General features: G+C 38.6%; 23 protein-coding genes and 1 long non-coding RNA gene across 70 annotated transcripts in view; 11 read left to right on the top strand and 13 right to left on the bottom strand.

Annotated features, from left to right (window-relative positions):
* LOC110827348 (uncharacterized) overlaps positions 1 to 18,560 on the bottom strand; it is a 35,816-nt gene extending 17,256 nt beyond the window's left edge. The window contains exons 1-2 of the long non-coding RNA XR_002542286.2: positions 18,403 to 18,560; positions 1,080 to 1,307 (exon numbers count right to left, since the gene is read on the bottom strand). This is a non-coding gene — a long non-coding RNA (uncharacterized LOC110827348). The remainder of the gene's footprint in view (positions 1 to 1,079; positions 1,308 to 18,402) is intronic.
* LOC110827305 (sodium-independent sulfate anion transporter) overlaps positions 1 to 49,030 on the top strand; it is a 67,062-nt gene extending 18,032 nt beyond the window's left edge. For 2 of the 4 annotated variants that reach the window (XM_022058873.2, XM_022058862.2), the window contains 9 exons: positions 18,869 to 19,640; positions 39,417 to 39,980; positions 41,311 to 41,531; positions 42,295 to 42,625; positions 43,355 to 43,516; positions 43,711 to 43,851; positions 44,555 to 44,700; positions 45,093 to 45,266; positions 46,726 to 49,030. In XM_022058873.2, coding sequence (XP_021914565.1) covers positions 19,280 to 19,640; positions 39,417 to 39,980; positions 41,311 to 41,531; positions 42,295 to 42,625; positions 43,355 to 43,516; positions 43,711 to 43,851; positions 44,555 to 44,700; positions 45,093 to 45,266; positions 46,726 to 46,908 — 2,283 coding nt within the window. In that variant the 5' untranslated portion in view covers positions 18,869 to 19,279 and the 3' untranslated portion in view covers positions 46,909 to 49,030. Of the gene's footprint in view, positions 1 to 17,714; positions 17,864 to 18,868; positions 19,641 to 38,264; positions 38,624 to 39,416; positions 39,981 to 41,310; positions 41,532 to 42,294; positions 42,626 to 43,354; positions 43,517 to 43,710; positions 43,852 to 44,554; positions 44,701 to 45,092; positions 45,267 to 46,725 lie in introns of those variants that run through there. The other 2 variants (XM_022058852.2, XM_022058882.2) reach the window with 2 other exon arrangements.
* Positions 49,031 to 49,708: 678 nt separating this feature from the next.
* LOC110827320 (sodium-independent sulfate anion transporter) lies at positions 49,709 to 88,090 on the bottom strand. 2 transcript variants are annotated; one of them, XM_087358880.1, is made up of 13 exons: positions 87,865 to 88,090; positions 65,989 to 66,183; positions 63,106 to 63,344; positions 61,215 to 61,419; positions 60,571 to 60,791; positions 59,243 to 59,414; positions 58,585 to 58,755; positions 57,840 to 58,001; positions 56,622 to 56,762; positions 54,817 to 54,962; positions 53,695 to 53,859; positions 53,062 to 53,215; positions 49,709 to 52,602 (listed from the first exon to the last, which is right to left on the bottom strand). In XM_087358880.1, exons 2-13 carry the CDS (start codon positions 66,176 to 66,178, stop codon positions 52,538 to 52,540), a joined length of 2,031 nt encoding a protein of 676 aa, XP_087215006.1. In that variant the 5' UTR covers positions 66,179 to 66,183; positions 87,865 to 88,090; the 3' UTR covers positions 49,709 to 52,537. The 2 variants fall into 2 exon arrangements, with proteins under 2 accessions (XP_087215006.1, XP_021914585.2); XM_022058893.2 differs by lacking the exon at positions 87,865 to 88,090 and adding an exon at positions 74,949 to 75,093.
* LOC110827353 (oxidoreductase-like domain-containing protein 1) lies at positions 56,039 to 101,369 on the top strand. Of its 5 annotated transcripts, XM_087359073.1 has the most exons (3): positions 56,039 to 56,196; positions 70,817 to 70,891; positions 100,900 to 101,369. In XM_087359073.1, exons 1-3 carry the CDS (start codon positions 56,186 to 56,188, stop codon positions 101,207 to 101,209), a joined length of 396 nt encoding a protein of 131 aa, XP_087215199.1. In that variant the 5' UTR covers positions 56,039 to 56,185; the 3' UTR covers positions 101,210 to 101,369. The 5 variants fall into 5 exon arrangements, with proteins under 5 accessions (XP_087215199.1, XP_087215213.1, XP_087215179.1 ...); XM_087359087.1 differs by lacking the exons at positions 56,039 to 56,196; positions 70,817 to 70,891 and adding an exon at positions 94,702 to 94,746 and having other exon boundaries at positions 100,886 to 101,369; XM_087359053.1 differs by lacking the exons at positions 56,039 to 56,196; positions 70,817 to 70,891 and adding an exon at positions 98,866 to 99,018 and having other exon boundaries at positions 100,886 to 101,369.
* Positions 91,933 to 96,178, bottom strand: LOC110827341 (coiled-coil domain-containing protein 137). Its single transcript, XM_022058943.2, has 4 exons — positions 96,005 to 96,178; positions 94,967 to 95,261; positions 93,557 to 93,898; positions 91,933 to 92,149 (listed from the first exon to the last, which is right to left on the bottom strand). The coding sequence occupies exons 1-4, from the start codon at positions 96,079 to 96,081 to the stop codon at positions 91,991 to 91,993; spliced, it is 873 nt and encodes a 290-aa protein (XP_021914635.1). The 5' UTR covers positions 96,082 to 96,178; the 3' UTR covers positions 91,933 to 91,990.
* Positions 101,370 to 102,341: 972 nt separating the features above from the next.
* On the bottom strand, positions 102,342 to 107,709 carry LOC110827326 (galactokinase). The gene is made up of 8 exons (XM_022058913.2): positions 107,365 to 107,709; positions 106,385 to 106,571; positions 106,155 to 106,284; positions 105,644 to 105,769; positions 104,843 to 105,024; positions 104,096 to 104,243; positions 103,310 to 103,430; positions 102,342 to 102,900 (listed from the first exon to the last, which is right to left on the bottom strand). Exons 1-8 carry the CDS (start codon positions 107,527 to 107,529, stop codon positions 102,781 to 102,783), a joined length of 1,179 nt encoding a protein of 392 aa, XP_021914605.2. The 5' UTR covers positions 107,530 to 107,709; the 3' UTR covers positions 102,342 to 102,780.
* A 7-nt stretch (positions 107,710 to 107,716) lies between these two features.
* On the top strand, positions 107,717 to 117,538 carry LOC110827603 (uncharacterized). 2 transcript variants are annotated; one of them, XM_087358940.1, is made up of 11 exons: positions 107,717 to 108,038; positions 108,820 to 109,009; positions 109,571 to 109,706; positions 110,604 to 110,821; positions 111,570 to 111,630; positions 111,975 to 112,094; positions 113,263 to 113,423; positions 113,563 to 113,734; positions 115,012 to 115,094; positions 115,957 to 116,048; positions 116,614 to 117,538. In XM_087358940.1, exons 1-11 carry the CDS (start codon positions 108,002 to 108,004, stop codon positions 116,646 to 116,648), a joined length of 1,305 nt encoding a protein of 434 aa, XP_087215066.1. In that variant the 5' UTR covers positions 107,717 to 108,001; the 3' UTR covers positions 116,649 to 117,538. The 2 variants fall into 2 exon arrangements, with proteins under 2 accessions (XP_087215066.1, XP_021915109.2); XM_022059417.2 differs by having other exon boundaries at positions 107,731 to 108,038; positions 111,975 to 112,103.
* A 608-nt stretch (positions 117,539 to 118,146) lies between these two features.
* LOC110827517 (arylsulfatase G) lies at positions 118,147 to 137,985 on the top strand. 6 transcript variants are annotated; one of them, XR_015537910.1, is made up of 10 exons: positions 118,160 to 118,735; positions 120,402 to 120,589; positions 120,858 to 121,001; positions 121,447 to 121,603; positions 122,469 to 122,659; positions 123,785 to 123,957; positions 124,154 to 124,303; positions 124,500 to 124,587; positions 127,262 to 127,527; positions 137,847 to 137,985. XR_015537910.1 is itself a non-coding variant. In XM_087358897.1 (9 exons), the coding sequence occupies exons 1-9, from the start codon at positions 118,545 to 118,547 to the stop codon at positions 126,715 to 126,717; spliced, it is 1,371 nt and encodes a 456-aa protein (XP_087215023.1). In that variant the 5' UTR covers positions 118,156 to 118,544; the 3' UTR covers positions 126,718 to 126,779. The 6 variants fall into 6 exon arrangements, 4 of the variants coding, with proteins under 4 accessions (XP_087215015.1, XP_087215023.1, XP_087215014.1 ...); XR_015537911.1 differs by having other exon boundaries at positions 118,164 to 118,735; positions 127,232 to 127,527; XM_087358897.1 differs by lacking the exons at positions 127,262 to 127,527; positions 137,847 to 137,985 and adding an exon at positions 126,629 to 126,779 and having other exon boundaries at positions 118,156 to 118,735.
* Positions 137,401 to 168,262, top strand: Gyc32E (Guanylyl cyclase at 32E). The gene is made up of 24 exons (XM_087359619.1): positions 137,401 to 137,427; positions 137,847 to 138,102; positions 139,810 to 140,000; positions 148,363 to 148,545; positions 150,016 to 150,145; positions 150,652 to 150,801; positions 151,819 to 151,927; positions 152,044 to 152,128; positions 152,424 to 152,576; positions 153,174 to 153,329; positions 154,336 to 154,514; positions 155,693 to 155,798; positions 156,374 to 156,568; positions 156,746 to 156,922; positions 158,208 to 158,328; positions 158,845 to 159,036; positions 159,415 to 159,592; positions 160,016 to 160,156; positions 160,422 to 160,545; positions 161,596 to 161,839; positions 162,513 to 162,703; positions 163,526 to 163,634; positions 163,988 to 164,133; positions 164,867 to 168,262. The coding sequence occupies exons 1-24, from the start codon at positions 137,401 to 137,403 to the stop codon at positions 165,020 to 165,022; spliced, it is 3,699 nt and encodes a 1,232-aa protein (XP_087215745.1). The 3' UTR covers positions 165,023 to 168,262.
* Positions 168,263 to 168,838: 576 nt separating this feature from the next.
* On the bottom strand, positions 168,839 to 241,157 carry LOC147874989 (uncharacterized). Of its 2 annotated transcripts, none has more exons than XM_087359095.1 (3): positions 240,718 to 240,810; positions 238,676 to 238,955; positions 168,839 to 169,183 (listed from the first exon to the last, which is right to left on the bottom strand). In XM_087359095.1, the coding sequence occupies exons 1-2, from the start codon at positions 240,722 to 240,724 to the stop codon at positions 238,681 to 238,683; spliced, it is 282 nt and encodes a 93-aa protein (XP_087215221.1). In that variant the 5' UTR covers positions 240,725 to 240,810; the 3' UTR covers positions 168,839 to 169,183; positions 238,676 to 238,680. The 2 variants fall into 2 exon arrangements, with proteins under 2 accessions (XP_087215221.1, XP_087215216.1); XM_087359090.1 differs by lacking the exons at positions 168,839 to 169,183; positions 238,676 to 238,955 and adding exons at positions 239,358 to 239,461; positions 241,024 to 241,157 and having other exon boundaries at positions 240,718 to 240,831.
* Positions 241,158 to 257,655: 16,498 nt separating this feature from the next.
* On the bottom strand, positions 257,656 to 268,758 carry LOC110827176 (NAD-dependent protein deacylase sirtuin-5, mitochondrial). Of its 12 annotated transcripts, none has more exons than XM_087358964.1 (8): positions 268,387 to 268,758; positions 267,201 to 267,530; positions 266,346 to 266,560; positions 265,829 to 265,962; positions 265,304 to 265,454; positions 260,913 to 261,081; positions 260,363 to 260,512; positions 257,656 to 259,394 (listed from the first exon to the last, which is right to left on the bottom strand). In XM_087358964.1, exons 2-8 carry the CDS (start codon positions 267,504 to 267,506, stop codon positions 259,236 to 259,238), a joined length of 1,284 nt encoding a protein of 427 aa, XP_087215090.1. In that variant the 5' UTR covers positions 267,507 to 267,530; positions 268,387 to 268,758; the 3' UTR covers positions 257,656 to 259,235. The 12 variants fall into 12 exon arrangements, 9 of the variants coding, with proteins under 9 accessions (XP_087215090.1, XP_087215074.1, XP_087215080.1 ...); XM_087358948.1 differs by having other exon boundaries at positions 268,265 to 268,757; XM_087358954.1 differs by having other exon boundaries at positions 268,359 to 268,756.
* Positions 268,759 to 269,987: 1,229 nt separating this feature from the next.
* LOC110827175 (uncharacterized) lies at positions 269,988 to 648,859 on the bottom strand. 7 transcript variants are annotated; one of them, XR_015537873.1, is made up of 11 exons: positions 648,682 to 648,859; positions 587,227 to 587,318; positions 498,887 to 499,002; positions 349,043 to 349,263; positions 281,057 to 281,307; positions 280,512 to 280,798; positions 279,403 to 279,724; positions 277,734 to 277,946; positions 276,970 to 277,222; positions 275,158 to 276,425; positions 269,988 to 271,018 (listed from the first exon to the last, which is right to left on the bottom strand). XR_015537873.1 is itself a non-coding variant. In XM_087358820.1 (10 exons), exons 3-10 carry the CDS (start codon positions 498,975 to 498,977, stop codon positions 275,292 to 275,294), a joined length of 2,772 nt encoding a protein of 923 aa, XP_087214946.1. In that variant the 5' UTR covers positions 498,978 to 499,002; positions 587,227 to 587,318; positions 648,682 to 648,859; the 3' UTR covers positions 271,947 to 275,291. The 7 variants fall into 7 exon arrangements, 1 of the variants encoding a protein (XP_087214946.1); XR_015537876.1 differs by lacking the exon at positions 648,682 to 648,859 and adding an exon at positions 648,087 to 648,541; XR_015537875.1 differs by lacking the exon at positions 648,682 to 648,859 and adding an exon at positions 647,770 to 648,075.
* Positions 483,143 to 485,106, top strand: LOC147874988 (hemolymph lipopolysaccharide-binding protein-like). Its single transcript, XM_087342557.1, has 3 exons — positions 483,143 to 483,277; positions 484,231 to 484,585; positions 484,862 to 485,106. Exons 2-3 carry the CDS (start codon positions 484,246 to 484,248, stop codon positions 485,014 to 485,016), a joined length of 495 nt encoding a protein of 164 aa, XP_087198683.1. The 5' UTR covers positions 483,143 to 483,277; positions 484,231 to 484,245; the 3' UTR covers positions 485,017 to 485,106.
* Positions 648,860 to 649,200: 341 nt separating the features above from the next.
* Positions 649,201 to 665,942, bottom strand: LOC110827178 (katanin-interacting protein). 4 transcript variants are annotated; one of them, XR_002542241.2, is made up of 17 exons: positions 664,975 to 665,941; positions 664,270 to 664,380; positions 663,013 to 663,362; positions 661,748 to 661,992; positions 661,339 to 661,536; positions 660,235 to 660,372; positions 659,380 to 659,517; positions 658,817 to 658,952; positions 658,316 to 658,412; positions 657,811 to 657,976; positions 656,603 to 657,188; positions 655,439 to 655,578; positions 654,344 to 654,445; positions 653,742 to 653,887; positions 653,296 to 653,340; positions 652,667 to 652,867; positions 649,201 to 650,921 (listed from the first exon to the last, which is right to left on the bottom strand). XR_002542241.2 is itself a non-coding variant. In XM_022058576.2 (16 exons), the coding sequence occupies exons 1-16, from the start codon at positions 665,073 to 665,075 to the stop codon at positions 652,720 to 652,722; spliced, it is 2,844 nt and encodes a 947-aa protein (XP_021914268.2). In that variant the 5' UTR covers positions 665,076 to 665,942; the 3' UTR covers positions 649,201 to 652,719. The 4 variants fall into 4 exon arrangements, 3 of the variants coding, with proteins under 3 accessions (XP_021914268.2, XP_021914266.2, XP_021914269.2); XM_022058576.2 differs by having other exon boundaries at positions 649,201 to 652,867; positions 664,270 to 664,377; positions 664,975 to 665,942; XM_022058574.2 differs by having other exon boundaries at positions 649,201 to 652,867.
* Positions 665,943 to 666,199: 257 nt separating this feature from the next.
* Positions 666,200 to 689,695, bottom strand: Wdr81 (WD repeat domain 81). 2 transcript variants are annotated; one of them, XM_087342552.1, is made up of 23 exons: positions 689,507 to 689,695; positions 688,652 to 688,778; positions 688,389 to 688,545; positions 687,769 to 688,193; positions 685,566 to 686,327; positions 684,454 to 684,654; positions 683,430 to 683,575; positions 682,714 to 682,898; positions 681,941 to 682,080; positions 681,103 to 681,396; positions 679,694 to 680,679; positions 678,333 to 678,496; positions 677,659 to 677,808; positions 676,782 to 677,050; positions 676,178 to 676,436; positions 675,790 to 675,965; positions 674,823 to 675,106; positions 674,400 to 674,586; positions 673,755 to 674,167; positions 672,059 to 672,266; positions 671,245 to 671,538; positions 670,465 to 670,721; positions 666,200 to 670,092 (listed from the first exon to the last, which is right to left on the bottom strand). In XM_087342552.1, exons 1-23 carry the CDS (start codon positions 689,599 to 689,601, stop codon positions 669,861 to 669,863), a joined length of 6,411 nt encoding a protein of 2,136 aa, XP_087198678.1. In that variant the 5' UTR covers positions 689,602 to 689,695; the 3' UTR covers positions 666,200 to 669,860. The 2 variants fall into 2 exon arrangements, with proteins under 2 accessions (XP_087198678.1, XP_087198677.1); XM_087342551.1 differs by lacking the exon at positions 689,507 to 689,695 and adding an exon at positions 688,920 to 689,472.
* A 159-nt stretch (positions 689,696 to 689,854) lies between these two features.
* LOC110840155 (uncharacterized) lies at positions 689,855 to 698,056 on the top strand. 4 transcript variants are annotated; one of them, XM_022084990.2, is made up of 8 exons: positions 689,855 to 690,003; positions 691,459 to 691,549; positions 692,530 to 692,731; positions 693,535 to 693,655; positions 694,123 to 694,227; positions 694,307 to 694,427; positions 694,912 to 695,095; positions 696,211 to 698,056. In XM_022084990.2, the coding sequence occupies exons 2-8, from the start codon at positions 691,480 to 691,482 to the stop codon at positions 696,491 to 696,493; spliced, it is 1,086 nt and encodes a 361-aa protein (XP_021940682.1). In that variant the 5' UTR covers positions 689,855 to 690,003; positions 691,459 to 691,479; the 3' UTR covers positions 696,494 to 698,056. The 4 variants fall into 4 exon arrangements, with proteins under 4 accessions (XP_021940682.1, XP_021940683.1, XP_021940681.1 ...); XM_022084991.2 differs by lacking the exon at positions 689,855 to 690,003 and adding an exon at positions 690,249 to 690,474; XM_022084989.2 differs by lacking the exon at positions 689,855 to 690,003 and adding an exon at positions 690,498 to 690,708.
* Positions 698,057 to 698,303: 247 nt separating this feature from the next.
* On the bottom strand, positions 698,304 to 707,937 carry LOC110840156 (transmembrane protein 114). The gene is made up of 4 exons (XM_022084994.2): positions 706,714 to 707,937; positions 703,842 to 703,919; positions 702,803 to 702,940; positions 698,304 to 700,093 (listed from the first exon to the last, which is right to left on the bottom strand). The coding sequence occupies exons 1-4, from the start codon at positions 706,982 to 706,984 to the stop codon at positions 699,843 to 699,845; spliced, it is 738 nt and encodes a 245-aa protein (XP_021940686.1). The 5' UTR covers positions 706,985 to 707,937; the 3' UTR covers positions 698,304 to 699,842.
* Positions 707,938 to 714,310: 6,373 nt separating this feature from the next.
* Positions 714,311 to 716,441, top strand: LOC147874987 (uncharacterized). The gene is made up of 2 exons (XM_087342546.1): positions 714,311 to 714,364; positions 715,062 to 716,441. Exons 1-2 carry the CDS (start codon positions 714,311 to 714,313, stop codon positions 716,439 to 716,441), a joined length of 1,434 nt encoding a protein of 477 aa, XP_087198672.1.
* A 15-nt stretch (positions 716,442 to 716,456) lies between these two features.
* Positions 716,457 to 719,894, top strand: LOC110840157 (uncharacterized). 3 transcript variants are annotated; one of them, XM_022084995.2, is made up of 3 exons: positions 716,457 to 717,099; positions 718,156 to 718,247; positions 718,995 to 719,133. In XM_022084995.2, the coding sequence occupies exons 1-3, from the start codon at positions 717,037 to 717,039 to the stop codon at positions 719,065 to 719,067; spliced, it is 228 nt and encodes a 75-aa protein (XP_021940687.2). In that variant the 5' UTR covers positions 716,457 to 717,036; the 3' UTR covers positions 719,068 to 719,133. The 3 variants fall into 3 exon arrangements, with proteins under 3 accessions (XP_021940687.2, XP_087198676.1, XP_021940689.2); XM_022084997.2 differs by having other exon boundaries at positions 716,465 to 717,099; positions 718,657 to 719,894; XM_087342550.1 differs by having other exon boundaries at positions 716,464 to 717,099; positions 718,156 to 719,894.
* Positions 719,895 to 726,269: 6,375 nt separating this feature from the next.
* LOC110840153 (uncharacterized) lies at positions 726,270 to 738,070 on the top strand. The gene is made up of 6 exons (XM_087359616.1): positions 726,270 to 726,739; positions 727,538 to 727,785; positions 728,667 to 728,682; positions 732,679 to 732,740; positions 733,292 to 734,883; positions 736,913 to 738,070. The coding sequence occupies exons 1-5, from the start codon at positions 726,710 to 726,712 to the stop codon at positions 734,109 to 734,111; spliced, it is 1,176 nt and encodes a 391-aa protein (XP_087215742.1). The 5' UTR covers positions 726,270 to 726,709; the 3' UTR covers positions 734,112 to 734,883; positions 736,913 to 738,070.
* On the top strand, positions 729,123 to 732,686 carry LOC147874986 (uncharacterized). 3 transcript variants are annotated; one of them, XM_087342548.1, is made up of 4 exons: positions 729,123 to 729,143; positions 729,809 to 731,142; positions 731,824 to 731,959; positions 732,673 to 732,686. In XM_087342548.1, the coding sequence occupies exons 1-2, from the start codon at positions 729,124 to 729,126 to the stop codon at positions 730,866 to 730,868; spliced, it is 1,080 nt and encodes a 359-aa protein (XP_087198674.1). In that variant the 5' UTR covers position 729,123; the 3' UTR covers positions 730,869 to 731,142; positions 731,824 to 731,959; positions 732,673 to 732,686. The 3 variants fall into 3 exon arrangements, with proteins under 3 accessions (XP_087198674.1, XP_087198675.1, XP_087198673.1); XM_087342549.1 differs by having other exon boundaries at positions 731,759 to 731,959; XM_087342547.1 differs by having other exon boundaries at positions 729,809 to 731,959.
* Positions 738,071 to 744,089: 6,019 nt separating the features above from the next.
* Positions 744,090 to 962,790, bottom strand: LOC110838291 (uncharacterized). 4 transcript variants are annotated; one of them, XM_087342553.1, is made up of 6 exons: positions 962,638 to 962,790; positions 930,091 to 930,249; positions 918,972 to 921,377; positions 852,010 to 852,127; positions 799,003 to 799,127; positions 744,090 to 746,727 (listed from the first exon to the last, which is right to left on the bottom strand). In XM_087342553.1, the coding sequence occupies exons 3-6, from the start codon at positions 919,186 to 919,188 to the stop codon at positions 745,802 to 745,804; spliced, it is 1,386 nt and encodes a 461-aa protein (XP_087198679.1). In that variant the 5' UTR covers positions 919,189 to 921,377; positions 930,091 to 930,249; positions 962,638 to 962,790; the 3' UTR covers positions 744,090 to 745,801. The 4 variants fall into 4 exon arrangements, with proteins under 4 accessions (XP_087198679.1, XP_087198680.1, XP_087198681.1 ...); XM_087342554.1 differs by having other exon boundaries at positions 930,095 to 930,249; XM_087342555.1 differs by lacking the exon at positions 930,091 to 930,249.
* On the bottom strand, positions 952,394 to 954,206 carry LOC110838290 (uncharacterized). Its single transcript, XM_022081346.2, has one exon. The coding sequence runs from the start codon at positions 953,741 to 953,743 to the stop codon at positions 952,394 to 952,396; it is 1,350 nt and encodes a 449-aa protein (XP_021937038.2). The 5' UTR covers positions 953,744 to 954,206.
* LOC110838289 (ionotropic receptor 21a) lies at positions 954,848 to 958,578 on the bottom strand. The gene has a single exon (XM_022081345.2). The coding sequence runs from the start codon at positions 958,062 to 958,064 to the stop codon at positions 956,151 to 956,153; it is 1,914 nt and encodes a 637-aa protein (XP_021937037.2). The 5' UTR covers positions 958,065 to 958,578; the 3' UTR covers positions 954,848 to 956,150.
* Positions 962,791 to 964,350: the final 1,560 nt, after the last annotated feature.

Below are 964,350 nucleotides of genomic sequence, written 5' to 3'. Positions count from 1 at the left end.
TTAAACAGGATATTGGTACACTGGATTTTCTAGGATTCAGGAAGAAGCATAGCAGGTTAATATCTGACAATACATCTATATTTAAATTTATGAAAACTATTAAAACCCTTCTCATATCGAAGTAGGGCTGTACCAATATATAGGGCCAGTTATCTAAAATCTTGGATTCAGGTCTGAGGTTCCACGGCAGTGAGAATGATGATGTTCTTATGGCTTTGTCGCCTTGTAGGCTTGGCAGCATTTCGGAGAAACATACTGTCTACATCTTCAGGGCTGAAGTGGCGGTGGTGGGAAGTAGGGGGATTTATGTAGGGTATGAGGGAGGGAAGGCTGAGCCTTGTCTTGTGGCGTGGAACAGCTGTCAGCAGTGAAATGTGGTTTATAACTTTTTCTTTTCTTTTTCTCGTTCACGATCTAGGAATTTTAACGCTTGTACGGACCTCAAAATCCCGTTTCTAGCGTCTCCTTGATTGCCTCTTACTCATATGTCCCGTAGTTTTAGAAATTCTCATAAAGTTTATAAACCCAGAACTGAACCACAGACAGCAGCGCAAGGTGTGTGTAGCAGGCAAACTTTACGGGCTTCGAAATGATGGTCTGTTTGGATAGTGATACCTGATGGCCGAAACGCTCCATTGAATGCAAGATCCAGTTCACGACTTGTGTGATATTCATCCCACTTCACGAAGTTTCATTATCATCACAAGAAATTAACAATGATTTTTAACCCTGCGTTTGTGATTGGAGCGTGTGAAAACTAGATTAAATAACATTTAATAGTTATCCAGTATAGCAATAATTATTAGTCAGAGGACAGTGTACTAATGGGTGGGAGGTTCATAGGATGGCTCCAAGTGTTGACAACCGAAGAGTCTGAAATAGCACCAGCCATGGAAGGGAGCGGCGTTTAAGACCCAACGTGACACATTTTATTTTTATATAATCAGAAAATTTGTGGAACGTTGGACAAAATACATTAAAAAGCTGGCTGATTACATAGAGGAATAAAATGTTCGACTACTGTGTGTGTGTCATCTTGTCAAAACCTATAATGATGTGACCTTTTAATTTGTACTTACCTTCAATTTTTTGTTACAAATATGACCTTGTCTCTTCCATGGTCGTTGTAACGCCGTATGGACTTGTAGGCCGGTAGCAGCGTTTCGGAGGAATGTGCTGCCTCCTTCAGGGCTGAAGACGGAGGCAGAATGTTTCTTCGAAGCGTGTGCATCTACCTGTATATGTCCACGCGGTGTCACAATCCAGAAGACCGACATCGACTTCTTCACCTTCGTGAGGACCTCAATCTAAAGTGAGATAATGAAATCCTGTTTAGAAGTAGCTGTTCCAGAAATTATGAAAATGTTTAGCAACAGAATGGCGGGAATTGCAGATTTTTATTTATCTTTTAGTGTGACTGTAGTTACAGCTTTCACTCCTTTATGAAAAACGTTTAAAATTAGCGTCGATTTCGTAAAGCGAAGTACATATTAGCAGCCAGCTCACTTATGTCATCGCCTGTTACACTATTCGACAGCCAAAAAGTGTTGCAGAACTTAGCTAAGCCATAAAACATTTCTCTTTTCTGGGCTTCATCTCCGCTTCCCTGACCCATTTGCTCCCGCCAGACAAGAGCTGAAAGTTCTGAGTTCAATCACCGGTCAAGGACAAGGTCTCTTCCAAATTGTCTTCTAAAGTTTCTGTAACACTTGAGGTATCTGACTGTGTACTCAAAGGGCCACTTATTTTGCCGAGGCGTACAAAGTGTTAGGCCGTGAACGTTCACTGGAGCTCTCTCAACACGATGTTCAGTAAACTGGCATGTATTTTGTAAAATTTCTATCACTTGTTATTTATTTGTGGCGTATTCAACGACGTTTTTAGAAACTTCGACTATATGGGGCAAAATGACAACGATTAATGAAAGATTAGAAAGAATATGGAAGGAAGTGGCCGTGGCTTAATTTAAGGCACTGCTCCGGCTTAATCGTCTCGCTGAAATATATGAGGATATTTTAATTTTGTTTCGTGTTTGTACTGTATAATAATTTGTTCAAAATGAAGCTTACACCGAACTTTATAGGCTTTTTAAAAAACTGTACAGTGTATAAGAACATTGGAATAAGACAAAGTACAGATCTAATTAAGGTCTGAAACTTTTGTTTTATATCGTTTAAATTAATTACGATGTAGTAAGCGTTTATTGAATTACGTACAAAGATATTCTCTGGCTGTGCAGCGAAATTTTCTTTCTAGCAATTGAATAATGAGTCATTTGTAATTAATGGGCTTCGAGACGAATGAGATATTCCTAAAACAGCATAGAAAGAATTCGGAAAAAGCCGTACTCCATAGGAATATACCGTTCCACGCGTGTTGTTCACTACAACGAAAACAGGACATACTAAAATGTTTTTGAAACCTTTTGTTGCGCAGGAAACTGGAAACCCTTGTGAATTCAATTTCTCGCCTTAATTGCTGTACCATTGTGTTGTTACATAAGGCTCTAGCGTGGCTGATACTAGGAATCACAAGAACAAACACAATAGAAACTATTCAGATAGGTTTCGCTCGAGGTAACTTGTAAATTACTTGCTGTAGCTCAGACACAGCACATCGTTCAAGGTTAGCTGTCGGTCCGGAGTTCGGGGCCTGAACAGTGCATTTATCTCGCAGTAACATCTTCCACTGCATGATCGACGTATAACCGTGTATAAGCCACAAGCCAAAATCATTTCTTCTGGGTTGTACCACTGTGTAGTCCGTTAGAGGGTTACTGACGTTTGAGATGTGCCTGCTGCTTCCATCATCGCATTGATGAAATAAATTCCAGTCTTTCATTGAAGAGGTGGAGTGTACTTTACTGTGATCGATTCGCGTGGTTTAGTGACAAGATTAATGTTTGATGCGTTCACCTCCGATCGTCGAGGAAAATCGTGCAGCTCCTTTACGCTTACTACAGGCACTGAAATTAAGTAACTGGATAATCTAGTTTGCATGTTTCACTTGGATGTTTCATTCAGTGTAGAACTTATATCAAATATTCCGTATATTAACCTCTTATTGCAATCAACATTAGAGTCTGACATGCAACTTAAATTTAGTTTGAATTTGTAAAATGTCTTAAAGTACATGCTTGTTGTTTAAAGTGTTAGGACAATCGTCGTTATTTCGATTGCGAATCGTTTTAATTTTTATAGCGTCGGATAAATCTGTAGCCTGATACTAAATATGCTCTAAAATGATATAATATTAAGTAATAAAAAATAATAGTATTCAGACATTCTAGCGCACTACATTATGAATTAATTAATATTAATTAATTAATATGTTTCATGTCTCTGTAAAGTCAAGGAGTTAGAAAGCAGGTTGGCCAGGAAATTGTTGGAACTGAGAAGCAGGGAGTCTTAAGCGACCCCTACACGGTCAATATTATTGTGCAATATTCAGTTTTGTACAATAATATTGATCGTCTATGTTACGAATTGAAAGGTTGTGCAATATATTGTGTCAATCAAAAATGGTTTGATATTTATTGCACGATGTGGAAAAGGTTGTATCATCTGTAGGCAGTATTGCGCAATATATTTTAGTTCTGTCCCAGACGTAGTGGCGTGAACATCGGTGCACTTCTGAATTTTAGATCTTCAAAAGTATTCCCTGTTGCAAGGTAACGTAGTGTAATAGATAAACGCTGACTTGGAGAGATAGCATCTCGCATGATAGTATTTCTTTTCTGAATTCGAGAGGTAATCATTCTTAGCAGTTCATCAAAAGATTCACCATCTAGACGCAGAAAGTTCCGAAAGTCGCCTGGTTCACTCACTCTTAGGTCATTTAATAAGTTCTCATGAGTGTACTCATCCCTTTTTTTCCACCATTCCTTCATCCATCTTCGATTTCTCCATCTTCTTCAAACACAGCCACAGCGATGGCCACACACTTCTGTGTCACTTAACTTGTTGACTGGACAACAACCAAATGTACACTGAAAATCGGCAGCTAAAATATTGGACAATAATATTGTATGGTCTGGAGCACCTCGCAGTATTATTGTGCAATGATATTGATCGTCTAGGGGCCGCTTTAGAGGTTTGCAGACAACTGTACAGGGAGATGATTCAGGATCTGTAGGTATACTTTTCACCGGCCATTACTATGATCAGATAGAGATCGGATGAGACAGGCGAGGCATGTAGTACGCGTGTGAGCGATGAGGAATATATACATTTTAGGAAAAAGAACACATGGAGGACGTAGGCGAAAATGGAGGATAATATTAAAATGGATGCTAAATAAATAGGATGCCAGGATGTGGACTGGATTAATCTGTATCAGAATAAGTCCTGTGTTGTTAAAGCGGTAATGAATTTTAAGGTTGCATACACGGCGGGGAATTTCTTCGATGATAATTATGATGATAGACTTTGTTACAGAACAAGGTCCTGAGGAAAAATTTAAAGCTGAGAGAGGATGGGGAAAATTGCATAATGGGGAGGTTCACAGTTTGTACCGGTCACCAAACATCACGAAGGAGACGAAATAAAGGATTATGTGCGTGGAACGTGTAGTTTTCCTCCGAGAGGTCACAAATGCAAACGTAATTTAAATCGGTAAACCTGAAGGGACGGGAAATTATACTGTTTTATTAAAATGGATCTTGGAGAAATGGACTTTGAGGATGTGGAGTGAATCCATCTGGCTCAGGATGACAGATTTGTGAACGCAGTACTGGACCTTAGGGTTAAATAAATAAAAAAAGGGGAAATGTCTTGACATGGTGAGCAACTGCCACACTTTGTAGCGTGAAGTTGCGGAAATGTCCCGTAGGCAGAAACTTACAAAAACGCTGGTGAAAATCAGAAACATTTCCTTTATAATGGTTGCACGTGCTGCTGCATTTCAATTCGACCCTTTGTATCGATATAAAGTAAATTGATTTCTACACTTTGAAAGCCCGAGTTAAGATTAATTCACTTTAATTACATCTACCCACCTGGTTTCTTTTCCTATTTAAGACTCACATGACTTTTTTCATTTTACAGAATTTACTCATGGCATAAAATGTAATTTTTGAATTAAATTGCTGATTCGTGAGAAGTTCAACTATACCTTAACACTTACTTGTGAAGTATATGTCCACTACTGTCACGTAAACTTGCTAAGTAGTATTTATAATCATCGAGAACGTCTTTTTCCAACCTGAAGAGGACTTGTGGGAGAATGTAGGTTAAACGCTACACATTCTTTCCTTCAGCAGTACATGACGGCAAGGGGCCAGGTTCGCGCTCCGTACATTTTATCCAAAATGACTGTTCGGCGTGGTAAGATCCAGACCCGGTCTGGACTTGGTGGCAAAGAGACAATCAGCCGAAAAGGCTCTTTTAATACTTTGAAAACTCACAGATTAAATTAGTTTTGTAGATTGCGTTGTGGAAGAAGAATAATAGCAGATAATGTGTAAATATTTCGAGTAACAATAAGCATATGCAGATATTAACAAACCTTCGTCGAAATTTCTACATGTGCTGCCCATCCATCCTTTTCTATGTTAACCAACTAACCAATAACTGGTGAAAAATACGACTTATGAAGCGCCTCATTTTGTAACTGTCCCCGCCCACCTCCTAATTTCGCACTGTCACTAGATCAAAATATTTTAACCAATTAAATCAAAACCACTTGCTCTGTGATTTATTTAACGAAAGTCTATCAATCTAAGGGTTATTAGCATGACGTGAGAAGAAATAGTGATTAAAAATCCTTAATTGGAAAGTACTAGCTAGATAGGATTTTGGCAAATTTGAAGATATTAAGCCGAAGTTTGTGAAAGAACTGAGGATAAACACGGTAGCCATTTTGGATGCAGGCTCTCCTGTCGCATTCCCAGTCTATTATCACCGAATACAAGAAGGACGTGTCGCCGCTGAGCTGACCTGCCGGGTCATTTATGACGTGTTTTAATTTAGTTTAAGAGGTGAAGCTTCAGCCTATATCAAACGTGCTCCACTGAGCGCTGCCACAATAGCACGTTATTTTATCGGCTAATTCTCATGAGCTTTCGACCGGTGCCAACCCAGCATCGTGAGGAAATTGGGGATCTACAATGAGTAGCGTAATCTGGTCAGGAAAACTATCAATGGTTGGGGATTCGTTGTGCTGACCACACGTCACCCTATATCTGGTTGGATGATCGTTCTCCTCTGCTTAGGCATGTGAACGTGAGGCCAGCAGTCAAGTTAGTCGGCTTTGGCTCTCTGGAGCTGTTACGCCACGGATTTAATTTAATTTTAATGTAGTTCGTTCTGCACTGAACCTGAACCGCATTTTTAATCTGTGGGGCGTGAACGTTTATCGAAGGTCGGAACCTTGCAATTTTACACGCCTCAAAACGGGTTTTAAAGGCAGATAATAATCTACATTAAACTTAGTTTTCAGAATTTTTGTGACTAAATAGCACAGTTTATCTGTACTTACGTTATAAGAGACTAAATTATTTTACCACTGATTTAAAACCTTCTGCGTTGTCTCTGTTTACAGATGTCAAATAATACAAGACAAGTGTCACAGTTTCAACTGGTGTATATAAATACAGAGAGGAACGTTAATGTTTTAATCAGAATTACTGAGTTTTTGGTTAGTTTCAGAGGTGATCGTTGCCTCCAATAACAGCGCGATGTGGCAGAAAGCACTTCTGAAACGTCGGTAAACGTCTACCAGAATACACGAACAATAACCCAGAAGATAGCCATCTTAATACTTACCGCCTTGAGAACCTGAAATCTCACCAACAATAGAATAAAATTAAATTGACTAAGACTAGGACAAGAATAGCATAAGAATAGAATAAAATAGAAGAGAGCAGAATTAGTTGTATAAGCTAATGCGTCCTTGTACTAAGCGCAATCATTTTGCGGCTGTGCCGCGAGGTCTAGGAAACGCGGCAACCGACGCGGTAATCGCACATAGCGGCAATCCGTGTCGTGCCGTCAGCACAGCCGAAAAATATAATTGCGCTTTTGTCTGTAGTGTATATAACATAAGCGACATTTCGGATACTTCAATCTTCAGCTGATTTATTGTTTTTAGAAAAATTATTCAGCAACATTTCCTCTGCAGTTCTTGAAATTTCAACAGCGTCACATCTTTAGAAATGAATCTGATGATGCTCACGTGTCAACAAACGTAGTTTGAGTGTAGTTGCAAGCTTTCACCGAATTCCTAGCACAAAATATAAAAATCATTAAGAAATCGCTTTCACATGCACCGACAAGTGCTACCAACTGAACTGTTACAAACTCGGTTATAATTTATGAAGTAGAAGTGGACCGTTTACTGCATCAAACTACCAGTGAAAAATAGTTTAATATGGAGGCAGATGTTTCTTTGGTATCATCTTACACATCCACACCGCATTGCAACCCAGAAGACGAACATCGACGTATTATTCCGGCATTCAGTTGGAGGGACAGGCGTAAACGAAGAAAACCACGAGTCGGGATAACCAGTGTCCGGGACGAGACTTGAGAGTAGAAGCTAGGGCCTCCAGACTGCGAAGCAGGAATGCTAACCACTCGGCTGTGACGGTCGTACTAATGAATTAAAAGCAAGATCCAGCTAAATATAAACGAAATTTCAAGTTTAGGGGAATTACCTTTTTGACGGTTTAAATTAATATTGTTTTTCTTATTGTTTATTTCCATTTCTTGCACTTTCTTTCCTTATTTATGTGCTTGTTTTCTTTTCCAGTTCTTTAATTTTTTCTGTACATTCTCCATTCACTATTTATTTATTTCTCTCCTTGTGTCTTCCATTTCGTTCTTAGTTGCAGTTTCTTTCTTTTTTCTTTTCCTTGCTTCCTTATTTGAATTTATTATTTCCTTCGTTAATTTCTTTCCCGTTAGTTCCAAAACGTAAGTCGCGAGAATTTTGACCATTTTTCCTCGTGTGTTTAGAGAGGGTGGCATAGTTAATATTCATTGGAGTTCATTTCGTTTCTTAATGTTTGTCATTCGTGTAAACGGAATTGCTGGAATTGCTCTTTTATCCGTTAATTAGACGATTCCAAGTGGACAGATAATCACGAACTGAAGCAGAGAAACACGCGGAAGGTTTAAAAGCACGACGGACAAGTCACGCTTTAGCTCCAAGCATCATTTATGAAGTGCCATAAAGAAAGTATTAGGCTGTACGACTCAAAAGTGCCGGATACTTTCGATGTTGAGGTTATGTTTCAAAACTTGAGAGTTTCACTGTTGGTTCTGAGTGTTGCATGATGGATGGAGAAACCGATGTCACGCGGAAGACGGTTCACAGGTTCTGTGTATAGCCCGTTTGGCAACAACGACATAAGTGCATGCCTTTATTCAATTGAAAGCAAGTCTTCCGAAAAGCTATTAAGTTAGTACCAGAGCATGGAATGACAGAAACGAGAACAAAATTTACAAAAAAAAAATAAATAAATAAATATGGAACGTACGACCATCTTAACAGACTTTTTGACCTTTGACCTTTGTGAATAACGTCAGTTTCGTCACAATTGTCTTCGTTCAATGACCTTTACTTGGGTGGGATGCCCGGCGCCTCGCTGGGCGATGACGTCATCGTGGAGGATTACCCACGTTGCTGGGATTGGCCGCGCGGATACTTCCCAGGCAGACATAGTAATAGAAGCAGCCTGGGGATTCCCCACACAGCCGGAGCGCAGAAACACATGTAGGTCTTTACGTATGGTGCACGTTACTATTGTCCGATTTTAGTCAAAATTGAAATGTGTCGACAAACGTTAGTATTTTCCGTCTTAATACCGTTAAATTAAGACATTCTTGGGCTAACACATTTGGAACGAAAAAATCAGCCTCCCACCAGCCGCGGGCTTTCGGTTACTGGTGAACACGTGGGTGGCAGTCTGGAAGCTACAAAGCTGGTTACGGATCTGTTCACATTCAAACCGCGACATGTGTGGATCTCTTGTTCGGAAGCAGCCAACTTCTTTCTTGGATGCGCAAATTAAGAAACGTGAATACATCGAACAAGTACAGGGATTGAAAAAACTGGACAAGAATTTAAAACCCAGAGTGAATAGAGAGATATATATGAGAAATACATTTTTTTTTCTGAATATCAGCCATCAGCTTCTACTGATGTTGATTTCTTATATAATTTATTGTTTCCTTCTTTCATTTCTCGAATTACTGCTCAATACTATAATACGTGTCAGTACGTTTATCTTCATGTACTGATATTTATGTATCAGACCCATGCCACGTTACGCTGTTTAAAATATTTACTTTCAAATTAACTGACAAATGAATTATCGTTGTACAAAATTTTGCTTAACGAACTGTTTTCAAGAAACGCATCTGTCGTAAGACGAGTAATCATTTTACACGCGTGGATTCAAGAACACTGATGCTACGACTAAATGAAACGTTAATTTGTCTAGAACAGGTTCAAAAGGAATAGTGAAGAACTGTGGTACTTCTTCGCAGTGATTCCAGACACTATTATATTCTTAAGCAAGGAAGTGCCATCCATAATTAGGCTTGCTGCAAACTAAAGCTTGTAAACAACATTTCTAGAGAGAGTTTCGTCCTCTAGCTACGAAATGTCCTAAGTAGACTTACATTGTCATTACCTGTATTTGCACAACTGTTTTGCACGTCTGGTAAATAGGTAAAAGCTCAGAAGTTTAAGATGTTGTTGTGAAGTTAATTTAAAGTAGGTCTATTGTATTAGTTATAAAAATTTATTCTACTAATTGGCTGTTGGTACTAATTTTATTCGCACTTTTGACGTGAAAGCAATTTACAATTTTAGCACCTAGAGAAATTCGTAGCTCACGGTCTTCTTCTGTGGCAGGATTTTAGCGGGATCTGTTACTCCAACTTCTTTGTTAGACAATATTAACACTTAACAACAATTCGCACTAATCATTAGTTTTTGCTCCTAACACGATATATTTTTATGAATGAAAATGTTTACCTCTGCGCGATTCGAGATAGGGAACCACGCTTAGCACACGGTAAATACGATAGTATGTGTTCGTTTGGATTGTCCCCCAAACAAAGACTTACTCATAATTTGCTCCAGATTTTCAGTAACCGATGTGACTTAACTGAGCGAGATCAAAATTGGATCAGAATTGCCAGGTCGGACCGCTCAGGACCACTCACTTCACAATTTTATTGAATTCTACACTCATAGTAGTTCTGCCGAATTAAAATTAGGTGATAATGAGTATCACCGTTATTGGAAAGTTCTGGAAAATAGTTCCAAGTTGCCATAAGAACAACATTTATGAGATAAGACTACACAGTTTCTTTTCCACATTATTTTTTTTTTCGTGACTCGCAACTTTCACCACTTAAGTGTAGCAAATGGCTTTCAAATAAGACAGAAGCTCGCATGTCTCCCTGGACACATCGTCATTTAACAGGGCACTTTCAAAATGTTCAGCTTTTCTGTGCTTTTTGTCTCTAAACGTTATTTTAAACCGTAACTAACAGGAAAAAATCCACTGCGAAACACGAAAGAAAAAGTAAAATTTGCTTCCTTCTTGCATGGCTTTTGAAGCAGGCAGTATCAAATGACGTATAAATTTGTGTTGCCTCTATAATTATTTTTATTTAAGGCCAAATGAGACAACTCGATTACGATTAGTGAACAAAGAAAACTGTGACTGTACCTATATTTCGAAGACTTTTGCTTTCATTTGCTTAGATGATCTCCAGAAAAGGGGCATTCTAGAACAGTGGTATTCAACCTGGGGTACGCGTACCCCCGGGGGTACGCGAAGACATCTTAGGGGGTACGTGAATTTTGTTTAAAAATATTATTTTATGATAAACACTGAATAATCAGTAATGTAATTTATTTAATTTATTTTAGATGTAGATTATATACTATGTATAATTTGAATTATACACCAACAACTTTGGGGGTACAAAGTTGAAGAGAAATTATATCTGGGGGTACGCGAAGACATCTTAGGGGGTACGTGAAATTTAAAAAAAAAATATATATTATTTTATGATAAACACTGAATAATCAGTAATGTAATTTATTTAATTCATTTTAGATGTAGATTATATACTATGTATAACTTGAATTATATACCAACAACTTTGGGGGTACAAAGTTGGAAGAGAATTTATATCTGGGGGGTACGCGAACAAAAAAGGTTGAATACCTCTGGTCTAGAACATTCCGCAAGTGAGTATGTGACTTGTCAGTTATCAAGACGTTTATGATCTGTTTAGAATCTTATTAACAGTTGGATTAGTTTTCTTAGCCTGTGGACCTTGCTTATAACTCAGTATTTGCACTCTGCCGGAGACAGGTCACTACCTCAGCAGCGCATGGGTACAGTGACATCTAGTTGGGCCTAACTAATTAGACCTGTAGCAAGGGACTCAGTCTGTCCCTTTAGAACATGTCACATTATTAAAATGCCGTTAGTTTAAAAGTAACACATTTGTTGTCAGAATGAAACAAACTATGAAGTATATATTAAATTTTGTCCGTCTAATCACAATAATTCTTATTAAATATTAAAATATTACAATAATTAACATTTAAAATATTTAAATATTAAATGATGTTCTTTATCTAAATATTCGATTTACATTAGACCATAATTTAATATTTAAATATTTTAAATGTTAATTATTGTAATATTTTAATATTTAATAAGAATTATTGTGATTAGACGGACAAAATTTAATATATACTTATTATATCACAATATGACGCAACTTTACCATCTTATAAACTATGACGTGTAAACGAAGCGAGAGGTTTATCATAAAAATTGCACTTTTAGTTTTTGTTTCTTATCTGTACAAACTGGGGGAAGCAGACGTACGTCTTTGAACATTCTTGGGGCCGAAAGTCGCTAGTCTGCATCTGCTTGAGTTTATTAGAATTTGCTTCTTATGTTTAAAAGAACAACACGAAACGATTAATTATGAAAATGATAAGCTTAGCTTTTCTTCCAACAAAATGTATTCATGATTTTCTTATAACTTATGTCTTTGCAATTTTATGGACAAGGGTAAACAATGCTTTTCTGTTAGCAAATTTTCAAAAACAGTTCTTTGTAAATATAAACATAAGATTTTGTTTGAGTTTACAATTTATTACCCGGACCAATTAAGAAGAATGAGGTGGGCGGGGTATATAGCATAAATGGGGGGGGGGGTCAGAAATGTATACAAAATTTTGTTCGGACAACCTGAAGTTATGAAAGACGTGGTTTGTGGCTGTGGACTGAATTCGTCTTTCGGGATAGCAAACAGTGGCGGGGTCTTGGAAGCACTGTAATGAACCTTAGGTTTCCATAAAGGGCAGGTAATCTCATGATTAGCTGAGCGACTGTCAGCTTCTAAATGAGTACTCTCATTCACGGGGTTATAATTTGGCCCACGTTAACATCTGAAGGTGGACCGAGCCGCTTATTTTATAATGCTGATTATTCAACTTACAGAATTTCATTTTTCTTCCTAGAATGAAACTATTTGCTGCTGTGCTAAATTTTGCGGAAAGGAGATTATGAAATGTATGTGTAATTTTAAGTATAGTGCCAGAGTACCGTAGAATTTATGACAGGCTACTGTGATAACTGCGCCCCGCCCACAAGGACAATACTGGAATTTGTGACGTCACGTACCCGTGGTTTCATCTTGGGGAACCCCCATTACTTCCTCTTTCCTTTGGGCGTCAGGTGGAGCGAGCGATAGTTCACACATTCCTAAATTATTCCAACACGCCCTTTTTGGCCTAAAGAATTGGCAGTGTTAAACTTCACCTTTTAAAACAACTTTGTATGGTTTCGAAAACTGAAATAAATCTTACTTTAAATAGTGCTCACAAGTACAATCACCTTGGCTTCATTATTTATTGAGTATTAACTCCAGAGTATAAATTTTTATGTCGTGTTTATAAAGCATAATTCAAGGTCTACACCAGATTTCCAAAACGTTATCCTCTTAATTGCAATTATTGTAACTTGTAATTTCCCGTCAGAATAACGGAACACGTTTGAGTACAAGATAATAAATGTCACATTCAAAAGAAACATTCATTAATTGTAGACTAGAGTAAAGGTTTTGAACCCCGCGAGGTCCGCCAATGTGTTTCTTGCAATCCACTAATGTTTTTTGTTGTGTTATGTCGCTCTATATGATAAAGAACATTTATCTAAAGCCAGAAAGACCGCTTTATTTACGTTGTCCATATTTGGCAGAACGCATTGCTGTTGAGAACCATAGGCTGCAGCTTAATGCTGGACGTCGAGTTAAAAAGAATGACGCGGGGATGCATACGAAATGCAAAACAGAAATTAAACGTGACACAGAAAGATTACCGAAATAAAATCATTGACAAATATATCTCACTTGTGATTGATTTTATTAGAGAAATGTGAACTGCAGACCTAATTTAGTGGCATGTTTGATAACTTTCAATGCCGGTCACAGTGGCCGTGTGATCTGAGGCGTGGGGCTTATTTGAAATTGCCCCCACGTGTAAAATTATCTGTATGTACAATGCAGTAATTTTATTTTCCGTCTGCTGAACACTTGGTAATTATTGTAATCATTACCACTAGTTATTCTGGATTGATGCAACAGGAAACCGATTAATAGTAGCTGAGGTGGACTCGTGAGGAATTACATTGGTCAGTTACACCGCGGTAGAACTATCTGATATGGACACGGGAAACAATACAAACTTTCTACGAACAAAGACATTATCCGTGCTTGAAATTATTTATATAGAAACGTAGCGGGAAGTACCGAATGACTCGATACATAGCATTTAAAGACGATTTTAGAAATGTTTCCTACACGAATGTACCTGGGATTTCCATGTTTCTTAAGTAGGGTACAGTCCCAAATGCTGAATTCAGAGCTGCAGTATTGGGCCAATACAGCGTGCTCTGAGTCACATTGGTTTTGACTGACTGCGTAGAAGGAACTGGTAGTCGCCCAGCTGTTCAAAAATGTCCCCCTCCTTTTTGTGGAACTTGAAGGCCGATTACAGTGTTCACAAGAGCTTGTCACTGATCAAGTTTAATGCAGTATACGCCTTCACACCTGATTTGAAAATCAGTTCTCCTCCCATGTGCACCTGCTTTTCCGAAGTGACCTCTTCTCTTCAGATTTTCTGTCTGAGAATTTTAAGACATTTTGTTACCTGTCCGTAAGTGCTACATGGACAGCCCATTTCATTCTTATTATATTTTTCAACCCAATGATGAACCGCCACATAATGTTACAGAGTTTGGACCCCAAAGAAACATCGGACTACTGAAAAATAATTATAAAGTTAATATTAAAATTGTTACTCTTAGGTATAATTTCCTATGGAACCTCAAGTTATGTACTGCACATTGCAATTCGTTTCATTTTGCCATGTTTCTTCTGCTTAAGCACTGGCTCGCTACAAGGTGAGGTATTTCGCCTGTTGGTCCCGATCTCCGCCCTTCTCGCCTTCAAGAACAATACTGGGTTCAATCATTCGAAGCCACATAATTCCAACACTTGATTAAGAGCCGTTAAATAAGATTCATATTTGTTTAATTAAGAAGTTGTTATGTCGTAATGAGGGATGGGTTTTATTTTAACTTAAAATGGACGCCTACTAGACAAATGATTATAAAAATGTCACAAATGTCACTTTTGCAACGATTATTGCGCACATGGAAAACCACAGTGGATGTCAACTTTGCACTTAAGCTGGCTTATTGTTTTCATACGTCACGCTGAAGACAGACGAATGGCGAAGTACGCAGAATAGGTTGAAATTCTTGAAGACGCAAGGTTGCAGATAATTTCCTCTTGGGCTTATCTGCTTCTGTGCTTTTTACGGGCAACCATTAATGTCAAACGATCGTAAAAATGCTTAGACCTTTTTCTAATTTACAATTATCCAGTGACAAGTACGGAGAGAGGCTGTGGTGTTGGAAAATGTATCACAAGGAATTCGTGTCCTTTATCTGCGCAAACACAGTTCTTTCAAGTGGATAGAAGTAACAGGCGATGTGTAATTGTTCCTGTTTTTAATACCTTCGGTCATCTCTGACCCCGCACTCGGCTGTCTCCGAGTAAAGGCTATTTAGTTTATTTAAGCACAATGCAATGAAGATACATGGGGGGAATGGAGGATAACTCATCACATTCTTAAGATGGCTGTCAACTGGGTTGTAACGCCGCGTGGACTTGTAGGCAAGTAAAAAATATTCAGAACTGAAGATGGAGGCAGTGTGTTCCTCCGAAACGTTGCAATCTTCCTACACGTCTTTACCACACGGCGCTAGAACCTAGAAGACGAACGTGAAAATTTTCACCGCCGTGAGGACTTCAAATCTCACGCCTGACAGCGAGGCACATGATTTTGGTTTGTGAGAGACGTCCATTGTGGGACGTCAGAACTGCCCAGAAAATTTAGGAATGGAACTGTTTCGGAAAGGGAAAAACCAAATTAGTAATATCAGGGTTTTTTTGTAGAATATCCTAATTCTTGTCGCTTTTGGGGTGTTAATGCGACCGGAAACTTCGGACGATCCAGTTCGGTAGTAAACAGAACCAATCTGATCACGTCGCGGTAGTCCGCCGGGCTGCTACATTGTGGAGACGGCAATGGGTGGACAGTCCGTTGGTACGTAGGTCTCAGATGTGCTCGTTGTACCGGCCCGTGATGATAAGGTTGGTGTTAGATGTTTGAAACCTTGATGAAATGAGTGGCAGGGCAAATCCGAAGTGTAGGGAGACAGTACAATCCCAGTGCCACTCATGAATTTGCTTGGGATTGAACCCTGGTCAATAAAGCGAGGAGCCGGTTATCAACCGCTCGAATTTACTATTTGACTGTTTACATGACCCTGATGATGAAGGCGGTAAGCACCCCTGAAACGTCGGCCAATTTCTATCTGACTACACAGCTCAACATCCTAAGAGACAACTGTCTTCATATTCCTCGCCGTGAGAACCAGAAAATCCAACCAATTCCACTGGCATGTTTTCTTGCAAAGAAAAGCGTTGTATTTTATTTAGTTATGTTATATTTAACGACGCTTTTTCGGTAGCTCAGACTATATAGCGTTGAATGTGAGTATGGTAGTGAATAATGAACTAGAAAGGATGTGGAAGGAAGCGGTCGTAGTTAGTCGGTTTGTGCCACTCGGATACACGGCCTGCTGAATGTGAGGAGATGAATATCAAGGAAAATTCAAGGTCAGCAGGTCGCTGGAACAGCATCACTTTGCTCAAAGTTCTGGAATGAGAACTGGTAAAAGCCGGATAAGAAAGTGCGTAATACAGCTGATCATTAACAGAACACGTGATTTAACGCCCCGTGACGTGCTGGGATGCCTCACATTGCAACCCCCTCACCAACTACAACGTAAAAACCCATACAAATTCACCACATCTCATTCCTTTATCTTCATTTTTACTTAAATAGCCGATCACGATTTTAGCAAATGAAATAAAAATATCCTGTTTCAGAATCCCCTACAGTATTTTTTTTATCTGAATCGAAATGTATATTTTCCTATTAACTAATGAGTACAAATAAGTCTCATCACTGGCAGTCTCTAAAGCCTTCCACAAGACCTTAAAAAGTGGTAACAATTTGTACCACCTGCTTTAACAATCACTAACTCTGAATTTTGTATTTCTGTTTTCTATGGGTTTCGTACGATTCTCAACAGCACGGACTGAATTCTTCTGCTTCAAAGAGCTGACCATGGTTCTCATCCGATTTTGCCAATACTTCCCGTTTCTTCACGACTTAGTTCCCTAATATTTAACTGATTTCCTATTCTTGATCTTAAAATTTAGCGCTTCTCAACAGGTTCATCCACAGAACTTTTCGTATGAATATCTTGTTTCACCCTTGCGAGCTATATGCCCAACCCATTGCAATTTTGCTATCCTGAACTCACTAGGAGATCTGAAGCTCTTCTGTAGGACATATCTTACATTTCGCATTCGCTTCACCGCTGTTAATTTAAATTATTTTTTATATGGCTTTGGATTTGAATCATGGCCAACAGATGAAGGTCTACAATCCACTCTTTTCTTTCTATTAATCTATTAATAAGTAATTTATCTAACATCGTACTATGAGGGCCAGCAGGAAATTATTTCAACTGCTTCAACACCCAGTCACTAACGTTCGATTGTGTTCATAACCGTGTTCACAAGAGTCCGCCAGTGGTCCCTGCTCTGAGCCATATAAATCTAATCCACAACCTCACATATTTAATATCTATTTTAATATTATCCTCCCATCCACAGAAATTTCTCAAGTGGCCTTTTTTCTTAGGTTTTTCGACCAAAGTTTGGAATGAATTTCTCATCTCCCTTATATGTTGCGTGCCATATGATGGTCTGTCAATAAGTTGTTGAAATGCTGGTGACATGGCTGAGGTGGGGTGCTATAACCTCGTTCAGCTCGCTCAAGTTTCACCATTTCGAGATTCTTGGAATTTTCCTGGGTCGCTGTGTACCACAGGCACGATCCAGTGTTCTCCAAGGTGCATTGTTTCCTCAAGGGTTCTTTGAAATAATGCTTTTCCTTTTATATCTATGGAGACATCTTTTCCATTTACCTTTCATTCCCACCATGGCTTCCTTCCTTATCCCTTGCCTCTTTGTTTCTGCGCATGCGCGTTGAGAGTTGAACGGCGCAAATAACTGACCAGCATTCTGCCGTTCTGTCAGTATCAGACTAGCAGTGCCCAGTGGACGTGTGGGTGTTGTATGAAGTGCAGGCTACATGTTTGCGTGTTACGGGCATGAAACATGATCAGATTTTATGGTTAACAGGAAAGGGAATTTAAATGCAAGTGAACCAGGTCTGTGAATCACCAAGTTATTATAGGTGTATTAGCAGATTTAAAACAAAATATTCGTAATTTATAGAAAATTCCACTTTCTCATTTGAAATTTATTGACAAAAGACAGTATTCGGAGTTATGCAAATTAACGGCTAACTCTGATGAAAACAAACTTCATGTTAATGGTGTATAAATAAGTGTTAGCGTTCCAGTTCATAATATTTGCCCTGTTTAAGTGGATAGAGCGTTGAGAACGAGAACTGCGCACCTGTCTTTGGTTTTCAGGAGGTTTCGGGTGCAATCGGTTAAGCTGACAGATTTTTTTTTCTGATTTTCCTCGCTCTCTCCAGGTAAATGCCGGTGTTGTACCTTAAAATAGGTCCTGAATGCTTCATTCCACGTGGTTTCAAATTAATTACCCTGTTATTCTACGTTACACAGTCTGACACGGGCATATTCATGGAATTCCGCAAGTAAAAGCCTGTAAGTCTGGTGACCGTGGTGGCCACAACAGAGGCGCCACGAGACCAGGATCGGCGTAATAACTAATCACTTACCTGCAGCCAGACTGAAATGTACTGGAGCAACTAAACATCTTCCAGTAATTGAGGCCAATATGAACAGAGAAATCTCGGATACCGGGGACTAGTATTTTTTCTGGTGAGACACATGGACCAATGAGATGATGTGATTCCGATCCACACGTTTAACAGCTTTTTGCGTCGTGCTGACTGAACCAGCCTTAACAACATAATGTGCTCACAAAGTTTTATAGTCTGCAACTTTTTACAGAAGCATGTCCGGTCCAGTGGTCTTTGAAAAGGTTTCTTACTCGTGTTGACGTCCTTGTGTGCCCCTATTATATTTTGGGCATGCGATTTAGAAACATTTATAAAAAAATAACATTTAAGAATTAATTTATTCCTTTTTCAGGCGACGAAATTAAAGTACAGTCATAATAATTTTTTTTATTTTTTAGATCATAATTGGAATATAGCAATAATAATTTATTCCTTCTTTCAGGTGACGAAACTGGAATGTAGCTGTTATGTTATCGTCATATAAATAAGTACAATGTTTTTAAGACGTGCAGTGAGTTAATAGTGTCTCATTTATAGAGTTCATTCTGCATATCGTGCATGGCTAATAACAAACAAATGCGAAAACAAGTGACATGTAAATAGTAACAAAATGAATGTGGAAGAGACCTCGGGTCGTGACTCTCGTGAATAATTTGAATGCACTTTGAACAAAACCTGGTGATGAAATTCAGTACCTGTGTGTTACTGTATGGAAGTACGATCTTCTAAATTTGTTTACAAACAAATGTCTTCAGTTGCTTTCTATTCTAGCAATAACTAGAAAAGTTTTGAAACAGCTGAGTTCTTGGAGCCGAACTGACTGACAGTAAGGACCAAACGAAAGGCGTCTTTGATGTCGAAGTCATACAAAATGAAAAACGAACTCAGAAGTGACAGCGAGGTAACCCTCACAAATTATATGACCGGTAGTGGTGGGGCAGATGACACTTCACCAGCTGATGATACTTCTTCAACGTCAACCCTGGACGTTATCGGACTGACAAACCTCGCAAATTCAGATTTGAACCTTTCAAATAAGAATAAAAAAGTGCTTGTTCCGAACAATACAACCAACGCACTCTTTAATAATAACAACAACAACAACCACACACACCATCCTTTGCACCAGCTGCACCATCTGCACCACCACCATCTTCACAGGCCTTGTGACAGAGCCGTGTCGTGGAACGCTGTCAATGGACATTCTGCTTTAAGTAAGTATACGCATTTTGTCTGTAAGTTAAGGAGCCAGTAGCGTGAAGCTGTTCATTTGCATCAATCTGAGAACGTTCTCACGGCCTCCTCTTCTGGAAAATTTATTAAGGCAAAAGAACCTTATTTTTGCTTTCATATTAATCACGAATTTCGTAATTATTGATGTTATCGTATTTGTCTTAACCGAATACTCAGTTAATTTTCAGGATGTGTATATTGTTTTTTTTTCGTGTTTTGAATCAACGCTTTTCGATCTTACCTTAAATCGTGTGCTACTACTCGGATAATTTTACGACACCAGTGGGTTTTTTGAAGGAAAATATGTATCATATACTGCGAAATACGACTTCTTTCTTGTAAGATTTGAGGTTTTCACAGCGGTGAGTGAAGATTTCTGTCTTCTAGCCCCACCCACACTATTGGCATATTCATCGCCCTGATGACGGAGGCAGTATGACCTCTGAAACGTTGGTTAACATCGATCAGACTACACAGCGCAACAACCCAGAAGACAGAAATCTTCATACTCATCGCCCTGATGACGGAGGCAGTATGACCTCTGAAACGTTGGTAAACATCGACCAGACTACACAGCGCAACAACCCAGAAGACAGAAATCTTCATACTCATCGCCCTGATGACGGAGGCAGTATGACCTCTGAAACGTTGGTAAACATCTACCAGACTACATAGCGCAACAACCCAGAAGACAGAAATCTTCATACTCATCGCCCTGATGACGGAGGCAGTATGACCTCTGAAACGTTGGTAAACATCGACCAGACTACACAGCAACAACCCAGAAGACAGAAATCTTCGACTTCTTTCTTGTGAGTCAAGACATCGCAGTAAACTATAGAATCAGGATAATAGTAGAACGGATTCTATAGGGATGTAAACTGGATTCATCTGGCTGAGATTAGGGATCGGTGGTTGGATCTTGCTAACACGGCAATGGACATTCTGGTTTCGTCAATTTCGGAGGATTCATTGAATAGCTGAGCGACTATCAGTTTTTCAACAGTGACTCCGCTCCGTGGTGGCAGTCAATAGTTCCTATTTGAGAGATAGAGAGAGAGAAGATTGTACCTGTAGTTCATATCTTACACTGGCCAAGACATAAAATGTTATGAAAACGAAACTAACCGGTCTTGACTAATTTTAGGCTGCTGAACACGAAAATCACATTAAAATATGTCGATCGGCTCATGTTTTCGAATTACGGCTGGGGTCTCGTATTAGCGAGTTACTATACATTATTATCGGTTATAGTACCACCACGCTCTTAAAACGTGATCAGCGTCAGTCACCCGCTCTGCATTACGTGAAAAGTTGTTGCCGCCTCAAATGCATCTTCAACTCTTGCAGTATTCCTCGAATACGGCCAGGTACTAGGTAAATTGTTCTCAGTTAACAGTTCTCTGCGAGATTCCTACTTCTTGCGCAATATTTGTGTCGTGTAAGATTATTATGCCCCCTTAATTAACTCAACGTATGGGTGAATTGTAAGGGACGTTCTGTGCCTTCAGCAGTGCCCATGGTATGAAGGGAGCCAATAATTCACATCACAGACTGTTACTTCCGTGTTGTGCCTCCTATTCGAAAAGAGGTGACAATGAATAAAAAGTGGACAGTGACGTACCCAAATATACCATCTGCAATTCTCCCCGTCCCTCACGGTGAACTACTACCTATTCCTGAAACACCCGAAAGTTTTTCTGTAGACTCTGATGAAGATGAAGAGACTGATGATGTTTAGATACACACGAAGACGTACAGCAGCTGTCTACGTCAAGAGATCCATCATTTTGTACAAGCCTCTATCCTTCTGAGCCACAAAAGATCACAGGAAGTGAGCTTAGTGACCTCATCTGGGATCTCGAACTGCCGAAGAATACGCCAGAGCTTTTGGCCTCGAGGCTAGAACTGTGGAATATTCTAGATCATTCTGTGAAAGTGACAACATTTCGTACTCGAGATAAAGACTGTAATAAATTATATCAAACAGAACGAGAACTCACTGACTTGTTATGGAAAACTGGGGTGCAACATGTCATTGAAGATGCATTTCTTGCACCCACATCTGGATTTATTCCCGTCAAACTGTGGTGACCTCAGCGACGAACATGATGAGCACTTCCATCAAGACATCTCAGCGATGGAGCAAAGATACAAAAGCAAATGGAGTGCCGCCATGTTAGCCGATTATTGTTGGTTCCTGAAAAGGGATGCCCCAGTAGCTAAATACAAGCGTAAGATGAAAATGCAACGTATTTGACAAAAGGTATGTTTTCAGCTATATCTTACTGCCATATAACTAAAAAATACCTTGTATAAATATAACAAACTAGGTTTTTTTCGAAAACAAGAGCCGATCTGCCAACTTAAGCACTCTTTCCATGTTTAGCACCCCAAAATCTATAAAGTAAACTTACTTTCATGCCCATAACAAGAAATTACCCCAAATTTGTTGCACGTTGTTATTAAAACAAAACATAAGTTCCTTTAGGTATCTTGTTTCTGACTATACATAAATCCGTTTGGTTTAAGGTGTGGAAAACTAAAAAAGATAACAGGGCAAGGAGGACATGAACTGTAAGTTTTACTTATCTAATAAACGTTTACAACTCTGCGACTACTTAACGGTTCCCTCTCATCTTGGCAAGAGCTTTAGACGTCGTTAACACTGCCTACAGGCGGACGTCTGTGGCGGCGGGTACTGGCGAAGTAAATATTCTTTCCCGTAGCTGAAAACACGCCGATTTTTGGAAGAAATCCAAATCGCTACAGGTTAGGTTACACTGGCTTGGCATAGTTTAGATTGTTATAATTTAATTTTCGTTCATCTTTGTGCCAGTTCTAATAAAGATGAATATAAAACAAGTTTTGTGAATGAGAGCTCAGGATAAATTCAATGACAGAAATGAAAACAGGAATGAATAAATGAAACTGATTTGTATCTACACTAAATAAACATAAAGGCGGTAGATTAGTACAAATTCGCAAAGAACGCGTTCCTGACACATGTACACGTTTCAGTCTTGTCAAGCATGGATCTGAATTCTCGTCTGATTTTAGTTGCACCTGAGGCATCGTCAAACCCGCTGATCAACCATTAACTAACAATCATGACGTAGAGTGAGAACAGGTCAATGCACAAGTAAAGCAACTTATCAATTGAAATGTGCTGTAGGCTTCTAATTTCTACCCGAGTACTCTAAAGGACACACCCCCTTAAAGAATTAGCTTGCTCAGGAGTGGGAGTGTGTTTCAGCTACTTGAAGCCAAAGTTGTCCATCTTCTGGTTCGTAGCGCCATGAAAACCTCAAATCCTGTTTGAAGCCTCCTCTGCAGGGAAACAATAAAACAGTGTCTTCCACCTAGTCACATTTCGTACACTTCGTAATATCAGCTACGTCATTCGGCAAAGAGTTGGAGCGAAGGAAGTGTAACTGTTGAGGTCTTTGCTTTGGTCTTGTCTTCTTGTATGCTTCAGAGATTGAGAGAATATGAACTCCTTGTAAATGTCATGCTCTGAGGTGTTATAGTCTGTTGAATATCTGGCCGTTTGAAAGGCTAACAGCTTCACGTGGCATACACGAAACACCTGTTTGTCTAATATCAATGCAATCAGGCTTATAATGAGAATGTTCATGCCAAATTGTTTCGTTATTGATTATAGATACAAATTTGTTGTCCTGTTTGAAGTATTAAGGTCAATATACACTGTATAAATCAAATGCAAGACATTGTAATTACTTTATCTACCCTTAACTGTCATTTTACAATGCCATTTCATATCTGAAATCCAGTTCTGCTTATGATCCGTGTTTATATTCCATACACATCGATTTATGTAGCGTTCTGCTTATAAAATTGTTGGTAGTTACTGATAGGCATTAAGATGCTATGCAGTGTCTATTTACTTGTCTAATTTGTATCTTTAAGTGTGTCCTATTAAACTCCTGCTTCTTTCAGTCATTAAAATTCCCTCATAAATGTGGTTGAAATCTGAATTTTTATGCTATTTGAATTTATTCAGTAGATGCCGTCTTAAAATAATAAAATAGGTATGGAACCAGCTGAGAACGATCCATAGTAAGAAGAGAGTTATTCGCCCTTTAGGAAAGATTATGAAAGATTAAGATCTTAGGCAGATTAATTTCGCAAGTGACGCAGCGTCATTTTCGACATTACAGTACTCGAACCAAAATAATCATAAAATCTCTCGCGAAACAATCACAAGTCGCATACTTTTTCGTCTTAATTTTCAATTAGGCATTGATAACTGACCACGTGGTTTAATGTTCTTTGGAAATCCGATAAATGCCCAACTGGTTAAAAGTGCCTTTGTTTTTTTAAGGAACCTGAGGATTCATTTCCGTATTCAAATGAGCCGCTGTTGGACCTTGTATTGAGCCAATTGAATTTAGGATACACTCTCACATCATATTTCTTTGTGGTCCATTTTAACATAATCCTTCCATCTATAGATGGTTATTTCCAAGTACTCTTTTAATTGCGTTTCGTGACTACAATTTTATACGCATATAACTTCCCATGCCTGCTACGGCCACTTCAAGTATAATTCTCCGTAATTAGATCAAAATAATAACGATAATAATAAGCAAAAAGTATAAGTTATAGAAATCGCCATTAGGTAGTTTTTCCGTCCTGTTACGTCCAAATGTTTTTCTCAAGACCTTTCTTTAACACCCTTATTTTGTTCGTAACTTTGGATGATAGACAGGGATACATTTACCAAAATAAAGGTACCAACATTAAGATTAATATTTGACTTACCCTAAAATAGCGTGTGTCCATTGTATTTAATTAATACAGGGTATACACAAAAGAATGGTGCGGTTTCAAAAGTTTATTATTTTGAAACCGCACCATTCTTTTGTGTATACTATCGAATTGGACGAAGAACTTGTCAGCATTTAACCAGCCTCAAAGAAAATACCAGTAAATCCAAACGTTTTAAGCTTTAGGCCCTATCTGTTTGAGCCGAAGCCGTGTTCTGTCGCGTTGTGCAGCGGATGTCATGATTTTGCACGCAAACTTATCGAAACTGTAAACCTTTTTTATGTCGAGGTATTCGTAAAGGAGAATGACTCACGTCAGATTCCACGAACGCTGTGGATTACTTAATAGCAAGTCGGAAAGAGAGAGACCCCGAGAGGCCGTTACAAATTATGTAATTCTTTTGCTTTCACTGATCAGGGCACCCTAATGTATAGTGATTCAGAATTAATTCTGGAACTATGATTCCTTCAGACATTTCGTAAGACTCAAGACAGTATCCACTCCATTGAGTTGCAGACTAATTTCAGCAACTACTTCAAAAGATGCATGCATTGGGTTGCAATATAATCACATGTTTACCACAATCTGTACTTCGCAAAACTTAGTACTGTAACAGGATTTTCGACGAATGCAATGGTGGATATCCAGGAGTAGAGATATTTCCCGACCGGCTATGAAACCTGCATCGCCTCCCGAAGATGACCGTCTTCTGGGATATCACAGAAGACCGTCATCTTCACACTCGTCGTCTTGAGACCCTGGGATCTCATCGATATTGCCTCCTATTCCTATTTAAACCTGGGGTTCTTTAAGTAGAGTTACATAATTCCCAAATATATATATATATATATATATATATATATATATATATATATACAAATACACTTTAGTGACCGCTAGTCAGTCAGTTCCTTACAGATGTCAACTGTGACGGTAGTCATTTTGAACACCTGCACTAGATTCGCTAATTCACAAAGTGTCAATGCCGACATACGTAATGATTTAATTTAATTAATTAAAAGCGCGTATATATTTTTGTTACATTCTTTATTTTCTTCATTTTCCCTATTCGTCTTTATAATGTGGTACTTAAGCGTAGACATAACTTCACCCTTTTGCTTCCAAATATCTAAATATGAAAGCCAGCCTAAATTATAATTCTTGTATTAAAATGTCTTTCCGATTCTGTACCAAACTGGAACTTCAGGCCTGAAGGAGTGAAGGGTTTGAAATTTAATGCTTCACAGTATTTCGAATACGTTTAGCGGAAACAATATATCAGAACGCTTTCACCTGAATTGTGTAGCATTTAAGCCTTTAGATCAGTGGTAATAACGTGTACCATCTACTGTAACAGTCAGTAACTACGTATGCATTATATATACACTGGTTTCTTATCGTTCTCAGTGCAAACAGCGATTACTTCCTTAAACAGCATTATCCAACTGATCTTCGACTGTTATGAAACCCCGAAGACCCATTACCATTTCAAAAATCCCGTTACGTGACTCCGCTCTGAGTCGTTCGACTCCTGTCCACGTCCTCACGCATCTTTAAAATATATTTTAACAATGCGTGGAGCTTTTCCTTCATTCCCCATGCATACTGATGATCTGCTTAAGCACAGAGACAACTTAACGTTTGTGTTTTTGTTTATTTGAAGACAGAACATTGTGACACTTCCATGAAAGAATTTATTTTCTGCGAAGCCGTTATTAGGCGCTTGGTGAATTACAAAACATGGCGCACAGCGCATCTGTTTGTCGAATCTTTTCAACTTAAGAATTTATTTCACCGTTGTTTGTGGGACTGAGTTTTAGAAGTCGTTCCCAAAACGTGCTATGGGATGTGCATCAGAGCTTCGTAATTATGAGCCACGGCCTGACGAAATTCTGCGAAACTTTTGTCGGGGAGTGGCCTAATGGTCTGATTAGACCTATAGTAGGGTCTACGTATACGGCCTCATTAAATGACAACAAATTACAAATATACAAATAACAGAAAAGTACTTCATAGACGTCATTGGAGTTTACTTTCTGAAACTTGTAAATTGCATTTGAAATCACTGTTATAAATTTCATTGGGGGGGCTCAAACTTTTATTCGCACTAAAGGAGCCTCGCACAAAACGATTCTGGAAACCAGTACCGATGATTTAAATTACTAATTTAAACTCACTTAATGCCAGTTTAGAATACCGTTTTTTTTTTACCTTGAAAGTGAAGCAAGTCGACTTTCAAGAGTTGTGCACGTGCGAGGACCGTTACTTATTAGATGATGAAAGACATTCTCGAATCCATGTAATGTCTACCCTTCCGCTGATCAGTAGCTTATACAACCAACTTGGCGCATTTCACAATCCTGGGGTCTCTCGGGTTCGATTCCCGGCGGTGCCCGAATTTATAACTTGTGTTGGGCAAGGCCGTGGTCTAGGCAACACGGAGTTTTCCTCCGTGGCATCCCAACAATTACTCCATTCACACATAGAAGAAGGCAATGGCAAACCACTTCTGGATCATCTGCCAAGAACGTATATGAACAGGTCCCAGTCTTAGAAAAGGATGGAAGGATCCTGTTCATATGGACCTGTCGTCAGATAGAACACTAAATAATAATAATAATAATATTCTTTTAGGAGTCGCAGTCAAAATAGAAAATATTTAAACAAAACGTATCTGAAGTAGCCGAATTATCTGTCAGATAAATTAAAATACAAGTTATGAAGAAACGACGTAAGCATTCTTTCTTCACGGTTAATAAAGTCCTTGAAGGATGAAGTAAATTCATGGTCATTATGCAACAGCTCCTTTAACCGCGAGTTTAATTCAGGTTAGTGAGAGATGCGATGTTTCATCAATGTCTACTGACGATGATCAGTTCTTCAATTAGGATTAACATTAAACAGGACGTTTTAGCGGATTGTGGTCTAATAGATTTCGATGCCTTTTAGTTTTATAGGTGGTAGAGATCGTTTCAGAGGAATGCATCGCCTCCATCTCAAGGCTTAAGATCACAATCGACATAATGGACAGAGCTCATTTCCTTAAACAGCATTAATCAGTTTTTCCTTGAAATGATGAAATGTTGTTTTCTTTATGAAATGCACTGAATTCTTAAATATTATTTAAAATAGATTTTGCTTCAAAGGGTTAAAAGTGCTTTGTTTTGAAAATTTCGGTTGTGTTAATGAACGTCGGAATATCTTCTTCAGAATAAACAGAACAGGACCTAATCCTGATCAACCATAGTCCAGTACTGAGGGTAATACTGTGTGGAGCTTTACCTTCACTCCCCCATACGTCTTTATGGCGTGGTGGCTTTACGTTCGGGTTAAGTTATTAACTTCATCTTACTCTGAGTAATGCATGAAGCGACCATTGAAGAAAGTTTATAGTGTGGAATTTCTAAAACAAAAATATCCATAATAACCTTTTTCTGATAACCTACGAGGACCGTAATAGAAAGTCTGGTTTTACTGTATCCTTGGTTACCGAACGTCACTGACGAGTGATTATTACTGTGTCGTATTCGAAGGGCTCTTGTTCATATCTTGGCCCGGAAAACTGCAAAACTTACGATACTCTCTGTGACTTTCCTCAGTCCCTGAAGGAAAATGCTGCGATAGTATCTTAAATTAGGTCACGGCCTTCCAATTCCTTCACAAACCAATATTAACCATATAGCATTTCGCGCTACATAGTCTGAGCTCTTAACAGCATAGTTAAACAAATCGGGATTAATAAATAAAGCCTTAGCTCGTGTTTCATGTGGATTATCGCTTCAGATTTCAATGACCGGTTTCATAGCGACAAAGAGAGAGCAGTAATTGCCACTTGACTTCCGGCTGTGGTAGAAAGATTCCTTTGAGTCTGGTTAGGTTTCTCATCCTCCTTGATAGGAATACAAGATCGTCGATCGATATATTACGTGGCTAGGTATATTTCTGTACAGTTATCTTATTATGGACCGATGCCTCTGACCTTGCCTTTTGTAGCTTTCATCTGTATTCAATTTTTGAAGAGAATAAATTCTCAGTTCAGAAGGTCGTCTAGAATATGAAGAACTGGTAGATCGGCCCTGATGAAGGTGGCACCTCAGGAACGTCATTAAATTTCTACGAGACTACATGTCACATCATCTTAGAAAACAGATGTCTTCGTCCGTATTAGACATTTGAAAATTGCGTTTGACGAATGTAAATTGTGTTGAGATTTATCTGGGCAGGAAAAGACGAAGGTTTTTTTTTTGTGAATAAGAGAATTAACTTTCATGTTCCGTAAAATTGGGTGAATGTGTTGATTGATCGAAAGAAGTTATTAAACTTCTTGCTGTTCAAAGAAGATTCTGCAGTCTCGAATTACAGGTGGGTCAGAGAAGAAATGAGCCAGGCATTATCTTATATCCGCAGGCTATTTTCAGGTGCTTGAAACAGTCACTGGTAATTATCTTGTGACTGGATTCACAGCGATCATGCTTTGCGTTGAATAATGGAGAGATGCAACAAAAGAGTAGGAGGAGGGCAGCGAATGAGGACGTGCTGTCTGGTACACCCGAAACCAGTGCATGCAACCTCACAGCATGAGAGGAGAAAGCTTGCGAAACTATGCACTCTAAAATAATAGTTTTACTGCAGATAAAAACAGCAGTGATTCAGACGCAATTGTAACTCCATGGAGCCTTGTCCTTCTTGAGGAACCAACAGTCGCCAGCCACTCAAGAAATTTCCAACGAAATTGTTACGCGTCGTTTATTGTTGAGAGCTCCAGTGTACTAATTTTATGTTTGCTTATATCTAATTTGTAATTATAAATATATTTTTTAGCCACAAATACTGGTAGAATTGGTGAACTGAACGTTCATTAAACGAAAATTTAGTATGTTTCTTCCTTTGCCATGAAGAAAGTTAAACAGAAGCTGTATTTGCAGATAACGCTGTTTTCTGTTTGCGGTTTGACCTTTGTTTGAAGATAGGCCTTGAATTCGACAGTCCAGTGTGTAACGCACTAATCAGTTACGTAGATCCTGGGGACAGTATTGTACTGTAATGCAATGTGTAAATGCGGTAAGCGTCAAAGCGACCCTTGCTTATGACCATTTAAGTGATCTTTTGGCGACGGTGTTACTTATTCCCAAAGTTTAACATCCCATTCTTTTTCCAGTTCATAAGGCGACTGATTTTAAGACGGCATTTTATGAGGGTGTGTTTTGATCAGGAAGAGATAACTGTTTAGTGTTTAAACTCTTTACATGTTGGCTGGGATCATGTGAATCACCTGATTTGTCTTTTAGTATTATACTGTATCGCCCACAGAGTGTGTTTATGGCTTTCTTTCAGTTCTCAGTATAAATTAACATTGCTTACTGAAACTTCGTCAGATGACTGATATTTACAAGAGATATTTGATGTGATGTATACAATCTGGTTTGTTGGGTTTTGGGACCTTGTCTGTAGTCTAATGTTACAAAACTGCATAACGTTTCGAGGACTGCGTTTGTCCTCGTCTTATGGTGAAATGAAGGGGACACACATTCTATCCAAAAAACACGAAAATCCAGATTGTATTATACCATCGGCAGAACCCTTAAGAATCGTTGATTTGTGCAGTTTTGCTCTTCGAACAAGTCGTGTTGTTTTCCTCCTTTCAGTCAAAAGGTTCGTATAATTGAAAATTGTTAAATATAAAGAAACGTGATTTCAAACATTAGTCTACAAATGAACAAGTAGCCCGTGAAGTAGCATTTAGTCCCCAGTGGATAGTTATAAAATATTTAAAAACAATAGATCATGCCCAGGCGTTGTGCCTTCCCGGTGAATCGCAAACCAGCTCAATCTTGAAATCACAAAAACGTCGTAGGAAGATCGTATGACTCTTATTACCTTCAGATATTTTAATCAAGAACTACGAGTTATACATTTATGTGCATAATTTCTGTTAGTTCAAGTTCCGATTGTTAAATATGTCAGCTGTAGAAACAAAGTTTCAAACCGTCGTAATGTCTGTAATAGTTAACGCATGAACGTGGCTTGTACAAAATTTGTATGCATGTTTGTTCTTTATCTCCACACACGTGGGTCATTAGTTATGTAACAGGAAATTATATACACATTTCGCCGTCTTATTATTTACATAAAACAACGTTTCCTTGTTCATATTTAATATTGTTTTACATAAAATATTATATCTATATTTAATGGTGCTATTATTTCTCCCACCTCAGACATTCGCACTACTACGATATTATGAAGTTATCAGGTATGAAGTGACATGGTAGATATAAAGTTTCTTAAAAAGTTCGTCCCTTGGAAGTTATTAGGATATGACAGGTTCGTTGACATATGATTTTTTCCTTACGTCAAAATAAACAACACTTCGACCGTTGGTCATTATATTGAACCTATGCAACACCGCTCTTGTATTATCCGTTAGTAAAGAATTCTTTTATGAAACAACGGTTTCTGTGTGGAATACTGAATGTACTACTCATTGTCGGTTACATAAGAGAGATGCGGGTTGCTGCGAAGGGGGACCAGTGTAATTTAGCACCGCAAGTGAGTCACTGCACTCTGCATGTAGATTAGGCCTATCGGGGAGCAATGTGAGGTCGCCTGAGGCTCCTACACGCGATATGGCGTTCTGACTTGCGGTTTAGACAGACTGCACTAGGCAAAATGAAACGTCTTTCTGCAGAAATTAATTTCCACATTTTATTTGATAACATTTCTATCGAAGAACTCAGTAACTTGTGCGAATCATATGCCATTTTAATAGCACAAACTGGACTGAGCAAAACTTGCTGTCCGATACTGAAAGCATCGTCTGCAGAGAAAATTCTTACCATGTGCAGTAGCCGTAGCAAATGGAGTGAAAGTCTGTCGAACCCAAATGCAGATCTAGGGCTATTATCGCTTCACACAGCAAAAAACGTGCTACACGAATCGGGGTCTGTTCACATAATATTGCCTTCAGTAAGAATTCTGTATAAGTAGCATTGTTTGGTAACGGTAGCTGCAGATTCGCATTAGTTATTATTTTTAATAATTGAATTGGTTATTTATGGAACCATATAAGTCCACTTTTTCAGAGAAATTACTTATTGATATCATGCCAGTCGTCTCCCACACCATTTCATGTCTTTACTGCTTGTGGATAGCCTTATATATTTTCTGTTTCCCATAAAAGAGACACGAGTCCTGGACTCATTCAATTATCAGGTTTTGGTTTAGATTTTGACCGTAAATAAACCACTGAAATCGCACAGTGGCTTAAATAAGCCACTCCAGCAGTGAAGAAAGAGATATAACTACATGAGTCATGCAATATTCTTTCAATATTATGTGGATACTTCAAAACAACGCGAGTCCAAAAATAATCTTATAACTCTGGATAAAAAGGTGTTAGTTAACTATAATTGTATAAAAATTATATGCTTGGTCAGTTATTCCTGGGAAAAATAAACCAAGCGTAAAATGAACAGTGTTTGTTAGCATGTTTTTTAAAAATATTTTTCTCGAAAATGAGTTTTGTGAACACGTGTGTTTTTGCATTTGACCGATTTAGTAAACATTAAAAATAATAATTATCTGTTTTGCTTATTTATTATCCATATCAAATTTTGGGCTTTCCGAAGCTAATCATCCTAACTTAATATTCCGGCATCTTTCTACAGTTTTGACTGCCCACTACATTAATTCTCGTCTGCTGCCCTCGACAAAGATATCAGTAGCCGCTGCAACGAAGAGGTTGTTGACTCATGGTCAAGACAATAGATAATGCCATAACATATGTTCAGTAAACATTAGAAACATGTAGTGCGCATGACGTAGACAAGTGTGCTCAGTGTTTTAACAGAAAAACCTGAAGGTAATAGACCACTTGGGAGAACAGGCAGAGACTGCAGGATAATACACTATTAAAATTGATCTTAAAAATGGTTTGTGGACTGAATTCTGCTGACTCAGTATAGGGTTTATTATCGGACTATTGCGAAATAGGCTTAGATGATCTTCACAACTGAGGATCCTAAGGACCCTGCTGCATCGAGTTATTTTGTTCATCGGTTATGAGATGTCTTGTAAACTATTATGTAGGAAACCACTGGTAACCTTTGCTCAGAATTATTCATTCTTAAAAAGTGTTCCGGGCTCTGTTTTCCTGGGAATAAAGCGGCCGGAGCACTTAATTAAGCACCGGGAACCTCGGAACGTCCTGGAGGTGAATTGTCCATTTTAAATTATTGCAGTTTTATACACAGGGAAAAGACTGCAGGACACCTATTGGACAGAAGGCTTCGGGGCTGGACTAGTCGTGTTGAAGAAGTAAGATTCTGCTACTGTCGGGAATCGAACTAGCCGATTTTATTGACAGCTATCCAGTTTTACGTTATTACGTCACAGTATGATGACAGAGTTTTCTGTTTTGTTGCGCTCTTACATTTTGATAATATTTGCAGTAGTCGCAAATTAGTTAGACGCTTGATCTGGCGTTGAAGTCTTCGACATAAAATTTTCGCCTTCTTTTAGAAGGTACATAAACTCTTTTAAACTTAAAAAGAATTAATGAAATGCAAATATCAAACGTCCTTTCGCCTATATCTTCTCCAGTTTGTACCAAAATATATATTTTTCGGAAAGTTTTAGAGAGAACTGACAAAATGTAAATTACCGTTATTAAAAGCCAAGGATCTGCTACCAGAATGTTAGTCGTTTTGTTTACTGTTTATGTGGTTGGTTGAATGTGATTTCAGATGTCTTATCGCCCTTCCATTTTTATAAATCTACTGTATTATATCAGAATCTCTGTATTGATATCGGGTCTAGAAACGTCTGCTTTCTGTCACGACTCCTACTACGTTGCCACTGACAGTCGGACCAGTGTTTCTTCTAATTAAGAACTCCGTCGTTTGAGGCAATATAACAGAAGAAACATTGTAACCGCGTCCCACATACTGTACTGCATCGTTATGCATATGTATGCAGCCTTGTTTACAAGTCTGCTTCCAACAGCTTTTATTTTTGCCAAGTATTTAGGTCACGGAGGGATCTTATTATATAAAGGCATTATTTTATTGTCACTCGTCAGAATCGCTTCTTCAGCATTAGTTAAGACTGTGTACAGACGACTGCCTGAAGGTTACTTACAAGTGGGAAGAGATAGATGTGAGAAACTGAGTTAATACGTCGTTTGAACTCCAAAAGAAACACCCAGTCCTGAAATTATCCTTCCACACAGATCATTCTCTCAACTCAAATTCCAGAAAGTATCTTTCCATTTCGTCAGAAAATTTCTGTATGTTTGTGAATACGAATTTTACTTCAAGGCAATTTCATGAAAATTCTTTGCTCTGGAATCATTTTCCCTGTATGTAGTTTTATTTTGCCGATATTCAGACGATTTAACGACGCTTTATTAACTTCAGATGTTATTTAGCATAGACTGAGGTGGAAGATTGTCACGACTCGACAGTGAGAGTCGTTTTATTACAACAGCGGCAACAGATTATTGTTAGAGCACGTTGTTATAACAATTTGGACAGAATTATTTGTTAGTTCAAAACAGTAACCTCGGATAACATTATCACAATGACCTTGGAGACCAAGTTATGAGTTAAGAGTGGTCAAAGTCTACACTGACGTTGAACCGCAGTTATCAACCTGCTGACATCATCATCCGTTTCGTGTTCATACCATTGATGAAAATTACAAATTTTCCGGATTCCCAAACGTATTATATTAATTTTTCTGCGTGCATTCCACTTGCCCAGGAAATGCCTTCTGCCTGTTGACAGTGAACCAACAGACTAGCGCACGCGCGCACATACGCACAGAGGAAGTTATTAAATATTCTCTCTTAAAAATTACTAAGGTTGTGCAATGTCCATTACGAAATGACCCTATTATCTTGTGCATTTCATGTATTATCCATTGGTTATGCTTTTCCTGGTTCAATCTTTGCTACCATACAGTGTGGTAGGTGTGTAGTTAAGAGATTGTCATAATATTCCACGGAACATCTAGCATCGTGACGTTTATTAATGTCCGTGAATTGTAGATTTTCATGGTTAATACAGAAAATTTCCTGGTTAAGGAAGGTCAGGACATGGAGAAAAATAGCAGAAGTTACATACTAATTCAAATAAATCCCGACCTCACCGAACACAAGTCAGTCGACCATCCACTGACTGTAGCCGGTCGGTTCAGATTTAATAATGCAAGAATGATCAGACAGTAATTTAAATTTGGCACGTCGAGATCATGGGCGCATTAGTTGTTTTATGCTAACCGAATTGGTTCTTGAATTATACACGATGTGCGGCCATCAAGTATCCCAATTGCAATAAGTTCTAAGTTTAAAGTACGTTTCAGACAGTTGCCTGTGTACCACTGTTTTGCATCTAAACTGAATAAAGTGGATGCATCTTTCAATGAAGTTCACATTTATGCATGCTTTCGTGAATACAGTAGGCTAATTAACCTTCGTATTCCATAAAAGGTGGCACCTGTTCGCGACTATGCAGCGGATGACAAACTTACGGTCCATGATACTTTTTTCCAGATATTATTAATAACAAGGAACGTAATTAATTGTTACGCTTTTACACATAGATTACAAAGTGAGTTTTACTCTCAACGAATTCTGCGTGTGTATGGAAATGTAGGTTTTGGTGGTCCTAGTACACGTTTTACTGGAGTAATTTATTTTCTGTAAGAATGGATACGTGAGCAAGGACCGTTGTTTGTTTCGAATACGAATTTCATACTGATTTACTCTTGTTGTGTGAAAACTGGAGGGTGATAGCTGTATTTTAGTTAGCTCTTGAAATTGAGCCAGCGAAAGAATACGCAAAGTGAATCTTGCAATCAGGAAACAAACGGGCTCTTTTCACAAAATAATTGATTCTCTTGCGTTTGAATGGGGAAATTCCAGTAGGCCATAGCCTAAGAGCATTAATATTGAACAAAAGAAACGTTTCGGAACAAGTTGGCGTATTTACAAGTCCAACTGTCCCTTATTTCCGCGGCCATCATCGTAAGTGTCACTTAACTGTCGCCATTACTCGAGGCCACGTCCGTCTTCAGAGGAAGATGAAATGGCACGCACGGAATCTCTGTAGCGTGAAATTACAAGTTTGTGATAGCCGTGGAAAAGAAACTTGCATTAACGGAGCGTTTGTTCGCCCTCTTGATGCTCGTGAAACAAACCCGAAAGTACAATATCAGCAACCTGTCCTTGAAAAGTCACTGCTTCGAAACTCGAGCTGTCTGCGTTGATCCATGACGTGTGTTGTTGAAACGTTTATTTCGTAGGATTTGAGGTTTTCACGGCTGTGAGTCCGAAGATCGTTGTCTTCTGGGTTGCAGCGCGTGTGGTCTGGTAGAAGTTTACCAGCGTTTCAGAAGTATATGCTGCCTCATCGTCTTGATGATGGAGGCAGAAAGGACCTCTGAAACGCTGGCAAACTTCTACCAGACCACACGGTGCTACAACCCAGAAGACAACCGTCTTCAAGCCATTATTTAATTTACTAAAATGTTTATAATGACTTTGAGATCGTGGAGTAAATAATAAGTACATAATTATATAAACAAATTGACGAAAACACAGTTTTGGTTCTGTAGAACACGTATTTGTTATGTTTGTTTAGTGTGCTTATAACCGGGAGTGAGAAAATCGATTTGGCCCCACTTCAGATTAATTTTAACACGTATCTTAACGTCGAAAATCGTGAAAAAAATTAAAATTCTACGTGGCCAGGTAAGATGACTTAGAGTGTGGCCGATTTTGCTCATTATTTTTGCAATGACAAATTTATAGCGTAGTCTCGCGATTTCCATAAGTCTGATCGCAAAATTGCTGCGATGCGAGTATCCGAGTGACTGGTCGTCCATACACTTATTTTAATTAGCGGCAAGTGCTAACGTAGATCTGTTATACAGATATTCGGTACACAAGCGTAATGCATATAATATGCAAATAATATAAATTAGTGCATGTGTGATGACTCTAAATGATAATCATCCTTTTGATAATCAGCAAACGGTAACCAGAAATAAAGCAAACATGATCATAGTTCTAAATCACTATATAGCAATTACAGTTGGAATATATTTTTATATCCCAGGAAGTTGCTAACTTGTCAAATAGAGCAGTGGTATTAAACCTGGGGTACGCGAAGACATCTTAGGGGGTACGTGAAATTTTTTAAAAAAAATGATAAACACTGAATAATCAGTAATATAATTTATTTAATTTATTTTAGATGTAGATTATATACTATGTATAACTTGAATTATACACCAACAACTTTGGGGAGTACAAAGTTGAAGAAAAATTATATCTGGGGGTACGCGAACAAAAAAGGTTGAATACCACTGAAATAGAGCAAGGCAAACCGATACTAAGGCATGAATCTCGTACTTTCACGACAAAGGTTGTTACAGTCCTCCCGCGTTACTGCCAGACACCCGGAGGAAACCTTGATAATGCATTTCTGTTCATTTGAAGAACAATCTCCCGCTAAGTTTCATGCTTTTCACCATGTTGTCAGTCGTCTGTTACGTACGGGAGTTGGGGTTCATTTTCCCTGAGGTTGCTTCTAATTTCCGGTTGCCAACACTCCGAGGCCACATCGACGGTCTCCCAAGACCATCTACTTATTTTTGTTCGTGCCAGCTGTCTGCATGTTCGAGTGCCAATGCAAACTAAGTTTTTATTATGGGGTCATGAAATATACTTATTTTATATCTGATAGGCAATAAGCAGGACAGTGAAGGTGAAACAGTGATGTTGTGGACCTATATCCGGTTTAAATTTCGACCTTTACACCGGCTACTAATTTAGTTTTCGTGGCCTCCTCATTTTCTCTAGGTAAATGACATGAAGGTGTCTTAAAATAGACCTCGACGACATATCATTATATGCTATATAGTCCTTCAAATTGAAGTAACGTCAATAAATAAGAAGCAGCCATTGAATCCTGACAAAAACTGAACACTCTAATTGTTAACGAATTGTGTTCAGTATCTCCTGAGAACACAGATGTAGTTCTTTGTTAAGATCAATAGGCAGAAACGCCTTGGGGTGTTATTAAAACGTGTTATTTCATTTAAGCAACAAACATGGCTCCTTTTCATGACACAACAATAAAACTATCTCAGTTCAATGTACTGTTGTGACATTCTGTTTGATAGTCATTGTCTGATGGTGTTTGATAAGAGGATGTTGTTGAGAATGTTTTCAATAAAGGGTCAGAAAGTGGCAGGAGGATGGAATAAGTTACACGATGAGGGGCGTCATAACCTGTACCGTTCACCAGGTATTAGACTGGCCATATCAAGAGGGATGCGATGGGCGATGCGTGTAGCACGCATGGGGGAGATGGGAAATGTGTACACAATTTTGACTGGAAAACCTGAAAGGAGGAGACAACTTGGAACAATATGTGAGAGTCTGAATGAACAGTCATGCATGTTTCTAGAACTGTCTTACGCGTTCTTCATAGACAATTATACGGAGACAATGATTTATGACATCTTTTGAACGGCGAGTATAATATCCGAGAAGTCCCGACAACGAACTGCTGGCAAGTAATAACGAAGATGTGTTATTAATATCGCTAAGTAATAATTCTTTTGTCTGGAGAGATGTCAATTTCGTACTAACGCTTTTAATTGTATGTGACGTATTCTATATCCAGCACTGCGTGTCTTGTTACGTAAGGGAACTGTCCTGCCTAGCGGAACAACGCAAGCAAGTACCAGCAGTGGTAGGTTGTGTGTCCAGCGGGAAATTTGACGATCTGCACGCACCATTGGACGTTGACTTGTGACGGCGAATCGTTGGCACCACTGCAAAGTTTGGCGCCGGTGGTTACATATTTTGTCAATGTTAACATCTAGGGCCATTTCTTGTTTAATCAAAATTGTTTAAGTTTTATTTTACTACGTCTGAAACATCTTGGAAGGTACTTCATTTTGGATCGAACGAAAGAACATAGAAGAATGGAGACGACAGAAATGAATTCTTCTCAGATAGGCGCATGATACGGAAAGACGAATCAAACCCAACGCAGACACAAAGACATTAATTTTTGAAACCGTCCAAGTCCATTAAGATGACAATGATGATGATAGATGCTTATGGGTTTGTCCATATGTGTCGCTTTTTCCCTGCGAGGTAGGCAAGGAACATGACCACGTCGTTATTATTCTTTTTATAGTTAGTGACATTCCTACTGTTATTCTTAGGTTATTGTTATTCCTGTTCCGAAAATTTATATTGTTGTTTTTTCCTATTATTATGTCTGTTGTTATTAATACTGTACATATATGTTGAGTTAATTTGTTTGTGTAATATTTTTCATTATTATTTTATTATTGTTGTATGTATTATCAGTGTTTGCTGTTATTGGCTTCTTGCTGTTAGCAAACACTTAAATAAATGAATTGAAATTCTATAGTTGTTATTCCCATTGTTACTTTTACTCTGTTGCTATTTTAATTTCTTTATGTAACTCCTGAGGTTTTACCATCCAGGCCTGAACACCCCTGTGCTTACACAATCCTGGTTGCAAATTTAGTGCAAGAATGGCTTGCTCTCACTGTTCGAACACAATGTTGTGCAACAGTGATTTACGTGATGTGGTTCGAGAACACATTTGGAATATCAATGTACTCCAAGGAGTACATATTTCCAATCGTGTTTCCTTTGAAATATGTTTAGAAATTGAATATAAACTCAAAACACCAGAAAATGCACTTCGTTCTGTTGTTCACTATCACTAGCGTTGTTTCCTGTGCCACATGATATGACTCATTAGAATTTGTATTCGCAGTTTGTGATAGCTACTATCTTTCTTGACTGTAGGTAAGTTAGTATAAATTTTGTACTTGTAGATGGTAATAAAATAGCTTTGATAGAAAAACACAACAGAAAGTTGAAGTACAAGGTATGTTCTTCAATTTTGCAGGTAGCAGTTGTGACAGTATAGCTGTTGCACTCCCAGAACTAGAGAAATCTGGAACTGATGAAGCTAGATGCTCCAGAAGAGGACTCCATCATTCTGGTGTCGGAGCTGTCGCAGGTGGCGGCGATGGGAGCAACGCAGGAGGTGGAGACGATGGGAGTGGCAGCAGGTCGGCAGTCCACTGGGTGGCGAAGCGAGCGCGTCGTGGTTGTACTCGCAAACTTTTGCACAAAAGAGTTCCAATCCTTAGCTGGCTTCCTCAGTACACTTCTCGTGCGGCCATTTCGGACATGGTGGCCGGAGTTACTGTCGGTCTCACGGTTATACCCCAAGCTATTGCCTATGCCAATGTCGCTGGATTACCTCCACGGTATGGACTGTATTCCGCCTTTATGGCCTGCTTTGTTTATACCATCTTTGGCTCCTGTAAGGATTCTCCTGTGGGGCCCACAGCCATTGCTGCCATTCTGACACGAGAGAACCTCCATGACCTGGGTCCGGAGTTTGCTGTTCTTCTCTGTTTTCTCTCAGGCTGTGTAGAATTGGTAATGGGAATACTTCAGCTAGGTAAGTGTGGTTTACCATGGTAGAGTATCATGTTGTACCTGCATTCTTATGTTGAACATAATGGCCAAGTAGTTGGCACTCCTTGTGTTCAGACATACCAGATTGAAATCTAAGTTTGGAGGCCAGATACCCACATGTCTTTGGTCATGGTAGAAACATTTTCTTTGTATTAAAGCTGGTAAAATATTTTTTGAAGTATGTAAAATGTTAGGCCAGATGTGGTTACTGTAGCAACGTTGCTTGTATTAATTTATTGGAAGTTTCCACTCAGAATTGTTGATCGATGTCTAACTTCAAGACGGTGTAAGTCAGGTAGGGTGTCATGAATGTATATTGAAGTTAACTAAGGAGTCTGAAGTTATTATAAAGACTATAGGATAGTGTGACATTCACATGTTTGTAGGGGTAACAGTTATACAAATTAGTAAGAAAGCAAGAAAATATACTTGGAAAAAATTCTAGTTGTGGTCTACTTCGGATATCCGCAATTTTTATAAATGAAAGTTGAAGAAAATTAGTTTAAGAATAATGGAATTTTCATATATAGATTTCATTGTTTAAATGATATTTTATATGTGATGTAGGTAATTTCATGTGACAAAGGTGGACAAGTATACTAATTGCTGTGCTTTGAAATCCTGGAATATCCATCATTCAGCTTACCATGCCACCATTGAACTGTCATTTGTTTGAGTCCCTCAAAAATTCTTTAAGATGATTATGATATACTAACAGCCATGAGCTGCAGGGGATGAAGCATGTGTAGTCTGCCACATGACTCAAAACAGTTTTTTCTGAAGTCATATAAAAGCTTGTGCATTGCTGGACTAAGTATGTTAAAACATCAGAGGAACATTAAAAATGACACATGTGATTTATGTATTGTTTTGTTATTTTAGTAATTGCATAATTAATACTTTTTTATTTCCTTATTTGGAACAAAAATTTCATAAAGGAAGTCAGTGGATTTTGTGACTTTCATCATTAGTGTGATGAATATTAATGCTTGTACCTCCATAATCTGTAGTTATAATCCTGATTAGAAATTTCATTTTCTCAAGTCTGTACAGGTAAAATCTGGCATAGTCTTATGAAGTAAATAGTCCTCACAGCTTGAAATTTACCAGCATTGTGAGGGGGGCAGTTAAATTATTTAATACAATTTAAAAATGTGATTATGTAGTATGTCTTCATTACGTTTGGTCACATCATTATCAAGAAAAAATGGAAAATGTACCCAACCAATGAAGATACTGACAAATCGTTTTTAATAAAATATGAACATTAATTGTTATTTCCTAGTATAAAATAAATATACTCTAATTTTCAGGATTTCTAATTGACTTCATCTCAGGACCCGTATCTGTTGGTTTTACATCTGCAGCAGCCATCATTATTGCTACAACACAAATTAAAGATGTTCTAGGCCTCAGTTTTCCTGGTAGCAAGTTCCTGGATGTTTGGGAACAGTTGTTTGAGCATATCTCTGAAACACGGCTATGGGACACTCTCCTTGGTTTTATATGTATGGCAATTTTGCTTCTTTTAAGGGTAAATATATAATACAATATAATTTATAAAGCCATCATGTATGTCATAGCAGATTTTGATGCCATGTAGTGTTATAGATAGTTACCAATGTTTTGGATAAATGCGTCACCTCCATCTTGAAGGTAGAAACTGAAGAACTTTGGCCATCACCCTTATAAGTAACACTGTGTCACAACCCAGAATACTGCAGTCCAATTACTTGTTTGAGAAATCCCCAGGAAGTTGTTTCAAATCCAAATTTATTTTTCTGTTTATGCTATCAAAGATGGCAGTTGAACTGCATGAACATGAACAAATGTATGATGTGGCATGTAGTAAGAAATTCTGGCCAATAAGGAACATGATCTGTTGTTAGCTGAGAGTAACTGATGAGCATATTTCTTCAGATGCTAGACACAGATTACCTTGGCATGATTTTACAATCAATAGTTATTCAATATAAAATACTAGAGCATTAGAAAGTAATGCATCACAGTTGGATTCTAAATCTATGATTTATTCTGATTATTTTAATTTTAAATTAAAGAGCTCATGTGACACCTATTTGACATTTGTTTCTTCACCAAAACCTGTTATGAACTGGAGACCCTATGCTTGCTCTGAACTCTACACCCTGCCATGTGTAGCAAAATATGCATGTTGCAGCATAAATACTTTTTTCATTCAATGTAATGTAAAATGTACAATCTTTGAACATACAATCATTTTGTCTGAGAAATGAAGTGTGGGTTCAGACTTAACATTTATCTTTCTTCTATTACAGAAAGCAAAAGATATCCCTGTGGGTCCAGAAGGTACGAAGATCCAAAAGGCTGTGAGTCAGTTCCTGTGGTTTATCTCTACAGCACGGAACATTCTCGTGGTGGTTGTCTGTGCTGTCATGGCGTATCTCTTTGAAGTCCATGGCTCACAGCCGTTCGTACTTACTGGTGTTGTTAAGCCAGGACTTCCTCCATTCCATCCACCCCCATTCTCAGCTCAGGTTGGCAACCACACATACAACTTTCTAGAGATGGTTTCTAATCTTGGTTCTGCAACATTCGTCGTCCCTTTGCTTGCAATTCTGGAGAACATTGCTCTTGCAAAAGTGTTCGGTAAGTATTCTGATGTCAGTTTGTCTCAAATGACTCCATGCAGCATAATCAGTAACAAGTTTATAACTGAGACTTAATCTTCTGGTTTCTTGTGTAGTGCTGCTTCATGTAAATCTTCAGGCAGAATTTCAAATTTTGGGACTGTTACCAGTAACATCTTGCTTATCTATTATTCATACTGCAGCACACAAGTAAATGCCTGGGAAACAAGTGTCTTACATATACAGATTTAGTCTTAAGAGATTTATATAAATTCTGTCATGCACTATCAGATTCTCTCAGTATAATTTGTTCGTAGATAAAATATGAAATATACATAATTTTTAATTTGCACATAATTTACATGATGAAATACAGCATAGAAATTATAATAATTTCAGGTGCGTGGTTTTCACCAGTTTATACACAAACAGTGAAACATTGAAACCAATAAGAATGATAGCAACGAGACATACCGTTCTTTATGGGACAAGTGATGGCCAAATATTGCTTTGAATAATTATGCCATGAAACTGTTATGTATTATCTCAGTACAGCAGAACTATTTGCCTGAAGTGTATATGGTTATTGCTAATCCATGAGAAATTAAAATTATTAAATTAAATTTATATCTTGGTTTCTGCTCCTGCGATATCTCTTAATATTTCAACAGAGATCATTGTTCTGTATAACCTATACAGCTTTAAAAGAAAACAGTAAATAAACAATAATATGTTTATTCTGTTGTAGCGGAAGGAAAGGCCATAGATGCAACCCAAGAGATGCTTTCCATAGGCATGTGCAACATTCTGTCTTCCTTTGTTAGTTCCATGCCAGTGTCTGGCGCACTTTCTCGTGGAGCTGTAAACCATGCCAGTGGTGTTGAAACAACATTTGGTGGTGTCTACACTGGTAAGTGAGTCTAAACTCATTTGTCTTGCAATTCATATTTATTTTTTTACAAATTGTATAAAAGCATTAATTTCTTTTTTAAAAAAACAGAAAATATTTAGCTGCATGCACTCTCAATACAATACCTCATCTTAATTTCTGTAGATCTGTCTTAAATCTGCCAACACCTCCATTTCTTCTGGACCATGTTTCAGGTATCCTTGTGATTCTGTCTCTTCAGTTCTTCACTCCATACTTCTATTATATTCCAAAGACATCCCTGGCTGCAGTCATCATTGCTGCTGTGGTGTTTATGGTTGAGTTTCATGTTGTAAAACCAATGTGGAGAACAAAAAGTAAGTGGTTCTATCATCTTTAATAAGTTTAGCAGTTACACAATGAAAGAAGAGTTGCAACTTAAGAAATAACAATAATATATATTATAAGCAATTTGTAAAATCAGAGGTCATCATGGCAGCTAGCATGAAGATGGCTGATTTATGAGTTATTGTGATGTGTAGTCTGGTAGAAGTTTACTGATACTCCAAAGGTGCTTGCTGCCTCCTTCATCAGGTAAATCATCCTAAATGTCAGTAAACTTCTACCAGACTACACATCACAATAACTCATAAATCAGCCATCTTCATGCTAGCTGCTCTGAGAAAGAGAAAACTAGCAAAAGTACTAATTGTTTGGAATCTGTTGAAAAAGTTCATAATATTTTTTTATGTTATCACAAATAGCTCATACATCATATAGTATGAGACACCTGGTTTAGATATATGGGTCCTGTACTGTAGTTCTAACCTGTTGTGCAAAATGCCACTACAAAAACTGGGAAGATTGTGAAAACACAATTGTGTACTTATAAATCGTTATAATGTCCATTTTGGTCTTCCCACTAGCTATGCCATACAGTAAAATGTATTTCTTCCTATTTGAGGAATGACAGAAATAAGCAGTATATTCCCAAATGTCAACTCATATTTTTTAATATACGGAAGTTACATGTTCCTTGAAGACATTGTACTATAATCTACAATTGCTCTTATTTTTCAGAACTGGATCTAATCCCTGCATTTGCCACATTTTTATCCTGCCTCTTCATTCGCTTGGAACTTGGAATTGTTATTGGTATAGGCATTAATGTTCTGTTCTTGCTATATGCTTCAGCACGACCAAGTGTTCGTGTAGAAAAGGCCTTAGTGAGTATAGACTGAAGAATCTTAATTACCCTGTGTGTGAACAAATTGCTAGGAATACAGATTAAATTTCTGAAATTTTAATGGTTTATTTTTATAATTTCTTTTAGGTATACTAGTGAGTGAGTTGATATTAAACATTCATAACTGTCAATCATGTTGCAGTGACCAGTAACTTCTCCATAGCCGTACTTTGTTGCCTTAAATGTGACTGGATGAAAGATGAATTACTTTGTTAGGCAACAGATATAGTATAATTAACAGGGAACTTCAACTGATTTAGTTATGAAATCTTCATCAATCCTAGTTTGAATTTTGAGAAGACATAACCAGCTGCTGTATGTGTGGATCAGTAAATCTGAGAACACTGTGTTAGAAGCTGAATGTATTTTCAGAGCTCATCTGGTTGTGAATATCTGTTGATCACGCCAGACAGAAGCCTCGTGTTCCCGTCTGTTGAATATGTGCGCAACGTAGTGTCAAAAGCAGGCATGAAGCAAGGATCTAGTTATGTGCCAGTCGTGATTGACAGCAGACACATTCAAGGTGCAGACTTCACTGCTGCTAAGGTAAGCAACAAAGGGTTCCTGAAGCTCAGGGAACGTGAGTGAGTGTCATGATATGAAATAAAATGTGAAGATTTGTACTGATTTTGATCAAACATTGCTGTTACATGGTTAGCAGTCCTGCCTTCAATTTGGGAGGTCCCAGTTTCGAATCTTAGCCCAGAGACTGGCTATCCTGGCTGAGGCTTTTAATGATTTTCCTCAATCCCCCAGCAAATATGAAGATAATATACTAAATTAGACCATGCCTGCTCCCTTTTATATCCTTCCAGATTTAGATCTTATTGTTTATATAATTTTTTTTGGCAGATATACAGTCTTAATGAGATGGGCGGGGCATGTAGCGCGCATGGATGGGACAAGAGGTGTGCACCAGGTGTTGGTTGGGAAGCCTGAGGGGAAGAGACCGCTGGGGAGACCGAGACGTAGATGGGAGGATAATGTCAGGCGGGATCTATGGGAGATAGGAGATGAAAGAGACTGGATTTTGTTGGCCCAGGACAGGGTCCGGTGGAGGGCTTTGGTTAATTCGGTGATGAACCTTCGGGTTCGGTAAGCCATCTAGTTAGTTAGATATACAGTCTTAGGATGTGAAGTTTAAACTTCATGTACATTCAGGGAAGGTCATTACAAGTTGAAAATTAGGATTAATAATTTTGCCTGTTCTCAGTATGGGTGTTTAAATTGTTAACAGTAAGGATTTCTGAACGTGTGAAGCCAACTATAAGCATGCTTGGAATGTTTGGCAGCACTGCTGAGCAGACACTTGACACATTGCATACAGCTAGCCTAGTGTTATTGTGATGTTGACATTGTAAAAATATATGCGTATGCTAATAAAGGGTATGTGGGTACCAATTCTCTTTATGGAATCTACAGTAGGATTGTGGCAGCAGCTGTCTGAGAATGAGAGATGACTCCCAGACTGGTGAACATATTTATGGTAGAAATACTACCCTTGGAGCAGTTAGTTTTGAAAATCTTTTTGCTTGGGAGAAATGTTTCTAAATTTTCTTAAATATTCAGCGGTTCTTGTTCAGGTATATCTAAAAGCTTTATTTTTCTCTTATACAGAAGTACAGAGTTTAGGAATTAAATTCATCATATGGCAGTTGACTTGGACCATTAGATGAACAAAAGATGGATTTAATTTTCCTTTTCTTTACTGGTTAAAAAATCTGTGTGAGTTGCACTGAAACTTTCAGAATGAAAATTACAAAATGTAACATTGTGGAGACTGTGGCAATGGGTTGCTCAAATACAGTTTAAGTGAATGACTAAACTAGTCACTTAGAATTAAATGGCCAGAATTCCAAGAAACCGATAAGGGCTTTCAGTCTTTTCTACTGTCTCATTATATACCCTGAAACATGATTAATATATTATTGAAAGTATAACAAGCATGCAACTATTTATGGCTTAATACTTTCATGTACCAGTATTTGTTGATTTCCTGTTCCAGGGTATCAAGTCTCTAATTGAGGACTTTGTGAAGCGGAATCAGCCCATCTTATTCTACAATCTGAAACCCAGCATAGTGGAGATCTTCCAAGGCGTTCAACCTAAAGATTTCAAATACTGTAGAAATGAGAGTGAGCTTAATGAATTGCTGAGGGGCAAACAGCGCCGTGCTACTGTGGCATAAAGGTGCTGCTAAAGTAGTTATTCATATTTTATTTTGGACTTTTGCATTCACCATTTTGGAATTTCCTATGATATTTAAATTAAAGAGGACACAGTGATTGAAAACTTAGTATTTATAAATGGCAGCACTGATGAAACTGCTTAAGGGCATAATAAGGATTCTTTTTTATAGATACTTAGAACAGTTATTACATGATGTGGACTTTGGAAGTGAGCATACTGCTTTCTGTATTGAAGTTAAAATACAACATCTGATAAACTCAGATTTAAATGAAGAAGGTATAGGAGGAATGTTGCATCATATGATTTAGCATTGTTCTTGTATAAAATGTTCAGGCTCTTGTGTTACTCTAGATAAAATAAATTCTTGCTGATATAACTTGACTTTGAACACATCTTGTAGTATAAAAGGCTGCTGGAACAGTAATTACTGTTTTCAGTGAAAGTTCAAACAGCATTATTATGTTTCAAGGGCTATAAAATAACTACAATAAATTCAGAAATTCAAATACGTATTACATAATCCTGAGTTTTATCTACCATTAATTATAATATTAATGTCACTGTTTATAGTGTGAATGAAGTGATGTAATTTAAATGTGAAATGACAATGCAAAAGAATATAATAGAGACAATAATTTGTAAGTGATATATATGTTATTATAGAAACTATCGTGTCTTGGCATGAAATTACACATGCTGTTTGCATACTACATTTTAAATTTATATAATATTTACTATGACATTTAAAATCTGAAGTAGACAATAGTCGAGAATGCAAGAAAGTTTGGACTCGATGTGTGTGACAGCAATGGCTAAGAAATTTGACTGGGATTTGAGGTTTGTATTTTGGAATGGATTTTAACTCTAGCATATCATAATGTTATGGTCAGTGTTTTAAGGTCTACAGAATAAATTCCCACTATTTTGTTGACATCAAAGTGAAAACATTATTGTCAGTATTGCCACTGTACTGTCATATTTTAAAAATTGAACTTTCCAGCTTTTGGTCTTATCATTTTCAGACACAATCTAGTGCCAGTAATCCAACATCTACAACAGATATGTATTGTTTTATTACTGTGTTGCTCTTTTAATGCTTAAACTAATAACAAAAATCAATTGTATGAGATGTACTGAATGTGGTTACAGGTGCACCAATTGTGTGACACAAATTTATTTTATGTCCACACTCAGTTAATGGCAAAACATTAACTACAAGAAGGAGCATATGTAGGGATGCAGATATTTTAAATTTAATATACCTGTATAAAGACCACAAATTACTTACTAATATGTATGGCAATAATTTGGTCTAAGGATGTTCTGTGATGCAGTATTTTATTTATTTCAGTAGTTTTATCTATTCTTTATACCATAGTTTATTACTGATCAGTACAAGATGGTGGAAGTTTGTTAGCAATGTATACTGCTGGCATAAGTAATAATTCTGTTCCTAGGAGGAAACTGTTATTGAGAGAAGACTTAATTTATATGTAGGCAACCAAAGTATATACTCAGAATGTACTATTATCTTTCATTTACAATATATTCCATGGTGAAATGCAACTTTTTTTTTGTTAGTAAAATTTTGTTAATATTTTATATCCTGATACAATTATTTACCCTGGTCCAGAAACATTGTTATTACTTGTTACTAATTTTCTGCAGTCCAATTCAAAATGGACACTTTCCATAAACTATTTAGGATAGAACAACAATATACATACTTAAAAATAGAGAGAAGTTTTATTCACTCAAGGTTTAATGTTGATGCTATACAATAAATTAGAAACACTGACATTCTGGTTATATTTTGTGAGGAAAGACTGTGTAGTCTGTGATGCAGCCTAAAATGGAAGAGAATTTGTGATATGTGGTCTGTGGATACTTATTATGAATGTGCTGAGTTGCATTCAATAAACTGTGTGTTTGGTTCACTGTGCAGTGTTAAGGCATGAGTGATTTGCTCAGGACTGAAGTTGTTGCAGATTATGATTGCTGGCAACACAATTAATATACTTGAATTATTTAAAATAATGCTTGATGTAGTATCTACAACTAGCACTGTATCATAAAGATTAAATAATGAATATTAATAAAATAAGTTATGCAGTTGTTTACTCTGGCTACTTTTATTTCCATTAGTAAAAACATTTAGCAAATAATGCCAAAAATGTATATCATTCACTTTTGTTAAAAGGAATATTTATATGTGTATTTGTTGTTTCTTTAACAATGCTGTCAGTATCTCAGATGGTCACCGAGGAACTAACCAAGCATTTACCTGGAGGAGCTGAGGGAAAACATGAAAATTTCTCAAAAGAGCCAGGCTGTGGGTTGTTTTTTGAACCTGGGGACCTTCCAAGTACAAAGCAAGAGTGCTGACCACTCAACAGTTGTGTTCAACTAAAAAGAATAACTCAATATTGCAAATATGCAATTTGCAATGCCATAGAAAATTTACCTCAGTAAGTAACCTTGAGATGTAATATATTTCAAAGTCAGCCCATAATGGTTTAATTTGTATGCAAAACATTATAGGCTACTGTGCCATGTATTCTTCTGGCTATGTTCTGACATTCTGGAGGAACATCCTGCCTTCACTTTGGGAGCTGATGTGAGGATAGAGCAAATCCGATCAGAAAATAAGTTTCATCAGTGAACCTCCTCTCTGATGTGAGAAGGATTTAGTCTCATCATGAGTATGCTTATTGTTCTGCACATTAACAGATATAATATTCCTGGAGTGCATAACTGGTAAAGGGTATTGCCTCGGGATGTTAAGAAAACAGCAACAATAACTTGAAATGTAAATTCTCATAAAGTATTGGGTGACAGAAATACTATTTTCTTACAATTGATTAAGAATAAATATTCTTTTTAATTACTATAGTTGATTGTCATCTTGAAACAAGACAGGAGATTAAGCCAACTTTATAACAAATCTTGCCTCTAAAGCTGACACTGATGAAGGATGGTGTTGTTTTCTTTGAGAAAATAGTGTTTACACTTAGTATTTCTTTTATTTTAATGTAAATATAAATGGGAACAACACACTGTATACCAACAGTTGAGGATGTGAATGTTTTGTTAAATTTGGTGCAGACAATATGCTGTATTTTAAGAAACCTTCTAGCTCCATTATATTTGTATGATTGCTTATAGCACTTATTTGCTTTATGTATTCTATGTATTTGGCCACATTGAAAGATATGTAAAATATTTCAAGGATTTAATACTGGCATTCACACAAAAAACTTAGTTCAGTTTTTTTTAAAACTTTTTTAGTCAATGTTATTCCACATTTCTAAGCTTATCTGGATACAGTAATGTAAAGAGAGCATCTGAAATGCTGACATTTCTCCCATCTTCATGTCTAAATAGAATGATCCAAGCGTGTATACAGAACTAGATGACTTAGGAAACATTCAGTTGCATCTTTGATTGTTATCAAAGCATACTTCAGATTCAGAATTTCCAGACAGACAAAATGTGATAAATTTTTTTCAGTATATAGCATATATCTGCAACAAATTTTAGTCTCTTAATCTTTACATGATCTGAAAGAAGTAGATAATCCTATACTTTGTAACTTAACAACACATTAAATCTAGTTAAACTAAAAACTCTAAGAAAATTAACAAATTTATAAATTTCTCTACTGTATAAAATTTAAATATCTTCTCGTATTCTAACAGTCTTATTATTTGGACTTACATCATAAGTATTTATAAAATTTCTAAAGCAAGTAATTAATCTTTGTCATGTAGCTTAAAAATTAATTCCTGAATCATGTTTCTAAAGGTCATTTGCAGCATGGCATTCACTACGTTTGTTAATCTGCTAGGGACACAAACACAGACCATGAACCTTAAAAGAAAGCATCATGCTTGTTGGTTTCAGAGCCAATTAATTTTGAATATTAAAATGTCTACAATTTGTTATGGAAACTTGGATTTTAAATTCATAAGTACTGCTTTCTCCCCATTATACAGCAATAATATAGCCATACTCAGAGGTAACTAAATATTCTGAACCTGAAGGACCAACAATTCAACAGGACTATAACAATAATCAATAATCTTTTGCTGTAGCCCTGTAACTTCTCTTCTGAATTCACAACTCTGTAATAAGCTGATGTCTGGTTCTTAATTTGATATATTATGGTGAAAGTAGCACATTACAGCAGTATTAGGACAACTGTATCTAACTATTACCTTGAGATGAATGTACAACAATATATTTTAAAACAATGATATAACCAATACCTATTTCTGTACCCCTTTTTTTACTTGAGCATTGGATGAAGTTTTCCTTCATTTTTCCATGCCTGTGTAACTCTTGGGTGCAAATTTCTTATGGTTCAGAAACATGAATTATATAAAAATTATAGGTTACGTCAGCAACCACTGGAAATATGTGATAAAATATAGTTATTAAAAATTATAATAATGAATTTAGAAGGTATTATTGTTGTAGGAAATTATACATTCACAATATGGGACCAGTAAGCATTGTTTCAAAAGGTAAAAAAAGTGAAACACTTTTACTTTAATTCGAAATTGTTATATAACCAACTTTTTCAGTTGTGACTGACTGTAAAGGAAAAATCTGAATTCCAAGGTATGTAAATCATATTATTTTGCTTAACATATTGTTCTGTGATCTACTTATTGTGCTTGTGCTCCAGAATGACTGATTTTTTTGAAAAGAATGTTAAAAGTTATTTTCATCTTTCTCCCTCAAAAGTATAAGTAAAAGCATTCGTCATTTCACTTTCACATAATTTAAAACTCATTCTTCTTTCTTTATAAAAACATGAGGCTCACATAAATAACTTTCATAAATTCTTTCATTACAAGAACTGGGTAATTCACCATTTGTTAAGCAAGTAGGTTTATATGTAATTTACAATCCAGCTGTATCTTACTATATACCTAATTTGTCTACCGCGCACATGTGTTCGTGCATGCACATGCATGTATGTACAAACACACATTTATGTAGAACAGAATAAAATGTATATACATTTAGAGAGTTATGCTTCTATATTTGCATACTGATTGAACATTCTAGTTTATTTCTTCCCATTGTAGATGAAAAATAATCTTCATGTGCATCTATGATAGGAATGAGCAAACTATTGCTTATAGGCAGAATGTGTCCCTTGAGACAAAACTGACTTACATATTAAGAACTTATAAAGTAAGTAATGAGGGACATCTCAAGCCATCAGTACTGATTGTTTCGTATGAATACTTCCTCTGGTCCAGCCTAAGAAAGTATCAAAAGTTCCTCAATCTGGCTTAAATACCAAAATAAACTCCCCTTCTGTTCATTCTGTGTACATAGGTTAGTGGTTGCTTTTCACACACTAAATTCAGATCATTACTGTGTGGTGATAACTTGCTGAATTCTTTTATATAAAGAAGGCAGTTTCTTAGGAAGTTTCCACACTTCTTTTGGACTAGCCTGTGCCTCTCTTTTTGCAAATAAAAGAGACTGTTGATAAAGTCTTCACCAGTATATTGTAATTCCCATGGTGATGACTGCACCATTTAGGTCATACTGCATTCTTTACACCTGAGGACATTTATCTCCTTAGCAACAAAGTTTCTTTGTGTGGGTTACCCAGTGGTTACTATGCTGATCTCATTCCGAATTCGATTCTCTTCTGTGAGCTTCTTGTGTGCTATTGAAGAAACATTTTATGGAATTATTATTTACATATTAATATTATTACTATATGGTTTTAAATATTTACATGTTACAAAAATAGTATGCTAATATGGATAAGATAGAGAACTTGTTTGTTACAGGAACCTGAAGGGAAAGGGCAAACTTGTTCATGGGAGTAAACACTTACTAAAACTGTTAATGATGGGAGTACAGTCTGTCACAGACAGCACAATACAAAAAATGACATCTGCATGAGTGATGAGTAGAAGGGAAAATGGGTTAGCCTGGAAATTTTTAGATGGATTTTCAGTTTTTTTTGTAACAAAAATTCATTATGCATGCAGAAGACTGGTATCAGTTTTTCGAATATATTAATGTGGAAATTAAAATTGAATTTTTGAGAAAATGAGCAGCTAGCATATATCATATAACTGTTAATTAACTGAAGAATTAGATCTAATTTGCTTCTTACCTCTGATAAGATTGTCAAGTTCATCTTCTGAATGGTAGACAACAAAATCTTTTGGTTGTAGCCCATTGAACACAGCAACCACACTGGGCTTAAGGTTATAAAAGAACAGTGGTTGCTTGCGTGATGAAAAGTCTTGTGTTAGACACTCTACAACCTACAATCAAACAACTTGAAGTCAGATATTTAGCTATAATGATGTATATGGTACATCCAAGTTCAAGGTATTTTATAACACTTTTCTTATGGGACGATCTCAAGATTTGTTATTGAATTTCCAATAATATAAAGTAGAAATAATTCAAAGAAGTTACCTAATATATTGTAATTAATAAAATCAGTAATATATAATATTCTAGAAATCTTATGACAAGGGTTAGTTGGTAAAATTAAATCTTCATATATATATATATATATAGTTGAAAAACAAAGTATAACATTTCCTTGTATTCTTTAATATTAGTTAACAGAATTTGATAAACTTTGTTTTATGCATTGTAAGTTTCATATGGTTCATTGCATGAATAGTGTGCAATATTATTTTGTCTATTTTAATAACATAAGGCACAGATCATTAGCAGTAATGGCTGTAATTGTTATTTTTACATAGAAATCAATTATCAATTATTGGTTTACCTTTGCAGCAGTAAAGTCAGCACCATAAATGTGTGAGCAGTCAATAACTACAGGAATTGCTTGCTTAATACTGTGCTTGGTCACCAAGTTACGCACATAGTCAACTGAAGGAAAGATGAGGCAGCGATCTGGAGTGAGTAACAAATACTCCACTCCCTCTCTTGTCTGAAATTATAAAATGCATTCATTACTACATTTTCCAAAATTGTATATCTGATATGGACCTGTGAGGTTATAGTAGCTTTCTACTGTATATTCAGGCCTTCTTATGATAGAGATTTATGTAGTAAGTTTGCTTTTGTGAAGACTATAAGGTCCTTTGAAAACAGTTGAATGAAGGATCATACGTTCCATACCCTAGATATAATATGAACTTAAACAGGAGAAATGGTGTATAATTTATTTTTACTTATTTTGACGATCTTAAAATTGCATTTTGAAGTACAGTCTAGAACGAAAAACTCTAAATTATATGTCTTCAATCTTTCTGAAAAGGTTACTGGTTATTAGGGATATTCGTTGTGAATTTCTGTCTTATTTGAAAATAATTAGTATTGAAATTTTTTAAAACAAGTTAAGAAATGTGTGGATAACATTACTATTCTGGTACATCTGTCAATATTTTATCTTTGAATTTTGTGAATGGCAAGGGAATTTCCCATGCTGAAAAATATGTGTAGATCTTCATGTAAAGTACCTATTATTTTTGTCCAATTTTAACCAAAATTTGAATGTGTTGACAAATTTTAAAACTACCAAATCTCAAATTTCATTAAAATTATGCACGTTCAGTCATTCTTGAGCTGTTACATGCAGATAGAAAGATTGACAAAGCAGTTTTAATAGGAGTTCTATAGGGATGCAAAGAAGCCTAAAAGGGGGAGGAAATTACAAAATTAAGACCCTTGTATCTTATTGATAGTTCTTGTCAAGTGAATTAGTCCAAGCAGTGTTTATTGTGGTAGCAGTCTGTTAGAGATTTACTGTGTATCTGATGTCAATACAATTTTCTTAACTCTTTGGAAGTAAAAACAATGGAGGAAAATTCAACTGATAATTTATTTGAGTAATTTAAATGTAGTTTTGTATCTACAACACTAATGTAATGAATATGGTACTTACCACTTGATATTCTATGGCTATTTTTGGACGAGCAGCATGATATAGAATAAATAAAATGTTGATGCCAATGCCCACCAGGATTCCAATCTCAAGTCGCAGAACAAGGCAAGCCACAAATGTGCCAATTCCCGGAATCAGATCACTCTCTGTGTAATACACAAAAAAGCAGCCAGTAAGATTGTTTCTGAATAGTGAGCTTTATGGTTTTTATTTTTTACCTAGTGGTGTCAGAATTATATACCAAGTACACATACCATTTCAGATCTTGCAATTAGATACATTAGTTATATACATTTTAATTTTCATTGCACATACAGAAGATTATGGCATCTAGCATTTGTATCAAATAATGTAATGCCAGAGGAAAAGCCTTGTTTAAAATAACCTCTTTTAGAGATGTTTTAAAATTTATATAGCATAGAATTTTGTACCAAAGTAAATCAAATAACTATGAATAGATTACGTCATTACAGGTGGCCATATAGATTCTATAATCTACAGCATGTGAACAAACAACATGATGTTTCTTTCTGTCATTATAAATCTTGCAAGAATAAAATAAATTAAATGACCAAAAGAAGAAGAATATAAGAGTATTTATTTAGGACCAATTTTGGAAGATTTCTGGAGATAGGCACTACTTCAGTGCCCTTGAATAGCCTAATATCTGTTTTTTTGTTTAAAGTGACTCGTATAATATGGCACTGCAGATCATTAGCATACAAAGCTGAATACATGAAAACTAGTATTTCAAAGAAAGAGATTTTATTGTATATCTTAGCGATGTCTCTTAAAAGCTGGCCAACGTGAGTTATGATCAAGCCCATACATTTGCATTTTTCTCTCTGTTAATCTGAAATCAAATGTGCTCTTTATCTTTTCTTTACGGATAGATAGATTTTGGTTTACGTAATGTTTTTGATTTGAAGAGGCACGTTTTATTCAAATTTTAAGTCATTTATTTCGATAAATTTCTACCAGACCACAATGAACAATGACAGTCATCTTCAGATTCGCAAAATTAACTGTTCTTGTGTAAGATTTGTGGCTGGGGGGGCGAAGGATTATTAAATTGTATGGTACTTATTATTATTATTGACTGAGCTCTCGGCACTGGAAAGTTGAAGGTTAACTGTTAGAACTGGATTCACCGATTTTTGTGGTACTTCTACTTCCTCGGATAGATGGCAAAACAATACAGCATGTCATGTCACATGTTGCCAACCATATTGGTAATAATTAGTGTTGACCGGTCTTTTCGTCTGTATTGAACACTGTGACAAAAATGACGTGGTGCAGTTAAACATTAAAGTTATGTGTGTCATTGAAAGGGAATGAAAACGGGCGGAGAGAATTGAAATTTCCATCCATGAATAACAGGTAAGCGATTGAAGAAAACAGAATAGAGTACTTGGAGAACCTGAAGTATCTTAACCTAAATACCGCAGAACGAACGTGTTGCCTTTAAAAATGGAAACATTTTTCTTTTTGGGGGTAAACGTCTCAAGTATGTGCGCTTTTCTTCGGAAATACAATTTATAATTCTGTTGAATTAGCAAACATTTTCCCTTCCATTTGGACATAATATTATATTTTTCCAGATCCGAATTTAGTGACAGGTTGGGTTAGGTTCATTTATTCCACATTAGTGTTTCCTTTGATTCTTGTCTTCATGTTCATGGGCATACACAGTTGTGTATGGGACTTTCCTTTGGAACTTCTGTTTGGCAAATCCACAAATGGCCAACAATAGTTTCATCATTCAGTGTTATGTGACTATTCAAATCTGTTTGACATATACTCACTCTTTGTTTTCCACATGGGTATTACAACATGGACTTCTACCATGAATATGACAGCTGCAATAATAATAGCTGCTAGTGCTGCCTTGGGTATGTAGAAGAAGAATTGTGTGAGGAACAGCAAAGATAGCATTACCAGTAAACCTGTGCAAATAAAATGTATAAGATAGAAAGTTTTCTGACAATACATAATCTCTCACAACTTTATTTTCTGTACATACAATGGCTGCTCTCTGTACTGTCTCAATCTAAAAACTACTGAGTTTCATATCTTAGTACGTTATCCCTATGTTTTATGAGGAAAGACACATGTTTTCTGTCTGTAACCTTTTTAAGAATTATCTGTTTCAAAAACCATGTATTTTTATTTCAAAGATTGAGGGTGTATGTTCATGTCTCATTTTCATACTACAGGACAAAATCTTTATATAGGGGCAGCAACTTTGTCACGTGAAGTGATAGGATGCTGGAGAAAATGTCTCTATAATTGTACTCTATGAAATATTTTTGAGATCCAGTCAAGGAGAATGAAATGATAAACAAATACCAAATTTTGATTGGAAAGCCTTAATACTTAGGTGTAGATATGTGAATTATATTGAAACAGATCTTAAGGAAGTAGGGCAGGAAGTTGTGGACTGGATTAATCTGGCTCTGACAGGATTGATGGTGGACTCTTGTGAACATGGTAATGAACTGTCAGGTTCCATAAAAAGCAGGGAATTTATTGAGTAGATGGGTATACCATCTGCTTGTCAAAGAGGATTCTGCTCTATAGAGTTAATTAGTTGTGGTTGTGGTAGTCAATTTGTCAGTTTTGTTTGGATCACAGTTTTCAGTGTTACAGCTACTAGCTTATAATGGTGAGGCCTTTCCAGATAAAATACACCCACAAAATGTAATGACAGCACTTGTGTTCTGATGCTTCTGAATCTCTGATTGTTGATATAGCACACTGTCTCTTTGTGGCATTCTTTCTGTTTATAGGTTTACAGTAAGGCTTAGAATATGTAGATCTGGATCTTAAACCTCACAGTTCTGTGACAGCAAAGTTTTGGTTTGTTTGTTTGTTTGTTCTGATGGTTTTATATCCCACATTACTGTTGTGGAGTGTTGTAGACAATTGTGAATATTATGATCTGAGCATTCTCTGTCTAATAATCAATATTTGAAGTCATATTCGAGAGACTTTCTGATTTATAAGTGGAATTCTGAGCATACCTGTGTACAGACCACCAAGTGGGGTTCGGACCCCACTTGAATTGTTAACTGCACTGCGAGATAGTGAGCCTGTTCCTGGAAATCCTTGCACAAGGGAATTCCCAATATTACATATTCCAATTGCTAGCAGTTCTTGAGTTGCATCCACAGGTTTTCCATTTGCTGTAACATCCATATAGCCAGCATAAAATCAGCCCATATTTGCGGTTTCCTGACACTTTACCCTACATGTAAGTCTATATTGGTCATTAGTGGCAACATGGAGTATGAGGCAAACTCTAGTAGCTTTCATCAAAACAGTATGATACTCACTGTATCTGGATAGCATGACTAGAATTTTACATTTATCTAAATATTCTGTATGGTATTATAAAATTTGGTTTTGGAAACACTTCTTAGCACCAAAAAGTTGTATGCTTACATCAGGCAAAAATAAATTTATTTTATGTGATGCTTAAATTGCACTTATCAGTTTTTCATAAATACACTTCATCATGCAAAAACTTGATACACAACATAAAGTGTAGTTCTAATTAAAATCTTCAAATTTTCTTTGAAAGAAATAATAAAATGAATATTATACCATACCTGATCTCATTTTATATATTTTGAAGTTTTTCAGAAGCTACAGATTAATAATATTAAACTTATAAAATATGCATAAGTTTTGTGTCTACATGTCAATTGTCCTCTCCAACATTATTTTTTAGCTAGTAAATACTTAAAGAGAGGTTTTGATACGTACAGAAAGCCTTGCAAATTGCAATGTTTTCCAACAGTGCCACAAGAGGAAGTATAATGATGCCGGTACCCAGCGTTGAACACATATCAACGAAACTGACTGTGTTGTTTGAAGTGCTGTCATAGAACTCAAACGGAGGGAGTTTAACTTCCGGAAGTCCTTTGGTGATATTTCCTATAAATATTAAGTTTCATGTATGAGATATATGAGGAGTGAATATGAATGAATGTTACCGAGACTGTGTAAGATTTTGCCTGGTATCCACATCTATGTACAAAGTAAACTGTTTATGGTCAATTGTAGTTTGTTGAAAAGTTGACATAAGTAGAAGTAGTGGTTAAGGACGTTGTGGTTTTTGTTTTCTGGTGATGGTTCTAGAAGCAGGAATATAAATTATGACATCTCTGCATTTGTAATTTCCCTTTCTGATTCAGCATGTAACAAGATTGAAACATACTGTGGTGAGAATTCTTTGTAGACAATGACAACACAAATACCCCAAATGAAATTTGATATTGTGAAGTTTTACTAACATTTGTTGATACGTTACAGTTTTTGTTAAAATCAAGTACCATTTCTATGTTACTTATTTATTTTTAAAGAATGTGCCCTGAGTTATGAAGTTGTTATAATGCGTAATTTGCATTTATATTATACTCACCTGTAAGTTTAATTGCATCCGTATTTTCAAAATGGTAGCCAATAAAACCACAGGTTACTACAAGGATTGCATTTCGGGATGTACCAATGAGCCAAAGTGATTTGTTTATAACTCGGTGAGTTGAAGTCAATTGCGTCTCATCTTTAGGTCCCACTTTCACCATGGTCAGTAGCTGAAAAGAAGATATGTTCTTGTTTAATAGTTAGAGAAGTATAAGTGAGTGCAATGATCTTTCAAGTTCAGATTGAGTTTTTTTTAAGGAAATGCTTAAAGACATTTGGAGGAACTAGTGAGAGGATAATATTAAACTGTACCTCAAACAAAGAGGGTGTGGAATGCATTCATCCAGTTCAGGATTTTGTCTAGTGGTGTGCTCTTGTGAACATTGTAATAAAACATGGGCATCTGAGTGACTGTCAGCTTGACAAAAAGGATTCTTCCATGTTAGTTTCCTAAAAAAATTATGAAAAGGTGCATTGTTGGCTCAAGTGATGTAAGACAAGACCTGAATCTTATCTGTGAGGGAAGTATGGATGGAACTATATATAGGCTTATATTTTTGAGATCTATTATAATGGAGTATGAATCATTTGCATCACAAAAGTACAGAAGTCATGTAACTTAAGTGGGTTTGCAGCATAGAACATACTTGAGAGCTTAAATACATTTTATATTTCCAAAACTGCCTTTATAATATACAGCATTATGTTCAAATAAGAAAATGTATTGCATTTCTCAAAAATGGATCTTTATAAAACTTGATGAAATATCAAGCTTGTTAAGATCTATGGCATTCATTAGGAACATTTTTCAGCATGGTGAATATTTAACAAAATGCAAGGAGAATTCATTTCTGATTATGCAGTGTGATTAACTTCACAAAAATGAGTTTGTAAACTGCAATGTCATAACCTGAAGGCAATAATATGTAGAAACGGGGGGGGGGGGGGGGGGGGGGGGGACAAAAGACCCAACAACAACACATTTGAAAATGAGTACATCTGTGCATTATTGCTTCTTAGTGGTCATCAGCTACAAAATTTGACTTCATGAATCTATGCACATAAAATTAATGTATTTGTGATAAGTAATTTATTTTCAGTGCCATATATAAATTTCTTAAACAAATAATTTACACTAACAACTTCTCATATTTTATTTCTTTGTGCATGTCTTTACTTGACATTCAAAACTTTGTTCTTAATTATCAGAAAATTACAGGATTTGATATGTATAGTAAGGTTAAGTGCTGTTATTATTTTCAAGTCAGTAAACAGGGCTATGGAAAGATGAACACAACAAACATGTAAATAGTAATTCGTTCTTACCCTCATGAGGAAGAGAATTACAATGCAGGCTACCCCAAGGACTGTATCCCAGGTTCGCGTGTCTTTCATTGCATTAAATAGACTGATCCAGTTTTCAATGAAAGTGTTTCCTGATGCATTTATACCCAGTACATCTTTGACCTGTGATGTCACAATGATCAGGGCTGCTGCTGATGTGAATCCCGAGGAAACAGGGCCCGATATGAAGTCTATTACAAACCCTGCAGACACAATATCAACAACAAGAAGTGATTAACAGGGAGGCAAAAATTTGAAAACTTAGGATGATAGAAACTTAAATGATGAAAAATCAAATTTAGTAACACTAACACATTGTTATTATATTACATAATGGTAGGAAACTTGTTACGTGCCTTTATTTTTGCCTTCCTACACTGTTAGAATAGCAACCTAGATCTCACAAATGGCAGTGTTTTTAAATATCTGTGATTTATGTGTTTTAATACAACATTTTGAAGACTCTCTCTCTGCCTCCATCATCAGGGTTGATGATGGAGGCAGAAACAGTATCTGAAACTTTGGATTACAATGCCTTTCTCACATGGATGAGCACCCAGACTACATTACATTTAGTAATGAAAGCTACAAATCCTACATTGTGTTAACAAAGTTTGTACACTCACCTAGTCCAAGAATGCCCATTAGAAGCTCAATACATCCAGACAGAAAGCAGAGTAGGATAGCATAGTAATGAGCATTTGATCCAAGATTTCCAACCTGTTGGAATGTCAGTAGTGAGACAATGGCTGTGGGTCCCATAGGCACATCTTTACAGCTGCCAAACAAAATGTACAGGAAGCACCCCAGAAACGAGCCATACAAACCATACTGAAACAGAATTAAAACAAAATGCATCAAAGATAATTATGATATTTACTGAAATGAAGATAAAAGTGCATTACAGTTGTTTACAAGCATATCTCAAAGGCAAAGACGCCCTCAAAAATTATCAGACATCAGCACCAGATAGAGGCAAGTGGCCAACATCTTACTTCTGACTTGTTTACATCTTGGCATACCATCTACATGGAGTATGGACATAGCAGATTAACTTATGTGGTAACATGATTAAATTATATCCTGAAGGCACTTTAAAGTAAAATGCTTGCAAAAGCTATAGATTATAGTTAATGACCATGTTCACAAGAGCCTAGCACTGGTCCCTATCCTAAGCCTGGTCAATCCAGTCCACATCATCACATTGTATTTTCCCAACATCTATCTTAATATTATCATTTCATCTACACCTAGCATTTCTGAGTGGTCAATTCCCTTCAGACTTTTAAATAAAAATTGTGTATACATTTATAATTTCTACCGTCATGTGTGCTACATGTCCCGCCCATCTAATCCTCCTTGATTTGTTAAAAGAATATCATGTGAAGAGTATAAATAATGGAACTCCAAGTTACGCAATTTTCTCCATCCTCCCATTGCTTATCTTCTGAGGTCTGAATTTTCTCCTCAGCACCTTGGCCTTTAACCATTTCTGTGCTAAGTTTAATTTATGAAACGAAATGCCTGTTGTGATTTTCTGCTGTGTACATATTTCAGCGTGTTTGTACGTTAAGTGGTAGAAAATTCTCAGATAACTTCAGCTGTCAACACGTGGTCAGAGAATTTATTTTCACTGATACTGTGAAAAAATTCTACCATTCACATTTCTAATTGAGATATCTCGTTTGTCACATGGAAGGTTGAAAAGTAATCAGCAATGATATTCTAATTTCAGGATGTTTTGACATACTGTTTCACCTTATTCACCTGAATGCTTTACGATCTAAATCATAACTCTGCGGGGAATAGTTTGTACAGTCAGTTATTATGATATAAATTAGACCACTAACTTTACTATCTTTCTGTGACATTTAAGTGAAATATGACACATTCAAAATATGGCTCTTTAATCCTTCGTGTCAAATTGTTTTATCTTTTCACAATAAGAAAGCTTAGCACTTTTAATATGAGTGAGACATACTGAAGGATGGCTGGAGATAAAGTCTTGACAACAGAAGGTTGCATTAGAGTATAAGAGCATAAAATTAATTGACAGTTAATTAATAATGCTAAAGTTACTTCATGCAAGATGGGTTTATTTTTATTCCTTGTGTATGAACAATTTTAAGTAGTGTTATGAGTACAGTTTTGTGATGTGAGCTGTGCTGGAAACAAATTTGACAGTTTTCAGACAATATGCATTGGTTCATTCCTCTAATTGCATTACAGTTCTTACTAAAATTTATCTAACAATTTTTTGTTTTGTCTACAATGGGCAGGTATACTAATATATTGCATGAAACATAAATTTGGACTAATGTTTCACAGAAATACAAAATAATTCTTGATTTAATCCTCCAGTGAGCATACAATACTGTAATGTTTACCAAATTTGAAGAGATTTTGAAGCTTTATTATCGGCTACAATTTTTGGCGTATCGTTAGAAGAGTCATATATAATCTGAGTTCTGTACAGAAAGTGTTAGCAACTGTACAGAACTGATGAATGATACAAACCTCAGTGGGAAGGCCAGCAACATTGGCATATGCGAGCGACTGGGGAATAACAGTGAGCCCAACGGTGATGCCGGCCACAAGGTCACCAATTGCGTCCTGTGTATTGTATTTTGGCAACCAAAGGAGCACTGGCACACGTTTGTACAGTACTTTCTTTGTGAAGGATTTCTTGGCCTTTTCACGTATCCAGTTTACCAACTCCTGCCTACGACTTTGAATACCATCTTGATTTCCCACCACTGAAACAAATTGTTTTAAATGACATTGTCTGCGCTTGTAATATCACTTCCAAAGCACAGCATACAAGAAGTGGAGGTTTTGGCAAATGTCCAGTTTGTCATAGTACTTTCATACAGTTTTATCTGCATTTCTAAGTGTTGCGCCGTGTAGTCTGGTAGAAGTTGACCGACGTTAAAGAGATGCTTTCTGCCTCCATCATCAAGGCGATCGTCGATAAACTTATACTAGACTACACGTCGCAACATCCCAGAAGACCTTCATCTTCGAGGGGGGGGGGGGGGGGGGGGGGGGTTCACCCAGGATGAGGGCTGGTGGCAGGCTCTTGGAACACGGCAATAAACCTTTGGTTTCGTCATAAACGGCCGAGAATTTCTTGATTTGCTGAAGGATTGTTTGGCTTCTCAAGAAGCACTCAGCAACATGAAGTTATCTAGTTACGTAGTTTCGGACAGGCAGATGTAGATGGATATCGGTTGTTAAGGGGAGAGAGAGGATTCTGTGTCTGTTATTATTGTAACATTCGAACTGATTGGGGGTTTGAGAAGCGAAAAAGCGGACTTTGGTGTTCTGGATTGTGATCCTAGTGTAGTCTTGTACTATACACAGATTACATGATAAATTAATTTCCGTGGTTGGAACTGAGAGCGATTATCTGAAACCTGGAGGAACTGATAACGCCTCTTGAAAAAAATTCTCGTTTATTCTGGTATGAAAATCATAATCGACTCATTGTTAAATTAATGGAAGATAAGGTAATTTAATTTTGACGACTGTAAAGTATTATTTGAATAATACAAATTCAAACGATAACATGTATTTGCTGGCACACATTCATACCACTAATACAGCTAACTCCATGAAGCAGCAGAACCCTTTTTTACAAGCTGATAGTTGCTCAGGCAGTCAAGGAATTCCCTTCATTACGCTGTTAGAAAGACCCCGTTTAAATAGTGCACTTTTATGAAATAGCAGGGGAACCTAATTCATTTTTATGTATTTTGTGCGTTAAAAATCTTCCTAGCTGGAATCATTTTCAGGTACGTTCACAAATAGCAACATACATGGAACTTCATCTTAGAAGTAATTTACAAGTAAGAATTCGTTGAAGCAGAAGCCCGTCCACATAAAATTAAAATAATTATTTTTTGCTTTAAAGAAGACAACAAACATTAATCGGTTAATATTGTTGTTTAGGGAAATAATCGCTGTTAACTCTGATTACACGAAACAAATTCATAGACCGACGCTCTGTAGGCAAAATGCATTTACCGATTGCTAAAGCGGGTGGTACATACAGTTACTGGGAAGTGTTTTATTACTCCAACTAAACCCTTGGCGAAGAATCCATAAGAAGCTGATAGTCGCTCAGCTTGTCAACATTTCGGATGAACGTACTGCCTCCAGAAGATGGAGAACATGAAGTCTCATCTCAAAAATCATGATTTATTTAATATTACATTCATCGCATGAGATAGACTGAGACTTAAATTCACCGAATGGCATTTAGTTTCATTCCAGTTTATTCTGCTGTTGTGGTTATGTGTAGATAAATTCCCGTTAGATTGATAGTTTTACGAACAAGTTACTCCACAATCTGCAGAAATGAAAGATTTTAAAAGGAAGGAGTGAAAGAAATGGTTAACATTTGGTTAATAATCTTTGTTTTGTATCTTATATGCGTCATGTTTGTGTTTGATTAAATATATTTATTTGTACAGTCTATACACAAACGTTTGAAGTTTAATGGTGTTGTAAAAAATATATAATATTAAAACATTTGTTGTGTAAAATATTATATTAGCGCTCTTAATCGTAAATACGATTTTACATTATATTTTTTAGCGCTTTTATTAAAACGACATGTTTCGACGGGTAATACCGTCGTCTTCAGGTTTTTTACCAATTTTGAAATATTTTAAAAACTATTAGATACTTGATGCAATACACTATAATGATCCGTAGTTCTGTTTGTGGCTTTCCATTTTCATGGTAAGTTGCTTATTGTAGTCAGACGTTTTATTTATCTGTAGACTGTACAAATAAATATATTTAATAATCTTTGTATTTTCGTCTTTTATTAAAAATTATACTCAGATGCGCAGGACTGCAATTTTATGTTGTTTGCGTGGGTTTGAGATTCGGTCTCTTGTCTTAAGGTAAAATCGTACACTGAGGAGAAAATTTAGACTCGGAAGCAAAAGTAAGAGGAGGCAGGAGAAAATTACATTATGAGGAGCTTCATAATCTGCACTTTTCACCAAACAGTGACACTAGGGAGATCAGATCAAGGAGTATAAAATGTAACATCCATTATGAGATGAGAAATGCACACAAAATTTTAGTCAGAGAACCTGAAACGAGAGGACCTCCTTGCAGAACTAGGAACAGATTCGAAGATATTACTAAAAATATGCGAAAGAAATAAAGTGGTTCAAGACAACGTACAGCAAAGGGCTGTTGTTACCACGGTGAAGAACGTTATTGCTCTATGTAGAGGGAGACTTATAGTGAGTGTTAGGTTCTCAAAGTACTCTGTTCCATAAAGTTAATCAATTAAAACAAATCAGGTTTTGAGAATGTGAAATATTGCAATCTCTTGAGGTTTAACTCGTAACAAAAGTTGCATCTCAGAAGACTACTTACGTATACTCTGGCTACTGCCTGCTATGGGGTATCCTTTCTGCATATTGTAACGGGAGATTCCATTGGGCGGTTGCTGGTCGTAATCCGTCTCCATCATGTAGTAGGTCGCCATTTCCTCCTCGTCAGTTAACGAAGCAGAGCCTGTCGCGTCTGACGCCATCTTATGTATTGATGTACGTCGTTTGGTCATTTTGCCTGTCAGAGGTTAGGCAGCACATATATAATACCAACCAATAATCGCTAGCCAATCAGCGATGCACTGCATTTCTCACGATAACAAAACACGTGTCTACGTTACAAACCGAACATCTGGTCACTGGCGTCGACACAACTACATGCGCTATCAAATTACCTTTCTTATTTGTAATATTTCTGTCTGTCAAACCTCCACGATTTTGGCCGAGTTTCCGCAGACCTCGTCACCAGGAAGGAAAACCACATTCAGTGGTAATCCCGAGGGCTATCTTGCAAAGTACCTTGAGGATGACGATTTCCCTCATAACGTGGGAATACTACAAGTATGGGTCACCCACATTGTATGTAGATTGCCCTCCTCGCTGACGGAGGTGAAGGAGAGCTGTCTCTTTTGTAAATCTTGAAAATCTACCTCCGTTTTAGTAACCGACACATGAACGAATTGAAACTTAGTTCCTTCAAAATGAGAATAAATCATCTGTAAAAGTGTAATGTTCCATAAATGGTTTTGTTAAGATCCTGGCGCTTATGCAACGTCGAAAATGTTTGCATCATAAACTCGTCTAGCTACATAGTGTTGTGTTGTCATAGGAAAGATGAATGCATTTACGTTTATTGTGATCTCGTTTCTCCAGTATGCATACAGTGACCTTAGACAACCGAGTCTCAACTTTCGCATGCCATTTGTCAATTGTCGGAATTGTTATGCCAGCCATCGGGACAGATGAATCAATAAGAACCAGATCATGCCTCGCACAGGAAGCGATTGATGGCAAGTGATACGTAACAACTGTAGGAATGCGGTTAGATCCAAGAGATTTTTTATTCGTATGGCGCGTTCTCGTATTAGGCGTCGCGACTTATTTCACTGCATGTGCACAAATTAACGCACAATAGGGAGATCATATCTGACTGTAGTACAGACTCAGTGTAAGAATGTTTCTTTTCAAACGCCGATGAAGGTTGAAATTAAGGTCTACACCAAAAAATGTTGGTGAAACTTTAAACCCCTAGACCAAAGTTGCACGAAGCTAAAATCGAACTTTTATGGTCTTTATAAATGTAGTTAATGGTAAATTAGTGCCTTAAATTAAGCCACGACACTTTCCTTCAATGTCAGTTCAGTTCATTAGTCATTAACCTTATATTATTCGACGATTCTTATGTAACCTGAGATACTGACAACGTCGTTAATTAACAAAAAATGAAGAAGTATCGTGACTGGAAGAAGCCTTTCGGTTCTGCACGTATGCCTTTCCGAAATGTTTTTATTTAACAGCATTGATCAGGCTTAGGCTAGTTTAAAACATCTGGCCATGATTCCATCAAGCAGGCATGACCTGGGGTGACGACTGCCGACTGATGCAGCTTTGACAATCTCGCCCCACTTGAAGATTGGCAAAATAATTAAGCAGGTTAACGAAATACACGGTTTTATGCGAAGCATTGGCTGAAAGTGGTTCACTGATGCGTACGTGCAAGTGTGCCAAAATAAAGGAAGTGTAAAAACGGCTGAAAATTAATTTTGAAACCACAAAATATCTAATAAAATTTGGTAACAATATACGTAGAATTATTTCTGTTAAGTTTTAAGCACCAGGATAAAAAGACGTGGATTAATAATTCCGCTTTATCTTGACTTCAGCATTAGATGGAAGCAAGTGATTAGCTTCACGTCTAGTCCGTTTTATCCCCAAGGAAGGCCCACAAGGTACCCATTGGATATTGTGGGTGGGTGGGTGTCTGGACTCGGTATCTAGGGGAATATCTCTTGCCGGGAATCGAACACCGACTATATTGCCCGCAGACTAACACAGCAAGAAATGGGGCGTGGAGTAGAATAATCTGGCTCGGGATAGGGATCAGTGGCGGGGCTCTTGTATACATGGCAATGAAATTTCGGTTTCCATAAAATGCGAGGAATTTCTGGATTTGCTAGCTTTTCAAGGACTCTGAGCTATGCATTTAGCTGATTGTGGAATAAACAAGAAGTGCGTACAAATGTGGTCCGGAAAGCTGAACGGAGGGGAAGAAATGGGAGAAGTAGATGGGGCGATAATATTAAAGTGGACTTGTGTGCATTGAACTAACTTAGGGGTGGTTTTCAATGTCGTAGTTTTGTGTAGGCGAACACAACAACGATGAAGCTTGAGGTTTCGTAAAGAATAGGCAAAGTTCTTGACGGTTGCACAACACACCTGCTCAAAAAAGACTGTTCCTTGGATCTGGTCACTGGTAAGCAGGCCCTGCCAGTTGAAGGCCTAATTGCAGGATGACACCCGAGTTCACGTTTCGACATTAAGCGTTAGTAACGACGACGAAGATGAATGTACATGCAGCTGACAAAGTGGCCTAAAACCAATCGTCATCTCGCGGTTGGGTCGTGAGTTGTAAATCACTGCCGTTAGTTTCCTTCTGTTACGTACGTGAAATAACTAACTGTTATTTAAAAAATGCCACCGCCATGTCAGAGATAAATTTGTTTATAAATTTTGCACTCGAGGCAAAATATGAACAAAATTATTTCAGAACTCCATATTAACTGGCATGTACATTTATATTAAATTAGTTAATAAATGCTTTTGAGCAGTGAAAGGAAATATCAAGCTGCTAGAGGAAACAGCTTCATGTTTTTCACCAGATATCATTTGAATTATTAAATCAATGGCGATCTAATTGATAGGATATGCAGAACGCGTGGAAGAGATGAGTAATACATAAAAAGTTGTGGTAGAGAAAACTGAAAGGAAGAAATCACTCTTTCGATGATGATGATGATGATGGAGGCAGTAAGCTCCTCTGAAACGTCAGTTAATATCTACCAGATTACACGGCATAATATCCCAGAAGACAGACATCTTCGTGTTTGACGTGAGATGGTTAAGAACGAAATGTGGTCTGTTTAGACAACAGACAATGTGATGTGACGTATGAACTGAAAAGAGGAATGCGGTAGCATGGAAGGGGAAAAAGGGAGGCGAGGAGACGTTGATGTGAAGGGACAGAAAGGAAATACAAAGGAAAAGGAAGGAGTACGAAATTGCAATTGTTAATTTTTTGTCGTTTTGTTTGTTTTCACCTTCTCGTGCCAACTCTTGTAATGGCTTTTGGCTGTTGAACACGTAAATCAATTAATTCAATAAAGAATTGAATTATTATTATTATTACTTCAGAAAGTACCAGTAATTCCTGTCACATTTCACAAGCTAAACGAAATCATTGCTTCAGATGAACTGATCATAATTCTACTAGCTCCGTTGAGAAGAATCATTACGAGGAGTTATTACGCAATCAGCTGTTAAAGAAACACCCCCCCCTCCCCCATAGAACAAATAGTATTTAAGATTCATTTTAATATTATCATCCTACATAGCCTATGCAGCAGTTATTTAAAATAGTTTCTTCTCTTTAGGTTTTCCGATTGAAATTTTTACACGTTCGAATTTCTCATGTGTCCCGTTCAAGTAACGTGCGCTGTTCACCTCATCCTCTAATTATGTTGTGTTAAGAAATCTTTGTCGTGTATTTTTATTCATCCTAATTGTATTTACTCTTAGGTCCGAATATTTTCAGAGCCTTGTTCTCAGATAGCCTAGATCCACGCCCCTTTCCTTAAAATGAGAAACAGAATGTCACGGTCATAGAGAGAACTGGTAAAATGTTTTTTTTTTTTTTTTTTTTTTAGATTCTTAGATAATAAATAGGCCCATTAAATGTTGTGGTGAATAATAGTAAGCGTTTAACAAATTTAATGTTCTCTCGGTTTTATCGTGAATGTTATTTTGAACAGCCAGTGTTGTTATCTAACACTAGAACTTTTCAAAGTAATCAAAAGATTTAGCAGTTCTTTTTAATTATGGGGTTATTTAAAATACGGTTTCATTAGTCACGAAATTGATTGTCGCAGACTGAACTTAGTCAGACGTTAGGTTGTGAATTGAAGCAGCGAGTTCTCACGCTGAAGTACACTTCTTTGACTGTCTTCTGTGACAGACAAATATGACTGAAAGTTGGAACTGTGTTGTGGCCTAACTCATCTGTGTCATTATAATTAACTCCGTGTGGTCTTGACACATTTTACGCCCTCTCAGAAGGACGCGTTCAAGTCCTAAAGTATAGCAGCGTGTATTGGGAGAGAGATGATGAAAGGGGTTACAGCTGTAACCCAAACTGAACTGTCTGATGGATTTATTTTCTCGAATGCACTCATCATTATATCAAGGTTAAAGGTGTTTATTGCAGACGATGAAATGTAAATTCAGATTAATAAGCCGTTCTATTGAGTTAGAATGACAAATTACAACATGCACTGGTATAATTTATACTCCATTGGAAATAATTTATTGTTCAGTTGCGTTTGTGGATTAGCGTATCTTTCCTTGATAATGTTCTTAAACGTAGAAAAACGACTACGATACAATGATACAAGAAATGAATACGAAGATAATGCCTCTAAAGGCCACTCTACCGTTGTATAGCCACTGGTAACAACATGGCGGCTCTGCGAATTTACATTTGAGCGGTACTATGATAATTTAATATATTGTAATAAATTATATATGACAATAGATTTTAGAAAAAAAACATGCAGATTTTTTAATGTTTTTTTAAGTTTTTGTTTTGTTTTCTTTAGAATTACAAGATGGAGGCTGTGGGAGTCTACATTTTCTCTTTGGTTTGACAGTGAAGGAATCATTGGAGACAGTATGTAAGTGAAAGTCTTTATAGAGATGCATTATAATGAAACACACATATTTTTATGAAACTCTTTTTTCTGTATGGTGACTGTGCGAATTTTTGAGGTTGTAACTTATCTGGGAAATTTAAAGTGGGCCCAGTACGAAATCTGTACTAGCGGAACTTGTAAGTGAAACGGATCTCTGAATCGTATAATTACTATAATTATTATATTATTATAATGCTGTTGGCCTCATCATATGCACTAAAACATTTGAAGGGAAGTGGGTGTCTTCAGTTCATCCCAGAACTGCACAAAAAGACGGAAATAAAAATTCAAGGTGTTTTCTGTGGAATTAGTAGAAATAGAGGGGAATCATTAAGGAGCTTCATTGTTTCATGGAACCGTTTTAAGATTTTCTGGTCTAATGGGATTCTTAACGAAGACTGTGTATAACGCCAGGTGGAACAAATTCATGGCCTGTGTTCGCCGGACGTTTTCTACATGAAAATGTGGTTCTTTTGTGTCATTCTGCGGGGAAAAAATACACCGTTAACATGTGCTGTGTGGATGTTACGATCATCACAGAGAACTTTCTCTGAAGCAGATTGTCAGCCAAAAACTGCGATCCACTTCGTCGATAAGACTGCGGTAAATTATAATTCGTAATTTTGAGTTCTCACGTGCAAAAGTCTTATAATATACCATACTTCGACTAAGTTACTTCTTTGGTAACATTAAGAAAGTTCTTTTTGATTAAAAAGAGGCAATTTCTAGTTACTTAGTTTTATGTAAAGTAGCTATATTTACCAAGCATTAGTAACACTTTACTTTAGATGCCTTTCGTTGGCTTTGATCTATTAGACAGTTGGTAGGACTCCTTGGACGAGTGATCAGCCCGTCGCAAGGCCTCTACCTATTTACAGGACAGCAGAATACAGAGAGACGCGGACAAACATAAATGCCTTGAGTGGGATTCGAACCCACGGTCCCAGTGACACAAGGCCCACGCCTCAGACCGCGCGGCCACTGTGACGGCGACAAAAGGTTTAGAGTATTTATAAAGCCCCATGTGAGAGATGAAAAATTTATGTACGGTTTTAGTCGGAAAATATGAAGGGAAGAGACCACTTGGGAGAGCTAGGAGTAGATGGGAGGATAATATTAAAAGCTATCTAAAATAGAATGTGAGTATTTGTGGGTATCAACTGGCTCTGTATAGTAACTAGGCTGTGTGAAGCTGATAATGAACCTTCTGGTTTCATAAAACTCTTGGGATTTCTTAACAAACTGGGCGACTGTTAGCTTTTCGAGAAGGAATCTGCTCCGTGGAGTTATAAGAATCCTGTAAACTGCATCGATTTCCTGAACTTTAGGGAATTGACTCCAGTCTCTTTTGCCTAGCATGTGCAATCACACTAGTTTCTATGGTGACAGCTGTCATTAAAATGAGAGACATGTTCCAGCGGCAGATATCTGTATATCGCGGAGGCAGGTACAATTATTATAATTTTACGTAAATCTGTGTTTTAATTAGCTTCGACTTCATGGATCTAAAATAATAATAATCAAAACCGCGAGTACAATTTGCACACAAAACGTCTAGGGCGATGAAAATAAACTGTTCTAGTGAAAGACCCAATTATCCACTTTCTTTAACCTCACTTGTAATAAATTTTCTCCTCTTAGAGATTTTGCTTTGTCGAGAGGTCTTAATTATCTGTAGTTTATAAAGAAAAAGTCCCATATTGATACTGACGAGACAGCTGTAAGAAGAAATGCCAATAATCCCAGTGCTTGAACTTCGGATCTTCCGATTGAAGACTTTCCGATCAGACGCTTAAAAAGTTTGCAAGTGAATTACGAAACATGAATTGTAATTTAACCTGAGATCAAGTACATTATCTTATCTATATCCATACAATTAAGTAATGCATAGTTAAGTGTGATAAAGTTACATATAATCCACTACAGACAAAGCACAGACATGCGCTCATAAACTTGGTCTCCTTGGCTGGAATGCAGCGCTGTGTGGAAAACACTCTCTCTACAGCCCTGAAGATGGAGATAGTATATTTCTCCGAAACGTTTGCTTTTATCTACATGTCCACACGGCGTTGCATCCCAGAAGGCACCTACATCTCCACCGCCATGAAAACCTCAAATCTCACGGTGGTCTAGCGATTAGAACGCTGGCCTTGTAATACTGGGGGTCTCTGGTTCGATTCCCGGCGGTGCCCGAATTTATAACTTGTGTTGGGCAAGGCCGTGGTCTAGGCAACACGGAGTTTTCCTCCGTGGCATCCCAACAATTACTCCATTCACACACAGAAGAAGGCAATGGCAAACCACTTCTGGATCATCTGCCAAGAACGTATATGAACAGGTCCCAGTCCGAGAAAAGGATGGAAGGATCCTGTTCATATGGACCTGTCGTCAGACAGAACACTAAAATAAATAAATAAAATAACTTAAATAAGACAAAAGAAACCCAAGTCTTCCAAAACTTCTTTTCAGTTAGAGATACATTCATCGGGATCATTTATCGCATTTATTAAGCATCATGCTAGCATTTTTACACACGCGCAGTGCACCATTGAACACTTTTCTGCATTTATATTCTTGAGTGAATGTAATCATGAAACTAGGTCCAATCCAAGCAGTAATGTCTTGCTTTGATGGTGAAGGTGGTGGTGTCTGTGATGGCTGTTACTAATTGGTGGTGGTACGGGTGTTAGGGCGATGCTGATGGTGAGTGATAGTGGTTTGTATGGCAGCAATAGGCTTATTGTTGGTCGGGGTTTTTGTTTCTAATAGCTTTAAGAAAATTACCCTATGAGAAATAATGTTATACTTAAAATAAATCTTTGAAAAATGTGGACTAAGTTTTACAAAAGCTATTCTCGAAGACTCATGAGCCAACATTTGAAGATGACCGACTATCTTCTGAACTGTTGCGTCGTGTAGAAGTTTACTGACGTTTCAGAGGTATATCTGCTTTCTCCATAATCAGTCAATGTTAATTTTTGTTTGATTTACGATAGTATTAAACACAATTTATTTTACGTATTGTGTTGTGAAACTGGAAACTCAGGTCACGGCTTTTGCTGTCTTAAGCCACTCTCAGCCTAATGGAAATGTCAATTAATGTGAAGATTAATCGGGCAATCAGGAAAAGAGCTTTCAAAATTGGTGTACATATAATTTTGGAAAACAGTTCACGATAAGCATAGTGAATTGTGGTTGACAATGTTGACCAATAATCCAAATATGACATGCTTGTTATAAGTACAGTACTCTGTCATGAAAATCTTACATTCTCACACGCCTAATCGCCCGAGAACATTTTATAACATCCAGTCGCCGTGAATGTATCAGATATAATGAATTTCCAACGTTTCGAAGACTGTCTCTGCCTCTGTCATCAGGGGGTGAAATTTCGGGTTCCTTGAAAATATATTCTATGAAAGCTAACGTAGTTAGTTAGAGATATAGTCAGTAAATGAAATTGTAATCGAGTGTTGTGGTTACACGGGCAGAAGTGATACTGGAGGCACTGTGTGTTCTTTCCTTAGTTAACTTTACTATTGCACAAGATTGTTGTTTGTTACTGCCGTTCCGACATTTTTGAAGATTTTGTTATAATTATATGCAATAAAACGAAAAGCAAATCGAACTTCTGTCGCCATTAAGTGCGAAGAAACGTTTGCTAATTATTTATATATATATGGCATACGGTAAGGTCTCTTGTATGCATTAAAATCCGGAACAAATTTGTAGGTTTGTGCGTGTTTGCACATAACACATATTTACGTATGCACTATGTATGAGTGTTATTGGAGATAAAACACTGACCGTCATCATAAATGTGTACTTTAATGGCTAATTATCTACCGCGTAGTGGTCGGTTCCACTAGAACCCACATAATTAAACCGAAAACTTGTATCTTGAACGTTACTTTGACTTCAAAAACTCTTCTTGTGCTGCAATCATTTCTCCGCGTGTTATTCCAGTAGATACGTGCACAAAATGCTGGATGTTATCAAATTATATCAGTAAGTTTGATTTCACTCAGTCCTGACTTACCTCTTTCCAAAGTGAACCAATTTCTCAAATTGTGTCTCAGCTCTCGCCAATATCAGCAGCGAACTGAATGACCAACACTCTTCGTGTCTCCGTGTTCTTCGCGAACACTTTCTCTGTCTCTCTCTCTCTCTCTCTCTCTCTCTCTCTCTCTCTCTTTCTCGTGGCACTACAGCCAATGGGTGAAAAGAAGGAAATGATAATGCGACAATATACACTGATAGAGCAGGAGAACACAGTGTTGACCTTAATACTTGGGGTGGCGATGACGGGCAGAGGGAGAGATGTAGACTACGCTACATTAAACGTAATTTGTGCCCAAGTCTACACAAGCTTGCACTTCCGAAACTGACATTTCGAAGGCCAGCAAGTTACAGAAAGCAAAACGAATTGTGGAGATCCGGTATGCAGGGGATTTCTGCTAGCTGTGAGGGCGATCAGAGCCTGTGGAGGGGAGTGAAATAATGACACCTGGTGCTCCTCTTTTCCTCAGCAACAGACGTCACGGTTGAGCAAAGCGCGTGACAGATTTCATGCGATTCTCCACCAGAAGTGACCAGGTTTGTTCCAGTGGGAGAACATGAATTTTGCTGTCTTCTGGGTTGCAAGGCCCCCTGACGCAGCTGCTAATGTCCACCAGGTCACCCAGCTTATGGCTGACTGCGACCCCCACAGAATTACTACCACAGGTTCTTTGCTCGGTGCCATCACTCGCAACTGCGTCATAAAGGAGACACAAATTGCATGTGGTTTCAGACTTACGGAACATCCTGTGTATTTTATGTCTTGAAAAGATCTCTAAGAAGAGACGTTTTTGAGAAAGTATATGTAACATTATAGCCACGGTGGTCTAGCGGTTAGAACGCTGGCCTTGTAATCCTGGGGTCTCGGGTTCGATTCCCGGCGGTGCCCGAATTTATAACTTGTGTTGGGCAAGGCCGTGGTCTAGGCAACACGGAGTTTTCCTCCGTGGCATCCCAACAATTACTCCATTCACACACAGAAGAAGGCAATGGCAAACCACTTCTGGATCATCTGCCAAGAACGTATATGAACAGGTCCCAGTCCGAGAAAAGGATGGAAGGATCCTGTTCATATGGACCTGTCGTCAGACAGAACACTAAATAAATAATAAATATGTGTAACATTGGCATCTTATTGGTCCCAACAAAATGAAATTATCTTGACAGTTTTAGTTTTGACCTAAATACAAAATTTCGTATAAAGTCGGCAGAATAATTTCGGAGTTGAAACACGCGGAGAAACGGAGTTCATGTTATGTTTGTGAAACGATCACCCTAATTGTAATTGCTTAAAACTTCGTAGTTCTTATTTTCTTAGTAAATTATTTCTTATGAGAGGTTTACAATCCTTAACAGTTTTCTCACAATTTTATTACGTGGTAACGTAAAATATGAACTCAACCAATTTGTTACTGACACGTTTTCATTTTTGTTGTTGTTTAATGTACATTTGTAAAGTTGGGGACTGTCAAGAGGTGTTGATCTGGAGGAATGGGATTCTGGCCATGATTTTATTTTGTAGGAAGGACGACACTCGACTCTTAAGTGTTATCACAGATTTTGATATAAACGCCTGATAACCAGGCACAGTTTGAAACCTAGTCGTAGATGGCAGGATAATATTTCGTATTAAACAACAGAGACTTATAAGTGTTTACATTGGGCCTGATGATATAAACAAAGGGGTCTGGGTTCAAACAACGTCGCGGTAATATAACCTATCAAACCAGAAGTGTTTTAATAAATATATAAATTGTAAAAAGCATGCGATGGGAATTACTCGTAATACTTGTGTTTAATTGTCTGATCGCTAAAGAATGTGAATTTACTGATCTTTCTGCCTGTGTATAAATATATAAACTCAACCGGCTTCTTGGATACAAATCTTGTTTTAATTACCACGCCATTGTTTCGTGTTACTGCTACCGTCCGACCCTTCACGTAAGCGACCCTGACAGCTCTCTGCTTTACGGGTTGAAGCGTCCAGGAATAATTAAATTATATTTTAGAAACAAAAAGCCTGGAAACCTTGACAGAGTAGGAGGAATGAAGCGTGTCGAAGTTGGTACTCTGGGCTGTAACGGTGTATGGACTTGCAGGTTGATACCAATGTTTCGGAGATACTAGTCTGTGTTCGTCTGATACGTTGGTATCTATCCACAAGACTAGACAGCGTTGAAGCTCAGACATCTTTATCGCCGTAAGAATCTCATATCTCAAAAAGAAATGTCCCTGGGCTGTAACTCCACGCGTATGTAGGACACGGTCGCAAAATTATGATCCAGCCTTTCTTTACGAACTGCATCCACTGGGCAGGAGGCAAGGTAAAGCTGACACTTCTGTCGCGTTATCGGGAAAGGATCCGAATATCAATTGAATGGGACTCTGGGCCGGCCCCAGAGACAGTCTGCACGCGGTGGCGAAGTGAAAAAAACATGCCTCCGTTCCACAAATTTCTTCAAATTATATAAATTGTAACTGAGGAACACTTTGCAAGTGTATTTTGAATGCTTGTCTGTTTATTAACACGTAATTATGGCATCATTATGAGCGTCTTCGGTACATTTATCTCTGTTTATATACGGAATATCAAATATGGGCTTAAGATAAAGACGGTAGAGTTAAGTAAATAAATATCTCCCTAAGTGAGGTTTTAGGTTCTCACGGCAGCGAGTTTAAAGATTAATGACTTCTGCGTTTTGCTCCGTGTATTCTGGTAGATATTGTCCAACATTTTAGAAGAACTTGCTGCCTCCAACATCTTCGTCCTAATGGTGGATGCAGTAGACACCTCTGAAACGTCGGCCAATTTCTACAAGATTACACGGCACAACATCCTAATTCGTTGAGAACACAAACTTCGACGTTCAGTGGTAAATATCTGCAAAAATGTCTATAATAATATTGCACTAAATAAGCGGTCGCGAACAGCCGACAAGCGGTAGGCCCCCAAATTGAGGGTTGGGACCAACAACCAGGTGCTGAAAAGAAAAGAAAAGAAAAGAAAAGACAAACACTGTCGTTCGTTGGTCGCATTGCCAAATACCTCGCATGTGTTGTAAGTGTTGGTCATATTAATGAAATAAGGAAAGAGGGCCAGAGAAGGAAAAGACGAAAGGAGGCGTGGAAAGAACAAAGAGAGAAAAAGAAACCACTTAAGATATTATTAAGGATATTAATCATCTCTCGCGATTCGTGTTCCTGTGGACTTTTGCAATTGTCTCACGCTATGACTCCGTTCAGTGCTACCTGTTTGTGGTAAAAGTGTTACATTTTGTCGGGGGTTTCCCACTCTTCCGCCTCTAGCGCACCCATTCACGTCACCGCAATATAAATTATTCTTAACCAATCTGTCGGTAGGACCAACAGCCCATTTTCCTTCTTTTATACCTAGACTTGTGGTGAAAGGCGTGTGGTGTCTTCACCGCATGACCGTGCGTGTCTCCCCTCTGACAAATTTTGAAATACTTAACAGATTTCCGTGAAAATAGGCGTGAACTCTACAGTTCTTTTTTGAAATACGGTATTTGTTAGAAATTTAACGTGGAAACGTTACCAATACCACTTCATCTGAGATCGAGTGTTTTTGGTTTATGAGATTAAAAGTGTAAATTTTATTAAAGTAATTTTTGTCATCATCTGGTTTGAGTCGGTTGTGATTATAGGGATTAAAATTTTAGCATTCGTGTTAACCATGCTAGCCGTGTTAGCCCGGCTGACACTTTTAAAAATAAAGAAAAAAGAATTTTGGTTATCTTTCGTGGTTCATTTTTAGTCCATTCATTGGAACCAGCATAATCGAAATGAGCTGCGGCCAGCCAGGCGTCGTTAGCCAGATAGTTGACGCTTCCGCTCGATGTGAGCGTTGTGCTGCGCCCCAGTGTTCAGAATACGAAAGCAAGACGTTTTATTATTTGTATTCAAAGTGTTAACCGGGCTAATACGGTTAACATGAACGATCCACCCCTGCTTCAATCCTTTTATCGGACGTTATAATATCACCGGGCCATTTGCGGGTTTAAATAGTTCCAGGTTTTTCCCTCCGTGAAGATGGATCTATTTTTATTATTTTTCAGTGTACGTGGTTTGAAACGGACGTCCGCTATCGGAGACAGACATTTATATTTCGATTTACTATTAGACCTTGCAAGGTGAATCATGATTTTAAAAAAAATATGTAGAAATGGTTTTCCATAAGTTGATTTGTAATGGTCCAACGAGCTGAAATGTGCAATTATGTTCTGAGTCACGATTGCGTAACCAGAACACAGCATAAACCATCGAGTCGTACAATGTGTGGTTTTCCCCATCAGGTCATATTCTTTATAAAATTCGGTGACCTTGGTATGTTACAATATATTTAAAATATGTTTCTTCCCACGAAGAGCATAGAAATAAACACATAATTGGAAGATCGTGTCTGTCCGCATGTTTGTCTGGAACCGTTGAACGGACTGGGATAAAAATTATCGGCCATCCATGTTAAAATTTGTTTTGCTAATTTAATTTTAATTGGAATCGACAGAATATGATACCTACTTTATACGAGTATCAATTCGATTGTTTTGTAACACTTGTAATTAATGTTTTTCTCTAGAAATAATAAACTACGTTGTTGTGTTATGTGAAGTTAGAATATATTTTACGTGTTGTGTCAGCCGTTTTAGGGGTACAGTGTAGTTAATATCTGACGCATTTTTTATCTCCTACTTAAATTGTGTCGTAACACTTTCAAGCACAAAATTCGTCTATGCAATATTTAAAAAAATCAGTTCTTAACTCAAAGAAAAAATTATCCATTACAAAGATCATCTGGTTAATGCTGTTTAAGGAAATAACATCTGTTTACGGTGAGAATCATATGAAACCTATAAATACATTCTTTAGGCAAAATGCAAAGCTTTTCATGTTAATGAAGGCAGTACCTCAGTGCGTCCTCCGCAGAATTACGAGAAGCTGGCGTGTATTTTAGACCATTTTTGCACTAAACAAAACAGTGCTTTAAGAAGTCGGCCAATTGACCGAACTTCCAGCCTCGTTGTTATGGAGTCGATGTTTCTCGGTTTCTTCGAAAACAATGTGATATCTAGATCTGTTAACTGATAGACTCGGTTATTTTGCATGGCAATTTCAATATCAAGCTGAATTGATCTGTTTTAATAGATGGGTTAGTTTTTGTTCTCACAGCAGTAAACCATTTTGATATGTGACTGGAGGAGTATTTATCGCACAGCCTTGCAGTGTGGTTAAGTTGAATATCAGCAGTCCTGTGGTATGCTGAAGGGATGTTTGTTGATAATCACAATATTAAAACTGATTTTCTGAATAATAAGTACTCAACTGCAAGTCTGTAGCTACCTAGAAATTTCTCCTGACCTAGACGTTGTCTCGAGCTCAGCTGCTAGAAAGATAATTTTCTCACCGAGCACTGATCATGGACCATCTTCGGTGTGTGGGGCCTGGTCCTTAGGTTCAGGGACAACTTTTAACTGATCTAAAAAACGTAGTAAGGGCCCAGTCATCTCGACATGTTATGCAGCATGTGAATGAAACTGAACTTTAACTTTGCAGTTGTCTGAGACACAGTGAGACGAAGTTTTGAGGCAGATGGACAGCGGAGTTTCTCGTCGCCTGGGGCGGAGTTCAGGCTTGCTCCGGCCCTGATCAACCATGTTGAACTCAATATAGTATACCCTTTTTTTAAAAAAAACACAGGTAGTCGCTCAGCTAGCCGAGAAATTCCTAGCCTTTTATGAAACGATGATGGTTATTTAACGTGTTTTAAACAACCCATCACTGGACTCTATCTTGAGCCAAATGAATGTATTCTGCACACACACATGACATATTTTTAAGATCCATTTTAATATTATCCTCCAATCTACGCTTAGGTCTCTCAAGTGGTGTCTCTTCCCTTCAGATTTTCGTACCAAAATTATGTATTGCTCACTTCTCCAGTTTGAAATTGATGACGTCAGCATCGACTTGGTTTCGTACTCATTACAAGAGAAGGCAGTCGAGGTCAAACCTACACACGGTCGCTCGTATCTGTCTTCCGGAACGTGTATTCTTGCGTAACTACATTTACGTTACAATGTCAAGTGTGCGGGTTCTAATGGTCTGAAAATGCAAGTCCAACAGACTGATGAACAAGGTTCAAGTTCGTAGACTTTGTGGCGCATCGCTGAATGGTTTGACAGCGTCTACGAGTATGGTTGGCGGTGATAATAGCATTTTTCTCCGAAATGTTGGTATCTGCCAAAGTCATGAAGTGATTTCGGTGGATAATTCTTAAGCGCACTAGTTCTCCACCTTTGGCGCCCGTGCTGGCACAGGGGAGAGGAACGCAAAGCATTTTGGAAAATGAAATAAAAACCCCTCGAGAAAAATGCAATTCACCGGTTGTTTTATCATCGTGTTAATGATCCCTGGTTAATGGTTTCACGTCGACTGTGAGATGCTACGTAACAGCTGCCGACAGTAGTGACTCATCTCTCCAATGTGCAGGTCAGTTGTAATGAGTTGTTTGCTGGCAGCAGTAGCTAATGGTCAGTTGCGACTAGAGATCGATGACCTGACCTAAAATTTATTGATTCCTGGTTATAAATCTGTTTTAGAAATTACAAGGAAATAAATATGTGACCTCCAGAACTCACATTTAAATGCCTCTGTTATTCCTGATAAGCTCTCAGACTATCCCAGAGGACGAAAAGGCAAAAGTCGGTCTAGTGTCTAAGCATCGCGAAACCAAGACGTATGGAGAACGCTAAGAGAAGGCTCCACACATTCTAGATCCTGGCAAAAGATTTTAAGAGCTTAGAGACTAGATTTATCATCTTCAAGCTTCAGCTTCTTTATCCCTGAGCCGTCTTCTGTACTCAGATGGAAATACTGAGGGACCCGTTTCAGGCGTGACGAAAGCAAAATTGTGAAGTACATTCGTACCCAATTTCGTACCTATAATTGTTCTGAGTGCAGTGCATAAATGAACACACTTTGTGGTGGGGTTGTGTCCGTCAGTATGTTCTGCATGACGGATTTTGATGAAATCAAGTATTCGGGGTTAAGTGACAAGAAATGTTTGGAAAGTTCTACCATAAATGCCCAAATTGTCTAAATTTATCACAGACATTGTACAAAAATTAGTACGTATAACACAGATCTACTTTACGATTTGTAAGTTGTATATCTGAAATATTTTTAATTCATCGAATGTTTAATTAAGCATAAGGACATAACTTGTAACTATAAATTCTGACAATACAGCGCAACTCGCTTTGCAACAGCAAGTTTCTACCTTAAATTCCAGATTTATATCTGTAATAAGTTATAACGAAGACAATGAAAATGTGGATCGTGTTTGTGCGTGGTGACACCATGAAGATGTAGGCTGCATTGTCGACATTTTGAAGGTCTGTACTGTGTCATTCTGTTAATCTGCTTTAGTGCCGTCTCAGTATATGTTCTCACTGACTTGTGAACTACTGATGGCACCAGATTTAATGGCCGGCCTGCGTGTGACGTTGGTAGCCCCAGCTTGGACCCACAATGTAGCGCTGTTGTCAACTCTTAATTTGATTGTCAAACGTCGAAGAATGAAGTCGCAAACTTGTAGCTGTCAGTGTACATTCCAGGTTGTCTAGTAGCAGGTTTTCTACTCGCAGGCACATTAACTGACAACGCACCTGATAAACACGTGACTGTCGGCCAGTGAGGTTATGAGGCCGACAGCGCTGAGCGAGTCATCAAATCGCGGCTTGACCATAATTAGCTATCGGAAGACGCCATTGGGTAGTCACTTAGCCTTGAAGTAAATACACTAAGGGTCTCCGAAACACTTGGAAAACAGCCGTCATCCACGTGGTGCCATCGTCCGGAAGCAGGATCCACATTTGTACTGAACCGCTGCGAAAGCCTGAAGCAGTCAGAAACTGATTACGCAAAATCTGCAACATCGCCTTTGTTAAGTACATGTATCGAAGTACCAATTTCCACACGTGTTCTTTCCAAAACGCGTCGTATGAAACAAAATAATATTTTAAAATTTTAAAACTTAAAAGAGAATGTTTGCAAATTTGTGTCCAGTAACTGGGGTTGTTTAGTTCCTTTCTGCGACTTAACTTTCTTCTCGTTGCAGTGTGCTTTGTCTGCACTTGGCAAATGTAATATCCACGCCCATCTCTGCAAATTCCACATAAACTTGTCAATTATGCCTGCAGGGAACCTGTTATTTATTATTTCTGAAGCCTGTTTCGGGATAACCATGACCCACGACATTTTGCTTACATACTCCAAGTTATTCCTTTTGTCTTTAGCCCTTAAAAACCTAGTGACAACTGTATGTACTACATGCTTTAACGATCAGTAATTCTGCCTTTAGCCCACAGGGCTATTTAGGGGTTTCATATAATTCTCAGCATTATTCCCTTAAACAGCATTATCCAATTGATATGTGTGATGGAGACTCTTTGTATTTACCTTGAGATAAGAACTTAGTTTTAAAAACTTGGCTTTAAAGGATTAATCAATAGACTTTTAGCAGGAATCAAAAGATCCCCAGCATTCAAGTCACCGAATCGAGTCTCCCAAACCTAAGCTGTTTAATATCTCTGTACGCACGAATTTAACTCTACATCGGCCCTAATTAATACATACGGAACAGAATGGTTATTTTAATACAGAAGCAAAGAATTCTTGATACTCTGAACTCTAAATTCCACACCAGCAAGGCCCACCATGGAGCAGTAGGGCTCTGGTGGTTTTCGGTTCGGTTCGAAGTAAAAGAACGAGTTAAATCAGTATTGAAGCAACCTACATGACGAGTTAGGATATGTTGTGCACGTTTCAACGGTTCTATATTAGTGTAAAGGACCCTTTGAAATCAAAAGATAAATTAATTCTTTCCAATGTTCATCCCTTCCACCTTTCCTCATTTCTCCCGCATTTATTTTCCATCCATTTCAGCCTACAAAAATGAAAAATATCACGCTACAAAGCCCCTGATTTAAAACCAGGGAATTTCCGAACATGAATCGGACACTGCACATAACGATTATTTTCTAGTTGCCTGTGTATATCGCAACGTCACGTGTCATCCTGACCCTCGACTCTGTTCATTGTTTTTCCAACAAGAACCAGTTTCAGCCGGATACAACCGATTAAAAGTAGATCTGATGATGACAAATATTTTTTAACAGTTTATTGAAGGAGCTAGTTCTCACTCCCAAACTCTCTTCAATTGAACCCATTGTTCCATAAACGTAGCAAAAAAAAAAGAGTGATTTAATGACACTATTTTCGAATTTGTTAGGAAAGTAGTCTGCCGTGAAGGCCATAGTAGTACATAGCAGCTGAGACTGCAAGAAAAGAGAGGTATTTATTTTCGCAGCAATTTTCTTGGCAACAAAATACAGGCCTTAAAATTGTATAACCGTAAATTAGAATCTTTGCTTCATATTTAAGAGGTCCGGCGATGAAACGGAAAGTACTGTTCATCGAACGTCTCACGTTGGTACTACAGCTTTGTATTCGGGAGATCCCGGGATCAGACCTCAACCCGGAGAACGGTTATCCTGACTGAGGGTTTTCGTGAATTTTCTGAGTTCCTCCAAAATAATGCTGGTTTTATTCCTGGCATTATGACTCGACCACTTCCTCTGATGACCTTACTTTACATGCCCTTTGCAGTTGAAACATCGACGTCAATAATCCAAGACTGAACAAAGCTGGTCTAGGGAGGGAGACTGGATATTTTGAGTTTTACGTAATTTTCTTCAGTCCTTGCAAGGGTTCATGTCATCCTAAGATATGCAATCTGCGCGTGTCTTTCTCAACCAGTAATCCGCGAACCGTTGTCGACCCACAGATTGTAGTTGGAGTCCGGCCTCTGTTTATTTTAACACAACTCGAGACATTGCTACAACTAACGAAGTTTTCGATTTCACATGTGCATTCATTATCCAGCTAAAGAACCTGTTATTTATACAATCGCATTTCTTCTCATGTGCTGTAATCGTACTAGTAATTTGAGATGAACGCCACAATTAGTTTAATTAATATATATATATATGTATATATGTAATCAGCTGTTTATAACCAGTTGATCAGTCTGTATTTAAATTTAAAAATGTTTAAAAGAAACTCTGTTAAGTCATGTCATATGCAGTTTTTTTATTATTAGTGTTCTGTCTGACGACAGGTCCATATGAACAGTATCCTTCCATCCTTTTCTCGGACTGGGACCTGTTCATATACGTTCTTGGCAGATGATCCAGAAGTGGTTTGCCATTGCCTTCTTCTGAGTGTGAATGGAGTAATTGTTGGGATGCCACGGAGAAACCGGGGAAGCCCCCGGAGGAAAATTCTGTGATGCCTAGACCACGGCCTTGCCCAACACAAGTTATAAATCTGAGCACCACCGGGAATTGAACCCGGGACCCCAGGATTACAAGGCCAGTGTTCTGACCGCTAGACCACCGTGGCCATATGCAGTACATGGCTAAAATCATTCTCCGTGTAGATCTGTGTATCTAGAACTATATTCGTTCGAAATTATTCTGGGGTTGCTCATTGAAGTTGTTATTACTTGATCGACGTTTCAGAGGTGGTTACTGCCTCCATCATGAGGCCTCATTGCCCTCGTGACAATTCAGTTTTCTTTTTGTGAAACTTAAGGTTCTCGCAGAAGAAAATTACGTTTAAATTATTTCATATGCATTCAGTCGTGCATAATTTGTAATAGGGTCTCCATGACGCCACTTTCATGTAAACGCCACGTAATGGAGTTGACTTTTAGGTACCAAACAAACATGTTTAAACGTGTCGGTAATAATAATACTATTTGATTTTATAATGTACAGTCGAAACAAACAGATTACCTAACGCCAGTAATTCGACTGTTGTTTGATATTAATAAGCAAAGATTGAGAGTCACTGATCTGCGCAGTTGATGACGGTCATGAAAAGAACAAACATACATAAATTATAAAATGTTTGATGTTGTGATTAGTGTAATTTTCTTTCAGTTTTTCAGTATTTGGTCTTGTACACATGCGAGCATACAAAGAGGCTCCCCGTTCAGTAAACTTACTGTGCATGAACTTGTATTTGTGAAGTCCTTGCAAATATGTTCCTGTAAAAGTTAATCAGAAAGCGCGTACCATTCCCATGTTGTCACGAATTTATTTTTGTCAGAACTTGGCAATTCTATTGTTTCTATGAATTTTCGTCTTGAGAGAATGTAAAAAAAAAAAAAAAAAAAAAAAAAAAAAAAAAAAAAAAAAATCAGCCGAACAAGAATCAGTGGGGCTGGAGGGGCAACGTACCACGTGCGAAATGCAAATAAAATAACATACTGCGGTGAAAAGTGAACGAAATTTGGGCGCCCTGTCTTCAGGGACACATACACACACAAAATGTACCCATTCGAATTTTACCCTTATTTTAAATCATGAATACCCAGAGGGCGGTTTGCTGACTGCTTCCGGCCCTCGGTGTAACTTTTTGCGATCCGGAAGTTATACAGTTAGGGTTTTATACGTGGAACACAAATTAAATATAATGTGGAGGCCGTGTCTGGACGTCAGTCCCTATGTTTTATCTTTCAAACTACTGAACACTTGTGTGAGGTTTGGTTCTGGGTTTCTATACTAAAGGTAGTCAGACACATTTCATTTTGATACATATCAGTCAATCATAACTCTAACCGTACATGAAAACCAAGAAAACTTTTGTGATATTTTCAGTAAAAGGGTTCATCTTAAAATCGAAAATTACTTTTAGAGAAAATGTCTATTCCATGGAGTACATCTTTCTACTGTTGTCGTTTGTAAGTACATTACTTGTACACGGGGTGAAGAAAATGTCTGTATGTTGATGTTCAAGTGTATTTTTTAAAGAAAAAAATTATACAATGGATTAAGTTGCCAAGGTAACAAGTACCAGTTACAATGACGTCTGTGGTGTCGATGTAACGAATGACGTAAGAAGGCTTCGTAAGGCAGGTGTGGGTGTGTTAATGTCTAATAAGACCTCCTTTTGTTACACGAGGGCCATCTTAAAAGCCTTGTTGCCGTAGCTTCCTTCAATCGATTGAGATAAGAAACTCGAAGTTACATCTTTGAAATGTTATTAATGTATGAGATTTGAGGTTTCCACGGCGGTGGGTACGATGGAGACCTTAAGATGGAGAAAATGTGTGTCCTTGAAATGTTGGCGTCTACCTACGAGTCTACACGGCACCAAAGCCCAGAAGACCATCATATTTGAATGTTGTTTGAAACAAATTGTTTCTTTCTGAAGATTAAATCTTCTCCCTGTTAACAGCATCCATTTACAACGTTTCCAAAAATACCGTAAGAATTTAACACTGAAACTGGATCTTCATTGCAAGTTACGTAGCACAAAGCCCATTTCAGTGCCGCAAGTTAACATTCTAAATACACGTCCTTCATTAATAAATCTAAACACAACTATCACTTTCCGGCTGCCGGCAGAAACTGCATGCATCACCGCAAAGAGCTCCAAGATTTCCCTGATACGAGTCGAGTATCGCTGCTTTATAGAGATGCTGAAAATAATGTTCCTGTACACGCACACACTATACGGTAAAGCAGGTTGAAATTCATCCGAAGTTCTTCCTGAGGAACTTCCAAAATTGTTCTTGTTCCAAATGCGGTTTCGTGCCGTTGATTTTATCCTTCATATTACCCCATAAATAAAAGTCGCGTAAGGTACCGATTATTTTGGAGGGAAAAATGTTCGTCGTAAGTGGATCGTAGATAGTCTACATCGGTGTAAGTACAGTGCAATTAGCAACGTGAATAATGCAATATAAATATGCTATTGTTGTATTCCTGCGATTATGATGAGCATTTCATGAAAATACGTTTAATTACCTTTCTTACTGGAATGGGCGAGTTCTTCTTCCCACGGGAATCCGTAAATATAAAGCTGCTGCTCCCAGATCTTCGGCCGGTCTCTCTCTCCCAGCTTTTATTTTAGGTGATACACTACATCATGTTTGTGCCCTTTTGGCTACTATTAAATATACGACTCACACGGGAAACAAGAGAAACTTTGCCTCCAGCAACCAATCTGATTTCTCTCCTTTTGAAGGTCTACCAATTGCAGCGTTAGTTCTTAATCTTATTTATACTTACCTAGGAATGAGTTGTCGTTTAGATTAACATCACAGTTCAAATATTATACATAGAAATTTGTTTATATTAACGAAATTGTTTTTCTGATCTCTGCATAATCACCTTCATACCATGATTGCCCTTCAAGTTTCATTTTATGACGTATACATGTTAGATACGCCGGCCTTGTAATCCTGGGGTCTCGGGTTCGATTCCCGGCGGTGCCCGAATTTATAACTTGTGTTGGGCAAGGCCGTGGTCTAGGCAACACGGAGTTTTCCTCCGGGGGCTTCCCCGGTTTCTCCGTGGCATCCCAACAATTACTCCATTCACACACAGAAGAAGGCAATGGCAAACCACTTCTGGATCATCTGCCAAGAACGTATATGAACAGGTCCCAGTCCGAGAAAAGGATGGAAGGATCCTGTTCATATGGACCTGTCGTCAGACAGAACACTAAATAAAAACATGTTAGATATATCATATTATGTTCTATGCAAAATAAATATGTACGCATTTAATGTGAAAATACATAGAAATCAGCCCTAGTAAAGAAGTTTTATCTAACACAAGACAGGCGCGCAAGTACGTGTTCAAACTGCAGGTTCTTATAGAAATTGTGTGCATGTATTTCACAACCGTTTGAGTTTTCTTACAAAGATGGCTGTCTTCTGGGTTGTTGACGCCCTAATGATGGAGGCAGCAAAGGCCACTGAAACCTCGGTTAAGTACTACGAGACTCACCTCCTTGAAAACCTCAAATCCTACTTTGTTTGAACAGTTTGTGTAACCTCGGAAATGGGTCTAATGAGCGTAAACCTTGGAAGGAGGAAGAATACTATGAAGAGGGTTTAATATTTATGGTCTCCAGTTATTTACTTCCTTGCACTCTTAAAAATAATAACTGTAGCATTTTCGAAGTTTTATTTGTATATTTTATGTAACAGCGATGAATAAAACCAGCTTCACATTTAAGAATTCCAACTACTTCACGTCGTATAATTATATTTTTGAAGCATCCTGTGATAATGTTACAAATCCAATAACTTTCTCATGTATCACTCTTGGGCCTCAAGAGAGTATCACGCATATAAATTTGTTCTATGTGTTAATTTATTTTGTAAGGCTGTGGGCTGGGTTCAGCTGGCTCAGGGTGGGGTCCAATTTTTTTTTTTTTTTTGTGAACACGGCAACGCACATTCGAGTCCCATAAACGGCAGGGAATTTATTGACTATCAGGTTTTGTTTTATATATAGCTACCCGATGCATTATCCAAAGAAAATGCCAGAAATCATGCTCATTGTACAGTATTCTGTTAACAAGTAGTGCAAGGTTTGAATTCCTGTCTTCGTTTCCTTTCTAATTTTCTCTTTTACTTCTTCCTTTCTGCGCATATTTTGTCGACAGTCAAGTTACTTCTTTCCTACCTGTCAAAGGATTGTTCCTTCTCAGATAATTTTTAGGATGAAAATTACATGAAAAGAAAATCCATTAAATTCTCAAGTAGACTTTTTCATGAATTACCTTATTTTTCTTTTCCGTTTATCAGAAGAAATGTGCGTAGATATTTATCTCGTTATACACGGGACCAAGGTAATATGGCATCTGGACAGAGGAAAGTTTCCATTTTAAGGTTCCGCTGTAGACAGGCTTTGCTGTATTTTGTACTGTGCACGGAATCATTTAATGGGAAGTAGTTGCTTCCAGAACTTCCTGTCAATAGAGGTGAACGCATCTGTCATATCAATAGGGATTTATTCATGTCTGCACAACAAATTGGGTTCAAATAGTCTGTGACGGTGAAGAGCTTGGAAGCTCATTTGTTCCTCCATGTTGACGCTCATCACGTGACAGTTAAGTCAACTGCTTTGTGTATCTGGCGGTTGTCACCTCCGCCACTGCGTCTCTTCCACAAATACAGTAATTTAAACAAATAACTGCACCAACAACAAACGAGTTGCGTGTAAAAGTGGAGGAATCGATTACAGCCGTCAACTGGAATTTGCATTTGCTTCTAGTGTGACGTTAGATTCAACAAAGTCTGACAACTGCATAAGCCAGTGTTTTTTTACTTTATTTAATTATGCTGTGTCAGCTGCAGGGGTTATATAGTGACGGATAAAATGACAAAATCACGCATGTAAGAAATATATGGAAGAACGCGATCCGTAGTATATTTCAAGTTAGGCCTACCATCCCCGTGTTCATAATGAAAGGACTGAGGAGAACCACGGATATTCTCAGTAACGATAGCCGGTATCCTGACCAAGATAACTCCCAAATAATGCTTTAGAACATTACCAGTGTACCACCCTGACATGCTCTGAATATTAATTGGTTAGGGTAAATTTATCGCGTGAATAGTTTATCTCCTTTTTTGATCGATTACATTTCATTGTAAAGTAAAGTTTGTCCCATGTAGGCGTTTGGGGTGAGTGGTCGGCATCACGCCCCGGCCGGCTTTACCCCCGGGAAAGGACCCCGTTACCCATTGTAGAGGAGGCTGGGTGGGCCCCAGAGCCGGTCTGGATGCAGAGGCTAGAGGAAAAATCCTCTGCCCCCGTCGGGGATCGAACCCCGGCCGTCCAGCCCGTAGCTGACTGAGCTATCCCTGCTCATTACATTTCATTGTATTGTATTCATTAAAAAATATGAACTTTGCGAACGTAGCGCTCGAGTCATTAGCACTCCTGCTTTGTACTGCGGTGGGCAGCTTAACTCGTGCAGTTGATAAACATCTTTAAATGAATAATCAGTCTAACAATCATAATGAACTTAATCCGGACATGTGACATGAGATTATGTTTGTAGAACATGACTTTTTTGTTGTTTAAAAACGACATCTCTACAAGATGGCAACGACTTAAAATTTGGCTCCACGTTATTAAATAAAGTTCATTAGCTGTCAGTAATGCAATTATGTTTCAATTTAAAAGCAATCATGATTGATGTACAGGTGAAGTTGGTAAGAAAAAGTACATTCATTAACTGAAAAAAATAATACAGTAGGGATTATAAAGAGATAATGGGCACTTGCTAAGAGAGATGTTGGAAAACTTATCCCGTGTCTCTCAGAATGATACATTAGTGATATTGAGTGATGTACAGAGATGCCTGTTGTTTTGTATGGCTGTGAATCTGGAACTCTCACTGTAACGGAAGAACATGGATTGAGAGTGTTAAATAAGAGGTTTGAATGTAAGAGACACTAAAGAACCCTAAGTTCACAAGACCCTGTTGGTTATCAGAAACTGGTTGTTATGAGGACAGAATAGCTTTAAGTAGAGCACTTTGACTATAACTATTCTGCACGTGAAATATATACAAGCCTCTATGTAGAGATTTCTCTTAATCTGTAAATTTTAGAGAAAATGTATTCTTAAAATGTTTATTATTTTAATTAGACAAACTAGAGATTTATGAAGCCTCGGACAGACGGACCTAACAGAGGACCGAATGGAAGAGGAGAATTGAGGAGGCCATGGACCGAATACGGACCGGAGAGCCATAGAAGAAGAAGGGATTTATGGTTCTCACAGTGACGAAGATCAAGACCACCATCAATAACTTTCATCCCATACTCTCTCTCATTTTCAAATAGATGTTGTTATGCTAGTACAAGAAACTACGTGGCATCATAACCAAGAAGACCACAATGCAGATTTTTGACACTGCAAAGACTTCAAATTTTGTAAGTCTGAACAGGCTTCAGCCTAATCTGTGGAGGGCAGAAGATTCAGAGGGAAGAGGGAGAGTGAATAGGAGGACACATCTCAAATGACATGGTCCAAGGGGAAGAATAAATTAAAAACTCAGACACCATCTACTGAAGTCACATAAATATATACATGTTTTGTATACATTGTGAATAACTGGAAGATTCTATTTCCGAGCTTTCAGCATCCTATATGCCTCAACTGCTTGCACTCTTTGCAACTCCAACTGTCGATGTGTGGCGAAAGGCAGTTTCCTTGAAAATGTGGAAATGGGCCCAGTTTTTGTCTGCAACATTGGTTTCAGCAACAAATCCTTCCTTCCAGGCTGCAAAAGGTTCAAGAATTAGCTGAACTATGTTACTTATTTTAAGATTGTTTTAACTGAGATAAGTAACATTAATTGATTAAAATATAAAGGAGAGAGACTCACAGAGTGACCAAAACAAAATTACTGATCTGGTACCAGAAGATATAAAGAGGAAAAAGCTGGCAAGAAATAAAAAAGGAAATAGTGTGGGAAGATGGAAAAAAAAATGGAAACTTCTCATCTATCAACTAGAGGGGAAGGAAGATAAATAACACTAATGAGAATATATAACTTATGATGGAGAAGGTCAGTGCCATATTGTACAACAAAGTCCCCAGGATTGATAAAACTGTTTCAAAGAGTTCTTTCTAATCTGACATGCTGTGAAAACAGCATATGACTTAAGAACATTGACAAAAATTTGGTTTATTTCTATCAACCTAGTATTTTATCATTTGTGTGAAAATACATTTCATTACAAGAACTGTAACTATAAATGCTTATAAAATATGGGCTAATTAAAGCTGTTCAGTCATTTGACTGGCCAGATTTTTGATTAGAAGGATTAATCTTCAAATACTGTAGTTCATAATGCAAATCATGCCCTCATTTTTATTGTGAAACAAAACAAACCTCCATGTATTTCATGCATTCAGTTTGTTATGTATGAGAAACAACATTAATTAATAATTTCACTGTCGAAGTCTGAAAAGTATAGGAACAAGTATAGAATTCAAACATGCGAGGTGAGGGTGAAAGCAATGTATTTGGCACAGTTTGGTGAGAATTATTAGGGTGAAGAAATGAAGGAAGAAAACGTGCATTGGGCATGTAAAACATAGGGACATATGACAAATGTATTCAACTTAGTGTTGCTTGTTTCTTAGTTTATTTAAGTCTCATGCGCATAGGTCATATACTGGCAAATGACAGGATGGCTGCGAATGGTGAATTAGGAGAGGTGTATAAGAAATCAGTAAGATCTACATTAAGGTACTATCCCCTGATTTGCCTAGGACTGAAGAATACTATGAAACTCAGGATAGCCTACTTTCAGGGCAATAATCAAAACTAGGGACTATGGAATATAAGTATAAATGCTATCCACTGATTGGACAGTGTGCTGTGCATATCTAGAGGAGATGATTTTCTGTTTTGTCAGTTAAAGTTTGAAGTATGGCAGCTACATCATGGTCCATATAATTTCAAAGTTCATTAAAGAAGCAGTTTCAGTGACAGGCTTAATGTATGTAAATGGGAAGCCAGTATCATCAGGAGTTTCAAAAACCATTTGGCAGAGTAAAATACATGTCACAGAAATTTCTGAAAAATGTTCTCAAAAGAAGTAAAGTATTTGGGCATTTTCAGCAGGCTCCATTGACTATACCACTAACAAAATTTGTTTGTAGTAAATGTTATGCATACCCTGTCCTTTGCATCCTTTGAACCTGCTTTTCGTGGAACTGCTTTGATTGTAGGTGGAGCATGAACTGTTTCACCAAATTTAACATTATCTTGAAACCTCTCAAAGTCATCTTGATTTTTGTCTAATTTCACCGTCTTTACTTCTTCCAATTTCTGCTTCTTCCGTAAATTCTTACTTGATTTTCTTCCAGGATTATTCTTATTTTGCTTCTTATGCATTGAATGTTCTATCTCATCAACTTCATCTCTTGGCTGCTTTGTTACTGACACTTCTCCTGTGACAGGATCTACATTGATATCAACACCATATTTTGCCTCAAACTTTGCTTCCTGAATCACTTGCTGTAACAAGTACATTTATTCTGTGTTTTAGAGAAAATGCTTGATTATGACAATACTGCAATAAAATACATCAGGAGCCTACTTTACTTATGAACAAAAGTTAGTCGGCATGTTTGTGTGTAAGTGTCTCATAAATTTTTAACCAACTGACAGGTTTTCATGAAACTTGGGACCACTGTATGCTACCTGCCATTACGAATACCAAATTGGTGGTCATGCAGATATCTGAGGTGGAGATAAAACTAGCACCACTTAATGCAAGGCCCTGAAATGTTGTTTTTTAAAAGTTCTTAAAAATATATTAAATGTTCACAAAGGTTGCTCTTTCTGCAGAATGTAAAGTAACATGAAAGCTGTGTAAAATCTGTGTCTAGTTTTCTGTTTTATGTTGATTACAAAATTGTCTCATCAAACAGGAATATGAACTTTTGAATGTAAATAGATCATAAATTCACCTACAAATTTTGTATGAAGTGTTCTTGGATTCCATAGGGTTCTGACAATGATGTGTGATAAAATCGGTGTTATTGGGTTTTTGGACTTTGTCCATTGTCCAAGGTTAAAATACAAAAGGATGTTTCAAAAACAGGATCTGTTTTCATCTTCGCGTGTATGTGGCAGGGGCACCTACTGTGTTGGGTCCGATAGAAAGAACTTGTCTCAATCACTAGACTCTTTTCTTTTTTAAATTACCAACATGGAACAAAACTTTATTATATCTTTTAACTTTTAGGCAGTCTTCTTGATGTACTCTCAACACTCTACAGACTGTGTGGAGGCAGGAAGTATTAAGCGACTGCAAAAATGACACAAACAATATGGACATAAAGAAATCAGGAAAACTCCAGGTAAAATTTTAACTACCAGCAGTTGAAACACATTCAGAAACTGGTCTTTTTTGTTTCTAAGCATGTCTACATGTATGCTTTATAAAACAATATCTGCACTTCTAACAACACACATTTCATACCTGTATGATTAAACAAAATCTGTAGAAGTATTTACAATATTTTGATATATGCTAGACTGATTGTATGAAGATTTGTTGCAATAATAACAAGAACTTACATGACATGCCTCATCAATTCTGTGCAAGAATTGACTATCTGTTTCTCCTGGTTTCTGAGCAAATGATTGTGTTGGTTTGTCTGCCTTTGTCATCCCTGGTAATAGTATCTCTTTTCCTATCAAATTCTCTGTATTTATCAATTCATTTTTCTGTTTTTTCTTCCTCATCCTTCTCTTCTTTGTCTGCATTCTACCATCTTTCAGTGCTTGATTTAATTTCATTAATCGTTCCACACTTTTAGGCACTTCCTGGAAATCCACAATTTCTGGAGGTGCGTTGATTCTATTCTGTAAACTGCATAAAACACATAATGAAGAACCAGAGACCATTTTGAATCAACACCCAGTGGATGATGAATTAAATTAAATTAAAACAGAGTTGATAATGTCAAAGCCGTCACCTGAGAGAACAAATACAATAAGGAGTAGAATAGACAGAATCTAATTTTACATTCCATAGATCCTTCACAGTCCTATGCCAAGGATGTAGAACATGTCATAGCACAAATATAATACTTATTTCTAATACACATAAGAATTACATAGTTGTGACAGTGATTTACAGTTAACTACGGTATTACCGCAAAAATAACTGCACAAGAAAGCATCACCACTACTGCTTACATATGTTTATAATAGCTGAGAATGTTTGGTTATGTAATTGTTCTATGGAGTAGAAAGAGTGAGATAGGACATACTCTTTTGGTGCTGACTTAAATTTATTTATATCGTGATTCAGACGTTTTATAGTGGGGGGGGGGGGGAGGTTGCTGAATAGCTTAATTCCAGTACAGTAAACTACTCCTTGATATTTACTGGGGTTAGTGTTTGGCACATGAAGATCTATATCTTGTACTTTTTTGTGGATATCCGAGTTTGTTTACAGTTTTGTCTAGGACCACAAATGAAAGTTTCTTCCGAACGTGATTCCATTTTTTAAATAACGTACACATTTTACACCATATTTTGTAATTTATCGTAACTGTATCTCGAATAGTACATACTAAGCTATGTTTTGACTCTCATTTTTCTACTTACGAAGCGTTTCGATTGTCTCTTTGTTTCTGAGGGTCTTTCACACCTTTGTGTTTTCCTCCTGGTATCTTTCTCCCCATTGCTCTATTTTGTGTTTGTAATCTTTATTCTTAACCTCAAAACACCAAAACCTACAATGACGCCATTTTCATTTTGCTAGTGTAACCAACATATTCAATGTGAAATATCCTCATAAGATATCAATGTTGCCAAATTTACGGTACTGATTTTCTAAGTTGCTACTTGCCAAAAAACGTGTATGACAGGAATGACATGTGACGCTATTTCAACATAAATGACGCCACAAAAGACTGATGCGTTTACGAGTATGGCTTTTTTCTCAGTCATGGCCTATTCGAAATCGGAAACCAAGACGGGTTAGTAACATGTAAAACCCATAACCCGCATAGATACCAATGTGTTTTCAATATAATTTTGCATTGTTCAATCTAAACATCTAAAGTGTGTGCTTCTTATTAAACGTACGAATTAATGTCCGTTAATGCGATGGCAAGGTTAAAAATGTTTTCTTTATCCTTTTGTCAACCTCGCCGTCCATTTGTTGGAAAGATATTCAAACCTCTTTGCACAGGGTAAAATTATTTTTCCTCGAATTTTAGTGTATTCGCAACATCGAAAAGCGTTCCAAGTAAAAAATTATTTATTTGGTATATTTATCCTTTCATTTTGTTAATTACTCTCAGCATCGATAGATGTCTCAAATAAAAATAGATCTTGAATGAATACATTTTGTGTCATGTTGGCCAACCAGTGAGTCTTTCAATGGACCGTTTTTGAAGAAAAAACAATTCGGTTTTAGTTTCACTGTGATTCAGAATTAGACTCACTCTTCGACGTTTTGTCTAAATCCCCAGTACAAAATTCATCGAGTTACGTCAAGTAATTTAAGAGATTAACTGTTCGTTACTAGAAAATTGCCCGCCAATAACGACGGGAAAATAATAGCCTGTAATGCTAAAAATCCCCTAATAGCAACGGTGATAACACACGCATTCATGAATATTGTCCCTTAAGGCCCATATTTCCTTAACACCAAACGTTCATCAACCAACCAACACAACGACACATGTTTCCGCATGGAAATTTCCCAGAAACTTGAAGAAACGCTCACATGTTTGGCATGTTATTCATATATCAATTTTGTTTCGATAAGTGATCTACGTGACTTTGCTCAATGCTTTCAAATGTTACTTTGTTTCGATAAGTAATTTTCAGTGCCAACATTGCGACGTCAGACAATATGCAAACATCATGTGATAATATAGTTGTGTACATTTTCGCATTTGAGCAAAGTATAAGTAAAGGCACGAACAGTGTTGGTTTATAGGTGTCGTCTTCGGTGCCTGTCCCCAGTGCTCCTGAAGGCCTGAACTTCAAAATGTAATAAATGGATCACCAAACAAATTCAACTGAAAACATTCGCGCTTCGTAAAACATCACTATGTTCGATGCCAAAAGTTATCCTGCGTTTAACACCGCGTCGCAAAGATGCTCACGAGCATGAAGGTAAACCTCGTTGGTGCGCTAGTTAACATATCAGTCACGAGTACACTTTAACCCGCGTTCTAAGTGTGTCAGAATTCAATAAACTAATTATTTTATTATTATGTTTAAAGAGCAGGAAACATATTAAAGAATGTTCATTTTGTTCCATCTTTTTAATGTCTAACGTACCGAGTTTTCCAGTAGTCGTATCTCACATTGTGTAATATTTCGGATCGGATGGACATGCAAACGCAATTGGGTAATAAGACTTCGAAGATGGAATGTTGCCCTTCAAATGATATTTTGTTTAACGTGACTGTCATCTCGGTTGTTTCGCCGGCGTTGGAGAGGTGCTTACTGCCTTCATAAACAGGGCACTGAGACAGTAAGCACCTCTGAAACGTCAGCCAATCTCTACCAGACGCGTAGGCGCAAAATTACAGTAGTCAGTGACCTTCACATTCGCCACAGTGAGAACCTGAAATCTCACCTGTATACAGGCCCCTTTATATCAGGAGTCGTCAACTATTTCACAACCACGGACTGCATTAAGTATTCATATCTTTTTCGACGGCCGCCTACAAAACAAATGATGACAGTAGCTGGTATGTATGTAAAAAGGATGATGGTTGCATTTCTCCATACAGCTGAGTCATTATTAATCAACTATCAATAAGCTTCCAATGCACTAATTTTTAGAAAAGAAAATCCTTGACTTCACGAAAGAAAGTTTAAAATATTATGTAAAACGTATTTGAGGAAAAAGCTTGTAATTCCTTATTTTTATTGTTCTTTGAAATTAAATTACATCATTAATTATCATCATCATTGGCTCTACAGGCCTGTGTAAAGCCTCTTCCATTCTTTCTCACCGCGAATGAGTCCATCCGGCATTGCTTCATCTGATTTCGTAACAGATTGTTTTTTTATAGGGTGGCCCGGCTATACCCTCAGGCACTGGGTAGCTCGCGGGTGCTAGTCCCCTTACCCACTGATGTGGGTCCCTGAGGGGGAAATCAAATTACACTACTGCTATTTCGAAAACATGCATACCTCAAAATGAAAAATAGTCAACAGTTTTATAAAGAAAATACAGCAATGTCATTAAATTGTATGAAATAAGAAACTTTGGCAGTCTTAATTAAAGAAATACAATACAAATTATTGAAGATTGGTTGGTGATGCGCAATAGCGTCTTCGACTTTCAACCTCACGACTTCAAGAAACCGTAACGTTGTTTTTACCGGTGGCACGAAAATGAAAAGAATGATTTTTGAGTAGTTATATATATATATATATATATATATATATATATAGCATAAAGCCCATACCACAGTTCAGATATTTATATGGTTTTATTTATAATTTATTTAATGACGTTTTTCAGTAGCTCAGACTATATAGCGTCGAATGGTAGTGAAGGATCAGTTACGAATTTGTTATTTAAGCTCAGTCGTGACAGCAGCACGGAAGAATGTTGCAAATTACAGAAGAAAAGGCGTGTTAGAAAGGTCTGTATCGCAGTTTAGAATCGAGTACTTGTGTGTATTATCACCTTTCTGCTAAATGTATTAGCTGTTAGAAACTTCGTCACGAAGAACTAATCAGACACAAATCCACTCTTCTTGTACAATTTATGGATCCGTAATTCGTTGAAGTGGACAATTTGAAATTGCTGCTGAAAATGGTTTAATGGTTGTAACTGTAATTTATTGATTGCTGTGTTTTACTCCTTATGGAAGGTTAGAAGTTGATTGTATCATTCATAAATTCGGGGACAACGTACAGTCCACGACTGTAATCTTGAGAATTGCAAGTCCGCAGCGCAGACGCCATCTTTCCTCCTTCCTCCTTCGCCCCACCTGCTCAACCTTCAAGTCTCAAGATTACAGTCGTGGACTGCAGTTCCATCTGTTGTTAAAAAAAATGAAACCAGTAAATAGTTGACGAATTCACTATTACCAACGTACTGTATTAGTAGAAAGTGATTTTTTTATGATATCATTCTATAATGTAATCACTTTCGTCATACTTCGGTGCCAAAAATGGCGAATGTACTTACCGTTTCCTGTTTACAACGAACGTTGCAGGTATTTAGTTACTCGTGCCCAACCCTAACCTAGATACTATTTGTCGAATATGTTGTGCCAAACTTCTGAAAATATTCAAATATATTTGCATCGATCTACGTATTGGAAATCAGAGTCGGATTAGTTGGCATTGGCAAAGTTCTCATACAGAAATATAGTTTTGATATTAGTATTAATTTAATATAATTTTATTAGTTTTGGTATTGATATAATTTTATATTAATATTTTAAATAAAACACATTGATCACTTTTATGCTGTTTTAAAAACTTTGGTATTTATCTTTAATTGTTTCCATACCACATTGCATTACATGCTGTAATAACACACTTTTTTTGAAAATAAATTCATAAGCACAGGTGAATGGGCATTGCACATGCAGCCTGTGTGTTGGGTTGTGTAACATCTGTCTCCATCATCAATCAGCCAAAATACTATTATCATTGTTGAGCATTTCATCATTTTTATCATTTATATGAAATTTATCACGGTTATGAGAAAACAGGCAGAGCATTCCTTGTGTTCGTGCATGTAGTTGAAGGTAGTGAATACTCATTTAATGTTCTCAAGCTGTATTAGAAATTATTTAATTTCATAGCATAACAAATTGAACAGTTGTGCTTGTGCTGAGATTGAATCTACTATGAAGGAATTTCAGTATTTTTTAAGTGTTGCTGCACAGTCAGGCAAGCTACTAATAATATAGCGACAAGACAGTGAGGTATTATCACACATTAGGCAAATCGTAGACACATTAGATTACGTGGGGAATACAGTTCATTTGTGCATACCGTTTCAGATTATAATGTATGTGATAGGTAATTCATATTTATGTATTATCTACAGCCCAACTTTCTTTCACATCTTACCAATTAATCTATCATTCAGCTTGCTAGTTGACACCATGTAACCTATGCAAATGAAAATGTCATTAAATAAATTAAGACAGCATGTGAATTATTTTATAATTTGTGTGGTTCTGATACTTGTTAACCTACATATATGGTTTACCTACATCAAGGACTTTGTGAATTTTGCAGACTAGTGGTTAACACTCTTGCTTCATATTCAGAAAATCCCGGGTTAAAATCTCAGACAGGAGATCAGCTATCCTGGCTGAAGTTTTTAATGATTTTTCAGTCTCTCCTAGTAGGAAAGTACCTTAAATTAGGCCACAACTGCTTGCCTCCACATCCGTTCCAATTAATCATTTATTAATAATTCTATAGTTTGATGCATAGTCAGAATTATTAACAGCATCGTTAAAGAAATCAAGCTTCTATTTACAGTTATGCGCTTCCAGTTGTATGAAGACAAATGTGGTTAGACTGCCTCCTGTTACACATACGAATTCAGTAACGAGTAACTGCAGTGAGACAAGGAACTCTGAACAAGGGACAGATAATCCGCAAGTGTCACTGCCAGAGGAGCCTACAACTTGTTGCATGTCTGGGTGTGCTAACTGTGTATGGATCCAATATGCAGAGGAACTGAGCAAGATTTATGCAGATGGGGGAGAGAAGGCAAGAAGTATTATATTAAGTAAAGTATCAGATCCCAATACAAGAGCCTTTCTTATGATGGAACTAAAAAGGTTAGATGATGGATCATAGCATAGGACATTCATATGGATATAATAGTAATACTTTGTAAATACTGTTGTAAATACAATACTTTGTAAATATTAATGTAAATACAATATTTTAAGGCAGGAAAAAATAAACTTCATTAATGGCACAGTAAGGAGTAGAAATAAAAATAATGACTGTATTATGGGGTGTTGAGCTATGTGATCTGGTAGAATTATCCCCTTCAATATCCTTACCTCCTCACCATTCATGATCATCATCTGGTCTCAGTTGATGCTATGACTGTTGCAGTTGAACTGTACTGGTAAGTATCAATTAATTATTCAAGTATTTTTCCTGGTACTAGGACAGTAAATAATTAAGTAAACAGTTTTTAGGCTGGTGATTGAGATTAAATCTGCATAGTTCTCAGGAATCCATAGAATGCAGGAGGGTAATGTAAAGTTTGGCCACTCTGTATACTGTACATATGCACTAATTATGTCTCTTTAATTCCTTGATACTTCTTTTTAGATATTGTGTGTGAATTTATTGTACAATGTGTATCGTTAGTGTTAGTTACTAGTAACATACTTATACGTATAGTAGGTTTCAAAGTTGTATCTAAGGTGGTTAGTAAGTTTTATATGTGAGACAAGGACATCAACCCGAAGTTGTGGTGTGTAACTAACAGTTTGTTATGTAACATGTAGAAGTAGAAGAGTGAGTTCAGTTCATGTATATAACCTCAGTGAACAGAGTAACTGGTGCAAGCTAAGGCAACTTTATGCATTTGTATGATGGATTTGTCATGAATTCTTGTGGTTTTGTATGTTGATGGTGATTAGTAACGGTAAGAACATCTGCTTCAGTGCACATGATACAAGGTGCATTATGGTGCAGCTCTGTATCTTCATCTTGTAGCATTGTTAGTGTTGTGCATGTGTTGATAAATTTTCCAAGAGGCACTAAAAATGTTTTGTAATGCGTGGTCAATGCTAGTGTACAGAATTATTTACAATGGTTAGCAGCAGGTCACTTGATTGGTAAACATGTAAATAATAAAAATTGATACAAGGTTTTCAGAGTAAGCTGATGATAAGGTGTGTGCAAAATAGGATTTGATGGTCGGTGCTAACTTTATATGCTTGATCTGTGTTGAATTAAAACTTCTAAATTGAAGCTTTATAATGCTGTGTGTGACATACCAGATTTATTCCAAAAGCTACCTTACATAGAAGTATTTAAGGATACTTCTGTTAAGATGATTATTATACTTCCTGGCCGAATACTAATAGTAATCTTTGGTGTCGTAAATTCACTTACGAATTGTAAATTGGTACAATTCTTCTGGTTACTTTTTCAGTTCATCCTATTTCAGAGATGAGAGAACAAATTTTAGGCAGCTCACTGTTATATAGCTTTGGGAATACAGACTGAAGTAGAAAATGTAACATATGGTGTTAATGGAGTAATATGAATGCCACAATAATGCTGCAGATTAGTACCTGCCTCAAATTTAATAACTGAATGTAGAACTGGCATATTGCTTATATGGTATGACAGATATTAACAGGTATGCTTTTAAGGCACTGATAAGGACTGGAAAAACACTTCTACTTGGGAATTGTCAAAACTCGGGTCCCTTCAGCTGGTTCCATTATATAGAACACTGGCTCCCCCTCGTACTTCTTCTTCATGTTTGCAATTACATTCTCTGCTGTTTTCTTTGGAGCCTGTGAAGAATCAAATAAAAATATAAAACCTAATATAAGAAAGGATAAAAGTTCATCAATATCATCAGAAAACAAATGTTTGTTCTTTGGTTCCACATCTTTCAAATTGTCATAGCCATGTTAAAATGTATATTTTGTCATGCATGTAAAAAATACTCTGATAACTGGAACTCGGTCTACATTTATTAAGTTTGCAATTACTTAAAATATAATTTCATAATAAGAGTTTTAATTTTACTTGCTGAGGTCTCACTCTAAGAGAATGGCACGGATTAAGGGTGTTTGAGAACAGGGTACTTGGTAGAATATCTGGATCGAAGAAATAGGGAGGAACAGGATCCTGGAAATAGTGTGTCATAAACAGTCAGTGGAATGGGGGTGCTACATCGTCGCCCATTACGATACTTACCAGAGTGACCGTGCAACCTCCAAAGCCACCACCAGTCATGCGGGAACCCAGCACACCATCAACTTCCAAGGCAGCAGCCACCAGTTCATCCAACTCCTTACAAGATACTTCATAGTCTGTCCTATTCAGAGTAAACATTTTTTAATTTTATGGTTGTCATTTCGGTATTATTCTAGTTAAACAGATTTAAGATTCTCTTACATTTATCATTTTGAATGTAAGAATTACGGTTTTAATACCACATACTTAATGTATTGGAAAAGTAGTGCTAACACGATCAAAGTGTTACAAGTACGTAACTTTTGTACTGGTGTGTGATTTTCATCTCCTTCATGGCATTAGTTCATCACCACCATCCTAGTAAACACCGTCGTCATCATCATCATCATCATTACCGCCAGTACCACGGCCATGATCATGATTATTATGTTGTTAAAAATATTTCCATCCTAGTTTTTGGTACTTATTAAAATTATTATATAGTTCTTAGTAAACTTGGATATAACAAATCTCCTTTAGAATTTTACCTTCTTTCGCAAATAATTTGAATCACTGATAACTGTTCATATTTTGCTACATCCCAGGCATTGATTAAGGAAGCCATGGATATGTGTGTTAATGAGACATTTCACAGAATATACTACAATATGAATTTAGAAAAAAATTGTAGAAATCATATATTTCAAATCTGTCTCTTCTAATATTAAATGAAAAGCATAAAACAGAATATTATCTGTTACCTAATTTACCTAAACATAAATGTAATAAGCCAAATTCAGTACTAACTTCAATGATTCATGGCTGGCAACCATGAGTTCACCAAACTTTTGTAGGTCACCAGCTTTGAGCGCTTCTACTGCTTGTTCTGTTCGCTTATTCTCAGTAACTACGTGCTTTGCACGCTTGTAGAGTAATGGATCTTTTTCTCTGAGACCTGCAAAGGAGTTAAGTGCTATTCTGTAATGATAAATAAATCATGGACTTTTAAGTTCACTAACATGCCACTAATAAATTCTGATTTCTCCAAGATAAACAAATTTTTAATCCTTTAAATAATTTATAAATGGATTATGATAACAAAGAAATACCAGCAGAAAACACAATACATATAATATTTCTCAATCAGAAATTGATATAGATCAGACATTATACGAATAGATTGGTATAGGAAATTAAACGTTGCCTCAAACTAGAGAATTGAGGGATGTTATAATGGATCTTAGAGAAATAGATTGCATAGGTGTGAAATAGAATGAGCTATCTCAAATTTATAGTCCAGTGGTGGGTAGGCTTTTACAAACATGATGAACCTTTGGGTTCTCTAAGAACTGATAATATCTTGCTGACACAAAGAATTATCAACTAGTAAACGAAGTCGGTAAACCGGGGAGTGTTACAGAGCAGGGGAGAGTGGAGGATAATTTGAGGCAGTTGCACGTTAATTTCTCAGTCAGTGTTAAGCTACCCATGGCTGAATGTCACAAACGGTGTCACATCTCAGAAGCCAGACATTATAAAATATTAAAATGTTACCGTCAATTTCATTTTCATTGGCATCACGCAGACTAGATTTCCCCAAAGCTTTGGCAGCTGCCTGGCACTGTGCCCTTCGTTCAGCATACGCACTGCTTGCCAAACTGCGCTTTACATTTGAGTTGGTAATAATGACAGCAATTTCTGGATCAGTAATTGGTATTGCTGTTTCTTGCATTGACCTGAAAGTTAAGGCTGACCACATAACTGTTCAAACACACTGGTTAACATTATAGTACTTTTAAAGTGGACTTTCTCTCTTGTTGCTATACTGGGTATCTTCTCTCACGAAACAGATGTTAATAAAATTGCGAAAATATCTAATGTTAATACATTTTAGCTTAAGTTCCTAATGTTCACTAATTCTGGATGTGTTGGCAATGCGTTTTGTCCACTTTACAGCATTTTCAAAGTAAGACATAATTCCGCATAGTGATTCTGTAATTATAACCACATATGAATGAAGAGAGAGCAGATTACAAGCAGTAGAGATAAAGTTTCCATGAAGTATTGCCAAGTCAGAAACCAGGATATTAGTTAAAACCAGAAAGCAGAAATGCCAATATGATGACATAAGGATACATTGGTATGTGGAAGCACAGAAAGTTAAGATTCTGCATAAATGACTACTGCAGCGACCCAGGTCTAAGTGGAGATGCCAAATGATGGAAGAAAATAAAGAGTAGGGAAAATGGACAGAAGCAGAAGAGAGAAACATGAGGGAGGACAGAGAAGAATGAATAAGATCTTTTTTTGTGAATAGGTGAAAACATCAATGGACGATGATGTGTTTAACCTTACCTGCAATCAATAAGCAAGGCAGTGCCAGCTTGTCCCATCACAGAAATGAACTGGTCCATGATACCACAAGGCATTTTAGCAAATTCATGTTCTGCTTTCTGACAGAGGAGAGCCTTGTCTTTTCTCCTAGAAACAGAGAAAAGAAAAAAGGTATGTTTAAAATTACTTTTCCACGTAATCATCGTACTATGAAGTCACATGGCAGGCATGGGGCGAAAACTCCATGTATTCTCAGTAGATATGCAGACAGATATGAATTACAACATCTAATGTCAAGAACTGAATACAGATTGTTAACCTTTTTCTGTGCTATTTAATTTCTTTGCATCCTGACACTATCAGATGTGTTGAGTTAAACATATTTTATACACTTCATTCTAGTATAGTTAGTGTGACATGGAAAATTTTATTTTTCTTACAGTCTATTAATTGTTTCTAGAAACTCAAATAATTACCCTTTCAACAACGGAAAGTTATTGTTAAAGTTCTCTCTGTTGAAACCACTACTTACAGTGTGTCAGTTTCTCCTGTCAGAGCTTCCAGGAAAGTGTAGAGAGATACTTCAAGTGATGCACTGCTTGATAAACCTCCACCGATTGGGACGCTAGTCACAATAACTGCGTTGAATCCAACAACTGTACCTAGGGGTTAAGAATATAGTTGCAAAGGTTCAGTACCATATTTAGAAGAGTGTGCAACTGAATTCTGAGTTTGAGGATTCCAGTCCACATTCAAACTAACCTTTGAAATACTGCACAATTCCTTTAACATAGTTGGCCCATTTTGGAGTACCTGGTGCAAGTGATCCCGTGGTTGGTACTGAAAACTCAACTTTAACAGGTTTGTCAGCATCTTTTGCTTCAGTCACAACCACACATTTGTCTGCATCATTCTTCTTCCCAACAATCACTGTGAGTAATGGGAGGGCCTGGTGTTTACAAGACATCTCAATTGGTTACACAGAAAATTGGTTTAAAGTGACTGGAGTAAATGAACCTATTATCTGTGTTATAGATTTTAACCCTCCTTTTAGATGCCTTGCAATAGATACTATGCTCTAATTGAAGGGTAAAATAAATGGATGCAGGGATCTAGGAAATGAAGGCAATTCACATTCTCATTGATATTTGTGATATCCTACAAACTTTAAAGTGTGTTGAGCTTATGTGTGCTGATGAAACCATTTGCTTATTGTTTTATAGGAATATATCGCTTCCATTTTCATGAACATCTTGATACAATGGTCTCTGGCCTTCCAGTTTGGGAGTATTGGTGGTCTGCCAATGTAAAAACTATATCATTCATAAATCTGAAGAGGAATAACTACTAAAATGGAAGAGGTCATTTGTGGCATACCTTTAAGCTAAAAATAATAATGTGAGCCTCTTACCAAATTGTGCCCAAGGTAACTGCCCCATTTGACATTAAGTATTCCACTAACATGCATTTTATGGTCTCATTAATATTGTTTTCTGGATTTTAATGTACATGGAAAGTAACATAAATTAATTAAAATGCTGGGAGAATGCTGAACAATAAATCTTAAGATAACACCAAAGGAAAAGTAAGCTAATCAAAACTATTTCAAATCATCAGTCCAAGGGGGGGGGGGGGGGATAGGAGGGAAAATTTAAAGCTTCTGATTGGTAGAACACAATTTTTTATAATAAATGTAATATCGATTATATATTTATAATTAAGTCAATTATAAGTTGACTTACCATTGAAAAAACAAATCCGTCATTGTAATCTGTATGGTCTCCTATTAAATTTACTCTTCCAGGAGCACATGCTGCAACTTCTGGTACCTGTCCTTTAAATTCCTTCATGAAAATGTTCACAGCTGCTTTGATCAAGTCATGTTCTGAGCCAAATTTGCATGCCATAATGCTTTATATGTACATGCAATTTACTGAATACGTAGAATATTATTACCCAAATGAAAATGCAATGTTAAGACAAAGGATTTTAAATGATACCAGTTCTGTAAACACGGTTGCCGTATGAAATGTATTATTAAAGAGATTGACTTAGGAATGTACTGTGTGAAAAATGATAGCATTATCTTTATTTGTGGAAGATATATAAGGAACATCAGCATAACAGGGGTGTCCAGAAAAGAAACTCGTTCAGAAAATAGTTGACGTGGAAAATATTGGCAACATCGATTTTTTTGTCGTTTGCAACATGGCCAAGAGAAAGCCAGGCAACTGTATAATGTTGATACTGTGTAGTGATAAGTGGTTATGCTTTAGTGAATGAAAATATTCGCTTTGCGATTATTCGTAAAAATTATTGTTATGCGCATTCATAAGCAACAAACACAATAAGATATTTTAAAACTAAGTATTATGAAACATGTCAGTGTCCGATCCGTTGTTGAGGGAACTGAAAGGTAGCTGCTGTATATTAGCTCATTTTCCGGAACTTTAGTTTCTAAGAGTTATTTGCATGACCGGTTATTCCTGAGAAAATAATAAATAATTGTAAGTGCTAATAAACGGTTGACGTGCAGGCACAGATTAAGAATGTTTTATATCTGGGTGTGAGTTTAGGGTTTATATGATTGTCAGTAGGGTTTATATAACATGAAAATGTAGGGTTATGTATAGTATTGTAAAATCACATCATACACAAAACTCGCCTCTCTTTTATTGAAACTCTTTAGTGAATAAATTTTGAACAGTTCTGAGAATTTAAATGGATGATTTTTGTTTGTCATTAGTTTTGCAACAGTATTTAAGCTTATGAAATCATAATAAATGTGTGGGTTGTTCGTTATATCGTCTTTATTGTGGTTATGAAAGGTTAACAGTTAATTGAAAATACTTTTAAAATAGACATTACTTGCAAATTAGTCTCCACAATATTCACAAGTATCTGCTGCTAGTGACCATATAAATTTTGATAAACCACTTAGTATTTTGTATCATTTGGACATAGTGATAATGATTTAGGATGATGGCTTGATGATTGAGTTCATTTTATGTCTGCTGCAACAAATGTTGAACTGGATTTTGGATATCATCATATATGAGAATATAGTACATAATGTTATCTTACAGAATGCAGAAATTAAATTAAAATAGTAGGTTATTCTTTGTTTTGAGTGATTAATATTTTTATGTTATGTCAATTCAGCATTTTAATATTGATTCACATTTGTTACTTTGAAGGTTGTGTTCTGAAGTTGGTGCAGACAACAGGTAGCAGCGAAATTGTTGATGACAATGAAGAATTACAGCATTTGTGCGAAATTTTGGAAAGAGTGTTTCAGAAAGGACTGTTACGGAACACTAGCTTGGGATTTTCAAAAATATCAGAAAGCTGGTATTGGTTAGAACAGTTGGCCAGCCAACACAATGGGTAAAACTGAATATGCAATATTACTTGTTTATTATGTCTTCTAGTCTCATTGCCTTTGACATAAAACTTATTAAAAATGAGAAACAATTAAATACTGATAATATGCAGAGGATCTTCAATGATGAAAGAAGGCTGAATTTTTTCTTACTGTCTTTGAAAGGGCAGTTTTCAGTTATTTACAACATTTTTCCTCCCATATCATTCACAATTTACTGATTGCATTTCGTGCTAAGTAGCCTAATCTAGCAGCTAGAAAATTTAGACTAAATGCAGTGGAGAAACTTGTCCTTTATTCAGTGGATCGTTAAGAAATATGGATTGTGTTGTCTCTTCAGATTTACAAATATTTTTGCTTTATGCATTACATGGTAGCCTAGTAATAAAACAATAGTGGACGTAGATCTGTCCATGCAGCAAACAAGGAATGGTTGTTGTTTTCCCACAATCAGACCAAAGTTAAAGGAACTGAGAAAACTAGTGATGCATATGAATTTTATATATAAGATTCAGAGAATACAGGTGATTTGAAATATTTAAAACAATTTATTAATATTGTTGTAGTGTTGCATTTAACTATGTATCATCAGTCAGTGCAGTGAAAGCATCACAGAAAGTGGCGACTCCTACGGGAATGCTACGCCTCCTCATACGAACCTGTCTTGTCAACAGGTGCCTCCATGTTCCAGTAGAGATTCTGGTAAGTTTGGCCAATTGACCGAGATTAGCTATGTCTAATCAACACAGCTGAGTGGATACCTCTCTACTTTTGAATGAGGATAGAAACAGATCCAGTTTCTAACACACTGTGTCTATGAAAATATCATCATTTATCAGACTCTGTTTTCCAGTAGTATGAATTAGTGAAAAAGCATGATTTAAAGAATGTAATTGTGTGTAAATATTTTCAAATCATGGTTAATAAAAACAATCAGTTTTATTCACAGTCCAACAGCACATGTTAACTTAGGTGATGTTAGGACACAAATATAAGGAAAGAAAAATTACATTTTGTAAAATGTTTATATTAGAAGCAAAATCATACAAAGAACTCAAATCATATAGAAGAAGAAGAACAAATTGGATACTGTGTGTGTATTTCAATACTTATCAAAGCCGACAAGAACTGGGAAATTGTATCGTAACATTCTTATTTCAGAAAATCTCTATTCAGAAAAATAAAATAAGTACACTGAAGTAGTGAGGTTTTACTGCATTTAAGAATTCTAGAATTTATGTGTGACACAGGTAGGATGGAATCATTTTATACAAGACAACCATGAGTTTTAGGGTTGTGAAGGATAAGTTTTCTTTTCATTGAAACCCATGACTGACCTGCCTTTATTGGTCCTCTGATTCAAATATAAGAACTGATTAATTTTTATGAAACTTGGTTTGATTGTTATGCCAATGGGGACCTCTATAGTTTGCTATGTTTTTACATTTTATCATCAGCATAACCTAGTTGGAAGCTAAATGACCCGGTGTGATGAGAGCAGCAGTAGTGCCTTGCTTGTTAGTCACTCCTGCAATATTTTTACCAGTTTTTAGTATTGTTCTATTTCATGGGTTTCACAATAGGTTATGTTTCTGCCAGGTAAGGAAGAGACAACCAAGGAACTTGTATGATGAAACTATCTCAATCCTGGGAGATGAAATATTAGGGGAGATCTTCTTATCTGTGCTTCTACAATGCAGCCGTCTGCAGTTTAAGCTTCATCTATACAATGCTTCCTTCCTTGATGAAACATGGTTTTTACCACATTATCTGAAGCTTGAATTTGTTCCTTGTAAAGTGCTTGGAATCTGTGCATGGTATGTATGTATAAGTATTTTAGTATGAGTATGTTCAAGTTTTGAATTAGATATATTTGTAGCGTATTCATAATTTCCCCTATCCTGCTGAATATATTTTATTCATTCAGAATACCTATCAGATCTTATGCATTGAATTTAAGGACATGTTATTATGTTTTTTTAATTTCCCTTAAAATTATTTATACCTTTTTACAGAGACATTCTTTTTGGTTTTCAAGTAATGCTAGAAAGAATGATTAATTTACTGTCTGTTTTAATTGAGAATGGACAGGAACCTATTCTAACAATTACCAGATGATATGTCACACTTTCAACTAAAATACCTGTTTTAAATAATTCAATGATTCAGGATCCTCCTTGAAAAGTTCTAGTCCTGTCGATTGAGAATTTCCCAGCTGATATGGAATTCGGTTATTTGTCACCATCTTAACAAAGGCTCATCCTGTGACTTGAATTCAGTCCACACTCTCATATCGTGTTTCTGTGAGATTACTTTTATTATTATTCTCCCAGCAATGCCTAAGTCGCCTTTGAGATTTATGAAATATAATTTCATGTGCTTTTCGTGTTCGCTGTTTGTAGTGAAGAGAAAAACGTATGGAGCTCCTTGTGTTATTTTCTCTATCCTCCTATTATGTCATTTTTTTAAAATTAGGTGAATGGTGATAATATACATGTGAGAAATTAATTCTATGTGCTACTTCTCATAGATTTTCTGTGCTTAGTTATTGTCATTTTGTTTCAGTTTTGTCAGTGGAAAGGCTGTGATTGTAGGGATCAAGAGTGACAGTGTTGCAGCTGAGGATGTAAGTGTTAATGATTTTCAAGTAGTTCTTTCCATTGTGTTTGAAAGCAATGTAATGAAATGTTGATATATATATATATATGAAGTGCCATGATAACCAAATTGATGGCTTTTCTGCTTTTTTGTTTTGATGCTCTCCTAAAGACAGTCTGTATAATGATCTATTCAGATACTAGGCTGTAAATCGTAGGTAATGCTGCAATAACAGATTTAGACGCAAAGTTTCATAATATTCAGTGAAGTCTTCATGGGCACTCAGTCACACCATGAAAGTTACATATAATACATTTCACAGTATGTTAATGAAGTGTAAATATTCTAATGGAAATTGTTCTGGTTTTGCAGGACAAGATTGAAGTCGGTGATGTTTTGGACGAACTCAATGGTAACCATATTACAACCAGCAAACGAGGAAAACTGTCATCGATCATGAGGAAAGCTTCAGGCCAGCCAATAATAATTAATGTAATTAAAGTATGTATCTTGCCTTCTTTAACACTATGATGAACCTTCAGGTTTCCTGAATCTAGGAATTTCTTTGACCACCCTAAGTATGAGGTGCTCAAAAAAGATCCTGTTCTGTTAAGTTAGTCATTATATGTTCCTTGATATTTTACTCTTGCTGTACTAATTTAATGAATATTGGGTTTTGATTACAGTATTTTGTATGTAGACACAATTGTAAGAATTTTTTTTACTTACATTCTGTTTTTATAAAGAAATTGTGTCTTTGTATCTGCCTCTACTAATGACCTTTGAACCAATTTATGAAACTTTATATGAACATCAAGCTACTAGTATTCATCCCATCTTTGTGCTTTTTCATTTCTTACTATCTGATATTGTCAACATGGCAGCTTTGTCGAATTAGGAGATGGGAATGAGACTCATGCCATGGGATGCAGCTCTGTAATTTTGTGCAGTCGTAGATCTTCAAAACATATTTTTTTCTTGAGGTTTACACACACACAAAACTTCAGACATTACAGCTGGCAAATTTAGTGTGGATGCAATATATATAAATGGAATTATGTAGTACTGAATTATTATTAATTATTAATTTATAGTTGCTGTTAGCTTCACTTTATAGAGGGAAGCATTTGAAGGAAAGTGGCGATCATAAGTTCTTCTCAGAACTTTGTAACTTTCAAGGGAAGACAGGTTTGTATCATAATATTTGTGTAAATAACTGATGGAGTTTCATGAAAGTTTGTGTGAGCATTATTGGAGGCCATTCTACTTTATGTACTTAAACTTCCTGCCATTGGTCTTATGAATATGGTGACTGTGCAAGTCTCGGAGGTTGTAGCGGCACCCGATCCATTTGTTGTAAGAATATGACTTTTTTGTGGTGATAATTTCATTGTGACATGTTCTTATAATCTTAGCAACGTGACTGCCATCAAAATGTGTGTTTAAATTTCCATTTGATGGCTGTAACTAATGAACCAACTATAAACCTAATTTGAATGACTTACGTTTGTCCTGGAATTCATCAGTTACTACAAATGATTTACAATCTTAGTTTTCCTTTTCAAGTGGGATAAGAAAGGAAAGCTAAATGTGGTTGTTACAGTAAAAATGGCATTTAACTCTCTTGTTTCTTACTTTCATTGTATTGGATATTTTTCAGGCTCATTTATCTGTGACAGGGGACTTTTTCCCACCTATAATATGTCTTTTAAGGCAAGCACATCTAGACCCAGATGAGCTACATTCACAGTACAATGATAGGCATAAGCAAGTGCCAAGAGAAGTAAGTGATAAATTGAAGAACGTACCTTCTGCAGCCAGGTGAGTTTATTTGCTAGTTCTTGGCATTGTAATTTCGGGGTTCAGACACATGGACAACTTTGCTAAAACATTGATCTGTAACAGTGTTATACCATTTTTTGTTGACTGTTATCCTAAACAAGTCAACTTTTATTTTCAGACCTGGTTTTGATGTGACATTCGTGGGTAGTGTTACTACGGGGAAACATGGTGATGTGAAGCAGATAGATAATGCAATGAGAATAATCCTGTTGAATGGAGGGTCACATCACCCATCATTGTTTGAGATTCAGGAGATTGGAATTAAAGTTACAGAAAATGCTACAGGGAAGGTATGCAACCCACATAAGAATCAGGGTAGTTTGGAGTTTACCAACCCAGTCAATTTGACACGCAGAAACGTGTGTAGGTCTTCTTGTAAAGTGTCCATTATTGTCCATTCATCGCCCTGATGACGGAGGCAGTATGACCTCTGAAACGTCGGTTAACATCGACCAGACTACAGCGCAACAACCCAGAAGACAGAAATCTTCATACTCCCTGCTGTGAAAACCTCAAATCATCCGTTATTGTTGTTTGATTTTAACCCAAATATGGATGTGTTGAAGTTTTGGCAAAACTCCTCAGTATCAAATGTCATTAAAATCCCCATTTCCAATTACATTTTACTGAATTTATTCCCCATTTACATCTACTGTAAAAAATTATGAACACGTCAATACAGGAAAACGTAGAGGTTGTTTGAGAGCTGAAAGGTAACGGAAATGTATACTTATGGAAATCATGCACAGAATTAGTCTGGTAATTTCTGCTATTCTGTATATACAGATGGAGCATTTAGAAGAATAGAAACTCATAAATATTTCCCAGAACTACTACTTTGAATACCAGTTTACAGCACTAAGATATGCAATATTAAATTTTGTATTTAAGTATATTTTGTTTTTTAATTATGATAATTAGGGCAAGAAACTTTTTATTTGAAAATCCAAGCAGGTAATATCATTGGACTGAATTCTGTGCTGGTTAGAAGTCAAAGCATACCTAGACTGGGCACATTTCTGAAATGAGGCCATAGGTATGTTCTTTTCCCACTCCTTCATTAATTTACAGTCTGGTCAAAGATAGACTCCATCACAGTCTGCATAACAAAGAAACAAAGGGTCAGGCTCAGTAACAGTCCTTAAGCAGAAACACTGGATTTCTGTCATTTGTAAAAGGAATATAAGAAGGGGACGAGGTAGGCTCTTGTGAACATGGTATTGAACCTTCTGGTTCCATAATTTCATGAGTGGCTGAGTTACTGTTGTCTTCTCAAGAAGGACTCAGCTCCATGGAACAACTGAGTAAGTGTATAAAAAGGGGGTTGGGTAATGGAATTAGTAATCAAGATTCAATATTTACAAATTATATGCTTTTCTTCAAATTGTGGTCTTTTGAGTTGTGGCATTGCGACACTTATGCCTTTACCGTGTAAGCAGCATTACCTTTGAAATGCTGGCAATTACCTGCAGTACTACATGGTATCACAGCCCAGAAGACCACAACTTTAATGTCCACAGCCATGAAAATCACAAATCTCATAACAATGCTCAATGTGTTCATACAGGTACTCTTGAAGCATTCATATATGGAGATCTCGTCTTGTGGGATGAGTGTTAGCATTCCAAACCATTTCTCATACATTGCAGGGTGAGTTTCACAACACATATCATTTTCCAGAAGAAATATTTGGAAATTCTTGAGAACAATTTTGTAAAACACGCTGTGTACTGAAATGGCTGTCTCATTTGTTTAGATCAGTGGTTTTTAAATTTTATCAGTCTGAGAACACTTGTCTTGAATAAATAGAATATGCAGCCCCACCCTCAAATAAAAAATCATACTTTTTCCCATACAGGTAAGTCATTGCCCTTCTGGACATATGTGACTTGGCCATGCCACTGCAGTTAAACTTATACGAGGTGTTTCATAAATAATTTCCTGTCTTGAAAGGAAGGTGGTGTAAATCTCATGTCTTGCCCATGAGTTTTGGCAGTAGTGTACTGTGTATGTTACATCCATCTGTTTCATGATTTAAGTAATCATATCTCTTATGTATTATACTTTATGGAGTTTCTATGTTTACGGTATTTTTACAAAAAGAAATGTTGATATGATTAACTGTATATATGCATGAATATACCTCTGGTATCCTGCAGAAAATGAATGATGGATTCATACATTGGAAGCACTGGTGTTACACTTCTTGAATATACACAACATACATAAATAAAGCTGTATGATACCTACCTTGTGAACACGAAGGTTGTTGAATATTGTTCTGCTGTGTCATTCTGAGAAGTAAATGTTTTTTGAGTCTGCTTTGGAATATATCACAGACAGACAGACAGACTGAGTATGTGTGTTCATCTGTGTGTGCTGGTTCGTGTTTCTCATGTTTCTCTAAATTGTATTCAGTAGTCTGTAAACCCCTGCTCGGAATAAACCTCAGTTCAATGAGTGTTGTGTTCCCACAGAATTATAATTGGTTGTAATTTTTGTTGGCTTACAGAGATACGAGCTGTAACATAGCAAAGGCATATACATGTTTTGCCTTTCAGTGCAGTGATGAGGAACATATCCGTACAATCCTACAGAGCATCGGTAAGCATGTCATCAGAAATTTTTTTCTCTCTTTTGGCAGAAATTGTAAGGTGGTAAGAAGTATACATGAAAACTGGAATATCTAAAGCTGTTTACTGATAGAGAAACTAACAGTGAATGAGGCGAAGTATGAATTGTGCCGGACATTATCCATCGTGTTTAATATGCATTGACTTTGTTGTTGATGTTAGTGATAGAAGTTGGAGTCAAATTGAAATTGAAAACATGGAATCATTGTTCTTATAATTCTTCTTATATTGTCCTATATTTACAACTCTTGCACTATTCCACAATCTCTGAAGGTTAATTTTTTTTTGTAGTTGACATAAACATGGAACTAAGCTGACTAACTTGTATAAATTATTCATAGTTGAGTTCTTGTGTTTTCACTCTTCTGATGGAAATATTTAAAAGAAATTTGGCTTCATAAGTTCTCCCCAGAACATGTTGACATAAATTATTTTAAACAATGCACACAACTGATTGTCGGTATTTTGATGTGTGCTAGAAAATAAGTTGTAGCCACTAATAAAATTGACTCAATCATTTTTCTCTCATGTTACAGGCCAAGGCTTTCAGAGAACCCACTTTGCAGTGTGACAAGATATCTAAGATAGCCCATGGTACAAGATTAAATTAAGTGAGAACTTATGAAGAGCATCTGCTGTTGATTTTTGATTTGAATAAAATACATTCAGATTGTTGTTTGTTTTTTTTAATAAGGGGAAGGTGTTTTCTTATGTGCTGTTTATTGCTCAGTGTTTTTCTTATGTACTGCAACCATTGATATCCTGAAATTATAAAACTGTCTTATTGAGGGTTGTTGTGTAGGTATACTATATTTCAGTACAGTTTTGGTTTAACACAGTAATTACGTTGTGAAAACAGTTTATTCTCTAGTATAAGTGCTGAAGTGCTTCTTCCTACAACTCATCTTTACAGTTCTTAATGCTCAGTTATGTCATCAATGGCATTATATGCAAAATCGGACCCCACATTAGGGATGTAGGTTGGAAAGGTGTGGGCTTGATTCATGTGGTTGAGTGTAGAGACCTGTGGTGGGCTCTTGTGAACACATAATGTACCTGTGGATTCCATTTGACAAGCTGAGTGTATTTTAGCTACTAAAAAACTCAGGCCCATGTAGTTCAAAGTTAATTATGTCCTGGCATTTTAAGATGGCTCTGTGAAAGATCAGGATCTTTGGCAGTAAGTAGGAGCCCAGCAGTTCTTTACACAGAATTTTTGATTGCATGCATTCTCCATATGTTTACTAGTTGTGAGTGATGTGTTTGGACTTTAAACTCATTGTATGTTGTTGAGATTTCACTTCAAATTTTAAAAGGACATACAAATGTCTGTAACTGTGGTGTTGCTGATGGTACATATCAGTTTGAACTCCATGTATCCTGAACTATGTAAATGTATGTTGCAACAGAACAGTTGTGAGAACTTCATATTTGTTTAATAAATTATAAGAATATTGACAAGTATGAGTGTTCTTTTGTGGAATTCAGCAGTTGTGTGTAATCATTTCTGGAATAATGTGGGTAGTGTATAGAAGTCATCAGCTACAAAGATGTATTCATTTTAGTAAAGTAAAGTAAAGTGTTGCGCTACACACCTATGTAGGCGCTTGGGAGTAGTGGAGGTATAGCTCCTCTTTCTTGACCTTGGCACCCGATGGGGGTGAGTGGTCAGCATCACACCCCGGCCACGCTTTACCCCTGGGAAAGGACCCCTGTACCCATTGGACAGGAGGCTGGGTGGGCCCTGTAGCTGGTCTGGTTGCAGAGGCTAGAGGAAAAATCCTCTGCTCCCATTGGGGATTGAACCCCAGTCGCCCAGCCTGCAGCTAGTCACTATACTGACTGAGCTATAAAAGTTGGAATTTGGTTGTATTGTGAATTTTAAATTTTGCCTGAAAGTGTAAAATGGTTATGTATTATAAGCGATTATATATAGACATATCAGATGCAACCTAATTTTAATCATTGGGAAACTGAAGAATACATAACCGTACAACACTGATGTAAGTTTATTGTATTTAATACAATTTTGGTTTTTATCTTTTAAAAGAATGAGAACCTTATTTTGGAAAGACTCGTGACTTAATACTGAACGGGTAAGTGCTGAATTGTCTGTCATTAATTTATTTACCACATTGTTCTGATTTTCAAGGACGAAAAACAAAACATCAACGTATTCAAGTTACCAGTTCCTATAATTGTTCATAGATGGCAGTAGTGCTGCAATGCGGGTTCTTTCAGAAAATTTCAAGGACAAATTAATCATGAATGTGACACTTAGTACTGTGATTTAAAAGAGGATTATACAAGTGAGGGCAGATTGATATAGAAGTATGGAAACTGTATTGTTTTGAAAAGTTATTCAGAAATCAGTTATCTGATATTATTTGTAATGAAATTATGTTAGTGCTAAAATCACAACTCATTTTCCAAGAAAAATGTTCATTCAGTTGTGAGTGATGTAAATATGATTGTGTTGTGGAGTGGATTTTGTTTTCTGCTGTGGATGTTTCACCCAGCATACACAGCACAGACAGACTTGCGACCCAACATTGTGATTATAATGGCTGATGACATGGGATGGGGAGATGTTGGGGCCAATTGGCCTGAGACTGTGGATACCCCAACTATTGACAAGCTGGCACAGGAAGGTCTCAGGTTTGTAACCGTGATCCTGCTTTTATGAATAGTATTTCAATTGCAAATTGCATTATATTTCAGCTGCAAACTACATTATGACTAGAACTTCAATTAATAAGCATTGCATGAAGTATTTTGAAGTTTCATATTCAAAGAGTGTACACCATTGATTTTGAATGTGACATAAAAATATTAAATAATAATGAAATATTTTTAATACAAAGTGTTCATTAGATATTGGCAGATCCAGTACATGCTGTCATATTTGTGAGGAGCGGTCACAAGGTTTTGATGAGACAGTGAAATTATCGATCAGGTTACTGTTCACATAACATTTATTTTTTATTGTTTTTGATGTGGTGAGACCATGTCTCTTTGGAACTGGGCCTCTAATGGTCCCTTTGTTCATCCCCCAGATGTTTGATATCTTGACAGACACTTACAGCTATGTTTTGGTTTTAAACCAGTTAATCAGTTTCATGTCCTTAATTGTTTCTATATCAAGAACACGCTCTGTTAGAAATTTTATCAAGTGAGGCTAAATTAACTGTATTGGGATCTCTGAGATTGATTTAATTTCCGTATTCTTGACTTTAACTCATCATATATTGTTATTTGCAAGCTTGTTTTATTTTTTATTCCTTCATAATGTCTCGTGTTTTGATTACTCCATACATATAAATAAATCGTTTTTTTCATGTAATTATATACAGTTTTATTGAAGGCTGATACTTTGAACAGGATATGATGAACTCATATATCACTGACTGATCTTTAACCTACTGTCACTATCTTGTGTTTCATGATACTGTCAAATGAGGTGTTGAAAACCTGACACACTGACCATTTGATAATTAATTACAGGTAATATATTAGGCTCTTATTAAGTTTCCACAATTTTATTTTTAGTTCCAGTGAGTTTGTCATATGGTCAAATATAGGTTACACGTGTGAAAATCAGTATTTGCATAAGCAGTTTTAAAAATTGGTCATGGAAGCAGAAAGTTTGAAAATCTAAAATTGAAATTATGTTTATATATTAACTTTTTTACATGCCTGCCTGTCCAATCAACAAGTATCTATAAGATATGGGAGTGAGATCTACACTGGATATTTTCAGGCAGATTTTATTTGGATTATATTGGTCCAATATAACATGTACTTTACACAAAGCTTGAGTTAAAATGAATAAAGTTTTTTTAAAAATGTATCTTTGTATATAACAAAATATAGACAAAATTAAGATTTTAATCTTCTGTTTTATATGGCATATATTGAATGAAATGCAAATAAAGATGGTGTATTTCTCCATACAGTGCACTATCTGTATTGTTAATTAGCTCTGTCAGTATAAATATCAAAATTGAAGAACACAATTTTACTCTTGTTCTTAAAAAACAGTAAGTGTGTCAGATATATGGAAATATAACCCTGTTTTTTCAAGGCTGTCTTCTATGGTTCTCTTTGGTTCACATACACAAAGGTATATTTCCCATCTCTTTAATCAACAGCAAATTCTTTAACATTAACAGAGTCCATGCTTTTCGTAAATAAAAATTCTGTACAACTGTGTGTTTCTTATCCCCCCCCAATATGTCCAGTCCAGTGTATTGTAGATCCTGTATTAATCATAAATTTCCTCATTACATATTGTTGTAACTCTCATTGTAGTTAATTGTAACAGGTTAACAGATTTTCACGCGGGAGCTTCCGTATGTACACCTTCACGAGGAGCCCTGCTAACTGGCCGCTTAGGCCTACGTACTGGTCTCACCAAGAACTTTGGTACAGATTCGTTAGGAGGTATACCTACCAATGAGACTACAATTGCAGAGATTCTGTCTAGTGCTGGTTACAGAACTGCTATGCTGGGTAAGTTGCCTAAGAGATCTTTTCTGTGGTGTGTTTTGTAGGCAGATATTATATGGAGTGATAAGTTTAAGCTGACTGACTGCATTGAACAGAACCCTTCTTGAGAAATTAATAGTTGCTCAGGTAGTCAAGAAATTTTACACCTAGCGTGTTATACGGTGGTCGTGAGGTGCCCTGAATAAGTGCTGGAGAAGTCCTGGAGAAATTCTGGATAAGTCCTAGGTTAGTGCTGGAGAAGTCATCAAGCCAGCAAAAGTGTCTGTTACAGGAAAGTGGCATCTTGGCACACAACCGGGCCACCATCCACTGGACAAAGGGTTTCACTCATACTTAGGTGTCCCATACAGCCTTGATATGGGGTGTTCTGATCCTCCAGGGGCAAACGTCCCTCTTTGTCCAGCTTGTCCTGAAGGTAAAGTGGTTTGAAAGTTGGAATTAAATTGGCAGGATTAAGAGTTCAGAATTACACAGAAAATAATTTTCTTTTACCGAAACTCTATTAGCTGATGGGCTCATCATCTAGCAAACTTAAAGAAGTTATGTTTTGCATGTCATAAGAATATGTAAGTGGGATGATAGAACTGAATAGAATATATTCATACACGTGTGCCTTTTCACTTAATATGGCTGAAAGTTAATATTTTGTAACAGGAGTCAACAACATTTTTCTGTGACATACTATTTGCTTTGAGTGCTGTCTATATAAACTCTTCAGGTTACTGACCCCTGTCTGGGTCTGTATAACAGAAATGAAAGAGAACAAGTATAATTTTAAATCACCTTTTAAGCTATCATGAAAATAAGTTCACTTAAGTGACAAAGAATTTGAGTGAAGCATTACTTTGTTGTTTCCCAAGAAAACAGTGTGTATCTGTATGATTCTGCACCTTCTGACTGCATCATGGATCCTGCATTGCCACTATACAGGAACCGCTCCATTGCACATCAACCAGTGAAACTGGCAGATCTAGCCACGATGTATGCTGAATTTGCCAGTAACTTCATTCACAATACGTAAGTAGAGATTTGATCCATCTAGCTAAGAATTGGGAGTATGAAGTAAATTTCAGGACTGAACTTTGCTTTTACCATTGCTCTTGTAATGAAGTGATGGGCATGGCACCTTACATGTTGTTTGCTTCAGGAGTATTAATGTTAGCATTCAGTTTTGTTGTTACTCAGGATGTTAAAGGAGCAGGCAGATGTGCAGTTGGACAGTGCATTTTCATGAGTTTATGAATCTTGTACAGCAGTGGAAGTAGCATGTGGAATGAAGGATGATTATGTAGACAAATAAAGATGTTAGAACTCTTGAAATATATTTACAAGGTGGAGAGTAAAATGATGTCCTGGAATTTATTTTATGTTTCTTGTAATACTAGTGGGGCATTTAATTGTACCAGCAAATATATCAAAGACTTAATCTTTGATGGAACCTTTCTGTTCTACTTGTCTTTCTAATAAGAAAGTATTGGACAGTATTCATACTTTGTAATTGAGAGATCCTGCGCAGAGGCTGCCTGTCTCGACTAAGTATTTCATAGTATTTTATTCTTTGCAGACAAATGATGTAATAGTACCTTAAGTATGTCATGATTATCTTCCTTTCATGTTCTTTCCACATTCACTTAATAAACCAATAATCTAGTCCAGTAAGAATTGGAATGAAAAACAAACAGAACATCAGATACAGAAAGTAATGCCAACAATGGTGGTAACAGAACTCTCATCCATTGTCAAGATAAATATGTGTGGAGCTTTGAAGTGATCTTTGGTATGATGACAGATTTCACTGGCAGTTCTAAGTAAGCAACATTGACTGTGTAAATGAATGAAAATGTGACACATTATCATTTACCAAAGTATTCCGTTGTTACAGATCTTCTGCTCCCTACTTCCTGTACGCTGCACTTTCACACATGCACGTACCACTGGCCCACGCATCTCAATATGACAACGTGACTGGCCGAGGAGAATACATGGACACTCTCCAAGAATTGGATGGACTAGTGGAATCTATCCTGTCTGCTGTGAAGCAGACAAACAACAATACTCTTTTTTGGTTCACAAGTTAGTATGAATTAATTGTGCGGCTGGGGGAGGCAATAAGAACATGTGATTTTAAAACATTGAAGATCGGAGTATAAAACTAGTGCAAATGTAAATTCTATTGAAGTTTTAGACACATTGTCACTCAGAGAATAAATGCTCAGAGTTGTTTATATGTTTGTGACTGCCTCTGCCACTGTCTGAAGATACTATACATTTTGGTCTTATACCAGTGGTACATAATGTTGAAACAGTTCTGGGAGAAGGGATAGTTCTTGGAAGAATTTATTAATTCTTTTTCATTAAATCCTTACGTCTGTGTACAAAGGCTAGCTGTGTTATAAATTAATACTCATACAAACTACTGACCTATTTTATTGTATGATTTCCACCAATATAGGTTAACTCTACATGTTAGTAGTCAGATATGACCTTCTCATTTTATACCCATTGCTACATTTGTAATTCTTGACATACAAAAGAATTATTATGCAAAGTGTATAGATATATGCGTGATCTATTTGTGTATTGAATTTCACATGTTTAGCTTTAGTGGTTCATTAGTTATTATAGTCAAATTGGGAACTAAATACAGATATCACACAGCTATCATGTTGTTATTTTACATTACATATAGAACAATTAATAGCACCTGAGGATAAAGCTTCACATACAATTATAGGATTATATATTAAATGCTACTACTGTTGCTTCCAGCTTGGAAGTTTAGAACAGCAGCAACATTGGTATTGCTAATATAGGATATTTAGAAACTATGAAGGGATAGAAATATGAGGAGGGAATATACAACATTTCAGTAGGAAGTCCTGAAGGGAGGAGACCACTTAGGAAAATTAAGCTTAGATGGGAGGATGATATTGAAATGGATCTTAAAGAGGTAGGGTGTGAGGATGTGGACTGGATTGAACTGGCTGAGGATAGAGTCCAGTGGCGAGCTGCTGTGAACATGGTAGCATACCTTCAGGTTCAGTGAAGGACATGAAAGTGCAGTAGCTTCCATTTTAGTGATATGCATATTAAATTTAATAAAAATCTGTTCAAAAGTTATATTGATATATATTACATACTTAGTTGGATGGATGTATAAACATACATGAGCGTAATATAATATTTTTATTGTTGCAGGTGATAATGGACCATGGGAAGAAAAGTGTGGACTATCAGGTTCTGTTGGTCCATTTATTGGGATGTGGCAAGCATCTCCTGAAGGAGGTGGAGGAGGTTCAGTGGCAAAAAGGACAATTTGGGAGGCAGGGCATCGTGTACCATCCATCGTATACTGGCCTCAGCACATAAAGGTATCAATATGTGTGTAGGGTTTGAGAAAACTGTGGCTTGAGGTTATCCCCTTTAATTACAGAACACTTCTGAGACCATGAAGTTTGGTAAATATTAATATAGACTATTTGAAAGTGGATTATTGAAGAAATATTTAATGCCACTTTTTGGTTAACCTCGAAGTGGTTTCATTTGTGATGCTTATATTTGTTTCAGGCTGGGACTGTATCCAATGCTCTGACATCAAGTCTAGATATACTGCCCACACTGACTTCATTAGCAGGAGTAAATCTTCCTGCAGATAGATATTTTGATGGAAAGGACATGTCATCTCTCATAACTGGCGGTGTCCGCAGTATCAGGGAGGTATGTGAAAATGCATCATGCCGAAAAAGAGGACTGTGCTATCTAAAGCTGTCTATAAGTAAAGATTTGAAAGTTGTGCATAAAGAATTCTGTTTGTGAATGGACTGTCAGTTAACCCAGTTCATCTTTGAATTCTGAATATTGTAGTGTGCACAATGACATTATTTATCTGGATTTATGTGCTCTGTGTGAACAGGTGTTGTTTCATCCAAACAATGGTAATGGTGAGGATGGAGAGATAGGTGCAGTGCGTCTTGGGTGCTACAAAGTGGTGTATTACACTGGTAAGTTCTAGTGGAATAGTATTTATTTCTTTAGAGGTGTCTAAATGTCTATGATAGGAACTTTATTGGCTAACGCATAGCCTAGTCACATGTTTTCACTAACAGTGAAGGGGACAAACAGTGTTAGCAGTTCATGTTTGTGTTCTAAACCACGTGTCCTGATTATTATGCATTTATTGTATGACATGCATAAAATGAATGGATTTGTGATTGACTGTCTGCACACACGCTTCAAGTTGAGAAATGCTGGACAAGTTTTTATGAAATTTGGAAGTTATACCATTCAAGGCCACCCTAAACTTATACTTTATAAATTCCTACAGTTAGTAGTAACAAGTTAGCAGATGGGAGTGACAGATTTTCATAAAGATTGGCTAAAATAACAGAATATTCCACAGAATCTAATTTTCTGCAATTTCTCTACTTGCATGGTAGAGATGTTCCTGAAAATTACAGCATGCATGAACTGTATGTGTACATAAATGGAGAGCTGATTTTATGTAACAAGGTTGAACTCCTAGATGATGATATGTCATAGATATTTGTTCATGTAAAGTATGAATATAGGTTTTTTAGCGTTTTAAGAAACCTTCATTATTCCCATGCAACAGCATCATCGGCCTTGCTGCCTTTTGCTCACTGTGTAACTGCGTTGAATATAGAACTAATAATGAAAGTGAAGATATGGTACATATTCTTTAAACCATTTTAACCACTTAAACCAGAGAAAATGTAATAAATTAAGAGTGCATAAAGAAGAAACACCTAAATCTGTAGAAACAAGCAAGTGACCATTGATGTGCAGGAGGGGTTCCTGATTGCTTCAGACAGTCTGGGCCAGCACAAAGCCACGCAGATTCTCCATTAGTATTTAATCTTGATGTCGACCCTTCAGAGAGTTCTCCCCTTGATCGTAACAGCAGTGAGTACTTTGTGGCAGCGGGCTTGGCAAGAATGGCTCTTATGGGTCTCCGGCAGAGCGTCAGAGCTGACAACACAAGTACAGTGGACTACAGCAGTAGTCAAGAGGGTCGGGTTTGTTGTGACAGAGACAGTCCCATTTGCCGTTGTCCATGGGACTAGGTGATGACACATACAGTGATGGATGAACTGCAGTCCAAGGGCCATTGAGAAAACAGTCAACATCTTCTCTGTACTAACATACCGAATCATTTGGGTTTCCCAGTTTTTAGACTATCTGGAGGATTGAGTTCTGTCAGGTCTACATGTGTGTGGTCATAAAAGACAGTCTTGAAAACATTAACTTTTTTCTGTAATAATGTTGCTGGTTGCCACAGAAGTCCTCAATAAAACACGTTGTTTTTTTTGCAAGCATATTTTCTTTCCACATAAGGATTTAAAAATTTCTTTTGGAATTTTTTTTTAATAAAATGTAACAAACCGTGGAAACGATCATGTGTCCGGGTATTTCTGGACCGATTGATTGGTAGGTTATTTCAGCTGCGGAATTGTATAGTGTGGAACGTGATGTAAGGTTTTATGTGAGTGGAGTTCTAGTTACTTTCTTAGAATTCACCTGTGCCAACAAATGGAAAAATTGAACCTGACATTGATTGGCTCCTCAACTGAGAAATGACTGTTTGGCATGACCTGGCTAATTTAATAGAAATGCAGTAAATTTACGCGCTATTTTCCATGCTCAAAATTCAAAATCATTGTGCTTAAGGACACTTAAGTGGTCTGATATTGTCATGCTACAATAAATTTAAATTGAGTGTTAAGAGGTTGAAAATATTTTACATTTATGAGATTAATTCACTTTGCATGATCTTTAATGAAAAGATTCAGTATTCTTATATTAAAGTTAAAAGTAACATGTTTACTTCCAATAACTGACAGTCACATAAAGAAACCGTAACGTTACTCTCAGAAGCAACAGAAGGACTGTAACACTTACAATTGAAAATTGTTTTTTAGTAGAGAGTGGTATTGTATTTTTTTATACTTAACTATCATCTGCAGCACTTAGAATGTTTTCAATATGTATTTTCTTGTGTATGGCTTCCTTTTCTTGCTTTAGAATACATCTTTAAGAAAGTTACAGAAAACATGGGTGGGACTGGATTTGAAATGAAAACATCAGTTTTTGGTCTGTACAGTCTGAGCTGACTTACTGGACAAAAAGACACACCACAAAAACCACAGAAATCTGTTAGACACTGTTAAGAGGTTTAGGCCTAGAAAAACGTGTGTTGGGTATTTGTGGTTTTCCGTTGATACGCTGTGGAGCCGATTGAGTTGTTTGACTAAGGGGATCCTTGGAATTCAAGAGCAGCGGAAGTGAGTGAACATTCTGTTCTTGGTGCCAACTCTTTGTTGTTAGCTGTGTTTTCAGAAAATTTGAGGAATTGGTGCCTATGTCACCAAGTGGAAATAGGCAGTGAAACAAAGAATAATGAGATGGGTAAGACGTACCACGATGGTGATGCAAAATGGATGTAACATTTTAGTTGAGAAATCTTAAGGGAAGATACCACTTGGAAGATTGGATGATGTTATTAAAATGGATCTTATAGAAATGAGGTGTGAGGATGGTTTTTACTGGTGCAGGATAGGACCCACTGATAATCTGTTTTGAACGTTTAAATGATCTTCAAGTTACATAAAAAATGAGAATTTCTAGAATAACTGAGTCACATCGCTGGCTGTGCAGCAATTCCTCGCCGAGAAAAGCATTCCCGTCATCACCCAACCACCATACTCTCCGGATCTCGCTCCGAGTGACTTCTGGCTGTTCCCTACTCTGAAAATGGGCCTCAGGGGGACGCGTTTCGCAACCATGGAGGACATCAAATCGAATGCGACGGCCGAACTCCGGAAGTTTCCAAACGAAGCCTTCCGCCGGTGCTCCGAACAATGGAAGGATCGATGGAGCAAGTGTGTGCGTGTGCGCAAGGGTTCTACTTTGAAGGTGATTAGGTAAGTGTTGCCATATGTCTTACCTTTACAGTGCTATACCACAATTCCGGGAACTGTTTGACTGCCCCTCGTACTGATATAAACCATGACAATTAGTATTCTTAAATTATTAAAGGTCAAACATGGTGCCCAAACTTGACTTAAGGTTCTCCTACTACTTTAATTTGGCTAGAAAAACAGGATTCTTCAATATGTTTCTCATTTTATGTACAAATTAGATTTATATATTTGTATTAATAGTTAATATGCAATTTGTGGTCTAAATTTTAAATTAATTGTGTTGTGACAATTCTGCGCTTCTGGGTTGTGATTCTGTGTGAACTTGTAGATACCAACGTTTCTAAGAAACATGCTGTCTCCATCTTCAGTTCTGAAGTAAATTCCATCATATTTTGGAGGAATGTGCTGTATAAATGTAGCACTTTTTATGAAATTCTTTACCTTTACCTTCGTTGTGATGTTGAAGGCACAGTTGCTGTGGGAGAGCAGACAGAGGCCTTACTAGTGACTTCCTTCACACAATGGAAGGTTTGATGAGGACCTGGTAGTGAATAACAGTTTTCTATATTCATTTATGAACAAAGCAGTAATGGTTCTTTTGTAATGTGAAATGTTTACAATCTCATGCCTCTCTTGTGCTTCTATGAACAATGAAGGCAGCTGTGTATTGTGCTTTGTTAATAGCTCTTCTGGTTTTGAAACTTAGTGATTTACTCAGGAGGACTGTAAAGGTTATGTAGGCATTTTGGAGCAATGGGTAATGAAAATGTTGAAACAGAATTGTAAAATTATAGTCCAGAATGAAGGAGATGGTAAGGACTGGAAATGAAGTGTATTATTGGGCTGGAGGAGTTTATAAGATGGAGACTGGGTAAAAACAGGAAACGCGGTATTTGTAACAACCCTTTTCTCTCTTCCTTGCATGTCTGAGCTGAACCTGTTACGTTTTAAAGTCAGACTATGTTTTTGGGATGATCTGGTGATTTGTTATTTATCTGTAAGATCTGAGGTTTTCACACCGTCATCAGGGCAATGACGGAGGCAGTATGACCTCCAAAACGTTGGTAAACATCGACCAGTCTACACAGCGCAACAACCCAGAAGACAGAAATGTTCATATTCATCGCCCTGATGACGGAGGCAGTATGACCTCTGAAACGTTGGTAAACATCGACCAGACTACATAGCGCAACAACCCAGAAGACAGAAATCTTCATATTCATCGCCCTGATGACGGAGGCAGTATGACCTCTGAAACGTTGGTAAACATCGACCAGTCTACACAGCGCAACAACCCAGAAGACAGAAATCTTCTGTTATTTATCTGTTGAATGTAAAATTACATGATTATTATTAAATGTTTTAAGGATGCAAAAAAAACTGACTGTGCTGAAGATACGGAATTTCTTGTGTCACATTTTATGGCTTCAGTGGAGCAAGAGGCATGAGTAGAGGCAATGCTCTGCATATTGAAGAAGGCCTGCACAATTTTTTCAAAATAATTATACCCTTTCTTTTCTGACATTGACTTAGGTTCTGGATTTGTATGCTGTTTGTAGTTGTTGTTCAATCACATGTTGAACAATGGATTTTACTGCAGCTCCATTTGATTGTTGTTGATGCCGTGTTATAATTTGTTCATGAAGTGCACCATCGTTGGAATCCTATTTATCAAGCCTAGTTAGATGATCTGTGTAAATTTGCACGGACGCTAGTGACGAGGCTTTACGAGAAACCTTGGCGTGCTTGTTAACACGTCGTTACTGTCTTCCGCATGAATTGGTCATTAACATGTGTCTGACGTTTTATTCCGTCACTAATTGCCTTCGAATTCTTAGTTTTACAATTACATTAACATTAAGTGGACGGTACATGTCTTTTTATGGTTTTTTTGGTTTAGCTGTGCATTATATTTATATGTGCATCTCAGCGGTGAGTGTATTTTTCGTGGTGTGGGGACGTATAACCAGGAGGTATTAGTGTTGGTGCTTTCCTGTTAAAATGCATAAACTCATTTGTGTTAACTCTAAGAAAAAGAATTGTAAAAGAACGACAACTGTCTCAGCGCCTTGATGATGGAGGCTTCAAGCACCTCTGAAACCCCGGTAAACGTCTGTGAGACTATACGACGCAAAAATCCAGAAGATAGCCATCTTAATTATGTTAATAGTTTAAATCGCTAATGTTGGGGTTCGATCCCCGACGGGGGCAGAGGATTTTTCCTCTAGCCTCTGCGTCCAGACCGGCTCTGGGGCCACTCAGCCGCCTATCCAATCGGTACCGGGGTCCTTTCCCGGGGGTAAAGCCGGCCGGGGCGTGATGCTGACCACTCACCCCCCATCTAGTGCCGAGGTCAAGAATGAGTAGGAGCTATACCTCCACTCCCCCCAAGCGCCTACATGGGGTATAGCGGGACGCAAAAAAATGTTGTTTGTTGAAATGTTTGTAACATTTATGAACAACGCCAAAATTTATAAAGCTGATAAGCGGACGAATAAAAGACGTAATCATAATCGCAATAAATTCGTTATCATAAGTTTCCTGTACTTTAATTTTAACAGTGGATTTTATTTAATATCTCATTTCTTATTGATCATCTCGATGGTGGTTATTTGAGTCAGGTCTGCCAGAATGAATCAGTTTGTATAATGAATAATCAGACAACGCGTTCAGGAAGGCGACTTTAATTTCGACTTTTTAGTTTACTAGCCGTCCTCCATCTTTAGACTACGTTCAGACCAGTTAGTTCACTTGAGTTTATATGATTAAAAAATTTTGCAATAAAATATGAATACAAGTATTGAACTTAGTACAAAGAACGCATTAGTGAAATTACTTTAGACTGATGTCTTCTTATTACGTTACGTTATAATTAGATATAATTTTCTATTAGAAATTTGCGTGTCTTTAAGTTGCGTGGGGCAAGTAACTTGTTGTAAAGCGAGTATAAGCTAACATCATGAGTTTATTGCAGTTTCTGAGACATAAGTTGGGGATCTGGTCTACGGTATCTTAAGTAACGTCTATCAGGTTTTCAGACTAAAATTCTGCATTCCCGAGAGTTTGTGTAGTGACGCTTTTCAGTATTTAAGTGTATATAAGAAAGAATTTGGAAGGAAGTGATTGTAGCCCCATTTAACTCAGGAAAACCACGAAAATCCTTATTCAGGGTAGTCGATCTCCGGGCCGAGATTTTAACCCGGGACTTACCGAATACGAAGCTGGAGTGAGAACCACTGAACGACTATATTCGATCTCGCTCTAATGAAACTGTAAACATTTGGTGCGTACACCATCTCTGTTGTCAAGTATTTTGACATGGTTCAAGGACGACGAGGAAAATTGAAGTTATTATTAAGTGTTCTGTCTTACGACAGGTCCATTGCTCTGCCCAAAAAGAGCTCTCCAGTTGTCCCTATTCTCGGCTTCTCGCTTTAATTCCTGGAACGTCATCTTCTTTCCTTGTTTAAGGTCGTCGGTTAGCTGTATCAATCTTCTTCCCAGTCCTCGCTTTCCTTCAACCTGGCCTTCGATGATATCACTCAGTAACCCATTCCTTCTCATAATATGTCCCAGCCAGTTAGCTTTCCTTCGTGTAATCGCCTGCAGAATGTTTCTTTGCTCGTTGACTCTCCTCAATACTTCTTCGTTGGTCACTCGATCCGTCCACCTGATCTTCTCTATTCTTCTCCAACACCACATTTCAAAACTCTCCAGGTATTTCTGTTCCTTCTTCCTGAGTGTCCAAGTCTCTGCTCCATACGTAACACTTCACTAGTTTCTTCTTCATCTCCAAGCCCAACTTGCTAGTGAGAAGTATCCTCTTCTTGACGAAAGCTGCCTTGGCCATGGCTATCCTTGCTTTTACTTCCTTGGTGCATAGGGCGTCCGTCGTGACTATGCTTCCCAAGTACTTGAAATGCTCCACATTCTCCATCTGTGTGGTTTCCAATTACAACGTTCAATGGTTCTGCTCTCGGTGCTATCCTCATTACCTTTGATTTTTCAATGTTGATTTCCATTCCATACTCTCTACCTGTTTCCACTAACTTGTCCATCATGTTCTGTAATTCCTCCTCTTCCTTCGCCAATATTACGAGGGTCGCTCATTAAGTAATGCCCCACATTTTTTTCCTCAGCCAATAATGAAGATAGAAAAGTGTACTTTTACATGCTTGAGATTTGATGTTTCCCGCGTTCGTGTACGGAGTTTCAAATGATTCCAACCGATAGCGGAGCTGTAGTGAACTGTTAAAATGGCGTCTGTGAACGACTCTCGTTACAAGCAACGAGCTGTAATTGAATTCCTTGTTGCTGAAAAAGAAACGGTGGTGAACATTCATAAACGTTTGTGTGCTGTGTATGGAAGCTGTGCAGTCGATAGGAGCACCGTTGGTCGCTGGGCTAAGAGAGTTAAAGCTTCAGGAAGTGGATGTGATGCCAAGAGGTGCGACCATCAATTCAGACGCGTACATCAGGACCCTGAAAACCCTCAAGAAGCGTTTTCGACGAGTTCGGCCTCACAAGCATCCAGCAGAAACTCCTGCACGACAATGCACGCCCTCACACAAGTCCGAGAAATCACCAAATTGGGTTGGACGGTGCTGCCCCATCCACCCTCCGACTTCCATCTCTTTGGGCCACTTAAAGATGCTATCCGCGGAACAAGATTTGAAGATGACGAGAGCGTGATTCAAGCAGTGAGGACATGGCTACGTGCACAGGACAAGAGCTGGTACCGGCAAGGCATGCATGCACTTGTTCCACGCTGGCGTAAAACCGTACAAGTTGATGGGGACTATGTGGAAAAATAGTATGTGTAAAGGAAACATTGATTTATATTGTCACTAAATTTGAGCCATCTTGAATAAATATGTTCTGAGGAAAAAAATGTGGGGCATTACTTAATGAGCGACCCTCGTACTAAGTCGTCTGCATACTTTACAGTCTTTATCACTCTTAAGTTGCAGTACTGAGGCAAAAATTCTGCAGAAGAGTTAGAGAATGTAGCCGAAAGACAAACTACAAAGTTTAAGAAGAAAAAATATAAGAAACCATAGAGAAAGCTTTATAAAGGAGCCAAGAAGTAAGAGGTGCAAGAAGGGGAATGACAATAAAGCGGAAACAAGTAAAAAGGAAAAAAAGAAGGAAAGAGGAAGAAAGACTATAATAAATTATGCAACGGTATAAAGGAATCCATTCAACGGTTTGTGAAAAAACAAGGTTATTTTTATAGAGACATTTTTGTACAGTTCTGTGAAAGAGCGGTCGAAAGGAAGATGTTTAAATTGGCCAATAGCGCGCAATGGGGCGGGTGAGATATTCATACGACATTTTAGTCGGAAAGCCTAAACAGAAGAAATCACGTGAGAGACCAAGGCACAGACCGAAGGATAATATTAAAATTGACCTAGAAGAAAAGGGTATGAGCGGGTCTTGATTGAAATAGTTTAGGATCTTGACGAACTGATCGGCCGTCGAGCCGTGGCATCGCTCGTGTCTCCACGAAATCGTACAACAATTTGGTTAACTGAACTGTACCCCGTTCAGACACGTCTTGCTGACTTCACGGAGCAGAAACTTTCTTTTGTTCAATTGGCCAAGAGGTTCTCCGTCGTCTCTCGGACTTGGAGCTCAAGTGCGGCGTTCTCGTAAGCACGCCATCGGTCCCTGTCCTGAGCCAGATGAATCCAATCCACATTCTCGCGTCATATTTCTTGAAGATGTACATTAATATTATCCTGCCAGCTACGACTAGGTTTTCCAAGTGTGTTTCCCTTCAGAGTTTCCTACTAAAACTTTGTGTTCGTTTCTGATCTCAGTATTGTGTTCTGATAATATTTACTGCAATAAAGACTATGGAGTACCAAAATTAAATAATATAAAGATTGTAACCGATTGGTTAAGTCTTGCTACGTGTTCAGGAAGTCACGGAGCAGGCTGAAGGTTTTCGTAGTTTTCATCAGTTACTCCCGGCAAGTGCCGGGATCGTACATTAAACTAGGCCACGACTGCTTCCTTCCTGTCCCATTTATTATTACTCTTATTATTAGATCCTTTTGTCTGTGCTGCTGAAAGCGTCGTTCAACAACACTTAAATGACGGTTATAGAGAAAGACGTCTTCTTGTATGCATAAATATATTTAATATCTATTATTAATGACAAATATTTTAATATTGTAACAGAAATGTGGGTCTTGTTAACGAAAGTATTGTTTGTGCCGGGCTTTGAGTCTGTCGGTCGGTTAGTGTTTGGGGAGGCGGAAATTTGGGGCGCCGTCTCAGTATCGCGAAAGCAAACACCCACACTCTCTCTCTCTACCTGCCCACGTTTCTGCACCACAGAGAGTCGCGTGATCTCATCCCGGAAAAGCTTTGTAATAGTGGAAAATTGTGTACCTGCACAGATAACAAGGTACAGTGTCTTGGGGCTAACATTTGATATCCTGAAATGTGTTTCTGGTGCATGAATGAAAATAAAATTTCCGTCATTGACAAACCGACTGAAGGTGTTTGAGAGAAAATAGCTGAGGAGAATGTGGTCCAAAGTGTGATGAAATACGAGGGCAGTGTGACAGATACATAATTAGGAGCTTAATAACCGTAATAAACTTAATAAAATTCGCTATTTCTCTAATATTTTTATGGTGGTTAAAATAAGCAGGCCATAGGAGTCGATAGCTAGTTTTATGGATTGTGACACCTTTTGTGCTTGCAGGTGGATACCAGCGTTTCAGAGGAACATGCTGCCTCTATATTCTTAAATAAGTCTCGGATTGAAACTTAAACGTCTTCGGCCATTCAAATACCTCAGTCTGTATAATGAGGTTATGAGTTACTATACATTAATAATTCTATTAATTGTGTCTATCAATTTCTACGTATAATATCCACTAGTACGTTTCGGACTATGTGAAATTATTAGATATATTCTCGAAGTTGCACATCGCCGACATATTTCAATTACTGCTGTAAACGTTTTTATAAAAAAAAACTTAGGTATTTTTGTTATGTATCTCGATGTTAAAATTGCACTGCATTGTTCGATCGTTTCATAAAAATGTGATAAATCATTCAGAATTTATTAGGAGGAACACACTGCCTTTGTATAATACCATAGAAATGTCTTTCCATGTAAAAATAAGGGAAATACGCGAACAATTACGAAGTCGGCTGACCTGTTGGCCTTATTCCCATTTATTTCCTTTGAAAAAGTAATAGCATTTAGGGTATGATATGGTTTCCTACGTATATTATTGTAATTGTCCTTGCTTATTTTTCTCTTGATGTCTTTAATATGCTTTTTACTATTCTTATTTAGTTCGTATTTTTATATTAAAACCAGACCTTGAACAGTGCCTGTAGTCGAGGATGCTGATTGCATTGCATTCATGCATTGAATTTCGAAAACCTTTTATCTTACACACACACAGCAGTCATTGTTGTGAGTCTGATAATCAGTCTGGACGTCAAAGAATTCCCTGCCTTTTATGAAACTTGAACCCGCCGTTAGACCTTATCGAGAGGATGTCACAATCCACATTCTCACAAGCTGTTTGTTTAAGGCGCGAATTGGGCTTTGGGCTATTTAAGGGACTCACTCTCCCAGCTGTGGCCTATTTAAGGGACTCACTATCACAGCTGTGGCCTATTTAAGGGACTCACTCTTCCAGCTGTGGCCTATTTAAGGGACTCACTATCCCAGCTGTGGCCTATTTAAGGGACTCACTATCCCAGCTGTGGCCTATTTAAGGGACTCACTATCCCAGCTGTGGCCTATTTAAGGGACTCACTATCCCAGCTGTGGCCTATTTAAGGGACTCACTATCCCAGCTGTTAATCACAGTACTTGCACCTGACCCGAGTCATGTGACACGTGGTACGTGCGGGAGGAGATCAGCACAGTTTAGTTGATAGATCCGCTTCAGGTTGTGTTGAGAAAGACAGGGGCACAAAGTAAAGGAAGTGGAATGAGAATCCACTCAGCATACAACGTTCCTTCCTTTGTATCAAGCGGCTTAATTTGGCTGTGTATCGACATCATGAAGAGAAAGGAGAAAAGAAGGAATAAAGAAACGATAGAAACAGGAAAGACAGTAGAAAAGGATCACATCTTATGCATTATGCTTCCTCTCCCGTTTGATGTTTCTGACGACTAAACAGTTTGCAAATCCGAAATTCTGACTGTAAATGGTTTCCAGAAAATATAAAGAATATTTTTTATTTATTTAATTTGTAAGGTGGCATGTATTGAAAATTTTCTCCCAAAGGGATAATTTTTTATTGTCACGAAAATAAGAAAAGTTGATATTTCAGTCCATTTTAAAAATCCGTGGCAAAAAAAAATAATTTCGCTAGTAATAAATATAATGCATGGAATTGAAAGGAAGTTCGATTCTGAGAACTCCTCCATTGAAATGATATTTTCCACTCGAGGCATAATTATGTTGTGTGGGCGTATCGCATTCGTATGAGCTACTTGGCGGGGGTGTCAGAGGGGTAAGTTTGTGTTTTCGTGTACGAAGTTTTTTTCCCAATAGGGGTTGGAAGGGATGTTAGTAACGCGCATGCTTCACTCATAACACCTGTAGATCACAGTTTCCGCGATCACTTCGCGGGATGTTGACGTGCTGGTTGTCGCAAAGCGCCTGTTTGCTCTGTCTCCTGCTAGTTCTAGCGTCGTCATGCGGTCTCTTGCAGGTATTCAGAACTGTCTTATGTGTTTTAGTGACATCGCATTGTGCCAGAAATCCTTGTACAGAACATGGAAGAAATGGGAATAGAAGTCAGTAAAACAAAATGAAGCAACAAGGTCACAACAAAAGCATAACTGACACGTCGTTTGAAAATATATGTAGATGAAAATATAATTGCCACCTGTTTTGTATTGGAGGTCTATACCTTCTGTTGGATGACAAATTGCACGTGTTTTAAAACAAAGTGACCAGAAAAATATTTGGAGCTATGCAGGATGAAGTGACCTAGGATAATTGAGGATTTTACATAAAGAGGGACTCGGTGCTTTTTAAAGATTACCCAGTATTGTTAGAACGGTGAAATATTTAAATATGGAAAGCTACAGTAGGCTGAGCGTAGGTTGGAGGGGGGAGAAGGAATGCGTACAAAATTTTAATGAGTTAACCTCATTTGAAAATGTGATTTTGGAAGACCGAGAAGGAGATGGATCTAAATGTGACTGACTGAGGGTCGTGTCCATTGGCGAGCTTCGGTATTATCGATGTTGAAGTTCCTGGTTAGTTTTAGTTACAACCAGCAAGCTGTCACCAGTGTTTACACGAGGATAAATATAAATCCTCTTATTTAAGACACTGCTTCATCTTTAATTCCGTTTGAAGTTTTAATGCAAATACCAGCCGTGGTCCTGCTACCTGCTTCTCACTTTCTCTTGTCAAAGGTTTTTGAATTGAGTATAATAATGGAGTGACACGTTTTAAGTTAGGTTGGATGGTCTGTCACAGTCAGATTAGACAACATACCACGCCACTTGTAACTATGCGCAGAACAAAAGTTGGTGAAAAGGCTTTTATTACATTAAAGAAAACTGGTGGACGTATTCAAAATGTCCCAGCAGGTATCTCAACTGCCACAATTGGTCTTAAAATAAAAAATAAATAAAAAGAGTATATAATAGACCTCCGTGAATACCATTCCCCTGAAGATGGAAGCAGATCCAACTTTCGAAACGCCATGTGTATCATATATAATCCTAACTTCAGACAGTGGGGATTGCCCAACATAATGTTGATCCACTTCTGTGTGCTAGCGTCGTGTATAAGTTGGCTTGTTGCCGACGTTTCGGAAAGGAAGCGACCACTCGAAAGACATAGGTGTAGATGGGACGATAATATTAAAATGGTAGGTATTGAGGTTTTCCCTGCGGTGAGTCCACATATGTCTGTCTTCTGGGTTGTAACGCCGTGTAGTCTGGTAGAAGTCTACCAACGTTTCAGAGGTCCTTGCTGCTTTCATCACCAGGGCGACGAGGTCTGATGATGGAGGCAGCAAGTACCTCTGAAACGCTGGTAAACTTCTACACGGCGTTACAACCCAGAAGATAGCCATCAATATTAAAATGGATCTTGCGGAAATCCGGTTTGGGGGTGTGGATTGGATTCATGTGGCTCAGAATAGGGACCGGCGGTGGGCCTTTATAAACGCAGTAATGAGCATTCGGGTTTCATACGAGGCTGAGAATTTCTTGACTAGCTGAGCGTACTGCCAGCTTCTCAAGAAGCATTTTTACTGGTGCGCATGCTTCTGGCTGAACTTCAAGTGTTTTGATCTTCCGTGTGCTGCAGGTGCTGATCTGCTGCGCCCACATTTCGTCGTCGGAATCTCCCGTGCGCTCTTGCCCGAAGTACGGCAACTCAAGCAGCAGCGTGAAGGAGCCTGACTACTCGGTGTTATATCGCTACCTGACGGGCACAGGAGCCCACAGCTTCAGGGACTCGGTGACCCTCGGCTTCTTGGGAGCTTACGGACACACGCCGTTCGATCTGGGCGCTCTGCCCTTGGCGGTGCACAATGTCAATCACAACCCTCACCTTCTTCCAGGTAAAAGCAATTCTGTTGTCTGTCCCTCAGTGTGGAACCGGGGCCTTCTTTTCTACACGCAGCTAGATTTCAGTTGCGCGTCAGTATCTGGTTGGAGAAACGCGACTCGAAAATACCTACAGCTACGATTCTGATCCACTTCGTGCCCCCTCCCATCCTCAAAGACTGTTTATTTAAATATAAACTTTAATGTTATCCCCCAGTTCTTTAACTTTTTTCGAAGTGGTTGTAAAATTTTTAAGTTTCTGTATCAAAATTTTGTATGGTTTCCTTGACTCATCCCAGAATCTATCGTAGGCCTGTACATCTCACTTCCCTGTAGACTGCATGAATCACAAAGTTCCTCGTTACTTAATGTCCTGAATTGCATATTGCTTTTAACAGCCATAGAAAACAACTGCAAAACATTATTTATATTTACACACAAAGAGTACGACGTAACTCAGAACCGAGCCACTAGCAAGCGACGGCTATGTTTTGCGTTGTGACTCATTTCTCGGTGGTTCTGTCCATGCTGCGGTATACTGTCCTGGCGGGTTCCACGTTAAGGAGAACACTCTCTTGCCTGTGTATGGCGTACTTAGCGGTTTGGAAGGTAGGCGTGTTGACAGTTTCTGGTAACAGGAATAAAAGTCGTCCCTCGGCGTTAACGTTGTCCTCAGAACTAAATTGCGTGTGGCTCGGGGCTGGTTAATGCTGCAATGCACGTGCTTTATTTATGTTTACGTAATTCAGATATTCAGCCTTTTTGCCCGTGGGTTTTACGTGTACACTCAGAAAGCTTACCCTGTTGCTCCCCCTGGGGATTCTCCCAGGATTTTTCTGCACGTGTTCAACCTCGGAGAGTATTTCTTAGGGCTTAAACAGTCACCTCTTTAATGCAAATTTCGAACGTTCGTGTTTGAAAAAATGAAACTCCACGTCTAACCGTGTTCAAAGTTCAACCCACGTCATACTGAATTTCTCCGAGGTGAATTGTAATTTTATCCCAGGCTTTAGCCGAGGATTACAAACTTTCAACGTAATGCAAATGATTAAAGCGGTACACTGTCTTCCAAAACAAATTTATTCTCCGTAATTATTACCGACGACACTGGCCACACTGTCTAAGGCGTGCAGTGACGTATACAGTTCGATTCCCACTCGGAACACGAGATTATTCTGTCTCTTGTTACCGAGATTACGAACTACCGGATGTTTCGAAATGAAGCACTTAAATAGCTCCATAATTTACTTTTCGTTGATGGGGAATGGTGAACTTTGAAGCGTATGAAAAAAGTGGTCGTGGCAGGTTTAAGGTACCATCTTAGCATTAGTCTGGGCGAACTGACGGAATTACTGTTCAAAAATTAAATTGAAAGTTCTGCACCACCTAAGAGCCGGAGTTTTTTCAACATAAATAATTTACTACGTTAGAAGAGAATTACTTAAGAAGACGATGTGATTGCTTTTTAATAGTCCAGGTCCTTACACCCTAGCGATGAATCAGAAATGACGCAGAAATAAACATTCGTCACCTGTTTCAAGGTACTGCATTAGACTTGAAGATAGCTCATATCCGGTCCAGGATTTGAAACCGGGACTTAGTGGACACAAAGTAGGAGCCTTATCTCTACGGCGCTGCGTCGGGTGTTCCGTGTTTAAACCAGGGCTTTGTTGCATTAGCGCAGAGCTCAGAGCAGACGTATTTGTCTGTGATGTTCTCAGGGCGACGCCTGCAGTACCTCGCGGCTGACATCGGCACTCATCCCAGTCGTCAATCGTCCCTGGCGACTTTGGCGATTCGAGTCATGACGGAGATGAGAGACAACGGCACGGTGGCCTTCATTGGGCCTGACGACACCTGCCGCTCGGAGGCCCTGGTGGCTGCCGCTTGGAACCTCCCCATGATATCATATGTGAGTTTCTATGCTTCTTGGAATGCCTGCTTCGACCCACGGTTATGCATGCACTCTTTAGCTGTAACGGCGTCTGGCAATACAAAATCTTTTGTCTTCCCGGAAACGGAAATATTTACTTACGTTTATGCAGAAACGCGTCTGTCTAAGAAAAAAAAAATCTGTGTCTGAACTGAAAATATATGCAGAGTCGAAAATTCGCGACGAGGCAGACGAAACTGGATTCTCAAATCTTTAGAATTTGAATCACGTACGGTGAGGGAACGTCCTTTAAGATAAGCCAGTTCAACTGCAGTGACAGTGACCTCTAAGTGGCTCTTCGTACTCGCAGGAACTGAGAAAGCTTACGAGTGTGTTATAGCTCATAATGTATAGCTGCCATTTGGAGGTACGTTTTATAGCGGTAATATTTCTGTAGACATAACTACACACGGGAAGTGCATTACAAATGGGAATCTAGCCTCAAAAAACAGCATTACTGCAGAATTACCCTTGGCACACATACGCTGTATTATTGCTGCTATATTACACTATGTGCTGTTGGTATTACCGTCATACCACCGTTAATGATATTTATTTCTTTGCATTCCTCAAACACATGTTTCGCCAAGGATTAATGAAACACCTCGCAAATGAGAAGCTGCTGCTTGCATTCAGTAGCAAATTGCGGAAATTTCTGCCTCATTCCTTAATGTAAGCCAAAGCTTCTCGAAGTTCGTTGACTCGCGAACGTATAAAAATGCGACCATATTTCTGCCACGTGTTTGCAGGATTGTTCTGTATTTCCTTACATTTCTCAAGACATTAAATGTTTTATGCGAACGTTAAACACGACTCATTTATACAGGATTACGTTTAATTACGAGGCAAAAGCTCCATAATAAAATCCTTCATTAATCACACAACACGAGGCTTATCTTTAGGATTTTAAAAGATTTTTACAAGTTGTTCGGTTTATCATACTCAGTTTGATCAAAATCGTTCAAGCAACTATGACGCTGTTTCTAACTGACAGATTGATGGACGTGATGGAACTGACGGTTTTTCTTCGAAAAGCACCTCGAATTGTAATTATAATTCCAGTCTTGATGCTTTTACTGTAGACTGTATCTACTTGCTGACGATTCCTTGAAATTATTTTTCTATTAAATCAACGGTGTGAAGTTCGGTGCTGTTCTCGTAAATTAACTAGTCTTTTGTCTTTGTCATCTCTCAATTTTCCTTTTTCTTCACTTCAGTTAACGTTAAGAGTTTTTGCAGCAGTATTTTATAAAAGGGTGTCGTTTCGTTCCGTCTGTGAAATTTTATTAAGCAAACACTCGACTTACAGTGGACGCACTGAAAGTGTTCAAGGCCCAGAACGGATGTCCATGTTGGTCTTCAGGGCTGCAACGCTGTGTGGACTGTCTTTATAACGCCTGCTGACTTTTAGTTACGTGAAGGTGCAATACACGGGAGCTGGAGAAGTTGCCGCTACCTTTAGGCGAAGACCGTTTTATCATTGTTTCTACCAGAAGAGCTTTACTTTATTTTCTGAACCAGTGTTTATGATCAACTGTTGATATGTATCCTGCTTTCTAGAGTAGACATTTTTTCGTGTGTGTGTGTGTTTATCCTGGAAAATGTTGTACCAATTGATGAATTATCATGAAACTTATTATGATAATCAAGACGAAGTCCGAGTGAACTTCTGATTTTAGAACCACACTAGCGCCATTTCGTACGGGGTTATGAAATTTTGTAAAGTTTTCTGTTTCGCCACATTTTTCATTTAGAATATAAAACAATGGCTAGTTCACGCTAGAACAATTAGTAGTTGGGACATTTTAGTAAACGGCAATAATTTCATTGAACAGCATATAACCATGTAAGATTTGTGGTTTCCACAGCATTGAGTATGAAGATTTCTGTCTTCTGGGTTGTTGCGCTGTGTAGTCTGGTCGATGTTTACCAACGTTTCAGAGGTCATACTGCCTCCGTCATCAGGGCGATTAAAAATATGAAGATTTCTGTCTTCTGGGTTGTTGCGCTGTGTAGTCTGGTCGATGTTTACCAACGTTTCGGAGGTCAGACTGCCTCCGTCATCTGGGCGATTAAAAATATGAAGATTTCTGTCTTCTGGGTTGTTGCGCTGTGTAGTCTGGTCGATGTTAACCAACGTTTCAGAGGTCATACTGCCTCCGTCATCAGGGCGAAATCTTCAGCATATAACCAGTAGATGTTTGTTATGGAGACATGTTTTCTTTGAGGTAGGAAGTGAATTTATAAATGTTGTTTGGACGTGTCTTCAGAGACTAGTTTTCCTCTCATAAAGCGCTGTACAAGTCTGAGCTTCTAACGATGTCTTTAAATAAACCACAAATAAACAAGTGAGGTCACTGCTATTGGAATTTGTCCATAGATTAATAGACGAAACCGAAGGAAATTTTCCGTCTTACTTAAGTATGCAGTTCAGTGTCCCGAAGTTGGGGATCGCGTTGTTTCATTCTGCAAAGCCGTGCGTTTAAGTGGGGGAGGATACCAGACTTGATGACCGCGTCACAGCATGTTTTTGTGGCGCTGTACGGCACGGCAGAGTATTGGAAGTGACGACTGGTTAATCTTGTTTACTCGAGTCTGTAACCCTGCTAGAGTCTTCCTAACCTTGCCACCTTGCCACCTTGCCAGCAGGGCGCCAGTAAATCTCACTTTAGTCTGCCTTCAAACTCGATATTATAAAACCACGAAGTCAAAGTCTGACAAATATCAGCGCTGGTTTTGTGCAGCAGCTTAAAACAATGCGATTCCGCACGTGGCTACGTGATTCAGAAGTTTTATTTTAACAGTTTATTTCGTAGTTGCAAGAAGTATTTTGTTTGTTTATGAAAACGTGGAGACATGAAAGAGGTTTTCTCAGAACTTTTAGCACGTTCACTGGGAATAACCAGACTTTCTGGGGAGATATAATAGACTGATAGCGAGGAATGGGTCTTCCAGTGTCTCCGAGAGTTAAAAAAAGTTGGGGGTAGGCGAATATGACAATAAGATTTAAAAACCGCACTAATAAACTCTTTTAATAACAAAGAAATTATTAACTGTGAACTTGTTATTCTGATAATGCAGACGCTTTGCATGGTAGCCTAGATTATATTTCAATATGAGGCCAGTTTCACGAGACATAAACCAGACTATATGGAATTCGTCACATGTAACAGTTCCTAAAAGATTTCTGGCGCAGTATATTAAAATACGCTACGATCATACCTTTCTAAAATTCTCATAATTCCAGCGAGAGAAGTGGTAAAACCATGTAACTAGTTGAAGCCTGCTGCGTGTGGTTGCCTGTGTACACCATCTGTTCGTCCAGGGATATAAGTTACAACGGTTTTTGCCCTGAAATAGGCCACGATCGCTTTCTCTCCCGCCTTTTGAAGCTCGCGGTATGTGATCATCCTCTGAGCGTAACTGTTGAACGACAACTTCATAAAGTAAAACCACAGTTTTTAACATTTACAAACACCCGTAGAGATCCTGGCCAAATTTAATTTTGACATAAATCTTGCCACTGACATGGACCAGATCATGCTTGGGAAGCTGACAGTCATTCGCCTAAAGAAGAAATTCCTCTTTTATGGAGCCAGATAGCTGACGACTGGACTAGACCCTTACACTTAAATTTGTTCATTATCAGGACTTTTTCCATCGTCTGTTGTTTAAAACCACGACGTTTCGGAGGCTGGTTCTGTCACTAGTGACAGAGACTAGATCTATATAAGGGACCCAACAGAGTAGGTACCTCTCGCCTGAAGACGGAGACAGAACCAGCCTCCGAAACGTCGTGGTTTTAAAGAACAGACGATGGAAAAAGTCCTGCTAATGAATAATTTTAAGTGTAAACTACCGTCGTCAAAACCCTTTAGAATTGAATCAGACTCTTACACTCTATTTCTTTAAGATACGCTTTAATATTATCCTTCTATGTCGAAATTGTCTTCGAAATTTTCTCTTCTACTCCGATCTAGAGATTAAAATGTATGTGCCACGTGTGTTACGTGCCCCGAGCTTCTCGTCCCACTTGTTTTGATTATACTAATACTTTGCAAAGATAACGAATTACGAAGCTCTTTATTAAGCATTTTTCTGCAGTCACGTGTCACCTCGTCTCTCTTGTATCCAAATATTATCAACGCCCTGACCTCAAAACACTCTCCCGCGATGCGAGAGAACAAAACAGAACTTTCCAAATTAGCCTTTGCGTCAAAGTTTGCAGGCGGTTCACTTACATAATAAGTAAGTGATTACGCTCCTTTCATCTTCGTGGTTCAAAGTCACGCAAGGCAATTTTGCCTCGCGAGCTGCACCGTACATTTTAAAACGAGACAAGACATGAGTGACCTTGATACAATATCTCATTGTAGTGAGCTGTGGGATGTGAGCGAAGCTTCGATTCTGAATATGGAAAAAGGAAAAATAATTTTTTTTAATTCCCTATTGGGACCGAGGTAACTCAGTCATTATAGTGACTGACTACTGACTGGATGACTGGGGTTCGATCCTTGTACGCTCCCCCACCCCCCAGCGCCTACATGGCGTATAGTGGGACAGCTTTACATTTTTATTGACTTGCATTGACTATCTTTTCAAACTTAATGTCAAATGATTATTTTTTCAATCGAATATTTGTTTTGGAAATTTGTATTAAAATGGATCTTAGATACATGGAAGAGGTATGAAATTCACGCACATTTTGATTGGAAAATCTGAAAATCGACTACAACAGAAATATAGTTATAGATGGGATGATAATATTAAAATGGATTTGAACGAAATATGGTATCGGGATGTGGAGTGGATTTATCTGTGCCAGGACAGATGCCGGCGATGGGCTCTTGTGAATACGGTAATTAACCTTTAGGTTAAATAAAAGGTGGGGAATATCTTGACTAGCTGAGTTTCTGTTACCTTCTGAAGAAACGCTCCACACAATGGAGTTAGTTATGAGAATTTTGTACAGAGACGTGCGTTATATAATGATTGTGTCTAATGGCGGTATTCTGTGAATAGACCTCAGTCACAGAAGGAGGCGCGTGAACATTGAGTTGATTATTTGGTTGCGGTTTCTGTCGTAGCAGCGTCATAGGCTGTCCGAATTTTGTTTACCCGGATTTCCTACATTTATGCCCATGTATAAAAACTATAAAAGCAGCAACCTGTCTCGCGTCCTTGTAAATGTGGTCCTAAGTGCATGGAGCACAGTCTTTGTTGAGAAGCTATTGGTCGCTCAGCTGGTCAAGAAATTTTTCACTCTTTATGGAACCGGAAGGTTCATTATTGTGTTCACAAAAGCTGTTAGTGGTAGACTAGTCTTGTTTCTTCATGACCTATTATAATAATATCCTATCTACGTCTCCCAACGGGTATTTTTCCTTCTGGTTTTTGATTAAAATTTTGTACGAGTTTTTGTCTCCTTGTTCCCGCCAATTTATTTTCCTCGATGATAACTCTAACCTTGTTATGTAAAGAATAGAAATATGAAGCCTCTCATTATGTAATTTTCCCCATTACCTGTCAGTTCCATATTCTGTTGTAAACACACTCAGTCTGTATATTGGATACGTCCGTGCTGGAATGCTATCCGCTGATGCGTTTTGGAGTGTGTCTGCAGTACGAAATCGTATCGAAATCCGTTTAGCACGTGGCGACAAAACGTAGGAGACAGGCGTACGTGATATTTCGTATATCCTTCGCTTCTTGATCCTTGGCATTGCGAGCCTAGCATCGTCGGTATTTTGAAGCAGCATCCCGATTACGATGTCAATACGATTTATACACTTGTTCGATGTTCTTATTTCTGGTGTCACTGGCTCAACTTGCCACGTCTTATCAGTGTGTGTGTGTGTGGGGGGGGGGGGAAATGATTGGATAGTATTTGACTCGTTCCAGGAAAGAGTCACAGGATATATACTTACCCCTTTGAAGCTGAAGCTCATGTAGTTGAGAATTCAGCTCGTACCACAATACTTCACCAAAAGATAAAGTCTTTAATGCGATTTAAGGAATGGTTAATTAATTATTCGTGAACGTAAATTGTCGTCTTTGCATGATCATTGTGTTGTTTTATTAAATTCTACAAGAAGATTCCCTAAAACGTTGTTTACTTTTCGAAGATCTGGTACCATACGTACGTTCAGTGTTCTAGACCAGTGGTATTCAACCTTTTTTGTTCGCGTACCCCCCAGATATAATTTCTCTTTAACTTTGTACCCCCAAAGTTGTTGGTGTATAATTCAAGTTATACATAGTATATAATCTACATTTAAAATAAATTAAACAAATTACATTACTGATTATTTAGTGTTTATCATAATTTTTTTTTTTTTTTAAATTTCACGTACCCCCTAAGATGTATTCGCGTACCCTAGGTTGAATACCGCTGTTCTAAATTATGTGACGTCAGTTTTTCTCTCTCGTCACAAGTTCATTTGTCCGCTATATTGTTATTATTACTTGTTACAAAAATTAAATTTATGAGGGCAAACTAACCTCCAGTGGCACACTGCTGATACAAAGTTTCGTGAAAATCGTTCATTTGGTTTAAAAGTGAAAAACGGATACACAAAGACAACATAGTGATCTCATAAGCATATTTTTAAAATGAAACTAACCGCAAATCAGAGTCATAGCACGAGTAACGGTTTTCCTCGTTATCCACGTGTGGCTAAGCTTCTTGGTAATGAGGGTAGCCTATCATACGACGTCTCAGCCCCATGTGCAATCAGAATAATGTTATTCATGTTTCTGTAGGATCTCTACTCTCCATTAGTTGTTTATTTCGGAATTTCACACATAACAGGAGAGGTGGAAGCAACCGTCTCATCCTCTTCTTGGTTGATGGGATTAAGCATTTGATTAATCCGAGAGAGAGGGAGCGTGCGTATGTTTGTTTCGATGGCATTGTCGAAGTCTGTGTTGCTGCATGGAGGCTCCCTTATGTGGACTGAAAAATGCTTGTTTACTTCGCGATGAAAGGGTATAATCACATAATAAACTAAGTTTTCTATACCACATAAATGTAAATATATTTGTGTACGCGTGTATTAATTTATTACTTTTTACCAGCTGTTTTGTATGAATGTGGATCTCTTGCCGTGATGTGGCATATAGGTTGAGGATACTTGATAACAGAGTACCGAGGATATATTTGGATCTAAGAGAACGTAAGTAACAGGAAAGCTTCATCATTTGTAGTCTTCACCTTATCTTTTGAGTGAGGAAACAGAGAATTATGCGATGGACAGTGTATGTAGCACGCATTGGCAGACGAGAAATTCATACAAATTTGAGCCTAAAGACATGTAGGGAAGGTATCACTTAGTAGACCAAGGTATAGATGACGGTTAATACTTGAGTCCTGTGCTCAAAATGTGTTTGACAGCGCGCTGAGAAATCCGTGCCTGAAGCTGACATTTGTTGGCGATCTGGTGACCTCGTGGTGAAGGTTTACTGGCCGATCTAGAGGAACAAGTGATAAAAGCAGCTGAGTATGAATGAAGTATAGATGAACTCCATATGCAAAACGTTGACACTAAGATATTTTGCTCTACTTGTGCAGTAAATTTAAGCTCAAGAGAAGAGAGACACTCTGCACGCGGCGTGCCGTCTGGACGCTGTTAGGATTAGCGCGAGGACGTATTGAGCCGAGCCGGAATCTCTCTGGAGACTTCGATTTTAACGTCGTGAGAGCGTTCAGGCGAGAACATTTTGGGTTCACGACTCTGTAACGACGCAGTCGTCTTCGATGTTTTAAGGCTGGATCACAGGAATAAGAACATCGTTTCGAAATATGTTCAGATTATTACACCATGTTTCGTTTTAAAATGTTTAATAATCGTCGTGGGGATTTTGTGAGATACAATTTCTCTGTCACGCATTTGAGGTTGGAATTTGGTCTGTCATCGCTACGGAAAACATAGATTGGGAGTGTTCGAGAAAAGGTTGCATCTAAGAAGGAGGTGATCATATCAAGGAGGATGAGGTAGAAAATGCATTAGTATGCACAGTTTTAGTCATTAACTGTGAACGGAGGACGCCACTTACAAAATGTAGGCGTAGATAGGACGATAATTAAAATTTAAAATGTATGTTAGAGTAACAGAATGCGAGGGTGTGTTTAACTATCGGGGTCTATAAAATGCAGGTAATTTATTGACTAGCTGAGCTACCGTCGACTGGACTGTGTCTGATAGAGTTGTAGCATCTAGAAATGTAATTAAAGCTGGATGTTCTGCTCGCCGATTTACATAAAGCTAGCAACAGTACACGAGTGTCCTCCCATTCTCCCCAAGCTGTGGTGACCTGACGGTGTATGGTCTGACTGTTGCAGAAGTGTGCGGACATCCACGTGTCCGACAAGAGGGTGTACTATACGTTTGCTCGCACCCTGCCACCGTCCTCGAAAGTTTCAAAGTCCGTAGTAGCGTTGCTGCTGTACTTCAAATGGACCAAGTTTATCATCGTGGCGGGGAAACGACCAGCTTGGGGCGGCGAAGTGCAAGAGGCTGTCAAGGTGAGGACTACCGACAGAGTTGCAGCACATATCACAAGAACTGCGACAGGTTAACGCTGTTTTGATTGATATTAAGATAATCCCTTTCAGCAGGCAATGGCAAATACACGTGAAACGAAATCATTAAAATTTCCTATCATCAGAATAGAATGTTCTGAAAGAAACAACAGAGACTGAGCGTTAGATTTCAGGTTCTCGCTGTGGAAATTGTAATTTGATAAAGTGTTATTGCGGTTAGAACGCTGGCCTTGTAATCCTGGGGTCTCTGGTTCGATTCCCGGCGGTGCCCGAATTTATAACTTGTGTTGGGCAAGGCCGTGGTCTAGGCAACACGGAGTTTTCCTCCGGGGGCTTCCCCGGTTTCTCCGTGGCATCCCTACAATTACTCCATTCACACACAGAAGAAGGCAATGGCAAACCACTTCTGGATCATCTGCCAAGAACGTATATGAACAGGTCCCAGTCCGAGAAAAGGATGGAAGGATCCCGTTCATATGGACCTGTCGTCAGACAGAACACTAAATAATAATAAGATGAGGTGGTCCAGCGGTTAGAACGTTGGCCTTGTAATCCTGGGGTCTCGGGTTCGATTCCCAGTGGTGCCCGAATTTATAACTTGTGTTGGGCAAGGCCGTGGTCTAGGCAACACGGAGTTTTCCTCCGGTTTCTCCGTGGCATCCCAACAATTACTCCATTCACACTCACACAGAAGAAGGCAATGGCAAACCACTTCTGGATCATCTGCCAAGAACGTATATGAACAGGTCCCAGTCCGAGAAAAGGATGGAAGGATCCTGTTCATATGGACCTGTCGTCAGACAGAACACTAAATAAATAAATAAATAAATGATGTTGATACTTTTGGACATGACATGTTCATATCCATGAATTATTTGTGTTTGTAGCAGTTTTGGTGTTTGACAATTGCATATTGTGTAATTTATGTAGCTGCTAAATAGCTCTTGTCTATAGACATGTCTATCTTAAGATGTTGAAGGTGATTATAAACATGTAGATTATCATACTTGTTTAAGTTTGGGCGTACGTACATGATGTCACCACTCTCAGCGTTCAGGTTATTATCATTTAAAATGATTATAAATGTATTAAATAAAGTTAAAAATAAAATTGTTTGTATGAATGAACACTTTCAGAAACCTAGAAATAGATGCTAGAGTAATATAAAACGTTTTTTAAAGAAGCAGGTTGTGAGGATGTGGATTGGATTCATCTGACTCAGGATTGGGCTCAGAAGTAGGTTCTGATCAACCTTTGAGTTCCTAAAAGTGTAGGGAATTTTTTGACTTTATGAGTGACTATGAGCGTTTCAACGAAAACTGTCCTTCGTGGATATAATTATATGATATTCTCTTCTAGTGTGTTGCTTTGTGTCCTTGGTTTAAATATAGCAGTTCATGATATGTATTAATCATAATGAACTGTTCACAGACTATTTTTTGTTGTTGCCAGGATCTAGCCAGTGTGTACAACTTGAACATCACAGATATCTACCATTTCTCTGAAACAGACTATGTTTCCACAGAGCAACATATCTTAGAGATGGAAGATATTGTAACAAAGACGTACCAGAGAACTCGGGGTGAGTCATAACTTTGGAAACTTTAGGTAGAGGTCCGAAATTAAACTGATCATTTTAGTGATTATGGCCTCCTGGGTCCTGAAGCTCTAAAAATTGAGGCAGTATGTTTCTCCAAAATGTTTGGTCTCGCCTGTAAGTCCACACAGTGTCACGACTCAAAAGACATCCATGGACATCTTCACCACTGTGAGAGTCTTGAATCACACAAGTTTAGTTGGTACTTGTGGGTTATCAGGACACATCGCTTTAAAAATAAGTTAGGTTAGGTTAGGTTAGCAATAAATAACTGAATGAACTAACAGATAACAACAACCCTAACCTAACCTAGTATTAAAGTGATGTGTCCCGATAACCCACAAGTACCGTTCAGTTAAATCTGGTTATTTGTTTGGAAAGATACTATAGAATACAGTGATGTAGCTATAGAACCAAGATTTTCAAAATTATGATGTCTAATGATAGCACGTGAACGGTGTAATAATTAGGTGCTCTGGTTCCATGTGCAGTGTACGTATTTGTGGGAGAACACATTGCATTGGTGGACTTTGTATATTGCCTTCAAAGACTCCATCTACTGGACAAAGGAGAATACATCATAATTTCTGTGGACGATGAGATTTATGACCCTGACCATCGACTCAACATCGTTCAACGGGGCAAGTACCAGGTTGAAATGATGGCATGCTGTTAAAATAAGACTCAGTTGCTGTAAAGTTGGTTTTTTTTTTTAATTCCGCAAACATAGCCAAGTATTGTTTTTAATGTTAAAGTCATGTATGAAAAACATGATCATCAGTTTCCACAAATGACTTATTTCTGCTTGAGTGATTACTCAATTTCCAAAATCATACCACATAAAAATTGGAATAGTAATCTAGATAATTTTGAAATTCTAACATTTTTGTAATTCCGTGATGGAATCCACTGAAAGTGAGACCCAAAAGCTGATTGTATCTTTCACAGAATGTAGTGTTATCATATAATTTCAGGTTACTCTGTTACTTTGTCTTATACAGTAGCAGTAATGTTTACGCCTGAAAAATTTAACATTTAAAACATGCATTAATGTTTGTATTCATCTGATATTTAAATCGATGACCGGATTCCTTAGTATCTGTTATTGAAGAGTTAAATACATGAGAGCCCTATAAGGCAGATTTTGTCCCTTGTGGCAGTAAATTGGCCAGAGTATGCACGTGATGTCTTATTTCTCTGACGGTGAATACGGTTATTAGTGATGTTGGTGGAATCGTAGCTAATGTTTGGATCTTTCATGTCAGGTAAGTCAAAGTAGAAGAGCCAGATGAAAGTGTTCCACTTGATCTCAAGTTTGGTGGTTTTTATTTGGTCAAGCACCTGAGTATCGTAAATTTTGGGTTATGAAATACACTGGAGGAGATTCTTAACAATTATTTTTCTGCATGAAATATAATGCTAGGAAACTCCTGAAGAAAAGAGTCATGACATCTCACAACAAAAGAATACAATGAAATGAAAATATTATCGAAAGGGAGTGGTTACATCAAGTGACAAGAAAGTTGCAGACATATTGGTAAATTCTTAAACTTCAGTCCTCGTAACTGAACAGTCCAAACATATCCCGTATGCAGTGTTTTATACAATCCTAGACTGAAAACACTACACAGCTGGTGTTTTACTTTTATTCTTCACAGAGTACCTGGATCCTTACTTGTATAATCGGAACTTCAGTCGGAAGATCATTCTAGGCTTCCGGTCAGTGCTTAAGCTGACGCCTTCTCATCCTCGGAATCCAAAGTACAAGTTAGTAACGCTGAAACAAGAAGTAAAGTGTGTATAAGATGTGTGATTTTACAATATCATAAATCAAAAACTGGTTTGAAAAATAGATGTACCTTATCATGTGTGTCTTGTTGCAGGGAGTTATGTGAGCAGATCAAGAACTTTTCTCTGAAACCACCCTTCTGTGTACCATACCATGAGAAGATATATGACAGTATCTCCGTCAGTATCATACAAATTGCATGCATACACGTTGACCATAAAACTAATCTATCAGATAAATGATTTTGTTATCATGTTTCACATATACTACTTTTAACATGTTAGGAAATATTTTTATTTTACTTTTTGTGTGTTGGAATGAGGAGATGACCAAAGTAAGATTAACAGAATGTCAGCTGTTAAGATATTAATGGAAAGGGAGCATTATTTCAAGACCATTAAGTTGGGAAAAAATATATTGTGTGATTTTCTCCAGAACAAAGAGATGAATGTGGGAATTTTAATATCTCATCAGGTGCCGATAGATGCGGCCCACCTGTACGACGCCGTCATGATCTATGCACGAGCTCTGACCGAGGTGTTCCAAAATGGTGAAGATCCACGTAATGGTTCAGCTGTGCTTCAGAAGATTCGCAACCGTTCTTATCACTCTGTACAGGGCTATGATGTGTGTATTCCTAGTTTTGGAAATTGTGAATAACTGTCGTTTCTTAAGTACGAAATAGTCCGTAAAGAGCCGATTGTTGCTCAGCTAGTCGTGAAATTCCCTACCTTTCGTGGAAGCCAAAGGTTCACTAACATAATCACAAGACCCCTACCCCTAGTCCCTGTTTAGAACCAAGTAAGTCAAGTCCATGCTCTCCTAACATATTTCCTTACAATCTGTTTTAATATTATCCTCCCAGCTATGCTTAAATCTTGTGAGTGATCTCTTACCTTTTGGCTTTCCAACCAAAATTTTGTATGCGTGTCACATCTTTCCCATGGATTTCTATTGATGGCTGGTGAAAAGTACAGGTAACGGAGATCGTTACCGCGCGGAACGTTCGGCATTAAAAGTAAATCACGTGTATTCGAGTCCCATAAACAGCGCAGTAACTATATCGAAGATAAATATAGTAGAAGATTTAATTTAAAGTTAAAAGTAAACAGCATATTATGCTTTGACGTTTCTAACTGATGAAAAAGTGTCTCACAAGTTAGATTTCAGACGACTCGGTCGTTTTCTGAGATGAGTTTACGGTTCACATTTTTCATGTCGCAGGTGTTTATTGATGGAAATGGAGATGCTGAGGGAAACTATACTGTGGTGGCACTATTAGATGATGAAACTGTAAATGGAAGCTTGCGAATGAGCATGCAGACTGTTGGCTATTTTCAGTACACTCCAAATGCCAGCAGCAACCCACATGAACTGCCTGTAAGTTTATCTCCTTGGAACTGTAGTTTATCTTAAATTTTGCTGGAATCGTGGTTATATAATCATAGAGGGAAAGAATGAAGGTGTGGAGCACTGAATTTGTCTTGAGGTTATGTTGAGCTCTACGTTTTGTGATTTGTAATAGCCGTAGAATTTGGGGTTCTTCAAGAGTGAGCAATATCTGACTGGTGAGGTGTAGTGCAGTTAGATAAATGGAATAATATTTTATTTTTTACGTATCTGTAATTATCGTCTACTCTACCAGTTTCAGTGTTTCATAAGGTTAATTAAATGTTAATGGCACAAATCATATTCTGGCCGTTTCAGTATTAGCTGAGGAGCAGTTTCTTTTGTGAGAAGATTATAGTTTTTTGAAAAAAATATATGCCAAGTGAATGATTTTCAGATGAAAATATAAATATGACTACAACTTGATTAGATCAACCTTTTCATCTTAAATGTTGCGGCATCTACAAATTTGTGATTGCTTTGATGTTGTCTTTGCTAGACGTACTCTGACTTTTAAGTTTATTTTGTTTAATTTTTATTTTAAATATGTGTTTGAGAGAAAGTGGTGGGAGTAAATTTGTGAAGCCGTACGTAACACCTATCATAGAAATCCCAACATTATAGTTTTTTAAATCTGCTGATAAAAGAATGATCAGATTGGTTTTAATTATGAGCTGATAACTTAGGGTCTTTGACTGTTATTTACATCTATCATTATTTTCTGTTTTTAGAAGGAACTTGTAATCTAGTAATCCAGAAATATTGAACATGAATGCATTTTGTTATTTAAAATGTATATTAGATTCAGTTAGATTAGCCTTTGTGCAGTCTGTGAACTCAGATCAGAATGTGGACCTAGTCACTGTACAAGAATGAATGAAAACAAGATGAAAGATTGCTCTTTGGAGTACACTGACATTCCAAAGGTATGCTTCATACCAGAAATTATACTTTTATTATTGCATCATTAGGTGTTATGAAGTGATTTATGTTGCAGGAATTCAAATACTTTGATGAACATAGAAAAATTCAGTGGGTTGGTGGTGTTCAGCCCCAGGCTGAGCCACCCTGTGGATTCCAAGGAGAGAAATGTATCTACAAACCAGACTGGAGGGTGATTGTGACATTATCTGTCCTCTTCTCCCTGCTGCTTGTTGGGGGCATCTTTGCTTTTAAGTAAGTGGTTTGATGTCATATGGTGTCAAACATAGAATACCATTGAAAACATAACCTAACAACAATTACATACTGTGGTACAAAAATGAAATCAGGAGGAGGTCCATCTCCATGTAATAGACTATCCCAACCTTCCCTGTGACACTGAAGTTGAAGCCATCCTGCTAACTGGTTGCAAGGCTGATGCTGTTTGTGCAAAAGGTGTGTTGATGTGAGCATGACGTATTCACGAGCAGAACACGTGTACATTCTCAAACGTTACTTCACATCAAAATCACATGCTACTGCTTGTGAAGCATTTAGCAGTGCATATACTCACAAGGAAGCACTGAATAAAGCAAGCCAGTGATCGGTAATAAAATTTTGGGTCACAGGAAACGTTTCTGGGGTCAGACGTGTGTATCTGCTAAAACTGTCCTGTAAATTCTGCCTTACTATATTGTATTCATATCACCAAAGCTTACAAATATTGTAGTTGGGGTCGTGTTTTAAATGGAACACTTGATATGGTATCATGTCTAGTGACTACTATAAAGCTTGTGGCGAATGATTTTTGTAAATTTTTAGACCGTTTTCTTTGAAATGGGACAAAATCGTAGATATCTGAATATTTCACTGTGTGGAAATACCAGTGTTATGTTTGACATCTTTAAATTCTGAAAGTGAATCATGTTCTCCCACAAATTTTTGTGTGGACTGATGTTGGTAATGTGATATTTCAATAGATAGCGTCAGTGTGATTTTCATACCAAACCTGTGCAGATTTATACCAAGTTTCATTACTCAAGTGTTGCTAAATGTATGAAAATATTTGTGAGGTGATTGAATACAAGAGAAGAAACTGAGAAGGCTGACTTTTAACTCACTAACAAATTAACTGACTAAGTTTATGGGTCCAGGTCTATGAAAAGTTACTAGTAATCAGCTGGTCAAGAAAATTCCTCTTTTATGGAAGCCAGATGTTCATTATCATGGTAACAGAAACCTATAATTTGTCCCTGTCCCAAGCCAGTAGAATCCACTTTGCACCTTCACACTGTATTCTTGTATGGTTCATTTTAATATTATGCCACCATTAATGTCTGTATCTCATATATATATTTATACCACTATTAAATTGTTACACGCAACACATTGTTGTGGCAAGCATACTACAGTGCCATTTCTTCCTGTTTCAGGCATTATCGCTATGAGCAGAAATTGGCATGTCTGCTATGGAAGATAGACATGCGAGACGTCACCGTCATCCCGACAGAGACTGCCGAAGCCACAAACAAGAGTATGGTAAGTGCCTCCTTGTCCTTAGAGTAGTGATGTATTTCATAAATAGTTGTCTCTCTCACTGACTGTGTCATAATGCTTTGAGACCCAAGAATTGAAGTACATTTAAATTTATGAGGAATAACAGGTACTTGAAATTTATAGTGTAGAAACAATACACAAAATTATCAAGCTTGTTTTTAATCTTCTCGTCCTCCTATAGCTTCTGTGCACGTTCGTGGCAGAAATCAGCACTCAAAAGAATTCTTCTCTTAGACGGAGACCTGTAAATTGATGCCGCGTAGATCGACGTGCGTGCGTTACAGTGCGAAGAAAAATAAATAATGTCGTGATCTATACAGTTGTTAATGGTCAAGTATTTAGGTTTTAAAAGAAATCACTATTATTTAACCCAAAGGTTTATTGTTGTCATCATGAATGTCATTATTATAAACTCTCCCAGTGCTTTATGTAACTGAATTAAAATAATAAGAAATTAAAATGTTTTATTTGATGGTAGACCTGCATCAGCCTTATACTGATGTACTGCCAGTAGCTCAGTTTTACATCTGAATGTTTTTAATATATGAACTCGGCAGATTCAAGTGTGTCGGCAGAGCGCGTTCCAATGCGGCGCAGCTGTAGGAGGCAGCATTGTAGTGGAACAGCCTGAATTGAGCCACAAGAGGGCTTATACACGCATAGGCCTATATCGTGGAAACATCGTGGCTATTAAACTTGTTTATAAAAGAAGCATTGATATTACAAGGAATATTCGCAAGGAACTGAAACAGGTAAGTTTATATTTGTGTAAATTTTATGTCAAAAAGTGCATACCTATACAGAGTTGTCTCTGCAGCTGCTTGAATGTACAGTAATTAGTTTCTTGAGTGTGCTTTTATAATGCTGTTCCTTTTAAACTCAAACTAATATTTTTCTTGTTTTCCTGTTTATGCGGTTTGTGATTCTAGATCCGCGAAGTTCGACACGATAACCTGATTCCTTTCATTGGGGCTTGTGTGGATCATGGGAATCTGTGTGTGTTAACAGCTTACTGTGCAAGGGGAAGCCTGGAAGATGTTTTGGCTAACAAAGACTTACATCTTGACAACATGTTTGTGTCTTCTCTAGTATCAGATATCCTTAAGGTAAATTAGATTTGAGATGATTTCAAAACTGCAATGATGAAACAAGTACAGCTTTTATCTGTCTCTATTTATGTCTTTGTATGGTGGTTATTTATGGCACCACTGTTTTTTGGTCAGGATTAATATATTTCTGCACATTTCTTGTGATAAAATAAACACAGAATATTGTATTTTAAATTTTAAGTTTAAAGTTTCTGTTACCAGAAAACAATGATTTTTCACAGAGACACTGCTGTACGTAGCAAGAACTGTTATTCTTCTCTGTCTCAGAATGGAGTCAGACTGAGACTCTCACTTTTATTTTTATGCAGACAGTGATTATCATTTAAAGAAGAAAATTATCCTATGATAACTAGCACTGTTGTAATTAAGTATGTGTATCGCGTAGAACGATGTTTGCCGTAGGAGAGGCACGGGGAAATTTAGAATCCTGCTTGTTTTTCATATTCTAGTCACATGCCCAGCCTGTCATAGTGTCTTAGATTCTATTATCCCGGTAAAATCAGGTGACGTTTTGAAATTTGTCAGTGAAATATAAGTGTTAGGTTGTTTCGATTTTTACGATACTCTAGGAAAAGAAAAGAAATTATTTCCTTCTCACGTGAATTTAACACAGTGACATCGCATTATAGAGAAGGTTAAGACTTAATTCTGTGCCTTGTTGTGAACTTGAAGGTTCATTACCATCCCATCCTCTTTGATTTGATCAGTTTAATAGTTTTTGGTGAATAGTAAAAATTATGAAGCTCCTCATTATTCAATTTTCTTCAGGCTTCTGTCACTTCATCTCTCTTAGGTCCAAACATTCTTTTCAGCTCCCTGTTCACACCCACAATCTGTGGTCTTCTCTTGATGTGAAAGACCATGTTTTATACCCATACAAAACAAGTCAATTTATAACTTTGTATACTTCATGTAACAGATAAGATACAATATTCTGTTGCATAAGAACAATTTAAAAATTATACTTTTGAAAATTATAGGGTTGTGAAGCAAACTTCCATAAATTTATGCAGAGTTCATTTTTTCATGGGTTTGCTATACAATATGATACAATTTTTAGTTAATTACTTCACTTCAACTAATATCTATAATGTAGTAAAATTAAATTTGTCTTGATGTGCATAACATACTAGAATGTAAGGTATAATATGTATGTGATATGTATGTGTCTGAAAGGTTATTTGATATATTTTGGAGGTTTATTTTGACATTCAGATGAAATAAGATGAAAAGTATGAAGCTGAGACTTATGCAAGGAATGAGAACTAATGTGTTTCTTTAGGGAATGATCTACCTACATGATAGTGAGATCATGTCCCACGGCAACTTACGCTCAAGCAACTGTCTTGTGGATTCACGCTGGGTCCTTCAGATTACAGACTTTGGTCTCCATGAGTTCAAAGGTAAGCCAATAACAAGGATATTCTTAAATAACTTAAAAATTGTACTGGGATTAGGTAATTTAAAGAAAACAAGGTCACGAGATTTCTTTGATGGCTTTACGTCTGCGGATACCTGGTGTAAGCACTGAGAATCTCGTTTCAGTAGGAAGACCTTTCACCGCGTACCGCACGGTACATTCACGGAATTGACGGCACTGGCGGCAGAACAGCCGGACCGTGAAGCTCACCTCTTGCCTCCATATAGTGCAAAGGTTAAGCATATATGAAGGTGGAACAGTTATAAATTACATTTTTAAAATGTAATGGTATAATAATAACCATTTCATACCATATCTGAACAGATTTAAATGAATAGTAATTTATTAAAGGAAGAGAGGAGACCAATAACTGAAGCTGAAGCAAATTTCAAGACTCTTTCTGGGCAGGTTCTTCATCACTTGTAATATTTGTATATTTAACATAGTTATTGTAATTAATAACATGAGCATGGGAGTCATGTCTTACTTGAATCAATAGCAGGTCAAGAGGAGCCAGATCACAAGCAGAAGGAACTGCGGCGCCACCTGTGGCAAGCACCCGAACTTCTGCGAAGTCCAAACCCTCCACCACAAGGAACTCAAAAGGGGGATGTTTACTCATTTGCTATAGTCCTGTATGAGATCATGGGGCGAGCTGGTCCTTGGGGCCAAGTTGACATGAAATATGACGGTAGGTTTAGAAATGTGTGAAATATGCAGAAATAAACAGTTATAAAATTAACCCTATGATGGTAAAAAGTATTTAAAGTATGAATATTTTTTGATATAATGGTAATGGTTAAGTTGTAGGATTTGAGGCGTTCACGGCGGTGAGTCTGAAGATGGCTGTCTTCTGGATTGTGCCATGTAGTGTGGTAGAAGTTTAACAACCCAGAAGACATCCATCTTGGTTAATTAAATTGTAAGCAGTAAAATTGCAGCAATTTACTTATGTGGCCATAAATGACAAGAAAATCAATGCCTTTTTTCAAAATTTCATGCTACATTTCTTAAAGTATAGGGAATTTTATCATTCACTCCAACCTTGAAAGTCTGTCCGCGGTTTCAGAAATCGTGGAGAGGGTACGTAACCCAGCGGAGGGTCACATTTTCCGACCACCGACCGAACGTCTCGGAATAGCAGACTACGTCTCACGCTGCATGCAGAACTGTTGGGATGAAGATCCAGAACAGAGACCTGACATCCGCTACGTCCGGGCGAAGCTGAAAGAGATGCAGGCCGGACTGTAAGTTTCATGTCAAACAATACTTTTGAACTTAGGAATAATTAATTGGTACAGGGGAGGGAGAGGTGTTACTGGCTGAAGATCCATTCTGGAGGGCCAACAATTTTTGGATGGATGGGTTATAGATCGTTCAACAATGTTGTGCGCACTGTCATATGAGTGAATGATCCCATTGGTGAAATTGAAAGGCGTTTGGGAGGAAGTGGTGGTCGTATATTTCAGGGTACTACCTGGAATCCAGCCGATAAAGCTCAGACAGACTAATCACATAGTTCTTATGATAAGTTTGAATTTTTCACTTCAGAAATATAGACAGATCATAAGACACAGATGGCCTATGTAGCTGACTCATCTAAAATACCTTTGTAGTCATACCTTAAGGATTTACATATTCTCATGAGTGTCACAGCAACGAATTTCTAGGAAGTCGAACATCTTCGACAATATGCTGGCCATCATGGAGAAGTATGCTTACAACCTAGAGGGGTTGGTGCAGGAGCGTACCAATCAGCTTGTTGAGGAGAAGAAGAAGACAGAAGCTCTTCTGCATCGCATGCTGCCAAAGTGAGTAATCTGTCCTTTCACAAGATCACATGGAGGGTTTTGCACACTCTTCAACCTTTATCAGTAATGCATCATGCCATATGCACATTCTTAGTATGGATATTAAATCCCTATTCCCACATGATAAATATATTCCTTCTCACTCTGGCAGCGACGAAAGAATCCATTTCTGACGTGGGATCACTTGTTTGGTGGATTCCAGTATCCCGTTGGTTGCGGGACTCTCGTCAGATCTTGAATATTGGCAATGCTTTTCTTATTGCAGGACTGTGGCAGAGGCATTGAAGAGAGGAGATCCAGTAGAAGCAGAGAGCTTTGACTGTGTTACTATTTATTTCAGTGATATTGTGGGGTTTACTGAACTGTCAGCTGTCAGCACACCACTGCAGGTAGTTGATGCAATTTCCTTCATTACCATTATTACTGCAGTGAGCAAAAACATAGTTTTATTTTTCATTTACTAATGCACGGTAGCTTTCTTATTATTGATAGCCGTCAGATGTTTAACCTTTATCGCGAGGGCATCATGGCTTATGCACGAATCAGGTGACCATGTGTTACATTTGTTTTGCGCAAAATTGTTAAACTGGGTACTGGATACTGCGAACGACCCATTCTGGAAGTGCCCGAGCACCGCGGGTCCCAACTTTTCGTTGGCTCGATCTACAGACATAGGGTAGGACTCCTCGGACAAGGCCTCTACCTGTACACAGGGCAGCACGACACAGAAAAACACGGACAAACATCCACGGCTTGAGTGGGATTCGAACCCAAGGTCCCAGCTACCAAGCGGCAGAATGCCCACGCTTCAGACCGCGGATCCCACAAGATTGTTAAACGCTGGAGTTAAATTCTAGCTAGCGATCCCATGGTACAAGGGTTCTATCTCCTATTCCTACATGATAAAGGTGAATAGAGACATATCTGAAACATGAAACCTTTTGCAGTGCACCTGAACAAAACTGACTCAATGAGCTTTCAGGTTCTCAAGGCAGGGAGTATGAAAATGGCTGCCTTCTCGGTTCTTCTGCCATATAATATGGTGGATGTCTGTCTACGTTTCACAGGTTCTTGCTGCTTCCCTCATCAAGCACTTCTGAAACAATGACAAACTTCTACCAGACTACATCATGCAACAACTCGGGAGACAGCCATCTTAAAATTGATTCCCACCACCACCACCACTACTATTTTGTAAATTATAATCAGCTTCCCTTTATAAAATATTTGAAGTTGCTTTCCATGTTATTACAGTAACTTGCATTCATTATTGTTTATTAAAATTTGTCCTGAAATTTAAATGAGACAAACCAAACCATCTAATACAAGGATTCCTTGAACATTCAAAGCAGTGTGCTTTTGATAATATTTGTATTAATTGCTATAATCTCATTTGAGGCAAGCAAAAGTAAGATAATGTTATTTGTCAATTATTGCAGGTCGTGGACCTGCTGAATGACCTTTACACTTGCTGTGACTCCATCATCTCAAACTACGACGTCTACAAAGTCGAGACGATCGGAGACGCTTACATGGTCGTGAGTGGTCTGCCAGTACGAAATGATGACAGACATGCTGGAGAGATTGCATCCATGGCCCTTCATCTTCTTAAAAAAATAAAACGTTTTGAAATCAGACACCGGACAGGAGAACAGCTGCGCCTCCGCGTCGGTATTCATTCCGGTAGGTTTCTAATAACCAGCATTCTGGTAATATAACTCAGATACCACTAATAATGAATTCTTCCATTAGACATGATCATGTTGTGTTGCTGTCAGATTATTTTTTATGTCTATCCACAAATCACCTTCTCTTTTCTTCAAAGTGACCACATTTCTGAATGTTTCCACCCTCCCCAAGGAAGCTGTATATTAAGCCGATCTGAATGATCTTAATGTGAGTAATTAACAGCTTGTGTGTTTGTAGTTTATAGGATGATTTCTCTTTATTTAACTGTGTAATTCTATTGCCAGAGTATAGATTTTAGTGTGCAAAGAAGACATTGACTCAAGTACTACCAAATGTTTGCATTTAATTAAGTGGATGCATAAAATATTTGTCTGGTCTTCTCATCTCTGTATGAATATGTTTATTAATCTATATCATTCAGGAAGAGAGGATTTAAACCCCCATGATTTAGGCCTACTGGCTGGACTCGGGCTTTGGCGCCGAAGGTTTAGCATCTTCTTACTCGAGTGCACGGGCAGCTGGACCGTACATAAGTCGTGGTGCACAGACAATAAAGATTAATGATTATAATCAACTCATCATTATCGTCGTCGCCATAGCATAGTTTTTGTTTTATGTGGGTTTTTAGATCAACTGATTATAACTTTCATGTAATGTTATATTACAGGCCAGTGTGTTGCGGGTGTGGTGGGACTCAAGATGCCCCGCTATTGCCTGTTCGGTGACACAGTCAATACTGCAAGTCGTATGGAGTCGTCAGGTGAAGCATTTCGCATCCACATCTCTGAGGCAACTCATATTTTGCTGGATCGTCTAGGGGGTTACTATTGCGAGGAAAGAGGGCTGACACAAATCAAGGTATGCGAAGTTGCGGTTCACAGTCAGGCCATGACTGTACTGGTGAATTAAATAACTTATACCATGGTTACTTATTTATTTTTTTATATAATTTCAGTATATTTCCTTAAGCTTCAGTTTACTGTGATCTTTTTAAAAAATGTTACTGCAAATAAGCAGGCTGGTGTAGCAGTAATAATCTAGATTTGGATGCAGATGTACCCAGTTTGAATCTGTGCTGTGCATCTGTTAATCCAGACTGAGTATTTTTTGTGTTTTTTTCTCATTCTTTGTAGGTTAGTGCCAGTACAGTATCTTGAAATAAGCCATGTCAACCTGTTTCCAAGTCAGTGTTCCCAAATGAATGGGTCCACAGCTTATTTTTAAAGTTGGAAGTTTGTCAGTTTGTAGTAGGCGACCTACAGCATGCAGAAAGAATAGGAAAACTATAATATGTGTAATTTGGAAGGTGCCAAGTACTACGTTGACAAATTGAGAAAAAGTGTGAAAGTGTCTGGCCAAGATTCAAAGGGAAACATCTTCAGTACAAATCTACAGCCTGCTGGGTCCTTCATGGTGCAAAAAAGTGAGATAACTGGTGTCAGTACTTTCAGCAGACAAGATCAAGGAGTACATCAGATATCTTCGCGTGTATGCGAGTGTCACGCGTGTCTTACCACACTTTACAATTCTGTAACCCATTTTTGTAGACTTTCTGTCGCTCATTCATCTCTTTGTTTATCCTGTCATAATTTTTTATATAAAAATTATATTTTATTCAGTACATTAAATAAACACTGTAACAAGATCGTCTGTCGTTTCGCGTTTCTTTCTCGTATGCAGGGAAAGGGAGAGATGCAGACATACTGGTTGGTGGGAGAAGACCCCGCACATCGGCTGGCTAGAATCGGTGGGGAGACGATCGGCTCGGCAGGGATTTTCAGTTCTGACCGTGAGTGTCTCTCATTTCTTATTCTTACTGTAAGTACACAAAATGCTGAATGTATTGAGCTGGCTCAGAATCATATTGAGGAGTAGCATTTTTCTTGTAGCGGTTACATTTTGTTCACTGAAACTAACTTGGAAGACAGTAAATATTATCAGTATGAAGTATTGTGATGATTTAATTTTTATTAATATCTTGCTGATATAAAGTGAGCCAAAATAAATATTGATGTTGCAATGTGGTGAGTAAATGTGAGGTTTATATTGAAAGAGTCACATAATCTTTTGGATCACGTATCACGTCACTAAGCGCCGTGTGAACTATTTATCTCCGTCTACATGCATCGACGTATCGCACAGGGTCGAACGGGCTTGAGACACCGGATCTGTTAAGGCACCCTACGAGCACCAACATTCTGTCCGATGAAGATTCTCCATCTGACAGTAAAGTCGAGATGTTGCACCAGCTACATATGCGAGCCTTCAAGGCATACACAAAACAACAGGTATGAGGGTAGAGTGACCACATCTTGGTGGTAATATAAGGGTTGTTCAATAAATAAGTGGACAACAGTGAAAATGTTTATGGAACATCGATATGATTAAAGGAAATTTGTGTCGATGTTACAAGACTCATCCCAGTGTTTTGCTAGTAAGCTTGAACCATTCTCACAGGAAGTTGATTGGTGATGGTAGAAAGTTTTGAAATATGCAGGTTGGTCTTCTTATTTATTGGGCAACTCTTACAGTAGATGAAATAGGGTGTTTATAGATGTTACAGCCACCGTGGAAAGCGGCACCTTAAATATTTCCTGCCATCCGAAACAAAAAATTACCGTACGAAAGCACTCTTTTGATTGTGATTTGGAAAATATTATTGCTCTGTCAACTTTTAGTCATACAGCAAATGCACAAATTCAAATGGAAAATCCATGTTATGATGGGTATAAAAATGAAAAGTAAGGACAACATTTTCATATTTTTTGATTCTGCTACATCAGCCAAAATAATTTAGAATGAAAACCTGCTTGAAAACTGTAGATGGTCTAATGTCAATGGTGATGAAAACAAATATTAAATCTGACATCTGATAAAAAAGGGATATAATGTATCTGAATCAGCCTGTATGTGGTGGAATAGAGAAAAATCCCTGATGCATTTTGGTCATGATGATGGCTAAAGATATACTGGCAGTTTTTTCTTTGAATTGTGATAAGAGTGTTACAATCTGTTTTACAGGAAATGTGTCCAGGGATTACAGCGAGTTGTTCCAGTACGTTACGCATTCCATCCCCGGGCCGCGGCGTTGCCGACAGCTGCGCGCGCGGCCATCACTCTGCTCCCACCATAACATTTCAGGAAAGTTCTGCATCACTTCCAGGAAATTATGTCTGACAGCCTGTTACCTGTGCCTGGAGTGAGCTGTTTATTACAAAGTGATGTTACTCGTCTGATAATTTGATTGCTGACTGAATTTTACGATGACTTCAGAATACTAAGATAAAAGTTATCTGGGTCTATTTAATGTATTACTTTTAACTGTAACCATATTACTGACTTTTACACACAGAAGAAGCCAGTTAAAGATGGCTGTTCTCTGGTTTGTAACACCATGCAGTCTAGTAGAAGTTTTAAAATTGCTTGCGGCTTCCACCATTGTCCTGATGATGGAGGCAGCATGTACCTCTGAAACTCAGGTAAGCTTCTACCAGACTATGTGGAATTACAACTGAGAAACATCCATCTTCATACTAAGTTCCCCTATGATGACACTACGTGTAGCTTCACGCAACATTAATTTCAGCATTAGTTGTTGAGTGATCAACTTCATGCCCCAGCCGCCTTACCATTAAGGAAGAAGTCCTGTGATGTTTTGGATAGAATGCTGGGTGGTCTGCGTAGCTGGCAGATCCCTCTTCATACTGAGAATTCTACTTCTATTGTCAAGCCAGGGGCCAGTAACTACACCGACTGGCCTATCCCGGCTCTTTCTGGCATTAATTTTAAAACGGTACCAAGCGGAGATATTAATTTAGAATGATTTTACTTGTTCTGTAAGGAGCAGAATTAACCATGTCGACGGCGGTCTTCTGGGCCTAACGGTCCGCGGACTCGTAGGCAGATGCCGACGTGACGCAAGAGACGAACTGTCGTCACTCCGGTACCGAAGACAGAGGAAGTACGTCCCTTTATAATGTCGGTATCTACCTACAAGTCCAGATGGTTTTACAACTCAGAAGGCCAGCCAGAATTAACCATACTTTTTTGTTTATTTTTACTCTCTGAAATTTAAGGGTTAGTATTACTTCATGAGTTATGTACAACGTGCTACGAGGAGCGTCCACAAAGTAAGTTTCCCACTCGTCCCACAGCTAGCAAACCTTATATTGCGCGAAGCGACTGTGCGTACGTGATAGAGCAATGACGTAGCATGGCGCATGCACTAACGGTACTTCCCGCGTTCTCACAGTAGCATCGTTGCAGCTGTTGAAGATGGAGGTTCTTATTCCAGCTCCCGCCGACTGTGAAGTGCGGTCAGTGATAACGCTAGGCCGCACACGGCTCGACGGACAGCAAGTCTCCTGCAGGAGTTCAGCTGGGAGGTGTTTAATCATTCACCCTACAGCCCGGACCTCGCTCCCAGTGATTTCCATCTTTTCCTACACCTCAAGAAATTCCTGTCCGGTCAGCGTCAGCGTTTTGAGAATGACAGAGAGGCGGAGATGGTTGTCACACAGTGGTTCCAATCCCAGGCGGCAGACTTCTACGACACAGGTGTTCAAAAGTTGGTCCCACGGTATGACAAATATCTCAATTCCGGTGGCGAATATGTTGAAAAATAGCTGGACACTTGCTGTATCTGTTGCAATAAATATTTCCATGAAATTGTGTTTTGTTTCTGTAAACGGCCCCAGGGAAACTTACTTTGAGGACGAGCCTCATACATGAAGCATTTTGACACGCGTAAGGATGTTATGCCTTCAGAGAACCAAAATTAATTTCAGGTTTATCATTTTCTACCAAAATGTGCAAGTTCTTGCTTGAGGTACTCTTTTACAACACGCCGCGTTGGGTACGCAGGGTGTTTAAGCAAATACACATGTAATGCATCCAGATGAACGTGTGAGTGTATTTTTATTTCGAGGTTCATTCACCGTCAGTACATTGAAATAAATCATGCGTGTGTACGGTACTTTGATGACATGTGTGTGATATGAGCACTGTTTTATATTTTATTTTTGTTTTTATGTTATCTAATTTCATGTGAAGTGATCCAAATAATGTACGTGACACACGTCTCTCACGCCGCAGTGAGATCTTACCGACATTTCTGCCATCACACGAAGACGCAGGCAGTAAGCTTCAATGAAATATCAGTCAGTATCCATCAGATTGCACGGTACAACATCCCAGAAGACAGCCATCTTCAGATTTGTGAGTGGTACTCATGTTCTTAAAAAATTTATATCGTATGAAATTCATAACTCTTGTTTGACAATTTTTTCACTGTGCAGTGCACATTACTCCATCCTTACTCCTGCTGATCTTTCTGTTATCATAGAGACTTCTCCTAACATTTTGGTCTCTCATTTGGTTCTTCAGGAGACCTCACAATGAATCCGTAAGACTCGGCTCCTGTTTATCGAGGCACGCGCACTCGTAGTAGTGTAGTGAGCTTGTCTTAATGAGAATGACATAAATTGAAATTTGATTTTTAAGTTAGGTATTTGTTTCAGATATGAAATAGGATACAACACATAATCACGTAGACATCTGTGAAGTCAAGATATGTTAATGTCTGAATGTTTGTTATTTTACTTGGATTGTTTTGTGTTCAGGTAAAGAAAGGAGAGTGTCCTCATTTCTACGAGCATTACTGTAATTTTATTTTATTCTTAATAACTGATGTGGTTATTTAGTTATGCTCTCTGAACTGGAGTTGTTGCATGACTGATTGACAAGAGAAGATGACCATAAGTTGTTAAGAGGTAATCATAACCTGTGAGAAATACCTTGGAAGCTGAGGAAAACTTTGACATTATTTGGTATTCTAGCCAAGCTTAGAAAATGAGTGTTACAGAGCAACTAGTACCTAACGTAAACTATTTGTCATCTAGATTAATATTGTAGAACACATTTCTACTATATGGAGCACTGTTGTAATGAAACAGCAATTTTCAAGTATGTGTGAAGTATTTAAATGATATTAAGTATTATACAAGGACAAGTGAAGTTTCATAATCTCAAGTTCCGTGAAAAGGTGGGACATTATTACAGATGGTATTTTTTTGAACGGGGTAGCTTAGTAAAATATATGGACCTTTTGTAATATGTACCTCCATGTAAGTTGAGGTTATGTATTGAAGTTAAATATAAATATTACGCCGTGAAGTCAAAGTCGGACTTGTTTCTTAGCGTCTGATGACCATCGAGTCTCCAGTACCTCACAGCCATTGCAGTAGAAACGTAAAAGTCTTTTCTCTTCGTCGTGTTGCAGAAATTAAACTGAAGATTCATAGGAAATGTCAAAGTTCCTTCATCGTTGTTCAGGGCTACAGTTTGTTCCACACGTCGTCATTGACGTGCATCTAAGCGTTTCATATGAGAAAATAAAGTAAAGTTACTTTAATGTCAGACTTATTTTTATTCTTCTTCCTTTTGGATCATCTGCCTCTTCCGATAAGCTGCGTGGCATCTGGCAATCTGATACTCTACCTGTTTGTGTGTACACTGTTTATTTCTTTCGTATGGCAAATGCATTGGCACCCCTGTTTGCCTATTACTTAATATCACTGGATGACGTCATGAAATGACTCTGCTTGTCTAGTATTTTTGCTCAAGCTGATAGAATAGGAAGTGTGTCCACCAGGAAGTCACTCACGTCCTGAATATATTTATAATGGTGAAACAAATGAAGTAAGTTCGAAATGCAAATTGTGATGTTGACTTGTAGTTCGAAAATGAAGTTCATTTGCGATTATCCGACCCATACCGGACAGAAGGACGGTTTGATAATGGAAAATGTCGGAAGACTAATAAAAAGACTCGCTTTATAATTCATTTTACGATAATGTTAAATTAGGAAGAAACTACAACTTGGAATCAAATAAAAATATTTCTTTAAATAAATAAGTAATGTTTACATCGGATAAAACAAAATTTTTAAATGGTAAATGTTTTAAAAATAATGTAAATTCGTAGGGTATATGGTATAAGTATAGTAGTAATATATAGAATATATACATATATGTACTGTATATATAGTATGTGGGTGTATATACACAGAGTGATTGATAGATATATATATGTGCAAGGACAAACAGCTGCCGGGGTTAGCGTCGAGCGTTCCCATCATAGGAGCTGTAAGTTGATGTTTCGAAGACTGCCTGGTTCAATGCCAGGACTGTGCGCAGGACTTGACAGCTGCAGGTTAGGTGTGGTGTTTTGTGCTGGGTGAGTCGCAGTGTTCTTCCATAGACCACCACCACCAAGGTTTGCGAGTTAGGCTTAAGGTGACTTCAACAGCGTTAGTTAAGTTGCACCGGTCAGTTCATCCTGATGAAGAGAAAACGGCTGTAAGCTTCAATATGTAAAGAAATTGCATATCAATTTAAAATTAAATTGTTAAAAAGCTCTCTCAGTCTGGAGTTAGAACAATTTCCTGGCTTGCTTAGACTTCCTCCCTAAAGCCGTTCAAAATATAATAATAATAATAATAATAAATATAATATATGAAAAAATGAGGCTATGACAGAGAGAGACAGAAAAAAGAGCCCACGTTTGTACAGCAGAAAAATGGCAAAAGTTAAGAAAAGCTTACGTGCACTGAGAAAAAAATTCTTCCATTAGCTAATAAAAAGGTAAGGGGAAAAAATATGACGAGCGCAATGGACTTTGAAAAATTTCTTCGATAAACACCAAATGAGGTAAGCCTTGCCACCAAACAAACAACCAACCAAAATCACCATCATCATCTGCAGGATTTACGCACGAAGTAAAAACGTTCCTCCACGCAACTCAAACACCAAATGCCGAACTTAGAAAATGTATTCGACATGACCATCCTAGGATTCCCCACAGATTTCCTACCCAGATTCAGCAGAATCCCCCTCCAAGGATTTCCAACAGAATTCCCCACGATCCCAACGCAGGATTCCAGCAGTATCCCCACCGAGTATTCTCCCAGGACCCCCGACCTAGGATTCACCACATAATATTACCCACGATCCCCATATTATCCCACATAGGATCCACAACCAGATTCACCATAAGGATTCCCCAACCAGGATTCAAAACGCGGGGCCGCGCCCTACCCCCGCGCCCTACCCCCGCGCCCTACCCCCGCGCCCTACCCCCGCGCCCTACCCCCGCGCCCTACCCCCGCGCCCTACCCCCGCGCCCTACCCCCGCGCCCTACCCCCGCGCCCTACCCCCGCGCCCTACCCCCGCGCCCTACCCCCGCGCCCTACCCTCGCGCCCTACCCCCGCGCCCTACCCCCGGAAGGTTGAATCCCAGGCCGTTCCTTGAGCGAGCAAAGGCGCGGACTCGGCTCCGGACAATGGCCCAGGCGCCGGGCGCCTGGTGGCGGGTTCCAATGAACCGTCCGAGTCGGACGAGTCCAACTCGTTGGCTTTGCGCTCGCAAGCTACTGAAAACAGGACCTTGTGGGCGAAGCGAGTTGTCCAAATCTTTCGACTAACCCACCTGGCAACAGATCTTGTCTACAGGATATAGCAAGAACATAATAAGATTAGGTATAATAAAAGGACCACTCAAAATTCGAAAATAGTACCAGCAGCGAAAGCGCGGTAATTGACATCGAATAATTCCGAAAGGGGGGCTCAACCCCAGCGGCCGAGTGGTCTTAGGAAATTAAAACAAATCTCTTAAAGCAGATAATAACGTCTTGCGCCCTCTTTGCGGGATGACGCTTGTGGTGGGTCCCTATGTTCCCGCACAGAGGACGCTGCTATTCATTTTGTTTTTGAGCTTTTTTTAATTCTCTGTCCCTTAGTTATCTCTGCCGACAAGCCTTTGACGAGATTTTCATCTTTGGTTTTCCCTGCGTGCTCCGCGAAACTTGTCAGGTCACCTGATCCGAGGTTTCTTACGGACAAGTCGACTTTCCCTTTGCGGTTGTATGTCTCCTGCTCCGGTACAGCGCGTATGTGTTCAGTCTTTACGTAAGTCGGCCATTTTGTTAATTACGTCTCAGCTTGTGTTTGTGTGGGCGATGGTAATTTGTTCGTGTAAAGCTTTAGCCATTCGGTGTTTTTTGTAAAAATTTGGCTGGTTTTTATGGTGGTGACGCTGCGAATATTTTGATGGCATTTTCTGGCGTGTTGACTGGTCGACCAGTAATCGCAATTATCCAGTTTCTGATTTTTATTCTGACAGTTTGTACGTTTAATTAAGTACTCAGTGTTCTTCTGACCCAGTCTGAGGTTGATACGAGGGCTTCAGATGTGTTCAATTGGGCTTGTTATGGGACGGTTTGATACTACGCGTCAGTGTTTGTTAGTGTCGAAGGTAATTAGAACGCTGGTTAAGTGAGGCACGTCAGAAGGTTTGCAGCGTTTTTTGATTTTTCGAAAAATTTGAAAATTTTTCCTTCTAAATTTGACCTGTCCCATCCCTATCAGGACTAGACTCCCAAGTCTTGAGAAGTCACTTGTCCCAAGTCTTGAGAAGTCCTTGTCCCAAGTCTTGAGAAGTTCTTGTCCCAAGTCTTGAGAAGTCACTTTTCCCAAGTCTTGAGAAGTAATTCGTCCCAAGTTTTGAGAAGTGACTCGTCCCAAGTCTTGACAAGTCACTCGTCCCAAGTCTTGAGAAGTTCTTGTCCCAAGTCTTGAGAAGTCACTTGTCCCAAGTCTTGAGAAGTTCTTGTCCCAAGTCTTGAGAAGTCACTTGTCCCAAGTCTTGAGAAGTTCTTGTCCCAAGTCTTGAGAAGTTCTTGTCCCAAGTTTTGAGAAGTCACTCGTCCCAATTCTTGAGAAGTCACTTGTCCCAAGTCTTGAGAAGTTCTTGTCCCAAGTCTTGAGAAGTTCTTGTCCCAAGTTTTGAGAAGTCACTCGTCCCAAGTCTTGAGAAGTCACTTGTCCCAAGTCTTGAGAAGTTCTTGTCCCAAGTTTTAAGAAGTTCTTGTCCCAAGTCTTGAGAAGTCATTCGTCCCAAATCTTGAGAAGTCACTTGTCCCAAGTCTTGAGAAGTCACTCGTCCCAAGTCTTGAGAAGTTCTTGTCCCAAGTCTTGAGAAGTCACTTGTCCCAAGTCTTGAGAAGTCACTCGTCCCAAGTCTTGAGAAGTTATTGTCCCAAGTCTTGAGAAGTCACTCGTCCCAAGTCTTGAGAAGTCACTCGTCCCAAGTCTTGAGAAGTTCTTGTCCCAAGTCTTGAGAAGTCACTTGTCCCAAGTCTTGAGAAGTTCTTGTCCCAAGTCTTCAGAAGTCCCAATTCTTGAGAAGTCACTCGTCCCAAGTCTTGAGAAGTTATTGTCCCAAGTCTTGAGAAGTCACTTGACCCAAGTCTTGAGAAGTCAGTCGTCCCAAGTCTTGAGAAGTTATTGTCCCAAGTCTTGAGAAGTTCTTGTCAAAAGTCTTGAGAAGTTCTTGTCCCAAGTCTTGAGAAGTCACTCGTCCCAAGTCTTGAGAAGTCACTCGTCCCAAGTCTTGAAAAGTTCTTGTCCCAAGTCTTCAGAAGTCCTTGTCCCAAGTCTTGAGAAGTTATTGTCCCAAGTCTTGTCTGCTTGTTTAGGGCTGTGCCTCACCTGCCTTAGCTGAATTCAAATTTTTTCGAAAATTCTTAGTTTTCTTCGCGTTTCACGCCATTTGCAGTCGTTTTTAATTTTTTTAAAATTTCGAAAATTTTTGAAAATTCTCAAAAAAATTTCGAAAAATCGAAAAACGTGGCAAATCGTCCAAAAAGCGCACAAAACTAAGAATTTTTGAAAATTTTCAAATTTTAAATTTTTTCCGAAAATTTTTGGTTTTGTGCGCATTTCAGAAGGTTTGCAGCGTTTTTTGATTTTTCGAAAAATTTGAAAATTTTTCCTTCTAAATTTGACCTGTCCCATCCCTATCAGGAATAGACTCCCAAGACTTGAGAAGTCACTTGTCCCAAGTCTTGAGAAGTCCTTGTCCCAAGTCTTGAGAAGTTCTTGTCCCAAGTCTTGAGAAGTCACTTGTCCCAAGTCTTGAGAAGTCATTCGTCCCAAGTCTTGAGAAGTCACTCGTCCCAAGTCTTGAGAAGTCACTCGCCCAAGTCTTGAGAAGTTCTTGTCCCAAGTCTTGAGAAGTCACTTGTCCCAAGTCTTGAGAAGTCACTCGTCCCAAGTCTTGAGAAGTTATTGTCCCAAGACTTGAGAAGTCACTCGTCACAAGTCTTGAGAAGTCACTCGTCCCAAGTCTTGAGAAGTCACTAGTCCCAAGTCTTGAGAAGTTCTTGTCCCAAGTCTTGAGAAGTCACTTGTCCCAAGTCTTGAGAAGTCACTCGTCCCAAGTCTTGAGAAGTTATTGTCCCAAGTCTTGAGAAGTTCTTGTCCCAAGTCTTGAGAAGTCACTCGTCCCAAGTCTTGAGAAGTTCTTGTCCCAAGTCTTGAGAAGTCGCTTGTCCCAAGTCTTGAGAAGTTCTTGTCCCAAGTCTTGAGAAGTCACTCGTCCCAAGTCTTGAGAAGTCACTCGTCCCAAGTCTTCAGAAGTTCTTGTCTCAAGTCTTGAGAAGTCCTTGCCCCAAGTCTTGAGAAGTTATTGTTGCAAGTCTTGTCTGCTTGTTTAGTTCTGTGCCTCACCTGTCTTAGCTGAATTCAAATTTTTTCGAAAATTCTTAGTTTTTTTTGCGTTTCACGCCATTTGCAGTCGTTTTTAATTTTTTTAAAATTTCAAAATTTTTTTGAAAATTCTCAAAGGGGTACCCCTTCGAGAAATTTCAATTTTTTCGAAAAATTTCGAAAAACCGAAAAACGTGGCAAATCGTCCAAAAAGCGCACAAAACTAAGAATTCTTGAAAATTTTCAACTTTTAATTTTTTCCGAATTTTCCGAAAATTTTTGGTATTGTGCGCATTTCAGAAGGTTTGCAGCGTTTTTTGAGTTTTCGAAAAATTTGAAAATTTTTCCTTCTAAATTTGACCTGTCCCACTCCTTTCAGGACTAGACTCCCAAGTCTTGAGAAGTCACTTGTCCCAAGTCTTGAGAAGTCCTTGTCCCAAGTCTTGAGAAGTTCTTGTCCCAAGTCTTGAGAAGTCACTTGTCCCAAGTCTTGAGAAGTCACTCGTCCCAAGTCCTGAGAAGTTTTTGTCCCAAGTCTTGAGAAGTCACTTGTCCCAAGTCTTGAGAAGTTCTTGTCCCAAGTCTTGAGAAATCACTCGTCCCAATTCTTGAGAAGTTCTTGTCCCCAGTCTTGAGAAGTCACTTGTCCCAAGTCTTGAGAAGTTCTTGTCCCAAGTCTTGAGAAGTCACTTGTCCCAAGTCTTGAGATGATCTTGTCCCAAGTCTTGAGTTGTTCTTGTCCCAAGTCTTGAGAAGTCACTCGCCCCAAGTCTTGAGAAGTTCTTGTCCCAAGACTTGAGAAGTTCTTGTCCCAAGTCTTGAGGAGTCACTTGTCCCATGTCTTGAGAAGTTCTTGTCGCAAGTCTTGAGAAGTTCTTGTCCCAAGTCTTGAGAAGTCACTCGTCCCAAGTCTTGAGAATTTCTTGTCCCAAGTCTTGAGAAGTCACTTATCAAAAGTCTTGAGAAGTTCATGTCCCAAGATTTGAGAAGTCACACGTCCCAAGTCTTGAGAAGTCACTCGTCCCAAGTCTTGAGAAGTTCTTGTCCCAAGTCTTGAGAAGTTCTTGTCCCATGTCTTGAGAAGTCATTCGTCCCAAGACTTGAGAAGTCACTTGTCCCAAGTCTTGAGATGATCTTGTCCCAAGTCTTGAGTTGTTCTTGTCCCAAGTCTTGAGAAGTCACTCGCCCCAAGTCTTGAGAAGTTCTTGTCCCAAGACTTGAGAAGTTCTTGTCCCAAGTCTTGAGGAGTCACTTGTCCCATGTCTTGAGAAGTTCTTGTCGCAAGTCTTGAGAAGTTCTTGTCCCAAGTCTTGAGAAGTCACTCGTCCCAAGTCTTGAGAATTTCTTGTCCCAAGTCTTGAGAAGTCACTTATCAAAAGTCTTGAGAAGTTCTTGTCCCAAGATTTGAGAAGTCACACGTCCCAAGTCTTGAGAAGTCACTCGTCCCAAGTCTTGAGAAGTTCTTGTCCCAAGTCTTGAGAAGTTCTTGTCCCATGTCTTGAGAAGTCATTCGTCCCAAGACTTGAGAAGTCACTCGTCCCAAGTCTTGAGAAGTTCGTGTCCGAAGTCTTGAGAAGTCACTTGTCCCATGTCTTGAGAAGTTCTTGTCGCAAGTCTTGAGAAGTTCTTGTCCCAAGTCTTGAGAAGTCATTCGTCCCAAGTCTTGAGAAGTCACTCGTCCCAAGTCTTGAGAAGTTCGTGTCCCAAGTCTTGAGAAGTCACTTGTCCCATGTCTTGAGAAGTACTTGTCGCAAGTCTTGAGAAGTTCTTGTCCCAAGTCTTGAGAAGTCACTCGTCCCAAGACTTGAGAAGTCTCTCGTCCCAAGTCTTGAGAAGTCCTTGTCCCAAGACTTGAGAAGTCACTTGTCCCAAGTATTGGGAAGTTCTTGTCCCAAGTCTTGAGAAGGTCTTGTCCAAAGTCTTGAGAAGTCCTTGTCCCAAGTCTTGAGAATTTATTGTTGCAAGTCTTGTCTGCTTGTTTAGTTCTGTGCCTCACCTGTCTTAGCTGAATTCAAATTTTTTCGAAAATTCTTAGTTTTTTTCGCGTTTCACGCCATTTGCAGTCGTTTTTAATTTTTTTAAAATTTCGAAAAATTTTGAAAATTCAACTTTTAATTTTTTCCGAATTTTCCGAAAATTTTTGGTTTTGTGCGCATTTCAGAATGTTTGCAGCGTTTTTTGATTTTTCGAAAAATTTGAAAATTTTTCCTTCTAAATTTGACCTGTCCCATCCCTATCAGGACTAGACTCCCAAGTCTCGAGAAGTCACTTGTCCCAAGTCTTGAGAAGTTCTTGTCCCAAGACTTGAGAAGTCACTCGTCCAAAGTCTTGAGAAGTCACTCGTCCCAAGTCTTGAGAAGTTCTTGTCCCAAGTCTTGAGAAGTCACTCGTCCCAAGTCTTGAGAAGTCACTCGTCCCAAGTCTTGAGAAGTCACTCGTCCCAAGTCTTGAGAAGTCCTTGTCCCAAGTCTTGAGAAGTCACTTGTCCCAAGTCTTGAGAAGTCACTCGTCCCAAGTCTTGAGAAGTTATTGTCCCAAGTCTTGAGAAGTTCTTGTCCCAAGTCTTGAGAAGTTCTTGTCCCAAGTCTTGAGAAGTCACTTGTCCCAAGTCTTGAGAAGTTCTTGTCCGAAGTCTTGAGAAGTCACTTGTCCCAAGTCTTGGGAAGTTCTTGTCCCAAGTCTTGAGAAGGTCTTGTCCAAAGTCTTGAGAAGTCCTTGTCCCAAGTCTTGAGAATTTATTGTTGCAAGTTTTGTCTGCTTGTTTAGGGCTGTGCCTCACCTGTCTTAGCTGAATTCAAATTTCTTCGAAAATTCTTAGTTTTCTTCGCGTTTCACGCCATTTGCAGTCGTTTTTAATTTTTTTAAAATTTCGAAAAATTTTGAAAATTCTCAAAGGGGTACCCTTTTGAGAAATTTCAATTTTTTCGAAAAATTTCGAAAAACCGAAAAACGTGGCAAATCGTCCAAAAAGCGCACAAAACTAAGAATTTTTGAAAATTTTCAACTTTTAATTTTTTTCCGAATTTTCCGAAAATTTTTGGTTTTGTGCGCATTTCAGAAGGTTTGCAGCGTTTTTTGATTTTTCGAAAAATTTGAAAATTTTTCCTTCTAAATTTGAAGTGTCCCATCCCTTTCAGGACTAGACTTCCAAGTCTTGGGAAGTCACTTGTCCCAAGTCTTGAGAAGTCGTCCCAAGTCTTGAGAAGTTCTTGTCCCAAGTCTTGAGAAGTCACTCGTCCCAAGTCTTGAGAAGTTCTTGTCCCAAGTCTTGAGAAGTTCTTGTCCCAAGTCTTGAGAAGTCATTCGTCCCAAGTCTTGAGAAGTCACTCGTCCCAAGTCTTGAGAAGTTCGTGTCCCAAGTCTTGAGAAGTCACTTGTCCCATGTCTTGAGAAGTTCTTGTCGCAAGTCTTGAGAAGTTCTTGTCCCAAGTCTTGAGAAGTCACTTGTCCCAAGTCTTGAGAAGTCACTCGTCCCAAGTCTTGAGAAGTTATTGTCCCAAGTCTTGAGAAGTTCTTGTCTCAAGTCTTGAGAAGTTCTTGTCCCAAGTCTTGAGAAGTCACTCGTCCCAAGTCTTGAGAAGTCACTCGTCCCAAGTCTTCAGAAGTTCTTGTCTCAAGTCTTGAGAAGTCCTTGCCCAAAGTCTTGAGAATTTATTGTTGCAAGTCTTGTCTGCTTGTTTAGGGCTGTGCCTCACCTGTCTTAGCTGAATTCAAATTTTTTCGAAAATTCTTAGTTTTCTTCGCGTTTCACGCCATTTGCAGTCGTTTTTAATTTTTTTAAAATTTCGAAAAATTTTGAAAATTCTCAAAGGGGTACCCCTTTGAGAAATTTCAATTTTTTCGAAAAATTTCGAAAAACCGAAAAACGTGGCAAATCGTCCAAAAAGCGCACAAAACTACGAATTTTTGAAAATTTTCAACTTTTAATTTTTTTCCGAATTTTCCAAAAATTTTTGGTTTTGTGCGCATTTCAGAAGGTTTGCAGCGTTTTTTGATTTTTCGAAAAATTTGAAAATTTTTCCTACTAAATTTGACCTGTCCCATCCCTTTCAGGACTAGACTCCCAAGTCTTGAGAAGTCACTAGTCCCAAGTCTTGAGAAGTCGTCCCAAGTCTTGAGAAGTTCTTGTCCCAAGTCTTGAGAAGTACTTGTCCCAATTCTTGAGAAGTCACTCGTCCCAAGTTTTGAGAAGTTATTGTCCCAAGTCTTGAGAAGTCACTTGTCCCAAATCTTGAGAAGTTCCTGTCCCAAGTCTTGAGAAATCACTCGTCCCAAGTCTTGAGAAGTTCTTGTCCCCAGTCTTGAGAAGTCACTTGTCCCAAGTCTTGAGAAGTTCTTTTCCCAATTCTTGAGAAAACACTTGTCCCAAGTCTTGAGAAGTCACTCGTCCCAATTTTTGAGAAGTTCTTGTCCCAAGTCTTGAGAAGTTCTTGTCCCAAGTCTTGAGAAGTCACTCGTCCCAAGTCTTGAGAAGTTATTGTCCCAAGTCTTGAGAAGTTCTTGTCCCAAGTCTTGAGAAGTCTCTCGTCCCAAGTCTTGAGAAGTCACTCGTCCCAAGTCTTGAGAAGTTCTTGTCCCAAGTCTTGAGAAGTCACTTGTCCCAAGTCTTGAGAAGTTCTTGTCCCAAGTCTTGAGAAGTCACTCGCCCTAAGTCTTGAGAAGTCACTCGTCCCAAGTCTTGAGAAGTTCTTGTCCCAAGTCTAGAGAAGTTCTTGACCCAAGTCTTGAGAAGTCACTCGTCCCAAGTCTTGAGAAGTCACTCGTCCCAAGTCTTGAGAAGTTCTTGTCCCAAGTCTTGAGAAGTCACTTGTCCCAAGTCTTGAGAAGTCACTTGTCCCAAGTCTTGAGAAGTCACTCGTCCCAAGTCTTGAGAAGTCAATTGTTCCAAGTCTTGAGAAGTTCTTGTCCCAAGTCTTGAGAAGTCAATTGTTCCAAGTCTTGAGAAGTTCATGTCCCAAGTCTTGAGAAGTCACTTGTCCCAAGTCTTGAGTAGTTCTTGTCCCAAGTCTTGAGAAGTCACTTGTCCCAAGTCTTGAGAAGTCATTCGTCCCAAGTCTTGAGAAGACACTCGTCCCAAGTCTTGAGAAGTCACTCGACCCAAGTCTTGAGAAGTCACTCGTCCCAAGTCTTGAGAAGTCACTCGTCCCAAGTCTTGAGAAGTTCTTGTCCCAAGTCTTGAGAAGTACTTGTCCCAAGTCTTGAGAAGTTATTGTTGCAAGTCTTGTCTGCTTGTTTAGGGCTGTGCCTCACCTGTCTTAGCTGAATTCAAATTTTTTCGAAAATTCTTAGTTTTCTTCGCGTTTCACGCCATTTGCAGTCGTTTTTAATTTTTTTAAAATTTCGAAAAATTTTGAAAATTCTCAATTTTTTCGAAAAATTTCGAAAAACCGAAAAACGTGGCAAATCGTCCAAAAAGCGCACAAAACTAAGAATTTTTGAAAATTTTCAACTTTTAATTTTTTTCCGAATTTTCCAAAAATTTTTGGTTTTGTGCGCATTTCAGAAGGTTTGCAGCGTTTTTTGATTTTTCGAAAAATTTGAAAATTTTTCCTTCTAAATTTGACCTGTCCCATCCCTATCAGGACTAGACTCCCAAGTCTTGAGAAGTCACTTGTCCCAAGTCTTGAGAAGTTCTTGTCCCAAGTCTTGAGATGTCACTCGCCCCAAGTCTTGAGAAGTCACTCGTCCCAAGTCTTGAGAAGTTCTTGTCCCAAGTCTTGAGAAGTTCTTGACCCAAGTCTTGAGAAGTCACTCGTCCCAAGTCTTGAGAAGTCACTCGTCCCAAGTCTTGAGAAGTTCTTGTCCCAAGTCTTGAGAAGTCACTTGTCCCAAGTCTTGAGAAGTCACTTGTCCCAAGTCTTGAGAAGTCACTCGTCCCAAGTCTTGAGAAGTCACTCGTAACAAGTCTTGAGAAGTTCTTGTCCCAAGTCTTGAGAAGTCAATTATCCCAAGTCTTGAGAAGTTCATGTCCCAAGTCTTGAGAAGTCACATGTCCCAAGTCTTGAGTAGTTCTTGTCCCAAGTCTTGAGAAGTCACTTGTCCCAAGTCTTGAGAAGTCATTCGTCCCAAGTCTTGAGAAGACACTCGTCCCAAGTCTTGAGAAGTCACTCAACCCAAGTCTTGAGAAGTCACTCGTCCCAAGTCTTGAGAAGTCACTCGTCCGAAGTCTTGAGAAGTTCTTGTCCCAAGTCTTGAGAAGTACTTGTCCCAAGTCTTGAGAAGTTATTGTTGCAAGTCTTGTCTGCTTGTTTAGGGCTGTGCCTCACCTGTCTTAGCTGAATTCAAATTTTTTCGAAAATTCTTAGTTTTCTTCGCGTTTCACGCCATTTGCAGTCGTTTTTAATTTTTTTAAAATTTCGAAAAATTTTGAAAATTCTCAAAGGGGTAAACCTTTGAGAAATTTCAATTTTTTCGAAAAATTTCGATAAACCGAAAAACGTGGCAAATCGTCCAAAAAGCGCACAAAACTACGAATTTTTGAAAATTTTCAACTTTTAATTTTTCTCCGAATTTTCCGAAAATTTTTGGTTTTGTGCGCATTTCAGAAGGTTTGCAGCGTTTTTTGATTTTTCGAAAAATTTGAAAATTTTTCCTTCTAAATTTGAACTGTCCCATCCCTTTCAGGACTAGACTTCCAAGTCTTGAGAAGTCACTTGTCCCAAGTCTTGAGAGTCGTCCCAAGTCTTGAGAAGTTCTTGTCCCAAGTCTTGAGAAGTCACTCGTCCCAAGTCTTGAGAAGTTCTTGTCCCAAGTCTTGAGAAGTTCTTGTCCCAAGTCTTGAGAAGTCATTCGTCCCAAGTCTTGAGAAGTCACTCGTCCCAAGTCTTGAGAAGTTCGTGTCCCAAGTCTTGAGAAGTCACTTGTCCCATGTCTTGAGAAGTTCTTGTCGCAAGTCTTGAGAAGTTCTTGTCCCAAGTCTTGAGAAGTCACTCGTCCCAAGTCTTGAGAAGTTCTTGTCCCAAGTCTTGAGAAGTCACTTGTCCCAAGTCTTGAGAAGTCACTCGTCCCAAGTCTTGAGAAGTTATTGTCCCAAGTCTTGAGAAGTTCTTGTCCCAAGTCTTGAGAAGTTCTTGTCCCAAGTCTTGAGAAGTCACTCCTCCCAAGTCTTGAGAAGTTCTTGACCCAAGTCTTGAGAAGACGCTTGTCCCAAGTCTTGAGAAGTTCTTGTCCCAAGTCTTGAGAAGTCACTCGTCCCAAGTCTTGAGAAGTCACTCGTCCCAAATCTTCAGAAATTCTTGTCTCAAGTCTTGAGAAGTCCTTGCCCCAAGTCTTGAGAATTTATTGTTGCAAGTCTTGTCTGCTTGTTTAGGGCTGTGCCTCACCTGTCTTAGCTGAATTCAAATTTTTTCGAAAATTCTTAGTTTTCTTCGCGTTTCACGCCATTTGCAGTCGTTTTTAATTTTTTTAAAATTTCGAAAAATTTTGAAAATTCTCCACAAAACTACGAATTTTTGAAAATTTTCAACTTTTAATTTTTTCCGAATTTTCCGAAAATTTTTGGTTTTGTGCGCATTTCAGAAGGTTTGCAGCGTTTTTTGATTTTTCGAAAAATTTGAAAATTTTTCCTACTAAATTTGACCTGTCCCATCCCTTTCAGGACTAGACTCCCAAGTCTTGAGAAGTCACTAGTCCCAAGTCTTGAGAAGTCGTCCCAAGTCTTGAGAAGTTCTTGTCCCAAGTCTTGAGAAGTCACTTGTCCCAAGTCTTGAGAAGTCACTCGTCCCAAGTCTTGAGAAGTTCCTGTCCCAAGTCTTGAGAAATCACTCGTCCCAAGTCTTGAGAAGTTCTTGTCCCCAGTCTTGAGAAGTCACTTGTCCCAAGTCTTGAGAAGTTCTTTTCCCAAGTCTTGAGAAAACACTTGTCCCAAGTCTTGAGAAGTCACTCGTCCCAATTTTTGAGAAGTTCTTGTCCCAAGTCTTGAGAAGTTCTTGTCCCAAGTCTTGAGAAGTCACTCGTCCCAAGTCTTGAGAAGTTATTGTCCCAAGTCTTGAGAAGTTCTTGTCCCAAGTCTTGAGAAGTCACTCGTCCCAAGTCTTGAGAAGTCACTCGTCCCAAGTCTTGAGAAGTTCTTGTCCCAAGTCTTGAGAAGTCATTTGTCCCAAGTCTTGAGAAGTTCTTGTCCCAAGTCTTGAGAAGTCACTCGCCCCAAGTCTTGAGAAGTCACTCGTCCCAACTCTTGAGAAGTTCTTGTCCCAAGTCTTGAGAAGTTCTTGTCCCAAGTCTTGAGAAGTCACTCGTCCCATGTCTTGAGAAGTCACTCGTCCCAAGTCTTGAGAAGTTCTTGTCCCAAGTCTTGAGAAGTCATTTGTCCCAAGTCTTGAGAAGTCACTTGTCCGAAGTCTTGAGAAGTCACTAGTCCCAAGTCTTGAGAAGTCATTCGTAACAAGTCTTGAGAAGTTCTTGTCCCAAGTCTTGAGAAGTCACTTGTCCCAAGTCTTGAGAAGTTCATGTCCCAAGTCTTGAGAAGTCACTTGTCCCAAGTCTTGAGTAGTTCTTGTCCCAAGTCTTGAGAAGTCACTTGTCCCAAGTCTTGAGAAGTCATTCGTCCCAAGTCTTGAGAAGTCACTCGTCCCAAGTCTTGAGAAATCACTCGTCCCAAGTCTTGAGAAGTCACTCGTCCCAAGTCTTGAGAAGTCATTCGTCCCAAGTCTTGAGAAGTTCTTGTCCCAAGTCTTGAGAAGTACTTGTCCCAAGTCTTGAGAAGTTATTGTTGCAAGTCTTGTCTGCTTGTTTAGGGCTGTGCCTCACCTGTCTTAGCTGAATTCAAATTTTTTCGAAAATTCTTAGTTTTCTTCGCGTTTCACGCCATTTGCAGTCGTTTTTAATTTTTTTAAAATTTCGAAAAATTTTGAAAATTCTCAAAGGGGTACCCCTTTGAGAAATTTCAATTTTTTCGAAAAATTTCGATAAACCGAAAAACGTGGCAAATCGTCCAAAAAGCGCACAAAACTACGAATTTTTGAAAATTTTCAACTTTTAATTTTTTTCCGAATTTTCCGAAAATTTTTGGTTTTGTGCGCATTTCAGAAGGTTTGCAGCGTTTTTTGATTTTTCGAAAAATTTGAAAATTTTTCCTTCTAAATTTGAACTGTCCCATCCCTTTCAGGACTAGACTTCCAAGTCTTGAGAAGTCACTTGTCCCAAGTCTTGAGAGTCGTCCCAAGTCTTGAGAAGTTCTTGTCCCAAGTCTTGAGAAGTCACTCGTCCCAAGTCTTGAGAAATTCTTGTCCCAAGTCTTGAGAAGTTCTTGTCCCAAGTCTTGAGAAGTCATTCGTCCCAAGTCTTGAGAAGTCACTCGTCCCAAGTCTTGAGAAGTTCGTGTCCCAAGTCTTGAGAAGTCACTTGTCCCATGTCTTGAGAAGTTCTTGTCGCGAGTCTTGAGAAGTTCTTGTCCCAAGTCTTGAGAAGTCACTCGTCCCAAGTCTTGAGAAGTTCTTGTCCCAAGTCTTGAGAAGTCACTTGTCCCAAGTCTTGAGAAGTCACTCGTCCCAAGTCTTGAGAAGTTATTGTCCCAAGTCTTGAGAAGTTCTTGTCCCAAGTCTTGAGAAGTTCTTGTCCCAAGTCTTGAGAAGTCACTCCTCCCAAGTCTTGAGAAGTTCTTGACCCAAGTCTTGAGAAGTCGCTTGTCCCAAGTCTTGAGAAGTTCTTGTCCCAAGTCTTGAGAAGTCACTCGTCCCAAGTCTTGAGAAGTCACTCGTCCCAAGTCTTCAGAAATTCTTGTCTCAAGTCTTGAGAAGTCCTTGCCCCAAGTCTTGAGAATTTATTGTTGCAAGTCTTGTCTGCTTGTTTAGGGCTGTGCCTCACCTGTCTTAGCTGAATTCAAATTTTTTCGAAAATTCTTAGTTTTCTTCGCGTTTCACGCCATTTGCAGTCGTTTTTAATTTTTTTAAAATTTCGAAAAATTTTGAAAATTCTCCAAGGGGTACCCCTTTGAGAAATTTCAATTTTTTCGAAAAATTTCGAAAAACCGAAAAACGTGGCAAATCGTCCAAAAAGCGCACAAAACTACGAATTTTTGAAAATTTTCAACTTTTAATTTTTTCCGAATTTTCCGAAAATTTTTGGTTTTGTGCGCATTTCAGAAGGTTTGCAGCGTTTTTTGATTTTTCGAAAAATTTGAAAATTTTTCCTACTAAATTTGACCTGTCCCATCCCTTTCAGGACTAGACTCCCAAGTCTTGAGAAGTCACTAGTCCCAAGTCTTGAGAAGTCACTCGTCCCAAGTCTTGAGAAGTTCCTGTCCCAAGTCTTGAGAAATCACTCGTCCCAAGTCTTGAGAAGTTCTTGTCCCCAGTCTTGAGAAGTCACTTGTCCCAAGTCTTGAGAAGTTCTTTTCCCAAGTCTTGAGAAAACACTTGTCCCAAGTCTTGAGAAGTCACTCGTCCCAATTTTTGAGAAGTTCTTGTCCCAAGTCTTGAGAAGTTCTTGTCCCAAGTCTTGAGAAGTCACTCGTCCCAAGTCTTGAGAAGTTATTGTCCCAAGTCTTGAGAAGTTCTTGTCCCAAGTCTTGAGAAGTCACTCGTCCCAAGTCTTGAGAAGTCACTCGTCCCAAGTCTTGAGAAGTTCTTGTCCCAAGTCTTGAGAAGTCACTTGTCCCAAGTCTTGAGAAGTTCTTGTCCCAAGTCTTGAGAAGTCACTCGCCCCAAGTCTTGAGAAGTCACTCGTCCCAACTCTTGAGAAGTTCTTGTCCCAAGTCTTGAGAAGTTCTTGTCCCAAGTCTTGAGAAGTCACTCGTCCCATGTCTTGAGAAGTCACTCGTCCCAAGTCTTGAGAAGTTCTTGTCCCAAGTCTTGAGAAGTCATTTGTCCCAAGTCTTGAGAAGTCACTTGTCCCAAGTCTTCAGAAGTCACTAGTCCCAAGTCTTGAGAAGTCATTCGTAACAAGTCTTGAGAAGTTCTTGTCCCAAGTCTTGAGAAGTCACTTGTCCCAAGTCTTGAGAAGTTCATGTCCCAAGTCTTGAGAAGTCACTTGTCCCAAGTCTTGAGTAGTTCTTGTCCCAAGTCTTGAGAAGTCACTTGTCCCAAGTCTTGAGAAGTCATTCGTCCCAAGTCTTGAGAAGTCACTCGTCCCAAGTCTTGAGAAGTCACTCGTCCCAAGTCTTGAGAAGTCACTCGTCCCAAGTCTTGAGAAGTCATTCGTCCCAAGTCTTGAGAAGTTCTTGTCCCAAGTCTTGAGAAGTACTTGTCCCAAGTCTTGAGAAGTTATTGTTGCAAGTCTTGTCTGCTTGTTTAGAGCTGTGCCTCACCTGTCTTAGCTGAATTCAAATTTTTTCGAAAATTCTTAGTTTTCTTCGCGTTTCACGCCATTTGCAGTCGTTTTTAATTTTTTTAAAATTTCGAAAAATTTTGAAAATTCTCAAAGGGGTACCCCTTTGAGAAATTTCAATTTTTTCGAAAAATTTCGATAAACCGAAAAACGTGGCAAATCGTCCAAAAAGCGCACAAAACTACGAATTTTTGAAAATTTTCAACTTTTAATTTTTTTCCGAATTTTCCGAAAATTTTTGGTTTTGTGCGCATTTCAGAAGGTTTGCAGCGTTTTTTGATTTTTCGAAAAATTTGAAAATTTTTCCTTCTAAATTTGAACTGTCCCATCCCTTTCAGGACTAGACTTCCAAGTCTTGAGAAGTCACTTGTCCCAAGTCTTGAGAGTCGTCCCAAGTCTTGAGAAGTTCTTGTCCCAAGTCTTGAGAAGTCACTCGTCCCAAGTCTTGAGAAGTTCTTGTCCCAAGTCTTGAGAAGTTCTTGTCCCAAGTCTTGAGAAGTCATTCGTCCCAAGTCTTGAGAAGTCACTCGTCCCAAGTCTTGAGAAGTTCGTGTCCCAAGTCTTGAGAAGTCACTTGTCCCATGTCTTGAGAAGTTCTTGTCGCGAGTCTTGAGAAGTTCTTGTCCCAAGTCTTGAGAAGTCACTCGTCCCAAGTCTTGAGAAGTTCTTGTCCCAAGTCTTGAGAAGTCACTTGTCCCAAGTCTTGAGAAGTCACTCGTCCCAAGTCTTGAGAAGTTATTGTCCCAAGTCTTGAGAAGTTCTTGTCCCAAGTCTTGAGAAGTTCTTGTCCCAAGTCTTGAGAAGTCACTCCTCCCAAGTCTTGAGAAGTTCTTGACCCAAGTCTTGAGAAGTCGCTTGTCCCAAGTCTTGAGAAGTTCTTGTCCCAAGTCTTGAGAAGTCACTCGTCCCAAGTCTTGAGAAGTCACTCGTCCCAAGTCTTCAGAAATTCTTGTCTCAAGTCTTGAGAAGTCCTTGCCCCAAGTCTTGAGAATTTATTGTTGCAAGTCTTGTCTGCTTGTTTAGGGCTGTGCCTCACCTGTCTTAGCTGAATTCAATTTTTTTCGAAAATTCTTAGTTTTCTTCGCGTTTCACGCCATTTGCAGTCGTTTTTAATTTTTTTAAAATTTCGAAAAATTTTGAAAATTCTCAAAGGGGTACCCCTTTGAGAAATTTCAATTTTTTCGAAAAATTTCGAAAAACCGAAAAACGTGGCAAATCGTCCAAAAAGCGCACAAAACTACGAATTTTTGAAAATTTTCAACTTTTAATTTTTTCCGAATTTTCCGAAAATTTTTGGTTTTGTGCGCATTTCAGAAGGTTTGCAGCGTTTTTTGATTTTTCGAAAAATTTGAAAATTTTTCCTACTAAATTTGACCTGTCCCATCCCTTTCAGGACTAGACTCCCAAGTCTTGAGAAGTCACTAGTCCCAAGTCTTGAGAAGTCGTCCCAAGTCTTGAGAAGTTCTTGTCCCAAGTCTTGAGAAGTCACTTGTCCCAAGTCTTGAGAAGTCACTCGTCCCAAGTCTTGAGAAGTTATTGTCCCAAGTCTTGAGAAGTCACTTGTCCCAAGTCTTGAGAAGTTCCTGTCCCAAGTCTTGAGAAATCACTCGTCCCAAGTCTTGAGAAGTTCTTGTCCCCAGTCTTGAGAAGTCACTTGTCCCAAGTCTTGAAAAGTTCTTTTCCCAAGTCTTGAGAAAACACTTGTCCCAAGTCTTGAGAAGTCACTCGTCCCAATTTTTGAGAAGTTCTTGTCCCAAGTCTTGAGAAGTTCTTGTCCCAAGTCTTGAGAAGTCACTCGTCCCAAGTCTTGAGAAGTTATTGTCCCAAGTCTTGAGAAGTTCTTGTCCCAAGTCTTGAGAAGTCACTCGTCCCAAGTCTTGAGAAGTCACTCGTCCCAAGTCTTGAGAAGTTCTTGTCCCAAGTCTTGAGAAGTCATTTGTCCCAAGTCTTGAGAAGTTCTTGTCCCAAGTCTTGAGAAGTCACTCGCCCCAAGTCTTGAGAAGTCACTCGTCCCAACTCTTGAGAAGTTCTTGTCCCAAGTCTTGAGAAGTTCTTGTCCCAAGTCTTGAGAAGTCACTCGTCCCATGTCTTGAGAAGTCACTCGTCCCAAGTCTTGAGAAGTTCTTGTCCCAAGTCTTGAGAAGTCATTTGTCCCAAGTCTTGAGAAGTCACTTGTCCCAAGTCTTGAGAAGTCACTAGTCCCAAGTCTTGAGAAGTCATTCGTAACAAGTCTTGAGAAGTTCTTGTCCCAAGTCTTGAGAAGTCACTTGTCCCAAGTCTTGAGAAGTTCATGTCCCAAGTCTTGAGAAGTCACTTGTCCCAAGTCTTGAGTAGTTCTTGTCCCAAGTCTTGAGAAGTCACTTGTCCCAAGTCTTGAGAAGTCATTCGTCCCAAGTCTTGAGAAGTCACTCGTCCCAAGTCTTGAGAAATCACTCGTCCCAAGTCTTGAGAAGTCACTCGTCCCAAGTCTTGAGAAGTCATTCGTCCCAAGTCTTGAGAAGTTCTTGTCCCAAGTCTTGAGAAGTACTTGTCCCAAGTCTTGAGAAGTTATTGTTGCAAGTCTTGTCTGCTTGTTTAGGGCTGTGCCTCACCTGTCTTAGCTGAATTCAATTTTTTTCGAAAATTCTTAGTTTTCTTCGCGTTTCACGCCATTTGCAGTCGTTTTTAATTTTTTTAAAATTTCGAAAAATTTTGAAAATTCTCAAAGGGGTACCCCTTTGAGAAATTTCAATTTTTTCGAAAAATTTCGATAAACCGAAAAACGTGGCAAATCGTCCAAAAAGCGCACAAAACTACGAATTTTTGAAAATTTTCAACTTTTAATTTTTTTCCGAATTTTCCGAAAATTTTTGGTTTTGTGCGCATTTCAGAAGGTTTGCAGCGTTTTTTGATTTTTCGAAAAATTTGAAAATTTTTCCTTCTAAATTTGAACTGTCCCATCCCTTTCAGGACTAGACTTCCAAGTCTTGAGAAGTCACTTGTCCCAAGTCTTGAGAGTCGTCCCAAGTCTTGAGAAGTTCTTGTCCCAAGTCTTGAGAAGTCACTCGTCCCAAGTCTTGAGAAGTTCTTGTCCCAAGTCTTGAGAAGTTCTTGTCCCAAGTCTTGAGAAGTCATTCGTCCCAAGTCTTGAGAAGTCACTCGTCCCAAGTCTTGAGAAGTTCGTGTCCCAAGTCTTGAGAAGTCACTTGTCCCATGTCTTGAGAAGTTCTTGTCGCGAGTCTTGAGAAGTTCTTGTCCCAAGTCTTGAGAAGTCACTCGTCCCAAGTCTTGAGAAGTTCTTGTCCCAAGTCTTGAGAAGTCACTTGTCCCAAGTCTTGAGAAGTCACTCGTCCCAAGTCTTGAGAAGTTATTGTCCCAAGTCTTGAGAAGTTCTTGTCCCAAGTCTTGAGAAGTTCTTGTCCCAAGTCTTGAGAAGTCACTCCTCCCAAGTCTTGAGAAGTTCTTGACCCAAGTCTTGAGAAGTCGCTTGTCCCAAGTCTTGAGAAGTTCTTGTCCCAAGTCTTGAGAAGTCACTCGTCCCAAGTCTTGAGAAGTCACTCGTCCCAAGTCTTCAGAAATTCTTGTCTCAAGTCTTGAGAAGTCCTTGCCCCAAGTCTTGAGAATTTATTGTTGCAAGTCTTGTCTGCTTGTTTAGGGCTGTGCCTCACCTGTCTTAGCTGAATTCAAATTTTTTCGAAAATTCTTAGTTTTCTTCGCGTTTCACGCCATTTGCAGTCGTTTTTAATTTTTTTAAAATTTCGAAATATTTTGAAAATTCTCAAAGGGGTACCCCTTTGAGAAATTTCAATTTTTTCGAAAAATTTCGAAAAACCGAAAAACGTGGCAAATCGTCCAAAAAGCGCACAAAACTGCGAATTTTTGAAAATTTTCAACTTTTAATTCTTTCCGAATTTTCCGAAAAATTTTTGGTTTTGTGCGCATTTCAGAAGGTTTGCAGCGTTTTTTGATTTTTCGAAAAATTTGAAAATTTTTCCTACTAAATTTGACCTGTCCCATCCCTTTCAGGACTAGACTTCCAAGTCTTGAGAAGTCACTAGTCCCAAGTCTTGAGAAGTCGTCCCAAGTCTTGAGAAGTTCTTGTCCCAAGTCTTGAGAAGTCACTTGTCCCAAGTCTTGAGAAGTCACTCGTCCCAAGTCTTGAGAAGTTATTGTCCCAAGTCTTGAGAAGTCACTTGTCCCAAGTCTTGAGAAGTTCCTGTCCCAAGTCTTGAGAAGTTCTTGTCCCCAGTCTTGAGAAGTCACTTGTCCCAAGTCTTGAGAAGTTCTTTTCCCAAGTCTTGAGAAAACACTTGTCCCAAGTCTTGAGAAGTCACTCGTCCCAATTTTTGAGGAGTTCTTGTCCCAAGTCTTGAGAAGTTCTTGTCCCAAGTCTTGAGAAGTCACTCGTCCCAAGTCTTGAGAAGTTATTGTCCCAAGTCTTGAGAAGTTCTTGTCCCAAGTCTTGAGAAGTCACTCGTCCCAAGTCTTGAGAAGTCACTCGTCCCAAGTCTTGAGAAGTTCTTGTCCCAAGTCTTGAGAAGTCACTTGTCCCAAGTCTTGAGAAGTTCTTGTCCCAAGTCTTGAGAAGTCACTCGCCCCAAGTCTTGAGAAGTCACTCGTCCCAACTCTTGAGAAGTTCTTGTCCCAAGTCTTGAGAAGTTCTTGTCCCAAGTCTTGAGAAGTCACTCGTCCCATGTCTTGAGAAGTCACTCGTCCCAAGTCTTGAGAAGTTCTTGTCCCAAGTCTTGAGAAGTCATTTGTCCCAAGTCTTGAGAAGTCACTTGTCCCAAGTCTTGAGAAGTCACTAGTCCCAAGTCTTGAGAAGTCATTCGTAACAAGTCTTGAGAAGTTCTTGTCCCAAGTCTTGAGAAGTCACTTGTCCCAAGTCTTGAGAAGTTCATGTCCCAAGTCTTGAGAAGTCACTTGTCCCAAGTCTTGAGTAGTTCTTGTCCCAAGTCTTGAGAAGTCACTTGTCCCAAGTCTTAAGAAGTCATTCGTCCCAAGTCTTGAGAAGTCACTCGTCCCAAGTCTTGAGAAGTCACTCGTCCCAAGTCTTGAGAAGTCACTCGTCCCAAGTCTTGAGAAGTCCTTCGTCCCAAGTCTTGAGAAGTTCTTGTCCCAAGTCTTGAGAAGTACTTGTCCCAAGTCTTGAGAAGTTATTGTTGCAAGTCTTGTCTGCTTGTTTAGGGCTGTGCCTCACCTGTCTTAGCTGAATTCAAATTTTTTCGAAAATTCTTAGTTTTCTTCGCGTTTCACGCCATTTGCAGTCGTTTTTAATTTTTTTAAAATTTCGAAAAATTTTGAAAATTCTCAAAGGGGTAACCCTTTGAGAAATTTCAATTTTTTCGAAAAATTTCGATAAACCGAAAAACGTGGCAAATCGTCCAAAAAGCGCACAAAACTACGAATTTTTGAAAATTTTCAACTTTTAATTTTTTTCCGAATTTTCCGAAAATTTTTGGTTTTGTGCGCATTTCAGAAGTTTTGCAGCGTTTTTTGATTTTTCGAAAAATTTGAAAATTTTTCCTTCTAAATTTGAACTGTCCCATCCCTTTCAGGACTAGACTTCCAAGTCTTGAGAAGTCACTTGTCCCAAGTCTTGAGAGTCGTCCCAAGTCTTGAGAAGTTCTTGTCCCAAGTCTTGAGAAGTCACTCGTCCCAAGTCTTGAGAAATTCTTGTCCCAAGTCTTGAGAAGTTCTTGTCCCAAGTCTTGAGAAGTCATTCGTCCCAAGTCTTGAGAAGTCACTCGTCCCAAGTCTTGAGAAGTTCGTGTCCCAAGTCTTGAGAAGTCACTTGTCCCATGTCTTGAGAAGTTCTTATCGCAAGTCATGAGAAGTTCTTGTCCCAAGTCTTGAGAAGTCACTCGTCCCAAGTCTTGAGAAGTTCTTGTCCCAAGTCTTGAGAAGTCACTTGTCCCAAGTCTTGAGAAGTCACTCGTCCCAAGTCTTGAGAAGTTATTGTCCCAAGTCTTGAGAAGTTCTTGTCCCAAGTCTTGAGAAGTTCTTGTCCCAAGTCTTGAGAAGTCACTCCTCCCAAGTCTTGAGAAGTTCTTGACCCAAGTCTTGAGAAGTCGCTTGTCCCAAGTCTTGAGAAGTTCTTGTCCCAAGTCTTGAGAAGTCACTCGTCCCAAGTCTTGAGAAGTCACTCGTCCCAAGTCTTCAGAAATTCTTGTCTCAAGTCTTGAGAAGTCCTTGCCGCAAGTCTTGAGAATTTATTGTTGCAAGTCTTGTCTGCTTGTTTAGGGCTGTGCCTCACCTGTCTTAGCTGAATTCAAATTTTTTCGAAAATTCTTAGTTTTCTTCGCGTTTCACGCCATTTGCAGTCGTTTTTAATTTTTTTAAAATTTCGAAAATTTTTGAAAATTCTCAAAGGGGTACCCCTTTGAGAAATTTCAATTTTTTCGAAAAATTTCGAAAAACCGAAAAACGTGGCAAATCGTCCAAAAAGCGCACAAAACTACGAATTTTTGAAAATTTTCAACTTTTAATTTTATCCGAATTTTCCGAAAATTTTTGGTTTTGTGCGCATTTCAGAAGGTTTGCAGCGTTTTTTGATTTTTCGAAAAATTTGAAAATTTTTCCTACTAAATTTGACCTGTCCCATCCCTTCCACGACTAGACTCCCAAGTCTTGAGAAGTCACTAGTCCCAAGTCTTGAGAAGTCGTCCCAAGTCTTGAGAAGTTCTTGTCCCAAGTCTTGAGAAGTCACTTGTCCCAAGTCTTGAGAAGTCACTCGTCCCAAGTCTTGAGAAGTTATTGTCCCAAGTCTTGAGAAGTCACTTGTCCCAAGTCTTGAGAAGTTCCTGTCCCAAGTCTTGAGAAATCACTCGTCCCAAGTCTTGAGAAGTTCTTGTCCCCAGTCTTGAGAAGTCACTTGTCCCAAGTCTTGAGAAGTTCTTTTCCCAAGTCTTGAGAAAACACTTGTCCCAAGTCTTGAGAAGTCACTCGTCCCAATTTTTGAGAAGTTCTTGTCCCAAGTCTTGAGAAGTTCTTGTCCCAAGTCTTGAGAAGTCACTCGTCCCAAGTCTTGAGAAGTTATTGTCCCAAGTCTTGAGAAGTTCTTGTCCCAAGTCTTGAGATGTCACTCGTCCCAAGTCTTGAGAAGTCACTCGTCCCAAGTCTTGAGAAGTTCTTGTCCCAAGTCTTGAGAAGTCACTTGTCCCAAGTCTTGAGAAGTTCTTGTCCCAAGTCTTGAGAAGTCACTCGCCCCAAGTCTTGAGAAGTCACTCGTCCCAACTCTTGAGAAGTTCTTGTCCCAAGTCTTGAGAAGTTCTTGTCCCAAGTCTTGAGAAGTCACTCGTCCCATGTCTTGAGAAGTCACTCGTCCCAAGTCTTGAGAAGTTCTTGTCCCAAGTCTTGAGAAGTCATTTGTCCCAAGTCTTGAGAAGTCACTTGTCCCAAGTCTTGAGAAGTCACTAGTCCCAAGTCTTGAGAAGTCATTCGTAACAAGTCTTGAGAAGTTCTTGTCCCAAGTCTTGAGAAGTCACTTGTCCCAAGTCTTGAGAAGTTCATGTCCCAAGTCTTGAGAAGTCACTTGTCCCAAGTCTTGAGTAGTTCTTGTCCCAAGTCTTGAGAAGTCACTTGTCCCAAGTCTTGAGAAGTCATTCGTCCCAAGTCTTGAGAAGTCACTCGTCCCAAGTCTTGAGAAGTCACTCGTCCCAAGTCTTGAGAAGTCACTCGTCCCAAGTCTTGAGAAGTCCTTCGTCCCAAGTCTTGAGAAGTTCTTGTCCCAAGTCTTGAGAAGTACTTGTCCCAAGTCTTGAGAAGTTATTGTTGCAAGTCTTGTCTGCTTGTTTAGGGCTGTGCCTCACCTGTCTTAGCTGAATTCAAATTTTTTCGAAAATTCTTAGTTTTCTTCGCGTTTCACGCCATTTGCAGTCGTTTTTAATTTTTTTAAAATTTCGAAAATTTTTGAAAATTCTCAAAGGGGTACCCCTTTGAGAAATTTCAATTTTTTCGAAAAATTTCGAAAAACCGAAAAACGTGGCAAATCGTCCAAAAAGCGCACAAAACTAAGAATTTTTGAAAATTTTCAACTTTTAATTTTTTTCCGAATTTTCCAAAAATTTTTGGTTTTGTGCGCAATTCAGAAGGTTTGCAGCTTTTTTTGATTTTTCGAAAAATTTGAAAATTTTTCCTTCTAAATTTGACCTGTCCCATCCCTATCAGGACTAGACTCCCAAGTCTTGAGAAGTCACTTGTCCCAAGTCTTGAGAAGTTCTTGTCCCAAGTCTTGAGAAGTCACTCGCCCCAAGTCTTGAGAAGTCACTCGTCCCAAGTCTTGAGAAGTTCTTGTCCCAAGTCTTGAGAAGTTCTTGACCCAAGTCTTGAGAAGTCACTCGTCCCAAGTCTTGAGAAGTCACTCGTCCCAAGTCTTGAGAAGTTCTTGTCCCAAGTCTTGAGAAGTCACTTGTCCCAAGTCTTGAGAAGTCACTTGTCCCAAGTCTTGAGAAGTCACTCGTCCCAAGTCTTGAGAAGTCACTCGTAATAAGTCTTGAGAAGTTCTTGTCCCAAGTTTTGAGAAGTCAATTGTCCCAAGTCTTGAGAAGTTCATGTCCCAAGTCTTGAGAAGTCACATGTCCCAAGTCTTGAGTAGTTCTTGTCCCAAGTCTTGAGAAGTCACTTGTCCCAAGTCTTGAGAAGTCATTCGTCCCAAGTCTTGAGAAGACACTCGTCCCAAGTCTTGAGAAGTCACTCGACCCAAGTCTTGAGAAGTCACTCGTCCCAAGTCTTGAGAAGTCACTCGTCCCAAGTCTTGAGAAGTTCTTGTCCCAAGTCTTGAGAAGTACTTGTCCCAAGTCTTGAGAAGTTATTGTTGCAAGTCTTGTCTGCTTGTTTAGGGCTGTGCCTCACCTGTCTTAGCTGAATTCAAATTTTTTCGAAAATTCTTAGTTTTCTTCGCGTTTCACGCCATTTGCAGTCGTTTTTAATTTTTTTAAAATTTCGAAAATTTTTGAAAATTCTCAAAGGGGTACCCCTTTGAGAAATTTCAATTTTTTCGAAAAATTTCGAAAAACCGAAAAACGTGGCAAATCGTCGAAAAAGCGCACAAAACTAAGAATTTTTGAAAATTTTCAACTTTTAATTTTTTTCCGAATTTTCCAAAAATTTTTGGTTTTGTGCGCATTTCAGAAGGTTTGCAGCGTTTTTTGATTTTTCGAAAAATTTGAAAATTTTTCCTTCTAAATTTGACCTGTCCCATCCCTATCAGGACTAGACTCCCAAGTCTTGAGAAGTCACTTGTCCCAAGTCTTGAGAAGTTCTTGTCCCAAGTCTTGAGAAGTCACTCGTCCCAAGTCTTGAGAAGTCACTTGTCCCAAGTCTTGAGAAGTTCTTGTCCCAAGTCTTGAGAAGTTCTTGTCCCAAGTCTTGAGAAGTCATTCGTCCCAAGTCTTGAGAAGTCACTCTTCCCAAGTCTTGAGAAGTTCGTGTCCCAAGTCTTGAGAAGTCACTTGTCCCATGTCTTGAGAAGTTCTTGTCCCAAGTCTTGAGAAGTTCTTGTCCCAAGTCTTGAGAAGTCACTCGTCCCAAGTCTTGAGAAGTTCTTGTCCCAAGTCTTGAGAAGTCGCTTGTCCCAAGTCTTGAGAAGTTCTTGTCCCAAGTCTTGAGAAGTCACTCGTCCCAAGTCTTGAGAAGTCACTCGTCCCAAGTCTTCAGAAGTTCTTGTCTCAAGTCTTGAGAATTTATTGTTGCAAGTCTTGTCTGCTTGTTTAGGGCTGTGCCTCACCTGTCTTTGCTGAATTCAAATTTTTTCGAAAATTCTTAGTTTTCTTCGCGTTTCACGCCATTTGCAGTCGTTTTTAATTTTTTTAAAATTTCGAAAAATTTTGAAAATTCTCAAAGGGGTACCCCTTTGAGAAATTTCAATTTTTTCGAAAAATTTCGAAAAACCGAAAAACGTGGCAAATCGTCCAAAAAGCGCACAAAACTACGAATTTTTGAAAATTTTCAACTTTTAATTTTTTTCCGAATTTTCCGAAAATTTTTGGTTTTGTGCGCATTTCAGAAGGTTTGCAGCGTTTTTTGATTTTTCGAAAAATTTGAAAATTTTTCCTACTAAATTTGACCTGTCCCATCCCATTCAGGACTAGACTCCCAAGTCTTGAGAAGTTCTTGTCCCCAGTCTTGAGAAGTCACTTGTCCCAAGTCTTGAGAAGTTCTTTTCCCAAGTCTTGAGAAAACACTTGTCCCAAGTCTTGAGAAGTCACTCGTCCCAATTTTTGAGAAGTTCTTGTCCCAAGTCTTGAGAAGTTCTTGTCCCAAGTCTTGAGAAGTCACTCGTCCTAAGTCTTGAGAAGTTATTGTCCCAAGTCTTGAGAAGTTCTTGTCCCAAGTCTTGAGAAGTCACTCGTCCCAAGTCTTGAGAAGTCACTCGTCCCAAGTCTTGAGAAGTTCTTGTCCCAAGTCTTGAGAAGTCACTTGTCCCAAGTCTTGAGAAGTTCTTGTCCCAAGTCTTGAGAAGTCACTCGCCCCAAGTCTTGAGAAGTCACTCGTCCCAACTCTTGAGAAGTTCTTGTCCCAAGTCTTGAGAAGTTCTTGTCCCAAGTCTTGAGAAGTCACTCGTCCCATGTCTTGAGAAGTCACTCGTCCCAAGTCTTGAGAAGTTCTTGTCCCAAGTCTTGAGAAGTCATTTGTCCCAAGTCTTGAGAAGTCACTTGTCCCAAGTCTTGAGAAGTCACTAGTCCCAAGTCTTGAGAAGTCATTCGTAACAAGTCTTGAGAAGTTCTTGTCCCAAGTCTTGAGAAGTCACTTGTCCCAAGTCTTGAGAAGTTCATGTCCCAAGTCTTGAGAAGTCACTTGTCCCAAGTCTTGAGTAGTTCTTGTCCCAAGTCTTGAGAAGTCACTTGTCCCAAGTCTTGAGAAGTCATTCGTCCCAAGTCTTGAGAAGTCACTCGTCCCAAGTCTTGAGAAGTCACTCGTCCCAAGTCTTGAGAAGTCACTCGTCCCAAGTCTTGAGAAGTCCTTCGTCCCAAGTCTTGAGAAGTTCTTGTCCCAAGTCTTGAGAAGTACTTGTCCCAAGTCTTGAGAAGTTATTGTTGCAAGTCTTGTCTGCTTGTTTAGGGCTGTGCCTCACCTGTCTTAGCTGAATTCAAATTTTTTCGAAAATTCTTAGTTTTCTTCGCGTTTCACGCCATTTGCAGTCGTTTTTAATTTTTTTAAAATTTCGAAAAATTTTGAAAATTCTCAAAGGGGTACCCCTTTGAGAAATTTCAATTTTTTCGAAAAATTTCGAAAAACCGAAAAACGTGGCAAATCGTCCAAAAAGCGCACAAAACTAAGAATTTTTGAAAATTTTCAACTTTTAATTTTTTTCCGAATTTTCCAAAAATTTTTGGTTTTGTGCGCATTTCAGAAGGTTTGCAGCTTTTTTTGATTTTTCGAAAAATTTGAAAATTTTTCCTTCTAAATTTGACCTGTCCCATCCCTATCAGGACTAGACTCCCAAGTCTTGAGAAGTCACTTGTCCCAAGTCTTGAGAAGTTCTTGTCCCAAGTCTTGAGAAGTCACTCGCCCCAAGTCTTGAGAAGTCACTCGTCCCAAGTCTTGAGAAGTTCTTGTCCCAAGTCTTGAGAAGTTCTTGACCCAAGTCTTGAGAAGTCACTCGTCCCAAGTCTTGAGAAGTCACTCGTCCCAAGTCTTGAGAAGTTCTTGTCCCAAGTCTTGAGAAGTCACTTGTCCCAAGTCTTGAGAAGTCACTTGTCCCAAGTCTTGAGAAGTCACTCGTCCCAAGTCTTGAGAAGTCACTCGTAACAAGTCTTGAGAAGTTCTTGTCCCAAGTCTTGAGAAGTCAATTGTCCCAAGTCTTGAGAAGTTCATGTCCCAAGTCTTGAGAAGTCACATGTCCCAAGTCTTGAGTAGTTCTTGTCCCAAGTCTTGAGAAGTCACTTGTCCCAAGTCTTGAGAAGTCATTCGTCCCAAGTCTTGAGAAGACACTCGTCCCAAGTCTTGAGAAGTCACTCGACCCAAGTCTTGAGAAGTCACTCGTCCCAAGTCTTGAGAAGTCACTCGTCCCAAGTCTTGAGAAGTTCGTGTCCCAAGTCTTGAGAAGTCACTTGTCCCATGTCTTGAGAAGTTCTTGTCCCAAGTCTTGAGAAGTCACTTGTCCCAAGTCTTGAGAAGTCACTCGTCCCAAGTCTTGAGAAGTTATTGTCCCAAGTCTTGAGAAGTTCTTGTCCCACGTCTTGAGAAGTTCTTGTCCCAAGTCTTGAGAAGTCACTCGTCCCAAGTCTTGAGAAGTTCTTGTCCCAAGTCTTGAGAAGTCGCTTGTCCCAAGTCTTGAGAAGTTCTTGTCCCAAGTCTTGAGAAGTCACTCGTCCCAAGTCTTGAGAAGTCACTCGTCCCAAGTCTTCAGAAGTTCTTGTCTCAAGTCTTGAGAAGTCCTTGCCCCAAGTCTTGAGAATTTATTGTTGCAAGTCTTGTCTGCTTGTTTAGGGCTGTGCCTCACCTGTCTTTGCTGAATTCAAATTTTTTCGAAAATTCTTAGTTTTCTTCGCGTTTCACGCCATTTGCAGTCGTTTTTAATTTTTTTAAAATTTCGAAAAATTTTGAAAATTCTCAAAGGGGTACCCCTTTGAGAAATTTCAATTTTTTCGAAAAATTTCGAAAAACCGAAAAACGTGGCAAATCGTCCAAAAAGCGCACAAAACTACGAATTTTTGAAAATTTTCAACTTTTAATTTTTTTCCGAATTTTCCGAAAATTTTTGGTTTTGTGCGCATTTCAGAAGGTTTGCAGCGTTTTTTGATTTTTCGAAAAATTTGAAAATTTTTCCTACTAAATTTGACCTGTCCCATCCCTTTCAGGACTAGACTCCCAAGTCTTGAGAAGTCACTAGTCCCAAGTCTTGAGAAGTCGTCCCAAGTCTTGAGAAGTTCTTGTCCCAAGTCTTGAGAAGTCACTTGTCCCAAGTCTTGAGAAGTCACTCGTCCCAAGTCTTGAGAAGTTCCTGTCCCAAGTCTTGAGAAATCACTCGTCCCAAGTCTTGAGAAGTTCTTGTCCCCAGTCTTGAGAAGTCACTTGTCCCAAGTCTTGAGAAGTCATTCGTCCCAAGTCTTGAGAAGTCACTTGTCCCAAGTCTTGAGAGTCGTCCCAAGTCTTGAGAAGTTCTTGTCCCAAGTCTTGAGAAGTCACTCGTCCCAAGTCTTGAGAAGTTCTTGTCCCAAGTCTTGAGAAGTTCTTGTCCCAAGTCTTGAGAAGTCATTCGTCCCAAGTCTTGAGAAGTCACTCGTCCCAAGTCTTGAGAAGTTCGTGTCCCAAGTCTTGAGAAGTCACTTGTCCCATGTCTTGAGAAGTTCTTGTCGCGAGTCTTGAGAAGTTCTTGTCCCAAGTCTTGAGAAGTCACTCGTCCCAAGTCTTGAGAAGTTCTTGTCCCAAGTCTTGAGAAGTCACTTGTCCCAAGTCTTGAGAAGTCACTCGTCCCAAGTCTTGAGAAGTTATTGTCCCAAGTCTTGAGAAGTTCTTGTCCCAAGTCTTGAGAAGTTCTTGTCCCAAGTCTTGAGAAGTCACTCCTCCCAAGTCTTGAGAAGTTCTTGACCCAAGTCTTGAGAAGTCGCTTGTCCCAAGTCTTGAGAAGTTCTTGTCCCAAGTCTTGAGAAGTCACTCGTCCCAAGTCTTGAGAAGTCACTCGTCCCAAGTCTTCAGAAATTCTTGTCTCAAGTCTTGAGAAGTCCTTGCCCCAAGACTTGAGAATTTATTGTTGCAAGTCTTGTCTGCTTGTTTAGGGCTGTGCCTCACCTGTCTTAGCTGAATTCAAATTTTTTCGAAAATTCTTAGTTTTCTTCGCGTTTCACGCCATTTGCAGTCGTTTTTAATTTTTTTAAAATTTCGAAAAATTTTGAAAATTCTCAAAGGGGTACCCCTTTGAGAAATTTCAATTTTTTCGAAAAATTTCGAAAAACCGAAAAACGTGGCAAATCGTCCAAAAAGCGCACAAAACTACGAATTTTTGAAAATTTTCAACTTTTAATTTTATCCGAATTTTCCGAAAATTTTTGGTTTTGTGCGCATTTCAGAAGGTTTGCAGCGTTTTTTGATTTTTCGAAAAATTTGAAAATTTTTCCTACTAAATTTGACCTGTCCCATCCCTTTCACGACTAGACTCCCAAGTCTTGAGAAGTCACTAGTCCCAAGTCTTGAGAAGTTCTTGTCCCCAGTCTTGAGAAGTCACTTGTCCCAAGTCTTGAGAAGTTCTTTTCCCAAGTCTTGAGAAAACACTTGTCCCAAGTCTTGAGAAGTCACTCGTCCCAATTTTTGAGAAGTTCTTGTCCCAAGTCTTGAGAAGTTCTTGTCCCAAGTCTTGAGAAGTCACTCGTCCCAAGTCTTGAGAAGTTATTGTCCCAAGTCTTGAGAAGTTCTTGTCCCAAGTCTTGAGAAGTCACTCGTCCCAAGTCTTGAGAAGTCACTCGTCCCAAGTCTTGAGAAGTTCTTGTCCCAAGTCTTGAGAAGTCACTTGTCCCAAGTCTTGAGAAGTTCTTGTCCCAAGTCTTGAGAAGTCACTCGCCCCAAGTCTTGAGAAGTCACTCGTCCCAACTCTTGAGAAGTTCTTGTCCCAAGTCTTGAGAAGTTCTTGTCCCAAGTCTTGAGAAGTCACTCGTCCCATGTCTTGAGAAGTCACTCGTCCCAAGTCTTGAGAAGTTCTTGTCCCAAGTCTTGAGAAGTCATTTGTCCCAAGTCTTGAGAAGTCACTTGTCCCAAGTCTTGAGAAGTCACTAGTCCCAAGTCTTGAGAAGTCATTCGTAACAAGTCTTGAGAAGTTCTTGTCCCAAGTCTTGAGAAGTCACTTGTCCCAAGTCTTGAGAAGTTCATGTCCCAAGTCTTGAGAAGTCACTTGTCCCAAGTCTTGAGTAGTTCTTGTCCCAAGTCTTGAGAAGTCACTTGTCCCAAGTCTTGAGAAGTCATTCGTCCCAAGTCTTGAGAAGTCACTCGTCCCAAGTCTTGAGAAGTCACTCGTCCCAAGTCTTGAGAAGTCACTCGTCCCAAGTCTTGAGAAGTCCTTCGTCCCAAGTCTTGAGAAGTTCTTGTCCCAAGTCTTGAGAAGTACTTGTCCCAAGTCTTGAGAAGTTATTGTTGCAAGTCTTGTCTGCTTGTTTAGGGCTGTGCCTCACCTGTCTTAGCTGAATTCAAATTTTTTCGAAAATTCTTAGTTTTCTTCGCGTTTCACGCCATTTGCAGTCGTTTTTAATTTTTTTAAAATTTCGAAAAATTTTGAAAATTCTCAAAGGGGTACCCCTTTGAGAAATTTCAATTTTTTCGAAAAATTTCGAAAAACCGAAAAACGTGGCAAATCGTCCAAAAAGCGCACAAAACTAAGAATTTTTGAAAATTTTCAACTTTTAATTTTTTTCCGAATTTTCCAAAAATTTTTGGTTTTGTGCGCATTTCAGAAGGTTTGCAGCTTTTTTTGATTTTTCGAAAAATTTGAAAATTTTTCCTTCTAAATTTGACCTGTCCCATCCCTATCAGGACTAGACTCCCAAGTCTTGAGAAGTCACTTGTCCCAAGTCTTGAGAAGTTCTTGTCCCAAGTCTTGAGAAGTCACTCGCCCCAAGTCTTGAGAAGTCACTCGTCCCAAGTCTTGAGAAGTTCTTGTCCCAAGTCTTGAGAAGTTCTTGACCCAAGTCTTGAGAAGTCACTCGTCCCAAGTCTTGAGAAGTCACTCGTCCCAAGTCTTGAGAAGTTCTTGTCCCAAGTCTTGAGAAGTCACTTGTCCCAAGTCTTGAGAAGTCACTTGTCCCAAGTCTTGAGAAGTCACTCGTCCCAAGTCTTGAGAAGTCACTCGTAACAAGTCTTGAGAAGTTCTTGTCCCAAGTCTTGAGAAGTCAATTGTCCCAAGTCTTGAGAAGTTCATGTCCCAAGTCTTGAGAAGTCACATGTCCCAAGTCTTGAGTAGTTCTTGTCTCAAGTCTTGAGAAGTCACTTGTCCCAAGTCTTGAGAAGTCATTCGTCCCAAGTCTTGAGAAGACACTCGTCCCAAGTCTTGAGAAGTCACTCGACCCAAGTCTTGAGAAGTCACTCGTCCCAAGTCTTGAGAAGTCACTCGTCCCAAGTCTTGAGAAGTTCTTGTCCCAAGTCTTGAGAAGTACTTGTCCCAAGTCTTGAGAAGTTATTGTTGCAAGTCTTGTCTGCTTGTTTAGGGCTGTGCCTCACCTGTCTTAGCTGAATTCAAATTTTTTCGAAAATTCTTAGTTTTCTTCGCGTTTCACGCCATTTGCAGTCGTTTTTAATTTTTTTAAAATTTCGAAAAATTTTGAAAATTCTCAAAGGGGTACCCCTTTGAGAAATTTCAATTTTTTCGAAAAATTTCGAAAAACCGAAAAACGTGGCAAATCGTCGAAAAAGCGCACAAAACTAAGAATTTTTGAAAATTTTCAACTTTTAATTTTTTTCCGAATTTTCCAAAAATTTTTGGTTTTGTGCGCATTTCAGAAGGTTTGCAGCGTTTTTTGATTTTTCGAAAAATTTGAAAATTTTTCCTTCTAAATTTGACCTGTCCCATCCCTATCAGGACTAGACTCCCAAGTCTTGAGAAGTCACTTGTCCCAAGTCTTGAGAAGTTCTTGTCCCAAGTCTTGAGAAGTCACTCGTCCCAAGTCTTGAGAAGTCACTTGTCCCAAGTCTTGAGAAGTTCTTGTCCCAAGTCTTGAGAAGTTCTTGTCCCAAGTCTTGAGAAGTCATTCGTCCCAAGTCTTGAGAAGTCACTCTTCCCAAGTCTTGAGAAGTTCGTGTCCCAAGTCTTGAGAAGTCACTTGTCCCATGTCTTGAGAAGTTCTTGTCCCAAGTCTTGAGAAGTCACTTGTCCCAAGTCTTGAGAAGTCACTCGTCCCAAGTCTTGAGAAGTTATTGTCCCAAGTCTTGAGAAGTTCTTGTCCCACGTCTTGAGAAGTTCTTGTCCCAAGTCTTGAGAAGTCACTCGTCCCAAGTCTTGAGAAGTTCTTGTCCCAAGTCTTGAGAAGTCGCTTGTCCCAAGTCTTGAGAAGTTCTTGTCCCAAGTCTTGAGAAGTCACTCGTCCCAAGTCTTCAGAAGTTCTTGTCTCAAGTCTTGAGAAGTCCTTGCCCCAAGTCTTGAGAATTTATTGTTGCAAGTCTTGTCTGCTTGTTTAGGGCTGTGCCTCACCTGTCTTTGCTGAATTCAAATTTTTTCGAAAATTCTTAGTTTTCTTCGCGTTTCACGCCATTTGCAGTCGTTTTTAATTTTTTTAAAATTTCGAAAAATTTTGAAAATTCTTAAAGGGGTACCCCTTTGAGAAATTTCAATTTTTTCGAAAAATTTCGAAAAACCGAAAAACGTGGCAAATCGTCCAAAAAGCGCACAAAACTACGAATTTTTGAAAATTTTCAACTTTTAATTTTTTTCCGAATTTTCCGAAAATTTTTGGTTTTGTGCGCATTTCAGAAGGTTTGCAGCGTTTTTTGATTTTTCGAAAAATTTGAAAATTTTTCCTACTAAATTTGACCTGTCCCATCCCTTTCAGGACTAGACTCCCAAGTCTTGAGAAGTCACTAGTCCCAAGTCTTGAGAAGTCGTCCCAAGTCTTGAGAAGTTCTTGTCCCAAGTCTTGAGAAGTCACTTGTCCCAAGTCTTGAGAAGTCACTCGTCCCAAGTCTTGAGAAGTTCCTGTCCCAAGTCTTGAGAAATCACTCGTCCCAAGTCTTGAGAAGTTCTTGTCCCCAGTCTTGAGAAGTCACTTGTCCCAAGTCTTGAGAAGTTCTTTTCCCAAGTCTTGAGAAAACACTTGTCCCAAGTCTTGAGAAGTCACTCGTCCCAAGTCTTGAGAAGTTCTTGTCCCAAGTCTTGAGAAGTCACTTGTCCCAAGTCTTGAGAAGTTCTTGTCCCAAGTCTTGAGAAGTCACTCGCCCCAAGTCTTGAGAAGTCACTCGTCCCAACTCTTGAGAAGTTCTTGTCCCAAGTCTTGAGAAGTTCTTGTCCCAAGTCTTGAGAAGTCACTCGTCCCATGTCTTGAGAAGTCACTCGTCCCAAGTCTTGAGAAGTTCTTGTCCCAAGTCTTGAGAAGTCATTTGTCCCAAGTCTTGAGAAGTCACTTGTCCCAAGTCTTGAGAAGTCACTAGTCCCAAGTCTTGAGAAGTCATTCGTAACAAGTCTTGAGAAGTTCTTGTCCCAAGTCTTGAGAAGTCACTTGTCCCAAGTCTTGAGAAGTTCATGTCCCAAGTCTTGAGAAGTCACTTGTCCCAAGTCTTGAGTAGTTCTTGTCCCAAGTCTTGAGAAGTCACTTGTCCCAAGTCTTGAGAAGTCATTCGTCCCAAGTCTTGAGAAGTCACTCGTCCCAAGTCTTGAGAAGTCACTCGTCCCAAGTCTTGAGAAGTCACTCGTCCCAAGTCTTGAGAAGTCCTTCGTCCCAAGTCTTGAGAAGTTCTTGTCCCAAGTCTTGAGAAGTACTTGTCCCAAGTCTTGAGAAGTTATTGTTGCAAGTCTTGTCTGCTTGTTTAGGGCTGTGCCTCACCTGTCTTAGCTGAATTCAAATTTTTTCGAAAATTCTTAGTTTTCTTCGCGTTTCACGCCATTTGCAGTCGTTTTTAATTTTTTTAAAATTTCGAAAAATTTTGAAAATTCTCAAAGGGGTACCCCTTTGAGAAATTTCAATTTTTTCGAAAAATTTCGAAAAACCGAAAAACGTGGCAAATCGTCCAAAAAGCGCACAAAACTAAGAATTTTTGAAAATTTTCAACTTTTAATTTTTTTCCGAATTTTCCAAAAATTTTTGGTTTTGTGCGCATTTCAGAAGGTTTGCAGCGTTTTTTGATTTTTCGAAAAATTTGAAAATTTTTCCTTCTAAATTTGACCTGTCCCATCCCTATCAGGACTAGACTCCCAAGTCTTGAGAAGTCACTTGTCCCAAGTCTTGAGAAGTTCTTGTCCCAAGTCTTGAGAAGTCACTCGCCCCAAGTCTTGAGAAGTCACTCGTCCCAAGTCTTGAGAAGTTCTTGTCCCAAGTCTTGAGAAGTTCTTGACCCAAGTCTTGAGAAGTCACTCGTCCCAAGTCTTGAGAAGTCACTCGTCCCAAGTCTTGAGAAGTTCTTGTCCCAAGTCTTGAGAAGTCACTTGTCCCAAGTCTTGAGAAGTCACTTGTCCCAAGTCTTGAGAAGTCACTCGTCCCAAGTCTTGAGAAGTCACTCGTAACAAGTCTTGAGAAGTTCTTGTCCCAAGTCTTGAGAAGTCAATTGTCCCAAGTCTTGAGAAGTTCATGTCCCAAGTCTTGAGAAGTCACATGTCCCAAGTCTTGAGTAGTTCTTGTCCCAAGTCTTGAGAAGTCACTTGTCCCAAGTCTTGAGAAGACACTCGTCCCAAGTCTTGAGAAGTCACTCGACCCAAGTCTTGAGAAGTCACTCGTCCCAAGTCTTGAGAAGTCACTCGTCCCAAGTCTTGAGAAGTCACTCGTCCCAAGTCTTGAGAAGTTCTTGTCCCAAGTCTTGAGAAGTACTTGTCCCAAGTCTTGAGAAGTTATTGTTGCAAGTCTTGTCTGCTTGTTTAGGGCTGTGCCTCACCTGTCTTAGCTGAATTCAAATTTTTTCGAAAATTCTTAGTTTTCTTCGCGTTTCACGCCATTTGCAGTCGTTTTTAATTTTTTTAAAATTTCGAAAATTTTTGAAAATTCTCAAAATTTGAGAAATTTCAATTTTTTCGAAAAATTTCGAAAAACCGAAAAACGTGGCAAATCGTCGAAAAAGCGCACAAAACTAAGAATTTTTGAAAATTTTCAACTTTTAATTTTTTTCCGAATTTTCCAAAAATTTTTGGTTTTGTGCGCATTTCAGAAGGTTTGCAGCGTTTTTTGATTTTTCGAAAAATTTGAAAATTTTTCCTTCTAAATTTGACCTGTCCCATCCCTATCAGGACTAGACTCCCAAGTCTTGAGAAGTCACTTGTCCCAAGTCTTGAGAAGTTCTTGTCCCAAGTCTTGAGAAGTCACTCGTCCCAAGTCTTGAGAAGTCACTTGTCCCAAGTCTTGAGAAGTTCTTGTCCCAAGTCTTGAGAAGTTCTTGTTCCAAGTCTTGAGAAGTCATTCGTCCCAAGTCTTGAGAAGTCACTCTTCCCAAGTCTTGAGAAGTTCGTGTCCCAAGTCTTGAGAAGTCACTTGTCCCATGTCTTGAGAAGTTCTTGTCCCAAGTCTTGAGAAGTCACTTGTCCCAAGTCTTGAGAAGTCACTCGTCCCAAGTCTTGAGAAGTTATTGTCCCAAGTCTTGAGAAGTTCTTGTCCCACGTCTTGAGAAGTTCTTGTCCCAAGTCTTGAGAAGTCACTCGTCCCAAGTCTTGAGAAGTTCTTGTCCCAAGTCTTGAGAAGTCGCTTGTCCCAAGTCTTGAGAAGTTCTTGTCCCAAGTCTTGAGAAGTCACTCGTCCCAAGTCTTGAGAAGTCACTCGTCCCAAGTCTTCAGAAGTTCTTGTCTCAAGTCTTGAGAAGTCCTTGCCCCAAGTCTTGAGAATTTATTGTTGCAAGTCTTGTCTGCTTGTTTAGGGCTGTGCCTCACCTGTCTTTGCAGAATTCAATTTTTTTCGAAAATTCTTAGTTTTCTTCGCGTTTCACGCCATTTGCAGTCGTTTTTAATTTTTTTAAAATTTCGAAAATTTTTGAAAATTCTCAAAGGGGTACCCCTTTGAGAAATTTCAATTTTTTCGAAAAATTTCGAAAAACCGAAAAACGTGGCAAATCGTCCAAAAAGCGCACAAAACTACGAATTTTTGAAAATTTTCAACTTTTAATTTTTTTCCGAAAATTTTTGGTTTTGTGCGCATTTCAGAAGGTTTGCAGCGTTTTTTGATTTTTCGAAAAATTTGAAAATTTTTCCTACTAAATTTGACCTGTCCCATCCCTTTCAGGACTAGACTCCCAAGTCTTGAGAAGTCACTAGTCCCAAGTCTTGAGAAGTCGTCCCAAGTCTTGAGAAGTTCTTGTCCCAAGTCTTGATAAGTCACTTGTCCCAAGTCTTGAGAAGTCACTCGTCCCAAGTCTTGAGAAGTTATTGTCCCAAGTCTTGAGAAGTCACTTGTCCCAAGTCTTGAGAAGTTCCTGTCCCAAGTCTTGAGAAATCACTCGTCCCAAGTCTTGAGAAGTTCTTGTCTCCAGTCTTGAGAAGTCACTTGTCCCAAGTCTTGAGAAGTTCTTTTCCCAAGTCTTGAGAAAACACTTGTCCCAAGTCTTGAGAAGTCACTCGTCCCAATTTTTGAGAAGTTCTTGTCCCAAGTCTTGAGAAGTTCTTGTCCCAAGTCTTGAGAAGTCACTCGTCCCAAGTCTTGAGAAGTTATTGTCCCAAGTCTTGAGAAGTTCTTGTCCCAAGTCTTGAGAAGTCACTCGTCCCAAGTCTTGAGAAGTCACTCGTCCCAAGTCTTGAGAAGTTCTTGTCCCAAGTCTTGAGAAGTCACTTGTCCCAAGTCTTGAGAAGTTCTTGTCCCAAGTCTTGAGAAGTCACTCGCCCCAAGTCTTGAGAAGTCACTCGTCCCAACTCTTGAGAAGTTCTTGTCCCAAGTCTTGAGAAGTTCTTGTCCCAAGTCTTGAGAAGTCACTCGTCCCATGTCTTGAGAAGTCACTCGTCCCAAGTCTTGAGAAGTTCTTGTCCCAAGTCTTGAGAAGTCATTTGTCCCAAGTCTTGAGAAGTCACTTGTCCCAAGTCTTGAGAAGTCACTAGTCCCAAGTCTTGAGAAGTCATTCGTAACAAGTCTTGAGAAGTTCTTGTCCCAAGTCTTGAGAAGTCAATTGTCCCAAGTCTTGAGAAGTTCATGTCCCAAGTCTTGAGAAGTCACATGTCCCAAGTCTTGAGTAGTTCTTGTCCCAAGTCTTGAGAAGTCACTTGTCCCAAGTCTTGAGAAGTCATTCGTCCCAAGTCTTGAGAAGACACTCGTCCCAAGTCTTGAGAAGTCACTCGACCCAAGTCTTGAGAAGTCACTCGTCCCAAGTCTTGAGAAGTCACTCGTCCCAAGTCTTGAGAAGTTCTTGTCCCAAGTCTTGAGAAGTACTTGTCCCAAGTCTTGAGAAGTTATTGTTGCAAGTCTTGTCTGCTTGTTTAGGGCTGTGCCTCACCTGTCTTAGCTGAATTCAATTTTTTTCGAAAATTCTTAGTTTTCTTCGCGTTTCACGCCATTTGCAGTCGTTTTTAATTTTTTTAAAATTTCGAAAATTTTTGAAAATTCTCAAAGGGGTACCCCTTTGAGAAATTTCAATTTTTTCGAAAAATTTCGAAAAACCGAAAAACGTGGCAAATCGTCCAAAAAGCGCACAAAACTACGAATTTTTGAAAATTTTCAACTTTTAATTTTTTTCCGAAAATTTTTGGTTTTGTGCGCATTTCAGAAGGTTTGCAGCGTTTTTTGATTTTTCGAAAAATTTGAAAATTTTTCCTACTAAATTTGACCTGTCCCATCCCTTTCAGGACTAGACTCCCAAGTCTTGAGAAGTCACTAGTCCCAAGTCTTGAGAAGTCGTCCCAAGTCTTGAGAAGTTCTTGTCCCAAGTCTTGATAAGTCACTTGTCCCAAGTCTTGAGAAGTCACTCGTCCCAAGTCTTGAGAAGTTATTGTCCCAAGTCTTGAGAAGTCACTTGTCCCAAGTCTTGAGAAGTTCCTGTCCCAAGTCTTGAGAAATCACTCGTCCCAAGTCTTGAGAAGTTCTTGTCTCCAGTCTTGAGAAGTCACTTGTCCCAAGTCTTGAGAAGTTCTTTTCCCAAGTCTTGAGAAAACACTTGTCCCAAGTCTTGAGAAGTCACTCGTCCCAATTTTTGAGAAGTTCTTGTCCCAAGTCTTGAGAAGTTCTTGTCCCAAGTCTTGAGAAGTCACTCGTCCCAAGTCTTGAGAAGTTATTGTCCCAAGTCTTGAGAAGTTCTTGTCCCAAGTCTTGAGAAGTCACTCGTCCCAAGTCTTGAGAAGTCACTCGTCCCAAGTCTTGAGAAGTTCTTGTCCCAAGTCTTGAGAAGTCACTTGTCCCAAGTCTTGAGAAGTTCTTGTCCCAAGTCTTGAGAAGTCACTCGCCCCAAGTCTTGAGAAGTCACTCGTCCCAACTCTTGAGAAGTTCTTGTCCCAAGTCTTGAGAAGTTCTTGTCCCAAGTCTTGAGAAGTCACTCGTCCCATGTCTTGAGAAGTCACTCGTCCCAAGTCTTGAGAAGTTCTTGTCCCAAGTCTTGAGAAGTCATTTGTCCCAAGTCTTGAGAAGTCACTTGTCCCAAGTCTTGAGAAGTCACTAGTCCCAAGTCTTGAGAAGTCATTCGTAACAAGTCTTGAGAAGTTCTTGTCCCAAGTCTTGAGAAGTCAATTGTCCCAAGTCTTGAGAAGTTCATGTCCCAAGTCTTGAGAAGTCACATGTCCCAAGTCTTGAGTAGTTCTTGTCCCAAGTCTTGAGAAGTCACTTGTCCCAAGTCTTGAGAAGTCATTCGTCCCAAGTCTTGAGAAGACACTCGTCCCAAGTCTTGAGAAGTCACTCGACCCAAGTCTTGAGAAGTCACTCGTCCCAAGTCTTGAGAAGTCACTCGTCCCAAGTCTTGAGAAGTTCTTGTCCCAAGTCTTGAGAAGTACTTGTCCCAAGTCTTGAGAAGTTATTGTTGCAAGTCTTGTCTGCTTGTTTAGGGCTGTGCCTCACCTGTCTTAGCTGAATTCAATTTTTTTCGAAAATTCTTAGTTTTCTTCGCGTTTCACGCCATTTGCAGTCGTTTTTAATTTTTTTAAAATTTCGAAAAATTTTGAAAATTCTCAAAGGGGTACCCCTTTGAGAAATTTCAATTTTTTCGAAAAATTTCGAAAAACCGAAAAACGTGGCAAATCGTCGAAAAAGCGCACAAAACTAAGAATTTTTGAAAATTTTCAACTTTTAATTTTTTTCCGAATTTTCCAAAAATTTTTGGTTTTGTGCGCATTTCAGAAGGTTTGCAGCGTTTTTTGATTTTTCGAAAAATTTGAAAATTTTTCCTTCTAAATTTGACCTGTCCCATCCCTATCAGGACTAGACTCCCAAGTCTTGAGAAGTCACTTGTCCCAAGTCTTGAGAAGTTCTTGTCCCAAGTCTTGAGAAGTCACTCGTCCCAAGTCTTGAGAAGTCACTTGTCCCAAGTCTTTAGAAGTTCTTGTCCCAAGTCTTGAGAAGTTCTTGTCCCAAGTCTTGAGAAGTCATTCGTCCCAAGTCTTGAGAAGTCACTCTTCCCAAGTCTTGAGAAGTTCGTGTCCCAAGTCTTGAGAAGTCACTTGTCCCATGTCTTGAGAAGTTCTTGTCCCAAGTCTTGAGAAGTCACTTGTCCCAAGTCTTGAGAAGTCACTCGTCCCAAGTCTTGAGAAGTTATTGTCCCAAGTCTTGAGAAGTTCTTGTCCCACGTCTTGAGAAGTTCTTGTCCCAAGTCTTGAGAAGTCACTCGTCCCAAGTCTTGAGAAGTTCTTGTCCCAAGTCTTGAGAAGTCGCTTGTCCCAAGTCTTGAGAAGTTCTTGTCCCAAGTCTTGAGAAGTCACTCGTCCCAAGTCTTGAGAAGTCACTCGTCCCAAGTCTTCAGAAGTTCTTGTCTCAAGTCTTGAGAAGTCCTTGCCCCAAGTCTTGAGAATTTATTGTTGCAAGTCTTGTCTGCTTGTTTAGGGCTGTGCCTCACCTGTCTTTGCTGAATTCAAATTTTTTCGAAAATTCTTAGTTTTCTTCGCGTTTCACGCCATTTGCAGTCGTTTTTAATTTTTTTAAAATTTCGAAAAATTTTGAAAATTCTCAAAGGGGTACCCCTTTGAGAAATTTCAATTTTTTCGAAAAATTTCGAAAAACCGAAAAACGTGGCAAATCGTCCAAAAAGCGCACAAAACTACGAATTTTTGAAAATTTTCAACTTTTAATTTTTTTCCGAATTTTCCGAAAATTTTTGGTTTTGTGCGCATTTCAGAAGGTTTGCAGCGTTTTTTGATTTTTCGAAAAATTTGAAAATTTTTCCTACTAAATTTGACCTGTCCCATCCCTTTCAGGACTAGACTCCCAAGTCTTGAGAAGTCACTAGTCCCAAGTCTTGAGAAGTCGTCCCAAGTCTTGAGAAGTTCTTGTCCCAAGTCTTGAGAAGTCACTTGTCCCAAGTCTTGAGAAGTCACTCGTCCCAAGTCTTGAGAAGTTCCTGTCCCAAGTCTTGAGAAATCACTCGTCCCAAGTCTTGAGAAGTTCTTGTCCCCAGTCTTGAGAAGTCACTTGTCCCAAGTCTTGAGAAGTTCTTTTCCCAAGTCTTGAGAAAACACTTGTCCCAAGTCTTGAGAAGTCACTCGTCCCAAGTCTTGAGAAGTTCTTGTCCCAAGTCTTGAGAAGTCACTTGTCCCAAGTCTTGAGAAGTTCTTGTCCCAAGTCTTGAGAAGTCACTCGCCCCAAGTCTTGAGAAGTCACTCGTCCCAACTCTTGAGAAGTTCTTGTCCCAAGTCTTGAGAAGTTCTTGTCCCAAGTCTTGAGAAGTCACTCGTCCCATGTCTTGAGAAGTCACTCGTCCCAAGTCTTGAGAAGTTCTTGTCCCAAGTCTTGAGAAGTCATTTGTCCCAAGTCTTGAGAAGTCACTTGTCCCAAGTCTTGAGAAGTCACTAGTCCCAAGTCTTGAGAAGTCATTCGTAACAAGTCTTGAGAAGTTCTTGTCCCAAGTCTTGAGAAGTCACTTGTCCCAAGTCTTGAGAAGTTCATGTCCCAAGTCTTGAGAAGTCACTTGTCCCAAGTCTTGAGTAGTTCTTGTCCCAAGTCTTGAGAAGTCACTTGTCCCAAGTCTTGAGAAGTCATTCGTCCCAAGTCTTGAGAAGTCACTCGTCCCAAGTCTTGAGAAGTCACTCGTCCCAAGTCTTGAGAAGTCACTCGTCCCAAGTCTTGAGAAGTCCTTCGTCCCAAGTCTTGAGAAGTTCTTGTCCCAAGTCTTGAGAAGTACTTGTCCCAAGTCTTGAGAAGTTATTGTTGCAAGTCTTGTCTGCTTGTTTAGGGCTGTGCCTCACCTGTCTTAGCTGAATTCAAATTTTTTCGAAAATTCTTAGTTTTCTTCGCGTTTCACGCCATTTGCAGTCGTTTTTAATTTTTTTAAAATTTCGAAAAATTTTGAAAATTCTCAAAGGGGTACCCCTTTGAGAAATTTCAATTTTTTCGAAAAATTTCGAAAAACCGAAAAACGTGGCAAATCGTCCAAAAAGCGCACAAAACTAAGAATTTTTGAAAATTTTCAACTTTTAATTTTTTTCCGAATTTTCCAAAAAATTTTGGTTTTGTGCGCATTTCAGAAGGTTTGCAGCTTTTTTTGATTTTTCGAAAAATTTGAAAATTTTTCCTTCTAAATTTGACCTGTCCCATCCCTATCAGGACTAGACTCCCAAGTCTTGAGAAGTCACTTGTCCCAAGTCTTGAGAAGTTCTTGTCCCAAGTCTTGAGAAGTCACTCGCCCCAAGTCTTGAGAAGTCACTCGTCCCAAGTCTTGAGAAGTTCTTGTCCCAAGTCTTGAGAAGTTCTTGACCCAAGTCTTGAGAAGTCACTCGTCCCAAGTCTTGAGAAGTCACTCGTCCCAAGTCTTGAGAAGTTCTTGTCCCAAGTCTTGAGAAGTCACTTGTCCCAAGTCTTGAGAAGTCACTTGTCCCAAGTCTTGAGAAGTCACTCGTCCCAAGTCTTGAGAAGTCACTCGTAACAAGTCTTGAGAAGTTCTTGTCCCAAGTCTTGAGAAGTCAATTGTCCCAAGTCTTGAGAAGTTCATGTCCCAAGTCTTGAGAAGTCACATGTCCCAAGTCTTGAGTAGTTCTTGTCCCAAGTCTTGAGAAGTCACTTGTCCCAAGTCTTGAGAAGTCATTCGTCCCAAGTCTTGAGAAGACACTCGTCCCAAGTCTTGAGAAGTCACTCGACCCAAGTCTTGAGAAGTCACTCGTCCCAAGTCTTGAGAAGTCACTCGTCCCAAGTCTTGAGAAGTTCTTGTCCCAAGTCTTGAGAAGTACTTGTCCCAAGTCTTGAGAAGTTATTGTTGCAAGTCTTGTCTGCTTGTTTAGGGCTGTGCCTCACCTGTCTTAGCTGAATTCAAATTTTTTCGAAAATTCTTAGTTTTCTTCGCGTTTCACGCCATTTGCAGTCGTTTTTAATTTTTTTAAAATTTCGAAAAATTTTGAAAATTCTCAAAGGGGTACCCCTTTGAGAAATTTCAATTTTTTCGAAAAATTTCGAAAAACCGAAAAACGTGGCAAATCGTCGAAAAAGCGCACAAAACTAAGAATTTTTGAAAATTTTCAACTTTTAATTTTTTTCCGAATTTTCCAAAAATTTTTGGTTTTGTGCGCATTTCAGAAGGTTTGCAGCGTTTTTTGATTTTTCGAAAAATTTGAAAATTTTTCCTTCTAAATTTGACCTGTCCCATCCCTATCAGGACTAGACTCCCAAGTCTTGAGAAGTCACTTGTCCCAAGTCTTGAGAAGTTCTTGTCCCAAGTCTTGAGAAGTCACTCGTCCCAAGTCTTGAGAAGTCACTTGTCCCAAGTCTTGAGAAGTTCTTGTCCCAAGTCTTGAGAAGTTCTTGTCCCAAGTCTTGAGAAGTCATTCGTCCCAAGTCTTGAGAAGTCACTCTTCCCAAGTCTTGAGAAGTTCGTGTCCCAAGTCTTGAGAAGTCACTTGTCCCATGTCTTGAGAAGTTCTTGTCCCAAGTCTTGAGAAGTCACTTGTCCCAAGTCTTGAGAAGTCACTCGTCCCAAGTCTTGAGAAGTTATTGTCCCAAGTCTTGAGAAGTTCTTGTCCCACGTCTTGAGAAGTTCTTGTCCCAAGTCTTGAGAAGTCACTCGTCCCAAGTCTTGAGAAGTTCTTGTCCCAAGTCTTGAGAAGTCGCTTGTCCCAAGTCTTGAGAAGTTCTTGTCCCAAGTCTTGAGAAGTCACTCGTCCCAAGTCTTGAGAAGTCACTCGTCCCAAGTCTTCAGAAGTTCTTGTCTCAAGTCTTGAGAAGTCCTTGCCCCAAGTCTTGAGAATTTATTGTTGCAAGTCTTGTCTGCTTGTTTAGGGCTGTGCCTCACCTGTCTTTGCTGAATTCAAATTTTTTCGAAAATTCTTAGTTTTCTTCGCGTTTCACGCCATTTGCAGTCGTTTTTAATTTTTTTAAAATTTCGAAAAATTTCGAAAAACCGAAAAACGTGGCAAATCGTCCAAAAAGCGCACAAAACTACGAATTTTTGAAAATTTTCAACTTTTAATTTTTTCCGAATTTTCCGAAAATTTTTGGTTTTGTGCGCATTTCAGAAGGTTTGCAGCGTTTTTTGATTTTTCGAAAAATTTGAAAATTTTTCCTACTAAATTTGACCTGTCCCATCCCTTTCAGGACTAGACTCCCAAGTCTTGAGAAGTCACTAGTCCCAAGTCTTGAGAAGTCGTCCCAAGTCTTGAGAAGTTCTTGTCCCAAGTCTTGATAAGTCACTTGTCCCAAGTCTTGAGAAGTCACTCGTCCCAAGTCTTGAGAAGTTATTGTCCCAAGTCTTGAGAAGTCACTTGTCCCAAGTCTTGAGAAGTTCCTGTCCCAAGTCTTGAGAAATCACTCGTCCCAAGTCTTGAGAAGTTCTTGTCCCCAGTCTTGAGAAGTCACTTGTCCCAAGTCTTGAGAAGTTCTTTTCCCAAGTCTTGAGAAAACACTTGTCCCAAGTCTTGAGAAGTCACTCGTCCCAATTTTTGGGAAGTTCTTGTCCCAAGTCTTGAGAAGTTCTTGTCCCAAGTCTTGAGAAGTCACTCGTTCCAAGTCTTGAGATGTTATTGTCCCAAGTCTTGAGAAGTTCTTGTCCCAAGTCTTGAGAAGTCTCTCGTCCCAAGTCTTGAGAAGTCACTCGTCCCAAGTCTTGAGAAGTTCTTGTCCCAAGTCTTGAGAAGTCACTTGTCCCAAGTCTTGAGAAGTTCTTGTCCCAAGTCTTGAGAAGTCACTCGCCCCAAGTCTTGAGAAGTCACTCGTCCCAAGTCTTGAGAAGTTCTTGTCCCAAGTCTTGAGAAGTTCTTGACCCAAGTCTTGAGAAGTCACTCGTCCCAAGTCTTGAGAAGTCACTCGTCCCAAGTCTTGAGAAGTTCTTGTCCCAAGTCTTGAGAAGTCACTTGTCCCAAGTCTTGAGAAGTCACTTGTCCCTAGTCTTGAGAAGTCACTCGTCCCAAGTCTTGAGAAGTCACTCGTAACAAGTCTTGAGAAGTTCTTGTCCCAAGTCTTGAGAAGTCACTTGTCCCAAGTCTTGAGTAGTTCTTGTCCCAAGTCTTGAGAAGTCACTTGTCCCAAGTCTTGAGAAGTCATTATTTTGTCTCTGTCTAGTATCAATCTACCTCAAGCTAATCAAACTATTTATCAGAAACGAGTTCATTATGCAGGTATAAAGATATTCAATAAATTACCCATACAGATTAACAATACCTCAAATAATCTTAAAAAGTTCAACATTGCATTAAGGCATTTTTTAATTACCCACTCGTTGCATACAGTGGATGAGTACTTAATTCGATAACTATTCCAATAAAAAATACTAGTTATATTCTTTGCTATTTAGTACGATGATTGTCTCGATGTAATTCTTTAACATATATGTTTTATGCTTCTATACTTGACTTTCTGACTTCTTCTATATCCACTATTGCATTTCTGGAAATTGTAAATAAATAAACACTACATACAGCATACACACAACATATAACATTCAGACGACATATAACATTCAGACAACATATAACATTCAATCAACATATACCATTCACACAACATTTAACATACACACAACTAACTCAAAGCCATACACAATCACTCTCAAACAACCCTCATAGCCACATAAATCCAATCTAATAGCAGCCTCAATTCATACACAATCAGACTCAAAACAATCACTTAGCGACCTCAATCCAATCTAATAGCAGCCTCAAGTCATACACAATCACACTCAAAGCAATCATTTAGCCACCTCAATCCAATCTAATAGCACTCTCACACATGCACACAACATATGACATACGCTCAACTTGTAACAAACACACCAACATTTAACATACACACCACAAGTAACTTACAAACAAAACACACAACTAACTCAAATACTCTCAAAACATTCACATATCAACAACAATCCAATCTAATAGCAGCCTCAAGTCATACACAATCAGACTCAAAGCAATAACTTAGCCACATAAATTAATTGCATAACTATTCCAATAAAAAATAATACTTATATTCTTTGTATTTAGTATGCTGCTTCTCTGCATGTAATTCTTTAACGTATATCTTTTATGCTTCTATACTTGACTTTCTGACGTGTTCTATATCCACTATTGCATTTCTGGAAATTGTAAATAAATAAATAAACACTACATACAGCATACACACAACTAACTCAAACCCATACAAAAACAACATAAATGCAGTCACATATCCACAACAATCCAATCTAATAGCACTCTCACACATGCACACAACATATGACATACGCTCAACTTGTAACAAACACACCAACATTTAACATACACACCACAAGTAACTTACAAACAAAACACACAACTACTTCAAAATCTCTCAAACCATTCACATATCAACAACAATCCAATCTAATAGCACTCTCACACATGCACACAACATATGACATACACTCAACTTGTAACAAACACACCAACATTTAACATACACACCACAAGTAACTTACAAACAAAACACACAACTAACTCAAATACTCTCAAAACATTCACATACCAACAACAATCCAATCTAATAGCAGCCTCAAGTCATACACAATCAGACTCAAAGCAATAACTTAGCCACATCAATCCAATCCAATAGCACTCTCATACATGCACACAACATATGACATACGCTCAACTTGTAACAAACACACCAACATTTAACATACACACCACAAGTAACTTACAAACAAAACACACAACTAACTCAAACACTCTCAAAACATTCACATATCAACAACAATCCAATCTAATAGCAGCCTCAAAGTCATACACAATCAGACTCAAACCAATCACTTAGCCACATCAATCCAATCTAATAGCAGCCTCAAGTCATACACAATCAGACTCAAAGCAATAACTTAGCCACATCAATCCAATCTAATAGCAGCCTCAAGTCATACACAATCAAACTCAAAGCAATAACTTAGTCACCTCAATCCAATCTAATAGCAGCCTCAAGTCATACACAATCAGACTCAAAGCAATAACTTAGCCACATCAATCCAATCCAATAGCACTCTCACACATGCACACAACATATCACATACGCTCAACTTGTAACAAACACACCAACATTTAACATACACACCACAAGTAACTTACAAACAAAACACACAACTAACTCAAACACTCTCAAAACATTCACATATCAACAACAATCCAATCTAATAGCAGCCTCAAAGTCATACACAATCAGACTCAAACCAATCACTTAGCCACATCAATCCAATCTAATAGCAGCCTCAAGTCATACACAATCAGACTCAAAGCAATAACATAGCCACCTCAATCCAATCTAATAGCAGCCTCAAGTCATACACAATCAGACTCAAAGCAATAATTTAGCCACCTCAATCCAATCTAATAGCAGCCTCAAGTCATACACAATCAGACTCAAAGCAATAACTTAGTCACCTCAATCCAATCTAATAGCAGCCTCAAGTCATACACAATCAGACTCAAAGCAATAACTTAGCCACATCAATCCAATCCAATAGCACTCTCACACATGCACACAACATATCACATACGCTCAACTTGTAACAAACACACAAACATTTAACATACACACCACAAGTAACTTACAAACAAAACACACAACTAAACTCAAACACTCTCAAATCATTCACATATCCACAACAATCCAATCTAATAGCACTCTCATACATGCACACAACATATCACATACGCTCAACTTGTAACAAACACACCAACATTTAACATACACACCACAAGTAACTTACAAACAAAACACACAACTACTTCAAACATTCTCAAACCATTCACATATCAACAACAATCCAATCTAATAGCACTCTCGTACATGCACACAACATATGACATACACTCAACTTGTAACAAACACACCAACATTTAACATACACACCACAAGTAACTGACAAACAAAACACACAACTCACTCAAACACTCTCAATCCATTCACATATCCACAACAATCCAATCTAATAGCACTCTCATACATGCACACAACATATGACATATGCTCAACTTGTAACAAACACATCAACATATAGCATTCACACGACAAAGAACATACAACACATAGCATAAACACAACTAGCTCAAAGTCATATATAAACAACATAAAATCATTCTCACAGCCACCTCAATCCAATCTAATAGCAGCCTCAAGTCATACATAATCAGACTCAAAGCAATTACTCAGCCACATCAATCCAATCTAATAGCAGCCTCAAGTCATACATAATCAGACTCAAAGCAATTACTCAGCCACCTCAATCCAATCTAATAGCAGCCTCAAAGTTATACACAATCACACTCAAATCAATTACTCAGCCACATCATTCCAAAGACACACATGACAATTCACAGCACGCCAAACAATGCACATCTCATACAAGACGCCACAAGGAACACACACACACACAACCCACATCATTCCAAAGACACACATGACAATTCACAACACGCCAAACAATGCACATCTCATACAAGACGCCACAAGGAACACACACACACAACCCACATCATTCCAAAGACACACATGACAATTCACAACACGCCAAACAATGCACATCTCATACAAGACGCCACAAGGAACACACACACACAACCCACATCATTCCAAAGACACACATGACAATTCACACCACGCCAAACAATGCACATCTCATACAAGACGCCACAAGGAACACACACACACACAACCAACATCATTCCAAAGACACACATGACAATTCACAACACGCCAAACAATGCACATCTCATACAAGACGCCACAACACACACACACACAACCCACATCATTCCAAAGACAAACACATGACAATTCACAACACGCCAAACAATGCACATCTCATACAAGACGCCATAAGGAACACACACACACACACAACCAACATCATTCCAAAGACACACATGACAATTCACAACACGCCAAACAATGCACATCTCATACAAGACGCCACAAGGAACACACACACACAACCCACATCATTCCAAAGACACACATGACAATTCACAACACGCCAAACAATGCACATCTCATACAAGACGCCACAAGGAACACACACACACACAACCAACATCATTCCAAAGACACACATGACAATTCACAACACGCCAAACAATGCACATCTCATACAAGACGCCACAAGGAACACACACACACAACCCACATCATTCCAAAAACACACATGACAATTCACAACACGCCAAACAATGCACATCTCATACAAGACGCCACAAGGAACACACACACACACAACCAACATCATTCCAAAGACACACATGACAATTCACAACACGCCAAACAATGCACATATCATACAAGACGCCACAAGGAACACACACACACACAACCAACATCATTCCAAAGACACACATGACAATTCACAACACGCCAAACAATGCACATCTCATACAAGACGCCACAAGGAACACACACACACAGCCCACATCATTCCAAAGACACACATGACAATTCACAACACGCCAAACAATGCACATCTCATACAAGACGCCACAAGGAACACACACACACAACCCACATCATTCCAAAGACACACATGACAATTCACAACACGCCAAACAATGCACATCTCATACAAGACGCCACAAGGAACACACACACACAACCCACATCATTCCAAAGACACACATGACAATTCACAACACGCCAAACAATGCACACCTCATACAAGACACCACAAGGAACACACACAACCCACATCATTCCAAAGACACACATGACAATTCACAGCACGCCAAACAATGCACATCTCATACAAGACGCCACAAGGAACACACACACACACAACCCACATCATTCCAAAGACACACATGACAATTCACAACACGCCAAACAATGCACATCTCATACAAGACGCCACAAGGAACACACACACACAACCCACATCATTCCAAAGACACACATGACAATTCACAACACGCCAAACAATGCACATCTCATACAAGACGCCACAAGGAACACACACACACAACCCACATCATTCCAAAGACACACATGACAATTCACACCACGCCAAACAATGCACATCTCATACAAGACGCCACAAGGAACACACACACACACAACCAACATCATTCCAAAGACACACATGACAATTCACAACACGCCAAACAATGCACATCTCATACAAGACGCCACAAGGAACACACACACACACAACCCACATCATTCCAAAGACACACATGACAATTCACAACACGCCAAACAATGCACATCTCATACAAGACGCCACAAGGAACACACACACACAACCCACATCATTCCAAAGACACACATGACAATTCACAACACGCCAAACAATGCACATCTCATACAAGACGCCACAAGGAACACACACACACAACCCACATCATTCCAAAGACACACATGACAATTCACACCACGCCAAACAATGCACATCTCATACAAGACGCCACAAGGAACACACACACACACAACCAACATCATTCCAAAGACACACATGACAATTCACAACACGCCAAACAATGCACATCTCATACAAGACGCCACAACACACACACACACAACCCACATCATTCCAAAGACAAACACATGACAATTCACAACACGCCAAACAATGCACATCTCATACAAGACGCCATAAGGAACACACACACACACACAACCAACATCATTCCAAAGACACACATGACAATTCACAACACGCCAAACAATGCACATCTCATACAAGACGCCACAAGGAACACACACACACAACCCACATCATTCCAAAGACACACATGACAATTCACAACACGCCAAACAATGCACATCTCATACAAGACGCCACAAGGAACACACACACACACAACCAACATCATTCCAAAGACACACATGACAATTCACAACACGCCAAACAATGCACATCTCATACAAGACGCCACAAGGAACACACACACACAACCCACATCATTCCAAAAACACACATGACAATTCACAACACGCCAAACAATGCACATCTCATACAAGACGCCACAAGGAACACACACACACACAACCAACATCATTCCAAAGACACACATGACAATTCACAACACGCCAAACAATGCACATATCATACAAGACGCCACAAGGAACACACACACACACAACCAACATCATTCCAAAGACACACATGACAATTCACAACACGCCAAACAATGCACATCTCATACAAGACGCCACAAGGAACACACACACACAGCCCACATCATTCCAAAGACACACATGACAATTCACAACACGCCAAACAATGCACATCTCATACAAGACGCCACAAGGAACACACACACACAACCCACATCATTCCAAAGACACACATGACAATTCACAACACGCCAAACAATGCACATCTCATACAAGACGCCACAAGGAACACACACACACAACCCACATCATTCCAAAGACACACATGACAATTCACAACACGCCAAACAATGCACACCTCATACAAGACACCACAAGGAACACACACAACCCACATCATTCCAAAGACACACATGACAATTCACAGCACGCCAAACAATGCACATCTCATACAAGACGCCACAAGGAACACACACACACACAACCCACATCATTCCAAAGACACACATGACAATTCACAACACGCCAAACAATGCACATCTCATACAAGACGCCACAAGGAACACACACACACAACCCACATCATTCCAAAGACACACATGACAATTCACAACACGCCAAACAATGCACATCTCATACAAGACGCCACAAGGAACACACACACACAACCCACATCATTCCAAAGACACACATGACAATTCACACCACGCCAAACAATGCACATCTCATACAAGACGCCACAAGGAACACACACACACACAACCAACATCATTCCAAAGACACACATGACAATTCACAACACGCCAAACAATGCACATATCATACAAGACGCCACAAGGAACACACACACACAACCCACATCATTCCAAAGACACACATGACAATTCACACCACGCCAAACAATGCACATCTCATACAAGACGCCACAAGGAACACACACACACACAACCAACATCATTCCAAAGACACACATGACAATTCACACCACGCCAAACAATGCACATCTCATACAAGACGCCACAAGGAACACACACACACACAACCCACATCATTCCAAAGACAAACACATGACAATTCACAACACGCCAAACAATGCACATCTCATACAAGACGCCACAAGGAACACACACACACACACAACCAACATCATTCCAAAGACACACATGACAATTCACAACACGCCAAACAATGCACATCTCATACAAGACGCCACAAGGAACACACACACACAACCCACATCATTCCAAAGACACACATGACAATTCACAACACGCCAAACAATGCACATCTCATACAAGACGCCACAAGGAACACACACACACACAACCAACATCATTCCAAAGACACACATGACAATTCACAACACGCCAAACAATGCACATCTCATACAAGACGCCACAAGGAACACACACACACAACCCACATCATTCCAAAAACACACATGACAATTCACAACACGCCAAACAATGCACATCTCATACAAGACGCCACAAGGAACACACACACACACAACCAACATCATTCCAAAGACACACACGGCAAACACGACACAGTCAAAAGAGACGCCACAGACATCGCAACTCACCCCCGCCAACAGAACTCACCGACGCCAACAGCACTCACCGCAGCCAGCAGCACTCACCGCAGCCAGCAGCACTCACCGCAGCCAGCAGCACTCACCGCATCCAGCAGCACTCACCGTAGCCAGCAGCACTCACCGCATCCAGCAGCACTTACCGCAGCCAATAGCACTCACCTTACCTTACATCACTCATCTTACATCACTCACCTTACAATAAAAAATACTTAAATCAAAATTACGATGCTCCCAACAATAATGAATGCATCAGACAATCCTAGCAACATTAAAAATCAATCTAACCTATGCAGACACGAGACTATACCGATGAAATTTAAACCCCACCAACTACCAGAAAACCAATAACATCTATCAAATGACTTGCGAAAATTTACAACCTATAAATAAATAACTGCAGCCCTTAAAATCAAGATTTGAGGTTTTCACAGCGGTTAGTATCAAAGTCTCAACTCATTCAAGACCTCTACAACTATGTAAAGTCCTAGACCCTAGAACTGCACACGTAGCTTGCAACTTCAAAACAATCACGAGTCTATGCTCAACTCTCAACCCTACTGCCTTGAGAAGGATCGAGTCACCGAAAACCCAATAAATAACGTATTACCAACACCACATAACATAACAAAATCAAACTAATAAACCACACAAACCAAATAACTACTACTACTAATTACAAAACTTGTAATACACACCACAACCACTACTAAACAGAAACTATGAAAAGCCAACCCTTCTCAAGGCAATAACCTCGTGGCACGTAAACCCAATTAAAGCTCGGTGCACTTCAGAGCACACCCTATAAATTTTCAATCACAAAATTCATATCAAATTAAAATAAAGCCCTGACTTATATTCCAAACTCTCAAAAGTACTCCTAAAATCGCTATACAATGAAATCTTACAGGGAATCCAATATAATACCTAGTCTTAAAAAGGGTCAGGAGCCCAGCGGAACCATAAAATAGTCAAAACACCTAACAAATTAAAACGATAGCATGATAAACCTAAGACGTCCTAGGGCAATCAACAATGCAGGAATCACAAAAATATGCAAATTCCTATACCTACCCAATAACTCTCAAAGTTGCTTCAAACCTACAACCATAATAACCTCAAAAAATTCTCAAAATTATCAAGCAACTCAAAACAACTTTAACCTTACTGCCTTCAGAATGATCGAGAGTCTTCAAACAGTCTCAAATCAATAACAACACAGACGTTAAATAAGTATCTCTTCGGACATAATCCCAATTAGGTCCAAAGCACTTCAGAGGAAATCCTATCAATTTGCAATCACAAACTTCCTTTCAAATACGAATAAAGACCAGGAGACAACCCACCCCTCCATGGGCAACCACATCATTATATTCCAAATTATCAAAACACTGAAAACCTACAATCGAAAACCTACTCTTAAAACGGTCAACAGCCCAATGGAAACTTAATTGTCGAAACCACTGTGGCAGAAATTTAAAAAAAAAAAAAAAAAAAAAAATCCAACAGATTAAAACGATGACGTCGGTAACCAAGAATGCATCAAACGAACCACAAAGGTATGGAAATTCCTATACTAACCCAATAACTCTGAAAGAAGCTTCAATCCTGCAGTCACAATAACCTCAAAAATTTGCAAAAATATCAAGGGACTAGATAACCCTCTGAGGTCTCAATTACCACACTCAACTTAAAGCCAATTAAAACTTAATGCATAAGTTTCCAATCCAACTTACTTATATTCCAAACTTTCAAAGTTCCCCTAAAATCTCATACGCCAATCAAATACCTAGTCATAAATAAGGGTGGAAACCTAAAATAGTCAAAACACCTAAGAATTTAAAATCATCAGGTAGAGCCTAGCACGATAAACCAACAATGCATGAAATCACATTCCCAATAACTCTCAAACCTGCAATCACAATTACCTCAAAATTTTTTTAAAAAATTATCAAGGGACTAGATACCCCTCTGAGGTCTCAAATTTTTTTTAACCCTATTGCCTTGAGAACGATCGAGTCTCTCCAAAAAACAATAAAAAAAAAAATACCAACACCACATAACATACCAAAAATTCTACTAATAAACCAACACCTCTTTAAATAACCAAACAAACAAAACTACTACAAATTACAAAAGGTTAATAAATATCACATAAAGAAATCAACCGTTCTCAAGGCAATAATAACCACACTGAAATTAAATAAGTATTTCGTGGGACAAAATCCCAAATAAAGCTTAAAGCACTTCACGGGAAACCCTATTATTTCCTCCCCTCCAAGAGCATCCACCTTACTTATATTCAAAACTCTCAAAGGTCCCCTTCAAATCTCAAAAACCTAGAACCCAGTGGAAAACTAAAGTAGTGAAAACACTTGTACCAGAAAATTTAGACAACACACCTAAGAAATTAAAACGATTTTCAGAAAATGTCGAGGGACTAAATACCCCTCTGAGGTCTAAAAAAAAAAAAATAACCCTACTGCCTTCAGAAGTAACGAGTCTCCAAAACACGTTAAAATAACCAAACCGAAAAAATAAATCAAAACCCCCTATATTCGAAACTCCAAGGTCCCCCAAAAATCTCAAAAGAATCGACAGCCCAGCGGAAACACCTGTGGCAGAAATTTAAAAAAAAACCTAACAATTTCAAAAGATGAGGTAGAGCCTAGCATGATAACCCTAAGACGTACTTCGGTAATCATCGCAGCTGGTTAAAGAAACACACAAGTTTCGAATAACACTCAAAGTGGCTTCAAACTTGCAGTCATAACAACCTCAAAACTTTAGAAAAATATCGCAGGTCTCAAAAACTTCAACCCTAATAACTTCAAGATCGAGAGTCTCCAAAACTCTCACAGCAATAAATAAGTATATCTTCCGACATAAAGCACTTCAGAAGAAACCCTATAAATTTCGAATCACAAAACAAATAAAGCCACCCCTTAAAATCTGTAAACAATGAAAATCTACAAGGAATCCCAGACCCTCATAGCCCTAAAAGTATCGACGTCTTCTGGTTACCAACAAAGTATGAAAAATTAAAAGTTTCAAAATTCCTATGTAGAAAACCTACAGCCTTGAGAAGGATCAACAATAACCAATATCCCATTAATCACCCATCCGCTCTTTAAAATAAAAAAACCCATCATTTCTCAAGAAAATAACCACCCCCTTATATATATATTCCACACACAACTAGCAACTATCTCAGACCCTCATAAACCAATTATAACCCAAATGAGCTTGGTTAAGAGCCCCGAGAAAACCTAAAATTTCAAAGAGCCCAATAAACAGAGAATTTTAACATACACTTCGTAAAGGATAGCATAAAATACCTAAAAATTCTTCACATATCAAAAAGATCATAACCAAGTAATTCAAATTTCGGAAATTCCTAGACCCAATAACTCTCGATGTAACGTGACCTTAAGATGAAAACGATAAGATAAAGCCTAACATGACGTCTTAAAAAGTTTTAAGCGTTTTAAAAATCCAAAGTACTCTGAAGTAATTTAACACACTTCTAATTTCGAAACCTGCAGAATTAAAACGATATATATAGTATACTCCGGGTAACCAAGAAAGCTTCAAAAACCCAAAGTACTCTCAAGTGATGCACGCACGACAGCTTCGTAATTTCATATTACATTACTGCCTCAAAATCTAATAACGCGTTAAACTAAAAGCATCCCAACAATTCTTAAGGTTCTCCACCCCTATCGAGTAAAAGCATCCAACCCAATTGAATACACTATATAAAATCCCTACAAGCAAGTAAAATCTCAATTTTCAAAGGAGCCACCAACCTTCAGAAGGACCTATAATAACCCAAAATTAAAAAATAGAATACCCAATAAACCTCAAGGGACACAGGAAACATGATACGTCCCTAAAATTTTCGTTCCACCTAATAGTCATCATACCTAAAATTTCAAGGAAATAATTTTTCACTAAATAAAATTCACAAATTTCTCAACAAGGAACTGTAAACAAGATAAAGATCCTCAACGCCATAAGATAATTTGGAAAAATTACAATTAACACCACAAAAATATCGGAAAAATCTATCAAGAACGGGAATCAGATTTTCTGAAAAATTAATACTGATTCGTGATAACCCATTAATTAAAACTATACTAACTAAAAGGTTCCCAAAATTTCTCATGGCTCTACTCCCCTCTCAAGTGACCTAAATACACTGAACGCATCAAACCTCAAACAAGACTGCCCTGTGAAACATGAACCCTCCTAAAGACATCTGAATTCTGTACACGACTAATCACCTTACAAATCTCGCACTCCACTGTAAGGCCTCAAACAACTACAGAGGGAATCAGAAAGAATGAAAATATATTGAAAGTGCTATCAAATCTCATTAGTACCTTACACACTTACAAATACAAATGGGACAACCTACTATCAGAAGGACCTCAAACCCAATCATAATAATAAAATACCCGAAACATGAAATGTCCCTATTACTCTGCCTAGACTACAAGTCATCATACCTAAAATACCCTCAGACGTAAATTCCGACACATTCTTAACAAAGAAATGAAACGAAGATAAGTAACTAAATTTGCCTCAAAGACCCTAATAAGGCCCCACAGCCACGGAAAACTTTGCAAACTTTACGACTCCCAGACTTTCGCACGTCAAACAATTCTATCGACAATCGTCAATATCTCCACGAATCACAGGAGAATCAAAATTCCTCAAGAACTACTAAATATTCGTAATTTCGTAATATATTACGTTAAAATAAAATCACACAAACTCAAAGGCCTCCAAATTTTCTCAAGTCTCTCCACCCCTCTCATGTGACCAAAATACATTGAAACCTTTTTAAAAGACAACATTACCCTGAACACGACACATCCCCTCAGAAACCTTGCACTCCACCCTAAGCAGAATCACTGCAAAATTCTATACCTAAACCAATTACAATTTTCAAATGATCGATCAACTCTCAGGAGGACCTCAGACTGAAATTAAAGAATAAAATACCCAGCATGCCTATAGAGACTCTGGCTAGAACTTTAGAAACTTGGAAATTTAGAAACAATACAAGAAATCAGAAAATTCTATCAAGAAACATCAATATGCCTAGAGCTTCATCATTTCATAACACATTACCCATTAATCTAAAAAAAACACTAACTTAACAGTTCCCAAAATTTCTCAAACCCCTTCAACACACACCTAACAGTAATCATACCTAAAATTAATCAACAAATTTCAACGTTATTATCCAATACATTTTGCACAAGAAATTCAAAATAATAATAATAATAGCGTTTAAGAAATGCAGGAAAAATCAAAAAAATCTAAAGGGACAACTCCTAACAGTTAAACTATGTAATGTGCCTAGACAAATAAAATTTCTTAAATCATACGTCACATTTCAATATACGTAAAATTCTTAATCAATTCCCTACAACCTTGAAATTATAAAATACATCTCATATATATATATCGCCTCCGAAATTATCCACCACCTCTGACGGCACCCGACCCTTCTCAAGGCACTGTATCACCCTTAAATAACCAACTCCTGTCAAGGCACCTAGCCCCTCTGAAAACTGCTCTCAAGTTATGTAATCCCATTGGAGTCACGCAGCTGCTCTGAAAACTTCCGACGGCCACGAACATACTCGACACCTCTGAAGGCTTTGAACCACTCTTTAAAGTCACTCAATCTCATGAAATGACCCAAGGACTTAAGGGCACGAGCTCCCAAAGTCCCAAAACCGGGAAAGACTCAAAAACCCTTAAAAATACCTCCCATCTCTGAAAGTATCAAACAAGTCTGAATATGAACAAGATTCCTTTTCTCGGTTATTACGCTGTGTAGTCTGGTCGATGTTAACCATACTGACTCTGTCAGGGCCCTGATGACAGAGACAGTATGACTAACATCGACCAGATTACACACCGCAACAACCCACAAGACAGAAATCTTCATACCCGCTGCTCTGAAAACCTCAAATCTTGCAAGTCTGAATATACAATTCAGACTACCCAACAAATCTGATTGCACCCACTAGCCCTGAAGGCTGAAAGCACCCACGTACCCTTAAACTACCCAAGAATCCTAAAAGCACTCGACAACTCTGAAAGCATTCGAAAACTCTGAAACTATTAGACAACTCTGAAACTATTCGACAACTCTTAAACCTCAAAAAATTTCTGAAAACACTCAACTCTGAAAACACAAATAAAATCCACAAAAACCTGAAAATGGAGCAATGATCAAGGAAAGGAAAACACATGTTTATACACTCTTATGCAAGCAATGAAACTTTGCAAAAATATGCCCTTTAATAAGGCTAAATCGTTTTATTAACGTAGACTTTGTAAAAGTTATAGATAATTAACACTAGTGCTACATACGCTTCATTGCGTTATATAACGCAATTATGATTCATCATTCTTAATCATTACGAAGATCCTTGTCACAGAAAAGGAGTTTGTATATAAGTACGATTTGCATAATACTATAAATTGTCGCTTTTTATGCTCAAGATTTTCATACTTGATGGTACGACGTTCAAAATTAGGACGTCACAAAAATATGTATCTTTTCAAAACATAAATGTCTTCGAAAAACATACACGAAAACATAGGCTTCGAAAATGCCTTTCTTAAGTTATATTTTTCACTCCTACAAAATATTTCCACAAAATCTTCTCCCTATTTAATTAAGTAACACATTAGTCGAAATTCATAACAGGCTCGACTCAAGCAAACATTTTGTAAGTAATTTCAAATTGAGAAATTCAAATTATATTCTCATCGTAAGAACGTGTATTAATGACAAATTTCTTACACTTTCGTAATTTATTTTGCCCACATTTACGGCCAACTCGTAAGCTGTAATGAAATTTTCCCACATCATAGACATTAAAATTGTGTTGCAACATTTCGCGCTAATCACCGGAAAATATTACGACTTCTGATATGTGCATCGTTCCGAGTACATTTATGTGTCATAATAAAAACCGCTAATACTACAAACGATCTCGAACTCAACCATTTCCTGATCTCACAGTCTCAAGATACAATACCAATTTGCATTCCATAATTCTGTTTCGGTATTCTGATTTTATACCTACGAGACAGCGTCTAGAAAATTCAGTTAGTGACTCTTCCTTCAATATCACACGTGTACATTTTCACATTAATAAATTTCACTACGGTGCGTTACCTTCAATTTAACATTCCAGCAACGTCCTTATAAGGTCAATATTTTATTACCCTGTCTTTATACGAGGTCAAAAGTTTTTCCATTGAAATAGACGAAGCATTCCCTGAATTCAATTCCCTCTTCATTTCGTAATGAATACCATTCTCACTTTATAGTACTTGAACTTTGCCACATTTTCCAACGTTTCGTCCTCAATTCCGATGTCGAGACACGATCATGTACCTTGTCTTTCCCGCATTTACTCCTAGACCGATATCCATGCTAGACCTAACAGTGTTCCTGCGTTCCCTTTCATCTTATTTACGATTTCGCCAAACAGATTAATATTACCGGCACAGAACATAACAAAGCCGACCTGACTTTCTTCGACTTTCCTGATGTCATATTCCGAGGAGAAATTAAAAAGCATCAGAAAATTCTGAATACCAAACGCATCGGACAAATCTTTACCTAAACCAAGTTTGCCAGCGGTTTCATTTCAACACCTTCTAATTACCCTGACTAGCATTTTAGGTACACCAAAATATTGTAAAGAGCTTCTCTGTAACCGAGTCATAGTCTCTCCTGAAGCCTATAATAGTTAGACTGCCCAATTTTACTCCCAACTTTTTTCTCTACAATCTGACAAATGTACAAAATTTCACACACTAATCCCGAATAATTTCATTTCCATATGGAATCAGCCTCGCCAGACGAAAGTTGGATAAAGTTTCCTACGTGGATGATAACAGACAGATTCCTCCACAATCATCGCAATCAGTCTCATCACAGTTCTCATCAACTGATTCAATAACAGATTCCTTCCACCGCTGTGGCACGTAACTTCAGTACCCGGGGATTTATAGTTCTAAAAATCCACTTCGATAAGACTAATTTCTGGCAATAACGGCAGACAACCATTCTCGTCTTTCAAAATATTAAATTTACGTTCGTAACTTTTTTCAAGTTCATTTATGCCTCTGTATAGATTTATATTTCTGTTTCTGTAATTACTTTTAAGTTCATTAATTTTTTCAGATAATCCCTTCTCAGCTGGCTTAAGAAACGCGAAGGTTCATCACCGAATTAAAACCCCTCTACCAGTCCCGGTCCTGGACCAACAAAATCCAGTCTCCTTCAACTCCTATCTCCCATAGATCCCGCCTGAGATTATCCTCCCATCTACGTCTAGGTCTCCCCAGAGGTCTCTTCCCCTCAGGCTTCCCAAATAGTGGACCCAACCAACCAGATGGCTTACCGAACCCGAAGGTTCATCACCGAATTAACCAAAGCCCTCCACCGGACCCTGTCGCCTTCAAATTCTATCTCTCATAGATCCCGCCTGACATTATCCTCCCATCTACGTCTAGGTCTCCCCAGCGGTCTCTTCCCCTCAGGTTTCCTAACCAACACCTGGTGCACACCTCTTGTCCCATCCATGCGCGCTACATTCCCAGCCCATCTCATTCTTCTCGACTTAATCACCCTGACAATATTATGGAAACGAGTACAGATTTTTAAGTTCGTCATCATACAGTTTTCTATATGTCCCGTCGTCTTCTCTCTTAGGCCCAAATATCCTCCTCAACACCCTGTTCTCAAACACCCTCAGAGTCAGAGACCATGTTCCGCACCCAAACAATACAAAAGGCAGAATTATTGTGTTGTGTATAGTGGTCCCTATTTATAAAGGGGGAGATCGATCGGTAGTTGGGAACTATAGACCGGTCAGTTTAACCTCGGTGGTTTGCAAGCAAATGGAGCACGTTATAGCAGGGTATCTAAGGCAAGTCTGGGAAAGGAGTGAGTGGTTATATGAGGGTCAACATGGGTTTAGACCAGGGTACTCATGCGAAAGTCAAGTAGTCACGGTTTGTCAAGATGTTGCTGATTCATTGGACGAGGGAATCAGGACTGATGCGGTTATAATAGATTTCTCAAAGGCATTCGATTTAGTCCCACACGATAGGCTGATTACAAAAATTGCTGCAACCGGTGTGGACTTGAGGGTAGTGTTATGGGTAAAGGAATTTCTCTTAGGACGTTCGCAAAGAGTAAGAGTGGAAGGACAGCTATCTCATGAAGTCAGGGTAACGTCAGGGGTGCCGCAAGGGAGCGTATTAGGTCCCTTGCTATTCCTAGCTTATGTTAATGATATTTGGAAAAACATTGATTCAAATATACGGCTTTTCGCTGATGATTGTATAGTATACAGGAAAATAATGGATAGTAGTGACATTGATAAGTTACAGACAGATATGAATAGATTATGGGAATGGGCGGTAGAAAATGAAATGAAGATAAATCCAGGTAAAAGTAAAGCAGTCAGCTTCAATAGAGCTAGGGTGAAGGATAAGCTGAGTTACTTTTTTGGGGATCAATTAATTCCAGAGGCAAATAGCTTTAAGTACTTAGGAATACTTATTCGCAGTGATCTGAGCTGGGCAGATCATGTGAATTATACACTAATTAAAGCATGGAAGGCTCTCCATTTCGTAATGCGTATACTAAAAAAGGGAAATAACAATACGAAACGTTTAGCTTATACGTCGCTAGTGAGACCGATACTTGAATATGGAACTGTGTGTTGGGACCCTTACAGGGAAGGACAGGTAAGAGCACTAAATCGGGTGCAGAAGAGAGCGGCTAAATTTGCTAATTTCACGAACGAATCTGGTTGGGAAACATTGGCACAGCGTAGATTGATAGCCCGAATGTGCGCCCTTTTCAAAGCATACACGGGGGGCCGGGCTTGGAAAATGATAGAGGATAGATTATTAAAGCCATGCTACCTGGGCAGGGACGATCATACTCGGAAAATTAGGACTAGGAAACAAAGAACGGATGTAGGCAAATATTCCTTTGTAAATAGGACCATAAGAAGCTGGAACCAATTACCTCCAGGCGTGCTAGAGTCTTTCCCCTGTAAATTAGGCACCTTTAGAAAGAGGGTCAGAAAAGTAGTTACAAGCTAAGGGTTATTAAGTTGGGAATAAATGGTGATAAGTGAAGTGAAGTGTCTTAGTCTCCAAGTGATGAAGGGCTGTAGTTCTTTGGGATAAAATTTTCATGTACTGAGAGCGGACTTTATATTCCACTCTTAAGTATTGTGATTAATTAGTGGATGTGTGTTTTTTTATTGTGTCAGATGTTTTATTTTGAGTGTGGTATGTTGTATTGTTGTGTCTCATTGTATTGTTGTGTGAGTGCATCAGTTCATGACGTTTGTAATACATTACAGTTATTGTCTTATGTCTAGGTGGTATTAAGTTCTTTTTTTTAAGTTAAGTACTTGAGGTTGGATGGTTTTGTAATTTATGAGTTGGTTGATTTTGAGTGGGATGTGTTGTTTTTGTTGTGTCCTTTTTTATTGTTTTGTTCTGTCTCTGTGTTGATGTATCTCATTGTATGTTGTGTCTTATGGTTTTTGTTGTGTCCTTTGTTTATTGTTTTGTTGTGTCTCATTGTGTTGATGTATCCCATTGTTTGTGTGTCATATTGTTTTTGTTGTGTCCTTTTGTTTATTGTTTTGTTCTGTCTCTGTGTTGATGTATCTCATTGTTTATTGTGTCTTATTGTTTTTGTTGTGTCCTTTGTTTATTGTTTTGTTGTGTCTCATTGTGTTGATGTATCCCATTGTTTGGGTGTCATATTGTTTTTGTTGTGTCCTTTTGTTTATTGTTTTGTTCTGTCTCTGTGTTGATGTATCTCATTGTTTATTGTGTCTTATTGTTTTTGTTGTGTCCTTTTGTTTATTGTTTTGTTCTGTCTCATTGTGTTGATGTATCTCATTGTTCTGTTCTGTCTCATTGTTTTGTATGTTATTGTAGGACACTGCCACCGGGTATAAACCCATTTGCAGTCAATAATAAATAATAATAATAATAATAATCTTTATGTTCTTAGAAATCAGACGCAAACACAAAATATTTTCAAACGAAAAAGTAGCAAGCATTTCCTAACTTCCTCGCGAACATAATTTTCATTTGTTATTGTTACTCCGAAATAATTTAGCTTTGTAACACTTTCAAAGGATTAATTAGTTACCCTAATACAATTTTCCCACTACTAAAATGTAATTAGTGTTTTCTTCATTTACTTCTAGCCCCCACCTGTCTATTACCCTCTAGTAAATCTTCGTTCCTCTTTAATGTATCTATATCGTCACCCAATAATTTATCATCATCATATGCCAACAGCTGATGTGTCCCATTCGATTGCAAACCCTTCTGCCTATCTTGGACTTTCCTCATGGCGTATTCTAGTATAAAGTGTAAGACGAATGAGGCGAAACATCTCCTTTCTCAGACCGTTCTCGATGAAAAACAAGCCAAACAAATATTTACCTAGCTTTCGTTTAAGCACGTGCTTATTAAACTCACTATACTTCTAAACTTCTCGGTTTGTAACTCTTCTAGTTCGCGAAATTCTATACTTTTGTTGGCTGAGGTCTTCATATTACCCATAATACTTTCCCAACATAAATTAATAACTAAACTGTCATCAAAGTTCTCTAAAGCCACAAAAATATTCGAGATTTCTACCACTTTTATCCCTTAACTTCATAAGAACCTTTCTAAACACAATTTTTGTCTTATTTGCTCCCTTACTGGAATGGAAGTGTCTCCCTTAATTTTTTCATTGCTAGATAATGTTCCGCATAACAGTCAGCTCCTCTGAACGATCTCACATACTCGAGTGTCGTCTTTCGTCAACGAAAACATGTCCTATGTCATTATGTGTAACGCCATAAGGAGAGCTCCAAATATGTTTCTGAATGTCACGATGACAGAATGTTGTCCTTCTCACAATTACACTTTACGAAGCAACAAAATTTACTTCTCAGACCCCTATTATAATTACCTACTTCATATAGTCTTTCCTTGTCCCTTCGCACTGAAATCTCCTACCAAATTTTCATTCGGTGCCTAGGAAAGTGACACACAGCTGTTCTATTTCTTCGTAAAAATCATCCCTCGGATCACAATCTTTATCCTCAATTGGGTAATGCCAAGAAATCAATCCAGGTCCCAGGCGTTTTTAGACATAACGTAACAAAATCAGTTTTTAAGGTGAGGGGGTCTCAGCCCCACGCACAACCCCCTAAGCTCGTGGCTGTCCGAGACTGATTATTGAACACATTCGCGTCTACCCTTCACGTCCGAGGGGGCCTAATCCTCCATCCGCAATCTGAGGACGCGTCAACGCAAGTGAACCAAGTAACACGAGTGTCTTAAATCACCTCTATACAAGTAAATGTAAGAAACAGCACGTATTCAACAGTTTTTGACTTTAAATGGGGAGCGAAAATTACGTATAATAACAAACATCAATACTGAAATTAACAGAGACACACTAATAAAGATTTACTGCAACTTTCTTTCTAATCATTCTTTCGACTGGTTTCATGCGGTCCTCCATTTTCGCCTAACTTGCGCCAATCTCTTCATTTCCACATCCTCAAAAATCTGCGTCACATATTCCAATCTTTGTCTTCCCTTCAACTGTTCCTTCCATTACAAAATTAACCAATCCTGGGTGCCTCAGAATGTGTCTCACCATCCTATCTCTTCTTCGCGTAAGATTTTTCCATAGACTTCTTCCTTCGCCTGTCCTCATTTCATACTTCATCAGTCCACTTCATTTTCAACATTTCAAATGCTTCTACCCTCCTTCTTTCTGCCTTTCTCACTGACTATGTTTCGCTTCCGTATATCGCCGTCCTCCAAACATACAACTTCAGAAAAATCTTTCTTAATTCCACTTCAATCTTTCACACTCGTAGACTTCTCTTCTCGCTTGTGTTAATCTGCTTTCAATGTCTTCGTTGCTTCGTCCATCTTTTGTGATTTTCCTTCTTAAATAACAGAATTCCTTCACGTCTTCTACTGTCTCTCTCCCAATTTTCATATTTAACGGATCATTATTCTCATTTCTGCTGCTCCTGATAACTTTTCTCTATCCTTAAGCCGAATTCCTCACTGAGTAATCTATTCATACCATTCAATAATTCCTCTACATCTTCCTTCCTCTCAGCCAAAAGGGCAATATCATCAGCGAACCTTAACATTGCTGTCCTCTCCCCTTCGAACTTTATTCCTGTCCCAAAAACTTTCTTCCACTTTCTTCGTTCCTTCCTCAACATACAAATTAAACAGCAGGGGCGACAGGCTGCAACCTTGTCTTACTCCCTTTTTAATAAATGCGTCAATCTCGATTCTCCACTTTTATTATGGCCACCTGATCCTTATAAATACTGTAAATAACTCGTCTATCTTTAAACTTCAGCCCTACTTTCTTCAAGATTTCAAACATCTTATTCCACTTTACTGGAACTATGGACCACGATCGTCTACAGTGACATACGAACTGATAAAAGATCGACTGATTCACTTAAAAATCTAGAAATGTTCGCGTTGGGTAAGTGACTACTAGACTCGAAAAATGTAGCATAATTAACGCATTCTTACATCCACTGACACTGACTACAAGCCTTGACAATGAAATCCCTCATTTTGCGGAAAACATTAAAAAAATTAAATCCTTACGTGACAATTCGTTCATGATACAGGGGACGGAATGTACCTAATAAAATGAAATTACCGACCACCCACGTAAAATTTTTTTTCTATAAATAAAAATAAGCAAGATTAATATTCTACAAAGATTACACCCGAACCGAAGCATTGAGAGCATTTGACAAGACACTCGTGAAACTTCTTACACACTGTCGATCAATCTCTGTAGGCTTCATATATGACGCACGACAAAGATCTTAAAACATCGCACCTCATTATTATCGAAACAAAGTTCTACATGGAAAATATCGGGCAGCGTAGAGCCTTTCAATTATTTAGGTACGTAGAACGGAAAACAGGGCAAGATTTCTGAATTGGAAATATATCCATTTCCTTATTAAACTGCCTATGTCTGCGCTATAAAGATACATACTTGGCGAAATATTTAAAATACGGTGTTGAGGTGATGAACCTTCGAGTTCGGTAAGCCATCTAGTTAGTTAAAGTACATACTTTCATGAATTTCAACCTCCGCAGATAAAATGAAATGCTAAATTTTATGGTACCCTACACTCTCCTCAGCTGAAAATTTTCATGTTATCCCGTATATTTCCCCCCAGACATTATCGACGTCTACTTCCATATCCTATGCATTCTTTTCAACGTTTTATACGACTGCGAACTTATTCAAAATTTTCTCCTGGCACTCTCGCTTAGTTTCTACGTCGCTCGGCACATCTGACCGATAATCTTGCCCTCAATTTGCCAATCACTAAATAACGGTCAATAACACAGTCACCTCCCCTTTAAGATCGCACTTCTACGATTAGAACGTCATAAATTTGACTATCAGACATCCCATCAGGAAAGTCCAAGTGTGCATATGGATATCACGATGTCGGAATGTTGTGCTTCTGACGATAACATTTTCGAATGTGGCAAAGTTCACTAGTCTCACCCTCTTATTACTAACTTCATGTAAAAACTCTCACTCCCTATACTTGGTTACAGACCAATTTTAGCATTCAATTCTACTAGCAGAATTTTCACGCGGAATTTACTAAATAAAAGCTCTAATTCTCCACAAAACTATCTTCTACCTAATCATCCTCATCTTAAGTTGCTGTGTGCACGTTTTAAAATAATAATATCACACCATCGGCCACGAATAATCAAACATGACAGCCTATTATTAACAAATTCTACTCTTTTAACTGCCCGCCGTGCTCTTAATTCCGTTTTATATAGTCTAATACAAGTTCACCTATACAATTGTCTTCCGTCATCAGGTCGCCTAACCTCCTGTATTCCTGCAATATCCAAACTATATATCCCCACCTCCGTAGCTAACGCCCCTGTCCCATATGAGCTCCTCACATGCAAAGTTCCAATCTCAGGTCCTTTAAACATAGCCTGGGTCGTATATCCATACGATCCATCCTATTCCGAGGCTTTCGTATTGTTTTCGTAAGACAAAACATTTTTACGATAAAGCGTTGTTAGTCCTACGCACAACCCACAAGCCTTAGGACCACCCCTTATCGTCTATCCGCGACTGCTTATTCAATATATTCACAGCTAACCTCCATAACTGGAGACTGTCCTTCAATCAGCAAACTGAGCACGCGACATGAACCCATCTAACATGGATGCTAATGTGACCCAAAGAGTACTGACAGAAATGCAACTGAATTGTATCTTCAAACTATGATTCCACTGCGAATTAGCGATTTCCATCGACTGTTTATCCCTTGGAATACGACTCCCGTCATCCACTCACAAGTTGGCTCCAAATGTTAGCGAGACGCCTCGAGTTTACCCACCGAAATTCAAAAAGTTTTCATAAATATGCCTGTTCCATGAATTTCTGACTACGTATTTATAACCACCATCTTCAGAAAACGGTCTCTCTTAAATTAACGTGTCACTACAGACCCGCGATATGCCCGTTTCTACCGCCTACGTAGTTCCGAACAATCGGAGCGAACGAGTTTCCAGACAAATTCAATTTAGCTTCAAAAGTTCATCGAACATAACCTTCAAACGAGCACGAAGAATGCAACTTTTACAATTATACACGTACAATTTTTAAAATTTTCTGGCAACAAACCATCGGGTTTTTGACGATAAAGTGCTATATAATCTGTCAATTTAGACATCGTTGAAAAATAATCAGTATTTTAAATAAACTATCCCTACAAAAAAACCGGTTAAATTCAATCTCTCTTCAACGATGACGTATATGAATTTTATAGTTCACGATTTAGTACGTACGAATAATGACGAGCCCATCTCTGTAACACGTTTTACAAACTCCTTTAGGAACTCCTTTACAATCATTACACAATACATTAGACTTGATCAATGGCTAGAATCTTAATTACTTTAATTACATTCATCCCATCGCACAATGTGATCCACACTTACGTTAAATATTATTCAGTTTACACGACAACTTCTTCCAGTAATTTATGCCTTATTCCTAACTTTACGTTGTTTGCTCAAATTTTCATCATCCTCAATCCTATCAAAAGTCTAAACTGAACTTTGTGACGTAATATTTATCATATCATTAAAATAATTAAATCAATTATGAAATTCCAGTCTAATCACGTCTTGAATACTAAATAATTCTCATGTAACTGTTAATAATATGAATAATAATGAATTCTCCTGTGAAATAAAACTTCAAATTCTAGAATTTGAGTCGTCTCCAAATTCATAAATTGTGGAGATAACATTGAACGACTACTGTAAATATTATTCTTGATTCAAATCTGGTACTTGGTTTCAAATACTGAATAAGACTCCTTTAATTGTTAATAATATGAATAATAGTGAATTCTCCTGTGAAATAAAACTTCAAATTCTAGAATCTGCACCTACTCAAATACTTAGGGAGTGGTTTTCAAAATTTATAAATTGCAGCAGTGTCATTGAACAACTCCTCTTCTATCTTCTTATCATTTGCCTCGCTTTAGCGAGGTCGTGCTTTTTTTTCCTCTCTTTTCAGAGGTTGGGTGATCTACTTAAGACATTTGGTACGACTCCTTCGACAAGTGATTAGTCCAATATCATTCAACGATGACTACTGATGTGAATCCTCCTCCTGTAAAACAAAACTTCCAATTCTAGAATCTGAACCTACTCAAATACTTAGGGAGTCGTTTCCAAATTTATAAATTGAGGCGACGTCAGCGAACAGAGAAAACGTTGCGAGGACCAGCTGTGATTAGATCCAGGACATGGATCAGACCCAATGTCCTAATCCGTAGAGTTCTTGTTGTTGTTGATGTTGATGATGATGGTTGTTCGACAATGACTACTGCATATATTATTCTTGATTCAAATCTGATATTTGGTTTCAAATAATAAGGCATAAATTAGTAAAATTATTGTCGTGTTTGTTGTCATTACAGCGCTGATAAAAGATTTACGACGGGAGAAACAATATCTGCAACTTATCAATTGCGTATGTAGCACTAGCGAATAATGAAACTTGTCAACACTCACCACCCTTTCGAGTTGTCATATGACACTCACCACCTTTATAGTTGATGATCGATGACGGGTCGGAAGACTGCAGGATCTCGGTGTGGAGGCAGGAAGCATCTCTTGATCTCGGCGTCGCAGATCGGAAGACTCGAGGATCTCGGCGTGGAGCCAGGAAGCATCTCTTGATCTCGGCGTCGCAGATCGGAAGACTCGAGGATCTCGGCGTGGAGCCAGGAAGCATCTCTTGAGCTCGGCGCAGCAGATCGGAAGACTCGAGGATCTCGGTGTGGAGCCAGGAAGCATCTCTTGAGCTCAGCACAGCGCAGCGCTAAAAAAACCCAATAATTTTCAGTCACATTGTTCATACAATTTGAATACAAAATTCTTTTTATACCTCTAAGTGAATTAATTTTAAATTTATAAATGTCTAAGCAGTTGCACTACGGCAAGAGGCCATTTTCAAGAACAAAATAAATTTAAGAAGTCAAGAAACGAGTTAAAAAATTATTTTATCACAGAATACAGAGTGTGGTTATAAACCATCACCTTAATAGAATTTATAAATCATTGTAAATAACAATTTTTATTTTTTATTTTTTAAGTGTCAACAAGCGAACTTCAAGACGTGCCTCGATTTCTTACGCCATGTTCATCGGGCATCAATTGTTACTGCCTCATTAACAAGAGAGCAAAGGAATTTCGGCCAAGAAGCATTGGATGACTTCCGACACACGCTGAAGATAATACAAACCTGTCTTTCACATTCTTCGAGTACAGGGGTAGAAGACTTTTCCTGTCCTCACGAAATTGCAGGTACTCAGGCTAATTAGACCACTTGATTCAGAAACACAGTGTAAAGTCAGTAAAACTATGTCATTCACTTTTAAATATTCCGTCTTTACGAGGTGCGATCGGAAAGTTTCAAGACTGCGCCTATAAAAACCCGTACACTTCTCTCAGGTATTAAATTCATCCATCACCCTCGAAGAAGTTCTCCTGGGAGTGAACACAACGATCCCAGCGCCGCTGCCAAGCCTGGAAGCATCCCTGGAAATCTTTCTTTGTCAGCCTGTCAAGCACCAACTGCGATTCTGCCTGAATCTCTTCTATCGTCTCAAATCTTCTTCCCTTTAGCTGAATTTTCATCTTTGGGAAGAGGAAGAAGTCACACGGAGCTAAATCCGGCGATCCGCCAAGATCTTTGAGCTCCTGACAAACGAGAAGTCGATTCTGCTTCTGGTCCTCAGACAGGAGCCTTGGCACAAACTTGGCTGCGATGCGTCGCATGTGGAGTTCTTCCTTTAGAATCAGCTGACAGGTCCCATAGCCTATCCCAACAATGTCGCACAAGTCGTTGATGGTACGACGTCGATCTTCGTGAATGGCCTGCCGAATCTTCGTAACATTTTCGGGCGTTGCGCTCGAAGATGGTCGTCCAGGACGCTCGTCATCATCGACAGAGGTTCGGCCATTTTTAAAACGTGAATGCCACACAAAAGTTTGTGCGCGACCCATTGCGGACTCCCCAGATGCTTGCTTTAGCATTTCATAGGTTTCCGTAGCCGTTTTGGCGAGTCTTTGGCAAAATTTGATGCACACTCTTTCTTCATGAAAATCCGAAATCGCAGGAGGGTCGGTGTAATGCACTACCAAAACGCACGTAACTAAGAAACAGATGCTAATTCGATGATGCCGGCTGGCACACTGATTCACTACGAATGTAGGCCGCACCCCCTAAAGGCAGAAGCTCGTACTACATCTGGTTCGCTCTCTATTGACACAGTCTGGAAACTTTCCGATCGCACCTCGTATTTACTATCGCAAAGTGCATTTAATTATGGTGGTAGATTCCAAAATGTGATTCGGCGAAAATCCTGCATAAATCTACCAAAGTCCACAAAAATTTTGAGCTGAAGCCGCTCACTTCTCGAAGGAACTTTTTTTTCCACGTCTATCGTTAGCCTCGTTTCATATCTCAAAACAAAATACTTTGTTACTCTTTAATTTTACTTCATGTATCAACTTTTCAACTACGTAAGACTTTTAACATTCGAAGAAATAAGTATTGCAAAGAATTCGAGAGAACTCACCAATCATGATGCAGGTACATGCAACCCTGGGGTTGGGGGCGGTAGCCGAGGTCCTCTGGCAGAAATCTCGAATTATGAAGAGCGGTCATGGTCCTCCTCTGGTTGTCGGAACTCCTGAAGAATTAAGAAGGGGGTACCGATTAACAACTACATCATCGCAGTTTACATATCAATTTTATGTGCAATCTGCCAAATAACAGAAAATAAAGGAAAGTATAAAGTTCATTGCTGATACTACGTATGGATCAAGAGCCCTTTCGAGCTCAAAAATACAAAAGAGAGTGCCCCAAACAAGACAAAACTCACCACTGCACACTGGACGGAGTACAACCCCATGGTTGGGGGCGGTAGCCAAGGACCCTCTGAACGGATTCCCGGATTATGAAGAGAAGAAAGGAACTGCACCCACTACAGCTGGTGGCGGAGGCAACGGTCATCATCCCCTGGACGGAATTCCTGAAACATTAATAAACGAGTACCGATTAACAACTACATCATCGCAGTTTACATATCAATTTTATGTGCAATCTGCCGAATAAGAGAAAATAAAGGAAAGTATAAAGTTCATTGCTGATACTACGTATGCATCAAGAGCCCTTTCGAGCTCAAAAATACTAAAGAGAGTGCCCCAAACAAGACAAAACTCACCACTGCACACTGGACGGAGTACAACCCCATGGTTGGGGGCGGTAGCCAAGGACCCTCTGAACGGATTCCCGGATTATGACGAGAAGAAAGGAACTGCACCCACTACAGCTGGTGGCGGAGGCAACGGTCATCATCCCCTGGACGGAATTCCTGAAACATTAATAAACGAGTACCGATTAACAACTACATCATCGCAGTTTACATATCAATTTTATGTGCAATCTGCCAAATAAGAGAAAATAATGGAAAGTATAAAGTTCATTGCTGATACTACGTATGCATCAAGAGCCCTTTCGAGCTCAAAAATACAAAAGAGAGTGCCCCAAACAAGACAAAACTCACCACTGCACATTGGACGGTGTACAACCCCATGGTTTGGGGCGGTAGCCAAGGTCCTCTGAAAGGATTCCCAGATTATGAAGAGAAGAAAGGAACTGCGCCATTACAGATGACATCACCAGACACCGTCCCCCTTGAGTGGTCACCTTGGAAGGGTGCTGAAAGGAGAGAGCGAGTCTCAATTAATAAAATCTTCATTGCAGTTTTCACGATAATTTGAATTTGATTCTCACCTGCGACATCAAGTTTCAGCAATGTCGGTGGTCCACGGGTTGGAAATCATGAAAAAAAAAACAGTTCTAGTCAACATCATTTCAGTTTTAATAAGGACTTTGTCATTCAAAAAGCAAAAAGTGATGCCCCAAAATCAAGAAAACTCACCAATTAAAGGAACACAAAACACTCCGCCCCCTAGGTTAGACCGTGGTGAAGAGCCTGTCGACACCTCTGGAAAGAAAAAACACTTTCATTATTCAAAATACAAGGTCCCATATCACCAGAAAGTACTCATCACCAAAAATAGAAAAATATTCAAAAGTCAAGTAAACTCATCTTTATAGAGCAATCGACCAGACAACGCTCCACCCCCTAGGTCTGACTGCGGCGAAGAGCCTCTCGATACCTCTGGAAAGAAAAGACACTTTCAATAAAAACAATACTAATGCACTTTCATTATTTAAAATACAAGGTCCCATACCACCAGAAAGTACCCATCACCGAAAATAAAGAAATATTCAAAAGTCAAGTAAACTCATCTTTATAGAGCAATCAATCAGACAACGCTCCGCCCACCGCGGTGAAGAGCCTCTCGATACCTCTGGAAAGAAAAAACACTTTCAATAAAAACAATACTAATGCACTTTCATTATTTAAAATACAAGGTCCCATACCACCAGAAAGTACCCATCACCGAAAATAAAGAAATATTCAAAAGTCAAGTAAACTCATCTTTATAGAGCAATCAATCAGACAACGCTCCGCCCACTGCGGTGAAGAGCCTCTCGATACCTCTGGAAAGAAAAGACACTTTCAATAAAAACAATACTAATGCACTTTCATTATTTAAAATACAAGGTCCCATACCACCAGAAAGTACCCATCACCGAAAATAAAGAAATATTCAAAAGTCAAGTAAACTCATCTTTATAGAGCAATCAATCAGACAACGCTCCGCCCACCGCGGTGAAGAGCCTCTCGATACCTCTGGAAAGAAAAAACACTTTCAATTAAAACAATATTAATGCACTTTCATTATTTAAAATACAAGGTCCCATACCACCAGAAACTACCCATCACCCAAAATTAGAAAAATATTTAAAAGTCAAGTAAACTCATCTTTATAGAGGAAGCGACCAGACAACGCTCCGCCCCCTAGGTCCCAGTGCGGTGAAGAGCCTCTCGACACCTCTGGAAAGAAAAAAACACTTTCAATTAAAACAATATTAATGCACTTTCATTATTTAAAATACAAGGTCCCATACCACCAGAAAGTATTCATCACCAAAAATAGAGAAATATTCAAAAGTCAAGTAAACTCATCTTTATAGAGGAAGCGACCAGACAACGCTCCGCCCCCTAGGTCCCACTGCGGTGAAGAGCCTCTCGATACCTCTGGGAAAAAAAAAAACACTTTCAATTAAAATAATGTTAATGCACTTTCATTATTTAAAATACAAGGTCCCATACCACCAGAAAGTCTTCATTACCAAAAATAGAAAAATATTTAAAAGTCAAGTAAACTCATCTTTATAGAGGAAGCGACCAGACAACGCTCCGCCCCCTAGGTCCCACTGCGGTGAAGAGCCTCTCGATACCTCTGGAAAGAAAAAAAAACTTTCAATTAAAACAATCTTAGTGCACTTTCATTATTTAAAATACAAGGTCCGATACCACCAGAAAGTATTCATCACCAAAAATAGAAAAATATTTAAAAGTCAAGTAAACTCATCTTTATAGAGCAAGCGACCAGACAACGCTCCGCCCCCTAAGTCTGACTGCAGTGAAGAGCCTCTCGATACCTCTGGAAAAAAAACCACTTTCAATTAAAACAATATTAATGCACTTTCATTATTTAAAATACAAGGTCCGATACCACCAGAAAGTATTCATCATCAAGAATAGAAAAATATTTAAAAGTCAAGTAAACTCATCTTTATAGAGGAAGCGACCAGACAACGCTCCGCCCCCTAGGTCCGACTGCAGTGAAGAGCCTCTCGATACCTCTGGAAAAAAAAGACACTTACAATAAAACAATGTTAATGCACTTTCATTATTTAAAATACAAGGTCCCATACCACCAGAAAGTATTCATCACCAAAAATAGAGAAATATTCAAAAGTAAGGTAAACTCATCTTTATAGAGGAAGCGACCAGACAACGCTCCGACCCCTAGGTACAGCTGTAGTGGTGGTCACCTTGGAAGGGTGCTGAACAGAGAGAGCGAGTCCCAAATAATAAAAACTTCATTGCAGTTCTTAAGGTAATCTGAAGTAGAGCCTCTCTTATTCAGACGAAATGACGTATCTGCGACCCCAAGTTTCGGTGAAGGCTGTGATCAAATTGTCGGAAACTCTGAAAAACTAAATGCAAGTTACAGTTAATAGTTGCATTCTGGTGAGGGCTTTGGTTGATTCGGTGATGAAACTTCGGGTTCAGTAAGCCACCTAGTTAGTTAGTTAGTTGCAATCTAGTGTTGATAATAATTTAAAATACAACCTGCCAATTACGAAGAAAACTGAAGAAGGACATAAGGTTACATGCTGCTAGCACGTATGCTTCAAAGGCTTTTCACGCTCAAAAAGAAGGGAAAATTGGCTGCAAATTCAAGAAAACTCACCATTTTAAGCCACATGACTTAACTCTGCCCCCTTGGAATATCACTTGTGTCACCTTTAGAGAGAAAACAACCAGACGCGGTCCCCCTAGGTTCATTTGCAGCAGAAGTGGACAGGTTGGAATAATGCTGAAAGAAGTGAACGAGGTCCAGTTAATAAAAATTTCACCTTGGAAGAATGCTGAAAGGAGAAAGCGAGTCCCAATTAATAAAAACTTCATTGCAGTTTTCATGATAATTTGAAGACCTACAACAAGACACATCAAAACAATGAGACAGAACAAAACAATGAGACACAACAAAACACACAAAATAACACAAATCATAAGAATACAGGAAAATGAAACACTCAGCCCCCCAGGTACGACAGTGGTCGAAAGCCTGTCAACACCTCTGAAAAGAAATGAGTTCCAATTAAAACAATGTTACTGCAGTTTCATAATTTAAAGTTCCATCCATACAAATAACAAAGACATAAATAAAACATACAAGGTCTCTCACTACCAGCAAGTATGCATCAACAGAAACCAAGAAACATTCAAAACTCAACTAAACTCACCTTAACAGAGGATTCGACCAGACGCCGTCCCCCTAGGTACTGCGGTTTTTGTGGTAGTGGTGGTCACCTTGGAAGAATCCTGAAAGGAGAAAGCGAGTCCCAATTAATAAAATTTCATTGCAGTTTTTAAGGTAATCTGAAGTAGAGCCTCTCTTAATAAGAGGAAATGACGTATCTGCGACCCCAAGTTCCGGTGAAGGTTGTGATCAAATTGTAGGAAACCCTGAAAAACTAAATGCAAGTTACAGTTAATAGTTGCATTCTGGTGAGGGCTTTGGTTGATTCGGTGATGAACCTTCAAGTTCGTTAAGCCATCTAGTCAGTCAGTTAGTTAGTTAGTTAGTAAGTTAGTTAGTTAGTTGCATTTTAGTGTTCCTAATTTAAAATACTACCTACCAAATACAAAAATATAAACAACATAAGATTACATGTTGCTACTACGTACACGTCAAAGGCCTTTGACGCTCAATAAGAAAGAAAAAGTTGCCCCAAACTCAAGAAAACTCACCATTTAAAGCGACATGACTTAACTCTGCCCCCTTGGTGCGGCGGTGATGGTGGTACTGGTGGTCACCTTGGAAGAATGCTGAAAGGAGAAAGCGAGTCCCAATTAATAAAAACTTCACTGCAGTTTTCATGATAATTTGAAGACCTACAATAAGACACGTCAAAACAATGAGACACAACAAAACAATGAGTCACATCAAAACAATGAGACACAACAAAACAATGAGACACAACAAAACACACAAAATAACACAAATCATAAGAATACAGGAAAATGAAACACTCAGCCCCCCAGGTACGACAGTGGTCGAAAGCCTGTCAATACCTCTGAAAAGAAATGAGTTCCAATTAAAACAATGTTACTGCAGTTTCATAATTTAAAGTTCCATTAATACAAATAACAAAGACATAAATAAAACATACAAGGTCTCTCACTACCAGCAAGTATGCATCAACAGAAACCAAGAAACATTCAAAACTCAAGTAAACTCACCTTAACAGAGGATTCGACCAGACGCCGTCCCCCTAGGTACTGCGGTTTTTGTGGTAGTAGTGGTCACCTTGGAAGAATCCTGAAAGGAGAAAGCAAGTCCCAATCAATAAAATTTCATTGCAGTTTTTAAGGTAATCTGAAGTAGAGCCTCTCTTAATAAGAGGAAATGACGTATCTGCGACCCCAAGTTCCGGTGAAGGTTGTGATCAAATTGTAGGAAACCCTGAAAAACTAAATGCAAGTTACAGTTAATAGTTGCATTCTGGTGAGGGCTTTGGTTGATTCGGTGATGAACCTTCAAGTTCGTTAAGCCATCTAGTCAGTCAGTTAGTTAGTTAGTTAGTAAGTTAGTTAGTTAGTTGCATTTTAGTGTTCCTAATTTAAAATACTACCTACCAAATACAAAAATATAAACAACATAAGATTACATGTTGCTACTACGTACACGTCAAAGGCCTTTGACGCTCAATAAGAAAGAAAAAGTTGCCCCAAACTCAAGAAAACTCACCATTTAAAGCGACATGACTTAACTCTGCCCCCTTGGTGCGGCGGTGATGGTGGTACTGGTGGTCACCTTGGAAGAATGCTGAAAGGAGAAAGCGAGTCCCAATTAATAAAAACTTCACTGCAGTTTTCATGATAATTTGAAGACCTACAATAAGACACGTCAAAACAATGAGACACAACAAAACAATGAGTCACATCAAAACAATGAGACACAACAAAACAATGAGACACAACAAAACACACAAAATAACACAAATCATAAGAATACAGGAAAATGAAACACTCAGCCCCCCAGGTACGACAGTGGTCGAAAGCCTGTCAATACCTCTGAAAAGAAATGAGTTCCAATTAAAACAATGTTAATGCAGTTTCATAATTTAAAGTTCCATCCATACAAATAACAAAGACATAAATAAAACATACAAGGTCTCTCACTACCAGCAAGTATGCATCAACAGAAACCAAGAAACATTCAAAACTCAAGTAAACTCACCTTAACAGAGGATTCGACCAGACGCCGTCCCCCTAGGTACTGCGGTTTTTGTGGTAGTGGTGGTCACCTTGGAAGAATCCTGAAAGGAGAAAGCGAGTCCCAATCAATAAAATTTCATTGCAGTTTTTAAGGTAATCTGAAGTAGAGCCTCTCTTAATAAGAGGAAATGACGTATCTGTGACTCCAAGTTCCGGTGAAGGTTGTGATCAAATTGTAGGAAACCCTGAAAAACTAAATGCAAGTTACAGTTAACAGTTGCATTCTGGTGAGGGCTTTGGTTGATTCGGTGATGAACCTTCAAGTTCGTTAAGCCATCTACTTAGTTAGTTAGTTAGTTAGTTAGTTAGTCAGTTAGTTAGTTGCATTCTAGTATTGATAATAATTTAAAATACTACCTGCCAAATACAAAAATATAAAGAACATAAGATTACATGCTGCTACTACGTACACGTCAAAGGCCTTTGACGCTCAATAAGAAGGAAAAAGTTGCACCAAACTCAAGAAAACTCACCATTTAAAGCGACATGACTTAACTCTGCCCCCTTGGTACGGCGGTGATGGTGGTACTGGTGGTCACCTTGGAAGAATGCTGAAAGGAGAAAGCGAGTCCCAATTAATAAAAACTTCACTGCAGTTTTCATGATAATCTGAAGACCTACAATAAGACACATCAAAACAATGAGACACAACAAAACAATGAGACACATCAAAACAATGAGACACATCAAAACAATAAGACACAACAAAACACACAAAATAACACAAATCATAAGAATACAGGAAAATGAACACTCAGCCCCCCAGGTACGACAGTGGTCGAAAGCCTGTCAATACCTCTGAAAAGAAATGAGTTCCAATTAAAACAATGTTAATGCAGTTTCATAATTTAAAGTTCCATCCATACAAATAACAAAGACGCAAATAAAAGATACAAGGTCTCTCACTACCAGCAAGTATGCATCAACAGAAACCAAGAAACATTCAAAACTCAAGTAAACTCACCTTAACAGAGGATTCGACCAGACGCCGTCCCCCTAGGTACTGCGGTTTTTGTGGTAGTGGTGGTCACCTTGGAAGAATCCTGAAAGGAGAAAGCGAGTCCCAATTAATAAAATTTCATTGCAGTTTTTAAGGTAATCTGAAGTAGAGCCTCTCTTAATAAGAGGAAATGACGTATCTGTGACTCCAAGTTCCGGTGAAGGTTGTGATCAAATTGTCGGAAACCCTGAAAAACTAAATGCAAGTTACAGTTAACAGTTGCATTCTGGTGAGGGCTTTGGTTGATTCGGTGATGAACCTTCAAGTTCGTTAAGCCATCTAGTTAGTTAGTTAGTTAGTTAGTTAGTTAGTTAGTCAGTTAGTTAGTTGCATTCTAGTATTGATAATAATTTAAAATACTACCTGCCAAATACAAAAATATAAAGAACATAAGATTACATGCTGCTACTACGTACACGTCAAAGGCCTTTGACGCTCAATAAGAAGGAAAAAGTTGCCCCAAACTCAAGAAAACTCACCATTTAAAGCGACATGACTTAACTCTGCCCCCTTGGTACGGCGGTGATGGTGGTACTGGTGGTCACCTTGGAAGAATGCTGAAAGGAGAAAGCGAGTCCCAATTAATAAAAACTTCATTGCAGTTTTCGAGATAATTTAAAGTTGATTCTCACCTATTAAGTAAGATAACATGATTTATCTCCGACCGCAGGTCCATTTGGTACATCAATTTCGGTGGTAGTGGTGGTCACCTTGGAAGAATGCTGAAAGCAGAGAGCGAGTTCCGATTAATAACAACTTCATTGCAGTTTTCGTGGTAATTTGAAGATGATTCTCACCCATTAAGTAAGATAAGATGACATAACCGTCCTTGGTTTGTCGTTTGCCTCGGCTAGCTCGGGTGCTCAGGGTCGTAAACGGGGACCTGGTGAATGACGAACGGATAATGATTCACTGTTAATCCAATTATACTTTTATTATGTATTTATTTCAAAACACCAGCCGACAAACGTCCCAACCTCTACATTCAAGAACTTTCCACGACTCTTTTGCAACTGCCCAGACACCCTTCCCGAACACCACTGCTTGCTGCTGGCTCACTCCCCCCAAAAAAGGGACCACATGCGAGTCCTCCCCTACTTTCTCACTGCATAGCCGATCCTTTGTTTTTGAAGAATGTCGGCCAGCTCGCCCTTGCAACGTTGCCTGGACGGTTACAATGATTTATATCCGACCCCAAGTCCTCTTGGTACAACGATTTCGGTGGAAGTGGTGGTCACCTTGGAAGAATTCTGAAAGTAGAGAGCGAGTCCCAATTAATAAAAACTTCATTGCAGTTTTCGAGATAATTTGAAGTTGATTCTCACCTGTTAAGACTAGATGATCTTACTCCACGCCCCACCCCCACTCCTAGTTTCGGTGGTTGTGGCTATCCATTTGTTGGAAATCCTGGAAAACAAACAAAGAGACAGTTCCAATTAACATCATCGTATTTTTCATAATAATTTAAAATACAACATACCAAATAATAAATAAGTAAATCAACATTTAAAGCATTAAAAATTATGCAAAATTTTAAAATAGTCGTCAGGAAATATTATTAGCTCTGATAAGTTACATCATTGATAGTACGTCATTTACTCGACATTAGTGATAGGACATGTACTACAAATGATCCTTGAAGACCGTATGTTTATCTGTTCTTAGAATCTAGAAAGACAATTCAAAGTTGCATTTCATATTTCTAATCTGTTATTTTGGTTTATATAACACAACATCTGAACAATAACACGAAATTTAATTTGCGTAGTAAAAGTTTTACTAATCACAAAATATTTGTGTAACGCATATTTTCAAATTAATAAATTTCACCCTCATCGTAACAATTTTTAATGAAAACCCAATACTTCAAGCAAGTTTCGTATGGGACCAATAACCTGCTTCACATAAGTTTTCCAAGTACTTTAGATAAAGGTTAATACTCAAATCAGACTATATTTTGTCACCCTCGTGTTGTGACCTTTGCTGTGAAACTATTTTTCTGTCCGAACTTCAAAGCAATCGCAAATCCATTGTAAATATTTCCCAAGTATACTTTGCATCACGACATAATTATTATGAATTTTAAGTTTAATCAAATTAAACAATATCCTCTCATTATACACATTTATAGACCTGTTGTGATACTTTATTCACAGTTTAGGATCACACAAGTCTACAATTTTAAGCTACTTTTCATTGAATGCATCGTACTAACAATATTTAAACCAGTTCGTATCGTAATAGATTTGACAAAGAATTCCAGCCTCTATCGTCCAATAACAGAACCTAGCTCCTTCTAAATGTCCCTCTTATTTTACCTGATGACGGAGACAGATCTACTCCCGAAACGTCGTGTTATGAGAACACACAACGGACAGTAAGAGAGAGGAACAGATTGGCTTCTTTCGTGTTCCAACTTTTCCTTATTTATATTATTTTTAAAATATTTAAAAATAACCGTCAATCACAATAAAATTAAAAGATTAAAAGATTAAAATATCATATTATGTTCCCTATCGAGTACTCGATTTACATATGGAACTTACACAACATGTTTCGGCTATATATAGCCATCATCTGGTGTTTTATATATAAACTTTTCACTGAATTACTTTTTAGGATTTTTAATGATTTTTCTTCTGATGTTTTGTCCTTTATATTGATTCACCATTCGTTGTAGTACTGACCAGTAACCAGCCACTATCCAATGCAGTACGTACACCTCCGATCTCTCAAAATAAGATTACAATATTACTTCTTGGTCCATATACGAACTTCGACATCAATACGTAATACGAAATTAACATATTTGCGACCTGGGATACTACAACAAATAGTACTACAACGAATGGTGAATCAATATAAAGGACAAAACATCAGAAGAAAAATCATTAAAAATCCTAAAAAGTAATTCAGTGAAAAGTTTATATATAAAACACCAGATGATGGCTATATATAGCCGAAACATGTTGTGTAAGTTCCATATGTAAATCGAGTACTCGATAGGGAACATAATATGATATTTTAATCTTTTAATTTTATTGTGATTGACGGTTATTTTTAAATATTTTAATACTATTAATTCACAATATGACGCACCTACAATACCTTATATTATTTTGTTACAATACCAGTACACGTGGTGGCCCGAATAAAGGCAGTACCATAGAAACTGCATAGAAAAAACTGAAGAAAACCAAGAAGAAACTCATTCACGATAATATTACTCCTTTCCTAAATTAAGTCCTCCATAGAAAATTATACTCAGAACAGGCAACGACTATGAATGGTTTAAGTAAGCCATGGAAGTTAACTGCACAATTTAATTGTATACTAAAACCCACAAGGAATCGTGGCTAAAACCTAACGTGGACGGTAGCCACTGGAACAAAGTCCCTCAACCGCCTACACAGGCCTAGAAGCCAGGAGGCGGCAAAACGTATTCCTATTTTTATACATCCAACACAATGACGAGTAGACTAATTAAATTCACCATACGCGGCTCCCCTTGTGTATCTTATATCTGAGGCCTCGATTAATAACCATCTAACCTCAGGCATAATAGTTCTTATTCCAGAAGACGGGATGCTGTATGAGACCCCCTCCTTTACTCACAGAAATTAGCTTCTCCATCGTTCAACATTAAAATCTCCCTTGACCTTCTACGCAAAAATTTATTTAGCAGCGAGTATAAATCGGTTTGCATCCGTTTTAAATATACTCAACGCTGACAGTTTTATACGTTTGGAAGAAATAACAGGTAGATCAACATCGTAATGTGGAACAGTAAAACATGTTCAATTGCTTGGCATTTTCGATAAACATCTCGTACAGTTGTAAGTTCCAAAAAACAATAAAATATCAAAATTCAACCCAAATATACTATGACGTGTTTTCGATTAAACCTTATTAGTTCTGTTTGAACTTTCAAATATAACGCCACACTTAATGAAACAACAATTTTGAGAACAAAATATATTTCAAAATAGACCAATTTGTATGTGGAGATGTCATTTTCATTATTCTATCTCGTCTCAAAGTTCAGAAGCAAGAAGATACCTCGTTAGACCAAAGAGTAGATGCAGTGTCTACAATGCTGTCAGATCGAACATAAATACGACCCAGACTGACACCCTCAATTTTTTTTTCTCTCGAACGTCAAAATATTCACAATCTTGCATTCGGTATAACATCACTACATACATATTGACGAATGCAATCCAAACCAATCATGAACTTAATTGTAATATAAACGTTTCGTGAACGTCTTCACTTACATGCTAACACTTTACCATCAATCATCCCAGCTGACGTTTCGAAAGAGAACCTGTCATTTCTTTCAACTTGTTTCAAAGATTCATACGTCCAGTTATATTGCACACACACACCCCTACACACGATACAAGATTGGCTTATCACATTAGAACATTTGAAGCTCTCACGAAAAGAATACTACCTCACGCAACTGAAAATGTACCTAAACGTCCAATCTCCGTTACCACTCGGAAAACCATCACTCACATCTTTACTGCCGCGATAATTTCAAATTGCATGTAAAACAAAGGACGCTGAGGAAAATCACGAAATACTTTTGTCACGATAGACGATCCAGTTTTCGAACCTCATCAAGGCAACGGAAAGCAGATAATGTACCAACTGCATAACAAAATCTCTGTTACACCCAACGAGAAGTGATCAGTGTCCACAAAGGAATCAATTTTGACAAAACACTGGAGTTAAAAGATGTCATGAACAAAGCAATTACTGTGCAGATAACGGTGGGCAGCTATCTCGTTGCGCCTTGGCGGGTGAAAAGTAATTAAATTTGGTGCCAATATTTCTATAAAATGAACCCCCCCCCCCCAACAGCCCAAAGGATGCCTTTCTTTATACAAATCAGATAAAAGACATGTCTGCTAAGCTAATTTGAATTTGTTACGTTGGTAAAGTGCAGAATGTTGGGAGAATCAGTCGGACTCCGAAACAAAGTGAATTATTTCTATCTTTATTAAAACGAAACTCTATTAAAGAAAATATTATTTACACAAAGAGTGAGGATGTCTACTGCGAGTCCTAAGATAATCTGTTTCGTGCATTTCTACCTTCATGGGTAAAATTAAATTAGTCCTAGGTCTTTCCGACCATAACAGCAGCGAAAAGAAAAAATGCAACAGAATTTTATCTTGAAACCAGGACTAAACATCGACAATTAGCTATTTCCATATTCCGGTAGTTTATCCAACGGCAAAAAAGTTCGCGTCATATGCTAAAATTTTGGCTGCAAATGTTGACAAAACACCCCAAATTTACGTACGTAAAATCAGAACCTTGTCTTACATTCAAGCAATGTTCGACGAAAGTTTTCAGTAAAAGTTTATTAAAAGACATCATCGAAAAAGTAGTCTACCTTGAATTAATCTGTCCCCACAGACATTCGATATTCTTTCTAACTTTTATATTCGAAACAATTTCTGAATATGATATTCCCACTGAAGCAGCCGAGATTCCAACCATCTGCCCCTTTGCTTCGACAGTTTATCGACCGTAATCCTCACACATACAAATAAACAATTGTAATCTTTTAAACTAACAGCCACTACCACGTACTTCGCGACCAATAAAGATTTAACATCCGGTCCCATAAGTGACAAAACGTGATCAATTTTTAAATAAACCGTTCCTACAAAACAACGGTTAAGCTTCACATGAAACTCTTAAGCAACGACGTAATATTACGACTTCACACATTCTCTACGCTATAAATCGTACGTGAATTGTACAGTTCATGACACTTCATTATTTACTACGTATGAATACGCAAATCACCGCACCTAGAAGGCGTCATAAAGGAACACGGACCATCTCTAAGGGACCGATAAATTTTATCCACGGTACCTTTTACGTAACTCCTTAATCCTTTCACAATTCATCATACTAGCCTAATCCCCTTGCTCAATGTAATAATTATATTAAATACTGTTCCGTCTACACAAAAATATGTTTTAGTCTTGTGATCGTTCTAAATATTACTAAACGTCGAAACTGAAGTGTGACAAAAGATAGTTATCATAAGAGAAAAATGTTAATTAAATGCAAAATTCGAGTCTAACTTAATAATTTAATAGTAAATAAATAATTCTGTAAATTCAAATACTTACGATGTACTTTGCATATTTATAAATTACAACAATAATATCAAACTGTGCCTACTTTGAGTATGATCTTGATTCAAATCTCAAATAAATTGAGTCAATAAGACAAAAATTAGTAAAATTATTCTTGTGTGCTGTGTAATCATGTCGGTGAGACTTAATTCTGAGTATTTATGTAACACCGAAGTGTAATAAAATTCGTTAAAACTCGCTCAGACCATTGAACAGCACAACAAAGTCCTCTTTCATTTTTTTAAGTGTAAATTAGCGAACATCAAGTTCAGGATTGAGATTGTTACAACACTAACGACATGCCCGGACGTCTCGCACAATATTGACGAGCCATTAATTTGATGCCTCGATTGTTAGGACTTCATTAACAGTAATAAAGAACTAGGAATTTAGGCATAAAAACATTGAATGAGTGAATATACGTGATGAACATAATATAAACACGCCTTTCACACGTTTACAATGCAGCGGAAGAAATCTTTTATTTACATGTGTAAATATGAACCGAGACTTAATTATCATCTCCATAGCAGCTCCGAAGTCTACTTAATTTCCTCACAAAACTAATTACTTCATTTCACACAGGAACTGTAAAACTGTCCTTCACTTTTAATTTTCAATCTCCATTTATTATCAGAGCACGGATATAATTTGCAAAGCAGTTACAAAATGGAATTACGTAAAAATTGTACATAAATCAACTGATATTTACAAAAAAAATTGGCCAGCATTTGACAGGTTTACTTTGACATCGATCCTTGTTATTGTTTCATCTCTCGAAACAAGATTTCGTTGTTCTTAATTTTAATTTAAATAGCTTTCTTTCAACTATGTACGTTGCTTAACACTCTGTAAAACAGATGCTGACAACAAAAAATTTAAATTCAAAATTCTATCGCATACTTCCAGACAATTTTCGGGCCAAGAAACGAACACGGGACTCGGCAAAAACGAGGAAAATAGTGGTAACAATCTGCTATAATGTTTCGCGTCTTCAGACCAATTCTTCACTAAATTCTGTGTGCATTTGTAATTTCGACCCCCATGACCCTTGATCTCCGGTCAGCCAGAATACTCCACATTTATTTCCATAATTTGTATACCAAGATCGATTTCGCTTCGCAGAGCAGGTATGCTGCATGGACCAGTATCCGGCTCGTCAGTCCAATTGCACAGTAGTGCAGTGTTCCGAACTCAGTAACCCCCTGTGGACAGTCTACATTCCCGTGAGCTGTTTGGATGGGAGATTTGCCTCAGCTTATTAAAACAAATCGCCTTGCTCAACGGATCTGTATTTATGCAGATCGTGTGATGCTCTTGAATCACGCTTCTATGTTCGTGACCAATGGCCAAGATTCCAAAGTCATGAGAAATTTTTCAGAACAATGTAATGAGCATTAAATGCAGGCAGTTTGGGATACCCTGTATCCCCTCCCCCACACCGAGTTAACTTAAAATTCATAATCTACAATCTGGAGAAATAAACTTCTGACAAAATTCCAAACTCACGTAATTACCATAGAAAAGTTATTATTTTTTTCAAAATTAGTAAACCCGTTTTTCATAAGCAACTATTTGACCACCCTGTCTATGAATGAACACAACTGTTCGTAAACCGAAGGTCCACTTGCGTATAAACAAAATTCTACGTAATTTCATACCGTGAAAGTCAAACATATTTTACATATACGACATTCTCTACCACGCAGATAGAAGCCATAGTTTTCTCCGAAACTTACGCAACCATCAAAATCTACAAAATCATGTTCCAGATTTTCACCGCTCTATAAAACTCAAATGTCATTGCATTTCAAATCATAAATTATACTTAATGGGGACTTTAAGAGAAAACTAACATTCATAAAATCAACGACAGATAAAAATTTAAAAAATATAACACGCAAAATAAACGAGACCCATTAGATACCCAATATGACAAACTCAAATCCAATGATTTGTTATTGGGCTATGTGCCGTGTCATATAGCTAAATGTCCATTAAACCACAAAACACGACTAGTAGCCCGAGTAGGATTAAATTTAACTCAGTCGTATAGTTAAAGCTTCAGAAAATACATATCGTAGTCTTTAAATCAGCCTTTACTATTAATAAATTGTGTACCTCAAGTAATGGTAAAGCATAAATACCACCGACAACTAAAGAATACAAATTCATTAACGCAGAAAATTTCAAAATAATAATTCAACAAAGTAAACAATAATAAACGTTTCTCAAGTCGGAGGCGGAGTGTAAGGCACCGTGTATTTTGTTCGACCATCAAACATGGTGGAAAAATGCATAAAGGCATCCATATTACTACGAAGTATTCAAAAAAAATATTAAATCTTCAACAGTAACTGAAGCAGATGGACGAACTAACGCAAATCATTGGCCAAATTAAATGGCGACTTGTTTGAAATTAGGCCTAAAAGCCTAAAAACAGATAAACAAAGCTTCAAGGCTTTGAAATAACCGCAACTAACCACAATAGTAACCAATATGCAATAACGAAAGGGCACAAAATGTGCCCGACTTACCTCAGGATTCCGGAAGTCCGTCTTCAACCAGAGGTACAATGAAACTCCCTTGGTGAATATAAACTTCTCGAAGGAAACCTCTGATCTGTCAGCTTGCCACGTTTCGAGGTGCATTATGGGAAAAGCAAAGATAATTATTAAGCACAGATACTTTTTATCAGACAACTACCCACGCTATGGATCACAGATAAAGTTACTTTTCACGTTCTCATGGTGACGAGTACATTGTCACACTACAAATGTCATACAGCGGTTTGCCCAACAAATACATTACAAATTTAAACAAATAGCGTGTAAGCAGTCAAAGTCTGGATAACATCTTACTCTGTAAAGTCATGAGCTCGCAAGTCTAAGCGTATATCGTGTCTTAAGTGAGCCACCGAGAACAACTACATAAGCGGCTTAAGGTACACCTCTGTGGCTAATTTCACAAATAACGGACACAAAATGGAGTACCACTGGATCACAAAATTATTACGTCTCAAATGGTAACCCTATATTATACGAAGTTAAAGTGTATTTTTTGTGGCCAGTGATAACTTTGTCGTACTTTAAAACCAACGGCCATGTTTTTAATCCTACGACCCAGAATGAGTACAAACCGCTCAAAACATTTCAGAGTCCAAACGTAATCACACGCCAACACAGCCCTTATTAGGGGGTAAAGTAGACCAGAGTCTGGAGCTTTACACTTTTCTCTCTGCATAGTCATTATATTCATTTTTATTTCTTCATTTTAATTCAGGGATACATTCTTCAAAAAGTTGTCAGTGGAACCACGGTTCCGGAGAATTTGACGTAAATACGTCTATACGGAAAGGAAGTTTATATATTGGCTTTATTCTAAATATTTCCTTTATACATGCTTTACAATTGAGTAAAGTTTGATTAAGACATTGCTTATTTAACTTGAATTACTTACGCTTAAGATGGCTCTGTGGTAGCTTAACGTAATGTAAAGTAATCTAATGTAATGAAATGTTTTATAGGTAACAACAATGCCGAGTAAACACGACGTTCCCCAGGTACACTTGTTACACTTTTTCGCAGTTTTCTCCTCAGCTTCTGTAGTAGGTGAACGGTCATTAAATAAGTCTAACCCAGCTGCTTGAAACTAGAGTAAGTTAATATCGCAACTCATCACTTTTTATGTTTACCGCCGAGAGGTCATCGTAAAAGAACAGCTACCAAGTGCCTCGTCGTCACTCCTGTGTGGTGATGTGATTATCACGTAAACCAGGTGGAAAACAATGGCGACCCTCGCTGACCCCACGCGTTCCAAATGCAATTTGCTTGACGTATGCCGTACAGACAGACAGACGCTGGCCTACCACGTACTCAGATCTGTTTCCCATAACGAAACGAGGTGCTAAATTGACTGCAAGAATTCGGTTCGTCTGATCTCACACTTCTTTTTCTGCAACACGACGAAAAGAGAAAAGACTTTTACGTTTCTACTGCAATGGCTGTGAGGTACTGGAGACTCGATGGTCATCTGACGCTAAGAAACGGCGTAATATTTATATTTAACTTCAATACATAACCTCAACTTACATGGAGGTACATATTACAAAAGGTCCATATATTTTACTAAGCTACCCCATTCAAAAAAAAAAATACCATCTGTAATGATGTTCCACCTTTTCACGGAACTTGAGATTATGAAACTTCACTTGTCCTTGTATAATACTTAATATCATTTAAATACTTCACACATACTTGAAAATTTTACAATCGAAATTAACAAGACTCAGAAATAACTGCTGTTTCATTACAACAGTGCTCCATATAGTAGAATATTAATCTAGATGACAAATAGTTTACGTTAGGTACTGGTTGCTCTGTAACACTCATTTTCTAAGCTTGGCTAGAATACCAAATAATGTCAAAGTTTTCCTCAGCTTCCAAGGCATTTCACACAGGTTATGATTACCTCCTCACAACTTATGGTCATCTTCTCTTGCCAATCAGTCATGCAACAACTCCAGTTCAGAGAACATCAGTTATTAAGAATAAAATAAAATCACAGTAATGCTTGTAGAAATCAGGACACTCTCCTCTCTTTAACTTAACACAAAACAATCCAAGTAAAATAACAAACATTCAGACATTAACATATCTTCAATTCACAGATGTCTACGTGATTATGTGTTGTATCCTATTTCATATCTGAAACAAACACCTAACTTAAAAATCAAATTTCAATTTACGTCATTCCCATTAAGACAAACTCACTAAATCTGGCATTTGCTAAATAGCACATTGTTAAACAGGAGCCAAGTCTTACGAATTCATTATAAAGTCTCCTGAAGAACCAAATGTTAGGAGACGTCTTTATAATAACAGCAAAGTCACAAGGAGTAAGGATGGAGTAATGTGCACTACAGACTGAAAAATTTTTCAGACAAGAGATATGAATTTCATATGATATAATTTCTTTTTAAGTATCAACATGAGTACCACACACAAATCCCAAGATGGCTGTCTTCTGGGATGTTGAACCGTGCAATCTGATGATATTCCATTGAATCTTACTTCACGTGATGGCAGAAAGCACCTCTGAAATGTCGATAAGATCTAATTGCAATGTGACAGATGTGTATCATATACGAATATTATTTGCATCATTTCATATAAAATTGGATAACATAGAAACAAAGATAAAATATAAAACAGTGCTCATATCACAAACATGTCATCAAAGTACTGAATACACATATAATTTATTTCAATGTACTGACAGCGAATGAACCTCGAAATAAAAATACACTTACGCGTTCATCTGCATGCATTATATATCTATTTTTTTAAACACCCTGTATACACAACACAAGTGTTAGGTATACAACTTACCTCAAGCAAGAAATTGCACATTTGGGTAGAAAATGGTAAACCTGAAATTAATTTCGGTTCTCTGAAGACATGTAACATGAAACTGCACGTGTAACAGCAGGTATCCATCTGAAATCTATGTAAAGAGACAATGGTTTCTGTCTGCGTGTTTCCGCAAAACTGCACAATTCATGGGGAACGGCGCGTGTCTTGGTAAATGGCGATGCAATCATTTAACATAATAAAAAGTTTTAATATGTGATATCCATAAATCAATGCCCCTGAATCAAGAGGGAAAATTACGCAAGACTCACACAGAGAAGAAAATTGCATAGCCTAATGTTGTATGTCTTGTTTACAGTAACAGTTACTGTCAAATACTGACAAAAATCACAAATCTTGTTTTCTGATCGCTGCTAACAATTTTCATCAAAAACAGAATGAAAAGTATTAAAACATGTATTTGGGCCACACGTGGGTTGAGAAATCATCTTCATACTACCGTACAGAAAAACTTCCCAGACGTAGTACTTTTAAAACAAGTTAAAATGTAACAGACGCAGTCCAATTAAGAACTTCTTATTTCATAATACAGTAGATAAACTTCCTGCATATCTTACTTTGTCATATTTACAGTTTATTTAAAAAATAAATAAATTTCATATTTGCAAAATAATCTTATCTTGTTTACTCACTGTTCCAGACCAAGGTACCGATTTCACAACCACCTCACAACACTGAAACTTTACAACAAATCTCGCCAATGAAGACGAGATTAGGTAACTCCGCCCCACAGGTTCGGGGGTTGTGATGATGGTCCGGATGTCGGAAACTCTAAAAGAAAACTAACAGTTTCCATATAACAACAACATCATTAATTTGCCTCACTTAACCAGCGTTCTAATTACCTTCGACACTAACAAACACTGACGCGTAGTATCAAACCGTCCCATAACAAGCCCAATTGAACACATCTGAAGCCCTCGTATCAACCTCAGACTGGGTCAAAAGAACACTTGAGTACTTAATTAAACGTACAAACTGTCAGAATAAAAATCAGAAACTGGATAATTGCGATTACTGGTCGAGCAGTCAACACGCCATCAAAATATTCGCAGCGTCACCACCATAAAAACCAGCCAAATTTTTACAAAAAACACCAAATGTCTAAAGCTTCACACGAACAAATTACCATCGTCCACACAAACACAAGCTGAGACGTAATTAACAAAATGGCCGACTTACGTAAAGACTGAACACATACGCGCTGTATCGGAGCAGGAGACATACAACCGCAAAAGGAAAGTCGACTTGTCCTGAAGAAACCTCGGATCCGGTGACCCGACAAGTTTCGCGGAGCTCGCAGGGAAAGTCAAAGATGAAAATCTCGTCAAACGCTTGTCGGCAGAGATAACTAAGGGACAGAGAATTAAAAAAAGCTCAAAAACATAAAATGAATAGCAGCGTCCTCTGTGCGGGAACATGGGGACCCACCACAAGCGCCGTCCCGCACAGAGGGCGCAAGTTATTATTTGCTTTATGAGGTTTGTTTTAATTTCCTATGACCACTCAGCGGCTGGGGTTGAGCCCCCCTTTCCGTATTATTCGATGTCAATTACCGCGCCTTCGCTGCTGGTACTATTTTCGAATTTCGAGTGGTCCTCTCATTATACCGATTCTTATTAAGCTCTTGCTATATCCTGTAGACAAGATCTGTTGCCAGGTCGGTTAGTCGAAAGAGTTGGACGACTTGCCTCGCCCACGAGGTCGTTTTCCGTAGCGTGCGAGCGCAAAGCCAACGAGTTGGACTCGTCCGACTCGGGCGGTTCGTTGGAACCAGGCGCCCGGCGCCCGGGCCATTGTCCGGAGCCGGGTCCTCGCCTCTGCTCGCTCAAGAAACGGCCTCCCTTCCTTCGTGGGGAGGTTTTTTGAGGGTGCCAATAGTTGGCACGCGGGGTTGGGGCTGGGGGGGGTGGTAGGGCGCGGGGGGGTGGTAGGGCGCGGGGGGGGTGGTAGGGCGCGGGGGGGGTGGTAGGGCGCGGGGGGCTGGTAGGGCGCGGGGGGGGGGGCTGGTAGGGCGCGGGGGGGGGGGCTGGTAGGGCGCGGGGGGGGGGGGGGGCTGGTAGGGCGCGGGGGGGCTGGTAGGGCGCGGGGGGGCTGGTAGGGCGCGGGGGGGCTGGTAGGGCGCGGGGGGTTGTAGGGCGCGGGGGGGTAGGGCGGGGGGGTGGTAGGGCGGGGGGGTGGTAGGGCGCGGGGGTTGTAGGGCGCGGGGGTTGTAGGGCGCGGGGGGTGGTAGGGCGCGGGGGGGGGGCTGGTAGGGCGCGGGGGGGGGCTGGTAGGGCGCGGGGGGGGGATGGTAGGGCGCGGGTGGGGGCTTGTAGGGCGCGGGTGGGGTAGGGCGCGGGGGGGGTAGGGCGCGGGGGGGTAGGGCGGGGGGGTAGGGCGGGGGGGTGGTAGGGCGCGGGGGTTGTAGGGCGCGGGGGGTGGTAGGGCGCTGGCGGGGGGGTGGTAGGGCGCTGGGGGGGGTGGTAGGTTTTTTCAGGTGGCAGCCCTGCGTTTTTAATCCTGGTTGTGGTTCCTATGTGGGATAATATGGGGATTTTTGGTGGGGAAACCTGCGGGATCGTGGGTAATATTATGTGGTAAATCCAGGGGAATATCCTGGGAATCCTGGGTTGCGATCGTGGGAAATTCTGTTGGAAATGTTTGGTGGAGGATTCTGCTGGATCTGGGTAGGGAATCCTTGGTGGGGATCCTAGGAAATCTGTGGCGAATACTAGGATGGTCATGAGGAGTCCTGGTAAATCCGGGAATCCTGCAGGGGGTTATAGGGGATCCTAGAGGTGATGGTCTTCGGGGATCCTGCCGTGGTCCTAGAGGGACACTGGGTGTGGTCCTGGGGATCATCGGGGAATCTGCTAGACACGTTCTGTGCCACACGATGTCTGCGACACCAAGTCTACACGAATAGGTCTCTCCATCACACGTTCTGCCTCAACGGCTCTCTGCCGGACACAGCCCGTGCTTCTGCTTGACTCGGTGTCTGCCACACATGGTCTCTGTTTGACTGGGTCTGTGCCTCAATCGTCTCTGCACTGCACGTTCTGTCACACACCGTCTGTTTGACTCGTCAGTGACTGGTTCTGGTACAATTCGCGTAGGGAGACTTTGGAAATATCGGAAAATGCTGCTAATTGTCTAAAATGCGCAAAAAACGAAAGATTTCCGAGATAATTAAAACTTTTTTGAGATTTCGAAGATTTTGAAAACATTCGAAAATTTTCAAAAATCTCCCCACCACATGCGTGGCAGAACCGGTCTCTGTCGGACTCTCATATGTACTGTTTCTGACGAACGCTGTCTGTGCCTGATACGATCTCTGCACTAACCGGTCTCTGTGTGACACGGTCTCTGACGTGTAGACTCTGCACACGATGGGTGCAGCAGACACCACGGAAGGCAGAGACGGGGATCGACAGAGAACGCGTGAGTCAGCGATCGAGTCCTTCTTGCCGGGCCTCTGGCACGCCAGGTATCTCTCAAGCCAGGTCACTAACAGGCACGACAGTCACTTGCGTGCCGGGTCCCCGGTAATCGGCGGGCTGTCTACCCCATGTACACCCTTGCCACATTCACAAGGGATGCAGTATATGCCTGGGACCTCCAGATCCAGGGCATCTTTTAGTGGTCTCAACAGGTGCACAGTTCATATGTTGATTCTAAACAGCAGATCGCTAATGCTGTCAGAGGGGCCTTCCATAAAGTGTATAGTTACCATCCTAGCCAGCATTACAAATTTATTTTTGAAATATACAATTTGCTGTGTTTAGATGCACTCATGACTTGCTACTGGTTTCAAATTCCACACATGAGCTGTGAGTTTCTCTCAAATAGCTAGTGCTTCTGGTACTGTAGTTCCACTTGGACCTTCAAAATGAAATCTGTAATAACAAATAGATTACAAATTCAGCTACGTACTGACTTTCACAGTTAAGCGAAATTATATAAATTAAAATTAGTTGGTTGCAGGATGGACAACCAAAGAAACATTCCTATCGGAGAAAGAACTTTCCTTCACCTTCTCATCTTGACCATCCTTGGGGTTGACCAAGCTTCACTACCGATGATGTTTGTAGTCACGGATGTTAAAGCAGAACGATGCGCCAATCTTGCATTTCGTCACTGCTTAAAGAAAAGTGAACGTGAAGCAATAAAGGCCTCAGTCAACAGTATTTCAATGGTTCAAAGAATTCAAAGGTTGGGAGTCATTCAAGAAACTTGGTGGGCCAGGAGCTTCTTCAACTGCGATTAATGATGTGACCACGAACACCACCTTTGGTACAGTGCGCGAAGATCGATCACTTGCCATTACAGAGTTGACTGATATGCTCAACATATCCACACGGAGTGTATACACTATCATGAAGGATCGTTTGATCATGTCTCATACGTGTGCAAGAGGGGTTCTTTGAGTTCTTATACCCACTGAGTTGAAGGCTGCCAGCTGTGGAAATTTTGCATTGAAGAACAGGGAAACAAGTGGTTACAAAACATCATAACAGGTGATTAAACATGGATTGGGCTGTATGATCCTTCGAGTAAGCAGCGAAGCACCCAGGCTAACTACGACCTAAAGAAGCTCGTGTCTCTCAATCAGCAGTTACAGTTATAGTGACATTGTTTCTTGATCATTGTGTAATCAGTTACGTGCACACACTACCACCTAAAACAACTGTAACCTTGTGGCTTCTTTTTTTGATCCTTACACTAAAAAAAGGCATCTTCGAGGACAGCACTTACAGACCACAGATGCCGCAGTCGAAGATATGGAGGCGACTTTAAAGATGTCCAAAAATGGCTCTGATGCGTGGCAAGAACACTGGGATGAATGTACTGAGATCAGAGGAGCCTCTTTTGAAACAGAATGCACTTGTACTGATTCAGAATAAAGGAGTTAATTCTCAGTGTTTACAGAACAGCCCTCATATAATGGCATGGGCGATGCTTAACCTTTTTGTCAATAGAATCAGAGATGCCTATAAACACATTTAAAGTCACTTGTAAACTCATCCACAAATTAAAAATTGGTTAATGTGGCACTGTACTTTTTGTAAGAGGAAAAATATGGGATGACAAATCACAGTCAATCTTGAGGTATTTCTTAAAAAAAATTGCAGGTATGAAAAATAAAAAATAATCCTACATTCAAGATGTATAAGATGGCTGTAACACCATGTAAGCAGATTCCAAAATTTTGGAGAAAGACAATGTCTCCATCTTCTCAGCAACTGCCAGAGATCATCCAAAGTGTGGCACAGGAACCAAACAACATCCAACAGAAGACTGTTACAAGAGTTTTGACAAGTGGCAGGACAACTATAATTACCGAGTTCCTGTGGGAAGACATTACCCTGATTATAAGATAAGTAGTACTGATTAGCTTTGGAATGATTTTTGCAAACTAACACCAATAGTAATAAGGTATGCAAAACAGCAAAGAATACATTTAGAAAACACGTTAATTCGAAATTGGTGAACGGCTTCCTGCTCTTGTTTGTGTCTGAACTTTGTTTCTGAAAGACAATCAAAATTCTTCCAACTGCTACTTCATATGTACATGATATGACCATACTTACTGAAAGTTGTAAGTTTCTGGCGTCTTTTCCAGATTGAATTCTGCGACGGGGATTCCTCGCCGAGCTACCGTAGGCGCAAACATTGCGGCTGGATATACTACGGACGACGTGCCGATGACGAGGCATATGTCACAGCTCTCCAGTGCTTCGTCTGCGAACGATATATCTTAAACGTCATTATAGCCGAAATTGGATGTTTCAGTCTTCGTGAGTCAGAACTTAACCAATCTTACGCCCCAAATTTCTAAATCTTTTGATGATCTGGCTGAGTATCCTCTCTCTCACTCACATTACAGTATGCCTGGCTGTTGATCACATCAAAAAATTTCCCATATCCCTTCCATAGCACGTACCATTTAGCACTGAATCCAAAGTATTTTCATTATATTTTAAAGTTTTCATCAACGGACAGCATTAATTCTTCCCAAACCCACTGGAATAGGCAACTGCAAATGCGTAACATGTAGGACTGGGAAAAGAAATTTAAATTTAGAATGACAAACTGACATATCTTTTCATTATAACCTGCTTCATTCAGCACTACAGGGTCCAGACTTTCTCCAAACCACACAACGTGTGGCCTCAGCAGGCTTCCACAGTGGCACCGTGGCAAATCACGCACAGAAATCTGAGCTGCCGCCGCCTGCGGATCTGATCCTCTGCGTGCAAGACAAAATAAAACAAAAACTACCTTAAATCAACAATGCCATCCTCACATGGCTGACTGCCTACCTGAGAAGACTTCACAACAATTTCATAAAACGACAGTATTCTCATCAACTATAAATCTTCATATGGTGACTTACTACTCGCTAAACTGTAATAACTCATCATAAAAAAATTGCTTCATTATATAAACTATAGTTCTTCTTACGACCTTTAACATATATTTGAATAATTTTTGACACGATGAATATAAAACACATACAAGAAAAAATAATTTCTGATGCTATACAACTAGCTTTGCAATATCTCTGAATCTACAATAAATGAACAAGACCAGCTGAGATATATGTGTACTTCACTTGTTTAATCTGCGTACCCTTTCCCAGCCAATGCGGGACATATAGGATTGTCCCTGTTTTCCACCACCTCTTCGCAGCCTGTGCATCGAGTCTTGAACAGAGATCCGTGAAGTTCTATAACCTTCTGTGATCCAGCTCTCAGGTGCAGACCATCAATGTTCTGTGTAATGAGACTCAGTTTTCTGTCATTCAGTTTCAAATTCCTCTCAAATTCTGCCAGTGCTAAATGAGCCTGAAAAATGAAAACTGTCATTTAAATCTTAACAGCATACGGACATTACTGTATTTCTGCTCTAAAATACGGGAGAAAAACCTGCTTTTGCCTTTTACATTAAGAATGTTCAGAAAAGAATATTTGCATTCTAAATTCAGAATCTTGAACCAGTTCTATTCACCATCTATCCTCATTACTTCTCTCTTTAAGATCCGTCTTGGTCTTCCGCACAAATACTTTCCAAGAGGTTTACTCACCAAAATTCTGTATGCACTTCTTATCTTCATTGACCAACCATGTATTTATTTATTTCACTATCATAACTATACCAAGTGACCTTATAAATGACTAAACTTCTGCAACATTCTCATATATTAACCACAAATTTACTGGCCAAGGACAGGGACCAGTGGAGGGCTTTGGTTAATTTGGTGCTGAACCTTCGGGTATTAACCGCAGAGGTCAGTGATGACTCTGATATAGACTACTTGAAGTTACTATCTTTACAATAATCTGGAAAGATTGAGAAAAGCCATGCAAAATCTTGACCAGTATAGCTACTCTCCCAATAAGATAAATATACTAAACTAATGGACGAACAAAAATGTTGAAGAACATGCATCAGTTTAGGGAAATGTCTATTCAGCTTATATAATACCTTGTTGGGCTCCTTGGTGAGCACGAGTTCCCGTCGATAGTGGTAAAACTCCCACACCAGAGAGGGATCCCTTGCAAAGGCTCCAGGTGTTGCCAGATCTTGAGCTTGAAATGTGCGCCAGAAACCACCCGATCCGCGGAATGTAGGAATGCCGGACTCTGCTGATACTCCGGCTCCTGACAGCACGACGACGTGCTTTGATCTGTTCAATATTTCATGAAATTTTGCCATGTTTGAGCTTGGTTGAGACCTCACTGCCATGACTGTAGTACGTCCGATGAGTGTAACTAGTGCAGTTCTATGCATTTGGTAGCACGTAATGTATTGGATCTATATTGGGGGAAAAAAATAAATAAAGAAAGAAAAAAGAAACCTATATGAAATCTGATGTTCTCATGTAAGTGAAGATGTCAATGTTGGTCTGCTGGGTTCTAATGCCATGTGGACTTGTAAGTAGATACAAAGGTTTCATCTTCAGGGCTGGTTCATCAATCCCTTGGAGTAAACAAAATATTTCTGGGGGTTTGCCAGAAGGAATGCAAAACTACTTATTTTTGTCTTTCATATTTTAAGACAAATCCAAAACAGATTGTTGCAGATAGTGATGCTCTGTTTATTTCAAAAACGTCTTGTGAAGTGTTCCAAATGCATACCTAGCACAGTTATGTCAACTTCCTTTCCTTTCAGAACAAAATTAGATTTGTGAAATGCTGTATGGAAATTCATTTGCATAAAGGCCTGCTGAAGTGGGTGTCTAGAAGAAAATAGGGGAGAAATTTTTCTGAAAAGATACATTTTGGGTAGGTGTTTATGTATTAGTAATTTCTGAGGAGGTATTCGTAGAGGATGGAGTGATACGGTTAGTGACACAGCACTTGGGAGTAACATTGCATTGAAGTCTCTGCTTACGTACTTCAACACTTGCTTGCAGAATGCAGTAAAAGTAAATAGTCCTTTATGCATCACAGAGCATCAGGTTACAGCATAAATTACTTAACGGATAAGATATGTTGATTATTTGTGTAATTACTATATGTCACATTTCATTTGCACAAAGAACATACTTAAACTATTCCAATGCACATAGTAGAATTTCTCATCTAGCACATTGTGTGAATACCAGCAGACACTGACAACCAATAACCAACAAAAACTGACCTCGGTTACACACCCACATATATATCACCTTTAAACAATGAAAACATGGTGCTTCTGACAAAATTGTTGGCAGCGCTGAATGGTGTAGGTGTTGTCTAGACTGGGAAAATGCGTGTTGCGCCGATAGCGATAGATTGCCGTATTAATAGAATGGCGTGATAGGCTACGTTGGCCTAGTTGGTCGTAAGTAGTCATGATGACGTGTTCATTATCTCGATACTAGATGGCGTTGAGTGGTCAGCTTCCATGTTACATTCGAGCTTTACAGAACCTTGGTGCAACATAATTATTCAAAGAAGCTCACACTCTCAAAGCAATGGAAAATTTTGCATGACTAAGAGGAAAGCAAGTACCAGAACAGGACAATGAGTTGTGTTCCATAAAATGATAAAGAAGACACATATCGAGAAGAATTTGTGATGGCAACTTCTCTTATCGATATCATGAGCCTGGAAGGAACCATGTATAATTCATAATTAGTAATAGCTCCAGTTATATAATTAACGGTCCATTAATACGCATAATTTACCACTAGTGTCATATTTGTAACAACCCCAGTAGTGTAACGCGAGTTCCTCCCTCTCAGGTCTAACTATTTTCTTCACTGCGCTAATATCAAACACTCCTAATCTGTGTTCTTCCCCTAATATGAAAGACTGTATCACACTCATACAAAACAGGAGATAAGATTGCGAATTTTATATTATAGCCTAATATTTGTTTTCCAAACCGGACAGGAAGCCATAAGAGTGTTAACAGGCAGTCACCTAATTAAATCTCTTAATATGCTCACGTATAGGCCTGCATATGAATTTTAAATTGTGCATTTTCAAACGATCTGCCACCTTTATCCAATTACTTATGTCCTGTTCTAAATTCAGGTGATAAGGCATGGTATTTGTGTTTTTAGCCAGTGAATCAATATTATCAGGCTACAAAGAACAAATTTGTTTGGGACAAGATTTTGCAGATTTGGCAAGTCTGTTGTCATTAGGATAGGTTTCTGCGCCAAATTTCTAAGGTTCGAGAATAAATGTGAAAGGAATATGTAAGTACCTAATTTAGGAAACTGCCCATACTTTTGACTGGCGGGACTGGAACCACTGAAATCGGCAGTTAGGACATCCGAAGTCCAATCCGAGACTTGATCGTACGACCCCTCGAGGACATGAAGCAGAAAGGTTAATCACTGAGTAGTGACGTTCGGCTATTTCCATAAAAGACGTTTAGTTTCTTCAGTACCTGAGCTACTGTTAGGTTCTGAAGAAGTGACTGTTATTCTTGCAATTATCACGAGCTGAGATACGCAAACTTCACATTTGTAGAATTTGTTTAAAAGCTTCAATGGAACACAATTTCGCTTTGGACGTTGGCTGTGATACTTAATGAAGTCTCGTGCAGAAATGATAAGTTACAACTCTCGACGCTGAACTGCTAGCGGTCCATTGTACGACGTGAGACGTGGGAAAAATTGTCTGTTCCATTAGTCAGATTAAATCGGGAGGAAGATGTAGTTTTTTTTTCTCAAACAGGTAAAAAACATTATAAAAATAATGTGTATCTACTGAATGTAAATGTAGCAAAACTATACTCTTATTGAAACAGCTTGACATATATATCGAAGGAAAACAGATGGACCGTGATATAGAAAAATTTGAGAAATACTGCAGTAAATTTCGATCTTTAAGTACATCAACTTATGATTTTGCATTGCTTGATAGTGATTTGTTAAGAGACAATGAACTTCACATCAATTTAAAGATGGCAGTTGAGATAAGGCGATCTGCATTAATCTCTTAGCCTACGTAAGAACGAGGTCGGTGTTTGTTTGCTCTGATACATACTTGAGCTCACAAAGGGGATATTTAAACGGTCGTGAGCATAGAAGAAAATATTTAAATTATGTTCGGACGCTATTTGCCAATTTTCTTCGCCTGTAATTGGTTGTTTTGAGCGACAATTCTTATGTGTGAATTCTTTTGGATCCATATTACAGAGTACTATCGCTTATTACTATTCAGCTGCATGTCTTTGTGTCACATTTTTCAGATAAAGAGATATTATGAAAAATTTAAAATACTTTCTCACACGGAAATGTTACATTACGAAGCCATATTCTCCAAGGCCACCGCATGAGCTTCGCTTGTCTAAGCCGCTTTAAAGGCACAGATGCGATATTTCTAGTCTGGCTGCTACTGTCCAATCTTTTAGCAATCTGTCAGCTTCCCACTTCCCTCATCCTCTCGTCGTTCTGCAGGCAAATTCTAAATGGTTGCGTTCCAATGTGCGTACACACATCTACGTATTTTTCATTAAAATCAGAGATTATTGTGTTCTTGCTCCTGACCAAACACCAAGAAACCAATTTTGGAACCTACCCTATGAAAGTCAACTTCAGCCCTTATCTTGAGGGTGTGAAGTTTAAACCACGATTCGCATTATAGCAGACTCTCATTGGTTAAAATAAGACTTCTAGCTTTTGAGTTACGTAACTTGCAAACGTACACAGATCTTGAAACTCGCCACTTTTACCAGGCCGAGGTTCTCACGGCGATGAATGTATCAATTGTGGTCTTCTTGGTTGTGAAGCCTGTGGTCTTGTAGGTGATTCGGGTAGAAAACTTCTACTTTGGAGACGAGGACGAAAATTAGGCGCCCTCCTGAAAGAATATACTTTGTGTCATAACCAGCAGTCCGTAATCCATCACCCATAAACATCTATTGCCAAAACGTGTAATGCGTAATAATTTACCATTTTTCCCGTTAATGGGTTTATATCGAATAGTTCAGTTTCACACAGCTGCCAAAATATGGAAAAGAGAACTAAATATAATTAAAAAATAAAATAAAACTATACATAAGCCTACTTAATGCTAATCCTCAACACCAGATGCAATGGTTTTACCACCAGGGTTTTGTTAGCGAGGAAACGATGTACGACTACTACGTCTTTGTCACCGAGCTTTATCCCAGGCACTTGGAAATTCACCTCCACACCATACGCTGCACCAACGTACTGTTTGGGAAGCTTCACATTTAATCCAAGTCTGAAGGGTTTTGACGATGGTACGGTCCCGCGTCTAGGTGTTATTAACAGTATAATAACTTTTCGGAAGATGGTCACGTGAATGGAGGGCAAGATTTTACACTTTTGGGCCCCATGATCGACGTAGTCTAAAACCCAGGTTTGAAATTTATACCTGAGAATGGTACAGAAAGAACTTCCGAAACGTTATAGTTTTTATAACACCAAGACGACGAAAAGACAGTTTTTTTACATTTACATGAAACCTTGTGGAGATTGCTTTAGTAGACTGCCTCATCCCCTAACTTTGAGGCTCTATACACAATGTTATTTAAACAAGTCCATTTTCTGACTAACATAATTCTAGAGCTTTTCATTAAATTTTACTTCTGGCCTTTGAAAATGGCGCAAGTGACGTCATAGTGACTAACTATTCCTCTACCAGTAGCCTCCAAATTACATGATTACACTCGTTTTAATATTTACGTCAATTTCTGGATTAATATTCAGCAAGTTATCTGTAGTATTTTGAAAGGAGAAATGCATGGAAAGGAAAATGTTAGTTCTGAAAAAAGGGTTAATTTATTTTAGTTATACAAAGAAACATATCATTTTATTTATTATTAAAAATATATAAGCTATTGTATGTATTTATATCTTATTTCTCCACAATATATTATTTTAATTAATCAATTTGATTAAATATTTATCATCAATCGGCACAAAGAAACAACAGACTGCGACGTCATCACACTCGTCCAACAAACATGATTTCACTTGTTAATGTTTTGTTTTATATCTTATTACAACTCTACTCCACTTAAGGGTTCTACATAACAATGTTTACACTTCAGTTCGTAGCGTACAACAATGACGAAAATATCACTCATCCCAAATCGAATAAATTTCTTCTTCATAATAGGTCCATTTCATTCATTTTCACAGAAATTTAAAATTCATTATTTGCACGACGACAAACTTTCATAGCGTACGAAAGAAATCACTTCAAAATCGATTTGTACTTCATCCTCTCCGAGAAGCCGATTTCCATTCGTCGGTTACAAATCCCTCGATTTCACAGCACAAAATCCCAGAATATAGCCATCTTTGTAGTTAACATCATCCTTTAAAGAACTCGGCGAGCCTTGTCCGGAGCTTCATTTTGTATAAAAACTAAAAAAAATTAATTATGAGCGGAACGGGTCTCAGAGCCTTGAACGAGCGAGAAGGCTGAAGGTGTGATGACACGTGTTCAATTCGTGTTTCAATCTTTCGATAACTGGGAAGAGTGACATTTTTATAAAGCTGTACTCCATTAACTACTACTTGGAAAATATTCTGTAAAAAGGGATTTAAATAAGAATGGCTTTGCGACTGGTTTACAATTAAATTCAAACACTGGGCAGTAACTGGAAAGAATACTTTACACTCAGTGATAACTGCTTCCTTTTCGTAAAAAGGTCGGTGAGCTATTTTATTACGGTGGAGTGTGTTCATTACACTTCACATACCATCCATTATTTCTCAACTGATAAACAAGTTTCTTCTTAATTAATGCTAATGTAAAATTACTATGTTATCTATTTCATAGTTTCATTTATTCTTGTGCAACAGTTTCCATAATAAATCTCCTGATAATGCAACTGGAATTCAGATACTGCTGATTATGTGTGAGGTACTGAACCTCAAAACTTTTTTTGAGTGTTTCGACACAAACACAATGCAAGTCTGTAATGGAACTATCACAAATATGTTAAATTTAAAAATCGTAGAACAGAATTATCAAAATATTTGGTTTTATATTTTTGAGTTCTCAGCATGACAGACCATTTTCAAACACAGCGGAACCTCGGACTCGCTGTGACCAAGTCCCCCGATACGATAACACGTGTCTTACGTCGTATAAATTTCTATGAAATGTTTTCGTTACATTATAAGGCTGTATTGCGACATTCCTTACTGCGGGGTGCGGGTACAGAATGTAAAGTCCACAGTCCGCTACCAATAGATATTTTTCTGCTTTCTTTAACCTTGGGGTTATTCTGTTCAAACAGCAAAATTTAGCGAGCATCACTTTTGGTTGAGACAAGAAGAGTTCCATTGTTCCGATGCTAATTCTTTTAGATGCTCAAAGAATTATGGATGAAATTTTAGAGTACGATTGGTGAAACATAACTTTGAAATGAACCTTAAATTTAATGTATTTTAGTCACTGGATAAATATATATAATATCAGGGATTCCAAAATTAGATAAATGTAAATTTTACATAAAATGCGGGTAGCTTATAACATGGGCACTGAAGCTGTCCCCCGAAACCAGCGATATATCAAGGTTCTACCGTACTAATAAGGCGACTGTTACGCCACAGAGAATAAACCTTTCAAATTTTTAGAAAAGTAAAGTCAAACTGGTACATCACCAACAAACAAATAATGTTGTCACAAAATTAAACGTTCGAGTATTCTACGTAAGTTTGTACCCCCTCGGCAAATATTCATATGTCTTCCAAGAGTTAAAAAACAAATTTGTCCCTGGTAGATCACATGAATGTACTCGTGGCAGAGTTTGAAACCCATTCATCCAGTTTGTGATCAGACCCTTTCATGAGCTACTCTTAGAATTGTCTAGATTTGATATACGCGCACTCTATGTTACAATTGAGTTATTGAAACATGTGGTGTAGTACGGCTGACAAAACTACACGTCACGAATCCAGCGCTGACTCCAAATTACCTTGCATTAAATGGAGAATTATTTTGAAAACTTTTTTTAATTCCACCTATCTACAGAGTGGTTTCTAGAATACGAACACATTTTCTTGTGTGCAAACAGTTTACATCGGTGACGAGAACGACGACTCTCTTTATAAATTTAGGTGTCTTGATCACTTCTGTTCCCTGTTCATGGGACGTACAGTCAAGATGTTCTAACTCCCCGTAGCACTGAAGCAGTCGGTATACTCCGCCGATCATCCTACGAGTTCGTATTTAAATGCACTTTTCAAATAACACTATTAAAAGAATTATAAAGGCAATCATTTATAACTTTAAACATAGCAAATAATGAATAGGTTCCTTCGAAGATTATAAAAAAATTTCAAAAAAAATATCCACAATATTATTGCCACAATAACGGAACGAATACGCGCGTAGATGTTTGATGCCCTTTCTGTATAAATTAAAATATTATATTGCAATAAAAAATTTAAACAGATTAACACCACAATTCCTATTCTTAGTGTCTCAAACTACAAGAAGCTCGGAGACTATTACTGCACACTTAATCAAGTTCTCAGCTATTCTCCACAATTATAAAATGGTTAACTTCTGCTATGCTCTTTCATTTCACGTAATAATCAGCACAAAAACAGAGATGCAGGTGTCAGTCTGTCACGTGCAGAATTTCCCTCCATTCCGATTCAAGACATCTTAACTGTCTTTCAATGTCGATTCACAGACACTGGCATTCAGAACCTAACACTTCACTTTCGACGACAGCATCTAGAAATACATCCAGTGACTTCTGTTGCGACGTCTCTTGGAGATCGCATCACATAAATATAATTACACAACATAAAGTCACAATTTTATAAAGCTCTGGTATCAAGAGTTAGATGTACAAATTATCTTCTCCACATCTACACTTACCAACAGACCTAAAACTGCATTTCTGTCGATAAGCGTCAGTACTGTTATTTGGGATAAAAAGTCCTTAACGAATAATGTAGCTCGGTAACCACTGAATTCATCACCAGCTGACAGCAGCAACTAACCTCTCATCATGATGACATCGCGTGGGAGGTGGAGGTACCGGCACGGCCCCAGAGGTAGCGGCCGAAGGCAGTCGACCTGTTGTTTTATCGCGGCGTAGTCGTTGCTGCAGAGTCAGCCGATCGTCGGCGTGACATCAGTACGGTATGTCGATATCGTCGTCGTGGTCCCCCGCCCGCTTGTGACACAAACAAGCACGACACAGGACTACTAGACACGTGATTGCCAGGACTGCGCCAGCCGCAGCTCCCAGTCCTATTGCCAACCAGTTGACGGCGTCTGCCTCAGCTCTCTCACATAATTCTGGTGACTCATCACTACCCGTCACTCCACTTTCTTCAACTGTGTCCAATGTGACATTTGGACAATTCACGACTCCATTACAGACCAACCTCGTTGGTATACACAGACCAGAGTCGCCAGGACACTCAAACTCACACCTGCCTGCAGAATCAGACGAGCCCGAAGAACTGCTGCTCTCCGTCAGTCTCGAAGTCATCATGGTGCCATCTGGATTTCTCGGTAAGTGGTACATTTCAGTCCACGCGATTTTAAACGCTGTTCGAGTGGGTGAGACCGAACTCGTGAACTGAATCTTGACTGACGGGGCTTCTGCGTCTGCCGCGGCGGGTAAAATGGTCGGTGTCGCGCCTGTCTGTGGCGGTGGTAACATAGACAGTTCCGTTGCTGACAGAATCGGCAACTGCTTAAGAGAGCTCACATTCTCACCACAAACAGAAAGAAAAGGCTCATTTGGTTTGGAAGGCAGGAAAAACTCAAGTCGGCCATCTTCACACGTTCTGGAAGCAAATTTTATCTTGTCAATGTGAAGCCAGAGGTCAAGCTGGCGGGTAACCCTAAGTTCCCAGATGCATCGGATGGTTTTGGGAGGTTCGACGTAGCCTAGCGCCTCAAAGAAGGGAAAATGTAACTCGCCCTCGGCTGTCGGAGGTATAAGAGGCGGTCCACACAGCGGACCGTGCACAAATTCATATCTAGCTTCAAAGAGTGGTGTTGGGTGTTTGAAATAGCTTGAAGCAGCGTGGGCTGCGTCCACATGAAGCTGCAGGTTCAGCGACTCTCCCTTAGAGACGACGGTCACTGGCAGAGTGGGGAACGACTGGGCTCCTGAGGCACGTTTGCAAAGACAAACCCTAGTGCTGGATGTTGAGGTGTTATTACTGCCAGTCTGGGGAGATTCCCAGATGAGAAGCTTGTCCACACGATCCTCCCAGCAGTCATCACAAGGGACTGCATTGTAGGGATAGTCCTAAAAATATACAGGATCTCAACAACAAACTCAAAAATTTCCCCCTTCCACAGCTCAGGGCATTACCAGATCCCCTGTTTAATCACATCCTCAGGAATAACTTCAACCATTTTAATTAAGGGAGTTCTGACTTGCTTCAGAACCCTTAAAATAGAGCAGTAAATGTGACCGTGAGGTAATTATCAATGATAACAAAATCTAATCGTGTTAATTCCCTATGCAAGACTCAAACCTATGACCAAAGCCACGAAACAACGAGCTCGACTGCTTTAGGAGTAACAAATTACATGGAGCAGTGTTCTTCTTCATAAACTAATATGTACTCCTGTAATTATTCCACTTATACATATAAATCATAATTTCTAATCAACAAATCTCACATATTAAGAGTTATTAAATTTCTCGACTTTTCAAACTAACACATCGTACTCTTGAATATCTACCACGGTCTTAGAATTTTACAGTTTTATATAAAATTTATCCTAATTATTTATTTTTGTGTGGTAGAGTGCCAAATATCAACAGCCATCGGAATGAGACGCACCTTGAAACTGATGGCCTCGACAGTGAGGATGACACGGGCAAACAGCCTCTTGTCCGTAACAAAGCGGTAGAGGCAACGGACGTCTTCGGTGGGGTCGCTGCGCTTATACACCAGGGTGTTCAGTGGGGAACGAAACCAACCACTGGGAGAATGCCAGCTGGAGAACACCTCGTCGCACGCGCTGTCCGGGATTTTCTCTCCGTACCTCGAGTTGTTAAAGAAATCGTAATGTGCCCAGTAGTACAGCGACGATCTGGAAACAAATGATAAATCTGAGTAGCAAATTTCAATGAAATTAAATACATTAGAGAATCTGAACAGAAGAAACCACTCTGAAGACCTTGTCACAGATGGACAAATGAGAAAGTGGAACTTGGATAAACAGATTTGAAAAATGTTTTATTTGTGATTTTGTCTATCATAGGTTTAAAAATGAAATATATTATTTATAAACCTTTTACTGCATTTCAAACCATCACAGATCAGTAAAACCTGAAATTCGATCTATATCGATAAATTTAAACTGAGCCATCCAAAGATACAAACAAACAGCTTTTCTCTCTTACACACGTTCTCACACAGATGAATGCCATCTGTTGATCAACCAATGTATTACGTCAAACGCTCCTTGTCTTATTTATCTTCCATCAATGTTTCCACTCTTACAGGCCAATAGTCGAAAAGTGTTGTCTCCACTTTGCGATTTCTTCCTTCTCCTTCCCATGCATGCTACATGCTTCTTTAATTTTGGCCCTGATACTTACCCCGAGTAGCTTCCTGTCTTGCTCTCGAATCTGACAAAGAGGGCGTTTCCCGTCGACACAAAATCGTGCTTCTCCATGGCGCGTGAGAACGTGTCGCAGAACGTTTTGATGATGCGGGAATCATCAGGCCACGACGCGTCATACAAAGTAAGAGACTCACCGCAGTCCCCATCAAAAATCTGGATGGGGGATTCTATCCTGTTGATACGGAAACTGCAAAAGGAACACGGAATAACATCGCAACTGATCTTCAGGAAATAAATTTAGTCTGCACTGGATAATGGACTAGCGACGGGATCTTGTGACCTCGGAGGTCTTCAGGTTCGGCAAACGGCAGGGAAATCTGTGACACTACAAGCTTCTGAGGAAGGAATCTGCTCCATCGAGTTCTTTAACAGTTACATGAGGTAGGTATTTTTTAGTGTGAAAGGGATATTTCAGTCTGCCGTGCCCAGTGGCAACACAAAACGCCTGTCACCACTAACCGAATAGTCTGACACAGTTTCTTCGTTGTGTGTTGGTTGTTTAATATTATTTTCGAACGCAGAAGTACGAAATAAGTCAGCAGTGTTTCGACTTGTTACTCAGTGTTGTCACTCTAAGCTGATTTTCTACGAATATGTTAAAATAGGGCATTTGGTACATTACCGGTTAAAAATATTCCTAGCTAACATCTATGAAACCCGAAAACTAAATAATATGTCCAAAGGAGCTATGTTTTCAGTCAGAAGAAATATAATTTCTGATATTAAAACGTTCTTAAACTGCTATCGCCCCTTATAGACTTCTGAAACACTGAATATCAAATCACAGAAAACTACAATTTTGCTGCTCGTTGCGCATGATTAGACTCCGTCTACATGCATAATAGTATTAGACGCCTAGCTGCATCGGCAACTTCTCTGGCACAGCTTTCTTGCATATAGTCTGCACTACACTCTGCAGGCTGAAGTGTGTAAAGTCTATCAGCGAGAGCTTTAAGAGGGCGAAAACGTCCATGCTTGTAAGATTTCATCTAATCTCTAAGATTCAGGGATTAGTAGCTCAAATCTGCCACGGCACTTTTCCTTCACTTCCTTGCTACTCATCAATCATCATTCATTCCACGCTACTTAAAAAGCGTCATAGATCAATGAATCATTTATACGTGCATGCATGCATACATACGTACACAGCACACACGCGCAACTTTGCAGCAACACACGATCTAGCGTGCCGTGAGATACGAACTACCGCGTATCCCAACGTGTCCCTAAGCAGAGAAGACTGGGAAACACAGTTACAGGTTACGCCTTAAAATTAGGCATTCCGCGCCTCTTCTGGAACCAGAAATTTCATCATTATCCTCACAAGAGTCCGCCACCGGTCCTGAATCAAACGAATTCAGTCCCAACACTTCTACTAAAATTATTTAAAGTTTCGTTTGAGTATTATCCTCCCATTCCGTCGCCAATCTCTATGCTTCAAGGTCACAGCTAAATCGTACACCGTTGCAACACGAACAGTGGATCTCAGGAACTCTCAGCGTATTAAAGCTTCGAGCACCGCGTTAAGGGGAGGTGAAGTCCTTCGGTGACCTTGACTCATGACTTTGGTGACGGCTAGCAAAGGCGCCCCAATAATTTCACACGTCCTTTGGTCTGTAAGACGCTGTTCCCTCAGGCTTTACCTGGGGAAGTACAGTCTGACGATCTCGTCTTTCTGGCCCTGCATCAGGTATGTGCAGGACGTGTGAGGGGGGTACCAGTGGGCCACCGACAGGAAGATGCCCTCCGAGTCGCCAGAGGCCGCCAGGTCCTCGCTGGTAAGCACCCAGTCACACGTGCCGTTTCTACTTCCTGCGGTCTCCACGTGTCCCGGCCAGTTCCCCACGTTAAAGTGGAAGCCAGTGTTGAGCAGTGGCCCCGCCAGAGAACTCAAGAACTCCACGAACAGATCTTCACTCGTCCCGATGATAGAGTACGGGAATTTCCCCATGCCGCAAAAGGTACCTGCGTTATTTCATGGGGGAGAAAAATTCTGCCTGTCAGATAAATCAACAAATCGTCGAATTTACATGTCAGTTCATACAATGCAAAATATAAAAGTGCTTTAAGATCTCAGACATTTATATCAAATAGTTTTTGGCTTCATGGGAATTTAACTACATGCAAAGGCGAATAATCTCAATCTCTCTCTCTCTCTCTCTGTCAACAGTTCACAAAAATTTTTGTCTGTCAGCTGACGAAACGGACTATTGGCCTTCATGCGCTTTCAATTATTAGTAGTAAAAATTCGTACTTAAAACCCAGAAGAAATTTTACGATACGGAAATTACAAACACACAGCAGAAACATGAAATAGTGATTAATGTTGATAAATAAAATTACGTTTATTTGGAATATGACAAATTGTAGTCTAAATCGGTACAAGGAAAACACATTACAATTTGAATAATAAGTCGTCAGGAGTGGCGATTGGGTATAGCAACCATAGAGCAAACAAAAAACTGATTAAATCAAAGGAATTCCACTTATTTCGAAGAGACATCGGAATTAATTTTGTACTGAAATAGAACAGAACGCGTAAACGGAGCTGATAAATAACTTCGTTGATGAAATTATAAGGTAGAATACATTGCTGTACTAAAACACGCGGAGATTTTTCATCAGATTTCTAAAGTAAGAAGAATAAGAAAAAAGTACACACAGCGCTGAAAAATCTGAATACGAATCCCACTCTGCATGTGATAAGATTATAAGCCAGACATTCGTCCTCAGCAGTTGAGCTGAATCTTACCTATGACTGGACTCCCCTCGTTGATGCCGTCATATATCTTTATGTAATCATATGGACAGTGTTTCTCTCCAGATGAGATGGGCCGCATGGGGCACGTCATGATGTTCTCGCATCTCTGGCCGTCTATATTGAACTCCTCATTCTCTATGTAAAGTTTGATGAAGGGTAACCTGGTGTTCAGATGATAGCGACAGTGGAGACCTCTGGGGTAGACACCGGGATACGCTGGCGACTGCACGTAACATGTTTGAAGGCGACAGTCCCGGAACACGCGCTCACAGTACGACCTACACCAACAGTAACAACAACTAACTACATGGGAGGAGTCCCACTCGCTCTGACACTAGTTGTTTATAAGAATGTGGACACTAACGAGTCACGTGTTCTCACTTGTTTCAACGTAACCTAACCTAACCTAACTTAACCTAACCTAACCTAACCTAACTTCACTTAACCTAACCTAACCTAACTCAACCTAACCTAACCTAACCTAACCTAACCTAACCTAATCTAACCGGAATAGTATTTTGCTAAGGTCAACTCACCCTGAGACCACTTCTCCTCGGCGGTTGGGGTACAATTCTGGGTGCTGACCGTACCTCAGATAAACCTCGAACTGCTGCTCTGCACGAGAGTCGAAACTGAAATATGTCTGGTCCGTAAAGTTGTCAGTGTGAAACAACACCTTGACGAAGCTCGTCTCCGAGATGAATGTCTGCGGCTGCTCGGTCTCGCCGCAGAAAAAACCCGGGTCTTTCCGGTTGCTCACATCCGTCTTGGCGTTGCCATCCACGATCTGAAACAAGATCACGAACGTCAGCAAACTCTGAAATGAGACGGCGACAGTCAAGCTCAGATCACAGATTAATTACGTTTATAATAGTATCAGATAAGCTGAGACCTACTACAACAAGTTATTCACTGACGTTATTTTAATCAATGGAACGTTTAATGTAACTGACAAGTAGCCTTTGGTTAATGAAGTCGCTGTTACATATCTTGATGGCATTATTTCAATGACGGAGACTTTTAACTTCACTGCCACGCATCTGTTCGTTAATTGGAACAGCTGTTACATTGCGCCGGCCAGTTGCTGCAATACGTAGCCCAATCTTGCCCGTTATTAAAAAAGAACCTCTTGATTTATATGGCTAATTACTTTTTTCTGATTTTCATTAATATAACCCGGCAATGTTTTCCATATCTACAACCTCAAGGGCAGGTAAAACTGTGCAATTCTGCTGATTTTATAGTAAGTTATTAATTTAAAAGTATAAAGTGTTGTACTGTGATATGTACGAGGTGCGATCGAAAGGTTTCCAGACTGCGCCTATAAAAACCCGTACACTTATCTCTGGTATTAAATTCATCCATCACCCTCGAAGTAGTTCCCCTGGGAGTGAACACAACGATCCCAGCGCTGCTGCCAAGCCTGGAAGCATCCCTGGAAATCTTTCTTTGTCAGCCTGTCAAGCACCATCTGCGATTCTGCCTGAATCTCTTCTATCGTCTCAAATCTCCTTCCCTTTAGCTGAATTTTCATCTTTGGGAAGAGGAACAAGTCACACGGAAGTTGGGGTCGGTTCTTGCAAGATCTTTCAGCTCCTGACAAACGAAAAGTCGATTCTGCTTCTGGTCCTCAGACAGGAGCCTTGGCACAAACTTGGCTGCGATGCGTCGCATGTGGAGTTCTTCCTTTAGAATCAGCTGACAGGTCCCATAGCCTATCCCAACAATGTCGCACAAGTCGTTGATGGTACGACGTCGATCTTCGTAAATGGCCTGCCGAATCTTCGTAACATTTTCGGGCGTTGTGCTCGAAGATGGTCGTCCAGAACGCTCGTCATCATCGACAGAGGTTCGGCCATTTTTAAAACGTGAATGCCACACAAAAGTTTGTGCGCGACCCATTGCGGACTCCCCAGATGCTTGCTTTAGCATTTCATAGGTTTCCGTAGCCGTTTTGGCGAGTCTTTGGCAAAATTTGATGCACACTCTTTCTTCATGAAAATCCGAAATCGCAGGAGGGTCGGTGTAATGCACTACCAAAACGCACGTAACTAAGAAACAGATGCTAATTCGATGATGCCGGCTGGCACACTGATTCACTATGAATGTAGGCCGCACCCCCTAAAGGCAGAAGCTCGTACTACATCTGGTTCGCTCTCTATTGACACAGTCTTGAAACTTTCCGATCGCACCTCGTACAGTACACCGTGTACCACAGTAAGGTAAATGTAATGCCTGGAACCTGGGAGTAAGTAAACGGGACGAGACGCTTTTGTTATCACAGAAATCAACCATTGGGGTTCCATAAAAGCCAGTGAATTTCTTGACTAGTTGAACGACTACTGACTTCTACAAAAAAAAGTATCTTCAAATCGAATGTATGGCTGATTATTTCATCACTGACAGAACATATTTCCTGCGGTACACTTTTAATATACGTAAGCAGGAGACTGGATCTCTCCTGCGACTGTACACCGACCGATAAACTAATCCAAGCAAACTGTTCAAAGTTCCCCACCCTCCCCTTTCCGTCTCTCCTAAGATCGCAACAAACTTACACCGCATAAGCTTCATTCAGAAGACGGAACACATTTTAACTAATTTGATTAGCAAGACTCCTACACACGACGAAATGAACTTCCAGAATCTTATTCATGTATACACTGCACGAATTAAAAGCAAGTCTTCCTTAGAAGTTGGTACCCAGCAAATAGGAATTCAACAAGCCTTCAAGCTGCAAATCTAATATAAATAATATATGGTATATGTAAGGACTTATGAGCCGGGATAGCTCAATCATTATAGTGACTAGCTACGGGCTGGACGACCGGGGTTCGATCCTCGACTGGGGCAGAGGATTTTTCCTCTAGCCTCTGCGTCCAGACCGGCTCTGGGGCCCACCCAGCCTCCTCTGCAATGGGTACCGGGGTCCTTTCCCGGGGGTAAAGCCGGCCGGGGCGTGATGCTGACCACTCACCCCCATCTAGTGCCGAGGTCAAGGAAGAGAGGAGCTATACCTGCACTCACCCCAAACGCCTACATGGCGTATAGTCGGACAAACTTTACTTTTTACTTTTATATGTAAGGACTTGGTTCTTATCTCCAAGAGTACATCGCATCATGGTTACAGATATAAATGACGCGTACATTAATATTGGTTAGGAACATATTCATTCTTTACTACTAGAAGCAAACAAAATGCACTTATAAGCTCGGTGAATTACGTGCAGAGTTCTAAGCGCAAAAGCAGGACTCGTACGTTGTCACCACTGACCTATGAAGGGTTAATATGTAGCTTTAATGGGTTATAATCTATGTAAAATCACAAGGTAATTAATTCTGCAGCATGTAGTGTAGCTCTGTGTTGTGTCCCTCACTGACCTCACACTTAAGCCACTTTGATTACAATGGCGTGATGCTCTGTGTAATACTGGCATGAGTGAACAACTGCCATTAAGTGCTCAGCGTGGATTTAAGGTTAGGTTAGGCTCACTACACTCTGAACGGCTGAGAACACTGACTGCAAATGATGGATTATTATTTGTCAGCATCGGTAAGAATAAAATCGATTTACATCCACAAGTTAAAAACATAATTTCACGAGCACAAATATAACTTAAGGAGTTATTATATGCGTTTATTTGAATCCTGTGAATCGCTAGTTTGTAAACAGTCGTGCAACGATTAATCCATTCTCTAAAGATTAGTTTACATGCTCCGAACGTGTCTACTTATTTTTTATGTCAGTAGGCAATGGTTTCTTAATTGTTGTGTGTCTTGAGAATCTCTGACCAGCAGCACATACCAACATAACGACGATAAAAATCTCGCCAGAGGCAACAAGTCGAAGACGAGAATCTCATTTGTAAAAGTTTATGTCTATTCAGACTGAACTGAGACAAATACTAAACACTGATTTTATATATATATATATATATATATATATATATATATATATATATATATATGTCTGAGCACAAAAATGAAACACCCAAGTTATATTCAACATACTTTTTAGTGACGTTTTTGGTTTCTGTGTTTTTTTGATCTCGTAACTCGGGGACCGTTCGACTGATTTTGACCAAACTATATAGTACAAATATGGCTAACCATCTCGAAACTTATCATAACGACTTAAAAGTATCGAGGAAGAAAATCCTGTTTTCTGTATTTATGCAGGCAAAACACTTCCTTCCGAGTTCGTAGACTCTAATGCTTAATTAACCATCTTACAATAGCGTCACTGGGGTTCACTCAAGTTCAGCGACAGAAGTGTTGAACGTCAATCCTTAGAGATAAAATGCATATTTATATTAATTCACTCTACATATACATGATTTCAGTAACTGTTTCATTTCAAAAGGATGTTGTATATTGGAGTTGAGGTTTTCACAGCGGTGAGTATGAAGATTTCTGTCTTCTGGGTTGTTGCTGTGTAGTCTGGTCGATGTTTACCAACGTTTCAGAGGTCATACTGCCTCCATTTCATCGCCCTGATGACAGAGGCAGTATGACCTCCGAAACTTTGGTAAACATCGACCAGACTACACGGCACAATAACCCAGAAAACAGAAATCTTCATATTGTATGTTATTTGTGTATTAAGTCCTTCTTTACACACTTTCTGAGAATTCAGGATAACGCATTACTTACAGATCCTCCATCCGTAACGCAGTCGTTCTGATGTAATACCATTTTGAATAATGCCGGGGCAGAATCCGAGCTTCGCCTAATGAGGCGATGTTATCAGGTTGGCGGCTGGGGGCGAAGGGACGAAAAGTCACAGAGTAAAAGGAAACTGGTTCACATTTTAAGGGTAAAACGACTTCCCTCTTCTCTACCCCTCATCTGGAAACCCACATGTAATTAGGCTGATTGCATGTAATTGGTAATTGGGTATCATTTAAAACAGTGAACCAAATCAACCCCCTCACTACCAGCCAGTGGGAGGAATGACCAGGAACGGGAGGGGTGATGGAGGGGTTGTATGGCAATTAGATTAACGCAATTGCATGATGACATTTCGCAGTCGAAGGCGATTACACTGATGTATAACACACACAGATGTGCAGTACAGCTGCACTGAGGCAGAAATGTATTAGGGGATGCAAAGTCTGTAATGCAGATGCCTCAGTTTCGTAAGCATGAAAAATGTTCTTCCTGTCATGGTTTTGTCAGAAAATTAAAATACGAAGATCCTCGTCATTTGTGCTTGTTACCAAGTATTATTAGAACGGAAACGCCAAGGAATATGAGACGGGCGGGGAATGTGGCAGATGTGGGAGAAATAAGGAATGCACTAACAGTTTTGGTCAGGAAATATCAATTCACAACGCAAGCTGGGAAGCACTGGTTTAGAGTGGTAACTTTTAAGAGGAAGACTAAACTGAATACGTGGTTGTAGATTGGATTCATGTGGGTCAGTGAAGGGAGGGAGAATGGCGATCTCTTGTGAAAACCGTGCAGTTACCTGATCTCTCCTCGATAAAATCGGTGAATGGCTGTACGGAATTTGTATTTATTCAAATGATTTAAATTTCAGCAAATATTACTACAATTAAAATAACAATATCTGTAACGTACGCCAATATGGCACGCGGATTAGTCGACAGACGGAAACAACAGAAGAAACAGGGACAGAATGTAAGAAATAAAGATAAAGAAAGGACTGAAGGAAGAAACAAGAAAAGAATTACGGACAAGGGATCTGAAAAAAGAGGTAAGTGCAGTGGGCTGCTAATGCAACATCCTATGACTGATGGATCCATTTAAAAGGAAACACATTTATATCTCAAAGAGCAAGTATTCAAACAGTCCTTAAGACAGAGACAGTAATCACCACTGAAATGTCGGTAAACTTCTGCCGAACAACACGACGCAACACGCAAAAGACAGTCATCTTCGAGTTCGTACATTGTCCACCCCTGGTGCGGAGTTTCGAAGCAAGCCCCAGTAAACGCTCAGGGAAACTTGTGAACTAACCGCGCGCATCTTAAGCAGCTGGAGTGTGATCGTCGGCGAAATATTTTAATACCTCAGGATTACGTATTGAAGGGAGGAGAAAAACAGAAGAGAAACAAACGTCTGGCTGTTCGGAAAGTAGGCAGTCCACACAGGAGCACAAAACTGCATCATGCGATTTTAATATTGATTTGTGGTGTGGCTTTATTGTGGGTGTTGGGCGAACAGACGTCACGCACGTAATTCTAACGAGACAGCACAAACACTAACAGGACACTAGACAGGTCACGTAAAAATGTTTGTTCTGTAAACACAGGAAAATATATCGCTGGTCATATTTCTAATTGGATTATTCATCTGGTTTACCGATATTCGGCAAAATTACGAAACTAGAGGTCAGTAATGCGTAAACTGCGGTTGGTTCATTTTCAAACACAGTGTCAGGAAAGGATGTAAACAAACGAGCATTTTATTTTATATCGTATTCTACTTTAAATTATTTTTAAAACGTCAACGTCCTGAATGAATTTGAATTACCTAATAACCATATTCACCAAAGAACGGATTTAATACTGTTTTCATATCTACACTGATGCACACATAATTCTTGTAACTTTAACTCTGCTAAACACTACCAATCGATAGTAGGATAAGACTAGAAATATAACAATCTATCACGTTCTTGGAATCCAAACTCAAAATGATGTCCCAAACTGCTGTTTAGGTCGTCACCAGAAATTCAGACTTCACTTTTCAAGAATTTCTTTAAAACATCCTCATATGACGGATATTTCAATATGAACTTTCAATGAGCTAAATGTTAGCCAACGGGATTCATATTTGTTACTATCAACTGCGCAAAATATTACGTTTTTACGAAACAGAATAATTTGCTTGCTTTGGTTTGATGGCTACTAAATTGAAGGTAATTGTTTTCTATGATATTACGCCATACATTCCCGCATAAGATGATCGACGTTTAAGAGGTGCTTACTGCCTCCATTATCACGGTGGTTACTCATCGTCCGATGATAGAATCAGTAAGCACCTCTGAAACGTTAGTCAACTAACGCGAAACTAGACGTCGTAACATCTCAGAAGCCGTATTCATATTCCTCGCCTCTCTCAAATATCAAATCCTCGCCCACCGTTTCTTGAACAATTAGAAACAGGATTATGACTCACTAAAACCACACATAAACATATGTGGTTTAGGTGGGAGTAGAACACGTGACCACGGTGTAAGCTGAGCTTAATATTGCGCAGTTACTGGAGTCTGTAGGTCTACAATATAAAAGTACGAGAGAAAGTTGCAACATTTTAATTAATTTACGTAACTCACTTTTATCCTCTAGCGATTTTGGTACATCAGAGACAGACCCGCTGATTACATTTGCAGAATTTGTAATTACAAAATAATGGCTTAGATTCTGAAATCTGCTTGCTTTAATAACCACATTTCACTTTAATTAAGAATTATGTTTCTGAGCAGAAAGAAGTGAGAGGTTATTTATCGGCCTATGATGTACCACCTCGATTCAAAAGAGAAAGCCGTGGTTTATTGGTTGGCAAGCCTGCGACGTAATCCGAAAAGGTCCTAGGTTCAGTCTTCCTACCGGCTAATCTCACTGACGTTGTTCGTGGTTTTCTCATTCCCTACAGACAAATTGTGGAACACTTAATCAAAACAGGCCACGATGCTCCCTTCCACAACTACTTATATTTTATATTTCACTGTCACCCTCAAATTTGACGCTGTAAATAGCGAATTTATGTAAAAGTCGATATTTCTCGGAACCAACAAGAATTTATCCAGCTGCTGATTATCCCGATTGAATGTTTTCGTGGTTTTGTTCAGTTTCTCCAGACAAATGCTAGGATAATACCTGTGGACGGGCAGCGGACACTTGCACCCGTATCTTGGCCAATTCATGATAATGTAGACGAAATATAACTAAAGGAAGCATAAAAAATAATTAAAAGTTAGTTTACTATCTGATATCTTACTTTAAATTCATAACATAAATCATACCAGTAGATGTAAGTAACTCTGATGGCGTGTCGGCTTTCATACACAAATCTCTCCTTTCTGTAATATAAAGACGGCGAAAGCTACAGAACTTGTTACAGCCATTCGAAATAAATTTATATTTTTTTCGAAAAAAATTGCATGCTTCCGTTGAGACTACAATTAGACTAAATTTCCAGCAAAACAATATTACAGAAACATAATACCCTGATATTAAATAAGGCAAATATTGTACCAGAATCAACGGCACTAGCCTTCCAATAGAGTCATCACCAAAAAAAATATTTGTATTTTACACAGAATCAATTACGCGAGCTGATAATCAGTTGTAGCAGAGTACAGGGAACGCCCATTCGGTGTCAAATTACTTTTAACAAACTATACTGAAGTAATGAATATGCTCATTTTTTATGACAATCCTATGAACATACTGACTGATATATAAATGCTGTATTACACATCATATTATATACACGTCACATTACGTCGCATGACAGGCTGTTTGAATAAATTTATAAACATTTATTTGAGTTTCGTGTGCACAAGGTTTGCTATTGGATCGATACGAACTACAATGTTCAGTGCACATTTTCAGTAACAATCACTGTTATTATTTCCTTTCTGATGTACGCACTTCATCACAGAAGACGTAGGGATGGATCGAGATGTCGAAGAGTCACTACTTCGACTGCTAATGTTTCATATTTATGTTTCCGGTGGTAATAACTAGAGCTGATGTACGTCATATCCTGGGGGAGATGCACAGAGGTCAGTCTCCCACCGGAAAAATGCGCGTACTTCTGGCTTCAGGAAGGGTTGACTGAGGAAGGAGTGATGAAGATAGGGGGGAGAGGTTATGCAGAATTTAACGCCCCTTCCTGCTTCAACTGGCTGCCTTTCCATTTTATGATTGAATTGATCCAAAAATTTGTAAACGCGTTTGGAAAGAGCGAGAAGGCAGGGAGTGACACGAATGTAACGAAAAGTTATGTTCAACTGAAGTTCGTAACGCGCTGTAGGTTGCGTACAAAACAAGAGTCTGGATTAAAATTTCCTAACGAGTCCGAATGTCGTGTCATGCTACAGCAGTGAGACAAACGAAAATGACGTCCGATTCACAAGCCTGCAAAGCGATACAGGCCCATAGTTCATATTTTTAAACCAATCGTAATGCAGACACCTGCAGATTCCAAAATAATTGTGTGCACAATTAAAGCTTTTAATATAAAGTATTTTATGAACTTCTTAATCCCTGAATGTCATGTTGTATTATTAGTGAATAAATTCACACCCCTGTAATACAGTAATCATTTATTTAAAAATAAATTTCTGTAAGCAAAGCTACCACCACGGTGGTCTAGCGGTTAGAACGCTGGCCTTGTTATCCTGGGGGTCTCGGGTTCGATTCCCGGCGGTGCCCGAATTTATAACTTGTGTTGGGCAAGGCCGTGGTCTAGGCAACACGGAGTTTTCCTCCGGGGGCTTCCCCGGTTTCTCCGTGGCATCCCAACAATTACTCCATTCACACACAGAAGAAGGCAATGGCAAACCACTTCTGGATCATCTGCCAAGAACGTATATGAACAGGTCCCAGTCCGAGAAAAGGATGGAAGGATCCTGTTCATATGGACCTGTCGTCAGACAGAACACTAAATAATAATAAGATGAGGTGGTCTAGCGGTTAGAACGCTGGCCTTGTTATCCTGGGGGTCTCGGGTTCGATTCCCGGCGGTGCCCGAATTTATAACTTGTGTTGGGCAAGGCCGTGGTCTAGGCAACACGGAGTTTTCCTCCGGGGGCTTCCCCGGTTTCTCCGTGGCATCCCAACAATTACTCCATTCACACACAGAAGAAGGCAATGGCAAACCACTTCTGGATCATCTGCCAAGAACGTATATGAACAGGTCCCAGTCCGAGAAAAGGATGGAAGGATCCTGTTCATATGGACCTGTCGTCAGACAGAACAATAAATAATAATAAGATGAGGTGGTCTAGCGGTTAGAACGCTGGCCTTGTAATCCTGGAGTCTCGGGTTCGATTCCCGGCGGTGCCCGAATTTATAACTTGTGTTGGGCAAGGCCGTGGTCTAGGCAACACGGAGTTTTCCTCCGTGGCATCCCAACAATTACTCCATTCACACACAGAAGAAGGCAATGGCAAACCACTTCTGGATCATCTGCCAAGATCGTATATGAACAGGTCCCAGTCCAAGAAAAGGATGGAAGGATCCTGTTCATATGGACCTGTCGTCAGACAGAACACTAAATATAATATATATAAGCAAAGCTATTATCTATTCTAAGCACGGAAACAAAACTGCTCACATCATCAAAAAATAAAGTACATTGTGCCCTTTTTGCAGAGTGGTTGCGTGTCGATGCAAATAGGGGGATGTTTTAAGCCTCTTACTTCAGACGTTCCGACTGCACTTACAAGGATTAGCGTATTCGTTTTAAGATAATGAAGGCGAGAATTCCAGCACTATCCGGTAAATCTTGTCGTGAATAGCTGGGCTGGACCATGAAACACGATATTAACATGACGGAACAGTGTATTTATCCTTATCCAGTTGGGAGCGATGTCACTGTCAATTAGAAACAATAACTCCACGTCTGTAAGAAGCCACATGGCCCGTCTTTTATATAGCCTGAACGATATTATTACACGAAAAGGTGACAGTACGAACTATGCAGAATAATATTTTTGTTGGTTGCTTTCAAAGCTTGTGGAACTTGACATCTCTTTGCAAAGAAAATTACTTAGTTTAAAAGGACAGGGCACTACTGGGGACTATGATAAGCATCTAGAGAACATAATGCAAATCAAACATCGGTGTGCCTACGAATCGATCGGACTGACTAAATTATGACGAGAAATTTTGTGGGTGATAGGCCATCTAAATAAATTATATAAAGAGCAGATCTACTACTGCCCTAACCGTTAAAGTTTATACATACATATTTACTTAGATTTCATGTGCATTACAGAACTCCTGGTCGCTTTTTTTATTCCCTAATGCAGATTACTTTGAATTTCACCCGCTTAATACACGTCTACACGTGCAAAAACTAACCTGGCAAAGCCATGTTCAGTGCGTCTAACTTGTGCATGCGACCGCAAGAATTTATAAAACATGAAAGGCTGCTACATTATTTACTCAGTTATTTCTAGGGAATGCTATGATTTCAGCACGCAGAGAGATGTTCACATGTTTTAAAAATCCTAACTTCTGTCTTTTCGAAGGAATTGGTATTGGGAGTCTAAATGTTGTCTTACAACTGGAATCTTGGTCTTTACATGTCTCAAAATGAGTCGTCTTAAAAAATGGATCAGGACATAAGATTCAGACCTAAATAACATAAAAATTGTTAACATTTCTTATTATTGCGAATATTTAAATAAATAAAACGAAACTTTATGTGCTCCAAGTACCAGGAAAGTAATTTGCTTCGTTGGAATAGATTTATATCTGTAATAAATTTAATGAAAGGGAAATGACGTACAGTATGCAAAATACCAAAGAACGGATTATAAAAATATGTAAGCCGCGATGAATGAGTCATTCAGTCAGGCCTTTTGTCATTCAGTGTTCATGTCAGCAAGCGTCAGCTGGTAACTTTCTATTCTGCTCCTGCTAACTGCAACCCGCGCTGCTTTCAATTTTCTGCTACGTTTAATTACTTCGAGGAAAATATTAAATATTTAAAACGCCCACGGGCGGACAGGAACTTTGCTTTAAGTGTGTTTTGTTTCTGACACGTTGTAATTCTTAGCTGCAGAGTCTAGAGGAGAAGGTTTCGTTTTTATTTTGTGAGGACAGAGTTTATTACGGCTTTTACGAGCGGAAAATATGTCTTCCGCGAATAGCCTGCCGCCAGATCGCACGACAGCAGCACCTACGAGGCGTTCTTTACGTGGCCAGGATCGTCACTTTACGCCTTGCTCAATCGGAGGTGGGACGTCTTGGGTTCATCTGTACTCAATGGTTAAACACACACCTCCCACCAAGCGGTCCTTGCTTTGTAGTGATTACCTGTATTTATTTTTTGTGGTTTATGAAATACGATGATCAATGAATTGCAAAGAACGAAACAAGGCGAAAAAACATAATCTACCCACGCTTTAGCCATGAGTTCTTCAGTGCGTGTTCTCCGTCCGCCTGTTATTTCACTCTTCTTTGGTAAAATTTCAGTGAATCCCTTCGTCCCACCCGCCGAATAAAAAAATCCTTAAAAATACGTTCAATACTTTTGTACATAAATAATGTGGGCATCATGTCTCCATTACGAGTCCATTTATAGCCTATAATCAGCGTAAAAAATTAACAAAATCTGGAAATCCGGAGTCTGTGGGTGGAGCAGTCTTCTTGCCCCCCCCCCCCCCCCCCTCCAACATTTGACCGCAATGCGTCTGTATACAGATCATTACACGATTCTCAGTTCTATCAATCCCTGCCACTTGTTCGTACCGTGCTCCCTTCATCAGCCACTACAACACAGGGGTAGACAGACAGACAGACAGACAGGCTGTCATGACCATCTCCGTCCCACTCAGACAGCGAAAAGGGGAAAAAGAACAATCAGTTGTGAGTGCGTCCTACATCTCACACGACCAGGGACAAATGGACGTAGAGCGATCAATTCTGAACATTTCGTTTCTGTTTCACGTTCAATGGACACGCAGTCTGTCTTGTTTTGTCTGTAATGGCGTAACGAAACTAGGGCAAAGACATAATAAAGGAACAGGCTACTGAAATGATACAAATATGATCATACTAACACAAAACTAGTCTCCAAGAACCAGAATTAGAAGCATTTTATCCTCCATTTTGTTTTCTAAAACGCGCACTTTGTTACCTAGGCCACTGTATGGTTTATAATACACAACCTAACCTATATTAAAACTGCAATTGACAGGCTTGTGTGTGTTAAATAGGGGTGGAGTGACGTAATGTAAAGGCAGTTTTATTCACGTCATTACCACCTACTCTATAGGCTATTCACTGTGTTATGACTGGTGCTAATACTATAGAAATTTTAACATGACTGCCACACTGCCAGAATGCATAAAAGAACAACAGAATTCGACGCGGTTGGTGTATTCAGAATGTGTGGTAAACTATTCAAATTTACGGAAGAACAGATAATACCAATGTTGAAATTGCATCAGACAAGAGATGTAAGAATGTCAAAAGAATATCACATCCTTTGTATGGAATGAGCAAATATGTTGACTGCCGAGTAAAATATTTTAAAAAGCAGGGAGTTTACTCAGAAAAAAAATAAGTAGACATTCCTTCGAGATGAATACAACACATCATATTCTCGTCTGAGGTGGCCGTGTTAGTAGTGCAAACGGGCAATGAACTTTCAAGAACGAATATCGATGTTCAGAATTTCGATTAAATAAATATTACTGCGTGTGATTTGGACAGGCACATATCTGGAAGCTGTAATTTAATTTTTATATCTTGCAAAATCAAACACGACGACGCTACCACAGAATAACACATAAAGACGTAAGTAAACATCAAACTGTCTTACTGAATCAAACACGTGGCTATTGTACACACTACCTGAAAATGGTTGGGTAATGGTTATCACACCTGCTCTGTATTTATAGGAGGGGGGGGGGGTCACCAGTTCCGATTTTCGAAAGGTATTTTAATGTATTACTCAGTCAGGGTAGAACACTTCCGTAAAAATCTAAGTCCACAAGATTCTGACTATTATATAACACAATGAGTATGATTCGACTTTTTAAACCGGAAACTGGCGTGTTTCCTTCGTCAGTGTCGAAAAGATCTGGTTCTGTTGTGGCCCTGGGTAGGGGCAGTCTCTGGCTCGGGGGTTGGAACTTATCCAACAGAGTAAGATTTTTGCACCGGATGAAGGGAATGTGCAACTTTCCAAAACACAGGGGGTTTAAGAACTGGGACGAAGGAAAGCGTCCAAAATGTAAAGATTAAATAAAGGAAGAGAATGTTGAAAATTTTAAAATTTCTACAACTGAGCCAACATTTAAAAGGAAAAAAAACGTAGCAACTCCTCTTAATGACGGAAATTTAATTCATTGCTTAAGAAAAAACGGAAAAAAATATCTGCACAGTAAAGTGATTAATTTAGCATCAAGGAATTTCATAAAATTCTAATAAATTCTAGTCTCCTTTATTAACTTTCATGTTACGGAGAAGAATGTGTTTTATGTAGGATTGCCGTGGGATGCGATACAGAACGGTAAGACGGACACGGAGTTAAAATGTTAAATTAATTAATTATGAAATTGCTCCTTTATATCCATAACACTGCGGAATAAATTTTCATAAAGCAAGGAGAAATGAAATTTCTTGGCTGCAAGGCCGAATTATTTCTCTTAGGTATATTCCTTGCTGAGGTAGCAGTATTTTACATGTTAGGCAGCGGAGGAGTCAGGTATCGGGCCAGAGGTGACATCCCTAACTTACGAATGACGTGTTTCTTGTATTTATCTGAAATCCGTACATTTTTTATGAGATTTCATACCAAATGGACAGATAAACGGACAGACACATCTTACCAGTGATTAGTAATCTTATGTCTTTTTGGGTACGAAAGCATACAAGTTATCATTAAATTGTATTAGTAAAGGAAGGAAAATCGCTGAATCGCGAATAGATGGCAACACTAATATCAGGACGTTTTAACAACTTCCTACCCGTCTGCGTATTCTTTTACGTGTTATAAACAACGCAAATTCTTTCAGTAGCATTGGACAATTTCTCATACAGTAGTACATGAAGTGCCCAATCACGATTCTAATCACATGCTCCATGGTTGGTCCAGACTGCTGGAAATGGTTATGAAAACAAAGGCCACCTCTCTTCATTCGGCTCGAAACTTCATGGTCTAGGTACCACCGCGACATCTGTCACTTCCGGTCTCAACAGCGGGCTTTGAATTGTTGCACGGCGCTGATTTGATATCCACAGGGAAGAAAGAAAGAAAACATGGCTACAAGCGCAATGCTGGACAGGGTATTGTGCTAACTTGGAGGGGGGGGGGGAGTATGGATGTTGGAAGAGTGCAATTTCAGAGTAAATATAGGTTAAAGAAAAACGAGCATTGTCCACACACCGGCAACAGCGAAGATGGAAAACAAATATTTGTACACAAAGAATGGAGTTTTTTGTCGGGAGAAGAACAGACGAACAAGATTTTTCACCAGGATACAAACTGGCAGACAATCTGATATCTGAGCATCTCACGAGAAAATTCATGGCATTTTTTTAAACATTTTTACATAGCTGTAGTCAAATATTATTAATAATGGACATACATTATATATTAAGTTGATCATATGTACCCACGACAAGGCACGTTCTAGGGTCTCAGATGAAGGAAAGGACCTACAGACATGGACGGTACCTGCGAGTATGTTGAATACGAAGTCTAGGGCTAATAACGAACACTTGTCCACCTTGGGATTTGGGCACTGGTTAAATAATCCTTCGTCGCAAAATATTCTCCATTACAAAATTTTATATAGAACTTGGGACTTTGTGAGTTATTTCGGGTATTATCAAACGAGAAACTTTGTGGTGAGACTTTAGGTTCTCATGGCGAAGAGGATGAAGCTGTCCGATCGCCCTGATGACGGAGGCAGTACACCGGGAGGAAAATAGAAGCGCGGTTCTAAGTTGCTACTGGTTTTGCAGAAGCCATGACCTACTATAAACGCATTTCATTAGCTAACTGTCTATAACGTGCAACTGCCATTACTTCGCTCACCTTACATTTGAAATAACTCAGCGTACACTGTTCACGATTTGAAGCATTTCGAATGCAATTAATTATTCATAACATAGTTCCATCTAGCTTTGAGCATCTTCTACTAATACCATCTGTTTCAAAACTAAACTACATTCGAAATAAAGCACAAACAGCGAGATGAAAGTGCACCTCGATTATTTTGAAGGGAATTCACATAAAGCCTAATTTTGTAGGAATCTTATTTTCAGAGAAGAAAATCAGCTAGCTGTTGGCAGGAAGACGGCTGCTAAATGAAAAACAAATGATAACTCGATGGTTGCAGAAGACAGTAAAAGTACTACACCTATCACTTAATTTGAGAAGGTTTTTTCGGTATGAAAAACCATACTTCATAGAGCAGGGTCGCTTTTTAGACGCTGACAGTCGCTCAGCTACAAAATCAATTTCCTGTTTTTTACGGATGACAACAGCCACCCTCTGGTCCCTACCCTGAGCCACTTGAATCTAGTCCACAACGTCACAACCTCTCTTCTTAATATTATTCTCCCATGCAAGCCTAATTGTCTCCCACGAGGTATGTTCTCTTCAGATTTTGCGAAAGATATACACAGAGGAAAAGAGAAGAAATAATGGAAGAAAGAGTGGAAATTTGGCAGGTAAGAAGATGGTTCTCTTCTATTTAAGGTTAAAATATCGTATTTCTACACGACGACAAACGGCGTGTTGTTCATTAATTAATTTACATCTGTCTCGATAGTAGGATAGTTGTTTTATAAATCCAAAATGTTTACATTCGTCTTATACGTACACAGAACACAAATTAAAAATTCACTGTAATTATGACGAAATTTTATTTTAGACCAAAACGAATATGGGTGCTAGCATGGAATGAGTACAGTGGGTTTTGCGTGATACGGCAACGTTCAGTTTAATCAATAATTTACCAGAATTTTACTTCGGCTATATCACAGTAGCTCCGAGGAATTCATACGTAAGTGTTTAAATATTTATTGAAAGGCAAACAAAATTTAAACAAATTCTGCTGAAGATAAAAGTAATAACAAAATAAGGACAGCAGAAAAACAACAACGTGGTTTACAATTACATGAATTATATTATATTTTTAGCTGCAAAAATGAAATCAAAGCTTGTTCATTTTGTACACATTTCAGCACATGGATATATAAACTGCATCCAGAAATTCCTGGAAAAGAAATGACGGTTACCAACTCAAAGAATATTCAGTATATAAAAACATATTCGTCTGGCAGAGTTCCAAATATTTTCGTAATATCTCAGCCAGCTTTCTAGCGACAGTCCTGAATTCACACACATTATTCCAATTACCAAGAAGAATGAAGGAAGCTACATTGGTTTTATCCAAGTACAAAGTACGGAAGAAAAGTTCAGACGACCGGAATGCAGTCGTCTCTCCTTTTAATTGGTCTTCGTGTTTACACATTCCAAATCATATCCTCTTTCTTTCTTCATCTCTTTTTCCGTCATTCCTACCTCATTTCTTCCTTCTGCTTTAGAAAATTGAGAGACGCTCTCACAGAACTGAATGTAGGACATCAAATCACTTCTAATCTAGTCTCATCTCTGAAGAAATACATTTTGGAGATTGTGAGGTAAAAATCGAAGGTTCTGAACCATGATTCGTTTCTAGAAGACACCTTTCCAAGTGATTATTAGCGCCTTTCTCAAAACATCTGTGCCTGAACTCAGCACAAAGCTGTCTAAGATTTCTAGTCCTTCGTGAGAAGCTGACAGTAGTTCAATGGGTTAAATTCGTTCCCTGTAATGGCACCAGAAGCCTCATAGCCGATTTTCACACACGTTAAGCAACTAGACTTTATCCTGGACGAGACAGAACAGACCAAGTCATGTGCTATGGCGAGATTTCTTAAAACGCAAATTTTGTTAAAGGCAAGATGTCAGCCCCGCGCCCAGTCTCTAACGTCGAGATTCAAACCCTCACAGGTTCATAATTCGACGATACCTCCAGCCACCCGCCGCCACATATTCTGAGCGAATGCGTATCCCAAACTACAGCTAGTAATCTGTGTTATTCACTTGAAAGTTCCTCAAGAAATGCATAAGAAATTTTGGTATAGAAATCGAAGGAAACAGATCACTTCGGATGTGAGAATGATTTTCAAATCGAACTGTGAGAAAAGTTTAAGTTTGTGCGTACTACTCAGTTGGCTTCTAACAGAGTTCTCTGGCTGACTTTTTAAGCGCGGTGAAGACACTTTGGGCTCCACGAAAGACTGTAAATTTCTTTACCAGATTTCAGTTGGCAAACCAGCGACTCAGTGAATCAATAAATCAACCATCAATTAGTCTCATATTAATATATATTACGGTGCAAGCTCACTGCACGTCATATGCCCGTTGCAAATATTTGCTGTTTAATTACGACCTAGTATTCTCCGTTGATCTGGAAGAGTAGAGTCAGCTTACGATTAAAATTTTCCATAACTGAATGCATTCAAATTATTAAATCACTCCTAATCTAATATTCGAGTTTCAATTTATATATATACGTACATATATTTCTATCCGTCATTTTTTCGCGAGGCAAAACTATAAAGAATTGTGAACACATTGGATTCGAAAATGTCCGAACGTGTATATTTTCAAGGAAAAATTACTACGTTTTAATTTTTAATTATAACAAAATTTTGCTTATAGGCTATTATTATCGAAAAGACTATTAGTTTCCTGAGTGACTCACTAGTTGCTTCTGTTCTAGTCATCTGAAAGAAATTAATTTAATTATATTCTAATCCCGACTCTTTGACGTCACTCCAGGATGACAAATCAAATTATCTATAATGTGACCAGGGTAAGAAGTACGATGCGACCATTATTAACAGCGTAATTATAAAACACGTTTATTTAAATAAATAAATAAATAACTGTACTTATATTAGTAGATGAATACATATGTAATTCAAACTGAAAGCTATACTCAGACAAAGAGATTCCATGGTAATAATCATAATGTGTAATACAACGCGACTAGGGGAATACGTCAATGTGGAAGATGAAAGGATGAAATGCGAAGAAAACAAATATTTTACTTTATATGTAGTTTTGTGTGTGTGAGAGTGAGCGCTTGACAGAAGACCACAGACTGGGAGTAAAATTTTATTACTCTTTATTCTGTTTCTGAAAGAGAATGGCGTAGGTGTTCGGAAGATGAAAGTGGCGGTCTGTATGCCTTTTATCTTTAAGTTTGTCTGCCATGTTATTTTCATTTGTACGCTACAGAAAGTCCGTAGGTCCTTTGCAGTTTGGCCAGGAACCTCTTCGTTTTGGGAAAAATGAACCTACGAATTTCGCTGATTCGGAATGCGAAACAAATTTATGCAAGAATGTTCAGTGGCACGCGTAGCCGAAAATATGACCACAAATATACTGAAATCAAGCTTTAAGAACGTGAGAAGAAAAATCCGTTCATGAGGAAAGAAAAGCGAACAAAATGAAACAGAACTGAAATTATTAAATGTAAAAGGAGAAGAACAATGGAGAAAAAAACAACAAAGGAAGGCGAACAAAAATTAAACCTTCATGGAGCCGAGTTCTGCTTGAAAAGATGACAGTCGGTCAGACATTCTTCATTACGTACTTCATTTCGTTATAAATATTAAATGGCTCTAGAAACCAAGCGATTTATTTCACATGACAGAGAAATGTAAAAAATGGAGCATTTTTCAAATTATGATGACACCATGAATTGCAGATCTTTATTAACATTTATGGAGATGAACCTTTCAGTATATATATCAAGATTTCATAAAACATTATAGACTCTAAAGCTCTATATACAATTTTGTATTATCAAAATGACAGACCATAACTGAATATCAATTACGTCGGTGCATTTGACTGAGAGGCCGTTAATAAAAGCACGGACTGCAACAGTCAGCACGTAGATTGGCTGTCAGCACAGAGAATCCACCCCACCCGCTCGACACGATTCAGCACTCTCCTATGCTTATTTTCATGGACTCTTCTTTGAATGTTTGTTCACTGCTGTTTATTTCCGTTCTGAGCTCCTACCAACCCCTAACCCCTCCTACCCCTCTTATTCTAACTCATCCCACACTAGGATTCAAATTTCACACGTACCGTCCAGTCCAAAATTGGTACAACTGACCTGACAGATCTTCGTGTTATAAGATATGTTTTGTGGTAAAGAAACGAAACGTGCTAGAAAAATTAGGATTCCTTCCAGTCTACCCCTCAAAAACGTTAATATTAAAATATAAATTCTATAGTTTTACCTTCTCTCCCTCATACGAGTCAAATATGGTCCCTTGTTAACAGAACAAAGAAGGAATAGAATGAAGATTACTGTCTTCTGGAATGATTAATGTAGAAAGAACCTCCTAAACGTCGGTAATATTATAACAGACTACAAGACGCGATAACAGGTTGATGGATAAAATCACACGAAATGCAGTTTTACAATTTGTAACCTCTACGGTGATAAAATCACGGAGGATGTGATAGGTGGAGCATTCAGCACACATAGACGAGGTAAGAAATGCGTGCGAAATTTTAGTCGGAAAACCTGAGAGATCTAGTTGTCCATGGTACGATATTAATATGCATTTTAGGAGATTAACGTTTGAGGGTCAAATTGGATTAATCTGACTGTAAAAGTTTAAGTAGATATGTCACGAAAGCTCTTTGAATCACACGCAAAACGAAAGAGGTTTTCTAAGCTGTTAAGGATGATAAGGGTAAACTATGGAAATTATTTTAAGGGTTTGAAGGCAGAACTGAACGTACGGTTATCTGTTTTTAAGTGTTTTTAATCTCAAAAAAATAATAGATTAGGCAAAATTTATTAAATTTGGCTACATAGTAATTACACGTACAGATAGCGAAGATTTCTGAAGCTTTCGAATAAGTATGGAATTGTGTTAACCTCATTTATAAAGAATTCAATCCCGTAAAAAAAACATAGAAGTCATTTTATGCAAATTAAAAAGGATAAAGACGGGCTAGAAATAAAACACAGAACCTTCCGGCAACTGCAGTAAACCTGGCAAAGCTATGGGGTGTTTGCGCATCAACGTACAGGCTACAGGAGCCAGCTTCCTTCTCGATCTGCTCCACCCAGTCCCCCCTCCCACGAGCTTGTATATATAAAGGGTGGCAATCAATTTCACACCCTCCCACGTCTTGGCAAACAATATGGGCGTGGCGACAAGAGAGGGTGGCTTTCGTGCTGTGCTAATCTACCCCTACATGTGATTTTATCTCACATTCTCTACAAGAAGCAGAGAGACAAAGCTAAGAGATTCGGTTCGCGAAAGTGTTGCCAAAATCGTTCGGAGGACAACTAATTCTTAAGAAGGCTGTTTTAATTCATCCTTAAATGTTAATTTAGCTTGCAGTTTAGCAATAACACGGACTCTGTATTGTGGAACGTAAAAAATGAAACACATGGAATTGGCTGGCGTAGTTGATTCTGTTCGTAAAAGTTGCGATCAAAGTCCATCAATTTCTTCTGAAATTGCTATTGGACAGAGGGCCCCAGAAACAAATCTCAACCCGTACCTAAATTTTCAACAAAATATGGGACTTATAAAACAAGACACGATAGAAAGTTAAAATCGGTAATGAAATTGGAATGGGCCTGTATGCGTATGTCCTAGGTTAGTGCCGGTAAGTTCTTTTGACGATTTAAATATTTGAGTCATAGTGAAGTGCTGAAAAATTCCTGGAGAAGTGCTGGAGAATTTTTGGACAAGTCCTGGAAAGGATCTGTGAAAGTCCCTAGAAGGCGGGTTTAATCCTGTGTTGTCGGTTAGGTATGATTAGTTGAATTTAGATTATTATAAGTTAATTTGGGTTAGGTTGCGTTACTTTGGGCTAGCTTAGGTTAGGTTTAGTTGGGTTAGGTTAGGGTAAGTTAGTGTATTTTGTTAGATTAGGTAACGATTTGACAATTTTTGTGACGTTTTGACACTTATGGCCACAATTCGTCACGCCTAGTCACGCTTTGTCACGCTAGGTCATGCTTTGTAAATATTCGTCACGTTTCGGCACTTCTGGCCACATCTCGTCACGCCGTTACAGTACGTCACCCCTAATCACGCTTTGTCACTAATATATGTAATATATATATAACTGAAGAAAATGGAGTGATGTATCAGAAAGTGATGGTGTGTGAGGAGAGGAAGAATTGGAAGAGTTGTGAAGAAGATAAAATTATCTAATATTCTCTGCAGTGTTAATCTTCTAGTGATGTGTAGTGTAGTGAGATCGACTTTCCTGTGTTACATACCGTGGTGATACTTTATTTGGAGTGTACTGTACGCGGCCTGCTGCCATACCTTCCAGCAAATTTCTGGTAAATTTCTCGCTCCGAGGTTCCAATTCACCAAGTTCAGCGGCCAAAACCGCTGGAACGCAGTATACTAGTTACTTTGAGCAGCGCGGTAAGAGAGATGAAGTCCTTTCGTGGCCTTGAAGCAGAAATTAAGTTCCGATGGTGGCGAGTATGGTAGCAAGAAACGCAAACGATACTATGATGGTGCTTATGGAGGGGTCTGAGAGAGTCTGTGTTTGGGGCGAGTCTGGAATCCATCGGCGTGAAGATATTTTAAATATAAAATTTTCTTAGCAAATAATTTTTTATAAATTTAGTGATTTCATCGTTATTTGCAAAGATAATGCTGCTATAAATTGTACTTCTATTTAACACAAAATAGGTACCTTTCCCATCAACTTGGACTGGCCATACTACGCTAGTACACATATTTCGGAATCTGCACCACTCAGTTAAGTTGTTCGTAATTGTATGTATCTTATTACGCGCCAGAAAAACACGTGGCTACCATTTTTCAGTGTACGTGACTGTATTTACTCCACCTTAATGGACGTCAGACTGACTACTGAACGCAACTGAAATCAGTCAGGGTTCCCTCTTTTATTGAGACAGTACAATTGGAAGGGAGGGTAGAGGTTCAAGGAAAAATCCTGAATAAAGTGAGCAAACTAAAAGATCTTCAATCATCCACTCACCCGTGAACGTACACTTATTTTTTTTTCAGGACTGCCAACAGTTTCTTTATAGTATTTTCCTATAAGCATCCTTTGTTTTATTCCGAACACATCCCGAGTGGCTTTTAATTTGTAAAGATGAATAAAGTGTTGCAGGCATAAAGGAGTCTGCCTACAACAAAGAATCAATTTACATTGAACATCTGGATATGTACTGTGTGAAGTGCCGTGCCTAACACTCGTCTATCACAATTAAGTTTTCGTAAGCAAAGTGCTTACAAAACAGGTTTCCGATTTGGAAAATTAGACAAATAAAGAAAGCAAATTCCAAATTTTGAAGAATATAAGGAATAAACAAAATACAAATGAAATTATTAAATAACACAAGTCAGTGGCCTCGCAGAAGTAATTAGAGCGATTAGTACGTCAGAAACCAAATTTAACTACGCTAAACAAGCAAATCACAGCATCAAGTTTGTGAACAATGTATTATGGGGCGAGGAGGAATTAGTATAAACTGGCATTATTCACCATATGAAGAATTACAACAAATGCCACTGCACAAAGAACATAATACACACGAAGATTATATTTAGAATGACTATAGCAATTCCAATAAAATGGTCTAATATTAAGTTAAGTTAAGTAGATTCACCTCTAACTAACTCCGCGGAACAGAGTTCTTGCAAAGCTGACAGTCGCTAAGCCAATAACAAATTTAATTAACAGAAGTCAGCCACTGGACCAAAAAATGAGCTCCCTCATTTTAGTCCACATCCCTACAACCTTAGCATTAAACATCCGTTTTAATATTATCCTCCCATCCCTCACCGAAGACGAGGGCACCTGAGAAGATCAGTTGTAAGATCAGGGGTGGCCAACCCGCGGCCCGCATGTGGCCCGCCTTGAACATTTTTCCGGCCCGCGAGATTCATCACACTTTTACAAAATATATTTATTTTATAATGGCCAAAGTAGTGAAAACCAATGTATTAAAAAAATACATCATTATTATTATATTATCTATGTTTACATGTAAGAATAATAGTAAACACAATAATAATAACTCATTATGTTTCAATTTTTCACTCCAAAAAAATGTCTATAGTGTATCTAAATCTAATATGGGGATATATAATTTTATATGTGGCCCGCGGAGTTGTGATGCATTTCCAAAGTGGAAGATGGTGAGTTAAAATATAAGGTGCAATCTTGGTAACATTTGTATTTGGTTTCGTGTATAGCCGTGAACTTCGGTTAGCATCATCAGAAATCGTGGTATCAATGTATTCCAACGCCAGACATTCAGAGACAGATAAAATGCAGCCGTAGGTCGACAGAATTTGCTAATTCTGTTCCAGTAGTTATGCTTCCACACTGTATCCTGTTAAGTGTCGAGGCTTTACGACAAACTTGTAAATCCTATATCAATCAGTCTTACACAGAGAGAAATTCACGATAATTCGATCATGAGTTAAGAGTGGTTGTCCCACATTATGGGTCAACGCTTCCTGATTGGTGGAAAGAAATGCTAAGGACCGACCTGCAGGTATGAAGATGGCTTTTTCAGATATCAGATACTAGCCCTGATACAGACTATCCTGACTGAGGATTTCGTTGTTTTTCTCAGTCTCTCCAGGATAATGCCGGGATAATATTCTTTCACTGACGCTATGAAGTCTGAACTACTGACATTATCGTTAAATAAAACAAAATTATGTAATTTAACAGAACGCAACTGTCTTTTACGTCATATTATCGCCAGTCTCTTGTTTATGTTTCAATCTGAACCACCTCCTCCCAGTTTATCCTGCTACCGAATGGTATGAACCATCGGTCGGTCACTGAAAGCGAAGTCGAGTAGAGTTACAGGCGTTAACAGCAACAGCGAGAAACAGATCGTAGCTTCTGATACGAAACGGCTTTGAAGAAACGAGGATATACCGCGAAATTCCCTGCGGTGGCCTACAGAGATACGACGAAATACCTCCTGAATAAAAGGTTACTCCCGTGATTTGTTGTCTCGTGAATTGGATATCGCAGTTCAAGTGTAAATGAAAAATGTTTTCCATAGACATCGACTGTAGGGGACCGGTGAGGAAGGAAATGAATGGAGGTAATTGAAATGGCGGGGAGTAGAACTCAGAAAAGTTTCGAGTAATGAAATGAAGACAGAACGAAGTTATGGTGGAAGAAGCCCGAGGGTATGAGTACGTTTCACTACGTAAAACACAAGCGGCTCGTTGTAATTTGTGCCTAGTGCGATAAAAACTGAAAAAAATTAATAAAAGAAAAAAAGAGCACGGCAGGATTGTTAGGATAATTAAGATTTCCACGTCTAATTCCTTTTTAATTCGAATTAAAAAGTACGAGACGGTTCATTATTGTTATTAATTGTTTCACGTTTGAATTAAGGTCAAGTTTGTGAGTAAGTTGAGGGCTAGAGGTAGTCTACATCATCAATGCAGCAGTGGACTATGAGGCTAAACATCTGCCGAGACAATGCAGGATAACTGAAGAATGAGGCTAATAAAGAAGTTCGCAGAAAATGTGTCAAATTAAAATATCAGGGAACAATGGTATTCCATTCACGAAGCAATTAAAAGCAGATTAGATTTGGGAAATTCTTAAATCTCCTGTCTGAAAACATGAATATTAACATACTTAGATTTCTGTCTGCTGGGTTGTAGCGCCGTGTAGTCTGGTAGAAGTTTACCAACGTTTCACAGGTCCTTGCTGCGTTCATGATCAGGGCAGGTGGATCGCCCTGATGACGTATGTAAACTTCCACAAGACTACTCGGCGCTAGAACCCAGAAGACTTCTTTCTTCGTAAAAATCCTGCTCATTAAAATACATACAAAACTACGGATCATTATAATATATTGCATTAAATATCTGATAGTTTTTAAAATATTTTAAATTTTATAAAAACCTGAAGACGACGGTATTACCCGTCGAAACACGTCGTTTTAATAAAAAACGCTAAAAAATATAATGTAAAATCGTATTTACGATTAAGAGCGCTAATATAATATTTTACACAACAAAATGTTTTAATATTATATAATTTTTACAACACCAATAAACTTCAAACGTTTGTGTATAGACTGTACAAAATAAATATATTTATTCTTATTTGTTTCTTCAAGGAGCTTATGCTGAGGAGTTTCGAGAGCAGAATTCTGAGGAGAATATTCGGACCAAGGAGACAGGAAGTGGCAGGATAACACAGAGAACTTCATAACTTGTTGGTATCCCTGACCAAATTTTAACGTTATCAGATCAAGGATGATGAAATTGGCAGGGAATGTAGTACGCACGGGGAGATAGAAATGTGTAAATCATCCTGATTGGAATTACTTATTAAAATACCTACGTGTAGATAGTAGGATAATATTAAAACGGATGTTAAGGATAAAAAAGCGGAGGATGTGAACTGAATTCATCGGACCCTAGATAAGGACAGGTGACGAACGTTCTGAACAGATTATAAGCTTTAGGTTCTACGAAAAACGGGATATTTTTTGTCTAACTGAGAGGCAAATTATTAGCTTCTCAAGAACAGCTCTGCTCCATGCAGGAAATTATGTATGTGACGGAAAAGTGGCTCGCCATTTCGTGGTGCAAGGCGGCATTTCAATCCCTTCCACTTGTCGGCACATTATGACAGAGTTAGACACGAAATAACGCGTTATTTAAAGTTGTTATTACACTTCGTTAAACAGCATGAATCTAGAACATAAAACAAGGAGACTGTACATAAACTCTATGCGAGTACAACATTTTCTAAACTACGGGCAGTTATATACATAGGAACTGTCCATTAAATCGTTGAGGTACATCGGTTGCGTTAAAGCAATCATTAATCCTTCCAGACGTCCAAAATATCAACTGGACCGTAAAATTGTAAAATCAAACTTCTCCAATTAACTATTCATGTGGCAATCAGTAAACCTACGCACGTCCATCCATTTTACTCATCTACTCCATCCATGTATCTAATTTATTCATTCAATCTATTACCCTAATCAATCCAAACCTATGAATCTAATCCATAAATTTGATAGTCAATCTATGCACCTAATCCATGCCTCTGTCTAATACACACTTATTCATTCACCCATCTTCTCATCCATACCTCAAAAGTCTTCTTCTACGCTGCGTTATGTTCATTATTTTACATTCCTACAATAAAATTGTTATATCTCTCGTTATATTTAAAACTCTTTCTGAAGATAACATCGGATTATTAGTATAATGTCAGATGTAATTATTTTTGATTCTGTTACAGTACAAAGCAATTTTTATCTAATTATTTCATAACATTAACTACAAAAGCTTGTTTTATATCTCACGACCTACGAGCACCGCAAACGACAACATAACCCGGATGATAACTCAGGGCGCTCGATTGAAATAACGTTTAAAAACTAATAAAGCTTTCCAGCATCGTTCCCCCCGCAGCGATTCCTGTATTTTTATTTATACAATGGTAAAACAAACAGTCCAATCTCCTTGTGTACTTATCTCTTTATGTCTGTCTTGTTTCATCCGACCACGTTCGTGTAGATTATCTTTTATAATGACCTCATTTTACATCCCCACAATTTAGTTTGCTGCCCTCAAGATCTGAAGCTCATTTTCTTGAAGCGAGGGACAATGTTTTGGCAGAGTTGTCGGGACTAATATGTGCGCTCCACGCCCGTTAGAAGTAACGGGCAATGTTAAGATTAAAATATAAAAAATATAATTCTTCTTATAGTTGTGTATGGGTGTGAAACTTGGTCTCTGACACTAAGGGAGGAACGGTAGACTGAGGGTGTTTGAAAATAGGGTGCTGAGGAAAACATCTGGACCAAAGACGGATGAATTACTAAGAGGCTGGAGAAAGTTGCATAATGAGGAGCTTCATAATTTGTGCTCCTCGCCAAATATTATTAGACTGATGAAGACAAGGAGGATGAGATGGGTAGGGCATGTGGCCCGCATGGGAGAGAGGAGAAATGCATACAGGGTTTTGGTGGTCAAACAAGAAGGAGGTATTCTACTAGGAAGACCTAGACGTAGGTGGGAAGATAATATTAAAATAGATCTTAGAGTAATAAGATGGGGTGGTATGAACTGAATTCATCTAGTTCAGGATTGGGACCAACGGCGGGCCCTTGCGAACACTGTAATGTACATTCGGGTTCCATAAAATTTTGGGAATTTCGTGAGAGAATGTTGGCTTCTCAGGAAGGACTACGCCCCATGGATTAAGTACGCAACCATCATATAGGTGTTGCTAAACAAAATCATTGGTCCTACTTGCATCTTCAGGAGAAATGAGGTTAGGAGCCTAATCTTCTGAGCCCCCTCGTTCAGCTGTTCTTAGAGCAGGATCGAGATTACAATCGATAATGTCTGCAGGTGCGTACGAGTCTTCTGAAAGAGGTTCATCTGTGCTTCAATGAATGAGAGCAGGGGTAACTTTTTTAACTATGAACACGGATGCGTTCCGTCGATACGAGGTTACTACTCGGGAGACCAACATCGATATCTTTACGGCCTTGAGAGCCTCGAATCTCATGTGACTGCTTTCGGTGTTCACAAAATGGCAGACATTGCTGCAGGAAGCGTCTCGCGTCGTCTGGGATCTACAGAAACTGAGGCTGAAAAACTACGGACACTTTAAAATACATTACTCGTTTAACTCTTCCGTTTCTCTCAAGTAAAGCACTCGTTTCTTAAAATGACTCTGTGAGTGAATAGAGAAGTGTGTATATACGTCACAACGTCTCGAAGTACAGACAGACTTTTGTCTTCTGCAACAAACGCAACTCAATAATAAAATTTCCTTTTCCACATCACAGTGATTCTACCCATAAGATATTAGAGACTTGCTCCACTTTATATCTTTTTCTCAATCGCTATCTCTTTCTCACCCACTTCTATTCAAATAATTGTTATTGGATTTTAAAATAAAAGTCTCTGATAGGAGGAAAATCGTTTAAAGAAAAAGCGAAGGGAAGACGAAGCAGAATTTGTAAAAAGGAAGTGGGAAAGATCTACTGGCAAACCGATTTACAAGCTGAAAATTTTTTTCGTACTTTCGAGGCTTAACACTTCACCTGCCTTGAATCACGTTTTAACCGCGTAATAAAGTTTTTGTTTGCTAATTAATTTACACCTTTCACACGAAGGGGGGGGGGGCAGTGAGCTTTCAAGCAACTGCTCTTACTGCGAACACACGAAAACTTTTACTCTCGATGTACCACACGTCTTTCTCTTGATCGTGTTCTCTGCTGGTACCATTTGCATTTAACAGCATCTAATTTTAATGGCGGCCGCTTGTTTCATTTCAACATATTTATATATCAATTAACATTCTAACTTTCTCTCAGTCACAGAACAATTCGTAGACAGATGACATCAATTTATTTCAAATTGCTTCCTGTGTCCTCACAGTTCCTCTGCGACTTCTCTCCCATTTCTCTTCCTATCTAGTTTTCTGTGACGTCACAAACCAAATAATTGAAACACTAATTAGCAATTTACATGCAACGGACTGTATACCAGAAACAACACAGCCATGGCATCAACTCACTGTCAGTAAGTCAGCATTCGAGGTGACAACAAGAAATAAGATGGAGTAGTCTTAAATGCGATACTCCACGTGTTTCGGGTTATGGTGAATATAAAGGTAAAAATTTTATCGTCTTCTGAGTTATTGCGCCGTGTAGTCTCGTAGAAACTGACCGACGTTTCAGACGTGCTTCCTGCTTTCATCATCAGGGCTACACAGCGCCATATCTCAGAAGACAGTGATCTTCAAACTAGCCTGAAATCTCATATAGACGTTATTAGGCTGTATCTGAATAAATATAATAGCGATCGATAAAATTACGTATTACACACGCACATAACATTTATTTAAATCGTGTTTGATACGTAGAATAATTTTAAAAAAATTAATATGAAAATCATCGTAAAGTACGACAGATCTATTCACGAATTTAATTTTTTTCACAAAAAATGAATTAAACATTTTCGCAAGTTATTAAAATATTAGGCCTACAATTGTAAGGATGGCGTAATTTTCTTGGAAGGAGCAACGACATTTATTTCGACAGTTTCGTTCCTTAAGAGTTAAAACACCCATTTCAACATAGTAAAGCGACTGTGGTTATGAACCGTTCAGGATTGTATAAACTCCGAACAATTCTTCAGAGGCTCTGAATTTGGGAACCGTCACAGAAGAATGGCGTACATTCTGAGGAAGAAGTAATATTCTGAAAGCCTGATATATATATACATACACGCACACAACGGGGTTATTTCATCGCACTGTGCAATTGTGTACGGTACTTGGAACTTGGATGGATACCCGCAGGGTTGTAGCCTGCAATGTTGTGTTTAGACTATCCGCATCACAGATCTGACGGAGATGTTGCCGCATGAGCACGGTGCTTAGTAATTATTGTGAAAAGTTGCCTTGTAGCACTGGCGCTCAATAAAGGAGACAACACCGTAAGTTAGAAGTTACGTACGTATGGGGGGAGTGAAGGTAAAGTTTTGCGCATTATACACCCCAGCAGTACAGTATTGTTCCCAGGTTATTTAGCGATGCTTTCTTAACTTCGTAGGCTACACAGAGACTTTCAATAATGAACAGCGAAGGATGTGGAAGGAAGCTGTCGTGGCCTATTTAATGAAGGGATCGTCTAAGAACCGAAGATCGATTTCGAGAAATCCCGAGTTAAAGACACAGCTAGGAACGTTGTGTTCTGGGATTTAAATAGAAGTGAATAACTGGCTTCACGCTTTGCCTTATTTATCCCCGAGGAAAGACCCTTACAAAACTTTAAATTTCTTGGTATTAAAAGTTTTCGAGAAACAGGTGTTAATTCGACGTGACACTAAAACGAGTAGTACTTAGTAGTCTTCTTGCTTGTTCGTCAAGTATTATAGACTGAGGGGGAAGTTTTTATACGTATCGATTGATCGTTATAATGCATTTTGAACGTAACACAAAAAAGAACAGAAGGAACGGGACAAAATATCACAGTTATGACACCTTAAGTTGTCGAGAAGAACAGCTTTGGTATCCTAATAAAGCTAATCCAACTCTTGACGCCAATGTCTACTTCAAACCAATTACAACTGTGACAAATTTGCCATCGTGATGTATTACAGCAGTTTAAAATGAAGACGGTTGACTTATAAGATTCTGAATAGTGTAAAATGGTACATACTGACACCGCCTTTATACTCCTTGCGGCGAGAATCTAAAATGCCACAACATTCAAACATTCTTGTACACATTCCCCCCCCCCCCTCCGGAAATAACAGTTTAAAGCAGTTGTAAAACTAGATATGTTATGAATTAACCATACAGCGCCTTCAGACGTGAGCCGTTAGTACTAACTAGTCATAATAAAAAGTCTTCTGGAACTGCCATCAATGAACATGACTTGCTTTATTTACGTTCCATCTTTTTGTGAAACACCCAGTCTTCCTCCTCTAATTCTCGCTACGCACACACTCCCACTGTGCCATTATAGCCGGAATGAGTGGAGGGGATAGGTTTCGATGACGCCGTTAAACTAAATGAGGTCACTAAATTATTAAATTCGTGAGACCCAAAGTTACGTCAGGATATCTGACGGACTGAACCGCCTCGTGACCCAACCTTCTCGTAAACTCGAGACACGTAAACCACCGATTACAGCAGTCCGAACTTCCATTCAAGTGATTATCACTTCTTCTTCTTCGTACTCGGGAGGTCTCGGGTTCAAGTCTCGACCCGGAGACCTGCAAATGTGAGGGTTTCATTATTTTTATCCGTCGCTTTAAACAAATACCAGAAAATAACCCAAACTTAGGTAATCAAAACTGCAGATGAAGAGACTATTTTTCTCCGAAAAGTCAGTTTGTACCAACAAGTACCCACAAGTCCACAACCCAGAGAACTAATATCCATACCATTTGGTAACTATGTCGGAGTTAGTTACAATGGAGAAAGCCTGATAAACAAACGAGAATCCTGATACTGGCTCAGAAATTCGTTTCAAGGACACTAATGAGAAACAAGTCACTAACTTAGACGTTCGTGTCAGCGGGCACCTAACGACTGTTTCAAAATTATATCCCTTCAGCTACTGAGCAGAAAACGGACTAAAATCGATTCCATGCCAGTCACTACAACTTTTATCGCATGTAAGCAAGAGAATTCGAACCCACCACAAATTTTATTTGTACTGTACGTAATTAGTGTTCTCTGTCATCACTAAAAAAATAGTTAGTTCCAGCACATAAATGTTTACTTATTACGACATCTAATGACCACATTAGCTGCTGTCATTGATCAAATGAGAAAGTAACCAGTATGACAAATGATGTGATAAAACCAGGGGCGGAGTGTTCATTTCAACCGTGTTAGCCCGGCTAACACTTCGAAAAAACAAACAAGAAATGCGATTTCACGTTCTCGCTGTGGCGAGTATAAAGATGCCTCTCTTCTGTATTGTTTCGTCATGTCATCTGGCATAAGTCTGCCGACGTTTCAGAGGTGCTTGCAGCCTCCATCATCATAGCAATAAAGACGTTGATGATGGAGGCAACAAGCACCTCTGAAACGTCGGTAAACGCAACCCACAATAGACGGCGTAATAATCCAGAAGACAGCCGTCTTCAATACAATATGAACTTCAAACTAATCATTTTACGTCACTTCCTTACAAGTGCAAAGTATTTGATGTCAGTCCTCGGTTGTCTTAAGTTCAGCTGCTAGCGGAATTTGGTATTGGGGGGGGGGGGGAGATGTGTTAGACGCGCGGATGAAAAACCTAAACTACTGTGCGTGACTGAGGTTAATAGAACAATAGATAAAAATTTAAGAACTCCCACCTTGTAGGCATCTCCCCTCACAAACGATGTGATGCTTAAAACTAGTTAAAACACTTTACCTAGGCTGGTAAACCAATCCACGGTAATAGTCTCGCATAAAGAGAATTCGTTATTGTTCCTACGTATCGTTACACGCTGCCCCGAGCTGTAAGACGAAACGAAGATGACAGCAACAGTGGCATAAGTGAACTCAATGACTCTCGCTGTAGTATTTCATATTTCGGTTGACAACGCATTTTTAATAATGACGCCATCTCACGTGCATAGATCAGCCTGATTGGGAACAATAACTTCGAAAAGACATTCCTTACCTTAAGATAATATCCCAGCACTTGGACTGAGAAAATCGAGATTCAAACCCTGAGTTCTCTGAATACAAAGCAGAAGTGTTATGCACACAAGACCGTGGGCTGCCTACAAAATATCTTCAAAGAATTAATGTTTTCTTACTTCGTGCATACATTTCCAGTTGCTACAAACAAAAAATATAATATAAAGAAACGGAACACCGTGTAAAACATTTAGTAACAAGTTTAATTACTATTCGAAAGAAAAGTTCATGAAAAACACAGACAGTGTTTGCAACACTTTAATCTACTCGTAAGACGGTAATGAATTTTCTGGTTCCATAAAGGACAGCAAATTTCTTTGTCAGCTGAACGACTGTCAGTTTCTGAAGACAAGTTCTAGCCCATGAAATTACTTTATTTAATAGAATCGCTTTTTACCAAGTCTAACACTTCCGTCTTTCGCTCTTCCTCCGACTTCATTCGAGAGGAAACATTTTTAACGTAATACTAAATCTCTCCATTCGGATTACCAACGCGCCCCACCAATAATTATCAGATTAACAAACTTTAGTTTGACAGTGCCTACAGCCGCCTTCTTTTACTACGTGAAATATTCTGCAGGGAAATTAAGTGACGCTCAGTTGCAAGGTACGGCTCATTACGTTCCAATATTCTCAGATATTACACAGAATCCGATAACTACGTAAAAGCGACATCTAACGTTGACTTCGTAATTCCTACTTTAACGCTTCGTTTTATGTTATCAATTGATTAAAGAGACAAAGCACACTCAAGCTAACTTCGAGTCTTTCATGTTTACTTGATTTCCAGTGTTTCGTTTTAGCTTGTTATCCAACAGCCCAGGGAAATTAAATCAATGTGTGTTCGCCATGAATTTGTCTTGGTGACTGTTTCTTTAATATTTAATAATTTTGTTTTTATTTGTAGTTTCCTCGTTTCATTATTAAGCTTTTTAATTTATAACTTGTGTTGGGCAAGGCCGTGGTCTAGGCAACACGGAGTTTTCCTCCGTGGCATCCCAACAATTACTCCATTCACACACAGAAGAAGGCAATGGCAAACCACTTCTGGATCATCTGCCAAGAACGTATATGAACAGGTCCCAGTCCGAGAAAAGGATGGAAGGATCCTGTTCATATGGACCTGTCCTCAGACAGAACACTAAATAAATAAATAAATAAATTATGGCCACGGTGGTCTAGCGGTTAGAACGCTGGCCTTGTAATCCTGGGGTCTCGGGTTCTATTCCCGGCGGTGTCCGAATTTATAACTTGTGTTGGGCAAGGCCGTGGTCTAGGCAACACGGAGTTTTCCTCCGTGACATCCCAACAATTACTCCATTAACACACAGAAGAAGGCAATGGCAAACCACTTCTGGATCATCTGTCAAGAACATATATGAACAGGTCCCAGTCCGAGAAAAGGATGGAAGGATCCTGTTCATATGGACCTGTCGTCAGACAGAACACTAAATAAATATAATAATATAAGTATGGGTCATAATCTAGTCGAACTTATAAATGTGTCTGACAACAGGGCCCTGAGAAATCACTGAACATAATGAGACGAAAGCAACAGAAACAGGGAAATACCGCACAGTGATAATTTCCATGAACTGTGTCTTAGTTCGCAAGGAATGGAGTAGGAAAGATAATCAGAATGAGCGAACAGCTGAGTGACATTCACACATTCCACTTATTCAAGCCTTTTTTCATTACCAGCCACTTTAATTAGAATTCATACTGTGGTAACGAATTTGTAAGTATCCGCCTATAACTCGCGAATATTTTACAAAACTTTACGAGACATCGCTAGATTATGTAACCTCTCTATTGCGAGCGGAAGGATGCATTTAAAGAAGACCGTGTTCCACGATACGTGAAGGAAATATAGGACGTCTTGTTTCAAAGCTTCATGGAGACGGAGTTGGAATTACGACTATTAAATTCATGTCGAAATCTGATATGGCATATAAGGTATCATGTATTTTTATGCTGTTATTACGGCATAACATTCTGATGGGTTCCTTGTAATCGACACCAAGTCGCCTGTAACCCTGTTACTATAATAGCTAACTACATTTACGGAGCAAGATAGCAGCAATGCGCCATTACAGTAAGGTATTCAGTAGCCGATACATTGTCATTGTAAGTGGAACGCACAATGTAGCTTATGAAACGTGCGACTTTGGATTCCAGTGTTACATTTAACAAATCTGACAGTAAGAAGGCCGTGGTCTAGGCAACACGGAGTTTTCCTCCGGGGGCTTCCCCGGTTTCTCCGTGGCATCCCAACAATTACTCCATTCACACACAGAAGAAGGCAATGGGAAACCACTCCTGGATCATCTGCCAAGAACGTATATGAACAGGTCCCAGTCCGAGAAAAGGATGGAAGGATCCTGTTCATATGGACCTGTCCTCAGACAGAACACTAAATAAATAAATAAGAAGGAATTAGGCGAATAGGAACTTTGAAAACGTCTTCCTCAATATCGTTTCCGAAAGTATTTGATATTTAAAAAATATGAAATTTAGCAAGCCCAGTTAGTAGTGGAGATTTCGAAAACAAAGTACAGTGTGTGCAATAATTTACACACTTTATGGTGACCAGAAATAATATAAATTATAAAACTCTAATTACATATAAAACGTACCTGTGGTAAGATATAACAGGGAAATATACAAATTTTGGAACGGACAGAATACTGGGAAAATTGGTTATTACTATTATTACTAATATTTTTGACAGAAAAATAAAAGCCGAACGCTGCAGGCTACGAAGTATAATGTGTAAGGGCACAAGCGAGTAATCCTGTTGTGTGAAACTGGTCTGTAAATTATACACAGTCGCTGGTTATTATTCAGTTATGCCGGAATCGTACAGGCCTACTGAAATTTCGGGCCACCGACAACATTTACACACTTTCCAAACGCCCATTCTTACAGCGTGCTACTGAGTACAACAGAAGCAGTGCTTTGAGAATGTGCGAACACCAACGCATCCATGAAATGAGCCTTTAATACGGTTAATTTATCCAACAGTAAATCAAGACCGACGAAATTTAAGCGGACTCCACTGAAAAATCCGACAACTGACATCCAAATTCCATAGACTCCACAGAAACGGCTTTTCGCTCAGCCGGCAAAAACTTTCTCTGCACGTTTAGCGTTTATCTACCGTATTCTTTAACCCCTTGCTGTTGCCCCCTCGCGGATGTCATAGCAATTAGCCCCCTTGCACTATTTAATCAGCGCCTCTGAATTATAGGGCAGGTTACGCTCTTCCTGGCCACGAAAGGAAGCAGACTCCCCTACCAGCAACCCTCGTCTGTCCCGACATGTTGGAAGGGGGCAAAGGGCGTGAACCAACCCTATCACGTTCCAACGGTTGGCAGTCAACTAGCATGACTGCTCCAGCGATCCCAGTGTGATGTCATCTGACCGGACCGTCTTTCAGATTAATTGACTCCGACATGGGAGAGGAGAGAATGTATTTTGGTGTAGGAGGTTTTTGCCTTGGCGTGTCTACTTCCACAAGGGGAATTCACAAAAAATAAACTGCTGTTTGTCACGGTTCATGTCAGTTGTTTAGGGAGGGCCCAGGGTGGGAGGGGAGTGTTTGATCTTGTAGGGAGTGCGTGCGAGAGAGCTTGGCAGTGAACAGACTTTCGGTGTACCAGAGTCCAGTGGTCTGCGACATGCTGCCTGATTATGTTATGGTATTTTAGTGTGACGTCACTGCTAATATAAAACTAAATACAAACACATTCTGATCTTTCGGAAATAAATTTCGAGGGGTTTCGATTGTAATCGTGTAGCTTAGGAACGGGACCTATGAATGGATTTTGTGAACATTATTATGAACCACTGGGGTGTTTAAAACACGGAAATTTCTTGATATTGAATGTTAAAGCAAGTGGTACATGCAGTTACCACCGCGTCTCAAATGTTTAATTCATGTGCTGAACGATTACGATTTTTTCAATGGAACGTTTCAGTCATGTCATTTGTGTCACTGTTACGGGAAGCAGCTGCTGTATGCGCGCGATAAGAATGCAGGAAGAACAGCATGAAGGTTGCCTGGGCTGTCACAAGGAGCCTACGAGTTATGGTTACCGCCACACACACACCCAGACCCAGACCCCGTAATTAAAATTTCATCAATACGCGCGGCTCCGCCAAGCTTTTGTACGCGATAATAGGTCCACATTGTTCGCTGAATGAACTCATCACAGCGTTCACCACGCCGCCTTCACTGCCTAATCACACATCCGTCTCCCATTATCCAAAACCATGGATCAACGTCGTTTTTGTAAAGCTAACAGTCGCTCAACTAGTCCTCCTTCTGCTTCATTAGTGTTAAGACTCCGCCACTGGACTCTGTATTGAGCGAGTCGAATCGAACACTGTCACATACTAATCCTTTCAGATCCGTTTTAATATTATCCTCCCACTTATGATTGTTTTTCGTAAGTGGTATCTTCCCTTCAGGTCTCTCAACTAAGATTTATTACGCACTTTTTATGTCTCCCATGTGTACTACATGCCCATCCGATCCTGTTCTGTTTACGGGAGGATTTATTGTATGGATCATAAAGAAATATTGCATGATGGTATGAACCGGATTAATATGATTTATGACAGGGTCCAATCGCCGGATCTTTTGGAAGCGGTAATGAAGCTTTGGGTTTCTTAAAATACAAGAATTTTTTTTCAGTAGCTGAGTGACTGTTATCTACTGAAGTACTCAGTCTATAGAGTTATTTATATACCTTAGCTCGGAGTAAAACTATCGCGTTATTTTTACAATCAACTTCGATTTAATTAAACCGCAATTTAAGGACTTTCAAAGTGATCGTTAAAAGCCCATAATTAACAGAAAAACGGCTGTTCTGCTTTCAAGTTAAGTGATTGCCTACAAGCTCACTGTTTTTATTGAAGATACAAAGGCTTTCACTGCCTTTATAATTTTGTGATTAGGCACTTTATGGGAACAATTTAAGGGCGAATCGAGTCCTGACTGTCTATTGTATGAGAGCCTGTGTGTACGCGAAATACTTTTCTTTCAAGCCACGTCATTTCTTTCCGTGTTTGTCGCCACAAACAGAAATTTTAATATAACTTCACACTTATACCACCACCTCTTTCTCGCACCCTCCTGCCGCCATCTTCTCACGCCAAAATTCCAATTAACAAACCATGTCCCCTCCTCCTCTCACTACCCCGCGCAGGCAACTACCGTTGGAATTAAATTTTCTGTAGTGTTAAAAGAATTCTGCGCAATCTCAAGGAAACAGAATTCCAAATACCTTTATAAAGTACAGCGATCTTTTCAAGAAAAAAACAAAGAATGAGCAGAGACCGCAGTGCAAATGCGTAGTTTCAGACTTTCACAAAGTTTCGAGAGCAAACGAGATGTTACTAAACTGACACTTGTACGTTGGAGCAAAGAGTCAAATTTAATATTCCCCAAAGCTTTTTGACAATGCTTCATACATTACACAAATGCTAAACATTTTTTTTCCCACCTGACGAGTACCAGATCTACCCGACACCTCAACAGTTGGCTTTACGCTCATCTTACATTACATTGACAGATTTCATAACATTATTAATTTTGGTCCAAGTCCGAAGGTTTCTGACGATACTGCATTATAATATGAAAACCTGCTCTTTTGAATTTTGCACATCGTATAAATTAGAAAATTATTTAGTCACGACGTTTCGGAACTCCCCTCTCAATCACAGCTTGTCGTTTCTTCAAAATCCTCAACATCCCCAGGAGGATGTTTTTATACCACCATCACTATGGACGCACTTTACTGTTTATCATCTGTCAAAGCTGTTACCATGAGCCCGAGTCTTCCCACAAAGTTTCCTGTCGTATTCTACTCTATTATTTCAGTTCCCTTTACCTGTTCTCTCCACCCATCTCGTCCATCGTCTCCAATAGGACACTTGGACTTCATTTGCATGTCTAAAGCCGTCCTTTGTAAAGACCCACAGAATGCTGTTCAACCCATGGGAGTTTTGTTGCAAAAACAGCCTTAATTTTGAAGAGCTTCAGTGCTTCAAAGAGTGATATGATACTTTGGATCTCGTCACCTACAAAACGCAAAGATTAAAACATACAAGGCTGTGGTCTTATGTCGTTTTCTGAGTCGGTAACTTGGTCTCACACATTAAGCGAAGAGTAACTGAGGCTGTTAGGCCAGAGTGTTGAGGAGAATATGTGAACCACGAGATATGAAAAACTTGTAAGAGAACGAAGCAGATCTCGTTTACAAAGATTCTTCTGGAGAGATAATCAGAGCGGCCACACGTAACGTTTAATTCAATACGAAACGCCAAGAATTAAACTGAAATCCATTGTGCAGCAGCCAACTGCAGGTCACGCACGTTCGGTGCGTAATTGGGTCTAATAATGTAAATGTTGCCTGAGTGTATTCTGTAGCTCGTGATTATCCTTCTATTAAACAACAGGATAACAAACAGCGCCAATGTATACGTACGGTGAATATTAAACGGACTTTGTTCAGTGACCAAACAGTAGCAAAATGGTACCGTACAGAATTTTTGAATCATGTTAAAGTAGAAACAAATTATGGGAATATATATTAAAAATAAATAAAATACTATTTTTAAAACTGGATATTTATTTATATAAGGAAGCCAACCCAAGTTATCTCTCTGAAAAAAACTTATGTCTATCTTTCTTGAAGTGTTTTGATCTATAGGCTTAAAAATACGTCAAAAGTTAATACCTATACAGGTTACAGACGTGTCTATCTAGTTCAGACGCTGGCAACATTGCGCCGGACTTTGACAAGAACTTGGCCATGAATTCTGTCCCGGTTACTGAATCAATACAAACCTATCTTCGTAAATTGTTCCCCGCTGTAGCAACTTACTCACATTTTCCAAATGCGTTCTTTTACGATTTCTCATACAGTCTTGATTCACGTGTTCATTTATTGCCGACGTAAATGTTTTCTGGATAATACATCGCACTACAGATAAACAGATATTGTTTTCGCTTCTTTCAAAAATGTTCCAAACAAACATTTGTAGATCTTAATGAAAACTACAATTATTCATATGAGCCATATGATAAATGATGAATCTGAACAACATTCAAAGAACATTGCACAGATCAAAACAGAAATCACCTGCCAAATTTGAGTGCAAAACTTCAAGATTAAATTACACAAAATTCCGTACGCGACCTCCCCATTACACGTTCAGTTAATGCACTAAACCATCATAACAGTGAAAGCGAAGAAAGAATAGCTTAGGGATTAACGCTTTAAGATAAGCTTCCGGGAACTGATAAACCGGAAGTAAGGTTATCACGTGACGAGGGGAGGCAGGATAAGAAGATGCTAACAGTTGTGTTCCTCCATTAGTTGAGTAACGGGAATCCCCCTTGCAAGAAGTTAGATGCCCGGCCTCAGCGTTGGTATTTGCTACGGGCCCGTGTTCTGCAATCGATACGCACGGAACCATGACCTACGTGCAAAAGTGGAACACACTAGTCTTAAACTGTTACTGAATATAACAGGGTTTGTACAGAATGTTCCATTTGAAACGCAACCATCTCTACGATAGTGTTCATAAGCTTTGGAGACAAAAAAGATCAAAACTCTCCAAGGCCGGACATGTCCTGTGTGCCGAAATTCCGTTTCCCCAGTCGGAGTACTGCTGTCTTATTCGGTACCTTCTTCCAAGGACACGCATTGCAAAATGCTTTACAACAAGCAGAAAAAACAATGAATACACCATGTTTGTACCTGAACAGCTTTTGCGCAGTTGGCGTGAGCAACGGCCTAGCAGCCAGGGAGACCTTGTCTCGAGTATTGGGGAAGTCTACTGTACAGGGGTGGACATGTTTCAGATTTAATTTTTGTACTGCATACATTAATTTATTTGATTAGGGAAAACCTCGCTTTTCTGTCCAAGCGTGTGTGTGTGTGTGTGTGAGGGTACGTGTTGGGGGGGGGGGAATTCGGCCAGTGCATTTTCGCATGCAAGCGGTTGCCCTTATTTTATAAGCCGTTTCCTGCAAAAACGAAATGCAGTGCATTTTTCACAATATCAGTGGCTGCCTAGCAACTCATCTGAGTCCCTTCCCTTTAATTTTTAAATTTGGTGCAATTTTGTCATAACATTCTTTCAGATTCTGTCAATGCCGTAAGCTGGTCACCAGCCATTTTGAAAATATAAAGCTCATAATCGAAGTTTGTGATGGGTCTAATCATAATCCATTTTAAGAGGATTTTGGATTCAGACTGTTTAAAATTGTCGAAAAATCAAACAAACGTTTTTAATTTTGGTCGTCTCGGGGTCGAATGTATCAAATGAGGATTTTCGTGAATGCTCTCAATCCCTACACAAAACAGAGGATTAAAATCCTAAAGACTCATTTGTATGCAGTCCTATCGGCTCCAAAATGTAGCTTTTAAGGACTCTTAAACCTACCCACAATGAAATATCTGAGCTGTACTGGGATTAACACTCAATGAGATGCACGCTTTCGAATGGAGGTCAGTGGCATTAAGTGGAATGGAGTTATCTATCCCAAGAGGAAAAATACACTGACCCCAAAACACACACATCTTATATATTTATCTTATTTCACTATCTGGGCTTTACGCTTGTAAAGCCTCGTCCAACAAGAATGAAAAGGTGTACTCTTTGGAGTACAGGAAAAGTTCTAATAACGTTCCTAACCCCTCAACACGGGCGATGGCGTGCGTAGGGCCAACAAGGAAATAACAAATGCAACAATTATATCAAAACTCCTTGTTGATTTAACGCGATCCAAAGCCATGTTACGTAGTACAATTCTATTCAAGGTTACAGCTGTAATAATACTTTGAGAGATATGACAGTTAGACATGAACGGACCCACACAGTGGAATTTCTGGAATGACGTCTAGGCCTATCGCGTTTGCCCATGGATTAATAGTAACTGCGACAATATACTTATCTGCATTATTTCTACAAGAATTAGACTACATGGTGTCGACTGACATGGGAATAAGATTACAAATTATATGAGTGAGTAAGGATTTGGAAGAAGACGATAGTGACGTGTCTAAAGCATTCGATTGGTCAGACTGAATAAAACAACGAGGAACATTCGGTCAAGATGGATTCCGAACCGAGTTGGTATATCGACCTGACTTCGAACCACTTACCCCCAGAACACATATATGTAGTAACGATTAAGCAATCCCGTCGGCACAAAAGTATTTGGACACTCAAACACAGTTTAAGTGAGGCCCCCAACCTTTCCGAAATAAAATTATTGGAAAAAAAATTAGCTGACACCGTTAGTTAAAAAAGCTGAACGATTTGTGGGAAAATTTTAGTTACAAAAACGATTCCGGTGATGTTATTGACAAAAAAAACTATTTTCCATCTGCAGCCTCGAATTTCGGTCTGAAGTTGCGTGCTTGCAACGCTTGTCATTGCTGACAAAAAAATGTTTGTGAAAATATTTCCGCATTGTTATTTAAGTGTGAAAGGGGCTCTGCTTAATATACCACGTTTTCTTGTTGCAAACAAACAAAGCCAACTACGCGAAAAGTTGTTCCGTAACACCGACAGTTAATAGAAAATTTGAAGAACCGAACCTGTTAGATACGGCGCCCGAAATTTAATTTCGTGGAAATAAACTGATGTTGTCTGTTGTGGCTTCGGTGGTCGCTTTGAGAAAAGGGTGGGCGAATCCAGAGCAAGTCCCAGCCTCTCTCAGCGAGCTTGACCGTTGAAACATGAGATCCAATTAGACAGGGACATGAAGCTAGAAGCACGGCTCTCTTGATATATGACCGGATCATACAACCCAAAATAAACACTTTGTAATGTAAGCTACCAGAGCAAATGCCACGCGTTTCTCCATGCCTTATGGCGCCTCTTAAACGTAACGATATCAATTACAATTGTATATCGCACAGGCTTTAATTAGACTCTGAATCGATATGACAGGAAACGTAACAAAGTTTAAGTATCAAAATTGTATTAGTTAAAAATTCAAGAGCATAATAAGTTTCTGGAACGCTCGCTAGCATTCAGTTTAGAATCTCTCATCTTCCTGCCTGCAACCTAAAACAAAATATATTAAATTATAAGAAATATACAAGTTTCCCTGCTGTTTCTTAGATGCAGGTAACAGGAAAATGCTACGACGTATCTTAAAGAAATATTTTTGGAGAATGTTGAAGGTGTCAACTCGATAAAAATAGAAATTGGGGAATTTATAGACTAGATCCGTGACTATCAGCTTCTCAAAAAGGACTCAGCTGCATGGAGTTAGTTACACATTTCGAATCAGCAAAGTTAAGGCAGTAACTTCAGTAGAAGCAGTCTTTTATTTTAAAAGACGTCCATCTGGAATGCAACAGCTCTAATAAGGACGAAGGAAATAATCAGAAAAATGCACAGAGTCATTAACAGAAGAAAGGAAAGAAATTCGAGGTCAAAAAAATACGAAAACTTTAACAACACGGAAATGGCGAACAATTCTGCTGGTGATAAAATTTTATATCACCCGGAAAGAACGCAAATTGGTGAGAATTTATTATTATCTTCCTGGTCCTTACCGTGCGTCTGACATTTAAACAATATTAAAATTCTAAATGAAAATCAAATTACCATACCGACTACCCGGTAATTTTGGAAAGGATTTTATACTATTAAGTTCTATATTTTATAGTTTTGACAGCCCTGTCTACCTGGTGGCAGGATCCCCAAAGGGCAGCGTCAGGATATGTCGTCGAGAAGGAAGACGCTGTGGGAACACTGCCAAAAGAACAAACGAAAAACGTGTGGCGAATGCAAACACACTCTGCTGTTTGCACAGCTAAAGGCAGACTTTATCATCATTGAACTGCTGAGAAGGATTTTCAAAATTCTTAGTGTTCTTCAAAGGAAATTATTTCTATTCGCTTCCCTCACAGTTCTTGTTATTCTTACAGGGTGACCAACATGATTAAAGCAATGAAAATGGTCCTAGATTAATACACAATCTCCACCAGTGTCTAAAAAGCCTGACACGTGACTGGTAAAATCAATCATGAATTTTTTCACGAAATACACAAGGAGTTATGGACAGCCTGGATAACTGATGACTGAGTGGATGAATGGATGGACTGACGGTTGGAAGAACGGGTGCATGGACATTCTGTTTGTGGTCGAAATGTTTGGATCAAGTAAATGAGCTGGAAAGTTAGCTGTGGGTACCGGGGTAAGAAGCCTGCAGACTTTGATGGAAGGCGTAACTTGTTGGTGTGGGTTCACAGTCGATATTATGGCGAAGGGGCGTTTTGGAGGCGATGGGGGTGAGTGGTAAGGTCGTAACAACTGGCACAGTGCTGAAAACATACGACAGGCGTCAGTCACAAGAAATGTGAACACCAAAGGCATTTTATTGCGTTAAATTGGTATTTGGGACTTTACCATCTCTCCGGATGTTATTAATACCATAACGTTTCGGATGCTGATTTTACTTCCTTGATCAGGTTTGAGATTAAATGAACCAGGTGGCCCAACAGAGTACACCTGAAGACGGAAGTAGGGTAACATCAGAAACGTTGTGGTTTTAACAACATTTAAACTGTGAGAATAGTCCAATAAAGAAATTTTAACACAATGGACCGTACCATCGTCAGTAACCTTTGAAGGGCGTCTTTATTTGAGTCGAATGAACATTATTTTTTTACGAGAGTTATAGTAAAGGTAGCTTTCCTGGGGATAGGTACGAGAGAACCTCGTAAGCTGCCTCAGAGCGAGTGAAGATATATTACTAATTGATCTCAAATGCGAAGAAGCAGGATGGCTGGAATTCTGAAGTCTGTGTTCAAGGACCATGGATTATCCAAATTTAGCGTCATATGTCGCTTCTAACGTCGTTCTAAGGCGAAAATTTAGCACGCAACTTGTACAAAGTAAAAGGGACGAACTGCTTTTCCAATGCTGCTGTCACTTGTTCAGTGAACTGAATGAAATAAGGATAGATTTTGCACCAAGAAAAAGCGACTCACATTCAGGGAAGCTTGGAACACAAATTCACAATTTTGCAAAACTCCTTACCTGTTCCCATGTGAAGGTCCATGATCAACCATAGATGTTGCATCAGAACATGAAAGTGAATATTCAGAACTCAGGCCGTAATTACGATGAGTGGTGAATTCCGCATGGCTGATCAAGCAAGCAGAGATTATTTCTGATCTTCCTATCACGACTTTTATACAGCGTTATCAATAATTCTTGAAAAAATCAGCTTCTAATCACAGTTTGTAGTATATGCACAAGCGTATTTTTAACATTAATGAAAAGTTTTGGCATTTTCCACGACAACAACATTTACATAGTTTATAAAAGTAGGGAAGCACTGCATCATGGGTAGTAGCTTGAGTGTAGGTCAGGTGGAACGGGCGTCAGAATTCCTTCGGGGAAATGTCGAGCACATCCCGTGAATGACAGAATGAGAGAACGAAATGGTCTATAAAAAAGTGAGATCGGCCTAAAATTTCCGAGGAAGAGCAGACAGCGAAGATTAGAGAGGAATGAGGGAAGAAAGCGAGTTGGAACAAAAAGGAGATGGAGTCACTGGATTAGGAAGGGGGAGCTGGTTGGTATAAAGAACAGAGAGTGCAATCTTTGTGACCAATCTTGGAATGCAGTAGATTGGCCACACAAATATTTTGACGGGAGATGAAACTCACCACATACAGGGGAAAAACGAATAGGCAGCAGGGTTCAGTTTCATCAAGTAGAAAGAAATGGCGATGTTCTTATCTAGCAAGCACGACATCAGCGAGTTTAACTATAAGAAACCTCAGTTAGTCCAAAAACGTTAAAAATCCAGTTCTTACCTCAAAAAAAAAAGGAGTCTCGACTGCAGAGATAAATCATTTAAACTTGCTTATGAAATCAACAGCCATTTACTCTGAGAATTATCCGAAACCCACAAAAGAAAACTCTGCAGTCAAAATGCACGTTGCTGTTTGTTGATGGAGGTAACACAATTCGCAGTTATCGCTGGGTTTACAAGGGAAATGAAATTTGGTTAAAAAAAAGTACAAAACATTGAATTACCTTTACTTTTCCTAAGGTTCTGGTTATATGTACCTAATTATTTTTTTCCGTACTCGAACAAGAAGGAGACAGGACTCCAGCATCAGGACTATGTATCATCTCCTTGATGATGGAGGCAGCAAAAACCTCTGAAACTTCGGTAAACTTGCACCAGGCTACATGGCACAGCAACCCAGAAGACGGCTATATGCTATAGTACATACAAGAAGTTCTGGGAAGATTCAGGGCACCCATTTTTCCTTTAATCGTTACGATATGTATACGGACTCTGACATAAACAATAGACAGAATTTAACGACGTTTCTGAACACAAAGTTTACTACCGGAAAGTTTTATCTCATACTAAACGGCCAAGTAGTTACTGTTCTCACATCTAGAGCTAAACATACAGACAGGCCTCCTGTTGTTTCATTGTAAACAAACGTGAGATTGCAGGTTCTCACGGAGGCAAACAAGTAGCTGTCTTCTGGGTTGTGACTCCGCGTAGACTCCTAGGTAGACGCCAAAGTTTCAGAGGAAAAAGACTGAAATTAATATATTTTAAATATTTAGTGAAAAACAAAATGTCATAACCACACATTACGTTGCGCTAAAATGGCTTCCATATATATGTTCGCACTGTCGCCATATTAATATTATTGATCTATGATTCGACTCCCCAATGTAAGGCCCGCGGGCCACTCAACTCGGCCCGGTAACCTGGAGTAAATATATACCATTATACCATGCTTATTCAGAATGTTCTTCTTATTAAATATAAAAAAGTTTCTCTTCACCAATCACAAAATTGAAAAAAGAAATATCTGCTAAAGTGCCTCTGATATGCATTTCATTATGTCATCGCATTTTCTTATAGCACACGTCACAATTCCAACACAAAACAAATACAATACAAAATCGGACAAATCCGAAGACGTTCAAGAAAAATCTAATTTTCCCCAACTCATTCTTCTAAATATGTATTAAAAACTTACATTTGTACACCGGGCGAAAATATTTTCCAAAAGAACTACGGAATTGACATTTCGGCCCCAGAGCAAAAATATTATTGAGAATTGGCCCATATCCGAAAACATTTGGACACCCTTAATATAGGGAATTAAAATAAACGGTCGTGGCACTGCCTTTAATGACACGGAGTAAATGAAATTTAGTAAACTGGCTAAACACTGTTAAAGGCCGACCTGTTTTTAAAATCTACGTAACAAAACTCCATTACTTTCTTGAACTATGTCGACATTCGAATACAGTCAGGATACGGGCTAGATGACCCAGATTCGATTCTAAATTTAGTACCGTACACCAGACTTCTCTGAGGCCCTTCCTACTTTCTATTCAGTAAGTACAGATAATTCAATCGTCCGAGGTGTGAAGCTGAAACTCACCTTCGTCTAATTATTATTATTATTATTTAGTGTTCTATCTGAGGACAGGTCCATATGAACAGGATCCTTCCATCCTTTTCTCGGACTGGGACCTGTTCATATACGTTCTTGGCAGATGATCCAGAAGTGGTTTGCCATTGCCTTCTTCTGTGTGTGAATGGAGTAATTGTTGGGATGCCACGGAGAAACCGGGGAAGCCCCCGGAGGAAAACTCCGTGTTGCCTAGACCACGGCCTTGCCCAACACAAGTTATAAATTCGGGCACCGCCGGGAATCGAACCCGAGACCCCCAGGATTACAAGGCCAGCGTCCTAACCGCTAGACCACCGTGGTGGTGTTGTCCTAGTACAATTATATTAATATCTGAACAAAAATGGCACCCAAGTTCTTGGGCATAATCTAAAGGATAACATTCACAGAGGCTTTTTCCGGGAAGCCAGATGATTAAAGCCTCTGCACTTTTCTGACCTGTCATCATGAGATTGCGTCCTCTGGGAAGACGATAAAGATCAATTGCATCCCCTGCACTTCGGTTGGCCTGTCGTTTGTGCTCAAGAAACGATAGTGGGACGAACAAAAACGACGACTATTTCTACATTTCCTGTGACTCGTTCTCAACTGTGCAATGGTGCCAATTATTACAGCTGAATCTTCCCGACCACAATAAAATGTTTACAAATAAGTCCCTTACCAACCTCGTTCTCTTTGCTTCAGACCACAAGTTTATAACGTCATATATCATCGGCCACATGTCCTCATCCTTATACCTTCACCGTCTTTCCACATATTCCAATGTGTGCAATTCTGTTCATAGAACATAATTAAATATAAAGTTCTCACAAAATGAAGAGATAAAATATGTAGACTTCTGCAGATAATGCAATCTAACAAAAATACTTAAAACCAAAATCTAATCTTTTTACCGCTATTTTGTAAAGGTTTTCCATTGTTTACTTCACATATGTTAACATTTGACTTCCAAACGGAATTAATACATATAAAATTCTTTACAAATTACTGAAAAATTATTGATATATTTTAAGGAGTCATAAAATATACAGGCGTGTGCTTGTTTTGGGCACAATAATCTGTGACATGTAATATACGCAGTATTAGTTCTGTCCCTAGTAAATAAATGTATCGACATTTTAGAAGACAAAGACTGGTACGTAAAATAAGCTAACAGTGTTTTCCTATCCTCTAATCTTTACTGATGCATAATTCAACATCTGCTAAAGCTAAATACTGTTCTGCTGAAAACAGAATAGCCTATATATTATAGGCGGAGACAATCCCAAGAGAAAGACGAACATAACTGAAAGGTTAAGTCAGAAGACAAGCGAGTGGCGAATCTTTGAGAATATCTATCTCCTGCAGGACCAAAGGGGTCCGCATCCAGAAAGTCTCATGAATCGATGTATATCAGGGGTGCCACCAGCATTAATACGGAGAGACCAGCTTGAGAAGAATGCTCAACTACTGTCGTATACCGGCGATAATGGAAAAAAAAATGGCTAATTTGGTAGCGGGGAAAAGAGAACAAAACAGATTAAATATTTCTTACTACCAATCACATTAAATTTAAACACCAAAATAGACATGTATGAATAACATAAGGTACCTTCCACATATTTAATTTCGTATGAAATTGTTGTTAAGAAATGACTAAGCACCATTTGCATATTCACGTAAAGTTGTATTATCATACAAGATTTTAGTATCACAAATATAAAGACTCGTATATTAAAATTCGCCAGGATGCCATATTAACACTACTAATAGGAATTAATTACAATTATTTAGAAGGGACCGTACATTAGAAACCAATCCTTTCTTCAGAAATCATTCAGTGCACACAGATACGAGGACACCACAAAAAGCACCTATTCTAATATAAGGCTACATACAACACGTGAGTGAATATTACATTTAAAAGTAGCTGATAAGTAATACCCAACACAAACTGCTGCAAACAAATTGGGCACCCCTGATGTATGCTCTAAAGTATCTAACAAACGTTTAATCGAACACCTTTTTCATTTGAACAATTTTAATTACTTCGAAGCGCTTGGCAAAATTTTGTGATTCTCTCTTGTTTTCCATGTCGGTTGCTGGGAAAACTAGTTTTCATTACCGCAATCTGGGTGAGACGTCTTTGGTTATGACTTCTGCTATAAAGCAAAGCTCATTTCGAAGTCCGTGTCTTATAAGAAATGGAATCAAAGTTACATAAAACAAACAGAGACTTGGTCGGGCTCCAGAAAGTTAAAAAATACAGGAAGATATAAAATTCTCTTCTTCTCCTTTAGCCACCTTTCTTTATTCTATATTCACTTCTTGTACCTTCATTTGTTCAAGATATTGCTGAAAGGTAGTTCACGCGAGTGTGTACGACCAGTGAAATGCTCGTCTATCTTGATGTTACGAAGACGTACGTGCTATTTTACAATCAATTTGATTTTCTACCAAGGAAAGTTTTGAAAACTTCCCGCCTGCCAGCCTCTCATCTATCTGTTATGCATATTCTTACATGAAGCAAATTGGTTTTTAGTTCAATTCACTGAAGTGGAATGTTTAAAACTGGAGTTGACGGGACTGTTTTTCTGCAAAAGGATGCACACTGTGAGGTTCAGGTAGGCGTGGCCTGCTCCTCTCAGGGAAACCAGACTTCATTTTTCACGTAATGTTTATTACAAGCCTTGCTGTTCTCTGAATGTGATAATTATCATGCAATTTAATATAGTCGCTGGTGTTTAAAAAATTCTGATTTAAATGAATCAGAAGAATTCTGCAGTTTTTCTAAAAGAAAAAGACTTTCCACTGAATCCTCTTCCGAGCCAGCTCAATCCAACTTATATTTCACAGCGTATTTATCTCAGAACTATTTTAATATTATCCGCTAATATTGTAAGTGATCAGCTATTTTGTGGCTTCTTAGCCAGAATTGTGTACGCATCTCCCTATCCTAACAATACTGGCTGACCGGTACCAACCCACGAAGTTCCTCGTTATAAAGCTCACTAGCCTAGCTTATGCCCCGTAAAAGTTGACGGGAATATAGTTCTTTGTGTCAATCAGTAATACAATATATTGAAGCATTACCTTTACAAATCGAAATGAAAGTATAAGATTTATAACATTTCTTTAGAAAATAAATTCAGTGACAAAAGGTCGGGGCGACCGAAGCCAGAATCCTGCAAATTGTAGGCGCCACCACACCCTGTCAAAAAATTAATTTATTTTCGCATTGAACTGTATTAGGAACATAAAACCTAAATGACTCATTTCATCCTTCACAGAACCAAGTATTTCTGTGAGAAATTTGCTTCGAAACTGTTTATAAAATATTCCCTCAATATAAGATAAGCATATAAAACAATTGGATTTTTGTATAATTAAGCTTTATATGTGTGCTTAACACACGCAACGTGCTTGAAGTTTATTCATTTTTAAAGTGTCCAAAGTATTTTATTTGTGCTGTCTAAAACAGTTCAGTAATTTGTCTTCTGACGTCTTAATCATCTTTAACACGCATATTGTTAGGGCAAGCACAGAAGCAGCTGTGACAGCTAGGGCGGAAGAGTGTTGTATGAAAAGCGTTTCTGAAACAGCACGAAAGTAAAGCAAATGTTTGAAGAAAACATTTTGAAGAGGGTTCGGGGAGGAGAGAAAACAAGGAACAGTCCTCATCTTTGTTCTTCGCTCTGAGAGCAGCGTGAGGAGAATTTACAGGGGTTGTATGGGTGGGGGGAGGCAGGGAGTGGAAGGGCAAGGGCAAATATTGACTCACCTCAGGGGCTGAACCCGATTACAGACAAATTAATTAGAACAGCAGTGAAATGGTTGTATGGAACACAACCCCCAGATTTAATAGGGCGTATTCGAGTGTTTTAAAAAAATTCGCAGCCACTCGAGTTAAAATGTCACTTAAGCGACTACAGATATATTAAGACAAGAGGGGGAAGGTGCTCTCTAAGACAGCGTCAACAAATTTTATAAACGTCTTCTTCGGAATGTTATACATCATAGTTATACAGCTTAAGTTATGACTGATTCAAATATTTAATCGGAACAAATAAAATGTATTTTCTATTATATTTAAATTCCGTGTAAGATATATGTTTTTAATATGTTGAAAACATTTACTTTAGCAAACTTCTCTATGATTCTCAACGACGTTTCAGAAGTCCTTGCTGCCTCCATCATCGCCCTGATTATGGAGGCAGTAAGGACCTCCGAAACGCCGGTAAACACCTACCAGACTACACTGCACAACAACTCAGAAGACAGTCATCTTCAGACTATCGCCTTTGACAACCTTAAATCCTACATTAGCATCTTCTCAGCATTCTTCTGTGTACGACTGCAGCCTTATAGGGTACGTTCAGTATCAAAAGGTTTTTCCGTGGCGGATATGATACATTAGCGAATTCGTTTAAACATGTCCTTGGAGATCACAACAACAGTGGGGTCACAACTTACAGCATCTAGCCGCTGGATTGAATTTCCGTTCTTCCATATAAAAGCATATATGAGTGGTACGCGAACACGGGAAAACAGAATGCTATAAGGAAGGGGAAAGGGCGGACAAATTAGATTTGGTCTTAATGACTTTCTACCCCCTCCCGAGTCTAAATCTGATAGCCTTTTCATCCTTCTACACCTAACCCATCCCTTCTACCTCACGATTCTCTACACTGTTCCGACAACGGATGGTTTTTCTACCCGGCAAAAGAGAGTGGGAGTGATCATTGACCAACCTCTGATTGAATGTTTTTTTGCAGCAAAAACGACATAAGCTTACAGCAGGGGAAAGCGATCTAAGTACATACGATCGAAGTACATTACTAAACTATTTCTTTTACGTGAGATTTCACTTTATTGGCCTCAAGGCTTGTCAGCTAAAGATAAATTTCTGGACACAATAGCAGACGAAGATGAACATATGCGTCAGTTCCGTTTACTTGTTGTTTATCATTAAGAATAACGAGAAATAAATTGTTGCTGTTTGTTAGACACAGATGCTAATTAACAAGAAATAATATTTTTTGACGTAAATACGTCTATGAGGAAGGGTCATTCGGCAAAAATGTGTTACGAAAAAGTGTAACTTTATTGTTATGTTACCAAGGAAACGTCATGTTTACTCGGCATTGTTGTTACCTAGGAAACGTCAACTGTTTACTCGGCATTGTTGTTACCTATAAAACATTACATTACTTTACATTACATTCAGCTACCACAGGCCCATCTTAAGCGTAACTAATTCAAGTTAAATAAGCAATGTCTTAATCAAACTTATCTCAATTGTAAAGCATGTATAAAGGAAATATTTAGAATAAAGCCAATAAATAAACTTCCTTTCCGTATAGACGTATTTACGTCAAATTCTCCGGAACCGTCGTTCCACTGACAACTTTTTCATTAACTAGACAACTTCTGATCTTACATGCCTATGTAGGTCTTCAGCCCTATAAATTGGGGGGGGGGGGCAGTTATGTTCTTCCGAAACTTTGGTTATCTCTCTACAAGTCCACGCGCTGTCATAACTCAAAAGACCAACACTCAAGTCTCATGTTCTGTTCCATCACTTTCTTTAAAATTTTAAGGCTATTCGAAAAAAATTCAAGCTACTGAGTAGAGTTTGAAGTCTTCACGGCTGTGACCCACAAGATAGCTGACATCTGGGTTGTAGCCCCGTGTATTCTGGTAGATGATTACCAGCGCCTCAGAGGTCCTTGCTGCCTCCATCATCAGGGCGATGAATCACGTTGGTAAACATCGACCAGACTACACGGCGCAACAACCCAGAAGACAGAAATCTTCACACTCATCGCCCTGATGACGGAGGCAGTATGACCTCTGAAACGTTGTTTAACATCGACCAGACTACACGGCGCTACAACCCAGAAGACAGAAATCTTCATACTCATCGCCCTGATGACGGAGGCAGTATGACCTCTGAAACGTTGGTAAACATCTACCAGACTACACGGCGCTACAACCCAGAAGACAGAAATCTTCATACTCATCGCCCTGATGACGGAGGCAGTATGACCTCTGAAACGTTGGTTAACGTCGACCAGACTACACAGCGCAACAACCCAGAAGACAGCCATTTTAAATTTAATTACAAGTACAGTTTACTTCTGTGTTTTCTGCCAGCTCACCAATACGAAATTCTGAAGAGGGACAATATTTTAATAAAATTACAAAGAGTTTTCACACGATCACTGACGTTCCGCTTTGAGAAGCTTGTCCAATTTAGGCAAGCGAATCGTGCACACACGAGTGTTACGAGTTTATGAGACGTGTATTTATTTACCCACATTACAACGTATTCTCCGGTCTTCTTTATAAAGACTTGACGAAAAGAAAACGTTTCTAAGTGTAGAAGTCGCGTGGTTCCTTCCACTTCTTTTATCGACGTATCCCGTGGGAACACACGTTAAAGTCATTTTACGGATCTTGTAGTCTTGAAATGTCTGCAATTTAAGTTACATTCGTATGTCGTTATCTACTTAATTTGCAGCCAGTACGTTATTTCTTCATTCATCGGCAAGGAAATTTTCAAGTTAGAAACTTGTATTCTTATTTCTATCCCATAACCAATATTTCACTTGAATTCGGTTTGGGTGTAATGATGTTCAGACTCAGCATAAAATCTCTTCCCGTCGTGGTTTTGAAACTTTTTTTCCTGTAACTCAGTTTCGTGCTGAATGTGCAATCGTTCACCTACTACTGGTTTAAATTGTTATCTGTTGCATTGCAAGTTCTAATTCGTTCATCAGAACTCGATGCACGCGGCTGTTAATTCCAGAAATTCTGGAAATAAAATGCATTCCATACCGCGTCATATCCGACAAGAATGTATTCCAGATCTTTGGTTGAGCAGAATCCTTGACTGCCTTGGAGTAGGCCACGATCTCCTGTAACTTCACCGCTATTAAAACTTAATAATCATATTAATAGGACGCCATTACTGTGTCTGCTATGCAAACATTTTTATAACTATTACCACAGTAACAATTTTAAAGGGCTAACGATTACATGGGATAATGTTTGCGCGATGTTACGTGTGTCTCATGCTAAGAATTTTGTAACCGTTGCCATGGTGATGCTGTTAAGGGGTCCTGGGGCCTTGTAGTTTGCATTAGACCCACTGAAGTCTTTAATCTTCATTTGGCTCTTCATTTGGCTAAGAATTGGTATAGACCACAGATGTTTTTTCAATGTGTTAACACTATATTTTGATGTTATAAGTTATATTATTTGCTTAAACGTACGAGTTTGTTCTGATTTTCAGACGTTTCCAGACGCCCATGTAATAAAGCAAGTTGCATTTGGCCTGCACACACCTTTCTGTTCATAATATCCCGTGGGGCTCTTCTGGTACTGGAGTGGCTGTTGTCTGGAATACATATCGTACCAAAGCAGCAGTTTCTGGCGACCCACTCTGAATATGATATTCTGTGACAGATATACCAATAATGGAAACCGCGCACTTGAGTAACAATGGCCAGAGAATACAATTCTCTCCCGACAAAAAGTGCTGTGGTTCAGAGGTACGCGCTGATGAAGTCGTGACGCTTCGCCTCCAAATGGGATCACACGTCCATCCGCTCATACGAGGGTGGCAGGAAGAGGAAATTGGATCGAAATCTCTTACACCATACACCACACAAACGAGACATGTGTTTCAAGCCACTCGGTAACTGGCAATCTTCAAATGCTGCCTAATCTCAATGCAGGTCCTTGGGCCACTGTTTGCTATTACACTGCTGGATTATTTAGTATTCGATTAATGAAAAAAAAACAAGTTAGAAAATGTAAGCATCGCGTAACAATTCCGGGAAGTCCGCCAAAATGACATTTGATCCTTGGCGATGACACGAAAGATCAGTTGTCTGTGTCAATAACCTTTGACCTCACGGAATACAACTTACACTCTTCTCAGCTGTTACCAAATGTGACTTTATCCTTACATGAAGGCAGAAGGTTTCGAAAAATGGAATGTAGATACTGACACTTTAATCGTGCAGAAAATCAAAAAAAAATTGGGTTTGGCGAAGTGGATTGGATTCATGTGGCTAAGGATAAGGGCAGGCGGCAGACTGCTGTGAAAACGATAGCAAACCTCAGATTTTCGTGACAGGTGGGATATTCCTTTGACCGGCCGAGCGTACTATTTGTTTCTAAAGCGAACTCTGTTCCATGAACTTAGTTACTAAAAGAACGTATAAATAATTTCAGGCCTATGAGGTTTTATAACATTCGCTGGTACCAACATCTTTTTTTTCAGTATTGGGGTTAAGCCCGTCTTTTCGTCCGTCCTACAGAGTACAAAGAACGCCAGTGAAGTGTAATATTTGGAGGTCTGCAATAAAAACAGCAGATTTTATTTTTAATCACAGTTGGTACAATACAATCTCTTTGTGACCCCTGCAACTGAAACAGCGTCGTCACATAACCTAAAAATAAAACAAGATGGCGTCACTGACGTCACACTGCGTCAAATGACAGCCAGTTTATGGATGGCTGGATGACTTGATGGACGGACATGTGTGGTCTACGTCACACTACAATGATACACGTCAGATACCGATTCTCTCATGACAACAGAGATGATGTGATACGCACGGCCCAGAAATAAATTATGGTGAATAGTTCAATCATCCATCGACAAAGTGGTACTGAACGGTGTTTTACAAGTCCGTTGTACTAATATACGCCTAGTTACACGGTGGTCTAGCGGTTAGAACGCTGGCCTTGTAATCCTGAGGTCTCGGGTTCGATTCCCGGCGGTGCCCGAATTTATAACTTGTGTTGGGGAAGGCCGTGGTCTAGGCAACACGGAGTTTTCCTCCGGGGGCTTCACCGGTTTATTCCTGGCATCCCAACAATTACTCCATTCACACACAGAAGAAGGCAATGGCAAACCACTTCTGGATCATCTGCCAAGAACGTATATGAACAGGTCCCAGTCCGAGAAAAGGATGGAAGGATCCTGTTCATATGGACCTGTCGTCAGACAGAACACTATAAAAAAAAGTTACAAAACACACTACACGAAACGCAAGGAACTTTTTGAAATCGACGTTTTTATGTTAGGTACTAAACAGAGAGGTTGTGGTATTGTGTTAGAGTAGTTCTTAGATGGTCCTATAAGAAGACATTCTTTCCTTGCGACAGCGCTGGAACACTGATGTGCTACTATTTTGATTGTAAGCAGCAAAATTTGTATACAGCCATAATTCGCTTACAAACCTCACGGAGCACAGCTCTCCTTCAGAAGCTCGTAATCTCTGTCAATAAAACTCTCGCCTTTTATGAAGCCCGAAAATCTATTACCGTGTTCACAAAAGACCGCCCCTTTCACGAACCATTTCAATGCAATTCACACACTCATACGAAATTTCTTTAAAACCATTTTAATATCATTCAGCGGTCTACGCTTTGGTCTTCCTACACCTCACCTCCAGGTTTTCAAACTAAAATTCTGTATGCAATTCCTACGTCCTACATTCGTGTTCCGTGTCCTTCCCAGCTCACTCTCCTTCAGCTGATCACAATTTTGTGAAGATTACAAATTGTACCATTTTCTCTGCCTTTTTCGCCTCTATATCTCAAGTCAAAGTATTATCCTAACGACTCTGATCCCTAACACACGTTATTCCACGAAGACTAATTTTCACACCCATATAAAATAGGATTCAAAATGTATTATTATTCAATATATTTTAATAAGTAATCTCTTAGACAGGAGACCAGGAGATTTCTGAACAGCAAAGAGTATTTACCCAATTTAAACTTCGCTTAAATTACGTGAAAAAGAATAAAATCTGACGACATCGGCTTCGTCTTTTAACCATTTGACGCCGCTTATCGCGAGACAAGATTTTATTGAGTTACGTCGCCGCGAAAGCTTCAAATCATATATTTACAAATGTAGAATCAATTTTCTATTGGGAACAGTATTTTTCTCCGAATAAATCAGCATCAAGTACAGCTGGTTATTTGGTTCCTCAATGCTGAACATTGACCCTTAAAAGATTTATCAGACACTGACAATTCTGTTGGTACATGTTTTACCACGTGCATACAAAACAAGACACGATGCTATGTTGCCTCAGCTACCCTTGTGGAGGCTGTACTTTTCACTAGTGACAGTCTGTGTGTGTGTCTCTACATTTTAGATCTAATCGAGATAGACAACCCTTTAGCCCGTTGGTTTATTTGAAGTTCTCCTTGTTCTTTGTTCTTCAGCCACGTGATACGTTCGTCAAAGTGAAAACCTCCTCTTGCCTGCACATCCAGGCGCAGGGTTTAGCCTCTGCTCCGTACAGACAAAGACGGAGACAGGATTGCAAGTCAATTGGGGATTTAGCAGGCTTCTGGGAAGGAAAGGGACGAATCGTTCCTGTATCAGGTTAAGGGAGACGAAGAACGAAGGATCAGGTCGGTTGTGCCAAGTTCCTATACTGCTCAATCTCAGCCAGAGATGACACCTGCGCTCCCTCACACAAGAACCGAAACGTCTTCCAATACAAAACTGGAAAAAAAATCTGGAAGTTATAAACGACTTACCCTTCGGGTAAAGTTGGCAGAGCGTGAAGCCAACCACTGACAACTGTTAAGTGTCGAGGTATACAAACGCGTGGGAAAATGGTTAGTCCACCTCGATTTTTTGGGCATGAACCATGGCTACTCTGAAAACGCGCAATGGACAATCAGAACAGAATGAACCTAATATGCAGAGGACAAAAGAAATTTATTTGTTTCAGAACACAGAATTATCTTTCGATGTGATTTATCTTCAAACTCCGCTGAATCCACTTGCCGTCCGCTACCTTTCGTAGACGTTTATGAAACGAAATTCACGATTTGACGAACATCTCACATTTTACTACTGAAACGTAAAACCAAACAAGACTTTACCGAAACGTTCTTTGAAACAAAATCCATACACAGGCTTATCTGGGATATAAGCCATTTACCCACAATTTTGTGTTTAGAATATTTTAAAAAATTAAAGCAGCGGCTCGCATTCTTTCAACCAGAAACCCCCGTCCTTATTCTCATCAGGCTACCCGCAATGCACCTCCCTTATCTCCCGTCCTCCGCTCAGGAGCTCATCCAAGTCCGGCGGCAGTGTTACTAGATATAATGTCACCCTGGGGAATTCCAAATATTATCCCGTTCGCTACGAAAGCACGACGCTACCTGCCACTGCGCTCTGCAGAACACGAAAACATTCTGCTCTGTTCCAAGGAGCAGCCCGTTCGTTAATGAGACGCTCAAAATTTTTACTTGTCATTAAGAATAAAACAACAACTCTGTTACGTCATTAAATTCTTTGTGTTGATAATTTTGTTCTTATGGCTTTAGGCGTCCAGTACAATCGAAGGTAAATGTCAACGTTTCGTAGGAAAATATTGTTTCCATCTTCAGGGACTGATAACAAAATTGATCAAATAAGAAATCTTCGTACTCAACGCTGTGAAAACATCAAATCATACAAGGAAGAGCTTATTACAGGCAGGCAGACGCACACACTGACAGGACTCACTAAAAATGTCCTTCCTAATAAAATAAAGGAAAATGAGCAGAATAATTCACAAACACAGCGAGACGCTGAGACAGTTGTTACAAAAATGAATTAAGGTCCCCCACCCAGGGCTTCCAAATTACCAGAAGCGGTGAACTGAATAGCTCCGCTGGCTTGGCTCTCTGCTCTTGTTTCGCTACTTTTTCTACCACAAAGAGATGTGCTGCCATCTCTTGGGTGAAGGGTGAATCTTGACACACGCCAGGCTTGCTCACCTAATGGCTGACGTCATATTCGTCCCAATGGAATGCGACATAATCCATCATCCGTGAGAAATGCTTTCATAAAATGTAAAAGTGTTTCAAGCAAAGGCCATAAAATACAATACGAGGCTTGTCTAGTTTATTCAACACTTTAGAGAAGTTTCCATTGGTGACACAATTCTCTGACACATTGCAATTCATAAAATACTCCTTGTTACATCAAAATCTTCCATCTCTGCGTCTTCCATCTAAAAATCTAACCCTCTGCAGACCCATGTATTAGAAAATTAAACTATTAAATTATGCAACTGGTTGAAGATGACTGTCTTCTGGGATAACCAACCATCGCCATGATGACAGAGGCATCAGACACCTCCTAAACGTCGGTAAACTTCTTCCAGGCTACACGGCGCGACATCCCACAACAATTAACTTTCAAACTTTACGTTACCATGATTCGATAACTTCACCAAGCAAGCCTAATTTCATTTAAAACCAGCCCAGCTACAAATTAACGTCATCAGAATGTTGACACGCGAGTTGTGTTAGTCCATTGAAGCTCACGTCTCCAGGCAACAGATGGGCGAGGGGCCGCCGGAAGTGAAGCCTTCCGCCATTTTTCGAAGAATTTTTACTCACGAGATTGAGAGAAAGAGACACATCTCTCTTGAGAAGCTAACAGTCATTCATTTAATAAATTCCAATATATTAATGAAAGTTCATTCCTGTATTCACAAAAGCTTACCACCGGACTATATCCCGAACGAAACGAATCCAGTACACGAGCCTTTCATCCCTTCAGATTGCTCGACCACAATTTTATATACATTTGTCAACACTTCAATGCGCGTTACATTCCCGACCAATCTTACCATTTGATCGTCATAATATGTGATGAGAAGTACAAATTATAAGATTAATCGTTAGGTCTATAAAATGAGCTCAGGTCTTGTGTTCCTTTGGTCCTCTTAGCCTCCAATGTTCTCTTCACTATCCCTTTTCGTACACCAATGATCTACGTATGATGATTCGATTTGAGTGATAGTAAGTTTTCCCAAATTTAATATTTCCTCAATCTTTTCAGGAATGACGTTCTCATTTGATATTGTCGTTCCAAAGCAAATGAGGGCAGATGTGACGTGCTTTTCAAAATGGCGGAAGGCTTCACTTCCGGCGGCCCCTCGCCCATCTGTTTCCTGGAGACGTGAGCTTCAATGGACTAACACAACTCGCGTGTCAACATTCTGATGACGTTAATTTGTAGCTGGGCTGGTTCACGTGAAACCGCCGCGACGGATTATCACGGATGGCGGAAGGGGACAACTTGTCAAGACTGTGTAAAGCGTTCAGCTGCTGGCAGAGCGTCGAGTCATGACGTACGACGAAAGAAGCGGTGAACACGGAGACAGACAATGGAATAGAAAGCGAAAGAGAAATGTGAAAAATGCATTATTAAAGAGAAAAAGATAGAAAAGTGTAAAATAATAGTAAATGATACAGACAGTGAAAGTAAGAAGAAATAGGATGAGGGAGAGGATACAAGAAATATAAAATCCGTCGGCACTAGGCAGGGTTCTGCTACCATGGTCGGTCCGTTAATCGCTGTAACAGTAACTGAAAAGAGACAACCGACCGCTTTCTTCAATATTCACTGCAATTCACCACTCAAAATGAAAACCTCACTCGACGTTATAAACAAACAACTAATTCCTTGCAACAGAATATTTCTTGAGAAGCTGATAGTCGCTCGGCTAGTCAACAAGTTACCCGCCTCTTACGAAACTCCGTAGATCCCCCCCCCCCCCCCGCTAATTTCAGTTATTCTGTGTCAGTTCAATCCAATTCACATACAAACATCCCATTCATTTTAAGATAAATTTAAATATTACCATCCCATATACGCTTACTTATTCTAAACAGAATATTTCTTTTAGGTTTTATTTATTTTTTATTTGTAGTGTTCTGTCTGACGACAGATCCATATGAACAGGATCCTTCCATCCTTTTCTGGGACTGGGACCTGTTCATATACGTTCTTGGCAGATGATCCAGAAGTGGTTTGCCATTGCCTTCTTCTGTGTGTGAATGGAGTAATTGTTGGGATGCCACGGAGGAAAACTCCGTGTTGCCTAGACCACGGCCTTGCCCAACACAAGTTATAAATTCGGGCATCGCCGGGAATCGAACCCGAGACCCCAGGATTACAAGGCCAGCGTTCTAACCGCTAGACCACCGTGGCACTTCTTTTAGGTTTATCAACTAAAATATTGTACTTATTTCCTATTTACCAATATGCGCAACATTTTTTATGTTCGCGTGGTGTTGGCCTGTTGGAACGAGGCTCAGACGACCAAGACATGGCGTTATCGCCGTCATACGCCTTGTCTTTCAAATACAGTTATATTTTCATTCGTAAGTTATGGTTTGATTTGTTCAGCGATGAAATTGAACTGATTACACACAAATCATTCCTATATCTGTGGTAGAGTTACGATCGCTGTGGCATATTTCGCAGTTTTCCGTCTCGTAGGGACACTGACGTAAAACGGTTCGTAACACTGGACAGAGAGGGGGATAGTAGTCGCCTATCGGCCTGCACTTGATGGCGGCCAGCGCTACTTTCAATCTGTCATCGCCAGACTCTGGAATGGATTGCTTACAACGTTAACGTTGATATTTCGGGTTGTTGTTTCAACTTGTCAACTCCTTCATTAACCCTGTAACTTCAAGATCTAAACCTCGGTTAAAAGTAGCCACATTTGTATCGTTACAAACGTGGGTATTGTATCTCGCTGTCTCAGTTCCTATGTCGGAAATGTCTTATGTTTATTTTCCTTCTGTCATCAATCTAATGACGTACGCGAAACGCACAATTTCGGCCCGGCTGCTGTATATTCTTGTTCTCATCACCGAGCTCCTTTTATAAGCAAGCTGGAACTAAGGTAGATGAAAAAACGTCGATAAATAATTATAAGATCGATACGTCATTAACAATTAATACGTAGGAAACATTTATTTTATACTCCTCCAGTTTTAGTGGTCTGGCGTCGAAGTACTAGCCAGACCAGATAATTCGCCAATGGTTGGCAAGCTCTCTTAGTAAATTTCAAACGCTAGATATAATTGTAATGAGGGCAACCAGACATTCAGCACACATTCACATGCAATGAAGTTGGTAGAGAAGTTTCAAGGGGCAGAAATTACCATCCCCTGCCGTACTTGTATGCATTACGTGCGGGGAGGGGGAGTTGCGGTGACATATACAAATGCAGAAGATGGCTGCTGGTATCCAACACCATTGGGCTGACCCGCCAGCCTTTCTACGACCTTATAAGACCAGCAGAAATGTAAGCCGACAAAAGTGCGATTTTGAATCGTAACTCGGTGTTTAAACAACGCTTGCTTTTAACGAGAAGACATCACCCGCGCTTATCTACACGGCTTTACTGTGCGGTCATGTAACCCCGGGCGTTCAACAACGAAGAACGAGGTACGAGGATCTCGCTAAATCTCCGAGGTTACGAGAACGGAGTCTGCAGATGAACGGCTGAGGTACAAAATACGTACAAGGGTTTTGAGGGGCAAATTTCGTAGATAAAGCTTTGTAACGTGAAGATGGAGGCGACATGTCCATCCGAAACAAATTACAAGACTACAGGGCCTCAAAACTCAGAAATAAACAGGATTTGAGGTTCTCAAGGCGGTGAGTACGAAGATGGCTGTCTTCTGGGTAGTTGCGCCGTGTAGTCTGGTAGAAGTTCATCGACGTTCCAGAGGTCCTTGATGCCTCCATCATCAGGGTGATCACTCATCAAAAGACAACCATCAACAACAATTATTATTTTTGACTCTGCAGAAATTACAAATCTCGTTCACAGAAATAAGCTAAATGGAAGACCGAGAAAGAGATGGGAGAATACACTGAGATATGTCTTGGAGAAATATGTTGTGGGGGTTGGAGTTAAATGGGATCTGGTCAGGATCGAGTCCAGTACACTGACGTCACTTTGATAACAGCGATGTTGATTTTCCGGGTTCGAGACTTTGTTGCTATAAATACTATAGACTAACGACTGACACATGAATTCATGAGGAAGATCATGTTGAAAAACTAGTCAAACACGAAAAGTATTTAAATAGCATTTGCTCTGATCGTCAAATAATGCAAGAACCGACTTTACTGTAGGCTACTGCTGACATCCGCGTTCTTCGGAAATGTTCTGTGTTATTCAGGGAGCCGGACGTGTGAGGAAACTGACACTGGTTCTTGGACAAGTGATAACAAGTTTGCAGCGGTGTAAATTGGCCCTGAACACGCTCAGGAAGGCTGCTGACAACTGCTTGAAGCCGAGTTCTGCGTTTGATTTGCAGTTTCCGACTACAAAACAAAAGCCCCATCTCCAGAGTTCTACAACTAGTCGTATTACGAAGACAGGAACATTTGTTGGTACTAAAACACTCACTTGGGATCCAGTACAGTTTACCTGCGTACATGCAGTTCATCTTCCACCTAGTAATCATGCCTGTGTAAACGCAATGAAGACTAGACCGGGAATGTACAACTAATCACAAACGAATATAAGCAAGGCTCTCCCACGTGCCAGTTCTTATAATTTCTTCTATTTCTCTCCAGTTAATTTGGTTACATCGACTTTGAAATCTCACTGACAACAGAGTTACGTTTGTTTCCATAATTCGTCCTGATCACACAGCGAATAGGAGACAAATACCAGAAATGTTTCAGCGATATTCAGCCAACCTCACAGGCTTTCATACGTGTAAGCTATTAAACGTTTTACAATTGATAACTAGTCCAATAAAACATAATTAAACTAACATAAAAGCTATCACTGTCCGTTCTCCGTACGAAATTAGTTAAGTCTTGTAGGCAAAGATGAAGGTCACGTGATTTTTAACATATTTTAATTGTTTTAACGTACCCGTGTGTGTAGCGACAAATGAAAAGTTTCTGCTATTAGCAATTCTTCATTTCCAAACCGAATTCCTCGCTACTCAGTGGGAGTCTGTGGTTTAAATGCCTTTCTGTCATCTAACTCCGTCTTTCTCCTTTTTCTGAAGACTAATCCACGCTCTGTTGCAGTCCGTCAAATTCTTGTGCCATTCCTGGTCCGTCGTCCTGGCAGCGAAAGGGCGAACTGGCTGCTTGCACGAGGATTTTCGACGCTTTGGAATTCCAAGTTCATACAAACCAAGGCGGCCTTGGAGGAAGTAGGGAGAAGAGGATTTCAGTACTTTGTCCTCTTTCTCCTCAACAAAAAGTTTTGCGTTTCCCATGACATGTTTTCCTTTGACTTTCTTTCCTTCGTCCCCCCCCCCCCGAAATCCCCCCCTACCCTTGTCTTCGCTCTTTTTCAAATTACGTCACTCTCTCCACCTTCCGCTTCGATCGATCTTGTATTCATTCCATTATACATGGCTAACTACGATCGCAGGTTTATACTCTCCTCGGGCACAAACTCCACAAGGCCGTGGATTTCATTTCGTTCTCAAGCAGGCCTGCAGTGTGATTCCAAACAGCATTCTCAAACTTCTCAATTTGCATTTCAAAGTAACGCCTATCAACGTTTCCCGAAACTTTTACTTGTTTTCATTGGGTTCTTTAAAACAGACTAAATCCATTGTTTCTTGCGCAACTGAAGTAAGGCATAAGAAACTGTTAGGAAAGTTCGGTGGAATAAAGTGGAAAATAATTATAGTACATCGGTCTGCATAAACAAGATTCGATTTAGCTCACAAACAAGCCCAGCTCATGAGCAAAAAATGTTTAACTCTCACTTTTTATTCTATAGAATTTCGGACTGATGTAGTCTACTCTACCTCAACTAAATATTAATGTACGTATAATTACTGAGTTTATGATTTCACGCATGCGTATGTGCGCTGTGCTATTGATACGATTTGTAAGCAAAATTCACACACACACACAAAGAACAGTTAGGCATCTGAAGATGACTTCTCCAAAGTATCAACAAGGTTAGAAATTAAAAAAAAATTCACGAATTTTAAATTAAACTTAGAAAAACTGTACAAAAATTCACGCGTTTTAAATTAAACTTAGAAAAACTGTACAAAAATTCACGCGTTTTATAACACCTCCGAAAACGGAGGAAAACAGTAATTTAAATATTAACTTATTATAAAAATCCAAGAAACGGCGAAGTCCTGTCTATTCGGCTTACGTTAAAACGCTGGCAGCAATGAAAGGAAAACTATACAATTAAAAGGTCCAACATTTACAGGTTTTCTTCAGCTGTCGATGTTAACAACCAAAGTCGTTTCCTTCCTTTCGTGAATTTAAGTTTCATTGCCGAAAACGTGAAACACAATAGAAAGAAAAAACCAATAACACAAAACAATTTCAAATTACACATTTCTATAAGATTTTCATTTTGTCACTTTTGCAGTTAACCCAAATAATCCCTGTGTGTGTTTAAGGGCGTTTATCAAGGGTGGTGTGAGAATATTATCAGATAACAAAACGGGCTTTAGTTTACGTCCATTTGACCAGAACTATACTTAATAGCAGAGGATTAAATTCTCTCGAGAATAACATGGCTGAGGATATAAACCACTAGATGGAACTTATTTGCGACCACCGACAAATAATTCAGAGAACAAAACACACTAAAACTTTTTTGTGGATGTTGCAAAGAAACTATAAACTGGAGAGAAAAAACAAGATAACTTGTATCAAGTCTGCTTCATCAGCCCGGAATTGTCTGCGACTGGAGAGTTTATCCCAGCGCAAATTGTTTTGTTTACTTCACTTCAAGGATGGAGACCACTATCAGCACAAAGACGGGCGTTGACGGGATAATATTAAAATTAGTCCTAACGATATATGAGATTTAACTGGCAGGCTGTCTTGGACACGTAAATAAACTTTCAAGTTCTAGAGAAGGCGAAAGATTTCATAAACAGCCGAGTTACTGTTAGATTCTCAAGAAGGATTTCTTTCGAAGATGGCTGTCTTCTGGGTCATTGCCCCGTGTAGTCTGGTAGAAGTTTGCCGACGTTTCAGAGGTCCTTGCTGCTCCCTTCATCAGGGCGATGATCATCGTAGCAAGGACCTCTGAAACGTCGGCAAACTTCTATCAGACTACACGGGGCAACGACCCAGAAGACAGCCATCTTCAAACTCACCGCCGTAAAGACCTCCTACAAGGGCTTGTTTACAGAGAATTGGTTAGTGAGGCTCATTTAGTACGCAGAAGATTAATTCTTGTAGCTGAGTAGAAACGAAACCCTGAATACTTTTGCATGGTAGTAAATGAGCGGTTTCGTTCTTTACAAAAGCCACGGAACACCGAACTTGAACTTCAAGGACCTGATCCATAGCCAGAGAACCAGCCGTACACATTTAACGGGACCCCAGTTACCCATATTTCTAAAAACACTAGAACCGATTGCCTGGCTGTCATGAAGTCTTCTTCACAGACCACGTGCGTGAAAGTGCGTTTGCAACTGTCTGTCTGCTCAGTTCCTGTAACTTCTCAGACGACGTTTAAACTATTAACAACCGTAGATCATTTAATTCTTAGAGGCGTGTCTTAGGAGAGTTTATTTCAATCAGATTTGCAATATCAACTCATGGAATACGTCGTAACTTCTTAAAACGCGTAACTAAAGTCAGTTAATTTGACCTTTTATCAGTCACAGCTCTATAAAAAATGTACCCCGATCGACAATGACCCTGAACTAACACTCACACGGAGTAGAGCACTTCTTGTCAAGAGAGTACTAACACTCGTTCAACTAGAGAAGAAATTCACTGAAGGTTTCACGTTTCGGTTTCCTTCTGTATTCTAGTGTCGAGACATGAACACACAAAACCTTAAAATAATACATTATTAAAAATCCGAGCGATGTCACTAGTGAGTTTAAGCAATTGACATCTACATTAATTTTACGTGAGTGTACCTTCTCCTTGCGTGAAGAGTTCCAAGGCGAAGCTGAAGGGAAACGTATCATGAACGAACTTCAGGAAGGGAAATTTATTCTTCTTGCAACACGGTACAGTACGTATTATATCCGAAAATAAGACCAGAGACCAAGGAGGGATATATCACTTTTACAATATTTATGATACCACGAAGCGAAGTACAGTTTCCGAAGATCTTAAGCGGACATGCGATGCTGGAAGCGTAAGAGTTTTTAATTGATTAGCATTCCTTTGCGGTTGTCTTGTCCCTGGATGGCAGTAAAACGTTGAACACGACGTGGCGAAGGTACACAGCGAGTTCACAGGCTATCTGCGTTAGAACAATAGCACCGACAGGGGGCAGTCTAGCCCTGGGATAATAAAATTGCAGCAGGCGATAACAGTTTAAAGGAACACAAGCAACTGCTGCCAACATGCTGGAAACAAATTCCAGTTCATTCTAGGAAGCCATAACAAGTTCTTTTCAGTAATTGGTTAATTGAATTTTGTGCAGTTTCCATATTTAAACGAGTGTTAAAAAGAGTTGTAGGTTATGCTCTTATCAGGTCGTATAAGCTTCACTGCCAATAACAATTTATGAAACAAATTTTAAAATAATGTATTCGTTATAAATACACAATATGGACGCCATACGATGAACTAACGAGGAAGAGGACAGCTGTACCTTGAATAAAACAAGAAGACTCCTGGCTTAAGGGCGTCGGTCGAGTGGTCACGGATAGTCCGGCGGAGTTATATGGGCGTGTCAAATGCAGCGTAACAGAAATGCATCGCTCTCGGACGTTCATTCACGGTTTACGTGTACAGTGATCTATACACTGAAGTGCACTGATGCGATGACGTCACCTGTGGCGACTGCAGCTGTGCACTCACGATGTAGCGCGCACCTCAGGCTACAGCGGCGACACAGACCAGAACAAGTACGCGAACGTGTCTGTCTGCATGTATGCCTACGGTCATTCCGCCATCCTGGCCTCTGCTTTTGACGATTTTAGAACGTGTAAAACAAAGAGACGTGTGTATTTCTCTATCGCGACAGGCAATGTTAATGGAGATTGGTGCCTTGATATTCTGAAGTTCCTATGTACAATTACACACACCGTAGAAGGCGCATTTGATATACTGTTTTGTTCTTATAAGCACACAGCGACTTTTGAATCACTCCGTATAAACAACTTTAAATAACCACTGCCGTGTCAGATGAATCGTGAACTCCAAGGTATTTGCGTTAATATATCAAACCAAATTATCGATATAAATTCACATAATAAAGTCCGACTGACACTTACCTGCATGTATCCCATATGGCAGTGAGTGGCGTTAACGAGGGTCCCAACTTTGAACTTTTTGAATCTGATGCGAAGAATCCAATCGCGTGGGGTACCACGGAAGGACCTGAAGCGATACCAACACGTCATCGGCTTTCCTATGTTCTCTGGCGTCACTTCCGGGCTGGAGACATCTTCGTAGATGTCGACCGTCTTGTTGCAGTGGTCTCGCTTCGCTTCCGCTGTGAAACAAACGATGCACGTCTTAGTTTGTGCGCACAGCCTATAAAATCACGACTAGCATCCAACACAATTAGTTAGTACGGGTAAATCTCGTTATACGCGGGGGTTGCGTTCCTGCGAATCGCTGAGTATAAAACGCGTGAAAAGGGAAACGTGTAACATTAGCAATTTCGATCTTTAACTCAAGTAAGAATTCTTTGGCGCTAAGCCTATCATTTGCATCATATTCCCTGATAAGACTGGAGAAGATTTTTAATATAAATCCTTCAAAAAGTCGAGTGCTTTAATACCTTTAAAATGATGCAGTAATTTTTCAACCAGATGTATACATAACTGTACTAAACGTGTTATTATTTACAGTCTCAATGCATTTCCGTTGATTTTAATTACAGACGCCATAATTCCATACAAAACACTTAACTATATTTATTACTTACGAATGAAACATTGTAACAAGTTTTTACTACAAAATGAATTGTTTTTTCGACCATTTCAAACAATTTTACAGTCTGTCCAGTAAAGAATATGAAATTAGGAGAATATATGGGTTAAAATATGTACTGAATATTTATCAGTTTCGATATAACCCGCTGTATAAATACAGCGCTCGATAATAAAATCTGCAACACATTCAATCTAACCAAGCTTATTACATTTGAAGATTCATACACTACCTGATGACTCTTCAAGCTTTTCTCACGTGACAGTCCTAATAATTGAATAACTGCAGTTTCGCATCGCATCATGAGAGCCAGTAGGTTGGGGATCAAGATATTTATATGAATTTTGTACATTGTGCAGTCTTGTAGGTGGTTAACAAATGTTTCGGACAAAAGTATCGAATCCATCTTCAGGAATATGAAGGTGGAATCTATACTTCCTCCTGTACGTTTGTGACCACCTATATGACACAGAATATCACTGTGAAAACCTAAACCTCATTCAAGACATCAGAATGAATGTTCAGATTCGCCATTGGCAACAGGTGTTTTGTATGGGCGTGAAACTCAGTCATTCACACAAGAACACAGACGAAGAGCGACGGACAACAAAGCGCTGTATAGAACAGGCGTTTCTGAATACGAGAAACAGGAACGAACAGATGGATAGGAAATAATGCGCAATGAGGAGCAACACAATTTGCAAACTCCACCAAATATTAACAAGGATTACAGGGAGGATGGGATGAACGAACATGAAGGGGATACAAAAGACGCATACAAAATTCTAGTCAAAAACGTGAAGGGAATAGACTACCATAATGACAAGGAATAGATGGAAGGATTAAAATAAAATAAATATTAATAAACTGGGCAAGAATTGCACTAAACTGGGTCAGGACTGGGTGCAGCGGAGGAATCTCTTCAATACGACAATGGAATATCGGGCCTCATGGTACAGCTACTATAATGTACGAAAAGCAAAGAAATAATATAACAAATAGCTTTACGAACACGGCTCTTAGAAGAATAAACAAACTTTCATTCAGAAATCTAAAAATGTAAGTTTGATTAGTTATCACTCACAATGCGAGGCGTTCGAAGTGTTTTTCTTTCATTTAAAGCAGCTCCTTAACATTAATCAGTATGAGAGATTATAATATTAATGTAGAACGAAATACGAGGCGCGTCCTCAAAGTAAGTTTCCCACTCGTCCCACAGCTAGCAAACCTTATATTGCGCGAAGCGACTGTGCGTACGTGATAGAGCAATGACGTAGCATGGCGCATGCACTAACGGCACTTCCCGCGTTCTCACAGTAGCATCGTTGCAGCTGTTGAAGATGGAGGTTCTTATTCCAGCTCCCGCCGACTGTGAAGTGCGGTCAGTGATAACGCTAGGCCGCACACGGCTCGACGGACAGCAAGTCTCCTGCAGGAGTTCAGCTGGGAGGTGTTTAATCATTCACCCTACAGCCCGGACCTCGCTCCCAGTGATTTCCATCTTTTCCTACACCTCAAGAAATTCCTGTCCGGTCAGCGTCAGCGTTTTGAGAATGACAGAGAGGCGGAGATGGTTGTCACACAGTGGTTCCAATCCCAGGCGGCAGACTTCTACGACACAGGTATTCAAAAGTTGGTCCCACGGTATGACCAATGTCTCAATTCCGGTGGCGAATATGTTGAAAAATAGCTGGACACTTGCTGTATCTGTTGCAATAAATATTTCCATGAAATTGTGTTTTGTTTCTGTAAACGGCCCCAGGGAAACTTACTTTGAGGACGCGCCTCGTATATTTGAACAGATCTGTGGAACTAAAATAGGCATGTAAATAGAAACCAGCCACAAGCAAACGACAGTAACATCTACCAGAGTAACAACCAAGAATGTGGACAAGACTGGCCTTGACGAAAACAGTAAAATGAGTGTCCTATGAGCGGTAGCAAATACTGCGTGAGCGATCATGAACGTGATGGAGGTCTTAGGGAAGACACGACAGCAGTTTAATAATAAAGAGAACTAAAGTGGGTAAAATATTGGAAAGAATGCCTGAAAACCAAGTCTCGTAGCTGATCTGTTTATATAAATAAATATAAATTAAAAGAATGTTAGGGACGTCCTATAAATATACGTAAGGAACAATTTCAATTCTCGAAATCGGAACGGAACCAAGTGTTAACAATTATGTTAATGGTAACAGTTAACAGTCTGGGACACTGTGCAGTTTATGGAGAAGATTCCGTAAACAAATAATAAGAAATTTCGTCAAGTGCACATAAAGCAGTGAACGATGTCAGGGGAAAGACGAGTTGCCACAAACAATACAGAAAAAAGTATCCAGTACTGGACAAGTTCCGATCTGTGAGCCTACATCGGAGGATCTGTAAACTAATTCTCGCAGATTACAGGTTACAGAGCCTCGTGGGAACACAGAAGAAAATCAGGAAAATTATAACAAACGAAACGACATCTGGGCTTCATTCATGAACGCGCAGAACGAGACAGGGCCATTACTCATGAGCTACCGGCAGCGTTTTTAAAATAGAGGGAGAATTTTTTTTAGAGGGGTTTCTTTGTGTGTGTAGGGGGTTGGGACTCGGGTGGAGGGCGGCTCCTGGTGGCTAGCTGAGTCTGGTACAGAGCTATGGCGCAGATCAATATGGGAAGACACAAACATAGGCTGTTCTTTTCACCACGCTTACCAACACACTCTCCGGAGAACACACACAAAAAAGTGTACGACAGAAAGGGACGAGAACAAATTACTGAACTAAGTTAGCTTCTCTTTGAGCAAAAACAAAAGAACAATTTTTTGTTAGCTAAGGATGATGAAATAAAATCTTGACCGCGGCGGGGAAAATAAAGATAGAACAGTATTAACCAGAGAGCTGTATCACACCACTACAAGTTTTGTATAGATCTGTTGCAAGAGAAAAGTTTGTCTTACTTAACATGTAAATTATAGAGGTATATGGGTCTTGCGACAGCTCCTAGTACTTGTGTGTTCATACGGAACAAATCTGAAGGATTATCGCTTGCATCTGCGAGACTGGGCAAAAAGCAAAATCACTGTAAAGAACTAGGGACGAATTCGTATAAGTGACAGACGAAAAAGGACAGAACACAAAAAAGTCAAGAAAATAATCTTGAATTTAAACCTACAGTTCCCTGTTAATACGCCACATACATACGAAGTGCATAATCAGGGTCAGACACGTAGCAAACATTGAAAGATTGGGAGATGCAAACTGCGCTTTAGTCGACAACCTTATTTTATATTATTTATTTATTTAGTGTTCCGTCTGACGACAGGTCCATATGAACAGGATCCTTCCATCCTTTTCTCGGACTGGGACCTGTTCATATACGTTCTTGGCAGATGATCCAGAAGTGGTTTGCCATTGCCTTCTTCTGTGTGTGAATGGAGTAATTGTCGGGATGCCACGGAGAAGGTCACCATCGGCGCCTTGTAAAGTTAAAAATTCCTCCGTGCTCAAAGAAGCTCCAAGCCATCAAGAAGTAAGATGCAAAGACGTTATAGCTCCACGCATTCCAATGTTCATCACTAGATGGTGATAAGTCGTCAGCTTCACGTTCAGGCTAATTTACCGTACAGGGAAGTGGACAGCAAGAGTCTCCGTCCTATATTCGGTCTGGGCACAGTGACGAAGTGGTCAAGTCCCTTCTGGGAACTGAACTACAGTCACTCAATTCAAAGACGCTTCCAAATTCGTAATGGAAAGGCACTCTTCAAAGTAAATTTACGCATACCACACAATAAAACTGTTGGAATAATATGAAGCACCTCACTGGAGCGATGACTTCTTCAGCTTAAAAGTGAAGCGTGTAGTCTAAACAGAACTTTGAAGGCGATTCCACCGTTCGATGCGGGAAAGAGCTATGCAGCTCACCATTAGAGGAGAATAGTACAGAAGTATGGTGATATCTGCGCTCGACATGCAGCTACTGTAGGGGAAACAAAGAATGCCTTCAGATATTTCGAGGGGAATATTTTGGGAATGTGTAATTGCAAAAACCGAGAACGGTAACGGAGGATACCGTTAAGAAACTGTCTTAAGGAGAGGAACTGTGAGTGTGGAAAGAGAACAGAACTGGCTCGGACAATGCACAAATTCAGGACCCCCGGTGCACGAACGATCTGGTGATCAACCGCCACACAGAAGACCGAGCCTCTCGGCTTTCGGGCTCGGCGACTGGCGTGCGTACCTCAGGTGAAGGCCGGCTTTATGCACTCAGTCACGTACAGGCTTGCACGTTCACAGCCTAGGCATCGCGTCGAAGTGAGAGAGCAATGCTCCTGTGGCAGGGACACAACAGCAGCGAGGTAATGAGATATTAATTATTCAGTCTGACGTCGGTGCTGGGTGCCGTACCTTCACTGGCGTTTCACAGCCATGCAACCCTGTTTACGCTCGTAACAAACCAATGCATCTACCCAGCCCATTCATAAATCGATTTACAACACACCTGCGTATCCAACAAATCCGTCCATCATTTCATCTTTTATTTGTCCGGCCATCGCAAGTCACGGTTAAGTGGCAATCCTATCGGGAGGTCCCGGGTTGAATTCTGAACTTGGGTGATGATTTACTCAGTCTCCCTTGGGAAATTATAAAGTAGTACAACTGCCTCTGATCCACTTTTGCCTAATTCATGTCTCACAGTCACCATTACATTATAAAGATATATAATTTTTCAGCTGAGAAAGCGTCGTTAGATAAACACGAAAACAAACTTGGAAGAATCAGACCATCTAAACTTCAAGCGTGATACAAATAAGTTCCTACTTAATAAACGGGCATCACAACGAAAATGAATGGTACTTGAGGATTAACCCATAAACCTTCAAAATGCAATAAATAAACGGCAAAGTCAATACCTTTCATTCTACATCTGTTTGATTTTAACATCCTAAATTCAAAAATGGTACAAGACAAATTTATTTAGACCCCTTCGTACATTTCTACGAAAACTTTTGTTTTGTATGTTCACTTTCATGTTATTTAAATACCGTGTTTCAACTAATAACGTCTACAGCTCGGAAAGACGAATGCTTATACGCGGCAGAAAATATTAAATCCACGTTCCGAGTAGCAGACCCATATCCAGAGAAAATACAATTTCTTAACTATTTAAGCGACTACTCTGCTCAAGAGGGTTCGACTCTGCGGAGTAATTTAAATGATGAAAGCAGTGACGACGTGCCGTCTCTTCTCACGGCCACCTATTTTACGACTGTACCGATTGTTTGTCTAATGAGCCGGGATAGCTCAGTCAGTATAGTGACTAGCTACGGGCTGGACGGCCGGGGTTCGATCCCCGACGGGGGCAGAGGATTTCTCCTCTAGCCTCTGCGTCCAGACCGGCTCTGGGGCCCACCCAGCCTCCTCTACAATGGGTACCGGAGTCCTTTCCCGGGGGTAAAGCCGGCCGGGGCGTGATGCTGACCACTCACCCCCATCTAGTGCCGAGGTCAAGGAAGGGAGGAGCTATACCTCCTCTCACCCCAAACGCCTACATGGCGTATAGTGGGACAAACCTTACTTTACTTTACCGATTGTTTGTCTAACAAACAAAACACTAACGAAGGCTGAAACATCCGTGTAACGAAGCAAGTACAACGACACACAGACAGAGGTCACTCGTATCGCTACATGAAAATCAACTTGGTTTTGCGTCCCTAATGAAGTTATCCGGTTCGTCTGCTCGCTGGCCCACGCTCCAGCTGCAGGCACTTTGTGATTCATTTGTATCGGATTGCGTCTAACTGCCCCTGATGCCACTATATGGTAGCGCAGCTGACAGGGAGTCCGTTGCCTGGGTGAACAACATTGCTTCACAACCCAAGACTTGAAAATGACATAGCAGCCGTCAACGCAACTGTTCTTATAAAAATCCAAATCCAGCGAGTTCGAACAAGCTATGCATTCACTCAAAAGTATCTAAAAATGAAATATCTAAATTATTTTCAATGCGGAATTTCAGGTTCTCATGTAAGGACCTCTGAAACGTCAGTAAACTTCTGCCAGACTACACGACGCTAGTACCCAGACGACAGCCATTTCATATTTCAAATATATTACATAAAACAATTTATTTAAAACAATTAACTGTACAGGGCACAGGACTTCTTGAGATGCTGATATTCACCTAAGTGACAAATAAACTGGTCGTTTTTGGAAGGTGACGTTTCATTGACGTGTTCACATTAGACAACCACCGGATCTAATCCTCAATCAGATGAGTTCACACCATTTCCTTCAAATTCAGCTTAATATTAAACCCACATTTGTCTATTACTTTAAAATGATTTATACCCTTAAAAGATTTCTAAAGAAAAAAATCATCACTGTAATTATAACTATTAAAAATCCTTTCCTTATATGTTACGGTATTAACTCATACATTCCAAGTGAATACATAAGATCTTGAGATTGAAAATATACTAAATGCCGTCCATACAGTTATACAAATAATATTGAATGCTGCATGACTAACTGATGAACTTTTGTTTAGTTCAATAAAGTACTTTTGAATATTTCATGCCTATGAACTGAATTACAGATCAAACTGCAGGTGACTGGATATATCCGATACGATTAACAACAAAAGCTATCTGGATTGGAAGCATGTTCGATTTGGTTCACGATACGAGTAATTTGTCTGAACTGAATTGAACTGAATTGAACTGAATGGTGTTCAGATAATTTATCTAATCCTTTGGTCGGTTGACAGCGTTACTATGAGTCGACTAAACTACCCAATGAAATGCTGGCTTACTGAATGACTGACTTACTGATGAATATCCAGTAATTAAGTGAATACTAGACTAGTTAATTAGAAACTGAACTTTGATTGAATAAGTAGATTGCTATTTGAAGGTATTACAACTAGCGAAACTGGCCAAGTAAAATTCAGTGGGCAATTATTTATTTCGTAATTACATCCCTAATCCCGTTGCTAGATTTCGTTTAACCCTTCCATACGCTTATCTCCTTTCAACGATTTAGGTGTGTCTATTTAAAATTACATCACATATCATCAGCCACTTATTCTTGACTTCAAATTAAATTGTTATTTTCATTATTATACTTCCATAATTCCTTGAAATAACTACTTAATGAGACATTACACAGCACTGACTGGTCATGTATTCTCAATCAAAATTCTGTTGTTTATGCAGTTTATAACCTAACAGCTACTATGTCGGAGGCAATTAACATGGAAATTTCTTCTGTTAAACCAAAAAATTCTACATACCTCATTGGTTTTATATCAAGAAGAAAAATCAGTTTTTTTTAATACATTCAAGAAACCGAAGATTTACTATTATTACAGTATGTTTTCCTATTATCATAGAGTAGTTAAAATGACTAATAAGGCAGATAGACAGTTAATACTGTTTAACGAGTGAATCGCTGTTTGCACTAAGAATGACAAAAAACACAATAACACAGTTACTGACTGTTATAACAGGTGACACATACAGTTAATAGTAGTTAAATAAGCAACTGAAGTAAATGGCAGATCATTTAAAATCTTATTAAACATTAACAGCATTATTAAAAAGGAATTGGGCGGTTGGCTGTCTTCGAACAAACAGGCTGAGGAATTAGTAATCACTTATCTGACGTAATTGGGTTGCCATATCGATCAAACCACAGCACCAGTTTATGTACTGCCCGAATGAGAAGCAAATGGTGTCGTTTCTAACAGCCAGCTGTGTGGCTCTTTAAATTTTTTACTGAATTCTGAATGGTAGATCCTACATTTAACCTAGTAGTAGAATAAATTTCAAAAAAATGGGTTTTAACAACCATATAATTAAATTTAATGTAAAAGACAAAAGATATACCATTTGAGATTATGTGACGAATGTTTTATAATTAAGGAGCTGTAACAAATTAACCCTTCTCACATCAAAGATGGCAATTCCGTTTCATAGATAGCGATGTATTAAAACAGAACGTCATGAAAATGGGTATTGCTCACGTGTTTAGAATACACGTGAATCAGCAGGCCACAAAGTAGGCAATATCGCGTCAGCAAGTCGGAACAATGGGCTAATGAAACGCAAAGTTTGATTTATATTCTACTTTAAGGCGAGGCTTTATAAAAAGACGTTTCTTTTTAAAGGAGTTTTGCTTTCTTTATGTGGAACCACTGGCAATGTAAGGGTGTAAAAGAAGACATTGGGCAATAAAATAGAACATTTAAAAGTGTTTAGAGGAAAAACCACGTCTCTAACAAACGGAATGTGAAGCAATTTCATGTTAAGACAGAATGGTAATATTACTCTGTTATTTTTATTTATTTATTTAGTGTTCTGTGTGACGACATGTCCATATGAACAGGATCCTTCCATCCTTTTCAAGGACTGGGACCTGTTCATATACGTTCTTGGCAGATGATCCAGAAGTGGTTTGCCATTGCCTTCTTCTGTGTGTGAATGGAGTAATTGTTGGGATGCCACGGAGAAACCGGGGAAGCCCCCGGAGGAAAACTCCGTGTTGCCTAGACCACGGCCTTGCCCAACACAAGTTATAAATTCGAACCCGAGACCCCAGGATTACAAGGCCAGCGATCTAACCGCTAGACTATTTTATTATTTAGTGTTCTGTCTGACGACAGGTCCATATGAACAGGATCCTTCCATCCTTTTCTCGGACTGGGACCTGTTCATATACGTTCTTGGCAGATGATCCAGAAGTGGTTTGCCATTGCCTTCTTCTGTGTGTGTGAATGGAGTAATTGTTGGGATGCCACGGAGAAACCGGGGAAGCCCCCGGAGGAATACTCCGTGTTGCCTAGACCACGGCCTTGCCCAACACAAGTTGAAATTCGGGCACCGCCGGGAATCGAACCCGAGACTCCAGGATTACAAGGCCAGCGTTCTAACCGCTAGACCACCGTGGCTATATTACTGTGTTATGTGAACGAAATTATTCGGCTACTAACACGTTTCGCACTGCGATCGAGGACCATTCTTAACCACTTATAGTACTTTCGACAGTACGGCAGAAACACATAGATTAAAAAAATTAGTCTATCTAAAGACAGTTTCTCATAAAAGTAAAAGTTCGATCCCATGGATTGTAAACTGCGTGAATTAGTAGTTCATATCAGATCTATGGGTGAAGAAAATACGTACAAGTTTATATAATTTTATCATCAACAATTTCGCATTACAGTCCACACTAAAATCAAATTGTTTGTGCCACAGTTGTAAATGAAGGCTGCTCCAACCTACAACCACCCTTTGAACGCTTCTCCTGCGCGTCTAAACTCTCTTTTGTTTTCTTCCTTCGATCCTCTTACTGTCCTTCCTGTTGAGGTGGGCTAACTATTCGCGAACGTGCATATGAAATGCGAGATCTGATTGTGAATAAACTAGGATACGCCGTTCTACCCCTGTCGTTGACATGCAACCTTACTCTCAGCAGGCAATATATATTTATTACAAACGTAAGCCGAGTAATGCCTGCCATGGTACCAAAAATGTCAGCTGAAATCGCTCTCATACTTAATTCAATGACAGAACACACGCCTGGCTACAGGGAAACTTTTGCTGCATTGTGAGGAAGAAGCGATGATTAATGTGTCAGTCTGTACCGTAAGAGCACAAAGACATTACCTTGTCTCCCAAACTGAGAGAAATATATATTGAAGGCGTATGGGAACAAAGTTACCAGGACAACACTTGCAGCTAAGAAAGACGACATAAAACATCGACAAAATTCAAGCAACGGGAGTAAAAATTTTTAAACAAATTGTCGAGAGTTGTCGGCTCTGCACTAAATACAAAATTTTTATTCGGAAAACCTGAAGTGAAAAAGAAAACTTAGGAAACATAGGTGTAGATGGGAAAATAATATTTAAACAAATCTGATATATATATATGTGTGAGCATCATGCGTAGATTCAGCGTTACATTTCCTATGTATTTAGTCTAAACTTAAGTCTGATTTCACACTTCCAATGCTATCAACCTGAAATTTAAAATAGGCTCTATTCAGCATGGCTATGTTGCCCTATATTCACGTTTTAAATAATCGTCTTTTAAAGTTTATGTCTTTATAAACATGTGGTCTATTTAAGACACTAAATGTAACGATTGTACATTATATGACAGTAGTTTTACTCCTACTTAAAAAGTGATGACTTAAGTAAGCCATATTGGTGCCAAAGATGTACGAATTTAGAGCACATAAACGCCGGGTACTGCCCAATGACATGACGTACATACATTAATTCAGGAATATCTCTCAGTTACTCGTGGTAAAATAGTTATTTTTTAGACATTTACATCCGGACAATATTATTCTACGTTCACTGAAAACAGCTAAACGAAGACAGTCTACTTTGCTACCGCAAAAAGTAAAGACATACTTTGGAAATTAATTCCAATGTCACGTGGCTAATAGAAAGATATGATTTCGTCACTTACAGTAGCAATGAAATCTTTAAAACTTGTATTGTCACATTGCTATATCACTTCTTAACTCTTTATTTACAGCTGCAATATTTTTATTAGGCCTACATTAGAAATAAATTAATGTTACCTTTCATTTTTTAATTTACATAATATTTAATTAATCATGTTGTTCTCTTTATATCTAACACAAAAAGAATATCTGAAGAACAAGAATAGGAACTTAATTCATTCAATTCTTTATGTGCAGATAACTGATAAAGACGTTTGCTTCAACAACGCTCAAAACCGCCGTCTTCCCTTCTCTATTCTTATATATGTATAAAGCTTTCCATTATCTTCACTGCGTACTAAAGTCAAGGTGAAACGCGAGTTTGAATGAACTAAGAAGATCTGTCATCAAACTAATTTTCTTCCCTTCTGTTCCTCTAGTCTTTCTTCATCTCCTTGCAAGCGCAAGATCAATGAGGGGTTAGATAACTATACATCTCTTTAATTGGCGCCTGACTCACCCCTTTTACCTTACTGCGTTTTGTCTTGTCAGCGCGTCTCTGCAACCACGCTCCTCGTGGCCTTCCATTAAAGAGGCGCCATTACAGATTGCTTCACTGCTTCAACCAGTCAGTTCAAGAAGATGAGACACAAGAAGAGACTTATAAATCTGCAATGTTTGCAGGTGTGTTAGCTCATTAAGTATTTCCGTCTGTGTTAACTGCTGCAGCGAACTTTAACGCCATCGGAACTGTTACAAATTACCGGGGGAAGAAGCCAAATGTAAACAATGGCATTTTTACATTATTATTGCAAACAACGAGCAGTTACGTCTTAATGTTTAATGTAAAGGTCTTCAGTAGGTTTATCAGTGACCACACATCGGCGTTCCCCCCCCCCCCCCCGGTTCGTGATAGTAACGCCATTTAACAGCTTTAATTGCATGACGACCACAACCAATTTAATTACTAGTCATTAATTAGACCCTAGTTCAAAAAATAATTATACATAATAGACTAATGCTGGTGAACATTTTTAAATAATTATTTGCACTGTGTGCATTGTATTAACCGTTGCCATTGTACCAATGTTAAGGGATTTTGGGCCTTATAGGTTAATGTTTTTGAATACTCGTTTACTATTTTAAATTTAAATTTAAATTTAAATTATTTCTAATCGAATAAGAGACGCAGGCCTTGTGATGTTCAGGGTAGTCGGTTGAAGACGTTTTTCCACCTGAGACGTTTCCCCGCCCAGTTGGGTTATTAGGAAGGCAAGCCACTCGAGTTGCCTTGAACCGGAAGAACACGGAAAAAACAAAAACTTCACAAGTCGCGAGTTTCAGACCCTTGTTAATGCTGAAGTACCTTGTTCGTCAGTCAGTCCAGTAAGAGGTTTTGTGTTCGTGCCTGTTAACGTTCGGTGGAAGAGGCGACTAACAACTATCCACGAATTCAGTAGGACTTTCAGTGTACGATTTGACGAAAGTGACATATGAGATTGTAAAATGTATGAACACGGAGGTACACTTGGATTCTTGGCTGAAGAGATTTTTCTACGTAATTTCGTAGATTTCTTTCTCAACTTTGTAGGCCATTCAGCATCGAGTGAGAGACAGAACGATTTGAAAGGAAGCGGTTGTGTCTGCTTTAAGACAATATTTTAGATTTTGTCTGAAACAAACGAGAACAATCAAAATAAAAAACTCTCAACATGCAATGATCTGGCTCGGGACGTCCCAGACATGTACAAGACATGATAAGCACTAAAGTGCGCCTTTCTGTTTGTCTTCTGGTGAACTGATTTTCTCGTGTTACCACATTTCACTCGTTAAACTGTAGATTCCTTAGCGATCCAGTTTCACCGCAGAATATTATGGAATCAGTTAGATGACAAGATCATGAAAGGTGAGTATTTATGGATTTGGAAGCAGACGGTCGTGGCCTGTTTCAAGATGCTCTGCAGAATTGGTGGTCGGAGACACTACAACTTTACATGTAACTCGGTAGTGATTCGAAGAGGGGAACTGCTAAATACAAGCCTGAGAATGTTAGTGCTATGCCAGTTTCCTAGTTAAATTATTTAAACGTACAAATATTTGTCTTTCTAATAACTAACTCAAAAATAAATTATTTATCCGCAACCAGTCAAGAGAAATATTGAATGAAACTAGCAAATGGAGAATTACACATTATATAAATGTTTAAACCAAGTACAGTCATCGAGAAAATGTTTCTAATTTGCTGTACTATAAATTCTGCCTCAATTATTTGTATTTAAGGGGAATGTAAATCTTATAACACACAAGTTTTAACTTCCAGCTTTTGATACTGGTGATTAAATACATACGAAGCACGCAAGTGTAAATGGAGATATTTATCAGTTTCCCCTTTCCTTGTGAATATTTTCTGCTTTGCAAACCAGAATAAAACACAGAGAAACCCCGCATATCAGCCTCTTTATAGAAACTAAGGTAAAAAACAACATCTACCCTAAGATAAGACATAAATTATGGCACCTCTGAAACACAGCAATCTGACATCATAACTCCGAAATTTGATGCAAGGTTTTTTACTCCAAAAATAATTTCCTTTTTGTATTATTGCACCACGTGGTTTTAAAATCAACAACATCTGTTACGACTACGCCTGCAACAGTGTGTACGCCTGCTCGCGGAGCAGTAAAGCGAAGGAAGGCTTTTATAGAGCGAACTTTAATACATTTAAGACGAAGGATAGAGAGAGAAAAGACTATTAAGTAGCATTTGAGGTTTCCACGGACGTGAGTACGAAGTCTACCAGACTGCACGGCGCAATAACCCAGAAGACGGCAATCTTCAATGAAGATTAAGTTATCTGGACGATAAACTGTGAACATCACTTTGCATTATTTTTAAATTAAGAATTTTTCAATGTTACTGCACGACTGGATTATTAGGATTCAAGGACGACTTCTGAGCTCAGAGATCTAGGATATATAACACTTCCTGCACGTGAATATAAGAAGTCATCTTCTTCTTGAATAACGCTATGTAGAGAGACATGAATCTTCCACAAAACCGACTTCAGAAACTAATCTTCGGTGATCAAACTGTGTATAAAAAGAACGGGAAAGCAACGTGAGAGCGAACAAGTAGGAAGAAAATTGGGAAGAGAAAAACGACAGCTGAATGGGGGTAGAAAGAGAAATATAAAGGACTAGTCTGAAGGAAGGAGATTAGAGAAGATTCAAGTGTGAACAGAATAGAAAGAAAAGAGACACAGAAAGAAAGGAAAAAAGGAAAAGGATAGTTGAGGAGCCTTCTTTCTCAGCAAGTAGTTTTGTTCGCGAAACTTTCTCGTACAGTGTGTGTCGTGTGTTCCTCGTTTCAAAAAAGGAAATTTAGTCCACGCTAAATTGCAAATACTGGCACAGCATCCAGCATCCGCAGCAGAAGAGAAGAAACGACCGACTGAGTGAGTGTGTGTGTGTGTGTGTGTGTGTTGTGCAGCGAAGCAAAAGTGTTTCATGTGGCAAGGAAACACGAGGGAGGACGAGAGCAAAACTTCGGGTCGACACAAAAATGAAACAAATTAGTTACAGAACGTCTTAACGGAAGCTGACGTGGTATGAGAAAACCGGGCCGGATTTAAACCAGCTTATAAGCTAGTTTAAGCTGGATCAGAGCGGTTAAATAACTAAATAACAAGTCAGTTAGTCTGTGAAGAAAATTATTTTATTTATGATGAACTTGGAGGCAACAGGCAGACATAAAACCAAATGAAAACATGTAAATACGTATAACTAACTGAAGATATGACTGTAAACGGGAAAGACGAGTCCATGAATCTTTTATAATATCAAAAGTCTAAGACGTACGAGTAAACCGAAGGATAATATTAAAACGGATGTCAAAGATGTACATTTAAAGAGTAGAATGGTTATATTTACTTGAGGGCAGGGTTCAGAAGCTATTGTTAACACGGTAATGAACTTTACAGATGCATAAATAGCGAATATTTCTGGCTTTCTAAGAAACTATAAGCTTCTCAGGAATGATTCTACTTTGTGGAGTATTTTCGTGCCTGAAAGACCTGCTCCTCTGAACACTGCAATCCGCCGACTGTGAGAATTTTGGTTAACCCTGCCTGGACAATACAGCGACTGTAGGAATTGCGATGCAGAGCCACAAGTTAGGAAGTTAGTCGTGCAGAAACCAGATATACCACCGAGTCCTCCTGCTCTACGCGACAGTGTCCACAGTTTCTGTCGGGCATTCAGTGAACCAAATACACACGGGGACTCGTCTGAACTACTATTACGGAAAAACAAACCGAGTACTCGCTGCCTCTTAAAGCGACATTTTAGTTCAGCGGCTGCAAGAGAAGCCACGAGGAATAACAATGAGGTCTGAATCTAATAACCACAATTTCAGGTAAAACTTGCAGTGCGGTAAAAGAAGGACAACGTTTAAACACAAACAGACCCGTCCGGACCGCTTTAGTACGTCCTTCCTGGGCTTCTCACTTCAACCTGTTGTGAAGTTTTTATTTCAACAGGATCGATGAGATATTTTGACCACTGCATTCTTCAATTCTGTGTTAAAACAATCGTGCCTTTATAACCATGCTATGGCATTTTACTATTTTAATAAATGAAAAACCTTTCTTCGTATTTCGAATTGTTAACTGCGTCGATAGAAATATACACCACTGCGACACAATTCCTGTGTATGATTTGAGGTTTTCACAGCGATGAGTATGATGATTTCTGTCTTCTGGGTTGTTGCGCTGTGTAGTCTGGTCGATGTTTACCAACGTTTCGGAGGTCATACTGCCTCCGTCATCAGGGCGGTGAGTATGAAGATTTCTGTCTTCTGGGTTGTTGCGCTGTGTAGTCTGGTAGATGTCCACCAACGTTTCGGAGGTCATACTGCCTCCATCATCAGGGCGATGAGTATGAAGATTTCTGTCTTCTGGGTTGTTGCGCTGTGTAGTCTGGTAGATGTCCACCAACGTTTCGGAGGTCATACTGCCTCCATCATCAGGGCGATGAGTATGAAGATTTCTGTCTTCTGGGTTGTTGCGCTGTGTAGTCTGGTAGATGTCCACCAACGTTTCGGAGGTCATACTGCCTCCATCATCAGGGCGATGAGTATGAAGATTTCTGTCTTCTGGGTTGTTGCGCTGTGTAGTCTGGTAGATGTCCACCAACGTTTCGGAGGTCATACTGCCTCCATCATCAGGGCGATGAGTATGAAGATTTCTGTCTTCTGGGTTGTTGCGCTGTGTAGTCTGATCGATTTTAACCAACGTTTCAGAGGTCATACTGCCTCCATCATCAGGGCGGTGAGTATGAAGATTTCTGTCTTCTGGGTTGTTGCGCTGTGTAGTCTGGTCGATGTTAACCAACGTTTCGGAGGTCATACTGCCTCCGTCATCAGGGCGATGAGTATGAAGATTTCTGTCTTCTGGGTTGTTGCGCTGTGTAGTCTGGTAGATGTTAACCAACGTTTCAGAGGTCATACTGCCTCCGTCATCAGATTATGAAGATTTCCGTCTTCTGGGTTGTTGCGCTGTGTAGTCTGGTCGATGTATACCAACGTTTCGGAGGTCATACTGCCTCCGTCATCAGGGCGATGAGTATGAAGATTCCTGTCTTCTGGGTTGTTGCGCCGTGTAGTCTGGTCGATGTTTACCAACGTTTCGGAGGTCATACTGCCTCCGTCATCAGGGCGATTCATGAAAATTGCTGACCTTGAAATGTAACCAAGAATTTTTACAGAATACACGTTTCGAAATTTCAACGGACTAGCTGCCCATGATCCCGTACAATCAAACATTGTACTAATCTCGTTGAATAAACTTACATATATTTGTGGGTCGCATTTCACACGCCGGGATCAACCAGTCTTGCAAGGAATAACATAGATATGGTGAGAAGATAAATCAAATAATCTTAATCTCAAGAAGTAGTTAAAGACGAAGGTTGTGATGTGGGGTGAGAGACGCCGCCACGGACATTAAACATCCCCTCACAGGCAGTCCCCGATCTTACGCGCAGTTCCCTTCCTGGAGAGACTTCGTAACGCGAGCCGCTATTTTTCATCGGTGTAACATTAAAATTGAGGGTTACGTTCACGAGCGACCGATAAATAACATACAAACAAATCTTACTGGTTCTTATCAGTCACGATTAGTAGGATATAAACTAGAAAATTATTCAAAACAGCAAAATCCTTTTCTACTTTCACTCTTAAGCAGAACGTAAGGAGAAATGGTTCATGCATTTATTCCTTTGCTTTCTCTTCCTGACTGAGCGACGTTTTCGTTAGTACGTGCTGGATTTTATTTGGAGAGTATGGACTTAATTATTAAAATTTGCATAAGCGAAATTTCCCGACGAAGATCTGACTGTAATGCCAGAATCATCAACGATATGGAGTAAAACGGACAGGTATATTGTGTATAATGTGCGTCATGCATTGACTGATAAGCAGGTGGCGTATTAAGGGAGAGGATTCATGTGCTAGCCCGTCACACACATATTTAGATTCCTCTGCAGCTGAAACATTTATGAAGACATGTGACGCGCGAAAGCCTTTCCCTCCCTGTGGCTTAACTCGTCAACTGTCGCAACTCTGAAGTCGCTCGTATCACTGCAGCGCGACTTTCATTCGCCGTGTGTTTACGCTCTTTAGCATTCGAGCATTGGCGGTAATAGAACACATATTCCTCTAAACCGCCACACAAGCACGGCACGGTTTACAGTTACATAACTGGTCAAGAAATATCGACATTTATTTTATATGACTGAGCCTCTCTTTCAAAGGGGGAAAAATTAACCACCTATCTCTCACACTCGCTCACGCGCTCCTATTGGCCCACCCCCACGCCTGCTCCCATTGGCTCGGGGCAGGCTACTCCATTCACACTCCGGCACTTATGAAACTAGCCCCACACACCACATTGGCACATTCATCGGCCTGATGACGGAGGCAGTATGACCTCTGAAACGTTGGCTAACATCAACCCAGAAGACAAGAATCTTCAATTTCATACAAATTTATACCAGCACAACATGGTTCAGATGAAAGATATTCAGGCAGAGACTACTACATGAGCTGTTATATCTGAAGGACTCTGAACAGGTTATTACGCTACGTAGCACAAGTCGAACCGCCATTCCTCCACTTCCATTGTATATACAGTAAGCATTTAAGTGTAGCAGCGACTTGTATTCGGGTCGCTCTCCGAACTATCCTTCTTTTCGGATATTGCGATAAATTTCGTAGCATTTCTCATTCCCTGCAGACGAAAACTCACACAGCAGGTTGGTATCAGAACATGGCCGCCTACTTTCAAGCGTGTACATATTCTTCATGATCAACTTTCCATCTAAATTCGACGACACAAATATTTTACAACTGAAACAATATCGTTGAATAAATCAACAAGTCAATCAATTAGCAATCCTCTATTAATCTTATGGAATTCAAGGTTTCCATGAATAAAGTCCGGAAAATTGTTCTCATAGAATCTCTGGGTTTTGAACAAACGTAACATTATGCAACCCAAATATCGGGGGTTATAAAATTAATGGTAGTATAAAATAACAGATCGTTTCCCGATGCAACTCGAATCGGTGGAATCTAGGTCGCTGATCGTCTTTGTGGTTTCTCTGGAAGTAGAACGCACCCCGTCTCTTCCTCAACACGATAATTGAAGACGCCGTTCGGCCATGATTGATCACAATGGCGTCGCTCTGTTTGTAAACCGACGTTGTGTATCCACAGTCATATATCGCCTTGCGTGGGGTCTTTATACTTCTATTTCAGGTTCTAATAAAAATAATACTTACAATAACCATCCTCATACGCCTTTTTCGTTTTCTTCTTATGTTCCTTGCTTCAACTGCCTTCGACTTCATCTTTTCCTTAGTCCTACCCTAAGATACTAATACTTCATTTCCATTGCAGCCTCCTTTTCGTTATTATTCAGTTACGCTTTGATCTTTTTACTTCCTTCGTTCGAACTCGGGACAGTTACAGATAATTTACAAAGTGGAAACAAGTCTGTATTTTTACGACCGGCTCCCACAAAGTCTCTGCTTCCTGGAATAATTCTAAATGTAGCAAGAGTTAACAGAGTTTACATATTTTCGCTTTCCAAGAACTCTAGATCCGAACCCGGGGCATCTGGATGGGCGATAATACTATGTGATTACGTACCGGTAGCACAAATAGATCGATATAAATGCACGAAGCACAGCGTGTTAGATAAAAAAAGTATTAACGTTTTTAGTTTTAACCCTTTAAACGCGAAGCTCGGCAAATCGTATTTAAGAATCCAGTCCGTACCGCTAAGAAAACACAACACTTCACCATTACAAAGATCGACTGGTTAACGCTGTTTAACAAAATTCAAGTTACTAATTATTTAAATGTAGTTACCACTGGGCTATAAATGTTTAATAGTCATTCATGTTTTCACGAACGAAATGACCAGGTTCCTGACTCAATGTTGCTACGCGGACTGGTTTCCTCTCGCTGTCGAGTAGGAGTTGTTCATAAACTAGTAATCGTAGAAGAGTGTGAGACCTGTTATGAAGAAGCTTTAGACCAATAATTTCTTCCGTTTTTTAAAAAAAACTCAGTCAAAATGAACATTATTTAAAAGCGTCTGGACTCGAACTCATGCCACTTAAGGGACATATTGTTGTAACACCTTCATTAACTGCATGCATCCAGGATTTGTATTGCCACTGCAGTAGTTTCTGTCAGCCGATTAAATGGCGAGACACGTACGTAAGCATCACGGAAAAAGAAAGTCTGAATGTCATTCCAGTACTGACACGGATTTGTGCATTACGTAACGATAGAGACACGCCACCGACACCTCGGCCCATCTGCCGTAGTCGTGCATCTAGTAGGCACGCCCGTTGCCTAGCAACCATGTTACTGGTCGAGTAAAAGCAAACATTCGGCCTCATGCCCGAATATTCAAACGAAGTGTGCAAAAGTGGCATTATGTTCACTGTGTGTGCTCAAATCAGTTGACAAAAGAAGATAGACACTTCTACTAAGCAAATACACACTAACCTCACTGAGGGTGGAAATCAAATAGACGGCTGAGGAAACTCGGAAATTCAGCATTGAATTGTATACCACAATATACTTTAAAGCGTCTTCTTAAGAGGTTTGCTTATTCCGTTACCAGAATATTCAATATGTTACATTCTATAGACATTTCTGCCAAACTCCATAGCAACGTGCATATTTTTTCTACGCGGTATATTCGACGACGCCGTCAGTAAAACAGAATATTTTGTGTCAGATAGTTGAATAATTAACAAATTATTAATTGGAAAGAATATAGAAGGAAGCGATTATACGACCTAATACAGACATTTCTCCTTTATATGCCTGAAGAGACTCAAGATAATCATAGGAAAACCTTAGTCAGTAAAACCTGTCTCAGGGGCAGGGACCCCTAGAATAGGAATTACCCGACACTTCTTCAGTTCAAAAGATTTTATATTTGCGTTTCCTATCTAAAAACACGCTGAAACATGCAAAAGGGGCAAGAGTGGTATTAACTGTGTTAACCGGGCTAACAAGTCTAAAGCAGTTAACATGATCCACTCATCATTTACACGTTTGACTGTGTGTGGGTATGAAACTTGGACCATCACTCTAAGAGACGAAGACTGACTGAGGGCGTTTCAGAACGGGATGCTGAGAAAATACTTTAACCAAAATGAAAAACGTACATAATTTATTTGGGAAAACCTGCAGGGAACGAACCAATCAGACGGGAGACCTTGCCGTGCGGACGAGGCAATGGACGTTTGAGTTTCATCAAAAGGTAAGGAATTTCTTGAAAAGCTGACGAAAATGCTTTGCTACATGCAGCGAGTTAGCTGAGGACTCAGTCCCATAAAAGCAACGAGTGGAGATTGCAAGTCTTTCAATTACTTAACAAATTTCAATCCACGTTTCCATGACAACAAAGCCACAAGCTTTGTATGGTTTAATGGGCGATTTCATTCGTCACACACTCTGCGATGCGAAAAACCACCACGAAACGTTTCCAAGGCGAACCACTGTACCCCTGCATGATACCACCCTGCGCTGACAAGTTACATTACTTTCAGACTGAACGAATACAACCTAACCCCTTGTTATTATGCAGGATGGCGTTCCTTCATATATTGGAAGTGACGTCGAACAAGTCTTGGTGGAACACTTTTGGAATACAAACACATCACATCATTTTTCCTTCGAATGGCCACTTCATTCATCTCAGCAACTCCCAGCGGGACCCAAGGAACCTCTCCGCAGAAAGTAACTCGCGGTACCATAAAGGAAAGATACAGCCTGTGAGACACGTACAAGGATCGAAGGATAATATTAAATTGGATCTGTGACGATGGGGTATGGATTTATTCGCTTCAGGGTGGGATTCAGTGTTGGGATCTTCTGGAAACTGTAATATGACTTCGGGCACCACAAGTTACAGGGAATTTATTGACCAGGTGAGCAACTAGTAGCTTCCCATTCGACGTTTACTTACCATAAACAGGAAGTGTATCTGCTCCTAATATAACAGCCAGTTTCCATCCCGATTAACTGCACGAGTGGACCGACGATAGGCGTCGACGTCACAATACCAACAGAAGGACGTATAGTGGATATAATCAAAATTCTTGATAAGCGAGTGGAACCATTCGTAGCATAACCTAAATTTTAAGCTTGCAGCCACCAGTTTTAAACGTCAGATATTTCGAAGGGATTTGCAGGCCATATTCCCCTCTTTCAATACGAAGAACCACGCATGCAAGTTCATCCATCATGATGGCTGCTATCAATGACAAGCAGCCTTCTTAACACTCCGTCAGAACAGCGCCAGTTTAATGAGAACACGTCACATGATGTCAATATGCAGGTATGAATAGGAACAACGCGGTTTACAAACCATGAATGCCGAGCTGTGTCATGCCTTCGCTACCGATAATGTGCGGAACGTCATTCACTGTCTTGCGTCACGCAACACCGATGTTCCCCTAACATGTAATAGGTCTATATGAATGATTCATTAGTTTTTCAAAGGCGGATGACGGAATGTTACGGGTTCAGCTTTGAGGTCTGGTTATTCAATACCATAAGCTACCCATGTTCCTTAAGACCCTGCTGTCTTTATCCTGAGAGCCGACTACGAAAGGGGAGGGGGCAAATTATCAGTGGAGATTCTTCTTGGTGTTGCAAGAAAATAAAAGTAACCGACGTTTCGGAGGAATTTCCTACCAACTACTTCAGTGTTACCCCCAGTAATACTCACAGATTCTACAAAGTGCTTTTATTTCAATTATTAAAAAATTAATTGTTGTAACCGACTACATGCAATATGACAGCGAATGATTAAGAAATTATCTAGGTTTTTGAAAGCAGAAGTTAGATTGTAATGTGGACAAGAGATCGCGTCTAGGCTCTGTCCTCAGAAAATTGAGTACAGTCCACACTCCCACAATATTTTACTCTAAGATACACTTTAATATTATCTTCAAATCTACGTATACATTCCCACCCCAAGTGGTCTCTTTCCTTCAGACTATCCAGGTAAGATTTTGTATGTATTTCTCATCTTCCTATTAAACTCCGCAAGTTATGATCACTTTAATAATAATTACTGAAAGGTGGAAAATATGAAGCTACTTTGTAAGATTTGAGTTTTTCACAGCGATGAGTATGAAGATTTCTGTCTTCTGGGTTGTTGCGCTGTGTAGTCTGGTCGATGTTTACCGACGTTTCTGAGGTCATACTGCCTCCGTCATTAGAGTATGAAGATTTCCGTCTTCTGGGTTGTTGCGCTGTGTAGTCTGGTCGATGTTTACCGACGTTTCTGAGGTCATACTGCCTCCGTCATCAGAGTATGAAGATTTCCGTTTTCTGGGTTGTTGCGCTGTGTAGTCTAGTCGATGTTAACCAACGTTTCAGAGGTCATGCTGCCTCCATCATCAGGGCGATGAGTATGAAGATTTCTGTCTTCTGGGTTGTTGAATATTCATCGCCCTGATGACGGAGGCAGTATGACCTCTGAAATGTTGGTTAACATCGACCAGACTACACAGCGCAACAAACCAGAAGACAGAAATCTTTCTATCTTCAGTCTCATTCACAGAGTAAGACATTTATGTGATGATGTGTATTATCACATATTCCAATATTTGACAAAGATAATGACTTTATTGGTTTATCTGCAGAAATGGCGTTCAGTTTTCTCCTGTATCATACGTAAGTCTTGGGAATCCTCTGATTGAGCTATTATATAATCGGAGCCAGTTTAATACGCCATGGGTGTTGAATAAAATGAACATTACACATATGGCAACTCGTTCTGAAACTGAAACACACTTTCATCATACTCTCGCTAGAATCCCTGGTCACTGCAACTCTGTTCTACGCCCTTCCTGGCAGGCCAACTGTGAAATTAGAAATTGCTGTCTGCGTTCTTCTCCCCGGCGAGTTAAGATGCAATTTCAGGTATTCAATTTTACCAAACGTGGGGCCGGTTGTAGTGGATGTTTGCTGCTGCCATCTGGCGAGAGGAGTGATGCTTCTGACTCGTCATTCCCATTAAAACGCTACGCCAGGTCGATGCAAAAATGTATCAACTCTTATTTCAGTTGGCAATGCCACTTTCTTCAGTTTTAACAGTATTCGTAACAAAAAACATATGTTAGTGTTCGTCTCACAAGAGATTAACACAAAGTTACGCTCGACATAAGAATTTCACTTCCGAAATTACCCACAAGTTTTTATTCTGCTCTCCTTATGGAGCGGTACTACCTTCATAAAACTTCTACATCTTTACGAAATTTCTTCCTATATTACAGAATATAACTGAAGCACTTTCACGCGATCTTAACGCAATAATTTACAATACGTACTGATAAAAAAGCTTTCGACAAGGGCTCTATTGCTTCACCGCTTGGCAGATTTATTTTGAATGCCCGAAATTATTATAAACGTTTAGTAGAATTCATTTGGCAGGAATTAGTTCGTCGTGAGGAATATACCTGATATACAAAGCAACCTGTGGGTATAAAACAGATCCGAAAGGAATTCAAACCCACAATATCAGAGTTAGAGCGGTCAGATACTGCATGTTAAGTAAATCTGTAAAGTACTTGGTCCGTTTTTGCAGTGATGTGAGCCATTATAAAATGTAAACCTATTTCGTCCGTAAGTCAGATCTGCTTAGAAAGAGGAGGAGGGAAAAAGCCGATTTCACAAGATGCAGTAGTATTACAAGGCTTTAGTACAGCATCGCAACTTTCGACATTTGTATTTTATTTTGCTGGGAAGATAAAAAGACTAATATGAAGGAAAAGAGAGGAGTTTGATGGTTTGCTATAAATAAATTACTAACACTTCCTACCATAATAATATAAAAGCAAAAACACAAGAACTTTTTCTTTATAGGAAATAGAAGACCAAGAAGAGGTCTCTTTATTCTCACAGAAGACAGATTAAAGGTAAGACTGAATATGGACAACGGCGTTCCTAGGTGACCACAGCCCGCACGGCAAATTATAATTACAGTACGGATAGGTACTTTCATTAAGTTGCCCGTTACTTTGTATTCACACCTTATCGCCTAGAAAATATATTCCATATTATATAAATACGTGTATTTGTACAGAAAATCTAAATTACAAACTTGTGATTTATTTGCACTGTACTTTATCCGTCGTCAATTAGAATTAAAAACACGACGTTTCGGTAGATGGATACACATTCGTCTTCGGGTGCAGAGGGAGAACTACTGCACTGGATCCGGAGCTCCAAGCTACTGGTGATCTGGGAGTATCCTCACTATAGGCCTACATCTGATGGCGAAGGAAAATCCATTTCCCGAAACGTCGAGTTTTTAATTCTAATTGACGGTGGATAAAGCACAGTGCAAATAAATCAAATATTTGTAATTCAGATGTTCTGTACAAATACACTTATTTATATAATATGAAATATATTTTCTAGAAACTTGTATTCTGTCTTTGTGTGATAAAAATTAGTAAATACAATAATTTTTTGTTCCCAGTAATATGGTTGCTGAAGTTTTTCTGTTTAGAAATAAACTAACAACATTCTATATTAAAATAATCAATGCATATAATCATATACCTTTGTATACATTACGTAGCGTATAAACTTCCATTGAAATCTGATGGCTACGGGGCTTTAAAGTTCAATTAATTCTTGAATTTAATTTCCATGAAGTTAAATTAAATAACAAAAGATAAAATATTGAAATTTACATGCATGACCTGCATTAACAGAAATTTACATTTAAAGAAACTGGTGTCATAGTAGAATATGTATTTGGTTGAGTACTCTATACAGTGACCTATGGCTGCCTAACACCAGGTTTTCGTGACCACAGTCCTTACATAGGTAGCACTATTAGCATTACGTCTTACTACAAATATTCCTTTATACTACTGTCCCCTCATAATGACAGACAAAATTTAGAACACAAATAATTACAAATGTGGTATAAAATTCCTACAATAATTTAACAAATCAGTGGAAAAAATGTTAACTGTGAAATATAACAATTAAAATGTAATTTTACTTTAAAAATATAACCTTGAAGAGGAAATTGTTTAATGATAAAATCTACCAAGGATCTTGGAGCTGAACAAGGGTCACAGATACACACGCGAACAGCATCATGTAGCATGGTCTTGGTTGCGGTTTGCTCCTACGTCTTTTCTAGTTTTCTGCTCCACGACTTCGTGTGATATGATTTGCCAGTGGAGAGTGAACTATAAACTGGATCACAGGAAGCCAAGACGCACTGATAGAGCACCAGAAGATTCTGACGTGCACGGATGTGTATATACGTAATGTTTGGAGTCTGGCGTTCTCCAGTTTCTTACAGCGTAATTTAAATAGAAATCTAAATACAGATCTAAGGGTCGTTTATGGCACTAAAGTTATCAGACCGAAACACATCTTCAAAGGCAACCAAGGCTTACGGCAGGTCCCACAACCTGCATTTCGTGAGGATCGATTGGAGAAGCAGAAATTAGTAAAGATCACTTGTAAAATAAGAAAAAATGATTCGATTAAACTTTACCAGGGTAGAGTTTAACGTCTGATCACTGTAAAAACTATAATAAACTTTGGGTCCAATAAATCTTACCATATTTCTTGACTGTCTGAACGACTATCAGCTTCTCAAGACGGAGATTTCTCCATGTACCCAAAATGCACCGACGAGCTTCGATAAGGATTTTTGTTCAGTTTTACTTCAAAGGTTATTTATACCAGGAATATCTAACTCTATACGTGCTATGGATAAAATACGTATATCGCATTGAAATTTGGCTGCCATTTCTTGATTCCTTAACCCTTTACGACACATACCTTCATATACCACCTGTTTTAAAGTCCTATAACTATTAACTCGGTTCACATCCGTTTTGATAGTGACTGCGGTGGAGTTACCATGATATTTCCATGTGTAATCAACCCTGCTTACTATATCAGTCCTTCTTGATAAGCTAACAGTAGCTAATATGGTCACGAAATCTCCCCAAGTTTCACTACTCTGTAAGACTTGAGGTTCTCACAGCGGTGAGTATGAAGATATCCGTCTTCTGGGTTATTGCGCTGTGTAGTTTGGTCGATGTTAACCAACGTTTCAGAGGTCATACTGCCTCCATCATCAGGGCGATGAGTCTGAAGATTTCTGTCTTCTGGGTTGTTGCGCCCTGATGACGGAGGCAGTATGACCTCTGAAACGTTGGTTAACATCGACCAAACTACACAGCGCAACAACCCAGAAGACGGATATCTTTCACTACTCTGTCCGCAACAGACTGTACCTCGAAGCGTGTGAATCCATTCCACACCTTCGCATCCCATATCTCGTTTTCATCTATGCCTAGGTCTCACAAGTGACATCTTCCTTTCAAGTCTTGAAACCAAAATTCTGTATGCACTTCTTATGTCTACCGTGCGCACCACATGCCTTGTCGTGTTATAACTCACTCACTGAACTGATTACTCTAATAATTGGGACGGAATTTGTAGACCCGCCTACACAGACCGATTGTACTTGTACATATTTTGTTAATTAAATACTGTTACTTCCTGTTTGCTAAAATCAGGAGCGTAATTAGTGATCCCTTTAGCGATTGTGGTACAAAGTGCACCGGCCCGATTTGTTCAGCTCATCGGGCGGTTATTCCCCTGATTGTTATCTCGATACGAACATAGAATGAATTCCACTGACGGAAACTTGTAAAGTGGGCAGATGTTACGTAAAGTGGAAAATGTACTCAACACGAATAGGTCAATGATTACACCAATTACGAACAATTGTTAATCTTACTTTCTGCTACGTTTTGAATAGCATCGGTTCGTTCCACAGCATGGTGCCTTCTCAAGCACCAGATACAACTCAGGAGGTTACGCACATACGCGAACTTTAAAAGGTTTATACAGGGTGGTTCAAAAGTTTCTGTGCGCACATATGCGCTACACGACGCACGTGACTTTTGTGTGTCACGTGATTGTATCACGTTAACTACTACCTTCTTTCAACCATTTGTGGCGTGTCGTAACTTTAATTAAGTTTTGTTCTTAAAGGAGCAGAGGGACTTTCGTATAACTCTGTACATAATCTGAGTGTATTAAATCGTTGTATTACACCACGACAGTGAATATGTATTTGCTATTTGTCCTAACCTCGGGTTTACTGTCTGATCCTAGCAAAGTTAAGAACTTAAAAAAGAACAAATTCACACGCCCTTTTCATTTCTGAAAAGTTTTACTCTTGTTACCAAAATATAGTAAGTCTGTGCAGGCGTTTATCCATTAACCTATCTACCTACAGCGTCTGCAAGACGTAATGACTAGAGATATTATCAAAAACTTACATACGTTTCCTGTCCGGTGACATACTCTAGAGCGTGTTCGATACGGATGGAAATAAAAGTGATAAGCAAGCATTTGCGAGTGATTCGCCTGCTAAAAGTATGTTTCGGCGAAAGTTTCGGTAGCCACATCGACGCAAAGAAGCCATCTCAACTTTCAGAGAAACAATTGTTCGGTTTCGACCTTATTTCGTCAGCGATGTGGGTACCAACAAATATGGCAATACGCCTGTTTTATTGCTTGAACAATTTCCTTTTTATATATATATATATATATATATATATATATATATATATAAAAGTAAATACAGTATTTGAAGACGATTTCCAGATATACCGCAGCGCCTGCCACCGAAATGTTTTCTGAGCGGAAGGAAGTCCGCAAATCACGCTGGAGGCTGAAAACTTCGAACCACGCGTTATACTGCGTGCAGGTGTTACCAGATGGACTACATTTTGAAAGGCCTATTAACGGAAGAACACATCTGGCTATGCTTCGGAATTGGTAAATACCCTTGCTGGCAGAGGAGTCATGGAGCAGATGTGGTTTCAAAACGATGGTACTAAGGCCGACATCTTGCTAATTGTTCGTGGTTCCATAAAAGACAACTTCCCATGATAGTGGATTGGCCGTGGATCTCCTATGCAACCGCCACCATTACAATGGCCTCCACGCAATCCTGACTTCACCATATCGGACAACGGCTTGTGGGAATTCAATGAAGGAAGACTAGCTGAGGATGGGTGTAACAAGACGATGAGCTAAGGGCCACTGTTGAAGCCGTCTTCACCTCCATAACACCAGCGATGTTACGTAAAATATCACACACGACCTGAAGACAGATCCAGCTCTGCACGGAATATGATAGAGTTGACACAGGATCTCTAAATTAATAAATATGCTGGGGTACGCTGATTTCTCGCGCATCCATTTATCACCATAGAACACGGTAATTAGGAAGACGACGGTGGCTAAGGCCCTCAATAAATTACCTACATTTTACTAACCCGCAAGTTTGAGGCACATTCTGATATTTATTAATAACCGAGAAATTTTATGACGAAAAGATGTCAGTCCCACATCCTACATACAAGCGAGACCGCCACCCATCATCGGCTGTCCACAACTGCTTCTTCAGTATCTTCACCGCCGCCCATTGCATTAGACGTCGTCTACTCCATTTGCGAACCGAGGACGCGCCATGCTGTGGTCACGAGAGACACTAAACATAATCTTAATGGCGAAAATAAGCAAATGATATCGTAACAAGAAATCACGCCAATGACAGTCTAAACACTGTTTATAGCATGAGCCGAAATATGGCGTACTGGGTGGACGCGGTCTGATTTTTCGAATTTTTCTTCTTGTGTCAGCGTAAAATATTTGTGCTGCAGGAAACTCAACCAGGGCGTAAATCTGCCTACTCACTTCCATCCAACGCCGATGTTAAAAATTCAAGTATACGTCATAACAAAAGGACTTTTTGCCTTCTTCAAAGCATGAAATAGAAAACAAAGACACATGCTCAAATTTTGTTCTAAGGTCACGTGACAAACTATTGATATCTCTAAAACATCTAGTTGAAGATAAGAGGAGTGAGAGAAATGGATATTTCTTATAGCGATACACATCAATACATTAATATATTCTTTTCTTTTTTATACCGGTCTCCCACTTTCCTTTCTTAGTCAGCAAAATACAGTATATTCCCAATATTTGATAGGAATCTTAATGCCGGTGGAAAGGGTAGCTTTTCCCACAAAGAATGGGAACCACCCTACTGACTATAATAGCGCAACATTAAAAATATATATGACTCTCATAACCCTCCGACCATCTTACAATAGGAAAGCTACCTCCTTAAACAAAGAAAATGCAGTCATATTTATGCCCGACCATTTTCGAAGACGGAAACTTATCTGCAACTGTTGCTGAGGAAAAATTTAAAAGTGTTTTTGACTACAGAAAATGGAAGACAAACAATGAGTTGGCAATGCAGAAGGAAAAAGAAACAACAACAACAGCGCTCTCACGAAGCCTTAATTCGGGAATATAATAAAATATGTTTCTGCTGTCACGTGGCGAATTTCCGCCCACAGAAGTGGGCGCTGCTTCGTAGCCCATACAGAACAAGGCTATACGAACACAGAATACGAACTATTTAGTAAGAAAACAGAAGCCGAAGCAAGTAACCGGAAACTGATGATGTTGCTTTAGTTTTCATCTTAAATAATATTTATAATTCTACAGATATCTTTTACAGAAAAGTAGAAGAGACGCCTGACCTCCAGGGAACGAATCAGGAATTCGTGAATTTATATAAATAAGGCATCTGGACAACTATTACTTCAATTAAAATATATAATATAATTCAGGTCTATACACAAACTTTACTTACAGAAGTTAAAATTTAAAATTTAAAGGAAAAACCTGAAGATGATGCTATGCATCGAAACATGTAGTAATGAAAGCCCAATATTGTAACATCGTAGTAACGATGAATGGCGCAAATTTTAAATTTTAACATCTGTAAGTAAAGTTTGTGTATAGACCTGAATTATATTATATATTTTAATTATAAAACACAAACATGACGCATTTAAACTATATTACTTCAATATTTTAAAATGTTAAATAAACTTTATATTCGATTATGGGCGTTGTTGAGACCCGCGAGCAAACGCACACATAAAAATCATCCCAAAGGCGATAATCACGTCATACAGAATCCTCTGTTGGCGATGAGACTACAAGTGTTGCGACGCTCGGCGTCGGGTTACCAGCGTCGTACCGTATGCCGTAAGTCAGGCTGTGTTCGGTAAGTCCAATTTCGTTCACTTCATTTTAGTCCGTCTTAGTTACCTCGTAAATTAAACTTTCGACATTCTATACTGTATTTCCGATCTTTATCACTAATTAAACAGTGCAAATATCTGATTGTAATCTCACAACTATTTCCTAGCCAAGAAGATTCTCTTTACTCTTAAAATGCGTATGAGGCAAGATTTTAATTTTTTCTTGTACACGACATAAGAAACGTCTCGTATCTTTTTTTTTATGTACAAAATATCACAAACGACACAATTTGACTGCGCAATCATACTAATGACTTTTCCGTAGAATATGAGAAATAAACGAGAATGATCTTTAGACAGAATAAATAAATAAATAAATAAATAAAAGAAATCGGAATAAACACAGCTTTGTTATAAAATGAAATTGTAGCTTATTTTGTGGCCTTACGGAGGAACATTCTTTTCAAGACATGGCAAGAGAGCCAATCTGTCTTACTTTCAATCGATAAGTTGATGAGGAGAACAAACAGTCTGTTTAGCTGAAGTTTCTTTTTTGTTATAAAGTACCTCATAAGGGATAGAGCCCTTTCTTTCTCCCACCAACCCATTTTCCACTTGGTTAGTTTTAATGGCGTGTAATAATATTACAAGGCACAGTGGCAGAAACAAGTGAAGGCGAACGCTGAAGAAACAGCCATTGCTTCCAGTTATCACCATTGTGCTTCTCGCATTAATAGTTCAACCAGTCCTTTTATCAAGATGACTGTCAGGCTGCTATTATGACCATTTAGTAAGATTACGTGTATTAATCTTGATCGTCTGTGACGTCTCCTGAGTTCCCAAACTACTTTCATAGGTGGCAAATTCGTAATAGACACAAAACGAACACAGCGACGTGTTTAACAGAACTAAAATGTATTGCATATCAGAGACAACGTGTTCATTCTAAACATCATTATGACATAAAGAAGAAAATATGCAAAAAAGTAGTTTACCTAACAAATAATTCTTCAACTTTTTGTACCCGATGGTTCATTACCGTGTTCAAAAAATTCTTCCATAATACGTCTGCAGTAGTCTCAAAAGCCAATCCGGTAATGTGCAAAGGGATAACCTATATTTAATCCGACCCAGACGAAACATAAATTTAGTCTTTAAATGAAATGGCGAGTTACTTAATTATAAATCAGGTGGTAAACACAGTTACCAATGCGTTTAAATATAAGTGGATCATTAGCAGAGCGTAAATTTTGTAGAAAATGATTCCTTTCTTTCACGGAGAGATGTCACATACGGGCGTGCAGAAACACAAAATAAGCTTATCCAACATTATCACTAATAAGAGGATGCATTTTGAGGCTAGTCCACGACACCTTTTCAACTGCAGTAATTATAAATCAATTAATGAGATGGTTAAATGTGAAGGAGACGGTTGGGGGTTTATTTGAAAATATTGCACTAATGTTCACCTAAAAACAATGAGAAATCTATTAAAACAGCCACATACAAAAAAAATTATTACACTTGTACATATTCTAATCTTGAATGAACGTACTCAGAAGCTGACGATTATGATGATACTTCTATCCGCAAACTACCACAGTTGGTTACAGCAGGTTCAAATTATTCTATGTTGGATCATGGGCTTGGCACTGGTACCCTAATTAAATGTGTTTCTTTATAATGTAAGTTCCCCAGAGAACATGGCACAGAAATAGGCTTCATCGTGCGGATAGTTCGATGCGGTTTGTAACGGCAATGCATCCATAACCAGGCATGTTCTAGTTACCATTGTTACGTGTACACTCAATTTCAGTTCAGACAGGATACCGGATTCAAACCCGTTTAGTTACGTCTCGCGTTGTTTATTTAGTTTGCTGCGTAGCCGTAAAATTTCGTCCTGTTTGTTCAACCTCATAGCAAAACCCAGAAGAGAGGATTTTTTTGTATTCAAAAACAAAATAAATAAAGCATCCAGCGTTCAGATGGACGGATTCCAATAATTTTTCTTTTACTCCAAATCGATTATAAAAATAAACAAAATAAATTCCACGTTAGTATTTTCACACGCTTTAGTACGTAACAGGAAAACAGAATTCGCAGTGTTGGCATCATCTCTATATTGTTACGTGCTGTTTCACTCTTGCTTTCCGTTCGCGAAGATAAAATCCTGGCATGGAACAAAAAATATTGTAATTTAAAAAATATACACTGGACCCTTCCTTGAATGGAGTTCTCTAAACAGGGGTTTCTGAATAAAAGGCTTTTTCTTCTGGAAATCTCCAAATTCTCAAATGATGAAAGACTTCTCCATAAACATATTATATTTTGGACATTCAAGAGTTCAGGCACTTTTCCGGGCAAGAATCATCCGAAATGTTGTTAAAAAGTTTTATTCGGTTAGTCCCCGTCAGAGTAAGTATTACCTAAAGCTTTAAGGTGAAGTAAAGTTCGAGGATAAACACTGATTCTCCTAAAAATATAAAATGTTTGCACCTGAGAAGCTGCCTAGAAAAAAATGGGCGAACATTTTCAGCATCCGCTGTGTAGCTGTTCGGTAAGATTTTTCTAAAACAAACAAAAGTTGTTTGTCTTTTTGTTTCACCAAAGATTATAAATCTATCTGTTGTATCTTTTATTGCGTTTTAAACTAAACAAACCTTTAGTAATTTTACTAAAATGTTGTAAACTGGGCTGGAAAGCACCTCCTCAGGATTTCTCCCCGAAGATTAAAAAAAATTATTTAAAACCTGACACCAGCAGATGGTTATTCTTTTGTAAACGCGTTTCTTACAAAAATGTGCGTACACTAATTTCTCAATTCTGTCCGCCAGTCCGTCGGCATATCATAATTCGAACCTGCACATACGATTTTATGGCATACGTCATTCTGAAACCAGGTGTTTGTAGCTCCTTGTTTGAACATAAAACATTGCGCATTCGACAGTTTAGAGCGAGCCTGGAACGACCACGTTTTGAGTCTTATGTGACGGGGTAAAGTTTCACAAGGACTAAGGAATCCGTGCCCACAAAATGTGACAGGCATTGGTGAATAAACAGCGGTTTTATTATTGAAAGTCTAGGGCCACTAGCTAGAGGATCACTTTGTAAAATAAAAAATGAAAACCAAGTAATAAGCACCAAAAGATAAACTATCAGCTGACGGTACAAGACTCTCTGTTTTCAAAGAAAACAGAGAGTCTTTGGGCAGCACATCTTGTGTTTCTGGCATCTTCCTAAAAAAATTTCTTCCTTCCTTCGCTGTTTCCATCTGCCATTAACAGTTTAGATAACAATCAGAGTTATATATATATATAATAATAATTGTTGCACAGTATAAATTATGAAACTATCCATTACACAACTTTCTCCTTCCTTATGTCACTGCGAATTCTGTCAAAATATCCAGTAGCGTGTTAGGAAATGTTCAAATAATATTTCCGAACTGCATAATATCACGCATGCCACTGTTCACTTATTCCAGACACAAGTCTATTATTATATTTAAATTACTGACGAACTGCTGTAAAGCGAATGGGCACTGCAGATGTAATACTGCGGCCAAATTTAGTCTGCGTGGTACTTCATTAAATATAAGCTGTAACAAGAAATGTTTTAGAAGAAAGTTATAGAATATAATAAGCTACACACTGTAACGCCAAAAGGTACCAACAAGTAAGTTTAGGGAGCTTGTTCTGTTCCCCTCATGAGCCTAAAGTACCTATTCTGATGGCTTAGATCAGTGGTATTCAACCTTTTTTGTTCGCGTACCCCCAGATATAATTTCTCTTCAACTTTGTACCCCCAAAGCTGTTGATGTATAATTCAAGTTATACATAGTATATAATCTACATCTAAAATAAATTAAACAAATTACATTACTGATTATTTAGTGTTTATCATAAAATAATATATATTTCTTTTAAATTTCACGTACCCCCTAAGATGTCTTCGGGTACCCCATGGGGTACGAGTACCTCAGGTTGAATACCACTGGCTTAGACAAAGGGATCCAGGGATGGGTATTAGGAATTCATAATTTTTTTTGTAGATGTCAGAAAATAGATAAACGAGTACTTTAAAATAACTTATACGAACATATTATACAGAGAAGTAGCATTTAAAGAACAATTTATATTTCCTGACAAACAAGTTCAACGCAATTTAAACAAATCAATTATTGTTATTCAACTATACAATTCTAGTGCCACGCTGAAGTTTCGTTTCTATTTAATATGAATTTAATATAATAATTACGTGAATTTTACTGGTAAATGAGAGTGTACCCTCTCTCAAGGCAAGGACGGAGCACCACCATACACTGTTATCTACTTTCATCTTCTTGAGGCACAATGAATACGAACTCAATTAGAGCAGCGTTTGCTAGAAACTGTTTCCCCAGTTTCACTACATTCATGAGCCGTCTCTTATTATTCTCAGACACCGGCCAACAGGAGTTAATTTACTAATTTAATATTCTCTGGGTCAGTTACAATAAAACAGGCGGCGAAAAGTAAAATGAAAATGCCTTTTATATAGCGGGCCCCTGCAGGACCTGTTTGCTGCATCCCGTCTGACACCATTTGGGCACACGTGCGCGTTATAACCCGGCGCTTAAGAGACTATTTTATTTGAACGTAACAGAACATGACACGTGAAAGTAGTAGCAACGTTCGTGTGTGTTTGGATGAGTAGGCAAGGATTTGGTAGGAGACGGTAGTGACTTTCAAGGTATTCCCACCATTAGGTTAAATTAAGTAAGGAAAACCAGAAAGGAAAGTAATCCAATCACACAAAGAGTTACAGTAACTCGATCGAAATTCAAAATTGCTACCTACAGAGCATAAGTTCGCGCTGCATAAACAGCGTCTGAGAACTTGGCAAGACGACAGAAAATTACGGCAAAGCCTGTAGAAGCATTTCTGCAACATTCTTGCGAATACATCTACAATGTATACAAAATATATAAATATAAAGGGCACTGTGAACTAAAGAAAAAACAAGGTACAGGCGAAGTGCCTGAATAGAAACCTTCAGATGACATTAATGGTCCAGTTACACCTAAGAATGTCTTGTTTAATATGTCACGTGTGTACTTCATGCAGCGCCACGGTGCACAACTCCGAAACTAATGTGATGTTCGAGTTTGCAGCAGTTCGATGCATATCGACTAATTAACCAATAACATTTACACTGTATTTTAATTAATACAAACTCCCCAATATTTCGATACAGACACAATATTTTGCACTCTCATTTCACAAGCTCTACCACAGTCACTCCCCCACCCACCCCAATCATCCATGGGCATATAATACTTCAGGGGGTGTGTGAGGGCTGTATGCGGTTACGATACATAAAAACAAAGTGGTTCGGGAAGGGGGTAGCTAAGCTCTAATTAACTCCTATCCCTCCACCCCAATTTGCGTGCAAACTACACAATAATAAATACAAATGTACAAGAGTTTAACACTAAATGTGCATAGTTTGATGGAAATATACAACAGTGGAGGGATTACAGGCGAAAACAAAAATATGACAACTTGAATATAATAACCATAGAGATGAACGGTTTTATTTTAAATTACTAGTGCACCCTTCTGCAGGTAATTAATATATGAAGGTACATTTGAATACAGCAGACGTCATAATTTTTGTGTTGTCCTTGTTCATGATTGTAGGCTAATCTTTACGCTTGGAACAGTAAGTGCATTTTTCGTAGCATAAAAACAGGTAACTACAGGGAGCCTCATCACATCCATACATGAAAACGGGTGTAAGTGCATATCTCCATAACGGTCCTCGAACTTCTTTGTAGGCCTACCCCACCGTCTTCTTAATTGGTGAGATTCCCGGTTCTGAAGGAGCTGAGTATTAAGATAGCTTGTCTTATGGCACGTCATGCCGTGTAGTCTGGTAGAAATTTATCTAAAATTCAGAGGTGCATACTAAACCACCACTAATAGCTCTGACGAAGGAGGTAGTAGGTACCTTTGAAAAGTCAGTAAACGTTTACCTGACTATATGGAGAAACATCCCAGAAGACAGCCATCTTCTATAAGTCCACATAAAGCAAGACTTAAATTCATTTTGCTCTATTAAACTTTCTCTTACTGTTCTTAAATGACACCTTCATTTCGCATTTCAAACTTCTCCCTTTCACTGACATAATTTTCCCTTATTTTCTGATCATTCAATGCATAAACTGTGTCAGATCGATCTCAGTCTTGTGCCTACTTTCACGTAACCACTTAATTACTTATCGTGGAAAGAGTGGGAGAATGGCTGTCTCTAGTGTCGTAGTCCAGAATCATTTCGGAGATAAACTTGTTTACGTTTATCCTGTTTCTTCTCTTCAGATTTCCAGCAAAGTTTTCTTTCTTGCGTCTTCAGATGAAACTGTATTGAGACACTCCATTCATGTCAAAATGTGATGTTCTGCTCGTGTGCATGCGTGTCTATACACGTTAATCTTTCTGTCAACTTTTAACACCGCCATTTTAAGAGTACGAAGAAGAAGAAGAAGAAGCATATTCACTTCTCCCTCAATTCCACTAAAACACTTTAACAGCTTTGGGGAGTCCCAGTCAACATATTTATCTTCTTCACCATAAGAAACCAGATATAAACTTTCAAACACTCCTCTTGTTCCAGTCTCAACTTTGTTTATTTCATTTCTTACTTTTTTCTTTGTTTTTATTATAAGAAAATGCGGATCTCTTTTCTTCTGCAAAGTTAACGTCGCCATAGTAACGCAGTTTTCAACTTTACTTTCGTAGATATCACCAACAGTCAGCTTAAAAAAAAAACTCGTTCTTGTCTCATGTTACCCCTGACACCAGATTTTTTAAATGCAAATGTCCAACATACAACCCCTTCCGTGGGCGTAGATTAAACCCCCTAACTTTACTACATAAACCCTCTACACAAAGAAATTAGGTGATTTTTAGTCTATTCTCAAGGGTTTAATATATGAAAGCTGTTCTAGCCCCCTGGTGGCATGTATAAGTTTCCTTTTTTATTTCAGTACGAAATGAGAAAAAATTCTGTTCTTTGCTACACCTTTCTACCCATGGCGTCGGCCTTTGGTTACATGCCGTCGTGTTCCTGGTTTAAAGTACATTAAATCAAAAGAACCAGGTTCTGGTGCGACTCGAAAGAAATATGGAGTAATAAAGGAAACAGAGACTGGAATTTCAGAGAGAAAATATTTAAAACAAAGGCGAAGAGAGAGCGAGAGACAGAGGGGACGAGTAGAGAATGCACTTGGCTACGTCAGAGTAAAAACTGTACACGAGTCTGTTCATATTCATTAGGCAGGTCGACCTTTCCGTAAAACGTATAATACATGCAGAAGTGAGCAGTAAATAATGTGGCTGCATGCTACATGCACTGCTTAATTCGATTTCTGTTGTTAAACCTATAATTATGGTATTCGGGGTCAGAATAAAATAAGTTTCCCCACCAAAAGCTCCTTCAATATTCATCATTTAAAAACGTACGAAACCGGTCGTAAGTGTTAACAGGCTGCAAGACTCAACACCCTCCGTCACGTCGCACACTTGAACTGGTGCAAACATGCAAAAGTTCATTAAATCGTGTAATTTATAATAACACAATTAATTATATAATTACCACAACTGTGTAAAAAAAATACAATGCCGCTTTGTGAACGGGAGGTATCAGATTCAAAACTCTGCCCGAAGCACGCTATCTCGACTTCGTTTAATAGTGGTTTTCCCTAGTCCCTCCAGGAAATGCCATGAAAACTAATACCTTAATGTACGCACACAACCGCTTCCTTCCATATACTTTCCAATTCATTATTTACCCTATTATTCGACGTAATATAGTCCAGAGCTACTTCTATCGTCGTTAAATAAATCACTAGTAAAAGAAAGTGTTGCTAAGAGAATTCGTCATTCTGTTTGTTAGTCAAAGAATTAAGCGCTCTCACAGACTGAATTATCTTTAACTTTGTTGAAATACAACACGCGGTGTACCTGATGCCTAACTTATATTCACTTCTGTCAGTGCTTTAGCCAGTAATAGGGTCTGACCGCCGGAGAATTGTTATGGGGTTATAACAACAGGGTGAGACGAGTAATCCCACTATTAAGCGATTATATTGATGGGGTGACACTGTAAATGTTTCGGAAAACAACAAGCGTTTGTTTTTACGTCGTAGGGGAAGGTATTATGTGGCCACAATGGCGGTATAGTCAGCACACTGTGCCTTACGTACATGTTAACATAACCACATACAAACCGTAAGGGCCCGCTGAACTGCAACGGTTTAACATACACTTCGCGGTAAACGGAGGGAAGTTCATATTAATGGAACAATTTTTAAAGATTAATATTAAATTTTTTATCACAAGTATCAGGTCTCGTTGTGGACGAGATCATTCACGGAGAAGAGCCAGCGTCTAGCCACCTGAGCTATGGAATGTCGCCTTCATATTCTGTTGCTGCAAAACAAACGTGAAACAACTGAACTAAATATATCGAAGTTATGTATAAACTCCACAGTGAATCCCTGCTTCTGTGATTTGAAAACGTGCCGTTGAATTTTCCCGTTGTGTGCTGGCGTATTAAAAGCGCGGTATTTTAGTTTTTATGACGGATACGTGGCGTTCACGGACATGACTACGTCCAACTACAGCGTAGCACGACCCGGTAATCGAATTGGATGCATATCGATATTTTTGTGTCGATAGTCGTCTTTATTTTTATTGCCGTACATGATCGTATGGTCTCTCGTTCTGACCACTAAGCTTTACTGCCTGTGTACTAGAAGGCCATACGCAACTCGCAAATTAACTAATGTATAAATATGGTATCCAAGGTAGCAGTTTACGCACAATGTGCATCAAATTGCATAAATCAGGAATCACCGAATTAGGAGAATGGTTTATGTTACGTTGTACGAAAGAAACCTGGAATAAAAAATCCTTGAAAAATGTAACGCAGTTAAAATATTCGGGAATGTGAAGCTAACATGTCAAATTTATATTTTTGTTAATTTAAGAGCAGATTCAATTCGCGGAACGTCTGTTATCATTTGATTTAGAATGTATTATCTTTAAAATTTCAACTTAAATATAAAAAGATTTCAATATAAGTATATCATAAAATAATCTGTGCGTAAAATTTCTCTCTTTAAATGTTTTCATAGTCTAAATAAAAAAATCATGTGCTTTTAAAAAGGTGAATTACATTTTCGCCATAAGGTGAAAAGCGGTTAGGAGTACAGGAACAAAAAATTAATGAACTCCCCGTTTGAGCTAGACTAAGACCTGAACACGTCAGCGAATATCACCCAAATACAAGGCAACGTATTACATTTTTCCACCTACGTCGAAAACAGGAATCACTTTCACACACGCAGGGAAGGCTCCCGCTACTATTTCTGTTACACCATTACAGTACAGCCGTCCCTTCAATCCAATGTCGATATTCCGGTGGGTTCCTCCCCCTTGCTCTTCGTCCCACAGCACCGCGGGTGAAACAATGTCTCTGATTGAAGAAGGCGACTAGATTACAGGAATGGATTCCTGTACCCGCGGGGTATTTCAAAATCCGATACAAATCTGCTCTCTACTATGACGTCATCTTTTGTGCCACTGTCACTGGTCGTCTTAATTGCCATGTTAAAAAGCGATCTGATATTGAGGTATTCGAATTTACTTATAAATTATAACACATCGTTAAAAACACAGAAATATTTTGTCTAAAATATCAAACAATGTTTTGGCCGATGTACTCAGAAATATTACAGTGTTTATAAATGCCAATACAGAACGGACAGAGAAAGTAAAGTGATTGGATACAGGTTCAACACTAGGGTTTGATTCCACTAAAGGGAATAAGGGTATTCTTATTCGTCACAACGTTCGAAGCAGCTCTGAGGCCTCTTCCTGGGAGGTTATGCTGTCGGAGCGTGAAGGAAACCAGTGAACTCCATCTACTTCCAGGTCTTCATAATGTGTTTTTAAACCCGATCCTAGACAGACTTGAGTCTGTGTGGTTGGAGTTGGACTGTGTGTTCTGGCTTAGGCAAAATTCGTTGACCTGTGGTAGGTACCGAAGCAGGGACGACGAACTCAAATTCAGTAATTTCTGTGAAACCAATTTCTACTCGAGCTGGGAATATAATCTTCTTTAAAATTTAACTGCAACTCCCACAAAGCCATTCTTAAGCAATTCATAAATTACATTTATAAGAACGTTATACTACATTTTATCCATAAATATTCCATCATAAAATGGGATTTACTAATAGATAACCAGTCTCCAGTGCCCAGACAAGACAAATGTTCCTTCCTCTAAACACCAAAGACAAATGCTGAGACAGAACTCTGCCCACTTCGGACTGATCGATTCAACCCACGTAGTTATCAGAGTATTACATACAGTCACGGAAACTTCTCGTAAGGCAAGTTGCAGCCACTGATCACTCAAAATGACGTCATACAGCTTACACAAGCATCAACACTGTCCACCGTGGCATCTACATGGAAACGTGGTAGGTGTCCGTTTGCCACAACCTCACCAAGTGCGCCGTGCTCATCAAAGCAACGAGCACGGACCTCTGAAACGTCGGCAGACTTCTACCGTCATCAGTCTAGCCGCCGTGAGAAACTTAAATCTCAAATAATGCCTGGAATTATTCTAAATATCGCCCAAGCCATCAGAAGTTAACTGGATAAAGACTTTCCTGAACAGTTGGCTCAAACTAACCAGTTTCCATGTTAGTCCGAACAGACAGGAATTAACTGCTGTTATTTGCATGTTTCAGAATGGACAAATAACAGGGAATTGTCTTTCCTGCAGTTTAGAAGTTAATATCTGCACGCGACGTTGTAACTAAACCATTAGAACAGAGCCCCGCGGAAGCATCACGACATGGCAAAACGCTCCGACACCGTCCTGAACACTGTGTTACTGATGAAAGTTTAACAGTAAAAAGAAACTGTACCAATCTGCGTACAATCGGTCCGGTTCATTACATTTTAATTACTATCCAGTTTATTAAGGAAGTTTTATCATAACTGCTTAGGCCTTTCCATGCAATTCAAATCCGAGGTCCTGTTAAGTATTTCGTAACATGCTGGTTTTCACAACGGTAAGTTTTTAATAAGGGGAGGCCAATGCCCTACAAAAGGACTGTAGTGCCACGGATTAGAAGTAAGTTTTTAATATTCCTTCTAACCCCGAAGCTAGAAGACCACCCCTTGTCGGCTGGCCAAAACTTCTTATTCAGTATATTCGTAGTTGTCATCCATATTAGTGACGTGCATGCAGATTTTTGTTCGGACAAAAGTACTTTGGAAGACCTAGACATAGATGGGAGGTCAATATTAAGAATGGTCTTAAATAAATAGGGTAAAATGACATGGACAGGACTGAAGTGGCTCAAGATACTGAATGCGGTGTTGGACATTCATAAGACATAGAACAGGGGAGTTTTCTTGACTGGATAAGGAACTGTAAACTTCTCAGGAACGACTATGCCTAATGTAGTTCGTTCGTCACTTGTGCTACAGCGTAAATGGATCCTTAAAATTATATTTACTGAGAATTCTTTTTAGAAAAACTCATTAATTTCCTCTTTTCCTTTCTTTCTTCTGGTTTCGAATAATTTATTTAACCCTTCATTATTTAATCACGCATTTTCTTCCCTTGTTCCATACGAAAACAAACTACAAATGATTTATCAAAACTTTTACCAAAGTTTAAAAGTCTTGTTGCCTCCATCATCAGGGCGATGAATCGTTCAAACGTTGGAAAACCTCCAGCGGAATACACGGCGCTACAACCCAGAAGACAGCCATCTTCAGACACACCGCCATGAAAACCTCGATTTAATATTATACGAATGAACTGCAAACAGTCACGGCAACTCAAAATGGCAGAATTTGTGACACAGTTAAGAGATATTAACTCACAAGAAGTTATAAATCTGTGACATCCACGAAGGCCGTTTCCGGAGCAAGCCTGCTGTGTAAGTCCCTGAGACAAGATATGTGTCCTGTTGACACTGGATTATGCCAGAGAATGAAGTGCTGCTTGGGGTGAAGGTGGATATGCTATGTAATCGGACCTGGATACACAGAGTGATGCCTTTGTAATCCTCCTCCTCATAAGATGTGCAGGGTCATCCTGGGGAGAGTTAAGTCTGCAAGAACGAACTAACGACCATCAGACTTGTAGCTATTGTCTGCAACTTTATTACGACATTAAGACACAATAAATATATTGCAGTTTTTCGAAACTCTATTCTTTAGGGATTCAGATTTCTTAGTACTTGTTTATTTACTTCTTCCAGTCAGTCTACCATTCTTCTCTCATAAGAATATATCACGACATAAATCCCAGCTAACAAATCGTAACATTTTCTGGTCTTCCTTAAGATAATTACTATCTATCAAGTTATTTTGACAGTTTCTTTGTTATTTTATCGACTTTCGTATCCCCAGATCTTCATTAAGTTTATGATCCGTTATTCCTTACCCTGTAATTGCCGTTCTCATTATTCTTAATTTAAAGTCTAACATAAACAATATCAGCATTGGTAAGCCTATTACTCAACTTTTAGTCAGGTTTGCTCTTGACGTTTCCACAGTGATAACCATTTACAGTCAAACACAACTGTTAAAAATTAATTAGATCTCCTTATTAACAACAGCCTCTCTCCCAGATTGTACGAGCTATAAAGTTAGTTAAAGCCTTGCTATGGTTTATCTGTATGTCATATGAACATTAGGTGGAAGAGCAAGCCTCTGGCGTCGTAAGACGTTGATAGCAACATCAAACTCCACGTTCTAGATCTACTCGCGTTTATAATTTATGAAACATTTCAGTTAGCCTTCGGATCAAGGAAGACTGCAGCCCCCTCTCTGTATACATATTTGTATTTCATTTCCACCCTCTCACTGTTTGCTTTACTTAATAATCTAAATGATGGCAAAAGTTATCATAAATCTCTCCTTCCCCTTCAAGTTATTTGTTAGTGGATTTCGTTAAATAAACTTATCGTCTGAAGGCTTTTATATTCTATCACACATCTAAACATAAATTTACATTTATACAAAAATGACTGTGCAATTCAGACATGATCTTAAGTCTGGATTATTAGTTTTGTTAAATTAAAGATAATATTCCAAGAAGGTCCAGAAGCACCGTTGTTATTACGTCTGTAATTTTTAACTTAAACTATTTTTAACCTTTCACCGGCGAATAATGAGTTATTAAATACTTTCGACACGTCGCAGGACACCAAGAATCAAAGCTATGTTAACGTAACACATGTTTCTTCGCAAGTCATACCAATATGACAAACATCCGCGATCCGACTCAGACTCAAACCATCGCCCCAAGCTTCAGGGAGACTTAAGACAAAAACCCGGCTCCCTCTCTCTCTGGACAGCGCGGATATTAGGATCGTCCAACAAGTGTGAAAATAAACATTTTATAACGATGACCTGTGAAAACAGATGAGGCCGCTTAATTCATTCTAGCAGGGCCTAACACGCCCATATGAAAGTCAATCATTACGACAGAACCTATAACGCAATGTCCACTTCAATAGCAAACCGCAGGAACCAAGTTAATTATTCTGTTTCATCACTTTGTGTGAAAAATGTTGAACCACTTTGTTTTAGGCGTGCAAATGTCCCGTCAACCTCTACGAGAATTCTAAACAAATATTTGTTTACTCTTTAGTCATAACAGATGTTGCTTTTATTCTGGGTTCTGGTGCCGCGTAATATCGTAGTTAAGATGCCAACGTTTCGGGGAAATATTTTTTCTTCATCTTCAGGGCTGAAGAGACTGATTATGCCAACACCCCCGTCCTCCTGTTTTTCTAAAGCTGTATAAATCCTTCCACTACCGAGCATCGCCATTTCAGTCTTGAAGAAGAAGACAGTATGTTTCACCGAAACGTTGGCATCTACGAATGAGTGTATACGGTGTCAAATCCCAAATAATAAAAGCAAAAATCATTCTCACCGCTTTGAAAACACAAAACTTTACAATAAGTCACAACTGTTTGATATGTTACTGAATGTGATCATTTTCATTCATAATTTGTACCACGCCCTATTGATGATTTACCTCAGGAATGATCACGTTTTACTGCAGAGAGAGAGAGAGAGAGACAGGGAGAGAGAGAGAGAGATGGCATTTGAAGATTTATCGTTCACTGCAAATGGTGATTCTGTTACGAATTTTTAGTAATTGTGTGTGAAGCTCTGTTCAATTAATTAAATAATAAATAAAGGCATCAGAGAGCAACATTAAAACAAATGAGATTCACGATGGAATTACACGAACAGCAAATCATGGATGTCCTTGTTAGTATTAGTTATCACCTCGTGTACTTTCCAAAACGCTGTTGTCTACGGATGCGAAACGGTTTATCTTCCGCTGAATGACGACAGCGAATGTAATCCAAGTGATCAAGACAATACCGGGATCCAATAACGATGAAGTAGTCGCTAAGCTGGTAAAAAAATTTCTCATCTTTTATGTAATCCGAAAATTCATTATTATTAGGATAACAGCTTCCTCCACTGGACCATATCCTGTGCCAAATAAATCCAGTGCACTCTCTCACAATGTCTCTTTAAGATCATTTTAATATCATCCTCCCATCTACGCTTCGGTCAATCGACAGGAAGAACACGTAAGGACACAAGGATAATCGATATATAAAAGAGGCCAATGACATCAAGTATCGAGCTAAATATATCGTTCAACGAATATCACTAACTGACTTTCAGTTCGTTGTTACACGGAGATATTAGAAAGGTTCTTTCCTGGGTTCCTTTGCGATTCTACGTATGCAAAGCAAAGGACTCCAGTCCGAAGTGGGTTCTCGTCCTAGCACTAACAACACCCCTCTCCCCGTCCCGGCGCCCGATGTTCTCATTCGAACAAGTCGTAAAAGTGTCCTTAGAGGACAACACTGCGCAAACGCACCGAAAACGGAAACAGCTGAACTGATAAACGACAAAACTCCCACTGATAGCAAATGTTACCTATTTTTGTATAATTAGTGCCATCAAATCAAGAAAGAGGTAAACAGACAGAGAGAGATGAGAAATGCGTACAAAGTTTTAGTCAGAAATCCTGAAAGTTACAGACCTTTGCCCAAGCATCATACCACGTATTTAATTATTCGTGTTTTTTTCCGTCTAATCACAATTGTATATAAATAAAATTATACATAAGATATTAAAATATCATTTACATATTTGGTACAACTTGTACCAAATATGTAAATGATATTTTAATATCTTATGTATAATTTTATTTATATACAATTGTGATTAGACGGAAAAAAACACGAATAATTAAATTTTAATTCACAATATGACGCAATTATATCAACTTATGAATACCACGTATGAAAAATACACAACCGTATGTCATGTTCTTTAATCACATTATTTTCTATGCTTCATTTAACGACGCGTTCTCAACTTCATATCATTTACATCGTCGAAAGGAAGATAATTTTTTAATCTATTATCTGTAAATTAAACAAACATTTTCGTAACACATTTTGAAGTATTACGTAAGCATTTACCTTAAATACGTAAGGAACATCACAGAATTCCTCGGACAGGATACCCGACGTCCGGAAACCGAATCAAATTCAATACAAACCAGGAGACAGGCAGAATTAACTCTCCGGCTAAGCACAATGCCGCGAAGGGGTATAGGGGGCACAGAGAGAGAGAGAGAGAGAGAGATATCCAAGAATTCTTGACCTCGGCACTAGATGCTGTTGAGTGGTAATATTGTAGCTATTCAGTACCTCACAAAGCGACTCTGTTTAATAAAGGACTGTGCTGATTGTTAGTTTCATTACTTTAATGCTCCAGCGATTTGCTGAAAGATTAATGAAGAAGCTTTACTAAGTGGAAGTGTTAATGCTTCATCTGTTATTGAGAACTGCTTGTGTGTAGGAGCAACGCAATCTCTGAGACCTGATTATTCATGAACCGTCTACAGGCACATCTGTCATTCTGAGCTGTACTTCAAGCGCACCAGTAAAGAGTCAGTTTGTTATGCGGGTTCAATACTGGTAAGGAAAAGTAAGGCTGTCAGTCACGTGTACCATCTGCATAGAAATGTTTATGCAGTCTTTACAAGAACGTGCGTGTATTAAATAAACGCATGGTGGGGACTTCGTGTCTGACAGCGTACATGTTTCTCTCCAAAAACAGCGATTGGATTGGTTAAGAGTTTAATTACAGATTATCGGGCTTTGAACAGGGTGTGGCACGCGAATTTCAACTTAGATGGCTGTCTTCAGTCTTGCGGTGCCGTGTAGTCTGGTAGACGTTTACCGTTTAAGATGTCCTTGCCGCCTCCATCATCAGGTCGATCATCTTTGGCTAGTTTCTACTTCAAATCCTACTTAAGAATTACAACTTGGTACCCTCATACCGGTTTACTCTCCAACGCCATATAATTGATGTTACATTGCCACTACCTTAAAGCACTTGCAATATACTTAGTGTCTTACGTTTCCTTTGCTGTCATTTAATCAACACACTACATAATTTTTCGAACCGTCATTAGATTATTTCTATAGACGTCTTTGTCTTATTTTATCCTCTTGTACGTTCGTATTCATCCTTTTTCACTTCCTTTCTCGTAATCACTTCCGTTTCTCGAACTGCAACTTGTCTTCCGTCTTTCACTTGTCTTTCTAGCTGCAGCTCTGTCCAATTAGACGGGAGTCCAAGTTTAACGGAGTGAACATTTCCTGTGGGTGTTGGATAGAGTTGGAGGGCAGCGACGCGTTTATACCCAGAGGCGAAGCTGAAAGAACTGACAAGGTGACTTTACCTAGTGTCTGGGAAAACTTTCATTAGTTGGCCGCTGGAAGCCGCGCAATCAGGGCTCCAGGACTGACGTGACCTCGGACAAGGGAAACCCAGATACACGATGAACGTTTTCGAAACTTGCGATCGACATGGACTAGTTTGTACATCAGGTCATGACCCGGAGTTAAGGAATTGGTTCATCCCACGCCATTCTTTTCAAGGATTGTCACATTTAAGGTTCAGATGTTGATATGAATATCTAAAGAAAGAGATAAGGAAAGGAATTACGGAAATGGAGACAAAAAAGGAAGGATAACGGGAGAACGGCTCAAACAAGGAAAGCGAAAAAAAAATTGTTAAGAAGGAACATAGAAGGAAAATGAGGCAAAAAGGGAAAGATAGATAGAATAAGGGGACCAATGAAGAAGAACACGATAAGAAAGAGATAAGGGTATGTGAAAGTAAGAACTACGAGAAAAGAAGAATTCGGAGAATAATGAAGACGGTAAAGAAGGAAAGAAAAGTGGATAAAGTAAAATTACGAAAGAAGCTGATAGGTAATACAACATGATAAAATAATACCAGATCATGACGATAAAATGTTCCAGATTCCTTTCTCACAGTTATCTTCGCAAACGCGACGTTTAGAAATGAAGCACGGTGACTTAAGCCACTTTCCCACTGAATAGATTCGCATTCATAGCAGTTTTGTTTCGAGTTTACAGCCTCGCCGCTCCAAACGTCACACAGTTATGAAGGCAGCGCGAAATGACGTTGGTAACACAGCACAAATGTTTTAACGTGGCCTAAACACACGCAGGAAGCGATGACGTTTCTAGGTCATACTAGAGCCATCGAGCGGAATTCTACGCGTTTATTCCATCTGCTGAAAGTAAAGAGACTCCCTTAGGGCAGTCATGCTCAGTGCTTGGGCCAGAAAACTTTGCTTTTGGAGTTGTCCAACTAATGCGAGTTTTACAGCTTTACATATCTGTTGCAACAAGTTTAGTTTCATTAACATTATTGGCCTTCTCATACACTGAAGTCTGTACAGAACAGAATTCCTCGCAAATCTGCACTATAAAATATTCAGTTTATTCCTGTTTGCTTGAGCTCACATAGGAGATATTTAAATAGAAGCGGACCTCGCAGAAAACACAGGCATAACACGACCGATGCTTTATATTGTTGGTCTCCTTGTAAGGACATGTTTTGAGTGACATTACTGATTTATAAACTGTATTGCATCTGTGCTACGCAGCATCTGTTAGATTCGTTGTTTCGAGGGATACATCGGAACGACAGACAAAATGAAAATATAAAACGTATGTGAAAGAAATATCGCAGAAAAGGGGAAGAAGGTAAAGATACGAAAAGGATTAAGAAAATGACGGAAGAGGACCAGGGAGTAGGATATAAAATATATCATTACCCGTTGAATTTAAACGGGACTTTACGCCAGTAAGTAATGACGTATACATAGTTGTATATAAATATCTCTATAAAAAAATCAATAATAGTTTTGAATATTAGTGAAGGAACGTGGAGAATTTAAGAAATTACAGTCGGCACAAATATTTCGACCGTATACCTGGAAAAAGCTAATCTTGAAATAAATGTAGAATACTGACAGTCTACATGCAAATACTGAACATTGTTCTAAGTTTGAGCCAAAGTGCACCAATATATGAAAGAGGAGAGACGCTAATGTGCCAAGTTTTCTCAAATAGGGTTACCAAGTAATAAAATATAACAAGTAAAAGGGAACTGAAGTAATTGGATGAAAACGCCTCCTTGCGTATAAAATTGGAAATAAAAAAAGAAGACGTCGAAAGAAAATGGCGGAAGTCCCGTTTGCTTCTCCTAAACACGAGTATAGACTACATTCTTTGTAGCTGGCTTTCGATTGTGTTGTTTTGTTTTGAACTTCTCCCTTTTTATGTGCGAATTTCAGAAAGAAAAATAAAAATAACAGAAATACGTGTTTAATACCAAGCCCATGCAAGATGATTCCATGTGCTTTAAAAACCTTAACATTTTGTAGCAGTATATGTAATAGTCCTGACATTAATTGTCTTACACTTTATCTCACGCGAATCATACTGGGCGTAAACAACAATTTTGTTACAGAAAGGACTGATCTATTTTTAAGTAATACCCTTATAAAGGTTTTAATATAATCCCGTTAAAGGGCAAAATTAGTTTGAATACTTGTACTGTTCCTTGAACTCAAAAGACTTAAAATGGCACGGCTTTCAGTAAGATACAAAGAACAAAATTAAGAAGTTGATTCTACATCTAAGGGTACATTAACAGGAACACATTAAGCAGGATATGAAATTTTATCGTAATACCCATTAAATTAAATTAGGAGAAAATATATTTACTAAAAATAAAATGGGTTTTCATTAGTACGTTACATATAAACTGTCGAGGCATGTAGCACGCATGGGAGAGGCGATAAATGCATAAAAAATGTTGGTTTAAAAGACTGAAGGGAACAGTTCGCTTAACACTCAACATTTGCTCGCGTACCACCAGTGGTACGCGTACCATATGTTGGTTAACGCTGTTGTAATAGATACTCTGAGACATCCCACAATATACACACAAGACCTCCACTGTTTAACAAGGAATATTAATAGTCACTTTATTCTGAAAACCAAGAATGTATATAGGGTACTCGAAGAGAGTGCTAATGTTTTTACACACTCGGCTGTAGTTCGAAGGCTCTGCAAATATAACACAGAGACGAAACGAAAGTAATTTTAAACAGAGAAATGAAATTACAACTAACAAGCGAACTTTTGTTGTAATATTATTGAATATATACTGTTTTCTCTGACTTAAATTACATGACGCACTTATATTATTCAAAAGTTCACACAGACATTCAAACTAAAAAAGACGCCACTTTTTCCTAATAAAGCCTATCTAACAGCCGCCAAGTGGTACAAAGAAACAGACGTTTCGGAACCATCTCCGTCCCCATTATCAGTTATCTTTTGACCATCTGACACGACTCAAAACGACCACAGAAGATTTTATCGATTATGATCGTCGTGAAAGCTTCAAATCATGCGTCAATCTTGCAATTCAGTTCTCACCGCATCAATACGCAACTGAAATTGTATGATCCTTACGCAAAATATCGATATACATACATCGATAACGAACTCGCCTCAAGAAGCAGAGTCCTTCTTAAGAAGCAAAGAGTCACTCAAGCAAGCAAAAAATTCCTACAAAAACAAATATTTACTGCAATTATCAACTGAAGTATTATTCATTGTTTGTCTGCAGCAACGCACAGAGTCAGAAACTAAACTTTTCAATTACAAATGTGTGAAGTTAATAAGTAACGTAATATCACTCTTTAATCTGTTTGTTAAAACATTGAGTGCAACATATATCAGGGCTAGAAATCAAAGTCTGGTCTCTACATAGAAAGGCTTATGAATAAGTAAGCTTCCCTGTACTTTCACTTAGTAGTTTGATTTTGAAGATTCCTGTCTTCTGGGTTTTGCGCTGTGTAGTCTGGTCGATGTTAATCAACGTTTCAGAGGTCATACTGCCTCCGTCATCAGGAAAAAATCGCCCTGATGACCTCAGAAACGTTGGTTAACATCTACCAGACTACACAGCGCAACAACCCAGAAGACAGAAATCTTCATACTCATCGCCCTGATGATGGAGGCAGTATGACCTCTTTCTCGTTGGTTAACATCAACCAGACTACACAGCGCAACAACCCAGAAGACAGAAATCTTCATACTCATCGCCCTGATGATGGAGGCAGTATGACCTCTGAAACGATGGTTAACATCGACCAGACTACACAGCGCAACAATCCAGAAGACAGAAATCTTCATACTCATCGCCCTGATGATGGAGGCAGTATGACCTCTTTTTCGTTGGTTAACATCAACCAGACTACACAGCGCAACAACCCAGAAGACAGAAATCTTCATACTCATCGCCCTGATGACGGAGGCAGTATGACCTCTGAAACGTTGGTTAACATCGACCAGACTACACAGCGCAACAACCCAGAAGACAGAAATCTTCATACTCATCGCCCTGATGACGGAGGCAGTATGACCTCTAAAACGTCGGTAAACATCGACCAGACTACACAGAGCAACAACCCAGAAGACAGAAATCTTCATACTAAGAATCGCCCTGATGACGGAGGCAGTATGACCTCTGAAACGTCGGTTAACATCGACCAGACTACACAGCGCAACAACCCAGAAGACAGAAATCTTCATACTCATCGCCCTGATGACGGAGGCAGTATGACTCTGAAACGTTGGTTAGCATCGACCAGACTACACAGCACAACAACCCAGAATACAGAATCCTTCATACTCACCGCTGTGAAAACCTCAAATCCTACATAGTTTGATTTTACTTGCAAATCCGACAATGTAATTTGCCAAAGGGCATTAGCAGCCATTTAAAAGGGAACGCCGGCAAGGTAGCGTGCTGCATGTACTACCCATGGGACGCATTCCTATTACTGCATCAATTGCTAATTACAGACAGTGAAGATGAATCAGATAAACTGCAACGCAGCGTGCAAGAGTGGATCAAGGGATATCGTGTAGAATTCTGGGCATGTTCAGCATTTCACCGAGGAATGTTGCACACTAACTTGGGCACTGAAGTTTAATGTGGGGAAATACCAACAACCTATTCTCAATTGTGTGTTAATGGGTATTATTGTATCCACTTTATGATTCTAGCCACATTGTAGTGCTGTGAGATACAGTCTTTGTGCGAACAAAATAAACGCCTTCTAGGGAGGCTCAAACTGAGATTACTTCGTTCCAGGCAGAACTATAAGACTTTAATGCAGCTTACTTTCATGAAAATTTTATAACAATTCTCGGTGCATTTATTTTAAAATCGTTTACTCAATTCTACATAAAATTTACTGACTGTCAATGAGAATTTAACTTAGGAACCAGAAAAATAATCAAACATGAGATTTCAGGTGCTCATGGCGGTGAGTACGAAGAATGGCTGCTTTCTGGGATATTGCAGCGTGTAGTCTGGTAGATACAGACCGACGTTTCAGGTTCACCTTAATTGTGGAGACAGAAAGAACCTCCGAAACGTCGGTAAATTTCTACCAGACTACATGGCGCAACATTCAAGAAGATGGTCGCCTTCACGCCGTCAAAGGTTTAACGTCGAACACACATCTAATACAACCGCCATCGGGACGCATCAAAGCGATCAAGTGTTTACAGTTGGACCAGACGTAAAAGACTATTTGCCAGCAGTCGCGGCAAAGTTATGAGAGCAATTCGCTATAGAGCGTATAGAATTGGGAGGGGCGCGGGGGATGAAGACGGAGCTAACCCAAGGCGAGCCCTGAATATTGAAATTTCAGACTGCAGAGCGTAAAGTATTTTTTAAAGGAAGGGGAAAAGAAGAGACGAAGAGAGTTAAGCAGGAAGGGGCAGAAAGTATATAATGTTTGCTACACCTCGGCACAGACCTCAAGAGAGTCACAGGGTGTTTTATAATATGGTAAGAAATATGAAAATCAAGAAAAGTATGATGTTTAGTGCAGCATCAAAGCGTGGTATCTGAGGTTCTCAAGGCGGTCATGATGACATTATTCTGAGATTTGGCGCCGTGTAGACTTGTCGGTAGATAACAACGTTTCGGAGGAACCTACTGCCTCAATCTTCAGTCTTGTCCCAGCAAAGACCAGAAGAATATCATCAGCGTCCAAGTGTGATTATTATGTTGTTTTACGATGCGTTTTATTCTTACCTTTTAATTACAGAGCAATGATTTATTAATTCAATAAAAATTTACTTGGATATTATCCATCGTCTAGTAAATATAAAACGTAAAACGACGTTTCGGAGATGGGACTCTATCTCCGTCTTCAGGTTCCTACACAGTTGGGCCCACTAGATAGAGCTAATCCCCATCTCCGAAACGTCGTTTTACGTTTTATATTTACTAGACGATGGATAATATCCAAGTAAATTTTTATTCAATTGACTCTTCACCATCGTCAAGAAGTTTTAGATTTGATAATGATTTATTAACTGAACATACCAGTAGAGTCTAACTGAAGTACAGCTGTAAGTGATAGATTGGGAAGGATATGGTAGACACATGGACACACGGCATGAGATATATTTCATTAAAACATAAGGGAATAGGACACAAAATCTCTTTAAGTTATTTTAACTTTTATGAACAAATAATGTCGTATATATTTAGTCCTGCATGTTTTATATTTAACACTGACATTTATATTGGAGGAATACCTAAAATAAAAGGGACCAACAGGTTTAGGATGTCAAAGAAAGACACGAATGCACCAGTGAAGCTGGAAAAGACAATACTGAATGCAATTTTTCACGAAGTGCATAGAAATAAGTACAAGTTATGTTAAATGGCGATTTTCCTAATTCCTATTATTCTGCAAGATGATGTTAAGAACTCCATAAAATCACTTTATAAATCACACAAAACAGGTGAATTTTGTGGTTCTGAAGGATATTAGACAACATGCAGACAGACTTCGCTTTTCATAAATAATGTTTATTTAGTATCATAAAAATTATAATAGTAACCAAAACCTCAGATTAAAAGTAACACAGATAAATAAACAATAAAATAAAATTATATAGATATTTATGGAAATAGAAAGATCTTGAGATACACCGTATATATTTCAGAGAGAAAGCAGAAATATCTACATGCAGAACGTAGCAAAAATAAAATAAATATTGATACGAGAAAAGGAAATTCATATTGAAGGCTGGGAGGAAACGAAGTGTGTGATAAAAGGAAATGGAAAATGTTGGCCAAGTAGCGGGAATGACAAAGATATTGACGAATAAAATGAACAGTCATTGTGTACGTGCATTCTACAACCACTAGTGTTGGAGTAGGCTGAGACAGCTATTTCATCCCAGTCAAACATTCATTGTATTGGAGAATGATAAATACGAACTGGATGTGGACTCAGTTATGAAATGTGATTCAGAGGCGCACGGAGTTCGAACAAAAAAGGGAAACATATTCACTCGTCGTGGCAGCGAATAGTTCGAACACTGGCTTCTTGATGGGAATGCGACGAAATGTTACTGCCTGCAACTCCTCACGAATTTATCCTACACTGACAATAAGATAACGAAAATAGAATATACTATTAATACCGTGCTTACAAAGCCCGAATATTTTACACAGCTAATATCAAATCCCGTTCCATTCACCTACAATCATCACAGTCTTCCTACTAGACATTTTAATATTATCGTCCAGTCTCCTTCACGAATTTCAAAGTGGAATTGTCTAAGATGTACCCATTTTGTGTCCACCCCACCCACATTTAGTACTGCTAGGAGATCACCCCTTATCAGCTATCTGCGATATATTATCAGCTACTCTCCATAGCGCCTCCTCTGCTCAGGACCTGAGGAGGAACATAACCCAGATGGCAAGAGGTTTACTTAATAAGCACGTTAATATATCTCGTGGAATTAATTGTACTACTGTCAGATCTGCAGCCCCGATGTCATTACATGTGCTCCAGTACTGATACTCAGTGCTAAGTGAGAAGGGCTTAAGTCAAACGTAATTTGTATTGTCTAACCAAGCACCGATGATATATTCTTCCCCCCCCCCCCCACTAATCGCATCCGCCCTTCACACAGACCAGAAGGCACCATAAAGTAATAGGAGAGAATATTTACAAACTGCAAAACAAATATTTGTGATGAGGATAAATGGGATGTTATGTCATCTGGCAGAAATTGGCCGACGTTTCGGACATGAATACTGAATCCATCACTCACGAAACGCTGCCAGTTTTTACCGGACTACACGACCAAACATCCTATATGCCAGTTATCTTTATACTCACCGCCAAAAGATCATAAAATCTCATCAAATCACACCTCTTTCTGACCTAATACAGCCTCAGTTGCCCAAAAATCAGTATCAATGTTATGCGATGGTAATTTGTTTCGCAAGGTCAGTTATTTAACACTACTTGAATTTCTCCTTCTCTTAATAAATAAATGCGAAATTTTGAACAGAACAATTAATGAAAATCAAAACAAAAAAACACAGCTCAAAAAAGGTACGCTGAGTCCTGGATTCACAGTAACAGCCTCCTTGTGTCGGCAGAGAACCTTTGCTTCCAGGAGAGCAAACATATCAGCGAGTCTCTTTAGGGGAGTTCTTGCTATCATATTGTCTAAGCACAGTCGTTATATAACTTCATATTGACTCTACTTTCTCTCCCTCTGGCATGTAAACAATATCGGAAGACATCTCCTTCAGGGCAAGAGGTAAAAAAAGACAATTTGATAGCACAAGAAGAGGCAAGAGAAAGCTTTCCTTTTGCAATTTTATTGCGGGCCAGAAAACACGCGTTATCGATCACAGTATTGAAAATGAAGTACAACAGATGAAAGGAAAGATGTCACGGTAAATATCCAACAGGGAGATAGTGCATCAAACTCTGTCAAGTTAGGTTCTTAAAATGGGAAAATACACGAGGTAAGCAAAAAGTAAGCATACGAGGTGCGATCGGAAATTTTTTGGACTGCGCCTATAAAAACCCGTACACTTATCTCAGGTATTAAATTCATCCATCACCCTCGAAGTAGTTCCCCTGGGAGTGAACACAACGATCCCAGTGCCGCTGCCAAGCCTGGAAGCATCCCTGGAAATCTTTCTTTGTCAGCCTGTCAAGCACCATCTGCGATTCTGCCTGAATCTCTTCTATCGTCTCAAATCTCCTTCCCTTTAGCTGAATTTTCATCTTTGGGAAGAGGAAGAAGTCACACGGCGAATAAGGAGGGTGCGGGATGACGGCCATAGTGTTTGAGGCCAAAAACTGCCGAACTTTGAGGGCGGTGTGCGCTGGCGCGTTGTCATGATGCGTCGCATGTGGAGTTCTTCCTTTAGAATCAGCTGACAGGTCCCAAAGCCTATCCCAACAATGTCGCACAAGTCGTTGATGGTACAACGTCGATCTTCGTGAATGGCCTGCCGAATCTTCGTAACATTTTCGGGCGTTGTGCTCGAAGATGGTCGTCCAGAACGCTCGTCATCATCGACAGAGGTTCGGCCACTTTTAAAACGTGAATGCCACACAAAAGTTTGTGCACGACCCATTGCAGACTCCCCAAATGCTTGCTTTAGCATTTCATAGGTTTCCGTAGCCGTTTTGGCGAGTCTTTGGCAAGAGATTCATGCAGAATCGCAGATGGTGCTTGACAGGCTGACAAAGAAAGATTTCCAGGGATGATTCCAGGCTTGGCAGCGGCGCTGGGATCGTTGTGTTCACTCTCAGGGGAACTACTTCGAGGGTGATGGATGAATTTAATACCTGAGATAAGTGTACGGGTTTTTATACGCGCAGTCTGGAAACCTTCCGATCGTACCTCGTATCAGTGCATCACGGAAAACCAAAGAAGTAGCATAATCTTAAGTAACCTTCAGACAAGAAGACAGAATAGCTTAAGATCCAACCGAAGACATGTCGATGAAATATGGAAACTTGCGAATAAATTCGCCGAAAGGAGGGCGACCACGTTTGAACATAACTAATTTATGTGTGATTAAAAATGTCGCGACTTAAATGTTTATTTGTTCTTCACGCTATAGCGCGATCAAAGAACACTTTATAGACTCGGTCATGCCTTTCTACCGCGCTTTCCCTAGGAACTAGGAACCTCTCATAAAGAGACATTTCTGCTGGAACACGCTGTTTCAACAACATGAACAGAGGTCAGTGTTGGCTCACAGTTCTGCAACAATTACTTCGGATCACAGAGTATCAAAAGTCACCCAAGACATCACTGTTATGTTCCATAAAACATATTACTTCCTTGGCTGTCCTGCTGACGTGAGGTGGAGTGAAGAACACGTTTAAAATTTCCGCGTATTAAAGAGAAAACACTTAACCAATACTGAATAAAAATTTACTTGGATATTATCCATCGTCTAGTAAATATCTCTATCTCCGTCTTCAGGTTCCTACACAGTTGGGCCCACTAGATACAGCTAATCCCTATCTCCGGAGATTAGCTCTATCTAGTGGGCCCAACTGTGTAGGAACCTGAAGACGGAGATAGAGTCCCATCTCCGAAACGTCGTTTCACGTTTTATATTTACTAGACGATGGATAATATCCAAGTAAATTTTTATTCGATTGACTCTTCACCATCGTCAAGAAGTTTTAGATTTGATATACTTAACCAATACCTTTAATTTTGCGGATCGAAGGGTGTTACCACATTAGCATGTGTCAATTGATCCCACGGGAGGCCACGAAGCTGCCACGAGAGGCTTGGCCCCTGGGTGCAGTGATATGCACACTCATTTTGGGCTCGAATTTAATATGGATTAAAATTATGAACTACCGGTGGAACAAATATGACTTGTCCATAAAATGTTGTGGGTTTATTTTAAATTAAAACACGCAAATTGACAAAATGTTTCATTTTGCTTAGGTAAGCACGCCTGCCTTTGGGTATGGAATGAGAAGTCATGGGATTGAAAAAAAAGTGAGTGGAAGAAATTTCAAATCATGCAAGTGCACCGTGTAATGTGTTGGAAGAGGTAGCTAGTATCACTTTTCCAGTAATCACATTCAATGTTGCTGATGTATGTATCAGATTCTTGAAAGGTTTTCTGTAATATCGAGGGCAATATCTGCCATCGTTTCGTTGAACCAAGAGACGCTCTTCATGCCGAAATAAGCGACCGTTTCTCCTGGGTCGACATAAGAGAGCTGCATCGAATGCGTACACAGCGTCTCGCCTTACAGGTTACATACTATTACAGCTACTATAACTATTAAGTAACTCACTTGCAAATTATTACAGATTTAATTCTATCGGAACGACAGTAACAAACAAGAAATAGAATAACGATGTAACCAGGAGAGGAATTAATTCCAGAATTACTTATATTACTCTATATAGAATCACTTATAATTTCTTATGCTTTTAAAACGCTTAAGTTATACGAGAGAAAATGTTTTTCTGAATTTCGGTAATAAGTAGGATAAATGCTATCGCTGTCTGAAAACACGTGACCTTGTGCGCGCAGAAACTAGATTATAGACCACAGCCATCCAGTAGATGTTCCTCAAACAACCATGGAATTGGTGTTATAGGTCGAGTAGAAAATTACTTGTCAACTATGACAGGAAAATAACAAGCAGTAAACATTTGCATTGTAGCACAGCGATTATTTCTTACAAAACTTCTGACATTTTCAACACACACATATGAAGTTTAAACAACTACAAATACCGATTTAAAACAATTATAACCAACTAACCAAAACACATATATTTAAACTTATATCGTGGGCTGAATAATGCATTGAATTATTAGTTTCAACGCAAATGCCAGGCACGATGAATCTATGCTATTCCCTCCACAGATGTCAGATAACTGAATCAAAATGTTAGAAAGAAAGCAATGTTTAAAACGTATGTTCGTGTAATTATGTTAAACTTGTGAAATTCTACACGTTAGATTGCAATCGGCTCGTTTGTTTCGTTAACAAGGTGATTAATATGATAAGTCAACAAACAGACTCTCTTGAAGAGAAACGCCAATGTTTTCAGACTGTCTGCAGTATAATAGTGTATTTACGAATGACCACCGACGAACCAAAAATTGTCTATTTTTATACAGAAAGATGCCTATTTATCCCTTCTTGGGTATACGCCTAGCGAGTACTCTCGGCAAAATACAAAGTTAAAATAAGTCTCGCGGGCCAGTGGATCGCATCAGGGCCTTCTTTTTCCTTCAAAACCTACATAAATGTTTGTTTGCATTTTGTTAAATATTCACAAAGCAGGGGAAGGTATAGGAGGAACTCTAGAACGAAATTAAATACGTTTGTATGCAATTATCCTATTTTTCAAGGAAAAAATGCTTCATGAGGTCTAAAACGTAACTTTCAATGTAAACAGAACAGCGAGAAAACAACAGAACAAGAAAATTTATGACGATTCTCTCAGGGGTTCCAACGGGTGTGGAAGGTCACCGCCCTGATGACGGAGGCAGTATGACCTCCGAAACGTTGGTAAACGTCGACCAGACTACACAGCGCAACAACCCAGAAGACAGAAATCTTCATACTCATCGCCCTGATGATGGAGCCAGTATGACCTCTGAAACGTTGGTAAACGTCGACCAGACTACACAGAGCAACAACCCAGAAGACAGAAATCTTCATACTCATCGCCCTGATGATGGAGCCAGTATGACCTCTGAAACATTGGTAAACGTCGACCAGACTACTCAGCGCAACAACCCAGAAGACAGAAATCTTCATACTCATCGCCCTGATGACGGAGGCAGTATGACCTCCGAAACGTTGGTAAACATCGACCAGTCTACACAGCGCAACAACCCAGAAGACAGAAATGTTCATATTCATCGCCCTGATGACGGAGGCAGTATGACCTCTGAAACGTTGGTAAACATCGACCAGTCTACACAGCGCAACAACCCAGAAGACAGAAATCTTCATAGCCCTGATGACGGAGGCAGTATGACCTCTGAAACGTTGGTTAACATCGACCAGACTACATAACGCAACAACCCAGAAGACAGAAATCTTCATACTCATCGCCCTGATGACGGAGGCAGTATGACCTCTGAAACGTTGGTAATCATCGACCAGACTACACAGCGCAACAACCCAGAAGACAGAAATCTTCATACTCACCGCTGTGAGAACCTCGAATCTTACAAAACAGCGATAGTTTTCAATTTACATCGAATACATTACATGATAATTATCCCCGAAATTGTGACAGGCAGTGATTTGTCCAAAATACGTCATATGGGCCAAATGAATGCGCCACGCAGGGATGTCCAGATATTACTATTATTACTAGTAGTAACAAAATGCCCTGTCTCAATTTTAACATATGCGCAAAAATTAGCCTTTTTAAAGTCCAGCGGTCCTTGGACTTTTGTTTTAGTGGTATTGGGCAAAGTCTGAGTGGGCCTATTAAGATAAATTCTCTGTAGCAACACTAAACTTCACTGGCAGTAACATGTCCAAACAAGTCATTACACATAATAACTGCTTAGCCGTGCTATTTTGTTATACCAATATCTAATGGACTGTTTGTCTTTATGACTCGTACGTCAATGATACGAACATTAGGGCACTACTCGCCTATTACTGCTGGGAATTACAGTGTTAGTTACACTTGTGTGACGAGTAATACGATATGAGGACAATTTTATTCAGCCAAGAAATTCCAATCATGTTATCACACAGAAAACTCCAGAATGACAAGACATTCCTGGAAAACTAATATCAGTTCAACTAGCGACGCGTTCTATTCGGATGTTCCGAGTTTCAATCTGATCCCTAAAGCCGGCTATCCTAACTGAGGCTTATCGTGGTTTTCCTCAAACCACACAGGCAAATGGCGAGATAGCACTTTCAATTAGGCCATGACGTTTCCTTTCACATTCCTTCTACGAGGCGCGTCCCAAAAGTAAGTTTCCCACTCGTCCCACAGCTAGCAAACCTTATATTGCGCGAAGCGACTGTGCGTACGTGATAGAGCAATGACGTAGCATGGCGCATGCACTAACGGCACCTCCCGCGTTCTCACAGTAGCATCGTTGCAGCTGTTGAAGATGGAGGTTCTTATTCCAGCTCCCGCCGACTGTGAAGTGCGGTCAGTGATAACGCTAGGCCGCACACGGCTCGACGGACAGCAAGTCTCCTGCAGGAGTTCAGCTGGGAGGTGTTTAATCATTCACCCTACAGCCCGGACCTCGCTCCCAGTGATTTCCATCTTTTCCTACACCTCAAGAAATTCCTGTCCGGTCAGCGTCAGCGTTTTGAGAATGCCAGAGAGGCGGAGATGGTTGTCACACAGTGGTTCCAATCCCAGGCGGCAGACTTCTACGACACAGGTATTCAAAAGTTGGTCCCACGGTATGACAAATGTCTCAATTCCGGTGGCGAATATGTTGAAAAATAGCTGGACACTTGCTGTATCTGTTGCAATAAATATTTCCATGAAATTGTGTTTTGTTTCTTTAAACGGCCCCAGGGAAACTTACTTTGTGGACGCGCCTCGTATTTCATTAATTTTCTAACTATCCGACGCTATACAACCTGAGCGACTACTGACAGCCGCAAATAGAATAAAACACTAGGTGAAGGGTACAAATTATGAAGCTACTCAGTGTTTAGTTTTCCCCGGCCTCTTTTTCTCCTCTTTCCAAGGACCAAATAATGTCTTCTGCTCTTGAAAAAGGAGAATTCAAAGAAGGCAATTCAGATGAAAGCAAACTATAATAAATTTGTGTCGAAGCACGGTAATCCATTAATCTCTTCTTGTGTCGGTGTCTGTAAGGAAACGTACTATCCCGCACAGAACCAAGTGATGATCAAGCTTGTGGTGACAGTAACCAGAGCGAGAAGCCAAGCGTCGTGACGCTTCAAGACGTCGACATCAGCAGAAGACAACGAGCGTCGAGCCAAATTGGTTTGCGGTCTCGTGAAATTTCCTTCAACTCCCTCCAGTTCACGTAACTACAGCAACACTCCATAACACAGCTGTTTGTTCACTATTCACCCAACATAACGTAAGGTAATTACATAGCATGTTATGTACGTTGCCGACTGCACTGGGAAATTTGCTACACGGTTTCTTAAATATAGTCCACTCCCATACCTGCTCCCATTGGCTCGAGGCAGGCTACACCTTTCACTTCCCGACCTATAAATCCAGCTCCTCACACCCTATTGGCATATTCATCGCCCTCATGACGGAGGCAGTATGACCTCTGAAACGTTGGTTAACATCGACCAGACTACACAGCGCAACAACCCAGAAGACAGAAATCTTCATACTCATCGCCCTGATGACGGAGGCAGTATGACCTCTGAAACGTTGGTTAACATCGACCAGACTACACAGCGCAATAACCCAGAAGACGGATATCTTCATAGTCCAAGAAGATTAAGATGCAGATCTAAGGCCAGTCTGTGTCAAATTACTGGGTGAAAACAAATTATTTTCATTAACTTCTATTTGTGATTCCTAATTTTCTTTCTATTAAAACACATTCCAGAACATTACATATGCTATGTTCATATAGTATATACGAAGCAACAGATGCATCAATATCACAATAAATATGAAATCGGGGAAGAAATATTTAGAAAAGTACTTTATATAAAACATAACACATTTCCGAAAACCAGAAACGTTATCAACTTACGTTACGCGTGCATTACATTAATTGAAAAGTTTACCCGATGAATGTGTACCAACAGCAAGAGTACACATCAGAGAGATACAAAAGTTGGAAACTAAAATGAACGAACCCTACATACAATGGGCCTTGCTTCTCGAACCGGTGGTATGAAAGGAGGTTCTACAGTAAAGAGCTTATATACAAAGAGCAAAGTAACAAAAGCAAAGAGACAGAGAAAAGAATATGGCGAATTTCCAAAGGCAACTGGCATGAATGAATGTTTTACCCATGGCCTATCATGATATGAGACGATAGTGAAAGAGATGATAACAAAAAACGGCTCGAGAAGATGTTAACGTGAAGACGGCGCGATAATGTGAAGAAGAAAGTACAGATCGTGTGAGAAATTCAAGCATGCTACTTTAGAAAGAATATTCTGAGAATGTTCTTTTATTATTGAATTTCTTTGAACCTGATGTGCAGTTTCGGTCTAGGATGTGTCCCGAAATTCGAAGTGTCATTACACAAAGATGCAACAATAAAGTGTAATGAAACAGAATCGAAAAAAAAGTAATGACATGGAACAGAGGCGATCAAACTTTAATAATAAATCCTAATAAGCTTTACTTTCTAAAAAAAAATAAAGTCTAATTGATCACTCTACGTATTTATAAAGCATTCATTAATCTATGCTCAGATTATATAAAGCAACTGATGTTATGCCATTACATTTTCTTATAAAATAAAAATTAAAACGCGTCGCCTATTCACAGACGTTTAATTAAATTATCCGCATAAATAAAAACTTTTTATTAGCTCAAGGAGGTTGAGAAGGGTGGAGGATGAAGAATGCACGAGAAAAACATGCAAAATGTACACAGAATTTTAGTGGGGGAGCTTGAAGGAAACAGACCACCTGGAAGACATAGACACAAAAGGTAAAATAACACTAAATCACGACCCTAGAGAACTGTAACGTGTCACTGTCGACTAAATCCATATAACTCATGACAGGGAACAATGGCTAGCTTTTAAGAAGACGGTAATGAACATTCGGGTTCTACAGAAGGCGGTGAATATGAGTGACTATCAGGAAAATTAAGAGAAGAGGATAATATTAAATAAATATTAAAATGATTTTCAGATAAATGCTGTGTGATGATATAGACCAGGCTTAAAAAGTCTTGGAAAATCCAACGGTTGGCTCTTTCAAATATTGGTGAAACTTCGTGTGTGTCTTCGCCATCTATTATAATTAACTATTAACTTCTGAATACAACTCTCTCTCTCTCATCGAGCTAATTATGCTGCCCTGCCAACAAATAGGCACATCACACACACACATATACGAAGTAGGATTTGAGGTTTTCTACGGTAGTGAGCCCGAAAATGGTTGTCTTCTGGGTTGTAGCGCCGTGTAGTCTGGTGGAAGTTTATCAAAATTACGGAGGTTCCTGCTGCCTCCATCATCAAGTAGATAATACTACAAGACTGCACGGAACTACAATCGAGAAGACAGCCATCTTCACATATCACTTCACGAAACATTGAACACGTAGAGAATATTAGAATTGAAACTGAATCTGATGGCACTCCACAACACACGGAGTCTACGCGTCAGTGATTTGTTCAACCATAATAGGTTTTCTCTTTTTACCTTTCGAGCTTTCTGCAAATAAACGCATTCATTTAGATAACAATTTTACATTGTACGTCGTTGTAGATTGAAATCGCGAAATGTGAGGGGAAATCCACCCCCGTCGCTTTTGTACCGGGAAGACAAATGGCGTTTTGTTATTAATCTGCGTTCCGACGAAACGGGGTACACAGCGACACAGAAAACTGGTCTGAGTTTCACAGGCCGTTGCTTGGGAAACAACAGACTGCTCAGCCAACAACAACAATGCAGTTGTTTAACGGAAGACAACAAAGAAGGAAAAGGAACAAATATTTTATGGTTTGCTTCGACTACTGTGCAGACTTGATGCTCATTTGATAGCAGATAAGTAAACAAACAGTCTCTCATCCCCGATTTTCATACAAGAAACTGCACTGAAACAAGAATACTTAGACAATTTTAGTTTCCAAATAAACACATCGTTAGGCTCTTCGTTTTTCTTTAAAATTAATTTTAATACAATCCTCTCATATACATCATCTAACCATTTCCCGTACGCGTGCTACATATAAAGTCTATCTTAACCTCCTCGATTACATCACGTTAATAATACTTAGTGAACAGAAAAAATTATAAAGTTCACGACACTAAATTTAATCGAAATTCATTCAGCAAATTCGGAGACGAGACCTAGTCATCGTGGATTTGTTTGACTCACTCTGTTCGTAAAAACATCAAACCTCTTTTGTCTTCGTCACCTAACAAACCACTGTACGAAGTTTCTTATAAATTATTCAGGGCCAATATATTACTGCTATTTCCCGTGCAATTACAAAGGCTCGTTTACGAAGTATAATTCAGGCGACAGTGAAAAGAACAAATTTACCCTCACTTCTCCCCTCTTTCATTACGACCAGCCTATTACAGTATTGAACGATCAGCGCTTCTAACACAAACACATCTACAAACAAGAATGTTTGTTTTATCTTTTAAAATGAAAATTTCTGCCGATCTTTGCTTTTTTGTAATTTGCTGAAACTAATTGCCTCTATACACACAGATATACCCAGTAATTGGATATATCTCGGCACTTAATGCAATAAATTTGTTTTCTAAAAAACAAAAGCTCACCTATTCAACTCCGGCTTCTACAGGACGGAACAGAAAATTACGTCACTTCTCAATAAACACCGAATGGGTGTGTTAGTGAACATACATACAACGTCATGACAAACACGTGAATTTATAAATATCACATTATTTGACAAAACTAATTTGTAGCCTAAAAATATTCCCCTTTTTTGTTCCACTGGTTAATTTAGATACAGATTGGTTTTTCATTACACGGTCATGCACCAAGTGAGATCAGAATGTAAAACTAGAAATTAAATTAAGTCAAGTTTCAGGTTCTCATGGTGACGAGTATAAAGAATGGCCGCTATCTGGGATGTTGCACTTTTACGTCTGGTAGATAATAACCGATGTCTCGGATAATCCTAACAACGGTAGCAGTTTGAGCGATAAGTCAGAAAATAACTGTTTTCTCGATTGTTGAGTCCTGTAGTCTGGTAGAAGTTTACCGACGTTTCAGAGGTCCTTGCTGTCTCTATCATCGGGCGATGATCGCGCTACAATCCAGAAGACAGCCATCTTCAATGCTACAATTTTGTCATTTCGTCACGTAATGACGAACGCTTCTCCGGAGAATATCACCAAGCTAACATTTCCAGATCTGAACGACGTTTAGGTTAAAAAGTGAGTGTAGAATGTTATTGCGTGTGTGTAATGATTACTCGCCCTTTGTTCCTCTCGCCTCTGAACTAGACAGAGTGGAATTCAAACAGAAGCTTCCAAGATTCATATTATCTGTCGAACTAAGCTACAGAGTTGATCTTTGGTTCCTCAAGGAAAAGCAATTATGATTAACTTTGTAACATCGAACAAACCCTTCCGACTTTCCCCTTTTAGAGCAAGGAATGGCAGTGGGATCCCGAATTCTCTCCGAAATTCTCTCCCTTCATTACAAAATATGAGCAATTCTAACTTGGTTATTTGAGCAGAGTTTCCAGCCCGGGATGCATACTTGAGATGATTTCTGTGTTCCCGTCTGCGTCTCTTCCCAGCCTTGAAACCAAAGTTTCCACCCCCACCCCCCCACTTTCCCGTCGATTCTTCAAAACTATCCATCTTTCTTTCAGTATGCTTTATTCTCCAGTAAATACATTACAAATTTCTAAATAATTGTATGGGAAGAAGGAACAGCAGTTTGCTCTGAACTTAATGTTATAAACGGTTTGGTGTCGTGACTGAACTATGTGTTCGTTGCTGTCGCGTGTTCCTGCAGACGAGAGAACATTTCACAACTGATGATAATATTGTTTTCACTACGTTCGGGTTTAACGTTTAAAGACGAAGCTCGCCTAAACATGATTTAATAATTCAGTCCGTACCGCAAAGAAAACATCACCCTTCATCACTACAAGAATTAATTTGTTTACGCTGTTTAAGGAAAATTTACTGTTTACGCTCAGAATCATACGAAATGCATAAACAAAAACTGCAGAGTTACCGCTTATTAATTCACGTGGCACGTTAATATGTAAGGACCGGTGTATCAATGTTATCACATAAACCGTGCGTCTGTAATATTCAACTCAGTTTATATTACGAGGAACATTACATTAACGACTTACACAAACGAGTAATTTGATCGTGTGAATCATGTTACTGCTTACTACAGTGAGAGAATCAGTCAACAGCGAGAAGTTCAATTAGGCTTCAATGCATGCCTCGTGTTGATCGTGTATTGAGATAAAGGCTCGCCCGTTCCCCAAACGTTGGATGGGCACCATTAAAATCCACAATACTCATACCACTTCACCTTGAAGGCGAAGGCAGCAAGGATCTCCGAAACGTCGGTAATACATCCCATTTCAACACGGTGCCACCAACCGAAAGCATTATCATCATCACTGAAACTCCGTGAAACCTGAGATAAGAAATAACATTTTTGAGATCTAGAATTCACAAGACCGATATGATGTTTACTATGGAATTCGGGACCAAGGTTTCATAATGTACTATATTCCTCATTTAATTCTGTTTTGGGCGATTAAATCGATCAAAATTAAGACGAACTTGGCATTTTATACGCGAGGGGACAACGCATTTAACATTTTCACTGAAACCTCAAGGGAAGATACAAACTGGCAGTACAAGACGTGGACGAAAGAACGGTCCAACCATTCAGGAAACGCACAATTCTGGCGTGTTTCCAATATTGACAAGTGACATTTCTAAACTCGCCAAAAACATTACCACGTACGAGTTCTCGCGAAAATCGTCAGTTATTATTTATCCATCTTATGCGAAACTGAAATTTGTTAACAAATTTTAGTGGAATCATCCAGTAGGAAATCTCGTGGAAATCCGCTATGCCGTACAAATGGACTGACGGATGGACAGACGGACGAAACTACGTATTTTAATAGGTGGTCGGCTGGGATATGAATGAAGGGGATGGAATATAATGTGATTATGAAAAGGTAAGTGATGAGCAATGGACCAAGATGCTTTTTTTTATTCAAGAGAAGTAAACCTATGGCTGAAAGAAGGAGTTTATTAAGTCAGAAGAAATAATAACTGGGCAATGAAAAATAGGGACACAACACGTGAATCGTGAGAGGGGGGGTGATAAACGGGGAGGAAGACGGAATTAGGAATGAGGAGGAATGCAGTTAGACGCTGAATAATGGCAGTCGAAAAGAGAACAGAAAACCAAGCGTTAAGAGAAGAAATATTTCGGCGTCTGTGTGAATAATCTGATTCGAAACAAGGTGTGATAGACCGTGTAATAAATTACGTTTATACGGACCGTTTGTTGTGCTACCTGGTCGTGGATCCTTTTCTTCTATTTTCTTTTCCTTTCTTATGGGAGATGTGACAGCTTCTTTACAGAAACTGACAGACGCTAATGGCGTGTTTGTGCTACAGAAAGCTAAGTATAAGTTCATGTTTTGTCGTCATATTGCAAAGAAAATTATAATATAAAGAAGACGGGCAATAAACTAGGTACATGACAATCTTATAACGTCTGGGAATGACAATAACAAATAGAAGTTAAATTTATGAAGAATAATCTTTGTCACTTAGTCCAGAATGTCTTATCTTCTCACTTTACATCTAGACACGGAAATAATTAAACATGCAAAATTATATTTCAACTGACGTCTTATGGATGCCAGTACCATCTTTAACCTTAAAGCATAGACGTAGTCATATACAGAAAGTGTCTGAGAAAAACATCTGAAAATATCTCGACTAACGGGAGGGAAATTAACAGAAGGATGGATAAAACTAAGGAGCACTCTGAAGCCGAATTTCGTATAATTAATGTTTAAGAATTCAGTCCGTACCGAAAAGAAAACACAACACTTCACAATTAAAAAAATATAAACTGGTTAATGCTGTTTAAGGAAATAATCGCTGATCACACCGAAAAACATTGGAAACAAATAAATACAAAATGAAGATTTAAAGTTTAAATGCGTCATGTTTGTGTTTTATAATTAAAATATATAATATAATTCAGGTCTATACACAAACTTTATTTACAGATGTTAAAATTTAAAATTTGCGCTATTCATCGTTACTACGATGTTACAATATTGCGCCTTCATTTACTACATGTTATTCACAGAATAATGGAAAACAAACATAAGATACATAAAATAAGAAGATCAACAGAACACATACTATAATAATTTACAAAACAGATGAATAAATTGAAAAACTTGCATTGTAATATAAAGTAGTTTTAAAGGAAAAAACTGAAGATGATGCTACGCATCGAAACATGTAGTAAATGAAGGCGCAGTATTGTAACATCGTAGTAACGATGAATAGCGCAAATTTTAAATTTTAACATCTGTAAATAAAGTTTGTGTATAGACCTCAATTATATTATATATTTTAATTACAAAATGAAGAGTTAGTGACTGTTAAATCCCGTGGGACACATTTAAAAATGGCTTTAAACGAACAATGAGCCCCATAATTTCTAATCTTCGCCAAATATTATTAAATGGTTAATCATTAAGAGTCTGGGTTTGAACGACAACTAGCCAAATACACTTACAAATGTTATTAATATCATTACTGTCGTCATCGGCTTCATGTGCCATCTCCCACTCTCGCTTCGAGCAGGCACGCACGACAGTGTAATGAACTTGGTACTGTAGTTCATTACGTGTGATGTGTGCTGGGTTACTGTTTGACCGCAGGTTCTAATCTCGCCTACAGCATTTCATTTTGTGCTTTTCTCACACAATTTCATAACTGTGTGTCACTCGGCGGTTTGGTTTAACCGTTCGCTGAGCTGCAGGGCAGAGCAGTAACTCAGCTGGCGCGCGATGAACACGAAGCAGCTCGTGAGACGAAGACAGTGAATTATGAACGAAGAACAATAAAGCGAAATTTAATACTAAAGTAACCGTCTACACTAACGTTTGTTTATATTCGTCGTTTGTATAAAATTAACACATAATGTGATTGTCGTCAATCAGAGTGTTTCTTAACTAAAATTACTCAAAATGTCGATATAATGCGGTATTGTTCTACAGTAAATGGTAACAAAAATGATTCTAGTCCTCTAACTCCCAGCAACATAACTCAATAAAAACGTAAAACAAATTGATTCAGTAGGATTTAAGGTTTTCACTGCGGTGAGTCCGAAGATGGCTGTTTTCTGGGTTATTTCGCCTTGTAGTCTGGTAGAAATTTACCAACGTATCGGCGATCTACATTATGTGAAGCTCACATCGAAATAATTTCTAACTTTACGCAACAAGAATCCATCACAAAAAATAAAAAGTAACAATTTTTTCAATTCAGCAGCGAGCCACGAATCTTGGGGGAGCGAAGTTGTATCTTCATGTATTCTTAACCATGAAACTTGTTTGAAGTAAATGTTCAGGCTGGCGCATAGCCGCTTTAACCTCGAGGAATAATTACCGTCGGATAGGATGTTTAATGTGTCCCCTGCCGGAAACCGAACCCGGTCTTCCAGCTAGTAGCCTAGTCACTGTACCAACTAAGCTACTCTAATATTATATGGTCAAGGTTTTATACTCTCTCCTCTTGAAACATTTTTTAATATGTGGCTTATACAATGTTTAACGAAACAAAAATAATGTAATTTAATGTTCAACAGTGTTTTCTCAGTACGGTGGTAAGCTCTGAAAATTATATTCGTGTGTGCGTTAGTATATCAGCACGGAGGCCAATAATATATTCAAAACCCACTACGAAAATACACGTACTTCAAAGCTGAGCATACATTTCCACTCTTCTTACTGAAATTTCGTTCTATTCATGAGACAGGCAAGCCAACTAATTCTGTCAATGGTGGCCACTCTGACCCTGTAGCCGATTACGTATTCAGAATACCAACATCTGTCTCATTGCAGTAGCAAAGCACCTGCATTCACGAAGAGATCATCAGTATGTTGGTCCAGCGCTACACAAGTGAAGAAGTCATCGAAACAGTAAGCTGGACCTACGAACAATCTAGCCTTATTTGAGTTTCTGTCATACATTATTACACTGCCCGTAGATAACACCTGCGTTTAAATACGAAACCTAGGGAGTATTTTTTTATGTCAGGTTTGTATAAAAGTAATGTTTTTAATGTAAATATTTCCTATATAGTTTTTGAATTGAATAACAACCACACGTGTACCCCGAATTAATGTTTATCTCAGGTTAATCACTCTATGTCTTTCTTCATATTACTCTGTCTATATCTTTCTATAATCTCCTCTTTCTATCCTTACACCACAATACAGGTTCAACTTATGTTCAAGAGCAGAGTTAAAAATGCATTGAGACATTGTATTATGCTAAATATGTTCATACACACAAATACAAGGCGGCTAAATCATACGATCGCTGTTGATTGCGTAATGACAATTTAACTACACACAAAACGCCTAGCTTCATAACTGTCAGTCGTTAAAACAGCGGACTTCGTATCTGATTCTATAAATTTAAACCAATTCGTAAGAGCTCGATATTTTGAACTTGGGGAAAATACAGAAATTTATATAGAAATTCTGCTTAGCACAGCTCTTAAGTGTGATGCAAGTCTTCTGACACATCCGTAATCAGCAAAATGGAGTATTGACAGTTTTCCATCTCATTTTCTCAGCGAATATAAACGTCAATCAAAATAAAATAAAGATGGAAAATAAACAAGGAATTTTACTTTACTATGGCGCCACACTTCGAGAATATATTTATTTGTCATTTAAACAGAACAGTAGCTAGAAGTTGTCTACTGCTCTTCGGTGCGAACGCTGCAGATGTGACGTCTTTGTCGCCTCTTTTGTACACAAATAAAAATAAAACATGGCGCTCGCAATAAGGGACAAAGCGACGGAGTTCAAAAACAAAGATCATGACACACACAACCTTATTTGTAACTACGCTGTTCTAAGTATTAAATTATAATGGAGAATGGGGAAGTGGAGGTATAGCTCCACCCATTTTTGACCTCGCCCTACCTCTTCGATAAGACGCCCCTGTCAAAACCCATGATTTCCACCCTTCAGCCTTGTCACTAGGCTACACCCTCATAAAATGGACTGTAGCAGTTCAGTTAACTGAAGTGGGCTAACGTTTCGTCTGACAGAGATATGTGTTTTGTTTGAGGCTGTACAGCAATATAAACCGTGGTCCAACGTGTTTACACTAAACGGAATTCATGAAAATGTAAATAAATTTAACTGCATAAAATATTATGGTTTTCCCAGCAGAAGAATATATCTTTCGGAAAATATTTCAGATTATTCATATTTATTGCAGGATGGGTGTAGAGAACACCCACATTTTATTCTACACCCCTTGTAACAACGTTACACATCGCAGAAGATAATGTGCCCTGGCCCAGAACTTCCAATTATGACATAAGTTTGCATACTTTATTCTAGTGATATTTCATTAAACACACGACACTTTTTCCTTCTGTCTAGGCAACACGGAGTTTTCCTCCGGGGGCTTCCCCGGTTTCTCCGTGGCATCCCAACAATTACTCCATTCACACACAGAAGAAGGCAAACCACTTCTGGATCATCTGCCAAGAACGTATATGAACAGGTCCCAGTCCGAGAAAAGGATGGAAGGATCCCGTTCATATGGACCTGTCGTCAGACAGAACACTAAATAATAATAAGATGAGGTGGTCTAGCGGTTAGAACGCTGGCCTTGTAATCCTGGGGTCTCGGGTTCGAATTTATAACTTGTGTTGGGCAAGGCCGTGGTCTAGGCAACACGGAGTTTTCCTCCGTGGCATCCCAACAATTACTCTATTCACACACAGAAGAAGGCAATGGCAAACCACTTCTGGATCACCTGCCAAGAACGTATATGAACAGGTCCCAGTCCGAGAAAAGGATGGAAGGATCCTGTTCATATGGACCTGTCGTCAGACAGAACACTAAATAAATAATTAGGTAGGATGGAACCATGCTTCGGGATGAGATGCAACAGTCAGAACCCATGCTTTTAATTCGTAGGTCCTGAGTGTGTTTTTCGAATCGGTGTGCCGATTTCTTGGCTGAAGTGCTTTGTGTTTTCCTCAGATCTTCAGGAAAAATAATTGGAAAGCGCATTATAACATTCAGTTAATTTTTCACTGTCATCCTCCCACTCAATACTCTGTAAAAAGTTTGGCTGAACAGACATCATTAAACAAGACACGTGAACTGGATATATTTTAATATCATCCTCCCATCATTACCTTACGTCAGACTGAAATTTTCATCTCTCATGCGTGTTACATGTTCCACCTCTCATCTTGAACGATGTAATGACTTAAATAACATCTGTCAAAAAATACAATTTATGAATCTCGTTATGCGATTTTTTCATACTCCTGTTATTCATTCTTTCTTACACCTAAACACTGTCGCCAACAGAGCTGTTACCAAACGCTCTCAGTGGACGTCACGTAGCGGCAAATAAAATAATTTTAGTTGGCGTTTCATTCTCATATAATTCCAGGAAGTTTCCTTCGAAGAAAACACATAAAAATGACGAAAAAGAATTGAAGACGCCATTTCAGAACTCCATACCCGTTAAGATCATGGCTCTTTAATGTTACTCCATCTTTCTTCATTCTCTACCCTCTTACCCCATTCAGTGATGGATATTCTTTCCTACTTTCTATCCCTAGAGAAGCAGACAGGAAGGGGTTGAGGTGTAAGTATTTTGTGGGGAGAAGGTGGCACCTTCCTTCAATCACATTGTCAGGAGGGGCATTTCGCGTTAGGGAGTTTCACCCCCAGAGGTCTAGCATCCCCCATTCGTCTATCAATCTAATGAAACAAGGAATGACGGTTCGTGACCTAATTCACAGAGACATAGAACTGCCTTAGTTCACACGGGAGAAATGCAATATATGTGCTGTTTCACTGATAGGAATTTATTGTCGTACAAGTTGGAAGAATCGACGTTTGAAACTGCTGTTTGTATCAACAAAGGTACATGAAAGCAGTAAAGACAGGAGAACATCGGTATATCAAAAGAGAACACGTTTCACAACATCAAAACTTCAGTGATATTGTATGAGGTCAAAATACCGGAGTGAAATCCATTAAATCCAAATTTTTACTCCGGGTGGAAAATATATTAATTATATTAATAGTGGAATTGACTCATTTGTTCACTGCGGTCAATAGAAAACTGAAAATATTAACAGAGGTTTCAAGGCCACAAGAAGACATATATATAGCTCAGTCAGTATAGTGACTAGCTACGGGCTGGACAACCGGGGTTCGATCCCCGACGGGGGCAGAGGATTTTTCCTCTAGCCCCTGCGTCCAGACCGGCTCTGGGGCCCACCCAGCCTCCTCTACAATGGGTACCGGGGGTCCTTTCCCGGGGGTAAAGCCGGCCGGGGCGTGATGCTGACCACTCACCCCCATCTAGTGCCGAGGTCAAGAATGAGTAGGAGCTATACCTCCACTCCCCCCAAGCGCCTACATGGCGTACAGTGGGACAGCTTTTACTTATATATATACCAGGCAGTAATCCCGAACAATAACTTCATGCTGTTATTAAAATAGGGTGGTACAATATGTTCTCTACGTAACAAGTTTAATGTTAAAATTATTCAAATAGTTATTCCAATTAATTTAATGGCATTTGTTTGTCATATAAAGAATAGTTTAAACGTCAGTTATGACTTTGTGCCACGCAACACTAAAGTCCAATGTGTTTTGCAATTTTATCTCACTATATTGCAATGAAGCTCGTTGGTTTTCTCCAAGTCAATACATTCACGTATGTATTTATTCGTTTGTATATTTACTTAATATATACAATGACCTTGAAATGAATATCCTTCTAGCTGTCAGTGATTAAAACCATCAATACAAACCCGTTATATATACAACGGTTTGCACAATTTATACAGAACTCAATTTAACAGCGTTGCTATGATCCCTCAGCCCGTAGGATGAGCGACTATCAGTTCCTGGCCGCACATATCATACCACTCGTATGTTTACGGGGTCTAAATTTAATCACGAGTGACATTTTGTCAACACAATACAGGTTTCAACCTGCATTCTAATCAATACAAACACCAGTATCAAATTCATTCAGTAGACCCATTATAAACCAACATCAGAACAAAATCATTCAAAGAGGCACTTTGAGCGAGAACGGCATTCAATGGTATGTGTTTTCGAATCCAGACAGAGTAATAGCTAAAAGGAATCCAGTTCCCTTCCTTGCTCGCTATATTATTGCATTTTAATATTATCCTATCATCTACACTTGAGTCTTCTAAGTAGTCTGTTCCCTTCATATTTTCCACTGTAATGTTTGAAGTCTTTTTCATCTCTCTTACGCGAACGATGTACGACCCCGTCTCATATTCTTTGATGTGATCATAGTGTTTATTTAACGACCATGTCAGCTGCTCAAACTACGTAGTAACTGATGAGAGAATCATTAATGAATTGGAAGGAAGCGGTCGTGGCCTAGATGGAGGTATTATGCCAGTATTTGTGTGACTGGGTCGAGGAACACTACGAAAAACCTTTGCGAGGTTAGCTGATCTCTGGGTATTGATTTCAAACCCCGATCCACAAACTATGAAGCCGTAAAGATATTTATTGAAGATTAAAAATTATAGAGCTTCTCGTTGTGTAAATTTCCTTGAATCCTGAAATATTTACATGCTAATAGAAAGTACAGACCATACAGTGAAACTTATTCAGTCGTAGTTTCACTTTAAAGACATTCGACTGGAAACATTAACCACTCCTTTCTAGTGCTGCTGAACGTAGTGAGAACATCCCTCAGGAATTTCTTAACTACATTCCACCAACGGCATACACAGAAAATGAATTTTATCAGTGGATGGTTCTTTGTCTGCGACGCTTTAATTGGCTTCCTTGTTATGATTTGTCAGTTTACGGAACCCTAACCAACAGATGGTTGCACACAAAATTCAGCGAATCGGACACAATTATAATTACTACGCAAACATTTAGCTCCAGAACGTTCGTCTCAAACAGAGCACGGAAAACTAACCAAACTTTTCCCCCAACTCCGCCATTAGTTACCATGACTACAGTAGCTAATGATACTCTCCAACTCTATCGATACTTACCAACAAGAAACAAAATACAACAGCCAGAAATAACAACGTTCACGGTACTCCGAACAGCATCAACCACTGCTGAGCACTGCTCCTGTTTCTGGCACCGAAATAAGGAAACACAGTGTGTTTCAGAGCTCATTGAACCGGCAGACAGAGAACAAAACCATTGCTTTGTAAATGCTAACGTAAAATACATTACTGTTACACTACACAACAGATATGTAAAAAACGTTGGCCACGGTGGTTTAGCGGTTAGAATCCTGGGGTCCCGGGTTCGATTCCCGGCGGTGCCCGAATTTATAACTTGTGTTGGGCAAGGCCGTGGTCTAGGCAACACGGAGTTTTCCTCCGGGGGCTTCCCCGGTTTCTCCGTGGCATCCCAACAATACTCCATTCACACACAGAAGAAGGCAATGGCAAACCACTTCTGGATCATCTGCCAAGAACGTATATGAACAGGTCCCAGTCCGAGAAAAGGATGGAAGGATCCTGTTCGTATGGACCTGTCGTCAGACAGAACACTAAATAAATAAAATAAAACATAAAATGGTTAAGGCAGACAGTGAAAGGAGGAAAAGTTACACAGTGATAAGCTTAATAATTTGTATTTTTACCAAGTAATATTAAGGTGATGGGCTGACAATATAACACGAGAAAACCTGAAGAGAAAAACTCCCCTTCTACACCAAAGTGCCACGTATTTAGTAAGTTGACAGTCATATATCAACAGAAATGATGTACCAGCTATCGTACACGAATACTCACGTGTAAGTAACACGATGCACTTAAAAATGTGTAAATTGTCTTGAAAAGTTATTAGCTTTATTTGCTTTAGAATTTCTACAAATGAAAACCCATAATTAATAGGCGAATATATAACATACCCAGTGTAAGCTAAGAAAACGGCTAGATAATTACAAAAATTTACGAATAGATAAAAGTTCTAAATTGTGGAAAAGCAAATTTCATTACGGAAATAGTCTAAAATTAGGAACGTTTATTCATGACTAAATGAGTTTATAATACACTTTTAATCGTGCCATGTTTTCTGAACCTTAGCCGTGTTCTGTCCACATAATGGTGCGATAAAATTACCGGTGCTACCAACTTCTATACATAAATTTAACCCTGACCTGTTACTTTCGTAAATTTCAACGGACATTGCCATTAATCTACTTTACGTATGTATCAAACGATTAGAGAATAGGGACTAATTGCTTCAAGCCGCAAACCTATACATTACTTTTCATGATAACTGCTAACTACCTGACCTTAAGGAAAACCTGCAGTCAGTCTGATTCACGAAAAGCCGTGTGAAAAGGCGTGAAAAGACGAACGTGTAGGGCAAAAGATTTGTGCCGGATACGGCACGGTACACACGACGACGCAAGTTACAACGAAAGTGAACATTTAATTTGTTCCCACTGTAGAAATAAACCGCTGCATGGAAAACCTAAAATAAATGTTGACGTATTACTTGAATCTACAATAAAGCTGCTTTAAATGCGTCCATAACGTACGTGCGATATCAAATACGTAATATCACAAAAAAGAACCTAGGGAAGATTTTATGTACAACTTCCTCTCAATTTTCCCTGCACCTATTCACAACCTAAATAAAAAATTTCAAAAAATCTCATTAGTAGTCCATTCGTATATTTTCCAATTGTTTACATATTTTGTGCCTTAATACTTAAAGATATAACCTCAAAGTTTCTCACACGCAAAGATGAAATATTAAGAGAAAAGTAGAACAATGGAAAGTTATAAAAATGGGTTAAATCATTCGAATAAAAAATTTCCTGTTTTATCTGTATGTTAGTACTTAAAAAATTCAATGTGTTCTATACCAACACAGAAAGCTAAACAGTGTCAATATTATTTTCGATACAAAATGACTACTCGGTTCATTAATCATCGTCGATTATAATCGAGCTGTTTTTCTATTAAACCAACGCCCCTCCCTGAAAGGTCTGACAGCTGAGACATATAACGAGGGTTGCGATAAGTCTATTTGTCCCGGGGTTGTTGCTCTGGGTCAATTGTTTTTCTTTTTAATATTTTCTACGCCATCACTACAATTCGAATTTAAAAATGCAGAAAAAGCACCACACGATAATAAACTCGTTTGTCACATTTGGCATCAACGCCTTATGAATATTATTTCATATGTCCGTATCAGAGGATTTAAGTCCACGGAGCAGAGGTGTTCTTCAGAAGCTGACATTATCTCAGCTGGTCAAGACGATTGCTAATCTTTCATGGAACCCGAGAAATGTTCGCCATGCTCACAAATACTTCCCCGCTGGATACTGTCCTAAACGGGTTGACGAAAATCTACGTCCTTACGTCCTGTTACTTAAAACTAATTTTAGACCTGATTTATATTTTCCGCGGACGTGAATGGGCGATGAGCCCGTAGTGGAATATTAGTAATGACGTAATCGCTCAGACAGACGCCAGATTTTCCTCCAACGCAAAGGTCTTTGATCCCAGACGACAACGATGTCATTTCAAAGGCCAAAAATCTGGCGAAATCGCTGCAATTGCTACATTACGTTCATATTTCCTAACTTGTTCCTCTAATCGCTGTACTTAACAGATAACGTCTCTAAGAATGTTCCCACTTCTTGGAACTCGATTCTTTTCTGAACATGAAAACCACAGCGTTATTTTCAACGTCGGTGAAACTGTATTTGTACCGGGTTTTCACATTGTACATAATCGGAACACTGATATGCCAGATTACGTTCACTGAACGCGTATTGGCCATATTTCCGCGCCTTTTACGTCGAATATTCCGTGCTCCCGTTCTAAAAATCATCCTCACTCCTTCCTCTCTCTTCGGTTCGTGCTATTTATCCAGAACCTTCGTCGCCAAACTCTCCTGCCCCGTCGCAACGCCTTTCTGCCTTCCTTTGGCTACAGCCCGTGTCTACGCCATGCATATTCAATTAAGACCATTAATTCAGTTCTCGAAGAGAGATCAGTTCGATACTTACGTCAATCTGTGGAAGTTTATGGAACTTACGAACGAAAACGCAGTTCCGTACAGAGAGGGCACTGTACTAACACAAACTCTCGTACTTTCTAAAGACACCGATCACTTTCATGTAGTGGTTGCCGGCAGATCTCTTTGATAATCCAGTAGTTTTCCTCAGCCTCTCCGCCGGAATACGTTACTGGCTATCCACTCGATGAACGGGGTTCAATGTCTGGCTGGGGCAGAGTTTCTTTTTTTTCCGTCAGAGCGTTCAGATTGGATCTGAGGCCCTCAAAACCTTCTATCAAATTGGTAGTGGGGATAATTTCCCTCGGGGCGGTAAAACTGGACTCGGCGTGACCTGAGCATTCACTCCCACCTAATGCCAAGGTTAGCAATGTGTAAAAATATACCTGCACTCCCCATCAGAGCTCAATTTTAAGCGAAGAACAGTTTAGTTTAACTGTCTCTTCATACGTGCGTTCCGCTGTTATCTCCAAACAGACCACGCTCACATTTTTCCGAAAACTTATGTGCTCAAAGTTTATTGAACACTTTTCAACTCAAAAAATATACATGGAGTTTTCGCATTCCACTTCTTACTCGAATGCGTGCTATCATGACTGAGGTGCTTCATGGTTTTCTTCAGTAGTTTCAAGAAAATGTTTGAATACTACTTTAAAGTTATGTTACAGCCATGTTTACGTCCTTCCAAAATGACCCTTCACTATTTCCCCACGTTCTACCCTAAAACAGCCCGTGCCTCATTATACCAAGCTGAACCAAGGATAAAATAACCACTACTAGCAATTATCAGTACAGCCGAACTGATGTGAACATCGTCTGCCGGAACCAAAACTAATCTCGATAATGGCACACGTTACAGACTGCACATTACTACACGGTTATTGTCGTGTCAGTCAGGAGAACGCGAAGAATTGCTTCGATATCGATTTTAGTCACCCCAGTAACAACAATAATACGCGGACGTGGCTTATTATGCATTCAGAGAGACGTTTACCCAGTAAACCCGACAGGCAGATTGAAGGAACGGTATTTGTTAGACTCGCTTATTGAGTTTGTACATGTCATTTGAAGTCCCAGACAAGTAAAACTTCTCTAATATTTCAAAATATGTCGAAGAATGAAAATACTAGACCTACAGAAACACCGTTAATATAATATACGAGTGTGAAATATCGAACTCATCCCTCTAGGAGTTTTGAGATTTTGAAAATTTTGACATCTGTTACGACTCCTTGGGTGAGGGGGGGTCCCTGCACGGAGTGTACCTCCCGGTTTCACGAGCCCTAGTCCGATTAGCCAGATAAACCTCAGCCATGGGCTAGAGGGATTCGCTACAAGGTCGGCCGAACAGCTGTCTGTACACACCGGCATCAGTGCATGCGGGTAGACTTATAGAGATATAGTTGATTCAATAACGATGCTATGGAGTTCGATGAGTCCTGAGCCATGCAAGACATAAAAAGAGCTCAGAATCATAAAACAAACACGTTACTGAACTCTCTAACTACAAGAGGTTATAATTATTGTCGTGAAATATGCTTCAGGTACAACCACATTCCATTACGGCACGCACTCTTGCTGCTCCGTGGAAATGAAGTTAATGCAGGGGGTGTAATTATCAACAGAGAATCTGACCGCCGGGTAATATACGTTATTCATAGCCAGTTTTAACACCGCTCCTGCCTTTAATTACATTTCATCATCACCTTCTCACTTTAACGCCAGATTAACTCCGAAGAAGCCCATAAATACAGTTTCACTAACTAATAAACAAGCAATGACCATAAAGTAAAGTCGAAGTTAAATTTCGTAAGAGCACTCGACTGCTTTATGATCTATTTGCATGCGCCGGTTTATTACAGTCAGCGTCTAAATATGAACTAGCTCCATGGAACAAAGTCCGTAATGAAAAAAATTATAATCATTTGGCTGATCAAATAATCCCGTATCTTCTACAGATCCTCGAGATTCAATGACGTATTCAAGAAAGTCATATATCGGTCCCTATCTTGCGACAAATGAACCCTATCCACCATGATTCAAACCCAATTTAATGTCACTCTTGCATATACGCCTGGATTTCCACACGGACGGTAATGTAATGTTTGTGACGCCGTGAGATCTTCTAGGCGTTTACCAACGTTTTCGAAGGATAAAAATTGTATCCGCATTTCTCATCTCATAACAAGCCTGATACAAAATATTACAAATCTCGTAAGAAGCCTGTATCGAAGTGCACATAATCTGCTGTGGTGGTCGTGAAAAACACGCGCTTTGCAAGTAGTACCTTTGACTACAGGATAATCATGCCATTATGCTGGAGGCTTAACTCTGAATCGATAAAGGTCAGAGGGCCTAATCCACGATAGATGAATGAAGATTACAGGCTAACTAACTCCATGGAGCAGAGTCCTTCTTGTGGAGCTAATAGTGCGCTCAGTTAATCGAGGAAATTTATTGCCTTTATGGAACCCAAAAGTTCATTACCGTGTTCACAAGAGCCCGCCATTGGCCCACTGGTCCTCATCCAGACAAATCCAAAACACACTCTCTAACCCTATTTTAAGTTCATTTTCCAATCTACGCCTTCAGGCTTTTCAACCAAAAATTAAAAGCCTAATAATTAATCGTACAATTCAATGTAAAACTTCTACTCAGCGCATACGGAGTATTTTACTCCAAAGAACATAAAATTTTCATAAATAATATCTCCACATCTTACCGAAACTACTTTCCAAAACTACTTTCCCACAACAGATACTATCAAACCACAGCATAGATAATGCAAAAAAGTGACACCATTTTGATAAATAATCTTAAAAGGTAGACATTTTATTGTGAAGGAAGGGAGCATGATGATTTTACAACATCGTCTACATGATTCACCACCAGACAAACTCTCAGTTCAACTTGTTCAACTGTATCAATTGTATTTCGCTGTGATTCCTCACGTCTAGTATAAACTAGGATTTGAGGTTCTAGGTCAGGGCGGTGAAGACGACAAAGGCTGTCTTTTGAACAGCAGCGCCGAGTAGTAACCAACGTTTCAAACGTCCTTTCTGCCTCCATCATCAGGGTGACTCATAGTTCAGAAGACAGCCATTTTGTCTGGTATAAGGACATGACAAAGTTTGTTCGATAGATTTTTGTTCAATGTATTTATTTTGCAGTATTCAGAAGCACTGAAACTAAACATTATTTATTCGGAATACGGTCGACGTTTCGGAGATTACAGAAGACCAGCAGCAGCCCTATCCGTGTTCCATAGGTGATGTAAACCAAAAGTTTTCCTTTTCTAGACCACCTCTCACAAAACGAAAATAAAAGCGAAAATGTGTTTCGATTACAGCAAAATTTCAGAGACCTGCACTTGTATTTTCCCCCATTGTGAAACATATCCCCTGTGGTATCATATACGTCACAGGTATTGAAAAAGGAGGTGCAAGTATCGATAACAAACTAATATCGATATCAACACTTTGATTTGCATTATTTATACCGCGCTGACTGCATTTTTAAACAATCAATAAAGCGTGCCCTCTGATAATATTCATGAATCATAAAACAAAATATTATATTCCAATTTCGAGTTCCTGTTGTCAGTACACCACCAATTTACCGATCTTAGTTTCGGACACAGTCGTCTTTATTACTGCCACAGAAATGTGTATCGTAGGGCGGAGTATCAAATGAAACATTTAAACTTAAAAGTTATTGCAGACCTTCTTTTGTTCAGAAAGTAACGAATGAAAAGAAACTGCATACTCACAAAATTTGTAAACGAAAGTCGTGCCCGAACGGTTGGCACTTGTGAGTTCGTAAATAAAATTTAGACAAGTTTCAAGGTTTAATTATCACCTATCACCAACTTGTGTTGGGCAAGGCCGTGGTCTAGGCAACACGGAGTTTTCCTCCGGGGCTTCCCCGGTTTCTCCGTGGCATCCCAACAATTACTCTATTCACACACAGAAGAAGGCAATGGCAAACCACTTCTGGATCATCTGCCAAGAACGTATATGAACAGGTCCCAGTCCGAGAAAAGGATGGAAGGATCCTGTTCATATGGACCTGTCGTCAGACAGAACACTAAATAAAATAAATAAAGCATCAGATACGCACAAAACATATACAAATATTAATATTTTATTGCACTGAAGTAGCTAAAGTACCAGCTCTTCGTTGTACCACATACTTCTAAAATTCTTCCTCTAATTCCTGCATGTACGTACAACTTATTACATCGAGAAGTTAAAATTCACACTCATAATTTAACCAACTAAGTTTTATACCACTTAGTCCAGAACACACAGTTTGCATACTCGACAGAGGCGTTTCAACCTTTAACAGATAATCATCAGTGTGCCATGCTAATGAGCATATCTGTGTCACAACAGTGTCGTATAATTTGTCTACAATGTATAACACTACACTGGTGTAAGAAATATGAGCACTAGCACGGGACACACTAATAACGATCTGTTAAGGCTTAAAAGGATACAAATTATGCATTGCTCACTAAGCTAACTGGTTAACTTATGACTGTTCAACATGTACCATTCACAAACTACGTAAACAATGCGAACAATAACTGGTACTACGGCTTATTGACAGATCATATGTTCACTGCTAGAAACACAAAATAAATTATTCCTACTAATCATTACCTCCATATTCCAAAAACACAAGGATCTATGGCCAGTTTGGTATACAGACCTACAGATATGGCGTCATTTGACTTTATAGCGAAATTTTTCCACAAGAACTTAAGGTTCCATAAAATACAGAAAATTTCTTGACCAACTGAGCGACTGTCAGCTTCTCAAGAATGAGATCGCTGTCTTCTGGGTTGCAGTATTATTTTCCAACGTTTCAGAGGTCCTCTCAAATCCTAATTCTCAAGAAGGACTGTGCTCCATGACGTTAGTTACATTTAGAGTTATGTAGCTGTCGTCGGGCATCGAAATAAGGCCCATAGGTTGACAGGCACATGTAGGATCAATTAATATGAATGCCAGCAGGTGCAGGAGACAGGTTTTCCACTCTGTCTGCTAGGTGCCGGCACTACAAACAGTGCCCCGTGTTATAATGCAATAACGGAACAATGTGTTAATGCAAGGGTGGCCGTTCTACATTTTGGCGTCATAACAGGTTCTGCGTCTCTTAACAGCGGTCTAGTTCAGGGGAATGAAAATTGATCTCAGCCAACTGATTTTCAATTTTCAACCTAACCAAGACGGGAAATATTACGTATCTCAACGCACGTCACAAATAATCACCGAGGAGATTTTCAGGATATTTGGATCTAGGAGGGATGAAGCGAAAAGAAGCTTAAGAAAACTGCACAGTTTGTATTCTTTACCAGATACTACTAGGGCGCTCAAATCAAAGATTGTGAGATGGGCAGGGAATGTAGCGCGCTTTGGAAAGATGAGAAATTCGTACAATATTTCGTTTTGAAAGCCTGAAGGACAGAGACCACCCGGAAAACCTAGGCTTAGATGGGAAGATATTGAAATGGATTGGATTCGTCTGGCTCAGGACAGGCACCAGTGGCGTTCTCTTGTGAACACGGTAAAGAGCTTCAAGGTTTCATGAAATTCAGGGAATTTCTTGACTAGCCGAGCGCATTGTTAGTGCCTCAAAAAGAAGGACTGCGGTCCACAGAGTTGATTAGTTAGTTTAGTTAGTTAAGTCAGTTTGTCAACGAAAATATACAGTACTCATAAGACTGGCATGATAAATAAACAATTTAATTATTTAATTGTGACCTGTTTTAAGAAAGATCAGGATGACGAAGGAACGCATTCGGTAAATTATGAATTCAGCTGACTGCTGACTGATAAATACTAAATTTGATAAAAGAAACAAACAGATTAACACCTATTACATGTGACAACTCGTATCTTCAAGCAATTATTAGTGCACGAAACATAACTGTTCTTTTATTTGTTTATAGTTTATTTTATGATACTGTTAACAGCTCAGACCGTACTGCATCGACATATAAGATAAGTAGTACAAAAAATAATAAATTTGGAAACGAACGGGCGTGTCCTAATTTTAAGGCAATATCTCGGCATTTTCTTGGTGTGACCGAGAAAAGCTAATAATCGTCTCAGTAAAGACATCCGATATCTAGACCCAAATACGAAGCAAGCGAATTACCCACTCGGCCGCGATATTTCGCCCTGCTGTATGATCCTTACAAACCGCTATAACCTCAGGAACTTGAACCACTCTTCCACTGTAGAAGCAGCAAAGAGGGTGGGTGTCTGGCTGTACAACGCCGTGGGGTGTAGAACCAATGTTATCATTAAGTATAGGCCTATGTCTTGGGTACAGACGCAAGAGTTCCACTACACTCACGATGTAGTTAATGCCTTGCGTGGCATACAGAATTTATGGAGCTCCCACCAAGACTTAAGCCAAATGAGAATAATGCGATATCAAGGAGAGACGTGAGCAACACATCCAAGTTGCTATGGTAACGCTGAAAGGACATCGCCAACGTTTGTGAATCTCTCCTCCCAACCATCGCAGCTACGTGGTTCAACAATCACAATACAAACAGAATTTCAGTGTATTCAGCTGGATCTCTTCATAAGGCTTGTAAACTGATGTAATCTTAAGCGGCGACATAGCTAAATTCGGACGTTCGCTTAATGTAACTCCGTGAAGCAGAATACTTGGGAGGCTCATAATCGCTCCGTTGGAGAAGAAATTACACATCTTTTATGAAACCAGAAGTGTTCACAACAGCCAGGGGCCGAACACTATCCTCAGCCAATTGATTCCATTGAATAACAATTTACTTGGATATTATCCATCGTCTAGTAAATATAAAACGTAAAACGACGTTTCGGAGATGGGACTCTATCTCCGTCTTCACAGAGCTAATCCCTATCTCCGGAGATAGGGATTAGCTCTATCTAGTGGGCCCAACTGTGTAGGAACCTGAAGACGGAGACAGAGTCCCATCTCCGAAACGTCGTTTTACGTTTTATATTTACTAGACGATGGATAATATAAAAGAAAATTTTTATTCAATTGACTCTTCACCATCGTCAAGAAGTTTTAGATTTGATATAAAATTGATTCCAATCCTCAAGATCTATTTTAGGTTTTGCGACAATTAGGTTGGAAACAGTTATTCATTTTGTTATTACTTTCGAGTAAGTGTGACCAATGTTCACATGTTACAAAGTTCACATTTTTAGAAATTGCAGTAACAAATTCAAAATCACAATAGTGAATAAATTTGTTTTGAAATTTAAACTACACGATGCTACATCCCAAAAGACTCATCGCCATTAGAACTTCAAATACAACTTATTTTTAACTAATTGTAATAATTAGGGCGTAGAATGTGGACTGAAGGCTCCTTGAACACGAAGTTTGTCTAAATAATATTTAAGAACTCAGTCCGTTCATCAAAGAAGAAACAAAACTTTACCATTACAAAAAATAAATGACTGATGATATTTAATAAAATATCCCTGTTTACACTGAAAATCATACGAGAGCCACAAATATGAAATACACAGTTACCGATAAATCAGGTGGTACACGTACTTGCAACTAGGCTTTAAAGGGTTTCGTACACTAGGGTAGGGTCAATTGACGACATATTTTGAACACGAACATCAACCTTAGAGGTTCATGAAAGCAGGAATGTTTGTGAAACTCTTCTAGGAATGCAATGGTCACAGCCAACTTCACTTTGATCATACTGAAACAACATGGCGGCTGCTTACAATATGGAGACTGCCCGCTTGAATGCTGCACGTATGATCAAGGAGATTAATTTCACGTTGGACTGCATTGATCACGGTGACAGAAGTCAAAACATGTGACATCAGAACAGTCCGGGACACAACAATGTAATATGAGCGTACAAAAGAGGCTTCCAGTTGCACTGCAATGGCCGATGTCCGCGTGGATCTACCGAAACAAATTCGCACCACCGCTTCAACAAACACGTACTGACAGCGCTGCACTAGCGACTTGCGGGAAGAAAGTACCGTGAGTTTGTCTCACACTTAAACAAAATTGTGTAAAATGTGTTACATGGTGTGGAATGGAGAAATAACTGGGAGTGATGATGATTTGGAAAACAATTACACAAAAACTAATGGTATAGGATGGTGGAGAAGTAGCACGTATTAGAGATGAAAAAAATCGTACGTCTTTAGTCGGAGAAGCTGAAAAGAAGAGAACATTTGGGAGACCTAAGGGAAGATAGTATGACATATTAAAATGGATCATTAAAATGGCTCTGTGTGTAAACTGAGTTCATCTGAATCAGAATAAGGACTAGTGCTAGACTCTTGTGAACGTGTATTGAACTCAAACTGAGCAACTATCAGTTTCTCAAAGAGGATTTTGTCCACTGAATCAGTTTCTGGCTAGAAAGCCTAAAAGTCCTGCACGTGTTTGACACATACGCCGAATTACTTTAATACGTCTACTTTTTGGAAAAAAAAAATTCTGATTATTTATTTGGCTTTAACTCTTTCAGGCAATTTTGGAAAGAGGGGCAAAGCCGTCCGTATTCTAATGACGAACTGACGAACATAAAAAAACGCATACAATCTTCAGAAACCTGAGGTCTCGGTAGTCGATTTTCTGAAATCCTTCCACTTCCAAACGATATCGTTCTCTACGGCTTGGTACAACATGCAACAATTACACAGGTGCATGAGACATGCACCTGCTGTACCCCATTTTGTCGCTATGGAAACCGACGGAAATCTATGTAAGCCAAACTGCGGTCATTTATAACGTCTATCAAGGCATTTTGTCGAGATCCTAGAGTTGGTGCCTACAGCTGAGTGGAACCACCGCATCCAATTATTTCGAAGTGTCTGCAGCTTGTAATTGCATCAATCCCACGCACGCACCGACAGCTACCACTGACATTCCGTCTTTCTGTGACATTTCCGTTAACTCAGGGCAACACTGGAGTAAAACTTGTGACCGAACACAACTGCGATGCATCTGCTTATACGTACCTACACTCTTCCACTATATCCACAATCTTGCCTCAAAGTCCACCCCTCATATGAATAAGAACGTTAAAATTAGTGAAAGATTTCATAAACTGCATGATCAGATAAAATTTATAGAACAATATATTTCTTGAAAAAAGCTAAATATTGTCACTTCGCATCTCTGGGATACTAAGGTTGATACAGACTTATTATGAATTTCATACAACTAAAAGTAACAAACCCCCTACATTTTAAAATTTTATAGCAAACAGGGGCACAACAGATGATTCTTTTGTCTTCCTTTCGCCTGAAGATGGAAACAGAACCAACGTCCGAAACGTTGCGGATATTAATACCAACCAGACGATAAACGAATTAAAAAAATTTTTAAGACAAAGTGTCGCACCTTAAATATTATTTCTACAGCTCCTGTAATTCCATGTCTCCAAATTATTGGCAAGTAATTCATCTTAACTGAAGGCGAGCGTGTTTGTCAATCTCGTCAGGGAAAACTTAATCTTCCTCAGAATGTAAGATGTCATGTTACTGGTAAACAAGCCACTCACCAGAAGCTGTCAGCTTTGTTGTGATGAAGGTGGCAACCATCAAACATAACTTATGATGTAAACTAACTTCTAACAACAATTCTGTGACTCAAAATACGTCCTGAGGCACGGAAGAAAAACCTGGGGCTGGTACGGCAGCTGAGCGACTCCTTTGATGACGATCTAACGGCGCTCAAAAAACGCATCATATCCCGTGATTTTCCTTAGTTCACTGATCGATTGTTCCGCAGATTATTTAACGACGTACTTTCAACTGCATATGTTTAAATAAACACGAAGTATAAAGGATGACAGTAATGAATGACGAATGGGTAAGGATATGGAAGGAGAGGGCATGTCAAGAGTTCGAATGGAGTAACTGAAGAAAACAAATGACCAGTCAAGATACGCATTATCTGTGCTGAAATTCGAATCGGGTAAGACACGAACAAAGCCTTGGCGCTTCAACGCTACGTTAAACAGTTCGAGATTACTTTATTTCAAAGTTTTGTAACTGTTTTTCGAAAGAATTTGGTATGGCCTATAGCAGAACTGTGTTTTTCACAAAATCGAATGAAAGTGGATACGTAACAAATGGTAAAAACGAAAATAATATGATTAATGGCAATAAGCAGGATTAAAATTAGCAGATAAAAATTAAATTCACATTAATTCTAAAGTCCGAATTTTCTATATACCAGTCATGTAAGGTTAGATTCCCCACGACAGGTATAGGTTATTTTCCATAAATAAATCAAATTTTAACTGAGAATATGCAATTTCTATGCATTTAATTTCTAGTAGGCTATGAATTAAACTTCAGCTCCGTCGGATTACGGACCGTAAGGTTGGCTTTTGTGAACACGATAATGAACTTTTTGGTTCCATAAAAGCTGCGAAATTATTATACATATCAGAGACCATCAACTTTAAAGAAATATCACGGGTCGTATTAGATACCAATAATGAAATGAGAAAGCAATACTTCTTGTATTCTTAAAACAGCATTTACTCCAGGCCAGCCATACGCCAGGTAGGAGATGAAGGTCCTAACTTTGGATCAAGAGGGCACAATCACGAAGTGACTGGCTCCTTTCGATTATTACTACTAATTACTATTCGTGGCAATTTCATCTTATCGACGCTTAATAACATCTACAGTTGAATAAGCGACTTAAGGTAAATGAAAGTATTAAGACCAATAATCAGTATGATACTTTTAAAAATAGACCCTCTTACATATAATTTTATACTAAAATTCTCATTTATAACTCGTTTAATCTAAAGGGAGACATTATTTTTGGAACAAACCATTTTTAATATAAGCATGCGCTATTAAGTATAAAAATGCAACACAGGAAAACTAATTACTTGGACTAATCGGGTTTTAGTGAATTCTTTGCGTCCGTACACGTTTGTACGTTGACGGGAATGAAATTGTGTTTCAGCTTCAAATGATGTCGCCCCCAACCGAGCAAAAGCTTCAATCCGCACGATCAACAAAACGGACGCTTTCAGGTATTCTACTCCGCTCCCTACACTCGATTGACTGACTTACGCTCAGTCGCCAGCCAAATCACGGCGGCCACTGAAATTTCGTTTTGTCTAAAATTTAATATAGCTGAAGACAATGCTAATAGTTGCTGTAGTTATGTATAGAAAGTACACTCAAAAAAAAGCTTTATCCCCTTTCGAGCTGTGAACGTACATTTGATCATTCAAAATAACTTTCTTATGTTATATTAAAATACCTTGAGTAATAAAGACAACAATACACAAAACAAACAACACCCTACGTACATTCGTTCCTAGAACTGGCTGCTAGCCACCACCAGCGAATAAACAAACTGCATGGTGCTTGAATTAAACGCTATATGAAGTATTTTCAGTTCTGTTGGGGACAAATATTTGTTTACAAATATCTTCCTCTGGGTTTAAAATATAGTTGACATTAATAACTATCTCCACGGAGCAAAAACATTTGAAGAAGCTAATATTCGCTCAGAAAGTCAAGAAATTTTCCAAATTTCACTTGGAAACAGAACCTTCATATGACTATTCAAAATAAATACATTTAAAAGGAATCAATGCAAAAAACCAACAAACTACAGACATACATACATAAGTCGATCGCTCTTACATCGCCTCATTAATAACATAAAAATCGGGAGTGCAAATTACTGTGGTGGGAACAACATTATTTTTTAATAACAATCGCGAAATATTTCTTTTGACGATAATAACTTGTGAATGACTTGGATGTTAACACTTATAAGCCGATACGTCATAAACACTATTATTTGCGGTTCTGTCTTCCTACAGCATTACGAAAAGCTATAGGCATAAGAAAAAGCTATTTTAGTCCCATCAACTGAAACCTGTTGATGATTTACTGTATATAAGACATTATTGCGACACAGAGTTTTAAAGTCTTACAAAGAAAAAACATCTGATATAAGTAACTAATTTCGAAGTGATGTAAACGTGTTATAGGCATTGAAGTGGTGTAGCATCTGAGAACTGTCTTCATCCTGCTTAGAGATAAGTTACTCTGCACTCAGCGTCTTCAATTATTCAAATGCAAGTAATGCGTCTTAATTATACGCCCAGACACTTCAGGGCACAGACGGCTTATCCCAGTAAAACGCAACCTGAGAAGCAGAGAGGGCTGAGAAAATGATCAAGCTTTGATACTTAAGTCAATTTCTAATCAACAGACCGGAGATAATTACTTCGATTCTAACATTTTCGCTTCTCACTCCCCAGGTTCCTGACTCTGATACCGACAGTGATGTCTGAGCCGTCTCCGAATTCTTTCGCCGAAAGTTCTCGACGACCGAAACACACTGAGTAGGATCTGATTTCGAATCTTCAACCAGAGATAAGCTATCCTGACAGAGGTTTCATACCAAAAATTGTGACAGTGCCTTAAAATATACCACGATCGCATATTTCAGCATCCTTTTCAATTTACGAGAAATCCATCAATCAGGGCTGTCCAATGTATACAATACAAATCTTGGCCAAGTGCTTACCGCACCTGCTTTGCATTCTGGTCATTTCTTCTATCGATTCTTGGTCCGTAAACTGACTACTGTAATTTAGGATTTACGTGGTTTTCTTCAGGCCATACAGGCAAATATCTGGCAATTATCGTCGTAAATTCTACCACCATTTCCTTACACGTACTTTTCAACTAGTCATTTAAAATACTCTTACAATATTAATACATGATATACGTAGTTGTAAAATTCCCTGTCATGTTACGTCAAATGGGGCTTGACTGTGGACAAAGTTTCATTGGATTCGTACAGGAACCAGTGACGGGCTTTTGTGAACACGAAAATGAATCCGCGGATTCCACAAGAGGTGGAGGTTTTCGCCAGCTGAGCGAATACAAGTAAGGATCAAAATAAAGTAAAAATGGACGCTGAAAGATTGTAAAAAAAATCAGTTAAAGGGGGAAAATAAATCGAAGAAACGTAATAAACGAATATAAATAAATAGAAGAATAAGAGGGAAGGAAGATACATATAAAGCCAACCAGACTGCTGTTCAGTGCATTAATACGGAATCCGGCGCTTTCTACAACAAGCGGCTACTACTATTTTACGCACCATTATCTTTATTTATGTCCCTTCGCACTTCAGATCCGCTTTTATTGCTGTCTGCAGTCCCCTTTCGACGAAAACTTTGTGAAAACAGGTTAATGCAGGGAAAGCAGAACAGGACGCAATCTCCAAGATTACCAACATATTTCCTCAGAGGAACGTAAGAACTCTGAATGACTTGGAGTTCTGATGCAAAAGCAAAGTCCGTCAGATGAGATGACCGTAGTTCTGGCTATAAGTCACTGACATTTGCAGCGAACAAACGAGAAACACGACATTCACATAAAACGTAAGGTAAACTAAAAATTCCTTAGAACGTGTAGGAAAATGCAAATATTTTAAAATCGATATTTCTGACATTCAGGAAGAGGAGATTATCATGTTCGGGAGAAGTTTGCTACTATCCAGTTCGGATCATTTGTCTTCCCGCATCCTATCTGAACACCTGAGAACAAACTAAGAAAAACTATACTCATTACCTCTCGTTCTTATGTATATGAAACTTGATCTCTGACTCTAAATGAAAACGGATTGAGGGTGTGTAAGAACACGATACCGAGGAGAATATTTGTACGCAAGAGAGAGATGCATAATGAGAAGACACATGGCTGTTATCTTCAAACATAAAAGTACGGTAATCAAATCAAGGGAGGTTGAAGCGGACGAGACATTGTGCGGGTTTAGGGGGAATAGAGAATGTAGTCGAAAAGCCTGAAGGTTAAATAGCACGTTGAAGCGGAAAAGACGATAATATTGGGACATATGTGAAATAAATAGTGTACGAGTGTATGAACTGAGTTAAACTGGACAAGGTCCACTTAAGCGGTCTTTTAAACACACGTTAATAAATATTCGGTTACCACGGAATGCGACGAGTTTTCAGAATTGGTGAGTGATTATCAGCTGTTCAGGTTGGGCTTTGTCTCCCACGAGGTTAGCTAAGCATGTTGCCACTGTGGTCAAATTAAAGCAACCAAAAACTGTCAATAAATTTTAAAAATTTTAGACTTTATTAAAATTCCCACAGTGCATATATGGCGGATGCTGTAATTTATAAACCTCTCAAGGTTAAAAACTTAAAACATTTTAGAGTACCTAGTTGTATTTAAGGAAACCAGTATAACCACTGATTTAGACATAAATCGATTATCCAAATACGAAACAGGTATGTGTGGGAAAAACTCGTAGCTTATTTGTGCAAATCAACGCTTATTAAGGACATCCGGCCACAGCTTTGTGAAAATATGTTATTCATGAAAACTTATCACCACGCGTGAAAAATCTATAGTTTTTTTAATATATACATTTTATGAAACCACATAAAACTGATCAAATTATGTTTATTTACGTTAAATAACATGAACGCTAATTATCATAAAGCATTAGGAAATGATAAATTGTCTTCGTCAACTGGTGTAATCATGTTTGCTTTCAGTTTCATAATCAAAGTTACAATAGCACTCAAAGTCGACCTGAACTGAAATTAATAAGTTACTGATTGGCAGAAGTGGTTTGACGTTCAATTAAATGGATAGAGTAGAATTAACATTGCCGGGCTTTTCAGTATATTTGAAAAATACGGAACCATGAAAACGTTATAAAATACAGAGCACATCAAGCTCAAACAATAACATGTTTAAAATAATTAATGCGTCCACATTTGGTTAATATAAAATAAAACTAAAGTCTGCAGACTGTGGAAGTGTACGTAGCTAAACCCAAAGACTGCCCTGGTTTTCGGCTAAGCATTCCTGGCGTTGACAATACACAAGTAATAAAGTAGTTGAATTATAATTATAATTATTATTATTATTATGCATTACTAATTTTATATCACCCTTTAGTGAAAAAGGGTGTTACTATGCGATGCCATTGCCAGTAAATACTGATGTTCCAAGACCTGCTGAGATCTCTTCGGACACAAACAATATACATCATTACATTTTGAGATGGAAATGCCAAATTATGATGTACTAAATTAAGTGGTTCATATATTAACATCTACTAATATCCTGTAATTAGCGAAAAGCAAAACAATTCAATACGAGACGAATTTGTTGCGATGTTCATACACCACAGCCTTCGGGGTGTCGTGTCTGAATATAAAACAAAATTGATGTTATAAACACGTACAAATAATAAGTTATGTGATTAAAAGAAAAGAGAACAATTTGTAAACTCACCCTTCCGTGTAGAGGCTGGGATCAGAACGACGCAGACTCCGTTCAGCCAGGCGAGAATCAAGAGTAGCCTCATTGTTATCTGGATTGTTGACAATTATTCTGAAGTTTCCTCTCTTCTTAAAATTCACACACAACCACAACGTCAAAAAGACTGTCTCCTATTCCAGTTATTTACTGTTATTAGAACGAATGTATTCATTGCTGTCTTTTCAATTACTTGAAATACGCTTCTTTCTTAACGCATATTTTCTGATGTTCACCGACGTTTTACAAATATCTATAATATGTGTCTCTTTCTTGTTCTTATTTATTTTTCATAAGCAACAGTTTGTTTCGTTATCTTCAAAGCACAAATTCTCTGTAATGGTTACAACCTCAGTAATCAGAAATAATGTAAAAATTACGCTGGGTGTTTAACTGTAATCCACAGAAATAACACAACCGTTCAAAGAATTGACCAGGCTTCGAAGTAATTAAAAATATCTATGATGAAGTTCACCCAGTGTCGTTATAAACAATCACTAGTAGCAAATCTGACCATGGATTCTATACGTTATCAATTCGCACCTTAAAAACTATATCAGTTCTTGTGGCTATTATCACATTCAGTCTCTCAGGAGCTATATTCCGTTGTTTCAGGCAGTTTTGTTAATATGGTACCATGTCCCTGCGATCACCCACACGCATTCCCGAATCACTGCATCATCACCCCTGAAAACACCCCCAACTTTTCTATTTTTGGAGGTGCAAACCATAAACAGATTTCACAGAACACGACACTTATTCCTACCTACACCACAAGAAACGAAGGTTGGGTAAGATCTGACAACACAATTATAGCAAACTCTCCTTATAGTTTCTTACCACATACTCAGTTTATATTCATGCCAACTTAAATCATTTCACAAACAAATCGTATTACGATTTCGTAATTTGTGCTGTTCCAGATATATTTTCAACTCAGTGTTACTGAATTAAATTCGCAAAATTTGACCAGTCTGAAAAACTTTATCTATAATCACCTAAACTATTCGTATAAAGTGTTCAGTATATGAAACCGTACTTAAAAAATTCGCATCGGTATCGACGGGTCGACATACGAAAATACAACCTTATACAAAACACAAAAAATTAGAACGTTTTCACAGTGGAAATATTTCTTCGTGGGACAAAAATAGTGTTAGTCCAATTGCGTCTTTGTTTCCCGAAGATCTTCAGTGTTATTCGGTCACACTACTCTTATATCGCCAGATACGTAGAAAATTGTACTTTTAAATCTCCCGTTGGGCCATTCCGAACACCCGACACGCGTCCAACTCTGACAGCTACTGGCGACGCTGTACGACGCTTCGCTGCTGCCGTCTGAATGGAAGCGTCTCTCTCTACCAGCGACTTCTGCGCGGAGATTATGCGCAGTAGCAAATTGGCTACGTCCGGTTGTGAGAAGAAAAAATCACATTATATTTACCACCACAAAAGGGAAAGATTTTTTTAAAAGTAAAATATATGAATGCAAAGGTTGAAAGAGAACTTATCATTTATCAAAAACGATTTTATAACACATAATATGTGACTTATTGTAAATGGATAAGATTTTAAGATTGATTTCAACCACCACAAAAGTAATCTAAGATAATTGTTCCGATACCCAAAAGGAATGTAAATATAACCCTGGTTTCTACTTCCTGAGCATTATCATCATGAAAATCAAAATGCCTGCATGAAAAATCTTACTTCATTAATGAGTGTAAAATTGGCTGCGTGCACTCATAGTCACAGCCGGTGGTGCGTTTGACTAAGAACATTCTACCTATGGTTAGGTTAACTTTGTTTATGCTAGTTAGAAAGTTACGACTAGAACACAGAAAATAACATAGGACTAAACCAGTTTGACCGAAGCTGGCGTTACTGAAGATAAACACACAAGACATTTGTCATGTTTGGGGTTACCTCTTTAATACTTATGTATCGGAAATAAAACAATAATAACACTAGGTCAGTCATGAGGACCTAGTTAACGATCTATACCCGATTGATCGCAGAGGATGTGAAGTTCGAACAGAGCTTACTGCGAAACGCAAGATCGAATATTACGAGAGTTTCGTGGTTACCCTTAACCCCAAGAAAGAGACGCTGGAAGAGTCTCGACCCGACAAGGCATTAAGCAAATCATTATGAACACTCGTCCCACACGCTGCATAGTTACAGTCACTGACACAACAGTTAACGTACATAATCACGTAACAGCTCTTCTTCGGTGACAGACATACAAATTCCTAGTTTCTAACTACGTACGAATACACAAACTTGCCTGACTGACACACCACGAAGCTATGGATCACACTGAGCCCTGTAAATGTTCTCGCCTATCACATTCAGCCCACTGGAGGCCTGCATCAACGTCATTCTACGCTGTCGCAAAGCACCTTGTACCCATTGTATGTAATCACAACAAGAGACATGTTCTGTTGTGGATAAGTAAATTATTTGACAACGGAACGAGTGGCGTGCAGTCAACTACAAAATATGGAATAAGTGTCTCACATACAGTGCAAGCGTGTTAAGAAGAATTTTGCGAGCTTAAGTGCTGTTAGGCATTGCCTACTGTCTGAGTAATATTTAACACACAAAGCGATTTAGTTATTTAACTGCACTGAGCAGGCTCTTTGAGAACAGCTGCTAAACAAATGCCCCATATTTTCTGAAATCCGAAAGTTCATTACCGCATTCCTAACAATTCGCCAGTGTATCCTATCCTAAATCTGTCCACAACGTAACATTTACATCATTCAGGATTTGAGGTTTTCACAGCGGTGAGTCTGAAGTTTTCTGTCTTCTGAGTTGTTGCGCTGTGTGGTATGGTCGATGTTTACCAACGTTTCAGAGGTCATACTGCCTCCGTCATCAGGGCATACGGAGGCAGTATGACCTCTGAAACGTTGGTAAACATCGACCAGACTACACAACGCAACAACCCAGAAGACAGAAATCTTCATAATCATCGCCCTGATGACGGAGGCTGTATGACCTCTGAAACGTTGGTTAACATCGACCAGACTACACAGCCCAACAACTCAGAAGACAGAAATCTTCATTCTATATCTTTATGGCTTATTCTTATTTGCACCTAAGTATTTTACTGTAATGGCTGTAGACGGAAAGACTAACTCGTACATGCAGTTTTTATGGTACCATGGTAAATGAAACGTAAGTTTTGACCTAATGCGAGCATATGTTAACTTATTTCAGTTTCGCCGTTTCTTCTTACATCTTGATTCGTACCTTAAAGAAAACACGCCACTGATCAAGCTTAAAAACAGCGTGTTGATGTCATATGCTTTTTTCCCGTAGCCTCCTACGCAAATGGGGTCTTAAATTCTCCAGGGTTGTGTCGTAAATGAAGTACGTGCCTACTGTAGATTTTACTGCATTCTCTCCTGATAACCACACGAAATTCAGAGTCTCAACTCACTGTCTTACGTCAACGCACTACAGTAAAACAGGTCAATACGAGCACAGAAATTTCTCGTCAACCAATGTATTTGGAGATTTTGGCTTTATGTACAGGCAGACTGTTTGTTCACGCTCGGAAAACGCGGTAGCTTCCGCAACAAGTGATCCACATTTGCTGGGAACGGGATTGCAATGGCATCTGAAACCAGTCCAACTTCCAGACTACCACCGCAGTGTGTCCCTCTACTTATTGGCGAGATCGAAAAGAGAAGTCGGAAGGTACGCTTATTAGCTCTTAATGGATGTCCGTCCGTCCGCATGTGACAGCTCGAAAAACAGTAAACGGATTTTTACGAAATTGCATATTGGAGACTTTTACTAAAATTTGTCGACACATTCCGATTTTAGTAAAAATTTGACAGCAATAACGGAACCTCGTCTTTTTTAATGTCATTACGTACAGTTAACCCTTGCCGACGTGTCATTTAAACAAAATAGATCTTAAATATTTATGGCGATAGCAGTAATTTCACGTTTCTTCCTTCGTTGATGTTTTTATTACTTCATACGCACAAGAACAGGGACCGGTGACGTGATTTTCTTAGCACGGTAACTAACCATCTACTTCCACACAATGTGGGAAATTCTAGACATCCTCTGAAACACACGCGTTCTTTGTTATTCTCTTAGAATGACAGACCAAGTTTCTCAATCGGATCAAAGGAAAGGTTAATTTTATCTATAAGACAGAAATATAGAAATTATTCGCGTAAGTCTGTGTTATTCTAACTTGTTACTCTGATCCCAAATCAATTAACTTTATCATATTTAAGGAAATCCGTTTACTCCTATTTTGTTGTGATTCCGTCCTGAATTCTGGTGACGAGACGTAAATATTTGTGTGAATACGTACACTTGAATTTTTCTGTATTTAATCTAGACCACCCTCTTCATTATCGAATACTCCTGATTTCAATGTGTTAATGCTGATAAAATCAAGTAGACTAATACATTTTTCTCCCGTTCATATGATAGGTAGAATATTAGTCTAATTCTCTCTATGAAGTCAAATTTGAGAAGCTGATAGCCTCTCAGATGGTCAAAGAATTCTTGGAAATATATAGAAAATATTGCCGTTTCTATTTCAGAACGGCCATTGATGAGGGCAAAAATTATTCTTGAGCAACGAAAAATCAACCTCCTCTCATAACACACGGCCGACATGACACTCCGAACATACCAACGCATTTTATAGGAAGCCGATAGATTCTGTGATGCGACATGAAATTACACGACGCCCTACCACCCACGTTTCGGCGGCCTTCTCCTTCCGAGAAACGCGTTGCCCGAACGTAGTCGGAACACGTGAGGAAACCAGAGAGCTTAGAAGACACGGGCTAAACGGAAATATAAAATTAAAACAAATTTCAGACAATGAGGGTGACAAAATATTGACTATATTTTTCTGATTCAGGATAGGGTCCAGTGTATCTTGTGAAGATAGTATTGAATATTCGGGTCCATAATGGCGGGAAATGTCTTGACCAGCTGAGCAACTATTGTCTACTCAGGAAGGAAAGAGCAAATAGTGGCGATGAGACAAACGGGCTTCAAACAGTAAAGCTGAAGTTGGAGTTATCCTAAACGCGGCCTGACCTCGCCTAAAAGTGACCGAGTGGTTGAATTAGGCTGGTATGTTGTTCACCTCATTGACTGCTGTGACCCGGTGTTCATACACTGCCGCATCACAATACGCACATCAAAGTACATAAGGTTACATTTATTACTCATGGGACACTTTTTTGTGGTTTATTTGCAGATTACTAGCAATGGATGAATATTCTGACTGTACATATTCGTGATTTTTCTTAGTTCTGTAGCAATATTCTAAGGCGGGCCTATATGTAAAGCCAGTTTCCTTTCGCACCCGTTTCAATAACCCGTCTCAGACATTCTACAATAAAACGCTTTTTAACTTGCGAAACTGGAAAATTCAAGTTAAAGTGCCTTTAGAACCGATCATTATTCAATCACAAACTCATGTGTTAACAGGGGTGATAAGGCAGTGCTAGCAGCCTCGCCCACTTGATACCCGAAGCAGATGTAATGATTGCCCACATCCTGCACTGAATCAAGTCTACACACACAGTGTGTGCCAGATACTTGGAACACAGCTGGCAATCTCATACAAATGTAAAACCACATTCTGAACAAATAAATTCCTTTAAACTGCGGTACAATTTCAACGCCATTCAAGAACTGAAGAGAATCCTGGCGTCTTTACTCCGTTATTACCTTCAAACTTTAATTCCTGATTGCCAACCTTCGTCGCTCTCTTACAGACAGCATAAGCTGGCTGAACGTCACAAGCAAAGGACCTCCAATGCCAAACCTGATTAAAAGCAGTCAAAGAGTTCATGCATGAATTAAAATATGACGAAGCATTAAAGTCGCTCTTATTAACTGATATCGAAAACCATAAGACTTGTGGAAAAAGTGTGTTTATTAGCCACGTGTTTCATTTTTATCAACGTTTGCTCGAAACACTCTGCCAATTATTTGGCGGGCTATGATCTTAATGTGCTCAGGAACACGTGTCAGTCTTCGTGTTATGTCCCCATTATTGTTCTCTGATTTTAACCGAAACTGCAATGTGTCGACGAATTTTAGTACAACTCCCTGATACCACATTTCATGAAAATCTGTTTCGCGGTTTTCGACAGTTACAAGCGGATAGGCTGACATGCTAAGCTAATTGCAGGATTTTTCCAAGTTTCCTTCGCGAATAAGCCAAAACCAACCGTCAAGATGAAGACAACCTCTTCCTACAAAACTCTGCTATCCACCTGCTAATCCACACGCCGCCACAACATCGATACTCTAAAAACAGTTTATGAATTTCCTATTGGTTTAATTTTAAATCTGAATAAAGATCCCACAGTGACAACTGCAAACGGGGTTTGGGTTATTTCAGAATAGGCCTGGGCGTTGTGGCAAAGACACAAAATCACGGCCCTCACCGGACTTAACCCCCCAATTTCTTCGAACCCCACGTCACAATACACTTTACTTCGACATGTGAACATTGAGGTTATTTAAATGACTACCTATCTGGGCCGTAGTAGTTACTGGACAGCTCGCTAACATTTAAGTTATTATACATTTATGTGGTTAAAGAGGAAATGTTTGTAGCTCATTTTAAAGGCTGGCAAGAAAGTGAGGAGTGTTCTCTCTCCTGACAGCTATACTGATTACAGTACCTGATAATCCGAATATGAGATGGGCAAGCTAACAGTTGTTGATGTCCTCTGTCAGTGGGGATGGTGTGATAACTGTCAGGTGGACGACGATGCAAGTTCGTGTGAACGAGAGATGACAATGCAAAGTGCGTCCCTTGTCACGCGCTGAAGCCCTCTTCCTTGACAGCGCCATATTTCTCTCCTCAAGCCCTCTCTCTCTGTCTCACATACACACGCACTGTACTTCAGAACAGTACAGTGCGGAAAACAGAGAAGAAACTTTGGTGATACAAACGAAATTCCAGTGTCCTTTGTAATTTTGGGCCACACATTGTTTTCGAGATCTTTCTACCGTAGATACAAATCGACTGTTGAAAAATCAAAGCCTTAAAGACTAGAAATTGTTCCGCAGAGTAGGACGATGAACAATAAGCCCTGATGATGGTGATGATGATGATAGCAAGGACCTGTGAAACGTCGGTGAACTTCTACCAGACTACACGGCGCAACAACCCAAAATACAGCCATCTTCAGACTCACCGCCGTGAAAACCTCAAAACATACACAGAAATATATTTTTTGCAACGCTAATAATCGATGCAGATGTCATATTCAGTATTCGTCAAATATTAGGATGAACACGTGAATGAGTTAATTTCATTGGCGTAATAATTTTATAGTAGACTATTACAAGTGTCGGCACAGCAGTGATAGTTCAATGCAAATTGCTTTAGTGTGATAGTTTGAAATCCATTTCTGCTCTGGCGTGCCTTGGTATTTCTACAAGAGCGAACTGACTTCGCGGTATTGTTCGCTGACAGAATAAACACGCATGGGACTGTTTCCGCAACAAATTTAGCTCGTATTAACGACTAATGACGTCACAAAACATGGACATTTATGTTGTTCATGCTTTCTGCTCCAATTAGCACGACAGTGAAGCATCAATCATTCTTGTTCAATCACACTTGAAGAATTCCTTTCCTCCTTCACACAAAGCAGAAATGTGTTGCTGACAACGAACACGAAATGCTTTCTGTCATCCACAAACTATCTTCGTTGCCAATCCAACGACCTTTATAATGACGTTCACACTTATTGTATTATCATGTTTTGTGCATGGATAATCTGCATTTATTTCGCATAACCACCTTTAAAATCCACAAAACTTGACATGTGTGTGTCTGTAGTGTAGTATAATTCAGTGTAGTGAAGTGTAGTGTCAAATATAAAAAGTGTAATTCAATTTTACATAAACTTGAAATACGACAATATATTTGTAGATGTGTGGCAAAAATTATAAATTGTAATGTAGTAACCTTACAATCCACATAGCATATTTATCTTCAATATTTTCTTCCATTCTGCATCTTCTAACAAATAAAGTTAGAAGACCAAATAATGGTATCTTTCGTTACAATGTTCCAAAAATAAAATATCACATTTATTCTTGTTTGCATTATATTTTAGACGCGTAAACACAAACGTTTAAACGATATATTTATAATTAATTTTATGAAATTGTCTCACGAATTCCGGCGGTCCGCGGGTTGTAGATCATCATCAGTATCTGCACTGTTTGTTACATCTTACAAACCAATTACCTTATTCCGAATGCATTAATATTAATTCCATTGAGATTATAGAATCACAAAGAATGCGTTTTCAAATTCTACTCATTTCCAAACAAAGAACTATGTATTATTTTTTATAATCTATTTTCTATGACCCTTATATTAGTTTCACAGAAATAAGTTGATCAATATTTGCAGACTGTCCGTCAAATTATTTGCTTATGACCTCAAGTGAATTGTGTATTACATCAGAATCGCCAATTTCCCTTTCCTCTTGAATTTTCTTGTCTTCCCTTTAGAATAGTTACTGAAAGTGTCACGGAGCCAGGAAACGCTGAACGGTGATCTACATTAAATGGTAACCATGGCTACCGCTTGGCAGTAAGAGATCTCCCATCGCTATCACTAGGGAAATCCCACGACACAGGATATGACGCGCCCATACATGCACACACACCCACAGTAATGGCGAGAATAAAACTAACAACACGGATTCAACGGTGATGCCAATTTATTCGAGAGATATCCAGTTCGAATCAAAAGTGGGGAATCACTATCCCGATTTCTTCTCCTTCTTCTTCTTCTTCTCCTTCTTCTTCTTCTTCTTCTCCTTCTTCTTCTCCTTCTTCTTCTTCTTCTCCTTCTTCTTCTTCTTCTTCTTCTTCTTCTTCTTCTTCTAGACGATCTAAACATCACGAAGGGTCTCGGACTTCATGTGTTTCTACGATTACGGAATTAAACTACCGAATTCCGTCATACGCGTGCAATTTCTTAAGAAGCTAAGTTATTATTACTTCTTAAAATAAATCTACTTCATTAAAGACTTTTATCTGTAATTACCATCAATACAGAAACAGACACAAAATCTAAGGTTGGTGTTAGGAAAATACTCCATTCTAGCGCTAATGTTTATCACAATCATGTATCTTGTTATAAAAATTTGTGATTTGTCGTCATCCCCAATCTATTTGTAGTCAAACAATGACGTCATCAAACAATGTTACGTTACATTTGTTTACTCGGCATTGTTGTACCAACACAATATTATATATTATAATAGAACACATCAATCAAATTGGTTGGTTATAAAAGAACACAACAATGGCGAGTAAACAAATGGCCACAAATTGGTTGGTTATAATAGAACACAACAATCGAATTGGTTGGTTATAATAGAACATCTATCGTATATTATAAACATTTGTGATTTGTCGTCGTCGCCAACCTATTTGCAGCCAACCAATTTCCTATTATAAAAAAATCGTGATTTGTCGTCATCCCCAATCTATTCGTAGCAAACCTATTTGAAGCCGACCAATTTGTAATCAAAAAATGACGTCATCAAACAATGTTACGTTACATTTGTTTACTCGGCATTGTTGTACCAACACAATATTATATTATAATAGAACACAACAATCAAATTGGTTGGTTATAAAAGAACACAAAAATGGCGAGTAAACAAATGGCTACAAATAGATTGGTTGGTTATAATAGAACATAAGTCATCAAACAATAGCGAGTAGACAAATGGCGAGTAGACAAATGGCTACAAATTGGTTGGTTATAATAGAACACAACAATCAAATTGGTTGGTTATAATAGAACATCTATCGTATATTATAAACATTTGTGATTTGTCGTCGTCTCCAACCTATTTGTAGCAAACCAATTTTCTATTATAAAAATTTGTGATTTGTCGTCATCCCCAATCTATTTGTAGCAAACCTATTTGTAGCCGACCAATTTGTAGTCAAAAAATGACGTCATCAAACAATGTTACGTTACATTTGTTTACTCGGTATTGTTGTACCAACACAATATTATATATTATAATAGAACACAATAATCAAATTGGTTGGTTATAAAAGAACATAACAATGGCGAGTAAACAAATGGCTACAAATAGAATAGGTGGTTATATTAGAACACGTCATCAAACAACGGAGAGTAAACAAATGGCTACAAATTGGTTGGTTATAATAGAACACAACAATCGAATTGTTTTCTTATAATAGAACATCTATTATTATAAAAAATTGTGATTTGTCGTCGAAGCCAACCTATATGTAGCCAACAAATTTTTAGTCAAAAAATGACGTCGTCAAACAATGTTAAGTTACATTTGTTCACTCGGCATTGTTGTACCAACACAATATCATATTTTATAATTTACACAACCAAATTGGTTGGTTATTACAGAATACAACAATGGCGAGTAAACAAATGGATACAAATAGATTGGTTGGGTATAATAGAAAACAACAATCAAATTGGTTGGTTATAATAGAACACACGTCATCAAACAATGGCGAGTAAACAAATCGCTACAAATTGGTTGGTTATAATAGAACACAACAATCAAATTGGATGGTTATAATAGAACATCTATCTTCTACATTATAAAAATTTGTGATTTGTCGTCGTCGCCAACCTATTTGTAGTCAACCAATTTATAGTCAAAAAATTACGTCATCAAACAAAGTTACGTTACATTTGTTTACTCGGCATTGTTGTACCAACACAATATTATATTATAATAGAACACAACAACCAAATTGGTTGGTTATAATAGAACACAAAAATGGCCAGTAAACAAATTGCTATCAATATATTGGTTGATATAATAAAACACACGCCATAAAACAATTTCGAGTAAACAAATGCCTACAAATTGGGGTCTCGGGTTCGATTCCCGCCGGTGCCTCAATTTATAACTTGTGTTGGGCAGGGCCGTGGTCTAAGCAACACGGAGTTTCCCTCCTGGGGCTTCCCCGGTTTCTCCGTGGCATCCCAACAATTACTCCATTCATACACAGAAGAAGGCAATAGCAAACCACTTATGCATCATCTGCCAAGAACGTATATGAACAGGTACCAGTCCGAGAAAAGGATGGAAGGATCCTATTCATATGGACCTGTCGTCAGACAGAACACTAAATAAATAGAACATCTATCTATTATAAAAATTGTGATTTGTCGTCGCCGCCAATCTATTTGTAGACTACCTTTTTGTAGTCAACCAATTTGTAATCAAAAATTGACGTCATCAAACACTGTAACGTTACATTTGTTTACTCAACATTGTTGTACCAACACAATATTATATATTATAATAGAACACAACAATCAAATTGGGTGGTTACAATAGAACACAACAATTGCGAGTAAACAAATGGCTACAAATAGATTGGTTGGTTATAATAGACCACAACAATCAATTTGTTGGTTATAATAGGACACACGCCATCAAACAATGGCGAGTAAACAAATGGCTACAAATTGGTTAGTTATAATAGAACACAATCAAATTGGTTGGTTATAATAGAACACAACAATGGCGAGTACATAAATGGCTATAAATTGTGTTCTTCTATTATAAACATTTGTGATCTGTCGTTGTCGGCAACCTATTTGTAGCCGACCAATTTGTAGTCAAAAAACTACATCATCAAACAATGTTACGTTACATTTGTTTACTCGGCATTGTTGTACCAACACAATATTATATATTATAATAGAACACAACACTCAAATTGGTTGGCTATAATAGAACACAACAATGGCGACTAAACAAATGGCTACAAATAGATTGGTTTGTTATAATAGAACACAGCAATCAATTTGGTTGCTTATAACAGAACATCTATTATAAGAGTTTGTGATTTTTCGTCGTCGCCAACCTAATTGTAGCCAACCAATTTGTAGTCAAAAATGACGTAATCAAACAATGTTACGTTACATTTGTTTACTCGGTATTGTTGTACCAACACAATATTATATATTATAATAGAACACAACAACCAAATTGGTTGGTTATAATAGAACAAAACAATGGCGAGTAAACAAATGGCTACAAATAGAATAGTTGGTTATATTAGAACACGTCATCAAACAACGGAGAGTAAACAAATGGCTACAAATTGGTTCGTTATAATAGAACACAACAATAAAATTGGTTGGTTATAATAGAACATATCTACTATAAAAGTTTCTGATTCCCCGTTGTCGTCAACCTATTTGTCGTCAACCTATTTGTCGTCAACCAATTTGTCGTCAAAAATGACGTCATCAAACAATGTTACGTTACATTTGTTTACTCGGTATTGTTGTACCAACACAATATTATATATTATAATAGAACACAATAATCAAATTGGTTGGTTATAAAAGAACATAACAATGGCGAGTAAACAAATGGCTACAAATAGAATAGGTGGTTATATTAGAACACGTCATCAAACAACGGAGAGTAAACAAATGGCTACAAATTGGTTGGTTATAATAGAACACAACAATCAAATTGGTTTCTTATAATAGAACATCTATTATTATAAAAAATTGTGATTTGTCGTCGTCGCCACCCTATTTGTGGCTAACCAATTTTTAGTCAAGAAATAACGTAATCAAACAATCTTACGTTACATTTGTTAACTCGCCATTGTTGTATCAACACAATATTATATATTATAATAGAACACAACAATCAAATTGGTTGGTTATAATATAATACAATGACGAGTAAACAGATGACGTTTCCTAGGTAGCAAAACAATGCATGCAAGCTGACCATTGTTGTCAGTCCATATTTACAAATTATTTCCTAGGTAACCAAATTATTAGAATTTGTGCGTCGCCAACCTATTTGTAGTCAAAAAAGTTTCAGTGGAACCACGGTTCCGGAGAATTTGACGTAAATACGTCTATACAGTAAAGAGTTTATGTAGTGGTTTTATTCTAAATATTTTCTTTATGCACGCTTTACAAATGATTAAAGTTTGAGTAAGACATTGCTTATTTAACTTGAATTAGTTACGCTTAAGATGGGTCTGTGGTAGCTGAAATGTTATAAAATTTGTACATTTTAGAGTATCAACATATCGTGGAAACACCATATCTAGACAACTAACGGTACAATAGATTTCTTAATAATTCTTATATAAGATAAGTACTTGTGATATTGTAAAACGTTTTTACCAGCACAAAATTATCTACTCTACGACGCACTTCTTCTACAAGCGATTCACAGCTCAGCTCTTTCCGCAATAACGAAAGCGGATTGATTACGGCAGTAATGTAACACAACAATACCGAATAAACAGATGACATTTCCTAGGTAACATAACAATGCATTCAAGCTGACCATTGTTGTCAGTCCATATTAACAAATTGTTGATATTTCCTAGGTAACCATCTTACACATTTTCCTGTCACTTTTTCGTTACACTTTTTTGCGGAATGACCCTTCCATATAGACGTATTTACGTCAAAAATGACGTCATCAAACAATGTTACGTTACATTTGTTTACTCGGCATTGTTGTATCAATAAAATATTATATATTATAATAGAACACAACAATCAAATTGGTTGGTTATAATATAACACAACAATTACGAGTAAACAAATGGCTACAGATAGATTGGTTGGTTACAATAGAACACAACAATCAAAATGGTTGGTTATAATAGAACATACGTCATCAAACAATGACGAGTAAACAAATGGCTACCAATTGGTTGGTTATAATAGAACACAACAATCAAATTGGTTGGTTATAATAGAACAAAATAATGGCGAGAAAATAAATGGCTACAAATTGTCTTCTTTTATATAATAAAAATTTGCGATTTGTCGTCGTCAACCTATTTATAGCCAAAAAAGTTGTCAGTGGAACCACGGTTCCGGATAATTTGACGTAAATACGTCTATACAGTAAGCCGTTTACATAGTGGCTTTATTCTAAATATTTTCTTTATACACCCTTTACAACTGATTAAAGTTTGATTAAGACAGTACTGCCTACCTTGAATTAGTTACGGTTAAGATGGGCCTGTGGTAGCTGAAATATGTTATAAAATTTGTACCTTTTAGAGTATCAACATATCGTGCAAACACCTTATCTATACAAGATTTTGATCTAGTAGTACTACATGGAGGATTTGACATCAACATTAAGCCAAACGTTTCCTCCATAAATGTGACAAAGCTTTGATTTTCCTCCTTCTTTAAATCAATATTAAAATCTCCCGTCAATATTATCGGCATTATATTAGGATCTTCTGTGCCCATAACTGAAAACGTCTTTGTATAATTTCTCAAATGACTCAAAATAAATCTCTTACAATCATCAATATATTCCCTAGTATGTTTAGCATTAGTTTTTGGTATTTTTTGGGAACTTTAGGTTTATTATTTAATACTTCTATTTTTTACGTTTTCTGTACTGTCTCATATATTCTGCGTTATGGAGTCTTTTAGCTTCAATAAAATCCATCTTGTACATAGCATGACGCAACAAATTAACGCAACAATAAATTTCTTAATAATTCTTATATAAGATAAGTACCTGTGATATTGTAAAACGTTTTTACCAGCACAAAATTATCTACTCTACGACGAACTTCTTCTAGAAGCGATTCACAGCTCAGCTTTCTGCAATAACGAAAGCAGATTGTTGACGGCAGTAATGTAACACAACAATGCCGAGTAAACAAATGACGTTTCCTAGGTAATATAACAATGCATATAAGTTGACCATTGTTGTCAGTCCATATTTACAAATTGTTGATATTTCCTAGGTAACCATCTTACACATTTTTCTTACACTTTTTCCTTACATTTTTTGCGGAATGACACTGACCCTTCCATATAGACGTATTTACGTCAAAAATTGAAATTTGTCGTCGCCGCCAACCTATTTGTAGCCAAACAATTTGTAGCCAAACAATTTGTAGTCAAAAAATGACGTTATCAAACAATGATATGTTACATTTGTTTACTCGGCATTGCTGTACCAACACAATATTATATATTATAATAGAACACAACAATCAAATTGGTTGGTTATAATAGAACACAACAATGGCGAATAAACAAATGGCTACAAATAGATTGGTTGGTTATAATAGAACAAACGTCATCAAACAATGGCGAGTAAACAAATGGCTACAAATTGGTTGGTTATAATAGAACACAACAATCAAATTGGTTGGTTATAATAGAACACAACAATGGCGAATAAACAAATGGCTACAAATAGATTGGTTGGTTATAATAGAACAAACGTCATCAAACAATGGCGAGTAAACAAATGGCTACAAATTGGTTGGTTATAATAGAACACAACAATGGCGAGTAACCAAATGGCTACAAATTGGTTGGTTATTATGGAACACAACAATCAAATTGGTTGGTTATAATAGAACACAACAATGGCGAATAAACAAATGGCTACAAATAGATTGGTTGGTTATAATAGAACAAACGTCATCAAACAATGGCGAGTAAACAAATGGCTACAAATTGGTTGGCTATAATAGAACACAACAATCTAATTGGTTGGTTATAATAGAACATCTATTATAAAAATTTGTGATTTGTCGTCGTCGCCAACCTATTTGCAGCCAACCAATTTTTAGTCAAGAATGACGTCATCAAACAATATTACGTCACATTTGTTAACTCGTCATTGTTGTACCAACACAATATTATATATTATAATAGAACACAACAATCAAATTGGTTGGTTATAATAGAACACAACAATGGCGAGTAAACAAATTGCTACAAATAGATTGATTGGTTATAACAGAACACACGTCATCAAACAATGGTGAGTAAACAAGTGGCTACAAATTGGTTGGTTATAATAGAACACAACAATCAAATTGGTTGGTTATAAAAGAACATCATATTATAAAAATTTGTGATTTGTCTTCGTCGCCAACTTATTTGTAGCCAACCAATTTGTAGTCAAAAAATGACGTCATAAAACAATGTTACGTTACATTTGTTTACTCGGCATTGTTGTATCAACACTATATTATATATTATAATAGAACACAACAATCAAATTGGTTGGTTAAAATAACACTACAATGGCGAGTAAACAAATGGCTATAAATAGATTGGTTGGTTATAATAGAACTCAACAATCAAATTGGTTGGTTATAACAGAACACACATCATCAAACAATGACGAGTAAACAAATGGCTACAAATTGGTTGGTTATAATAGAACAGACCTTTAAATTGATTGGTTATAATAGAACAGACCTTCAAATTGATTGGTTATAATAGAACACAACAATGTCGAGTTAACAAATGGCTACAAATTGTCTTCTTTTATTTTATTATAAAAATTTGTTATTTGTCGTCGTCAACCTATTTATAGCCAACCTAGTTGTAGCCAAACCAATTTTTAGTCAAAAATGACGTCATAAAACAATATTACGTTACATTTGTTTACTAGGCATTGTTGTACCAACACAATATTATAATAGAACACAACAATCAAATTGGTTGGTTATAATAGAACACACGTCATCAAACAATGGCAAGTAAACAAATAGCTACAAATTGGTTGGTTATAAGAACACAACAATCAAATTGGTTGATTATAATAGAACACAACAATCAACTTGTTTGGTTATAATAGAACACAACAATGGCGAGTAAACAAATGGCTACAAATTGGTTGGTTATAATAGAACACACGTCATCAAACAAACATTTGTTTACTCGGCATTCGGGGGGGTTAGCTTAGTTTTTTACACAAGACTTTGGTTGCGTTTTAAAAACTTGACCAACCCCTCCGAAGGGGTTGTTGGTCAAGTGTTTTAATCCCCCATTCGGGGGGGGGTTGGTTTAGTTTCTTACTCAAAATTTTAAAACAAGATTTTAAAATGCAACCAACCTCCCTTCGGGCGGGTTTGGTTGCGTTTTAAAAACTTGACCAACACCCCAAGGAGCTCTGAAAGGAGCGCTCTGCTCTAGTTAAACATAGACGTCCATTTGTATAACATGGGTTTAGTTAATTGAGACAATTTAAATTCTTAACATCTGTGCATGGCATAAATGTTATATAAACAATATTTTAAGCACATGTTGTATTGCCTGTGTTATTTTGGGCGTGGCAACAGCAGGGCGCACTTGTTTGCCTGAATGTAGGCTTACTCAAGTAGCCACGTCGTGGGGGAATTACATTGTGTGTCTCACGAGAGGTCGCATGTCACACTGCAATCTCATATCGATACATTTCCCCCGGCATTCACAATAGCATACATACACCGTCAATCGCATACGACCGAACGTAGCCAGGCTACCTTGCTTTGATCCATGTATTACGAATTGACCCAAAGGATGATTGAGTCAGGCAGTCCTATAAGTCCATAAGACGTTACTACCCAGACAATTAATATCGATACGTCATCGCCGTCATAACCTTAAAATTTCATACAGTATTGAAAAGTTAGTTACCAAGGTGACTGTTTTCACCAAACACAAAGACTGCCACACGTAACTTCGTCTTGAATTATTGGACTTTGATACAGGTTACATTTACCGAGACAATTCGTAATTTTCCTCAGTATTTTGGAGCGGATTTCGGTCCGAATCCTTATCTATTCCTCATTCATGATCATCTCCTTTATAACCTGAAGTTACGAAACCTCTGCAGTTGCGATATTATCACTAAACAACAGAGAATTCGTGAGAATTGACGTTCTCAGGCGGCGAGTTTAAACATTACTATCTTCTGGGATGTTTAGTCTGTAAGATGTTTACAGACGTTTAAGAGCGATCACCCTGATGATGGAGGCAGTAAATACCTCTAAGACGTGAGTAAAATTCTACCACATTACCAGATGCAACATCCCAGAAAACAGATCGTCAACCCATTAATAAATCGATTGTTAAATGTCGGTTCTCGTTAATAGCTAACGTTTCATCAGAGCCTATTCCTTACTTAACCAGTGGCACTTAGACTACGTTTTGCACAGTTTTGCTTAACGGTACGGAAGATACTCTACATTTAAAGTCTTTCTCGTAACACATTTTGGTCTGATAGTACATCATAAAGTCTTACGTGCAATCCTGAGTTTCCATTTTACAGAAATCCATTCTGCTACTTTATGAGATCCTAAGCTCATAAATTTAAAAACAAACTTTTCTCAGAAACACGAATAAAGACGTCCGTCCGTCCGCCTGTCACTGTCAAACACTCCTTCCTTACTTCGTCGGCCTTAAACAGAGGGAAAAATAGTCCTGTGTTCCGTGGGAAGGAAATTTTGTATGAAAAAATTATAGATAACCGGAAACGAATGGCGAACAGAAACTTAGTTTGTACTTAAGTACTCCTTGTTCTAATACACTTCTGTCCCCGTGTCTTGGCATAAGAGTTAACATTATTTCGCAAAATTTTATTTTCTCCTCCACAGCTTTTTTTACGCTAAATATTATACTTTTTTTGCCGAACTACAATCGTGTTATAATCATTAAATATAACCGTGTCTGGAGCAAGTAATACGTGTTCAACCGATTTTAAATTTATCTTCAATGCTCAAAGTAAGAGACGGCATTTCACAGCTATACAGAACAAGCCACTGAAAAATTTCTGTTCTCTATAAATTATCTTCTGCCATCGACCGGTGCTAAGGCCCACGACTCCCGCCTCAATTGCACGACCGACTATTTCAGCAGAGAATTATGAAAGGCGTGGGTACTGTCAAGCCGACTTTTCCCTGACAGCTTGTCATTTTTGCAGCTCACGTTAAAATAAGGACTGCTGCCTGCCGCTTACAAAATTTCATTTCGTATTCTCAGCTGAACGTTCTGGCAGTCAGCGTACGTATTTTGGTGCCTGGGCAGAAAGCTAGACATTTAGTCGGCAACTAATTCTTCAAGTACAGGAAGTGAATGAGAAAGCAGGGGTGGTTATTTTTCTGCCGTGGGATATGAATGTTCTAAATTTAGTTTCTTGTTGCAGTAGCGGCGGTGTGAATATAGCAGGACAGATATAGCGAGCGGACAAAAATAACGATTCTGAGAAATCTCCAACATTAAAACACTTCATCTTCTCCTCCGAAATTCTGCTGCCATACGGCTGTGAGGATAAATGGCGCTGAGGTTTGGCGCATGCGTGGATGTATCACCAGGAGGCATACTTTGTCCTAGATAAATGGTGGAAAGGGATCCGCATAAAAACCGAGGGTAGAAGAGAGGAAATGTGGAAGGAAGGGTGAAATTACGAAAAAAAGGAAAGAGAGCAAAGGAGGAGGGCAGAGGAAAAGAAAAGCGAAGAACGAAACACAGAAGGAAAGAATAGTGGAGCACCTAAGAAACACTAAATAAAGTACAAAATAAATTGAAGATGAAACCTATTATCGACATTCCTTTTACTTTTTTCTGAAAGATTTATGTCTGGGTATATTTTCATTTTAACCCTCTGAAGAATATTTTAATAATTTGGATCTTAATTCCACGAAAACACACTGCATCACCGTTATAATTTCCTTCTTTTGTAGAATATAGGACGATGGATAACGTCGAAAAGAACTATCAACAAATATTGCAATGTGCACATTAAGATCCATATTCTCTTTTATTTGGGTTTATCCTTACACAGTAATTATCCCCATCTCCCCGTCACTTCATTCCTGTTGGGTCCAAATATTCTTCTCAGAACACTGCGTTAAAACGTTGTTAATCTCTAGTCTTCAGTCAGTCAGATACCACGTTTGACACCCATACAAAGCTGAAGGTAACATTACATTTCTGAACATTCAGATCTTCACTATTTTATACAGGGAACGGGAGATACATTCTAAACAAATTGGTAGCCAGCATGCACTCATATTTAGCTAAATTTGTTTCTGCAGCCTGAATCGGACTGTTATAAAAATGTCTCTCTTCATTGATCTTATATTTTGTGACACTATTATCGAAACCTTTGTGTTCTTCAAAACCAGTTCCAGTTACCGTGGCTTCAAAGCGCTCGGGCGAACGATCGGGCATAACGCAATTATTATGCATTACGCAGTACATACAAACAAAGGAAACGATGCGGCTGTTTAAATAATATTCGGTATCAACACGATATGGTGTTTTAACGTATTGTTCGGTTCAGCACAGCCCCTGGGGCGCAGGAGGGAGTATCAGCCTACAATTTATGTGAGCTCTGGGACGATGGTTGTATTAATTTATGACAGAGGCAAGTTTTGGCGAGGACCACTGTTTGTTGTTTATAATACGGCTGTGCCGTTACCATGGGAACCTATGGCGCTGCAGCATACTGACGAAAATCGCGCTACATTCTGTTCAGACGCTGACAAATAAACCCCGTCCTCTTCGATCACATAAGTTTTACCTGACTTGGTTGTACGTAAATCGAATCAGGAGATTAAAATCATATTTTCTATTAACATACTTTCTAAAATGAAAAATTTCAAGTTCGAAGCACATCCCAAAAGCATAATAAACTAACCAATAACAGCCCTTGAGAAGCTGACAGTCATTTAGCTGCTCAAGAAATTTTATGTTTTTATTGCAAATGCAAGGAGAAACACATTGTCCCTATCTTAAGCCCTGACGATGGAGGGCTTAGTCAGAATTGAGCTATGTGAATATCACACAATTGATTTATTGAGCCACGTTCTATAAAAAGCTTACAAATTCATAGTATTACTCAGTAATGCACTTCAAAAGCTTATGACGTCATGCATTAACAAAATAACAGGCAGCTGATCCCAGTTTTCACAAAATCGATACCCGGTATTTGCAGGAAAATTTCATTCATAAGATTCGGTGGAAAATGTACGAAGAGATACAATCATGAGCCGATATAATTTTACGCATTGCTGTTTATTTAAACAGCGGGTGCTTGGTCCTTATGCTTCGTATCCGGGAGGTCACCGATGAAAACCTCGGTCCAGAGTCCAGATATCCTGATCACTAACTACACTAGAATTCGTAAGATTATCTTCATGCCAAAGACTCCTAATTCTCACAGAAAAAAGTATTGGGCCAACGCTGTGAATCACTTTGCTTCTCAGACATGATAGCTAGATTTTAAATGAAGAAAGGAATACATGTATGTTAACCCCCTAAGTCGCTTACAAATTAAAATAAGAAATTGGCTCTGTGGGTACGGGTCAACATTACAAGTACCTTAACAAAGAAGAAGTCTTGTGTTTCAATTCTACGAAAATACCAGGAATAAAAGGGGTAGGACTTGGGTGAAATTGTGATTCTGGAACACGCTAAACCTTACGACATATGAATTATGATATTCTCCCCCAGTGGTATGATTAATTATGTTTGTTTTATTCAGAATGAAAGAGACGGAGAACGATACAGAGCTGGTTTTTGCTCCTGTATTATAACATGACGAGATTACAGGGCGAATACCATCTCCCATGTGAATGTCAAGCCCGGAACTAAGATATGAATAATTCAACGTAAATCTCTGTGTGAGTCCAGTTTAGGTGTTGTAGAAAAGTCGCTAAAATCACGCACTGTTATTCCTTCAATACTCCGTTCCTATGCAGCGCAGACGGGCTACTTTACTTTAGTAGTTTCTGCCTAAGTAGATTGAACAGTCTGCTGCTAATGAAAACAGTCTGCACGGTTTAAATGCTTTAAAAGTAAGCTTAATATGAAATATTGTGTTTCATGCACGGAACAAAACAACATAAAATGTGCAGAGAATAAAGTTCTGTCACTTAAAATGCAATGCAATTTCAAAACATTTATTAAATATGTTGAAACTTACAGCAGAATATTTTGCTTTGGTATAAATGTGATTCATACTAGTAACATATTAATATACATTTAATTTACTTCCTAAGTAGGCAGAGCTTAGCTTCATTACGGTAAGTGTAATAGCTGTTTCATGTCAAATATACCGCAATCCGACAGCATTTAAATCCGGCAGAAATGCATTTTTATATTTTGGGAGATGAAAAGAGTCCGTGATATCCTTTTCGAACTCATCGAAATCTTGCAAATGTTAGTGTCTCAGAAGCAGTCGTCAGTGTCCGGAGACGTGACGACCAGCAACTTGTTCCTCCTTAACCTCGCCACTAGACAGGGGTCACGCTCCGATCACTCCTTACACCCGAGAAAGGACCCCGGTACCCACTGGACGGGAGGATCGTCGGGCCTCAGAGCCCGTCTAAACACGCCTCCGGACAAGAAATACTTTTTCAATACCAGTCATGACAGAGGTATTAAGCTCCTCTGACACATCGGTCAATATTTTCAGACTACAAGGCGCTCTTTTCCAGAAGACAGCCATCTCAGACAGTCTTTGCCGTGAGAATCTCAAATCTTCCCTGATCTTGTTTGTTAGATATTTCATAAAAGAAAAGTCCTCCTGAGAGGTTTCGTAATTTTCGAAAGGCTAAGGCATAAACCCGAACCTATCAATTTTCTCCACAAACAGGCATCAACCACCAACCCACCGTCACAAAACTTAACCACGTTCGTTCATACTTCAATTATCTGTTGACTCGCTCATTCTAATGACTTGCAAAACAAGCGGATCTCGTGTCACTGATGATGGCGGCAGAAACAGTCGCCGAAACGATGGATTATGATTTGTGTAAAGTAGAGAATATATTAATCGATACGCATCAAGATCACATTCGATGGAAAAAATTTATGGCGGTAAATTATAAGTCATTAAGGAAATAATCAATAAACACGATCGTTTGGTAAAGTTAACAAACATGACTACATAATTGTTCTACACAGACTATGAACTGAAGGAAATTATTTTAGGAACGCCGCGTGGAATATCTCGCTTTAAATTCCAACAGTTCCAAACTTTTCGGAAAACACTTTATTAAAACAGACGTAAATCCTAAAATCTGTGATTCCCGTCAGGAAGCGGGCGACTGAGAAAGTTTAAAGCCGAAGTGAATACAACGGGTCACGGGTGAGATTCAAAATGGCAGCCTCTGCAGATACCATAGCTCCCTAGTGATAAAAAACTTTGCTTCCAGGAGATGGTACATCTGCTACGCTTATTCCAAATTAAACAAAAGCACTGCTTTATGATGACAAATATTTTACACGCCTGTATAGAAATAAGCAGATTTTTCGGAATGATGACATCACAGTGTCTTCGTGTAATCTACACAGGTCATGAATACTTGCGAATAAAATAAAATTAGAAAAGTTTGCTGGATACAATCCGAAGTTCGTAAACTTGAACAAAAACTGTGCATCTCTTGTTAGCGTATAAATTCGTGCAGAACTTAGCAAAATGTGTAATTTTCTTAATTGAAGCTTTACAATGTTCTTCTCTTTTTTTATGAAACTTGTTGTTTTAATTAAGGCAAGCAGATTTTTCTTTACATTCTCAGATGAAATGTAGTTTCATTACGATATTCACTTCGCGAGGGGTAATAAGCTAAGCTAGAAAGAGGATTGAAGATTACCTTTGTCATTGTGTCGAAGATCAGCGTAGTAGACTTTTGCTTTACATCGGATATTTTAATTTTCACGCGAAAGAAATTAAAAAGTTTTTTTTTTTTGTAATTTTAATTATTGATAAAATAATCACACAACAGACAGTCATACATTTCCACGTAATCGCCCTGTTTTTCGATGCATTTCGGTCCAACGATCCACAAATGTCCCTATCTCAACAGAATAAAAATATTTTCAGTTGAGACTTAAGCTGTTCTTGTACATATTATTTACATGATAGGTCCTTATTAAAGATGATGTTTTCATTACTACCGATTTTTCGACTGTGTCTGACAGGCTTGTCCACCTGCCACCTTACGTCAACAAATGGTGCATGCAGTTTGTTGTTAGCTACTTAGAAATTAACGAGACGCTTCTGATTAATTCTCATGACTCTATAATAAAAAAGTCCATTTCCGATAAATACTTTCCCCCCAATTATCATGTGAAAACTAAGATTCTGCATGGAACTCAAGTTACAAGCAAAACGTTATATGAACAAATGCAAATAAATTTCGCTGTCCCTGAGGGCTTACGAGGTACAGACTGGGCAGTGCTGTATACACCGGGATTACTGAGGGAGCTATAACCACAAAATAAAGAGGATTTAGGTGGAAGGTTACATAGAGAAATCAAGGCTGAGCTAAACCAAAGTGACTAAACAGGTCGCACATAAAATATGCTCTTGGCACGAGCTTAGAAAGCTGCTGCCACTTAATCACTACTTAAGTGACTCCGACCTCTTCTACCGCCTTCTGTCCCTTAACACTAAAGGTCTGATAACTCAGGATGAGAGATGATTGTCGAAATTTAAAACTTAATGATTTAGAGTCTGTATCTGGATACAACGTACCTGGCATGTTATTCAAGTAAAACGTAGCAGTTTAACATGAATGAGGTTAAGTAGCTTGAACACCTACACGATAGGGCGGCATCACAACCCTTACGACCACAATGGACTGACTGTGTGCATTACCCTTTCCATCAATAAAATTTCGAAACCCTTCTTTTTCCTAAGAAACTTGGCGAAAACATTCTATTTACTTTTCAACCTCGACAACAACAAGAAACAACAGGCCAATTATTCAGCGGATTATAAGCTGGGAGTTTCTCAGCTAGTCTCCAACTATCAAAGCCCCACAGGCCTATAGAATGCAAAGGTTCATTACCATATTCAGAAGAATCCGGGAGATGATACTACACCGAACCAATTGAATCTAGTCTGTCGTGCACACACCCATATCCTATTGCTTCAACACACGTTAATTTTATCACCAACTACGCCTTAATACGCCAAATAATGTTTTTCATTCGGTTTTCTGAGAAGTGTTATGCTCATTGTTTATCAGCCCATTCGCTCTGATAACGTTAAATCACCTATGACAAAAAAGGGTTGTACTTCTGGAATAAAATGTCCGTGGAACACAACATTGGAATGTACATGTAATTTCTATTTACTCCATAATTCGTTTTTTATTCAACATTAACATCTCTCAATGCGGCACAGTTCCAGTACTTGATGCAACGTTCATTAATTAACAACATTCCAATCGAACACAGAAACGTCTTTCTCGTGGTGATCAGAATTAATTCCAACATTTGCTTAATATTACAAGACGCCCGCGGCAACCATGAAATTTGAAAATGTGGCAATGAAACACGATTCAAACATGAACGCCCCAGGCAAGGATCCAACCCGCAACCTCTTTAACCAAAATCGACGAATGACCACAGTGACGCGGTCAAATCTCACCTCACCGACAGCGCAATACTGGATTCCCGTCATTCGTTTACGGGAGTAGGAATCACAAATATTCAAACAAAACTCACAGTTACGTCCCAGCAGATGGACATTATATACAACCAACGATGTTTATCAACTATTCACAAAGCTTAAGCAGTGATAAGCTCCACAGATTATAATGCAGTAAGCCTGTAAGATCCTATCTTATGTGCGTGTAACACGGTTCCTTCCCTCCCTTCCATGGTCCAGGTAGTTGCTAGGCAACCGTACAATGTATAATGCATAAACGGTCTACGTCCATGCCTGATTTATAGCTATGCAAACCATATACGGTTTAAGTACTAAAAAGAGTAGCTTCCAAGACTGGAAACCAAGCGGTGTTATGGCAGTAATTACGAGATACGTTACGTCATATACTTTTGTTTTTTAAAACATGAATATGATGTTAATAATGAGGTTAAAGTGTCCTGTAACGAAAAATCAAGAGTTTACATCTATGTCATTTAACGCATTGTGGAAAAGTGTACAGAAATGTTGTATGACAAGAATCATTACTGTCGGCTTCGATTTAGTATCACCCCTATCGGGCATGAAAACTGAATTTGAAGGATATAAAACTGAATAACATAGATCTGCTCACAGCGATAGAAAACGAGGAATCATAAAATACAGATCTCAGTAAGATCTGTTGTTATCTGAACGCTTCATTCTATGGTGTACATTTAGCAAAGCCAAAACAAATTTAGTATCCCTATATGATGGAACAGATCTCTTGCCAATGCATTTAGATGTGCACTAAACGGACTTTTAAGACCAATGTGAGACGAAATGGCTAATAGCTATTCACTCAAAATCAGGCTTCCGTCAGACAGGGCGTTTAAACAATCCGCTGAATGCTACTGCAATGCACAAGTTCCTGACCAGTTCTAAGGCGACCCCTAAAAGCCCTAACATCTTCAGTTGCCCTTACAATGAAAATTTTGTCTACTTACTTGGGGCATGTGTATCATATACAGTGAAAATGACAAGCTTCGTGTGATGAATTCATTGAAGATTATAGAGCATGAACACCGAGCACTATGTGAACTGGGCTGTAAGAACCACCTGCGGACACAGTTCTACAATACGGCATAACATAAGTGTCAGGATGATTCAAAAGTGTGAGGTACAAGTCACAGGAGAAACCTTGGCCGTGTATTTACAGAGACTTCTGAGTCACCCTGTACAAGATAAGAAGGACGTGGTAAAATGACGAAACAAAGAAAAAAGGGAGAAAGAAGAAATAAGAAAATTAGTGGCAATAAGGTGAACTAATGCCTAGTGACATTCTTCACTTCTTTCAAATTTTAACAATCTTCACAAACCATTTTTTTTTTTGAAGGTACAATGCGACGCACAAAACAGGAACATGGCATACGTCTGTTCAAAGATAAAACTAATTATACTAATATACAAAACACTTCGTATTTCTGTATGTTCTTGTTCCTAATGCGTCAAATAACAATTTTACACTCAGCACACTTTATGGCAGGCCTTAGAAACCGTTTTTGTGCGGGAAACTTCGGCAAAATTTGGTCCGCGTGAGGGTAAAACGAAGTTAAATAACAAAAAAAAATTGGAATGTATAAGCATATTTTGTATGTGTACTTTCATCTGCGTGTTTTTTTTTCTGTGCATTATATACAATAACAGTATACTGATAATAATATGAAACATTTACAACAATAATTAAATTCATAACTTAGTCTAGAGTGTCTATTTTTAGTTTGGTTTTACAAAATGAATTAGTACTGTAAATGAGTGTCTCCACAAATAAAGAGCGCAAAACCTTTTTAAAAAGAATATATATATATATATATATAGTTTGTCCCACTATACGCCATGTAGGCGTTTCGGGTGAGAGGAGGTATAGCTCCTCTCTTCCTTGACCTCGGCACTAGGTGGGGGTGAGTGGTCAGCATCACGCCCCGGCCGGCTTTACCCCCGGGAAAGGACCCCGGTACCCATTGTAGAGGAGGCTGGGTGGGCCCCAGAGCCGGTCTGGACGCAGAGGCTAGAGGAAAAATCCTCTGCCCCCGTCGGGGATCGAACCCCGGCCGTCCAGCCCGTAGCTAGTCACTATACTGACTGATCTATATATATACATTTTCGTAACGTAAAACCTAAAGAAAATCAAAGAAATAAATGATTAATTAATTGAGATATTAATTTTTATCATAAACATTTAACAAGAGAATACATGGAATAGTCATATAGACATAAAAACTGTGCATTAAGGGACATCAACCATTTTCAATTTCTATATCCACGTGTTTATGTCATATTCCCGTGACAATACGCGTCGACAATGGTACTAGTGTTGCTATCACGTCACGGTATTTTTGATAAGGTCACTTCGGAATATTGACGTGATGTCAAGTTTTATTTCACAGTTTGACAGGAAACTGGTGCAATTATTTGGCATTTTATAGCGTTGGTGCGTGGGAAACGGTTAAATTTTTTTCCTAATTTCAAATTCGTCCGCGGGCAACATGTTGCCCGCGAGCTACAGGTTGGGCGGGCCTACTCTCAGATCATGAACCATTTCGCTAAACGTTTGATTTACAATCTTTTCTATCTCTTTGTTCCCCTCCCACACTCCTAAGAACCATTTTCACTTTTCGTTTTATGCGTTCAGAAATGGGGTGAAGAAATATTGTTCTAAGAATATAAATTATCCCTCGTACTCAGGACGGAAATTTCCTTCCTGTCTTCAGCTACGCCGTGTAGAATTTATGCAATTTTCTTTCGAGTGCGCTAAACTTCGGAATAACCGATATCTTGTTTCTGCACGCATGGCTACATATAATTGTTTCTGAAAAGGCAACATATGTCTCCATCCAGCAGTGGCCAGTGTAAATCTATACAGCGGTACCAAAACGAGAAGTGAATGGTTCGGATTTATAACATTCTGCATGTCGACCAGAAACAGAAGAAATCCGGCCAGACTCATTACTTCAAAACAGGCAGCTAATGGATCGAGGAACCCCTGACACCAAAAACGAAATAACTCACAGCATCTCTATGAAACTGTGCATTAATTTTAATTTCAAATGCATACTACGTAAAGTAGGATTTGAAGTTCTCACGGCGGTGAGTACTAAATATGGCTGTCTTCTGGTTCGTAGCACCGTATAGTCTGGTATAAATTTACGGACGTTTCAGAGGCACTTGCTGCCCCCGTCATCAGGGCTACAAGCGAAGTAACTGGAACAGCTCACCAAATTCTCTCTGCGCTTACCTCCGCTGCTACTCAGAATATGATTTTATAGAAGATTGCTGTTAACTCAATTGAATAAAAATTTACTTGGATATTATCCATCGTCTAGTAAATATAAAATGTAAAACGACGTTTCGGAGATGGGACTCTATCTCCGTCTTCAGGTTCCTACATAGTTGGGCTCACTAGATAGAGCTAATCCCTATCTCCTGACAAAGTCGTTTTACGTTTTATATTTACTAGACGATGGATAATATCCAAGTAAATTTTTATTCAATTGACTCTTCATCTCCGAAACGTCGTTTTACGTTTTATATTTACTAGACGATGGATAATATCCAAGTAAATTTTTATTCAATTGACTCTTCACCATCGTCAAGAAGTTTTAGATTTGATTGCTGTTAACTGCGTATTCCTGCATTTAATAAAATCAATACCGGGATAGCAAGTAATAATATTTCACGGTGTAAGTCCCTTTATAGCTAGAGTCGGGTTTTGTTTGTGTAATCTAGTTTATTGCAGACTTAAAGTCCCCAGCAGACCCGAACCTGTGGCTATGTGATGTTGAACTTTACAAATAAAATGGATTTAGATTTGTGGATTTGTTTTTCTATGTTTTGCCAGATTTACCATATAACCACTACTATTGACCCATGTTACATAACCCCTTTGAATGTGTGGCGTAACAGGCTACAGAAAGCAGTAATAAAGCTTTTTATATTTCCCTCTGGATTTCGTTACATTTTATTCCTTCCCTGTTCCTATGAGAGAAATTTAACCGTAACTCACGCATAAGTTGGCAGGATGTATTCTTCTTCACACGATTCATTTAGTTAAGCTAAGTTTAAAATGAATATAATAAATATCCTCAGAGAATAGACAATTGCACGTGATGTTATCACAAATCAGCTTTCGTTTCGTTTCAGATTTACTATATTGTTTGGCAATGACGTCAGAAAAGAAGTTGGTACCAACTAAAGATAAGAGTATCAGTTATCGAGGATTCAAAACAAAACAAATGTTTTCGAAATAACCTCCACAAAATACAGAATCATAGGGAAAGCAATAACACGGAAAATTAAAGATTACAGTTTGGTAGTTTGTATCCGAGGATCAACGGTCATCAAAACAATTTTCAATCCATCGTCAATGGGGACACTGACTGGACAAGTTTCCAGCAAAAGGCAACTTTGCCATTCCACGTTATTGGGGTTGCCTGCCCGATCATCATTTCTATCAAAGGTTTCATATCTCCCCCCCCCCCCTCAACCCTGCGATTAGTTTTATGACTGGCTTTATGGCTTAGTCGCGTGTTGGCTTGAATCACGTAGGAACAGGACTTGCTGCAGTTCGGATCCTAGGCCCTGGGGGGGGGGGGGGGGGGGGGCAGACAAAAATGGGGCAATGAATGAGAGAAAATATGAAAGGAGACACAGGAAACGTTCACAGAATGCAGGACTGATAATGAGGATGATGATGTCAATGGACTCCAGAAAGAACCAAGAATCACGAAACATAAAATAAAGAAAATTATATAAAACACGAAAACGACGCAGAGAAATGTGGGTGGCCTTCAGGTGCACTGAGAAGAAAATTCAGATTAAAACACTGTTTTCCGTTCAACTCTATTTGTCGCCAAAACACTGACGTATTCCAAGAATTTACCTACGTTTAATAAGCAACTCATTAACAGTCTCTAAACGTAATATAATTTAGAATTCGACTTGTGGCGTATGAATGGAGTAGGGTATTTTCTAACTGGAGGGAATTAAAACTTGAGGTGTGTTTGGTGCAGCCAGTCTACTTTGCGTCGGTAGTGGAGCAAACCAGAGCCCTCTGATGTGGACAACTTGAAAACATCGCGCGGCAAGCCAATAAGCCTCGCGGTGTGTGCAACAGTGGCGTATATACAAAACACCAGATTGGCATACCAGGAGTCACAATGGACAGCCAAATTATGCTTACTATTCTGGATATTTCGACTTTGAATTTTGGCAGACGATGAGATATAATCTTACACGCTTCCTCGATTTCTCCAAAAAAAATTACATTACGGGATCCTCATATAGACCACAACTTCATGTTAACACGTCACTGTTTTGTTCCAGTACAATTTTGTGACACGAGCCTATAGATTTAATTGTGCGTTAAAAAGATCTTTATAGAGGAGAGACATAGCCGAAGATAGGCTATATTGACACCAAAGATAAAAAATCTTAGATTTGTCTAATTTCAGATCGCTTCTGAAACCGTTGTTTTATAAAGACTCTATTACAGACCACTTATCAGAAAGTGATCAGAGTCTAGTTCAAATACCCGGATACGTCCGCGTAGATATTTAACTGCATGCCAGTTGATTGAGAGTGGCTCTAGTATTGATCTGAACAGCCCTGCCCTCAGCGTATTCTGGTACATGGACTGTAAGACCACTGGCTGGCTAATGAAGATCGCATCAAGTTCAGGAACGACCAGTGGTTTTGGTTTTGGCACACTGATTTCTCTCTTCTGTTTCCTCTGTCTCTCAAATCATTTATCATGACATCAATCTTCGTTTCCATTGAGACTCGCTTTTGCGGAGTTTGAAACTGATCGTCTGTTACGTCTGATGCACTGAAACTTGCCTGAAGTTGGACAGGCAAGCTTCAAACGCTGAATTTAAAAGTCGGCTGAAGGCGCTGACGTGACTGAAGCTAATGGTTTCGACATGAAAGGTACAAGGATGAGAGGATTTCGAGAAACAAATCGCAAACAGAAAGTATGAACGGATTTAAAGCGCTCCAGAGACACAGCGTTCGAATCTCGCTGGCTGTCGTGACAGCGATTTATTGGAAATTTTCCCAAATTGTAAAGCTCAGAGTTATGCAGTTCTCTGCAGCCTCGCGTTACTTCCTCTCTCTTAGATACAAATAATCACCTATGATACCCTGTTCCAAAATAATACGTGCTGTCCGCTCAGCGACAGAGACAAAATTTTACGCTCGTACAAAAACAACAATTAAAATTAAAGCTTTGCATATTTACGTTTTTCGACAGGAGACATGAAGTAGTTCTAAACTGAATGCTGAATTTCTCGGAATTCGTTAGTTTTAATATCTTTGTAAATGTAATTTTGATTTATTTAACTCTTCTGTTCTTCACAAATATTTAAACTTTTACACGTTTTTTTAAAGATTATGTCCTACATGCTAATAACGGGACGTAAAACTCTAGTGAGTTAACTCTGCTTAGAATTTGAAACAAATTAGGTTATTACCGTCCAACAGAGCTTCTAAAACTTTAACAGTACGAGTTCTGAAAGATTATAATAATTCAATTCAATTATTTAAGTGCTTGGCAACAGCCAGATAAGGCCAATAACAGCCAAGCACTGAACAACAGTACAGGATAAAATATAATATAATAATTAAATTCATAAATAATAGGCCAACATTCCGGGCGAACATGACATCAGGGAACTGCAGAAAACTGACATTTTGGGATCCTCATACATCATCCGAAAGACGCTGTCGTAAAACATATAGTCACATCTAACAACAAAATTATATAATACATGTAGCACGTGTTAAAACAGTAGGTATTCCGGAAATAGCTGCTGCACTGTGTACCTTAGGGACAAGGTCTGTCTCAGGTACATGGAAGTACATACCCTATAAAGTGGTGAATATTTAAGGAGATGATAATAAAGTAATTCCAATAATTATAGGAGCAACTGGAACTGTCTCAAAGTCACTCAAAAAATATTCGGCCAACATCCCGGTCGAACACGACATTAGAGAATTTCAGAAAACCGCCATTCTAGGAACATCATACATCATTCGAAAGACGCTCATGTAAAATATATAATTCCTCACACGAAATCTGTTTAACGCATTTAACAAATACTAACAAAAATGTATTTCAGAAATAGCTGCTCCACTATGTACCTCAGGGGCAAGGTTTGTCTCAGGTACATAGAAGTAAATACCCTGCAAAATTGTGAATAAATGAAATAATAATATACGTATAGAGAGACAAACAGACTTCGCTCTCCGCACACAGCCTTAATTGCTGTGTAACCTGCAGTTCATATCCCACGTCTTTGAAATATCCCCACAGCCAACTGAAGTGGCTGTCTTATTCTGCAAATGGTCAATCCATTGTTCCTTTCGGAGCCCTCTACCGTGTCAAGGTTTCTCAGTGTTGAATTACGTGAGTCGCTCTTGCACTGAACACCGCACTGCAAACATCAGCAATAGAATGAAAAGGGAGTGACCACTTTTATGCGAGCCTCGTGCCATGTTTGCTGAAGGGGTAGCAAATTCCACGACCCCACGGAAATGGACGAGTTCTGCCCATCGGTCATTATCATTCCGTCATGTTGCTTTCCTGATCCACTAATCCGCTGTGGATACAAAATCAAGAGGGTGGGGGTGCGACAGATAGATGATTTCATCCCCGCATCATCATACGTAAACACTGGGCGGGGGGATAGATTACTACCCTTAACTTCGTGCTTTCTACACTGCACTTATCGGAAAGTTTAGAAACACTGACCAAAGTTTATCATTCCTCAATTTTTTAAATTCTGTAATGAAAATGGATGTACAGTGCAGGCAATAAAGCTAATCCCCATCGTTATTATGAAAAATGTTCTGAAATCTGTATTTATCTTCTTCTCTGTCACTTTTGCCGTATCGCTACCAACAATTCAAAACAGACGTGTCAATTAATAAAGATTACCTTTTACGATCTGAGGTTCTCAAGGCTGTGAGTACGAAGATGGCTGTCTTCTGGTTTGTGGCGCCGTGCAGTCTGATAGACTCATCGCCCTGATGATAGAGGCAGGATGGACCTCTGAAACGTTCGTATACTTCTGCCAGACTGCACGGTGCTACAACCCAGAAGACAGCCATCTTATATTACCTTAGCTGAAAACAGAAGAAGAAGAAGAAGAAGACAATGACTGTGACGGCACAGCGGTTAAGGAGGGCTCTTGCCCTTAATGCTATAACTTAGTTTGGTCGTTTACAGCAAATTGTTTTAATTCTTTTCCCCAAAACGACCTGTTTTGTACTGTTTAACCAACTGTTAATGGCAAACACCAGTGGCCAATTAAAACCATTTGGCACATGTTCCATAGCAGCTTTGCCAATGTCTTCAGAAGCACTGAACGGGGTAGCGGGGGATGAGAGCTTCGAACATTACTGCGATAACAGCAAGGGGTGAACGTAATATGAAAGAAGCCGCCACTGCGAGGTCCAAGAAATTTGGGGCCCTGTTATGAGAACCCAAGAACGAAAGATAGTTACTAAAGATGGCTGTCTTCTGGGTTGCTGCGCCGTGTAGTCTGGCAGACGTTTACCGACGTTTCAGAGGTCCACGCTGCCTCCATCATCAGGGTGATCACTCATCAGAAGACAACCACCTTCAGACTCACTGCCGTGAAAACCTCAAATTTTACACAATAATTGATTTCATTTGAAACAACACGAAACCTATCCAATGGGATAATTTTATCACAGGACTTTCGGCTTCACTGTGGATGAGCTTTTCAAATTGATGGAAAATTTAGTTCTCCTCTGCTCGAGTGTGCAGATAATTTGTCTGCCTTTTCCAGCGGGACACAGCCGAATACTTGCGGAGTACGTCAAGACACATGTCCTCCGGTGCCGGAGTAACAGAGCGAGACACAGCCAAGGAGAAGAAAAACAGTGGGGACATTTAGGTGGACGCCAGCCGTGTCCACGTTTCATTATTCATTAACGGCGCTGGAGTGCTACAGCGGTCCTGTTTTTTAAATTGTCAGAGTGTTGCTGCCACTAATCTGTTAAGACTGCTCGGGAACTCTGACATGCTCAACCATACATCCTGAACCCTCATTCATTATACATTGTTCCAGACACTTTACGGCCCAGAGCACAGAGAGCTTCTCATGTGTTCCTGAGTTATGCAGATGGAGACCAGAGGTGGAAATGGCCTGCTCGATGTCCGTGGTCATCAATCATTTCATTCGGCACGATGCTAGTTAGTCGTTTGTTATTAAAAGGCTGAAGAAATTACCAGGAATTGTAAATTGCAACACGGAGAGCTTATGTTTCGATTCTTCATGTTCATGCAAGCAACGAAAAATGCGTGTTACTGCATGTGTTTCATCATTTGTCTCTATTTAAAGTGGTCGTTAACATCAATGAGTCTACAGTAATTACTTAAGAAACAGACTTTATCTTTTGGTATCGGGTTCGATTCCCGGCGGTGCCCGAATTTATAACTTGTGTTGGGCAAGGCCGTGGTCTAGGCAACACGGAGTTTTCCTCCGTGGCATCCCAACAATTACTCCATTCACACACAGAAGAAGGCAATGGCAAACCACTTCTGGATCATCTGCCAAGAACGTATATGAACAGGTCCCAGTCCGAGAAAAGGATGGAAGGATCCTGTTCATATGGACCTGTCCTCAGACAGAACACTACAAATAAATAAATCTTACGAGCTTTATAAATGCTCCATTTAGGAATATGAAAGAAACAGCTAAGACCTGTTAGGATCATAAGCATGAACTCAGGGGATATAAAACGCCTATATTAAACTTCTAACCAGTAAATGGAACTAATCTCCAAAAACAGAAGCGAATTAGGAACGCAAGTTTGAGGTCATTTGTTTGCGATGCACCGGTAGGTATTAAAGGTTAGTACTGAGGTTTCTGTGAAGGATTACGCAGGAGGGTGAGACGCCCCTTCAAAACAGTGACCAGCAGTCAGTGCAACATCGATACATGTATTTGCACGAGCCACTTTAATAATCAGTTTAACAAAGCATTTTGCATTTATGGGTACTATATTATCCTACCTGTAAACAACGATTATCTCCTTATACAGCATTGACCAGTTAATCAACGTAATGGTTAAGAGTTTCGCTTTCTTTGACGTACTCGCTAAATTCTTAAATGTCATACACACGACCTTCTGCTTCAAGGGGTTAATCCGATTTGTAAGCTTAAGGGTTATCCTTCCATGTATAAAAGACTGTCCGTTCAGCCAGCCAGGTGACTAGCAACTTCATGTGTATGGATACAACAAAAATAATTAAATTAATTACCAGTAGGCAAAATATGTCATAGTCGTAAATTTTATGTCAAGAATATCAAACTGTAATGTCCTATGACAAAATACGAACACGATTATTTGCGAATTTATCTTAGGACCCTCTGGAACGTCGGAAATTATCTACGAGACTTTACCTGCTACATCCCGGTAGACTATCTTTTTTCCCTTGCATTATAATGAGACTATTTATACATTAAAATGTCTCTCATCCTAAGGGAGAAAAACATAGATGTTGGCGTTTGAGAAAGTTAGATGAGGAGAATATTTGGATCTGGTAGAGAAATTAGCGGCAGAATGTAAACAATATCCAAAGAACTTTTTATTTAAATAACCCATCATCGTCACGAACTTTTAGATTTGTTAGAATGGAAACAAATACGCAATTAGATAGTTCATAATATGTGGGTCCTACTCTTAATCAACTATTATTAGGATAAACAAATCAAAGATGATATGGCTGGGGACGATGAGAAATTTACGTTACTTCAGCCAGAAAACCAAAAAAAGGAAGGAACCAATTAATAGGAGCAGGATTTTCCTCAGAAATATTGGTATGTAGGTACAAGACCACACGCCGTTACAACCCAGAGGACCAACATCGACAGACAGTGAACCGGCTCTCTGTAAACCAACTGCTGTTTTACCGGTCGATGAATCGGAAAAGTTAAGCATTACTTTGTTCTAACACAGAGACACGTCAGGTTTACTGAAAGTAAAGAAATTTCCAGACGCCTCGCTGGTCAGTCAGTAACCTAGTTAAAGACGCAGACTACCAGCCTGACAGGATGTAATCATTCATCCGGCCGGACTAACACGGGGATTATCCCACTACTTGGAGCACTGCTCTGAGCGTAATCAGCTTAATGGAATTTATCTTTATCGGTCCAGCGCTGCACCAAACACACTACCACCTTTGTTTCCACTCGACCTCTCAGTACTTCAACATTAAATCATTTTACCTTGCCAGAATATGTAAACTTAATTTAATATCAATTGAACAATGCTTTACGAGCTGGTGATATTTGGAGAATAAAACTATGCTACATACGGAATTCCTCATAGCCTATTTGGTACTGTGAGTGACTACTGGCTGTATGATAGGGGTTCGATTCGTGGGATAGGCAAGTCTGTTCTTATCGTCACCAAATCCAGAATGGCCTTGAGATGCACCCACCGTCCAATTCAATGGATACAGGAAGTCTTGCAGGTACAGCGTCTGGATTGGATCTTCCAACTAGTACCTTCGTCCCACCATACGTCTTCATGAAGTGGAGCCTAATGGAGAACAATGCAGCTGTTACACACAGCAGACGCTTAACATTCGGGAAATTTCTGAAGAGTGGCCGACATAAAAATGACGAATTCTTAAACACTACCTACAAGACAAAACCCAGAACAATATGACGCAAACACAAAACTGAATGCACACAATATAACTGTGTCGACTACTCACATGATAACAGATTCACTAGCCATTCATAATAAAACTAAGTTTGTGAAATATCTGGTTCTCACGGCGGCGAGCATGAAGATGACTAAATCCTTGGATTCTCCACCTGTCGTCTGGTAGAAAATAACGGACGTTTCACAAGTGCCTACTGCCTCCATCATCAGGGATATGCGTCAAACCTCTACTGGGAAGAACAACAACGCTGTTTTCAGTGGTTTGAACTCCACAAACGAATTCTTCAAAAATTTCTTTCTTCTTTTAAACAAAAATTAAAAATTGTTACAACAAATACAAGGTATTAATGACGCATAATCTGTAATCGTAACCTTTCTAAACATAAATTAAGCTCCATGAATAAAAGATCTAACAGGGCAGAACATATTCGTTTTAAATCACATTCAGATATTCGGTACACTAGTAATAATCTCAAATATGAACAAATATCTGCTGGAAGTAATTTCTTGCACCGCATTGTTCGAATTCATTCACGCAAAAGATCACAATGGCAATAAAAATAAGAGCAAGCTGGCATAGAATACTGAAGCTGTAAGTTAGCGAACTTACTTCAAAAATGTAGGCGCACATTGTCTACGTCAATAGTCGCTCCCGATAATAGCATTTTTGTTTCAGCCATAATCTTCCTATTGTGCTCCAAGTACTTGAAGTCATCTGCCAACAGACTCATGACATGAACGGCACTTGCCTCCGCAGAAACTCTGAGTGGTACTTAACAGGTATAGGGAGTCTGTCATCTAGGTATACCAAGCTAGTAACAAGGCAGGCCAGTCTCCCGAGTGACGTTGTATTCACTACAAAACTAAGGCTATTTATTATATTCTGAAGAAGGAGTCTGCCCTATACAAACACGTAATTATTACGTAAAAGACTGGGAATATTGCAAGGAAACACAAACTAAATATAAACCTCCTTCAGAAGAAATAAAATGTCAGAGGAATGAAATGAGGTCAGACAGGATGTTAAAACCACACGCACATTGCTAGTGTTCTATCATTTAAAAACCGCTGTTTACATGTATCTATCTTTGTTTAATTTTAACCGTCTAATCACAATAAAATATTTTATTAAATATTAAAATACAACATTACTTCTAGACGGACCTCCTCCACTCTTCATATCTGACCAATTATAAAAAAACCCACTACAAACATTTCACCCACGCAAGATCACGCTATACGCGACATACATTTACGAAACAACATTGAATGTAATAACAAAGTACAATTGATCTAGAAGAGGATAGCTGATATTTAATGGACATCTGACGAAGGATTGCATTTAGAATATTACATTTGAATTTATATCGATTATACACCTGAAGATGGTTCATTGAAAACCGAAACATGTCGTGAAAAAGATGATGCTCTAATTGTAAATCGAACATTTCGATAGAAAGAGCATCATTTTAATATATATCTTAAATATTAAATGTTAATTGTAGTAATAATATTTTAATATTTAATAAAATATTTTATTGTGATTAGACGGTTAAAATAAAACAATTATAATCATCACAATATGACGCAACATTATCATCTCATGAATGTATCTATCTGTTGGTTTAGTGCCTTTCTTGCAATTACAAGTGTAGTTACGAGTTTTTATTTTTAAAGATTTGACAAAATTATGCTCTTCTTACACTATAGACTATAATCGAACACAGCTGTTCAAGGAAACTGAACGTCTTGGAAGACACATTCTGTACCCCGCAGTGAGTTACAGGATTTCACTCCTTCGAAACAACCCGACATGTATGATAGAAAAAAAAACAGGGCAGATTGACATTTTGATGAAAGAAGGAAATGATAGTGCTTTCTCTTGTAATGAAGAAATTTGAGCAGTTAAAACAGCTACGTTATATTCACTCAAGTAGAAATACGTAATTCACCTTCATTCAGATGTACAGCACAATTACATTCCAAGATTACAGTGGAAAATAAATTGATATCTCTGCAAAACAGTTAGAAGGCCAAATACGATTAAAAATAAGGTACATTCATGATAAGACAGGACTTGTATTTTATCCAACTTACAAGATGTCTCTTATCTGAAGAGATGTATTAATACACTACCTGATGAACCGAGATTTCAACAGAAAACAAACAAAAGACAGGCCTAAAATCTTTGTTTTATCTGTGCTTGTAATTATTAAATAAATGACCTTAAAATACAAAACACTCTTGCACACTATGGCTCAGGCGGTCAAAACGTTTTCCGCTCTTAATGGAACCTATATTTTATTACTGTCCTCATAAAACACGCCACTGTGCCATCTTCTGAGCCAGATAAATCCAGTTCACACCATGTTTATTTAAGATAAATTCTAATTGTATCCTCTCATCTATACCTGGGTCTAACAAGCGGTTTCTTGAGCAATTTCGATAAAATATTCCTGTAATCTGCTCTCATCTCCCCCTGAGTTTCGTGTCTCAATATCTTTCCACTACAAGTTAACTGAAATATCTGTGACGCATTCCGTTTCTTAGAAATGTGTGTGCTACACGACATGTTATCTGTTTTATCAACTGCCTCTTTTTGTATAAAACATATCTCAATTGCCCTACAAACCAAGAACCGCTTTCATTTCTCGTTCCTGAACGGCTGCGTAAGGTGAGTCCAACAGGCATTTACAAACATCTGACAGAACGCGAAGGATCAACGTTCGTTGCCAAGAACCGAGTTCATTCTAAATACAAGCGAAAACCCCGTTTACTTTAAGTAGAACCGCTCATGCAGTGAACTGATACAATGACGTTTTGTTGTAACTTAATCTGAAGTTTTCTACATTGGTTTATATTAAATTACTTAAGATATTTTATAAATTGTTTAGGTCGAGTGCGATGGTCATTAAATATGTTAACAGCACATCATCTTAAAAGAGTAGCGAATTGTAGACAGAATGCTAATGAATACTGAACGCTAGTATACATAGTAGAATAAGGTACTTTTAAAGCAGAACCAATTCACAGTCTGTGAGTGTACAGCGTAAATTTTGAACAAAATATATTAGGTCGCGTTTCGATTATATGACAGCTTTCTCCATTTTACAATGAAAAATCAAATAATAAATGACACTACATTAAGAATGGCAAAGTTTACAAAAAGCACGAAAATTGCATATAATGTTTCGGTCAGGAAACTTGAAAGGAAAAGGCCACCTTGAAGACCAAGGTGTAGATGCGGAATATTATAAAGTATCGTAAATAAATAAGGTTTGAAGGGTGTGGAGTAGATTCCTTTGAAGATGACTGTGTTCTAGGTTGTAGCATGTAGTCTGGTAGAAGTTTACCAACGTTTTAAGGACCTCTGAAACGTCGGTAAACTTCTACCAGACTACATGGCGCTTCAACCCAGAAGACAGCCATAGTCAGCACGAAAAGCTCTAATCCTGCTTACATTCTTTTGTTTCGGAAAATTTCGGGTTCCATAAAGTAGCGTTCGTTTCTTGAAATACTGAGCGAAATGTCCGCTTCTTAAGGAAGACCATGTATGCTCAATGGAGTATGGTATTGTGGCAGTTTTTATTGGCAAGACCCGAATTATCTGCATGCAATTTGTCACAGACAGTGGCTGTCACCATGCTGAGACGATCTGCGTACATTCTGGGAGTGATCGTGGTAAGTCTGCACTTAACTGTAGGCGACCTGGTTCAGCGTAAGGAGAACGCTACACAGAAATGGTCCAGGGTATCTCACAGGTACCAAAGACTGTACAAAGCAAGCTACTACAGTGTCCACCAAGAAGAATTAACGTGGTTCGATGCCGTCAACGTGTGTACAACTGAAGGCGCTCATTTGTTGATAATCAACTCTCAACAGGAGGCTGACGCTGTGAAGAGAATTCTGGACCCTGGTGTCGAAACATACAGCATCGGATTTCATGATCTGTTCGGGCAGACACAATTTAAGACTGTACAATGTACGTATTAAACCTTCTTTTAACTTCTAGAATACGACTTAAGAATGCTAAATCACCCGGCTAGACCTTATCACTACTTCACTACAGGAGGTATAGCCTTTATGGCTATCTGAAGGACCTTGCTGAATAAATATCTCTTACTGTTATCTGAACATGGACAGAGTCAGTGTCCGAATTCTGACATGGAGTAAAGTTTAAGAAACCGCTGTCAAATCAGCTGCAAAGTGTCGTAATTGGACGATAAACTAACGGGCGCTGCTTGTGGAATGTTCACAGGTCAGACTCTACAAGAGGCTGGCTACAGTACCTGGGCCCTTTTAGAACCCAGCAACTTCGCATATGAAGACTGTGGGGGCGTCAGCCCAAACGCACTGCTGCATGATATCAGCTGTTCTTTACCGTACCAGTTCATCTGCGAATACGAACCATGAAACACATCATATCTCATTACGATTTAATAACTTTTAAATAACAAATAATTGAACTCTCCTAATGCAATAAAATAGCAGTACTATATGAAATGCACTTTATTTCAGTTTAAAAAAAATGATAAACTTCACTGTTGTTCATGAAGACATATTATCAAACAAAAGCCATGTAGACGAGTGACTGTTCAGCTAACCCCTCTGAAACGTCGGTCAATTTCTTTCAGACTACACGACGCAACATCCCAGAAGATAGTAATCTTCAAAGACACGTGATTCAGCTTCGCCGATCACTGCTTGTTAATCCTTAATTTAGAAAGGGTATAAAATATGCCACAAGTTCAAATGAATTTTCGAATGAGGATTTTGTGGTACTGTATACGTCATTGATCTTGTATTTTTTAATAACGACGGAGTTCTGTAACTGCAAGTTATTATACATCCAACGTTGCAAAGCTGATTGTACTGCAGATACCACGACGTTACTATTTGTCTAAAAGTATTACCCAAAGGCACAACACCACTAGTACCATCGTCCGCCAATAGACGTGATACTGAGCCATCTCCTTCACCGTCTTCCAAGTGGACGTTTACCATCTACAGCCAGTCTGTATGCATTCCTCCTGGTCCTCGTGACATCCACGTCGTAGTGGCTTGCCTAAATGGCCTGTACAAATCACCGAGTCCCTCCCTATGAATTGTCCTAATATTTTGTCTGGGTTAACTCAATTTGAGGAACTTATTACAAAATTTCTTTACATTAAGTTGCATACACAATGTTTCATGTTTGCACCTCGACTAATGGCAGACGTTTAAGTTCCATGTGCTTGAAAGTGGTTCCACATTTCGATACATTTCACTGTAGTTTAGACAGCATCTTGAGGATTGTGTTCTGACAATCAAGATACAGGTAATCTTTACGCACGATGAAGCATCTGTCTAAACAAAAAATTTATCCTGACGCCATAAAAGTAAGCGAATGAAAGAGTGAGGAAGATATGAAGAATTATTAGGAACATTTTTCTCGGGAAAGTGAAAGGTAAGACACCTTAATGTTTTGACGGAAGAATGATATTAAAATGAAACTTAAATAAGTAAATAAATCTAACAATTTGGACTGGATTAAACTACTCGATCAGAACATGATCCAATTACGTCTCGGCCTCGGTTTCTCAGAAGGGCGAAGAATTTATTGAGCAGGTGAGCTACTGAAAGCTATTCAAGAAGAACTCTGGCCAGTGGATTCAATTAAACAATGATGACAGACACTGGTTAGGTTATCGTGGTGCTTTCAAGACCGGCAGACTTTTTAAAGATTAGTTCAACTCTGGTATTAGAGATATGAAGTAGGCTACAACTAAAGGCGAGAGGGCGGTAGACGAAGACAATATAGCGCCATTTTTCACCTGGACAAAGACGTGTCAGTTTCCGCATAAATGCCAGGAATCGTCACGTGGGGCCAGGAAGTGCACCAAATAAATAGACAAGTAAATAATTTTGTGGGACAATAAATGTGTCACAGTAGTGAAATCATATCAGGCAGATACTGCCCATAAAATCCAACAAAACACTAGACTTATTTATTGGCTTCCAATAAGAGGAAATGTGTTTTAGGAACATAAAGATGAGATTAACTGAGAAAAAGGAGTTTTTGTAGAGTGCGATTCCTTCAGTCTGAAAAAGTGTTAGGAATAGGAACAAGTTTTTTTGTTGTAGGTCACTGAAGTTTTTACAGGTCCAAAATTAAATTCACCGACCGGAGATCTGATGTTAAAAGACGGTAAAATGTAAAACTCTGATCACATCTGAAAATTGTACAGAAAACATTAAGTAAAAGGCGATTAAAACAAGATATGTAATTAAAATATATAATATAATTCAGGTCTATACACAAACTTTACTTACAGATGTTAAAATTTAAAATTTAAAATTTGCGCTATTCATCGTTACTACGATGTTACAATACTGCGCCTTCATTACTACATGTTTCGATGCGTAGCATCATCTTCAGGTTTTTCCTTTAAAACTACTTTATATTACAATGCAAGTTTTTCATTTATTCATCTGTTTTGTAAATTATTATAGTATGTGCTCTGTTGATCTTCTTATTTTATGCATATTATGTTTTGTTTTCCATTATTCATGAATCGTGATGTACGGTGTATCTTCCGTCTGATCAGGTTGACTGTCTGTTCGTGGACTCGTAGTAACGATGAATAGCGCATATTTTAAATTTTAACATCTGTAAGTAAAGTTTGTGTATAGACCTAAATTATATTATATATTTTAATTATAAAACACAAACATGACGCATTTAAACTATAAAGACATGTAACATTAGAAATGTACTATTATGACATTTTATTTGGACTACATAATGTTGTTTCACGATTTAAAACATACAATTCCGAATGTTACTACATTTTGGAGACTGGCTACTCTGCTCATCTGTACTGAATTATTTTTGTTTTATCTGATGACAGAGATTCCCACATCAGGAAATTTAATAACGGTAAGATCTAAAAATAAAATAACATAATCGAAGTACGGCAGATATCAAATTTCAGAACGATATCACACAGCCTATTTACAACTAATACAGGCTGTCAGATCTACAACCTATCAGGAAATACGCACCGTGGCGTGTAGTAATTGCACTGTCTGCAATTCAGTACAGTTTTGGTTAAAGATGAAAGAGCAGGTAGGCATGAATGTGCTCTTTATTTTACTCACGCACAAATTCACATGTTTATGTTGCAACATGCATCAAAATGAGTTAACCACAAAATGTCTAACTCTTCGTCTACCACTGAAGGTATTTTATCAAACCACCCACTGTATCAGCAGAAAATACTAAAAGATCGCTTAAAAGTGATTAAATTATAATACAAGGTACTTAATACTTTCCAGAACAATCAGTTAACAAAGAAATTACAAATAACACCGAATTATAATAGCATTTGAAATATTTTACAAGCGTTGTACAGGCGATAAATGAATCAAATACACAAAGTGGCTCGGAAGTTTACAGTGGCGGGCTCTTGCAAACATGGCAGGGACCTCGTGCCCATAAAAACGTGGAATTTCTAGACAAACTAAGCGACTATCAGATTCTGAAAAATAACTTTGTTCCGTGGAGTTAGTTACAAATGTAATTACGTAAACACGCGTCAATATTAGCATCCGTGATTTTCTCGTACTGTATCGTCAATGTATACTAATTCAGTAGGTCAACATACGAACGTGGACACAAATGTGATAACTCTGACTGCAGGTAATGATTATCTGTGCGACAGAGAACTAATATTTTCCCAGGATTTTGCTGTGTTGATTTAGTGGAGACTGTACGAGACGCCTCAGAGTGAATCTACTGCAGCATGACACAGCCTAATCTATAGACTATGATGTAGAACTGCTGACCACTGTATCATGGCTTTTGGCTATGTAAATTCATGACATGTTTAATTACCCCCTTCGGGTTCCATAAAATATTGAGAATTTTCGGAGTGGTGAGCGACTATTGGCTTCTCAGGAAGGACTCGGCTCCATGGAATAAGATACATACATGCTGTTTAGACTCAGTGACAGCAAAAATTTAATGAGGAAATCGGCAGACACTGTCGTATTCTTTTCTTTTATCCTCCAGCGTCTGCTACGTACGTCTTTCTGTCCCTCACTCTGCTCACCCAACAGGTCCATGACTCCAACTCTGGCTACCTGTCAAAATGGCTGTCTTGTGGGACGTTCAGAGGTGCAGTTCGGTACATAATAAGCGACTCTTTGCCCTGGTGATGGAGACAGCATGTACCTTCTACCAGACTAAACAGCGGAACATTGAATCAGCTACGATGACTCTGTCAGTAATGCGACCGACTACGATCTGAACGATAAGGATTCTATTCCTGTCAGTGGCCGAGACGTTTTCCTTCGCCACTTTGCAGAAACCGACGCACCGAAAGACACGTATTCGTGCTCCAAATTTGCGATGTGTTAACGGCAGCTCGTGAGAGCGTCCACACTTACCGAGGCACACGAGACGGAGCGCGACGAACGGCGGTACTCCGGACGCAACCTAACCACGTAGAAAGGCTCTTTTCGCACAGACAGAATATCGAGGGAGTCAAGCTGACTGCTCAAATCGATCCAACGCAGAGATCGAGATTCCATGGCGCTTTTAACTGCCTGCAAGTCGACATAAGAACAGAGACAAAGAAATCTGCCTTCACCTTTACCTTATAGCATTAATAGTGTGAATACTGTGGAGTAATCAAGCGAACAGTTACAGTAGAAAAGAGAGCATGCGCAATGCGCTTATTTCAGAATTTAATTACTGAGATTACATAAGCTATATCAGTTTTATTGAATGTAACAGCCTTTGTGGTGTCTCAATCTCGTGGAATATCTAACAGTCACACTACAGCATCAGACATTGGCCCAGAGAGAGAGAGAGAGAGAGAGATACATAGATAGGCTGTAGCAACCCTCTGACCACATGAATTATTTATAACAAGTGAAGTTCACTTCAGCATCGCTGAAAATCAACAACGGCTCAAATAACAAAGTAAGATTGATTTGTGGTGCTCAGTCACTAACAAGAGGCAACGTTACCTGCACATTTCATACATGTTTGTACACACATTAAAATAATCATGTTCAGCACAAAGCAGAGTGGTAACTTTGATTTTCAATAATTCCACATACAACCCACAGAGTGTATTAATGGTTTTCATATGATTTCCCGATTAAGCAGCGATTACTTCGCTAACCAACATAAAAAGTTTAAATTTTAGGAAATGAAGACACGGTGTTTCGTTTAGGAATGTCCTGTTTGTTAAGTACTATTTAGATCTAGCTTTGTGCTTCAAACGATTAAAATAATTTTAGCAAATTTTCGCAGCTGTTAATTTCTTAAACTGTCACTTGAAACTTACTCGTAAGCACATTTTAAACCGACTAGAACAAGATCAAGTATTCAGTACGGAAACTTGCTACTGATATTCATTTGCTTACAATTCCACCACATTCAAGGACTTGCTAAAATCACAGTGTCTATAACAGAGATTCATGAGTGTCACAGAATTATTTATATGCCTTTCTGTGTCTAGTAGACTAATTATATAAACATAACAACGAAAGCTGCGTCTACTGTCGCTAAATCGGTAAAATGTTTATTAAAAAATAAGTGTAAGAACGACTTTAAATATGAACGTACGTTTCAAAGTCGCGTATTAAATATCCTGTTAATGTCCGAATAAGATCCGTATTTTTAGCTCTCGAAAATAATAAGAGCGATTCCTAACACTCAAATTTACCAATTTGCATTTCGTTCGTGCTCAAACCTATGTAGACTACTATGAAAAACATTAAACATGAACTTAATTATAAACGACAACATCGTTAATTACTGGCGCACGAATTATCGTCTTAACCCAAAGCCAAAACTTCAACAACTTTTAAAATGTCAGTTCTTACCTCAAAGAAAGCACAACTCACCTCCATTACAAAGACTAAATGTCTAATTTTAATAAAACAGTTAATGTTTATTATGATAACCATTTTTTAAACAACTTTACGACTATAAGATTCACAAAAAGGGCTCTGGGCCATGAAATTCGGGTTTTGTCTTATTTCCTTAGGGGCGAATGCTAGTAAAATCTAAAAACGTAATTATGCTATTCCTAAACTTCCACAGAAAACGACAAACTACTATTACTCATCTGTTTCTTGTTATTTTTAACCAAACAGACCTGAAATAAATATAAAATAACCAAAAATTAATTCTGCTTCAGTATAACGTGTGATATGCGCCATATGTCGCTATTGTGCTGAGCTGTTGCCAGGTACTGGCTACTTATCTCGTACTGTCCAGTAGCATCGACGCACGCCGTCCATTAAGACCATAAGCTTATTATAACGAGGGTACAGTCAAAGAGACTGCTTTAAATTCCACTGTGGTTTGTAGCTTAGCGCTTCCGAAACAGCTCACGATCAAACGTTTTCATCTGTTAGTGCTTGTGGGAATCTGATTGCACTCGAAGCAATCAACAAATATTTCCTATAATTTTCAGCTTAAGTGACAGGCTGTTAAATGTATCAATGGTATGGTTACACAACACGAGCTTGAAATGGTGATCGAGAAATGTTCATTCCTTTTGAGTCATCTCAGTGGCTGGTTTGATAAGCATTTAAGATTCTGAAGACAACGCAATCTTAAAGCCTTAAAATCTCAAATTCAGGCATACCAACAAAAACGCACTAGTAATAAAATAATTTTCAACACAATGCAAAAATTCCACGTCCCTGAAATATCACGCGTCTCTAAAAACTCGCGTTTCCACTCATATTTCAATTTAATGTCCAGTCCGCCACTACCTCCTGCATTTCACTACTTTCAACAATTCCAGGCGTCAAATATAAACAATAATAAGTTACTGAATTTGTTATAGTGCTTAACAACAGCTAAGTAGCCAATTACAAGCAATACCAAAATAAACAAAACAATGAAAGTAAATAATACTTATAATAATAAGATTTTCAATTTAATGTTCCTTCATATTCAATGTTGAAAGTAACATTGACTGCACAGAACAATATATTACACGCGTAGCCAGAAATAAATGTTGAAACCCCACCGCGATCCACGCTGTGACACTGGTTCTCTGCCAGAACAATTAATAGCCTGTCATTAGTCAAAGCGACTCTCCTGTGTCATCGGCACATCATTAGTGAACATATGAGCCGGGGTGCTCCGGTGGCGAGGCTAGAGAACTCAATATTCCATATAAAAATTCAAGCTGCTATTACTATAAATCATTCATGCCTCAATAAGCTCATGTCCAGCCTCAACGCTCCACACACTGGAAATATTACGAGAAAGAAATGGCTGGGTATATAAAGCATATTTCCACTATCAAGAAAGAATATTTTCTCCTTTCTAAGGGAGCCTTTTAAGTTCATCTTTTCTACTTTAGTATAGCCTTTTATTTTCATGTTCCACCTCCTTCTACACCATATACGCTTTCATTCCTTCATAAAACAAGTAGAAATGGCGACAATGTCGTCTCCTGAAGTTTCAATGTAGGAGGAAAACTCGTTATATGTAGTCTGTTTCATACACACATGAATCTTAGGTATGAAATTGTAATAACTGTTGATACGTCGCCAAAATAATTTATATGGAAGACAAGTAACATTCCATATTATGCGTTCTCTGCCTTTTGGTGCAAGAAATTAAAGAACAAAGAGACGCAGGAAGATGAGACTGTGGCTCCGCGTAGTCTGGTACAACCTAGAAACAACCTCAAATCCTACTTGATGAGATTTCAGTTTCTCGCGCACGGCGTCCAATATAAAAAAAACCGCTCGATTCTGAATTCTTCTGATGATGGCGTAGCACATTCTGGATTACAGGGTTTTCGGACCTTCTTCATCTTCTGGTGTCACAAAATACACTATAACAACATACGACGAATAAAGTCGAAAATCCCGAATAATCCAAGAAAATTACTTTCTTCGGAGATGTTACATCGCGTGGTTTTCTACATACCGGTCGACGTTTTAGGTGCTTACTGCCTCCACTACCACAGCGTTCGTCAATATGAACTGCAGCCACGAGAATTTACCAAACCCCAGTCTCAGTAATACATCGTCCAAAAACAAATGTTAATATTATCCCTCCGCTTCCTTCTCGATTTTCCAAGTGGGCGTTTTCCAAGAGATTTGCCAACTAAAATTTTGCTTGCCCCCCCCCCCCCCCCCCCCCAATCGTAGCCACGAAATCGGATACAATTAAATTAGGATATTTATTACTGTCAAAGGAAAATAAATTATTCCAAAAGCCACGTTTTTCTATTTGATCGGACGTTATTAACACCTGACAGCACTTACGCCACTCCTACATTTATTCCATGTGCTCTTTTTTGTATGGAGACGACAACGGATACGGGAAATTTAAGTGGCGATGAAAAATGGCAAGTGAAAATTCGTTGCTAGGAATTTCTAAAATAAAACACACACGCACATAAACGATAAGAAACGGAAAGAGTTCAGTTTTTGTTTGTTTACATTATTTCAGTACGAGAATTTCTATCTTTCTGCCCAAACCCAAAATACACCCACCACTAACGTGAAATATAAATACATTGGCGTTATGTTATCTCAGTGAACGAATAATATTTCCCATATATCTGACGTATCTAAAACTTGTGGGTGATAAATTGAGAGAGATAAATTTGAGTTGTTGAACGGTGGTTGGGGGGGGGGGGGGGGGGGGAGGCTCGGAAACGTTAGAGATTCTGAAAGTTGTCAGGCCGAAGGAAAACAGGAACAAATGGCTGAGGGGGGAGGGGGAGGAAATTCGTAAGGGGGGGACGTTCAGAAGATAGCAAAACAAGTGCCTATACCACAGGAAATTAGAACATTTAAACATCAACACAGACACTACATTCCGTTTAAGGAAAAGCAACGTTTTCAGGAATAATAAATTTTGATCAAACATAGTATTTTTATATTAAACCAGCAAACAAACATTCAGCCAGTGAACAAAATGTACGGTGAAGAAATGGGGTGTGGCAATGTTCATTGGGTTCATCTGAAACAGGAAAGGACAAAGATGCGGGCTGTTGTAAACACGGTAATGAACACTCGGGTTCCACAGATAACCCCTTGATCTGCAGAGTGACTATCAGCTTCTCAAGAAAGAACTCCACTGCGTACTCTTACACCGAGCCTTTTGAAGATCCGACAAGGAATTTCATTATCTCCTGACAGAAGATGTAACGTGTTTTACTCCAAGACTGAATCACAAAGATACATTGCCACTAACATTCTCTTGTAAATGTGACTTTATGTTGACATAAAGACTTCCCAAAGAACAGTCTTTAAGCCCGAAAAATAAGAACAGGCCTATGTTTAAAACATACTGTGCACTGTGGCCGTTGAGAATTCAAATACGCAGGTCCATTTCACGAAGTACAGACGAGACGGCATCTTCAATCGAATGACGGCGACTTCCGTCCACATTCTTTCTAATTCACCGTCCGGTAATGATCCTAGCAGTTAAGAAATCAGGAATGAACGAAAAACAGCTAAAGAATAATTACGTAGTACGGAATCGGGTAATTTGCATTTTTCAATGGATGTTATTAAAGTGACAAGATCCAGATAAATGAGATGAGCTATATAAGAAATGCATACAAAATTTTGTGGTAAACCTAAAGGGAAGAGTCCTGTTATTAGATCAAGGCGTTGATGATATAATAAAGGAACAGGGTGGGCTAACATGGAGTTATTAATACTTCGTACAAGTTTCGTGCAGTTTCGGTTGGCCACATCTGTACAACATGCCGATCGCAGCGCCTCCAGTGGTTTTGTGCTGAACTTGTAAACTACACAAAACGATGATGATTTTCTCGAAATTGAATTAGGTAAAGGTTAACAAGATTTACTCAGAGTTCCCCCCTGCTAGACGAGCAGAACCCAGTTCAAGGCTTCTCTTTGATGTCCCCCTGCTCACCCTCAAATTTGTAACCCCCCCTCCCCAGCCCTTCACGGATTAACAGGAAAGGGGGGGGAGGCTGCAGCGTTAGAATGGAGGTCACCCGGAAAGTCAATCTTGTGGTGGTTTTTAACTATTTAATTAAGCCTTGTTAAACCCCCCCTTTTTATTTCCCTTTACAGGGGGGAGTCGCAGTAGCGTATGGAGAGTGGAGCTATTTTGTGCTTTCCAGTGTATTCTGTATACGTGACACGTGAGTGGAATACAATTACACTAATTGCCGCAAAAATTATGAATCAAATTGGATTATGAAACAGTTTCCCGACAACGTTCAACAAATGTAGTAATTTTTACTCTTTTAGTTCAAAGTCACTTAACATTTGGCACTAACCATACAGAGATTCATACGAATATTTAGTGCCAACAAAATCAATATGTCATTAAAATAATAATACCATTCCTGTAAGACCTACGCTCGTAATATTTATATTTTCGTTTAAAATTACCGTCGAACGATGTTCAAAATAATTACAAATCCTTGTCAACAAAACATTAATGATAACTTTCATTGTGGCACCCTGTTCTCTTATGGCGTAATTATGATTTCACTGAAGTCACTCACACGGAATACACCTGATAATGTCAACGTTAATCTTCTGGATTGTGTTCGTGAACTCATTTCGGAGAAACATACTGTCTCCATCTTCAGGACTAAACTGCCTTGAAGATGGACACTGTATAATTCTCCGAAACAAGCCTACAGAGCGTCAAGACTCTGCAGACCAATATCGACAACTTCGTCGCCAAACTTGATTCTGTCTGTGTGACAGTCGAAACACTTTCTTCATAGATCCCAGTATTCGAGTGAGCAAAACCCATGGTTCACACCACGCGGTCACTGTCAGTACCGTCACTTTTAGTACAGCGCATTTAATAAGAACCCGAGCTAAGAACGGAATAATTCTACACCATTAAAAGAAGTTGAGTTTAAGTGGAAGTTTGATATTCATGGTACCTCTCCTGTAAACTACACATACAATAGTTAGAACAGTACCTACGAGGGACTGGCGTTGTTCCTATAGGTTAATACCGCCCCGTAGCAGATAACGGACTGTATACCTGTCAGTCAGCTGTAGCTAAATCACCACTGTACATACACGCTATTGCCTCTGTCCACTGGAAGCTCAGTGATTGGTTCGCTTGGGGAAACAACCGACCATGATCAGATTTCCACCTCGCAAACCTCAGAAAAACTTTGCGATGGACATTAAGTTAAGTGAACTGATAAATTTCATACAAAAATGGAGTAGTGTAACGTATTCGAGACGCAGCTGTGTCAGGTCCGAGTAGGGCACCAGGTAATATAAGTGAACGTTTTCGCATTTTGCCTCAGACAATCCAGACGAATACTAGATGGCGCCTTGCGATAGGAGGCCAGTGAATGATTTAAATACGCAAATTAACGCACTTTTGTAAACATATTCAATTTGGAGAATATTCTTCCAAGTATAATTTAAGGTTCTCACGGCTGTGAGTACTTAGATGACTATCTTCTGGGTTGTAGTGCCGTGTAGTCTGGTAGACTCATCGCCGTGATGATGGAGGCAGCAAGAACCTTTGAAACGTTGGTAAATTTCTATCAAAGCACACGGCACTACAACATACGACAGCCACGAAAGACCCTTCCAATTTTCATGAAAGCTCCAAGACATTGTGTGATGATGCATTATCGTCTTTACATTATACAACTGGAATTGAATTTTTTTTTCCCTTCTATCGTCGTCAAAAATAAAAGCTACTAAACAGTATGAACATCCTATATATCACTTCTGCTCTGCCAGTGACAAAACGTGTGTAATCTCGACAGCAGAGCTTCAGGACTTGTTTCAGCTTATCACGAGTTCGACACTCCCCACAATATGACGCACTGATCCTAGCAACGTCACTGTTGATGCCCTCATGATGTCGGAATAGAATATCAAAAGTGATACGAACAGGAGGATGTAGAAAAAACACTTGTATCTATGGCAACAGATTTATCTCTTCAGGCATTACGTATTCTGAAATGGAATACTTCTTAATCGTAAATATGGTATATGAACCTGTCGATCTGGAGTTGTTCCGGTGTACAAAGAACCATTTATATAGTCTACTTAACGAAGCTGTCAGTACCTCAGACAACGTATAATAGCGCCGAATGATAGTATGATAAGAGAATAGAGGATTGAAAATACATAAGGAAATTCTTCCTGCCTTTTTCTGGAAGGACTGAAAAACACCACGAGACTTGGTCAGGACAGTCTGTATCCGAGTCAAGACTTGAATTCCTGACCTCCCGAGTGCGAAGCAGGAATGGCAACAAATGGACCACGACTTTAGATCTGATCCGACTTTAGCAGGCATGATTTTTATCATCGTTTTAAAAGGAAAGATACAATAATATTTACTAGAACTGCACAGAAATTGCTTTGTCTCGTCCATTTGCTTGAAGAATTCGGTGTTTCTTCAATTTAGATCTGCTCAGAGATTTCGTCTGATTGTGTATTATTCAATGCGGACGGTAGTGAAGCTTCTATGGAATATCTTCTATTAAGATATTTTTATTTTAGATTACAAATTTTACTCTAAAATCGTAACAAATATTTCAAGTGAAATATTAAGTCGATTATAAATAGTGGAGCTTAGACAGTAAATTAAATTGAGAAACGAGAGCTTCATTAATGTTTATCTTAACTGATATTTGAAATGTGTACGGGAATTAAGGCACAACACAAAAAAACTGAGATACAGAATTTGAATGCTGAAGTAGACAATGATATTGGGTCAATCACTAAAAAGTCCGAGAGAGATCGTAACATACGATGATAAACACGCGGAAGAAACGGACGGGAATAAGGTCCACACATGGAGAAGAGAGAGATAGAGAGAGAGATAGGTTTACCCGTTCCACTCGTGGAATGAACATATCGGAAAGTTAGTTAGGCTAATTAACATCATTACTTAAAGGGTGGCTTAACTTTGTACACCCTCCATGAAGCTACTCCAAGTTGGGCTAATTATATTGCTAACACCATCCACCATCTCTATACCTCGTATCAAAAACATTCCTTTCCCTGCACGCTCTACTAATTTCACAAGCCTAACCCAAAACTTCAAAGTAACACACACACGCGCGACTTTATAAAGCACCACTTTCCACGTTATTGTGACTGATTAAGTTCGAAGGCTGGAATTTCTGTTCATGCAGACCATACTTAACTCCATTAACTTATTTAACCGCACTTACTCACATACATCGGTTACGCAATACCAAAGTATAAAATATTCACGAAGAGTTCGAAGACCTGCAAAAGAAAGTACTGACAACCTAACAAATTCTTAATTCAAATTCTCAATAAGCATACCAATACCGACTCTGCAACATGGATCTGGTTAAGACATTATGATGATTGTCACCCAAGAGAAAATGTAATCCAGATCAATATCTAATAATCCCTTTCTTAATTCTTAATTACGGGGGGAGGTTAAACTGGTACAAACGAGTAATAATATGGTGACTAGATATGTGCATAAGTATGAGAAAGAATGCAAAAAGGATAAAGTAAATCATCGGAGTTCTTCACTTACTTCCGGTGACGAAAGAGTCTGATTTGACCTTTGAATTACAAGCAGTGCTACTTCCGTTAATGCTACAATATACTGTGTGTACAAATGCTGAACCATCGATAAATCAAGAAGGCAGTTAAGTGCTCCACAGTGAAACAGCTAGGTCCAGCAACCCGCATTACAGTAGATGGCCTTGATCATGCAGATTAATCTCGCTTGCAGCCTGTTTACAGGATGGTTACAAGCAAAACCTACTTTGTGCATCCTAACTCATTCAGAAAAGGCAAACAACTGAGAAATATGTGGACATCTATTCTCCCCACAGTGGATTTAGTTTCGAGGGGGGGTTAGCTTAATTACAGCCCCTAGTTGACCTCTTTCTCGGCCATTAGCTGCTGCAGTCCGCTACAACGGTAAGCTCTGAACAACGTGAAGGGAAATGAGAATGAGATGCGGTCCCTTTGTTATCTAACATTGCATCTATTGAAATGTGAGAATGGAATGACGTTCCGTAGAAGCTGCTGGACTGTGCAATCAACGGCTTGCAATTCTTGCAACGCGCAGGGTAAGTGAGGGCAAAGAGACATGGCATTTTAAAGCAATAACAACACAAATAATACAGAAATAAGCACAACTGCTTTACTGGGTATCACATGACACACTGATGTTTCAATGGTCAATATATTTGATTATACTTGGACTCTTACACACAACGCACTGTCTACTCACAGAAGGACCGGTTTCTCTGAAGAGAATTCTGATGTCACCACTTACCGTAAGTGAGCGGTGATGACATCCATCGTTGATTGCGGAAGTTGAACCTTTTCCGGGTTGCCCAGTGTTTTTCTTCGCCCGGACTTCTCATACACGTCTACTCCAACATCTCGGACCTGCGCGAACAAAAGAAAGACATAGCAACTACAGTACTTAGAGAAATGAATCCAGCAACGTCTTTCTCAACCTGCTTAGCCGCTCAGCTCCTTCATTATCATGTTCACAAAAGCTTACCAATGTAAACTATCCGGAGCCAATCTGTATCTTAGTATTCATTTTAATATTATCACTCCATTTACACCAATTTCTCAAAAGAGGTTTCTTCGTTTTTGTTTATTAAATAAGATTTGTATGCATTTCTCGGTGATCTTATTCATGCTACAAGCAAAACCCATCTCATGCCACTTGATTTGGTTACCCTAATATTATTTGATGATGAGTACAAGTTGTGAAAAAATGTTATCCCATCTTCCTTTTAGAACCATTACCCCTTTCTTGTGCCTAAATATTCTCCTCTCGCCCTGTTCTCTAACACTTTCAATATGTGGACTTTCTTCAGGATGAAATAACAAATTCCACACTGTTTTATAAAGAAAGGTAAAATTTCAGATTTCTGTAGTCTACTTTTACCATTAAAAACAGGGGACAAAGAGGTCAAAAGATTCTGAAATATATGGTAACAAACATGCCTTTAATTAGATGTATTCCCAACATCCTGAATGTAGTTTAGACTTGTTACAGTCGTTCCCACAAATCCGTATCTTAATAATACTCAGTTATATCGGAAACAAACTCTTACAAACGCCAACATTTTACCATATTTTATCATTTCCTGAACAAAAGAATAAACCTCATCCGTTCTCTATCTTCAGGGTTGAACTAAAATTCAACCATGAAGATGGAGAAGTTTCTTCGGAATTCTGGTGTCAACCGACGAGCCTACACAGCGCCAAAACCAGATATTATCATTATCATCACACACATCGCCGTGAAAACATCAAATCTCACATATTTAAAGTTAAATTTTAAAGTCTGATGACAGTCGGTAAAACAAGTTCTAGTATGAGTTCGGTTCACAGCGTCTGGTAAGATTAAAATTACACACAATTTATAGCACACGACTTCGACCTCAGGATCGCCGAAGATAAACTACGGTAGCAACTGCCCGGACTACAGAGGCGCTTCTTATGCAAACCACAAGCCCAGTGCATTCTAATAAATTACTGAGCGAGTTAAAACAATTACAAACCCGGTTCTACACGAGATAAAACCTATTATCCTCTAACCGATTTAGAAGCTATAATTTTCATCATGTAACTAATGCTAATTAAAGTATTCGGATTACAGAACGAATTGGACACATGAAAAATGAAGAGAAAATTTTGGCCATGGATTTTGAAGGGAAAAGACCACTCGACAGATCTATCTGTACATATATGAAAAGATAATATTAAGATTGATCTTAAGGAAAGAGGGTGTAGAAATTCAACTGGATATATGTAGCTCAAGACAGTATCGAATGACGAGCTCTTCTGAACATGGTAATTGGGAAGATAATATTGGATTTGAGGTTTTCACGGCGGTGAGGCCGAATATGGCTGTGTTATGAATTGTAGCGCTGTGTGCTCTGGTAGACATTTGCCAACGGGTAATGGAGGTATACCTCCATTCATTCTTGTCCTCGACACTATATAAAAACTTTACACACACACATATATATATAAACCCGCATTTTTGTACGTCGTATTCTGCTGTGTAAGTCCTTTATATAGTACGTCAAACCCTGTCCAAGAAGTCCCGCTTAGTACTAAAATAATTCATTTCAATATGAATTTAAATTAAGAGTATGCTAGCTAGGCGACTAATTACGAACAGCAGAATTTGGTATTACAATCGAGACAGAAACGCTAAAATTAATCAAAAATCTCTTCCGTCCCAATAAACATGGATTTTAATTGGTTTCGCCCGTGCGAGATAAAGAAATACTGAATACATTTATCCCACTTTTGCAGGATACCATATCCGCCATGATCCACTCGACTCTCACGTAGGGGCGCTCTCCTCAAGAGTATCTATTCTTCAACTGTCTGTCTACTTTTGTGTGGGGTCACAATACCAAAGTACTTTGTCGGCCAACAAACCTCGAGGTATATTTCACCACTGTTAAGTTTAGGAAACACTCCACCAGAAATCTTGATCTGCCCGATATAGCCTGACTTCCGTTCCGCCATGTTACGTATTTTTGGTGCGTTTTCGCATCAATTTCTAAAATAAGAGCATAATATGACGTAATTTCTATCCGTAAGAATGTTTCAGATCTGAAACTATTGGACGAATTTTGATCAAACTATGTATTGGTGTACTGGGTATGGGAGGGGATAATTCACTGTAACTTATCAGAAGAATTCAATTTTCGATCGCACGTGTCTAACTTTCAAGTTTCATAGTTCTTTTCACTGACAGCATCACAATGTAAAGATATAGATGCAGAATAACTAACTGGTTTGAGAGCTATGTATCTTATTCTCTGCATGCATCAATAAACTAATAGTATACCATTACTTCACGATTGCAGGGGAGAATTTTTATTCAAGAATAATTGATGCTCTGGTGGCCTCTATGGTGCAGAAATTAGAGACAGATTATCCGAAAGTAATACAGAACTCCGCAAAAAAGTTCCAGTAACTGGAACTTTCGGACATTAGCGTGTTGAAGGGTGGTTCAACAGGTTACATGCTAGGAGGCCCTACACTGATACAATGGTGCCCATGTGTTTCGGGATAATATAAGATCACTGAAAAGTAGATGTACCATGCCCCACTGTACCAATTTAGAAACGTACCATCCCAACAAGCTTGCAAGCAAAACTGTTACTCTAGTTTTAATGTTTTCTTAGAAACATTTTTGTTATGTCCTATACAGAATAATTAATGAATGATGACTCTTAAAGGGTAAGGAAGGAAGCGATCGACATTTAATTTCTGGCAGTATTCTGGAATTTTTGAGGGATCGAGGAAAACCACGAGAATCCTCAATTAGGACAGCCGGTCTTCGGCCGAGATTTGAATCCTGGGCCTTTTAAGTAATAAGCACTTCACCACGACGTTTGGTAAAATTCAATTACGTTTTTAATTAACAGGCACAAGAACTATGAGTATCAATATGAAAATAAATTGTTCATAAGTGTCCGTTACTGAACCGTTTTGAGCCAGATTAATCCAGTCCACACTCTCACACCGTGCTTACCTAATATCCATTTTAAACTTGCCTCCCATCTATCACTAGATTTTCCCAGTGAACGCTTTACTTATTTTTTTTTTGTGGCTACGATGTATACATTGATTTCTCGACTCTCCTTGTTCCTGGACGTTCTATCCTCCTCGATTTAACCACCGCAATATGTTCGTCGAAGATCAAAACTTCGGACTTGTGAAAAACAATTACAATTACTTAGGTTAGGTTAGACTGGACTTGTCAGTTGATAATAATGGGTTTGTTTTAATTCGTTTTCGTACTACAAAACATGAGTCAAATTAAGGGAATCCGGTTCGATTTAGCAAATGGAAACAATTAATACAGAATGTTTCGTATAAGAGAAGGTAAATTGGGACAACTCAGTCTACCTTTGTAGTGCATGTAAATTACTGCCATTTAAATTCAATTTCACTTATTATGAATCGAGAAACAGCAGGAGCCCTACCTCATTGCGCGAAATGCAAATTGTTCCACCTCGTCTTCTGTTCCAGTCTGTGCGCATTAATTTGAACTTCGTTCCAGCAACTAAAATTAATTTCAAGCAGCTGTCTTTTCCACCTATAGAATGTTCAATAATTCACATCTATGTGTTACAGATTTAGAGATAGCACAGGACTTCGGCCTTCACAAAACACCACGCAGAAAAATCTACATAACTCCTACTATCATTCAAATGAGCACTCTCTTTAGATCTGTGTTTTAGGTGTTTTAACTTTTCCTTCAGAGTGTCTCCAAAATTAAAAGGAGAGACGAGACTTTGGAGCCGAGAAGTGAAGTTCGGTTTGCGTATGAGCGGTGTGCCGGAGTTGGTTGAAGGAAAACCATTAGGTTCAGCAACTAACGTCTGTTAGGTGATTAACGGAAGGGAATTAGAGGGAGAGAAAACTTCGGTCGTTCATTTTCCCCACGGAGACATTCCAACCAACAAGCCCGCCCGCTTTGCTGTGCTCCCAGACACTCGATCACTCAGCCGCTTCGGTTTTAAAGAGCCTTTGCCTATAGGGCTTAAGGAACTCTTTCTTCTGCAACCATGTAAGCATATTCAATAAAATCACAAAACCGTACAGTGGCTCCTAAAATAATATTCTGTGTTTTACACTCAGGTTTGTATTCAGTGAACGCTGTTTTTTTTCCCTGGGGATAAACGGCCGAATTGTGAAGCTGACCACTCACAACACATCTAGAGCCGAAATAAAGAAAAATACACGAATCTTCAGATTGTGGCGATTATGCATAAGAGAAATTCAATTCTGTATCAGATTCAAATATTTACTTCTTATCTGCTATGCTCTCACGTACCCACTGTCAGTGCCTCTGAAGGCTAAGGAATTCATTACACTTAGGATCTGGGAGGTTGTGAAGATTAACTGGAATGCGTCAAAGAAGGAAGATTACAAAAAAAAAAAAAAATTGTCCACACTGATCTTTTAAAATCAACTCTAACTTATAAGAATGAGGAGTTTAACTTGCTTCTTGCAATTTAGTAGAATTATCCGGGCAAGTAGAGAATAATTCTAAGAGTGAACACAGTGTAGACATATTCGAAACGCAGAAGAACGAAAAGTGCAAAACGGGATGAAACTGTATTAATTTACTTCATGTGTGACAGACCTTCTCGAGAAACTGATAGTCGTTCAGATGGTGAAGAAATTTCTGCCTTTTACAAAACCCAAAGATTCGTTTACGACAACCCGCCATTGTCACTATCCTAAGCCAACCAAATCTCCTCCGCATCCTCTCACCTGAAAGATACATTTTTTAATATTATCGTCCAATTTGCGCCTGAATCTTCCAACTGGCCACTTTCCTAATTACATTTCTCTCCGCTCCGTTGTGTTCTATTTTCCCCGCTCATCTTATCGTCCTTCAATGATGGGACTACGTTTCTCTGAAGGTATACTATTTGCTCTAGTAATTCTACGCGTCTCAGTTACACAAACAAAAACAAGACACAATAAACTACGTATTAACTTAAAAACGCATGATCCAGTGACTTCAGATTTCCACGGTAGCGGGGAAACTGACTAAGAAGCAATGAATGACCCACCGTAGCTTCAATAAAATCGTGATCCAGGTCTCACAACAGCGACATAAGCATACTTAACTAGAGCCCAATCAATCATGACCACTTGTTGTACACCTGGCAGTTGCCTAATACATGCTCCGTTTTCTCCTGTCCTCAGATAAGATCTGCCGCACTGTCCAGGGACAAAGAACCGAGCCTACTGGCCTTGTATCCTCTCGAGCCACTTCTTAAAGACGAATTTAATACTGTATTCCGTCCTAGAACCTAACAGATATTCAGAGACTTATTACATTAACCTTCCACTTTTATAATAAGATCAGTAGCGGTGACTGGAATCGACCTGGACACCGAGTATTAGGCTCATGCGCTAACCGGTAGACATTTATTATTTCAAATAAATTAAATGTACTTTAAACACCGTGTCACACTGGTTCTGATTCCTTCATTATGCCCTTATCAGTTAGATATTCACTAAGATGAGTAATTCCTCAGCGATGCATTACTGTTAATGGATGCTGATGATGGTACATAAGAATTACAAATTCTATGGCGTATTTTCGGAACAATAAATGCACATTCATATTGTGAAATGATTGATGCGTTTCTCTGCCACTTTTGATATATCCCATACACGCAAGTTGCTTGAAAGGCAAAACACTCCTTTTGTTAACTGTAGTAACAATGCAGAACCGTGTTCGATCTTTGCAGTTTTATCCGTTGGGTTAGAATTTCATTTTCCATATGTGCAATAAATAACTACGTCATGGCATCGCTGTATATCAGGTTAAAGGTTTTCGTCTGATAGGAGTTAAACATACCACACAACCTGCATTTGCCAGTGTCATTCTATTTTTCAAAGAGCGTACTGCATTCATCGTATCAGAACTTGGTAAGGTAATGCAAGGGCCACTCAAACAGGGACGGAGTACACGAACACTACGAGGACCCTTGCTCGATTTTCTACTGGTCGGGGGCGTTCTAAATTCAATACACCTCTTTTGGAGTTCAATTATCAAAACTCTCTGAACTACAAGTACCAGCGATTTACTGCTGGTGGTAGCATAGCCACACCAATATTAGTTCTGTCTGCTTGTGATCCAAAGATCTGTAAGACGTCCATAGATTGAGAACACATAGAGTGAAGTTCAAATTCCGCGCGTGCATTTTACGTGTGCCATTCGACGGATTGATCAACTGTTCCATGTAAAATAAATTATTTCTACTGTGATTCTGAGACCTGAATACGTCAGGACGTCTATACTTTGAGAGTAGTGATAATAAAAGAAGATAAAAATGCAGAAGGAAAATTTTAGAAATTGGGAAGTGCATTTGACTCCTTGGCTTCATTTTGTGGCGTTGAACTTCTGCTGCAGGGAAGTATGAAGGATGGATGGATGAGCTCAGAGAAGTGAAGAAGTAGCCAGAATAAAGGGGAAGACGACGGAAACAACAAATGGAGTAAGGAAGCCAGAGGTTGAGTTTTTCTGGTCACAACCTCTGACATGCTATTATAACGCGTGGTTAAACTCGAGAGTAGAGACACCTGTCGGCGCGCTCTCAATCAACTGTGCAAGTTTCCTGCAACATCGACATTAAGGAAAACGCTTCTGACAGAGGCAAGGCAATAATCCTGGATCATGGCTTCTCGAATGCGACACCGTGTAGTCTTGTAGGTGGTTGACCAAGGTTCTAACGTCTCGGAAGGACCTACCAACTCCATCCTTAGATTACAAACTATATGGCGTCATAACCCAGGAGATTTTCTTAAAGGACACGTCAGATACTTCCCCTTCCCTTGTCTTCCTCTCCATTGGCCATGGAAATGGCCTTTCTCTAAATGTACCGTGGAAAGGACTTCTCTTGTTCCCCGTTCCCATTAACTCGAAGAGGGCCCCATCCCATTTCCCCCTTCAGTGGTTCTAAATGGATCCTAAACATCGAGGTCGCAGGCTCATCAAAATCGCTTGCTAATCATCTGTAAGACTACACGGTTTCATAAGCCATATGACCACAATCTGAAACAAAAGCAATAGTAAAGAGTTCTTAATGTTTCTAAATAAAGACTTAGAACATACTACTAATATGTTCATAGAAATATTTTTTAAAATATTTTATGTACCGATAGGTCTACTATAAAAAAATAACATCGTAATCATCATCATGAATAAAGTAATTAAGCCTGTTCAGACTTGAAATGTAATTATTGGAAAGTAATTTAAATAATATAAATAATATTCAAGAAATGTGTTAAGACTTCTCATTTTAAAATCTGCAAAATCTAACCAAAAAGTATTTGAATGAAATGTCTTGATGAAATTCCCAAGTCTGTCTCGTCTTTGGGAAGGCCTAATATATTAATAAATTACGACATTCTTGGTATATGCGTGTAAAAATCTTGCATCATTCCTAAATGTGGAATAAATAATATTTCATATAACTTTAACTTCCTTCTGAATCTAAAAAAATCTATTTTCAAAATTCTGCTGCTTCTATTATTTGCCTAGGTTAATAGAGTGACATGTGTCAGGTAAATGCGTGGCGTGGGTGGTTTACCATAAATCTATGCACAGTGATTTGAATGCGGGTGTACTCCGAAACGAATTGGACTTCTGATTGTTAGCGAAGCCATGACACTGGAAGATCTGAATACTCATGTATGACACCAACATGAATGACTCCTGACATGCGCATTGCCACAAGGATCCCGTAAACAAACGCCCTGTAGATGTGCCTGATCTTTACATGGTGTCAAACGACAGTTATCTGTATGTATAACCTAGCAACATTACATAGGCTAATGCATTTCATACACAATGTTTTGTTCCATCGTCTTCAGAATAAATTAAAATTATTTTTCTAGACAATATTAGCCAGTTGATGCTTGTAATGAGACGTACTGAGTTCTCTTTGTAACAGATACTGAATTTTTAAATATAATTCAGATGAACACTGTGCTTCAAATGGCTTAACAAACAGTGAACAGTTTAAGTGGTAAAATTAACATCTTGAATATTCCAGCTTCTATGTGATGTTTCTAGACACAAGGGCTGATACAGAAAGTGTTCTACGAATCAATAAATAATTGTAATACAGTCTAACTTTGTTAATCACGTTACAAAATAAACGAGAGCTCAGTACCGTTCAACACTATATAATACATAAGTCAGTTCATTATGTTAATTCATTTTTGAGTAACTAATCAATGCTCAGAATGTTTCAACCCTTATGACCCATCTTCAGGGACTCATTTACACTCATAGTAAGAATATTATAATTGTAAGATTTGAGGTTCTCACAGCGGTGAGTATGAAGATTTCCGTCTTCTGGGTTGTTGCGCTGTGTAGTCTGGTCGATGTTAACCAACGTTTCAGAGGTCATACTGCCTCCGTCATCAGGGCGTCATCGATGACGGAGGCAGTATGACCTCTGAAACGTTGGTTAACATCGACCAGACTACACAGCGCAACAACCCAGAAGACGGAAATCTTCAATACTATAATTGTTTATTACTATTTAATGTTATGTTGTGTTCCAAGACAAACAAAGAAATAATTTAAGTTGAAAATTACTTGATGTGGTTTTATATTTCCTAGGGATGATGGATATGTACATTCCTGAGATATTCATAGAGCACTGTTCTTTGATACCAGACATAGAAAAGCAGACATTTAAACAGCCGACCTTAACGACTGTCACATTCATTTGAGTTATTAACTACCTCACAGAAGTTAGTTCCTGCAGCTCGACAAAATCTCCGACGATAAAAAGAGTGAGCCCACTCGAAATGGCCGCCCGTTTCATGTCCCGATATTAATCTCTGAGAAGCTGGAAGAAGTGATATATCACTTGACACGCGGGAGTCTGTGTGCCTGGAGAACGAGGCTGCGATGACGAAGAACAGTTGCTTCACGCAAAACCACGAAACTACTACCTAATGAACCCAAGCACAAAAATTTAACGACGGACTCTTCCGTCACCTGTAAAAAATTCCTATCGGAACTTGATACTACCAAAAAGGACGTCCGATCACAGATATTCGTTTATTACTCAAAACTTCGGTATGATTCGAGATCATTTGGGTACAATGACACTAGTAGAAACAAAAGTAGAAGAACTGGCCAAATTATCTATGGACTATTTGGTAGAATTATAGAATCCTGAGCGAAGACCTCAAAAAACCAAAATTCACTCAGCTAGTCAAGAAACTCCCCGTCTTTCGTGAAAACGGAAGGTTCATCACCGCGTTTACAGATCATCTGTCTCAAGCCAGATAAATCACGTTGTCCATTTCTTTTTCATCCACTTTAATATTATTCGGCCATCTGCTCCTACGTCTCCCAAGTTGTCTTGTCCCTTCAGGTCTTCCAAATAAAAGTTTAATATTTGTTAGTGTCATGCGTGAACGATGTTAAATAAATTAAGATATATAGGAATTACCATGTCTGTCAGTCTGTCTGTCCACATGGTACAACCCGATAAAAGCTTAACGGATTTTCATGAAATTTGGTATGGTCTTTATGCCATTGTAAACCAACCGAAATTTGTAACTTTTAATTTCTTCCACTCGGTAATGGCATCCACACTTTTTAACACACTATATGAGTGTCTTTGTTCCGTTTTTGATGTAATGTATTCCATATTATGTAAATTTACACAATACGCACCGATGAGAAATTTTTGTTTTTCTCAGCACATTTCGACCAAAGAGGGCAATTTTTCACTTCTGAACCTCTTGTGCCAGGACACTATTACCAGCACAAACACATGTACAGGTAAAAAACAAAAAGTTTGTCCTTATTACAAAAGTTTGTTTCATCAGATCGTCATAAAGCATGGCCTACTTATATCATTAGCATGCGGACAGCATACATGGCCTCCTTCTGTTTACAACTGCTCGTTCGTGCCTGGGCTGCTGCACGGAACAAGCAAAAATATTCACAGACGTGCACTAACTCCCCACCAACACTAATAATAATAAAACATGACTGTTGCTGCAATTTCGTATTGTTATGTTTTTTAGTTGTGTTTATGAAAGACGTAATCTGTTTCGCGAAATTACTGTTTTTCGACCTCTGTTTTTACAGAATGCCCACAAATCAGCAACCCGATTTGAAGGGCGTGTAATTATTTATTTATTAACAACTCACATGAAAAACTTATGCACTACAAAACAGTCGCACAACATTAAAGTTTTTCAAACTTGTTCGCTGAAGTTTATATACGAATTTTTTGTATGTGTTATAAATACATAATTGCAGGTCCATCAAATCATCGGATAATTTATGGACACCCGGTATTTCAAATTAACGTAATGATACTCCGTGCAAGATAGCACATGCGAGGTTGAACAAGTTGGAAAGAATAATCTCACACCACGTGTGATATGTGTATTTCGGTAGTGTCTGATAAAATAAAGAACATTCAGAAAGGAATAGACAAAATTAGTCATTATTCTAACATCTGGAAAGATTAAACGCAGACCAAAATTATACCATCAAGTATTCCTGCCAGGGTTACTCAATATTAGAAATATTATATTGAACAGTGGGACAAACTAAATTGTTTATATTTATTTACTTATATAAGTAGAATATGGAGACAGTTCCAAATTAAACTTACAGATCTGAACTGACTAACCACTTCACGGCACACGATTAGCCTTTAAAACTGGTGCTCATGTATTGCTGAAAATTTCAGAACATAAATTAACCTCTCGACATATTTTAAACAGCATCAATATGAAACACAAGGAAATGCTATGTATGCTAGATCAAGGTAAAATGGCACACTGACATATCCACATTATGCGTTAAAACTTAAAAACCGAGAATCCATAAAAATAAGTAACCTGCTCAGTATACTGAATAATATACGTGACATCAAGAGTTTGATGCGCTAGGTGAAGTATCTGATTTTCAAGGTGGCGAGTATAAAGTTTTCTGGGTAATTGCGCCGTGTAGTCTGGTAGAATTTTGCCGACGTTTCAGACTACAGGCCCAATTACCCAGAAGGCAGCTATTTTAAATAAAAGAAATGTGCAGTATTCGACAACAGGTAGCATTCGTTTGATATGGAGATCAAAACGTTTGGTTTGTGCGAATATTTCTTTTAAAAAAAACATGTGCCACTCTGTTTAGACATGGCGCATAAGCAGGTTACGGGCTTAATTATATTCGACAGCCCTGATATTTTAATAACGAGAATAAAATATTAAGTTTTCCGCCTCTGCGCACGAATGACAACGAAATATTTTATTCTCATTACGGAAACGTACTTTGTCAGTGAAAAACCAGCGTGCTAAAAACGAGAACATGAATGGAAGAACACATTAATCACCTACTAATAAAATTGGATAAATTTTAACTAATCTCCACAATCAATTACCTGCAAGTATTGTACTGTGTCCACCTTGCTTTCTTCAGTGATTCACTGCGTTGTAAACCGTCTGATTGGGTGGTAGGTGTATTTATACCCTATATGAAGTTATGTATCCCTCCGCCCTAAATCTGTTTCTAGCTCCAAGTCAAACAAACTATTTTTGTACTTTGCATATTTCATCATCAATTAACATGTCCTTTGTCTAAATAAATGCTGTAGTTCCCTTTCATGTTCATATATCCCTTATTAGTAGTCTAATTTAGTAATAGTTTGAGTTTCTGTGCCATACAATAGTCACGGGTTTGTCTATGGAAAACCAACAGGAAATGGGAAATGGTATAAAAGCATACCCACTTAAACCTTTTACACAACTGAAACCTCACGACTATAAATGTACACAAGCGACACAGGAGCAGGGCGAAATGACAAATTCAGGTACCGAATGCATGGAAAGAACAGCACATGAATATAAAGTCCATCTTATTATGACAATTAAAGTACACCATCTTAAAACAGGATCAAAAATTAAGAGCAAAATTAAATGTTTTATAACTACATATGCTTAAACGACAGTGCTTTAGACTTTAAATTATAGCAGCACATTAATAAAATAATGGCAATAGAACAGAAATTTTGTTACCAAACAGATTTTCAGCTTCGAACTTTATAATTTAGAATATACATTATGAAACGACCTTGAATGCAATATTAAAATACAATAGGTCTGGAAGAGGAAAACTTTCTGATATTTTGATGGACATCTGACAAAGGATTGCACTTAGGATATTACATTTGAGTTTATATGGATTATACACCTGAAGATGGTTCATTTAGAACCGAAACATGTAGTGTAAAAGATGATGCTCTAATATAAATCGAACATTTCGATAGAGAGCATCATTTTAATATATTTTAAATATTTAAATGTTAATTGTAATAATATTTAATAATAATATTTTATTGTGTTTAGACTGATAAAAATTGAACAAGTATAAATTTAGAATATGAAAATCTGACTGTTACAAACTCAGTGCACACTTAACAGTTTCAGTTCGTATTATTGTGCTACCCCTGATGATTACGGTTGGAGAAATACATAGAGTTTATTGACACGAATAATCAACACATTCGTAAGGTTATGTATTTATTAATTTTGTATTCGATGGTAAATAAATAAAATATTATTACGTGTTACGACGGATTGGAATTCACGAGATTTAAAATAAGGGTAAATAACTTAGAAAAGAAATAAAGATCACCATTATCATGTTCATGACACACATAAACATACAAATTTTCGACTTCGTTATTGAAAATGTTGCTAGAGAGATACGTTACAGGCAGGTTTGTGGCCACATGCAGCGAACAGAGAGAGAGGCAAACACTCAATGATGCAGGCAGTCATATTTTGGGAAATTGTTACAGTTGATTAGTATGAGTTCACTGTCAGCTGTAACATGACGGTCGGACGTCAGAGTATCAATACGCTAATTAAATTAACTGACAAAGCAAACATTCTGTAATTTTTTTTACTGTATAATACTACGTCATTAAACAAATATTTGAGATAAACGTGTTCTTAACGTGGTCCACGGGTTACGGTAGACTCGTCACATCCATCTGACAGCAGGTATATGATCCGCTACCGGGAATCATATACTGATTACTCTAATTAACACAGCATTCATCCTTGTATTGTTGCAACATGGTGACTGCGTGCAACAGTGACATATCAGACACAAATATGGAACAGATATCTAAGGTCTGAACTGATTTGTTCAGCTCTGTTGTGATACAGTTTTAATCCATCCGTCCAATAACAGAATAATTTGTTTCCAGTCCAACGAGATACCGTCCCATATCAGCGTCTCCTAATTAAACAAAATACTTTTCCTGTATCCATATTTCCCAATCCAACGGGGTTTCCCTTCTAGCTGGTGTTTATTCAAGGGACGATTTTGGACTTCAGCGTAAGAATTATTTTACAGCCTGACATTGTGGCGTCAAGGAATATGCGACATGTAGCGACGAGCAGTTTTTCACGTCGATGGATTTAAAAAAAAAAACACATTACAGTTCACATACGCTTGTGACATTTGAGGTTCTCTTTGCGATGAAGATTTCGCTGTGACCTGGATTGTGATGCCAAGTCTCCTAAAAGTAAGCACTCTGAACATGGACGCGGTGCATTCCTTCAAACCACTGTTAACCACCTGAATGGTTACATTGTGCCAGAACCCACAAGACCTCACTCGGCAGAAAGACGCTATAAGAGCACACATAACGATAAAATGAATGTTCTTGGGCCGCTTTTGCATGCACGATTTCTGCAGCGATCAAATATAACTCTGAGCACTGGGGTAAAACGCAAAATAGTTTATTTTAATACTCGGTCATCCATCGGATGACTGCCTTCCTACCCGACTTAATTGCGTAATGAATGCATAATAATTAGCATATATTAAAATTAATGGTTGATACATTTCACAGCAGAATTTGTACTTCGTAACAAGTTTAGTCATCGCCCTGATGACGGAGGCAGTATGACCTCTGAAACGTTGGTTAACATCTACCAGACTACGCAGCGCAACAACCCAGAAGACAGAAATCTTCATACTCATCGCCCTGATGACGGAGGCAGTATGACCTCCGAAACGTTGGTTAACATCTACCAGACTACACAGCAACAACCCAGAAGACAGAAATCTTCAGACTCACCGCTGTGAAAACCTAAAATCTTACAAGTTTATTGAAACTCGACACTCACGCATATTCGCAATTCTTCGTAAATCCAGCTTAAATTCGGTGTTTATCTTTTGCAAAGTCTTATCTTCAGCTGTGACAGAGCACAACAAATGTCTTCATCCCTAGAATTTCACATTAGCTTCAATATGAAGCAGGACGGCGGAACCACACACTTCTTTCACAGCTTCTATCGAAGCAGCGTCCAAAAGCTTGTTAGGGAGCAGCTAGGTGGCTGAGGGACAGAGAATTCGCTGAGACCTCAGAAACTGAGTGCTTCAAGAAAGGTGGTCTGGGCATCCCCGGCCACTCACGTGGTATCAGACTTTGTGTGGGTGTGTGTGTGTGCACGTGCTTGGGTTTGAAAGGAAGCGACTCGAGACGACAACAAAACGAACATGACAGTACACACAAAAAGTTTGGACTTGCTGCTTCTGGAAGTGTAATATCAGTTATTCGACACAACTTTCTGTGGAACAAAACAAAAATATACGAAACAAATTCTGGAATAGAACTTACCGTATAAATGTTCTTTCGTTTAAAAGTTTCCGTATGTAAACAAGTTATCTTGTTGTAAATTATAATGTAATATTTAGGACTACATAAGTTGTTTTTATGTGCACGGCTGCCATAATTATAGCATAAAAATTCTATTGTTTGATAGTTGTCAAAGCTTAGCGACGTCGCCATGTTTGTACTTCGTAATATACACAAACACGTTTCAGTCCAAAATTAGACGCACGTACGTACACTCTACATTACATATACTAAATTTTGCATTTTGTCTAGTTCTATCGGTTTAGTAGACAGTGATAACAAGTTAAAAGTTTTATACAAGTTTCGCTAGTGTGGCTCGTTCTTTTATATTCTACAAGAAAGATAACTTACGAAAGTTGCACATTTCTTCAAAACTTGTCACCATAAAATATTTTATAATCTGACACTACGTGAGTACAGGGTAACTCCCAAAAACATGAACACGGTAATAAACTTTCGGGTTCCATAAACTGTGAGAAATTTCCTGAATAGCTGAGGATACTCTTCCCTTCACAAGAAACACTACGCGCCATGGACTTGTCATTTACATTGAATCATTGCAATAAAAGGATATGAGGCACACCGAATTCTCACCGACGCGCTGGGTCAATTTAATTTGTGCGACGGCGCAAACATGAGTCTTACTTTCACGTAAACAGGATCTTTGATGTATATAAAATATTATTCTGTAGTCGAGCTGAGGGTAGGACCGTGAATGCAAGGTAATGAAATCATTGTGACGGATCAATTCCTACTAACATAATCACCGTTATGGCCTTAGACACACCACAATGTAAGTCACGGAGACATGAACACCAACCCCACATATACCACACACAGTATATTGTTAACACGCTACTCAAATCATTAATTATCGCACTTTAATGCACAGAGACTCTACAGGCTTTACAGCTGAGCGACAAGAGAATCACCGAGCAGGTAACACGTCTGAGTTTCCATAGAGAATCACAGCCGTAAACTGTCTACACCGACTACACCTTCACGCATTTGACAGAAATTCTGTGAGAGTCCATAGCCACTTCAACACAACTCGACACTGAAAATTAACTTACCAAATCTACGTTAAATCAGCTCAAGTCGATACAGCGATGTAAAACAAAATTACTATCTACAATCGCAAGGTTTAATCGACCACGGTTCTTCATAATAAAACATGAAGGAATTCTCTCCATTCTCCTGTTAGAAATCCTTTTTAGGTCCATATATCCACCTCAGCACATATTTTTTTAAATCTTCATGATTTAACCTGTATTAACACAGACATTTTTTGACTTCGTTTCCCACACCAGAATTCTTCCAAGTAAAAATCTGCATTCAGCGACAGTGCATTTTCTTTCAACAATTTATTGTGGTTTTGCCATACATCAACAAACTTTAAACTGATACGTTGCTTCAATTTGCTTTACACATCAACGTTAACAAACGTTGAGAAATAGATAGAATAGGACATCTTTGGTACCGCAGCAATGGTAACCTAGCAACTGAAGTTAACTACTTGTTCCATACGAAACCCCGAGAAACCATCGTATTCAAATTTCTGCAGGAGGTTCTAAAGCCAGTCCTTACTGCATTCATTTATTTGAGATGGCATTCAATTTACCTTATTTAAAATCATCTTATTTACAACTGTTGCTGCTGTCCAGAAATGCAATTAAATGTTATCCAAGATTATTTGAGAGACACGGGTATAAATTGGAGGGCAGGTGATTCCGAATTAAAATATCACCTTCTGTTTGCCTTGCAGAATAAAGTAACAGATATTCCAGGGTGGCTGTATCCTAGAGACGCTTTGTAAGTGTAGTATAATAAGAATGTGCCCGCGCTCATTACTGCTTTTACTGCAACGTCTGAGGAGACGAAGCCACTTGAAGACTAACTGATGTATATAACCCCACTGATGCTAAAGGAAGGAGCGTCATAGTTGATTTCTAAGACTCAATAATGACGATGGGGTCTGCACGTTGAAGAAGTCGAGATTGAGAAGAACTTCGGCACAACCTCACAGCATCCTGTCTCACGCGGTCAAAATGCGAGTGTTAGCCAACCCCGAGCACGGAGAAAGTATCATCGCGTAACGCTGTACGTTCACACCTGACCGCTCTCACCCGAGTCACGGATTTTGCAAAATATTAATTCTGTCTTTGATTTACATAGGTTTGGAATTTTGTATCTTGCAGATTGAGGGCGTTTTACAAGCAAGAGCTGAATTCAACATTTGGATGTGAAAGGACGAAAGTAACAGGTGAATGGTGAACACTACGTAATGAGAAGCTTCATAATTTGTATTCTCGACCATCAAACAGGGTGTTTTCTAAGAGGTTTATTCACTAAAATTCCTCATGCATTCCTTATTTCCTCATCCTATCCTCTTTAGCCTCCTACACTTAACTATCATGAGACCTGCACAAACCTCGAAGCTCTTTGTTTCTGAGACCCCAAATTGCCCGATGATTTAACGGGACCATATATACCGTGCCACGGTGGTCTAGCGGTTAGAACGCTGGCCTTGTAATCCTGGGGTCTCGGGTTCGAATTTATAACTTGTGTTGGGCAAGGCTGTGGTCTAGGCAACACGGAGTTTTCCTCCGTGGCATCCCAACAATTACTCCATTCACACACAGAAGAAGGCAATGGCAAACCACTTCTGGATCATCTGCCAAGAACGTATATGAACAGGTCCCAGTCCGAGAAAAGGATGGAAGGATCCTGTTCATATGGACCTGTCGTCAGACAGAACACTAAATAATAATAAGATGAGGTGGTCTAGCGGTTAGAACGCTGGCCTTGTAATCCTGGGGTCTCGGGTTCGATTCCCGGCGGTGCCCGAATTTATAACTTGTGTTGGGCAAGGCCGTGGTCTAGGCAACACGGAGTTTTCCTCCGTGGCATCCCAACAATTACTCCATTCACACACAGAAGAAGGCAATGGCAAACCACTTCTGAATCATCTGCCAAGAACGTATATGAACAGGTCCCAGTCCGAGAAAAGGATGGAAGGATCCTGTTCATATGGACCTTCGTCAGACAGAACACTAAAAAAAAAAATACACACCCCATTATAAATCCCGGCAGTCAATTAATGACATCTAAGCAAAACAAAATTCTAAAACACAAACTGTGGACTGTGATTGCTTAAACACGGTTTCAAAATAAATACAAGAACTGACGGCCAGGAGCGAAAAAGAATAAAGAAAAGAGATGAAAATTAAAATGGTACGCCAAATAATTTTCCATAAATATGTTCTTGTAGTCGGCCTCAGAGTTCATTCGCATTCAGAATTCATCGCGTGTTGCATTGTCAATTTACATCGCGCTTTTCTTTTCGCTTGGCTTGTTTTGTTCGTTGCCACTTGTACTGCTTTTCTCATCTCCTTTGTTTCTATTATCTTCAAGTTCCTCTGCAACATCATTAAGGGTGATGAGGAAGGTTGAGAAGAAGAGTGTGAGGCAGGGGGGGGGGGCTGTGGCAATGAACTCAGACGTGCATTTGAGACAGGGGGACAGAGAATCCTTGAGGCCATTTTCAATCAACACATTTTCCAACAAAGTTAGAAAGAAGAATACACTACAGTGAAATTTTCGTGATCCAATCAGCGTCAAGCACTTCAACCAATGTATAGACTACGGTTCAGGGGGGGGGGGGGGGGGGGGGGGGTTTGGAAGGCGCTGAACAAGTAGAATGGTTGAATTTCGAATGCGTGGGTGTGACCGAAACGAATATTACTTCCTAACTCGAAACACAGATTTTCAGCGATTTAAAGCATAGAATTGGGCGAAAGTCAGACGATAGGATACTACAAGATTTTATAATTAATTCTACAACTAGTCGGCTATTTAACAGCACTGCATCAACTGCGTGAGCTGACCGAAAATCATGGAGACAAATTACGTTTTCCATTTGTGCGACATCAACTTCATTTTGACAGCATGAAGTTAATATAAATTACTTCATTCTATTACCTTATGTTATTGTCTTAAAACCGTCACCATTTCGTAGCTATTTAGCAACGCTATGTCAACTGAAATACTTTTAAAGAAGTTCAAATCAAACTTCATCAGTATCTTTCAAAAAGTAGCTCCACAAAATATTGGCTATCGGCGCAAAAAATATAACCATATTAAGTCCTGCAAATTCACGAAGGAAGTACCATTTACACTGAAGAACTCTTTTTTTATTCTCGTTGAAGTACCTCTTCAGGAAGGGACCTATCACCCTTCTTAAGAAATCAAACTGCTTCTACAGTCTGAACCATTACCCGTTTAAGTCGTTAACACGTCACAACTCTTTCTCTCTCGACAGTCGCTTGAGGAACGAAACTAGAATATTTTGAATTTCACAAGATCCGACCATCAGCCAGCACTGCGTACAGGAAATCGAAACGATCTGTAGGTGTCACAGCGACCTGCTGAGCGGGTTTTAATCCCGGATTTTCGTGAAGAAACCGATAAAATAAAATAAAAAATATTTCAAGAGTGGATTACCTTTATCATGCAGGAATATGGCATTTAAACCCTTGTACTATCGGTCAGAGTCAATTCCGCATTAATGTTTTACAAATTTAATCATGCATAATCCACAGCGCATGGATGATAAAAAAGTTAAAATATGCGAACTCTTATGAATCAAAAGTTAATTTGGGACTCTGTGCCAACCTATTTCAATGTCTACTGCCCAGGAGAACTGTGGGAATCATAAAATTTTTAGCATCATAAAGATTTTAAAGCAAACCGTGCATATCAGCACACCGGTACTGAGACTAATTGGGATTCCGTCCTGACTGGTTTTTCTTATTTTTATCAGGGCACTATTTGTTTCTGCATGAGCCGGGATAGCTCAGTCGGTATAGTGACTGGCTACGGGCTGGACGGCCGGGGTTCGATCCCCGACGGGGGCAGAGGATTTTTCCTCTAGCCTCTGCGTCCAGACCGGCTCTGGGGCCCACCCAGCCTCCTGTCCAATGGGTACCGGGGTCCTTTCCCGGGGGGTAAAGCCAGCCAGGGCGTGATGCTGACCACTCACCTCCATCTAGTGCCGGGGTCAAGGAAGAGAGGAGCTATACCTCCACTCACCCCAAACGCCTACATGGCGTATAGTGGGACAAACTTTACTTTACTTTACTTTACTATTTGTTTCTGCACTTAAAGCAGAGTCGTCGTAAGTATGTTTGTTTGTACCTGTTTATTAACGCCACTGACGTTTTCCCACTTACAATCATCATTCTTCTCTGTCCATCAAAATTACTTCCACTCTGCATCTGCCATTGCATCCTGATTCCCTTCACCCTTCTAAATTACTCGTGGTTTCTGGTTGAAACCATTTCACAACTTGATTGAAAGATTATTGCTGACGAAAGAGGAAAGAACAGAAGTAAATAACTAATAAAGAGATGAACATACAAAAACAACAAAAGACGGGAATAAACAAAGAGAGACAAAGAAATAACCTAAAATGAAACAAAAATAAAGAAGGGATATACAAAATAACATAGAATGAGGGATAAAGGAGAAAAAACAAAAATAATAAAACAAAAAATGTAAAAGAAAAAGAAATATGCCTAAATCAAGAAACAGACCGTACATATCGATAGAAACTGAATCGTGATGCTTAAATCTAGAAACGAGGATTTTGTAATTCAAAACTGACAAAGATTTGAGAATTCGTATTTCGTCATCAGGGCACATCATTAACCGTAACATCCAGTTGGCCACAAAAGAATCACTTCCGGTTACCGACTGCACCACCGACACAATTGCGAAAGAATTCGAAATGCACGTTTTCATAAGGTCCGGAGTTTTGTAGTACCCTACAGTGTAGACAGAACGGGAGGTGAGGAGATAAAAGAGAAAATGATACTGCGAGAGAAAAGTAAATTGGTAAGAGAAAGGAAGGAAGAAATTCAGCGAAAAGTTGGGGATTAACTTACCAATAGGATTGATTTCGTTATACACTTGTGCCGTTTACAGTACGTATATAAAAGTTCTGTCTGGTCTATGTGAATGAAAGGACTTGGAGCGTAGTCCATGGGCCAATTTCTCTGTAACTAACGAATGTCATCCAACTTTTTTCCTCATGAAACTCTCATGATTTCTATTCCAGTCGCCGTAACAGCAAAAGTAGAGTAAGTGAAACTGTTCGAGCTGTACCCATTTGGAACACTTTTGCGTGCGCCATTGGAAGGAATATGTGAAGTAAATCTTATACCACTCTTGTCGTCACGCAACATTACAAAATACGCTATCAAGTAGGGTTCATCGAACAACCTATATTAAGCAATCACAGCAGAAATAAGGCAATTGAAACCTCTCCAAATTGACGTAAGTTAGACCTACATGTTTACAGAATGTAATTCTATTTATATGCTCTTTGCTTTATGGAACGAGTGCATTTCTCGAAAGAAATTCATATAAACGTTTTGTCAGACTAAAATCAAATACTGGACAATTAAGAGAGTAAAGTCGTTTTAAAAATTCAAATAACTTTTCACACACACACACACAGGTGTCCCAAAAACATTCACACACAATGCTGACGTACGTAACGGTTGACCATATAGAAAAAGTCAAGACCTTTTTAATAACAGATATAAAACGTATTTATAACACAAGACATTTTATATGCGACAAGCACGTTTATATATCGAAAATATATATACTATAATACTAATATTCATGATAAATTATCACCAATTTTCTTTGTCATTTTATCGGATTTAAAATAAAGTTCTACACTTAAATACCTACATAAGTTTTCAAAATATTGAAATCGTAACGTTCATAAAAAATTGTTTGTGGCAGTGGAATACTCGCGTACGTAAACGGGTCATTAAATTTTGGAAGCATGCAAAGTAACATTTCCATGTTATTACATTTTAATCCGCAGATATGACTGCAATAAAGTTACTTATGAGATGTCAAGTCAGCTCGCCCAGATTTAGATCACTTTTGCACAGATAAAACTACTTGTTAGTAGACAGACAGAGAAGCAATCAAGAAATAAGATAAGAATTTTAGATGAAATCAGTGGAAGTAGCTCAATCAATTGGGAACAAATTCCTTTATTTTACTTCCATCTTCCAGACTAGGAATTTCAGCCATCTTTGTTCAGTTCCAGCACATATCTTACTTCCCACAGAGTAGGTCTTGAGTTAGACCCTAGTCTCTCCTTTATTTGTATAGTCAGCCTTTATATTCATGTCAAATATACTCAGGATACTTCACATTTCTGAACACAATCATCTGAAATAGAGATCTTCTTCTGAAGAAAAAGTGTGACCATTTACAGGGGATTTTCGTACCCGGGGTAAGATCTTATGTGGGATGTACGTTAACTGGATTAAACTGGCTAAGGATAGTAAGTAAGGTAAGGTAAGTAGTAAACACGGTGATGGAACTTGGGGAATTTTCTGACTAGCTGTGAAAATCTTAAGATTCTCAAGAGAGAGAGAGAGAGACCGTTCCATGGAGTAAGTTGGACATCTTGACTAAAGCGTTCCTTAGTTTTCCATAGGTTCCTTTTTTTATATAAATTCTAGAGCAAAAGGACAACAATAAAACAAGTAGAAACGAACTTGCAGATAGATTTCTGTGTCATACTCGTGTAATTTATCCGAAGCGTCCATTTTACTAAGCCAAAGGAGAAGCAAACATTCATACAAGTGGACACGCGAAAACGGAAAAGAAGATAAACAATTACAATATCATCAACTGGTCTAAAAATAACTAAATTATTATCAATACCTAGTTTTTTTCCTCTAAATTATTACGAGGAATCACAGATGGAAACTAACAGCTTCATTTAGAACAGCATCCTTATTCAAAAAATAACTGTAAAACTTACTTCATAGAGGCTAACATTCTTTCATATATTTCTAATGTCCCGTATGAGTACTACATGTCTCACACATCCCTTGGTAACCAGATTTTAAGCATTCAACAAACTACTCTTTTCGACATGTCATCTATAAACACACGGAATCTTAAAAACTTAACTACACATAACCAATGCCTTAACTCAAAGCCGACGTTCAGCTGCAAAAACGATACTGTATGAGTGGAAAAGAAAACGCGAGTGTCTGTGGGAGAAACCGATTACAGGATCGTGGGTAATCAACGAGAGTTCATATTCTGAAGATGGCATCACCCCAATGACAGGCAGCACGCACCTCTGAAATGTCGGCATCATCTACGATACTATAGGGCCCAATCTCTCTGAAGGTTGTCTGTCATCTTCATAAATGATCAATTCATAACCAATTGCTCCCACACTAATGTTTGAACAGCTGGTAGTTGGGGGTGACGTTTGTAGGAATGGCCTCCAGGGTGAGTACAGGATTACCACCGTCCGGAAATTGAATGCATGCAACATTCATCCCCTGACCGTGGTTAGAACACGGAGTGACCCCGAGCAAACAAAGCGGCATACTGCAATGTATTACCATTGTTATCAAAACGGGTCTAACTCGGTGCGTAGTTTCAAGTGCCATGGCAGCGACTATCCGTTCTTTGCACAACGCACATTACATTAGGAAATAATTCTCAAATTAGTTAATTTTATGCCTCATAAACTGTACTCTTCACCAGACATCATTAGGACAATTACATAAAAGGTCACATAGATGGGACGTAGACCTGTATCAACGGATGGCTTGAAAGAAAAACTTCATACAAGATTTTAGTCGAGAAACCTTGAATGGTGACTTAAGCGTAGACGGGAGAATAATATTAAAATTATCGGTAATGAAATGAAGGTGTGTACTGGATTAAACTGGCTCAGGATAGGTTCCAGTGACGGTTCTTGTAAACTCTGCAAACGAATCTTCAGGTTCCATAAATGGCAGGGAATTTCTTAAATGAGTCTCTGCAATAACTTTTCGCCGTAGAGTTAGTCACAACAAGAATAATTCAAACTGCAGTAGAGTCACCGTTACTCCACTGGTAAAGCCCGTTCGATCGAACCACACATTTCCTCCGTTCAAGTCACTGGACAATACGCAGGCAAATCACTACAGAGACATTAGCTACAGATGATATAGATACGTAAATAAACAGAGCAGATGGCCAGAGTGTTCAACACAGTACTCTGCTTCTGAAAATGAAGTATGAACTGACCTCATTTCAACCGTTCAACGAAAGTATGTCTACTGTGAAATAAAATAACCTAAAAGTCTTTCGCAAAGAAACTTGAATTTAACCACGATCTTATTACAAAAAAATTGCTTTACTTTGATCATGTCTGTAAGATTCAGAGATTAATTCCCATGAGAGGCGTTAGCAACACGAAGGCCGATAGAAAGCCGACACAGACTCGTACAGGGCTGCAACACGATTAATTTGACTGAGAAATTGAATTCGAGAGAAGCGATGATCAGAATAGTATAACACGGTACACCTAAATATGAATCATTGCAATGGAGCGAGGAATTGAATGGCGACAAAGCATTGCATTGTAAGCAGGCTGTGGGCCGACATAAGCATACAGACAAACCCACAATGGATGACAGGTTGTCCTGCAGAATATACACACGTGTTGTTGCGTATTGTTTGGACGGAAACCAGTCAGTCATTCGGCCTGTATCAGGGCCCCTGGGCATATGCACAGAGCTAAGGGTCCCCTTGTTTCTGCACACACCATGAAACCTCACGCACTAAACACAAGATCAGCCCAATATTTTCGAAATGGGATTAACACCCCCAGTCAGATCCGATGTAGGGTTCAGCTATCAGCATCCCACTTCAGTCTCATCCAGTCTCACGAGATTCGATGGGTATTTTTTCAACTCATATATGTAAATACCGGTACACTACTGTAAATAAAACGTGCAATTAGGTCTACTAGTTTCCATCTCAAATTGTATCAATCTGGTACGGTACTAAGTGTTCTTTAGGCCCTAGCATGGACGTGGAACACTTTATGGGGTAGTTTTCCGAATGTAGGAATACCAAACTTCACCAAAATCCTTCATGTGGTTCTCGGGTTGAATCACACGGAGAGACAGACAGGCAGAAAAACCAGCCCATAAGATGTTCCTTGCTCACGTTGGGGAGTGAAAAACCCTAATAATGCTATACAGTTCAATTTTTAATTTTTTGTCAAGGCACCTGATGATGGTCATATGTGGTATCGAAACGTGCATCGGCTATAACGTAGCTACAATTAACACACAATTAATACAATTTGTTATGCAGACGAAAATAACCATATCCTGGAATTATCCTGAGACCCTGAGGAAAACCTGGACAAGGTACCAAAACAGCCAGTAACTTCACCAAAATTTAAACAGTGTACCTCACCATTAAGACCGCAGAGTGTTAAGCAAACATGTTCATTGAGTTGTTGTATTAGTTCATTACTTAGAACATATGTGCCCTTCTTCATTAAACACCAAATGCTAGCCTGAATAATCGCTAGAATGCTGTCATAAAACGCGGGAAATTGCCCACTCAAACTCTGATACTTATCAATGGAAACACAATTAGCCATTTATATTGATACAAAGAACATGAAATAAGGCATGAAAACTTCGAGTAATCGATCTCTGCTAACATTAAACTCAGCGGTGACATGTCATTATCTTGTGAACTAAGAGTTTAGGTAGATTCCTTGCATTGGCGTGGCACAGCAGGGAAACATGCATTAGAGTGCCACAGGACCTCATTCTGACAGACAGTTTGATTAATTCGCAACAGCTTCCACGTCATTAGAAAACGTGCGTTTTGATGTCCTAAATCGATCTTTCATTCTTTTAATGAAACGAAACCTATAAAAGCGAAATAGGGGAACATTGCTTCAGTCCCTTTGAATTTGGAATCCAGAGGATAGAATGCTAAGAAACTGAGGGCACTTAAATATCTCTCGATATCCTTGCCAAATGAAAGAGACAAGTTCATAAATATTATACGTGTCTACGTGAGGTATGAACAGGTCCCAGTCCGAGAGAAGGATGGAAGGATCCTGTTCATATGGACCTGTCGTCAGACAGAACACTAAATAATAATAAGATGAGGTGGTCTAGCGGTTAGAACGCTGGCCTTGTAATCCTGGGGTTTCGGGTTCGATTCCCGGCGGTGCCCGAATTTATAACTTGTGTTGGGCAAGGCCGTGGTCTAGGCAACACGGAGTTTTCCTCCGGGGGGGGCTTCCCCGGTTTCTCCATGGCATCCCAACAATTACTCCATTCACACACAGAAGAAGGCAATGGCAAACCACTTCTGGATCATCTGCCAAGAACGTATATGAACAGGTCCCAGTCCGAGAAAAGGATGGAAGGATCCTGTTCATATGGACCTGTCGTCAGACAGAACACTAAATAAAAATAAATACGTGAGGTGCAGCTCTGTTCGTGGCAAGGAGCACAACATTTAAAAGGTGCAGACTTCGTGAGATGTTCCATGAGACACTATAACATTATTCAATTCGCACAACTAGAATACAGAAACCAGCGAAGTTGGGATTTCCCTTTAATTATATAACTAACCTGCATTACATATTACACCTCAGTTGGTTTATGGAAAAAAAATTCTTTCACTGGACGGTCATATTCAATGTATACAGTATAGTGAATGGTAAGTCAGAGATGTCTTTCTGCTTAATTAAGAACCGAAACATGAATTATGGAGGAATGGAGGTATAGCTCCACGTGTTCTTCACCTGGGCACCAGGTGGAGGTGAACTGTCAGCTTCACTCCCCAGCCGCTTACACCCTTGCCACGATATATATCAGACAGTAGGCTGAGTAGCTCAGCCGGTATTGGATAAATATGGCTCTGTCCCTGCCAGGAATCAAGCCACGGTCGCCCAGTGTGTACACAAGTCTATGGATAGTGAGTATAAAGTCAATTTAAATGCACCAGTGGAGAATCAGTAAATGCAAACCCAAAATTATCACTAACTTTAGGTTATACTAAAACTTGGTACCTAGCAGTATTTCTTTCACATCGGACGTAATAGCTAAATGACTCGATCGTCGCAGATTCGTTTGTGGTAATGGACCGCATTCTGTGGATCATGTGTATTTCTGCCCGATCGTCAATACACTTCATCGATAAACATTTCACTGGAACATAACTTCATTAGATCGTTTTCATGGAGGCTTGTCAAAGCAGCTGAGGAATGTGATATTAATTTTATGTTTAAAAACTTCCTGTGAAGCTTTAAGAATGCGAGGAATTTATAAATAAATTAAATATGCAGGTCTGGCGCATTCCGAATGTCGTCATGGTAACCACGATCTTCACTTCATAAATTTTCCCAACTAAATATGATAAAATAAAGTTTTTCATCCAGAGAGCTCTTCATTACAGAGTACACCAGATTCCAATCGCACCTAGCGAAAAAAGTAAATTTATTTATTTATTTATTTCAGTGAAGCAGATTGGGCGGAATTTCAGGAGGTTTTTGACTTCCAATTCAATAAGATAAATTAAAAGCATGGGAAAACCACGCGTTTCGAAATTTAATTATATTCAGAATGTCTTTCTCTTATTTACAAAATATGAATACCAACGCAAACATAAGTAGTGTATTATAAATTTCTTCCTCCATAATTCGCCAAATTCTCTGACAAAAAGAATTTGAACAACCCTAACCAACAGCCCCAAGTATTCCAAAACGAGCAGATTTAATACTCTTGCCTGGGATTTTCCTACACACTGATCTCGTACGCGCATTCGAATGAGAACTTCTAATAACACAAAATTAATTTCGTCTTAAAAGTATTAATATAGACCTTCAATACCGAATTTAGTCGAAGTTATTTCAATAGTTTCAGGAATAAACGTGGACAGATAGAAGGGCACGGATAAAAAATATTCGCTATTTTACACACTTTGTACAAAGAACGTATACAGACGGGGAGGGACAGGATGACAAATGAAACCTAGGTTGTGTTGCCTTAAAAAATGTAACAGCTTATTATGCAACCACGTTTTCCTCTTTCGTTTATTTTTATTTCAGAGGAAAAAAAATAATTTCCTCATCTTTCCCATGTGATCAAATGAGCAACTGTCAGCTGTGAAGAAAGAGTTCATGAAGTCGAGATAAACTCCATACAACAATTAATCCGGGCGGGCTACTTTACAGTGCAGTGGGTAGGTAATCAGGAAACCTAACCTAACAAACTACTGTAATAGCTCCATGTTTTTTTTGGACAGCGAAGTAAATTTAAAAGCTAAAATAAATTAAAATCGATGGGAATCAAAGCTGTTAGTCTTCCCGTTTTATTCGATTGTTAACATCACATACCATCATTCATCGTGTTTACTTCTAGAAGAAGAACAGAGCAACAAAAGGAGTACGAACGAATCGAGATTGTAGTAACACAAAACAAAGCCAACTCTTCTGGTTTAATGCTTTTGTAAGTGTACAGAGAAGGGGCTGTGTGCATGTGGGTAGACTGATTGATTTTAACCTCTGGCATCATTGATTTTGTGTCGCACGGTGTTTGAATACAGTCTGGTTTATTTAGGATGCTCACACACTCACACACATACACAGGCACAGAATCAGAAACAACAATGTAATGCTAACGTTGTATGTTGAGATTTTCACGAAGTAATCGTCAAAATATTAACACTGATAAGTGTAATTCCATTCCACATATTAACATCCTATTTCAATAAAATATGTTTTAATATTATCCTCCTATATACATAATGGTTTCTATATCTACAAGTAATTTCAAAGACATATCACCACAGAAGACTGGGAGATCCTAGAACGAATACATTCGCACGTCCGCACTGCCGCCATGTTGACATTATTGACAGAGACAGAAAGAGGCTAGACATAAAAAATGAATGTTTGTCGCAGAGTTCTAGGAAACGTCATCTGTTTACTCGGCATTGTTGTTACCTATAAAACATTTCATTACATTACCTTACCTTACATTACTTTACATTACATTCATCTACCACAGACCCATCTTAAGCGTAACTAATTAGTCTTAATCAAACTTATCTCAATTGTAAAGCGGGTATAAAGGAAATATTTAGAATAAAGCCAATATATAAACTTCCTTTCCGTATAGACGTATTTACGTCAAATTCTCCGGAACCGTCGTTCCACTGACAACTTTTTAGTATTACACTGAAGCAGCAATCTACATTAATTCAACCCACTCTTGACCCCGGACATTTTTGACTCTTAGTAAAGATTTAATATTCAAAGTGCAGTAGAAAAGTTACGAAATCCTACATACCTGTCCTACTTAATTTTTCATACATCTGAGACTCCCCTGGGAAATTATACTATTCCTGAAATTTTAAAAGTTTATAGAACAGTTTTAACCATGTGTACCATCTGCATTAACATTAAAAAATATACACTTTGTCCACAGATTATTATTTATAGGTTTCACGTAACTCTCAGAATAAACAAAAACTGTTTTCCTAAACAGCATTAATTAATCTAGCATTTTAATGCAAACGGGTTGCTTTTCTTAAGACAGGAACTAGATTTGCAATGTTGCTTAGAAGAATTGCGTTCTTCAAAAGGTAAAACGTTCAACTTCCTGTATTATATCGGGTTAAACCAACATTTTATTTTATTTATTTAGTGTTCTGTCTGACGACAGGTCCATATGAACAGGATCCTTCCATCCTTTTCTCGGACTGGGACCTGTTCATTTACGTTCTTGGCAGATGATCCAGAAGTGGTTTGCCATTGCCTTCTTCTGTGTGTGAATGGAGTAATTGTTGGGATGCCACGGAGAAACAGGGGAAGCCCCCGGAGGAATACTCCGTGTTGCCTAGACCACGGCCTTGCCCAACACAAAACTCATAATATCAGTTTACACCTTTTCGTATATGCTAGACGAAATTCATATTAATCCGATCCCTGCTGAGTAATTTCTGTCCAATCGACATAAAAAATAATATGTTTACTTTAAAACACAAATAGAAGGTATTTATTTGAATGTGTAACTGCACTGTACCTGGCAGATTTAAATCAGCTATAGCACATCCAATTATTATTTGGGAATCTTAAGCTTGTTCGAGTCCCCATTCAAACAGGCAACACCGAGTCCTTCAGAATCACTCTCGACTCCCCATCCATAATCATCTTTATTTTAATTTTAAATAGCTTCTTAGTGTCGTATTCATTTCCCCCCCCCCCCCCCCCCTCGGGTTCCCCACGTCCTGTGCCTGTCGCTAGGAGATTTTGCAAAAGTTGTCTATGTAAAACGCTGTTTGATATATGAAGCTCACCTAATTAATAGAACATCGATCAACGGGAATACATATTGAAAACTGTCTCATGAAGTAATTGATTTAATTACGTCAACACGATTCATATTAAGAATAACCCCGGAAAAGAACGCTCGGTTGTTGTTTGTGCTTGTTTTATTTTCGCTAAGGAATTCCAATAATTAATGCAGCGTCGTTAAGCATCTCGTAGAGCACTATATATCAAACCGAATCATTTTATATCACAAAGACGCGGTCAGTACATGTTGAAATCGTTCACGTGATGGAAGTAAACCGAATTACAGAAACTTAACTAACATAACCCTATTTCTCTTGCATATTTCATCAGTTTTTCATAGACACCACCAACAACAGACAACTAGAATCATCTGCATATAATGACTACGAATAAAAATTATGTTTTAGTGTAAGGTTAGAATAACACAAATTGAAGTCAACGTGTTCATATGCAAAAAAAAAGTAATTGTTTCATAAATTGAACTCACAGTGTCAGTGCAGAGAAGGTTAAAAGCTTCGCCTTTCGTGATATACGTCGCCTTTAACACTAGTGCGAGGGAACTGTCTTACACTCTTGAGCATGTACATAGTGAAGATGATTACTGTCCTTTGAAATGTGAATACAGACAATGAATTAAGCAAAATGAGAGGGCACTGGGCAAAGGAGGCTTAGTGAAGTAACTGGACCTGCACAGACTATACTCAGCCAAGCAACAACAACAAAGTAACAAAGATAACAGCCTTCTGGGATATTGCGAAGTTGGAACAAATAACAAAGTGACGCCTCTGAGACAACTAAACGGTTCAGAATTTTAAATTAGGAATTTAAAGAGTATCAAAGATTGAGATTTTAAAATTACAATCTAAATATAATTTTGATTCAAGTAAATTCATTCTAAAATTATTAACTGTAAGTCATTATTTACATTTAGACTACGTTAAATCTAATACGTCAATAAAATAAGTTCTAATTTACATACAGGAAACAGCTTCTGAAACAATTAAATGGTTGGGTTAGGAATCACCAGTCGGAAAATTTCTCGAACAATTACGAAGGTCAAATTCTACAACTCCACTCATCCCACCAATTCGTTAGAATATTTTCTGAAAATTCGAGCATAATTCTTTAACAATTCGGTATTAAGCACCGGACTACAGGGCGTAAAAGCTCAGAAGACAGCCATCTCTTTCACTGCGTCAGTTTTCACAGACCTAACCAGTAACTGGAAGCATTTAGACGAACACAACCCAGACACCCGTCACTCGAAATTACTTCAGCCCGAAAACACCGGGAATTTGACCACGAATCTCTCAGAAAAATAGAAACCAAGATTCCAGTAAACCGTTGTAAGTTATACTGTGAATGTGGATACAAGTTACTAAACACAACTTCGTGCGCACATGTCCTGCCCTTCAGAAACACGTCTAATTGATATATATCGATATCGTCCACCTGATGTGCTCGCTTCAGTATTAATCTGAACTAATGGAAGTGCCAAGTGCATTATAATACACAGGAGTAGGACTACAGCTGAACCCAGAGAGGTCTATCATATGAGTGGATTATATACGAGTTAGTTATTGTTATATTGCAGCATCAGGCGTGAGGTTAATCATCTCTATGGAGCATTTACTTCTTCAGAAACTAACAGTCAAAAATTTTCAGCATTTTGTTCCTAACCGTAACAGTGTTAATAAGATCTCACCACACTGATCCATATCCCGAGGTAAATAAATTCAGTCCGCAGCATCCCAAAATATTTCCAAATATACATTTTAATATTATCATCTCACCTACGCTTTGGCCTTCCAAGTGATCTAATCCCTTCAGATTCTTCAGATTAAAATTGCAAATTAATTTCTTATGGGTGCTACATACATCTCCCATTGTACCCTAATATATCTCGGTGAATAACACTAATTAATAATTTCCTCATTATGCAATTCCTATCCACCTTCTTGTCACTTCGTGTCTCTTGTTACCAAATATTCTCCTCAGCAGTTTCTTCCCCTCACATGTAATAAAGGGGTCGGAATTATCTGCTGGTCGGCAAACATGTCCGACGTTCTTACCGCTTACGACTATATACATACTCTTTGATTTTTCCAGTTGAGCTGAATAATGACTACGGTTGGTAATTTCATCTTTGGACTGACAAACAGAACACTCATTAACGTAGTCTGTTCTACACGAGAAGAAACTTAAAATATGGAGCAGTGAACACGTTAAATATGAAGAGATAATTTTGGTGTAATCGATTGCAAATGGAGAGAGACTACTTCCAGCTGAACAAAACTTGAGAAATCGAATAGATTCTAAAAACTTGTAGGAGAACGCCAGGTGGATAAAAGTTGTGTTATTGGAAACTGAACCTTTGAGAACGTGAGCGGAATGTAATCAGTTTTTGATAATTGAAATCTTTGTTGAACGGAAATTGAACGAATTGCTATGTATTGATAATTGGATTTGAAGTCAAGAAAGATTATTGAACCAAAATATCAGCGGAAAAAATAAGCATATGAAAACTGTTGTGATGAAAATTATAGCAAGTCAGTTACAGCTCTATGACCTTCAAATCGTGCGCTAATTTATGGACACCCGGTATAATCTGTTGAGAGGAGAAATGGTCCACTTTATTCTGATGAATTTAATTATTCCTTCCTCGCTTCCTATCCTTCGTTTATTTATTTCTTTCCTTCTTTCTCTCTGGGTTTTTTTTTTTTTGCATTTTGATATTTTGACTTCCTTCGTTACTCTTTCTTAATTCCTGTCTTTTCTTTCGGCATTTCATTCATTTCCCTTTGTTTGCTTCATTTTTATTATCTCCTTTTTAATTGTAATATGCGACATGACATGCCTCATGATACATTTCATACGCACTGCGCTTACATCAAAAACTGAGATAAGTAACACTGACGCAAAGCCTGACAAACATGAAGAAGAGATTTTATGCTATAACCGTGCGGATCAACAGATAACCCTTCTCGTAAACAAGAGCACTTCAATTATTCCGCCAATATGACGGCTGTGCGATGCTCCGTTGTTCTTTATTTCATTCGTGTTGCGTTACGACAGTGCGCTTTATTTATTTAACAACTCTGCTTTGTTTTCCGGATAACAGCTTTTGCAGAGAGTGTGATAAAACATGAACAACTGCAGATTAGACAGGAGACGCCTGTGGTATCCCAACTACCGTCATTATGAATGTACGCTTCCTTACCTATCCCTAACATTTTTCTTTCCTTCAATGGCTACTAGAACTGGATCCACCGATTATGGCCGCTGACCTCGTAGGGAGTGCCCAGAATGCGGGCCATTCAATGAAGGGAGGAATTTCCGTCGGTCAGTACAGTCTGTGTCAGTACAGCAATGTAGAAGCCTGATAATTGTCGTCTTGTGACTGTGCTGTGCTAACAACGTGACACCTGTTCGTTGCAATCTCCTTTCTGGTCATTGATAACTCCTCGTATCACAGACAAACGACCGACGTCTTAATCAAAGAAGGGCGAAATGAAAGCCTGGCTATTGGAAATAAACATCTCAGTTTGTGACAACGTGTTGAAAGCTCAACTGTACGATTTAAACAAATTAAATAAGTCAAAGCACAAATTTTATGTGTTTGATGATATTTTAGAAGACAACGAACGCACAGTGCAGAGACTTCCGCCGTACCATCCCGATATAAACCCCATTGAACTTTTTTGAGGAGATTGCAAGAAGGAACACAGCACTTAAAATTACGGACGTCGCCAGAGATTCGAAGAAATTGGGCAAGAGGAATGGGATAATATATGTCAGCATGTCGAAAAACTAGAACAATTTTATTATGAGCAAGAAGGCATGATCGAAGAAGCTATCGAACATATTATAATTGAAGATAATTTAGTGAACAGCAGCAGCGGAAGTGATGAATCGAGTGATATGTCAGAAAGCGATGGTCTGAGAGGAGTGGAAGAATTGGAAGAGGACCGAAGAGTTGTGAAGAAGATAAAATTATCTAATACTCTCTGCAGTGTTAATCTTCTAGTGATGTGTAGTGAAATCGACTTCCCTGTATTACTTAACGCGGTGATATTTCATTTGGAGTGTACTGTACGCGGTCTGCTGTCATTTCTTGACTATTTGAACCGAATGCATTAATTTGGACACACACAAATATTTCTCAATATGTTTATACCAAGTGAGACATAAGGTTCTCACGGCCGCTAAGTATGAAGACGGCTGTCTTGTGGATTGTTTCGCCATGCAGTCTGGTAGAGAAGTATGCCGACGTTTCAGAGGTCCTTTACGCCGTCAACATCAAGGCAATTAGTGACCTGTTGATGGAAGAAAAAGGCACCTACAACCCAAAAGACAGCCATATTTATGTTATAAACAGACGCGAGTTAAAAAGCAGGGTTCATTTTACAGATATCACGACGGAGTCAAAACGTCGCCACAAATTGTTTGCTTGAAAAGGACAGGACGACACTCGAGTCAAAACGAGGCACGTCACAAAGGGTCGAGGGAAGTGGTCAACGTATTCAATGACGCACTCGTGCATGCTGGGAGGAATTACTGTGAATGGCAGTGAGAGGCGAGGCAAGGCAGCAATCTAGGGCCCGGCCCTTACACAGAGCCCGCACTCAATTTGTCAGCAACTGTACGTCAGCTCATACAGCCCGCCACCTCGGAAAATATGTGACAAAGGGACTCGAGTGTTGATTCATGCAGCTCAGTCATCCTGCAGTGTTATGTCAGGGACCCATTATAAAGTACAAGACAACTGCGTACCTACTGCAAAGTCAGGGGAGTCCCATCGTCTGCTTAAGCTATGGGCCTCTGCAGAATTACCTAAGAGTATACAATTCAATTCCCTGTATTAATTTTATTTTGGAGGCTTGAAGGAAATAGCCCACTCGTAGGACCTGGTCGTAGATGGAAGAATAATATTAAGATGGATTTTATGAAAAGTGGATGAGTGTGGAATGGATAGGGATCAATGACGGGCTGTTGTGACCACGATAACAGGAATAAACCTTCGAGTTCCATAAAAGGCGAGGATTTCCATGACCAGCAAAGCGACTGACAATTTCTCAATAAGAATTCTGTTCCAATCTATCAGCAGTCTGTGATTCAATGCTTGATAATTCCTTGTTATATTTATATTTCTACCACACACAAAATTATCGATCTGTCGATCCTGAAGATGTAGGAAGTACGTACTTCCAAAACTTTTGTATCCACCTACGCACTTCACACAGAGTTAAAATCCAGAAAAATCACATCGACATTTTAACTTCCGTGAGAACCTCAGATTTCGCATATAAATACCTCATTTACGGCTTTCAATTGTAGCCGTCTCCCATTCTATTGTGTTTTAAGTTGGAGACAAAGCACTGTTTTCTTAAACTTTCGTCCAAACTAATAAACTACGAACTGCTTTCATTAAAATGTTACCGAGAGAACATAACTAGATTACAAGTCATGTGAGAATAAAGAAACTGAAAAGAATTACGCGCGTACAATTGGGTGGGTGGCGCCACTGCAAATAATAACCCTTAAGACAAAATACTAATTCTTAACGCTGGATGCACTACAGTCCAATTCGTCTCTTCTGTCTCCGTGCTTTCGTTCATAATTTTGTTGCTTTTATTTCCATACTAATCGCTCTTCCTCTGCTCTCCTTTTACTCGCCTCTTCAGGTTTCTTCCTCTGTCGTCAGGACCATCTCCTATTCTTCTGCAGCACGTACAGGTACCTCCTAGCAGGCCTACGGGTGGCCCCTGAATTACTTTCTCTATTATAGTGTTGTAATGGAACATGGCGTGTGGAAGGAGTGTGACAGAAAGGTTATCAAATGTCCACCCAGACTCGCTCGCTCAGTGCCTAGCCATCAGTGTTGCTGCTGTAGTCAGAAAGAGATGCGAAATGCCCCAGAATCCCTCGACTACCCCCACTGATAGGTCACGCCCGGGCGAGCACTGGTCTCGGTTAGTTTTCCGGCTTTGAGCCTCCTCTCACCCCCCTAGCCGATCACTGGCAACATCCTGAGCTGCTCAATCCCTCGTGGGATTAATTCCTCGGGGAGTCACATACAGGGCTCTCGGGCTTCCGTGTTCATAGCAAAATTACAGCGCGGTGAACCACGGTAAATACGTAAGTTATGACCGGAGGTTCCACTGCCACCGCTGCTTTGAGCAAACATCTCTTCGCTCTCTGCTAGGCTATAATTCCACTACCTTGCTGCTCATCACCTCTTAGTTACATTCAGGGGAGAAAAATTCGTGTTAATTGTGTTAGCCTAGGTAACACTTTTAAGCCGGCTACACACTAACACGTGTGTAGCCGGCTTTAGGGACGGAAAACAAAGTCTTCCGTCTTTCTTTAGTGGTTCATTGATATTTCATATACTGAACACAGTAGAACCGTTCAGATAAAATACACCGTTTGCCAGCTCCAGTCAGCCAGGTGTTCTTAGCCAGCTAGTTGATGTTTAGCTCGCGGCAACGTAGGACTTCCAAGAAGTGGCCACTCATCTGCATTACTACAACGGTAAACATGAGGAACATCACCTTTATTTCTCCCATACGACTTTACAGTATGGTTCGTAGGCACACGGGAAACTCTGTGTTTAGATGAAACAAGACCTGCTCGTAACGCTGTGGATTCTGGATCGTTGTAACCAACGAAAAGAGAGCCAGAGTAGCTGATGAAATTAAATATTGGTCATGCAGGTAGGTGAACACGCAAATATACAATTCCAGTTGCTCTGCACAAATTAAGTAATATCAATCGAAATGCTGATCTATCACAGCCTTCAGATGAGACCTGCATAGTATAGAAATACATACTAAAATAAATGTTTGTAGCTTAAGTGCGTCATGTTTGTGTTAAAATCGAATATATATTTATTATCTCAGTCTATACACAAACGTATTTAAAATATATAATAGTTTTAAAAAGATAAAAAACGACGATAAAAACCTGAAGATGATGTCTAAAACATCGAAACATGTCGTGCAATAATTAATAAGCGCCATAATAAATGTAACATCATACTACGATAAAAGCGCCATAATATAACTTATTGTAATATTTTATACTACAGATGTTATAGTGTTATATAAATTTTAACAACAACATTTTAAATACGTTTGTGTATAGACTGAGATAATAAATATATATAAAATAAATGTCTTACGTAAACCAAACTTTCCATCCAGCGGTCTTCATTTCTTTTTACTTGGAACACGATTATAATCGATTTTACAGTGTAATATATGTCTACAGCTTTTTTTGTTAACTGCTAATGCATAAAACGATTAATATGTGTCTCCACGGCAGTAAGTAATAACAGAGTCTAAGAAAGAAAAAAATATTCACGAGTGTTATTATAAATACGAAATGTAATTGATTCTGCAAAGTATATTTCAGGTAAAAAGGATAGAAATGCCCTTTCGCTATTCCCAATAAATAAAACACAAAATGTTTACAAAAACTAAAAATGAGGTTCATGCCTAGATATTCTCATTCAGCTGTCCAGTATGTGTATCCCTGTTTCGATACCACCAGCAATGCAACTGCGGTACCCAGCGAAACTACCTCACTCACCTCTTCCTCTTTTTGGCTAGGAGATCGCTAAGGAGCTGAAGGCAAGTAAATCACACGGCAGGTCACGCTAATCTGACACTAACTGGCCATCATTCGTCTTAATCTGAGACTTGCCGACCATACCACAGACGGTGGGATAGAATATCGAGTGCTTGAGTCAGGGAGAGCAAAATAAGTCAAGAAAATGGGGGAGGAAAAAAATAAAGTAATGTGATCAGTGGAGGAGAGGTCAAAGTCAGGGGATTATGGTAATAGGGACAATAATATCGAGCCTGAGATACAACCCTCTTCAGTTTAAGACGGAACTAGAAAATATAACTTCTATTAGAAGAAATAAGAATGGAGTTATGATCCTTGTCTGCTTTCTTTTATGTCGTAGTACCGCCAATAAAAATTACTGACGTTGTAATTGAAAAGAGGAGAAATGTGGCAGAAATTTTTGAATATTAAATAATTTTCTGCCCCGCTTCGACGGAATAACTAACACGTGACCAAACAACAATTCTGTTCAGAGACGAATTCGTGAAAAAAAGATTCTCGAAACAATTAACAGGACAACTAATTGGCTGACTAAAACTAAAGTATCAGGTCACGAAGGTTCAGAGCGGCTACATACAAAACCAGCCACCGGACACAATCTACAAACTGTTCCATTCACCTCCTAATCTCTCATTTTATCTTACTAAAATCTAGCTTAATGTTATCATCCCTTCTGTTTCATCTACAAGTGGATGTTTCCGAAGATGTTCTGCCCACCAATGCACGAACTGTCTTCTCCTGGCATAGCTACATATCTAGCCCATCCCAGAAACATATAATTCACTATTATAAAAATAGTGTCTGTCCTGTTTAACACAAAATGTACCTCGTTCTGTGATATTCTGAATATATCATTTATCACAATTCATCAAATTCCCCTTCTCAGGATTACGATCATTGAATACCCGACCGCCTGCATTTGTTATTAGAAAACTGTACCCAAATACATCCAAATTACATGTCGCTGCCATCGTAAACAAGGATACCATAATCTATAATAAATAACAGCCAGTATTAAGAAACTAAATAAACTCCTGACGTCCCCAGCAGAAATTTTCATGTGCATCAAACGAGACCCGAATTTTTCCAAATAATCCTTCCAAAACCAACGCCTTTGTAAACGATTTGTAACACAGATGATTTTGTGGTGAATATTTGTATAACCCTACGCACAACCCCTATCTTGCGGGCCACCCTTGTCGGCTTTCCGTGACTTCTTGTTCAATATATACTGTATTGTAATCTATGTTCTCAGTTCTTATCAAAATCTGGAGACCATCTACTCCATCCACAGCCTGGAGACGTGATTACAAGATTACAACTGGCTGGATATGTTTTTGGAATAGGGACACAAGAAATACATGCGTAGTTTTGTGGGAGAACCTCTTGGAAAGCAGCCACTTGGAAGAGAAATCAGATAGGAGGTTGTCATTAGATAGGTCCATAGGAAGAAACGCAGTGTGAAATGTATCGTACCTAATTTCGGGAGTCGGTTCTGGCAGTATTTAACCCCTCGATGCCAAAGGTCACCCAAATAATATTTAAGAACTCAGTACTTCATAGAAAACATCACACTTGAACTTTAAAAACATCAAGCGGTTAATGCTCGCTGTTTACAGTCAGACTCGCAAGAAATCCATAAATATGAAATGCAGAGTTACTGGTTATTAAAAACTCAATTCAGGGATTCAAGAATATTACATAGTTTAAGCAAAAAAAAATCGACATTCTTTCTTTCGTAACAATATTTAGTTTGTGACTAGGAAACCCTGAAATGTCTCGTATGCGAAGTCTGTCACGAACACTCAATACAGCGAGCGAGTTTCATGCGCCTCACTGCCTATCAATCTTCACATTCGACTGCCCTGCGCTGCGCCCAGTATCGACAAGCCAGTGACCCACCAGTCGTACCGTCAATTACCTTCATTACCGACAGAGCACGGGAGCGGGACTGGGTGCCAAAAAGTAAATGCCAAACACTGGAACTGCACGCTTGTAACATCTCCCCAAAGAGCAGTTTACTTCTCAAGAAGCTTATGACACTTCAGCTGGTCAAGATATGCGCTTCCATTTATGCAACCCTGGAAGGCTGGACCCTACCACATGAACGTTTTATGTAATATTCGGTATCTACGTACAAGTCTACAAGAATTAACAACCCAGATCAAAAAAGACAATTTTAATGTCCCTATGGAAAATTAGACGCTTCTATAAGAAGGACTTCCTCTCTGCTTTGAAGTCTTACAATTCCAAATCATTACATTCCTCAATCCTGCATTATTTCTGCGGTTATCTGTTATATTTATTTATTTAGTGTTCTGTCTGACGACAGGTCCATATGAACAGGATCCTTCCATCCTTCTCTCGGACTGGGACCTGTTCATATACGTTCTTGGCAGATGATCCAGAAGTGGTTTGCCATTGCCTTCTTCTGTGTGTGAATGGAGTAATTGTTGGGATGCCACGGAGGAAAACTCCGTGTTGCCTAGACCACGGCCTTGCCCAACACAAGTTATAAATTCGGGCACAGCCGGGAATCGAACCCGACACCCCAGGATTACAAGGCCAGCGTAAATCCTTTCACCCAACATTTTATCGAACTAAGCATCTTCTTAAAGAGAGGTCAGCGTTTTACGTCTAGACGACTTGATTCCCTTAACTGCGACCAGAATAATTATCCCGTAAAAGTCAGCCATTTTCATATCGGCTTGTACGCGTATCGATATGTGAAGTGGTGTTATTCTGAAGAACTGAAGTACAGATTATAACTGATATACCTTGTAAAGCAGGTATGCTTTAAAACATATAATTAGTGAATTATGATAGGATTTGGCATGTTTCTATACATACGTTTTCAGAGGTCGCTGATGATAATGGGGAATTAGCCAAACCTATGCACTGCTGAAAGGCCAATTAGTAATACAAACTAAACTCTACAAAGTTCACTGCGCAATAGATCTGATTTCTCTCACTTTTCACTTTTTTAGTTTATTCCAAATGGTTTTTGGAATGACTGAAAAATGTATTTATAGAAATCATAAAAAAGAATACTTCTCTACGGTGAACGAATCTATGTAAACGTTTACATCATTTTCACAAAAACAACGCTTGTTTACGTTGATGTTCACACTGCTGCCAGCCTTTGGGGAAATTTATTCACGTTACCACTGTAGACCGTACATGGAACTAGAGTTTCGATGGACACAGCCTGAGAACCATGCAGCCCGCCAGACATTTCCTCAACATACTTTGTATTCAACTACAAATTGAAGACAGCGTCATAAACGTATTATTGTTACTTATTTAATTTGGATAACTTTACGAACGGCTTTACATACTAGGCGATTCATCGTCCTGATGACGGAGGCAGTATGACCTCCGAAACGTTGGTAAACATCGACCAGACTACACAGCGCAACAACCCAGAAGACAGAAATCTTCATACTCATCGCCCTGATGACGGAGGCAGTATGACCTCTGAAACGTTGGTTAACATCGACCAGACTACACAGCGCAACAACCCAGAAGACAGAAATCTTCATACTCATCGCCCTGATGACGGAGGCAGTATGACCTCTGAAACGTTGGTAAACATCGACCAGACTACACAGCGCAACAACCCAGAAGACAGAAATCTTCATACTCACCGCCCTGATGACGGCGGCAGTATGACCTCCGAAACGTTGGTAAACATCGACCAGACTACACAGCGCAACAACCCAGAAGACAGAAATCTTCATACTCATCGCCCTGATGACGGAGGCAGTATGACCTCTGAAACGTTGGTAAACATCGACCAGACTACACAGCGCAACAACCCAGAAGACAGAAATCTTCATACTCACCGCCCTGATGACGGCGGCAGTATGACCTCCGAAACGTTGGTAAACATCGACCAGACTACACAGCGCAACAACCCAGAAGACAGAAATCTTCATACTCATCGCCCTGATGACGGAGGCAGTATGACCTCTGAAACGTTGGTAAACATCGACCAGACTACACAGCGCAACAACCCAGAAGACTGAAATCTTCATACTCACCGCTGTGAAAACCTCAAATCTTACAAGATTATGCAACACAGAATTCATCCAATCGTCATTTTTCATTAAAAGCAAAATTGTGTTCGTCAGTTTAAAAACAGACATACTACAATCGTATTTTTTTTAAAAAAAAAAATGTTATACGTGTTATCTAACTACAGCACGTCATCCTTGAATCGCACGCTCAAAATGTCGGATATAAATTTGCTATCAACCACGTGTCCACATGAGTTGATGCATTCATGCTGTGATGTCCAGCAATTTCCAATCCAATAACCATCACCACCTACCCACGCCTCCCACCCCATGAATCCCGGTCACTGCTTCCGTTTATCACAGAAATAAAACATCCTTTTTCTACTGTGTCACTCAGTACATCTATTGTGCGTGTAGCAGAAACATACACAAACCTCAAACCGACACATAAAGAACAGAACAAAAGTGTAACTTCTGCACAGAAAACAGTTTTATGTCGCATTTCTTGACTTACAAGTTAAATTTTTATTACATGTTTTATGACAGAACCTGATAAAGGCGAAATTCCTTTACATATTTTTTCTGGGGTCGTCTGCGTATTCCGCCATGTCGTATGCATACAATGTTTCCATGTCAGGCGCCATTTACATGGCGGACACGAACGTTTCCAGCGATAAACAGCTCTTGCTTTCCTCACTTGCGTTGGTAAGGCCCCTCTAAAAGGGCCTTACGTGACAGGAAACGAGAATCGTTAAAAATGTTAAATACAATATTTTTCGGGATGTATTTCACTTTAGAACTCTACGGTCGCTTTCAATACACTGAGAGACGGAGAGGGTCCACTGACGTTGAAATATTTCTACGTACCAGATGCCCTTTCAAAGCCAATTAAGTGTAATGGCAATCCCGTTCTCCGCTATGCGTGCGTGGTCCGGTCTGCTTCCTTTACACAGCGGCCTGTATGCTATTTTTAGCTGCAAACACTAGAATATCTGTTTGTGGTTCCCAGTAGTACACTACATGTGGTCACTTGAATTCAAACCACTTCATTCTGTGAGAGGTGGAACATGTTTACAACAAACAACGAAATAAATGTATCTTAATAAACGGCTTGGTACGATAAAAAGCAGACGAATATATTTTTGATCGATTGACTGAATAATTCCATTCTTTTTTCTGATGTACTATATTTTTTACTTTGCTGTTTCTATTATCTGTCATAATGTGGTTGTAGCTGACAAAGATACATTGTCTGGCCTCCTGAACGTGTCGTTAGATAAATTACAAATAAATAAGACATACAACCGCTGCATCGTAAATACACATAAGTGTGTTTTTAAATGTTGTATTAAACAGTAACTACGCAACAACACACTCCCATGTACTGTTGGAACGTTCTACTATATCGGCGAAATTGTAATAGAACTGCGTTCCACAAAAAAACAAGATATTTCTTAAGATAGTTTAGTTGCGTCATATTGTGATTTTATAAATTAAAATTAAAATTAATTATTTGGTTCTTCCGTCAAATCACAATGTATTTAAATAAGATAATTAAAATATCATTTTGTGTTCCATATCGAATAATCGATTAATCGATCGATTTACAATTGTAATTCCAATTGTAAATCGATTATTCGATATGGAACACAAAATGATATTTTAATTATTTTAATTATCTTATTTAAATATATTGTGATTTGACGGAAGAACCAAATAATTAATTTTAATTTTAAGATATTTCTTGACTAACTTATTATCCTTCATATTCTCAAAAAGGACTCTGCTCCGTGGATTTACTCAGTCATCTTCCGTCAATGATTCAATAGTTCTCCAACCTCGGATTTAAAATAACTCTCACTTCTGAAGATGGTCGTCTTCTGGGATTTGTGTCGTGTAGTGTTTTAGAAACTGACAGATGTTTCAGATCTACGTACTGCCTCCACCAACAGAGCGATATTTCGTCTGAAACGTCGGTCAATTTCTAAAACACTAAGACTACATCGTCGATGACAGCCATCTTTACACCAGTCGCCGTGTGAATGTTAAATATCTGCTCTCACTTCTGTTTACGTATTGCCATCAACATTATATTCTACTCCGTTTTACCTTTATAACAAGAGTGTCGGTTTAAAAAATGTAATCACTTTCCAGAAAGGCTTTCGTTAACCGCTACCCTGAAGCACGTAGTAAAGCATCAACCTGTCCCCACTTTTTTCTGAACCAGTAACTAACAGCCCCTGTGGGCTGATTCCATACGGGCTGACAAGTTATGCGGTCGGATAATCTAGTTACGGAGCTGGATATGTGGTGGCCCAGTTTCCATTAGAATATCAGTGTGAACCAGTCAGTAGGTTGGTTAATGCATCGGTAAAGTGTTGAAGTGGTGTAAAGTGTTATGCGGGGGAGGGGGGAGGGGCGAGATGATGATGCTTCTGCCACCCCAGTCACCGGTAAACAGACCCACAAATCATCCACCAGCATCACTCCGCAGAAGCATTAATTTCCAAGTGCTTGTTCCAGAATACCATACGACATTATACACAGGAACAGCAGTGATATTTTGAAACCTGATATGTGTAGAGTAAACGTCACTCCCTGTACAACCAAAGGATCAGTAATTAGACATGGGAGAGTAATACTGCTTTAGCGACGGAAATGAACCCGTTTCAAGTCAATATGGAAGCTGCTTCTGCTACATGACGAGAAATTGTCTAAACGCGAGACGGGTCGACACCTAAACGGCCAGCCCTCTGTCCGGTAGCTTCAAGAAATAACGTAATCCTGAGCCAGTTCCATCCACTACCCTCACTCGTAACAAATTCCGTTTTGAACACCGGGTACTGGTTGGGAAACCTGGAGGGAAGAGACCGCTGGGGAGACCTAGACGTAGATGAGAGGATAATCTCAGGCGGGATCTATGGGAGATAGGAGTTGAAGGAGACAGGGTCCGGTGGAGGGCTTTGGTTAATTCGGTGATGAACCTTCGGGTTCCGTAAGCCATCTGGTTGGTTGGGTCCACTATTTGGGAAGCCTGAGGGGAAGAGACCTCTGGGGAGACCTAGACGTAGATGGGAGGATAATCTCAGGCGGGATCTATGGGAGATAGGAGTTGAAGGAGACAGGGTTCGGTGGAGGGCTTTGGTTAATTCGGTGATGAACCTTCGGGTTCCGTAAGCCATCTGGTTGGTTGGGTCCACTATTTGGGAAGCCTGAGGGGAAGAGACCTCTGGGGAGACCTAGACGTAGATGGGAGGATAATCTCAGGCGGGATCTATGGGAGATAGGAGTTGAAGGAGACAGGGTCCGGTGGAGGGCTTTGGTTAATTCGGTGATGAACCTTCGGGTTCCGTAAGCCATCTGGTTGGTTGGGTCCACTATTTGGGAAGCCTGAGGGGAAGAGACCTCTGGGGAGACCTAGACGTAGATGGGAGGATAATCTCAGGCGGGATCTATGGGAGATAGGAGTTGAAGGAGACAGGGTCCGGTGGAGGGCTTTGGTTAATTCGGTGATGAACCTTCGGGTTCCGTAAGCCATCTGGTTGGTTGGGTCCACTATTTGGGAAGCCTGAGGGGAAGAGACCTCTGGGGAGACCTAGACGTAGATGGGAGGATAATCTCAGGCGGGATCTATGGGAGATAGGAGTTGAAGGAGACAGGGTCCGGTGGAGGGCTTTGGTTAATTCGGTGATGAACCTTCGGGTTCCGTAAGCCATCTGGTTGGTTGGGTCCACTATTTGGGAAGCCTGAGGGGAAGAGACCTCTGGGGAGACCTAGACGTAGATGAGAGGATAATCTCAGGCGAGATCTATGGGAGATAGGAGTTGAAGGAGACAGGGTCCGGTGGAGGGCTTTGGTTAATTCGGTGATGAACCTTCGGGTTCCGTAAGCCATCTGGTTGGTTGGGTCCACTATTTGGGAAGCCTGAGGGGAAGAGACCTCTGGGGAGACCTAGACGTAGATGGGAGGATAATCTCAGGCGGGATCTATGGGAGATAGGAGTTGAAGGAGACAGGGTCCGGTGGAGGGCTTTGGTTAATTCGGTGATGAACCTTCGGGTTCCGTAAGCCATCTGGTTGGTTGGGTCCACTATTTGGGAAGCCTGAGGGGAAGAGACCTCTGGGGAGACCTAGACGTAGATGAGAGGATAATCTCAGGCGAGATCTATGGGAGATAGGAGTTGAAGGAGACAGGGTCCGGTGGAGGGCTTTGGTTAATTCGGTGATGAACCTTCGGGTTCCGTAAGCCATCTGGTTGGTTGGGTCCACTATTTGGGAAGCCTGAGGGGAAGAGACCTCTGGGGAGACCTAGACGTAGATGGGAGGATAATCTCAGGCGGGATCTATGGGAGATAGGAGTTGAAGGAGACAGGGTCCGGTGGAGGGCTTTGGTTAATTCGGTGATGAACCTTCGGGTTCCGTAAGCCATCTGGTTGGTTGGGTCCACTATTTGGGAAGCCTGAGGGGAAGAGACCTCTGGGGAGACCTAGACGTAGATGGGAGGATAATCTCAGGCGGGATCTATGGGAGATAGGAGTTGAAGGAGACAGGGTTCGGTGGAGGGCTTTGGTTAATTCGGTGATGAACCTTCGGGTTCCGTAAGCCATCTGGTTGGTTGGGTCCACTATTTGGGAAGCCTGAGGGGAAGAGACCTCTGGGGAGACCTAGACGTAGATGGGAGGATAATCTCAGGCGGGATCTATGGGAGATAGGAGTTGAAGGAGACAGGGTCCGGTGGAGGGCTTTGGTTAATTCGGTGATGAACCTTCGGGTTCCGTAAGCCATCTGGTTGGTTGGGTCCACTATTTGGGAAGCCTGAGGGGAAGAGACCTCTGGGGAGACCTAGACGTAGATGGGAGGATAATCTCAGGCGGGATCTATGGGAGATAGGAGTTGAAGGAGACAGGGTCCGGTGGAGGGCTTTGGTTAATTCGGTGATGAACCTTCGGGTTCCGTAAGCCATCTGGTTGGTTGGGTCCACTATTTGGGAAGCCTGAGGGGAAGAGACCTCTGGGGAGACCTAGACGTAGATGGGAGGATAATCTCAGGCGGGATCTATGGGAGATAGGAGTTGAAGGAGACAGGGTTCGGTGGAGGGCTTTGGTTAATTCGGTGATGAACCTTCGGGTTCCGTAAGCCATCTGGTTGGTTGGGTCCACTATTTGGGAAGCCTGAGGGGAAGAGACCTCTGGGGAGACCTAGACGTAGATGGGAGGATAATCTCAGGCGGGATCTATGGGAGATAGGAGTTGAAGGAGACAGGGTCCGGTGGAGGGCTTTGGTTAATTCGGTGATGAACCTTCGGGTTCCGTAAGCCATCTGGTTGGTTGGGTCCACTATTTGGGAAGCCTGAGGGGAAGAGACCTCTGGGGAGACCTAGACGTAGATGGGAGGATAATCTCAGGCGGGATCTATGGGAGATAGGAGTTGAAGGAGACAGGGTCCGGTGGAGGGCTTTGGTTAATTCGGTGATGAACCTTCGGGTTCCGTAAGCCATCTGGTTGGTTGGGTCCACTATTTGGGAAGCCTGAGGGGAAGAGACCTCTGGGGAGACCTAGACGTAGATGGGAGGATAATCTCAGGCGGGATCTATGGGAGATAGGAGTTGAAGGAGACAGGGTTCGGTGGAGGGCTTTGGTTAATTCGGTGATGAACCTTCGGGTTCCGTAAGCCATCTGGTTGGTTGGGTCCACTATTTGGGAAGCCTGAGGGGAAGAGACCTCTGGGGAGACCTAGACGTAGATGGGAGGATAATCTCAGGCGGGATCTATGGGAGATAGGAGTTGAAAGAGACTGGATTTTGTTGGCTCAGGACAGGGTCCGGTGGAAGGCTTTGGTTGATTCGGTGATGAGCCTTCGAGTTCGGTAAGCCATCTAGTTAGTTAGTTAGTTAAATTATACAACAGTAATTGGATATCATTTTCGTTCTTCAACGTGCCACTTTTCAAGAGGCCGACCAACGAAATTATACATTAATTTTGTGCGTGACATTGGAAGCACTAAAATTGATGGCAGATACAAACAACATGAAGCTTCTTTCTCCTATGCAGTTGGATTTATTGCCTTGTGTGTATTGGTGATGATATCGAAACAAACCTGTGGTTGCGCTTTCAAAGACTGCTCTAAACAACGACGATCTGAGATCCGGTTTTTGTAGTCAGAGTGTATGAAAACTAGTCAAATTTACGGGCGAATTACAGTTTCGGGCATGACTGTGTGAGTCAGAGGAAGAGTGTGGACACGTGAAAACATTTAGGGCGGTATCGCACTATGATGCCATGGCAGCGACACCAACAGCGATGCTATGGCGTCCAGCTGCCAGAAAAATATGCCAGACAAGCTGCCAGCTTTCGACGCCAGTCGAGCGAACAGATGGATCGACATTATGAGATCACGAAATGAAGGGCTATCAGCAAGGAGAAATGTCCACTTTTATCACTTTTGAGGAAATGAGATTTACCTTTATCAAAACTACATACCTGGAGTGAATTTCTATTCTGCAACAAAGAAATAAGTAAAAAAATTCTCCATACACACACTTTGCACGTCCATACCATTATTCAATTTGAAATATTTCAGTTCTTGCAAATCACATATAATATTACATGAACAAACTTTATTTAATAAAACATTATAAAAGCATGTTTCTTCTTAATTCACGTTATTTGTGATATATAGATAGATGCATAGATTGCTAAACAAAAAAACTTAAAAATGAAGTTGCCATATTGGAAAGCGGCCCCACAAATAAAGCCATAGAAACACTTCTTACCTAATCCTTTCTTTTCTACTGTAAATAAATCTCCTCCTCCAAATATTTCCACAAGTTCTACCCAGTTTCATTTTTTCAAGTCTCGGTTTGCGTATTCAATAGCAGATGAATCCCATAGTCGGGACTGAATTTCAATTATCAATCTTTCGGTGTCGAAATTGTCCATGTTTGAAAGAAATAGAAATACACACAAGCACATCGCACGGACGTCAATGGACTGGCCTCAGATTGTCGTGTGATGTTGATTTGGCCTTGGCCGTGGCAGCGATGCCAGTAGCATTTGAACTTGGCATCTTGGTTGACAGCGATGCCAAGTTGGAAGCGCTGCCAGACGGATGCCAGGTGCGATATATGTCTACTAAATTAATGCATTGAGTTTGGCCGAGATGCTGGCAGCTGCGCCATGGCCTCCCGTTGGCATCCTAGTGCGATACCGCCCTTAAGGAAGTCGGACGAGTTTTGATACGCGTTCCGGGCGGCCATCGACTGTGACATGAATTGAGGTTATAAAGAAGGGCAGGAAGGGCAGAAGCGGCAAAGAGACAAGTTTTCTTACTCGTCACGTGTCATGAAAAACTGGAAAAGATGGCGAACAAAATCCACTGCTGATACTTTATGATGTTCAGATAAAAATAAATATAAAGCGCTGCTTTGTGGCTTACGTGGAATTACTCTGTGAGCAATGTTCCGGGTGCAATGATATTTACTGAGGCCATAAAAAACGCTTAAATGAATAATTCACCTGGAAATGTTTGACACGAAACATAATACACTTTGTTGAATAGTAGTCTACTTTATCTTCCTTATCGTACTATTATCACTTCATCAGGCACTGCATTTTTATATGCGTCCCTCTAATGACGGCCATGTTTCCAACCGTGATAAAGACCCCATTGTAACACACTGGAAACTTCTTGAGGAAATGAAAAAAAAAAAATTTACATAGTATCCATGTTTAAGGATTGTTCGAAGAATGAAATAACGGACACAGACTTACGATACAACTCCAGACTTATACTTCGTAAGTATCAACGCTGAATAGAGGTTACTGAGATTCCTCATGCAAGTAAAGACCAGTAGAATGAAATAGACTACGATAGTCTTTTTTCCTAAACTATGTTTAAAGCAAGCGTACAATTAAAAGGGCTGTTAGAGTGGAAGCCTATACGCAACGTCACAAACTTTAAAGTAAGAATAATTCAATTCTATATTTCGACAAGTGACATAAACCAGTGATGCCCACAATTGAGAGTTTCATCTTATTTCGAGGCGGCAATGGTAAATATAAAAAAAGTAAAGAGAAAGATGAAGGATAGAATGTAAAAAAAAAAAAAAAAAAAAAATGGAAACTTTCCAACGGAAATACGAAAGGGGATAAGAAATAAGTTGGCTTGAAGGCGTCGAAATTCTTGAATTATTTGAGGACTGAGAGGGTGGGGAAATCGGTGGTGGAGCGGTTTCCAAACAGGACACACCTGAAAATTCGTATGTGAACAACAGCAAAATCTGAGTGGCAATACCGTAAGCTATAAATTCTTATAGCATTCTTAACACAGTTTTACAGTTTTTTTACATCCCTGAAACTTCCTTGATTTTATAGGAATTAATTTACGCCAAACGAAAGCCAAAATGTTAACTACATCTTTACTGGTAACATGAGTGCACGTTACGAGCAATTAAAGTTAAAGTAGTGTAATGATGATTTGTGACGCAAATTCCCATTTCAGCATAACGCATCATAAGTGACATTGACACACATTCTACAGGATGATCATTTTCCGTGCAGCTGAGTTACTCTTTACAATAGTCGCGAAATCATCCCCCTTTTATGGAGCATATAAGTTCATTACCTTCTCAATAAAAGTCCACCACTGATCCCTATCCTGAGCCAAATGAATCCGGCACACATTCTAGTAACGTACGGCTTTAAGATGCATTTCAATAACTTCCAGTCTGCTCCTAGATCTTCAAAGTGATATCCTACCTTCACGTCCTATTGTTCTTCTTATTATTGACTTGTACGTTTTAATCTGACTGATTTTAATAATTATATTCCATAATGTTGCAAGAATTATAAAAAGCGACGGTTAAAAAACATTTTTCTATAAAAGTAAATCAATGTTTTCATAAAGAAAGTAACTAGTAGCTTCGATTATATTAACTGTAGTGTATCGTCTTTATGTGCGGTAGTTTATCAATATCCCGTAAATTAAATCCGCTTCTAATCACGTTTGTAACATTTCACCCACTCATTAAGGGACGTTTGTAAATTGAGCAAACTTTTGTATCTTGAATCTTTTCGTTTCGAATTTTATCACTGGGGCTCGGTTTACAGGATTGCAGACAAGATAATTAATGAGGAATGTATACAGTTAATGTGTGAAACGACACACGTACTTGCAAAACAGAATTTACTTTTTAAAGAACTTTGCTATCTGTCACAAAGCACCTTGCTGTGCACACTAGAGTTTTACTAAAATTCAGGAAAAGATCACAATATGAAGATAGACAACAAAGATATGGAAACTGCTATCAAAGTAAATTTTATGAGAAACGACAGAAATAAATAATAATAATAATAAGAGCAGATTACATTCGGAAAATTCTTGCTACGCGGATAAATGTGGTGACACGTGTTTGTCTGGATTCATGAGACTCAGGATGAGGGGTAGCAAATTCAAATTGATAACGGCCGACTATTAACAACCCTTTCTTACCTTCTGGCCGTTTCTGATTATTATTATTATATTGCATTCGATGCTAACTTCATCAATTAAACAGAATTGGCAATAACTTAAAAATTAAAGATATTTGCCGATTCTGTTTTAACTGAAGAGGGCGACACAGTAGTCTTCCGTGCTGTGACCAAGACCCTACACACCTTCCACTATCTCCCTGTAATCTGTACTGGGAGTGTTTATTTTTAACATTCAATTTTGCAGGTATGCGTAGTACCTACAGGATTTACGTTCTGTTATGTTTTAATAACATTTTCACGGTTGCTGTGAACATTGCAATTTGCAGTACGGGGCTTCAACGCTCCGATGTAATGAAATAACGTGCATAGGCAACCGAACCGGAAGTGTAGTCACAAAATCATGCTGTTACTTTCATGTTTTCTGTAAATTGGTACATCCTATAAATGTGGTCTGCTTCTCCTTTGAATTGCTTTCTACCGCAAAATATTAAACACTATACCGAATAAATTATTGATTTTGCTTTTATTAGCTGGATATTTTAAAACACTGTATCAACTGCTGAAGTTATATGGGCTCCAGTTACGTGGTTGAATATGAGCAACTGTGAAAACAGGAATAAATTCCCGGATTCTGTACAAGACGGTATATTTCGCGATCGCTTTACCAACTTTCTGAAAACGACATTACTGGATGAATACGACAGTTTGACGCTGTTTCAGTACTTAAAATTATTGTACTTGTACGCGAGAAGTGACAAGACGGGAAGGGACAGACATGCATTGGAATATTAAAAGAATTCTGAAGACGCAAAACCTCCCAAATTAACACAGGGACAGAAGGGCCTTTATGGTAACAAACTTTAACAGAATAACAAATTTCTAACGTTTACTGCACACAAAAAGCTTAGTATCCCGTGAAGTTCTATAAGCAAAACTACAATGTACGAGCGGTCTACACACGCACACCACATCCCTACTCTAAGATCTACAGTAATTCCGTTTTAGAGCATTTTTAAGACCTTTTTCAAAGTCTGAAAGAGCAGTAAACCCCATGCAACCAAACAAACTTCTAAGCCTGTAGATAGATAGATAGAGTTATGGCGTTTCTTGAGTTACCTCCCCCCCCCCCCCAACGACCTCCTTATACAGCATCTCGTCTTACATTTATGCTCTTCGTATTCACCCCTTCTGGACCCCTTTGTATGTATTACGTTAACGTGAAAGTGACACATGAGCTACTTACTACATCATAACGCACGTGGCATCGGGCGAGACAAATGAAAAGCCAAGTTCACAATGAGCTGGATCATATTAACCCCGGATACTACAAATATTAACGAAGTAAAGTAACAATTTGGAAGTACAATCTTGTATAACTAATATTCATATGTAATTTTTTCTTTAAGAAAGAATATTTTCTTTTAATATCAAATGCATTGTTCTATACGTCAGACTTTTTTCCCCCCACATTTCGTACTTACTTCTTGTTTCCTTGGTTTCATTTTTTTTCTTTCCTGTGCAATTTGAAAGTTCAAGTAACCTGATAATCTATCACTATACCTCAGTCCTTTCAACTGTGTCCTCCGTCCCAAGACAGAGCTACAGACTTCTCTGTTTCAAGGCAACTACCGCCTGGAGGCACACGAGCAGGTCGGCGGTTCACAACAGAATCTGCTTCGACGCAGTCGCTTGGAAAATCTCCAACAAGCAACAGTGTCTGCAGCAGGCAGGTCTCGGCGCGAAACCATTTCAGCTTTGTTTTTGTTGTTATTATTATTCAAATTGTTAATGTTGTTGTTGCTGTGTCTCGGGATTCATGCACCAGCAAGAGTGACACAAGGCAGCATATTTACACACCCACACACACATATACACTCACTGGCATACATGGCAAGCACAGGCGATTTTAATGGGAACTACTTATTACGAACATACCCTTTAAACTGTCTGAAAATCGAATCCCTGGCTGAGGATTTTATGAACATTCTCATTTCTTGACGCAGATTGAAGCAGTAGCAACAGCTGAGGCTCAGAAAATAATTGCACAAACGTTACATTTATTGTCAAAAATATTTTATGAACAAAATTTTTAATGAAGGAAAACAGTACTTGGTATATATATATTCAAAATAAGAGAATAATATCAAATGGATCAGAGATAAATACGATATGATAACGTATATAAAATTAAACTAACCATAGATGGGGATGAACTTTTGGGTTTCACAAAAGATAATTTTTTGATCTGCTGAGCAACTATGAAATTATCAAGATATTCTCCATGCAGTTATTTTCAATAATTCCAATCAAACAAATTTAGACGTCTTATTCATTAGGTGATGAATAGGTTACGTTAAACTGTATTGCGTATTCAACATTGAATGTTGTGGAAAGACAATTATAAATCGTTCTTAGATAAATATTTGGAAGGAAACTGCCGTCGTCTATTCCCTTGTACATCTGCTAAGGATAACCTCTGTCCTGGTGTGGTTATAAGACTGAACTACCAAAGTATGACGCAGGAATATTAAAGACTACATGTCTGATGTTCAGTGCCACTATTTTCCAATTCACTGTGCTTAATTATTTAAATAAACCTCAGATCGTAAATGTGGTAGACAATCAGCTGAATCAACCAACTGATGAACTGGAAACTCAGGTTTAATGCATGATAAATAACGGATTCGTTCATTTTTGAGTACAATACGAATAAACGTAATTACCACATGCTCTACTTTTTCGGTACCGACTGCTCTTTTTTTAAACCGAACCGAACACAAAACACAAAAATAGAAAGCAATAAAAAAAACACGCGGTACAATTGATCGTAGTGAAATGAAACGCAGCTGAAATGAGACTAACTCACTGTCACTTATCAACTGTAATGAAATCCAGTACGACGCAATGCGTTTCCATGGAGACTGATGAAACGGAACGAATTTCCACAAAGTTTCAACGAGATTAAATAAAATGTACAGCGTCGTAATGAAATATGAAGCACCACACAAAGTGCATTACAGATATGTAACCAATCTAACAAGATACACAACACAACAGATTCAACGCGCTGCATTGCTCATGAGCTACGAACGTATTGCTACCTATTCACGAAGAAGTATTATTAAGTTTCAAAGTACAATACCGAGTTACGGACAGTCGATCTTAGGGTCGAGGGTGGCGGAAACTCTACAATACGAAGAAGGAAGGAAATGTGTGGGCACATAGCACGTGTTATCAGAATGTTAAACAGAAAACGAAGAAAACCCTTGGCAGACCGACGTAGACGGAAGAAAAATATTAAAATTAATCCTAAAAAACAATATCATAACAGTTTTTTTAGGACTGGATTCATCTGACTCACGATAGATTCCAGTGGAGGGCTCTTCTTAACACGGCGACATATCATCCCGATTACATAAGGTTTGGAAATTTCTTGACCAGCTTAGCGACTATTAGCTTCTCAAAAAGGATTTTGTTCAACGGAGCTAGTTAATTACTATGTAGCGTGAAGTCTGTCCAAAACAAATATAGACGTACTTTTTTTCTTGATGTTAACGCCATTGTTTGTCACGCATTTAACAGCTGCAAGAAATTAAACAATTCGGTATTACTATATTTTGTCAACTAGAACACTCGAGATAAAATTATTGACACAATGAATCCTTTTGTAAATGACGACGTGTGCAGGGACAGACTCTCCAATAAAGCATCCGTCTAGAAGAAATGAAGACGTTGTCGCCATCAGGGAGTTCATTTTACAATACAAGAAGAGAGAATTTAGTATTCATGTCTGCACCAGATGATTTGCTCAGAGTCACAGCTGTAATCAACGGCGTTGTCAAGGCAACAAAGAAAAGGATGAGAAAAAGATGAAGTAGAATGTATAACCAGCAGAGGAAAAAAATGTGTATAAAATCTTCTAATTACGTTTTAACGAGATTGTATGAAAACCAATCCAAAGATTAGAACAGATTTTCTTAAGAACTAAACCTCACGGTCGGCTTCTGTCTGAACACATCAATTGGAATTCTTGGAATGCTTAATAGAATATTCTTCTGCGAACAATAAGGGATGAACAAAATCTACCAAATTTAAAGAGTTTATGTTATAAGCGCACAAAACGTGTGTTACGAATGGATTAGTGACTTGGTTAATTGGTGCAATTAATGTAGTGCTCCACTTCCGTTGTCTAGTGGTTACAAGTCTCTATGTTCCACTATATATATATATATATATATATATATATATATATATATAAATAAACGTGTTACTAAACCTTTGGCAACAGTTTAAGTGTGGTAATAGCAGAGAGAACTTCTTCAATCTGTGGAAACATGCGTGCCATATCTCTTTACGCACACAGAGCTATACTAGCACGTGATTAAATTATTCGGTGTAAAACGAGATATCGAAGCCACACTGCATCGGACGTTATAGCACATACGTAACAGCTGACATACAGGTAGGTTGTATACGAAGCTACGGACTGAGCTCATATCAAAACAATGCTCACAAAATAAAAGAAACATTTACACAGCTAGCCCATTTATACGCACATCACCATTTGTTTTGTTTTTCTATCTAATGGAATTTCAATAAATATTTAAATTATAAATACAGAGGTCTTTTTTATATAAACGTTGCAGAGGCAGGCTATCTGGGAGCAGCGATTTGTACAAACTATGAGCTGCTAAATCAATATTATGTCCTATTCATTATTTGCATACAGAACTTCGCTTTTCCGCCCCTCGGGTCATTCTGTATTACGTCACTGCGTAGTTACGAACTGCAAACCTAACCCCAAGCATCAGAAACCTTCTTGAGAAACTAATAATGGCTCAACCAGTCGCCATATTTCCCACCTTCTACGGAACCCAGAAGTTCCTTTCTCCGTTCACAGTACCCATCTACTAGACCCCATCCCGTGTCAGATGAATTCAGTCTACAGAGCCACACTAAATTGATTTAATATCATTTTAATATTATCCTTCTGTCTGTGCCTGTATTGCTCATCCTTCCAACCTCTCTCCCTGCTTTAACATACAATCGGTCATAATTTGGAAAATTAAAAGGTAAATTTGTCCCCGTAAACATAGCATAGTTGTTTCAAAGTTGGAAGAATTTTTCTATCAATAGACAGAGTTTAATTTAAACTCAAGTAAAAAAACACGTTCGATTTTTTTTACTGCACACGAGTCCACGTTGCAGGCCTAAAATATAACATCTAATCAAAATCTGTTTTTTTTTCGCTTAAACATACGACGAAAGATGAAAATGCAATAAATGTAGACGCCATGCTCTAATCTCGCAGAGAAACCACGCCACTCACGATACGGCAGAGCACAGACCGAACTATTGCGCTGTGTTCTGTGACGGCCCGGTGGTGGTACAATTTATTAGTTTCCTCTGGCGTGGAGCAAAGCCCGTCCTCTCCACACACTGCCAGATTCAGCTAGGTGTCTGTAATACTGCACCATCAATAATATAGAAAACTATATCACAGAAACCCTACAAACCCTTCAGTGTCTGCGGGTGGGCCATAAAGAACGTGGGATTTGCGCCATAAACTACCTTATAGGTTTCAACCCCCACCCCCCTCTTCCAAAACCTACTACCCGCTCTTTCGTTCTCTGGAAAACCAACTTCAAAACCAACACATGTCGCTTGTTGTTTCTCGCGGCTTCGACCAGTTTTAAAGCAGATGTCTCTAGATGAAGTCTAGAAATACGGTCTCTTGGACTTCGTCCACCGTCTAAATTACAAACATATATAAAAAGTACAACGTTTCGGAAGCTGAATATTTTTCCATCTTCAGGCGAAAAGAAAAGGACAGATATCCTAGCGGTTGGGCCCCGTGGCTGAGCTAACCTCAGACCATTCTCGACTCTTTTATAGAAGTATCCAGTTTTGTTATAGAACTTGAAATAATAACACGGGCAGACTGTGTCTGGAAAGAGGGCGGTGAGGGGAATAGGATGCAACAGGAGGCTCCAGAAAACTGCACCAAATCAACGGGGATGCGACGGGCGGAACATGTAGCACACACAGGAGAAATGAGAAATGCATAAAAAATTTAGTCGGGAAGCACGAAGGGAAAAGATCATTTTCAATGCTTTGGCGTAGGAAGAATAATAATATTAAAACAATCTTGAGGAATTAAACTGTGAGTTTTCCGAATAATTTCATCTGGATAAGTATACACTCCAATGGCAGACTGTTGTAAACTCGGTAACAAGCCTTTTTCAGTTTCCATAAAACACGCAGGGAATTTTTTCATCAGTTGAGGATCTGTACGACATTGCAACCCAGATGACGACAGTCAGTATTTTCACCGCCGTGAAAATTTCATACCCCCAAAAATATAATGTTCGTTTCTTATGCTCAACAGTCTTATTGTCACAGGAGTAAGTTATTTACATATTTCCGATTGTGTGGGTAAAAATTTTATGGTTTGTGGGTTGGTTCTGCCTGTGTTTTAGATACTACGTGAACCGAGTTACGTAAGGCATAACTCAAGAAATTGTTGTGATTTGTTGAAGCAAGAAGTTTAGGAGTCAGCATGAATCACTGATCCATTAGACAACTCTGACTGCTCCTGAGAACTCAGAGACGAAAGTGGCATCAAAAGCAATATGAAAGGAGAGGGTACAAAGAGGGATGAAGATTTCGCCGGGGGCAAAATTAAGGTTATGTCACCATACAATCAAAGTTTGCCTTCTTCACAACGACATTTGAAAACTTTTCATTCATTTTTTTTTTTAACTTTCGAAAACCCATCCATCAACTCGAACAGAAGTTATTTCATAGAATACGATAAAATTCGAATATTGTGGGATTCCCTGTTCGTTTTCTTTTCTTATAACTGTATGCGGATTTTGTCGGTTAAGTTTCTGAAATTGATTCGTTACCGAAACTTGGCCTGTGAAGACATCCAGAAACACTTGGAGTTTAAAAATTGATTACACTTGTTAGTAACAAGCTGCCTTGCCTCCATTTTTTTTAAATTATACTCCTCTTCTGTGGTCAAATATAGATTCGATGTTTGTATTGCACGAAATTATCAATGGTCTGGGTAATGATATTTCCTCAGTGCATTATCAGATTAGAAAGTCTCAGAGCGTAACATTAAAATCGACAGATTTAAAATGCTCAGTAGCGAGGGGACGAGGCATCGTTGCCAGACTACGGGTACGTTAAAAAGTGATCTGCTATGACTAATTTGTAACTGCCGTTCCGAAACGCATTCAGAATACGAATATATGGTTTACCCGGTACACAATACCAATTCTTTACTTGTAATTACTTATTCACTTTCAGAAATTATTGTGCATTTTTTGTAATCACAATGTAACGACAGAATCCAAATTCAACAATACATATCTGTTAGGGCCTTCTCTTCGCAGTATATGAATCATTTCTGACAAAATTAAAGTTTCCTTTGCGCATAATGTCACGGAGACGCCTACAGGAGTGGAGGTATACCTCCATGCACTTCATCATTCACTATCATCCTGTCATTTGACGCTACATAGTCCGAGGTACTGAAAAATCATCGTTAAATAAACTATAAATAAGTATTCATGCCAGACTCACGCTTCGGTCGTCTTAATTCCGGTAACGAGCTTTCAGTACAATTTTTATAGAAAGCCGAGTCCCAGAGACGGTGTGAATTGATGGCCCGTCAGGGTACTGAACTCCGATGTCCAGCCCAATTTGCTGAGTTAACCCCGCTCATTTAATTACAGGTTGTGATATTGAAATTCTGCACCAGACAACCAAAGAAATTGTAAAATTGTTTTTCTGGTCTTCGCCCATCCTCTAAATTACAAAATAACACCGCGGTGTTTCGAAGCTAGATTCTGCTTCCGTCTTCAGGTAGAAGACCACCTGGTTGAGATAGCTTCAGACCTGGAAGCCTGTCCAGGCCTTTAGAAAGTGGAATGAATGGATTCATCTGCCTCAGGCTAAGGTCCAGTTGTGTGCACTTGTGGGGTTTCAAAAAAGCGGACATGTTTTTGACAAGACGAGCGACTATTAGCGTCTCAAGAAGTATTCTGTTCCATAGAACTTGTAGTAAGATTTCGTCTTCATTTTTCTGCCCCGTTAAAAGACAGCGGTAAGTTTGGTTTCACCCGACAGCTCAGAGCGGAACAGAGGGCATTTCTTTAAAATCACATTCACAAGTTCTGTTCAAAACACGATGGAAAAAGAAGCACGTGCTAGATGTTTTGTGTCTTTTATATTTCCGTGCAGTTGTCATAGAAGTAATCATTTCCCCTTCTTACTCCTCTAACAAAGCCAGACAGCTCAAATCGTTCAGAACTGAACACAAAGACACGAGCAGGTATAGACAGTCTCAAAAATACGTTTCAAATTAATAAATGCCACTAACACAACAAATTTATATCCGATTTAAATAATTATCCCCCCCTCTCGTTTTCTGAAACGAAGGTAACAACATAAGTGCCCTCATTTACTCACAATTTTGTTATAAGTTTACGCGATTTATACATTTTGTACTACTCTTCGTCTATTAAAACAAAATATTATAATACCTTCACAGCAATGAGTACATAAAATGTAACGTGCTCAGAAAATATTTACACGTAATGCAGCGACAATATTCGACCAATTATGACCAAAATTAAATACGTCCTTTCATGTTTAGTGTAGACTACGAATATTAAATTTCGCAGAAAACCGTTCAGGAATATATCTAGAAGAGCACGTGGACGCACATATAACACATGACCGTAATATCTCTCTTCAAATGTTATAATTAGTACGTACACCAAGTTTAAAGAGTCTGTGAAAACGGCTGTAAATTTTTACAAGATTACAATCCACCGGCCTACACTTTTACGTCAGCGTTTGCTCTACGTCGACCACCCTAAAATGTATTTTGCACCTGCCACAAGAAAAAATTATAGACAACAGTGTTAAGACGGGTGGATACGGGCTAACGAATGCTACAGTATTAATATTTCACAACGACACGAATTCCAAGCAAAGACATGTAATATTCCTCCAAACTTCCGACTTGCGATTTCTCAGAACAACGCTCCTGAAAGCAATTTATTTTTGCTTCTCGCTTGTTTCAAGTTTTTAAGAGACGATAAACTTGGCCCGTCATTAGTCTTCCATCCTCAGAACGGAAAGCGGAAACAGACGTGCTGACAGTAGCTGTTAATTTTAAAATGTCACTTAGAAACTCCAATAGTTGGTAACGTAGGTGCTTATGTTATCGACAAAATTCATTTATGAGTCTAGCGGTTAGAACGCTGGCCTTGTAATCCTGGGGTCTCGGGTTCGATTCCCGGCGGTGCCCGAATTTATAACTTTCCTCCGGGGGCTTCCCCGGTTTCTCCGTGGCATCCCAACAATTACTCCATTCACACGCAGAAGAAGGCAATGGCAAACCACTTCTGGATCATCTGCCAAGAACGTATATGAACAGGTCCTAGTCCGAGAAAAGGATGAAAGGATCCTGTTCATATGGACCTGTCGTCAGACAGAACACTAAATAAATACTAACAGGAGAAAAAACTCCTTCAGCGCTGTCCACATTCCACCAAGACTAGGAAGCCATTTGTATACACATCTGATGGTCGTAACTGTTCTCGAAAAATCAGACTGCAGAAAACCAGAACAAGGCCCTGAATGCCTGGAAATATCACAGCTTTAAGCCTTTAGCTTCAGATCGTTCACTAGATGTACCCAGACGACTGAAAGCTTAGTAATCCGAGACCGGGCTGCGATGTATATACGTTTCCATGGTTTCCTTCTCTTCCATCAATACAGAGTATTCATGTTCGTTACGGCCATTTCTTTCTGAAACCCACCCAAAATACTCGCAAACCGAACCTCACTTGTTTTGTTCACTGACACACCATACAGCTAAATACCTTTTATGAGAGACTGACTTCTCTTGAAGGGAGTTATATCCTACCCCATGATGAAAGGAGCAGAACACACTCCGATACGTTATCACCGATGTACACAGCGGATCCTCTATACAAGGGGTTCCGGTTTCAAGCTGTAATGGAGTCATTACTCTCCCTGGATAGGTAGGCAAGCAGCAGTACACTACGTTTGCAAAGTAAATTTGTCCTAGGTTCTAGGCTATGGTTTGCAATAACAATTTTATGTGGGTGATCAAATCAAAGAGGATGTAACACGCGTACAAATGTAAGTGCCACCTATGGGGAAACGCAGGGTTGATGGAAAAATAATATTAAAATGAATCTTAATAAATAGAGAGTGAAAATATAGACTGAATTCAGATTCCTCAGAATAGTATCCCCTGGCTTGCTTTTACAAACACATTAATGAACGTTCGAGTTCAGTACACGTAGTAATTTCTTGAAAATATGAGCGACTGTCATCTCTTGAAAGCAGCTACTCTGCGTCTCGAAGTTACTTAAGAGTATTTCAGAAATACCAATACATCAAATATCAGGTTTGCATTTCTCACTTGTCCACGTAAATTAAAGTGAGGATATTTTCCGGCTGTTCTGACGTACAGCACATATCGCCGCTTTGAGTAATCACTGCTTCGGTTTCTATGTTTCCTTGTCCTAGCGGCACAGCCGTAAAATATCCTACTATATCCATGTGCACAAAAGCCGCTGAAACCTAAGAAGGCACCTACACGGGGAGTAATTATACACTAATCCACCCTGAAGATGACAAATACAATGTTTGTCGAAATGTTGGATAACCTTCAACATTTGACGCTGCTAATATCTATTCTTTCTGCAAGCTCACTGATAGATGCATTTAATGACAAAACCGAATATATATATATATATATATATATATATATATATATATATATATATACAAGCCAGTTTTGATTTGATTCCTTAAACAACACTAACCGAAATTATATTTACACTTATTCGTAGCAGAATCCATTCTAGAACTGAAGCGAGAGAGAGAGAGAGAGAGATATTCTGTGACATGCGAGATTCTGAGTTTTACAGCAGTGCACTTGCACCTATCTGCGTGCTTTACTGCTCCCTTCCCCATAATCCACTTCGTTTTACTCATGTTCCACTTCTATAAATAAAAGTACTTCAAACGTTATGGACCTCGACGGGGTCTTTGACTATTTCCAGACTCAATAACCAGGGTAGTGGATCCAGTATTGATTTTGTTAGATTTCAATTCAGGTGAAAATTTTATTAGTTCTTACAACTTGTTAAGGGACTCTGTCGAAACCGAACAGCGATAAAATTCCCAAAAAAAGAAAACGACGCTCTTTTCAACTTATATATAAAACTGAACCACTAAATTTAAAGTTTATCTATTATACCCAAGTGTGATACACCAATAATCAAAATGTATTTCGTTTCGAAGAAAATACTTTTATTTTAAAGCATTTATTTAAGGAATACGAGCGTTAAAATCCTCCGAACGACGATGCGTAGAAATACTAAATTTGAGAAGAGATAGGAAGAAACAGCCCCGGACTGTACCAACCCCGCTCCAATACGAATGAACAGAGCGTTTGAGAAAAACCATGGGGATTCCAACACGTGCATAAAGTCGCCCAAATTATCAGCTCCTGGTGACTTACGCAGCAAGACATCGAAGATTTAGTGCAGGATCACAGCGCGCCACCTGGAGCTAAAGCTGGATAACAGACATATCAGATTGCATTATCTTATCCGGTGACGTGAGACCGGCCATATATCTGTCACGTGGAGATGCCTGGGAGGGTTTCTCTGTTGATTTCCCTCAGCAGCACTTTTGGAGTGGCCGCTCCTGACAATACCTGTCACCCTGGCTAACCCCTGCCTGATATACTCTCGCCGGTACCGTCTCCATACAAACACAGCAGCAAATACACGGAGACACAAAACGAGCTAGGAGGAGGGGAGAGAAAGAATAGGGACACACAAAGAAGGAAACAAAAACAGGAAACCACGAGAGAAGGGCAAAGAGAGAAGAAATACAGGAAGAAAGAAAAAGAGATAAACAAGACAAAAGAATTAAAAGACAAGCAAGAAACAAGTATAGAGAGAAAGGCAGAAACAATAACATACTGAGATATACGAGGTGCGATCGGAAAGTTTCAAGACTGTGTCAATAGAGGGCGAACCGGATGTAGTACGAGCTTCTGCCGCTAGGGGGTGCGGCCTACATTCATAGTGAATCAGTGTGCCAGCCGGCATCATCGAATTAGCATTTGTTTCTTAGTTACGGGCGTTTTGGTAGTGCATTACACCGACCCTCCTGCGATTTCGGAATGGCGGATTTTCATGAACAAAGATGAAAATTCAGCTAAAGGGAAGGAGATTTGAGACGATAGAAGAGATTCAGGCAGAATCGCAGATGGTGCTTGACAGGCTGACAAAGAAAGATTTTCAGGGATGCTTCCAGGCTTGGCAGCGGCGCTGGGATCGTTGTGTTCACTCCCAGGGGAACTACTTCGAGGGTGATGGATGAATTTAATACCTGAGATAAGTGTACGGGTTTTTATAGGCGCAGTCTTGAAACTTTCCGATCGCACCTCGTAAAAGAAGAATGAAAACAAATGAACGAGAGAGAGAGAGTAAAGCAAAGAAAGCTAATAGTAACTTAGTAATCAAGAAATTCTCAGCGCCTTTTAAACCAGGAAGTTCATTACTGTATTAACAACAGCCCGACAATGGACAGTATCATAAGCAAAATGACTCCAGTGCATATCCTCCGATCTTCTTTCAGCTTCATTTTAATATTATCTACCCATATAGGCATAGGTCTTCTGAATAAACAAAGAACATGAGAAACAGAGGCAGAATGGAAGATAGAAAGACGACGGTAAATATAGCGACAAAAGAAAACAAAGACATTGTAAAAAAGACTTATTTGTGCCCTAACAGCAGTGCAGTTTCGATATTACTTTACCAGAGAGACAGAGATAACTTAAATTTCAGGCCATAATAAAACGTGACACATTCACACACGTGCTTAGCAAAGACCACAGCTTATTACTAAATTATACGTTCTGCAAATAAACATTTAAATCTCATCTAATAAAATGTTTTGTGTCTTGCAAATTCTGACTGGTAGACTAATCGAAATTAATCGAATTGAAAAGGACACGGACCCTTCATTCGTTAATCAACCTCGCCTGTGTTTCGTCTTCATCAACTGGTCTGCACGTCATCATTTATTTGATGGAAATCCGTCTCTCTTACGCGCACAGAAATTTCTTCCTCGTGGCTAACGTTACGTCGAATTAGAATACAATCAAATTTTCACGTACCATTATTGTTGTAACGATCTGCCAGAGGTTATGAACTGCTGAAATATGTTTTATTTACCGTTTTGAATATGGCTTTACAACACCCAGTAAAACACTTTTCGTTACAACAATTATTTGTTCCTGAGTTAAAGCCTGTAACAACTACCACATTACATCCTGCAGTCAATACATAATGGCAAGTCCGTTCACTCTGAACCATCTGCAGTGGTCTGCTGGCGTACTCTGCCACTGTTTTGTAAAGTGTACGTGGTAGATAATTGGAGTTCTATCCCCAGTAGAGAAACTAATATTTTCTTCCCACTTTCAGACTCAGAAACAAGGATACTTGTAGATGGCAGTCTTCTGGGATGTTGCGCCGTGTAGTCTGTAAGAAGTTTACTGAAGTTTCGGGGGTGCTCGCTGCCTCGATCTTCAAGGCAAACTTCTACCAGACTACATGGAGGGACATCCCAGAAGACAGTCATCGGTATACACGCCTCTATGTAAACCTCAAATCACACCACGAATACTTGCATTTAGAGGGGAAAAATTCAGTTTAAGATAAATAATTATTTTACACAGTAAAATATTTGCAACGAGTGAAGTATTTCAGCTATTTAGGCTTCCGTATAGGCTGTGACAGAGACATATTATTATATAATTAGGCTTCAACATTTCCGTAGAAACATACGGATAAATGACTATACAACTTGAAAAGAATCCATGAAACATGAAATCTGAAAGCTGCTGTACCATTACAAACCTTAGGCGCCAGGGTGGCTTGACAAAAATATGGAGCGAAAAGTTACAATTCTTGAAACTGAAACAGACCAATAGCTACAGAATTAAAGCAACCAAGCGAATCAACAAACTCCACTGTCCTGGTTAAAAATTCGCAGAAATTTGTGCCCTCATGGCCTCGGACTTCGCCTCAAGATGAAACACGCTAACGTTCCTTCCCTGTTATTGCTCTCATTGAACGCATCCAGTTCAGCGTTGCAAAATAACGGCATCTGCACGAGTGCGAACACTGCGTAAAGTACAAAGCACCCCAGTGAGAATCTGTGCACAAGAAGAAAGAATATCGCAGAGTCTGCCGTCTGCTTATCTCCAGCCACGAGCACGTTCTGAGAAATCTCGCTAAAGTTTCCCTTCTTTTCGACGCGAATTCGTTCTCGAAAAAGAGTGATCCGTACATCGCTTTAGTGACGTCACACACAAGAAGCGTTCAAGCATATTTAAGAGGGATGGCGCACTCCCTCCAAGGACATGTGAACATGTTCCGACGTGGGATAAACGTCTTCCTGTCCTGGGAACTGAGGCAGGATTCTGCTCAATCTCTCGACGTGTGCATCTGAAAGTAATTAAGTGCCCTGAACCTATCCCTCTTAAGTACCTCACCTGCTGGTGGCGATCAGGACAGCGTATTCGTTTATTAATATAAGAAAATATATTTACTTAAATACTTTATATACTCAAGCGCCATGGCTGCAGTGGTCTCTCTTATACAGCACCACCTACAGAACAATATTAAAAAAGTAAAAATAAAGCTATCCCATTATACGCCATGTAGGCGCTAAGGAGGAGAGGTGGTATATCTCCTACTCATTCTGAACCTCGGCTCTTGATGGGGGTGAGTAGTCAGCTTCATACCAATCTACTTCAAACATATTATCAGTCTTTACTAATTGTAATTCGCAGTACTCCTGGAACAGACTGCCCCAAGAATTAATGAGGGTTAGCTTACTATAACAACGATACAGTAGAACTCTAGCAACGGCATTCTTCATGGCTTCGTAGTTAATGAATCGGTTTCCACACTCACAAATAAATACTTAAGGAGGGACTGTATTTAATTGCACGTCTGTTTTGGCAGCATTTCTCCACAAATTGAAAGTTTATTTTACATAAAATCTCAGATTATCATTAGTAGGAGATAGAATGAACATTGACACTTACAATTTTGACAGAAAATTTCGTTTATAATGGACCGCTATTAAATAAATCAGGCTTAACTCCACGGTTTCGCGGAACACAGTTTGTAAATCAGTGGTCTAATAAGGTTCCTAGTACTCGCCTCTTAAGAGACTAAAATTCCGCCAGCTCTAATCTCTAAAACTAACACTGAGCTTTCAAAGTCGTCTCCTACTCAAAACCCTAGCTCTCCTACCTGCAGTTCCCAATCCAAAGCGTCTAACAAAGCCACTCGCAACTGACTTTGAAAACACGCTTGCTGATAGAGAAGAAAAAAGTTAACCACGAAGACATCCAAACAGTATCAAGTATTAGCAATAGCAGCTAAGAGCAGAAGCAGTATCATCTGCCCCTTCATAACAATAATCAAATTATCGATCCTAAATAATAATTAAATTCAACAATTAATTTGACTGCTTGACAAAAGAATAAAAACCGAAATAATGATAAAATATATTAATAGGCCTATAGTGAAATACAAGTACACATAACAGATATAGGACTCACATGTACAGTACAAAATAAATCATCAGAAGTCTGAAATAAAGAAATTTTTTTGTTAATTAGTGAGTCACTGAAATGAAAAATTGTCAGTACGCGAGATACAACCTTTGCTTAAGGTGTTAGAAAGCATTAGTGCAGAAAACCATCTACCTGAAAGAATGGCCTTGAAATAATGTGTGGTTGAAAACCAGAATACGAAATTTTTACCTCGTGTTTGTCTGTGCACTAACATAATTCAGATTGTAAGATCTGAGGTTTTCACAGCGGTGAGTATGAAGATTTCTGTCTTCTGGGTTGTTGCCCTGATGATGGAGGCAGTATGACCTCTGAAACGTTGGTAAACATCGACCATACAACACAGCGCAACAACCCAGAAGACAGAAAGTTTCATACTCATCGCCCTGATGACGGAGGCAGTATGACCTCTGAAACGTTGGTTAACATCGACCAGACTACACAGCGCAACAACCCAGAAATCTTCATAATTCAGATTGGAAAAACAACTAATCTTGTTCTAAAAACATCGAGAAAAAAACAATTCATTACGTATCTAAGACATTTACTTACATTTTATTGTCATCTAAACGTACTGACGCTATGGATATAACACATTAGAGAGTCCATTTGACAACCTGATAGCTACTTCCATGAACGTGAAATATAAAAATTTAGAAATGATTCCCTGCTACAGTTACGCAAAACGACACTGCACTCTGTATTTTGATTATTCCCTGTCATGTTCCAACCATGTAATTGGATTAATGCAATGCTTACCAATTACAGTCTTATTCACGCCTGTTTTACGCTTTGCAGTTCAGTCTTCTGTTAACGCAAAGGCATAATTTTGTTAGAATGTTAATGTAATTTTATACTCTATTTGCTGATCAATGAACGCTGTCATTTGCAACTGTTACACAGTAGAATGAAGAAGTCGCCACTGGGCTAATGTTGACACAGTCAAACTGGCTCTCCAGGCGCTGTGACCAATGTTCTTCTGCTGCAGATAAAACTACGAGGCGTCGTACCAAAAGAGATTGATGACAAAGAGAATAAGCGACACTCAAGAGAATACCAACATCACATCGAAACACCACATAGAGGACACTGTACGCTGCATAAGCGTGCCTGCAGCCAGAGGCAAAGTGTAACTTGGGAAATCCACGATAAATTTTCAGAGTCATTGCGCTGTTAATAACAATTCACATAGAAAAATTAACTTTCACATATTATAAACCATAATTTTACTTGTTGATGTTAGCAGTCTGGGTTGTTGCTCCGTGAAATTTGACAAAAGTATACCGATGTGTGGGCGTGAAAATGTATCACTGACCCTAAGGGAAGAACATACGATGCAATGAGCGTTTCTGGACAAAGTCCTGAGGAGAATATTTGAACGTAAGACGAAGGAATCAAAGAAAGGACTCTGGAAACAGCACAACGAGTAGGTTCATACTTCGCATTCGCTACTAAATATTATTAGGTTGAGGAACAAGAGGAAAATAAGATACACGGGGCATGTAGCATGCATCGGTAAGATAATAAATGTATATAACAATTTGGTCGGACAATATAACGGAATAGACGAGAGTATAATATTAAAATGTAAGCGTGGCAGAATAAGAACTGCATATATCTGATCCAGAATAGGAATCAGTAGCGGGCTACTGTGAACTGTCTTATTCTATACAAAGCGAAGAATTTCTTGACTGACTGAGCGACTGCCAGCTTCTAAACAAGGACTCTGCTCTATGGATTCACTTACCTTAATATGCTACCACGTAGAAAATGTTTGGGAACTCAGTGTGAGACAGATGCCATAAGCATGACCTCAAAATTCTTTGTGAGGCGTGGTGCCAACTCTGCCCATAATCCACTGCAGTAGCGTAGACTACGCATTTTGCCCACGAGAGATCAAAAATCATTCATAAAAAAAACCTTTCGTAATGCACACAAGAGGAAATAATAGATGAAATCTTTTCAGCCCACGTATTTCGCGTCTTCTTTATTCAAATTACTGATGTAGCACATCCGCTTCTAGCTAGATGTATGTTTATAAACTCATTCAGGTAATGGACATGTTTTTATCTCTCGTCCTGCTGGAGTGGCTTTGGGAGTTCTTAACGTTTATATTCTGCGAAAACTAAAATAACAAAACAAATGCCTCCTCTGTTTTTATGCTCCAATTTTAAAACCCATTATTCATAACACGTCACTGAATATATAATTTCATACTGCTCCTATATCTACTTATTGTGTAAGAAAAATACAAGAACAAGCGAAGCTCAGTTCTAAACACGAGAAAGGTGTCTGCTTCTCGCACCAGTCAGAGGTAACATCTTCAATAAAAAAAATTATACAACACTTCAAGAGCTGCAGAGACGCAAAAAAGTGTTCACACTCTTAAAACTAATACATTCACCAAGAATCATTCGACAGGCAAAACATGTAGCACGCATGAAAAAGAAAAAGTTGCACAGAAAACTTTTACTGGAAATCCTAGTCTAAAAAGATTGGGCGGATATCTGGATAAGTTGAAAATGGGACAGAGCGAAATTTTTAGAAAACGGAATGGCTTGTGGCGGGTGCAATGACCATGTTAGCTAGTGACAACTGCGTAAGGTGCTTTTGTGGACATTTTATTAGAATTCACATCCAAGGGATTCAATACGCATTGAAAATCCTGAAACAGTCATATTTGGAATTCTAATGCAAAACTTTTATATGGGTCGCTATACAATTCTTTGAAATTTTCAGTACGGAATTTCAAAGTAGCTGGCTGATTACATGATGAGGTAACGTTCATACAATTCAGGTCTTGACCAAAACAGTGGATTCCTAGTACATAGTTTCGGTTCTCTTTTGAATACAAATTATTCTGGTTATCCTAACACACAGTAAACTAGATCACTATTTGAGCGAGAAAATAATAAAATTACAGAACAGGAGAGGGCCATAATTCTCTGCTCAGTCGAGATATCGAAACACTTCTCCCCTACAATAATATAAACTCATAAACGTCTGTAGTATTGTAACCCTTCGAATCAGTTTCATCGGAGTAAAATCTGGTTGAAGCAGTGAAACGCGTAGGGATAAATTTTTAAGAGTTTCAATGAAAGGGCAGATTAAGATGTTATAACCATGTATTCCTTTGTCTGTGGTTTAACTCTGTGAAACCATTACATAAACCACATAACAGTTATTATATCTGTAGAACCATGCACAGAATCAGCTGTGGTATAAAATTCGAAACTAAGATGGTTACGACATTCTTCAAGGTGCTGGAATCCAGTATCGCAAAAACTGTTATGTGTCAGCGGTGAAATGGCGATAGGCTATCTCACACCTTCTTCTTGCACAGTGGAATATACCATCGAGTCATTAAACAAGAAGATAGCAACTCATTATCACATTTACCACGGCTCCAATAAATTCCGACGAAAATTGGGATTCAAATTATTGATTTAAATTTCTGTGCCTGCCTGATGAACGACATTCGACACCGAACTGGATCAGACAGTGGAATTATCGATAATGACGATGATAATTTTTAATTTTCTCGATACACACCAATTTTCCTGTCACTCATATTTCAATTTCATTTGCCACCCATTATTGTTTACAAACAACAATTAATTAACAAAAAGAGACCGTTTATAAATGAAATATGACAACGACCAATTTCAGGTGCATGATAGACATTTACCAGGTGATCCTATGCAGACTGGAATAAGCGACGTCAATAAAAACTAACGAATGCTGGCAGCAGAGCCCGAAGACTCAACACCGTTAATAACAAAACAAGAACCACATTTATTCTTAAATGGGGTGCGGGCTATGAAGTGAGAGAACATAAAAATGTATTTTGTATGATACAAATTCTGAACTCACTATCTTCCTACAGACTTCAGCACGTGTAATTTACTGTGTTCTTCAATCAAAGTAAGAAATTCCTTTCAAAATTTACAAAAAGTTACAGTGGAACCACTGTTCCGGATAATTTGACGTAAATACGTCTATACGGAAAGGAAGTTTATATATTGGCTTTATTCTAAATACTTCCTTTATTCATGCTTTACAATTGAGATAAGTTTGATTAAGACCTTGCTTATTTAACTTGAATTACTTATGCTTAAGATGGGTCTGTGGTAGATGAATGTAATGTAAAGTAATGTAATGTAACGTTTCCTAGGTAACAACAATGCCGAGTAAACAGACGACGTTTCCTAGGTAACCATCTTACACATTTTCGTCACACTTTTTCGTCACACTTTTTTGCGGAATAACACTGACCCTAAAATATAGAAGTATTTACGTCAAAAAATAATTATAAAAAGGATTGCTTCAATTATTTGAATTCTTTATATTTTGACAAGCAGATGGAAATATAAAAACGACGAATCACAATTTAGGACTTCCAGAATTCCTTCTCACCTTACATTATTACATTTATTGTTGTTACACTGTTACCAAATATGAACAGTGGGAAATATTTTCTAATTATTTCCTGCCACATTTAATTACAGGCTAGTGCATGCTTATTTTTCTCAAACTGCTTACATAAGAGAATAAATTCACCGTAAGACCGGGCAGGAAAACCATAATCTAACCATCATATTCCGTGCTTATGGATATAAAATTTATGGGACCTGATTTCTCTTTCCTTCTCACTGTTTATAAGGTAGTATATTTGCGTCATATTGTGAATTAGGTTAATATTTTCCGTCAAATCACAATTTTAATAAGATAATAAAATATAAAATATTTATTATATTATATTAAAATATTCTCACTGTTTGTTGTTGTATTCATTTTATTGTCATTCCTAGTTATTTTCCACTCTCGTTGTGTTTCAACAGGAGAAAATAAATTCGGGCCGACAGTTCGTTTCGTGTAGGCGTTCGCATCTGTTGCAACATTTGACCACGGTCTGACAGAAAACGCTGTAGGCTTCCACGTGTACACGAATACTGTATGTCTCTTTAATAATATCCGAACTGACAGAGCTTGAACAAAATACAAGTAAAAATAGCTGGAAATAAACAAGAAATGCCCTCACATACTTTTACCTTCACTAGAACATTAAACAATTCCAAACAATGGCAGCTGACAGACTGTTTTTTTATCGTTGTCAGTGTAAATAGCGATTATCACTTTAAACATCAACCAATCGATCTTTATAATAGAAACGAGTTGTGTTTCTTTGCCGCGGTAGGAGATCAATTTATAAATATTAGGCTATTTAGACAAGCTTAATCTTCGAAGCATTAATATAACTAAAAAATATTAATCTTTCTAATTTTAAAATGTCTGAACTTTGTTACTAAAAATGTTTGTGTTCCATGCCATCACAATGAAGTATTCGGCGTAATTAAAATACGCAGGCAAATAAAATGTGGTAAACAAAGAGGACTTCTACATAATCTACATGTTCAAAGTTCACCTATAGGCCTAGCTTATATTGTTTAAATTTATAATACAAACTTTACAAATGCCCTTATTCATCCATTAAATTGCAACAAAGCAAAAAGGCAGGTAACATGAATGTACTGGAGCTGTTCATTGTTAAATTATTCTATAGAGAGAATATGGCGGAGGTACTTGTATTTTTCCTCTGTTTATCTCTGGACCGTGTTGTAACAACCACAACACAAAAACAAAAGCGAAACAACGACCACACGTCCACATCTGTAATGAGGATTACTAACAAAACAGTGAAAATCTGCGCTTTATTCTGAATTGGTGAGAAAGCAGAAGTGACGTGAAACTAATGATCCGTGAATTTATAACTTTGTGTGAATCAAATTTCATTATTCTTCCGCTACGAACGCGTTACAAAGTGCACATCTGATAAACAAACAAATGAAAAATGAGGAACTTGATGCTAATAGGGCAAGGGTTCCCAAACCATGCTCCGAATACTGCGGTTTCCAGGAAATCAGCAGACACATTTGATGATTTTGATTCCAAAGATGGCTGTCTTCTGGATCGTTGCGCCGTGTAGATTGGTAGAAGTTTGCTAACGCTTCAGAGGCACCTCATGCCTCCATCATAAGATCACATCATCGCCCTGATGATGGAGGCAAGAAGGACCTCCGAAACGTTGGTAAACGTCTATCAGACTACACGGCGTTGCAACCCAGTAAAGACAATCATCATCTTGGCGTGTGAGTTAGGCAGAATTTGCCAGAATTGTGACCTGTGATATTATATTATCTCTTCTTGGTCTTAAGGAATAAGCATGCAAGGTTTGGTGCAAATCGGTACACCCGTTCTCTTGATATAAACACATAAACCCACATTTACAGCTTCATATAAAAATGTGTATAGGGGAGCTTCAGGTTTAAAGGGTTAGTGAGCTGGGATGTAAAATAATTTCATGTTGCCCGGAAGAGAAATGTTTTTCTGCGTCCATAATAACAAACAGCATTCACAAAAGAAACACTTGCAACTTAAACTTTCTGACGAGAAACGCTTTGTTTTCGCTTACCTGTAAACATTACTCAACTCAAAAGTGCTAAAATTTCCCACGAGAAGTGATATTTATAACCAGAAGTTGGCACTTCACGATAAATGAGAGTTCTCCATCACAATCATACAAGAAATAAGATACAAAATTCAATGTTTTAAGCCCGTTTTCCTCACTTTCAGAAGCGTGCAGATGGTAACTTCGTGCAACAGAGAACTTGAAAATCTGATGGTCGCTTATCTAGTCAAAGAATATTTGTTTGTAACACGTCCCATACAAAGTATTTTATTCATTCTTCGTTTATTTAACGACGCTTGCAAAGAAATGGTTACATCGAGTAGAAGAAAATTTGGTATTATGACTAGGAAGAACGTGGAAGGGTAGTTGTGGACTATTTAAAGGCTCTACCCCGGTCCACCCAGCCTCCTATCTAATGGGTACCGGGGTGCTTTCCCGGGGGGTAAAGTGCGACCGGGGCGTGATGCTGACCACTCACCCCATCTATTACCGAGGTCAAGAATAAGTAGGAGCTACAACTCCTCTCCCTCCAAGCGCCTACATGGCGTACAGTGGGGCAGCTTTATTTTTACTTTTAACCCCTGACTTTGCCAGGTGGTACCGGGAAATGATACGAAAATCCCCACTCGGTACTTTCGGTTTATAGATCAATAAATAAATTAAGAATCTGCTGACTGCGAATCAAGGGTTCTACTCACCGCACATTAATCATGTAGGAAAATAAATAATTATGATTTTCTATGTGGGATTTGTTTATTGTGTGGAGTGGGGGAAGACTCATCTTCCTTGAAGTCCTCCTGTTTTGAAACTATGTTAACCTATGTCAGGACAATATTAGGGCCATGTAATATTTCAGCAGTTGTGTGTCGCTTGGTCGGACCATGGTATGTTGCCAGTGGTTAACCAGGATACACCCCACAGCCCTGTATCGTTGGCCACTGTTAAGTTCCACATCCAGTTCCAACGATCTGAAGGACAGATGCGGTTGTGAATAGACTCCTTTATTTTCGTTGTCGTTTATCAGACGTGGCAATGAAAAACAACATGAGCTATTCCTTCCCTACAACCATCACGTGACAGCATAGGGTGTTGTAAAAATTACATATCGCTTTAATTAGAAAGCTTCATTCCATATGAATTTCTAGAAGAGATATTTTTATAAGCAACTTGAAAACGAACAGAAGAAAATCAAAGTTACATTTATGAGACAGTTTACAAAGGATTAAATTCTGGGAATGTTTGCTACCACTCAGTTAATGTCTTATATGTCTACAACCAGATATTAAAATACACAAAACTACAATTTCGCCCGTTGTTTGATAAGAGTATGTAAATCTGCTTCGCTCAGATTCTTAGTCGCAGACTTTACACCGCGGAGAACTGGGTCTCCTGTTAGAATCACCGAAGCATCAGCTCCATTAGAGACCCAGTTTCACAGTCACACTCTCAGCAATAGTTGCAACAATAACAAAAACAACTTGGTCCCTAACAGTAACGGTATACTTACAAAATAAAAAATCCATCAGCCTTTCATACACAAGACTTTAAAGAAAATATAATTTTATTAATTTCATACAACACCTAATTGTCCATTCAAGATTACTAAAAAAGGTAAACCTAGAAACCAAAGACTTATTTGAGCAAACTTAAAAATAAATAACTTAAGGTAATTCCGGGAGAGATGCCGCGGCGGGAGAGACGCCGCATTTTTTAGTTCGGTGGGTTCCGTTAATCCTAGGCCGATGTCAGTATATGTCCTTGTTCAGTGAGCCAAGAGAAATGTTGTGAGTGGACGCATTGAAAATCGGTGCTGTTTTGCGAGAGTCATAACTGATTTTATGCGGTGAGTTCGTTAATTTTATGCTCAAAGTTATTTCTATTGTTCATGAGATGTGTCTTTATTAGTTCCAGTCGAAGTAACTATGAAATCACGATACATTAGAGGTTTCCAACGTTGCTGGTCTTGACTTCGCACGACGTGGCCGCCATGTTGGTCATTGGGTAAGGCAAGTGGGAGGGCGCGGCGTCTCTCCCTGAAGATAAGGAGAGACGCCGCAAGAAATTAAGGGAGAGATGCCGCACTTAAAAATACCACTTCTGATTAAAAAAATCATACACATACATTATACATTACTCAAAAATGCCTGTTCTATTGCATTATCTTATCTTATTGAGGAACATTAGTCCAGTATTGAAAATACCGAGAAAAAACTCAACTGCAAGGAGGCAACTGGCTTTTGTCCTCACTGAAGCAGCCAACATAGAGGAAAGGCGAAAGAAGCAAAGAGGAAATGAAGTCAAAGAGCAGAGGAAAAAGGCAAAGGTGAACAGTCCGAGTACTTCAGGTCTACAAGGTTGAAAAACTTGAAAAAAAAGTTCTAATCAAGAGACCCATGAAAAATGTAACACCAACAAGTGCTGTGAGTACTGGGAAAACTGTTGCAGAAACTGGCTGCATGAGTTCTGCTCTCCGTACAAATTTCATTGACTAACGCTTAGACTCTAAATTCACTGGTTTACACTTAGACTCCAAGCAACCTCTGGAACATTTCTCTTTTAATTTACTTGATAATTTAACATTCATTTGATATTCATTAACTTTTCAATTTTTATTGGTATTCACATATTTTTTCCATGTTAATGTTCACATTAATTCATTAGTTTGAATGAAGTTCATCAGTTTTCATTTACATATGTTTCTCTTTGAATTCAAGGATGTTTTCAAAGAGCGGCATCTCTCCCGGCATGTCCGGGAGAGATGCCGCAAAAACAACTTTTTTTTATCGCCCTGTACCTCTGAGAATTAATTTGCTTTAAATATTTTGTTTACGGATTAGTATAATAGAGATCTTAAATATAATATCTCTGAATTTTCAGCCGTTTTGACCATTTTCGGATTGAGTTAGAACAAATGTTGCAAAAAGTGCGGCATCTCTCCCGGAATTACCTTATTTGTGGTGAACCCTGTAGTTCCTGTCATTAAAACCAATCGCAATCCATTACTAGGCCATTTAGTCAGTCATACAAACAGGCACTACCCGAATACAATGTTTAATGGGCCACCACTACGACACAAAAGCAATGTGGATGTTGAATACCAAACAGAATGAATTAAACTTAACATTTGGCATCAGTTCAAAATGCCACACCCTCACATGAAATTGGTCAGGACTAGGGTGAGTACGAGGATAAGGGCTGGAGGGTTAGTGAAAGGAAGTGAAATCAAGACCTGTACCAACGATTCATACTTTATGGGGCATCCGATACCTACTCTTTTGTTAAGGGCCGCAATTCTAATTGCGCCGTGTAGACTGGTAGAAATTGGGCGACGATTCGGAGATGCTTGCTACCTTCATCATCAAAATAGTCTTGCGTTTCTTTGAAAAATTGCCGAAACTGACAAAGAATGTTGTCAGGAACTGATCATTGGTCACTGGATTTCAAATTAATTACAAAAAAATATAAACACGCTTGGCGTTGTTATTTATTAGTAGTCACTTTATGTCACAAACGAAATATCTAAGTTCAGCTCCACAAAATCTCTGTCAAAAGCAGTTTAAAAGTAGCCCATTTGCGTATGTAATTGGTAATTACAGGAATTTAAAATTTGTTTAAACAAGTCTTAAAATTTTACATGGTTAAAAAGGAATATAAAATTTAAGGGGAGAATGTGATCCGGAAATATGAGACGAGGAATAAAACCATGAACCCTGAACAAAACCTCTTTCGAATACGGAAACACCTGGTTTTGAACCCTATTCTTCTGAGTCAATGACCGATAACTATGTAAAAATAAATATTTCATTTATGATTTAATTGGCTCCGTAAGTCAACAAATGACGTGTGTAATATAATAACCAGTCTCACTGGAATCGAATTACTATAAACAACAAACAAAAATTGGTCTCCATAATCCGATATTTAGCCATCCTGTTTAATCTGTTTTATATTTCCACAACTGCACAGTAAGGCCACCAATTAAAAAGTTGTGTCCTGTAATATTTGCATTAAATGGTGGAGAACCAAAACCTTCAAAACATATGTTCATATAATTTAATTTCGTTGACAGAACATTTAAAAGCATCGAACACATGGTACGTGCTAATTTTAGTCTATGGACAGTAATGCTACCACTTTTGTCTTCCAGAGGGCTGCAGGGGTCATTTTAAAGCACGCGCACACATGCACAATGGCTATTAGGCAGGCCCCTGAGTGGGGGCTATATTTCTTTGCAGCAACAGCAGCAAAGCTGTTGTATGAGCAGGGGTGCTCACACACGCCCCGAAAGAACAGCCACCACTTTGACGGCCTGTCGCATGCGCAGTGTGCAGAATTTATCCTAGCGATCAGCTTTACATTCTCGGGAGAGGCGAGGTTTTCTTATAACACTCTCCTACAATCCAATGCCTGTTAGCAATCAGCTGATAAGCGTTCGGTGTACTGTAGCCTTTGCTGAGTTGATAGGATATTTAATATTGTTTAATTAAAATTACAATACTTTAACCGCCACTGTATCACTAGCACATATCTTAATTAAAATCAACTATATTATTTTTATTGTTGCTAAAGTAATCTGCGGTGCGATTTGTACTAATAGCTTTATCTAAATTTCGGTACAATTCATACATAAAGATGAAAATTAATAATGGATGAAATAGAAATTCCATGACGTCATGGGTTTTTAAAGTATAGACGATGGAAAAATTCCTGACAATGAATAATTTTAAACATATGAGAAGTTCACGAAATAACTAATTTCTAGATATCTAGGCGTTGTTTGACAATCACGTCTATCTGCTTCAGTTGTTTCACTACTAAAGACAAGCTGTCTGTTGTTATATCTGTCGTTATTGTTATTACCATCATTATAAAATTGTTTTACTCTTTGATGTATATTTACCGTCAAAATACTTGCCGTCTGAACTGTAACTCTGGGCCTAGAAGATTAGTGAAGTGTCAATTGATTAATTTGCATAGGAAACCTGAGTCACTGTCTGTCGGGTTGTGCCTTTTGTAGTAACATTACTGAAAATGGATCTCCCACACCACAGCGCTATTATACCGGTTAAAACCGATTAAGCCCTGAACACTAGAGCTTGTTTATACAGAGTGCTTTGAAAGTAAATTAATTAAATTATCCCACTGCTTACAGTTGATTCTAATGTCAGTTTTCAATGGCTGCAAATAATTTCCCAGTAGTATTAACATCCGCCTTGCGATGAGAGAGAGAGAGAGAGAGAGAGAGAGAGAGAGACGCGTGCTTAAATACAAAACCGTAATTAATGTCATTCAGGTAAACATACTAAATCAGAAATGTAGACAATAACAGTTCAAATTCCAGGAACATTTCTTAGTATTCAGGTCAGAATCTTCTGTCTTCCCATCTCCTGTCTACAAACCTAAAACTTAAATGTACGAAACTGTAAATGAATCTGCTGTTTTGTACTTATGCGAAACTCTGTCTGATTCATTATAATTATTAGTAGGCTGAAATTTCTGTCAGCATCTGCATTTGAACAAAGGTAGACTCATGACTTCTTCTCAAAGCTTCTTCTACGTAATCCCATAAATGTACGTATTTTATTCTATCATGAGAAGGGGAACTCGGTAAGTATGGAAACTGGCTACGGGTAGCACAAACTGAGTTATATTCCCTGCAGGGAAACTCCTCCAGATAGAAAAAATTCTGGGGCCCACCGGCCTAATACAGTGGCTACTATTTCCCAAGAGTTATGTTGCCGTAGCGTGAAGCTAACCATTCTCTGCCGTCTAATTCCGAGGTTAATACTTACTCCCCTCACGGGTCTTCTCAAAACTCCTTGCTCAATTAAGCAAAAGACAATTTTGCAATTAATTTTATTATTCTACTCGTCGATCATGAGCCGGGATAGCTCAGTCAGTATAGTGACTAGCTACGGGCTGGACGACCGGGGTTCGATCCCCGACGGGGGCAGAGGATTTTTCCTCTAGCCCCTGCGTCCAGACCGGCTCTGGGGCCCACCCAGCCTCCTCTACAATGGGTACCGGGGTCCTTTCCCGGGGGTAAAGCCGGCCGGGGCGTGATGCTGACCACTCACCCCCATCTAGTGCCGAGGTCAAGGAAGGGAGGAGCTGTACTTTCTCTCCCCCCAAGCGCCTACATGGCGTATAGTGGGACAAACTTTACTTTACTTTACTTATTCTACTCGTCGATCAAGACGTCGGTCTAAGGGAAGTGTTCCCACGGTGCATGGAAAAAACCCAAGAAATGTCCATCCCTGTTCTCTGGTTAACCGTTCATTTACCGACGACCATCCTCTAGAAGATTGCACTAGCCACAGAAGCTTAAGTAGGCGCAGGTAGGTCTTGCAAAATTACAACCCCTTTTTCAGAGGGCCTGGAACAGACCACCTGAAGAGATAAAACTGAACTAATAACTACGTAAGTACGGGAAGATAGCACAAAACTTGAGAAGAAGTAATAGGACATTGTTCTTCCTGTGTAATAGTTTGTAAAATGGAAAATCTTCTCTTCTCGCCCTACCACTAAACTCCAATATTAAATTACTTTAACGTGCGTACATACTATTAATGATCTAATATGTGCGGTGTTGGAGGGACTATCTACGTAATTTCCCACCGTTTAACGTAAAATTCTCTTCCAATCTGCATTTATTTCTATGCGGAATGTTAATTTTCTCATGTCATTAAAACATAACACATTACGCGTTTAATAATAAAATGTTTTATATTGGGAAGTGCTCAGAGGGGTGTATGAATATGGGACACCGGGTTCCTGTGTACAGTTCATTCATAAATAGCCCACCCATCCATTTCCCTGTAGTTAATTAGAACACGACTGTCTTAACGCGTCTGAAGCGTATTAACCTCACCTCATCTGTGGCTGTACAGCCCAATGTGGGTCCTGGAAGCCTCTTTCGGAGGTTACCTGTTCTGTTTAGACATTTTGTAGGACTCCATTGACGAAAGGTCAACCCCTCGCAAGGCCTCTCTGCCTGTACACAGGACAGCACAACACAGAAAGAACCTCGTATTAACAGCAACGTCAAGATATCCTTCCATGTCAGAAGCATGCCAACTGGTCTTCATTTTAGACCACCAGTTCTTGTTAATTTGTAACTTCCTTTCGAGAGCTGGCACGCATGAGCAAAAAGTACAATTGGTAATTATAACATTCGGCTAGTTTCTTATGCAGAACTGACAAATACAGCACTGATTAAATCCATGTCACTAATAAAAAAACAGCGATATGAAATGAACGATGTCAATAAATAAAATTCAATTCTGTGGGCCGTAACAAGTGTAGCTGGAGTATCCGATCCCCGTGTTAACACTGAGGCTTATTTACGATCATGCCTCATTCATGCCTTTGTAAATGTTGCATATTTGCGGTCTACTAAACCGGCATCAGTGGCGTGACTGAGTACTTAAACAGATATGTTTGAATTTCGATATGCATATCATTTTAACACAGAATATATATCGCTTTCCGTCGCGAATACATGCTATTAATTATGATTAGGACAACTTATATTTTGTTTTGAGAGCTAAATGAAACATTTAGAGAATGACAGCGAGAGGCCAAGTTACACATGTCAAAGAAAGTGGTATACATAGTTACCACTGCCATTTTAAGTGTTCGGAAATAAAATATCCTTCTTAGCAGTTTGTATCTGGGCATGTCACATCATTTTTCAGGACGACTTTCTATGTTTCTTATCTAGGAAAATCGGTAAATTATAACCAAGCCTACAATTCGATTACATTACAACAAAAACACAGACGGAAATGTTCATTGCGGTTTGTAGCCATATAGACAAGAAACGTACCGGAAAATGCATTTTCATTCGATGGTCTCTGTGTTTGTGGTACAATTGGAAACACAAGGATGCAGATAGAATTTTGATGTGGAAATCCCATAGGAAAAGTCCACTTAGAGGACTGATAGGGAGTTTGGTGTACAACAGAGCATGTAACTATTTCAGTATCGTGTCCAATGGCAGGTTTTCTTGCCAGCTGTGTTGAACATTTAGGCTGTGCTAACACAGTGTTCGCTACTGAAGTATACAGGGAATGTAAGCGACAGAACGCCACTGAAAAACTCGTTTTTCTGCGAGTTTATTCAGACCTGCATAGACTTTCATGAGAATGTACGGAGGGGTCGTTGAGTTTCCACCGACAGCGAACACTAGCTGGCTAGCACGCAACCCTTAACCGAGACGTTCAGAACTACGGTCTGATACGTCACTTACACTCTCCTTGTAGAAAATAGTGTATACGAAATGTATAAATGGTTGTTAAACATGAAATGAAAGTCAAAACTGCATTATACTTTTGAAAATACAGGATTATATCCGTAGCCAGTTGAATATATTTCTAAACTTAACAGTCTATTTATTTAATATTATCCTCCGACCAAAGTAAGTAACGAACTGCATGACTCAGTTAGTCAAGAAGCTCACCGTTCTTCAGCGGCCTGTGTAACATTCCATAAGCTGCTAGTTTTTAGCGCCTAATCCCGAAATCAGAGGACAATCACTCATCATCGGCTGTCCTCTGTTCCTTGTTCAATGCATTTTAACCTACGCTCCGTACTTGGAGGCCGTCTCTTTCAGTCGCAACGCAAGAAGTAGCGACATGTTAAGGTTGCCTATTTGTTTTACTCGCAGACGTTATTTTTAAATCTGAAGCCTCCTTCTTCTCCTATACATTCGCAAATATCGACAGTCGAGTTTCAGTCTCCGATTTATTTGGCTTGACACGGGGAATCGTTTCTTCGTCAACTGAGACCCAATGGTATTCAAGCTATGCTGCTTCTACAAGAATAAAAACGGCGTAGAGAACGAAAAAGTAAAATATTCAAATAAAGCTCATGAAGAGCATTATTATTTCAATAAATAGTAGCTCGCCTGACTATGGAGAAATTCACGGAGGGTATAATAAGCCGGGCATGTTTATGAATAAAGAATTGAATATTAAATTTTGGTGAGTAAATTTGTCCACTTTCTGATTATTATGAATTCTGCTTGAGGCATATCGTAAAGAAACATTAGAAATGGGTGTAAAATTCGCATTGGATTCGGTTGGTCACGAATCCTGTACCTTCTGCATATAAGGCCAGCTCCTGTCCCCAAAAATGTGATTCGCTGGAATCAGAATGGCTGACAATGGACCACGTGCAAAGGCATTCTGTCGCCTCACCAGTATCAGTCTCGCTACCGTCGAGACAGCAGAAACAAACAATGCTTGGTGTAACAAACGATGCTGGAGCGCTGTTTGTTTCCATTATTACATCCCTTTTCCCGCTTCAAGATGAGGGTAGTGAGTGCGGCTTGGAAGGGTAAAAGCCAAGCACAGGGGAGAATGAAGCGACTTTCTATTTCCGTTTTGCTGTACACTTCCTGTTCTTCTTCTCGCTTATTCCTTGTCCACTATCTTCTGTTTGTCTTGACCTGTATCACTGTTTCATTTTCATCTAGTCTGGTTTGAACAGTTTATATTTTACAGGCATAAAGATTCTAAGTTTCCTTTCCGAACCACGGAATATTCCGGGTCATACATCTGTTATAAAATTTCCTCATTATACTCTACAGCTATTTACAACGTCATCACGTTAACGTTGTTCTGAGCCATAAAAATTGATTAGCAGCTTACTTAACGTCGCAGCATTAATTTCCATCAAAACTTTGGTACAAAATGTAAAAATAAAAGGTCATCACCTAGAATACTGACTTTACGAGCTACAACGAAAATCTGCCAGTGAATCCCGAGTACAGGCATCTGTTTATATAATAAGCAAATACTGGTTGGTTATCATTTGCTGTGAAGGAATTTTACGTCTTATGGGATAACATTTGTGACAGTGTGTTTACTACTTAAGATTTTCTCATCATATCTTTGCGTACTATTAGTTTCTCAAGAGGACTCTTCTCCAACGAGTTAGTGAGCAGAACCAAATTCATCCCGTTACAAGCCCACCCTCCGTCTACTCCACTAAGAGCGCGGAAATGTCCCACAACTATGGAACAATGTTCACAAACTCCCACTCTACGTTCAGCGACATAATTTATAACCGTACAAAGTCACAAGAGAACTTTACGACAATGTTCAACTAAGGACGTTCCTATCCTCCGGCCTCTTAACACCGTTTTAATGTGCGTCGTGGGGCTTAAAAGAATCGATTTAATACAAAACTATGGGCGAACACTGAAATAGTGTAGAACACTTCAGCTGAACTATGCGAGGGGATGACAGAAGTTGGAACTAAATCAGTAATTGAAAGGCTTTTGTTCTAATCCTACATAATGCACTTCACTTTGAGAACTTATCAGAGCGCGTTGTTCGTGTGACGTGCCACTTCAGACACGAACATGAAGACACGGATCTTCGATAGAACAAATCAACCACACGTAGTATATACACTGTACCTTTATGACTGAAATGCTTAATGGTAAAAAAATACTACTCTAAGTTCCATATTCTTTAACGACAATTAAATAATGTATCTTTAAACTCTACGTTACGACACGGATACCAACCTCGTTATATTCAATAATACCTTCTGAAAAGCGTTAGACTTACTACAAGTTATACGATGCTACCGGTAATGATCGACTAGATTACAACAGTTTTCTCTTGTAACATGTTATGCAAACAACACTACAATACAAACAATGACACGAAGACACATTTCAAGCTATTATAGCAGTATTAAACATGAAGATATCCGTCTTCTGGGTTGTTGCGCTGTGTAGTCTGGTTGATGTTAACCAACGTTAACATCGACCAGACTACACAGCGCAACAACCCAGAAGACAGAAATCTTCATACTCATCGCCCTGATGATGGAGGCAGTATGACCTCTGAAACGTTGGTAAACATCGACCAGACTACACAGCGCAACAACCCAGAAGACAGAAATCTTCATACTCATCGCCCTGATGACGGAGGCAGTATAACCTCTGAAACCTTGGTAAACATCGACCAGACTTCACAGCGCAACAACCCAGAAGACGGATATCTTCATACTCACCGCTGTGAGAACCTCAAGTCTTACACAGTATTAAACATCTCTATAAAATAATAAATTTAGTTATAAAGTACACTTATAATGTACTCCATTAAAGACTGCAAGAAAGAAAATACAATGCTACATGTTTCCTGATTTCAACGCCTAATGAAAATCCACGTAAAATGATCAAAACAATCATTTCAACGAACATGTGACTTGAGAATGAGCTTTCTCGTCGTAACGAATAGCTACTGCAAATGTCTGGAAACGTGCGTTCTATTTTGGCTAGTGAAACATTATAAAATAGCATGCTCTGATTAAACAGCATATTAATATACAGATAATCACTTTAAATTTAATTAATAATTTACGCATAATGAGTCTATTAATGTTGCAAGTTCATTAATTAAATAGTAATATTACGGCCTCGCTAATGATCCGAGATAGTTCAGTCAGTTAATTCTCTAAATACGCCCTTGATGGCCAAGGTTCGATTCCAAGTAGGGTAAGGAATTTCTCGATAACAAACATACTCTGGATTATAAACATCTTTACAGTATATCAGAAAAATGTCGAAGAGAATGAACAAGGAACTAAAGAAACTGTCTAAATCAGGTGCTTCATTGCATGGTTGGCGTGAGTTTGTAGGATAAAAATGCACATATACAGAACAAAACAAAATTATTTTGTGGGCTACCAAAATACTGACCAAGACTTAAATATGGTGTTGTAATATACCAACTAATATATCTTTCGAAAATATTATATAATTTAAATATATTGTAAATAACTCCAAAAAAAAACTGCTTTGGGGGTTAGGTGGCATCAAATACGGTCTGGATGTGGTGGCGGAAAGTCCGTACAACCGTCCCTACCCGGATTCGAACGCCTGTTTTCGAGTGTACCTTACCTGCCACACAAGAAAAACACGTGAAAATTACTTACTCCATACAACATTAACTGAACTATAACGCAATGCCATTACCTCTTCGTGCACATTATACATTCTACCTGCAAGAGCGTTCTGAAGTAACGGATTTGTGGTCCATAAAACATCGAGGAAGTCTTGTGTTAGTTCGATAACATTAATTTACGAATTGTCACGAAGCCAAATACGGAAAGAGAGAGCTTAAATGTGGCGTAGTGAGTGAAGAATGAGACTTATTGAAAAGCAAGGAAAGGAAACGAGAGGGTTAGAAAAAGAGTGATCGACTTACATCGCCAAAGCAATTAGTTTTCTATCAATCGAATATCTCCAATGGGATACTTCACTTAGTACTGACTTACAGTGCAGAAAAAATACTGAAGATTAATACAGCGACCTCCTATGAAGGGAGAACAAACTAATTAATTAGTTAACTAACTAACTAACCAATTTTACTAAACAATTTTCTAACAACCGTAAAGAAACCTGAAGGTTAAACAGCGCTACAACCACATCCTGGAATTGGTCACAATTCTAAAAAGGTTTAAACTGCAAACTTACTTCCTCAAGATTTGTTACAATTTTGTAGGATCTGAGGTTTTCATGGCGATAAGTTTAAAGATGGCGGTCTTCTGGGTTGTTGCGCGGTGTAGTCTGGCAAAAGTTTGCCGACGTTTCAGAAGTCCTTGCTACCACCATCATCAGGCAACAACCCAGAAGACAACCATCTTCCTTCCGAATTTTATTCAGCAACCCCTCTTGTCCATAACACTTTCTAAGAGATATTCGCAGTAAAGTTATATATGCAATTCCTCTTCTTCTTACGGACTACATGCACCTCACTTTTTATGGTGGGGTAAACACGTGGCTCGCAAAAGGTAGTCGTTTGAAAGAGCGTGTTAAATTTCTAGATCTTGCTACACCTTTATACATTTTGTTTCATTTTTTTTATTATTTTATTTAGTGTTCTGTCTGACGACAGGTCCATATGAACAGGATCCTTCCATCCTTTTCTCGGACTGGGACCTGTTCATATACGTTCTTGGCAGATGATCCAGAAGTGGTTTGCCATTGCCTTCTTCTGTGTGTGAATGGAGTAATTGTCGGGATGCCACGGAGGAAAACTCCGTGTTGCCTAGACCACGGCCTTGCCCAACACAAGTTATAAATTTGGGCACCGCCGGAAATCGAACCCGAGACCCCCAGGATTACAAGGCCAGCGTTCTAACCGCTAGACCACCGTGGCGGTATATTTGTTTCATACAAATATGTAACTATTCTAAGGTGAATTACAAACAGCCCTATGCACAACTCTAACAGTAGAATATTACCCCTTGTCGGCTATCCGTACCGCTTATATAACACATTAGTAGATAATGGACTAATGTGACGGTCATTTTATTCGTACAATCACCCTGATGATGGAAGTAAAAAGCGCCTTTGAAACGTCGGTAAGCTTCTACCAGACCATAAGATCCAGCCATCTTCATACTCGCCGCAGTGAGACTGAAATCTCACATAGAGTTTTTGTTTTAATTTTTGCGCTTGTAGATAGGAGACGAGACGATGCTTATTCTGAAGTGAAGTAAACGCAGACGCCATATTATGAGACGCGTATCAGTCAGGCAGAAACCTTGAACTGCTTCTTTGTACAGAAAGTTAGGATTGCGATTGGTTCCGATACCATCGTCTATTCAAAGCGACGCACACTGCAGAAATGCATACTGAAGTAGGCGACGCGCGATATATAAATCGCACGATATGATTCTAAATCTAAAAACCAAACGACTACATATTTCCCAGTCTTCTATATTATTGTGAAACTTCGTTTCTCACCTTCAGGAAATAACATAGATTAAGAGCATTTAAGAACAAAATGCTGAGGAAAATATTTGAACCTAGGAAATAATAATTTTCGTAATTTATATTTTAAAACAATTTTACAAGACTGATTATAGTAAGGAGGATGTGATGGACCAAGCATCTAGTATTGCGACAAAATCCACACACGACTGTTTTCCTTGATTACACTTGCTATCACGTTGATGCTAAATTCATTCTTCCCATGTAACAAATGGTAGAAACGTCATATTTGTTAGGAGTGTGTTACTAGTTATTTTGCTACAAAGTTTAAAAGTTTAAAAATTTATGAGATTATTGCTGTTTAACGTATCAGAATCTTGTTAACAGCCGGCATGGATGCCTCATCCCTACTGACTTTACAATTCGCAAGTACTGCGAGCTTGTGATACCTAAACTAATGAGCTCAGAGCGGGGGGGGGGGGGTTCCCCCTCGTAATTTCTGGCTGCGTGCAGACTTGAAGCACTCCAGCTTCGACGTAATATAACAGAAAAGTCCAGGAAGAGATTGAAGAAAGAAACAGAAGTAGAGAAAATAAAAAGGAAGGTTGGATGACTAAGTTCATTGTGCGATTTAATGAACGTGCTTTAAGGATGCTTCTGGATTGTCGCATTGGATGAAAATTGGTACACCGTTTCCGCAGGCCACGTGACGACGCACAGCGCCACAGTCTGCTTCATGATAACGGAAGATAATGAGTGAAAGAGAAGAATTAGCTTTCGGGATTACGAAAATGTGACTATGAGGTTCGGAGGTTGGGGTCGATGAGGCGGAGAAAATTTACTAGAATACGTATTCGTTTACAATTTTACAATCCTCAGCACAGGCCTAGTAGCAATTAAGTACTTTAAAAATTCAGCAAATAATATTACTATAAAAGACGGACAATGACGTCACTGAAACAAAGCAAACTACCATTATGCTGCAACATTTTGTATCTTTTATGTAATTTAATAAGATGAAAATTATTCCGCGTTTCTCTAAACTTGCTTCAATACCATTCCAGTTCCAATTTCAATACCCTGAAACGTAATTACTTTATTAATGGCGACTTTAACTTTACTTACACAACTTCTGCAGATCTGCAGTCGACTGAATCTCTCGTCTCTGCTTGTGTTGGAGCCACTTCGCTTTCTTGCCTTCTCCCGCCTTTTCTGCCCTGTAGGAAGGAGAGAAAAAGTTTAAAACGAGTTCTTATCTCGCACTCTTTTTATCGATGCCCGTTTTAGTTTTCTTAACTAACAAACTTCTCACTCAATTTTCGGATTAATCTCTTCCCCTTGTTGCCATTCCACCCGCATACTTTTACGTTTCACTTCCAACCACTTAGTTTTCTAACCCCCTTATATATAACCCTATGTCCTTATCTTAAACTCAGTCCTTTGTCCAGTGGTGACCAAACTTCATCTTCAGCCACATGCGACTTCCAACACCACCAAATCATCGACTCTGAGAAGTTATGTCTTAAAAAGTTCAAAAACGAAACTGACCATAATCGCACTCCCCACTGAAAAAACACATTTTTACAAATTAACCCTATAAGGCAGGGTGTTTACAGTATCTTCAGAAACTGATAACTTCTAGGCTGTTAAAGAAATTCTTCGATTGTTATTTTAATGTGGAGGTTCATTACCGTCTTCACAGTCCGCCATTAGACCCTTATCATGAGTCCGATGAACGCCATCCACACCCTCATACCAACTTCTACTAAGATTTATATTAATGTTATCCTTCTATTTAAGCCTAGAAATACAAAGTTCTCTGTTCACGTGAGGCTTTCGAACAAACATTCTTTATGCATTTCTGAGTTATTTTATGGACCGCTCAACTCACCCGCCTTAGTTTGTTCACAATGTTTCCTGAAGAAAAAATAGTAAACACATACAAAAAATTCTCCACTGCTATGAGGGGCATCTGCTCTGTTTGACCTCGCAGCCCCAATCATCATCAGAATATCACTCAGAGTTTCTCTGAGAACAGACTCCAAATATCTACCCTTGCCTACCATTTGCTTTTCCAAAGCTTTACATTTCAGTGACGAGCTGCTTCAACAACGTCTTGAAGTTACGCTCTTTCCTTTTTGTGCTGACTGAACTGTACACTCTCTCATTCACCAGTTCATATTTCAAATGAAGTCAATTTGATGTTCTAGCCCATTCACACGCTCTTACAAGAGACTTGCCTTGAATCACTGACTTAGCCCGGGCGTTATTTTTCTCTTCTTTAAAGGAAATACCGTTACGTACAAGGTCTACATATCCACTGATGAATGGGACATAACTACTTTAATTCTTTGACAAACGAAGTTAATCTAAACAACATTGAAAGATTCACTTCCTACCCCAAAGGAAAGGGTTCGATTCCCGGCGATGCCCGAATTTATAACTTGTGTTGGGCAAAGCCGTGGTCTAGGCAACACGGAGTTTTCCTCCGGGGGCTTCCCCGGTTTCTCCGTGGCATCCCAACAATTACTCCATTCACACACAGAAGAAGGCAATGGCAAACCACTTCTGGATCATCTGCCAAGAACGTATATGAACAGGACCCAGTCCGAGAAAAGGATGGAAGGATCCTGCTCATATGGACCTGTCGTCAGACAGAACACTAAATAAAATAAATAAATAAGAAACTCATAAACTGAGTCAGTGGGCAAACTGCAATGTTACCAACTGTTAAAGCAGGTGGTATAGTTACTAATGTATTTTAAATGGTTAAGAAGAATTTCGAAAATTTCGCCGTCAATTTCTTTTAAATAAACTTTATTCTAAAGATGAATGAACGAAGACGAATAGTTCTATTGTCCTCGAAACAGCGCCTTTCAGCGTGTTCCGTTCTTTGTAATTGTTTTAAAATATAAGCTTCATTTCATTTGCTTCTTGGGATCTCCAAAATTTTCTTCATTCATTTTAAGAGGATTAAATTATAATTACTGGTGCTGTTTTACTTAACTTTATATATCGCAGCAAAAGCTCTGACTAGTAGTTGAAAAAGAGAAAAATCAGTGTTATTTTAACTTTTTTCTTTTCCTTATCCCTAAAGTGCCTGATAAGGATTTGAATGTAGGAGAACGTCTCGTCTTCCGAAGAAATCAACAGCTTTTCCTAAGTGACTACATCAGATTGGAAATTTTCATTTCTTCTGACACACAAGAAAACGTCTCTACAAACACGCAGGTTAAGAACATTGATTTCTTTACTTCGTTTACGTGATTTTCCTCAAACCACCTACACAAATACTGGGATAATACCTCAGATTAAGCTCCTACTGTTTCAGAATTAAAAATTAAATTAAATTAACTACTATAATAGCTCAGTCAGTATAGTGACTAGCTACGGGCTGGACGACCGGGGTTCGATCCCCGACGGGGGCAGAGGATTTTTCCTCTAGCCTCTGCGTCCAGACCGGCTCTGGGGCCCACCCAGCCTCCTATACAATGGGTACCGGGGTCCTTTCCCGGGGGTAAAGCCGGCCGGGGCGTGATGCTGACACTCACCCCATCTAGTGCTGGGGTCAAGGAAGAGAGGAGCTATACCTCCACTCACCCCAAACGCCTACATGGCGTATAGTGGGACAAACTTTACTTTACTTACTATAATTCTATGCTATATAATGAGATCTGCTGAAAGTGTCGTTAGATGAACAATAAATAATACACTGGATCAAGCGGTAAAAATTTGTTTTGAAACAGACCGTTTCAGAAAATATGTTGGCGTGTAACGCGGTTTGTAGCACCGATAAAAATGAGTCTTTGGGGAGGAAAAGGTTTATGAAGCTAATCATTATTGGCTCAAGAGTTCAGGTTAATTTATTCGAGAAGTGGCTTACAAATATTATTTTCAAGTTCTCACCAACTGCTTCTTATTCTAAAGTTCAGTACTGTGTTTAAAGATCAGATTAAAAGTAGTCGTCTATAAAGTTTGAAGTAATTATATAAGGCGATAATTTTCTTAGCAGCAAGCCACGCGCTTTACTATCAACAAAAACTGTGATTTAGTATTCAAGACATTTCATGTTAACTCAGCTTAATTTTACCTTGGAAGTAAAAATAAACATTTACCGCTGTAAAAACCATACAAGTAAGAAATAAATGTAAAGGTAATCTCGTTAGTAGTTCATAAATATCCAACGAATCATTTGAATTTTTGTTACCTTTAACACGGTCCTATAGAATAAGGACGTTGAGAGCCTCGTTATATAAAATTCCAATGTATCACACGAAGAAAAATTGGGTCGATATTATTGTACCAAAAATAGCAGAGATACAAAATAAAATCAATGATGTCCAGGGCTTTGCCCCGTTTAGATTACAAGGATTACAACATTTCCATCCATATTTTCTTCGGACTTCTCCGGCACCACACTTTCACATTTTGGTTTACACCTGCACAGCAATTTCAGTGTTTAGAGACAAAAGTTCTAGTCACTTATTCTTATAACGTTTTATCCTTCTACTCTCACATCTTCGTCGAGTTAATTACCCGCCAATATTTATTCTGTAGCCTCTCTTAACAAACTAATCTCTTCCTTTCTTTAGGTTGCCTTCAAAAGCACAGGGGTGGTTGCTACCCTTCAGAATATTAGTTTTTTTATTTACATTTACCTAGTAATGTGCGTTTTATAGTACCACAAAATTTCATAATAAGTAATATATTAACACTGCTGCATTCGCACAGAGCCCAATAATTTAACAGCCATATGAGAGCGAAGCATTCCTCTTGTAAACAGCACCGTGTGCCCTGAAGTTAGAATTAAGCTCTAGAGCTCGTACATAACAATAGGGAAACGGATTTGCTGCTACCTTGGCATTCAGAGGAAGAACGGCACAAGTGATTATCTACGAAAGCTTTACTGACTTCACTAGGACCGGCTCTTTAAAACCGAAGCTCGTCTAAATAATATTTAATAATTCAGTCCGCATCACAAAGAAAACACAGCACTTCGTCATTACAAAGCTCAACTGGTTAATTCTGTTTAAGGAAATAATTGTCCTTTACTCTGAGAATAATACCTGGAGAGTTTTGAAATGTGGTGTTGGAGAGTGACCAACGAAGAAGTATTGAGGAGAGTCAACGAGCAAAGAAACATTCTGCAGGCGATTACACGAAGGAAAGCTAACTGGCTGGGACATATTATGAGAAGGAATGGATTACTGAGTGATATCACCGAAGGCCAGGTTGAAGGAAAGAGAGGACTAGGAAGAAGATTGATACAGCTAACCGACGACCTTAAACAAGGAAAGAAGATGACGTTCCAGGAATTAAAGCGAGAAGCCGAGAATAGGGACAACTGGAGAGCTCTTTTTGGGCAGAGCAATGGACCTGTCGTAAGACAGAACACTGAATAATAATAACTCTGAGAATCATACGAAAACCAACAAAATGCAGATTTACTGACTGTTAAAGCAGGTGGTACACATAGTTACCTCTGGGCTTGAAAGAGTCAAATCCGTCTGAAGGCCTACCTTTAATACCTAATTCGGATTTAGGGTTTACCTAATGCCTCTTCACTCTGCACCAGAGTCTCTTCAGCCACTTACGTCCTTAACAGTCATTATGGCGTTTAGACTGAACCACTTACTTACATCTCAAGGGACGTTAGTCCATACAGTTGGGAAGAAAGGGTAGGCAGAGCGGTCTTAAACATGTAGGACGAGGATGTAGTAAGGGGTGGTTTACCCCCACTTCTCTCAAAATAATAATTAGCCCTCTGAGAATGGAGTTGCCAAGTTGCACTTGAATATGATTATTGAAGAGGTGTTACACTTGGCTCCGAGTTTACACCGTTATTAAGTACAGGGCAGATTAAACCTGGTCAAAATATTACCACCTTGGGAACCTCCACAATTCGCATTATTACGTCACGAAACTTGGTGGTCTATTGTCTACCACTGTGTAATCAAGACCTCATTAAATTATACGGACGTACTGTTATATAGCTAACAGTCTGGTTAGTAGCCAGAATAGGTCGTAATTCGATTCCGACTTACTAACATCAACTTGGACGATACTGTTGATAGAACGGCGTAGATTTATATGTATACTAATTAATATGCCAATTAACATGAGAACTGTTAGTAAAATGAGCAGCTAGGTTTGCAGCAGAAAGTGTATGGGGTGTAGTAATTTTGGGCCAGTGAGAATAAATATCAGTAAAAAATGAATGATTTTACGCAATATTCTGGGATGAGGTTTTATTTCTATTTACATTCATTATGCTGGCTAACCGCCACGGTGGTCTAGCGGTTGTAATCCTGGGGTCTCGGGTTCGATTCCCGGCGGTGCCCGAATTTATAACTTGTGTTGGGCAAGGCCGTGGTCTAGGCAACACGGAGTTTTCCTCCGTGGCATCCCAACAATTACTCCATTCACACAGAAGAAGGCAATGGCAAACCACTTCTGGATCATCTGCCAAGAACGTATATGAACAGGTCCCAGTCCGAGAAAAGGATGGAAGGATCCTGTTCATATGGACCTGTCGTCAGACACAACACTAAATAAATAATAAGATAAGATGGTCTAGCGGTTAGAACGCTGGCCTTGTAATCCTGGGGTCTCGGGTTCGATTCCCGGCGGTGCCCGAATTTATAACTTGTGTTGGGCAAGGCCGTGGTCTAGGCAACACGGAGTTTTCCTCCGTGGCATCCCAACAATTACTCCATTCACACACAGAAGAAGGCAATGGCAAGCAACTTCTGGATCATCTGCCAAGAACGTATATGAACAGGTCCCAGTCCGAGAAAAGGATGGAAGGATCCTGTTCATATGGACCTGTCGTCAGACAGAACACTAAATAATAATATGTTGGCTCATTTATTACACAGCCGAATGAAGGATGTATCTTCAGAAACAATTAAAATAAGCTACTGATTCAGGACTGTAAAATAACATAAAAAGCAAATACTGAATTACAAATAACTATATAGATGGCTACTTTGGGTTCTTTCGCCGTGAGATCTGATAGGAGTTTAAGAACGTTTAATATTACTATGAGGACTCATCGCCCTGATGATGGAGTATGCAAGTGTCTCTGAAACGTCGTGACCTCCTACCAGACTATACAACGAAACAACTCGGAAGATAATCATATTCACAATCGCTGACGTAAGAACCTAAAATGTTACTTTAAAAATAACTAATATTTAGAAAACACACGAAAGTGTAGGAGTAATAATGATTTTCTTTGTCCGTTACATAATTTTAAAACGTTATGTTTAGTGACTAGTGTGTAAAAAATAGTTTACTTCAGGATACTTTCCAATGAGTAGGCTCCGACGACTTCACATAATTAGCATATGATACAATCCCTCCCCCCCGCAAACTAGCAACACTAAAATTATTATTATTGGCTGTTATTGGCCTTATCTGTCTGTTGTCAAGCACTTAAATAAATGAATTTGAATTATTATTATTATTATAATAGGCTGAACGTTAGTACTACGAAATGGCCGTGTTCTTTTACTACAAATCTTGTGACAGTATTGTTTTTATGTACACAAATCTTCGAAAAAATTCACGATATAGGGAAAGTCAGCTTTTATCATGCAGGTAGGGAAAACGCAAATATAATGAGGAGGACTGTTTGATGTAAAACACGCATACGCAAAATGAAACGGGTAGTTTCTTCAATAGCAAACACAGTAGTACATGCGAGAGGTATTCAGTTTCATTCAACTGTCCTTACACAATAGACAGCAGGTGGTATAACGAGTAATAATACAAAACAGAGTAACACGTCCGTTCTATGTTGTAGCTGGTTTTATTTTAAATTGAAAACAGATGTATAAAGGCACGAATTTTTTTAAACAAAGATACAAAGCATTAGAATGGCAAAGAAATGAAAAAGGGGGATGGAAAGATGGAAATGAAGACAGAGAGAAAGCGCTAATTTCACAAAATACAGAAGCCTCAGCCAAAAACATTATCACTGGATCGTGCAATGTAGGTCCAAGACACATTGTAACATTATCTATGTCAAAGGATCGGAAAGCATGTTTTCGACATTATATTTCAAAGTAGATGTAGATCATTCTTATAATTAATTTTATATCGATTTGCAACATTTTCGACTCCGTGTCCAGAGGGACCTTGTACACCAGCAGGTCACGGGCCGCAGGTACAGTGGCCGAACTTACCACCTAAATCATCGGCACACAAATACCAACAGAAGGACCCGGTTATGTGCTCGGCATGTTTATATTTTAAAATGCTAAACTGATGTTTCTGGCTTCAATCCGAGACACAGCATACAGCGCCAGAAGATTTCATTTAGCGGTGGGACGTAGTACTAGAAACACCTGGTTATGAATCAGGCTATACCAGGTAAGGCTGCTACGAGACAACAAAGATCCTGCGAAGTGCACAGGAAATTGACAGGAGCGGGCAATTCAAGAAGAATTAATGGGACTTAGGCATACCTCCTTAGTTATGTATGGCATTCTTTGTGTAACTCTGCACGCTCATTCCTTCTCCTGTGTTCAAACCTCGAAAAACCCGTCGATTTATAAACGCAACTGAAAATTCAACAATTTCCGACTTAATTTTCACTTATGGACGTACGTCGTCTCACATAAAGACCATTAACTCGCCCTAGAGTATCACAAAATTGCCTAAAGAAATTATTCTGTAGGGCCTCTGCTTGCCTTCGCAGTATTTCCATCTGAATAGGATAAAAAATATTTATGGGGAAAGGAAAGACGTCTCAAAATAAGGAGACGATAACTGGACAGTTCACTAGTGTCGTAAAGGAATTACTGGAAACTACGAACAAAGACGAAACTCACACCGCACGCCCTCTGTCTGTGACGAATGAGGAGTCAGCACAACGTCATATCAACCCCCACCCCCCACAATGTATTATATCCACCCCCTATAAAGAGTCTTCAACGCAGCCCGTTTCTTTCTTCGAAACTTCGGAGGGAAGACTGTCAAAGAAGAAGACCTCAAACCACATATGTATAAGTCAACCCCGTCTTTAGAGACAGGTCTTCATGAAATGATAGAAAATCCTTAGTGAGCTCTGAAGGATTTCTTGAAGACCGGAACGTGAGGATAAAAGAGAAGATGAAACGCAAAAAGCAACAGCGACTTTCCTAGCTACTTTCATACTTCGTTTCTACATCCCCCCTTTTGAGGAACTGGATTTTTTAAAAAGGGAGGTTTATATTTTTCGAAAAGGGAATCTATAGTGAAGAAAAGCAGACTGCGGTCAAAATTCTTGTCTATAAGACGGGGGCAGCTATATTTACTATTAATGAAGCTGTAGGATACAAAGAAAGATTCCTGCAGGGAAGCAAAATAGTGAGACACACTGTATGTGAGCTGCATACAAACTCATTGTCATTTGGAAGTCATTTTCCGGGCAGAAGAAAGTGCAAACGGATACAGGCGATAGACAAACAAAAACTCTCATTCAATTGTATTAACTTCAATAACTGTTCAATTCCATTCACGTACAATAAAAAAACTTTTCTTGCATTTATCCGAAATGAAAGATCTAAATATGGAAGAAAATATTCCACGAAAATTTAATTTTAACAGAGGCAGACTCACAAAACACGCATTTAGCAGTCATAGAAAACTGAAGTACGAACTACAAGCTGATTTGGAGACTCATTACCGTATGCACAAAAGCATATCACTGTACCCTAACCTAAGTCAGATGGATATAGTCCCAACTTCTTTACCGTAATTTTTAAAATACTATCCTTCCATAAAGGCATCTAAGTGGGACTTTGCTTGCAGGCTTTTCAACTAGACTTCTGTATTAATTTCTCGTATTTTCCACGCATTCTACACGTCCCACCTAGCTCCTGTTCCTTTACCTGATCACCATACGATTTGGGCTAACCACACATTAATAAGTTCCTCGTCGTACAGTCTCTTCCAACACTGTCTTTGTTCCACCCTCTGAAATCAAAACATTCTCCCAACTTCCCCGTTCTCATACACCGTCAAACTGTAATTTTTCCCTTTGGGCAAGAGACCGAGATTCATACCCATTCAGACAGATCTTCGAAATGTTGGTATCTACCTAAACGTCCATACGACTTTGCAAACAGAAGACGAACTGCGACACCACCTCACCTGTATTGCAAACAACAGATTACTGCCGTCTGTTCTGTCAAATGGTCATATGAGTGACTTCCAACAAAATCAGGTTGCATTACAAAACACAGCCAGATACTTTATAAAACCCTTCATTGAGATTTTGCATACACTGGATGAAATACCGTATTCGCCCATGGCCTAAATATGCTATTCTGGATTTTATATTCTACCATGAAAGCAAATCCTATGGCACTCACGTCTTGTAAAATTAAATTTCACTGAACACATCATAAACTACAAAATTCAAGTGACATGAAAAGTTACTTCTAGGTGTAATATACAATCACACATCACCCTTAATTTTATTCTTCAAATATATCCACAAAGTCCAATCACAAATCATGCATTAACAATGTAATAAATTCCGCACGTGTTATATTTCATACAATTTTAAAGTGTCTTGGGCTGAACCTCAATTTTCGGTGTTGAATCTAGTTGCGTTATCTTAAAATTCTGGTGGAAGTATTTGACAGCTGATTAATAGGCAGCATGGAGATACGAGAATAATAAGGTAAGAAACGCGCACAAGGGAAGGAACAGGGCGAAACTGTGACCTATGAGGATATTTTAAACCAATATATGGTAATATTCCATATACATTAAGACACATAAAATATGTGCAAAATTTTAGTAGGAGACAAGATGTTAATAAGCAATAAATTAATATCGTTGGTTGTTTCGCCTTTTATTTCAAAGTTGAAGGCCGGCTTCAAGGAGCACGCACCTGCCATACTACAGAGGGCACCGAAAGTATTTCCTCGGGAATAAAGCATTTAGAAGGAAACAGACTTGTCAGTTTTGGGTTCAAACTCCGCGTACACGATGCACTTTCTCGCCTGTACATCGAATTATCTGACTAATGAAAATCGTACGAGAAGCGGGTTGCAGACGTAGAACCCGAGACGGAGCACAAAGGGTACGTTTTCAGTACTTCAGTACTTGAGATCAATTCAATGTGTGATTGAGAAACAGCACGTGGGAAGACTGCTTATGAGTCGATTAAAAACTTTATAAACGTGGTAAGACTTAGTGGGTCAAAGAATAGACGCCAGTTAATGAGACCTTCCAGTGAAGTACTAAACGAAGACAGTGGATTCTTTGTAAATCTATTTCAGTCTAGAGCAGTGGTCCCCAACCGTTTTGTGTCTAGGGGCACATCTGAGAGTTTATGAGATCGTGGTGGGTACCAGCCAATTAACAAAGCCAAATTTTCTTTTCTCTGGACAAATAAGATATGGACACGAAATAATACACAAAACAACACGACGTTTGATGATACAAGAAACCACGCAATCAGAAATACGTACTTTTATAAGTACATTTATTATTACTCAAGTGGGAAGTTAGTGTGATGTTTGGCGCTGCATTTCATCGGCCAGTTTTTCAAATTTGGGAGTGTAGGATGATGTTGCTGATCGCAAACAATCATCAAGATTGGCGTCATTAAGTTGAGATCTGCGCTTTGATTTTATAATGTTCGTGGTTGAACGGCCTTCATTATTCAGTATAACCTCTTTCTGTATCAACGCGGGCACCCAAAAAAAGCCTTGGCGGGCGCCCGCGTTGGGGACCTCTGGTATAGAGGATATAAATGTGAACACTATTTTACTGAGAATCTGATCTTAAAAACTGGACAAATATACTGGTGCATATATCAATATAACTGAAAGATATTGTTCATATAAACGTACAGCTGCAGGCAGTAATAAAGAATAAAAAAAATTCATAAATTCGTATGGAAAACAAAAAGAAAATCATCACTCCCGCTTCAACAAAGTTATAACTCGCACTAAAATCTGAACTCGTGCGAGAAATACAAACATGCACGAAACCATCTGAACAATCATGCTGGATTTGAAAACGTGCTAGCAAGTCGAACGAACAAACTAGGTGCCGGCCTTCATGGTTCTAGGTTCTGCTTCACGGTGTCTCCGTTTTACGTTCTGTTTAATACAGTGTGAACAGTAAGCACTGACTCTTTCGTCCTCCTAAGGACGTAATCAAACTGTACACTCCTCTTGCATCGTCTGCACGCGGAGGGGAGGCCACAAACCGCGGTCCCCTGTCATTTCCCCTCAGCCCAACTGCTGAGTCGACAGCTTCCTTACCACTGCCAGCCAAAATTTTGATGACGTGGCGATATGGAAGTCTGACAGTCTTGTTCCTTCATCTTGTCTCTTTTGAGTTCCTAAACTAACTTAAAGGAATGTTAAAGTTGCAACAACAGGGCATTGTCTTAACAATAGGGCTGTCCAAACTTTGCCCTGCTGTCAGACAAATATTCATTTAAACCAAAACTGATAACGGGTCACGCGTCCAGAATCGAAGCTCTCTGGCAGTTTATAACAAAAATGGTGTTGTGTGTGGTTTGTTTAACGAGTCTGTTCGTACGTCAAACAATATACCGTCGGAAAGGATGCGGAAAGAAGTGTTTGTAACCTATTTTAAGGTACCATCCCGCCATTTGCCTAAGGGACTGAGTAAAGCCACGCAAAACTCACTCAAGATAGTATTTTTTTAGTTTTAATAATTTTTAAGAGATGCAAATTGTTGCGTGAATATTAATTAACACATTTTTGTATAGACGGACTGTCAACGTAAAGATCATTTAAGATAGCCGGTCTTCTGACCGAGATCTGAAACCAGGGCCTATACTATAAGAAACTGGAATGCTAACCATTACCATTAAAGGTAAGTATCCCCGAGATCCCTGTAATTAACCACTTCATGACGAAGACGTATGGGGGGAGAACGCCACATAACTGTGACGTTAGATGGAGTTGACCGGTAAACGTTACCCTCCAACCGCTGTGATTTTGGAAAAAGAACATCTTTTAACAGACAATAATAGTTTGTAAATTTTCTAAAGTTATGGCTGTATTAAGACTACAATGTGGATCAGAATTTTTCACTGTAACAGATCAGAAAAAAACGCTTTGTAGTGAATGAAATAAGGTTCCTGAGGTCTTACGATAGCTACAGAAAGACTGAACATATCAAAAATCAAAAAATCAGAGAATATTTCAACGCAGAGGTAAATAAATTAGTTGACTTCTAAACGAAATGTTCTTATAATGTGAAGAGAAAGTAAATTTGTTTTTGTTATCCGAATACACCAAAGGCAAAAAAAAAAGAGAAAGGCGAAACAACAACTCTGAATACAAACATTGAAGTCAGAACAATGTAATAAGGCCAACACACGATGATGAAGAAAAAGAAGAATATGGACTTAATAACAACAATAATCCACATTACTTCAAAGGTCAGATTGTTAAGTATAAATCAACACCTCACTCACATTTGTAGAATTGTTTCATTCGGTAATTTTATTATTTTATAGAAGACATTTTGAGAGATCGTCACTAAAATATGATTAAATTTCTTCTTCAGTCTTAGCCATTGTTATAAAAGCCTTGTTCTCGTACTCCTTAAATATCGATCACTCGATTCATCAGCTTACAATTTCTTCGTTCCGGTTTTTTATGAAATTCTTCCTGTGTTTGGTTCCCTCTTACACCCTCTCTAGTAGCTGTGCTCTTTCTTACATTTTTTCCTGGTCGCCCTACAGCCGACAAAAAAATATCCCCACAGCCTTCTCAACGTTTCGTTTACGTTCCGCTAAGCTCCTTTATGTTTCTGTACTGCATTTCATTTCGCACTCGATTACGCCAAGTCAGTCGCAAACGTCTCCTCCGAAATTTAATTTCTGATGATTTTAACTTAGCTCCTTCTCTCCCATTTAATACAAAGCATTCTGCCACGTACGTTAATACGTACGTTAATATTTCAAAGCACTTACAAGGCGTTTTGTTTGTCCCTACACGACGTCCTCGTTGCCGCCCTTCACCCTAATCCTCACAACCCCGTAATTTAAAAGGAAAACCAAGATAACATTTAATATTTATTCTAACTTTAAAACTGTATATTAAACGCCGTTCCAACATTCGGTACTGCACGTTCATTCATGAGATTGTATAGTTTAAGAAATTTCACTCCAAATATCTCTGGTTTGAGGCCGTTCTCAACTAATTTGGGACCTGTAACGCGTTCACTTTTTCCTAGCCTTAATGCGAAGAGACTAATATTTTTAATATTATCATTGATCTTGGTTACTTCTTTTGTTAATCAACCTGACAGGTGACATTCATCTATTTACCTCGGTCACAGGACCTGAATCGTCATGACAAATCAATCAATCTCTAATTACGGATCGATGCAGACAAGCTGGACTGAAAAGGAGAAGAGATAGAGGGAAGAGGACAATGCATTAATTGCGAGTTACATAATTCGTTCTGTTCACCAGATATTATTATCATTGTTTAATTTTAACCCTCTAATCACAATAAAATATTTTATTTTATTTAGAATATTACATTTGAATTTATATCGATTATACACCTGAAGATGGTTCATTGAAAACCGAAACATGTCGTGAAAAAGATGATGCTCTAATTGTAAATCGAACATTTCGATAGAAAGAGCATCATTTTAATATATTTTAAATATTTTAAATATTAAATGTTAATTGTAGTAATAATATTTTAATATTTTAATATAATAAAATATTTTATTGTGATTAGACGGTTAAAATTAAACAATTATAATCATCACAATATGACGCAACATTATCATCTTATTATTATCATGTTCATATCAATAATGACGTGGTATAAGAGACATTAAACACGCATGAGGGAGTTGATAACAGCGAAAAAAATACTAAGGGATCCAAAACATAGAATGAAATATAATATTGAACTGTGTATTTTGCGAATATGGCGCGGAAAATTGTTAACCAGTTTAACTACTGTTAGCTTCTCACGAAGAAATACAATAATCTGAGCTGGTCAGTAAAAATGAGAGTGAGAATTAGGTCCACAGTTGAAGAAAATTATGTCAAGGACGAGTATCCTTCATTAAATAAAGTAACACAGAGCATATAAGAACAATCATATATTGATTGTGGCTGGGGATTGAAATAACTCATATTTATAAAAATGTCACTTCGATATGTACAGGAAGCTGTTGCTCCGGGCGTCCAAGAAAAATTGGAAGTGATGCTACAATCTCTTTTTAAAGGCTGGGTTATCTCAAAAGATCTCTGGCAAACAAGGTCCACATGTCTTCCTGTAGGGTCCAAGGAACGGTAAGTTGGACACGCCTCGCACCGTCGACCACCTCAAAGAAAACATTCGCCAGGAGATTGCAGTCATTCTTGTGGGCATGTCACAACGTGTTTACCAGCCCAGAGCGTCGACTCCAGCTGTGCATGGACATGGGGGACAATCACTTTCAGAGCCTCTTGTAACGGGATGCAGTTTCACAAGGACTTAGGAATGTACCGACAAAATTATACCGGGTTTATTACTGAAAATATGGAATCTCCAGCGAATAGACTGCTGTGTACATAAAACAAAAGATATTTCGTTATATTTCTTTAATGTGGTCACACTGGTTGAACATTAAATCTGGAAACAATAATATTTAAGAAGATAGAAGCTTTCTGGGAAATTTTGTCACGCAGTCTCGTAGAAGTTAACCGAAGTTTCACGTGTGCTTACAACCTTCATCATCAGAATGATCATCGCCATGATGATGTAGTACATACCTCTAAAACGTCGGTAAACGTCTAAGAGACTACAAGTCCCACGATTCCAGAAGGCTGTAATCTTCGTACTCGCCGCCAAGAGAACCTAAAATATCTGTTTTTGTTTAATAAACGAACAAATTACACCGAATTCCTTAGAAGTAATAAAATATCTACAAGTAGTGAAGATTCCAAGCGTTCCGTAAGGACAACAGTACTTCCGGGTGGAAAGATTTCACTGCAGTGTTAAGAAAACTGGAAGAAAGCATTTCTTCCTCCTTTCTTTCTTGATTTCTTGTTCATTCCTCTTTTTTACTGTCATTCTGTTGAGCACGGAAATCAATGCGCTTGGCTACGTTCCACTTCAGCCGGAGTTTATTCTGGCAAGGAAGAAAACGGAGAAAGACCCCCTCTAAGATCGACTTCAAGCGGAAGCCATCGCGGTCACACCTATAATGAGGCTCCAGATATATAAGGAGGCCAAGACCCCGTTCGGAACTTTCCAATCGCGGCACAGAGAACGAAAAGTTTAAGCAGCATACATTTGCACAACGAAAGATTTATATCAGGGGCTCTGAAACGTTTCCAAACCGAGAACCAAATTTACACTAGCGAACCGTAGGGTTATAAATTAGATCAACTTAATGAAACTCCATCGAAATATATCGCTGGCAAAGCGGCCGGGGCGTGAAGCTGGTCACTGACCTCCAACCATTGCAGTTTCAAATAAAAGTTTTAAATGTTAATATGACCTGTATTTTGTCATACGCCAATATTTTGCACGGAAGCTGTTTTCGACAAAGCTAATAAGCCTTAATTTAGACTTAATGTTTAGTAGGGTTGCAATGGAACGAGGTGAACAAATACGAAGCTCGCCCTATAAATTTTCATCAAATCCAGTTTATTTCTTTTGAAATAAAAGGTGCTGATGGACAGATAGGCCATCTGATATGCTTTACTTTACGAACTCCGTGAAACAAAAAAAATTGAAAGACCAATACATGTGCCTTTTCACGAATTTCGTGGAACGCATAAAAAACTTAATGAATTTTTACTTTTCAATACTTTTTACTATGTTAATTACATTTCCTAAGGTTTTAACACTAACAGACCTACAGCTGTCATACCCCCGCATAAAATATTAGCAGAGTCCGAGCATTTGTGTAGACTTCGTTATCGTGTTCACCGGATACAAACATCAATTAATTTGTACGCTATTTATCTGGCAGACTACGAATAATTAAAAGAAGTGTCATGTCAGATTAACATAGATTCTATATATCTATAATCTAACACACGAACAGAAAATAGCTATTTTCTTGTGTTTTCCAAAGATTTTCATATTAATTATGATCTCAAGGAATGTCGGCAGTCTTTCACACAAAATTGAACACACGATAACAAGTGAAAGACAAAAAGCATGTTGACTCTGAAAGGGTTCATTAGGGGCTTCAGTGCGAGTCAGAGAACGGGTTTTATATCAGCAGACTGGACTGGACTGGCAAATATCAGAAGCGTAGCGGCTTCTGTGATGGAATCTATGGGTCATTTACATTAAGCAGAACTTTGATGTCCGGGGAAAATGACTAGAAGCAAGATGAAATAAATACCGAAACCCGGAATAGGAGTAAAATATTTCTGATAAAAGATAGAGCGGGCATTCACCCTGCCTTACAGTCATTTGTAAGACGCAGCATTTTAAAGTGAGATTAATATGAATAGTCATTAATAATCACGCTGTCAATACAAGGACATTTTTGAAACGGTGTTAATAAAATTCAACAATTATTCGTGATAACCCAATATAAACTTTAATAATATTTGTTATTCCGTTAAGCACTAAAATGTGGATTATTCAAGGTACAGTGCAGTGAACAAAACACTTACACATATTTATTTTGGCCGTCTATATACAAACTTATTAAAATGAGTTGTTAAAATATTATAACATTCACAATATAAATATAAAATATATAAAATATGTTATGTTTTGGTGCTCTTTCTATAAAACGAGCACCAAAACATAACATATTTTATATATTTTATATTTATATTGTGAATGTTATAATATTTTAACAACTCATTTTAATAAGTTTGTGTATAGACGGCCAAAATAAATATGTATATTCGAATCAACACAAACATGACGCAATTGAGATACAAAAACACACACACACACATACACTTAACTACAGTACTGTGGAAAACAATCCAACAAACGTTTTCGAAATGTCACTGACTACGAGACGTGCATTCCGAAAATAAACTTTTTTTTTCCCGTTTAAATCTCTTGTTATTTCTGTTGTGCCAAAACTTTGCAGCATAAGATCACATGCAAGAAAGTTCATCCTTAAACGAAAAAGTAGATTTTATGAAGAACACAATTTTCTTTAAGAACTGAACTGAATGAACTCAACTGCCTGAAAAGGAACATGCCATTCCAGCAGAATGTTCTTTGTTCAGTTCGCTTTTGAAGTTACTCAGCTCCAAGCATTTGTAACTTGATGGAGTATCCTTCAAGTGTTTTGGATGAGATCGCCTGCGAGAGGGGAGACATGGCCCCCTTCGAGACTGCCACAGCTCACACTTCTCACCGCCCCCTCGACGAATTAGAACACGGTTCTCGCATCAGGCACGGCCGCCTAGATGCAAGCAAGAGTTGTCTGTCGCCTTCAGTGCCTTAGCTCGTACACTCAAGGAATGCAGCAGCTCTTGTCTAAACAAATCTGTCGTCCAGAAATTTTCGAATACACATAACAGACATATTTCTCATAATAACTCACATCTACATTAAACGTACTTTAGAATCTTCATTGCATTCATCTATCCGTCTCCTGTCTGGTAGCCTACAGATTTAAAAACAAAGGATTAATTTTATCTGAAGACGACAGTCCTCCGAGATACTACACAGCGCAGTCTGGCAGTCTGATATAAGTTTACCGACCTTTCAGAAGTGCGTACTGCCTCCATCGTCAGGGCAATAAGTAAATTACGGGCAGAGCACAATTAAAACTCTTTATTCATCGCGTCTACTTAACAAGACATCTATCCTTCCTGACTTGTCTGATATTCACGGAAAATTGAATTAACCTGAGACACAAAGAGCTTTGTAAACATACGCCGCTGGTATCATCTAATACGAACTCCGCGAAACACAGATTGGAAGCAACAGCTTTAGGGCGATACATCTGTAATTTATTCTAGAAGCCGCTAAGAATTTATTACCACGAGTACCTTCAACGAAGCAAAATTTGGACATTAAATTAATTAACCTCTGGATTATATGTAACAAGACCAGCAAACCAGCTTCCCTTAGGGAACTGTGTGTACAAGGTTTGCATTGCAATTAATGCAAGTGGATCGTATCAGAAGGTAAATAATTCAGTAGAACAACACTGCCAATTATTTAAGGGTCCCGCATGTCGAATTCAGGACTGTATCAATCCCTTGAGCCAACAGAATGAAACAGTACGTTACATTAAACCACCGCACAATCAATTTTGTCTGAACATATCTGGTTCACTTCTTCATTCTTATTATAAGATAATTAAAAATAATAAAGGCCGCGGTTACAAATGATGTCCTTTCAATAGTGTTGACCCCTCAATGTACAGGCTTCTATGTTAAAATGTCACATAAAAAGAAGTGGTCTGTGGAACTTTAAATATGTTAATTTTGTTTCATTATGCAAAGCCAATGATGCTGCAGTCACAAGCTCTTAAGAGTTTCCACAGAATGTTTGTGCAAAAACAGATGAAATTACAGAAAAATGGTGGATTCTATTATTCTCTAGGCCCAACCTGACTAAAAGCAGATTCGAATATTACGTATTTAAAAATATTATTTACGTGTGATAGAATTCTAACATAGAATAATGCTGTCTTCCGGGATTTTGCGCCGTGTAGTCTGGTAGATTTCCAGACTACAGGGCGCAATAAGCCAGAAGACAGCCATCTTCAGACTCACCGTTGTGAAAACCTCAAACCCTGCATAGTTCTAATATCATTTTATTTTGAGTACACTTGATTACAGATATGCAGTTACTAAGAATTTAAAAGATTCCCCCCGTCTGGATAGTTTAATTTTAAAATTCGGTGTTCGTGAAGTCTAACACTGAATCATAGTGGGTTGGAATTCTCTGATTTCATAAAAGCAAGGAGCTGCTGTCCTGTTAAATAACTATAGCCTTTTAACATCCAGTAAAACTGAATTCTGTTATTAGTAAATGTATTAAACAGCTTGTAGTTTGCCTTTGATATAATAAAGAAATATAACTTGAGCGAGAGGAAAAGAGAAGGGAAAGAAAGAGTAGAAATGAGTAGGGGAAAAAACAGTTATGTTTTGTCTCACAGCCGTAAGGATTTTGTCTAGGCACACGATGTATCATAATTTACGCCCACAAGCAGAAAAGCACGAATGATTCACATGCTTTGGAACTGACTACCTATGCCACTCATGTCCGCATCAGATTTTATGACGGCGACGAAGCTGGCCATAAAATAGGAAGAGTTAGCTTACCACTTTAGCGCGGTAATGAAAAGTTGAAGTAGAAGCTTTACTGAAGAGGACATTGGTTAAACTTATACATATTAATGTACGAGAGATGTTGCTTGACAGAATGGCACTGTAGCATCTTGGGGGGGGGGGGGGGGGGTCGAGTGTTACTGTTTGAAACATATAAAAAGTCACATTAATAGGCATTTTCGTAAGAGGTTCTAGTTTCATGCACTTTCTACACTTAAAACTATTAAACGTTTTAATTAATTCCCTCGTTTTCAGAGGGCTCTTCTTGGTTTGAAACATTCATGTCAGAGGATTCAGTAACAAGGACTAAGGACCTGCACGCTGCTCGTACGTTGGAGTTGAAAATGCAGTACACAAAGGACATGTTTATAGACACGTCGCTTCCGAAAAAGACTGAAACCAATCTTCTATGAAACGAATTTTATGTTAGCCAGACTGAAGACACGTTGCGGGAGTTTGGGTTGAAGACTACAGCTGTAAGCATGAGTGACAGAAGACTTACATGAAGACAAAGCGAAGTCTGTCTCGGGCGGCAATAAACGAAGACAGGATTTTCTCTTTTGGCGATATAATAGCGCATCCGAAGATGACAGTTCCTCCCACTCATCTATATTCTGCGTAGACATAAATTTCATCCGCTCCACACAAATGGATACAGAGTAATGAATGATACGAGGCTGTATTCGAAGTAATAGGTCTATTCTTTTCTCATAAATCAGTTTTCTAAAATACTAGCAAAACCTGACCGCACTTCGATTCAAGTTCCCTGCATAAACGACTCACTAAACAGCTAACAATTATTCTGGAGCTAATGTACGAGGTTTGTAGAGTTTCCAGTTTCATGACCTTTAGTCCACTTTTAACAGCGGAAACCTGACACGTGGCTGTAACAGGAAACAAATCTCTGGTTGGACGCTCTTCTGATTGCAATAATTTAAACCAGAAGACGCTGCTAGTCAGGAGTACATCATCATGCAAGGTTCCACACAGACAAATAGCATACTTAAGACAATACATAAATCCCTCATTAGGTACAGCAGCGCCATTAGCCGCTGCACTGTTACCACTACAACAGAAATTGTACCAAGTCCATCACAATAATAGTAGCTTCTGTTCATAATTCGGAACTTCGCTTATTAATGTTGATTAATAAAATAATTTACAGAGTTGTTCTTATCGATATGAAGCTATACCTTAATTCAGTCTTGCACCGCTTATTTCAAAAAGTGATGGAGACAATAAGTACCTCTGAAACGTGGGTCAATTTCTAACAGAATACATGACTTAAAATCCCACTAGTTACTGTGAAGACCTGAAATCTGATTTAGAAACATTTTGTTGACTTCCTTAAAACAGTTCGTAAATCCTATTTCTCCCCAACAAAAAATGCAATAATAGCTTGAGAAATCCCGTGATAATTCTTTAGTATCAATTATCCAATGCTGTGTCCTGCGTTATTTAGAAACACCAACTTTATTTACAATTACATTTGTACCAAATTATAAATGTCTATGGCTATCCCAGCGAGCAGTACTCTAGAACGTTCTGTTTCGTTGTGTTAAATCTAATTTTAAATGACTGGAAACGAAATAAATTAATCGCATATCAGACGTTCGTTATTCTCCTGTCGGTCTGTAGATGACAGCACATCTAAATTTACTTATAATGATTCACTGTTGCGTCTGTTAAAATAAGCAGTATCCGTTATTCAGCGCCAAATTTCTTCCAACATGGAAAAATTGTCAATTTATATTATATTCATATTTTCATATTATACATATATGCATTGAGCAAATTTAATCTTTTTTAATTCTAATGATCTTCCTAGAAAATTCTGCGTTGAATGCCAAGGCCGCGTGTACTGATTTAATTATTTATGGTTTTATACAGTGCCACTTAAACAATGCGTGTTCTACGTCCAGTGAACTAGTGCAGCTTCCTTCCCTATCCTGGCTGATTAATCATTAGCAATTTTGACACATATCACAAGATTTACTCATTGCACGTCTTCCGACAGAAGCGTATAACATTTTAAAAATTATGATATTAAAATATTTTAAATTCACGTCAGGAAGCGAATTTAGAAACTTAGAATTCAGTAAGTGCCCGAAATAATACAACAGGTTTTACCAATCAAAATTTTTTACGGTGAAGAGTTATGTCATTGTTCGTATTTTACTTCTAAATCTGGTTCTATTACGTATCGAAAGTCTTCCTTTCATTTTACAATCAGCGTATGGAGAAAGTAATACAATTATCTCTCTACTTACGTCATATATAAACAATACTTAAATTACTGTTAAATTATTTATGTTATATATTTATATAAATTTAAATACCTAGGCGTCAGTAAGCTCCCACACACAGCAAATTATAATGCAAAGGCTATTCCAAGTGATTTCCCGTTCATAAATTTAACACTGCCAATTTTCCAACGTAAACCCATTTATCAAGGATGACAAACGGTTTTCAACGACACGGTAAAAGTAATCAATGGGTCGAATACAGCATTAAATTCACTGACTAATGATTATTGCGTATGAGCCACGAGCTCAGTAGCTGCAATGGTGCATTTCAAGCATTGCAAGTCTCTAACACGTTCCGAACTCTTCTGTTAGCGATGAAACGCGATTCCTAGAGGAAGAGTAATTTTAAAATATTTCATAATGTATAACATGGACAGTTATCGCAGCCGCTTATCACGTTTCCGTGGAAAGTGTGATAAGGAATACATTACTAATTATTAAATCTAACAAAACAATACATAAGACTGGCACACGAGTAACTCATTTAAAAATGTAGTCCAGTGATGAAATTTTGTTCGTAAAATCAGCACGTTCTAGCCGCCATTTATATACAGTTGTCGTCTTCCTTCATTTATAGATGTTCTATCAACTGAACGGTGTATAAGCTTCAGGGGACAATGGTTTTAAATTACAGCACCATTCCATAATTTCCCTCGACAGAAAGAGTAAAGCCACAATACACGGTTAGCAGGTCGAACCCAGGACGTCCGAAATTCTAGCCACTACAACGTGTTTGTGGTAACAACTGCTCTAAATTAATTATAATCGCATATTATGTTGTGTACAATGCTAATGGCCCTTGGTGTTCTACAACGTTACGTTATACTGTAAAAGGTCCTCGGTTTTTGCATCAAATGGTACATAAGCTGAATGCCACATCCTGAAGTCGTTAATGCAAAAAAAAAAAAAAAACAGACGAAAAAAGCGAAGAGAAACTTTTCCAGAGATAGTGAGACACATGTTAGACACAGTATGCTGCTCTACCTTTTTGTCTATGGCGGTCAGATCCATTAGTCAGAGTTGGCCACGACAGGAATTGAGTATAGGTAACGAAAGAAAACGGCGTCGTTCCCAGGGTGGAGATAAGTCAAGACGAAAACTAACTTCATCCTCGTGTTTCTTTTCTTTTTTATCGCTCGTATTTCGTTTCGAGTTTCCCCGACTGCACGTCGAGATGAAGCAATACGTCACCGGGACCTTGTTTCCCTACTCGACTGAGCTTCACTGCCACGCTGTTACAGTAGCACCCCTGGCGGAGGCAATGAGTATAATGTTCATAAACACGCTAGTAAATTATGGCTGTAATAATTTCAATAATGAGTATGGGCAGGACATGTAGTACGCATGTATTTTATTTAGTGTTCTGTCTGACGACTGGTCCATATGAACAGGATCCTTCCATCCTTTTCTCAGACTGGGACCTGTTCATATACGTACTTGGTAGATGATCCAGAAGTGGTTTGCCATTGCCTTCTTCTGTGTGTGAATGGAGTAATTGTTGGGATGCCACGGAGGAAAACTCCGTGTTGCCTAGACCACGGCCTTGCCCAACACAAGTTATAAATTCGGGCACCGCCGGGAATCGAACCCGAGACCCCAGGATTACAAGGCCAGCGTTCTAACCGCTAGACCACCTCATCTTATTATTATTTAGTGATCTGTCTGACGACAGGTCCATATGAACAGGATCCTTCCATCCTTTTCTCGGACTGGGACCTGTTCATATACGTTCTTGGCAGATGATCCAGAAGTGGTTTGCCATTGCCTTCTTCTGTGTGTGAATGGAGTAATTGTTGGGATGCCACAGAGAAACCGGGGAAGCCCCCGGAGGAAAACTCTGTGTTGCCTAGACCACGGCCTTGCCCAACACAAGTTATAAATTCGGGCACCGCCGGGAATCGAAACCGAGACCCCAGGATTATAAGGCCAGCGTTCTAACCGCTAGACCACCGTGGCATGAGAGAAAAAGAAATTTATCGAGCTGTGCTCGGATAACTTAAAGGAAAAATACAACATAAAATTCCTACACGTAACTGGACTGGATTAATCTGGCTCAGGACCGAGTCCAGTAGCGGGCTGTTGTCAGCGAGGTAATAAACATTCGGGTTCTAAAATACTGAAAGTTATCAAACGTGAGAATTCGGGTTGTGATTTTGTGGTTACGACGATCCATTAACCTTCGCTACACTCTACATCAAGTTACATATAAACGGAATATACACAAGTTAAATCTTGTAAAGAGTTGCTATTGTATTGCAGGCACTATCAAAGTTTGGCCGTATTTCACATTGGAGTCTGTTCAACAAGTAGAAAAACTTGTATGTTTGCTGAATGGAGAGTGATGCATTGCTCCCACGTCACCATTGTTACAGCGAACAATGCTCTTGAAAGGCAGAGTGGACCGACTATCTGTAGGATGTCAGTCAGAATTATCAAATGCCTTCAGGTATCAGCTTCAGCCCAACTAACACAAAGCCGTACTTTTTATTTCCTTTGGACTGCGCGACTGAGAATGAAAAGTTACAGAACACACAAAACTTCTCTGGGATGATACAAAACACGCACAGAATCAGCATTCACCGTTTCCGATTTACCGTATTTCAATAACTCCCCAAAGCTCAGAAAATTTAAACTATCGTTAGGACACAAATTACTGAAGCAGTGTGGGATATAAAATAATGTTTCTTGATTTTATATTGTATTGTCCACGAGTCTTCAGTTCTGACGGTAAAATTATTTCAAGAAAAAGTAAGTCACGTAAAATTTTATTCTCAGATAACACAATGGTAGGCGGCCGCAAGACTACATACGTCAGAACTCAAAAGACCCAAAACCAAATTTTTACTCCCGCAAAAACCTCGAACCTCGGTGCATTATTTTTTTTTTAATTATCCATTGACAGAACGTGTCCTGTGGGATTTGTGCATATTCTTAATCGGTATATTTCACGTCACCTTGTAAATTTTTAACGCGTAAAATCATGTTTAATATACAATTTATTGGTGTAATTAATGATGATTCCTCCGTCTAATGGAAGTATGATTGTAAACCATAAAATAATCTGGTGCAGAATCATTTATTCAACGCTTCTGAATTCGTCAGTAGTTGCACGTTAATTCGATCTACTAAGCATTGACTATACAGAGTGAGTCAAAAGGTTAGGGCCAAACTGAAGGGCGTATAGAGGGGACTCAGAGAGAACGACATTCGAATAGAAATCCATATCCTCCGAAGTTATCCTGAGTCAGTCGAGGCCACTGAAGGTAGGGAAGTCTGTTGTAAATTTGGTTTGTAAGATTGCTAATGTAATCCTTTAAAAAAAATTAAGCTAGTAGGAGAATAGCAAAGTACGATTATTTCAGCTGTATGTTATCAGACTTCCCTACCTTCAATGGCCTTGACTGACTCAGGATAACTTCGGAGGACGTGGATTCCTATTCGAAAGTTGTTCTCTCTGAGTCCTCTCTATACGCTCCTTCAGTTTGGCCCTAACCTTTTGAATCACCCTGTATACCTGCACTGTTAACAATGAGGTCGTTAGTTTCAATTACACAGAAAGAAACTAAAACGACGAAAGACTCGAGGCTAATATCAAATTCGATTCCCGTTTTCTTTCAAACAGTAACCAACAGAGCATGCCTTCGCAACCCGCATCTCTCCTTCCTTCTAAAGTTTGCGGTGTAAGGCGGTAACAAGACCTCTCCACTCTTCTATTGATTGGTACCACTCCCTCAGGGTACACCGTGTGGCCGCCACATCTGTAATGTACTTAACATCCATCACAATCTGCCTCGAGATGATCAACTGCTGTCAAGCGGGCTGCTGCTCATTTACTTCAGGGGTAGCACAGGATGGACACAAATAATATACCCAGTACATTTACCAGAAAGCTAAGCCCGAGGTAGAGAAGTAAGCCCCGAAATAAAAGATGCTTCATGACTAACTCCAGGGAACACAGTACTCCTTCAGAATCTGATAGTCGCACAGCTGGTTAATAAATTAACGTTATCAGCGTAGTCCATAATCTGATGTTTCTCATTCAATTTCGATCTGTCCTGAATTTTCTTGGACAGTTCTAATAAGCACATTCTAAGACGAAGATAAAAGCAAAGGAGGTAAAACGTGTTCATATTCAGTTTGTTGTGAAGAGAAAATAATCAGATAATTGCTTACCTATACAGACTTTACTGTAGATTCGCTTAAGGACGTTTCATTAAATTATTGTTACTTTAAAAACAGTAAAATTATAATAATCAAAACTTCAATTAAATTTGTAGTCTATGCTTAGCCTGAAAATGGCTATAAAATGTATTTCATGTGGGACATTAATGAAAATAATTATAAACTGCAACCACGATTTGAAGTTCGAAAGTACATGAACGATTTAAACTAAAACACGCCTCTATCAACTGTCTATGCAGGTCTGCAGCTATCCACTTCCCACAACCACTAGACGTAGGCACGACTGCTCCATGAACTGGGCCGAAAACTGAATCCACTCGGAACAAAATACTTAGCTGCTGTTTGTACTACGGATTAACCTCCTACCAATTGTTTGCATTCACTGCTCTCTTAGGATAAACCGGTCTACTGCACTTTTTGTTCGACTACTTGTGAGTTCTTTCGTTTTCCACTGTTCTTGCTCCAAACGAACTTTCAAAACAATACTTTTATTTTCCGTCGTTTACACAAGCTTATTGTTAAAATCATATAAAATCATATAAAATTTCACATAAAATTGTTACATTTTAAAATTGACGACATGTTTCGATATACAATCTTATCATCGTCAGGTCTATCAAAATTAAAATTAAAATCTGGTGTATCTGTTGCACTGCTTATATTGTTTTTGTTTTTACTCGTTTTTACTACATCTCCAGGCTTCTTCGATTTTATTTTTGGAGACGCGCCTGGGTGCCTATATCGGGTTGTGTATGAGGTGCGTGTCCGTTGTTATGTCTGCCATTCAATAACAACGGACACGCACCTCATACACAACCCGATATAGGCACCCAGGCGCGTCTCCAAAAATAAAATCGAAGAAGCCTGGAGATGTAGTAAAAACGAGTAAAAACAAAAACAATATAAGCAGTGCAACAGATACACCAGATTTTAATTTTAATTTTGATAGACCTGACGATGATAAGATTGTATATCGAAACATGTCGTCAATTTTAAAATGTAACAATTTTATGTGAAATTTTATATGATTTTATATGATTTTAACAATAAGCTTGTGTAAACGACGGAAAATAAAAGTATTGTATTGAAACACAAGCATGATGCAATTAAGATATAAGCTGAACTTTCAAACTTTGTATTTAACATGCCAATGTATGGAGCAATTGATCAACATTTAAATTATACAAAACACTTCAATGGAGCTCAAGTACAAAACCAAAATGAAGATGGCTGTCTTCTGCGTTGTTGAGAAGTGTAGTCAGGTAGACGTTTGCCGACGTTTTAGAGGCCCTTGCTGCCTCCATCATCTGGGCAATCGCCCTGTTGATGGAGGCAGTCCCCCGTGGTTCAATTAATTCAATTGCAAAGAATTACAACGGAGCCGTGCTCATGCGGCAACTTCTCCTGTTTGGTTGTCGGACGTGTAGTCTAAACAGTTGTACACAGGCGCTAGATGTAAATAAAGACCAAATATTACGTTACGCCTTCAGCTCTCGGGCGTGAGCCACGTCGATCGTTAAGTACTAACCAACGTTTCGGTGAATATTGTCTTTACCATCTTCAGGGCGAGTATATAAGGGAGGGGGGAAGGTCTGAAAGCCTTGAAAAGGGAAGGCAATAAGTGGCGATGTGCAACTGATGGTGCTGATTGGTGGAGCGGAGAAGTGGACTCTACCTAATGAGAGAAGAGCATGTGGTTCAGGTGTTTCAAAGTCCAGTTGGATTTGGCGTTGTTTACTTTTTTGCCAGTAACAATAAGGACCACTGGAACGATGGTAAACTTCTACCAGACTACAAGACGCAACAACCTAGAAGACTTTCACCCATCTTCATACTCGCGACCGTATAAACCTCAAATCCCATACAATAGGAAAAATGTGGTTCTTAATTGTCGACGTAATTTTGTATTCGAGGAAATATAATATGCCTGCTAGTAGAAACAGCACGTTCCACAGCGCTAATACCAAATTTTACCATTGAAATCTGCCTTCCCAAGTTCCACATTAATGTTATCCTCTCTTTATTATTTACAATTTCGTATTTTTGGCTGCTTTGTGCCGCACGTCACCGCTTACGTTCTGCACTCCAAGGAGCAGAGCTCTTCTTCAGTACAGAAGCCAGATACTGATTATTTTGTTCGCAGTTCTCTGGAGTAGTACACGCGAACAACTGATGGTAACTTGGGAAAACTAAACCAACAGATTTCACATTTTTAACTGGGCAGAATTTATTTCGAAATTCAATTTCTAACTTAAAAATGGCAAAAGAATGCAACCAATGACCGTGTGCCGTATTCACTTGAAACAATAGAATGTCGTTTACCAGGTAATGGGGCAACCATGCCTCTTTACACAAAACATTATTAAGCGTATCATTTATAACAGAATCCATAATTTTATGTAGACAATAAGTGCGTTAAAAATATTAATTATCATTCTAAAGAGATATAAATTCAAATTAGTTCGTTGTCATACGACCTCTTCTTCAATGGATAGAATGTTCTGTTTATTGGTGATTAATGGTCAGTGACAATGCAGTGTACCGCGTGCAATGAGACAAAGAGACAAACAGTTCTGCATTCAAGTCTCATTTTGCAAGCCCTGCGCGTTATTTATAGCACCATGCTTGTTTCTGTCTGCTAAACCACTTGAAATGAATGACAAAGTATATGTCCATTTCAACTATACTTGTATGTTCCGTTTATATTTCTCAATACAAGTAACAATGTAATTCGGTATTACATAACCCCTACAGCTGAAATGTAATTCTAAATAATCTAAGAAAAATATCTAATGCATTATCTGATGAATTTGAACTGACTGTTCACCTCAGAAATAACATGCTCGTTACATATTTGTACTTCGTCTTAAACACTTCACTAGTTTATTCTAATCAATCGAAAATAAATTTAAACTTACTGACAGAAAGTGATATTTTCCTGTAAGACTTGAGGTTCTCACAGCGGTGAGTATGAAGATATCCGTCTTCTGGGTTATTGCGCTGTGTAGTCTGGTCGATGTTAACCAACGTTTCAGAGGTCATACTGCCTCCGTCATCAGGGCGATCGCCCTGATGACGGAGGCAGTATGACCTCCGAAACGTTGGGTAACATCGACCAGACTACACAGCGCAACAACCCTGAAGACAGAAATCTTCAGACACACCGCCCTGTTGACGGAGGCAGTATGACCTCTGAAACGTTGGTTAACATCGACCAGACTACACAGCGCAACAACCCAGAAGACAGAAATCTTCATACTCTGATGACGGAGGCAGTATGACCTCTGAAACGTTGGTTAACATCGACCAGACTACACAGCGCAACAACCCAGAAGACAGAAATCTTCATACTCATCGCCCTGATGACGGAGGCAGTATGACCTCTGAAACGTTGGTAAACATCGACCAGACTACACAGCGCAACAACCCAGAAGACAGATATCTTCATACTCTGATGACGGAGGCAGTATGACCTCTGAAACGTTGGTTAACATAGACCAGACTACACAGCGCAACAACCCAGAAGACGGATATCTTGATATTTTCCTATTTATTGATAAGTAATCACTAAAATACTGACCACATGACAGTTGTTACTTGATTTCATAGAAATAATTCGATCAAAATGATCAACTAGCAATTGGTGATAGGCCTATGATTCATATCACGAATGATGTTATCTAGACAGGATACAGGAGGTGTTTCAAACAGGAGGGTCTAGTTTCATGTCACTTGCAATGATTTGCACCATCTCACATTCGGGGGATGACAGAGGTTGTTATACGCTTCACTCAGCTCATCAGAGTCCTCCACCCATCTCTCGATTTGCATGGTACTACCCCTCGACATTACAAGCAAATCAGAGCACGTAATACACTGTGTGTATTATTTTGATGACCATGTATTAAATACAGAATATTGGTTTGGATGGTAAATGTCATACATAAACTCTGTTTAATGGACCGTGTATATGAAGGACATACGAAGACACAGCTCGGTTTGTTTTGAAGCAAGCACAAAACCCATAAAAATAAAATGAAATTTATATATGCGGTTTTCACAAAAGGCGTATACAATCTTGCCTGAATGTGTATCAGATTCTCAAGAATGATTCTGTTAATTGCAGTCAGGACTCATATCGCATATTAACAGAACACTTATTTGAAACATTACTCTCATTTGGAACTATATTAAAAAAACTAACTTAACGACACGAAACATGTGTAAGGCGGGCTCTGTATCAGTTTTGTGACAGACTGTACTGGCAGAGCCATAGATTAACTCCCACAGACGTCAGCACAACACACTCACACATTACTCGTCTAGCTATTAGCGCAGAGTTACGACGACCGCCATTAAAACTACTGATAAGGCAACGAGGTCGTGCCGTGGAAATGAACCGGGGACCACAATTTCGTGTGACCCCGAACTCGAGGAAACAAACGTAATGTCCCTAAATGTAAATTACAGGCTGCGATGGGTTGGGCATTTAGCTAGGGATTTAATAAAGTAATACTTAAAAAAAATGGAGGGCTTATTTTAGTGCTTCTGAGCCTTGAGGTTCTGATACTAGTTCTTACAAACACAGGAGTGTTTGAAAAACACGCAAGGAAGACGTGCAGGGGATATGGACCGCTATAGATCAAAACGAAATGCTTATTTTTGTGGAACAGTACGGTAAATATACGTTTTTTAATATTTTATCTCACAGCTTGAAAGGCAGCATCTTGTACCCGTATTTACGAGACATTGAATAGTGACATTTTCTGACGTGATTACTTCATGTTTCTATTTAGTTTTTGTTATAGTCAGTGATATCATTAGATATACACAAGTATTCATATTACTTACATAAAACAGAAACACAACTTTTTTTCTTTTAATACTTTCAGTTCGTAAAGTAGAGTATATCAATTCATATTTAATATGTGCATATATACAAACGGACGCCTCATTCCAGACTGCACTAATTTGTTTAAAAATTAATCGAATTTAAATAAAATAAAATTGCTTACCCATCTGATCCAGTTATAAGGTACATAAGATACTGATGCTCTCCCGACGAAGAGAACTGTATGTATTTTGATGATATTACTAAACTTTGGAGTTATAAATAAAGCGTATTCGCATATTAAACACGTCTAATAATTTAACAATGCAAATTAAAATATTTATATAGAAATTAATTGTATGTCCCATAGGCAAATGCAGAAATATCACCAAAAAAAAGTATCATTCTTAAAATCGCATGTATAAAGTTACACACAGGTAAGTAATGGCAGCCTTGGGATAGCATCGAAATTTCTTTCATCACAAATTTAAGTAGCACTTACATTTCAAGCTCAAAGGACCTGAACTTTCAGGGACATTTATGCTAGAGGAAATTCATATAAACTGTGACATATATTTGAATAAGATTTAAAGACGTGTTGTACATTTAAATTAATAATGGTAAATCTTTTGTATACTTTTTACGTAAATTCTAAGCAATCACAAACTATTTATATTTATCTGAAGATCAGGATAGCAGATATGGAAAATCACAAAGCATTACTTTTGTCTTGTATTCTTTAAAAAATTGCAGGTGAATAACGCACGAAAATCTCCCAATAAGAATAATTTTTGTCGATAATCGGTCTAATAAGACGATGTCATGAGTCTGAAATTACATAGCAAACAGTTTTCTTTACTTCTCTAGATTTCAAATATCATTTAGAGTATGTCTCATAAATAATATTACAGTCCTAAAAGGATAAAGAATCCTGTGAATTCCTTGCACTTTAAGTTAATAAATAAAGATAATATGACAGCTTAATGTTCTGTAATCTATTTCGCAAGGAAGAAATATCTTGCAGAATATAAAAGAATATTATCGTTCCAGCCTATGTGTGATTGGTTTACGATGTCGCAGCGTTCCGAAAAAATAAAGTATAACACGTGTATTAGACCGGAAAAACAACAGGGAATCGACGACAAAAAAGGAATAAGAAGTAGGATGGATCTAACACGAAACATCAGACAGAAAACAAATAAAGATAAGAGATAGAAAGAAAGAGCTATTAAACAGGATAGAAGAACAGAAGAAAATACAAAAACAAGGACGGGAATAGATCGTGCAAGAGTAAAATTAGCATAGAAATGCGTTTCTTCATTGGGATGTAGCTGGCCAGAGATCCTAAAATGAAATGCCGCCAGAGGGATACACATCCAACACACATAGGAAGCCACGGACGATAAAGCACATGTAGCTGTTCAGATTGGATTGGATCTCCAACATTTGGCTTGTTGGGAGGGTTGGGGGCTGTGGTGGCGGCGCTCCGCGTCCTAACACAGAAGAGGGCAGATAAGATAAGAAGAAGAAGAATAAAAGGCAGCGAAATGCGAGTTTTCATGTGTGCGCTGTTTACCCTGAGGCCTCGATATAAAAATTTTCAAGAATTCTTACAAACATTCAATCCTCGCACTGCCATCCATAGGAAAATAAACCCCTAATCTTATTGATCCTCTATTTTAGTACACGAAACACTGTCACTTCTCAGTGTAGAAGAGTACGAAGGAATAAAGACGGTTACGTTTATGCAACGCTTATCATTCCTTTTTCACGCAACACAACTTTCGAGTTGGTTCATAATCGTAACGTGGGACACACGAGGGGTTACCTGCATAGTTTATTCATACAAACTGATAGCAAATTACACAGCTGTGTTATACGTGAAAGTTTTTTTTATTCCAAAATGATTATGCTCTACTGGAGCGTTCAGAATACTATGATCACATTTTCTTTGCGAGTGGAGGTTTAAAAAATGGGGTGAACAACATTCACTGCAGGACGACAAATATGCGCCACTCCTCCCACCGAAAATCCAAATTACCTCATATTCTACGGTATATTAAGAATTTTCAAAATGAATTATTCTTCATACTACAAAAAATTCATGCATGTCTTCCAGCTTTTCATTTATAATTTTGTGGCGTGAATAATGTCGACGAGGAGCTCTGAACTGCTTATTTACATTTTCAAAAATCTGAGAAACACCGAATCTAAACTAGATTACTGTAATTACAGTAAACGACATACTAATAACACTCGTAAATAGTTTTCAGTTGAATCGTCTGTACATATTAATATTTAAAATATTTAACCTCTGAATAGAGAGAGTTGGTCGTTTTACAAAATCCGGGCTCACTCATCACGAGTTTAAGAGAAACACAGAAACTGAGAAGTAAATGTCATTGCCCCCGTTAAACATCTGAGGTTTCAATATCTCTCATTTGAATGACCGTTTATTTCATCTAAAATATCAACAACGTATCTGAAGTCTCTGCTGGGAGCTTTATATTAAGCTAGCCCATTATACAAAAAGAGATGTCATTCTCGTTCCTTTATTTATTTTTATTTATTTAGTGTTCTGTCTGACGACAGGTCCATATGAACAGGATCCTTCCATCCTTTTCTCGGACTGGGACCTGTTCATATACGTTCTTGGCAGATGATCCAGAAGTGGTTTGCCATTGCCTTCTTCTGTGTGTGAATGGAGTAATTGTTGGGATGCCACGGAGAAACAGGGGAAGCCCCCGGAGGAAAACTCCGTGTTGCCTAGACCACGGCCTTGCCCAACACAAGTTATAAATTCGAACCCGAGACCCCAGGATTACAAGGCCAGCGATCTAACCGCTAGACTATTTTATTATTTAGTGTTCTGTCTGACGACAGGTCCATATGAACAGGATCCTTCCATCCTTTTCTCGGACTGGGACCTGTTCATATACGTTCTTGGCAGATGATCCAGAAGTGGTTTGCCATTGCCTTCTTCTGTGTGTGAATGCCACGGAGAAACCGGGGAAGCCCCCGGAGGAAAACTCCGTGTTGCCTAGACCACGGCCTTGCCCAACACAAGTTATAAATTCGGGCACCGCCGGGAATCGAACCCGAGACCCCAGGATTACAAGGCCAGCGTTCTAACCGCTAGACCACCGTGGCGGTCTCGTTCCTTTATAATAGTATATCTCTTCATTAATACAGATGTCCAAAAATTCTCTACACAGTAGATTCTCTATAAATTACAGAAGTAATTGCAAGTCTACATCACACACAGGTTGGCATCATTATTATTTTTTGTCCAGGCTGGTAGCACGGTTTCATGGCTGTTGTTCGCTGTAGATTTGCAAGTACGTGTCTACTGTATAGAGATTTTTTTTAACACTCTGCAGTAAAACTAAATACGACACACTATACATATTTATGTTGCTGGTACTGCAAAACTGTTTGTATTTTTATTTTAAAATACCCGTACATCACTATTTTCCTGAACTGACGAACAGCAATACAAAATAGCTAAAAGGGAAACAGATGATTACGTCAGAGATGCAAATGACGTACGCACTACGGTGACAAATAACGGAGAAAGCAGTGTACATCTGGGAATGGCAAGCTTAAAGGCTCCCTGCTCCGACAACAGGGGTACCAAAACCACCGCCACGTAGGTTAGTGCAGCAGTAACTCTCCAGACTTGTAAGGCAAGGGGAACCCAGTTTGAATCTCGGCCGTTTTAGTACTGACTATTCCAAGTTGTGATTTTGTTGAACTTACTCTTTCGATCCGTTTAAACGTTTATACTTTAAACTGGCCAAAACCACTCCCCTCCACCTCATCATTCATGATCATCTTTCCATAATCTTCACGTTATTTAACCTTTGAAGTTGAACAGCACCGTTAAATAACCTAAGAATCTACCAACCAACAAATCAGGCCGATAACAGAGTGTTAAACGATTATACAATAAATTGAGATAGACCAACCAATTGCAGTGAGCCACTTAATGAGCGAAAAGTAAAGGTTCAAGATGATAAGAACTAAAGAAACCAGGGACTGAACCTACGACATCCCGTCCACCCTACTCTTCTGGGTTGTATCTCCTTGTGGTCTTTCAGGTAAATACCAGCGTTTCGGAGAAACATACTGTCTGCATCCTTGAAGATGGAAAAAGTAATTTACTCCGAAACGTTTGTATCTATCTACAACTGCACTGCCTACCCTGACAAATGTTACGTATTTTTCTCCACACGCTCCTGGCAAATCCCAGAATAACGTCTTTAAGTTGGCCACGACTGATTCCTTCCAAGTCCTATCTATTCATCATAATTCTTCCCTCTAATTTGATTCTATTCAACATCTAAAATTGAATAAGTGTCATGAAATAAATTAACCAACATAAAATCTTAGTGGTAGACTTGAAATACTATTAAGTTAATGTATTATTACATGTTGCGTTGGTACCCCTGATTATCGGTAAGTGGCAACGTTAAGTAGCAGCAGCGGCAGGCAGATGTCATTAGTGGATGTATTAGCAGTGCCAGCCAGAGGGGGTACAAATGATACAGTGTCGGATTATTTTCAGGCAAGAGAGGAACGTAATAGAAATTCATCTTCAGAAGGAGCCTAAGATGACAAGAACGCGTGACAAAACACGTTCGTAAATATACTACTTCATTATATAAGCATATGAATTATGTTCTGGAGAACGCATAAAGCAGTCCATTCGCTAGTGTCTTTACAAAGCAACACGAAAAGTTAATAACACCGCGCAGATTCAGCTCCAACGCAACAACAGGCTCGGATTTGAGAGAAATCCGGTTCGAATCTCGGTCGGAAACTGCCTATGATAAAGTAAGATATCAGGTTTTCATGGCAGTAAATATGAAGATGGCTGTCTTCTGGACTGCAGAGCCGTGTCGTCTGGCAGAAGTTTACCGTCGTTTCAGATATGCTTACTGCCTCCATCATGAGAGTACAGGAGCACCTCTGAAACGTCGGTGAAATTCTATCAGACTACACGGCACTAAAACTCAGGAGACACCCATCTTTAGACACACCACCGTGAAAATCTCAAATCCTACATAACAAGAATAACACGATAATTACAGATACAGGACTCAAGTGCGATAACTAATACATTCTAGCAATGACAATTTGTAAAATCAGAGATTTTAAGTAGCTCCACTAATTTTGATTAAAATTATTATAAAATAATTCTAATTAAGGGCATTTTTTACATCTTAAATTAGAGGTTTTGATAATTTATTTTTCTGACGTAGACACATGTTTCTTCAAGGACTACTCGCTTTGCTGTAATCGTTCTGAACAGAAAAATCTCAATAAACTGCTGAAAATACACACAATATGAGTTATTAATCAAAAATTAAAATAAATGTCTATGTTTTGCAAGACAATAGAAGAGATGTATTGTGTACGAAATAGTCTATTATTCTGATAGAATTCTTAATGTCTATTGTTATTCACAACGTTGCTTTACTTCGGGAGTGTTGACTAAAATATAACAATACTAGACTGTTCCATGAAGTGAATAATTAAATAAACTTAAAACGTCGTATTTCTGGTCAAGTATTTTTGCTTTAATGGCTCATCTATTCAGTTATTCTAAGCACAACATCTCTCTCCGTTACTCTGTTCAAAGAACATCTGAAGTCACGAATCTGTACTCAGCTGTGTTTTGTTTCCCTTAATTGCGCCATTGATCTCTTCCAACAATACGAACGTCCCTCAGAGTATATATAATGTCAGAAAAATACAGAGCTTGCCAGCTCACGTACTTCACACAACAAATGCGACAGCCCACAGTGTTTTGTTTCACAATTCTCCAGGGCGACCATAACTTGACTTATCCACGCCAGCAAGAAGTCTATACTACAGCTTTGGATAAGTGGCCCAACGCCAGATATTACTTTCTTCCTTTAAACTGAAATAAGAAGAATAGGAAAACAAGAAAGGCAGTAGAAATAACGTAAAATAACATAAAGTTGGCACTGGAGTTACGATCAGTGACAAGATGGCACTCTGTTACGTTAAACTACTCGTTTCAGATGGAACAGCATTCACTTTTACTTTTGCCAAACAATATGCAATAGAATTGTAAATATTTAGAAAAAATGCAGACCTGTAAGTCAAATGACAAGACTCGACAACACAGAAATCGATGGCTCTCATATCCAGAAAGACTGAAGCAATGTCGTTTACCAAAGCAAGCATGCGAATATTGTCACGGGGGGGGATATCAATTGGTACAACAAGCAAAAGATGGTAGGAACACATTTTAAAGCAGGAACAAGGTTGCGTGCTGTTCAAATAACTGCAAAACGTGTACTCACTCCATTGGTCCAGCAATTTCGGTTAGCTTTCTCTGACGGACCCAACTGATCAACTATTCCCCATCCTTTTTATCTGATGTCTCAAACAGATCTAATTTCGAAACGTTGTGTTCTTTTGAGACGATGAACAAAGTCAAGAAATAGAATAATAGTAATTGTAATGTATCGTCGTCAGAACCCCTTAGAAAAGACTCTCCAACCTGCAATTCGGGCGACTTGTATACCCCTTGGAAAACATAACACGTGTATGTGCAGTCCGTAATTAAAATCTTTAGAAACCAGTGCTTTTTTTCCTTCAACATTTTAATTAATATTTACGTAATGCCGCAATAGTCTATGACGTGAATAATTAAAGGCTAACGAAAAAAAAAAAAGATTTTTCCAATAAATTAAAATGCTTCATCCATCGCCATAATATATTGATAACGCTTTCCAAACTGTAATTGGGAAGGATTCCGGTTCGGAATCCCGAAGGAAGAAATATCCTGGTTCTTCAGTGTACTGTCGCAAAAAAGGCAACCACAATATATCATACAAAGTTTCTAACTCGACGGTCTAGATTACAGAAGCACGGCAGTTGAAACGATATCGTTAATGTAGAAATAAATGTATTTACTTTCCCAAGATACAAGTAACAAGTCTTGTACTTGTTCACTCAAGAAAATCAATTACGTTACTTCTGAAGATTTCTGTCTTCTGGGTTGTTGCGCCGTGTAGTCTGGTCGATGTTAACCAACGTTTCAGAGGTCATACTGCCTCCGTCATCAGGGCGATGAGTATGAAGATTTCTGTCTTCTGGGTTGTTGCGCTATGTAGTCTGGTAGATGTTTACCAACGTTTCAGAGGTCATACTGCCTCCGTCATCAGGGCGATGAGTATGAAGATTTCTGTCTTCTGGGTTGTTGCGTTATGTAGTCTGGTCGATGTTAACCAACGTTTCAGAGGTCATACTGCCTCCGTCATCAGGGCGATGAGTATGAAGATTTCTGTCTTCTGGGTTGTTGCGTTATGTAGTCTGGTCGATGTTAACCAACGTTTCAGAGGTCATACTGCCTCCGTCATCAGGGCGATGAGTATGAAGATTTCTGTCTTCTGGGTTGTTGCGTTATGTAGTCTGGTCGATGTTAACCAACGTTTCAGAGGTCATACTGCCTCCGTCATCAGGGCGATGAGTATGAAGATTTCTGTCTTCTGGGTTGTTGCGTTATGTAGTCTGGTCGATGTTAACCAACGTTTCAGAGGTCATACTGGCTCCATCATCAGGGCGATGAGTATGAAGATTTCTGTCTTCTGGGTTGTTGCGTTATGTAGTCTGGTCGATGTTAACCAACGTTTCAGAGGTCATACTGCCTCCGTCATCAGGGTATGAAGATTTCTGTCTTCTGGGTTGTTGCGCCGTGTAGTCTGGTCGATGTTAACCAACGTTTCAGAGGTCATACTGCCTCCGTCATCAGGGTATGAAGATTTCTGTCTTCTGGGTTGTTGCGCTGTGTAGTCTAGTCGATGTTAACCAACGTTTCAGAGGTCATACTGCCTCCGTCATCAGTGCTATAATAATCGATAATAAAGGCAGCAAGGACCTCTGAAACGGTGGTTAACATCGTCCAGACTACACAGCGCAACAACCCAGAAGACAGAAATCTTCATACTCATCGCCCTGATGATGGAGGCAGTATGACCTCTGAAACGTTGATTAACATCGACCAGACTACACGGCGCAACAACCCAGAAGACAGAAATCTTCATACTCATCGCCCTGATGACGGAGGCAGTATGACCTCTGAAACGTTGGTAAACATCGACCAGACTACACAGCTCAATAACCCAGAAGATAGAAATCTTCAGACACACCGCTGTGAAAACCTCAAATCTTATATATGTTACTTCTCTAACACAATCTACATTTCTCTTTTAAAATTAAGTGCTAGTTCAGAATCAACGAAAACCTGGGATATGGAACGGCAGACGGGGGACACCTAAATATGCAAGAATGGAGAAACTGAAAATGTAAGATGGAAGGATAATACCACTGTCAGAAAAAAAAACTGTTACAGATTATGAATCGTTAATTGGTAAGAAGGCATACTGAATTCAAATAAGAAAACTTAAAAAAATCGATATCTGAAATACACACACAGTAATAATTCAGAATGTAGTTTCAGAAGCAGTCACATGGCAGGTATTACGTAACGTAATATATTTCTGAGTGCCTTTATTCCAAGCATCTCGGCTCCTTCCCTTCCATACTGCTGTAATTAACTCCACGGTAATACGGTTGCCCCACGGAACCATTTATCGTTTGATGTACCGGAACGAAATAAAATGACGGAAATGATAAAGCAGAACGCTACTGAAAAAATTGAAAAACGAGGCAAAAAACTTGTTCTAACATTGAACCTAGCCGTACTTTTTTAAAAATAAAACAAAAAAGGAGCGACATATTTTTAATTCCACAACTCCGATTGAGCCAATATCAGAGCCCAACTGTGGCCTTCCTTTTGACGTGGCGCTGGAACAACGTCAGTGGGCCCGGGTGTTCTGCAAGCACTGTAATGTTATCAGAGTGTGAATGAACTGGTTACTTCCTCCGTCTGAACACAGTTTTTAAAGAGTTGAGATGAAGACTAAAAAGAAACAACGCACAAGGAGAACGTTTCAGTGAACAGAAAATATTCAGGCAAGTACTTCTGGTTCTTGTTAGTAATACAGTGAATACTGCTGTGTTAAATGCAATATAATCTGACATTTGTTCATCGTGGGACGAATAAGCTCACGTGGATGAATATAAGGTCAAGGCTGCCGGAAGAATTCAATGTAATTTATAAAGAATTCATTACATTGTTCTTAAGAGATAACTATAAATTTCTCTGAACAGAATAATGCGAAAAATCTAATCATGTTACGAATCTCAGGGGTTGTAACCACTGACCATGAGAATAAGTTATAAAATCATTAAAATGTATCTGCCGCATTTGGTGAGAAAGTGGAAAATATGAGAAAAATTAAATAAAGAACTGAATATTAATAAACTGGAAAGAGAAGGGCAAAGATAACACGGATGGTTGAATCTCATTTAAATTCGTTAACTGGGGCAATTGGAAAGTCGAGCGTACAAGTGGCTTCCCTTCTAATACCAACTGCACACAATGTGCCTCTTTAATTAATTAGAGAGGGGGCAAGATCCTCAAGCCACGAGGAGACACTTGAAAATACTGGAAGAAATTAACTCAGCATCACTGAGCTTAGCAATTAAGGCAGATCGTGATTTACATGCTGGGACTGCGGATATTTCATTATGAGACCTTGATGAAATGGAAATAAAATAGCCTAACTTGTTCTGAATGGATGCCAGTTCTTTGGTGCAATAAACTAAATTATTACTATAAGAAACTTTCCAAACCTCCATGTTCTATTTCATCACGTTCTAATAATTAAAATTATATTTTGGAGCCGACTCAACATTATGGAGATTAAAATTTAGCTAAATTACATTAGAGGGAGATAGAAAATTTGATTCACATTAAAATTACTCCTGTTAGAATCATATGTTTGTTAACGCTGCATCATAGTTATACGGTCTCAAATTCCCTATATTTCACACGTGTTTGGTCTTGACTTACCATTTGAATAGAGTGTTAAAAGTCAATACGAGGAATATGAGACTTGTGGGACATCTGAAACGCAGACGGGCGACGAAAAATTGGCATACAATTTTAGTCGGTGGACCTGAAGGGATTAGAGTTCATGTAGTGCTCCCTTGTGAACTTTGGTTCTATAAAAGGCAAAACTTTCTTAACTATCTGAACTGTAACAGCTTCTCAGTAAGAATTCTGCTCGACTGATTTAAACCTTTAAATCATAGTGATAACTATATGTACAACTTTTGCAAAAAATAAATTTGCATCTCGCCTGTTGTATAATTGTATTTATGGGTCTCACATGACTTTTAGAAAAAAACATCGATTGTTTCCCTAAACACCATTGATTAATTGATCTTTGTAAACATTAATTAGATTAATTCCGGCTTAAAAAGGGTTAGAAAGTTAATATTTCTCTGGATGACATCAACATGCTTCACCATTTTGTAATATTAAAGTAAACTATGCACTTCTACTTTTATGTACTATGCAAGTTCATGAAGAACGAAATGCAATAGTCACGAAGAGAAAACTTCAGAAGGAAAGTTACAGCTCAGTTGAACTCTGTGAAATTCAATTTCAGAAATCTGCGCTTTCTAAGATTTTCCCCCGAAACGTTCATTCAGCAACACAAAACTAACGACGTTTCTTGTCGAATATGAAGAGACAGAAGGGTCGTTTTCCTACGCTTTCTGTTGTTTTCTGCAAGATAAGACAACGACTGCAGTAATCGCATAAAACATAACTGTTTCCTGATTACCCGACATTTAATTAACGATAATGCAGTTACATTTCAAGGGAAATTCTGCTTTAATACAATAAGAAAATCACACCATAGGTGGAACCCCCTCCTCCCCGTACACTAGATCTCTTGTCACCCGAGGCTGGGTCTAATTAAAAAACTTCTCTGCAAACCTAATAGGCCTCTTGCTTCTTATTAAGGGAATACAGAAAAGAAAGAATTCATAAATCGATACCGGGGAATTAAAGACTATCCACTGAAACTTCTGGACCGTAGAGCATATTTTTTTTTTTTTTGCAAACAAGTTGAGATCACTGCCAATTCAATTTTTTAATACATATTACCATATTAAGTGCACATTAGTGTTTCTCGTGTTAACTATTATTTTTAACCTTACTACACACCCCACAGAAATAAATAATAACGCATATTGCAAATTACGTTCGGCACTGTTGCGAAGAACAGTTTTTACGTTATTATTATTCCAACTCCATAGAGAGGAGGCATCCTTAAGGAGCTAATTGTCGCTCGTCTGGTTAAGAATTTACAGGGATTCTATTATATCTGAACCATTTTCACATAAATCTGCAACTTAACACAATTACGAACCACACTCTCACATAATCTCCCAAACATCTTTTTAATATTATCATGTCTTTTACTCCTTTATCTATGTACTTATGGTATTCTGACTAACAGTCGCTCACATTATTAACATCATTGAAACCGACATAAAGGTTATTGTAAAATAATACCTTCTGACGGCTATACGGGGTCCCAGATTTGAACAGATAATTTGGCATAGGATAAGAACCAGATACTTTTATCATGGAGAATGAAATATTAGAAAACTTCAGAAGTATCAAGCCTGCTGCTAATTATATTTAATTTGTTGATGTTTGTCGGAGGGTTGAATAAAAAGTCTGCTCTTCAGTTGTATGAAAAGAACCTCCCATACTTTCTACAACAAAAAAATCAAAAGTGCAGTTTTGAACATTTGCCTTTCATTTACTTGTTATTAAAAGTTAACGAGCGTGACTTTGAAGTACTTTAATAAAAACTTAATTCTTGTAGCAACTAGCAAAACCTTTCTTACACCATTCTTCTCTTTGTATAACTAAATACATTGTCGCGGATCAAATGGAAGCTGTAAGAAAGTACAGAATGCAACAACTTTATTGTTTTCCAAGCGTTCAGCCCTTCAGTTCATTAGAGATAGGGAACTGAATTGGAAACAACCCTCCAGTATATTCTGTGCAGAACTTTTGAGAAAATGTCGAACAATATGAAGTCGGTGATAATTATTATTACTACACTCTATTCTTGATTAAACTGTTCAGTCTCAAAAATCTCCAACCCTTCTCCCATGCCGAACTTGCCTTGGCGCGATACACCTCGTCTTGACAATTAGGCTCTGACGACAGAGTTAAGGCAGTATAGGCCAGTCATTCATTACGTGTGACGTGGATGCCACAATCAGACTTTATAAGTGTCTAGTTTAGAAGTTATAAATCGTGATGGAAGTTCTATATAACTACAGCTTGAGTGAATAAAACTTTTTTGAGTGCACGGAAATTAAAATGTAAACTGAAATTTCACAGTCATATTTGACCCTTGCAGGGTTTCAATGTTTCCAGGAAAAACTTCAAATGAAGATGTATATTATCCATACAAATATGCAGCATATACGTAAAGGCAAAGTTCTTTGTCTTTAGATTCCGATACTTAGTCTCTGAGAAACTGGTAATAGCAGCCTTCAAACTTAATCTTCATAGGCTGTTCGTGGAAACCGATTAACTAATTAATTTATAAAATATTAACTCACAGACTGAACTGTTTTCCTATACACATAATCATTCCTCTTCCTCGAAGAGACAGGCAGATAAATTTTTAAGCTACCTTTAGAAGAAACGTCCGAAATGGCAGAGGTATTCGTCAGCTGAAAACGGTAAAAACAGTGGTCTGCAAGGAATTCTTCACGGCGCATCGGATTCTGGTGTGCCATTACATTTAGAACTCACAAAAAACACAATATAATTAAATTGAGACGGTTAAAATAGTTTATACATGAGTGTGGAACACAGATGGAGGGTGTCCGAGAGCAGGATGCTGATGAGAATATTCGGACCTCGGTTACAGGAAGTGATAAGACCGCTTAAGAAACGCATGCACAGATGAGAGGATAATATTAAAGCGGACCTTAAATTAACAGGCTGTGAAATTGTGGGTTAGGACTGTGCGGATAAAGACGGAAATCAGTGGCGGGCTTCTCTGATCAATAATGCACCCTGGCCTTCCATAACACGTCAGAAATTTCTTTAGATACTGAAAAACTGTCACATCCTTAAACGGAGTCTGTTCCCTGCAGTTATATACACAGCATTACAGTTATTTAAAAAAGTTACTTTTTAAATATTTCAAGCCTTAAACGATTTCTATACTTCACGTACATCATCACTCTCCTCTTATAAATGTATGTAATTTACCTACATATTAACCATAAAACACTTTCTGTAACTCTGGTTAAGAGTTATTTTTCTAGTGGTCGAAATTGAGATCGTAATGGATTTCTCTGCAATAGGTCTATTTCTGGCTTTCCATATAAAACATCACACTAGTGGTTGACTACTACAACAACAATAAGAAGAATAAACAGCAAAACAAGTAATTACGGGTCACACAATAAATAAACTTAAATTTCTAAAGGTAAATTTCGTGAATTTATAAATTAAACAGGGAACGTATCCTATTTCTTCAGTTCTCAACTGCTTTACAGTTGCAGAATGTTAAAAGTGGGTGTTAACCCTCGCTCCAATCAGGGCACCAGACTGCAGCTGCTTAGATTTAAGTACTTATTTGTGTTGTTATTTAACGACGCTGTCATTATTTCATAATAAATAAAGTCGTACGACGGGATTATTAACGAATTAAAAAAAGGAAGAAAGCGGTGGTGGCCTAATCCAAGGGACTATCCCAGTATTTACCTGCAGGGACTGAGGAGAACCACGAAAAGCTTCAGTCACGACAGCGGTCTCCGAATGAAGATGGGCCCGGGACCTCCCGAATAAGAAGCAATCTTGCAACACACTTGAAACCAACCGCTCTTTCTTAACATAAACTGCAGCCAAACAAAAAGGCAGATTGCTAATAATATTGTGAGTATATACTCGTCTCCCCAATTTTCTTCACACAGTGGCGACGCTTCTGGGTATTAAATGAAACTGAGATGGATTTTGCACTATAAGACCTGTTTATAATCTTACAGCAACCGGGTCATAGACAGGGGGAAAGACAGGACTGTACAAAATTGTTTTATATATATAAGATCAGCATTGCAGAACAAAACTTTCTCAAATGAAGGTCTCATATACAGAAGGAAGATCGAATGATATCTACGAGGGCGTTTCAAAAAGTAACAGCAAATTGACAATATTTCACGAAACGAATACCCCAGGCATTTCAAACTCCCGCACAGGGAAGATACATTCTTAGAGAAGGTTTTGATACCGCCCAATAAACGGCGTGGCGTGCTAATTGAAAGGGATGCAGATACAAAATGGCGGTGCCCTTAGCTGTTTGCACCGTAGAGGAGCAGCGAGCAATCATCAGATTTTTGTGGTCGGAGGGTGTGAAACCTCGTGAAATTCATATAAGAATGCTGCATTGGCGAGAGAAGAGTGTACGAGTCGGTAGATGAGTTTAAAAATGGGCGAACATCAATCTGTGATGATAACGCACGCCCTCACACCATTCGGAGACTGAGATTTCAGATCTTACAGCCCTGACCTTGCTACCTCTGATTATCATGTGTTTGGACCCCTGAAGGACGCGTTGATTTGGGAATGATGACGAGGTCAAAGGAGCGGTGCATTCCTGGCTGAAGGCACAACCAAAAACATTTTTTTCTGATGGAATAAAGAAGTTGGTGTAACGGTGTGAGAAGTTTATTGAAAACGAGGGTGATTATGTAGAAAAATGAAATATCATTTGTATCTCTAATTAAATTATATATCTCAAAATATTTAATTTTCTGTTACTTTTTGAAACACCCTCGTATTTGTTACCGATTAGGCAGTCTAATCAGACATTCCTACACCAATTTTCATTACTTCTGATTTGTTCCTTTCATTCTCTCGACACCACGCACGCACGCACTATGGATGCAACGTACCTTGAATAGCTTTTTAATTAACGGTACTAATTAGCACCGACGTTTTAATTTAAACGACTTTTCCGCACTTCCCCCCCCCCTTCCCCCTTGCCTCAATTCCTTTTACGATTTGCGTTCCGTTTTCAACACCGGCTGCGTCAAGCCGGCTTCAAGATTCAGAAAGTCCGTACAATAGGAAACCTCTTCTTTGAAGAAGACAAGGAGTTTGATCAAAGATTTCAAGGAAACTCCATCGTTACTACTGAAGCACTACTATAAATCAAAAATGTCTGGGAATACAACTCGTCAAGATTCAGAACAAAATAATATTAATTAATGCGAGCAACTTTAACACCGTCTTCTGAAGTACGTGATTATGTTTGCTAAAAATTAAATACAAAATTGGAATATTTCACTTTTCGTTCGAGAATGAAGTGTGAAGAGAGGGTAAGTAAAAGGAAAAGTGTGAAAAACATAGCCTAATTAAGAGTTTAGAATTAGTAATTTCCACCAATTATTATTAGGATATGCAAATCAAATAGATACAGAAGTGCGAGGCATGTAGCATGCATAGCGAAAAACAAATTACTGTTTCATCACGTGAATTAGTCGTTTTGTTCAGTTGATTTTTGGTGTAATAAGTGTCCTACTAAATCATTATGTCGTATCTTTGAAATAAAAAAGGGTTAGAAAAACGTCCTTAGACAAACTCACCGACGTTTTTGGAACACCATGAACTCTGGAAAGAACAGTCCGGGATCCCAGAAACTGAAAAATCTCGACTTAAAAACCCAGGACTTTAAACTGCTTTCATGACAAAGAAAAAATTATGGATTGTGTTCCTCCAGAGCAAACAGGAAGGCGAGAGATTTCAGTTATGAAAGTTCCCAAGCAGTGCCCACTTGTCCTTCTGGTAAAGACAGTTTTTTAAAGGTAAGGCATTTTACTGTGCAGAATAAGAAAGAATAATTAGGAGAAGGATAACCGGGGGGGGGGGGGAAGTACTGAGAAACACTACATTAAACGGGGGAGTTCACCTAAACACTTAAAAATTCAGCCCCAATCGCGAAGAAAACACAATTCTCCATTACAAAAATCAGTTGATTAATGCTAGAAGGTAACTTAACCGCTCTTTATTCTAGGAGCCATACGAAATCCACTAATACGGTCTGCGGGCAAAATGTAGAGTTACAGATTTTTAAAACAGGCGACATATGTAGTGTAAGCTTTAAAGTGCCAAATGGAAAAAAAAAGTTAGTGTCAGCGTGCTATTTTATCAATCTGGTTGCCCAAATTCGCATCTATATTTCGGCGCACGCAAGAAAGGCAATGCGAATTTACGTTTCAATATTACATTGCAAAACTTATAGATTTTCCATCTCCTTTGTGCATCTGCAACAAAGTAACTTTCTCGACGCAAAGCAATAGTTTCTGGAAGACATGATGACTGTCACAATAAACCATTTCTAGCGTTATTCTCTTCCTTTGAAGACTTCTGTAGAATATGGAAGCAATCAATTATTCGTCAAGGAGTCACGTGATTGAAGATTACCACGTCGCAATATAGTAGGGGCTGCGCTCTAGCGTGAAGCCACGTAACTACTGTTCGTCGCTTTATTTCCTTTGGTCGCTGGCCTGGAAAAGTTCAAATTAAATTTAAAGGCAAAAGAAAGAGGGGAAGAGAATACGAAATGCAGACAATTTTTGACAAGGAATATTAACAAAAATTAAGGCTCAATGAAAGTAGAACAATAGAAAATTATACTTAATTAGCATAACGTTTAGATAAAAGAGATGATGAGAATGTTACGAAGCATCTTCAAAACATAACGAGAACTGGTAATTAAAATGACAAAAACTAAACATCATCTCGTGTTTCCCTGACGACATGACAATGGGGCAACGGTGAGAATTCTGAAAACTACCAGTGTTAAACAGGGGTAGCGTAAATTTTAGTTGTTCAACTCTCATAAATTGAAAGCGACAAATTACTGCGAACGTACGAACGACCTAAATAACGAATGAGGAAGTTTATCTTCCCTTTACTTTTCAGAATAACAACGTATTACACACTTTCCCCATACGTGCTACATGTCACACCCATCTTATCTGCCACTCTAGTAACATTAGATAAAGAGTACAAAGTACGAAGCTCCTCATTATGACGCTTTCTCCATCATCCTGTTACTTTCTCCTGTCAGGTATCAGACGCCTGTAACGTACACCCTAAATCTGGGTTATCCCCTTGAAGTGAGAAATATCAAGTTTCACGCTCACATATTAAAAATATACAATTCAATGTAAGAATATATATATATATATATATATATATATATATACAACGAACCGACAATAATTAGAAAAAAATTCGTCTGGTAAATTTCAAGACTAAATTCTGTCAAAATATGTGAAGGGATTTGTCAGCTGAAACACGACAGATGCACGGGTCGCAGTAATGTAATCAAACCTTAATAATATTCTTAAATGAGCGTCAGTTGTAAGTAATCTATTTAAATATCGTGATCTCGAACAAGGGAATGCATAAATAAAATTTCAGGTCTTCAATGCAAGGAACAGTCCATATCCACTTTACTAATCTCAATTCTTAGAAAATAATCTAAGTTAATGCGACTCAATAGTTTGAATTTAAATACGGTCTGTATGGCTCGAGCAAAATCGAAGTGGAGACTACAGGTGGGCGTCACGTTTTCCTTCTCTCTTCCAATTCAAAAAATATTTTTAAAATCAATTTAACGAAACCAGCTTCCAGAACATTCAGTGTGTGTGTATATATATATATATATATCGAGAGAGAGAGGGAGAGATATATCAGATCAGTTTTCCCATCATGCCACTTTTATAGAACTTTATACAAACTTCGTGCTTCAACGTTCTGTATAAAATAAATGAAATGTAATTTTCCCGCACGCCCATAGGCAGATTTTATCACACGTTTACGTACTGCTGGAATAATTAAATAAACCGGGGTTTTGTTGATTATTCGTTCTTGTTTCTCAGTTAGATCGTTCAGTCGCTGCGGTCCCTCTATAATTAAAAAGCATACTGCACGTTGTAGCCTACTATATTTCTTCCACTCACAGGTAGAAAATGTAAAATTCATTCTTTAGCAGTCTGCACAACCCCCCACCCCCCACCCCTTGCGTGATGCAGCCAAATATTTATGTTCTCTCCTACTTCCTACTACATTATAAATGCGAAACTACTGTAAAGTGTCTTCTCCTTAGCTTTTCCTTTTCTTAACAAGCGAAAGTTATAAAACTTATTTCGGGCGCCTTCAGTCTGTCTTCGTTGTCAGAAACCATAGTAACTTCCGAGCATTCAGTTTTGTCACCACTAAAACTGATTCTTCAGAAGTTTATAGTTGCCCAGCTAGTCAAGGAATTCCCCACCATGTAATACCATGCTGAGGGGAACCCATTTCTTGTCCCTATCCTGAGCCAGATTAATCCTATCCACGCATTTCTACCTCATTTCTTTGAGATTAGTCTCAGTATTTTCAACCCAACTACGCCTACTTAGCCTATTCAAACTGCCTCTTCCCTTCATAGTTTCCGACAAAATTGTTTATGCAGTTATCATCTCTCCATCACGTGCTACATGCCTCGTCCACATATCCTCCATTATTTGTGAGCCCCTAATAATATCTGGTAAAAATAATTCACCATTAAATTTCTCATTATACTTTTCTCCAAATGTTAACAGCGACAGTTGGTTTCAAATTGACAATTCGATCATACAGACTGACACTACTTACGCCAGCCAACAAACTTACAAACGATCAAACAGACTCTGAGCGGATTGGCCAATCACCACACCTCAAGCCAAGACGCATTTACTGCAGTTGTAAGTCACTGACAATGTCCACATATTCAATGTATTAAATAAACATTATAAATAGCCCGGTTTATGGGGAGGGGGGTTACATCCCTTGAGTAAGCATTTATAAACGAAGTCAACAGAACATGTTAATGGTAACATACAGCAAGGGATTGCTTTAACCCTTCCCTGCAATGCAGTTCAGTAACTGTCTGCAACCCGCCATACAAACTGAATTTAACTTTGAAATAAACCTACCCACATAACACATTTCAAACTCTATGAAGTCTATGGAAAAAGGGAATAAGGGTCCATCTTCCTGTCAGAATTCAGTTGGCTGAAAACATTTACTTCAGTCCTTTAAATAACAAAATTAAAAGGAATAATAACTTATTTAAAAAGCGTTTTCTACCTCCAAGAAAGCCACAGCACCATTACAAATTTACGTATATTAATGATGTTTACAAATGTTTATCTATTCTGACAATCGAATGACACCCATAGAAAGAATTGTCAGGGCAATGAGACATCTATCGCCCTGATGATGGAGGAACTAGGCACCTCTGACACGTCGACAAACTTCTATTGGAGTACATGGCGAAACGACTAAAAGACTGTAATTTTCATACTTGCCATCGTGAGAACTTGCAAACTCATCTAGTAAGCCCAATTATTTAAGATAATACATACAGACGAATTTGGTGATTTATGCAGGTTACCTGACTATGAAATCTAGGAGGTTACGGTGGAATTACCAAATGACTTGGAAGCAGACAACAAATAAGATAACGCTGAGATAGATTTTGCAGGAAAAGGTTGTGGGAATGGGATTTGGACAGAACTGGCTCAGAATCGTGTCCAATGGGGAGCGGTGTTGAAAAGTTGGGTTCTGCTACCAGAGACTAGCGCCCCATTTATGATAATTAGCCAGTCAGACAGAGATGAACACGAAGCGGTTGTATCGTATCCCGAGATTATAAACATGCAGACAACCCACAAAAACAATACATAACAGAAAGCAGGTGAAATTCGAATCACGTAACCCCGAAACATAACAAAGACGCATTACTGCTCGCTTAGGTAAAAAGAACGACAAACTTTCCTTTTTGTTCCACACAGTGTATCATATCAGTAAGGGCCCACAGCACGTACTATCCTTTAACAAAGTGGCTACATAAAGTTACGTCTTTTAAGCCTATCAACAATACGTTTGAATAAGTTCTACGTTCTCTAATACGGAGGACAGTTGTAACCACACAATTTTATTATTTATTTAGTGTTCTGTCTGACGACAGGTCCATATGAACAGGATCCTTCCATCCTTTTCTCGGACTGGGACCTGTTCATATACGTTCTTGGCAGATGATCCAGAAGTGGTTTGCCATTGCCTTCTTCTGTGTGTGAATGGAGTAATTGTTGGGATGCCACGGAGGAAAACTCCGTGTTGCCTAGACCACGGCCTTGCCCAACACAAGTTATAAATTCGGGCACCGCCGGGAATCGATACCTGATTAAAAATAATACTACATTAAAGTGTATCGTCTTATCATTTTAATTGTTAAATATATGTAATAAGTTCACTATTACTTATAACAAATCACATTTTAATAAATTTAATACGTCTACAAAAATATTAATAAATGTCACATATTCATACAAGGTCGTCACGCACATGCATGTACCAAAAAACAGTAGCTTTTCTACATGTATTACAACCTCACGATTGCCTAAGGGTCGAAATATTTAGCCAGCAGAATATATTCGTGTATCTCCGCATTGTTTCTACGGCCCTTATTCATGTAAGCGCAGTAACGTTAAGACCTCTCACGTGACATACGTCATTGTTCAGTTCTCCCTGCACTCCACTCTACTTTTGACAACCCTTCCAGCAACAAAACAAAACAGGCTGCTAACCATTTCACATAAACAATATCACACTTAACACCTCACTTCACGTTGTTTCAAAATTCATGCACATACTTTCATGTCCTGACTTTTGTTTTAATAATGGAACCTCCAACTGTCGTACAAATCTGCTGGTTCATCAACACCCCACGTGCTAAGCATTAAACAAACTGTATTTGGGATAATATTCGTATGTGGATACACCGGATCTATTCCACGAAACAAAACCGAGTACTGTCAACGCAAATGGAAATTCTGTCTGACAACTACAGCAACGACTAAATTAAACAAATTAAAACGGACTTCAGTTTTTAATTTTAAATACATAATTTTTTTTACCACTCTTAAGTGTGAGAACGTCAGGAATGTCTGAATTGCATTGATATTCGTAGCGCCCAAGTGAAAAAATACTAGAAACTGTTATCACTGCATAGGGTAAGGTGTGTAAATAAGGAAAATATCCACACTCCTTTCCCCTCCCCCAACGTAAATGGAAACAAACTTATAAAAAAATCTCTGCATATTCGATTAACACATGAGGTATGCGCTTATCAACATTATTGCATGCTTATGAATACAACAGGGGCGGGGGAAGAACTTTCCTTGTTCCCTTCATCTGGTCCAGAAAAAACGCATCTCCCAGACCTTGTTTCAATAACAATCCGATCCAAAAGAACCGAATCTCGAAAGTTATCCATAAATCCCAAAAAAGTTAGAAATCCTTTGTAGGGGTTTATGATTTTTTTTTCATTTGGTTGTTATTATTTGTTATTGCGACTAATTCTATATCATTTTAAATAATTTAAACTTTCCAATTTTCATACAAAATTAAAAACATAAATTCACCTCTAATTTTACTTTAGTGTTGAAAGTTTTCTAAATCACAGTCAAGGAATAATACCCTAATAATAACCGTTTTTTAATATCCATTAACCTTCGTTACTCTTGCTGCAAACAATAAAATTGAGTTCTACATTGGTGCGAATACAATAAACTACAACATACACGACTACAGAAAGATGTATTTGAGTTATATTTGTTGATTTTAGTGCTGGCATATTTGGTGGAACATTCCTCAGGAATTCCAATCTTCACTCTTCTTTGACATTGTTCACAAATTTGTGGACATGATGTCCCTTCTTCAGCAAACTCTTCCAGCAACCGTCTTTTCGGGAAATCGGGACATAAATTCAGTTCTCAGAACATTTCTTCTTCTCTTCGCTTTTCTTCATTTCTTCCTTGACCAAACTCATTCTCCTCCCAGGCAACAACTGTCATGTTCCTTTTCTCTTCAAATTTCTTTAGATCTTTTGTGCCTCACGAGCGGGCCCAAGTCACACTACGATACAGCTAATATTTACTCAGCGCGGCCAAAATGTAGTGAACCAACTCTTTCTGGAAATGTACTGAGAAGCATTCATAGTTTCACCCCTTTACTCAAAACATGAGTTTATAGCTGATAATTCGAATAACATTTCATTAGGGATTACTAAATTCATGGACTACGTCCATCGTCTGGTAATCAGAAGAACACAGCGTTTCTGAAACTGGATCTGCTTCCGTCCTCAGGTGAACAGGGCATAAGCAGCTACTCAGTTCAGTTATAAAGAGCTAACCTCAGCCGCTGGACAACCGAAGTCAGCATAACATCTACATAAGCACCAGAGATCAGATATAGTCAAGGGAGAAAAAACAATTAAAACTGCAAAAGAAATTACAGAAATGCATTAGAAGACATAAAATTAAGACAGAGAATACATCAAACCCAAAAACGATGATGTTGAAGAAATTCAAAAATTGAAATGCCGTACAAAGCCTGTTAACATATAGCACCATCTATAGACCAACAACTGAACCCTCAAACAAAAATTATGAAAATACCCTTGAAGGAACAATCAGGTCATAAAGACTTCTCCTACGAGTTGCTAACCTCCTTGCTGGTAAGGGAAATCCATATTGGAGAAATTTCCATACTAGGTTGGCTGATCGGATTATTGGCCGATTTCTCGTATTTCCTACACTCAGTGCTCCTTTAAATTTCCAAAATCCTGGCTTCGGGCCAACCTACTCTATGCCCATCCTTCTTCATAGGCTTGTTGGGCCAGTTTTGATTCCTCAAGAATACCCTCTCTGAGATTTCCACATGTTAGCGGAGCCAAACGGCTAATGGTCTATCTGCTTCAACAAGATTTCATTTGTTTTATGTGAAGTCTATTTAACTGACAGCAGCTCATACGAAACCATCCGATTATTGAGAATAATGACTGAAAAGGACACGAAAGGGAGCGGCCGTGGCCTAATTTAATTTAGGCTAATAACTCGGTATTTGCCTGGAGGATCTGAAAAAATACATAAAAAAACTCAATCAGGATAATTAACGATGAAGTTAGTGTTTCAGAATTTGCAAGGACCGCACCTCCTCCTTCTCGAAGACCATAGGCTACTCCGAAACGCAACGTTACAGCACACACGACAAACCTTCAACCTCATACAAAGAACGAATGTTAGCGTTTCATTTCCGATATAATTTTTTCAAGTGAAAATAACTAGTTTTCTGTGCTCCAGGTATCCTATGAGAAAATATTTTCAGGACGAACAATTGAAAATCGCACCTCAGGTGGGAATTGGAACTGATCGGATATGGTATATTATAAAAAAGACAAACAACTTCATGGTAAAGATACAAAAATAGACAGTTTTGCTTCGAAGTGAGTTGAAAGAGGAGCGGGGATTGGACAGCAGCCATGACAGATTCAGCGGGAAACACCGCTGGGTGTCGTAGGAATAACAACAGTCATACAGATTCTGAAACAAATACCAAAATTGGTCGTCTGATAGCATAAAGCAATCTTAAACTTCAATAAAATAAATGGTATAATTCTGAACAGAAGATGACGTTCCAGGAATTAAAGCGAGAAGCCGAGAATAGGGACAACTGGAGAGCTCTGTTTGGGCAGAGCAATGGACCTGTCGTAAGACAGAACACTTAATAATAATAATTCTGAACGAGGGTAAGAATCACAAAAAGAAAAAGAGAGAGAGAGAGAGAGAGAGAGAGAAATTAAATGTAATGTGTACGAGCCAAATCAATTTCACACATTTCAGAATTAGCTACATTAAGCGACACTGTAATAATATAAGAAACATAAGACAATGATCGCACTGATGATAGAGACAGCAGGTACCTCTGAAACTTTGGTAAATTTCTATCACACTGCACGGCGCAACAACTCAGAAGACTTCATACCTGACGCCGTGAGAACCTGAAATATCACATACGAAGTCCCTCTGATTATAAGCACTTCTGCTGTCGCATTTAAATTCTTCCACGCACATTTATCCCCTGTCGGTGATATTAACAAAATGTAATGATTCAGTGCTTTAAATCAAACGAACCCAACAGGTTCCCATCCACCCACCCCCATCTGTGGGGGTTGCCACCCTCCAACACATCCATTACGACGACAATTTACACAAACACCATTTTTAAACAAGACGGAAGACGTGCAGGAGTTCTTCGGACAGATAAAGAGTGAAATACATATTAAATAATGAATCATGGATCTCATTCATTTATCTTTCAGTTTTAATAAATAGCAATGGTTATAAAATGTCGACAGAAGAGGCGGTGGGTATATTTTCACACGTTTTATCACTGTGTGCAGGAGAGAAAGAAATAGAGTTCTATTATATTCAGCCTCTAGCCACCCTGGAACAGAGGATGAGACGAGAGCAGTGGAAAATTATCAGTCCGGCCGATAAATCAGTTCATGCAGCAGGCGAAATTAAACTAGGTGCTGAATATTAATGCGCCATTTCTAACAATAAACCACCTCCTGAATAATAATAATAATAATAACAATTGGAACTGTCTCCAAGTCACTCAAAAAATATTTGGCCAACATTCCGGGCGAACATGAAATCAGGGAACTGCAGAAAACTGACATTTTGGGATCCTCATACATCATCCGAAAGACGCTGTCGTAAAACATATAGTCACATCTAACAATAAAATTATATAATACATGTAGCACGTGTTAAAACAGTTAGGTATTCCGGAAATAGCTGCTGCACTGTGTACCTTAGGGACAAGGTCTGTCTCAGGTACATGGAAGTACATACCCTATAAAGTGGTGAATATTTAAGGAGATGATAATAAAGTAATTCCAATAATTATAGGAGCAACTGGAACTGTCTCCAAGTCACTCAAAAAATATTTGGCCAATATCCCGGTCGAACACGACATTAGGGAATTTCAGAAAACCGCCATTCTAGGAACATCATACATCATTCGAAAGACGCTCATGTAAAATATATAATTCCTCACACAAAATCTGTTTAACGCATTTAACAAATACTAACAAAAATGTATTTCAGAAACAGCTGCTCCACTATGTACCTCAGGGGCAAGGTTTGTCCCAGTTACATAGAAGTAAATATCCTGTGAAATTGTGAATGGAATAATAACAAACCAGTGATGTTTCTGTCCACTTTTCCAACAACGATAAAGTACGAGAAAGTCAGGGGAATTTTGTAAGCAGCTGATAAAAATAAAACAAAATCTAATATCACCTCCTCCTTCCATTTATTTATTTATTATCTTATAACTTCATCGCAGCTCTTAGATGAAGGGCGAAACTTTGAACAGCTTACTACAAGCCTCAGTTTGGAAAGTGAATGTCTGTGTTGGTGCTGAACCGGTACGTGACGAAAATGCATCACAATTAACTTACTTCGACTTTCGGGAATAAGCTGGTGATGTCCGAGGACCAAAGCTGTTCTGAAATTTATTACATCTACCATTGAGCCAAACAGATTATATAAAATATATGATATAAAATTCCACAACCCTCGTGATAAGTGCCTTTCAATTCAGACACAAATCATCTGGTGTGAACAGATAACAAATTGACCTAAACTACATTTAATTCGCATCAGGGGTGCAGCATTTATGTCAACCGTGATAACTGAGTAAGCCCGGATAACACTTTTGTCTTACTTTCGTGGTTCAGTAAAATTCCATATATTGGAACACAGCAGAACCTGCATCGTTAGCCAGTTGCGTCCACCCAGGCGGTGTTTGCCAACTACGTACCTGAGGCTTACGCTCGTGGAGAACGGTCTGTTACGTTCCAGTGCATGCAGTACTACTGGACCACGACACGACAAAAGACTTCTATTTTACACTTATAAAAGTGTTAGCCGGGCTAACACCTTTTACAAGAACGCTTCGCCCTTGATTAGCAGACGTTCATACATTTCAAAGCAGAGCATCAATTCGTTAAAAAAAGATGCTATTTCCACATCATGAACTGCCAACTCCGTTACATTCATCCGTGTTGCACAGTTTTAATAAATGAGTTCTAACTGTACTGCCTGCCTCAGTTAACGTAACTCCTATTTTAGACTACCCCCCTCACACCTCTTCCTTATACAAGAAAAAAGGTCGATCCAATATATATTCGAATCACGCACATTTCTCGAACACGACTTCAACTGCTCCTACTAACACGGCAGTGCGCCACCATAATAAATAAAGCAGTGGAACTGAAAGGCTGGGGCAGGCGTCACCTGAATCTTAAGTAGGATAGACAGACGGACAGACAGACAGAAAGAACAGCAAACCAAGGAAAAACGCTTTTATCAATTTTCACATAACAGCTGAAATACATATCATCCTCGCTTTCAAGTAAAAACTGCTTCAGTTCTCGCCAATTTCCTGTTAGGTGTCTAAACTTTATAACCGCCTTTCTCTGCCAATCTCAAACATGTTTCACGAATTACAGAAAAGCAGGGTAAGCCAAACTCACAACCCGATTGCTGCTTCGTAACTCGTAAATTACTACAGGTAATATGGGCAAAATAGCATTTCTTTGCCTGAAGTTTATGTATAAATTGTGTCATAATAAATGTGTTAATTTAAAACAAATCAACGAATGTGGCTTAAAGAGCATTCCGAAAGTCGTTTTTCTGTTTCCTGAAAATTATCACCAAACGTCGAGTCGATTTCGAATCTCGATGCGAAGACCTATTATCCCCGACTGTCGGTTTCCTGGAATACCTCAGTCCCTACGAGCAAATTCCGGATCAGTCAGTACCTTACTTCAAATCGTTCCTTCCTCGGCATTTCCAATTCATTACGCTACTAATCATTCTACGTCACCTAAACATTTGAGAAAATATCGTCGGATAAACAACCGGAGAAACGTGTTGAAGACGAAGTCGTCTAAATAATATTTAAGAATTTAGTCCGTACCGCAAAGAAAACACAACTCTTCATAATTACAAAGACCAATGTCGTATAAAGAAATGAATCGCTCTTTACACTGAAAATCATACGAAACACAAAACGTAGTTATTGGTTGTTAAAGCAGGTGACACACACACAGCTTGATCGTTACCTCGAATCTATTCTTTCTTACGACAACGTAAAATGTGCCACAGGAAAAGTTCAATAGTACAGTACAGTATGAAATTCTCATTAGCGACAAAAGTCAACAACAAAATTAATTCCGTGGTAGCTGAAACCTTAAATTATAGATGATGCAGGAATTGAAGTAATACAAATTAGTTCGTCGCGTATGTTCCGGTGTGTAAGTTGACACAGTTGAAAATTATAGGACTGTTTGGTTTACAAAAACGAACTCGTAGGCCTATTTACGAGTACGGAATTTACAAGTGGAAAATGGAAGAGACAGGATATTTTACACGCTTCGAATATATCTTTGGGTACAATATTTCAAGTCTTGAACGTGACACGAATCGTGTGTGCCTGTGATAAATTTCTCCAGTAAACCATCAGGAGTAGTGTCACATATAGATGAATGTATAAAACAGAAGGAAAGATAAACCCTTTACATTGACGATATCAACTTACGTGGTGAGTGACAAATGCTTTACTGTCATCTCAAAGCTTTAGTTGGATAAAAATTATTGGCACTTTCTTAGATGAGCCTACAGCGTGCAGGCAGTTTTTCACTACCAATAGCAACCACAATTTCCTTGCTAGCATAGAGCAAACACGTCCGAATGTGTTTATTAACAGCACTGCATGGTACGAAAATGGAAGAGATGCACGTATAGACCAAGGAAAATTCAAGCCCTTAATAGAATACAACCAACGAAAAATCATAATAAAATATTCCAAATTTTATAATTTCCTTCTCAAACTTTTAAAAGCACAGTCTTGCTTTGTCGTTCTTTTGGTTTTAATTCAGCTAAAAATGGTTCTTCAGCAATGAGTGATAATGCAGCTTATCCTCAATACGCACATGTTCTTCTACAAAAGGTTATTGCATCCATAAAGGTGCTATGTCCAAAAATATTTTCGCTCCATCTTTATTGTCAGAGAAGCTATTAATCCTCTGGTTCAGAATTAGTAATACTTAGACTTATCCTCACGTCTTCATATTAAATTCTATAATTTCTCTTCAACTTTGTACCTCCAAAGTTGTTGGTTTATAATTCAAGTTATACATAGTAAATAACCTACATCTAAAATAAATTAAATAAATTACATCCAAAATAATGTATTAAATAATAAGTTTTAAATGAGAAAAGGGAGAATCAAGCTATTAAATAACAAATATATTATTGCCTATCATAAAAATTAATAAAGAAACAAAGGTATTTTAACAAAGCAAAATTATATGTTTAAATCCCGCCCAATAGTGTTCAGTCAGGTTTCAAAGCACTATGTGGAATAAAGTGAAACTAGCCACCCAGATAAGAATCGCATAAAGGAGAGAGAGAGAAAATGGCGCTCCCAAATCGAATGTCCTTACGTCCGGTTCTCCTGTGGCTAACACTAAATCTGGTCCTGATTATTCAGTGTTTATCATAAAATAATATATATATTGTTTAAATTTCACGTACCCCCGGGGGTACGGGTACCCCAGGTTTAATACCACTGGTCTAAACAATCAGAACAACTTTACAATGCAACACATATACATTATTACATTCCTTGAAATCCGTACGCCAGTCAGACAAAAAAAGGACGTAGAATGAGTCATAAAAAAGATAATGCATATATACAAGTGCAATTCAAAGTATTAAAAACTTTACACAGAGAATCAATAAAGCATTTGAAATAAATCCTCACATATACAGCAAATAAATTATACTACACAAAGGTTAAGAAAACCTTGAAAAACAATAAGAGTAATTTTCAAACATTAGAAATTCATCAACAGAACAAAATGGGTACGTACTTAAGTACCTTTTTAATGCAAAAGACTTGTGAGACTAGATGGTGCAACTGTTGAAAATTTTGATGCAAGTAAAGAATTCACTTTTCTGAAAGCGTGAGAAATTGGCAATTGGTCTAAGAAGCTGACACTTATTCCTTGTGTTAAGACTGTGTAAAAGTGGAATTTATCTGAAAATATTTTTGGTTATTCACAGTGAAGTTTATTAATGAGAATATGTATTCACTTGGAAGAGGTTATATCTCTGATCTCCTAAACAGACTTCTACATTAATTTCTGGGTTTGACACCACCCATTATTCTAATAATTTTCCTTTTTAAAGTGAATATCTTTTGCTGTTACATAAGATACCCCAAAAAAACTATTCCATACTTCATTGTAAAATGAAAATAGGCAAAATGAATTAATTTGAGAGTGTCAATGTTGCTTACATTAAACATAGATTTCTCTGCATAACATGCTCCACTTAACTATGGAACCATTTGATCAGTACAATTTTTCCATTTTATGTATTTATCAGTTTGTAAACCAAGAAATTTTGTATCTACTGAGTCTTCTATATGATTTCCATTATAACCAATACTTATATTGTGGTGAATTATTTGTTAACCTATTGTAAATAACCTTCTCAAGTACATCGGAGAAAGCAGTTAATGAAAATGGTCTATAGTTGTCATAATAAATTTTGTAACATTTTATGTACAGTGGTTTTACTACTAAGATTTTAAGACAGTCAAGGAAAATGCCTGTGTCATCAGTGATTACAGATATGGGCTAACAGGTGACTAATTAAACCAGAAGCTTTCAAAACTTTACTTACTACTTCATCATAGCTTTTTATCTCAGTTTCAGTAGTTGAAATAATTTTAATACCAGGAAATTTCACAGGAAATGCATCTTTTAAAAATGAAATAGCATCATCACTCCCCACTTAATATAACTTTAGACTTTCAGTATCAAGACAAACAACATCATTTGACAACATGAGGCTAGTACAATGAGGCATATCAGAAACATACACAGGCCTCTTGTGGCTGTGTTAAGACAGTTTTCAAGTTAAAATTCTAAAACTGTTGTTTTATTAATTAACAATAACCTCCTCCTCCACCACACAATACTGATAAGCCAGAAACCATAAATTTATACAAATATTCACAATAATAACTAATCAGCTTCTTTTATCAAACTAGAGTTTAACAAAGAAAACTGGATCAAAACATAAAATATATATCTTTACACATGTCCCATGTAACTTACCGGATATTTGTTGAAGAATGAAAATGTAATCACTTAACACTGCCCCTTTACTTCGGTATACCTGGCTTTCGTTCACTAATAAAGTTAAACGCAACTGTAACTCACGAACTCCCGGAAGTAAAAACATTTGTTTAATCGTCTCCAGCAGAGGGCTTTCCGGTTGCAGGAGGCTTACACAGTGTAACATAAAACATGATTGCTCTACGAAAACACAAAAAATTGTGTACGTTCAAATACAACACATGACTCAACGTCAAGCGCGACATATTCCCGATACTAATCAAATATCGCTTCATAAAACAACAAAAGCAACTTACGTCTACTACATGATGTGCTGAAAACGGTCTCTGTACAAGCGCACACACAACAGAACTCACGTACCGATTATTTTGGGAAGACGTAACATGTCCTTGCAAATAAGGTTTCAACAGAAAGTCAACTGACAACACACTTTACCTTCAAGAACCTACTGCGAAAACCTGTAGCTAGCCGGGTCACGTGGTTGCAGAACATGACGTTTCAGCAACTTCGTCGCTTTTTCTGCTGACGGTGTCTTGTGCAATGCGTCTGAATGATTTGTTCTAACATAACCGCAATTTCTAGTTTTCCTTCTGTACGCACAGTTTTTTTAAACTGGTTTCTTAACCAGAAGTGACCCAATAGCCTGGAACTGTGATTTCGGGATACTTCATCGAAATTCTCTCGGACAAGTTCTACCGTAACCACGATTCACCTCCTATTCGTTCAGGGGGAGGGAAACAGTTCAACCAAGACGAACCATAACCACAAAACTAAACCAGTATGCAACATGCACTATAATTGTGGTAGTTTGAAAGTTATGGGAAATACCATAAAATTTATAGTAGTATAAACATCAAAATAAATGCTACATTAACTGAATAGTTAACTTACCTTCATTGTCCTTCTCTGTAAAAAGGTCCAAAGATTTGGCAAATTCTCAAGCACCATGCAGAACCACTTCTTTGCTGTTTTGCACCAACTAGGGTCCACCCAGCCTCCTGTCCAATGGGTACTGGGGTCCTTGCTATAGGATAAAGCACAAACAGAGCTGACTGACCACTCACCCCCATCTAGTGCAGAGGTTAAGAATGAGTAAGAGCCACACCTACACTCCAGCACATACATAGTGTGCAGTGGGATACATTTACTTTTTATTTTATTTTTATTTGTTACTGAACTGACAATTTTAAGAATCAAAAGGATTAGGGTTTGCAGGCTTCTATACCACTTATAACAAGTCACAAAACAAATCTGAAATGACAGTTTACTGGTATCCGACTAAAATATTCTGTGATGAATGTATTGACAACATAAGGGATATGATAAAATTAAATGATGTAGACAAGATTAAGTTCATGAACTGGTTTAGAAGTTGACTGGAATAAAAAGTGCAATAAGAAAACACTCATATATACAAATCAGTTCATTTTTCACATTATCCAGAAAATAACATGTTAAACTGACTATATTTTTGATATTCTCTATTCTTAATGACATGTAATCTGTTTTTGTAACATGAAACAGCAAGTATATAATAACTAGCCATATAAAGTGGTAGTAAAAATTGCATACACTTACAAAAGCTCGAATGAGATGTACATATGATTCACAAAACACTAACCGAGCAAAAAGTCATGTACCAGTGCTCTGAATGTAGTTGTAACATATAACCATACAAAATAACAGACAGGGTACAAAAAGTTTCAAAAGAAAAGAAATTCAATGCAGACAAGCACAAAAATATAAAATCCATTTATCACCAAGTTGCATGTACATTAAAAATGGATTGACATAAAAGAGACATGGATCCCCACACCAGTGGTTATTCTAAATCCAATAAGATATTATAAATATTTTGGTATATTCTATTATCAGGAATTATTAAAAATTCATATTTTCTGTGCTCTTGAATAGTGCCCGTCTAATCCCCATACAATGGAATATCCAGCCAATAGTATGCTAGTAACATAAGATGGCGACTATTCTTGGCAAACACTGAGTTACACTTGTGAACACTTCAAGTAACCTACATTTAGTGATTCAACTTGTCATCAACAGAATGATGGCATCATGTTTCTTATTGCAGTTACAAATACTTTCCCCTGAGTTTGTCTTTATTATATCATGAAATATGTGAAAATTAATTTAAAATATTGTAGAGATCACATTAACCACATAAACTACTGTATTTCACACATATGAGGCCATAACTAACTAACTAGATGGCTTACCGAACCCGAAGGTTCATCACCGAATTAACCAAAGCCTCCTCCGGACCCTGTCCTGGGCCAACAAAATCCAGTCTCTTTCATCTCCTATCTCCCATAGATCCCGCCTGAGATTCTCTTCCCATCTACGTCTAGGTCTCCCCAGCGGTCTCTTCCCCTCAGGCTTCCCAACCAACACCTGGTGCACACCTCTTGCCCCATCCATGTGCGCTACATGCCCAGCCCATCTCATTCTTCTCGACTTAATCACCCTGACAATATTGGGGGAGGAGTACAGATTTTTAATTTAATACGTAATGACTTCATAATCAATCTATAGAAATACCGACCAATCTGAGTGTTATAAATACCTACTTATTACATTTAACATGCAGAACCATAACATTTTCACTTTTGCTAATATTTGTATCACTACTCAAAGCGATGTCATAACACAATTCACAATAGTTCAAGATATAAAATTCAGAGACAGATTAGGTATGCACCAGTAAGAACCAAATGCCCTCAAGAGATCCAATGAACCTCAGAAGTGATCTACATTTTCGAAACATAAAAAAAAGCCAATCAATGTGCCATAATAGTTTCACATTTCTTGATGACTCTTAATACTGTGACTTGTGAAAGTGGTACATCTTTGATAACCCAATCACTAAAATGGACTGATAGTACCAGAAACATTTTATAAATAAACAATAATAAAGTCTCTAATACAAAAGTCTGAAAGCAATCACATTATTTAACATACTTCATAAACATCATCTAAGAAAACAGGGTTTCATAAACAAACACTGGACACAACACTAAAAGTTTTATCCATATGGTTTCTTTTTTGTAATAACAAAGAAGTGCCTTCCTTCCATCTACGTACTTCTGACCTGCTGTAGTTAGAGAGTTACTTCCCTTCTAGAAAATAATGTACAAGTTATGTGAAACAATACATAAAATTTTGGATACACAATAAGTACTTTTCTGAATATAGAGAGTGTCTGATAATGTATGTCACAACAAATTGCAGTAAGATGCAAAAAAAAATATTTCAATATATATCTGAAAATATGGCATAACTACAAAAGTAATTCTTATAATTTGATGATTATTATTGGAAAGAGTGGTATAACACCAACTATTTCCAGTCACATTTCAATGACAAACAAAATTAATCTAAATTTACAGAAACTGAGTCAAGAGTTTATATGTAGCCTTGAAGACGTTTACCTTTGCTTCAGAGGTTCTTGCTGCCTCCATCACTAGGGCAATCAGGGCACTACAACCCAGAAGACTCCCATCTTTATACTCACCACCACGAGAACCTCAAATCCTACTAGAAGTTGATATGATTCTGCTTTAACTCATATTTCTGTACTTCGTGCAAGTGGACGGAACACTCACAAGACACATTTTAGATGATTCTTACAAAATGATTCTAAAAATACATTTAATTATATTATACTATATTATAAGTTATTTTGATTTTATTCAGGTCACTTGTGAAAAAGAAAAAAATCCTTTATAAGGTGTAAAAAGAGTAAGGTTTGGCAAATGAGATATATCTCCTTTGTTAATTCTGTTTCAAATATTTTTTATAATATGCAAAAAAGGCAAATTTTAATATATGGACACAAATGTCATACTTGACAGACGTAATATAAATCTCTTTAACCAACTTACATATTCTTAAAAAGGACAGATATGTTTGATTCCTAACCTAGTTTTCATAATTGCATACTACGTGACGGTACGTTAGATCATTTCTTCATTTTCAGATCATTAACAGTCTCTAATTTAATACACACACAAAGCAGTTTTAGCAGCTTACATCTTGAAATTATTACAGTTAATTTTCAATAAAAAATGTCAAGATAAATGACAGTGGAAGCTAACAAGCCAAAATCCTGCAGTATATATGGCCACTTTTATTAATCTCTTTATGCATGAGATCAACAGCTCAACACAATCATCACTCCATCATTGAAAGCAGCTAGTTAATAAACGCAGCTATTTCAAAACTATTCATTCTTAAAATTAAGGTGCATGTTAACACATGAAACATATATTTAAAAGGGGGGAAGGAAATGGCTATTTTTTGTGAAAAGAATAATGGTATGTGTTATGTACATACGGTATATCAAAACAAACCTAATGACATCCAATACATACCCAGACTGTCTGCCCCTCTTTATCACATCAGTAATATAACACATTTTTCAACTACATAAAAATTCAACATGTTCATTTATGTGACAGTCTCAGGAATGAAGCATAAGTACTCCTAAATTTGTTTTCATAAATTGGTCGTATACTTATAAAAATTGATTTTGAAATATGTAACTTCAAGTAAATACTTCTAGAAGAACCTAACAAGAATGTAAACTGTAATGAAATACTCAATTTCACAGACATTAGCAATGAACAAGAATAGAGTAATACGATAAATCCACTTAAAATGTTCGCCCAAACAGAGGTGCTATAAATGCCTTCATGCTGTCCATGTTCCTAAAAAATTTTGACCAAATCATTTTAAAATCTGTGTATGTCACTTCATTTCTAATTTTATTAACAGACCAAGACTATGATCGAAGCCGTACACGTAAGATATATGCCAGTGTAAACAATGATGTGATGTGACATGGGAGTTGAACCTGGTATACCTGAGTCCTCAGCAGACTTGCACACCCAACATAATCATACAAGAGGCAAGTAGTCACATGTCATGCAGGCTTCTGCTACGTGTGGTTGGAACAAGGGAAGTATGGGGCCGCTGCGACTGATCTGCAGAGATGCATGATCCACCTGATGTCACTCTCTGGTGGTCATTAAGTAGTTGAACACCATAACCATAACTGCTGTTCCTACAGAAAAAGTTAAATAGTTATTGTATTGTCCTGAAATTCTTGTAGTACCAAGTAGTGTCCAAACTGGGCTGCATTTCCTTTTAAAAGAACCTAACCAAGAATCAACACAAAAATCTTTAGTTATATAATGGGCCCAATAATTGAACAAAATATGATGAAAAAGATGTTTAGTAAATCATATTTTATATTATAAATGGTTACTAACTCAGTTGTTTAAGCCAATCACTTATGAAAACAAATAATATGGAAAATATTAAAACAAGTAAATAAGACAGAGCACAAGCCACATATTTAAAACACTACTATAAGCAGGATATTACAATCAGAAAACTATGTATGTGGAAAACAATTATATTGTTTATATTAAATCCAGAAGAATAAACATTGGAAGTAAGAACACTTTTATAAGGCTTCAGTGTAATTACCTAGAATACCCTAACCTTATCTTCTCCTTATTCTTCATCATACACCTGAAAAATTGAAAGTTGTGAATCACAGTAACAGTAAAACATCTCATAGAATTATTTATGTAGTATAAGAATCAGTACGAGATACACTGTAAAACGTTATAAATAATAGTATTTTTTTCTTCACTTTTTGACTTGCTGGTTTCAAAATTGGCGTTAATCTGAATCGGCGCACATTGAACAAATCGAGGGCTACCTGTACTTGAAAAGTACCACATGCAAATGAACTGTCTCAATGAAGTGACTTATTCACAATCCTGTATATTACTTGCATCAAAAATCCAGCCTCAAAACAGTGATCATACCAGATCACTGACTATTAATTCAGTGACAAGGACGTTTTTATGAAGCACTTATGTTTGAGAAAACAAGGTTCAAGAAAGAAGATTGTAAGGTACACTCACCGAATTTGAGTACTGTGTTCCCTCTTCAGTAATTCTTTATCTGCTGTAAACAGGACAGTTCTGTAAGGAACTTCAACTGACATCTTTGAGATTCCTGAAACCTTATCAAGGACACCATTGTACACCAGCAGGTCATCTACAAGTATCTGTCAAACAGAGAACATCCAACACACAGGTCAATAATTTTGAAGCTGTGATTCAGAAATCACTTACAGATATGTGGCAATTTTCAGGTAGTACAGCAAAGTAATATAATTGAAAAAATGTGTAATGACAATTATTTTAGGGCAAATTCAAAACAAAAACGGGTGATCTACTTCTTTGTTTTAGAAGACAATTATTTTTTCAGTGTACTGTACTTCATACAAACTTTGTTTTCTTTCACATGACATGTGGAGTATCTGCAAAGCAAGAATGCGAAGCCAAAGAAACCTGTACAGTAATCTCAAAAATATACATGACCCTTCAAATTCACCGTAACTACAGAATAAAGATTACACAGAAAATGTGATACACTGAACAAGTCTCCTGTTCCTCGAATGATCACACCTTTCTCTTTTGAAAAAAGAAATAATTAAACAAATCAATGTCTCTACACTCACCCCAAATTCCTTAACACCTCGACTGGGAGTTTTCCCATAATTCCACAGCTTTATCATGGACACAGTTACAGGGTAGTCAAACACAATGTATACTCGATTCAACTGAAACAAGATATAATTCTTTCAAATTGTAATTAAAATAGAGTTCTTGGAAATGTTATATCCCTGAATAGTACCTTCAAATGATTAGTAAACTGATCATTAGCAACAGTAGGAGTATAATTCTCCGTTCATGGTAGTGTAGTTACAATTTTATAACATTTCAATGTTTCAGAAAATGCCACAAAAAACCAGATTTATTACTAAAACTGCTCCAAGTGAAGTAATATACACTTGGTCAAGTAATACAAATCCGGATTCTATTATCTGTAATATTCCAATGGAACATGGACCTTTCTCCAAATCCCATATTAATCAGCCGCATCTCTCTTCATCCACCAATCTACCCCTTCCTTCATTCAGATACAGACACACCATTCCAGTAGGGAAAAAATTGAGAAAAGAGGCACTTTTTAAATTCAAGGCATATATATAAAAAATAATATTAAAAACATTCAAAACAGAAAGAAAGGTTCCTTACATTTAACAGTAACAGTATGCAACAAAAGCAAACTGCAATTATGCTTTATAGTTCCATTATCCACATGGATACTGATTTCAACAAATAATATGGGAACAGTAACCACAATTAAACTCATGACAACTCCTTTAAGCTGTAAGCAGTCCAATTGATAATCTTAACACTATTTACTTGATGAAAATGGCAATTACATTTTAAGGTTCCTACTGTATTTTTCATCAATTAGAAGATTTCTGTTGTTGTCAAGGGAAGTTGCACCTATGATTAATAAGTATGGTTAAAATATATAAAATACTGGCAGTCTGCATACTTTGTCATTCTACCACCATTATATAATTATCACATCTGATCCAGTACATAACCTAGAAAATTATTAGTTAAAGAATATATACATACAGATACATGTTGTATAAAAACTTTACAGCATAATCCATTGTTAAAATTACTTTAACACATTCACCGTGTTATCATGACTACTGCAATACATCTGTCCGGTACGCAAAATAAACGGGTACCTGGTCTGGAAGAATGGGAGCTAGCCACATATGGCGACCATCCAAAGTGTTATTCACGCCATCAACCAACTTCTCGGGTGTTCGTACATCACCACTTACTCCTTCTAGTATATTCACACTGTCTGGATATGCTCCAATGTCTGGAATGAAATTATCAGTTTGCCCTATTCATGACAATGCAGTCTAATTACTATTCCTACTCACATAATCCATAACCTCTACACCATTGGTATTGAACCTGGGGTATGCGAAGACATCTTAGGGGGTGACATTTAAAAATATATATATATTATTTCATGATAAACACTGAATAATCAGTAATGTAATTTGTTTAATTTATTTTAGATGTAGATTATATACTATGTATAACTTGAATTATACACCAACAACTTTGGGGGTACAAAGTTGAAGAGAAATTATATCTGGGGGTATGCAAACAAAAAAGGTTGAATACCACTGCTCTACACCATTCAGCAGAAGAGAAAAAAAGTTATATTTTGCCAAAGCATGTTCAAAACTTTAAGTCTAAAATATTCAGGATATGAATTTAACAGCGCTTCACACAGTGCAAAAGTAGTGGTGTAAACAATTAAGATAACACATATTTATCAAAACTGGAATAAAAACTTGATAGGCTGAAAAAATTAACAATATACAATGGCCTAACATTATTTTAGCTCACTACTCAAACTTTATATTGATTTCTTACTCTAAAAATATCTTATTAAAATGGGGCATGTACAAAAAAAAAACAAGATTATAAACATGTACTATTTAAAGTACACTAAAATTCCAAAGGTGTTATTCACACATCACTGGCACTGACATCGGCATGGCAACCACAGGAATTACAAATACGACAATGGCATCCACAGTCATTGCTGCAACAATGTACTCCAACAATGACCTCAGTACACCACTGTCAAAAAACTCCAGAATGATAAAACCATGGTACCAAATCTTCAAGTGTGACTAGGCAACACGACAACTTTTCATGGACTCTGTTCCATGGAGTTATTCAGTTAGTCACGTATTCAAATAATAATCACCATGAATGCGAGAAATGCGAAGCAGTGTAAATAACCTACAATCAGGTTTTACAGCATATCTGACTCGTACATGAATGATTGCTTGTCTGAGCTATGGAATGGATGATTAACTCACTATTTTCTGTCAGTCTCATCTTGTACCCATCCTGATCATACAGTTCCAGTCCATTGAGTCCCACATAGTACGGGTCTCCCCATGTCGAGAGTATAAGTAACTGGAACACAAACCCCTGGGGCATCACTGGTGATTCATATTCCTCATCCTCCGACATGAGACCACTCTCACTGTGTGGTGATGCAACAACTAATGAGTTCCTCCTCACAGATCCATATTCTTCATTACGTATACTGCTAGTAGTAATGGAAGAATAAAGATGAGAAACTAAACTTGGTCTCTCTTCATCACCATCACCAGAACCACGTGGGGGGGAGAGTTTTACTATGGGAAGTCCAAGATGGCAGTCATCATAACAATTGTTAGTCGAAGGTTGTGGCATAGAGTAATAGGCTTGTCCATCATACACAGCACTCTGATGGACACTGTTGGTATTGACAGTGGAACTATAGGGTGGCTGTTCTGACAGATTAAGATCCTGAGCAAAGTTGAAGTGGCAGTTCCCTGGTGCACGACGAAGTGTGAGGACTCCTTCTGTCCCAGGAGACACAAGCTTTCCATCTAAATGTACTGTCACCAGTTTAACCTGCAAGTGTAGCAATCATCAAATTTGTTAATCAAATTAGTACTTACTGCTTCATACATGCTATAATCCAACTATTATTTCAGGCAGACTGAAGCTATGTGTACAGCTCATCTACTATAGAACTTTACCTAGTTTAGATCATTCTTGCTGGAATGTATAGGAATGAATGTACAGTCCACAGACCAGGAGAAAAGACCTGCTAGGAATTTGATGTACGCGCATGCGCAAGATTTCGCGGAGAGTGACGACCCATCCTAAAAGCATTCGTTACACAATTACTGAACGAACAACAGACGACAGGCTTTCATGTGTTCTAATGGGTATAGCTTTAAGATTACCTCACAGTGGCACAGTGATTTAATCTACAATATTATCACAACAGCAGCAGAACACATTAGAGGTACACTCACTACACGCTACTCTTAACTGCTTGATGTTTTCAGTCTGTGTGTAGTAGTGAAAAACTCTGACGTATCACACTTCCCACCAATAGCAGCCCTCTAGTCCACTTGATAGTAAACATTCCCCCTGCACCGCCCCAGAAACGACTTCCCCCCGCAGGGCTTTTCTCCTGGTCTGTGGACTATACTTATCTGTAATGAAATGGTCATAAGTAGCTTACACCACAGTAAGTGAGGTCTGCAGTGTAGTTGTAATTCCAGACTCTGAGAGCAGCAATATACACAATAACTGGGAAACTGATGGTTAGAACAATCATGTCACCATCCAGGAATGGTGTGCTCCACATATGATCCTCATTTGTGGTCATGTTCACTCCATCTACTATCCTAGAATACAGAGTCAGTACAGCAAGTTACCAAGGCAGGCAGACATGAAATTTTGTTGCAACTTAAATAACTAATATAAAACAGTATAATTGACTTTTTAAGTGTCTAAGGAATATCAGAGCTCATATTAAGATGCATATATTCCATTGACCATAATCCTATTGTAATCTTATGGTAAGTTCCTGCATCTCAGACATGGACTTCTTGACCACTGCAGAGGCCCACAGAAGCCACAAAGATTCTTGAAACAATGACTAAAAGTATTAGCCACAGAAATCAGATCTGATATGTTATAATAAGAATCAAGGTTAAAAAATAGTAATACTTTACTTTCAGCACCTGTAAATATCTGGTGACAGAACACTGCACTGCAGGTACTGGGGTTCCACATGAATAACTGAGCCTTCATCTCCCAGGACTTCCAAACCTGTTAGTCCTGAAGGCCAAACCAAAACATAATTAAAAACAAAATCAATTAAAAGTACGGATCTTCCCTACTGTCACATCTGTCCAACAACACAGGTGACAGCTAAAATCTCAGAACATGAGTGTCTTAACCTCCAAGGTCCTTCATACGCCCTGATGATCTAGTGCTCAGGAACAGCGGTGAATCCGTCATGCCTCCCCTTAAATTTACTGTACAATTCTATTCTGTTGACACAATAACCAATCAGCTTATGGTTGACATATGGCAGTAGTGTGTTGCCTTTGCATGAGGTTACAGCTGATCTCAAGCATGCAGTGTTTCCATTGTATAAAATATGGTACAATATAAAAATAAATATATAATAAGATGTTTTTCTTCTACTGACTATCACTGCACCATCTCATCTTTACTACCTATGAGTGCAGAGTGTCCCCAGTTGGCTATGAGGCTGATTTCCAGTTTCTGTCCTCCCAAAAGGATGCCAGGATATCTGTCAACTGTCGATAAATTATCAGAATGTGACCTGGCACATGTAAATGGCCGTTCATCCTGAAGAAACCAGAGAGTACAAACTTACAACAAATGTTCTGTAACATTAACAGAGATAAATATTATATTCTCACTCATAATTAGAGAGGACTTCATTGTATGGTAATTTATCAAATTACATGCCTCACATATATTCAGGAATACCACAAAAATACACACACACGGCTAATACATCTCATATATGCAGTCATCAATTACAAATTACTAAATATTGAAAGAACAGATTAATATTCAAACCAAACTATAAAATGGACAAACATATTTTGTATAATACCTGAAAATTATCATTAAAATTTTCTCTGTAAATGCAAGTGCACAGAGGTTAGAACACCGAGTTCCTATGACAATAATTTATGAGTGGCTTTAAAGTGAAAAATTAAAATTTACACTAGATATTTTCCCACTAAGAACTGCACTGTGTACTCACGCCATTGTCTGCAGTGATTGGTCTTTCCACACGGTAATTTTCAACATCTTGCTGAGCCTGACTAAGCAGACTGCAAAATGATTCATCATACTGTGAGATCAATTCAAGTATTGTGTCATCTGTGGTGAAGAGAATTGTCTGTAAGCAAGAGATTATATAAACATATTTCTAAAAGCACTATTACTAATGCAGTAGTGCATCACAATACATTACAAATTTGAATAAACTTAACCTGATTTAATGATCTGATTTCATTGCTGAATTACAGATAAATAATAAAAAAATACAGCTATAATATACATTCACTAATGAAGGCATGTTATATTTCTTTTGCGGCGTCACAGTGAAAACTCTGTTGAATGCCCACCACAGAAGATGTAATTTGATTTAATGAGAAGTAAAATTTGGCCACTCTCCTTTAACATGGACTATCAGCTTCATAGAATATAATTCTCTATGGATCAAGATAATGTGGGAAAAACATATATTTCACCATTTAATTACTCACAACATTTCAAAAATTTTCACTATTATAGCATTGTTTAATAAAAGAGTATGCTGATACGTATTGGATATCTGTCTTAAGATAGAGGCCAGAATATGAATTCTGACTACACTCGAAAACTCTTATGAACTTAAATAAAAAATAACTGAAGCAAAAAATTTTAGAAATTTATGTGACAAATAATTTCAATCTCAACATATTCTTTCCAATGGACAATTTTGAGGGATATTATAAAATCTATACTGAGTAACATAATGAACCTGCATTATAAGCTCAGAGTACTTTCATAAGCAGGAAATTAACACATCAACACAGAAACCACAACAAGAGTTTATGGTATGTTTACATACATCTCCAAAAGCTTCCATTCCACCTAAGATCCCACCACAAGCACGTGCTATTTCACCACGGAATATTGTCACTCCATCCAGTGTGATGTCAACATCTCTTACGCCTCTGTAAGAGTGAATTCTTGATTTATTGTAATTCTGGAATGAAGAAAATTAAGTAACCTTTAGAAAAAATCTTTTTCTCAATCCTCCTTGACTCTTCAAACCAGTCTGTTTTTACACATATAATGCAGAAAAACGTATGAACCTAATCAATACATTCATATTTTTTGAGTTCAAGATTGATCAGTCAGTTAAGTGCCTGATTATGACCTGGACAAGTTAGAATCCTTGAAAAGAGGATCCTTTGTTGCCTCGACATCCAATTTGGCTCTGGGCCCCAGCTACTTCCCACACAAATAATGTAGCTGGGGCATGAAGCTGACTGCTCATCTCAATCTACTTCCCAAGTTAAAAATGTGTGGAGCTTTACCACCACTTCAAATATATACCTTCATGTTGTGGTGCTTAGACACAAAAACAACTTTATCTTTTGACTTATTTTCATGGTCCAAATACAACCCGGCTATAATTTACAAAACAAAAAAAAATAAATTTGTGGGCTAATTAAATATTTTGTATCAACTGCAGAGAACATTAATTAAATCAGTCAGTAGAGGTGGACCATACAGCACAGAACTGGTTATACAAAACATAACATTTCAACAATTTTATACTATTAATTAATTGGAAAATTAATGAATTTATTAGCCCTACTAACTAGTGTCAAACTTTATACATTACACAGGAAGAAAATGTTTTAATATCTGATAATTTATATTATTTTGAAGGTTACATTACAAGCTCCAACTTTCATTTATAATAGTAATTCATGGTCATTTCCTATAATGTACACAAAGGCTCATCCTTTTCCAGAACCAATGAACACCAACCCTCATACATTAGAGACAAGATGATTGTTAGATACGATAGTATAGACAAAAGAATAAATAATACAAAAGGATTTTATTTATACAAATTAATTTAAAAACTAAAATTATAACTCTTTCCGATGAGAATAATGATTAACATTCTAGTAATCATATTTATATAAATTCTACTCACCCATATCCTAATCATGGCTATTTGAAACTTGTGTTTAAAAAGCAGATGTATATAATGGTTGGCACCTTTAGTAAAAGGTGCAAGCCAAAGGTGCATGTCGTCATGCGTCCTATTCACGCCATCCAGCAGATTGGTTACTACTCGAGGATCATTGCTGTATTCTGGTAACACATTGATATCTGAAGGTTCAGCCCAGATCTAAAATAGTCAATGACATACATCAAGGATACAGAGGACTACAGTAGGAAGAACCTTTAACAGTCCAGGTACAGGAATCTAAATACTTCGCACAAATAACAAAAACTTCTGCAAAGAACAATGAATCCTTCAGCGAATAAAATATGTCAACACCATTTTTACATTCAATCTATAATGCCATATTAAAATCTTGAACTGTGACTACGGTTACCTTGGCTATAGTCACAGGCTCTCCTGTGCTGCTATACACTTCAATACCATTCAGGCCAAGATAATGTCTGTCACCCCAAGTTGAATGAATATTTAGCTCCATTTTGGAACCTGAAGGGAGTTTCGGAATGATAAAGTCAGAGTCAGAGCTGTTTATGGAATGAGAACTGCCACTATAATCCGTGTCGCCTTCTGGAGACAGGCTTCCGTTCATTGTGTCAGAACCAGCTGGTGAAATCAGTTCATCTGAAAACACATATAAGGCACATTAAAGCCTATCACCAGAACCGATATGATGTCTGTCAAAAATGGATGCAATAAATTGTTAAAACACAGAACCAAGACTAGATTGTTAGTGAAAATGGTAGAAATATTCCACTGCTACATAAAAAATTTTAGAGCAAGCAACAAAATAAAAAGGTGCATTCATACTATCCAATCCAGTCCACTCAGACTTCTCTTAGTCATCTTTTGACATCAAAAACACAGAAATTTCTGAACCCAAGTTACAGATATTTCACTACACAACATATCTTTATTAGTATCTGAGCCACTGAAATCAGTATTGCATTTTTTGTATGTTAATATTCAGAAAAAATAATTTATGTACTACCAGAAAATAAAAATATTATTGTATATGGTAACAAAAATAGATATGAAATTAATTACATAAATAATTCCAGGGACTCTGTAAATGAAACTTACATTCACCAATATATTTTTACACATTATCCTGAGAGCTGAATACATCTGTACAACATCACCAGATATACTGAAAATTTCTAAAATAAAAAGATTTCCTAGTTTACATAGCACTAGTAGACCGGATTACGCTACCCATTGTAGCTCCCCAATTTCCTCACGATGCTGGGTTGGCACCGGTCCCATACACTGGTCGAAAGCTCATGAGAAAATTTCTTCTCCCCCAAGACTCGAACCAGCACGCATTCTGTATCGCCGGTCCGAAGCATGACGCCTCAGACCGCGCGGCTACGGCGCGGGACATAGACTCACACACACATGGCAATAAAATAGTATACATAATACTGCTAATAATAAGTAAAATTACACACTTTAATAAGTTAACACTGGGCAATATAAATACCAAAATTTATAAACAGACAAAAATCAATCAAAGTAAAAGTTAAAATACTAATATATAATTCAGATCATAATATACATTATTTAAAATAATGTTGAGTACACTTATGTCATTTCATGGATTACAGCAGGTACACTGCATAGAAAAATGGACTCTGTACTCACCCTCTGCTTTCTCTGTCAGCCGTCCCTTATGCCTTTTATCAAAGAAACTGAGAGAACTCCAAGATTCTTCCAATGAAGGTTTTCTTCCATCTCTGGAATTTGTACCGACAGAAGCTGCATTTCTGGACAACAGATGGTGACCTGAAGAGGCATGTTCAAGAAATGACTTCTGTTGATTTGTAATATTAGATGGCACAACAATGTCCACCCATTCCTCTCCTCCCAAAGATGATAAACGCTGTGAAGGCTTCCTCGGACTGTTGCCTGCTGACCTCGTACCGAGGGATGACACAGCTCGTCTCCCATGCCTTGCAGAGCTGTTACGTGGTAGCATCATCACCTCTTCATCACTGAAAAAAATATATATCAATAAAAAAACCAGTTAATTCAACTTGAGAAGACTTATCTTAAACATTTCACAATACAGTAGTACCTATTTAAACCACCTTTCTTAACATTAACTCATGATGTACTGGGAGAGTGAAAATATGATGTGTCATGCATTCTTAACTCCAGCATCAGCTGCCCTGGTTTCTTTATTTTTTGTTAACAAAGCTCCAAGTGCCCAATGAATAGGAGGCCAGATGGACCCCACTGGATGCAGTGGGGAAGGGAAAAATTCCTGCATCTGCAGAGAATCAAACTCCAGTTGTCCAGCCTGTATCCTAAACATTATACAGACTTGGGTAATGTCTGCATAAGACGATGGCAAAATACAGCCCATAAAAGACTTCAGTCTGGCCCATTGCAAACTTAAGATTATATTGAAAACAGCATTCTTTAATAATTTTTGCTTGTTCACACATAATACACAGAAAGTGCTGTAATCTGAAAAATGCATACAATTTATAAATCTCTATTTTTTGTATTTATTATGCAGACAAATGAGTATGACAAAATCAAGCCATATCCACTTCACATTCATAGTCAGTATAACATGTGTTTTGATACCTTGAGAACAGAAATTGAAGTTGGTACATTAAGCACAAATTAAATATTAATATTATAATTATGTCTTCTGATATGTCTATCTAGCATATGTTATGGTAGTGCAAATAATTGATCGCTACTTAAAAGATTTTTAACTGTAGAATATTTATCATGAGACTGTCTAATCAATAGTCACTTCAAAATAAAATCATCTAGCCTCTCTGTATAAATAACCACTCCTAGTTTACATTCTCTTATCTACAGGGAAATAAAAATATAGGAAATGAGTTGATTTTTTCAGAGTAGACTAAATATGCTATCTCAGACCTTGAAAGATGATCATGTTCTAGGTGCAAATTGTCCAGCAGTGAGGTAACTCCATTGTTCATGTCCTCATGAGAAAGCCTCCATGATCTAGGTTGATTTCTTTGTACACTGCTGCAATAAAATTCAAACCAACCATCCTAAGAGGTATATTAAAATACTCTAAAATCTGCAACTAAAACGGAACTGATTAAGAAATCATACTACTAAGCAAGGCCTATACAAATCCCAGGTGCCATGCAATTATAGTGTCAAAAACTTTCATGACAGCACCCAGTACTTTCTGTATACTATTCTAATGCTTTTGCATCCTTGCATATTGTAATATAACATTTTAAAATTTGCACCATGTATTTCCAGTGCCACTGTGCAAGTTCAAGATTCAATGCTGTCAACTAAATTTGTGTAGGATAAGTAATAAAAATGTTCAATGAACTGTGACACTTCTGTCCATCACTCAGCACATCCAAAACAGTTTCTGTTCAGACTTCTGCACCCTACAGCAACTTCCTGGTTGAAATCTCGGTCTAGACACAGGCTATCATGAGCCAAGTTTTTCGTGGTTTTCCTCAGTCCCTCCAGGCGAATGCCGGTATAGTACTACGACTACTTCCTTCTACATTCCTTTTTCACTTCATAATTCATCTTATCAACCTACTCTAGAAGTTAAATAACCATGAACAAAACGCTGAAGTAAATAACACTTACTCAGTCATGTCTTCAAGCCATTTTGGTACTTTTCCATGAGAGGGTGATTGTAGATGCCCACTTTTACGAACTGCTTCAGCTGCTTCTGTATAATTACTCATCTTCACAAATCTATCACGAAACTGTCAGTCACTACTCTCCATTTCACAAGCTGTCACGACATACTACGCATATTTACAGCACAGAAATAAGTTAAATCAAATCACGATACAGTTTACAACTACGTTCAGACAGTTGTCGTTTGCATATCAGTTACCATGGAAACTAATAACATATTAACGAATATTGCAACTTGATATTGAGATGTTGGTAACCATGTGGACACCCCTCTACTGCTAGGTTATAAGTAGCTGCCATTTTGCAGGAAAATACAATACGAGAAGTTTGTTGGATATTTATGCGTCAATAACGGGGACGAGAAATGTCGGTATTTTATGGAAATCGGTTGCGAGTTTGACACGCCGGTAAAATTTTCTATGGGGAAAGAACCCGCTATTCCCATCGGTTAGGATCTTAGGCGGACCCCATCCAAGGCTGAGTCGGTCTGGTTGTGGTATCAGTGTCGTATAAGGTTCTGCTAATAGCGTCTTAAAATAAAACACAGAATCCCGGTCGTTCAACCCTAACCAGCCACATTTATTGCCTGAGCTCGCCCTTTCATTGCTCCCATTTAAGCCCGTCTTTCCCAAAAGCTGCTAATATCTTGGCATCCCCTCATTTCAACATTCTCTCTAGACCAAGAACATTCATGTTAAAAATAAAAATTGTACTATTACAAACTGGTTACCTCTCCTGCTTCAAAATCAAGAGGTCTCTAATTCAAAGCTTGGCCTGGTGACCACCTACCATGATATGCTATAGTTTTTCAGAGTCTCTCCAAGAAACTTTAAGGACAATACCTTAAATCATGGCAAATGCTTCCTTCCACATCCTTTCCACTTCATCCACCGTCGCCATTCAATGCCACTGATAACAATGGAATGCCACATATGTATGTCTTGCACTTTTTTACTACCACATATACAAATAAATCTCATTGGGAACATGAAAAGAAAGGAGGAAATGGTAGTGCCATGGGTAATCTACATAATAGGTCTTATACCCCTCTTGCATTATTTCCCTTGTTAACATGTGGTCCTACTTTCCTACAAGCAAACATGATTTTGTCTCATAGGGCAAATCATGAAAATAAGATAACATATTTTGCAAGGGAAAAAGAAAACAGTTTTCATTTCTCATTTCTGATATTATCCAATAATTCTTTGGTACACAATTTTGAGACATATATACAACATGAAGGAAATACATTTAGATTCCTTCTTTCAAATACAATGACAAAACTACCATACATTAAAACTAAGTTATATAAATAATCCTAGAAATCATCACACCCATATCTGCCTCAATTCTGTTATGTAGAATGGGGCATGAGGATGTGATGTATTTCACATCGCAGCCTAAAAAATTCCATCACATCCTTATGCCCCATCATGTATTTGGTCTCTTGACAGTTTCTTGAAAAATCAACTATGCTAACCACTAAATCACGCTAGTTCCAACACTGGTCTATAATAATTACGGGCTATTTGTGCAGACAAAGAGCTTTTGCAGTATTAGTAATGTAACTGAAGTAAATTATGTATCCTGTAACAATCTTTATAAATTAACTTTCTGTGACTGTGGTAAGGTCTCTAAGTTAACATCAGAGGAAGAAATAAACCCTAAAGATGTATTCAAAGTGTAACATAATGTACTCTACACAAAATGTGCCCAGAATGGTAATTTAATTATATAATTTGAATGTGTGTAGTGTCAGAAAGTGTTACAAGTATTACAAATTTACATTTTCATTCAGTGCTTATTGCATAGGTCCCATTGCCAAACATGCATTTTCAGTGCACACAAAATAACTAAGCCAAAAATTTAACTCCATGAAGCAGGGAAATTCATGAGAAGCTTAGCTAGTCAAAATTCACTGTCTTCAATGGAACTCACAGGTTAATTACCACATTCAAAAGAGCCCACTCAGCCCTACCCTGAGCCATATAGATCCAACCTACACCCCAAACCCTCTTTTGCAAAGATCGTTTCCAATACTGACTCCCATATGAGTCTGGGTCTTCCAAGTAGGCAATTTCCCAAAATCGTATACACACTTATAATCTCCTCTATATTCACTACATGCCCCACCCATCTCATCCTCAAATTTTATCACACTACTAATATATGGTAAAGAGTATAAAGTATGTAGATCCTCATTAAGCAATTCTTCTCAAGCATCAATATTTTCCTCAGTATCATTCTCAAACACCCTCAATCTGTGTTCTTCCCTTAACAGACAAGTTTCACATCCATACAAAACAGCACATAAAATTACAGTTTCATACTTATGTCCTTAGACAGGAGACAGAGGACAAATGATTCTGAACTGCGTGGTAGCAAGCATTCTCTGAATTTAGTTTGCTCTTACTTTTTCATGACTGCAATTTTGATTCGTTAAAGTTGCTCTAAAATATTTTATTTCTGCCACATTTTCAAAGACATACTAGCAACAAGGATATAACGATTTGGTCCTGTAGTCTCAAGCTAAGACATGAACACATTCTTAGTTTCCTCTGCATTTACTTGTACACCAACTCAGCTTCTGTTCTTTTCTTTACGATATTTGTTTTCTCCAGGTTAACTAGAGCTACATAAATTTCAATATAAACTTTTCCATTTTTCTATTAAGATTTTGAAAGAAAAAATATCATTACATGAGAGTCCTCTTATGAATCCATTTTGATCTGCACCTAATTTATCTTTTAAACACACACATACTTCACCAACTTCATTTCATGAAAATATTTTACCACTCATTATGGAATGCAAATGAAGTGTGATCTTCACAAAAATGCAATTTCCTGCTGCATCAGGTGCAGACTTACAGGTCCCTGCAGCAATAATTGCAGTGGAAGCATGAATCATCATAAAATGATTGCAGTAACAGAACCAAGTACACTGAAATGCTTCTGTAGATGTTACTGCCTCTGACAATGCTGCCATTGTGGGCATCAGTAGCACTAACAGATCCATACATTTAGATTATTCAAGAAATTCATCCAACATCATAATCATCAAAAAACTTGGTACCATATCATATCACAATTCTATTTTATCAAAAATGTTCTTTTCCAAATAAAGAGTATTTTAAATATAATATAAAAACTTACAATACAATCACTTATATAATAACATGTGCACACACATACACACATATTATAAATATAAATACAGTACACATCTGTCTTCCACAAATGTTTCTTACACACTCGGTATTATAACCATTCTTTTCTATTATACATATCATCATACCAGTACATATGTCCTTGGATTATTACTAATTAACACCTCAAAGTTTATTAAATATACATGTGGAGAAAGATTATTATAACACAAAAACACCTTTTTAAATTGCTTGCAGCAGACAAGCCATTTAAATGGAAATGTCAAAGGAAGAAGAGGAATGAAATGCAGGCAGAAGATAATAATTTTTTTCCACATAGTACAAGTTTTTCAATAAGAACCTGTTTTACAACTTAACAAATGTTCTTAAACCATGACTTCAGTTCTTGAACTTTCTTAAGTTTAAATGTACTTACCCTTATAATACTTAATTTTTTGTATAAGAAACTTCTTCTATGATCATATTTCCATGGTAATGCATAATTTCTATATTTGATGATCCACAACTAAGCATATGTGTTAAGAAATGGCAGGAGAAATAAATATATTTTACTAATCTTGTCAAACACTAATAGGCTCAAACCAGAAAGACCATCATATCTAAGTGAGATGACACACACTGAATTTGAGGTTATACAAAGGGTATTTTTATTTTATTTTGTATCACACAGGAATAAAAATTCCCAGCTCATAATTTTTGAGTACTTCTCCCAAAGATTCCTCTCATTTGACTCAGCAACAAATAATCTGTACCAGACCTACATCTGAATAGCAACACACAATTTTAATGTCTATTCTACAAGAAACTGGGGATTTAAACATGCAAACTACAGGCCTGCCAACCAGACTCTAACTAGTGGGTTAACAGTTTAGTGCTATACTTCTGTGATGCATGGCCAACTAGATCATGCATAAGAACTACACAGAGCTATTCAGTATCACACATATTAAAAAAAAAGAGGGCTACCATATTCTTACCACTATATCCCGAGGCACTTCCTTTTCTGATTGGTGTAATTTACCACATTGTTCTAAATGACGATATTCTACCCCAGAGAAAGCTGTATAGATCTAATGATAGTTCAGGGTGTGTTCAAATTACAGAGCTTAAATTTACAACAGGGTTTTAATTTAAGAAAGATATCAAACCCTCAGCCAAAATGTGCAGCCACTAGCATAAAGTGTATTAAAGCAAACTGATGTATATCATCATCCACTGTGCATTTTGAAGCTGATTCTAAACACCTCATAATGCAGCAACATCAAAATGCTAAATGGATGATATACATTAATGTGAATGTTTAATGTAAGGGCTTAGAATAATGAACACATTAAAAATACTAAAACAAGAGGTAGTCAGTTATGATTACCAAACTAATAAATGTGCAGTTACACCAAAACAAGACAGCAACAAGGCAAATATAAAATATTATAAATTACTGTTGAACTAAATGTTTCTTCATTATTATCTTATGAATCTTCTGATCTCAAGGACCTACAGTTGTCTATAATGTGGGTATGTACCATAATTTTATCTGTCATACTTAGTTTATTTTGTGGTTATCCTACTGAATTATATACAGTGTTCCCATAAAATTAATGTAAGAAAACAAGATATGCATTTATGCTGAACAGAATCTTACCAAAACGAAGTAACAGCATTAACAGAGGAGGCTTATATTGCCAGTGTCAGCACCCAGAAGTAGGAGTCGGTTCAGGGGAAGAACAGCCATTGCTGTCAGTACCCCCTTGAACGTATCCGAGCGCAGACGCGTAGATGAGAAAGAAGCATGTGCATCTACAGATGTGTGGACACCTATCCGGTTGGCAGTTGTTCCTGATATCAGTTCAGAGCCGTACCCGGACAGGCAGTGCACAGGCTCAGTTGGGCCCCTGAACAGAGATGTATACAATACTGTTGTGAAGTATCAATCTCTTAGAGTGATATATATTTGATATATACAGGGATCCAAGAGTTGCCTCTACTCTTGTCATTATGTGGCTAGAAGTCATACTGACACACTTTATTTTATTTTATTTTGTTTAAAGATTAGTGGCAGCAGTTGCAACCAAGCCTGAGACTTTTCAAATTCTAAGCTAGTTGCTAAGTACAATAATTACAAGCAACCATCCAAAGTTGACAGCAGATCCAGCGAACAAAAAGTTGTGTATATATCAATATAACTCATATAATGAACAATGGCTAACAAAATACTGTTATCAAACATAATGCAATAAAAATTCAGTTTAAAGTTGCACACTTACTTCATGTGGAAACTGAGTTTGCCATCAGCAGCTGCCCATGCAGACAATGTCTGGTCCAAAGATGAGCTCACCAGTGTATTATCATTAGCTGCCACCAACTGCAAAACTTCTCCCTCGTGTCCTTTCCATGATGCCAGTACCATACCCGTGCGTAAGTCTAGGATCGTGAGACAGCCGGATGATTGTCCTACAGCCACCCAGTGACCGCTTGGACCCATCGCTATGCAACGTATCAGCCCAGCTGGGCTCAATGAAACCTTTAAGTATTTTCAAACAGAAGTTTTGGTTTATTAAATTTTCATTGCTACAACAATCATATTATTCATATTTTATACAATAGAAGTGTTTTAAACTTTAATTTCTTGTCTGTCAAGATTTCTCTTATTTCTGTTTTAATTCAAAAAAGAAAAACTAAAAATGCATGACTGCTCTGGACACCTTTCAGTGACTGGAGTGTGTGTGTGTGTGTCTGTCTCCTGATTCAGGTATAGGCATTAATATTACGAAAACTTACCGACTAATTTCTGAGAAACTTGGTATGTATGTCATGGCATTGAAGACCTCTCTATCATTATAAATTTTAACTCCATTATCACCTACATCAACATAATGGCCATGCATATTTTTGAAGTGAAAAAATGCATATATAAAATGTGGCAAAATTGATTAAAATGCATTACAGATGGTATTGCAATTTTTAATAAATAAAATATCCATCTTTAGACGGATACGTAATCACGATCTTTGACAAATGAACATTTCTGCAAATAATTAAACCACCTTAAGCTCGCTGACAAATGAGCATGTGCGAGCATCCAAGAGGCGGAGGGTAGCATCATTGGTTGCAGCGATGAGTGAGGTGCTTGGTGGTGGCATAGCCCGCAGGACTGTGATGGGTGGGTTGCGAGATGAGTCCAACTGCGCCACAACAGAGCCCATGAACGGATCCCACAGGTGCACCACAGAGTCACAGGATGCAGCCAAACGCAGTGACTCCAGGAACGTGATGGCAAGGACTGTTTTACGATGACCTGAGTATGTCCACTGACATGGAGTCATGGTACTTCCATCACCCTGCTCACATCAGAAAACAAAATGATGCTAGAACACATTTATATGTCATTAACTTCCTGATACATGTGAACTGATTCTTGATTAAAATAAATTTCACATTACAATGATCAGTTAATGCCAGTGTTATGCTTCTGAAAAACATATTTCTGAGAGAATTAATAAAAATAGATCAGACACATATTGTCATTTCAGTACTACATATGATAACTTGGTCAGACTGGTCATACAGTCCTTGCCCCAGTCCCATTTAGATTCTGTGTCAGACCCTGTCTGACATCCTGACATCCATGGAAATTACATTCCAGTCCAGTACTGTTGGATTACCTGTAATAAAATTCTAGTTGCACTGGATGAAAAATAAATAAAATAACTAAATATTCAAATATACTTTAAAGAAAAACAGACTGTCGTGACAAACATGGACCTATCTTCTGACCCCTTTCCTTTCTTTTCATTTATAAGCCTTTATTATTTCACCAGAACATCTATGACTTTCATGGCTTTTATTTGCAGTAATTACCTGGCTACGCAAAGACCAGAGTTTGACTGTCTTATCACGACTTCCACTTAAGAAACTGTTTTCATTGTCAAGTGCAAGAACAGCCCGTACACTATTTGTATGGCCTGAGAATGTCTGCAGTTTGATCTGCTTGAAGTTGAAACGCGTGTCCTTCTCAGCTCGTCCAATCTCATGCTCCCAGTATGCGAGCCAATTCCCACGAAGATGCCTGTCAACATGATAAAACATAATATTGTACAAACATCAAAATTCTGTATTCTTTAGACTATAAGATACACTAGAGTATAAAACACACCCAGACTTTAGAGGGAAAAGTTTAGGGAAAAACCTGCCATATCTTTGTACTATAAGATGCATGCAGAATTTAGGAAGAACTTTGAAGGATTATAATGCATCTTATATGCCAAAAAATAAAAACTAGTAGTAACACCTAGAACAATCCCTCAGTAAAACTGACATCAAAGTCATAGTGTCCTGTGACAAAATACCTTCTTTTTTAACATATTCTACCAAATGTCATTACGACAGACATTTGCCAGCATCACTACCATATGATTTGGTCATGAAAGTTGTTACACAAAACTGAATTGATTATTTTTTTTTTTATACGCAGAGCAAGAAGTGCAACAGATTTTAATTGATTGACCTGATGATGATGAGATAACATCGAAACATGTCGTCAATGTAAAATGTAACAAGATCTAGTATCTAAGGAAAAATGTTATAATTTTAAGTAATTTTAACAACATTTTTAAGTTTGTGTAAAGACGGTAAATAAATTATTGTACTGAATTGATTAATTTTGTGGGTTATTTAAAACACTTTCAATTGCACACATTTTACTCAGTAGCGACAAAGAAGATGTGAATATGTTCAAGAATGGTGAGTAATGAAGGTTAAGGAAGAAGGCAACCATGGTCAATTTTAAGATGCTTTCCCAGCATTTGCTGCAATATTTCTGGAAAACCAAGAAAAATCTCAATCAGATAGGCAAAAGTTTTCAATATTCCAGACACAAGAAAGATAAGAGAAATAAAAAGGTGGCAATATCTGTCCATATGCCAGCACAAGTATTTGAACATTCTTTGTATTTTCTGTGAATAATTTTTTTCTGTTTCCTATGCACAACATTATCTCAGATAACTGATAACAGTATGTAAGTCTCTAAAATTATTATAATTCACTTTGATAATTTTTAGCAATGTATTCAGTGTGTTGTGCTGTAATTGTTAACCGATTACATATGCAATGCACATTCTTAGATACATTTTATATAGAATAACTGAGAAAAATTTCAAGCAAGATAAATAACCCAAATGCAAAATGTACCGATTAATTTGTAAGTTATTTGTTGACACTGTATCAGCTATGGAAATTATGTAAGAATAAACTGAATGTGAGGATGACCATAAATGGTAAATTAAGAGTTTGAAGTAGTTGTGGCCTACTGGCCAATACTTTCCAGAGAGTAACATGATAAAACTTGAGAAAAGTCTTCACTTCACATTTTAAAACTATTTCCTTCAAATATGAAGTAGATATGTTACCAGTGCCCAGAATATGCTCAGTAAATCCAAGGCGGACAAAGAGTGCATTTGGTTTTTGGTAATAACATAAATAAAAATTGTACTGACCTATTTATTCCTTTTAATGAAAATGAAATGCCATCAGTAGCCAGATTATTTGTAATTATTACCTATTGGTATTCTCCATTTTCCTGCTTATCAGAGCCATCATGTCTCCACCTGGTGCTTGAACATTGGGACTACCAGATGGGTGAAGCTGTAACGAAGATATGTCTGCTCTCTGCAAGTCAATTCTATTACCAACAACTGCAACATTACTGCCAAAACTACCAGATCCTGTAGCCTTGTCTGGGTCCTTCTGCCCTCCAGGGCTAAGGTAGTCAGAAAGATACAACACATCAACAGAACATCCACTGGTATGTACTGACTGCATCTCTTGTTCATACTCATGGCATAAGTCTCGCACAAAATCATGATTTTTGAGTGAAGCATCTATAACATTTTCACCAAGGAACCTGAAGAATGGTAGGTATGTCATATGTGCCAACTCTGCTGTGAACACCTGCTTCAGTTCTTCAACAGCCTGAAATGAAGGATGGACTGATCTTTATAAATTAATAAGGTTTGTTGGCGAAGGGACAATATCAAGAAATAATCCCACAATTTAGTATATACTACCAAATATTTAGTGTCTTGTAATGGTATTTCAATGCAGATATCACATATTTAGTGTCTTGTAATGGTATTTCAATGCAGATATCACACTTACAAATCAATGTCACAGAACAGAATTTTTTTTAAAAATAGTTACGTACCTTATTTCTTACTTGATCGTGGGGGTGTTCGCCCTCTGAACCAGTCAAGGGTGGAGGGGAGAATGAGTCCGCAGAGTCATTTTCACGTACCCTTACATGTGAAATCTGCATAGGCATTCCTTTCACTGTCCACTCAGCAGTGGTTCCATCTCGTCGAATCTCCAAGTAACTGTTTTCTTCTACAGATCTGTTAAAATACAATATAGAAAACATTGGCTCAACGGGGCATATAATTGACAGACTTAGATCCCATTGCTCAGACTGAACAATGTGCAATGTAATAGCCATCTTAGTACAATCTACAACATATTATTATTCTTCAAGAATCAACAGTTCTGGATTTTCTAGACTTAACTTTCATTCTGTTTTACAATGCAAATTCCCTATATGTTTCCTTAAAAGTGACAGCATTATATAACATACCTTAGAGGACTGTTCTTCTTGGCCTCACACACTTTGCCTGAAACTAAATTAATATCTTCTGGTCTGCCAAATGCTTTATCAAATGTGAGAAAGAATCTCTGCAGAGAAGGAACAGCCAAATGGCGACGGGTCATCTCACAGCCAATGCGTAGGGCCAAAACATACACAGCATCCACAAATTTGGCTGCAACAGCACTACGTGCAATGCAGCCAGATGGGAATATAAACCGTGTTGTAGACACCAGGCGAACTGCTGGATGTAGAATGGTCTTCAGGATCACATCCTAAGCAAAACAAAGGAAATTGTTTCAGTAGCTTCATAAATTTATTGGTTTTATTGTGAGGCAGATTCATGGGTTTAGCTCGAGTCCCAGTGACTCGTGCACATGTTAGACTCCTTGGTCCATGTTTAACATGTGTGCATTACTAATTAACTCACTCCAGGAATAAGAATCCTTCTTGAGAAGCTAGCACTCATTCAACTACTCCAGAAATTCCCCATCTGAAGGTTCATTACCATGTTCACAACAGCCTGTCACTGGTCCCTATCCTAAGCCAGATGAATCTAGTCCATATCAACACACCCCAAGATACACTTTAAATATTCAAAAGAGAGCAGACAATTACTGTTGACAATGCACATACTGAGTGGCCATCAACTATAACATGCATTGATATAAAGAAGTAAATCAACCAATGTAAAAATCACAACCTAATAATCAGCAAGAAATTGTGTCTGAAATAAGCATGTCACAGAAATGAGTGTTATTAGAACAGATTATGGCTAAATTGAAAACACATTATTCTGACAGTCAGAAAACCTGTGGATTGTTGAACCAAATTCATTACAAGCAAGGTAATTACACTCATAAGTAATATATATCCACCACGTGATCATTTTATCAGAACTTATAATTGTCACACACGTTTTCTTTTACATATTTGCAAGGAAACTGTTTAAACATACCTGTAACTGATTCATAAGAGTGGTATCACAAAGATATGGTATGATGTGCTTGAGTAGGGCAAGGCACCCGACAAGGCCTCCTTCCAGATTTACAGTCATCTTCCTCTTGCAAAGTGCAATCAATTCCCCCATGTGGGGCAAATACTGCAACAATATCAACTGCTCCCCATACAAAGCTGCAAAAAGACATAACTCCATTACTGAAATAAGATGAAATACATTCACCTGTAAACAAAACAACAAAAGAACAACTATTCAATCAATAATGCATATCAAAGGGTGAAGAAAGTTTCAGAATTTGAACAGTCACAATTAATTGCCTTCATACTACAGTGTAAGCAGACAGCAAGTTATAGAGAAGTGTGATATACCGTCAAAAAGTACTAACCTGAAATCAATGCAAGGCACTCCAATACTTTGATCGCATTCTGATCTCCAAATACTGCTCCTTTAGATATAGTAATTGTAGTTGTACCAAGGATATCCTGACAATTACTGCCATCAGATGGACGGGCAGAGAGGTTTTCCTGACCTAGATAGCAAAGTGTCAACATGCGGAGAAGATTCCGAGACAAATGGCGTGCTGTGAGAACAGGACCCAAACGATGGGACAGCCATACAACAGAATCCACACTCATATCTGATACCTGTACAGCAACAGAAATTAAAATTATGCACAGATGCTTCTTGATTTTTGGGTTATTTAACAGTGCTGTTTTGTCTGCATCAGATGAGATGGGAAAATTACCACATGACAGAAAACAGAGATATTTTTAAACAATGCAATCACAGTGTATTATTCCGATGTTCGCTTGGAGAGACTAAACAAAGCAACTTAATACCTTAGTCAGAATAGCTCATTCTGTGTCTGAGATTTGAACAAGGTATCTCTCAATACAAGCCAATTTCTTTGGTTAGAAACAGGCTTTTACAAACCAGTTATGTTTCTCAAAACAAAAGCCATCTTATCACATTCACATGAAGCCGCATACCTCGCATTGTGACGTCAATTTCCGAGACTTGTCACTCCTCTGTATGCCACCCTGTCCACCTGTGAGACTACAACCATCTGGATCATTTCTCCCAGCTTCATATGCACTTCCCAATTCTTTGCTCCTTTGAGAAGTGCCACCACTTGACACACCGCGCTCTTGAAACCTTTGATCACTGCCAGAAGGAGGAGACTGCTCAATCTGAGGTATTCCTGCATCATCCACTTCTTCATCTTCTTCTTCTGGTAAGATGGTGGGTTCATTATCACCTTAAAAATTATTTTGTCATTGTGTGTAAATTATATAATATTAATTACAGTAAACCCAAAGACCAGCACCCCTCAATATACCATCTTATGTGTTTGTAACAAAGAGTACCTAAAATGAGCACATTTTGAGGTTATGTTTATCCAGACATTTTGTCTCTGAATCTAAACCAACTCCATGCTACAGACTGCTTATTGAGAAGCTGATAATCACTCAGCAAGTTTAAAAAAAACACCTTTTATTGCAATATTCAGAACAGGCAGCCAGTAAACCCTGTATTCAGAGAGCAGAATTCAATAAAATCCTCACACTCTATTCCATTAACATCCAGTTTAATACTATCCTTCCACCTACTCACAACTCTATAACTACTGAATAAATTTCAATTAAATGTGCATTGTGGTGTATTAACTTCAAACTGTTGGATAAGATAAGAACCAAACTCACAACCTCCTGAGTATAATCCAGAAGTGTCAAATGTTTGGTGAGTTCTAACAGGATCCAAGAAAGAAAAGCAGAATAAGAAAATATGTTTGAAGATTCATACGAATAACTTCAGCAGGCTAATTACTGGAATGAACAATGAAAAAAATTGTATATAACAAAGCACCTTGCAATTCCAAAGAACTGTTATCCTCCAATTCTCCACCAGTCTGTGGCAAATTTAGGTCAAGGTGGTCCATCAGATTGTACAGAGGAGCCTGTCCTTCACCTGGAGGCGAAGATTTGTCATTCTCCCCTGTCTCAAACACAAACACCTCTGCAAACAGACAAATATTCTATACATTTCTAACAAATGATTCACTCAGAATTTGATATTATTATTAGTCTCTAAGAAACAAGTACACTTCTTATAAAATTGCATATCTGCAATTATGCATATTTCAACATGCAATTATTGCAGACAAAGATTTGTAAGGGTGGGGCTGGACATAGCAAGTTGACTGACCAAGAACAGTTGGCCTCTGATCAGTGACGTAAAGAAGTAAAATATCAGATAGAGACAGCGGGGTTAGTTTAGTGTGTTACTTAAGATTTTGAAACACAACTAACCCCCCAAAAGGGGGAGATATTTAAGTTTTTAAAACGCAACTAACTCCTCCGAATGGGGGTTGGTCAAGTGTTTTAACCCCCCATTCGAGTTTAGTTTCTTACACAGAATTTTAAAACGCAACCAAACCCCCGAGGAGCTCCGAAAGGAGCGCTCTGCTCTAGTATACCAATATTTATCACATCCATAGTAGCTATGTTCTTCTTCTTCTTCTTCTTCTAAAGCCTAATTACCTGGCTCAATTTCTGCATCAGATGCTTCTTCTTCCATCTTATCCTTCTCTCTCCCTTCAGCACCATCATTTTGTTTATTCTGATCAGAGTCTGCAGAAGAGTCTTCGTCCAGTGGTGAAAGAACACCTTCAACTTCATGGGAACCCTCCTCTAGTTCACAGCTCCTAAATAATATCACATTTCTTACTTCAATACCTTGCTCTTCTCTCTGAAACTTGTAAAGGCTTTTAATTAATCAGCCAATATGATATGTAGGTTATTTAATAACACTATATTAAGTAACACAATGGTGAATAACTAATGTGAATGTGATTATATACAGTAAATTGAAAAAAAATAAATATATTTTAAAGTACAGGACTCAGTTATAGCAAGAGGTTTTAACATTGAAGTAATTGTTTCTTTGAGGTACAGCTGTCTGTAAGGTTCAACTCTCTTCTTTATTTTGTTTATAATAATCAGTTTTCAATAGATGTTTTCACGATTCAATTTATGACAGAAACTCCATTTTGCACCCTTGTTATAAATCAAATGTGATCCTTAGATGGTAGATCTATCCATCCCTGATGGTATATTTCTTCAGATCACTATGTGAAACAAAGCTCAACACTTAAATTATAACCACATGGTAAGTAACTCAAGAAATATACCTGTATCAGCTCCTACAGTTTATGAATATGGGTAAGTTTTCCACTACAAAACAAATCTCATTTTTTTAGAAATATCAAAATAAAATTAGAAAAGAATGTATTAGTTACATACAGATACATTTAATTTTGGTAGTCTGATTTAAATTGTTGACTGTATAATTTCAAGAAACAAATTTCTGTTCTGTAATAACACTTAAGTGTCCCACGCCATAGCCGCGTGGTCTGAGGCATCATGCTTCGGACCGGCGATGCGGAATGCGCGCTGGTTCGAGTCTCAGGGGAGAAGAAATTTTCTCATGAGCTTTCGACCAGTGTATGGGACCGGCAGCATCGTGAGGAAATTGGGGAGCTATAATAAGTAGCGTAATCCGGTCAGGAAAGCTAGCAATGGCTGGGGGTTCATCAGGCTGACCACACGTCACCCTATATCTGGTTGATCGTTCACCTCTGCTGAGGCATGTGAACTTGAGGCCAACAGTCAAGCTAGTCGGCTTTGGCTCTCTGGAGCTGTTACGCCACGGATTTAATTTAAAAAACACTTAAGTGCAGCAGCATTAAAGAAATACTGACAGCCCTATATTAAGAACTAGGATGGAAGTATATTTCACTCATAACAAATTCCATAAGTAACCACATTTATCAACAACATATTCTGTTATATGACTGCAAAGGGAAACTAACGCTATTGCATGCTAAGTTTATACTACATACTTGAGATGAGATGCCTTATTCCAGAACTCTGATCTGTGGTGATGCTCTGACTGTGCAAGATCCCTGTAGCCACCAACAGCTTCCACAAGAGGAGCTATAAAGTTGTCAAGAAATACTCTGAGGCCAAGGCGAACTATCAGCTGAAGGAGGTAGCTGCGATGATATAATTTGACACGTTTGTTGCCTGTATCTGAAGAGGCTAGGTCATTATCATCATTAGTGTCATTGTCATAAAGTTTAACTATAGGCTCTAGCAATGTTGCAGTTGTTTTTTGAGGTCCCAACACTTTTGCCATTGGATCAAATAAATGCCATGCTGCAAGAACAGAAGATGATGGATCCTCCAATAACTCTCTGACATATGGCAGAATAAGATCTAAACTTTCTGGTGAGGCAGAGAGCATTTCTGGGAGAAGGGTTGATAGTTCTCTGGCTGCTGTTTTCACTTTACACTCACTAATCTTTGCAAGGAACAGACCTTTTTTGTTATCTACTTCAATTTTCATGCAAGAGTTGTCAACCTCAGTCACAACAAAAGTTAAACTAAGTTCTCTGGCCATGCTAGAATAGTCATGTAGTGTATGGAGGAGAGAGTAAATTCTGGTAAAATGATGAGGAAAAGGGAAAACAGCTGATGAGAGAAGTGGTTGAAGAAGCTGATGTGCAGATGGTGGAGGCAAGCCCTGAGAAGTTACTGTAGGATAACGGAAAGGCTGAGAGACTCTTTTAAATGGCCGAGGGCTTCTTGATATATCTTCCTCTGATTCAACTATGGGATTCTCTTCATCACAGCATGATGTGGGGTTCAGGTCTACCTGCAGGAGTAGAGAGATGGCCTGTCGCACACAGTGAGGTAGACTTTCTCCAGAATGAGCAAGTACTGAAAGACAGGCACTCAGACGGTGATTGAAAGAAAATGAGCCATTATAGCCAAGAGGTCGAAGTTTTGATGCAAGGAACAATTCAATGACCAAGCAACCCAGGACCTAAAATGGAACAGAAACAAAGAATATTATTAGTATATATAGTACTCAAAAGAAAATGGACTATTACCACAACATAGAAGGAGAGACCTGCAGTAAGTATAAAAAATACCTTTCACTTCGTGTGTTTCATATTTATAATTGGCTTAAGTTTAAAAGCTTAAAAATGTTTCAGGACAAAATCAAACAGATCGACAATTTTGCAGGTAGACTGGATCCTGCTTAAGCTTACCACAATTTAATATGACCAATGTATGATTTGAGGTTTTCACAGTGGTGAGTATGAAGATTTCTGTCTTCTGGGTTGTTGTGCTGTGTGGTCCATGGATGTGATGATACCATAAGTCTATACAGAATTTCTTTATAAAACAAGGAACAAAGGTTTTATTTACGCTGAAGAAATTCTAAAGGAAGACAGTTATGTACCTGCATTTCACGAATCCTACGTCCAGCAACAACCTGCTTGTAGGTGACACTAGCAGCTGATTCTTGCTGCTGGCTCTGATGGACTGGTGACACAGAGTTACAGTGGAAAGTTCTGCTAATGAAACCATGTAATTGCTCAACAGCTTGTAAAGCAGCTGCAGGGTTGTATTCTTTTGGTAGGACAATCACTGGGGCTGCAGCACTAGAGCTACTATTACCAGCAGCAGACTTTTGTTGCTCGCTTTGTCGGTCTCTCACTCCACTTTCATCTGCTGACTGTGATGGAAATGGAGCCTGCATAAAATAGAAATAACATTCCAGTGAATTTTAATATTAATTTCAAGATTAAATTCACAGGCTGCCAAGTTCTACAGAAAAACAAGATACTGTGAAACCCCCCAAAAAATATATTTGGATATTATGGAACCGAACACCAAACTGGAACATTCCTAAATTGAATAAAATGTGAGAAACATAACTTTACAAGCATAATGAAAATTTATATTCTAAATAAAATAAAGCTTTCCCACATACATTCAAACACACAGAGACTTCAATTATACCTATGCATTCTCAACCTATGTCCTGAGAGACCGATTCTTGGGTTATTTAATGTTTATGTTTCAGCAGCAGAGTTTAAACAAAATTAGAAAGGTGTACTCTTTGGAGTACAGCACAATTCCAAAGATATTCTTTGTGTCACATCATAGGTGATAACATCAGGTACTTCCAAATACATGTCTAGAGCATTACAACTATACTAACCTGCTCAGTCTACACTTTATACTTTAGTTTCGTCTTCTTGAAATCCTCATACTAACAAAAAAATAGCACTAACCAGCAGAGATCCACGGGACCGACTGAGAAGACGAGTAAGTGCTAGTGGTGAAGATCTTGGCTGCCCCTGCAATGCTGCTGATTCCTCATCCTCGAAGCCTGAACTCTGACCCTCATCTTCACTGACACGTTCGGATGGTTCTGTAAGCATTAAAATGTCTTTCAAAATATAAAGACTATCAAATATATTTGAAAGATCTAACAAAAGATATTTCCATTTGTTTAAATTATCTATTCAGTCTACGACTAGGTCTACATAATAAGCTATGTCATATTTTATGTTTTCACAGCAATCAAAATGTGGACTGCTTTCTTCCAGTTGATGTCTTCTAGGTAATTACCATTGCCTCATCCTTACTTCTACTATGAACACTAACATATTATGAGATCTGGGGTTTTCATGGCAGTGAAGACATCATTATTGGTCTTCGGAATTATAACACTACATGGTAATGTAGGCAGATACCAACAATTTAGAGGAAGAAACTGCCTCCATCTTTGGGGCTGAACGTTGGTGTCAACCCAAAAATCTTCATACCATTACTACAGAAGTCCAACATCAACACTGAGGCAATATGCTCCTCAAAATTACTGGTAAGCTACAAGACTATATAGCAACATAACCCAGACCATAACTATAAACAAACTAGAGATTTAAACAACATAATACATTCAGTTGTTCTCAGACCTTAATCTGAATATTAGAAATAATGTCTTATTCACTACAACATAAAGAATTTAGCACATAATAAGACAATGTTGTATAGATCTCACTCTTTCTATCTCGTGGAGGAGGGTGGAGTTTTGGGGGAGTCTTTCCCCAGAAAGGTGATGGCATGTGTCTCTGGGGATGTGGCTGAGTAAAAAGCTGAACCACTCCTGTATTTGTCAGTGTTGTATGACTGTCTACCAACTGTAGACAAACATTCTTGGATTTCACTGCAGCACTCCCAGACAACCTGTAATTATGTAAAAAACATTGTGTTTTGAATCAACCAGCCTCAGAAAAGCATGAAACATCAAGACACATAGTATGATAAGGAGGAACCATAACTCACAAGGGGCCAATGATTTTAACCAGACAACTGCAAAATTCTGAACACCACATACAAATCAATAATCGCTGCCCTAATAACAATAAAATCCTTACACTGTATCAGTGTATGCATACTTTACTGCCTCTTGTTCTGCCGATAAAACACAGACATCATACAAAAAGTGCTTAGGGAATAATGTTATTGGTGTGATAAATATAGAACTTAATGAGGTTTATGAAGAATGTGAAGTAAACTTACACAGCAAAATCAGGAAAAGCCAGGGCAAGGGAACGACAAACATATTTCTTCCAAATTTGGTACTGTACAAAGTATAAGCTGTATGTTTTATGATGCTGTATTAAAAAAAAATGATAGCATGTTTTGTTAATTCACTACACTATAAATGTCACCAGCATCAGCTCATTTAGACACACCTGATGAGAGTTTACTCACTTGTAGCCAAATGTAAGGTCTATCCAGTGATGCAGTCTTTCAGAAACATACATACTCTCCAGAGCTTCCAAATGTTTGTCAATGAAGTCCTGTGTAGATGTGGCCCATTGCGGAATCTCAAGATCAGGCAAATCCTCATGTACAGACTGCAAAATCAACTAGAGATGTTCTCACCAAGCTACAATAATTCTTGGGTTGTGTAAACTCTTTTAAACAATAAAGACTATAAAATTAGAAGTAAAAATGAAATTAAAAAGAGAGAAAAATTATTAATGAAAAATACATTCTGTGTGGTATTCTTTTCATTTTTCAGTGCAAACACTGACTTTTCCAGGAAGGACCTCTGAAAAATATCAAAGTCTCTTTGTATGGCAACAACTAATAAAATCAATAAAATCTTAAAATCTTAGATTGTTATGATCACTATTTCAAATGTCAAGAGAAATGTGACAACATAACAAATTATGTTTCAAAATGGTTATGATTAAACCAACTGCAAGAAGATTTGGTATCTGGCCTTTTCCCAGCCACTACACATTAGTGTACTTTACTTCACTTCACTACCATCAACCTAGAGAATTCTACAGACACACTTAAAAGAACCTGTTAAATCTGTAATTTTGACTGAAGAGTGCAAACATATGAGGAAAGCACTTCGAAGTATTCTGGAAAGTGAAAAAGTGATACTCTAAAGCATATTAAAATTTTGGAAACACATGAAGTGTTATGGTATGTTGAAGAAAATACAAATAACTGAAATATAGACTTACAGTACATACTTTATGAGGAGTTGTCATATATTGAGATAGATTATGCTACATCTCCACTGACTCAAGTGTTTGAACAATATTTTTTTATCTGTTGTATACATAAATAATATTAAATATTTTCTGAATGACATCTTCAAACTCCATGGAACAAAACACTAGAATCAGTAGTGAAGGGATTAAATGTTCAGTTACAGTTATGTTAGGTTCTTAAGGAGCTTAACACTCTCTCTAAAATGTACTTGTTATTATTTTACCTCAAATACTGCAGGGTCAGTAAAAAACTCTGGAATGCATTCATCAGGTGTCCACTCCTGCAAGCGTTGAATAGACGATGGATACTCAGCTGGTACCCAGTTTGCACGAACATACTTACACAGCACTGATCGTGGTGTTCGACGTGACATGTATACATAGTATGTTATTTCAGAAAGAACATCTGACACATGATGTGGTACCTGTGTATTTTAAAAGACGCACTGGTAAACAGTTAAGATACGTTTGTATGCTTAAAATTAGACATCATATAGCCAGGTCTCTATGACATACAATTGTTTCAAAACACTTTTTTGTTGAGTCAGCACTTGCATATTAAGAAAATAATGATAAGACCCTAAATCAAGCTAAAGGTTGCAGATATAAAAAGCAGTTCTACTAAAACAATAAATATAAAGAAAACTGAAACTCAAGATCTCTCAGTATGCTCAGAATTATATGATATTAAAAACGAATGTTCACAGTTTCAATGTCTGCAAATTCTCAGAGTACTATGAATAATTCTAAAGATCTGGATTCTCACAAAGGGTGCAGTCTTCTTCAATCTAAACCATCTGTAATTGAGAAACCTTCAAAATTCTTTTTGTACATGCTGCCGGACCAGAATTCAAGCTTACAGAGAATTTTCTCTATTGAATCACAGAAAAGCCAGTTTATGTAGAAAACAACTTGGAAGTCACTAGCAAGTGACACAATTTTAAAAAAAAAAATCCTACTTAAATTTACTACATTTAACATGTCTTATGTTAAAGATTCTCTTTCAAAGCATCTATCTTACATGGAACCTTTCCCATGAAGTTTTCATACCAAAATTATAATGCATTCCTTGTTCTTATATATACATCATCAGCTAACCTTAAATTTCCTAATTTATTTAAAATGTACATACAGAAGATTATCAATCTCTGAAGGCATCAGAATATACTGGCTCTGTGCTGTTTCTTCTACACATTCTTTATGATCTTTACTCCTTTTAAACCCTTTACAGTTTAATTTGCCTGATTTTAATGAAATAAATTGGAATAAATACAGAAGTTACATACTGCATAAACCACTTCACATATAGACATACTTTTTTCATAGAATGAAGTACCTGAGATGCTCCTGCAGCTGCGTCATATGTGAGATCTAACTGGCGATCTCCTTTATTAAGACGGAACTTAGATCTTGACAGATCCCGCCAGTTGGACCCAGAACACGAAGAGAAGTCAGTGACCCAAGGCATGACATGATGGCACGTAGGGTCACCATATCTCCGTCCAGCAAGACAGTTGAGAGCTGTGAGGTAGTCAAAGTTGGACAGTTGACCATACACCCACATTTTGCACAGCTGTTCCAAACCTGCCACTTCACTCACCTCAACTGCACTACCACAAACCTGTACTTTACTGTCCTCTAATTTGTTCTGAGATAGTCTGTGGTTTCCTGGAATAACGCCAAGAGTCCTCAGGTAACTGCTACGTATGTCATCTAATGTTTTCGTGTCCTTCTGAGAATTACTTAAGGTGCTCCATCCTGCTTCCAATTCAGCCTTGGAATGTCTGTCAGTTTTTACCGAAAAATGAAAATCTTGTCTGTCTGCATATAATACCTCTTGAGTGTGGTCCAGTGATTTCACAGGAGAGGAATCAGAATTTGATTCATTTAGATGTCTCTTCAAAGACAAATCGCAATAAGTACACTTTACTTTTAATACCTCATTCAAGTCACCAGGATTTTCCCTTTCTTCCTCCTCAGCTTCTTCATCTTTTGTTTGGTCCCTTGTTTTGGAAAATGTCTCCATGCAATTACTAGGGGCTCTTTTCCTTTCAGCCTTTGGTTTATCATGGATATTGTCTTCCAACTGTGGAAATATCTAAAACAGAAAACAAAGTATAAAACTAATCAAAATTACAATTTTCATTATTTTCTACTTGTTGGTATTCAGGACAGCGTTACATGTTTTTTTAAGTCCATTTTTGGAATCCTTTTCAGAATAACTGTGCGAAATCCATACATTTAAAAGAATATCCCACTTCAGCTTCAAACTATTACAAGGATCAGACTTCACACTTGTGAAGCTTATTCTTGGAATAAAATTCTTTTGGATCCAGTAATTTTTTTACCGAGTACCTGATCTCATATACAACACATAATCTATTCATTACTGAACCATAATATCTAGAGCACATAAAGAATTACAAAACAGACCAATGTCCTCCACATTTCAATTGCTTGGATTTATAAAATATGCTACAGCAGTCACTCATCATCACTACCAGTCCTGAAGCTATACTAGCAGCATCACTAAATAAACCACACACACCTAGCAGCTAAGAAGTTCAACCACTTGTTGGTCCATTACATTTTAAATACTGTAAATTAAACCACTGTATTAATTTTTTTTTAACATAACGGTGTCTCCTTCAAACAGCCTGCTGCTTGGCCTAGAATACCAATTTAAACAGAAGAGGTACATGATCTTTGGTAGTGGTGTAGCTGGATATCATGGCTGCCCATGAATAAAGCTGGATGACAAGATTCTGGTGGGTTAATGACAAAAGTGGCCATGACCTGTTTTTAAGTATTAAGTATTCTTGGACAGACTGAGAGAAACTAGGTGATATTTAAAGTCACCACTGAAACAACATGATCATCTTTCAGTTTCATTATGCAACATGAATTATGTGATCAAGTGTTAAACTTCAGAATCGATCGATAATAAACAAATTAGAATCAGGTTACAAAAGAGATTTAAATGTGATCTCATTCCTTCAACCAGTTGTGCTGTGGATCATGAGCTGTTTTGGCCATGAGAACTATATTTGTGTCCTTACAGACGCAGAGGTACTTTCAAATCAACCTATACTATACCCTACAATTGTAATGTTATATACCCAAGAGGATCCACATTTGGAATCTTTGTCCAGAGACTAGCCATCCTTTTTAAAATTTATCACAGCTCCTCTAAATGTTGTTCTTCTGGTTTGTGATACCATATGATTTATAGGTTGATATAAACATTTGGAGAAACACTGTCTCCATCTTGCAGGGTTGAAACGCTGAAGATAGACAACACGTTTTACCACAACACTGGTACCTACCGTGAGTCCACATTTCTCCATCGTAAGAACCGCAAATCTTACATAGCTGCCCTCAGTCTGTCTGAGTAAATTCAGTTCTAATATTCAAAATAAGGTATGGCTACTTCCTCCTGCATTCATTCACCTTAACAATGAGTGCTATACAACGTATACATTTGGAAGAAGCTGTTAAATAAACCAACAACAAGAAAAGACACAAAGGGTATTTCTTACCTGTATCCACAAATTCTCGGTAACCAAGATGTCACTTAGGGTAACATCTCCAAGGACTAACCCTCGGTCATGCATAGCCCTCATGGACTGAAGAAGCTGATAGATAACAAACAGAGGCTTAGCATGAGAAGTGCCCAACACAGCTGGGCTGAAGGTTACACAGTCTTGGAGTGTGTGGCAGATATGTGGTTGCTGGATGATTAAGAAGTAACTGTTCAATTCCAGTGCACACAAGGCTGGTAATATATTACAGTGAGCATCATACATTTTCCCTTTCACATCAGTGGAAGTTGCATTGATAATTCCAGGGTTCACATTTATCAAGGGGCAGCCAAATGTACGAGTGATGATATCTCGCATCACTGTATTGTATTTAACAAGACTGATATTTGGGCTTCCTTTCCCATCATTGGATATGTTGCCACCTAGAACACAAAGCACATAAATAATATATTAAAATTACATGAATTGCCAAAATAAAGTTTCCTTAACATAGAAAATATATAATCAGAGAAAGCATATTTGTTATCACTTTCTAAACATTGTAATTCAGATATAGGAACCAATCAGCTCTCAGTTTATAAGCACACTCTAGTATTAATGTCCACTTTAACACTTACTGAGGTATTTCTTGAAAGCTTCTTTCCAAAGATTCTTGTGATTGGTTTGTGATACATAATGTAGTAGCTGAGCAAAAGAAAGGTCAGACTCTGTTTTTGATGAAACAACTCTGGGTCGGGGTAATGGGATAACTTTCCTATGCTTCTTTAATAATACCTGTAAGAAGAACAGTATACAAAATTAATTGCATAGCTACATCAAACATTCAGTCCATAAGTACAAGAAAGTAAAAACATTCAACAAAACAAAAAGTAATGCTTACTCTGACAAATAGCTTCTGCCATGATGAACCCAATTCTTCACCCTGATGCAGACATAATTCCACCTCATCTGCATTAAGTGATTCATGATAAATAAATTCAGGAATCTGATGAGTCTTCAACAATGACCTATATTTTGGGAGTAAAATAATGTGGGTCAGATTTAAAGAAAGAACACCTTCTCTCCTCACAGAAAAGAAGAGTATTTCAGCTTTACCCATTCATATCAATGTTTTAAAATTACATTCACCTTATCATTATAAGACTTACTTTATCCAGGTCTTGTGGACAACTATCACAACTCTATCCTTTGTGGATGTAGATTTAATATACTTTGGATGAATCCCTACTTCTTCTGCAACTAGATAAGACGTATCCATCGAATAATTTACTGACTTTTACAAGAGTATCTCCTTATTATATATATAAGACACGAATATGCCTCCTTCATTATCTATCAAATTCATGGCTCAATAATTTCAAGCCCAAAAAGCACGTATATGTCTTTCAAACTACACTGGGAAAATTAAATGTTAAACTGAATGTATCATTCAAAATATACTGTGTCTGATAAAAGCACCAACTGATGACAGGCAGATTCAAGGTTAGGATTTCGAAACTCAGATACTAGTTTCGGTTAACATAAAACTGCAAATTATGACGGACATCTGTTTCGGTGTTATACAAAGCACTCACTAACTTCCTCCAAAAAATCGGTAACATAAATTAGAACCGCGCACAAAAGTAATGGATAAACGTTCTATTCATCCATTCTAACCTACTGCAACCATCACTCATTTTGTTTTCAAACAGCACGGCATCCGGTAGCAACTATAATATTAAAATTGGCAACATACCAGCGACATCTTAGAAGTGTTCTGACTACCAACGTCAAACACGTACAGACGTTATTCGTATCGTATCTGATAGATGTCCCCAATCGCAATGTCATTGTAACGTGTCATTCTACGCTTTAAAATGTTTGCTAAGACAAAAATAAGCTCAAATTGATTTGTGTACTGATGTCATTATTCCACCTCCCGAATGCAAACAACCGTCAAGTCTTAAACTGTTATTATCTTATAACCTACTAGATGCAAACAAAAGGGTACCAGTTCAATGTTAGGTTAGGTCGTGATGGGCTACATTAGTGAAATGCAAAATGTCATGCACATATCATTAATTCTACCTCACGATTTCAAGCAATCGTTATTTTATAACCGAAGTTAGGAACTTAAAAGAACTATTTTGGAGAAGTTGTAAATGGCATAAAGTCCATACCAAATTTATGGAAAATGTATAAATATGGTATATAATTATTGCATCCTGCAAGTATCAGTTCTGAATAGCCAAGGTTAGTATAATAAATTCTTCTCGGGCTAATAGTAGTGTAAGGTGGCTTAATGGAAAAAAAAACCACACAGCTGGTAGCCCGAGAAGAATTTATTATACTTCGTTACTGTGTAAGCTTCAGATCATACAGCCAAGGTTAGGTTACACACAGAACACCATGAAGCTGTATATGTGCTTATTAATACAACGTATGGTAAACTGTATAAAACAATTTATTCATTTTAATATAAAATTTATATTAAATCAGTACAAATTTTGTTCAGAGACTTTAACTTTTAGAATGAACCTGGCATAAAATAAGTGAGAGTAATCAAATTAAAACTCAACTCTTGTAAAAAGTGAGCACTGGTTTTATCCATAACTCAGCATATCTTGTTTTGTAAATGTGTGAATTGTTTTCTAATGAGTTGTTTAGTATGCAAGCTGTATATGACTCAGCTTTATTCCTGCCATTGTGAAATAGTACACACAGGCAAGTGGAGCTTATATGTAATTGTCAACACAATCTAGCACTGTCTTGAAAGTACTGTTCTTAGAAATGGCTATATGTGCTATTTAGTGTAATGTGGTGAAATAATTTGGTTTAATTCTATTGTGATTTCCCATAAATGATAATTATGTTTATGATGAATGAATGACTTTAATTAAATCTTATTCAGTGCATTTTTTGGAATGACTAAGGAAATACACACTACCAGAAACAAGAGTTGGTGTTAAAGTTACTGTTTTATGTTAATATTTTAATATAAATTTTAAGTTATAGATTACAGTGTGCAACAGGGATTTGCATATTGTGTCTAATGCAAATTTATTAATTATTCACATTCATTACAAGAGCTTTCAAAGACTGATACCCTGTTTTTTAAGATGCATTTTATGGGAACGCTTAATAAACAGTCAATACAGAGTCATTTTCAACATTATGCCCTTAAAAAACAATTTAGCATAAAAATGTATGAGCTGCATCATAGGACTGGCTATACTTCTATGAAAATTATGTTGGTGTGTGCTTGGCAGAGTATAATGTCAGCTAATGTCAATTTGTAATAAAAAATGTGTTGTATTATATTTATAGAACTGCCATTTTTATGTAATTTAAATAATATTTTATATTCTAGGAATCTATCCTTGTATTTGGAATACAGGATTTTTATGTGAAATTATTACACTTATGAGACCCTCTTCTTAGATTATAATAATGAACATGGTGGTGATATAAAACCCATTTTAGTTTTATATATTCAATTTTAAATCCTGATTGTTTATATTGTCCATAATTAACACATTTATTTATTCTACATGTAAAGATACTTTTATTAGTATTCTTTTTGCAGCACTAATTGACAGTCAGAAACTATGATGTGTTAAATTATTGGATGAATTGAAAAAACAAATTTAATAACATAAAATTGTTATTTTTATTATTGTTGTTATTATTGCTATTACTGTTTTCCAGGAATAGTAATCAACCACTTACATGATGCAGATTTTGGATGCTTTCCTGTTGCCCTTAGTATTTTTTGCTTCCTCATTCTCAACTCAGCCAGGTAAGTACTCCATATTGACATGTTAAAATAGCCAAACCCTGTGAAAATCAACCTTTTATTTTACATATAAGAATCTAGAATAAGCTACACCTGAAATAGTGGGATTCACCAACTAAAATAATGGTTATGTTAGTCACATTGAGATTAGAGTGGAATTCCCACTAGATGTTTCTCCAATAAACTACTATGTTGTAGCCATGGGTTTCAGGTCTGAGCCATGTCACTTCTTTGGATGTATCCAATGTTTCGGCACAAACTGCAGTTGCAATCTTATGAACATGTAAATATGTTAACTTTTAATTTGGGTTAATGTATTGGAGCTTTCTAATTCATAACACCTCCTCAGTCATTTCCTTGTATGATCTCTTACTGATTATAAAATCAGCCTAAAATGGCTCCCACCATGTTACAGTTTTTTTATCTTACTCATTGCATACGACAAAATTTGACCCAGTTTGTGTTATGAAGAAAGTACAAGTTCTTGAACCATCTTATTTTGCCTTTCCTGCAATTACACTTAATGAACTGTATATTGTGATGTTTATTTAACAATAAATTTTAAGTACTTCCATACTGATGCTATCAGAAAAATTAATTTATTACCAGTATGTTAAAAGTATGAAGAGGACATTTAATTTTGTTATGTTATGCTGTCAGGTTATACTGTGATGATCACAAAGTAAAGTTATCTCACATACATAATTTATCACTACACCTTGAAGATATATGGGGGAGTGGAGGTATGACTCTACATGTTCTTAACCTTAGCATTACATGAAGGTGAGTTAGTCAGCTTCATATCTCAAGTCTCTTTATCCCTGGTAAAAGAGATCCACTGGATGGGAAGCTGGATGGGCCTCAAAGCAAGACTGGATGTGACAGCAAAGAGAAAAAATTCTACCCCTGCCAGGGGGGATATATATATATATATATATATATATATATTTCACACATTATAAGTGAATGTAACTTCTTTGCAGTTTACCCCAGCAAGTATCGTGGTGTGGTTAGTGCACTGTGCTGTTTTGTCATTGTGGCATGTGGCCTCATTTTTGCTACTGGGGTACCCAGCAAAATGGCAATGCTGTACGTTGTGATGGTGATCCCAGCTGTGATGGGCATTGTGCCTGTTGAAGAAAAAGTGAAAGCTGTTATATCTTATACGAGGTACTGGGGACTAAGGTGAGATGCTTTTATTTACTACAAACATCATTCAAGCCATTATCACATATTTTACCAAGTGTAACAAATTCAAAACTCTTTCAACTTAAAAATAATTTTTTTTAACATGTCATCTCAATAACATCTTAACACAGTCATTGTCACCTTAGCTAAGCTGATATATTTTTAGGGATTTGTATAATATATAATGTACCAGATAATAGTTGTACAATAATATTTTAATTTACTTCAAAGCTGCCCTAAAAATGACCTGTTATGTTTATGTGCATCATTGGTCCTTATAAAAGGTAGATTGTAATCCATGCAGGTCAATGCACATTAGTTTGTGAGGTTTTCAAACACTATATAATTAAATAAAAATAATAATTTTCCATCTTGGCACACAGCAAGTTTCGTTAAACTGAAGTACTCTTTAACCGTTGATGTTGCATCAAGCCTTGTGTTAGAATAAGAACAGCCTTAAAATTTTACAAAATGTAATCATGGTGAAGAATAATGTCTTTCCTTGTCCTAACTTTTTTTTTAAGTCAAGGATTTCTGGGAAATGGTGTAGTAGTTTTGGTCATGAAGGCCCTGTGGTGACTTACAAGAACTGCCAATTTTATCTACCATGATTTATAGACTTAGAAAAACACTGCAGTAAAAATTAAATCAATGCACATGTTAACTTGAAACTCGATTTGGTGCCACTGTAGCGAGAACCTAATGTACTTTTCTTGTTATGTTTTCTTCCTAAGTAGGATAATCCTGATTAATTTAGGATTTATTTAGTGTGAAATTAAAAGTTGGTAAACATGTTGCAGCATGGTGTTTATGGGACTGATGCACGGTGATGTGATGAAAGCAAAATTATATATACGATTTGAGAAGTCATTACTCAAACTGCAAAAACAATTCATCAATCTTAACACCATTATAATTCAGGTATTTTAGAATTATAATTAAATGTGTACAAGCCTGTTAATTTAAAGGCAAAAGGGAAATTTCTTGCCCAAGATGTCTGAGAACAATATGCTCAGGAGAATACAGGCCCCATAATTGGCGGGGAATTTATTTAAGAGCTAAGCTGCTATGAGCTTTGCAAAGAGAAGTCTGCTCCATTGAGCAATTTCTGGATCTTTTAATTGAAATACACAGCTTTTACAAAATAATGAAAACTAAACTCATGATAAAATGATCATCCTTAGTTAAGCCTTTTTTATTCCCTAGTTTTTAGTATTTCTTATGCACTGTGGAAATAACCTCTTTTACAAATAGCTGAAACTAAAATCAAATTTAGTGCTTTTAATATGATTGCATTTGTACTCATATTGTAACAGACAATAATTCTGATTTCTGCAAGAGTCATAAATAAGACCAGAATATACTGAACAGATATATTTTACTTGCAGTTGCTGTTCTGCTTTCTCGCCAAGAAGATCTTTTGTCCAAAACTGGGTCTGATGTATGTCATGTGTCTGTATGCTAACCTGAGTTTCCTATTGAGACTTCTTAAGGTACAGCGTCCTAATTTTACCATTCTAAGGTCCAAATATTTTCACGAGGACTTTGTCTTTACAACCATACTTTTTGCAGAGAAGAGCATGGAGGACGCTGTTCATTGCATGTAGTGTCTCCCTCTGTGCAAGCATACTGTCGGAGAGCTGGACAAACACAATGCTCACTGCAGCCTACCTCTTGCTTATCACGTTTCCAGGTAAAGTGTTCCCAAGTGCACTTTTAGTTATGGTTTTAATAATAATAAACAACAACAACAACTATTTTGAGAACAACAAAAATAATGATAATAATAATAATGCCAAGATGGTAATAATCACAAAAAGGATCTTTCTGAGTGAGATTTGAGGTTCCACTCATCACCCTGATGATAAAGGCAGCAAGCACTCCTGAAATGTCAATAAACTTCTACAAGACTAAGGAGTGCAACCACCCACAAGACAGCCATTATTAAGATCTTTCTAGTTTGTGCTCTTCTTCTAGTATAATTAACTCTAGCATGATCTTCATGTTTGTGCTGGAATTTTAAACAGTATTTATAAACATAATGTCTTAATAATTTTCAACATATGTACCTGACAATGGCATAATGCTATGTCGTGACTATGCTTCTCCTCTGTCAATAGCTTCTTGTAACACTTCCTAGAAATTCCAATCAGTGCCGGATGTGTGTGTTATTGCAGGTGTACCAGGGGAGGACTCATTGGCTGTGTCCACTGTACGTAGCTGGAAACTCTCAATACTAGGAGGAGTGGAAGAATTCTGGGTGCCCATTCTAACTCGTGTCCTATCTGCATTTCTTGCTACCATTCTTACTGCTGTAGCTCTTCCAGATCGCGCTGCGTGGAAGCTGTGCATGTGGGTCTGGTATGTACAACGCACTCCACATTAAGGGATAAATAAGATATTTAAATTTAAATCTGAATGTTTTTTTTATATTGGCATGTTTTTGTAAATATTATTTTTTGGACGCTGTCCATCATTGTAAGGTTTTATTAAATCAGACATTTTGGAAACAGGCTTTTTCCATCATCATGTAGCAGAGGAGATAGCCTTCCTTCTGAGATGGACCAGTTGCATAAAGGTAGTATCATCCATGAATCAAGATTAGTTCTATCTGATGGGTCCATCTGACTAGGAAGGCTACCTCCCCTGCGACCTGATGTTGGATACAGAGCTACTTTCCAAAATGTTGGAATCAACAAAAGGCAGTGCCCAAAGATAATAATATTGTTTAAGATATTTAATACTTGACATCAAATCCTGGACTGCAATCACAGGAATCAGGTGAATGATGATTAGCGTAACACAACCACCTTGAAATGCATGAGTTAGACGTTGGCATCCTATGCCTTCATTTGAGACCCTTTGTTTTCGAGCTATCGCTTCTTACAAGACAAAACATTTTGAATGTAAGGAACAGGCCTTCACAACAACTGAACACCTCTTCACCTAACATTATTAATGTTGACACTAAGGTGAGATTAGGAAAATCTGTGCAGTGGCTGGTCTTGAGCCTGACAACCGTTCTACAAAAATCCAATAGATTACCCCAAAACTACCAGATCCCAATTACACCTATAATTATAAACTAGGTATTTTGGTCATTATTTCTACTTCAATCTTCAGGTGACTTGTGATTTCAACAACTACTTGTACTTTTTAATGTTTTTATTCATGAGATTAGTGTTGGTTGACACACAACTTTGGCATTCACAGAGTTCAGGGTTTGATCTCAACCACTATTATTAATCTTAAAATAATAACAATAAAAATGTCAGTACAGTAACAACCAGTCACCTGAAAAATATAAGTAGAACCAACCCCTCCAACAATTTGCTCGTCAAATACATATCAAGCAATGGGCAATTTTCTAACTGGTGTAATTGTCACATACCATTCAGTCAGAAGACAGTTTCTGGATGTTTATGAATGTTTTTGCACAGTCTTTCATAATTTTAAAACTTGTCTTGCTTGGAAAGGTACTCCAATGTGTATGTGTATCTGCTGCATACGGTGGAATGGTATTGGCCACCTATGGGAAATCAGATGGAACATCGTCGCCAGTATCCGACAGTAGATCGCCAAGGGCGTGACTGGACAGGTCCTTGTTCAATCTGCCTGGAATCTATTAAACCTTGCACTGCCACTGCAACCACCTGTGGACATATCTTTCATGGAGAATGCCTTAAGAAATCTGTGACAACCAATAACAATGTCTGTCCACTTTGCAGATGGCCTCTTGTGGCTATGCCCTCCACTTAAAACAAAATATTAAACCAGTCTTTTACCACAAAGTGTGAAGTAACGTGGACCTTTAGTTACTGCTATAATCTGGTTGGTTACTGTTGATGGTGTACCTGCCATTTATATTATCTACTAAATTGTGCATTGCCTCCTTGTTCATTTAATAAGAGCTGTGATGATGTATATTGAAATGTGTCAATTATTCTTGTCTTTAAGGCTGCACTTCTTTCTAACATATCCTCTTCATAAATACATGTCATATTTATTCAAAGCACAGACCACAGCCAATTTGTTCTTTATGTTAATCTTCTACAACTTCTACTGGTGTATGAAATAACTAATGGATATTAAGTGTAATCTTAAAAAAAGGACAATTTAAATTGGAAACTGCAGGTGATTAAAACTGAACGTCTGATGGTGCACTCAGACCTGAATGACCAACTCTGAAGGAAAATGGCTGGACCGAAAACAATAAAGTCCTATACAGCAGTTTTACCAGAATATCAGAATTCAGACTCTAGAAGACATAGAGAGCCATAGTGCATCTTTAATTGTTTTTTGCCTTTATCCACCCTTACCAATATCATTTAGAAAATGTGCATAACTGCACAACCCTTAGAACAGGTAAGAACAAGAGAATGTTACTAGAGTTAGAATACTTTCTGACTACTGTGATGGAGCCAGCAGCGTCAGGTGACACGTCTTCTTACAGGCTACAACTAGTTATGGTCGACAGGGTGCCCCAGAGCAGTTCCTTGGAGAACATTTAACATGGGTTTAAGAATATCTGTCATTGAGTCAGAGTAAAATACTCCATAAGCAACTTCACGAAGCAGAACTCATCTTGAGAAGTTGACAGTCATTCACACACTGTCTTCGTCTTAAGGGCTGTACACAGAGACTGTGTGTTTCTCTGAAATGTTGGTACCTGAAAGCCAAATGGCATCACAACCCAGACATCATCCATTACTGTGCTCACAAGACCCTGTCACTGAATACTTTCTTGGCCTATATATTCACATTTTAATATGAATGACGACTTCCAAGATATTCTGTATGTATTCACGATAATCCCCATATATGATATATGCCTCATCTGTCTTATTCTGATTTCATCACATTTTCACATAATGTCTTATTTCCTTTCACCTTTTCAATACTGTCATTAGGCACAAATGTTCCCTAAGTATTCAAAAAATTCCATTATTTTGACAATACAGTGTGTCAACATGTCACATATGATGAAGTTCAGCAGAAGATGGCTTCTAAGCAGTGTGAATTAAATCTTTACTTATTAGTATGCATAAAAGGTGTTCTTTCTAACAAATTAAGTAATAAAAATTTTTATTCGTTAACCATGTTAACTGCAAACACTTCTCCCAAGTTGTTTAACAGTGCTATATAACCTTTGCTGTTGAAACAGTCATTAAATTACCTATGAATCAATCAATCCAACTGTACACAATTCACCACCTTTTAAAACTCAAAATATTTTACACTACTTGTATTTAAAATCCAAAAAATATGTATTCCTTTACATTATTCAAGTGAAATTTCAAATAAATAATTTCATCAAAAGTATTCATTCTTTAGCCTTTCTTAAAATGGACTATATTGAAATTCCTTACTATAACAGTTCTTATGAATATATTTTCCTGTTAACCTAACCAAGTTTCCGACACAGCAAAAGGAATGTGACATCACAAATGTTTTCTATTTTTCATTCTTTTTGCGCTTCATATTGATAACGTTGTGCACTGCTGCCAACTGGCAATGGACAGCAAGCAAATAAGCAACCAGAACAGGGACTGAGAGACAGAAGAAAGTATAGAGAAGAAATAATTTTATACACACACACAGGGTTACATACTCAAAAACCCATACAATGTTTTAAGAAATGATACTGGACAATTTCTTGAAAATTACAATATTTCTTAAGGTAAAGAATGGTAAAGTTGTCCCTGATGCTTAATTAAGCATGATGATGTACAAACACATGGGGAAGTACACTGCCATTTGGATTAATAAATCATTTTATGTTTCTTCACATAAGGTAAATAGTACTTTACTGTAAAGAGATCAATATATGAATACAAAGTCCCTGAGAAATCTCTGTAAATAGAGACAAGGAAGAAAAGGTCTAATTAAATACCAAATTACAATAAAATTGGGCAACTGGCATATTTTAATTGTGCAGGCCTAGAAGTTCATTGTACACTAGTTTCAGTTTAAAGAACATTGTAACATGAATTTTAACAATTTTGAAGTTTTTAATGCAGCCTTGCACAATATGAAGTTCCAATTTTGATGCCCGTAATGAAGTTATTTGTGTTCATTAATTTATTGTAACAGCTAAACCTCTCTTCCTGACAGAGAAAATGTATAAAATTCCATATGTATCACAATAAATGTATATTTTCTACATCAGTGCTACTTTAAGACTTATATCAGTGCCTGTAAGTATAAGCTAGCGTTCAGAACAACAAGAAATGTCAGTAAATACTGGAAAAAAGTATTAATTCAACACGAATATGCCATCTTTTATCAACCGATTGCCATAAAATGTAATATCAACACTTGTAAAGGCAGAAGACGCAGTCTTCCAAAATACGAAGGCAAATTCATTGTCATTAATGCAATGTAAGACATATTTTAAAATTTAGGCACACTGGTTTAAGTTGTTTTTTTTTCCCCGTGGCGTAACAGCCCTATGAGAGCCAAAGCCGACTAGCTGGCTGCTGGCCTCACGTTCACTTGCCTAAGCACAGGTGAACGATCATCCAACCAGATATAGGGTGACGTGTGGTCAGCACGACGAACCCCCAGCCATCGCTAGGTAAGTATTCTTACCTTTCAAAATATATACTACAACTTGAGGATGTATCACAAGATATGTCTTCAGTGTATAATAAATGTGACTAGAAAAATGTTGCATTTTTTAAGGAATCATAAACACTAACACATACAAACATGAAATGAGGGTAAAACAAGAAAAACCATTAGTGTCTATGAAACATGATGTCTTTCCAACAGCGTATGTACTGGGCGAAGTTATCATATTATGCAATAACAAAGTTTGAAAATTAACGTACTTTACTTTTAGAGGTTCTGATCACCATTTAAGTTACTACCCCACTTTTAACCACACAACAGATGGACACTGCACATAATAAGTTCTCATGTTTCATAACTAATGAATTATTTAAAAAGGTTTAGGACTTCAATGCTTATTGCACTGTCAAATAAGACCTAGAAAATTAGGCGCTTCCTACCTTCTTGCTTTGATATGCTCACAACAACAAAGATCTCATTTCTTGGATCTACTGTCAAATGGTAACAAAGTCAACATTCCTAGAAGAGATAATAATTATCGTCCAATGATTGTTGGTTCATCTGCCATCGCAATCTCATCATTTGGCGCCTTGCTTCCTTTGCGTTTGCGTGAATAAATCAAGAAGACACAACCGGACACCAGCAACATTACAAATACTAGCCATGCCAGAACAATGGAGAAGCCGTACGAGTAAGTGGCACCTGGTGGAAATGTAAATGGTAGATGATTCTGCTCATAAGTGATTGAGTTGATTAGAACCTCAATCACTGCCAGGACCGATCCACCTGAAAAAGTAAAGCGATGCATTACTTTTAAACTCCTATAGAGCAGTTTCAGCACAGGCAATCCTACAACAATCTACAGGGTGCAATCGCACTAACAATAACCTAAAGGACTTGTTTCTCAGATCAAAAGATATTCTGGTTGGTACAGGACGGTGAAACAGCACAGTCTTATATTTAGTCTCTTCAGAACACATTACTATACAGTTTCATGCATTAAACTTTATCATATGGGATAGGGGCTTAAGCCCCTGCAATATGGGGTTGCTGACCAGTGTTCTACTTTCGAGTTAACAGTTTAGGGGTATGCTAGTGCAAAGCAATATCAGCTGGACTGCACATATTAAGTGGACAAGAATGATAAAGGTTAATGTCTTGACCTCTTCTGGTTATTATGATTACTGGTCACTGTTTTATACAATATTTATCTTGCCCCCCCCCCCCCCCCCCACTCCTTAACCCAAATTCTATTTTTTTTCCAGCAAGTGATTCTAGGATTAAAAATGTGTGGATGTACGGACAAAAGGTCTATACTACGCATGACTTTCATGTAAAGAACATGTTAAAATTAAATTTATGATTTCTACAGTTGGTCGCTGTGTAAAATGGTTTTATTGATTAGCAGTACTGGATAAGAAACAACTTAATACAGTTAAAAATATTTTAAATTCAAGTAGGCATTCTTCCTAAATGTTGTAGGCACATTACCTGATTGTTTATTATTGTATCAATATCTGTTGCTATCAGTTCTCTAATAACTCTCATTGCATTTGTGATCAATAATTTGTATCTTGTAATCATTGCTGCCAGCTTACAAAAGCCATAATCTAATAACTTCTCTGGAGCAAGTTAATCTAATAATTACTGAAACATATTTTCCATTCTATTTCACTTCTTTTGTGCTTATTTTTTAGATTTAAACCATGGAAACATAGATTTCTTCCTAAGTACTGTATATACTTGGCTACTTGTCAAAGACCACAATAACACTTTCTTTCACCATCTCTGTGGCCATTTTCCAAGAGTAACAACAGTGTTTGTGATAATATTTCTTTGTACAAACTGCCAGTACATATTTAAATGACTGATTGAACAACATTGTTCTCACTGTCTTCACTTCTTGAGCTACCCAAAATACAATAGATCGTTCTATGTTACATTTTGCATAGATGTTGGATTTGGCAAGGGCATTCAGACTAGTGTGCTAAGTGACAGTCGAAATGTCCATTTTTTTTTAGGTTAATGAAACCAGATGAAAGAAGTTGGCTTCTCACTGTAGTTCAGTTAACTTTTAATTATACATCATAACAATTGGGAAACAGCTGAAGAACTGTAAAACGATCGATATAATGAAGGAATAGTGACAACCATTTCACAACAGCACTCAGCAAATATATTTAATGTGTCATTTGTAGAATATGTTACTACCAGTCAGTAGGCCTACTCCGAGTGCTTTTGAAATCTTGAGTAATTTATATTTATTCTGGTAGTTAGTTCAAAATAAGACTGGAAAGGTGTATTCACTTTTCCAGACAGGCTCTTTGTGATATTTTCTTTGATAGAGATTAAAATTAAATTTAAATTCAAATTTGAATTAAAAGAAACATTTTAGATCTTACCTAGATTTATATAATAGGTCATGTACCAATCTTCTGTACAATGAATAAGAAATGTTACTGTTTGATATAAGCCTGAGGGTTATATTGCACCTGTAACAACCAGAACTGAATTTACTTAGTTAATTTGATTTGACATATTCTCTTCCATGTGTGTTGACAATATTTGGGCATGTGGGTATTATGTCTCTTAAAACATGAATTAATGTAAAAAGATTTGAAAGATGTTTTTCAAAATAAGTTCCCAGAAAATGTCCATATACAGCAGTTAAATAAAATCATTCCCAAATTCAGGTTCTGTTAATATACAGTCCAAAAATCAATGTAATATCCTATGTCAGACATCTGCAAATTTTGTACAATTAAGGCAACACATATTGTAACTGGTTATGTATCTGCACGCCATTAATTTATACAATAGCTTGAATTCACACATGAGTAAACTTCATCCATATACACGAATATCAATGTACATCTCATATTATAATTTCAAGTGTGTTCAGCAACAAAATATTATATTTTGATTGTAATTTATTTGTAATGGTGTTTGTCACTTTATAATATTATGAAATCAAGTGGATTATATTAAATGTAACTTGAAATTCTTCTGTCATCATCAGCTTCGCAGCCTGTGGAGTCTACGAAACAAAGTTAAAGAAAAACTTGATATTTTATGTTCACTCATTCTTACTCTTCTTTGCATCGGTTGCTTTTAAAAACAAATATTATCAGTCCCTAATTTAAGAAGACTTTTGACTGGAGGGAGGGTGTCATTTTACAGACATATATTTTCAGTTTGTTTTACTGCCATTCTCCCAATACCAACTTAACAAAATTTTCATTAATACTTTATGTCCTAAAACTTAGTCTCTATTATAGGTACAGCGAAAGATTTAATTGTGTAATTTATGACAGAAGCAGAATACCATTAAGTTGTGAAGGCACAGGGTGTTCCACCAAATATGCTTACATTCAACAATCTATTCAGGTACCAATCATTCCACGACTAATTATAAATTAAGTACAGCTTCAAACAAGGGATTCAGCCATTACATAATTTTAAAAGCTACAGCAGATATATTGAATTGTGACTTGCCTGAAATGAAGTGGAGGACTCCAGCAAGTCTCTTGAACATGTAGCGAGGGTTGCGGAATGTGTAGGTTGAGAATGTGAGTCCCATGATCATTAGCACGAGGCTTATGATGGAGAATGACGCTTCAGACCGGTTGTAGTCTACACATGACAAAGATGACAAGTCACATTTAAATTTACACGCAATAACACGACTATGAGCTTCATAAAGACAATCTTAACATTTCCACTGCAGAGCAGAGTTCTTTGTGAGAAGTTGACAATCACTCGATTCAATCAACAAATTTCCCAACTACGGATCCCAAAAGTTCATTACTGTGATCACAAGACCTTATCCTTTGTCAGCTGAATCCAATCTATTCATTAAATAAATCCTTCAGCAGCTGAAATCACTGGGCAGGTGCCCTGACTCTTTTGGAACCAAAAGGTCCATTACCATATCCCCAAGAGTTGTGCCATGCAACCCTACATGAGCCAGTTTAATCTAGCCTCTCACTCTGCCTGAGATAATTCAATCGTAATGTTGAATGAGAAATGTATTGCACTAATTTATACATTTTAGAATGTGCAGGCTTTGAAATAAATATTTCGCCTGCGGGACCAGGGCAACTTTGAATAGGACTATGACAGTTCTCATTTACAAACAATGTCTCCAGGGTCATCAACCTTCTAAAATGACTGTGCATCAGGGATGTACAATCTCTAGAGCATTATTTTCCTCAGTCTCATCCCCACCCCCCACCCCCCCCCCCCCTCAACAGTTGAAATTTTCATAAAATTCCTGCAGTGTGGAAAGAAAAGTGTAGTAGACGTTAATTCTTGCACATAAACGTTACGAATTTTCTGCAGAGTTTCAACTATCACCTTCAGCCATTGGCTTTACTCAAAAAGCCCATATATGATGATAACCCAGATTTGAACCTCCAAATATTTCTTTAGATTTATGTGAAATGTTATAAATTAATAAACAGAAATGGCTGACACTCAGATGGCTGTAAACGTGTCATAATTCACATAATTATACATTAAATAATTTACTTACTTACGATGGTCTTGTCTATTGATGGATCTGTGCGGATTACTGTGTCATTTGGGAACATGGCATGAATCCTGCAGAAATCTGGAAAGAGAAATGCAACATTTCTAAATATTAGTAATTAAAACAAATCCTGCCTGTATCATTACTTTTAAGTGCGTGTACCAATGATGCTACAACTATAATAAACTAGGTGTATCTTCATAAAATAATTTTTCAGTTCCTACTCTAATATGACGATTGTATGTTAAGAACGTTAAAGTCTCGGAAACTTAGATTAAAAATGGAGGCACGCAGACGACCTTTGACATTATTCATTTGTTTTATGTACGAATTAGTTCACTCTATGAATGAGAATGTAAAAATGAATACAAAATTTATTTTTGGTGTTTAGGTGGGAGGAAGCTCAGATACCACAAAAAATTGTGTACATGCAGGAGTTTGTGTGTTTACAGTCCACATAGAACTGAAGTAACATAACTTTAAAACTTTTATTGCACATGTAAATGTTTTTGTATAGTAGAGAACAGAATAATGCGAAGGCCTCTAGTTGGTGGAAGACTGTTTTATGTGAAGCAGTTAAAGTATTTTACAAATACTGGAAGCTCTCATATACACAAGCCCAGTTCTGTCTTATACGAATATAAAACACAGCGGTCCTTCGTAATTTATAATGCTGTAACGACATACACATTTCGTTCCAAAACTGAATGACACATAAATAGTTTTAATATTAGCTATGAAGGTATGAAAAACGCCAATATATTTATATATTTGTAGTTTGTAGTTTAGATGCGTCATGTTTGTGTTGAAATTCAGTATATATTTATTTATTATTTCAGTCTATACACAAACTTATTATTAAAATGTTGTTAAAATTAAAATTAAAATTTAGCGCTTTTCATCGTTATTACGATGTTACATTTCAGCGCTTATTATTTTACGACATGTTTCGATGCTATTGCATCATCCTCAGGTTTTTATTATTATTTTCATCTTTAAAACTATTATATATTTATTAATGCAACCACAAACAAATAAATCAATAAATGGTTGCATTAATACATATATAATAGTTTTAAAGATGAAAATAACAATAAAAAACCTGAGGATGATGCAATAGCATCGAAACATGTCGTAAAATAATAAGCGCTGAAATGTAACATCGTAATAACGATGAAAAGCGCTAAATTTTAATTTTAATTTTAACAACATTTTAAAAACTAAGTTTGTGTATAGACTGAAATAATAAATAAATATATACTGAATTCATATATTTATTTATTTTTTTAATTTCGTTCAAAATGACCCCTGATCGAGTAACTTCCACTAGCAACCAAAAACAGTCTCATATTATTTCTGCCCCTAAAAATACGCGGCTCCTACACTGAGCCAGGTAATATTCAGAACGGATTTTGTGGCAAAGACAACTAAAAATCGATTCAAAACAAACTTTTCTTCCGGAACTTTTGTTTGGTTGGTTTTATTTCTGTTTACAGACGGGCTACAGCCGATTCTCAGAAATAAAACCCACAACGCGAGCTTTATGTCTTCAACCAAGTCGCTTACGAAAATAAATTTTACTCTTCGCGGAATCCAACACCGGTCCAAAAGGGCAGTTTGTGGGAGAGTACAAAAAGCCCGGAAATTTAATTTACGTAATAAACACAACGATTATAAATTTTCGAAGCAAAGAAAATGTTAAATAACGTGATCACTCTGGATACAGGTGTTCTTTAATACGAAACTTTTAATAATTGTCTCAGGATTTCTTTTGTTGTGAACGAAATTCATTTTCTAATTTCTTGTTGTCTTAAAATTTTGTAAGAAATTAAACGTTTAGAAAATAATAATTATATTAATAGTTTCTCTCTCGCCCTGAGGGTAGAACTGAGACTGGGTGTGTTTGAGAACAGGGAGATAAAAAGTTAAGGTAAAAGCTGGAAACAGGTCTGCTTGTAAAGCAGATCTTAAGAGGTGTTTTTATTTTCAGTGTCTATTGGCAGGCTCTGGGACAATGTTGGCACGTGCCCATTACATTTCTAACATAGCCACGTGGCAACAAAGTATGTGATGGACTGTCCTTCTGAGCGAAAGTTGATTCTGTCTGCCCCCCCCCCCCCCTCTACAAAACAATAGAAAACAAGCAGACAAACGTTGTTAAAATTGGGTTTACAGGTAAGGTTTAGAAATGAAATTTAAAATGATAACACTTGTAGGTTGCAGTCTTAAATTAATGTGTAATTTAAAGGAATTTGTGGTAAACTATAGGTAAGAAAGTTTAGATTATGGATTTTGTTTAGTAATGCATCTGTTTAGAAACAAAGAAGTAGTGAAAGACAGTGCCCCCTTTTCATCAACTCTCTGAGTTCACAGATGCATAAACATGCAGTTCGACAGACAAGTCTCGGTCTGTACGGATGGGAACTCTCACCTTTTTTTAAATAATGTGCGTGGCTGCCCAGTTATAATGTTTTAGAGTTCTCTAAACAACAGCAGATGAGTAAATATAATGTGGAAGAATACAATCTGCAGATATAGAATGTAAAACCACCAGAAAGATAAATAAACAAATGGAACTTCCTTCTCAACTACAGCTTCTTTCTGTTAAGAAAGTTCTCTATAATTGTATAGCATTCAAAATTCATTTTCTACTTAGAACTTATTTTAAATCGTATTATAATTCATTTTTGGCTGAGTTCTTAACAAAGTTGTCATGTCTGTCTGTCCGCACGTAACAATCAACTCGAGAAGCAATAAAGGGATTTTCATGAAATAAGATGTCGAGCCATTTTACTAGAATTTACAGAAACGTCATAATTTTTAGATGAAAACGAAAAACTAAAGAAATTTACGGACACTTCATATGAATACCTACACTTTTCTCTAGCAGGTCCTGTTCCTGGGGTTACAGGGCCATACGAGGTCCGGCAAATCCTCCAGATGCCAGAGTGACTATGGCGGAATAACCTTTTGGTCTCGTTCACATAGATGCCGTTGGGTCCACCGCTTATGATGAACCACCAATCCGTAGATATCGCCACGATCCATAGTATGACGCACAAACCGATCATCACGGTACAAGAGAACAGCATTCTCCTCTCAACAATCAGTTTCCTGCTTTGCGACTTTTCACGCTTGCTTCCCATCTCCTCTTCGAAATAATTACTAATTTTACACTACAAATCCGTATTTTTTAACTTAACACTTCGATAAAATCAGACAAAGTAATTTGTAATTGATTTTCCGTACTTTCTGAACACTTTCACCTAGTAATTTGGTACAAAACTTTGTGACCTGTAATTTAGATGAAAGGCAAAGACACGTCTAATAAGTACGAAGAAATGTAATTGATAATAATGAACTGGTATCTTACACGCCTCGAAGTTTCAACAAGTTTCCGAAACAACCAGTCTTTTATTTCATAAATGTCTGTGTTGTTGTAGCTTAAAATTTATCAAGATGTTTGAATAACTCTTATATATGAATAATAGCACATTCTCAAATGATATGCAACACTTTCATTCATAGTTATATTAAACTAATTGCCTAATTCCGATTGTCTGAATTTTGATTTTTAACATTCAGTTCAATTAACACTGCCGATCTTTTACACAATGTATCTGAACCTTTATTTAACCACTGAATAAATTCATAAGTTAAAGATATGTATCCACAAAGCAAAAATTTCCTTCTTGAAACCGAATGTCTCTAGCAACATGCTATTATCCACTCCTGTTCAAAGTAACTTGCCAGTAGATCGAGAACGATTGAATTAACAGTTCTGCTTGTTCTTGGCTCGAAGTTCTATTTTCGTGTGACAATCTGTTTATCCGAAAGATGCAAATAGCATGTTGTGCCCCCTTGAACAGTAGCTTAGTACTCTATAACTTTAAAATTGGACACTGGTTCACAATTGTTATTGAAAACGAAGGATATCACAACACTCAACAAAGGCTTGTTACTTCGTTACACAAAACTTCTGTCATGTATCTCGATACGAAACGAGAGATTCACATTCGTGAACAACGGTCTTCCTAGATCAGAAACAACTCGCATTGATGAATACAGCGGACTGAAGAATGTTTACCGACCTGGGCAAACCCGTTTAGGCACCGGTTTCTTTACCCCTACCCCACTCCATCCCACCCCCTCCTGAGCCATTGTTATAGCTTTGGGGCAGGCAGCATGCCAGATGCCAAGTTCAAAGTCGATGTTCCCAACTAGAACCTACGAAAATATAAAAAGGCATTTGTGACGCTTTTACATTACAGCGTGTGTAAAATGAATCGATTGATGCAGCATTTACACGTAACTATGTCACGAAAGTAGGTTGGGGGGGGGGGGGGGGGGGGGTTGCAGAGGTCTCATGATCTAAAAAAAATTAAAAAAAAGAAGTCAGCTTAAACTACACAAGCATTTGTATTGGCTTAATAACTCCCAGTTTAAGATACTTGCATTAAATAGCACATTTGCATAATTTATATTATATTTCTAAGGTCTTACTTTGCACTGTTTTAATGGGAAAATGAGGTGGTAGGAATTAGATTAGGTTTATTTCGATGAAATATTTTTCAGGGGTGGGCTCGAGGAAATTTGGCTCTACCTGCAAGGAGAAATTTGTTGGATTTATGTTACTAGTATTTTCGTTTCCACAGAAACGTGGAACCAATTAATCCTACTCAGCTGAGCCCTTCTTACAAGCTAATAGTCGCCTACTAGTCAAGAACCCGAAGGTACATCACCGTGTTCATGAGAGCCCATCAAGTCCGAGGGTCTATATATCATTTCGGATGTCAAGTTTTTACGATGTGGAGTTTCCGCCCAACCCATAAGCTGATCGTCCATTCCTTGTCGGCTACTCGCTACTGCTTATTCAATATATTCGCAGCTACCGCCATGTTTGAAGACTTCCACGTCCATCTGCGTCGTTGCGCGCTGACAAGAAACCATCCAATGTGGAATTAAATCTAACTTATATAATGTCAGGCTTTCATTAATAAAGTCTTCTCGGGCTATCAGCCATGTTAGATGGCGATTAATGGCTGATAGCCCGAGAAGAATTTATTTATAAATTTAACTTATTAGTTTACCAAAGAATTCCGAAGCCCTGAGTAATTTTCCAAGTTGCTACATTTTTATGAAGAGTCTTGTCCCCCCATGTCCAACCCTCACGTCTTGTCGGGTGTCTGTGACCAAGTATTTTTATTTAGTGTTCTGTCTGACGACAGGTCCATATGAACAGGATCCTTTTCTCGGACTGGGACCTGTTCATATACGTTCTTGGCAGATGATCCAGAAGTGGTTTGCCATTGCCTTCTTCTGTGTGTGAATGGAGTAATTGTTGGGATGCCACGGAGAAACCGGGGAAGCCCCCGGAGGAAAACTCCGTGTTGCCTAGACCACGGCCTTGCCCAACACGAGTTATAAATCTGACTACCACCGGGAATTGAACCCGGGACCCCAGGATTACAAGGCCAGCGTTCTAAAGTTGTAAAGTGAAGCGATTCAGATAGAAAAGTGGAGGTCCTACAACCTAAATAAACATCTGAATTATTTATATTTATACGTGTACAGAGGCTGTTTATATTTCAGAAAGGACCCACACACAGTCTGATCTCCAGTCATGATAAACCACAACCACAAGGAACCACTGAACAGTGAAAAGAATCAAAACGACGTATTTCTTGGACAACACCTGAATTTATTTGATGAGTGGTAAAAACATTTCAGTATTTATTTCAGCAAACAAAATTTACATCCAATCACACACGTTTTTCTGTAACGCTGTTCACATTTCGATGTAACACACGCGGCTTGTGTTTATGCGGTAATCCTACTTTACAAATGTTTCGGCCCTGTCACTATACGTTCCGTCCTTGCCGCCTCCATCATCAGGGCTGTGAGTGCAGGAAATGGCTCTGAAATGTCGGTAAACTTTTACCAGACTGCACGGCGCCGTGAGAAACTCAAATCTACAGGAGAAAGTTCGAAGCTCTCAGCTGTTTGTGTAAAGGGTAGAATGTTATAAGAACACGTAACTAGTAGCATTAAGGCAGCCTTGGCTTCCAAATTGTGTCATAAAATAGCTTTCCATTTTGTTTTTAGTAGTGTCTCTACTTAAGACGTTGGCAGGTCTGGGACATATTTTCTCAAAACACATATTTACGTGCACTATATGTTTGCGCGGTAAAGCTGAACGAAACAGACTATTTGAAATATCTGCAAGAAGATGGACTGATAACGTTGGAATAGTTTTTAAACAAATAAGACCGTGACTGTGAATTACATTAAAGTGACTCAGAATACGATTCACTGTTGAGTTAATGTACAATTTGCGTCTATAAAACACGAGTAATTCCGTGAGTAGCTGATCTCCAGTGTTATTTTAGCTGTTATTCAAAGTGGTATTTATTGGGCACACGTGATGAAGGTAAAGCTACCGCCAGGAATCGGTTCATTCCTTATTTTTTTTTTTTTTTTTTTTTTTGTTTTTTTTTTTTTGTTTTTTTTTTTTTTTTTTTTTTTTGGGGGGGGGGTCAGATTCGTAGTCTTTGCCAAATTGCTGTCCCCTTGTTATAATAGCGAGGTGTGGAAGAGATGTAAAGCAGCATTTTTCAGACGCTTTATCTGTACCATTTCAAACGCATCATCGACTTTGATCTTCATTTATTGCAGATAAAAATAGATTGTTACGAAACTAAGCGCACTACAATATCACACTAAACAGACAGAAACACATTTAATTATATTTTGCTAAATATTAATTATACTAATTTGACCAATATTTCGTATATTATGGGCTGTTTATGAAGAAATCGGAATGTTCGATTTGAGTTTTAAGTAATTTTAAATCGATAACATGCAAAATTAAACTCGTTCAAATTATAGAACAGATATTTGCTACCGAATTCTTTATTTGATGCTGGAGATGAAACTTGTGGACGAGCATCGAGCACTGAACTTCCTGTATACTTTTACTTTATTCAAACAAAGCACAAATCTAATTGGTGGTTTGGCAGCGTGGTGCGTAATTAAACACAGAGTAAACTTTAAAATAAACAACCACAACGAACGATTAACGAAACTGCGGGGAAGGAAAAATAACTTTCAAGAGGACAAATCTTGACATTTTCAGTTTCAAAAAAACTTAAAATACGTCCTTTATGGCAGAACAAACATGTCTCTAGACGTTCATGGTCCATGCTGTGTGCTTCAGCAATATTGTCAGTGACTGTACATTGACGCACGCTACGGGTTCTTCGGCGCTCCAGGGAGTTCTTTTGAAAGACGCTTCAAGACCGAATGACGACACAGTCTTTTATGGGGGGGTCCGCACATCGGATCTCAACTGTCATAACTATATCGTGTATAAACGGTTTACACTTCACTTTGACATGAATAAGGAGGCCACTCAAACGACAATGGCGAGAGTCCTTCGGCTGCTTAGTTTTAATAACACTCGAATGAATCATGACTTTGGCTTTTTCGTCAGCTACGTGGAGTTGTCTTACTGGGCTGTTCCAACTACAAGTTTTCTGTTCAGAAATTTTCTTTCAGTCTGTTACAGCATTAAGACCTACCGGGGAGGTATTTTTGGCATTAATCAGCTTCATGCCCTGGCTGTTTGATTCCCAGTGGCCAATACACAGGGGACTGGGTGGGTCCCAGAGTCAGTCTGGACACAGCTCCTGTCGGAAATCAAACTCCAGTCTTCTAGACCGTGGACTATGTTTTTGTTTTCATTCTTTCCACCGCTACTCAGCCTTATTCCTGTAAAATGTTGTCGCCTCTGCTTAGCTCTCGGCCAGTTGTTTACCGATGGCTACAATGTGTCTATCTGGCAAACCACTTCGGTGCACGAAGCATTGCCAACTTTGTGAGTGATGGCTTAATGTGACAACGCATTAGTAAATTTACAGTTCATAATGCGAAGTATGAAAGTAAAACTGGCTTCGAAATCACGGCAAGGTCAAATATCTTTATGGTGATTCACAGAAAAATCTAAAGTACAGAGTGTCCCAGAAAGATGTACACACACGATAAGGAATATTAACCATTTTTTTCAACCCCCGTGTGTTGTGTTTATGAAATGCAGGGACGTTGGTCGTTTTGAACACCTTCAGTAGATTCCCTGATTATTAAGTGTCAATTCTGACGTATGTGATTGATTAGTTTATTACAATGTCTTTATTTATTCATTGAATGTGTGTGTATATATATATATATATATATATGTTTTTTTTTTGGACAACCTGTACATATGAAAAATTTAGAAACTCGTAAAATAAACAACAGACCATTTATTTAATGTAAGCCATAAACACGAAATCCCTCATTATTGATGATATGAAAATTTCTGATAAATAATTTCACTATAAATATAATTTGTTATATACAATTCCGTTCTGAACTACCGAAAAATATGAGTAGGCCTTTTCTTAACACAACAGATAATTATATTAATATTATTCTTTTTTATATTATTTTAAACCGGCCCAAGTAAGTGTAGTTCTCCACGTTCCCTAGAGTACATACGAACCCATTTCAAAGCGCTATATAATAACTCATCACCGTAACAAGAAGATCTTGAAATCCAGGCTATTTTGAGCGAATTGAATCCACTCTGTTTTAAACACAGGACTTTAAACACCACAATGAAAACATTACGAACGCTGGTTGAATGTTTTAAATGTCCTCGTTAGATCTCGTAAATCAAAAGGTCGGTAAAACAATTCCGGAAGCAATTTGGATAATGCCTCACTGTGGCTTACCTGCTTACACAGAGTTGCAACCTATGCCTGAAATACTCTTCCATGTTACTCACGCTGATTACTGCGCGTCTAAATAATGGAATATCAAGTTTCTCTGCATGAAATATTCAAATGAAACTGGAGAGCATGCGCGTCTCCTATCGAGCAGTTTGGCCCCTCCAATTCATGTTTCACCGCAAAGCAACGGAAAGTTAAGTTTGACGAGACGTGCCTTACTCCGCTTTTGCACACTACACGTTATGAGGTAAACAGGAGCCGGTAATGTAGTTCCCTGTCGGCGTGGAGTGGGAGTGGGGGTGGGGGTGGGGGTGGGGGTGATTTTTCAGATGGCTGTATTATAGTGGTTAAACACAAACACTACTCACCTGTAAACATTTGCTCAAACAGATGTCTACAAATAAACAAGCTCAAGTTTCTTATAAGAACGGCAGGGCATATTGAATTAGTGACGAGAGGGGAAGAAGGGCAAAGACCCCCGGCAAGCAATGGAAGGGTGGGTGGACCCCAGAACCGGTCTAGACTTTGCAGCGGAAGGAAAAATCAGAAATCGAACCGCGGTCATCCAGTCAGCAGAGTTATCGGTTATTTCCTGTCAGTGAAATTCATAACCAACAGACAAAACATCCCGGAAAGTACTCATGAAGTTAACTTTTTTTGAAGCACGAAGTTCAACTGAATTATATTTAAAAATTTGGTTTAAACCCCAAAGAAAAACTCACATCTTCTCAATTACGAAGATCAATTAGTTAATTTTGTTTAAGAAAATGGTCTCTGTTTCGAGACTCATATGAAACACGTAAATGCACTTTGAGGGCTAAAGTCCAAAATCTGAACGTTCAAAGCAGAGAGCTGGCTAGTATTTGTTAAAATAAAAATCTTTTACAATCCAGTAGAGTATTTGAGTTCTGGTCTAGGCTGATTCTGTAATTTATTGGTCAAAAACATAAATAAAACAGGAAAGAATACAGACGTTGGTATAAACATCGTCTTTAGAATGCAATATATAAGTCACGGAGGCCTTCAGCCAAAATGACCCCCCCCCCCCCCCCTGCAAGTCGCATCAGTCAAAGTGATCACAACCCTTCTGGGTCCAAGTCCCAGGCACCCATCTAACCGAAGTTCTTTTCGTAAAGAACACGCAGTTAGATAACTGCGCGAGGACTTCATTTTAACGACGGACATGCAAATAGATCGATCTTATTAATTTATTTTAAAACAAGAGCAAACGGAAATTTAAATCTGAGACATTTCTTTTCCCTAGAAATGTTTCCTTTGGACACATTCCCGCCCAGGGCCACCAGTGAAGCATTGTTAAACGCCGTGTCATATGGCGTGCCAGCCAGGAGCTCAAACACTGACTTTTTGAGCTTATTGGCTCCGGCTTCTTGGCTCAAGCCGGCCTCATGACAATTTGTTACAGAACAGACTAGATCAGTTCCCATCATCACCAGAAAATCGAAGCGAAGATATAATTCTAAATACTTCTGAACAGTTCCGGGCAGTCGAAATAGCTGCAGAGAATGTTAATAATATCGCATTGTCACCAATCGACGAGTTTCACGGTGAAACTTTCAGAAAAATGGCAGAGATTATAATTTTCTACTGGACGTTAGGTACAAAGTCAGGAAGTAGCGACTTAACGGCGGATTTCCTCAATGTGACGTCAGATGTAGGACGTAGATTTTTCCTTATAGGCCCAGGATGACGGTCAGATATGACTTGCTGGTGAAACTGAAGACAGGCGTTCGATTTGGCGTAAGTAGGCTACATAATCCATAACTGTGAGGCTGTTTATTCGCAATGGGGGAAACTGCATCATGAGAAGCTCCACACCGTTATGGTGACGAAATCAAGAAGCATGAGATCAACAGGACGTGTAGCATGCATTGGTGGTTAATAGCGTTCTAATAAGAAACTCTGACGGAAAAGTGAACTTGGGAGACCTAGTTGTGGATGGGAGGACAACATGAAATTGACCGAACTTCGCGGAAGAGTGGTTATTAATTCCTGCTTCGTGTTCGGAAGGTTCCGGGCTCAAAATCTCAACCCGAAGATCGGCTATATTGACATGCTTTCGTGGTTTTCCTTAGTCCCTACAAGTGAGTGGTGGGATTTTTTTTTCTGAAATTAGGCAAAAACCGATTCCTTCTATATCCCTTCCAGTCCATTATTCATTAATCGACATTACATAGTCGGAGCTGCTGACAGCGTCGTTAAATAAACAAAAAATATCTTTAAAATGGATCATAAAAGAGAAGTGTTGTAAGGGCATGGATTAACCCGAAAAAAGAGTCCAATGGCAGGATCTTGTGAAACGGCAATGAACATTTTAGTTTCACAAATGGCGGGAACTTCCGGGCCAAACTGAAAAGGGACTTAGCTCCATGGAGTTAGCTGGATATTGGTGTTACGTGCTAGCCTTTATATACTTACACAGAGTTATTTGTTGCAGGTCATGGAATTATTTTTCTTGCATGCAGCGATTTTCGTGGCATCTTTGGACTGCGGATCTGCAGCCAGCATCTCAACAAATGCCACGGAGATTAGGTCACAGAACGGATGGTGTCCCCCAATATGCGCATGCGTACTATTATATCGCGTGGACTGTATGAACGTGGAATTGAATATTCTGAGTTCCTCCATGTTTCCAATCAATTCCAGCAAAATTCGCGATTTGTGGTTAGATAACACGAGTCTGGCCATTTTGGAACACAACGTATTCGATGGAATGGAAAGTCTGCAGCGTCTGAGTCTCGCCAACAATTATCTGAGGAAACTGGATCACCGTTTATTCTACGATCTGCTCGGGTTGAGATACCTTGACTTGCGTAGTAACTGCCTTGTGTCGCCGCTAGACACCAGGTTGTTTGAGTCACTGAGGCAACTCCACACTCTGAAGTTGGACTACAATAAACTCACCACACTGGATGCCAAAATACTGATTCCAATCGCCATAAACATTACCGAAATCACTCTGTCTAACAATCCTTTCATTTGTGACTGTGACATCCGAGATGCAGTAGAATGGTTCAATAAATACAGACTGAAGTCAAAAGCGACCTGCGGATATCCGAGTGCTGGAGAATCGTGGGATTCTCTGTCCTTCACTGGACACTGTGAAATTTTTCGACCACTGAATATTGACTTGACTTGCAATGTGGCATCTCGACCAGAGGAAGAGGACAGCAAGACCTCCGATTCATTTAATTTAATCGTGGTGTCAGTGGTCGCACTTTGCGGATTCGTGGTTCTAGCGTGCGGCGGATTGTCGTTATACTGCTGGAGAAGAGCTGTCAGGAACTCGACCACAAATCTTGACCGCAAAGCAAACGAAAATAAACTTTATGACGACATCAGATCAAATGATTATTATTACTATGAGTTAGTACGTTCAGAAGTGCCCAGATACATGTCACCTAGCAGCTCCTGTGTACCAGAAAGTGCACCAGAACTCCCTAAAAGACCAAAACCCCATGATTCATGTCAATCCGAACAATACGATGATGTGGGGGACAGCGACAGTGATTCGTACATAAAACCAGAAACTCCTGCATCCGAGGAACAAACGATTACAGCCGACATACTGCCAGCCTCAGGACGACCTCTCGCTCGCAATGAAGTCCTCAGCCATTCTCACAATGCGAGGGAACACGCCGATTCCACAGAGCTTCGTAAGGTTTCCTGTCTTGTAGCTGGCGCACTTGAAGAACGAACGGATACAGAGGCTTCTCTGACGCCAGAAGAAGTGACCTCGAGTCCTGGATTACGAGACGATACATCTCAAGTTATTGAACTTCCTATTGTCCAGACTCAGGGTCCAGACTATTTTTGAAACAGAGAGAGCTTCTGTAAATAGTGAAGGAATCTTTCAGCAAATGAGAGAAACCATTGAAGAGGTGTATATCGATACATTTATTCCAATCAAAACGTTTGAAGGACCTCAAATGATACGTTAAAGTAATCGCCATGTTGAAATTGTAACTGACCCTAATGGAGGAACGATAATTGACCTTTTTCGAATTCAATCCAAAACGTCACACCCCGTTCATTCTGCGCCCATTTTAATACCAGTTATCCATCTACGTCCAAGTCTCCCACGTTGTCTCTTTCCTTCACATTTTCCGACTAAATTTTATTCACGACGAAAAAGAGTGATGTGGAAACTAATGAGAGCGGAGACAAGGCAACGTCGATGCAGAATATGAATTGCAGGATTAGGTTGAAAAACGTAATGCGACAGGACGTAAGAATGAGTGGACATCCCGATAACGCCGGGAGCAAGGCAGGACCTGAACAAAGTCTGATCGGGCATAGCTGAAGTTCTTATCAGGGCCCTGCATAACTGCGTGTTTTTTTAAAGACAACTTCCGCATCTATTATCAGTATTTCAACAAACGGCTCCCATACGGAACTCGGCACACTATGTGATGAAATCATACGAAGATTGTTCGCTCGAGTCGCTTTTACGAACAGTGAATAAGATTGAAGTGGTAAGTTCTCGCTGAATTTTATTTTATACAATTTATTTTAATACCTCGAAATTATTTTGTAGTCCGAGTGGGGTTCATGAACGTAAAACAAGCGAGAAAATACGCATGTCAACAGCGCACAACGCATAATGAGTTTGTGCTACAGTGATACATAGTGTTCCGACAATAGTGAGTTCCAAGGACGAGTGCTTGGCACTCCTTCATTTTCGAGAAGCCCTGGCTTCAAATCTCGGCCCAGAGATCAGCTATCTCGACCTAAAATTTTATGGGTTTCCTGTTCATCCAGCCAAAATCCCCAAACAGTGACCACGGACCAGGAAACTTCAAATTCATTATTAATTAATTCTGATAATTCTACCTTCTTGATCAAATCTGTCTCAACAGCCTGGTTGTATCGGAACAATTCTTACCGTGTTGAGATGCAATTATTTCAACTTAAACTGGATACAGGCGCAAATATCCACAATTGTACTGGCGTACCTTCAAACAGTCTACCAACAGACCACGAAAAAACTATGAAATAACTTTTCGTTGGTCAGTGGCTCGAGAAATGTTGTATTCGGGATCAAATATGGTAGGCTTTATATCTGTGATTCGAAGCATAAATGAACACACGGAAATAATGACTAATATATTTTTAACATTGCATAATTTAATTTATATTTAAAATTACTTGGTGAATGTAATAATATTTGGTATACGTGAGTTGAATGTTTCTGGATTTACCTTCATCGTGTGTAGGGATTTAATTTTAATGCAAACTGATTCATTAATGTGGAATATATGGTGGGCAAAGATGCTCTCGAAAATACGTCGTACACGAAAATATTGAATTAAAATAAAAAAGTTTATAACGAAATATATAGAAATGTAGTCAACTCTTTAAACATTCATTAGGCTTCAAAGCCTTTGTGTTCACGTATTTGCGTCATGTTAATATAACGAATGGCAGCTGAGACAGTAAATTCTCTCAGAAATCACTACATCCCAATTAAAATTAAATTAATTAAATTAATTAAAGTGTTACTCTGTAATGTAAGATTATTTACATTTCAGGACAATGGACTTCCGGTTGAGTTTGTGCACAGCGCTGATGCTCAGGACTGTGTCACTTGTATCAACTACAAGAACTTGCGTCGCCGAAAATGGTAAATTAAACGTTAATAACACAAATTTTACGAATCTACGCGACTACTATTGTTCAGGCGAATACAAAAACCTCCATACGATTCATCTAGTTAATAACAACCTGTCTTTCTTGGAAGCCACAGCTTTTCACGAAGTTAGCTGGTTAAAGCACCTCCTAATTATTCAAAATCCTTTGGAGTATCTGGATCCCAGTTTGTTTTTTAATCTGAAGGAACTTGTTTCTCTTGACCTTTCCCACAACAAATTGAAGTCGTTGACGAATGAGAGGCTCTTCAGTTCACAGAGTAAACTGAAGTTTCTCCGATTATCATACAACGAAATTATCAGTTTGGATTCAAGAGTGTTAATGCCATTAAGGTCTCTCGAGGAGCTGAGTTTATCGAACAATCCTTTTTCTTGTGACTGCAGTTTGATAAGAAATACGGTAAAATGGTGTAAGGAACGAAATCTAACCACCGGTGCCAAGTGCCAAAATGGACCGTTATGGACAGAACTAAGATATGAAAATTGCCCATATTATCGCGAGGAAGAATCTACTAAATTAACGTGTATTCTGGCAGGAGCTGGGGTTGTTATTGTGATAATAGTCGCTGTTTCTGTCGACGTTTTGGTGCATCGTTCAAGAAAATCCAGTCGACGGGATGGAATTAACGGTTATAACGGAACACGCGCGTATTCATTAGCGACTGAGGATTTTAGTTACGAAATTATACCAGACACTCACCAAAGGCCTCCACATTTCACAGGAACGCTTTCATGCAACAAGACAGACCCAGTCGCATTGCAGGAATATGCAGAAGTGATAATAAAACCTTCTGAATTACAAGACACGGAAACATTCTCAAGTGTTGCCGCGGCGGCAGCAGATGACAGCGCACCTTATGCAGAACCCTTGCGGCATTGGACAAAGGACGCTTCAGCGACGTACGCAGAGCCTTACCAACAGACAGCGGCAAAGAAAGGAAGAGTGGCAGAGAGATTCCTTTAAAATTATTCACACTCTCAGCACTGCAATGAAGTTCCTCGCTCTGGATGTCGTGGCCGATAGTGTGATTGGGTGATTCCAATTCTGAACCTTGATCCAGAGACCCGTTATCCTGACTGAAGATTCGTGGTTTTCCTCAGTCCCTCTAGAATATCAAGCCAATGATAAATCTAAATCTACGAATATAAATAAACACAAGGACGCAAGCATATGAATATAAACTAAGATAAATTAAGTAAATATGGAAACAAATAAGAATGAATGACGTAGGGGAGAAGGGGGCTAATTCTTACAATTTTCAATTGCAATTTTTTTGTGCATTTATTCTTAAAATTTACAAGGTTAGCAATTATGGCTTCAGGTACTAATACTATTCGGCTATATTAATAACATTTTTTCAAAGGCCTATTCATTTTCGTTTCATCACAAAACTTGTTTATTTAAGAGAAGGGGGTTTGTAACAATGTGCCCTGTTATGGTGTTAGTTGTTCACTACCACAGAACCGCACAAGAAGAAGTCCCGATTTCAACTGAAATAATTCGGCCTAGGAACGGATCATCAAATCCCTGCGCTTTACTCACGTTTACGTCATACCCTATTGACCAATATGTCTACTGTTATTATTTTATTTGAGATATGGAATATATTTGATTTTTATTAGTTGTTCTTGTGTCTTTTACCACTAATTTTATTTAATTAATTATTCTTGTCTTTTATACACCTGAAGATGGTTCATTTAAGAACCGAAACATGTCGTACGAAAAAGATGTTCTAAATGTAAATCGAATGTTTCGATAAGGAACATCACATGATATTTTAATTATCTTAATTTTAAATTTTAAATTGTGATTAGACGGACAAGAATAATTAATTAAATATATATCTTCACAATATGACGCAACTATACCATCTCACTAATTTTATCAAAAATACGTTTCGAAATTATAATTTAAAATATATACTAAAATTCATAAACTTCCTTCTGTTTATTTCTTTATTTAATTATTTCTGTGATTATCGGAATATTTTACGCATCTGAGAAAGGAAACAGATCGCGCTGGAAACGAATTCTATATCGACCGTTTTCTTTTCCACGAGAACATGAATCAGAAGTTTTCAATATGTCCCCCAACGTTTAACTATTCGAGCTCACATCTTCACAATTTCCGATGTTTTAAATTTAAGAACTCAGGCATTCTTTAACACAGTTGAATATTAAAGGTAAATTATAAGTGTGTGGACTAGATGCATCTATGTCAGGACGGTTTGTACGGAGGGGAGCACTTGTGAAAGTGGTTATAGACATAGATGGAAATTTCCTGAACAACTAAGTTGTTATTAGCTTCTTCATAAATACTTTATCTAGTCCATTAAGTTACATAATGGGCCTAAAGTACTGTGTACAATGAATAAGTATCGGTGTTGAGTAAACTTTATTAGTTTAAAATAAAATAAAATAATATGTCTTAGTGAGAAACCGCTGACTGGTAGGCAAGAGAAATTAAGTTGAGAATCTTGCACTGGTGAACAAAGATCTAGTAACCATTTTCCAACAATTTGCCATTATTACTTTGTCTCTATCGTTCATGAATCGCCTCTGAGGTATTCCAATCAGAGAAGAGGGAACTTCAATTATTTTTGAAATCATAAATTTCAGTGACTGAAGTTACCTCATCACTACGACACCAGAGACATATCTCAATTAGGCAGCAGATTAACTGGCGTCTCCTGAAAAAACGAATGAGTGGATTGGCTCACTGAGTGTCTCTGTCTATCAGTTAATTAGGTGAAGTTTACCGACGTTTCAGCGGTGTCTGCAGCTCCATCATCGCCCTGATGGTGGTGGCAGCAAGTACCTCTGAAACGTCGGTCAACATCTGCCGGACGATGCGGCGAAACAACCCAGAAGACAGTCATCATCGTACTCGCCTCCGTGAGGACCTCAAATGTCACAAATCCTCTGTGTTCAGTGGCAGACATTGGCAGTGTTTCATTGTACCGTATGGGAATACAATGGCTTACACAAGCCAAAGGTGCTGACTCCTTATCAGCAAAGCAGGGCTGTGGTTCTGTTCGCTGATAAGTGCCGTGTCCTTGGACCTGAATCTACAGCTTCAGGCCACTCCAATTTCGGCACGAGGCTACGAGTCAGTTTCAGTTTAAATACTCGCACAAACAGGAGGTAATAAGCGTCACGTGTCATAGTGGAAAAGGAAATGCTCCTGACCGGATGCAGGGGGCCCATCTTTGCTATGATATTGCTTCATACAATTTTTTTTAAAGTATTTTCAGGTCGCTGTCGTCACTTATATTTAGCTTTGCATCCAGTGATGAGAAGCTGGTGGTTATTTGAAACGAAGCTACTATTTTCACATTTCGGCAACGAACTGAAGTTTGGCAGAAGAACTTGCAACTACAAACCTATTCAGGTAAGTTGTTCATGACAACGATACGCGGAATTTTTAAGTCAATGCCCCTTATTTATTCAGTTCATTTATTAGAGTGCTTGGCAACAGCCAATCACTAACAATAAATATAACAATACAAAAACAAACAACAATGAACTAAATATATAAATGCAGAATAATGATAATATATCAATTCCGAGGATCCAGTCACATCAGAACCCTGATGATGGGGACAGATTTTGTTCCCGAAACGTCGGTTTACTACGGTAACCAGTTAACGCGGCTGATTGCCTGAGAATATTTTATAAATGGAATACTAATAATAATAATAATAATAATAACAACAACAATCTATCACCAAACAGTTTTGTAAACCTTGGAACAAAAATGTTGGTGGTTATCCACAGTTTTGTCAAACGCGGTGTTTGGTTTAATGCATCCAACAGTTTGTTAGTCTGTGCACACATGCATGAAAATCAGTGCTTTTCGCTAAAATAATGCACTCCTGCTGGAGACAGGGCTGTAATGGCATTATACAACCAGTTTTATTCCTTATAGAGTATTGGTTGATCCTTCGGAACCACACCAGTCACTACAGCGCTGAGTAGGCTTAATTTGAATACTTATTCATTTTCGTTGACAACGTGACGACCTTCAATAAGCCACAATCCGCGCTCCCTGTTGACGAAACATTATAAAATCACAGATCTTGTCTTGAGGAGATAAATTTAAAATGCCATAGCATAACATAAGCATTTTAGCTTCTTAGTCAGTACAGAATAATTTATCAACAAGAAAGTTCCTTGAACGTAATCACTGTTTTGAACTTGGCTTTCGTTATTATTGGTTTATAGTTGTTAAAACAAATCATTGGCGATGTAGGCTGCTAGAACTATCTAGAAATGAAAAGGAAGGCAGAAAGGAGATCGGAATGGAAAGTTGCTGTAAACCAATCTTCGGATTGAATACTTCAGAAGACCCGTAACAGTATTGGCATAACAATTACAATTGTTACGTCATAGTTTTTGTTGGAATTGTTGTATTTCATTAGTATGTATTGCGGTTAACAATCAGATTTTCTTAGTCTGAAAAGAGCTGAGCTGTGAATCGCTTGTAGAAGACGTGCGTCTTAGAATACTTTTGTGCTATTGTGCTATTTAAGAATATTGCCTTACACTCTCTGAATTTTGTTATTAATTGAATTGTTTATTGCTGGTGGACATCTATTTCCCTTCCCATGGACGAAGAGAGAGGTAAAGACTTTTTCTTATTTTATTGTTATTATTATTTATTAACATATTTACATGTGTTTGTTAATACTTATGAAAACTCGCAAGAAAATTAAGCTAGTTTCTTTCTTTCTAACACAATTTCAAATAATGTTAGACTGACTTTTGTTAATTACGGCAAAAATTAATTGCAATTGAATATTCCAGTAAACAATTAGAAATTCAAATGCATAAAACAACAAGGCATGTTTAGTAGCCGAAAATCTTGGCGAAACAGTTAGAACCCTTAAGAATCTGGTGGTAAGTCTGTGTACCACCTGCTTTCACGATTAATAACCCTTCATTGTGTATTTGTGGGTTTCGTGTGATTCTCAAGGTAAACAGCGATCATTTTTTTTAAACGTCATTAACCGATTGATCTTTGTATTGGTGATGTGTAGTGTTTTCTTTGCGGTACGGACTGAATTCTTAGATAATATTTAGACGATCTTCGGCTTCAGATGGTTAATAAAAGGGGCACATATTGAGAAAAATAATTCGAAATCTTTACATTTCTTGATACATCAACTTTGTTAAAGCTTCTTTGCCAGTTGTGAATGTGTTTTATACATGCAGTATAATTTCCTCAACAAACTCCATGTTTATTTACTGAAGAAATATTAATTGTTACGTCCTAGTTTTGGCCAACATTGTTATATTTTATTGATATTTATTGACGTAAACAATAGCCTTTCGTTACTGTGGAAACGAATGGGCTGGGAATCGCTTGTGGAAAAAGTGCGTCGTACACAAGATACTTTTGTGCAATTGAAAACCTTTGAAAATAATCCAATATACACATTTCATACGCATTATTAAGATATTTCGATATCATCGGTTGTTCTTGAGATATAATCTGTGGATACATTCTAAAAAAAAAGATACAACTATGGCCACCAGATGACAGCACCTCAATCGCCTGCAATATTATTATTATTTATTCCTGACTTTCCTCATAAGTCATTTTGTTATCACAGTTTGTTGTTGTTTCTTGGCTCTACAACCCGGTTGTAGGTTTTCGCCGCCTCCTTTTCGGAGGTTTCTTGGTCTTGAGGTGTGCATTTATGTCAGACACAGACATTGTGGATTAGTACTCAAACATCAGTTTCGTTTCTTCGGTAGTCCACATCTTCTTTGTTCTCTTTGCGTCCTGCATTTATGCTCTCGCGAGATTGAATAAAAGTTCAGCTGTGTTGAACTTCGTAGAGCAGCTCAATTTAGAGTTTAGAGTGGTCACGGGCTCTATCGCTGTAGGGTTTACACGACGAGAGCCGATCGCAGCTCTCTTCTCTCTCTTTTCTCTATTTAGACTTTAGACTAATGAAAATACCTGCTCTCGCGACTGTTTACACGCAGGTAGGTACCTGAGTATGGTCCCTAACTATATTCTACAAACTCTCGCAGTTTAAACGTAGCATAAGGCAGGAAATCCTGTTTGCGACATTCTCTAGAAGAGTGACACGGGATTTGCGGTGTCGAAATGATAATAACAGTTGTAATGTGCGCTGACTAGGACTGAACAATCGCAGGCTATACACTAACTAACTAACTAGATGGCTTACGGAACCCGAGAGTTCATCACCGAATTAACCAAAGCCCTCCACCGGACCCTGTCTCCTTCAACTCCTATCTCTCATAGATCCCGCCTGAGATTATCCTCCCATCTACGTCTAGGTCTCCCCAGCGGTCTCTTCCCCTCAGGCTTCCCAACCAGTACCCGGTGCACACCTCTTGCCCCATCCATGCGCGCTACATGTCCCGCCCATCTCATTCTTCTCGACTTAATCACCCTGACAATATTGGGGGAGGAGTACAGATTTTTAAGCTCATCATTATGCAGTTTTCTCCACTCCCCATCGTCTTCTCTCTTAGGCCCAAATATCCTCCTCAAACACCTGCAATCTGTGTTCCTCCCTCTGAGTGAGAGACCATGTTTCTCACCCATACAAAACAACAGGCAAAATTATTGTTTTGTAAACTTTAATTTTCAGGCTCTTAGAAATAAGACGGGAAGACAAAATATTTGGGACCAGGCTATACACACAGTAAGTATAAAGTCTAACGTTTGTAACTATTTTACGTCTTTGATTTCACTAAGGACGAAAATAACATAATAGGGTCATACAACGTTGAACAGTATAAAGTTTAATTACTGTCGTATTTTGCCACTTTAATTTTTTAAAACCCTGCGAAAACTATATCGACCGCACGCTTTAACATTCAAAATTCTGCATTTTCCCCATTAAATCTATTACAAGATTTCATCCAACTCTGGAACCAGCTACCTTCGGATGTTTTAGGGACTCTCTCCTGTAAACCAAGTGCTTTTAGGAAGAAGGTTAGAAAAGTGAAAAATGAGGTGAAGTGAAGGGGGGTAAATCGGGGTGAGGATGGGAAGGCTTCATAAGTATACTGAAGTGATGTGAAGAGAAGGTCCTGATGAAATGTGAGTGCATCAGTTCATGACGTATGTAATTCATTACTGTTACTGCCCTATGTCTAGTTGGTATTAATTTTTAAATTATCTACTTTAGGTTATCTGTTGTGCTGCCTTATGCTTTTGTAATCATGAGTTGTTTTATTTTGTTGTGTCTTATTGTTTTGTTGTGTCTTATTGTAGGACCACTGCCACCGGGTATAAACCCATTTGCAGTTAATAATAAATAATAATAATAATAATAATAAATACGATTCGCACAGTCAACAGCTCGTATTTCCCTAAGCAGGATTAACCAGTATACCTTTCTAATTGAAACGTGTTGTTTTCATAAGGAAGGAATGATTTAAATTGATTATATTTTTATGGACATTATGTCATCGAAGACTAACCTGTACTTGTAACGTTTAGTTTCCTACAATGTGTAATATCAACATGGCGGATGGGCGAAATAGTGAACACTAGAGTCACTTTTGATATTGGGGTCAAACAACGATCCAGGGTCATATATCTTCCAGTGATACACAACTTTCGGACATCGATTCTTTGTATGATCCAAAAGAACATCACGCACAGCACAAAACAATAAAAGGAAACTGACTCTACCAGGACTCGATCCCATGACGAGCCCAGTACACTACCATATAAAAAACTGCCATTGTGCACCAGTCCTGTGGATCTGAGGAAACTTTATTAAATATTAACAACACATGATTTGTAAACTTAAAATTTCTAATAGTTTATATGACACAAAAGACGTTTTTTAGTTGAAAAGTTTTCTTTAAAATTACCAGTTTAAAAGACATTTCGACACTTATCGTAAATTATCAGTTTGTAACATGAATAAGGAAAAAGTTGTCAGTGGAACCACGGTTCCGGAGAATTAGACGTAAATACGTCTATACGGAAAGGAAGTTTATATATTGGCTTTATTCTAAATATTTCCTTTATACATGCTTTACATTTGAGATAAGTTTGATTAAGACTTTGCTTATTTAACTTGAATTAGTTACGCTTAAGATGGGTCTGTGGTAGCTGAATGTAATGTAAAGTAATGTAATGTAATGTAACGTTTCCTAGGTAACAACAATGCCGAGTAAACAGATGACGTTTCCTAGGTAACATAACAATGCCGAGTAAACACGACGTTCCCTAGGAACACTTGTTACACTTTTTCGTTACACTTTTTTGCCGAATGACCCTTCAATACAGACGTATTTACGTCAAAAATCAAGGCGTTTTATTTGAAACTACGCTCTAATCTAATAAACAAGTGAACAAGCAGAGAAGAAAGGAAACTACGTTTCAAACCATGTGAATGTGTTTTAATAATCATGATGAACAGAACGTGCATTGGATTGTATGGCTCTAGTTTCTTTTGTGAATAATGAGGTAAAATTTTATAAAATGCAAAAGTAGAAAGAACGCACGTGGAAACTGTTAATTCCGTAATTGATTACATCACTCGTTTTGTTTAGGTGAGTTCTGGCTTCAAAAGGTTAAGTTAAGAAGAGTCACGTAAGTAATTACAGTCCACGACTGTAATCTTGAGACTTGCAAGGAATGCAGGAAGTCCGAAGCGTTAAAGGCAGACGCTGTCTTTCCCCCCTTCACCCCACTTCCACACCCCGCAAGTCTCAAGATTAAGGTCGCGGACTATAACTGTAATGTTAGTTATAAGACTTAAGAAGTTTAAGTGAATATAAATTGTCAAATGTATGTTGAATGTTTTGCATTGGACAGCCTGTGCCAGGGTGAAGGGTTGTAAGTACTAACAATTCAGGAAATGAAAAATAAATTTCGGAATATTGTCACATCAGGTTTGTTGATTTTATTACACAAGTTACATACAAAATTAGGTCCGAAATGACAGTCTTGCTGCATTTAAAGTATTAAGAATTATAGGTTATATCAAATAGTAATGATAGCTCTACTTCTCTTGTAAGTTTATTAGACATAAATCCTTTTACCGTATTACCGGAAATTAATCCCTAACGGGGCTTTAGATTTAAAGGTAGCACGTGGATGAACCAGTGCAAAATGTCTTTGCATTTTTACCCGAAATTATATTACAGGGTCATGACTCCCACGCGGTTGTGGAAATGAGCCATGATTATAGCTTTTTTGTGTGGGGGGGCTGCTGGCCTAAACTGTAAACTGCTCAAATATTAATAAACGGTCTCTGCCAAGTCACAAGATCCCTCAGTCGATTCTCTGAAAGTTCGGCGTCTTCACCTTAAAAGTGCGGGCATCACGACGCTAGAAGCCAACGTGTTCAGTTCAGAGGCAAAACTGTGGTTCCTTGACATAAACAACAATTTTCTCGAGACTTTGGATCACCGGTTATTCAAGAATATGACCAAACTCTTGCATCTCAATTTGACAAACAACAAGTTGAACTATTTACAAGATGCACGACTGTTTGAATCACAGAGCAGGCTTTAGACTCTTCTGCTGGGGTACAACAGACTAGTAAGTTTAGACTTAGTTGTGGTAACTCCATTGAAATCTATACGTGTGATCAAATTGTCGGATAATCCGCTTCGCCAGACAATGCTCTGGTGCATGGAAATAAATCTGGATGCAAATGCCACGTGGGAAAATCCAAATGCATTCACTGACTCCCCATGGTCAGTTTTGACATCACATGGGGAATGTGACAAAGCGAATACGACTGAGATTACGGCTGCAAGTTGAACGGAAGAGAAGGAATTTTTGAAATAACAACGACTAAAGAGAAAGGCGAACTGTTAACAACAGAAGTAAATGATGCATCGCCAATTACGGGCGGAATGTCCATGACAGCGTTAATTGTGTCTCCCTACGCGGCTATTGTTTTTGCAGTCTGTTTGATTGCATTAATATATTATTGGAGGAAAGTGAAAATTACTGATCGCGGTGAAAGTATGTACTCGGTGGAATTCGAAGAGGGATTAAGAGAGTACAGTGAGAATGATGATCCATCTGGTCAAAGCTCATTTCCCCCTTCCTTGCAACCAGATTGCCTGTTACAGAATGAATCTATGTGGAAATGATGCATTTCGATTCTTCGGAAACAGATATGGAGGAGACAAGACTGTGAATTACATGCTGAAGTGGCTGTGAAGTCGAGTTTCGGAATCAGCAATAATTTATTCTTTCCATGTGTATACGATACTTTATGGTAAATGTATCCAGGATTTTAAAGCATTAATCATGTGTCATGTGTAAGAGGTCAGAAGTATTAAACATAACTATGATAAAATGTTCTCATACCCGTATTTTCAAATAGCCTTCACCGTATCTTTTTATATTAATGCCTTGTACTGTATTTTTCTAGGAGCCGGGATAACTCAGTCAGTATAGTGACTAAGCTACGGGCTGGACGACCGGGGTTCGATCCCCGACGGGGGCAGAGGATTTTTTTTTCCTCTAGCCTCTGCGTCCAGACCGGCTCTGGGGCCCACCCAGCCTCCTCTACAATGGGTACCGGAGTCCTTTCCCGGGGGTAAAGCCGGCCGGGGCGTGATGCTGACCACTCACCCCCATCTAGTGCCGAGGTCAAGGAAGAGAGGAGCTATACCTCCTCTCACCCCAAGCGCCTACATGGCGTATAGCGGGACAGCTTTGCTTTACTTTACTGTATTTTTCTAGGAGCCGAACATTTCTTTTCAATAACACACATTACAATTCCGAGTACTTACTATCTGCTTCATATACACAGGGTATTATGAATAAATGCTGACAGCTGCACCCGTACACTTCCTCACTATCACCTTTAATTTTTTTGCTCAGGAATGGGGCCATTATTATTTAGGTAACTATAATCCGGAGAGAGGTAATGTTTAAGTGGGTCCTGGTTAGCTGTTAGTGGAGTCACGAGGTCGTCTCGGGGATAAGGGAATGAATTAAATCGCTCCGCAGTTTTGAAATAAATCAGTAATTATTATTGGAGCTACTGTTCACACGAAATAAAACAAAAAAAAAACTAGGAAATCTTGAATCACTTTTCTTCTGTCCGTTTCCTGGATAAGTTGAATAATAATTTGAAATCCGTGCAGCAGCACTGAAAGGCCTCTGTAACCAAGACAAAGCTCAAGTGTTTTTAAGCGTCAGAATTACATTATATTTACCACAAAAAAGATGGCTGTCTTCTGGGCTAATGGGCCATGTACTCTGGTATAATCTTACGGACGTTTAAGAGATGCTTACCGCCCTGATAATGGAGGCATCATGCTAATCTCTAATTTTATAATTATGTTGATAAAACTGTCCTAATGTTTATTTACGACGTGTGAGATTTGTATTTTGGAAATAAAAAACGGTTAGAAACGTGATCAAGAATTTTCGGACAATTTCGGTTAGGCTATAACTCCGACTTACCGTTCATATTATTTTACATTACTTAATTTAGTGAGCTGATATAGTGTTGTCAAATGACTAACAATTATGAACTTACATAAAAATGTTTCTCTCTTTCAGGACCATGTATTGTACATGGTGGTGGAAATGTTTAATGCTTTTCCAAGCATTGGAGATCGCATCTGCCTGCGTACCTACGTTCACAAGAAGTTGCAAATACGATATTAAGAGGAAATCACTTGATTGTACCAACGTTAATCTGGGCTCCTTGAAGATCAGTAAAATGTTAGATACGCCCACGAATATTCAGTTTCTTCTGCTTGTGAACACAGGGCTTAAGAATCTTGAAGGCGACTCGTTCTCCGCCGTACCAAACTTGCTAATCCTCAACATGAGTAGCAACGCACTCGAGATTTTAGATCCCAACCTGTTCAGAGGGCTGACAAAATTAAGAAGGCTGGATCTTTCAAACAACAAACTGAAATCTTTGTTTGATTACCGGATTTTCGTATCACAAGGAAATCTTTGGACACTTCGGCTACAAAAGAACCACGTCAGAACTGTTTATTCTGACGTGTTAGCACCACTTAAGTCCCTACGTGTCTTGGATTTGACAGAAAATCCATTTATTTGCAATTGTCACCTACGTCTCACAATGATGTGGTGCCAAGATAGAAAGCTGAGAACAAATGCCAAATGTCTATATCCCCTTAAACAAAAAGGATCCCCATGGTACGTGCTTAATTATCTCGCAAATTGTGCAGAAAAAGACACAAATGAAGTAAATGAAGATGATTATATACCAGTAACAGAAATATTCGATCCAGAATCGGTAACAAAACTAGGTAGTGAGGAAGCTATCATAGAATTAATTAATGAAGAACCCATAAAAGAATTGATTAGTGAAGAACCGAATATAGATTTAATTAATGGAGAACCGACAATAGAATTAAATAATGAAAAACCGACAACAGAAATAAGTACTAAAGAATCGACAACAGAAATAAGTACTGAAAAACCGACAACAACCGAATGGTTTAGTGGGCTATCAGTATCGATGATGCTTGTTTACGTGTTCGTAGGAATTTTAGCGATGTGTCTTATCGTCTTTGCTTCATTGTACTGCTGGAGGAAATTCAAAGACACGGGCAATTTTCTTCATTGTGAGTGTTTATTATGAAAACAGTAATCAGTATAATGAAAAATATTACTCGCCCGTCATCCGATGAAACTATCAACAAAGAACAGTTACAGATAAGTAAATTATTCAGAAAAGTACTACTATGCACCATGTGGTCCGGCGCCGACTACCGCTCTGAGGACAGCTAAAGAGAATTCATTGCCTGGGAAACGCCCGCGTAATTCGGAAGTGTCAGTGGATACTCAAATATCCCACAGAAACAGTCTGTACATCCAAGCGAACGATTAGTTCAGCTGGCATCCACAACAAATTGGTAACATAATTTTTCAGAAACTAATCTTTGCAATTACACAACTGGGGTTAGGTTTAATATCGCATTTCAATATATCTGAATGAAATTATTATTTACAAGTTTCCTTTGGTATGCTAAACTTTTATTAGAATAATCAAAATAAATACGACAAGTTGGAAGAACCAAAAAACCGCCAGGTTAGAGAGAGAAAAAAATGCTTATAAAATTTTATTGGAGAACATAAAAAAGATAAGATTACTTGAGAGACTATATGGGAGAATAATATTAAAATGGATTTTAAATAAGGTGTCAGGACAAGGTCTGAATATATCCTGCTCTGAGTAGGGTCCACTGGCGGGCTCTTGTGTACACGGTAATGAAGCCTCGAGTTCATTCTTAGTCGAGTAACTATCAGCTTCTAAGAAAAATTATTGTCGATGGAGTTTCTCATTTTTCGAATTATAGTTTTCTGAACAAACATAGTTAAACGACTTGTTGACTTCGGTGTATGTACGTATCGCATGTATACAGCATGGAAATGGATTCAAATCTCAGTTAAAGAACTGAATTATCAGTGATTTGGACTTAGTGTTAGATGTGAATGTTTCAACTCAATCTCCGACAACTGTGAATCCAGAGACCGACACAAAATCAAGAAACGGAAAAGAAGTCTAATGGCGGTTAATGTTTACTGTGCGGTAGGAAATCCTTTGACGTCAACATATTTTAAAATGGCTGCTGGGATGTGGAATCTGTGAGACGACAAACCATAGAAATTGCGGTTACTGACAAGGCGTATCACTCTGAAGGCTGCAGATACACTATGAAGTAAAAATTTGTAAGTAAGATATTACTCAATTCTCATAACGTACAAGTTATCCATATTAAAATTTGAATAGACACTGTATTGTCAGTATTTTAAAATTTGTTGTTTGAATCACACGGAAATACGTTAAGCTGTCCACACTGGTGCGCAGTAATTTTGAAATTATTTGTATACATGCCGCAATTACTAATTCGTCGTAAATGGTGAAGAAACATTAACTGACTGAGTCTGTATTTAATATTTTTTTAATATTTTAATATTTTCCGTCAAATCACAATTTTAATAAGATAATAAAATATAAAATATTTAAAATATCATTTCACGTTCCGCATCGAATGATATTTTAAATATTTTATATTTTATTATCTTATTAAAATTGTGATTTGACGGAAAATATTAAAATATTAACCTAATTCACAATATGACGCAAATATACTACCTTATGACTGAGTCTGGTTCAACACCGCTGAAACAAAATCCTGTAATCCAGATCAATCCATCTCTCATCTCTAAATTACGTCAGTACTGTCTCCACCTTCCGATAGATTTCCTCACAAAAACTTTGTTTCTATTATTGCCTTACGTGTTCGATACATATTATCTATCTAGCCTGAACATGTCACCTGACTTACGAGCAATATTCACTACTACGTCACTCTAAGGTTCAAATATTGTCTGTTTACTGTGTTGACTGCACTTATAATTTTGTGTTTGCTTCATTTCAGATTTAGTCTTCGATTATGGATCTCAGAGTACGCGGTTTCGTCTTTTCTCGAATACCCAAATGGAAAAGGCAAGTATTTTTCAGGGTTTGATAATAAGCGGTACAGTATAATATCCTCTTATGAGGGGAAAGATTTTCTGCAGTTCATGACAAACTATCGTAGATATAAAGTTTATTTATTATTAAAGCAGGCGGAACATAGTTTACACTGTGTTTTGAACTGTAAAAAAATCACAGAAATTTCACTTTAGTAGAGTCCGATGAGCCGGATTAGACAAAAAAAAAAAACAATTTTTTCCTTCCCAGCAAGTCTCCTGACCACATTCAAATTTCAATTAATGAAACTATGAACCGTCGAAGCAGGCTCAGTTTAACCCTTTGAAGCCGAAGATCGTCTGAATATTATTTATGAATTCAGTCCGTACCGCGAAGAAAACACTACACCTCACCATTACGAAAATCAGCTGGTTAACCCTTTGAAGCCGAAGCTCGTCTTCATAATATTTACGAATCCAGACCGTACCGCGAAGAAAACACTTCACTTAACCATTAGAAGTCAAATCAGGCGGTACCACATAAGATTTAACATCCCGGTCAAAGCCTTAACCATTCTGTTACAGGGCCATGGAGTTAACTTGGTTATGGATCGTCCTTGTGCGCTCAGCATCAGACAATTCCTTCTACTCCTGCAAACGGTACCTGAGATTCAGTTTAGACTGCAGCAGCGTCTGTCTGGGAAGTCTCAAGGCACGCCCGTATACACAAGAATACACGACATTCAGCGACATAAGTCTAAGAAACACAAGCCTCGCGTATCTGGAAGGAAACGTTTTCGACCAGATGACCAACCTCAAGTCTCTGTATTTGAGTAACAACTTTTTGGAGAGTCTGGATTACCGCCTCTTTTCCAAACTGAAGAATCTAATGCATCTGGATTTGAGAAACAACAGGCTTAGCAATCTTGAAGATCGATTGTTTAAGAACCAGAAGAGACTAGTGCATCTGTTACTGGCTAATAATCGACTCACCGTACTCGACACGAAGGTATTATCGCCATTAAGTAGATCTCTCAAGATCCTGGATTTGTCTAACAATCGGTTTGTTTGCGACTGCCAGCTGTATCCGACGTTTCTGTGGTGCCAACACAGACTTCTAGAAACCAATGCCTCTTGTCACTTGCCAGTAATTTATACAGAATCGCCGTGGACAGTGCTAGAATTTCAAAACTGCACAGCATCCTACATGCCTAAGAGGACCGGCCAGTCTGCGTCCCTTGCCAAACTCAGCGACAAGACTTTCTTGTTCAGCGGTGCGTGTGTTTCAGTTCTGCTGGTGTGCGTCTGTGTGCTAGTGTCAGTATTTTGCTGTAGGAAATTTCACAGAACACCAAATCGTGACAATGAAATCTACAGCAATCTTAGACAAACTGAAGATGGTTAGTATGTTGTACACTCGAGCAGAATTGCTTTCTGCTGTAGACTACGCCATGGACAAGAATACAGCAAGAATGTACCTCCAGTTGAACAAAACAAAAAAATACAAGATTTTTGTCTTCTGGGTTGTTGCGCTGTGAAGTCTGGTCGATGTTTACCAACGTTTCAGATGAATCGTCCTGATGACGGAGGCAGTATGACCTCTGAAACGTTGGTTAACATCGACCAGACTACACGGCGCAACAACCCAGAAGACAGAAATCTTCATACTCACAGCTGTGAAAAACTCAAATCTTACAAATATTTACAGCATGATGAAAAGAACTTGTAAAATAAAAGAAATACTAGAATAACAGAAAAATTTAGATTATTTAATGTCCCGTTTACGCTATGTTTACATAACACTATTCAGTTTTAACTATTTCTGTAAATCCGCGAAGAACGCACTACAAAATCAAGACCATTCTGAAATTAGCAACCGCTTATATGTATACACACTCCTACACCAATGAAAAAAAGGTAAATGCGTCTCATACAGAGATAAAGATAAAGATTAAATCAGAGTCGATTTCCCAGGAATCGATTTATTTTCAACTGTCAACTTGGCTCTACAGTGACGCAGAATGAGGACCGGAATTTAAAGGTAGGTGCCAGCTCACAACACGGGATTTTGTGGCACCGAGAACAATTTTTAGTTCGTGTGTACTCTGCTCAGGAACGCCGAAATTTGGCAGTTTACCTTCTGAGCTGCAACCAGCCAGCGCAGAGTTAATCTTCAGGTCAGTTGAATTCGTAATGGTAGTTAACTTTATGAACACAGTGGTAACTATATATACCACGTAAATAATAACTGTTTACTCTGAGGCTCACTGGGCAAAAATGCTGAATTATTGACTATTAAAGTAGATGGAACATGTTAGAAAAGGACTTTGCCCTCCGCGACTGAGGAAAATCACGATTAACCTCAGTTAGGATAGCCAGTCCCCGTACCGAGATTTAAACTCAGGATATCTGATCTACGATGCAGGCAAGTTAGCCAGTCGATCACAACGTTCGGTACTGATGTCTGCCGTCTTTTCTATGATTATTGCCCGTCATTCTGTTTGTTTGGACTTTCCTGAGTTAACGCGTAAATGTTGAAACATTATTTAGCTTTATGTTCGTATCTGCGTCTCTCTGAAAGCCCCTGTTTTCTGAAGCACTCACTTGTTCAAGTAACAATTACAATTTTAACCAATCTCCTTTCAGAAAACGTCTGGACATTGCACTTGGGTACATAAATCAATAGTTGCCATTGTAAAAACATTTTGACAAGCGTCGATATTGTTGTGTTCTGTTTTCCCTCCGATGCAGAAATCGCCTAACTGTCAGATCATAAACACATGATGAAGTCGCTGATTCACCGGAGTGAACAAGAAAATTTATCTTTCAGGAAAACCTTTTTGCGGAGAAAACCGGCCAGAATACGGCCATTCTCCTTGCATATATATTACAATTAAACCACGGGTGCTGTATCAGAAAGTGAAAATCTTTCAAAAGCGATTTCGATATCTGACAAAAAACGAACGGTATTACCAGTGATTCGAAGGTCATTTTTGAAAAGTTTTTGTATCTGGAAGGAGGCGCATCACGACTTGCGAGTATCTTGCTCGAAGATTTTCGAACCCGCGTTGCGAAAAAAAAAAATACAATCATTAACACTGTACTATCGTGAAGTAGCTACACAGATTGTAAATTTATGCAATGAAGGAGCATCAAACTATGATCCAATGTCACCTTCTGTCTTATCGGCCGAGGAATAAATGGGAGTGTTTGACTGCACAGGAAGCGAGAGGCAGTCATGTTCGATCTGTTTCCGTGATTCCATGTGAAATTTTTAAGGCAAATATGGGAAGTGCAAAATACGATAAGATAAAGACGGATTAAAAAAAATGACCACTTGTGTTTCACCTTTGAACAGTGAAAGGACGGTTTGCTTTCGTCTGGCTCTGCGGCTACTTAAGGTGGTTTGTGTAAGTTACGTATAATTTTCAGTGAATTTTATGAATTCTGGTTATAGCAAATTCAAAAGAAAAATAATATTTTAATAAGCACGTTGATCTGAATTTGAACAATTTATTTCATGGATACGGATCAGGGTAGCATGTTCGAAAAATTATAACCTTTTCTTTTGAGTATTTGACGGAAAATAGTTTAGAATATTAGCTACAGACGTAGGTAAATAATTTCCATACTGTACATAATAAAGGATGATTTTTTAATACTAATAGATAATATACCAATACACAAGTAACAACTAACGCTGAAAATATGGGTATGTGCGGTTTTAATCAAATTTACAGAAATTTGTTTTTAAGATTTATATAATTTACAGTTTTCAAACGATGTTGCTGTATCGACGCACAGCTTATATGCATTTTTATATATTTTGTTACGGGAATACTGTAAGACAATCGAACATAGTTATCAGATCGTAACTTTAGAGGTGTTCCGTTTAAAACGCGACCCTAACTACGACCGTTTCTAGGCTTTAGTGAAATGAATTTAAGAAGACAAACGAGTTAGTTAGTTATTTCGTAGTGCCTGTATGTTTACGAAGAACTTAATATGTCCACCATCTTCTCGAAGGCATGCATCCACCCGAAATTTTGTTACCAGTCAGTGTGATGTTGTCTTATTCGGTACTTCGTAAACGCTTCGCGGGCAATGGCGAACGATTTAAGTCAGAATTCGGTGTCGGAGTAGAACGCAACACCGCGAATTTGCGTACTCCGCACTCACTGACCTCGAACTGTGCTTGTATTGCAGCGTCATGAAGACAAAGTGGTTACTCTGTCTGTGTGCAATGAGCATGTGCACTGCCATCGACCATCCGAATCCATGTGAGTCAGAATTCGGTGTCGGAGTACAACTCAACAACGTGAATTTGGGTACCCTGCACCCAAACCAGTATCCAGTCAACTTATCGGCACTCGTCTGCCTTGATCTTAAAAACAGCGGGCTCATCGCTTTGGGTGTCGGCGTATTCCATCAGGTGACCCGCCTGAGGACTCTCATCATCAGAAAGAACTCGCTGGAAACACTTCATTACAGTTTGTTCTCAAATTTACACGGGTTAGAAATCCTGGATTTGAGTTATAACAGATTAGTCTTTCTTACCGATCCACGTCTCTTCATGTACCAGATTCGTCTCAAAGAACTCGAACTGTCTCACAATAAGCTCACTGTAATCGATGCTCAAGTATTGGGGTCACTTCTTGACCTCAAAATGCTTAATTTAATCTATAATCCGTTCATCTGTGACTGCGATCTCAGATTCACAATGATGTGGTGTAACTTACGGCAAATTTACACTGGGGCAACGTGCAATGAACCTTTTCTTTATTCAGGTTTGCCATGGACGGTGCTCGGACCTACCGAAAGATGCAAAGATTTGCCGCTACTGAAAAATCTGAGCAAAAGCAACGCGGAATTGACATCGGAAAAGAAAGAAACTGAACTTGAAATGATTTTATTGGTTGTTGGAATATCCATAGCATTGCTTTTCTTATGGTGCAGTCTGATCGGTTTTTGTTTGTGGAAGAAATTATCAAAATGGCGTCTAAAAGGAGAAAAAAGATTTACATATGACGACGTTATGCGAAATGAGGACTATTATTATGAATATGGTAAGCATTCTGCAGAAAGTAGGAAGAAACCAGTCTTTGTTAAAAGTTCTTCCTAATTTTTCTCTGTCAACTATAACCTCCCATAAAAACATTTGAATTTATTTTAATTCGTAAATACAACCGAAGATACTTGTCTGTCTTATTCAGAAAGAAATACAGGCAAATGATTCATTACTAGTTTATGACAAGCAATCTTCCGAGACAACTAATATCGTAATTATCTTTAAAGAGGGACGTTCAGAATAATTTGATTTGTAATTGTGAAATCGCCTAATAAAGAATTTAATTTACAAAGCGATGAGAAGAGGGTACTGTTATTTCACTACCTACTCCCTCCATACGTCATGACGCGGTGATTTCACACAAGGACAGTTTTACCTAAGTGTTAAAATGCAGTGGATATAGTAATTATTTCTTGTCTGGTTCTTTTGGATTTTTAAGTAACGTTCAAAACAGAGTTACGCTCGATGAGACTGGCTACTTGCTGATTGTTACGCGATTTTCCACCATTGACTTGATTTTAGGTTAATTCATCACATGTTCAAATACATTAATAAAGACAGAAACCCACGCTGTGACGTCTATCGGAAAAGGGATACCACACCCTCAGATGTTTTCCTTTGAAATGTTGAATCTAACTTTGTATTTGATCACAGATGGCGATAAATGTAGTGATATGTGTGTCCTCTCTCGGCGTAGTTGTGAACTACTAGGACACTGCGGTTCTATTCAATGTGACGCCTCCCTTCCCCAATTAAAACAGAAATTACTAAAATGTTTCTGGTATGCGACAATGTGAATCGAAGTCACGGGGGAAACAATTGAAAACAAATTCGCGAAAATTTGTTGTGCCATATAAAATTGTTTTAAAGTATTATACCACTGATGTCTATGTTTGGTGGGTCCCTGTCACCAAGGCATGGGGCGTCCTCAAGTTGCGAATCGAGGAACAGCCCCCAGTTGTGGAGGTTAGCTGAGAATACACATATTGAATAGGCAGTCGCGGACAGCTGACGAGGGGTGGTCCTCAGGATTGGGGGTTGGGCGTGAGGCTAACAAATTTTTAACGTTAAAAACAGCATTATTACGTAAAAATTACCAGGACGAACTCATTGATGACATTGTTGAGTTCGGTGATGAACCTTCGGGTTCTGTAAGCCATCTAGTTTGTTAGTTATATTAATGATGTACAAACTGTGGCCACCAAGTCATACACAGCCCATTGTACGTACAATAGTCCTGGGTACAAATAAAAGAAAATCCGAAAAGACCGATTAATTTGTAACCTCAATGCTATATACAGGGTAAAACAAACTCCTGTTCACAAGAATCAGCCACCTATCTACGCCAGCTGAATACAGCCCACCCCCATCCCACCTTTATTTTCATAACATTTATCTGCGTTTACATCTAGCAAGTGGCCTCTTTCCATCAGAATTTCAGACTAAATTTTGCATAAATGTCTCATCGCTCTACTGCATGCTATATATGTCCCACCTATTTAATCCTCTCAATTTGATGAATAATTATGTTTGTCGAACAGTTAGAATTATGAAGTTCTTCATCACGCAGTCTTCTCATTTCTCCTTTAACGTCCTCTTTCTTACGTCTAAATATTCTTCTTAGTGATTTTTCTTAAAATTCTCAATTCAAAAATCCTTCGAATTCCGAGCCCCCCCCCCCCGTAAAATGCCCACCACAAATCCCACGTTAAGTTACTTTCTGTGGGAGGCTGGTATTGGCAGAAGCTAGCACAAGACAGGAAGGCAATTATCCCTGACAAAGTTACTAAGTAGCTACTGCACGTAGGGATGAGTCACTCACAAGCTGAAATCTTTTCTAGGCCGAGCAGGAAATGAGTAATACTACTTAATGATTCTGCATTGTTTCAGTGCAAATTCTAAACGACAAAAGTCGACAAAGACAATGGGGAATGACGACTGTGGTATCGTTTCTTCAAGGCATATTTTATGAGTACCTCCTAATAAATCTTTCTCAAATCTCTGCCTAATTAGCGTTCATTATCATCGTAAAATTATTTGATACTAATTGTACCGAGCACAGTTCATACTGGGAAGCTGATAGTCGTTCATATAACAAAGAAATACCCTGATTCTTATGTAACCTGATTTCTTCTATTACCGTGTTCAGAAGAACACACAAGACATTCTTCTCCTAAGCCAGTTGAATCCAGCCAACATAGTATTACAGAAACCAAAGACATTTGAAAATATGTTCGTAATCTCAAATACTGGACCCGTGACATTGTTCGCATTTAAAATCACAGAAAAGCGTCCAAAGTTTTTTTATTTCCTTTAAAATTAAAGGGGTTCTCTATGTACTGTTTTTGCTAATAAATTACTGATTCAATTATTATAATTACAAAAATTAAATACACACATTTTCAAACACACAAAACGTATAAATGACGTTTAAAAAAAACAGCGTTTGGTAAATTATGGGTCCTGTTTCACGCCTTACACTTCTTAGGTTTAGATTTTAAAACACCCCTCCCCCCCTCCCCCGAGAAACTGATCTAGCAATCTCTGCGCAAACAAACTGCGATTCGCGACTTTCACTTCGTGTACTGAACTGTCACATGTTCAGGCAGACATTAAAAGAGCATCAACCACAAGCAGCTGCCAAGCATCTCCATGCTCTCATTAATGTGATTTAACACCCGTCCACTAGGGAGGGCTACTGATGTACCGGAACACTGTTAATTAATGCGACAGACAGTGCCTGCCAACAGCTCATTACAAATTAAGTAGATTCGTAAGAACACGTGCTAGGATTCAGTACCCACTTAAATTTTGACGGAACGAGACGCGTGGGTCTGAAATACGTTATTTGCAACTCTGGTTACGCACAACGCAGCCTGAAATTAAAATTAAAATTGGAAAGAAAACAGAATTGAACACAAGGTCTGAACATTATTTTTCACTTAAGTGGACGCAATCTTTTGTGTAAGATAACTCACCTTATTGATTTATTTTTACAATATTTTTATTCTTAAATTATTTAAATACTCTTTTCTGCTTCCTCAGTATCTCCGGACAAAAGACGCGACGGTTGTAAAATCGGCCACGATCTTACATGATTCGATCAACAATTGTTTGACTAATTAAATCTTCGTAAAACGCCATAAAAATTCCCCCACCAATCTTATCTTCCTTAATCCGACCGGTTAAGAGCACAAATTATTAAGCTCATCGTCATATGATTTATGCATTTAATAAGGTAATTTTTGTAATGTAGATCAATGTAGACACCCACATATAAGTAATCTGGCAGATTAAGGGGATAAAAGCATCGTTAAAGAACCGAAAGACGACAAAACAAAGGAGCGATGAGTGTATGCAAATTCATACGTATGCCGCCGATAAAATGAACCAGGGCTTCAGCGGCTAGAAGCAGGCAACAAACCGCCCGAGCTATAGAACCCCCTCCCACAAAATGGCATCCTGTATTTTATGAAATATTCGTCATGTCGAAAAATACTAAAAAGAAAAGTTGAGAGACCTTCATAAAGTTTATTTTATGTTACAATATTTAGTATAAAACCTACGTATAGATGTGAGAAAATATTAAAACGGGTATGAAAATCTATGCGAGGACTGGGATTGGATTAATATGGCTCAGAACAGGTCCAACGGACAGCTGTTTGTGAACTATGAGCCAACATCCCCTGTCCAAGGAGTCATACCGAAAAACTAAAATATTAACACTTTCATTACAAACTGTCTGAACTGCAACACTAAAAAAAGACTAATCTGTGACAGTCGAGAAAAATGTTTTGTTTCAATGGACGGTTTGACGTAGACTTACGTTGCCACGGAAACCTGCGAATGTCTAACAAATATCGGACTCCTCTGATTCTGTTTGTGAAGCACTGCATCGCTCGCAAATACACGAGAAATTTAGGGCTTCCTTAGTGGTGGAAATTTCCGTTTCATGTATTCAACGGCAGTCTCGCAGTATCCGATACAAAGAATCGCAATTTATAGCAAAGGTACATAATCTCATGTCTCACCCACGTACGGGTCTTAGAACCGTTTTCCTCTGAAGCAGGTAAGTCACGTTGTGTTCCGTTTTATTTTCGTTAGATTGGACAAGTCACTATTGGCGCGGCGCCCAAAGACAATACCTACGTAGAAATTGGGTACAGGGAATTGGCTTCCTTCCGAAGTATGCCGAGGGCTGTAGACAACATATTAGTGTATCTGAGTGCATATTTTAAGTCACTAATGTAACCATGTTCTCAAAAGGCAGGCAGATATTCAACGACGCAATTATGCTCTGGCCTAAGGGCATCTGATAGTTCATATTGGCGTCAGAATAATTACTTATTCTTGTCTCACGTGTCATACTACCCCTTAACCACGAAATAAACTTCTAAGCCTGTGATTTCGAGAGATTAAAAATGTTTATAAAAACACGTGTCTTTCAAACGCTTTTAAATGTTAGTTGGTTTTGTTATTACAGGGACCCACTCCACGTTTAGACGCTGTAAGAAGTTAATCTGGATTTTATTCAGGACTAAACAAAAGAAGCAAGCGATTTGATCTCGTGCAAACGCAACGCTGCAGGCCACAGCTCTGTTGTAACTTATGTGTTACGTATTTATTTATCTTCCAGTCAAAATTCAGATACATGACAAATTATAATCTTTAATGCTAAAGTAAGACGTAATTATTTTCAGTCCTGAATGTACACGCATCATATAAACGTACGTATTAAACTATAAAGAGGTGCTTCGTCACTTACCTAATTTCCATCAACTGTCCCTCGCTCGGCCATGTTTGTCTCGTGACCATCATGCAACAACATGGAAGTTTACAAAGTCGGCTTCATATTACGTCTTTAACTTGTCTTACACCAAACGATTCTCATACACAGAACGTAATGCAATACTACACCGAAATTTTACAATTTATATCAGGTATATCGCATAACAACAAATTTCCAAGCCCTCATCCGCGCACATGATCACCGTCACAACGTAACCTCAAACACTGCACTTACTATCATCGTAAATACGTCACAGACCAGACCAGAGTTACCCTCACTCCAGGGCTCACCCCAACGTCTTCTGTGGTGCATGGTTTAGTTACTGTACTGGCCGCTGGCCATGAATTGATTCTGGCAGGGCGATCACAGCTAACGCCCGATCCTTGAACAAATCTCCGTTTTCGGAACCAATAGCAAGTTGGATATTAATGTCAAGAAGGATAAACAGACTTGAAGGGTAAATCAGCTTGTCTGTGTGACGAGACAGTAACTTCTGAACCAAATGGATGACATTCATTAATCTCTGGAAACAAAATTTTACCCTTCGTAGTTCAACAGACATCGAAATATTTTTATCTTGCTTATTAAATTATATTAATATAATGACTATGTGAATTTTGGTGGAATGGTACATTTCAGTGAATAGTACGCAGCCATAACGAATTACAATAATAATAATAATAATAATAATAATAATAATAATAATAACGACCCCAACTCACTGTAGCCGCCCATCTCGTGGTTCGAGCCGTGGCTACAGTTTCAGCTGGGCTGCAAGCATCCGAGTTATGACGGCAACACGCCTGAAGTTTTTGGATGCTTGTGGACCAATTAAACAATTGATCATAATAATAATAATAATGTTCTATTAGCGTACGTACAAGCAGAAGTGGCTATAACAGACGAGTACTAAAATAAATAAATTATAATGAAACAATTGAAATGTCACGAAAATGGCTGTTTTATGCGATGCTGCGCTATATAATCTGGTGGAAAATGACCGACGTTTCAGAGGTGCTTACCGCCCCCAATCACAGAAGACACGTGTTTATTTACAAGATATCTTAAATGAAAAAAAATTAGCAGCTGTTGTGCTATGTTATTAATTGCAAAATATAATAAACAAAAAATTTAGTCCGTATTTGAAAGTTCTGGGCGGTGGCGAGACGCAGTGTTAAATTGTTTGTTTCCATTCTGCCCGTAGTTTAAGTGCCATTAAAACCGCCGTGTTTCGGGGGTTCATTCTATTTCCGTTCTCGGGGGGGGGGGGGGGGGAAGAAAGGCGAAAGCCTATCTTGTGGGCCCCCCTGGCCGAGCGAGTCTCGTAATTTAACTTCAATTCACGCGCTTTTAAATAACCTAAAGCACTGCAACCCTACCGAAAACTGCGAAAGGGCGATATGACATTTTTACAGGCAATTTGAAATTTAGATGCAAATTAACAGAGTTACATTTCGAGATTCTCTCTTTTAAGAAGATACATTACAGCGCCCCTAAGGGTTTTTTTTTCCAGAAATTGTAAACAATTTGTTAATTATTCAGTTTTATTTATTTTAATACATTGTTATTCTGGTATTTAGTGTAATTAATGATATACATTTAAGATTCTCTTTAATGTTCATTATTAGAATTAGGCAAAATATTAATTTGAGGTAAAATACAACTGAATTCAGCCCGCACATCCCGTATACTATTTTAATCTCCACCGTAGTACATCATAAATAACATGAAACAGACATATTATAACTTTGGCGTATTTGTGTGAAAATATTAAATGGCCTACACTGCTTTAAAAAAATCCGAAAGTTGTTGACTTTCTTCTCATAAAAGACAATATTCCGTAAATATGTTCGTTGTTTTACTCGCATTCAGTCTAATTTTTAGCCACAATTACTCTTTAAAGTTCGTATTTCATTGTGTTGGAAAAGAATTCATCCATCTAATCGCTTTCCTCTTCTTGTTGAGATGCTTTACAAAAAAGAACTTAAGCCGAACTGTTCGATTTTGTTCTTCTGGGTTATAACATCGTGCAAATTTGTAGGCAGACACCAACGTTTAGTAGGAACACACTGCCTCCACCTTCAGGGCAACATCATCATCGCTGCAGCAGTGAGAACCTCATACGCCAACCGATTTTCTGCAAGAGTTTGAATCTGTTTCAAGTTTTCTGTCATAAAGTTCTAAATTCTGGCATTTTGAAGAATTGTTGTACCAACAATCTCGCGTTCTTGTGTCGTATTACAACTCGCTTCTGATTTTTGTAATGGCTGACACATTATTTGAGGGCTGAACTGACGCACGATATTTGCATTTCAATATTAATTTAACAAATTTTAAAACCACACGATGTTTCGAAAACTGGTTCTGCTTCCGTCATCAGGTGAAACCATAAAAACTTTTTTTTTGGATCAAATGGAAAGAGTTTGTTGATCCGCAGTGCCGAATTATTCCATAAACCAGTTTCATTCGTCCATTCTTACGTCTGAATCACATGTTACATCGAACCACATACATAAACATGCATAAATCACAATTTTATTGGGCCCCAGAAGTGAGAGAAGCCGATACGGGATGAGACCAAAAAATCTGGCCCACCTTGGCAGTCCTTAAACAAACAAGCGTGGGAGAGGTCAAAAACCACGTCGGTCGAAAAGCTTGAAGGGAAGAAACCCCTTGGAAGACCTAGGCATAGGCAGGATGATATTAAAATTGACCTTAAAGAAACAGAGTGGGGCAGTGTGTACTAAATTCACTCGGATCAGTATACGAACCAATGGCGAGCTATTGCAAACACGAAATAATTCTTTTTAAGGTTTTATAAAAGGCGGGAAATTTCGTGACTATCCGAGTGAATATCAAGTCTTCAAAACGGACTTCCAACTTCTTACAACCTGTAAATTAAAGTCACTTCCTGACTACTAGATCGAAAATCATATAAATATTGGTTCTTGTCCAATCGAAGATTAGGCCATAATATTCCACTATTAAAACCCAGAAATCGTTCGAGATGTCCAAATATTCATATGAACAATCAAAATGGCCGCATTCAAGTGACCTTGCAAATTACAGCTCTACGTCTGCGTACGGACACACGTCAGTACTCCGACTTCCTAAAGGATGATTCATGTTACAAGTGTCTCTAAATTTCAGGGACTGCTCGGTCTCGGACCCCTCGTTCTTGCTACAGCCTCGTTTCCTCTTCTGGGAACTGCTGGTGCTAAATGCTCGGGTCCTGACGTCATACCTCGCTGTGACTCCACGTCCCCCCTGCAGACTGCATCGTACTAAAAGTACTGACAGTCACACTCTTTCTTCTGTGTTGTATCGGCAGCGTCGAGTACTTGCTGATGCTACTGTGACAGCTGCCAGTCGTCGTACCCCCTGAACTGCTGGACGAAGTCGATGCCCCACCCTCAGACACACCCAGCACGCCTTGGTGTACCAAAGTCCCCGGTGCTGCCACACCTAACCGCTGGAGCTGTTGGGCGAACAGGAAAGGCGTTGGCATGGTATCGGGAGCGGTTGTTGGCTTCGTGGTCACCAGAGGCTGCTGCCTCATGAGTGTTATCGGGACGGTGACGCCTGCTAGTGGCGTGTCGTACTCGTGCATCATCGGCGTCGTGTCAGACGGTGGAGGTTTCCCTGAGCGCAGAGTTGTGTCCGTCGCACAAACCAGGACGCTTGTAGGAACGCTGCCCGCGTCTCTGACTGGACTCGTGCAAATATCTGGAGCCGTTCTGCTGAGAGGACCTTCAATACCCTCGGCGTCGCTGGCCACAAGTGCGCCGTAGTACTCCATGCTGCTTCCACTCCACAGACTCGGAGGACCGTTCTGACGGCGTCTGCTACCCGAGCTGCGATGATGTACGAGGTACTCGCCTGCAGGTCCGTGGCGGAGACGCCTCTCCGCGCCGGGAACCATCACTCGAACCATGTCCTCTACTGTAGGGAAGCGTCGGAGATACGCAGATATGGACAGAAGTGCAGCGAGTTCAGCCATGATGAAGGCAGCTCCAGCGGCAAAGAATGACCACCCGTATCTGTAGTCAAACAGGTTCGATGAGGAGTTGTACGTCGAGATGGACGCCTGACGTCGGGGTCGGTCAAGATAGGCGTCGCTCAGGACCGACGCGAAGATGACGAGGCCACCCCCGAGTGACAGACCTGCAGAGGAAACGACACGATCTGTATTGAAAACGGACATTACATAAACGATGATTGAACTCTACAAACACACAAAGCACAGACCCTGCACCCCAAAATACCCTCAATGCGAGTCCTCTTGTGGAAAATTATTTGTCTACACTAATGTATTCAACAGCAATAAACAAACAAAAAAGAATGAGTCTATTGTATTTAACTCACTGTTTAGTCACTACCCTCGTGATATTGTATTTGCCATCGAGAGCCACCCTCGAGTCACATGTTAGTGGAACGTACAGTACAAGCAGCAGGTGTCAGCCAGCTGTTCCGACATATGTCATGCTTCCCCATTTCGAGTGGATAATTTTAAAACATTTATCTATAAATCTAAAAAGTATAAATAAAACTCACTAGTGTTTATAATATGCAAGAACGATGTTTTTGTTAGTATTTTTTTTATAAAGAGTCGTCCATATCAAAGACTTCTACGCAATTTTTCTTTGCAAGGAACGTCCTTATTTTACATCCGAACTACTCCCCCTTTCCCGGTTTCGTACTTCGTCTCTCAGACATCGCGGGGCGAACTGTTTACTTCAGGATTTGAGGTTTTGACGGCGGTGAGTCTGAAGATGGCGCAAGAACCCAGAAGACAGGATATCTTCTGTTTCCTTCAGACCCATCGTAATTTTGTACACCCGACAATGCCTACAATTAACATCCTGGGGGTCTCGGGTTCGATTCCCGGCGGTGCCCGAATTTATAACTTGTGTTGGGCGAGGCCGTGGTCTAGGCAACACGGAGTTTTCCTCCGTGGCATCCCAACAATTACTCCATTCACACACAGAAGAAGGCAATGGCAAACCACTTCTGGATCATCTGCCAAGAACGTATATGAACAGGTCCCAGTCCGAGAAAAGGATGGAAGGATCCTGTTCATATGGACCTGTCGTCAGACAGAACACTACAAAAAAAATGCATTTATCATCTGTCCTATACGTGATTTACGCCTTACCCACCTCATAGGAATATTACTTCATTTGATCACCGTAGTAATATATAACGGATACTGCACAAATCTCGCTTCAAATTCACGAAAGTTCCCCCGATTTCTAAAGCAGTACCCAGTCATAAATTGAAAATAAAAGAATATTAGTACCTTTGTATTAGGTTTCTTACTGACGCTGTATTATAAAATTATGTAATTCTACTCGGAGACCAGTCTCTTTCCGACGAGAGTTCATGCAGACCTATCGCTTAGTTACCACGAACAACGACAGGCTGGTATCAATATTTCTATGTTGCCCTGACGCCAGTATTTGCCACATTACGTCAGTCAAAACAACTCCAAAACGACAAATAAAATTATATATTTCACGCAGAGACACTGCGCTGTACCCCAGTAAGAGATACGCCACTGGCACACGCCACTGTAACGTCAGAACTTCACCGGAGGGTGATTCCCTAGGGCCTTTCATATGCCCCATTATATTTTGCAGCAAAACTCTTTGTAATGTACACAGAAGAATCGGATAAATGGGACCCATCACATACCGCTCATCTAAGACGAATAAACTAATTCATAATCGTCTACTTCTTGTTCTCTTTCGAGTTCCTTCGTCTCACTCTTCAACGTCGCGGCTTCTGTGATAAAGACAGAACGAAGTGTTCTCTCTACTTATAAATTCGAGAGGCAGAGATCATGGGAGTCACTTAAAACAAGAGAGCATCTAGCATATCTTGAGGTTCTCACGGCGATAAGTATTAAAGATTCCAGCAGACTCCACAAAGCTAATTTATATTAATATTTTTCTGTTTATATCTTAATTGCATCATGCTTGTGTTCTTTTTACAAGCAAAAGAAATGCAATCATAAAATATAAAGTATTATAACATACCGGGTTGTGTGTGAGGTGCGTGTCCGTTGTTATTGAATGGCAGACAGCAACTGAGTTGTAAGTTTCGTGTGTGGCTATTGTGGGTGAAAGTTGTTTAGGGGGTTGGGTCAATGGACTGTAGAATGTTAAATATCGGATTGTTCGTGTTTGCTTGTAATACGATATATATTTGAGTAATTCCTTAATATAAAATTAGAGTAATATTATTCCATTTCCTATGTCGGTATCCAGAATCACGATATAAAAATTAAAATTGATTTTGCAGATATAGGCACCCAGGCGCGTCTCCAAAATTAAATGGAAGAAGCCTGAGATGTAATAAAAAACGGATAAAAACAAAAGCAATATAAGCAGAGCAACAGATACACCAGATTTTAATTTTAATTTTGATAGACCTGACGATGATAGAATTGTATATCGAAACATGTCGTCAATTTTAAAATGTAACAATTTTATGTGAAATTTTATATGATTTTTAATATTTTTCGTCAACAAAACATTACAAGAGGCAGAATTTGCATAATCTTCGAAGATCTATGATCACACATGTCATAAACGTGTCATTAAGTCAGCAGTGGCGCTAGTGTAGTTCCCACGACCGCCATTTTGGTATTAGTGAAAGAAGGAACATTAAATTGATGTGATCTCGCACGCTGTTATACTGTTATTCGGGAAAACAAGACAGACATGATGGTGTCAGTCAGCGAAAGATGTTTACGATAAAACGAGATTAAAATTGGGCCTTGTCTGTTACGTGTTGAGATGCACGAATTTGAGGGGGAATTTCTTGGATACTGCGAGAGATTTTAATTGTATGCAACGTAATTACAATCTAGTCGGAATAAATATATGGAAACGTATAGCTTGATGTTCATTAAAGCAGTTCACCAAGAAATTAATATGTAACATTTCCCAATACCATTTTCACACAACAAGTTGAAAGCACGGCTTTTGTGACAGTTACGTTAACTGAAGCATGTACCAGGATTACCAACACTACCCATGCACTTTTACCTTCGATTCAAACCACATACATTCTACAGCTCTGATTTTTAAAGCAGATAATAGGAAAATTCGATTTTTGTTGGTTGGCGACATAAAACATTTTACCTGAAATCACAGAAAAACCGGAGTAGCACATTATACGAACAAACTGAACAACGAATTCATCCGGAAGCCAAGGCCGGATCAGAGTAAGCGTGCCGTAAGTCCAGAATATACTTTTCCACAAGTAAGATGCTTATCGTAATGATGAGTAATGGATTTGATAACAATCGCTTAGATACCTAATACATTTCCCGACTTTTATGAAACCGGGAGGTTCATGAACTTGTTCACAAGAGCTAGCCAACGGACCGAATTCTGTGCCAGAAAAATCCAGCCGACGCTCTCAAACACACTTGTCTCGGTTTTCCGCAATACAAACTCAAGTCTGGCAGAGAACGAAGCTAATAGATCCACAATGTATGCTAATTCCCTGACACGAGTCGATTCCATGGCAACCTCGCCGAAACAGGTGAATAAAAGAGAAGAAAGACAAAATCATTTGTACGCCGTCACATTTTGACTGATTACAAGAATGGGAAGTCGGAGGAAACCAGGGTCCCAACCGACTCACACTTGTCAGAAGAAAGAGAACAGAGTTGAGCTGGCGGCGGGGGGGGGGGGGGGGGGGGGGGGGGTAGGAAATTGGATAAAGCTTAGAAGGGTTTTTAAAGGAAATAGCCTTGGTTAAAAAATGAAAGGTCGAAGCAGGCCTATGTAGGAAAACTCTAAAAATTAATGTAAGTGTTAACAGAACGAAGTAAGGTCTTGGATTTATGGACAGTTTCTTTCCGAAAAAAAAATATATAAACACATTTTAAATGAAAAGAACTTTCCGAAATTTGGAATAAAAGTCCCAAAGAATAGTTAAAATAAAAGGATAAGAGCCTGCACAAATTTGTGGGAATCTCAAACTGCGGTATAAAAATTTGTCGTTAAGTCGCGGAGTTTTGGATTTACTTCCAGAATTACGACAAAGTCCATAAAATGAGCAACATCTTTTGATATTATTGACGCAGGAAACCTGTAGCTATAGGTCTGTGTTATATAAAGAGAGTGCTTTTCCCAGACAAATGCCAGAACAATAGCTTAACGTAAATAGGAGGATAATACTAAAATGTAACATGAAGTAGTAAAGTGTGATGCTATGAACTGGATTTATTGACGTATTGAGGCGTCGGGTTTCATAAAATAAGAAAATTTCTTGAATAACAGCGACTATCAGCTTCTCAAGAAGGACAGTGTTGCATGGAGTTAGCTATCTTAAGATCTACTCAACTACCTGTTTCATCCATGACTATACCTGTTTAACTTACTTTGTAAATCCTTTGTATTTTAATTCGTGTGTAAATACATCTTGGTTTGAATATATTCTGTTTCGCTAAGCTCAACCAATGAACATAACACTGTGGGGATTGCCTCCCAGTAAAGCCATTAACCTGGAACCAAAACTGTGTACTGTATTAGACCGCAGTGGATTAGCTTCGTGATCACCCTGTGGATTAGTACAGGCGACATTAGGTCAAAGCAGAGGCATTGTCTGGCATCTATCCCAGCGTGAGTGGTAGGCAGGCAGCGTGACGCCATTAGAGGCCCGCGTTAATGAGGTGTCTGCTGGTAGCCTAACACTGCAGGGAGCACCACCCCTCAAAGGCTGTGAAGTTCAACACACCTTGTGCGAGGGTTGTAGGGAGCAATGGTGAATTTGAGACCGCGAGTAAGGGGGTTGGGTTTGACGTTCATTATTGCTTAGGGAGAACCATTTTTATTATGCAGAGAGGGTAGTTTTTGATTTAAAACAGAGATTTCCCATGGGGTTCAGTGTGAGAGGGGAGGTTTCGAGTTTGCGGATCTTCAGATAGGAACACAGGAAAGATTTTTAAAGTACGGCAACAATAACTCCATGTTAAGCGGGTCCTTGTCATCACAATTTAGCGCGTTCTCAGATCCCGGATGGTGAAGACGACCTGAAATGTGGAATGCAGTTGCGAAATAGTGGATAAATGGGTGGTGGAAGACTTCTGAGACTGATAACAACAGTTATTTATTTTTTTTATTTGTAGTGTTCTGTCTGACGACAGGTCCATATATTATTAACAGGATCCTTCCAGCCTCTTCAGGTTGTCAGGGACCTGCTCATACATATATACATTCTTGGCAGAGATGATCAGAAGTGGTTTGCCATTGCCTTCTTCTGTGTGTGAGTGGAGTAATTGTTGGGATGCCACGGAGAAACCGGGGAAGCCCCCGGAGGAAAACTCCGTGTTGCCTAGACCACGGCCTTGCCCAACACAAGTTATAAATTCGGGCACCGCCAGGAATCGAACCCGAGACCCCAGGATTACAAGGCCAGCGTTCTGACCGCTAGACCACCTCATCTTATTATTATTTAGTGTTCTGTCTGACGACAGGTCCATATGAACAGGATCCTTCCATCCTTTTCTCGGACTGGGTCCTGTTCATATACGTTCTTGGCAGATGATCCAGAAGTGGTTTGCCATTGCCTTCTTCTGTGTGTGAGTGGAGTAATTGTTGGGATGCCACGGAGAAACCGGGGAAGCCCCCGGAGGAAAACTCCATGATGCCTAGACCACGGCCTTGCCCAACATAAGTTATAAATTTGAGCACCACCGGGAATTGAACCCGGGGGTAGCGCGTATGGTACATGTGGGAAATACGTACAGAACTATTCGGAGCATTGAAGGGTAGCGATTATTTCGAAGACCTAGATGTTAGATGTGGACGTGAGTATGTCTGAATCTGGCCAAGATTCGAATTGAAGGAACTGTAAAGAAATTACAAATGTTATCCTTGTGCAGAAACAAAGAATTACATGCAATGATAGACAGAACACGTGCAAACACGACGGAAGTAGGATATGCAAATGCAATGCGGGAATTTACGAACTGATCAGAGAAGCCGGAACAGACGAAGTAATGCTGCCAAATCACAAGAGCACAGAAGAGGCAACTCGGAAGAATTAGTAATAAATTTTAGGATAATATTAAACTGGATCTTAAAATACACAGGATGTAAGGATATCGAATATATTCACAGGGCTGTTGTGAATACGGTAATGAAATTTCAGGCTCAATAAGAACTGCAAATTTTTAGAGTAGATGAATTTAATGTTGACTTTAAAAAAAAATTGCTGCTGAATGGAGTTAGATTTGTGAGCAGTGTACCATGTACAGACGATGATGAAGTTAACATCTTGACCTAAAATATTATACGACAAAGAAGTGCTGATGTACAGTAAACTGATACCGAAGAGGCCCCCTGTAATTTACACAATTTTTCAAAGCCGTAGGGGACTACAAAGTGGGAATAAACCTGGTTCGCCTAATAAGACAGCTGAGCTTGAACACGTGGATCACGCTTCTGGACTGACTGTGCGTACAAACCCTTGCCTCAGCTTAATGAATGGGCTGTGTAAACTTTCCTGATGTATTGATCATTTATCTTAACAAGCCTGAACGTAATTGGTTAAAACTTCGGGCAGAGCCATGACGATGCATCTCAATCGTGCTCCACAGGGGTGTACAAACATAGAACACTTGGAAAAATGTATTTTCATGGCAAGGTCAACCTTGGAAATACCCAGGGACTTTCTTTAATTTTCACGAGATTTGTCTCCGCGTGCCCATGAACAGGAAACATGAATTAGCTGAAGAGTAATGTGTTTAAACTTTTTTTTTTAAATAGCCGCCAATGTCGTCCACCGTGAAACAGCATTAACCAATTGGTCTATGTATTGGAGACGTGTTCTGTTTTATTAGAGAAACAATTTGCTCTTTAAATTATTATTTAGATGAGATCTGTGCTTCAAAGCGTTAATTTATATGCTGTAGATTAACTGAATCATAAAGTATGATTTTGTGTGTGCAGTTGAATATTGTAGGATTCCAGAAACATATTCAAGCATACCTGAAAAGTAAGTACACAAGACGAGCTCTTTAGCTGGAGACTTACAAGCCTACAGATACCACAAGTTCCACTGCACCATCTTTCTTTAGTCCGGATGTTTATGGACTATAATTTACATATTAGGCCATATTTACAAACTCAATGAACCGTTAGAGTCTCCATTTATTTTGTGGGCAAATGTGAAGAACTCGAGGAAATAATTTGACAGCGAATATTACACATAAACATCAGATAGAGTGATTTACCACACAACACTAGCATAATATTCAGACTGCTCACTGAAAACTATTTTATAGTTGTAAGACTTGAGGTTCTCACAGCGGTGAGTATGAAGATTTCTGTCTTCTGGGTTGTTGCGCTGTGTAGTCTGGTCGATGTTAACCAACGTTTCAGAGGTCATACTGCCTCCGTCATCAGGGCGCTAAGTATGAAGATTTCTGTCTTCTGGGTTGTTGCGCTGTGTAGTCTGGTTGATGTTAACCAACGTTTCAGAGGTCATACTGCCTCCATCATCAGAGTATGAAGATTTCTGTCTTCTGGGTTGTTGCGCTGTGTAGTCTGGTCGATGTCTACCAACGTTTCGGAGGTCATACTGCCTCCGTCATCACCCTGATGACGGAGGCAGTGTGACCTCTGAAACGTTGGTTAACATCAACTAGACTACACAGCGCAACAACCCAGAAGACGGAAATCTTCATATTTTATAGTTCACTGGACTTCAGCTCATCCATAGCGTTCTGTCGTTTCACAGACGCTAAAATTTGATTTTTGAAACTTCTTCCCGCAATGAAAATTAATCCTTTGGCTGTGGACCAAACGTGACTGGAACTAAATGGAAAATGATGGAGCTAATCATTTTTAATGTGCTTAGGTTTGAAACATTTCAAAAAAAGCTACCATATTTTATGATTACTGAGATTCGTGCGTCCACCACCTATTAAAGTATCGCGGGTTTTGGGTGACTGCAAATGGCAAAACGTTCATACCAATTTTCGTCAAAATCCATCCGAAGTTTTTAGAGCTGAAGTATGCGGACAGACGGGATTAGCTCTACGTGTTTGCACAACGTGAAATAAGCACACGAAAATGTTATTTGAAGTAACATTTAAACGTTAAGTAACCCACTGAACACGTAATTATACTTTTTAATCAGGTTTATGCTTCAGTAAAAACGCAGATTACTATGTTGACGGAAGTCCTGTTCTGCTAACGGGCAGGCCACTTGTTTACTTGTCGGCCGAGAGCGATATTTTCTGCTTTACGATGAAACTCATAAAGGAGCCACTTGGTAGGAGATCCCCTTACACTGTCACAAGCTGTTACACCATATTTCTCGTGAAAAAACTACACACAACTGAAGATACCGAAGGCTTCACGGCGTCTCAAACCTTAATAAAGCGACTTTAATAGCTCAATTCGATTATAGTGGTCGAACAGCTGTAACACTTGGCATCGCACATTCGAATCTCGCTTCAGGCAGAGTAATTAACCTAAAAGTCTATTTCTTGTAATGCATTTTATTTTTTGGTGACTTGAACCCGTGATATGTGTTAATGACTACGCGGTGTCATATCCCAGAACACGACAGTTAAATCTTCACCGCCATGACTAAGAATTTGAGATCAAACATATTCTGCCGAGATTTGAATTTATTTATTGTGACACGCTCCACAGTACGAACGCTAGGATAGTTTTTAGGATTGAGCTGCAATTGTCTTCTTCCAAATCCTAACTATCCAGCATTCATTATCATCTTTCCATCTCATAAGACGCTATATAACTGTGTAGTTTAAACACTTTCGTCAAATAACCACAAATAATCAATATCCAACCACTTCAATTTATTTTTATTTTTTCTGCAGTAAAAAATCCTAGATATTTTCTGTGTGGTCTATTTCCAAAATTATAAAACCAATAAACTGCTCGGATAGAGGCGTGGCCAATTTTTGTATTGTCATCAAGAGTGATAACGCTAAATTTCACGGCGTCCTGCTGTTAAGGGCTCAGGAAAATGCACGCGATGAATGTGTGAAGGGCAGGAAAGGGTTTTGCTTCTTAATTAAACAGACAGTTTTGCTTCGTAATTAAAATGTCCGTCAAACAGTTTTGCATATAAATTAAAATACTTTTTAATTTCACGTTCAGAAATTAAAAAAAACGGAACGGCAACTGGTGACGTTGTGTACGCGAATTGTCCTCGATCTGACCCACAGCGATCATAGGATGCGGGGTGTTAACAGCTGTCCGCTAGGACGACGGTATCAAAAGTCACTCTTGGAATAATGTTGTCCAAGGCCACTGTTGCAACAAGGTAAACTGCAGTCGGTATTATAACAATACGACGAAACACACAACAGGCAGACATGGACAGGCCCATAAGGTATTCATCTTCCACGCTAAATTTAAAAAAAAGAGATGTGGCCTATTTTAACACGTTCATCTTATCATTTACCGAAATGTTCTGAAGAAAAATACTGAACGCCGACGAGCTCTTTATCGGTTTTCGAACCCGGGACCGGGTAAATGAATGACAGAAGTCCCAACTTAATAAAGATTGCCGGCCAGGCTTTAAGCTCTTGCAATTTCTACCCTGTTCCCTAACATACTGTGTACAACCCTGTCCTAACATTAACGCCTTCTAAGTCCAAGATGGCGGATAAATATTTCAAGTGAGACGAACTACTGGCATCCATTAACACGTTAAATAGATTAACGTTTCAATGAAGAAGGCTTTTTCATCGCTAGAAAGAGTCGAGATGGATTTCTGTTCAGAAAACAACATTAATTAGAAGGAGAATGATGATGAGTGGGGGGTGGGGAGCGTCTTGAGGAGACGAAAGTTCTTTCAAGTCATCGCCATCGCGAAGAATAACTCCACAAACAAAAGCAAACAAGTGATTTCGATGAAGCACGGACCGCCTGGTGCAACAAAAAGTTAACGACAGAGCCACAGGGTGTTCATGAAACAGCATTCCGTTTTTTGCTGTACGGACAGTTATTCTGTTTAGAAAACACAAACAGCCGGTTCTCGATTCTTGCGCTACTTATAAAGTTCGATTATAATTCACCACGTGACAGAGTGGTAAGATTTCAGGTTCTTATGGTGGTGAGTATGAAGTTAAATGTCTTCTGGGATTTTGCGACGTGTAGTCTGGCAAGCACTTCTGAAACGTCGGTAAGTTTTTACCAGACTATACCGCGCAGCATCCCAGGAGTTAAGCCATCTTCATGTGTTAGAATGTATGAATCAACAAATGGAAATGATTTTTCTTTAAAAAAATCTTTAGTTATCTAATACATGTTAATGTTCCAGAATGACTTAGAATTATGAAAAAACGGCAGTTATTAATGACCGGTCATCAGCCTGATATCAAACCCGGAACATCCCGAATACGAAACAGCATTTGATGGCATTTCGACCTAACCTAACCTAACCTAACGACAGATCTACAGTTGCAGTGTGTGGTTACATACGCTAACGAAAATTACAATTTATGTACGTAAACGCAAGGCGGAATAATTCCTTCTAATGTACAGCATCCGAACTGATTTGTTACGTGGCGTGATCAACGTGCGGACATTCTGTGTCCACACAGAACATGTTGCAGTAGAATACATTTAAATAGTGTCCTCTTTCTTTACTTTCTAGTTTCTCTGTCTCACACTCTCCGTTGGTCCAGCCGTTTTCTCCATCCATCTTAATTCTCTGTCGCCCTACCGAGACGTCGCTGGTATAAAAACGAATTGTTGAATGAGGGTGGACTGAGGCCGGGCCACGGCTTCGCTACGCTCCATCCATCATACCACGAGCAGTCGATGAGACATTCCTCGGACGTTGGATTGGATATTGATGGACCCGTTCTCCAATCGCCTTATAAACTTCGATAATAGACAAAATCGAGCCTTGAGGTACTGAAACCACATCCTTCCAACGGGGATACAGATTTTTGTAGAAACGGCAAGCCAAATTGGATGTATATTAATTGTTACAGATATGCGCATTGTTCGTCCATGCGAATAATAAGCCATATTTTTAGTTTAGTACGAAAAATTCTTGGTTTTAAGATGATTAAAGCCACAGAGCTTTAGAAGCTGACAGTCGCTTAGTTGGAAAAGACGCCGTCCGCCGTTTATGAAACTCCAAAGTCTATTTCCGTGAACCAACTGGACCCTTTCCTGAGCGAGATGAATCCAATCAACATCCTAATACAATATTTTATTAACAACAAATACTAATATTCTACCATCTACGTCTGTATCTCTAAAAATGTATTTTTTTTCTTCAGATTTTCCGACAAAAAGTTTGTAATCGTTTATCGTCTATCAATCAGATTATCCCAAATTTTTGCTAATGTACACATTATGTTATGAAGAATTAGGCCTATGTAGAAAATTGGGCTTGAGCGGTGTCCCATGCGTGCCACATGCCCCTCCCATCTCATTCTCCTCCTACACTATATCCCTAATTCTATTTGGCGAAAAGCGGAAAGGTCCACACTACACACTTTTCTCGATGGATACCGTCCTTTAGCGCCAGAAGAGTCCAAGAAACTGCACTGCAAGAAGAAGGTGATTTGGTTAAGATCGCCTCCAGTCCGTTCCTTGTGACTACCTTCCGGCGTCGTCTTCAAAGTGCAGAAAATATCTACCCGGACTTTAAACCCGGCAGAAATGAGCCCATCAAAATATACAACTTCTGCTCATAGTACAAAGTTTCATTTGAAACACATCTGCCTCTCTGGAGTGGATGAAAATCGAATAAGAAGTTTGATTCTCTTTATGGCCATTTAGAGAAAACTCTCCCAGTGTCACGAACACGGATTCCAGTCCCCCTTTTCTGTTCGTTCCCCAGGCCCCAACGTCCGGCTTTTATAGTGAAGAACAGCACAACGGAACATTCGATGTCTTTCCCCATTTGACAGTTCAAGAAGGGGCTCAGTAATTTGTACTAATCACCAAATATACTATTACAATGGCGGAGAACACAGCGCGCATGGGAAAATAGAAATATACCAAAATTTTGGCTGAGAAACTTGAAAGAAGGTGATCACTCGGAAGATTCTAGGTGCATACGTAAGGATAATATTAAAATGGATCTCAGAAACAAAGTTGGAGGGAGTCGATTCGAATCCTCTGGCTTAAAATAGGGACCGGTGGCCGGCTTTTGTGAACGCGGTAATGAACACATAGGATTTGATGTTCTCACAACGGTAAGTCCGAACTCGGCTGTCTTCTGGGTTTTAGCGCCATGTACTTTTGTGGAAGTTTACCAACGTTTCAGAGATTCTCGCTGCCTCCATCGTCAGGGAGATGAGTCTTCGGTATCCATCAAAGAAGAGGAATATCTGGACCTGATGAGTGTACAGTCAGCTTCTCAAGGACCCGGCTCCGTGGAGTTAGTTTCACATTTAATTGTCAAATGGGGAAGTAGAGGTACAGATCTACTCATTCTTATTTCAGAGAAAACTACAATGATGCAGAGGTTCATAATTTGTTATTTTTACGAAATATTATCACGAAGATAAAATCCAAAACGATAAATTGTGCGGGACATGTGAATTCATCAAATTCCGATATTACAGGCGTATATATAAAATATTTCATAACGCAACGTGAGAACTGCTATGAATTTGGGCTAATCTGAAAGTTTACAAAATACCACTGCACTATCAAATACGAAAGTCAAGCACATAGGACACTTCTGCAGTAGGACACGTAGCACCTGTTCGATATCACTGCATGCTGCTGTGCGGTACAGCCAGCCTCACAGGAGCAATGCTGATCTGAAGGAGATACGCCGGTCCCAGGTTCTGAGCTTGCTTCACTCTCAGCATGTCATCATGGCGTCCCCAGGGACCCGAGGGTAAGCAGTCCGACCAAGACAAGGGCCCTTGTAGCTCCGGAAACGGTTCAACATAATTAAAAGGGAATTTCACCGGGTTTCTCACTTGATATGAGTTCAGCTCAGGTAAGACGCTTTAATAACAGAGTCTTCTAGTGCTTAACAATCTTAAGTACAGAGAGAGAGAGGCTAATTTGAAATAAAACAGCTTAGGCAAGTGAGATACTGAGTGAAACCATGATAAATCTCTTTCAGGTTGTCCTGTCATCAGATCCGGAATCGAACCTTGGATCTTCCGAATAAGAAACTAAGTTCAGCAAAATATTACTTTGAAATAATACTCCCAAATACTCTCCACTGTCAGCATTGACAGTTTTATCGCGTTCGAATTAATATTGACATTAAAAATACGTAATCAAATTTTGCCCTATACATTGAGTCAAAAAGCTTTCAAAAGTTCGCATTTTTAATAATTATTTGCCACCTGAAATCAGATGTCTGCTTATTAAGATAAGAGCAAGACTGTCACAAGGGATTACAAAGTCATTCCTGAAAAATTCTGTGTCCATAATTTGCAGTGGTAATTTTTAAAAAGCTAACCAGTTAAGAAATCAACTGCCTTCTATGAAACCCAAAGGTTAGGTTAGATTTATACAAGACACCGATCCTGGACCCTATACTGAGCTGTATCTGATATTCTTCTAGAACGCATAAGACAAAAATTCAACACTGTAGCACAAATCTTACTACGAGAAAAGTAAGTATTCAAGCTCCCTGAAATATTATGTTTTAGAATTATTTCCATGTTAATAAAGATTTTAAACAGGGGATCTCCCGATCGCAAGGATGCAATCGGCGGTGCTTCAGAAGTTCAGCTGAAGAATAAATACTTGTAGTCCGGACCTCTCAGAAAACACCTACTGCTTTGGTTCTTACTTGTAACACGCAACACAAAATACAGGAGTGCGTATCTGGGCAACGTACAAATAAAAGGAGGCCATCCTGATTTTTTTTTATTCTAGTATCTACTCATGAATAGCTGAAGTATATTTAAGTCATAAAACTCTGCAAGGAATATGTTTCTGAAATATAAACTCGAATCGCTACTGATGTATCGTATTTAGTTACGAACCTGCCGGTGTACCATAAGCACATTACTAATTTCTCTACTTGAGAGTGTGGAAGGAAATTCCAGCTTAATTTTATCCCAGTTCCAATACTTTTGCTACGTTCCATGCAGTAGCAGACTGAGAAACAGAAAGGCAATTAACAGAGCCTCATTTAACGCACCACTGCTTTAATCCAATGTAATTAACTTGATGTTTCTCTTAATACCGCCACACGACAAGACGACTCAGCGATCAACACTTGAAAACAGTCGGACTTTAGAGGTCTGATCCGCAGAATCAATAATGCAGTCCAGAAGGGGGCGCGCTAAGGAAGAGTTAAGTCAGAACCATCTTAACACTTTCAACTAGAAGGACATGGTGATGAGGAAAGGAGTAAGGAGGAGAAGGGGGAAAGAGAAAGGAATATAGAAATGAACAGAAAAAATAGGAGAAAGAAGAAGACAGAGAAAACTGTATAATGAGGAACTTCATAATTTCTACTCTCCATTAAATAGACCTATTGTCAGTTATTTAGGGTTAGCTTGGGTTAGGTTAGGTTAAGTTAGGTTAGGTTAGGTTAAGTTAGGTTAGGTTAGGTTAAGTTAGGTTAGGTTAGGTTCGATAGAGTAGAGTTGTTTAATGATGGCTTGGGTTGTGTACTGGAGAATTACTAGCGTGTTATCAGGTGTTCGTGACTTGCCCTGAATAAGTGCTGGAGAAGTCCTGGAGAAGTCTTGGAGAAATTCTGGATAAGTCCTAGATTAGTGCCAGAGAAGTCGTTTTGAAGATTTACGTAAATATTTGAGTCATGGTGAAGTGCTTGAGAATTCCTGGAGAAGTGCTCGAGAATTTTTGGTGAAATTCTGGAAACATTCTGTGGAAATCCACAGGCTGTGGGAAAGTAAAATGCATTGAGGAGATGAGAAATTCATAAGCTAGAAAACTGTAGTTGAAGAATCTGATAATAAAGACCACTTGAGGTACTCAAAACGTACATTTTAAACATCATTCAGCTATTATTTTTTTAAAAAAATCAACATTTTTGAAACAATTCTAAGAAAGAATTTCGTTTGTTTTAAAATTATTTTCGGATTTTGGAGACAGGAAACTGCCAATGAATATATCTTAAATTCGAAACCATGCTGGCTTCTTCAAAATTCTTTCTTTCATGGGCACTTAGTTATATTCTTCCATTATCTGCTCAGTTTAAAATCTTAATTACATCTGAAAGTAAAACAAATACATGCGATGGAGAATACCTGCCGTTATTAATCCAAAGAAACGACATTTATTAAAATGTCATCACCCTGTTGTCCTCTGAAGCGATGTTGAACGTCTACCAGACGAAGTGGTGGCTACAACCCACAAGACAGCCACCTTCCATTAAATGTAAAACATCTGACATGTCATCATGTTAGTTTTCAATTTTCCACCTTTTACATATTTTGTAATAACACGAACCTGGTCACTTCCATACTTGATTAATGAATTGTCTTGTCGCTCTTAAGATATGTCATATTATCATTGTCGAATTATGCAGTCCGCTATACAATTTGGATAATGACGCAGACAAGATGGAGTACAAACCTCACTGCTAATGGAACGACAGTGTTAACAGACCTGCTCACAATTTGGAAGTTCAGAAAGCAAGTCCTTTATGACAAAGCTCATTAATTACAGACGGAAGGGCAGGATAATATGTTGGTAACATGTGAGCTGACATCGGAGTCCATCTAGAAGTTAAAATACAGATCATCTGAGACACACCGGAGTTTACTCAACGAGTCTTTTCATGTTAGAATATCTCCAAGGTAACGTACAATTTCTATCATTTATGGTCCAAGGAATGGTAAATTCGGCTGTTATTTGAATTTATTTGGCTATAGTATTTTTTATTAATAATTTATTTGTGCTGGACTCTATCGTCTGTTTCCAAAAATTACGTTTCGAAGGATAGACCTTCCTTCATCATAAGGTGAAAATGGAGACACCTATTCTGCTGGACCGCGTAGACAGAGAAATTCTAGACATGTAGACTCCCACAAGTTCAAATGGTCATTTTCGAGAAGGACTGATGTTTTTAGGTAATGATATTCACCGTGAAGAAGGCAGACTCACACAGAATAACTGGGAATAACATCACATACACCACTGTAAGCATATATAAATTATTCGTGACAGAAACATGACCGATCACAGCGGCCGTGAGGTCTGGAGCGCGTGCCCAGATCACTCGGATGCTGGGATTCTGATTTCGAATCCCACGCAAGGCAAGAATGTTTGTCAGCGTCTCTGTTGTGCTCTGACCTTGCGATGGGCTGATTACTCGTAAAGGAGTCGTACCAAATGTCTAAACAGCTTTAAAAACCTCAGACATGCGAGGCGGCCAAGGTCTGTCAGGGATTGTACAGCAATGGAATAAGCAATCAAACAAACAAACAGACAAAAATAAATATTATTGTTCTGCCGTGTATTGGCGATCCACCGGGAGACAGCCATCGACGGATTGCTGAACTCTGCTTTAAAAAAATTCGCCTACGTAACATTTAAAATCAGGGCTCTTCCTTAAAAACAAAAATTTACCATGGGAGTGTAAGTTTTTTTAACTATATTTAAGAGTAATTTCTCTGTTTATTCTGATAATCAAGTGAAGCCTAGACCCAGTGAGCGACTTGCAGAGATATGAACGTTATATCAGGTGGTGTATATAGTTATGACTAACCTCTACAGAGATAAAAAAGACGTACAGAAGCGGGAAATGAATATAAGCATGATTCTGACATCTGTCGGAACTGCGATACGACATCTTCCTTCAAGTGTCACAAGCCTGTTTCAGCAATGTAGCACACGAACCGTGCAAGCTTCAGCTGCAGAATTTGCTTATGTGAGATGTCTCAGCTCGGCCGCATGTCAAACAGCTCACACAACTTAATGTACTAGTTCAGTTACACTAAATCTCACGAAGCGAGATCAAACGTTCTGGATTAATGAAAGTCTCACCGCGGATTCATTTTACGACGCTCTCAATTACAGATTATACAGAGTCACATTTTAGTATCAGAGAACTGGAAACTATGCGGAAGGAAGCGACCACTGCCTAATTTAAGGTACTATCCCAGTAGTTGCCTGGAGAGACTGAAGAAAATCACGCAGAACGTCAGTCAGGATATAACGTCTCTGGTTCGAGATATGAACCCGGGACCTCCCGAATACAAAACAATAGTGATAACAACTCAACCGCTGTGTTTGATGTCTCAGTTTCGAATAGAGACAATTACAAAAAGAGGACATCTCATCTATATGAGTATACTGTTTGGGCAGTAAAATTTAGGCTGGAAAGCAGTTTGAATTTGGGGGTCTAGAAACGCATAGTCATACATAACTGTAATGGGAGTAATTTCAGGGACCATTTGAACGACTGAAGACGTGGGACAATATCTTCTAATGTTGTAAAGTGAGTTCTACTAAATGAAGATGACGTCTGTTATTACACAGAAAACGCCACGCTAAGATCTAACTTTTTATGTCAAGAAAGACTTTGTCTCGTTTTAAAGCAAGTTAAACATTCATCTTTCACGTTAATATTACTTTTACTATCATAAGCTGTTACAAAAAGAGAATTTCCCGTGTAAACTTCTGAGAGCAACATCCTACAAGACTATTATACGTACAAGTTTGCCCATCCCTGCGCTGAGATCAAACCTCTGGACAGTAAAGAAGGGAAGTGAGACAGAAACACACAATGCACTCAATATTTTCGCTTCTACGGTAAGACGGAATTGTGCCGCGTCTGAAGAAAAAATATGAAGCCAAGTACTGCAGCTGTAGAAGCAGACGCCTCTTCCGAGCCAGTGTCTGCAAACACCCGTCAAGACAACCGGCCTCTTGCAGCGCGGGAAAATTCTTCTCCGAATGTCCTCAGCGGTCGTACCATATTACTATTTCATTTGTCTTGCACCTTGAAAGTTTATTTCTTCAAGGGGAGGTTCTGTGATGGTTTGTGATAAAAGAAGTTTTCTGATTTTCAATAGTTTTAGTAGTTTTGGATTTGATTCGCTGAAATACGATGCCATTATGTGTCTGGAGAACCTGCCAAGACTTTTAAATGCCGATTTAAATGTCCTGCTAAGCGTAGTGCCAGTGCAGTGATGCCAATTTAACACACAATACTTCCAAACATAATTTATCACACAAAAGCACATTCTTTATCTCAGCATATATTCATCACTTTAAGAGTATTTAAGAATCTACTAGCATTTATTGCACATTAAAAATTAATCAAGAAGGGACTTGTGCGTGTTTAGTTCGTTAACTATGTGGAAAAAAGATATCGATTCCAAGACAAACATTGCAAGAAACAAGTTTCTACCTTAATGGGTTTGTAAATAGTCACCCGGTAAAACGCAGTGTGTCTGCACGCCAGTAAAATTATGTGACCACTTTATAAACGTTCCTGATGAAATGAGACATGGTACTATTGCCTGCAGAAGGTAACCCCCCCCCCCCCCCCCAAGCCAAAACCCACAGCGTTTTAAAGGAATGATATTCTTTCGTCTTCAGGAAGGAAAGGGAGACACCTACTCTGTTAAACCACAGGTCAGGAATAGCTCGTATATGACAGCCATCAAAATAAATGTCTCCCTTGTTAGCTGAAGAAGGAGGAACATCTATGCTTCGAAACGTTGCAACTTTTTAAGACATTTCAAAAATACTTTCTACAGACGGGCAAAGTATAAAATGAAGAAATTAGTAGCACAAATGAAAGAGAGGAATGAGTAACTGTACAGAATTGTACAAGTGACCACGAGTAAGCCTGTAAGCATGACAAGGAGAGTTTCGAAGGATTCATAACAAATACTAAGGGTTTCAATGCTAACGTACATTCTTACTTCATAAGAAATGATAGATGAAAGATATTATCATGACCATAAATCTGTGTTCCCTTTTCATAACCTTTGAACAATTTAAGAAATTGTCATGAAATTTGATTCGAACATAATGAAACTACAGACCACTCTATCGTGTAATTTCTGTTTCCTGTCATCTAGGAATAATATCAACACGACTCTCTCCGTCTCTGAAGCAAGATCACTGTAACCGTGAGGAATCTGTATTCATCTTTAAATTAGGTGGCTACAGATGGTGAACCATTTGGGCTAGGCATTTGAATTCTGATATGGAAATTGTTTGATGCGATGTCGGAAACATTTCTGTCTCAACGCATATAAATTATGTGCGACGCTGGACCAAGTGTTCCAAAATTCAGAGGGACTCTGTTTAAAAATGAAGCACTTGTGAGTTCTGTATTGTTTTGCTAATTTTAGTAACCACATTACAGACTTTCTGTCTTACGTACGAACAAACCTCGTATTGCGTTCATTACGTTGAAAATTAACACCATGAGGAGTGTACAGTCGCCAGGAAAGCTGATTCTTCGACCGAAACTCTAACTGGAATCGAGTAAGAGGCGTTACTGATCGGAAATTTCTAACCGAGCACAGACAACAGATGTGAATGCCAGTCTGATGTTTCACAGAAACTGAATACTTTGAAGAGTACTTGATTTAGCCTCTTAAAATGTTTCATCATAGAGACACAAAGTCGAGAGTATTTATCAAAGCAACATGCCTCTTTCCCGTCACAAATGGTTTCTTTTCCTTCCAAAGAAATCAGTTACATTATTTGTATGTCTGTGCGTCCCGTTCCGATTGTGATCGAGACTTCTGCTTTGTGCCCCTAAGCATTATGCAGAAGACACTTCCTTTTCATGTCCCTTAAAGCTACACAAAACAGCATTTTTCAATTAAACTTCAGACAAGCTGAATCACAGAAAGAATATCGAGGACAGAAGGAAGTAACCTTTTATTACCCTCCTATCATTCGTCTGTGAAATTTCATAAAAGAGAACCAAAATACGTACCACTGCTTTTGCTCCTTGGTCCGTATCCGTAAGTCATAATTATATCTAGAATGATATATTGAAAAGCATCAATTATAAAAGGAGCTAGAAGAATTTTGACTGTAAACTGTGAAGAGACTGTTGATTGATTTAACCCCTTGAAGTGCAATTGTAACTATATGTACCACATGTTTCTGCATTTTATATTTATTGTTTTTGTATGATTCGCGGAGTTATTTCCTTGAACATAATTCATCAATTTACCCTTGCAATGACGAAGAGTTGGTTTTCTTTGAGGTACGAACGGATTGCATCGAAAGGCAAGAAAGCCCCAGTCACGATAGATGAGATTCGAACTAGAATCTTCCGAATACAGAGCATAAATTTTGACCAGTCAGCCATAAAGTTATATGTCTTGAGATATAATATACACCTTTTTCAATTACTAGAATTACTAATAATTGTGTTGGATATTTAACAGAGGGTATCAAAATTAGCCCTGTCCTTTAAAACAGAAGCTCGTCTAAATAAGATTTGAAAATCCAGTTCGTACCGCAAAGAAAACACAACGCGTCCCTATTAGAAAGATCAATTGGGCAATGATGTTTAGGGAAATAACTGATGTCCACTGTTAGAATAATAGGATACACACACACACATTCTGTGTAAGAAAATAAAAAGTTAATGATTGTTAAATCAAATAGTACATATGGGTTTTGAAGATTAATGTGAACTAAAATTGAATGTGGATCGTACGTACAAAGCGTCTAATGTATTATTATACTGTATCTGACAGGCCGATTTTATAGTTGGTGAGAGTGGGGTACATAACATCCCTCATGTTTGGATTATACATTTATTTCTGAGAGGATTCTGGATTTAACCATCTCAGTAGATACGTCAGGAGCACATCCCACATATGAGACAAGAGTAACAGCGTTTCTTAAGGGATACGGACTCGAGAGAGAAGAAACCACTGAACAGCTTAAAAGGGGTTGCTAGAAGCATGGTCAGGGGGGTGGGGTTAAGAAAGGTTGGTGGGTTCAAAAAATGAAAAAGAAAATTCAACCAGAAAGGAACTCAGCATTAAGGAATGTCAGGCTAAAAGGCAGTGCTCATCAGAGCGTTATCTGATGTCAGGGGTGCCAACCGCAACTTACGTTAACCCTTTAAAACACAGTGGTTATTATATGAACCACCTCCTTTAACATTCTTCTATTACACACGAGTTTCTTACGATTACCAGTGTAACCAGTGATTGTTTCTAAACATAACTAACCAGTCGATATTTGCAATTACAAACTAATTCTTAAACACTACTTGGGAGAACTTCGTGCGTCTGACGGGAAGTACTGTCAAGATAAAACGCCTCCGAGGTGAACACAACTCAAGTACCTTTCACTAGTGACCTGAGTGACATCAATCTGTCAATTCGTCTCTACGTGACTTTTTACACGTAAATCTAACACGTACTGTGTTTCCACATCGCAAAGACGGGACGTTTCTTGTTTCCTAGCCAAAATTATGTTTCATTCTCGACCACATGGGATATGTAGAACAGGATATGAAGACGATTTTGAACGATGAAGTTCGTACAGATGTGGAAGGAAGCGGTTGTGGCCTGTGACTACCATGGTGGACATCTCGACATCTGAGCTCTACTAAATTACCCGTTAAGGATGACGGGCAAATCTGAATTAGTAAACACACACCGTCATAAATATTATACCATAAAGCCCAAAATCCTTTAACAGCAAATGATCACAAAGCAACCAACATATGCTTAATAGATAAGATTTTAGGTTTTAACGGCTGTTACAAGGAGCTACAGCCATTTAATATTTCCAATCGGTTTCCTTTTAAGTTATTTCATAAATGCCAACAAAGTAGTATGTAACTGCGACCACTTCTTAGAGCCTGTTCACATTTCAATCTACAGTTAGTATGGCTCTTAAGCATTTTATGTAAGACAGCCAAATGCTCTAAAGACAGATTTATAACGATTATTTGTGGCTCTAGCCTGCATTCATCTTAGATATTTCAAGTTCTACCTTATCAGAGCTTGAGTATGCAGAAGTTGTTGAAGTTTTCCGCCAGATGGCAGAGTAAACTAATCTGTTCAGCACGTGTACGGAAATTGGTGAAATTATTTGTACGTCTTTTCTATGAATGTTAAACGGAGCGACAGGTAGGAAATCTAGAGATGCAACGTATACAAATCGTTGTTAAGAAGGATTTCCTGAAATGTAATAACTCTTTTATAAACTCGTATAAATTTTAAACTTGAGTTTTCGCAAAGAGAAGGGAACACAAGTTGTGTTTTGGACAGAAATATTCACTACAACGTGTAGTCATAAATAACAGAGGTGTGGTGGGAAAAGACGGAAAGTATTCTTTATATATGAAATGGCCAACCTTCCGTCTGTCCGTCCGTCGCAACTTGTTTCTTCCAAACGACGAGTTGTAGAACGAATGGGGAAAAAGCCCCAACATATATACCTCACGGACAGAAAAAATTCGGAAAAATAGAGAATTGTTTCTGTTTAGAAAATTAGGATCAGGAATGCCCAAGAACACAGCCTTCTCCTCAACGGCTCTTCGTAAAACAATGTAAACGCAGAAAATGTTCTTCGTGGAGAGAAAATCAGGGAAACTACAGGTTTATTCTATTTCGAAAACTAGCCACAGGTGTGTCCAAATATATATATATATATATATATATATATATATATATATATATATATATATATATATCAGGCTGTAACGTATTCAGAAGTGGGTTCAGCCATTTCGGCCTAGCAGATAACTAAAACCTCAAAGAAAATTCTGCGACTTAATGGGTGCTTATGAAAATATATATTTACAGTTAATTTTGGCCATACATACAAATTTAGTGTTTTTATTTTCATAACAGGCACGAAGTCACGCTAAATGACTATTATTCCTTTGAAGCAAAAGCTCGTCTAAACAATACTTAAGAAATATATATTGTTTATATATTGTTTAAATCTTGTCCGTCTAATCACAATAAATTCTTATTAAATATTAAAATATTACATTAATTAACATTTAAAATATTTAAAATATTAAATGATGTTCTTTATCCAAATATTCGATTTACATTAGACCATCATTTTTCACGACATGTTTCAGTTCCTAAAAGAACTATCTTCAGGTGTATATAATTATATAAAGATTCAAATCAATAATAACTTAAATACAATTTATATATATTATTTTAGCGTACATTTTTATCAGATGTTTATCAGATATCAAACGATGTTATTTTCCAGATTTCTCATGAATACTTAAGAATTCAGTCCGTACCGCAAATAAAACAAGAACACGTCACCATTACAAAAGATCAACTGGTTAAAGCTGTTTAAGTATATAATCGATCACACAAAACCCATAAATAAAAACAGTTTCTGAATGTTAAAGCAGGTGGTATATACACTTACCACTACACTCTGAAGGGGCAAATAAAGAAAACGTATCTGAAAGAATCCACACAGCATTTGCCTTTAGTTATTGCATTAGAGGGGGAAGTCCGCGTACACAGAAATGGCAGATGCAAGAACGCAGAGGAATTTGAACCTAAGAAGGAACTGTGAGAAGTTGCTAGCAAAGACAGGAAATTGTAAGATAAGTATGCATGTGGGTTTACAGGAAATTACACTGTCAAAACCGCAGTAACAATTCCTGCAGGTCTTTAAATTCTGTTTTTAAATGTATTATTACTAGGAATAAAGTCTGCTCTTATTTTATCAGCAAACTCAAAATGTCTTCCCTTATCTCAAAATAAGGCATGGTTTCGTAGAGTACATATGCTCTTCAGTTTCGATAATGCCATTGTACATTTAGTACATTATACCTTAAGCTAGGGATACTTTTAAGGACAAATTCATGTAAATTATTCATAGTTAATTAATTTGTTCTGAAGTGAAAATACTGCAAATAAGTCCACATAGAAAAGTGCTTCTTCAAAAGACTATAGTCGCTCACCTAGTCACGGAATTCACTGACGACATTCTCGGTTTTGTCACCGCGTTGACTCGTTGGTAGAAACCAAAGTTTCAGAGAAACATACTTTCTCTATCTTCGGCCCTGAAGATGGAGTCAGCATGTACACCACGGAGTTAATAAGAGCACTGTATTTTGATACATTTAATGCCAAATAGGTTAAAGTATTACAGTGACAAGTAATGACCCGGGTGTTTGGTCACTCCTGGGAGGCCCACCAGAGCTGCTGGATCAATATTGGGGGCAGGAAGGGCTCCCCCCCCACCCACACACAACCCAGTGCAGCCTTTACTAACGGTCCCGCCCTTCCTAAACTCTACCACGACACAAACATTTTGGGACAAAAGTAATTTAATAGCTCCATCAATTAAAAGTCCTCTATGCCCAGGGGCAGTTTCGTTCCAAAAGGCACAACGTATTAAGATCCCTATCGCCCTTAGCTATCTTACGCATAAGATAGTGTAATTGCGTCATATTGTGAATATTCTAACAATTATTTATTTATATCGGAACAATCACTCCTACATCTAGGGTATGTTTTCTTTTCTTTTATTTTATATTATTTTGATTTATATTTTACTGCTACTTTCTAACTATAATTTATATATTTTGCATTTTATTCTCTAAAATTCTTTTATAAATTCTTTCAAATTCTTTAGTGTTTCTTTCAATCTTCTACTTACAGACCGATATGTACATCTGATAAAATTAAGAAAAGACAACACCTCGCCCAAAATTGAAAAACAAATGGCATGAAACATCACCAAATGGAATCATATTTGAGTTTTAAGTTCGTAAATATTTTACACCTGAAGATGGTTTTATAAAAACTGAAACATGTTGTGTAAAGGATGTTCCAAAATGTAAATCGATCAATCGATATGGAACATCAATGATATTTTATTATCTTAATTATAAGAAATTTTAAATATTGTGATAAGACGGTTTAAAATAAATAATTATCTTACGCATGTTCGGAACATTTCCACCGGATTCATGCGCCACTGCATACGTCAAAGCTGTTCAAAGTGGTGCAATGAATGCCCAAAATATGATTTAAACCTGAAAACAGCAAACTCCACAGCATTAACGTCTCATGAACATAGAAAACAGGGTCCTAGTAAGACCAAATACGACATTCTTTTGAAACGTTGACCACAGCAGGTGTTTGTACTGTTCGTGCCAATAGTTACGTTCGACACTTAATCGATTCAATGACAGGTTTTAATGGGCTTATACACCGTCTTTTGTTTGTGCACTCTTTCCCTTGTTCATCTTTGCATTCAAAATGGCTCGCCAGATGTAACTTGTTCTGAGTGAACTGAATCAAGTCCACACCCTCGGTTGTTACTTCGCTCAGATATTCCATGTGTCTTTTGTTAAATGTTACTACCAACATTTTTATGTAATTCCCGCCTCCACCAGACATTCCATATGCCCTGATCTTCTCGCCCTTCTTAATTACGAGGCTTTTCATCTTGCAATTGTACTAAGTCCAAACATTCTTCTCAGCAACCACTTTTCAAACATGATACATCTGAAGATTTCTGTCTTCTGGATTGTTGCGCTGTGTAGTCTGGTAGATTTCCACCGACGTTTCAGAGGTCATACTGCCTCCGTCATCAGTGCTATAATAATCGATAATGAAGGCAGCAAGGACCTCTGAAACGTTGGTTAACATCGACCAGACTACACAGCGCAACAACCCAGAAGACAGAAATCTTCATACTCATCGCCCTGATGACGGAGGCAGTATGTCCTTTGAAACGTTGGTAACATCGACCAGACTACACAGCGCAACAACCCAGAAGACGGAAATCTTCATCGCCCTGATTACGGAGGCAGTATGTCCTCTGAAACGTTGGTAACATCGACCAGACTACACAGCGCAACAACCCAGAAGACGGAAATCTTCATCGCCCTGATTACGGAGGCAGTATGTCCTCTGAAACGTTGGTTAACATCGGCCAGACTACACAGCGCAACAACCCAGAAGACGGAAATCTTCATCGCCCTGATTACGGAGGCAGTATGACCTCTGAAACGTTGGTTAACATCGACCAGACTACACAGCGCAACAACCCAGAAGACGGAAATCTTCATCGCCCTGATTACGGAGGCAGTATGACCTCTGAAACGTTGGTTAACATCGACCAGACTACACAGCGCAACAACCCAGAAGACAGAAATCTTCATACTAAGAATCGCCCTGATGATGGAGGCAGTATGACCTCTGAAACGTTGGTTAACATCGACCAGACTACACAGCGCAACAACCCAGAAGACGGAAATCTTCATCGCCCTGATTACGGAGGCAGTATGACCTCTGAAACGTTGGTTAACATCGACCAGACTACACAGCGCAACAACCCAGAAGACAGAAATCTTCATACTAAGAATCGCCCTGATGATGGAGGCAGTATGACCTCTGAAACGTTGGTTAACATCGACCAGACTACACAGCGCAACAACCCAGAAGACAGAAATCTTCGTACTCACCGCTGTGAAAACCTCGAATCTTACATTATACACCTGTCCCTTACGTGATTTACAACAGTCTCTTCCCTTCCCCATAGTCGTTAAATAATACAGACAGTTGGTAGCGCATTGCTATTCGCCAAGTGGGCTAAGACTATACAGAGGTAATTTAAAATTATAATTTCCGCTCACGAGAACAATCGTGTACGTCTCGGAACCCTTGAATGTCTTCTGCAAGGCCTTCTCTGTGGCCAGGCAATTGATCGCAGGACTGAATAATTTTTCGTCATGTATAAATTAAATTATATCCTATTATATCAAAGTTTATAATATTTCATATTAAAAGACACGAATTCTTTGCGACATATGTCATTTCAGAATATCTTGTTTCTCGTCTCCTAGTTATTAAAATATACAACAAATTTATAATTTTACGTGTTTTTGTGGGTGTAAAACATGGAGGGACACGAATCAGGGCAGCTTTTCCCGACGCGTCTGTCTGACATCGAACAACGAACTAACGAATGCTCATTAAAACAAACTGATCGCCCCAATGACGCCACTGTCCACGGACGTCGATTTCGAACACTAAGCCAGTGTTTGACATATTTCATCTGTCAGCGTACTAAAACAGCAGATTAAATTCAGAAAATGCTTCGCATCATTTAGTTCACAATATTTTATCTCATATAAAGCGTTCACGGCAACTATCATTGATAAAACCTTTTCGGGCCAACAGACGTTTCAGTGGATTAAAAGCACCGACGTTTCGGGGGGACTACCACTGTTCCCATCACAGCCGTTATGATGCGTACGGAGATGGTGTCTGAATCGTCGGTGACTTTTAATCAACTGACACGGTTGTTGGCTCGAGAATACTTTATTAAAATTCCGTATTTCAGTATTCTGTGTAAAAAAGTTGGAAGATTATGTTAATTAATTTATTCACAGAATAATGGAAAACAAACATAAGATACATAAAATCAGAAGATCAACAGAACACATACTATAATAATTTACAAAACAGATGAATAAATTGAAAAACTTGCATTGTAATATAAAGTAGTTTTAAAGGAAAAACCTGAAGATGATGCTACGCATCGAAACATGTAGTAAATGAAGGCGCAGTATTGTAACATCGCAGTAACGATGAATAGCGCAAATTTTAAATTTTAACATCTGTAAATAAAGTTTGTGTATAGACCTGAATTATATTATATATTTTAATTAAAAGGAGAGTTCACAGGTTAATGGATTTGGTATAGACACAATACTTGGTTTTCCACCATACGTCTCTAGAATAACAGCACAAATCGTGGGTACTTGAGGAAAAAATGGTGGGAAAAATACATGGATCTAAGAGAGAGACAGACAATACCAGGAGGAGAGAGAGAGAACATAATAATGAGATCCAGAATTTGTAAAGGAAAAAAAAAACACAAAAATTCTCCTTCACACGACAACCATTCTCCGCCCGACATACGAACCCGGGACACACCGAATACGAAGTAGGAGTGCTAACTGCTCCGCTACTCCGCTGCTACGTTCGGTTATGTCTAATGACAATACAGGTAGTTGGTTTAGCGTCGCTACACAACTATTCCCTTTCAGTTCTTTCCAACGTCTCGTTTTCACTGTTTTTTATGCGGGACGCCACTAATTAACACGCAGCTCCCATGTCTTCTAGCGAAATCATAACATCTCGAAACCACACACGGTCGCAGGATGCATCAGACCAAAACATTACATCGATTGGATGCGTCCGGCCACAAGACCTCTCGCAACTTCAGTTTATATAATGACAATATTTTCTTTTAAAACTGGATCAGAAAGTTATACGACGCTTCGGAACCAGGCAATGCCCCCATCTTCAGGTAAGAAGAAAGAGAACGAACGAGAACAACAGTTTTGTCGACGGGCACGCAACTCACGCGTTAATTATACAGCAATACTCAGAAATGTCAAATGTCCTCTTTAACACAGAAACAGTTTACATTATTTGTAATATTCCCGTAAAAATAGTAATTGCCAGAAATATTTAAACCGACACTGTTTTATTTTTCAAATTCTTAAAATAAAATATTCCAAAGCGCATAAAATTAAAGTGGAATGGGAATTTTATACGTCTATCAGCTCCCACAATACGTCGGTCCCAATTTATGCGACAGGACACAGTCGCCATCTGCACGACAGCTGATCAAATCAAAGCCTAATACTGATTGATTTTCAATGATAATCAAGATGGAGGGACTCATGATTGAAGCAGACTAAACGGAACCTAAAAACTGCACCTGAAATTCGTGTGGTAATGATGTCTGCTTATGTTTATGATTCCAGAGAGATAAGAGCTTCTAACAGCCAGCTCTAAGAAGGCGATGCTCAATAGTAAATACCAGTCACTTCACGGCGCGAAGAGAGGAATGCCAATTATGACGACGGTCATTAGACGAAACACTTAATTACAAGCGCTTTACAGCAAAGTGGAATGCGGACTGGATTAATCTCCCTCAGGATAGGATCCAGCAACGGGTCATTGTGTACACGACAAAGAAAATTAATGCTATAGGAACGGCGAGAAAATTCTTGACTGACTGAGAAACCATTAGCTCCCAAAGAAGGATTCCTTCCCACAAAGTTAAAACGTTGGTTGTTTACAAACATTTAAGGAATCATATTTATAGCAGACAAACAAATTTTCACGATTATATGAGATCTGAAATGTTTAAATCCGTGAAAATGGAGGTAAAATGTTTCTCTAAAACGGTTCTATGTACCTGCGAGTCCACACGACGTTAAAACCCAAAATACCAGCATCGATAAATTATCGATTCATTTTAAATCAATTATATTAGCAAAGACATTTTAAAGTCAGTCGGTGTCAGAACTATCAGCGTTTCATGCTAAGTTTCATATTTGTGGAATCTACAGTCTCCATGAGACCGGGTTCGATTCTTGACAAGACAGGATTTTTATTCTCGCCACTGGGGCCAATTACCTACCCAATGAACTCCGGGTTTCCTTCCTTGGGATTAAACTGGCCGTGACGTGAAGCTAACCTCTCGCCTTCATTTATTGCCAGGCTTAAGATTATGTGGGTCTATACATCCACTACCCCATACGTCTGTGTACTTAGTCAAGTACAGGAAACATTCTACCTTTACCTACAGCCACTGTCTTGCTGTAGAAGCTTAATTTATCCATACGAAGGTAAGAGCTCACGGTCTGGCCTGAGAAACCGATATATCAGCTCCTTTAATTTTAATCAGCCACAGATCTTAAAACACATTGGCACCCCTTTTCACCAATCACCAGAGTTACCTTCTACATACAATAAAATATAATGACCACGAAAATTACTTGTCCAGCCGTGTCTGAGAACGTAAAGCGAAAATGCAAGTTACTGCGATTTGCAGAGTAACTGGTACCTCAGACGAGTAGATTTTTAGTAATACAGATGGTCATGACTGACTATATGTCACGCACGACGGTGAAATATCACGGCCAGTTAGACGCAGATCAAATAAAGGAGCACAACATACATCACTTTATCTTTGTTCATTTGTTTTCCTTTCCTAATGTTTTTCATTCCCTTGTCAGCTATAAACCGCAATTCATTCCCACTCTTTGCGTTTCTGCTTTACCCCTTCCACTCTTTCCAGTTTTCTTCCTTTTTTTTTTTTTTTTTTTTTTTTACAATTTTTATGTTCCTTTCTCTACAAGAGTCTCTTCCAGAGTTAATTAAAAACGTTTGCGGCCAGATGGTGGAATAATCAGGGGCAATTTTCGGCTGAAAGCGTTTGCTTGCACAGTCAGCTGTTTGTGCAAGCTAATAGGGCTCAAATGCATGCGACATCTTGCGTCTAAACCAATCTCCTGTCTCCGCCTTGGCAGTTACTCGTACGTTGCGCAGCGGAATCGAACAGAGCTGGCCATGTGAGATGCAATAAAGAGCGAACAGGATTGCTCATGTCGTATGGAGAATCGTTTAGTGAACACTGCCCAGGGCCTAATGAGGAAGCTGTCGGTTTAAAACAGCATCTGTGTGTGTCATATCAGTTGAAGTTCAGAGCGCCGCACACGAAAAGGAACGACACTAAGTTGCACACATTGTAATTCCACATTAAATCTAAACAGAATTATACGCGACACGTCGCTGGTTGCAGAATATAAGACCCGCATTCAGCATCTTGTGGTTTTTCAGACCTAAGATACAAGAAGTAACAAGAGGGTGGAGATACATACATAAGGAAGAGAAACTGAAATATATACGTCGAAACTATTCTTACATTACATAAGGAGAAACAGGGGAATACAGAAAAATACAAATTAATCAGATTGTATCACAGAAATGTCCATTATAACCTGTAATCTCTGTTTATAAAGACTGTCAGGAAAAGCCACAAGTTTTAAACAATAATTTGTTTACAATATTCTTGTCTACAGCTGACAAAACTATTTTGTTTCGTAGATTAGTTATAAAGACGCCTGACAATTATAAAGAAATTCCATCATTGTATAATACAACATTAAAATGTCCGCAGAAACAAGAAATGTAAAAATATTAATGAAAAATAAACATAATTTATACATTAAAGCTTGAATTTAAATTCTTGTACTGCATATTAATAGTTGCACTGCTTTATCACGGAGTGATGCAATGTTTATTTTTACTAAAAATTTGTTTAATTCTTCGTGTATTGTAACTAGAACTTAATTTCCATCGCCTATTTTCTGTTATTCTCCAAAACTATTGTTATTTCGTAAACCTCCATGGAATTACAAGACTGCAAACTGACAGCCGCACTGATAGATGGACACACACGCACATGGACTGCTATTTATCTGTCAGTCTTCACTCCTGACGGTCTGCAAGTGCCACCGTAGATTCTGTTGATTAGCTCTCCAGTCCTCCGGCTGTAATCAGTCCCTTTGTCTTTGACAATTATACTGGTACGCCTGCGGGGCTGTGTGTATACTGACAGCCACACACAAGTGGTGGAGAAGATGCCGCACGAGCACGGCGAATTACGTATTTACAGGCATGATGGCGTAACTGACGCGCTGTGTAATGTTTGCTATGCTTAACATTATTTAACACAGCGACAACTGAAAGAAATATTAGGCTCCTAACTTCGTGATGTTATCCAAAGACTTCTTCGAATATGAAAATGTTGGAAGTCATTCTGAAACTTGTCAACGGTTTGCTGGCTGTGAAGATGATGAAGTGAAAGAGTTTCTTACATGAGTCAAGTTCGAAATATTTTGTCTCGTTGACTCACCCAAAAACTGAAGTATCAAATATAAGAAGTCTTGCAGGTGGATACAACGATGCACTAACACAGATGATCACAATCAAAATTTTCACCGCAGAAGAAACTTAAGTTTGAAATTGATGCTACGTCTGTTTTCTTGATCTGAAATTAATAATACCTCTAAAAACAATGGGCTATCGATACATCGACTAATATAATTTATTACATCAAGGACAAGAAATTATAATCAATATTAGCGCTGTAATAATGCAGGAATGGTGGTGAGATTTTAGGGTATTCAAGGATGCTGCATATATTACAGAAGTTAAACAGCTTCAATTAATGAATACGATGTTAAAAGTGATAAATTCTCTTGATTCTACAAACTGCGTATTAACAGCAGTAATCTTCATGATAACGGCAAAGCTCCGTCTCTCACAGGAGCTGACGTCAAGCGACATTAAGGGTACAAAGTGTTCTTCCACAGTAGTTGACCGGTAGATATGAACCCACTGGACCAATTTACGGTCCACGTCTCATGAATAAAAAAAGACAATCAACGTCAGGTCATTAATCTAGATTAGACTTTCACGGACGTTAAAAATCAGTTCGTAATTAAATTACGTCAGAGAGGTTAGGAGTAATATAACGTTATATGAAGGACATTAGGACGAGGTGCTAGACGGGCGAAGCAGGAAAGGGGCAAAAGGGGATGCAAAATTATAACGAAGCGCTCATTTCCTTGGAGCCGTGCCTTAACTACACGCAACAAAGTCTGCAGTGGGTATACAATTTGAACAAAGTAACTCCTGTTTGTTTCTCCATTAGCGCGGCTTGTTTATGCTGCACAAACTGTGCTCAACAGCAACTGTATTTTAACAAAAATTCGTTCGGAAATGACGCATTTTGAACAAGTGCACATCACTAGAAGTTGGCCTTCAGCTTGAGGCCCACGCCATGAGAAGGCATTCTTTACCTCGGCACTATATAGTCAGCTTCACACTCCGGCAGTTTTAACCCCAGGGGAAAAGCCCGCTGCCTAGAAGACTCGGCGGGTACTTAAACGGGTCTGGACACTTCAATGGCGAACAGAAACACAGTCGCATGTTTATTATTAACGTGTTTATTGTGGCCGATTCGTAAATTTTTGAGTACGATAGTTTCGTGGATATTAAGTACAAAAAAAAGGAACTGTATTTTTCGATTATTTTGTGAGTTAGCATGTTGCTACAACGGCATTACGTAGAAATTCCAGGGCTTACATAAGAAGAGGCATTAAGCATGCAGTTTTTATTACTGTTTATTTCAAGCTCGTTAATTTTGCCTTTCAGATATTCCCTTATTCCAGTCCTCAAAAGTTATTCAAGTTTCGTGTATTACATTGCCCAGGTTATCTGCTATAATTTAGCTTGGATTCTGAAACCACCGCGATTTAACAGCTTCTTTCATTTTTCCTTTTGAACAATCTTCGCAAAACCACGGTTTATGATGCGTTATCTCGTCCTGACCTGGACTCTCTTTGGCTAAACCCCACTTGTATTAAGACGTGGCAATTGTCACTTACACGACATGAAAACAACATTAATAAATATAATGCGGTGGTAAACTTTGTCTCCAGTAGCATTCAAAAGCTCTCCTCCGACCTGGTGCTGACGTCACTGTGGGCGGAGTCACAAGTAGTACATTTTCTCTTCTCTGACATCGTTTTCCATTTTATTTAGAGTGTGCTGGTATACGCTATATACATTCTACAGAACTATTCCCTCCATAAATCTTGGCTTGGCGTTCACAAGACACATTCACACTACGACGTCTCTGGCTTAGCTTTGTTTAACAGAACGCGAATCACTGGCATGACGTCACTTTACGCGCAAGATAGACAAAGCACACCTCCTTTCATTCTGTGTTCCCAAGATACCAGTTTCTCTCATTCAGTGATATACAGTAGGGCCTATTACTTATTGAAGTCTATTACTTGATATTCTGGCTAACACGAGAGCTCTAAGGAACGGCTTGATACAGCCAGTTCATGATGAACACCGCATTTCGCTATATAAGCTTATCTAGAACGTATGAATTCCATCAACATTTAAATATCTCATAGTATAAAAAGTCTACTACTATAAAAATTATCCTAAAAGGTAAGTATACATTGATTTTATTACATAACTAATTTAGTGGAGCAGGGTATTTCTTGAGAAGAAGACACTATTTACTTGATATCTGTCTTAATATTATCCTCGCATTTACACGTAGGTCTCCCAAGTGGTTTATGCCTTTCAGATTTCCGCCTAGAGGCAGCGGATTTATCTTATGCGGCATCGACGCTTGAAGGCAGAGCGTTTCAATTACCTGCGCCTGAAAATGGAGATTTGAAAACTCTTGGCCAAAGTGCTGTAATATTTTGTTAACATTAAATAATCACCGTACTCTTATACGTAATACGCCAATACATAAGAGCTCGTTTATGCAACGCGGAATTAATTTACCTGAAACGATTCAATAACTTAACATTTTAAGTGTGTTACAGAATACGAAATAAATTTAGTACAGCTTTTAAATTCCAGCTCATAATATTGTTAAACTTCCACTTCGTTAATTTTTTACTAATTTCTCTGCCTGTTTTTATTTATTAGCCTGCAAGGACCTCATTCGAACGTTTTTGCGCTTAAAACCTTTATTCATGCACTTAGCCCGTTTCTGCACAACGCCACTGTTGTCACTCCTGACAGCCTTCCGCCATATTTAATTAAAAACGACACTGAGTATACATAAACTTGCTACACACAAAATATAATATCAGCTTGTCACATCTGAATTTACAATTAGCAAGCAAGGAAGCAAGCAGCTCTGCTAAAAATAATAAAGGAGAAAATGTTTCAATTTTTTAAGCCAACAAACTGTCATGGAAGTATCTGTCCTTTAGTACACAGTCTCTGATATGTGGATACACTGCGGTGTCATGGCAGTCTCCTTCAGACAAGATCATCGCTGCGAGCTACGTCGTTATCCGTCAGGATTTCGCGACGGCGCCCCCAGAAAGTTAAGTGAAGGAAACTGCACTTTACTTCAGAGCTCCAGAAATGAAATTTCAACACGCGTAAAGCAATTCAATCACACGGTCTTACAGCCTGTTTCATTTAAAACTTTCAACGAATGACATTTAAAATTTCTGCGTTAAATGTTCAGATAATAGAATTGACGTGACGTATTAAATGTCTTTTTTGTGTCTTATAATTAATTTATTTGTTGCGTGTTAAATAATACATTTAGAATAAAGGCAAAATTTTAAAAGAAAGCATGTAAGGGTGTGGAGTAAATTAATCTGGATCAGAACAGTATCCAGTGGCGGTCTCTTGTAGAACATCTCACTGATGACGGAGGCAGTAAGCGCCTCTGAAACGTCGATCAACGTCTACCAGTTTACAGGTTCAATTGTCTAGAAGACAACTATTCTCATCAAGAAAATATGTCTCTGAATGGCAAAAGTTGAAACTATTTTGAGGACTTTTAAACTTTTATATAACAATCTTTTGCCTGTATACTGTATTATAATAATCACTGTGAAGGATTTACGTCTCGGTCCGAAAATTTTTAACGGCCTGCTCATGAGGACTGCCAGTACAATGGAGACTTTTCACAACTTCAACGAAAGGAGTGGAGTCAATAGTGAGAAACAGCTGTGTGCAGAACTGTCGAATCGAGAAAGCTTTCTTACTACAATGAGAGGAGAAGTGAAAAACTGACCTCTTCATAACAGAACCCGGGGTGCCATCGAACGTGGTTGTCGAGGGGTTACCAACGTGCTTCGTATTCTGGAGTTGTCGAGATCTAATCTCGGCCAAGAGACCGAGTATACCAACTTCAAATTTTGTTTTCCTCAGTCCGGCCATGAAATTGTTGGGATAGTAACTTAAATTAATCCAAGACCATTCTATTCAGCGTCTTTTATAAATAATGTTTCACCAAACATCGTATAATCCGAATCTATACAAACTGAACATCTGAAATCATCGTTAAATAAGCCAAGAATAGATAGATGTGCATGATCTGAAACTTTCACGACGAGTAACTTTAATAAAGTCTTCTCGGGCTATCAGCCGTGTAAGTTGGTTAAAATCGACGTTTCAGGAACCAGCCCTGTCCCCATCAAATCCTGATGATGGGACGAAGCAGGTCTATGGAAAGTCGATTTTCATCCAACTGACACGCCTGATAGCCCGAGAAGACTTTATTATTAGGTAAGTAGACAAATACGAGGTGCGATCGGAAAGTTTCAAGACTGTGTCAATAGAGGGCGAACCGGATGTAGTACGAGCTTCTGCCGCTAGGGGGTGCGGCCTACATTCATAGTGAATCAGTGTGCCAGCCGGCATCATCGAATTAGCATTTGTTTCTTAGTTACGGGCGTTTTGGTAGTGCATTACACCGACCCTCCTGCGATTTCGGAATGGCGTGTGCATCAAATTTTGCCAAAGACTCGCCAAAACGGCTACGGAAACCTATGAAATGCTAAAGCAAGCATTTGGGGAGTCCGCAATGGGTCGTCCACAAACTTTTCTGTGGCATTCACGTTTTAAAAATGGCCGAACTTCTGTCGATGATGACGAGCGTTCTGGACGACCATCTTCGAGCACAACGCCCGAAAATGTTACGAAGATTCGGCAGGTCATTCACGAAGATCGACGTCGTACCATCAACGACTTGTACGACATTGTTGGGATAGGCTATGGGACCTGTCAGCTGATTCTAAAGGAAGAACTCCACATGCGACGCATCGCAGCCAAGTTTGTGCCAAGGCTCCTGTCTGAGGACCAGAAGCAGAATCGACTTCTCGTTTGTCAGGAGCTCAAAGATCTTGCCGGATCGCCGGATTTAGCTCCGTGTGACTTCTTCCTCTTCCCAAAGATGAAAATTCAGCTAAAGGGAAGGAGATTTGAGACGATAGAAGAGATTCAGGCAGAATCACAGATGGTGCTTGACAGGCTGACAAAGAAAGATTTCCAGGGATGCTTCCAGGCTTGGCAGCGGTGCTGGGATCGTTGTGTTCACTTCCAGGGGAACTACTTCGAGGGTGATGGATGAATTTAATACCTGAGATAAGTGTACGGGTTTTTATACGCGCAGTCTGGAAACTTTCCGATCGCACCTCGTAAGACACATCCGCAATGCTGCTGGAACTAAATCAACAAGAACTGCGCACAATTTCTTTTCAGCGAGGCATCTTGGAATGTGAGTATTTGTGAGATAACAAGGGTCAGGTGTAACACTATCAAAACTGATCTCAAATGAGCTGCGAAGACCTCAAGGGACTCTAAACTAGGAAACCGCAAGTTTAATGTCGCTTGGGTACGATGGACGAGAAATACGATCACTTGAAAGACGCCCCTGGGTCCTTGAGCAAGCCTCAAGACGCTCTTCCACGAACCTGGAGTTTCTGATCACATGTACGGGGTGGCGTTCGACAGGAACTCTGGACACCCCTTTGCTTCCAACGGCCTTTCTCATCTCATCTCTTGCACAAGTCCTCAAGCGTTAACCTCCTTTTAGTTGACTCTTCTTATTCGTTAAAGAACTCAGTCATTATCTTTCTTTATTTCTCACTTTCTTGTCTATCTTTCAAGACATCCTTTCCTCTTCTGTTTTCGTTTTTGTTTCCTTTTATTCTTTATTTCAGTGTTTCTTTCCTACTTTCTACAATTTCTATCGTTTGCTTTTTACTCTTTCTTCCTTGCATTTGAATTTTCTTCATTGTCACTGCATTATCAGCACAGATCAAATTAAGAAAACACAAACATACGAAACGATGCTGTATTAACTGGCATAGTCTATTACAGCTTACAGTCAACGTTCACTGCGTATTCCGAATGTGTACTGGGGCTGAAAACTCAGGTAAAATTATTTAGGTACGTATTTCAGTAAGCATTACAAGATACCCTACCATCTCTATTGGCCAGACTTCGTTTCCAGTTTAAAACTCTGCCCCTTATAAAGTGCAACCAAATTGTGCCCCAGAATTTTTATAGATCTCTCCCATTATTTTTCTTATACTTAGAGATATAGTTTTAAGATGTAAATCGCTAAATTTGTTTAATTAATACGTATGTGCCATTACGTATGACAGAGTTAAACGTAGACCATCCAAAAGTTGAATTGCTAAAAGAGATGTAAAGTTGCAAACACTATATACGAACTCGTAGGATTAACATGAATACTAGGTCAATGACGAACTTCCCGTTAGTTTGACGTGCAGATTATCTAAGGTGAAAATGAATTAGTAGTCTAGCGGTTAGAACGCTGGCCTTGTAATCCTGGGGTCTCGGGTTCGATACCCGGCGGTGCCCGAATTTATAACTTGTGTTGGGCAAGGCCGTGGTCTAGGCAACACGGAGTTTTCCTCCGGGGGCTTCCCCGGTTTCTCCGTGGCATCCCAACAATTACTCCATTCACACACAGAAGAAGGCAATGGCAAACCACTTCTGGATCATCTGCCAAGAACGTATATGAACAGGTCCCAGTCCGAGAAAAGGATGGAAGGATCCTGTTCATATGGACCTGTCGTCAGACAGAACACTACAAATAAAAATAAATGTCCAGTCCCTCTGCATATTACCATGACGATGTGTTCTGAATAGCTTCTCTAAATATAACTTTATCTCCTGTTTCATATAAAGTTGAAACTCGCTCTTTCGATGTGGAGGGAAATACGTATGCACAACTGACAGACAGTCTCAGAGAAATAATTACTCTCAATTACACTTGCATCTAAGAAACAGAGAACAAATACACGAGAAGATTACGTAATTAGAAGCTTCACAAATTTTGTTGAACACCTAATATTAGTAGACTGAACAAATCAAGAACGGATTTCATATCCGAGGCTTGCAGAACGCACGAGATAACCAAGGATTTAGTAAATGAATTGCGGTTCTTAATTATGCTTCCATCTTCAGGGCTGAAGATGGGGGCAGCATGTTTCTCCGAAACAATATCTTCCCACAAGTCTACACGGCATTATAACCTAGAAGACCAACAGTGACAAACCCAACAAATGACAAAAGCGGATAAATTAAATTCATACAAATTTCAAGACATCAAGCAGAAAAGGAAAATTGAAGATCGCAGAATCCTACCGCGCTATTTCGCCTGTCAATATCTGGACTATTCAAAAAGACTTCGCAGTTAAGACTATCGGCATGTCCTTTGAACGGTTCTTGCATCTTGCCTTATCATGTTTAGTATTCGAGACATTTCTTGGCGGAAAAAGTTCAGGAGAAATGAATGATATATGAGCCTCACGGGGGAAGGCACATGAATGCTAAGACGAACGAGTGCATGGCTCGTTAAATGCGAGGAGGCATACTGTATTGCGGTTTGGGTCATAGAGGTAATTTTCAAACAGCTACTTTGCATCACGAGAAAGGAGTTGAAAACACGTGACAGAATAACAACTTGTTACATAAATGGGAATATATTCCCCACGCTCTAAGCTTTGACAGATTATCGGTCGGTATAGAAGCGACGGGGTGCAGCAAACGAACGCCCAACTTCAAGTATCTCTGGCATGAATGTCCTTTGTTCATTACCGCCCCATAAGCTGTTTTTGCAACACGTTATCCTGAAAGATTACGCCGTCTATGTTACCACTGAGGGAATGCTCGCTGTTCTGAATAGCATTTGATACAGTCGCTGTTTTATTACAGCGTGTTACAAGCGCAGTTTCACATCATGAAACAGGTCCGTATTCCGATGACATAACCGTGCTCAACTCATGACGCAGGCATTAAAATTGCCCCATTTTTAAAGCGGATAATAGAAAAAGAATTTAAGGAACATATTTAGTCAGAAGGTGGCCACGTTCAAATATCTGAGAAATACAGTAACAAAACCAAATTAGATTTATAAATAATTTTCAAACTAACTTTAATTCCGAGAATGTTTGTTACCTTTCTGTTTAGTCTCCTTCAAAATTCTACAACTGTCCTGTAGGTCTCACTTCGTAATAGATGGACAGCAATTTAAAGGTACTGATATCAACAGATTTAACTCTGTCTATACAATAAGTACACAACAATTTATTCCATATATTTTAAACTTACCTGATATTGACAGGCTACGTGTTTCAAACTTAATGAGTCATCATCGGTCTATTTTGCATGAAATACAAGCCTATGTTAACCTATCAATAAACAAACTAAGATTTAACTTTACTTCTTATAACAGTAAAACATTGCTCATTTATGTATTAATAAAACACTGAAAAAATGTTTATGAACAAGAAATTATTATCATGTATTCATTTTTATACTTGAATTTTTGGTACTTTGGTAACACAGTTGCATGGGTAATTATTTTGTGTTATTTTATTTACTCAATCTGTGAAATTACTTGTTGCTTTATTTCATCTGCCATTCGCACGGGCTTCTAAACTAATCAGTTATTTTTCTATCTAGCGGTGTACAGGCCTGCACATATGATTATTGCGGGAGTTCTGAACAAGTTGTTATTCACTGTATCATGTATTACTTCCGCCCCCTTTAATCCTACCATAGATTGCATAAATTTATGTTTAACTGCTCTAACTGTGGGCTGTAATGTATTGACATAGGCCACAATTTGTCAATAAAAGTTGCGTAAATGATTCATATGGGACTGGCTTAACAAAGTACAAATTATGTCGAAACAAACAGCATCTAAACACGAAGTTATAACATTTATAAAACGCGTGTTGTATACACAATTAAAATGTTAATATCAATTCGCGTGTTTTACAAAACGGAATTACGCAGTACGTGTTTGTACAAACCGGCGATGTTTGATAAAGTTCTGAGGAGATTAGATGGACCTGAGAGAGAAATGGCGGGACGATAAACAATACAAAATGAGATTAAGAGTCGAGGAGATGAGAAACTGTAGCAGAGTTTAGTCAGAAACCTGAAGGAACAAAATAACTTCCAGGAAGTTAGGTGTTCATGACAGGATATTATGACGACGAAATTTAAATGAATAGGGTGCGAGGGTGTGAACTGAATTTATCTGGACCAAAATATGGCCCAGTGTCAGGCTCTTGTGGAAACAGTGATAAACTTTGATTCCATAAAAGGCAGGGAATTTAATGCACAGCTGAGCGACTGCTAGCTTGTCAAAGAGGATTATTCTCAATGTAATTAGTACAGACGTGTGGCGTAGCGGCAAAGATATTTTGACGAGCATTCAGTTCGAATCTGTTGGGTCTAGCTATCACGAGTGAGGATTTCCGTGATTATTCTCAGTCCTTACAGCCCAATCCGGTGTGCTGGTTTGAAATATGCAACGATTGACCAATCAGCTTAATACCTTTGATGTTCGGGGAGAAGGGCTTAAAATTGCGTTTTAATTCTGCACTTCCTACTGAATTCCAAAGAAAGTATGAAATATGCAGTTGAAACAGCGTCTTTAAATAACATACGACACATTCATCCTTCCGTTGTTCCGATCATGTCGAACGTCTGTAATTAAGAGAAACGTCACGAATTTGTCCTCCATTTTGCGATGTCCAACGTTACTGTTTTAAATGGAAGCCTTCTTCGAAATCGATTCACTGTTTATCGATACTTTCAACACATCTACGAGACACGCTTTTAAAAGTCGGATAAGTAGTGACGGAAAGGAAGGTTGTAAAGCTGCTTACTTCTTATGCCTATTACCGGCACTCAGACAGAGCCTGCGCTGCAGTGCAACCGTACTCAAGCCTCGTTCCCATTCAGCGGCACGTACAGCTTATTTTGTTCTGGGACAACACAATAGCAGATTAATGTAAATAGTACGTCTTTTTGTACATGCTCAACTTAATGGAAGTATTTTCGCCTATGATATTGCATTACAACTTTCCTTAATGCAGTTAAAGGCCAGTCTTTATCAGATACGATTACCATTTCAGTCCATTAGGAAAAACGTATATTTATTATATTATACGACTATATTTGGTATGATTTAATTTTATCAGGTTCTTAAATATCTTTTAATATTTTTAGTCACAGAATGATTTTCTGGTCTGATTAATATTAAACTTCTTATTCATTACTCTTAACCCTTAAAGGCATTTTATATTAATGTATTAACTCTCATTGTAAACAACATTAACCAGTTGACCTTTGTTATGGCAAAGTGCCATGTTTTTCTTGTGGCACGGACTGAGTTAAAAAATATTAAAATTGCATGTTTTTAAACATTAGTGATATATGCCATTAACCTTACTTTTATGAGATTTATATGTTGTAACTGAAAGGAACGGATAGACTTATTTCAAATGCCACATTTGTTTGCATGACACTCAAATCCTCGGCCCTTTTTGGCACTCACCGATTTACGGTTAGGATTGTAATACGGGAATCAAGGACAATGACAAGAGGAGAGGAGACTATTTTCTTTTGTCTGTTTTGAAACGGAGTGTTTTACTGAGGACCCCCTCAATATAACAGAGAATAGAAAGATATCATTAATGCAGCCAGCCAGTTTCTGTAAACACCGCGCCGTCGAAACTCAAGCGGGAGAATTACCCCCACCGAACAACGCGTCATATTACTGAAGAAAACAAAAGAGGGATATAACGCCCACATTAGTCACGTCGCGCTGTGTGGCGTTTGTGTTTCATTCCTTTGGTTGAACTTGACAGATGGGTCGCTTTTTGAATGCAAATTATTTACCGTGGTTCGAAAGGAAACGTCTTAAGTAGAACTGGATCCACCGATTATGGCCGCTGACCTCGTAGGGAGTGCCCAGAATGCGGGCCATTCAATGAAGGGGGGAATTTCCGTCGGTCAGTACAGTCTGTGTCACTACAGCAATGTAGAAGCCTGATAATTGTCGTCTTGTGACTGTGCTGTGCTAACAACGTGACACCTGTTCGTTGCAAACTCCTTTCTGGTCATTGATAACTCCTCGTATCACAGACAAACCACCGACGTCTAACTCAAAGAAGGACGAAATGAAAGCCTGGCTATTGGAAATAAACATCTCAGTTTGTGACAACGTGTTGAAAGCTCAACTGTACGATTTAAACAAATTAAATAAGTCAAAGCACAAATTTTATGTGTTTGATGAGATTTTAGCAGACAAAGAACGCACAGTGCAGAGACTTCCGCCGTACCATCCCGATATAAACCCCATTGAAGTTTTTTGAGGAGACGTAAAACAACGGGTTGCAAGAAAGAACACAGTACTTAAAATTAAGGACGTCGCCAGAGATTCGAAGAAATTGGGCAAGAGGAATGGGACAATGTATGTCAGCATGTGGGAAAACTAGAACAATTTTATTATGAACAAGAAGGCATAATCGAAGAATTACTCGAGTCTTACATTTAGTCGTGAAGCGAAACTCACCCTGGTGAGACTCGAGGTTCTCAAGGCGATGCGCATAAAGATAGCTGTCTTCTGCGATGTAGCATCGTGTAATAACCCTGATGACGACGGCAGAAAGATCCTACGAAACTTTGATCAATATCTACCAGATTACACGGAGCAAAAATCTAAAAGACAAAGGTGATTTTTCGGAGGAAATCAATCTGTTTCATGTATTACTTTACTACGTAAACAGAGTATGGACCCGCATTAATATTTCCGAGTTGACCGTTTCTAACTGCGGAACGAGCCACATACTAGCAAAAGGGGCGCGGACCGCGGGTTGAGGTGACGTAGAAATGTAGTTTGGCGGTAACCTTTCGGTCTCCTTCTTCCATCCATTTACAAGTTTTGCATGCAGCGTGAATGTGATGCGAATTAAAATGAGATCCCTGTAGACTCGGTATCAGCCCGACTTCAAGAACCGTCCCAGAGCCTTAAGTCGCTAAGGTTCACTTCGTCATTTGAAACGCATACAAAGATCAACATTAAACGTGATGTGGTAGATAGAACATTCTTCTCCCTGATGTATCTGTAACAGCATCCACGAGAACTCGGCCCGGAGCAGTGGAGTGGAAATGCAGACTAACTCATACCAAAGACAGAGAGACGAAGCAAATCGCACAATATAAGAAGGAACTAAGTCCGGAGACATGAAAACTCAAGCTAAAATATTCAGAAAGCGTGTCTAACCTTACTTCGACAGTATTAACAAATAAACGATACTGTATCAAGTAGAGAAGTCACGTGACCTCATACACGAGATTAAGCCATGTACCGATCCATTTATGCTTATAATTTCCACTAACAGACTTACAGATTAATACCATGTTGAATTATTCCAAATAGCCTTAATGTTTCGAAGCATCGTCACGACTGTAAAAAAGGTTTTGCACAAAATTTGTATGTAAATTAAAAAAAAAAAAACATTGCAAAAATGTTTATAAAATTTCACATTCCAAAGTCCGTTCAGTTGTTACTTAGTATCAATTAATTTACGGCTAAACGAACCAAATTTAATGAAAATCTGACAGTCCCTTCAAAAGGTTAGTAGGGGAAGAGAGATACTGACACAATGTCATTACAAGCCTCTTTCATTAACAGTCCTGGCAACAAGTGCATGCTAATAACATGAGTTAATTTTAATTCTAACCACTTAACACTGATGATGGCCGATGAGTGCTGTACTGAAACACACTTGTGTTTCTGTTCCTGTGTTTGCATGCCAGACTCAAGTATTTGTTCGTGTGGCGTGGGTTAATATCCGTATTTGCCAGATTTAGGTTTATATTTGCGGTCTCTGCCTATCTCGGCGTGCGTTATACATTTCGTATTGACTTTGACATGCCTGATTTACAGCGGGACTTACACAGCACAGATCTGCAAACAATGACACAAATACCACCAGCAGAAGTCAGCTAGCCGCAAAGGGATGTGTACAATTGAAAGAAAACACAATTTGTGATTATTTTATGATAAGATACAAGTCACTTCTATGAAAATTTTTTGATAGATAATCTACATTAACTCAAAGCAGAAAAAAAAGTGAAGTTCTTTTTGGAGGTATGTTTTATGACATATATATTTTGATCCAAACACTTATTACGACTGTGAGTCGATAAAAATCTGTCAGATTATAGCCTGTTTTAAAGATTCAACGCAAACGTGATGTGGAGGAATGTAATATATGAAATTATACACAGAATTGGATCACTAAATTAAATCATGAGGATGGAAGCACTATTTTCCCCCAAAAGGATGCTAACCACTTACATGTCTACACCTTATTTCAAGAAGTCAAAATTAAAACATAGTATGTAATTACCCTGACAATAGCCTATATTTATTTAGTGTTCTGTCTGACGACAGGTCCATATGAACAGGATCCTTCCATCCTTTTCTCGGACTGGGACCTGTTCATATACGTTCTTGGCAGATGATCCAGAAGTGGTTTGCCATTGCCTTCTTCTGTGTGTGAATGGAGTAATTGTTGGGATGCCACGGAGAAACCGGGGAAGCCCCCGGAGGAAAACTCCGTGTTGTCTAGACCACGGCCTTGCCCAACACAAGTTATAAATTCGGGCACCGCCGGGAATGGAACCCGAGACCCCAGGATTATAAGGCAGCGTTCTAACCGCTAGACCACCTCATCTTATTATTATTAGTGTTCTGTCTGACGACAGGTCCATATGAACAGGATCCTTCCATCCTTTTCTCGGACTGGGACCTGTTCATATACGTTCTTGGCAGATGATCCAGAAGTGGTTTGCCATTGCCTTCTTCTGTGTGTGAATGGAGTAATTGTTGGGATGCCACGGAGAAACCGGGGAAGCCCCCGGAGGAAAACTCCGTGTTGCCTAGACCACGGCCTTGCCCAACACAAGTTATAAATTCGGGCACCGCCGGGAATGAAACCCGAGACCCCAGGATTATAAGGCAGCGTTCTAACCGCTAGACCACCTCATCTTATTATTATTAGTGTTCTGTCTGACGACAGGTCCATATGAACAGGATCCTTCCATCCTTTTCTCGGACTGGGACCTGTTCATATACGTTCTTGGCAGATGATCCAGAAGTGGTTTGCCATTGCCTTCTTCTGTGTAATTGTTGGGATGCCACGGAGAAACCGGGGAAGCCCCCGGAGGAAAACTCCGTGTTGCCTAGACCACGGCCTTGCCCAACACCTTGCCCCTTGTCTAATAGTTTATTCACGTTCATTTTACTTTACATAATTTATAGATTACTGACAGCGGTAGGGATCGATCCTGAAACACTACTAAACTTGTAGATAAACCACAAGTCTATGTGGACGGTCATACATTAACGAAGTCGTAACCAATCACAGTAACAAACTTGTAAGTCATGTGACAGTGCACACAGCCACACAGGACGTTCAGCAGTGCGATGCTATTATAACACGACACGGCAATGTCTGGACTTGGTAGTCACCTTGTAGCGAACGCGAGAGAAGATGATACTGTACAGTAAATATTAGCAGCGTTGAGAATCAATGGCTGTCTGTGTTGGAGTCTGGCCGCGTATAACTGTGTTCCACGTGCAAAACAAGACCATCTCCAGCAAGAGAAAGGTTACAGAGGTAGCCGAAATATTAAACCATGGTGTCTTTAAGAAGTGACATTTTTACGCTGTTGATTTTAAGTTCACTAGGCTAATAATTCATACTTTCATCATACATTAATATAAAGAAAAGGAACTTCTTGGAAGATCAGCTAATCGATGGGAGAATAATATTAAAACAGATCCTAATGAAATAGGGTGTGAGATTGTGCAGTAGGGACCAGTGGCACGCTGTTTGTGAACACGGTAATGAAACCAGGTTCCAGAAGTGGAGGGAATTTCTTTACAATATAAACCACTATAAGTTTATCAAGAATAACTCTGCTCAATGGAACTGGATACGTGTTCAAAATTAATGTTCCAAAACTGAGGTTCAGAGTGAACGACTACTGATAATTTATTTTGCGAAATATTGTTTTTACAAAGTAACAAAATGAAAAGTACAGTGAGACATCCTACTTCCAAACTGCAACTACGAGCTTGCGGTGCATAACCATCTTACCATCTCATTGACACCATGTAATTCATGTAGTTGAAATAGAGTCCTTTATGAGGTAAACAATTCTAGGAATCCTTTCAATTCCGGATAACCGACGGGCCTATTCCATTACCACAGGCATTAGGACCCTATTAAGCATGTTTCTCTGGTTAACAAATTCACTAAGCTAAGTCCTTCCTCTTTAGCTAACAAACTTCTTCGTAATTCCCGTATTTTATGGACCCAGAGATCTACAATAGCCGCTGATTTCTGTAAGATCAATTTCAATGTCATCCTCTCGTCTACGACCAAGGCACCCAAATGGTATCTTTCGACTAAAACCTTGTACAAATTTTACATTCCTTCAATTCATGCTACGATACCGATTTGATCATCGTAACAACTTTTGGTGAAAATTATAAACTATTATGCAAATTTTCTTAATCCTCCTGCTACTTATTTTATTTTTCCCCTAAAAGTCTTTTTAATACCGAAACACATGTAAATTTGAGAAAATAATTCATATGCTGACCAGGAACACGTAATTATTTTAATGTTTACTGCATGAAACCAAGGGTTTACTTATATTAGTTAGACACATTGCAAAGCGAAAGCATTTACATACGGAGTATAATTTTGGTTCCCTACTAACGTACTCGCGTTTGACAATTTATATCTTGCAGACTGAGAGGCGGATGGGCAAAATGGAGTTGCAGTCGTGCGCACATAACACCTAAGCCTGCGTCTCGTCTCACAAAGGATCTTGTAATTCGGTTGTGTCAGAAAATTCCATCAACTTCTCTCATGCTTTCCATCAGAAGCCACAAACAAGATATGATTTCCTCATCACATAACTCGCTTTTGCAGCCCCAAACACGTTGTAATACCTGTCATATGTATCAAGTAAAAAGCATAACAGTAATTGGAGACCGCAAGTTGCTGCTCTTGTGTATTCAGGCAACAACATATTCACGCATTTTTGTGCCCTGTGGAAAATCCCATCAGGTGTACCAACTCCTGAAAGCAACATCCTCGTATAGCGCTTGTAAACTGAGACTAAAGACAAATTAGACGGAAAATTATGCAAAACCACTGCCTCTGTGGGACCATAGAGTGGAAGTAAGGAAATATCTACTTATTCTGGCAACATTCATCACCGCCGGACGAATTTGGATGAAATTTGGTATAAACGTTATGCCAATTTTAGTATTATCCTCGAAACTAAATATCCATCACAGAAAATGTTTCAAATCAGAGATTCAGATCATGATGCTTTCTATATTTTGTGTTATGTACACATGTTTTTTTTACGATGGGATATTTTTATGGAAAATAAAAAAACTTATTACAGATGCACAGAAACTTCTATTTACATTTCAATGATGGATTCAAAAATAAAATTACAAACACAGTTTCTGGTGTTTCTGACATGAACTTCATCAGAGAAAATAAATTAAAACTGTTGTATTCTAACGCAAGGCATCTACCATGTTTTTATATTTAAAATATAAAACAACTTATTACAGGCTAACTTCGTGATTATAGAGTTCCGGAAATATCACAGACTCAGACGATAACAAAACATTTCCTCACTTCACTAAGAAGAATTAATACTTTCCTAACAGAAACTTTAATTCATGTGGAATATATTGGAGAAAGTGCAGAACGTAATTTCACGTGCTAACTCTGACCTCTAATTTATATTCACCTCAGCTGAGAAACCAACTTTCCTTCAGATCTATTGCAATCGTCTTGTCATTTAACATTATACAGCGCGTGCAGTTGAAAAATAGTACTTAAATAAGTTGACAGGCTATAAGAACATTGCTACTAAAGAATACAGGATTTAAAGGTTAATTCTGAGAGCACCTAACTCCTGTTATCCATAAATAATTCGGTCAAAAAGACAAATCCAATCTTATTTCCAAAAACCGGGTACAAGGACCCCGGTTTCCGAATTCTTTTTGAAAAGATCTGCCACCTCAGACTTACGCGCTTGTTCGTGTGGTGACGCGGAGAAATCGGTCCCTTTCTTCCAGTCAATTTACTGACTCTGATAGCAATGACTCCTATGTCACGTACACATGACCTCCTGGAGCCAACGATCTATAAAATTATTATTATTTATTTGACTGCAAATGGGTTTTTACCCGGTGGCAGTGGTCCTACAATAAGACACAACAAAACATAAGACAACAAAAACAATAAGAAACAACAGAACAATGAGACAGAACAAAACAATAAGACACAAAAATCATAAGACAACAAAAACAATAAGAAACAAGAGAACAATGAAACAGAACAAAACAATAACACAAAAAACATAAGACAACACAAACAATAACAATAAGAAACAACAGAACAATGAGACACAACAAAACAGTAAGACAAAAAGACATAAGACACAACAAAACAATAAGACAACAAAACAATGAGACACAAAAAACATAAGGCACAACAAGAACAGTAAGACACAACAAAGCAATGAGACACAACAATACAGTAAGACAAAAAGACATGACACAACAAAAACAATGAGACACAAAAAGCATAAGGCACAACAAGAACAATAAGACACAACAAAACAACACACCACACTCAAAATAAAACAGCTCATAATATTACAAAACCGTATAACCTAAAGTACATAACTTAAAAATTAATACCAACTAGACATAAGTCAGTAACAGTAATGAATCACACGTTTCATCAGGACCTTCTCTTCACTTCACTACACTTATGAAACCTTCCCATCCTCACCCCAATTTACCCCCCTTCACTGCACCCACCCATCTATTCCCTTTACTTCACCTCATTTATCACTTTCCTAACCTTCTTCCTAAACGTACTTGGTTTACAGGAGAGAGTCCCTAAAACCTCAGCAGGTAGCTGGTTCCAGAGTTGGATGGTCCTATTTACAAAGGAATATTTTCCGATATCTGTTCTTTGTTTTCTGCTCCTAACTTTCCGAATATGATCGACTCTGCTCAGGTAGTATGGCCTTTGCAATCTGACACCTATAGCTTTCCATGCCCGATCTCCCGTGTACGCCTTGAAGAGAGCACATATTCGTGCTATCTTTCTACGCTGCAGCATGTGAAGTACAAAAGGAGCAGCTGTATACATTTTGAATAAAAGTATACATGAAACAGAAACTGCATGTAGATCGGTTTTAATTGCAAGTCTCAATTTTCTTACCGGAGAAAACGAAGCCTTCAGCAAAAATATTTATATCTGAACAAAATGAATTCTATAATAATATGACGCACCATGAAGCGTATAATTTTTCCAGGTCGGGAGTTACAACAGAAGCTATTTTGTTCCATAAAGAATGGGGGAATGTCCTGACCAGTTCAACGACTATTAGCTTCCCTTAGGAGGAATCTGCTTCTTGGAGTCAGTTAAATTTAATTTTTTAAACGTAATTCCTGCTAATTTTTTTTATTTTATTTCTAACTGAATTCGAAACAAAACATCGCATGGAATCAGAGGTCTGTACCACAGCAGATTTGGACAGATATAGTTGTTATTTAATACTTGGTCAAGTTCATTCTTCGCCTCAAAGTTTTTGATTTGCCTAATTAATTCATGTTTTCTGCTTCAGTAATGGCGTAAACGGACATAAATTATAATACAGACAGAACGGTTAAAACAAAATGAATTCTGTAATATTCGTTCGCATTCATTAACGATGGAAAGTTGGAAAATTGCATTGGAACAGTGGATTTGAAGCTACGATTTCGCTGTAATGACACAAACAAACTCAACACGTCAGCGTGCGAGAACGACACAAAGCGAACTCAGACGGGAATGCCTCCACAACGGGACAACACGTAAAATCTGCCTTTCTCACGAGAAGCGGTTTAAGTTAGGGATTGAGGGCTTCCTAATTCACTACCCTCATGATATTTGTGTGCTATATCATAAAGATCCACTTTTAACCCCATAAAGAACAGTGATAACAATACATACTCCCTATTTTAACATTAAATAATTCTGTATTTAGCTTACAATTTGAGGGGTTTCGTATGATTCACAAAATAAACAATTACTAATTTTAATAAACAACATTAACCCTTTGAAGCCTGCTGGAAAATGTATTCACCTGTTCGGAAATCCGTCTTAACGTTCTTTTGTTTCGGGTGATTCTCAGCGTAAACAAAGATTATTTTCTTAAACAACGTTAATAAACTGAGCGTCGTACAGTGGAATATATTTCCTTTGCATTACGGACTGAACGCGGTGTGGTATAAGTTTACCGACGTTTCAGAGGTGATTGCTGCCTCCATCATTAGGCGATGAGTAACCCTAATTACGGAGGCAGCAAGTGCTTCTTGAATGTCGGCAAACTTATACCACACCGCACTGCGCAACAAATCAGAAGATAGTCATCACTTTGTTATCTCACAAGTTAATAACAACCTTGGTATGATAAATATCCGTGACTACAATTTTTGTTCTTGGTAGTACACGTGGTATGAAAAGGATATAAAAGCAGGAGTAGGTTGATCAAGGCTGCTCTATCGGTGCAGAAGTAAAGCGCGGATCAGGGGCTGAAGAGCTATAAAGGTGTCCCGGGTAGGTAAGTCTCGATTCTCAAGTTTGAAACTACATAAAATATCTGCAGCAATTTCAAGCGAACGAAACTAGGGGTCTGACATAAATTTGATGGTTTAGGGTTTAATGCCTGAGAAGCTGTTCCCTGTCAAAAATAGCACTGCGTGAATTTTTGTTTTGTGAATCAATTCTGATTACTCGTCTTACGAGAAGGGCTGACGTCCATCAAGTTTCTCACTTGATTAATCGACAATGCAGTTAAATTTTTATTGGGCTCCGTTGCTGTCCACTTATCTGAAGTAGATTCATCCATACAATTACAAATTACTTACCATCTTCTGCATAACGAACTGAAACGTCCAAGAAACAGTTTCATCCAAATGTTTATACTTCACCTCACTAAGTAATTTACTCGTCTCCCGCATTTTTTTCTCACCGAGGCGTTTTAAGATAATAAAACATTCATGAAAGAAACTAGATGCATCACGCAGAAGACCTATAAATCGTCTACGACCTTGTGAGGCCTTCATTTGAACACCTCACGGTACATTTTTACTATTACACTGTGCGTTCACTGATAAAGTTGAACGCAGCTGTCACCTCTGGGCTCCCGGCAAGACACAGCGAATCGCTACAACACTTTTACGATACGAGTCAAATATCTCTCCATAAAAACAATAAAATCAACTTACCATTGTTCCTGGGGGCCGGGAAGTGGCAGTTACATTCATCTTAATCACTAAACGCGCTGTATAACTGTACTAATTACGTAACTCAACAGAGAGCACTGCTTCTTGAAGAGCGATAGTGGCTCAACTTGAGAAGATATTCCCTGCCTCCTTCGGAGCCCAATGATTTATTACCATGTCCACTAGAGCCCGCCACTGGGCCCTATCATCAGCCAGATAAATCCAGTCCACACAGCATTTGAACTGTTTTAAACCACTGATTTGGTCACTCCTGCTACATTTTTATAATTATTTATAACGCCTGATCCAAACACTGTAGAATCAATCACCACAACACAAATTCAGTATTGAAATAATGGCTAAAAACATTAATCCAAAATAAAAGCGCTGGAATGCAGAGAGGGTGAACGATTTAAGATTCACGTTCTTACTCACCAAGTATGTTATAATCGATCTTATTTTCCCATCGGCAGGTACAGTAAGAAACATGTGGAAGAGACACCGGATAAACCAAGGAAGAAGATAAATGCTGAAAGGGGCAAAGAAATTTAAGAAGAACCACAAAGAATTAAATCAAGAAAGAAATAATTTCCTGTTGAATTTACACTATAATGTAAGCAAGAACTGCCATGCATGCGTCGCTTACCTCCCAAAATGTACAGGCCGCAGGCGACCAAAGTCTTGTGGTCGCTGTTGAAGTGCCCCATGAGGGCGAACATTGTGGCCACCAACATCAACAGCACCCCCACAGCCTCAAACGGCGTAGACAGCCTGCGGCAAACACATAGGCACGAATCAGTTCTGCTGTAGACCTTAGAGGTCAGAATGTCTTCACAGGCCGACGACAATAATAAATAGAAAAACATAAGACAGCCGTCATCGGGTTTACCGCCGTTAAAACCTCAAATCCTACTTAATAAAATACAGTTTTAGATTCAAATCTTAAGTCAAGAAGTCACTTGAGATACCTCGGCATACGAGGTGCGATCGGAAAATTTCCAGACTGTGTCAATAGAGGGCGAACCGGATGTAGTACGAGCTTCTGCCGCTAGGGGGTGCGGCCTACATTCATAGTGAATCAGTGTGCCAGCCGGCATCATCGAATTAGCATCGTAGTTGAGGACAATACTCGTACTAAATATTATTTATTTATTTATTATTAACTGCAAATGGGTTTATACCCGGTGGAAGTGGTCCTACAATAAGACACAACAAAACAACACACATCACACAAAATAAAACAACTCATAAGATTAAATTACAAATATGACTTTGATTTTTCGGATAAATTCCAACTGGGACAAAAATTAGAAGTATATCCGAGACTAAGGGAGGGCTGGAAGTATAAAAATGATTATAATTATATAAAATATTCAATAATATATAAATTTATGATGAAATGAGGCAGTATATTGAAAGAGACACCACACAAAATATGTCCGAATGAAATTCTACACATCTCAGTACGAAAATCGAATATTCTATTTCGGAAGTCCGGGATACTGCACATTCCTTCCTGCCCAGAACTTCATCCACGCCACAAGAGTTTACTGAAGGCTGTAGACACATCCATGAACCCACAAGTGTGGCAAGTCTCACGCATTGGCCCCAAAACTTTGTTCCGCATTATTTGAAGTTCATATAGGTCAGGAAGGAACGCTTAAATTCCTTATGTACATCCAGCAAGCTACGCGTACTTACACATATGAGATTTGAGGTGCAGGCGACGGTGAAATTTCGAACAGCTGATTTCTGTGAATATGGAGGCACGTGTTTCTCCGAAAATTTGGTAACCACGTAAAGGTCTACAAAGTGTCATAACCCAGAAAACCACAATCCAATTTGCATGCCTGCAACAGAGCAATGAAACTTGAAATTCAAACTGGAAGTTCTCGGAATGTTAGAATAAGATTACTTTCCCTCTAAAGGTTACATTTATGTGGCGAGAGTATTGGTCCATTCTTGTGAAGAATCTTCTAGTACAAATGCCCACAAATTTAAATTCGTCTAATATGATTTGCGACTCTTGTAACTGTTAAGATTCAAACAAATTTTCACATTTTTAGTTCCAATGGCTTATTAGTTGTGACATCTAAAAATTTATCTTTCTCTAATTATGTGTATATTTAATAAACCGTACAAAATAGTTTTGTTTTTGATTATCGTTACAACATTTACTCGATATCCTATACCTCGTTTAACTTAACGATATTGGTAATGGCGTAATAGTGAAATTTGTACGCACAAATATTTACTCGCAAATAGTAACATAAATGGCAAATGAATTATACCAGCTTGAAGTCCAATATGCTTTTTAAGCGGAATTGAAAAGAGTTGGATTTCTGTGTCTTGTCTACTTATGAAATTCGTATCGTACCACGTAAAACTTTATATACCATTTTATCATATCAAAAACAGGATGAAAGGAAATTCGAAGTTGGCTGTCTTCTGGATTGTTGCGCCCTGTAGTCTGGTAGAAGTTTATCAACGTTTCAGAGGTACTTGCTGCCTCCATCATCAGGACAATGAGTGCCTTTGAAACGTCGGTAAACTGCTACCAGACTACATGCACTGCAACGCAGAAGACATCTATCTTCAAACTCACGGCCGTGAAAACCTCAAATCTTATATAAAAAAGAAATTCGACTACAAATATATCAAAACGAACGAAAATAATATCACATAAGCCAGCTTTACGAACAAGACACGCGTTCATCTAAACAAATGAACATCGCAAGGAATTAAACTGGTTCTGAGAAAGGTATTCGATGAACACCCGGGTAAATATATGGCAGAGAGATTAAATTAAAACAGAATATTATAAGGAACAGAAGAATAGTTCCTTTGAAGGTCTCCAAGAACATCAGAAAAGTTTTAAATATAAAGAATTCCAATCTCAGCCTGTTGACTTGAGAAAAACACTTGCACGAACGGGATTTACTGAAGCAAAATGTAAGCCTGAAATAGAAGAAACGAAATTCTTAAGCAAACATCAATCTTTCTCAGTTCCTACAGTAAAAGGTTTGTTGCTTGAAAGTATTCAAATAAACGTTTAGAAGTAATATTCATCTTTCCTTAGCTATTTCAGGTCGTCAGTATTAAGACAACACTATAATGATAATGTTTAAAAGTAATATGTACGACACAAAGCCGAGGCCATGTTCAAATACTTCACTTTGTGTGATATTAAAAGATGTGAACTACAATGTTTGAAATTTAATACAGCAAAGTAGCGAGACAATCTGCTTCTAATTTCGTCTTCAGGAAACATCCGAACTGTGTGAAATTTCAGCTTCCCACGGCGGCGAGTATAAAGATACTTCTGGGATGTTATCGCCCTGATGATGGAAGCAGTAAGCATCTTTGAAACGTGCGTTAATTTATACGAAACTACACGTCATCTTCGTGTTTGTGGTAGGTGTAAGTCAACTCGAACTGTGCATTCCTTTGAGGTAGGTGGGAGCAACAGTTCACGATAATATTTGGCTCTTTTTAGCAAATTAAGAAAAAATAATTTATCATGAAACGTAATTTAAAACAGTACTCTAACGGAGTAATTACGTCAGTGTACTCACAGAAATGGAGTCTGCAGTTGCTTAACTCAGTTACCATTAAGAGCAGGCAATATCAGGAAATTCAACTCGTGATGTGGATGCACTTCAAAGTCTCTTGGTGATTTAAATAAGAAATACGACATGTAACGTAATTTCTAACTAATAACATGAAAAAGAAAGCTTATACGAATGTTATTTTGTTAAAGAGAGTGACATTAGTGGCTACATGTAAACGTAAATGTGGAAAGAACATTTTTACATCAAAAGGCGAGGCAACATTAACACTTTCTTGTGTTGGTTTGACATGAAAGATTAAGTTATAAAACGAGCTGACAAGAGAAGGCATTAATGGAATACTGTCGTAAAGATCTATTGTAATGCACAAGAAGATGATGCTTTGAAAAACACGTGAAAGTATATTTTGTAACACCCGGAGAATAATCCAGTCAAATGATCTTAATATTGGCAAGCGTCTGAATGTGTTCCCAGGTCTGTATAGAAAACCGAATATTAGAAAACACGATACAAAATTTATAGGCTGAATTTGTATTAATGTAACTTATAAAATTTGTTACCTGATGCGTTTTCATGCCTGCAGCTACCGAAACGAAATGAAATGTACGATAACAAAACAAGTCACAAAAGGAGAAGGAAATACGAAAGAAAATAGAGGAACGTAGTCGGAACGGCAGACAGTATGTTCTTTCTGCGGGTGGATCAATCCTAATGAAATTTGAAGAGGGGCCCATAGCGGCAAGAAACGTCTACTTCGATTTTAAAACAAAAATTGCATTGTCTGCTCCCATCCCTAACCCTGTTATTGCAAGTGCAGTACTTTGCCGATAACACAATGAAAGCTCTCCGTCGGCAGATCCGAGCAAAAGAGGCATTAGTCCCACCTCTTGTTTACCGTGTCATTACAATCTGTACGTGCATGGCGGTGTCCCAATGCAATTCGCTGTTGACACCTAGAAATGCGAACAGAACATTTGGACCTGACAGACAGAGAAGATGTTTTAGGAGGATGGAGAGAACTGAGTTACGAAGAGCTTCGTAATTTGTACATTTCAGTAAATAAATACTGTTTGAACTCTGAAGGGTCTATAAAGGATTAAGTTCGATTTTTATTCTCCTCTCACACTCGTTCGTCTCTTTATCTCTTTTCTCTTTCTGCAGAGTAGATGGGTTGCCCGAAATTTCTTGCAAGAAGGTGTGGGTGGTGGAGGTTAAAATGTATCTATCAGGTTCTTTACTTTATTTTATTTTTTGTTTCAGTAAAGGCGTGGCAATTTCTCTGAAGGTACAGAACACCTTGATATGTGTCTTTTGTCCCAAGAGCCTTGGAACTGTTCCAAACGTCGCTCTTCCATTCTTTTTTTTTAAAAAGTTAGCGTAGCGCTTCAAAAGAAACGAAACTTCCTCCTTCGGAAGGATTGAAAAATATGGGAATAGGAAACTTGGAAGAGGCTTAGTACTAGGTCCATATACAACAAAAGTATATTTCTACGTTTGTAAATGCTGGGCCAGCAGAAAGCAACATTATCATGATAATTCTGTAATTCGTTTTCTGTCAAACTTGGTGCTACAAGTATTCCACGAGCATTCCGGACACTGTATCGGGCGTTTCAAGAAACAAAATCAAGTTCATATAAACCCTGACAGACAGCAATAGAGCTTCGGAAAACTCCCTATGATTGACATCGTTTCAGAGAGACAAAACACAAAATTCTATACTAACTGAAATTTAAGTTAATTTATTACTGATGGACATTTATTTTGCCGCCTAGACAATAAATTTTATTTCTCCGTTGTTAACCAGGATGAAATTAAACTAACTATCGAATAATTTACTTAAAACCTGGAGAATCTATGAACGAAATTAGTGGTGAAATTATGTTCAGGTTATATACATTCATGCTTTATCTTTGCAAAGCTACGAACGCCATGAAGTCAGATAAAGAAGAAAGAGGGATAAAATATGAAAAAAGATATAAAAATTTTAAAATTGCGCTGAAATGTTGTTTTGGTCGATGTTATTCGCAGGTTATAACTCAGATTGGCACGCAAGAAGTCTTGAGGTGAAGGTAAGACTGCAATGAGATCATGTCACCACAGAGAACCTACAGAACGCTCCGACAGAAGCCAGAACTCTCCCCAGTCCCTGGGGCGCAAAACCTGGTGACACGGTGACATCGAAACATCTTGCTGCTCCCTTTTGAACACAAGATTGATGAGTGCTTCTGCACTTCCTGCTAGGGCGCAGGTTTACACAACTTACGATTTCTGACATGCGATTACGTAACAACAAATAAATACAAAATTATACGGAGAAAATGTGCCGATGTGTTGGAGTTTTACGTACAGCATGCCGCATGCAGCATTTATTCTAGGGGTGCCTCTGACGACCGCTGCAACTTTACAGACAAAGAGCCCCTAATCGATAATGCTCGTGCATTCTGCAGTCCTAACAACATAACACTAAATTAAGTTTTGTTTAGTGACCCCTTAGAGTAGACGACGTTTTTGATACGATGTGTAAAACACGAAAATACGGAAATAATCTGCTAGCATCTTCCCCTGCCAACATCCCCTTAAATGTGACGTCATCTACCGGCACACCTAGATTGAATGCAGTGTAACGATCCTCTGGGGTCCCTTACGGGCGGGAAATTTCGTGTCTAGCTCAGCTACTACTTGGTAAGAACTCGGCACGTTTGACTTAATTAGTTATAAACTGAAGGAACCGCGGTTCTTTTTAAATTACCAACATACTTTTCTAAAGTTTCTAAATTGTCATATTTATATTTGTCATTACAACTGTTTAAATCTATTTTGCTTCCCATTACAAAGTCACGGGAGAATACAAACGATCTGATTTTAAACAAATAACAGTTAACATTATTTCAAAAACTGAAGGACTTGTGGTTTAATTACATATTACTCAATTTGAGTGAAATTAATTTTCATGGCATACAGGACTACTACCCATATCTTAACTGTGACCCTCAAAATCATATAAGAACTCAAATTCACTCCTACCTTAACTGTCAGCTGTCAGACAGGAAATTGATGCAGTTTATACGTTATCACAAAAACGGTGATATACACACAGTCTCGCCAATTGCTAATGTGGGTATCCACACAATTCTCAAAAGTCCCAATTTTGCCTTTTAATTTATTCCGCCCCCCTCCCCCCGAAAATACCGGATTTTAGGACGAAAACAACTTTTTCCCTACCTCGCATATAAACGCCAACGAAATTATTATGTACGTCACATTTATGTTACATTAGTTTGTTTGTAACGAAAAATAAAGTTGTCAGAAGTTTTAGAGTTGTAAAGCGAGGCCCACGATTTACCCAGTCTGCACTCCCACAGGCCAGGAACTGGCCATAGAATTTATGGAGACATGATGAAACCGAAGTCCACTAGAGCGGCATAATCTGTTACACGCAGTCCACTGGACCAAGACAGTCCAATTGTCGCTTGAGCTCCTTACAGCTGGACGGTTGGATATCTTTGTTTTCACTTGTCGTGTTTCATCCCCCTGTCCCTTATTGTATCACTGAAGATTATGACGCACAGAATAACTAAAGCATTACTAATTTTCAACCTTTCGTGAAACAAAATGCAGAAGAAGCCAGTTAAATCACTGGAACAAAACGTACTTGAAGATTGGCCTTTACTCAGCGCCCTGATGATGGAGGCAGCAAAAACCTCCGAAACATTCATAAACTTCTTCCAGACTACAAGCCGCTTCAACACAGAAGACAGCCATCTTCATACTCGCCACCGCCAAAACTACAAACACTTGGTTCCTTATAATTACATGTTTAGAATTTCCAAAACTTGTTTCTGCTATGAAAACATGTTGGAAGATTTTATTACCGAGAATAAAAGTATGAAGCTTTTAAATGACTTATCAGCTCCAGGAAAGCGCCAAATACCCAGTAAGATTATTAAATTCCTCTTACGAGATTCGAACCAAGAAGCTATCGAAACACAAGTGCGCTAACTTAGGTTAAAACTGCTCAGTTACGTAACGGTGAAACGCGTAAAGGACAACGCTGAAAACAATTGCCTGTAAAGTCTCCGCAAAATCAAAACATTTCACACAACAACGCAACAGATCATCACAGCTTTTTACTCCGATTAATTTCTTGTCCGGGAGAATTAGATTCAACCATGAAACAAAACATTCTACAAACAATTTTCCCGCAGTGTACTTTAATAAAAATGACTTTATAACCCTCATGCACTCCACAAAGCATGGTTTGATTATTTAACGTGTTTCGACACTCCATATGTCATCATCACGTACGAATATTATTTTCATTAAATTACAAATTAAAATTGTTATTATTAATTTCTGACTGTTGGTTAACGAACACATCTGTCAATGACACATACATTTGCGAAAATCAATGCATATATTGGAATATTTGTACAGTGTATGAGGATTAATCTGCGATAATAATGTAACAAAAGACGATATTTTGATTATGAGTGAGTAGAGAGAAGACGTATTCTGTGAGTAGAATCAAAACAGAAATTTTACAAAGTACTGTTAGTGCTAGCCAGACTGAACGGAACAGAGTTAAAATATGCTAAGACTATATAAAAACTTTTATTAGAAAATTACCCGAGATAAGGTCTATAAGTAAGGACTATTAGTACTAACAAGACTAACAAATATAGGCTTACAGCCCTAATGAGCAAGCAGGGAGTTACGAGTGAAACGAAGTCATTAAGTCTACTTTCCTACTGCACAAATTTCTTATCATACAGAGCTTGAGTTTTAATGTTATACTTCGGTAAGGTAGGCTTATTACCTAGAAATGAAATGAAATGGAGTTAGCCTTCTGAGTTCATGGGTCAAGCATGCACACCGTACTTAAACCACCAGGGACGCGTGCACTTTAACCTTTCAAGCTTCTAAAACAATTGACCGATTTTTACGAAATGCGGTACAAACTTAATGTCACTGTAGGTCAACCCAACCTCAAAGTTTTTAATTCCGGTCAAACGGCAAAGACAAATTCTTACACGCTCATAATTGATTATAACCCTTCCATCTCTTGCGATTCTAGGTAATTTCACGCAGTCTAACGATTTTGTTAAATAACTTTAGAATAAATATTGCTAATAAGTGGAACGGAGCACAGAGAATTACAACCGCCGAACATAGAAAATTAATCACCTTCCCCTTTATCATTAATCACTACACTGTCTGTTCCGCGCGGAACATCAAACTAACGAACAGAAGGAAAGCTCCCTTTAGAATTAAGCTCGGAACCGAAAGCTCCTATCAGGTCGCGTAATATTGTAGCCGCTGTATGGGCACTAGCCTACACCAACTCTGAGCGTGGGATGATATTCGGATTCTATCGGCTTTTGATGCATCTAGAAAGAGAAAATGTACATCGTGAGATTGGAGCAATTGCGCTTATTAAAAGATGCTGAGGCCAGACCCCATGATGATATTTCATGCACTGACCTTTGTAATCTTATTTATCCATGGATTACGTAACGATCCTACCAGAAGCTCAGACTGTGCAGCGTCGGATGATGTGTGATCATTTAATAATGAATTGGAAAGGATACGGAAGGAAGAGGTGCCAGAATCATTAAAGGTACTATATCGGAATTTCCCTGGAGATACTAACGAACACTACTATGGTACAGTCCGTATTGAGAAACTGACTCGTTTTTAATGCTCTGTAGATTTGATATTCGATACAGAATTGTCCGTGATGTTTCGGGACACGTGACACACGAAATCCGGCATTGGTATCTGAGGCTCTCACAGTGGTGAAGCCCTGTAGTCTTGCAGCCGAAGAACAGAAAACTGGCGACCACGTACAAGACTACATTGCCCAGTAACCCACAAGAGCACAGTCCGCATACAAGTTCCTTATTACGCAATTTTCTACTTTCCACTTCTGGTATTTGTTTCTGTCCAAATGAAATTCTCACCACTCATCAGGTCCCATAGTCATCCTTTCCGTGGCACGAGGCAGTAAGTTCTTACGCTCCGCCGTCCACTTACTTTAATGTTACCATTCTCATGAGTTATTTAAAAAATTACACAGCAGTTCTATTGTCTTTGCCAGTCTGTCCGCCTTCAAGTGTCACGTACAGAATCACATAACCGGCAAACACTCTTTCTGTGTTTTACATCAATGATCATACGACACATGTTGGTTCAAATCGGGTCGCTGCTTACTTATCGCCCTGACGATGGAGGCAGTAATGACCTCCGAAATCTCAGTAACATTCTACCGGATTACACGGCGTAACATCCCAGAAGACAGTTATCATTGTAGTTCATATCATTTCAAAAAAATCCGTCCTTTATTTGAAGCTCAACGCGTGAACGAAATGTATACATTTTCTAAAAAAAAAATACTAATAACAATTGTTGAATTATGTTATGTAAATATGTAAGATGATTCAGTATATATTTATTTATTATTTCAGTCTATACACAAACTTAATTTTAATTTTTAAATGTTGTTGTTAAAATTAAAATTAAAATTTAGCGCTTTTCATCGTTATTACGATGTTACATTTCAGCGCTTATTATTTTACGACATGTTTCGATGCTATTGCATCATCCTCAGGTTTTTTATTGTTATTTTCATCTTTAAAACTAATATATATTTATTAATGCAACCTTTTCTTGATTTATTTGTTTTGTAGATTTCTTTTTGTAGGTATTCCTTTTGATCTTCGTAGTATTTTGCATATTTTGGTCAGTTGTTCATCATTCTGTGAAACAATTAATTAACATTCGAATTATTAATTATTAATGTATAAAAAGTCAAATCGGGTTACTGAAATTTTTCGCCTGTTGTTAATTTCTGGGGCAAACATATGTTTTCATGAAAAAGGGAACATTAGATTTTTTACTGTGTATTCTATTAAGGAAAACAGTCACAGACAGTGTTACAGCCTGTTATATGGTTATCAGAGATTCGGCTGTAATTGAACGGCTGTTTGTTTAAATAATTTAGAGTCTGCTATTCCCTTAGTTTTGTTGCTACTGGACGTGTTCTATTATCTCCTATGATTAGTTTCGCTGTCACTGAATCCAGCCGGTCGACATGTGCAGACAGGAACACAATATGATCACTGACTAATAATGTATACAAATTATACGTTTCCACATTTTCCTAACGTCAATTAATAAAATGCGTTCGCAACCGAACGTATGATGTGACGGTGTTTAATTCCCCGACTCGATTATCCTAATTATAAATTTTGTGTTCTTATTTAGTATTGAAAGGAAAACGAGTTAATATTAAATAAACTAATCAGCAACATTTAACAATTTTAAATATTTTGTAGTTTTAACGCTGTAGATTGGCGTTACATAAGCGCCCAGTTTGAATCTCTTACAGCTTACCAGATATTTTGTTTGAAAAAAAAAAAAACTCATAGTTCATAAATTTAAGAAAAATTATTAGTGTTATCAAATGGATTAAGATAAGACTGGCGGAATTGTAGCACACAAGGGGTGATGAAAATTTCATTGAAAATTTTGGTCGAAAACCTGAAAGAAAGAGACCACTCGAGAGATCAAAGAGTGAATGGAATTACGATATAAAAAAAACAGAGTTTCGGGCTCTGAGTTAGATTCATTTGGTTCTGGACACGAACCAGTGGAGGCCTCTTGTGAATGCGTCAATGAACCACAAGGTTCGATTAAAGAAGAAACATTTCTCTGTGTAAATGAGAGACTACTCATTTCTCAAGAAGGGCTCTGCTCCACGTATTGTGTGTAGACTGCACTCAGGGGGCAAGAACGGAAAAGGGACAAAACGCGTATCATACTTCGAAAAATCCAAGTGACAGCAGAGAAACGGCTTTTTCAGTCGGAAGTCACAGAGGACCGAGTTAGTTTGACCGTGGGTTGACGGAACATTGAACACTGCCTTTTGTCACACCTTATGTAATAAAATGCCTTTGAACAGACCTATTGGTATGCCAGACAGATTAAAGGGGTAATGGTGGGGAAAGGGAACAACAATAAATCTGTGTCTGGACAAACCCTAAAGGCGAGTATCCATCCCTACACCAACCCATAACCTTTCTAGCAGGAAAATACCTCACCTCCTAAACTAAGTTTTTTTTTTTGTACGTTACTGCCAAAGAATAATACAAAAACCTTTGTGTTTTCGCCCTCAGGGCAATGATTTTGATAGGAACTATCCCATATATATACGAGACATATTCCATCATAGAGAAAACGAACGCAAACAACAAAAACTTTCTCTGTGCCTCTGTGCGTGTGTACTTTTTTTCCAGGGAAGTTCTTTGCTCCATCGTTAAATTGGTATTTGCAGTAGTTGGCAGCAGAATCATCCGAACAGGGTCTGCTTACTGAGCAACCTCGCCTCCGTTTTATTACTCCTGCTTTTCTCTATTGAGATTGATTGTTGGATCAATTTTAAGAGCAATCACAAGTCAGGATGAGACGAAACGAACGGGAAACTCCACTAAACTACGAATGGTAAACATGAAAGCGAGTGACTGGCAGAACTGCGTCAACCGGGTTTTGAAATATGGCCAGCTTTCTTATTTAAATTAATAAAATATACTCATATGTCCTGGTATTCGTCTTGTTTCCATTCAGATTTCTGAACTTTCAAATGCTTTACCTACACTAAACCCACCTTTATCAGGAGGACAAGCAGGCAATGCCTGGGAACCTTCGTAGCAGCAAATCAAAATTTATGTGCCCCCCCTCTTAAATTCTTCTTTGGCTTTGATGGGTTAATTTTTCTGGTGCACTAATTTGTTTGCAGAACATGACAAGGAATATAAAAACATGTACGTATTGAAGATTATGATATGCTAATGCTTGCTGTTATTTTTATTCGATGAAAAAATATCATTGAAAAGTTTCTATTCTTAACTCAAAGTTGGATATAAAAGTAATATAAATATATCCTCAGGAGGTGACAGGATCTTTTTCTCACTACTTAGAAGTTCAGCAGCAAAGAAATCTCTCATAAGAAAGTTTCCTTCCTGTTTATAATTTTAAAATTGTTATACTTTACGGAATGACGTCACTGACATTGCGAAATTAATATGAAAATTACCCATAATTTGTACTGACCACCAAACATTATTAGAGTGATAAAATCAAGGACGATGAAATCAACATGTAGCATGCATGGGGAGATAAAAATTGCGTACATATTTTGGTAGAAAGGCCTAAAGCATATAGGCATAGGTGGGAGGATAATATTAAAATGGAGTTTAGGGAAATAATTCTGAAGTGTGTGACTGGTTTTATTTGGCTCAGGACAAGGACCGATATACCTACACTGAAACTTAGGATATGCACAAAAGCGAAGTATTCTTGGCTAGCTTAGCGACTAGTAGGTTCTCAAGAAGGACTGCTCCATGGAAATGTTTAGGACCGTATCTGTATGTTGCAGATATCCATGTTTACTTGTAATGTAGCACGTTAAGAGAGCATGTAGAGAAATTTGAAAGGAGTTACATTCAAATCTGAACCACCTGGTCATCGAGAGATTCCAGTTAACAATTCATGAACCAATTCACCGACGAAACCAGCAGCAGAGGTGGAATTAGGAATTTTTTCGTTGTGCGGGTGAATTTGAATTGTCAATTGCAGCATATGTCTTCAGGGAACTACGTCATGTTATAACCACGGCTGCCTGACTCAAGCCCATTCGCTCTGTAATATAGTTTCATCGACCTGAATTTGACTACCTGATGTTGAAAAGTTACAGACACAGTAAAATGTACCGAATACAGCCCCCCCCTCCCCCCAGTCAGGGATTATTACAGGCTGGACGTCCGGGGCTCGATTCCCAGCAGGGTATGATTTCTGTATTCGTCACATTGTCCAGACCGACTCAGGGGCCCATCCAACTGGCACTACGAGCAAAGCAGTCAAGGAATAAAACCAACAATCTTCTCCATCTAGTGCCGAGTTTGAGAATACGTGGAGCTACACCTCCACTTCTTTTCCGAGTACATCGCGTGGTACTTCGTGAAGCATCACAGACAGTTTCCGGTGAAATCTTGTCCGGGTTACTAGTCATACGACAGATATTTGTAAAAACCAAATGCAGCACGCTGTAAGGTTTTACTGTTCCTACTGCAAACTTAAATCGCCGAGTCAGTGAGTCGCAGAGTGAAAAGTTTGCAAAGTGGTTGTGACTTTCTGTTATGAATTTAGCTCTTCAAGAATTCTCTCAGCAACAGAAGACTTTGGGGGCTCTCAAACCACCTCAAACCACTTTACTTAAGACACTTTACACAGCCTGATTTCTGGCCATTGCAAAACATAAAAGATTCAAAGACAGCAATTTGCCAGCTGAACAAACTCTACTCAATGAAGAAGCATTACGTAAATGTTCCAAAAGTAGGACGTAAATAAGGAGGGGGAGACTATTTTGGAAAGACTAAAGAGTTTTCTTCTCGCTCTCAGTTTTCAGAATTACCTTTTTCATCTAAAATGGATCTTATTCTTGCATCCGCGTCGTAATTCCTTAGTGAAATATAACACATCTACTTTCTCAGAATAAAGTCTCTATTGTTCTCTGTTTCATCAGCGAGCAGAAAAGTCGAGAGTCGAGCGCATATTTGCAGAATTCTTTAGTATCGACTCTTTCGAATTATTATGGATTACGACTCGGACTTCAATTTACAACTTCGATGGTACAAAATCCGGGGCGAAGAAAAGTTGTTGATTCTTTGACTGCGAATTAATTTTTTCTTTGACCTTATTTTTGTGAAATAAATTGAGTCTTCAGTTCTGCCGCTTTTCTTTAATTACTTCACTAATGAAGTGATAATTGAGTTGGTAGCGGGGTTCTCGCGTTGTTTGTTTCCTCGCCAGAGAGACGCAGATTAGAGAAGCGAAGGAGATGCGACAATACGAGAGAAATAAAACACGACGCTCGAAGCTAGTTCGTTATCTTCCTTCGTAATTTATGTTCTCATTTTAAAAGTCGGGACAGAAGATACGGAATATATTGACTTCCGAAACTATTAAAAGACTTCAATATAACAAATAACAGAACCTGTTCCTAGCATGAGATAAACAAAGTAAGGAGGAAACAAAGAGAGAAATATAGAGAGGGGAATGTAGAAATTATAAAAATAAAATGAAATACAGAAAGAAGACAGAACAAACAAGGCGATAAGAAAGAATTAACCTGATTAAAAAACAAGCAGACAGGTATAAAAAAAATGAGAAAAGAAGAATTTAAAGTCAGACAGCTCGATAAAAAAAAGGATAGAAGATAGAAAGAAAGTACAGAAATAAATACACAAGGACCGGAGCATTTTGAAGTCCGCAGTGTCTACGCGTCGCATGCTGATCTGCCAACTTCTCAGCCAGCGAGTAGCGACATGGCTTCTCCAATACAAAAACTGTGGAGATTTCTTTCAGAGTAGCATTGTTCTCCCACCAGTTCCTGTTGCCGACGTCACAGAATAACAAGACGTCGGTCTTGCGAACGTTTTTCTGCCATAGCTGGGCTACGTCGAGGTTTCCGCGGCTCTGGGGAAATAAACTTGTCTGTGACAGATGGCGTCGCATTGCTTTTATTATGTAATTTCCCGAGACATTCTTCTCGACACACTGTGTCAAGCCGAACCACGCAGGACGCAATGTTCCAACTATATTCAACGGGTGGCTGTCTTCTGGGTTGTAGTACCCTGTAGACTGATAGAAATTTACCGACGTTTCAGAGATCCTTGCTGCCTCCATCATCAAGCCGCAGGAAGTGCCTCTGAAACGTGGGTCAACTTCTACGAGAGTACACGGCGCTCCAACCCAGAAGACAGCCATCTTCATATTCGCCGCCGTGAGAACCTCGAATTCTACAATATTAAACGGAATCCATTCTCTGGACCCGAGATTACTACAGAAGTTAATAGCAGAAATATCAAAAGGCAAAGATATCCCTATGTTTAATTAAGCATCACGTCATGAAGATGAAAGGGGCGTGGAGGAATGGATCTAGACATTGCTAACCTTGGCACTAGATGGAGGTCGCCTTACCGAGGGAAAAATTATATAACATATAAAACATACGGACGGGATGACTTAAGCCTAGAATCCTACTGCTCAAATAATTAAAGCCGGTTATCGTAGCAGAATGATAATGGCTACAGACTGTGACGACACTGCCATCTTCTAATAAACTCTTAAACTACAATCTTTTATCATTCTCCCCCTTACACCTCTCTCTTCTTCAATTCCTTAAAAAGTTTTTATGGGGTATTTATATAAATAAAGTACGGTTTATTGCTATGAAAAAATCTTCTTTATGTCTTAACGTTGGTTCAGCAAAATGAAAAGGGGAGGAAATTGTAAAGAATGAATGTCGCGAGAGGAGAATATTGCTAATCTTTGCGTGAACATAAATCGCTAGACGCAGCGAGCAACACTGACACAAAGAACAATATAATTTTACTTCACGAGCTGGCCTGCTTCAATATATATTCACACACGTTAATTTTGCCATACATCTAGAATCTACAGGAATAGATTAACGAAGCTCTTTTAACTGTGTGGTTTGTACAGGTGTTTAGAACCAATTGTCGAATTTTATTATTTATTTAGTGTTCTGTCTGACGACAGGTCCATATGAACAGGATCCTTCCATCCTTTTCTCGGACTGGGACCTGTTCATATACGTTCTTGGCAGATGATCCAGAAGTCGTTTGCCATTGCCTTCTTCTGTGTGTGAATGGAGTAATTGTTGGGATGCCACGGAGGAAAACTCCGTGTTGCCTAGACCACGGCCTTGCCCAACACAAGTTATAAATTCGGGCACCGCCGGGAATCGAACCCAAGACCCCAGGATCACAAGGCCAGCGTTCTAACAGTTAGACCACCGTGGCTCTACACAAAGATACCAGAAGGGAAAAGTTACAGCATTACACGTTGAAAATAAGTGCATTTGTTATGCAGTAGCCAATATGAAAGTAGATGTTTGAAGGTCAAAGTACAACGCTGTTTCAGTAGAGCTGAACGTTTTGCATGGCTTCTCATACAGAAAAACCTTTTTATCCGAAGCCTAATTTAAGAGACGAGAAAGTGTTCCGGGGGGGGGGGGGGGGGGGTTGACACTACACTTAACGAGGTGGGGGTGGGGCAGATAAATTTACTGCTACTGAGGTTCCCTGGCAGTGCCCAGTCGTCCTTATGGTAAATGTAGGGGACATGCAGTGCAACGTTCAGTTTGTGTACTAACTCATAATTTGCTCTGGGACCGAGGAAAACAACGGGGAAATCTGATCGAAGCTCATCTAAATAATAATTCAAAATTATTCTGTACCTCAAACAGGACACAACAAGTCTCTACTACAAAGATCAACTGGTTAATGCTGTTTAATGAAATAATCACTGTTTGTTATGATATTCATACAAAATACATAAATACAAAACAAAAAAGTTACTGATTGATGAAACAAATGGGACATACTGGGCTAAAAGGGCTAATAATATTTTAATTAAATATAGGCCTACTGTCGCAGCTCTGTAAAGGTTAATCTGTTTTTAATTCACGTCTGTGGATTTTAAAATTCAATGTTTACGGACATCAGTACAGAGGAAACGTAATGTTATTATTGCCTCTTAGCTGATTCTGCTACTGAAGTACTCTGAAATTCCCACAGCTATTACAAGTCTTCTGGATTTTTCCCTCCTCCTTTTTTCTTAAAAGAAGGCAAACGTGTGTAATCTACATGGTGGAAGATCAAGAAGGGGAGTGGGGTTATGTGGGGGGTGGGGGTGGATTTATTTAATGTACCCAAATTCTCCAGCAGAACGTAGCTTATCCGAGGCCTCCTTTTACGTCCTGCAGTAAAGTGAACATATGTAGGCCTACATGTGTGTATATGTTGGTCTTTTTATACCCACTTCTACGTACGGCAAGCCCTCGATATCAGGCGTTAAGCTGCTCCTTAAAAATCCGAAGGGTAAAAACTACCCATGCGAAGTAGTAAATCCTGTTTTTAGAGTAATAATTGGTTCTGAGGGATATCATTTAGCTGAGTATCAAACTCATATTTTAGATAAATAAGTACTCGGACTTAGACTACTTTAATTTCCACATTTCTAATATATATATATATATATATATATATATATATATATATATATATATATATAAGAAATCGACGAATAAAGGAAAAGAACGACAGATATGAAAACAGGGGTGTTAAAGAGTAACCAAACGATAGGAGAAATAGCTGAATCACAGCGGGCGGATAACAAGGGCTTACTGTGTAACGATTCATAGCAACTGTGATATATCCAGCTGCTCAATGTCACTAATCACCAACCGATAACACAAACTACCCGTCGAGTCGGGTAGAGAATTGTATTCCAACAATGGAAGGCATGCAACTGACGCTCTGTCTTTAGTAATCTTCCTTCATTAATAGTCTAGACTATTCTGTCAGTTTAATGTTTGCTTGTGACCTATTTAAATGGGAGCGGACCTCGCAGAAAACGTTCAAATAACGTAAAAAGTATCAAAAATATTAGTCTGTGACGGTATGTATTCAACCGGAAATGATAAGGACAAGGAAGGGATAAAGGAAAAATACGACGATGAGAATATAATGACGCCTTCCGAATTTCAAAACGTCTTTCAATCGTGCACCAGTTTGTAAATTAACTTCAACCTCAAAATTTGTAATTAACGAACTCAGATATGTGTTTTAAGTTAAAAGATGTCCTACAATGTGGAGTATACACAGACCGTATATTCCAAAACGAGTTTTTTTGAGAATGTGTGTCTCGGAGAATATGGCAAAGAAGCCGAATGGGTTTATCACAGACCGTACACGAATCACGAGCAAAATATTTTTAGACCAAGCTTATAAAATTTTAAGTCCAATCTTGTTGCTAATGTGATTTTCCGCCATCTTGTCGGTCACATTACACAAAACGGAAGATAGAGATGAAGTCAGATTTCAGGTTCTACGACGACGAGTACGAGTACAAAAATGGCTACCATCTGGGATGTTTCACAGTCTAATCCGGCAGATAACGACCGACGTTTCAGACTTGCTTACTTCCTCCATCAAGCCAGGCGCGGAAAAGATGTAATCACCCCCAAACTCAATCAGAAGTTCTGTTACTGCGAATAATTACTTAACACTTATTAATGTATTCACTTGTCACCTACTGGTCTGACATACTTTTGGTCCATCGACTAAGGTTAAACTCACTTTTACAGAAGTGAAAATTTACAGGAAATGACGCGGTGTGTTTATTCTTCAATCCGGGACTCCTCACGTTTTACATACCCAATGGCTAATGATCGGTTGGCAGCAGTGACTCCCCAGTGTCATATCAATGTCATGGCTACTCGCAGGTGAACGGCTCCCCACAGCTCCTCTGATACTATTGCGTTCAGTGTATTGATTTCCACTAGAACATACCAGACACTGGGGAACACGTAAAAAAAGGGTGAATATATTGACGTCATTTAACAACAAAGAATCCCGTAAAATATGTGTTGATAGAGGGCTTCTGTTATTTATTTTAAATTAAAACAAAGCACAACATTTCCATGTAATTGAATTTCGAGTTAAAGTGGCATATAGTACAAAGTCGAATATAATTTTTTGGAAGTGTATATGTAAGTCAGTAACTCGGTAGATGGTACTTTTCCGGGAGTGTGAGGTACTTAAAACCCCACAAGGACGAGGTTCACTCGCTCCGAGTTCAGCAGAGGAGAATACACTACCCCTTAGCTCTTGTAAAGAAGAAAGTTCTTCCCTCACACACAAATATACACATCGTGTTCCTCTCAACTGCCTCCCTCATGCCCATCATTAAATCCTACCTTATTATGGTCACATGACGCAGGCAGGCACTACTGTCATTATAACAAACATTGGTCTAGTTTGGGGAACTGGGAACTGCGGCTATAAACAAGACCATGAACACGACATGATCAATTCCCTCAGCACTCGTACATGTAATTGGACGGAGAGAATTCCGATTTTAATCGCCCTATTGTGCCCCGTTATATCTGGGAAAAGAAGAAACAGCTTTATTTTGAAACTGATGTTAGGAAATGTACGTTTCGGCTTCTTTCAGATATCTTCGGGGGATTATATTAAAATTAATAAAAGTTTAAGACATTTTTACAATACAATTATTCACATTTAAATTTACCAACGTTTTTAATTATGTATATAAGTTTTTTTATTTATTTGTTGTGTGCACGTTAAAAATAGATGTCGTACCAAGAAAAAAATGGAAACACCATTTCTTGGAAGAGAATTAAAAAATACGGGCTTAATAAGCTTAATTAATACCACTTCAAGAAAAAGAAGACGACGTAGAAGAAGTTTTTACGTTCAAAATATTGTTATTACATATGTCGTTTGACTGGGATGATGAAAATGCATTTGTGTCTGTAATATGGATTTGAACACGCAATAAATGAACGATGAAAACCAATTATGTGAGCAAATTCGCAACAAATACGTTTGGAAAATATGTGTACGGCATCGGATTACACTTTATCAAACTTCTATGTTAGTTATTTTTTAAAACAATTGACCAATTGAACCACGTAAAGCAGAGGCTGGACTAATGTGAATCCAAACCAAATTAAATAGGGCTGGAGGCAATTATGAAGGCGGCTGTCTTCTGGATGATTGTGAAAGTACCTCTGAAACGTCGATAAATTTATACATATATACATATATTTTTTTACCTGTACGTTTATTTAATATGTTTATGATTTTGACTTCCTGAATGTTCTCCCTCTGTGTTTTTAAGGCACTTGGCATTTTACTTTATACCTACAAATTCGTAATACCATATGGGCAGAATTCGGTGGCAAATTCTCACATATTTTAGATGCTAATTTCGGAGTGACCTAGTATTGTAATTAATCCACACTATTCAGTATTGTGAGAACAAAGTTTTAAGAACAGAGGAAAAAGCCAACCGCAGCAAAAAGGTACAGTAAAATACAAAATAAAAATGTTTTCCTGCTGAAAATCTTAGCACGGAAAAAAAAGTTAAAAATCTCATTTCCGTTATCTGAATTCTGTCCTCTTGATTTTTTGCCAAAACTGTGGAGCAGTTTCATTTTCTAGGAGATAATAAATTTATATTTACACTAGTAACAAAAACCAGCAAATGTAAAAATGAAAGTCGATAAAAACGCGTTTGGTTCAAAATGACACGACCAAGGACAAAACCTAGCTTCCCTTCATCGTCCGCTAGAAAGCCGGTTTTGTTAGAATATACCATTTTCCACTCATGATTCAACAAGAGAAAGTGTTCTCACTACCAGCGCGCTGTTACGTCTACACAGAATTCTCGCACGTACTGTCACTGCCAGTGTGTCTGGCTACCATTAGGTCAGTTAATTATATACAGGAGCAAGCAATTCTGAATCATTTTAGCTGCACTTCGAAAACGAGTACAAAAAGACTATTAGTCTCGTTAGGGCCAACAGTTTCTGTAATCAGGCCAACCGCTGGAGACTTTTTACAAATCATTACTGGAAAATCAGTAATTATTAAATACGAGAATAATCTATCTTGTCGCTGTATTAGTCAATCAGGTAAGTCATAGCAAATAAAGGCGTAATAAAATAAAAAATACGAAAGTATTTGAGAGCGCCGTCACGATTAAAATCCACAAAACTATAATTTTATCTTTTGTTTCGTAAAGGCGTTAAATATTAACTTTCGCACTGCCAGAAGAGCACATACGTTTGGGTACAAAGCTAGTTTTCGAAAAAAAATTCCAAAATTGGTTAAAAGGTTCATAAAAATAAAGAAACTTCACAATTAATACCCTTCTAAGAAAATTAGCCTAAAAGACTAGTTTGTAATTCTGAAGGGGAGAGAAAATGTTTTGGATCTAGGTTTACCTACACTAGATAATAATATTAAAACGAATATTTAAAATACTATGTGATGTGTTCATTTTGATACGTTGGCGAGACCTTGTGAACACCATAATGAAACCTCAAGACTCCGTAAATGAAGGTTTTTCTTACTACATAACCACCTATCAACATCTAGACATGCATTATGCTGTACAGAGTTAGTCGCTAATATCAGACTACTCATTACCAAAGATACGCCAGTATTAGAAACATGCTTTTTAATTTTAGAATGAAACCTGTCTATATAACACAAGATTTTTATCGACGATGAGGTATCCAGTTTTGTAGACCTGAGGGTGTACTTGAGTTCTGATACCCTGTGTCAACACCTTGCAGCTTCACATTATGCGACAAAGTGGATTCGGACGAGACTTTCAGCAAACCCTCTCTTATCCAGACATCTCTCGGGGTAACCCAAGGCACAGAAGCACATAATAAAGAGGACTGTTAATTTTCAGTTAATTACACGTATGCATATGAATCTCAATGTGAGGGAAATAAGGACAGTCTGTGAAATCCTCGCAGCTCTCGGATACAAGAAACAGACGAACATCCCTGTCACACTTACGGCCCCGGAATTTTCTGCCCCGGATCAGATAAATCCGTTTCCCCAACCCGCTACATCAACTCCACATGATACTTTGACAATGGAAAGGAGGATGGGAACGATGGTGAATGCAGCACGAATTGGGAAGATGATAAATGCGTACAAAATTTTAGTTGGAATGCCTGAAGGGAATGAATCACTCGGAAGACTCAAGGATTCTGTTCAATCAAGTTCATTAGATCGTTAATTAGCTCGAATATTGGAACTCATTATTTAAGCAAGAACACAAGTTCACATACATTTCAAAAACTTGTCTTTTTATATAATTCAAATGCTTATAACAACCATGTTTCTTAAATGAATAATTATGCGATATTGTAAATAAAATATTTATAATTATTCTCTAGCAGTACATCAACTAATAAACTCAACAAAAAGATATTTACATCAAAGCAATAAACCCACAGATTTAACCTTCTACCAATCCAATAAGCTTCTATTCAGCCATCAATGCTTCCATCCAATAAACCATCCATCACATATGTACAGAATTCCGATTAAAATAGAATATTTCAGTTCATTTTTGGTGTTATATTATCCCATAGAAATGGTTCATTTGGACCTGGTCCGTACCATAAGTAAATACGTCGTAATTAACACCGGCATTTTTGTGGTCGTCTGTTTTTGTTTAAGCTTAAAGACCAGCCATGTTGATATGTAAATTGGAAATTGGATCCGTGAAACCAAACGAGTTTTCTTTCTTTTTGCTATTGATAAAAATATTCGTAAAATGAAGGCAATTTTGAGATTACCTGTGAAAATGAAAATGCCGGATCATTAGACGACAGCCAGGCTTAAAAATATTCTGCTTCTTGCACTTTAACGACATTTCAGCAGATTACAAGATTTATATTTCTATACAATTGAAATGTGTTAATTCAGTGGTGCAGATATGTAGATATATATCTTTGATTACTCCATGCCCATTACGGAAATTAACTCACCCAGACTTTGCTGTATTACTGATTCTAAAATGTACTTTTACCACATACATTTCTCATCGATTTTACGCACCGACAGATTGTACGTGGTTTAATATATAAATTCGGCTTTCGGCTGTGAGTCACATCGAATGATGAGTATTAACCAATGTTTCGACAAACACTACAGATGCCATCTTCAGGGTTAATGTGAAAATTTCTTACTTCTTCTCTTTTAAATCGAAATACTTTTGTTGGCATTTTGTTCTTAAAAGCCCTCCGTGATTCCGTTAAGGATCTACTTGTGAAAACGAATTCACCTAAATGAAAACTCAAGGAAAGCAGCAATATTTACACTTGCGACAATCTGCACAGACAAACTATTACACTTTTATTGTGCACGTCTTCAGTTGACGAATGATATGTTCTGTCGAAGCCTATGCCTAGCCAAACAAACCTGCACTAGGTGTCAATATAACAAACGAGGCCTTACTAACCGAGTCATGGTTGTGTATAACATCGGTAAAGGAACAATATACAGACCGGGTATGAAGTTTTAGTACGTTAATTCATCGAACTGAAATGTACAAACAACTATCACAATTAAGTCAACTTTACCTATCACTTGTTAATCAGAAACGATCTGCACTAATATCCAACTCCTTTTGGTTTTTGCTAACAAATAATGTAAATCTCATGCAAAATTTTGTAAATTCACCAAATTAATCGGCGCCTATTAGCATTCAGTTGTCGACAATAATCACATTTCTGACTTCACGGTTGCTAGGATAAGCTATATTCGAAATGTCTCCATGACGGAGAGACTGCAAATGTCAGGAACGAGATAAAATGAAAGCAAGTCAAACACATTACAACCGAACAAGGGGGACGGGGAGAGAAGGTAGACAGCAAAAGACTAATGCGTCTGGCGGTGACTTAACAAAGCAAATGAAGGTCATTTAAAGTCAATTAGATCGGTAATTTGAAATGGAGAATGGATGGGAAAAGAAAAACCAAATTGGAGGAAATACAAGGGTAAAACGGCGAAAACTAGAATTGTTATTGATGACTGGAAAGTTAAAATATTCGGGAGCAGATAAAGTTCAGGAAGTGCATTATGGCATTTCAAAGAGACTGAAATAGACCTACAAAAACTGAAATTTTACACCTTGCTTTATGCGGGTATCTCGCCCCCAGAAAATAACAAAAACACGTTCTGAATATGTGGATTCCGAATCGAATCATCCTACTTAGTCACACAAAGTCGCCGTTCTTATAATAAAATACATTAAGATTACTCTCAATCTTGAGAGAAAATTTCGCACGTACATATCTGCACACTGGCCTTGTTCAAACGAAGTTACTGCGATAATACGAGGCTCGTCCACAAAGTAAGTTTCCCTGGGGCCGTTTACAGAAACAAAACACAATTTCATGGAAATATTTATTGCAACAGATACAGCAAGTGTCCAGCTATTTTTCAACATATTCGCCACCGGAATTGAGACATTGGTCATAACGTGGGACCAACTTTTGAATACCTGTGTCGTAGAAGTCTGCCGCCTGGGATTGGAACCACTGTGTGACAACCATCTCCGCCTCTCTGTCATTCTCAAAACGCTGACGCTGACCGGACAGGAATTTCTTGAGGTGTAGGAAAAGATGGAAATCACTGGGAGCGAGGTCCGGGCTGTAGGGTGAATGATTAAACACCTCCCAGCTGAACTCCTGCAGGAGACTTGCTGTCCGTCGAGCCGTGTGCGGCCTAGCGTTATCACTGACCGCACTTCACAGTCGGCGGGAGCTGGAATAAGAACCTCCATCTTCAACAGCTGCAACGATGCTACTGTGAGAACGCGGGAGGTGCCGTTAGTGCATGCGCCATGCTACGTCATTGCTCTATCACGTACGCACAGTCGCTTCGCGCAATATAAGGTTTGCTAGCTGTGGGACGAGTGGGAAACTTACTTTGTAGACGCGCCTCGTAATAACAACGGCAGAGATATTTTTCTTTCAATGGCCGATAAATACACAGCCTACATAAATAACACGCAAATATTTACGGCAATGTGGGTGTAAATGTCGTGTTCATGAGAGAATATAATCAATATTTTAAAGCCATTACAGATTGGTCTTCTGAGTTACGATACCGTATAGATTTCTTGACGGCTACCGACGTTTCGGAGGAATATAATGCATCCGTAGACGTTTAAGACTAGTGCATGAACTGCCACGGATAACAATACCTCAAGTTTAATTTAGTTTTTATTTAACCCGCTGAATGTACAACACTGTGTTATCACGTACAATTTTTATTATTTTGCGAACGCGTGGAAGTTACGTGCGTTTTGAAAAAAAAGATAGCTCCAAATGCTTTATTTTCCGTCCATTTTGCTTCGTGAGTGCTTTACATCTCTTCCGCTGTCCTTCATAAAGAATTTATTTGAAGCAGAAAAGCCATAAATGAAAAGCCCCTTAACACTTCAGTGAGTACGAGGAATTTTGCGAGTCCTGGGTTTAAAATATTCACAAGTTCGAATGGGGTGTGCACACTTTCATTGTGTACTTTGCTGGATTCTTGTTAACTGAATGATGGAGCTCAAAACAAATTCCAGAGATGAGAGCAGTCACTTTCAGGTCTCTGAACACCAATGCCAAAAACAGCAACACGAACTGAAAAATAGTTCCTTATCATTGATGATTATAGCTAGGAGAGGTTTGTAATGCATTGGTTGCCTATGGGCTAATTTCTCTTTATCACCACGTCCAAACGGGATCTGGGAAACCCAGACTGCAATCCGACGAGTACCTGGGTAAAGAGTGTAGAGCGTGAAGCTCCCCACTCTCCGTTAGATGTTTAAAATACGTGTAGCTATACCTCCACTTCCCCATACGTCTTTGAGGCGTAGAGCTCAAAAGCTGGGACATGTTTAAAATCTATTATTATCAGAAAGGACAAAGGGCACATAAATGAAGTTCATAATAAAATTAGAACAGGAATGAATGACGTGTTATTCAGATCAGGCAATTTCACATCTTCTGGGATGGTGAGCCGTGTAGTCTTCCAGAAATCTGTAGACGTTTCAGCCTCAATCAGCTTTAAATACAATATAACGAACCGAATCTGATAGATTAAGACACAGTTGTAAAGAATGCATAATTCTATAACAGACTCGTCCATCTAACTATGAAGCGAAAATTGTACACAGCATGCTCCGTTGAAGCTGTCTTCCTGCTGTATAAAATTTGCATCGTTGTCAGCTCGCATGCCGGACGCGTAGTATAACATCATTCTAAGTTACCTTCAAACTGATCCCCCTTGTACCCATGTTTCCCGCATGACACTTGCGACAGAGTCCAGACACTGGGCAGACTAATTCCTTGCAGTAACAATTTAATCTTACAAAATGCCCATTCATTACGTGCGTCGTAGGATTACAGCATACGCCACAGCTCAACATACGAGACTTAGCAGATACAAGCAAGATCAGTGCTTCAAGATCTGCACCGGTAATTACAACACGGTTATTACTAGTCGCAGTTCAATGGCCTCGAGACAGGATACTCCGGAGGTTAAACCTACGAATTTTACAATCAAATGAATCAATAATGTCTCATTAATTGTAAAAATTTAGTCAAAATACACTCATGGGGAGCTTAGAAATGCTACACATTTTCTTTCGAGAAACTTCAAAGGAAGAGATAACTTGGAACGCCTAGACGAAGATGGAAAAATAATATTTAAATAGATCTTAATTAACTGGATATTAGGACGTGAATTGGATTAAAGTGGCGCGGGATAGAGTTGATGCAGAAGACGGCATCGAATTTGCAGTTTGTATGAAAGGAGAGGAATTTATTGGACAGAGAAACTTTCAGAAGCTGAGGAAGGGTTGTGCTTCATGGAATCAGTCCTTACCCTCACAACAAAGTCACAATTCACATTTTCCGTTGATAATTCCTACGTTACAAATTTAACCCACAAAGATGTTATAATTAATTACGTATTTTCGTCCAAGTTCCCTTATAGTCTCCAAATAAACATTTTCTTCGTACGCACAAGAACTGATAACATTATGATGATGTTTTGGGATTTGGCACCGTTTAGTCTACTTGGCATCTAGCAACGAGTATACACGACACTAAAACCTTGAAAAATAACATCGTCCTCACCACCGCGAAAACCTCGAATCTCTCATCACCATTTTTATGTCCTTGTGTTACAAAACATCTGTTGAAGTTTGGCTATTTCAGGGGAATTAGGTGGGTCCACGCAAAGGGTGACAACGGTCGTCCTTCTGCACGTGAAGCGAATATTGACATCACGTGGACATTTACTTCCGCGCCCACAACGGTTATCTCTACATAAAGGAAAAACGCAAGAGTTTACTGACAAAACCCATTTCGGTTCTTAAAAACCTGTGAGACCTGCACAGTGCCAGTAGAGAATTCCACGGAACAGAGTTCTTCATTCAGAAAGCGACCGTCTTTTATGGAACCTAAAGTCTGTTATGTCAAAAACAGACCAAGACTGAGCTGTTCTGAGACAGATGAATCCAGAACAGGCCATATTTATTTCTATGCCTTGGTCTGCCATATATCTATTTCCTTAAGGTCTACTGACCAAAATTGCCCATGAAAACAGTCCATTAATATTAACAAAAGAATGTCTACAGTCTAGGTTAGAACGAAATTCTCGGGCGGTCTATATCACCTTACGCTCTCATCTATCTCCTCGTCTTAAATCTTAAAAGCGGTTGGAATAAACCGGCAGTTTTGTCACTGTCAGGTCTTGTTCCTTCTTTCATAATATCGAAGAGCTGCTGTCTAGAGAGACGGCCAGGTGCTCAAACACCAGTCATTTATCTCTCTCCAGACGTATTGGCAAAGAAGACAAAAAATTGACAAGGTAAAGTCTGCATATTGCCTAGTATAAAATACAATTTTTGAAGAAATCATTATTTTCGATCTACTCCTTTAAACTGCACCGATTCATAAGAACCAGAAAACTATTATTTTGAGATGTAATTAGTTTTACATATTACAGAGACGTGTCTCTAAAGATCTGTGACGATGACTGATTTATTTTCGTTAACTACTGTCCATTTCCTAAAGCAGAGGTCGACAACCTTTTTATTACTCGAACCGCATCGGCCATGCTTGTCTTTATCGACGACCACAGAAGAAAAATTAATAATGTCATGGACAGTAGACGAAACTGTGTTTTTAAATTTATGAGTCTAGCTCCTGTCCACTTTAAAACGGGAAATGACTATATTTGAGACACATGTGGTTCTGCAAACGATTGATTAAATTATTCTGCATGCAGGAAAATGAATATTAATATTAAAAATTGGATAAAGTCGTTACGCGAAAGCTGTTAAATCAAACAGTTATGACATTATTTTTTTTACTTAGATATTTTAATATTTGCTGCTAGAATCTTTTGTATTTTATGTCAATTTCATACAATTTTTCAAACATTAGTATTTATTCACTAATCTAAATTCTGTGCTCCTATACAATTGCATTGTTACCCCGAAATAGTTTTATCGTGTATTTACTTTAGCAGGGAACACACGGGGGGGGGGGGGGGGGGGGGGTAAGCCATCTTCTCCATATGTCTGTTAACTTTTCCACACAGCTTCAACAAAACTCTGTGTCTCGTTATCTTTGCAAACACGAGGCAACATCTAAATCGATCTGACACGTTTAGACATCTCGTATTCCGGTCTTTATTAACGTCATAATATCCACAATGGAGCGCCCACAAAACCTTGTCGTAAAATTGTCGGTACTCGACAATTTCTTTAGGGGCAACCATGATCGTTGCCATGGCAGCTGGAGAAGAGCCAAAGAGGGATCTCGTTAATATATCTCTGACGCGGGTCTGTGGCTTAGGAGTCAGAAATAACAACGCTAATATGATGATAAGTTCTGGTCGTCTTTTGTCTGCGACTCTTTCTAGACCGGGGACAATAACTTATATTATTACAGTACCACGCAATTGTGTTTGGTTCTTTGCTATTTACTTCCATCGCCCTGATGATGGAGGTATAAAGAACATCTGAAACGTCGGTAAACTGCTACCAGACTACACGGCGCAATAACCCAGAAGACAGTCACCATCAGAAACATTAATTTTTTCACAGCATTATTCGTGATTGTAATAACAAAACTATGCAACAAATACAAGAATTGTCATTAACACCAACATTTTATTTTATGATTCTTAATGGCAAATCACTTCTTGTTATCGTTAGTACATATAAAGCTAATACAAAAGTATATAACAGGGTGTTTCTGAGAATACGTTATACAGGATTAACCCTTAAAGTGTTTTGTGGGATATTTCGAGAAAAAAAAAATTCCTTCAGCGATTACTTGTATTGTGACTGGCTACATTTCTGTATAAATCTCTATTGGACTCACTGAGTAATTGGCTTTCCTGCCATTAGGATGACGAGGTGAAAACAAACAAACGAAGGAACCTAACTAACTCAAAATCTCATTTAACCGAATACAAAATGGCTAATATTTACTAGACCGCGAGCCAAAATTTTAACACAACTCGCATACCCCCAGGGTCTACAACAGGGTGTGGAATAAGCTACGAAGTCATGCTATCGTCATCAGAAAGAAAATTCATATTGCTGAATAAATTCATAGGAAAATGTTGTTGTAATGCGGTAAACAAGACAAATGAGGACATATTGCCCATTCAATGGAGCGTAATAAAATGAGTGCCCGAGGTTGAATCAATAAACTGACGATGACATGTGGGAAGGAATTCTGGGGTAAAGCATCTGGAATTACAATCAAATCGATACAGGACAATGCTGACGGCAAGGTATGCATCGGTAATGAACAATTCCGAGTGGCATCCTGCCACCAGCATAATCCCCATTGAACACCAATCAATATACAGGCACTGTTGCGAGCAAGACAGATACAACTCACTGGCATGGCTTCTTTCAACTATAGAAAGTTTCAGATTAAGCTGAAACACTTTTAATTTTGTACCAACACTTTGCTTGACTTCTCAAAGGCTTGTTGATCAATCATACTATCTACAGCACGTCTGACATCCCTAATCAAAACGCTGCTTCAAATATCGACATTAATTTGTTATTACGTTTTTAAAAACAAATACGATGATAAGGTAAAGATGTATGAGATGCAGTACGTACATGAAAGACGAAAGCTTAAATAGAGGGATAATATTAAAGTGTTTCTTGGAAAAATGTTGCGTGAGGCATCAATACAACACCTGTGCCTAGATTGGTGGTAATTTCCCCTCAGGTCTTCCGACTTAAAGTTTGAAGAAATTTATAATTTTTCCAATGCATGCTACATTGGAACTTTAATTAACCACAAATTTAGAGCAATGACTAATTATTCTAGTAGCTAAATTTTGCTTTAAAATTAATTACACATAGCGAGACACCAAAATGCTGGTTTAAGTATTCCGACATAAAGTCCAAGTAAAACATATTCATAATTACTGCAAAGTACGCCCACAAAACATCTCCTTTCTTCCCTCGAGTCCTTTCAAGTTACATAAACGGTGTCATTTAAGTCAAGCCTTTATAACAGCAACAAAGCATTGGCCTTAAAACTGAATGTATTCCAGGATTATAAAATGAGTGTGTAGGCCTACATAATTCCGTCTAGCACTCAGTCCAATAGATACTGGTAACCGTCCCCGAAACACACATCACGCCGCTAAAAGGCGGTCCACTTCGCTACTTGAATGCCAACGACTATCATAACATTGATCACGTGTATGACGCAACCCGCCGCACTTCAAACGAATGATCAAAATCGTGGAAGCTTTACGTACTGTGATCTATCGCTGGTTTGTCGTAAAATGTTTCGAATTGAAGGCCTAAAGTATCCTAAACCCTAAACCCTTTCAATTTATTTTAAATGTAATTTCATACATTTTTAGTTAGAGCCTGAGGTTATGGGATGCAGCTGATGGCGAGGTATTAACGCATACACTCCCTCTAAATGGATCCACATATCGATTTTTGATTGCTTAATGGACGTTTTGAACAGAATGTATAGCGCAGAGCAATGCCTGAGCGTTGATCAAAGCTTGGACTTCGCCAGACCTCTACAGCTTCGCAGTAACCAAATGCACCAATTACTCATGCTGTAGGTTACAATTTTTTTTATCACTTAGTTAAGTTGGCGCGTATTTGTTTAATGCCGAGTCGACGAGCCGTTCATAAGCGCATCACCTAAACACACTTCTACAAGCACGCATCAAATAATTTAAGGTGATTTTTTTTAAATCATATTTTCCATCAATCTGAGAACATAGTTTGACAGGTCACAATAAAAATTAAAAAAAAAAAAAACACGATCTGCTTGCCATATATAGAACTACAAAAATTTTAACTGACGAAATATAACAAGTAATATTCAAACTGTTATATATATTTTGCCATGTTGACATGTTTAGAAAACAAAGGACTGAAACCGTATTTTCCATGGCAGATATATTTTGATATTTATAAATTAAGATAAAAATACATTAAAATACAACTTTTATATAAATCCCTTCATATATTACTTTTACGATTATTAAGTTATATTTTGGATAGACGAATAAATAAAAAAAACCTTCAGTCGGTCCATAAAGGGAATGACTTTCATTATCAGTCTTACAAAGAATATTTCCCTTCAGAGTCCCATATTAAAATGTCTTGGTGCGTTTTATTTTCACTATGTCCCGTCAATTTTTCCCCTCAATCTTTCCACCACTATAATATTATATGGCGAAGATTACAAATTACGAAGTTCTTCATTAATTAACTTATTCATCCTCCAGTTACATCCAAATTATTCTCATCACTTTGTCCCAGAAACTCTTTACCCTTAGGAAGAGTGGTAAATTCCACGCACACACCAGAAACAGGCAAAATTATATTTCCATTTTACACTATCAAAACTAATTTTCCATTAGAGTCGCTGAACTACTGAACTTTAAATCATAATTATTCCGCACTAAAGCGACGTCCCAGCGTCTCAGTCCATCGTGATACAGCCAGAAATTGGGACTAAACCGCCAATAGAAATGACGGGGCGATCCACCACAACAGGTTTCATTAATCATCATCATCATCACGGAATAAGCCCTTGGCTTGTTCCGATTACACAGATTAAAACTGTACCTTCCACCTCTTTGTCCGGTTTACACTGATACAGCAGCTCAAGAATTTTATTTTCATACAATCTTTACTAATGCTTTAGCGTTCTGAGATGGTTTTCATCAACACTGCATTGATGCAGTTTGTGTTGTTATGTTTTCCCCTGACATCTGCATTAGGTTTATGACCTGTCAGTCTCTAATCTGTGACCTCTGAAACAAACTATCACTACTTCCATTGATATTTATCCTTGAATTTGTCCTTCTCAGCGCTTGTTAACTTCTGATAATATAATTTTTATGTAAATGAATCTTCAGACCGTAGTACAACCCCAAAATTAGGGGCACAATAATTAATCAATTAATTCCGCACAAAACCAACCGAAATATGGACAAAATAGTTCCATGATCCCACATAAAACTTAAGGCGTCCATTACATAAAGCTATAAAAAAGTTTCATAGCGGCAAACTGGTCGACTATCAGCTTCTAAAGAAAACTCTGCTCCGTGGAGTCATTTTACAATTGAAGGGTAGTGGAAGATGAAGAATACATAGAAAATATTGGGTGTGGGAACGTGTTAAAGTAGATATATACGTCATTCAACAGGAGACACTGTTAGCGGAGAAACAGAGCGTCTTCTGTCTTGCAGGATATTTTACTCGGTGCTAAGAGCACAGCCCCGAAGTTAAATTGACGATCAGAAGCCATAAATCACAAACACACACACGCACTGAGCAACCAGCCTGCTATATATGTAATTAATAAGTTACGGATATGAACATGAGAGTTATACAGACTCTGTAATACATAAATTTTACTTAGAGTATGCTCTTTGTACTACAATAAACTCCATCCAATACTAACTGCATAAAGCAGAATAATTATTCAAAAGGTAATAGTCAACTGGTTGAAATAAATTATGTTTCTGTAGCCTATTATCGTAATCTGAAATTTGAAACTAATCTCAGCCACTCAGAAGCTGCGACAAAATTACGTTGTGTGCGTGTTGATATTCACGTCAATATGCTTGATAAAAAGAACAGCTATCGACATCATGTTATGCGGAAAACACCATTACAAAATTCCTACTCTAACGTTTACATATTTTTAACTATTTTAATTGGTTATTTCAACCTTTTGAAGTTCGACGATAGCTAAATATATTTGCCAGCTGTTAATTAGTATTCATTAGCTCTGTATTTTACCCACAGAATGTATTTATAGATTTTGTATGATTCTCGGATTAAATAGTGATTATTTTCTTGCACAGCATTAAGCAATTAATCGTTCCACTTTGTTTCTTTGAGGCAAGAACTCAATATGTAAAAATCACTTACACGAGCTTCGACTTCAAAGGGATAAATTTCTGTGGTCATTTATTTGTAGCTTGCAAACCAACCGTATTCCAGTTGCCGTAGCAAACGTTACTTTGAGATCCACAGCTTCAAATTATCATCATAATCTTTATTATCGCCATTATTATCATGGTCATCTTCACACGCAGTATTGTATCCAACTAAATCCATAGCGAAGGTCATTTCTTAAAAGTTTATACACATGTGTAATCCTATTAACATTTTAGAAATCTCTCATGTAAAATGTTTCTCACAGCTAATCTCATGGCTGATTTTAAAAGCATGGACTAGCTAGTACTCTTAGTATTATCCTCCAACGACGTTAATCCGCTTTTCCACTGTGCCTTCTCCTTGAATCAACAAGCTGTTACGATGGCTTGACTTGTTAATCTCGACCCTGTAGCTTAATGCTACGGAGGAAATTTTATGATATTATGTTAATCGAGTGAAACGCATAACAACACAAGTTTCTGCACCAACTGCTTGTGTCAACTTTCAAGGGAACCTGGCTTTACTGTCTCTAAATTCACTTTTTAATTACCTTAGAAAAGTCGTATTTCGGTTATCTGTATGAATCATTTCACATCATTTAACATCAGAGTTTCAAACATAGAGGTTATACACGGTCAGATGAATCGGTAAGATTTATAGCTTGCGCTGAATAGATAAGGATATTCGGTAGACCGGAAGGGTGTCGAACCCAGTTATCCTTTCAGAAGGCATGTCCAAAACGCTATCAGTACACCACCCTACGCAGACTGTCTGCGTGTATACGCACACAGTACATAAATTATATAGATTATCTTACTCTTCGCAAAATATTTTAAGGCCCGGAAATAAAAGAATGAGATTGGTGTGAGAATGTAGCATGCATGAAATGAGAAAAGCGTACGAAATTATAGTGGATAAACGTTAAAGGATGAGACAACACGGAACAACAAGGTATCAGCCTACACTGAAAAGCAATGTTAAATTAATTCTTAATGAAATAGTCAGAAGTGTCTTGACTGAATTTATCTGGCTCAGGGTAGCGATCACTAGCGTAATGAACTTTCGGATTCTATAAAAGAGTGAAAATTTCTTCTGAGATTTGAGGTTAACAAGACTGTAAGGAAAATGATCATGATATTTTTATAGGATTTGGCGCTGTGTGAACTCGTCGACAGATTCCAACGTTTCGGATAAATATAACGTCTCCATCTTCAGGGCAAAGATGGAGGGTACATGTGTAGACGAGTTTACACGGCGCCAAAACACAGAACAACATTACCAGGGAATTTATTGACTAGCTGAGTGACTTGTTACTTTATCATGAATGATCCTGCTACATGAAGTTTATTCAAGGCAGTTGTAGAACTGTTTGCAATGAGATAAAACTCTAGCTTACACCGAGACTTGACATTCAGAACACTGCGTTGTATCCATCGTGTTCTATTTATGTAGTACATAATCAAAGCTTATCCCAGTCACACGGAGTTCAGACCTGGATAATTGTACGTCGAGGTTGTCACGTTTCAACAGCAGCTTTCTCCACCCGCCCAATGCAAAGTACTGACTGAATCGAGATCATCGACAGTATAACCGTAACAGAACGTCGTCAAACAAACTGAATCAATGCTGTGACGTCTGTAAGACCCCCACCCCAAGCTTTACCCAAGACTCGAAACAACTCTCTTGGGATTTTATGTACAGTGCAAGAGGGGAACATGACACACTTACAGGCTTAACGATCCTTTAAGCTATTTAACGACGATTTTCCAATTTCATGGTTTACACAGCATCTGACAAGGGAAGAAGCTGTCAGAAATAGGGGGGGGGGGGGATCTGAACAGAATATTTTTAACTCCTTTCTCATCTTCACATGCCTGTCTCATATTCCTTGATTTGGTCATTCTGATAAACTTCGGTGAAAACTATAAATTACTATTTCTTACAGTTTCATCCATTCTCTTGTTATTTCATCCCACTTGGATGCAAACGTTCTGTTGAGCACCCCGTACTCAAACACCCTGAATATGGATTCTTACTTTAGGGACCACTTTTCTAGTCCATACAAAACAACAGATAAAATTATGGTTCTGGTATATTTTGGACATTATATTCAATATGTTTTTTTGTTATTTATGTCACAAAAGTTGATAAATCATTCAAATATAATTTGGTCATACTTCTTAAACAGATTGTACATTAGTGTTGTTGACACAGCAACGATCTCTAATGAGCTGACAGTTTCCTGGAACCTTTCATAACGTAGACATTGTTTATACAGAGGACGTGGGGGTGTAATTAATTGCTCATTAATTCGCCCCCCCCCCAACTACGGCTCTAAGGTAAAGGAGAATGCGGTCCTTAGATCTTCGAACTTCAAAAGTGTCAGTGGCCTTGAAATCATGCGTAGAACACTTCGTTAACGAAACACTTGGCTGTGTCAGAAACAAATCAAAAAAACATTTACTAAGAAGTTGGGAGTGGATCAAATTCCGGGAATGCATGCATTATTTAAATCAGAATCTGATGTCTACCAGTCCCTATCTAAATAAAATATCTAATTATTGAAGTATAAAAAGCTATGATTTTACGTGTTGTCTTATGCGGGTGTGAAAATTTATCTCTCATTCCATGGCAAGATAATAGATTTCCCTGAGAACAGGAAAGATCTAAGAGAAAGGACGTAGGAGAAGGATGGAGAAAATTGCTTGCTAAGAATCCTCATAAATTATACTCTTCACCAAGTTTTATAAGGGTGATATTCAGGTTCTTGAAAGCACCGTGGTCTACGTAGTTAATTAGCTGAATCCTATATAAAAATCATTAAAGTACGAAACAGAAATTATGTTTGGAACGAACAGGAGCCTTATCAGATATTATTTTACGAAACAAAATTATTTACAGAAAAATCTTTACCTACTGAAATTCATAATGGAACAAACTTACAAATTTCTGCTAATACAAAGAAGACAGTAGCTCTGCAAATGAAATAATGAGTAAGATATAATATTATCTCAAATATAAACCAATAAGAATATATCATATAGAAGAAATTAAATATTTTGACAACTTAATACTCCAATATAACAAGAGATATTTGGAATATCTAGATAAAAACAAAAGGAGATTATAAATAGTGAGGAGCGTAGGACGGACTGTAGAAATTACTTTTTAGAGCAGTGGTATACAACCTGGGGTACGCGTACCCCCGGGAGTACGTGAAGACATCGTAAGGGGTACGTGAAATTAAAAAAAAATATTATTTTATGATAAACACTGAATAATCAGTAATGTAATTTATTTAATTTATTTTAGATGTAGATTATATACTACGTATAACTTGAATTATACACCAACGACTTTGGGGGTACAAAGTTGAAGATAAATTATATCTGGGGGGTACGCGAACAAAAATGGTTGAATACCACTGCTCTATAGGACCAGATTAAAAGTCCGGTAGTCGAGCTGTTGATGTCAGTGACTTATGGCAGACAGAAGAAACAGAGAAGAGTAGGACGAGGTCCAAACGCACAGGTAAGAACATTTTGAGGCTGGCACAGGCAATGAATATGACATTTGAGATTCTGGCGGCGGTGAAGATAATTGATGCTGGTCTTCTGGGTTTGTGACGTCACGCAGACAGATACCAACGTTCTATCTTCACCCCTGAAATGTGAGGCTGGCACAGGAAGTCACAACCCAGTAGATCAACTTCTACAATAAATTACCTTATCATTAATAATAAGAAAGAATCTCAGCGTGACACAGGTTAAATACCGTGTGTTAATTGGTTAATAAGGAACAATGCGGTAGCTAATTCATCGACTAAAACCGTAGCATAACCTGAAGAGCTTTGCCATTAGGTAATCTGCTTTAATGCTTATGGATGCTGGAAGATTAGAAGATTAAGCAAGGATTAGAGAAATGCACTGACACCGATAGAGGATGGATTAGAAAGAAGCTGATAGTATCGACTCTCTCCTTCTCATTTGTTGGTTATCTTCTCGTACTGACTCGTCCAAAATTTATCATTCAAGTGACACGTGAAATCCAGCACTCTGGAGGGCACACTTATTTTTATTTAGCGATGTGATATCACAAATGTTTTCCATTATTTACATCCTTGTAGCAGCATGACGATAATTGAAGAGTTATATCGTACACGGAGCCAAATAAAAGAAACTGCAATAAACATAGATCACTTTATGCCATTATAAGAATCCACATGTGATATCCTACGAAACGCATTACGACAGAAAGATCTTAGGGGTCAGGGGGGGACAGAAGGGTTACTGCTCTGTTATATAAAAGCCAGAAGATGGCTGTCTTCTGCGTTGTTCCGCCGTGTAGTCTATCGACGTTTCGGAGGTCCTCGTTGCCTCCATCATCAGGGCGATGAGTTCAACGCCAGTACCCTGAGGACGAAGATGTTTAACGTAATGTTGGTGTTTTCTCCATTAAAACATCTTACACGGCTGGTAGCCAGAGAAGAATTAATTACTTGGTTGAGATATTTAAAGAAAAATTCCATTTAAGATGGTTGAGGGCGATGTAATCTGTCAGTTCAGGAGTTTCGCTACATTCACGGATATTATTAAAAATAAGTTCGGTGCGTGAAGACGATGAGGGGTTATGTGATGTGTGAACTACACAAGGGGGAAGGGGATGCGGCAGGAGACGAGGGAGAGAAAGAACGAGGAAAACGGGAAGTGGAATAGATGGGAAAGAAATACGACAGGGAGGAGAACAGAAGATAAAGGGAAGGGGGAAAAGACTGTGTATGAGGCATTATAACAAAGACGTCATTTTCCGCTTAAGTTCATCGAAATTTTTACACTACTCTTATAGAACAAGTTATAATAATATAAAGTGTTTTCGGTAAATCGGTTAGTTAGTTAGTTAGTTTCACAGCACACTCTAGTAGCGCTTACTGTACAATATTTATTATAAAACAACAATTCTACTTCCACGACGTAATGAGTTTGTGAAATACACTGGCAGGTAAATAGAAGCGTGAACTTCATAAAATACAAGTATATCTTAACTAGCGTTGTGCCGCTTTTGGGCTCAGCTGCTAACGGCAGACGCAAAATTGAACACGGCTGTTGGCTGCCTCCAAGTTGACTTCACTATCTGTCTGCCTTGTCTGTCGGTATGACGGAAGTTTTCAACAGCTCGTAAGTGCGCACAAGGAATGGAAAATGAGAGAAATAGGGAAATTATCTTCCCTAAGCAGATCGTCCTTCAGCCCTGACGACGGAAATGGTCCAACACTTGTTGTGGCTGTTTCGATGATCCTCTGGCTCAGAACAAACTGAATTATAGCTTTCAGATATCACAGGCAACGTCCACAAATATATAGGTTTAATAATCTTTAATAAGTTGGTTGCCAGAGCTATATTGTACGACTGTCAATCCTAAGCGATGAATTTGGCCCGCTGAGGGAATTCTGACAGAAAGAACATTCAAACTAACGAAGCACGTACCAACTACAGAAATAACCGAATTATAACTTCGAAACAAATTAAGCCGACGCAGGTCAACAAAGAGTCCAGGTGTGTGAGATTTCAGGTTCTCACGAAGGTGATGATGATGATGTACTTCTGGGTGTGAATTGCCACATTCATCGCCCTGATGACGGAGGCAGTATGACCTCCGAAACGTCGGTAAACATCTACCAGACTATACATGGCAACAACCCAGAAGACAGAAATCTTCATACTCACCGCTGTGAAAACCTCAAATCATACATCGCAGGTACATATCAAAATTTCGGAGCAACACAGACTCAATCTTCAATCCTGAAGATGGACACAGTATCTTCCTCCGAAACATGGTATCTATCGGTCAGCCCACGAGACGTCAGAGCCCAGAAGAACAATATCATCAACAGGCCCATTCGCTGGCACTTTGATGATGATGACGAACATACTGATGAAATGGGCCTATTTAATTCATACTGAACATTACAGCACAGACCTTCTTCATAAGCTTATATTATTTCAGTCAGTAAAGAAATTCCCAATGTTGTATGCAATCGGAAGGTTCATTACCATGCTCACAAGATTCCACCACTGGTTCCTATCCTGAGCAAACCAATTTCAATCCATACCACCAAATATTATTATTTTGTACTATTCCTCCAACTCCACCTACGCGTACTGAATGGTCTAATATCGAAACATATGCACTGCTGAGCCGATATGCAGTAATGGATATTGCTAAGTGACATGACAGGGGAAACGCGCCTACAAAACTTCTTCGATTTACTAGCGAATCACAAAATTATACGTCGGTTTCTACAGTAGTGGGTATAAAAATAGCGGGACTGGCAAGTACAGTCTGATTCAACTCGTACTTGTGAATTCACCCTCCCTGAACCCAAACCACCCCCTTTCAACTTCTTTAAAACTTTCTCAATTTTAACTCAGTCCTTTTCACTGACATTCTCGACATCTAAAATGGAAGTCCCTTGCCTCCTGGTGCCCTCACCCCCTTAAGCACAACCCCCTAACGCCCAACCTCCTCTTACTTTCTTCATTTATTTCTCCACTCTGTACTTTTCCCCCAACAACATCCATTTTTTCAAATATAAAATTTTGATCCTCAAAAATTGACCAAACTTTTCCTCAAATGTATTTAATTTTAACTTCAAAACATAAGAGCTCTTACGTAAAGAACACTTTATTGTATCTTTTACTTCTAAAACGTACAATGACATTACGGGGCCACCTTCGTTTCAGCTAGCTGGAAAAAAAAAAAAAAGTTTTATCGAAACGTTAAATGCTGAAATGTGTCCATTGTGCTTAGACACTACGATGAATTAATTTCACAGTACTTAAATATTTTCCCTCACAATCAAACAGGGATGTCTCTCACTGGCAAATTCCTTCAACCTTCCCTCATCGAAAACTTTATAAACCCTCCACTTCCCAGTATCGCCACTCCAGCCCTGAAGATGAAGACAGTATGTTTGCCCTAAATGTTGGCATCTACCGACGAGTCAATACAGCACGAAAACCCAGGAGATAATAATAATAATAATCATCATCATTATAGCCATAATTAACACGATCCAAATTGAAATCCTCCGGCTTAGCAAGGCTCCTCCCAATTGTTTTTACCGGAGTAACTTACACACATTTTAGTTTATGTCCTATCTTGGAGCATACAGCGGTTCCTAACATCCTTTTGCACTGCTCATACACAAAGATACGACCGCGGCAAAAGTCTAAGTTCAACAAAGCTATATCATTCATTATTCTAAAAAATATATCCTAGTCTCTTAAAAATACATACTGTGCTCCGGAAAAATTATTTCAAATGAGATTCGTGTATGGCGGAGAAAAAGAAATTCTTCGAGAAGTCTGGTTTCGATTCGGTATCTACAACGCTTGACTGCACTTCATGTAAAACAGACCTAAGAATTTTCATTTCACTTCCACAGACTCTGAAGACCAGGTACAAAGTTATAATTGCAAAAGTATTTTCGGAATGACATTAACAAACCAAAACTGCATTTACAGAACAATAAGAGCGGAGCATAATTAGAATATTTTTACCGTTATTCAGTTCAGAACCTTCTTTAGTATTGTCTCCTACCTGAAAAGTAAATAATAAAATATAGTTCTAAAACTATATAAGATTTAAGTTTTTCACGGAGGTGACTTCGAACATGGCTGTCTTGTGGGTTGTAGCGCCGTGTAGTCTGGTAGAAGTTTATCGTCTTCAACTTCTGCCAAACTACACGGCGCTACAATCCAGAAGACAGCCATCTACAAAACTATAGTTTTCACATCTTATTTCATATGAATATATCACGTCGAGGCAAGAACATGGACGATGGTTAACAGAGTCTGTGGAGTGCAGCTGATGTTACGAAAGGCAAAGTCACAGGAAGGGGGCAAATACAAGTGAGAAGCCTCGTAATTTGTCAGCACAGAAGTGAACTTATGGATTCCGTAAATGGCTGGAGATTTCTTGACTCAGCTCATGCTCCAGTTGGTCATCGAATTTCGGCACACAGCTGTGCTGATCACAGTCACACGTGTGGCTGCAACTGAGAGCCAAACAGTTACGAGCTTCATGCAGAACAATCACAACAGATTTACTGCCTTCGGGTGGTGGCAGCTACTGGACGGTTAGCAACAAGTGGTTTAGCGTTTCGAGAGTCAAAACTGTAACCTATCCACAACAAAGTGGCCATAATGGCCTTCTGGGTCGTCCAGCCGTGTAGTCGTCTAGGTGGTTAGCAAGTTACCAACGTTTCAAAGAAACGCGACGCCTTCAGATCCAGTCACCTGTAACACTACAGGGAGTCAGAACCCAGGAGACAAGTCTTCTTAACCCAATCAACTTTAAGATCATTAAAGTACTTTAAGCTTACTGCCAATGTTTACAATGAAATATTTCTTGGACATAACTGTACCTTTACTCCATGTTAAATAATATTTAAACTGTCCAATGAACGAGCCACAGCAATTCAACACAGAACTGCAAATAAAAGTTTTGAACGGCCCGAAAATGTACACAGTTTTTTTTTTAACTACGCGAAACAAAGGGAACCCACAAAATTTCATCCTTACTCTCCACAAATATAAAAACATTCCTCGAGTGGCAGATAAAATACATTTTGAATGCTTTATTCCCATGCTTTCCTTAATGTATTTTATGTATTTAGCGATTTTAAATAATTATACGTTTTATTCACCGACATTCCTTGTTCTTTAAATTAATTAACATATAATACAAAACGATCAGAAATCCAATTAACTATTACGAAATATTTTCAGTGTAATAACTGTTTAAAGAAATACAAATAAATGTAATACTGATTCTATGCAGTACGTACTAACAAATACTTGTATATGCAACAAACGTACTTGAGGGGCGACGGTTAACACATCTTACAAGTGTTCTCCTGATACCGCTTTTCACTGCCTACTACAACATCTCATTTTGTACGCTCTCCTGAAATTAGCAACGAGAGTCGAACAAGGAGACTTCAAACTTGGCTTCCTTGTTAGATGGCTGTCTCTGACTCTACTTTATTAAGACAGGAAATTACACTACGGCTGCGCGCATCCGTAACCGCCAATTATTAAGATGTTAGCTCGTGTGTTGTTGTAAACGCAACGAGCAACAGCGGCCTAAACCACATAAGTATAATCTAACGTTCAAGCTCTTTTTTGCGTTATAGGATTTGAGACTTTCGCGGCGAGTACAATCAATCAAATTTTCTCGGGCAATCAGTCGCGTTAACTGGTTACCGTAGTAAACCGACGTTTCGGGAACCAACTCTGTCCCCATATTCAGGGTTCTGATATCATCTAATGATTAAACATGTTACAAAATGTCACCGGGGACCTGAAAAGAAGGAACCGCTTGGAGTCGTAGAGGTTCATGGGAGGTTAATATAAAAATGTTCCTTAAAGTATCAGGCGGTTAGGTTGTAGACTGGATTAATCTGGCTCTGATTGGAAAGCAGTGGTACGATCTTGTAAACACGGTAATAAACCTCCTGATTCCATAAAAGGTTAGGAAGTTCTTAACAGACATAGAGCTACCAATTCCTCAAGAAATAATGTTTCCTTTTTTGAATGCGTAAATTTAATATTAGAAAGACTCAGCACAGTCTCAAAGCAACGTTCTACCTTTGATGCAAATTCCACTATGGGCTGCAATGGGCTCTCTTTTTTACACATCTGCTTTAAGCCTTGGGTTCAGAAACTTATGGCCCCCTTCAACAGGACAAATATGAAAACATCAAACATGAATGTGAACATGTGTAATGAGCTTCAGCGCTCTCTAGCGGGCTGGCCGCATCAAACGAGAGGCGAGGCTCTGTGGGCGGACTGACTCAATGCGAAACTCCATTTGTCGGTCAGTGTCCCTACAACATCGCAGCGTTCACAACGTATATCGATATTGGGTGATGTACCGGTGGCAAAATCCACGAATACTTTTACAAAACTAACTCTTCTACAACATCTGTTGTCCTCTAATTTCTCCCACGAAGCAGAGTCCTTTTGCTGATCATCCAGGTATCCGAAAGTTCATTTCCGCGTTCACAGAAACCAGACGCTGTATAAATATCCAAAGTTGAATTCAATCCACATCTTTTTACCTCATGATCCATGGATTACGAGCGGGTGTTCCATGTGCTGTGCCCCCTTCAGAAAATCCGACCAAAATATTCCATTATTTATTTGGATGTGTTTCTTTAAGGGCTCCGTCAACCGCGCAGACTATAAAGTGTCCAACTGCATGTTGATTAATAAGCAACAAATTGGAAAGGGCCTGGAATAAAATTTCCGTTGCCTAATCGAAGGTTCTATTCAGGTTTTAGAGAATGCTCCAACGAAGCAAACAAATAATATTCCTTTTAATTCAGAATAAATTTTAAGTTTTACATTCGCACGAAGCCTCCTCATATTTTCCTATAATTTTAAGTTTCCTGAAGGATTCGATTGGAAGTGTAATACCGCTAAGTGTTCCAGAAGAAAAAAAAAATATTCCTCATGGGACGAACTGGTGGCACAGATGAGTGACGAATTCATCCTAACACTAATGTTTCTACTGTCCTTTAATTTAAATACACGCTACTCTGATTTGAAGCCAGATAATTCACTTACAAGCGGATGAGGAGATGCAGCGTCAGCGGAGCTGGACTGTGGATTCCGAGCCGCTTAAGACTGGTTACATACAATGTGCTTCGGATCTCTCTTATACCCACTTGGAAACTGGATTACAGTGAAGTGCATGTGTGGCTGATCATTACGGCAGGCCACTCCACAGTACATCAATGTTCAAAGAAATTACATTTTTTTCAACTACCCCCACGCAGAAAATCGATTTTCACACGTTATCAATCGCTCAACTTATTAATAAACTCGATGCACTTTATGAATTTGATGGTTAATTTTCACGTTCACAAGAGCCCACCACTGGACATCATTTTGAGCCTGATAAATTCAGTTCACACGCTCACACTGTAATATTATCCTCAAATCTACATCTAGATCTCCCAAGTGCTAAGTATACTAAATAACACAACAAAAAATGTCTACCACTGACTTCATAGAACAGAGTTTTTCTTGAGAAGCTAACAGTTACTGACGACATGGCATTATATTTTTTCACGTTCTAATATTAATAAACCTTATGGTAGCGAGTAAAATTGTGTGTAACTTCAAAGGCTAATTCATATTAAACCGTTAACTTTACTGCTCGTTTGAAAGCCCAGTTAACTGCTGAAGTTTTGCTTCGTAAATTCTATGTGGTTTCACTTGTGGTTCATAAAGCTACCAGGTCAGGTACGCGGCGAGTGATTTTCGAGGTTGGCTTCTTTCTTCCATCCTTTACTGACCAGTATTAAAGCCGTAAATATATATATAGAAAATGCTTCCAACTTCAGGGTTGAAGTTTCAGCCCTGAAGATGGAGATGGTTTTTCCGAAGCGGTGGTACCTACACGGAGTCATTAAAAAAAACCCTTTACAGCCTTCAGAACTTCGATCTCACAGAAGTGTTTCTTATTTTCGTCACAGCCACGTGACCATCCCACGCAGCGGTCAAGTTACAGACTTAAGGGAAATCAACCGATCTTGATGTCAAATAAAAACGTAATTTTCTCTCTGGCTCGCCCTTTTTTTTTAAACTTCTTCCTTTCCGTCAACACTCGGAAGCGATGAGACGAGAAGAGCAAAATCAAGACAAATGAGTTTCGTTTCCTGAGGGCAAACTTCATTCAGCTGACATTACAAGCAGTTGTATTAGCCCCTTAAGCCACACCACCCGCACCACTGCGATATTTCGTCGTCTTTCTACTCGGTGTTAAATGGTACTGCTGCATGTACGTCAGCTAATTTAGTCCTATCAAAATACGAAATCTGTCGCCGGAATGTGTACACAAAACTTGTCCCACTGAAAACTCAGATTTGCGTACAAACCTCAAGCCTCTCTGACACACACCCACGATTACGAGTATATTAAGAATTATCGTTCGATGACGAATGGCGTCCTGATGAAGGTACTAAAAAAAGTACAGTTACGAACTTAATGTTTTTCGCCTAAATCTATGCTCATAACGACTTGTATTTAAAATATTGTCATTAATTCCATGTACTGATCGTTTTTAAAACTTTCCCCAGTTTTTGAATACGAATTTACCTTATTTTCTGCTCATCCAGTCCTTGGCTTGATCACCGGAATGATATTCCGACCACAGAAGTAATTTCAAACTAAGTTACAGCAAGGTATAAAATAAGTTACTTACAATTGCAAGTAACATGTATCCATCCATCCATCTATTTATTCCGTTGCGGTTTTCCGACTAAAATTTTAAACGTTTTCTTATAACTCCCATGCGTTCTACGTATCCCGCCCACCACACTATCTTTATCTGATTAAACTGATATTGGGCGATGACTTCACGTTATGCAGTGTTTCAGAAACTACAATAATTCCGAAATCTTTCTAATGTAACCAATCTAGCAGATATTCCTCCCCCCGTTCATTTTTTTAACCTCAAAACGAACTAGGTCCTGTTAAAGAAACGTTGTGTGCTTGAACAGTATGAGACGATGGGGAAAGGAAGAAAAAGTCAAGTAATACTAATGCGAAATAAATAAGTAAAGTTGTTTCAGCTGATTTACGTCTTTGAGCCACTGAAGAATGAAGCATCTCACTTGATCCACGGCTAATCCCTAGAAATTCTCTATAATGCAGCGAGAGGACTGTAATTTGAAATTACGGGAGCCATCAGTCCACTGAATGTACTTCAGAAAGAAATCTATTGATTTCTCCGTCCATCACATCTTTTGTCCTCGGTCTGACTGTGTTTGACTGTCAGTTCAACTCATTTGTTTGCTTTTGTTAGTACGTCTGGTGGATCTTGCTTCATTCGTCTTGGCCACGTCCACTTCCATCCTTCCACCTGTCCAATCGCAAATGTCCTGAATTCACGACTTCCATTACCAAACCCCACTTCATTCAGGACTGAAGTTCTTGACACATCCAGTGGAAACATTTTAAGATTTACGGCAATGTGCATACACGATGTAAGTCTTAAGAACATCTTCAAACAGAATTTGTTTTTATTAATTAACACGTCAAAGGACAACACCCATGCGAACAAAGTTTAAGAAATGCGGTTTTTACATTCAACAAACACACAAACAAGTGAATGGGCGTGTAGGGTCTTCAGGTTCTCAAGGGAGTGAATACGATCATATTGAGATGTGGCGCCGTGCAGTCTCGTAAACTACATTGAGACGACGACGACAAATTCGTAAGTCTCCCTTCTCATTCATTTGCTTCACGGAGAGAATACGAATACAGAATTCGTTACTTCACTTTATGGTTGCGCTAAAGATTTGCATATTAAAGTATTCAGCGCTTCACTTCGCACTAATATGCGAGTTTAATCTAAGCGTCTACGAGGTAGACGCATGAAAAGTTTCCGACAAGAAAGACTAAATAAGAAATGTAAGCACGTGTCGAGTTTCTTCGCAGTAACACTGCTGGCACTTTGCTAGTTTATGATATTTACTCTGAGGAATTAATGGAAAACATAACCAAACACGGCTGATATTAAGTGTCATGAATGTAAATTTACGCGGTATACAATATAGCAAAAAAAAATGTGTCAATGTCCAATGTCATGACGAGGTAAGATATTATCTGAAGCATGGTGAATTTAAAGAGTTTTACTTTCTTCTCTATTGATTTAAAATAGTTTAATTTTTTCGACATTATTCACTATTAAATAGCAAATTTTCTTCACCTCACGCGAATACCGGTAATACCACCTTAAATAGACCACGACCGTTTCCATTCACATTGAAAATGTCATTTCCCAAATTTACTATAAATTAATTTGGTTAGAAGTATTATTTTCCTGCTAAAATGTAGGACATATGCTTGGCAATTAGTTGGGTGTTGAAGTTCTATTAATAAACCAGTTTACTGAACAGAACGTGATGTAACAGTTTAATCGTCAGAAGGGGGGGGGGCTGGTAAAATGTCTGACAGCAAGGGATAATGACTACTCTGGTCTACTGGAGCGTTCTCCATCATGCTGATTTATGTAGACTGGATTCACAGACACCTCTGCGCGTAAAATTTCATTTTAATATAGATTTTGTGAGTTTTATAAAAATTCCACGCGCAGATGAATAACCCCTTCTTTGCATTTCTTCCTTAAGTAAAACCCCTTTCAGTTCAGATTTTACTTAATTTGACATGGCGTGATGAATGACTCCAAAGCTGATCTTTAGAATTATACACGTATCCGAGCTTAAATGTGCCAGTTTCTAAGAGTTTTCGTTCTTAATACGTAATCAGCAAGTATTGCCGAGAATACCTACATCTACTTCCATTTAAATAAATTTATTTAAACAAAGATCCTATCAAAGTTTACTAAGAAACAAACAAACAATTTTAACGCTTTCTCAGTGTAGGTTGTGACCGGCAGCTCAGAGAAACGTGCCCAGTTTCATCACCCGAATCCCGCGATCTTCAAGTTGCTCATCATTGGCAGGTCGCTGATAATGTTATTTTCATGGCTCTCAGGTTAAAAACGCTTTTGAAATTACACATGTTCGGATGTTTGAAAATCGGAAATAAATTATTTAAAATTTTGCTTGGGATACATATTGGATATAGGTATTTGAAAATAATCCCAACACAAACACAATAATATACCATCGTCACAAGAATTACATTTCTAAATCAACTAACACATGATTTGTTCTAACCAAGCAAACAACAGACATATTTGTGCGATTGTGATATAATGCTCTTATGGTTTATTTATAGGACGTTTGTTCATTTTACAGCAAAGAGTGAGAAAACACCAAAAATTCTATCAGAACAACTGAGTACCTTCCAAACAAACGTCAATATCTTCAAATCAAGGTCAAAATTGTACAGTCCAAGTCGAGTACGGAGTCTAACGTGTCTAGATCAGAGCGCACACAAACTCGATGAATGACTTCTTAGCACCCACAAAACACACAGAAGACTTGCTTCATGTTTGCGTTCGAGTCTAATGCTTTTGGATAACAAGTAATCTGCTGAAGTTCGGTATTTCATTTTTACTTCAAAGTTAAAGGATAAAATAAGATTATATGGTGACGGGACAGGAAAACCCATATTAAGCCCCAAAGAAGTTTCTAAAATGCACCCGCAAGATGGAAAACTATTACGAGGGTTATAATTGTCAAAAGGCCTCAGTCAGGTAAGCTGATGTTACATGATGCGATAATGAATAATGTATAAGCACACTGACACAGCTAAAGTCTGAAGATTCATAGCAGCGTTCATCGGGGAAATTACGAAAACTCGCAAAGAGTGAAATTAGGTCCAAAGATTGTTTAAAAGTCAAGGCAGGAGTCGCTGACTGCTTCGCATTTCTCACAGAATGTTTTAATACAGTTCTAAAGACTGAGAAAAGTTATTAGCAATTCTTACTCTTTCACATGAACGTAATTAAATTTTTAAAAATAAATTTTGATAACAATCAGTCTTTCTGTTTTATTCTCGTGCCTTTTGTTTAATCTTCGCAATTCAAACTATCACTTTCATCAACTAACTAACTAACTAGATGGCTTACCGAACCCGAAGGTTCATCACCGAATTAACCAAAGCCCTCCACCGGACCCTGTCCTGGGCCAACAAAATCCAGTTTCCTTCAACTCCTATCTCGGATAGATCCCGCCTGAGATTATCCTCCCATCTACGTCTAGGTCTCCCCAGCGGTCTCTTCCCTTCAGGTTTCCCAACCAGTACCCGGTGCACACCTCTTGTCCCATCCATGCGCGCTACATGTCCCGCCCATCTCACTCTTCTCGACTTAATCACCCTCACAATACTGGGGGAGCAGTACAGATTTTTAAGCTCGTCATTGTGCAGTTTTCTCCACGCCCCATCGTCTTCCCTCTTAGGCCCAAATATCCTCCTCAACACCCGATTCTCAAACACCTGCAATCTGTGTTCCTCCCTCTGAGTGAGAGACCATGTTTCGCACCCATACAAAACAACAGGCAAGATTATTGTTTTGTATACTTTAATTTTCAGGTTCTTAGAAATCAGACGGGAAGACAAAATATTTTGGACTGAGAAGTAGCAAGCATTTCCGGAATTTAGTCTCCTCCTAACTTCCTCACAAGTATCATTTTGATTTGTTATTGTTGTTCCCAAATATTTGAACTTTGTAACCCTTTCAAAGGATTTATTAGCTACCCTAAGATAATTTTGCCCGCCTGTCTTCTGATGACGAGATACTAACATGTACTTAGTTTTTTCTGAATTTACTTCCAGCCCCACTTGTCTACCAGCCTCTAGTAAAACTTCTGCGTTCCTCTTTATTGTATTTATATCGTCCCCCAATAAATTAACATCATCAGCATATGCCAATAGCTGATGTGTCCCGTTCAATTGCAAACCCTCCTGCCTACCTTGGACCTTCCTGATGGCGTATTCTAGCGCAAAGTTAAAGAGCAAGGGAGACAAAGCATCTCCTTGTTTTAGACCGTTCTTGATGAGGAATGTCTCAGATACATATTTACCTACTCGAATTTTGCTGCAGGTTTCATTTAAGCACATTTTTATTAGACCCACTAGCTTCTTTGGTATACCAAATTCAATAAGAATATTATATAGCACTTCTCTCTTCACAGAGTCATAGGCTTTTTTGAAATCTATAAATAACTGATGTACAGTCCCACCGAACTCCCATTTTTTCTCTAGTATCTGACGAATGCAAAAGATCTGATCAATCGTTGATCTGTTTCGTCTGAACCCACACTGATGATCCCCAATAGTTTCATTCGCATATGGGGTTAATCTTGCCAAAAGAATGTTGGATAGAATTTTGTATGAGGTTGATAGCAGCGATATTCCTCGGTAATTACCACACTCAGTCTTGTCCCCCTTCTTATAAATAGGAATAATTATGGATTCCTTCCATTGATGTGGCATCTCTTCCTTATCCCAAATTAACTGAATAAGCTTATGGATCCTCATATGCAACCCTTTGCCACCTGCTTTAATTAATTCGGCCGGAATCTGATCAATTCCTGGAGATTTATAACTTTTCAACTTCCCAATGGCTAGTTCCACTTCATCTAAGCTAGGTTCTGGCACCAACAGTTCAGCTGTATGCATTTTAATCTGTCTAATATCACCAGTATTATGAACATTTAAGAGCTCGCTAAAGAAATTTTTCCACCTATTCACAATTTTTATTGGATCTGCAAGCAAATTGCCACTATCATCCTTTACCAAATTAGTCTGGGGTTGATATCCTTTCTTAAAGTTATTAATGCCTCTGTACAGGTCTCTGATGTTTTTTTCCTTATTATTTGTCTCAAGTTCAGCAATTTTGCCCTTCAGGTATTCCCTTTTCTTAGTCCTAAAGGTTCTACTAGCCTCACGTCTCACGTTACATAGATTATCCGCATTTGTTTTGTTTGGGTTCTGCAACCATTGAAATTTTGTTTGCTTCCTTCGATCTATTAATTTTGAACATTCTTCATCAAACCACGGTTTATTTTGCTTTCTCCTGTAGTATCCTAGTTTCTCTTTTGCTGAAATTTTGATGCAGTTTCTGACATTTTCCCACTCCCTGTTGATGTCCACACTTTCATTATCCTCATTTGTCTCTAAAATTTGAAACCTATTCGAAATTTCAACTTGATATTGTTCCTTTGCCTCTCCCTCACTTAATTTTTTCAAATCAAATCTTTCTGTGTCAAAATTTTGTTTAGTTCGTCTACTTACTGAAAGCCGCTCCCTCACTTTTGCTACCACCAGATAATGATCAGTGTCGCAATCTGCTCCTCTGAATGATCTCACATCAATTACATTTGTCTGCCTTCTCTTATCTACTAAAACATGATCTATTTGATTGTGTGTTCTGCCATCTGGGGAAGTCCAAGTGTATTTATGAACATCACGGTGTGGAAATTTTGTACTTTTTACAATTAAATCTTTTGACGTAGCGAAGGTCACTGCTCTGACGCCATTATCATTACTAAGTGCATGGAGACTCTCGCTGCCTATTGTGGGTTTGAAGACATCCTCCCTCCCAATTTTTGCATTGAAATCTCCTAGCAGAATTTTCATGTGATACTTGCCAAATGTATCAAATACTGATTCCAATTCTTCATAAAAGCTATCCTTGATATCATCGCTTTTGTCTTCAGTTGGGGCATGAACATTAAGGACAATGATGTCGCACCAACGTCCTTCCAAAATTACGTAAGACAACCTGTCACTAACAAATTCTACTCTCTTAACTGCTGCCCTAATTCTGCTATGAACAAAAAAACCCGTCCCTAGCTGATGATTGTCATTCCCCTTTCCATAGAAAAATGTAAAATTGTCCACTGGGATCGTGCCCTCCCCCTCCCATCGCACTTCCTGCACTGCCACTAAGTCTAACTTATAATTCCCTAATTCCCTACACACTGATTTCAGTGCCCCAGCCCTATAGAGGCTCCTAATGTTCCAGGTACCAAATCTCATGTCCTTTTTCAATTGCCGTGGTCGTGCCAAAGAGTCCGTCCTGATCCGAGGCTTGGTTGATTTTTTCGTAACACATATTTTTTTTAAAGGTGAAAGGTTGTTAGCCCTACACCCAACCCCCAACCTGGAGGACCAGGGTATCACTCTTAGTCTAGCGCATCTCCTTAGACCTGTCCGGCTTGGGTGACCCTACCATGAGCCGAAGCTCAGGCCGGCATAGCCCTAAGGGTCATTTGAGCACGCAAGCCTCCTCACCCGGCAGATTGCCTTCGACAAGGTGGTGATACCTTCGAGAAGGACTTTCATCAACAATTTATAAAATAAAACAAAGACACGTAGTAGTCGATGAAGAGTAGAAACACGGTTTCGGACTCCGCTCAGCACATGGATCTTTGTCCACATTATTCCGCGTTCAGTTACCCTACGTATAAAAGTTAGGTAATAACTGGTATGTCCATGAAATAAGATACATGACCTAACTCAATAATATATATCGCCTTTCCTATACTACGAGACCACTTTCACTTCTGCACTGAACTACTGTTCTAAATTTAAGGTTTACATGCGTCATGTTTGTGTTTTATGATTAAAATATATAATAAAATTCAGGTCAATACACAAACTTTATTTAGATGTTAAAATTTAAATGTTAAAATTTAAAATTTAAATTTGCGCCATTCATCACTATAACGATGTTACAATAGAGCGCCTTCATTCACTTCACTACATTTAAATTTTAAATTTTAACATTTAAATTTTAAATTTTAACATCTAAATAAAGTTTGTGTATTGACCTGAATTTTATTATATATTTTAATACTGTTCTAAATATTTCCCACTGTTCGCACTTAATTCGTCATGTTGAAATAATAAATCACATAACCTCATCTTAAATCATTAAGGGCAGCGACAGATGGCAGGGCCTCTGTACTATAATTAGTGTATTAATGAATCACATAAACTATTCACACCGACTTGTATCTGAAGTTGTCTTACGCGATACATAACCGCAGAGCAGTGTGCGAAGAAGATTTCCATAATCTGGAAACTTTTGCAATACACTAGATCGCTCCAAAGCGTTATGTCCGTAGAGACCCAACGACTGGACATCAGAATGTCCTTATAAAATGTAATAAAGTTCGTACAATTAAGACAATCATGATTCTAGTCAATATGTAGTTTAATGTTGGCTGAATTTTATCTTCTGTTAAAGGAAGTAGAAATACTTTGCAGACTAGACTCCTGTAATAAAACCGTATAAAGCTCCAATTTACTAAGTTTCACGTTTCATCTTCAATCACAGACAATTAGTTAACAATCCGAGTCAATAACTCTACTTTACGAACAAAAGCAACATAGGAGAAATGAATGAAGAATTTTAAAATTTAAAAATGTATAGAATCAAGGAGAAACTAATAAAGTGTACTTTATTCGTGTCAGGGCTAACAGTAATGAAGAAACCGGAGAAAGAATTATTTTTTTATCTAAACTCTGATTGAAGTAAATTCCAACTCTTAATTATTAATCAATTAAAATCTGTTTTTTTTATCAGAAACACATAGGAAACGGACGTTCATAAAGCCGAATATAGTGATCGAAGTCTGGACTCACCGCATGCGTGTAATGAAGGCCGGGGTGAAGTCGAGACTCGTCCAGATTCCCAAGTCGGAATGTTTTACCTCATCCCATGTCGAGTACTTGATGAGCGAGCAGGCAGGCGAAGGCAACGCTGTAACAGAGAGAGGCCTTTCGTTAGGAAAATGAATGGCTGGGGACAATTGGAAAAACCTTACAGAAATTTTGCGTTCGCAGTAAAAAATTAACAACGAAATAAATCTCAACCTTCAGGAAATAAATCTGTATAAACGATCTGAAGCTTTAACTGCGACTGAAAGCAATGAAATGCTTCAGTGCCCTGAGGACGAGGACAAAGACGGCTCTCGAGAAGTTTGTCGTCCTTTCACCTGACGTGGCTGGTAGCCCGAGAAGAATTTATTATACACAGCGGCCGGAAAGCTGCAGATCATAATGTGAGCTCGGATGAGTGAAACTTGGAGGCCTATAGGAAAAGTGCTGTACGGTGTGCTGCTAGATTCACCCCTCTCGATCAGAAGAGGAACATAAATTTGTCCTTCTACATCTCGTGCGTGAGTAAGCGAGCTTCAGTGTGTCCATCGCGCTTGGGTGGGGAAAAAAATGTGAATATGAGGGCTATGCTTAGCCCGATCTTCCCGAATGACCACAAAAGTCATAATGTAATGTCCTCATTAAGAATTTAAATATTTAGAAGTTTCCTGAAGTAACTTATTTCTCATTCGACTGAAGGAGCGAATGCAATACAATACCAGACTTCAGTTTTAATCAACAACCAAACAGAACACTTAACTCTTGACTAAATTAAGCTGTCTTTTCTTAAATTATTCCAAATCCATATAGAACTTTGAAGGGATTGTATCAATATCGAATGTTCAGGAACAGCTTTCAAAGAGAGTTTCGACATTTTAAGTATAATTCTGCATTGTAAATATTCTACTGAAATCTGGCAAAAAGCCATAGTAATATCATTACTTAAGAAAAGCAGATACAGAAGTTTGTGAAGATAAGAGATACGTTGGTCTGCTCCATGTTCGATAAGCAACTACTAAAATCAGGAAATATTGTCCACGAAGTTAGTTAAGAACGTCAACTTCTCTGCAGAGAATTCGACCTTCAGATGCATTTATATCGAGATGTTTTGTCGTTTCAAAGAATCTCAAAACTGGGTGTAACTGGGTTGTCTAATGGCGTCTGACAGATGCGAAACGTTGGCGACTTCCGGGCCACAAACTTCGCTCGCTACTTGTTTTTAAAAAAAGAATGTTCTGCCATTTGTATCTGTCCATGTTTGTAGTTCCGCTTTAAAACTCGCAGACCAAGGGCGGCACTAGTAACAGTGGCATCAGTCGCCAAGAAAATTTATTTTCACGAGACGCCGATCTAATCTCACAGGGTACAAATTGTTAATGTTGTGAAGTGACTCAAGATCATGGATATATTTTTTGAAGTTCACTTTTGTCTATAAGACAAAACGCCTCTAAGTAAATTATTCAATAAAACGAGCACTGCTACTGGTTTAAACAAAATGTGGTACATTTATATCTAATTTATTTTACGACGCTAGATCATTAGCTTAGATTATAGAGTAAAATTGCATGTCGGTTAATGAATAATGAATTGGAAAAGATATGGAAGTGGTCGTGGCTTAATTTAAGGTAGGCCTGCTATCCCGCCATTTGCCGGAAAGGACTGAGGGAAATCTCTAAAATCTTTCTTCCGGACAGTCTACGAGGTGCGATCGGAAAGTTTCAAGACTGCGCTTATAAAAACCCGTACACTTATCTCAGGTATTAAATTCATCCATCACCCTCGAAGTAGTTCCCCTGGGAGTGAACACAACGATCCCAGCGCCGCTGCCAAGCCTGGAAGCATCCCTGGAAATCTTTCTTTGTCAGCCTGTCAAGCACCATCTGCGATTCTGCCTGAATCTCTTCTATCCTCTCAAATCTCCTTCCTTTTAGCTGAATTTTCATCTTTGGGAAGAGGAAGAAGTCACACGGAGCTTAGAAAGGAAGTTGGGGTCGGTTCTTGCAAGATCTTTGAGCTCCTGACAAACGAGAAGTCGATTCTGCTTCTGGTCCTCAGACAGGATGCGTCGCATGTGGAGTTCTTCCTTTAGAATCAGCTGACAGGTCCCATAGCCTATCCCAACAATGTCGCACAAGTCGTTGATGGTACGACGTCGATCTTCGTGAATGGCCTGCCGAATCTTCGTAACATTTTCGGGCGTTGTGCTCGAAGATGGTCGTCCAGAACGCTCGTCATCATCGACAGAGGTTCGGCCATTTTTAGAACGTGAATGCCACACAAAAGTTTGTGCACGACCCATTGCGGACTCCCCAAATGCTTGCTTTAGCATTTCATAGGTTTCCGTAGCCGTTTTGGCGAGTCTTTGGCAAAATTTGATGCACACGCCATTCCGAAATCGCAGGAGGGTCGGTGTAATGCACTACCAAAACGCCCGTAACTAAGAAACAAATGCTAATTCGATGATGCCGGCTGGCACACTGATTCACTATGAATGTAGGCCGCAGCCCCTAGCGGCAGAAGCTCGTACTACATCCGGTTCGCCCTCTATTGACACAGTCTTTAAACTTTCCGATCGCACCTCGTATATACCAGCAGACATTTTAACCCGGGGCGTCCCGTATAAGAAACGAAAGTCTTAACTCTTTACTGTTACGTTCGATAAAATTTGATACGGAAATAAACACTGCTGTACAGCCAAGACAATAAATTATATTATGTTTAAAAACGAATAGATGTCAGGCGATAATATGTCACATTCACACACCCACACAAATAAGATGAATCGACTTAAATTGGGGTACATAAACCGTAGCCACATTGGGAGGCTTCTTCTAGGCCTACTGACAGCGAGCCATGAGATAGAGCAGGGCAATATCCAGACTCCTTTCTTCTCTTCTGGGCATACGAAGAAGTAACATCGTATTCAGTTTAATTGCTTTAAATCACCAAAATCTCCTCGCACAAGTTTCTCGAGTTTATATACGAGCTCGTATGAGCAACGTTAACTTCGTATTTCTAAACTTATCTTGATTCATCAATGAGGTGTTTAATAAAAGAGTTATAACTAGAACTTTGAGATCTAAAGAGACAGAAAGTAATAGGATGAGAAGTAACTCCGTGGGGCACAGAAAGTGTTTAGAAGAGTAGCTTACTCCATGATACTAATGGAGCTTCAATGCAACACCTGTCCGCTTTTGTTGCAAAGTCGAAGGAAACAAATTCATTCCAGAAGTTAGAACTGACTTTAAATAAGTACGGTGAACGGGTGTTGGCTGGATTTACTGCATCACGACATGGCGGTAATGAACCTCAATGTTCCATAAAAGTCAGGTTATTTTTGGAAAAGCTAAATGGCTATCTACCAACTTAATGGAAAATAACTCGGCTTCATTATTCTTGTCAACGTAATCATGTTTCAAAGCAGAATCAAACTTTTAGGCGTTTAAAAAAATAATACATTCTCTTGATGCCATTTCATTTCTTGTGTCATACGAACGTTTTTTCTCAAAAGCAAAGCTTAAAATGTTCTAAAACAAGAACGCTAGAGGAATTTATAAGACACCTAAATTTTAATCATTAAACTGTAATCAAGTGCCTATAATAATAATAAAATATAAGGTTAAATACATGTTTAAATACAAAAAATAAAACCGTTTCCGAGCTGCATATGACCACAAAATGCCGTCTCATCATTCATGCGTCTGAATGAGCCAACGTATTGTTCACACAGATGGCAGGCCGTTCGCTCATGGCCACCTGACAAATTGTCACCTCATTGTTTCAAATAGCGGCACCAATAACAATAACCATGATTCAGGGTAGTCGCTCTCTGCTCTCAAACAATAGAAATTGGCTTCGTGAGTAATCATGAATCCATAACGCGTTCATGCCTCGGGAACTGCACAATCCGAGATCCCAAGTCAAGAACGCAGAACGGAGTCATGACGTAATAATAAAATCTGACGCAAAACTTACTATACAACTGAATATAGAATTCCCGCTTTATAATTAATTATGAACCGAACTAGGCGAGCATTAGTCAATGACAGAAGAAAGATGGAAATATTTGCTAGCCTCAGAATAGGAAAACCTTTAAACCGTAAAACCGAAGGAACGGTTTACTATATTCTAAGCAACAACATTAAAATAATGAAAATAGAAAACAGAAAAAATTAGTGGACACAAAATAGGAGAAAAGTACATTTAAAATGAGTTTATTCCTAGAAAAAAAAAATGGACGAATGATATTTTAGACACTTCTACGTTACAATGACAATGGCAGACAGATCAATGACATTCCTTAAATTATATATTTAATATTACAAGTAGTTTTAGCTCAGTAGTAGCTTTAGTTCTCTTAATCAGAAACTGCATTATTTGTAAGTAACCGATTCTAAAACACGCAGTAGAACAGACTGTCCTTACCGAAGAGGGCAAAGCTACAAAGCGCATCGTTTCAGCGCTTGTAAGGATGTAGATTCAGTCTGCAAAGCGCGTACAGCAACTTACAATAAATCTCACTTGCAGTTAATAGAGCAAAACATTCTAGCACGTGTATACAGAACGACTGAGTAATAGTCAAAATTTGTTCTTTCCTTGAACTTCGTGACTTCAAGACGCATTTGGAAGTACAGTTACACCTCCATTCAGAGTCGAAGCCCACATGTTCACCGTGTGATTTGCGTCTTAGGTTCCTGGTTCAGTGGCACTCTATACCCTGGAACACAGCACAACATCGTGGCAAGCGTAAGCCTCAACTAACCGGCTAACAATGAATGTTGGCTGATCCGTTCTGCTGTGGAGTATCAATGAATGACGAAATTAAGACAAAATCTTTTTGTTTTTATTTTCTGAAAGTGTTGACTGGCGTAACACGGCTAACACGTTTTACATGCACGCTACGTCACTGCGCATGAAATTACTGGTAACTATTACAGCCGGTATAAAGAAATAAATAAAATAGCTTGGCGTTATATCGAACATCATTAAAATGCATAACAGTACAAATGTATTGCTACAGATATTGGCGGATGACTACTAATGGGGGTGGTGCTTTATCGGGTTATTCCCTTTGAATTTACAAAGAACATTTCTTTTTTGATGATGTCGTGGCTGCAATTTAAGGGTAGCTGTATACATAGGGGCGCTGTATCGGGCTTGGCTGTATATTGATTTCTTGCAGTGCACTAACGTTCGTGTCGGAGTTCAGAGTTTAAGCGACCCGTTTTAACATTTATAACTGTACGTTACTCATTGCGTATATGTGTGAGTTTCATTTGGTTCTCCTAATAACTAGAAAAAAATATTTTATGAAGACCATTAAAACATTGTAATGGTGATGAACATTTTATTTGAGATAAGAACAGTGTCTTTAAGTCTTGAGATTTGTCCATTAAAGAGACCTGTTATCATCTGCTTTGTTATGTAAGTTTATGCGAGTAGCATATTAATCCGATACACATTTAGTTAGAAAGATAATATAGATGTTATATAAGAAATAAGCAATTTTATTATGCCAATGAAGTTTGATTTTAAACAGCCTTGTCGGAGGACTTGTAATTTAGCTAGCTAGTTTTTACTTGAAACATGAATTCAAAAATATTGAACGTAACTTCCTCGTCTTCAGAAGCACCAATCAACTGATAATGAGTATAATTTGCTTTTCAATGCACATTATGACATGTTTAATTGATGTTTATAAGATATAGATTCCTCAGAAAGCTAACATGTTGCAGCATCCCATCTCCTTCTCGTATCAACTTTAACTTGTTAATGGAATACTGGAAAGTTAAGCGAGGCGAAATGTAGTCGGGCATACAATTTTCAGTTTGTAACACGTTAAAGACTTTTCTCCAAAAAGTTTTTATTTTTATTTCACTTCATGTCACTTCGTGTTACGAAGACCATGAAAAATATAAAATGGAAAATAAAAGAGGGAAGTGTCATACAAAGACGAGACGTCGTATACCGTTTCGTGTAAATTCCAGTTCCTCTAAACAGAAATACAAAGATGTTAATGTGGCAGATGATGTGGTCAGTAAGAGGAAACCGGTATAAATCTGAAATGAAATGTGGACATTATAAATAAGGCCACTGTTTTTTTTATGACTATGAGAAGTTGTCAAGGAAACATTATTTGCTCAGAACGGAAGAATATTAAAAAAAAAACAAGTTTATTATTTGAATGACAGTGCAGGAGAAGATGCCAGTGTTGTATATCAATATTCCGCGACTAGACAAACCAAATAAATTACACAAAACAATTCAAACTATAACTATGACATGTTTCCCATAATTCATATTGATTATGTTAATATACGAATAAAATAACACCTTTCTGTGTAACCAGATTTTTATTTAACGCGTATTTAATATCATAAATGTTTTGAATACATCAAATAAAACCTCTGATAAGTTTTACTTCTGTTTGCTTACGGAACGAAATTACATAATAAGCAAGTTGAGAATTCTGAGTGACTCCCGATAACTTTTTGCGCTGAAAACAAGAAAAGATTAGACGGCAAAATTTGAGATCGATTCCAGCAAATCTAAAGCGGTTCAAGTCTCTACTAGCTCAAAATATGCATAAAGGTGTGGATCACTAAGTGTATAATTATTACTGATAAGTCTCTCATGAAATAAGAATATGGGATGTTAAAAGTTTTGAGAAAAATGCGGATGAATAACTCTTACATAATTTATTAGTCACTTATCGCTAAATTTGACAGACTAAAACGTCAACAGTGATTAGGCAGTGCAGGGTATCGGTATAATCACAGGAAGCGATGGAGACACGAGCCATTTGTGTGCAAAATATGATGGATATCAATAGTTACAAAATAAAAATATCATCTCCAAAAAGGGGACACTCAAAAACCTATAAAAAAATTGCGGAGTTTCAACGAGTATGGCCTTGTAATAAAGCTGTATTGGAGAATCTAATGAAGCTCTAATGTTCTCATGACATTTCCCATTCAGCGTGTGGACCCTTTGTGTTTCCCTTCAAGTTGCCACAGTTCGAACCCTATGCAATTTTGAACATTAAAGGGTATATGACCCTATCTGATGAACTTTGCACTGTTGCATAAAATAGCATCACACCAAGTCCAACAAATATTCGCGGGCGAGAGGTACGACAATCCTGGTTTATACTCAGGAAGCCCCAGATTCAAAACTGGATCCGGAAAGCAACTATTCTGTATCTCGTGGTTTTCCTCAACCCCCCCAGAAAATTCCTTAATTTAGGCCACGACATCTTTTCACATCCCTTCCGTTTCATTAATCAATAACTGGTCCATTATTTAATGCTCCATAGTCTAAACAAATGAAGGAGTTATTTACCGAACCAAGAATGAATAAGGGAATAAGTCCAGCACGTAACTTCCTACTTCTTGTGGGCTACAGAACTTTGCTATGTTTGGAATTGGAATTAAATACCAAATGCATTATACATCCCTTAACACCACTGCATTGTAATCTTGAATCTGAATTCACATCTCTTAATAACCCATCTGACTTTAAGAGCAGAGCAATTCTTAAAAGACGTTAAAGATAATTGTATGTTCTTAAAGGTTTCCATAAAAATTATTAATAGCCTATAACCCGACAAAAGCTAATAGCTGTCTAACTCTTTAGAGCGCTGTAGTCTCTGATGGTAATAATCACGACAATGAAAACATCAGTAAAGTAGAGATTAATGACAATTAACAAATTATAAATTAGGTAAATTGTCACCTATCATTCCGTAAAAGAATAACGTGTATAACTTTTATACAGAATAAAGTTTGTTACAAAATGCTTGGGGACTGAAATCTTCAAACGACCGCTCTGGTTACGAAACCAAGCCTGCAGACAATATTTATTCTGCTCGTAATATTGACTTTCAGATACACTCTGTCTTTCTGACATAAAAGCAGAGAAATAATCGTCCCCGACGCTCTGAATTCAAATTCAGAGGCCGACAGCGGGAGATGTCATCATGGGTAGCATTACAATTAAGCATTCTGCTGGAGAAAGCTTTGATCGTGAGCAGTCTGCACGTCTCGCGTAATCTAGGGACAAGGCTCACAATATAATCACCTTCATAATTCATCGTGAAGGCTTCTGAGACACTGATACTGTTCCCTGCTGTATAAACAATGGGAATGTTCATTTTCATACAAAATAAGCAAGTGATGTGACAGGAAGTGCTAAATAAAATTAATAGCACACATTTCATTTTTATCTCGGCCTCTCTCGCACTGAGAGAAGATCCAGCAGACACACCTCCTGAGGAAAGGGAGTCGATTCAGGGCAAAGATAGCTGGTTTGTTTAGGGGTGTGTGTCTTATAGTCTGGTAGATTTTGATCGACGTTTCAGAGGTGATTACTGCCGCCAACATAAGGGCGTTGGCCTCTGAAACGTCGGTCAGTACATACCAGACTAAATGGGGCAACATCTAAGAAGACATAAATATTCATACTCGTCGCTATGAAAACCTGAAAACGACCTAGAATCAGGGTGTCTGATACCTGGGTTATGACACGGATATTTCGACGTAAGAGAGAAAGTATAACACGATGGACTAAATCACATAACGAGGTGGCTGATAATTTGTATTACACACCAAATATTAGATAATTACGATGATCAAATCAAGTAGGGTTGGATGTGCGAGTCACGTGGAAATGTACGAGGGTCGCTCATTAAGTAATGCCCCACATTTTTTTCCTCAGAACATATTTATTCAAGTTGGCTCAAATTTAGTGACAATATAAATCAATGTCTCCTTTACACATACTATTTTTCCACATAGTCCCCATCAACTTGTACGGTTTTACGCCAGCGTGGAACAAGTGCATGCATGCCTTGCCGGTACCAGCTCTTGTCCTGTGCACGTAGCCATGTCCTCACTGCTTGAATAACGCTCTCGTCATCTTCAAACCTTGTTCCGCGGATAGCATCTTTAAGTGGCCCAAAGAGATGGAGTCGGAGGGTGGATGGGGCAGCACCGTTCAACCAAATTTGGTGATTTCTTCCCGGGTTCTCGGACTTGTGTGAGGGCGTGCATTGTCGTGCAGGAGCAAAATTTCTGCTGGATGCTTGTAAGGCCGAACTCGTCGGAAACGCTTCTTGAGCGTTTTCAGGGTCCTGATGTACGCGTCTGAATTGATGCTCGCAACTCTTGGCATCACATCCACAAGAATGACCCAATCACTGTCCCAAAAGACAGTCATCATGACTTTTCCGGCGGAGGGAGCTCGGTTTCTTCACTTCCTGAAGCTTTAACTCTCTTAGCCCAGCGACCAACGGTGCTCATATCGACTGTACAGCTTCCATACACAGCACACAAACGTTTATGAATGTTCACCACCGTTTCTTTTTCAGCAACAAAGAATTCAATTACAGCTCGTTGCTTGTAACGAGAGTCGTTCACAGACACCATTTTAACAGTTCACTACAGCTCCGCCATCGGTTGGAATCATTTGAAACTCCGTACACGAAAGCGGGAAACATCAAATCTCAAGCATGTAAAAGTACAATTTTCTATCTTCATTATTGGCTGAGAAAAAAAATGTGGGGCATTATTTAATGAGCGACCCTCGTATATACCTACAGACGGAATTCCTGGAATGAAAAGATTATTTGGGAGAACTAATAACAGATGGGAGGATTACATTACAATGAATATTCAAGAAAAAATATGTAAGAATATGTTTGTGGATTCCATGTTACTGGTACATGAAGAAACAGTTAACCCCAAGGAGCTGACACCTTTAGAAGTTTAAAGTCACTTTGCTAAGTCAAGAAATATGCAGGCTTTTACAGAAAACGAAACTTCATTTCGGTGTTCATAAGAGCCAGTCAGTAGCCCATATCCTTAACCATATTAACCCAGTCAATACACTCAAATCCTATTTATTAAAAAAAAATTAATAGTACTCTCCCATCTACGTCTTGGTCTCCAAACTGGCATCTTCTCTTCATGTTTCCCAAACGAAAATTCTGTACTCATCTCGCCTTCATCAAGAATGCCGTTTATGCAGAGACGCGAGGTGTTAAGTAAGCAACGAATTCGAGAAGACTGGCCTTTGATCTCGCATTGGTACGTGTATATTTGTTCAGTGTACTGGACATTCTACAGAACTGTCTCAGCGTTCTACAAACACCGAGTTAGTCAGTCGCCAGATCGTGTTCCAACATCACCACAACTTCTGGGTTCCTCCGAGCGAGAAATCGCCAATTTTTTTATACAGCTCCTTCCTTCCTAAATGTAGTTTAAAACAACTACTGGAGTTCTGGAAACGACCTCACACTGGAACCATTTCCATGAATTTAACCTCGTATAGAAACTGAAGTTTCTCCTTAGACTATTACCAGAAAGTCGTTAATATTCTGGTTGTGAAGCAGCTCTAAATTTTAGCCCAGTTGACCTCAGGAGAAGACGTAAAAAGTGACAGATCTTATGTTTTGAGTTTCGTAACAGAACGTAGTAATAGTAAATCACAATAATGAGTTTTAGGATTTATTTTCTGAAAAACGTGAAGCGATGAAGCCTCAAAGCAAATAAATACTTTCAGTACGAACATTAAGACAGAGATCATAACGTTTCTATTAAATTTAGTTTAAAATTCAATAATTTTCATAAACCCATGACAAAGTAAAGACGAAACTCAGGCTTCACAAGAAATCTAGATATTAACATTTAATTACACGCGCTTCATCTATTAATAAGTAATAATAATTTAATTAAAGCTACAAACAAAGGCAATATTATATAAAAAATATGTCCCGACACCAAGCTCCAACAGACTGACTGAACAGCTAACTAATTTCCTGATGATGTATCAGACGTTTCAGACTAAAAGCAGTCTACCACTGCATACGATCCTGAATCAATTTAATGCAGTTCACATGTTTGAAACCTAATGTATTATACATTTTAATATTGATCCTCATACCACTTTCGGTCTTGAAACCAAAAATCGCTGCCGAACGAGTAACATTTCTGCTTTGTATTCGAGAGGTCCCGGATTCAAATATCGGCCCTAAAACCAGCCGTAATGAGCTCGGGTGTTTGTGGTTTTCCTCAGTATCGAGTCGTACAATTTTCCTAAGAAAATAATAAATAATATCTTATATTAAAAATGGATGTTTTTTGTTGTTCCAAAATACTTAAATGTTGAAACACGTTTATTTAGGTGATTTATTATGCGACTTTGTCGGGAATTTAAGCCCAATGAGAGGCTCTTATATTAAGTTTTATCTAAATTGCCTTGACTTTATTCACAACTATTGGCAATCTTGATTCCTGTATGTGTCATTTATCACACGGTTTTATAGGATATGTTGATCGCACATCAAACAACACAACCACATTTTTAATATTGTTACTAGTTCGTAAAATTTTTGGAAATACTGAAGATGGATCTATCGGACAGACAGCATTAATTATTTCAGACTATGCTGAATAGGGCTGTTAATTTACAGCACGACGACTGCTAATGGTAAACGTACAAGAGTAATTTCTGAAAAGAACATATCAGGCCAACTTTCCTTCAAATACTTCAATTTATTTCGTGAGAAGGGGAGACACTCGTTTACAACTGCACAATTTAATGAACCATTTGTCAGCATTCACAGAGCGAGAAAAATATGGCGTTTATAAGTAGTGTCAATTTCAATGTTTCGAATGGAACGCACGTAACCAAAGATGTGTAGAACGTATCTAAATGCGTGTACAAATTATTTATTATGTTCGTCTGGTTTCATACACAGGTAAATAGATACGATTCTGAAATATTAAAATATATGTTTTATTTATGAATCGATTTATCGCAATAGAACCCCTGTTTTACTGTAATCCGGCCTGAACCGGTCCTTCTCATAGGTCGGTGGCTGACTGAATGTAATCTTGTGATTCGGGAGGTCGCATATTTTTAATCTGATGTTGCAGCAAATCCGACGACTGACGTGTTTATTTCTGGATTTTGTGCACGAAGTGTTTAAATGTGTCTTTTATGGCCTTTACAGAAGACGCACGTACAGGACTGACATCACTACGCACGGCTAGAAGCATTTAATTAAATTCTAGTGAAGATATGTGACAAAACACAAAATTAATCGGATTGAAAATTACTGTCTACTGGGAAGTGTATTATGGTAGAAACTATGCATACCGCTTATATTATGATGGCGATCGACCTGATGATGGAGGCAGCAAGCACCTCTGAAACACCGATCAATTTCTATCAGACTACAAGGCGCAACTTCCCGGATGACAGTAATTTTCATACTCGTCGCCGCTGAACATGAGATTCCAACTAATTTCGTTACTTCAGTACAGATTATTCTATGAAAAATCCAGACGAAGATAGAAGTATAGAACGTATTTGAGCCTACCATAAATAAAGTCATTGAATAATATTTATGGGTATTTAGAAACTGTTGTTGCATGCTGTGTTATGGAGATAAATCTCATTCTCGTTGTTGCCGAGGCAAATGTAGAACACTCAGGTCACCCAGAAGACGATCTCCAAACTCCCCACAGTGTTGTTGTCATAGTAACGTACAACTCAGCATGGGGCAGCACGAGTTATACTGAGTTCCTCTGGTGGTGATTATACGCCAACTCAGGAAGGACGTTCAGTAAGGGAAGTTTACATGAAAATTGCCTCGAGTTACAAAGTCAATTTTAGACACTCGAAATGAACTTCAAGAAACCCTGCGAATGTTTTATAAACTTTTTGCACATAACATTACTGTCGAGCGGTTATCACTCCTGCTTCGTATATGGGAGTCCCGCGTTCAAATCTAGTCGCGGAGACCGAATATCCTGACTGAGGCTTCTTGTGTTTTTCGTTACTCCCTCCAGAGAAAAGGAGCGATTCTACATTAAATTTGGCCACGACCGCTTCCTTTAACATCATTTCCAATCACTCAGTAATTATTCTATCACTCGACGGGATATACACTGTACTATCGACGCCATCTTCAAATAAACAATACATGAAACACTGTACCTCCCTTCGTGCTACATTATTCTGACCAGAACTGTACCGCAGCGTTGGTTCCGACGACACTGAGATAACCTTAACATATAGCCACTCGGGTCTCCAGACTGTTGTTGCATTTATATTTAATAGAATACAAAGTGCTGCTTATAATCCCGTTCTAACGATACTGATAGCAAACATGTCATGCTGTTCACGCACTTTTTCAGACAATTCTGCATGCAGATATATAAATATTTAATACAAAATACAGACTCCATAAAGCAGTGCCCTTCTTGACGAACTAATATTCCCTCAGCTAGTCAAGAATTTCCTAAACTTTTCCAGAGCACATCACTGGATCATATCGTATTGCAATTGAATCCTGTCCACACCTATGCAGCCTGTTCATTTAAATTCCGTTTTAATATTGTCCAATAGAAAAATAAACTTTGTCCGCTTCTGTTATTAAAACTAGCAATACATCCCGAAGATGTCTGTCTTCTGGCATGCTGCACCGTGTAGTCTGATAAATATTGACTGATGTTTCAGAGGAGCTTATTGCTTTCATTATCAGGGAGACTAAATGGTACAAGACTCCAAAATACAGCCATCTTCACACCGGTCGCCGCGAGAACTTCAAATCTCAACAAAGATACACGTCTGTTTGCGAGACATCTCTTCGATTAGGACAAACAAAATTTTCTTTCCAACAAAATATAGTTCGGCATCGTGCATATATTTTCCATAGTTATTCATAAGCAAAACCGACATGCAGAAAATTTATTTGTGGGAAGCTTGTAGTTGCTCATCTAATCAAGAAACTCCACGCTTTTAGAAAACCCGAAAAATTAGTGTTCTAAACAGCCCGCCTGAGAAAAATTAATCAAAACCAGGATGTGGGGGTTATGAGCTCGACTCAAAGTCTGAAGATATGGCCTACAGGCGGATTCTTGTAAACACGCCAATAAATTAAGACTGTGTAGAAGGCGGAGAAATTCTTCACCAGAAAAGCAACTTTCAGCGCCTCAAGATAAACTTTTCTCCACCGATTTACTAGACATTCCATTGATCTGCAAGACTGTTATAGAAAGTGATGCGTTGTTTTGCGGTCACACTGTACCGAAGACACAATTTTTTTGTTCTGAACTGTACTTAACATAAAAGTCTCCGGTTACAGCAAGCACAAGAAAGCTTTTTCGCCGTTTTAAAATACGAAATCTCTCATAGAAATGTTTTCTGTTATGCTATGCCGTGTTCTGGACGCTGTGAAGCCGGGAGGGTGAGTACAAAGCTCATCCACGCATCAATCAACCTGGTGAAAAGAGCAGCGGCTCAACTTCACGGCCTCTCGATCAGCTACCGGCTGATCCTTCAACCAGTCATCAACTCATTTTCAAAACTGTTTACTTCACAGACTAACTAACAAACTACCCCATTAGGAGAACCCGCGGGTTCAACACCGACAACACCAAATCCCGCCAGTGAAAGTTACTTCAGAGTCCACGACACAGAACACAAAATTTAGGAGTGAATATTCAATGACAATAAACATGCCTGAGTAAGATACTCCACGGAGCAGAGTCCTTCTCAAAAGCTAATATTCATTTAGGTGGCCAATAAACATCGCTTCTTTTAAGGAACCCGAAGGCTTGTTACCATCTTCTAAGGAGTCCTGAGCCATATTAATCCAAATCAAACCATGTTCTATTTCTTTAACATCTATGTTAGTACAATATTTTATTTTCCGTCTATACACAAACTTAAAATAATGTTGTTTAAAATTACTTAAAATTATAACATTCTCAGTAGATACTGCATCTTGTTACATTTTTTGTTATCGACGACATGTTTCAATGTGTATTACATCATCATCAGGTCTATCAATTTTAATATATTTTAAAAACTGTTGTACATCTTGCGTTGCGTATATTGATTAACGCATCAATTACAACCCGGTATGTTTTACTACCTTTTACTACTTTTTATTATGATTCTTTTACATTGTATTACGTTATATTACGTAATAACTCTTTAAATTATTATATTTCCTATGTCAATATCCAAAATCACGATTTGAAAATTAATTTTACAGATATAAAACATCCAAGCACAACCTCCAAATTTAAAGGAAGAGACAAAAACTTAAAATTAAACAAATCAAATTAATCAATATACGCAACGCAAGATGTACAACAGTTTTTAAAATATATTAAAATTGATAGACCTGATGATGATGTAATACACATTGAAACATGTCGTCGATAACAAAAAATGTAACAAGATGCAGTATCTACTGAGAATGTTATAATTTTAAGTAATTTTAAACAACATTATTTTAAGTTTGTGTATAGACGGAAAATAAAATATTGTATCAATAAAACACAAACATGACGCAATTAAGATATATATATATATATATATATATATATAAAAATCTATGTTAGTATTGTTTCATCTTTCCATTTCCGTTTACTTTTCTAAAATAGTCTGTTTCCTGAAGATTAAAAACAACTAATCTTCTCATTTCATCCACCTTTCTGTGACTTACTCTCGCTTAGGTACAAATATTCTCCTCAGAGCCTTTCCCTATCTGAGCGCCTCTATTAATATGAGAAATAGGGTTAATTATGTAACAGGGAGGCAACTTAAGCCCAACAGCCCTAAGTTCATATAACTACTGCAGCTTCTGTGAACAAAACGGCACCAACCACTACGGAGTTAATGCTCTAAAAACTGACGTGTATATATTAATACACATCCTTGAATGGTAGTGTTTACAGCCTGCGATGTTAAATGTTAAACGCCCTTCGGAATATAAAATCGTGCCAGGATTTTTGAGGAGACCAGCGCTCACTAAACACCTATTTTATTTCACATCCATTTTAATTGCTTCTTGTCTCCTGAAGGAGATGCGTCTCTCTGATGTTTCAACAAACAAACTAATTAAAAGTCGTCTTTTTGTTCTCGTTTTATTGCAGAAGACAGCAAGCTCTACCTTTCATTAGGACTTAATAAAAGGAAATAATAAAAATTCCTCTTTCATTTAATTGTAACTGACTTCTGTAAGACGTTTTTCAATTATAAATTCATGAAATGCCTTTGTACAAAGGTGTTAAACGATTGCTGAACGTTGCTAATTAGTTTAGGGCACATTTCGATAGCTGTAAAACTTGAATTTCCTTAAAGTAACAATTCTTCCCGTTAAGCATGTCAGTGAGTAGTACCTACTTTGCGCGGTGCGTTTACTAATGATGTTGTATGCATGTCATTTCAAGGCTCTCTGTTGGAAATCGATGAATCACAGACAAACGCTACGAAGGTTTCCCGATACGCCTCAAATACCGTACCATAAAAACAATAAAATCAACTTATCCTTTTTTTTTTACAGCAATTCATGCCGACAGCCAGGAAATGACATATTCGTTTAACTTTATCAGTGAAAGCACTGTACCTTCATCTTCATATTAATAAATTCCATAAAGCTAATTGAAGTTCCAACATCAGGCCTGTCACAATTTTTGTTAATTATTCCAAATTTCCCCTTACATCTACTTAACTTAGATGTTTCCGTCTGCAACGCCATGGAAACGCTTTCTTGCCCCTGGGACTAGATGTAGGTGGGTGTTCAGCTTCGCGATCAAGTCATTTCAACCCAGGGCTGTTTTGAACACTGTAATGAACCTTCGGGTTCAATAAAAGCCAGATTATATACTTGGTGAGATTTAAGGCGGCGAGTATGAAGATGGCTTTATTCTGAGCGACTCATCGCCCTGATGACGGAAGGAGCAATCATGTTTGTAACGACGGTAAACTTCACGATGGATGAAACATCGCAGAAGAGTCACGTCTGGGAGACATCTTGACTACCTGAGCGTCTGTTAGCTTCTCAAGGATAATTTTTACGGTGTTAATTAAACACTTCTATTGAAAAACATAAGGTATAAATAGATAACTATTTGATTTCTTTGATTTATTCTTATGCAGCCTAGTGAACTATCAAAACCCTGAACAAACAGCAGACAATCTACATCAATCAGAAAAAGTATTAGTGTTAGAAAGTCGCGTGCCGATTCTGTGTAATATGAAATCAAACACCCAATACTCGTATCATAAACACAAGGCATGGAACTATAAACCGTCACAGTAAGACCTAACGCAAATCGTGCATAACCCCCCACCCCACCCCTCCTGCTTCCAATCACACCACAGCTGCTATCGAATTTCCAGTTCCTGCTCTGTCTCGGGTGCAACCGGCCTATTCAAATTGGACTGTGTAATGACATTTTTATCGGAAATGACTTTAATCTGTTTGACCTTTCGTCCCCCACCCCCCCACTATCCTCCTAGATTCAGTAACACAGTCAGAATAATACCAAGCCTCAACTGTATTTTTTTTCTCATGTTAACAAATGACACGTTAAGTTGGAAACACTGATAGTCCGGCAAAAAGATTAGCCAATATTTTGCCCTGCTCACACCAAACACACACGATAAGCGAGTTACTGACAGCTGATAATGCCTTCTATTGTTGAATGATAGGCCTCCTCTAAATCAAGGATTATTAAACATTCTAACACCGGTGTCGATTCATATCGATTTACTATCTCCCATATGTATAAAGATCGATATATCAAAATGGAACACTTCAGATACAGCCTACTGATATTCTCATGACAAAGGTGACTTTAGGTTTGACTAATGGATATATGGGATACCTGCAAACAGTTTTTAAAAAAACGCAACAGAATCGAAACTTTTAATACTGAGCAGGAAACCATGAGAATGAGTCAGTAACTGACCCACAGTCACCAAGGGTTATAAAACAAAACACTATTGAGACATACTGTTGCTTCCCTTATCAGTTTCTGCAGACATTTTCTTTTCAGGGAACAATAACAGATTAAAAACTACATTTATGAATTGAAATAAAAGAGTTTCTTCCCTTAGAATTAGCAGCTATAAATACAGATTAACAAATAACGGTTGAAAAAAAAAACATGAAAGTCGGCCATTAAACGAGCGTGAGGGCGCTGCTTTTGATAGCATTGTTCGCGTAGCTACTAACAGCAAAATTTCGAAACCAACATGGAGTTATTTCTATTATTATTTTGTGTCTCCTGCCGTGTTTTGACAACCGAAGCGAGAGGTTAATTTTAATGCTCGAACGGATAGTGTAAAGCAACTAATCAAGAATCTGAAATAATTAAAGCAGAGAAAAAGTCTCACAAGAATCCCACGACTCGAAAAAACATTTCTGGAATTAATACAAGAGTTTGAGCCATTAATACTCGATTTATAACACAAAACAAATATTACAAACAGAAATAATACATTTTCACGAAAAATAAGTCTTATATATAAAGAGAAGCATCTGTAAAGAATTTAGGAAACTTTCCAGCCTTCACGACTTTCAGTCAGTACGGCGAGGTGTTACAAAAAAAATAAATTAAGTGATACAGTTCTGTTTATAAATTCCACTAGAACGAAGATATTTCAAAGAGGTTAAATTAATAGCTTCAAATCTGTACGGGCATTCTCTGGATTTGTTTGCCACAGCATATGGACCAGTAGCGAACTCTTGTGGATTATTTTTATTTATTTAGTGTTCTGTCTGACGACAGGTCCATATGAACAGGATCCTTCCACCCTTTTCTCGGACTGGGACCTGTTCATATACGTTCTTGGCAGATGATCCAGAAGTGGTTTGCCATTGCCTTCTTCTGTGTGTGAATGGATTAATTATTGGGATGCCACGGAGGAAAACTCCGTGTTGCCTAGACCACGGCCTTGCCCAACACAAGTTATAAATTCGGGCACCGCCGGGAATCGAACCCGAGACCCCAGGATTACAAGGCCAGCGTTCTAACCGCTAGACCACCGTGGCTATCTCTCTTGTGGATACCGTAATAAAAAATAGATTTCCATAAAACCGGTAGATTGATTGAGAAGACGAGAAATTAGTAGCCGCTGTAGAAGGACTCTGTTATGCAGAGCCTGTCAGTTCAAATCCTGTTGTTTTGTACAAACGTACAGAATAGCAGAAGGCACTACAGAGACAAGCGTGGAACTCCGTGTTGAGGAATTGAAACCGCAAAACCTCTGGAACTTCTTTCGTGGCCCGGAGAGTTCCAGTTTAGTGACCAACAGGGACGGTCCCCGGAGTAAACAATGACGTAATTAGGGATTTTGTGTGGCTCACAACCAATCAGAGGCCTTCAGTTTCAGCGCGTGAAGTGGAATAATCCCTGGCCGAAGGAACACTTTGGAGCTGAGTAGGAAAAAAACTTCTTTCACAGCGTTCAGGTAATTACGTATTCGGAATATGCAGTAAGGAATTAGAGTGGGATCCTAGAAATTGTTAGTTTAGTACAACCTATGTTCGGTGCGTCATATAACACACGAACAAGCACAGAGAATACGAAGCCACTATTATTGAAAAATAAAGCAGAAGTCAAATTACGTTTTTCTGATTACAATTGTGGAGGGTTTGTATAAAACTATCGGTACTTTTACATTAACAGATTCGTTACAGATAACGCTGTTTTTTTTATTAATCTAGTAACTAAAGGAGCGATCGAGTGTTACTGCAGCGAAATTCGATAAATCATAAAATTTTAAACCAATCTTCAATGCCCAAAAGCTTATCACTCGATATTTATAGCTGTATATCAATAAGAAGAGTTATTCACTCTGACTTAAACCCAAGACAGTTTTTAGGTTTTACTTCATCTCTCCATCGAAATAAACATTTCTGTCTTTCCTTTCGTTTTTCACCGTGTTTATTTAATGTTTTATATAAAACATCTTCACCGAGACTCAAACTCAGGATCGGTTTTTGGGGTCATAACCTTTGTTCTGTTAGCTTCTCGTTGAAATAAATAACTTTAGCTTTGACGTCGTTCTTATAAAATGATTAGTTACCGAACTACAGAAATCAAACTCGCCAGGAGTCGAAGTCAGGGGACTTTCGGAGGCTTGACACTTCTAAAGTCGGTTTGTGGTTTCAAACAATTAGCATACCACTTTTGGTGCAAATTACTTTGTCCGCCCTCGAGCTGAAAGCGAACACACGCGCAAGCACAATGTAACCCGATGACGATCTACGCTTTATACGGAATCCTGTGTCGGCGTCTGGTTTCGAGCGTGGTATTGTCGTCTGGCGTTAGGGTAGGATAGGCTGTTTTGGGATGGATCATTTTAGTTTGGTTGAGTAACTGTAGATCCTAGATAACAGCCTACTTCCAGCCTGTCTTTAAATTTACCTTCAGTAGCGTACTAGGTCGACTGGGTTTTCTCGATTCACAAGGACGTCCGATATAAACCCGTCGATTATTCCGACCTTTATGTATGAGAAATTGGGATAATAACATCACTCTCTGTAATAACACGCGTGACAAACAACGAAAGCCTCTGGGAGTAAGTACACTTTTGGGGCCGAATATTTAATAAGATGTTGTCAAATAATCCACAAGTCAATATTGAGAATTAAGGCACTTTGTTAAGGGAATTAAAAATGTTCTGACTTAACTGGTTTTAAAGAAATTCAACAACATTAAAACTCCATTTTAAAGAACCTTCTGTCTGCTGTTGATTCTGTAAGCCACATTAACAGACATATCATATAAAGTTTAAGGTTTACATGCGTCATGTTTGTGTTTTTGATTAAAATATATAATAAAATTCAGGTCAATACACAAAACTATATTTGGATGTTAAAATTTAAAATTTAAATGTTAAAATTTAAAATTTTAAATTTGCGCCATTCATCACTATAAGGATGTTACATTAGAGCGCTTTCATTCATTTCACAACATGTTTCGATGTAATACATCATCTTCAGGTGTTGTTTTTTAAAACTATTTTATATTATAATGCATGCTTTTCAATATATTTATTATTGTAACATGTGTTCCGTTGATCCTCCCGTTTTTCGCATCTTATGACTTATGAATAATCAAAACAAACATAAGATGCGAAAAACGGGAGGATCAACGGAACACATGTTACAATAATAAATATATTGAAAAGCATGCATTATAATATAAAATAGTTTTAAAAAACAACACCTGAAGATGATGTATTACATCGAAACATGTTGTGAAATGAATAAAAGCGCTCTAATGTAACATCCTTATAGTGATGAATGGCGCAAATTTAAAATTTAAAATTTTAACATTTAAATTTTAAATTTTAACATCCAAATATAGTTTTGTGTATTGACCTGAATTTTATTATATATTTTATATCATATAAAACTCCTGTCCCAATTGGTATTTTAAACAAATCTGAAGACAGTGTTGTTAATTATGGTGTTCCTGTAGTGAAAAGTTGCAGGTTGTTACAACAGACGTCAGATCCCATACAAGTGTTGTAAATTATGGTCCTGAAATGCTCGTGGTTTTTCTTTCGGTTTTTTGGGGTTACACTTGTGACATCAAGACATCTCTACAAGCTACATGGACGTGTCTGCGAGCTTTGTGTGATGGCGTGCTGGATTTATACTGATTGAAAGTGCACTTAACTCTTTTCCGCTTCAATCGCCCCAACAGAATGAAAGAAACCCATAAATTTAATGCCAATAGGCTTGTAACAGTGGGGCTGTGAAAAAGGATATTCATGCTACATAAAACTTCTAAGCTTTATTACTTTATTTTCGTTCTTAATATTCTGTTACTCTTCATTGCCTTCTAATTAAATCGCTACCGTCTTATAACTGTCGATATTACGAACAGATTAGTCAATTTATTTATTGTTTTTATAAAACTGATAGTTAATATCACGGACCATATGAGTGTCTGTATGTAGAAAATGCTGTTGCTTATTCGATAAATATAATTAATCTACATTTCATGTGCCATCTGTTTTAATAATCAACAACTATTCATTTTCTTGTGTTTTATATAATTCTCAATTTCAACGAATATTAATTCCTTGAACTCCAATAACCAACTGAACTTTGTAATGGTGAAGAGTTGTGTTTTCTTTACTGTACGGACTCAATTTATAACTGTTACTTGAACGAGTTTCGACTTTAAAGGATTAGTGTTATTTGTGTTGGAGTTACAGAGTAGAACCGTGAGTAATAATTAAATAAATTTACATCTGCAGGTCAACTCAGCAACAGCCATGTTGCTATTATTCATTAAGTGAGTCATATAGCATCTGTTATTTATAATACAACGTTCCATAAAATGTTAGTACCTTACAAAATTACTACGACAGGCATACATGAAGATTCAAAATATGTCTTAATTCTACGAATTTCTTGTTATTTTCGTTACCTTCACCTTAACTGACAATGTTTGAAACATCTGTTTTCTGATGTCTGTATTCCGTTCGTAATCCAGTCTCATGTACGTCAAAAACAAACATTGTTCATTTTAAGGACGGGGTTTAATAAAAAACTAAAATGCGGCTTACGAGGTCATACATGTTACGATGAAACACAACAAACGTCCTAAAACAGGAATACATAAAATAAACTGACAGTTGAGAGAATTAATGTAAATTATGAACCAAATTTTTGTTGTTTTGTGGAATAAAGGTTGAGTCCATTTTAACACGTCATGTCACTATAATGCAGCTGTATGTTGTAATATGATGAAATTCATCTCTCTTTCCATCTGCGAGATATTCAGCGTGAACGATTATATCACTTCTATCCATAAACAGAACAGAATATTACGTACTGCCATAGATGCAAATCACACTTCTCTCCACGAACATATTCAGCGATGTGACAGCAAAATAATATAATATCCCATCAAAACTGCATGAACCACTCCAGGATTACTGTGGCTGTCTTCGGCCTCTTTGTGTAATTATTTCATTTCGTTATGTAACTGATATACGCGATTTATTTGTGAGTATTTCTCTATAATGGACAATCCCAATTTGGCATTTATTAATGAATCTTGTTGAAAAAACGGGATATATGCCTATGTATGTTTTTCGGCAAACAACATAAATTGTAGGAAGAGTTAAAATACGAGGTGCGATCGGAAAGTCTCCAGACTGTGTCAATAGAGGGCGAACCGGCTGTAGTACGAGCTTCTGCCGCTAGGGGGTGCGGCCTACATTCATAGTGAATCAGTGTGCCAGCCGGCATCATCGAATTAGCATTTGTTTCTTAGTTACGGGCGTTTTGGTAGTGCATTACACCGACCCTCCTGCGATTTCGGAATGGCGTGTGCATCAAATTTTGCCAAACACTCGCCTGAGATAAGTGTACGGGTTTTTATAGGTGCAGTCTAGAAACTTTCCGATCGCACCTCGTACATTCGCAATCCACGACAATTATATACTAAAAATTATAAAGCAACCAGTTCTTCTCGTAATTATAATAAAATCTACCGAAACAATAAAACTGCTTATTTATTCTCATAATTTATTTGGCAGCCCTTCCACAGGAAATCCGGGGCAGGCAATTTTTTTATCACACATTAATATTAGTTCTTTACAAACGATTAATTATTTTCACTTATTAAAGTCAGACTATTAAAATCAAAAGATGTGACGTAATAGATATTCCCTACTGTTAACCGCAATGATGCTGCTTATTGGTCGTTTTATTTGCAACTCGCTGTACAGCCATGGCGAAACAGACCATCGATAACAAATATCTAAGTGTATTTATCTTGATTATTACGCTAACGTGTATCTCCGTCAGTAATTCTTCCAGCAAACTCAAACCACCGAGAATCAATATTTATATTCCAACATTTCTACCCTTACGTTCGGCTGCGACTATACCAAACTCCCCTCACCAACAGGTAGTACAAACAAGTGTCGAACAACAGCCAAAATTAATTTCCCTCCCAGTAGCTTTCCCCCAAACTCTCCCGTTTCCAAAACTTCCGTCTGATATCGGAAAAACATGAAAACACGATTTATATCGATTTCAAATAGACTAAAATCATGAAAACTAATTATAACAATTATTATTTAAATATCCACAACGAGAAAAAAATTCTATCATAATACAGTCGCCATGTTAGCCATTCGCTCCCATCGCTGGCAAATTTCATTAAATAAATTAGGTACACACGTGCAATCAGTTTATGAAAACTTGGCTCCTCAGTCTGGTCACTACGGTTACCTGTTAACTGTGATCAATACTGACAATGAAAGATAGCTTGATTTCACGCCACGCCATAAATTGTCACGCTGCACCGCGTGTTGCCATGATAAACAAGCTAATAACGACAATTTATATCCGCGTCCTTCTTATTCTTTTATGCAAAACACATTTGGCCACGGGCAGATGGAAACCGTAACGGGAAGGCCGTAGAGAATACAACGGGCCCGCATTGTGCAGGCTACATGGCACTGCTCTGACACAGAATTACAAAACACTCTTTTTCTAGTAAAATTAGTGGAGACTGAACATAAAAATCCTTAAACGAAACACTTCAGCTTAGGTATTAAAATAAGTACGAATGTTATCCGTGGTTTATAAATTTCACGCGAGCTTTGTCACCAAGCCATGAGCTAATAATATGTTAAATCGTCTTTTGGACTTAACATACTCTAAATTATAAAATTACGACGTTTCTAAAGCTGGATTCAGCTTTCGTTACCAGGCAAAACAGAGTAAGGGGGAGGGGGATAAACCCGCTGGTTAAGCTAGCCTCAGACCTGGCTGACGTCTGAGGTTAGTTACATTAGGAAGCCCAGGAGATAAGGTTCTCTATCCTCCCCCGTTTTATCTGACGACAAAGCATAATCCAGCTTTCCTTAACTTTATAATTTAAACGATGGGAAAAATGAAAAAAAAAAAGAGATGATTTTACACATTGTAAGCCACCATCGTTAGATAACTTCTAACTTCGACACAGCTGAACAGTCTGAATGAATAAGAATCTCACACATTAAAACTATATCAAAGTTGTGTTCAGCATTGTTTATTGTCTCTTACGACAGACACAGTCTCCGAAACGTCAGAGTTCATTCCGTTTTGACCACTAATTTCCCTTATGATAGCACAACGCTTTAGCAAAAGCACACTAGGGTTTGTTCAAAGTATTCACATTACGCATGTTTAGACTTGCATTTATATTAATTGATTATTCAAACTACCGTTTGATTCTATCTGTATTATTGTACTAATGTAATTAGATGATATACTCTAATGTACAAAATTCAACACGTGTGTTACTTTAAAATTGATTATTCACTAAACAAATAATGTGTACTGGGCAGGATGTTTAAACAACTAATTGGTTCTGTATTAAAACTGAAGAGCCTGAGGATGGTCGAAACCAGTTCGAAACATGTTGCTTTGTATAACATACTTTATTATTTTACAGTTACTGCTATGCGTTTCCAGTTGAAAGTTCGATTGGTTATTGTTCTTCAGGCAAAAAAGGATGTTATGTAGCTACAGAGACTGTTACAACTGCCCTAATAAATGAAACTTTAAATGGTTGAAGACTTTTTCGTAAGACACTAGAATTTCAAGATTACTTTCTCATTGGATGCTGTGCAACAACCCAGAGTGCAGTCATCTTTATAGATACTCGACGCCGTGAGAACCTAAAATCTCACCTCCGATACCAAATTTCACTAAACTCCAGGCTGCGGCCTTGCAGTTGTCACAGGTCTGCTCTACGGACGCAAACGAGTCTCGAAGCAAGAGACGCCATTTGTAAAACGTGTGTACACGCTTATTAGCTTCCGAGCTGGAACGAGTAAAGACGCAAATTCAAAAACGCGAAACCCGCAGCTGGTTCTAAATAAATGAAGAGGAGTGAAAGTATGAGAGTAGTTGTAAAGACGTCATGTTTATATTTTAATGTAGTTTCAAACCCGCCACTGCTGAGTGATGTTAAAACGGAGGGGAGTAACAATTCGTTTTATGAGGGCAGAAAGTTTATATGTGAACCCTTGAAACGTGATTTTATTGTAAGAGAGAGAGGCGTATAATGCATGACTGAGAATAAATCTCAGGAATTCTTTATATTGAAGTGGTAGAACGTCAAAAACACAACAGTAAGAGTTATATGATTTAGGATTGCCACAGAATTTCTTCTTTTGAACAAGACTGGATACGCGTTCTCACACAATTACATTTCCACAGACAGTAATCGGCAAGGAGAAATGCTACCGAAACATTTTACTGAAAGGAACAATCGCCATCCTTCACAAACACTTTCATGCACGTCGCGGTCGTGTGAAGTGCCTATTAAAATCTTTCTGTCCGTCCGTCTGAACTAAGAAAGGAAATCCCCGATGCGGAAGCAGCCATCTTAAAATCAGAGTTACTGAATTCGCTGTTGCAGGTTTGGCAAAGGCCAGAATCGTAAATGACCACAGCTTGAGGCCTGAGTTACAACAAAATTACACCATTGAGATTCACTATGATTGTCCCCAGCTTGATATAAATTATAATAGAACGAAATCCTACTAGTTCTTACAGGAACCTGCAATTTCTCATACTCGATTTATGAAATTTTCTACAAGCTGTGTTTTTCAAAATGTTTTCATCAAACACTTCCGTGAGGTAATAGGAAAGAGCTCTGAATGTTCGCTTGCTTGAGTACGCATTTTCATCCGCGCTGAGTTTAAACTAGTTACGATTCGATCGTAATTCAAATCAGTTTATTGAGGACTGTTACAGACAGGCCAATATTTTGAAAGCACAAATTATAGGAAATTTACAAACGGAATGAGACAAGTACGCAAAACAGAGTTTGGAAGTTAAATGTTAGAAAGAAAGAAAACAAATGAACTGGTAGCCGACAATGGAGTAGCAAATGCGAGAATCAACGGATATCTGAATGATTACAAAGCGAAGAAACACGAATAATCTCGGGAGTCATGTGACGACGCAGAGGATTGCCAAAAGAAATGGAAGAATCTAGATGGGGCGCACAAAAACAGAATGCGAAATCTCTTTGATTCGCCCAAACTGAAAGGAAATAAGGCGTAGGGTAAAAAGACACGATAAATGGAAGGAAGAAACACGGAGCTTGGAATAGCTCAAGAGGTTTTAATTCTTGATACAGACGGAAAGAAAGAAACGAGGTTCATTATGAATATAAGCCAGATTTTTAAAGTCTGACTTTCTTTTTTAATTTACTACAAGATACCTTTACTTAGCGATCGGCATTGATCGGCTCTCGCGCAGAGAGATGCCTTCATCCAGCAGTCTCCGTCTTGCAACGTAACGAACGATGAAACGTTTCGTTACAGACACAGCTAATTTATCAACATTACAGATTGAAGGCAAAGGTGAAGTTTCACTCGCCTCCATGCAAAGGGGAATGTTTCTTGTTCCCTATAAAATCACATGTGTACACCATTATTCTTTCTTTCTCAGGAAAGACGTAACAGAGGCACGGATAAACTTGCATGAAAATAAACATCGTAATGTATGCCTTTAACCATATATTAATGATATCAGCGTGACCAAACAGTGCTGGAAATATAAAACACAGGGGACATATGAAAAACTTCATACGAAAGTTTAATACAAACAAAATCCTAAACGGAAGTGACCAATTTGGAGAGCTACGTATGACTGAGAGCATAATACTGAATAAACCTTCAAGAAATCGATTGTGGGCGGCAATTTTGTCTAGCTGAGAATGGGGACAAGTTACGGGCTCTTGTAAACACTGTAATGAACGTGAGGGATCCACTAAAGGCAAATAATTTCACGGCTAGCTGACAAACAAACAGCTCATCAATAAGCAGTTGCATGGAATCAGTTATAACTGAGTTCTTGTACCTGGCATTACAGTTTTTCATTTTTTAAACTGAAACTAAAGTTCATAAGATATATCGCCAAATGAAATAGTCGAAGGTACAAATATCTGCACTGAACATTATTCCACCTTAACACATGCTAGAAAGAGGATGGGTAGGAGAGGTATTTAGACGAGCTGGCAAGTATTATTATACCAGCAGGGGCAACGTTCTGTTACTCATAAAGCTCCCGAAAGAGAGTGTGCTGTGGCATGGGGAGTTAAAATCAATACCATGTTGTAACCCTACCCTATAGGCTATTACCCTTTCAGAAAACATTGTATTCCACTTGGGAAAATATCCTTTATTAATCCACGTTTGTTCAGTCGACTTGTTCAAGGCATTAACTCTCCATTTCCCTGTGGTAACTAATACACAAAGTTATTTTACGTTTATAACGCCGAGGGTCCCTCCAAAGAGTAGGAAGGATTTAGTTTCGTCCTCAGAACAAAGAGTAAACATTTCCTAAAGGTCATTAGGAACGATGACATTTGTAACAGTAACGAGTTGTGTTGTCTTGGGGGTAGATATCACATAAAATAAACCACATCTGGAAAGACAAATACTTGGACATATTTACTTAAAAACACAATTTTTCAATACAATATCAGGATAACACATGAACACAAATTTCGAAATTCCTATCGAATGAACAAACATAAGTCTGCAGGTCTTTGTGTAAAATCCCATTTAGACCTATGGATCGATTTTAACCGAAATAAGAATGTTGACAAATTTCAGTAATTCTCTCCAATATCAAACGTCGTGGAAATCCATTGAACTATTATTCCGTTCTTACACGCATATAAATGGAAGGACGAAGGTATTTTAATAAGCGCTCCCCGGGTTACGTGCGCCTCTAGAAAGGAAGACACGACAATAATGATTTCAAAGCACCTATGAAGACGTAACGAAAGTCGAGCCAGAAAAATGAAAAAAATTTCAGCCTCGTACCTGAAACTTTGATTTTACACGGGACGGAAATAGAACGGCGAGTGCATTATAACAGGCTGTTAAATTGCCAGTTTAATGGCGTCCCATATCCGGTCAGCTTGAAGGCCGAGGAAGAGAAGTCAGACCTTTTACTCCACATGGCCAGTTCCCATGTTTACTTGAGTTAATGTGAGAAGTGCCGGTCGCTAAGTAAATCGTCCCTGAACACGCTTTGCCTTTTAACCACAACATACAGCGAGGCGAGACTTGCCCAGAAGGCGTAGAAAAAGTGGAAACTGCGTATGGATTTCCTGGCAGCTTCATTCTTCAGCATTTCTCTACAGAGATGTGAATAAAATCCGAGCAATGATCGAAAATACAAGGCTCTTGTATACGGTGAGAAATAAGACAGGTCCCACACCAGAAATTGAATGACACAATTAATTTTACATTGCGGTAATAATATGCTAAAAGTTTCCACCAACGCCACTGATAACGCAAGGTTTAAATGACGAAAAGAGAGACTTACGTAATTTATTATTACATGTTATTCGTGGGATGACATACCACAAATAACTGGAAATTTTAAAATTCGGGAATAACTCCAGTGAGTAGTCATTCTTATGATGACAGTGGCCGTCAGCCAGTCAAACAATACCCAGCCCTTTATGGGATCCAATGGTCAATTACTATGTTCATAACAGCCCGCCACTGGACACTATCCCGAGTCAGAGGAATCCAACCCACATCTCACATCCTACTTCTTTAAGATTCATTTTAATATTACCCTATAATTCACGCTCTTGCTTCCACGATGTCTGTTCTCATTGTGTTTTCTATTTATTTCTCATCTCGACGTACCTGCTACATGTCCTGTCCATCCCATCTGCTCCAACTCATCACGTTCATAATACACCCGAATGATGAGACGAAGTCTTTCTTGTTCATACCACCCTGCGGTATGACGCTCTCGACAAACTCGTGTGTACATTGTGTTTTGTCCCTGGCTGTTGCTAAATGGCTTGTGGATACAGAGACGGCGTAAATGCGGAAAAAAGAGGGACGAATGAAGAGGCAGTGGAAGTCAATTGTTCTATGCGATTTTCCAGCATTACCCTGAAGGTACTCATTGAAAAATACGTCATATCCCAGTAGGAACATTTTTTTAAAAAAAAAAAATATACGTGTTTTATTGTCTGTAAACTGATAGGAGAATTAATTTTTTCTATAATTCTCTTTGTAATACATTATATCTGCTTATATCAGGGATCAGAATTCGTAACCAGTCACTATTTCATCACACAAGAAGTTACTAAGCAACACACCAAAATCACCAAAATATATTTTACAGATGGATACTCCTTTTCCTCTAAAGCTGTTTTTATGCGCCTCCTAAGCTGCCAACGTTTTACAGCTCTGAATAAAACCCGGCGCAGAAGCCCTTCAAAAACACGCGAAACCTTTCTCTTAATACAAAACTTGCCTTGAAGTTGGAACTTTTAAAGCAGCTCTGGTTCAGAACATCAATGCGTAATTGCCGGCTTCAAATTCCCCCTTGCACAATATAAATTGAGGAAAAATATATCATGGATTACAAAGTATACAGGCACTTCTCAGAACATTGATTGTGTACAGAATTAAATGTCTGCAGATCCCGCTTATATCGTAAAAACGTGTTGACTCCACGTGAAGAACGGACATGAAGGCGTTGAGAGCTTCATGGAAAAATGGCGTTACGGAACTTCACAGTTTACTATGATTTGTGGTTAAACAATTTAAAATACGTCAGTTTTTTCAGTATCTGATACGAACCTCAGGTTCATATCGCCCTCAACATCTCAACATAAGATTTATTCATCGACTCTTACCCACTTACCTCTTTATTCACAAAATAAACTCGCGAATTGCAATTTAAAATATGCACTTTCTACAATTTTCACTAAAATGCATAAACATAGTTTTAAACACTGTTTAAGTTCTTCTCTAATAATTCAGTAACTTATCGGAAACTTTTTTGTCTCTTTTACAGACTAGCACAGATTCGAAGGGCCTTTTATATTAAAAGACTGTCCAATTAATAATTTCCAGTTCACTGTGCACTTGAGATTAAAATAATCAGTCGCCATTGGTATACTTATTAATTATTATTATAAGACCGGGCCGCCTCGCATATCCGGTGTTCCTTAAGCTATTTAGACATCTGGTAGGACTCCTCTGACGAGTGCCAGCCCGTCGCAAGGCCTCTACTTGTATACAGGACAGAACAGACGCGGGCAAACATCCACGCCCTGAGCGCGATTCAAACCCACGGTCACAGCATCAAAGCGAACAAGGCCCACGCCTCAAACCACTTTCATCGGAAATCTTGTTAACATATTTTATTGCAAGTAAACAGAGTATTGTAAACATACATGTGGCGTTATTTTCATTCGTGGAAACGCAACAGATATCCATGGCTCACCTCATATTCTATCGCAGACCAGTTCTCATTACGAGATTGTATTTTTGGTGAACCACAGAACCGGGTACAGATAACAACTGCGTCACTGAAATCAATTTTTAATTTATTATATGAATATTAGAGATAATTTTGGTAACCAGGTGGAGCCAGTACCTTCATTACATTTCAGATAAAACATCATAGAATTCAACCAAAAACATTCAAGCAAATCAACAGCAAACACAACATTAATTATCATCCATTAAAATATTTCATTGATTAGATTCTATCTGAATATCCAACTGTTGACTTACGAAGATTGAACTTAATTGCAATTTATAACAACACAATTATTATAGCAATAAAAGTAATTCAAGTGAAACCTTGATACTGTTATACTGGAATTGACGACTGAAACTCAATGCTATATTAACATACAGCTCTGTGATAGTAACTTATTTTCATAATATGAACAAAACTGAAAATCTGTACTAGTATTAGCATATACTCAAATTTTGAGGTTGTTCTGTAAGCCACATCGTGAACGATGAGGATAACAAATACATCAGTGGAGTCCAAGGTCATTTTCGAAACACAGTGACCAAGGACATTATTTTAAAATGGTAATCAATATAATTTTTTAACAATATGTTCCAAGGTCATTGTTTACAATGGCACCCTAAGAAAAATTTTAAAATAAGGTCCAAAGGCATTGTTTGAAATGTTATCCGACGTCACTTTAGAAACAATATAGTACAAGGGCATTGTTCAAAACTGTACCAATGGGATTCAATGACCTTGTCTAAAATTGTGTCCAAGGTCATTGTTATAACAAAGTGATGAAAAATGATGGAGCCAAACAGTTATGAACAGGCTAAAGCTCTCTTCCCTTGCGTTAAACGTAAATAATTTAAAAATACCTTTAAGATTATACTGTAGTATAGACCACCAAACTTCTATATGCTCCTCGTGAAGCATGTTGAAGCTCATGTGGAGACGTACGAACACCGGAGCTCCAAAGAGGAGGTGTTGACAGCAAATGTTATCAACGGAGGCAAATTACTGACATCCATGTGTAAATTTACTAATTAACTCGTTGCTACATTAATTCTATGTCTAGTTCAATAAGTTCAAAATTTAATCAATCAACTAGTTTGTAGAACATAATTATATTGACATTTAAACATTTATAGGAAATTTCAAAATACATTTTCCTAATAATGCTTTTATAATAGGAATAATTAAACCACGGAAAATAGCTCATGGCAAACTTTCCATAGAATTTGTTAATTCAAAGTGATTACACAAAACAAATATGAACTATATAATTACAAACCAGACGTTTCTACCGCCACTGCACTAATTGGCAATCAACCTTCCCATCAAACTGTCAAACAGTGTAGCTTTATTTCTTCGTTATACTGTGACGCTCTGAAACAAATTGAGGCATGCGGCACTGCTGCCCCGCGCTCAAGTTAGTGCAACAGGAATTTTACATCGCATGGGAATCGTGTTATCAGATAGTTAATGTCATGCCTCGGGGCGGAATATGCATTTCTCTCTCATTCCTTTACAAATGAAGGCCCCCCTCCCCTTTCATTTTAACACCGAGTGCCATTTAAAACACAACCCAACACCAACCACGTACTACGACACAAAAATGAAATCAGACGCAGATACACCGTCGTTTAATAGACTGTCCCGGCCTCTCCCGTGGAATTCGATTCAAGGTCATCCTTTATGCTAGGCCGCTGCTCAGGCCAGTTGCGCAGACGCTACGCAGGTGTAAACATGTTGCATCCACAAGCATTTTTACTTCGAATCGAAATTGTTTGTTGCTGCTATTAGTTATGTTCTTTTAGCAATGTGTATCCTGACAAGTAATGGCCTAATAAGGCGATACATCGATAATTTAGGGGCAAAGGAGATGTTCGACTGCGAGGAGTGTCCATCGAACGACAAACCAGCTGAGATTACGGCTTTATTAATTTCAAGCCGTAACTGTGGAATTCTGAGAATTTTTGACATCGGCCTGCCTGTAGGAACTCTTTTCGATGAAACGTTTCATCCTAAATGTACACAAAAGAAAGAAATCGAGGGCCCGTAGAGAGAAGTAGCCTGGGCCTACTGTTATACCTGTATTTGAACACACTGCGCTAAGTCCCAGCCTAGGCAGAAAATACGAATATGTATATTCCAGTTCACTGAAAGTAGCTTGTTTTACATTCTGTTTGTTACAATATATGATATACCAGCGAACGGTTGAATTACGTGGTAAATATCGCTAACTATATAGATTTCATGAAAGTATAAACATTTGAAATAAACACATTTTGTATTTCAAGCTCAGCCTGAAACAATGAAATTAGAGCGCCTTTGTTACAAAGGCTGATAAAAAAAAATTCCCCGAACTCTTTCGGTTTCAAAATTATCCTGTTGCTATTGTGATCTGTATTCTGGCTTGTACTATTAGATCCTATAAGAAATCTAGGTTAAAAAATTCACATTTTGGAACACCATTCTGTAGGATAATCCACAGAATGATTTCCACCTGCTTTTTAATAGTCACAAAGAAAGGCAGGTCGTGATTTTGGAAAAGTGTATGTTCCATTAACGAAAGTTCTAGTTTTATTTTTGGGGATGAAGTTTAAATTTTTCAGCATTTACACACTAACACCACAATACGTGGTATCAGCATACGAATGTCCAAGCACATTACTGAGACTTTCTTCTTTAGGTAAATGTATCACATAATTTATACAAACTTAGATGTTACAAGCATTTATAAACTTGAAAGGAAGAAGCCATCTGGAAAGAATGGTCACAGATGGAAAAAGTAAGATTATTATTAAACACCATACTCAAAGAGGGTATAAGTTGCAGATTGGATTCTACTGGCTCAGAATAGAGTCCAGCGCCGGACTGTACTGAGCACTGTATAAAAAAACTTCCGGGTTCTATAAACGGATGGATAATTTAGTAAACAACGAAAGTCATTTCACATATTTCATCACGGACTACTGTAACAAAGGTAGATTTTACCTTTTTAATGGAGCGATACCTGACTAGTGTCGGTAAAACCCTGTAACGCTTAGCAATAAATCAAGCAGTTCTAACCGGGAGCCCGGAAGCGACATTTGCGTTCACCTTTGTGAGTAAACGCACTGTAGCTTCGGATGACAAGTGAATAATGAATGAATCAGGAAGAAAGCGCATAAAAATGACTGCGGCCGAACTGGTACTTATCTCGGTATATCAAGGAGAAACTGAGGAAAAGTATGAAAACTACTCAGTCAGATAAACCGGCCCACGGGTGGATATCTGACCCAGGGCGTTCGAAATTCGAAGCAGGGTGCTAGCCACTCGGCAGTCGAATGTTTCGCAGTTTCACCTACGTCACTGCATATTCGAGACAGGAAACTGAATGAGGATCCTCAGACACTGAGCCACAGAGAAGGGTAGCAGCCAGAGGTAGTTCACAGCTACATCCTGAAGTTCAGAATTTAATTACAGCTCAACCACAACCCGCAATGTCATTAACCACCAAGCATTGTACAGTCCCTGCGCACAAATAATTGGCTGAGGGCCCCGTCTACTCCACTTGATCGCTTCGACTTCAACACGCATTTAAAGTCTGGACCTCACATCTGACAATTTTTAATGCAAATTAATTCCTGGAAGCCGAAAGTCTTTAGTTGAGCGGCTAAAGGACGGTGATTCTATCCTCTATCACCACTCCTCCACTTCACGGGCTCTGTCGTACAGTGTCCAGACTTGACTGCAGTCTATATCAAAGAGAAGGCAGAACAGCACGCTGTTGTTTCCACCTTATGATTGGAACCGTGCTGTTTCTCTGCGTTCTCTTAAAGAAGTTATTAAAGGGAACGCAAGATGGAGAGGGAGGCTGCGTCAGTCCCTGTGTCCGAATATATCGTCTCCAAAAGTGCTATACACGTTTTGACTAAATTCAATATTTTGTTCAATAATAAAACAGCTGGGTAAATGTTTACTCCCAACGATCCAATATAACCCCTATTTTAGGTTACGTTACAAACGTACGTGATGTTCTACTATAAAATGTTTATTGTAATATATATTTTACTAAATATAGGGAACATGAGATATATTGTTCTATAATTTCAGTCTGAAATATTCTTGGTTGTGACACCGTGTTTTTTTATTGTAAATTCCCTGATCCGTGATTCAGTAATCAGAACATATCTACGTACTCAGCAAAATAAAGTACAGGAGATGGACTTGCATTTATGCTTCGAACGGGTTTCGAACTCTCAACCCTAGTGTCCGAGCAGTCGCCTGTTCTATCTGCACAAACAGCACAAAAGTACATGAGAGTCTACATGAATGAGATACGTACGAGGCGCGTCCTCAAAGTAAGTTTCCCACTCGTCCCACAGCTAGCAAACCTTATATTGCGCGAAGCGACTGTGCGTACGTAATAGAGCAATGACGTAGCATGGCGCATGGACTAACGGTACTTCCCGCGTTCTCACATTAGCATCGTTGCAGCTGTTGAAGATGGAGGTTCTTATTCCAGCTCCCGCCGACTGTGAAGTGCAGTCAGTGATAACGCTAGGCCGCACACGGCTCGACGGACAGCAAGTCTCCTGCAGGAGTTCAGCTGGGAGGTGTTTAATCATCCACCCTACAGCCCGGACCTCGCTCCCAGTGATTTCCATCTTTTCCTACACCTCAAGAAATTCCTGTCCGGTCAGCGTCAGCGTTTTGAGAATGACAGAGAGGCGGAGATGGTTGTCACACAGTGGTTCCAATCCCAGGCGGCAGACTTCTACGACACAGGTATTCAAAAGTTGGTCCCACGGTATGACAAATGTCTCAATTCCGGTGGCGAATATGTTGAAAAATAGCTGGACAGTTTCTGTATCTGTTGCAATAAATATTTCCATGAAATTGTGTTTTGTTTCTGTAAACGGCCCCAGGGAAACTTACTTTGAGGTTCGCCTCGTACTTTCGATTAAATCTGTAAAGAACATGACTAGGAGAAAGTAATTCAGCGATTCGATCACAACGTGATACATATTTATATGGCAGGAGAGCAGCTACTGCACTCATAGTGTTCTGTATAATTACATTAATTCGTGACGCCGCGAACTGTGACCCAAAACAATTTGTAATTTAATTAAACTCATTTGCGAAATTCATTTGCTGACGTGACAGTATGAGTTAGCAATCTTCACTAAGCCCAGAGACTCATTCGTTTTAAAGGCAATGGAAAGAATTTATGGAGATGAAACGTTTATTGCGAAGTGATGGAAATCATTAAGCAGGTCGTCGATATGAAACCATAAATAAACAGGAAAATTCTGAAACGAAAACAGCGTTATTGCTAATTCCTATTAGGTTATTCGTTTTTCATAAACAATTGCATATTACATCCAAAGTATAAATTTTTATATTTTTATTTACTTCTAGACGAAATGTGTCTTGTTGGATAAGTTTTCTCAGAGAAAGAAGCAATTTGTTACGATATTTTGAGTCCTGAAATAGGGATTAAAATTAATATCTGTATAAAATTGTAATACACTCGTGCGACGTTAAAATATAACATGTATTTTCTATTTTATTTAACCATTTATTTTACTATCTCTAACCTAACCTGTCTCTCCCGCTTCGGAAAATGCGTCCTGATACACAGTTCAACAACTTTTATTTTAACATTCTGGCCGAGGCGAACATTTTACAAAATATAAAAGTGACTGTGTACACGCATTATTATATCCATAAAAAATAGCTCATATTTGCAATACACGAACGTAAATGCCAAAGAGATATAAATTTCAAAGGTAGTTTAGAAAAAAAAACATGTATATCTACACATCGCCACGGTGTAATTTAGAGCCCTGCTATTAATTTATCTGCACAGACCTGTGCTTCTTATTCATTCTCCATGTTTATGTGCGCCTGTTATTACGCTCTGCACAACTTCCACTCGAGTGACATCGTCCGTGTCTTCGAGCACTTTATACGCGTCTATTCCACTGTCTTTGCTACACTGTTATTCTATATCTCTCTGCGGTTCTTCTGATCTCGTTGCATTCATAATTTCTCCCTTTATGCAGCACAAAATTCACCATAGAAGAGCCGGTACACTTCCTGATAACATTTCATTTCCGGTTTTCAGTCTAGTGGCCTTTATATCACAATATATCTCTGCATTCATACCACGTTACATGTATTCAATACATTTTTACATATATTCCGGACTTAAGGGGTCAAATGATGCTAAGACTGAAAATGTATATATACAGACCTCCTACGTACGATCTTTAAGATTTGTATATTTTTACCCATAATGTTAATTCATTCCAGATAGACCTATACGCATTACAAAAGGGCATATCAATACCAAACATCCGATTTATAGTTCCCTGAATAGTAACTAACTCTATTGAACAGAATTTAAGACTAGCAGAACGACAGCAGATTAACTGTGGCGAAATTCGACAAATTACGTTATTTCGTATCAGTCTTTATTGCCCGAAAGCTTATCATGGGCTTGATAATTCACAACGTATCACTGAATATCACAGAAAAAAATATTTTGAATACAAGGCATTTTCAAAACCTGCGCACACAAGGTAATGATTTTTCCTACCTCTATACACATGCAACAGTCTACATGATTAGATTCTCCATTCAGATATATCATTCAGAGGTTAAAAGCCAAAGTCAGGATTATCCAAGTACAGCATAAAGTCAGTCTCTCATCTCCTCCCCACATGCAAAACCACAAATGTGCCTTTGTGTTGCGTAGGATGTTGAAATGAACGTGTGGTATTCTATCAACAGACAAGCAGATACAACCTACGAAAATGGGAGAGGCAAAATTATTTTATACTGTATGCTACATTTGAAGATGGCTGGCTGTCTTCCGAGTTATTGCGCCGTGTAGTCTGATAGAAGTTTACCGATTTTTCAAAGGTCCTTGCTGCCTCCATCATCAGAGCGATCGCCTCTGAAACGTCGGAAACTTCTACCAGAATACACGGGGCAACAACCCAGAAGACAGACTCACAGCCGTGAAAACCTTGAATCCTTCATAAGTTACATTTGTTTCACTGTAAAGACATTTCATGTTGTTAAATATCTAACGCTTACAACCTTAAACAAAGCTGTTAACATTAAACATTTATTAATTTATATTCTTTTAACTACCTGATCACTATATAAAATCGAATGTGTAAACTTTAGTATAAAAGCACTTTTACTAGAAGATCGAAAAAATGTGATGAAAACATCTGTACCAAGTACGGTTTAAGGAAGTGGGCAATTTAGAATATTGCGTAACGAGCAACTTTGAGGTTTATAAAACAGTGACATCCAGGACGTTGAGACTGTCTGGGCATATGGAACGATGGGGAGACAAGAAATGCATAAGGAATTTTGCTGGGAAATATCACCGGGGGAAAACCAACTTTGAAAACCGAGGAGAGTAAACGTGCACATGTCGGAGGGAACTCTTGGACTGGCATCAGAAGATCAGGCACTGTTGCTCCCAGTTCAATGAGAGGGCACTGCAGCGGATAACGCATTTAATTAACGTCGTCCATACATAATCTGTACTACAAGAAGGGCACATGTACAAGGGAATTAATTCGGGCTTCAGTCACTAAGGTAACTTGTGACTTTATCGCTTTTATAGATGTCTAAATGTCTTACTGAGGGGCTAAATGAGTCGTAACTAAATGTTGTGGTCCACTCATTGGCATTTTTTTTTTTTTGTATTCGGGAGCTCCTGGTCTCAAAACCGATAATCCTGCTTCTTCCTTCTGTTTAGATACACACATGTTAGAGCACTACATTAAAAAAGTCCACAACCGATTCCTTCAACATCCACCTCAATTCTTCATTCAAGTAAGGGAAGAAACGAGCTAAGAAGATAAAGACATTAAAAGAGAGCATAAAACCCAAGAAGTCCTCATTGTCAATATGTAAAAAACGTAACAATTAAATATTAAAAGTATTACACATTATGGCCGGCTTTGGCCTTTAGGATCTTACTGCTGTCATGAGTACGAAATTAATCGAAATCTCCCAAATGTTTGCTAAAACAGCTGAAACAAAACAAATTACACATCCCATGACATCCAATTTACCTTCCCGTTGGTATATTAAAAATGGTTTTCGCTTTATATACTAAAAGCCTTCCATCAGCAGTACGATAAAAATCCAAGGCAAACACTCCCAGTTTGACTTCTGTCTTTCCAGTATCGCTCCATGATGGTACCATGATAAATTGGTCGGTCAGAATATGAGATAACTAAATTACATTCCCCTCTCTGCTCTTCAGTGAAAAGTATGAAAATATAGAGTGAATATTACATGGTCCAGACAAGTCATTTGTTTCGATGGTAAAATTGTTAGCTTAAAACAAAGAGTCTCTTGCCTGTAGTTCAGTTATGAGGGTGTGTGTGATGTCAGTGCTCTTATCGCAAGCCTCTTCTGTCCGCACTGTTAAAGCAAACGGGTCCAGCAGGGAACAGACAAGATCTCTACACGAACGTCCTTATTCCAACGATTAAAGTTAGAGGGAACACAAAATGATGCCGCAATTTAAACGAAGATAAATCTGTGTGTGAGCTTTAAGGTGTAGGTCCAGTGCTCAGTTAGTTCCGGCCGCTGAAAAGCTGACAAGCTGCATAATTTTCTGATTAATGGCAACTAATGGTATCATGAACCAGAAGACGTACACGAGCATTTCAAGCCCACTGATACGAAACTTCAATGCTAGAGTTTTTATTAAACTTTCCCGCGTGGGATTGAATATATCGACATCTGTGGTCCTCGTGGCAGTGAATATGTAAATGTGAGTTTTCTAGATTAAAACGCCATATGGACTTGTTGAGGCGAAACGTACTGCTTCAATCCTCAGAGTTGAAGTAGGGGTGTTAGGAAGTGCTCGGTTTATAGTCCACGTGACGCTACAATCCAGAAGAACGACATCGACTTATTATTAGAGGAAATGTTGCACATAGACTAGAATTAGGCCTAAAGTAAATAAATAACTTGAGAACGGAAGAAGCAAGTATAAAGCGGAGCTATAATATTTACCAAACAGGCCCATGATTAGAATTATCAGATCAATAAGAATTATATGGGCAAGGCATGCAGCACGCATGACGCAGATGAGAAATGGGTTCATAATAGGTAAGGAAACCTGAAGGAAAGTCATCGCTTCGGCGACCTGTCAACAGGAGAGAGGATAATATTAAAATGTATCAATAAGGAACAGGGTGTGAGAGTGTGCACTGGATTAAAGTGGCTCAGGATAGTAAGAAATTGCGGGCCCCTAAGGCCATGAGATTATTTTCGAGTTTCTTAAAAGGAGAGAGAATTAACTGGGTGAACGACAGTTAGCTTGTCAGGGAGTACTTTGTTGCATGGAGTCCAGTTAACTTTTGCGAACTTACGTAATAACACCAAGAAATGTTGCATTTAAGAGCATGAGGCAAGTTAATCTGGTGAATATTAGAGAACTTTATGTAGTTTCTTGCTTTTAAATTAAAGCTGATGTCAATCCCCGTGTTGTGAAATAACCGCGTTCTTATTGACAGAGATTATTTCGACACCTAGAATAAGCCAGGAAAGGTGTCCGACATTCCGAAAACATCAAAGGATTCACCCAGGCAACTAAGTGGGTTTCTTGCTGTAATAGGCTTTTAACACAACTTTGTTTTAAAACTCAGGGTCCAACTGTTGTGTAATCGCCTTATCATGTTTTTGTTGTTGCGAAAACACTTTGAAACTTCAGACACAAGTCCGAGGAAACAGATTCAGTAACGTGGCTCAGAAGTATCGATTTTCTGGTTCCTATGCCTCTGAATGCCACATAATATCCTTAAACACATTTAATAATATATCACAGGCAACCATGAAAGGCTGTACATTGACAGTTTTTATCAGCTCGTTGCTAAATACTACAAAACAAATTTGCTACAGCTGAAACCGTGTTACAGACAAAACTGATACCACTTACACAGATGTTGCTTGCACAACTTCGACTTTCGAAAATAAGCCGAGCCGAAAGTTGAAAATTATCTAACGTTTCGGCAGGTAATGTAACTGCCATCTTCAGGGTGAATATGCGACGGTTGGGGGTTTCCGAAAGCCTAATATAGTGCAGTAAGTAGGTGGTGAGATAGATTTGATGGTGCCAATTTGAGGAGCGGTACAACGTTATCGAAACAGATTACATATTAACTCTGTTCCGATATTTTGCGGTTGAGAGTCTGAAGGACCAAGTCTAAAGAGAACTTTTTGTTGATCAATTGATTAGACATTTCTGTCAGACGTCAGGAGATGGGATCTTACTTTACCAGATGTTTTCTGCTGATTGGCAACTATTAAGCTCTGACACTAAATCGATTTCTACGTTCAGAAAATCTACGTCATACCGAGAAGTGGAGTGCTACTGACAGTCTGACAAAGGGTGACAAAGTCTGCAGTGTTTCTCGTCAGAATCCTTTTATGTTACCGATATCTGCCTGAAAGCTACTCGAAGTAAGACCAATACGCAGAGTTCTTCCATAATTCAAATCTGCAAGAAATTATTAAGATTCAGATGTAGACAGACATATCTCAAGTAAACTGATAACTTAAGGCGTCAATTTTTATTGTAAGGTTCTGTTCAGGACCACAAACTAAACGTGGCAAGAAATTATTTATAAGTAGCTCATGCAAAGACACTAACAATAACACAAGTTATATGAAGAGTAAATTAAGAACATGAATGATTTCATGTACTGTATCGACACTTGGCTGGAAGGACTGAGGAAAACATAAAAACAACTTCAGGCAAGATAACAGATCTCTATACCTAGTGTCTGAACCAGGGACCTCTCATGTACGAAGGAGAAGCGATAATCACTACGGTATGAATTTTAAATTGATTATACAATTTAGTGTTTCACTTTTGTTCATAACTTCCTCTGATGTAGCTTCTAACTGGGTTAAACGTGTCGAATATAACCCAAACTTTCACAACGTCGTCATGTTTGAAACCGTTCGGAAATAAGTATGTCACGTAGAATTTGTGGGCATTTTTATGGCTCATGACCGTTCAAAATTTCACGTGTCTGTGTCCAGAGATAATTCTGTAATTGCCACGTGAAAGTGTTGCTTCACAGGTGACGTCATTAAGCGCTATCACGAAATAGGTATCCGCAGTTCATAATGAGAAGGGGGTTTAATTCCCGACAGGGGCAATAATTCCCTTCGACATCACGTTCGGAGCGGTCCTGCCTTCTAGCCCCGTGGTTACCGGAGGCTTTTCCTCTGCGGATAAAGCAACTTCTACTGCCGAGATCAGGGATGTACTGAACTTCACCTCCTCTTCTCTGTACGTCTCGACGGAGACGTATTTAATTACTGCGAAAACTTCTGTATTTTGTACCGAGATAAATTATTGGTCTCCATTTTCGTATTTTCAACCCCTTTATTCTTAAGAAGGCTTCCAACCCCTTTAAAAATCCCCTCTACCAGGGCGCATAATGTATGATCATCGCTGTTGAACCACGGGACGGTGCATCTTGGATCTCGGCCAGTCCTGTTCTCTCGCTTCGGGGTTTCTGCTGACCATGAGTAACCCAACAAAGGGGTCGCGGGTGTGTGTACGGCGGGGGTGGGGTGGGGTGGGGGAGTGAAGCCACAAGCCAGCGGTCTGGGAGCTATCTATTACCAGCACTAGACAATGGCCACCCACCCACCCCAGTACGCAATTAAATTATTTGGCAACTATTTAGCTGAAACTTCATTCCAGTTACTTCATGGGTATTTAGCAAAGATATAACGTTTCTAATTCTGCTTTATTTATTCCCAGTTTAGGTAATTTATGCATGTAGCAAAACCAGAAATTAAAAGCAATTTTTGTATCCCTCAAAGTGGTGTTGGAAAGAACTATAAAGATGGCTGATATAAAGAATATAAACCACTTCCTCTGAGTATCCACTTAATGTCTGTTAATTCTGAGTAGCGCCTACAGACTATTCGGCCGAAATCAGCTGTCGTGTTTCACTGAAGATTTATACCAACATCTAACAAGAAAATACAGGGAGTTGTAATCCGATATTTGTGTTCAAAAAGCGTGAAAACGTATGGAAGAATGACGATTCATTACGGCGACAAATTTATGCGCCACAGAAACCCGTGAAAACGGTTGCAAAAGGTCGAATGAGGGCAGACTAGTATTGTCGATTATGAGAATTCTTAGAGGGTATCGACTACCGCCTATGTTGAGGTTAAAGTTCAGATCGATTAGTGTAACCGAGACAACCTAAGAATCAACACTGATAAAACCGCATTTAAATAGGCCACACGTCGAGAAAATAAACGACGCAAGGCAAAACCGAAAACATTTTTCTTTTAATGGAAACAGACAGCTTGTGGGCGAAAAGCATTTTAACATCAGGGCTGTCATAAATAGAATAAGAAATGTCCAACTACTGTGTAATTATTTTATCAGAACTTATTTATAAAACAGCCTTATTTACCTTCATACATCCAGAGAACGTAAGTACATAACTAATTAAATAAACTTCCTGTGTTACTTGTAAAATGTGAAACCAGTGAGTGCACTGTAAATAGAACTCAGTCAATATGACAGCTGAATCAGGAGAGACGTCTACCGCAGGCTTTGGAACTAAAATCAAAACCCTCTGAATAAGACTCTGCTTCATTTCCCGCTATTCACCCACGCGAAACTTGCCAACCTTTCACAGTTAAAATCCCACCATAGATTATGTATAAATTTTCTTCCCTGCTCGTTAACCGTACTTTATCAAAGGGATTTCATGATATGTATGCCTACCGAGTTACACCACGTGTCAGCTTTATATTATTTCACTTCTCTTTGACGTCTGAATCACGTAAACTATAACAGAAATTAAAATCCATACACTAAATATACGTATTTCGATATTGGACAATGAATGTGTACCGGTGCTGACACATGGTGGGCAATATTAGAATCAGAGTGTCAAATAATATCGTAAACCACGGCCTTTTGTAACTTATGTTTAATAACAACTAACAAAACGCGTTTGTTCTTTAACCAGGATGTTCCTGGATTAATAAAACTGTTTATTTATTATGATAGTGTTTCGAATATATATTTTCCTTTACAAAAGTGTGATACAAAAATTATGCAAACACATATATCAATAATCCGAATCCCACTGAACCAGCTATTCCATTATATTTTGAGAAACAACTTGGGAGCTACAGGGTTGACCAGATGACAGTATAATATTAAAACAGGTTTTAAAGAAAAAGTATTTGACGATGTGAACTATATTCAACTGAACCGGAACGCAGTGCAGTGGCGGACTCTTGTGAACACTGCAACAAACATTCTGGTTCCACAAAATGTGCGGAATTGCTTGCCTGACTGAGGGAATATTACTTTTTTGAGAAAGTTTCCTGCCCCAAGGCATAACAAATTCTGTGGATGGATGGGCCTGTGGATTTCTTATCTCCTTATGTTGACGCGTTAAGATGTGACAAAAGTCAAACCGCCATAGGCCTAACATAAAATGTCTGAGGTAGTTATTAAACGTACACCCTTTCCTTTTAAAAGATATAAAACTAGCGAAGGCACGCAACTCTCGGGGGGGGGGGGGGAGAGATTGAAATGTGGTGTTTTTTTTAATAAAGGGGACAATACTCCATTCAAATTAACACTCACCAGTTGTCTTTATGGCGCTGGTGAGAGCCAAAGACTTAGAATGAGAGAGAAAGTAAATGGTGTAATTTTACGTAGATTGGAAAAATGCATATTTGTTATATTTGTTGAGCCTTCAATCCTGCGTACAAGCAAACACCACGATAAAGTCTACGATATTTTTGTGCAAAGTTTTACGACTAAGTGCTACGCTACTCTTTGAAGTACAATTTAGACGAAACGTATTATTAATGAGAATGTTTGTCACCACAAAGCTAATGTTTTATAGTGCAATGGACGTTTCGGAGATGATTGCTGTACAGGTTCTAACTGACTCCACGGAAGAGGATATCTGCTTTAAAACTTTAACAAATTCTGACGTCTAGAGGATCAGATAAATTACTTTTTTTATATCTGCACTTAAGATGGATGTCTTGGCTACAGAAATTACATTTTTGTGTCACCCTATGTAAGACATTGATTTCAGATACTCTCTATTCTATGCGGGCTAACCAATGGAAATGGAAAGCCTGGATATCTTCACCAAAATCAGTTCAATTTAAGTGCATGTACAGTCAAGGGAATAAAAAATGTTACTGTTATAATTACCTGCGTGTTCTCAGATAGAATATATTAAAATATACCATTTGCAAAATCCTACGAGTTTTAATGTTAGTAATATAGGCCCATATATTACGTTTGTAAGTAAGATTTGAGGTTTTTCATGGCGGTGAGTAGATATATGACTATTGTGAATTGTAGTGCCATAAATCTGGTAGAAGTCTGTCGACGTTTCGGAGGTCCTTGCTGCCTCCATTATCCCCATCTTATTACATTTCTAGTTTCTTATTCATTTCGTTTATGGCCATGTTCAATAATATTATATTTAAAGAGACAATACAAAATATTAATTACAAAAAATACCAATACTTTCACTTTTAAGAACCGTTCTTGTAAAATTTGATGCAAATTTAAACGACAAAAATTGACATACTATTTGTTACCTCTAACTAACGGTAGCTAACATGTAGGTGGCTTTTGCAGTCTCAAATTAAACTTCCCGTAGAGGAACAAATATAAACACATGAAATAAGTGTTTTGGTAAAAATAAATCGTGAAAGAAGTTCCACTAAATCAGGTGGACTTTTTTTTGAACAGCTGAATGACTATCATTTTATCTCGCAAGATTCTTCTTAGTGTGGCTACAAGTCACGTTTGTAGCAAATAGAACACGCGCCCAATTTCTTTCCGTGATTCAACAGAAAAAAGGCGTTGAGTGTGACGTATCTTTCAGTGCATCAGCACCGAACACGTTTGTGAAGACTTCATGGAGCTGCGGTAGGAACGAAGCCGTTTGTAATGAAAGTTACTAGCAGACTGCCTTCCTTCCTGACTTATCTCACTACGATATATGAAGTCTTGGCGAGGGATGAGGAAGATCTTTTATAACATCGCAGCGTCGGGGCGCGATATTGCGCCGATAACTCTCAGTGACGACCACCGAGGGTTAGCGAGGGTTACAGGAGGGGATGTCCCCCTCCCCTTGCAGTCGAACTGAGTCAGGGCTAAAACAGCTTCTGCTGTGGTCGGATTGAGAGTGGATGCGGAATAATGCTTCTTGCAAAGGACAGGACTTCACAATAAACATGAAACATCAAGTAAGGTGTTATCAGAAGATGTCTACTGGGTTCTTGCACATTGTAGTTCGATAGACGTTTATCTCACGTTCCTACATTTTAGAAGTGCTTGCTGCCTCCATCATCAGGGTTAACGCCTGATGATGGGGACCGTAAGCATCTCAGAAACGTCGGCATACTTCAATCAGACTACACGGCGTAACAAACCAGAACACAACCGTCTTCATACTCGAACTTAATTCAAATAATGTAGTGAAGAATACAGAGAATTGGATGAATGTGTCAGACTTATCTAACAGGATGTGGGAGAAACCAGAATGGTCGGAATGCGAGTTACAATTTAACTAATGATAACACAGAAGTAGGAAGTTTGTTCAGTATGAAACAATCAAACGTACAATACTGAATGGTACGGTGGAAGGAGGAGGATGCTTTCTAGAGAGGCCTACGGCTTTGATGCTTGCAAATTGATTTGATCGTACAGCCCGGGAAAGCAATACAAAGAAACAGACGTGGGCTTCATCGTGGCGCTGGGCAGTTTTACGTCACAGACTTAAAAAAGCTGAAACACGTACCGACAAATTACTGATAAGTCTGCAACGTAAATTGCATAATGAATAAGAGCAACACATTTTTATTGGGCGAGCAGGAACAAAAAGTAACCTATTCTTTTTCTTATTTGTATAAAAATAAGTTTTCATGATTAAAACTACGCAAATTAAACAAACAAACGAATAGTAAGGTCAATTTTTATGAGCGTTCTCACACAGTGTCTGCAACATTACAGCAAGGAATCGACAAAAATATTAATCAATCAATCAAAATTATCCCCTTAAGACAAAGCAATTCTTTCAGTTTTGTGTATATTTCCTTAATTTGGAATTTGCATTCATTTATTACCATTTACTTAACTACACAATTTTTAGCTGCTATATCTTCTGCAGTTGGTGGTCCGTATTAGTACACCTTCTTTCCGTCTACGTTCTCTGCACCTCATGTACGGGCCACAAAGTGAAAGTTGCCCACCCTTAATGGCCAACGATCTTCTAACCCCCTGAGGTGCTCCAGTAATTTATATCAGCGCAAGCAGAACGAACTGGCATAGAAACAAACGTTGCGACCAGCAAGCACAACACGACCAATATTGCAACTAAAATCCCCTCGTTAACTTTCAAGCGTGTTTCACGTGTCGACTATACAGAGCAAATAATTAAATTGGGTTTCGAAGTGAGTAAATTAAAAAGAGAATTTGACCAATGATATGTAAAAAAAAAGAACGTTACAGAACATTTCAAACTACATTAATAGTATGAGAAAACAACAGGTTAAAGGTTAAAGATTAAAGTATACAGAACTGTAATTTCGCGTACATCGGTGCGAAATTTTCGCCCTTAGGAAAAGCGTAGATTCTCTGAATACACGAGATAAACTGTCACAAAAACAGCGTAATCTCAGGATCACGAACCGCAGAGAAAATCATTTCGAGATTAAAATTCACATTTTGTGCAATATGAGACAAGCTGATACTGCTTGTCGTGTTGCCATAGTTATTCAGAGTAAATTCAAGGACTGTCCACTATAATAGGCATCGCCACTTCTTAATCCTATTCAGTTCAGTACTCACAATCAACCTAGGATATTATTTGACTCTACATTAGCTAGAATTCTAATATAGCGTAATAAATAACTAGGAAGGAAATAACTATACGAGAAATTTGTTAGTACACTCTTAAAAGAAGACATGTTAAAAGAAAAACTAACAAAATTAAGTTACAAAAATATAAATTACAATAAAGCACAAATATGGAGAACAGAGTAAAGCAGAATTAGGTAAAATGGACGATAAAAAGAAAAAATTAGGAAATGTACATGTACAGAAGGAAATCGAAACATGTAAAAGCGAATCGGAAATACGGAACATAATTACACAAAGCTGCAGAGAAATAAATAAATAAAAGGGAACACGGAGAGAAGGCTGAGTGGAGAAAATAAAGTAGAAAACAGATTGCAGAGGACACGAGGGAACCGAAATAAACATGGAGCAATAAAAGAGAAGTTGAAACTACAGTTTCATCACGAAAGAGACAATTAGGAAGAGAGAAACGAAACAGAAGAGAAACCAAGCGACAGAGGAAACAAAAGGAACATCTGAGAAATAACTACAAAGGGGAGAAAGCATAGATGGTTGATAAGACATTGAAATGACAATGAAGATCTTGAGAAAGATATGAACCCTTGTGAGATGAAAAAGTAGCCCTCTCGTCACGGGTGATGGAGAAGTTGCCTATAGAGAGAGGCGACGACCAGTCTGGCAGAAGTGGAATTGTTTTACTGCCTGTTCCGCTATGTGAAGTGAATGCTCAGTTAATGGACCTATTACATATAACACAGACCTGGCATGACCCGATTTTTATCATTCTAGTGCGATTGTTTGAGTACTTCAATAAGTAGAACCAAAACAAATCATTGTTAATGGACCGCAGGACTGCCACAAAAATTGTTTCTGTGGGCTGATATAAACATTTCAGGTTCAGTAATAATGGTTGTAGTCGCCGAGTGCCCTTCATTCTGTGATGACCAAGCAATGAAGACTTAATGTGAAACTTTTTACGAATTTGTATTGTGAAATTCTGATACAGAATTAATGTTCTGTTGGTTTTGAAAACAGTATAAACGCGCAGGGAGATTTAGCAGTGCAAATGCTTCATTTGTGATTTTACATCACGTGAATTAAGGAAACGAAGAAGACTTTACAGAGTTTTTGATGACACATAATAACGAGTGGGGAATTAAAGTCAATTGTCCATAACACTAACAAGTTAGGTTGATTCTCTGAATGAATGCCTTTGTAACTCATTTCTGTCCTGTAGTTTCCCAATCTAAAAGAAAATCCGCTTACAGACCTCGTTTCATGATAGATATTTACAGGCCAACACAACTAATGTAATATTTACAATTCACGCAGTGAAGTTGAAAGCCATTTGCATATACGTTATACCAAATTACTGTTTGTTTGTTTGTTCAAGATAGCTTCAAAGGCCTCAGGTGGTGTTTTCGTGAAATCCTCCCCCCCCCCCCCCACACACACGTAGCAAGTGTGTAAGATAGAAAGGTTTACACACAAACCGCGCCCAGAATTCTAAGCACACTGTCGAACATATATATCGCTGTGACATAGAAACACATCGCCCCTGCAGTTTGAGTAGAATTTCGATTTGCTGGTGACATCTCGCTATCGTTGAGGCTGGGTCAACACGGCACAGAAGTGGAACGGCGGTGGACTGAAGAAGCTAGACAAAAGCCAACACGAATCTGCGAGATTTTAAAACGACTAACATGGATCTTACGAAAACAGGATACGAGGATGTTCATTGGACTAAAGTGGCTCAGGATGGGTACAAGGAGCTGACTCTTCTGAGCACGGGGAATGAACTTCTGGGTTTCACAAAAAAAACGAGGTATGTATCTACAAACTGAGCAACTATCAGCTTCCTAAAAGAAGTCTGTCTTATAAAATTATTTCTCTAGTAACAGATCCCGAAGTTTCGATGTTAATATAGCCCCCTCATGTCTTTCATGGCTTTTAAAGCGGAGAATATAAAAGGTTCCTCTTCCAAAACTGAGACATATATCGTCTCCCCCATTCTCATTCTGGAAGCTCGGCCAATCCTACGCTGAAATGACGGAACGTTGAAAGGGTAAAAGAATATCGGATCTCAAGGAGCGTGCTTGATACGATAAGTTAAGATTGTGGTGATGGCTTTATATTCCTTATTACTAGTCAGCACAGGGTTTTATCGACAGCTCATTCATGCGCGCGCGCCAAGAAGTCCACTAGGAGTGGGGTGGCCTTGAAAGACTAATTCGTCCAGCGCCGCTACACTCTCTATTCCTAACGATGCACTGCACTCACTACTGGAGACCAACTAGAGACAATGTGTTTGGAATAGGAATTGGGGGGAGCCCACATAAGCTGTAAGATCTCCTCACCCCCCACTCCCACATCCCATCAGACTTCTCATGGGGCGCGGACAGTAGCAAAACTATGAAAACGTAGGCTATAAAATGCAGCGAAATGGCGGCACTGACTTCTAGCGTACAGAGGTTTCATTGGGTTATAAAGAATGCCTATGCAGATACGTGAGTCCATAAACTGTCGATCCAGCCTTTGGTAAGCGAACACCTCGTGACAAGTGTCTGTCCGCAGGCAGGGAGCTCAGTGTCTTATTGGCAAGGCGAGCCGGTACAAAGAGAAACCTGATTCCACTTCAAACCGAGTGTTAGGTGGCGTAATAAGCACCACGCTGCAATTCGACCCGAGTGCTTTGCGTTCAGGGCTTCGACACACAATTACAAAGGCTACATATTTTTATATGGCTAAATGACTGAACGTAAATCGTTTATATTTGTAAACGCCGTTCCATTAATTGAATCGTTTATCCTCAGTTATTTATATGTATTTTCTTTCATTTCCATTTCTTCATCTCCACACTTCTCGTTCTCTGTTCCTCTGCTACTTGTCTCCGTGTGCATAGTTTTCCATCAGAAGTAGAAAGTCGTTCATTTGGTCAACAGATCAGAGCCTTTTATGGAAGCCTGATACCATCAATGAATTTTATCCTGAGTCGACTAACCCAATCCACAAACTTATGCCCTATTTCTTCAAGACCAACTTAAATATTATCCTGCAAATTGTCTCTTCCTTACAGGTTTCCCAGTCAAAATACTGTGTGACAACTCGCTTAAACATCTTATTACCTTTACCGTTTTCGTCAATTTTCATCGTGATTTTATTTTTAACTTTCATGGAACTTCCACATTCCTCTTTGCTTTACAACTCTTGGTAAATCGTCTATTCTTATGTTTCATCTTTTGTATTTGTCCCTTGTTCCACTTATTATCATGTTCACGTTTTCCGATCCGGTCTTGAAACATGTTATCTCCATCATCAGCCCTGAAGATCGAGATAGTAAAGTCTGTACGACGTCACAAACCAGAAGATCAACATCGAATTCGTCCTATTAAACTCTCCCGAAATTATTACACGTGCATAATGAGAGTGGAATGAAGTTACATGAATACGACACAATGAACAGTGCTTGCAAATGTTCAACAGTTCTTACATGTGTTCAGCTGTGCTTGCATGTGTTCAACGGAGCTTGAAAATGTTCAACAGACGACAGTGTGGCTTTGTTCTTTGATTAACCCAGACCGTCTATATGCAATAAGGAATGCGAAGGCTCTCAGCTACACTCAGTTCCAAGTCAAGATGAAGAAACTCTGTACAACCGCTTATAAATTTTAGAACTACTAAGACACCGTACAGCAATTAACAGTGTACAGATCGATACATTTTCGCTTCTACGCCAGCATGCGAGGCAGGATATGACAGGCTTTGAATTACATGACCTATGGCTTCTCATCTCCGGATATTGCAATTAGGGAACAACTGCGTCTGCAGAAATTGCTTTCACAGGCCAGAAATAAATGGCGTCTCCATATTACACAGCAGACGTTCGCATAGCCTGTTTCAGTGTACAGTCTCCTGTCCAAGAAATAACGACTGAAGCACACTTTGGAGTAAATATTTAAATAAATATATTTTTAAAAGCAAATTAAAACAGTGGTAGACCTGCATGTATCGTGACTATAGCATATTGATAAAATGTTTAATTATATTAATTCAGCTGTAAAGTTGTTGCAGAGTGGAAACATGATCATGAATGATGAGCAGATAATGGTTTAGAATAAGGAGGTCATGACCTATCTTAAATACTATCCCAGAATTCGAATGGATAGACTTGAGACAAACCAAGAAATAAATTTCAATGTGGAGGGCAACTGAACCGAAATATCAAATGGACATCTCTCAAAAATACGTCTATAATACTGCCTTTACATCAAAATGCTAGGTTCTGATCTAAAATCTGAGGTTATATTACGCCCAGAACACGTCCTTTTAACATTTAGACACAAGGTACGCAATTCAAACGCAGAATTTTGCATGAATATTTTTAAAAAAACAGTTTTTAAACCACCCTATATTACTAACAACGTCCTGAGCGCGCAAAGTACTTTCAATTTGTTAAAAACAACCCCCCCCCCCCCCCCACACTCTACCGCGGCACATAATTTCTTGCATGGCAAAATTGCAATGATGTCACCCAAGCGGAAATCCAGTAGAAGCAATTATTCTGGTTCTGAAGTTGCAATTGCAGACACTTCAACCCATCTATCCAACGACGCTCGAATTCAAATTGTCATTTTATGAAACAAGGGGACAAGGCAACGTAATGGAACTGAAAATTACTTCTCACTTCTCATGTTTAAGATTCCGATGTTTTTCTCCTGTTCTCAAACTCTTTTACGAGAACAAAAGTTGCCTATCTGTAGCAGCACATGCAACATAGTACAGGTAGCCCTCGATTTGCGCCGCTTCAATTTACGCCGATTCAGAATAACGCCGATTTTGAAACTAGAAAGTCGAAAAGTGGAAAAAATATATTTTAGTATTATTTATAACGTTTTACAAAGTTTCTCGTACTGCTTCTTATACTAAATCGTAATTATTACATCGCTGATTTTGAATAAAAATTATAAATACAGTCATCTCTGTAATAACGTGTGTTTCGTTGACGCGAATTTGCTCCAATGAGATCAACGAATCGGTAAAAGCTGTTTGTGAAATGCAAACTTTTGTATATGCGAGTTTGCTCTTATGAAATTTCATTTCTGGCGCTTTAAAAAATTTCAAAGGACTAATTTCATTTCTGCAGAGGTACCGGGGTTATTTTTACTACGCGATTTTCTATAGGTCGGCGTCTTACATGAATGCAACTATCGCATAACAGCAGAGATGACTGTACACATCAATCACATGAAATAATCGCAGTCAATGGCGGGGACCAACGAATTGCCGATTGTAAGTGTATAAAATATTTTTTTTAAATTCCCTTTACTTTATTTCAGAGCTTTAAATGTAATGCCATTAGATTACTCGTCAATGTTTGGGTGCTGGGACATCCCACTGATTTACATTATAAAAGATTTTCAATTTACACCGATTCCATTTACGCCGGTTCGTCCAGGAACGCATCCCCGGCGTAAATCGAGGGCTACCTGTATTCTGCCATCTAGCGTTATTACTGAACATATAATCTTCTGGTTTATTTAACGACAATGCAAGTAGCTGACACTATACAAATTTCTAATTCATTATTGATTAATGAATGGTGAATTAGAATGGGTACAGTATGAAGAGGTACTGGTTTAATTCAAAATATTATCCTTGCATTTGTTTGGAGGAACTAAGAAAAAACACGACGAAAAATAAATTTAAGGTTTCTCAATCATAATAAAAACAAAATGTACAAGGTCATCATATAATCATAAAAATTGATGCCACATTTACTAGTTTCATCTGTTTTAAACTTATATATTTAAAAAAATGCAAGGCTTGTATCAGTAGTGTAAGGAGCGCACAGACAGATTTAAAACAAACTTCTCTGCTATGAAGGATTATATTATCGACATAAAATGAGAGTAATCTAGTACCAAGGGCTTTATGTGAAATTCGTCGTACGGTGTAGAAATGAATATTACAGCATTCAGAGCGCCACGCAGAGTTGCTCTGGAAACGTTCTGTTATTACTACTGCCTACCTAAATAGAAGTTTTTCTCCTTTCTTAAAAGAATTTTTCATTTCTTTATTCAATAAAACAACTCTATTGGTATACGATCTTTAGAAAAAGTTTGAATATATACATGCATTCACACACTAAATCATTGACTAAACCTACGATATGTTCTTTTCGGCATAAACGTTTAGGTAAGATATTAGACATTAATATTTTTAATTGTTGTGAAGATCAATTACTGAACGTTACAAAATATTCAAGACGCAAATTTAAAACGGAGCACGCGCCGGTAAGGTTTCTGATTTTCAGAGCGCCGAGTCTGAAGATGGCTGTCTTCTGGGCCTAGAGTCTCACAGACGTTTATCGGAGCTTCAGAGGTTCTTGCTGCCTCCATCATCAGCTTGTAAATACGGGGTTAATATTAAAATGGGTCAAGAAGGCAGGGTGGGAGGGTGTTGAAGGGACTTATCTGGATCAGAACAGAGTCCAGTGAAAGGCTCTTGTGAACACGGTAATGAACTATCCAAAAAAGATTGGCAATTTCTTTTACTAGCCCAGTGGTTAACAGACTGTCAAGAAAGACTATTCCCCATGGACTTAGTTATAACAGCAAGATCCAAAGGAGTGGAAATTCGACAAAGTCTCTTGTTTGCATCTCATGGATGTGAACGGATTAACTTGTACAACCCTGCGGGGGTGGGGGTTCAAGGAAGAGAATCAAGGAGATGACAGAGATAAGAGAAGGGCCTGTCCCTGAGGGCCACAATCCACCTTCATCGCCGTCCCCCCATACATTTTCTGGATCTCGAACCGCAGCCGTGTGCTAATGTTTATCGGCTTCTCATTCCCTCCTATTAAACGTTATCCAAGTGGCAAAATAGAAACAAATAATCTAGCCCAATAACTCGAGCGTGATATATAAACACCCACGAGACAAACTAGTTGCAGCCACAAATACCCTCAAAATTTGCTTTCCGCAACACGGACTGTTACTAAAACAATAAGCTGCTAAGATAGACCAAGTCTCAAGGTACTGACAAAAAAGGAAGACTTTCATAAAATAAGCAGTTTCTTTCTGTTACTCGTTTTGAGTGAGAAATAAATAGTTTCACATTTTTTCCCAAGTTCGTCTGATTACTTTAAATAAAATGCTGCACAAGTATTTTTAAATAGAATTCACTTTCCCACATTTAATTTATCGATTTAACAATCGAAAAGTAAGCTACTTAGAAGCAATATTTCTGTAAGCTGAAGTGCGCTATTTGATCGGTCTTTATTCCTGTTTTAATTCCAGCTAGTCCATTTGCATGAACACATGAATACGTCATACCTTAAAACAGAGAAACTTATGGGCACCCCCGGAAAAGTGGGGATGGGTGTTGGGTGCTGCGAAGGCACTACATGAGCGTAGATGTAGGAGTTGTAATTTCGCTAATGGCTGCACAGACAGACGGACATACGGACATGACAATGCCGTACTGTCAACATAAAAATTACGGGCACAGTGATCAGTCAACATCGACCGCAAACATGGGGCTGAAGGTAATCCTACAGATGAAACTGTGTCAGTAAAAGAGACCTTGAGTAATTGAAATGAAATTAACAAGAGGCCTGCTGAGGACTCTTAAGCATTGCAGTGCTGGCTGCTACTGGCTGAGGGCAGCGGTCGAGCAGTTAACATTCCTGGTTATTAATCGGGACGTTCAGTGTTCAATCTCGGCCCAGAAATCGCTTGTCTCGACTTCCGTTGTATCTTAAGTCCCTCCAGGTATATTTAGGCATATAACCTCAAAACAGGCCACGAGCTCTTCCTTCTGTATCCTTTCGAATCAATTAGTCATTAATCATCCCGTCATTCAACGTTGGTCTGAGCTACAGGCAGCGTCTTTATATAAACAAAAAATAAAATACGTGATCGTATGGACTTGATATATCCAGCTCAGAATATATTCGAATGTCAGGTTCTTGTGAACACTGCAATAAATTATCTGGTTTCATGAAAGCCTGCGTTATTTCTTTACTAAATTTAGAAGGTCTTTGATTGAAGGTGAAATATATTTATTAATTGGTCAGCGCATTAAGTAACTTAAGTAACATATTTTTCCTTGTTGCGTAGAATGTAGTCATGGTTATTTGCGTTCAGATTGTTATGGGATGCACGATTCTTCACGCTTATGTAAGGCATTTGAAGATCTTCAGTACCAGACCCCAATATAGAGAAGGAAAGATGGCGTGATTGCAGCTGAAGCAAACGCAGATCTAGATTACGACAAAGTAGCAGAAACAGACCACAAAAGGGGCTAATGATGTACAAAAGAAGAGCATAAGACAGGGAAATGGGAAAAGGATAGCCATGGCCAAGGCAGCTTTCGTCACGAAGAGGATACTTCTCACTAGCAAGTTGGGCTTGGAGATGAAGAAGAAACTAGTGAAGTGTTACGTATGGAGCAGAGACTAGGACACTCAGGAAGAAGGAACAGAAATACCTGGAGAGTTTTGAAATGTGGTGTTGGAGAAGAATAGAGAAGATCAGGTGGACGGATCGAGTGACCAACGAAGAAGTATTGAGGAGAGTCAACGAGCAAAGAAACATTCTGCAGGCGATTACACGAAGGAAAGCTAACTGGCTGGGACATATTATGAGAAGGAATGGGTTACTGAGTGATATCACCGAAGGCCAGGTTGAAGGAACGAGAGGACTAGGAAGAAGATTGATACAGCTAACCGACGACCTTAAACAAGGAAAGAAGATGACGTTCCAGGAATTAAAACGAGAAGCCGAGAATAGGGAACACTGAATAATAACTGAATAATAATAAAACAGGGAAGCCGACGGCGAAGGACAGATTCTCATATGACTAAATTGTGCAGGCAGAAGACACTGATGACTGAGCACATAATCATGTCCACCGGTTTTAATGTTTGAGGTCATCATCAAGACATTTATTGTCGAATTATTTCTGACTCACTTAACGACGTTTTTCGACTACCTAAGTTATGTATCGTCACATGGTGGGTTGATTCATAACTTCCCAATTTATGAGGCACATCGAAAGTAGCAGCTGTCGTTAATTTTAAGGTACGATCACGACATTTTACTTAATGACTGAGAAAAACCATAAAACCTTAACTAGGTCATGGATCAACAGCGAGCTCTTGCGAACACAGTAATAAATCTTCCGGTGGCATAAAAGAGGGGAATTTCCTCAAGAGCTGTGTGACTACCTACACAGAAACCTTGTTCTCAGATTTTCGCGGCTCGAGTTCAGCTCCTTCCATGCAGAGATTTTCATCAGAAAACTTCTGACATACATGTTCAAGGCAACACAAATTTAGACCTCGAAATCCTAAATATCAAGATATGACAAGACAGGATTCATTTCACTGATAACATCGCATGCCAAAGACACCATTTTACTCGAAGGCATTACCAGCCTCAGAGTGACATAACTCGTAAGGTATTAATTCATAACTCATATTTTTGGGGTTAAGCTGCGTTGAACTTTGAAGGTTTTCGGATTGCACGCTGTTCCTCTGTTTACCCAAATACCTCGGCAATATCGTACCTAACCCTTGCAAGATGGCTGTAATCACCTCCCACCGCAGACGTTTGCCCTGAAGATTAAAGCTTCAATGTCGATAGATAAAGCATGGAACAGAAACATGGACGCACATGGCTTCAACCTTACTCGCCCACTTCTTAAACTTTGTAAACGATATATAAGAACTTTCGTATTTGAGAATACAAGAATGACATTTTTAAACTTTTGTGTCTGCACAGCCTCCGAATGCGAAACCACGACAACGGATAATTCATCATCGATAAGCCACAGCGCTGACCCGTCCGCAGTTCCAACAAACCTGGACACGTCTTCATCTCTAAAAAAAAAATAGCTAACTTTATTTTTGTATTCTCTCCTCTTTCCCAGCCATCTCTCAGCATTACCCAATTTCTTTTGATCAAAAGCTGGAACAACAGCTCTATTTATCAACACATCTACCATCCGTAGCACGCGCAATCAATCTTCAACATTTCTTCCCTATCTACACTTATCAGATTCTCGTCTCCCTCTAAAACCCACCGTACACTTTCCTACTTTCTTCGTGATACCGCTTTTCCACGGAATACTTCCTCCATCTCATCTTGCAGAATTTATACTTATTCCAGTCACACGCCCACCCCACCTCCAACTCCGCCATCACCTCTCGAGAATCACCTTCCACCCTCCAAGCTCTGTGAACAAACCCCTCCATCTTGCATCCCCCCCCAATGCGCATCCTCGTATATGTAATGAAGTAGAAAAACAGCGTGGAAACACAAGAAGTACCCCAATTTTTGGTCTCAAAATACGTTTCTTTTGCTAAACGCCACCTACTACAATATTCTTTTACAGTATCAAATTTTTAATTTAATTTAATAACTTATAATTTTACCCTAGTATGAAAAACCCAGTCCACTGACATCGAGTATACTCGGATTTCAGGTTCTTTCAGGGACCAGCACATACAGGCCTACACCACAATCTCTGTACGATGAGGAGGAGGATTAAATTAAACTTTAAACACATAACAGATGGATTTCCTACATTAATCCACATTAATTTTGGACTAGAGAAATTATAAGAACGTGTTAACTCGCTCAATGCAATATTGCAAGAGAACTGTATTTCTGACTTGGTACTTATTTCATAGAGACAATAACTATAATTGTATTTTTAACGAAAATGAGAAGTTCCACAATTTATAGGTCTAATCTTTACTAAATTCTATTAGGGTAATAATATAAATATTATGATACTGAAGGGATATTTAGCATACTAGGCGAAACAGTAAATACCTACAGAAGTTGAATCGAAAAATTTGAAAAAAGGAAACCTACAATACGTAATGGTGGATGAAAGGATAATATTAAAAAAGCCTTGAGAACACTGTGGAGTAAGGTGCAGTAGAATCTTGTGGATCAGGGTAGGATTCGGTATCGTGCTTTGTAAACTAGACAATTAATCTTGTACTTCCAGAAGGCATTAAATTTCTTCAACAGATTAGCAACCATCGAGTTCTTAAGAACTCGATTCCCCAATAGCCAGTCATATAGGGTTTCCATTAATATGCCCTTTTCCATGGTAACACAATCTTTCGTTATGCTTCCTCACGTCGCAACGTCAGAATGCACTCGATGTTTCTAAGCGACCAAGAGCATGCAGGCGTACCAACACTACTGTGAGTATTTAGTTTTAATCTCCCCTTTCTTAGACAGGATTATGGTCCAAGTTTGTCTGTAGTTTTAATATAAACTTGTTAAGTCGCAGAAAGTTCATTTCTCTTCAGAATATTTATATTTTCTACGCCGGTAACTTGTTAACTAACTAAATTCATTCCACTAATGAGAATATGAACGGTTTCATTTAGCCCCCTATAATTCTAGGTTTCGTTTGCATATATTAACAAGCCCCTTTAGCTGCCAACATTACTTTTAGGGTAAAATAAATTAATGAAATGTGAATGATTCTAGCTATGGCGCAACATACTCAGAAAGAATGTTTTTTGACGTAAATACGTCTATATTTTCGGGTCAGTGTCATTCGGCAAAACGTAAAACGAAAACGTGTAACGAAAAAGTGTAACTGCATTGTTATGTTACCTTGGAAACGTCAATTGTTTACTCGGCATTATTGTTACCAAGGAAACGTCATCTGTTTACTTAGCATTGTTGTTACCTATAAAACATTTCATTACATTACCTTACATTACCTTACATTACATTACATTACCTTACCTTACCTTACATTACTTTACATTACATTCAGCTACCACAGACCCATCTTAAGCGTAACTAATTCAAATTAAATAAGCAAAGTCTTAATCAAACTTTACTCAATTGTAAAGCGGATATAAAGGAAATATTTAGAATAAAGCCAATATATAAACTTCCTTTCCGTATAGACGTATTTACGTCAAATTCTCCGGAACCGTGGTTCCACTATCACTTTTTCCTATTATTTTACTAAGTCCATCGTCTAAATTACAAATAAAAATAAAAATACGTTTCAGAATGTGCACATTCTTTTATTGGCTCGCTCAACTAGGGCACCCAGCAGCTGGGGTTTCTACCATTTGTTTTTTTACGTGAAGAGGGAAGAATATCCAGCTTCCGAAACATCTTAATTTTTATTTCTAATGTAGACGACGGACGTTAAAAAAGAATAATTTTCACTAATTAAACTAACATTATCTTTATTTTCCTTGGTATTTCTGACTTTCATACGCATTTTCAGATTATTTTACAACGCGATGGTCTTAATGCAGCCAGTAAGTAACGTGCTCTTGTTTCCTATAAACCCATTGCGTTCTTAAGTACCACTTCACAAAATATATAGAATGGGATCTGTTTCACGCACGATATAAATGTTATTAAATATCCTCAATTGTCAATCACATTAAAGTGCAACGGTGGGACTTTCATATAACATCGAAGCGAGGACTTTTGAGAGAAAGCAGCGCTGAAACGTTTTCCGCAGCCACTAAACTTTCTCTGTTGTTCATTACCTAATTCCACTTCGTTCACTTACATCAATCCTCCCTTTATTGAACACCTCCCACCCCCACCCCCCGAAAAAATATCAAAACTTCAACAGGTTCCGCGTTGGAAATATTCCCCACGCAATTAAAAGCAATAATAGTTGAACCTGAAACGCGCAGCAGGATAATAGGATTTCCAATGTGTGTTTCTGCCTCCCCCCGCTTCATCACCATCTCGTCATCCATTATGATTTACAATTCAATCGAGCAGTGCTAGAAAATTTATCCGATTTCATGTCAAAGAACGGAAACTGGGAAGAAAAATTACACAGCTGCCGTTCTCATCCTTTGCTCCACTATTTACGACCTTGAAATTGTGGCTGTCTAAAGTGCACAGTCTTATTTTACGTCGCTTTCATGTTTTAAGGAAAAGAATCAATTTTACTCAACATTTTCCTCAACTATAAACAAAAATGCCGATTAACAATTAATAATAAAAATTAACCCCTAGACCAGTGGTTTTCAACCTTTTTTGTTCGCGTACCCCCAGATATAATTTCTCTTTAACTTTGTACCCCCAAAGTTGTTGGTGTATAATTCAAGTTATACATAGTATATAATCTACAACTAAAATAAATTATATTACTGATTATTAAGTATTTATCATATAATAATATATATTTTTTTAAATTTCATGTACCCCCTAAGATGTCTTCGCGTACCCCCGGGGGTACGCGTACCCCAGGTTAAATACCACTGCCCTAGACGACGCTTCTGAGACGCATTTACCAATCAGAGCAACCAATTCAGAAAGTCGCTGAACAGTTTAAACAATAATGACTAGTTTAAGCATCACATCAAGAAATGTCTGTAATAGAAAACAAAATATATAATTCCCGTTTCAGACAGGAATCAGCCACACAAGTAAAGTTGAACGCAACTGTCACTTCTCGGCTCCCAGGTGGAACTGCATGACTCACCACCAAGAGCTACAAGGTTTTTCCAGTACGAGTCGAATATCGCTACATATAAACATTAAAATAAACTTACCAATACTACAGTAGTTCCTGCCAGAAGCCGAAAAGTGACAGTTACGTTGAACTCTATCAGTGTTTTACTCAGTTATATTTTACATAACGATGCTGTCTGTAGCTCAGATTAAACAGCAACGAATTATAAGGTGACAAGCGAATGAAAAACTATAAAAATATAAGAAACGGCCGTGGACTACTTTAATGTGTTGTTCTGGTTTTCATATAAAAGCCTGGGATTAAGCACGAACACCCTCAGCCAGAATATCCTGTCTCCGGAACAAGATTTGAACCAGGTACCTCCCGAAAATAACGCACTAATAATAACCATTCGACCATTAGGTTCGGTAAGGCACCAGATAGCAGGCCTGCAAATGACATACACATATAAGAAAGCAAATTGTTCAAACTGCAAACCAGAAATCCGTACACAAACAACATTACTACAGAGCAGAAAGCGGTTCCATTTATTTATTTTAATTTACTTTTTTTTTAACCCCACGCAATTTCCGCTTATTTCAGGGCCGACAAAATAATTTTATGTAGAACCATCCTAAAGCAATACGCAACCTTTCAAAATTGAGCTCTACAATTAAATTTGTATGTGGTAAAGCCGGGAGACTGTTATATCTCGAAATGAGTTACAGAAATGCATGCTGGGAAATGGAACCCCACGCACTGTGAACGGGTCATAAACGTATTTGTATGTGGTTTAGATTCAACTGTGACAGGAAACAGTAGATCCTCCTGATTTCGATGAACTACTGCCAGCAAAACAAAGAACTGCCTCAAGGCTACAGGAACTGCAGTTACAGTAACACAAAACCAGACTAAAATACCTCAGCGTCACATATATAATCTTTTTTACTGAATTACATTTTCCCAGACTGATGCCACGCATGGAACACAATGAGCAAAGGGTTGAGTTGCGTTAATCAAAGTCTCTACCCCAAACCCTCAAACGCCCATCACGGTATAAAAACTCGTTTATTTTCCGTTTGGTACAAGAACAACGTATCCAAGGGGGAATACGAGTACGTCACTACGTTTCGACATCGATGTGAGGTGTGGATCGATTACAGTTTAGCGCTCAACGGGCACTTAGTCGATCAATAAAGATCTAACAGCGAGGTTTACATCATAAGCTGAGGAGACAAGAATGAGGCGGGCGAAGATATTTTATCACTATATAAACTTCGCATTTTATATGTGAAAGTTCTTATTCTTTTTTACTGGATCGTTTCAGCTGAACATCATCTTGGCGAAGAGCCCATCACAAAGTCAGGGTACGAAAGTTTTGTTAATACGGATCCAAAGTGTTCACTTTACAACTCACTTTGCACAGGGAGACACTAAAATGCCAACATTTCGCAGTACAGGTGTCTGGCTGTGTCCCTCCGAGCGAACGTTTATAGTTCATAGGTGATCAGACATGCTGAAGAATTACCGAAAGAAATTTTTGAAACGAATGGACTGCTTTCCTCTTAAAAACTTGTTTACCACGTTAGTATGTCTAACGGTAACTAGGTTATAATTATTCAAATAAATCGTTCAACTTAAGTTCACGAATTTCATAAATGCACTAAATTAAAAAAAATTTGGTGAATAATTTTCGTATCAACTGTTTTATAATACTTATACACGAATCAAAATTATTATTATTATTTTTATTGTTATTACTATTATTATTATTATTATGGAATAGGATAGATTCTTGTCAAATTATGAACGTCAGCTGTGAGTAATTTAAAAATATAATAAACCACGTGGGTTCTGTAAAATAATTATTTAAACGATAGTTCATTGCGAAATGTTCATCGACAGCTGAGACTATCATAAAAGTAAACCCTCTGCGATACATTTCAATAATTTAAATAATATAAGCTTTTTTAAATAACGGTACGCCTAACATCTGAAGTTCGCTGTGATCTCATATAGACACCCATTTGACTCTGTAAAGGGCGAAAATTATTAAAGGCATAAACAAACTTGATAATCTCCAATGCAACACATAACTTTGATGGAAATACCAGTTGTCTATGAAAATTATAATTGATAAATGAGCTCTTGACTGAAATGTAAAAGGAGGTGTAACAAGTACTCAGCACTTCCCTGTAAAAGCTCAGGACTGCTCTCAATGTAAAAATATAATGAAATTATAAAGACAAAATAAAACATTTCAAAATGAGGATATCTGCTACCGTGTAACCACGTGATACACATATATACAGACATGCAAGTGTTAAATCAGTGACATATGAACTATTAGCAGAAAAAATTAATTGCAATCAGCTACAACAACAACAAACATCACAACAACACTCCAGTGATGTCATCCGTTAACAGACACACTTGAAACGTAAACAATTACGCGATTCTCACGTATGATGAAGCAATGGCATCTGGCGTTCATTAGGCGTAGGAGCCATGTGCCGATTTAGCATTCTAACCTCTTACGTGGTTTATAAAGCTCATAATTATACCATAATTACGCAGGAAGAACGTCCTAAAGTACAGTAATAATAAATGGTTTATTAGGTAAATCAGTCTCAAACGAGTGTGCTACCTAACACGTTAGGAAGCTACACAAAGTAGATATATAACTTACAGACCAATTACTGAAAATATAACAGTCGCTCAGCTAGTAAACAAATTCCCCGCCTTTTATATAACACAATGTTCATTGCCGTATTCACAACAGCCCACCACCAGACCCTGTTCTCAGCCACATGAATTCAGTCCATTTCTTAAAGATCTTTTCATACATTAACACCCCATCAACACTTAGATCTTCCCAGTGGTCTCTCCCTTTAAAGTTTCCCAATCATTATTTTGTGTTCATTTATAATGTTTCATGCGCGCTAGATGCTAGCTCATTTCATCCTCGATGATGTTTTATCCTAACCAAATGTAGTAAATAGCACAAATCATGAAGTTCCTCATCGTATATTTATCTCTATTCTGTTACTTATCTCTTAGATCGAAATATTCTCTACATAAAAGCGGTATTACAGTTTTCTGTGACACCGCGCCGTGTAGTCTCATAGAAGTTTACCGACGTTTCAGAGGTGTTCACAGCTTCTATCATCAGAGCGATAATAATTTTCAACTCCCTGATGACGGGGGCTGAAAATACCTCTGTATCATCGGTCAACTGCTACGTCACTACATGGCGCAGTATCCCTCAATATTTTAATATTAAACTGAATATAATCGTCATATTAAAAAGTACAGCTTTGTTACGCGGCGAACAATCGGTTTGTCACCAGCAAAGTACAATCCTTTCGTATCACCACCTTGTTACAAATTAGCCACGTCCAGTGTGATACGAGTGAACTCGGAATTCTGGCCCCGTGTGCACACGCCAACCCTGCCACTTATGTAACTTTTCCTACGCCACCCCTAATACCTTTTTAGAATGTCTTTTATCTCTTCCTGCTTCTTCCTCTCTGGATATATGATTTTTCTCTCACCCTTCTTCACATTCTCGTCCGAAATCCACTGTCCTCCTTTTCTTTACTTAAGCCTTCACAATGTTTGCGATGTGTTAACATTGCAGTTCGTGCGTTTGTAACATTTCCCCCCCATAAAAAGATAGGAAACGCTGAACAAACTTCATAGATCGTGCTGTGTAAAATTCTCTTCAAACTCCCCACAACAAACGTAGTGTATTTATGTCGTGCTCAAAATTAAACATTTGTTTTCCTGTTTTGTGGCTGACGTATTTGCTTAACAACAAAGGCCGGATGTTATTCACAACAATTAACTCCGTTGTTTCAAATGTTACATCTTTCTGTTATGAGGCGTATTACCCCAGAAAGCGGAACATGGAAACGTGAAGTGTTCTGCCCAAAGACAGAGCTCGACCCCTGTACGACAGACAACGGGTGTTGCACATTTTCCGAAAACCAGGCAGTGTTCTGCCTTTGCACTGCCTCCCGGATTACCGACTTAATTTTGCTGAGGTTTTTTCAATTAACGATTAAAACACGACGTGTATCAACTGATCGCACTTCCTTCACCTCGAAAGACGCTGGTAAAAGGCGCTCTAGAATCAAGCAGTCTAGATATACTTAAAGTAGATTACAATATAGAACACAGTACTTGAATAAAGCCATGAAAGATTTACAGGCACAACGCTGTGAAGTCTATACTAAATTAACAGACATTATGGCAAACTGAATTACCTATTCTCCCCTGAAAAGCATTTGTCTTTAATTTGCTTTGCAGCTGTTAAATCCAGCGTGTTTTCAGCCAACCTTCGTATTAGTCTAACAGAGTTAACTGATTTATAACAATTTTCATTCAGAATATATAATTAACCTACTCCAACGAGCAGGCAGATTCAACTAGCAGTGTTAAGTCTGGTTATAAGTCCAGGGGTTTGCCGAAGAAAGGCTTTTAAATTATTCAAAGAATTTCGAAACTCATTTTTTCAAACGCATATTTCTGCCGATCTGTAGGAATCTGAATGACTATAATCTCGTCTGTTTGAGGACATCTATAGGTCAACGTCACCTCAAGATCACAAGAATATAAGTCCAAGGTTTCGAGGATTATAGGACTTTAAATGTTCGAAGATCAATACAAGAACAATTTTTCTCAGACATACATCTACCTATCTTTATTAAATTGAGTGACCATAATCATGTTATTTTGAAGCCACTTATAAACTTCATAAGTCAGGGCAATTTCATTCCAAAAGATGGGGCTATTTGAGAAGAATAAGTTCACTTAATTTAGGTTGGGTTGGGTTAAGTTAGGTTAGGTTAGGTTAGGTTACGTTAGGTTAAGATAGGTTAGGTTTGAGTAGGATGTGTTAGTTTATGTTTTGGACCCTTGCGTTGCGTATTGTGGTTAGGTTTGTATCATTTTAGCTTTTGTTATTACGGGATAGGTATGTCAGGTATCTGTCAATGCCATTAAAGTTCAAGGTCATTAGAAAACGAATTTTTCCCTCACTTAATTCTGAGGAAACATTGCTTCGCAATTTGTAATCTTTATTAATCATTATTAGGATTATTACATCGAGGAAAACGACATGGGACGGACACGTAGAACGAATGGTTGATATCAGAATTGTTTTAAATTTTATCGAAAAACATAAAGAAAGAGACCACCACTTGGAAGATAATATTAAAATAAATCATAATTAAATAAAATGGAAGTGTTTAAATTGCATTAATCTGGCTGTAGATAAAGACCTGTGACCGGCTTCTTTTAGTGCGAAAATGAACCTTAGTGTCCCACGGAGGGTGACGAATTTCTTTACCAGCCTGTAAAGAAGGATTTTCTACATGCAGTTAGTTCTGTATTAAGTGGATTACTCACGCTGAGAGGTGTTGGGGCGGCGCACAGTGGGACATACCCTCCAAAGTCCGATCTTGAAGGTGATGCTGGTGGAGATGTCGCTGTTGGGGAGGCGAATTGGCTCGCGGGTAAAGAGCCACACGTTGCTCACGAATGCCGTCAGCAAAGTGACCAAGGACAGAACACCCCAGAGGATGCCCAGCCAGGACAAAGCAGTGCTGCTGCGCGCGTAGCACATCCCAACAATAACAGCGGCTACCAGTTTCTGTCCATACGAGTAGTTCACTCCACTACACAACACCTGAGATTTTTCGCATTGCCACTTGAATCAGCAAAATCTCTGCAAAGTTTGACTTTTCTCTCTCAACGCAGACGATGAAAATCAACATTTTTACAAAAGCTGCAGATGTACACACTTTTATCTGTTCTCTTACTTCAAGTGGACACTCAGTGTTTACTTCCGACTCCACTGTAAGAATCACCACAGTTAAAACACGAAGTACAATTCTCACAAATTCATATTTCAGAACTCCGGAAACGCGCTGTGTTCGACCACAGTTTCACTTCATAATCTAAGAGTATGTATTTCCGATATGCAAATGAGTATAAACTGTCAACACGACACCTTTTTACAGTAACATTCTTTGCTATACAATTCTCTAGTCAAGAAACAACTCCTACACGTTTCTTATACAGACACTTTATCGGACTCCACTTTTAGTCCCGGAACCTGAATACGACGTCCATTTTTCAAGTTGAATGCCGCGTAAGAAAATTATACGTGCATTTTAAACTGAAAGTCCGACATTCTGCACATACTTTGTGTTTATAATTTGTCTATATAATTCATCCTGATGCTAAGCATTTGTAGACCAATTCCATACACTTATGTTAAATCCCAAGCGTCTTTTGTCACTCAAAATATAGAGTGACAATACGTGACTAAGGTTGATATTTTCAAGTACACAAATATTCAATGTTCATATTTATAAAGTTAAAATCTGTTCAATGCCTCCATTCTTCCATATGAAACTGCGTGAATTATTCTTTGCACTTGTTAAATGAACGTATTATAACTTTGTTCATTTCTGCTTTCTTTAATCTTCACACTTTCAGATAAATTTCGTTACTTTCGTTCGAAATGTGTAGTTATAAACAGTCAGAGAAATTTATTACGCAAATACGAGTTACCAAATTTGCCCCTTATTTTTTTTTAAAAAATTTTCTTCTTACTTTCTGATTTCGATAAAACTACACATACATTTTCTGTACTAATGGTTTCAGAGTTATACTTATTACGTCACTTACTTTTAATCCGAGATAATTTGATAATTTTCCATCACTTACTTATTTTTAGTCTCCACATGGTTCAATTTCAACGCCAAGTCGATAGGAGCCATTACCTTTTTGCTCTGTTGGTAATGAATACTCAGTTTATCAGCAGTTACGAAATGTTTTGAATAGTTTCAACAAAACAGATTTCTGCGTATGTGCGCTGTAGATTACCCACTCTCCACATATGACTTCATGAGTAGTAAATTATTTTAAACTTTACGAGAAGACAATTAAATATTTGTGATAATTATAACTAACTGATGTAAGCACGTGTCTAAGATCTAATACGTAATAGAATAAAATTCTTCAAGGGCAGAAGATCACAGTCGAAAGTCATTTCGTATCAACTTGATTACACGTTTATTAAACGTTCCATAGCTAAATATTCTTAGTCACTGTATTCTGCCATGTATCTTTTTCATCTGGTATACGAAAATTAATAGACGTCTTTATGGAAGTTATATAAACTTGCGACAAAATTGAATCAAGTTTAATCTTAGAACGTATGACAATAAACTCTGGAAATCCTCGTCACTCTGTCCTCCTCTCTTTCGCTTGGTACTTTATTTAGTAAATAATATGCCTCTGTGCAAGAACTTGAGCAGATTACATAAGCAACAAAGTAGTCTTCTGTATGTTCATTACTTGATCTTCCTACAGCGTCACCTTCAAACGCTGAACTTCATCTGTAGTAGATTTTATACATGTAACTCATGCGTTATTACCAGGAATGCGTGTACTAATGAAACTCTTCATTGTTCGTGAAACATAATTTCGCGTCATATAATATTTTACATGGGATATTGTTCTGTGGTAAGAAGAAGGGAGGTCTTTTCTTTTAAAGTTAATGTATCCCGTATGTATCAGGCTTTTGTTTCACATAGCTCTCGAAGGATCACTTCGTGTCCAATAAATATTCACAGCATCAGTGTTACATTATTTGCTTCTAGCATCCTGCCACGTCGGCTTCTATCTTCCTGTGTTTTCATTTCGTCTTTTTATCACACCAGTCTCAGTTCCCATTCTTCATCCTCTTATCGATCTGCCCCGTCCTCTCTTCCTGTGACATTCCTTCCTTCAGTTCCGTGGCAACTGCAAATATAAAAAGGACAGGCGTTGGTTACAGTGGCAACATGAGGCTTTATATACTGTGAGTAGGTAAGGAAGAATGCAAGTGAATAGGAGGGAAACACAGAAAACAAAGAAAATAATGGTCTATAGAGAGGAGACACGCATGTTAATAAAATTACAAAATATGGAACAACAAAAACAAATGAGGATAATTAGCGGAGAGGTGGATATTAAAACAGAAGAAAGACGAAAGGCTCTGCAAATGGGGAAAATGGTAAAGACAGGATAACAAATGTAGAAAGAACTACCAAATTATTAAGGACATAAAATAATATAAGAAAATTTAACATAATATAACAAATTAAACATACGTAGTATGTACCATAATACGACGCAATGATATGACAATATAATGTATCAAAATTTTAAAAGCTCTCTAATCAAACAATAAGTTGACAAGCGAAATATTTTATTCTCACACCGTGCAGAAGAAAACACAGAGAAATCCAGGTGCATGCTCACAATTTTGTCACCAGACTAGAGGATAAAATCATTATATTGAGGTAGAATATAACACATTTGAAACTGGGGTAAAATTCAGAACGACGCATTCAAGAGGGAGTCCAGGGCAGACAGAATTTGAGGATGGCTTTTTACCGTGTAGGTCAGAATCCCTACTCTCATCCGAACATAATCTGGGCGAACAAATCCAAGAAGAATGACAAGGTAGAGGCATACAGCACGTATACAAAATTCTGGTTGCACAGCCTCGAGAAAAGATAACACTTGGAACGCCTAGGTCGGAGGATAATACAAAAATGGATCACAGGTAAAAAGTATTTTGGGGTGTGCACTAGCTTCTTTTGGTTCAGGACAGGGGCCAACAGGGGGCTCTTACGAATACCGCAGCGCGCCCTCGGTTTTCATAAAAAAAGTAAATTTCTTGACCATATGTGCGTGCTACTAGCGTCTCTAAAGGAACCACCTTCAATTTCTTAGTTAATTTTTCTTCATGATAAGTAGGTACATTATTTTTATGTGTGACGGATATTCATATTATGACATTTTGTTTGTGACTGTAATGACTTTGTGTTTTGTGCGAAAAGGTGAAGGAAAACGACTGAAATTGACTTTGTGAAAGCATTAAATATGAAGTAAGACTTGAGGTTCTCACAGCGGTGAGTATGAAGATTTCCGTCTTCTGGGCAGGCTACACCTTTCACTTTCCGGCCTATAAACCTAGCACCTCACACCCTATTGGCATATTCATCACCCTGATGACGGAGGCAGTATGACCTCTGAAATCTTCATTAAATACGAACATCACGCTTAATTCCAGAAAGAAACTGAAGTCGTACGTGATATTTGGTAGTTCAGATTTTATGGTTTATCTGTTACCCTAAAACAGCTCCAGTAGCTAAAGATCCTTGACAAACAAAATTCCCCAATGCCAAATGTAAGCTGAGGAGTGTCCTTGAAGGTAAATCACATACAATTCAATATCAGGATGATTTAGGATTGTGTTCAGCGGATTTATTGCTGCTAAACGAAGGTGCACAAAATACGTGGTACTAATGACACATTCAAAATGTAGTGTACATTTATTTAAATCGCTTTTACTTCTATAAAATTCTTACTAAACCTGTGATGTAATCTGTGTTAATGTACGGTCCATGTTTCGGGATGCCTTACGTAATCAAACACACAGTACAACTTCCGATAGACATGATAAAACATCATTAAACACTAACATACTTTCACCTGGAAGGGAAACCATGATGAAAATTGGTTACAAGCCACAGTTTATGGAATTATGGAATACATCACAAATTACGTCACCTGTTCATACAACCACATTCATTAAAGTTCAGTTCTAGCGATATGTTTATGTAATTATTATAGACAGTGAACTGTTCATGATGGTAACATGCGCCCAGATCTCTACGTACGGTTATTAAAAGTTTATACACAGCGAGAATCGGAAAAAAAAACAGTCCATATAGACTGGTCTCAAAAACATTGTGACCAAATATCAGAGGGTCATTCCATTAGACCGGAATCCTAGGTTTTAAAGAACGAAGCGTCATCTAAAAACCTTTGTAAAATTTGTTTGTAAGCAGATAATTCGGATAAAAGTTGATTTTTTTAAGTGTGATATGGTAAATTAAACATGCAAACTATCAGAATGAACTTGTCTTAAACGCAACCAACTAATGTTCGTAACTTTATTCACCACAACATAGGACACATAAGTTACGTATGAGTTGAAACGATCACTGTAGGTTTATAGTATTCAAAGAAATATCTACCAACCTTCCAAGTTAAATTTGCGTTTCCCGGCTTTCTACAGAATATGTGAAGTCAGTCGAATATTGGATCACACGTGTATCTCCTGCAGTATATTTCTTTATACTTTTTTACTCAATAGGTCCTGGAAGTATTGGCTATCCAGCTTTGAGGTCTCTGGTTGTAGATTTACGGTGCATGACACACTCGTCTCTCAAACGACTAAGCTGTTGACAACTTAATAATCATCAAATAAGGCAAATCTGATTATAATGGGAGCTGAACGTACGTTTTCCGTTCCAAAAAAGTTTCTCTTCAGTACAGGTACTTACAGATAATTATCATAGTTATTATTCGTTCTCAACAAGGGAAATGATCTAGCTTCGTTATCTGTTTTTTATATTCTTTAAAGTTTTACAATTATATTAGTGTTCCCTAGGTGGATTATTTGTTTTTATTTATATTTCTTCATTTTTTGCTCTGTGTTAATATTGTTTCTATTTTGGGTTTGCCTGTACTTGGCAGTTACATTTAATACTGTACAAGTATAAGTTTAGTTAATCCGTTTGTGTAATATTATTCATTATTATTTCACTATTATTGTATATTTATCAGTGTCTTCCTCTTATTGGCTTCTTGCTGTTGGCAAACACGTAAATAAATTAATTGAATTAGTATTATTATTATAGTTAATATTATTACCTATAAAGTAAAACACAAATAAAGCTAATCACATACGAGTAAATTATTCTAATTGTCCAACAAAAAAGTTTCGTAACTGATTTCCACATCTAGCAGTTCCAGTTCACATAACAGAACTCGAGGAAATTTCCTCCTGTGACACAAATTAAATTTATTGTACCAGCTGTAAAGTCATATGCTGGGATCACACATGAATAGCAAACTCACACCCCTTCAGCTGCAGGACGGCAACTTCTCCGGCAGCTGCGTATTGCGGGATAATCTATGCAGGGTGCTACAGGCGTTAACAGAGCAACACGCTGGGTCTATATCACCCAACACATATTCTCGCTGCACATATTGACTAACACATAACGCGACAGGAATGTAAGAACTTTTAGTCGGAATATGAAAACCTGACTTCATAATCGTCTCCAGTTTAAAACGCAAATAAGAGTGAAATATACATAAAATGTTGTTGTGTATACATGAATGCCCTAAGGGAAGAAGAATACAGGTTTGTGTCCTTTGAGAAGAGGATGTTGAGGAGAGTATATTGACGGGGGCATGGATAAAATTGCGTATAAGTGAATTTCATACTTTGGACTATTCATAAAAACTAGTTGATCATATCGAGGAGCACATAGAGTACGGGTGGGACACATAGAACTCATGAGGATACCATAAATGCATGCACATTTATGTCGAATACGAAACGAAACGGACCAACTGGGAGTCTTTGACGAGAAGGAGGAAAACATTACGATATAATGTAACTTAAAGTAACAAGACGTGAGGTGGATTGGATTAAGCGGCTGAGGTCGGGAGGGGGGGGGGAGTCGCGGGCTACTATGAGCACGAAAATCAGCTTTCTGTATCCGTAGAAGGAGGGAGATATCACGACTGGCCGAGTGACCATCACTTTCCCAAGTGGACTGTACTCTGTGGAGTGAAGGCAATAGGTTTAAATGAAAGATTTACTCATGAAGCAAGAGACTATAATCTGTACAGATGTCTGTCTTTCGCTATCCACGGTTTTATTTCAGTATTATTAGGAACATCAATGTCTTAACAGCGACAAAACTGTGCTGTGTCAATTGTTTTTCGATCTTGTGAAATAAAGCTATCAGTTTTGATTAAACTTTGATTATTTGTTTCAGATTGGGTCAATGTCTGCTAAAATCACATACAACTTCAATCAACATTTTCTTTCACACAGACATTGTTCAGAATTCCAAAAATTGTTCGAATGTTATTTATTTTGGAATTTCCACCCTTTTCCTCTTCTCCGGAACTTTTACATCCAACATATGTGAATGTATTAAATTATTCTTTTGTAAAAATTACATTTGTTTTACACGAGTTCCGAGTATTTCTTTTCAGCTGTATTCCACATTTAATATCCTTTTAATCCGAGAAGTCCCGGGGTGGAACATTCGAGTCATACATTCTGGTATATTTTAAGTCACATTAAAATTCGTTGAGGTAACGGGGCTTTGTTCACAAAAATAAACACTGGTTGTAGTGCAAACAAGTATGTGTGTGTCTGTGTGAGCGGAATAAATTAAAGCAAAAAACAAAATAACAACAACCAGCACCTAAAACAACACGTGAGACAATTTATCTTGCCCACTTAACACTGCCGCCGCGGCTAACGAAAGCTTATGCTAGTAATGCCTGCTGCTATGCAGCGGAACTGAATTTTATTGACTGCATAAGTCCGGTACCAAATTGGGCAATTACTTTTTTTTTTGTTCTTGAATTTTTAAAAAAAAAACGACATTGTGACAGAACAGAATGCTATGTAGTTTGTAATATGGACAGAAAGATGCTAACAAAATAAACCACCGTGAATAATCTCTTGTAGGTGTAATTGATGGTAAAATTCACTTGTAGCCAATTAAGTTCAGCTACGTGTAATATGTTCAGCGAGAGCGCAACAGAGCTTTGCGGCAATAATTTCACAATTTCTATATAATGGAAGGTACGCAGATAGTGAAAAATTTGAGGCCGTGTGTAAAAGGCCACGGAAATGTAATTTATTACAATATACATCTGGTAAATTGCAAGTGGTCGGAATAAATTTCAATTTGTATTATAAAGTATTATCCTGCGTTGCAAAATTTGCGTCGATAAATGTATACAACTCACCCATGTTACCGATTACGTACAATAGAAATAATATTATATTCCAGTTTGATACCAAAAATGATACATAATGGCGTAATCTGTTTGTTACACCATTTGGGGAAAACTTAGGCAATTACGAACAACAACGAGACAAGAAACAGTCCAAACCCCGAGCAAACGTCCGTCAAGACAGAAAACAACCGAAAATGAAACTTTTTACTGCTAATATGATGTACCGTGGCACGCGGAGAAGTCTGCCAGTCTGTTGTACACGGAGGCCTTGTTGAACTGCGACGCAAATAATGGAGAACACGAATACAAAAGTTTCAAACGAGGTTTCATGAGGGACAATTCCCCCAGGCGACATCTTTCCAGCTTTCCACTCGAAACACCTGCCATGCTTTACCTGTGCTATCCAATTATGAAATTGAACAACTTAAAGAGGAAATGCTATTCCAGCCGACTGGATGATTGTTTTACCATTTTTATCTTTTCAAAATTAATTATGCTTAATTTAAAATTTACAAACAGCGCCATCAACGTAATAAATAAGATTCTGAGTAAATAACAACAGTACCAGTTAATGAGTTATAACTACGGACTCAGGAAAATTAACTTAAATAGTCGAACCAATGAATGCTAAAATCAAACCACTTAATTCCGTGAAGTTGACTCATTCTTCAAAAAATAAACATCTGAGTTAGTTTAGCGTATTAAATTACTTTAAACAATAACAAACGTGGTAATACAGAAGAAATTAAAATATGCTGGAAATTTACTGGGAAGATAAACAGTAGATAATTGGTATCACAAGGGCGGTTACCTGCTCTGTGAAAAAAACAGCTTGCGATTTCTTCCTTAAAACAGAAAAATTAACCATTTTCATACACAACTTTACATATGCAAAGATGTTAACTATTTATTTAAAGAAATTAATTTTTATTAACATGCATAATAATCATATTCAAATCGTAATTACGTAGGATTTGAGGTCTGATGATGGAGGCAGTAAGAACCTCTTAAACGTAGGTATACTTCTGCCAGGCTACACGGCGTAACAACCCAGAAGACAGAAATCTTCATATCGTAGTTACTTTTGAACAGTTGCTTATTATAAAATTAACAATTTTCATTTGTCTCCTCAATTAAACGATCTTAATTTGTTACAAAGGTCTCCAAATGCGCCATTAAAAGTTTTAGTCCATACCCCTGTCAACTCTTGCGGCTAGCGGAAAGTTATTAGCACGCCCACCAAGTATTTCATCAAAACCTCCGAGTCTTCTTTCATTTCATCTAAGAGATTACTTAGTTGCAGTTTTAAGATTCTTAAAGGAGAACATAAAATCTTATTCTGTCTGTTATCGCCCTCGAGGAGTCCTGAAAGAGGTTCAAATTGGAAATAAAGATTCCAGTCCCTGCTCTTCATCCACAGCAATGTATTTTATAACTCAGCAACCCCAAGAAACTTTAATAGGAATACCAACTAAAGCTTCTAGTAAAAATCGCCAAGTATTAATACTAATGTATCGTAATAGTCGATATCGACTTATCAACAAATTTTATCGGTAGTGGCCATGTTTACGACCATATGAATACTACCTACTACACTGCCAGTCCTGCGTACTAGAGTAGAAGAAACTGCCGAAACGTCGTCTACATCAACGAACATCAGAAAATAGACAATGTCCAGCCATGTCGGTGTAATAAATCAACCTATTTCGCAAATGATTAACAACTGATGTGCTACATTCTCAGCTTACCACATGTAGGCACATGAAACAGGTTTTACGGTGTCTTTGTGCTCCGTAACTGCCAACTGTTCTTGAAATTGACGACGTAAGACGTAAGTCGAAGATCCTATTTCGCTTCCCTTGGGATATGCTGATACAGTAGTACGTTACGAGGTTTGAAAAATCCAATTTGCTGCCCATGTGTTACGCCTAGCATAGCTGGGATTATTCGGTACGGGTTTTAAAGCGTGATAAACACGCGGTGTGTCTGTTTTCTGACTCAGCATGAAAGTCCTTGTATAAAAGTGCCGTATCTGCGGAGTACCGACCACTTTATAAAACGAACGGTCAAACATAATGTACTCCTCAATCGACGCGTTCATAACTCACTGTAGATCAGGTCCTCTAGAAAAGCTGCCAGTCGCTGCGCTTAAGAAATTCTTCGCCTTCTGTAGAACCAGAAGGTTAACTATCGTTTTCATAAGAGACCGTCACTTGTCTGTATTTTGACCCAGATAACTCCAGCTTAGGTCTTCCAAAAAAAAAAAAAAAAGTGCTTTTGTCATTTTTATCTACCCCATGCGTGCTACATATCTCGCTCATCTGATCTTTCTAAATGTGATCACTCGTAACATTACTTTATCAAAATTACAAATTATCAATTTATAATTCTGTAAGTTCTTTAATTTTCTGTTACTAAACCTGTGTTAGATTTAGACATTATCCTCTCTGCACGTTGTTCTTAAACACGCCCAATGCACTCCAAAGTACCTTCTTGAATATTTTTGCTTACATGTGCAATGGTTTTCACAACACACGTCTTTCTACAATTATAAATATTTTCGGTTATTTCTTAAGCAGAATCCAAACTTCTTAAAAGGTCACATGACTTGCATACTGATTGCATGATTTACGTTTCATAAATGGATAAAAAAATGAGTGATCTCTTCCCTTCAGATTTTCAGACTACAGTTCTGTACGCATTTGTGACTTCCGCCATTCGCAATTCATGTATCTTCATCCTTCATGATCCTTGATTTTATAAATGTATTAACCCTTTAAAGAATAATGCTGCTGCCTTAACAAAAAGTAACTTTGCATTTATGGATATTGTATAATTCTCGCTCTAAACATGGACTATTTCCTAAAACAACATTAACCAGCTGATCTTTTCAATGGTCAAAGACTGTGTTTTCTTTGCGGTACGGACTAAAATTTATGTAGGTAAGCTTCGGCTTCAAAGGTTCAACATCTGGTGGAAAAGGAACATTACGATAAATACACCCTCTCTTCAGCGTTTTGGTTGATATTAATTAGAAATGTCCTAATTATGTTATAATTCTGTACACTCCACATTCTTATTTGTTACCGTATTTTTTATCCCCATCACAACGAGAATTAGAAGATGGACTCAGATGGAGTTTACACAAATTTACAACAGCACTAGACAGAAGTAAATTATCAGCATCACGCTCCGTCAGCATTATTCCCCGTACCACTTAGAAGGGAGGCTGAATTGGCTTAAGGACAGGTGTATTTTAAAAATGTTTATAAACCTCATAAATTAATACATAAACTATCAGTAACACGCAGAATATTAAACAGTATAATTAACTTAAATCACTCTTTAGTGTTGACTTCTGTTCCGAACTGCTCAGATACACATATGCCATAAGAGGTAAAATGTACTCTTAACTTCAGAGAAAACAACTGAAATACGTTCTAATAACAACGAAAGATATGTTATGAACTGCAAAAACTCACCTGTGGAGAGACCCCCATAATCTCGTGTTTCGTGAACGTCAACAAACAATATCGCGTAACAAGTTTAAATAACAAGACGAAAGCTACTTTCAATAAGATAGTCATCGACAGCACTGCCTTGAAATTAGATGAAAGAAACAAACCTACTGAGGTGTCGCTGTAGATCTTCGTGACCTCGTGCACTTCACAGTTAGGGTCTCACTGTGCATAGACCTCGGACCGACAGCAAGGCCTCCTCGGCTGCCAATGATCTCATCCCGCCGCTCTCAGCATCCGCCTCGACGCATCAACTGCAGAGCCATCTGCCGATTAAAAGATGAAGCACTCTAAACAATTGTATTAATCTTCAGGGCAAATTTTGGGAACCTGCAAGTCCATGAAGAACACATCGGGTACACCTGTTACCAGAACGACTTCCTTTGGTAAGACACAAATTTGTCAATCTGTTTAATTAACCCTTTGACGCGGTAAATTTAAATACCGCGACAGAGCTCGAGCCGCGGTAATTACGTCTGAATGGCCATTTAAATTTTGCTCTAAAACACTTTATTTATCATAACGCTCGAACTATGTGAGATATAATTATGTATTTTCACTGAAATACTCTTAAAATGTTGGATTTATAATCTTACCTTATAATATGAACGCCCTGTGTGTGAGCAATGGTATATGTGGATTAGAAGTTGAGTTTCGTATGGCTTTATTTGAAACGTCATCATAAAACAACACTACCCCGATAAATAGATTTTATCCTTTTCTCGTGCTTAATGCACACTCCGTAATTTATTGGAGGCTGCAGCATTCTTTCCTGTGTCAGAAATATGCGCCGTTACGCCAGACTATCAGCTGTCTGAGAAACTGAAGGCCAGCTATTCATTATACAGTAATGCATTCAACCGTCTCTTACTAAGAAGCCTTCCTAGATATACTTCTGAGTATAGGGGTATTAAAATTTTCTTATTTCGGACACACCGGTACATGCAGAACGCATATACAAAGCGACGTTGATTAGTCTTGAATGCTTCAGATTCGACTTTTTTTTCCTCTCTCTCTAGTTCCAGGAATTATGGCTGTATCATATGATACTTCCGACACTGATAAAATGAATAAACTGCATTCACAAACAAACACCACGTGTTGAGAGGCAAGTCCCGATAACTTTTGAGGTCAAGCAGTTATATTTAGATTGACCGTCCGAGCCGCATGAAATACAAAGCTAGTACTATATGAACAGAGAGAGCATTCTTTTCGCAACAGATAAACTACAAACATCATATATCAGTCGTTATTAGTTCCATACTTGTGGGCTGCAGGAATTAGGCTAACAGCCGGGCGTGCACTGCACTGACTTATACGGCTAGCGTCGATTTAAATGCCCTCGAGCGTTACCAGATTATACTGACATACACGCTGAAGGGTTAAGCACCAACGCCTGAGGACGCACACGAGTGGGGTGGAGGTATGACTCCACGTATTCTAAACGAAGGCACTGGACGGAGGTGAGTGAGGAGGCTGACATTCCGGCCGTTTTCGACCTCGGAAAGGGTCTCGAGAGACGGAGTTACCGCCATTGCCGACAAGTGGGCGAAGAGGAAATTCTCTGCTCCTACCAGTAACTGAATCCAGGTCCTCCAGCCCGTAGCCGGTCTCAGTATTGACTATGCAGATAATAGAATAATGTACTTGAATAAAAGAAAATACACATTCCCGGCCAAGCAGCCGTACACAAAGAGATTTAAAAACTACATGCTCATAACTATTTCTAAATCTAAATATGCTAGACAGCCTAATCCATGAAAGTTGAAGAAGAAAAAGAATTGTGTTAGTAAATTCCTTGGATAAAATTCCAGAAGTCATAAATAATTAAGTTTCGGTGATTTTTCTCAGTCATTACAATAGTTTATTCGACACAAAGTACAGATTCATCTGAACACCTCAGTAGCTGATACTGTGTAGTTAAATAGGCTATCTTGCTTAGACTTAATATTTATAAGAATGCTGAAATGTTGCTCCTTGTAGTTCGGTAGAAGTTTACCGACATTTCAGGACGCTTGTCCTGATGATAAAGACAGCAAGTACCTCTGAAACGTCGGTAAACTTCTGACAGAGTACAACAACTGACAAGACAGAGACCCTGAAACTGCGCTGAAGAACAGATCACTTCGCATGTTTTAGTTTTACAAGTTTTCAGTGTTTTGATGAATATACGGAGGGGTACATAACTGATCACCATCAAACAAGAAAGAAAGAAACAATAAACGAGAACAATGCGAAGAAAGAATGAAGCAGAAATATGTCATACGTTACAAACAATTTTCTCGTGGTAACATCTGGCATGCCTAGTTTGCTGAGACAAATCCACAAATCGGTGGAATTGAAAAATGTAATACGTTGTCATAACGATGTAGAAAGAGATTAACTGAGCGGAAAATGTCTTCACGTTTGATTTTTACGTAACACATCTATATGTCCAGCGAACTATATTAAAAAAGCTGCATGATTTATGAAGTTGGTACGAACACTGACTCATGTAGTTGCCAGATGCGACCCGACCGCAGGCTAGACGCCTTCAATGGAGGGGGGAGGGTGAGATAAACTTTCCTTAATCGGCAGCATCAGTTGCCAAGGAGTCGAGAGTATATTTCTTCTTTCTACACTCCGAGCTTGGTACAACTGGCACATAGAGACTGTCAGACTTACAAGATGTTTACCTGAGCAGTTCATATTCCCTAAGAGGAATCAAATGTATATTTATAATAACATCTCATAATATTATCAAAGACCAATGTTTTCAATCCTCAATTCTTCCGTTGAATGGACTCATGAGTGCAGAACTTGGACTGTTGTTGACTATGGGAGCTGTCATTGTCTATATGTGTGTGCATATTAAAGTAAGCAACTGTGAAACATCCGTCAGTATTTACCATTTTTCATCGAGAATCAACCAAGAAGACACCTATCCCCATAGACACAGCTAATTTGAAGATTTTTTAAAAAAATAAGAGCAACTGATACCGCACGACAGGCTGACTTTGCTTGAAGTGCTTTCTATGGACAATGACACTGACAGAAAACTAAACCCTATTCATCAGATATAAAAAATCGTAAAATAAGTTATGTTAGTTCTTGTAATATTGTAATATTAAACTGAAAAGATATTAGAACAAAAGAACTGAAGGAAATGTAAGCGGTAAGTAACATATGGTACGCTAACTTTGTTCATTTTCTCTTCTGAAAACTGTATTCTACTCCAGATTGCTGTCAAAAAGCTAGATATGAAATTTAAGGAAAGTAGATGAAGAAAAGTAAAGATATTAGAAAAGTGGTAATACAAAACCACAGCTTCCGGTTAACGATTTCTGTGCGTGTGTAAAAATTCAAAACGGCTACGTTGAATTATGTAAAAATTCCAAAATAAAATGCAAAGAGCGAGAAAGGACAGTGGAAATAATGAGCGTGTTTCGCTAATTTTGTTACGGACAGGCCTAGAAAAGGTGTTGACGTAGTCGTCTCTTATATACGTTACAGATTGCGTTGCTGAAAAAAAGATTCGGGAGAATCAAATCATCAAGTAAATACTATAAGAAACGAGGAATTTATTTATTTATTTAGTGTTCTGTCTGAGGACAGGTCCATATGAACAGGATCCTTCCATCCTTTTCTCGGACTGGGACCTGTTCATATACGTTCTTGGCAGATGATCCAGAAGTGGTTTTCCATTGCCTTCTTCTGTGTGTGAATGGAGTAATTGTTGGGATGCCACGGAGGAAAACTCCGTGTTGCCTAGACCACGGCCTTGCCCAACACAAGTTATAAATTCGGGCACCGCCGGGAATCGAACCCGAGACCCCAGGATTACAAGGCCAGCGTTATAACCGCTAGACCATCTCATCTTATTATTATTTAGTGTTCTGTCTGACGACAGGTCCAAATGAACAGGATCCTTCCATCCTTTTCTCGGACTGGGACCTGTTCATATACGTTCTTGGCAGATGATCCAGAAGTGGTTTTCCATTGCCTTCTTCTGTGTGTGAATGGAGTAATTGTTGGGATGCCACGGAGGAAAACTCCGTGTTGCCTAGACCACGGCCTTGCCCAACACAAGTTATAAATTCGGGCACCGCCGGGAATCGAACCCGAGACCCCCAGGATTACAAGGCCAGCGTTCTAACCGCTGGAGGAATATGTTGCTGTTATTCTGTGGCAAGTTGGGAACAACTATTGTTATAATTAGTAATGCATTAAGCCATGATATAAATTTAAGGCGTGTGCTTAAGCCTGAATGTGTAAATGGTGGATAATGGCCAGAATCTACACTAAAATACATTGTTCAAATTTGTGAATGTGTTGTGTTTCATATGCACTGCGTAAAGGTAATTGTGATACACTACCCGACGGGTACAGTATTTGGTCGTCTTGATGGACGATTCTGCTGACCTCGCAGAAATGCTCTGCAGTTATTCAACTGCCTGAGCCCAGTTTCTTTAAATTTACACTTCTCCACGCCAACGTTCTTGACTGCCTAATCTTTACATTACTGACCAGATCCTCAGCTACCACGTTGTCACCTAAACAACAGGTTTCTTAGAAGAACTCTACATTACAAAGTGTACAAGTTGTTATCACATGGAACAGGCGAATGTCTCGTACCAATCTCGTTCATACTGTTAAAAAGCAATCATATATTCAATACAGAATGTAACGGAACATCGTTAGAAAACTTAACAGTTTTGAAGATGGCTGTCTTCTGTGTTGTAGCGCCGTGTAGTCAGGTAGATAATTTACCAGGGTTTCACAGGTATTCCCTGACACCATGATTAGGGAGACGAGTATGCAGATCTCGAGGTTTTGAGCAGTGATGATGGAAGCAGAGAATACCTTTGAAACGTCGGTAAACTTCTACTAAAATACACGGCGGAACAACCCAGAAGACAACCATCTTTGTATACGCAGCCATGAGAATCTAGTTTCGGGTTCTGTAGTTAACGATTTCGTAATCGTTAAAGAACGTAACCTCACAGTTCTACTGCACCAAAACAAACAAATTAACTCTTCGTTCTATCTTACGCATGAAACGTTAAGAATAGGCACGGTAAATAATACAGTGAAATTAAACACTCCGATATTCACGTTTCGCTTCAAAAAAGAAAGCAAGTATCGATTATTTTTCGAGAAATATCATAGTCGATTAGGCGCCCCTGGGCGACCGACTAGATTGCCCGCTCCTGAAACCGGTCATGTACTTGTGTGGTTTCCTATCAAAAGCAGACAAACAACTGAAACGAAAAGCAGGAGTGGGGGGGTAGTTTATATTATTGATACCAATAGGCCTTTTGGACGTGATCAAAAATGGCAGTCACTAATGTGATCTACGAGTGAACTTATGGGCGAGACGTAGCAACTCTCCACTGCAACATATACAGACCGATCGTAACAATGTCACTTACTCCACAGCGGATACAATGTTGTTCTAGTCTCCCCAGAATCAAGGACCTCACGATTCGTGTTCCGTACCAAGTTAACACGGAAAATTCAGGCTACACAACCACGGAATTTAGTAAATGTGTATTTGCTGATTCACACTGACATTTGAATAAAATAATATATGCACTGGGGCACTAATACCACATTTATTTTTTATTTATTTAGTGTTCTGTCTGACGACAGGTCCATATGAACAGGATCCTTCCATCCTTTTCTCGGACTGGGACCTGTTCATATACATTCTTGGCAGAGATGAACAGAAGTGGTTTGCCATTGCCTTCTTCTGTGTGTGAATGAAGTAATTGTTGGGATGCCACGGAGAAACCGGGGAAGCCCCCGGAGGAAAACTCCGTGTTGCCTAGACCACGGCCTTGCCCAACACAAGTTATAAATTCAGGCACCGGGAATCGAACCCGAGACCCCAGGATTACAAGGCCACCGTTCTAACCGCTAGACCACATAATCCTTCTTTAGTAACTACAGTGCTTTTGTACTTTAGAAATGTTTAACTAGTCGTGCTTCTTTAAAGGCCAAGAGTTATTCAAGATATTAAAAAAATTCCCAGCATTTTATCAAATTCGGATTATTATCATCATAATGAGAAAAAATCAGCCCTTTTCCAGGTCCTATGTATTATTTTATAATATAATGGTTTCTGTACGGTTGGAAGTTATTAGCCACCCGCCTAACCCTCAAGCTGAAGAGCTGCCCCTTATCGGCTGTCTGTGAATAATTATTTAGTGTACAGTCCACGACTGTAATCTTGAGACTTGCAAGGAATGCAGTAAGTCCGGATCATTAAAGGCAGACGCTCTCACCCCGCAAGTCTCAAGATTACAGTCGTGGACTGTATTCCCAGCCGCCCTTCATATCTGCAGGACGTGCAATCCGAGGACGCGCCATGCTGTACTGATAACGGACCTACTTAACATGGACACGAAGCCCGTTCTTTTACGATGAAAGAGATCTGTAAGTAAGCCAGAATCTACTTCTGTCTATGATAAACTCTGCAAGTTTGAATACAAAACATTCAATATTCACGTTCGAATGTCTGCGTATTATTAACTTTGGGAGTGTTATGCATAAACACATACATTTATATAAATCTTAAACTGAATCGTATATTTTTCATTATGATGTACATTTCACGAATACAAGCAAAAAATACATTCATCTATTCCTAATTAGCTTCGCCGAGTAGGATGTAATTACATACTATCTATTTTGAGCGCGACGCTCGGCTATCGTGATTACTAAATAAATGATATGACAGAACCATTCAACCAGCAATACATAGCACGCGTCTGGTTAAATCTGTTTGTAATGCAGTGTGTCGTATCGGGCAGGCGGTAGCAACGTTATATAGCAACTTTTATTCGGCACAGACAGGCGTGGTGACCAAAACAGGCAATTTTGTTTTAATTCAAAGAAGAAGCCGTAGGCTGATAAGAATTGCGTACAAATTTTTAGTCACGAAATCTAAAGATAGAGACAATATGGAACACGTAAGCGAAAAACAGAGTATAATATTAAATTGGTTTTAAAAGAATATGCTTTTAGAGCATAGGCTGGAGGAATCATGATTATAATACGTTACTAGTGGAGGACTCTAGTGTAAACTGTATTAAACCTTCGTTAAAAAGAGTGAATAAATTTACAACCGAGAATCTCAGATTCTCGAGACTATTCCACAACGAGTACGTAAATGCTGTACACCAGACTTCATCGGAAGAAAGATCAGCCACGATCACTGATAACGCCCAGAAAACACAGAAGTAAATACGATACAACGCAGCGCTCGCTAGGGAAATTATAGGAACAATGATCACATTGTACCAATAAAAATATCAGGAAAAAGCCGCTGTCCCAATGTAAAACTTAAAGACACTTGCACTGGGCTACAGATATCGATAATCTAAAGGGCGGATTATCATGTAATTCAAGCGCCTCTAAACCCATTATGTCAGCAATATTGGACATGGATAACTTCTATAAAAAAATGAAAAAAAGGAACACTCTACTGTAGCAAACTAGAACAAGCTGCTAAATACATTGTGTTATGTTTGTATCCCAAAGAGGAGTAATTTCAAAATTCGAAACACAAGAATCCTTATATTTCATAAAAGACGAATAATTTCTTGTCTAAAGTGAGCGACTATGACCTCCTCAAAGTGAACTGTCGTCCACAAAGTAAATGTCTTAGTGTTGCGTTAAAAGTGAAGTTAAATGTGGGAACATTCACTGATGAATTTGATCGTTTTTCACTTAACGCGAAGGTTCATTTCTACGTTCATCAGAACCTCCCATTTGTTTCTATCCTTTCAAGTTGAATAAAATCCACACCACGACACCCTACTTGGACCTATAATTTAATTAATTTTTAATTATCTGTTTGCAATACATTTGACTGGCTGTAACCAACAGATTGGTATCTGCAATAAATGAACGTAATAACAGTTAGGAACACAATATCACTAAGAACTTTCTTTGGTAGTCGCAACGAACACATTTTGAACTGGATCGACCTTAAAACAGTTTAAACGCCACGTTACACCGTAAAGTTCATAAGCCCTCTCTAATATAAGGCATCTGATGACGAAAACTCTGTTACATACTGCTAACATGATACCATAATAACTGTCTGAACCAATGAGAAAAGGCGAGTTTCAACGACGCTAAATTGACAGACGCTGTGCCCAGGACCAGAGCCTGAAAAGTACGTGAAGTGGTTTTGTACCCTGGTAGTATGGTAGTGTAAAAAAATCAATTACTGTTTCTGTGGGATGGGGTAGCAGAGTGAAGCAAGAGTTTTGGTCTGTAGCTGGAGTTAAAGTGATTTGTAATCGTGGGGGGGATGTGGTTCCAGGTTCAGCCTTGTAGTGCTGCAATAAGAATTGCAGGTTATTTTATACTTCTGGTGTACAGGATAACGGAACGTCATAAAACACTACGAAGGAAAAAAGTGAGGAAAATCTTAACTTATGCCCATGGTAGACGCTGGATGTAAGTCGGGTTAAAAGAAAGATGGAATACGCACTTCTTCGTTCACCATATTTGTACGTCCCAAACAATTTCCAACACCAGATAATTCTAAACTGATATTGAATAAAAATTTTCTTGGATATTATCCATCGTCTAGTAAATATAAAACGTAAAACGACGTTTCGGAGATGGGACTCTATCTCTGTCTTCAGGTTCCTACACAGTTGGGCCCGCTAGATAGAGCTAATCCCTATCTCCGGACAAAGTAAAAAAGTGAAAGTCCCGGAATAAAAAGGCATTACCACACCATCCATCCGTGGGACGTAAAAGAATAGTATATATAAATCAAAATTCATAAACACGATAAAGTCAAAAAACAAAAACTCACAAAAGGTGGGAATAAATACACATGAATATTAATTCGAAACTCGATGCCCAACTTGGATTTCTTCGGAGATTGACTGATATATTTGGAAAATATATTGGCTTCTGTGATTATATTCTGAGTCAATGTTTTAAATCTCTTTCTTGAATATTTTCTTTTCAGGTTGCTTTCCCATCTGGGGAATAAATCATATATTTATTATTTTCAAATTCTAGCTTAAGTGGTATATATTTATAATACTTTCTTTATTCAGTAATATCCTATCTACACTAAAGGAAGTTCTGCCTTTAAATTCTCTCCATGCTGATGATAAGAAATTTTCTAAGGGGTGGAAAATTATAGGAGGAGCTCTGCAATTACACAAAGTTAAGTGCATCACTCTAATAAGCTATTATTAAAACCTCTATCAAAGTGCCCGTCAACAACGACGAGAAAATATGAAAGAATAAACACACGTCGTCATAAACATCCTACGACGCAAAAATCTCTAAACAGCAAATGTCGGTTTCCATCATCAGGGTGATGAGTGCCTGATAATGGAGGCAGCAAGCTCCCGTGAAATTCTGGTATACTTCTACCAGTTTACACGGATCTACAGTAAAGAAGACAAACATCTTTGTACCCACCGACGCGACAACCTCAAAACCTACTTAATTTCAAAATAAATCCGAGAAAATGACTGTCTTATTTGCTAGTATCCTTAAAATTATAAAATGTTTGGTTGGGACGATCCTCTGCCTTTCCTTTTACACAGGGGATGCAATAAAGAACACATTATGTAAAGACGTAAAGTTTTAGTTGCAGCTCTGAGTGAGAGACAATTTGGAGAATATTAACTGGCAGAAGTACATTCATTCATGGTAATTAGGCTGGTGTAATTTGGGTCTTCTTTGTATATTCAGCACTGCTGCCGGGCGAAACAGGGATCTAATACCGCCTGCCCATAACTCCTTTAATATTACTAGAAGAGCTTTGAAATGTGGCATGAAAGTGAATGTAAACAATAATATTTCAGTTTTCCTGCTCTCGTGCTATTTGAAGTTCAGGGCAACATGAATTCATGTTTGTTCGCTGTAGGCAAATGAAGAGGGATTCTGTCTCGATCCGTTAATTAAGTTTGTTGTCGAGTGACTGCGCATAATATAGCTTCATCGTTATAATTATAACCTGAAGAATTCATAATTAGTCTGATATGGTCCCTTTTAACACTACGCGTGCTATAAGAGAAATATCTCGTTAAGAAACAAGATTCATTTCTGCTTTCAACGACTTCTGAATCAGAGGTACAAGTGAAAACATCTCATGTCATTTCTTGACAATTCAATGAAACAATTTGTGCCTTAATCAACAATAATAAGAGAAAATACTGACACAAAAACCCCGTTTGTTTCTTACGTTAAAATCGGAGGGGAAAACTGCCAACCGATATTAGCCTTAAATGGGGTTTTATTTTGATTGGTATTCATGTTAGAAATCTGAAATAGGCCTATATAGTTATGACAACAAAACATTTATACTAGAACGATGATTTTATCATTTGTCGGGAAGATTAATTTACGTAACATCAAATTATATGTGAAGTTTACATAACGAAAGATTCGTGCCAGTTATTACGGATGCCGTATAAACAACAAAATAAGGAACGAGAAATGATTAATTTTCTTTTTGCTGCTGGAAAAATCCTCTTCCCCAAAAACTATAATAAAATATAATATAAAATTTTTTTAACAACAACATTTTAAATTAAGTTTGTGTATAGACTGGAATAATAAATACATATATAATAAAAGCTTTTGTATGTCGTTTTAGGAGCACGCCGTTAAACAGTGCTACTAACACAAGTGTAACGAAACTGCGACTGTAATAAGGCCAAAATATTATCATCTATGGTCAGTCTGAGAGTGACAGAACTCCACGTCACATTCACAGGATTTGTAATTGTTCCATCCCTGAAGTTTCAATTAATGGATTATTTTTCTTTGAACGTTTCTGACAATAGCGCGTTTAAATGTGTTTTTTTCTTTGTCCGTCGTATAAATCAAACTCTTACAAAATTACGATATTTCGAAAGCTGGATTCTCTTATCAAAAAAAAAGCGAGGAAGTGAGCAGAAAGCCTATCCTTGGATCCCCTCGTTGAGTAGCCCTTAGACCCGGCTGGGTTCTGAGACTAGCTCAACCTGCCACAAAAATTAGTGTTCTGTCGCACCCCTCGACTGACAACGAAAGCAGAACAAAGCTTTCGAAATGTTGTAATTTTTAAAAAAAAAAATAGACGGTGGGCAATGTTCAAGAGAACGAGTTTAAACACTCACTTCTTCTTCTTATTCTTCTTCATACGCTCGTATTCTAAAAAATTTGCATAAAATCGGAATGTTTCTGCACTGAAAGGTTCGTCCGTGTAAAAGTATGCGCTTTTGGAGTCTGGATGAGCCAAGAGGGACAGATGGAAAAGGGGGGGGGGTGCAGCAGTGGCGGTCAATGGTGACCCCGTCACGCCGTGTAAATAGACTAAACGCGAAGTTGCAGTGTTTAAACATACAGAAAGTTCATCATGCCCACTCAACACAGCGGGCACTTGTTTTATTGCTAACTTGCCCACCATAATGGGTTTACGACCCGCCGATACTAGAAATAATCAAATGGAATTCTATTCGCTTTCAGGTAGTCTTGATGTTGAATGACAAACACGCTCCACTCTGCTTCCAACTGAAAGCATGGATACACACAGCACAAAAAACAAGTGCGTAATTTGTACATCAGATCATACACATACAAAAACATTGGTCCTATGTATTCAATGTTTTTCCTTGTTTTCTTGGGGACCATTATGTATTTTCTTTATTATTTTCTGTTGTTCATGTCTTCCATTTTTATTCATTCATTCTTCCGTCTATCTGCCTTATCTCTCTCTCTCTCTTCCCCTCCCTCCCTTTCTGCCTGCCTTTCTTTTAAATGTATTTCAATATTTACTAATTTCTTTGAATTTCTTTCAGCGAATTCTTCCATATTCTCTCTCTTTCCTTATCCCTCTATTCTTTTTCCACTTTCATTCTTCTTTTGTATTTTTGTTTCTTCCTGCATTACATTATTTCTCTCTTTTATTACTATACCGTGTCCCGTGATCTTTATCCTTCCCTTTTCTGCCTTCCTTTATCCGCAAATTCCATAACCGATCGTTCTACGATTATACCCAACTAACACAGAGCCCAGCAGGTCCATGTCTGCGTGCTAATATTCGCGCCAGTAAATCTAAACAAAATTTCACCGTAACATCTGTGTAGTGTGGACTATTCATAAACACTGACAAAAAAACTGAAGCCGTGAACTCCTACAAAACAATGCAATACATAACAAAGTTCTAACCTTACAACAGGGTATAGTGAGATCCAACACACATCAGACAGAAGAACGTCGAATATCTTTCTGTCGTATTTAAAGCAGCTGACTGATATGGGTCCCTAATTTTCTGAAAGCATACCAAAACCCATATGTAACTAATACTTCATCATACGAGACACAGACTTCTATCTTTATACGACTTGCAGCACTCCGGGTAATTGCGTTTCCAGAGACAGAAAAGCGGCTACCTCTTCGCTTGTTTACGTCACAAAGTAAGCACCTTCTGTGCTGAAGGGGGCTATTAGTTGACACTCCAGCGGCAGCAGTGACGCAATCAGCGGAGCAAAATAGCGTCCTTTCTACGTGCATGAGCCCGAAACTCACCTCTGAATTCGAAGTGCCCCAGAGTACATCTTGCTGATAACAGGTTGGCAACTACGTGAAGCAAGTCCTTGAGAATCTGATAGTTTCTCACTTGATAAAGAAATCCCCTTATTTTACGGAAACAATTCATTACCGTGATCACAAGTGACATCCACCAGATTTAATCATGAGCCAGTTTAACACAGTTATAACAATCTTCACGTCCCACTTTCAAGACACATTTTAATAATATCCTCTCACCTACGCCTAAGCCTACGAGAAGTAACTTCGTACCTGGGTTTTAACGCTAGAGCGATACCCCCACACCACCACTTGTTTGATGTTGGGGGGGGGGGGAGACCCTGCTGACTCTTGCGTTGTCCTCAGACATTTTCTTCACGTCAAAATCACATGCATGGCGCACACCCGACTTGCGGTTTCGATGCTGTATTCAGTAACCAAAAACACTGTAAGCTGCAGGCAGTGGTCTTCTCGGCTCTTGTGCCATGAAAACCCCAAATCCTGCACTTTGAAAGCCGTACAATAAACCAAACTACAGAGATAAAGCAGCGACCTATGAAATCTGGTTTTATAAGAAGCTAAACGGGATGTATGGTGCGGGTTGTCGCCATGTTTCTAGTGAAAGATGATGGCGTTGAAGTTGAGAGACGATAAATCACAGAGAACTGAGCTGATGGATGGAACAGACAAGACACAGGACACCCTGCCATCATTCCTCGTCCAACCCCCTCCAACTCCCGCCACCATTACACAGAGGAAATTATGCCTGCTTCAAAGATGGAAGCGACGCCCGCAGAGGCTAGAAGGTCAAAGCACTTACAGTAAAATACGCGTATTATTCTGGCCCGTAGAAAGTAAATATGAATTCGCAAAGCAAAAGGCCCAGTATCTACTGTTTAATATGCGGAAGGTAGGATACGACATTAGAACCACAACAGGGGCACTAAGAACTTTGTTCTAGTAGAGATATTACAGACTTGTTCTCGACAAATAACTGGTTCGAATCCCGACCGAAATAATCTTTCTCATATTATTTGTGCTTTTGTTTATTTCGTTCAGGGAATCTGAGCCACAAAATCTTTCTTGTACGCCATTCCAAATTGATGTTTCTTGTTTACACTTGCCCATTTGCATAATTTTATGACGTAATATTGGAGGTTAATCTTATATGTTTAAAGCCGTCTTGGACTGCGTTATCCCACGTTTGCACGTAGAAGCGAACACCTTCCTTCATAACACCTTGCGTAAAGATAGGTAATCAATCCCAGGACCTTCCGAATTCTGTTCCAGTATGTCGCTCACTAGAATTAAGAATTCGTGGAGCCCTGTCTCTACTACGACATGCACATCCAAGGCGTGACGTTTAAGGGCAGAGACATATTTAAATTTAAAGATGATTGTCTTGCTGTCGATTAGTGACTCATCGTCCTGATGATGGAGTTAGCAAGGACCACCGAAACGTCGGTAAACTTCTATCAGACTACACGGCGCTACCCACGACGGCCATCTTCGGACACACGGCCGTGATAACCTCAAATCCAACATTAAATTTACATTTACGCAGCAGTCGGTACAAATAAAAAGTATTTTGATGTAACACGTTCGTGTCGTGCATGGACGAGATGCAGAACTGAAACTTTTAACACTGAATGATTCAGCTACAAGAAACCACTAGAGACACAGTCAAGTAGTTCTGACGAGAAGTTGAAGCCGCTCGTCCGATGAGGGCCCTGGAACTTGAGTTTAAGCTGATGACGTTTAGAGATAAGTGGGAAAGTTGCTTCCTGTAGCGTCAATATATTAGCGTCTCCTCTCACAGACGCGATCAGAAGTTGTGGCGTGCCAAGCAGATAAAACGGAAGGCTAGCATTTGTATCTGGGACCACCTCTCAGGCCACGACCGTGCTTGGAATACGTGGTCATCTACAGTTTCCTGCTTTTACCGTAAGGAGTACGACAGATACCACTGAATGCTCTGAAAAGGTTACTAATCGAAATGGCTGTCTTATGGTATGATGTTCGTCGAAACAACCCAGAAGACAGCCATCTTCAACATTTTATGTATTACCTGTCCGACTAATTTTGAAGACTAAAGCATTACTGTCTTGTCTCACGTCGTCAACAGAAACAAATATGTTAAAGACTTACTACTGTATTCCTCGAAACCAAGTCATGAGATCCCGGGATTACTTTAAAACTTTTGGTAAGGACGTAGTCTGTATTATGGTAATGGAATACAAACGGTTGATAAATTACGTCGAACTTTTGCTTCCAAACTATTAATAAAATAATAAGAGGAACATTTCAACTACGAGAAATATAACGATTTATTCTATAATGTTACTGAGCTAGATGTTGAACTTCATCACAAAACGAATATTAGCGTCTGTAGTAAATTACATCACATACATATTAATGTTCTAACTTTATAACTGAATCGCCTAGCAGCGAATGTTAAAATTACAGTGGCTTTGATTCGTGTTTCAGATTCAGAAATTATTATTAATAAAGGCGAATGCTTTGATCGCATTTTCATTTAATATTCGGTACGTCGAGTCTGTGTGACTGTATGTCTCCCACATTCTGATTCTTCAGACAGATGAAATTGAAGCCGGATTCCTCGCTTAGAATTACTGCATTCGCAAAAGTTATGGCAGAGTTTGCTTATTCACATGAATGAATATTGCTGTGTTGTTAGTTGGATATTATGCTCCGTATTCCTGTGGTATCAGGTTTGAATCTCGACCCACACATTTTCTGTGAATCTTCTCGCTTCTTTTTAACATGCCTCGTGATAATTCTGTCATTCTTTTCCATGCTGCACTAGTAAACGTGTCCTTTGTCCACCCCCAGATGATATATGAGTTAATATGAAGCAGCGATGGGATGACACTGACAAAGGAAACCAGAAGGACTCGGATAAAAATCTTCCCCAGTGCCACTTTGCTTACCACAAATACCTCATGGACTTCTGTGGGCGCACAACCGGGCCTCCGCGGTGAGTATCCGGCGACTAACCAACCGCAAGGCCAACGTTAACTCTGTTCTTTTTCGCTATTCAAAAATTGTAGATAAATAAACAAAGAAGACGCAAACAGAATTCCAAATCAGTGAGTTTTCGCGTTGGAATCTCCGCCAGGATCTTCGTGATCTCTCTCTGTAACCCACGAGTTTCCTCAGTTCTTTACCCACCATGAATCCCTCATCGAAGAGCATTTAACTTTTGCGATGACCCATCATTGCTTAATAATTTAAGAAACAGCAAATTTATACCAGATAATTACAGAGCTTCACTTCAGGAATTTTTATTAACAAACTTCACACATCAGAGACAGCATGTTCCTCCGAAACGTCTATGTATAAATACAAATGCATACAGCATTGCAACCCAATCCAGAATACCAACATCTATGTTCACACGACAAAGTCATTTCTGAGAAGCTGATAGCCGCTCAGCTGTTCAAGAAATATCTCCTATTTAAGGGGCCGGAAGGTTCATTACTGTGTCCACAAGAGCCCGCCACTGATCCCTGTTCTGAGCCGTAGGATCCAGTCCACGTCTTCACATCCAATTCTAACACCGCCTTTCCATCTACATCTATGTCCCGCAGTTTGTCTCATTCCTTTAAGTTTTCAGACTATCAATTTTTAAGCATTTTTCTCTCCACACATACATGCTGCTATGAAGCTCAGTTTCCTCACAATATTTGAACGTGTTTTAGCCATGCTACGTACAAAAATTTTGTCTCTGCTATCTTCGTACTAAATAAATAAACAAATAACTAACTCCGTGGAGAAAAGTCCATCTTAAATACTTTGATCTTGAAAAACTAACAGTATGCTTAGCTAGTCACTTAATTCCTCGCTTTCTGTGGAACCCGGAAAGTTCATTACTGTATTCACAGAAGACAGCCACGATTCTCTATTCTGCAACAGATTAATTAATCCAATCCAGACATCCAAACAAAATACCAACATAAGAATTTATTTACTTACTTACAATTTATTAACTACGCTTTTCAGTAGCTCTGAATATATAACGTCGAATGGGAGGATGATAGTGAATAACGAATTGGAAACGATGTGGAAGGAAGAGGTCGTGGCCAAATTTAAGGCACTAAGGGACTGGAAAAGAACCCACGAACCCCCCCCCCCTCCCACAATAAATATAGCCAGTCTCCAGGCCGAGACTTGAACCGGGAACCTCCCGGATAAGCAGCAGAATAATGGTACAAAGATTATTTTTGAAACGTCTCCCTCATGTTTATTTCGCAATTTCACTTTCTCACAGTTCACCACGCCCATCTACGACAGAATTACTTTGCCCCGGAAATAACATTCCCCGTATTTCAGACTTATCAACTATTTTTGCGGATCGCATCTGTGGTTCACATAAATCAATATTTACGACACTCCCGTTTCACATAAATTAACTAAGTTGTTAAATGTTGACACGCCATACATAAGTCCGTATGAATACATTAATATATGCCTGCCATGTAGTGTATCCTTCAGGAACTAACAGGAACGAGCTACCGACTTCTGACTCAGTCGAAACGTCAGAGTACAGCGCTTAATTAACTAAAAAGAACTCTTTCGTGTGGGAAACTTATTACGTACTCCTTAACTACATGAACCAAGAGACAGCCAATATAATAAAAAAAATTGATGTGTTATGTAAAACCCACTACGTGTTTGGATACATAAAATTTATCAGGTGGTGATACCTACTGCATTTTTATATTTTTATATCCTAAGTATCGAAACATGGTATGTCTTTCAAATGTATTTTCACGTTGTACTGGTGGTTTTTTATTCATACACAGCAGATAAAATAATTTTATTTTACCTTTCCTCATATAAATTAGCAAATAATATTTAGGTTTCGTACGATTCTCAGAGTAAAGGCTGACTATTCCCATGTAAACTATATTAACCAACCAATCTTTGAAAAAGAGACGGATTTTCTTTGTGATAAGAACTGAATTTTTTAAAAGTTACGTAGTTGAGCTTCGGGTTCAAACGGTCAATATTCTGTCTAGACCGCCGTACTTCAGTTTCGAACCATAATTTAAAATTCTGTATGCACATAATTTTCAGTGTCAGTTGTAAATGACGAACGATAACATATCTTTGCTCCAACACTATTAAATGTCCTAGTTAAATCATTTACTTAATAATGTAATGCGCTGTATTGTAAACAGAATAAATGCATGGAAAACAAATTAAACAATGATTGTTTTTTGGTTATTCAGCAGCGGGGATAAAACGAACTGTCAGAAAATACGTACAGTTACATGGCACAGTCGATACTCCATACTGAGCTGCCGCATATCGGCAAGATACGGAACTGTTGTGTATCCTACATGTGATTTATGTTGCGATCAGCGTAATCATTAAGTGATTAATTACATTGTAAGATATCTTTTGTTTTTTATTTGTAGTGTTCTGTCTGACGACAGGTCCATATATCATGAACAGGATCCTTCCAACCTCTTCAGGTTGTCAGGGACCTGCTCATACATATATACATTCTTGGCAGAGATGATCAGAAGTGGTTTGCCATTGCCTTCTTCTGTGTGTGAGTGGAGTAATTGTTGGGATGCCACGGAGAAACCGGGGAAGCCCCCGGAGGAAAACTCCGTGATGCCTAGACCACGGCCTTGCCCAACACAAGTTATAAATTTGAGCACCACCGGGAATTGAACCCGGGACCCCAGGCTTACAAGGCTAGTGTTCTGACCACTAGACCACAATCTAAATTCGGAGACAAAAAAGACCATCTCATTATAAAACCAAACTAAGGCAGGAATGAAATGTTGGACAGGATTCTGACACCGAAATGAGAGAAGTGTCTCAAATCCAATGAAGAGTCCATTATTAATGACTTTAAGTAATGGCCATGTTGTTTCGTTGTTTAATGTGTAAAGGCCTGTGTGGATACCGGTATTATATCCCGAGAGAAGGGCACAGATTGATATTCATTAAAATACGCTGTCAAGGAGAAAACATTGAACTAAAACAAATTAAAATGCAAGAGAATGGACGAAACTGCATATTTAGTATTACAACAGTTACTAAAATCAATAAAACTGCAATGGGCAAGTCGTATAGTACGAATGGGAGAGACAAACATGCACAAAAATGTTTTGTTTGGAAACCTGAAAGGAAGATCTAGGAGTAGATGGGAGGATAATGCAACCGCCCTTCCGCTGACTGTTTTTCCTTTCTTACTCTGGTTGACCCGGGATCAAACCCAGTAGCGTGCCCGGTTTGCTTGCGGTTACAGCTTGATATAAAGCGGAAGGATATAAGGAATAATAATTGGTGTAGGATTCTGTCGGCGAGCAAGGTTCTCCGACTCTCAGGGATTATACGGGGACTGTGATAGTTGGAGCGGCCGTGCGCCAAGGACGTGAAATCTGTGGGGATGACAAACTGCAGACCACACCGAAGTCACCTTGGAAATATTTCACTTTTTAATTCCTTTTAACAAGTTATTCTTATTTTTGGGCAGCGCGATGATTCGGCTGTTGTATTTTGATCTTGAAGTTTAATGAATCGAGGAGAAACTGTCTGCTTGCTTTTAAGAACCGAACTTTTAGAGAGCGAGCCCCAACGCAACCTCGCTTTTTATATTCCCGCAACGTAACTGTTTTTGAATTTTGAATTGAATATGACAATCCGATTCGTCCCCCCAAAAAGTCACTTATGACGTCGGAAACGTGCCGAACAGCCACATTCAAATCCCATTGGTCCGAGTCGTAGTGGAGCAGCGGTCATCTGGCAATCGTCACTTCACACCTACTAGGGCGCCCCAAATCAACGGTCACTAAACCGAATGTCGGGGGAAGAGACTTTCACACGCCAGGATGGCGCCACTCTCTTTCCCAATGTGATACATTGGACAAAGCCAAAACTTAATAAAATCACTCAAATTTTGATGAAGTGAGGTGTACCAAGTATCATCTAATCACACCTCCTTCGTTCATATAAACCAGATTAATATGCCAAAGCCTGGTTTACCCCTCATCTCAAGTTTCAGTCCGTTCGGGAATTGAACCACGGACCTGGACTGGCACAACAATATTGAAATGTGTCTCAAATGTATGGTGAGAGGATGTGGATTGAATTCATCTGGCTTACAGTTTGGCAGAGCAAGGAGGTAATGAGAAAACTGTAATAAACATTCGGGTTTTATAAAACGCGGGGAATTTCCTGACTATCCTAGTGATTATCAGATTTTTTTAAAGAAATCTGCTTCATAGAGTTAAGTCTCCAATTGGACTGTTAATTTTGTATATCATCAAAAATGTCTCTAGTTTCAGGCACCTTATGTCTTCATACTAAATCAATGTTTCTACAAAACTCAGAATAACGTATGCGTACTACATTATTTCTCAAAATCCATTACACAAACTGAGCGGTCGCCACTCGTCACAGCATTTATATTTGTAAAAATGCTCTGAACGATATTTTTTAATATAAACGGCACAGATCACCCGGAAGTAATTGCTGTTTTATAACTTTGTTACAAGGCAATGAAACTGTACTTTTTATTACAATTTGATAGATAACACGGGTGTCAGTATCAAATTATGACCGGACAGCTAGGTTATCAGAGTAATGAATGTGTCGAACTGTTTTCATTATTATTTCTCTCCTGAGCTCATCAAACTGATTAATTACCCCGAGTGTTGGGGGTGATGTACTTTTACTCAATTAAATTAAAATGAGAGCTGTAGAGAGCTTGATTTATTATAGACATTCTACATGCGTTGTTGAACCACTCGCAGTTTCAATTATCGCTTTCAAGATATCGCAAAAAGATACATTTTCACTGTTTGAATGCTGTATCGTGTTATGCGTACATCTGAATTGCTTGTCATGTGTTTTTTTTTTTTTTTAAAAAAAAGTGAAATTTGAATCTGCTCTGGAGTTCTGAAAATGCATCTCACAGCGATACTAAATTAATACAGCTATTATCAGTGTAATGCCTAATAGTTACGAATGAGGTGTGTAATTATAGAAAATGAAGGTACATTTATAATAACTGCCACGAGTGTGGTAATGCTAATAATGAACTGACATGATTACAGCAGAACTCGGAAGTTCCGACGCTTTTAACACCAAAGCGCACCGTTATACACGAAACAGGGCCGGTTCCACACCCCTCAAACCCTTAATCTACATTTCCAAGATTATTTTTATGATATCGTCCTATATCCTTGTACCTATTCCAAATGGACGTTTTCAAAGATGTTTCCCCTTACATCCATCTTAGTCTCATGCCCAGTTCATTAAAGCATTCCAAATATCTGACACGCACGAACCACAAATTGCTTATTTATTTAACGTCAGATGGATCTAAATATTTCACAAATATTCTCACAAAATGTTAGCCACAGAATAAATTATCTTCGTTGTGATTAGTTTCCGTACATTTGACTTCCATATTCAAGAAGGTTTCTCCATCGATGTAAATGAAAATTACATTTCCCATTTAGAAATTCTAAAATGATTTTTAACTGAAAGTAAGTACCTCACTTTTCCAATTCCAACCATTTTAGGTAACATTTTTTATCAGAACGATTTAACTAATTGACATTTAAACATGAATTAAATAAGAGAATGTAAATGAGAATAAAATACGACTATATTTATATATAACAACACTGATGCCTATACATTTTATGGTAATTAAATGATTAGTACATCGTAATTTAACATTAGCAACCCTCGATGATTTAAATTCTTATTTAATATTTAGTAAACACTTTTAAAACATTACGCAATATTAATTAAACGTGAATATTATGAACACCTAGTCTACTCAAAGGTAATAATAATTTTGGTAGAGTGAACAGTTATTACAACGTGCAAACATATAACTAATTTTGCAGGATTTGATAGTGATTTCGAAGACAGCAATCTTCCATAACTAATTTTAAACGTACGAATTTTTGACTTTTATATTTCCCACTTAGTACACATACTCCCATACACATTGCAACGTTCATGCAAGGGTAAAGAGATTCAAATCCAAACATATATAACCAAAATAGAGCCGCTAATCTAAGGCCTGTAATTCACAATACTTGCAATTTAGCAAAGCTGGCGCTTAGCCTTAAGTTTATGTCTAAATTGTACAATTATATCACAAAATTAAGAAATCCTATTTAAGAGGACTTTGAGAAAATTATCTTTCGTTTCGTGAGCTTTTAGATCTTATATCCTTCTACCCCAGCACTCGTCTCAAAAACTGAGTATTAGCGAACAACTGAAAAGATCGACCAACATCCTAAGGATGAATCTTGTTGGATAATCGGTGTTAGGCAGACTTTGTGAAACGTGAGGAAACGTGACTAACAATTCCGCAACACTTCTGACGTCACATAATAGTCACTAACAACTAACACAAACCACACAGGATTTCCCTGCAAGTCAGTAATTTATGGGACCAATCAAACTGACGGCACGGTCTCGGTCTCGGTCTCGGTCTCAACAGCTCGAAGACATCGTGGGTTCGAATCCCACACGAAGCATATAAGCACATCTGGACTACAAACAAACTGTTAACAGAAACTGACATTAACACCGAAGCTTCGTTGGAGTTCACAGGCACAGACGACGCAACCACGGCTCGCCGCAGACCAGCAACGGCCACCAGACCAATGGACGAAAAGCTAAGTGTAGAATATAATATAGGCCAACCCCTGTGAAGTGTTACTTATTATGGTTTTGTAAAGAACTCACTATTAGCTTCATAATATGTTTAAATCCATTTTTGAGATTACATGAATTAATTTTCCACCTACTGCTACTGATGACGACCTCTTGAGGTCGAAACGCGTTTAGCACTAGTGTCATTTATAGTGTTAATAGTTTGTTTGTTTTCTTATTTTTACATAAGCAGAGTTCAACCAGAAAAACAGTAACACATGCTACAAGACCAATTGCCCAAATTATGAAATCTACAGCCACATCTGACATTCCCAAACTCCACTGAGGGAGTTCCAATTCTTCGCTGTCACCGAACTCAGCTTCCAATTTCATTTCGTAGTTGGTGGCATCGTCCCATTTATCCACAAGGCCCGCCTGTGTGATTCTACCGAACAAGACGTGAAGCCTCGGTAGGTAAGGCGAGCCCTTGGGCACCATGTACGACATGAAGTACACCCTCGGCGCTTCTTCGACAATGTGAAGCATTCCGTTGCCATTATGCCTCATGAACCAAGTGGCTTTCTTCTTGCTGCACAGCAGTGACACATTCTTGTACTTTTTCATTCGACTGACAACGAAGAGAGAATCCTGTCGGTAAGCCAGTTTACCGCTTAAGTTTTCCATAGTTTCTGATCCGTTGAAAGTGTCCAAAAGGTTTGGATTATCTGTGAAAATGAAGAGTCCTGCCTCGTCCAGTTGCTGTAACGTATCGATGTCCGTATCAAAATGAGGGTTAGTTACTACATCAAGTAATAATCCCTGAAAATTGCACATAATAAACCAACTGAAAATTAAGCATGAAGAAAGTAAGAGTCTCTGAGTCGAAGACTTGATTTTGGTAAGAAAAGACAGTGGCATATTCATAAAGATGGCCAACATTTCAAGGATATTTGTAAAGAAAGATGTTTCGTATCGTCTCTTCAGGTGACGCCCAGCGTCGGCTCTCCTTAAGAGATACCACACTACAACACAAGACAAGAACGACGCCAGAACGTACTGCCAGTGAAGACGCCTCAATGCTTTGTAAATCACCATCCATATGTGAAGTCTGGCCGATTTCGGGACAAGAACCACCACCTCCTGATTACGTATTGCGGGCATGGTGAACTCAATTTCGTCAGTCCCGTAATATTTTAAATATATCTCGTTCACAGCGATATCGGTGCGTCTACTGATCAAATCCGCCATCGCGCCAGTGAAAGTGCCGTTTTCCAATTTGTACCCAATTTTTTCGTTCTGCTTCGGTGGTATAATTACAGGTGTAAAATTCATGTACTTGGCAATTATATTTAAAACTCGTCCGTCCCTTCTTCTGCTGATCCACTTGCCTGTGGCGTTGTCATACTGAAGAAAAGCTGTAGGCACATCACTGAACATGCTGACGTTAAGAGTGTAACCATGGAGATTAGTAGTTCGTTGTAAGTAAGTTTTAGGTAGCTCGTGCAATTCATCCGCTTTCACCATCCACATTTTTGTTTTTCTAGTCACTTCATCCATTAAGAACGGGTCGTAAGCCAAAATATATTCTACGTCTGACTTCGTCAAAGATTTTATCACGATGAGCACGTTCAGAATCCCACGATCGCTCCAAAGACGATCAAATATATTGTGATGTTTACTTGTCGTGTCTGTTTCACTGTATGATATGAGGATTAAGAAGTTCTCTTTCGGTCTCCAAGTGCTCTGCGGGTACTCCTTCCAGCCACTATCCAAATACCGAGTGAGAGACGAAGAATTCGGTGCAATGAGTAAGTGGGAATGTTCTCTGGAAGGGGTGTACCGTCTTCGAAGCTCGGCATGTCCCACTGTCAAAATAATTGGAATATCCAAAAGCCTGTTAACTTCAGAGACTACATGGGTGACATATGAATGAAATGTTTCTGATACTGACTCGAGAATTATCACAGACAGAACGCGAGAATTTCTGAAATGATACAAACACGCTGTCCAAAGGAGAGTTCTGTGGTGCGTCGTAGAAGTTCTCCTCTGCTCTTCAAACTGTTCTGGATGTAGTCTCGCCAAAAGTCCCGTCGGTTTAGAATAGGTCGTACAGAGAACAGTAAGTGTTAATAACGGGAATATCACCAACTTCATGTTCGTTAATTTAAACAATATGACGAAATGTCACGTAAAATGAAATGTAAATATAGTTAATTAAAGCCTGGCTCAGTTTCTACGCAGTATTAAACAGTATGTGCAAAGCTCATATGGAGTGTGCAATAAAGATTCAGTTTGGAATTATTTTCTCTACTATACACTTCCACTGTTGTTTCTTGTACCTGAGATAAAAGGATACACAGTTCATTCAAGACATTGGATGCTAATATTTCAGGCCACTTTTTTCTTGAATTATCGATTGCGCCAATTTAATATTGAAAATTATTTAGTACGTTAATTTACAAAGTCAACAGCATTTCACAGGCCAAAAAAACGTACAGACTAATATTAAATTATACGAGCAAATATTACACGTGTAGAACCCTACGCTGTCACACATAGCAAATACATTCTTCAATCCCACACAAAGAAGCTGCTATAAGATGACGAATCCTTAGACACAGCAGATAATGTATGTTACTTAAAGAATTCAAAACCCGTCTTAGCTGTTTATAAGATACTAGTTCTCTCTCTTGGTTATGCGTGTACTGTTCAACTTATTACGTTTTATTAAATAAACCCGCCTACTTATACTTCAAGTTAACATGTGACCTGTACACAAACTGAAGCTTCAGCGGTCTCCAGGGGATTTCGTATAGACTTATCTTCTACATCTTTACTACGTTCAAATTAAACGTCAGTCCGTAATTACTCACGAGGGAATTAAAAGCAAGTGGAGTTGGATACAAATATTATTGTGACCGGACATACGCTTCTCTTGGGAACAAATATTGGAAATGTATGAAAGCGACATGTTAATTGCGTGACAATTTATTTAACGAGACAAGAACTCTCGCTGTCAAAGTCGAAGAAAACAGTCGACTTACCTACGTCATTCCTTCACTAATACAAAACTATTACTTAGCTTTCTAAATTTGTTTAGCCCCACATACGTCAATGTCAACTACTTACACCGTCTGCTTTGTATATTCCTGGATTCCATCCTGGTGAGCATTTAAGCCAATGAAAATCAGTTTACACACATGAAGACATGGAGAGAATTACTGGTAAAGCTCCATGCATTCTTAACTTCTGTACCAGATACAGCTTCATTATACGGTCGCTTTACCTGCGAGAAAAGAGTTCCTGGTACCCAGAGTGGGCCTCAGCGCCGGTCTCTTCACGGCGTTTGCAAGGCGGACTACTACAGTTAAAACACACCAACGTACATTTTAAAATATGGAATGAAGATTAACCATTCTAGGAAAAATTCCGAATATTTTCGTGTCTCCGAAAATTACGCTTAACTCGTAGCAGGCCTAAATGCCTAATCAGCAAAAACCGAGGAAAGATAATTAATTACGAAATGAATTTATTTTGTGTCCCTGTGCGAACTAATTTCTGATTATGTAGGTGTTAATATTAGCCAAAATTATAAAAATAATCTTTAGGTTATAGTCAAATCCCATGCTCTTTTTACATAAGGCATATATTACATTACACTATTATACATTATACTACACTGTGGAAATTAATAATGAAGTAACATACATTAATAAAATTTTCTCGGTCTATTAGCCGCATCAGTTAATTAAACATTCAAGTGATTCTTAACCAAAGGACACGGCTGATAGTCCTCGTGAAAGGTTTACATCACACGAGTAGCACAAACTTGAACCTTGGTGATGTTTAATGAAAGACAGTCATGAGAAATGTAATATAGATAACGTAGCATAATATAATAATATATATTTCAACAAAATTTAGTATAGTATATGTAGTGTAGTACACAATACTTTAGTTTCTTTTAAGCAAAACATCTTTCCAACAAGAATACTACAGTTCCAACAGCAACCCCAACTGCCCATACCAAGAAAGAGAACTGAAAGTCGAAGAGTGCAAAAACCTTCGCATTCCCGGTGTCCTGAAGGTTAGCTCTGCCCTCACGCAAAGCTTTCAGTTGCAGTCTGTAGCTGGCGTCCACGTCCCACTTCCTCACCAGACCCGCCTGACTCATCTTCCCTAGCAAGTTGTGGATCCTTGTGGCGTACGGAGAGCCCTTTGGGATCATGTACGAGACGAAATACTCCCTGGGACTCTCGCTGACGATGTGCAGCTTGTTGGGGAATTTGCCGAGGAACCACAGGGCCTCTCCCTTACTGGTCAGCATACAGGCGTTCCTGTGGTTTGCGATCTGGTGCAACAGAGCGCCTTCAGACACGTCCTGGTGCTGAAGTCTGTCGGCGAGGTTCCTCAAGGCCAGAGACTCGTTGAATGTGTCCAGAAGGTTGCGGTCCAGCGTGATGATGGGTAGTCCCGTCTTGTCAAGTTTCTGGAGAGTGTCGATGTCCGGCTGGAAGCGCGGGTGAGCGACCGTGTCGAGCAGAGAACTCTGGAAGAGACACATGACGACCAGGCTGAAGAAGAGACAGGATGCGATGAGCAGTCTCTGAGACAAGGCCGAGATCTTCGTGAGGAAACTGAGAGACATCGTGAGGAACACTGCCATGGTGTCAACGGCGTTGGTGAGGAACGACACTTTCTCGCTCAGTCTTCTTAGAACGTACCACACTACCGTGGTGACCAAGAAGACGGCAAGCAAGCAGACCCAGAAGTGGAAGGTGAAGCACTCGGACATCGCTCTCCACCAGGGAATTCGTTGTGCTTTCGGAACTATTACCACCAGCTGCTGTGTGTAGAAGGCGGGCATGGTGAACTCTATGTCTGCGTCGTAGTCCTTTATGTATCTTTCGTTGGCAGAGATGTCTACCCTTTTGTACACCAAGTCTCCCAGTGACCCCGTGAAAACTGATTCAGTTTTGTAGCCTAATCCTTTCCCGTCCCGCGGTTGGCTGATGACTGGGGTGAAGTTCATATATGTGGCGAGGTTCCTCAACACCTCCCAGTCACGCCCTTCGTATGAACATTTTTTAAGTGATCTACAGTTGAATACGGCGTTTGGAAACGAGTGAAGCATTGTGACCCTGACGGAATAACCCTTTAAATTCCATGTCCTCTCCAGGTAAGATCTAGGTAACTCCGCTACCTGCTCTGGCGTAACGTTTATAACGCCATTCGTCTCAAAAAAGTCGTAAACCATTATATCACTCTGCTTGTTGCAAATGTCCATGTACTTTACTATGGTTATTACGTTCAGAACCTGATACTTCGTCCAAAGATTAAGAAAGGTAGATCCATACATGTCCGTCGTGCCACCCGCATGCCAACTGCTATGCAAAATGGTCAGAATTAGGTAGTTATCTCTTGACGTCCACTCATATTGAGGATAAGATGTACTATCATACGTGTAGAGGTATGTATTCATTTCACTGTGAGATATTATCAAGTATGAGTGGTAAGACTCAGGTGGATATTCACGAACGTAGTCCAATGAAATGGGATGAAGCGAACGGCCTGGATATGTTTCAAAAGCTTTGAAGTAAGTCAGTATAATTGGTATATTCAAATGTTTGTACATTTCTTGAATAAGGTCGGCAACGGTGTCGTTCCAAACTCTGTTGTTTAACGACGTTACTGTTACTGTAAGAATTTTGCTAGAACGAAAATGAATCTTAGAAACTGACCAGAATGTTGGATCTTGAAGAAAATCTTCAGTAGCTTCCTTGTCGTGAAGATAATTTGAATCAAACCAATTTATAATCGTCACATGCACGAATAAAGGATATCCCAACAACAAAACTACGTAGCATATGTGCCTCATTATCAGTTTGTTACTTCACAATTTCATAAATATTTCAATTATCTCATTCAATAGACTTTTAATTACATACATCAGTTACCCAGACATTTAAATGTAAATTAGATGCGACGACGAACGACACATCTCCCAATCGGCATTGGTTACTTCACCACTTGTTCCACAACTCAAGAGTCCTCAACAGTGGACGCAGCAGAATACTCGCCACTCAGGCCTGCTTGTCGATTATCGATTTTATTTCCATAGACAAAATAAGGCGACGTAGAATCCCATTAAAGTCACATTCCAATCATTAGGTTATTTTCCTAGTACATAAATCTTACGGTCACTGAAGTTACAAAAACAATTTTTTAAAACGCAAGCTGACTGTGACGAATTGAATGTGACCAAAGCACACGAAGAGACGTATCTCATTTCAGAAAGTAGGATAATTGAATTAATCTGAAGAAATGGATGTACGTCCAGCAAAATAAATCAACTCACATACAGAAGCGTAACTTTCTTATTATATGGTTAGTTTACGACTCTGTGCTGATTACAGAATATATTCAGCACAAAATAATTTATTAAAGTAAAATTATGGTCAAAGTGCTAAGAAGGGCATTTTATAACGAAGTCATGATCCATTTGTAAGAGGAAGAACGCTAAAAGGTCTTGCGCGCCCACAGAAAAAAAAAAACATCTTTCAAATTATTTGGTTTCTTCATGGTTATCAACTATTAATCTTCCTACTAATGCGTTTTCCTATCAAAGTAACAGAAGAAAGAAATGGTTAAGTATTCAAGTCGTTGTATGTATGAAATTAGCGTCAGAAATACAGGGTAGGAATATGCATCTACTATAAATGACACACACAAAGAAACAATTTGTAATTATGTGAAGAGAAATATATATATTAATATTTACATGCGAACCGAATGAGCCGGGATAGCTCAGTCAATATAGTGACTAGCTACGGGCTGGACGCCCGGGATTCGATCCCCGACGGGGGGCAGAGGATTTTTCCTCTAACCTCAGCGTCCAGACCGGCTCTGGGGCCCACCCAGCCTCCTCTACAATGGGTAGGGGGGGTCCTTTCCCGGGGGTAAAGCCGGCCGGGGCGTGATGCTGACCACTCACCCCCATCTAGTGCCGGGGTCAAGGAAGAGAGGAGCTATACCTCCTCTCACCCCAAACGCCTACATGGCGTATAGTGGGACAAACTTTACTTACTTTACATGCGAACCGAGGGCAATGAGTTCGCTTATACCAGAGGTTCCCAAACTTTTATATTTCACGCCCCCCATCCAGAACAAATGCAAGCAAACAGATTTGACATAAAATTTAGCTATGAGTATACAGCACTGTAAGACAACTAAACTGCCTCAACCAAGCAAACGATGTTAAAAATGTTTCTCCATATTTCGTTAAAAACATTTTTCATACAAACAACCACCCCACCCCCCAGGGGGCGCGCCCCACACTTTGGGAACCTCTTTCTAATATGCTAGATGACGCCTTACAGATCCCTACCAAATTTATTTCATATCGACTTTAACATTTTCCTCCCATTTACGCGCAAGTCTCCCACCTCTACAGGGTTTCTTACTAAATTTAAAGGAACTTTATCGTGGTTGTTATGCAATCTACAAACCCAGCCCATCTCGTACTAATTGATTTATCAACCTAATCACATCAGATATGCCGATTTTGAATAAATCATGTTGCTTTTCGTATTATATGTGTCATGAAGAATTATCTGGTACTTCGGTCACTCTCCAGTTCACGTGAAAAAACCGAAACTCGAAACCACGACATTCAAAATGATGAATCAGTTTTGAAATGTTACGAAATCTGTGCGAAATGCAGTTTACGAGCCGCCTCTGATACTGTGCTTCATGTTATTTCATCCTTCCCATTTCTTTATCCTCACCTCCTGCTGTCATACACTGGAAATCGGTTTCGATCTCTCGAAAGAGCACTTTGTCCCTCAAAAGGTTAAGTCCAAGTCCTCTCAGGTACTTAACAGACTTACATAAGACATCACACATTTCAGTGAGTGCTGAGCTGACAGACACATGGGAAAAAGAATTTCGGCCTACGAAGCTCAGGAAATATAATACTGCATTTCGCCTCGCCTTTCATAAGATTCTTTAAAACGAAAAAGTCCGTACATAATCCCGCCATGTTGACGACTATATGAGTTTAAAATTCCTTGTTAATGGTATTAATTTTTATGAGGCAACGTTTTCATAATGGCCAGTACATAAATTAAACTGGGTAAGACAACATGCATCAGACGCTTTGAAACAAAAGCATTTAACTTAAATGTGTCTGACGAGGTTCGTTTAAGACGATCACCAAACTGTCGGAAGGTAGATAAAAAGATAAACAGACGAGAAAATAAAATAAGGGGTTGACACAAGCGATCTGATTTGTATCATCAAGGTTCCGGGTTCAAATCCGAACCTCGAGAAAAGCTATCGTGAGCAAGGTTTTTCGCGAACTTTCTCTGGCCTTCCAATGTTGAAATAGCAATTTTAATTAAATTAATTATTAATTGATCATCTATCTTTCGAAGCCACACAATTTAAATTAACTCAGAGTCGTTAAGTAAGTAAATAAGTAACTAAATAAGGTCTTGAAACCAGGGACCCTGATGCCACTCATGCTCCCAGGCCACAGAAGTGAACGCGCGCACATACGCCATTACAGCCACTCGTAATGAGCTGAGCTAGTACGCCAGTTAACGCTCTGGAATTACTGCTAAACCCGGCGCATGTAAATAAAACAGCAACACCCCCATGGCTGTACATGCACTAAAATAAGCCGACCGTTCCAAAATCGCTGTGTGTTCATGGTCGTGTAACGATTTAGACACATTCTTTTATAGTTGTTTTTGTTCTTAAATCTATTGCATTCTCACTACTAGAATGTGTTTCATCTTCCATGATTTATTCTGACATTATTTGTTAATATTTTCACAAGGTCTTTGTGTGTTGATGTCTTGACAGATGACTGGTGAGATTTGAAGTTTTTTACGGCGGACAGTATGACGAACAACCCAGAAGACAGCCATCTTCAGACTCGCCACCGGGATAACCTCAAATCTCAATTTGTTTACCACTTACAAACATTCACCTTGAAAAACTTTCTTACAAGTCGTTTAACCATAATTATATTAACTGTAGGAGCCCTCGGGGATGTCCGTGCGGCCAGCTGCCATGCTTCTGTTTCTGTAACCATAGTTCCTAACCTACTACACTGGCAGCACAGTCGCCATACTTCCTCCGAAACATTAGTTTGTATTGGAGTAGATGGACCTACGTCTCAGAAGATAAGACTTCATATTCGTCGCTGTGAGAACCTAGAACCCCACCTAAAAGTTCATGCACGTGGCGTGCAGTTTTCAGCAACTCGGGGTTCTGCGTTGTAATCTCGTTGCACATGGGCCGATGTTGCGTGGAATTAGCCTTCAGAAAGCGTGACGCAATAGTCTCACTTGTGTCATGTTTATGTTGGTTCAAGAGTGGAACTTGAAGGCTATTACAAGTTGATCAAACGTGACACTACGCGTAAACTGGGTTATTCTTTCGTGTACCCCATTCGAACTGCCTGTAAATTATGCACCTGTCATAATAACATGCACGCACTACCACCCCCTCCTCCCAGCTAACGAGCTTAGTGGTGGAGTAGATGCACCATTATTTACAGAAAGGGTTTCGTTTGAATTGGACGCACAACGAATATCACTGAACAAGATTCCCCCCCGCCCATAACATCCTAACCATACCTTGATTCGTAATTAGCGCATTGATAATTTATTGACACTCAATATTATTTGCTCTTTTAATAACTCTTTATCAACTGAAAACTACTGCGAAATAATTTCATTGATGTCGGTACTGAATTTTACACTAAATTCTTAAAAACAAATATTATGTTTCTTATGTATTTAAAATCGTATTAATAAACAACTTGTAACCCCAAGTCAAATTTTATTAACTGAAAATCTGCGTGGACAAAATTCCTTCATTAGAAGCCGACGTCGTTTCGGTATTCAAGAAATTCCGCGTCTTTATGGAGTCAAAAATTTAATTACCGAATTCGCAAAAGCCTGTCTTTGAACCTAAATTTGTAATTAGGTGAATCATACTCTCACAAACTCTTTCATGGATATCTATTTTAATATTATCCTCTCATCTATGCATTGGTCTGTTATGTAGTCTATTACTCAAAGGATTTCCCACCGAACACTTTGTAATCATTTATTATACATCCCATATCAGCAATATGTTCCGTCCATCCTAACTATCCTCGTTTTCATCAACGAATAATAACAAAATTTGGTACACGTAAAATAAAACAAACTAAATGTATACGCACATAACTTCAAAAACACTTTAAACTAGTAGGCATGTGTTTTACAGCATTTGTTTCTATACAAAATATTATATGACCGAACCGGTATAGTCACGCAGGTAAACGCAAGCATGCAACCATCTTCTTTCAATGTGAGTAATGGACAGCGGAGGAAACTGTGTACAGAAAACAAATTCATACATATTTAGTAAGATTATCAGATTTTGGCACTTACCGTAGCTTGCGATGCTTCTTCATAACTTATCTCGTTCTTCTCAAAGCATTTCACAACACAGGTCACACTAAAACAATAAAAAACTATAACAAATAAACAGAGAAACGTATCGAAGACCGACACCGCTACAAGAACACTCGTGACTACTTAATCCCCACGCCATCATGTGGTCATTATGAGAAACTACGGAAAACAAATGAAGACGAAAGACCTCGTTAAAAGATCAGAAATTGACCATCCCTACAAATTTAATCAGAATCAATTCAAAACAACTCTCATATTGTAAAAATTATTACGTTATAATGGAATATATGAACTATTTCAAAGACATTATCCAAAGTACAAACTGCATTATTTAATAACACCTTCGATATTTTTTATCGATATTATAACAGCTAAAAAAAACATAATTAAAATTAAAAAACATTTTTTATTTACACCTCGTTGCTTTTAAAAACATTTCTTATATCCTCCCTTCGCGAAATTTGCCCCCCCCCCCCACCATTTAATTCTCACTGATTTCATCACCGTGCAGAATAGCGTCCCTATTAGAGAAGTCGTGCAGTGTTACTTAATCCACTCTCATTTTCCAACCTGTTGAAATCACATGAAACATCTCGATAAACCAATTGGTTTAAATACCACAAGAAATAAAGTTGGAGTATCATTTTGCCACTAAAACAGGCGGTGCCAAAGCACCTCTCACCCCCCCCCCCCCTCCAATCTAAAGGCTGAACAAGTTCCAGCAATTAATTTATAGACACTGGCAAAAATACTGCCCGAATGATATAAAAAAGGCATGTATTTACACGCCTGTGTGGTTAATTTTCGCCTATTGAAGGGGACGGTTGTGTTTGTGTTCATCGTAAAGTCCCGGGCTAGATTTACGTTCCCCCTCCCCCTAAAGCATCCCCTAACTGACTCGACATGATCCAGGTACACTCACTTGTCAATTATAGTAAACCATTACATTAGAATTGTCTTACACACGTGTGTGTGTGGTCAACAGCATTTCTGCTGTAACAACATATGTTTCACGTAAATGTGTAATAAGTAACTACTAACTGCATCGTATTTCTTCTATATCAGCTGATGGTTGGAAAAAAAATCTGAATGTTTTTGACTAAAGCACGTAGTGGTGTGTAAAATTACTTTTGAATTACATAAAATACGTACGATTTCTTCATTAATTTATCAATGTAACGGTTCTAAGGCGTTAGTTCAGACTGGAAATACAAATATTAAAGTTTACAATTATAATTTTATCGCTATCCAGAAAATGGTCGGTATTCTTTTAAATTTTATAATGTAAACTATGAGTCAGAATATCTCAGTCAAAATTTGTTACTAGAATGGGGTATTTAAACATCGCCCACAAGAAACACACAGAACTGCTACACGCAATATCGGTATTATAATTTCAAAATGAATAAATATGATTGTTTTATGAAGGATCGTTGTGGCAGGGTTTGTAGAATCTCTGGTGTATCGCCAGTCGGTGATCACACGTGGAGACCGCCCTTACGAAGCATCTCTCTCTGTGTGGGACCTTCTACCACCTTTCTCGGTCAGTGTGGTCATCACAAAGGTTAATTTAGCCTGAGTGCATTAATGTGAAATTGTGTCGGCCACTCTAATGGCTGGTTCCGTGCAGTTGGAATGGGGCAGAAGCACGACATTCTATAAAGAGTAGTTCTTAAACAAGCATGTCGT

Source organism: Zootermopsis nevadensis, unplaced genomic scaffold, assembly GCF_977971745.1.
Source record: "Zootermopsis nevadensis isolate Lab colony 2312 unplaced genomic scaffold, Znev_1.0 Znev_ptg000003l, whole genome shotgun sequence".
NCBI classification, from domain to species: domain Eukaryota; kingdom Metazoa; phylum Arthropoda; class Insecta; order Blattodea; family Termopsidae; genus Zootermopsis; species Zootermopsis nevadensis.
Note: the sequence above shows the minus strand (reverse complement) of the source record. Positions and strands in the feature narration are given on the sequence as shown.

Coding starts and splice junctions, on each gene's coding strand:
- LOC110827320 (XM_087358880.1), bottom strand. CDS start 66,178: ATGACCAAACGACGTACATCAATACATAAGATGGCGTCAGACGCGACA. Junction 61,420..63,105: donor TTGCTGGCCTTCCCACTGAG/GTTTGTATCATT, acceptor ATTCTGTTTCAG/TATGGTTTGTATGGCTCGTT. Junction 58,002..58,584: donor TGCAATTTGCAAGGCTTTCT/GTACGTATCAAA, acceptor TGGATGTTACAG/CAAATGGAAAACCTGTGGAT.
- LOC110827341 (XM_022058943.2), bottom strand. CDS start 96,081: ATGGGGAGAAAGATACCAGGAGGAAAACACAAAGGTGTGAAAGACCCT. Junction 93,899..94,966: donor GAATTGATGAGGCATGTCAT/GTAAGTTCTTGT, acceptor TACTTGTTACAG/CAAGTGATTCAGGAAGCAAA. Junction 92,150..93,556: donor CAAAGGATGCAAAGGACAGG/GTATGCATAACA, acceptor AACCTTTTGCAG/CCTGGAAGGAAGGATTTGTT.
- LOC110827353 (XM_087359053.1), top strand. CDS start 98,881: ATGACGTTTTTCAGTAGCTCAGACTATATAGCGTCGAATGGTAGTGAA. Junction 99,019..100,885: donor AGAAAAGGCGTGTTAGAAAG/GTCTGTATCGCA, acceptor TTCTATTTACAG/TTATGCGCTTCCAGTTGTAT.
- LOC110827326 (XM_022058913.2), bottom strand. CDS start 107,529: ATGGCATGCAAATTTGGCTCAGAACATGACTTGATCAAAGCAGCTGTG. Junction 105,770..106,154: donor ACAGGAGAAACTGACACACT/GTAAGTAGTGGT, acceptor CTCTGTTTCTAG/GAGAAAAGACAAGGCTCTCC. Junction 104,244..104,842: donor CAATGAAAATGAAATTGACG/GTAACATTTTAA, acceptor ACTCCTTTGCAG/GTCTCAGAGAAAAAGATCCA.
- LOC110827603 (XM_022059417.2), top strand. CDS start 108,002: ATGTCAGTGTCCGATCCGTTGTTGAGGGAACTGAAAG. Junction 108,039..108,819: donor GTTGTTGAGGGAACTGAAAG/GTAGCTGCTGTA, acceptor GTTACTTTGAAG/GTTGTGTTCTGAAGTTGGTG. Junction 113,735..115,011: donor CAGAAAATGCTACAGGGAAG/GTATGCAACCCA, acceptor GTGTTCATACAG/GTACTCTTGAAGCATTCATA.
- LOC110827517 (XM_087358888.1), top strand. CDS start 118,545: ATGATTGTGTTGTGGAGTGGATTTTGTTTTCTGCTGTGGATGTTTCAC. Junction 118,736..120,401: donor CTGGCACAGGAAGGTCTCAG/GTTTGTAACCGT, acceptor TAATTGTAACAG/GTTAACAGATTTTCACGCGG. Junction 123,958..124,153: donor ACTGGCCTCAGCACATAAAG/GTATCAATATGT, acceptor TATTTGTTTCAG/GCTGGGACTGTATCCAATGC.
- Gyc32E (XM_087359619.1), top strand. CDS start 137,401: ATGGTAGGTATTGAGGTTTTCCCTGCG. Junction 155,799..156,373: donor AAGCCACAAACAAGAGTATG/GTAAGTGCCTCC, acceptor TGAACTCGGCAG/ATTCAAGTGTGTCGGCAGAG. Junction 164,134..164,866: donor AGGCATACACAAAACAACAG/GTATGAGGGTAG, acceptor TCTGTTTTACAG/GAAATGTGTCCAGGGATTAC.
- LOC147874989 (XM_087359090.1), bottom strand. CDS start 241,157: ATGATGACCGTTGCCTCCGCCACCAGCTGTAGTGGGTGCAGTTCCTTT. Junction 240,832..241,023: donor ACTCCGTCCAGTGTGCAGTG/GTGAGTTTTGTC, acceptor TTAATTCTTCAG/GAGTTCCGACAACCAGAGGA. Junction 239,462..240,717: donor ATGTACCTGCATCATGATTG/GTGAGTTCTCTC, acceptor TTCTGAATCAAG/TGGTCTAATTAGCCTGAGTA.
- LOC110827176 (XM_087358964.1), bottom strand. CDS start 267,506: ATGCATAGAACTGCACTAGTTACACTCATCGGACGTACTACAGTCATG. Junction 265,963..266,345: donor CCCGCATTGGCTGGGAAAGG/GTACGCAGATTA, acceptor TCTTGCACGCAG/AGGATCAGATCCGCAGGCGG. Junction 265,455..265,828: donor TGTAGTGCTGAATGAAGCAG/GTTATAATGAAA, acceptor TATCGTTCGCAG/ACGAAGCACTGGAGAGCTGT.
- LOC147874988 (XM_087342557.1), top strand. CDS start 484,246: ATGCTGAGACGATCTGCGTACATTCTGGGAGTGATCGTGGTAAGTCTG. Junction 484,586..484,861: donor ACAATTTAAGACTGTACAAT/GTACGTATTAAA, acceptor GAATGTTCACAG/GTCAGACTCTACAAGAGGCT.
- LOC110827175 (XM_087358820.1), bottom strand. CDS start 498,977: ATGAGAAGTCCGGGCGAAGAAAAACACTGGGCAACCCGGAAAAGGTTC. Junction 280,799..281,056: donor CGAGGAGAAGTGGTCTCAGG/GTGAGTTGACCT, acceptor CTGTTGGTGTAG/GTCGTACTGTGAGCGCGTGT. Junction 279,725..280,511: donor CGAGGGGAGTCCAGTCATAG/GTAAGATTCAGC, acceptor GAAATAACGCAG/GTACCTTTTGCGGCATGGGG.
- LOC110827178 (XM_022058574.2), bottom strand. CDS start 665,075: ATGAGTAATTATACAGAAGCAGCTGAAGCAGTTCGTAAAAGTGGGCAT. Junction 658,413..658,816: donor GGGACACTCTGCACTCATAG/GTAGTAAAGATG, acceptor TTTGGCCTTCAG/GACTAACAGGTTTGGAAGTC. Junction 653,888..654,343: donor GAGGTGTTAAGGAATTTGGG/GTGAGTGTAGAG, acceptor TCTGTTTGACAG/ATACTTGTAGATGACCTGCT.
- Wdr81 (XM_087342551.1), bottom strand. CDS start 689,029: ATGGATACGTCTTATCTAGTTGCAGAAGAAGTAGGGATTCATCCAAAG. Junction 686,328..687,768: donor CCGAGAATTTGTGGATACAG/GTAAGAAATACC, acceptor TTTCTGTTTTAG/ATATTTCCACAGTTGGAAGA. Junction 674,587..674,822: donor AAGAAGAACAGTCCTCTAAG/GTATGTTATATA, acceptor GTATTTTAACAG/ATCTGTAGAAGAAAACAGTT.
- LOC110840155 (XM_022084990.2), top strand. CDS start 691,480: ATGATGCAGATTTTGGATGCTTTCCTGTTGCCCTTAGTATTTTTTGCT. Junction 692,732..693,534: donor ACGAGGTACTGGGGACTAAG/GTGAGATGCTTT, acceptor AACATGTTGCAG/CATGGTGTTTATGGGACTGA. Junction 694,428..694,911: donor CTTGCTTATCACGTTTCCAG/GTAAAGTGTTCC, acceptor GTGTTATTGCAG/GTGTACCAGGGGAGGACTCA.
- LOC110840156 (XM_022084994.2), bottom strand. CDS start 706,984: ATGGGAAGCAAGCGTGAAAAGTCGCAAAGCAGGAAACTGATTGTTGAG. Junction 702,941..703,841: donor AATAGACAAGACCATCGTAA/GTAAGTAAATTA, acceptor TGTCATGTGTAG/ACTACAACCGGTCTGAAGCG. Junction 700,094..702,802: donor AGTCCTCCACTTCATTTCAG/GCAAGTCACAAT, acceptor TTACTTTTTCAG/GTGGATCGGTCCTGGCAGTG.
- LOC147874987 (XM_087342546.1), top strand. CDS start 714,311: ATGACGGTCAGATATGACTTGCTGGTGAAACTGAAGACAGGCGTTCGA. Junction 714,365..715,061: donor AGACAGGCGTTCGATTTGGC/GTAAGTAGGCTA, acceptor TATTTGTTGCAG/GTCATGGAATTATTTTTCTT.
- LOC110840157 (XM_087342550.1), top strand. CDS start 718,160: ATGGACTTCCGGTTGAGTTTGTGCACAGCGCTGATGCTCAGGACTGTG.
- LOC110840153 (XM_087359616.1), top strand. CDS start 726,710: ATGGCTCTAGTTTCTTTTGTGAATAATGAG. Junction 726,740..727,537: donor TTTCTTTTGTGAATAATGAG/GTAAAATTTTAT, acceptor GTCTCTGCCAAG/TCACAAGATCCCTCAGTCGA. Junction 732,741..733,291: donor CGAATACCCAAATGGAAAAG/GCAAGTATTTTT, acceptor ATTCTGTTACAG/GGCCATGGAGTTAACTTGGT.
- LOC147874986 (XM_087342548.1), top strand. CDS start 729,124: ATGGGGCCATTATTATTTAG. Junction 729,144..729,808: donor ATGGGGCCATTATTATTTAG/GTAACTATAATC, acceptor TCTCTCTTTCAG/GACCATGTATTGTACATGGT.
- LOC110838291 (XM_087342553.1), bottom strand. CDS start 919,188: ATGTGCTACGCGCGCAGCAGCACTGCTTTGTCCTGGCTGGGCATCCTC. Junction 852,128..918,971: donor CCGCCCCAACACCTCTCAGC/GTGAGTAATCCA, acceptor TCTCTGTTACAG/CGTTGCCTTCGCCTGCCTGC. Junction 799,128..852,009: donor GCCTTCATTACACGCATGCG/GTGAGTCCAGAC, acceptor TGTTTGCCGCAG/GCTGTCTACGCCGTTTGAGG.
- LOC110838290 (XM_022081346.2), bottom strand. CDS start 953,743: ATGGATGAAGTGACTAGAAAAACAAAAATGTGGATGGTGAAAGCGGAT.
- LOC110838289 (XM_022081345.2), bottom strand. CDS start 958,064: ATGAGGCACATATGCTACGTAGTTTTGTTGTTGGGATATCCTTTATTC.